The sequence below is a fragment of the Corvus hawaiiensis genome, chromosome 21, assembly GCF_020740725.1.
Source record: "Corvus hawaiiensis isolate bCorHaw1 chromosome 21, bCorHaw1.pri.cur, whole genome shotgun sequence".
In the NCBI taxonomy this organism is placed as follows: domain Eukaryota; kingdom Metazoa; phylum Chordata; class Aves; order Passeriformes; family Corvidae; genus Corvus; species Corvus hawaiiensis.
Window position 1 is genome coordinate 7,288,211 of NC_063233.1, and position 1,153,433 is coordinate 8,441,643.

The 1,153,433-nt window shown below is 47.9% G+C and overlaps 4 protein-coding genes and 2 long non-coding RNA genes across 10 annotated transcripts; 2 read left to right on the forward strand and 4 right to left on the reverse strand.

The window, feature by feature from the left end:
- Window positions 1-11,323: 11,323 nt before the first annotated feature.
- Window positions 11,324-35,763, forward strand: LOC125336880. 2 transcript variants are annotated; one of them, XR_007207871.1, is made up of 4 exons: window positions 11,324-11,503; window positions 19,616-19,723; window positions 33,856-33,923; window positions 35,618-35,763. It is a non-coding gene; the product is annotated as an uncharacterized LOC125336880 (long non-coding RNA). The 2 variants fall into 2 exon arrangements; XR_007207870.1 differs by lacking the exon at window positions 35,618-35,763 and having other exon boundaries at window positions 33,856-33,938.
- Window positions 34,125-38,462, reverse strand: LOC125336881. Its single transcript, XR_007207872.1, has 4 exons — window positions 38,270-38,462; window positions 37,617-37,666; window positions 35,760-35,841; window positions 34,125-34,226 (listed from the first exon to the last, which is right to left on the reverse strand). It is a non-coding gene; the product is annotated as an uncharacterized LOC125336881 (long non-coding RNA).
- A 216,811-nt stretch (window positions 38,463-255,273) lies between these two features.
- Window positions 255,274-261,364, reverse strand: TLR4 (toll like receptor 4). The gene is made up of 3 exons (XM_048325905.1): window positions 261,160-261,364; window positions 260,188-260,354; window positions 255,274-258,917 (listed from the first exon to the last, which is right to left on the reverse strand). Exons 1-3 carry the CDS (start codon window positions 261,262-261,264, stop codon window positions 256,658-256,660), a joined length of 2,532 nt encoding a protein of 843 aa, XP_048181862.1. The 5' UTR covers window positions 261,265-261,364; the 3' UTR covers window positions 255,274-256,657.
- An 85,651-nt stretch (window positions 261,365-347,015) lies between these two features.
- ASTN2 (astrotactin 2) lies at window positions 347,016-666,222 on the forward strand. Of its 2 annotated transcripts, none has more exons than XM_048325211.1 (23): window positions 347,016-347,364; window positions 398,743-398,930; window positions 427,369-427,753; window positions 443,839-443,988; window positions 450,919-451,026; window positions 464,375-464,521; window positions 476,253-476,420; window positions 485,397-485,481; window positions 485,624-485,698; window positions 486,131-486,268; window positions 515,171-515,321; window positions 527,514-527,680; window positions 529,692-529,880; window positions 546,876-547,000; window positions 547,366-547,470; window positions 548,869-549,048; window positions 571,121-571,386; window positions 582,486-582,619; window positions 583,765-583,913; window positions 635,813-635,954; window positions 658,029-658,129; window positions 659,369-659,552; window positions 665,302-666,222. In XM_048325211.1, the coding sequence occupies exons 1-23, from the start codon at window positions 347,016-347,018 to the stop codon at window positions 665,537-665,539; spliced, it is 3,924 nt and encodes a 1,307-aa protein (XP_048181168.1). In that variant the 3' UTR covers window positions 665,540-666,222. The 2 variants fall into 2 exon arrangements, with proteins under 2 accessions (XP_048181168.1, XP_048181169.1); XM_048325212.1 differs by lacking the exon at window positions 347,016-347,364 and adding an exon at window positions 394,308-394,397.
- On the reverse strand, window positions 555,397-563,099 carry TRIM32 (tripartite motif containing 32). Of its 2 annotated transcripts, none has more exons than XM_048325213.1 (2): window positions 563,069-563,099; window positions 555,397-560,251 (listed from the first exon to the last, which is right to left on the reverse strand). In XM_048325213.1, the coding sequence occupies exon 2, from the start codon at window positions 560,182-560,184 to the stop codon at window positions 558,241-558,243; it is 1,944 nt and encodes a 647-aa protein (XP_048181170.1). In that variant the 5' UTR covers window positions 560,185-560,251; window positions 563,069-563,099; the 3' UTR covers window positions 555,397-558,240. The 2 variants fall into 2 exon arrangements, with proteins under 2 accessions (XP_048181170.1, XP_048181171.1); XM_048325214.1 differs by lacking the exon at window positions 563,069-563,099 and adding an exon at window positions 562,271-562,467.
- Window positions 666,223-676,037: 9,815 nt separating the features above from the next.
- Window positions 676,038-854,443, reverse strand: PAPPA (pappalysin 1). 2 transcript variants are annotated; one of them, XM_048325816.1, is made up of 23 exons: window positions 853,581-854,443; window positions 826,713-827,781; window positions 802,603-802,748; window positions 796,566-796,859; window positions 792,486-792,678; window positions 786,310-786,431; window positions 780,278-780,785; window positions 762,991-763,119; window positions 761,304-761,395; window positions 748,931-749,127; window positions 731,477-731,590; window positions 730,945-731,080; window positions 727,213-727,426; window positions 717,862-718,033; window positions 711,171-711,354; window positions 708,325-708,535; window positions 707,558-707,729; window positions 704,065-704,212; window positions 701,375-701,484; window positions 694,857-694,928; window positions 690,566-690,664; window positions 679,627-679,730; window positions 676,038-679,201 (listed from the first exon to the last, which is right to left on the reverse strand). In XM_048325816.1, exons 1-23 carry the CDS (start codon window positions 853,975-853,977, stop codon window positions 679,144-679,146), a joined length of 4,941 nt encoding a protein of 1,646 aa, XP_048181773.1. In that variant the 5' UTR covers window positions 853,978-854,443; the 3' UTR covers window positions 676,038-679,143. The 2 variants fall into 2 exon arrangements, with proteins under 2 accessions (XP_048181773.1, XP_048181774.1); XM_048325817.1 differs by having other exon boundaries at window positions 676,038-679,730.
- Window positions 854,444-1,153,433: the final 298,990 nt, after the last annotated feature.

Below are 1,153,433 nucleotides of genomic sequence, written 5' to 3' on the forward strand. Positions count from 1 at the left end.
AGGATGTGGATTTTGGAGGCTGCTGTGCTGCAGCCCCCAGAGACAACCTGCCAGAGGGAGCAACCTCACTGCCCTGGGGTTCTAAATGGACCTGTCCCACCCCTGGTGCTCTCTGACTCTGTGTGACAGGCACCCACCCACTGCTCTCCCATCTTTTCAATCAAAAACAACCCAGAAAGGAGCAGAGAGTGAAGGTGGAAAACAATCAGAGCAGCTAAAAATGGAAATAAAGAAAATGAGAAGGAAGATTTCATGTTCCTGTATTTACACTCCTGCACAGCCCAGCAAGGCAATGATAATGCAGCACAGAGTTAGTGAATATGTCATGAACATTAGTCTGGATTTTGGGACATAGCAGAATCCCACCAGGAGAGAGGGTTTAAATCTTGCAGCAGGAACACAGAAAATAAGTCCTTTTATAACCCTCTCTCTTCAGAAAATGTATCCACACTTGGAATCAGAAGGCCTTTCCAGGTTAATTTAATTATACTTTTTCTCTGGAGTTTGAGAACATCAGAGTTGAATTCAGCAGAGCAGCCACCCACTCCCTGAAAGCAGCAGCAGTCAGGCAGACTTTGGAGATTTCATTCTCCTTGCAGAAAAGAAAAAGTCCAGGAAGCAGGGGGATATGTCTGTGCTGCCATGTGGAATCATTCATTTTCACTGATCCCCATCAGCCAGATGAAGCTTTGCTTAAATAAACAGAGACTGAGGCTTCCAGAGGCAGTTCCCACTCGTCTTCCCATGTGGGCAGACCCCACAGCAGGACACAGCAGGACACAGGGAGTGTAGGACAGGCTTGGAACAGGAGAATTATCCCCCTTGTTTCTCAGGTTCTCTTGTTAATTGGCTCTTTCGGGTTTTTCCTGTGTATTTTTTGAAAATTAGAAGTCAAACAAGGAAGTGAGGTAATGAACCAGCTCTCACAGAGGGGCTCTGCATTTGGCTGTGGGGACAACAGGGTCTGAATAGCTGAAAAAATCAGTGCAGAGAGAGCTACAAATGTTGGGGGCTTAGGGAGAAGGCTTTTTTTTTTTACATCTTGCTGAATATTGCAAATTTGGTGAACTGAGCAAGTGACCATCTGGGATTTTCATGTAAAGACATACGTCAGTGAAGAGCTATTCAAATCAGCCCCAAAGCTGGCTGTGTCACACTTTTGATGTCTTTTCTTCTATCACTAAAAAGTAGTTATACTAAGGACAAACTATCTTGAAAATGTTAAAAAAAAGGTAATTGAAATAGTAAAAAAATGATCCCTTTCAGCCTCCTGTATATCAAAGGGTTTGTTTTGGCCACTTAGCTTGGCTTTCTGTCGCTGTCATTAGCTGTGTCTGGGCTGGAGCACGGCAGACAGAGAGGGACGTGTGAGTTCCACTCTAAGCCATTAAAGCCTGTGAAATTGGACAATTGGCTATGCAGACAGCCCTTAGAAGTACTTCGAGCACTTTTGGTTCTTGGCTGAGGACTGAAAATGGGGATGGAAGCAAGAAAATATCTCTATAAATGTATTGGAGCTTTGAAAAAAAAAGGAAAAAAAAAAAGCACTGAATGTAGGGCATGGAAACATGAAACTTCCAGACTCTGCTAAGTCTTTATCCCTTCAGAAGTATTTTTCCAGGTATGTCTCACACCACACCCCTCAACACTTAATCAAATTCCTGATGAAATTTCACATTATGCGGGCATCAGGTATAAGAACTTTCTTTACACAGAATTGCAAACCCAGTGTTTCCATCCATCCGTCCATCCATCCATCCATCCATCCTTCCTCCAAACTGAGAAAGCTGATTCTACTTTATGAATGATCCCTTTTTAGAAAGACAAGCAAGGAAGAACAGTTATTACTTTGCTCTGTTGCTGTCACTGAACCTTCCATGGATTTCAGTCTTTCTCTCCTGTGATCCATTGCTCCTCTCATGGTTTCAGCCCAGCCTGGGAAGGGACTGCTTGTGCCATCTGTATCCTCAATATATTAAAGGAATGGACTAAATTCATCAGCACTTTATGCTTTTACCCCATAGCCCTGCTCACTTCAGTGTTTTTTGGATTATACTGTGGGTGTTTAGACTCTGCCCTCGCTTTGCAGGTGAACTTTGCTGTCGGGTACATAGAAATGATTGAAAAGCTCTGGTTTTTCTCCAGAATTGCAGGATCTTTTTGTCTATTCATCTGTCAATAGGTGCATTTTCTCTCTTGCTAACATGGAATATCCAGACAGGATGACATTTTCTTTCTCTGAAACATTACCCAGCCAAATCCTGCAATAAATAGCTGTATCTTCAGAAGATTTTGAGATACTGATTGTAGGACTCTTGAAAAATCTCTCTGCAAGGAGCAAAGGGTTTGAAATCACGACTGTGATTAAGCAACTGACATCCTGTTCTCTGGTTTGGGGCACAAAAGTGCATGGGAAAAGTGCCATACCTTGTTATAAGAGCTGTTCAGTGATCAGACCTCCACAGTCTTTTTAAAATGACCTAAATTTATATTTAAAACCATTAAATTTCCCTTACAAGATCAGACAGTACAGGGGTGTGTGAAGCACGGGGAGGGCTACAATGGGTATAGACTCAAATACAGCTGCAGGATGTGCCCATCAAGCCACCAGGAGGAATTTGGGGCAGAAGCCTACAGCCCAGAGCGTGTGATTTCTGGTGGAATCATGATCAAAGGGCTTGGAAGGTTTCCCTGTGTTGAGCCATCTCATCCTGCCCAGCAACAGAAGCCTGACAGCAAACTTCCCTGGATGAGAAAGGTACTTCCAGCCTCACTTTCTCATTCTCTAAACCTTGAAAATAGCATTCACCACCTCCTCTCTCCCCAAGTTTTTGTTTTACAAATCTCCCTGGGTTGAAGTGGGGTCTGATTTCACTCAAACTCTTGCTTGTTCTGGAGTGAAATTTGAGGTGACAAGAGGGTACGTTTTCCTTAGAACATCTGTGTTACCCTCTAGTCAGCAGGAATGAAATTGTCTGACGATGCCCTCCCCTTGGGGACCTCTCTGAAAATGAGATGTATCTCTCATGAGGACCTCTCAGCAAGCACAATTGAAATATCTTTGTGACTGCAGTAGCTCTGTAATGAATGAATTAATTGATTTCACCCTCAGCTGCTTCCTCATCGACCCCGCTGGCCCCACAGTGGGGAAGGAACTTTGTTCCAGTTCCAGTTTCCCTCAAAGCCCCGTTCTATTTAAAGGTAGAAGAAAAGGCTTCAGGGCTCAGAATGGGAACCCCAAAACCTCCATTCTGGATGGCAGCCAGATGGGTCATCAAGCTGCACACTGAGTTTGGATAGCGGGATGGGAACTCCATCTTTCGGCCACTCTCAGGGGCTCTGTTACAGGTGGAAAGTGGGTCTAAGAAATTTGATGTCTTGACAGTGCATCTACCTCAGTCTGTGACTGTCTGCATTGTTCAAGGTGCTTGTGTGGACATCTCTGGGTCTCTAGGCAGCCCCAGTTCTTCCCTTCCTTCTTAATCCAAATTCTCTTCAGGGAAACCTGTCAAGGACTCATGGATCTATTAGACTCCTTTCCATCTTTGAAATCTTGGTGTGTCCAGCTCTTCCAATCTCCATGAACAGCAGAATGATCATAGGATGGGGCAGAACTCAGCGTCTAACATGGTAAATGGCAGACTGGGCACAACAATTTGAAAAATTCAGGTGAAATGAGCTGCCAGGGCCTGACAAGGGTGGGTCCCGTTCCCATTCCCAGGCAAACAGCTCCCCCTCCCCGAGTCAGCGCCTGAGGGTCTCATCCCAGCGCACTGGCACAAGCTGCTGGGGCTGGGGGAACGGAGCTAGATGGGACAGACAAACCTGTGGGACTCGGGTCACTGCAGAGCTGCTAAAATCCAGAGGTTATTCCCACAGCCTGGAACACAAGTCACGCCCTGCATCAGATGCAACAGCTTCTCCTTGGCATGTTCCAGTCAACAGAGAGCAGCTCCAGGAGTTATGTCCTCATGAATTTGAGCTGTGGCTCTAAAGTGACTCCTCTGGTTTTTTGACAAATTGTGTGGCTTCTGCTGTGCCTCAGTTTCCCTGTTGTGTTCACTTCTACTCTCTTGGTCCACTGCAAAGTAGATGACCACAAATATTGCCCTTCTTCTGGAAAGCATTGCTCCTATTATGTCTGTTTTAAAATTTAACAGTGGAATACTTTAATTAGTTTTTCAAAGGAATATTTGAATGTTCAAAATGCTGTTGTTCCACCTTTAACAAAAAAATAAAGATTTTAAAGTAAAAGTTTTAAAATTAAATTCTTTAACAAAAGTACTGAGTTTCTTGATTTTGTCAAGTGGACATGGACATTTTGCAGTTTCATCTTTGTTAGAAGTGAAAATATTTCTTCTCAGTTCTGGACACAGAAGAGGAAACAAGTCCAAACTCCTTTGCTGAGGGAGGAATGGAAGAATCTTGGGGAGAACATTGTAAAGAAGCTTCAGATATCTTTGGACAGCTGCTTTCCATGTCTCAGGCCTGTCTTAACTCCTGGTTTTCCCTTGTCCTATTCCTTTCCTAAGCCACCTGGACACTGCAAGCCTTGTCACTAGAGCTGCTGTAGAGGACGGACTTTGTACCAGTGTCACACAGGAACTGTGCAAACAGTAAATGGGATGTCCTGGTAAGGAGGGAGGGGGAATGCCAGAACTATCAGCAGCCTAGCTACATCCATTCTGAACTCTGGCTCCTGATCCTTTTCCAGTTATGCCATCGCCAGTGGGGGCTCAGATTCAGCATCTAGAGCTGAGCAGCCAGGCCCAGCTCAGCCTCCAGAGCTGCCCCAAGCAGATATCGGCTCAAAATAGCAAAAAGCTGCGCCTCAGCCTCACTGAAAAACTGCCCAGCCTCTGTTCACTCCTTCTCCTCACTTCTTTTTCTGCTGTGTTTCACTTTGGAGGAAGAGAATTGTTTTGACTGTATCTTCCTTGTAGACATTAAATACCTTTCAAAGCAAGGTCATAGTCCCTGGAGCTCTGACAGCACATGAAGATAACAGTTCAGGCTGGGTTTGCTGCCCTTGGTGCAGGCAGGGAGCTGCTACTTCCTGGCACAGGGAGTCTCTCAGCTCAGCATTCTCAGCTTCCACAGCAAGAACAGAGCTTGGAGCCCCCTTTCCCTTCCATGTGCACACCTGTGGTGCTGGATGGGCCAGCTCTCACATGAGCTGGACATCTGCATGGCTCTTTGGGTTTCAAATGCACCCACAGGTTATTGTTTCCAAGCAGAAATAAGGCATCCATAGCATGGAGAGGCACAGCCTGGGAACAGGAAGAGCCAAGGATCTGTGGCAGACAGGCATGGCCCGGACAAACCACTGCAGAGCACCTCACGTAGCAAGAGGGTTCCTGGCAGCTGGTTCATCTTCCCACATCACATTGGATGTTGGAAAAGAGGAAGAATAACGCAGTTCTGTGCTCGAGGCACGAGCTCTGGCATGCCCTCGGTCAGAGAGAGTCCAGCTGCGTTACTTCTGTGCATCGCAGAAGTGACTTCGGCATCAGGAAAGGTGCTGCTGGCTGGGCTCGCTGGCTTCTTTGCAGAGGGAAACACGGCAGGAGCCGATGGTATCGGCTCACGTTAGCTCAGAGATAAAGGAAGAGAGAGGCTGTTCGGGTCTGGCTCCTAACAGGTTTATTGTCAGAAGTTCAGCAACCAGAACATGGCAATGATCTTAATCTGGGATCCCACCAAGAGGCTTTTCCCTCAGTTTTATGGGGGTTTGAAAACCCGGGCAAAGGGGGAAACAACCAATGAGTTACAAGCCAGGGGAGGATACAATTCAACAAGAACCACCGGGGAAACCGAGAGGTGGGCGTTATAACAGAGAACCAGCGAACAACCAAGGAACAGAGAATTTTCCTGAACAGGGGGAGGAAGCTTGGACCCGGGCACCGCCCAGGGGGTGCAGCTTAGGCTTCTGAGCCGCCCCTCGACCCACCCTCCGATTTTGTCTCTTCGGGAAACTCGATCCAGGGGATGGGCTGGGGTTGATTGGCATCACGCTGCCCCAGCCCTGCAGTGGGCTGGGTCATAGCAACAGAAGAGCGCTTGAGTTTATTTCCAGCGCCTCTCCCTGTTAGACAGGTGACCTTTTCCGAGCTCTGGAACTCCAGGGAGAGGCAGCCTGGGAAGTGTTCAGGTGGTGCCTGACAAATGAAGGTGGTAAATGAGGGGAAGGATGGCAGTTCTGGAGAGCCAGGAATGCTCCAGCCATGGGAAGTCTGTCTCACTAGCAAGGTTTGCTTTGGCTCCCATGCTGAGGAGTGGTAGGGGGGCTAATAGTGGGGCTGGCTGGTGCAGGGGTTCAGATGGAGCACTGGGAATGGTTTATCCCAGCTGGGAAAGTAGGCCAGGCTGGCAGCTCTCCCTGTCACTGCTCATAGCTCTGTTTACAAAGCACTCAGGAGAGCACAGAGGGATTTGTGTTGCTTGATGCCTCCCCTCTGCCAAGTGGGGAACAGATTTCCCCCACCAGCACCATCCTGCACACTGCAAATTCCAACCTCTGATCACCCACAGGCGACACCCACTGCAGGAGCACGTGAGAGCCAGGTGCCAGAGCTAGCTCACACTGACATCGGGTGTGGAGCTCAAACAGATACTGTGGTGATCACCAGAGCCTGCTTTGGAGTCTTCTGTCCCTTTCAGTCACTTAGAAAAGGCCACTAGCCCTGGAAGGGTGGAACAGTTCCCCTTCTGTTAATAAACCTCAGTTTTGTGCCAGAGCACACAACTCACATGTGCACCTTAAGCCATCTCCACCTCTCTCTGCACCTCCCTTGCCCAGGGCCAGCAGGAGATCCCAGCTGGCCCTTCCAGACCTTCCCCATTGGCTTCTCCCAGGCCCCAGCCCTGGCAGCCAGCTCCTGCATTGTCCCCAGTGCACCTTGTGTCTGCTGATATGGGAATCTGGGCTAGGAAAGGGCTTCCTGGAGCCATGGATAACTGTGTAACCCCTGACTAACTCCACAGGGGAACCATCTAGCTCCAGAGTCCGTCTCACCTGATCTGTCAGAAAGAGTTTGCAACCTGACTGATGCTGACTCTGCCCCCTCAGCAAGGCCTGAATGTGGTGGATGCAAACATGGCTTTCCGCTGGGTGAGCTGAAAGGGCTGGGAGCGATGCCTGCTTGGATTACACCCCACAACAGCTCTGTGATTTGTACACAATGACAAAATTGGACTGGCTTTGGATTTGCAGCTCTAGGTGGCTCAGCTCCTTCTGCATCACTCGCTTCTGGGAATGGTCAAACAAAATGAGTTTTGGTCGAGCAGCTCATGTTTTTGAAAAGTCCTCACAATGGAAAATGCGATTCATGGGTTGTGGATTTTCTGATGAGATAAAAAGTTTGCAAACAGATCTGTTCGGCTCAAAATCTCTTCCTGGATTGCAGTTGTTCTAAAATAAAATCAGTCTATAAAATGTTCAACTCAAACTTCAAGGCACTTTTTCAGCAGAACCCCCTCTGCCCCCTCCCCTCAAGAGTTCTCGATGGCATATCTGGAAATTTTTTTTTCTTTAAACTAGAAAAAGCCACCACCAGTTTCTATGTTGCTTTTCCATTGAAGATGGGAAACCAACGACTTTTTCTCGCTGGCTCTAAATAAGATTCCCCCCAGTTTCCACAAGTGACCAAGGTGCGTAGGTATCATCCCTTTCCCACATGCCCCATACCGGATCCCAGCTTGAGGGTCCACAGATCCTTTTCTGAGCACTGAGAAGATGCAGCTGATTCCTTCCTCCTTTCCCTTTCATTGTCTCTGCCTTTTGGGGTGTAGCCAGCACCAGAAGGAGAATGAAATAGAGTGAAAAAAGCTATTTTGTCCCTTGCCAGCTCAGTTGGAATCAGGAAGCACTGGAAGTCTCCCAACTAAGCCCAGCTTTGGAAGCCCTCCAGGCCACTTTGTTGGGGCCTGAGGCTCCAGAGGTTCTACAGAGTGGCTGAACTTCTGGGAAATGCCACATACAACTCAAAGACTTCAGCTGTGTGAGCAAAGCAGAGTTGATGGGAACTGGAGGAGTGTACACCTGACTGGAAAAATAAAAAAGTCCAGAAGGTCTGAATTTATATATTCTTGTAGGTTCATGCTCAAGTTCATTTATCTGAATGCTGATAAACTCGATTATAAATGATTTTAGGAAAGTCTGAATTTGCTGGTGAAGCTGTGGAGAACAGAGAGCAGGAGCACTGACAGACTGACCTCCACACCAGCACAGTGTACTGGACATTTATGCACCCTCAATCTGGATACCCACAAATCTTCAGACACAGATCTCCAACTAGATCAAGACATGAGACCGTGAAGGCTCTAATGGACCCCAGGCTCCAAGTGTACTCCTGCCATTCCAAATAGCAAAGTCCTTTGTGTCCCAAAGCTCTCAGGAGCCATGGAGGCTGTGCTGGTGCCAAGTACAGACACAGAGCACACACAGACCCCCGAGAGGGACTGAAGAGCTGCAGAGAGTTTTTACTCTCCCAGCAGCCAGTTTTTATTCCCTGGCACTATTGCTACATTGGGGAGTTAATAGGAGTTTGGGGTTTTGGCATTTTTAACTGCTGACAGCTCCCACTGTCTTTCTAATCATGGTTTGAATCCTTGCCCAGCCCAGCCCAGCCAGGAAGGCTCTGGAGCTGCCTCCAGTGAGCAGTCAGACAGGACTTGAGCACACAAGGGCCTGGAGGTGACAAGGAATGGACAACATGGGCACCTGACGGGAGTTTTCCATCCTGTTTTGCCTGGCTTTCCTGCCCCCAGGAAGACAGGTCACACTCCCACCTCCAGCCCCCGCAGCTGAATTGTCCTTTATTGCCAGGATAACTTGCAGGTAGCACTGATTGCACCTGGAATTGCCTCCACATGGCAGAGACACGCCACGTGTGCAGGTCCCTGCTGCCCTGGGAGCAGTTACTGTGTTGGTGCAACGAGGATAAGCCTGGGCCAAGGTTGCCTCAGCGGAAACGTGTGGATCCAAGTTCCTGCCCTCCACACCCATTGGAGACTTGCTCCCAGTCCCTTCCTGTGGCCATGGTAACAAACAAAAGTCCTGCTCACCAGGCACTCTCCATCCTATTGATTCCTTGGGAGATTTATGGCAGAGACCTGATCTCAGTGAAGGAGCTAAATCCAATTCACTAAGGAATTACAAGTCTGTCCGATCAATAATCTATTTATCTCCTTCACTTTGCCATCTTTAAACACTCCAGCCCTGTCAAAAGAAATTGAAAGCTTTTTAAAAATAAAATTATTAGACTCTGGAATGGCTCTGCTAAGGCTTCTGGAAAGCATCTTAAATCCAGGATGGATCCAGTTCAGATCCAGCACTTAGGAGAGATTTGTCATAGCTCCAGTGACTCGACAGCAATCCAGCAAAGCAGGCAGAGATGGCAGGGGATCCTGGCACTCAACAGAGGAGGAATCCAGCCCAGGAGACGACAGGTAACATGGACACACAGTGTGCAGGAGACACTGCTGTGACATCAGTTCCAGGAAGGAATGTGGGGGTCACACAGCAAGGTGACTTCCACTTCATTTCCTCTGGCCAGGCTGAAGCACAAGAAAAGATCACACAGACTCTGCTGCACTGGAAGAGCCTAGAAGTGGCTCCTATACAGATGTGAGCAGCTCAGAGTAAAGTATGAAGTATCAGCCCCACCTGGAAATGCCTTATAGAGACCCCTGGAGCTGCAGACTGCATTTGTTAATGACTTGAACGCACCATGAAGTTGAATTTAATCAGCACATGGCTTCAGAAGCAGCCATTGAGTCTCCCAAGGGCAGAGGTGGGCTCCATCCCACAAATAATGTTGGTTTTCAGCTAGCTCCCATGCAGCACTTCTAATTAATAGATCATAAAGCAGTTTGCATGGAAGCAAACCCAGGCAGAGAGGAGATGGGATGAGCTGGGAGCCAGTGTCAGAAGCAGGAGCAGGACCAGAGCCTCTTTGAAGAAGAGGAGTTTCCATGCATTTCTAATCTTCCCAGCTAATTTATCTGACAGGTGCAGACCCTTACAGACACAGGGGGAACTGCAGGATCAGCTCATACACATGAACTGCCTTCACAGCATGGGTCCCTTGCCAAAGCAATATTTGTGCACATAATTAAGCCTTTCATCAGACCAACTCTTAAACAGAATATGATTTGCAGTCCCAGTGGGACTGATCCATATATTCTGCTGGCCAAAAGATGGGATTTTCTTTTTGGTAGAGTACAACTGGGGAATCACAAGCACAGTTGCTGGAGAGCAAGCCTGATGTTCACACCTGGAGTCAGAAGTGTTTGGGGAAGGCAGAAGTTCTGCTGACATTAATAGTGTTGCATTGGTGCCTGTGGAGGATTTCAGCCCTGTGTGTGCTCTTGCCTGTGGGATATTTGCTCCCCAGATTGCCCCATTTTTAACAGGTTCATGTACCTATATTTCTGAAATGGGACTCCAGTGCTGAAGCTGGGAGGGGCTAAAATTCTCCGGAGTGGGAGACCAGTTCCTCTCACTTCAGAGGTTAATGAATGGAGTCATTAGGATAATTAATGTTTTACTGGTGAATTAGTCCCTCTCTGAAGCAGTTCTGCCTTTCCCTGTGCAGGGGGGCAGGGCCCTCTGGAGCTGTGACACATCCCTTGCTAAGGTGGCTGCCTTGTCCTGACAGCGCCTGCTCTTGGAACAGGTTCCTGCGCATCTGCCTCTGCAGCAGGGGACTTGTGTTCCTGCGGGAGGGAACCTCAAAGCCAAGAGCTGTGCTGGAGTTTGAGACACTCCAGGCTGCCAGCTGCTAGGATTAAGCTTTCCTCCAAACAGAATTAACACTTCCAGTTCTGACTTGGAGCACTTTGGCTGTCCCCGTCCTGAGCCTTTTTCATCACCACCCACCTACCAGCTCTGCCAAAAGGCCTCACTTTTCTTCTGAAGAACCATCTGTCCTTGTCCTTGAATCTCTTCTCCTTGAGATTTTCCTGCCTTCTCCATCCCCCAGTTTTACTCCAGCCCTGACCCTAAGTCTGTTTATTGATCCTAAGCCTGACTTGAATCACACTCCTTTTTTCAGGCCCTCTTTCTAAAGAGTATGACTGCAGCACTTCACTAAAGAGCGAATGCCCTTGTTGTTCTCTTGTTATTGGAAGTGTGAGAAAGTGTGTGGTGACCATGCCAAAAAAATCAGTAACCTTTCAGTGGCAGTTTGTAGAGCACAGTGAAACATTGCAAAAAGCTGCCGTCACACAAGGACTTTCTCCCTTGGCTGCAGGCACATTTGAACTGTGATATCCAGGGGGTGGAAAGCTGAGAGTGATTTCTCAACATTGTTCCTGAAATAATCCTGCTAAAGTCAAGAGGGCTCCTTGAACAGAGCCCCTGGAGTCCTACAGTGCTCAGAGTCACGGCAACATCTCTGTGCCCCACACAGAGGCTGAGGTGAAGAAAAGGCCCCTCTCCCCTTTGGGGTGAATTTGGCACCTCTCAAGATCACAGACTGTCATCCTGGTTTGGCACAAGGTATGAACCTCATCACTGAGAGTTTGTGGCAGAGTATTTTAGAGAAAGAATTTTGTATCAACACCTCAGATAGGATGAAGATATCCTGTAAAAGTATGTAAGCCTTGGGTTTTTCTGGTCAGCTCTTGTCAGAAGGAGAAAGCAGAATCGAAAATTTGACCTTTTTAGTGAAAAATGAATACTACAACATCTTGCTGTTTCACAGGTGGGAAAAACATAGAGGTAATTTAGAAATCTTGAAGTGTGGCAAAACAGGACTGCCATCCCTCAGCCTGTACTTCTGAAAAGCCATGGGACTGGGGGTCAGCTTCTCCCCTGCCTCACCCTGCCAGCATTCACCTCTGCCCTCAGCGCTCAGCCTTCAGTCCTCAAATCCCCTTTCCCCCTCCTGCCCCGGCTGCCTCGTCTCCTGACGTGTTTACGGCTGCCCCTCGGCCAGTCCCCTCCTCGGACACCCATCCATCTCCATGTGGCCTTTCCTCCTGTCTGTTTAAATGCCGCCTGTGATTTATGGCCCAGCAGCTCCCAAACACATCCCGGGTGTGTTATATGGCACTGGCGTAATGCAGACTCCCCTCAGCCATGGAGGAAGCAAATTTATTTATTAGCTAATTTATGCCTGGCTTTTGGTTTTTTTTTTTTTTATTCCTCGGCATAATTCTGATTTTAATGTTCCATCTACACCACATCAATATCCTTTCACCGCCAGCAAGAGAAAACAAAAAGTAAATATTTCATTTCCCATTCCCTCCCCTCCTAAAAGGTTTAGCCAGAGCCGGCTCACCCGGCATGGCCCGGGGTGAGACAAATGGGAAGCGACTGTGGGCTGCCACAGGGGTGCTTTATGGGGAGGGCAGTGCCCACAAGTGTCAGGTTTCCAGCATAGTTGCTATCTATTGGTGCATGAGCAGAACAAATGCAAACATCTCCTGTATCAGGTTAAATTACTGGCCTGAGCTAATCTGAGGCTCCAATCCATTGCTAATTTATCAGTCTGCTGATGCCATTTGCTGCATGGAGCTCTATTCAGAGAGCACATCAAGGTGCTCCAGGAAAAGAGAATAAAAAAAAGAGAAAGGAGACAGAGAGAGGAAGAAGGGGAATGAAACGTTATGCAGAAAGTATTAAAAGGCTGAAAGAAATCTTTGGCCAGGGGCATTGACAAAATCTCTTGGCAGCTGGAGGGATTTATGTCCTGCTGGATCCAGGACATCTGCCACGAGTCTTTGCCTGACTGAGGAGCATCGAGATTCTCACAGAGCCTCATCGTGCTCCCCATGCTGAGATACAAACCCTGTAGTCCTGGGTGCTCTTCGCATATCCCTAAAACTGTGGGTCAGGGACAACTCAGTTCACTATCCCTGCATTTTTTGGAGAGAGGATAGAAAAACAGTGATTTTGCTAAAATCCCAGTGGAGTCCAGGTCTCCCAGAGTGCTGGAAACACAGAATAATGTTCCACTGATCCAACTGCCCCAGCACCTTTTCTTAGTCTGGAAAGAGATTTCTGGTCACTGGGCAGACCCTCAGCAGAGGAGACCTCTATGCACACGCAGCCTCCAGCGACTCAAAAATGTCACTGCACTGGGATTATACCTTGGCCAGAGGCTTCCTGCACCCCTGTGTGTGCCACTGTGGTGCTGAGCAGTGCTGAAGTGGGGATCACAAACCATAACCCTTGATTCCTCCCTTCCCTGCTGAACACAGAGCAAAAGCCAGAGTCTCCTCTGGAAACCAGGTTCCTGCTCTGGAGCTACTCAAGATCATAGTTTGTTTTCCTCCAAAAAGAACTGTTGCAAGACAAATACCTCTCTGCAGACCATTGAAGTAGGTCACATTAGGCAGGGCTCTGGAGAGTCTGACACTTCCCCGTCAGCAGCAAGCACTGCTCTGCTCACTTCTTTCCTTTTTCTCCCTCTCTCCCCCATCCCTCCTCTCCTTCCATTGCTCTAACTCTGCAAAAAGGGGACTCTGTGAAAGGGAAACATCTCAAGGAAAGCCCGTGCTCTGCTTTGGCAGCTGGAAGAATCAATGCTAACACGGCCCCTGACTGCAGACAGCGACTTGCACTGGCACAGCATCATCAGCCGGGCAAAATCCTGACGGGCTTGAGCAGAGCAAGTCAGAGCTGGACAGGGGTGGAGCCCTGTGGGCCCCAGGGAGCAGGACTGGGGTATAAGGACTGTAGTATAAGGTCAAACATTATTTAAGAGACAGTCATCAGGCACTGGAGCATCCCAAGGGATTCTATTCACTGTTCTCCAGAGCTGCTGGACAGACACAAAGAGTCCTGCTGCCCGTGCCAAGGGGGGTGACCAGGGACATCCCAGCTGGGCTGCTGCCTTTCCTCAGACTTAAAGGATGATCCCATCTCCTCCATGAGGGCACTCCCAGCTCCAGCATCACCACCAGCACTGCTGTCTGCCCCTTCTCCCTCCCAGTGCCATCTAATGGGATGCCTGAGCCAGGACTCCCAGTTTGTTTTCCAGTTGGGAGTGATCAGCACAGTGGCACCCTCAGGCAGCTGAAGGCTGTAATGCTGCAGGGATGTTACACCCCCCTAGCTGCCCCAGACAGACACAATGAGCATTAGTTAAACACAGGTACTTGTTTCAGTTCATAGATTAGCACCAGCCTCCCCTCAGCCCACAGGACGGGCAGATAAAGCAAAGTTTGTGTGATTAAATGATAAAATCTGAACATCACAGACTAAGCTGGCCCAGGCATGGAGTTATAACTGACCAGAAAAAGGCAACAGGAGATTTTTTTTTTTTTTTTTTTTTTCTTCTCTTCCTTAGGCACTCTGCAGAGTTCAGGCAATAAACCCACTCTCCTCTCCCTGTAAGGGCTGTAACACAGTGGAGCCCCACTGCCTCCCTGCACCCAGCATTCCCATGGCATTCCTGATAAACAGAGGGTAATAGCAGGAATATCTAAGGGCTTTGAGCAATAGGAGAGAGTGATCCCAGAGCCAGCAGCTCTCAGGCTCTCCGGTGGGACAGAGACAAAAACCTCAGGACCTCCTGCCTGCAGGAGGGACCACAGCCCCAGCACTGTGTCCCGCTCCCAGCAATCATCCAAAATCTATTTTGGGACTGTCTGGTCCTGAGCAGGGCTCTGCAGCTCCAGCCCTCGAGGAAATGCAACCAGGATTATACTAACAAAGAGCAAAATTAATTCACTGGCTTGATGCTGTCTGAATTTTGAAAGAATTTCATTCTGGATGTTTAGGAAGCTTCTGTCTCTTGCAGATGAGCTGCATGGATTGCCAAATGTATGTCCTCTCAGAGGGAAAAATGAGGTTTATTTCTGTTACAAACCTACAGGACTTATTTCAGTTTTACATACTTCCTTTCTAAATGGAAGCGTTTTAGAGGAAAAGAAAATACTTCAAAAATCCTTCCCAAAAAAGTGATTCTGAAAATGTTTTGATCTGATTGATCTATCAAGCAGTGGCTGAGGGAAAGGAAAAGATGACAGCTGCTCCTTTTGTTGCATGCTGTTCTGATTAGCCTCAAATAAGATGCTCCCTGTCACCTCTGGCCCTCCACGCAGGGAATGCACAGAGCTCTGTAGGCTCCGCTGAGGACAGCCCATGTGGGAGCAGTTCTCTCTCCTTCTGCTGGAGGGAAGAGATTTCTTTTTGCCCAGGACTGTTTGGAAAACCATGGTTGGATTTAAATTCAGAATAAAAATAATAAAAGTTTAGAAAAGGTTTAAGGGGTGTGGATATAAATATGCTGCTAGCAATAACTTTTCTTGCTTCTTTCCAGTGCTGTGAGATGCTTTTCTCTCTCACGAAGATTGTAGCAGAGTTCTATAAACTATGAACACCTGCAACCTTGTAGAACTATGTTTATGGTACAGTAGGAAAATATTTTGACAATGGATGTTTTAGGATTTTAGCCAATAACCCCAAGGGGTGCCTGATCCTTTGACCAATTAGACTATGAAGAAAAAAAGTTTATAAAAGTTGGAAAATAATTAAATAGATCAATCTTGCTGCACAATTCCTGCCTGCTGGATCTCTCTTCTCCTCCCTACCACTGCAGGATACAGCAACAAAGGGGTCTTTCCAAGGGCTCAAAGGTAGCTTTAGTTGTGATCAGCATTGTCTGTCTGGGAGCAGAATCAGGAGCATTCACACAGGGAAGAACTGTGGAGTTTCACAGAATCCCAGAATGGTTTGGGTTGGAAGGAACCTTAAAGCTCATCCCATTCCATCCCCTGCCACAGGCAGGGACACCTTCCGCTATCCCAGGCTGCTCCAAGCCCCATCCAACCTGGCCTTGGACATTTCCAGGGATCCAGGGGCAGCCATAGCTGCTCTGGGCACCCTGTGCCAGGGCCTCCCCACCCTCACAGGGAAGGATTTTTTTCCTAATATCCGACCTAATTCTGCCCTCCTTCAGTTTGAAGTCATTCCCTCTTGTCCCATCTCTCCAGGCTCTTGTAAAGAGTCTCTCTCCATCCTTCCCGTCAGCTCCCTTCCCAGCATCCATCTGCCTCTGGCCCTGTGTCTGCTTTGACATCTCTGACTAACCTGCCATTGGTTCCAAGGACATTATTGATATTCCTTTCTCATATGAAAAAGCTGTGCCACAGCAGAGAGCCAAACCACCAAAGCCAGCAGGGTCCTCACCTGACTTAATGATGCAGAGCAGGCTCTCTGTGAGAGGCAAGAAGGATTTCTCCAAGGCTGTGGCTAAGCATAAGCCTGCACACACCTTTGATGGTGGTGCCTGATAGGGACTTCACATTCCCCTGCATCTTTGGGATCCTTACTATGTGTTTGAAAGAATTTTTCTGTCACTGGGAGAACACAAAATCCTCTCCTAGATATTTCCAGGCAGTGAAGACTTCCTTTCCAAGCTCTCTTTTCTAGGCAGATGATCCAACTGCTGGGAGTTACAGATTATTTTTTGGTGCCAGAGGAGCTGAACAAAGGCCAGAATGGAAGAACTCAGCCACATTCCCCAGTGAGAAACAAGTTTGGCTCCAGCTCAAAACTCTGCTGCTCAGGTCCATCCATGGCGCTGAGGATAATCAGACAAGGAACTTGTTGGAATCTTAATTCAGAAAAAACCTGAGAGCCAGAGCTAATGGCTAAGTAATCCCCACATTAGACCTTTGACAAAGCTGAATGGGAGAACTGAGCTGCCAAACATTTCCAATTAAATGCAACAGTCAGGTCAGCATCTGGGGTGAGGGCAGGGATGGGACAGAGGGTTGGGGGTCTCTGAGGGCAGCTGGGACAAGCAGCATTTCCAAGGCTGTGTTAAACACGGCCACAGCACAGTGAAATAAGGTCCTTAGTGCTTCATCTTCACCTCTATGCATCTCTTTTCCTGAGGACGGGGGTAGCTATTCCATATCAACCCTGGTTGCATGGAAAGGACTTTTCTTTGCTTCTTTTCCTTCTTTGTGCCTCCTCTATCCCCAGCCCCTCTGTTCCCACCCAGGAGCAGAGGGTGATTTGTTTACTGGCTGGAATGAAACCCACTTAATGATGAAGTCCATGGCTAAAGCCTGTGGACATCAGGGCAGCCTTAATGAAATTTCTGTGCCTGAAACACATTAGTAGGCACGAGCTGAGACTGGAAAAAAGATTAGACTGCTGAAGACCTGGCAGAGCTGGAGCTTTCAGAGTGAAAATCAGCAGAGAGAGCAAGGCAGAAAAAGGAGCCAGACACACAAGGGGCTGCTCTGGCTGTGCTAATGTCTTGTCTGCCTGAGCCACCAACCTTCCCCCATGCTCATGCCTGTCCTTTTCCCAAATCCCTTCTGATCTCTGGCTCTCCCTGTGGGCCTGCAGAGCCCTTACACGCTCCAATGGGTCCCCTCCATCCTCACTGGCCTGCACCAGAGCTGGCAGAGGGGATGAGATCCTGTGATGATAAAGGCAATAACCTGCTGGTTGTTTTGTCAGACAGAGGAGCCAAGGCTCTGGGAGCTCTGTAGAGATTCCCTTGAAGGGAAGGCTTGCGTGCTTTTGCTTGATTTCCATTCCAATTCTGTCCTGGATTTTAGTCCATTTTACACTTGGGCAGCAGAGATGCCCAAGGGCCATGTTTCTGTGCAGAGAGGAGAAGGGAGGTCAGATACAGGGAAGCCCTCAGGCTGTGTTAATGTCTCCCTGAAGACAGGGAGCTGAGCAGATGGCATCTCAGAGCCCAGCAATGTGCTCACACCAGCAGCTTTTATGACCCTTCAGCTGATGACATCATGCAAGTCACCTCCCAAATTTACACCGGGCAGCCTGGGGACAGGGGAAGAGAACATGGCTGGGAAGTCCCTGCAGTGCAAGAACAACTTCACTGCTTCGAGAGGAGCTGGCAGCTCCTCTCAGTCACTCAAAGCTTCAGAGCCAAGGCTGTGCACACTGGAACCAGGGAGCCAGCTGGGATTAGGAATGGGGCACCTTCCCTCCTGGACACCTCTGTCCAAGTGGCTCCAGAAATGCTTGGTGCAGTCAGACGTGGATCTGGGGGGTGATTTGCTGGGAACTGGGTGGGAGAGGACTTCTCTGTCTGGTGCCACACAAGGAGGTGCCCCCTTCAGGGCATCAAGGCCTGCTGGCACAGCTGGCTTTGCCCAAATCACCCAGGGACCCTGAACTCCTGGGATTTGACACAGCCACAGGCTTCACTCTTGTAGCAACATTAACCCTGAGTTTGGAGTGACAGGACAAGGGGGAATGGCATCTGACAGAGAACAGGTTTAGATTGGATATTAGGAAGAAATTCTTCCCTGTGAGGGTGGGCAGGCCCTGGCACAGGGGGCCCAGAGAAGCTGTAACTGCTCCTGGCTCTCTGGAAATGTCCAAGGCAAGGTTGGACGGGGCTTGGAGCAGCCTGGGATAGCGGAAGGTGTCCCTCGTTATGGCAGGGGGTGGAATGGGATGAGTTTTCCAACCCAAACCATTCTGAGATTCTGATTTGCACACTTTCTCTGTGCCTTGAAATGTGGCCATCAATCATAGCATTGAAAAACCCTTTAAGTTCTGTTGCCTTTCTTTAAAAAGCAATGAATAATTATCAAACCATTGCAGCATTGGTCCTTCAGTTGCTCTATTTTTCTTTAATTCCTGGCTCTGACTGTCTCCCAGAAGACAAACGTTTGACTTTTCTGCTGTACCCTTTCAGATGCGTTACAGACCTGTGATCTTGTCTGTGCTCTTAATGGCTTTGTCAAGAGATCATTTCTGCTCAAGCCTGGTTAGTCTTAATAAAGATTAAATAAAGGCATAAATACATTTGTGGTTTCCTTTTTGCTGGGCTGTAATTTGACTAACAAGTTAAATTAATTTGCAAGCTAATAATTATTTGGTTAGAAGTCGATGGAAGGAAGTTTAAGTTGAAAATGGACTTTTCATGGAAATAAAAGAGGAACCAGTTTTTAGAAATATAAACTGAATGTGGGAAACAGGATGAGTGACATTTCAAAAATCCTTTCTCATTAACTGGCTTTAGCTTTCAGTATATGTCATTTTTATCCCCATTTGTAAAGCTAATATTTCTTTCTGTCACAACTGTTGGGCAGACAAATCCACAAAGCCAGAAACTGTTGGTGATGGAGTTACAAAAGCAGGGAGATCATCAGGAAGATAACAGTCCATTTTCAAAGCTTGAATCTCAGAATGAGTTACTTTCCCCTGTGATCTCCAAATTCACATCCAGGAAAACAATGTCCATGCTGTGCTGCTACAGAGCATTTTGTGGTCTAAATGGAGAGAGTGTTTTGGCACTCTGTTTTCATTTGTTAATTGACTCCTCTCTTACTTAAGATAGGAATTGGAATGGTTGGTGATAAATGGATTACACAGCGCTCTTTGTTTCAGCGCAAAGCCTGTGAAATAAATGCAAATTCCTCCCCACACCACCAGCAGCACTGCAGCAGGTAAATGTGTGCAGGGATCTGGGTGTTTCAGGGACCTGAGAGTCCTTTCATCTCCATCACTGGTGTTTAACTCAATAATTACCTAAAAATGTGAATAAATAACTCATGGAGCACAGTCCAGAATCCACCACTGATTTTCCTGCATGATTTACGTTAATTCAGTCTCTGTGAGGGCTCACTGAAGTCCCTCACTCTCACATATTTTGCTCATCAGGTCTGGCTTCAGCAGGAAGGATGGAGAGTCTCCAGTTTCTGCCCAGTGCCCAGGATCCTGCCTGCAAGGGAGATTTAACTGGTGGGACACGTATCCATACCCAGTCTGGTGAGTGGGATTGAAGGTCTTCCTTTTCCCAGGGGAGCATTTCCACCAGGGGAAGCCTCAATAGCTTTTTCAAACAAAAAGAGGGAGCCTTGCACAACACTCTGGCCTGCACTCCCAAAGATTGCCAAAGAGGCCTTTGCACTCTCTAAACTTGACCAGAAATTCCCATTCTTTGGTCCTGCTCACAGGTTTCCTGTTTTAGCACTGGTATTTTAGATCCAAGTTCCAAAACACATAGTTCAGTTCACTTCAGGTGCTTAAAAAAACACAGATCTGTGCCTAACTCTGTCCTTTATACTGGTTCTGACCGTCAGAAGCCAGAAGGTGCTGGCAAGCTCTGCTGCAGCTCCATATGGTTGCTTTGTGGCTCCCTCTGCTCTTTAGAGGGGAAGGAAGACATGTTCTTGCTCCCATCCAGGCTCCATTGCCAGGCTCTGATCTTCCAAATTATCACCCTACAAAGAGACCTTTAACAAGGGCTGGCTTGTCCCCTCTGCTGGGTCTCCAGCAAGCATTTCTTCAGTGTCAGAGCTGCAACTCTGCATTTTTCTGCCTCCTCACATAGGATCTTTCTGCTTCTTACTCACTCCTTCCCCTCACTCCCCATCCCTCTCCTCTCTTTCAACTCATTCCATCATTTTCACTGAGGAGGATCTCTCCCGTGGTTTTTATTGCCAGCCCATGTTGTCCTGACATGAAAAGCTAATTCAAAAGGAGACAACTTCTTCAGAGGGAATTGAAGACTGCAGCCATATTCTCAGCTTTATGTGGGATCAGAAATTGACAGAAAAACATAAATCATAAGAACTAGAGCTGATTTGCAACAGGCAGAGCTTACAGTTCCTGGCACAACAGCAACAAATTGGAATTTGGCTTGTACTGAGTGAGAGCCCTTCTCACTGATCCCTCTAGACACTGATCACACTGGGTAGCGAGAACCAGGCTTGGAGATGGACTGACAGATGTGAGTGGCAAGAAAACGGCTGAGGTTGTGCCCCACTTCACCTTACAGCCTCTGCTCAGAGAAACTGTATGCTAAAGATTCAAACACATTCTGCTTTTCCATCTTACTACTCATTGTTTTAACTCCACCAAAGGCTGAGTTCATGGGAAATGAAGTTTCCCCCTTGCTGTGCGTATTTCCAACTCCAATTTACTTTCCTCAATAAGTCTTTATAAAAAACCAACAACAACAAATCCATCTCCAAATAAACTTTGCAGAACAAATAAACAAGGAAAGTCCTTGTTGCTTCCACCGGCGACTGCACAGGACTGATGGAGAGATGAGACAATGCTGTAACTCCCTGAGGGATGGCTGATGTGACAGCAGAAGCCAGGCAGAAGGAAGCAGAAGTGGTGTTGAGAAAAAAGAGAGAGGTTTCTGCAGACAGGAGGGGGCCTCATGTCGATGCTCAGACTTGCCCTTGCCAACACAAAAGGAGATGCAAGAGCCCTGGAGCTCTCAGCTCACACCAGAGCAAAACTGCAGGCAGGGCTGTGAAATCCCTGAGGACAGAAGGAAGAGACACTTGCCTGCAAAGAGCTTCACTGCACCCCTTGGAGCCTGGGTGAAGGTGGAAGAGCTTCTGAAGGTGCCATCTGGCTGACAACTGCTCTGGCACTTGAGTTGGCATTTAAATTCAGGGGAAACTTAGGCAAAGTCTCAGGCACCACGTTCTCCCTCCTCCCACATTTCATGACACCCCACAGCTGAGTCTGGGGAATGAGCCCTGCTGACCCCATCCCCTCCCTGTAGCTGATCCCAGACGCACCCAGGAAGAGGTTTGGCCCCTAAATGAATTCTGCCTGTGGTAGGCAAAGTCCTGAGAAGCTGTAATTTGTCATTCACCACAGCTGCTGCTGCAGACACAAAGCCTGGCCCACAGGCTCAGCTGAACCTTCTCCCCTTCTCCTGGGATCTCACCATCCCTTTCCTTTCTCTAGCACCTGAAGTTAAATAAAAATGGTAGGAACAAACACTGGGAAAAAATACCTCTAGTCAGATCAATGGATTTCATTTTTACAGCAGTCTTAAAAGTTTCCTTTCTCTTTAACAGCATTTGTTTTGATTTTCTTTTGGTTTTCATCATAATAAAGTTACAACCTGAAAGAAGGGGATAAAAAACCAACTTTCAAGCAGCGTTTTTCTTGGTTTCTTTTCTCACTTAAAGCTGCCGCAATATTTAGAGTTGCTAAAATGAGGAAAAATTGCCCTTTTATTCTCACAGAAAGCCTGTTTCAAAGAATCAGCATTTTTCAATGAAAAATGGTTTGTTGAAATTTCCCAACAAGTGCTTTTCCTGAGAGCACTGAGCATAGTCCTGCTAATGCTTGCTTTCTGTGTGGAGGGTGTGGATCCCCCTCAGCCCTCACAGGAGGTGTTTGTGGGTATCAGGTCAGATAAAGGCTACTTGAGATTTGGAGCAGGATTTCTGTCTTGGACATCCCATTTTCCAGACACTTCTGCAGATGTAACCTATTATTATAATCCTTTTCACTTTTCCCCCTTTCCCAAACATTGCTTTTTACCTGCAGCAGGGGAGGCAGCCCTGTGTCCCAAATCCCAGCAGGGATGCTGTGCTCCTTCAGTGCATTTCTCCTGGAGATGCGAGCTATCCTCCTGGGTGTAGAATGGAACAGACACCCCCCCTCTTTCTTCCAGCTCTGGCAAGAGCCTCTGCATGGTCAGACTTTTCCAAAACAAAGTGCAGACCTGTCCTTGAGGCTGTGAGGGTCACTCGACCTGGTAGCTGCTGTGGGAGCTCCTAACTCAAGCTAAAATCCTCCTTTTTGGGGTTTGGATAACCATGCAAGGTTGGAGTGGCCAGGGCACATCTTCCCTGCAGGATGATCCATACCACTGTCCATTTTAAAGTGCTGGAGTGTTGAAAAGAACGGGATTGAATCCTTGGAACAGCCTGGCTCCCTGGCCCTGGCCCTGCCTCCTGCCTCCACGAGCGGCTGCTGGCAGAAGATGGAGCCGGTCTGCAAAATGAGCATCTCCATGGAGATAAGCTGGGAGCACAAGAAGGTCAGAGCCAAAGCATCAGGAGCAGCAGAGGAGTTCTTCAAACTTCATTTCCTTCCAGAGAAATCACTTGATGGAGATTTGTTGAACGTGACACCTGGCTGCCTCGCGTTGCCGGCTCGAACAAGGAGACAAAAGAGGGAGCTAATTGTTTCCAATGCATGCAAGTTTAATATGGTGCATTTTTAATTAGGGCTGGAAAGGGGAAGGGAATCAATTACCTCTCTCAGGGGCAGACACCACTGGAAGGTGATGCCGTGTGGAGAAAAGGAATTGTGGCATGATGCTGAGGCTCCCTGATGGAGAGAGACCAGGGTGCTCCTTGTGTGCCAGGTGCTCTTGGTGGCTCCAGGGAGGCTTGCCACGAAGTGGCACTGTGACACCATCCATGAGGACAAGAGCAAGGGGAAGTGCTGCTGAACCACCCTGCCTTGGGGTGCCCTTGTGCCTGGGGGAACTTTACAACCCTATGGGATCATCTGCTCTGGAGAAGGAGATAAAGACACTTCAGAGCTCTGTGAACATCCTTTCCCACATCTCTGGTGGGATCTAGTCCCCTTCAAGCCATCCTATTCCTTAACTGAGCAGGATTGTGGTAGCCCATTAACTGGTAGGTGCTTGGTGCCCTGTCATGGGGGAGAGGAAAACAAAGGCACTTTCATGGATGGGATGCAGATCTCTGGAGAATTCTGTGCCTGTAGATCCATGCCAGGGAGCTGGAATTGAAGGGCTGCCAGTGAACAAACACAGCAATCCCAAGGACTCTCAGAGAAGCAAATCCCCATGGCACAGTGTTGAGACAAGCACACAGAGCGAGGAGCTGCTATTGCTGAAAACTTATGTTCAGATTGCTCAGCAGAGCGAAGCTGAAGTCTCCAAGGAGCTCAATTTCATGCCTTTAATGAGAATTTTATTTCCTACAGGAAGGAGCCAAAGTCCTTCAATTCAGTGTAATATTTTGCAAGAGCAGATGGGTCTCAGGATCCTTCATTCTCAGAACCCTCAGACTCAGTCTTTGCCAGGCAGAAATCACAGCCCCTCCATGTCCTTCAGCAGGACACTTTGGGAGGGTTTGAATTTATTCTCCTTGGTTCTGAGTGACTTCGGTGCCTATTGACATCCACACCACAGAGATTTCTCTGCAAGGCCTAAGGGGACCAATTCATCTGGCTGAAAATAAGATCAGTATCACCATCTGAGGGGCCCTACAACCTCCAAATACCTGCATGGTATCCCTACAGCTATCTGGAGTACCTGATGTTTCCCAAAACATACTGGACACCTCTTCTTAACCAGCTGAAAACAACCAGTGCTTGGCCAGTTTGATGCAAAAAACTTGTTCAGTTGTTATATGGGACAAGGGCTCTACAGTGCTGCAGTTTGAGGATGGAAATGATCTCCTAGAATTAATTTGGGACATTTTGCTTTTGAAGTTGGAGCTACACTAATATATGGCACTGTAAAACCAGAAAGAATAAAACATAAACAGCATCCATTAAAATAAAATGGTGAGTACAAAGTGAGTGCTAAAGAAATAGATGCAATGGTGAAATTCACCTTACACATGTAAGATTGACCTCAGGCCTTCACTGCCAGGCAGAATTGAATTCTTTTTCACTTTGTGTCTTTCTGTTTCTCTGTGTTTTCTCAATGAATCTCTGCAAGATGCTGTTTATGGATGAAATGCAGCATGCTTCTTGAAAGATTTATTAATCAGAACTGCCAAATTCATAATTACTTTCTGGGCACTGAAATTGTTTGGCCTTATCAAATAAATGAGAATAACCACTGATTATTGTTTTTGGAGAAAGGAGTAGCTGGTAACAAGGAAAAAAACATGCACATATGAGAAAGAGAAAGATAATACAAATGGTCAGAGATGTGTTCGTGGAGAAGTTTGAGTGGTCAAATGACTCATCTGTCTGAAAAAAGAAACCTAATTTTCATAATATGAGGCACTCAAGCAGTCAGTAGTGCTTTCACTCCAGCACGATGGATGGACTTCATTTGTTTCCCTGATCCTCTTCTGCCACTGCCTTTTTATGGTGCAGAGGTAGCTGGATTTTCCCTCTGTTGCTTTGAGTTCAAAAATAGGAACTTCTGTTCAACAGAAATTACTGACATTTAATGCCAGTGAGAAACTTGTAAAGACCTCGAGATTTTAAATTTTTCCACTTCTGGGGCAGAACAGCCACACCTGATACACAGATGCAGCCCTACAAGTATTTTAGGAGTGCTTAGGGGCTTTTTCCACTGGCCCTGAGATTTTTGAAAGGTATAAAACATGTGAACTTGTGATTAGAAACTCTCACCACACCCAGAAAATCCAGCCAGCTGTTCCAGGAAACCTCATCCACAGGTATGGGACACCCAGCCTGGAGTGGAAGAAGTTTCACAGCCTTCAAAAAAGGAAGATGTTTGTGCCCACCTGCTTTTTGGACATGGGAATGGACATCTGTCTTTACTGCCATGACTTCAGTTGCTCTTCAGGAAGAGGGGTAAGAGCCAGGTGCTGTTCTGGGGGCTGCAGCCCCCAGCGCTTGGCTCTCTGTGCTCCTGCAGGACCCTGCAGTGCTCCAGGGGGAGCAGGGTTAAACTCTCTTTCAGGCTGCTGGCTTGGGGATTCCTCTCTTTCCCACTTCCCAGCTTTTGCAGATTTTTCCCCTCCTCTCTTCCTGTGATGATTCGTGGGGGGAAAGTACAATTCTAAAATGAATAATTGATATTCTTTCAAAGCTATCTCCTTTACTCTACTTGTTCTCTTAATTTACTTGGTTTATAGCAACTGATGACAGAAGCCTATTGTTTTGCTGAAACATTAACTTCACAAAGTCATTCCGCTCCCATCTGCAGCACTAAAATTAATGATTCCCTCTGCAACATCTGTTTAATTAACTATCGGCACCATAGAAGAGGCATCCAAATACCCCAGCGACTAAATCAGCCTCAAATTAGGGAAATACGATGTTAAATTGTATCAGAGAGAAGCAGAGATTATCCTTTGGAGTACTGACACTCATTAGCCACCAGCCACCCCATGTATCTTTTCCATGAAGAAGTGTCAGCAGCTCTTTGCCATAAAGTTTGCATTTAAGGACTCCTTTTCAGTAGTCACGGGGAAGGGGAGGGGTTGGAGGGATGGGGGCGAGCTGAAGCCAGTGCTCCATCCTCTGTATTGACGGATCTGCTGCTGGGATGAAAGATAAAGGTAAAACTGTGCTGCCACTGGCGTTGCCATCGTGCTCTTGGAGTCTCATGCCAGTTCCCAAATGCCTGACCATTCCCTGCAAAGACAGCAGGACTCGCTGAAAAAGCTGCCACTGAGAGCAGGAACGTCCAGGGCTACTGCTGGAGGCTCCAGACTCTTGGATACCCAGGAAGAGAGAGATGGGAGAAGGCAGCTCTAAGGGAGGAAGAAGGGAGGATAAGAGATTTGGATTTCCAGTCTCTGAAGTCCCTGGGGGTAAAGAGGTTCCTGGCAGACCCCACTGCTGATGTAGCTGCATGGCCAAATTTGTATGGGCAAGGCACAAAATAAGGGGCTGATCAAAGAGTTTTTGGGGGTTTTTTTTGACTCTTTTTCCCTACTTTGAACTCCCCCTTACGTTGCTGTGGCAACAAATGCAGCGTGAAATTGCAAGTTTGCAAAACATACTCAGTCAGCAGCAGCAGCAAAGCAGCTCCAACAAAGGCAAGGGAGCAGCAGCAAGGTGGGAGATGGGCAGGGAGGGGACCTGGATCCCACCACAGAGGGAGAGGAGAGGAGAGGAGAGGAGAGGAGAGGAGAGGAGAGGAGAGGAGAGGAGAGGAGAGGAGAGGAGAGGAGAGGAGAGGAGAGGAGAGGAGAGGAGAGGAGAGGAGAGGAGAGGAGAGGAGAGGAGAGGAGAGGAGAGGAGAGGAGAGGAGAGGAGAGGAGAGGAGAGGAGAGGAGAGGAGAGGAGAGGAGAGGAGAGGAGAGGAGAGGAGAGGAGAGGAGAGGAGAGGAGAGGAGAGGAGAGGAGAGGAGAGGAGAGGAGAGGAGAGGGTTGGGTGGCTGTGGAGGGACAAGGTGGGCAGGGGAGGGCGGGTGGCAGTAAAAGGGAGGTGGTGTAGCTCAGATTCCTGCTCTGTAGTTATTAAAATACACATCTCCACCCACACAGTCTGCTGCCTATCCAGAGGTGTTACCTCGGATGAACTCTCTCCAAAAAGGGAACCCTCTGGGGATTTTCACCACTTCCCAGCGAACTTGGGAAGCATTAGGTTGTTCACTTTAAAGAATGAGCCTGAACTCCTGGAAGCACTGAAATAACTCTGAGGTTATTCTCTAATGCATGAGCTCAGGTCAGGAAAGTGCATCCACCGAGGCCTCTGGGGTGAGATTTTTCAAAAGCACACCAAGCCCGAGGCTCAGTGCCCACAAGGGCCAGATTTTCATCAGAGCTCAGTTCCCATTTAGGCAGCTAATTAATCTTTGCAAACACCTCAAAGTATCTAAACTACATCTGCAGCTGTGATGTTGCCCTGAAGAATGGCTGTGGCTAAACTAAAACTTCTCAGTTTAAAAATCCATTCACTCCCTCTTTGGAAGGGTGTCTGCTGCCTTTTTTGACAAAACTGAAATTTCTGATTGTTGTTTTTTGGCTTAAAGAATCAATGCACATCAGAAAGTCTGGTCTGAAATCTCACCTTTACCTTGTCCTCAAATCAAACATAAGCACCAGGGAGGAGTTGAATTTGGCTCCTTTAAACCCATATGACCAATTTAAATGTAGCGTGTTGGCACACTGGGCACATCTATAAATGATGAATAAATTTCAAGGGGAGCAAGGAAAAACAGGATAAATGAGGCTGCTGTGAGACAACAAGCAGAAATACCACCCTTGATTCAAGAGGAACTGAAGTCAATAGACATTATTTCTCCTATACAAGATCTGTGTCACCCTCAATGTTCACTGAGATAAGCAGATTCTAGCCCTTTCTTTCTCATCTTTTCCCAAACATCCTGGTTGTCTCTGTGTCTTGACATTGTCTCTCAGTGGACAGCTCAAACCCCACCAGTAACTCAGGGTTTTCGAAGGTTCCTTTCCACAGTCCTGCATTCTCTTGTCTCCCAGCAAAGACGCAGTTGTTGATTTGGCTTAGTTTAAGGACAGACAGGGGGTTTGTGTCTCCATGGAAGACAGTCCTGAACATTTCTTTTAATGAACTTTCAAAGTGGATTTGTCAAACCTTGTTCAAGTTTAAGATAAGTCTATATAATTCATGGTGAGAATGTTTAAGACCGTTGCAAGAAGTTTTGACTTGTTTGCTTTAAAAATTAATTCAAACTAACACACTCAGGCCCCCCTTTGTAGCCACGTCCTGTGGATGCTTCTTGCTCAGGACAGAATTGCAGATGAGTGACCCAGTTAATAAAACCCTGCCTTGTTGAAAGAGGCTCCTGCGTGGCTCCAGCAGGAGGAAGAGTTTCTTCCCACGTGACAAATATCTCCATTTGTGACATCCCCACACTTCAGCATGCAGGGAAGCAGAGCCAGGAGCTGCTTTCCCAGCGCTCATGGGCTGAGGTTATTGGCAGAACTCTACTGACAGAGCATGTAGAGAATGTACCAAACCACATTTAAAAGTGTGACATGAAATTCAAAAGCAGCCAGGGGAATTACAATGCTCTGGAGCAGGATAAGATGCTAAAGGAGCATGAAACACATGTTATGCTTAATGTGATTTCTTTTTTTTTTTCTAAGACTGTTTCCTTTTCAAGCTTGCCAAGGAGTACATGGAGCTGTCAGAGTACAACCTCAGACATGAGCAGTCATGGCAGGAGTGGTGAGGTGGATCCAGAGGCAGAGCCAGGCCAGTTTATGCCTCCCCTAGATAAGGGAGTAAGGTGAGCACTGGCTGTGACACAGCACACAGAAACCACTCCACATAGAGAGAATAAGGAACAGAAGTGTTATTCCATGTGCAGAGGATCTCCAGCCCTGGATATTACTGGTAATGCAGTGAGAAGGAAGACAGGGAGGTTGAGAGAGTGTCCCTGGAATAACCAGTGCTGGGAAATGAGGGATCAATATTTATTTGGTAAAATGGCACATGGCTCTGAAACGCAGTAGATGGGGAAAGAGACATTGTTTGGATGATGGCCCAGAGAAGCCAGCAGGGACTGGATTGTCATTGTGATTGGATCTGCACACACACCCAGGAGAGCAAAGGCACTGCCATGTTATATTTATAATTTTAAACAGATTGGATGAAATAATAGTGGGAGAAGATATAAGGGAAAAAGGTGTCCCAGGACTACATAATAGATCAGTGCCAGAGCTGGGAATTGATTTCTGAGACTCACAGTCCTCAGCCCATTATAATAAAACCCACTGAACACGAGGAGTCTCTCTCTTTGCTATTATCCTCAAGGTTTGGATTTATGTATTTATATATTTACCAAACACAGAGGAATGACAAACAGAATGAGAAACACAGAGCACTCAAGAAAGCTCATAAAGTCCTTTTCATATCTTTAATCAATCATGACTAGTGTGTCTCCCATCCATTTTTTTCAGTTTAAAATAGAATAAAGATGTCCCCTCACATCATAATCTGTCTCCAGGCAGCTGTGCTCCTTACATCAGCACAATGACCCAAACTACAGGGCTGTATTAACAGATACCATCTAGGCTTTAATGGAGTTCAGCCACTGGGATTAGCTCCCTGGAATGGAGTTTGGGCTGCCAGGCACTGCACACAACTGCGAGCACATTACAAGTTATAGGCATCAATTCTTTCTAAGTGAGAAACCATTCCAAATTCAAAACACTTCAGACCTAATAACAGGAAATTATCTTGATGGATTCCCTTCAACAGGTAAAAAAACGGAGATGAGGAGAGAGGGTAAGGCGTCCGATCAAAACAAAATCATATCTGTGCTTTTTTCTCTAGTTCAGAGCAAAGCAGGAGTTTGGATTTAGATGTCAGGGAGGGAACAAATTGTGGAAATGTAGGGTGGAATGAGAAAGAAAGTTTGTAAACTACATTTGCAAGGAGAAAAGGAAATTTTGCCTGCCTATTTGGGTCACTGTGTACCAGAAGTGTCAGTCTGACCCAGGAGGGACTTCTCTAAGAATCCTGAAAAGTCCCTTGCAGCTCCTTAGGGTATTTTTCCAAATGGAGTCAGGAGTTAATTTTCGTGGAATTATAGGATAATAAACTGATTTGTGTTGGAAGGAACCTTAAAGCTCATCCTATCCCACCCCCTGCCATGGGCAAGGACACCTTCCACTATCCCAGGTTGCTCCAAGCCCTGTCCAACCTGGCTTTGGACACTTCCAGGGATGAGGCAACCACAGCTTCTCTGGGCACTCTGAGCCAGACCTCACCACCTTTTTTTTCCCTTAGCTTTCATATTTCAAGGATGTCCAATGTGGGCATCCTTAATGAGACCTGACTTTTCAGATCAGAAGACACTCAATGCTTCATGAAAAGCAGGTCCTTTTTAAAAGTGTCTTTGCTCAAGTACACACTGGGAGTGCACTCTCCAAAAGTGTTCACAGTGTCTGAAAATATTGTCCATTTGCCCCTTTAATCGCTACCAATGGTCCAGGGCTAGAAAACCCTGGAGGAGAAGAGGAAGGGTCAGAGTTCCAGTGATGAACGCTGGCAAGCTGAGTCACTGATGAGTTGCGTCCTATAATCCATCATTTTTAAACCTTGCTTGTCCAAGAGCTTTCTGTGATGTCAAGCTGAGTCATTTCTGCCCATGAAACACAGAGGAAGGGAGAACCTTATTTCATCTCCTGGCACTGTGGCCATGCACCAATCCTGCTGCTGCCCCATTTTCTCCACGTCTGTCCCACTCATCCCCAGCATGTGCATTGGCCAAGCCACCATCTGACATCCTTGAGAGAACAAAGCTTCCCCAAGCCAGCAAAAGAGTCCCCTAAGGAAAAAGAACTGAAAACAAATTGAAAGCAAGACAGACAAACCAAAAGGCAGATTTTCCTTTCAGCATATTTTTGGAAGAGGAGGGGAAGGAAGTCCCTTGTGGGCAGAAACCTGCACTGCCGTTGGATTTCCAGCTCAAGTCAGAAGCCCAGAGAAAAGACAGCTCTTCACCAGTGGTCAGGAGGGACTGCAAACACAACAAAGCTTCTTGTAGACAAACAGCACAGGGGAGTCACCAGGGACTAGCTCATTAGTCACACAGCGTTTGCACATGCTGATGGCTGAAGGCAAAATACGACCTTAGGTTCCATTATCACACCAAACAATGTCTGTTGTTGCAAGGGGAGAACAAGGCAGAGCAAATGTACTGCATGAGATGTGAAGGACAGGGCTTTGATGGTGACAAGATGTTACAGCAGCTGCAAAGGGGGATGTCCTTGCTTATCATCTCTGGCAGGGTGGTGGCTCAGACCTGGGACGGTGCCAGGTACTGGAGAAGGGCACTCTGGAATAAACCTGGTCTTCTCCAAAGAGCTTTAACCCTAAATATCTAAAATCTCCCAGTGGGTGAATATCAACAGACAAGACAGACCAAGGAGGAGTGTGATGATACTAATGTTGTTGGATATCAAATTCTTCATGAAAAAATCAAAGCAGAAACTATCACAGACTATGGGGAGAGAGGAGTGTTTCGCAAAGAGCAAAGCACCCAGTCCACTGAGAACTGAGAGTGTTCTCAAAGTCCCTGAAAATGCTCTCTCCCCACCCACGCAAGGTGACATTTGTCTTCACACGGCAGGTGAGCCCTGAGTACTGTTGTATTCAGAAAAGAGAGTGACTGAAGCAGTGGGAAAGGCTGGGTGCTGGAAACCTTCATAAAGATCAACTTCATGGGCAGCCCTGTTGTCTTTTTCTGGTTTCACATATCACCTGGATAAGTCTTCCAGCACTCAAAAAGAAGTTAAAGTGCTAAACATCCTATGGCTTTCCATGAGATGACCCAAACCTTCTTTTTGTCTGAGGAAAGCAAGGGCACTTTTTATACTTGAAATCAGATCTGGAGTAAGATTTCTTGAAGGGACCAAGGTTGCTATATCAGATGAGTTTGGGTCTGCTGACCAGATCAGCAGGGCTCTGTTTAGGTCTCTGAGGGCTGCAGATGTGAAGTCCTCCAACACACATTCAGCCCCTCCATTTTCTTTCTTAAGAATAAATACGTCAATATAATAAAGAGAGAAATTATAAATACAGGTTTAACCTCATGGAATGAATCCCAAAGCGCCAAGGATGGATTTGTGAAGACTTCTTGAAAGTTTTCTCATCAGTAACATTTGCATGTCTCTTCTTCTGAGTCTTGACATATTTTACATCTCTTTTGAGGGCTTGAAACATAGGAAGAACAGATTTAATGGGAAGCAGTGGCCTCCTGCTTCCAGGAAGATATTGTTAGGGTTGGCTGAAATGAAGAAGGTTCATCAGCATGTTCTCAGAGCTTCTTGCTGTGGCACTGAGGAAGATTTAGCATGTTCTGATATCCATTTCCTTCCCAGCTCTAATCTTAACACCCACCTCCTGCATGCTAAATGAACATTGCAGCACTTCATAATGGAGACAGGAAATTAATTCCTCATAAAGGGCGTTTTTTTTTTCTTCCTACCCCTCTTATTAAGACTCCTCAGCCCTGTCAACAGCCAACTGAGCTTCCACAAGTCATAAAGGTGCATTTCTGCAGTCTCATTTCCTCAAGTCTCCTGCTTGATGAATTATGCCCATTAATAACCTTCCCATTGGAAGAGCAGCTGCTGGGATTCACAGGACCTTGTTGGATGGTGTAACCCCGACCTTTAGCAAGGGCACTCTGGAAAATGCAGGCACGAAGCAGAGGGGCTGATGATCTGAATCTGCTCTGCTCAGTCCCTATTAGAGGCAGCAGTTAGAGAAAAAAGACCCTCCCTGGTCTTGACCAAGGATTCCCATGGGAACTTTCAGAGCTGGACCACCCTCCTGAACAACATCTGAAACAAAGTCTTTGATCCTGGAGTCTGGTGTAACTTTTATCATTTCCACATCTTTTGCACCCACTAAGGGCGTGCATCCATGTCTCCAGGGTACAGGATGTCCAGAACAAGGTTTTAAGAGGAAAAAGTTCATGGAGTTGTCTAAAAATAGCCTTTCCTTGACAAATAAATTAACTAAGAAGTGTAAAATCCCTATGTTTTTTATTACAATTTTTCTCTCCAACCCATAATCTGTTGGGAAATATTTTTTTTTTTGGTGGATGTGACTAATCTTTAATTATAAAGAATATAATTTTAATGTGATCATTAGAATGGACCGAGCTGCATCGAAGTGACAGATCTGGTTTAGAATTGTGCTGTTTCACCCAGGTTTGAGCTCAGCAGTGTCAGACAAGTGGAGATGATGTTTAGTGAGATGGATGCTAAAACAGCAGGCAAAATTCTGTGAAATGAAAATGGATCATCTCCATGTGATATGGATTTGGAAGAAACCAGGGTGAGAATTTGGACCTGGTATCAGAAGCTGGAGGGCAGTGGAAAAGAAACACACAGATTGCATCCTCAATTTTGGTAGAAACCTTAAAAAAACGTAATTCATGTAGCTCTCAAAAATAAAAGCACAAGACCAATTCGATGATCTCAAAACTAGAGAAAATATCCCAGGTACACGATGTTTGGAACTTCCCTCGGTTCCCTTTGCAAAATGGTATGTAACATTTAATTTTGATTTTTCACATACCTACACCATGTAAGCTACAGAACAGCAGCATAACGTGGCTCTTCACAGGATTTTAAAGCTTTTCTAGCAGGCCTAGATGAAATGTTCTGTAGAAAAGTACAGTTACGCTGTGGTTGCCTAGCAAATGTCTCTGAGAAAGTGTATCTGTTTAAAGAGAAAAACAAATTAAGTATAAACCATCTGCAAGGCCATGCTCCCTGGGGACAGTAGATTTCTGTAAGACTCAGAGGGCAAAATTGTCAAAATCTCTTGTTAAAATAGAGGCAGCACATCACAGCCACGGACACCAGAGATATTAAAGTGAAAAACCCTGCTAGTTCTGGCTCAAAGTCAGAAATAACTGAGTGCTTCGAGATCTCTTGACCCCAGGGAGTTATTAGTAACATTTTTAAAGTCATCTTTAATGTTATGTGTCTTTTGTTTTCAGTATCTTAGGAAATTACACCCCAAAGGGGAATGGACTCCTCAGTTCTGTGCCAGTCCCTGAAATACGAGGTTGGTGTCTCTAACTCCAGAACCAAATCTGCGTGTCCAAGAAGGGAAATACACTCTGTGTCTGCCTCCTAATGGCTATTAAACTGTCTTTGGCAAGGGATTAATGGACTGGTTTGGCTTTTCAAGCTCTTGCTTCTATTGCTGAAATATTTCTTTAAAATCTTTCAAATTCCCTCCTTCCTTCCAAAATCTTCTCCCACCTATTAATAAAAGAGACAAGTTGGCAACTTGGAGTCTCTGATGTCGTGGCCTCTGCTTTTCACTCAGGGGGATCAGGTGAGGGCCACAAAACTCCACTGGGGCCTGTTTTTGAAGAGAGAAACACAAAATTATTTGTAGAAGGATGTCCGAAACCGTGATCCTCAGTGCCATGGAGTGGGAGCTGGAGAAAAACACAGGACTCCTGTTAGTGTGGCTTCATTCTGCTCTGGCCCCTTCCCCTCCAGCTGTTCTGTGCTTCCATAATGATTAGGTGCAGAGTCCCTAATTAATCAGGGTTAAACCTGATTGCCCACCCAACAGCATTATGTTCCTTAAATAATGTCACCAGAAGTACAAAAAGAAAGATTTCTGGAGTTCTCAGGGAGAGCCTTTGACCTGTTAACTGCCCACAAACCCCTTCCAGTACAGATTAAATCCAAGGACTCCATCCTTTAGTAGAGGACTCATCCACCTGGGGCCTAAGCTCTGAGCTCAAATCATGAAGGTTTTGTCTGTCAAGGGCTGTTGCCCACTTTTCTTCATTCCTTCAGAAGCAGGGGATAATCTCTTGACCTGGGTTTTTGAGACGTTGGGACAAGAGTGAGAATAAATATTCTCCTTCCTGATCATTCCAGGAGAGTTTTAATTTGCACATTTTACGTCTGGGAGTCTTTCCAATCTGTATTAAGTTTGCTGAAAGGAAAGAGTATCATTTAAGCCAAGGGATTCAGGATGAAACAGCTCTAAAAAAAGACTCTCTGTGTTCCTTCCCGTATGAGCTGTGAACTGCATTATTAACAAAAGTTCTAGAGTATCTCTTGGGAGAAAAATCTTGAATATGTGGATGTGAGAAAATGGCATGGACATCCCACAGGGATGCGTAGGATCTGACTGGTTTCCTCTTGCTGCAGAACAGACACAAAGTAGAGGATCACTTAGAGCAGGAGACTCTACCCCTCCACTGCAGAACCCTACTGAATAAAGACAGGACTGTGTTGTCTCTGCAGCCCCATGATTGAGGTAGTTGGCACTCACGGGCCTTTCCTAAACCCAGAGGAGGCAATTCCGAAATGGATCATTACTGGAGAATGGCCTCACTGGCTGGGTGAACATGCTGGATGCTCCTTGAATAAACAATACCTTGGCAAACAAATGAATTATCTCATTGTAAATACGTGTTCATCAGTCTTGTCTGAAGCTTCTGATCCCAATTCTTCAGCTCTCCTGGCTTCCAGTGGTGACAAGATGGGGTACGCAGCACACAGGAAAAGCTGCTCCATGTTTGTGTCCTTCTCAGCTATTTACAGAAATGTTTAGATGTAGGGGGAGTTCGATTTATGTGCCTTATCTTCCTCAAACCAGAGAGAACTCTTCCCTTCCATTACAAACACTGCTTAATGGATCTCTAACAGCCCTGCTTTCACAACATCAAATACACCAGAAAATAAGGGGGAGCAGGAGGGACCAAACAAACAACTCTTTATTGTTTCCAGGTGTCCCTGATAATGGGTGGAGGAAGAAGTGGAGAAGAAAGAGGGGAGAGAGTTAAGAAAATCGTAATTGGGTCCTTGGCACAAGCTCATCATGCATAAACATGGCAGACAAAAAATCCTGAGTGTTAAAAGAAGTTCTTACCTCCTGAAGATCCCAAGTGTTCAAAGGATGTCTGAAAGCAGACCTGCAGTTCTTTGTCAGGCCCGTTTGCCTTCTCAGGGCTCTGCAGACAAGAAGCAAATGGCCAAGGTGGTGTTTCCCCCACATGGGAGGCTGTTCTCCATCACCCAGCAAACCAGCCTGGAGATAGCACACACTGGAGGATGAGCCAGCTGGGCAAACTCCCTCCCCTTCAGCCTCAGTAGGATTAAAATCACCCAGTTTGTCTCTTTGTGGTGTAACACAGTTGTTCTCCGGTGAGAGAGGCTGCTCATTACACACATTTGCATTGATCTTTGTGCATTCCTGCACAAAGTTATGCTGAAAACGGCTACAAAGAGTTTCATTTCCTTCACTCTGGCACTGTATTTCCTATCTCCTCTGAACCAGACTGGCGCACAAACCAAAGCAATCCCAACCTCCACACACCCACCCACATATGAAATGGGTTGGCCAAAGTGAGTTGGAAACATTCATTATATTATAACAAAATCTTCTGCTGTATTTTTCCCTGCCTCCTATGCAGTCCTGTGCTTGGCTTCTGCCTTTTAAACTTTATAATAGCCTTCATTCTTCTTTTCCTTTATGATTTTTTCTTCACTGACTGTAAAAACCACTCAATTTGACAGCATTCCACTTGGAAAATCAAGAAGTCCATAAATAAGGCTCAATATAGATCCAAATATAGTTGCTAACAGAAATGGTAACTTTTATGAGGCTGGACGGCAACTTTTCAATAAGACGTTTTGATAGGCAAATGCCACTGAATGGGATGGGAGCACAGAGAAGGGTATTTTTAAAAATGAAAAGTTCAGGTGGTTTTGGTCAAAAGCATTGCATTTCTCCTGAAATGTAGGAGGGAAGTGGAGAGAGAAAATAGAACAAAATATGAAAAGGTGAAAATAGAGGATTTCATCTGCTTTGATCCAGATTCTTGGGTCCATTTCTCTCACACACCAATTTAATTTTGATTTTACCTGTTACCCTGATCTGGCATAGGAAAAGCTATTGACAAGTCTTATGTTGTAGAGGTGACAGTAGGGAAGATGAGAAGGCTCCAAAGCAGCTGGAGCAGTCCAGGGCCCAGTTCCCTTAGAATATAAATGAGAATTAAATGCTTAATTGCTGCTGCTGGTGCTTGAAGTCCATCGTGGTTCTTGCTGTAACGCAGAGGAGGGAGGACAGGGATGGGCCTGTGCTCACTGGTGTCTCTGGAGCCCAGAACTGGAGATTACTGGGGTGTTTCTTTAATGGGCATCCTTAGCTCTGAGCACTTCAGGGAAACCTATGGCACACAAGTACTCCCTTGTAAAGAGGTTTTTTCCTCTCTTTCCTATGGCTTCCCAGGATCTGGGCTCAGTCTCAGCCTCTCCTTCAGCAGATTGCCTCATTTATTTAGATCTCTCTCTTCTTCTCACTTGTTTCTTTTTAGAAAATGCATAAAGAAATCAATAGCTTTTAGGATTCCATCTTCCTGCCCTTTTTTGTTTTAAATGGGACTCTTTCAAACAATAATCAGGAGAAGCACATGGCCAGGTGATGCTTTCAAATAAGTTTAATTTTCTTTGAGAAACAAGCTTTTAAAAGTCATATTTTATTAATTTTTTTTTCTGCAAGATAGGAATTAAAATCAGTAGATTTTGCTCATCCTGGCCACAAGCTGTTTTCAGTGAGGAGCTTAGATTACTCTGTTAGCAAAACCCAAGGTGTGGCTGCTTTGAACTCTCCCTGCCATGTCCACCTGCAGGATTCTCAATTCACACACACACAGGAGAGATCCACACACACATTCATTTGTCCTTGATGGTTTAATTAGTACTTGAACCATTCAACACTCACCTCTTCACTTGTCCTTTTCATTCAAATGTCACCTCCCAAACCAGTCTCTCCTAAGGAGTGAGAGGAAGGGGGAGAATTTTCAAATTACGGAATCCTGCTTTTTCTTCTGGATTAACCGCCCATTTTAAATGCCATTTGCCCATCAGAGGCTGAAAGGGGAAGGAGCACTCCTACTTTGAGATATAAAAATGGTAAGAAAGAGAGGGGACACAGCTGAGGAAGAAAGTGCTTGGATGATGCACAGAGGGAAGCCAGTGCAATGTGAGACCTTGGCATCCAGGGAGATTTTTACTAATGGTCTCTGCAAGTCTTATTATTTCATACATATTCTCATCCCTCTGACAGAGATACTGCATAAATCACTTCCCCTTGTCCCAGGCTGACCCCGTAACCTCTGAGAGATAATGAGGCACTGTACCTAGCATCTCCTAATGCTGCCAAGATCTAGATCAAAGAACATTAATTCTCCATGATAACATCTCTATTTATTAATGCAAATGCCTTTAATCCTTCCCCAGCCTCTGCTCTGCTTGCCACCTTTACTTTTATTACCAAAATTTCTTCAGAATTAGGTAAATTGGCTTAGTGTCCCCAGAAGGTGGATGTCACTAAGAGCTGAAGTCTGATGTGTCCCCCCTGGCAGTGACACTCACCTCCTGGACAGATGAGCTCCTGGACTCGTTACAGTTGGCAGAGGCTACATGCTGGGGCCTCCCAGAGGTGCCAGAGTGTTTGTATTCATTCCATAGAGGTCAAGAAATAATTTGTAATTATTTTTAAAGTTAATTTTCCCCCCCTTTTGCCATATTTCAGTGAGCAGACTGTGATTTCCCTCTTCCCCCTCCAATCTTCAATGTCTTGTGCTCCTCAAAGTTATTTTCCAGGGTGTTTCTGGGGAAAACACTGCAGGTCAGCTCTTCCTGCCAGCTACCACGTGTGCTGGGATGTTTACTTTTCTTAGAAACGTATCAGGGAGCTCTGTGGGTTTATGCTAAATAATAATCTGCTCCAAGAATAGGTTTCCAAGGAAGTAGGAAAAAAGCCTTGACTCTCACAAACAGGCCAACAGAGAAAGAAATGAAACTCCATCTACTTAAGCAGGGCTCAGTGCAGCAGACACAAGGTGGGATTCCAGAGTGGGAGTTCTCTGCCACAGCCTCACTCACACACTTTGGTAGATGGGGTCTGGAACAAAGAACTATGGGGCTCTCACATAGACTGGTTTGGGTTGGAACAGACCTTAAAGGCCATCTCATTCCAGCCCCTGCCATGGCCAGGGACATCGCCCACTAGACCAGGCCCTGTCCAGCCTGACCTTGGACACTTCCAGGGATCCAGGGGCAGCCACAGCTTCTCTGGGCACCCTGTGCCAGGGCCTGCCCACCCTCACAGGGAAGATATTTTTCCTAATATCCAGTCTAAACCTACTCTCTTTCAGTTTGAAGCCATTCCCCCTTGTCCTATCGCACCAGGCCCTTGTAAATAATCTCTCTCCATCTTTCCTGTGGACTCCTTTCAGTTGCCATCCTTTCCCATTTGAGTGGAGAACCACTCTGAGGGTAGTGCCTTGTGGTGGGAGGGTGAGAATAACCTCCTACACTATGGGAGCTGGGAAAGGGAACACGCACCCAGCAGAGCAGCAGTCTGGGGGGATGCTCAGGAGCTTCACAGCAGGCCAAAGAGACAGGCAAGAGATCAGGAAAGCCCACAGTGTGAAGAGTTTGCACACTGCTGCTTCAAAGCATGACTCTGCACAAAGAAGTGGTGAAAGAAATGACCCTGAGGAAGAAGGTGACAGGAAACTGCTGGGTCAATTATACCCCTCTTTCTCCAGTCAGTGCTGGCTGTACCCTCAGGCACAGGGGGACAGGGATTTAGGCTCTATTACTGCCACATGAAAAGCATGAAAAAGTACTTTTCCTTCCTTGCTCAGCTCCCTGCCTGCGAGGGAAGTTTATAAAACTTTCCTTCCCTTCCTTTTCCTTTGGCTGTTGTGTTTGTCAGGGCCCACACCTGCTATTAAGTTTCTGTGCAGAGAGCAGCCCTGCCCTGAGTTGTTCAGGACTCAAATTTAGTCTGTGAATGTGACATCAATATTACTACCTAATAAGCATTAGACATCAGCCTGTAAGTAGAGAAGAACAAATGCTTCCTTCATACAAACTAGGATTGTTGTCCCATAAGGCACTGACAGACAAAAGTGGAAAATCGATGTAAGAAACTGAATATCTGGACTGAACTCCAATTTGTCCTGAGGTCCAATCTGGCACCTATTCTCCTCTTCCTATTCAGGCCAAAGTCCTGTCGACATCAATGGAAGCTTTTTGCAATTATGGAAGGAGGGAAAAAACGTAACATGCTCTGTAAGGCTGCAGCTCCATCACCTTTTCCTTTCTTGGCCATCAAATGCTGAAAGAGTGACCTTGTTTTCATTAAGAGGAGCACCTTGTGAATGAATACAGGATGTCAGGTGGGAACAGAGGCACACAAGGCAAAGAATTCATTAGAGAAAGTTTCAGTACTGCAGAGTGAGACATTCATTATTTTACAGCAAGTCCCTGTGAGTTTTAATTAAAGAGACCAGGCAGTTTGTATATAAACTGCCTAATATTGTGCCTTAATATCTTACTGAATATGAATCCAAAGTTTTCCTAGTTTAAACGTTTTTTTCTATCACTGCACAGTACATGGCCAATTCCACCCTGAAAGCTGGGAGAAAAAACAGTCTGGAGGGTGCAAGCCCTCAAGAAAAACTGTTCTTGGGAGACTCCTGGCCCAGTTTTGCAGCCTCTGGAGATTTACATAATTCAGGACAGCACTGGAGATTTCAGTGTGTGGATGTGTAGAATTAAATCTGCAAACACTTCAGGCTCCCTGGCATTGCAAGTTGAGAAAATCACTTTAAAAAGGCAGCTCTCTGGAGCACTGAACTGGATTGTGACCTGCACACTCATCCACAGCTGAATTGAAAAGCTTGGAGTGATGCTGGGGCCCCACATTCAGGCAGGATCCCTCTCCCCAGAGGCCTTGGCATATCACAGAATGGGATGGGTTGGAAGAACCTTAAAACTCATCTCGTTCCACCCCCTGCCATGGGCACGGACAATTTCTAGGCTTGCTCCAAGTCCCGTCCAGCCTGGCCTTGGACACTTCCAGGGATCCAGGGGCAGCCACAGCTGCTCTGGGTACCCTTTGCCAGGGCCTGCCCACCCTCACAGGGAAGAATTTCTTCCCAATATCCCATCTAGTCCTGTCCTCTGGCAGTGTGTAGCCATTTCCCCTTGTCCTGGAACTCCAGGCTCTTGTAAGCAGCCTCTCTCCATCTTTCCTCTTGGCTCCCTTTGGTTACTGGAAGGCTGCAATTATGTCACCCCCTAAGCCTTCTCTTCTCCAAGCTGAAAAATCCCAGAGCTGCTCCATCCCTCTGATCCCCCCTGGAGCCTCCTCTGGCCTCTCTCCAGCAGCTCCAGGTCCTTCCTGTGCTGGGCCCCGGGGCTGGGGCAGCTCTGCAGGTGGGGTCTCACCTGAGCACAGGGGCACAGGGGCACAATCCCCCTCCCCTGCTGCCCACGCTGGGGCTCAGCCCAGGGCAGGGGGGGTTTCTGGGCTGCTAACACACTTCCATTTGCAGAGACTTTTGGGTTTACACTGCAGGGGACAGGGATCTTCTCTGTTAAAACAGTCTCAGGCTCACACCCATCTAACCCCACACAATTAACCTCAGCAGTCACAAATCCCTGCTGCCCATGCCAGGCAGGGGAAGCTCCCCACATGCAGTGGGACAGCTGGATAAATCCTTCGCTAAAACCAGCCTCAGGACTTCTGGATTGAATAATAAGAATTCCTGCAACCTGTATTAACTGAAGAAGCATTCCATTAATCTTACACATAGGCGTCCTAACCACCAGTCACAGCTGCCTGCTTGTGATTCGTCAGGATATTTTTTGTGCTGGTAACTGAAATTCAGAGCCCCTGCAGCCCAGCCCCTCTGGGCAGTGATAACTCCTCGTGGGTGGCTGCTCAGCAAGGAATCAACACACAGGCAGGGGATTCAGGAACATTTTGTCAAAGAGATGCAAAAAGGAAAGATCATTTTAGGCTGATTCACCTCTCTGTGTGTGTGTGTGGGTGTCTCTAAATCTGTGTGTGCATATGTGCGTCTGTGTGTTTGCCTTGACTGAGTGAATCACCCTACCTGTTACAGTGTAAAACAGCAAACATTAGTAAAACCCATAATAAGCCTAGTGGTGGTGATTCAACCAAAACTAGCACATCTGTCACTGAGCAGCAGACTGCCAGGCTTTTCATCAAGGGAAATACAATTGAATAATAATGTAGGAAAGGTAAAGCAGCTTCAACAGAGCTTTCTGCCAAATTGAATACAAGGTGTGCTAAAGAAAAGGGGGGAAAAAAAGCTACACAAATGCATAACCCTGCTTGAATACAAATCCCTCAGTAATGGGGACTCCATGGCTAAAGACACATCACATCTGTAGTGTGAGCAGCTTGTTCAGGGCTGGGGGGTGGATGTGGGTGGATGGGTGAGCAGTGAGGATGCTGACAAGCGTCCAACTCTGGGAACACGACATCTTCCCTGTGCCAACAGCCAAAAAAGGAATTGAAGGGGAGGAGGAGATGGGCTTTTTAACTAATATTTGGAGGCCTGATTCTCCAGTGCCATCTGGTCACTTGGCAGTGCACTTGGCAATGCAGAGGAGACTTAACCCCATTCAAAGTGGTCTCAGAGGGATTTCCCTGTGTTAAAAAGTCCTTTGATGGCAAGGGAGTTCTGCAGTGCTTGTAGGAGACACTAAACTGGAGAGAAAAGACAACACTGCTGGAGGCTCTCTCCCCAGACCCTGGCTCTCCCCAGCCTTGGCTCATCAGATAAAGCCAAAGGAAGGGAAGGATGGGGGGAGACACTGGCCAAATCACTGCCTTTGAGCCTGCTTGGTGAGCCAGAAAAAACCAAACAGAGCCATAGGGGGAATGAGGTCAGGATCTGTGGAGCCAGGAGAGGATGGCATTTCTCCCTCTCCTGGGCATGGGGACCTGAAGCTTGTTCAAATCCATAAATCTCAAGGACTGCAATGGCAGCAGCACTGGCTCGCAGGAAGGAGCCACCAAAGAGGCCTTCCAGACACTTTAGGGGTGTTTTATGGTGGCAGTGCCACTTCTCAAACCAGCCTTCTGTACCCCCACATCCTTTTGGTACTGCTGTGGCTGTGCAAAAGCCTTTGATGGGGGTAACATTGTGAGTGACCCTGATTTGTTTCTGCCAGAGTGTAAATAAAGATAATGGACCATCAATCCATCAGCTACAAATGAAACACCTCTGTAATGACAAAAAGAAAGGAAGAAAAGAGGCTTGTGGTGTAGACACTTTCCTGTCTGCAGAGGCATTCTTTTGGGGCATTTCATTTTAAACACCCATTTTCTTTACATTTTCTCTTTCCCTTGTACACAGAGCATTTTCTTCTATTCTGTTTTATTTTTTCCATTTACTTCTTTCTTTTTTAACCAGAGGGGCATTAAAAATCCCAACACCTTTTAAGCACTTGTGTTTACCTTTTGCTCAGCTTTTAAAACCGCTGCAGGGCTGGAGATAAAACCACACACATGCACACACAAATATCCAGACCCCTTCTGGCTGGAGCGGGAAGCGAAATAAACCCTTTGGACTATTTCAAGATGAGACAGATTTGCAAAAGCTCCGACACAAAACCCACGACAATCAGCACAGCCACAGGTCTCCCAGGCTGAAAGGAAGCCCTCCTGCAAATTTCATTGGAAAATGTGCCTTGCAATCGCCTCTCCCGAGCTCATGAACAGCCCTGCCAAGCAGTTCCAGCTGAGTCACTATTGCAGGCCAGTCCATGCCTCTCCCCCTCCTGCTTCTCCCCCTTTTCCACTGCCTGGCAGCAGAAAGATCAATGCACTCTGCCCAGGCTACCAAACACGCTGCAAAAATTCAGGCTAATGAGCAGCGTTAGATGAGGTAGGAGACAACAAAGCCCCCGGCGTTCGAGCAGGGCTGGCTTGGTTTTCCTCATTCCCTTCAGAAGCTGCATGAGGATGAGCAAGCAGCCACAGAGAGGCACTGAAAGGTGCCATGGCAATTTCCTCAGGATGGGCAGGACGGCGAAGGACCCCTGGAACAGACCAAGGAATGGAGCAAACTCACGGGAAAGCGAGAGAAAGGACAATAAAAAGAGCACCAATATTTTTGAGTGAGGAGCTCGCCAGTCGTATTTACTTATTATTGCATCCATATGCACATGAATTGCACTTCACTGCAGTGCTGAATTCCCCCACAGACAACACCTCTGTGAAGGGGCTGTGTCACCCCCTGCAGACCCCTGCCTGTCCTCCTTCCCCAGCTGCTGCCACAGATTTATGGCTCCACAGCACCCGGTCCTAACACACCTCCCTGCTGTCCATCTAAAAGCAATAATAATAAAGGAGAGGGTTTGGAGCAATTCAATTCCACTCCTGAGCCAGGGAACAGCCACAGGATCTCACTGCTGGGCAGCTCGGGGTGGGTTTGTGCTGTGGGCAGCACCTGACACTTACAGGGGAAGGGAAAATAAACCTGGAGTGCACTTCAGTCAGCTGGGCTTGAACTGGGAGATTTGTCTGGTTTTGTCCCTGTGAGAGCTGCAGCTGGAGGAAAGTAAACCTCAGTAAAGGCAGTCAGTGCCATCTTTCTGGGTCTGCACATCAAAATGCATTGTCCACCTGCACGAGTCACTGAGGAGCCCATCAGCAGAATTTGGCAGTTTGACTTTTTTTCCCTCTACCACCAAAAATTATTTAAGCAATTGGTTTTGGTTTGTTTTAGTTTTTAAATTTAAAACAAAAATAGAGGAAAATGTAATTGCTAATGATTTTTATCCTTCCAGTTCTTTAGAGGTTGATAATTTTCAAAAGGGATTATCTCAAAATCAAATGGATTATTGAAGAGAAATAAAAAAAACCTATAGATGTTTTCAGAAGCTGCTGAAACAATTATTTTGTATTTCATATTTGAAAAAAAAGGAGAAAGAAGGAAAGAAAGGAGAACCAGTTATGATATTTGTGGTTTCCCTGCCCATCCCAAATGTCACTGTTCTTGGGATCTTCTTAGCTGGAAAATATTGGACTGTCTTCATCCCATGCCATCCAATTGCTTGGCTCTTCTCACAGCAGCCTGATGTCCTGTGCATCAGAGAGCTCAGTTCTGCCTTCAAACATCAGCTCTTGAGGCTGAATCTACCACCAAGAGGATGTTTGAGATCCAAACCCCCACATTTTTGCTCTCCTCTACCAGAAATGAATTTTCATCAAGCAAGAGAACTGCAGCCACCCAACTCACACTACCAAGACTAAAATCACTTTCCAAAATGAGCTCAGTACAGCCTCTAAGCCCTGGGCTGGATTTGAACCAAGTTTCTGGAAGAGAAGGGTAAAAAAAAAAAGGAGAAAACAGATGCAGCTTGGAGAAAAACAGAAGCATCTTGTCTCTCTTTTAGAGCAAGATGATTTGCCATGAAATATTACTGCTTTAAGACACACCATTGCATCATTCAATGGGGCTTTCAGACTATTGGCCTCACCCATTTATTTTCACACAGAGACCAGACTGTAAACCTCTTGGGGTAATGAAAAAAGGAAAAAGAGAAATCATCTGTTTTCCTCTCAATTCTTGCAGATAGATGATACCTCCTTATATCTCAAAAAAAAAAATCTACTTGGGCCAACCCTTTACTTGTACAGACTTGGGGACATCGAGGTGCGAATGTGAGCAGAAAGTTCTTCTTGTGTCACTTGTTGGGTAATAACCTGGTATTTTTAAACCAAAGCATTAAAGGATTTTCTGACTGTTTCTTTTGCAAAAATAAGAGCACAATTCTAACCCTCCTCACTTCAGTAAGAGGAAGGGGAAAGGTTTAAAAATGCAGCTCCTACATTTAACAAGGTGAGCCGTGCCAAATAAAAGCAATCTTCCATATGCTGTTATATTTTTTTTTTGGTACATTTCATGAATTTGATGTTTTACACCACGATTTTTGTATGCTCAGGGTTGGCAGTGTTGCAGCAGGGATGTGTCACTGTCAGCCCAGACAAGCAGTTTTGCTTTGGACCGAATTCCATTCCTTGCCTGGCTCTTGTGGGATCCAAAAGTTCACCATCATTCCCACCCAGACATCCCCAAGGTGACCACTGGGCAGGTACAAGAACTTGGGGAATCTGAGCTCTCCTGCTGCTGTTTCTCCACAGAGTCCTGGCACAGGATTGGAGCAGCACGAGGGTTCTGCGGCTGCATCTTACATACCCTTAGTGCATTTTAAATATTAAGTAATAAAAATATGTATAAGTAAAGAGTACATCCATAAATAAAGCAAATGTATAACTCACTGAATTATTTCATTACTAGCAGCCACATTCTCTAGCAGAATAACTAAGAGCAGAATTTCTCCTGATTTAGCTTCTCATTATTAAAATACTACCAGCGATTACTTGCAGGACATGCATTCCAGAGCTAATCATTTGGGGATTAATTTTATGTGTGCATAAATAACTCCTGTTTTGACTCAGGGCCTTCAAGCAATGTACTTGACAAAATACACTGTGTTTGAATTCAATGTTTGAATACCACTGGCTCAGCCAGCACACACACAGAGAACTTGTGCTTTTATACAGCCATGGGAAGATTAATGTCCTTGTTCTTTCCTCTCTCACCTAAAGGAGCTGTGGAAGTGTTCCTGGAAGTGTTCAAGGCCAGGTTGGACAGGGCTTAGAGCAACCTGGAAGGTGTCCCTGCCCATGGCAGTGGGGTCAGAACAAGCTGATCTTTACGATCCCTTCCAATCCAAAGCACTCCATAATTCTTAGAAACCTCTGTATTCCACAGTGTGCTGAGGTTATTCTTTGAAAAGGGCTTAAAACTTTGTCACCATCCTGCCATAAAAATTCAGAATATTTAAAAGCAGCTTTTGAAGTCAACTCACAAACCCTGCTCCATTTAACAGAGCAGCCTCTAACCACATGTGCAGGAGAGATGTCATGGCCAGGATACACCACGAGAACTTGGATGATGTGAGGACAGCTTCTGATCTGCTGCAAAGCTGATGAGACATCAGGCCACCAGTGCTCCACAAACTGCTGTCACCTAGAAGGGTCGAGCTAACTCATCCCTAGCACCTGCAATAAATTTATTTTTCAATGGCAGTGTGTTGGCTGAGCCAAAGCTTTCCTGTCTTTGCTGTTGCTACCTGTGAGAGGGAGCCTGCATGAGCAAAGGTGTCCTAAAGCCTGTCACAAACACATCTGCACCTGGCTGGGCAGCTCCAGCTTTCCCTTGCCTTGTCTCCTGAGATTTTAAACAGTGGAAACAAGGAGCATTTAGCACAGAAGAGGTTGAGCACGATGTCAGTTACTGTAAGTGGTAATATATATATCCACTCCCATATTCACACCTACATTTGTGGCCTTACCCTACCGCTTAACTTTACAGACACACAAGTTCCATCAGTTTCTAATCTGCTGAATAAATTATTTCAGAATTGTCAAGTAGGTTATTTCTCACCTCTTTCTCCAAATTGAAATTACTTGGGTGGGAGAATGAATTATACAGAAAATTGTCTGTCTTTTTATATCTGACTCAGGGAAAGAAGTTGAAATTTTTATATTTCTCATTCAATTAAAATTCTAGAGATGATTTGTTGCTTAAAATATTTTATTTCAATTGTGTTGCAACATTAAATTTTAATAGGGAAATGGTCCATTTTGGTTACATTGAAGTAGCATAATATATTATAGAACACTGGCTGTAGACATTTATATTTATTACAGTTGAATTGTCATAATAAATGCAGTTGACACTTTTTATTTTATCAAAACAGTGGAGTGGTATCAAAACAAAATATAAATGATTTGTTTCAACTATTCCCAGCTGGAACTATCATTGAAACAGACTCCTTCCAGCAAAATATTTTGGTTTTGACAAAACAACAATTTTTGGACCACATACTATTTTCTCAAGATACAGAGTGGAAGTCACCAAATATATCTCTGATATTGGCCATGATCTGAGCCCTGATTAAAAGAAAATGGAGTCAAATCCACAGCTTTAGTTAGCTTTAGTTACAGTGAGACTGCCCTAATGCAGGCTGGGAACATCCACACCTCACCTCTGTGAGATTCTGTGCCCTGGGATGGGCATTCCTGAGGAAACCCCCCATGACTTAATTCTTGCAGACCTTATTGATTTTCCCATTGGAAAATTCTGGTCCATCGAATTAAGGATGGGATTTCTACAATCCTAAGCCTGGTAGACTGATCAGTCATCTGTAACCTGTGAGATGCCACTGGGAATGCAAAGATGTTCAAAGCCCTGGCAATGAAAGGGCATAGCTCAGCCACAAACCAATTCTCCATCTTCCCACTGTATTAGAATGAAAACAAAGTTTCAAGCCTCGATATTTTGGGTGTGGAGAGAGGCAACAGAAAGCTCTCTTTTCTCCCAGAGGGAAAAACCAGAGGGATTATTCACTTCCCATCCCCTCCCATCCTCAGTCTCCATTAAGCACAAGGACACTGACAGAATCCCAAAGCAGAAGAATAAGGAGCATCCACACACCCTAAAGGCTACAGACTGCTGCTGCTTGACTGCCCAGCAGTGTCTCCATGCCCCCAGCACTCAAAGGCTCACCTGCAACCCCAAAGCAAGAGGTAACGGCAGTGAGTTCACATATCTGTTTTGCCCGGCCCCACTGCAGAGTCAGTGGTGAGAAGGCCCCTAAAGGCACTTTTCAGCTGCTATGGACCCTCTGCTCCTGGGCGCTGCAGGGAGCGAGCCCTGCCTGGGTGCAGCTCACACTGCTGGGACAACCAACAGCCCTGGGCCTTTAGCTCCAGCCACCACCACACCCATCACCGAACTTCCCTCAGAGCCACTTCTGCACCTCGCCTCCAGCTTCCCTCTGGAATGCTTTGGTCCCCTTTTCCTCCCTCCTGGTCCCTGTTTGGCCCTGCGCAAGGCAGGGAACCGGCCATGAGCGGTGTGGCCGCTATTGCTCTGCAGGGCTCCCACATCTCGCACTGCTCTGAGAGCCAGCACTGTCCTCCACACCAAAGAGAGGGGCCATGGGGTATTTTATGGCTCTCCTGCAACCTTCGTCTCAGAGGCGTGGCCTTTTACCTCGGGCTCTGGCAGCTCTTGGATTTAGACTGAGGGGTCTGCGAGTTCAGTCCCCGGCACTGGTGACTCACACGGCGCCATCACATTATAAATCCTGCTGAACTTTGGAATGCAGAGCTGTTTGTAAACTGCAAAGCAGCTCAGCCGGCCTGGGGCTCTCAGCAGCAAGCCCAGGCAGCTCACCAGGAGCAGGGCAGCGCTGGAGAAGGACTGGAAAAACCCTCAGGAACTGGGGATGCACTGCCAGGATGTCTCTGCTGCAGTAATGCCAGCTGATGCTTTCCTTTCTCTTACCATGAAATTCCTTCTGCTTGCTTGCTCCTACCTACACCTTTTCCTTTGCTTCCAATGGGCTTCCAAAGCCAATTCCTTGTCTTGCTTATTCCTTACCTGCACCATTGCCCCAGAGGTGCTGCCTACAACCAATAAACAGCAAATAAGAAGGGTGACACATGAACTAGGACAGCCAGGACACCCTGGAAGAATGTGTCACATCAAAGGCTGAGGCAAAGGAGTGAAAAAAAGGAGGAGGAAGAGAGAAGACTGGAAATGAATGTTTCTCTTGTCTCAGTGCCCCCATGGTGATGTGAAAAGTCATTAAACACCTCAACGGACTGGCACAGTGGAGTAAACAGGAGCAGCTAATAGGACAAAGGCACTGGCACTTTATCTCTTGCCTCTCCTTGGGTTCAGAGCAATGAAGGTTTCACATTCTCACAGCATCCTCCTGTGTTTTTAATATTCTCCTATCAGCAAGATAAAATGCTCCTCACTCCTTTCCTTGAAAATTTCTTATTGGAAGAAAACTGAAAAAAAAAAACCAAAAACAAAACCAAAAACCTACCAAAAAACCACTTTGCTCTCACTGCATGGGGAATTTCAAAGCCAGTTGTTTATTTTCTCCCTGTCCCCCCGCTTGAGAAGCCTGGCTGGAAAACAAACGGTTTCACTACATGTCCTTGGCCTGGACTCCCTGCAAAAAGCCAACAGAAGAGCAGCAAGGCTCAACAGGAGAAAAACATCTCTAAAAATCTGCAAAGTGATTCCCTCTGGGGCCTTCTGTGAAGAGCAGCAGGGGGACAGAGCAGAGGAGCTGGGAGTGGGATTAGACAGAGAAAGGTTTCATCATAGGATGTTACTGCTGTAAATAATTACAATAATTACATTTTCTTTATTAGAAGTCAGTAAGAGCAATGACATGTGAATCTCCACTCTGGTACATCCCGTACAGAACTTACTCAGCATCTGAACAGAAAAAGACCCTCTTAGAAAAATAAACAAGTAAATACCCACTGGGAAGGAAGAGCCTGCCCTTGGGAACCTGGCAGAGAGGACTGGAAGATGTGACTGCACCAGCAGAGACTTCCAGCATCAGGGTGTGCACACTCTGTGAGACAAAATGGATGGAAACCTTCCCCCAAAACCTTGAGAAAGAGAATCAAATGTCATTTTCCCTGCAGTACTCCACAGAAGCCATACACTCAGGCAAGCTCCAGTCCACTGTGTCCTTACTTTTTGCTTACAAATATTGCATTTAAGCTACTATTCTTTTTTAATATGGATTTTTAGACAGTTCCTTCTTATATTGTCCCTTTTTACCAGTAGAAAGCCACCTCTGGCATTCTTCCTGGTGAGTGAGCCTCTGAATTACAGGAAATATCTTTGCTATACTTGGATCAAGCTGTAAAAGTCTTGAACGCAGATGATTGAGAAATCGGGCATCGCTTCTTTGCCTTGAAAGGAGGGTCCATCAAAAGTATAAAACCATGAATATTTTACCCCAAAGTGCAGGTGTTAAACACTTCAGCATTCACCTCCCTGCCTGTCCTTGAACGTGGCAGTGATTGTCCAGCAGGGATGGCTGGCCAGAGAGCAGGGTCTGGGGACAACCCAGCTGGAGAGCAGCCACCTGCTCCTGCGCCTGCCCTGCAACACCCCCAGCTCTGCTGCCTTCAGGGGAGAGCACAGGCCCATGAAGTGGATCTTTCAGAGCCCATTCTCTCTCGCTACTAGTTTTAATGCTGCTTTTAAAGCCATTTTTTTCCAGCAGGGAAATCATTTTCTCTCCAAGAGTGTATATCAGCTCTGCCTTCAGCTGTCCCTCAGCTGCCCGGAGAGCTGACTCCAGGCGAGTTCTGCTTCCATTCCCTACCAAGGACAACGGAGGTTTTGAAGATGCTGATGGTCCTTGACCAGAAGTATTAGGACACTAAATTACGCTGACATGGCCCATAAATTGCTAAATGAGGGACTCCCAGACAGGGATGTGGCGTGAGCCGAATGACTACGAGGGCTGCCCGTTTCCTGGGACTTGAGCTGAAGAGCTGGCACCTGAGGGATGCTCCAAGTGCCCTGCATGTCCCCAGGACACCCTTCTGCCAGGAGGGGAGAACATTTCACCACAGGGCTTGGTCACTGCTGTGGAAGTGCCCCAGTTGTGCAGGACTTAAGAGGTTTGGTTCTATTTTCCTGTTAATGCTGGCTGTTATTTGCGTACGTTGGGTAAAGGACAACTCTCCGGGTAGAGGCACACAGAGACAGTCTCCACCTCTAAAAATAGAAGGAAATTACTATTTCTAAAGAGGAGGGAAAGCCTTTAATCGCCTTAAGATTGTGCCACCTGCCCACTAGCAGGCAGGAAAATATTATTTGGATATTTCTATTTTATTTGGATTTATACATAAGTTGATAAAAGACCCAAGGCAGCACGGGGAACTTTTCCCAGAATGAAGGGAAAAGGAATGGGAATATGGTCTAATTTCCAGGAGTGTGTCATGTAGGTCTTGCATGTGAAGATGAGACAGAACCTACCCTTGGCTAAAATAAGAGCAATACACTTCAAAGCCCTAACAATTACAATGAGCTAAGACACAAGTTGTCCTAGCTGGAAGTTACTCATAATTTCATAATTTTGGGGCCATGTGAATAATAAGCCACTACCTGTCCTATTGACCAGACTGTAAGGGGCTCTGAGCAACCTGGTATAGTGGAAGGTGCCCCTGCCCATAGCAGGGGGTTGGAATAAGGGGATCTTCAAGGTCTTTTCCAACCCAAACCAGCCTGGGATTCTGTGAACTGACCTTTATGAATTTCCTCCTTAATTGATATCAGCCAAGTAAGAGGTAAATGTAAAGGACAAACAGGCTGTGCCTGCTATAAAAGCATACTGTGCTCTGACAGGGATGTGCTCAAGAACATTTTCTCTTCAAGAAAAGAAACTTTGTCTAAAGTTTCCATTAAATAAAGTTAGGTATCTTTCCTCCTTTTAGGAAAATATCAGGGTCTTACATTTTGATTTCGAATGAGGCAACACAGGAGATTTCTGCTATCCCAGTGGTTCAAGGATCCAGAGCTGACCAAGTTCAGGAGTTTCAGTGGTGCCATGGTACTGGGGGAGCATAAATCACTATTTACACCAAAACACTCAGGAATATTTCACGTGGTGCACAGCACTTCACCTTCTACTTCTGTCTGCTGAGAAATCAACTTAACTTCATTTTTAGGATCTCCTAGTTGCTGTTTGTCACAGACGGAGAAAACCTGGAGAGAAAAGACAAATTTTGCTATCTATGACTTGTCTGACCAGTACCTTATTACAACCTATAATAGCCCCACCTCCCAGGTCCTGCTCAGGATTGAGACTTTTTTAAATACTAAAACAGTCCCTGTAAACAGCCCCATTGTCGGGACCTCACAGTCAAAGCTAAGATATAAGGAAAGGGATGGGGAAGACACTGAGACACAAGTGATGATGCTCATTTCCTCCCTGCCAGGCTTTCAGATGATGTTTCTCTGCTTTACCTGCGTTTTAGGCTGGTAAATGATCCTTTGACAAAAAACCGAAATATGAAGGGAGAATAGGCAATCTCACTGACAGTGAAGTTATTTTTTCCCCACCTAAGCTATGTAAATTCAGATGATCTCTGCTGCTTTCTTGGAGAGAATTGTTTTGTTTCATAGTGTTTAAACTGAAGCAGATAACTACCCATCCCTCTCCCCCCAGCCAAGATTGAAAATGCTTTGGGAAAGATGTCCAGAGAGCTGATAGAGTCTGGCATCATTTACTTTGGGTACAGAGTGTGAGGAGGAATAAAAATGCAGACTCAACAGTTTCAGAGAAGTACCAGCACAGCAAGAAAGGCAGGCAGACAGATTGCTGGGATAGACTCCTTCTTAGCAACAAGATCTATGGCAGCACAGGTTTTCTGTTTGTTGTATGGTTTTAAGAAGGATGTATTTTTGCTAGGATTAAATAAAAAGGAATATTCTACTTCCCCTAATTCTCCATTCCCCTCCATCTGCAGAGGTTTGTGTTCAGCTTGAGTAGAAGGAGAAAGATTATTTTTATGCTCCAATTTCATAAAGCCGCTTTCAGTTTGGAAACAGCTCTTAATAACTCCAAGACTGGGGTGGGAAGAAGATTTTTGCTGTGAGAGGAAGGAGCTGATCTGGGTCTCAGAAGCTGCTGGCTCCATTCCACCCTGCCATGTCTTCACAGGGCAACCTGGAGTCAGTCTCAGTTTGGGCACTGTTTCCCCACCTCTGAAGCCCAGAGAATGATCAGATTTGCTGGTTTTTCACTGCCCTTTGCTCGTCAGGACACAAACTGCCACTGGATTGCAGACACTCCGACCTGGATTCACACTTTTTGGCAGCGATAACCCCCAAACTTCTGAAATGCCAAGAATCTCATCCAGAGCAAACGTATGCTCAAGGTGGATGTGTCCTGCTGGCTCTCAGGCCAGGTTGTATCACACTCAGAAATGTTAACACCTAATTCTTCAGCTGGTGAAATGCACTGCTGAACCTTCCCTTTATTCATAGGAATATCCAGCCTTGCTCCAAGTCCAAACATCCTATAGCTTGACCCAAACACCATCTTCCTCCTTTCCTACCCTTGCATTGAAGCATTCCAGGGTTTCACATGGAAACATGGATGCTAGAACCGTCGCAGAAATCCTCAGCTTTGAAGATCACACACAGCAGTACACACCCCCAGTCCCACTATTTAATGCCCAAAATCCTTATTTATTCTCCCATTTCAGTTGCACCCCACACTGCAGCATGGTGAGCAGTTTAGCATTGCCTGCTGATGGGGTGGAAAGAAAGAAAAGGGAATGAACAACATGACAGCATCATCAGTTCTATGTTGGTGTGTGACTGGGTGTGAAGAGGATGGAAAGTCATTTTCCTGACTTGCCAGCAAGAACGTCTGCAGTCGCTGCATTCAGCTGCCCTTCAGCAGAGCAGAATATTTCATCTTTCAGTACCATGGACAACACGCCTGATCTCAAATAGAAACTGTCCTTCCTTTTACACATCCCTCATAATAATCTGATTTATCCCAGACAGCTTTTTCCATAGGATGTATCTCATGCTGACTCTCACATTCTCTTTTGAAGGCAGAAAAGCATATTGCACCTGTTATGAAATATTCCTTTGATCTACGGGAAATCATGAGCAATTTGTGTGTGACATTTACTAACTAATGTGCTGAGGGAATATTACTCCTAGAAAAACACTATTTTCTGGTAGTTTCAATATCCTGAATAATGCTATGCCAGTGGTGATTCATCTGGAACAGGTAACTATTTCAGCATGATGAGCAATATTAATAACAACACATAATACACAGTGCTTCTCAAGCAGACAGATCCTAAAGCCCACTGCAAACCTTTTCTATAAAGACCATTCAGTCATTCATTGAATTGCAGGCACCTGTGAGTAAAGCAGGAACCCCATTTCTGTACATTCTATACAGCAATAGGGAAAAGGAAAGTGGCATTTGGGTTGAAATACTAATAGAAGAAGGAGAAATTAATAAAACAAATGCCCTGAGACAAAATCTGACATGCAGTAAATGCTCCCAGAACCTTAAAAAAGGTGTATTGGGTCATTAATTGTCCAAAGTGGTCAGTGAGGTCTGCAGAAATCATAAACTTTAATTATCACTTCCTTATAAGTTGTATATATTGCACAGTGACATTATGACTGCCATCCAAGACTTTTCAGGACCCCTAGAAGCTATGCTTAATACCAAAACACCCAATAAAAAATCTGCTGCAATTTGAAAAACACATGAATGTATTAATGCATTGTGCAAGAGATAAAAATACAGACACAATCCTTGCCTACAGGAATGATCTAAGGCTTTGATTCAGCAAAGTGCTTAATCAAGCACTTAACATTCAGACAAGCACCAATGCACTTCCTTTGGGGCTTGGCTACGCATCGGAGAAATCCTTCCGCCCTTGCCTTCCCCGCAGATTTTGCAAAGCCAACCCTCCTGTGCTCCCATGCTTGTAATCCTCCTGAATCCAGCAGAGGAGTTTTAACTAATTGGCTGATCCACCCAGAGGTGGATTCAGCTCATTTTGGAATAAGGTGGTGCGGACGGCAGCACCTCATGTGAGGATGGCGGCACTTCCACAGGTATCCCACGTTTACACAACACCCAGAGTCCTCCCTCCTTTCCAGAGGTCGATGTTACCCCCGTGCTTTATAGTCACGGCCAACACCACCTGTTGCCAGGTTTTCTGAGGGATACACACCAAACCAGAGGTTTCTTGCTTTTTTTAGGTTGCAGGAGAACACAATGTCCCTGCTTTGTGCACCATGGTAAGGCACAGGCTTAGATGAGTGCCAGCTTCTAGTTCAGGCCTGGGGAGAGGTGAGATGGGCTTGTTCAGCCTTGGGAAGAGATGGCTGAGAGGGGACTTCATCCATGTCTGCAGGAAGGGGTCAGAGTGGGGACCAGGCTCAGCTCTGGAGGGCCCAGCAATTGGTCAAGAGGAATGAGCAGGAGCTGATGCCCAGGAAGTTCCACCTTAACAGGAGGCAGAACATGCCTGTGCAGTGACTGAGACCTGAACAGACAGGGCGTGGAGTCTCCCTCAGTGGAGATATTCCAGACCCATCTGGACACCATCTCATGCCAGGTGCTCTGGGATGGCCCTGCTGGAGCAGGAAGGTTGGATCAGAGGACCCCACTGTGGTCCCTTCCAGCCTGACCCATTCTGTGATTCTGAGGTGAAGTCTGTGCTCTGGCAGTGGGGCAATACTGATGTCTGTCTCTGTCCTGTTGGCTTTTAAAAAATATATAAAAATTCCAGTCCCTGAGTTGCTCAGTGCAATAATGATGCCTTTGAAGATGTACAGCACCAGCAGCCTGGGATCTACACTCAGCTGTGACCTCAGCTGCCAACATGAGACTGATCCCCAGTAGCAGCCCCAGACATTCCATACAACATTCTGTCCAGCACAAAGCCAGGCTTTTTTTTTTTAGGCACAGACTATTTTCCAAAGATTATTAGCCTGGTTTTGCATCTCATCTTCAAAGTTCACTCTAAAATCTTGTTTGGTTTTGGCTGTCTAAGAGGAACCCTGAGTTTATTTTCTCATTCCTTTCCCCTGCTCACTTTGCATGCTCAGTGTTGTTTCCCTTCCATGGGTTGCTGTACCCTCTGAGGAGCTGTTAAAGCTGAATGTGTTGTAGTTCTACTTTTGTATGCTAATTGATGCACTTTTTAATTTTATTTGTGCATATTATTTGAGTTTGTTTCATTGTAAATTAGATTCTAAGGAGCCCCTCTAAACAATTGCTGCTTGCCAGCAGATCTCAGACAAGCACAAGCTCCTTCAGCGGAAATGTTGATGAAATTCAGTCTTGCTTTTGAATCACTGATGCAAAAATTCCACCTTTAAGAACAAGGAAGGGAGGGGAGAGCCTCCATTAATATAAATACCTAATTTCCACTGACATTTACAGGGGTTATGATAGCTTCATGAAAGCAAAATATAACCCAAAGGATTATCCTTAAAATATCTCTACAAGCCCACCTGATGTTTTCTAGTGCTCAAACACTTATAAAAGGCAGTTTTATTAATAGTAAAAATTAACTCAGGGAAATAGGGAAATGATTCAAAAAGATTTGTTTTCAAAGTTTTTTCCTCAGACTGGTTCATAAAAGAAAGGCTTAAATCCACAGGTTTAATTGTCCTGTTCACTCTGGTGTCTAACAACGTCCCTGCTGGAATTCATTTCTCCAAATATACATGGAAGAAATTCTTCCCTGTGAGGGTGGGAGGCCCTGGTACAGGGTGCCCAGAGAAGTTGTGGCTGCCCCTGCATCCCTGGAAGCGTCCAAGGCCAGGTTGGACGGGGCTTGGAGCAACCTGGGACAGTGGAAATTGTCCCTGCCCATGGAAGGTGCTTGGAACAAAACTATCTTTAAGGTCCCTTCCATACCAAACCATTCCAGGATTCTGTGATTCTAAATATTTCAAATTGTAAAACAAACTCAATACAGGATTGGTTGCAACGAAAATTTTATGTTTTGTTAATCGTAACCTCAAAAAAAAAAAATTAAAATGAACTGTTTCATCATTCCTATGGAACAATCTTGGATTGAAGCACATCCTGCCAGATTAATGGCTCAGAGGAGGCTGTGTGCCAGGCTGGAATGCAAAGCCGATCTTAGGAAGACTAAAGCTGGTGCCTAGGCACAGCTCACCTCTGCTAAAACTCCTCAAAAACCCAATGCACACACACCTGACATGTGATGAAGTCCCAGCTGGCAGTGGGCCCCTTCTGGATGACGGGTTAATTTAATCTAAATTAGGGAATAAGGGAGATAATTGCTCAGAAAGCTACACAAAGCAGCAAGATTCCTAACTTAGCTTTCCTCTAAGACTCACAACAATATTAAGCATGTTAAAGGATGAAGCTTCCCTCAAAACATGTCCTTCAGCTCCTTAATGGATCCTGAGCACTCTGCAGGGAGCAGGAGAAGGCTCCAGCCAAGGGGACTGCCTTCCACCAGACCTAGCAAAGGCACTGATTTACTCTGACAAGCACTAACATAAAACCAGGGGAAGAGCAAACTTTGTGATTCACGGCAATTCCCTTCCCTTCTCCCCTGTATCTTCCTCTTGCCTTGCCGTATTCAAGTGCTCACACGATGGAGATGGGGAAGTTCTCAGTGCTAGTCCTTACCCTTAGTTTTCCACTTAATTTTAAAGTTCAGTAGAAATCAAAGTCAGTGGAGCTTGAAAGAGATGAGATTAAACTAGAAAATATTTTGCCATCCAAGAAACAAGAGCTTGTCTGGATACCAAAGTGTTTTATCAGCTTCCCAGGCCAAGCTCTCCATGAAAGCAGCTGAACTGTATCACTTGCTTTATTCCAGCTTAAGATCTACCATAGAGGCCGAAGTTTTGACTCCTAATAAGACAGATGTTTAGAGAGACACTCTTAAAATACTCTCTATATGTACTGGGCACAGTAAATTAAAGAAAAGAACAACTGGCGGAGCAATTATTGAACTACTTGTGTCTGAGAGCTGGTTTTCCAATATGCCAGAGGGCCTGGCTTGCTTCTCTGCAGTGATCCAGAAAATCTGAGCCTGCGAGCAGCTCTGGGGGCAGGACAGGGTGGGCTTTGATGTGGGTGGGAAGAACGCAGCTCCTGGTGCTGCTGTTTTCCAGGGTAATTAGGCTTTGCTGGTGAGAGCCTGTTGGCAGCCAGCTCAGTCCTGTCAATGTGACTCGAGTCTTTAGCTCCCTGTACTATTTTCAGATCTTGTTCCCTCTCAGAGGGAAGAGGAACTTGAAACATTTCCAGCCCCTCTATCATTAAGAGATAACTGGCTTTTCCTCAGCTGTTTTTCCTCGATCTCCTTTTGCCTTTACTCCATTTGTAAAACGGTTGTGTCTGGACAGATTCGGGTTTGCAGCATCTCAAAACTGGCTGCAAAGGACAAAATAGTGAGTGAAGATCTTATACACTGCAAGACCATGTTTTCCTCTGTATAAATATTGGATTATCAGAGTAAAAAGACTCCCTGAGATTCAGCAGTCATACTGACTAGAGCTGAGGACAGAAAAAGGGATGACAAAGCAAACAAGAGTGGAAACTCTTCCAGAGCTGTGCTTACTAACCAAATTTCCTTCCCCTCAGAGGCAAAAGATCCAACAGATGATTTTCTCTGCTCTCCACCTCTAAGATCAATAGGCAAGCTTTAACTAGGTCACAGATGAGATACCCAAAAAAGAAAACTGCTTTCTAAGGAATATTTTTTCCTCAGCAAATAATTGGCACTTTCTTTGCCAAATAACCTATAGAGACAAGAAGCAGTGCTGCAGGTGGATCAGTCATTTTGACTGCAGAAGAAATGGAACACCAGCTCAGGTTCTCACCTTTTAATTACACTTTGCCCTATATCCATTAGAGGCAAATCCCAAATAATTCTTTTCATCCAGCTGAACTTCAAATCGGACACGTTTCTTCAAGGGAATTAGGTGGCAGGAACAAAAAAGCTCCTCTGAGGCCCCCAGGAGGGGGTTTCTGTAGCATTGTTGGGGCATTTAGAGCACATGGTCTCTGTTGGTTTTGCACAGCCTGGTTTTTGGTAGTAGGGGGGCACAGAGGTGGCTGCTGTAAGAAGCTGCTAGAAACTTCCACCATGTCTTGCAGAGCCAATCCCTGATGGCTCTGAAGATGGACAGGGCACTGGCCAAGGCTGGGCCAATTAGAGATGATGGTAACACTTCTGTGATAACAGATTTAAGAAGAAAATCTAAACAAAGTGGGGCGCACACAGTTTTAATTCCAGCTAGAGAAGAGGAGGTGAGAACATGTGAGGGAAACAACATGGAGACACCAAGGGCAGTGAAGAAGGAGGGGCAGGAGGTGCTCCAGGAGCCAGAGCCGAGATTCCTCTGCAGGCTGTGGTGAGACCATGGTGGAGCAGCTGTGCCCCTGCAGCCCCTGGGGATCCCTGGGGGATGCAGAGATCCATCCACAGCCCCTGGGGATCCACGGGGGATGCAGAGATCCACCCGCAGCCTGTGGGGATCCACGGGGGATGCAGAGATCCATCCACAGCCTGTGGGGATCCATGGGGGATGCAGAGATCCACCCGCAGCCCCTGGGGATCCACGGGGGATGCAGAGATCCACCCGCAGCCCCTGGGGATCCATGGAGGATGCAGAGATCCACCCGCAGCCTGTGGGGATCCCCGGGGGATGCAGAGATCCACCCGCAGCCCCTGGGGATCCATGGAGGATTCAGAGATCCACCTGCAGCCCCTGGGGATCCATGGAGGATTCAGAGATCCACCTGCAGCCCATGGAGGAGCCCCACATCAGAGCGGGTGGATGCCTGCAGGAGGCTGTGATCCAGTGGGAGTCCCGGTGCAGAGAGAGGAGGTCCCTGCTCCCAGGCTGGAGCAGCCTGGCCTTGGAGCACTGCACCCCGTGGCAGAGTGACCCCCGGCGCAGCAGTTTTGGGGGGCTGTGTGCCCGTGGGAGGGGCTCACGCTGCAGCAGGGGCGGTGTGGCTGCTGCTCCTGAGAGGGGACCCACACCAGGGAAGTTCACAGAGAGCTGTCTCCCGTGGGAGGGACCCCACGGCCTCACAGGGGAGCGATTCCTCTCCCTGAGCAGCGGAAGGAAATCTCGGTGATGAAATGACCACATCCCCATGCCCTGTCTGCCTGCGCTGTCAGAGGGAGGGGTTGGGGGAGGAAAAGGTGTTTTAAGGGCTTATTTTACTCCTCATTATCCTCCTCTGGTTTTGTTAGTAATAAATTCACTTTGTACCTCTAAGCTGAGCCTGTTTTGCCCTTGGAGTGTTTTCTCCCAGTCCTTATCTCAACTCATGAACCCTGCGTTATTTTTTTTTTCCTCTCCTCTGCCCAGATATGGCAGGGGAGGGTGAATGAGCAGCTCTCGTGGGTGCCTGGCGTTTGGCCAGTGTCAAACCACTATGTGGTCATTTTTGCACTACTTTGCTGCTTTTCTTATCATTAATAGATGAAGACAGATTCCTGACTCTCTCCAGGTGTTCCTATATAAATAGAACCAGAACCTTCTATCAGGGACAGAGGGAGCTGCAAGTGTGGAGAGACACAAGTTTCTCCCTCCCAGTGCAATATTTTCAGTGCTGGTTTTTCCTCCACTTGCTCATGTCCAAACCTGCTATTTCATAAACACTTCCTCTAACACCACATTCCAGGTCCATGGGGTTTTTTAATATGTTCAATGTATCATGGGTCCAGTTTTCTCTATGGATGCTACAAGTACCCAATTTAAGCCATTATTGTCCTGCCCTGTGTTAATTCTCAAATGTCTCCAGACCAAACTACTAAAACTGCAGACCCAGGTCCCACTGCAAGCTTCTCACTAATATGAAATGGATAGGAAGAAGTAACCTCAAAAATCCCTTTTTGCTTTTGCTCTCCCACATGTGATAGGACCAAACATGGTGACCCAGGTTCCAAACACCAGAGATGAACCCTGAATCTTGAATCCCACCTCTATCCTCCAGCCATGCTGGGGTGCAGGATACTCCCATCAGGATGGGCCAGTAAGGAGTACACCTTCCATTAATTTTGAATTATGCATTTCTATCTCCAGCTATGAATAAACCAGATCAATGACACCAGCATGTTTTATTTGGCCTCCTGTGCAATGAATTGAGAGTGAGACAGGCAGGGAGATGGAGCCGACATGCAGATGAGATTTGTAAGTGAGGACATATTGATTATTTCCATCTCAGTTCAGGCAGTAATTCCACACAACGCCTCTTCCCCTGTTTCAGCTCATTATTTATGCCATAAAAACACTATCTCAATGATAATAACAGGCTTCATTTACAAGGCAGAGCATAAAGCATCGATGCTTAAGATTTCAGGAAGTGAGTTAAAGGAAGTGAGAGAGATTTAACAAGTCCAGGAGATGCACAAAACTGCTGAGGCTGATCTTGTGGCTTTTTAGGCCCTCCGAAAGGAAGATTGAGAGCAGGTGTTAGATTACCAGGTTTTTTATTAATAACTCCAGGCTTGTATGAGGGCTGATTGATGGCCGAGTCAGCACTTTCCCGGTAAATAAAACTCTCCTTACTTTGTGCCATCAGTAGAATGTCCCTTCCCAAAGAGAAAACATCAGGGCTGCTCCTGATCTCTCAGAGGAGATTCCCCAGGAGACTCTTCCCTGGAGAAGATCCCATGTGATCCCTGCAGCACAAACAGGATTTATGGCTGTGATTGATCCACAGAGAGGTTTTTTCCATCATTACAACCACCACCATCATAACCAGAAAGACTCATCCAGCAACAGCCTCAATCTCCAGACCACCCAAGGAAATTCCTCCACCAGAGTGGGCCCATGGTAACACCTGGGCTTCAACCTACATAAGGGAACATCACTCCAGACATCCACAAATGAAGGAAAAACCCCCCACGTTTAGGAGATAGAAGTATCTACTCTAATTGTTTTGCCACACCCGTCCTTTGCAGCTGTGTTAAAGTAACAACCTCAGCCTGCTTCCCAAATTGCCAAAAGGCAGCTGGGGTTAATGTCCTGTAGGAAAAGCCTCGTGCCTTCAGTTGTCTGCCTTAATTGCTAGAAAATGGCCCTTGAGCCTTCAAACACGGCTGGTATTTCTGTGTTTCAATCTATCGAGTTACCGCGTGGGGCCACAGAGCTGGGTACCCAGCCAGGCAGCCCAAAAGCCCTGGTTTAAATTGTAGTTAAGGTTGTGCATATTTGAGGTGAGTCAAGAGAAAAGGAACAGCAGAAATTCCTCTTAAGGCAGCAAGAAATTGTCCACGAAAGCAAGATCTATTAAAGCACAGAAGTGGAGTTAAGGTGTCCTAAACTCTGCTCAAGCACTGCCATCTCCACAGCCAGGCAGAGCGTTTGATAAACGCTGCGGTGCAGCACAGAAGTTCTGGTGCTCTGCAGAGCTTGATTGGGGTCTGCTTCCCTCACTGCTGCCTCACTTATGAGCCTTTAAGTGCTTAATGAACCCAGGTAAGAGGAACAGGGCTGAAATATTTATAGCTACAGGACTAAGCTGGGTGCACATGAGCGATTAGAACAATACTAGACAACGTTATTTGCACAGTTGCTGCCCAAGTCCTCTCACACTTCAAGACAAAGCAGCATCAGCATATTACAGGACAGTAGGTGTATGGATTCAAATTCTTAATGGATTTGTGTTCCTGACAGGACTTTAGGAATTCTTCTTCTAAACTACATCAAGGCATGGCCTTTTAACCTGGCTGTTGATAATAAGGAGAGCTGAGGGTCCCCAGTTGCTCTAGGAGCTCTAACTTGTCCTTGTACATGACTTCAGGACTAAGATTCTCTTCAGATGTTCTTGAAACTTTACTTGAAACTAGTAAAGTTTCAACCCAGTAGTCCCAGTACATCCAGGAAAGTGCAGCAGGGAAGGAAGAATTTTCTTAAAAATATTTAGAGCGACACGGGCAAAAAAGTATCCCCTCACAAAAGCTGCTGATTTGCTCAGGGCAAACTCTTGACAGCAGAGGCCAGGCATTGCTGAAGGGAAGGGGATGGCTTTGTCACTTCTCAGGCATGAATGACAACCCTTGTAATGAAGCAAAGATAAAAGCTGTCCCAGAATTGGTCTAGGAACCAGAGATTAGTCCAATCACAAGTATTCAAGAGGCAAATCTCACGTTTCCCCAAAGTCCGGAGAACAGGTAAGAAATGCATTATTGATGAAGCCAGGCAGGAACCACAGCAGGTTATAAATGCAGGTGGTCTGGTTTAAAACCTTCCTGAAGATAAGGGATATGAGCAAGGAAACTGAGAAATTCTAGATTTTATTGTGCCCCTGCTAGTCACCTGGGGGCACAACCTGGCCTCTTCTGAGTCCACAAAGTTAATAGGAAACAAAAGCTCACAGGATCTTTGCCCTTCCCTGGTCTCTAAAACATCTCAGGTCAGCAAGGACGTGTCACCAACCACACTGCTGGGCAGGACACTGTAATTATTCATCCTCTGTGAATTTTTAAATATGAAACCTGTGTGCGTGTTATTACAGCACATCAGCTGGAAACCTGCCGTCCCCAAAGGCCAAGCACAGCTCTGAGCTGAATTATGAGACTAAGAGCAACAAAAGGAACACTTCCCTGTCAGCTCCTTCCCTTACTGCAGGCTTATGCAAATGGACCAAATACAGCCAGAACTGACCCCAGACACAGAATAAATCCATCTAATAATAGCAAGGAAGGAGTGGGAGGTGAGGGAAGGATCTGGACTAGGGAGGTGTGCAGTTGTAGAGAAACATCTGTGGTACAGCATGCCCTGAGAATCCTCTCTGACCCCACCAAGCTTTTCAGATTCATTAAATCTCCTAACCTGCAACAGGTTTAACTATTGTGAACTTCACTGCAATCAGTGACAAGAGGGAAAACGTTTCTGGAGACAGAGAGCAGAAATGATAAAGGTTTTACAGCAGTACCCAAAGATATTCCCTTCCCCAGGAGAGAAGATGAGACTCCTGAAAGGGAAACGAGAAGAAAGAAGGGGGAAATGGGGCCATAACAAAATGAATCTTTACCCTCCTGAGCCATCACTCTCCTCTAGACCATCCTGCTTCTGCCCTGCTGCCCAGCTCTCTGCTCACCCACAAATGAAGGAGCACAACCTGCTCTGAGATCTTTCCTGCCTCCTGCCCCTGCATGGAATAGGAAAATAAAAGACTTTGTTCAGAAAGGGTTGAACTCAGGGACTGAAATGGCCATGGTGATTTTGATGTGGTTTGTGACATCTTTGCTACCTTTCAGCAGCTGCCAAGGTGCAGCCTCTCCAGTGATTACCAGATTCTGTTTGATTAGGCTATATTTAACAGCTTCCCAAGGACACCAAGGGCTCGGGATGGGTGTGTTTGTGTGCTGCAGTTTACAGTTGATTATGATTAATACACACCTACTAAATACAGGAGTAACACAAGGACAAGCCAGGGGTCTTTTTGGCTTCCTCTGTCCCATAAATATGAGTTGCATCCTGCTTTATGAAACAAAGTTGTATTGTTCTTTTCACCTTTTTAAAAACTTGTGTAGCAGCAACTTCTCCTTTCTCCTACTTCTCTCTTCCCTTTTGAAAACAAAGCTGTGAGCTATTCTTATACAAGAGCTACAGAAATTAAACTGTTGGGTTTTGTTCTGGGCTCTGATCTCAGCTAAATCACTGAATTAAAGCTAAACACCCCTTTTGCAAAGCAGGTAACCAAACCACGGTGCTCTTCAATTCTTACAGGGACTCCACGGAGCAACAGTTACCACAATATTTGTCATCTGCTTTGTTGTTACCCACTGGCACATCCAGTCTTAATTAGACAAGTACAAGTCAGCACATTAACTGCAACAGTGCTGCTTCTATTTTGGTTCTCTCCTGCCTGCAATCACAGCCCAACACTGCAAACTTCTGGGTGCAGATTTCTCCTGCAGCATTCCCACTGGAGCCAGGCAATTTGGGTGTGCTTTAATTAACCTGTTTGGAGTCATTGTCATCTCCACACCATCTAGAGCAAGGGACAGAGGTCACTCAGTACTGGGCTTTCTTTTTCAAGCAGCAGATGACAAAACCTTTCATTTCTGCGCAATATTTGGTTTGCACAATACTTTAGAAGTGCATCAGGAGTATTTCTGCCAGCAATCTCCCTCACAACCCTCTGAGTGGATGCACCAATAAAAATAAAGGTCCTGTGCAGGCAGGCTGCTTCTCCACAGAAACATATGGGGTTTTCAAAGACCTTAAAAAGTCCCAGTCCTACTTGCACAAGCCTCCGAGGTGTCTTTGGGGTTAACAACCCTCCAGGAAGTTCAGGCTCATATTCAACAACTCAGAATATTTTGGTAAGCTGACAGTAAAATTTTACTCCCTTGATGCTTGCCAGTTTCTCTTTTTCACATTAAATACTCATATCTGTAAACGCTGCTCAGCTCTTATCACCCCGGAAAAGAAAGGCTCCTATCTGCTGCCTGCTGGGCTCTGCTCACCTCCACTCTGAGAGCCCAGCAAACTTCTCTCCACCTCATTTCTATGCAGTGGTGTCAAAGGGGCTTCTGCTCAGAATGACAAACCTGTCCACAAATCACTTGGGAATCTTCTCCACTCAATTTGCTCCAGCTCTGCCTGGCAAACAAGAGACAGGAGGCACATATACATTACTGCTGATTAGTCTGTGTCACTGGTATCAGCAGCCAGGCACACGGGCTGACCGGAACTTTAAATATTGATAACCAAACTCATCTATCATAGGCCTGGGAGAGTGACAGTTTCAGTGCATAACAGCAGAGGCTTTCTACAATAATCAAATACTCAATAATTCATGAAAATCTATCCCTCCCAAATCAAATTGGAAGCTATTTTGTGTAATATATTATTTAAAATTCAATATCATAATGCACACAACTCCTGCTCCTACCACAGAGGACCATTTCAAAATGTGATTATGTGCGGACTCTATTTAAAAGTGACAATTTTGCTTTTCATTTGTTTAACAGCTTAAATGGAAGAGCTCAACTGGAACTAAGTCGTCTGACAATGAAACCAAAGCCGACATAAGCAACTTTGCAAACTTCATGACAGCTAAAAAGGATGAATCTTCCTCATTGGTAACACAGATGAGTTCCCCACTCTGATGCTCACCTTTACAATTTTTTCAATGTTTAATGAAAGGAAATATTCTGAAAAACTGTCTGACAAATATTTTCGGTTCTGCTGGTCTGTCACCTTGGACTGAGCAAAAAGCAAGAAAAATAAAAAATCTTCTTGCATGCCAGGTAACAGAAAACAGCTTTCACTTTGCATCTGTCTGTCCCTGTTGGAAAACGCATTTCTGTAAGGGAAGGCTGCCTGGTATAAAGTGCCAAGAGAAGAGGGGTTTTGCCCTTGTAAACTGAATGCACTGGAGCATAAAATACAATCAAGATTTGTGACAAAATCCACTGCACACAGACATCAGTCCCCGGTGGTGGTGGGGCAGGGGGTGAGGTGACACCGTGTGATGGAGGGGACCAATTTTGTGACTTGGGCACAGAAGGAAGGTTGGCAGCCAGGAGCCTGGGCTGCTGCCTCCAGTGCACAGAGCAGCTCTGAAGGATAAAACTACTTTGGGAAGAGGAAAACCTCAGCCTGTTTATGGAGCACTCACAAGGAGAGTCCACAAGGGTTTGGAGTCAGGTGCCAATTCTTTGGTCAGGTCAAATGCCAGTCTCTCCTTTTACGTCTGCTGCAGGTTAAATCTCTGTCTTGTTCTCTCAAACAGTGGGGTTTAATGAAAGCAATTTTGAGGGAACAAACACTCAACTATCTCATTTATTCCTTAAATGCAAAAGATGAATGAATTTTCTCTTCCCATCTGCTGCTCTGTAATGACCACTCCCCACTCCTTTGCACACCTTGGATATTTGATGCCCTTCTGCCTATTTTATTCCTTTAGCTCTGCTCTCTCAAATCAGAGCAAGGTCAAGTGTGAGCCCAAACACTGCTCCTTTCCACTGCAATGGGGGAGCTGAGCAGGGCTGTGCCTCCCCCAGACGACAAAACGAAAGCAAACTTGGCAATGTCCTCTCACTGCTGCCTGGGAAAGGGGGATTGAAGTTCTGGGACAAAGAGAACATAAGCAACTGTTCCAGCTGGAAAGTTTTGGTTCAGGCTCTGCTCCCACCCTCTGTTTTTCAGAAATTTCTAAGTTAATACATTAACTAAGTTAATGTATTAAGTTAAGCAGAGCTGAGGGCACTGCTCTCATGCACAGAGCAGCATCAACCAAACTGTGTCCTAGGACCAGTCCTGCCAGTTACTGCAAATACTTTAAGGAAACACGAATTCTTTTTTCTGCTTCCCTCTCATTATCAGTTTCCTACATACTCCCTGTGATGTTAGAAATTGAGAATTTAAAATGCTTTATCTTAGCCTTTTTTTTCTGTTCATCTCACTGGAGGGTCTCAGCCTCATATCACAGGTGCCTGGTGCTTTGCCACTGAGATTCTGCATCATGTTAGAGCCCAGCACAAATGAGGGCACAGAGAGGTCAAAGTAGTCACTTAAAGGACTGTTTTCAGAGCAGGTAAAGACACTTAATGTGTTAAAGCAAAAGACTGAGAGGTGGTGCCATGACAGTGAATGAAGATTCTTCATAGGAACATGCCAGGTATGAAAGAAATCCCCCGACAGAGAACGGCAAAACAGAAATAGTGAGTTCAAGTTTTAAAGAACATGTGAATCACCACCTGTTTCAGCAGAGATGAGTGATTCAGTGCCCCCATCTCCCTGTGGATGTTTCACAGCAGCAGTGACTTAACTGGGGAAGACAGAGGAAATGGCAAGAAAACCCAATTCTGTGGAATGGCATTACCAGTTTAGGTCATATTTTGGAGGCCAGAGTGGTTCCTAAGCATTCAGAAGCTGTAAGATTTTTATCAATGAACCTCCAGACTGCCCATGCTCTGACCAACAGCTGCCTCTGGGTTTTCCCTGTGAGTTACCAGCTGAATTCCTGCCACCACACTTGGAAAGGACCTGAAATACAGCAACAATCCCACACTGCCAATGCCATGGCCACAAGTGTTTCATGAAATTTCCATTGCAACAGGACTTTGCAGAGGTGTGCACATGGGTAGAACCAGAAGAAACACCCATTCTTCTGCAGAGTTCCCAAGACTTAGAAAAGCTCCTAGGAAATGGCAATAGATAAATATGAAAAGAAATTCAGAATTTTGGTCTTTATAGCAAAGTCCCCAAAGCACAAGGCTGCAGACATGGCAACAACACGTCTGCAAACCTCCTGTGCCCAAACAAGCTGAAGTAACTGGGAAGAGGTGGTAGATTTGGGTACCAATATCCCCCTGGATGGTGCAGTCAGTGTGGGTGAGTGAAGAGCCTTGTCTCTGAAGGGCTGACCACAAAGATCTCTCCAACCTAAAACAAGCATCTTTTGGGGAAAAAACTCCCTGGAATCTGCAGCAAAGTCAGCATGTGAGCTGCTGAAATTCTTGGTGTGATATGGCTCTATATATGCAGGCATTCACACATGGCTGCATCTCACTTTTAAATGTCTCTCAAGAGTTGTATATTAAACAGAAGAAGGATTTTTCCAGGAACTAACACAGTTGCTAGCCTTTTGTCTCTATTTTTTAGAGTAATTTATGAAAGAAGAAAAGTAGTAGAGTCAATTTAAAAAAGGCTGCAGCCTGGACTTTGATAGATGAGCAGATCTACCAACAAAACCTCTCAGTTTTCACTGAGCACTCCATCTTCTTATCTGTAATCCCGGTGAGGAGAGAATAAGGAAGGCAGGCAGCTGAATAGAGGAAAGACCTGGGTAACGTTTAAACCAGGGAATAATCAACTGAGGGATCAACCTCCCTGCTTTTTTTCCAGATCCAACCAAATAACCAGCCGAGCATTTCCTGCTCCCCTTTCAGGAGGGGTCGAGTGAGATGACAGCGATTCACACTCCAACCTCTTGGAAGGGTCCGAGTTAATTCCTGGCGAACAGCCTTAGCGCTCCAGGGGAGTGGTCCCTCTGACAATCTGGGACATTGTGCCAGGGAGTAATAACAGTTCCAACTGTAATTTCTGGGAGGTGACAGCAAATAACAGCACTTTTCCCAGCTGGTTGTGCAGACCTGCTCTCAGACAACACTGGGTTTGCTTCTAAGGGTGTTGCTTGAACAGAGTTACATCTGTGCTGATTCCTGGTGAAACTGTCTCAGCCATGAGCAACTAGAACTTAAAAACATTGGAATTAATTAGGGGAAGTACCATTTCCTATCCAGAAACAGTGAGGGAGGCTAGGCACTTCCAGGCAAAATTTAGTGACGCATTTCAGGGGCAAGATAACATTTCTGGGATGGGTTGACATCTATTGGGGCACGTAGAAGAGGTAACAGTCCTTGCAGTGTTTAGGTGCCACTCTGGAATTGGTGCCCACAGTCCCAGCTCCATCAGCAGTTCTTGTCTTTCTGCATCCTCAGCAGAGCTCTGGCCCACCACACAACCAGATATCCTCACACAGATCTCATGTGATATTTTAAAACATATTTCACATTTCTCTTCTAAGTTTAAAATCTGAGTAACTTCCAAGGTTCAGCATTTTTTGTTCAGTGAATGTCTTGATTTGTGACAAGTGCTATAGGAGGAAGTAACACACTTGTGCTTCAAAAATCTGTTCCTGTCCCTCAAGTAGAGCCTTCCTCCTAAACTGGAATTTGTAACCCCTTCGTCTTTAGTGCAGAAAAGCCCCTGTAGACATTTGAAAGGAAACAGAAATCAAGTAAAAAAGAATAATCACGTTCTCCTGACCTCATGTAGGTTGACTCCAAGTTCTGCTGAAATTTCACCCAAGCATTAACACACACCAAGCAAAATAAATTCATCTGGAATTGGAAAAGAATCTGCTTGATTAGGACCTCCTGTATTTATGTAGCAACACTGAACATTTCCTTGTCCAGTAAATCTGTTATAGCGCTACACTAAGATGGGAGAATCTTATGCAAGACTGGGTGAAAGCAGTTTTAAGCCAAAAAAAAAGGAGTAGTTTCTTGAGCAAAACACATAATCAAAGTGAAAACTGAAATTAAAGGAAGCAGTCACTCAAGTATCAAAGGAGCACAGTTCTGCTCCTGCTGTCACTGTGACTCTGCTTCCTAAGCTCACATCTGCAGATACCATCATTCACCTTTTTTCTAAAGCCCCAGATCCTGGAGTCATTTGACGACACAAGAGTCACATGTCAAATCAAATTTCACCCTCACAGGGAAGGGAAAAAAAGCTTGAAAAAACCCCAATAGACTAGTTTATGAAATAAATTATTTTTGAGCCTCCCTAAAAAATATTGTCTCCTTCCTGCTGTGCTTGGTAGAGGCAAGTGAATGCCCAGAGCTGTTGTGCTCCAGCCTTTCAGCATCCAGACAGTCCTTGCTCTTTCCCCAAATCCTACCTGAGCTCTAGGATCTGCAGCACAGCTTTCCCTCTTCCTTGCTCTGCACTGCATCATTCCACGAGGCTCCCTCCCCGCATTCCCTCCCCCGGCTCCTCACAGCTCCTCTGCACTGCAGCACTGCCAGAAACCAGCGCTCCCAGCCCTTTTCCCTGCTCTGTCCTAGCCTGGAGCCTTCCAGCCTGCACTGCTCCACTGCCCATCCCCTCAAGCTCCCTTATCTCTGCTCCAAGGTTCAGCTTTTCCACTGCAGCACCGCCAAATCCCCCGGCCTCTGCCACCTCCCTTCCGTGCTCTGTGGCACAGCCCAGCCCTGGAGCATCACAGCTCCCATTTTCTTCTCTGCTCTTCCCGTTCAACCCCAGGCTGCAACGCTGCTGGAGCATCCCACAGCATTTTGTGGCCATCTTTGATGATCTTTAACCCACGCCTATGGTGCCGCAAGGATTCCCCTCCTGCCTCAACACACCCCTCATCCTTTAGCCAGATCCTGCCCTCCAGTCCCACAAGCTTTACCCCTCTCTCCACCCCTTAAACACAGCATTAAAATCTCTGTATTTGTGCAGAAGTCCACGTTCCCTGCTCAGGGACATCAGAGCACACTTGGCAAGCACAGACTGTTTAGAGAGTTGTCCTGGATTTACTAATGGGAGGTCATGCCTAACAAACTTGATTAGTTTCTTTGAGGAGGTGACAATGACGAGGGACTGGGCAAGGAATTAAAGCATAATTCAATCAGACTTCAAGAACCTTTTGATACAGTACCACATAAAAGGCTAATTTATAAGGTTAACATGGATGGTATTGATAGCAAAACACTCATCCATGTAAACATCTTTCTTTTAATTACTCTGCAAAGAAAGTAGGAGGCAAAGCAAGCAGTGGCTGACCCCAAGAAAGGGAAAAGGAAATTATCACAGGAACTTCAGGTGTTTGTGCTCTCATACCCATGGCTGGTAGGATTTTTCTTCGAGCGCCTTCTAAGATGATTCCCTATAGAAGCCTCTCATTTTGGTGACAAAACAGGCTGCACATGGTGAAGGGGCAAAGTCACCTCCTTATTGTGCCTCTCTAGGACACCTGGCATCATGTCACTTATAGCTGCATTAATAATGGCTTAATAAAAGGCACCATGTGAGCGGAGCTGGTGGTGTTCCAAGCACAGAAGGCTGGGCAGATACACACAGGGTGTCAAACACAGCCAAGAATGAAGACAAAAATCAAGACTCAAAAATCAGAACACAGCCTTAGGTTTATCAAAGCAATCCTACCTGTCTGTAGCTCCCCAGAGACAGGGTGTGCCACTGTCAGCTGCCTTGCTCCATGGTTATCAGAGCGTGAGGGTCACCACAGCAGAGCAGTTTTCTTGCCTTCAACTGCAGCCTGCGTTCTTCTTGCTCATTAAAGGATCATTCAGCAGAATGAAATCACCCTTCATTCTCAGTAACTATAGAAGAGGAAGATATCTTCCCTTTCCTGGTCCAGCAGGAGGTACAGGCAGCTACAAAGGTGCTCCATGGAGCCCTGTACCACCACCCAGCTCCTCCACAAGCCTTCAGCCTGGCCACTGCTCCCCTCTGCCAGCACAGCCACTGTTTCCCTCTGTTTTCCCAGAAAAAGCACATCTGTTTTCAGTAAATGCTGTAAATTAGTTAATGTTTGCAAAGTGCTCTGATCGTGTGAAGTGCTACATAATTACTACATATTATCAATATAATTTGGCTGGATTGTGCCACAGCCGCCTCCTCTCTACATTTGCAGCTTGGAGAGAGTTTTCTTAGACACCAGCTCTTTGTGCCACCCATCTCAGAGCAGTCCTGACCTCCCTTGAAGAGCCCCAGAAAGGAAATAAACCCCAGCCCTGAGGCACAGCCCTGGGATGCTTCACCTCCCCTCACTTCAGGAAGCAGAATAAGAGATGCCTCCCAAGGAGGAGGAGCTGCTCTTTGGAAAGGGCTTGGAGTCCACAATTCAGTGGCCCTCAGAACTTGTGACAGCTACTAAAAGTATCCTAAATACCAGGGCAAGCAGCAGCCTGTGCTAGTGATGGGCTCAGAATGTGGACCAGAAGTCCCTGGTCTGGCAGTCATTAGAAGGAGTGATCTGTTCAGGCACTAACAAACCTCTCTGCTCATCTTAATACACCCCCTAAAATGAACCAAATATGAGCAACCAAGACCTGCGTTTCCCAACTCCCTGCTCCCTAGCACCCTCTTCCAGCAAATCCTGGATTTTTCAGGTCTCAACAAAACAAAGCCTATAAAAGGCTTTCTAGTTCCAGGCTAAAACCTGATAGAAAAAATAAATTTTAATATAACAGAAATAAGCTGAATAATAGGCAGTCTAACTCTCCTCAAAAGATACAGAAAGAACTTCAGGAAAGTCTTAAATTTCATTGCTTATAGAAAATAGAACCCTGAAGAGAATAAATGCTAAAAAAACATTAAAACAAAAAGACCAGATAAGGAAACCAGCTACTCTCTGCCTCTCTAGAGGGGCTGCTGCCCATCCCACCTGGGTTTAAAGGGATGATGAGCAGAAGTAGTGCCAGCTGAGAAAACAATTATGCAGAATAAACCAACAATTTGCAGGTATTTTCTAGTTTTCTTCCAAACTCCTAGGACAAATAATCTATCTTAAGGGCAACATTCCCCATAGACCTGTCAAATTATTAAAGTGGAATGGTGGGAAAAATATTTGACCTGTGACAATAGATATTTAAAATTGCTGAAGTGAGAAAAAGAAAAAATGTTAGCAGAATATCTGTTCTTTATAAAAACAAAAACTATCAGACTATGAAAAACGTGTGATTGGAAAGCCAGAAGTTTTCTGGTGTACATAAAATACTTCACAAAGTGCTAAATGTGCTGGCTGACCCTCCCTTACATCAGTGCTTTTTTACAAGTGTTACCTAAGAAGGAAATTTCCTCCCAAGTTCTGTATTCCTGTGTGGTAGGAAACTGTCCCAAATGTGGAGTCTCATGAACAGAGGGAGATAATCCTGTCCAGGTAAGCATGGACACTGATCCAATCTATCCCATGCTGCCTGGGAAAGCCATGTTCAGGAGGAAATGTCTGACCTAAGCTGTTCAAAATCATGGAGAAGCGGATTTCCAATTCATGGTTTACGTGTTATGGATTTGTCTCAAAAGAGTTTTCTGTTTCAGAGGTTTTAACTTTTGAACTTTCACTTTCTGAGAGCCTTCCCTCTGGGCTCCGATGGGATGGATGGGAAGACTGGACTCAAAATGCCAAAATGCACTAGATCAGACTGATAGCTGATTCTTCTGGTTAAACCTGTGGCTAATAGCGGAGCAGCATTTGAAGATCCGGCAAATGTAAATATTTAAAATGTTTCAGATAAATTTGAGAATATTCCAGTGTTTATGAAGCACATGCCATGCTATGGCCTGGGAGGTCTGTGCTGCTCTCTGGCTTTGGCAAATTCACCTGGGTAACCTGGAGCTTTCCAGTTTTTCTCCCTGTTTTTAGTGTCACATGAATGGAGGGGTCTCGGTGCTCTCAAATCTTTCAGAGAGAGACAAGGAGTCTAAAATACTTCTGGCATGGGTGTGATTATAAAGCAGTAGAGGGGAAAATGGGTCTATAAAACAGTGGTCCAGATCATCTGCAAGTGCAAATGGGTTTGGCTCTGTTGAGATCAGTAAAGCAACATCAATTTACAGCTTCTGAGGCTCCTGCTTAGTCTGCAGACCTGGGCCAGAAATTGGGGCACAGGAGCTGCAACACCTGAGTTGCAAGTCCTGAAGGAATAGGTTTCAGGGGAAACTCTTGCTTGTTATGGTGGAAGCAGAAGGAAAGATATTTTCTTGAGTTTTATGTGGTTGGAGGGAGAAAGAGTAGGATGAAGTGTCTATTTAAGAGGCAGGAGGACTGGGCAGAGACAGCTCCTTTGGAGGGGATCTGCATCAGCCCCCTCTCCTGGTCCCCTCCTTGTTGTCCAGCGTTGCCTGTAACTGCTGGTTGAGGCTTTTTCTCTCTCAAATACATTCCTTGCTTCTCATTGATTTAAGGAAAAAAAAAAAAAGGAAAAGAAAACAAGAAGTCCCAGATTATAAATGCATCCTGTTAGGGTTTCTTTTTCTTTCCTTCCAGACAAAAGCATTTCTGCTTTCAAGCTTGATAGACCTCCTGACCCTGCTGATGTGGGTGGATGGCTCTGCATGTTCTGAATCATTTGCTTCCTTTACAAGTGTTACTTTCCCCTTATTTCAATTACCCTTCCTTTATAATTACATGGGCTGCTCCAGCGAGCAGGAGTGCTGGGGAGCTGACAGCCCGTCTAACAACAGGCTGTGGAATCTACATCCTTATCTTGCTCGGGCAGTGGGGAAGTGAACGTTTAATAGCACAGGAGAAATTGTTGGAGGATATTCAGACTCCTTCACAGAGGTTCACTGCCCAGCCTTTCACCAGGCTGAACTGTGTGTAATTGCTCTGCCTGTCCCTGGCAGAGTTATAAACCAGATGTACAAGGATCACCTCCCTTCATTCCCGCTGAGTGATTGCCTCTGTGACAGCAGGAGGCAATGGAGCTTGATCCCACACCTATTTGAGCTCCATGGGAGTCTTTTAAGGCAACTTCAAAGGGATCAATTTAGGCCCCAAAAGGTGCAACCAGCTCTGATGTGAGTAGGGCAGGAAGGGAAGGTGAGGGACACAAGTGATGGTCTGGTTGGGCTGCAGTGGATGACACGTAGGGGGAAGAACTGCTGTGGGGCCAGGGATGAATCTGCTTCAAATTCAGTTTTGTTTTATGTGGTTTTTAGAAAACAAACAAACAAATACCTAAAAAACCCCAACAACCAAAAACCCCCACAAAACAAAACAAAACAACAACTCCCTCACCAAAAACCTCAAAAACAAAACAACAAAACCCCCAAACCAAAGCAAAAAAACCCCACAAAAAACCCCACCAAACAAAAGACCCAACACCTCAACTTTTTTGAATTCTAATTTTCGTCTCATTCACTACCAAAATTAAATGGTAGTTTTCATACAGGAATTTTGCAAAGTGGCACATTTTTGTTAAATATCAAGCTTTATTTAAAAGAGAGACAGAGGTTCAGCTTCTGTGTTACAAGTCAAGTTTCCAGAAAAGCTCTGCCCTATCTATTCTAAGAAAATGCTTTATTAGGTAGTTTTCCAAAAGTTAATGTTATTTCTGAGGCTTCTTCCTGACTTCTATCCCTGTAAAAGCTCCTTTCATTGAATATCCCATCCATACACTCTGCTAATAATGTGATGCCTATTATTAGCACATGGGGATATTGGAAAAGTAGCTATTCAAAAAGCCCTAAAATCTATCCCCAAATAGAGAGGAGCAGTTCAGAAAAGGCCCGACTGACTGGTGTTGATTGTAGAGCAAGTGATTTTTTTTTTTTTTTAGCCAATTAATTGCATATTTCAAATTTAATCTTATATTGAAATTCTAGGAGGCAACAGCCTGGAGAGAGGGTGTCAAAAGCTTTCCCTAGCAGCAGTTCAGGGTCCTGCAGAAGGGGCTGGAATTGCTGCTGCTGCTCTGTGTGCTTGGCACAGGCACCTGTTGGTTACGCACAAGCACAACATCATCTCTTGCATTGTTTTAGCTCTCTATGAAAGACATGAAGCTGCTGGGCTTGAGCAGCTGGGCAGTACCAGAGGACAGAAACACAGGACTGTTTTTTCTCTTGATTCATTTAGGGAATTAAAGGTGTAGCAAATAACTTGAAATTCTGGGTTGTACCAAAAGTGATTTTTTTTTTTTTTTTTTTTTTTTTTTTGCTACCTATGCGCAGAACTTTCTGCTCGGTTCTGCTCTCCCCATGCTCAGGCAGCAGGTAAAGGACAGCCACAGAGGCTGGCAGCCTAAAATTGTGAGAGGAAGGATAGGAGAGAAAAGGAGCAGGGCAAGCAAGAAGAAAAACAGGACAGCCAGATAAGTTTGGGTTCTTTTTTCTTTTTTTCCCCACACTTGAAGATTTCTAAGTAAAATTAGGAGTGGTGAGGAAGATTGTTCCACTCTGGAGTGGGTAAGATTAATTTTTATTCGACTTTTATTGGAGCTGCCTCAAGAATAAAAGAACAGCACCGTCTCAGACATCTGTACCCAGAAAATCAAGGGAACACAGCCACAGCTTCCCCACCCCAGAGGAAATGTCAGAATGTGTCGGGTCCTTGGTGGCATGTGACCAAGTATTGTTATTTAGGGACTACTTTTGTATTTCTATATCTATTTTTATTTTTGGGTGCAGTAACAGAGGCGAGGGACTGCTTAAAATCTCCTTTGACCTTTCAAAGTGTTCCTGGGAGCCAAAGGTGTTCACAGGAAAGAAACATTAAATTACAACCATGGCCTACACCCCTTAAAGGGTCTGGCAGCTGCAGGAAGCAAAGGCAAATAATACCCAGGACTCTCAGCAATGGCCGTGGATCTTCAGACCCTTCTGAAAGATGAAATGCTTCTTTTAATTCAATATTAACAGATTAGGTCCAAGCAAGCCCAGCACCATGGGCAAACCTGGAAGGAAAGGAAGACTGATTTATCTTCAGTTGTTTGCCTCTTTCAAAACCTGAAGGCTCATGCACTGACAGAGTTATATCTGCAAAGGGATCGAATGGTAGATCAGATGAGGGAAAATACCCTCATATTTCCCTTATTGAGGGAAACATCAGGTTGTGGTAGGATTGAAATCTTCTGTAGCACAGGGGCTGTAAAGAATGGATTTCAGCTCTCCATGGATGCGATGAGAAGGGAAGGTGATTTCCATGATTATCTGAGAGCAGAGGAGCTCTTCTCATTTGACACTCACTGAGGGAGGGCAGGAGAGGGCTCTGGCCAGGGAAATGGTCAGTAGTCTGAGGTCTGCAACATTTTGGCTCATTTGAGGATTTTGGAAAAACCCAACTTGTGAGTGACTGGGACAAAAGCTGAGCAGTTCTCTGTGTCTGCCATGGAGAAACTGCTGGTGTCAAACCACAGCTCTTCTTCTCACCTGTGGCCAGGCAGAGGGTTGATCCTACAAGCACGAAATTATGAAACAATTTAGAGTTGTCTCTGTATCTCAGTTTCTCTCAAAGACTCTGCTGCCACACAGGGTTTTAATTTTTCAGAGCAGTCCTACCCTGCCCTGACTCAGTCCCACCCTGAGGATTTTCCAGCTTCACCTGACCCTGGGAAACAGCAAATGGGCTGCAGGCTTGATGTGGTGGCCCTTTCTGAGCCTTCCCTCATTCCCACTGCTCTGTTCTGCCCTCCCTTGCCTTCTCAGACTCCTGCTTTAGCTTTCTGAGGGTTTCACAGTTGTCATTCCTCAAAATCCAAGATAGGATTGAACTAAAACCTTGAGCTAACAGTGGAGTGCCAGGCTGGCATACATTTCTCTCCCAATTAGAATGGATGAAAAGCTCAGGGAGAATATTCAGTGCGTCTGTATGGCTGGAATTTACACCACGAAATCTCCGTGCAGGTCCTCACCCCACGAATTGCCTTGGCTTTGCCTCACCTTTGCTCAAACAGCAGAAACTCATGAAATGCAAAGTCAGAGAGCTTTGAATGTTAAGCCACACGGGATATTTGTTCTTCAACCAGGCAAAAGTTTTATATAATCAGGGTTCAGATGCAGGTGTTTGCTGGATTATACTCTCTTTGCTGTGCACACTGTTCTCTGTTCCTAGGGCAGGCAGACCAGAAAGTCTGCTGGCTGAGCAATTCAGAGTGGCTAAAACACATCAGAATTAAGAGACATTTTGTTTTACTAAAATCCTCCAAACTTCCTCTATAGCCCAGTGTCACCAACAAAAACAGAACTGACAGATGAAGAACATAATCATCACTACAAAATTCATTCCTTTCTGGAAGAAAGGATGTCCCCTGCATGTGCACACACCTGCACCTGTTTGTAGATCACCTGCTGTGTGTTTTGGGGCTTCTATTCACTGCTTTGCCCTTCTTCCCCAAGTCTGGGTTTTCCTGTACGATAAGAACCACCAAATTTACCTTCTGCACCTGGAACATGCAGACTCAGAGATACAGAAAAATAACCCTGAGAGCTGCCAAAAGATTTTTTTTTTTTTACTTTTGGAAGGCTTTGCCCTGGCAAATCAGTTCACTGTGTACCAAAGATAATTAGGGCATCTTATTTAAAACTTATGATCTAATTAGTGGCTTTAATGGTAGTTAATTACACAGAGACCAACAAAGCAGTTATATTTCCTACCAGGCTTCTTCTCAGTCAAGGTGCAGGTACTTATCTAGGGCCATAAAGGAGAGTGGCTACCACACTTAACATCTAATTATACAAAATTGTCCACAGTAATTATGAGCAATGTGATTTTATTTATCTGGCTTAATGACTGGGGCTATGCACAGTCTCTGACCTGGCACGGTGACAGGGAGGACGGAGAGAGGGAAAAGTGCCATCCCCCAAGTGAACACTGTGGTGGAACTGCATCCTCCTCATCCTGAGCACAAAGACAGGGCCTGGGCACAGCCCAGCAATGTTCCTGAAGGTCTGGGGACCCTCTGATCCCAGGGATTCATGGGAGCCATGGATACACATGATATGGACAAGGGAGTGCCTTTGCTGAGCCCCACGAGATGCTCAAGATTGGCTTTCTCTCACCACAAGGAACCCACTGTTAAAAGCGGGGATAAAAAGGACAATTCATCCTTTTATTCAGCAAAAGGGACATTTTTATTCCCACCATCCACATCTTAAATCTTTCCCAGATACCATTTGTTGCTAAATATTCTCTAGAAAATTTCAGGGCACCTCCAAAGACTCAGTGTCTGGTATAAAACCACTTTTCACTCTCAGAGGGAAGCAGAGCAAGTGTTTTGGCTGACTTTAGATTATTCTTGCTCACTTTTAACCCGTGTGCATGGACATAAACCCAGTACAGCTTAACCCTTCCTGCTGACTGTCATGAAAGAAATCTGCCCTGTATTTGGAACAATCCCTGTTGCAGTGGCTAAGTCCACTTTACACCCCCCAAGTTGCTTTAAAAGTGGTCTCTCCTTACAACAGTGTGCTAGAAAGTTCTCCCTTTGTCTAGATCCTGCCGGTCACTGGCCCTCTCCCCCTCCCATCCCTTTTCCCATGGCCCCTGTTATGTCACTCAACCTTGCCTCTGCCCCCTAGCCCTCAGATTATTGGTTTTGGATGCTCTGCCCGCCTTTGGAAGCTTTTGGGATAAAACAGATGTGGGCTTTTGGTTTTGTGTTCTTCTTGTCTCTGTTCCCAGCGGGGTGTTGCCGTTAAACACCTCGGAATTGCATGCAGAGAACCCCTCTTGCCTCTCTGTCTCTGGTTCATGCACAGACTCTGTGTGTGAGCAGCTGTTCACAACCACCTGTGAAGGTGGGACTGTGTGCACACGTGGGTGCTGGGAGGGTGCCACCTAAGAGGTCCACGAAGGTCCCAGCATGGACAAACGCGGCATTGATCCTCCAAAGGCCTCTTCCATAAATCTCCATCATTTACAAATCCCAACAGAATGAGTAACCATAGTGTGTTAGTGCTTGGATCCATACAGGAGTAGGTTATGAGGAGTATGAGTGAAATGGGGTTCTTTGGGTTTGTCCTTTTACCCCACTGGGCCAGGTGGAAATGTGTTAGAGAGAGATGTGTTAGTGCTGTCCAAAAATCCAGCCAGCCTGTTACACTTCTTGAGACAATAAAAGTAATGAGTGCTTAAGCAGGAGGCTGAGAGATTCTTCAGTTTATACCAGTATCTTCTGTTGCCCAGTCTCTGTCCTCTCATTAATTAATTACCCCTGATGAAAGGGGTACCTTTGAGTTGTAAAACTTAAAGTGATAGATATGATTTACATGCCAGAAAGGCAGCTGGCTCTGTGCCCACAGCCTTGAAAAACAGCATTTTCAAATACTTTCACTTCATAAAATTGCAGGCAGCCGCATGTACAGCTCTGCTTCTCAACTCATCCCCTCAGGACATTTCCATGTTAGAGCAAATCACTTGTTCAGTGGCTCACTAAGATTTTGAATTAGTAGTAAATACATTTTGACCTTATTTTTCTCCTGATAATTGCTCTATTTATAGACAAGTCACTGATTGTCATGCTAATTTCTTCCATTTGAAGATTAGATTGGCTCCATCAGAAATAATGTGTGGTATATCCCATTTAAAAAAAGAAAAAAGGCAAAAAAGGAAGCTGTCTCCTTTAAGAGTGGGTTTGCTCTTGTTCCCTTTTTAATGAAAGCTAGAAAAAAATACTCATTGGTGAAAAAAGCAATGATAACTTTCACTGACAAGTTAGGTCATTCTCCTTCTTTAGATATCAGTTCCCTGTATTTTATGCCTTTGTTTTCCATAAAGTATTTGAGCATCAGCTTAAAGAGGAACGGCCTGTCACAGTGAGATGTTTTATAGTCCTCACATAACACATCAAAATATCTGTGGCCAGATTAAAAAATAGCCTGAATTTTCAGCATTCAGGGCCAGAGTTCAGAGCTGGACAAGGACAAGATTTTTTTTTTTTATTCCTTTTCAGAAATGCAACCACTAGTCTACCTTACTTCCTTTGCTCCCTCCTTGAGCTCACAGCACAGGAGCATTTTGAGATGCCTGAGTGAGGAGTTCTCGGCATACAGAGCACATCCCACAGTGCTCTGCTCTCCTTTTCCACCACCTGAGCACACCCCACACTCGGGGCACCTCTGCCCCGTGGCACTGAATCACCGACAGCTTGGTGGCCACTGGCAGGGAGGTCTGGCTGTCGGTGACAGCCTGGTGGCCCCAGCTTCTATTTCTATTGACACAGCAGCTGGGCCAGCCATAAATCCGGGTGGGTTTTGTGCTGAGAGCCATCAAGTGGCCCCTGGGCTGAAGAGGGATGGAGGGACCTTGATGTCAGCAGGGCTGCTCACCGCCAGCATCACAGGGAGGTGGCTCAGGTTGAGTCACCGCAGGTTTCGCGGTTCAGCACCACAGAGTAATTAACAGCCAGCAGTGAGCGTTCCAAACCTTTGCTAAAATCGGGGCTGTTTATCAATGTGTCAGCCTGGTGGCAGATTCAAGAAATCTAAATTTACCAGGCGACTGCTTCCCCCATTCCTGGCTGCAGCCAGTGGATCTGCAGGACACGCTGTCCCAGCTGGGCATCTGGACCAAGCTGGGGAGGAGAACTGGATGAATGGGACCAGCTCCAGAGTTCAGGGCAGGGGAGGCTTTTTTACACCACAGCTGCTTAATGACTTTTTCAATTGATTTCAGCAGTGCTGCTTTTCGATTACTGATTCCATCCCAGCCACTGGGCAGAAAAATGGGCTTACGAAAATTATAGACAGGAAAGAGCGGTAAAAAAAATGCTCAAAAACTCAACAGCTTCCACAATGCAGTGACATTTGTCCAGATGTTTTGTGCTGAATTAGGAAAAAAGAGAGAAATGGCAATTCCTCCCATCTCTCAGCCTGTGTTGGGAGGAGAGTGCGCATGTACTTCCTTGCTTTCAAGCCCCAGTTCATCCATGCTCATTGACCTGCTCCTTGGTTTGGAACCAGCTGCAGAAAGCAGCTGTCATCCCCTGTTACTCTGCCAGCCCTATTCTTAAGGCAGCCATCAAATCCTGGCACTGACTGGAGGCAATTCAATTAGCTGTGACGGTCAAACAGAAACTGAGGGTCAATTGAAATCTCTTTTTCCCTCCTCCTGACCACCTCCTCTCTATTTTCATCTTGAATCTGGAGATGCAAAAGTCCATCCCCATTTTGGAAGTTTTTGTAAGGTGAGGATGGCAGAAGGAGGGTGCTTACCCAGGAGACCCTTACTACAGTGAGGAAAACAGGAGAAAAGGAGGGGAATACACAGCAGAGATTGGGGTGTATCTTTCCTCAGCCCTGCTCAGCTCTTGTGCTGCCTCCTTAAGATGAAATGAGCTTGGGAAGTGGTGCCTTGTTGGATGGCTTGTGATGTGCTTTGGCTAAACTGGACAATAAAGATGAAATCTCCCTCAGCTTTGCTGCTGCCAACCACAGCAGCCACTTCAGGCTTTTGGGCTCATTCCCGGCACAGACAGAGGAAGGAGGGAAGGTGAGAGGAAGAGGAGGAAGATGAGGAGGTAGAAGCAAGAGCTGGCCCATGGCACAGCTGCATTCACACCCCCTCTTTGCAGCCAGCCCCCACAGCTTCTCTCTGGTGTGCAAACAGTGGTAAAACTAAAAGTCAAGCTGATAATACTGGTAAATATTTAATAGTTACTGGTGTCACATCTCCCTCATTGCTATGGACTGAATGTCTGACACTGGTGACATCTGGTACTCACTGAGCTGGAAGGGAGCACACACAACCTCGCCCGGAGCAGGCACCAGGGCATGGTGGGGGCACAGTCCCTTGGAGCCTGATGCTACCAGCTCAGCCACCTCCATCCCCCTGCAGAGCCTGGCTGGTGGTTGCACAGGAGCAGCTGCTTCCAGCTCAGACCCATCTGCTCTGACTCACAGAGGCCTCACATGAGCTGCAGTAAATCACCCTCAGGTGATGGGTGCCCTCATCCCTCTGCGAGTGAATTCATGAAGAACCGTCTGCACACAGGTAAATCGGGTGCACCATGGCCAGGATTGGTGGCTTTGGGGTCACTGTGGGCCTTCATTCTCTAGAGGTGCAGGGAGTATTTGGCTCAGTGGGTTTATCACAGGACTGAAGATGGATTTCTGCCCTGGTGGGTTTTTCTGGACTAGTTCCAGGCTGCAGCGAGTCTTAGGGAGATTAAATGAGACTCGTGGTGATATTGTTGACCTCAGAATCCTCTCAGCCAGCCAGGTGGTTATAGCAGAGCAAATGCAAGCTGTGCTTTTAAAGGATTGCTGGCAATTAAGTGAGCTGGACATTTCCTCCTAGCAGCTGGTAAGAAATCATCCATCTTTCCCCAGAAGATGAACACTTAAAATATTGCAGGAGTTTTCAGTTTTCCACGCACTGATTCATTGTGATCAGTACAAAACTCAGGGTGCCCTGAGAAAGAGGAACGTGGTTTACACATTTTCATAGGCAGTTTCACCTCTGAGACTGTGCAGCACAAGGTCTTGAGATCATTCTCACTTCATGGAGAACCTGTAAGAAGGATTTCACTGGGCTCTGGAAAAGGCTGGCAGTAATGGATCTCCGTATGGAACAACTAATGACCTTGAATAAGAAATGAATCAATGTGACAAAAGGAGGAGAATCCAGCTCCACGCTCACTGCTTTGCATGACCCAAGTCTTTGTGCAGCAGATGAGAAATGCCAAGGTAGTGGCCTGGCAATACATCACCCCCACTTCAGTGCTGGAGCGATCAGTCCTGCTCTGGGCAGGGTGGGCCAGGGACTTAGATCCCTGTTTCAGCAGCCTAAAGACCCTCCAGGATGCTGTTTTTGTCCTGAGTAGAAACTGGTCTTAAAACAAATAACTTTCCTATATTCTTTCAGCAGAAACATGAATTTCTCTCTCTTTTTTCCTTTCAACCTGTGCCTCTAAACACTCAGCTACACTCAGAGCTGTGTGTGCCTCCCTCCTCCCCCTGACCCAATCCAATCCTTGTCTCATTCACATTGCAAGAAACAGGTCATTAATGTTTGACAGTGACTCTTTTCCCTCTCCATTGCTACATTCAATTTTTTTTTCTTTTGTTGAAACTTTGCTACCCTATTTTTCAGGCTACACAATGTGGAAGTTGGCAGAAAACCAGGCTCAGCTGGAATTCAGGACTGACTTTTTGTGTGAATTTAAGAGGTGCCAGCATTGGGGTAGTGTATCATGCTCCCACACAGCCTGACACAAAAACGGTAAGCCTCAGTGGCAGTTGAGGACTCACTCAAATATTGTTTTGTCTCGGTTTTGAAAGACAGGTGTCTGCTAAGGAAGGCAGAGGCCCCCCTTGAAGTGGCAGATATAACCCCTTTTCCCTCCAAGTTATTATATTTTGAAATCAAGAGCCTTTAGGCGAAGATGTGGGAAATAGGAATAACAGTTCTTTACTATATATATATATGTATATAACCAGTCAAACAAAACAACAACAACTCTGGCAGTAACAGCAATCACAAACCCAGTGCCAGCCTTCTCGGCTGTCAGTCCCTTTCCCCTCGGGTGCAGTTCCGCTCGCAGCCGGCAGGGGCGCTGGCGGCTCCCGGTGAGCAGGGCAGGTGCGATGGTTCCCCCGCGGCTGCAGGGGGCGCTCCGGAGCGAGCTCGGGAAACCCGCGGCTCTGGTGCCCTGGGATCCCGGGAAGGGATGGAACAAAGGCTTCACAAACCCCTGGGCAGCCGATCCCGGGCTCTCAGGAACAGCAGGCTGGAATGGCAGGGACGAACGCAAATCCCGGGTGGCAGGCGAGATGTATCCAGATGGGAGAACCCCACGGAGGCCCAGGCAGGCAGGGCGAGCAGGGCTACAGCGTAGCGAAAGCTCGAAGCAGCAGCGGGGCAGGGCAGCCACAGCCCCGTCTCCAGCAGGGCAGGGAAAGCGGCTTTTGGGGTCCCGGCGTTGTTTCCAGCAGGAAGAAAGAATGGCCAAAAAGAAAGAAGCAGCAGCTCCTTTCTCTGCAGCTTCTCTCTCCGGACGCTCAGAGCGAACTGACCCCACACCCAGGTGTAGACAAAGGAGTAGCCAGGCCCGCCCCACTCCCCTTTTTGTCTTTCTTAAGTACAGCTATTTGTCCCCTAGCAACATGCATATGGGAGAAAATTCCTTTAACAGGAAAAAAAACTAAGACTAAACTAAAACCCCAACATGTTTAAAGTCCTCAACAAGAAAAAAAAAGAAAAGAAAAAGAAGACTGATGGTTTTAACTTCAATGGGAAGTAGTCTTCTGTCAATATTTCAACAAGTTGCTCCGCAGACACACTGAAAACTTGCATTGCTCCAGAAAGGCAGCACATTCCCTGCTAAGCAGCTAATGAACTCCCATGGTGTCAAGGCAGTAACCTCAGGGAGGTGCAAGGCAGATGCTGTAGCCATAAAATAGTATAAAGCAGTAAAACCTAGAAAATCTGGAGTTTATATATGAAATTATGACTAATATTGTATTTTCTGAAAGAGAAGGGAGCAGGAACCCTTTGGGATTGGCCTACAAATGGGTATCAGCAATGTCTCCCATGGAAACATTGTTCATTGAGCATTTTAGGAGCATAGGACTGAATAGTAACTCCTAGGTCAGCAAATAAATCTCATGTTCCAGCCTGTCTGTGATCATCTCTGTATCCAGCTCTGTCACTCCTGACAAAGCACCACTGACCATCTCAGTTCTCAGGTGGTGTTCCTGCTCCAAGCAGATAACCAAATATTTTACAATTAGAAGTCTGTCAAATATTAAGGCATAATTAAAAGGACAGAAAGAGAGGGAAAGCCCTTTTGCCCATGGAACATTGCAAGAGCAGTCACTGAAGTGCTTGTGGTACTTTTACTTTCTTGGCATCTACTTGAAACAAAGGCAAAAACTCTCTCTCAGTGAGTGTTCACAGAGCAGCAGTAAAATAGGTCAGAAACGCAACTGGAACAAATGTGTTTGAATAAAAGAAAGCCAAGCAAACATCTCAGGTACTGGAACTATGCAAACACAGCAAATAACATAAAGCTTCCCCTCAGGAGAAGAACAATATGCAGAAATCTTGATGCTTTTGTTCACTTAGTGCAGGGCCCAGCAGAGAAGGGGAATGGCCGTGTCCTGCTGTTAAACACCATTTAATTCCTGAGGGAATCGGGTTCTGTGGCTGTGTGTGCACCTGGAAGGGACAGTGGGGAGGCAGTGGGGACATTTGTCTTGTATGAGTTGGAGCAGCCTCGTGGCAGCTCTGGGTTGGGCTGTATGAGAATTTCACCAGGAGGCCATGGATTATCGAGGTGTGTTTTGTGATAGGTGGAGCTATAGCGTCACCATCCATTAAAAACCGAGGAAATCCCATATATTATTTCAAGGGAATGACTTCTCATGGCTGCCTGGCTTGTGTCCTTGACACTACTTCAGTCTCCAAAGGCCACATCCCAGGTGTGGTCCCAGTGGCCACCTCCCACAATGGTCAAACCAGCCTCGTGGCCACAAAAATGTGGGTGCTGATGTAAGATGAGCCCACAGCTGTGGAAGCAACAGGCTTTTGTGTCTGAGAACCCAGTAAAATATCCCTTGTCCGAGCATTCTGGATTGCTTCTTTTGTTCTGAAAGAGGCATAATCTGCCTGCCACAGAATCATAGGGTGGTTTGGGCTGGAAGGGACCTTAAAAACTATCTCATCCCACCCCCTGCCATGGGCAGGGACACCTTCTGCTATCCCTGGTTGCACCAAGGCCTGTCCAACCCAGCCTTGGACACTTCCAGGGATGAGGCAGCCACAGCTCCTCTGGCCAGCACCTCACCACCTTACAGGGAAGAATTTCTGCCTAATATCCAATCTAAATTTATCCCCTCTCAGTCTGAAGCCATTTCCTCTTGTCCTTCCTGTACCACATCCTCACTGGTGGTCCTATTCAAGGGGCTTGAAGGCTAAACCATCACACTGATCTTTGTAAGCACCTTGCAGTTCTATGTCACGTGAAGATATTAAAAAAAAAGTACCCCAAACTGGATTTTTTTCTTCTTTTGTCCTCCAGTGAATGGCACCAGGAGCTGCTGGCCCTGCCTGGGAGGAGCAGAGTGGCCGAGGGGCTCCCACTGAATCCTTGTCCCTGACTCCCTCCGTGCTCGCCGCCTTTCACTTATTGAATTAGAATAAATTGGAACTTTCATAAAGGGTGATATAAATCATTATCTCAAGTTAGCAGATGCGGGCTCACCAGGCTAGAGCTCTGTTAATAACTCCTTCGGATTAGGGCTGATTGGTACAATTTGAAACTTGTTTCTCTCAGCTTGATCAGTCTCGTTGTAACTGTGGCAATTATCCCATTTCACTTTCAATAGCTCAGCACAGAGGAATTGCTGCTTCCAATCCATCCCTCTGTAATGAATCCAGCGTGATATGTTCACTCCTGTGGACAAATATACCCTTAACTCCCCCCTACCCTGAAATAAGCATTAAAAAAAATAAATCCTGTGTCCAAATGACACATAGGAATGTGTCTTTTAGGAAGTGAGATGCTGAGTGTCTGTGTAAACATCGTTGAGGTATTTGGCCACAAAAAGCTTCTCTTCATTCTTACAGCATCATTTGCACTTTTTGGCAGTCTTCCTGCCTGGGAAATTAGATTAAAAAACAGTGGTTTATCCAAGCATTGAAGCTGCTTGAATAGATTCTGATGAATGTGTTACATGCTGAATTTGTGGGGTTTTGTTAAATAACTCATCTGGTGATATTTTTCTTTCTTTTTTTTTTTTTTTTTTTTCTCCAGGAGTCATTAATAAATGATGTAATGAGTGAGCACAGAATTCTCATAATAATATATTTGACAAGTATTTGCTTTCATTCCTTTCTTTGATTCCAGCAACAAGGCTGGGTCTCAGTTTAACAGACTCATGAAGAACACATCTAACTTTGACAATAGCTCCACACTAATTTCTTTTTAGAAAGACACTTGAACAAGTGTTTGCTTGAAGTCCACCTTTAGATATTACCTGAGATACCTTGCTGCACCACGGGCTTTAGCAATAAGGTGGACCTTGTGTTTAAATCATTGCAGTGATGGTTTTCTTGCAGTTACCAGTTCTTCTGTTGGCTCTTTATAGCCTTTTCATGTATATTAGCAGCACAAACTGCAAATGATTTCCATGTTTCCTGGGATCAGGAGCTGCACAAGTGTCTCTGAACCATCATCCCCAGCTCACAAGCTCTAAAAGTATTCCTTTCCCTTCCAACCATTATTTGATCTTTCTGCTTGTAAATTCTTTAAGCCAGGGCTGTTGCTCACTTCTTGTTCACACAGCACCTCATTCCATGTTTTATGAAGCAAATAAAATGCTCGAAATTAAAATACATGAGCTGATTTGTCTCCCACTTTCAACACCAAAGCTGCGCGTCACTGGTGCCCACGGAAACATGCCAGTGAAAGCAACAGCGTGATCCCACCCAGCTTTCATTCCTAACCATGGGAATATGCTTTCCCATTTTGAATTCAGATCCAGTGCACATCTGTTCCTGAAAATTGTTTGAGGGTGCAGCCTAAATAAATACTGGTGTCCCAAAGTTTTGGAGGAGCATCCAATCCCTTCTCCCTGCTGTTGCCAGCTGCCTCCTGCTCGGCTTGGAGTGCTCAGCCTCTTGCAGGGGCTTGGACAGCTCTGAATCACACTGCTTCCAATATGTTTCTACTAAAAATAATAGTAGTAATTAATGCTCTTAGTTTTAGTGCTGCCATCTGCCTTGGTGCCAGCCACAATGGCTTTTTCCCTCTGTATTCCCCAAAGCAGGAAGGAGGAGGAAAGCAAGGACAGAGGCAGCTGCTTGGGCTTTTCCCAGCACCCCTGTTTCAGCTGGCAGGGATTCTCCTGATGGGAACAGGGAGAAGAGGGTGCTGTCTGGACTTCCAGAGATACCAAGAGGCACTGAACATCCTTAGAGCAGGGGTAACAGAGATCAAAGAGAAATATGGGTGGAAGGAAGGTGGTTGCACATGAGGTGTCACCTCTCCTGAAGGTATGGAGGAAAATAGCCCAACATCCTTAGGAGATGCTTTGAAGACAGGGAGCTCTATAGTGTATTTTCACAGAATCACAGAATCATTTAGGCTGGAAAAGACCTCCAACATCATCGAGTCCAACCTGTGACCCATCCCCACCTTGTCACCTGAGTGACACTGGCATTCTTTGGACACCTCCAGAGATGGGGAATCCACCTTCTCCCTGGACAGCTCCTTCCAAGGCCTGACCACTCTTTCAGTGAAGAAATCCCTGCTGATGCCCAATCTGAGCCTCTCCTGGCCCAGCCTGAGGCCGTTCCCTCTCCTCCTGTCCCTGTTCCCTGGCAGCAGAGCCCGACCCCCCCGGCTGCCCCCTCCTGTCAGGGACTTGTGCAGAGCCACAAGGTCCCCCCTGAGCCTCCTTTGCTCCAGCCTGAGCCCCTTTCCCAGCTCCCTCAGCCTCTCTTAGGGCTCCAGCCCCTTCCCAGATCCATTCCCTGCCCTGGCCACGCTCCAGCCCCTCAATGCCCTTCTTACAGAGAGGGTCCCAGAACTGGACACAGCGCTAAGATTTTGAAGGGATCTATCTCACTAGAGACCACACAAGGTAATGGTGAGGAAGGGATGGGTGTTGGAAGTTTGCATTATCTCAGCTTTTGGGATGGGATGGTCAGAGGCGAGTGCAGGAGCTCCTCTCTCCTCTCCATCTCTGGAAAAGTTTTCTTCCCTGGGCCCTGCAGATGTCAGGAGCACACAGGCGAGTTGGGGAATTGAACAAAAGGAAGTGGCAGTGTGTTTAACAAACAGCATCAAAAAAGGTTAACAAACAGCATCCAAAAGGGCAACTGTCACAGTGCATCACCTTCTGTTCCTGCCAGGCTCCTGCCACAGCCTTTCCCTTTGCCTTGTCCATGTCCCCTAATTGCAGAATTTACTGACTGTCCCACTGCAGGGCAAAAGAGCCACTTCAGGTTTGGAAAAGGTGAGGTGTTTATAGAGGAAAGAGCCTCACCTGCCTGGGGACAGTAAGTGCAGCAGTAAAAGTAATCCTTAGTCCTGGCAGCAAGATTTGGGATTGGGGATGACAAAAGTGGCAGACAGCAGGGCCCCTTCAGCTCTCGAGATAGGGGACTTTTACAGGCTGTACAAACCTCTTCTCCCTGATCCTTGCTCAGCAAGCTGGGGAGGCCTTTTCCTCCCATCAGAGGAGAAGAGCTATCACGCGTCAGCAGCCACATCTCTCCTTCACACTGAATGACACTTCAGAAGGCAACCTGTTGATCCCAGTCCTATCTGCCACAAGTGTGCTCTGAGAAGCTTATTTTGACTACAGCACGGAGAAAACAGTTGTTGAGGGATAGAAGAAAAACCAACACGTAAGGAGCTGCAGCAGCCCAGGTTTTGACACATCTGGCCTGGAAGGGATTTTTTTGATAATTCATAATCTGCACAGCTGCCCCAGGCTCCCAACCATCCACAGCCCACAGCACCTTGTAACCAAACTCAGTCTGCTCCCTTGCTGGGCCAGAAGCTTTAACTGTCATGGTTTGAAAATTGCAGAGTCTGAGCAATTTCTGTACATGGGGTTTATGTTCCTTGCTTACCTTCTTCCTTGCATCAAACTCTGGTGTCTTAAAGGCGAACACATCTCCAGTTCCCTCCTTCCTCGCCCTCCCCACATGGTGTTCAAGGGATTTACAGTGAGAGTCTCAGCCTAAAGCCTTTTATTGCATCCCAGCAGCCACCTCCAGCCAGGCTCTGGGGTCACTTACTGAGAACTAATAGGTCTGTAGCTCTTTCATCACTCTTCTTTAGTATTTTTTTTCTTTTTAAGTAAGTGTCTGTATAAAAATCTGGATTAGACAATAAATTTCTGCTTTTTAATGAAAAATGGAAAAAAAGTTGTAAGAAATGTCAATTATGATTAACACTTCAACACGGAGAAATGACATTATCATGAGTGTTGTATGGAATCGAACAGACATCACCTGGCATTTGCCATCAGGGCTTGGCAGCTCTCCAGACAGGTTGCTACTTAGCTTGAAAGGTAAGAAAGTTGTTCCAGTTTTAAAGTTTTGCCATTTTCTTTGCACTTTGAAAAAAAAAAAATTGAAGTCAAACTTTGCTGTGAAACAAAATTCCTGACAAAAATTAAAAAAAAAAAAAAAAAGCAACAAAACAACCACATCCCCCAGCTTATTTTTAAAAAGAACAAAAATAATGCTGCTCCATCTCATCTTGGAACTAGGAACCTTTAATTTGTGGATGCTGTCCATAGTGGGTTTAACAAGCTGCTGTTGATCCCTCCAATGTCCCTCTGTCTTTGTACTTAGAAACAAATGATGAATCATTGAATTGTAGAATCCTGGAATGGTTTGGATTGGAAAGGACCATCAAGACCATCCAGTTCCACCCCTGCCATGGGCAGGGACACCTTCCACTGTCCCAGGCTGCTCCAAACCCCATCCAGCCTGGCCTTGGACACTTCCAGGGATCCAGGGGCAGCCACAGCTGCTCTGGGCACCCTCACCACCTTCACAGGGAAGATTCTTTTCCTAATATCTAATAAATATCTAGCATCTAATCTAAACCTACTCTCAGTTTGAAGCCATTCTCCCTTGTTCTGCCCTCTCATACCCATAAATAGTTCACAGGGATCTTGAGCTAGCCCAATATTCCCTGTCTTCAAACCCAGCTCCACCTCCCCTGCTTCCCCTGCCTTGGCCCTGGAACAAGAGAAAGTGTAAACAAACACAACAACCTCCAAAGTATTTCAATAACAAAATAACTAAAGCAATTCTCCGAGGGGCTGGTAAATAGCAGCCAAGCTATCAGAGCCCAGAGGGGGAAAAGTTCAGCCGAAACTAGTTACAGAATCTCCAGATGCAGTGTGACAAACTCCAGCCTGCTCCCGCTCTTGCTCCCGTTGCCATTTTCCTGCAGAATGACAGTTTTCAATTACTGGGCTGTAGCTAAGAGCAAATTGTGCACTTCAGCAGCTGGAGTTCTCTCTCCTGATTTTCAGACGTGGCTGGGTAAAATGTACAGGGGCAATGGAAGTGGCTTTCTGTGCACAGCTAACTGAGCAAGGACATGCCCAGAGACTGTCAGGAGCAGGAGAAAGTCAAAAGGAACTGCAGGAAGGGAGGGGGGATGGATCCCACCCCCCTCGCCCTCCTCTCCTCCCCCAGCAAGGAGACTCCAGCTGTACGTGCTGCAAGAGCAGACCTGTGTCAACCCGTCTGCCTAAACTTTAAACACGATTTAGATTATTTTTTCCCCCAAATGACTAATTCTCTAAGTAGTCTGAGATCTGGATCACGTTATCCTCATTCTTACACAGGTAATAAATTTCCCCTTCCCCCTGTTAGCGTGTCCCACTGGAGCAGAACGCGGATTTCTGGATGTAAGGATGTACTCGAGCTAAAACCCATCCACGGGGGTCAATCCTCTTTGTATGACGCAGGCAGGAGAAGGAGGCAAACCCAGGTTTCATGGGGTACTGGAGGTGTTGCATGGAGGTACTGTTCAACTGGTGTGTGGGATAACTTGGGGGAAGTTAAAAATAAAATATTTTTCCTAATAAAAGTCAACACGGAGGGACTCACCAGCCTTTTTCTCCCTATTCTGTGCAAGGCAGCTTCCCCTGAGCAGAGACACTGAAATCTGGGGCAGAATTTTTCCTTTTTCCTCTGGGAGATCTTGGGTCTGTAACCAGCTGCAAATCATAGAATCATTTCAGTTGGGAAAAACATTAGGATTAATGAAACTATCAAGAAACAAACAGGGCTGGGGGGGACCAGGCTGGCAGCACCCCAAGTTTGCCTATGGCTGCCTGACTGTGGTCCATGAAGTAGACACAGTGAAATCTTTCCTGCCAGGCATCTTGGGGTCAGCCATTTGAATATTTATATTTTTAAATTTACAACAAATTAGTGTTTTAACCTGACTGCATTACTTTTTCCTGCAGAAACCTTTGCCCTGTGAAGAGAAGACAGTGAATCCCACAGGCTGCTCTGTGCTTCTGTGGCATCACCTTCCTTCATCCCCCATCAGTGCAAGCGACATGGCTGGGGAAAATAAAATGTTACAGGTGCTCTGCTGTTCCAGGAGAGCCAGTTCTTGGCTGAGCCCTGTGCCTTCCCTCATTACCATCCTCCCTCGTGCCTCCTGCATGCCTTGGACATCTGCTGCCTGCACAGACCCCGGTGGAGCAGGGAGCTGGGCTGGGGAGGCTGCAATTCTCCTGTGCCCGGTGAGTCAGGCAAATGCTCCTGCCCAAACAACATTAAACTGCTCTGACAAAGCTGGAGAACCTGGAGAAATCTCCAGTCACATATGACATCGTCAAGCAGTGCAGCCCTGCCAAATGGGAGGGAGGAAGGCAGAGGGTAGGACTGGATGAGCACTCTTAGCGGTGACATGCCATTTTTAGCCATAATTATGTAAATTGCATAATTCATCTCGAAATATTGAGGGGGGTTTTTTTCTGTATTTACTGCAATTACGTCAATTGACCTATTTATGTTATCTGACGTGCTTATCATTAAAATGGGACAATATATCCCATTAGATCTTCTAACTCCATTGAATGGAATGATGATTAATTATATCATAAAAAGGAGCTGTGCTACGCATCTCTGAACATGGAATTTGAGGCTTAACATAAAGCAAACTACTCTTGTAATTTCCTGCCTTAAAACTGCATCTTACCCACTTGGGAAATATGCCCAGGGTTCCCCACATGGCATCATTCTGGTCCACATTAATATCAAACGATGTTTAGAAAGCCAAATGTATTTATTTCTTGTAGCACCTACTGCTCTATATTATTCAGAGACAACATGTCTAAAGAAAAATCCAACAAACCTGGCTCATCTATGACTTCATTATTCTGAGAATCTCCTTCCAGAGTGGAGGAAAAAGGCCTTTCCCAACTACATTGGTTAAAATTTCTTGGAAACCACCTCCTGCTATTCTCCCAGGGTCTGGATCTGTCAGGCCCTGTTAGAGAAACAGTGGCTCTGGGAATGTAGGATGATAGGTGAAGAATGCAGCTTTAATTCCTGCTCTAAATATCAATTTGAAAGTGCACAATAGAGCAACTTGCTAATTTTTTTTCCCAAATAAGGGCTTTATCCCCACCCTTACTTGAGCCAAGCTCTGTCTATTCCTCTGCATCTAAACCTTGTCCTCCTCCAGCCTTGTCCACTTCAGCAGTATCTTTTTTCAGCAGGGCCATGAAAGTTTAGACCTGAGCCCAGAGAGAAACCCATGTGTGGTATTTTAGATGTGTGCAGGGACTCAGAGTGACCACTCAAAGGCACAAGAGGAGCTGGGTGGCCTCATTCTCCCAGTTTTGGGGCACTTACACAACTCCTTTAGTTCCTCATTTTCTGGACAACAATGCTGGCCCAGTTTTTTTAGTTCCTAACATTAAAGTCCCTGTGACCTGCTTTCATATTCAGAATGAATAATGACCACACGTCCTTGGGGGACTCAGGGCTGTGGGGACAAGGACTCTCTGAAAGATCATAAAGGGATCCATGGAGCTCAGTGCTGGGGACTGTCTCCTCAGCATGTCTGTTAAATTTCTTGGTACTGTTCCTACTCAATCCCAAACCATCTGCTGCTCCTTTGAACAGGCCGAGGTGATGGACAGAAAGAGAGGATTATTGCAATGTGCCCCTTAGCTGATCTCACTCTCCCTCAGTAGCCAGCATGTGGTCCCAGAGGGAGAGGTTTCAGCTCGTTTTAATCCAAAGGGAAGGGCTCGAGTGCACCTAAAGAGGGTTTCATCGTCGTTTGTTTTACTCAATTAAAAACCTGCAGACACAGATTAGCTCCCTGCTGCTCAGTGTAGGAATTCTTTTAACACTGCAGTGATTTACGATCTACCAGGCAGCATTTAACCAATGTCATCCAGAGCCCAGAGATGCTGAACACGGGGCTGGTCACTCGTGCTAATGAAAAATGGATTGGAAGCGACAGCCACTTGCGTGGCTGCATTTTGATAACGGATGACAGAGTGGGGCTGGAGCCGAGGGAGGCTCTGTAATTAATATTACAGTAGGATCAGGTATGTAACAGAGAGCTTGACTTGGAATTAAAATCAATACAACAGCTGTTGGGACGTGTCACTCCTGGTCCCTGGGCCCTGAGACATTCTGCCAGACGGAGGAAGGGCTGATGGGAAGGTGATGACACACAGTGAATATCCATCTTCTGTTCACTTCAGGCAAGAAATTATGCTTAGTGGAATGTGTTGGCAGCTTGGGGATGTTTGATTGGCTTTTTGTTAGGGTTTTCTTTTTCCTTTTTTTCTCTTTTTAGTCCATGGATGAGCAGGAGGGTCTATGGGCCACCTCTCTCTGCTGCTATTGCTAATTTTCTTTTCAAACACTATTTTACACCAACCAGTTACTGTGGTGTTGCGGTTTCCTTTATTTTCCAGTCTTCCTGCAAGTCAGAAACAATCAAGTCTAGTGTCTATGACGGTCCTGGCTCTTATGAAAATAGAACACTGCTCCATGTTTCTGACAAAGCACATTGGCCTCTTGCAGCAGCAGGGACATCTCAGTCTATTTTCAGCCTCCCTCTTCTGCTCCCTGCCTTCCTCATCCACTCCAATGGCCAAGATCACCTCCAGAGCTGCTGTTCTTGTTCTAACAGAAGTTTACTTTGAGGCATCAGAATGTGGAGAAGTGAAAAGATCAAGTGGCATCTGAATTAGGATAGCAGAGAAATCGTTTCTGTGTTTCTAGCAAATTCTTCTAAAGAAAAAAAATTTTAAATTGAAAATTCAACTTTTTAACCACTACCATGAACAAAAAAAATCTGCATCGGGTGGGGACAGGTTATGGATGATCAAGATAGATGATGCTTTGCATTCCACACCAATGCTGACCTTCCTCCCAGCTTGGGGTTTTTGTGCTATAAACTTGAATTTCCAAACAGAAGGTGTACATCCATTTTTGTTCACAAATGCCTGTGGGAATAATATGACACTCATGGAGATTTTTCTGCGCTTTCTTAAATTTGGTTATATTTAAATGTGGTTATTTAGGAAGCTGGGCTAGTTTTACAACTGGTTTTAGCTCCAGCAAAACAAAATCAAGCCCATGGATCATAATAACACTCCAAAACAGCTTTAGACAGGGTCTTTTTGGGCATGTAGAGTAGAGCTGCAACCTGTAAGCATTATGGTTGGCCACTGTAGCAACCAAATACCACAACAGCCAGAAAAGGAGTAGAAATGTCCATCAGATGAAGGGAAATCCATTATCTCTATGCACTGCCCTGAGGCTGGAGTTCAAAGCTCAAGTCAGTCTCAGAACAAAACTCCACTCAGAAATGATGCCCAAATTCCTGTCAGCCTGGTGAGTGTGACAGAAGTGCTTGTTAACATCCAGCCCCGAGATCAAGGCTGTGATTGTTCCCCTGCAGCTCAGGGTGCCTGAATCAGGGCCCCCTCCAAAGGCCACCAAAGCCAGTAAAAAAAGGCCCTGACTGATTTCATTAAGTTTTGGAGCTCCTCTTAATGAAAAGCCCATCTGCTGTTCAATTCACAGGCTCCTGAATCTCTCACCTTCTCTTCTTCTACTGCCTGCCAAATAAAAATCATGGCTCTCCTGACACCAGGGAACTTTTCAGCTTATTTTTGACCTGAGTTCCTATAGTGGGGTTCATTTGGGGTGGGTTCATTTGCAGGTGTCTTGCTGTACAAAGAATTCTGGACAAGTGCACTCAGTTTGGCTATTTCTCCCTACAGAATAAACCTTCAGCCACTGATTTGTGAGTGGGTTAATCCAACAAGCCAAGATGTCCCACTTAATTTTAATGTGTGAATGATCCCTAAGGGAGTTTAAACTTTATCCCAAGCTGTCATCTGTGCATTTTACTGGTCCTAAAAGCCCCAGAAACACCAGCTCTAGTGTGCTGGAGCTGCACCTTCCAGGAAGGCTGTCTCAGAGGGGGAGTCAGCTGGGGATGCTCCTCTGTGGCACCGCAGGCAAGAGCAGGAGCCATGAAACCTGTGAGTGTGAGGGGTGCAGCACATCACTTACAGGCCTGAGCCATATGTGCATTTTTATTCAGATCCAAGATTCTCCTGTGGGTTCAGGTCAATTATTGCTCTTTTAACGCTTTCTTTTAACTGAAATGTCTTCATGTGCAGTACATGCAGACATTGTTATGCCTAAGATGTCTGGACAACTGGCCTGATCATCAGAGCAAAGCTCCCGGCTCCTCAGCCCTGGAAAACATGGGAATGACATCTGTTCATCCAAACAGCTCCATCAGGTTGGTTTAGGACCATGAAGAAAGAAGGAGCATGAGCACAGATCTCTGCTGCCTGTTCACCTCCTAAAGCTGACTTTCATGCCATCTTTAAGCACAGGTGACAAGATTTTGTCTGAATTCTTGGCTGGATTTGAGAGCTCTGTGAGTGAGAAATGCAGTTGCTCCATTCAATTCTGTATGGGCAAGTGGGTGCATGCATGTACTCACACAGAATTCAGATACTTAACCTCTGAATGAGGAAAAGAAAAGCAGTAGAGTCCTTATGAGACACTCGTGACTGTACAGCAGCATAACTTGAGTGGTTACTGAAATAATGATTTATTTTGGAGGGTTTGTATACAAACAAAATGAATCTGTGCTTAGAATAAATTATTTCCTTTCATGGGTTAAGTCACAAAGTATCTGGAAGCAAAGAGTTGTCAGCTACAGGAACTGGCAAATAGATCTGAATAACATATGAAATTTGGAGAACTTTGTGATCTCTTCAGACAATATGTGGATATGCATCAGTATGCCACGTTCTTTGAATAAATTATTCCTTTTAAATTATTCACTCAGTTCTAGTAATTGTTAAGATGAGAGGATTTTGACATAAAGTGCTAACTAGTGAGATTAAAAAAAAAAGCTGTATACTTTTTCTTTAAAAATCTTTCTAGCATTTTCTACCTACATTAACATCACTTTTCCCTTTTCAGATAACTTTTTCTTTACACTCGCCTCTCTTTCTCTTCTTTCTGTCCACCCCTTTCTTCCTCTTGCTTTGCAGCACTGCCTGAAGACAAAACAATTTCTCTGAAGGAGATCCTTTTAGGCTATGAGGGGATTAGGCCTTGGAGCAGAGATCCTGTTGGGATCAGCTGTGGAACTCACAGGAGTCCTGTTAAAGGCCTATTAAAATTCCATGTAATACCTCAGTAAGTAACATGCGAATCCCCAGCTCATCTTTGGGAATTAAAGTGTGCAGAGCTTCCCTGGCTGCTGGCAGCAAGGTTAGGCAGACCCAGGACTCGTTTGTTTGAGGAACAGGACATCACCTGACTGTTTCCTACACCTCCAAGAAAACATTGGAGTGAAATATTGCAGAGGGAAATTGTTCTTGAACTGAGGGACCTGACTGATGGTCACCCAAGGCTGGCAACTGACCACTGACCACGGCCATTCCAGGGATGGCACCCAGGTACAGGAGACATGGGCATCTCAAAGGAAGGTTTGGCAGATAAGGTTTAATTCACATTGCTTTAATCAGAAGCTCTCTGTAGTATAAATTCAGCAGAGTATCTCAGAATGAGCTGAAATCACTCCCAGCAGGTTGGTATCTGCCTTGAGATCTCCTAATTCTGCTCAGACAAGAGATACCATAAGAACAGACTTTTTCTCTGCTCTGCAGACTTTTTTTCTGCTTGGATTTCAGGTCTGAAGGTCTTTCCTTTTCTTTAGCTCCTTGTTATTGTCAAAGTTAAAAAATTAAGGATAGCTCTCAAAATGTGCTTGAGTAAACACAGTATTTATATATTCTTATATACATTCTATTCTGGTGGTCACCCAGCACTGCATCAAGCTTTGGGGGTGCTCTTATGCTGCCAAAGAAATAATTCACTCGACTCTACAGCAAACTGCCAGAGCTTGTGGGGGCAAAGGAGAGAAAAGGTGGGGTGAAATGTGAATTTGGAAATAAATTGTCTTTGGTGTCTCAGGAATCAAAAGCAGCTGATCCAAACCCTGTCAGAAGTAGAAGCCCATGCTTGGTGCAAGGCTGGCACTTCCAGCTTGGCATCCACTTCCAGCCCTTTGGAACTCAAAATTTCTCTCTTTTCCCATGGCATGGCCAAGGCTGCCTTTCCCTGATGTGCTTCAACACCCAGCCCTGCCAGCACTGACCTGGCTGTGGAGCAGCTTCTACCTCCTCTCACTCACTCATCAGTCTTGGCTTAGGCTGAAACCTTTTGTGGACATTTCCTTTTTTAAGAGGATCTCAGAGCTTTTTACAAATCTTTATTGATTAAGCATCAAAACCTTCATCTGATGTAGATAGTTTAATGCTATTACCCGGATTTTACAAGGCAGATTTTATTGGAGACAAGGAGAAGGTAACCAGCTTGGTCAAGGTCAGACATCAACGTGTGGTGGGACAGGAAACAGAGCTGGGCTTAGGTGGGGACACTCTGAGCTCTCCATGCATTGTATTTCTAATTGTTGTGCCTTTGGATTATGTCAGGCAATGTTATGGATTTTGCCAGCAGATATGACAAGGGAGATACGACCTCAGGGCACCGGTGGTGTGTCAGCCCTGGGCTGCCATGGACCTGGTCTCCTGCACTTCTTCCACGGTGGGTCCTCAGCTGAACTGAGGAATTCAACTGCCGAAGAGATGCTGGAAGAAATTTAACACTCGCTGGGCAGCTGCTTGAGAGCCACGCGGAGCTATCGGAGGGCTGGGCTATGAAGCTGTGTAAATTTTATGGATGTGGGCACCCATAAAAAGAAACCTGTGGCCTTTTCCCCTCTGGTAAAGCCTTGCCTAGAGGCTGAATCCCCTTTGCTCTGCTGGCAGGCACAGCGGAGCAGCGGGAGCCGGAGCCGTGCCCGTGCGCGGAGCCGCAGCCGCGGATCGCACCTGCCCCCGTGAGCCCAGGGACGGCATCGCTCGGCCCCGCGCAGCCTCCCGCCTTCCTCCAGCCTTCTGCTCTGTGAAAAAGGGCCCTTTGTGGCAGCATTTTCAAGGATTCTCCTTTTCTTTCCGTCCTCGCTGTTTTGATGTCCAGCTCTGGGTGCAGCACGCTTTGGCAGAGGGGCAGAAGGCTCAGTGTTTTCCATCTCCACCACCGGGTGCATCCCTGCCCTGCTGTGGTGTCCTCTCCAGGCCATGCAGAGACAATGATTTTCCATTGCTTGATTCTTTCTGCTTTGCTCTTGGCTGTGCACGGTGCCAAGCACACAGTATTTTAACAGCAGCTTAGATTAAGCTCTTGCGTGGAAAATGTTTTGGGATCCCTTGTAATAGTCACAGGATAAAATGTGCAATTATTTAGGCAGAGTCTGGAAGAAACTGTGTGGTCCATGAATGAGCTTCTGTCACCTAAGCCTTGTATTGATCACAGAATCATTGAATCATTTAGGTTCAAAGGGACCTTAAAACTCATCTCATTCCACCCCCTGCCATGGGCAGGGACACCTTCCACTATTCCAGGTTGCTCCATGCCCCGTCCAGCCTGGCCTTGGACACTGCCAGGGATCCAGGGGCAGCCCCAGCTGCTCTGGGCACCCTGTGCCAGGGCCTGCCCACCCTCACAGGGAAGAACTTCTTCCCATTATTTAACCTAAATCTACCCTTCTTCAGCTTAAAGCCATTCCCCTTTGTTCTGTCACTCCATGCCATTGAAAAAAGTCCCTCTCCAGCCCTTTAGGTACTGGAAGGTCACATCACCTTGGTCTCCTCTGTTTTTCCCATTCTGTGGAAGCCTGGCCATGTCTCATCCCTGACTCACTTTTTTTTCATGAGTTTATTCTCCCTCCACTAACTTCCAAGAAAACTTCTGAGCTACTTCCTCCCCTATTCCCAACTAGTCTGAACAGTAATTTGCTAATGCCTGGATAGCAGGGAGAGATCCCAGTGTGTGTCAGCTCCCAGGAACTCAGCAGTTACAGCTTTACAGGGGTTGCATCCTCCAGGAGCCAGCCATTGTGCCTGACACCTCTCTGCTGCCTGGATCACTGCACACCACATTGTACATTTTGATGAAGCAAATGATGCAGCATTCTGCCCTGGCAGATCATCCGATCCAGGGAAAAACTGAATGGGCATGATAAAACCAGTGATTTAATGGGATGTCGGCCCTGCTGTTCTCCAGGTTGGGGGATTCATGTAAGTGAGGAGCAGATGGGATCTCCAGGGGGAAATTCTGGGCTTGCATTACTGAAACCAATGTAAATTTAGTACTGTATTTCTAAAGTGTTTTTGGAAAGCAGCCAGGAGTCTGAAACCTATCCAAGGTTTTCACCTCTCTCATTCATATATATAATTTATAGATATATAACTATGTATAAAGTAAGTTATATATACATACACTTACTTATTCTTATGTTGTTCATGGGTGGGAATATGAGGTCTCATTCTCATGTGTTTGTGGTTTATCTTGCTTTAATGACACCTGACTCTCCATTTTACTGTTTTTGAAATTAGAGAGAACATCAAAGCCTTGACCAACTGCAACTACCAAGGAAATGCTTCCACTGCTCCTGAGGACAGGCTCTGGCAATGCTGTTGTAGCAGCCAAATTTTAATTTGTACCAGCCAAGTTTTAACTTTCCAAGTCCCCAAATCCCTCATGTAATCGAAATGCACAGTGACATTTGTCACTCCTTTGTGCTCAGCTGCCCAACACAGTGTTGCTCCCAGCTACTGGATCATCATCCCTCTTCTGCCCCTTGAAGACGGCTGCTCATAAAGAAACCCTCTTTTTCTTCCTGTCCATATTACATATATTATCCAGCTCGTGAAGGAAGGGAGGAATGCTGTAAACAGAGAATCTTCTCTTGTTAGGGTTGCCCTCAGCCTGTAGGACAGGGTTGATTTTCATTAAAACCCTCTCAGGCCATCCTAGAGGTAGCAGCTCTCCTCTGGCACGTTCTGCATCCTGTCCCTCATGCTCCCTTCCCAGCGGTGAACTGAATGATGTGAAAGCACCAGAGCCAAGAGAAATCTTGGCCCCATCCTATCTAATCTGATCAGTTCAACAGAGCAAGAGTGATAGAAATCCACAAACCCTGCCAGGGAAAAGGTTTTCTTTGGCTAGAGCTGATGTTTGGCATGATATGTATCTGTGATTAAAAAAAATAATCAACAGAAACATCCCTTGAAAATCAAAACTAAGATTGGATGCTATAAAAGCAGGAGCTGACATGAAACAGTCATCTTTAGCAAGGGTGTAAGGTTGGCTGACATTCCATACTGATTTTGGGAAAAGCCCGAGGATGGAAAGACTTTGTGGCACTACATGGCACCCCCATTCTTGTTGTAAGGAGCCTGCACAGCACCAGCACCCTCAAAGCAACTCAAAGGGGCCTTTCAGCCAGCCCTGGCAAACAGGATCTATAGCATTTATGGTGTTCTTCTGTAGGGTTTTTCCACAGGTAAGAATCACAGGATGAGTCAGGTTGGAAGGGATCACACTGGGTCATCTGGTCCCACCTGCCTGCTCCAGAAGAGCCATCCCAGTGCACATGGCACAGGAGTGTATCCAGAGGGTTCTGGAATATCCCCAGTGAGGGAGACTCCACACCCTCTCTGGGTCACTGCACAGGAAAGAAGTTCTTCCTCATGTTCAGGTAGAACTTCCTGGGCAGCAGTTCCTGCCCGTTCCTCTTGTGCCATGGCTGGACCCCACAGAGCAGAGCCTCGTCCATGCTCTTGGCACCCACTTTAAGTATTTATACACATTAATGAGGTCCCCTCTCAGTTGTCTCTTCTGGAGGCTGAACAGCCCCAGCTCCTTCAGCCTTTCCTCGTAAGAGATGCTCCAGTCCCTCCATTGTCTTCGTAGCCCTCCATAAGATGAAGCCTTCTACGTTTTTTCAGCTGAAGTTACTACAAAAGTGTTAAATATGATGTGATCACACGTTTGCCAAAGTGCAAGTGAGATGCAGTGATCTGGATTAGGAAATGAAAAATCAGCATTTTTGCAACCCCCTTCAAAGCTCTCTTTTAGATGTTATTCTTCAGGCTCAGCTTAAATGACAGTGAGGAGTTAAATTTGGCTTCTTGCTTTGTCCCACCTTGCATCTTGTAACTTTTAATGAAAGTCCTCAAAATTTTTAAAGAAATCAATGTATCCCTATTAAACATCTTGGTTTCAATAAATCAGCATTTTCCAATAGAAAATCTGTCTGCCTATTCTTATTTTATTTTTGATCAGTGTTATATTTCAGAGAAATGTATTTTGCAGTGCAGCCTCAGAAACAGGTGAATTACTGTGCTGGCTCAGATCCATAGTTCGATTAGATTCATATTTTGCATCTGACAGTTCAGCAGAGAGGTCATTTCAGAATCCATCACCAGAAGCACAGGATGGAGTTCCCTGCTCTGGGTGAATTTTCTTTCCACCCTGTTCTTGACAGCCGTGATGCAGCTGAAGCTTCCTGAGCAGTCTCGTGGTCTCCATGATCCTGGTCTGAGCGATTTCCCACGTTTGTTTCCTTTGGAGAGCCATTCACATTCCTTAACTTCTCTATTTAAATCTAAATCTCCCAGCAGCTTCCGAGGTGGCATTGATTTACCTCCACGTGTGGTGAGTGCTGTGCATGAATGTACTGGGCTCCCCACCAAGTAACCCCTGGCTGCCCAGGGACCCTGACTCCATGGGTAACCTTTCCTTCTCTGCTTCCCTGAGACTGCCATGACCTTTCCTTTCCTACAGGGAGGAGACAAAAAGGCAGATGCCTCCCCTTGGATCGAGCTGCTGGCTCATTCAGCAGATGTCTGGTTGTGTGCCACTGAGAAAATGTCACTGCCTGCCGCCAGCCCCAAGCAGGTGATTAATGCCAGACTGAGAATTTTTCTCAGCTGCATTCGGGTCCTTCTGTTCGCTGCTGCTTGGTGAAATGACAACCTGGCCCTCTTGCCACTGGAGACAAGAGGAAAGCCTGGCACACGACGGGAGCAGGGACCTTCCAGGTCTCACACGGGCAGGATGAAGGTCTGAGCAGGAGCCTGGTGAATTGGAGATGAATGGATGGTTCATCTGGGGCAATTCCTGCAGCCATGGCTCCGGTGAGGGCTCATGGACACCACCCCTACTCTGTTTGCTTTGCCTCATCAGCTACAAATGGGTCATTAGAAAAATGGTGCTAATTATCTCTTCTCGCTCCCCAGAGCAGCTGTTTGAGCAAGTGCCATAGAGTTCCCAAACCATTCAGGATGGAGATGTTGCAGGATGCCAGTGGTGGCTGGAGCATCAAGGCAGGGGCAAGAAAGCCTTCGAGGAAGAAAAGTGCTCTTTAAGAGGTTTGATTTTTATCCTGTTAGAAGAGAGAAATGGAGAGGGAAAAGTGAGAGATGAGGGAGGAGTGAGCATGAGATGGTGGTGTCTTCTTGAACCAAAAGCTGTCACAGGAAGCCTTTGTGGGGTCCTAGGGAAGTCTTAGGCTTGTACAGACCCCCATAATAGGGTGATTGCCCAGACTCAGATAGGGATTTTTCCCTTCAGGGAGTTTCTTTTCAGCCTAAAAGGGTCAAACATGATAGTGTGATGTCTCCTGCTAAGAGCAAAGAGAATTCTTCCATCTCTTCAGAGGCTTTAAAAACCAGTGTTTGTTCTAAAATACAGTTTTTAAGCAAGCAAACAGAAGAACACAGTGCCCTGACAATCATCCCAAGCATATTCTCAGCCTTTTTCCAAGTTGGGGGTGAAATAAGGAAAAAATCAGCACCTGACTTTCTCTCCTCCCTCTTCCTGACTCCTCAATATCCTTGCTCCACATCCTCCCCATGCTCAGCCTGATTGCCTTCCCTGCCACGTGAGGGGCTGTTCCCTTCAATCTGGCAGTTCCTTTCTGCAAACTGAAGAGTTCTGGACTAGCTGGTGCCGCTGGTTTCTGTATTTTTAAATCTCATGACTGAAATGAGAGAAAAGAAAATCGAGGCTTTGGTGAAGTTCCCAATCCTGTCACTTTCTGACCTTGAGCCGATCACATGAACTTCTAATGTCAATATTCCCATCTGTTAAGCCTCACAAATGCACAGTAAAGCAAAATTAATAAATTGTATTGGGATATCTACACTTACAGTCAGGAACATTTCTTCCATGAGTAATGCCATCGACTTGAGTGCATTCACATTGAGCAAAGAATAACTCATCCAACCTTTAATATTTGTGAAAAGCTTGGGGATTTTTGTGGAAGAAGCTGGAGAAAGAGAAAATCTCTGTGATCCAGGCTGCAAATATGCAGGAATTCATTCCCCATTAGTGTCAGAAAGGCAGGTAAGAGTCACTCTCTTGTTTTTGCTGACTTGCACACTGTCCTTGCTCAAAGGAGTTTTTAAGACTTTTCCTATGTCAGATTAAAACTCTGGAGAAGAAGGAGGGACAGGGAGGTGGTGGAATTGGGAAGCCCATGGTGGAGGGCTGTGCAACACCACCTCTGAGATCTGATTTCTAACTCTGTTGGGCACCTGGAGCACCGAAGTCTCTGACAGGCTTTAAAAGACCTTAAATCTCATGGCTGATAAGTCAATTCTAAAAGTTCACATCACAAGTGCTCCTTCATGGATACAAATCCCTCAGGACAACATCTCCTGTCAAAATGGTGTTCTGCAGCGCACAGGGGAAGTTTGGAGCAGAGTTGGAAGGTGGGGAAGTTATTTGGGTTATAGGATTTATATGGGTTATATGGGCTACAGGGGTCATACAGGCTATAGAGGTTATTTGGGTTATTTGGGTTATATGAGCTATGCAGGTTATAGGGGTTACATGAGTTATATGGATTATTTGGTTTATGTGGGTTATTTGTGTTATAAGGGTAACACAGACCACAGGGGTTATTGGGGTTATATGGGTTGTATGGGCTAATGGGGTTATATGGGCTATAGGGGATCGAGGGGGAGTTACATGGGTTATATGGATTATCTGGGTTATATGGGTTCTACAGGCTGTTTGGGTTATAAGGGATAGAGGCTACGAGGGTTATTTGGGTTACATGTGTTATATGGGTCTCTGCCTGCTGCATGAACTACAGGTCAGTTTTGGCTCTGTTCAGAAGTACAGCTCAGGGTACTTCATCTCTTTGAATCACCTGGGCAATTTCCTTCCCAATCTCCCTGCTATTCCAAGTCTTCAGACCTGGATGTTTTCCCTCCAAGAAATGCATTGTCCCATTTCCATGCTGTGGGTCCAGAAGTAACAAAATGAGAAATGACTTTATGTGCTCACTGTTCTGAGGTTTCGGGTTGTCACTGCTGCCCGTGCTTTCTCCCTCAGAGAAATTCAGGAAACTCTTGTTGCTCTTTGCCTCAAAGTTAGCAAGCAGCTGGAAATGGCACATGTTAGTTATATTTAAAAAGAAAAATTGTTTTCTTTTATTTACTGCATTTTCTTCTTAATTTGCCCAAGTGACCTTTTCTCCCCTTAATGTTGAAAAGGACAAAGAGAGCAGCTGATTGATATCTTTATTCTTGAGCTGTTGAACCCAGGTGCTCACTCACACACAGTTCAGCTGACTTCTCTGGGACTTCAGCCTATTTGCTTTCACATAAACAAAATTTTAAAAAACACACAAAAAAAAAACCTAAAAAACCCCAACCCCCAAAACAACAACAAGAGCACTTCTCAGTTCTTTACCTTCTCTTTCTTTTGCACTTTCACCATATGGATGCCCCTGCAAGAGGGTGACACTCTGCTATTGACATTTTTTCTATGGATGTCTAAACCTCCCTCCTTATCTGCAGAAATTCTTTCTTTTCCTTACCTCCTTTGGCCCTTCTCTATTTCTACAATGCTTTCCTTACATTGCTGCTCCCATGTGATGATGTTTCCCAGGGCAAAAACATGCAGCTGCTGTTAGAAAACAATGGAGGAAATACAATATCTCTCCAAAGAGCTTTACATTTCATCCAGCCCTTTGATGATCGCTGTGCATTGAACACGTATCTTACGCTGGGCTCCCCACAGCAGCCAACGTCTTCTTTCATCTCAGAAGGGATAATTCATTTGGATGTGAACAATTCCAATTGCTCTTCCCAAAACCTCTTGTTGTGCAATCCTTAGCAGGATTTTTTTTGCCACTGCATGGCCCACTTGCATCCTTCTCTGAGGTCTCTCTTAAATTAGTTTTTCGTCACTTTCCCCAGACCTGAGTGACCTAGAAGGATGATGGGGGAGAAGGGAAATTTTGTTCTTTGAAGAAACGTTGCCCTTTTTCCACTGCATCCTCAGGCTCTTAAAACATCTCTTTAACAATGCTTGTCCTGGGAGCAGTCTCTGGAGGACCTCCCACTATTAACCTCTTTCCATGCAAGAATTGGACTTTTTATCACAGCTCTTTGATTTTTATGCCATAGTTTGTTTTCAATCCATGAAAGAACTTTTACCTCTTACCTCAAGGTAACCCACTAAGCTTTCCTCAATAGCTCCTTGTGAGGGCTCATCTCAAAAAATCTTCTGAATACTTAAATAATTCACCTCAGCTTGTTCAGAGATAGCCACTATTTTTGTTAACATTTTGAAATGCATTTAAATTAGCATCGTGATTTACTGTGGCAGCCTCCACACTGGTTCGTCCCAAGCATCTGGGGACACTGTAACTCTGTCTTCAATGGTTTTCCTCTTACCTTTTCTTCAATTGAAGCAAGGTTTGCCAGCCTGTAATTCCTTCACCCCCTTTTCCACCTTTATTTAAGGATGGATACAACACTGGCCACTTTTCAGCCCCCTGTCATGAGTTCTGATTGAAATGAAAAAAGTGACAGGTTTTGTGCTAATAGCTCTACTTCTCTGCTCTCTCATTCCTTCTGAAGCTGTGTCTGGTCCCAGTGACCTATAGAAAATTGATGGTCTCATCCAGGAGTCTTTACATGTGTGAGCAGGTCCATTAACTTCCTCAGCCCCCCTCCAGCTTCAGAGAGCCCAGCTGCAGGAATGAGCCTCTGATCAGGGCTGCTCCCTCCATCTGTCACACTGAGCACGAGTGTTTCCATGCCATCTTATGCTTCATGAATTGTTGGGTAGGTTTTTTCCAGTTTTTCTCCCTTTCTTTGCCATTGTGTGCTGATGTTTGGTCATGGACTTTTTTTACTGTGCTGTCTGTGCAAGAGCAGGTGAGCCAGTCCTTGCATGAACTGTGGGCTTCCAGCACACATCTTTATCCTTCATTATCTTGCAAGGAGAACTACGAAATGGAGACTTTTTGTTCCTCCCTATGGAGGTATATATGGTTTAAAAAAATATATATTTTTCAGTTATCCCCTTTATGTTTCCTCCTAGGGATTGAGGACAGAGGGAATTCAGTGAACCAGAAAGCAAATGTGATTGCATCCTCAGAGTAAAATGGGAAAGGTATAAAAATACAGGAGAGTGAAAAGCTGTTTAGGTTAAGCAGCATCAGGAGCACAGTAGTTCCTGGATATAAAATGTCACAGGTGGACCAAACACTAAGAGAAGTATTTTGAGAATGAGCGGAGTAACTCTTGGAATAAGGGAAAGGGGACAGGAATCCAGCTGTCTGTAAGTCGGTGTTTGATGTGTTTCAGATCAGGGTTTTGTGTGCGACTGCCTGAGAAGACAAAAAACTGGATTTGATGACACAACAGATTTCTTTTACCTTTTTGTCCCAATTTTTCTGGGAGTTCAGGAAGGATGATGCCCTCAGTGGCAGCAGATTTGGACCATGGCTAAAGAAGTGCAACTGGCAGAGAGTGCCATGATCCCCTCTCATGTGAGAGTCACATTTTGGGCTATGAGGTGTTCAACTGGACTGACTGATTAACCAAGGACGTGGATGATCCCCTCCAGCTCACAATTTAGGGTTGATGCAGACAACCCAAAACCTGTGTGTCAAGCCAAGTGCAAGGTCTGCAAGGTGGGGGCAGAAAGTCCCTGGAAACAACGCCAAGATAGACAGTGAGAAGAGAGAAAATGAGCAGCTGAAGGATGGCACCAGCAGAGAAGCATGAAAAGCATTTCCCCTCTTGCTGATCTCCTTCCTTTTGTCTTGACAGACTGTCAGGAGCTACTTTGCTCTCCTCTCCATTTTCTCACTTGGCACCATCGCAGTCAGCCCTTGACAAAGACTTTTTGGTGGCCATTTATTAATTTTGCTGTGGCCTTTAGTAATGTCATCTTGGCTCCAAAGCTTTCTTGAAATACAGTGCTGCAGACTTCCCCAAATGTCCCTGGCATGTTATATGGCAGCCGGGTAATGCAAACTCTCTTAAAACAGAGACGAAGCAAACAGTGCTAATTTATGCCTTGCTTTTTATTCCCAACATAATTTTGATTTTAATGTCCCATCCTCACCACATCAATATCTTTTCACTACTGGCATGTGGAAACAAAAAGTAAATATTTCATTTTCCTTCCTTTTGCTGAGATGCTCACCCAGAGCTTCTGGGAGTATGCAAATGAGACTTGACTGAGGGATGCTGCTTGGGTGCTTTATGGGACATCAGGGCATGAGGATATTGCCCACGAGCATCAGTGTGAATGGAAAATTAGCTGCACTGGGAAGTGATGTATGATTTAATATAGCAAAGGATATTTACAGTAAAACAACAGCTCACGAGGACACATTGCAGAATTGCAGGCTCTGCCTGAAGGATCAGAAAGGTTTATTTATTTAATATATAAAAATCAAGCTACCCTTCTGCTTTGTTCTGCTGGGTATTCCGAGCCGGGCAGTGGCCTGTCGCTTTAACTATGATGTATTAGCTCTGCCCACAAAACCCCTGCACACTTCTATCAAAATTCGGGATTTCTCATCATTCCAACTGTGGGTGGTGTCCAGAAATCCCACACAAGTGGCCACTGAACGTGAGCAAAGCATATTGCCTGGGAGGGGCATTGACTCTGGCCTGGCTGCAGCTGTACAGCTCCTGTGTGCAGCAATTTCTTTATCATCCTTTTGACAGGCTACCCATCTGACCTAGCCCCAGAAACCGAGACCAAATGCGTGGGGATTCTGAGACCCAGACGAGAATTTTTCCATTATACTCTGCCTGTAAGGAGTCTTGAAGCAAAGCTTAGAAGCAGACCCAGGACTGGGCTTAGTCACCTGGAAATGACTTCTTCAAAAAACTTGCATCTGTCAGCCAAGATTATTTAAGTCAAAAAGAAAACCCCACTTCAGCTGAAACCTTGTGCCCGAGGGAATCTGCGGCACTCACACTCGAGTGGGATAAGGGCTTATGAAGAAGCTCTGGAGACTGTCTCTGAGGCTCAGTTTTCCTCCCAAGGAGATGGATTTGGCATTACTTTGGGGAATCAGTTTTTATTTTTCACCTATTTATTATCTTAGTGTTAGGAAAAATGGGGCTGGGTGCAAGCTCCAGGTAGTGCTGCTGATGGTTTCACACGGAACCAAACTCTTCCTGCTGTGACACAACTTGCAGAACGAGGCTGTTAAACAAATATAACCTTGAGATTTGCATTTTTGAGAAAGAAGTGACTTTCAACAGTGGGCTCTTTTCTATCCCACCCCCATAAACCCACCGAATGCAGTGGCTTGGGTGTGCAGCAGGGTGCTGGAGAGACTTGTGGAGGGAGCCAGGATTGGGGCTGGTGGAGGAGCTCATGGGAACTGGGACCGAGCTCCCTCCCACTCCATCAGCTTTCCCATCAAGGTCTTGCCTTCCTCTCCCCTCATGCTTTATTCCAGATTTTAATGCTTGCCAGTGACGTGCACAGTAAAATAAAGCCTGAACGAGCTCAGTACTTGTCACAGACTGTTTGTGGGGATCCAGCACTCGATTTGTCTCTGTACTTCCCGTGTATGATGGGTAATTTAGTAGCAGCACTCAGATACTGGGGTGATAGATGCCTTGTAAATACAGCAGGTAGATTAAGTTATTAGTGTAACAGTGAAAAACATTCCCAGATGGGGAAGGCACTGAAGCTTTACCCCTCATGGAGGATGTCAGTGAATGTTCAGCAACCCCTTAAAACCAGCGTCTGGGCTTATAACCAAGACCAAAAAACCTTTGCATCAACTGCACAACATAAGGGAACGAAGGAAGGGAGCCCATATTTTCCTAACTTTTGCCACTCCTGGACTGGCTGTGTCTGATCCCATCTGATATAATATCATCCCATCCCCAGAGCTACCATCACCTCCCAGCAGGTCCCACAGAGGGACAGGGCCAGCAAAAAAAGAAGCAGTTGGGGGGATCTCAGTGTCCCCATGTCTCAGAGAGAGGGCAGTGAGAAAAATCTCTCTGCTCAAGCAACCACGGTCTTGGGAGTGAAGAAGATGTAAAATAAACCTGGCCCGGGTTTGAAGCTGTGGGCTGGAACTGCCTCTGTGCAGCAGCTTTGCTGTGTGAAGTGTGCAGTGCTGGGCTCCCTGCGGTGCTTTTCAGTTCTGTCTGTGCAGCACCAGTGAGACTGAGCACGGGGAGGACGCTGAACCTGCCACTCACTGCAGGGGTGACCCCTGCTCAACAAAGGGGTGGTTTTCCATGATCCCACCCCAGGGAAAGCAACAGCTTCACTCCACAAGAAAAAAGAAAGACGCCAGAGGCTGCCAACAAAGAAATCTGAGTTCTGTGTCAGAGCATCCATCCACTCTGGGGCTCGCACAGTGAGATTTCGGCTGGGGTAATGCCCCATTTCAAGCTCTTGGGGCTGGGGAGGAAGAGGCACATGGGGCACGTGTGGCAAAGGAGAGCCCTGCCCAAGTCACAGCACTGCAGTGTCCTCCCTCTGGAGCCCGCAGCAGGAGCTCGTGGTCCCGGGGAAGGACCTCATCAGCAGGAGCAGGGCTGCAAAGCCTCAGTGGTGCTGATGGAATACGGCACCACAGGGGAGGCAGTCTCACAGCTCCCTAATAGTGAGGAACTGCTTTGTGTCCTTGAATGAATGAATCTCTTTGAACATTCTGGGGAGGGTTGGCTGCTGAAGAGCTTCTGTTCTCACAGATCTCAGTTTCTTATCTGAATCTTGCTTGCTCACATCCTTAGCACTCAGTTCCACGTGTTTTTGTATAAATGCAAATCAAAAAAGTTTTAAATTTACCTCCTTTCTGTTTCATTGATGATACTCTTCTGTTCACTACTAATTCGGCGGCACTTCTGGTTGGAGTTGAAGCATAGGAAAACTCTGATTCCCTTGAAAAATAATAAATATTTCCAGGATGTGTTCATATTGGCCTTTTCATTGCACAAAAGAAAGGGGGAGGCAGCAGAGATGTCAGACAATAATCTCTCTTCAGCATGAAAGCTGAATGGGAAGCTACTATTCCTGTTTGCATACAATATATGCTGCTCTTTCATGCAGCTCCTTTAATCAGGTTTTGTGATCAAATTCTGGCCTGTTTTGTATAATTCACGGGCTGGTTTTACACGTGCTTTGCAAAGAGAAAATGTCAAATGCTTGTACTTGCAAAGCAGCTGTTGGAGATGTGCTGCCTGTGAGCAGGGCAGGGCAGGGCAGCAGGCAGGGCTGAGGGCAGGGGGGTCTCGCTGTGGCCACAACAGCATCATGTGGATGGGGAAAGGGGAGATACTGAGTGGAACAAGCGGAGCAAAAAGTCACCTTCAAAGCTGCCTGTGGGAGAAACTTGGACTCAGCAGCAGCATCTTGTGGAGCTTCCCGGCAGCTTCTGGCTGCTCCTTTCCACTGATGGGATGGCTCCGGCTGTCTCTGGGCTGAGCAGAGTCAGACCAGGGTGTCTGTCAATAAGAGCAGCCGCCTGGATGTTTTCACACTCCTGCCGTGTAGGGATTGTACTAAATGTGAGCAAACACAGCAAATAGAACAGCCCGGGGCGGGGCTGTGAGCTGTGGGGTTATGGGCTGTGAGGTTACAGCGAGGCCGGCGAATGAACTTGACCAAGGGACGAAACGAGATGTGCACAAACACGGCTTCATTTAGCAACTGATATCAACGGAGGGGCTCCAAAATTTGGGGGAGCATCAGCACAGCTGAAATCACATCAAGGCAGTGCCTCACATGGTGGGGAACTGCTGTCAGAGTGTGAAGTGCTCAGAGTGACCCTACATCAGCCCTTTGCCAGGCTGGGCTTCCCAGGATCTTACAGACCCTGCCCAGGATGTAAAAACACATAAAGAAGGCTGAAATTTGCCAGAAACTGACGACAAAGAACACAGGTACTCTACCAAATGACCAAGAGAGTTTTTCAGGCAAATTCCTGTTGGTGAACAAAGACTCCTTGGAACTAAATAAACGTGAGTCTTTAGGGCATTGCTGTGCATGGCAGGAGTTATGAGGAATGTATATCTAATATATTCCTCGTACATATTAAAAGTAAGTACTTGCACCAGTAATGAGCAAGAAGAGAAGAAAAAAGGGAAAAAAGAAGAAAGGAGGACTCAGTTGTGCAGAGCAATGAAGGAGAAATGTATCGGGCTCAGACCTTCACAAAATATGAAGGCAGCTCTTCCCATCCCAGGCATCCTGGTCCTGATTCTGATCATTTGTGTATCTTTTACACCTGGGTATCCAACTGGAAAGCAAAATAAACTGAAACCACAGTTAGACCAATGGATAGGGGGAAAAAGGTCTTATGATCTGCCTAAATCCCCAACATTCCCATAAGGGAATTTTTTTATTTCTCATAGGAAGGATTGAGAGGCTGGAATGAGCTGTCTGGGGTGGAGTAGGGAATGTGCCTTGTAGGACAACCATGAGTGGGTTTGCCAAACATCAGAAGTGACACAAGAGTGACTTGTCCCAAGGGATAGGGACAGAACAAACTCCAGCAGCCTGTTCCTACCCAGCGACACTGGGACTATAGAAGAAATATTATTGGATTTGGTTGGGTTTTGGAGTTGTTTTACTTGACCAATAATTTCCTGACATTCACTCAAAGTAAAACACCAGTAATCCCTCTACAGCATTAGAAATTTACCAAACTGAAGAATTTCCTTTCAAAAAACATCCTAAAGTAGGACACACATAGCAGTTTATGAGGATGAGAAAAGCCATCCAGGGAGCCAGTACAGGGAAGCTGCTCCTGTGGCTGATGCCAACTGGGCTGGGAGAGTGCTGGATTTTATTTGTGTTGTTCTGCCATACACATCTTGTTTGCTTTTGAACAAGCCTGCTTGCACTATGAGTAAAATGTAAGCAGCATTACTTTCTGGTTTGGATATAATGCCTAAAACCTTTCTGAAGACTGCCAGGGACTCACATGCTGTAAAATGAGGGTTCATATAAAGAGAAAGATAGAGAAATTCAGATATAAGACTCTGTAAGCATTTTTACATGGAGAAAACCTATTCCTAGCCTGATTGTCTGCCTTCAAACAGATGCTAAGTAAAATGGTTTATTTAGGATGATTGATTATAGGAACCCCACTCATACATCCCAAACATATTCTACAATCACATCTTCTTTTCATTTGCAAGGGCTGAAAAGAATTTTCATATCTCTTCTACCCCTTGTGATTTATCATTTCTGAGGCTAAGCCTGTTATCAACATGGGTTCACTGCAGAGCTCCCAGAAGCCACACACATTAGCATGTCTTATTAAACCCAGGCTCTGGTTGGAGCTGCAGGAATAGCAACGCTCTTTCTAAAGAAAAAGAAATAATAAAGGATCGAATTCTGCATTTATTAGTTCTTCTCCTGTCAAAGATCTCTTTAGATGTTGACGGGGCTTTCTGCTGCGCTGTCAAGGGCCACATGGAACAATTTAGGTGGTATTGATCTCATCAGATTTAGTCCCTATAAAAGTTAGAGACTTATTCTGAGACAGTTCCACTCTGTGTGTAGCAAGTGGAGAGGGCTGTGTTTCATCCCACTCGATGGCAGTGTTTAAGATGGATCAGAAGGGTTGTCCCAGAAGTGCCCATTCTTGCAGCTGCTTTTACAGGAGTCCAGCTGCTCAGCCTGGCTTTGAGCTGACCAGGTTTTAGACAGCTAATGTCAAATATGATTAAATTCACCCTTAGAGCTTGACTCAGAGCCCACTGGAATAAACAGGAAATTTTCTGTTGACCCAAGTGAGCCCTGGGCCAGGTTTTGATACCATGAAAAGAGATAATTCCAGAACCTTTTCTCTCACTAGATCAGGGTGTCAAGGTATTTTTCTTCTTTTATACCTGTTTGTCCACTGCCTTTGGAATGATGACAAAAAGACTCAATAACCTGAATGGGAGACTTGTCTGAGGAAGAGCAGCAGGAGTAGGCTCAAAGAGCCCCATTTCTAAATTAATACAAGGTTAAATGACAACTTGCTCTGAACCCCATCAAAAGCAACAGAAAGATTCCCAATGGGAGTTAGTTCAGATTTTCTGTTAGGCAACAGAGATGTTCATTTTACCTTTGCAGATGAATCATGGCTCCTGTGGGTTTGATTTTACAAACTTCCTACCAAGACCAAAACCAACGTGTCTGAAACGTGCCCTCTGCGTGACACCACGTCACTGTGCCCCAGTGGGATGCAGATTCCTGTTCATTACAGGGGTCCTTCTTCCAATCCATCCCTGAAAAGAGCTTCAAATGAGGTGATGATGAGGGGTGTTCCTGCTGTCACTTGTACCATCAGAATTGAGTGCCAGGTTCCAATTCCCTTGGTGCCACGGGAGTGGGCAGGCTTCAAAGTCCTCTGGGAGTTGACGTGAACTTACAGGAGCATTGATGCTCACCTTGGTCCCTATTTTATTTTCATTTTTCTTCCTGAGACAGGCAAATTACAAGCTAGCACAGTCTCCTAGCTGCAGGTCGAGGGAAGGAATTGGTACCAGGAGATGCTAAATGTCTGAACATTTGTGGTGACTCCCTTTGAACAGCAGCCAGGGTTGCTCTGTTGGCCAACAGCACCCAATTATCTCTTGGGATCAGGATGTGTTTGCTGCCTGGAAGTCAACCCACTTTAGGAAAGACCAAGGATTTCTAGATAGTGGAAAAGAAGCCAGCCATATGTCTCAGAATCAACCTGATCTGGTAAGCCTGACTTCACACTAACCAGAAATCCATGGTCTCCAAAGTGACCTGTCCCTTGCCAGTAATGCCTATCAAGAGGAGGGGGGTGTGGCAGGAAATCAAAGCAGAGGTGGAAGGGATGTGCCTCAGCTGACACCACTGCGAGGGGAGGGAAGGAGAAAATGGTGGAACAAAAGGCTGTCCTCCCATGCAGGGAGGCACCATTGCTCCATCAGTTTTGAAGCTTACGATGACTGATGCAGAAAATATTTATCACTGTAATGACAAGGAAGAAGATGAAGGCTGGGATAGATCCCAGCTTATTCACCTGCCCTTTCCCAGAACAGAAAATCCCTCCAGATGACAGAGCCAGGTGTGTGGCAGAAACTGATCACTCCCTGGACTTACACTGCTCCACCGTCTCTTGCACTGGGGGTCCTGGTGCTTTGCTGAAGTCGGAGCTCTGACTGCACAAAGGGTGGTGACTTCTATTCCACAGTGAGGCAGGGATGTGAATGTCAGGATGCTGCTGTCTTCCAGGTAAGTGAACTCCAGACTCACCACGCACTCCAGATGCCGCAATTCTCTGATTGCTCAAATCCCTGCAGAGCAGCGCACACTCTGAACAATCCTCCAGCTTCCTGCTCAGCCAGGGAACACAGGGAGCTCAAAAACTGAACCAGGCAGGGCACATGGCAAGGTGAACAAGCCTGGCTGTCACTGGTTTCTAACTCTTTCACTGGCCAAGGGCAGTAAGAGGAGTATTTTTGTATGGCAGCTCCTTCCCCCTGTGTAAATGGGAGCGTTCACAGCTGCCAAAGATCCTACAGCTGATCAGAGCTTGGGAGCTGCTGACGCACTTTGTTATTGTAATTTCTTGTTCATTGTTTCCCGTGGAGCACAACCACGCTGCCCGCCTGTGGCAGCAAGCAGGTGAAATGAGGCATCAAGGTGAGAGAGAACAGAACATCTACAAAAAAAAAATCCCACCAGTTGAAAACACATTAGTGCTTCTATTTTCCCTCTTTTCCCATACTCTCTATTCATTCCCATCTTCCCGCTGCCGCTGCCTGGGCCTTCTGCAAATGTGATGTGAATAGCAAACAGCCCCACAGGCAGCTCTGCTATTTTGGATACGACTGGTAAGAGGCCCCAGAATATCCTCCACAACCAAGAGAAACCACCTCCATGTCAGAAATTCAGGTCCTGTGTTAGAAACCAGGAAAATATTGGCAACTGAAAAATAAGGATTTAAAAAGCTGGTCTTCCTATGGACTTGCATCTTGGGTATGGCAGTCAGTGGGGAGCCTCTGATGCCTGCCCAGAGTAGCAATTACTCCTATCCCTCAGCAACCAAATCTTTTCCTATCCCTCCTCTATCCAGCTGCTGCTTTGTCACACAACAGCTGGGAATATATGTGCGCTTACTCTACCCTTCCATCCAAATGGGTGAAATTTGGTGCTGAGGCAAAGAAACAGAGAAATGGAAAGATTAGGACACTGATGATTAATCTTACATTTCAAAGAATGCACCTCAGCCCTGAATCTGTTTCTATCCCACAGCACTGCTGTAGGGCAAGACATGACTGAAAAGTGGTTCTGATAATACCCAGTTTGCACATGGGAATGTCTGGAGAAAGATCAAGGGGATGCTTCAGCCTTGCCCATGTACCAGGGGAAGGCTAAGCTTTCTTTTGACCCTTAGTCCTCTCCTGTGACAAGGTGAAATCACAGGTCTGGGCTGTTTCTGTAGGACTGGGAGTAGCGTTGCCCTCCTGCTGGGAATGAAGGTCACCCAACTACTCCTGACAATAAACCTGTTCCAAGGGAGTCCTTGAGGGATGAAATTGCCTGTAACTTCCCTGTCTTCCTGCCTCACAACCATTGCCTGAGATACTGGGAGAGGAGGAGGAGGAGGAGGAGAGTGAGGGAGAAGAAGGGGCAGGCACATCAAAAGTTTAATCCTCCACAAAAAGTTCAAATGCAAAATCTAAAGGTGTATCACAAACAAAATAAAGCTCTCTGAAGCATTTGTTTAATGTTTATCCAGTTCTGAATCTTTTTCTTGGCAAACAGTCTGGCTTCCCTGGGAAGTGAAAGGGCTGGGACTGCCTGCCAAGTATTTGAAGGCTTCAGAACAGCACATGGGAGATTGTATCACCAGGATGGATGTGAGGCAGAAGCCCATTCCCCGCACCCCGAGTCACAGGTGAGGAATGTTCATGTTCAACTAATGCACAGCGATGGTATCAGGGAACACTTTCATGTGGGTGCGTCTTGCATCTGTTCCTTTCTTGAAAGAAAAGCAAGCTGGCAACTGTCTGGAGCATCACTGCTGCTTGCCCCTTGCCATCTGTCTTCATTACTATATTTTTATTATTATTATTGTTGTTGTTGTTGTTATTATTACTGTTGTTATTATTTCTGTGCAAAGTTGTCAATAAAGTGCTGGCTCTGAGATTTGAAGCCCTTGTTTTTTTGAATGACAAAGCCTTTGTGGATCTGAGCCAAGAGCTGGCAACTGGGATTTATCTAATGGATGAAATTCTTTTGCACTTTTCTAAGCAACAGAGGGACATTGAATATTTGGATTTGAGGACATAAATATGTTAAAAAAAAATCATGTGCATACCTACATTCTATAGATATATGTACCACTTTAAAATATATATGAAGGGCTGATCTTACTGGTTTTCATATGGCTGTAGACAATGCTCTCTTTTTTTTTTTAAGAGAACAAACTTTTTTTAAAAGGAAGGAGAAAGCAAATAAAGGAAAACCGCTATCTTGGTTTGAAAGACAGGTGTCTGCCAAGGAATGCAAGAACCTCCCTTGGAGCAGAAAATACGACCCCCTTCCCTCCAAATTGTTATAACTTTGAAACTAAGGGGCTTTCAGGCAAAGATATGAGAAAAGGAATAAGAGTTCTTTACTAGTGTATATATATGTATAACAAGACAAACAAAGACAGAACCCCGCAGCGGTGGCGAATTCTTCCCACAGCGACTGCAGCCTCCTTCCCCTCCGAATGCCGAGAGCAGGGAGGAGCTAGCAGCTGCCCCAGCCCCGTTTTCCCAGCCCAGGTCTCGCAGTATCTCTGCCCCTCCGAGAGAAACCCTCAGGTAAGAGGAGTGCAGCCAAGTGCCATTCTCCCCTGAGCTTGGCAACTTCTTCTGTCTCTCCTAAGTACCAGGTCGTTATTGTCTCTTACCAACAAAAATGGGAGAAAATTCCCTGAAAGAAACAAAAGGAGAACTCCTAAACCCCAACAATAACCCTCTCATTTTACTTATGGCTGGTTTAGAAGCAGTTATAAGTAACAATCCTCTCAGGTCAGGATCCTTTGCACTTGAATGTCTGAAGGAAAATTAATTTCTGCAAGAAAATACACCAAAAGAAGGGAACAGAGGAGAAAGGACACAGATAGGCCAAACCATCAGGGTAAGCTGGGGCTGGCTGTCATTTTATCTTTGTCTCCAAGAATAAGCAATATTTCTGGGATCACTGTTCCCCTTTTCAGCCTCATGTCTGTTACTCTTATATTTTCCAAGACTGAGAGTCCTTGCCTCAGGCCACCAGTGTTAAAAAGATCCGGACACTGTCTCCTGTCCTTGTTGTCTTGCTGGTCTTGGCTGTTATTCCCCCACTCTGGCACTGTCATCCGTGACAAAAAGGCACCTGGGACATCACCAAGTGTTGGGGCAGGCAGTATGATGTCCACATTTCTAGAAGCATTTCTTGCTTCCCTCGAAAGCTGCCTGCTTTCCCTGCTGGTGCAGTTACAAACCCCATCAGCTTCTGAAGCGGGCTGTGAACCCTTTGCTCAAAGCCCTCAGTGAGTCCCTCAAACAGAGAGAAACCCCATTAGCAGTGGAAAGCCCCTCTTCCCTCCCTCCTCCTTTTCCCCCTCTCCAGAGCTCCTAATTAAGTCATTAATTCCTAAATCAGGCACACCAAAGCTGCTTCCACAGCAACGTGTCCCTGCCATGAGGGAAAAGTGGGCTCAGCCAGGAAAGCCAGGACCTGCTCCCTCAGCTGCTCTGAGTGTTGGTGTAACAGCTCTCTGGTGAAGATCCTGCCTGGGGAATGGAAATTGTGTGTTTGCCACTTGTTGAGGAAATTTTTCTCCATAAGCCACCTGCGTTTAGATGTGCATGTGTATATTTGGTCCTGCTCTCCTCTGGCTTTCCTCCCCTTGCTAACTTGCGTGTGGCAATTATTCCAAGCAAGCCTGCAGAGCTGAGCCCAGGCCCCTGATTGGAGATCTGGAGCTGATAGCCCTCTTCTTGGCACTCAACCATTTCCTTTGACTTCAAAGCAAGAAACAAAAGATGTTTCAAGGACTTCTATGGAAAATCACCATTAGATATGATGAGGCTTAGGGCCGTTTCCATAGCGATGCAGCCTTTTTACATTGTGATCATTGCTGCAAAATGGAAATGTTCTTTTGTCTCTGAAAGTCTTTTCACTTATTTATATATGTGTGTGTGCGTGTGTGTTTCTTTCAGCAACAAAAAAATAAGAAAAGGAATTATATCTCCTGGCAGGTTCCCTAAACTAAGTCACCTTCTCACCCTGTGAGGTTTTTGTTAATCCTTTAAACTCTTGCATCAAAAAAAAAAGCCTTTGTCATAAAGGTTTGATTTAAGTGAATATTAGTATTTAGGCCATCAGATTAACATCTTTTTAGGAGAGGGTACTAACATCTCATTCTACCAGAGGACTGGAAACGTAATGAACAGAAGGTGATCTGGTGACCCAAAAGAACAGATCAAGCTTCTCCCTGTGACTGTTCCTATCACCTCTTTATCTTACTGTGTTCAATATCTTCATATCTGTTACTTCATCCTGTTACTTTGCCACCACTGATCAGAGTTCACCTGAAAATCAATGATGCAATCAGAACACTGGGCTCTCCCAAAACTGTGCCACTTTCCTGGAGAGGAAACACTTCTGCCTTCATTGGACATGGACGTGGCTGTTTGGGAACACTGAAAATGGACTCTAAACTTCAGAGGAACATATCTGAATTTTTCCTTTCTGCTGACCAAATTATTTTTGAACAGGGCAAGAGGAGAGCTGGGGGAAAGTGACAAGTACAGGGTCAAGGATAAAGTGTCCGCAGTTCCCGATGTTACTCTGCTTCCAGTTTATGTCCGTGACTAGAAATGTCAGGACCAAATGCCACATCTGGCACAGCATTTGTGTGCACTGTTCCACCTCATCTGGCCCATTCCATACCTTGCCCAGGTTATTCCTGACAGCTGGGATAATGGGAGCTGGGCTGAGCCAGCTCTGTCATGCCAGGGATCCTTCTGTCCTCTGTCCCTGTGCCTGCCTTGTTGTATGTGGCTAGGTCCTGGCACAGTTCTGAATGGTGTGTAACCAATCCCCAAATCCACCCCAGAGCCTTTTCTCACTCCCAGCATCACTCTCTTGGTCCTCACCACCCTCAGATGTCCCCATGCTTTCCACTCATGATGATGACTGAGGGATCTGCCCATAAAAGCTGCGGATTAGCTCCTGCCGCTTCCCCATTTGTTGTTTTATTGTCATTTCACTGCCAATTAAACGGAGTTTTCTTCCCTTCTCTCCTCACGCTCCTCTTGCTTGCATAAAACATGATGCTGTATTGTGAACAATGCAGGAATACATTACATAAATTTCCCTTTGATATCCAGCGTGTTTCCTGCTGTAATGGAATCAGAACAGAGCAGCCTCTCCTCCCCGACATGTCAGATAACTCTCTATCCACTCTCCATTAGGACAAATGTCTGCAAGCCTTTGAAGAGCTAAAACACCATAAAGCAAAAAGAAAATGTTAAGGGTGCTCCAGTGGGTATCACTGGAAATAATTGGCTCGAATTAAGCGAAAGGAAAATTTAGGCCAACTAATGGGAATAAAAAAGGGAAGTCTGTTAGGCTGAGAAGTTGTCTCCGAAGCTGTTAGCCTGGGGAATAGTCTCAAAGGAAGATGGTGCAAATTTTAAAGAGCAAAATCTATGATTTAGGGAGACAGTCGGTAAAGCCAGTTGGTGAAAAATGTATGGCATTGAGTCATTCTAAGCTAGACTGAAATGAAGCACTTCAGACCATAATGCAGCAAAGAACACTTTTTTAGGCTGTGTGGGAGATGCTGACCTGCTGAAACTCTCCTACACTGGCTTCTTGTGCCTTGATCCCTCAGGGTCTTGCTCCATGTGCACTTTCCACAGAACCATGGAATGGTTTGGGTTAGAGGAGACCTTAAAGATCATCTTGTTCCAACCTCCTGCCACCTTCCACTAGAGCAGGTTGCTCAGTGTTCCATCCAGCCTGGCCTTGAACACTTCCAGGAACGGGGCATCCACAACTTCTCTGTGCCTCACCACCCTCACAGCAGAAATATTTCTCCTAATATCCAGTGCAGTGTCTCTGCATGCCAGCTACAGCCCAGGTATTCCAAAACAGGCCACAAATCCTGCTTGTAACACCAGGTGAACTGCGGGAAATGAGATACGTCACTGTCTCCCTGGAGTGGCTGCTTATTCCCTCTTGGAAAGCACACCCCCTGTCGTTTGTTTCAGGCAGGAACCTGAAGGCAGAATTCTGCTCTTTGACTTATGTTCCTTTAACGCTCTCTCCCACGCTGCTCTGGGCTGTGGCATAAAACAGCCTGTTAGATGTCACTGAGATGTGCCTGAGCAGGTTGGCATCCTACATGGTCTAATCCACGCAGATTCAATGAGAGACTGGGAGAAAAGCACTCAAGTGCCACCCACACTTTCTGATGCTGACTAGCAACCGAGGCTGGAAACGCTACAGATACCTTGAGAGAGTGATGGAAGCAAGATGCCTTCTTTCATTTAAAGGCTTCTGCTTTGTTTCTTCTTGCTGCTGATTTTTGATACAGCGCTAGATCATATTTTTATGTTAAAATGTATTTTTTTCTCATAACAAATTAGAAAAGTAATTTTTCTCCTCGGACTATTAGACTTCCTGACACGATGTCCACAAATCCTCATCTCCATCTGGTGCAGTTCCAGTTCACAGTTCTTACCTCCATATCTTTGTCCTTTGTTGCCTTATGTTTATCTTAGATCTCTCATTCTGAAGACAATTCCTAAATCACGGCTGCAGATTGAGGCTGGAAAATGCAAGGCAGGCTGGGGCCGTTCAGGATCGTGCATCGCTCTGACTTGGAGCTGGTTGATGGCATGTAACTCTCAATTCTACATTTCTCTCTAATTGTGTGAAGTCCATTATTTTATTCCCAGCTATTCATACAAGTGAATTACATCCAAGCTTTGCTTCCTGGGACTCTTGTATCTGGACATTCTGGCCAGTAACTGCATTCATTCATCTCCAGTGTCATGCATCTAAAGCTATGAGTACACATGCTCTTTCAAAACTCTCTTGCTCTGGGACTCCCTGTCCCCTTTGCCATCATCAGCACTCAAAAATTCTTCCAGTTTACTGCTTTCATCCTCCCTCCTGGGCTCCTGCTGATCAGATCTTGTCAATGACATGCTAAGTTGTTTTCCTAACAGTGATGCATTATGCTGGACTCCATCAGCCAGGCAACCTTTGGGACCAGTCCTGGGAGTCAGGCAGCCAGACAGCTCAACTTGTCTCCATCAATCAGTAAGTGAGACTTTATGGGCCAGAATGAGGGCTACAGGTGTAGGCCACTGTCACAGTTTTAAATAAACACGATCAGTTTGCTGAGTGCTAAGCAACTCTTTCTGAGAGCATGTTGGTAAATGTGTTTATAAAGCATAAGAGTCCAATCCATCAGCCCTCAAAGAGCCTAATCAATATATTCCAATTTGATCTTAGAGAAGTTTAGCCTCTGGGAAGTTTAATTTATTTCAACTCATGGCCATGAAAAAATGAGCAGCCACAGCACTTTGACAAAATAGAAAAAGCGGATGAGGTTGTATCCAGCACCCGTTCCATTTCAATTTTCCATTTTACCTGAACAAATCACCCCTACGACTTGAATGACCATGAAAACTGATCGAGCGATGGAGAGAGACTACGGGCCAAAGGGAAGAGAGGAATAAAATATGGATGGGAAACGTAAACTGCAGGACTTCTAAGATGCTTGACTGCGTTAGTGGGGTCTGTGCAGAGTATAATTGGAATGGAATACCTGGAACTTAACGTGCAAAGGAAATGGATTGGTTTGCAACTGCACAGGGCTGCAAAGCTGGTGTCTGACCAGGCTGGAGTGAGGAATCCTCTTCCCTGCATTCATACAAAACTATTCTTCTATGCTCTTGGAACTTTGGCATTGAAAATCCTCCTGCCCATTTCTTACAATCCCAACTTTAGGAACCAACTCAAACCCCTCCTTTAAAACATTACTACAGTGGCTAAACAAAACCATCTGGAATTCTCCTGAGCCATCCCCAAGTGCTGCCGTATCTGAGCAAATCAGAGCCAGGATGAACATCTGAGGAGCACCTCTCCAGAAAACACCTGCCTGAACACTGCATCTGTGCATCCTGGGTTTACACCTTCCTGTCTGAAGGTTTCCACGCTTTTTATTCCAGCTGTCCTTTTAGCAGAACTGGCAGGTGAAGCCTTGCTAAGATGATTGAGGGGTATTTCGGGAAATCCAGTGTTTATTGCCAGTGGCTCAGCCCTGTTCTGGAGGTTAAGATCACACTGCTCAGGTTAGATCAATGTACAAGAGACTTCAAAGTGTATTTAACAAAAATACCATGTAAAACAAATGAAACATTTATTTCACTAACCCTCTAAGGAGTTAAGCCAAGATGCTTGACATGCTTGTTATTTTACCGTGTGGTGGGGTTTTTTCAGCCTTGTTGGTTTCCAGCAGGGATTTTGCTCAGAATGGACCATGAGACTGTTACACAGGGATATCCTCGGTTTTCATTAAAGATGGAAGCTGGAGGAGGACAACATGTGTCTTCCAATTATCAGAGACAATAATTTTTCTTCCTGAGAACCATCATTGTGTAACCAAGATTTTTTTTCTGGCCTTGCCCTATTTTGCTAGAAATGGTTTTGGGGAGGATACTCCATTCAATGCTAATTTGTTAAGAATTGAATGTACTGTCCTCAGAAAATGCAAATCAGTTGTTTATACTGATGCCAGAAAATGTAAAATCAGAAATGAGTATGTTGATTTTCTTTCCTCCAACTGCATTTCATCCTAATGTTTCTGCTTTGATGCTTCTTCCCCAATCTTATTTGATATAGCGTCAGACCATCTTTTTTATGTCAAACATTTGCTTCAAAGCTTCTCATAGCCTGTGCTAGTTGTCAAAAGTTGGAGGCAACATGTTTTAAGCATTCAGCAAGCATTCTTCCGAAAAGAAAACCACTATTTCTAATGAGCATTTGAGAGTGTGGTGCATTGCAGAAACAGTTTTTTAAGATCTGTCACAAATGATTTACTTTTATTAGTTTTAATGGCCCTTAGCTACAGGCATGGAATATAAGTGAAAATTAAGATATTTTTCACGAGATAAAAATAGATTTCCATCAGAGATGGTGGGTATTTCCCTCCCCTCACTGATCCCCTCTTTAGTTCTGTTTCTGAATAAACAACCCTCCTCCAAGGAAACAACTTCATGGTGTTATGGCAGGCACATATTCCTCTCCAAGCCTGAGATCTGTTGATTTCAGAGGCCCTTTTCCTAATCATTCCCAATGCTTTTCATCAATAGCAAATATGACTGAGTGACTTCATAGGCTTTGCTGGGATTTGGCCATTGGACATAACAAAGGGTTTCTGCTCTGAACCATAGGTTTGTTTTTTCTCCTGTTGAACTGAAGAACTTGTGTGAAGCCAAGATTTGTTAATTCCCATTCATAATTCCACTGCCTCTTTCCCCTCCTCCCTGCTGTTCCCATCCTCTGTCTCAGATAAAACTATGCTCTTCCTCTTTGTGTTTTGGCCATGCTGTTCTTTCCAGATTTTGTTATTTTTAGGAGGTTTTTATAGAATGTGCTTTTATTATGATTTTTATCACCCCATTTTGTTCTGTATTCAATAGAGAAGGAATGGTATAACTACACTCACATCGTGAGGGCTGTGCCTGGAGACTCCCTACGTGAGCAAGGCCTTGCCAGGCTTGTTCCAGCAAAGCTGCAAAGAGAAAACGCTTCTGTGAATGGATCTCTCCCCTCGGTGCCAACCTCCTTGCTTTGTTTCCAGCCACCATACTGTGTGATTCTTACTCAGCTAGAGATTTTTATGTCACCTGCAACCCATGAGAGCAAAGCAGGAGTCTGTGGTTCCTACTACAACTCCTCTGCATCAAAGACTTGTGGGCTTATTACAGCTGTCAGTGTGTGGAGTTTGTTCTTTGGTTTCAATAACAGAGAAATTCACGGCATTACTTATAAAAGTTCCAGATCCGAAACTTCCTAAAATCCCAAGCATCTTCAGTTTCCACTTTCTAATCTGTAGCTGGTTTAGAGCTCCAGCCTGAATAATGTATCACCACTTGCAGTAAGGAGCTGTGATAACTGAGGAAAGACACCAGAGACACCTGATGTCATGACCTCTTGCTACGTAGTCTTTGGATGCATTTTCCAATCTAAAACCATCGTTGTTTTTCCCCTTAGGTCCAGCGCAGCATTCTCCATCTGGAATGTGCTCACTGGACTGGGGCTCTCCTGCCTGTTTCGTAGTCCTCAGTAATTAAGCTTTTACAGCTAGAACATAATTGATAACTTTATTGCTGATTAGAAAGACAGGCTATCTCCAGCTCCTTGCCCACAGCTTTGTTGGCTGTGTGGTATTAAGAGAGCAACCACTTGTTTTCCCTGGGGAAGTGAGCATTTGGGATGGGAACATGCGGAAGCAGCCAGATTGGGCTCTTGATTACCCCAAAGAACAAGAAGACTAATTTCACCAAGTCAGAGTAATTACTCTGGATTTACATCAACAGGATTGGGAACATGTTTTGGTCAAGAGAGCAGATCAGTGGAATAAAACTGAGCTAATTTTACAGGATTTCTTCTCTGAGTGCAGCCACAATTTAATGGTCACCTATAATTAGTTAATTCATTTGCTACTATAATAAATGCTTTGCAGCCCATATAAATGTCCATTAAATGTGTCAAATTCCTTCCTCCTTTCTTCCACACACATGCAATTTCCTTGGCAAGTGAGAGAGCGCGACCAAACCAAAAGGTGAAAAGAAGGATGCAATATGAAGAGGGCATGTTTTCCCCTGTCGCTCACATTCTCATGCTTCAACGAGTAACAAGTGCTCTGTAATGATGTTTTAAATGCAATATATTCCACCCTGGAAAAGAAAGAAGCAAACTCTTATCCATTTTTTTGTGATTACTGTTTTCAGTGGAACCTTGCTGATTTAATCTGAGGGAGGACCCAGTCCTGACTTTGACTGGAAATACATCTATAGGTAAAGGATGGTGAAATAGTTGAAGGTTAATTGGATCTTTTTAATGAAAGAGGTTCTGAATTTGATCTACATCTCATGCTTCAGGGTTTAGATGATTGGTGACTCCTAGAGCCTGGAGGAACACCTGAAAATACAGGTCAGTTATTCACCTTTCTCTTCTGAGCTCTTGCAGCTTCTCCAGCAGCTATCTCTCCCTATTGCACCATCTCTGTTAAACCACTTGAACGGCGACTCTGCCAAACCCACTGTTCACAGATCACTCTGTATTTGTGCAAGGTCTCTGCTGAAACTCAAATTAAAGCAGTTTTGAAAGCCTATGCTGTATTCTCTTTGCATTCCAACTCTGGTTTGCAAAAACTCAGGAAACACTGAGTCTGGACACCAGGATCAGCCAGGCAGGGGTGAGCTGGAACAGTCCACGGGCACTCGTGGTTCACTGAGCAGCTTGGGGGTCCCCTCCCTCAATGCAGCTGGGCACCACAGAAAGCCCAGTTTATCTTTGATCCTTGTATGACCCCTTTAGTGTCATAGAATAGAATAGAATAGAATAGAGTATCCTGAGTTGGAAGGGACCCATCAGGATCATGGAGTCCAACTCCTGGCCCTGCCCAGGACACCCCAACCATCCCACCCTGTCCCTGGGAGCATTGTCCAAACAACTTTTAATCTGTCACTTGTGTAAATCTCCTAAATCCTACCCTAATCCTGACAGTAGGCTCAGAGCATGCAGCATTCCTTGCCTTGCTGATTTTTCTCTGTTTAAATCCATGGAAAGGGTGAATCAGTGGCCACCAGGCAGAATCTCAAGCTGTGGGTTGGAGAGTGTAACTTCATCTGAGCTTGAAACCCCATATTTAAACATTAAAGACATTGCTGCTTATCCACTGAGATTCCATTTAGGAAAAGGGGGCTCACTGCCCCAGCTCCTGCTTTCAGCATCTCTTTCCTTGTCTTCTTTTGCTTCCCTCAAAGGAAGTCAGCAGAGAGATGGCAGGAGAGTAATACAACAAACTACAACACATTGTGTAATTGAAATGGACCATAATCACTAATATTAAAGACAGTGAATCATTCTAATCGAGCCATGCTCAGCAAACAATGAAAAACTATGTGCCAGAAAAGCTAGGGCTGGTTTTAAAATGAACAGAAATGAGGCGAAATGGAACCTCACTCTTTATTCATGAAGGTCAATTTAACGTGATTATTTTTTCCCTGGCATCACAGCTTTGTGATTACTGTTGTATACCTCAGTGCTATTTTCTAACCTAATAACAGTAAAAAATAACCAGCTGGTGATGATTCTGTTTAAAGCAGGGACTAAATGCTCACAAAAACCTGCCAGTGAACAGTTGCACATGCTAATCAGACACAGCTCAGCCAGATTCCCAGCAGAGTCCATATTTTGCACATTTCAACTGGTTGACTACATTGAGAAATTAGATTACGCCTCGGACATTCCAGGCTCGGAGTGATCCGCATTCATTCATTCCTCCTGGGTGAAATCAAACCCTCCATAGATCCAGGCAGAAGCTTTTAATTCATCCCACTCTGTATCTTCCCATAATATTTACCCTCGTGCAGTACAACCACTTTGGGGACTCGCTGTTTCAGGGGCACTGACAGGGGCAGCTTCTCCCTGGGTGTGTTTTTGCTTCAGAGCAGAGAAACAGCTCCAGCCTGGGTGAAATTACTCCAGGGACAGCAAGGGAAGGATCTGTCCCCCTGGCATGTGCGACACTGGGAAAGGGCTCTGCTGATGGCACTCGGAGGAAAGCTGACACTGTTAATGATTGATAATTACCAGACTTGCCAATGAACGCTGTGAATTTCGAGGAGCAGGGCAGGAGGAGGGAGAAAAAAGTTAATTAAAAAAAATGCCCAAATGTTTCCCTGCTCGGAGGAAAGTGGTGTTGCTGCTGGAACGAAGCAATACCTTTTGTTCTGTTTATTTCTCAGCTCTCTGCAGATCTCAGTGGCAGCAATGTTACTGGCATTTATGCTATACAAATACAGATCTTTCTGATACATAAATAAATGCATTTTTTTACACGTACCTAATTTTTTTTTTTAATTTTGCTAAAATCCCAGAGAGACAAATTAGTAAAGAGGCAGAGCTTTTCCAGGCAGCCTTCATCAGCTCAGCACTAATAACTTCTTTCAGCAGCCATGGATAGCTTCTGACATCACAGCTCAAGCTTGTCCGAAAGCTAATTATTTTCCCTGTTATAAAACAAAGGTTCTGTATCAAAGGCCCATAATGTGACACAGCACACGCTCCAGATGCACTGATTTGCAAAATAAATCAACTGTGTCAGGGTGGAATTTGGAGGAGAAATTACAACAAATTGCAATTATACTTGCAGTGGTACACTATTTAAATGCATTTTCAGTTTGTTAAATGCAATGCACCATGTGTGTCTTTTTCCAAGTTGTTTGTGGGGAAATAGAAGAGGAAAAATTCTCTTCTGTCAAAGGGGAAAAAATCTCCTTCTCCCCTTAAACCCTGTGCAGCTTCTTCCAGCCTACAGATACTGGCAGAGCAGGCTTTATAAAACATTTAATGGTGTCAGAAGAAGGCAGATATAACCAGCAGAAGCAAATGCTTGGAGGCCATCCCAGCCCAGACAGAAGAAATGAAGAGATGTTTAATAACAGAGAGCACTCAAACCTTCCTGATCTCCTTACCTTGTCCAGGCTCCTATGAAACCACATCACCAAGTAATGCAGCAGGGTGAGATTTTGTTTGCTTTGCTTTCCTCCTCCACATGGAAACAATTTTCTTCCCTTTCTCCCTTTTCCATTCCTAAGATTCTCTTCCCTGAGCAGTGCCCAAATCGTGGCACTGACTGACCATCAGGCCAAAGGCCACGTGTCGGGATGGTCACTGAGGCACAGGCATAGGATTCACAAGGATTCTGCCCACACCAGCACAGCTCAGCCTGTGTGGTTGGATAAGAAAGGGACAGTGAGAAGATGGAAGGAAAGGGAAAATTGGTGGGAAGAGATCTGTCTGCATGGGCTGGTGACCCCAAAATTTCCCCAGTACTCTCAAAGCACAGCCTGTCCTTGGAGCACTGACACTCCCAGTCTGAATTCCCTCTCTGCCCTCATAAAGCCAGCCTCCTCCTCTGAATCTCTGACTGTATTTTCTGTTTTCTTATATTTTCCCCTTTCTATCCACTCCTTAATTTATTTACTTATTTCATTCTCCTTCTATCACAGAATCATCATAGAACCACTGACTGGTTTGATTTGGAAGGAGCCTTCGAGACCATCCAGTTCCACCCCCTGCCATGGGCGGGGACATCTTCCACTGTCCCAGGCTGCTCCAAGCCCCAATGTCCAGCCTGGCCTTGGGCACTGCCAGGGATCCAGGGGCAGCTGCAGCTGCCCTGGGCACCCTGTGCCAGGGCCTGCCCACCCTCACAGAGAAGCACTCCTTCCTAAGTTACCTACTTTTGCCTGTGTATTTTCAGCCTCTAATTCTTGCCGCATTTCCTGTTTGAACTTCTCCTGTCCCACCTTCTTCTCCATGTTGTCATCTGTTTACTCTTTGCAAGCACTTTTCCTTTCATTCCCAGCACTTGTTTCCCTTCAGTTTGTGTCTCTGTGTGTATATACACACATACAGATACATATATATATATATACATAAATCTTGCAGCTTTAGCCTTTTGCGTTTCAAAACTGGCTTGTCCCTGGAGTCAGTTTGATATTCCAGTCTCATTCGCTTTATTGAGTTATTTTCTTTGCTGCTATCAGTCTCTAAATACAATCCAGTAAAGATACAGCAATGATTTTTGACAACCTGACCTTTCTCTGCTTTCTTGCACTTGTTTAATTAGGTACCACATGCAGCTGTGGCTTGATCTTTACAGTTTTCCAACCTCCCCCACCTCCTACCTGGAGGTGGGGGGAATAAAAAAAGAGAGAGATGTTGTTGAAAGAAGGTCATTTTTGACAGGTCTGCCAGTAATTTCGGGTGTTGGAAAGCTGTGAGTTCTGCAGGAATGGCAGGCCATGCTGTCTGTATTTTGCTTAACAAGTTAGAGAAAACATTTGGCTGGGGGAGGTGGGGAATTAGGTGATTTACTGGTTTGATGAGGGCTTGCAGTGATTTAACCTTCAGGTATCCAGTTTAAACACGTATCTGACAAACAAGAGAGGAAGCTGGGTAAAGATCTGGCAGGCTTTGCTTTGAAAAGCTGGGCTCTCTGGAGTAGCCAGGCTGTGGGGTTGTGTACAGAGAGGAGAGATTCCCCTCATATCCTTAGGCACAGAAAGTCCTCACACCATCCTCAAGGGGTGATGGTAGCCAATCTTTATTAGCAGAATGTGAGTAGAATGTGTTAGTTCTGGTAGTGTATGAGTTTGTTCATAAAATCAGAGGGGCTTTTTCAGTTTCTGGTGGATCAGAAACTCATGGAATAGTTTAGATTGCAAAAGACTGTTAAGATCATTGGATCTGTTGACCCAGTGCTGCCAAGCTCTGTCCCTAAGCACCCTGTCCACATGTCTTTTAAATTCCTCCAGGGAAAGGTTTTTGCTCCAGCATTCAGGCTCTCAGCAGGCACGCATCCCACTCCCAAACTCCTCACTGGAGTGTGAGTCAGCACCCTTGCAGGTAGGTCTGAGCCATGAGAACCAAAAGCCACCATGAATTATCTGCCCAAGTAGTGTCCTCCTGGCAGTTTTAGCCCAGTTTTGGCAGGAAGGGAGAACATACTGCTGTTGTCCCATATGAACTGTAATTACACACCCAAACACACATGAAATCCCTTCTCATCTGGCAGAGAAATGGAGAAATGACACTGAAGCGTGGTATGGTGTCTGCAGTCTGTGGCCACATCTTTCTGTGAACTTATTGCTGACTTTATTTGTCACACTGCTCCTGGCTGAGCAGTGGTGGCTGCTGCATTTTCCCATCGTGACATACATTCTAACTCAAACAATCTCCTACAGGACCATTCAAACTCTATGGAAGACAGTTGGAGTCCTTCAGCTTTTCTGTGTCCTCCACAACAGATTCTCCTGTCCTGACACAGGCAGATCCCCTGCTGATTTCCAGGTGCATGCATTACTTGTAGTTTGGTATGGATATTATTTAAGCAAAAGGACATGACAAACTGCCTGGTAATGCTGATTAATGGGTGCCCCTGGGGAATAGTGAGGCATGAGATGAAGTTAAATAACTCCAGTGTGCATTACTCACCACTGCCACACCACCTGAAGTGTCTCATTGTGCCTAAAAAATGAATTCCCTTTTAAAAAGGAACATTTTTAATGTTTCACATTAATTTTCTCCAAAGTCCTTACACTGTGAAAAATATTCCCTGTGGAAAGCCCTCTCCCCACCTCCACCATCACCACCTCCAACCAGGCCTTGCCCTGCAGGTGTCAAATGTGTACTTGACAAGGTGAAACAGCTCAGTGTAAGCACTGATAACCCTCATGCCTACCTTGATTTATCCTGCATGCTCAGGTGGTATCTCTTTGCAAACCAATCGATTCCTAACAGGATGCAAAGCTGACTTCAATATTTTTTCACTGGGCAGAGCATCCTAAAAATGGTCCTGAGCCCTTGGACTCCATGCACAGCTACTCCAAAACACCACTGATGCACCAATCATGGAATCATAAAGGTTGGAAAAGCCCTCTGTGATCATGGAGTCCAACTCAATGTTCATCACTAACCCCTGTCCCCCAGTGCCATATCCACAGGTCTTTTAAATCCCTCCAGGGACGGGGCTCCACTGCTTCCCTGGGCAGCCTCTTCCAATGCCTGACCACCACTCCTGTGAAGAAATTTTTCCTAATATCCAGTCTAAACCTCCCCTGGAGCAATTGGGGGCCATTTCCTCTTGTTCTGTTGCTTTTACCTGGGAGAAGAGCCTGACCCCACCTTGCTACAACCTCCTGTCAGGGAGTTGTAGAGAGCAAGAAGGTCTTCCCTGAGCCTAAACACCTTCAGCTCCCTCAACCACTATTAACTAACACCCACATGAGCTCTGACCATCCAAAATTCTCTTTTGGTGCTAACACCACCACTTGTTCACTAATCCCCTCCTTATGGGCACATAATCTGTCCTGAATTCTGTGTGGTGGTGCGAAAGGAAATGGGCAGCCCCCAATGTCCTTTGGTTTCACAGGAGTTCATAGTGGAAGGACTTTGTGAGTTTTTCCAATGCCTTGTAATGTGATGACTCGAATGTTTTAAGTTATGCTTGTGCTTTCCACAGATCTAGCAGAGAATCTAAGTCTTTGTCCTAAAAAAAATTAAATCTTTCTGATGCTTAGTTAAACAAATCATGTACTCATAGTAGGCCGTGGTTATTTTCCTTTTGATTTTGTTTTTATTAAAATTTATGGTTACTAAAGATCAGAGATTTAACACAAGGATATAAAACAGCATTGTCTGATTGCATTTCACAAGAGATACCAGATCCTACTATCACACAGTTCACTCTTCCAAGAAAAAGATCCGTGCACAGATAAGAGCCACTTGGTCATTTATCACACTCTGGAACTCAACAGACCACATGGATAAATACAGAAAACAGCATTTTCCAGAAGAAAAAATGCTCCTTTGAAATTTATTCACCTAAAGTATTAGTGTGCACTATATAATATAGAGTAATAATATATGAACTTTAAAAATGATGGTGTTGAGTTAAAGGGACACTGGCAGCATTCTCTTCCTGTAGGAGGAAGCACTTGGAATAGGAGAGTTTGATACCTAAGACTAAATTTAGGGAAGGGTGATAATTGCTTCCTTGAGTCTCAGAAATGTGTCAAATCATCCCAGGGACTCAAGGTCTTTTAGACCACTGGAAATCAATATTTATCCCACCAAAATTTGTGGTTTAACTTGCTGCTAGAAAAGAATGGAGGCCCATTTGTTTCCAGCGACTCACTTTTAACCTCTGTCAGTTTATTAAGGAAAAAAAATGAGTATTTAAATAACCATCATTCAGCTGCAGAGTCCCCAGTGCAGGTGTGAATTCTGCACCACCAAAGTGAGCCTTCAAAGGGGAAATTGCCCTTCTCAGGCGATGCCTCTGGGCAGGCTGCAAATGGCTGCGAGTAACCAAGTCCCCAGCCTCATCCTAAAGCTAATATCTTGCATGATGAATTTCAAGACAGAGCAAATTTTGGCAGTCCCATGATGAGAAACTGGAATTTGCACATTCTGGTGCAGGTGTGAGGGTGCTGTCACACAGGTGGTGGGGCTGGCTGATGTGAGAGCTGTCACTTGTCCCAGGCACTGAGAACAGAGGATGGTTTCACAGTGACTCCTCAGCAGCCTTTGCTGTCCTTAGGTTGGAGATGTGACAGTTGTGTTCCCTAAAGCCCAGAGTCACGAACAGGACGCTGCTCCCTTGGTGTCATGGAAACAATTTGATTTACAGAATCCTCACATTCCTCTATTTTATTCTGAGGAAGGAAGACTTCAGAAAAATCTGTGTTTAGGGTCTCATCTTCTACTTCACTTGCTCAGCCTGAATTCAGCTGTGCTGCAGAGTTGAGGCTTTGCCAGTGAGTGAAAGGACCCACCTGCAGCAGTGAGGGTGCTCCACTGGGATCTGACTGTTTTTCATCTTGGAGATGGGGCAAAATAACCCTTGAGTCTTGCTCTGTGTTTGCAAGTGCTGTGGATCCACAGCTCAGCTCAGCCTTGTTAAAATCTACTGTAGGAATACAAACTAGAGTTTGTTTTCAGTGCCCATCAAGAGACACTGCAGACCTCAAGAATTCTGGGAGCTAGGCTGCTTGGTTTTAAACATCTCCAACCAGAGTGTGTAAATTAATCATTTATCAGAGCACAGAGGCAGACATTGTTTGTAATTGGCCTGAGGAGCAGCCTTCAAACAGGGGAAGTGCAGGTACAAGTCCTCTGCACATCCTTCTCCAAGTCCAGGCTCAGACAAACCCTCCACAATCTTTGTGAAGTTTTGAGACGTGGATGAGGTATGTGTAAGGTCTGTGAGGAGCTGGGTTGCTAAAAGAGCAGTAAAAAGTGCTGTCTTGCCTGTCGAATGCTCCGAGCAGGTCTTCAAGGTCTGCAGACACTGAAACCACATATCTGAAAATGATTGAGTTACTCAAGTAATTATTAAATTGGATACCACTCAAATCTGTTCTGCTCTTTATTGTACACAGTGATTCACCATTTATAGGGCCATAAATCCATTTGAGAGAAGTACAGCAAACCCAGGCTGGGGACGTGCTGCAGCGCTTTGGGAACGAAGCCGGAGCCTCCAGACTGGCTCCTCTCCAAGGGGCCAAGACGTGGAACCCTCTGATGTGGAACTGCTCCAGCAGGATCTCATCACCTCCCCAGCCACCCTGGCCTGCCAGAGCAGGGCTGAAAGGGCATGAAAAGCACATGTACAGTGAAAGAAAGGCTTTGCCCCTCTGCCAGAAGTCTCTCTGTTCTTTTTCACGTTGCTCTCTTATCCACTCTGTCAGCCGTCCTTCCTGACCACCCTCCACCAAGTCAATTTTCCATCTGCCAATACATTCTCTTGTCTTAAAGCAGTTCTTTACCAAGGATTCGCTTGTTAAGTCGTTTTCCTTTCTGTGAAATGGTTTAAATTACCTTGCTTTGATCACTGATTTCCCATACATACAGACAAGAAAAATAAATAATAATTCCAGTGAAAACAAGGTCTATTTTGCAAACAACCTAATTTGGGGGGGGAAATAATAAGTGGGGAAAAATGCTTAATCACAAATATTTTGGACATCCTCTTGTTTTCTCCTGCTCTTGTTCCCCTGGCAGCTGGCAGAAGCAGATTTTAGGAAATTGCCATGCAGCACTTGGAGGCACCGATGGGCTTCGTTAGACTCCTGAGTTTCACCAGGCAGGCTCTGCCCAGGGAAAACATCTTGCTGTGGTAGCAATTCTGAACTAAAATATTTGCCTCCACAAATACCTTCTGTTGTTCTTATACAAGGCTAAATGAAAAACTTTTTGAGGCCTGGATCAGTCAGGTACCAATCAGAGGTAACAGAAAGGAAATTTCCACTGGATCTCTTGCAGCTGATGCATCCACTCAATTGCTCAGTAAAACAATCCGGTCATTTTTGCTCAGTACTGGCTGTTCTTTCTGGGCTCAACTTCTTCAACTTGATCAAAGGATTCCCATTTTTTTAAGACCTCTGTCAGAGAGAAAATAAAAAAGCATATTTTCTCTGCTGCTCTAAGAAAGTAGAAGAAAAACCTCACCCAAATCCCATGAATTACATTATCCTGCTAATTGCAAAAGTCTTTGTTTTTCCATCTGTCAGGGACCAGGACTCAGTTTTGCAAAACTGTTGGGGGAAAAAAAAAAAAAAGAATTGGGAGTCCTTTGCCAATGTGAATGTAGAAAGCATTAGTGAATCTGCAGACTTGGATGAAATTCAGTTACATTTTGCACTGTGAACTTGAAAACCTCAGTTTGGCTGAGAAAATATGTTAGAAAGTGAAAAAGCAGATGCTGCTTTCCAGGTCTGTCATTCACTTTTTAAATGTATTGCTCAATAATCACTAAAACACAGCTTTCTCAGGTGTTAGAACATCTGGGAGTCGACATCTCTCTTAACTCAGATCACTGGGAATTCTGAATTGATTCACCAAGTTTCACAGAACAGAGAAGGTACCTGGGCTGAATTTAATCCCATTAGCTGGATGTCCACATTTCAGCAGCCTCAGCTCCTAGATCTGAGCTGTCAGCAATCATCTCCTCTGTGTGCACGGAGGAAGTCAGTGTTTTGCAGGAAAATGCCACAGAAGAGCCGGAATATCCAAACAAACTGTGCTTCCACACTGCGACACTGCAGGGGGGGAAACGTGTGGGCTACCGACTTGGCGCTCACAGTTGTCTGTACCAGCTCTGCCTGTGAGCCAAACCAAAGCTGGATGAAGTCTGACCCATGGGAATGTGTCTCCCATGTGGTCTGACACTGGAATGGGGCTTTCCCTGAATTCTGCAGTTGTTCCGAGGTGCTTCACACCCACAGCAGGATGCCAAGGGCACTGCAGCAAACATCCCGAATGCAGAAAGAAAGACCTTGGCCACCTCTTCCACCTCCTCCTCACCCTCCATCTTAAAATGTTCCCAGCACTGTTGCAGCTCACTAAAAGGGAGGCAGGAATGCTGTGCAAAATCTGGATTTGCTTTTCAAAACAGGTAATTTGCTGGTCACTGATTGTGTGTTAATTGGTATCGTTGTGTCCCTCCTCTAAGAAAAATGATCCACAGGTGGCTTCAGCCTGAGAAAGAATGCAGTTTTTGTTCTAGCAATCCTGTTTGTTTCCTGCCACCACCCCTCCAGCTACCTTCTAATTGAACAAAGTGGACTTAATTTGAATTAAACTGTCAAAAGTCTTCCACTTAAATTGATTTATCAGCCTTCCTGGCTGAAATGGATTCATTTCTGCACAATATATATGAAGTGTGTGTTGATGGATTGCATTTCACAGAATGGAAACATTTTTTATGCATCTTCATTAGATTCCGTTCAGGTATGGAAAGGAAAAGGGGGGAAGAAGGGAGGAGGGTGGGAGAAGGAAGAGTAAGTGTGCAAGAGCACAAGAGGGAGGGAGCACAAGACAGAGGACTCCAACTTGAGAGTAAAAAAATCATCTTTTCACTGGCTTTGTGTGTCCAGAGCCCCTGCAGAGTTCATGTTCACCAACACATGGTGGGTGTTTGAGACCCCCTGGGACAGCCAAATCAAACCAGTGAGACACTGGTGAGGCTTCTATGGAGGGAGCATTGGAGAGAGGAAAATCCAAAACTTCAGCCAGCTCCACTAACAGCCTTTCAACTGGAAAAAAATTTTTATTTCCGCTGTTTTTCTGACCTAGAGTGTGTTTAATGCAGTAGGAACCATTCGACAAACTCAATTAATTTCCACTTAGAACAAGGTATTTAATCTGAAGAGTTTTAGATTAACTGGGCCAGGTGCAGTTGGACTCTCTGATTGATTGAATTAAACTTCTATTCATTTCCTGCCATGCCAGATCCAAAAATTTTTCAACAGTTTGAATCTTCTGCTCCTTCTGCCTGGCATGTTTTCTTTCCATCCTTCTGGACACAAGAATGGTGGATGGGATTCAAAAGGGGCAGCAGTTCCTGAGAATGGTTGAAGGAAATGTCACAGGCAGGGAATACTGGAGATGGCCACTGTGGAGAAAGCAAATGAATTTCACTGTTTGTGGGCAAGGAAGGCAGGGAGGGGAGAGGTTGTTTATTGAAAGCTATCTGAGCAGGCTTGATGGTCAGGAGAGTGAAGGATTTGCATCCAGCCAAGCAGAGCTGCAAGGATGAGTTTTCTGAAGGATTGATCTTGTGGAGTGCTGAGCACCCAGCTCTGTTCCAGGTAACAAAGCCCCTGAGAACAAGATCTGAGGTTTCACTGAAAATCACTCTCCACCAGCCTCACACAGACTGATCAAAGCCATCAGGAATGTTCCCCACGCTTTCAGTGGGCTTTGGAAAGGTCTGAAGTCAGCAGATGTACAATTCCTGGTTGTGAAACCTCCTGCAGAAAATCAGAGAGCTCTGCCACCGGCGTGTGCACAGCGACATCCCAGCCCTTACCAGAGCCCAGCTTCTGATGAAGGTTGTCACAAGGAGATGCCAAAAGTCTGCTCCTTTTACACCCCCTCCCTCCTGCTCTTTCTTCAGCAAGAATATGAATCAAGCCCTGAAGAGAGCTGTCAGTGAGGGATGATTTTCCTGTGATTATTGCCTGGGTGAGAGATTATGCCTTGTTTTTTTGCAAACTGCCTTATTTGCAGAGCAGAACACATTGGGCTCATGTCCAATTGATACATTCCTCTTCAAACAGCAGATCCAACTACAGAGTGAGATGCAAATTTAATTATTCCACATGTAGGAAACAGAAACAGAATCTCATTGTTAAATTTGTTCTCCTACGTCGGAAAGATAAAAAACAAAAAAAGATGCTGAAGTGGCCTGTGTGAGCTGAATACATTTCACTCCCCAGAGCTGGAGAGAAATGAACTCTGTTCCTGCTGCAGAAGCCTCACTGGATGGAATTCTCTTTTTTTTTTTTTTCCTTTTCTTTTCCCTATTCAGAATTACGATGTGCTGCTGAAACTTCTTCCTCATTTGCATGTGTATGTGCAATTCGTGACCCTTTTCCAGGGAGTGTTTTGGGACTACATCACTTCCCTTTGAAAGTGGTCTCCCAGGATGAGAACCAAGCTAGTTGGACCTCAGATAGTGGGACATCTAGACCAGAATTGATACAAATGGTTTTCCTTGAGGATATGTTCCTCTTGTCATAGCTCAGTGAAAGCTGCTTAGGGGATCACTGTATCATCTCCAGACTGTTCCCTGCTGTGTTTTACAAGAGGGTGGGAGACCCCTCCCATTTCTCTGCTGGTGCCTGCAGTTTCTGAGAGGGAAAGGGATCTTTCTGGAATGTTTTGGTCTCTTTCCCTCTCTCTCTGCTAATTGCTGCAGCTTTCTTCATGCCCCGCTTAGCACTTGTCCCAATGGAGCACAGATGTGCTGTGGGCATTACCAGTGAGGGGAGGCTCGTGGGAGTGAGCACCAGCCTCTTTGGCACTGGCTTATTCATCTCAAGTATTTGTGGAGGACAAAGATCAGCAGCTTTGAGGACAAGGTGATCATCCATCAATCCACCTCAACAGCATCTGGCACCAGGGCCTGGTGCTCCAGCAAGAGCAGAACCCAGAAGGTTCCTACAAGTGCTGCAAGAACTGACGTGATTTAAGGGCAGCCTGAGCTCAGAGTTTGGTCTGTTTACCAAAAATATGATCTTTTGCCAGGCTGTGCTCCAGGTCTGTCCCCTTGAACCTGTGATTCAGGGATGGCAGTTTTGTCTCCAGGACAGTTTGCCAGATCTTCTTTGGATGGCACCAGGAATCCCATCCATGAGCGAAACTTGACTGATGAGGTCTGTTCTACAGCCTGGAGCTGCTGCAGCTCCCCTGCCTTAGACTGGCAGCTGCCCCAGAGCCAGTGTCCCACTCTGTCCAGGATCAGCCCTGCTGGGCCTGTTCAGTATGGCTCTTATCTCTGGGTATCAGGAATAGGTCCTGTACACTGTCACCCAGAGGAAAACTCCAGCTTTTATCTCCCAGTGCCTCCCTCACAGCCATCAGCTATTGAGTAACATTAATATTTTACAGGGATGGGGGAAATGTCCATGGAAGCAGCCTGTGTACTAGATAACAAATCACTCCACAGAGCAGACGCGTTCCTGGGGCACTCACCTGCTCCTTCTGTGCAGATGCCCCCAGCATCATCTTTTTCCATGAGCTGCCTGTAACTCACCTCTGGAGATCTGCTCCTTTCCTGCACACAAACACACCAAGATCTGCTTTGTCTGAGCGAATTTCCCCAGCAGGAGCAGAACAAGAGGTGAGCAGGGCTCCAGGCTGGTGCGGGGTGTGATGGGGTTTAGATTCATGCTGTGCACTGGCAGTGGCATTTTTAAGAGGATCCCTCTCCTGAAGTGATCAAGCAGGATGTGAGGGGCAGGTGTTTGTGGGTTTTAAACACAGATCATTTCTGTGATATGGTTTGCAGCACAACCCCCTGACAGAGGCACAGGTGAGGGAGGAGGTGCTACACAAGGGCAGCCAGAGGCAAGGACTTTTTAATTAGTTTTTACACTGGAAAAAGGGTTTGTGCAGCCACACTTTTAGCTCAGGGGAATCCTTAACCCAGCCTTGCATAGCCTGAGCCTGCTTACCACGAAAAGGAATAGGAGTTAGCCAAACAGAGCGAATAAACATTGGGTTGCAGCTAAAAAGACATAATTTTCTCCCAAATTCTTTCTATGTTTACCGTATTAAATGATCAAAACATTTGCACTGGATCACACTGTACAGATGGAGCATTGAAAGGTCGGCTGTTAACCTGCAGAAGCAGAGAGACTCCACATCTCCCTTTAAGATGATTCTCCATCCTGAATGGGTCCCCATGGAACTCCTATAATAACATTAGTGCTCCGAGTGGCCGTGCAGCAGCTCTCATTTGCACTGCCTGGAACCTCTTTGTTAAGACTCAAACTTCCACTCCAAGGATGGGTCCTGACTTTCTGATGGCACTTGGACAGCTGGGGAAACTGAGACACAAGGAGATTAAATTCTCTCAATTTAAAAAAAAAAAAAAAATCATCAGTCTCAAATTCCTAATTCTCAGCCTATTTTTCCAGTCTTCAGGTTTCTACACAGTAGAGTTTGTTGTATTAAATATTCAAAAAATCATGGAACTGGGAAATGTTATAGATTGTGAGTCTCTTCTGGCTAAATCGTTCAGCTGTGTGGTCAGTAATTCTGAAAGAATTAAAATGAAAATATCTTTGATTCTTGAAGGAATAGGAAAATCAGAGGCAATGAAGAACAAGGTGTTTCTCATGCTCATATTCATGGAATCCAGGCTGATCTGCCCTTGGGGCCAGCTTACAAACTAAAAGCTGTGTTGTTACTTAGCCCCTTTGGGACAGATAAGAACTCTGCGCCAAGCTTGATCCTTAGAGCCTGGCAGGGTCATGGATTTGTTTACATTTGGGTTCAGGAGAGGATTTAAAGTCTCTGTTTAAGGCTCCTGGCAGATGCACGAACTCCCAGGTATTTTTCTTTGAAGAATGAGCCCTCAGTGAATCAAAGCCTCGTTACATCCCCACAGCAGATGGAAGAGGTGAAAGCCTGGCCCCACCTTCCCAACTTGCTAATGGAGCAGCTCAGCTGGAATACAGATGTTGCCATGCTTGCCTCTATTTCAGAGGGAGCCAGGAGTGGAAGGTTTGAGATTTAGAGCGTATCTGTACTCACAAGTCTATGCAAATCATTTATTATTCTGGCTTCAAGCCTGAGCTTAGAGGTACAATATAGGTTAATTAGAGACACAGGAGAGTGTGGGGAAGATGCACAGATTGGACCAAGCAATAGTGATGTGGCCAAGGCTGAGGAAAGAAGTCCCAAGTTGATTCCTGCAGAGAAAATCAACACCACAAACCAGCTTTGCCTTTTTTTTTCTGGGAGGAAAAGCAGAGCATCATGCACTGAGCAGAGCTGGTGCAGGAGTGGAGTGGTCACTGTTGGTTGTGCTCATCTCCATGACTTCAGCAACATGGGGAATTTGGGGTAAATTCCTGTGAGGATGTGAGTCACTTCCAACTTGAGATATCCTATGGATCTGTGTGTCCCTATTCAGCCTGTAAACGAGTCCCAGAGGGCAGAGAGTCTCACTCTCCACAAATGGGGAAGCAGGTTTGCCACTCTTCTGACAGAGTGAAATCAGGAAGGCATGGGATGAGCTTCTGGAAGACAGGCTTCAGTCACACACCTTCTGCTCCTTGGGTCAGAACAGGGGCAGTCACTGGAAATTTGGTAATGGATACTGAGGAAGGAGTCAGGCTGAAAGACCCAGTATCTTGTCCAAGTCTCAAATACTTTCGTGATCTTTGCATGCCAGGACTGCTTTGCCTCTTTTATCCACACATTCGAGGCTCAGCAGAGAAATTGGTATGAAATTGTTGTTCCTACCATTTCTACAAGCACTAAATCTTGCTTTGTTTTTCCTATTTTCTTTTCTTCATTTTTTCTTTAATAGCCATCCAGGCTCCTTTACTGAAGCCGTAAAAAACACAGGTTATGAAAACCAAAAGGGAAAGGCTGTTTCCAGGCAGAGGAACGTGTCTCTGGATATGTTTGTGGACTGAGCAGCACAAGAGGGGGCCCCATCCTCAATATGTTTGTAGGATGCATCACACCACAGAGACCTGAATGGAGCCCTCCAGGCACAACTGTAATGTAAATATTAATTAACATTAATGGTCTGTGGCCTTGCCTGTCAGCTGGAAGCCAGCAAGGCTGTGTGTGGCTGAGGATATTAATTTGGTTTTGGAGTCCTGAAAGCAGAGGGACTGTTGGTACAATAAGCAGAGCAGCTTCACTCCCACTTGCCCACCCCACTCTGCCTCTGGGTCATTTTCAGGGAGGGAAATCACAACTGGGATGGGATTCTGGGGCTGCTGCAGAGAGCACTGGAGGCACAGGTGCGAGATGGGCTCATAGCTGAGCTCGGTGCCCTGCTGTGTGCTCCTCATGTTGCCAGCTCCAGGCACGGTGCCATGGATCCGGCGTGCTGGGAACAGCGTCTGCAAGGGGTAGGTCACACTTCCAAAAGCATCTCTCACTCTCTGGGCAGGTCTCTCCTCGCTGTGCCTCGCTCCTCTTGCAGCCAGGCGCACAGCAATCCTCCGGGGCTCCAGCTGGAACTTCTCAAGTTCCCACTTGCTCCCACAGTGTGGGCCCAGTTCTCAGCATCAGCACCTCGCCTGCTCTCCCTCCCTCCCTCTCTCTGCAAGCACCTCCAATGAATTATTAATTGCAGCTCATCCAATTAAAGGGCTCCTTGGTGTTAATAATTCATGGCTGTGGTTGGCTGGCAGGCTGTGCAGCACGAGGGCTGGGGCTTGGGTGAACAGAGAGGAGTGAAGTGCAATAAAGAAAGGAAGAAATCAATAGTGGAGCACAGGCTGTACACATCCAGGAGACTCTTTATTATATCTGAGAATTGCTTTCTGTGATTGCTACCATCATTACTTCTGTATTTATTTTTTAACGACTCGTCCATCATGAAGCCCGAATACATAACGAAAAAAGGCAAATTGCACTAAACCAGTTAAATTCTTCTAATGCCTGGCACTGGGTGAAAGCAGTAATGAGTTCATTTTGTCTCTACTCCCACTTACGGTGAATGCTCCCTCATCCAGGAGCCAGTTTCCTTGCTCTCTCTGTAGGTTAGGATAGATCCACTGCTTTTCCCTCTGGAAATGGACCCATCAATGATGTTCATGGGAGTAACTTGCAGCTCAGCAGCTCTGGTATATCAGGCAGTTCCCAAGACAAGGGAATGCCAGCAGAGTATTCAGAAGAAGCATGAGTGTGGTGCCACTGCAAAACCAACCTTTTATCATGGCAAGGAAGAAAGGAAACAGGACTGGAAACCTCTCCCAAGATCTGAGATGAGCTGGCATTAGGGAGAGGGTTGACAACATAGTCTGGGATGAGGGCCATGGAAGCTGTGCTTGTTAGAGGGGATACAGCTCCTACAGGGCAGATCTGCAATGTGAAGGAAGGGACGTTGTAGATTTTGGTATGGGAGCACAGTCACAGGGACGAATCCAGGCTGGCAGACGCCCAACCTCCTTGCTGTCTCAGAAAGAGGCACACAGAGAATGTAGGCGTGGAGGAGAAAGCCAGAGGAAATCGAAGTAGAAATGAGATTCACCTTTTTTGCCAGCGATGGCAGCCTGCTGAGAGAGAATGCTCAGTGAGGCTTTCAGCAAGGGTGTGTGGAGATGGAAATCACACAGAGACTCAAAGGCTCCTGAAAGGTGTGTCTCAAACACAGGGTGATGGTTTACAGCCAATAAACAACCCGGTAAACTGGTGGGAACTCTATTGAGCAGGAATTCAGCTCAAATCAAACCCTGTGCCCGCAGAAGTCTTTTGCCTTCCTTTCATAGGGGTCACACCCTCCTTTTATAAGCTTGGGGACTATGAAGAGGGGGCCAGACAGCTGCTGGGGAACTCTTTTTGTAGCCTCACATGGTGAGGATATTCTCCTTTAAACCCTATTTGATGGAAGCCATAAAATACCGATTGTTAGTGTGCGGTACAGCCAGCGGTGCCTGTGGGCTGTGAGGTGATTTTGAAAGAAATCCTGAGTTTGTGCAGCATCTGCAACAACAAGACTTCAAACCAGGGCTTTCCACCACTCTGCAAATGCAAAATGTTGAGGAAACACCGTTCCTGCATGGGAGTGCGATGTGACTGAACCACACATTTAAAAATATCTAAGAACTTGCAAAATAATAGTTATTCTTTTTTTAACGCAAGTGATTTTAGTGCTGATTTGAGAACCCTGAGGAGAATGTGGAGTTCAGTCTTCATGGCCCATTCAGCCTTTGGTCTCTCAGCTGCAATTTCCAATTAGTGCTAATTTGATTGTGGTTTCTGTGGTGTGGACTATGAGGACCTTTTACACTCAGCTGATCTGGCACTGCAGCTTGGTGGATCTTCCCCAATGGACAACAGATAATTTGAGGCTCTGCCCCCAGCCCGGTTTAAATGTTTTGCTCAGTCTCAGTTCCTGGTTAGGCTGGTTCTGAAGGTGTTCAGGCTGACATCCATTCATTCATCATTTCTGTTTGCCAAAGTCACATCCTAATTCCTGGTTCCATATATAAAATGTGCACTCTGTGTGTCAGATACCAGCAAAATAAGGCCACAAAACTATAAATTGGCACAAAAGGAGGGGACAAATCCCATGAAACAGCAAGGGATATTCAGTGGAGAGCTCTGGGTGGCTGAGGAGGCACCTCTGGTCCAACTCCTTGCATGAATGGCTCAGTAATCAGTTGCTGAACATGCTCAAAGGCAAGGGCAATTAGTGAGAGTTATTTTAATATCTCAGGAGGAAAAGAGGACAAGATGGATCCAGGCATTGCCATGCCAGGCACAGGAACCAGCTCCTTTGTGCAGATTTGGGGACAGGATCTGGCACGTGGTGCACACCACTGCCAGCTTCCCCAAGCCACAGCTGCATCCCCACACAGCTTTCTCCTTTAAAAAGAAAAAGGAAACATCATTTCCCAGGTTTTTGCAATATCTCAATTTGTTCCCTGTGTACTCAAAGATCAATTCCACAGAATGAAACCAAAGTGAACCTGTAACATCGCTGTGCTTGTAAACAAGAACAAATTCATCAGAAAATAGCAGAAGACCAAATTTCTGCTTTGGTTTTTTGGTTGTTTGGGGTTTCTTACCTTTAGTGATGTTTTCATAAGGGTAAAATTGATCTTACCTCAAATCTGGAGTTGAGTTCTTGGAAAAACCTTGCTTTCAGCTTTCAATAAAAAGGTGCAGAGGTGGGCACAGATGATGCCCCACTTCCAAACACCTCTCTGGAAGCTCCGGTGCAAATCCAGTTCCCTTCCAGCCCTGCTTTGTACAATTTGATTTTCTACCCAATTCTCTCTCTGCTGTTTTCTTTATGTGTCTGTTAATACATAAGTCTGGTCTTTTTTATCTTGCTTGTATTTTTGGCTTTTTTTTTTTTTCCCCTTTCCCTGCTTAGCACTAAACTGCAGCACACGCATTGTGCTTTCAGCTGCCTGTGATCTGTCAGCGGGCCCAGGAGCTTAGTCTGAACAGGCTATGTAAATATTGTCTCAAAATTACAAATATTCAGAATGGCAGTAATATATGGGGCTTTTGTTAAAGCATCTTGTTTCATGGGCTTAACCACAGGCTGGGAAGCACGGAGATGTTGACGTGTTATTTGTACAAGGGACACACACTCAGGTGTACACAAAAGCACAACATTGTACAAATAGCAGTTCAGGCCATAAATATCTTGGCAAAATTGCTCCTGAATCAAAACAACCCCCAAAAGAGACATGATGGAAATGAAGTCAGACTGCATTGCTTTCGGGGCACACACCCTGCTTGCTTTTTTTTCCCCCCTCTGAAAATGGGTGGAAAACTCCCCATGCTGAGGAACCTATTATGGATCAACACATTTAGTAACAAAATGTACCTTTGTATCTAAAAATCTGAGTGTCATGAATATTTAACGTGGGAGGAAAGAATGATTTTGTCAGTGTGTAAAGCAGTCCCAGAGAGGCTCGAATTCTGCCTGGTTTCTATTAACTCTCCTTCTCTGTAAACACACTGAGTCATTTGCTGCAGGAGAGGTGTGTGAGCACCGGGAGGGGAAGGCACACGGGTGTGAAGAAAAATCCCCACTGCCGTGCAAAGGGAGAGAAATGGATTGGCTGGGCAAAGTGCTGCCTCCAGCCTCAGTCCTGGCTCTGCACAGCCAAGCTGAGCTGCAGGTTTGAGCCCAGCAACAGCACAGATTCGAAAGGTCTCCTGCACTGCTAAAGAAAGTATGAAGCGTGTCTGTACACACTGACCAACATCCCACAGGACAAATCAGAGCCCCAGAGCCACCCAAGGGGAATCTTACGTTGGTGAAAATGTGAATGAAACGATCTTTCCTCTGCTCATCTCGAGTTGCTTCACACCAAACTTGCTCCCTGTGGAAAGACACTGAGGTTATTGGGGTGTGATGGGCACCCAAGGTCCTTGTGAGCCATGTGAACACCATGAAACCTCCAAGCTGCAAACAGAATGAGAGGCAGGAGCTGTCTCTGATTTTGTGCCCCTGGCTTGGGGAAGCCTCTGAACTCAGGCAATCACATCAGTACATGTTGAAGTTGAAGGCAGCAAACCTCTAAGCTTAACATATCTCAGTAATCTGGCTGTGTGTCGGGCACCTGCAACTTCAGTTTGTTGTTCTCCACTCTGTTTCTCTCTGTATTTGCTGAGATCACTCTGTATTTCAGATTCCTTAGTCCAGCCTTTGGACAGCAGCAGGGCTGGGGAGGTGCAAGTTTAAACCTCCCTGAGCTGAGAGTGGGATAACTTTTGGGCTGTGTGGAAAGGGAGATTAATCTGGGGAGAGGAGGGTGCTGCAGCCTTCCCTTCCCCACTCTGAACCAGCACATCCCAGGGGTGCCCAGGGCACAACAGGTTTAATAGGATTTGCCCCTTCCATCTCTCCATTACCCCAGGTTTCGTATGACAAGGAACACAGTGCTCATATATTCTGCCTGGACCAGTGGTGCTGTTTTGCAAAAGGAGATGGTTTGCCATCAGCCAGCAGCTGAGAATTTTATCCTAAGTTGCTTTTTCCCTCTTGTCTCTACCATGCAGGTGCCTGGAGCAGCCTTTGAGATGGGCTGCTGGTACCAGGCTGCCATCCAGAGGGGAAAGACACGGTGCTGGGAGCACCAGGCACTTGCTGGATAAGGCACTAAAGGGACACAGCTCTGGTCAGGAAATCACCAGGTTTACAGCTGGATGGGTTTTGAGAAGGCTGAGATGTTTAAAGTCATTTTCAAGATCCTGCTGGCTTGAAGCGAACACTTGCTCCAGAATCCTTTCTGATGAAAATCCAGATTATGAGCAGCAGCAAAATTTGCAAATGAAAGGAAATAACAATAATTGTTGCACATGACGCTTGTCCCTGCAAGATTTCAAGCACCATACCCTCTGCTCTCTCTGCTTTTGGGGTAATATCTCATCCTCTGGCCACAAACTTGAGCCTTTCCCTGTGTAGGACTCAAGACCTGACCCTGGACTGTGTCACTTGAGTCTTCCCAGGCAGAGGTGGCGAAAACCGTGAACAGGACACAGAGCAGCTGTGCCCTGCTGTTTGTTGCTTCCCAAACTCCCAGACCATGTCCCTCAATTGCCATCAGTGAGTAAGATGGACACACTCCAACAGGACAGACAAACCTATACATTCCATACCTGTGAGCCTTTCCCACCCATGGGCTCTGTGTGTGTGTGTCTATACAGCTGGACACATCTGTGCATGCATTCAGGACCTTTTAAGTGTGTACGCATAAATATATGCCAGTGCACCTATTACATAGAAATACAGAGCCAGCCTCTTGCTCTCTCTGTAAATGCAGTGTGATCAATAACATTTCTAGTGCAGGGGGTGAGCAAAGTGCCTTGTTAAACTAATAATTGCACAGGAACCAAATCCTTTCTAATAAAATCTTTTAAAACCTTTCTGAAATTTCTACTCCAAGACCAGTTCTCCTGTGAGAACTGTAATTATTGAGAGTGGAAAGAAAGGAGAATAACTAGCCTCTCTTAGCAGCTGCCCGGTGGACACAAAAATGGGGCTGCACTGAGAGGGTGGCCCCTGTGGAGTCTCCTGATTGAGACACAAACCTGTGGCTTGTGCTGTCCATCTCCTCACAGGGTTTATAATTAAAGCTGTGTTGCTGTTTATATTCCAGCAGCACCTGAAAGCCCCACTGCAAAAGGTGCTGTGCAAACAGAGAGGCAGCAGCCTCGCCGCAAAGGATTTACAGCCCTGAGAGATAAAGTGTGCAGGGGGAGGGCTGTGCAGAGGGGTGAGGAGGAAGAAGGACAGCGAGTACTTCAAGGTTGTGTGTTAACAGAAGAAAAAGTTGGGGGCCAAGCAGCTGCCACTCAGCCTCTCAGATTTAATCTCCAAGAAGCACACGTGTGGCTTGACCCAGGCACATCCATGTTATATTTATGTGTGTGATCACCCTACAGGGCAGCAGTGATACCTCTTAGTTGCACCTGAGGTTTTTGGTACCTCTCAGGCATTATCTGACTGCAGGAATCCCCTAAGTGAAGCATATTTAGAGTGGTGGAGCTCCCAGTGAACACACCCTTGCCCCAAGCACAGCTCCAAGGAGGCTGCCTTGGAGTTGGGGAAGGGGCTGCTCTGCACTGCAGTTGCATGACATGGAGGTCCTGTTCCTGGCCAGCAAGGCAAGGAAAATCTGGGAGGTCTTTGCCTGTGGTTGACAGAACCAGAGGATGCTGACATGGTCTGGGAGAGCTGGAGAGGAGGAACCCCCAGGCTGAGAGTGTTGCTGTGCATCTCCTACAGCAAATCCCATTGCAGTGGGTGCAGTGAGGATCACTCTCAGCCAGAGCAGGCAGGGAAGTGTGCCAGTGTCCTGTACACAGCAGCATCCTGCCTGCGCTCCCTGGGAAAATCACCTGTGAATGAGGCACGATCTTCTCTGGCAAGGCCGCTGTTTCCATGAGGCTTTTCATTACCTGGGGAGCCATCCATCCCAGGCAACATTAGCGCTACAGGGAAGGAAGGCAGGAATCAGGAAAGTTAGCGAGTCGTGGGCTGTGTTTGGTTAAACACTGTCTTCAGGCTTCAAAACTAATGCATATGGAAGGGGGTGTGATGTGGGGACACTCAGCTTCCTTCCTCCGAGTTAATTAACCTCCCTCACCTCCGAGCTGTTATAGACACAGGCACTTCTGCTGCATATGTCAAGGGCATAATTAGCACAGGCTGAGCAAACCACACACAGGATGGAAACGTGCCTGCAAGATGGACACAAGTGACAGCCAGGCATGGGCAGGGACAGCCAGCCTCGGCACAGTGACCCGGGATGGCAGGAATAAATCTGAGCTGCTGGATGGAAAGATAAGGGCTGCCCTCTCTCCATTTCCTTCATCTGCTGTCTGCTGGGAGGCTGCAGCCACCAAAGGGGAGCAGATTCACTCCTGAGGGGATGACAAGGGTTAAGAGCAGCTCAGTGATGGAGAAAAGCCTCCCTCAATTTCTATTCATCTCAGACCCTCAATATTTCCAGCGTCTTGGTGCCCAGAGGGCACAACCTTCCTCCCTCATTCAGATCCTCAGGGAACCCTTCTCCATCACACAGGAGAAAGTCTGCACCCTCCCTGCCCCCTCTGCAGCTTTGCCCAGCCCTCAGCTCCCAGCACCTCTGCAGCCAACTCCCCATCACCCTCCAGGAACCTAAGTTCCATATTCTCATCCCTCGGGATACTGACATCTCTGCTGTGAGGAGAACGAACCCTTTTGGCAGGGAAGACTGAGGAGACCACTGATGGAGGGAAACTGCCCTGCCTGGGGGCAGGACTGCAGGGGTGGATCTCTGGGGAGGTCCAGCACTGCTCACACTGCTCACACTGCTCATTTCATGGGACCACTGCCCCTCACTCCTCAGTCTCAGTGGGTCCTTCCATGCCTGTTGATCAATTCCATCCATGCTGGCTCCTGTTCTTCCATTGACTTCATTTATTGCTTCTCCTGATATGCCTCTCCCGTAGATTTCAAGCATCCTGGGGTGACCCTGCTCCATGACTGAAGATCCCCAGGGTCACTGTCCTGCAGATCCCTGTGAGTGGAAGATGTGAGAGGAACAGAACGGGGAAAGCTGATGATTGCCTGCGAGGCCTCCCCTCTTCTGCCGCTCCCAGCTCCTGGCATTGCCTCCTCCCTTCTCCCCAGAACCACAAAACACACATGCAAAACATCCCCAATTTTTAAATGTTGCTGTTTTAGAGAAACTTAGTGCTTCTTCCAGCTGCAGGCACTAAATCATCCCTCTCCCCTGAACGTGTGCTGAGGAAGGGAGGCCAGTGATGAATGGGGCTGTCCATATTTACACTGGGAGCAGCACAGCTGTGTGAATCTCACTGTGCAACCAGGACTCTGTGCAAACTTGGCATCCCCCCTGCTTCCTCCCCTCCGAGTGACAGTGACTGATTATCCACTTTTGCAGAGCACTGCCCAGCACAGCCACGGCTCCCAGCACCTCCTGGAAGTGAGGAGGAGGGGGGAACCTAACCCTTGAGTCATCAGAGTTCCCACATTTCCTTGGCAAGCCATAATTCCTGTGGTGACTTTGCAAACAAGCAGGCCACAGAAATAAAAGAGAAGTGCTGGAGAATTGAAAGTGGGAGGAGGGAGGAGAAAGGGTAGCCTGGATTTTTCCTGCAAGGAAATGCAGCCAAGATGTTGAGCACCTGTAGCACTTTTCATCCTTCAGACAAATTCTCAAGGTAAATATTGATGTCCTAATGGAGTGTAATCAGACTGCAGTTCTCTGCATAGAGATCTTGCACTGGGGGTTTAAGAGAGCTGAATTGTTGGCAAGGCTTAGGCAATGTATGGACAACTCATACAGGCTCCCCACACCTTTCCCTACTGTTTCTGCCCAGGGAAGCTGTGGCTGCCCCTGGATCCCTGGAAGTGTCCAAGGCCAGGCTGGGCGGGGTTTGGAGCAAACTGGGATAGTGGAAGGTGTCCTTGCCTTTGGCAGGGGGTGGGATGAGATGATCTTTAAGGTCCTTCCAACTCAAACCTTTGTAGGATTCTGGGATTCTGTGTTTCGTGCCTGCCTTGATGTATGTGGCTGCTGCCTTCACTTGGTGGTCCAATCTCAGCCCTAAGGAGACAAATATGTAGTCCTTCCAGAAGATCTGGATGCAATCCTGCCACTGAGCTTCCCTGTCTCTTAGCAGACTCCAACAGTTATGGACCTTTCCTTTTTCCTCATAACCTGTATGCCTGTAAACCAGCAGGAAAGTTTCCAGAGATGGTCCTGGTCTGTCAGGGGCTCCATTGCAATTACCACATCTCAGCAGAACGCTTTGCTTCCACCAGATCACCACGTTCTGAAAGGAAAAACAGGAGAGTCCCAAATCAGTCAGAACATTTCGGATCATCTCCCCATTCTCCTCCTTAGCTGATGGAGATGTGCTGGGTACCAGCAACAGAGTTACAGAAAAGGGAATGAGCTCTAGGGCTCATCTCTAGGGCTGGACGGGAAACAAGGGGCTAAAGGAAAGATGTTGAGATATGACCTTCATCCAGGACTTTACATAAAAAGATTTAACCTAGAGCAGTAGGATGGGTGGCTTCACTGCACAGAGGAGTCCTGGGAGCGTGTCTGAAGAAAGGCACTTGGCCCTTGGTGACAGCGTGGGAGGCTCATACCTGCTCTAGGTAGACCCAGGTGAAGAGGAGAAGGTGAATAATCACTGGCTCCATTTGTACAGGCAGCTCCTGTAGCAGACCAGAGCAAGGGTTACCTCGAGACCCCAAACTTGGTATAGATCCCCTTGAGGTAGGGTTAAGCCCACAGGTGCCATCCACACCTGGAGTCATTCCAGTCCAGACCAGTACAAGCTGGAGATGGACTAAAACCCAGGGCTCTCCAGCCAGAGATGCAACTCCTCCCCACCATCATGGGCTGAGTGACTCGCTGCAGGGGGGAAAGAAAGAACTGCAAATGGAAAATGGCATTTTCAATGTGCTGGAGTGTCTGGGAATGAAGGTAGACTGAGGGAAAGGCAGTGAGAAGAATGGCAGGGAGCTGGGAATGGCTCCTTACCTTATTCCTATGCTGCTCCACTCCACACTCAGATAAAGTGGTCCCTTCTCTCCAGCCTTCTCCTTTCTAGTCACACACTCCGTTGGTTAATTCTCTCCTCGTCGAGATCAGAGATTAGATAGAGCCTGGATTTATAGCTAGTGAAAATAAAAAGAGCTGCTCCTATCAAGGATTCAAATGATTAAATATCCCACCATAGAAATACTTTTAACTTCACTTACAGTACAATTTCACTTACACGCTGATGCAGTTGACAGCGCTAACAAAAGCTGCTTGAGTAATATGGGGCCTGAAGAGAGAGAGAAAGAACCTGGAGGAATGAGAACAAGGGATAGAGACAGAAATAGAGGGAGAAAGAGAAATGGCATTAGATAGTGAGATGTAAAGAGAGGAAAGGCTGGAAAAGAGAAGGAAAGAGGAGGTTGGCTCTCTCTGCCTGCAGCATTAAAAGTACAAGAGCTAAACCAATTAAACAATGAAAGGAAAGCAAAGGATTAAATGAAGGGCTATGTAAAACAGCTCCTCTAATCCAGCTCATTTACTGCTCTTTATTCTCCGTTTCCCTCTCATGTTGATTCTTAGATTCAACAGCACCAGACTCGCTGTGCCTCACCCATGCAGGGTGCACCACACCGTGGTGTGCCCTGCGTGCTCATCCTCCTCCCCTGCCCCTCCCAGGGCCACCCAGGCTGGGGGACAGCAGAGCTGAGTGCTGACAGCACCGGCCTGGGGATGCTCCATGGCAGAAGGAGCCTGTTCCAAGCTGTGGCCTCACCCATGATTGGACTGCTCCTACTCTGTGGCCAGGGACAACCTCGTGTCCAGGGACAACCTTGGCAAAGCCCTGAGAGCTTTTCCGTGAAACGGGGCTGCCCTCCACCGTCACTGCCAACAGATCAGGGGAGGGACTGCTCCACTCCAGGTGCTGCTGGAGATCCCATTTTGGACTGAGACTCTGAGATGCTGTGGTGATCCAAAGGACAAAGAGGAATTTTCAGGGCAGTTTCTGCTCCTGCCTTCTCTGTGGCTCCTCTTTTCCCTCAGTCCCTTCCTTTTCACAGATGCACAGACACAGGAGCTGCGAGCCCCAGTCATACAGGATTGCTGCACCTCTGCCCAAGGCACAGCCTTCCAGAGATTCCAGTGTGGGAAAGAGCATTTCCAGTCCCTGTGCCACAGCTCCTCCATGCCCTGCTGATGCTGGGATCCACCACAGCTGCCCTCATGTGTGTCAGGGTGTCCTGCAGAAACCACAGCACTCATGGGAAGGGTGACTGGTGGCTAAAATGCAGCAAACAGGACATGGACGGGGACAAACATCACTTACCTACCTTCTCCTTTTTCCCTCTTTCTCCACTCGTCTGATGGCCAAGAATGATTGTTTCTTTTCTGGTTACTTCCTACAGTTCTGATTTCAGCCTCAGGGAGAGCAGAGGGAGCGCAGAGCAAGTCATTTGGAGAGGGATGCTGGGGGACGTGTGGCTCCCTGGAGGAGGTTATCTGTGCCTGGTCACTGTCTGCAGGGATGCAGTTCTAGTTGGAAATTACTTTTTTCCCCTTCAGCACTCCAGAGCCACAGATCATTTGAATTCACCCTCTCCTTTCCTTTCAGGAGACAGAAAGGCCCCAGCCGTACTTGAAATGAGACAGATGCTTATGGAATTGTGGTTTTAAAAGCATTTTTCAGTTCAGTTCTCTCCTTTTCTACACACAGCAGTCCAATGTGAGCTGACTAATAAATGCATTATCTTTTTTTTTTCCTTTCCTAGGAGAGTTTGATATGGCAGCTCCATAGATCAGCTTGGTCTCCAGGGATATTTCTGCCCTAAACAAAATGGAAATTGTCTGCCCCCTCACAAGCCCTCAGTGACTCATACAATAAAGAGAACCCATAAATATTTGGGTAATTACAATCCGTTCACCTAAATTCCGTAAGAGGCAGAGCGCTTTCTTACTGGTTCCTTAAACGGCTGTTGTGTGTTGCTGTTCACAGTCCTGGGTTGCCATGAGCACCTGATTCCCCCCAAACAGTCAAGCTCCAGTGGTCTCTTCCCAAGCAGTCAGCAAAGGCTGGGAATGTTACATGGCAAAAGGGTGAAAAGCTGGGTAATGAATAAGTTAGATCATGGAATCCCAGACTGGTTTGGGTTGGGAGGGACCTCAAGCCCATCCCATCCCACCCCCTGCCATGGGCAGGGACACCTTCCACTATCCCAGGCTGCTCCATGCCCCGTCCAGCCTGGCCTTGGACACTCCCAGGGATGGGGCATCCACAGCTTCTCTGGGCACCTTGTGCCAGAGCCTCACCACCCTCACAGGGGAGAATTTTTTCCCAGTATCCCATCTAAACCCACTCTCTGTCAGTGGGAAGCCGTTCCCCCTTGTCCTGTCACCCCATGCCCTGGTAAATAGTCCCTCTCCATGTTTCTTGAGCACCCCCTTAGGTCCTGGAAGACACAATATTGCTTTATTTGTTTTATATACAGTTCACACAGAGCAGGTGCCTTTTGTCTCATGCCTCATCGTAAGTCATCAAGACCCCTCTGTGGCCAGCTCCTGGAGCTGGAGATCACAGGATCCCTGCCCCTGGAGCCAGGCTTGGCTGGAATCTGCTGGAGCCAGGCCCTCCGGTGCAGTGACAGCCCTGGAGATTAATGCATTTTATAATGATATTATTACTGCGTTGGTGTTAATATTTTACTGCTTGTTGTCATCACTCTGCAAGGCAGATCCAGCTGCACATCTATCTGATCTGGATGGTCTGCAGCCCTTTGTACCTTCCCTGGGATGCTTACACCAGGCCCATGCTACAGCTATTTGCTAAAAATTACCAGAGAAACCAAAGTGGGGAATACGTATTTCAAAAGGAATGGTTCAGTGAAGGTTTGGGCTGTTTTATTTCCTCCCCTCCCTCCCTGCCTCCTCAGGGAGGACTACAGGGTGTGCAAGAACCCTTTTAAAAAACCCTCCTTGAAGTCAGGATGTCTGGAGCCCCCCTCACTGCACTCCCCAACCCTCTGCCCCTTCCCCAGGGCTCATCTCTACCCTTTGATGACCTCTTGCAGCACAGCCACAGTGACAGGACAGTCACAGGTTCACTTGCCCAACCCATGGCAGTCACAGAGACACAGGGTGGATTTGCACAAAGTGTTTTACTTTCTTGGCTTTCATGATCCTCCAAAGAGCACCTCCTCTGTGTGAACACCAGGCACCCTGGGCTGGCTGGGACCATCTGGACAGCAGCACAGCCACTGCTCCTGCCAGAGGGAGGGATGGAGAGGGCTGCAGGAATAGGTTTGGGCTGGGCTAGAGGGGAGCTCTTGGAGGAGCTGGCGACTGGCAACCCCAGCGTGGCAATGAAAAGCTGTTAAGCTTTTTTTCCCATCAAGGGCAGCCTCCTGTCTCCAGGGGTAACCAAGCCCAGCTCCCTCCAGAGAAGGTTTGAGCATTCCTAGAGCCTGCTATCAGACCTTGTCAGTCACAAACTTTTTATAACAAACTGTTTCATCAAATGCTTCATTTTCTCGTTTTTTTCGTCCCCGCTTCCATTTTCCTCCTGCTACTTAGGATTTTTTTCTTTCCTTGCTATGGGTGATGGTGCTTCTAATCAGCACTTTCCATGTCTAATTGCCTCATTGTGAGCTTCTCCCTGAACCTGTCAGACACCAGCTCACACTTCTTGCCTTACTTGTCACAAGAAAAATTGTTCTTTTAAATGTGTCTGGGAGAGACGCAAGGACATGGAATGCTCCAGGGAGAGAGGAGGATGGAGGAGTGACTAACTGCAGTTACTCAGTGCATGGGATTTCTAAAAGCTGCCCCTCCCCAGCTTACCTGGAGATACACAAATGCAGCAAAAAGACGATTCTCTGTCTCAAAGACATCACAGTCCAAAGTCTGTTGACACTGAAAAGTCCCTGCGGAAGTTGTGCCTGCTGTGATTATAGCAGAGGATGAGTGGATTACTCGGTGAAACAAACCATCCATGGCAGGAAGGATTATTTTGCATGTTAGAGGGAGATCTGGGGACTTTAAATACTAATACTCCATTAATGATTAATGTATCTCTTGCATACAAACCAGCTTGATGACCTATTCCCTCCCTGCCTCAATCACAAGTAGAGAAAAAAGTTTGGTTTTGCTGCACCAGGTTTGCATTCATGTAAGAAATTCCTGTCCTGTTCACAGGGCTCTGAATCCTACCTCCCCCATTCAAGTCCTCTGTAATCCACCTAAATTAGATTATTTGTGAAGCAGGTTGATGCTCACCCTTGGTGATAGCAGAGAAGTCTTTCAGGCCAAGGTATTTGTGGTTGTCATCTCCTGATAAGAAGATAACAGTGTTCTGCCACTGACACATGAGCTTCAGTGCTGGCAGCTCTGCAGAGCAAGGGCTGGCATAGAGATGGAGGGGGGGTTATGTGTCTGTGCAGCTCAGCTCAGAGCTCCCTTGCTAAGATAAATGATGACCTTGGTCTCACCTCCACGTGCTCTGTCTCAGATTAAGCAGGTGACAAAGCTGATGTCACATCTCCAGGTTTTGCCTGAGGTAATTTGGATGGTTCCACTTCATGGCAGTTATATGATAATGGTGGCACATTTGTTGTCCTTTACGTTTACTCCCACAAGGTTCTCTCTGTGAGCCTCTTCTGCCCATGGTCCCTCTCACCTCCCCAAGAATTAGTCAGGGGACAGAATTCTATTCCCAGTAAATAACATCTTTATGCATCCATGCCTTGCTTACAAGTGAAGAAATCACAGCAGTTTCCTTTTCCAGCTTCCTCTTTGTGTTGTGGAGGATTTTTTGAGGTGGGGCTCAGAGAGACCCTCACAGCAGTGACATTTTCAGAGCCTGCTCTTGGGAACATTGGCAGGAGAAGGTGCCCAGGAGCTCTCAGTGGCATTGCTCTGTTCTTGCTGTCTCTCTCCTGGGGCAGATTTTCAGATATTTCCCCAAGTTCTCCTCTACCTGCTCAGGATTCTGTGACTTTATGACCCCTGCAGAGCTGGGAGAGCTGGCTGCTGACAGGTGAGGTGGTTACAGAGCAGCTCTGACCTCCTGGGGAGGCACGAGCACAGAGATATTTAGCAGGGCACAATCAGAGGGCAAAGTAGAGACGAGGAGAGGTTGACTGGGGGCCATGGGAAGTGACACGCCTGTCAGAAACTGACGGTAACCTGCACATTTAGGTGTAAAAATATTCCTTCAATCAAGGCAAGATCTGCGACTCACAAGGACAAAGCTAAGGCAGTGTCTTCCTATCTCAGAAAATTAATTTAGAATAAAAAGCGTGGCGGATTCAAGAGCAGGAGGGAAGGCAGCAAGGAAGGAAGGAAGGAAGGAAGGAAGGAAGGAAGGAAGGAGCTCAAGCAGCGCCTGTGCATTGTCCCAGGTCCCTGCTCCTCTTGTCTCTGCATCCCACTGGGGACATGGTACAGATGTTTCTTCCAGGAGCAAAACTTCTGCTTCCTGCCCTAACACACAGTTAAAGTCCCCAAAGCTGACGACAGCCTCAAAAGTGGTTTTACCTCTAGCTCACCTCCTGCCCTGATGCCCAGCTCCCTGCCCAGGAAGGCACCAGCAGTGTCCAGCCCCATCCTCAGCCCCACAGCTCCTGGGAGGAGTCAGGGTCACCCCAGGGTGACACTTTTGCCCAGCTCCTGCCACGTTCCACCTGATTCATGTGAAGTAAAACAGAGCTGAGTTTGGCTTTTTTTTCTGATTATGCCAATAATTCTTTTGCTGCACTTTTCAAATCCCTCGCTGCCTGTGCGTGGGATACAAATGACTCCACCTATGCATTTCATGGCATTTGTGAATCATTAGGCCTCACTTAAGAGGGTTTGCATCACTCCATGCTCATCTTTCTCCTTCTAGCCTAATTCTGGGCTTTGGCCAAATAGCATTCAGGCTTCGCTTCCATCCCTTTACCTTCAGTTCTTTATGTATTATTGAATTATTCAGGCACTTTCCAGTGGGACAAATTGGAAATACACAACGGAAAATGCAGTTTCTCAGAGGAAAAATTTACATTTGCTGTAGTTGGTTTGTTTATTTGGAAAAATCAACATGCAATATAAACTTTCAGCCAGAAAAAAGACTGATTAAAAACAGAACCATGGCCCAAATATTTCAATTTTCTAAATGCTCTGGTTGAAAGCAGTTAAAGAAAATAATGAACTTATTTTAGTTATGACCCACTAAACGCTGCCTCATAAAAAACTGGGAGCTGGACACCTCCAGCTAAGATCTCTGGAGAGGAATTCCTCTTGTATTTGTGATTCACAGTGTACCAGGCTCATTGCAGCACTCCAGGATATTTTTTGGATATTCTTTGGAATTCTGTTATCCCTATTTTTGCAGCAAGCTGGGATTCTACAACTCCAGCAAGGAATGCATCACTAAAGACAAAGAGATGTTTAATACTGAACTGGTCTGAAAAATTTCAGGGACATTCAGGAAATCAAACCAAAATATTTCATTTCTTTTGGTGCTGTTTTGGTTTGGTTTTTTTCCCTTTAATTTTTCAAAAGTGGAAGTAGTTGCAATGGAAATATTAAAATTTCAGTGTTTTTTCACTTTGCAGCTTTTTTTTTTAGATTTCCTCATCTATAATAAATGTCTAATTAAAGTTTTTACTGCAAGCGAGGAAAAAACCTGGGGTAGAAATCTCAAATGGAGCTCTGTGCTGCTTTTTATGATGACAGAAAATGAAGACCTGGCAAAAAGAGGAATTGGAGTGAGACTCTTTTCCCACATGCTGATCACGCTGGGCTCACAAGAATGAATTTAAGAGGAATTTTGGGCAGGTACAAAGCAGGGATCATCACTGTCGAGTCTGAGAACAGAAGCATCACAAGGACAGTCCTGCCTAGAGAAGAGCAATGTGATACTTCAGCTGTGCCCAGGCTCCATCTCCACTGAGGTTTTGGCATTTCCATCGCCACTCTGTGGTGGTGGGATAAAAGCCTGGCCCACTCCAGTGGTTCCTGGGGGACAGCTGCATTTTTAAGATGTGCCTGGCAAAATGCACCTCACAACCTGCTGGACATTCTGATCATCCCCACCTGGTCCCTTCTGTATCCCACAGATCCCTCTTTCCACCCTGGAAACTGATAAATGCAAAAGGTTTCTGTACCCTTTGTGCTTTTGGGTTTTTTTTTTATCACCAGTAGGATTCATATTGATTTTGAAACGGTCTTGTTTGCCTGAACTCCAGAGCTGGCAGACTCTGGACATCATTTCAATCTCTTCAGCACTCCCAGGCGTAGGGTGCCCTCTTTTTATTTTTAAGGCATGTAATAAAGAACAAAATTAATTCCATGTCTGATTTATGCCCAAAGCCACCATTCTTTGTTCTTCCAGCTGAGATTTGATTGGATTTCATTAGTTTCTTTCCCATAGAGGCAGATAATTTTCTTCAGGTTTAAGTTGGAGTGTTTCTGGCTTTGTCTGGGGTTTGGGGTTGTTTTGTTATTATTTTTAAATAGCTGAGAAATAAATCCTAATATTTGTCTGTATGAAGCCATTCAAGCAAAAATAAAGAACACACCTTTTTAAAGTCAAAAGCACAAAAGTTTTGCATAGATAAATCTGTCCAATAATTCTTTCCTTTTGCTATTTATTGACTCTCCTGTGTCATTAAAAGGTATCGTCATGAGATGCTTTTGGCACATTTATAACAGACCCAGCAAATGGTTTACTCACTCCCTGTCTTGCAGACCTGCATTTTCTAACAATTCCAGCTTAGCAGCTTTCATCTAAAATAAAATAAAAACAGAGTAGACATGCCTAGATGGGCTGGCAAATTCCTTTCCTGCCTGATGCTTCCAGAAGGAAATAAAATATTCCTCCCTGATCTGTTGATCCCACCTTTGAGAACAGATTGGCTTAAGGATATGGCTGGGGTTGGCAAGGCCAGGTTCTGGGAGGAGAGATAACAGGGACTGCAACAACACACACCGGGTTATCAAAGCTGAGCCTGAACACAGCCGGCACTGAAATCTGACTCCAGAGTGAGTCCTCGCTGCTCTTGACCACTTAAAAGGAGTCTGAGTGTGACCCTGGCGAGATGGAACAGAGGGAAGGGGAAAAGGAAAGAGAAAAGGAAGGGAAAGCAGAGGAGAAGCTGGGGAAATGACTAGAGGATAATTAAGTTGATGGGGGAAAAGGTGATAAGGTGATAACAGAACTGAGTTTAATCCAGACTTAAATGCTCTTCTGCATAACAAGACCAACCTGTCCTTGATGTTCTCCTGGGTTCCACCAGCCAGAGGAAAGATTTTTATCATGCTTTAAGGAGCCCAAAGCAGTGTGTGCCCAGCTGGTAAATCTCAGCCTGCAAACTGCCAGAGCCCAGCCCAGCTTCCATCCTGCCAATGCAGGAAGGAATTTCATAGAACTCCAAAACTTCTTAAAGTTCTGAGACCACAGCTTGCAACTAATTATAGAAATAAATAACTAGTGACTGGAGCCATCTGTTCTTTATTTGGCAGTGCCTTCCTTCGTCAGGAAATTAGCACACCTGCAACCTCTGTGTCTTCCTGAGGATGGGTCACTCTGCCCTCTAAACCACAGATGAATTGCTGGAGCACAGGCAACCCTCTGGAGATGGTGCTGCTTATCCTCCTTCTCCTCACCCCCAGAGGAAAATAATTAATATGCTCAATTGAGTTTCATTAGTTACTCAGGCTGAGGGGAAGCAGGGATGAGGAGGTGCAGTAGTAAATAGATATTTATCACCACAGTTTGAACCTCGTTATCAGTGCAGAGCTTGGAGCCTTTGGCTCCCGCAGCCACGTGCATCCTCCCTGGCAGAGCAGGAGTCAGAAGGTGTGGGATAGACATCACCCAAATACAGACAATTGAACACGAGGTTTCCCAAGTCTCCAGAGGAGGTTAAATCAGGGCATAATATGGGAAATTCTATTTTCTCTCTCTTTTTCCTCCCCACTCTCGTATTTCCCTTGGTTTAATCTTTGGCATTGAGGTGTTCTGTACAACTACAATCATGGGAATGAATTTTAAAAGGATTATTAATTTTGCTCTTTTTTTTTTCAGTTTGACTTTTAGCTTAAGTCAAAAATATTTCAGGTCTTTAGAGCCATAATTAGACATATTGTCCTTAACCAAATGCCAGATAATTTGTACGCACTTGAGGTAAATCTTTTGCTGGAAAGGTAGGCAAATATTGAAATATGTAATGAAAATGAAAGGAAGCATGAATAAAAAAACCCCACACACAACTATTTTAAATCTTTTAAATTACTTTCCCTTCTCCCTCTCATTAGTAAATATTTTAGTTATTCTTGCCCTGAACAAATCCTCCTTTCAGGGCTTCTGTGTATCTTTCTCTCTCATTAGCATTCTTCTTTTTTTTTTTTTAAATAAGTCATAAAGACCTGGTTATTTTTAAAGTTCACGTCTTATATGCTATGCAGATGCAGGGACCAGAGAGACAGAGAAGTAGCAGCGTTGTTAATTCATTCTGGGCAGACATTTTTTTTCTTCCTACCTTTAGATGAGAAGGAGTTTGCTTTTGGCTGAAAACATTCAAAGTAAGTGCAGCACTTTGGGAAATAGCACATAAAGGGACTTTAGAGGGAGGGAGAAATGAAAAGGATGGAAAAGTCGAACAGTGACAGAGGTAGTCAGAGAATTTACAAATTATTTTCTCTGACAATGTAGACAGCTCCAGGAGGCTGCCTTCTCTTCCAGGATAAAGTCACTTGTCATTCCGTTAGGGAAAGACAAGGGATGTGTCAGGAGTTATTTGAAATGTAAAGTATTGGTTTTAGCTTCTTTCTTGCTCATTATGGTAGTAGCAAAGTGCTCTCTCTGTGTTGATGGAGAGGCTGAGATTGCAGCAGGGAAGGAGGGCTGCAGGACCAAGGGGAATCAGAAAATCCCAGGGTTGGGATAGACCATGGAGAAAAAGGATTTGGGGACCCACAGAATGGAAGATATGGGGCAAAGGAGTAGGTTTGTACCAGGACTGAGGGGAAATGGGGATTATGGATAGCTCTGTAGGCTGATCAGCTCAAGAAAGACTACAGGGAAGGGGGACAGCCCAGCATCAGGGACCCCCTAAGGACATGGGGCCACACAGATGAGGACACCAGGAGATGCTCAGATGAAGGGGAGCACTGACTATTTGTCTGTCACAGAGCCCCCTTCTGTCCTAGTCCTCTCTGCCTCCTCCCCCAGCCTGGGTTCCTTTAGTGCTCTGCCTGTGTTAAACAGGAATGCTCTTCCCAGAAAATTCCTGGGTGAACTTTCTCCTCTCTGCACCGGTCCTGCTTGGAAGCATCACATGAATGCAAAGTGCAGCACAGACACAGAGCAGCATTGCTCTGTACAGCAGGATCTTTCTTCCCACACTCCCTGACCATTTCAGACTAATCCAACTATCCAAATAAAAAAATCCCCACATTCTTTCTCTGGGCACGTCAGATACTCCCACCTTCTCGTCTCCAATCTACTCTCTCCTGATCCCACTGCAAAGGAAGTTTCAAACCAACTTTCTATTCAGTGCTGCCAACCCTGGCTGCTGAGGGACTCTGGAGTCAAGGGCACGAGAAACTCCAGGCTCTGGAAAAGTTGGTTTGTGGAGAGCACACTCCCTGCTAGTCCGTGGAGTGCTCTGCTGTTCCCAGCTATCCCAGCTTTCCCTCTTTGGCCTCTCCCTGTAATGGCTGCAGTTAGCAAGAGCACACCGGTGGCAGATAAGCATCTGGTAACCCGTGGCAACCAAGTTCCTTTAGAAAATGGTCTTCCGATAATTTCCTAAATGAACAGGCCTTTTTTGTCTTGTTGGAAATGGGGGAGAAAAGAGGATAAGAGGATGGGAAAAGGCACCAGGTGCGTTTGTGTGGACAGGTGCCACAGGCATCCCTGGGTGCTGCAGGATCAGACAATTTGCTCACCTGTGGGCACCTTTCTCTTTCCAGCCCTCACAGGATCTGGGGATTTGGATATCCCACCAGCAATTTCTTCCAAATCTCTCCATAACAGGCTAAAGCCGCAGTGACAGGCTGAGAGGGATGGATGACCTCAGGCAGAGGCACAGACAGGGCAGCAGACAGTGAGCCGGGTGTTTGTGCAAGCCGCTGTTACAGGATGAGGCTGATTATATTCCATTCTGGATTTGATTAGATTGCATAAGTAGACAGACCAGCAGAAATGAGCTGCCTGGGAGAGCAGGACATTTAACTAAAGGTCAGACAAAATTGCCCTGGAAACTGGTAGGTAGAGAGAAGTGTGGAGATGGAGGTGGAGCTGTGAGGGCTGGCTCCTGGTAGAGACACGGGAACAGAGCTTAATTGCTGGAATTTCTGAGAGTTTGTACAAGCCTCACCTCAGAGGTGCCCTACATAAACTCACTTGTACTGCAGCCCTCACACTGCAGTGTTCCCCTTCCACATGGCAGCACCCCAAATCCCCAGGGCACAGCCACCTACACTGCCCACCCTCCCTGCATGGCCGCGAGCATCCCCTGAAGACCACCCCTTCTTGCATCCAGCTGAGCTGACCACAGAAGAAGGAAAACACAATATTCCACTCCTGCCCTCCACTGCTGGGATGGCAAATCCATCCTCACCAAAGGGAAATATTTTCCCTGTTAACAAAACCAAAACTGCAGGGGAAGTGACACTCACAGACTGTGTTGACAGCATCTGTATTATTTTTAATATATATTTTTCCCCCTTCTCAATTAACTTTTCCATAAATATATTTTTCCAGCAGGCCAAATAATTGGATTTTTCTTTGCTAAAAGAAGGGAACATAAATTACTCCTGTTGGGTGCAGATTAGGTTATGGGATTTCTTTTCTTCTGTCACCGTCAATGCCCCAATGTCAGAGAGCTTTAATATTTAATGCATTCCTAATTAGTCTCCATTGGCCCAGGGCACTTAACAAAACCTGACACCAACCATCGAGTCAAGTTCATTTAGAGAGCACAATTACCCAACCATCATTTCCATAGTGCAGCTGGATTAGCCACGAAATTCCCTTCCCAACCCCCAGCCTTGCTCCCACCTTCCCACAGTTGCAAGTTAATTATGGGAAAAAAAAAGAAAAAGGAAAAAAAAAAAGAGAGGATTTGATTCCAGTGACAGAAGATACAAATTATCTCATTTGGTCAGGGCAATGACATTTCCAAGATTCCTTTAATCTCTAGGAAGCTCTGCCGTGCTGAGCGGCATTTACCGAAGGATGTTGCTGCTTGTGGCACTCCTGTTGCTTTGCATGCTCCAAAGATCTGGATTTCATGTTTCCCAATGCACAGGCTGATCACCTGGGAAAGGAGGGGGGGAAAAAACCCATCTGGAAATATATATAACTTTAAATAATACTTATTTGCCCAGAGAGACTTGGCTTGTCTTGAGAGACTCAAGAGGCAGGAAGGGGCACAGGCTGGGAGAGCTGGGGTGGGGAGAGATGGTGATGGCAGAGGCAGCAAAAATGAGCTGGGGATGAAGGGAGAGCCCAGTTTCACTGCACTCAGCCAAAACACGGGATATCCAGGCTCTCCAGCTTTTGGGAGCTACCCCTGGTGTCACCCAGGTGCAGCTCCTGATAAATCCGAGCGAAAGAAGCTCTGAAGCGCTGTGTGGAATCTCCGACCTTTCGCTGCTGGCTCAGGGGACACAGCAATGCAAAGTTCAGCTGCATGAGTTCCCATCTCGAGAAAGACTTTGGCTCTTTGGCACAAGGAGCCCTGAGTATAACAGAGCTGGGTAAAAAAAAAAAAAAGACAGAAAGAAATGTCCCAGGACTTCACCGCTCTGGAGCACAATAATAACCCAAACTCCTCCGCTGCCAGCTCTTGTTGCCAGCAGAAATGACTCTGTGTGGCAGACTTGGGCTAAAAATTATCATTTAAGTGGCCAAATGTTGTGAACTGATCCTTTCTAGGATGTCAGTAACACCGAAACCAAAACGCTTTGTGGGGATGAATAGGCTTGACCTTCATTTTCAAAGGATAACCACAGGAGCTTCTCACAGACAATATCAACAATTACAGAAAAAGATCATATCTGTAAAATCTGTCACCCCGTGAGTAATTTCAATTGCAATCACAAATGCAAAATGTATGTTGCATGCTGGAGAGTAATTTAATTTGAGACCTCAAAAATGGTCAGATAAAAATATAGGCTATATTAATTAATACTTAATACCAGTTTCCTCCTCATACTTTCCACAATGGTCATTGAGGATAAAATTTACCAGAAATACTTTGCTAAATAAACAGGCACAGCTTTTATGATGCCAAACTTTTCATTTCTCAGTTAATTGCAGCATTTGTAACCAAGCCTACACTCACAAATCATACGATGCTGCTGCTCTTTGTATGTTGCTGGCCTGAAATTGCAATTGGTGCAATTGGAAATGTTTGATCCAAGCTCATCGATTTCAATTCTTCTCACCAGTACCATGGAAATACTTTTTTTTCCAAGAAGAATCACTCAGCTCTGCTATCTGTCTGTATCTGTTCAGTATTCAGGAAATAAATCCCTCCACATCTTCTAAAACTTCTTAAACTGAGCACTAGGGAAGCCTATTCCAGGAAATGATGATATTTCTCTTCAGTGAGCGAGAAATAACCACTTGTTGATCCTGTGAACTCATCTTCATCCTCCTCGTGCAAAGAGGCAGCAACTGCAGGGTTAATCTGGAATATTAACTTGTTAGATTGTTGTTCTGCCCTGGGGCCATCAGGAGCTTAAATAGCCAACAGTTAATTAAAAATAAACTGACACTTTACTTTAAGGATAGTTTTAATAACCATTTATAAATGTTACATTAAAAATTCATACACTGTTATCAACTCCTGCTAAGGATTTACAGCACAATGGAGGTGTCATGAATGTTTTATAGCTTCTGTGGAAAACCTCTTCCTGAACAGACATTTTCAGAGGTCTGTGTGTCTTTCCAGGGCTGCAGCAAACACCCAACACAACAGCAGTGTGGAAAATATAAGGAGATTCCCGAGATGCCAGGGCTTGAGTTTAGACTTTGCTCTGCAGCCTACACGGCCAACACATCAGAGGCATCAAATACTTCAAGGAAGTGTTAAAAACTCCTCCTGATTTCTGCTCTGAAGCAGCCCATTCATCCATGAGCTTTAGGAACAGCCACACAGAGCTTCCCAGCATGGACTGCATCAGTTTTCTCAGTCAGAACCCCCATGAGGGTCACCATAAACAGTCAGGGGCCTCCAAAAGTGCAGAAAATTTGATTACAATCTAGAGCAGGGAAAATAACCTAGTGCTGCAAGGTAATCTCCTTTGTCAGCCTCTCCAAACTCACACACACACAGAGGCAAACACCCTCCCAGACACCAACACCTCGGCCCTGTGTATGGGTATAAGCTGGTCTCAGGTACATTTTTTACTCCTGTTTGCAGCTGAGGAGAGGCAGCAAAGCTGTTGTGCTTGGAATAAGTGCTCTTTGACCTGGAAAGCATGGAGAGATTCATGCTGTCGAGTCAAGGCTCCCGGCTCTTCCCTCCCTGCCTGCCTGTGGCTGCAATGTGTGATGGTGCCTTCCCTCCCCATCTGCCAGGAGGGATGATAATCCCTCCCTGCCGTGGTGGGCTTGGACAGATAAACCCATTAACGAGGGGGAGGTGGCACGATAGCACAATGAGAACTGCTCCTGAAATTATTATGGATAAATTGGTCTTACTGTCATCATTAGCTACCTCAAAATGAGCTTCCTTTGACAATGTTGCTGCCCCTTTTGTTTTAAAAACACACCAACACTGCCATGATTGAAGCTGGCTGTCTATATGCTTCTGCAAAACAAATTCAAGCTCATGGTTACTGCTTGTCTGTGTTGCTTCTCTCTCACTCTCAAAGTGACATTAAGCCGGGGAGATGCTGAGTGAGGGAAGGAGGAGATGTGGCTTCCAAGGCCCTGTGAGGCACTGAGGCACAGAAGTGATTAAATCCACAAGGTGAGGGCTGACCACCTCCCTTGTACTTAACACCAGCCGTGCAAACACAGGCACTCGCTGTGCAGGCGCTGATGGAGAACAACCTTCAGCCTCCTCAGCCAGCCACCAATCAAACTGGCATTAACCTTGCTTGCTTTTGCCTTGCCTTTTTATTTTTCTCCTGTTTTGCTGCATTTTAGGGGAAAGCTTCTCTGAGTATTTGCTTCTCTGGCATAAAAAAGGTTAAAAATTAATGAAAAATACTTGGTGTCAGGCAGGTGCCAAGCTCTAATTAGGGTAATTGATAATACAATGTTCGAAGGTAGCAGAAGCCCTCAGGCTGCCACGCAAACACCCCTGAGGAGCAGATAAAGATGAAGCAGGCATTTGTCCAGGTTCATTTCATCAAATTTGCACCCTTAAAAGCAGCCAAACCAAGGCTGGATTTTATCCTCCTGCCTACAGCTGAGGTAGGCTCCTGGCAGGATCTTCCAGGCACCCGCTTCTCCTCTCGCTCCCTCTCCAGAACCAGGGAGGGTGAGGGCAGCGTGCTCAGAGACCAAAGTTACACAAATGTGAAACCTCTTGGGACTGCAGGAGCTTCTGACTTGCAACCTGTCCCCTGTGGCAGCCTTTGGGTGGGCCTGGTCCTGCTGTCCACTGCCAGCCCAGCGTGCCCAGTGCTCCCCAGGCTCCACTGCCAGAGCCAAGGAGGTGACAAAATGTGGGCTGATTTTAGTGGGTGGCAGGCACAGAGATCCTTTAAAATGCTGTCCTCTCCATCCTGCATTCCCGTTCCCTCTTCCTCTGCCCTGTAATCTAAATGATTGTTTTCATTCAGGGCAACTTCTCCTCTTTTCCCTCCAGTGACGACAGTTTTGTTCTGATGGAGTCGTGAGGTTCACCAGATATAGTGAAGGGCTGTTTCTGCAAGGACTTCAAAAAGCTTGTTTCATTTGCTTGGTCCCTTTCATCCTTTGTTGTCCCTGGTTGTGTTGGGCTCCCAACTGCTCCCCTGCCTTATCTGCTCAGATTTCTGCTGAGGGCTCAGAGACAGCACAGTCAAAATCCACATGTGATGCCCAATCTGAAAACTGCTGCTCCCCAGCTCACACAAACAAAAAAAGGCTCAGAGGGGCTTCACACACACGGAGAGACACACAGAGACACACAGGGGGACCCAGGGACACACAGAGACACACAGAGACACACAAGGACACACAGACATACAGGGACACAGGGACACACAGAGACACACAGAGACACACAGGGACACACAGAGACACACAGGGACACACAGGGACACACAGGGACACACAGGGGGACACAGGGGGACACACAGGGACACACAGGGACACACAGGGGGACACAGGGGGACACACAGGGACACACAGAGACACACAGGGACACACAGGGACACACAGGGGGACACAGGGGGACACACAGGGACACACAGGGACACACAGGGGGACACAGGGGGACACACAGGGACACACAGGGACACACGGGGGACACAGGGAGATACAGGGGGACACAGGGGGACACACGGGGGGACAGAGGGACACACAGGGACACACAGGGACACACAGGAGCACACAGGGACACACAGGGACACATGGGGGACACAGGGACATACAGGGGGACACAGGGACACACAGGGACACACAGGGACACATGGGGGACACAGGGACATACAGGGACACATGGGGACACACAGGAACACACAGGAGCACACAGGGACACACAGGGACACATGGGGGACACAGGGACATACAGGGACACATGGGGACACACAGGAACACACAGGAGCACACAGGGACACACAGGGACACACGGGGGGACAGAGGGACACACAGGGACACACAGGGACACACAGGAGCACACAGGGACACACAGGGACACATGGGGGACACAGGGACATACAGGGGGACACAGGGACACACAGGAACACACAGGAACACACAGGGACACACAGGGACACACAGGGACACATGGGGACACACAGGAACACACAGGAGCACACAGGGGCACACAGGGACACACGGGGGGACAGAGGGACACACAGGGGGACACAGGGAGACAGGGACACAGGGGGATACAGGGACACAGACACACAGGGACACACGGGGGGACAGAGGGACACACAGGGGCACACAGGGAGACACAGGGACACACAGGGACACACAGGGGCACACAGGGACACACGGGGGGACAGAGGGACACACAGGGGCACACAGGGAGACACAGGGACACAGGGGGATACAGGGACACACAGGGGGACAGATGGACACAAGGACACACAGGGGGACACAGGGGGACACAGACACACAGACACAGGGACACACAGGGACACAGAGCCTGTGGATGCCACCACCACCTGTTCCTAGAGTTCCACCTGCTGATACAGGAGGATGATGTTTCTGTGGATATTCAGAGGATGCACACCCCATGCACTCCCACTTCCAGCTGCTTGTGGCCACACTGACCAACTCTCAGAGGTTTTTTGGGGGATACTGGGCACTTTATCTGTCTCTGCACCCCCTCCCACCATGCTGCAGGCACCCACTCTCTGCAAGTTCCAATTCCAGCTTGCCTGCATGGGAATTGTGGCTTTTGGCACTGCCTGTCCTTGCAGAGGCCACATCACACACTGCAACACCCATGCACTCACTGCTGTGCACATCTCTCCCACACCCCCACCCTCCATTTCTTCAGGAGCACAGGAAAAGAGTTTAAAAAGGAGAAAAAAAGTACATAGCTTTAGGCTGAAACTGGGCCAGGACATCCCATCCCATCCTGTCCCAATTGAGGGTTATCCCCAGCTCTGTACGCAGTGCCAGCAGCTCCTGGCAATTTCCACAGCACCCCATTCTTGCTCTGACTGTGCTAGAGCTGCTGTGAGCCAGGAAAAAGGGGTGTTTTGTGGATCCAATTTGTAATTTTACACCAGATCCTGAGAAACTTGATGCCTGCACTTCTGCCACCAAACCAGGACTTGGGAGAAGCCTCTACCCAAGCATGGATTCAAGGCTTTCCTGCCCAGAAAAGTACACACTCTGTGGCATTCCCAGCTCCTACCTGGGCCAATTTGCTCCTTGTATTACTGCCTCGGGAGCATCATTGCCATGTGTTCACTCACCCATATCTCCCTGCAGCATTTTTAATCTAATCCTCTGTGTAACTGCAAGGCGAGGGTCATTTAGAGCTTTTTTTCATAAAAACACTATCCCAGTCCAAATAATAATAATGCAGAAGGAAAAAAAATTAAAAAAATAACCAGAGAAGTTGTTGGAGAGGAGAAAACAGGCCTGGATTAAGCTCAGAGACTTGTCTCCCTCTACTGGCTCCCAGATAAGGCAGACAGGAGTCAAACTCCTTTCTCAGGAGAAAAACAGCACTAAACACGCTGTCACACCGTCTTTTTTTTTTGGACTTTATTAATGCACACACCTCTGAAAGAAACAAGGGCAATCTGAAGAGGTTTTATGAAACGTGTCTCCAGTTCATTATTGCAAGTTAGGAATCAGCACTGGAATATTCCTACCTGTGTTCTCCTCTTTATTTCCAAGGTAAGATTTCTTCCTGCTGAGTATTTTCCTAGCAATCCTCCTGATCTCGTTTTCAAAGCTCCATCTCTAGATTTCCCTCTGATATTATTTGTCTGCCCTCACCCCACAGCTTTCCTGCAAACCTGCTCCAGCACAGTGTGCAGCATCGCTGCTGTGCTCCCCTCCAAATCCCTCACCCAGCCTCACAGGGAAAGGGATTTTCCTGCCCAGGAATGACGGGAAGGCTCTGCCAAGCTTTCCTGTAGGACTTTTGGTGTGGGAGGAAGGGAAGGAGAGGCAAAGAGCAGCCACATGCATGGATCTGATTTCAGGATGGAGCCTTGGAGGCATTGGCACCAGCTCTCCCTGTGATATATCATTCCCAAATGGATTCTCTGCCTTGTACATTGAACGTGTGGGAGGGGGTGAGGGAAGAATCAAAATCTATTAACCAAAAATTTTCATGAGGGGTGTAAAACTCTGGACTTAGCCACAGTCTGCATCAGGGTCTGAGACAAGCCACAATTATTATCCCTGTCCTCATTACTTTTTTGGGTTATTTTCCATAAAAACAATATTTCAGTCCAAATGATAACCATGCAGAGGAAAGGGAAGGGAAGGGAAGGGAAGGGAAGGGAAGGGAAGGGAAGGGAAGGGAAGGGAAGGGAAGGGAAGGGAAGGGAAGGGAAGGGAAGGGAAGGGAAGGGAAGGGAAGGGAAGGGAAGGGAAGGGAAGGGAAGGGAAGGGAAGGGAAGGGAAGGGAAGGGAAGGGAAGGGAAGGGAAGGGAAGGGAAGGGAAGGGAAGGGAAGGGAAGGAAAGGAAAGGAAAGGAAAGGAAAGGAAAGGAAAGGAAAGGAAAGGAAAGGAAAGGAAAGGAAAGGAAAGGAAAGGAAAGGAAAGGAAAGGAAAGGAAAGGAAAGGAAAGGAAAGGAAAGGAAAGGAAAGGAAAGGAAAGGAAAGGAAAGGAAAGGAAAGGAAAGGAAAGGAAAGGAAAGGAAAGGAAAGGAAAGGAAAGGAAAGGAAAGGCAGAGAACTTGTCAGAGAGAAGAAAACAGGCTAAGGTTACATTATACTGCTAATATTTCTATGTCCAGAGCGACCACAGGTTTGGGGTTCTTTGGTACAAGACTTGGCTGAACTGTCTGGATCTTCAGCATTTTCTAAGTTTCTTTCTGCTTGATAATCTGCCTCTTGAAATCTGTAAGAAAGGGAGTCTATAATGAAATGAAATCTCTAAGAATGTTCCCTGAGTCCTGTGATCATCTGTATTACAAACAATTAGGCTCTTTCAGTGGCTTGACTCTCCAGAAATTACTCTTCCTACTTCTTTCTTTTGGTTGAAATGTTAAAGGAAATCAATGCCGTTAAGAAAAAGACATCATAATTTGCAGGGGGAAGGGTAAACATGGTCATTTTTAGCCATCATGAAAACAAAAATTGCTATCCCCAGCTTGAGAAATATTGTGATGAAGTTGTTTTTCCAATCAAAGCCCCATTTGTGCTGGACATGTTACAAAGATCCTGGTTTGCCTGCAGGTAAGAGCTCATTGGCATTTTTACTAATGTGCCTGGAGGGGAAGCAGGACACTATAATTCTGAAGAAAAATAGCTGAGAATTTTGCCATTTATGTTGTTTCTGATTTTCAGATGTTGTCCTGTTCATACACCATCCAAAAGGCACTGAAACTGCCCTAGAAAGTTTTCACCTGTTACACAGAAATGCAAAAAAGGGAAGAAACGTGAGAAAGGAACATGGGACCTTTTTGGCAGCTATACTATCACAGAATCAGAATTATTAAAAGTTGGAAAAGACCTCCAGGACCATCAGGTCCAAGTGTGCCCCATCCCCACCTTGTCAACCCAGAGCTCTGAGTGCCACATCCAGCCCTTCCTTGGACACCTCCAGGGATGGGGACTCCAAACCTGCCTGGGCAGCCCCTGCCAAGGCCTGAGCACCCTTTCCACGAGGAAATTCCACAGCACAGGGTGCAGGAAAGGAAAAAACTTGCCCATCTGAAACTGTGAAGGGCAGACTGGGGAGAAGACAATAAAGAATCAAAATGGAAGATAATAGAAGTGACACCAAGTTCCTCAGCGAAGAGGTAGAAGAGAATGAGTGGACAACACATGATATAGACAGTGAACCTTGTGTTTAATATCAGGAATTTTCAGCCTGGATTGTAGATGCTGGGGCATCCACAGGCTATCTCCGGGAGATCTGAGAAAGCCAGCAGAGGAAAGTGAGCCAACTGCAAGGGCTTATTTTAGACTTCCACCTCCAGCAGGCAAAGCCTTAGGGGGCTTCAAATCCAAACAGGATGGAAATGAGTGTTTTCTCCCCAGCCAGGTCAGCCAGAGCCCACCAGCACCACAAGGTGGGGTTAGTCCAGCGTAGATCCGCCGCCGACAAGCGCCAGGTAGTGAATAATAATCGCAGTCCCACTTCCTGCGGCTCTTTCTCCACAGAGGTTTGTTATTGACCCAGCGCAGTTTAGCTTGTGAGATGTGATGAAATCAGCGCCGCAGGGCTGATGGCAGTGGCTGCAGGCTATTAAAGCTCAGATGCCATCTTTAACTTGTGCTGGGGGCTCTTCTTTATTCATGACATGACAGCCAGAGGATGAGGTGTCAGGCGTAACACTAACATTTCTTGGCACCCATTGGTTTGAATCGCTCACAAAACTTTGCCTTATTTAGGAGCCGATTTGTGTATTTATAATTAATATGGATTAGCTGTTATTATCTATGCAATATGGCAGGCAGGCAGTGGAGAGAGGCTCACAGCTGTTCAACCATGCAAATGATGCCCACAGAAAGTACAGTTTAGTACTGGGATATTAATACCAGAACACAGAAGAAGTTCAGGACCAGGGGTGGGGAATATAAATAACTATGGCTTGGAAACTTTCCCAAGATTTCCCTGGCCATAGAGCTGAGGTGCAGGGCATAGACCCAGGCATTGGTTCCTCCTGTATTCTCTAATGGTTCTCACTGTTCACAGCAGTTATGAATGAATGAAAAAAAAATAACACAGCTGGCCTCAAAACAACCATCTAAGCTTTCTGTGCTTGCTCCCAGCCAAAAAATTCCCAATGCTTTTGTTTGCACCTGGAGTTTTTGAAGAAAGGCATCGGATTTGACAAGCATTTAGTTGGGAAGGTTGATCTGTTCTAAAAATGATCCTCAGGGAAGGACCTGGCTGCATGGCCCATTCTCTAATATTCTGCTCAGTGGAAGAGGTACTGCATCCCTGATGGGTCTGGGGTCAGCCAGAAACCCCAATTTGCTCAGCAGCCCCTCCCAGGCAGTGCAGGTGAAAGGGACCTGGATTGATGTGCTCATCCCTCTGCATGGGCTGTAAATCTGAGGCACTCTGGACAGGCTGCACTCCCTCTCTATGAACCTCGCCCAGCACAGCACATAATTCCCTCTAGGAAATACTGGATGAAAATCCTGGCTCTGTTTTTCTCTCCAGTCACAGAGGCTTCTGCTTTTAGACACTGAGTTCTGCCAGCAAGACGCCCTAAGGTGAGGCTTTTCCCTGGATTTCAGGCTCAATGATACCTTCAAAGCCATTGCTCCTATGTCAAGCCTGGCTCCGAGACTCCTCGTCAGCAGCACTGTGTTAAAAGTCCCAAAAGCTCCAGCTGCAACTTATGCCTTGTTAGAAACCAAAGCCAGTCAGTGTCCAAGAAACCAGGACTCAGTGGTTCTTGTATCTTCAGGATTCCTTATCCAAAACCACCAGGATCTTGTTCAGGAAAAAGGGCCTCTTTTCTGCAGGAGAGCATGTCCTGCTCTACCAGCACCTATCTGGCTGAAACTCTTCTGGTAAAGGACTGGGAGAAGATGATTTCCAGGCCTGCAGTCTCAAGAGAAGTAAAAGTGGGGCAGAAAAGCACCGAGCTCCGGCATAGCCTCCTCCATATGGGTGATGAATGCAGTAGGGTTTGGCATCAGCACTCACACAGCTCCTCTTGGGCTTGTTAAGCCTGCCTAACTATATCAGATATACTGACAGGAGTCCTGTTAACAGAGCAAATCCAAATCATCTCCTCTGCCAATATCCCAGAAAAGAGGAAAGGAGTGAGAGAAGTGGGATGCCACAGAAAGGCTTTGATTTTGCACTGCCTTGCACAGAAAGGGCTGCTTGGAGATACTGAAACAGGGTGAAAGGGAAGAGGGGAGCAGGAGATCTAACAAAGTGAACAGAAATTGCAGCTGTCTTCAGGTCTAAGTCTGCACAGGACACACATTTGTCTTCAGGAGTCAGAAGCTCAGCCTTTGCCTATTTCCTTCACTGAATCCTACTGCAAGGTGCTTTACCTCAGCTGTGGTACCAGTGACACCTGCTCGGGGTGACAGAAAATCCGCAGGTCTCTTCCATCCCAAGTGACCACTCAGCGTGTCCTGACAATGTGCAGCACAGGGAGGAGTGTTGCCCAGTGTTGTAAGCAAGGCTGGGCCTTCTGACAGCACAGACCAGGACTGACAGTTGCAGTGCTTGATCTGCTGGGTGGGCAATTTATTAAAACAGATATCTAGGGCTTTAATCACTCTGCCAGGCTGCCATCTGCTTCCCTCATGCTCCATCCTGGCTCAGGCCAGGTCTCCATGTAGGAGAGGAGAGCACTTTGGGGTCTGTGTCATAATTCACTGTGTGCACACTCAGATTGTGCTGTTTGGGGCTATGGATCCTGCCACACGTGAGCAGCCCCAGCGACGCTTCCTGTGAAATTAGAGGGGGGGCTGGACCAGCACAGGGGGTCCCAAGGTTTGGTTTGGCCTCTGGGCTTAAGCTGGGAACAGAAGTGATGGGGGGAGCTAGTTCCCCTAACCTCACTGCCGTGTCAGCAGGGCTCGTGGAAAACATCTGGCAATATTTACAGAGATGTTATTCACAGATACAAAGTCAATTCATCTCATCCACTTTCTTGCTGTGATTCTCAGTGGCAATAGTGTTCTCCAAAACCTAAGCTCTCTCTGTCCTGTGCATAACCTTAGAAACCACATTGCCGCCCTCCAGGTGGCTTCTGCCAACAGCTGAAAAACAGGACTTCAAAGTGCTCCTGAGAGGGGTTTGGACTCAGTTTGACTGTGTCTTCTTCACATCACCCATCTGGACCAGACTAACAGGACCCAGATGTGGCTTGACTGTGAGGCCTCCTGTTAGTGCAAACCCTTTTCCTCCTCAGAGCATCCCCAGCAAGCAAGTCATGAAGGAAAGGTCCATCACGGGCCCTTGCTCACCTGGTGGAGAATGCTCCTCACATGGAGGAGAAGGTCCCTTTGACTCAGAGATCTTAAAGGTTACTAAGGTTTGAGAGCATTCCCCAAATGAGTTATCTACACCACTGGCTGTGGACTGTACAGTCTGGGAAGGAAAATTCTTTCTACCCCTAAGGATGGGAGTTCATTGGAAGAGTTGCTTCAAAGCATCCTGCAGTGCTGTGTGGTTTGTGCCTCTGACAGCCAGGCTGAGCTGCACTAAATGGTTCAGTGTCCTCACTGCTGTCCCCTGAGGCAGCAGAGTGGTCCCAGAGCACAGTCAGTACCCACCAGCTACCAACAATGGAACCCAGACACAAACCAACAGCAGAAGTGTTCAATAAATTCAGATTTCTCTCGAAAGACTGAAGAAGGCTCCCAGAACCATATGCCAGAGGAATGGAAAATATAAATATCTCATAATGAGATAGACACTGGAGTCTCAGGGAGATAAGAGAAGTGCAGGGAAAGGAACACAGTCTGCAGTGGGGCAGACGTGGAATAGGAAATATTTCTGCCGTAAGGACTAAGGGATCCCATGGGTGACAAATTAAATGTGTTGTTATTCCTGGGCAAGTAGTTTTTGTTCGTGAAGGCTCCCAATTTTCTGCCTACATTTTCCAGTAGCTAGTCCACATGGGGAGCAGCTATGGCTGGGCTGAACCTCGGAAGGAAGGGATCCTCAGGTGGCTTCGTGCCCACTGGGCAGGGGGATTTGGGTAGATTTGACTGAAAACAGACAGATGGGCTTGGAGTCTTACGGAGCTGAGAACAGGGATTAGTTAGAAACCCCTTCACTCCCCAAAGATAAATTTGGGTTTATTGAGATGCACATGAGTCATGGGATGAGACATGGGGTGCATCACTTAAAGCATCGCTGGATGGAGATCTCTTGTCATCGTGCAAAAGGCAGTGCAATACTGGGTCAGGGCACAGGATTCTGCCTTTGCTTAAATAAAATGATTAATACCAGATAAAAACAGCCATGAGATTTTAGTTCCATGACAGCTGGTACCCACCCGGTGTCAGGGACCAGGGGCGATTGGAGAGCTGCCACCTTCCTGCTCCCAGACCTCCTCCTGAGAGCAAACTCATTCACCCAGCCTCCCTGAGGAAACTCCACAGACACGAGGATTAAGGAAATATTTAGCCAGCCAGGCAGGGGCACTGTCCCAGTGAGAAGTCCATCTTAACCAGTAGGGGTTCAAAACTAATTTGTCCATTTGATTTCCCAGAAGCTGATGCCTTCAGTGCAGTAAATGAGTCCCGTAAATGGAGGTCACAGCAGGGCCTGATGTTTGCTTTTGCTCCTGTCAGGAGCCAAGCATAAGGGCTTTCACATGCCACTCTGCATTTCAAACCAGCAACGGCAGCCTGGGAGCATTTAAGTGAGCCCTAATTAGCGCTGATAGATTTCAGGGTGCTCCGAGCTGGCTGAGCAGCCTCTGCAGAGCTGGGAGCAGTCTCCTTCACTGCCTGAATGACAAACAGGTTCGCTGGGACTTGGGTTTGAGACAGCTCAATAAAAGCAGTTATGACATGGCCACAGGCCTTGAATTAACAGCTGATCCAACAAAGAAAAGAGGTGAAACAGCAAACAATTAATGCTTTTTCTTGTGCCATTTCCTAAAGACAAACTCCCAGAGAGCTGCAGGTTTGGAGTTCAGCTGCTTACCTGTGTTTTCTCCAGTCCTTTGGATCTGCAAAGCTGGGGATTGCTCATATTAAAAATTGTGCCAAGTCATAAATTCCTGGTAATTTTAAAACTCTCTGTGTTTGTTTGATACTTTATGAACTGTTGCAGAATTATTCTGATTAGGTTAAGTGTCTGTAGCTTGTTTTAAGCTTGGCATGTCTCCAGTTGTGACAAGGATGTGTGGATCAAAAGCATGTGACCTGTATGTCTTTTACTCACAGGGCTATAATTCTGCATGGCTTTTGTTCTGGGGAGGGGGAGGAGGAGGGGGGAAGAAATTAAGTAAATCAAAAGTAGACACAAATCATTCCATAAGAACTAATAAATCCATATATTTATGTCACAGTTTCACCCCCAACATTTTCCCCTTAGAGACACCTTGCCAGAGGCATTTTTGGCCTTAATCATCCCCATTTCATAATTAGCTCTGGCACTCCTCCACCCACAGTAGCTCTTTCCTGTGAGCTGGATGCTTTCTGTGGAAGCTGGGATGTTATTTTATTCCATCTGAACATGAGGAACTACTTTCCTGTGCAGTGACTGAGCACTGGAACAGATTGCCCAGAGAGGGTGTGGAGTCCCCCTCATCCCACAGCTGTGTGGACACAATCCTGTGCCCTGTACTCTGGGATGAGCCTGCAGGAGTAGTGAGTTTGGGCCAGATGGCCCTACTGCGATCCCTTCCATCCTGTGACTCTGAGACATCTTTGCTTTTCTTTGTTGTCTTCACACACCCTCCAGATGCAGCCCCTGGGAATATGTGAAAGACAGTCTGAAAATATTTGGGCAAACTCATGAGTTACCATTCATGAGTCTGGGTTCAGAACTGCTCTAGGCCAGTGGCCATGGTCACTTCAAGCCATGCAACCGCTCACCTGCTGACTCCACAACAGCACATCCTCCATCCCCAGCTGGAGCTCTCCTGTGGCACAGGGCAGATATTCTGATGTCTGCACAAGTTCAAACAGGGTGCACTGGCTTTCCAGTGTGAAATAAACTGGAATCCCGTGTTTCTGTCTGCTCACTGCAGTGACATTAAACAGCAGCAATGAAACAACAGCAAAAAAAAAGTGTGTTGTGTTTGGAAAGTTAGTGTAGAAGGGCAAAGGGCTTTATCTACAAAAGCAAGGTGTGCAGGAGGGAAAGAGGAGAGCAAAAACCTCAAACTTACACAGCTTAGGGGGGAAAAAAAGGGCAGTTAAGAAGGGATTTAATTGATAATGGTTTAGATAATGTCAAGTGAAGTTTCTATTCTCAGCCCAAGTGCAGATGATGAGGCAAAAGGACTAAATGTAGAAAATAAACACCCATTCAAAGCTAAACTGAGAAACCTTTTGTCACACAGAGAATCCTAAGTGTGTGAGAAGTCCCAGCAGGAGAGGTTCTCAAGGCAAAATAACACTGGGGGCATTCAGGAAATAATTAGCTGACTTCCTGGAGGGAGCAAGTGGGGAAGGCAGGAGAGTGAGAGGAGAGGGACGACTGGAATGAGATAAAGTTCTAATAGAAAGAAGGGATGAGGAATGTGGGGCCTTTAACTCATTCCACGAAGGTGGAAAAAAGTAAGCAAGTAAGTAAAGGAAGCAGCAGCTCTGTTGTGCTCGATTTAATGAGCTCCTCTGGAGTGGCAATCTCAATCAGAGGTGTCAAATGAGGCTCCTGCTCAGTCAGAGCTAAACCACCCCAGCTCACAGCATTGCCTCTCCAGGTGGCCACTTAGCACAAACAAGTGACCCACGGGCTGCTCCTGGTCCTGGCAGCCAGAGCACGAGTGTTGGTGGGGGTTTGGTCTTGTTTGAACCATCCCCAGCTGGACCCCCCAATCCAAATGGTTCCACGATTCCATGACCTGCGTTGCTCCTGCTTTGATCCCCATTTCAGCCATGGGTAGCTGCAGTTGCTGACAATATTATTGCTGCCATTATCGATGCTGCTGAAAACCAAAGCTTTTTGTAGGAGCTCCTTCCATCTCTCAGGGGAGGAACCATCCATCCCATCTGGCTCAGACACCAGGTGTGGATCCAGAGAGTTGCCTTCTAAACACACCTGTCTCTCTCAGCTACCTACAAATAACCATCACACTGCCAGGGCCTGACTTTTGGGTGGTCCAAACGGAGAGAGGCAAATGTTCAGCCTCAACCAAAGCTTCAGGGACTTGGGCTTTTTGCCTGGAATTTCTTTGGAGTACTTTTGTGTCATTACCCTTTTGCAAATAACTTTTGATTATTCTTGCGCAGGAAATTTCTGCCACAATTGCTGTAATCTCACTGGTTTCTCATTTTTTTCCTATAAAAGTGATAAATTATGATGCTTTTAAAATTAATTTCCATTCTAGCAGCTCATGACAGCCCCTTTGTCTGTGTTACTCAGGACAAAGCAAAAACATTAAGAACGGGTTTTATCATCAGTGCTAGCACACAAGGAAACCTAAAACAGAAAGGAAAAGCTAAGCACAGCCAAAAGGTGAAAGAACCACAAAAAGATGCTTTTCTGTATCAAATACAACATTTGATTTTCTCCCTCACAACCATACCCAAACCAAAGGATGTTCTTTTTAAGAGAATATGTGGAAGGTTTCTGAGCTCCAGCCCTGAAATTCCTACATCTCCTCCAAGCAGGATAGCAAACATCTTACCCCGACTGCCTGTCAACCCTTAATTGGAGCATTCACCTTTAAGGAAAAGAGTTCACTGTTTGGGGCTATTCCACAAGTGACTTTTCAGCAGTAACTGCTAATGAGGACAACAATTAGCACTAAATGTACTCATGGCTTTTGCCAGATAAGTAGAGGTCCACCAGGAACCAAAGGGAACCTGTCTCAGGATCTGACCTGAGCATTCAGCTCAGGCCACTGGGAGATGCCAGAGGCTGACCACTGTCACCTGATCCCTGTCACTTCTTACCATCGCTGCTGGATCTGAACCACTGGCTGGGACAGCCAGCTGCACTCATGTCCCCAGACTGTTTGAAAGACACAATCTGTGCCACCCTCAGCCCTTGCTTGGGTGCAGTGCTCGTTTCCATTCCTTCCTCTCACAGCCTGCCAGTGCAAAGAGCAAAAGCAGAGCCTAGCACCAGACCCAGCTAGGAAAAGGTCACTGAAGCCTAAATCACACTCTGGCTGCCCCTAAGGGTGAAGGGGAGTAGGGCACTGTTGCTGCAGGCTACAGATGAAATGGGACAGAAAGACAGGGGAAGAGCCACAATCTTCCCCCGAGACCCCTGACGGGGGGCAAATTAATGGGGAGAAACAAAGACTGGAGATTAACGTTTGGGCTTAGTGAAGGAGAGGAGATTGTAGGATTGTAGATTGTGTTGTCTGGGAGGGGACAATAGAGAGTGCACAAACCCTTTAATCTGCCAGGCTGTGGCTGTTGGGGAAGCGTGTTCCAAACCTGCTCCGTGGCACTGTAGATCCTGTTGGCCTTTGTGCTGGTTTAATTGGAGCTTTGCAGTAGCCCTTGGTCACTGCTAATTGTCCTAATTGAGATGGCATGAGAGTGTGCAAGTGGGAATATGTGTCCGTGTGGGTTTCAGAGGAAAATCCATCCTCAGCCTTCCCGGCCATTGTCCGATGACTTGGGCTGAATTATGTGATTGCATCAGCTGCCTGCTGTGCTTTAGAAAAGCTGGGTGGATTTATTGCAAGCCTATGAAGACCCAGCTTTAGCCTGCACTGATGGCACTTGATTACTTAAGGGAAGGGGAGAATAGAAAGAGAATGAAGCAGTTGCTTGGTTTTGGCACATTCACCCTGCTGAGGTGGGATCTGCAGCCTCTCTCCCTACACTCAGCCTGCCTTCTCCAGCTGGGAGGGTTTGTATGTGCACCAAACTGGATTAGACCAGGAGACCCCATTTCATGTCTGGATTTTCTCCAGGCTGAAAAGAAGAAATGGGGTAGAACTGGGAGCCTTCAAAGCATCATGGTATGTTTGAGTGCAGGAGGAGACAGCAGCTTATCCATCCTCTCTACTTCATGCGATCTCACCAAGAAACCGAACACACATCTCAGTATGCCTCTGTATCCAGACTAATTGGGCAATGTGGTAATTGGCCTCAGCACAGTGGCAGGTGCCCTGACAGGTGTCCCTTCTCCCCAGCAAGTGCCTTTACTGTAACCAACTGTCCATAATGGTGTGAATCCCTCCAGAAAGCAGAATCCACCACCTCGCTAAGGCTCTCATCTCTAAGCACTCACATGAAAGCCGTGACCTGAGCCAAAGGAGTTCCAAACTTTGCGGTGAGAAGTCCAAGAAAAGAAACACCCCTGTACGTGGCATTCCCATAGTGGCAGCTGATTTCCTGGGGTCTTCCAGGGTGCTTTGTCGTCCCTCATTTCACATGGAGATGAGGTGCGGAGCTCAGGGCCCTGGTCTCAGCATGTGGCAGTGACCCAGAGCTGGGCTGCTGTGACACCAGGACTACACCCTCCTGTGATATCTGTGTCTGAGACTCTCCACCACTGCGAGGGCCTGGGAGCTTGCACAGATTTTGGCAGAAGGAAGCTTTGGCAGCCCACAAAGATGCATCACTTTGAGTTAATTTATAAGAACTTGGACAGGGAGAGAGTTCATTTAATTGAAAGATGTAATTATCAGGTGTTGGAGGCAAAGGGGCTCATTAATTTCTGAGACATGCTGTTGACTGAGCTGTCCTCATTTTCATTTTTCACTCCACATCAAGGCTGAATCCGTGTGTCAGAGAGGCCAGGAGACACCAGATCACTGTTATCTTCCACAGGGCAGAGGTTTCTCTTTCTCCCAGCAGGAACCCCAGGTGTGCAGTCCTGCCCTGCGCTGCCTGACACCAAGGGCTCCCATGGGGGTGTTGGCATTATCTCATTATGGCCTGGACCCGGAGAACTCGCAAACCTCTGGTGACAGCATGGTCTGGGCTCAGGTGGAAGGTGATGGATTACCCAGGCCACCTCCAGTGATGGGAAGGAATCAATGAACTCCCTTAACACATCTTCTTCCTCTGGCTTTAAGGCTCGAAACCCTAGAAGTGTCCAAGGCCAGGTTGGACGGGGCTTGGAGCAGCCTGGGATAGTGGCAGCTGTCCCTGCCCGTGGCAGGGGGTTGGAGCGAAATGAGCTTTGAGGTCCCTTCCAACTCAAACCATTTTGAGATTGTGTGGTTCAGCCTGAAATGAAGAGGGCCATGGTGCTTAGAGGCTCCTACAGGAGGGAATCCCACTGGGGACCAGTGAGAGGTGGTGGCTTTAGGCTGGTCATGTCCTTTGGCAAAGAAATCCCAGTCACAAACCTCTCCATCAGGATTTTTACACCCATCCCACGATCACTCCCTCCTCACCCCTGTGCCTCACAGAAACCAAAACTACCCTGCTGCCACCCTCCCCATATTGGTATTCCCTCCAGCTTGCCAGTCTGCGCTTAGATTTATGATTTATTTAGAATTGGATTACACCAAGGCTCAAGGCCAGCACTCCCTAATCCGTCACCGTCCCCGCCACGGCCAAACACAAACATTTGTTTTAGCTGCATCAGCATCCCTGGCTTTGGAGAAGGATGCATTGTTAATTGCTATAGCAACCACGACTCAAGGTTTGGGCTCTTTTCCTATTTTTTTCATCCTTCTTCCCCCGCTGAAAAACACTGGCATTGTCAAGTCATAGGTATTTATAACTTCATATAACAGTGGCATATCTAAGTTATGCTGTTGAAATGCATCACAGCCAGAGTGGTTCTGTTATTTGTTTTTGTGCTGAATAGCAGCAAGAGCTTTAAGTTATTGTCTTTGCACATCCATAAAAAGGGGAAAAGAAGGGATGGATAATTGTTGCTCATATTTACAACGATTGGATGCAGAGTGCCAGGGTGCAAGAAAGGCTGCTCCCAGCAATGTCACCCAAGATGATCCTGAGGACCGTGTTCCCTTCAAATATGCTGATGGTGGATGTCTATTTGAGTTGGGAAATGAAGGTTTTGGGCTTGGATGAACAAACTGATTATGCCAGGGATATTTTTTGCCCCAGCTGGCTAAAGTTTGATGAGCTAAGATACGAGCACTCTCAAAAAAGTGGAACCAACACAAAAATAATGAGTAAGCCCTTTGAAATTACTGAGCAGAAGCACAAGCCAGGAAATAATCCATCTTTAATGCACCATGAGGCACAAGCAAAGCGTTTGCACTCAGCCTTTCCTTGTAGTTTTCTAGTCAAGACCTTGTGGAGATTCATCCTTCACAAGGCTCGGTGTTCTGACCACACACCCACAACCTGCTGGGACAACCCGGAGAGCACAGGACAGGAAACCATCAGGCTCTGGTCTCTCCTCACGGGCTCTGCAGCCTCCAGAAGTCCACAAAAAAATCTCCTGTTGCAGGGACTGGAGGAGCAGCAGGAAAGCCAGAGTATGAGATAATGAGATAATGGATCAGGCGGTAGGAGAGGCTTAGAAGAGGAGCCTCCTAACAAGAAATGCAACTCTCTCTTTCACTGCTCTGTGTCCAGGGGCAGTTATCCATGCCTCATCTTCCCATGATCCCAAAGTCTGCATTCCGTGACAGTGTTAGTGCTTTGGTGACCCAGACTGGTGGGGCAGGGCAGTCCTGCCAGACCTTCTTCTCTCTGTAGGGAGACAAGGAGGATAAGGAGAGCTGGGGTGACGGACAGAGGCCGTGGTGCTATGGCAGGGGATAACACGAGGACCCGCCTCAAAGAAAAGGAGAGACTTTCCTCCATCTCCTGGACCCATTTTTGGATGAAACCCATTTGTTCCTCTCAACACTGCACATCCTTGGAGGAATCCTGAGGTAGACACGTTCATCTCCTCCAGAGTGCATTTGCCCTTGTACTCACTGGCTATTTTATTGCTCAGCTTTGTCCACTCAGTCTTCCCCAGTCTGTCGTGGTTTTGGGTAGTTTTGGGCAGACTAGGTCACCATCCTGATGCTGAAGGGGAAACCTCCCCAGCTCAGCTCATGTGAGGCACCTGCTGCTATTTCCCTATAGCTGCGGGGTGGACTGGAAAGTGTATAAGAGAGGGCATATGGATTTGGGATGAAATGAGGTAGGGCATTTCCTTAAACAGCTTTAAAACCCATCAGTGATTTGATTTGCTTCCTGAGAATGGTTTAGCTCAACAAACAATTGCAATCTACACAGTGGCAAAGTAAAATGGAAAGCCCATGGGCATTAATTATATATATAGGTATTAAAAAAGAAGCTACTGCTTAATTATTGTTTGCAAATCTCGGTATTTAAATTGACTTATTTGCAAATGTCTGTTTAGAAATTGACTTTGTAATTATAAAGTCGGTGCAGGCATATCACAGGCCCTGGAGGGGTCTCTAACGAGGAATGATAATGTACCAGGCAAAGTGAACTATCCTGAGCTGCATTTTAATAACCAAGAGGTGCTTGGAAGGGGGAGCGGAGGGTCCATGAGAAATCCCAGCGCCAACAGAAGAAGATGCAAGAGGCAGAGGAGAGAGAGCTGGCTCCACAGAGCAGAGGGCCAACGCGTTTGAGAAGGGGCTTCAGGGAACTACAGCTCTTCCTGCAGCCCCTGCAAGAGGGGTGAGCTGGCAGCAGGCTTGGTTTCAGCTCTGGAATGTGAATGAGGCCGGCTGCTGGCAGGGGACCGTGGCTGCTGCGGAGCCCAGCACCCTTCCAGAGGAAAAGACTCCGTCCAGCACAGACCCAGCCATCCCTTCCCCACCTGCACTCCCTGCAGCTGATGGCATGGACTCAGGGTGATTGTCCCTCAGCCCCTCCATGGGCATGTTTGCAGGACTCACACTGCCTGTTCACCAAGATATTAGTAATTAAGGTGATTCCCCAAACTTACACAGCTTTCCTGGACTTGAGGCCGTGTTCACCAAACTCTGTGGCTGAGGATCGTCTACACGAGGGTGTGGAGAGCATGTATGGCTGTGCTCTGTCATGTGAAGCAGGGGATCTCTAGTGAGATGCAAGGGCTTTTGGGTCAAGAGTGGCTTATTTTACCAGATCACAAATCCTTGTCCGTCCCAAAGCAGTAACTCTTTAATATTTAACTTCAGCATGTGTCCAAGAAGTGTAGTTACACCATGGGTTATATGAGACTGTTCTACCTTTTTCTCTCCATCATCTTTGACAACAGCACTGCTGCGTTTCCAGATCCACTGGTCTGGGGCATTTCTGCTTCATGGACCATTCACTATTAACTTTAAAACCGGCCACTGGCTAGTGATTTCTTGCCATAGTTCATTAACCAAGAGGGAACAAAACTTGGCTGCTAAGCGGCACATTAGCAAGATCAACAGCTGGCAGGGTGCAAAAATAATAACAAAAAAAAATTATCATAAGCAAAAGCTCCAGGTTTCTGACTCATCTGCTATGCACAGTCATGTTATCCCTTATTCGTGAGCATTCAGATGGCGCCAGTATATTCATGAAAATGTGGCAGCTTAAGACAAGGTCTGAAAGTTAAATAGGATCCAGCATCCTACTGGAGCAGAATAATATTAGTCTTCTGAGTGAAATTATGAGTGAAAGTGTGGTCCTTGAGAAATCAAAGGCAAACACCCAGACACATTTTTTTTTTATATACCACTGTGAAGGCAAAGGAACTCCGTGAATTAAAGCCCAACTGCTTCCCTGGGCAGCAGAGCTGTGGCAGTGTCAAAGCACGGCTCTGATGGACTCAACACCCTCCTGATGTGTCTCTCTAAATGCTGCAGTGCTGCTCAGTGTTTGCTGTCTGTTCCACTGTGCAGCTTGTGCCTGTTAAATACAGCACAAATTCTGCTTGGAACAGCAGTATCTGCCTTGTTTGGGAGAGATAAGAAACCCCACCCGTTAAAACCAGTGACATGGAAGATCCAAAGTCCTTAATGTCTGCTTGAGCTGGCCAGAAGTAAGATATCTCCCATGTGGGAGCCAGGTAGTCGTATTAGGACAGCTGTAAACACAAAATCTCCATGGAGGGATCTGTTCCTAGGCACAAGGCCCTGCACAGTTGGATCAGCCTGTGCAGGAAAAGCAGCCCAGGCAATGACACCGGGATTTTCTGCTTGTCCTGCTCACTACTCCAATGTGTTTGTAATTAAGTCAGTGAGGAAGGAAAAGGAAAAGAGGAAGAGGGGAAGATCAAAAAAAAATGAAAGAAAGGGAGAGGAAGAGGAGAGGGAGAGGACAGAATAGGAGGGGAGAAGCAGCTTGTGTTGAATCAAAAAGAGAAAAGAACCCCTCCAAGCAGCTTGATTAGATTTGAAATCGAAGCATAAGCTGTTTGTCTCATTAGTTTAAAAAATGTGCACTGCCTCTCAGTATCAACTTGTCTGTTGTCCTCAGAAGATCTCTGTGCGGGGATGAGGTGTGTGTGTAGCCAGAGCAGATTTTCCAGGCATGAGATCCAGGCTGTGGGATCAGGGCAGCACAGTGTGAGCCTACACAGACTCACATGTTCCTTCCCAGGCGGTTCTGCTCACAGATCTGTAGCATCTCATTTACTTTTATTTTCCCCGTAATCCTTTAATTCAAGGGTTGTGTTAGGACAATAATTGTTCAAACAAGAAGCATATTATATCTCATATTCCTGCATTAATTAAAACTGTCCAAAATCTCACAAAGTTTGTCACTGATTCAGAGCAAATGGGACCTGCAGATAATTAATGACTCTCAATAACAGTTCTTAAAAAAAATTGGTTTCTGGCAGCAGTCAGCACATACTGGATAGATTTCTATTATATAAACCTGTTCAGTTCTTAAAGACAAAAGAAATAGGGAAAGCATGCTGTTCTTTTCAATATTAATGAGACCATTATTTATTTGGAAAAGAGGTTTTTTGTGTCAGATATTTTCATGTCAGCTGAGAATTCCACCCTTAAGGCCATAAATAATTCATTAAGAAATATTTGTGATGGCTAATTATTTATTACAAATTCAGAATCTGTTTACTAGATAGCTTTAGTTCTGTTAATTAATCACATTACCTTTTAGATCCCAAACTCACGCTGCCTACGCCGACCCTGTCATGAAACACAACATTTGTGAAACGTGGTGCGTTGTACATTCTCCTTCTTGGGTGGTTTGAGTCCTGCCTAAGGAATGTGAGTGTTCTGTGCCTCACTGTGGACATATCATTAAGCCCCATGACAATCAACAGCTCCTAATAACAAACACTAATGAAGGGCTTCCTTTCACCTTGAGGAGCAGTGGAGCTGCAGGCTCGCTCTGCCCTGGCACAGATTGGTACTACCAGCCCAAATCAACGGTGGCACGTTGTGACACAGTGTGGCCACAGCCTGAGTCAGCCAGCTGGTGAGATAAGGCAGCCTAGAGCTCAGCTCAGGCATCTCCTGGAGTTCAAGACCACCTAATAGACCTGAATGAAGGCTGAGCCAGGGGCCTGATGGTTCCCTTGGTCCCATAATTAAAAGAAGAATATTTTTTTCCTTGGAATTTCTTCACGAGTTGAAATCATAAGGGGAAGTGGAGGGGCAGCTCCGATCTCTGCTCCTGGGCCAGGGACAGCACCCAGGGAGCGGCTGGAGCTGGGCCAGGGCAGGCTCAGGCTGAGAGCAGGGAAAGGTTCTTCCCCCAGAGGGTGCTGGGCACTGCCCAGGCTCCCCAGGGAATGGGCACGGCCCCGAGGCTGCCAGAGCTCCAGGAGCATTTGGACAGCGCTGCCAGGGATGCCCAGGGTGGGGCTGTTGGGGGGTCTGTGCAGGGCCAGGGGTTGGACTCAATGATCCCTGTGCATGCCTCCTATGATTCTATGAAATTCCAACCCTTCTCCCTCCACACAGTCATTTCCCACACATTTTAAGGCTATTTTAGACTCTACATTCAGGCTCAGCGCCTTGCCCTGATGTCCCAGCTCCTCTGGAGCACTTGCTCCTGCGCAGGAACAGCCGAAGCCTGTGCCCCCCAGAACCCACTGACTCCAGCCTTCATCCCCTTCAGTGGCTGACCTTGAGGAGAGCACCTTGGACTCTCCGTGTGGAGACAGCACCACATCTAATGAAAATCCATACTGAGAGGGTATGCAAAGATCAGACTTGATTAATTCTTTCCAGAGGTGCCTTCACAATGTCAACATTGATCTGCTTCCTAGACACACAGTTTTCTCTTGGCTGACAACCATATGCCAGTCAGAGCTCTGCTGTACTGTAAATTTAAACAGATATGGAGATAGGATCATTAAAATACCCTGAGAATACACAGCAAGTCATTGTTTTGCTGCTTGTGCTGAGAAAAATCTTGCAGTAGCACTGAAGAACTAAATGCTCTGGGCCGTTCTTATGGCAAGGAAGTTAATCTGACAATGAAATTGGATGAAATGCCTAAGGACAGGAATCAGGACGTGGATGTCTTGCCCTGTCTATGCTAAAAAGTTGCTGCTTTATAAAGGACAATTGCAGATGCATTTTTTTCCAGCCATAGCCAGCCTGGTCTCTACAAATGGTCCCTCCCTCCCAGAGTGCCTGCGTTTCAGGCTGCCCTTGGATGTTTTTCCATTAGAGATAGTTTAGGGATAAATCATTTCATCTTGCCAGAAGGCAGCAAGCTCCACCACCATCTGTCTTCCTACATATACAAGAGGACCCTTCGGATTCACCCTGTATTTCCACAAGTCTGGAGTCCTGTAGATACGCTGGCTTTTGATTCATGTAACTGAGCCATCCAGATTGACTTCTGATAGACTTCACCTGAATCTGGGGAGGGGTTTAGCCCCAGATCCCATCAGCTGTTAAGTTACTAATTGAATTCAGGTGCAACCAATCTTTGCTAATGGACAGGTTATCTTTCATTATCAATACAGAAAACTGCTCTCTGAGGAGGTCCAGTTGGCATCTCCAAGCAATGATGAGCTGGTTTTTATTTTTTTAATTAATTTATTTTATTCATAATATGTCTACTATTATTATGACTATTATTAATAGTGACTATTATTATTAATAAAATACACAAGTCAGGGCTATGTAATTTTAATGTCCTTTTCAAGGCCAGCTTCACCATTACTTAGATGTCTTCCTGTTTCTTTTTGTTCATCTTCCTCTGTTTGGTTTAAATTTAAGTCAAATTAAACTACAAAATGTAAAAAAAAAGTAAAAAAAAAAAAAATAGAGACTTCCTAATTAAAAAGAAAAAAATCTTAGAGAAAGAGAAATAGAAAATAAATTCAGAAAATCTTTTTTCCTGGGGCCCAAACTTCGAAATCAAGGCTTGTAAATAATTACCACATGACAAGGACAACACATGCACTGAAGATGTATCGATGGCTCTGCTGTCCTAAAGGTCACAAGCACACATGAGAGATCTCCTTGCCAGGGTGAGTGGTGCCCAAGAAAAATATGTTGAGAATTACTCACCTTTCAAAGAAGTTGCAGACAAATGAGAACGGCCTTTCAAAGGGGCAGCACGATTGGAACCAGATGCCTTCCCTAAAATGCCTCTAAAAGGCAAATTAAACCAGCAGCTCAGCAGCATCTTTGCTACCCATCATGCTGGCATTTCTAGAGAGAGGGAGGTTGAAAACAATCCATAACGAGCTGTCTGTGCAGAACTCGAGCCCTTCCCATGTGCTAATCTATTCCATTCCCTCCTCGTGCCTCACCTGTGCCGTGCCTCCTGCATCTCCCAGCCAGGCATTAAACAACATGTGCACGTCTCTGAGCCTTCTGCTCCAGCCTGAAAACTGCTCTGACTTCCACAAACACCCAGCCAAGAAGACATCACAAAAGTACCTAACCTCATCTTGAGAGCGGGAGAGGAAGAGTTATGAGAACAAGTTTAAAGGAAGAGAAAGGGAGAGAGAGAGAGACAGAGAGATTTTATTGCTCAAGGGGAAAAAAAGAGATTATAATTGAACTGCAGAAAATTCTCCACATCACGGGTAATGATGCCTGGGTTACCTCTCTTTATCTGTGCAATAGAGATTAGCAGACGGGGTCATAAAGGGAAATTAAAGTCAAATAAATTCTGGGCCAGCACTTGGTAAGTACTGATTTCCTACCATTTAGAAAAAAGGAACATCAAATGAAGTGGCACAGCATAAGGTAGCAGCCAGTGGAAAGAGCCACGCTGCCATAAACATTGAGCTGAGGGGGGCCAGCCCCCTCCCCTGCCACAGGCTGCCCTGGGGAAGAACTGGGGGAGGCTTCCCCCAGCAGCAGGGATGCTCCAAGGGATGCTGTCAGACTCACACCCTGAACCCTTCAGAAACTGGGGTCTCAGGCAAGGCAGACATCAGAAGCAGCTCCGGAGATGTGAGATATTATCTCCCCACTGGTTTTTTTTTGCCCCTGCCCTGCTGGTTCCCACTTTTCCCTGAAAGATGGAAGAATGGAAAGCATCCACGTGCTGTGACAACTCCCGTGAGGAACTGGAGACTTCACCAGCGTCCCTCTCCCTACTCAGACCCCACACACCCACCCTTCCTCTGGCAGCCTGTGCTGAGCCCTCAGACCTGCACTGAGCCACTGTCCCCTCTCAGCCGTGGCTGTAGCTGCCAAGACACAGTGAGGGGACACTCCAGGCCCACCTGGCAGAGCCCCCAGTTTGTGTTTGACAGACCCCTTGGGACCACAAGTCCTGCTCTGGCTGTGTGCTTCACCCTTGCAGTGGGGTGTTTTGAATGTCTGCGGCCAGCACTGGCAGAAAGGACAAGAGGTTTGAATGACATTATCCTAAGATTTTCCAATCCGAGACCCCTTCAAGAGGCTGATTCTCTAAAATTGCTGGAAAAAAATCTCTGGGAATTAGGTTTCTGAAGGTATCTCAGAAACAGAGTAAATAAAACACTTGGGGAAAAAACAATCCAAAAAACAACCCAAAGCAGGCATTACTACAAATCACTTTGGATCTGTTGAAAGCTCTTTCCTGCTCCTTTTAGGAGCTTGTTACAAATATTTTTTCTTTGGCTTTCTTAAGTAACATTTACTGACCTTCACAAAAATATTGCAGCATTTCTGGCCAGTAAAATATTCAGGGAACTTTCTGGAGGAAAGGTGATGTCTGTATTGAGGTATCTTTATTCTTTTCTTGAAGTGTCAAATTAAATCAGCATTCACCTTCCCCTTGCCAGGATGGGCAGTACATGAAGAAGAAGAAGAGGGTTTGGCTGTCAGAAGCTGTCAGCTGGTGAGAGAGCTGGACAGCCCAGCCCAACCTGTCCAGTGCCTGTTACTTTGATGGTGAACTGGACCTTACATCTCCCCAGCAGTGCTTGGGGCAGTTGAGCACGAAACTGGCTTGGCAGCCGATAGCAAAGCAAGATTTGCAGCCAGCAGCCACACGCTTATTCCTCAGAGCTGGGGCAGCCGTGTTCCTTGGGGACTTCAGACTTTTTTGCAGTGAAAAGAGCCTCATTAGGTTCAAGCGGGGCAAGGAAATTGGTCTTGCAAGAGAGGACAGGGACAACTGGAGGAATAAAGGCAGGGGTGTGGGTAGCAAAGATGGACAGAGATCAGAGAGAGAAAAAAACCCATCTGCACTCGTCTGCACTCACCCCTTTCAAGGGAATGTGTTCCCAGCCATTCATTCCTTCATTCCCTCCCTCTCCCCCTCTCCATATTCTCTCTTGCCTTACTTGATGCTCTTTGAAATCAAGCACTTGGTTTACCCTTCTCAAGCAGAGCTGATCTCTCCCAGCATGACTCTGACTGCAGCGGGAGGCACAGCAGGACGCTGGATATGGAAACCTGGCATTAGTATCACTTTCAGATGACAGCAGATCAGAGAGCTGGACCTAGGAGGGAATTAATATAGGGCTAGGATTCACTTGGAGGGTTTGCTGCTGTCATACTCCTCTCTAGATGTGAGAGAATTAATGCGAGGGGCTGGGATTCTCTCCATGTGCTGCGGTGGCTGCCTGACATCCTCAGGGAGCTGTGGGACCTGGGCTGCGAGTGAGCACAGGGGATGGCTTTGCTCCAGAGCCAGCAGGTATCCCAGAGAGCAGGAGGGACGGTCACTTAGAAAGGTCACAGGTCACTGATGACCTCTCTGATCCCAAATCCACCAGTGCAGGTGACTGAGGGTTGGTTTAACCTCAAATAAACGAGCAGTTGGCAGGCGTCTTCTTGCTCCAGCATTTTCCTGAGGGATTCACACTCTTCACTGGGGGTCTGGTGGAAAACCATAGCAATGCCCCAGATCTACAATTACCCAGTCAAACATGGAAAAGGCACCCTCAGATCCACTGGGACCATCTTTAAATGTCTTTGGGTAAAGGGAGTAGCTGAACACAATGGGCCCCTAATCCCTGACCCTCTGTACAGGCAGGGACAGAGCAGGTTTCTCCAAGGAGGCAGAATTGCAACTAAACTTCCCAGCTCTAGGTAAAAGATAGTGGCTTTATGTGCAGGAGCTGCTGATTATCCAACAGCAGAACTTTTTCCATAGACACTCATCCCTGAAAAAACCCAATGTCTGATGCCCTTAAACAATTTCTCTCACCCTTGGGCTCACAGTGGAATCACACTTTGAGATTTCCTGGTTTTGTTTTCTGTGGCCCACAAGGCACCTTCCCTCTCTGGGGAACTTTTTTGCCCAACAGCAAGTTGGGCACATTCACAAGGACTTGTGTTTGTAGCCAATAGAAAGGGGTGCAGAAAAGATGGAGAGAAAGATCTGTCGTTGCAATAGAAAGTGACCCACATTTTGTGGAGGTTAATGGTTATTTCGAACAATACATCCCTGAGCCAGTGGCTCTGCAGGGCAGGAGGCAAAGGGAGGATTTGCTTCCTCTTTTCAAAGGGAGAAAGAGGTTTGGAGCCTGGAGCATAAACACAGCTGAGAATTCTGAAAATAGACAATATCCTTCAAATGCAGCCTAGGGATGGGACCAAATCACTGCATACACCAATTTCTCTGGAAAACAACCCAGACCAAACCAGAGAGGAAGTAGGGCCTTGGAAGCCAAATAAAGACAGAACAATGGGAAAGGGAGCACTGGAGGGAAGAGCTCCGGATAATTACATTGTGCAAGCACCATGCTGGGGAGCAGCATATGCTGGAGGAGCCCTTGCTGGGGACACAGGATGAGCAGGCAGGAGGGTGGCCAGGCAAAACCCGGCCCCTTCAAAGCAGCACATGCCAGGCCAAGCTCAGAGCAGCTCCAGCTCCGGTGAGCTCAGCACAACCATGCCAGGGATGAAAATACCCCCGTGCTCGAAACAAAATCCCTTCCTTCCACTGCCAACAGCACCTGCTAACAAGCAGCAGGCGAGGGACTAATATTGTAACAGATATTTGGGTCACAGGCCAGGTGGGTGTGTGTCACTTGGTGCCCCTGAGAGGAGCAGGGAGGGGGCTCAGCTCTGCACAGGCCCTCGGGGAGCTGGGAAATGGCACTGAATTGTTGAGCTGAGAGCAGAGGTCTGGGCTCAGCTCACCCAGCACTGAGCACAGCGGCTCTGCCGCTGGGTTTCGAGGGATCAGCTTCACAGTGTTTAAGAGGTGACTTCCCAAGGAAACAGGTGGAAAGTCAGGAGTCAGTCCTTTGTGGGAGAGTTGAAAACAGTTTGTTGAGTCAGAAACTGCATTGCTGAGGCTGTGCTGGCAGTGGGCTCGGTTTGGGGAGCAGGGCTGGGTCAGGCCAATGCTCTGGTGGTGGCCAGGTTTGTGTTGCTGTCTGGAACAGCCTGATAAATGCTTTTGTGTCTTTTTGTCTGACAACTCTGTACATTTTATATTTAAGTTTTTTATTTAAACAAGATTTTCTATCATTTTGGCTTTTTTAAATGGAAACATCTTGACCTTATTCTATAAAGATAACTAAGCATGTTTTTTTGAGAAAGGGAGATTCCATGTTCTGTCCTGAAACATTCCACTTACATTTCAGCTTCCTTTATGGAGGGAGTTAAATACAGGAAGCAACTAGAGATTTAGGGTCCAAATTCTGCTCAGCTGTGTGACCAGCACTGCAAAGCCCCCCTCGACATGCCCACGAGAAGCAGGACTTTGCTGAATAGGAGCTGCCCTCATCCCAAGAAATTCTTCCTCTCACCTCCCTGTGAAGAGAGTGGCACAGGAAAGGGATGTGCCCATAAATCTGTCACCCCCACGGTTTTCCACCTGGAGTTTGCAAATCCTTGGAGGGTCTCCGTTATTTTGCTGATGGATCCATGAGTGGTAACTACAGAGATCAAGTCTGTTGTGCCAGAGCTCACATCTGCCATGCAGGGTCTATGCCTCCCTTGGGGGAAAAATTAGGGAGCCAACCAACTGCAGAATGTGCAAACCATTGCTGCAGATGGGCTGGGTGTCTCCACCCTTTGTGCAGTATAAATGCAATGAACCCAAACGGGCACAGATGCACCCCAAATACCTGTGTTTACTAACTCAGCTCAAAATGCCCAACTTACCTACATAGATTTACCTGCTCTGCCTGGCTGTGACAGCTTTCAAGAAGCACCGAAAGCAACAAGTGCCACCAGAGGGCTTGGGAAGGGCTCTGAGAAATCCTCCATTAGCAGCAGAAACTGTCCCCAGAAATACCTTAGTGATCCATGGGGCAGAGTGTTAAGTTTGGACATTTTGTCAGATTTTCTGATAAGGTAAATACCTTACCATGCATGTCTTCCCAACCTCCCCCACCCTGGCTCATCCTCCCTGGCCCCAAAATGAGGAAAATGTCATTTGTGCAGGACACTTCAGTGAATCTGCTATCAATCCCTGGCAGTTTCATTTCAATATTGACTGGCTCCGTGATGATAATTGATGAGAGATGCAAGTGATGGAAGAGAGCAGTGCTGAGCAGATCTTCCAGCCCAGATGGCAGGAAGCCTCTTGCTGTGCCTCATCCCCATCCCATTTTCTGTTTCAGAAGGGGAAAAAAAGAAAAAACCTTTTATTTCCTTTTTTTTCCCTAGGAAAAGGCCACTGCAATTTTCCAGATTCCAGTTTGCAATCAGCGTGTTTTGAGTGTTTGAATTGAAAAGCCTTTCCCTGAGAGAGAATAAAGAAAAACAAGGAAGGGCAGAGGGAACAAGGTGGGATGAACATGCCATTGACGATACAAAACCTGAACAGCTGAGCTTAAAGCTTGGAGGGATTTTGTCCAGTTTTTGAGTACAAATCTCTCCCCCAGACACCCTGCTGGTGAGGGCAATCTGGAAAGCACAAAGACACAATAGGTCAAGAGTTAAACTCCCCAGCTCAAAAAGCAACAGGGTACATGATCCAAAGGCTGCACTGAGACATTCAGGAGGAATAAACTTCCCTGAAAAGCCACCTTGATTGAGAGCTCCATGAAACAGCGACTGCAGTAACACAGCCACTGCTTCCACCACTGACTCTCCTCACTCCATTTTAATATACCAGCCACCATGGGCCTGTTGGTTTGCATTCCTAACACCTCTCCAGCTGCTCAGGATGGGCTTTCAATATCCCCATCCTGAGAAACACTGCACCCAACTTCTTTTTCATGGTGTCATCTGCACTGAGGGAAAAAACTTGGGAGCACTTGGGAGCGTTTCAGCCTTGGCTGGGAGAAACAAGGATGGCATTTGGAGAAGTGCCCAGGCCATGGTGTTGCAGGCAGGGTTAGTAGCTCTTCTCCTCAGCCCTCGTGCTGGGCTTATTCCTGGAGGGTGCTGCTCTCCTACCCTGGGCTGGTGAGGCCACTCTGAGGTGAATGAGGCATCTTAGAGCCCAAACTCCAACGTGGGCTCCCCTCAGAGCTAAAAGTCAATGTGGGAGTGGGTGAACAAGGAAATGGTGAGGTTTTATATAGTTACATACACATGTACACCTCGAGCTCCTCGAGGCTGCTCTCAGAAATGGCTCTGAAATGTCTCATAAATAGGAGCAGAGTAATTGTAAGGTATATTCTAATAACTGCAGCTATAATAACACCCCCTCCTCCCCACTTTCCTCTTTAGGGGTGATCTGCCAAATGAGAAACAAAATTACTGTGTCTGTTCAGCAAATTCTTACTGACAAAATCTTTAAGGGTTGACAAGAGTAATACACTGAAAATTAGTTTAGAAGTGTTTCAAGTTTCAAAAAATCAATCAAAATCAAATTAAGTTCTGAAGACGCTGTCTGTAGAGTTTAAGGAAAATAGAGATCAGCTGCAGCAACGTGAGATGTGGGGCTCAGCTTCTGGGCAGGAGACTTGGACGTGCTCTGCCCCCTCTCCTGGCTTAGGGTAGAGTGACAACAGTCATGAGGGTTTGCTGATGCTCTGGATACTGGTGAGTGTGGGTGCTAACAAGAACAAACTCAGCCTAAGTAATCCCCAATAGAGTCCTCAGTGTGGCACTTCCCCATCCTAAATGTGTGTCTTAAGCAGTGAGCCATAAATTGGGGGTTACCGAGATGGTTTTCTCTCCTGCTTCCTGATGGTTTCTTACACTCTTGCATTTCTTACATACATTCCTAATGACAGATAGAGGGGAAAAAATACTAAATCAAAGCTCATAAAAATCTTCATCAAGGAGGAAAATCAATTTATAAAGTAGATCTGTTGCAGAAGCTGGCAGGACCAAGCCTGGGCAGGGGCAGGGGCAGACTTCAAGTCTATTTAGCTTTGAAACATCTTCATGTTTCCTTCTTGGCTGCATGATTTCAAATAACTGAAGCTTCTGCTGGCCCTGGCGTCAGTGAAGAAGCCTGGGACTCAATGTCTTCTTGAGAATATGTGAAAAAAAATGGTGTGAGAGTTTGTGGTGTTTCTGAGTGAGCAGAGCCTTTCTGGGGAAGCAGGAGCGTGGCTTGCTCGGATGTGTTGTCTTTTTTGCCCTTCATCCATATGGTACCCTGACCCCATCCTGGCCCAGCAGATCCAAGAGCTGGTGACCTACAAATCCTCAGCCATCTGCTTTGCAAACTCAGCCTGCGCCGAGCTCTCCTGCCTTGCTGTTTCAGCACTCACTCAGAGTCAATGGGCTTGCTTTAGGTTTCCAATTATGTCTTTCTTAATTATATTCCTCCTTGGGGTCCTAGAGGCCCTGGAAATTTTCCCCCACTCTGTCTTTTTCCATAACTGTGAGTCAACAGTTCAATTATAGTCTCCTTATACAGGCATGAGAATTTGTTTCTTGGGCAAAGTTCCTTGATAAGATGATATGCTACATAAATGTCTCTAGCAAAACACATTTCACAGTGAATTTATCTCTGCACAACTTCCCCGCCTTATAGCACCTTATCATTCCAAGACGTCTCAAGGCACTTTCCAAAAGGTGTGCAATAATAATACTTCACAGTTAGACACAGCCTTTCATGGAATGTCTCAGGGCTGTGTGCAGGGAAGCACTCAGCTCCATCAAACAGCTGGGAGCAGCGAGGCCAGGGCTGGGGGAGAGAATTGCCCAAAGGAATAAGGGACATGTAGGGTTTGTGCTGGAGTCCAGGACACCAGGAAGCCTCTCCTTTGCCCCTAAAGTTCTCACAAGTTCACTGCCCACCAGTGTTGGGAACCAGCCATGCTGTGGAGAGGAAATACATCCTTGTCCTGTGGCCATGGGATGGGGACTCAGCTCCCTGTCTACCTCATCTATCCTACACCCAACACGTGTGTGTTATGCAAGGAATAAAAACCCCCAAAGCCACAAGCAGCAGAACAGTTGTGATATGCTTTGTGTCTATTCCTGACATGAAGATGTTTGTGCTCTGCCAAGGATCCTGGCCTCTCTTCTCTGGGAGACGGAGCTCTGAACATTGCTGGGATTTCCCAAGAGAGGAATCCAGATCCAGTCCCTGGCACTGGGCATTTCCTTCCCCACCACACATCCCCCTACCTTGTGCTGAGCTGTCTCCCATCAGCCTGGTGTCCTTGGCTCCAGCCCTGCCTGTCACTTTCCTCCTCACTCCATCATGTTCAGCAACCTCCCCTGCCCCTCCTCCCTCAAAGCCCAGCTTATATCATCAAAAAATCACTTTGGCACCTTCCCTGTCAGCAAACGGCTGTTTATCTGCTGTATCATTGAAAAGATCTCCAAAGCCAGGCTTGGAAAACAGCCCTTCTTTTATTTGATGCAGGATCATCTGAAAGGAGGATGAGAAGCAGCGAGAATATGTTTTCCTTGTACAGATCAATATGAGTTTAACCTTCCCACTCAGCAGGGCCTGCCTGCCCACCTCCTTAGCTCATGTATTTCTCCCTCCTTCCCTCTTTGCTCCCCCTTCCTGCATCCCAGTGTTTCCAGCACTCCTGGCACATGGACCTCTTGGTCCTATGTGCATCAGGGCAGCATTTCTGCCTTGCCAGAGCAGGTCCTTTTGGTCCAGGGAAGGGTTTCCTGGTCAGCCAACTCACAGACTCAGTTACCCCACAGATTTCAGATCCTTTTTGTCTCCTCCTTGCTCCATTTCCTTACCGCTCCCATGCTGTGCCCCACACAGAACTCTTCTTCCAGCTGTTGGGTGTCACTAAATTTATTTTCTATCTCTTCCCTTTCTTCTCTTCCTCTGGGGAGGAAATAATCATGTCCTTCTCTCATGCCCCCTTCACCTCTGCCAGTGGCAGATTTACTCCTGCCTGGCTTCCTGGCAGCTGCTGCAGCTGCAGCCCCGAGCAGGGGATCCGGCATCTTCCCGTCCCATTCTCACTGTGCTGCATCCCCAGAGGGATCAGAAATAGGGAGGGGAGTGGTTTGGGTCCTGTGGTGCGGCTCTGAAGCCTCAGGATCAATTCAGGAGCCACCTTGATAATAGGTCAATATTATCATTTTATACACAGGGAAACTGAGGAACATTCTGGGGGGAGGACACAGCCATGGTCGCACCAGCAGGAGGTCACTTCCTCCTGGCTCACATGTCACAGATGTCTTTGCTAACAAGGGAGAAAGTCTGAGACAGGGTGAACACGAGGATGGTCCATGCTGCTCTCACCTGACAGGTACAGATCAACCACCACTCACCGGGCTTAGCCAGCCACAGGAACCAGTGCCAAATTCATTTTTAAAGGAAAAAGGAAAAGCCTGAGTCCTTTCTCAGCTCAAAATCCAGCAGCAAACCCCATCCTGCTATTCATACCCAGAGACAGAGAAGCACTTCTCTCCTCTCAGGAGATGGGAGGGGAGCAGACAGGTTGTTACTGTAATAGCAGGAAAGACGCCCACCACTGTGCTAAATGATAAATTTATATGTACCACGTAACGAGAGACTGCTCCTGTTCCCAGAGCACTGACAGCCTGAGGGAGAAATGCCAGCACCTTCTCCAAGGTCACAGGGATGGCATCCTGGTTTCAGACAGCACAGGGAAAGATTCCCTCCCCGTTCCTCTCCACCTCCTTTTTCAGAAGGAATGTGCTTAGCCAGGCTCTGAACCCCTTGGTTACCTTGTCCAGACTCAGGGGATTTATTCAGACAGACAGACAGACAGGGAGGGTGACCGATCCATAATCCTGGTCCTTCATCCCCCACACAGGGCCCTCTTCCCAAGCTAGGAGCTGAGAAAGCATCCCTGCAAAGCTAAAAAAGAAGCAGGAGGGATTCCAAGAGCCAACAGGCAGTTCAAAGTCTCACACACACAAAGAAGAAATTAAAAAGACAAAAACTAGAGCTGAGGTGTTCTGTCCACGTCCAGCCAAACCCAGGTGCTGTCAGAGGTTAGACGCTTTTGCAGATAAAGGCAGGTAATAGGGCATGACTAGATAAGGACAATAAGAGGAGAATAAAGGGAGCAGGGCAAAAGGCAGAGGTGAAAGGCCAGAGAGCAGAAGAGACAGCAGCAAATCAGCCTGACAGATCCGTGGCTGGGGCTGTGCAGAACCAGGCTCGGGAGCCAGGAACTGAGCAGAGGCACGCGGGACATGTCCTGGTCCCCACAGCACTGGGGCCTCCTGTGCTTCCCACCTGTGCTGCTCCTGGGTGGGACACATGGCACTCCCAGCAAAGTCAGGATTGCTGCTGTCCTGATCAGGAATGTGAACAAGAATCACTGGTCACCCTTCCCAGGTGGCCCAGCACGAGACCGTACTGGAAGTGCTGTAAACAATTGACAAAAGCATCCAGAGAGGCCTGGGCTGGGGGATATTTCTCTCCTGACCACAAAGAGACGGCCATCAGTCAGCGTTCCTGAGCACTGACTGCAGCAGTTCCATCAAGGATGACTCTGGCTTTAGAAGTCAAGCATGATCTAAGGAGTGTCCTGCCCTCCTCCATCCCCCGCCTGCTCTTCCCTTTCTCTTCAGAGCCCCGGCTCGTTCTGCACAGAGCAAACACAGCTCCTCTGCCCTGTGGAACAGCCTCAAGCCTCAGAAACTGTGATGAGTGCCCGAGGGCAGCTGGAATGCCTCAGGGAACTCGCTGTACAGCAGGAACATGGGCACTGGTAAAGCTGCAGGGTCGCTGTCCCTCAGAGGGACCTCATCCCTTTCTGTGGGATTGTCTTTGGAAAGCCATAATGGAATATTTGATACATCATCCCCTGTACCCTGGGCTCTCTGTGGTGTTGTATCCCCCTCCATCCCATCCTGCACCGGGGGGCTCTGCAGGAATGGGCTGAACTTTGGTTTCCTCTGCAGAGCATCTTGATGCTCTCACTTGGTTCAAACCCCATAATTACATCTAGAGGCTTGGAAAACGCTCAGCCTGTCATTGCTTTGCAAACCCTGCCTCCCCAGTCAGGAAAGGACAGAGACACTTGGCTGCTCCCAAGGGATTACCTTATTTCACTTTCTTACCACTTCACACAGTCTGGGATTTTCTGTTCCAAAATCTGCTGCTGTAACTGTGAGTTCCACACTGGAGGTTGTGTTTTTCTGCTGTATCTTGGTACCACTTTTTGAGAAGAACTGGTAAAGAGTTTGCTTTTCTATACATATGTAGATACCAACTATATAGATACAAAAACCTGGATGTTTTCAGCATCCAAGAACACTCATCCCTGCCCGAGGACAAGGATCCCCGTGTGAACTCCTCCGAATAAAAATGGGTGAGTGGGAAAGAAAGGAAGAGCAAACCTGCAGCATCATCCTCTCTGCTCCCTCCTTCCTCCAGAGCTTTGCTGAAATGCCAGTGCCATGGGGTAATCCAAGAATTCTGTTCATTCTGCCTTACAGGTGGCCCAGGTCTGTAAGAAATGGGCTCTCACCCCCTCACTGAATGTGATGCATCAGCTCTGGCTGCTTATTTACTGCAGTTAATTATTCTTGGGAGGGAAAGGGGCATATTCAGGTTGTTTTTCTCTGTCTCTCAAATCCCTGCCATCTCGATGGGATGCAGGAACTCAGCTGCACCCTCCAAGCAAGGTAATAAACCCCGGGCCTTCAGCCCAGCAAAGGGAATGGCCCCACGGGGAGACAACTTCTCAATTCCCTTGACTGCTGGCTCCTCTTCCTTGGCAGCTATCACTTAATTCACCTCAATTTTTGTTCTGCAACAGATTTCCTTTAAATCCCCATTGAAGGATTCAGCAGTGAGCTTAAAGTGTTGGTGATTGGATTGAAAAACTTCTGTGAGATGCAGAAACACCATCCCTGCCTTGAATTTTGTGGGAGCTGAGGGGGCCCAGCACACTGTGCTGCTTCCCCTGCATGATGCAGGATCGGGCTGTGAGCCCTGGCACTGCATCCCCCCCCACATTCCCCCTGTGCACAGCCACCACTGCTGGGGAGTGTGGTTTGTCCCTAATAGAGAAATATCCACCGCCTCCAATGATTTACCTTGTGTTTGAGCAGCCTGATAATTCCCAAATCTACTATTCCCTCTCACAAATGTGGAGTCCTCCTCACTTACCAGCCTTCTTGTTGACAGCTTAATATTAGGGGCTCTGAAGAAGACATTGAAAACCTGGAAAGATCCTGAAAACCTGGATTCTCCTAACAAGCTGTACGCTGTGCTGGCAGCCTCAGTGGAGAAAACTGCTTTCAGAGGAGACTTAAAACACAGTCCTGTTCATTCCTGGCTAATAAATCTCCCTGTGTGGTTTTTGAGAAGCTGATCCTGATGTCTGTGCCCCAGTAAAGTTTCTAAGTTTCCCTACAACCTATTTGGTGGTGAGGAGAGCCCAGTAATTTGAATACAAAGGGTGCTTTGCACAAATTGTTCTTTGCCTGATGCTTAGCTCCCACCATGGCCTAGAGGTGGGTGCTTCAGCTGATAGCCCACACATGAGCTCGGGCATGATATAAAATGGAAAATTATCCCTGCAGCTGTCCCAGAGGACTCAGAGATTTCCAGGGGCAAGGAGAGGGGAGGGTAGTGGTCACTAGCAGAATAAATGAGAAAATCCATAGTCAATGAACTGAGAAGAGCTACAGTGACAAATGTGATGTGTTCATGGCTCCTGACACAGCCCCAGCCCTGCAGTGGGAGTGTGAGGGCAGCAGGTATTGGTGTGAGTGTGACCCCAAAGCACCTCCACCGTGAACCTGCTTTGTCCCTCCTTTCAGCATTCAAACCTCGGTGCTCTGCAGCTCTCTGTGTTCAGACACAGCTTCTCCTCTTTTCTATTCACCCCTTGTCATGCCCTGGAGAAACCCACACCTCAGGGTAATCCAGGTCCTTGCTCCATAGCTGGAGTTGTGAGAAAAAGGGAGGAAGAGGGAAAAAAGTGTTCAAGGATAGTCATTAACCATCCCAAACCTACTGAGGGGTCAACATTGTTCCAGCTCCACCTGGGCCCACACACAGCTGGAGCCAGGGGCCAATTTCTAAATTCCTTCCCCCTTCCCATGTTCACAGACACTTCTCTCTAGCTGGGAAAGACAGAGACCATGGGCACGTGCAGCATTTGACAGGAGACCCAGGTTATTGATTCACAGCTCTACCTCCCTGAACTTTTCTGGAGGAAAACAGGGCTGCTTTGCATAAGGCAGGCATATGCTGCAGCTTTGGCACGAGGAGAGCCGCTTGGCATTTCCTTGCCAGACTTTTCCCACCCTCCTCTGATGCCATCTGCCTCCGTGAAACACTGAAATTCCCATCTGTCAATTTTGCTGTAAACACACTATTATCCAGGCTGCTGGGGGGGAAAGTGGCACAGCCAAATCTTGGTCATTTGTAGAGAGGGACAAGTTGGGGACGAGTGTCCCTCTCACTGTCCCACCAGGCAGCTTGGTGGAGGGAGCCATGCCTTTCCTTTTTCTCCTTCCTTCTCCCAGTGGCACACCAGCTGTGGGTGCCACCAATCCCTCTGTCCATGCCCTGGACCTCTCAGAACACGGGGGCAAACTCAGAGCTCAGGCAGGGGCTGGTGGGGAGCTCCATCCATTCCCAGCACCCAGGTCACGGCACCCAGGTCATGTTGCTCCCATTTGCTTCCCTTTCTGCCGTGTCACGGCAGGGAGGACAAACCTGCACCTGGCCACCCATGCCCAGATCCCTGCAAACATCCCAGGGACAGCGTCTGCCCAAGAGCAAGGTCAGCACCAGGGAACAGCCTTCCCTCGCCAGTTCATGTCAGCAGCATCTCTGAGACCAACCCTGCCTGTCCCCACCTCTGGGTTTCACTGCAGCCATGCCCAGATCCGGCGAGCTCAGATGCCAGAACTGCAAGGGGTTTTTTCTGCATTCTCCCTGGAAATCTCCCTCTTTCTGGCTGGGGGCGGCTTCCTCTGACCACAGCAGACAGCAAAACACTGACAGCAGCCTGTGGCGTGAGCTGAGCCCTGTCAGCCCAGCTATCAGCAGTCAAAAGATCTCCTCATCAGTGCTCTGAGATGCTATCAACCCTTGCAGGGGCAGCAAAGCCAGAATTTCCCAAGCTGCGTCCATCTGCAGGATGAGCGAGCGAAGGGTGACAACTGAGGGAAAGAGAGGAAGCTGCAAACAACCGTGGGCTGGGAGATGTTTTGGGGGTGGGAGGGGATTACGCTTTGTTTTATTAAATATTGGCCCCTGTGTGGTGTCTCCAGCCCAGACTCCAGCTCCACCACCTGTTTCATTTAGCTGGGCAGAGGGAGGGGGCCGTGGGGTGGCGGAGGAGCTGGCAGATGGCAGCGTGTTCCCAGAGATAACACGGGGCTAGTTCAGAGGTTACTAATTGGGTTTCTGCTTGCCTTTCGTATTCCATGCAGACCCGAATGAGAACATGAGGTTCAACACACACACACAGCTCCTCCTTCCCCCAGGATGCTGCCCTCCGCCCCGTCCCCCCGCCGGCTCCGGATCACCCAGACACCCTGGATCCACTCAGCAGCCAAAGCGAAAGGGAGAGCGGGGAAACAGCGGAGAGGTTAGAGGAGAAGCAATTAATAAACTCCTCATCCAGGGCAGACCCTCAGCCCTGCAGCCCTTCTGCGCACTCAAGGCACCAATTCATGCAGCCAGACTCGGAATGCCACACCAGGGGTAAGGGAGGTGGCAGCAAGGCCGCCTCAACGATTAAAGTGTGTGCAGGAGGACAAATTGGTGGGCTCTGGCTTCAGGCAGAGCCAGAGGAGCCCCACACAGGGTGCCCCAATCTCCTTCTGGTGGCTGCCCCAGTGCACTCATCTTCCTCTTCCTACTTGGCTGGACAAGGCTTCAAGGGCAACGTTCAGGGAGGATGGCAGAGCTGCAGAGGGGAACCCAACCACGGCACGTCTGGGCAAAGCACACAGAACCACGGAATGCTACAATGGTTTGGGTTGGAAGGGACCTTCAAGACCATCCAGTCCAACCCCCTGCCATGGGTAGGGACACCTTCCACTAGAGCAGGTTGTTTAAATGTCACTCAAATGGACCCTGTCCTTTCCAGTGTCCATCCCCAACCCTCACGTCTGGCACAGGGCTACTCTTGAGGAAAACAAACTCAAGATCTTTAAAAGGAGCCCCGAGACTTGCTTGAGCCTTTGGCTACAGAGGAAGGCTCACACCCAAGGAGGACAACCATTACCCCAGCAGAGGTTTGGGGAGCACATCGCCTTTGGGCAGTCCTTCTTCTGCAGCCCCTCACTCCGTGGGGTGTCTCATGCACATTTTGTGCTGCAATGCATCTCCCAGGCAGAGGCAGGGAAGGATATTCAGGAATAGAAAGCAGGAAGTGCACACAAAATCTTGGTAGGGGGAGGAGGATGGAAGTTAACCAAGAAAAACACAACGCTCTTTGAAAAGGAAAAGTAAAAAAAAAAACAAACCAAAACCCCAACTCTTTTTCAAAGCATTTTGCAAATATTGCTTTTCCTCCTCTCCCTCATTTTCTGACAAGCTGCAATCAGCATTCAATATTGTCACTCAGTGCCCAATTTCAGAGGGGATAGGTACCCACGGAGCTCTTTAAATGAAATAAATAAATACATCTGGCCACGTATGGCAGGGGCTTAGCTGGGAGCTCAGCTCTTCTGAAAATCTGGTCAATCACGGTGACATTGATTCAGGACAATTACTCCTGATTTACACGGGTGTAAATGAATAGAATGGCATTAAACTGCTGACTGGGGAGTCCATACTCAGGCAGAGCTCATCAGAAAGCCGAGTTCCCATTCTGTAAAAGATTGAGATCAGCTTCCCCATCCAAATCAGGACAAAAATGGTCTATTTTTCTTAAAATGGAACAGAAAGAGGGGGAAAAAACCTCACTTGGGTTCAATAAAAACTTTGGGTTTGACTGCCTGGCATTTGTCATTTTGACTCTTTAAAAAGTTATTCATATCTAACAAAAGTAGGGAAGGCAACTTTCCTGGTGTCATAATGCAACTCTTGGCTTTGAGTTTTCCTTTTGCCCAACTGAAAATTAATTGGGACTAGGGAGGACAGAAATCTGGGTTTTTTTACCAAACAATCAAACCTGTCCTCCACCTCTTTTCCCCTCCTGCATTTTCCACTGCCACACTGTCAGTGAGGTTTCCAAGCTCATTCCCACACCAGCCAGGTGCAATCCTTGCCCTGTATCACCCCCTGGCATGAGCAGGCAGCTTTGAGAACACGCTCTAGGCTGTGTGAAGAAAAGGAGAAATGTCAGGAACCTTTAAAAGTCAATTTTTTTAGGGATAAGGAGTCTTCTCAGTGTAAGAGCTGCAGGCAGTGGGGCAGTGAGGACAACCATGGGGAGGAGGGAAGGATCCCTCTCACAGTGGCACCCTGGCATATTTTTAAGCAGGATTAGTTTGTGTGGAAGGAGAGGAGGGGAAGAGGCTAAAGCTCTTAGAGAGCCCTCCCCCCCCCCCCCCCCCCCAGTTTTTAAAGTACTTTGTGCCTGGATATGTGCTCCAGACATAAATCACTGTAGCTCAGGATAAATGGGAGCCCGTAAGTACCATGAACACTAATGACAACATTCATCAAACCCTGAGCCGCTCCATATTGCACCAGTCTCCGGGATGCCTACGGACATATGGGCCCAGCTCGCTCCAGCAGCCCCCGCTCCCCTGCACCCTGCACTCCCTGGCAGCCTCAGCCTCCCCACAGCCAGCTCGGAGCAAAGCACGAGAGACCATCAGGCAGTCGTGTGCTGTCCCCTCAAAAATCAAAAATACAGGGATAGCTCCCCTTGGAGCCCCATCTCACAGCACTTTCCCATCCCAGTGGTCCTGAGCCAGCAGCACTCCAGATTCCCAAAACACCGGTCTTGAAAAACCAACCCTCCATCGAAAGCAACGCAGGGAATGTTCCCTGAAGCAATCAGGTTATGGAGACTCCATGGCCAGTCACTCACTGGACATCCTGCAAAGTGCATTGCATCACCTTAGTTGGCAAGCAAAGCCCTGAGAAGGGGGTTTGAGCAAACCAGAGCTGTTCCACAGCGGCACCAGGCTATACCAGGATGTCTGATGGGAATTGAATCCCGTATTTATCCTCTCTGTGCTTAAGTGCCTCCCATGGGACAGGGCAATCTGGCAAAATAGTTTTTATAAGTCTGCAACAGCACTGGGGCTCTGAGGGGACATGGGGAGTGCTGTAGATCCAATCAGGACAACCAGAGAAGTGGTGAGGTGAGAAAAGAAAGGGCAAACAGGGGGTGTCTGCAAAGGCATGGGGAGAAGGAGGTCCCTGCATGGGGAGAGGGAGGTCCTTGCATGGGGAGAAGGGAAGTTCTTGGATGGGGAGAGGGAGATCTTTGCATGGGGAGAGGTCCTTGCATGAGGACAGGTCCTTGCATGAGGAGAAGGGAAGTTCTTGCAGGTGAAATCCATTTGATGGTCCTTGTGTAACAAGTCTGAAGGAAAAACGAAGTTCCTGGGTCCAATATTTCACAGCACAGCCTCAATCATCAAATAGGTCAGCCTGTAATTAATTCTATTTATTGAGAGATGTATTAAACTGAAATTTCTCTGCAGACGTGCCAGGTTCAAGAGTAAATGTTCTCGAAGGGGAATTGCTGCTCAAAACTCAGAAGGACCAGAAACCAAAAGGATAAGGAAAGCCAAGTGATATCCATTGCAGAATTCACAGCAGGAACCTAAACTGGTTTCTCTTTCATACCCCTGACAGAGCTGATTTCTTGCTAGACCAAACTCCTTCCCTCTGAAAAATCTGAAGGAACAAGTTCTTATTTCAGCCCTGGATTAAAAACAAAAAAAACAAAAAAAAAAAAAAAAAAAAAAGCAGCATAGCTTTCTCATTTCCTGGCTTTGAGCTTTAAGGACAAGGTGAGCAAGTGATTTCCTCCACTCCCTAATTTAGTTAAGGATGTTGCACAAGCTGGGTTCAATTTAAACACCGAAGGAAAGGCTACATCCACAAATGGTATGGTTTCCACTAGAAAAGAGAGAGAAAAGTACAACTCAGGTAGTATCCTAAGGAAAGGGTTTTTATAAGTCTGTGGCATCCCTGGGGCTCTGAGGGGACATGGGGAGTGCTGCAGATCCAATCAGGACAAGCAGAGAAGTGGCGAGTTGAGAAAAGAAAGGGCAGAAAAGGGGGTGTCTGCAAAGGCAAAAGGGAGTTCGTTTGCTTGCTCACTTGTTTTCTTAAAACCTCTCAGAAGGTTGATTTCGTGTCTGAGCTAAAGCAATTATATCTGGAGATGTTTATCCCAGTCCTCTCACTGCTTTTCCATGGGCATGAAAGGGGGGATATCAGCACAGACTGAAGGGGAATGTGGCTTTACTGTAGTGAAAATTGGCATTAGTTTAGGACAGTGCTCTGAATCCCTCAGAATATTCATGAACAGGAAGATTCACTCAAACAGAAATAAAAAAGTTTATTGAAATATGAAACTGCAAATAGAAATGGCTGTTTGGGGCCCTTTGCAGCAATTATGGAGGAGACATTCATTTTCTAGCTTTTATATGCAACTCAAACGATGCTTTAATGTAATTTTATAATTTATTTACTCAGGGAAATCCCAGCTTAGTTGTAGCATCTGTTTTCTTTTTCCTCCTCCCTCCAAACCCCAGCGCAGACCGTTATGATTCCATAGCCAGTTATGAGCTGGAAGAAAGGCAGATGATGCTCCTGAGGCCACGGTGGGAGCTAAAACCACCAATGAACTTGTGAGACCCCCAGTGCCAAGTTAATGTCGTCTCTTCCTCTGTCTTTTCCTTAGAGTTGTCAGACCTAGGAAGGGATTGGAAGGGGATGGTGAGGGGGATCAGAGGCACAGGCTGTGTTTAAGGAAGGCAGGATGGGGTGGGGAATTCCACTGGGAGCCAGTGGGGTCAGGCTCTTTGGAGGTGCAGGAAAAAGGAAAAAAATGTGTCCTGGTGGGAGAAGATTAGGAATTAAAAGCCACCTTTTACCAGGTGTTGGGCAGCGATCACATCTGTCCAGGGAGTCTGCAGCTCACACAGGCAGGGAGGAGCAAGAAGAAACAAAGGCTCGAGGACATTCCAAAGGCTGCTCCAGGAGGATGCACATCACTGGCAGACCCTGAAAAATGTCCCAGAAATCCCAGTGCAGCAGCAACTGCAGCTCCCAGTGGATATTTCATGGTGAGGGGCTGTAACTCCCAGTATTGCCTGGGGACCAGACACCAAAACCTTGAGAGCACAGTCAGTGGGGAATGCTGGTGGAAGCAGCTTCCTGCTGCTTTTCCAAGCCAGAGATTTGGGGTTAGGGAAAGGGAGTTTTTGAAATACATTTCCTCTTTCATCAGAACTGCTGCTCAAGGAGGAGTTAGAGAAGTCAGAGATGCAAGATAAGGGTTCTCCAAGTTTGAGCCCAGCTGCACCACACAGTTTTAAAATATATATATCTATAGGTGCCTACCAAGTGCCTTCATCTTATTAGACTGAGCCAAGTCGAGCTGAGTTCTCAAGACAGTTAATTTCATAATTCCCTCATTTCATGGGTGAATTTCATGTGCAGAAATGCAAAGAATTAGTGGTATGTGTGTGCTTTGCAGGTATAAGACCAAATGAATCTGGATGGAAGACATTTTCTTCCATGAAAAATGTCAAGTTATTTTTAGAATTCTAGGGAGGAAAGAAACTTCATCCTGGAAGGTCAAAAATTTTATTAAAAAGTCAGGAAAATAAATTCTTAGAGAATGAAAGTTTTCATGTTCCTACTTCAGGAGAAGTTTAATAACTTTTTAGTCACTTTCTTCTACTGCCCCTCTGAGTCACCTGCTCAGGGGAGTCTGTGTGTTGCCAGAAGGACAATCCTTCCAAAGGGTCTGGGTTTGCTATTTGCTCAGTGAGTCAGTCCCACACACATATCCAAGGTGGCTTTGAAGTTTAGGAAAAGTAAACATTGCAAAGATTGAGGTACAGATAGTTGCAAGCTCTTTCCCTCAGTGCAGGAATCCTTCTCCTTGTCACTCCCCTCCACCTCCAGCCTTTCCAAACTGAGGCAATTGTGATGTGAAGTGGCTGCCAAGATGCAAAAAAAAAAAAAAAACCACAAACAAAAAAACCCGAGCTACCTACACTCAGTGCAAACCCAAAACAAGCAGCCTTTCAAACCCAAGAACGGTTCTGGGGCCATTAATCACACACAGCTCACTGCTACAGCAGGTGACCACCGGTTAATAAAAAGGAGCTGGAAATCAAACCCAACAATGAAGTGTGATGGGAAGCAAACTCTCTTCCTCCTCCTTGGATGGCAGGAGCTGAGCTGTTCTGTTGGTTCAGTTTTTTGGGGGCACTATAGGGAGGTTTATTCCTTGAGGCTGTGCCCTTCTGGCCACCAAAGCATCTGACCTCTGTCCCCTGCTGCCAAGCTGGACGGGGCTGTCACTGCTCCCTGAGCACCCTGTGCTCCTGACTGATCCCAAACTCTTTGCATCCAAACGAGGTACCTGCCCAGCACTGAGGCTTCCTCTCCTTGTCTTGTAGGTGTTCCAGTCCGGGGTATGTTCCCCTGCTTTAATATGGTCACATCTCTCCATCCAGAAGTTCTCCTTCCAGTGCTCACAATCCTCAAGCCCCACAGACTGCATTCAGCTGGGTAGGATGTCCTCTTCTCTTCTTTTACACAGGCATGGAGTGACAGGACAAGGGGGAATGGCTTCAAAAGGACAGAGGTCAGGATTAAATTGGATATTGGGAAGAATTCCTTCCCTGTGAGGGTGTGGACGCCCTGGCACAGGGTGCCCAGAGAAGCTGTGGCTGCCCCATCCCTGGCAGTGTCCAAGGCCAGGTTGGACAGGGCTTGGAGCACCCAGGGACAGTGGAAGCTGTCTCTGCCCATGGCAGGGGCTGGAACAGAATAATCTTTAAGCTCCCCTCCAACACAAACCATGCTGTGATTCTGTGACTCTCCCTGCCTCTCCTCCCAGCCACAAACCTGCCCTCCCAGCTACCACGTTTGCATATTTACTCCATTTCAAGCAGCTCTTCAACTTATTTCCCATTCATACAGAAAGGGTTCATCAGGGGAAGGTCAGAGACTTTTCTTGGGGAGCATGACCTGAGTGGAGCCATCCCTGTCCCCCACCAGTGCTGTCTGGCTGGGCAGCCTGGGGAAGAACCAGGGGAGACGTGATGAACAGGGACACGGGACATGACACCGCGTGTGTGTGTGTGTGTGTGTGTGTGTCAGATCACATTTGATTCATTGAGAACTGAGGGAGAGGGCAATTGAGAGGAAGGGAAAAAAATAAATCAGTGGGGAAAAAAAATGCCCAGATAATAAAAAAATAAGTGCAAGTGACTGAGAGAGCACATGAGGCACTTGTGAGCAGCATGGGCTCTAATCTCGTTACTGCCGTCAGCTCGGGAGGCTGATGTACCCCTGAGGACAGGTTGGCATTTTGATGCTCCTCGTTAGGGAAAGCATGAACTGGGAGAAGCTGCATTAACAAGCAAATCAATTTATGGTTGGCTGGCACCAGGATGAATCCGGCTGTTTGTCGGTGGCACTTTCCTGGTGGTGGATGGACAGGGGGAGCTCTGGCAAAGATCCCTTCTTGCCGTTGGAGCGAGGGCTTGGTGGCAAGGGAGAGGGAAGATCATGGGATTTCTGTGGATCTCCCAGAGAAAGGGGCTGAACAAACCCATCTAAAGGTGAAAAATGAGGGTATTTTGCACAGTGCACCACTGCTGACCCACCACCCGGCCAGCCCGAGCCCAGTGCCACGTGCCCAGCAGGGAAATGTCATTGCCACTGAAAGAAGACATCTCTGATTTACAGCAAAAGTCAAAACCCCCTGATTTCAGCCTAGCAGGGGAATAAAAATCAAAATCAAAATCTCCCAGTATCTGCACAAGGACGATGCTTGGAGGAGTATCCCAGGAGGAGGGCGGGATGGATTCTTGGCAAACCTTGGGAGGATCACTTGGGCCCTTCCTGCTGTTGTTTTTCAGAAGGGCTGAGAGGGGTTTGGGGGCTTTGGGACCTCTCAGGGGAGAGGCCTCGCTGGGGTATGAGCATCATTCCAGGGGAATCAGTGGTCAGGAGGGAGACTGGCAGTGATTTGTAAATCTTTGGTTTTTCTGCTGAGCTGAGCTGCTGTCTCCAGCAAAACAGAACTTTAGACTGTCTCACATCTTTACACAGCAAATAGGGGAAAAAAAAAAAAAAAAACAACAAAAAGCTGTGAAACTTGGACTTTCTCCACACCCCCTCCAGCAAAGGAAACCTCTGGCTCTGAAAGCTTCCTCCAAGGCACCTTTTGCAGAACAAGGGTGTCAATCACAGGGTTTCGTCTTGCTCTTTCAGGATCCAGATCAAAACTCACTGAAGACAAAATCCTTTTCACAGACATCCGTGGCGGGTTTTTTCATCGCACTGTTATTTTCCATTTAGGAATCTGATTGAATTAAACCTTCCAAGCCCTCCACAAGGGAGAAAGAGAGGAACAGCGAGTACTGAACTGTCTCCTGGAGGCTTTGGGGAGAGACTGGCAGCAATTTAGCACTAACCATTAGTACAGAGGGGACTGTGGGCTCTGATTCTCTTCCCACCTGCACTGATGTTAATCGAGTGTAACTCTGCTGACTGCAGCCCCATGGGCCAAGGGCACAGTCAGGCTGCTCTATCCTTTCTACCTCCTAAATACCCTGTTTTCCAACCAAGCTGAAGTGGGAATTTATAGGAATAATAATGATGATTAATCATGATTTGCACTTTTCAAGCATTTTTCTTCTTGGGAACTCGAAGCTCTTCTGAAAGTGAAATTAATTATGCTTTATAACCCCTCTCTGGAGTAGGTCAAGGACAGTTAGGGGCCGTTTCCACCTCCCAGGGAAGCAAAGGGAATGTGTGAGCAGCTCCTGCACAGGCTGAGACCAAGGACCTGGCACTGAGCAGAGACCACGAGGGGCTCAGGGGAGCAGCAAAGCACCACGAGCAGAGGCTGGGATGACCCTGAGATTCCCAATTCTCCTCCAGCAAAATGAGCCTTGGCTATAGCTGCAAGTGAATTGTTTCTCTTGTGAGAGATGAATGAAGTAATGATATTAATAATAATAATATTATTATTTATTTGCTTCCATGGTGAATATAATAAGACCTTTTTAATTTTCTCATAACAGTTAAGGGAGAGTTGCCCATGCTACTGATCCATGTGCTGGTGATAAAGAGGGATGACTGAGTTGGGAAAGATTGAGATTCATTTCCCCTCTTCTTCTAATTAAGACCAAGGATTCAAAGCAGGTTCTCTGGTGTACCAGGTGAACTTCTCCCTCCAGAGCTTCTCAGATGTTCTACTCCTACTCTCTTTCTTCTTTAACAGAAATTTGACCCAAAATATGAGAAACCTTTTCCAGTAAAGAGTCATCGAATCAGGCAGAGTCCCCCCGAGCGTTGGACCCCAAAGCCTGCATTTCACAACAGAAACAATGAGCCTCTCTCAGCCATTGCTCCTAATCAGGCCCTGTGTTCCTTGTCCTGGTGGAGCTGAAAATACACTTAAGACAGTAAGTATTTCACGAGTGCTCAATTAATTCACAGGAAGCCTAAAACCAGCAGAAACCTCAGATTTCACAGGTCCTGTTGGCTGTGAAGGAGCTTAGGAAAAGCACAGCACTATGAAACCAAGGCAGGCAAGCCAAAATTTATCAGCAGGCTGAGTCACCACAGGAAGGCTCCTCCGTGCCATGGAAGCTCAGCAAACCCCAACCTCCCTCCCCATCCTGCCTCCTCATTTCCAGTTCACCACAAAATGAGTCCTTGGCAGCTTTACTCAGTCTGAGTTCAGTTTCCCCACTCGCTGGGAGCTCAGGAAATGCGTGAGGTGCTGGATTCCAGGTTTCTCAGTATCAAAGCCCTGGTGAGTTCAGCTGAGTCAGTGTTTCTGAGCAGGAGAAGTGTGGGAGAGAGCGGAGGAATGAGAGAGGAGGGAGTTTCAGTCCCGGGGAAATCCCTGTGCAGTTGTGGGGCTGCTGCAGGTGACGGCACTGAGGTCCCCAGGACCAGCATCCCTGGGAACCAACAGCAGTGTAAGGTGAAAAGCAGAGCATTTAGTGAAAAAAGGGAGCTCTCCTGCTCACACAGGTGAGGTGTTTGTGGGGGTAGCCCCTGGAGTCACAAACACACGCTGAAGCTCCCTCACTGACAGCTCCACATGCCCGGCCAGGGGCTGGGGTTTAAGACAGGTTAATCAAGAAATAAACCCAGTATGATTAAACCTGCAGCACAGGGAATGGTGTCCTCCCATTGCAGGTGACAGGGATGTGCCCAGCCAAAGCCTAAAAGAGCTGCACAAGCAGCACCATGGAGATAAATTCTCTTTTCCACACACAAGTGCACTCACAGTGAGCTCGTCCGTGGATCTCAGTCCAGCAGCACACCCTGATGTGTGTGCCTCTCTGGTTTTGGGGTGTCATGGGAAGGACACAGTGCCATGGGTGACAGAGCTGGAGGCAGGAGAGGACCCCACCACAGGCAGCCACCTTCCCCTGGGCCTTCCCACCCCGCAGGGAATGGGTATTTATTATTATATTTATAATGTTATTAATATTATAAATATAATAATAATAATTTTTTATTGTTATTATATCTTTTATATTATTATTATTTATCTTATGCTCAGGCACAAGAAACTTCCTCAATAAAATTAAGCTTGCAGGTATGAGGGGAGAGGCCTTCATTTGTTTGATTTTCAAGGTCCTTCATATCTCTCATCAGCAGCATCTGTGCCTCCAAGCTCCTTCAAAGCCCTGCTCCTTGGGAAGAGCTGAAGGCAATGAACCTATGCAATAACTGCAGGATACCCACAGACATTACACCTGTTAAATCATAATTCAGCAGCTGAAAAAAAAAATAAATTGGAAATTAATCTATAAATACACACATATTTATATGCAAATATTTATGTATGAGTATGCCTTCATTTAAAAGCAATATTATAAATTACAATTCACCTGGATCTGCAAATTACATACACCCACTGCTCTTGCCATGGCAAATGAAAATCTAAACAGAGCTGGGTCAAAAGTTGCTCCACCAAAGGTTTTTTCAGGCAGTGGATGCTATTCCATGAATGCAGGGACAGGCTAGCAGGAATAGGACAATTTCACTTATATTTTATTGCTTAGATACAGTTCTACTTTGCCATTTATTTTGGCTTTTTTGGACTCTTGCCACACTATCACAAATCAAGACGGAAGTGTCAGAATGAGCTATCAACTGAAGCTAACAACTACCAAAAGCCCAAGGAGTTCAACACTGATGCTAATTGTTCTAAAGACAAGTATTTATCTCCAGGTTGTGCTGTTCCTACAGAGAGACCAAAAAAAGTTTTATTCTACTCAGAAATTAAATAAACCCTGGGAATTTCACAGGACATAAAATCCATGTTCAGCTCTATTCTACTTACTAACTCCTCTCATGCTGATGCAAACTTTCCCTCCACATTTCAAAACACCAGCCCCAAGTGCCATCCACTTCTATTCCTGGGAATATTCTACTCCACACAGAGCCAGCACTGTGAGGAAAACACTGAGACTCCTGCCAAAATGCACCCAAGCCTGTATTTCATCCAAAATTTCATTTCTATATTTAGTTTAAGTGCAATTCCTACTGCAGTGGTTCTGGCAATGTCCCCACAGCTTTTCTGAAGTTGAAAATTGAACAGTGTTTAAAAGCAGCAGATAAATAAGAAAAAAAAAAGATGAAAGCACAGCATGGTTTGGACACTCCAGGTCCTCTGCCTGCAAACCCTGCACAGTCAGGATGGAAACACGGACAGTTAAAGTGGGGTTTGTGTGTCTGTGTGAGATGGCTGACACCGTCAGAGAATTCAATCCTCGTTTCAGGAGGTTTCCATATTTTAGAAGTGGGATGCTCGCTCAAGGGAGGAGTGATGCTTTTCCTGAATACAGACATTTCCCAGGACATGTAGGGATTGGACAAGGGGGAATGGATTTAAACAGACAGAGGTCAGGGTTAGATTGGTTGGCTTTTAGGGAGAAATTCTTTATGATGAGGGTGGGGAGGCCCTGGCACAGGTTGCCCAGAGAAGCTGTGGCTGCCCCATCTCTGGAAGTGCTCAGGACCAGGCTGCAGCAACCTGGTCTAGTGGGAGGTGTCCCTGCCCATGACAAGGGTGTTGGATTTCGATCATCTTCAATGGCCCTTCCTACCCAAACTGTCCTGTGATTCTACAATTTAGCTGAAATAGCCCCAAACAGCTTTGTCTGGGATCAACCAGCCACACACACAAACAACCACGAGGACCACAGAGGGGAAGAGGCCAACAAACCCCAGCACCGCCGCGGGGGCAAACTCGGGGAAGCACAAGAAACTGCTGGTGCTGGCAGAGACCGAGCCCGTTCCCCTTTTCCCAGCCCTGGGGAGCGGCTCTGCACATTCCCAAGCTGCATCCCCATATCCCTGTGCCACATCCCCACATCCCTGCATCCCCTCATCCCCTCATCCCTGCATCCCCTCATCCCCACATCCCTGCATCCCCTCATCCCCTCATCCCTGCATCCCCTCATCCCCACATCCCTGCATCCCCTCATCCCCTCATCCCTGCATCCCCTCATCCCCGCATCCCCTCATCCCCTCACCCCCTCACCCCCTCATCCCCTCATCCCCTCACCCCCTCACCCCCTCATCCCCTCATCCCCCCATCCCCTCATCCCCTCATCCCCACATCCCCCCATCCCCTCATCCCCTCATCCCCCCATCCCCTCATTCCCTCATCCCCTCATCCCCGCATCCCCTCATCCCCGCATCCCCTCATCCCCTCATCCCCCCATCCCCTCATCCCCTCATCCCCCCATCCCCTCATCCCCTCATCCCCTCATCCCCCCATCCCCTCATCCCCTCATCCCCACATCCCCCCATCCCCTCATCCCCTCATCCCCTCACCCCCTCACCCCCTCATCCCCTCATCCCCCCATCCCCTCATCCCCACATCCCCTCATCCCCTCATCCCCTCATCCCCTCATCCCCTCATCCCCTCATCCCCCCATCCCCTCATCCCCTCATCCCCTCATCCCCTCACCCCCTCATCCCCTCATCCCCTCATCCCCTCATCCCCTCATCCCCTCATCCCCCCATCCCCTCATCCCCTCATCCCCACATCCCCCCATCCCCTCATCTCCTCATCCCCTCACCCCCTCACCCCCTCATCCCCTCATCCCCCCATCCCCTCATCCCCTCATCCCCACATCCCCCCATCCCCTCATCCCCCCATCCCCTCATCCCCTCATCCCCTCATCCCCTCATCCCCCCATCCCCTCATCCCCTCATCCCCTCATCCCCACATCCCCCCATCCCCTCATCTCCTCATCCCCTCACCCCCTCACCCCCTCATCCCCTCATCCCCTCATCCCCACATCCCCCCATCCCCTCATCCCCCCATCCCCTCATCCCCCCATCCCCTCATCCCCCCATCCCCTCATCCCTGCATCCCCTCATCCCCCCATCCCCTCATCCCTCCATCCCCTCATCCCCGCAGCTCCGCATCCCCGCGCCGCCCACCCGTGGCCGCCCGTCTCCCGTGGAGCTGCGACGCCACCTGCCGCGCACGGGGCTCGCCTGAACACTGCTCGCAAGGCCACTGAAGTCCGGCCAGGAAACGCCCAAATCTCTCCTCGAGCCCCATTTCAGGCGGTGCCGGGAGGGGGTTGTGAAGCTGTAGGGGTGAGATGCAGCCAGCCTGATCCTGGGACAACCAGAAAGCATGATTTTATATACATAGGCATGATTTTTCTATTATCTATCTCTATCTATCTATCTATCTATCTATCTGTCTATCTATCTATGTGTGTGTATACCTATGTATGTACGTGTATATATATACATATATATATATGTGTGTGTGTGTGTGTATGTATGTATGCATAAATATGTGCATACCTATATATATAGGGGTTTTTTTATGGTCTGAAGGATTTCTTTTAAATCCTCAAGGAAATCTGTCTCAGGAAGAGCAGATGGAGATAGGAGGAAGGGCTGGTCCTAATCCAATGTGTCCCGAAAGGCAACGACGCTGAGCCTTGGGAAAACTCCCTTTGCACAGCACTCTCTCCCTCTCTCTCTCTCTGCCAGCCCAGTGTCCCCACACAGTGACAATGCCCACTGCTCTGTGTGGGCTTGTCCCAGCACTGTCTGTGGAGCTGGGGAGCCCTGCAAGGAGAACCAGAGGAATGGTGTCCATGCAGATGTTTTACTTTGCATGGAAAAACAACGATTTTCTCATGGAGGGCTCTTTCCCCATGGTTTCTCTCTATTTTCTAGGCCAGTGTGTCTTGCACACTTCTCTAAACTTTATTGTTTGGCCCAGCCCACAGCATCCCAGTGCTGTCCTCTGCCTGTGCCCACACTGCAAATGAGACACCAGGAGCCTGGCAAGGGAAAACCAGGGAAGCAGGATATGTGTCCTGCCCACTTTATCCATTTTGTTGTTATATAGGATACCACAGGTTCCCACCTGAGAAATGCCAGGCAGCCTGAGTCCCCTTTGCCCCATGCCCAGCAGATGTGGGCAGCAGGGCTGCAGGGTGCCAAAGGAAATTGATTTTTAGGCAAAGTCCCAGGGAGACCCTGGCTGGAGGCAGAAGCCAGGCAGGGCACAGGGAGCTGCTCAGCCTGGCGTGCAGGGTCACAGCTGCAGTGGCCACAGATAAAAATACAGAGAGGGCAAGTTTGAAACAAGCTCCCTGAGCTTTTATGGCCACCAAGGGTCCCTCTGAAGGCACTGATTGAGATGGTTTGAGGTCAGCATGTTGGAGCAGCGCTGCTCAGGGAGGACTTGCTGCTCCACAGCACCTCTGCTCCAGCCAGGACTGGCAGGGAGCAGCAAAACAGAGAGTTTGCTTCGGGCCAGAGCTCGTGCTGGGCAGCTACAGCACAGTCCTGGTCACGGGGACCAAGGAATTACGCGGAGATGGTCAAAGAATGAGGGGTTTTCACCACCATCAGTGGTGAACTCTACAGGGTCAGGTCTTCAGGTCCACACAGAATTCCTGGGCATCCTGGCAGTGCTGGAGAAGGAAAAGCCTGGAATGTGTGGACTGTTTCACTGCATGGTGTCTGGAAGTTAGTTAGTTCTCCTGTTTGGTGCAGCACTGACAGCTCTGAGAGGCTGAGACTTCTGCACACAGAGGGCCTCTGCTCTTGAGGTGCTGCTGCTGTCAAGGGAGTTAGAGGAGTTGACTTAGTTTGCAGGAAAAATGTGATTCCAATTCCAAAGTTTGCTGAAAATTTCCTTAGGGAACAAGGAGAAAAAAACCATCCCACTGTCTCCAGAACAACATGCTGGGAAGTATTTATTTTGATAACTCAAGCCATTCTATGCTTCATGATTAGTTTTGAAGGGGAAAACAACCTTAACCCAACCCACATAGCAATCTGCCCAGCTTCCTGCACAACCTCTGCAAAACAGGATCATAAACACTTCTTTATCCAGTAGGCACGTTAGTGAAGCTTCATTAACTCCAAAGCTCAATTAAAGTCTCTAAAAGGCTTTGAGCTGCTTGACCGAAAGGCTCTATGAAAATTAATTTAGTGCTTTTGTATCTGCTCAGCACCAGGACTGCAACAAGATGCTCTGTCCCCCAAAAGTGGGTACAGAGAGGTGATGGCCAGTGAGGGGATGCAACAGGTGGCTTTTCTGAGGGCGCGTGGTGGCCAGAGGGCACGGGCTGGGTGCAGAGGGGAGGGAAGAGCTCTGATTTTTAAACACTGGGTAGCTGCTGTGCAGCTGGAGGCTGAACACAGCATGCTCATCTCTTCCCAGCTGCAGCATTCGCCTGGCCTGGGAGCCTGATGAGACAGTTTGGAGTAGGAAAGGGGGGGTTAATTGCACATTTTATGGCTGCTAAGAGTCCCCCTGAGCCACAGAGCTGCCTGCTGCACGGGCAGAGAGTCACGTCCAGGCTGAGCAGCGCACAGAGAATCCCCAGCCGCGCACGGGGACACTCAGATAAATGCCACCCCCGTGCCTCGGTGGCAGATTTACCAGGCTGTTTGCATCTCCGGTGTAAATCCAGGCACTTAGAGATAAACTCAGTCCATCGCCAGGGATTGTTTCAACAAAGCAGGGCCTGTCAGGAGCAGGGTTATGTTGACAGAGTGGCAGTCCCTGCTGTGCCAGCTCTTGGCATCCCCCAGCTGGAGCCTTTATTTACAGAGCCCTCCGTGCAAGGAGCACGGCTCCTCCCAGCATGCGTCACTCTCTCCCAGAGACACAGAATTAGCAGGAGATACGGGAGACCGGCAGCATCCTCTTGGACTTTCCCAGATAGCCAGGAGGAGCAAAGAGTGCCTGGAGCCTCAGAAATCCTCAGAGTGTGGTCATTTCCTCAGTTTCCCCATCTACAGCTCAGCCTCAGAGTCCATGCAGAAGGTGGAGGGTCTGGTACCTTTGTGTGCAAGCAGAGTTTACCAAAGAAGAGGAAAAGTGGAAGGAAATGAGGGAAAGCACTGAGAAAAGCAAAAAGGAAAAAGATGGGCACTGGTGACATGCTCTGCTCTGAATGCACGTACAGCCCCATCTCTTCTCTCCTGCTCCCTGACAGTTCTGTCTGGAGGTTTGCATTCAGCACAGGCTCCTCTGTAACAAATACGAGAGCTTTATGCAATAGAATAATTGTTTAGTGTTGAATAATTCTCTCCATTTGTACCCTTCAAGCCTCAGACGCTGAGCAGAGCCGACACTCGGCTCAGTCAGAAAAGAACAAAAGCTTTCAGGTATGGAGAGAGCTGGGGAGAGCAGCAGGACCCTTCCCTCTGCCCACTCTGCCCCAGGTCCCCAGGGTATCTGGCTTTGCCACAGGCACACATGGGTTGCTCATGGTCAACCTGGTGCCCAGCAGGACTCTCGTGTCCTTCTCTGCATGTGCTTCTGCCTGGGGTGATTCCTCCCCAGGGAACGTTTATTCCTCTCCTATTTAGCTTTCTGGGATCCCTGCTGGCCCATTCCTCCAGGTCCCTCAGAATGGTGCCCCAACCACCCAGTCCATCAAATGCTCCTCACAGTTTCACATCTCCTGCATCCTCGGAGGTGCTCTCTGTGCCATCTCCTGCTCTGTAATGAAGATGTCAAACAACGCTGACCCCAGCGCTGACCTCTGTGCTCCCCACCAGTCACTGGTGTCCTCTCCATCACCTGTGTGAGCTCACAGGTCCCACCCCTGTCCCCTCACAGCCACACCCATTGCCCCACTTGGCTGATTTGTTGGAGACTCTCCAGAGGTAGATTTTTATCCTCCCCAGTATAAAGATAGGGGAGGCTGGGACCAAAACTTTCCAAAGAAGTCACTCGTAACAAAGAAGCAGGGGAGTTCCCACTGGGCTTGGAGTTGCTGTCTCAGAGAAGCAGGAGTGGACAAAGCTTGCCACTAAATATCCCTCCTGGCAGAAATTTCTGCACTTTCCCAAAGGCCAGCAGCATATTAGTTTCAGAGGCAAGAAGTTTCTGCTGTAGCTCACAGCTTAAAAGAGCAGGCAGAGACAGCAGCTCTTGAGACTTCAGCACTGTCTTAATAGAAGACACCGCAGTAAGGGAAATATTATATTAAATCTCTATACTTATACGTGTAACAAAAGTGGTATCAGCAAAATCCTCCAGCATCAAAGCAAATCACTTACCTATTTTTAGCTGTGTGATTTAGTCACACACTCTGAGGAAATAAGGTCAGGTTCTTTGCGATGTATCCCTTTCTCCCTGTCTCCTGCTATTTTTTTCCTGTCCTTATTAAAATTCTCCACTCTGCAGCAGAGCTTTGCGAGATGGAGCCTTTGCGGAGCCGTCACCATCTGTGGGGTCAAACTGTGGCCCTGTCCCAGTAGGAATCTGTCCTGCTGTCACCGTGGCTGGATCGGAGGTAACAAAGACAGGCGAGGCAGCGCCAGGATTTGCATCCCAGCACCTCCAGCGCTGCCAGGGGCTCTCCGAGCAGGTCCCTGGCCAGCTCCGTGGCACTGAAAGGGTGTCACTGGGAAATGTCACCCCTGATGCCATCGGGGAGCTGGCCTGGGCATGTCCAGCTGGGACACTGCTGCCTCTCCCTGCAGCTTTCAATCCCAACCTACTCCGTGCCTCAGTTTCCCCAATCCCAGTGTCTTGCTTTGGTCTCTCCTCCAAAAATGGGCAGTTCCAAGCTGTCAGGAGGCAAAATTAAGTTTGGGCTCCTTTTAAGTGTCATTAGAAGAGCAACTCCAGCAAATCAAATAATGGGGAAATTATTCTATTCCTTTGAATATTTTGTTTCCCAAGACCTTTTTTCTAGAAATTCTTCTGGCAGACATTTTTTTTTTAATTACAAAAAGAAATTTTAATTTTTATATTTAAAACAGAAACTGCGGCAGAACTCCCATAAAGGAAACACTATTTTCCACCCATCTGTACAACACCTCAACATTATTAGGAGTAACAGACAAGTAATGAAAGTTAATTTAAGAAATTAAAGTTTATTTATTTATTTATTTATGTTCAGTGAGATTTTATTCGTTCTGTTTTGATTTCAGCTGCTACCAAGAGATCTGCTCTGGGAAGCAATAGTTCATTCATCTCATGATGCAGCTGAACTTTGAACTTCTTGGTCCAGCACATAAAAACCTTATTGATAATTCACTGTTATTTCCAAGTGCAGCACTAACTGCTGTCTAACACACTTCAATATTTTACCTGTTGAGCACTGACCATGATTTATGCCCCTTCTGTCCTGTGAGTACAGCTCCTGACCAAGGAAAAGTCCATTTTGCTTTGCAAGTTGCAGTAATACACATAAAACATTAAAATTGGCTCAGACTTGATTTCTGAACCATGTAAAATCAAATTTATTAATAAGAAGGTATAAAAACCTTCATTAAATCAGTTTTTCAGTCAGTCTGAAGTCAACTGAAAATTTCTTCATTTTAATAATCTACAATTAAGAGCCATTTTAGAAAAGTTTTCAATTTGTTTTAAATTCTGAGACTGTAAAGCAGATGACCTTACAAAATAAATTATTTCAGTTTCGCTAATCAAAATGATGCCACAGTTGCAAAGATAATAGTGCCAATTAAACAAATAATAACAACTAAAATATTTTCACTGGACATACTGATATAGTAACAATCTCTTAGGAAAAGAAGAGCCTCAATATTGTTTCCAATTTTAGATGTGGGCTATAGTGCCCTTATAACGAGTTATTTTACAGCTCTCTATTGATATTTGCTCAAAACTTGCTGCTGTTTTCTGTGTTCATTATTTACCACTGGGAGAATGTATTTGGGTGGTGTAAATGATGTTGTTTTGGGTACTGCTGCAGAGTTAAGGTTATTGTTGAAACTTTAATCAATACCTTTGATGCTTTTTGCCTCTGTGGTTTTTGACCTGCTGCTTCTATATTTGTTTTAAATCTTGCCATTGAATAACAACGAAAGAAATCCGACTTTTTTCATTAATAACTGCAAGGTACTAATTATGTTCTGTAAAATAATGGTCTATTTACTGCCTTAACCTATCTTAACAAAGATTTTGTTTGGGGATGTATTACTACTGAAAAAGCCTTGACATCTTAATACTCTCCTGGGCAAATCGTTAGAATAGATCCCAAATGCAATTAAAGAAGGACTTTTTTTAAACCACTGTATTAGGAGATAAATAGGCACAGGCTCCTCTCTGAGTGCTTGTTTGTAAATCTACAGAATCCCCATTAATTCCGTGCTTCCTGCCTCAAAACTGGGCTGCTGCAGGTGGAGCAGGAGAAATGGCTGGGACAGGAGTAAGGGTTTGGTTTATTTTTATTTGTTGTATATGTAGTGAAAAATTGAAATGAGGGAAATCCCCAGAGGCGGCAGCAGAGGAGGAAACACTGGAATTAGAAATAATGACCTGAGGTGGGAATCTCCTCCTTCTGAGGATTCTTTTCCCTCAACCATCAACAAGGCTTTCTCCAAGCATCCACAGGCGTGGAATAGCCTCCCATTCAAATTTCCAAAGCATCTTTTCAAAGATCGTTGCCAGCTCTGATGATCTTTTGATAGTTGTGTGATTAGGGGAGAAATAGGGATTTTCGTGCAGTTTCTGACCACTCGCACTGAGCCATTTCTCTGTGGTTCTTGTGAAGCAGGAACTTTATAACCTCTGGAGTCTCCAAGAGATGTTTTAGAAAGCCAGTCTTAAAACTACAACTGTTTGAGAGAAACCATGGGTTATGATTTAATCAATCTTAAATATTTTCCAGCGGAGACACAGCTTTGGGAGGACACGACCCTTGAATTTGAAATGAAGGGAAATAGTTGTTTTTTCCTTTTGAGGAGTCCAAATCCTTTCCTGACAGTTTTCAAACCTGCAGCCCTTGACAATTTAGCTTTTCTTTTTCTTTTTTTCACTGCGTTTATGGAGACAGGAACTATTTCGAGGGAGAAGGGGGCAAAAGGGAGGGGAATGGATGAGCGCAGTCCATGACCCTGCTGAGATGGACAGACATGGGAGAAAGCAGAGGAGAGACAAGCTCCTGCACAACCCCACAGTCTGAACCACCGAGGAGAGGTTTCTGAGCACATGGGGGAAAGCCCTGGGACCAAAGCCATTTTTCTCCTGGTTTTTGTGCCCCCTTTTGTTGTCAGGAGACCTTTCCAGAGCAAGACCAAATAAACAGCCTTCAAACTCTTCCAGGGTAGGGGAGGGAGGGAGGAGGTTGGTGCTGCCTCTCTGCCACACATTGGCGTTCAAGCAGCTGAATTAATCCATAGTTTCATGCCTGCTGCTCCCCCGGCTGGGCTTTTATAATTAGAACAATCTCGTTCCCCAGTGTTTATGGAAGGACTCCAGTGCTGGCTCTCAGGTTTTCATTACAGCTGAATTTAAGGGCATTTATTTGGCTTATTGCTACCACTCCCCCGTCCTTATTTGCTAACAAGGGCTTTGTTCTGTGCCGGGGATTTCAGAGGGACACAGGATTAGGGCAGCCCCTCCTCTCTCCGTCCCAGATCTGTCTCCCCAGCACTGCCCGGCTCCGCTGGATTACGGCGCTGTGCCATTCTGCATCCATCCCTCCAGAAAGGGGATTGATTTACCCGTCTCAGCCTGCTCGCTTCCCCCCCACCTTCCTCCCGAAGAACAAACAGCATCAGGTATGCCAGAGCTCCTCATGTCACCGCTCAGTGACTGCACTTTGCAAAACAAAAGCCTGGAACTGCCGGCCGGAAAGCCGGAGTGACAGGCGAGAGGGTAAAACTGAGGAGGAAAGAGGGAAGAACGATTTTCAAGGGAAGGCTTTGTGGCAGGGCTTGGGAAGAAGCAGAGCAACTCGCAGCACACCCCACTCTCACACCCAGGGCTGGGAAATATGGAACCACTTTTTCCTGCAAGGGTGTTTTAAAGGAAAATATCCAGTCCCCGTCCCATTTTCCAGTTATTTTGTCTCCTCAGACTTCCAGAGTTGTAGCTGTCCTGTGTCCACGGTCCTTAAACCACACAGCCCGGATCCTGCCGGACACACGCTGCCTCACCACAGTTTTGTGCAATGTCTGCAGTTTCAGCCCTCTGGGGGTTGGGGCAGGAGTGAAAGTTGTATTTTCTTTAAAAGGACAGTTTCAGCCTTGAAGAAGGCATTAGAAATCTCCCTGTTTAGCCGCTCACTTTCTTCTCACTTAGCTTTTGTTTTTCGTAGATTTATTCCCCTCCTGGTGATTTTCCTGGAATTTAAATATGTGCCAGCAGTTTACAAGCCTTTCCCGACGCTGCCCTAGGCAGTACTGTGTGTTTTCACCTTCTCTGCCTTCAAGATTTAGCTCGAGGGTCCAGCCCCCGTGGTAAAATACCTGGCCCTTAAAATTCCAGCCTGCTGCCATCGATCGCAACAAATCGTCTTGGGTTTACTGCTCAAACTGAACAAAACCGAGTCTTTAACACACCAAATGCCGAAGCCATAAATACAAGGGCTCAGTGGGACAGGGGAGGGGATGGAGAGCGAGAGGGAAATGGAGGGACGAGCTGTGGCCACGTGCAGGGCCCCATAATAGGGGCACGTGTGCTCACCAGGCCCCGATTCCCCCCAACCTGGCACGCTGTGCTCACCCCACACCAGAGATGCAGAGAGCTATTTCCAGCAGGTAGGTCATAAATCTCTTGTTTATTGCCTTTTATTATGTTGTTTCAACAGCTCTTAAAGCTGGAACAGCGACCAATTGATAGCTGCTTTAAATCTCCTTCATTTTCTGCACATATTTATTTATATTTCAGGGAAGGGGGCATCCATCTTTTTCACACCTATCCACCATCTCTTTCCCTCCAGGAGCCAAATGGCAGCTCTTTCCCTTTACGAGTCATGTTTTATAGGTCCCCCTCCACTCTGGAAACGCTGCTGGTGGCTGGGAAAGGGCAGCCAGAGAGCGCCCCTGAAAGGGAGCAGTGTTTGTGTTTTGCTAGGAAGTGCATTGAGATTGAATTCAGAGCAAGAGGAACAAAGTGGAGAGAGAAAAGGAGAAGAGACGGCCTTGATGGAGAAGAATTGACTTCCGTGGAATGAGGAGGAGAGAGCCACAATTAAAATACTCTGGTTTATGGCAGACTGTTATAGCCTGGATCAATTTTCAGTTGTGCGTTTGCAATTGCATTCCCTCCTCTTGAACGACTGATTAAATCCCAGTAGCTCTATGGTGCTTGGGGAGATCCCACCTGGAGCATCGCTGGGATCCACAGCACAGGAGAGACGTCAACCTGTTGGAGCGAGTCCCGAGGGAGCCACAAAAATGATCAGAGGGATGGAACAGCTCTGCTCCATTGGGTTGAGAGAACTGGGATTGTTCAGCCTTGAGGAGGCTCCAGGGAGACCTTCTTGCACCTTCCAATACCTAAACAGGACTTGTAAGAAAGTTGGGGACAAAATTTTTAGCAGGGCCTGTTGCGATAGGCCAAGGGGTGATGGTTTGACCTGGAAGAGGGTGCATTTGGATTAGATAGAAGGAAGTGTTTTACAGTGAGGGTGGGGAGGCCCTGGCACAGGGTGCCCAGAGCAGCTGTGGCTGCCCCTGGATCCCTGGAAGTGTCCAAGGCCAGGCTGGACGGGGCTTGGAGCAGCCTGGGGCAGTGGAAGGTGTCCCTGCCCATGGCAGGGGTGGCACTGAATGATCTTTAAGGTCCCTTCCAACCCAAACCATTATGGGATTTGCTGATCTCAGGCAGCCTCTGTGCAGCCCCTCTCACAAACCCCAAGCTTAAGGGTCACCAGGGACCTCTGAGGGACAGAGGTCACACCAGCAACACCAGCAGTGCCAGAGCTTCCTCCTCCAGTGAGCCTGGAAGCAGGGATGTGATTGATGGCAGCACTGGGGACCTCCGGCATCACTCTCCCAAAGCCTGTATTTTTCCAAGAGTTGATCAAAATCTTATTACGTTGGTCAGGGTAGCTATCTACTGGAAAAATAGAGTTTTCCCATGAAAACATTTCATAAGGATATGTCCACAGCACCGAAATTTATAGTGGGGGGAAAAAGCCGAGTGAATTATTTCAACAGTGTTTGCTCCAGTTCTCATTTTGATTACCTTCATTTTGACAGGTATTTTAATATATTCATATTTTCATGCTTTGACCTTATCAGAACGAAACGTTTCATTCCATCTAAATGAAGGGATTACAAATGGGCTGGATGAAACTCTTGGCTGTTCTGAATCTGAAAAATGTGACAACTTCTGTTCCGTAAAAAAGTTCCAAATTTCCACATCTCATCCGCATTCAAAGCAACTCCCCAAAGAGTGAAAAGGTCTCGCATGAGCACCAATTAGAAGTCTGGGACCACTCACCACACAGTAGCCCTTTTAGGCAGGTTTCCAGCATTCATTAAGACCTCTAAACTCACAGCTAATTTTCATGCTAGATTCAGACTGGTCACATCTGAGAACTCGCTTTAAGGGTGTTTTTTAAGCACCTGAAAATCCAGTCCCAGGTTCTCTGGGCACATCTGATTCCACAGCCCTCAGCATATCTTTCAAACCTGCTTTTCTTGCTGGAGGTGAGGGATTTTGGCAGCCCAGCAGCTGAAAGCAGCCCCTTTGCAGGGATTTAAGAAAAACACTGAATACCGAAAGAACCCTGCACTTTAGAACAACAACAAAAAAATAAAAACAGTCACAGCAATGAGCATCCTTCACAGTCAGAGTGTCCCAGGGCTGTGGCTTGTGCTGTGCTAGAAGCCAGCCCAGCCAGAAGGGTCCCTCCCACACCATCTGGGAGGGCAGAAAAACCCATCTTCAGGCATCAATGATTATGTATTTCCACCCAGTGCAAAGGGATTTGTACCAATAATTCCCAAAGGCCAAGTGTGAAGTAACTAAATCGTGTGCACATGCCAAATGGGGAGGGCGAGAGGGGGAGCAGGGTCTCCAGTCACTCCCTCTCATCCAAAATGGGAATTAACTGCCTTATTTTCTCTTTAAATTAACATGAGGACACAAATCCCAGCATTTCCCAGTGTGCAGCTCCTCGCTTTACAAGAAATGCCGACAGGTCCCACATCTTGACTGGCCCCACCTTCTCTGATTTATGTGACAATTTTCTCCTGGGAACTGTGACAAAGCCTCGGCATTGCTGATGGATGGGATGTCACCAGTGAGCAAATTCTCACCTGGGAGCTCTTGAAGCCAGGGGCACACCTATGATCCGACATCTTCATTTCAACACTCCATTATTGCAGTTTTAAAGCATTCTCATATAAAGGCCAAGTGGACACGTAAATGTTTGGCCAGCGTGAGCTGGATCAGTTAAAAGGGTGGATAGCTTTTTTAATTATTTCATTTTTTTATGACTCAGATGTGCCAATAAAACTCTTGGCCAGTTTTCCACAGCTTTGCTGAACTGAGAGCAAATTAAACTGACAAAGCAATTTTTTCCCAGGGGTAGAAGAGCTGCTTTCTAGGATGGCAATCCAGGCAAACTCTTACACTTAACCTAGAGGGAGAGTTGGGATTTGTAAAACTGCTTTTCTTGCTTTCAGAGAGACATCAGCTAAGGTTCTCTCTCACACACAGTGTGAAGGTAAAGGCATTCCTTCCTGAAAAGCCCCATTCCAAGGAAACTAACAGATGATGCAAACAAGTAAGCACAGAAATATACTAAAGAAAAGGTGGGATCTAATCTAAGATAAATCTGAATCCAAAAAGGAATAAGGGTGGCACAGAACCACCAGAAGGTTCAGCGCTGAAACCATCCAGCTATGTCTTAAGTGAGCATGGGTAAAAATTCAGAAGAAAAGGCAGATTCCACCCTGCCTTCCCATCAGACCTGGTAGCTATCAAATTTCTGCCCTCAGCCTGGGAAATCTCGATGGGCTCTGCTTGTGCTGAGCTGAACAAGGATGCTTCTAGTCATGGCTGGCTCAGCAGGGCTGTTCTAAGGCACATGGAAACGAGTGGTGTCCTCACCCCTGCCTGCAGCCTCTTTACACTTTACAAGAGCTGTGCTGATGGGGAAAAGTAGGACAGCTCCGGGGCCAGCCAGCACCTGGCTGTGGGCACCTGCATCCCAAACCAACCCAAAACACGGCAACACATCCCAGACAGGCCACTAACTGACACGTGGGTCAAAGGTTTTGGGGCTTTTGGGTTTTATTTTCAGTACCATCAGCAGCAGAAAAAGCACTCTGGAAATCCTTGTATGAGAAAAAAAAAACACACGAGGCAGGTTAAAAGGTGTGTCAGTCAGGGATGAAACTCCTGGCACATTTGCAGATCTACCTGTCCTAGGTGCTGCCTGAACAACCTGGCATCACACGGTTTAACCCCCTGTGCCTCAGCTTCCTCCCTTGGGGGTGCAAGGCTGCAGTATTCCCCCCACAGAAGCCTCTCTGCATTTGGGAGGTGGCACAGAGGCCACTGGTACCGGAAACCTGGCAAAACTCAGACTTTTGGATCCAGGGCGCTGCTGTTTCGCATTCACCAACTATTTATTAATCAGCACTGTCACAGCAATCAAATATTGTCCACAGCAGCTTCTGTGGTTCTCCACAAACAAGAACAAGCCCTGACAAAACTTCTGTCTAAACCCAAGTGCCAGACTGCCTGCACTGGTGACTCAGTTTCTTACTATTTCTGCCTTTAATAGCAGCAGCTCTGATAAGATTGCTCGGAGTGGCCCATGTTCAGCAGTTTAATGGGTACCAGCCCAGACAGACTAATGGATCTAGAGACCAGGAAAGAGCAGGAAGGTGAGCTGAGTGGAGAATATTGAGGCTTTTAAGGCAGAAAAGTAGCAGCTAGACATAGGGTAGCTGACTCACAGAGCCTTGGTGGAGACAGATATCCTCGCTGGGCGTCCCCAGTCATCCATCACCCCGTGACAGGCCCATGAGAACCAGGCATTTCTTGAAACAATTTGCAAAACGCAAAGCTGAGCTGGGAAGGGATCCTGGGGCGTGGGGCCAGACATGCAGCCAGGTGAATTATTGTCAAGTCTGAGCTCACAGGCTTTTCCCTCTCCTGCAGAAGTGCATTTCCATTCCTGTTGCCTCATATCACCACCAAGGCGATGTCAGCACCCCAGAGGAACCAAATGTTCCATCCAGCACCATCCATTTCTCTGGCTCTGAGAGTTCCAGACAAGACAAATCTGGTCCTCCTCCTCATAACTCTCAGACCCTAATAAACGAGTTCTGCCAAGGAGCAGGAGGTGTTGAATTCACCCCTGTGCAGGGACTTGCCTCAAAGGTGTTTTACCTGCATGTTGTCCTGGTGGGTGACTTTTCAGAGTCTGAGCCACAGAGAATGAACTTCAGTCTCCTTCAAGATGCATTTCCAGACAGTGGGATCTGTGAACAAAAACCCCCCCAAACATTTAAGGTATCTGCCATATCAGAAATGGACTAAATAGGGAAGGATTGGATTAAAATTGCTCTCATGCTCCTTCAGTGAAACCTTTAGGACTTTTGTTTTACTTCTTATCAAAAGAAAATCCTGACTACATACGAGGGGAAGAAGACAGAAATCAGGGCCACTATGTGTCCTTCTGCAAAAATATTTGTAGGATGATATTTATTGTTCCCAAACTGCCTGTGCAGAGAAGGACCTGTTACCCTCTCCTCACAGGTGTTAAGTGTTCTGAGCAATGAAGAAAGGTTTGCACCAGCAGGAAGGTGAACTGAGAACATCTAAAAATCATTTGAGTTGCCAGCAGAGAATGAAAAACCTCCTGGCCTCGTCACTGGAGTGATGCGAGGGGAGGCCGGGAGGGGCAAGGGACTGGAGAGAGAAAAGGAGTGATCCCATAATTAAACAAAAGGCTTTCTCTAAAGCCCCCTGTGATGGATGTGCTCCTGCAGGCTGAGAAACAGCTGGTGCTGCTCAGTTTTGTTGCACTGGCCATAAATAACAGCTCTCCCGGGATGTGTGGGGAGGGTAAAAATGGCACTTGGCAGAAAAATTGCGACAGGGACAAGGATGCAATGGAGACCTCGAGTAAGGGATGCAAAAGCCAAGGTTCAGACAAAGTGCTGATTTATCCTGTCCTGCCCTGGAGGCGTCCCTCCCCCTTCCCCAAATCCACAGAGCGAGCAAGGCTGGAATCAATAGCTCAGCACGGCCACAGAGAGGAGGAGGAGGAAAGCAGCGCATGCACAGGATGGTAGATAGGAAATAAAACCTGGTGGGGAAACAGGCTTTTTCTTCCAGGGGAGGGAAGAGAGTGGCATCCAATGTCACAAGCAATGCCATCCTTGTGACAACACCCAGACAACTTCAAACCAGAAGATTTCTACACACATTGCAGGGATGGCAAATCATCCTCTGGCTGCTGGAAACCAACATTTGGGGAAGGGAAGACATGTCCAAGTCAGAAAGAAAAGCTCTGGGAGAACTCAGCTGCTCTGGTAATGCTCAACCTCCCCTCTCACGCTGCTGGCTGTGTGCATTTTAAGAGCCCTGCATCAGCCTTGGCCCTGGGGGAACAGGGAAACTGGTGTCTGTGGGGATATTTGGCAATCCCAAACTGTCCAACATCACAGAGAGAAGGCAGGGCCAGGATCCAGGCTTAGTCAAGAGGTCTCTCAAGCAGCAGCTCCACAGCAAAGTGCCCTGGTCACACAGTCAGTACTAGAGACCCTCAGACATCCCTCATCCCTGGTCCAGCCCCCTCCTCAATGAGGCCAACGTGGGGCTGTGCAATAAAGCAGGAATTTCTTTAAATCATGAGCTGGGCTTGAAATCTTTATCTCAAGCCAGATGGAAAACCTCCATGAACATACTCACCCTACAACACACCCAAGGACAGATTGCAGATGCTGGGGGTTCTGTCAGACTTTGCTGCTGCTCTGCTGTCTGAGGAGGTGGCTTTCCAGGAAGCCTGTCCTTTGGGCTTGAAATCCTTGGGTCATACCTGCAAACCTGAACTCAGGCTTGCTGATTGCATTCATCTCCATTTCTGAGCAATGGTTCTTTGGACAGAGAAGTGCTCCTTCTCCTGCAGACCTGAACCTCTCAGCTAAGGCGCTACAGCAATGTTGTGCACCTTTCCACTTTAGTTACTTAAACTAAATTGCATCTCATCCCTGGCAAATTTAAAAGGCAGCCGGCAAACCCGCCGAAGAAGAGCCATGATGGAATTCAATTTGTGTCGACTCTGGGCTGGCAGGGATTTACAGCCGAGCTCGATCCAGCACAATGCACTTTATTCTTTTTATAGAGCAGCCTGAACGCAATGGTGGAACAGGCACGTTGAGGGGAGCCGAGCAGAGGCAAAAGAACAGGAAGGCATTTTATAGGTTCAATAAGATTTATGAAGAAAGACGTTTCTCTGGAGCAGGAAGCAAGGGAATTTCCAAAAGCAGCAGAAAACCTCTGCTCTTCTCCAGATGCCTTTAATGGGGAGAGGAGTCGATCGTGTCCTTGAAGGTTTTTATCATCAAATAGAAAGGAACAGAAAGTGGAGTTATGCTCCAGTGACTTCAATGGCACAGGGGGTGTCCAGGGGTCCAGCACCTTCAGTGCCCCAATTCTCCACACCACACACTGTCTGCTTTCATGGGGCACAATTGTTGGCTGACTTCAGGGATGGTGAGGGGAAAGACTTTAGGTCTAGAAGGATATGGTGGGAAAGCATGACCCTGGCTGAACTGAGGAGAACGTGCAACACAAACGCTGCTGCCATTAATGGTCCTATCAGAAGAGCAGTGCCTTGGGGTTGTGGGAAGTTATTAACTCCCAGTGACCCACCACAGAGCCTGCTTCTCATCTCAGCTGTGAGCACCAGTTAGCAGAAGAGGAAGCTGTCAGCTGAGAGTGTCCTCCCTTGCAGGGCATCCTGACACAGCTGAGGCGGACTTTGCATCCAGCTCCTAAACCTCTGTTTTAACTGCAGTGAAATCTTCACTGGGCTGCAGACAAAGCCTGAGCAAAGTCTGGCATGTCAGAGCACTTCTTGCACGTCACTCAGTTTTCTGTAAAGTCAAGATGCTGATATTTACCTATGAAATCCGTAAAGCACTTGGAGAGTCTCAGCTGTAAAGAGATGTGGGGGAATGGATCTCTGCTAAGAGCTCTGAGTGAGAGCTCTCCCCCTCCAACAGGCAGAGAAGCCTTGTAAGACCCCCCATCACAATGGGGCTGCAGAATATCTACACCACCACAGCTGCTTCCAAGTGCATTTTAAAAATCATGGGGAGCCCCCAATAGCAAAGTGTCTTCTGAGAACCCCTAAATACTTTCAAGGCCCTGAGACTCACCATGTGAGCTGGCACAGCCCCCTTGGGGTGTCTCAGTGGCAGAAGACAGGATTTTGCTGTCCTTTCCTTATAGCCATCCCCGTTCCCCAGCTCCAGCTCCACTGGCTTCAGCTGCAATTAATTGGAACATCTCCCACTGATTCCTGATTAGCTGCTTTTGATTAGGGTTTAATGACTTCACTCGGCCCCTAATTCACAGGGATGAGCTTGGAAATGCCTGAGAACAGCTCAAACACAATGACATTTTCTCCCACCTTGAAGCCCCCACCTAAGCTCTGTACACACGAGCCCTGCTCCTCTCACCCTGCAGGACCTGCCATCCCCAGCCCTGCTCCTTCTCCCTGTGCCATCAGGCAAACCATGGCTGGGGATCCCAAAATCTATCTCCTGATGGTGGAGGATAGAGCTGGAGTGAAAAGATGGATATTTCAAAGCCACTTTGGCGCTCAGATAATCTACAAAAGTCAGGGCTTTGTATGTGGCTTAGCCGCAGACCTGAAGCCTGCCTGGAAAAGTCAGGCTAGAGTCAGGATCATGGGCCCATGGGTGACTATCCTGATGTGAAATGGGATGCTCAGGGATGGCCAAAACAGGCCTGTATTGGACTTTGGACCTTCAAGGAGGGCAAGCACTGGTGTGATCTGGCCCTTGGTGGGGAAGAGCAATGCGCTGCCCTTTGGGGCTGGACATCTCCAGCTGCTGTGTCCTGGTCCAGGATTTAGGGCAAAGTGAAAGTCTCAATATCCACATAGTGCTGAATCCTGGGGAGGATTGCCTTGCTCCCTCTCCCTGACTCTATCTTCCCTCTCTCTTTCCTCCTCCATCCCCAAGCTCTCATTCAACGTCTGGGGAAGGAGAGTGGGCAGAGGGAGGGAGTTTGCCCTGGCAGGGAATAGAGGTAAACCCAAACTCTACGTGGCTACTGGGAGCACTGGTGCCCACTGTGCTTCCAAGGACCAGGATTTGCATTTCAGTTTGACCTTGGAGGCTAAACTGAAGATCATGTCACGCTGCCTGCCTTGTCACCAGCCAAGGAGGTTGTAAACACTGGTTTCAGAGGCTGCCTTGCCTTTTGAAGATCTGAAAGTGCATTTATCTTCCTGAGACATGCATTAATCTACTAACTACCAGTGAAGATAAGGGGATGAAAAGGGGCTTGGTGGGGAGGAAAAAATAATAAAATAAAGCAAAATAAAGTAATCAAATAAAATAAATGAAATGGAACAAAGTAAAAGACTCATTTTCATCAGTAAGGAGAGGTCCATGGACTCTTTCACAGTGCCTTAGGCACTGATGTTCTATCACACAGCTGCCTTATCACAGCTCTCCTCTGCACCAGACTCACCCTGGCAGTGTGAGGTGACAGCTTACAAAGTGTCTGAGTCCCCCCTGAGTGCCCCAAGCTCCACAGTTGATCTCTTTAATCACCACATCTCAGTGACAAGGCAGTGAAGCAACTCAACTCCCAGCAAGACAAATCCAGAGCAGGTTGTTTATTTTCTCTCAGGCAGCTCTGACTCTGTGCCTTGGAAGAGCAAAGCAGGGCCAGAACCTGGAACCTTGCAGCAATAACCCCTCAGAGCTCTGTAGCTGGACCTCAGCTCCTGCTGGGGGAGGCAGAAGTATTTAAAAAGAAAATAAGCCTGGGTCGAATCCCAGCTACACAGAGCAGAGCATCTCCTTGCTGCAAGCCTCAGTTTCCTCAGCTGGAAGAGAAAATCAACATTGGACTTCCACGTGAAGGAAGTTGGAGATCAAGGACTTCTTGGGCGTTGTTTTGAATCATTCTCTGTGTTTGGCTTCTCTGCTGAGCCTGCCTCGGCTCCCCTGCTCTTCGTGGCAGAAGCCTCCTGGGTTCAGGCAGTGAGGGGTTGCTGGCAAAGAGGGAAAAAGGCCAACAACCCCAACTCATTTTGGAGTCAGGCACACCAGAGCTGACAGGAAGGGAAGAGGGAGCCAGCTGCCCCCAAAACCTGTGGGAGACAGCACCTCAAACCATGGGAAGGGAGGGAACAGTGGGCTCCTCCACCATGAAGTGCAGGCGTGATTTCATCAGCAACAGGATTTGGGCAGAGAGGCTTCAGGGCTGCCTTTTCCCTCAGCTGCATCCTGAGGGACTCTAGGGGATGTCACCACCTTCACAGCCCAGGTCACATCTCCAGCCAGGCCTGGCCCAGAGCCCTGGGCTGTTTGTCTGCCTGGCAGCTGAAGAGGAAGGTGGAGGCAGAGAAAGAGCTGGGGGCAGGGGAAGTGCTGCAGAACTAATAAAGAGCTTTGAAGGGGATGGGAAATTGAGTCAGGTTCACATTAAAGGGCAGGGAAATGAATGCTGAGATGAAGGCGCCTGCAAGTTCAAATGTATCAAGCTGATAAATAAATAAAGTTAAAAGAATGACTTTTAATTACATTTGAAAGAGAAAAATAGGGAGAGCTGGGGGGAATGATAGAAAAAACTCCTTCAAACCCAGACACTCTGGAGCTCTGAGTGTCTTGGGGACACTCCTCTTGCCTGCCTAGTGAGCCCAGGGCAGCCACCAGCAGTGGCAGGGCTGTGGGGACAGGAAGATCAACTGAACCTGGGTTTAATGCCTCAATTAAGGTTCATTCTGATCAGCTTTAAAAAGCAATTTAGCCCCACTAAGCTGCCCCAGGTCAGGAGTAGGGATAGATGGCAAGTCTCATTTGAAAGCCAAACACACACACATTGCCATCATTAACGGTCCTGTCCCATTAATGACAATAATATTGTTGGCTTAAAATGTTATTTTCATTGAACAACTGGAGAAGAATGAAATGCTTTCCTCCCGTTTTTGGTCTGCTGCCAGGAGCTGCCTGTAAAATCCAGATAAGAGTTCTCAGCACAAACTTCTGATAAGGGAATTAGCAGGTAAACTTTAAACTTTGGTGAAGGCAAAGGCGAGGAGGGGAGGGAAAGCATTTGTGATCTCTTCACAGGTGTCAGCTTGCCAGGCTGAATCTCACCAGACCCAGATGCCACGTTCCCTGAATCCTCATCCCTATTATCTGTCTGTACTGAGAAATTACCTGTTTCCATGGCTGAGGCCAAGGCCTCATCCCCTTAAGAATCTGCCTTTTTCCTCTCCTTTCTATTTTCTTACCCCCCAGAGACCATCCTCCATCCTATTCCTAGCACTGCTCTTCTCTCAAGTTGAAGCTAATTTCCTGTCAAACCTTTTGGGGTTCTTTCATCCCATTTTTTAAAAAACTTCCCCTAGATTATCCACAAACTCAGCCAGAGCTAAAAGTGGATGCACTGACTCTGGACAAATCTCCCTCTTGCAGATGCTGGGTACAAGAACATCTGTCATGGTCACGATGAAACACCTCGATGAAGTGCCCTCTGGAAAAGGAGGCTTTCACCCGATTTGTCCACTTTGCCAAGGCTCAAGTTCATGAAAAGCTAAAGCTGATGCACCAGAAGTCCTGGGACATCTGAAACTTGGAAGAAGGGGACAATATAGAAATGAGTCTGCTCCTACAGCCGGTTCAAGCTGTACATCCACTTGGTTTAGGAGTGATAAAATTCATTCGTCTTTGGTCACCATTTGGATGGACAAGTTATCTCCAGGGATATTTTGAATACTCATTCCACTGCTGGAGAACCTGTGTCCAAGGGGGATTAAATGAGCAGCTCATGATTGTGGAGGAAATGATGGCCAGAAGAGCAAAGATGAGGGCATCGAGTCATCTCTCTGTCTATCACTGAACCTGGAGTGGCTCCTAGCCAAGCTGTCCTGTGCTCCTTTTTAAAATAAAGTGGTGATACACTCAGCTGGGAGGTGAAAGAGTTTCCATGATCCTCCTAACACTGAACATATGATTTTGCCCTTCCATCCCCGTTACCCTCTGCTGTTGGGAAGGTGGGTTAGGCACAGGAGCAGGATGGTTCCTCACAGAAGCACCAAGATTTAGCAAACTGCTCCTTCCTGTTTTCCCATCCTGGCACTTGTCTTCAGGAGCTGCTGCCTGAGCCAAACAATGGCAAAGCCAAAATCCAGCCACCCCAAACAGAAATCACAGAGTTTTTCAGAAGCTAAAAGGAATTTGTTAATTTCCCCAAATTTGCTGGGTTTGGACTTTTATATCCTGAGAGGGAACACCAAAATAACACATCAAGGGCCATTCATGACAAATTTCCTGCTTGCACCTGAGCAGGCAAGCTGGGAATCTCACAGCTTGATCAGCAGCATTAACACACCCACTCCTTAGTTTTAGGATTGGTTGAGACCTCCAGGTCCTCAGAGTTTGGGAAAGGCTGAAATCTTTGTCATCCCTGGCTCCTTAAGACTTCCATTCTACATTTTGAACCCTACTTGTCCCAAAACTTCTGTCCTCTGCACTGCCATCATCAGGCACCAGTATCCCAAGAAACTCACTATTTCTGGAACAGCAAGAGCCAGGCAGGAATATCTTGTTAAGATATCTCTTACCGGTTGGAAAAGGCAGATTCATCTCTGTTGAAATGCTTGGAAGAAAGAGACCCAGTTTGATGAATTTCTTCTGCTGGGGAAAAAAAAAAAAAAAATTGAGACTTAGACAACTTGTTTTAACTTTTTATTCAAAGTCATTTTGTTTTGAAACTTAAGCTGATTACAATAAAAATATATTTTAAAAATGAAAAACAGGTCATGCATGAAACACTTTGATATCATCAAAATGAAGTATTGCAGACTATTTTTTTTCATTTTTGTCACAGCTCAACAGAAGTCTCGGTGATTTTGACTTTTTTCATGCGAGGACAAGGAATTTTAAGCCTCTATGTTTCTTTCTGGGATAAGCAATCATTTATAGTAATGTAATTTTTCTCAGAGAAAAACAGAACCAGCCTTTCAGTTTCTAGCTCTGCTTTGAACTGAGACTGAGAGTTAACTAGAGTGATCCAAAGTTGTTAAAAACCAAGAGAAAAGCTTTCATATTTCAGACTTCTATCTTCCTCTGCTCCCAGCGGCCAAAGAAAATGCCATTAGCCCTGGAGGTACTTTTGGTAAATAAAGAAAAGGAGAAAAGAAAAAAGGAGAAGGAAAAAAGATAGACAAGAGAATAGTCTTTATCTTTTATTTTTCTGTCGCAAATACATTATAAACCATTTTCTCCAAGGCGTCAAAGTGTCTCACTTCAGCCCTACAGAGCCAAGGGAGTCGGAGCTTTCAAAGTCGCCTTTTGAAAGGGACGGGTGGCTTTTAAAGGCCGTCTCGAATGCAGTTTATTGAGAGGGGCAGTTCGCCGGGGTGGGTGTGAAGGCTGCCGCAGAGATCCCGCAGCTCCGCTGCTCGGGATTGTGCGGGAGGCTGAGCGAAAACAGCTCAACTCCGCCAGCTGCAAACCTCAGCCCCTATTTGCACATCAATCCCCAGAAGGAGGGGACAAAGCCTCGCTTATCTCATCTCCCAGGTTTTAGTTCTTGCTGCTCCAGCGTTTATTTGACAGTATTTACCAGGGGGAGCTGTTCCGGGGAGGGGAGCAGATCCCAAGGTCATCACTGCTGCCCCTCGCTGAAGGGATCAGGGATTTGAGGGGCTCACTGGTGACTTTTGCTTTTCTAAAGCCAGAGCTGCTGCTGCTATTATTACTGACAGCTTTGCTGCCCACACCGCGGGGACGGGACTGGGAGCTCTGGGCTGTTGTATGGAAGCTGATTTAGAAAAAGGCTATTTTGGAGAAGTTTGGCTTGTGAGAAAGCCTCCTTTGGGTCTCAATTTGTTGTGGGCAGGTGAATCAGTGCACATAGAAAAAGATGATCCATCCCTTTGTCTTTCAGGATGGGGCCAGTTAGGCTTTTCCAGAGACTTTAACCTTTTATACTTTTTAAATTAGTTGTAAGTTTTTGTCAATAGTGCTATCCATCCATTTGATGTGTAATGAATTGCAGCTCCAGGAACATGTTTGGGACCTAAAGAAAAAGAAAGAAATGAATGAAAAGAGCAGGAAAAGAAAAAAGGAGAGGAGAGGAGAGGAGAGGAGAGGAGAGGAGAGGAGAGGAGAGGAGAGGAGAGGAGAGGAGAGGAGAGGAGAGGAGAGGAGAGGAGAGGAGAGGAGAGGAGAGGAGAGGAGAGGAGAGGAGAGGAGAGGAGAGGAGAGGAGAGGAGAGGAGAGGAGAGGAGAGGAGAGGAGAGGAGAGGAGAGGAGAGGAGAGGAGAGGAGAGGAGAGGAGAGGAGAGGAGAGGAGAGGAGAGGAGAGGAGAGGAGAGGAGAGGAGAGGAGAGGAGAGGAGAGGAGAGGAGAGGAGAGGAGAGGAGAGGAGAGGAGAGGAGAGGAGAGGAGAGGAGAGGAGAGGAGAGGAGAGGAGAGGAGAGGAGAGGAGAGGAGAGGAGAGGAGAGGAGAGGAGAGGAGAGGAGAGGAGAGGAGAGGAGAGGAGAGGAGAGGAGAGGAGAGCTGTAGGTACAACAGCCTTTCCTAAGCCACCGGCTGGCTCATACCTCCCTAAGGGCTTTGTCCAGGACCCATCTCCTGGAGGGATGGACACAGATATTTAAAATGACTTGAGACAGCAGTGATTTGGGACCAAGTGTTCTGTTGGGAAATGCCTGCTACAAGGATGCTGCATTCCCAGTCCAGGAGATTCCCTTCTCTGCATGTCAGGAGAAGGTCACAGTCACCCCACTTTGTGCTGTGATGCAGGAAGGGGAGGGAGGAGCCCTGTGGAACAGCACCCTAAGTAAAACACAACTGAATAGTTTGAATGCTTTGCAAGAAACAGCTCCCAGAGTGAGGCATCTGCTGCTGGCTCTCCCTGCTGCGTTCCTAAAATGCCGACAGCACGGGATTCAGATTTGAACTCGGGGAATTTTGCAACCCATTTGAGTAGAGCCTGGGATCGCCGCCTTTCTGAGAAACCCTTTGCAACAGGCAGTCATTGCAGAGGGGAGCAGGGGAGAAGGGAAACCACAGCCTGCCCTTGCTCAGGGACACAGAGCCAGCTAATGGCACGGCTGCTGTGTTGGACAAGCAGTGCATTCACGCTCAGTGAGCTGCCTCCAGACTTCCAGCACTGACAGTGCACCAGAACACATTCTGGGAGGAAGAAACAGCACAACTATGCTTCTGATCTGAAGGGAAATATGCAGAAGACTCTTGGGAAGGGCATGATGATGCTACTTTTATTGGCAAAGACGCTGATAAGGTTATTATTCCCGTTTTGGTAAAGGTTCCACTAAAACTTAGGTGTGGGGGCTGTTGGCATTACAGAAAACATTCCCACATTGCAAGGACTCATAGACATGCAACCCCAAACCAATCCAGTGAGGTGAGCATGGACACCTGAGAGAGAAGGGGCAGGGACAGGGTGGCTCCAGCCATGCCCTGATTGCTTTGGCTTTGGTGGTTTTCTCAGCTCAAAGCGGGAATGGCTTCAAACTGACAGAGAGGAGGTTTAGATTCAACATTAGGAAGAAATTCTCCCCTGTGAGGCTGGGGAGGCCCTGGCACAGGTTGCCCAGAGAAGCTGCTGCTGTCCCATCCCTGGGAGTGTCCAAGGCCAGGTTGGAAGGGGGTTGGAGCACCCTGGGATAGGGGAAGGTGTCCCTGCCCATGGCAGGGGATGGAACGGGATGATCCTTGAAGTCCCTTCCAACCCCAGCCATTCTGTGATTCTGTGGAGTGAACCTTTGTTAATGGAGCTGCTGCAAAGCTCTGCTGATCGTGGAGCCCTCAGGGAGCCCCAGCCCCTCCTGGGCCTGCAAAGCCGAGCAGGAGCCAGGCAGAGCTGGTGGCATTTCTGCACATATTTACAGCTGCACTCCTAGGGAGCCTAATAGTCCCATCTGGAAACATCCGAGCTCAGAGGGGGCTGGAAGTGGTTGTGGCAATTCCAAGCAGCAGGAGGTGGATGGATGGGGCTCCATAAAAGTCATTGCAAGGATATGACACAGGCAGCCCTCACCTCCCCTTGCTCCAGGAACAGGGAGAGGACACAATGTAGCTCCTAGACTGGAAATGGCCTGGAGCCCTTCTTTTTACCAGCCTTGTTCGGCTTTAGGATTTCCCAGTGATGCAGGGCACTAGAAGCATCCCTGGGTTTTCTGCCTGCTGCTGGTGCCAGGGAACAGTGAAGAGAAGGCTCCCTGAGGACGTTGGACTGTGCTGTTGGGCTTTGGGAGGGGCACAAGAAAGGGATGGCAACACCACAACTACTTCTCATCTCCTCTCTGGGGTCACATTGTCCCCAGTCTGAGCTCCTCGGGCTCAGGGTGACTCTTGCTGCATTGATTGAGTCTTTCACATCCCTGACAAGCAGAAAGTTCCGTGTCAGCAGCTCCTCCACGATCTCCTGGAGCACTTGCATAAACATGCAGCTTTCCATCCTCATTCTGCACAAGTGGACACCTCTCAGCACACTGAAGGGACAGCCTCTGTTTAACCCCACCTGTCCACTTCCACAGCCTGATCCTTCCCACCACACCTGGAGCACATCTGAAAGCCACTTGTGCAGAGCACAGGACAAACCCAGATTCTTTCCACAGAACCAGCCACATCCCACCTTTCTTGTGATGTGCCAGCCCAGGTGTGACTTTCCATCCTCGGAGGAGTCAGGATGGTTATCACACCCCATTTGCAAGGTTTTGCTGGGTGGGAGAAGGGAAAGCATAGTCATTGCAGAATGACAGATCCCTCAGGGTGCAGGTTTTATCATCACAGTTGTGACTGTGGTGGCTCTGTCAGTGCTCCCTGGCACCAAGGGACAGAGAAACTTTGGGACTGTCCCCAGGGCTGGTCATGGTCACTCACAGCTCCCAGTTCAATGGAACAGGCTTGGGCTTCCAACGTTTTAGGAGCTCCACAAGACAGGTTTGAGCTGAAAATTTCTACCACTCTCTCATGGCTTTGGTTGGTTTTGCAATCAGTTCAACCCAGAGGTCACTCATGATCAATAAAAGGGAAGGAGATGAAGGTGGCCTTTGCTTTTCAGCCAAGTGTGTGACAGGAGCACCCTGGTGTGCCTGCTTGGGAGGAAGAAGCTATGCTTCCCACTGAGGAATGGCAAGTGTTTGTTTGGATAAGACAACCAAGGAAAGCACTGCCTAAATAGACTCCAGGTGGTCTCAGATCCCTTCTGTTCCTCCAGGACTTCTGCCCTTTTTGGGGTCATTGTCCTGTGCTTTCAGACAGAGCAGGGAATACAGCTGCTGCCTGGCTGGGGATCAGGGCTCTGTCTTCCATCCCTTCCTTGGTGCTTCAGTTTCCTCATCCTGTTGGTGCCAGCCAAGGAATTTGTGAAGGTGAGTGTGGTATCAGCTGAGAAGGGCTCACAGACCCTTGGAGTGAAGAATTGAGGACAAATATAATCTAAATGAAAGACTTTAAAAATGTAAAGCACAGAAAGAGGATTTTTGCAAGCCAAGCAAAACAAGCTGTGCTATGGCAGGGACACCTTCCACTATCCCAGGTTGCCCCAAGCCCCATCCAACCTGGCCTTGGACACTCCCAGGGATGGGACAAAGATGGCTTTCTCCCTTCCAACACCAGTTTTGTTCCCCAGGCTGGGCCAGAAACAAAAAGGGCCAACCCCACAGGGAAAGCCACAGCCCCACACTGCCACCAGTGAGCCTGGAGAGCCCTTGGGACTTGGGGGTTTTGCTGTTTCTTGATGCAAAATAAAATAAGAAGAAAAAAAAATTGTCAGCAAATTGGAGGGGCTCCAGCAAAAGGAGATAAAGATGATTAAGGGTTTAGAAGGATTGACCTATGAAGAAAGATTAAAGGAACTAATTATGTACAGCTCAGATAAAGGATGAGTAAAGGGGTGATTTAATAATGCCCTGCAAATACTCAGGAAGGTGTCAACAGTAAGGCAGGGGGAGGAATTATTTAGAGTCCTTCACCAAGGAACAACACAAGTGATGCAGTGAAAGGGGAAGGTGACACGGGACATTGGCACAACACAGACAAAAGCAGAGATTTCTTTTGGGAGCAGCAAGTGAGTTAGGAGCACAAATCCTCTGGAAGCACTCTGCCCTTCCATCCCTAAATGATCAGAGAAAGCATTTTCAAAGGTATTTAGGTGCTTAAAGGTGCAGGGAAGTGCTCTAATAGGATTTTCAAGTGCATCTAAGCAGGTTTCAACAGGAATTAGGCACTTAAATAACTTCAGCAGTTCCACCAGTTGCTTACTCGTATCCTTGCACAAAACAGCTGGAAGGTCTGGCTGTAGGACTCATCAGAAATCCCCCAGCACAAGAAGACCAGACCTGAATCCCAAGCTGCTGGAGCAGCGTGAGGGTGGATGTCTGGTGTGCAGGAGGACGTTCTGTAGGAAACCATCCTGCCTCGTCAGGGCATTGTGCATTGATCTGCACAGTCGATTTGAAAGTCAATGAGATTTAGACTCTCAGGCCCATTAAAATAAAAATTTTAAAATGCCTTTGGCACCTCAGCACCTTGGTCAGTTGGGCAGGTCCTTGTGCAGGTTATCAGTGAGCACAGCCACGGTGACAGAGCTGTCCCAAAGCACCTTGTGCTGCCCTGGAATGTGTCACCAGCACTGCATGGAAACATGTCCCATTTTTTCTGTGCTGCAATTAAGCCATCCATGTTTTCTTGGGGACACGGGGATATATTTCCCCTGTAAATATAATCAGCTGGATGGAGGAGGGCTGGGAAGGCACTAAAGGAGAAGAAGGATGATAATGGAAACTGAGAGTCAGGAGAGTCCCAGGGTGAAAATGCCACAGGAATTTGCAGCTAAAAACACTGAAAATATAAGGAGGGAATGTCAAGTGTGGACTTAGAAGAGAATTGCTGACCTCAAAGCTTTCTTCCCAGTGCCTGCTGCAGGCAGTACCAAGAATTCAAGACCAATCTGCTCTCCAAGGAGCTCAGCCAGCAATGCCTACTTGGAGGGTGTCATGCATGGAGATTCCCCAAGGCTGCCACTTGCCTGGCTGCTCTCCTGGACAGCAAAGTCCCACAGAAGGTCACTGCATTCCCACCAAAACCCCTCCAGATCCTTGGGGCAATTCTATCAGTGCACTGTAAATGGTCACAGTGAACTCACATCTCTGCCCCAAGCCCAGAAGCACAAAATTTGTGAAGCGCTGCTGCCTTCTGACTGTTCCCAAATACACACACAAATACTTCAAAAAAGGAAAAAAACCACAAAAAAAGAAGATGAAAACCAGTCCAAATTGCCAAAGCCTGAGCTCAGTCAATCCCCAGCCTGTGATTGCCACAGCTCTTGCAGCTGCAAGTTCAGATTCCAGAGAATTTTGAACACAGTCATAACACCAGGGAAGGTGAGAGGAGAGAGGCTGTGACTCATTCTTGTTATTGCCCTGAAGGGTTTTTCAGGGCAAATATTCCAGCGGCACTTTTCATTAAACCACAAACTTTTCAATTTAGCCTAGTGTATATGTGTATATATATATATATATATATATATATATACAGATATATATGTATTTTCAAGTAATTGCTTAAAAACAGGAAGGTGTTTGAAAGAGTGATTTAACCCTTTTGCAGCACTTGAGTCCACTTGAAATTATATGAGAGAGGAAAGTTAAATATGGAGATAAATGCATAAATGGTCAGAGTTGCTATGGAAATGGGAGAGGGTGGAAATTGAAAGTCAATAGACGACTAACTTATTGTTCAATTTTAAAAATAGTCTTTCTATACAGAAAGAGAACATTTTTCAAATCTCTGTTGGCCGGTATTATACAAAATGGGAAGTGGTTTTGTGGCTGGGTACATCGATTTAATGCTGCATGCTCCACCTGCAGCCTGTATGGTCCAGGGTACCTCCTAAGTGGGACTTTTCCTCAGGTTTGTGCCAATCTCTGTTGCAGCTCCAGAGCCCTGGTGCTAAATGTCAGCATGAAAAGCACAGACATGTGGGTCAAACTCCATGGGGTGTAATGACAATTTGTAGAGATTTCAGGTTAGTTCTATTTATTTTTTAACATAATTCCCCATGGAAAGAAGGTTTTCCAGATTGGGCTTGTTGCCCCATGGGCACTGCACAGTAGCTTTCCAAACCTGCTGGCCTGCAGTCAGGTTTGATGGAAGAAGAGGCAGCTCAGAGGAATTAAGTCCTAATGAGCTTTATAAAGGAGGATATTCTCCAGTGAGCACTTTCTCCCATTGCCCTTCCATTTGCCATCCCGCTCCCAGGGTGTGATATGAGCTCAGCCAGGGAATCCACACGGGAGATGACCGTGGAAAACCAGGCTTTGTCTGTTCCACAGCCTCCAAAGCCCCTTGTTTTATTAAGATAAATGTAATACACTTCCCTGGTTCCATTCAGAGAGGGAGAGCAAATTATGTTTGAACAGCGTCAAACCCCATCCATGAGCAGCATATCAACAGGAAAGTGGGGCTTTGCTTCCACCAGCCCACACTTCGTTCTCCCTCTCCATCCCCAGACACTTCTGAGGCTCCTTGGTACACTTATTCACCCCTGAAATGTAGGTGAATAAACCCTTTTGGCATTGGCAGCCCAGACTTCACAGCTCACGATGTCCCACACCCCAAGGATTTGACTCCTTCAGCCCCTTGGTCTTCTCCGCCCATTTGCTTCCCCCACCTCTTACTCTGTGGTGCCCAGAAGCTGCAGGCAACCCCTTCCCACAGCCCTGGGTGAGAGCACAGCAGCCCTGGGACAGTTCCTGCTCACGCTTCCCATGCCATGGATCCCTCTGCTCCTCTGTTCAAAGCACATGAATCTCTCTCAGCAAATTTCTGACAGCTGGAGGTGTCTCGCTGACTCGGGTACAGCAAACCTGAAAAAACCCCCTCAACAGACGCAGAAGAGGCTGAAATTCAGCTTCTCAAGGCAAAGAGCTGGCACGAGCTGCAGACTTGGCAAGAAGATTCTGCCACTTCCTTTCTCTCTGAGTCATGGTCCCCAGGTCTAGCTCCATCCCCTTCTGCGAGGGGGTTTGAAAGAATTCCATGGTACCAGCAGGATTCTCACCAGCCCCATCTCCCAGCCTGTCGGAAAAAGGCCTTTAAAAATAGTTCTGTGCTGCTGGGTGGGATTTTCTTCTGCAGGTGCTGTGCAATAGAGAGTGAGATGAGATTCTAATCATAGCTCCTTCGCAGAGGGAAGGTTCAGAGTTGAGCCGTGTGGCAGCAGCCTCATTTTCACAGCAATATCACTTTATTCTCTGGGTGTCAGGGGGACACATATTGCTGTCATTTCCCTGCACCATGTTTGTATAACGGATGCAAAGAGCAGCCACACAACATGGAGCTATCACTGCTCCATCACATCAAGGCAGGGAAAGCAGCCTGGTTGATGCCTGATGCTTCTGCTCTGAGCCCCCAGAGAGTCCCTCCCACAGGGAAGAGGGTCCCTGGGCTGGTGGGTGATGTCCCCTCCAGCTGGAGGGATGAGGGGGAAGGAATTCGCATCCAAGCAGAGAAATTGGAGCTCAAGGTTGCATTCCCCACTGCATGACGTGGCCCTGCACTCACCACTGAGGACTGGCTCTTCCCCACCACAGCCCCAGACTGCCCCATTAAAAATTCTCCAAGTCATAAAACAAATGGTTTTCCCAAAAATGGGTCAAACCCACCACATTTCTCTCACAGCAAGTTGCCACCACCCTGCTCAAGGTGTAGGACCTGCTTGGCTCATTTCCTCTCGCACCAGACCCTCCTGCTGAACCTGAGTGCTTTCTGCCAGGTCCCTTCACTCCGAGCTGTCAGTCCCCAGGAGCAGAAGGTCCCTGTCAGAGCCTCTGCATCTGCATCTCTCTGGAGGAGCAGGCTGGAGGCCTCCACGCACCAGGGGATTTCTGACAAGGTCTCCCAGCACAGTCCAGCAAACACAAAGCTCCATCTGCTGAAGTTCAGGTGACTGCAGTGCTTGTGGGAATTGCAGCACCATCACACCCCACAGACAACCTTCTCCTTTTAGTTTCCTCTTTATCAGGCACCATCTCTGCTGAGCTGTGCCCTCTGCCAGCTCTCACCATTAGGGCTGCAGTTGCTCTGTGGAAGTGCTGCCTTACCCACTGATCCTTTGCTGTTTGAATCCAGGTACTTGCAACTTCCCCGAGGCATCACCAGCTGATTTATAGCGGAAGAGTGTTTCCTAAATGGAGGCCCAAGCCAAAACACCACTCCAAGGGCTCTCCCCAACATGAACAAATCCTGGGACAGCTCGAGAAGGGATGCACTTTGGCCCAGCATTTAACTTCTCTGGATGTTTTGCCTGCTGTTCCTTCCTCTCCAAGTCCAGCTCCTTGCTAAGCATGTTTTATAATTCTGTTTCATTTTTAGCCATTTGCTGCAATAATAAAGTCTGTTTTGCTTTGAGGACATGGAAGCAGCCTGGGTGCGCTCAACCCAACAACCTGGCATGATTTAGGAGCTTTTGGAGGTGCCTGGACCCATCCCAGGCCAGCCCTGAGCTGGATAGCTGGGTGCCCAACCTGGAGCATCAATCCAGCCTGCACCTGCCCTGGCGTCCTGTCACGCCCACCCAGGCTCGTACCTGCACCCTGCAGGATCTGCGGAAGAGTCTGATGGAGTCATGGTGAGAGAAGTGACACCCATAGCTGGGCTGGACCAGCCACCTCACCCTCGGGGGAGAAGTGTTCTGAAACACAGATTATTGCTACATAACGACACCTTCATGCCCCCCACAGCCAGGAAACCATCGATGACAGAGTCACCCCAGCATGACCACACTGCCATGATGCCCGTTCACTGCACCCTTCCACATCCACAGATGTTTTATCAGATGTCTGACAGGGCTGGCACACCCTGTCTCAGAGCTGTGCTGTCCTTACCAGCAGCAAAGCCATTAAGCCCTCTTTGCAGCCCCATATGCATTCACTTCATGCCTTTAATCCTGACAGCCCAAGTAAATTCCTCCTGAAAAGAAAACCCTTGTTCCCCCTCCCCGAGCTGCTGCTTCTTGATAAATGTCATTAAAAGCAGAACCCACGGTAACATCAGTCCTTGCTGAAGGTTGAAACCACCTTGACTGTAATCTCGGTGTGGCACTGGATGGAAAAAAAAAAAGCAAAAAAACCCCAGATACTTCTTCCACTTCTCTGTCAACTCCACTTTGCATCAAAATCTCCTTTGTATGTCACAGCTATTAAAGTTGTGGATTGTGGCTGGGCTCTGTGTGTGTGAACGTGTGTGTGTGTGTCTGTGCCTGTGTCTCGGAAACTGGGTCACCCGGAGAGCGCTCCATGAAAACTCTGCCCTGACAAATCCAGCCCGGCAAGACTCAAAGATACCCCTTATAATGTTTTTCTGCCTCCCATCATGCTTTGAAATGAGCAAATAATACTACTTTCTGCTGTATTTTTGTATCTTTTATTCAGCAGCTTCCTGAGGTAAATAACCTCAGGCAGGCAAATCCAAGGGGATGCTCCTATCTCTCTTGCTGTCTGCTCACACTGAAATCATGATATACTTTGCTTTCATGATGCTCTTTATAAAACATTCATTTTTTTCCAGGAGAAATGGCTATCAAGGAGGGCAAGAAACTTCACACATTTGGCTCAGGCTTCAGTCCCAGCTTTTGTCATCCTTCTCTCCCTGTCACTGCCCCAGTTGTGACAGGAGCCCACAGCAGCTCCCCATCACACAGGGGACCCCTGTGGGCACCACCCCGGCCAGAGCAGAGGGTGACTTCTCAGCCAGGGCCCTTTCAGCAGGCAGACATCCTGTAATTTCCATCAGGGCTCTGAATAACACAGCTCAGGCAGTTTCTGGCTGAGGCTGCGGGGTGAATCCTGCCCTCCCTGGGGCACTGAGAGGTGGGGAATCAGCAGAGCACAGAGTGGCACTGGCCCAGCTCAGCACCAGGCAAAATCCAGGCTGCTGGAGGGGACAAGAGGGGGAACTGAAAGTTGCTGAGTCCATGCAGGACAGAAAGATGTGGGCCACAATCTCAGGAAGAGCTGAGAGGGGGAAGCCTGTGGCTTTTCTAATTAACAGCTTATTTTAATACTTACAGCATGAGAGAAGGGGTGGCAGGAAGAAATCCCTGGGCAGGAAAGGCTTTACTGCTAAGCAGAATTGCCAAGAGGGTCTTGGGGGCCGAATACTGCTCTTTTTTTGGTGCTACTCTCAGTGCACTTATTTCCCTTAAAGAAAGCAAAACTTAAGTGACGACAAACAGAACCAGTGACAGGAAAGGGAATGGAAGGATCTGGCTTCAGACAGACGTTTACTGGCCTGGGGGAGAGCTATAGAGGGGGATTTCAAAATCCCAGGATGAGGGAAATGGAGTTGAGGAACAGAAAATGCCATTTTCACGGGTTCTGATCTAGACTCTGTCTGTCCTTAGTGCTCCACTCCAGCAAATCACAGTGTGCAGGTTGTGAACCCCATTTAACCACCAGAGAAAGCAAAGCAGGGCAGAGATAACAGGCAGCATTCAGCACCTAAGGGGGCTTGGCAGCGTCCAGAGCCAGGCAGAGGTGGTAGAGAGCCCTTCCCAGCAGACTACACTGCTTGGAAAAGAAAACAGAGGGATTGCAGCGTGGGAGCAGGGGAGGGGGCACAGGCTCCCACCAGATCCACCGTGAGACATGGAAAGGAGGGGGAGTTCCAGGTGTTGCCTTGTGTATCTCGCAGCGGGGGAGCTGAACCACCCAGAGCATCCCACATCGGGCAAGTTTGGGGTTGTTTGGGGTCGCTCAGGAGTAGAAGTGCTGCTCCAGGAGCCCGTGGTGGATGGGTGGATGTGTTCAGCTGGACCAGCAGGCTGCAGGGAGGGAGGACATGGGACATCACTCTCCCAAAGCCCGCTCCGTGTCCTCTGGTTAATGTATTCAGCGGTGAGTTTAGGGGATCTCAGGAGAATGAATTGTCAGAACGTCGGAAGCAAGAGATGGCAGGGGAATTACTGCTAATCCTTTCTTGTGGGACACAACACTCCAAAGGATTTAAAGGCTATTCAAAAATGTAGAAAAAGAAGAAGTGACAAGGACACCCCTCCCTCTTTCTTACGTTTTACGTTGGTCACTTGCTGCTGGCTGGGAAAGACAGAAAAGAGAAACTTCGGGGAGAGAGAAGTGATGAGGGGGGAGTAGAAAAGATGAAGACTGAAGATTAGATCTGGAGAAAAGCCGATCTTACCCTCTCCGGGAGTGTAGGCTGCAATTAAATCTCTTTTGCCTAACAATACTCTATTGTTATTTGCGTGGTAGTACTCAAGATGTGGCGATAAGGGAGGAAGGAGCTGCCGGCAGGGGAGGCTGCAGTTGTTATCCTTGGAAATCCCCTGGCTGGAGGGCTGTGGGCCCCAGTCCTCCGGGGTGACCCTTTGCCTCAGCTGAGGATCTCCTCATCCTCATCACCCATAATAAATGTATTTTGAACAGCTCTGGTGGGAGGATCTTGGAAGTGTGGGGTTTGAATATCCTCTCCCTGCTGTTTGATTTGTAGACATGGTCAAGGTGTGTGACCACAGGTCACTCCCTCTGTGTATTGGGTAGCCTGGCAGGCACAAAGGCAGGTCTGGGCTGGGCTGCCTTTGCCCTCCAGCGGTGCTGAAGTTCTTTCATCCCAGTCACCTGTGCCAGCTGGACCCCAAGGACTGCCAGTCTCCATCCTGCCACCTTCAAAACATGGCTGGTACCCACACGATGCTCATCTCCGTCCCTCTTATTATCATTGTGCAAAAAAGTGGCACTTACAGACTCACCATGAACCTTCAGCCTTGTAGGTGCTCTGGTTAGAGCTGGAAACCCTGGGACCCAGCCACCTCCAGCATCTGGGATCCACCCAGCTGAACTGTGGCCACTTTCCCACCCCGAGATCCTGCACGACTATCTTCCCTGTTCATTTTCTTCCTTTTTCTTGCTTTTCAAGTGTTTTAACAGAGCTGTCCTCAGTTCCTCAATGTTTCTCTGTGTGTTCAGAGCAGCACAGCGAGGTCCAGGCTGGTGCATTATTGACGGTGCCCTCTGGGTGACCTTGAGGCTGAGGAAGGTGAGGGCTCCTGGCAGACGGGCTCCTCTCTGCAAATCGTGCTTTGCTGTCATTTGTCCCAATTCCCAGCCTGAGCTGGCGACGGCAAAGAACAACTTATTAAGGAATTGCTTCTTTCCTCCCCTGTTCACCGCTGCTCTCAGGCTCAGGCAGTTCCTATCGATCCACTGCACCTACTCAAGATGTTTTGCAAAAGGCACTTAGTGAAATTCATTCCAGGGGTTTGTCAGTGGTTTTTGCTGCCTGAACCACACATGGGACACAGGCAGGTGAAGGTTTGACTCTGAGAGGGTCATGGTAAGAGCTGTCTTGGAAGAGGAATTTCCATTTTGCCAAACATACTTTTCAGCATGTTAACAAAAAAAAAAAAAAAAATTATTTTTCCCACGAAATGAAATCCAGAGGTTTAAATTTGGGTGTGTGGGAAACATTTTCACATTTTGGTGTTGTTTTGGGAAGCTAGTCAGATTGTATAAATAGAAACAAATTTTAAAATGAAAATGTACTCTGAAAAACAACAGCATTAGCCTAAACAGACATTTTTTTTAAATGACATTGTGGACCAATTTAACTTTTATTAGAAATTCCTTCTTCAGCCCCTCCAAAGGATTTTTAAAAATCACTGTTTCCATGAAAAAATATCTGTTCTAAAATTACAGCCCCATGCAACACTAAACCAGACACTCTGCTGTGACAATTCCCATTCCATAGATTCACCATGCTACCTCATTAAATTCCATAAACCACCTACAAAACAGCATTTCCCAAAGGACAAGTGCTCTCCCTGAGAAGTTTCAACCTGTTCCTGTCAAGTATCAGTTGGTCCGGGGAAGCCAGCTGCTTTTCCTTGTTCTGGTGGGTTTTTAAGTGACACTGGAAGTCTGTGCTCCTGCTCAGGGGGGCCTGGGGAGCATTCCTGCAGTGCTGCTCCTGCAGCCAGCCAGATCCAGGTGGGAAGGACTGCACATGGCTCTGGTTTCCAGCTTTTACAGCTGCCGCAGTGTGGGGAGCACAAATGCAGTCCCACTAATGAGGGCACGCTCTGCTCAGAGCCCTTGCTGGCTGCAAAGCACAGCTTGGTGACAGTGCCAGCACGTCAGGATGTCCTGCCCCTGGGACAGCACCCTCCACAAGGCAAGGAAGTCCAGAGCTGCATCTGTCCTGGCATTTTGCATGGGGCAAATGAAGCTCAGAGTGAAATCAGGGCACACCCCCATTGCAAATGGAATCGCGTGGATGCAACAGCCCTTTGGAGCTTTGTCTCCATCTCTTTTTATGACCTGGGCAAAAGAGATGCTTTAATAACTGGAATTTGCTCAGGTATTTACATGAGACCTGCACGGCTGTTTGCTTGGCTGCTCATTTTTTCACCCAATGAGTAAATCCTATCAAAGCCACTTGCTGCAGAGTGGGCACTTTCAAACAAAGCATGCCAACAGCTTTGGAAACATGAGAACGTTGAGTTTTCCTTTGGACATTTGCTTCCTACAATGAAGGCAAATGAGTACGTGTGTTTCTGTGGGAACCACAATATCCCCCCATTTATAGTATTGGGGAAAGCTGTTTTGAGTCTTCCAAAAAAAATCTACTGTTTCTCTGCTAGGTAAATAGTGAAAATACAATTGTTCACACAGTCTTGTCCATCTTGGACTCATAAACCTCAGTGTAGGGCAGACAGGCACTGCCTGGGCAGGTCACAGAATCACAGAGTGGGTCAGGCTGGAAGAGACCACAGAGGGTCATCTGAAGTTATGATGGTTTTTGTGGCTTTTTCTTGGACAATAAGGAAGCAAGGGGCTACTCATGTATCCATCTCTGCTGTAGAGACTCTGAATAAGAAGAGAAAAACAAGTGACCAGTTTCTTTTTAAATTGTACTGGTGGGAGCCTCGTCTCAGCATCACTCCAGCTCTCCTAAAGCTGCTTTGATATTCAAAAAAACACTAACTTTTTAAACAATACTGTCCTAAATCCCTTTTATAGATGCCCAGAACCACTTGCAGGCTTTCTGAAACTCATTGTTATAATTACAATCAAGAATCATAGGACTCTGTGCTTTGTGCCAGAAATACACATCCACTGAATTGTTTGCAGAGGAGCCACAGAGAGAAAGAGTGAAGGAGAAATGCAGCTTCTGTGCTGCTCAATTCAGGAGCAGGAACTCCCACTCTATTTAATTTTTCCTCTTTTGTTTCCCCATTTAACTTGGAGCTGCTGAAATTCCAGCTAATGTTTGCTTTGTCCTCTGTGCCCTCCTTTGTCCTCAGTCCAGGGAGCCTTGAGCTGTGCCCTGGTTTACTGTCCCCCACCATCTCCAGCAGCCTCTGTCGCTGGAGGAGGTGGGAGCTGTGGGTGGAAGGGTGAGGTGGAAGGTCTGCAGGACCCATCAATCCCAGCAGAGGTAAGAACTTAATTTTGGGAATTGCTGGAATAGTATTTAGCAGATGCAGAACAAACTCTCTGGGCAAGGGAACGCAGCATCAAGCTTAGTTTTATTAAAGCTTCATCTCCTGGGTCACAAAAAAGCTTAGGGAGGGCTGTGGGGGTTTTTGGTAGTGTTGTCTGACACAGCACATAGGGAGGGAGCTGTGATTCAACTTTTGCCAGCACAAGGCCTGGAACTGGCTCTCCCCCTCTATGCAATAATGTGTGATGCTGATCCCTGATCCTGCTCCATAGAAATGTCCCTGTCTGGTGCTTAGAAAAGTGAGCTGGATCAGGCCTTCCTTCTGGATAAATATCAGATCTGATTCACCACTCAGTTGCTTCTGTTTTGCCTCCGCAGATCCTCATTGATTATAGAAGGATTTGCAAGTTTAAAACCAGAGTAATTCAGTGATTAATCCCAACCAAAGCCTTTGATAAACAGAGAGCAATACTCCTGCCCCATCCAATATCCCACACATCGATGGAGTGCTCTGTGATATGATTCCATGGCATTTAGACCTTCCTTCCCTTGATTCAGGATTGTGCTGGGATACATTTAGTTTAGCTAATCCAGACTTTTCCCCTCTATCTCTTCTCCCTGCAGAATGTCAGGCACATTCTCAGTGAAACAAAAACAAAACCCCCCATGCAGTCCTGCTCCAGGTGGCAGCTGACCCCTGGGGAAGGCTGAGCAGACAGGCAGATCTGAACTCCATTTCAAACCCTGAAGGCTCCTGCAGCACCTTCCAACAGTGAATTAAGGCTGGTCCAGAGAGTGAAAAAGCTTAATCTAGAACTGGATGGCTGTAAACATCAAAACACTTTGTTCAGGCTCAATTTTGCTCACTTAAGTCAGTCCCAGAGTACATCCACAAACACTGGGTGAGGAGAAGCAGTTGGAACAAAGATGCCCCATTGCTCTCTGGAGGGTCTGTCCCCTGAGTCATGGTGCTCACGGAAGCAGACACAAGACTTTTGGAATCCAAAGTCTGCTTTCTGTTTCACACCATTTTTAGAGCCAAGAATCCCGTGTCTTTACTCTGCCTTTGAGATTCTGGGCGCCACTCAAAGAAACAGACTGTGAACTTCCTCTGCGTGAATGGTCTCAGGACCCAAATCCACTTTCAGAAGCAGCCAGATGACAGTAAGGGCATTGGTCTGTTCCCTGACCCACCAGACCTGAGGTATTGCTGGGCTACCTGCGGGTGACAGCCATGGGCAAACACGGAGCTCAGGCAGCTCTTCTGGCTCTTGTCACTCCTGAATTTGCAAATTCCCTTGAGAAAAGGTGATCAGCAAGGCAGGAATTCCTGTAGTGCTTTGGCAGTGCCTCCATCCACTCCCTCTGACTCTGAACAGCAAGAGAAGACCCAGCTTCTGAGCACCAGCCATCAGGATGGCAGACAGGGGAGGAGGAACCACTCTTTCTTTTCACATGAGTTTTACCTCCTCCTGATTCCAACTTTTGCCTTCCATCAGGACTCCTGTCAGCTGCCTCCAGAAGATGTGCTTGTTTATTTCCTTGTCTTTCCACTCCAGGTAGGTGTTCCTCTTCAGGTACCGGGACAGCCCCAATCTCTGCCTCAGCAGGGCCTTATTCACATCTTCCAGCACAATCATGATGATCCCAGTCTTTCCCTCCACCAGCTGCCAGGACTGGGCAATGTCAAACTCAAAGCTGCACCACTTGCTCTCCAGGAAGTCAGTGGAGATGACTGCGATGACATTCCTGCTACTTAGAAAACCCTCCTGGATGATATTGGTGACAATGGGCACCCCTGGAAGGAAGTCCCTGTGGTACAGACACAGGTGGAAGGGAGGTGTTCCTCCTTCCAAGGGTTCCACCAGCTCCTTTATCACCCATTCCTCGTCTTTGCTGGAGTGGATGACAAAGGCATCGTAGGTGTCACCTCTTTCTGCGGAGTGTTTGCACCCACTGAGCAGCACCACGAAGTAGTAGAGCTGGAAGTAGTACTTGTAAATCATGAAGAGGAGCACCACTATACAGAGCAACACAACCACTGAGGAGACAACTTTGCCTGCATGGATGTGGCAGGAGGACAGATCAAAGCTTGGCAGGCTCACGTTCGTCACGTACGAGGGCATGTGGCACAGCATCAGCTCCTTATTCTGCAGCAGCTCCTGCTTTTCCCTGATCCATATCAGAAAGTCCAGGTACACACAGGAGCAGTCAAACAGGTTTTGAGAGATATCCAACAGGACCAGGCTGTCAGGCAGGACTTCCCGGGCTGAGGACAACAGAACAGTCAGTTGGTTTCTGCTGAAATCCAGGACTCGGAGGGCTTGGAGCGGCTGGTAGACTCCAGCATCAAAGGTCAGGAGCTTATTGTTGCTGATGTTTAGCTCTTTTAGCTCAGAGAGGGCATCAAAAGTACTTCGATCCACATGTACTAATTTGCAGCTTGAAATATCCAAGGTGTGGAGGTGACTTAGGTTTTTGAAGTTGTTTGACAGCTTATTGTCCTCAAAGGAGTTCCCTGCCATCTTGAGCACTTGCAAAGAGTTCAAGCCACAAAATGTACACTGGGATTTAACTTCAATTTTGGTATGGGAAATATCAAGGTAAATCAGTCTCTGAAGGGATAGAAAGACAGGGTAGGAGCCAGGACCAAATAAAGTTGTGTGCTGAAGGTCTAAATATAACAAATTCTTCACATTAGTGAAATCTCCAGTCAGTTTGATATTGGAATTGAAGCTTAAGTTCAAGTGTTTCAAATTTGGACAATTTTCAAACTGAGGGGAACAGCATCCACTAAAGGTGAGGCTATTCTCACTCAAATCTATGACCTCCAGGTTACTGAGACTGTTAAATTTCTGCTTGAAGATCCTGAGTCTTTTGTTCTTGGTAATACGAAGCACTCTCAGTTCCTTGAAAAGCGACAGCTTCACAGCAGGTACGTCCTCAAAATGGCATTTCTTGCATTCCAGGTGTTTCACTTTAGACCACACAGGAACCTCTGATATCTCCTCAAGTCTGAGGTTCACCAAGCGAATAGTGGAGACATTGCCTATGCAGTTAAAGAGAGTGTCTGTGTTATACTCAAAACCCTTGAAGCAGATTAAGACAAACTCTTCCATCTGTACCTGGCACAGTCCACTCAAGAGCCCTCTCTCAAAGTCTTGCAGTCTCTCACTGTCGCTGAATTCCCCAACTATGAGTCTGCTGACCTGCAAACCAGCCAGACCTTGCAGAGAAGCTTGCATCACACTGAAGTTCTCAAAAGCAGACCGGAGAGCCAGCTCAGCGAGGTGAATCCCTGCAAAGGCCCTCAGCTCTATAAATTTTATATTGTTCAAGGAAAGCACCAGCGTGAGGTTGAGCCTGTTCCTTTCCCTCAGGGCATCAAGGTCTCCTCTGGAGATAGATGTGATCTTGTTAGAGAAGAAGCTCAGGTGCCTGAGGGAGGTCATGTTGGCGAAATACTCGGGAAGCTTCAATGAAGTAATGCTGTTGTGGCCTAAATTCAACTCCTGCAGGGTATGCAAGTGGCCAATGGGCAGCTCAGACAGAGAGGTTCTGTTGGTTTCCACCAGAACCAGTTTCTTCAGCGACGTTAAGCCATAGAAAGCTGCTTTCCCCAGGTACTGGAGGGAATTGGCAGTTAAAATCAAGGTGGAAAGTCTCTGGAGATCCACAAAGGAGTTATCTTCTATTGTATGGAGGTGGCACCTGTTGGGCATGAAAAGAAAATACAAGTGCATGAAACACTGTCCTTGCCTTCACTGAGTGCTGGTGTGACATCCTCAGGCTCAGCCTCATGCTGGGAGCTGGTTTGACTTTGCTGCGCTGGGCAGAGCCAGCGTCCCTGGATGTGCAAAGGGAAGGCTCCTACAGCAGGAGACCTCCTCTCACCTCCTCCTCTCCTCCCTCTCTAATCTAAAATTCAAAGCAAGAGACCTGGATACCTGGTGAAGATCACAAATTCATGCAGGCAGCAGGAAAGAAGAAGCCTAGCTTTCAGTTTAGGCCAAAGTGACATTGTGATGACCATCACTGATGGAAGAACCAACCAGATCCAGCATTCCCTCACATCTTGCATCCCCACAGCCCTCAGACTTCCACCTCAGCCACATCTGGGCAGCCCCACTGGCACCAGAGCGGTGCAGCTGTGGCAGAGCTCACAACTCTGTCAGCAGTTGATATCTGGTGATGGCTCAGAGGGAGCAGACCCCAGGCTGTGCTGGCTCTGAAGGAGAAAAGTAAGAGAGGAAAATGAGGGTGGCCCCCTAAGGTTTGTTTCATGTGGGAAGATCCAGAATTTGAGACCCAAATCCATTCTGCAGTGAATCCCAGCAGAATTAGTTTAATAATCCAGCCAGTGTGTCTCACAGCAAACGTGCTCTGCCACTTTGGAGCTAGAGCTGTGATGGGACTGAGTGACATTTCTCAGTGAAACAATTTACCCAGAGAAACTGTTGTCTGAAGTCAATGGAAATTATACATCAATTCAAATTTGCTAATAGGCCTCCCCCATCTCCTCCCCCAGATATATGAGGAGAAGGGAGAAGAGAATATGTTGATATTTTAAGACAGCCTTTTAGAAAATCAATGTACCTTCATGTTATTTTTTTTTAACTGTGATTAGAAAAACAGCTCATCCAAGATGTTCCACTTCAGAGTTTTTGTAACAGTGAAAAGTCTGACATTTTTCTTGCTCAGAGACAAGTAAAACATCTTCCTCCTCATTCTCACATCCCAGCCTACAAGATCAGACTGACAGACTCAGCTCTGAGTGGAGAGTGTGCACTCAGTGACTGGACTAAAAGCTGCACATCACTGCACCACGGGGATGTGCAAAATGACAGACACAGGGACACAGGCACAAGAGAAAAGAAAAAAAAATAAACAGCCAAGACCAATAGACCCCAAAATAAGCCACCATTGCAGCCCAGCTGGTGAAAGAAAAATTAACCAGTATCCACATAATAGATCCTATTACCTTGAAAGATCCAGAAGCTGCAGCTCAGGGACTGATGCAAAATAATTTGAGCCCAGTGATTTCAGATTGCTGAAACTGAGGTCCAGGTTCTGGGTGGTGTTTGGGACTCCATCAGGAACTCCAGAGATGTTCAGTCCGGTGCATCTGAAAGTTGTGTTAGGGGTGATCTGTAACAGAGGCAGACCCAATCATGGTCAACATCTGCTTTTCATGAAGTGCCAGAAAATGTCACTGCGAGGAAAGCAGGAGCAGAATGACCCCCCCCCCCTTGCAGTTCATTTCTAAAGGAGCTACCCTGAGTTTTAGGAAATAATCTTACATATCCTAAGCATTTTTCCATTTCTAATAGAACCAGTCCTACTCCCCAGCAAGAGCTGCATTTCTTGCTGATTGAAGCTGGGACAAAACTACAGGGCAGTGTTCCTTGAGGCTACAGATGAACCAGCAGCAACCTCTGAGAGAGCCAGCAGGACAAGCACTCATGGACACACTGCATGTCCAGCACCAGCTCTCAGCCCTCTTCCCCTGCACGTAACCAGGCAGGTCGAACCAAAGTTACTCTGCAAGCAAATAATTGTCAGCAAAACTTTGCAAAAGGCAGTCGGTCAGTGTCAGGTTCTTGGTGAAATCACTAGTGCAGAAATCAGGAGAAAATCTGTATTTTGTAGAAATGAGATAAGGTTTGGATCCCTTCCAAGGGAAATATAATCTATTACAGTAACTGCACTGCAACACCCTCAGAGGTACAGAAAGCCAACGAGAAGAAAAGGTTCTTGATGCTGGTTCTGGTTCTCAGGTGTTTTCGAGACCAGAATTTACTTCAAATACTTCAATCTCCTTGATAACAACCTTGAAAGAAAAGCTGGGCTTTCCTAAGACAACTATGAGGCTTGAAGCACAAATCTCCCAAGCAAAGGGAAAACTTGCACCAGAGAAACAGAAGGATTTTGTGCTCACTTGGAGCTCACATACCTCCAAACAGGGATTGAGGAGGCAGCCTGCCAGTGGGGAAGGGACAAACACCAGCTGCAGCAGCACCAGGAGTATCTCCAGAGGAAGGGCTCCTCTCCTGGGCATCTTCAGGAGGCCAGGAGTGCAGGAGAAAGGAGCATAGAGAGAGAAGCCTGGAGAGAGGAACCTCCTGCAGTGCCAGGGGTTGTGTTTCACCACTCCTGCTTCTCACCACACATCTCTGAGAGTTGCAGAGAATGAGAAGGGAAGTGAAACTTGGTCACTGTCTTGTTTCCACACACGCTCTGGGTGAACTGCTCTTCTTGAAATTGTTTTTTAAAAAATGTTAAAAAAAAAAAGCAAGGAAAAAAAAAAGAAGTAGTGACATATAGTTTGGGCTAGAAAGTAAAGAAGAATATGGGTTTCATCAATGTCACTTGACTTGATTGCCTCTGATTAGCTCAGGTCAAATTGGCAAAAACACCCCAAAAAATAGAAAATTTTGCGCAATTCTGAGCCCAGTTTCATGCTCCCCATGCCATAATTCAAGTGCACTGGTTAGAGAGGTGACTCTCTGCCTTTGCACTCCTGCCACGCTCCCAGCTTCACCCTGGCAAGTACTGGAGAAGTGCTCAGCTGTGGAAGAGGTTTTCTTAAGCCAGGTAAGCACAGGTTTATCTCTGGCCGAGCTCTTGTGAACAAACATCCAGATTTTATCCATCTGGTTGGACCTTTATTGCAATTATTGCAGGAATATTATTGCAGGAATATTACTGCAGGAATCTCCAGGACAAGGAGATTCACAGAATGATCAGAGTTGTGGTCACAGAAATTCCACCCCTCCCCACTCTTCCTGTGGGAGAAGTTGCTGGGAGCAGCAAAAATGAGAGGCACAAACACCCTAAGCTGGGCTCAGAGCTGCTCCCTGCCCTGGTCATGCCTGAATCTCTGTTTGATGCCTGGCTAGAGAACAGCTCAATGCTGAATTCCCAGCGCAGACTATTGTTTCAGGAAAAAGCTCTGTAAAACCTCACAGTGGGCAATATTAATTTAAGTCAGCTGTGAGCCTTCTAATAAAGCTCCCTGCCTTCATTCACTCTGATAAATGGTCATGCATTCATGTATCTCCTCCTGTCTTCCTGGAGATAACTAAGAAATGTTACATAGAGTTGCTGGGTATTATCAACACCACATAGACAGAGAAGTGGCAAAAATATGAGAAAAGGGTGGAGTATTGGTCTAGAAGATGGAATAAAGTGTGACGACTCATGACAGTCTGTGAAAATTAATATTAAATATAAGCTGCAGTACCAGTCCAGTGAGCAATCCGCTTATAAAGAAAAGTTTAAAATATTTCAGAGGTGAGGGTTAGACTTTTTCGACAGGTTAGTAGAGAGCCAGAGATAGATGGGGAAATCCTAAAATAACTGATGATCTCTGCAATAAAAAACACATGGCAGCACAATGGGAGCTAAAACCGACACCCTGATGTGCAGGCAGATAGTGCCCATTAAGCCAGCAGACAAAAAGTTTGTTGAAATTGGACAAGTTCTACAAAATCCCTGCTCTGAAAAGCCTCTGGTGATTGCAGGTATTTCCTTTTATAGATGGAATCAAAAGCGAATGGAAACAATTGCTGACTGCTTCTGTGCCTGGATTAAGGAAATTGGCAGAGCATCGTGTGTCTGCAGAGAGAACAAACGAGTGCATCCCTTAGTATTCAATATGCGGAATGAGGCAATCCACATTTAATTTTTATCTAAAGCTGAGATGAGCCTGAAGTATGCTCTAGAAATTACCATTTCAATGGAGACTTACTGAAGATGCTAAAGAGTTTGGGAGCATCACAAAGTCCCTCCCACAGCCACGCTCAGAGGTCAAGTGGGAAGTGCAGCTTGAAGGGCGTTCAGAGAAGGCGCTGCTGCTGTCACAAGGGACAGTTTCACAACACCCATCGCCATTTGTTCAAGGACAAATCCTACAGACACTGCAAGGCATGGGGCACTAGCAGAAAACATGCAAGTTAGCAGATCAAACCCGGCCACCGGTTTAGAAAGTCAGTGCTGGTTAACTTCATATTACTCAGCTGGCACACAACAATGCAGAGAAAGCCATAACGTCTGTGTAATTGCTCACAAAAACCAAAAGAATTATTTGGAATCCCTTAAAGTGACAAGAATAACATCTAAAATCAAACATGATTCACTACTCTGGCCATTTACCAGTGGGATCATTAAAGATCTCTTAGCAAGGAGGTTTTACAGAGAATATGTTTCCAAAACCACGTGCCTGAGCAATCTTTGTCCTCCTGAACATTATTCTAATGTAAGTAACACAATGCAGACAGTGCATATGCAGCCTTTGTGGTCTCAAGCAAGGTATTACAGAGCATAAGACAGCCACAATGTAGCTGGACTGACAAAACATCTTCTCCTTGCTTATTTTAAAAGAAAATGAATTGTGAACTCCAGCCAAAAAGCAAAGTTAGCTAAATTCCTGGACAAGTAGTGAGAGCCATAAAAACAGGGTTATCTGTACCTAGAGTGGTTTCAAGGTCACAGTTAGCCCAGTACCACATGTAGATCAACAGAGCTCTTACCCTGGAGAGAGGCTCTATTTTCCTAGGAGTCATCTCAAGCAGTTGCCCAAGTCTGTCTGCAAATAGAGGCTAAGGAACATGACACAAACTATTTCAAGATTAAACAAACCAGGCCTTATTTTAAGTGAAAGGACCATCTATAGCAACTATTTGGTTATGAGCTATGGATCAGATGAGACAGATTCATGGATCAGAGGGGGGAGCATTCCTGAGGTGCTGGCACTTTCACAGCACAGCACTTGTGGAGCTGAAGATGGGCAGCACCACAAGAGGTTCCAAAAGTCCTTGAGAAGCTCAGGATACACCAGGTGACCCAGCATTGCTCTCAGATGGGCTGCAGCACTGGCCACATGTCCCTTCCTATCACAGTGTCAACTTTGCAGTCACCTGTGGTGAATTAGGCTGAAATCAGCCACTGCACCCAAGGGATCCAGGCTCAGGGGGTGCCGGCAGTTACCAGACCTTGGGGTTCACCTGACACATCACCAATCCTTATAGTCAGCAGGTCGGTCACCTGGCCAGGTCTGAAGGGCTGTCTGAGTGGAAAGGAAGAGTGACAGGAAATGTGGCACAAATTTAACAGCAAGTTGAATTTTCCCAGCCATTCTGCTGGGAAAAACAATTTACATAAATTACGAGGGAAAATGGGGGAAAGAATAATCTGAAAACATCTTTAAGATCTTTCTGCTGCACATTCCACAAATACATTGCTTCCTGGAAATGGTGAGTCACTGCCTTGCACAGTAACCCCTGCCTGACCTGGCAGCCACAGGACAGAGCCAGTGCTGGAGCACACAGAGCCTGCCCAAGGCTGGGGAGGGAGCTGAGACACTGATTGCATCAGAACAGGTCCTAGAGAGCCTTCATGCCTGTAACTCTCACTTGTGATGCTTCCCCACGTGAAGGGAGTCTAATAAGGGAATCACAGACTGGTTTGGATTGGAAGGGACCTTAAAGTTCATCTTGTTCCAACCCGTGCCTTGCTCAGAGCTCCATCCAACCTGGCCTTGGACACTTCCAGGGATGGGGGAACCACAACTCACACTTGATGGAAGATCAGCCTAGACCCCCTGCCTCTGCATCTGGATCTCCTGGCTTTGAAGAAGAGAACAACACTCAGACTGAGACACTCCACATTCAGTTTGGTGTATCAGACCCAAAGAAGACCAGACCCAGCATCACTTCTCTCTGAGCAGTGATTGACTCCAGCTGCAGTTCCAGAGCAAGGAGCATCTGTAATGCAGGTTTCTTGTCATGCCTCTAAGTGTCAAGGAAGGGCATGGAGGTGGAATCACAGTCTCTTCATGCTGCACAGCCCAGACCAAGCCCAGCCCATTGCCAATGGTGGCACCTAGCAGAGTTAAGCACAGCTGAGGGTGTTTCCCATTACAGAGAAGGACTGAGACTGGTGTATGCAGGGGACAGCAAAAAACAACCTGAAAGCCAGAGTTCAAGTTAGTTTGAGGAAAATCAGCCAAGCCTGCATTGGAGTAGGCAATGAGTGCCATCAGATGGGCTATTCCCCAAAGCCAATGTCATATGTACACCCCAGAACTATTCCAAAGCTATTAGGGAAGAACTGTGTCAAGTAACCAGGGACAAATACACTCCTAGAAGAAGTGATTAATCAGTGTCAGGATAGTCACTATCTGTGGCAGCTACTCCATATGGACTATGTCAGGTCATTAGGAGCCCTACATTTTACTGAAGTCAATGTTTAATCTAAACGGCTGGAAGGATTTCACACAGATGGTGGAGGCAGCCAGCCTCGCCTGCCAAGCATTCCTGGGCAGGCAGTGAGTGACAGTGGAGCTCCCTGGACCCCTGGAGAGAGGCAGGCTGGCAGCAAACAGCCCAGCAGCACCTTGTCCTTCTGCCTGGGATGAACCATGGTCACCCCTGGGCTGGCCAGAGCCAGGGATTCACTGTCACCATGGATGTGAGGGCGTCCCCAGTGCCTTGGCACGGAGCACTCTGTGTTTAGAGGGAGTATAAATTCCTTCCACAGCCCTGAGAAAGGTAGATTGGCCACCTCAGACTGATGCTGGCTTTTCTACTGAAACAACAATAGGACTTATTTTCTTTTTCTTTCCCCCTCCATTGCATCCTTATTATGGTGTCTCATAGCCTGATTTACATATGTTTTGCATTACTGTGGCTTTGACTTATCCCACTTATTCTACCTCCTCTCCCCCATTTCTCCTAATAATGAGTCTGCTGTAGAGCAAGGATTTATTCAGACTATCAAATATGTGTTGTGAAGTATTTGAACCTTGATAATGTGCCCCAGCCAAACCATCTTTAGTTATTTTTACCAGAGCCCTCAGAGTGGCACCAGGCTGGAATTACCCTCACCGGCTTCACCTGGCCTTTCCACCTTCAGCTGCAGCACATCAGCCCCAAGAGGGCTTTTAAGCTCCAGTCTGAAAGCTGGAGGAGAGAAGTGAGAGGTGGGACAGGCTTATATCTGCTTCCCTGGCCTTTGCTGTCTTGTTGTTTGGGTTTCCTGGACTAATTTGGCTGCTGATCACTGGATGGGTTTTGTTGCTGTCATCATTTCGACTCTGCTTGCCTGGATTGGGAGCCCCACCTGTTAGAGCCCTCAGGAATTCATCAAGGACTGAAAGGTAAACTGTGCTAAACTGGGAAAGAAGAAGCTGAAAAACTAAATACCAAGACAACAAGGAATAGATAAAAAGGACTGTGCTGCACTGGATTAAAACCAATCATGTTATCAGAAAAGTGTGTGTGGAGCTCATGGACAAAATAGAGAAACCAATCAAGCAATGTGAGATCTCATACACAGCAGCTGCAAAATGTATATGGACTGTATTATGGATATGTTGTAAAATGTATAAGTAGAGTAGCCTGTAAAAATAGGTAAAATGGGTAAGTAAAGTGCATAAGTACTGGGCTATGTAGAAATTGTAAAAAGTATGAGTAAGAAGATGTATAAGTAGAGTGATGTGTATATGTATAAGTAGCAAAAGGTAAGTAGGTAGAATGTATAAGTAAGGTATGATGTCAAAGTTGTGAGCTGTGTGAACACAGGGGTATTTTAAACACTAAGATGCTTCTGCGTAATCATACTGAGTTGTTGATCAGAAGGCACGAGTTCCTGCAAACACAAAAGGTGAGTAGGGCATGGAGCACTGTAGAGCTCAGATTTTTAAACTGGACACAAAGAAGGTTGACTTGGGCACTCAGTGCCACAGCTGAAGCACGGTTAAATATCGAGCCCTTACAGCACTGCTGTGACACTCTGGGAAAGTTTGAAACAAGGGGCAGCTCTAATGGTGGCCTGGAGAAATTACAGATCCCTGTTTTGAGGGAAAACCATAATGTAAGAGCAAAAAGCTGTGTAGCAGACCTGCTTTCTGTGAACACTGAGAGCACTGCCACAGGCACTGACTAGTGCCAAGATTCCTGAGCCTCATGTTTGTGGTTTCACTGCCATGGCTTGACACCACATGACAGGAAAATGTCGCAACGGCTGCAGCAGAAAGTGCAGAGCCAGCTCCTGCAAGCCATGGCAAAGTTCTTGTGTACACATTACCCAGAGAGGAAATGCAAACCCCTCCTGGGGTTAGTTCATGGCATGCTTTAGACATCAGCTCTCAGACTTTAAGTCTTAAGTTTTAATAATTAATACTTTTATGGCATTTGCCAGGAGAACGACACAGAGTAATAATTGTCCACACTACTGAGAGCCCACTTCCATTACTTGCAAAGCAATAAATTCCAAAAGAGTGGGAGAGCCAGACCCAGATGCAGGTTTGCCTGCATGTGGAGTGCTGTGTATTGGAATCTACAAAACCCACGTGGCTATTGCGTGCTTTTTGGAGAGCAAAGACTTACTTGTGCACAGAGTAAAACCTGAAGCAGTGTTCCTGATAAAGAGGGATTTATTCAAACACCCCTTTTCTCCCAGTTCTGTTCAGTTTGCATATTTTGGGGAGGATTTTTTTAAGCATTTCTTTGGCCTTGAGTTGCCTGCATCAACCAGGAAAAAAACCACTTAGTATCCAACAGAGGAGGAACCGAGCAGTCACAAGCAGTGGGGAAGGGCATTAACTTTGCACATCATGAGACAGGGTCTTACAGAAAGCTGTCAGGGCTGAGATACCAGAAGGGAAGTTACCCAGGAAAAGGAGTGACACAAAGGGGACAGGAAGTGCCCTGACAGCCTGACCACAGTGAAGGGAAGGGAGGGAGGAAATGTGAGGAAAAGCAGAAGTTTCACCTCCCATGGACGCAGCAGCTATATGGGTGCTGTACTGATGTTTGACACCCCAAATGAAGCTGCTGTCGGAGGTGCAGCCTCATCTCAGCCAAACCAACCCCACTTTTAGGGTTTGCCTTCTAATAGCTGTGCAGAAGGAGGCTTCTTCCCGATGAACACCCTGCTCAGAGGCTGCAGCAATGTGGTTGTACAGCAGCTTGTGCATCCATCACCGTGGGTCCTTTCTGCTGGTAGAGGCAGCATTTTGGAGAGGTGAACCCATGAAGGTGATAGGCCAGGAATAAAGCAGCAGCAGCAGCAACAAGGGAAGTAAAGAAAGGGAAATATAACACAGCTGCATCCTAGAAGAAAGCAGATGAGGATGAGATGATGTGGCTCCAGAGGTGGAATGTGGACAGGAGCCAGCACATATAAGCGGTGGTTTAAGGTGGCTTCTTACATGTGGAAGATCTTCAGCACACAAAGACTTGGCAGGGTGGCTCCATGCTTAAAACAAGCTGGAAGAGACATGGAATGCTCTGACAGCATGCCAAGGAAAACGATAATAATAAAAAAAGAAGGGTCATGAAGCCATGGGAAGACTTCAGAGGAGACACGAAGGTAATTTCCACCTCTCCTCACTCGAAATCCCCCTCCCACAAGACAGTGTCAACTCCTTGAAACCAGAAGTGCATTTGGTCTCAAACAGAACAATAAAAGAACATTTCTTGCCTCCTGCAGGCAGTCATGTTTCCCAACAATGAGCAAATCACTGATATCTCTGAGTGTTCAACCTGGCCTGTTTCCAAAGGGATGAGTATGACTTTCCCTCACTCCAATTTGTTTAGGAAACAATCTGAAATCCCATGGCAGGTATGACACCCACACCCCGTCCCTTTCTCAGGGACTAAGAATGGAATTAGCATCTCATTTTGGTGCTTTTCCCAAAGAACTGATGAGCACAGGGTGGCTGCTTACAAAACAGGAGGGGATTGTCCAAGGACTGTGCAACATCCCACCCTCCACCTCTGCAGTCAGCACTGGAAACCAGGGGCCAACAAAGTGCTCTGAATCTCAGAGCTTCATCTCCCACCCCACACGAGACAGGACAAACTGTGACCTGCTCAGACCTGTAGGTTCCCCTATGGAAAACACTGTAGTTGGAAGGGGAGGCATTTTCTGTCTCTTTTTTTCCCCACAAGTGACCCATATTGCAGTAATGGCTTGGCACAGTTTTGTCCTGGTTTCCAGGGTAACCAAAGCTTCAGCATTGACCTCTGGGCACATATGGAGGGTTTAAGTCCAAAGCAATGACTCCTGTGGTGGCAGATCTCTGGGAAGGGGAAAGAGCAAGCATCTGTTAAGGATTTCAAACTCAAGTTTTTACAATACTGACACCAGCAACACCCTTGCAGCTGGGACCAGCAGCTTCTTCCACACTCAATACATGAAAAAAATATGTAAATAAAACAGGACAGGTGCATGGACAGCACCTCCAAAACTCAAACAAGGAGCATCTTACAGAAAGGTTGTCAGAAGATGATGGCTCATGAACAGAGCCTCTGGGCTGGTAAAACATAGAGCTCCAGGGGAATCAAAAAGCTTTGAATGGAAGAAATCACCACATCTTTTAACAAATCCTGTAAGAAATCAGCAGAGTTTTTAATAAATCCACATCCACGACAGGGCTTATACAAGGTCTCTGCATCTCTCTCTTTTCTGTGTGTGCATTCCCTGCTGGCAGCCTTCGTGTGACACCTCACTTTTAATCCACACATTAAATGCCTGTCCCTACCCTGTGTGCTGCATAACCGGCTCTTGCTCACGCAAAGCCAACACAGCCAAATGCAAACTCAAACACTGCCCTGACAGCCGTGGGACTGAGCAGTGCAGCCACCACGCGCTCCTGACCACGCTCCCTGGTCCCCCAAGCACTTCACATGTCTCCCCTGGATTACCCCACTTTGCACTTTTTAGCAGGGAAATGTACTTTTTTCCCAGCATTGCTTCACTAGGGGACTTGGTATCAAACCTCAACCCAGCCAAGAGTCACTGTGTGACCTTGGACAAGGTTATTTACCACGCCAGGCCTTCAAGCTTCTGCTGCACTTGTTGCAGGTTATCAACATCCTCGTAGTGCCTGGCAGGCTCAAAGTTAATTAAAGATTGCACAGCACTGCCACAAAGATCATTGGCACCAAAGACAAAGTATCATTATATCCATTAATGAAATAATCCTCCATCATGCAGTGATGGGGAAAGCTGTGCTCCAGAAGCAGTGGGTGTAACAGGCAGCCCCAGGCCAGAGAGCTGTTGAGAAGAGAGTGTTTTAAGGAATGCCAAACAAAACTCCTCTCATTTTACACAAACTAATTACCAGCAATGGTCTTCAGACAGGGAAGGCTCAGGAGCACGTGCGAGAGGGCTCATACAGCACAGCTGCTCGTCGGCAGAGAACCAGGTTAGCTGAGGTCTGGAACCACAGACAGAAATGTGACTCTGAGAAGGGATTTGACTGCAGAATGGTGGTGGGGCAGCCTGGAATAACACTGCAGTGCTGTGAGAGGGGAGAAAAGTCCTTCTTTCCTGGTAGGAGCAGGTCTCCAAACATTAAGCAGTGTTTGATATCTGATCATTCCTCTATCTGTGCACGTTTGGGGAACACTTACTCATCGTCCCATTGTTTGTCCACAAGAGGAGAGAGGGGCTGGATTCCATTTCTAATTTCATTTATTCATTCATTTCATGACAGAGCTCATGACAGCCATGACAAAGCTTCACTGATCAGTTCAACAGTACATCTTCTGATTGTCCTTCAGGGGACATTTCCCTCACTGTCTGCATCCCACGTTCTGCTGGCCTGTTGGCTCACTTGGAATGCTATCCAGATGTCATCGGGCAACACCTGACTGAATTTAACCCTATTTCCTTCCCTGTTTATCTGCACACAAGTCCCAGGCTGCCACCCATCAGCAGCCACTGAGACACTGATTCATCCAACAAAATTCCCCATGGCATGGGTAACAAACCTTCCAAGAAAGGCCTCTCTCCACACAAAGGATGCTTCCTGTGAAAGAAACCAAGTTCATTTCATGCTAGCCCTTCCTAAAGGCTTTCAGACCATGGCCTGAGAATCAGTGACAGTTCAGGAGATCTCTTAAAGAGGTCTAGAAGTGCAGGGTGCTGAGCTCCTGACCATGTTGTCCTGTCTCCCAGCTCCTGGACACTTCAGTGCCATGAACAGCCAGCCCCTTCCCAAGCACATAAAGAGCTCCTGCACAGAGGAGTTTAGGTGGAAACAGATGGAGAGCTACTGCCAAAGTTATGTCAAGCTGTTCAGGACCTTGAACAGCTTGAGTTTTAGAAAATCCTTGGCCTCAGGTAAGCCCCATTTGTTGCTCCAGATAGAGCCAGGCAGTGACCAGGCTGTGGGATGGCCACCAGGCACTCTGGAAGTGACCATCAGCACGAGGGAATCTGCTGCAGTCCAGCTGAGGCATCTTCGTGGCACAGACTCTGCTTCATCCTGCTGCTCCTCTGGCTGCCCTACCCAGCCCTCCAGCCATGTAAAACTATGCAAGGAGCAGAGGAGCTGGGTGGGTCAAACTTTTCTCTCCCTGTTTTCCTAGGTGCTCTGGCCCATCGAGACAGTAAATAAGCACCCAAACTCCCTGCCAGGCAGATCCCACCAATACCCTGAGCCCAAGAATCAGGCTCTGGACCAGAAATGATGCTCAGGATCAGTGCAGCTCATTCCACCACCTGCACAGGGCCCTCGGTCCTGGCCATCCAGGAAGCCCTGGAGGCACATAACTGCTTCCCAGGGATCTTTCCCCCTCACAGCCCCACAATTTGTCCCACTAACACAAGAAAGGAGCCTGCAATTGCTGCTTTGACTGCCAAGCACTAAAGTCCTGTGATCAGCCCTGCTAAGCCATGGTTTATAGTGTTTAGGTGTCTGAGTTTGACTGACAGCCTTAATTATACAGGGACAGCATCACAGCTCAAAGAGACAATGGCTGGTTCAGGCTGGCGAAAAGCAGGAGCAATATTCTGCTCTCTTAGAGAGAGGGTGCAAAAAGTGAGAGCTCAGCTTCCCCATCTGATGGTGATCATCTAATTATCCTCAATGAGCTCGATACAAATCCCAGCTTAGCAGGGGGAAGCACACTATGATGCTCTCAATGCACCTATACCCTGGCCTGGAAAAAGATCTTTGGAAGTCTGACTAATCCATCCAAGCAAATCCTACTGCTCACTACCCCCGTCTGGAACACAGGGCTGGCAGCTGCTGCTCCCCCTGGTCATGCCAAGGAGCTCCGGTGATCCCCCAGCGGTTGGCTTTAAACGGGAAGCCCTGAGAGCCTGCTGTGCTTTGGGAAGGCAGGGTGTTTTCCTGGATGGATGGGTGTGCTTTAGGGGAAAGATATTGGGAGTGTTTCCCAGAAATACCTTGGAGAGAACAAGCTGATCTCTGCTGGCTGCAGACCTGCTGCAGGCATGGGAGGGGAGTGAGGAGGTGCCCTTCATAGGCTGCTCCTTCTGCTCAAAAATGCAAGGAAATAGTTCTCTTGGCATTTTTCCTCCAGACAAGGCTTGCAGACTTACATTGCACTCTCCCTTATAAACAGGGCTTCCCTTTCTTCCTGCATTCCCAAAATTTGCAGTAAAAACCCAAATGTGATGCTTTCAGCCTCTAACTCCACATTGGGAGAAGAACTCCAGGTCTGAGCAGTAATTTTGTACTTGCAGCTTCCGATGCCTCTCATCTGTCCCTGGAGTTAGGACCAGCCTGGCACACTGAGGAGTTTCTGGCTGTTTGCTGCTGCTGGGCTTGCCCTCGGGACAAGCTGGAGCCCAGGGAGGGAGAGCAGCTACAAGGAGTCCCATAATCAAATACAGCAACCACGAGGAATTCATTTAATGCTTTGCATGTAGGTGAAGGAAAGAGAAAAGGCCAAAGCACTTAGAAAAATACTGTTTTCTTTTTATTCTCGAGACATGATCATCTAAAACCATTCCATCTGTCCTGCACCAGGACTGGAGCAGGGGCTGGAGGAGGTGGAGGTCAAGCAGTTTGAGACCTTTTCTCAAAAAGGTCTTTCTCAAAGCCTGGCTTTCACCAACACCTCCCTCCTTGCCTTGAGCAAAATAGTCCCAAATATTTATATTTGCGTATATGCAAAATGCAGCCTGGCTGCCAAAGGGCTTCCTTTACCCATTTCAGGCCTCTTAAGATTCTTTTCACAGAGGCCTTTTCTTTTTCTGCATGGTTTTTTCCCTCCCATTTTAATTAAAGTATTTGTCTCCACAGCAGGAAATGTAAACTGTGCAGCAGGCAATCTTGATATATACTTTAAAAGAGAAAAAAAATACTTAGCTAAGTTATTATCTTCAGCTATGCACAGAGGCACTCTCTAGCCCTTTTTCTGGAAGCCAGAAAAATTATATACAAAAGGAAAAAGAGGGAGGCTGATCCTTTAAAAAGCAGGGGAAAAAAAAGATAGACAAATTTTAATTTTGTGTCTTGAAATGTAGGGTCAGATTTTTTTCTCTGCCAAAAAAAATATCGTCTTAGCAAAATAGAGGATCTTTTCTCTAAGAAACACCAAGAGCTGGGGAGTAACTGAACTATTTGGAAAATCTCCTGCTCAAGGCCTGGCTGCTAAGTAGTGGTGAAATTCTCATTTTGTCTGACTTTAATTGAGAGATGGCAGTGCTGAAGTGGGTTTTTTGTGTGTGTTGACGACATCCTGGATTTGGAAATCAGTCCTGATTCTGACATTGTTCTTGGTGACAGATGATCTGAAGGAAAAAGGACTGCTTTAGTGCTGCTTTACTACTGATTTACTCCTCTGTGCCCCAGTTTCCCTGCTTGCAAAATGGACATTTTCATAGCTCAGGCTACAAACCTGGAATCATTGGCAAAGAGCAGCTACGAGTCCCTGCAATAGACCAAGAATAACACAAAACCACCCCAAAAGACACATCACTCTCCGTTCTTCAGAGAGCACTGGATGAGTTGAGCTGCCCTGTCCTTTTTGTCCATCAGAGACTGCAAACTTGGAGATAAAATGCCTAGAAAATGCGAGTGCCTTTTGCTGATTCTCTTTCCCTCTTCCCATACCACTCCCAGCCTCTGTCTCCCTTACTCCAGAAAAAAAATAAAATTAAAAATCAGCTTCCCTAAATATTGTTTCTCTCACATCAGCCCAGCAGGAGAGGCAGAAATCAAATTATAACCACTGAAATAACCATCAGCGCTTAGTGCCAGAAGGGTGGGTGGAGATGCGGGAACATTTTGCTTCAGGCTTCCAAATAAGATAAATCTATCTTTATTAAAATAAACAAGTGCAAAAGAAGAAACAGAAAGAAAATCAATCAGCTGCATTTACAACAGGGAGGTATCAAGTAAAGAGTGCTCCATCCAGAGAGAGGGACAAGAGCTGCAGGAATCAACTCCCCTCTGTCTTCCTCACTTGGAATAGGGTTTCCCCCCCTCCTCTCCTGCTTCTGAGTGTGTTTTCTCCTGGATGTAATTCTTCTTGCTTATGGAAAAGTCCTAGTGAGAACTTTTTCCTGTGGGGACAAGGAGGATAAAAAGCAGAGCCGTCCACCTTGTGCCCACCAGATAATTCCAGACAATCTCTATGAAGGGGATCACACTGGTTTTGATCGGACAATAATTTGGGCAGAACTTGCTGCGTTTATGTATCTCAAAATCTTTGTAGATAAGAACAGATAAATACCAGGATTGTCACTTCCAGATATTTTAACAGAGTTTCTTCCCTGCAGGGATTATTTCAGGAAAAAGCCTGTTCTATATGGAAATGGTGTTGCAGCTTTTCTCTTCATCCCTACGGTGCTCCCTGGTTTTTGGCTGGAGGATCTGCACCTTCAGGAGCAAGCAAAGTAACGAATTCCTCTCTGTCTCTTTTCCGAAGCTGCCAGCTGAGCAGGATATTATCATGCAAGACCTGCACCGGGGCTTCATTCCGACCAGCGCGCGTTCTCCGTGCCCGGGGGAGCTCAGGAGGTGAAAGCAGAGATTTGGCAGCCACGAGGGCTGAGCCAGCCCAGGGCAACTTCCCTCAGTGCTGGAGGAATTCGGGACACGCTGCCGCCCCAATTAGCCCTGGGCTGCCCCTCGCTGCTGCCTGGCTGGGAACAGCCGGTCCCTTTGGGGCAGCAGGGAGAGGTCTCAGGGGTGTCGCGCTGTGGGGAAGCAGCCACTGCGCATTGTGGAAGCTGCCAGCCCGGTGACACGCTCGGGCCACGCTGCAGCTCTGTGTCTCCTCTGGTCCCGAGGAGATGGGGGGGTCCCAGAAAGCTTTACCCTACTTGGGAACAGCAGAAGTTCTGGGTGCGGCATCCCCCCAATCTCCCTGCACGCGTTGTCCCCGGAAAGCGGCGCCTGCAGCAGCTCGGGCGGCGCGGAGGGGATGGAGGGGCCGAGAGGAGCGGAGCTTTGCGCGCTCCTGCAGTGCCATCGTGTGCTGTAGGCGCACATTGCACAGACGCTGCTGCCACAGCCTGCACGGCCGGCCGAGGACAGCAAAACCTCCCCGGCGCTGCGTGTCCCTGCTCCGGCGCTGAGCAGCCAGCAGTGGGAATGCTGCGGCCGCCGCTGCCACGGGTGCAGGGGGCAGAGCAGCTCTGCGGGACCGAATGTTTCAGCCATCAGTGTCCTTCAGCCCCATTCCCGACAGGGCTGTTAAAGGCTGTGGAGATCTCGGAGAGGAATCCATAAGGGTGCCTCAGCAAAAGAGCCATGGGGTGGAAAATGGGGGGGTTGGCCCTCTGTTTCACCTGGAATATTCCTTATCCTGGGCGTTTCCTAGCAGGCCCTTCTTGCTGCTTAATAAAAGCTGCTCCAGCCATGGCAGGTCCCCAGTCCTGACACAGAATCACAGAATCATGGAATCATAGGATCACAGAAACAGAATCACAGAATGTTCTGAGCTGGGAAGGACCCACCAGGATCATCCAGTGCAGCTCCTATCCCTGCACAGACCCCCCAACAGCCCCACCCTGGGCATCCCTGGCAGCGCTGTCCAAACGCTCCTGGAGCTCTGGCAGCCTCGGGGCCGTGCCCATTCCCTGGGGAGCCTGGGCAGTGCCCAGCACCCTCTGGGGGAAAAACTTTTTCCTGATTTCCAACCTAAACAATGCTGGCACAGGTCCAGCTGTTCCCTGAGTCCTGTCACTGATTACATAAAGGAAGAGATCAGTGCCTGCCTCTCCACTGCCCCTCCTGAGGATGTTGAAAGCCATAATGAGTTCTCCCCTCGGTCTCCACTTCTCCAGGCTGAACAGACCAAGTCAAATCAGTCACTCCTCATATGGCTTCCCCTCCAGACCCTTCCTCATCCTCGTGTTCCTCTTTTGGACACTCTCCCATGGCTTAATGTCTTTTTTATATTGGGGTCCCATGGCTTGGCCTGTTGCCTCTTCCCATTCCCCAAGTCTCATCCAAGGCACAATTCCAGGTGAAAGCCTCCTTCCATTCTCCTGTTTTCTCCAACTGCTCTGATGCCAGCTTTCCAGCCCAGAGCTTTGTCAATCCCTCCTGCCCTCCTGCAGCTCCAGCCCACCTTCCCCCTGAACATCAGACAGGCAGCAAGGATGCAAGCAAGCTCTGGAGCCTAACCAAGCCCTAGAAAATTCTGCAAGTAAAAAAAGAGCTAATGCAAGAAAACCCCAACCATTCACGGCACACTGCTTTTCATCCCGGGGGATGAAATCCCAGGAGCTGATGACACTGGCCCACCACAGCGAGTGGCTGAGGGGGTTGTTTTAATGAGAAGCTGCTTTTCCTGGCTCTGCTGCATCATCCCCAGCCAGGTTTTCTGGGAAGGAGCAGGCAGAGGGGCAAATGGCTCCACACCACACACCCAGGGTGAAGTGGGCTGGCAGGGACAATGTTCCCCTAAAGCCAAAACCCTTCCTCTGTCAAAGTCCTTCAGAGAAAATTTGACCTTTTTAATCCAACTAACATGGAGCCAAACTATTTAGGCTGAAAGTGTTATAATTAGCTTTGGTGATGCCCCCACCTCAGCACCCAAAATATTCCCGTTTCCCTCTCTTACCACAGCTCTGCCTTCACTGCAACACGTGGCTATGGCTGACCACCTCCTGTTATCACTTTTTAATGAAAAAAAAAAAGATATTTGGGAGAAAGTAGGTTCTTTGCAATCAAATAATAAACTAAAGGATCTGCCCCAACCAGCTCCTGATGAGTTTTGACTCAGAGTAAATGTATTCCAGCATAAGCGGATGAAGAAAGTTATTAGAGGGCAATCACAATACTTTACTCATTTTTTACTCAATATTTTATTCATTTTATAGCAGTTTAAATGACAGTAAAAACATACAGTTAGGGGTGCTCCTACATCCTAATTTCCTTCCTCTTTGCACTTCCACACCTTTCCTAGCCTGCTCCATCTGGAGGAAGGTTTCCAGCCAGGCATGGCTGGCAAGGAGTCAAGGGCAGAGGGACGCCCTCAGAGCAGTGTCCAGGGCTGATTTTGGGTAGCAAGAGAGAATCTCTCTAAGCTCATGCTCTTTGTTAAAGCTTTCTGGAAAAGGCCTGTGCTGGAGAGGACTCTGGCACTGCCCATCCCACGGACACCCCCCCATGTGCCTTCACTGTGAGCCAAAAACTTCCCACAGGCAACTCTTCCCTCAGTCCCTTCTCTGCTCCAGCACGTGTTCAACCACGCTGATAACGGTGGGATGCAACTGGTTCTGCTGAGATGCTGTCCTGATGTGGGTGTGTAGCTTCTGATCAGCCCTATCCCTTTTCCTTCCCCCACTTTGAGTCACACTTCCCAGGTTTTTTTGCTGGCAGTGGGATCTATTTTAATAGACGGAAAGCGAAGCCTCTCCAGCTCCCTGCGCCGCAGCTCAGAGCTGCTGGATTGCTGCTGTCTAATCTCCCCTTCCATACCCCAAAACCCTGCAGCTGGTGGCACAGGTGGGATGAGGTGGGTTTTCAGGTTCTGCCCATGCCTAAAAAGGCAGCAGGCAGCTCCACTGATCAGCATCCACTACTCCCACTAGGATAGCCTGTTGCAATGTTTTGGCCCAGAGGCAGAGAAAACCCAGCTTTGATTAAGATAAGCCGGATGTTTTCCATTCAGAACTTCGGAAGAGACATTAGGCAGGATCCGTGGAGCAAACTTCTCTTTAAACACCAGAAGCAGAAGACAGAGGCCCAGAGTTAACAGGGAAAAGAGCTGCCTGACCCAGAAGTGCTGTCCTTTGATTTCATCTTATCCCTGTGCCAAAGCACAATGGAAACCTCCTTCTGTGGCTGAGGATTTGCACAGGGGCTGGGGGAAACCTGCTTTGCCCTGGAGCAGACCCACACCAGCAGGGAAGGGTCACTTTGCCACCAGTACCAGCTCCCTGTTCTGGGGAGTGCTCCTAATTCCATTAACCCCTCTGGAAAGCAGGTCAAGCCCTTCCTGTACAAGCGGGAGCTTTCGTTTTTCATATTTGCACAGGAGGGATAAACCAAATCACCAGAGCAGAGAGAGCTTGAGGGCTCTGCCAGGTATCTCCTGGTAGCTTGAGCTGAGATGCTGCATGACCCTGGGATCCCCTGCATGCTGCCATCCCACCAGCAGCAGCTCTGCTGGAGCCCTGGATCCCCACACGCTGCGGGAGAGGCAGAGGAGGAAGCAGGAAGGCTGTGCCTGAGAGCTGCCAGCCAGCCACCCACGCCTGCCAAACTCCCCGGCCCAGAGGAACAGTGTAGGTTTGGTCACGCCAGCGAGGAGCGTCACCGCTCCCCATCATGAGACGGCTTAAAAATAATAAATGGTGGTAAGTGAAAAATGTTCCCTTCCTCTTCATTTCCCCAGGGTTCAGGAGGCTTTCACAAGCTGTTAAAGCTGGTTTCCGGGTTTTTTTCTGTGATGGATGAAAGTTTGTGTTTGCTTTGGTGAGACCTTATGGCTCTCTTGTAATTAAAAGTTCCAATAACAGAACTTAGAAGTTAATAAAACAAAATAAAAACCACCAAATATCACAACATTTGCAATACAGGATTCAGGCTGGTCAGGCAGTTTTCTTGCTTGTATTTACAGGATTCCTTGAGGTGGCTCCCATCAGAATTACCTTATGCATTTCCAAGAACACCATGATAGAGGTGAGGACTCTGGCTCCCCTCCAAGCTCACAGCTGTAGGAACTGGAGGCAGAATGAATCCACAGGCACACACAAGCTGACATCCTCTGCAGTCAGACTGTCCACGGCAAATTCCCAGTCCTGGTCTTCATTAACACAGGCCTCTCTCTGCCTCTCCCTGTTTTGTGAGCCAAACATGTTCAAGGGATGGGAGGTGAAGAGAGAATAATTTTTCACTGTCTCTTTAATGCAGGAACTGGAATCGAGTTAAATTAGTAGGAGATATGCTGAAAACAAAATAAGAAATTCAGCTTCACACAAGAGAACTATGGGACTATTTGAGTGAAGATTTTTGTGGATGCCCAAAGTTTGCATCTCTTTAAAAAAATGACTAGGCAAGCTCACGGAAGAAAATTCCAGTTGGAGCTAGAAACCACAAAGATCTCCCTGAGCTGCAGATTGCTGGAGGCTGTAAGAGAAATGGCACTTTATGACTGAACTAGTCCTAGACATTTCCCAAAACATGAACTGTGGGTCACTGCTGGAACTGGAATACCTGGCTGGATGTACCTGTGCTCTGACCTAGCCTGATCATTCTTTTTCCTTACTTATTTCAGTGTACAGCACTGCAGGAGGTAAAATCTGTGCCATTGAGAAGCTGTTTGCCCATTTTCTGAAAAAAAATCTCCCTCTGAAGGCTGAGTTTGCTCAGGAATCAGTGGTGGGACACTAGGATGGTAAATTGAGGGTCCAGTGACTGAGCAGAAAATCCCCAAAACAACCAGCAGGGCTTTATGAATAGACAGCACTGTCAGGTAGCTGGGATGGAAAACCACATTCCTGCTATCAGCTCCAAAGGCTCAGCCTGGCAAAGAGTGTGACTGCAGATTGTGAGTGTCTGTTTCCTTTTCTTTGTTTCCTTGTTGTCTTTTTTAAACAATCTGCCAATTCATCATTAAGAAATTAAATATTTTATAGCTGCTGTGATGCTGATGACAGGTGCCAGACTGATTGGTTCTGGCAGAGGAAATTTGCTGCTCATTTCTTCCCTTTGCAGCAAGAAGTTGTGTGCACAGGGGTAGAGAGAGGGAAGAGCTGAAGTCTCCAAGCTGTCCAGATCTGACCCAATAAAGAGTTTAAAAATAGGTACAATCTGGAAACATATTGGTGCCAAGAACCATGACAACAAAAGCCCAGCTCGAGTGGCTGCATGTGCTAGTCCTGCACGCAGTGGGTGGAAGGGGAGGCTCCCTGGCATGGCTTGCGGGGATGTCAAGGTTGCCCTGACTTACAGGACCCCCAGGACAGTGCTGCTTCCAGCCAGCCACAGAGCTCCAAAAGGAGCAATCATGTCATTAGAGCCAGAGACCCTGAGCTGTGTTCTGGTCTCTGCCACTGACTTCCCACACAGCCCTGGGTAACTCCTGGGCAAGAACACACCTCACTTTTTGGGTCTGTTTCAGACAGTTTCTGATTAGGAATGAGCTTATCTGGACATCACCATCAGATCCCTCAGTGTGGCCCAGCTGACCTCCCCTTCCCACACCCAACCTGCCTGCCCCACCCTGGGCCCGTCCTGAGCAGAGCTCGCCTCGTGCCCTGGGAGAATTTGGCGATTTGGGAAGCTCGTGCCCATCTCTGATTGCCTCCTCTGCCTCCTTCCCCACAGCTTTTCCATGAGCCAGGTTCCCCTGGGGCAGCCTGGTTTGTGCAGCACTCGGCTGAGGAGACAGACGAGCCACGTTCCCGGGGATGACACTAACAAGATTTAGTACGTGACTGAGGCTTGCAATCGGTGGTGATAACTAGAGAATTACCCTGATAAATATTTGATATGATTTGGAGAGTAATAATAGATTTTTCTTGCCCACGATTTCCATCAGGAAGAGGCAAGGGGAAAGAGTTGCTGAAAAGGGGAATGTAATTGTGGCATCCATCTTTCTGGCTGAGGTTACCTGTCCTTTGCAATAGATCAGTGGGGAATAGGGCAGGGGGGACGTGGAGGGGCAGGAGGTGACAGGGCATCCCTCAGCCCCACTGCATTTGAGATCTGCTGGCAGGCCCGAGGCTCTGGGAGGATTGAGTGTGTGATTCCGTGTGTGTGTGACAAGCCAAACTGAAAAATGGAGGGGAAAAAAGAAGTAAGGCCAGAGAAAGAAAATAGGATGGAAAAATCCAGGGCAACAATGGAAAAAGGTCTGGGATGGTGATGGGAAAGCTGGGATGCAAAGGGAGCTTCCTCTGTGTGTTGGATGTAAATGTAATGACAGCAACCCAACACCACCAAATTCCAATAGGATTCCTGCTCCTCAGAGCCAAGATATTTTGTTGGCAGGTAGGTGAGAGGAGCATATGTCTCTGTTGAGAAGCTCAGTGACACACAGCAAGGCCTCAAAGAGCAGCAAAGCAAATCTCCCCCTTCTCCCCCTGGCATGGGGTGGTCCCAGAGACCCCACAGCTTTGGCTGTCGTTGGGTATCACAGCAGGATGGCAGCGCTGTCCTGGGGTCACAGGGCTCCAGCACACCCTCAGCAAAGGCCACTAACTGGCACACAAAGGTTCTGTTCCCACCTTGCTGGAGCCTCCACAGAACCATGTTTAAAACCACAGGTGAGCTTTCATTTCTGAGGAATCACTTTTCACTGGCAACAGGACAACCCTGCCAGGACTCTCCAGCTGAGGATCTGGGACACCCAGCACCCAGAGCTCCTGTCCTGGTTGTGCCACCCGCCTGCTGTGACACACAAAACAAGTCACTCCATCCCTCCACGCCTTTGTTCTCTTCCCAGTGCTTCCTCTGCTGATGTAGCTGTTCCCGTTGGAGCAGAGGTTTGACAGTGCAGTGGTGCCTGGGTCTTCAGTTTCCACCAGGATATAAATCGAGGTCTCCTGATTCCCAGAGGATCTGTCACTGGTGGAAGCAGCACAAGCTATCTGCCTCTGAGACAGTGGGCTTCCTTTCACTTTGGTGCCCAGTTTGAGGCCTCTGACAGTAAGTGTTCACCTCATTCTTTATTCCTGTCCTTATTTTGCACTCACGTCATTACTCAGGCTGCATTCAGTGGCATCAGCTAAAGGAGATTTTCAGATAATGCAGGCAAAGCAAGTGAGAACAAAGATCACAGCGAGGAAAGTGGTTCTTTGGCATGTTCACATAACAGCTACTCCATCAGGTGGAACATGACAGTTATTGTAGGAATCTCTTCGTAAACCCTAATACACACTCAATTATATACTCTTAAAATTCCCTTTTTGTTCTGTATCACTCATCTAGAGACGTGTCAGACAGAGAAAGGCAATAATCCACAGAGACACCAATTCATTTCATCCACATGCTCGGGGATAGTTATTAATAGCAGAGCTGCTGGCTAATTGCACATGTCCTGTTACAGGAGATCAGTCACACACAGAAGAGCTTGAAAACAACTTCGTGTCATTTCACACGGAACTGTTTAGTCAGGGCTCCACTTGTGTCCTTGCTGGATGTGTATAACCTTTGTGAGGGTTTGGGTTTGCTGTGGTTGAACTGTTCTGGGAGCTCTGCTTCCCTCCCCGAGGGTGCAGCTCCACCTGCACAGTCCTGGTTATCCTTTTGGGCTGTAGTGGTGACACAGTCTGAGGGGCCAGGGCTTGTCATATTGATAGGCACAGCCTTCATGTCATCCTTATTAAAAGAAAATAGGAACAATAATCCCAAGGGCTTTTTATCTGCAAGAGGCTGTGGGCAACGTGGTCGTCTCTTCCACGAAGGAGAGGGAATGCTCAGCATGTAACAAACTAAACCCACCACTCTGCTATTGATAAATTACCCCGCTCTTATTTAGCACCACATAAAGTTCCCAGACAGGGATAGGGATCTTACTGCATGAGATGCTGCACACACATACAGATAAGATTTAGGCTGTTCTAAATATATATATATTTATATACTTTTTTATAGTACCTAAACTATAATCCTGCAATGAAATCAGCATGAGGAGCCCCATCAAAGACAAATCCATTCCTACCTCTCATCTGTGGTGCCAAATCCCAGTCCAGTTTCCATCACTTCCAGCTCCCAGCAGTCTTCAGGGGCTCTTGAAATGAACAACAACTTCCATCATCACATCGTAAAGGTTAATCTCCCCTTCAAGCAATCATCTTCATAAGAATGACGAGTTTAATTTAAGGGAAGTTTCTAGACAATAAAGCTACAACTTACACGGCTACCCTGAAGAGAGAATCAGACAAACAAGGCACTGTCTCCAATGATGGATTCATTCAGACCTGGAGAGCTGGAGTTGAAAGAAAAATTCAATAAAGCGTCCTTGATGTTTTTGCTTTTCTGCCCATTAAGTTGTTGCCAGATGTTTTAATTAGATATTGTTATTAACAAGAACGTAACACACAAATTAAACCTGCTCCGTGCTTCATTTCATTTGGCCAGGAAGGTAATGTTACCCAAGTGGGTTCTCTAGAGAGCAGGGGATCTGCTTTGTCTATTGTCCTTGCCTCTGGAATGGCTCTGGATCTGGGTCCCAATTCTGTTGTGCATCTGAGCATCCCTAAATCTGTGGGGTGGAGACGAGCATTTCACTAAATTCACACAAACAGCAAAGACCTTCATGTCTCACCCTGAAACCAAGACATCCAAAAATCACATGGAAAATACAACTCCTAGGACCCTGGGCTAGATAATTTGGGGTTTTTTCTGAGCCATACACCTGCAGCCTGTTTTTGCAATACTGATACAGGGGGAAGATAATTCTTATCCTGACACAGAGTGAGATGGAGATGGGCTTTGAAAAGCAAATAAAATTTAGATTGTGCCTTCATATCAAGGACATTTCTTAGCAGGGCATCTTTTTGAGAGGGGCAGCACTGTGCATCACCTGCAAGTTCAGTTCTGACCTCTTTTCATGCTCCCCAGCAGTGGTCTCATGCAGGGCACTTAGCAGGCAGCAAACCTGTCCCCTCTGCTCTACAGCCTTGGGTCCAGGTCAGGATGGACAATAAGACTGGATGGCTCAGATGGAGAGATCAGAAATGGATCCATCTCTTAAATCTCCTGCGTGGAGGTGGAGCTCTCTAAACACCAGGGAGAGGAAAGTCAGACCTTTGGAGTGCGATTAGAAAATGAGCTAAGTGGTCTCACAGAGTGTGGAGGAGTCACAGAAACATAGGATACCCTGAGCTGGAAGGGTCCCACAAGGACCAGAGTCCAGCCCTGTCCCTGCACAGACCCCCCAACAGCCCCACCCTGGGCATCCCTGGCAGCGCTGTCCAAACGCTCCTGGAGCTCTGGCAGCCTCGGGGCCGTGCCCATTCCCTGGGGAGCCTGGGCAGTGCCCAGCACCCTCTGGGGGAAGAACCTTTCCCTGCTCTCAGCCTGAGCCTGCCCTGGCCCAGCTCCAGCCGCTCCCTGGGTGCTGTCCCTGGCCCAGGAGCAGAGATCGGAGCTGCCCCTTGGGAGGAGCTGCAGACCCCAATGGCTCCCCCCAGTTTTCTCTTCTCCAGGCTGCACAAGCCAAGTGCCCTCTTATGGCCCCTCCAGACCCTTCACCATCCTCATGTCCTTCCTTTGGACACTCTTGCACGGCTTTAGATCTTTTTTTATATTGTGGTGCCCAAAACTGCCCCCAGCACTCAAAGTGAGGCCACCCCAGCCCAGAGCAGAGTGGGACAATCCCCTCCTTCAACCAGCTGGTGATGCTGGGCCTGATGCCCCCCAGGACAGGGGTGGCCCTTTGGGCTGCAAGGACGCTGCTGACTCACATTCAGGCAGAGTCAGAGAAGCATCAAGGACTGAGCACTGCTTCAAGCACTACAGCCCCCTGAAGTCACTGACTGTGAACCAGCTCCAAGCAGCTGAGGAGCTGTCCATAAACACGCCTGTGTCTGGGAGCCTTGTACGTCCTGCCACACTAACAGAGTCCTGGAAAGGCTGCCAGCTGCCCTACTGCCCTGGCCTTTCTCTGCAGAGCCACTGCCATCTGTCTGAGCTTTGAAAAGGTCGTGGTGCCATGGCCCTCAAGTGCTGGGCATTGACCTTTTCTGGAGGGGACAAATACTGACACTCAGCGTTTCACCACCCATCTGCCAACATGGAGATCTCACAGGAAGGGGAGGAGGGCTTCCTGCTCTGGTAGCTCTACACAGACAGGGAGAGAAAGCCTGGCACTCTACATGAGCATCTGAAAGAGGATTTGGGCAGGAGCAGAGCTGTGCTCCCCATTCACAGCTGCTCTAGGGACAGCTGGGGCAAGAAGAAGGTCAGGGGCAGGATTAGGTGACACAGAAGCCTCTGGGCACCTGTGGCTGGACCAAGACACCTCTGATGGAGTGGGGGAAGGATGCTCCTGTCACACAGGGATTGGGTTGATTTAATGTTGATTCAAACACCAACTGCAAAAGACTCCAGGGTACTTTCTATGTTTGCAAACACTGCCTTTGGACCACTTTCACTGCCTGTGCCTAAGTTTCCTGCTCTGAAAAATACAGACTATGGTGGTTTTTAGGAGGTATGGCAAGGGTGGGTCCAGGAGAGTGTGCAAGCTACTCTGTGGACACAGAATTGTCACCAGCTGGAACAACTGGCCTGGGTGAGAACATAGTGTGGGAGTGAAGGTTCCCCTTGCTGCCCTCACTGCCTGTCCCCAGCCCCTCAGAAGCTAAGACCCCAATCCCAGTCCTGCCCACCAGCCTCTCTCCCATGCTGTGCATGAAAAGAACTTGGATAACAGAAGCTGGGAGCTGCAGACAGAGAACAGAGCAGTGACAATTAGGATTTAGCAGAGCTCCCAACACACAGGGGAGCAGGTACACCAAAAGGACTGCAGGGCATCATGTTAAAGAGGTGGGGCAGACAGACAGACAGACCCATGTCCAAGGCACGATGCAGTTCTCGGGTTGCATTTTTTAATAGGCAACAAGTCTCTCACTGAGAATCTCTAAATCTCAGCTCCTGCCTCTTCCTTCCTCAGGGCCCACCAGGCTCCCCCGTGCCTGGCACCTGTTAATGTAATCATCCCAGCAGGGGGAAAAACTTTGCAAGAATTTCCCTTAAACAGCTTTCTCCCCAGGACACCAGCATCTACATGTAATTACAGCATGTGTGCTGCTGGCCCAGCGCTGAGAAGGAAAACCTGCAAGCTCACCAAAGCCTTCCCCACTCTCCCTCCCAGCCCCATCCAGGGATGTATCACCTTGATTGCTCAAATCTGACTGTTTCCCAATCTTCTTTCATCTCACATTGACCTCCCAGCATGGCAGGAAGCAATAATCAAAGCTGTGACACGTGTGGTAGCCCTGTGCCAGACGAGGCATTAGCAGTTCCTTTAGATTTAAGCCCAGTTCATAGCCACCCGATAAATAGCCTTCCCAGTGAGCTCCTCAAATCCACAGTCAGTTCATCAGGAAGCACTTGTCCCAGTTTCACAAAAGGCCTGAAAATGAGGCAAATAGCCAAAGAAAAGAGCTTATTCGAGTTAAAATGACTCTAATACAGGAGCAACAGACAGGAGGGGAAAACATGCGCTGTGCAAATGTTATCAGCACACTGGGTTCCAAATGCCAGTTTACAGCTTTAGGCAGCTTTAGGCAGCAGAATACAGAAGGGATTGTCCTGTGTTGATGTAAAGTAGGAAGCAAGTGGCAGGAAATGCTAACAGGGAGCAGTAAAAGCAGATAGCACAGGATAGCAGGCGGATCACCGTGAGCCTGGACAGACAGTTTGTGTTCTCACACCGGGCTAACTCCTCTCCTGACCTGTTTTTCTTGGTTTTCTCACCTATTCTGGCTACATTAAACTTGAGATTTTCTTATGTGTGCTGCAATCATCACTTCAGTTTCCCACGCAGATGTTCTGACTCTGTCAGGAGCCTGGAGGGATTCTCAGGATCATCAGGAATGAGAAAGCTGTTCAGAGAGGGAAAAACTCATAGGAAAGAGCCCTGCCTGGGAGCACAGGAATGTCAGGGACCTTCTGGCTAGAAAGGGCAGTCCTTGTCCTTGCAGGTGTGAAAGGAGAAGCTCAGACCTCAAACCTTCTCTTTTCTCTCTGCATCTTCCACCAGCAGGCAGGGAACCTCTTCTCCTGACGTGTTCTCACTGTGCTCGTGCCTCAGCTGCCTCAGGAGCTGTATCCCAGCAGCTCACGGAGCCATTTTACCTCTCCGGAGCTTCTCCCATGTCAGTCTGTCTTTTACCAAATCACACATGCTGTTGCTGACTCTTCTGACCTCCTGTAAGTGTTCTGTTTTCCATCTTCCAGCCCTCCTCTGCATTCAAGCAAGGTTAAGCTTATCCACCCTGACCTTAAGAAGCCAGACATGGTCGGTGACACCATTTTTTGTCTATATTTGCTGACAAATCCCTCCTGATACATCCAAGGATAGCATTTGCCTTTCTTTGCCTGGCATCTCAGTCAGGCTGCAGTCACTCAGACCATACAGTCCTTGACCATTTGCTGCTCATCATCTCCTACAGTTTATCTCAGACTATCACAAGTCCTCACATTCCTGACCTGTCATCTCAAACTTTCGGTTTGCCCTCTCATTTCAATTATTCTGATTCTCAAGGTTATTTAGTTCTTTCAGTCTTTTACTCTCATTCTTCTCTGTGCTGTCAAAACTTCCAGTTCTGTGTCACTGGGTGATTTTAGCCTCAGGATCCTGCTTTCATTGCCAAGATCATCCACAAGAAGAAAAGATCAGTTCCCAAACAGTTCTGTGAGAAACTCTTTTGGTAAATTCCCTCCAGAGAGTTGCACCTCACCTTACAGTTTACTAATCCTCCTTTCCTTCAGCTTCACTAATAATTTCCCACGTGGCACCTATCAGATACCTGACTGAAGCCTAGATAAAGGAGATCAGCAGCATTTCCTTTGTCTAGAAAATCAGGTATTTTATCAAAACAAAGCTATCATGTTCGTCTGACACAATCTACATTTCGTAAACCCATGTTGCATCTTATCTCATTTCCCCTTTATCTCTGCGTATTTAATTGTTCTTCCCTTCAAAATTCACTTTGAAATCTCCAGTCAAGGTTAGACTAAGAGGCTTGGAGTTAACTGGGTAACTTTTTCTCTGCACGTTACTACTCCTACTGTTCTCTGATCACTACTCCTACTGTTCTCTGATCACATGGCATTTGGAGACAAGACGTTATTAGTGACCTTTTCTGCTGGACCTGCACTTTAATTGGAGGATTCTTTCTGACCTCAGCTGAGGTGCAGTCCAGTGTCAGGGTGTAATAAAAAGGAATGCTTACACAATCCCAGAGGCCTGGGAGAAGCACTGTGGGACCCGATGCCTGCTGGGATTCACTGTAAAAGTGACTAGAAAGGAGGCTGGCTCTGTGCAAGCAGGGAGCAGAGGGGATTAACGAGGTGAGACTGGGCTGGTTTGTTTGTGAGCAGCTTCAAAAATATAAAACTTATAGCGGTGCTTGTCAAAGTGCTGCTTGCAAACTTCCCCACTGTCACAAGCGACTGCCAGAGCTTTAATGTTAATTGGACAGATTGTCTCTGGTTTTGAAGGGAAAGCTGTGATTAATGAAACAACTGTTAACGAGGCTGGAGCAAAGCAAACCCTTCACCTTCCTTCTTTTGAGAGGAGGTGAACAGCAACTGGCTTTGCCCTTAAGAAGCAGCTGACTGAGAGCCCTCCTTAAAAGCACTGCCAAAACCAAGCTGCAGAGATGAATTTAAGGAGTGGAGAGGCATGAAAGTGCTTCATACCTCCAGGAGGAGGCAGGAAATCCACAGCCTCCTCTGTACTTTAGTTCCTGGGCAAGGTTTCCTCAGTTTAGACATTCAGAACTGACTAGAAAGCACAGTCCTGGACCTTAGGTGGCTTTGGGCGGGCCCACACAGGTTCTCCATGGTCTTTTGCAATCTGTGACTTTGCAGTGATCTAATTTGGGGACATTTTGCTCTCCTAATTCAGAAGTGGCTTTAATGTTTATACTGGCTGCAGAATTCCATATTTACACTCACAGAACTCGCCAAAGGAATGGGTATAGATCCTCCTTGGATCTAAAACCTAATGGAATAAGTGGGATTTTTTTAGTCTTCATCATTGTCTTTCCCTATTCATGAACCCTTGATCTCAGTCTTTGCACTGCTTCTACCACCATCCCTGAATTTCAGACCTGCTTCCTAAGTGTTTCTGCAGATGTCGATCTCAGAACACAGAGCTTAAACCAGACAGGACCTTCACCCTCTGTTACAACCCTTTCCCTCCCATCTCCAGGAACACGGTATCTTAACACACACGGCCTAAAATATTTCCTGTTGTTTTCAGTGAGAAACCCCATGATTGAGCTCAGGAGTATCCAGCTCTCCTTTGACATTTTTCTCCAATTTGTCTTCTACTGAAGGAAAAGATTGGAGCAGTTGGTGTCTGAGCCCTACAGAGTCTTCCTGCTTCCCCAGTGAATTCGCTGGGGCATGTCCATGGAGCCATCCAGCCCCACTACCAACACTTGGACCTTAATCTTCCTCACCCTGTAATCAGCAGCACACCAGGCTGAACTGAAGGGGACACAGATCAGGCCTCCAAAGTCTGCCTTGAGCAGTGAACTGAGAGTTCTCCCCCCTCTCACAATGTGCTCGCACTCCGAGGTCTCCGGTCATTACTCTCCTTGCTGCCTCATTACCAGAATGGGCCATTAAAGTTTTGCTCACTTGAAAATGATCTCTTATTATCTCTCCATGGAAATTGCCCCGGCAACAAGCTTCCTTCAATATCTATCAAGCCAAAGAAAGCCATTAGAGAAATTACAGGAGCTGCATGGATGCTCCCGCCCCATCCCCGGCAGGTGGGATCCCCTGGCTCTCCGGGGCCGTGCGCGGCTCTGGCTCCATCGTGAGGCCACTGGAAGAGCAGCCAAGTGTCCCTTTGAAGGTCCCTGTGAGGGTGGGGCAGAGGAGGCCTGGAGCCCACCCTTTGAGGCTCCCCCCAGAAAGGTGACCTGGTGCTCTGTGCCAGCACCTCGGGTGGCAGCAGCTAAAGCAGAGGGGAATGGCACAAACTACCCATACAAAGGTGTGTAAATGTTCCCAAATAATCCTTCCTGGCTGCTTTCTTTTGGAGTGTCTCTCATGAAGAGCCTGGATAGTCTCCTCTCTTCACTCTGGATGTCCACAGTGTTTGTCTGGCTCCATAGCACCAGGCAGCCTTTTCCAGGCCATGGATGCAAGAGACGTGTCAAGGGCATGATTCATTTGACCTGCTGTGGACACCAGCACGGGATGGATTGCACCCCAGAGGTATCAGTTTCTCTCCCCTGTCTGCAAAAGAAGAGCAAATAACTCACTGCTGAGGGTAACTGTGTTGTCTGATGAAACAAATTCTCAGAGTATCATTTCTGGAGGTGCCAAAGCACTTGGATTAGGGACCTTGGGAAAAAAAAAAGTAACACCATTTAATCATTTCCAAAATATAGCCCAAACCCGTGCAGAGGAAGGACTTGGTCTCTTGATATCTGGGTGCTTGACGGGGAAGTATCAGACTTCACCAGACTACCTGAGGCTGTATTTGATATTTTAAATGTTACAAAAGCCTCTGGATTCACACAGGACAACAGCAGGTGAGGTCCCAGGTCCTTCTTTATCCTGTACTGTCTCCTGTGACTCTGAGTCACACTGAAGGCACATGGTTATTATTTTTATTTTTATTTCTCTCTCTCAGCAGAATAACAGCCCTGCCCTGTCTGCCACCTTTGACAGCAGTGGAAGTCTAAAACACTCAAGGCATTTTGAGACAAACAAACTTGAAACAAACTGTGGGAGGCAGGGCCCTGCTCTGCCCTTTTGACCGCCACACTCTGCAGGTTGCATTTCCGCACTTGGGAAGAGGCTTGATTTGCTCCTTGCAGCCCTGAAAATGGGGAAGGAAAGAAGAATAGGGGCATGTCTTCATTGCCAGTCAGAGGTCTGCATTCGGGGGGGTTGGGGTGGGAGCTGCTTTCCAGCATAGAGGTGTCACCAGCAGCAGGGTACAGCTCACCCGGAGCTGAGACACACGAGAAGGGAGGGATGGCACGGGGTTGTCTCCCAGGCTGCTGGCAGCAGTGATCATTATTCTGGGAGTGCAGGCTGCTCCCCATGGCTGCTGCATGTTGGATATCTGCTTTCCTTACTCGCTGGTGCGGACCCTTCCCGTGCCATGCAGCTCCCTGCTGCAGGCGTGTTCTCCTGCCTGTCTCCTGCCTCTTCTATCACAAGGCTTGTGCCTCTCCTCCTTGTCCCTTTTCCCACCACCTTGTGCAGTTAGAAGGCCACAGCACTCTGCTCTAAGCAAGGGCTGGCACGTGGCTGTCAGAGCAGCTGGCTCCAGGGAGATCTTTGCATCCTGCCTGCTGCTTTTCTGGATTTTATCCTGGTTATTGTTGTCTGTGTAGGGCGTTCACTCTGGTCCCCACAGCCTCCCCCTGGTCTGGGGGAGCTGCTCTGCTCAGTGATGGACCCCAGGATTCAACCCAGGTCCCCAAGGGCTGTAATTATGCCGCTAAAAAGTAACTCAAATTTCATGAGTCCCCATATTCCGTTTGTACAGCCACCCTTGCCAAACTGCCTGGGCACAGTGGTGCTGTGGCTTAGCCCAGGAGAGGATGGGGAGAGAGAAGAAAAGAGACTGAAGGAGAAAAAGGCAATTTATAAGCAAAGTGCTGCCAGTACTGAAAAGCAAATGGGCAATATGGGCAGAGAAAAGAAAACCATGGGCACGAGTCATGTTCTGGTAGGGTCAGAAGGTTTCTTGATAGAGCTTTTCGGAGCCTGCCTGGTGTGTAGGTCTCTCTTGATGACCTGGAGCTGGTTTGGAAGGTGTATGCAGGGAGAGTATTGGGAAAACATTTGCATTTTTCCACACAGAAGTCTCACAACCCCTGCAAATCTCCTCTTGGTTGTTTCCCTTGTCAATGCCACTGAGATGAGTCCATATGAAAAAAAAAATTAAAAGAAAATGAAAATAAAGGTAATAAAGAAAAAAACCATAATCTCACAGAAGAAGAGACACATTTTGCTAAGCACAAAGCAGATTGGGGTCTCTGGAGGCTCAAGCAGTGTATATAGGACTTGATTTGGACTTCATAGCCTGCTCAGCTGCAGCAAAGGGATGTAGCCCAAGATTTTTGTTAGCTGACTTGGTCATAAAGCAGCCAATTAAGTCTGGAACTCCCAGGGGAGGATTTCGTTTCTTTCAGCTGGGCCCCATATGTGCTCTCTTTCTCCAGCTGGCCGGCAGCCAGCTCTGCCAGAGCAGCCCTGGCGTTCCCTGTACCTGGAGAGACTTGTAAGCACCCCGTGGGTTCCCACTTACACTCCGTCACAGAACTGCAAGTCGGGACTCCTGCATTCCTTCCCTGCCTCCATCTCCTCCTTGAGATATGACTTCAAATAAATCATTTCCTTCCCTGTGCCTTCTGTCTGTGAAATGTGGCTAATGACGCTCTCCTGCCTTTTCAGGTTGCTCTGAGATTCCCTGCAGTCTCAGGGCAGTGTTAGTGTTGAGATAGGACTGGATTGCCCAGCTCAAAAATGCTTTTAGGAGACCTGATTGTGCTGAAGGTGGGGTTTGCTGACTGAGGCAGAGTGGTCAGAGGGTAAAAGATCAACAGACAGGAGAGGAGAGGTCTGAGAGCAGCAAAGATCAGAGCATCCAAGGAGGAGGAGGATGAGCAGCAGGAAAGATCCATCTTGGTTAATATGATGTCAGGAATAAGCTTTCCAATGTGTTATTCACCAACAAGAGGATGGGGTCACTTTCTGCTTTTTGAAACGTTTTGGGGGTTCTGGGTTTGATACTCCACTGTGGTGACACATCCAGGGTAGTACTGGGCTCTTGTAAAACTAATCCAGCAACAGATTCAACTCAAAGTAAGCGTTTACTGACTGGATGACATTAGATCATCAAAATTATGATAACAAAGGGGCTTTCAAGTATTTCCCCAGGCGTGAGGATATCAATAGACAGTCACAGGACAGCTCTGCTGCTTCAGGGAGCAGAAAGAAATTTGATCTTTGGGAAATTGGATTTGAATTTTCTGCGTGGGGTAAAGAGACCGTGCCCATGTCTCCCAGGCATTAAAGGAAATAGGAAATATTTGGCCAAATCTAACCTGGATATACTTAGACTCTAGCACAGGGTGTTCTGGGCCATTTCACACTGGGGAAGATGTCAATGTTTAATTGAGATTGAAAAATTGAAGGGAAACAAAAATAACTGAAGACCTAAATGGGGTTTGTCTATGGCCACCCCATGTGGCAGGAATTCTCAGAAGGCATTTAGCCTGGGGAGGAATGTTAATGGCGGGAGAATTTCAGAATTGTGAGAGTCTTAGTGAACAGGAATTTATTGCTCTTCTTGCCTTGGAATCATAATATGGAAACTGTGATCTTATTTGATTAGATTAATGGTTAGGCAAATTTAATACAGGTCAAAAGAAAAAAAAAACCACCACCAAAGCTGATGTACTGTGCAGTCAGTTCATGTAATTCACTGCTGCAGGAGGTCAGAGAGTGATGTGCTGGAGCTGGAGTTAAGAAAGAGCTCTGTAATTTTACAGCCATTAAGAGCATGTCATTATACCTGTGAATGGGGGAATGGAAATCTCAGACCTGAGAATGCACGGAAAGAATAGCCTTAGGAAAGAAATTTCCCCATCTTCTCCCATCACCTTTCACACGCCTGGGAGCTGTATCAGGCTGGGTTATTGCCATTACCCCTGGAATTGCCTGCTGGCAGCCCTCAGAACGTGTGCAGGTGCTCAGTGGTGCAGTGAGGCACGGCCAGAACTCGACTCCTTCAGCTTGCTGAACAACACTGGCTTTCCTTGCAGGCTCCCAGGGCCCCCTGCTTTATTGGTTTAAGGAAATCCTCACTGCCTGCACCCTGGAATGCAACAGCCACAGAATTCCCCACTCCTCCAGCTCCACTGGGACTGGCCAGCAGCACACAAGGAGAAAGGCAGTGCTGTTGTGGTGGCCTTCTACTAAAACTCCCTCTTCCCATAGAGAATTTTTGCAGTTGGCATCTCACAGCCTGGGCCTCATGGTTTCAATGAGAGCAGAGGGTGTTCAGCAGGGCACTCTCCCCTCAGGGAACCAGTTCCACAGAAGGCAATACTTCCTAGGCTTCCTAAAAGCAAGGAGGGAACTCTATTTCCATAGAAATAGCAGCCTGATGCCTCTGTGCAAGTCATTTCCCCCTCTAGATTTTCACAGATCCATGAGAGACATGAGCTGGGAAATCTGGAGCTCCTGTCATAGTTTGCTTTTTCCCAGGGAGAGCCATGGCATTTCATTCCCAATGTCGTGCCCCTGCTGTCTACACAAAAGCTCCTCATGTTTAGGTGAGGAAGGCGATGACAGGAGGGCAGATTTGAGTCCAGGAAAGATGTCGTGGATGTGGCATGCACAGTGAGCAACTGGGACACTTTACTGGGTATCTCCATCTCCCTTGGTTTATGGTTCACCTGCACCATCAGGTGCTGAGCTGCACCTTCTCCCCACCAGGTAAATGGAGACATTCCTAAGAATGTCACATTTCTGAGAATGTCACAGTCGTAAGAATTAGACACACGTGGGAATTCAGTGTGTTTTCCACCTGCCTTTACATTCAAAAATTGAATTAATCTGCATTTAAACAGGCATTGTTTTCTGTGTTGTGTGAGGAACTGGGGAATAGATTCATGTTTTAGTCAGGTTCTAATTTGGTGGAGAATTAAAGTCTCATAAATAAGGCACAGTATTTATTCAGCATGTTGAAGATATCCATCGTTAGCTCCAATACAGTTCTTTTTCTTTTTTACAAGCAACACAGTGTAATGTGAAACATTTTGTATGCCATGAGCACACAAAACTCATGGCCCAAGTGCTCAGCTGGTGCAAACTGGCACAGATGAGTGGCTGGCAATGCAAAAGCATCCTCTGATGCTGCACAAAGAGGTGTCAGAGCTGACCTTGCTTTGTTCTCACGTCTCCCTAACATTGCTCCCAACCCGTGCAATCACACCTGCATCTCCCTACGGCTGCTCCTTTCCATGTGGAAGCCTTTGCCAGCATGTGGGATGTGGGGAAGGGGCTCCCAGGGTGAGTTCCCTCCTGCTCTGCCTGGCTGAAAACTTGCTGTGCCACTGCCTGTGCTCATGGGGAAACACAGATGGATGCCAACAGCGAAAATGTGCTGGAGAGCATTTTCCAGGTGGGAGATTCACCTTCAAACCACCCAAAAGGTCTTAGTCAGGAGCAGCCAGCTCAGGACCTGTAGTGAAATATCCTTTATCCATCCCCATGGCTCGAATGCCCCTTCCTGCTTCTGTGAGTTTTCTGGCTCCCCTGAGGTTCCCAGAGGAGCACACACCTCTCTGCTCTGTGTGCTCCCGCTGCTGGATGTTGGACTCTTCCGCCAGCATCCCGGGGTCCAAATGGCCTTTCTCCAGCTCAGCTAATCTGTCACTGCCTAATCTGTCAGCTGGCACATAATGGATGTGCTCCGGCTCTGGGTGGGCAGGGAGGGATGGCACAGGCCCAGGATTCGCAATGCATGTCTCAGGGAAGAGGGTAAAAGCTGCGAATGTGACACTTTTCCCTCCCCATTTCCAGCAGGCTCCCAGCCCATTTCAAAGGGAGTAGCCCACAGGAGACTGGTGGTTTTGTAGAAGATTTGCTGATGTTGAATTAATCCCAAATTTTCGCTGTCTCTATGCAAAGTTCCCCTGCCCTCTGAGCAACCCCCATGGCTGACACCTGCCAGAAAATGAGAAGCAGGGTGTTTGGGGCAGAACCAGCTTTCCAGGAGCAATCTCCCCCTGTCCTGGGTGGATTTGGATGGCACTTGCTCCCAGCTCCCAGTGCTGCTGCGGGTGGGAGGATCTGCAGTCACAGGGTCCCTGTGTCAGACTGATGGAGTGCTGTGAACCCACAGGCTGTGGGTGCACCCCAGAGTTCCCAGCTCCAGCCCATCTGCACAGCAGAGAGGAGCTGCAGGCTGGACCCTGCGTGGCAGGAGCCCAAGTTGGCAGTGGTTCAACTGGAGACCTTCCACCAGTGCCAGCCGGTGCTAGGGCTGTGTTTCACAGCTTGTGAGTCCCTGTCAGTGCCTGGGTGACTCTGGACTCACACAGCAAACAATACCCTGCTCAGACCTTCAGCCTCTGGTTAAATAAAGCTCCTTATAATTAATCATCTCTGAAAGTCCTGCCCCTGCACACACAGGCCACTGTCCCCTCTCTGCAGAGCAAGCTGTGCATTTCAAAGGCATGGGTCAGACACCAGGCAGGATTTCCAGCAAAACATATTCCAAGTGATGCTGTGGCAAGTAATTACGGTGATCCCTGACTCAGAGATCAGCCACTGCACTCTCAACGCAGGAAAGCTCTTTGTATCTGTGCAGGAGGAGTCTGAACTCTTGCAAACCTGTCCAGTTACCTGAGGCATAGAAACACAGACTGCTCTGGATTGGAAGGAACCTTAAAAATCATCTCGTTCCAACCCGTGCCATGGGCAGGAACACCTTGCACCAGACCAGGTTGCTCAAACCTGGCCCTGGTCATGTCCCATACCAAGATAAATGAACTCACCCATGCTCCTGGAAGACCCAGGAGCTTTGCTGGCTGTGCCTCAGTGCAAGCACTGCTGGGAGCATAGGACAGGGCAGCTGAAAGGTTTGACATGGAGCTCACGAGCCAGGTGACACAGCCTCAGTGCAAACACCACATCCCCCAGGAAGATGGGCCCTGCCTTGTCAGGCACAGCAACTGCACAGAGCTGTGACAGCTCTTGTGGCACAGCTGAGTTACTCTGTCAGCTGGTCACCTGTCACCAAGAAAATAATGAATGCTTGGAAGGAGGCTACAGCAGTGCTGTGGTGGCCTTCAAAGCACGCTCAGTCACCCCACCAAAGCAGCAGGTGTTTCCACCTGATGCTCTTGTGAAGCCAGAGAGGCAGAATCCCCCTCATGCTCCTGGGGACACAGAAAGTAAACAATAATTTACCACCCACACTGCTCTCACGTCCTTGCTTGGGACTTGGGACCTGATATTACCTCCCTGAGACTGACAGAAATAGGGAATTGCTCCCTGGAAGCCTGGGTAAAACTGGCCTGAAGACTTCCTGTCTTCTGTGGTGGCCCCAAAAGCTGTCATCCTTTGTGTCTGGATTGGAGGCCAGGGGGCTTTGCTGATCTACCGCTGCAGGTTTAGTGGAGATTTTACATAGTTGCAGGTTAGCCTGTCCTTGACACTGAGCTTCCCCCAACGCCCTTTCTCTCTCCAGTTCCAGCTCTTTGGAGCAGGCTGTGTATCTTCTGCAGGATTGTTTCCACATACGGTCACATCCTCAGTGGCTGTAGGGAGAACTGACCCCTCTGCTTCACACGGGGCTGCTCCCTCATGGGACACTCAGTGGGATCCCTCTCCTCCAACTTCAGCTGTCCAGAAATCATAATAATAAAATAAACCAATTGCCTGGTCTTGTCCTATGGTCACTAGAGAAAGGTTGGCATTTCCCAAATTATTGCCATCATCCAGCGGGTGTCAGGCAAGACAGGGTTCAATTACCACCTCGTTAGGGCTACAAAAAGCCCTAAGAACATGAAATTTGCTTGATTTGCAAGGAAAAACCCGATCTGCCCCTGGGGTGAGTTAGTAAAGCTCCTCTAAACCATGCCAAGAGCACATTTGGATTGATCAATAGGCCTGGCTCAGCTATCTTCGCTGCGCAGCGGTGCTCATCTACAGCAATTACCTAAAAGCCTGCGAAGGGGAGGAGATCAAGCAATTTAGCAGGGGGACAGGGCCTTCACATTGATTAAAAACTGCAATGGGAGCGTTGCAATGGTTTCAAAGATGCCCCTGAGGTACCTGATGAGCTAGAGGCAGGAGTCACAGCACCGCTGGGCTTTGCCTCTGCTCTCCAGCCCAGCAGACCAGGGCACCAGGGGACATCTCTGAGGTGCAGCCAGGGATGTCTCTGCAGGCCCCTTACAAAAACAGCGCATCCCAACCCGAACGAGAGAGATGTGCCAGAGATTAGAGCACCCGGATAGAAGGAGGGGCAGGGCCCGCATGTCCAAATCGATGGAACAATCAGTCGAAAGCTAAAGCAATTTCGAGATTAGGCCTCCTTTATGGAAAGCAGTGATCTCTTTGTGATGAAAAGCCATCCCAGCCTATTGCTGTAATCTTACCTCTGCTCAGGCAGGTTCCCCGTGTCTGTGCCTGACCCACTTCCTTCAGCTCCTGCGCTTGTTTCCTTCAAGTGCAGTTTTAGCTCCACATAAACACCTTGTTTAAATTGCTTTAATCTCCAAGTGCTCTTTCTATTGATTTGAAACAGTTAAGCTGTCAATCAGCCCTTTCTCTTCACAGTGCGGGGAGGAAGATTAAAATAACAAACAAACAAGAGGCGGATGGGCAGGGAAGTTAGTTTGAATTTCACAGGGGCTGCCAGCTTTATGGAGTCTGGAAGCAGGTGGGAACGAGGTCCTTCCAGGTGGAAACGAGGTCATTTCAGGTGGAAATGAAGTTTTTGCAGGTGCTGAACCCTGCAGAAAGGCCCTATCCAGAAGGGAGGGCAGTGTGTGATGCCCTGCAGTGTCCTGTTCTTGCAGCCTGTGCAGTCACTCCCGCAGGTGAGGGTGTCTCTTCCAGCTGAGTGTTATGCAAATATTTCCAGGAGACAACCTCAGTCTTAATGAAGTTTGCAGTCAGCACTAATAAGACACACACACACAAAGAGAATGCAGGTAAGCAGATGCAGAGACAAAAAGCACTTTTTCCAAGGGCAGTGCATGAATCCAAAGTCTCCTGATGAGGATGCAGCACCTCACCAGAACAAGTAATAAATAAACACAATAAACACATTCAACAAACCCATTCAGAGTGACTTTTCTGTGGAGTACTGAGGGAAGGGATGGACCTGAAGTCTCAGATGGCATCTGGAACCTCGGCTGCTGGCAGCTCTGTCCCTGAGGGCTGTGCAGAAGCGCCATTGAGGAAGGACATTTGAGCTGCACCACTGAAGGTGCGGACGCTTCTGCAGGCAGTGATGCATCCCCTGGCACTTCCCCTGGCTTGGAGAGCGCACCAGGCCATCTGCACTCGGGACCATCCTGATGGCAGGCTCGAGGCAGCGAGCTATTATTTCATCATTACAGCAAGGATAATGACAGGGCCAGAGAGGCTGATTGCTGCTGGAGGGGTCAGCGGTCAAGGAACTGAGAAGGAGAATAAAGATGAGGAATGACACGCGTGGCATTGAAGGAAGCGTGTGGCCGGCTTAGCCTTGCTCCAGTCAGAGTATTGATTACTAAAATTAAGCTGAGGGTCTCTAGTTAGAGTCTTCAAAGTGGAAATGCACTGCAGTCCAGTGCAGTGCTGGTCACACACTGAAAATCCATCATTTAATCACATTATGCAAAGCCAATTTTGACACAGCAACACTCAGGTTACTCTGCTGTTAGGGGCTGAAGAGAAGCCCCTCTGGTGACCTACTTGTTTCTGCCCCTTCCCACAAAAGGTTTTTTTACAGCCCCATGAGTATGATAAGGACTCACCCTGCACTCTGCCCTGCCCAGAGGGAAAATTTCCCAGACTCTTCCCCTTGTACCCAGTGCAGAGGGATTTTCAGGGAAATACATTTGTCTGCTAAAATCCTCTCAATGCTGTGGCCTGGGAGGGACAGGAGATTCAGGAAATGACAACCTCAGAGGGGCTGGAGGGACATGGGGGATGAGAAGTGGGGCTTTCAGCTGTGCTCTGAGTTATCCAAGGCAGAGCTGCCAGTCCTGCAGCTGGAGCGCTGAGGGATTCCTGGCAAGGGCTCACAGAACAAAGAGGCCTGAAATCGATTTGAATGTTTAAAACAATAATAATAACTCTCTTTGAATGGCTTTCTTTCCCCTCAAGCAATTTAAGCAACTGCTCAATTTCCATTTGGCCTCAAGATCCTTTTATTGATAGGCTGTAAAAATTTGCATGCGGTGGAACGGCTGCTGGGGAGTTTGGGGAGGGAGGGTCACACCTTTGGAACTACAGGGGCTGTGGGGTCTTCTCTTTCTTCTGCTGACTTTTGGAAGCAGGAGCAGGAATAAAAGTTGGAGCAAAGGGGTCACAGAGGAGCCAGCACAGATCAAATGAGAAAAGATCACTGTCTGCACAAAATGAAACAACTGTCCTACAATACAGACTCCTCTGCTACGTTTCACCAGCCCACTCAAAAAGTGCCAGTGTTAGATACAGGATAAGGTGGAAGTCCTAGGGAGAAAATATCCAGGGATTGAAAGGATAAAGATGGAATAATAAGTTTAAATACAAGTAGGTTTAAGGTTAGATGGACAGCTGGCCTTTCACTTCTGCCTGTACAACTTCCTTTTAAAATTAATATTCTGTATTTTCCTAATACAATATTATTGTATATTTTACTAATATAGTAATATTTTATTATTTTACTAATATTCTTTGGTCAAATGGGAGAAGAAGGGGAAGGAAGGCATCAGAAGGATTCATGTGATTTTTTTTTGCATGTTAGGCAAGGCTGGGGTATGAGGTGAAAGTTGCTTCAGCATGGGGGAGCTTCAGAATATCCTGACAGCTCAGAGAAAACCTTCTGGAGGCTGGTAAAAGAAAACTTACACAGGGAACAGTGTAATATGGAGAAGGAAAAATATATGTCAGCACTCCCTTTCTGATGATAGAACAAAGTGTCATTCTAGGAAAACAAGCAAATTTGAAAGAGGGAAAAGAGACAGCCTATAAAACAAGTAGTTTTTTTCTTTTTATACACAACACAGAGAGTGGATTGATTTCATGATTTTAGAGGGCTTCAATCCTATGAATAAAGATGTCTTTCCCCAGTTGTTCACAGCTGGCTGGCAGCCACTGGACACAGCAGCGAAGGCCAGAGCACAGAACAGAGCAGCCAGGACTGACTGGTGGACGAGGATTACGGATGAGAACAGGACAGACAGGGCCTGGCGAGAGGTGTCAACTAAAATAGCACAGGACAGCAGCAGCAGGGCCACAGCACAAAGACTTAATCTGTGGACTTGTTCTCCTCTGTAGGGGTGGGCTGATGTGACACCCACGCACTGAGTAACAGCTGGCAACATCTGCCACAGCTCCTCCTCTTCTTCAGCTTTCAAACACTTGCTGTCCTCATCAGTTCTTCTGATTTCTCCTCCCCTTGCACTTCCTGACTGCTGCAGTTTGCTTTTTTTTAATGAAGTCCCTTACTGGGGCTTCAAAGGGGAGGTGCACAGAAGTCAGGAAGAGGAGGGAGTGGTGCCTTTCAGTCTTCCAGGTTAAAATTGCAAACACACACATATGCATACGCACTGGCAAAGCAAAGCAAAGAGGGAAATCGATAGCCCTGGTCAAGACTCATTTTCAAATCTGAATGAAGTCTGTGATCAGTAGAGCCCTGAAGACGCCACTGTTTCAGTCTTGATCTGATCCTTAAGTGTCAGCCTTGCAGAATCGAAGAAAACTGGGGGTGAACACTTCCAGATGCCACCTAATCCATCCCCTTGTCAAACAGCCCCATTTACAGGAGATTCTCCAGCAGGGAGAAATGCCAGGTCCTTTTTATGCTTTGGTGTTGTGTCTGGACTAGAAAAATGCAACGGGCAGAACCTGCTTTCTTTACTGAGTTTACCTCACCCCTGACACCCAGCGTGTCCCAGGATCTCCCAGATGAGCAGGGCAGATCCCAAACTCAGACTTTCCTCATCACCAGCTCTGCCAGTGCGTTTTAGCATCCTCCCCACTGGGTTCAGAATGGGTGGGGAGAGCTGGGAGGGATGATCATGCATGGAGGAGACAGAAATTCAGGCTATTCTAATCTCCTCTACAAAATTTGTGATTTTTTATTTTAACTTGTATTTCATCAAATGACTGCAGGCAGATGAGTGGTGGGGCAGGAGGGTGGAGGACCAGGCAGGGGTAGGTGTGGATGTGAGAATGTGAGAGAGGAAATGAGGAAAATAAGCTTTGGCCACCTGAGCTTGTTTCTGAAGCTGGACATAACCGGTGATTAGCAAAATCCGACAGAACCACAATCACCTCTTGCCTGGCTGGGATGTAAATGTCAGAGTCCTGCGGCTGGGAGAGGACCACGAATGTCTGCAGCACAGCCAGGGGGGTGAGGAACCTCCAAACGAGCCTGACATTTGCTCAACCTGAAACAAAGGCCAGGGAAGGGGCCCATCCCAGCGACCAGAGAGCTGTCGATGAAGAGCAAGACCTCACTTAAACACAGCCTTTTGTCGTGGGCTGTGGAGCTGTGACAGAGGGTGAGTTGTGGGAGTTTGCACTGGGAGGGGGTGCCAAGAGGGTGGGTGGAGGAGCAGATGTGTTCACACTCCCTTTTGGCAAAGGGAATAATAACATTTGCCTCCTCTAAAGGGAAGGCTGATGAATAGTTAGTAAGCCTGGGCTGGGCTGCTTTCCATAGGCTCTGTCTTCTCTGAGGGCTTTTCGTACAAGAGGATTTGAGAAGTGGGACCTCTAAGGTAAATAAAGAAAAGCTACGCAGCAGGGATGGTTCCCTTTCTTGCAAAATTCAAGGATATTTTTTGTTTTCTTCAGGGCAAAAATGAGATCTCAAAATTTTATGGGCTGAACCGAGACGGAAAGCACAAAGAACAGGTTCCCTCAGATGAGTCAATGCATTTGTGATCAGCAGAGTCATCTAACACAAGATAAATGCAGGTTCATGTCTGCCTCCACCTGCTTCAGAGCAAGGCTGGTGTCAATCACACCTCAGTCACTCCTTGGGTGACAGTCCCAGGTCCCACCTCAATCAGTTCTACATCTTTGCCCATTAGATTTGTCCTGCTCCCATTATGAACTCATCTAAGCTGGTTCGTCCCCCATTAGCACCCATGAGCATTTTCCCACTAAAATCCATTTCAGGCAAATGAAGCCACAATAAAGGATCTGTAGTGCTGTGTCAGACCAAAGGTTCCTTGGCCCCTACCTCACAGAGCAAAGCTTCAGAGAGGTTCTAAGATCAGGATAAATAGGGAATGATTCTCTAGGTCAGGCAGTTTCCAAATCCATTGTGAACTACAGGTGGTTTGTGCCACTGGAAGGACACTTGGGTTCGAGGCACCTCGGTCCTTGGGGTCTCCTGGAACTTTCCTTGAACCAACACACAGCCATCACATCCCTTTTGCTGCACACAAGTATGTGAATGGGTTTGAAAAAGCTGCTTATTACAGTTCAGTGGAGGAGGATAGACCATATTTTATCACAGATCAGTTTGTAAGGTTCATTATTGATTTTAATGTACCTGTGCCAAGAGGCAACGATGGCACAGTTTTTTAAAGAGAAGGAAGGAAGATTAAATATACTCAATCCTTGTCACCTTAGCAAACATTTATCCATCCGGTTGTGTGTGATGAGAAGTCTCTATTCCAAAGGAGGAATTAAATTTTAATAGGACAGAAACAAGTTTCTGGGGCTGTCATGGCCCAGGATTGGAGCAGACTATAGCACTGAAGGGAAACACCAGAGACTGCTGACAGAAGGAAAGCAGAAGGTGATAACTTATGCCTGAATGACTGATAGTAGGGAAGTAGGTGACGCAGGACAGGACTGATGTGGAGTGTCCTAGCCAGTGATGGGAGAGAAATCCTGCTCAGAAAGGAGGCAGAGAACCCCCAGCATTGCTGTAGCTCACAAATGTGATGCCAAAGTTAGGATGAAAACCAGCAAACCTCAGTAGAGACCCAGAAGGTTCCTCACTGGTGCATGCTCACTGCCACAGGTTCCCCAGCAGCAGCACTCAGCCTGCAGGACTGTGTTTACAATTCAGCTGCTTCTCTCCTGTGCAGGTGGGCTCTGCTCCAGCAGGGGAATGTGCAATCCTTCCAGGCAGTGCCAGCCAGGCTCCGTGCTAATGAGAAGGTTAATGTCCTTCGGCAGGGAAAGGCTGGCACCACGGGTGAAGCCTTTCTGGGCTCTTCAGGTCACAGCCTGGGGTCTTCAGGGCCAGAGAGCAGCGTGTGGCAGAAGGAGTGCTAATGAACTGGGCCAGTGGAGGCTGGGAAATGGTTTGGGCACCTCCTGTGCCACGCTGGGTACCACAGAGTGGGCACAGCAGAGCTCTCCCACCAAGGTCCCCTCCGCACTCCATCGGTGAACTCACTTTACCTTCTGCCCTTTAGTGGCCTTCGCAGCTTCTTACTTCCAGTCATTACCAGCCACCGTCTGGATTTAATGAGGCCAGAGTTCGCCAGATGAAATAAATGCAGGTTCCTGAACCCTCTAAACCAAAGCTAATGAAAAATATATGCTCCCGCACTCCTGCTCTCATTTTCACATCCTGCAAATTATCTGTGCTAATGCACGCAAGGCGCTGCTCCTCCGCGGCTTCAGATGCTGAACTTTGAGTCTTTGTCACATCAGCCGGCACCAAGTAATTCTGTACAGAAGTCTGACATTTCCAGTTGAAAAAAATAAATTGATTAAAATTCAACAGGCATGTAGTGTTCAGTTTTTAAAGGTCGGCAAATCTAAGGAACTATCAACTGTAAAATAATTCAGCATTTAGAGGGGAGGGGCAGCTGGGGGGGTCCTGGGAAGAGGGAGGGAGTGCAGAATGTTAGGATCATTTACTGCCTGCATTTCGCTGTCAAGAACATAATTACAGGCAATTTAATTATCGTATAATGGAAAGGGTCCATCTTCCTGAGCAGCACAGCCAGCTCCTCCTTTGCCTCCCTGGGCTCTGTGCAGGGCAGATGTGGGGAGGGGTGTGACTGTGCCCGGGTGTTCCCATGGAGGAGTGCCTGCACAAGGACCTTGGAGAATGAAGATGGAGGCTGGATGAGGCTCAGCTGATGGAGACTTTCCGTTGTCCTTCTGTGTAGAATCACAGAACCATTCAGGTTAGAAGATCACCCAGTCCAACCCCCCTGCCAAGGCAGGGTCACCCAGAGCAGGTGACACAGGAATGAGTCCAGGTGAGTTTGGAATGTCTCCAGAGCGGGAGGCTACACGACCTCCCTGGGCAGCTGTTCCAGAGCTCTGCCACCCTCCGTGGAAGGAAATTCTTCCTCAGGTTGCAGTGGAACTTGTATTATAGTTATTGTCCATTACTCCTTGTCCTGTCGCTGGGCACCGCTGAAAAAAAGGTGAAAGGATCAGGCTATTTGGAGCAGTAGCCCCATCCCTGGAAGTGTCCGAGGCCAGGTGGGATGGGGCTGTGGAAGGTGTCCCTATCCAGGGCAGGGGGTGGAATGAGATTATCTTTCAGGTCCCTTCCAATCTAAAACCATTCTGTAATTACAGAATTACTAATTACTAAGAAACCTGGGTGCAGAAGTCTTCAGCTTGAGCCTTCTTTGGCGGGCTGCAAGTTCTAATTAGGACACGCTCTCCTCCCTGGATTGCACTGTACATGTATAAATCATGTTATCTAATGAATGGCTTCTTTTCTTCTCCCTTACCCCATGCTCTTGTTAAACCCTTTCTTCTTCAAACGCTTTTGTGCATGAACTTGAGACCAGTTCCTTCCAGCCTGGAACATGTTTGGTTTCACTGCTCTGTAAACTCAAGGAATATATCCCATGGGAAGCCTCTCCTAGAGCTTAGAGGCACAGAGAGCAGAGGAGGGTCTGGGGAGAGGGATATTCTCTGTCACTCAGAATCTCTGAATATCAGGGTGCAGTCAATATGTTTGTGATTTATAATTCCTTGTAATATCAAATTCTCCCCTCACACTGGTGCCAGGCCATTGATTTTACTGGGGACAGGAACACTGTGACTGAAGGGAAGGACATGGCCCATGAAGTTACTGTTGGATTGTGGTATCCAGGCCAAAGACCACCAGAAGGACTCAGCTCCAGGCAGCAAAAATCCACATCAAAGGAGAGCAAGACGACTCCTGCTGCAAGGGGGCTGTAGGAGGATTCTCCAGGGGAAACTGTGACTCAGCAGCAGGCCAAACCAACCTTTAACAGTAGAAAGGAGGAGAAAAGAAAGAGAAAGAAGGACCAGCAGGCACATTGCTGTTGCTCTATCCCCCAAATGCTGCTGTAGTCAGTACAAAGGAGAGGCAGAGGAAAGGGAACATCGTGTTGTCTTCATTTGAAATGCTCCCAGCATAATCTTTGCTAACTCAGCTCCATCCCTGGGCCTCTGTCTTGCCTTGTCTCAACTGGAATCCACTCCAGTGCATCCCTGCAAGCTCTTTCTAAGCTTTTGACCTCTCTTATACCACTGGAAAAGTGTCCCTGCCCTTTACCCTGGCTAGCGAGCCCCTTTTGCAATGGGCCACCCACATCCCCACCCATTATATCAGCCAGTGCAGGGATTCAGCTCTTCCATCACCACACACAAGACCTGGACCCCCCTTCTCCAGGGCCACGAGCACACAGCCCGCATCTCCAGCATGCTGGGTACTTGCTCTGGGTGGATCAAGTACACCACAAGTACCAGCAGGCCACCAGGCTGCAGGGGCATCTCCCTGAGTGGTCAAGACTCTCCAGATCCTACCCCTGTGGATTGAAACCTGTGCCAGGGAAAGAGGAGGAACCCCTGTGGAGCTTGCACAGGGATCTGGGGCGGGTGGGGCATCCCAGCTCCCCATGGAGCGGGGTCTGCTGATGGCAGCACGAGAGCTCGCTCATGAATCAATGTCAGCCAGGCTCTGCACTGCCTCCCTTCCCTCCCACTGGTACCCAGCAGCCAAAAAGCACCATGTTGATTATTCAAGAGTGGGCTCTTAACAGCTCTAATCAGCTGATAATCCAATAACACACTCAGCTGAGCTGCACTCTCAGCTCCCAGGTCCCTGCTGCTGAGAGAACATTTACAGCTGCCTCGTGTTGATAAAAACTGCCCGGCTGGCAGGAGGGGAGCACAGCAGGTGAATCACCCTGCCTGCTTCCCCCTGCTCCTCCCTTCCTGCCAGCCCAGCCTCTCTCTGCTCCCAAACCCTGGCACAGCTGGCTGCTGGCGGGGTCCTGCCTTTGCCATGCGTGCAGCTCCCACAGCCCAGCTCCTGGGATCCTCAGGAAAGTAAGTTGCCTGTTCTCTTGAGCTACGCCCCTAGCAAAACTGCTTTAAATGTAATAAATAAAAGGGGAAGCATCAAATCCATCATTTTGAAGGCATTTGAAATGCAAGATGCCAGGGACCAGCCAGCACGGCCTCAGGCCCTTTCAGTTCTCCAACACTTCAGCACAAACTGTGAGTGTTCAGCCTGGGTGGCCTGGAGCCAGTGCGCAGGGAGAGACATTAAATGCAGAAATGTCTCTTCCTCCGCATCACCCCAGCTTTGCATCCCAACCCCATCCTCAGGCAGGCGGAAAACCAATCACACCTGCTTCTCACTGCTTTCACAGCTTGATTTCTCAGATAGAGAGTCTGGCTCAGCCTGCTGGCAAAGTCCTCTCTCCTTGTCTCACCTTCCATTTTGCATCATTCCTGTTGTCCACCTGGGTGCCTCCCCGGGGCTTTGTCCCATGATGGGGTCATGCTCAGCCCCTCCTGCCCCACACAGCAGCTACCTGACCCCATCTCATTAATCAATTCCCTTCATTAGCCATGTAATTACAGGTGATTGCTTAATTCCTCCAGGTGTATGACAGGGCTGCAGTAGAAAAAGGTGTGGAAAGCCAGTTCTGGGCCTAAGTACAGATACTCCAGTAAGAAATGAAACCAATTTCCCCGAGCACTGAAATGAGTAGTTGCATCTGTGTGTGCATGCGTGCAGGAGTTTGTGCATTCAGAGCATATCACCCTTTATTTCCTGAAACACTTTAGCTGGCAGATTTACTACTCAGACAAAAGGGTGTGAAACAATCTGTATCCCCTCTGTAGCCCTTTCTTGGGTACCAGAAGAATGGAAGTAAAATGGAATCACCCAGAGCAGGGTGTTTCTTCCTCGCCAGCTCTCCCAGTGCACAAATGTCTCCAAATGGTAATTTTTCCATGGGTCTCCCTCTGGAGCAGGAAAGTGCATTATTTGGAGTTATATTAAGATGTTCAGGTCCAATAGAAACTAAACTAGGGTGGATGGTCAAGGAGGAGAGCTGGACCAAGTGTCCTCCATGGCCAGGGGACAGTGGGCACCACACAGCCACAGCCCCATGGGGTTTGTGTTGCTCCTTTCTCTCCTGCTACAAAACTCCCTGCTCAAACCCCATGGTGGGACACGCTGGCTTGCTCTTCCTCCCCTTCCTCCTCTTCCTCCTCCTCCTGGGATGCTGCTGGTTGCCATGGCAACCTCTCACCCAGCAGGAGCAGCACCAGCTGCCCATCCTCACCACAGCCTCCTGCAGCCACACAGGAGGGCTCCCAGGGGGCCGTGGAGGCAATGGTCACCCCACACAGACCATCATGTGCCTGTCCCACTACCCCGCTTCCATCTCTCCCCAAATCCAGCTTGCTCCCCCCCACCCCTTCTCCTGGCTTTCCCTGTCTTCTCCCCTTTCCTGCAGACCCCAATTAATCCTGGATGTCATTTCCCTGGACCTCCATCAGGAATGAACTGTGCCCTCCTGTTCTGGCAGGTCTATTTCCCATCTCCAGCCTTCCCTCACTCCCTGCAAAGTCTTGCCTAACAATTCCCAACCAGCAGCTCCTTCTCTCCCAGTACTGTTTCTCCTTGCCCTCTTTGCAGTCTGTCTCCTCCATGCCCAAGCTGCCAGCCCTGGGTGAACTTTGTCTACAGTTGGACTCAATGTTCTTAAACATCTTTTCCAACCTTACCAATCCTGTTGTCCACAAAAATCAGACATGCAGTGTGCAACAAGCCAATATTCCATGATATCATCAGTGTTCAGGGCCACGGGATGGGACATGCACATCCTGATGCAATCAGAATTCAGGGACCAAAAGAAAAGCCCATTAAAATCCAGAGCCCAAACCTCCTCGCCTCCCCAGCACATGCAGCAAAGTTAGTTCAGTGCTTCCCCTTGTGCTGCTTGTTTTGGGTACAGAGCAGCTCCAAATGGCTTTGATGGGGCTTCTCTGCTCTGCTGTGTGTGTAATCCCCTCTCTTAAAACAACCCTGATTATATTCTTAGGGAAGAGGCTGGAAAATCCCAAGGGACACCAAGATTCTCTACAGAAGAATCTGGGAAGAGCTGGGGTTTTGCAACTGAAAACAAAGTGAAGAAGTATCACTGCCTCGCTTCTCCCTCACTTTGCAAAAATCCTCACAGCAATAATGATGTGTTTGGGGATCTGGGGCCGTGGCAGATGTGTCTGGGAGGGGGACAGGAGGGGTGGCAAGGAGGGGAGCTGGTACAGCACATCTCCAGGGGAGCTCTGTCCTGGTGGAGGCTCTTCAGGGCCGCAGAATGCAGGTGGCAGCCCCCCAGTGCTCCATCTGCACGAGTGAGCTCAGGCCAGATGTGGCCATCCCACCGGCGGTCTCCAGGTCCTGGTTGTTCACTCCCCTCCAGACCTTTCCAATTTCACATTAACTGGGCCAGTGCACAGCAATTTAGCATGATCCCACCGGGCCATGGAAGGTCCACGTAGGTCTTGACCAACCTCATTTCACACTCCAGGCACAGGGATATGATGAACTGCCTTCTCCCTCACCTTTCAGATCCTTTGGGGTCCATAAGGACCTGAGGGAATGGAAAAGACTTGGGTCTGTGCATCAAGATCAGCCCCTGCCCAGGTGCTTTTCTGTACCAGAGCCTTCGAGTCCTTTTCCTGAGGTGTTTTAGGCAGTGAGGATGAGGGGTGAGGATGAGCAGAGGGTACATGGACAGCACAAGAGCTCCATACATGACCTGATGGGCTGGAGGGAACCATACAACAGGGCACTGAAACATGTCCAGGCCTTCCTCAGCCCCTTCTCCACATTTGGCCCTTGACCCCTTTGGTGCATTCACTCCCTAGCCTTGACGAGGAGGGGCCCAATTAGCAGGAACAGCTTTCCAGTGGAAAGCACTGGGCTGAGACTCCCAGCCCATTTCACAAATGGCTGGCCCAGCAAAGCCATCCGTGGGTAATGGCCCTGTCTGAGCACTCTGGAGGGAGCCAGGAGCCCTGAGCCAGAAGCTGTGTGGTCTGTTCTGGTCTCCTGCACCCCCAGCCCACCCCAAATACCACCCTCTGTGCCAGGGGCATTCCTGCTGGGAAGCAGTGATGGTGCACAGTGGTTTCTCCTGGATCTTTGCAGAGACCCCCCCTCGCACAGGATTTTCCAGTGTGCTGAGGAATAAAGTGCATCTCTTCCTGGTGGTCACTTCGACTGAGCACTCTTTTGGGTATACTTGATTTAAACCTGATGATCAGGTGTACCTGGCAGGCAGCAGCTCTTCCTGAGGAGAGTTTCTGCTGAGAACAGTGAAGGTTGTGCAGGAACCTCCCCAGGGTCCCTGTGCTCACCAGAGCTGGGGCTGGGAAGGGCAGCACTGGCCAGTTTGGGGCAGGAAACTTAGAAAAAGGGAGCACCTGCAGTCAGAGACCTGGCAGCAGTGTGGAGGTTTTGGGATAGTACCCCAAACATTTGGTACCTGGCTCAATAGGGACCCAACCATGCTCTGTGAGCCTTCAGCCCTGTGACAGCAGTGTCCCTGCTGCCACTCCAGCGCTGCTGCAGCGAGGAGCCCCACAGGGACTCCCTGGATGTCACCTGGCAGGATCGAGCCCATGGCTGGGCTGGGGTTTGGCACGACCTGGCCCTCTGGCACTGCTGTGGTCCACTCCACCATGGAGCATCCAGGGCTCCCAAACAGAGCTCGGTGTTGCCTCCCCTCCCTGCTCTGCCCCCTCCTTGCTGTCATTCGGTGACATAATGGAATCAAATTAAAGCCCCATTTACCAGTTTTATTGCCTATTATTTATAATACTCCAGCTCCAAAGTGCTGTTTTATAGAGTGCTTAAGCTGCCATTGCTGGATAGAGTTTGCCATAAATGTCTCCACATGCACAGAACATAATGTCCTTGTGTCGTGCAGGAAAAAGGAAGAGATTATTCTCAATTATTTCATATAGTCTGTTTTATTGTCTTATTGTAATAAACTGTCATACCCTACAACACTTTAAAATCAATAGTTTGCATTAAAAGTAATGAAAAGTAGTTATTAATCCCGCTTAGTGCTTCCGCTCTTCCGCTCACCGCGAGGCCCTGGAACAGGGAGCGGGTGATAATTATTCATTTCCGATCAATAGAAACATTTCCCAGCGCTCCTCTGTGTATGTCTGCTCTCGCAGCCGTGCAAGATAATGACACTGGAGGGCAAGGGTGGAGGCTGGGGATTGGCTGTGCCTCAGTTTCCCCCGTCCCCCGTGGCTGCGAGACAGGAGGGTTTTGTTTGAGAAACAAGCCTGGGTTTAAAGCAGACCAGGGGGATTATTTAGTTTTGTTTTGTCTCCCTGAGAACTGACAGATTTATGGCACACGAGGGATTTTTTCAAACACAAATCAGATCTATTGGCTCATGACAGGTTTTTGCTCATCTCTGGCCTAACTCAGTTAGCATCAGGCTCTTCTCATTGACTGAGCTCTGCATCCCAGACATTTGACCAGCCGTGACTGAAGCATTGCTGAGCATTTCACCCAGCAGTGCCAGCTCACAGGCCCCAGTTTGGAGGGATGTGCCCCAAAACGGAGTCCAGTGTCTCTGGGTGTGTGGTGGTGTCAATTCATTTACTTTTCATTCATTACAATTGCCTGCACTCTCAGCATGGTATCAAAGGCCTTGTAGGGATTTTAGAGGATCCTGGAGCCCTCATCCCTATGGATACCTAGGAAGTGCCAGCCTGAAGCACACCCAGCTTCTCTCCAGCACTGAGAAGCATCCAAATAGCCGTCACCAGCTGTTTCCAAACCTAGGCTTTAGGTCTCCCCAGCACCTGGTAATCCCCAAAATCTTGGGTTTATGCAGAGCTCCGAGGCATAGAATTTATCTTCTTCAGGAGCAATCCACCAAGCCACATCCTCCATCCAAGGTGTTCCCTTCTCCCATTGCTCTGGGACATGCAGCAGCCAGGGAAGGCAGGGTTAGGCAGACACACATGATTTTGCTTGTACATGTGGGCAAAACACGATGGATATTTAGAAAATATTTGAGCTGGCTTCAGGTTTCAGCTTCAGGTTTCTTTGAGACCCTGCAGTGAGGCATGCAAATCTCATACTAGCTGGGCCAGACCAAATTTGACCTTATTCACATCCCTCTCTTTGCTTTATGACCTCCCCCATACTGTGTGGGACATGGGAGTTGCTCCTTGGATGTTGTTGGTGTTGCCAAAAGGTGACATGGAGCCACAGTGCAAATTGGTACTTTGGAAAAGCTAAGTGGCCTTTTCCCAAGGACACGATTTTGCGGTCACAGCTCACTGCAGACGTGGCAGAATGAAACAAAATACAAATTATTTGCATTTTCTACAACCTGAGTTTTGTAAAACCGAGGTGTTGAGGTTATGATCACCTTCCCCCAGGGCAGTGTCCTGCTCCAGGCTTGGGCTGTGCTGGTACACGTGGCACAGATGGGAACAGCTGCTGAATTTCAGCTGGGGAAGGATGGAGAGAGCAAACAAAGGATGAAGGAGCACATTGAGCACCAGGGCCATTCCTTTATATTCAGTATTTTTTAATCATATTTCAAAATAATCGTGGTTTTAATATTTTTTTTTCAGTGGGAAGGCCCAGCCGGTTGTTTGGATTGACTCTGTCTCAGATTCAATACAGTTATAATGAAAAGGGTGCAGTAGCACATTAATTGTCATGATAAACATCAGAATCACCCCTCCACCTGCACACACTCAGCCCCATGGCAGGATTGTTATATCAATATCAGAGCAGCGTTTCTTCACTGCTGCCGCCTGTGATAGCTGAGAAACAGAACAAAATGCTAGCAAAGCCCAGGAGGAGTTATCAGTGCCTGATCAGATATCAAGAGATTTTATTTTTATTTTTAATAAAGTCTATCTTCCCTCTTGTTTGTCAGAAGCACTTGGCTTTAAATGTTGTATGAGCTGAAGCAGGAATTACATGTCTGCGTTCACTTAGGGAAGAAGATATAAGCAGGCACTTCCCCTCCTTCCACACAAACATCTCAAAGCAGTTAAAAACATCCTTACCCCAGGCAAAAGGCTCCATTTTTGCAGCACCCAAACCTGCAAACCTGGAGAGCCACAGGTAGCAGGAGCAGGAGTTGGAGCAAGCTGCTGGATCTCAGCAGAGCTGACTCTGACCCAGCGTGCACAAGGGAGAGGCTGAGGGAGGAATAACATTAAACCACCAAAGAATGACAAAGAAAGGTAGAACACCCTCCATGCACACTGTTTCTCATTATCTGTGAAGTACAGAGAGAGCTGTCTAATTTAGGGGTCTTTTTCATCTCATGGTGCCATTCTAAGTGTTCCTAATTTCTGTATGTCTCTGGCAGAGCCAGGAATAAACCTCTTGAACCAATAACCCTTTCTTACTCTGCAGGCACCTCTGGAAGGGCTCTGGGGAACAGCCAGGCATGATGGGGAGCTCTACAAATGCTGTTTTCACCTTGTTCTTTAGTGGCCAACCCAGTCATTCCTCAGGTCTCATTGCTTTTCTCACATTCTTCTGCACTGGAACCTCATTTTCCCCGTGTCCACAGCTGACACTACATCTCTGCCTCCCAGATCCCTTTCTTATCCCTAGATAAAGCACCCTGACACCACACAAGCTTCATTTATGGAGGGTAAGGGGCTCTGGTGTCCAGAGACAGGATCTGGGAGCAGAAGGAGAAGGGAGTCCAACCTCCCATGCAGGAGCCTTCATGGTGTGCCCTGACCCAAGAGTGTTTGAAGGGAGAGGAGGGAGGGACGGCAGTCCCTGTCCTGGCAGCTCAGGGAGGTGAGGGGGAAGGATGGGTGTCTTTTCCTACCTAGACGATGGGGCTTTAATCTGGCTTTGACATTATCTGAAATTAAAATCAAACCTGACACACGGACAGTGGCAGAAATGAATTACACCTCTCCTGCTGGTAGATAATCCCCTTCTAATACCCCCACTTTATTCAGATGGTTGATGGTTTAAGGGAGGAGCAGGTAAGAAAGAGTTTCCCTCTCCCCCTTTGCAGATGGCAGCTCATCCAAAGCCTCTGCCCAGCACAGCCCTCCCAGGACACATCTGTCAGCTGCCAAAACCACACCACCACATCAGATCACCCAGCAAACTTCTCCCACCGTGAGCAGCATCCTCATCTCTCAAAACTGAGAGACCAAAGCAGAGCAACTGAGAGGGCAGCTTGGGAGGGGCAGTGCCTCGGTGCAGAAGGGAACAAAGACACAGAAACCTGAATGCTGGAACAAAGAATTGCAGAACGAGGACACGAATGTTAACACACAACAGCTCTATGTCCTCTTACCTGCCTTTCCCCACCCCTCAGCTGTGGATCTCTCTTGCACAGCAGCATCTCATAATTTTTTCATTTTCTGAATTACTGTAGCTGTGCTGGCAGGGTGTTTCTCTCTCTCTCTCATCCCTCCCTTCCTCATAATTTCTGAACCTGAATGCCAGTGTCAACCAATTTAAGAGGAGCTAATGCAAAGCTATCATGTTCCTACAGGTTGCATAAGAAATAAGTGGCCAGGTGGAGGAAAGAGATAGGAGCTTTATCAGACATTGGAGAGTCCACAATCAACAGCACCAGGAAACCTGGGATCTTCTGTCCTGCTGCCCATGCAGTGAATTTCTCACACTCCCGCTCTCACTACACCCCTTGGGTGGGGATGCTGTTACCCTTTGGCCCATCACGGGCTCCAGAAGGACATCAGGGTGTGGGAGTGAGCAGAGATGGGATTGATGAGCTGTTTGCTCGATTAAACCCATCTCAGAGCAGCCCTGAGTGAAAGCAGGGGGAAGTCAGAGCTTTTAGTGTCTGTACAGCACCTCTGCCTTCCTCAGACAGTCTGTGGTGAGCAATTACCCCTTGAGCCCCTCCACCACGAGTGACCACCTTGGCAGAGAAGATCTGATTAAGGACAGTGAGACGTCCTCACTGTCCCCAAATACCAGTTCGTGGTGAGCACATCGACTCAGTTTTACTCGATGGGTGTGGAGTAATTTTTAATGTGGTTCTTTGTGTGTCTGATGAAAGCTTCTGCACGGGAAGAAATTACTCACAGAGCCCTCCTTCCCAGCTGGATCCCCTCCTCCATCCACACTTTCCTCTTCCCCGGGTCTAATGCAATCCCTGCCTGTGAGTGAGTGTGGGTACAATCAGTGAGGAATCTGCAGCACAATTCAATTTCAGAGCCATTCCAGCCAATAATAGTTCTAAACAAAATGTAATATGTAATTCACATCGTAATATTACCTTAATTACATTTTTTGGAACAGTCTTTCTCTCTTGGTCTCTCCACCCTCCAGCCCCAATAAGCATATCTAAAACTAGAGAAAGAAAGCCATCCATCTCTTAAAGCACCACAAGGGATGGGAGGGAAATTGCAGGAAGAAGAGATTAGAATTGCAGGGAATTTTGCTCTTTTTGTGGAGCAGTGTTCTCATCGTCACCTTCATGTGCTGGGTAATTGATTTTCCATGGAATTCTTAGAGGCTTTTTTTTTTTCCCCTAATTTACTTTTCAAATTTTAAATTAATTTCACACCAGTCAGCTGGACCTGCACATTGAAGTCTCCTGTGTCAGCCTCAGAATAAGCATGGAAAAGAGACAGCAGGGCTGATTCTTAATCCACCTGTCCAACAGCTCTTCCTGAATCCCAGAGGAGAAGCTGTGTAAACATTGGAGATTATTGATTCTCAGGGATCTAGTCCTGGAAATGGTGAGGCCATACTGCCCAACACAGCTCCTTGATGTGATCTTCTCATGGAAACATAGATCCTAAGTCCAGGGGGATGACCTGGTTTGACCTCTGGTGTAAGAAACCATGGGATTTTCCTGCAGTTTTCCTGGAGTATAAACTTTGGGGGGGGAAAAAAAAAAACAGTCTTGATGGATAAGCATGGAAAAATCAAGGGCTAGAGAGTGTGAAGTCTTCTACTCCTGCACCATGGAAGGAGCCACACTTTGCAGCAGGTATCTACATATTGGTGTCATGACAGCTCCCTCAGCAGGTCCTGAGCAGAGAGCAGGGCCTCAGGGAGGAACTCCAGAGGCAAAACTGCAGCTCTGGATGAAGCACCAAGGGATTGCACTGCAAGTCTCCAGCACCTGAGCTAAAAAATGCAGCTCCCTTAGCAAAACCTGCCTCGGGTTCAGCAGCAGCTCCTTGTGACCCTGGCAGCACAGCGAGGGGGAATGGATTACAAGTGCACCTTCTGTTGGAACAGCTGATCCACCCATGGAGGCAGAAAAACAGCTCCTCACACCTGTTGAGGGAGTGCTGGAAGGAGCAGGGTCTGACAGCAGCTGCTACACACAGGCTATTTTCCTAACACGGACACAAGTCATAATCTTGAGTGAGATTCCCAGCAAGAGGCTAACTGGGAGCCTACAGCTAGCAAAGTTCACAGCTGTGACTTGCCAAGGAAGAGCTGAGCCAAGAGCAAGAAGCCATTAGAAGGTAATAGTGTGAAAACACTAATGGCCTCCAGCCAGATTCGAATTAACAGTCCAAGTCCAGAGAAGCCTATCAACACTTCTTTGTTTTCCCCTTGGTTTCTTATAGGGCTGCAGTGCTGTCAGAAATCTGGGAGACAAAGGTGGCTCATCCTGTCAAGGATGCTGCCCCCAGCACTGCAGTGAATTAACTTCTGCTTGGAAGATCCTCTGCTCACTGGTCTTCCAGGCTGGGAGGGTAATGAGGAGAGGCACTGAACAGTGGACCTGGGAATTAAAGACCATTAGGGCTTCCCATATGGATTTACAGGTGACTTTAAAATGTGTCCCTTTACCTTCCCAGCCCCTACACACCTTTCAGCTGACCTTTACCCTCTGTTCCTAGACCCAGTGCCTTTTCCTCCCGCTTTCCACGGTGGTATCCCAATCCATGTAGCAGCAGGGCAGCCAGGGTGGGAGACCCCAGGCTGAGAACCCCGATGCTCTGGCTGTAGAAACAAAGCACAGTCAGCACCTCCTGTCCTTTCCCAATCTCTGGCACCACCAGCCTGTCCCTGCTGCCCCTCACATCCCGAGCCACGTGCTTCCCACAGCTGCTCTCAGCACCCCTGTTGCACCCTCTCACAGATGCCAGATAAATGCCAGATGCCTCCTAGCTCAGCCCCTCTGGATGTGACCCTCCAAGGCCACATCCTGGCCCGATTCCCTCCCACAGATGGTTTCTCCCCCTCGCCTGCCTCCCCTCCCCACAATAAATAAGAGGTGTCTCTCGATTCCGCGCTCTGGTGTGACCGGCAGCACTGGGGTGAAACCACTCAGCACAGATGGCAAATTATCCTGCCCAGCTGCTCCTGTGTGACGTAGACCTTCTCTGGCTTCATTGCTCTTCAGCCCTGGGCTCCTGTTCCTCCATGCTGCCAGTGGCCTGGACGAAACTGGATTCCAGTCCTGCTGGATCCCAGTAACTCCCAGTGATCTTGGTGGGGGCTGCATTCAGGCCGAAAGGACGGGTCCCACCACAAGCTCTCTTTTGGCAGGAGGAAAGGGAGTTTCCATCCTCTAGCCAATGTTTTCATCTCTTAGTTTTCATCTCTTCAGAAGTTCTTCAACTTCTTTCTTGGATGCACGAAGTTCATAGAGGTTGTCAGGGTGGACTACAGTCTTGTAAATACATGTGTGACATTTTATGTCTCTTCTTTGAAAAATCCTTTCTTTCCCCATCAAAACAAGTCAGTAAAACACAGAAAACATCTCCCAGAGATGCCCTCAGGGCCCCCTTTTTCTGCCTAGTCTGAACATTTCATCTCCTGCTGATGCTTTGTCTGCTTTTCTCTGTTCTCCATCTACAGTCAGTCATTCTTCAGCTGTGGTCCCAGCAGAGCAGCACTTTCTGAGAAGATACAACATGGCCTCAAGTGATTTTGCTTGTAGTTCAAACAGTCCTCCTCTCTCCACCCCAGCAATGATACTCTTGTCATCATTCTACTTGGACAAGGTGACAAGGTCTCAAGATGAAGGACTGGTGAGAGGGCAGATTCTGTGCCTCATGAAAGGCAGAGAGGATTGGGATTGTTCAGCCAGGAGTAGTTTTGGAGTGACCTAATTGTGCCCCTCTAGGACCTGGAAGGAGCCTGCAAGAAACATGGCGAGAGACTGTTTACAAGGGTCTGGAGTGACAGGACAAGGGGGAAGGGCTTCACACTCACAGAGGGTAGGCTTAGATTAGATATTAGAAAGAAAAATCTTCCCTGTTAGGGCAGTGAAATCCTGGCACAGGGTGCCCAGAGAAGCTGCGGCTGCCCCTGGATCCCTGGAAGTGCCCAAGGCCAGGCTGGATGGGGCTTGGAGCAGCCTGGGATAGTGGGAGGTGTCCCTGCCCTTGGCAGTGACATTGGAATGAGATTATACTTAAGATCCCTTCCAACCCAAACTATTCTATGAGTCTTTAATTCCATGAAGGAATTCATCTGCTGCCTCTGCTAGGCAAGGAAGCCCAGCAGTTCAAAATCCCCCAGGAAGGAAAACTGCCAGTACAGGTGCAGAGGGCTAAGCTCAGGTAGATGAAAAGTGGGGTCTATTCACCCCTGCTGAGGAGCTGGCCCTGGGAGGCCGTGGAGAAGCACCCTGAAGCTGGCCTGTCTGTATCCATGAAGTGATGCTCTCTGGCTCTGCTTTCTGTTCGCTGGTTCTCCTGGCCCAGGGGCACCCCAAAGAATGTATCATCCACATTCAGCTCTTCCTTTTCTTTCCTTTCCCAGTGCTGGATGCATTCCAGAGCCCAGGTCTGTGCTGGCTCCTCGTGAACCCGCACGTAACCTCTGCAGCACAGAGTGCTGATGGCTCCCTGGTGTGTGCTTGTGCCAAGCATGAGCCAGGCTGCCCTTTGCTCACATTTGCAGCCTCCCAGATGGAGACAACAATGCCCTTGAAAGTCGGCTTCAAATAACTTTGCAAGACACAATGTGTGCGCCATTCCTCCAGGGAGATTCTGCCTCCCATCCTCGTATGGCGTGGGTCAAAGTTCCAGTCCACATTTGCTTAGATAAAAGCAAATCTTGGGAAAACAATCAAGAAATGCCATTCATTATTGAGGGGGAACTGGGGAATAGGTGGAAATTACTGGCAAAATGCCTTGAAAGCCCTCCCGTTTTCTGAACATTTCTCTTTGGTTTCTTGCGGATTTGAAAGGTCGCTAGGAGCTAATGAACCTCAGATAGAAAAGCTGTCTCTTGTTTGTTTGTCATTTTGAGTTTTTCTGGTTGATTAAGATCCATGCTGGCAGCAACATATAAAATAGCAAATTTCTGTGAGTACAGCGAGGTCACGTTTCCTACCCTCACAAACTGATGAATTTACCAGGAAAAACAGTAATTCCCAAGGACTAAGAAGCCAGCTCTCAGCAGAGGAAGCTTCTCAGTGGTTCTGTTGCCCACATTTATTTTTGTTATTCCTGGTTCCATAGGTTTTCAACATCATCCCCCACTACAGTGATGTGCCAGATAATCTGCACCCCAAGACATTGTAGGGCTACCACAGAATCCCAGAATGGTTTGGGTTGGAAGGGGCCTTACAGATCAGCTCGTTCCAACCCCTCCACCATGAGCAGGGACACCTTCTGCTAGACCAGGTTACTCAGAGCTCCATCTGGCCTTGAACACTTCTAGGAATGGAATGTCCACAATTTCTCTGGGCAACCTGTACCGTATATTTGAGAATGGTGAAGGGTGTCTTCTTTCTTCACCTGAGAACTTGATCTGGGGTGAGTTTGAGGACTTATTTTTGTCTGCTCACTTGCTAGGAGTAGCAACAACAGAATTCCAAATGCACAGATGACGTCCACAGCAGAGGTCAGCGAGCCCTGCACATCTGGACAGGTCAGCCCTTTCACATCTGTGCTGCCCATCTCCCTGGTGAATGCACTGTGGCCATTGCATCCACTTATCCACAGACCCACTGGAAGTGACAGCCACAACAAGCTGAGAAAGACAGAAAAAGATCCAAAAATGCCCACAACTGTGAAGAAACAGGCTCTGCACAAAAAGTCCAGCCTGCAGAACCAGCTGTGTGCAGGACATCCTGGGCTCCCCATACTCTGAGCATGAACACGAAACGTGCCCAGCAGAAGTTCTGAGTTCTACGTTCTGGTAGCTGCCCCGAGCACAGGAGGTCGGATAACTCTGGATTTGTCAGATTCATTCTACTTTGCATTCGTGCTGGCAAATGTTAGTCAAAAGTATGTTAATACCCCCAGTCACCACCATGACTGATGACTCATGTTAGTCCCAGCCCACTGGAGAGCCCTTGAAGGCTGATTCTCCTGCTTTTATCAGTAGAATCATGTCTCTCCTCTTACAGCTGCAGCTCCAGACCCAAGTGACTGTGGTAAAAATGGAAAGAAAGAAATTAAAATTCCATTTACCTGCTCCTGCTCCCAGCCTACTCAGAGCTAAAGGACAAACACACCACTGTGCTCCTTCCTCTCCCCTCCCTGTTTGGGAGAGCTCGGGGCTCACAGCACAGCACCGAGCAACACCCGATGTTTCTGCTGAGACTCTGGAGCAGCTGAAGGAGCCTCAGCATTTGCTGAACATCAGACCCCTCCCAAGAGCTGTTGACTGAAGTGGGAACTTGCTGTTTCCACTCATGCCACAAGTGAAATAACTCCAGGCAAGGAAATCTGTCTTGACGGAAGCAGGTCTGTCTTTTTTACTCCAAATGCACCAGTTTTTGCAGTTCTCATGGGACCCTTCAGACAGAGCTGTGGGCGTTCGTTGCTTTGTCTGTGTCAGAGCCAGTGCCCTCTGCAGAGCTAAGAGAAGCCTAAAGCAAGTGAAAAGTGACTTTACAGACTCAACTCAAGAGGTTTTAAGGGTTCGGGGCTGTTTCCACCAAACAATTGAGCTCCAGAGCTTGATATGGCCCACATTTCAGAACCATTTCAGTCCGCTACGCAAGGCCCTGTGCTTGTTTCCCTGTGCACCTGCAGAGTCGATGTGCCCATAGATTTCAATGCGCCCACAGAGTTACGGAGCTCACCAGTGAAACACAGGGGAGGCTTGGCCAGAGCACAGCCCAAATCTGGGCCAGCACACCATGGCCAGCTCAGCCATGCCTACACAAAACTGCAAAGTTTAATGGGCCCGGATGGGGAGCTTGAAGAGAAATACCATGAGAGTCTGAGTCCCATCAGCATCTGTTCAACCCATCATGGGAAGGCACCACCATCATGGGACTCCCCTCATCTTCCCAGAGAGCATCCCCTAGCCTGAGGGTGTGCTTGTTCTCCAGTCCAGGCATGGCCGAGGGTGCTGAGGAGCCAAACATTGGTCACACAAAATCTGGAGCTTCTTATGAACTCCTTGCCCAGCCCAACATGGAACTGTGAGCATGACGGAAAGAAAATCCATTCCCGCCTACTCTATCCAGTATGGCCTCAACACTCCTGCTGTGGGCAGACCTCTGTTGAGTGGTGCCACCTCACCAACCCCGACCCTTCCACTGGAACGCATCCCTGCTCCCACAGGGAATGGGCAGCAGATGTTTAATCACACATGGCAGCACCACAGAGCGGCGCAGGCCAGGCAGGGAAGGTAGATTCCACACTCCAGTGGAGCTGCAGGACGGATTTGGGTGGACAGAATGCAATTATCCAAATCATAATTTACTCAAGACATAAATCTTTTTTACTTTCTTTAGAAACAGCATCTAGCACATATGAAGCCTTATATATGTTCAAAGCACAAATGGTAATGTTTATGCCAAAAATATTTGAACTTGAACTAAATTAATTACAAGCAGAGAAGTTGCATAGTTGAGAGGTGTTTCTCCAGCTTTCATTCGTAGAAGCACCTTTTTTTTTCTTACTGGGAGGATTTTGCTCAGACTTCTCCCTGTCTTCCACAGATCCTAGATTTCCTCCCAAGCTGAGTCAAGAAATAATAATTAAAACAAACCTCATCCTGTAAAGAAAAGACTGCTGAGTCTTAGAAAAAGCAAGGAAAATGAGAGGAAGATGTGATTCTATAAGTGAACCACTTTTTAAAACTGATGTACACAAATTAGTCACATACATAGCCAGACATACATTTTTAATATGCGTGTAAATGTATCTATATGTATAAAAAGCTACTCAAGACTCACACTTTGGTTATGAACTTTTGGTCCAGCCAAGGTCAGATAATGGTACGTGGCTCATGGGTGTTTTTTCCTGTTTCCCAAGGTGTGGGATCCAAAAAGGAGCAGCTTTCATCACCCCATAACTTAAAAACAACCCTATGGATAAGGTTATAATATGTAAGGGTTGATAAGCTTCTCCTTCTGCCTCCTGCTGCCACCTGTACTTCCAGAAAACACTGGAGGCATTTGAGAAGCCCATGTGGGATCAAGCCTTATTCCTGTGGGGAGTGGAAGAGCCCCAACGCCCCATCAGTGGGTTAGAATGAGCACATTCCTTCAGTTTTAACTCTGCCATGCACTGCTCCTCTACCAGTTCACACCCTTCACATGCAGAATTGGGTAAACAGAATTTGCTTGCCAGAAAACCTGCTCCACATCCAAAGGCACAGGAGCAGTCTGATTTTCTGAGCCTGGCTGGGTTGGGGCTGAACAGCCATCACTCACTGGAGCAGTTGGGGGAGGCTGGCATGGCTCTTCAGGAGAACAGTAGGTATTGTGTTGGAAAAAAAGAAAAGAAGCCATGTCTCTGGACAACTCTTGGAGCCAGAATTCATTTCTCTCCCTCTGATCTCCTAAAGCATCAACAATGGCCGATGTTTGGAGCACTGGTGGCTCATTGGCAAACTCACCAGAGCTCCGGGGCCTCTTTCTCATTTGTGTATTTACATAAATTTCCATATGGCATGGAAAACCAATAAATAGAGGCATGAATGTAATTTTGTACTTTTCCATGGATTTGGGGTTTTTCTCCTGTAAGTGGCCAAGCACTCGCTGCCCAATTCAGCACAAGGGCCTGAGGTTTAAATTAAGGATGTGCTGAGATGCCTGGGGCTGCAGGGCTGGGCCTCCTGCGGCAGCTCAGGATGACAGCACGAGCACAAGCATATTTTAACAGCTGGATACATCTTCTTAGAGATGCTACAGGGATAGGAACCTTGGAAACAGGCTGGGATGGAGAGGGAAACTGCTGGAGGAGTAGCCAGGACCATGTTCTTGTTGAAATGCAGTTCGTGCCTGGTGCTGGACGTGCTCAGCAAGGAGCTGCAGCCTGGCCTTGGTGTGGCAGGGAGTGCACCCACCTCACACACACAGACACCACGGACACATGGCACCACACCAGGCTGGCTCCCTGGGTCATCCTCTTCCCTCAGCATGTTCTTATTAACAGGGAAGCTCAACGGGAAGCCTGTGGTATCCCAAACCCACCTTCCAGATTGGGAAACACATTGATGCTCACCTCCCCCAGCCCGGGATGCAGGAGAAGGAAAGGCAACATGAGGCCTTCTGGGTGTGGGGAGGGAAGAGAGATGCATTAAGTGTCCTGAGACTGTATTTTTTAATTACAATCCAGGGAAACAACCAAAATTTCCACCCTGCCAAGGCACCCTCAAAACAACAACCTCAGCTTAAATACTTTCTCTGGGCAGGATTAAACAGAGCAGACTGCTTGAACCTTCCCTGCAGCAGCGTCCCAGAGGGGTTAAGGCTTTCTGAACTCTCCTGCCCGGCTTTCTCCCCCTCTCCTGCTCAGAGCTGGAGGGGAACCTGACTCATTTGGTTAAAAATAAAAACACTACTATCTAAACTTTAATGGCTTTGTTTCTCATTGCTGCAGGCAGTGGTTCATATGCATTCCAAACAGCACTTTGACTGCAAATGTAGCATTTTGGAAGCTATTCCACCTGAAAAACAATATTTTCCATCTCTCTGCCTTGCTCTGTTGGGGGCTGGGAGCACACCCGCCCTGGCTCCAGGTTCAGGGAGGTGCTGGTGTGGAAAAGGGAAAAGCTGGCTCTGCTGCAAGGATGGTGCTGGAGAACGCGAGGGCTGGGACGGAGAGCAGGAGTGCTGATGAGGAGGGCTTCAACCTCTGCTGGGAGAGAAAGTGTTTGAAATGCTGGGGCTGGGGGTGATGCCAAACCCTGCCACATTTGGGACTTGTGAGGCGCCACTCCAGCTCTATCCCTTTGACCCCTGCAGACCTCCCACCCACAGATTTCACTGCCCAGAGGCTCCCCTGTGCACCCAGAGCAAAGTTTGAATGTTGCACGCACCGATGTGCACATACAGTGGAAAATTCCTCACACAGGGGTCCATGGCAAAGAAGAGGGGACAGATGGAGCTGGAGGTGGCTCTGCTGCCCAGCACTCACACACTGTGCCAGCACCAGCTGCACACTCTGGTGACCCCTGTTGAAGCCTCTTCCGTGACACAGAATCATAGAATCTGGACTGGTGTGGGTTGGAAGGGACCTCTAAAGGCCATCTTGTCCAACCCCCTTCAGCATCTTCAACTGGAGCAGCTTGGTCAGAGCCACATCCAACCTGGCCTTGAGTCTCCACTGCTACTTCTCTGGCCAGGAAAGCTGTGACAGGCCATGTGTGACAGGCCATGTGTGACAGGCCACGAGTGCCATCCCCTGCCCAGATGCACACATATTCCCCTTGGCTGCACAAATCCCACACAGACCACAGCTTACCCTGTGTTTATGGAAGGGAATGGCCACAGTGAGGTCTGGGACAGGTGATTTGTCCAGCCACCATCACTCCAGCCCTGTTCTTTGAGCAGCAGCGTGGCTTGGCTGGGAGCCCCACGTCTAACGTTGAGTTGCTCCATTTGTTCAGGTCTTTTTGTCCAACCTTTGAGTGACAATTCCCTGCATTGCTCCTGTTCCCGTGGAAGTCAGGGATGAGCCTCTCACCTGGTCTTACATCTGTTTGAAAAGGGACAAAGGAATCCAAGTTGGGGGTCACAATGGGATGGCCAGATAACCTGTCCTCAAAGGGGGTAAGGTATTCATCTCATGCCTGTAATGACTTTGTGGGGTTGCCCTGGCAACTGACGCTCGGAGGTGATGCAATCAAATTTGGGCACGATGTGATTAGAAATGACAGGCAAGGGGAAACAAAGGGAGGCAAAGTTGCTGTGGCAGCTGGGGTGCCGCGCTCGGTGCATAATGCACGGATCGGGGCTGCGAGACATTATTCCGAGCAATTACACTGAAGATCATATTCTATTTGCCAGCTAATTACAGAATATCACTCAGTGCCTGCCGTCCAGCCTGTCCCTGCTCTCCCCACTCTGGGAGGCCTGGGAAGGGCCCTCTCATTAACCCACCTGTGTTTGATCTGCTCTTACATTTTCAACTGGCACCTGCCCAGCACAAACTACTATTTGCTTCTTCCCCCCCTTTGCATATTCCCTGTCCCACTTCACAGTCCCTTCTCATCCAGGGAAGTGCTGCTCTCCCTTGGCAGCTGCCCAGCCCTGTCTTTGGCCACCTCCAAGGAAGAAGTGCTGATGAGCATCCTAAAAGAGAGTGCTTTGCTCGGGGCTGCACATGCCTGGCTGCAAGTGCTCAGCCACCCTTTAAGCCCAGGTGGGACAGCCCTGGAAGATGTGTGCACCAGCTGAGGACTCATAACTCCAGAATATAAAGCTTAAATATCATTTAGAAATGTGGTGCTTGAGCACAGCTGCCCAGATGTTCTGCCAGCTTCACAGCCCCACATGATTTGGTGTAGGATGCTTTGCTAAGCCACAATCAGCTTTGCTGCGCAGCTGAGGGGACATCCTGCCACCCAACGAGGGACACCCTGTTTGCTCTCAGTCTCCTTGTTTGGACCAGGTGGCATGGCCGGGGTGCAGGGTGTCCATGAGCTCTGTCAGACAATTTGGGCTTGGTTTATTTACATACCATGGGGCTCTGCTGTGTGTTCCTGGGAATAATTGCCCTGGAAAGGAGAAGGAACCAAGTGGAAATATAGGGAATAGGGATGTGCACTGTAAATATTACTGGTGATTCATAATCCCTTTTCCGCAGAATTTCAGCTTTCTTAACTATTATCCCTCTCGCAGGAAACCCCGACTGTTCTTTCGACAGTTTTATGTGACCCAGCAGGCACTTTTCATGCATTTTCACTGAAAAAACAGGAGGCTCAATTCCTTGTGGCTGGGTACCTGGTGGTGTCATTAGCCCAGTGCCAAGGATGAGGAGGGGCAATGGGAAGAGAGAAGAATCGCTGCTGCTCTGATGTGACACCTCTTTACAGCCATCCACGCTGTTCTCAGCCATCAGACATCTCTGACAGCTACCAAGTGTCACCTCAAGGGTGCAGAAACCAAATGTTTTCAAAGAAGCACTGAGAAGGACACAAACCCCATGCCATTTCTCTCCCAGGCCCTCCGGCCTTGTCTCTGCTGCCAGAAAAGACAGGGTGGTTTGAAATATGCATAACCTGACATGTTTTAAGATCCCTGTGGTGACAGGGTACCTTGGTGGATGGTCAAGATGAACTTTGATGTTGTCTCCTGTTAGCACATGTGCTCAGGAGAGAGCAGGCAGTGCCTAAATGTGAGTCAGCCACGGGGTAGATATGATAAGGTGCATTTCCCGCCTCCCCTCCCCCTCTCTGGTTTTGGCATCCCAAAAACGATCCCCCCTCTCCTCCTAAATAACTTCTCCCCAGGTGGGAGCTGAGGCCAGAGAGAGGGGAAGGAGGTTCTGATTCACCTTATTTCATATATTTCCAATCTCTAAAGCTAAAGCTCCATTTCCTACCATCCTGTGAGGGCACAGTGACCTTATGCTGGCAGGGAGAATGGACAGACCTCAGCATAACCTGCCACATTCCCCAAAACCTCCTTTCCTTCTGTTCTAATCCAGGTGATCACATCAACAGGGTGTGAGAGGAGACAGTGACAGTGGGGGCCAAGGTTTGGGCTTCAGCTCCCACCTCAGGGTCACTCTCTGGTCCCACCCCTTGTTATCCCCAAGGGGTGACCAGCCCGGCTCTCCTGGGCTGATGCTCTCTACAAGCACCTGACAGGAGACTGTGGCCAAGTGGGGGTCATTCTCCTCTCCCAAGCTCCCAAGTACCAAGCAGTAGAAGATGAAATGGCCTCAAGTTGCACCAGGGAAAGTTTAGATTGGATTTTAGGAAACATTTCTTCACTGAAAATACTGTCAAGCACTGTCACAGTGCCCGGGGCTGTGGTGGAGTTACCATCCTTTGCAGAGATTTAAAAGTTGGTTAGATGTGGCACCCGGAGACATGGTTAATGGCTTTGGCAGAGCTGGGTTAATCGTTGGACTTAGTGATCTTTGAGGGTTTTTCCAATCTAAACAATTCCATGATTCTGGGTCATGGGTTCCACTTCCTTGCAGCACATCAGTGGGGAACCACAGCACCTTCTCTTTTCTGCTCCTGCAAAGCAGCACTTGAACACCAACCTTTCCTCCCCAGCCCTCTCCCGGGAGTCCCCATCCTGCATCCAAGAGCAAGCTGCTTGGAATGACTGGGGCTGGGATGCACCGAGCCCTGGCAGGTGTCTGTGAGCACCCAGGGACTCCAAAATCCAGGCAGATCAAACCACCGTGGGATGAGAGAGAGGGAGAGCAGCTGAGGAGGCAGCAAACCCAAATGGGGGAGCTGCTCTTGCCAGATGGGGCACAGGGAGCAGAACTTCATTTGCATTGCTTGCAGGCTTAGCAGCCAGGCAGAAAGAAATCATCACAAATCCATCTAATGCAAACTAATGCTGGTCATTAGGAGGCAGGCTGGGAGAGCGCTGCCTGATCGGGAAAAAGACATTAGGAAAAAAGTTCCTGAGCAGATTTCTGAGCCAAAATAGATCATCTCTGAACAATTTACTCTTCATTTACTCTTGTTCTCCAACCTGGGGAAGGGAGGGTTGGTATTTCTAATTTTTTTTTTCCCACAAAGAAAAGTACCCCAGGGTGATCTCATCGCATCTCATCTCTCATGTATTGAGCCAAGTTTTCAGCAATCATAGAATCAGAGAATCATGGAATGGTTTGGGTTGGAAAGGGACCTTAACGATCATCTAGTTCCAGCCTCACTGCCATGGGCAGGGGCACCTTCCATCCAAACTGGCCTTTTGGGAGGAGGCCAGTGCTTGTGGCTGTCAGCAGACGGCCCGGCCACTCAAGATTACTTAAAAGCAGAGCAGCCCTTCCCTCCACACGTGGATCAGGGCTCATATCTGTAATTGGGTTGATGCAGATCTGGAATGGAAAACAGAACAGTCCTGACTGTGCCTGGCACTGACCACAGCCCCCATCCCACAAACGTGACCATGCTTTAACAAGAATCAAGTGCTTTTGATGACTGTTTGTGAAAAATAAACAAATCAGTAATTCCCTCTCAGCTGCAGACACTGGATGAGTTCTCCCAACTCTCCAGTCCAAGGCACACTTTACTATTAAAAAAGTGATCTCACAGAAATAACCCATTTTTCCCAAAACAGCCCTTTCAATTATTCAAAGTGACTTCAGTGCCAAGGCTCTTTCCACCCCAGCAAAGGCAGCACACTCCAAACCCTGCCCTGCACCCCAGGACGTCCTGTGCAGGCTCTCGGCAGGGAAGGAGTTAATATGTTTGCCTTGAACAAGCCCGATTGAAGCCAGGCTGGGCTCAGCTGGAGAGAATCACTTTATCAGGAGAGGTTATGAGAAAAAGAAACTCTTAAAAGACTCTGGAGCAGAGTGTGGAGCTGGCGGGGAGTTGTGTTGTTCAGAGCCGGGAGCGGGTGCGTGTTGGGAAAGCCTCTGCTGATCCCTTGGCGGGGCAGATTTCGGTGCTCCCTGCTCCCCATTAAAGCTGGGGTTTGGGGGTGGTGGCAGGTGGGGGCATAGAGGGGACTGTGCAGCCAGGCACAACTTTTGATGTAATTCTGATGGGGAACTGCTGAAAGCCTCCTTGTTCTTCACAAAACTATTTCCCAAATCAAAGGCCGGTTGTTTTTTTGGGGGTTTTTTGGGGGTTTTTTTTGGTTTTGATTTTGTTATTTGATAAAATGTAAAGGGTTTTTTTTCCAAAGAGTTAATGAAATGCTTATGTTTTGGGTCAATCTGAGGGTTTACTTTCAAATCAACCAAACAAAGGAAACGTCTGGGATCATGTAAATACTGTTTTATTTCTTAGACTTTCCTGATGTGATATGCATGAGCAACAGCTCTGCTAAGCAGAAGATTCTTTCTTTGATTTAGAAAACATTAAATGTGTAAATATACATTAAAAAACTACTTGGAATTGAGAGAAAAAGTCACATTGAGTCAGACTTTGTCAGGATCTGTAATGACAGGACATGAGCCAATGGCTTCCCACCGACAGGGTGTAGATTTAGATTAGCTATTAGGAAGGAATAGTTCCCTGTGAGGGTGGGCAGGCCCTGGCACAGGGTGCCCAGAGCAGCTGGGGCTGCCCCTGGATCCCTGGCAGTGTCCAAGGCCAGGCTGGACAGGGCTTGGAGCAGCCTGGGACAGTGGAAGGTGTCCCTGCCCATGGCGGGGGTGGGACGAGATGGGATTGAAGATCCCTTCAAACCCAAACCAATATGGGATTCTATGATAACATGGTGATCCCAGCATTTGAAGGCTGTCACCAATCCTCAGCTTCAAACCTCATCCTTTCTGTGTAGGATCAGGCTCACAAGCACTAGGATTTTGGCTGGGTTTTGGTTTAATTTCATGACTGTTAGTTCCTGGCTGTTCTGCCACTGCTATTCACTCCCCCTCCTCCTTTTCCCTGACATGCCAAAAAAAAAAAGGAAAAAGAAAAAGAAAAGAGCTTAAACATATTTTGCGGTTAAACCACTTTTTTTTCATGTCTGCTGGTTCCCACTGGGCTGAAAAGCAATAAAAAGTCAGGAAGAAGTATGGGCTCCCCTCTCAGCTTTGTCATGTGGATGAATAGCACAGTAAAAAGCACTGAATGCTATCGGTTAAAACGAACTCACTGCTCTTCCAAGTACATTTTTGCAGCGCTCTGATGCAAAGGGGTGGGGGACTGGATGGTGAAAAACCTCTCCCAGAGATGGAGCCTTTGTCAGGCTAGAGGTTTTTGCATTAAAAAAGAAATTCTTTTTATAATCACTTTATCCACAGCAACATTTTCCATCCACGTTTGCTCTGCCCTCGCCCTCCTCACTTTTCCATGGCGCTGGAATAAACCTCAGGGAGCTGTGACCTGCAGCAAGGCTATCTGTGAGCATCTTGGAGGCTCTGTCAATAAGAGGCTGGGCAGGCACACAGGAGTGCAAAGATTTCCTTACTATCCCCCTTCACAGCCCTTCCTGGGCATTCCTCTTCCTTGTGTTCCTCATCAGGTCCCTGATGATGCTGCTAAGAGGTGGGAAAGAAAAAAATAGAATGGGGGGCTGTGATAGCAAAATTAGGTGACAAGGCCTCGTGCTGTTTACACCTGGCAAATATTCTGGTCTGCACTGTTAATGTGTAATTGCAGATAAAAGCAGATGAGCAATTCCTGGGGACTTTCTCATTAAGATACTCAGATACTTAAAAATCGCTTCTTATTTGGGTTTTGATCTCCTATTGTTGAGAAAGCTGAAAGACTTCACTTCAGGGGAAAGTAGCTCTGTTGTCTCTTTCCAGCAGTGACAGCCAGGCTGGAATTTTCAATAAAATAGGTTTTTAATTTGTCTCTTACTTTCTCCTACTCCCCTACCCTCTCAATCCTGAAACCTTCCCAAAGCACATCTCCATCCTGATGAGATGGTTTAGCCTGGCCAGGAGGGACATGTGGTTAAACCAAAAAGGAGGGATGTAGCAGGAGCCTCAACCACAGCTGGAGGAAGGAAACTAGACAGGAAATGCTGCACTGCAAAACCACAGACTGAAGGAACCTCTGAAGGGTCCAAGTCCTGCCAAAGCAGGTCTAACTTGGGTCAGGCTGCTCAGGCCTGGCCCAGTTGAGCCATGAACACTTCCAAAGTTGGAGCTTTATCCAAGCTCTATTCAACCACCCTTGTTGTAGAATCCTAGAATAGTTTGGGTTGGAAGGGACCTGGAAGATGATCTCGTTCCAACCCCTGCCATGGGCAGGGACGCCTTCCACTGGATCAGGCTGTCCAAAGCCGCATCCATCCTGGTCTCAAACACTTCCAGGGTTGGAACTTCATCCAAGCTCCATTCAACCACCCTTGGGAAAGATTTTCCTCATATCTTATCAAAATTCCCTTATTGCTACTTGTGACTGATGCCACTCATCCTGTGCTGCTGGCTCTGATTACACAGAAATTTGGGTGTGAGGAAGAGTCTGACTTGTGCAGCTTGGTGCTACAAAAATCCCACGGAGGGCAAGGGCTCCAGAGTGATGGACAGATAATGGACATCCATAGATAAGAGGATAAAATGTTTACAAGGGATATAATCGCTTCTGTTCCTGGTGATAAGCCAGCTGCTGACTGACAGAGGCAAGGAGGAAAACCTTCCTGGGAAGATTATTCCAAACCTGGTGAATTTAAGGCATGGATACTTGCAGAACTGGTTATGGCAATCTCAGAGTCATTAGTGATTATCCCTGGATGCACCAGAAGACTGAAAAGGGACAACAATGCCCAACTTTTATAAATTATTTGGAATATGGGGAATTATAGACCCATCATTTTATCTTCAGTTCATGAAAAATCCTGATGGAAAGATATGAATGCATTATTTACAGTTATCTGGAAGGTGCCAAGGACAAGAATCTTGGAGACCATGGATTTGCCAAGGACACCCTTCTTTAACCACCTCTGTAACAAACTGAGGAAATAGACTGAAAAAATAAGAGGTTGGGATTCATGTGGGACAGACAGAAAGCAATATACCCTGGGCTGATGGAGTGCACAGGTGAGTTTAGGCTGCACTTGAGCAGAAAAAGATCTAAGGTTGATTTCTTTCCACAGTACAAGTCTGATATCGCGCTGGTACAGCAATGACAAACATCATCCCAGCTTGTGCAAGAAGGCAGACGATGCAGGAGACATCATTAATCCCAGGGGCTGGGGATGCCACAGCAGAGCTCCATGGCTGCAGGAGTTACCACATGGGAAGGAAGAGGTGGGAGAATGGCAGAGAAATCAGGGAGAAGCAACAGGAATGATGAGAATTAGAAGAAATCATTCACGAGGAAAAGCAGTCTGGAAAAGAAGGAAAGCAGTAAATTTTTGGAGTAATGCAAGGCTTGTTTATAGAGCCAGTTTTGGAGGGAGAAGTTCATTGCAATTTCTTTTGTGGCTGGGGTTTGGATTGGACTGAAAGTTTTAGCCAAAGGCAGGGGTGGGAAGGGCAGCTCAGAGGAAACCTGGGAGAAGAGACTGAAGATTTATCTGAGGATGGGCAGGTGGGTGTAAACAGAGCACCCAGGCTCTGCATTGATGGGAACTGCCCCGTGTGGCCCCAGCACGCACTGCTGCACTGCGGACACACTGGGAAAATGTTCCATTTAATGCTTTTCCTTTGTTTAAATGGCTCCTGCAGCTTTTGCAGGCCTGGCAGGAGGGGGAAGTGCCAGAGCCACGGTCACCTGGGAGGTGGCAGAGTGACAACTTTCTGGGGTGGGATGTGAGTCCTCACCCCTGCCAGCATCCCAGCTGCTGCTGGCTGCTCTGCAGCGCCAGACGGAGATTTGAGCAGAGAAGGAAAAACCTTCACCCTGGGGTTCATCTGCTGGTTTTAGGGGTCTTGTTTTTTAGGAAAGACATCCCCTAGCACCTGCTTTTCTGAGTCAGGAGGTGATGAGGTACAGGAGAAGGCATTCAACAGTCTGGCAGTGAGCCTGAAAGCAGCATCTCCACCAGAGAGCAGCAGACAGCAGGGAAACATCCTGTTGGACCATCCCAAATGGACCCCCAGAGGCTGAACAGAGAAGCCTTCGGGTGCAAGTGGCCTGCATAGGGCTGGTCCAACCTGGAGACCCTCTCTGATGAGTGTCTGCAGGCAATCACTGGATTTTCCTTTGCGGAATCACTGTCTAATGAAGAAACAGGAGCACACAGTAACTGCTGGGAGATGGGCAGAAGCCGAGGAGAGGAGCAGAGAGAGGCCCCAGCCTTCCTCTGCTCCTCAACCCTGTGTCAGGACCAGCGCCAGGCAGCCCGGCGCTGCTTCCAAGCGCCAGGCAGAAGAGAATACTCCATGCCAAGCGAGTGTGAAGTGGTGTGCAGACAGTCAGCCTCCCATTGTCTGTGTCCTTGGGAGGCTGCCAAGCCCCGCTGCCGTGGCCAGGGCACGGGAAAGAGCCCAGCTTGGTTGACATCTGCTCTGCTCAGGCCACAGCAGAGCGGGAGGCTCCAGGAGAGCGTGCTGTCCTCCTTCCCTCCCAGCCGGGGTTGTGCCGGAGATGCCAGCTTTGCTAGTCCTGTGAAGCACCTCCTGGTGGCACTTGGCCACCTCCAGTCACCCAGCAGATTGCTCTGTCCTTAAATCTTGGTCCCTGCTGCTGGCGCTCGGCCACCAAACCCACCGTGGGTGTCAACTCCCCTCTGGGCTGGTGACACAAGCACAAAGGCTTTGTGGCTGTGGGGACCTGCTCCTCTCACACCTCCAGCTGAGCGAGCATCAGGCAGACCTTGATCTCTCCTGGGGGCATGCTGGAGACCAGGAGAAACCTGTGGCGTGACTCAGAGCCCTGTAAGGGAAAGAGAGAAGAGCATGGGGGTTCCTACAGCAATTAAGGGGATGGTATCTGCACTGAGGAGGGAAATGCCTTGGAGCACTGCTAATGTATGCCATGCTAACATATGCTAAGTCATCAAAAACATGCCATTTTTAAAATATCCGGGATGCTTGCCGTGAATATCAGCCCAGCTTTGCCAAAGAAGACTTTCAGTCTCATTTATGGAAATCCAGAAAAGATTCTGCCTTCTGTCACCCAAGGGCAACCTCAGTATCAAAAGAGATAACATCCGTGGCTAGAAAACACGCTGAATATTTATCCAGGCCCTAAAGGCCGTTTTTCTAACTTCAGTCTTGGTTTGCTTTTCAATACTTTTATCTTTTTTTTGGTATATTTTGGAAAATATATAAGGATTGGTTATTGGAACGTGCATCTTTGTGCAAAATATTTAATTGAAGCTCTTAATTGCAAGCTGTAAATGTAGCACTGGTGACAGATTGTAAAGCCAGAAACCATTTGGTCGATGCACAACAGCTAACAAGAGGGAAAAAAACCCAAACCAGCATATAGGACAGTAATTTAGAAGAGATGGGAGTTTTATTGCAAAAAAATAAACCTTCCAGAAAATTAAGGAAAAATGTAGGAATGTGTTATCAGATCCATGTGATAAAAAAATCAGGCTTTTATTGTTTTTTTTTTTAGTTAAGGAAAAATATATACAGTCAAAACTACATTTATTCAGTCAAAAGAAGTGAGATATATATTATTCTTACTGAAAGTAATTTTGCCTATAAACACATTCAAGACTTCAAAGCAAACCAAACCGAGGACAGGAAATCAGGCTGTGGAAGGTGTTTGTTACTCCTGTTCAGTTCGTGTTCCCTCTTGTTGCTGTAAAGCTTGGGTGATTCCTTAAAGGTGTGAAATGACAAGTGCTGTGCAACTGTGAGAGACACGCACAGCTCCTCCTCCCCCTGCACTGCATCTGTGGCTGGGGAGGTGCTCCAGGTACGACACAGCAAGGTCAGGTGCTGCTGCAGTCAGGCACTGATATGAAGAAAAGAATATTTCTATTAATTGGAGAATTAGTCCTCTGTCAAGAGGCACCTCGGTAAGCGTTGTTAGGAAAGAAAGGACAATAACTTCTTTAATGGCTGCTCAAGTTTCAAGGCACTCTTTAGGAATTAACTAAATTAAAATCTCTTTGGAGAGCTGGAAGGTTTCTATACATGAAAGTGAGGTCATCTGGGCTTATTGGAAGCAGAATTTCGGTCGCTATTAAACTCTGGTGAAACTGGAAGAATTACTCAGAAAATTGACTGAATAAATGAAAAACTTAAAATGCTCGGAGAATTTCCCAGACGAGCTGTGGCTGCCCCTGGATCCCTGGAAGTGCCCAAGGCCAGGTCGGATGGGGCTTGCAGCAACCTGGGATAGTGGAAGGTGTCCCTGCCCATGGCAGGGCTGGAATGAGAGATCTTTCAGATCCCTTCCAACCCAAACCATTCCATGTTTCAGTTTTAAGGGGATATCAGATGCTTTTATAACTCATAATACTGAGAGTTTATCCAGGAAGCACCAAACTGGTTAGAAATTTTTTCTTGCAATTGAGAGACTGCCCAAACTTCAGTCATAGGGCAAGACTGTGATTTTATTCAGATATAAGCATTGTTATACTCTTTGATGTGCCTTTCTTAAGGTCCATCTTCCTATGGCTTCTTCTGAATGAGTAACTTAAGCATTTGCACTGGATTCACAGGGTTTACTTAAGATGATTCATGTTTCTGATTATCAGCTATTTAGGTTATCCTTAAAATACCAAAATAGGATTTACAAGTTTCCCCCTGCTTACAAACAGACAAGCCATGTCTGTGCCTTGTTTTTTATCTACCATTAAAACAAGATTACAACTCATTTTAGGAAAGAGGTACTTAGATCCCCTCCAAGGGTAAATCCACTCTTACCATATATAATGTTACAAAGTGTCCTCAGAGAGAAGTGCAGAGGAGACTGTAACTGGAATAATGATCATTTATTGTTTATGATTTCCTCTGGTTCAGAGTTTGCTTTTGCTTTCTTTGGCAATAAAATAGCCACAAATCATTCACTAAAATTGTTGTGTTTGTTCTTTATTGTCTTTATTTTAAAGACAGCTGTTAAGAATGGGGCAAATAGTGGCATCACAGCTTTGTACTTCCCTGAAAGGCAAATTTAGAGATGGTGCCCCCCTGTGCCTCTTGCTTCTAGCTTTTAGCAGTGTCTAAGGCAAAGTCCAGCACCCAGAGACATCACCTCTAGTCCCAGCCTGAAAGGTCCCCTCTCTCTGCTCCTGGGAGAAGGGGACATTCAACACCTACAGCTTAAAAACCTTCCTGTTGCATTGGAGAACCTTCCCCTGCTGATAAAGCGAGTGTCAATGAGCGATGTCACTTATCACATTGGTGAGACCCCCAAATTCAGAAGGCAGTGCTGCCCAGAGCCCCAGGACTCTGCAAAGCCACAGCTGACCCTTCCAAAGCCTGGCCATGCTGTGTTAGGAGAACAATCCTTGGGAATGATTGATCTCCTTCCTCAACAGAGACTGAATTACATCCACTATCTACCAGTGATGCATGTGTGGCTTCTCCAGTGGTGACAGGGCAGGGAGAGTTAATGGGCTCTCACAGCTGGATCAGCTGGATACCCATCACAGGTGGTATCTAAGCCCAGACTGAGTACTTGAACCTCCCTGGGACTGTCTCTACACTTTCCATGGCTATGCTGCTCCTCTGTGCCCCACCAAGTGGCCTCATGGATGGATGTTGGATCTGCCTGTCCCTACAGACCTCTCTGGTGCTGGCCCTGCTCAGGTATAGTGGGATGGGCTGGGAGCCCCAGCAGCTCCTCAGCTCCTGGACCTGAGGAAGCACCAGCCCTTTTGGCACCTGGATGTTGGGGCCAGAAGTGCCATTTGCATCACTGTTTATTGACCAGGGCGCCTCAGCAGGGCTGGGTGGGCAGGGAAGGCAAAATCAGCAGTACTGTAAAGCATGGGGGGGGGGCTGAGCCAGGCAGGGGTCCCCTGGTGGGCTCTTTGTCCCAGGTTGATGCTGCACACTGGAACTGAGCCCTCCAGGTCACCTTTTCGTGCCCAGCCTTTCTCCAAGGAAGGATGTGTCCTTCAAGATGTGTCATGGGGACTTCTAGAAGCATCGAGCTGGTTTATTCCAGGGAATGGTCACAGCCCCAAGCCTGATGAGTTCCAGGAGTGTTTGGACAATGCTTGGGCACAGGGTGGGATTGTTGGGGTGTCCTGTGCAGGGCCAGGATTTGGACTTGATGATTCTTGTGGGTCCCTTCCAAGTCAGGCCATTCCATGATTCTGGGGCCACAAGTTCTCCCTAAAGCAGTTTATTTATCCGGGCTCCTCCTGCTGTGCTCCTCCTCTGCCTTGCTTTTGGGGTGTGTGGGGCAGGGGGAAGCTCCACCACAGCAGAGCAGTTTCCCAACCTGTTGTGCTGTGTGGCAGCAGCAAGAGCCAGGAGAGGCGATGCTGCATGTTTGGGGATTTTTAATACATGTGATTCAAGGGCTTGAGGAGAGAAATGACCGTCTGCAAACTCGGTTTCTGCGTGCTGCGAGCCCCTGCTAGTGCCTCACTGCCTTCCTCCCCTCTGGTGCTCCCTCTGCACCTCTGCAGCTCCGATGCTGCTGACAGCGCGGATCCCTGCGGAAATCTGCTGCTCCGGCAGCCTCTGCCCCTGCAGCCGGCGAGGAGGGCTGGATGTGCCCTGCAAAGCGAGCCAGGAGCATCTCCCACAGCTGCCGGCCAGAGCCGGAGCGAGGTGGGAAGGCTCCGCAGCTCCCGCTCCCCGCTGTTCGCGTTGCTGCACCGAGCAGGGTGCGCAAATATTCCGCTGGCGCTCAGGGGCAGCGCTGGTGGCTCGGCAGGCGGGTGACCAGGGCACGGGCTGCTCTTTGCTCTGCTCGCAGATCAGCCCCTGCTCTGAGGGTGTTCCGTGCGGGCACGGGATAAACGAGCGGGTAAATTCCAGGGATGTGAGCTGCCAGCCTGTGCGCCGGATCATGTTCCTGAAAGATGCCAACAGAGGGCATCCGCTGCCAGGCACAGCCTGAAAATTCCTGCTGCATCCCCCGCTCCTGGCTCCACATAAAGAGCATCTCAGGGCTTTTTTTTAACCCTCTCCCACTTAGCCTCAGGTTCAGCTTTGTCAGAGGTTTTTAAGTAGATGGGCTTGTTCGGTGAGTGCTTTCATTTTCCTTTGGAGAAGGGAAACAATAATCCACAGCTGCAGTCCTTTGGTCAGGGCAGGGCTTTGATAATTAGTGACTAAGGGCTCTCCACAGCCTGGCAGAGCAACAGCCAGGTTCAAAGTGAAGGTTGATGCTCTGTTGTCCTGTGCAGCTGTAAACAAAATCAGAAGCACTGCTGTGCTGGTGTTGGAGAAGAGCAGGAGATTTCATAATGAATGTCCTAGCTTTGGTGGATTTAAATAGTCAGTTTTATTTATAGGTGCTTATTCCTGGTGTTTAATCTCCTTGTTTCATGTCTCTTGTGGACAGCCAAAAAGAAATGGAACTTCTGAAGCCCGCTGCTCCTTCTGGTAAACACATATTGATGTCTGGGCTGTGGGGCAGCTCACTCTGGGCACACTGTCACTCTTATTTTGTGAAGACCTCACACCAAAACATCCGAGATGTCCAAAGGCCAAGGAGCCTGTCTGATGGCAAGATTGTGAATCCAGTTTTGACTGGGACAGCAAAGGTCCTAAGAGGAGAACTGGTGTTAGGCAGGGCTTATGTGAGGGGTGGTGGGAGCCCCACACATGAAACCAGCAGAGGGATGAAGGGTGCAGGAGCTGGGAATTGTGCCTCTAAGTGTGCTAGAAACAAGGGTCACTCTGAGATGGACAAAGGCTTAGTCTAAAGGGATGATTCCAAGTGATAGTTTCTACTGGAAATAAAGTAAGGGTAAGACTGATACTCTGCTGCCCTTAGTTGTGTATTTCTTGTGAATCAGCCCAGATGGAGCAGGACCTTTCTGGGATCCAGCTGGATCTCAGCAGTGAAGGGATGCTGATTACTGTGCTCCCAGAAGCACGTTCTGTTCCAGGGTTTCCAGCTGCTTTGCACACAAATTGGGGCAAAACCCTAAAAAGTTAGAATGGTTGGAAGGTCTGGCTAGGATAGCCATCGGTGCTTGGGAAAGACCTGTCTCTGCCTCATGAAACTTAAGCTAACCCAAGCTGTGCCATGTTTAGCCTCATCCAGTAGCTGTTCTGTGTCTGGTTTAACTCTTAGTGTGGGAATATTCACATTTTACCTTCCAAAAAGTGCACGCATTTTCAATAGTGAAGCTTGAAATACATGAACATGCTCCTTATAGAAAAAGTGTTCACTTGCTTTAATAATTTAACCAGTTTCCCAACTGGCCACCAAAACCAATGCCCTGCTCTGTATGTACAGGTCATCTCTACTTCCTATTATACATTGAGAAAGGGCCAGTAACATCCAGCCAAATTTGATTTATGGACTACCATAGAGATTTAAGAAATTTATGATTTGATTAATCCATCCCATATATCTTTTTCTTTATTACCGGTAATTCATGCCATACATCAAAGCCTCCTGAGCAGGAATTTGGCACGGATCAGGCAGCCAGTGTTTCCAAAGGGTTAAATTCTATGGTGAACCAGCCAGACAATAAACTACTGTGACCTGCTGGTTAAAGATGTAATCAGCAGTCCTGGGGTCTGGCTTACCCAAGCTTTGTTCTGGTTTACCCAGTGAGTGTTTCGGACAGGTGGGATGTGCAGAACAGCATTACTGGGGAATTAGGGGCAGGGGTGTGGAGAAAATATTGTCAAAATTCTCATATGCCAGGGTGATCACTGTAGTAAATTAACAGGCACCTGCAGTGCTCCTAAAAATATATGCTGAGCCAAAAGATGGGCTGACCAGTGGTCTGGATGACCAGTGGGACTGCCTGGAATAATCTTCTCTTAGCAGGGTTGGCTGTTGAGCTGAGTCCTGCTGACAACCCCTGTTTTCCCTCAGAGGGAGGTGGGGGTTTGGCACAGGGCATGGAAAGCAAATCAACTAATTAACTCAATGAGGGAATATGGAATAGCATACCTTGGATTGGAGGAGGATGTGACCTGAGACTGTAGATGCTTCTGCTGCTGGTAAACAAGTTTTTTGTTTTTTCCTGTAACACTATTGACATTTTAAAATGATCAGAATATTTCAAGAGCACATTTAACCAGACAGAAGTACCGGATTTCGATACTGTCAACTCCAGAAAGCAAAAGGTGGGTCCTAAATTACTTTCAAAATCATAACAATTTTAAAAGCCGAATCATTTCTCATCTGTGTTTTTCCAGCTACTCCAGGTCACCCAGCTGGCCTCCTTGGAGAAGGAGGAGGCAGAGGGGTGATTCCTGCACTGGGGGAAGCGGCACGCACACACCTGACAGCCCTGGAGCACATTCCCTGTGCAGGAGCCAGGTGTGTGAGCTCCCCCTGCCTGGCCCTACCCCGGAGGCCCGAGGGTCCCTCTCCCCAGCCCCTGCAGTCCTTGATCTCTGCTGATGGGGAGTGGGGATGCCACTTAGCAGGAGCCCCAGCCGCATTTTGCAACCGGGGCTCCTGTTTGCCTGGGATCGGGGACAGTCAGCGTGGTTTCACCCAGAGACATTTAATAATGTTGCAGCTCTGTTAAGCTGCCCACAATTTCATCCAGCCACCTCTTTCAGAAGAGCCCTGCATCTTCATTACCTTCCCCTCGAGCCATCTGGTCTCCCAACCTGACCTTTTTAAGAAAGATTGGTTAAAAAAACTGGAGCAGTCCCTGAACAGAAGACTTTGTGTGTCATGTTTAAGCCCAGAGCAAATTTTTATGTCCAAGCTGTGAAACCTTGAAAATAAAGATTTATAATTGAGATTCTGGCTGAAGCAGAGTGAACAGAGATGGTCTAATTAAATTCTGTGGTGGGTATAATTAACCCATTTATTCATTTATTACCCTTTATGCAGCTAATGCAGGCCCAACCATTGCCATTTGTTTATGGAGAACCTGCTACTTGCCTGCTTGGCTCAGGCTGTGGCAGCCAGGCCCATGGTGATGCTCTGGAAGGGCTGATGGTTCAGTAAAAGCAGGACTGAACTGATGGATTCTTTTTCAGAAGCCAGCGCAGCTCCTGAATGAGTCAGCTGGGAAGGAGCGGGGTGGAAAGCAAAGATTCAGGGTTCTGCTTTGGGCTCTTTTGCAGAGCTGCCAGGGGACCTTGATCAAATGTGATGGTTTGGGAGAAAAAGGAGGTTTGGGGTTTTTTTTTAAGAGCAGGGTGGCTCTCTGGTGTCAAACACACCTGGTACCGTGGCACAGAATCCCTGCTGTGCACCAGGCAGGGCTGCAGGAATATCCACACTGACATGTGTGGATTTCTGCCTTCCCTCCTTCAGAGCTCAGCATGGAAATGGTACTTCCAAACCCCTAACACAGATAACTACTCACACATCCTTTGGGAGAGCCTCATCTGACTAAAAGCCTGTCTGGCTCTTCCAGAACGGAGCTGTTTCTTTTCACCCAAGACTCATTTCACTTCACTTTCTTGCAGCCATCATGAGATAAAAAACAATGAATCAACCAGAGATTATTTTTCATGAAAGTTTAATCAGGCACTGTCCCCTTCCTATGCCTGTGTGAGCAAACCTTGATGAGCATGTAGGGTTTGAACGTGGAGTAAAAACCATCTGCTTGAGAGGCAAGAAGTGCAGGAAAAAGCCTTTGCTGGCTGGCACCTCTCTACCTGGGCAGGCTGTCCTGCTGCAGATGTGCTGTCTGCAGTTCAGCCCCCGGGTCCCTCAGCCCATCCATCTCTCAGGCAGTGAAAGCCAATACCACCCATCTCCTTCCCCTCCCTCGTCTGCTCCTTAATATTTCATGCATCAAAGAAGTTTCACTTGTAATGCAAAAACTGATTAATTAAGTAGAGTGCAAGAGTTACATGCATTGAAGGTTTCTTTCATCTTGGCAAGGAGAGGAGCCACGCTGGAGGCTGTTGCTGCTCACGAAGGTGTGTCAGAGGGTGGGCAGTGATGGAGTGGTTATGGGGTTCTGAAGGAGGGGATGGGATGGGATAGCCTCATTCCTTGGACTTTGGCTCAAGCAACAGGCTGCTTTCCACTTTTCCCTGGGTTTTCCCAGGTTCTTGCCAGCCAGCCTGGCCCGTGCCTGGTGATGGGGGTGTTTGGGAGAGGGATTGTAGCAGGTACCTGCCTGACTCCAGCCTCAGGATGTGCAAGGTCCCTTTCCAGTGTGGCTTGGTCTCGGATGTGCCTAACACCCTGCTGCTACCACACACAAGAAAAGTCTGGCTGAAACCACAGTGAGCCCCAGGGGAGTTGTAAAGAGACAGGTAGAAAATGCCGTGGCCATGGGCACCTGACCCCAGCCTTCCCTGGGTGAGTAAGGCTGCTGGTTGTACCATAACTGTTTAGTTCACCTCAGCCCAAAATGCTGAACAGCCTTTCCTTGCTGTACAGATGCTGCAGCTCTCTGTTCCCACTCCAGGCCCTTCTGAACCGAGTCCAGGGGCTGTTTCCCAGCGCACGGCTGGTGGTTCACAGCTCTCCTGTAAGAGGTAGGAACCAACTTCTTGTATCTGAGGAGGGAGGAGAAAATTCAGCCTCTCCTGGCTGCAAAAGCAGGGAAGCTAAAGCCGGCAGAGTGTCCCCTCAGGGCACTTCTGTGGAAGTGGTCAGGAAGCTCCCGGTTTGATGCCGTGTCAGAAAGCAGCATCTCCTGCAGCTTTGAGCACAGCGAGGGGCCCGCTGGCTCGCTGTTAACCAGAAGCAAGAACCGAATTGCAAAGGGCACTTTGTGCACCCCCTCCTCTCTCAGGAGGTATTCCTTGGAATTGCTGACCCAGCCTGTCTCCTGTGTTGCTTGTGAGAGCTGGCAAAAGCACAGCTTGAGCCCTGTGGTCACCAACCACCGTCAGGTACCATGTGGCTGTGGACCAGCATTTGTACACTGCAGCTTGGAAACAAAATTAATTTTGTGGCGTTCACTTCACAGTAAAAAAAAAATAAAAATTCACTCCTTCAGTGGAGTTACTGATGCTGATGTGACCCTGGCGGGGTGAAATATAAACCACTGATTACATCAGAGCTCTAACAGTGGCTTTCTCCTCTGATTGCAAGCAGCAGGATTTGTGACATACAGGCATTACAGACATAAATTGCTCTCTGTATTGTAAATACATAGTGCATTTTAATGATCCCTGCTGTATGTACATGCCTTTAGTAATAGGGCCAATTGAAAACCACTCCAGAAAGCTGCTATTGGTATCTTTGCAATAACCTCCTCATCTATGCCAGCCAATAAAAGATGCATTAGTTCTGGGTGTCCAGAAATACAGCTCATGGGATTGAAAGTCAAAGAATGCTTCATCTGTGACCCTTTAAATGAGAATTACTTTTCTTTTTTCCCCTTCACCATCCATATTAAACTTAGATAATACAGATGCTTTAAGCACTTTCCAGCAAAATGTCTTCACAAAGCTCTCCTCAGAGGCACTAAACCCTGGGTTTGCCTCAATCCCACGTGGGGCGTTGTCACACAGAAGAAAATAACCCTGGGGCTGAACTGCTCTGCTTAGGACTAAGAAATAAATTGAATGTCTCAAAACTCCTGCTAAAAAAATCCACTCAGGTGAAAATTAGGCATGAATGTGGGCAGACAGAGGCATAAGGTTGGCATAGCCAAGGTTCCTGGTTTGCATGACACACAACATATGCTCTGCCTTCTCCTAGAGGCTGCTCCACCCGGGAGCAGCCCACTATTGCCTCTCGGTAGTGGAGAAGCTCCTACTGAGAATGTTCCCGCTTTCTGTGCCGAAACCCCCACGCTTGGGACCCGTACAGATATAATTTCCACAGCCCTCGGTGTCTCTTTTTATCCATTGTGGCAGCAACGAATTATTTTCCTTGCATTCCTGTATGTGAGAGAGCATAAAAAACCCCCAGATTGGGGAAAAAAGAAGGGATTTGCCCCCAAGCTGCACACTCAGCAGCCGAGGTGAGAACAGAGCTGGTGCTTCCTGACAACCCGTCAGGTGCCCCCATCTCACCCTGCCCAGATGGGTCTTGTCAGTGCAATGCGTTTTCACTTGTAAGACGATTTCCATTTTCATCCAGCGTTTTTGCTGGGAATGGCAGTTTTTTGCTGGTTTCTTGGCCCCAATGCTATCAAAATCGACGGTCAGGCAGGCGCCAGCATCCCCAAGGAAAGGCTGGATCCATGAAGCATAAGAAAAAGATATTAAAAATAGGCCTCATTTAGAAATAGCAATCTGGGTTATGGGCTATGCAATTGGCTTGAATATCCACAGTTTGTTCAGATTTAAAGTATCCCCAAATTAGCAAGTTAGGCAAACTTCTGTAAGTGTTCCTAGAACATTTTTTCAGCAAGTGAAACTCTCAGAATCCTGTTCGTGCCATTTTCTTTCGTGTTGTAAAAGGGGGGATAATAGAAACCTGTTACCTCAGTGGTAAAGCAGGATTAACACATTCCTCTGTGCAAATATTATTGATGCTTTTCAAACGGTGAAGTTCTGCCTTTAGCTCAATTCTTTGGAAGGAAAAAGCAGGTGGAATCCTTTTGTCCCAAAAATGAGAACAGAGATTTGCATTTACACAGGGAAGGATCCAGACTAAATGGAAGCTGAATGTGCCCATTTGCGGGCAGTGGTTTGCAGAACCTTCCCCTTGATCACCGTGCCTGTGCTTGTATGGGAGGACTTGAGAAAACCTCAGGCTGCTGCTCAGCAGAGAGTTGGTAGCAGAACTTTGTGAATCTAAAAAGTAAGGCAAAATAGGACCAAATGACATCCGCAGAGCTGCTGGACCTCTGTTTTTTAATATCTCAGGGCTTGCCTGGAGTCAGACAGTCTGTAGCAAAGCAGGTGTCTCAACCTATGTCTCCTGACCTTTGCTTTCCAGCTCTAAGCCCCGGAAAACATTCACCTCGTTGCTCGATGGCACATGCTAGGTCAGGGGAAAGCTGGATGCACCTAAAACATGTCCTGCCCTCCAACTCAGATGGATCCTCAGCAAACCAAGAGAAGGAAGCACTTGCTCAGAGCTGTGACAGCAGCAGTGGGTATCTCTAGATCCCCTTCCTAACCCAAGGACAGCTCCTTACCAAAATCTCCTTGTACTTGACAGCAAAAAAGTCTCTACTTATGGCAAATGGATGCAGCTGTGCAGCAAGTGGCTACGAGGAGAGAGAAGTAACAGGGCTGGGACCTTAAATAGAAAGAGATGTTTTTCAGGATTTCCAGTTCCAAAACAATATTTAAAATTTGCTTCTTTTGTAGACATATTGGCAGTACTCGTGTATTGGTGCTGCACTGGTTCTCTGCACTCTTTGACTAGAAGAATTTTGAAAAATAAGAAAAAGGAGCGCATGTACCAATAACAGCCTGAGCCAGTCCAAAAGCTACCCTTTCCTCCTTAAAATAAAAAAAAAAAAGAAAAAAAGGAGAAAAAAAGAAAAAGGAGAGGAAGGGAAACTTTTTTCCTACTATTACTCTTTTCTCAACAAAGACCTGACAGGGCTGCATAAATAATCAGGGCTGCATTTTTGCCTGATTATTTTTTTCCAGCATGCCTAGAAACTTCACCCCTCCAACTCAGACGGAGCTGGAATCCCACATTTAATGTTTTACAACAAGTTGCCTGTTTGCTGGTGAGCACTTTTTGCTTTCTCTCTATTCTTGTAGCTGGAAACAGTCGCTGTTCTCACACTACGGCGGGGCTGCAGCTTGTTAAGGCTGGAAGCTGGAGCTGGGAATGGCCCCTGGGAATGGGGCTGGAGCTGTTTGTTTGCTGGATTTCATATTCATTGCCATTCTGCCCTTGTTGTGGTTTTAACATTTGATGACCTAGGCATCTCAGAAGGCTGTTTTGCCTCAATAGGCATGTGATGAATTGCTCTTAATTAGCTTGTGGAAATAATATAAGCCTGAGCATTAAGCGTGCTTTGTTAGGGTTTTGACATCTTCTTTTATATGTACATCTACAAATAAAATCAGGTAGATTAGCAGTCACTAGGAAATTGTTGTTGTGAGTCACTGACTCACAGCTACTGTGGGCTGCCTCTCCTCGTCTTTGTTAGTCACGCCCGACGGTGGGCAGGAGTTCACGGGGCGCTGGGGCTGGGGTCAAATGTGTCAACTTTGTCTGTAGGGACAGGGTTTGTCTTCAAATTCACCTCCGTCACTCCAGTTGGAAGAGCCATTTGGCTCCACTGCAGTTCAAGGCAGAGTGTGAGCAAAACCACGGCAGTGGAGCTCACCTGGTTTTGTCTTCAAGCACAAACTCCAGCCTTCAGGTGGCACCGAGGCACCCATGTGATGGAGGGATATTGGAACGCGAGATCAGACCTCAGGGTCATTTATCCTTCTGGCTCCCACTTAAATGCTGGCTGGTAAAGACCAAATCTAAAATCTTTGCTCTAGGCCACCAGTCTCTCTCCTCCAGCTTTGTCATTGCAAGCCATCCCTGTGTGCCCTGGATGCTGGAGGTGCCTATTCACTTAGGAGAGGGTAATAATTAGTAAAAGCTCTCAAGAAACTAATTTCTGTGCTCTTGCACCCCAGCAGTTGCCCGAAAGGAAGGAAGAGTCTGACAAAAGAGTGGCAATGAGCTGAATGGGGGGAGAGGTGGGAGGGACAGCCGGAGTTTCATAAAATCATAGAATTCTATAATGATTTGGATTGGAAGGGACCTTAAAGACCATCCAGTTCCACCCCTCCACCATGGGCAGGGTCTTCAACTATCCCAGGTTGCTCCAGTCCCCGTCCAACCTGGCCTTGGACACTTGCAGGGATGGGGCATCCACAGCTCCTCCGGGCCACCTGTGCCAGTGCCTCGCCCCCCTCACAGGGAAGAGTGTCTCCCTAATACCCCATTTAACCCTTCCCTCTGCCACTTCCAAGCCATCCCCCTTGCCCTGTCACCGCACGCCCTTGCCAGAGCCCCTCTCCATCCCTCCCAGCTGTGCGGGTCAGGAGCGGCGGCAGCGATGCGGGAGCGCTCTGGCCGCGGCAGCAGCGCGCAGCCGGGGCGGGGAAGCCGCTGCGGGGCCGGGCCGGTGCCGAGCGCATCTCTCCGCGCGGGGAGCGGCGTCCCCAGCGCGGGGCGGGCGGAGGGTCCGCGGGGAGCAGCGGCGGCGGGGCCGGGGCGGGGCGGGGGGCGGGCCCGGGCGGTGGCGGCGGCGGCGGCGGGGCTGGGGCGGCTCAGAGCGCCCGGCTCCGCTCGCCTCCCGCTCCTGCGCCTGGCTCCGGCCGGCATGGCCGCTCCGCCGCGCCGCCGGGCCGCCGCTCCACCCCCGCTGCCGCCGGTGCCGCCGGTGCTGCCGCCGGTGCTGCTGCTGCTGCTGCTGCCGCCGCCCGCGGTGCTGCTCGGCGGCGGGCCCGGCGCGGCGGCGTCGCGGGAGCCCCCCGGCCCCTGCCGCGTGAAGACGGTGACGGTCTCCACGCTGCCGGTGCTCCGGGAGAACGACATCAGCTGGAGCGGCGCCCCGCCGCCCGCCGCCGCCGCCGAGTCCCGCCTGCTGCTCTTCGTCCGCAGCGAGCTGCCCGGCCGCGTCGCCGTGCAGGACGATCTGGACAACACCGAGCTGCCCTTCTTCACCCTCGGTAGGCGCCCGCGCCGCTTCCTGCCCCGTCCCGTCCCGTCCCGCATCCCGCCCCGCCATCCCGGAGCATCCCCGAAGCGTCTGACACCCGCCGTGCCGGCTCTGTGTCCGCCTTCCCCGCTCCGCGGGCAGCTGGATGTGTTTTTGGGGCTTTCTAACCCTGCCCGTGCTGCATCCTGGTTTTTGGGGTTTTTTTTTTTTTTTTTTTTTTTTTTTTTTTGTTTTTTTTGGCCTTTCCTGCCGGGGAGGGATTTTTTAGCAGGGCCTGAGGCTGCCGCCGCTGCCAGCCCCGGGAGGAGGAGAGCATTCCCCGGGAGGAGGAGAGCATCCCCGCGCAGGCTGGAAGTGATGGGGGCTGCCTCGTGTGCTCCAAGTTGAGCTCTGAGCCCCGAGGAGGTGCCGCCGAGCCTGGCAGAGCGGGAGGGGCTGTTTTTCTAGCCAGAGCCTGATTTTATAAATGCTTCGTGTTAATTCTCGAAGCTCGCTCTCGCTTCACGCACAACTCCAGCGCCCGGGTCTGTGCGAACGCTGCAGACTTTCCTCCGCTCTCAGCTTTGTGGGGAGGGGGATGGGAATAGAAATAATTCGGTGGCGGTACTTCGGTGTTGGTGCCGGATCCTGTTGTCTCGGATGGGGTGCCCGAGCTGCCTCTTGTCACTTTTACCCATTTCTGTGCCGTAATCAGCCAGTCCTCCAAGAGAACTGTTCCGAATGTCACCTGGGCAGTGCAGTGTTTACTCTGCCAGGTCACTGAAAGGTTTTTGTTGATCTTTGCTTTATCCATCAGCTTTCCTGTTTTTCGGCATCCAAACCCAGGATAATTTGAGTACCTGCTTAACTCGGGTCTCAGGTATCTCTTGACACACTGGGTTGTGACTTCCAGCGCATCTCTCTGTGTGCCTCAGGTGTGTCAAGGTGTGCCCATACCCAGGCTCACCGGGGGCAGCTGTCCCCTAGTCCCTTCCCATACCTCGTGGAGTGATTGCCTTTCACTGGGTGCAATGAGCAGGGGTAGGGAAATGCCTGTCTGTGTCCCCCAGCCCTGTCATTTTACCTTGTGTGAAGCTTTGCTGTAGCAAGCACCCCTAATAAATAAGTTAGTGGTACTTCCTGAGGCTCTCAGGCTCCAGCTTTGCGGTTTCCTTAGACACGGTTGGTCAACTGCAAAAATCCGAAACAAACCAGATACTCTGCTTCCACTAACAAAAGTGACAAATCAAAGGTTTGATGCAGTAGGAATGACGTTTACCGTACAGTGGTTAAAAGTAACAAGAAGTTTCATGGTTCACTGAGTTAATTTTCAGATGAGAGTACAGTTTCTTCAGGGACTGGGTGTGAATTGCGTACTGATCTAAATATATCAGATAGCAAAGAAACCCCTCTGTGTGAGCTTAGATAATAGCTCAAGTTGGAGGAGAGAAATTTGTCTTGATAGATCAGAGGCACGATCTTGTATAGCAAATCCTATTTCTGTGAGTGCCTGCCTGTAAAGAGACCATGTCTTCATCTAAAAATTTCTTTTACTTGCCTGGCATATTGGTTATGTGTGTACTCATGAATATGAAGCATATCTTGTGTAAATCTGTGGGGGTTTTCCTGCCTCTTTATGAACAGAAGACCCCAAAACATCCCCTCCTGTTCCCCTGGACTCTCAGGCATCAGGCAGATTGGAAGATAAATGGAGGCTGTGCCCATGGTGGGATGGCTTCATCATGGTCCTGGAATTAATCAGTCTGTTGCCTCAAGAGAAGGTAAAACACTTGTCCTTCCCCAAGGTCTAGCTCATGAATTGCTGTGGATGTTCTGATATTTAAAATTTGTTGCATTTCTCCCCGTCTCCTGGTGTGGCAACTGAGTCTCGCTCACAGTTAACTCTTCTCTGGGTGAGGGCTGTGGAGGATTTCTGCTGGCTGGTTTTACCAGTGCAGGAATTAAGGCTGTAGTTTTCTGTGGTGATTTTTTTCCCCCTCCATCCTTTTCTAACTTTGTTGATGGTTGGGAACCAGAGAGCAGCTGCTGCCTCGTAATGGGCTCTTGGAGGTGAAAATCACGTTACATGCGGGAGGGCTTGGGAGTGACGTGGGGGCAGAGATTTCTCTTTGGCAGAATCTTTGCTAGTCTGTATCTTTAGCTGGTTTCTGATGACTGTATCTCTTTATGTGTGTTGCTGGACATGTTTAGTGGCTGTCTGGGCATGAGCTCAGGAGGACACGTAAGAGCTGACGTCCTGCCGGCTGCAAATGTGTTGAGGACTCCTGAATGTCTTGGAGTGCAGATCTTGCTGTGAGCAGAGATCACTTTCTGGCCTCAGCAGGGTAAGGATGGGGCAGGATGACCTCCTAAAGCACACAGCTCAGGACAGCCATCCTGACTGGCAGCCTGGAGGGGTTTTTGAAAGGAGAAAAAGATTAAAATAAGAAAAGGAACCATTAAGCTGGCAGAGCTGAGTCCTGGTGCTGATACTACTGACTCTGAAGTGAAGTAAGTTGAGAAAAAATTGAGGCCACTCCATTCTGCAAGGCTCAAAAGTCTCTCCAGGCCAGGAGGCAGGAAAGAAAACATTGCCTTGCTAGGTGGCGATGAGTTTAAGCAGCCAGGGCTGTACTTCTGGGTCTGCTCAGCAACTCCCAGCTCAGTAAGTCTCCCAGCGTTGCAGTGGTTCCTGTGCATCTCCTCACTCCTTGGCATTTAAAGGAGGGTGGGCGATCTGTAGCTAAAGGCTGGCAGGTGCCAGAGCCTTGTCTGCAGCGGTGTGAAACTTAAAGTCGTGGAATCATGTAGCTTGGAAAAGATCTTTAAGATCCTCAAGTCTAACTGTAAACCTAACGCTGCCAAGTCCACCACTAAACCATGTCCTGAAGTGCCAGAGCCTCCGGATAGATGCTCTGAGTAGGTGCTGATACAAAGCACATGGAGTGCTCCGTGTCCCTTTTCTTTAAAGGATTCTCCCTTCTAGGGAGGAAACAACTTTATCTGTTCTTGACAATATAAGATTTTATTCTCTTAAGTGCATAAAGCGAGGGCTTCCAGTGTAGCATCCCTGCCTGCGGGGCTGCCTGGTCTGCAGGAGCCACTGCATGGCTGAGATAGGGGAGAAATCAGCACTAGGAAACATCCACACAGCCGGCCCTGGGCCCATGGCATGCTGGCAACATCGGGAGCAGCAGCAACAGGAGCAGCAGCAACAGGAGCAGCAGCAGCAGCAGCCACTCGTGGAAGGCAGGAGCCCACTAGGGGGTGGTGGGTACCCGGGGATGCTCCACAGCAGCTCCTGCTCTCTGGGGGTGCCCGGGGATGCTGGACAGCAGCTCCTGCTCTGTGTGCCCAGGAGGGTGCCTGGGGATGCTGGACAGCAGCTCCTGCTCTGTGTGCCCAGGGGGTTCCAGGGATGCTGGACAGCAGCTCCTGCTCTGTGTGCCCAGGGAGTTCCAGGGATGCTGGACAGCAGCTCCTGCTCTGTGTGCCTCAGTGGGCACCCGGCACCTGCAGGGAGGTGGGGAGCCCGGGGTGGGGATGGCTTCGTCCTCTCCCAGCAAAGGTAGAAAACTTTGATTCCTTGTGCATCCCTCCGGGACTGCAGTGGGGACCTGCTGCTGAAACACCCCCTGGCAGCTCCCTGTGCTCGGTGTCCCTCCTCCAGTGGGGTGTCACAGCTTCTGTATTTCCTACGCCTCAGTTTATTTTTTGCCTCTTGCGTTGGAGACAAGAAGGATGCTGCTCCCACTACCCCCCAGTTATGTTACTATAAAATTACTCAGCAAAGCCCAGTGGTGGCAGGAAATGACAAATGTAACTGCCACCAGTGCATTATGAATTGCTGTGCCTCCCTTTTCCTGAAAAAGCATCCTGCCCTTTCCTTAACCTTGGATACAACTGATGCTTTGTGGCTTTTTTTCCCCCCCTCTAATTCTCCTAGAGTTACTCTGGCAAACGGTGCAGCCTATCATTGACTTTATCCCTGCACAGCGAGGTCTCTCTAAGGTATGGATCTTGATTCAGTCAGCAGCCATGTGTTCCCTACAGAAGCTGCTCCACCACGGTGTAGCCTGCTCCAAGTGCAGTTCAGGGAATGAGGCAGTTTGCTTCCGAGCTAATTTAGATGAGCTCTGTCTATGTGTGAGCAGATTTATATAGAGGAGAGAGAAGGGAAGAGGCAGACAGATTTTCACCACTGCTCTTACCCTGTAGTGGCTTACATAAGAACAGTTTACTACACACTTCTCATAAATGGCTTTAATGGATGCTGTTTGACGGTGTCTGCAGCGCTTTGCGGTGCTTTGTTTTGGTGGTTGTCACAAAACAGGCTCCTGTGTCTGCATTCCCGGTGTCCCCCTGTGGCCCCTGTGTGTGGCTGATTGATGACTGTCCCCTGCTCTTCCCTCTCCTCAGCAGTTCAGTGCCACTTCTTTTATCTTCTTTCTTAACTTTTCCTGAAGTCATCTTATAACTTGGATTTCTCTTTAGGGTAGGAGTGTTGAGTCTTGAAGGGACGCCTGGACGTGGCACTCAGTGCTCTGGGCTGGGTGACAACGTGGTGGGGATTGGTCACAGGTTGGACTCAATTATCTTGGAGGCCTTTTCCAATCTTAATCATTCTGAGTTTCTATTAATACATTAAAATAAGGGAAAGCACTCAGTTCCCTATGGGCTGATTGTATTTATTGCTGTTCCTAGAAATGCTTGAGCAGGGTTTTGCCACCCTCATTTTGGTCACCAACTCCTGTTTGTGCAGACCGTGTGGGGAGGCTGAAGGGTCACCCGGGGAGTGTGGCTGTGACTGGAGCTTACTGGTGCTGCTGTTCAGAGGTGCCATTCCCTGCTCTGAGTTGGCCCATGGGGTCTGGAGCAGTGTGGGTACAGAGAGTGTGCCCAGTGTGAGGCTCCATCGTCAGGGCTTGGCATCTAAAAATGGGGTCGTCTCTGCAGAACAGCTGATGAGCAAAGTCTGGTTCTGCACCTCCCTTTGCATTAACTGCCTCCTGCCAGGCTTGAGATGCTCAGAGTATCAGCCCAGAGATTTGGTTAATCAGGTGTTGGGGTTTTTATTTTTTGCTATTTATATTGTTTCTGTTCGCCAGCTAACCCAATGGGTAAAGAGTCATCCTTCCACCAGGCGAGTGGAGGGAGTCTGATCTCAGTGAGATGGTGGGGTGAGGATGAGACAGGCTGGTGGGCTCCCTGGGACAGGGACAGGGGCAGATGTAGACCTGGCAGCGGGGCTGCTTCCCTGCCCCTCCACTCCCATCCACAGCTGTGTGTGGTCCGGGGTCTGGGCCAGGTCCCTGGTGGTGGGGGCTGCCTGGGGAGGGTGTAGGAAAGAGGAAAACCTTCTGGTAGGAATTTCTTCCCCTCCTTGTATTACTGTGTGATTAGTCCAGCTTTCCAAGGTGTTGGATTTTATAGCTGGGAAGAGAAGGAGGGAGAGCCCAGCTCAGGGTAGGGTTGTACTGGTGATGTGGATGCTGAGCTGCTGGTCTGCAAGCACTGTAACCCCCAGAAAGGCTGTAGGCACAAAATGCCCAGGAGAAGGGGTCAGTCCTGGGGCCATCACTTCCCTCCCCAAAGGCGAGGTTGAACATGGCTTGTCCAGCATGGTGGGGTGTGGACTTGACAGGGATTTTGCTTCATCTCAGGTATTTTCTGGGCTGAATATCCCGGTTAAAGTTGAGGATTTGTAGCTGAGTGCACGCTGTGCTCGGGGAGCTGCTGCTTTCCAAGAGTACCCACATTGACCAGCTAGTGGCAACAGAAGATTAACTATGGAGGGAGAGAGGAGCTGCTTGCTGCAGCTGAGCTGCCACGGGAGGAGGCTGGTGGCTGGGGTTCCCTCTGCTCCCCCTTCCTCCCAGCTGATTTTCCGTGATGCCTGGGTGCCAGAGGCTTTTGTTGCTCTTTTTCTGGAAGAAATAATGAGTTTTTTATTCCAAATTATGCAGACAGTGTGCCTTCCTCCGTGGGGAATGGGGTGGTGAGTGACCTCTGAGTGCCACCACGCAGATGGATGTTACCTCCAAAACTTGCTGCCTGTTCCCTCCTAAGCCCTCCAAGTGTGAAACTCAGCTGCATGATGGACAAGCCTTTGTGCTGCCTCGGTGACACGGTGCTGATGTATGGTGTTGGCTGGCTGTGAAATAGGGCTGAGCCCTTGGGCTTTCCTGGTGTGACACGAGCTCAGGCACGGGACTGGCTGGGACAAGGGGAGGGCAGGTTGATGCTGTGTACGGGAATGATGAGGTGTTGATCTTACGCTCCTTTGACATATGTTTGCAGGTGCAGGTGGCTTGAGAAACACCTGCCATCACACCAAAATGCCACATAGAGTGTGGGGCAGGCTGGGGTTGGAGCTGAAAGAAAAGAAGATGCCTCGTTTGATGCCTTTCTTCATCTTTAATGTCCACAGCACAGCCCATGCCCAAGTGTCCTCCCCCTGTAGCAACCATTTGGGATGGGGAATGATGAACCTTGGCCTGTGTTCCCATGCTGCTCCCCAGTCCTGCCCCATCACTACCTGTGGGGTGCGTGATGGCATCGAGCACAGATGGTTCGTGTGCATAACCAGCTTAAGAAATGGGGCCACTTAAAAGAATTGAATGCTTGTGCTGCTGCTCGGGTCTCAGCTAATGCAGTTAAGGTTTCCAGTGTCCAGACAGTATGGAGACACTTAATGGTATTGAAGAAGCAGAATGGCATGCAGAGGGGACGAGCAGTGATCTTGGCTGCCTGCATCTGCACTGGCTGGGTGAGTCTTTCTGGTTGTCTCCTGGGAAGGAGGAAACTGGGGAAAAAAATCGCGGAGTAAATGTTTTGGGCCATTGTTCCCTTTGGGCACCTTCCCTGCTTGCCCTGCAGGAAGCAGTGCTCTTGAATGCTTCCAGAGTCCTGCTGCAGGTCAGGGGGGAAGAAGGGATTCCTTGCAGGGGGAGGTTGGGCTGTGACTGCCTGTGGGAAGGTGGGGCAGACAAGATTTGGAGCCAGAGCTCTGCCTGTGGGTGGAGGTGGCTGGTGGGGAGGGGGAAGAAGCACCAGTTCCCTCTGTGTCGCGTTACCTGTCCCCCACCAGCCCTGCACTCCGTTCTCTGTGCATCCACCTCTCCTGTCTTAGTGCAAGACAAAGTCTGTAGGAAACCTCGACTGGCTTTGGAAGCAGTAGCAATAGGGGAGAAATTTTCCATTAGCAGCATCAGCAGTATAAGAGATTTTTCCCAGTCACCTGGTAACTGCTGTATTTAGGAAGATTACTGAGCTGATGGTGCTGCTCCCAGGCATATGCACGGGAGTGATCCTGTTAGGAGAGGGAGGCAAGGGCTGGTATGGATGGCCACACACGGGGAGATGGGCTGGTAAAGGTCAGCTGTGCAGGGAGAGAGGCCCCTGGGGCCGGGCACCTCCTGTGCTCCATCATCTGCTCCTCCAGAGCAGGGGAATGGCACAGAAATGGCACTGCCAGCTGCACTCAGGGGTGCAGGGGTGCAGAGAGCGGGGCTCCCCAGGGCTGGGCGCTTGCACATCCTCGAGTGGAGGAGGGAAGGTCTGGCTCCAGCCTGATTTGGGGCCAGGCTGGGCGTTCTGGGGCATGATGGCTCTCTTTCTGTGGGATGGGATGTGCCTGCCAAGGGGCACTGCCCTGCCTCTGCTGTGCACTCGCTACAGAGGTGAGCCCACCCTCCCACAGCCACAGGTCTGTATGATTGGGGTGCAGGTTCTGGGCACCCCAGCTTCGCTCCCAGTCATGACCCTGCTCACCAGAGCTCAGCTGTGCTGGTGTCTTTGAGGCTTTGACTGTTTTTCCTTTTTACCCTCCCTTTTCTCTCTAGGGCAGCGGGGTGGCCTCGCCTGTGGCTGGATCGCTGCCCTGGCTGAGCTGTGCCAGCTGGGCTCCCTGGCCAGCCCCAGGGCTCCTGGCTGCCGGGCACTTGCCTAACACGAGCTGGCATTCCCGAGTGTGCCTGTGGCTGCGCAGCCAGCGGTGTGTCTGTCCCAGGGCCGTTCACAGCCTGGATCCTTCCCTTGCTGCTCCCTATGGCTCTCCAGCAACCGGCATTCCAGGGAGCACAGCACATCCCTAAACTGTGAGATCAAGTGACACGATTTAGGAGTTGGCAACAGTGTAGGAATTTTTTCGTTGCCTCTAGCCAACATCAGCTTCCTGGTGCAGCGCTCCTGTGCTGGGATGGGGAACACGGGGTGGTCTGTGTGTGCGAGCAGGGACGGGGGGCTGGAGCAGAGAGTGTTCCCTGCAGCCCTGGACCAGGCTCTGCTGCTCATCCACCCTGGCCAGAAAAGCCTCTCCCTCAGCTCACTCTTGCTGTGGATGTTGCTTTTGCTACCAGGGGACCTGATGAGGTAAAACTTGGTGCCACTGACCTGATGAATTCCTCGTGCAGGTGCACCCAGCGCGAGGTCTGCTCTTCCAGACAGCTCAGATGGGCTTCCCAGGATGATGGGGCTCCCACGGCAGGTGCTGCCAGTTGTTCCCACCTCACTCTGTTACTCAGCCCTGCCTTGCCCAGGCTGCTCCGTGGGGTGGAGGCTGATGGAAACCCTTCACCTTGGCTTGCTGGGCCTGAGCAGTCACCTGTGTGGTGCGTTCAGCTTGGGTTGGGGCCCTGGAGAGCTTTGGGGCTTATTGGGACATCCTGATATGTCCCTTTTCCTTCTACCCCCATCACACTGCTTCCGTGTCCTTTGAACCTCTCATCTGTTTAAATTAGAGGGGTTTAAACTCTTTTTCCCTGCCCTGCCCAGGGAATTCCTCCCAGCCTTCTTGTTGGAATCATGCTCCTTGTAATATCTGTAATATCCTGGGAAATCTGGCCAGAAAGGGGTGCCCAGGCAGAGCAATATGTTGGGCAGGTGATCCAAAAGGATCTGTATTCCCCACCCTCCCTTCCATGCCATCCAAACTGGACAGCCCACGGTCAAGCTGTGTCCACAGCAAACATCTCCCATTATCTTTGGTCTGGAGCAAATGTTCAGGGTGGGCAGCTCGGGGTCTTTAAGGGGATACCAGTGCTGGGCACCACTTACTTAAGGTTGGCTCAACTGATGGAGCCTCCTGGCCCTTACTGGGGGTGGGTGGGTGGGACAGGAGGCTGTGAAGAAGGGATGCTGTAGACGAGCCAGTCACAGCAGTGGCATTTTGGGGAGCTGACAGGTATATTTATTTGGGAGTCAGACACGTTGCAGGCTGAAAGCACATGCAGCAGAGGTGACGTCGGCCTTATCTGTGCAGGCAGGTCCTCGCCCGCTGTCGATGGCAGGGCGGTGGCTGCTCTGGCTGCCGTGTTCCCATCAGGGGCTTTGGCATTTTTCCTCCCCCACAGAAGGGAGGCAGGGCTTCAGGGGTGCATTTGTCATCTGAAGAGCCTCCGGGCTTCGGCTGAACTTTGTGTTCCAGCAATAAAGCCATGCTAGGAAATGTGTGCTGTAACAAAGCCCATGGATATAATACATCCGTATCATACTGTACCTTTCATCTTGAAGGATTCCCAAGGAGCTTTACAAACTCGGTGTGCTGCAGCCTGCCAGGGTGACTGAATGTTATCAGGAGCAGCGGAAGTCTAATCTCGGTGGTAGTATTTCCCCCCCTTGCAGGGGGAACTTTATGAAGTCTGGTCTCAGAGTAGCGCTGCCATGGTGTTTTCCTCTAAGCCCGAGCTTCTCAGGAGAAACAGGCAAACCGTGTAGCTGTTTGTTATGCAAAACCACCAAAGAAATATTTTTCCTGGGGCAGTAGGAGTGGGTGGGAATTACTTTCACACAGCTTCAGCAGCTTTGCATCTTGACAGAAGAGGCATTCGCAGGGGAATGTGCCCTCTGTGCAGCCCCAGAGAGGGGATGATAAAGTTTAAACGCTTGAGGAATTGCTTCTGGGCATTAGCAGGGTGGTTAGAGTTCAGCTGGCAGGACAGTTCTTGGGAGGGATACTCTGAATGTCTGCCTGAAATACTTGGTGTGTGAGTCTTTTGTCACCTAATGTCCCCTTCTGTCTCTGCAGTCAGCCCCCGAGCCAGCTGATGGCTCAGGTCCACATCCTGCAGCCTTTGCTGGGCTTGGTGACATCTGTCTGTGGGGTGGGAGCACGGAAGGGTGATGCCTCCATCACCCTTGCTGGTCTCCACCTCCAGCTGGGTGTATTTTCACTGCTCTTTACTTACCTGGAGCTGTAGGAGGCATCTGAAGGTGCTGTCAGTGGTGACAGAGCCTAAAAATCAAAACTGAACACAGAATCAGGGGCACCAAGCGAAGCTGTTGTCAGAGGCATATGCTTGAAGCACGGCGGGTAGCTGGAATCTATTTTGGTTTGGAGTGGTACACATTTAGCCTGTTTTGTTTAGCAGTTTGTTTATGGGATGTATTTTCCCATTCTGTGTAGCTCCCCAAATGTGTGCTATAAACAAACTGTAAAATCAAAAGCAGCCTCTACGTGTTCCCATCAAACGCATCACAGGAGAGGCAGGGTGCGTGGTGCCTGCCAGCCTCGGGTCCCCGCTTCAGGAGGAGACAACACACCAGTGAGGGAGGTTATTCCGTCAGGTTTGAGTATGGGAGTTGCTGTGGGCACTGCTGGGATGGAGCAGGGATATCTCAGAAGCACACCAGCCGTTTTCCATTTGCTCTTGCTCCAAACCTTCCCAAGCTCATCCCCGAGGAGTGCAGGTGTTGCCTCCTGCTGCTCCTTTAGCTTTGCTTCCTTCCCTGAGCCCCATGGAGGCGGTTCCTCAGGCCACCAGGAATGGGATGTGCTGTTGCCAGCATCATTCACACATCCTTGACGTTAAGAACCTCCAAAACTGATCAAGTTTCAAACAGGCATTAGAGGTTTGTGGCTGTTCTTACTGTAGCCATTGCAGTCGCATGCCTTGTACTGAATCAAAAACTGTGTGTTTCTTGCTTTAATTTTCCTGAGCGTGATCAGAAGGGCTGGAAGTGCACTAATGGAACAGCAACAGCCTTGCCTTTCAACGCAATTCCAGAAGCCAGAGCTGCTTGAAGACACAAACTCCACTGCATTGCTTTACATCTTACAGCCCTTGCCGTTTCCTCCTCTCGTGTTCGCCGCTCTCCCAGCCCAGCAGCGCAGTTGTCCTCTCTGTGTTCCTGGCTTCTGCTGCGTCGCAGGAGGAAATCCATTATCTGGGGGAATGGCAGCTGGGAGGGAGGTTGGGGACGCTGCCTGTAGGGGCTGCTCGCAGCCAGCTCGGGGTCTTGCCAGAGCAGCAGTTTGCACGGCAGACACGCCGCTCCTCGTTGTACTCGATTTTATTCTGCTTTTGTAGCAGCTGCCTTTGCTGCTTGGCTGACAAGCTGTTCCTTAACGTGCCGTGGCCCAGCGGTGCTTAGGGACAGGGACAGGAGCTGGGGTTTGGGCAGGATGGGGGCTCCATCCATGAGGTGGGGGGATGCTGCTGACCTCAGGGATTCTGCCAAGCTTGGATTCTGCTCCCCAGGAGTGCTGCCGAAATCCCGTGTGCTGCCCAAAACTGTGTGGGCTCAGGGAAGTTTCCTCTGCTGCCTAGGCTTGCTTTTTAAAGACTGTTGTAAAACCTTTTCCCTCCTCGGTGATAAAGGGTTTTACAGTGTGTTGCAATGAGCCACTTAAAGGCAAAACAGGAGGAAAAAATCCTGTTTGCAACACTCCTCCCAGCTGAGCTGCCGTGGTGTGAGATATGGGGTGTTTGTAGGGGATGCTCCCAGAAAGTTGAGCCTCGTGAGAGCCTGTTCTTTGCTAAACAATCCATTGGTGTTTCTCCTGTGGCATCGCCCACCTGAATTTCCTCCCCAAAATCGTGTTTCCCACTGCTCAAAGGCTTCTCTGGTTTGAGGACCGGCTTTAAGTCATGTAAACCCGAAATTTTAGTAGACTGCAGTCTCCAAAGCCTCTCTCCAGCAGAAATAGTGCAAATTTATCCATGGATATCTTGCCCACAGCTAAAGCAGGTCTGGATCACCTCCAGGGCAGGGCATTTCAAAGCAGCCCTTGTCCTGCAGCCCTGCTCTCCAGGGCCCTGTTGTGGGACAGCAGCTCCGTGCCCCAGGAAGCAGAGGGGTTTGGGCTGGCAGTGAATGTGATGTTTTTGCTGTGGTTCAAAAGGCAAGGGCATTTCTGCGGATTCGGGCCGTGGGTTGTAATTGCTGCTTGTTTTGATCATCTCCCTACTAAACTGCTCTGGATGTGCCTACGGGCAAACAAGAAGGTGTTAATGTTGATATTCTGCTCCTTTCGCTGTTGTTGGGTGGGGGAAAGAATTTAGATTGCAGGAGAGCTGCAAGGGGCTGGAACGGTGCTTCTCTCAGCCGTGGCAGCTGGAGGGAGCTGAGGGAGCTGAGAGGAGACCAGCGCTGGACCTGGCCGGGAGCTGCAGCCTCGTGCTGCCTGCTGATGGCTGCGCAGCTTCCCCGCTCTTCTCCACGCTCTCCTTCTTCCAACTCTCTGCAGATATTTGCAGTAGTTAGGGGACTGCCCAGGGACATTTTTATTTGTGGCATGAACTGAATTAGAGGGAAAGGTTGGGCCGGGAGAGTGGTCTCACAGTGGGCAGCAAGATCTACCTTGTCCGGCAGTCTCTGCTGTGGTGGCAGAAGGTGAGGAACAGGGCACAGCTCTCTGGAGCACCCCTGGAGCTGTTCCTTATGCTGTGGCCTCAAGAGCTGGGATTTGGGCAGGGTGGAGGCTCCGTGAGCTGGAGGTGCTGCCGTCCTCAGGGATGCTGCTGGCCTTTGGTTGCTCCTGCGTTCCTGCTGCAATAATGCCTGTCCTGACTGAGCTGAAAGGGTCCTGCAGCAGCTCCTGAGGGGCTCCTGCATCTCCCTCCTGCATCTCCCTGGCGCCGGCCTCTCTGGGAAGCCCCTCTGATCCCTGGGGTGCTGCACTGTGCCCACACAGATGGGATGCAGTCAGGGAAGAGGGAGGTTTTCCTTTGAGGTCTGAGGGATGTGCTGAGTGCTGACCAGGGGCCGGCGCAGAGGGAAGGATGCCTCTGTTAATTAGCACGAGATGAAAGGAAAACTTGTCTTTATTCAAAGAGCAGCTTGTTCCAGTTTCATCGCAGTCCCTCAGTTCTGAGCTTTAAAGTTCGGTGAATGTGTGAACAATAAGTTTGGGAAGATTTTGAAGCCAGAATGGCAGCATTGTTATGAAAATGCTGAAGGGGAGTTGTGACACTGTTTTGAAGATGAAAGTGTTTTTACAATCTTAAACTGACACATTTTTATAAGAAAAAGAAAAGAAAAAGAAAGTTCTCGTGAAAGACAGCTCTCAACAAGACTTTCCCTGGCCACAATCAAATGGGACTGAAGGCACTTTGAGGTGGCTGTCACATTGGTGACCCCGTGTCCAGCATGGAGGGGTGGTTTTTATTGGTGTTACTGGTGTGTGTTGGGCAGTGTAAGATCTGCACAGCCCTGATGGAGGGAGCAGTGAGTGTGTCCTGCCCTGCTGGGTGTTGCCTCCCTCCAGGCAGCTGATGGACCAACAGAGCAGCAGGAGGAGGGCACAGAGATGGAGAGTTGTGGATTAAGCAAAGACACATGCCAATCCCATCCTTGCTGCCCCAGCCATGCCCTCACCACTTCTGACCCCACAACACTCACTGCACTTTCGAGTTTGTCTGTGAAAACAGATTTTCAGCAAGCTTCTGTTAATGGCTTCGCCAAAAATCACCCTGTCAGTGCAGAGCGAAGGGGAGGCTGGAGCTGCTCATGGCTCACAGCAGCTCTGGGCTGCTTCTGCCCTCGGCTGTGCAACAGGACGTTCCAGTCTGTGCTATTCCAGCTCACCCAGTGGCACTGGAGAAGCTGCGCTGGGGGGTGGAGGCTGGTGTGACACACTGCTGGCACGGGAGGGAAAGGCCTGGGGTGTCTGGGGATGTGCAGCAGCTTGGGCTCCATCCAGTGACTGGCTCCCCATGCCACTGTTGCACCTTGCCAGCTGGAGCTGCAGTCCCAGCCTAACCCAGCCTCCCTCTCGCTGCCGCCTGAGCTGAGCAACCTCTAGGAAGCATAAAATGCCCTGAGTTGGAAGGGACCTTAGAGATCATCTCTTTCCAGTCCCCCTGCCCATGGAGGTGGCACACCAGAAGGTGCCCAGAGTGCCTGAGGCAGCTGTTCTGAGCCCACCTCCCCTTTGCCAGCTGCCTGCAGTTCCTCTTGTCAGGGTTAGCAAATGGCAGCATTGGTCACACACTGACCACTTTTTCTTGGGATTTTCATGAGCACTTGAATGCAGCAGCTTGTTGCGATGTGTTTTTTTTTTATTCCCATAAAGCTCTAGTTTCCATTACAGTCCCTTGGACACCCAGGGGCCTCTGAGTGGGTGCCCTGTAATTAAAAGCAATCTACTGCCATGTCTGAGGGGGCTGTGTGAGCTACGGGGCCATGAGCCGTGGTCTCCTGCAGCAGAGCTGTCAGGCAGTTCCTTCCTTAGAAAAGAGACACCAAAAATTCCTCTTCCGCCCCCAGCTTTGTCTTCCTGCCAGCCCTGAATTCCAGGTTTATTTCAGGGTCTTTTCTTTTGGGCTTGGGTAGGTGCAGAGCATGTATTTTTTGCCATGTGAGTCTGACAAGCCCTTGGGGAGGATGAGTGGGTGTCTTGAAGTGTAAGGGAGAAACTTGGCAAGTGCTTCAGCTCCAGGATCTCTTTGCGTTTTTGGCTGCATCTCCTTTTAATCCTGCTGCTCTTAAACTTTTCTGAACCAGCAAAGTCATCCCCAGCAGCGCTGCCATCCAGGAATAGCTCTGCTCCCATTCCTCGAAGGTCAGGTCACAGGGACCGCCTGGGTCGGGGCTTCTCTCAAGGGTGCCAGCCACTGCGTGCTGCTGGATGGGGCAGTCCTGGACTTCCCCAGCACTCCCAAATCTGTGGATGGGGATGGTCTTACCTCCTCTACATCATGGAGAGGGCTCCTCTGCTCTTGGAGGTGGGCAGGAAGGTGCTTGGAGCCGGTTGCTGTACACTGGATGTGTGTGCCATGCTTGTGTGATTCCCCAAAGGAGATGCTCTCCTGAGCCTCTTTGGGTGATGTATTTCTTGCTGTGTGTTGTTCCATGCTCCCAGCTTGGTTCCTGGCCTTGTCTATGGGATTTGGGATCCAGTTTTCAGGAGGTGAAAGCAATCACTTAACTGTGCTGGAGACTGGGGCAAAGAGCTTCCCTCCGAGATCTTTCCTGTGCTGCGGTTAAAGGAAGCACCCGGGAGTGTGCGGATTCATCTGGTGGAAAATCCAGTGCTTCTGGGTCATTCTGGGATTCTCCTCTTGGCTTTGCTATTTACTCATGAAATGACTTTGACCGAGTGAGCACAGCTCCTGTACCTCACTGTTTGCTGGAGCCTGGAGGGGCTCCCATTTTGCATTACTGAGGTGGTGTGAAATTCCCATGTGGAGGTGGGAGGGAGGGACAGACCCTCTTGGCTCCCTTCCTGCCACGCTGCCTGCAGACTGGTGGTGCAGAGGGCTGAGGAGAGGAGATCAGGGGAAGTGCAGAGCCAGAAGTAAAAGAAATGGGTGAGTGGACTCAGTAGACCAGGATCTGCTGCTTCTCTGAGCTGGGGAAGCTCCTTGCCCCATGCACTTCTCCATCCAACAGCTCTTCCCATGGCTCAGCAAGTGGCTGGACAGCAGCACGTGGCTGTGTCTGCCCATGGCTGTCCCGTGAGGAGATGGGGTTTTCTCCCTGCTTTAATGTGCTAGAAATGATCTGTGTGGTTGAAAGCTCCCCCACGTGCTCCCGCATCCCCTGATCTCTGCGAGACAGTGACAGCTCCTCTAATTAGGCAGCTGAGGAGGTAACCTTAGCAACTCCACACTGCTGCTGGGGAGCAGCTTGGAAACACCTTGAGATGGTGTGTGTGGTGTTCAGATGGGCTCTCACAGGACAGCAGAGCTCGGGATGCCTGCATGCCATCGTCCCTCCCCGGGAGTGCTCCCGTGGCTGCTGGTGCTTGTCACAGAGAGCAGGAGCTGGCACAGGTGGAGGCACTGTTGTCCCTTCACTGCTTGCTCTATTCTTGTTGATGCACAGGCCTGGCATTCTACCTGCCACAGCTCCAGGGAGAAGTACTGGTGCAGTACTGGTGCGGTACTGGGAGGGAACTGGTGCAGAAGAAGGTGCTGAGCCTACTGCTGCACTGTTGTAACTGCTGCTGCAGGGAGTGGGGTCTTGGAGCTGCATCAGGAGGAGCTCTGGACCTGCAGGAGAGCAGGAGCCTGCCCTCCAGGAGCATGGTGTGGGGCATGCCCTTGGATAGTCCCTCTCCTTAGTTTGCAGGTGGAGGGAGCTGATGGCGTGGCAGCAGAGCAGTGCTGGGGCTTGGAGGGTGCTTTGAGTGTCCTGTGCCCTGGGAGCTGAGAGCATGGATGTGCCACAGCATCCCTGTCCCACTGCAGCATCCCCATCCCTCATCCTGCTCCCCTTCCCTCATCCTGCTCCCCATCCCTCATCCTGCTCCCCATCCCGCATCCTCCTTCCCATCCTGCATCCTCCTCTCCATCCCTCATCCTGCTCCCCATCCCTCATCCTGCTCCCCATCCCTCATCCTGCTCTCCATCCCGCATCCTGCTCCCCATCCCGCATCCTCCTCCCCATCCCGCATCCTGCTCCCCATCCTGCATCCTGCTCCCCATCCCTCATCCTCCTCCCCATCCCGCATCCTGCTCCCCATCCTGCATCCTCCTCCCCATCCCTCATCCTGCTCCCCATCCCGCATCCTGTTCCCCATCCCGCATCCTGTTCCCCATCCCTCATCCTGCTCCCCATCCCTCATCCTGCTCCCCATCCTGCATCCTCCTCCCCATCCTGCATCCTCCTCCCCATCCCTCATCCTCCTCCCCATCCCGCATCCTCTCCATCCCTCATCCTGCTCCCCGTCCCGCATCCTGCTCCCCATCCCGTATCCTGCTCCCCATCCTGCATCCTGCTCCCCATCCCGCATCCTGCTCCCCATCCCGCATCCTGCTCCCCATCCCTCATCCTCCCCATTTCACCTGACCTGCAGCTGCAGCACTGAGCACTCCCTTAAAGCCTGAACATGCCTCTTGCCCCGTGGGCTCTGGAAGGGGCCTTGGCTGCTCCAAACAGTGCTCGGAAATACTTCTGTATAGCAGCTGAGAGTGAGCCAGGGCAAAAATGAGCTGAGGCCACTGAAGGGAGATAAGCTGAGACGTAAACTGTGATTTTCTGCCCTGTGAGCCCTATGCATGGATTTCATCTTTTAATGGAAGTGCAGTAAATAAAAGCCATTTTCACAATAAGCCAAGCAACAGGTCATAAGCGTCTGAGCCACTGAAATTGATAGAAGCGAGCTAAGCGTAACAAATCTCCCAAAATTGCACCAGACTCCACTTGTATCTAGTCCCTTCCTGCATCTCACCAATTATAGCAAACGGCAATTATTTCTGAGCCAGAGCTTTCTCTGAATAAAACCTCAGTCCAACTGTAGATGCTTTATCTTCTTTTCAAATAGATTTGTACCGGAGGAAAAAGCCCCAGTGGGGAGAAATCCCATTTGAAGGGGTTTTCCCTAGCAGTGTTTCCACAGACAGTGGATGCTGGACATGCATGGAGGCGTAAATTTGACCAATCCGTAGTTTGCTGGCTGTGGCTGAGAGGGGGATTTGGGGACATGTCAGGCACATTCCCTTTTGGTTGTGTCTCTGTTAGGCTGAAGTGTGGGCTGGGGATGTGGGGCCATCAGGGATTGACACACTTGCTCCTGGGGTGCTCCTGTGGATGGGCCCCTGTGGAGCAGTGACTTTTTCTCCCTCTTCCAGTTAGATCCAGTGCCTGTCTCTTCCCAGCCCCTGCCCCAGGGCTCTGTGCTGGTACCCAGCGGTGCCTCTGGGGTGTAAAGCAGAGTCTCGAGTCCCCGCTCAGACTAAATGCAAACGCTTTTGTCCCGTATAACCTCTGTGCTTTTTTTAGAAGCATCTCTGCCGCAGAGCCTTGGGGATGCACCTGCAGCAAGGAGAGTGCAGGGGGGAAGTTTCCTTGTCTCTGTACCAGTTTGTCCCATTTGAAGGGGTTACTCAGGAATTTGCCTTTATTTGCAAGTGCTTGTAAAGAGATTTTATACATAGGGATGTGGCAGTGCTGGCTTTACCCACTCAGTCTCCAGGGCACAGCCAAAAGCCTGAGCTCTGTGGCTCTGGGTGTTTGAGCAGGACCTCCCTGGTGCTGTACAGACCATGCAGGTCACCAAGGGCTTGTGGAGGTGGCCTTTGGCATGTATTTGGTCACTCCTTGGCCAAATGGCTGTGCTGGGGCATCAAACATCTCATCCCCCATGCTTTCCTGTAGGTAGGATTGAAGGGCCTCGCTTGGGATTTGCTGGAGGCATGTTCCTGCTGTCAAATGCTGCTAGAGATGCTGATGAAGAAGTGCCACAGGGTAGTGGGTGTATGAAGCTCAACGGGCTTTCTGATTGATGTCATTAGTATTCCCTACTGAAAAAACCCTGGGAAGCTGGACACTTTCTGTCTCTGGATTTTGCCAGAAGTTGTAGCTGAACAGCTTCTCCATAGGTGAGCAGAGGCTGCTAATGTGGCACCCTCCTGGGTGTCTGGAAAAATGGCAAGGTCTGAAATTGCCCAGGGACTGATTGGTGTCTCGTGGTGTTGTCAGGGAAGTGCCTCAGGTATTCTGCAATGCCTGGGAGCCTGTGGGATGGGACAGGGAGGTGCATTTCCTGCAGGGCCCTAGAGCCACCTCTCAGGACGTCTCTCAGCAACGGGGAGTGATGAGTGTTGCTCAGTGGTGCGTCCTCCCCTGTCATGGGGGAGCAGGGTTTGATTGATTCACTCTGTGGTAGCTTCTTGTGAGCAAAACTGTTGGTTATTTTTTTATCATTTTTACCTGAAACTTGGGAATAACATTCCCCATCTCCCTTGGAGGGTTGTTAACGAAAAGCACTGAACCAGCTTGTCTTCAGCTTAATTTGTCTGAGCTGGCAGCCCCCTCCAAACACCTCCCAAAATGTGTCAGAGAATCCCTGAATGGTTTGGGTTGGAGGGGACCTTAAAGCTTGTCCTGTTCCACCCCCTGCCATGGGCAGGGACAGCTTCCACTGTCCCAGGCTGCTCCAAGCCCCGTCCAACCTGACCTTGGGCACTTCCAGGGATCCAGGGGCACCCACAGCTTCTCTGTGCCAACATCTCACTACCCTCACAGGGAAAAATTTCTTCCTGATACCCAATCTAACCTTCCCCTCTGTCAGTTTGAAACCATTCCGTCTTGTCCAAGGCTCTTGATCCATCCCACCACAGGGATGCAGCCTCGTCATCCACCTTCGGAGCCTCCTTTATTGGTAGTATGAGAGGTAAATCAAATAAAACACAGGCTCAGCATGGTTATTCAGTACATCCCCCTTCCCTGGTGCGTGGTTCTGCAGGCAGAACATGTTCATTTACTCGCCTAAACAAAATTTCATCCTCCACCTCCCGTGGTGTGTAATGAATCCAGCCGGAGATGCTCGGCCCCTGTAGCCACAGCAAACCCAAGCTCCCCAAGATGCTGTGCAGACTGTGACTTGTTCCCTGCGTCTTGCAGCGTTCCCATAACGCAGATGTCCCCCATGAACCTCTTTTCAATTTGGAAAGTGCTGTCTTTGTTTCCTTTTGCCTCGCCAGCTGTAATCCCTGCCTGGCGTGCCCCTTCCTGGGTAGCCGTTTATTTTCCTTAATCTTTTATGAAGTAGTTTTATCATAAGCTCTCTGAAAATCCGCTGAAATGAGACCCTCTAAATCACCTTCATTTATTTTAAAGGCTCGCTTTTGCTGATAATACCGCCAGGTTGCTTAGCACACCTCTTTTCCACCCTTCCTTAAGGAAGTTGTCTTGACCTTGCTCAGATTCCACTTTGCTGTCTTCTACACTGGCTGACCCCTAATTAGACTCTGAGTGAAGTTCTTGGGCACCTGAAGTTTGGTATTTAGTTCTTTGGTCCTGGAGCCATGGCCTGCTGCTTTTTAAAAGCAAAATAACAATAATTAAAAAAGCCAGTGCTGCAGCTGTTTCACTGTTTGCACAGCTTTTAGGAAAAGCATCCAGGGCTTGGCAGATACTGCAGGAATTATATTAGAGTTTGATACAACTCTGTACCTGAGCTAAGAAGGCTTTTCAGATGTGTAGGAGTGAAATTAGCTTGGCAGCCAGGATGCACAAGTTTGGCTAAGTAGATATAATCCTAGAATGGTTTGAGATGGAAGGGACTTGAAAGCTTATCTCATTTCAACCCTGTGCCATGGGCAGGGACACCTTCCACTATCCCAGGTTGCTCCAAGCCCCATCCAACCTTGCCTGGAGTGCCCAACACCTCTGGTGTATCTTTTGTGGTGGTTCATGCCTCATTTGACTAGGAGGGGCTTTTTTTCCAGGAGATGCTGACCCCTGAAGACAGGGAGAGCTGTGGATGAGCTGTTTGCCCACAGACAGCAGCCTTGGGTCAGTCCTCCTGTGCAGAGGGAGGCTGCAGCATAGCCCAGCACTGCTGTAGGGAATTATTATTTTCTTTCCTGTGTGGTAAAGTAGCCCATTCTCAAGGCACGTGGCTGTGGCCTTTTGCCTGGTGTGAAAGCTTGGGGAAAAAATCACACTGCTTGAGCAGCTTTCTGTATTTGGGAAAATCAGGCTGCTCAGAGCAAAGCCCCCACTCTGCAGGCTCGGGCAGAGCTGTATCCCACTGCTGGAAGCTGCAATTAGATAAATTCAGGCGGAAAACAAAGCTCCAATCCCCAGATGAAATTAAGTGGCCGCCATGGGGCGGGAGGTTGTGCTGTGGGATTGCTGTGATCGATCCTCTCTTTGGGAACAGCTGGGTTCTGGAAGTGCTGAACTGCTCAGGTGGCTGCTTCCTCCCAGCCTCAGAATGCTGGAGGCTTCAACAGACTGGCATATTGCTCTTTTTTAATGCTTTCTACAAATTAAACAAGATTCTTTCTGGGCTTCTCAGGAAGGGTGGGATGCGGGAGGGATGTCTTTGAATGGAAACATCCATCCTCCCCCGCATCCCTCCTCCTTCTCCCCCATCCTCTGCTCCTCTCTGCAAGGTTAAATGCCACAGCAGAGAAGGAAATTGAGTTTCAGTGTCTGTGCTCCCAAAGGCTGCTCTCAGCTGGGGAAATGCATCATCCCTCTGGGCTCTCCTGCTAATCCCTCCTGGGATTGCTTGGTGCCTTGGGAGGCAATGACACAGACCCAGGGGGTTGCAGCTGGTGCTTCTGGTGTCCTCAGGTCAATGGGATACTGGTCCCATTATGCACTTGTAATGGAGAGGATATCTCTAAAAGCAAGGATTTATTCACTGTGTCTGGCCTGGCAGGGGCAATTTGGGATTGTAAGGAATAAGTAATCAGATTTCCATTTTCCGAGGGCAATGCCAAGTGAAAATGTATGAGTCTATTTCCTTTTTTTATTATTGTTTAGAAATAACAAAACCTTGTGCCCTGCACACAGGGTGGGCTCTACATTAAAAATAGAGGTTAAAGACATGGAGCAGAGCTACAGAATCCTCGTGAGAAAGAATCCAGGACATTTTCCTTGGCAAACCCAGGGCGGAAGAGCTACTGATCCCAAGATGGGCTTGTGGAGAAGGGAAAATCGTGTTGTCCCACATCCTCCCACCCCCAGTCTTCTTTCCTGTGGGACTCGGGGAATTATTCTGCTCTGATCATACAGGTTGCCATCAGCTGATGGGGGACTTCATCTCCTGCATCCACTTGGCAGCGTGTGGTGCTTCAAGGAAAGATGCTTCCTAGGTCTCAGTTTTCAGGAAGTGGAGGGAAATGGAGCCCATGCTGCCCATCAGTGTGTGTGTGTATGTACACATACATATGTGTGTGGATATAAAAAAAGCATATTTGGGCATGTTAGCTGATACATTAAAAATAATTATTATTGGTTGCACAAACTACTGGCAATATTGCTGTGGCTGCATTACAGCCTCAGTTTTCACTTGATTGCCACCACATAATTTTTAAGCAAATAACCAAAGCATTCTAACTTAAATATTGTCACAGTATCCTTTTAATAGGCAAATGAGGTAATTATAATCTCCCTGGATAATAGGATAGCTTCTACCTACCAACATGCATGTAATGCATTCTGCTGATTTCAGGAAGATTGGGAGAGCTGCATTTTCTTTAGTGGTAGCTCTGCAAAGCTGGAAAAAGCCTTCAGCTGGGTGAGTAGGGAGAATCCTAGAACCACAGAATATCCTGAGTTGGAAGGGACCCACAAAGTTCAGAGAGTCCAACTTCTGGGCCTGCACAGACAGCCCAACAATCCCACCCTGTGCATTCCTGAGAATGTTTTCCAAACGCTGGAGCTCTGGCAGCCTTGAGGCTGTGCCCATTCCCTGGGGAGCCCTGGGCAGTGCCCAACGGAGCTGGACATGTGTCCTGGTGCTGAAGCTAATAGGGGTTGCTTTTTTCTGGGAACAGTTTGTCCATGGCCAGGGGATAAGCTCTGAACAATGTGCACAGTGGTGGCTGGGTTTTGGGATTAGTGGCTGAGTGGAGCTTGTGGCAAAGCAAGAGTTTCTGGTATGGTGCTGCCTTTTTAAAGGGAACTCTGATCTCTTGCAGCCCCAAAACCTGAAACATTCTCCGAGTGGCTTCCCAGCTCTGCATGTTGAATTTTGCTCTTGACCAGCAGTGTTCAACTCCAGCTGCTGGTGCTGCTGGGGGCTGCAGGGAGCTGGTGCACAGGCAGAGGTTGTCATTGTCATTGGCTTTGGTACCCACTAGCTCTGCAGCATCTGCTTTGTCACCTTCCCCTGGAATGCTCCCTGGGAATATTCACTCTCCCTGGGAAGAGCAGGTGTACAGGGAAGAGCAGGGGCCAGGGGGAGGTTTGTCCCTCCCTTGTCTGTGTAAAAGTTTTATTGGCCTCGTCTGAGGTTTGCAGCAAGGTGTTAGAAATGGGTTTTGGCACTTGGATCTGGAATTGGTGGAGGGAAAGCTGGCAGCTGCGAGGCCATTCCTTCTGATTTCCAAGTGAAAGGATGGGTGCTGGGCTTGGAGCTGTTTCCAATGGTCTGCATAGGGAGGGGAGGCTGGGCTGGAATTTTGCCTATTACCTCCATCCAGGGACGGGAATTGGGATGCAGAATGTGCCCCTGAGCAGGATGACTGGCTTCCTTCACTCTGCCTGTGCCCACTGGCAGCCCAGGGGGATGTGGTGCACACAGGGGAGCTCACAGGAGCCAGTGGTCACAAAAGATTCACCCCAAATTCATCCCCTTCAGCATCGCCTACTCCTCCAGTCATGGTTTGGTGACTCCCTGGCCATCCAGCATTCACCAGAGGAGCATTTCATGAACCAGCATCTCCTCTGTCCCCACTCTATTCCCGCTGCTCCCTTCGATGGAGCTGACTGGGAGGGAAATCACAGCTGCGAATGACCCTCGCTGCTGCACCTAAGCCATCACCTAAGCGATACTTTCCTGCTTTCTCCACCCTGCCTCCGGTGATTGTAGCCGGGAGAATGCCTTGATTGCCAACAGCTTCTCAGGAGTTGCGGCACAATTGAATCAGTTCCCTTTCAGTGCATAGAAGACCGTCAAATTGTAATCACAGGCCATTCTGCAACTCTGCATTGTGTTCAGCAGCCAGCTGCGAGCCAGCCTCTCCTCCTCCTCCTCCTTGTCCTCCTCCTCCCCTGAGCCCCCCGGGCCGCGCTGGCACCGATCCCCTCGCTCTCACCCCTGTCGGGGTGCGGGTGTTTGCATGGTCTCTGCAGACAGGGCTTGTGATGGAGTGGTCTGGGAGGGCATGGAAAAGCCAGTGGGAGCAGGTGAGGTGACTTCTGGGGACAGCCAGTGTCACGGGGGACAGAGCTGCAGGTTAGGGATGCTGTGTTTGTGTATCTGCATCCCTCTGTGACGTGGAAGGGGGGAAGGTCCCGGCTGGAGGCAGAACGAGGGTGCTGCCAGGCTCCTGTCCCGCCTGCTGTGCCACCCGAGGCAAATGGGTGCAGCACTCAGAGCTGTAATCCTGGCTTTGAGGTGGGCCCTCTCCTAGGAGCCATCCACTTATTTTGGGGGAAACTCCAGCCATAAGCAGGGGGCAACCACATCTCTCTGCGCAGCCTGTGGGACCGAGTAGAAGCCAGAAGAGAATGCAGAAACGAGCCTGTGCTGTCCTTGGAGCAAAACCATCTGCATCCTTCCCTGCTGCTCTGCTGGGTGTCCCAGGGAAAACCGTGCCCAGGAGCCGAGCAGGGCTGAACTGGTGGCTCCTGGGGCCGGGAGTGTTCCCGAGGCGGGGCCATGGCAGAGCTGCGGTGCCTCCCTGCTGGTGCCATGCAGCTCTTTTATCACCCATTTATCAAGCGCTGCGCTTCCCACGTCATCATCTGGATTTCTGCTGCTCTTGCTCTTCCTTCTCTTCCCCTGACCCTTCACTTTCTTTGTGCTGCATCATTTTTTATTTCCTTGGCTTTCCTTTTGTTCCCCATCTCCCCCCTCGGTGCCTTTCTGCTCCCTTCAGAAGCTTCCTGGGCGTTTCTGTCCCACAGGGCTGTGTCCGTGCAGATGCCAGCAGGACCAGGAGGTGCCTGTCCTGCCCCTCTATTCCCATTCCATGTGGGCAGGCGAGAGAATGCTGCCTGCTGCCTGCTGCCTGCTGCCTGCTGCCTGCTGCCTGCTGCCTGCCCAGAGCGAGCAAACACAGCAGAGGGTCAGTGGAAAATTGAGTGCAGAGAGAATTAGGGCAGCAAGGCAGAATAATAAAACCTATTGCTGTTGAAACCGTGCCAGGAGAAGCTATAAAGGGAGGGCTGGGTGCCAGCTCTAGGGAAAAAAGATATGATGGAGTGTGACCCAGAGCTCATCTGTCTGGAAGTTAGGATGGGGCTGGGATGAGCTGGTGGGGATGGGGACAGCAGGGAGGTGACGCTGGCTGTGGCAGAGCCTTGGGACCACCTCCCTTTGTGACCCTCATGCCTCTCCCCACAGTCTCCCTTGTTCACTGGTGGTGCTTGCTGGTCTGGGTTTGGTCTGGCTGCTGTCAGGTGTTGCTCTGTTCGTTCCCTGAAGGGCCGGGGAGGTAAATCTGAAAGGAAAATAAGTGTTTAGTGGGAAAGAAGAGTGTGAGGGAGGGGGGCAGATTTTGTCCTTCTGCTTGTTCTCGCATCTCATACTTTCTCCAAGAGGAAGACCTAAAACTTGTTAAACTTAAAAGGCCTGAAGTCCCCAGAGTGCAGCGTGGCTGGGGGAATGACTGTCCGGTCCTGTGAGTGCGGGACAGGAATTGGTGAGAATTTTCTTGTCCCGGTTCAGCAGCACAGCCCAGGCACGTGCTCAGCTTTCAGCACCGCTGTTGCTGAGGCTTCAGGTTGATGCTCTGCTGAAACAGATCTGACAGACTCGTTTGCTTTGTTTGGATTTTTCTTTTTCTATTTTATTTTTTTCACGTTGGGAAGAGGAACTCTCTCAAGGTGGCAGTCAATTAAAAATAACAAAGCTCAAAAACCTGGCTGCTGTGATCCATCGCTCTCCCTCACTAAGCCCCATCGGTTCCCTCTGAATGCAGAAGCGATGTTAGCAATGTTAACAACATCGTTATCACAGGCGGAGTCTTGAAGGCAGCCGGCTTTGTCTCCAAGGCTTTCAAACTTTCTTTTGTCCCAAGAAGCCACAGTAAATGGTAGGCAGCCAGCTAGAACGTGTGTCCGTGGGGGATCCTTTCCCTGGCGGACAAGCAGGGGTTTTGTTCCTCGTTGAGGTCTCCAGCATTCCTGAGCGCTGCATTGTGCAGCTGTCACCGTTGTGTGCTGCATGAGGGCACGATGGGATGCACTGGGAGAGGGCCGGGGAAGCAGAGGCATCCCCGGTGCATCCCACAGCATCCTTGCTTGACATCACACAGCGCCAGGGCATCTCCAGGCTTCATGGGAGCATCCAAGCCCCTGGGGACCCTTTGCCCCAGGGCCTCTAGTTTTACCCGTGGCCTCTGCTGGCAGGAGCCTGGGTATTCCCAGCAGGATGGCCAGGACCTTGGTTAACCCTGTCCTGGAGCTGGGGAAATGACCAACTTTCTTCCCGTGCCAACGCTGGGAAACAAATGGCCCTGTCTCCAGCTTAAAGATTGTGTCCTCACATCGGCTGGGGCACAGCAGCTCATACATTCTCGTTTCCCTAAATGAAGAATGCACTCAAGCAATCGAAAACAACTTCTGGGACAATCTGGTTCCATTATGTCTAATGGCAGTGGGTGCACGTGGTGCGTGCTGATACCTTAGAGAAACAAAGAGGGATTTTCCCATTATTCAGAGAATGGATGAGACGTGAAATGAACTCCTCAGAGGCGTTTCAGTTTGTCACAATAGAGCAAAGTGAGTCACGTTTGGAGGATTCAGGAACAAAATGTGTGCGGTTTCTTGTACTCCCCTGTTTGTGTGCTCCCTCCCTCTTCTGTCCCACTCCTCCCTTTCCCTGTTCGAATTCGGCAGCACAAACCCAAACTCAAGGCACACTTGGCTACACTTGTTGAGTCATCAGTGGAAGTGAGACTGTAGCACTCTCCTGGAACGGGGCTTCAGGAGCTGATCCTGTCAGCCCAGGCATGAGCAGATGTTCCTGAAATGGGGTTTTATTTGTCATTTTGTCTGTGAGCCCAGAGGAGGCATCACCTTGCGCCTTGAAAGCTGTGACCATGAGGGGCAGCTAATTAAAGACAGAGCATCTCAGCTCTTCTGGATGTTGTAGTTGGAGCACTAAAAAATGACCAAACATCCTGTGAACTGGAATAGTTAATCTCATATTGATAAGTAAGCTAATGGATTCAATGGGCTGTGGGATGTTGTATTTGCAGCCCTGGGGCTTCCTGATGTTACACAGCCAGAGAGGAGCATCCAAAACTTTTTTCATAGCTTTCCCATCAGAAAATATAATTTCACTGGAAAAAGGGAGGGAGCATGGGGGGAACATTTAATTTGTACCCTCCAGTTGGCTGAATTAGAATTAAAAATGCCATTTTGCTTTGACATATTGTTTTTCATGGCTGAATTGCAGGAGGTTTAGGATTCTGCTGGGCAGGTGTCCTGCTCCCAGCTCTGCTCCATCAGAAAAGAGGGATGGGGAGGCAGGTTTGCCATCAGCAGAGGCCCAGGGAAGGTGAGTAGCACTTGTTCAGGAGCAATGCCTGCCTGAACCCCTCTGCTTTCAAGGCACTGAAAGGTTTCCAGAGGACAAACAGTGCCCCTGAGAAGGTCTGTCCCAGCTCAGGCAGGGGTAGGTTCCAGGGACCTTGTGCCAGACCCAGCAGTGCTGCCAGGGGCAATGAGCTGCCCTACCGGGGTCAGCACTTGCTGGACATCCCTGATTTCGGGTTATTTCTGCTTTTCAAGTGGAGTTTTTCCCAAAGCAAGGCAAGGAGCCGGTGTAGGGATGGCGATGCAGAGGCTGGTGTGGGCAGCAGCTCTCCTTGGTCAGATTGCACACATTTTGGAAGGGCAGCACGAAATGCTGCAGTTTGTTTCTCCTAAGCAGCGTGTCATTTAATTTTCTCCTGCGGAAATGCTGTCCAAAAAGAAATCCTTCCCAGGCGAAACTTAATTAGAAAGCCTTGGACATAAATCTCTTTGTGCCCCCGTGTCCCAGCCTGGCCACAGAGATCCCTGATAGCGAGGAGGAGAGAGCTCCTCTTGCCACGCTTTCCCCTGGAGTGCTTTCTGCCTCTTGTTGAGCTCCTCTTTGCTGCACCTGGGTTGCTGATTAGAGAATTGCCTTGAAAGGCATCTTGAAACTCTTAAAGGACTGTTTCCCGACTTAACAAATCAATGCATTAAAATCTATAAATATTTAATCACTGTTTGCCCTCCAGTGAGGCTGGCATGGTGCCTCTTCCCCTCCCAACTCCCCCCTGCTCCGCTAAGACCCTTCCCTGCAAAGCCCAAATAATCCATTTATTAATGACCACTGCATGACCGTTCCCATTCTTCTCTGGCAGCACAAGGTCTGTGGAAGGAACAGCCCAAAAGTGCCTGGGAAAACCCTGGCCTGCCCAACCATCCACCTCTTTTCTTTGCAGGCTGTGGTCCTGAATTGCAAAACAAAAACCAATCCCCAAGCAAACTCTAAAATTATTTAGGAAAGAGACACAAATAATGTGGTTTATGAAAGGGGTTCTTTATCACTCTGAGCATTTTTTAATTTTTTCTTTTTCCTCCACTGCAATTAAGTTCAAGGTCTTGTATCATCTGCTGTCATCATTCCCAGGGAAAAAGCTGTGGATGTGACAGCAGGAGTGTGTTGGGAGGAGGGGACCAGGCTGCAACCTTGAGATGGGGGCCAGCCTGTGCTGGTGCTGTGCCTGGACCCCTCGGAGGTGGGAAGGCTGCTGTGGGGGCTCTGGGATGAACTGGGAAGTTGTGCCCCAGCTGGGATGGCGCACAGGGAGCAGGGATGCTGGCACGATGCTCTGTGGGCACAGCAAGCCCAGTTTCCCTGCAGAACTGGTGAGGCTGACATTTCCAGTACCCACACGAGCTGGGGTTTTGCTGCACAGAACTCTTTGTGGGAGGGGGAACAGGGCGAGTTTCACAGAGGGGAAAAAAAAAAAAAAAACATTCAGGGAAAGGCTGCTGGCGAGTTGTGTAGCAGAGGAGCAGAACCTCCCATGCCAAGCTGCAGGCTGCAGCTCTGCCTCTCCTCTCTCCAGCTCACCAGCCCGGTGGCTTTGTGCCACGGTGCTGCTGCCTGCAGCATTTGTGTTCTCCCTGTGACTTGTTAGGAATATTTCTGGGGCTGTTGGCCTGAGTGATGGAAGCAGGCAGGCGCTGGAGCAGCTGTGCTGGGGCTCTTCCTGGGCAATCTCGAGGTTCTCGGTGCTTAGCAGTTCATTAGCCTTTGCCCATCTCCGGAGGTTTGGCTGTTTTTCCCTCTTCTCCTGAAAATGTGGCATTTGAGGGGCTCCAAGATGACAAAGTGAAGGCTTAAAATGAGCAGGAGTGAGTGGCTTGGTCCTGCTCCAGGCTCTTCCCTAAGGTGCTTCCCTTGCCCAGGGGTTTGTGCAGGGGGAGCCCTGCGGGTACCAGGGCTGGATGTTGCTGGCTCTGGGCTTGTCTGCTGTAGTTTTGAGAAGTCCCGGTGATGTGGGCTGGCTTTTCTGCACGTTTGGGGAAGGTGTGTGTCCCAAAGTTCAGTGCTGGAGGCCTGTTAGTGCTGGGTCCAGCAGGAGGCAGGAGGATGCCTTCCCCTGTAGGAACCTCAACAGGTTGCTCCTTTGTCCTGGACTGTGAGTGCTTCATCTGGAATCTGCTTTATTTTTACTTCTGAAAGTGAAAATGAGAGCGAACCAAGTGTGTGGGGCTGAATGATTCCATTTCGGGGGCTTTTGTGGAGTCCTCCAGGCTGCAAGGAGCCTGGGGAAGCTGGAAGCAGCATCAGGAGCGATCCCATTTTGGAAACGATGATTTCTCCCTCCTCCCTCCCTTGAAACGAGAGGGAAATTCCAAAAAATCTCATCGTGACAACTCTGACAGTTCTGTTTCCATTTGCTCAAAAATTACCTTTCAAATATAGTTCAGTTTTCTCCAGCAGACCTGTCAGAGGAGCTCTTCCAGGACAGCTGAGGAAGAGAGAAAGTACTAAAGCAGCATCCGTCCCTGCTATCTCTAAGGGAACTGAACGTGGCACATTTCAGCTCTGGGTGCCTGTGCTGTGCTCTCTCCTTCTGCAGCACCAATCCCAAAGGGAGACAGTGTTCTGAGTATTATAATTTGATGATAATAATTCAGCATTTACAGAATCTTCTATCTCTGAATAACAAAGCATGTCAGGGAAAAAATATTATCCCTGGTGACAGGTGGGGGGGGATGAGAGGTGAAGCTGAGGGAGTTGAACTGAAGATCTGGAAGTGAAACTTGGGGCTTCTGACTTGTGACAGGGGGGGTTTTACATTCCTGATGCTCTCGCTGTAGCCCAGCTGTCTTGCAGGGAATGTCACCGGAGGATGCTGATGGGATGCTCTGGATGTGGAGGGATTGCTGAGTTTGCAGCCCATCTCCATGGTGGGCTCTGCTGAAGGGGAGATGCCAGCTGTGAGAGAAGGGTGTCGCAGGGCTTTGGAAATGATGAACTTTTTTGTTTGAAAAAATTCTAATTCAAGCTTCCAGCAGGGATCGTGGTGCTGTTCCTGACAACATAAGGAATGGCAAAGCTTCCAAGCGCGGGTGGCTTTGCGGTCCTGCCCTTGGAGCGGTGTCAGGCATCTGTATGAAAGCCATGCCGGAATGATCATTAGCCCTAATTGTTCAAACTCCTCCTTGGCTGCATGATTTCACTTCTGGAATGACCGAATGAGAGCATGGGGGGAGAAGAGAAGGGGGGGTCTGCGGCGGTGACTCAAAACCTGGGATTAGAACAGAAATTGTCTTATAATTAAAGTTATGGAGCTGCTGCTGCCGCTGCAGTGTAATTACTAATGGGGATCAGTGAGGCGCAGATGAGGAAACGTGGAGATACCTGGCTGTGGTGAGCCTGGGAGCAGGGCTGAGCAGGCAACACGGTGCTGTTTGGGATGACAGCTGGGGGTGGATTTAGGGGACGAGCAGGATGACAGGAAGGGGACAAGGGAGCTATCCTGTGCTGCTGCAGCTCCTGGAGGTGTTCCAGGCTGGATGCAGGCTAGGGGACACTCTCTGACCTGGTTTGTGTGTGCTCTCAGGGATGCTGAAACACCTTGCATCCCTGCTGCCACATGCATGTGTTTTCCTCCAAGAGCAGCCAACCTGTTGTTTGTGTGGAGGGAACCTTTTATTTGGTGTACGTTGGCCTCTGCTGCTTCATTTCATGCTCAGTGCTCAGAGATCAAGGGCTGTTCCTTTCCCAAACCTTTATTAAATGCTTCTGGGTTACTGGAGCTGGTTGGTTAGGCCGGGGAGGTGTTTTTTTCCCAGTCCAATGCTTGTGGCTATTTTCTTGCATTCCTCTGCCCCTTCCAAGCACATGCTGCCTAGTTTTTATTTATTAATATTGGCCAACTATTGTTTTGGGGAGGGTTCTTGCTGGTCACCAATTAGAGCTGCGTGTCCATGAGCACTCAGGAACGAGCAGTTATCCGTGTCTGCTCCCAGCAGAAGCCGTGGCATTGCTGGCCACCAAAATGAGCTTCAGTGACCCCAGTTTGGCTCTCGTGCTCCAGGGTCAAAAGGAGTTATTTTCATTTTCGCCTCCTGCACAACCGATACCATCCCTTCTCATTTGGATGCTCTTCCTGCTGGTGCCCAGTTCCTGCCTGGAGGCTGGAGTGGAGCTGGATGTGGCCACGATATTCAGAGGTACCAAGAGGCTCCTGCCTAGGGCAGGAGTGTGGGATGTGCTGTTCCACGGACAGGCATTAAACTGGTGAGAGCAGTGACAGTTGTGTTGTACTTCTTAAAACCACAGAATCACAGAATCATGGAATGGTTTGGGTTGGAAGGGACCTTAAAGATAATATCATTTGAACCCCTCTGCCATGGGCAGGGACACCTCCCACTATCCCAGGTTGCTCCAAGCCCTGTCCAACCTGGCCTTGGGCACTGCCAGGGATCCAGGGGCAGCCACAGCTGCTCTGGGCACCCTGTGCCAGGGACACCACCCTCACAGGGAAGAATTTCTTCCTGGTACCTCATCTAAATCTACTCTCTGTCAGTGTGAAGCCATTCCCCCTTGTCCTATCACTACATGCCCTTGCAAAAAGCCTCTCCCCACCTTTTTTGTCGTCTCCCTTCAGGTGCTGGTGTGTCCTCTGCATGGGATGGGACTGAGGAGGGTGACTGGGATGGGGGAGTGCCAGGCTGCAGGGACTGGTGCTAATGCACATCCCTGCAATATGCAAAATGCTTACAGGAGCAGTGGGAATTTCTGCCTGACCTCAGCTGGTGTGATCAACTGATGCCCTGAAGCATGAAAATAAATAGCTCTGACTCATAAGAACAAGTGGTGCAATTACTTTAGCTAGGATAAAATATTTGTAAGTATCTAATCCTTCTCTGCACCATGTGCAGGAGCGAGTCCTTATCTCCTCGCTGCTCCCTCTTCCCTCCAGCAGCACAGATCCCTACAAACCAGGAGCCTCTCCAGCTCCAGGGGCCATGGTACATCCCTGCAGCTCCAAGCTGGGCAGCAGGAGGGATGCACAGCCCCAGGGGTTGCTGTTAGGAGAAGCCACATCTCTTCATTCAGGGTTATTTTGTAGTTTTCCCTTAAAAAACAAGGCAGCAGAGAGTGCCCAGGGGGCTGTGAGCAAAAGGGAAGCTCAGAAGGAGCAGGAGCAGTGAGGTGAACCTGGGGAGGGTTCCCTGCTCCCGGCTGGCTGTGCAGGTGCTGAAGCAGCAGCTTTTCCTGTGGTCACTGGTGTGTGGAGAAGGGGCTCGTTCCGCCTCAGAACAGGGAGTTTGGCCCAGCCAAGGGGCTGGCAGCAGCGGGTTTTAATTTGGGTTATGTTTAATTTGGATTGCTGATCACTGCGTCTCAGTGGAGCCCTCTGTGTCAGCTCACAGCTAATCCCCCTGACCCACAGGGGCAGGAGCTTTGGACCAATGTTAAACCCAGTCCTTGGATGCAGGAACTTGGAAAATCCTTACTAGGCAGGATGATGCTGCCAAATCCGTGCTGCCACATGGACAGAGGAGCGCTGGCAGGGTGGGAGTTGTGCTCTGGGAAGGGCAAGGGCAATGCCATTCCCTCCACTGGCCGAGCTTGGATGGGTTTCCATCCTTCTTTCCTTTCTGGTGCCCAGGGGTCATTCCCACTGGGCTGATCCCACAGCAGAACTGAGATTTTTCTGACTCAAGCATTTATTTTTTTTAATAGGTTTGGCCCAACAGTGATTTAATGATCTTTTTCTAAAATTTAGGGGATTTTTGGCTTGGTTTCCAGACATTCAGTGTTTCAGAACTAATTGTCGAATGAAACATTGAGTTCACAGCAAAACATTTTATGTTTCATTTTTTTCCTTAGTGCTTTCAACAACCAGAAAAATGACTAAATCTCAAGGCTGTGCACTGTGCCTTTGGTACTGCTGTAGCTGGACAAGTGTACATGGCAATACATTTCACAGTCAGCAGGAAAATAGTCCTGACTTCAGCTGTACTCTTACAGCATTAGCATCTTGCAAGGACCTGACCTGAGCAGCTGGAGGTGTCGGGTCACTGCTGCAGGCTGCCTGCTGCCTGCGTCTCCCTGTGTTTCCAGGGTTCCCTGTGCCACCAGGGAAAGGAGCAGCTGTGGGAGGATGGCTCTGTAGCCACCGTGTTTAAACCTCTCCAAGGTGATCTGAGCCTAGTTTGGAGTAGAACTGAAACTGAGGTTAAGCAGCGTGGCCAGCGTGTTGAGGGAGGGAGGTTCTCCCACTCTGCCCCTGTGCTCAGGTGATTCCCCACCTGCAGAGCTGCCCCAGCCCTGGGGCCCAGCACAGGAAGGACCTGGAGCTGCTGGAGAGAGGCCAGAGGAGGCTACGGAGATGCTCCAGGGGCTGGAGCCCCTCTGCTCGGGAGCCAGGCTGGAGAGCTGGGGGTGCTCACCTGGAGAAGGGAAGGCTCCAGGGAGAGCTCAGAGCCCCTTGCAGGGCCTAAAGGGGCTCCAGGAGAGCTGGAGAGGGACTGGGGACAAGGCATGGAGAGACAGGACACAGGGAATGGCTTCCCAGTGCCAGAGGGCAGGGATAGATGGGATATAACAGGAAGAAATTGTTTGCTGTGAGGGTGGGCAGGCCCTGATGGAGGGTGCCCAGAGCAGCTGTGGCTGCCCCATCCCTGGCAGTGCCCAAGGCCAGGCTGGATGGGGCTGGGAGCAGCCTGGGACAGTGGAAGGTGTCCCTGCCCATGGCAGAGGGCAGAACAAGATGATCTTTAAGGTCCCTTCCAAGTGAAACCTTCCATGATCCTATGATCACTGGTACAATGCCCTCAGTGATGTTTCTCGTCCTCCCCTGAACCCTGGTGCCATTGGGGGCTGGGGCTTTGCCCTCTCCCCAGTGCCCCCAGGCTATTGTGAGCTCAGGGAGGTGGTGCTGGTACCTCAGGCCTGGTCTGAGCATTTCCCTTCCTGCCTGGCAAGGGAAACATCATCTCCTGGGACTGGGGGAGCAGAATGAATCATTCCCCCAATAATAGGATTTGTGTTTTTTTAAGGAGACTAAAATAAGCTATTTCTGATAGCTGTTCCTCTCTGGAAGTTGCTTGTTCATGGGAAAAAAAAAAACCCCAAAACAACAGTGCTTTTTGGATAGCAAATGATTTGTGGGACAAAGCCAGTTTTGGGGAACTTGAGGCCAGCATTGTACCAGCTCAGCACCCACTGTCAGCTCTAGGTCTCTTCAGGGCACTTGCTGCCCCAGAGCTTGAGTATTCCTGCCTAGTTCTCTGAAACCCAAAATGCCTCCAAAGTGCACTCAAACCAATTACCATCCCTGCCCCCGGAGAGTGCCTGTGAGGAGAGCTGCGAGCCCACTATCTTGATTGTTCCCTGGGAAAGAAACAAAGCCAGGCTTGTACCCGAGCTCCCTGAGGACTTGGGAAGAAGTGTGGCTCAGTCATGATTGCATTTCTCCGTCTGCCACCGCGATAATAAAAACACCTCACGAACACTTCTGGAGCGCAGACTGACGCAGGCGCCTGCGCCGGGCGAGCTTTGGGAGCCCAGTGCTGAAGTTCACTGGGCAAGTTGTTTCTTCCTTTGGCTCCAGCATCCTCTGGACCTGCCCATGAGCTGGGCTGACACTGGGAGTCACCCATTCACCAAGGGAATAATTTCCTGGACCTTAATGCTAAAGTCAGGAGGATATGGGGCTGTCCCATGGCAAACCTCCAGGCTTCAATGCTTCCAAGCCCTTGGGACATACAGGGATATATTTTGTATTTTCCTTTCAGAGTGGGGCTGTGTTGATCTGCCTACATCACAAAGGTTGTGTTTTGCAGTTTGCTGGGTTTCTTTTTTCTGCTCTCTTTCTGATCAGGAGTGACAAAAGCCTCCCAGTGGCACCCAACAGCCTTCCCACTGAAATGCAAACACACTGGGAAGGTTTTGGCTTGAGCAAAGCTGCCCTTCTGATGGAAACCATTAGCTGCTGCTTTTGCTTTCCTCCCTCCTCTCTTCCTTTGCTAGAATAAAGTGGTTTCCATCATTTTTTTCCCTTGTTTCAGCCAACAAACATGTTTGTTTCTCCTTAATTACCTGGGTGTCAATGGGGTGCTTCATCACTGTCTCTCCTCAGCTGGTTCCTTTTCGTTTCAATATGCAGCAGATACTCAGAAGCCTCAATTGCAAATCCTGCAAAACCCTCCAGACTTGAAACTGTAAAATAACCCAAAAATGACCTTGAGATGACTTTCCGTGTCTGTGGAAATGAAAATTAACTGGACTCATTTGACTGGCCTGAGGGGAAGAAGGTATTTAAAAAAATTAAATAAATAAATCTGACAAATGAGCCAGGGAAAGTTTCGAGTGTCTCAGGTGAACGGGAACATTAGAATATGTATTAGTTATAAATGCTCTAGCGCAGGGTGCCTGAAATTGTTCGGGGAAAATAATCTGTGTGTATGCATGAGGAATGCATGTGAGATGTGCCGAGCTGCGCCAGGAATGTGACCCTGGGAGCTGGGAGAGAGCAGGAGCTGGGCACTGGGAGGGCTGGGAGCTGCCTGGGAGCTGCCTGGGAGCCGGGGTGAGTTAGCTCGTGCTCAGCTGTCTGGATGAAGATTCATTTCGGTGGCGCTGGCAGCTCTGCCCAAGCTCGACCCTCACCTTTGCTGTGTTTTGAGCAAATGCTGAGAACTGCAGGGTCTGAACAGGGCACAGGGACGTGTCCTGTCAGTGTCTGTGCTCTGGTGGGGCACAAAATGGCTCATGCAAGGTCCTCTAGGCTGGACCTCGTGGAGGTCATGGAATCAGAGAATGGCTTGGCTTGGAAGGGACCTTAAGGACCATCTTGTTCCATCCCCCTGCCATGGGCAGGGGTGCTACCCACTAGATCGCGCTTCAGACCAGGCCCCCTGAGCTGCCACAGCTGTACCTCCCCTGTGGGCATCTTCCATGGGGACAAACCAGCTGATGAACATGGGATGGAAGGTGGCTGGAGATATGCACGGGGCTGATCCTCTTGGGATTTCCCAGGCTCTGTGTCTTTTTCCCAGCACAGGTGTCTGTGCTGAGGTCCTTGGAGCTGCCTGTTGGAGGCTTGTCCCAGTCTGAAGCTGCTGGAGAAGAGTTCCCCTTGTGCTGCTGCAGGAAGGGGCTGTGCTCTGTGAAGTCTGTGAAGGTCCAGCCCATTGTTTGGTCTCCACCACTGCTTCCTGTTCACTGATGGACTCGCTCGTCATCTGTGAGCTTGGGCAGCAGAATTATCTTGACAAGAGAGAGGGATTTAGAGCTCTGTAATCCATGCTTGTCCATCCTAATTGTTTCCCTTATCAGCCTTCAAGAGAGTAACTGCACAGTGATAATTAGTCTCTGCAATCCCACCCTATCTTAATAATTAACACAGAGTTAGAATGGGAGGGGAGAATCTGTTTTGAAAAGGTCCTTCTGATGGGGAGAGTGGCACAGATTTCTTGAGCAGTCAAGTGCAGCCTGGAGAGGACAGCAGGTGGGGATGGCACCGTGTGCTGAGGACCCGCGGGACAATGACAAGAAGTGGCAAGGAATGCATGCCAGGATTGTGTTTGTACAGTGTGAGTTTGGATGTTTTATTAAAGGAAGTGCTTGGCAGCAGCCCTGGTATTGGAGCACTGAGCATCTGTGGTTTGCGTGGGCTTCACCTGGAGCTGCGAGCATCCAGCTCTGCGGAAAATGAGCCCATTCATCATCTCCAGAGCTTGAGACACAGCACAAAAAGGGCAGTTTGACCTAATACTGCCCTATAGCAGCTGCAATTACTGGAGTATAATTCATTTCAAATAGATCCAGAGATTTCCTTCCCTTAATATCCAGAGTGAAAAAAAGAGCGAGCGGGCAGGATTTGTGAGGCAAGCAGGGATCGGATCGATCGCCGTCACAGGCAGGGGATGAGCTGGGGATCTTGTGGAGGTGAAGGGCAGGATTGGAACTAGCAGAGCTCTGGTGTGCACATCTGGAGACACAAAGGTTTAATTTCTGGGCTTTAAAAGGATCTTAACCCTGAGCACAGGTAGCAGTACAGTGTGATGGTCAATGTTGGCCATAGTGAGGGATCTCTTGCAGGAAGAGTTGATTCTCAGCTTTTTCCAAGTAGAGTTTAGTTGATAAAACTCACATCTTTGGGGCAGCGTGTTCGTTTTGGTTATGTCCTTTTTCAGAAGGAAGCCCACAGAAGAAATTTACAGAAGAGGGGAAAAGTGTGGCCCTGGAAGCTCCTCCATTCTGATCAGTTTTGGGACATGTTTCTGAAGTAGGATGCACAGAAACTGTGGAGTTACTGTGGGCACTCAGCGCTGCCTCAGCTGGAAGATCTGGCTGTGTGTGTTGAATTCGGTGTTGCTTTGAAATTTTTTAAGATTCAATTTGGTGTTGTTACACATTTCCTGGAATGCAGCCATTAACCAGCAAGGTGGGTCTGGGAGCAGGACGTGGTTTGCATGCTGTTCCTGTGCTGGGATGAAGGCAGCTGTGGCTCCCCTGCTCTGACCCCCCATCTGCGAGGAGCTTGCAAGTAAATGTACACAAAGGGACGGGTGGAATTGAAATCTTTTTTTAGGCTGCTCCTTTAATTTTCAGACATCTATCTAACCTGGGAAAAATACATCTTGGTTTTTATTGCAAGCCCCAAAGGCTCACGCTAACAGGTTGTTTTAGAGCTGCCGGTAATACCTTCCAGAAAGTGTCTGGGAAATTGTCTGGAGGCTGGATTCTGTCACCACCTCCTCAGGACCTCTGTCCTCGCTGGCTTTCTCCATCCCTACCCCCAGTCTGTTCCCTGTGCTGGAGCTCTAAGGAAGACCTGCTGCTGCCAGGTCAGCCTGTCCAGGTTATCCACCAGACATGGCCAGGAGGGTCTCAGGTCCTGGGTTTTCAAGTGGGGTGCAGGGTTATGAACAGGGTGTGAAGAGTTTCCCTCCCTTCCCAGGCCATCACTGTGGAAGGTGTATTTCCCTTGGCTTCCTCCAAGATGAATTTGATCCCCGCCGTGCCAGGCAGGTGTCAGGCTCTGATGGATGGGCAGAGACACTGAGGAGCTGGGTAAGGATCCCCCTTGGCTCCCTGTGCCGCTCCCGTGCCCACATTTCCCTTCCATCATCATCATCATCCTAAACTGCAGAGACAGCTCCATTCAATGATTCATGACCTCACGGAGTCTTGGTAATATTTACAGGAGGGGGATAACAAACACCCTTTGGGTTGTCCTTCCTGCAGGCTGAAGGTGGAGGGGCAGAAGTGGTGAAGGCTGTTGGGTTTTTGGGCAATGCTGGTTGAAGGATGCAGTGATGGACACAAACCCTTCCTTGCAGACCTTCAGCGTGGCAGGGAGGTGGGGCAGGAGAAGCCCTCTGAAGGTGTGAACGTCGTGCTGGGTGGGGAAGGCTTTGCAAGAGACCTGTGTAAGGGCCAGAGAGAAAGCTCCAGCTAAGGTTTTCCTTTTTTGTTTGGTTTGAGTGTGTCTCAATGATTCTGTTGCTCAAGTCTGGCTTTCAATGGGGATTTGATTATCCAGAAATCAGGATGTTTCTGAAAACCAGCAAAACTGGCTCTTAAGGAATTTTGCAATGAGTTTTGAATGGTTTTCTTGTCATACATGTGACTTATCCTCATGAAATGACTGTATAAACTAATTTTGCTTCCTTTGGCTCTAAGGTGAGGTATGAGTTTGTCTCCTATCCCTACCCAGGCTCATTTTTACTCTTGTACAGACTTTCTGGAATCCAAGTAGAGGGTGCTGTGCTGTTTGATTGCTTAGAAGTCGCTGGAGTATCTCATGTTCGCTATTTTAACAATTGGAGAGAGGCTTTTATTTTCTCCAGAATCATAAACACAATCTTCAGTGTGTTTTTTTGGAAACAATAAAGCTAAACTCTAATAACCACACATTTTCCTTGCTTTATGTGCACACATCCTTGGGGAACAGGGCCTCAAGGACTCTGCTTTTAGCGGGGTTTTAACTTGTTCCAGTTGGAAGGTGGTGGAAATCTGGATTATGAATTTGCTTTGGTACCTAAAGAAATTTTTTTGCCTTTAAAAATGCTCAAGGTGAGCAAAAAAAGCATCTCTGGAAGAAAAAAGCCATTGACGGAACATGAAAATTTTAGCACCACCATCTGAAAATCAAGCTTCATTTAAATGTCGTATCTTGCAAACTCCTCTGTACGAGGACTAATTAGCTCTATTCCATCTCTTTTCCATCCTGTGAATAATATTGTTTTCTTTTAGAAGAGATCGGAGGCTCTCGGAGGCAATTTATAAAGGAGGATGCTCTGCTACAGACGGAAAACCACAGCAGGGAGATGAAGGGACACAGTTCCTAAAGTATTTAGCCACCTAATGGCTTTTTATTTTTGAGTGCAGAAGTAGGTTAGGGCCTGAGCTCCATCTGTGGTAGTGCTTTTTTGATGGAGGACTCACTTAACAAGGTAGTTTTCATCCAGAAGTGTTGAGAAATCCAAAATGCTATGAGATGCTCCAGTTTTGAAGACTTTTTTGGGGGAGGTGTGGGGAGAAAATCACATCTGCTCAGTGTGACAGGGATGGGCACTGTAAAGCATCTCTAGGCTGCACTTACAGAATCACAGAATGGTTTTTCTTGGAAAGGACCTTCAAGCTCATCCCATCCCACTCCCTGCCATGGGCAGGGACACCTTCCACTGTCCCAGGCTGCTGCAAGCTCCGTCCAGCCTGGCCTTGGGCACTGCCAGGGATCCAGGGGCAGCCACAGCTGCTCTGGGCACCCTGTGCCAGGGCCTGCCCACCCTCACAGGGAAGGATTCCTAATATTTAGTCTAAATCTAAACCTATGGCTCATCCCTGTGAGCCTCACATGGCAGGGAGCAGGAACCCCCGTGCGTGGGACATCGGGGGGACAATCTACAGCTGTAGGTCCTCAACACTCAGCAGCAAAGGGCTGCAGGAGGGTGGGCCTGTACACCCAGGGCTCAGATGATCTCGGTGGGTGGAAAGCTGGCAGGGAGGAAAGAGGAGAGGATGAAAAGTGTTGCTGCTGCTGCTTCCAGAGAGAGGACAGTGTGTACATACAGGCAAGTGCCTCTCTTTTTGGGAAGGCAGAGCTTTGATCCAGCACCATGGATGGACAGGCCGTGGGCTCTGTGCTCAGCGTCCCAGGCAGCAGGAGTTAATTATCAGAGCTCTGTCACAGCAGGGATATTTGCCACCGCTGTCTTTGCAAGCTAACATGGAGTTTCCACGTCCCAAGCCCTTTGATGCTTGTCTGAGAGCATCAGGGCTCTCTGCTTTCCAAAAGGAGTGCTCCGCTGAAGAGTGATAAATGTGCTTAATTTTTGCAGAGCTTGTAGCCTGGTTTTATCCCAGGATCCTTCTCTGGAGGTTTTATTAGCTGATGGTGTCTGTAGGAAAAAGTCAAAGTGACTAGACAGGAACAGCCGTGGAATTGATGTCGGAAGCAGGAGCGTGTTTTGGAGATAATGTTTCTCATTCTTGCAGCGCTACGTGCCGAGTTTGGGCAGTGCATTTGCAGTCCTGCCCGAGTTTCACAGCTGCTGCCTGCCAGAAACCCCTCTGGCTGGCTCCCACTGGGGCAGGGTGTGAGCAGGGATGGGTCCCCTGCTCTGGAGCGTGGGGACCGGTGACAGGTGACCAACACCCTTCTCGCTGCGTGTGGCTCTGGTGAACCTGGCGCAGAGGGAGCTCGGCCGGCTGTGCCGAGGCTCCAGCTGTCAGGAGGGGCTGGGAGCGCTGGCGTGGGGAAATGATCACCTTTCCTTTGAGCCTGGCAGAGAGACAATTTGCAAACATGTGTTGATGCGTTCCCAGAGGAAGCCAGGCACTAAATCATCACCTTGCATCTTGCATGCAGATTCGTCCAGGGAACCTATTTAATTAGGGGATAAATTTAGAAATCAATTATTTGCAGAAACAGTTTCTTTCCCTCTAATGAGGCTGCAAGGATTCATCCCCCTCTGCCACTTTCCCATGACCTTTGTGTATGCAGATCAAGGGGAAGAGTGCTCCGTGTCTCTTCTGTCTTGGTGTAGGTGTCCCTTTTTTGGGCAGCTCCTGTACAGCTTTCACTGAGGCTCTTATTAGGACAGCAAATGAGACCATGCTGCTCTTGGATCTAATGGTGGGGGCACCAGATAATGACATGTTATATCCTAGTGGGGAAGGAGATGGGAAGCTGCAGGGGAAGGGTTGGAATGGGGTGGCTGGGTGGTGGTGGTGGTGTGTAGTGTCTGCTTCAGGCTTTGGTCTCTGCCACTTTGTTGCTTCCAATCTCTGACAAATTGCTCAGCTTCTCTTGTGCCTTACCCACTTTTAAATGGGGAAAAATTGTTTTTCCTCCAGGCTCTGAGAAGCCTTGATAAATTTGGTTGCTTTTATTATTTTGGATTTTAACATCTCCTCATCTTGCAGTGCCACTTTCTGAGCCCTCCAGCGACTTTGCTGTGCTCTTACATCAGCTGCTCTGAGTCCAGTTCACCGCAGTGGGAGTCAGTGCAGAGAGAGGTGAGAATTTTCACAGCTCATCTCAGTAAACCTTTTTGCTTCTGGCAGCCTGATGGTTTGCAGCCTCCAAGGGCAGCCCTTGGCTCCAGGACTGAGGCTGCCCGGGTGATTTGTCCTGCTCAGGGGGATCTGGCACCCTGGGATGGCATCTTTGGGAGCAGCAGTCTGCTTTCTCACAGCCCTTGCTGGGCTTCTTTCCTGCAGAGCTCTGGTGGTGCTTGGCCAACGGGAGGCTGTCAGAGCATCCTGGGCTGGGACACTCCGGGGCAGTCCTGTCAGAGTGTCCTGGGAATCTCTCTGGGTGCTGGAGTAGATAAATGTGCAAGGTTGCTCCTGGGTTAAGGTGTAATAGTCTTAGAGAGAAATGAATTTTCTGTGAGGTTGCAAGAACTCATTTCTATGGGTAAGAGCTGAATTTGAGGTTTGTTGAGTAGCCCAGGCAAAACCTGGGTACTTGAGTGGTACCTCGGATACCTGGCAGGCTCTAGGAGCTTTCCAGGGAGCAAGCACTCAAAGCCTGTCCTGGAGAAGAGATAAGATTCTTAATCCTTTGTAACCACTGTGGATGTCTGCCTTGACAGCAGGGAAGGGACACGGTGAGTGTAGGAGCCCCCATCCCGATGCAGGTGGAGAGGCAGCAGCAACTGGTCATTCCTGGTAACTGATATTTTTGCCTTTTTGGGCAAGGGCATACCCAGAATTTTCAGGCTGTTTGGCTTTTGATGCACCCACCTGGTGCTCCAGGTGACACACAGGCAGAAGATCCCAAGTAATCCACTAGCTGATTTTTTTTCCTCCCCTGAAAATGCCCGGCCAGCTCCTTCTCCTTGGAAAAGGACATCCACCTCTCAGGAGATGGAACTGTCTTAGTGTTTGTAGAAGGCGACCAGACCTCCTCTCTCCTGTTTTCTTCTCCTCCTCTGCCCGTTCCACCTCCCCTTTGGCGGGGCAGGTCCATGGAGGAGCCATTGTAGAAAAATTACTTCACAGTCTGAGCAGAGCCGTGAGCTGTCAAACTGCCTTATTTTAAGAGGTCTGTTTCCCAAAGAGAGATTTAAAAATGCAGAGGACTTAGAAAGCTCTTGGCTGGTTCTAATGGAGCCTGGAGCTGTGCTCACCCCCAGGGCTGACGCTGGCTCCTCTGCAGCTGTGAAGCAAATGCACCTCTCTGCTTTGTCCTGGAGCCTGCCTGGCTTGGCCACGCTCTTCAAATCACCTGAATAGGTCATCTTGCCCTTCTGCTGCTGTCACAGCTCGCAGGGAAGACAGGCACGTTCCCTCTCTGTCCCTTTGTGTCAGTCCTGCTCTGCCCTAATGCCCACCCTGCTGTGCCCGGCTGCCCTTGCCCTGCTCCCAGCTCTCAGCTCCCGCAGAAACTCAGAAACAGACAAAGGGAAAGTTGCTGTTGTTGCTGTTACCTGCACAAGGAAGAGACCATAGGGGTGGCTTTCCAAATGTTCTCCCTTTCCACAAGCCTTGCCTGGTGCCATCCTGACTCCTGGGGCTGCTCTGCTGCCACAGTGTCTGTGTTGGAGGCTGTCCTGGGAAAAGGCATCCCCACCCCAGCCTTACCAGTGCCCGGGAAAAGGAAGCAGGAGCAATGCAGGCAGGTGGGGGCTGACTGGGCTCCTTCCCTCTCATTCTCTGGGATCTGGGTTATAATGGCAGAAGCCATCTGGCCCTGTTTCCATATGCCAGCATTTCCTGTGCACTTGGGACCATGTGCTGCTGCTGCAGGTGATGCATGATGCCCTTCCTTGTGCCCCATCCCTGTGCCCTTCCTGTGCCCTCCTTGTGCCTTCCTTGTGCCCTCCCTGTGCTCTCCTTGTGCCTTCCTTGTGCCCTCCTTCTGCCCACCCTGTGCCCTCCCTGTGCCTTCCCTGTACCTCTTCCTTGTATCCCTTCCCTGTACCTCTTCCTTGTGTCCCTTCCCTGTGCCCTCCCCTGTGCCTTCCCTGTGCCTCTTCCTTGTGTCCCTTCCCTGTGCCGTCCCTGTGCCTTGCCCAGCCACCTCCCTGGTGGTCCCTTGGCTGCAGTGAAAATTCAAGTGAGTGGTTATCAGAGGCAGCAGCTCTTCCCTGGTTGTGTCATTGGACACTTCAGATCCATTCAGGCTCCAAGCAAAGCTCCGGTGTAGCCATAGAGGGACTGAGATGGCTGAGCTCTGCCTGGCCTTGAGGGTTAAATAGGGGTTTTTCCTTACCCAGGTGCCTAGTGAAGGCTTTCAAAGGCCATTCCTCTGCATGTGTGGTGGGAATAGACCTTCTAAAGCTTGCAGTGGTCCTGCAGGAGCCAGGCTATGTTTTCAGACAGGCTGGAGTCCCACACAGGGCTGGGGCAGTGATGGAGAGATGTCCCATGTGGCAGCAGGGGCAGGCTGGCACCTGGAGTGGGGCAGGCCAGGTCCATGCAGGGCTCGGGCTGGGCGGCTTTGCCTGCCCCGATGCAGCAGATCTGCTCATTCCCTGCCCATCACTGGGTTTTCTGAGCCAGGACATCCCCACGGTCTGCATGCAAACCTGGCTCACTTCATCCACCCTGAACACAGAGCCAGGCCAGTGCTGTGTGCCTCTTACTGCAGAAAAGCTTCAGAATCAAAGGCACGGATTTCTTTAACAGAGATTGAGAGTTGGACCATCAAAAATGATGCTTGTGCCTTTCAGGTAGATTTTTTTCTCCCCATTTATCAGGTCTGTCTGTTGTTGGATTTGAGGATCTGGAGTAACTGGGAACAAGAGGACTGTCCCAGCTTTCCCCATGCACTGCCACAACAGCAGCTTTCATGGACCAGCAGCTCTTTCTCCTGTGACATCTCCCTCTTCCTTGTGCCTTCAGGTGCTGTTTCAGAAGTAAATCCTGCACTTCTCTTGGGTGAGCCAAGAGGCTCCAGAGAAGCGGTAAAGCTTGAGCTTGGTACTAAAACCCTAAAGCACCTCCAAAGAAAACTCCTGTGCCTTAACAGAGGGGTGGGGACTGGGGAAGGAGAGAGGGAAGGAGAGCAAAATCCGTGCATCAAGGCGCCTCCTTCACACCCATCCCTCTGGCACCTGCAGGATGCAGGAAAGAGGGGCTCTGATGCTTGAAGTCACATTTCTTCACCTTATTTTTCCTCATGGCAGCATCAGGACGACACCACGGAGGGGCTGTGGCTGAGCACCCCTGGTGCTGCTCCAAGCCTGGGTGTCTCCTCTATCCGAGAAAGCCTCACCCAGGAGCGCTCTCCCCCTGCTCTCCCATACCCCACGTGCCAGCAATTCCTGCAGGATCGGCAGAACCTGCAGGAGCATTGTCTGCCTGCGCCTTTGGCTCCCACCGCTGGCCAGGGGAGCCTCTGCCGACAGGTAAAGATGGGATTGGATGGAAGGGAATTGAAAGTCAAAGGGCCCTGTAATAATTTCAGAGTGCCTGAGGCGCCACACGGAAGCCCTGGCATCATAAATAAGGATAATGTGCTGGAGCCTGAACTGCAATCAAAGCAGCTGCAGGAGCGCGGAGTGTGCTGAGCTTCTCTGGGCTTTGTGGAGTCAGACTGAGATCTGTGGGCAGCACAGGCAAATCAATATCTGCTCCCTGATGTGTTCAGGGAGCCTAAAGCCTGGGATTAGGGAGGCCGAAGGGATGTGGGGATGGTGCAGAGGGCTCCAGAGCCAAGACCAAGAGAGCTGTGTTGGAGCAGCCCAACCCTCCGGTTGCCTGAAGTGTTTCCAGGGGCTGAGGCCTGGAAGGGGCTGACTCTGTCCTCCCTGCTCACCCTGGCTCATCTCTTGGACCACCTCTGGATGATGCAGTCTACAAGCTCTCCATCCGAACTGAGGAGGTTTTCTTGTTTTTTGTGTTCCTGTTGGGCTTGGGATCTGCCCCCACCTTCAGTCACACTGCTCTGGTTGTCAGGAACCCTTTGGTGGCAGCTCAGCTCCTCCCACATCCTTGTGTCTTTGAGGTGACTGGTCCCAGGAGCAACGCCTGAGCCCGGCTGCTTGTTCTTCTCCTTCCAGCAGAGCCTGAAAATAGCCAAACCCACTTGACTGCAAACCCCATTTTGCCTCTCCAAGGTCAGTTGTGTGATGCTGCTGGCAGTGAGATGCAGAGAGTGCTCCAGCCTGCACCCGGTGCCGATGGGACCCCTTGGACCACCCCGAGACCAGGCTGTCTCCAGCCCTCCTCCACCCAGCACCATGCCTGGACAGGCACCATGTCTTGGATTTGGCACTGCTGGGTTAACAGCTGGACTCAGTGATTTCAGAGAGATTTTCTAACTCAAACCATTCCACGATTCTGTGTCCCTGCAGACCCGCACAGTGCCAGAGCCACCCATGAAATGCCCTGCAGGTGCAGCACTGTGTTCTCACAGACAGTGGCTTTGAAAGGAGATGATCAGAGCAAGCTTGTCATCTTTTTTTCCCCCCCCTTTCTTAAATTTCTGAGCTTCTCTATTACTTTTTATGATCTGCAGCTGCATTTGTGTGCTGCCCCAGGGAGTACTGTGAGGGAAGAGCAGGGGAGGAGGTGTGTAAGGGAAGGAAAATGTTAAAAAAGAGCGGAGGGGAAGGGAAGAAAAAACCCTGAGTTAATGATTTGGATAAAAAAACTCCACCACATTGCCACCAAAAGACCCAAACTCTTGGAACTCTTAGGGCCTGTTTGACTGCAGAATAGCCCCCCGGGGAGCATGGGGGAAGCCCCATTTCTAGAGTCATTTTGGAACTAGTCTGCACAGAGCGTGATAATCTATTCCGCAGGGAGCAATCCTGCGCTGGCAAGGGCACTGGGGAGAGCTCTCTGTTTATGACTTTCTGCATAAATTTCCTTTATTAGCATAAGTGGTAGCTAGCACCGAAGGATCTCTGAACTAGCACTTTATTGGAGGTTGTTGCCTCTGGAGAATGTTAACTCAGGAGAGCCCCTGGAAGCACAGCAATGGAATGGGGTGGCAGGATGAGGGGTGTGGAAGAAGGGGCCACACGCTGCAATTGTGTCTCTGTAAAAGGAAATACAGTCACTAACCAGATCGCCGGCTTTTCCTCTGCCAGATTGAGTTGCTGAACTGTGCAGGTGAGCTGAGGAAGCCTGGCTGCAGGGTGCAGGTCCTGCTGGGATGAAGCAGGTGGGGAGGAAAAAGGCCGGAGGAGCCTGGATCCGTGCACTGGAAATTACTCACTGGCTCCTCAGCCATCACCCCAAGCACTCGGTGCTGACAGGAAAGGTGCCCAGCAGGTCTGAGCAGCGCTGGGGAGCCGGGAGGAGGCACAAGGAGGGTTTGGTTATCCGGGGGCGGGGAACCTTGTGGGGATGAACTGCTCTAAGCAAAAGGGCTTATTTTAATAATGACCTTCAAGAATGAAATAAAAATACAATAATCATGGTAGATTAGCAAGAACAAGCCAATTAAACACAACACAGGCTTTGTACAATGCCATGACAGATAAGGCAGGGCTGCAACTTCCCGGGTGAGTGGTGAATGTTGAGGCATTGCATGAGGTTGGGGTGGGGGCTGGGGAGAGCTGGTGAATATTTCAAGCCTGGCAGGCTGCCTTGGAGAAGGCAGAGGTGAAAAGGCTATCCCTGCCTTCAGTGAGACCGAGGGGGAGGGGGGAGAGAAGGGAGGAGGTGGGTAGGGTGGCCAGGAGCCTGAAGGCACGGAGTAACAACCCTCCAACTTTAATATCTGCTGTTTCATTTTGTATTCATCATGTCAGCATAATCTGCTTTTATGCGAATCGTCTTGGTTCCCAACCAAATGCATTTAGCCCCCCTTGCTTTTAAGTTTGATTGTAATACAAGTTGAAGACTTCAATGAAATGTTTATATGTAAGGTTGTAGGAACAGCAAAGGGAAAAAGGGGATTAGAGAGTTGGTTGGAAGGGATCAGCTGTGGTCACTGCTGTCCCCTGCCTTATCCTGGATGGGTGACCTGCTGATGGACACGAGCTCAGGTCAGAGGCTGAGCCGTGGGAAGGGTTTTGTTTGGATGGCTTGTTTGATTTCCAAGGAAAATGTTGGACTGTAGAAGTTGTACAAGGCACAGAGCTTGAGGAAGAGCAGAAAAGGCAAAAATGCTGTGTGTGCCTTTTTCTTACTTTCAGACCATCCTCAGGTGATAGCAAAGGCCGGTGGGTGCTGCCCCTGGGCTCGGCTGAGCTGTGTGGTGGGAGATGAAGGGCAGGTGTGAAGGTTTGGGGAGGCTGAAAGGGGAGATAGACCCGCTGGTGTGGGGGAGATCAGATTCCTCAGATCCTCTGCTTTGGGATGGAGGTGGTCCTTGCTTGGGGTCTTTGAACAGGGAGAAGGGGAGAAGCCTGGCTGCCTGATGTGGGGAATCCGGATCCTCCTTGTTTCTTCGTTGTCTCCTCTCTGCTGAGCACAGTGAGCAGGTAGGAAGATGGCATGGCAGATGTTTGATGATCTGTTTGGCTATTTTACTTGGTGTTTTACTCACAAAGGGGTGTTTGAACCCCATCTGATAGCTCCCCATCTGCTGGGTACTGAGATTTTTAACAGCTACAGAGCACAAGTGCTTTTCCATTGCTGTGCATTTAAAACCTTAACCGTATCTCATTCTGTTTGGGTGCAGGAGTGCCCTTAATTTGTTCCAAAAGCATTTGAAAGCTCTGATAACAGGCAATCTTGCTGCAGACGATTACATTCTGTCTGATGGACAGGCTCTCACTGCTGTAACTACAGCAGATCGTGGAGTGACAGTGTGTGTCCAGTGAAACACAGGCAGCGTGATATTCGTGTCAAGTATGTGAGGCCAAAAAACTTCCCTGTGTTTGAGGATTGAGGGATTCTGCAGCTACAGGGCTTGAAAAAGCTTTTTAAGAATTATTTTTATTGTGAGTAGTGAATCTGCTTGGAGGCTCGTGGTGTCCTGGGGGTGCTGGGGTAGTAACCAGGTGCCCTGAAATGAAAGCTCAAGCACACGAGTGTTTATAGGTATGTGGTAATGGGTACCCAGGTTTGGCAAGTCTGTGTTTGTCACAAACTGCCTGGCTGCTGGGTTTGCTTAAAATTGTGAAATGAATGTTAAATTGAAGTTTCTACTTTTGGAAGAGACCTTTTGAAAATGAAACAGGCTTATCTTCAGTCTAGGCTAAAATCCAAAAAATTGCCTATATTTCAGAACTCTTGAGAAATGTTCTCCGTGATCTTTTAAACATCCCATGCAAAAATGTGTGTGTAAGGGGAAAAACTTGGAGAACGGTTGACCCGGGAGGTTTTTTCCCTGCTTCTCTAATGGGAGGTGGCCTTTGCAAGTGGAGCAGTGGGGTCCTGTGGCATCCCCATCGTCTGAGCTGTGGGCTGGGTGATAGAACCTCCTTCCTGAGCTCCTTAGGAAAGGTCTGCTGCAGGATATGTGTGTGATGAGTGTGTAATTCTGTAAACCATCCCCTCCTGTGGGTGACTGTCCCTCTGGACAGAATTAAGATTATGGCTTTGCATAACTGAGTCTCTCCCTTGGTGCTGCTGCGCTCTCCCATGGCCCGTTTGCCTCTGTGGATGATCTTGGATTTCTGCTGCAAAGCTGAGTGAGTGCTTTTGCTCCTAAAAGTAGCATTTGTTTTGATTTTAATTAGACAAGGAGATGCTTTTCAGTACAGACCTTTGAAGTATTGCTGGGAAGATGACTGCAATTAAGCAGCCTTGATATTTCTCTCATTTTGTTCTTATTTTTACTGCTATAAGAAACCTCTTTCTTTAGCCTTATTCGGAGAGGAGAGACACAGGGTTCATTCCATGAGGTTCCCAGGTCTTGAAGGAGCTGCAGGGCTGCCATGATTTACAGGTTCCAGTGCTCAGGCAACACCCTCCTGCTGCTGATTTGCTCCAGCAAGGAGTTCTTTATGTCAAAGGAGAGAAGGGCCATTAGCAGGATGTCAGGGCAGTGACAGGGATGTGACAGGGAGCTCGTGCATCCCCTCCCAAGCACAAGCGTGGGCTCTTGATGGATCCATGTGTGGTCAGGAGCTGTTGGGTTTTTCTCTGTTGAGTGCTCAGGTGTGCACAGGGTTGGGGATAAGGAAGGTGCTGTGCTGGGGGGGCAGAGGCAATGAGCAAGCCCCTCTGGTGAGATTGAGGTGACACTGTGGTGGCTCGGGGTGTCACCAGTGAGGTGCTGAATCAGGGATCTGGCAGTAATGGGGTGGCCTTGTCCCTGACCCCAGCCCTGCAGGACCTGTGGTGTGATGGGGTCTTCTCCATGAGCAGGTTGCTTGGCTCTGTTTCGATCCATGTTGGGAAGCCAGGAGCTTGCTGCTGGAAAATATATTGATTTCAGGGGTGAGAAAACCTGTTCCTGAAGGATTGAGAGGTGTTTTTGTTGGGCTGGGACATGGGTTTGTAGAAGTGGAAGTGCCTGGTCTTGTAGCCTGAGTGGCTGCTCACCACCCGAACGTTTTGTTGAAGCATCGTGTCCTGCAAGGTGTGGGTGGCTCCTGAGGACAGCCTCAGCTGGGCTTGTTCCTTCCTTCCTCTCCACTGGGAGCTGGAACTGGAAGTGCTTTTGCCCAGCTGGGCTCAGGGTAATGAAATGCAAAATGCCACCAGCATTCCCTGGCTGCTTTGCCTGCGGGGGAACAGGCGCTGTCCCCCCACTGACCCTCTGCAGACAGGGTGGAGGAGAAGGAGGAGAACCTCGTCTCTGTTTCCACTGTGGTGCCAGAAGTACCTGAGCGTGTGCTCTTGACTGTTGTGGGGCACACACAGCTGCAGACAGTGGGGCAGGGGCTGTCAGACCTGGTCTCTCCCCAAATAGGAGGGAATTGAATTTGAGTCTCCCTCAAAGCCGGTGACTGCTGAAGCTGTGGGCCCAGTGACTAAGAAGACCTGTCTTGCTTCCCATTGCTTATACTGGAAATGGAAAAACAAACACAAAAAAGATGTGTGGAGGGAGAAATATTTTGGCTTATTTTGTACTAGCATTTTTTTTTCCCGGTTTTGATTCAGCTGCCAAACTGCCAAACCCGTTCTCTGCAGAGGTCTATGTGCAACGTGCTGGGCAGCTGTGGAGCTGTCAGTGCTCCTGGCCCACTCAGGAGCTGCAGCTGAAGCTGGGAGCTGCTGCCTTCACTGGGTCTGCAGGTCTGGGGGAGCCCTTTGGGTTGTCCAAACCCCCAGTTCAGTGCAGGTCAGGGAAAGCTGGTGGTGTGGGTATGTGTGCTGGGATGCTGTAATCCCGGCTCCCAGGGCGCCTGTGCTGTAAATCAGGATGGGGTGGGATGTAAAACCAGCAGAAGCTGCAGAAGGTGACTGAGAGATGCAGCCCCAAGGTCAGTAGATATTTGTCAAGCCTGGTGGTCTTCCCTTGCTCCTGGTGCTCACAGTCTGTGCTTAGAGTGTCCCTATTAAATACAGCTGTGCTGCTGCTCCACAGCTGGAAGAAGGTTTCCATTGCCAATGCCAGCACAGTGTGTACTGGTGTCTGCATCCTGCCTTGTCTGGCACAGTGTCCTCCCTGAGCTATGAAACTCCCTTGAGCTTGGCTGCAGCTCCCTGGGAGCTCCTTCCAGCCTTTTTCCTGGGAGAGCCATGGGAGGTTTAGGGCCTCCTGTGTGATTTACTACTGTTGCCTTCCTGGCCTAGAAATCCCAAGGCACTCCGTAGCCCCTTGCTTTTCATTGAGGAAGACAAACGTTACTGTTCATGTATCGGGGAAGTAACAGGTAGAGGTTAAAATTAGATAGAAGCAGTTCTGGGGGTAAGACTCCGAAGTCCCAATTTCCTCAATGACTTAGAATAACACCTTTGGGCATCAGGGAGAAAACTGACCCTCAGCTGTGCGTTCTGTCCCTGCAGAGATGTCGGGGACCGTGTCGGACATTTCTCAGGTGCACTGGAAGCAGCAGTGGCTGGAGAATGGCACCCTGTACTTCCACGTGTCCATGAGCAGCGCTGAGCAGCTCTCCCGGGCCACCCCCCCCAGCCTCCAGGAGCCCTCGGAGATCGTGGAGGAGCAGATGCACATTCTTCATATCTCAGTCATGGTGAGTCCCAGCTGCCGGTGGCATCAGAGGGGATGGAGGGACCCCTTTGGAGGAGGGGGCTGGCAGCCAGGGGCGTGGTGGGAGGAGGGGGATGAGGAGCAGGGTGGTGAGTCTGGGTTGCAGATGTTTGTCCCTTCTTGGTTGGGTCTCCAGAAAGGGAGAGATGTGTTTGACTGGGCCAGGAAAAAAATAAAAAAAAAGAATGCTTAGTTTTCTCAGAAAATGAAACAAAATAAAGCAACAGAGTGTGGGGAAGAAGCTGGTGGGAGGGTAACAAGGATCCTTGTAGTTCCTCCTGTCTCTGCCAAAAAGTGGTGAGGTGTGAAGGGCTGGGAGCCCATGGCACAAGAGCCCTCTTCTCTCCCTTGGAGAAGAGACTTGAGGGCAAGACGATCTTCCCCAGAGATAAGCAACCTTCCTCTGGGTCATGGTGACAAAGTGAGCCATGTGGAGCTGTCAGTGCTCCTGGCCCACTCAGGAGCTGCAGCTGAAGCTGGGAGCTGCTGCCTTCACTGGGTCTGCAGGTCTGGGGGAGCCCTTTGGGTTGTCCAAACCCCCAGTTCAGTGCAGGTCAAAGTGACAATGGTGACAAAGTGAGCCACCCCCAGCACGCCTTGTTTCTGTATGGTAATACCCAGTACCCCGCTGGCCAGTTGGTTTCCACCCCACCCCCTGCCTACCCCATAGAACCCCTGCCCCCAGCCCTGATTAGGGAGCCTTGTCCCTGCCCTTCCCTTCGCAGGGGCTGCTGGACAAGGAAAGCTGCCTCTGTGGAACTGCTGTACGAGGCTCCTGCCTCTCTATCCCCGAGTTCGCCTTGGGTGATTTCACAAAGAGCTGGAATCACAAAAGCTGGAATCACTTGTAGCTGAGGAATTGCTACACTTGCTGAAATCACCTGTTCCCCAGGGAAGCCGGCCACCGCCCCTGCAAGAGCTGTTCCTTGCAGGACACTCTTTCTAGGAAGGTCGTGGCACACCGGGTTGCCCATCCCCTGGCCTCTCTGGAAGCAATAGTGAGATGCCAGTTGAATATTTCTGCTTGTTCTTTGTGTTTTGAGCATTGTGCAAAGGCAAGAATTTGGGCTTGGCCATTTCATTTTGAAGCTGAAGTTTATCTTTGAAGTGAGTAAGGGCTGCAGCATTTCTTGCAAAGGACAAATGTGACCTAAAAGTAAAAAGATGATCCCGTGCTTTGAATGTCTCCATCTGGGGTGTTTGTGACCTTTCATTAACGCACTGTTTATGTGCAGTGTTGCCTTTTAAAGTTTCGGTATCACACGAGGTGGTTGCCTACGTATTTGGATCTGGTCCATGGTTCCTCCGTGTTTTAGAGCTCCATCTGTAAAATGGGATTCAGTGTATTGTCCCTTCAATCCCTTTGGGATAAGATAAAGAAAGAAGTTAGGTTGGTATATGCAGTGTGTATACATGCCATTCCTTTGCCAAAGCAAGTCTTTTATGGGATTGGGGGTCCCAGCACAGCAACCCTCTGCAAAAGGTGAATCTGTTAATCTCTGGGAATCTGTGTCGTCTCCACAACTTCTATCCTTAGGTTTGGAAGGAGGAACAGAGACAATGGCTGCACAAATGCTTTATTTTTTTTATTTGAACAAGCAGCTATTTGGCTTTTGCAACTTAAATCTGGTTTTTTGGAGTGTCTCCTCAGTGGGGCTTTAGATTGGGCGCTGAGTGCATATGAGAGGGCAGAGAGACATTCCATTAAGGCTGCTGGGAACAATAAGATGCAGGATGGCAGAAGGGAAAGGAGTTGGGGGCTGCAGCTTACTGAGTTGGATACGGAATGGTTTTATGTCCTGCTAAAATTGTCAATGGGATGGGGGATCGGAGAGGGGGAAGGGGTTAGAAATGTGTACTTGGAAAATGAGCCTGAAAATGTAAGTGAGAGACAGAACAAAGAAAGAAGACAGCACAACTTGTGTCTTTTGGGTGTGCTAAGCTCAGTCCCTGGGAGGAGGTTTGAGTAAGGGATTGTTTGGCTGTTGTGGGCAAACCTGAGCCGTGGAGAATTGCCCTGTGTCTGTGGGGTGACACTAGCTCTGCAGCCTGGTGATTCCTGCTTGAAATGCAGACTTCCTGTAGCAGGGGAGATTCAGTCCTGGTCCTCAGTCCTTGCTGAAGGTGCTCTCTGAGATACAGCAGATGATTGTAATGATTTGATGCTTGGGAAGGTCCTTGGAGAAGCTCCTGCCAAAGCCTTGCTTTGCTGCCCCTCGGAAGGTGGGAGCAGCCGTGCCGGTGGGATGGAGCTGACAGCATTGCTGGGAATGCCACAGAAATGTCACAGAAATGGTTTTGCCCTCTAATCCCAGGTTAGCCAGGGAAGATGTGCTTTGCCGATGGTGTGGGAGCACCCATGGCTTTGTGACGAGGGTTAGTTCCTGCTCTGAACCTCTCTTCCCTTCTGCAAAAGCAGCAGGAGGACAGGAGAGAAGGAGCTGTTCCTTCCACACAGAATGAGATGTAATTCCACTGTCTTTATAAATCCTGACATTCCTTGCAGCAGGAGCCAAGGTCCTGGCATGGATGTGGGTCTGGGATGGGGCCTGGGCTGCACATGTGTCCCTGGGGAGGCAGGAGCCCTGCAGATCCCTTTCCTGGGTCAGGATTGCAGCACAGGCTTGAAACTTTGCCCAGAATTTTCAGAAGGTTCATTAACTTTTTGAGTGAACCCGAGCCAAGTTTTGAGTTACCAGCAAAGATGATTCCGTTTTGTTGGTTAGTTGTTATTTTCCTCCTTGAGGCCTCATGGAGTTCTGTAGCTGAAATAAAATGGGCACAGCTTTTGTTTCTTGGGTGGAATATTTCACCCAGGTCCCTGGGCTGCTTTATTTTCCTTCATGATCCCAGCTGGAGCACATCCCAGAGGGCCCCCATCACCTGAGCTCTCTGACCCCAGCAGTGGGGTTCCCTGGTTGTGCTGTGCCCTGGGTACCCCCTCCTGTCCCCACACCCTCTGTGTCCATATCCCTTTTGCCTTGGGATGCAACTGGACAACCTGTGTCCTCCTTCCCAGCTTCCCAAATGCTTTTCCTTCCTCTTCCTGTCATGAAGCCCAATGTCTCCTGTGTGCTTTCTATAAACTAAAACACTGCCATGGACAAAATTCCAGCCCACCCCAGTGCTGCCTTGGCATTCAGGCTCTGCATGCCCTGTCCATCAGCCCAGCATCCCTCCCCAGGGGACAGGAGGGGACATGGGAAAGTGCTTCCTTCATCTCCTTTAAGTGGCTGTAGCACTTGCTTTTACCTCTCTCCTCATGCTGCAGGTGATTTATAGGAGCTGGGGAAGGTTTGCCTGGGGGATCTGGTTAATCCATCTCTTACAGAGCACTTGGCACAGCTTTATTGGGCAGTGAGACACCTCCAAGCCAGGAACTGGTTGGATTTCTGTAGGTGTTTATGGCTTGGCTGGGAGCTCCTGCTCTGCCTCTAAAGCCAAGTCCCCCTCAGTGCTGCATGGGGGCCCCAGGGAGGTGCAAATCCTGGGTTTACTCCTCCTTCTGGTGATTCTGGCTGTCAGTCTGTGGCTTTCTGGTTTGGGATTGGTTTGCTTCCAGTGCAGCAGCAAAGTGTCCATGGCCCGTGTCCCTGTGGCCACCATCTACCCCTGCAAAGCACTGACTGTGACCCTCTTCACACCTCCCTTCCCATGCTCAAGGGCGTCTTTGACAGCAAGACAATACTTAATTTTTATTTTTTTTCCTTTCCTAACTGTTTTTCCTTAATCTCTCCCCAATGAGACATAACATTAATTACTGCAGTTAAAGGGAATTCAGTCTCCATTACTCTCTGCCACCCATTTCCTCTTGGCTTGAGTGTCTGAAATTTGTCTCCCAAATGAAAAGAAGGGATAAAGGGAAAAGAAAAACAAATATGCAAATGCAAGATTTTATTTATTTACCTCTTTTTTAGCACAGTGTCAAGTAGAAAGGAATCAATATTTTTGTCATTACGCCTGTTGTGTTTTTTCACCATAATCTCAGCTGTCATTTGGGTTTAATTGTGTTGTTTCCTGTTGTGTGGAAGTAAATCTTATCTGTTTTGGATTAAAATTCAATGAAGGTCACAGCAGCTCGAAAACTTACCAGGCTGCAGCAATTAATGTTCATTTGGCTTTGATAAATTGGAATGTTCCCCACAATGGGACTGGAGTGGATTTCAGAAGCAATAATTCTTCCATTAACTCAATGATTCCCTGCGTGATGGAGCGTCTTGTCACTGCTCTGTTTGTCATCTGTCACTTCAAGGATCTGGGCATATGCCTGATATGATTTATCATGATTATTGGGGCTGCTTGTGTCAAAACATTTTAAACCACTAATTATTCCAGCCTTGTAAATTGCTGAATTTAACAAAACATAAGAGGGATTTATTTTTTTGTTGTTCCCCACCGCCTTGTGTCTTGGTTTAATTATTGCCTTGTGTGATGCTAAATCCAGCCCCGGGGCCGTGTCCAGCGGCTTTGGCCGTAGAGGGGGGTTGTTTGTCAGGCTCTGAGGGGTGGAGGGGTGAGTCTGGGTGGGACAGGCAGGTTGTATCCCTGCATGGACCCCTTTATCAGGCATCAGTAGGACCATTGCAGCCTGTGAGTGCCGGGATGCAGGTTTGGGAAGAGGATGCAAAGCCCCATCCCGTCCTGCTGGTGGAGGGATGGGTTTTCCTCTCTTGAGAGTGATGCCAGTAAAAGTCCTGGCTGTGGGGTACCAGAGCCAGGACCATCCCTACGTGGTGTGAGGGTTGTAAATATGCTCTGCGCTGCCTCTGCTCCAGCTCCAGCAGAAATAAGCTGGGTTTGTTGGAGAGTGGTCACGAGGAAAAGCCTTGGTGCATCTCATGCCATCACCTTGCAAGGGACAATTAAAGTGTCTGGAGTAAAAGGTGATCAGACCTCATCAGGCTGCTTTTTAACAGAATTGCTATTTTTTATTTTTAATGCCCACTTTCTGCTGGCTGTGCTGGCAGCAGAGGAGTTATCTGCTGGCTTCTAGGTCTCCCAGAGGATTTTCTTCAGCTCATATTTGTGGAGTTCCCTTTTTTCTTCTTGTTCCCATACATCCTGATGTTCCCCTAATGATCAGCTACCAAAGCTGTGCTCCATCAACCCCTGAGCTGGGTATAAATTGTGGTCTTAAACTCTTCCCTCTGCTCTCACATCCTGCTCTGAAGTGGAGCTGGGAAGGAATCCTGTGCCCCAGTGCACCCTGTGCTGTGTCCTGGAGGCCCATCCTTGGGACTGCCTCAAGCTGGGGCAGCTCTCTGCTTCCTTAAGGAATCTCCAAGAGCAAGAAAGTTTTTAGGAGCTGCTGCTGTCACCTTTTAGGAAAAAAATCTTCCCTGTGAGGGTTGGCAGGCCCTGGCACAGGGTGCCCAGAGCAGCTGTGGTTGCCCCTGGATCCCTGGCAGTGCTCAAGGCCAGGCTGGATGGGGCTTGGAGCAGCCTGGGACAGTGGGAGGTGTCCCTGCCCATGGCAGGGTTGGCACTGGATGGGCTTTAAAGTCCCTTCCAACCCGGGCCATTCAATGATTCTGTGGTTGCTGTCCTTCCCACAGGTGGATATAACATCACACCAGTGCAACTGGGCTTACCCCAGCTTGTATGGGAGGGGAGAGGAGGCTGAAACCCTTTTCAGAGCTGGGCTGATTCCCACTGTGCCCAGCAAACGGCTCTCTGAGGGATCACTCCAGATCCTGTGGGCTTTGGGCCCATCCCCACTGGGGCTCCTTCAGCCCCAGCATTCCCTCAGATTGACCATTCTTTGTGTGGTGCCTCGTTTCCCTACCCAGCAGTATTTAGTCCTCCTTGGTGCAAAACTTCCCATGGATTTAGCTCCCTCCCTCCCTTGTGCTTGCCTGCTGCTGTGTCCTGTGGGATTGCTGGCAGCACCAGTGGACCTGGCTTTTCCAGTGGATGCAAAGCACTGCTTGAGCCTCCCTCTGGCTCTTTGCAGCTTGTCTTGCTGATGGCAGCACTGGAGCTCCTGTCAGGCAGCTCAGTGGGAGAAAAAAACCCTGGTGTGACATGAGTAATGAGGTAGTGAAGATGGCACAACATCTGTGTCATCATTTTTGCACCAGGAGGTCAACCAGATTCATCAAACATGCACTTCCAGCTTGTGATGTGTTTAGAAATTAATTAAGATAGGGAGAGAATTGCTGCTGCAGCAGATTTTCTTATCTGAAAGGTATTAAAAAGCTAAATTGATCTCCAATGAGCTGTTTTTATAAAAAGAAAAACCTAAAAGAAAAGCTCTAAAACCCCTGGGTTCAGCATGTCCCTGTGTGAGAATCGTGTGTGGGGAGAGAAGAAGGAGCTGCCCACCCTGATGGGGTGGACTAAGCATCCCCAAATCCCTGGGATGGGGATGGGAGCTGCAGGCTCTGTGCTGATGGCAGACCGAGCAATCCTCAGACCATCACCAGTGCTCCCCACTCTGCTGAAGGTGGCCCTCAGCTCTTTCCTGAGCTGCTTCGGGGTGGCCAGAGGGACTGGTGGGATCTCTGCTGGGTCAGGTGGCTCAGGGCAGAGGAGCTGAGTGCCTGCAGGCTCCGTGGGTCTGGGGCCTAGAGCTCAGCCCAGCTGGAAGCTGAAGTCACCAGCCATGCAGGAGCGCTGGAACTGAGGAGTTGTTGCTGGTCCATGCTGGAAGAAGGTCCCACTCCTCTCACCCTGACACTGTCATGGCATCTGCTCTTTCCCAAGTTGGGACATTCTTTGGCTTCAAGTTCCATTTCCGTTTTAATGTTTCATTAACCAACTTCTTGCTGTCTGGGAGAAGGAGCCTCTTTCATTCACCTTCCCCCTCCCCTCCACTCTCCTCTGCAAAGCCAGTATAAAACAGGGACTAAATATAGTTAATGGTGAGCTCTTGTATTTAGGGAATTCATTTTGGGGGGATTTGTCTTTAAATTGTCACTTCTGTGACAATGGCACCTGTTATGTTAATAATTTTTCACTAATCTCTCAGTTTTCCACCTTAGCTCCAGTGAATACATTAGGCCCTTTATGGCTTTCTCTCCATCAGACTTTTTCCACCCCACTGTGTTAAAATATGTAACTGGAGTGCTTGATTTGCATCTCTGATAAAGGAGGGCTGAATAAATGCTCTCAGTTCATCTGAACTGAGCAGCAAACTAAACTTCCTCATGTCATCCCCAGAGCAACTGAAGTTGCTGCTGGGGGAAAAGCAGCCATGGGAAGCACTGGGAAGGGGTTTGGTTTTGGCAGATGGCATCGAGGCGTGGGAGGGATCTGCAGCCTGAGAAAATTTCCCCAGCCTCGACGTGCTGAGAATCGAGGACGGAAGGGAAAAAGTAAAAAACTCCCGTTGGAAAAGTGGCCGGTGTTGTCAGGGGGTGTGAGAGCTGGAAAGGGGAATGCTGAAGTCGTGAGGAGATGAGGGAAAAAAAGCCAGAGGGAAGGTTTTGGGAGTGGGGCGAGGAGCATCAGAGCAGTGTGAGCTGGTGGCACGGGGTGGGACACGCTCTGTGCCTGCCTTCGCCCCCGGGCCGGGTCCCTCCGATGCCAGCGGCGCTGAGAGGGTATTTTTATCAGTTTGCTGATCTCAGAGGCTTCTCTTGAACTTGTTCCCTTCCTTCCTCCTCCTCACTCTTCCCCTTCCCACCATCTGTCTGGGAGAAGTACTCACATCCACAGCGCTGCAGGGTGTAGCTGGTAGCCTGACCTTTTGGTGGTGGTTTTGTTTCGCAGTGTGGGACAAGCAGATGGAAATCCAGGCTTCAGTGGGGTGGCTCTGCCTCAGCTCCTGGTTTCCACCCCTCTCCCCCACAGGTTGGGTCTCACTGAGCTGCTGGGCTCCTGGAGAGAGTAATTCCACGTGGGAGCCCCGTGCTGATCCTGTGTGTAAAGTGCTGGGAGTACTGGATTGGTACCTCTGAAACATTGACGTAAACACAGAAATGCTTTGCAGCTCCCAGCCTGGGTCTAATTGCTTTAAACTGCCAGGCTCCAAAGCACATACGGCATTAAAATTGTCAGGAAATGTTATTCCAGGAAAACTCCTGTGGATGCTGCCTTCTCCAGTGATGGCTGGGTGTGGGTGGCCCCTGGCTCCGAGGTAGTACCTCACGATGGAGAGCGTTCACTTGGGATGCAGACCTTGCACTGCCTGGCCGGGTGCCGGGAATGCTGGCAGGGTGGAGGGTGTTGTCTCCTCACTGGTGAGGCTGTGCTGTGCTGGGGGGTGCCTGACACTTTATTCCCAGCAGGAATATTGTAATCTCCATCTTTCTGTTGGTACAATATGGGTTCTGACTGAGGGTGAGGAGCCTCACCCAGCTCTCACACCCCCAGGAGGATGCCTGCAGGCTTGAAAGCTGGGCTGGTCTTCAGACAAGCAGTGAAGTGCCTTTTTTTCTCTTTCAAATCTTGTGTTATCTGCGGTTCTCGCTGCTCTCAGTTGTTACTCGTGTTTGAATGTGAGTTGGAAATGTTTGCATCCGTTCAAGTGTTGTCGGTGTCAGGCGCTGGCTCGTGTGAGGGTGAGCTGTGCTCAACCTCATGCAGAACAGCTTCAAGGTGGTGGTGAAAGATGTTACATTGCAGCACCACAAAAGGCTGAGCTCTCATTTGGTCGGTGAATCCCGAAGATGGGAGTAAGTGTTAACGACAGGATGAAATGCAATACCGTATTTGTCCCCAGAAATATATTTGCTCTCAGTTTGGGCTTTCATTTTTTTTCCATTTAAAAATAAATTGGACTTGGTTTCACAAGGCACCGTGATGCCGTGAAAAGGCAGAGCGCTTTTTGTTCAGGGAAGTGTCAGAATGAAATGTTTCTACTCTTCAACACTTTCTATATCCTCCCCAAAACCACTTACACTTTAGTTTCAGCTGATGTGAAACTGTCTGAGCAGATAAACCGTTCCTGGAAAAAACCTTTCCAAGCTCTGTGTGGAGTAACTGTGCCTGGAGCAGAGGAGATGTGGTGCTGTGGGTCTGATCATCACCCTTGGTGTGTCTGCAGCCTCTGCAGTGCCTGGCCCCGGGGCAGGGGCTGCTCAGCCTCCCACCAGCACGAAATAGGGGGAAGAAGCTCACGTATCCATGATTTTCTCTGACCATCGTTAGGCTGCTCATACAGCAGAGCCCTTTTTGTGTGTGTCTGGGTCTGGCTGCTTTGGAAGTTGGGCAGAATTCCCACTGCCTTAATTGGGAGCAACATCAGGCCAAGTATGGTTATTTTTACCTGTTGTGGCTCCCACTCCATCTCCTCCCTCCCTCCTCCATCCCCACGGATGAGGGGGAGCGAGCTCTGTTTCAGCTTTCAAAAGGTCTCTGCCTGCTCCGAGCAGGAGCCTCGTCATGAACTCTCAAGATGTGCAGCAAAGGAAAAGGGGAGAGAGAAAAAATGGAATTGTGCTTACTGTTAAAATCCAGTTTTATAAAACTGCAGGAAAATAACTGTTTCTGAGAGGAGCTGGTTGACTGGCTGGGCTTTGCCTCAGGTGGGTGCTTCTGGGGCTGGATTTATGGCAGTGCCTGGAGAGGGAGTGAGTGTGAGCATCGGCCCCAGCCCTGCTGGGATGCACATGGATTTCAGGGGTTGGACATTTTTTCATTGTGTTTCCCTGTCGGTGTTTTTGGTGAGCAAACGGGATGGGGAACCCAGACAGGCGCTCCAGGAGCCTTTTTATTCTTTTATTCCGTTTTCAGTCTCACATACAGAGTTGAGACAGAGATGGTACAGAGCTCACGCCGCCGCAGGCATCCAGAGACTTCCTGGTTACAGAGAATTCTTAAAAGCTTCTTAGCCAATTAGTGTGCTTCGAAAATTTGCAGACAACTGTTTTAACCAATCTTCAGTAAAGCACGTGCATCTGTTGTACACAATACTTGCTTGTTATGCCTTAGATCATAATGCACAATATTCCATGATTAGGCTTAAACTTATCTATCTTGCTAAGCGTATTTTTTGCAACTTCAAAACCTATCTCAGCCAAACCTAGAAACTCTAACCATTGTTTTAATGTCCTTGCTTGCTGTATAATTGTATCCTCTTCTATCTTCAAGTTTTCGCAGCTAGAGCTGATTTCTAAATTCTTTTGCTTTATTTCTAAAACCTGCTTCTTTTCCTCACACCTAAGAGCTTTCCCACCTTTTTGTGTTTCCCACATTTCCCTTTATCCAACAGGAAAACTGGTGGTTTTCCTTTGTAGCTGCCTCCTTTTTAGCTCCTCAGGGGAGAGGAGACCACTTACTTTTTATTCAGGTGGAAGGTGAGGAACCCTGGGTGGCAGCAAAACCACTGATGCAGTGTCAGGTGTCTCTGCTTCCCTTCCCAGAACTGTAGCTGGGTAGCAGCTCCTCACCAGCCATTCCTTGGGCAAGCTTGAGCTCTCCTGCTGCCCTGGCCATGGTTTTCCTCATTGCACCAAGCTCGGGCTCAGGGTGAAACCAGCGGGGTGGGAGCAGCAGTTGTTGGGGGCACAGACAGCAGCCCCAGTGTTGAATCTTACTGCTTCTTCAGCAACTTTGGGCATCATTCTGCAGAGGCTGGGGTGGGTTTGGTAATGCAGAAGTAAAGGGACAGGCAGCCCCATGTGCTGGCAGTGGGAAGTTGCAGTGGGGGAATGTCTGGCTGGAGGGTGCTGGTAGTGCCCCAGAGGGAGTCTCTCTCCATGATTAAGCTGCAGGTTTCACTTGGCCTTTCCCAGAGATCCATCATTACTCAACCCTGTGCTGGGCCTGCCAGCCTCCCTCTGCCTCAGAAATTAATGATTTAAACTCTCCCAGCTCAGGTGCTGGGATGCAGCTTGGCCAGGCAGGTGAAGGCTGGGCTGGGTACCAAGGATCTGATCCCACCCTGCATTCTTGGGGTGTCTGGGACCTCAGGATGGCTCAGGGCAGCTGCTTCTCCCACTGCTCTTCCTCATGATGGGGATTTGGGGCGTGTAGCTCTTGGACACTGTACCCCACACCCTCCCAGGTGGGTTCAGACACACCTTCATCCCCTTGGACATTGGTCCTTCGTCTCCTCACACAGCTGGGATGTGCTGAGGGATGCATATTGAGGTGCTGGTTTGGGAGAGTGGGGTGAGGATGGAGTGGCGGCTGCCAGCCATCCGTGGTGCGGGCGTAGGCGAGGAAGGGGCTTGTTTACAAACTGCAAACAAAAGCAGTGATTGCTGCGAGTCGTGGGAACAAACAGGAACAAGACAGCAGCTCCAGGGAGAGCCTGAATCAGTGCTGAGGATTCCTCATGCCTGCAGCACCGAGCGGACAAGCTGTGAGATGTCTCTGGGCTGAGGTGAGGATTTGGTTATCAGGTAAGGCTTGTGCCCCTAGGCTGCGGCTGTGGAAAGGATGCGGATGTGGCTGGGGAAGAGTGTAAATTGCGTGAAAGCTCGTCTGCCCACCTTACCTGAGCTGCAAGGAGGGGCTGGTGCTGTCACTGCCACAGCCAGCTGTTCTCTTCTTTTTTTTTTTTTACTTTTTTGTCCTGTTTTGCACCAAACACCTTGACAATCAGTTGCCTGGGCGTGTTGGGACTGGCCATGCTGGTGGCACTCACAGATTTTAGGTTCCCCTTTGAGGGCTACTTTGATCTTGTCTCGAGGCATCCTTGGTACTGGTTTGGGGCCAGATCCACCTGGGACACTCGTGGCTTGTGCTGGGATGAGTGCTGTGATTCTTCTCTCCCTCTCCGTGTACTGAACTGCCTCTGCCTCACAGCCCAGCTCCTCCTCTGGTGGTCTGGGGGCTGAGGGGAGGAGGAGGAGTCCGAGGTGTTGTTCTAGTAGCTGCTGCTGTGTCCTGGGAACTGGGGAATAGACTTGTCAAACCAGAGAAGTGAAGTGACCTGATTCTTCTCCCCCCTCTGCCCTGTGTGCTGGGAAGGGAGGGATGAGAAGGGCGGTTCAATGCTTGTGTTTCTCCTGTCCCCCCATGACAGGGAGAGAGCGGTTCACGTGAGCATCTCGGCAGCCTCGGTGTGCTCTGCAGGGAGGGCTTAGAGACACAGAGAGATTTTTCAACCCAGCTGCTCCTGCCTTAGGATCCCGCCTGCTTTGGATTTGGCTGCGTCTATCCCTGTATCCCCCACCCGGGAGCTGGCACCTCGTGGGGGAAGCACTGGGTGCGGGTGAGCAGGCTGTGCTCCCAGGGCTGTCTGCAGCATCCCAAGTGTTGCAGGGAACAGCTGAACCTGCACAGGTGGCTGGTGCCCAGCTCGCTGATGTTATGCACAGCCAGCAGGTCAATGACAGTCATGTGCTGTGTGTCTCTTTGCCAAAATGATCACATTTCACCCGACCATGCCTTTGCTGATGTCTGTGTCTCTGCTGGCGTCCAGGCTCCCTCCTTTGCAGGCTGGAGTGTTTTCCCATCACCTGTTGGGCTGCAGTGGCTGGGTGGGGCTGTACACCCCTCCTCAGGTGAATGCCCCCTTGCTCGGCTGTCACCCTGACAGGGGGTGTGTGTGTGAGTGCTGCCCTCAGACTATTCTGGGCTGGATGGCCGGGGTTGTCCCCATGCTCTTCTGATCGGTCTCCTTCCTTCCCTTCCCTTCTCTGAAAAAAAGGTTAATTAAATATTGGCCTCATCCTGTCCTTCCCTGAGATGCTGTGATTCTCCAGCAGCAGGTTCTCACCCTTGGTACCCTCTGGGTGCTGGTGAGCTCCTTTCTGCACAGCATCCCCAGCAGAGGAGCCACCTCCATGGGGTCTGCTGCGTGTGCTGGGGAGGAGAGAGGCTCTCCACCACCCTGCCTTTTTGGGCCATGAAATTTTGAGGAAAAATCTGTTTCACCCCCATGCACTCAAGGTTGCAAGCACAAGTGTGCACCCAGCAGCATTTATCTCTGTGGGTTTGCTGGGAGTGAGTGCAAGGTCCTGCTTTTGGGGCTCCATACAGCAGCGTGGGTGCAGGGAGGCTGTGCAGAAGTGCTCCTTCCTGCCTGGGAAGCGGGCACTGGGGGCCCTGCTCTCCCTGTGCTGGCTGGGGGGTGTGGGGAGGGTGATGGCTTTGTCCTGACCACTGAACAAAGTGATGGCCCCAGGTTGTGTCTGCTCACCTCCTGCCGCAGCTCTATCCCCGCAGCTCGGACACAGCAAAACAAGTAGTGTGGGCTTTTTTCTTTCCTTTTAAAACTTTTTTTTCCCCCGTGCTCTTCCTCCTTGGCATGCAGGTCAGCGGGGGGAGGGAACCTTCAGCCAAGCTCTCCATCACATGTCTCTTGTTATTTTTTCCCCACTGCTGCCCTTGCCAAGGGAAGGACATTGTAGAGCTGCTGAGACTGGCAGGGGCTGTAACACTGCCTGCCAGTAGCCTCGGAGTCTGAAAAGACTTTGGAAATCCAAGCTCTAAATTAGCTCCCAAATCATCTTCTTCCCTTTCTCAGGCTGGAGAGCCCTGCAGAGCCAGCCCCAGCTCCCCATCTGTCGCAGGGCTCCCCAGGGAGCAGCCGGCTCTGCCGTGGGGCTGGAGGGGCTTGGCCTGGAGAGCACAGCACGACGCTCCCGTGGGGACAGCAGGAAGAGGCTCGGCATGGGTGGCTCAAGGCAAGCTGGAGCACTCCAGGGACAAATTCCTGGTGTCCCTCCTCCCAACATTGCCATGCTGTCCCCCTGCCCAGCTCCCTCCTGGTATAACCAATTGGGAAGTGTGTTGGGGCTCCTGGCTGTGGTGCTGCAGGGCAGGAGGGGAAGCACAGAGCTGAGGAACATCTGCTGACAGCCTCCCAGGGGAGATGGGAGCCCCATCCTGTGCTTGCCCCAAGGATGCTGCTGAGAGCAGCCAAGGTCATGGCACTGTTGGCAGCACACAGGGCCGGGACATCTGGGGCTGGCAGAAGCTGGAGGAGGGGAGCAGGAGGCGTGCTGGCTGTGTGTCTGCTGGGGAAGGGGACAACCTGTGCCCTGGCCAGCTGTTCCCCTCAAGCACTTCATTTCTGCCCTTGCCAGGTCAGTGGGTGAAGGCAGCAGCTGCAGTGAGATGGGAGCAGGAGCAGCTCTGTGTCCCTGTGCACTACCTGGGCACGATATCCGCAGGGCAAAGCTTCTCCCAGGGCCTTTGGAGAGAGGTGGTTTTGGAGCAGCTGGGCCTGGGGAGCAGCTTTGCTCTCAGTGCTGCTGTTTGGGCACGGCTGTGTCTCAGAACTTTGTCTTTGCTTCTGTTGTCACCTCTTGAGAGAGAAAAGGGAAGGGCTCAGCTTTGCTGTGTCTCCTGGAAACTCAAGCTTCAGCTCCACAGATGCCCTGCAGTTCTGCATCCCCCTGGCACTCTAGCCTTCACAGTGAATGCAAATTGCTCTTTAAATGTCTCTGTAGGTGGATTTTAGCACTCAGGTGCTGCGGGCAGAGCACAGGTGTCACAGCTGATCTGCTCTGCTAACCCCAAACCATCCCCGAAAGGGCTCTTGTGCCATGGGGCTCTTTGCATCCCGCCTGGATTTGCCTGTGGGTGAGGATGACGGTGCCTCCCCGGAGGATGGAGCATCACCAGGACATGTTGCTGTGTTGCTGTGGCTCAGGGAGGCCGGGCTGCTGCCGCCAGCATCGCTCCTTCTCCGGGCCCTTGGAGGTGGCACGTGCGTGGGAGAGGGAGCGCGAGCTCCGCAGAGCTGCCTCGGGCACTGAAGTCTGTCCGCTTCGTTCTAACAGCAGGTACCTGGGGAAATAGCAGAGGAAAATTCCACTTCTACAGCAGCGTAACTTGGGTTTTGTATTTTTTTTTTTTAAGGCTCTGTCAGGCTCCTGCTCTCTCCCCCTCCCCGTGCTGTGCAGCCAGCTCTGAAGCAGAAGTGATATTTTCTGCCAATGCAATGATTAGCCTTTCTGCTAATGACCCACGAACAGTGTCCAAAATAAATGAGCCCAACCTGCTCATCTTATTAGCCAAATGATTGCATAGAAAGAGGAAGTATCTGCAGAAACAGCTTAGGCAGCTGTAATTTGGAAGCGTGGAGGAGTCACTGCTTGAAGTATGGAGAGGAGCCATATGTCTTCAAAAAGCTGGGAGAGCTCCTGTGTTATTGGGGTGCTTCTGCTCACTCCCTGCTCCCCCTTTTGTGAAATAATTGTGCAGGGCTGGAGCTGTGGCTGTGCTCAAATTCTGCTGGCTCCTGGGGCTGGGAAGCTGCAGACAGGTAGATACTTCTCCTCCTGTCTTCCTTGTCTGGTTTTTGGCTTCCCATGTCCTGTAGATGACAGGCAGCAGCGGTGGGATGTTGGTCAGGAGAGCAGCTGATGCAGTGGCCAGTACTGAGCTGTTCTTGTGTCCTTCAGGCTCTTCCCAAAGCACTTGGCAAGGCTGTGGAACACCCTTGTCTGACATGGGGAGGGATGAGGAGCAGAAAAGGGAGAGGTGAAGGCGAAGGGGGTTTCTGCAGAGAAGGGAGGTGAAGGGGGTCTTATGATCCCCCTCATAGATCATGGTGATACTGAAGTAAAACAAGAGTTTGCTTTGGCAGGGATTTCAGGCTTTATGTAAATGCAAGAGAGAAACAGGGCTGGGTGCAGGAGAGTACAGCATGAGGATGGGGGAATATGTGGAGAAGCTGGAGGGCTGAGTGTGAAACCCCTCCTGATTTTGGGAACAGCTTGACCTTCTCTGGGGCATGTACTCAATTTGAAAGGTGGGTTGTCTCCCCAGTTGCTGCATGTGTGTCTCAGTAGGTGTCTTGCCCGCAAAAAGGCCTGTCCCTGAGTGAGGTGACAGCAGTGCGGCTGTCCTGGAGAAGGGCTCTGGAGCTGAGACAAGCCCTGGAAGCTTGACCGTGTAGCCTTGAAGCTGTATCACATCAGAGGATGCACACAAGCTCGTGTCTTGTATAATAGCAGAGAAAAACACACTTGATCCTCTTGTCCCCTGGAGGGCAGCTGGAGACCTGGCTAATGATGCACCAGCCCTAAAAAATGCTGAGGAGGGTGAGGTCATCCTCTTCCAGAACCCTGTGTTCAGGCCATGTGCTTCCCTGACCTCTGTGGCACAGCTGAGGTGAGTTCCCATGTGCCTGTTCCCTTGTTCAGCATCTCAGCTCGTGGGGTCCCCTCAGTCCCTCTGAGCGTCCCACCAGGACCCTTCAGCTGCTGACTATGACCAGAGCTCTCCATGAATATTCCGTGTCTCTGTTCATGTGTGTGCATGTATATCCATGAAATATAAACTCCATAAAACTATGTGTATATTTATTTTTTACTGAGCTGGGTTCTGAAGGGTGTCATGCACAGGAATAAGAACCATGACTTTAATTTTCATTTTGATTACATTCATATGTAGCTATTTCATTGCTCTTTTCTGTTTTATGCAAACAAATTCTGCTTTGGACTTCTTTCTTCCTTTCCTAATTAGTGGGGGAATTGCTAATTGTGCATTTTTTTTTCCTATGAAGTTTTGGGTTTAAATGATTATCTGTGTTTGGAAAACATCCTGACAATGCAAATATTGAAAACTGGAAGATGGAGTGGATGAGCCAATGACCGTGGCTCTCCTTGCACCTCTCCATGTCTTTCAGTGCGCTGAACCTCCAGGAATGCTGCCCTCAGTCCCTGGGGCTGGGAGGCGGCAGAGACAGAGGTGTGGGTGTGGATGGAAGGTTCACCTGCACGCCCCAGGCTGCATGAGTGTATTTGATAACTTTTCCTTGTTGCTCTATTAAACAAGTTTTTCAGGTTAATGCTCAAGGGGTTTGGCTGTGCAAGGCATGACTGCAGAGTGGGTTTTGTTTCTTTGGTTTTTGTGTTGCCATTTTTGGATTGTTTGTTTTTGGGTTGTTTGGTTTTTTTAAGTGGGGGAGTTGCTTCTTCATACCCCAACCCTTCCACACGTGCCAGCCCTGTCAATGGCACTGCCATCCGTTGGGACACTCAGAGGAGCACTTCATTCTCAAGGGTTTTGTGGGATGAACATTTGCTTTTCTCTAGTATCTGTGGAGTGGAAGGGATTTGGAGCGGTCATTGAATCCACCTCTGTGCCCTCGGGCAGGATCAATAACCCTTTGTCACTGGTGATGGATGTTTCTCTGTCCTGTTCTGCAAGAATTCCCGGTCCTTGTGGGCGGTTGTTTCAGCCTGCCCTGTCTGACACGGATCAGGGACGAGCAGCCGCACCAGCGCTCTGCCTCCAGCCCAGCTTTGCCACAGCCGAGCATTTTGGATAACTTTTGCAGTGTTTGGACTGATTTAAATAAGCAGGCGGTTTGAGGTGATGGATGGAAACCCTTTTCCTGTAAATGTTTTGCTCTGAGGATTTCGCTGCAAGTCTCTGGCTCCTGGCAGCATGCAGGGATGCAGGCTGGCATCCCCCCAGGGCTACAGGGGTGGAGGGTGACCAGAGCTGCTGCTTTTGAAGAGGAGGGGTCTAAACACATCTGTTTTCATTTTCAAGCTGCCCTCTGAACATTGGGTAACACCTGTGCTCTGTGATGCCACGTCCATTCCTCTCTGTCCAGCAGCTCCTCCCTGCAGGGACAGGGACATTTGGTGCGTGAGGCAGGGACGTGGATTGCTGAGGCTCTGTGTTCTGGGATTTCATTCCCTGGAGCTCCTGTTTGGTCTGTGCAAGACACATTCAGCCTCTGGTTTTAAAACCCACATCCCTGTCCAGCTTGTGTGAGAGCACCTGCTCTTAGAGCAGTAACAGTGCTGCTCTTCTTTGCTTCCCAGTGCACTCTACTGCATTTATCTTGGGATTTATGGATTTATTCTCATCCCACTCCCATGCAACAGGGCAGGGGCTGCTCCCTGAGGGAACTTTTCCAAGGGCTTGTCCAAGGATCACAGCCATGGACCAGAAGGGCTGAACCACCAAGTTTCCAGTGCTCTGTCTGTAGCACAAAGTAGAGACTCCATTCTTCTTTTGGCTTCCTTTGTTCTGTGGGAAATTACTCTGGTGTGGTGAAAGCCTGAAAGAAGGTCAGATGCTGAGGACAACAGCTGAGCCCCTGGGGAGCAAGAGGCTTTTTGTTTGAAGCAAGGGGAGGGTTTGAAAAGCGGAGGAGCTTGTGCAGGTCAGTGCTGGCTCTCGAAGGGCGCTGCTCTCCACCCCGGAGCTCCCTCCTCTCCTTGTCAGCCAGGTGAGCCTCTCCAGGAACACACACAGCTGGATCTTCATCTCCCATTCATTCTTCCCTCTCAGGCCAAGCTGTTTCTTTTGCAGGGGTCCTTTGAAGATGGGAGCATTGCCTAAACTGGGCTTAATTTAGATTAGATGTGAGCTCAGGCCAGCCTGCAGGACAGGCACCACATCAAGGAGATGGAGCTGGGTGGAAGTTGTTTTCCTGCCTCCTACGAGCTAAAAACAAACTGCTGGGGGATGCCTGTGCATGGTGGGGGGGATGAGCAAAGTAAAGCTTACTACTCAAAAACAGGGAGTGGAGAGGAGCTTTGTGAGCCCAGAGGTATGGGCAGAAGGGTTTTATTAGCTCCATTTGAAACATTTTGTCTTGATTCCCGTTTAGCTGTGGAATCTAACTTCATTTTAGCTTTAAATTTAGATTTTCAAAACAGGCCTGTCAAATCAGTAAAAGGAAATTTGATTAGAAAATGGCAGAAGGATTGAGGTCTTTGTTTTTCTCTGTTCACAATTTGGCTCCATCTTTGCTCTTAACCAAAAATACACCATTGGGAGAGTGGGTTTTAGCTGGTCAACACTTCCCAATTGTGAGGAAAAAAATAGGCAGCAGAGATGGAAAATTCCTGCCACTAGTTCCCCAGTTGCTGCCCCTTGTCTGGGACCTGGGGAGTCAGGCTGTGGGGCCAGGGCTGAGGTGACATTAGTGGTGACACAGGGACTGGAGGGGATGAGGGTCACAGAGGAGCGGGATGGCTGTGTGCCTTCCCCTGCTCTCTCCTGAGGGCTGCCATCCCCATGTCTGGCTTCAGCTGTTTGAACTCCCCGAGGACATCAGGGGCTGAGGCTCTGAGCAGCTTCAGGAGCCTGGGTTAGTGGGGGATGCTTAAACCTGGGGGCTGCTAGGCTGGTTTGGGGTGAGGTGCAGAGCTCTGCCCATTAACCCCAGTGCCTTGGTGTTCCTGTTGTCTGTCCCAGGCTGGGCTGGTGGGAACACATTCCAGAGGGAGGACGAGGAAGGCAGATGAGCAGTGGAGTTAAACACTGGCTAATAAGAGCCAGGGGAGGGCACAGGGCTGGAGAGCCAGGAACTGCAATCCCAGTGCCCAGCAGAGCTTCCAGGGGGATGAGGGAGCTTTTGGGGTTGGAGGAGCAGCTTTGCTTGCTCAGAGCCCTGTTTGAAGCCTGGGAGCAGTAATGGGATGTCAGGCTGGCTCCAAAGTGGCCATCCTCACCTGGTCCCTGCCTGCTGCCAGGGATGGAGCTGGGATCTGCTCCGCAGTTATTCACAGATGCTGCAATTAGGCTGGAGACACAGTGTCAAAACCCTGATGGCAGCCCCGGTGTGTGCATGGGGAGGGGGTTATTAGCCTGTTGTTATCCATTTACCCAGATAGCCTGGCTAATCAGCTTTCAGATGGGGAGAATTAATTGGTTTCGATTGGAGCACCAGGCATATTTAATTGAAATGAATCCTTTCCCACTTCCAAACGGGCACTTTCTCAGCTGCTGCTGGCTGGGGAGGGGGGGCTGCAGCCTTTCCACCACGACCCTCATGGTGTGGTGCAGCTGAGCGGGGTGAAGCAGCTGTAACAGCCATGCCCTGCAGTCCCCCCTCCATCTGGGAAGGAGCCCCTGTTTCTCCATCCGTGCATCCCACTCAGATACACTCCAAACCCTCTGCTTCCAGCTGGGACGGAGAGTGAGAGTCTCAGACTGTCTCAGCCCCTTGCAGCATACCAGGGAGCTTGGGAGGTCATCTTGGTGGCACCCAGGTGGCATCACTGCCATGCTGCCACCTCTGCTTTCCTCCTGTTGCCTTTGATGTCCTGCATCCATACAGAAAAAAAAAAAAAAGGACTTGAATTTCAGGAGTTTGGGGACGGGGGCTGTCGCCAGGGTGTGCAGAGCTCTTCAGAGCTGGGGGTGCAAAGGGTCCTTTGGCAGGTGCAAATTCAGCTTTTCCCAGCCCAGTGGCAGGGTGCCCTGTCCTCCCTTCTCCAGAAAAAAGTTCGTTGGTCTCGTGCCCTTCAAAGAACAAGACAAAACCAAATCTGGTGCATTCCTATACTTCAATATTCCCAATCGATATAGCGAGAGGGCTGCGTGAAAAAGGAGCAGTTCCGTCAAGATGTGCTGCAGAACTAAAAGGTTTCTGTGGGCTCGTGTGTGAGCAATGAGTGTGGGAGCTGTGCAGCAGGAAAACCCATCCCCATGGGTTTGTTTTTCCACTGTGCTGAGCCCCGAGGTGGTTTGGAGGCATCACATGGAGAGCTGGGTGAGCTCCATTCTTGTCAGGGAGAGGAAAAAGCCCTGGGAGATGAAAAAGCCCTGAAACACCGGACAAATTTTACCTGTGTGCGAGGTTCCAGTGAAGTTAATGGGAGTTAAGTGTGTGGTTAAGTGCTGTATTTAACTGGGCTCTTAATAATTCCTGCTGGGAATAGCTGTGGTGTTTTGGGAGAGGAGGCTTGTGGGGTTCCTGAGGTCTTAGATCTTTTCTTTAAATCAAAGTCTTGGATCTCTCTGCTCTGTGCTATTTGGGGGGCAGCACAGTTTTCAAATGTATTATCAAATCAGAAATGAAAATTGATGAAACTTCAGATTTGGGTTGTATTTTCCCTTTGGTGTGTGATGCCCGAGGTACCAGAGGAGGATTCTCTTAGGGTGTGGGGGGCTGTGGGGTGTAACTCCTGTTGTGTGAGCTACGATGCCAGAATTCCGAAGTACCTTCTGATGCCAAATGCCATGTGGGCACGTGCACGGCGGCTTTATCCCTGATATTGTGTTTGAATATCCTCCCTCTCGTTCTGGAAAGCTGTGGTTTGTGTTCATTCAGTTGTTGATGTTCATTATGCTGAAATGCTTGCACTTTAAATACGGCAAGGCATGGTTTGTTTTTTGTGGGTTGTTGTTTTGGTTTTTTTATTCTTTTTTACACAATAAGCTGGATTGTTCCCAAAAAAACCGCTCTGCCAACAAAACAAGCTCTTTTCCTTCATGTCTGTGTGCACAATAGCACCTTCCCATCACTTCCTCTCTCCATAAATTGCTTGAGAAGTCCATAAATAAATGCTAAACCCCTTTTCCAGTCTCTCTCCCGTCTTCACTGCGGGTAGAGCACCAGCACAACCAATGCAGAGGAGACCTGGTCCATCAGCAGCGTTTGGAGGTGTTTGGCTCTCCAAGAAGTCCCTGTGTTTGTGGTGAGTTTTTGCACCTTTGCTACGTTTTCTGGACGAGTGGCCAAGGTCTGGCAGCCCCAAAAGCGGGCTGGTTAATTGAGCAGAACGGGTGTTGTACCGTGTCCCTCTCTGGGGCTTGGGAGCTGGAGGCACGATGTGAATCGTGCTCGTGTTCCCTCACCCGGAGATGTGCATCTCTTATTAGATTATTCTTTTTTCTAATATATGCAGAATATACAGTGGGAACAGCATTAATTCGCACTAATGGTTGTGAGATCCACTGAGAATTAACTGCATTTTTTGCAAATTAGTGAGGAAGCGGATAAACACAATTATTAAAAAAAACAAGCAAAGGTACTTTTGCAACAGCAGTACGTGTTTGTCATTTATCTGACAAGTGTTCTTTACTTTTAATTACATTTCATTACTTGCAAGCAAATGCTGCGCTGGCGGATATTGTAATAATCCTCCTAATTTGAGACCTTGCTTTAGCTTTTGTTAAACCTTTGTTCGGAAGGGGTGAGGAGCAGTTGGGTGGGTCAGGGCTCCTGCAGTGGCTCTGACTTTGGGAGGTCCCATGGCAAGTGACTTCCATCCCTGGAAGTTACTGGTGATTTTGGTGAAACCAAGCTGAAACTGAACCCTGGAGGACTTTGTTGCTTTGTCACTCTCAGCTGGGAAGGTGTTAGGGCCACACACAGTCAGTGTGTGTGGATTCCCATTCGCCCTTTCCCTGGCAGGAGCTGCCTTTGCTGGGATGTGGCTGTGGCATGGGGATGCTCCCCACCTCAGCTGGGTTCCCGTGGACGATCAGGGTTTGGGCTCTGTGCCGAGGGTGGTGCAGAGAGGGACGTTGTGTCAGGGGTGGTTCTGAGGGACTTTCCTTTAGCTCCGTGTTCCACTGGGAGGTGCTTTTGTGTTGCCACATCCCTGGGCACTCTCAGCCTGCAGCACGTGGTGATCCTGGCCAGTGAAACCTCAGAGACACTTACTGGGGATGAGGTGGCCTCTTTTATTTAAAATCCAGGTTCCTTTTTCTTAATTCAAGTGAATTGAATACGGATGACACGCAGTTCAGGCGTGGGGTGGAAATGAGCTGAGTGGGATGAACACGTGCGGGGCTCTCTTGTTGGCTTAGCGTGGAGCAGGGATGGGGCTCTGTAGCTGAAACTCCTTGGGGGGACAGAAAAGCTTTTGTTTTTGTCTGAGCTTTCTGCTCCCAGGCTGCCCACATTAGGAAAACATGAGCGCAAGCGCAGGAGACCTTATGAATTTTAAAATCTTCCCTCTCTGAGGGCAGGCACTGGGTTAGCAGGTCAGCCCATTTAGGTGAACCGTTTAGCACGCATTAAAATCACAATTTATGCAATCTGCGCCCCGGCTTTAAAAAGAGCCAGCAATCAGGTGCTTAATAAAATCACCTCCAGCCCTCCTCTTTCAGCTCGCTGCAAATAAATGCCTTTTTTTACATAATAAAAATGGATTAGGAGTCATTTTGAATTGTTATCCTAGCGAGATGTGCAGTTCGGGACACGCAGGCATGTTGGCTGTGATTGAGGGTTGTGTGTTTTGGTGCTTGCACACAGCCGGTGCCTGGGAGACCTTTCAAATAAACATTTACTGGAACATCACATCGCATGTCTGAGCAGCACAGAAAGGCTGATTGGCAGGTTCACTCCTTCTTTTGTTTCCCTTCTTGGATGAAACAGCAAAACAAAACTGAGCATGGCTTAAAAAAAAAAAAATTATATGAAAATGTGACTTGCTGTCTGACTTTTTTTTGTTGTTGTTGTTGTTGTTGTTGTTTTTAACGTGGAAGAGTCAGAGATTTTAAAGTTATGGTTCCCACAGCAACTGTAACTCTCATTGCTTGTGTGTTGTACTTTAAAGGACTGTATGTACTGTTAGATTTATGCCCTGTGTGTGGATGCACAGCATGGCAAGAGGATCTGCATGGTGTGGATGGAGCCGTCCTGTGGGAACCTTTCCTCAAACCCCTGGGCCACAGGCTGTGCTCCTTGCACCCATTCAGAGAGGGTGGCTCCGGGTGCTGTCACCTCTGGGCAGGGTTAGGTGACACAGTTGTGATAGCAACACCACCACAAGACAGTGCCCCAGTTGTATCTGTGGCTCAGTGAGGTGGTGAGCTGTGGAAAGAAGGGAAAAAAGAGATGTAACACAGTTCTCTTTGGGCTGCAATTCAAGGAGCTGTCCCTGCTCAGCAAAGCGCTGAGGCGTGTGCTTTAGGCTCATGGACTGTAATGGGAATTAAACACATATTTAAAGTTGAGTGTGTGGTTAAGCACCTTGGTGAAGCTGTGCTTGAATGGGGATTTGAAGTGTACAGGGAGAAAATGTTGTATTTTTAGGAGATTTGCCCTGTGTATCATCATTGTCTCTTATAGAGAGAGGTGGGGTTGAGTGGGCTGGTGATCAGGGCAGGATCCAGATCCCTTTGGAGTGCATATGTGTATATATTTTAATCCTGGTGTTTGTCTGTTCCACTCTAGCCTTCATGCTGGCTTGCTGTCTGTCCCTGGTCCCATCCCCACTGTCTGCCTCAGTTCCCTCAGTTCTGCTCACTCATCCACGGCCTCATTGCTGGCCCCGCTGCATGTGGGGGTTTGGGCTGGCAGGGGGTGGCTGTGATTTGTGCATGGGGGTGGGCTCTGCCTGACCTCTCTTTGCGTCCAAGGTCTGGTGGTGCTTTGTGTGCCTGGGTTATCTAGGAGGGGACGATGTACCCGAGATGAAAGATAAGATGCTGTGGAGCTGAAATGTGGGAAAGCCAAAACTGGGGTGAGTGGAATTCAAGAAGGGACCATGGGATCATCTGCTGTGCCCTCAGAGCTGCACAGGGTGCAAGAATGCCCTGAAGCCTCTACTTCTCATTTGAAATAAAGTATGACTTTTCAAAAAAGCATCCAGGCTTGATTTAAAAAGAAAATTAAAATTGACAGTGATGGATAATCCAGTACACCCCTTGGTAAATTTTCCTAGTGTTTAATTACCTTCACATCCAAAAAGGAAAGAAAGGAAAAGTACACAATGTGAAGAGCCCCGAGGGTTGTGTGGTTATTGCTCATACCTGATTGCTCACCTTAATTCACCTGCTGGGATGATGCAGGGGATGTGGTGCTCCAGCACTGGGGGCTCGTTCAGCCCAGGAAGTGATGGGGTGTCCTTGAGCTGTCCTGGGGGACTGTCCTTGGAGTGATGTCTGGGGCTGTGAGATCCTGCTTCATCCAGCAGCAGGTTGCTGGCCATGGGGCTGGTTGCCAGCACAATGTTGGACAATAAATGGCTTCGAGTTAGGAAAGGAAGAGCGATATTTTTGCCTCAGGACAAAACCTTGCATTGGTGTTGGGAGGAAGGGGCCCAGGTCAGCACAGACTTGAGGGCTGTGCTGTTTAGCACCAGGTTTGCTTTGACCTGCAGAAGGGATGCTGTGGTGTCAGAGGTCTGGCCAGCCTAAACTATCCCCTCCAGCCTGGGACTTTCTTCTGTGACTTCAGCCCTTCTGGTGTGGCAGCTGGAAGACTGTCAGGGCTTGATTTCTGAACTGCTGGGCTGTGTCACTGTGTGACTGCAAGGCTGCAGGGATGGAGGATTCCCGCAAGGGATCCCACCGCATCCCCCCACTGTGGGGAGCAGAGTTGGAAAGGCCAGAGGCTGTTGCAAGACAGCTTGTCTGGAGCCCTGAGGAGCAGTGGGACTCCCTTGTCTTTCACTGGTTGGTAGGGCAGGGTGGTGGTTGTGTTCAAAGCAGTGATGCCTCCTCTTGCTGCCCGGAAATTGTTCAGCATCTCAAAGATTCCTAAAGAGTGATGGCCCTCCAATCCAGCAGCTTGGCAGCCTTCAGAATTGTATGAGGGTCCAACCTCTTGGGCTTCAGGGTGGCCTCTCCCATTGATTTTCCTCCTGGGCTTCAAATAAGTCCCAGCCTTGCTGCTCTCACAGCTTCAGCTGTGGCTCTGGTACCACCAGCCCTGCAGTTCTTTCCACATGTGGCTCGTTCCCACCATCCCTCTTCTCCCCCATCTTCCTTTCCCCATTCCTTCTCCTCCCCTGTGGGTCTTGGCAACACTCTGGTGCTGGTGGCTCCTGCTCGGCCGGCCCAGGGCAGCGGGAGCGTGGCAGGAAGGACATTACGTGGGAGAATATGCATGTTCACAGCTCAGAGGATTAAAGGCCCGTGTTCTTATCACTGCAGAACAGAGTATTATAAATCCAGCCTTAGAATACCAAATCCCCGCGCGGCTTGGCCATTGTTTGGGAATATTAAAAAGCTCAGAGACAGAAATAATCAGTTTCCGAATGACACGTTGTCAAATAAAACATTTCTCATATTATCCCTTCTTTCCCCTTTCTCTCTCCCGCTCCCTCAGTTGGATAATTTAACACGAAAAATAGATTAAAATGAGGTTGGCTTGAATGCCTCCTAAGTTTGATTCTTTTTTTTTTCCCCCCTTTTCCCCAGGAAGCTCTCCCAGCGTGTGTGGTGTGGTTAAACAAGCAGCTGCTGGCACAGGGTCAGGGACGAAAGGAGCACATTGGAACTGTGCTGCCTGTGATGAGCCCGTGGTGCTTACCCTAGGGGCTGGCACGGGCAGCCCCAGCTTTTCCCAGGGAGAGAGGGGCCGTTGTCTCAGTGACTGGCAGAGCAGAGATCTCTGGCTCATCCCCAAAGGATGTGGGAGTTGTAGCTGGGCTGGGCTGGGAGCCCTTGGCTTCCTTGAGCCAGCCGTGTCAGTCTTGAGTCAGAGAGGGAATGGCACACCAGTAACCTCTGTGCCTCTATGCCTTCTTGTAGGTTCTCCCAAGCAGAGAGATCTTTATTTAATATGTTAACAGATTTATTTTCTCCAGGCCATTTCCCAGGGGCAGATATAAGGTGAGCCCAGCCAGGAAGATCCACAGTCCCAGGCCTGCCACGGGTGTCTGAACCCCTTCCTTGGGTCCAGCTGGCACAGCTGCTCCTCCTGCAAGGCTTTCTCTGTCACCCTGACTTTTTCTGAGCATCTGGGATGTCTCTGGTTTTGCTTTTCCATGGAAAGTGAGTGTCTGTGTGCCCATGGGTGCAGAGTGCTCTTCCCTGCAGCCACTTTCCAGTGGCAGAGTGCACCAAGGTGTGAGTGATGTCTAGCTGGGCAGCTCAGGGATTTGGTGGTGAAGACCTTGGAGGAGATTTTTCTCAGCAATCACATCCGTGAGTGTTGTTCTGAAGCCCTTCTGGACCACGAGAACCCTCTCTTTGCTGCAAGGTCTGGCACATGAGCCAGACCTGGTTTTGCAGCAGGGTTTGTTGTGTTGAAGTTTGTGGCCCTGCTGTGTCCTTCTCACCCGGCCTGGCCTCCCTCCTGGTGTGCCATGATTTCTCTCCTGCAAACTGGATTTCTGAGCAAATGCCAGTGGCTGTGGGTGCCTCAGGCCAGGGAGCTCCTGTGATGCTCTGAGGTCTCCATGCATCAGGCACTGTGCAAATCCAAGGAAACTCGTGTCTGCTCTCCCAGGTTGAGGTGTCCATGCTGGTTCTTGTTTTTGAGCATGGAAGGCCATGATGGGTCCTCATCCCTCTGGTCCTTGAAGTGCCCTGGTACTGCAGGGCATAAACCTGGGCTGCTCACCAAGCCCTGCTCACCAATCCCCTCAGGGATCCCTGAGCCTCTCCTGGACAGTAAAACACCTTTCCTGAAGGTGCATGTCACACAAATTGGGGAACTCAAGCTGAGCAGTGTCCTGAGCCGCCAAGTCCTGCATCTGTTAGAGACATTTTGCAGGAGAGGAGGGGATCCTGGTGTGGGGGGTGCTGGGCTGGGCCCCTCGCTGTGGCAGGTTGTGGGGCAGGGAAACGTCTCTCCTCCGCTCCAGCTCCGGAGGCCTCTCCCGAGGTAACTCATCCTGTGAACTGCACTTTCCAGTGCCGCCTCCTTCCAGCTGCTCCTGTTCAGGAGTCAGAGCCGTGCTCCGGGTGCAGCTTGCTGCTTTGTACCGAATGCAGAGGGAATATTTTCACGCCTCTGCTTTGCTGTAGAGCTCGCTGCAGCTCTGGGCTGTGGCATCCCAGGTGTGCACGGAACGCCTGCCCTGCCCTGGCTGTTCCTGTCGTGCTGCAAAGCCCTGGCCGCTCGTGCTGCTCCTGATTTACATGCCCTGCCTTGCTTGTCTGCCACGGGATAGAATTGCTCCGATGCTGCAGAGATTAACAGGCTCAGAGCTGGCACAGGCGCAGCTCTTGTGTGTGTAGGGATGAATTTGACTTCCAGAGCAGGCAGAGGCAGGGCTGGCTGCCATTGGTACTTCCTAGCCAGGCTCCCTTGAGAGGACATGCTACTTCCATGTACATAAAGATATTTGGAAGTTTATTTTTTTGTAAAAGGTTTTTGTTTTTAATGTTAACATTGTTGAGAGCTGTATTGAATAAAATTTGGAGGGGGGAAGGACAAGAGCTTAGTAGAGAAGGTCTGGGTCTGGAATATGTTGTGCTGTGCCCCCAGCTCTGCAGCTGATCTTGAAACCACAGGGAAATCAGCCCAGAAATGTTGGAGCTGGGGTAACCATGCCTTGGGAGCATCTCCTGTGAGGGGCCATTTTTTGCGCCATCATTTTTGGGAAATACGTGTCTCTGCTAAGGCTTTATTGCTCCTGGGTGATGGCTGGGTTGTTTTAATGAGGTTTTTTCTCCTAAGTGGTGGGATTTGATCATCCCCGTTTCCCATCTCCCTGTGTGTAGGGGGCCTGGGGGTCCCAAGGGGTGAGGTGGAAAGAACAAAGTGCCTGGGAGAACGGGCAGAGTTGAGCCAGGGGTGCCACTGTGCTATTCCCAGCTAAAGGCCACTGCTGGCATCCTGATCTACCTGTCCATGACCTCACACTTGAGAGGTGGCTGCTCCATGAATCCACCTGTGTGTCGTCCAGGGGGTGCGGATGGAAGGGTGCTCTGGGGTGGTGAAGCACTGGAACATGTTGTTCAGAGAAGCTGTGGCTGCTCCATCCCTGGAAGTGTCCAAGGCCAGGCTGGATGAGGCTTTGAGCAACCTGCTCTAGTGGAAGGTGTCCCTGCCCATGGCAGTGGGGGGTGGAATGAGATGGGCTTTAAGGTCTCTCCACCCATCATTCTGTGATCCTATGGACACTGCAGCATCCCATCACCCCTCCCTGCACCCCGTGCCCTCCTGACTGTGCCCTTTGCTCTGTCTGCAGGGTGGGCTGATCGCGCTGCTGCTGCTGCTGCTGGTGTTCATGGTGGCCCTGTACGCCCAGCGGCGCTGGCACAAGCGCCGCCGCATCCCGCAGAAGAGCGCCAGCACCGAGGCCACCCACGAGATCCACTACATCCCCTCGGTGCTGCTGGGCCCCCAGGCCCGCGAGAGCTTCCGCAACTCGCGCCTGCAGGCCCACAACTCGGTCATCGGGGTGCCCATCCGGGAAACCCCCATCCTGGACGACTACGAGGACGAGGAGGAGGAGGAGACCCCGCGGCGGGCGGAGCCCAGCACCAGGGAGGATGAATTTGGCAGCCAGGTGACAAGGACGCTGGAGAGCCTGGGCCGGGGCGGGGAGGAGAAGCCTGACTACGAGAAGAAAGGTTTGTGGCTTTTCTCTCTCTGCTCTGCTGGGGAGCAGTGCATTCCGCAGGATATTTTGGCTAATGCACACTTGATTGCTTGCATTTCTTATGTCTGTCTATCAGAAGCTGCTGCACCCGCCTCTGCTTATTGAAATGTTATTATGAGCCATTTAATATTGTTCATCTGCAGTGCACAGTAAAACGCGTTTGAATAAACAAAAGCAAAGCACGTTAGTGCTGATTGTTAGTGCTGTGAGTGACTCCAGCAGCAGCCAGGAAGGGATGTGCTGGCTCGCTCTGTGCAGGGAAAGGATCTTGGGGTGATGCTGAACCATCCTTCCCTTATTGTGTGGCTTGCCAGAAAGACTGAATAGCCACAGTGGCAGGGATGGGCACAGGGACTCTTTTTGTCTCCACGGAGGAGCCAGGGATAGCCTAGGTGATGCAGTGTGTCTGCAAAGCAGCTCCCTGCCTTTGTGATGGTCATAAGTGGTGGTTGAGGTTGTGTTTCTTCCACCCTTTAAATGCTCTTTACTCTTTCCCCTTTTAAACAAGGTTGTGATGATGGTGATGGTTGTTGTTGCTCAAACAGATTTGGAGGTGCCCAGGGGTCAATCTGCCATCCTCAAGTGCTGCTCTGAGCATGCCTGTTGGCATCCCTCGGTGTGTGTCTGGGGTTACCAGCCCATGGGGTTAAGAGATGTTTTCTCAACCCTCTTCTTAGTGAGAATGAACAAATGAAAACCTTCATACATCGTAACTGAGCTACCTTCTTTCTTCTTTCATATTCTCATCTTTGTTTTGCTTTTCGATAAATTATTTAGAGTTGTGTGAGTGGGGAAGACAGCACTAACTGCGTTTCAGTGCTCTTCAAAACAAAATAGCAAACAAGATCTAGAGCAGAATATTAAACTGTCCAAGGGCTTCAGGAACTGGCAGTAGAGAACTTACACAGGCTGAACCCCTTGCCCTGGGCTGGGGCTGCCTGTATGATTCCTGGGCTGGGAGAGATGTTCCCAAATGCTCCCACCAGCTCTGCTTGTGATGCCGTCACCTTGGATTGAGGCAGGTTTGTGCCTTGCCTAGTCTGATCCTTCCAAACTGTGCCAGTTCACCATATGCTTCCTCCCAGATGGGCACTTCTCCCTCTTGGATGAGGCTCTGCTCAGGGAGCCAAGCTATGGTATGTGCTACTTACTCCTCTCTGCTGAAGCTGCTTAGAGCCTGGATTGCCCAGGACAAGGTGGCTGCAGTTCAGATCTAGGGTTTTTAGATTGCAGATATAAATATATGTGCTGTGGGCTTTCCACTCTGACCTGGTGACACACACAGGGGAAACGTGGTGGTTCAGACATGCTGCTCACAGGGGCTTTGACCGTACACGAGCAGCAGTCACAGCTGGTTTCCTGTGGGGGCGGGGCAGGGGGGGTGGAGGAGCTGCAGCTGGTGTGAGCAGACACCAGGTACCTGGAGATGCCCAGGGACTGGAAGCCAGTTGTGCTCAGGCATGGCTCTGCAGCTGGATTGAAGGTGGATGCATTACAGGACACCCAGCTGGAGCATGGCTGTAGTGCAACAATAAGATCAGCCTTTCTCTGGTGCCCAGCTGGCGCTGCCAGATTTCACTGTGGTCACTGGGGATGGGCGTGGAGCTGTGCCTGCATCCCAGGGAATCCACCAGCTCCCGTGGGAAAGGCTCTCCTCGGTGCTCTTGCTGTGTTGCCTTGTGATAAGACATCAGCTGGGACTTGTCAGCGGGCTCCAAGCGGTATCATCGTCGGGGCTGTCAGCAGAGGCTCTTTCAAGTGTCACTTCCCTGCACTAATTACCAGGGATGGCAAATCCAATGGGATGGAGAAGTTCTGCTCACCCTCCTCTGCCAGTGCTGCAGCTTCCCCCCTGTGCTGGCACTGGTTGATTTGCTGGTGCTGGCTTGTGCTCTTTCCATCGGTGGGGGTTTGCCACCCCACGCTTGGCAGGTGTTGGGTCAGTTATCCTTTCCATGAGGAAGACCGTGGGGTTTTTTTATTCACCACTTCTGGATGTATCTGGTCAGGGAATCAGGCAGGGAATTGCACTGGATGGCTCTGCTCCATCCAGTCCCTGCCCAGGAGGCTTGAGCAGCACAAATGTTTTGCAGATCATGGCTCAGCGAGCCAAACCTTCCTCCCCAGCTCAGGCAGTGATGTGGATGGGAGGAATGCTCCCGTGTGGTGCCGGAGCATCTGAAGTGAATCCCAGCACAAACAAAACACAGGAGTGATGTGCTGAATAATGACGTCTAGCAACAAGCGTGTCTGAGTGATAAAGTTAATGAAATTACAGGTTCTGACCTGATACCAGGCTCTGCTGTGGGGAGATAAACAGCAGGGCAAAGATGAGATGTTTATTTCTCCCTAGCTGCAGTTGTAATCTGGATGCGCTGTGCAGGGCCATTAATGTTATTACTGTTATGCAAAATCATTTTTGACTTGGGGAAAAAAAAAAAGGAGCAAAGAAAGAAAAATCTCCCAACTGCCTAGAAAATGTAAAGCTGACAAAATTAGAATTGCAGCAGGAGCACAAGCTGACCTGGTGACATTGCACAGAGCCCAGATGAATTTAGACAGAAGAAAAATCCAAGGCAGTTTAGGAAGAAAAGTAGAAAAGTAGTCTTTTTTTTTTTATTAATAATAAAATGAACTGGAGCGAGGCTGGAGGCGATAGCCAGGCTGTCCTAATTATCCAGAAGGATCCCTGGAGCTGGGATGGAGGGGGGGCTACTCTCTCCTCATGGGTTTGAGTTCTCTCTGGCAGTTAAAAGGTCTCTAGGGCTTTGTGCTCAGTGGGTGTGCGTGGTGCCAAGTGAGGTCTGCTGGTGTGGGGTGCAGTTTCTGGGGTCTTGGTCTTGGCTGGGGAGACCCTCCCTGTCTGAACTCAGCCCCTGTGTGTACACGAGGTTCAGTGACTATGGGAATTCGGGTCAATTTGTGCAGGTGTTACCCCTTCCTCACCACCTCTGTCCTCAGTTCCCTGTGCAGTTTCCAGCCCATACTCCTCATGAGTTCTGCTCTCCTGCCTTTCCCAAGCAGATGGCCTCAAGCTCCATCCCTTTGGGAATTCCTCACTTGCTTTTCTCTTTTAATATACATGGCTCTCATCCTCACTGACACAGCTTCATCCTACAGCAGCGGGAGCCCTTTGCTTCTGTCCATCACGTCCTCTTTGAGGGACTTTGGGCCCCAGTCCATTGCCTGGCACTGCTGCATCCCTGTCTGGGAGGCACTGGATACACAGCGATGGAGTTGGTAAATGAAGGCAAAATCCAGCAAACCTCAGTATGGGATTACCCACAGGTTCCTCAGAAAGATTTTGCCAAACCAAATCTTCTAAGGATCAGTGAGAAACAGAACCTCTGCCTGGTGAAAACTGAGGAGAAATCAGACTTGAAAATCGACTATCTGCAATTCCACTCCTGCAACAAAGGACCCATCTTTATTTCTCAGTTTCTTTCATGTTCAAAAAAAGAACTTTTCAAGCAGGCCTTTGTGCTGGCTTCACAGGCTCTGCAGTCTGGGTATGGCCTCCAAGTCTAGACAGGAGACAGGACTTATTACTGATGGTTCCAATGATTAATGCCATGGGTATATCAAAGGTGTGGTTCTGCACTCATCTTGAATTCCTCTCCTGGACTTTCTTCTGCCCTGCTGTGTTGGCTCAGGTAAACCTCTGAAGTTTCTCTTACTTAATCCATGGATGCTTTTCGCTGTAGCGGTAGTGAGATGCTTTTGGGCATTCCTGAAAGATGGTCTGGCTCTTAGAGTGCACCTGGAGATGTGGATCTAGCTCCACTTTCCCACTGGCTGCTCTGGTAGCCCTGGTCATGTCATTTAATGGTCCAGCCCTCATCTGGGGGTTGGAGAGGGAGCCAAGCCAGACAGCAGGCAGGGCAGCATAAGGAAACAGGGAGAACTGCTGATGTCAGGGCTTGTGGTCCCCTCAGCCTCCCAGCCAAGCTGCTCTGGGTGATGAAGTCCAGGAGAACTGCGAGACAAGGGATTTAGGCAGGGGAGACAAATGGCTCTGAGGTAACAGCAAAAAGCAGGGGAAGGATCCTGATGATGGCAAGAGAGCTCTCCCTATGCCCCCTCCGGCACTGGAGTAGCTGTTCTGGTGGCCACATCTCAGTATTGTTTTTGCCTTCCAGTGGAGACTCCTCCAGGAAGAGGGGTAAGGCAGTGCTCTGGCTGGAGGGCAGGATGTTGGGGCTGTGGAAAGGGACGTTTTGGGGGCTGAGCTGTGCAAGAGGAGGGCAGGTAGTTAAGCTGTTCCCTAGAGCAGCCATTCATTGCAATACCTGAGCTCTGCAGTGTCTTGGAGATGAGATTTAGAGATGGGTGTGAGTTGGGGGCGATGCCCTCACCATGGACAGGTGATGGTGTTGCTCTCCACATTGGAGGAGGGAGAGCACACAGGAAGGAGATGTCTGGTCTGATAATGATGTCCCTGAGCTGCCTGCCTGGTGTCCCTGAGGGGACACTGGTGCCCGTGCTGGGGCTCATGGCTGTGCCAAGGTGTGCCATCCCTGGTGCCCGTGCTGGGGCTGGGAGCCACCGTCTGCCGCTGGCTCGGGGAGTCAGATGCAGTTCCACCCTGATTCCCAGCATTAACCAGAGGCTTTCTGAGCCTTTAATAAATAAAATGATGGCTTAACGTTTGCTGCGGCTGGAAGCTAAAATGGGACAGTGCGTCAGGCCAGCATCTGATGTGTCTTGGGGCTCTTCTTTCCAGTGACCTGATGGGATCATGACCCTCTTTGTACGTGATCAGCTTTTCCCAGCTCTAATCCCCGCCAACTCCTTCTGTAATTTACAGGGACCTTTGAAAATGTATATTCTCATAGCCTGCCAGTGAAAAGTGTTTTCTTGCAGCCCTCTAGTCCTGTCTGTAAAAACAGCTTCAAATTTCAGCTATAAAGAAATTAAAAAAAAAAAAAAAAAAAAAGGGGAGGGGGCTTGACAGGGTAGGAATTGACTCCTAATTCAGAGAAGCACTTCCAGACATGCTTAGGTAGTGTCTCTAGTTAATAGAGACGTTTAAGATGTTTTCAAGTCCAGCAGGCTCAATTGTAACTGATCTGAACGCATTAATGAAGGGAATGAGGGCCCCAGTTAGAGAGGTTACACCAGGCGTACCACTGGGTCCTTGGTTCTGTGGTGATGCCAGCTCAGGCTTCAGTGCAGATTTGAAAATGTCCTGACCTGCCAGGGAAAAGCTGTGCTTTGCAGAGATAAACACAGTCGTAATTAATATATTAATATAGTAACTGCCGTTGGAGATCTCAGTGGAGAGGCGCCAGGCTGGAGTTTTAGGTTTGTTTTGATCATCCCATTGAACTGGATACCTCCAACCCAGATCTGGGTTGTCCTCCCCAGTGTGGGAGGTGGTGCTGTGGGACATGGTCCCCCTCCCTTACACCCCCAAGAAAGTGCATCAAAGCAGCATCACAGATGTGTGGGAGCATGCTCAGGTCATCTCTCCCACAAGAGCCATATCCAACATACTTCTGCCTCTAAGAGTGGCTCAGAAGGGCCAGGGAAGCTTCTGGGGTCTGGGGCCTTCCTCTGGTCCTGCAGCCCCCTGGCTCATGGGTTTGTGGCCCATGCTTAATGACTAATTAAGGTTTAAACACCTAGGGTCAGCCAGGGCTCTTCTGGCTCTCGGCAACTGTTGCTGTGGAGAACAGGCTGGTGGGGTGGGCTCCTGATGTGTTTTATTGTTTTTCTCCCCTCTCTTTGCTACAGCCCACTCATTAATTCCATGAGACAGAGGAGGGAAGAAACAGTTGGAAAAGCAGCTTTGAGTGGTGCCATGGGGACTGGAACAGAAACAGGGTGGTTTCTTATGCCATCCTGAAGCATCCTGACAGGATGCTGGATTTGTGAAGTCCTGCTGCTTTGCAAGGCGTGTGCTGGTCTCATCCTGACACTCCACAACATCCCATGTTGAAGAAATACCCTTGCTTGCCCCCTCTTCCAGCCACAGCTGGGTGACTTCTAGCTCCTCAAGTCAGCAGCAGCTCTTGAGCGAGGAGTTTTGTGGAGTTTGGTGGGGCTGCAGGTGCCCGGTGCAGATGTCATGGCAGTTTCATGTGCAGTAGTCCCGATTCCCCAGGTGTCCAAAGTGTTTTCCATCCAGGTGAAATCACGAGCTCACAGAAGATAAGCTGTGAAGTGTTGGCTGTCCAAGGAAAATAAGCCATCAGGAAGTATATTTATATAAATGCCAGGCGCGCATTGTTCATCCCTTTGTGCATCACTATGAATGTTTGATAAAGCACTACATTATTTAAAGGCGTAGCTGGGCTGTGGGACAGTTGTTGACCAGGATTAGCTTCAAGATGACTTTTTTTTATCTTTTTTTTTTTTTTTTTTTTTTTTTTGCCTGATGGAAAGTCTAAAAAAATAATATGATGGCTGTTTACTTGCCTTGGGGGATCTCAGGTGTCCTTGCCTCTCCTGAGTTTCTCCTCTGGGTTGTATTTTGCAACCACCTTGTGTGCAGTGCAGAGGACCTGGGAGAGCTTCAGCTCGGGCCAGGGCTGTCACTGAATCCTGGAATGAATGGTTTGGGTTGAAAGGAACCTTAAAGACCATCTGGTTCAAACCCTTGCCGTGGGCAGGGACATCTTCCACTAGACCAGGTTGCTCGTGGCCCTGTCCAACCTGATTTTGAACACTCCCAGGGGTGGTGCTTCCATGGTATCGGCATGGAGTGAAAACCTGCCACTGGTTTCTGAAGTCAGGCTGATCAGAAGAGGATGTGGGATGAAGGAGAACAATCTCACAGTGTTCCCCATTTCTACTGGAAGTGTATAGAGGTTGGTTAGGACTCAGCCCTTGGGATGCAGAGCTCAGAGCTGAGGCTGCTCTGGATCCTGTCACCTGAGCAAGTGATGGGTTTGTTTCAGACCACGATACTCAGCCCTTCTTCTCCTTGGCTCCTCGTGGCATTGTGGCTCCACCAGTCGGCATGTGGAGATTTTCCCCCATCATTCCATCCCAGACTTGTGGGTTTTATGGGGAAGGGATCAGGGAGGGCAGCTGCAACACCAACTCTTCACTCTGTTTGTGTGTCCTCTTCCCATCGGTTGTGTTTTACCTGGCTACACCACCGAGACGGTTTTGTCAGCTGGCTCCTAAGGAAGATGGATTGAGGCTGGGCACCTGTGCTGATACTGGGTCTGCAGGCACCTTCCAGCCCCATTTATCATTAGGCACTGACCTCCCTGAAGGACCAGTGGGAGAGGAACCTTATTAACAAGGTGCTTCAAATCAATCCTTTCTGATGGCTGAGTTACAGCATTTGCTGCGACTCTCCCACTGGGTCCTGTGAGTGTGGCAGTGCTCAGCCTCATTTCTTTACCTGTGTGGCTTGGAATGGTTTGGTTTTGATATCCTGGGCTTTCTGGGTGTTCCTATTACTCCAGGTCTTCTCCTGAGCCAGCAAACCAGCTCTCAGCTCATTTTCCCCTGCCTGCTGCCTCCACCCATGTGCTGCCCAGTGTGAGAGGTCATTGGTCCTTTTGCTGCTGCTTTTGGAGCTGAAGCTCCTGGCCAGCTTCAGATTTTGGTAGTTTGTCCTTCTCCTCTGGGTTGGCATCTCTCCCTCGTTCATCCTGGCAGGTGGCACGGCATTGTCAGTACTGTGAAAAATGTCACCTTGTCCGATGGGCAGAGGAAATGTATTTTCTAACTAAAAAGTTCATTCTGCTGCTGAGTTCATGCTGCTGAGCGGGGGGTTGGGTAGTGGTGGAGACTGGAGAGGGGCCACTGTGCCACATTTCCCACCCATAGTGGCTGTTCTGGAGCCCTGTCCTGCCCATGCCCATCCTTTGGGCTCACACTCACTTGACACATGCCAAAGTGCTGCTGCATCCAGGCTCATCCCCCAGCAGCGGCTCCTCAGCCATGTGGGGATGGGACTTTCCTGCCCTCGGTGTGTCCCTGCCCCAGCTGGCTCCGTGGGGCAGCGTCTCCTCTGGCTCTGAGGAGCTGCAGGAGCTGTGTGGGGGAGAGAGGGAGCTGGAGGTCAGCGCTGTGCTCTCAAGCCTGTGTCTCTCCTCCATGCAACATTAGCCCAGACTGTTCCGTGTGCCCATTAGCACCAAATCGAGAAGCTTTCTCCAGAGTGTTCCTATTTAACTTTTCAATTATTTGATAACTTGAGGAGCATTAGCTGATACCGAGGGTCTGCCCATCTTGCCTCATCCTCTCTGCTCCCTGTTTAGGCAAGAAAGTTATGATATCTCATAAAAAAACCTGAGTTAAGGGTTTTATTAGAGCCGAGAAAATGGGAAATGGAGTCTCCATTGGACTGGACCTCCTCAGTGCTGGGGCAGGGGGAGATAGGGCAGAACCCCACGGCCAAAGGTTTTTCCTTGCAGGAGAAATGGGATAAAAAAATAAATGCCCTGTACATGTTAGGGGAGGGGTGTGCTAGAAAGTCTTTGCCCCGTGGAGGAGCTGAGGGTTTCCTGGACAGAAACAGCTCTTGGGAAGGTCAAACCCAGCTGGAGCAGCCCCAGGAGAGCAGGGACCCATCAGCTTTTGGGAGGTGCTCTCCAGGCAGAGCTGTGAGGTGGAGGCGGGACTGTCGGGCTGCGGCTCTTCAGCGTTTGATCTTTCCTAATATGTTTATAATTACATTGCATTATCTTAATTACCAACAGGAGAAGTGGGGGGAGTGGTGGGGAGGGAAGGGAGGAAGGTGAAGAGGCAGGGAAGGCGCAGGGTGACGAGTAACGTGCAGCCTCCATCCGCAGGGCCGCGACTGCGGTTGGAGTTGGAAATTATGCTATTAATACAATGCTTATTCATTTCCCATCATAAAAAAATGGGAGCACATTCCGAATGAAATTAACATTCCATGACATTTTCCGGTAATCGGTGAGTTTGCACACATGAGTGGAGGCAATTAGCTGGGAAGCGACTGAGCGCCGTGACTGGAGGGAGGATGAAGGAGGATCAGGGCAGCTGGTGCTGGGTGGGTGCTGCCGTGGGCTCTGCCCGTCCCTTTCCGGTGGGATGGGGTCCTGCCAGTTCCTGCTCACCCAGCTGCAGTGAGGATGGGAGCTGCAGATGTTCTCTCCTGCTCTCTGCAGGTGGGGGGAATGGCAAAGCTTGGCAATAAAGGAGAAAAGCAAAGAGTGGGTGCGTGTCCAGAAGGGTTTTGGGGTGCCCTGGAATCCCTGTCCCCACTGCAGGATGCTGCTCTCCATCCCCCTCCCACTGCACACCATCCTTTCCCGGCATCCCCTTTCCTGTCACGCTCCTAAAGCTTTATTAGAACCCAATGGAGACTTTTTCCCCGATTTGTTAAACTACTGAAAACTTCTGATCCTATCAGGACTTTTTTTTCCCTGCCTCGTACCAGATAAGGGCTGTGCTGGCTCCGAGCCCGGAGCTGAGGGTGGCGGAGAACGGGGTAGGGAAGCAGTCATCTCATGAATATATGAAGGAGGAAAGTACATTTGTTCAGTTTCCTTCAAAGGAGACATTTTGAATAAAACTTTATCTCTTCTTCTGCTTCCCTCCCCCTCCAATTTGCAATTGAAATCAGACTTTTGCGTACAAAGATCTATTTTTACAGTGAGAGATTTATTAATGTATATAATAATCTATTAATGTATTAATAGCGGTGTATTAATAGCTATGTATTAATAGCTGTGCTAAAAAAATGTATACAGACTCTATTTTAAAACTCAACAAAAAGAGCCAGGAGAGAGAAAAAGGAAAAAAGTCGACATGGAATACAAGGCTGTTTTCAAAATGTGCCTGGGCTCCTCTCTCCCTCTGTTGCTGTGTGTGAGAACCCCACTTTGTAAAGGGCTTTTTGGAGACGGATTGGTCCTCCCTCGTGCTGTGGTGGCAGGGCAGGGCTGGGGGCCAGCTGTGACAGAGCACACGGTGCCATGGGTGGCATTTCCCTGATGGGTCCATCCAAGTATGGTTTGGATATGGAGGCATTGCAGGAAGTGCTTCGCCCCCCAGCGTGTTGTTATGTGTGGTAATCTGCGCTTCCTTTTGATGTTTTTATATATATCCGTATATAGAGAGAGATACACATTTAAATAAAAGCATATCTATGGAGATATATATATATATGTATATATGTATTTAAATAAAAGATATATATATATGTCCTGAGTTGGTTGTGTAATGCAACCAGCAGCTTTCCCGTGTTTCTTGGACACAGTGGCTGCACGTGGCATTTGCCATGGACTGCTGGAGGTCAGGGGACCAAAGGGGACAGGCTGTCCTGCTCCAGAGAGGTTTGGTGGCTGGAGAAACACACGGAGAAGTGAAGTTCCCGGTGTTCCTCCTGCCTTTGCCATACTCCCTGTGCTCTGTGGCAGGATGTCGCTCTCCAGTTGTGTTTTCCTCTGAGTACCTGCGAAGCTGTTGTACAAATCTCTCCCACTGTCATCACATCAGCATCAGTGTAATTACCTAATTTTATGCTGCTAAAGCTCTGTGCTTTGTGGAGCTCGGTACCTTCAGGGTGGCACTGTAAAATCAGTCCACATCCCAGTCTCAGAACAAACACCCTTAGTTATTTCATGCTTCAAAAAGCAACAAACACCCATTATTTAGAGCTGGTGAGAAATCAGGGTTTCCACCATGTGGAAAACTTCCAGTATTGTGAAATGTATGCTCGTTCCAAACAGGATCGGAAAGTCAATTTCTTGAAATACTTTGTAGAACAGAAATTTCTGAAATATTGATCTAGAAACATCAAAATGAGCTTGCTGAATATCAGGGGGTTGATTTGGAGGAAACAATTATAGCATTATTAAACTGTGTTGCACGTGCCTGGTGTTCCCCTGGCGTGCTGGGGACGTGATGATGTATTAGACCTTTAGAGCCCATGTCAGGGGTTCCCAGGAGAGTCCCCTGGCCTGTACCTAGAAAAAGCAGATTATTTGAAAGATACTGGAAGAAGTCAGTGAAAGGGCAGGAGAGTCTTTGAGAAGAGCCAGTGTCTGAGGTGAGGGGGCTGCATCCTACTCGTGGCCATGCAGGTCAGGAGGTAAAAACTCCCCTGACCCTGACTTCTAATTGCACCCAAACTTTTCCCATTTAATCCTTGATTGAGTTTGTCTTGTTGCAGAAAGCTCAGTCGAGCAGCTCTTGAGATGCTCTGGAGTTATTCCTCTCCCTAAAACTCTGGGAGCGTTGTGGCCACTGTTAATACTGAGGGATCGATAACTTGCCTTCTGACAGCCAGAAATCAGAGAGAAGGATGGGAAAGCCAGATACTTAAAAAGCTGTATTTTATAGAAATATGCTTTAGTCCATCCCTCACATGGGAAGCTCTGATAGAAGCTGCTGTTGCCTTGCCAGTTGTCTTCCTGCAGCTGTGGGAGTGCAAGTGTTGTGTGAAGAGAGCAGGGATGGTTGTGGCTCCAGGAAAAGAACCTTTAAGCCAAAGACTTCGAGGCTCAGGAAGCTGGCACCTTTGCAGACCTTAAACCTCACCATTCTGTTTTAATAAGATGCAAACCCCAAGCTGTAGGACTACTCAGCTCTCCCACCACCCAATGGCAGCACCAGGTTTGAGCCTGGTTTGGGGAGAAGCTGCTCCACCGGGGTCCTCAAGGCCATGTCTGAAGACTAAAACACCTCAGCAAAGCTGAGAGCTTTTTTCCAAGAGCTGTGGGGTATTTCCATCACTGCCTGACTTTGCTGGCTGGGAACAGGTTGCATAGTCAAAGGGGTTTTGTAGTGCCTTGAGAATGTCTTGGAGACAACATCCAAGGGCAACTGGTGGGGGTTCACAAATGATTCATCTCTCAAAGAGGATTTGTGGGTGGTTGCACTGATCCAGGTCTGGGACTCTGATATGGGGAATCCCTCTGGGGATGGGGAGATCCTTGTTGTGGCATCTCCCCAGAACAGCCCCCCGCACCCATCCTGTGTGTCTGCGAGGCTGCAGCTCACCTGGCTGTGCTGGGAGCCCTGCAAAGGCCGGAAAGAATGCTGCTGCTTCCCATCGCCATTGCAATGTATTTTTACCCAAACATTGCTCATATTGTTCAGTTGATGACTACTTTTTTTGTTGTTGTTGTTGTAATTTTTAAGCCAAACAACATATTTTCCCACTGCAATTTGTGCCAGCAGAAAGGAAGGAGGAGAGAACGGCTCGGGGTAGGAATTGTTTTGTGGGAGATGCACACATGAATAGGGGAGCCATAAGGAGAGCAAATGGCTTTTCAAATAGAATATGGGGGTGGACAGGAGGGAGGTGTTCGTCAGGAATGTGTGCTGTGCTTTGCAAAGGTAGGGTGACCTTCAGCTGTGTCCTCAAAGAGCTGCTGGAGAGGGAAGCTGACTTTGTGGAGGCCGGAGAGCCTCGTGATTCCCCTGCTCCAGCCTGCTCCTGGCGTGGTTGTGCTGCTGAAGGCTTGACTGTGGAACGGGGGGAGATGGAGATGGTAGCGTTGTGCCAAATCTCGGGGTGGATCTCACCACCTCTGCCAGGCTGGAGAATCTCTCAGCTCGATGACGAAGATGTGAGCTCAGTAGCCCGGGGGGATTTATCCTGGAAACCGAGGAGGGAAGAGAAGGCGTTTGGCAAGCTCTGCTCGAGGGGAGGACAGTCCTGTCGCCTCTGAGATGTGTCACGTTCGGCCAGCGCTGGGAGGAGCTGGTGCCTGGGCACTGCTGATGTGGCTGTGTCGTGCCGGGGAGGGGAGCAGCATGTGGGTGCTGTGGAGGTGCCAGGAGCAGCTGGCTGAGCCCGTGTGTGACACAGGCAGCCCACGGGGGCTTGCAGGGGTGTGTAGATTAGAATAGTTCAGTTGGACGTGATCTACAAGGATCATCTAATCTGACCGCCTGACCGATTCATGGCTGGCCTGTAGTTAAAGCAAGTTATTAAGGCCACTGTCTACCCCACAGTAGTGCTTCTTCTCATCCTTTTCTGACCACTTAAAACCTCCGAGGGCTGCTGTGGGAAGGCCCAGATGGCAGTTTTGTTTGCAGTGGACTGTCTCTCGTGGATGCGCTGAACAGCCCAGCAAGTGCTGTCTCATTCTGTTATGGTGCAGTGGTCTCTTCTCTCTCCCTTTTGGCACTGCTGGCAGTGCATGAAGGGCTCTCCCTTCATCCTTCACCCCTCATGCTCACACAGTTGAAGCTCTGCTGTCTTTCATTTGTCACTGAGGGTTTTCTCTGTGCTGTCCACCCATGCCAAACTCTGCCTGCTGAGATCATGTCAACAAGGGTCTTTTCTCATTTCTCATTTTCCCCACTTTCTCTTTTTTTTTTCTTTTTCCTTCCCTTCCCTTCCCTTCCCTTCCCTTCCCTTCCCTTCCCTTCCCTTCCCTTCCCTTCCCTTCCCTTCCCTTCCCTTCCCTTCCCTTCCCTTCCCTTCCCTTCCCTTCCCTTCCCTTCCCTTCCCTTCCCTTCCCTTCCCTTCCCTTCCCTTCCCTTCCCTTCCCTTCCCTTCCCTTCCCTTCCCTTCCCTTCCCTTCCCTTTTTTTTTTTTTTTCTTTTTTCCCCCTGCTTTACTTTTCTCTCATCCCTCCTGCTTCCCTTTCCCATTTCCTTTCTCCAAACCCCTGAGCTCAGGGGCACAGAGAAGCCAACAATGTGCTGGCACACCTGAGCTGTGCAGAGCAGTGAGATGCACCAGCTCCTTGCTCCCAATTCCTGCAGTATTTGCAGCATCATCCCGAACAGCCTGTGGCCAAGGGACCCCCCTTCCTCCCCACTGCCCCCCTCTTGGCGCTTGCTCCACTGACAGGTGCGGGAGCAGCTGCCGTGGGATGGCTGTGCCAGCGTGGTGGCCAGATGGGTACAATCACCACGGTCCCATCAGCCAAGCAGGGGCCATGAGCCTGCTGTGACCTCGCTGCTCGCTGCAGGCATGGTCCCCTCCTCCTCCTCCTCCTCCCTCTGTGTTCTCCTCCTGGCCTTCTTTCGGTAAATAAGCCTCAGCCATGCGAGCCACTCCAGAGCTCCCTGCTCCACCTCCACGAGTCCTGTATCACACAGCCCCGAGGTCTGGATAACTCTCCATCTGTTCAGGGGAGGCCCTGCCACACGTGCTCCCAGGCGAGGGAGCTGCGGGGTCGGGCTTCCCCCTGCGAACACGGCAGCAGGAGGCTGAGCCACCCCGGTGCTGCCACAGCATCCTTCCCTGGCACCTCGGGTGGGATGTGTGCTGTGGGGATGGGACTGGATGCTCTTTGGAGACCTTTCCCTGCTCTGGATATATTTTTTCTTCACATGATGCTGCCTGCTGGGGCATCTGACACTGCAGGATTCAGCTGCACCTGCTGTAAACGTCGGGGGCTTTGGGGAGCTCTGTCTTTGATCTGTGGTTCCAGGGGGAGCCTGGTACTGGAAAATTCAAAGGCGTAACACAGCTGGTCCCTTAGCTCCCTCCCTTTCTGGAGCTTTCCTGAAGTGGTTCCCACTGTTGGTGCTGAGCTCAGGCAGTGGGTTTGACCCGTGTTTCTCTGTTGCCTGGTGTGGCTGGATGGATGGATGCTCTCCCTCTGTCTCGCAGTACGGCGGTGCTGGGTTGTGGGATCCTTTCCTGAGCCCTCCTGATCTGCTCTCTGGTTCTCCCTCTCCCAATGGCCCCGGCAGATTTCAGATCCATCTCTGGAGCCCAGAGGGGTAGGAAAGCACCCTGGGGAGGCTGAGGACATCACCTCATCACCTGTGGGATTTAGGGAGAAGGGAGGGGACCTGCTCCATGGCCTGGTGTGGCACTGGGTGCTCAGGGCTCTCTGCTGCCTGCAGCATGGCTGGATGTTGGGCAGTCTGCTGCAGACTCCGTGTTTAGGTGAAATCCTTGCCTAGAATTGCAAATCCTCATCCTGCACGGCCAGCTTCTGTTCCAGCTGAACTCTAAATTCCCTGCACCACACTGGGAAGGGAATTGGTGTCTGTGGTGCAGAGCAGTTCTGTACCCTGAGCTTGCTGGGTGCCTGAGGAGCATTGTGCACGTCTGATGTCTCTGGATCCAGGAGCTGCGGGGTGCTACACCAGCCCATAGTTCCTGGCAGCCTGGGAGCTCCAGGGTGCTCACTTATCCCTTCTGCAAGTGGGTATGGGGTGGCTGTAGGACCTGGGATCCCTGCCATCTCCACACAGCCATGCTGCAGGCAGGGAGAGCTTCTGTAGCACCTTGAGGAGACTTTGTGACTCCGGAAATGGACATAGGACAGAGGTTATGTTCTGCTAATGGGTTTATTTAAGGAGCTGACAGAGGCCGAACCAGTGTTGCACCTGGGAGACCTCCATGTCCTGCAGGACGGGCCTTTTGATCCCAAATCTCATCTTTGCTTTTTGTGGGTGGTTTCATGGTTTCCTGGTACTGCCCCTTGTGCAGGTGGGTAGGGAGCTTCATCGGAAGTTCTGGGAGAATTTTGTGGCGTTACAGAATTGAGGGTGTGTGAGAGCAAGGAGAGGAGTTGCTTAAATATCAGCATGATGTGGCACATGCCGTGGGGCATTGCAGGAAGTTTTTTCCTGACCTCAGGTGCTGCATCCAAGCACGTGAGTGCAGCCTCTGGGAGACCCCAAGGAATCCTGCTGCTGCTCAGAGCATTCCTGGGCCAGCTGCACTTTGCCTGACTCCCACCCCAGCCTTCCCATCCTTCCATAAGCCCAAACTCACCTGTTGGGGAGTTCCTGCTGCCCTAAAAGACTGCCAAGGTTTGGGTTCAATTCTGAGCTTCTGGTGTAGAGTTAAACCCGACCCAAAGCCAGCTCGGTGCCCTGTTGTATGATTTGAACCTTTCAGGCTGTAACTTGGGTAAGGACATGATGCTTTCAAGAGCACATGGGGGAGAGGCAAGGAATAATCCAAAATGCTGGAAAGCAGGGTAGAAAAGGCAATTTCTGTAAACTCGTAATTTTCTAGTTTCTGTGGCTTTGGTACGATCAGAAAAGTGCTGGATGGGTCCCTGGGTGACCCCGGAGGGTGTTAGCAGAGCTCCTGCCCCAGGACTCGACTCCGGCTTACACAAGGAAAGGATTTTATGGGCAGCGGGGACACGGTGGCCCAGCTCTTTTCTAACCACAGCCCCTCTGCTGGTGTTGCAGCTCCCGAGGTGACGCAGGAGACGGTGGAGTCCCTGATGCAGAAGTTCAAGGAGAGCTTCCGCACCAACACGCCCATCGAGATTGGGCAGCTGCAGCCCGCGCTGCGCAGCACCTCCGTGGGCAGACGGAAACGCCGCAGCCGGCCCCGAGGTAGGTGGCCATGGCCAGAGGAGCTTGGCTGGGGAGGAAGGTGGGAGCCTCCTCACCCTCGCTGCTGGGCGTGGGGACACCAGAGCTCCTCTGTGGTGGGGTGAGAGAGGGACAAACCCCATGCAGCATCCTCTGGGTGGTCTGGTGGAGGTGCCCGTGAGTTGTGTCACATCGCGTCCCCTCCAAGGGATTCTGCTGCAAGCCCAGAGTCCCTGTCAGCTGCCCCAGCTAGCTGAGGTGGGAGTGAATCACAGTTTCGTGTCAAGTTTTCATTTCATGAAGGGGTGAAATTCATTTTGGCTGTAACTCACATCACTGGAACCTCTCTTCTTTCCGCTTTCCCAGTGCTTAGGGGCTTTAGGAGCTACACAGAGGGTGGGAGCAGCATTCATGGATCTAAAGGCTGTACCACACTAAAAGCTGTGCCAAGGGTTTGGGTCCAGATTTCCATCTGTGGAGGAGGCGGAGACATCAGATCCCTTCAGGGATGATGGGGATGAAGGTCCCTTGGCCATGATCTGCCCAGTGCACTGAGGGTCTTTGTGTCAGCTCTGGGAGCTGGGAAGGAAATGCTTTTCTTTCTGTTTACTGTTGGGTTTTGTTTTTCATTTATTTATGAGTCTGAAATGTGATCTTTTATTCCTGATACATTTTCCTGTGATACAGGCCTGGAGAGGACTTTTTTTTATTATAGCTCTGCCCATAAATTATTTACTCAGTGTGAAGGAAATGTTCTGACTCTTTAACTGGTTTAAATTATTTGGTTTGTTTTCTAGTAGTTATTCAAATATATGTCTCTGGATTTTAGTGTGGGTGTGGGTGCTCTGGGGTCCATGGGGACTGTCAGGGAAAGTTTCCCTGATTCCCTGCACCAGCCTCATTTTTTTTGGGCTTGTTTTTATTTCATTTTTGAACTGCCTGAAGGTAAGAGGCTTTTTGGTCACTAATGGAACAAGTCAGTTAATCCTTGCAGCTGAGCTTCGGAGGAGACACAGTGCCCAGCTGCAGGCAGAGCCTCTGGCTGTGTGGGAGCACAGCATGGCCCCGAGCCAGCCCAGCCTGTCCCCAGTCTCTGGAGACATCCCCACCCCATTTCCCACCTCCCCAGGATTCCTCTGCATGTTAGTGACCACGGGAACAGTCAGTGAATATCAGGACAAGAGCACCCTTGGTCTCTCTCCATCTCTCCCCACTGGTTTCCTCAGTACGAGAACATGAGATTGCTTTGTACCCAGTGAGCAATGAGGAGCCCGAGGTAGAATGTACCCTGAGGGCTTCAGGAGGGGACTCTGACTCCCAGTGTCCCCAGCCACAGGCATCCCTCACCACCACACCCTAAAAAAGAGATTTCAAGCTCTCAGTGGTCAGAAATCCCCAAAAAGCCAGGCAGTCCCAACATCTCCAGTGGAGACCTCGCTCCCCACAGCCCCATCCCACCCATCCTCTTTTCCTCTTAATTTGTCTTTTTTGCTTGTAGAGGTGGTGGCTGGGCGCTGCTGCTGAGCTGATCCATGCCTTTCCCTGCCCATTCCCTGGCCTCTCCTGTGCCAGAGGTTTTGTTTTCACAGCCTGTGGTTACCTGTGCCGCTGGCAGGCGAGTGGCTGGAGTGCGAACAGCCCTCCAAGGTAAAGAATGATACCACAACTCAGGATGTTTACATTTTCCATCCAATTGCAAACATAAACTCTTTGCCTCATTAATCCATTGCAATCCACAAGACTTTTTTTTCCTCCCCCTAAATGAAATTGTCCATTTGGGATACATTCATTTCCTCCTAACAGCCGCGTGACAGTTCCGCTGATGGAGTTTGCATCCAACTTTGTTTCTGGGTAGTGACAAGTCAGCCTGATGGATGCATGTGTGTAATTATTTTCTTGTGGTTTGATTTAATTAATGTTTAACCTCATCAAAGCCCTACAGCTGGAGTGCTGTCCCTGCAGGAACTGTACACAGCAGAAGGATTTCCTCCTCTTCGGAAAGGCTCCGAAAGGGTTTCCGAGTGCTACTCCTTCAGAAGGGTGGGATAAAGCATCCAAGCCAGAGAACAACCCAACCCCCAGTCCAAGGGAAACAAATCTGGGATAAACTTTGCCTTGCTTCGCTTCCCTGCTCTGAGTGTGCTTAAGCTGCTGCCCATTGCTCCTCATTAAATCTGATTCTGCCCTGAGTGTTTCCAGCAGCGCTGGGAAAGGTGCTGTTCTCCCAGGTAGATTGACTTTAAAAAAACCCACCAAACCACAGCACCCTCTCTATTTACTGTGCCATATAACTTTATTTCGTCTAATGCCTCTTTCATACAACCTTTCTCCCTAAGCACTTCTATGGAGTGAAGCACATTCAGAGCTTATAAATAATTGAGGGAGAGCGAGGATGGAGAGAGCCGAATGTGGGAGGGGTGGGCTGGAAGGAAGAGGTCTCTGCTGGGGGCTGGCAGCACCGGAGGGAAGGATGTTGCATTCCAGAGTGTTTATTGATCCTGAAATGCAGCCCCGGAGCATCCCAACCTGGCTGCCCCAGAACCGGGCAGCGATGCCCCGGGGAGAGGCAGCGGAGCAGGGACTGAGGGTGTGGCTTTGGCTGATGGACCATCCTGTGTGCCCAGCCCTGGGGCTGGGAGGTGGCCTCGGGGGTGGCCGGTGTGCGCAGAGAGGGGGTCTGGTGCCCTCTCCTGGGGCAGGGCTTTAAAAACACTCTGGATTTGGGAAGAAATAACCCATAATGGTCCTTCCCCTGAGACAGGATGTGCTGTTCATCGGGCTGTGCTGCTTACTGGGGCTGCGGTTCCCGTGGTTTGGAGGTCTTGGCTGTGCCCTGAGTTACCCAAATCTCCCTGAGGGAGGAGAGCTGAGGCTCAGCTGGGCTCATCCATGGTCCCTGCTTTTGCCAGGACACCTCTGCTTCCACCTTGCCCTGTCTGACTGTCCTGTGGTACCTGTGGAGCATTTTGCTGGTGAGGCTTTTCTGGGGTTCACCTGGGACCTTTCACTGCACCCAAGTCAAAACATCACGTCCAGCTCTTTGAGCTGGTCCTTGGTGAAATAAAACCCTTCAGGCTGTGCAAGGGCTGCTGTCTGGGATCAGCATGGTCCCAGTTTTTCACAGTGGAGCTGTCACCTGGTTGTTGCACCGCCTGCACTGGTGGGGTGTTCTGGGTAGAGACAGAAGGAAAAGGGAGATCACTGAGGAGGAAGAGTTTTCCTCAGGTGAAGCCAGTATGTGTGAACATACCCCTGCCACAAGGCACTTAGTTTTAAAGGGCATTTTATCTTTATTCTGTTTGTTTGTTGTTGGCTTGGTTTTTTTTGGGGAGGGGGAGGTTGACTGGGTAAGTTTCAGAAGAAAATGTTTGTGTATTGTTTTTCTTCCTCCTTAAATCTGCATCTAATTTACCTTTCTCTGACCACATTTGGGTTGGTTTTTTTTCAGTTGTCTGGTGCTCTTCTTGGGGTTAAATTAATTAAACTGAAAATTTCCATTTAGCTAATTGCATTGCCCTGCCAGCTCTTAGTGTATGGACCTCGCTGCTGTGCTGGGGAGGGCATTCCTCATCCAGTTTTTACTGGGAAGCCTGGGAGCAGAGGGGCTTGCTGAACACCCAGCAGGCAGCATTGCCTGGGGTGAGTGAGCATGGAGTGGGGTGAACCCAACATGGTCGATGAGGGAAATGGTGGATCTTGAATTCTGTGATATGTACACGTGTTTGCCTTTTTCTGGAGGAAAAAGATGCAGAAAATCCTTTTTCCATTGATAGTGGCTGCAGGGCAGAGGGATGCACAAAGATGTCACCCAAGGTGGCACTGCTGGGGACAAAACCAAGCTCCCACTTCTATTATAACATCCAACTTGGAGGGATTAAGTGTCTGAGGTCAGCTGGGCCTCAGATAGGAGTTATCCAAATAGCTGCTGTCACTTATTTCTTTATTTTAACTCTGTTTTGATTCCTTTTACATCTATAGTTCTTTCCTTGAGATATTCTGTGACCTTCTGGCTTCGGGGAAAGGATTAAAAATGTCATGTTTGCTTTTTATTTCCTCTGTAATGACAAAAACCTCACTTTTAAAAACATACACATGGCTTCAGCTGACAAAAAGTCTTTGGGGATAAATCTGATTCCTGAATTTTATTTCTTTATCCCCACTCAGCATTAGCGGGACCATCTTTAATTGCACAATAACGAGGTGTTTGCCTTGGCACCCCGCCTTGCTCCCCACTAAATTAATGCTGCACTCGGAACAAGCGCCCTACCCTGGCGCCTGGCTGAGCTGAGATCTATTTGAAGGGATTAACGAGCTTGTAAATCTGCAAACAGGATTAGAAACAAGAGCATCTTCCTTGAGCTCCCCTTCCCTGCCTGCCTCCTGCCCCACTGCCTGGCGAACGAGCTGGGCAGAAGATGGGGGGTGAGGAAGAGGAGCTCTGTTTTTCTCCGGTCTCAAAAGCAGGAGTAAACTGGGTGTAAAGAGGGTGTACGTCCCCGTGGGAGCTGCTGGAGAGAGTTGCCAGTGCATTACAGGTACCCAGCTCTGAGAAGCTGCTGTTCCCCTGTTCTCTGCCTTTTAAGCATCTTATTCCAATTTGTAACCGATTGCAGTGATTAGGATCTTTTTGTTTCCTGATACTTGGTGGTTTTCTCCCTGTTTCTGGAGAAAAGGGAATGCTGACCAGGCAGGACTGCTTGTCTTTAGCTGGGTGCTGTCCTTGTTCATCAGTAATTGCACATGGGTGCTCTCTGCCGTGAGTGTCCTTGGCCCCATCGTGATTATCGTCAGCCCCATGCCCTGGTGAGCAGCCTGTGACCAAGACTGGTTATGGATCCGGAAGAGGAGGCATCTCCCCACTTGTAAATGTCTCACTGGGCTGATTTGATCAGATTTTGGGGCCAGTTAAACATGAGATCAGGTTCATGGCAGGATTACTTGAGGATTAGTGTCCCTGCGTCCTCCAGGTTGCTTCAGCTGGGCCCTAAGATCCTCAGCACCACCACCAAGATGTGCTCCATCATCCTGGATGGCACGAAGGTGTAAAAGCACATCCCTGGCAGCTATGTGTGTGCCCCAGGCTGGTGTTTCCCGGCCAACCTCTGGCACTGCATGTTGGGTCAGAGGAGACGTTTCCGCTGCGGGCGGGGGACCTGCGCTGGGTCTCACAACTCCTGTATTTATACATCCTGCTCAGTGCTGGGTAATCAGAAAATGCAATATCGCTGTCACCAGCTCTCTGAAGACATCCAGCCTGAGTAATTTAACATGTCAGCTCCATCCATCACGGAGACGCAGCCGGCACACAAACGCGGAGCGGCCGGAGGGGGCTGGGCCGGTGGCTGGCGGAGCAGCTGCTGCCTGTGCCAGCTGCCTGGTCACCTCAGTGGGCTCTGACAGCACAGAGAGCGCCACATCGCTGCCTCTGTCCACCCCAGCCATCTGCCTGTGCAAAAGGGGCCAGCTCTGGTGCGTGGGAAGGTGACAGAGGGACGTGCCGTGTCCTACCTGCACAGGCAGCGTCCAGGTCCCTCTGCCGGGCAGGGGCGAGGGCTGTGCTGGGCTCTCAGGAGTGGGGGGACCCTCCCACAGCTGGTGTCTGTCCCCCAGCCCCGGCCACTGCGGCAGCCCCTGCTCAGTGAGAAGGGGATGTGCAGCAGGGCTGCAGCCCTGGCTGGTTGCCCAAGGGCCTGCCTTAGAAGCCCAGGTTAATTAAGATTTTCCTCACTCTTGCAAATAAGCCTTACTGGCCTTACCACTCTGCTGTGCCTTTCAAACCCCTTGGTGTGGGTGCATCATGGCACTGGATGTTTTTTGTGGTGTTTGTGGCTGAGGAGGGGCTGATGGTGGGTTATGGTTTGGGGTCTTTAAACCCTCCAGCCCCGCTGTCCAAGCACTGAATGCTGCTGTGTGCAAGCACTGACCCTTCCTGCTGCTTCCAGGAGCAAAGGAGCCGGCAGGGCCTCTTCCTGCCCCGCTGCTGAGACTGCCCTGGAGGGCACTGCTCGGCCAGGTCAGGGCATGGCCAGGGCAGGAGCCACGTGCCGAGCTCCTGGCGTCCCGCTGGCTCCTGCCAGCCACCTCTCATCACTGTGATTAAGGATTTCAGAGGGCAGAAGGCACCGCTCATTTTCTGTTCTTCTGCCAAGAAATGGGGAAATTGTGCTTCTGCCTAGAATAAAAGATTTTTTAAAAACAGTAAAATATTTTAATGGCAGTTTAAAGGGCCACTGTCAACCCCCAGAGGCCTCTTTGCTTTAAGCTCTGCAAAGATTGAAGGACTTCTGCCAATTAGAGTCTGTGGTGCCTTTTAAGCATCCATCGCTCCTTGGTGGGTCTGGGGAGGAAGCCAGCTGGGTTCCTGCTGCATCCCACACCGTATCCAGAGAGGAGGAGGCCGGGTGAGCCACGGGCCAGCCCTGCTCCTGTCCGTCCTGACCGCTGCAGGGTTGTGCTGCTGGCTGTCACAGCAAGCTGGGGGAGCAGATGGGCCAAACTGGGTGCTGAGGGGCAGCAAAGACCCTCAGGTGGGTCCTGGGTGCCTCCCAAGTGCTGTATTCCCCCTGTACCACTTGTCCTTGCTGGGTTTGCTTTGAAGCAAATGCCTAAAATTCACTGCATTTCACCGTGTAGGTGTCCTTGGGGAGAGCAGCTGCCATGCTCGGGAGTTTTCTTTGTAAGTCCCTTGAAATACATTTGTGTTTTTATTTCTGAGGGTAAGAAAGCGTTTTCTTACATCCACATCACTATAGGCACTGTAGGGTCTTGATTTTTGATGAAACCATGAATGGTAAAAGTTCCTGCTCACTACTGGTGACCCCAAGCAAAGAACCTTAGCAAGGAGTGGGGGTTGCTGGCCCGATCCTGAGCTCTGCTGAGGAGCTCCTGGCTCCACCTGCTCCTGAGCATCCCAGCTGCCAGGGCTGATTTTTTCCTCTCTATTGCCTGCAGGTGGGATCGGGTTTGGACGTGCCAAAGGCAACTCTGGCTCCGAGGCAGACGATGAAACCCAGCTCACCTTCTACACGGAGCAGTATCGGAGCCGGAGGCGAAGCAAAGGTACGAAAGGACGCTGTGACTGCACACTGGTGTCGGAGGAAAGGAAATGGCTGAGCGCCTTGACTGTCCCCATGGGTGGTGGTGTCCAATACTGCCCAAGTCTAAAGGACAGCCACACCAGTCTGTGGCGGTAAGGACATCCCAAGATGTGCTGTTTGTGTCCTGCAGCACCATGCAGGAGCCATAAATCCCATTTCCCAGCGTTGTTGCTGAGGTTCTGGGTTTCTTTGATGGTTTCTAATATCAGTTAGCCTCCACATGCCCTGGCACTTCCCCAAAGCTGCACCAGCAGGGAGTGATTGTGTCTGTCATCGTCCTGGCACCAGCGCAGCTGTCAGGGATGGTTACCTTGGCAATTCCTTGCTCCAGACTCCTGTTTTCTGCCCTTTATTTCCCATGCAAAGCATCCGTTGGATGAAAGTTTCCCGGCCTTCCTCTTGGCACAAAGGCAATTAAAAGGAACAAATTCAAAATGAGGGTTGGGGCAGGGATTTGTAGACCCAAGCCCCTTCAGGCTCTTTTGTGAGTTAGAGAAGCTGAGAAACTGAAATATCATCTGCAGTTTGAAATGAGTGTCCTCATTTCCTCTGGTCACATCACGCCGGATCGGTTTTGCTTGGGACTCTCAGCCCGAGCTGTTTGGTGGAGGAGAGGACGAGTTTTGCTGCTGCTGCTGCTGCTACTGGGTTTGAAAAATCACTGTCGGGAAATAACTCCGTTGGGAAGCAATTTAAAAATTGCACAGTGGGTCTGCTCCCTCCATTTGTTTTGTGCACGAAGCCGGGCCTCGGCAGAGCGCAGCAGCCAGATAGATGCTGGTGCCCACCGCAGCAGCACACAGCCCCATTTGTTTCCATGATGAGCCATTCCCATAAATGCTTCCAGTGCGTTTATTTGAATGTGAAATCACCTCAACACCTCTGATCAGCTTGGTGGTTGCACATGGGAATAAACTCACGCATGCACAGGGGTGTGCTGCAGTTGTTCCTGCCCAAAGGCTGGGCCTTCAATTTTACATGTTTGGGTGGGGTTTTTTTTCTTTCCTTTTTTGGTTTTAGAACCAAAAAAAATCATCTCTGTGTTTAAAATGAGCTTTTGATGAACAGGATGAGAGGATTCATGACTTACTTACCTGTTGCAGTACAAACGTTCAGGGGAAAATGATAGAATCAGAATCCCAGAACGGTTTGGGTTTGAAGGGACCTTAAGGCTCGCCTCGTTCCACCCCCTGCCATGGGCAGGGACACCTTCCACTGTCCCAGGTTGCTCCAAGCCCTGTCCAACCTGGCCTTGGACTCTTCCAGGGATGGGGCAGCCACAGCTTCTCTGGGCAACCTGAGCCAGGGCCTGCCCACCCTCACAGCCGAGAATTTCTTTCCAATATTCTTCCTAACCCTGCCCTCTGTCAGTTTGAAGCCATTCCGCCTTGTCCTGTCATTCCATGCCCTTCTCCAAAGTCCCTCTCCAGCTCTGTTCAGGTACTGGAAGGCTGCAGTTTGGTCACCCCTAAGCCTTCTCCAGGCTGAGCAATCCCAACTCTCTGAGCTTTTCCTCGTAGGAAAGGCGTTCCATCCCTCTGATCATCTTCGCGCCTGTGTGACAGAAGGAAGGAATTGGTTGTGTTGCAAACAGGGACAAAAGAAACTGTCCCAAAACACTGCTGGTGCAGGGATCAAATGTCCCAAGTGCTGGAGCAGCTTTTTCAGTGACTTATTCAGGGATACTGGGCAGGGTGTGACAGCACTTGGGTACTTTGGAAAAGTCACTGAAGTTTGGGGGTTTTCAGCTTTCACCAGGGAGAGGGGTGATAGGGCACAGGGAAGGTATGGAAAACTGTGTTTTAATGAGAGGCAGATAAATCTTTGCAAGGCTGCCTTGATGCCATTCCCCTTGAGGTCAAGTGCTCTGTCAGTCTCTTGAAAAAAGCTCATACTGGATGCCGGGTACAAAGATATTTTTATTGACATCTGTGTTGGTTTTTGGTTGTTGGTTTAAGCTTCCTTGTAGGGCAAGTATAAAGGAACGGATGAATGGGAAGAATTCCTTTCTTTCCCTGTGAATAAGCTGTTGTTCACCTGGGCAGCTTTGATGGCTGGGTTTGAAGGGAACACAGGAGGCAGAGCTGCCTCGCGCCATCGCACAGGGCTGGCTGTTAGATCTGCCTCAGTGTTTGAGCAATGCTGTGAGAACCTGGTTTGTTCGTGTTCACTGGGGGCTAACTGAGGGAATTGTCTTGCATAAAGTCCCCATTGTACTTCCCCTCCTGTCTAGATAAATTTGGCCATCGCTGCATCCTTGAAAGGAATTTTCCATTATCCTTTCATTGACTCTCCTCTCCCTCATGGAAGCAAAGCAGTAGCGTAGTGGGAAGTCGTAGTTCCAAACTCATAATTACAAGTTCAGCCAAGATCCATAATTGGACAGGATCGTAACTCTAATAGAGAAGGATGTGTCGTCAGATACAGTTAATTCTTACAGAGATGTTCCCCTATCGATTGCACCAGGCTTGCGTGTCGTTGCAGGTGCCTTCAGATAGTTATCAGGTCCAAGGAGAGGGATTCCTTGGGGTTTCTCTCCTCAGATAAGATTTTGCAGGATTGAGCCTAATTATTTGTACTGTCAAGGCATTGATCCCAGACGATGAGATGGGAAGTTTCCACTTAGGAGGTGTGCAGGTCTGCTTTCCTCTGAGCTTGGTTAGTGGCCTCCTGTGTCTCCTGGAGAAGGAGGACAGCAGGTTCTGTAGTGCTTTGGCAAGGTATGTTAGAGAGACATTTGCACAGGACAGTACTGAGCAAGGGAGAGCTTGTTCTGCTTGCTCAGGAGCAGCAAACCCACTGGTACCTGGTTTTCAGGGCAGGAATGCATGGAAAAGTAAGAGACAGCACCTTTTGTGGTCCCAGCACGCTGCACCACTCACATTCCCAGCTTCTAGGTCTGTGGGATGCCCTTACGCTGATGTTACTGTGTCTTTGGAAAGTCTCCAGAGAAATTATAGGGGAGTAGAGTGTGAGGAGTAAAGCAGAGATCTTCCTGTGGAATCTTGGTCCTTGCTGTTGGGCTCAGCCTCATCTCTGGGATTTGAGCTGGGAGAGGCACTGCTGGCTTATGCCAAGAAGTACTCTGTTCATACCCAAATCTTCAGTGAGACATCCCTTCTCTTCGCCACAGTCCCCTGCCTGTGCTCACACCCTCCACTTCTCTTTGATGGATCAGTGTGAGCTCTGCTCCAGTGGCATGCAGTCTCAAGGGAGCTGGAATCGGGACTGCTTTTCCAAGCAAAACAAGTCCTGAGAGAGGCTGTCAGGCTGTGCACAACTCTGTGCTCAGAGGCTGGAGGGACCCTCAGCTGGGGCCAGGGATGGCTGGTTTGCTCCTTCCTGCTCACCCTCAGCACTGACTCGAGGATTTCCAGAAATCAGAATTTCTTGCAACCTGTTTGCGACAGGTTTGCGCACTCCAAGGCTCTGCTTGCTGTGGGGGCTGGCTCTCCCCTTTCCCATTCCCCTGGGAGTACCAGGAAATGTGGGCAGCTCCTTGCATGCTGCCTGTGGTGCACAGATGGCTCTTGTCTCCAGGGCTGTCGGTCATCACACCTTCCACCAGCGCTGAAGTCTCTGTGAGAGAGAACCTGTCAGTGTTGTAAAGATGTGAATCCACATCCCCCGCTGGCCATCAGGGCGATATCAAAGCTTTGATGCTTAGTTCCTGTCTCTGGAGCAGGGTGGGATGTGTTCAGTTGGATCCTACTCTGAGTTTGAGAGGAAAATATTAGTAGCAAAAATCCCCCTAAACCAAGGAGGCAGAGCCCTGTGCACAAACCCCACTCCTGCTCCATCCCTCTTGCTCTGGGGTGAGGTTTGCCTTGTGCCCAGCAAAATACATTCAGCTCCAGGTCTGACTGTGCAGCCCCGAGTTCCCCTGGTCACTGGCAGCACCTGCCCGATGGTGAGATCAAACAGTGAAAGATGTGGGGGGAAGAAGCAGCACTTTAACTCCAAGGCTGTATCAGGCTCCCTGCCCATCTCATTAAGGATTCCATGAGTATAATGAGCCCCTCCTTGCTGGAGGGAAGGCACAAGCGAGGCTCCTGCACCTCCCTGTGCTTTCTCAGACCACAGAGCAGCTGCTCTGTAACATAGAAATGTGCAGCAGATGCTGTTCAGCTTCCTGGGTTGGGGGAAACTGAGGGAGGGAAAGTGATGGTGTCATATGGGGACCCTCCGAGGGGCTGAGCCTTGCCAAGCCCATTTGTCTTGGAGACCCACAGACCCTCTGCCCTCCCTTGCACCCTAGTCATTGTCTGAGCCTTTGGGACCTACTGGAAGCCCCTGTATCCGAGCCCCTGGGACCTGCCAGGAGGTCCCCATGAGTGCTGACAAACCCCAGAGTGTGGGGCTGGTGTCGCTCCCCTATCAAGCAGAGATCAGGTACCGAGCTGCTGGAAACCCAGACACAAAGCAGAGCAGGGGCTGCAAAGGCAGAGGGCTGCTTTTGTTCTTGTGATGGTTGAGATGTGCTGGAGGGCACCCTGTGCAGTGTCCACCCACCCAGGGTGTCCCATGGACTGTCCTCAGCTGCCTGCTGCTCCTCAAGCTGTCTCTGGTATCTGCTTTAGCTCGAGCTGCACCACCCTGAGCCTGCTGCCCCACACTTGGGTCTGGGATCGCTTCACCCCTCCTGGCATCACCTGTTAAAAGAGGAAGGGGGGAAATACCCCACTCTGTTTTCATGCACAGCTGTTGTTCAAACTCCCCAGCACCCCAGGGAAGGGAGGGCATGGCTTTGGGATGTTCCTCGGCTGAGGTCTCTGTGAACAAGGCACCTGGCTGTTTCCATAGCACGCGGTGATGGGTTTGACAAATTAGCAGAGTTCAATTATGTACCTTGGATTGGTGTCAGCCCCGTGTGCGTGTGTGCTGGGCTGGCTGGCGGAGCCTTCTGAGGGCTGTTAGAGAAATGAGAAGCTGAGCTTTGATCTGCCTCTGTATTTGGTGTTTAAAACAAGGCCTTTTATAAGGCAATATTAGGTATTCGGAGTCTGCTACATATGAGGAAGCTTTGCTTTGATCCTCTCCCATCTCCAGAGGCATCTGGCGCTTATTATTTCATGGGCAACTAAATGAAGTGCAGAATGAAATTTGGGTACTGCTTTCTTTGCTGGTGCCTCTGGCCTCGCTGGAGCTGAGTGAATGCTGCAGGCAGGGCGTCCCCCCCAACTCTTCCATACTCCTCAGGGAATTGCCCCCCTGCTCTGCCTTAGGCTTGATTCGCCTTCAGACTGGGGGAGATGCAGTTGGGAATCAAGTGGGAAACAAAAGGTGATAAAGCAAACATGTCAATTTGGGCTGCTTCCAGTGGCAGGAAGGAAGAATGGGTCTGTCTGTGTCTGGTGCGGTCTGTCTGTGTCTGGTGCTGTCTGTCTGTACGTGGGGTACTGCTCCTTTCCTGACAGCCCTGTGTCCATCCCCTCCTTGTGTGGTCAGCCCACGGCACAGACAGGTTGGGATTCCTTAAGAGGGGACACAGAGCCCTTAGGATTCCTCAGGATGGGACACAGAGCCATCAGAATTCCTCAGGAAAGGACAGAGAGTCATTAGGATTCCTCAGGAAAGGACACAGAGCTGCTCCCTGTGGGGACAGACGGACAAGTCAGTCTGGGTGGTGCACACCCAGCTGCTTCATGGCATGTGGAGCTGTGCTGTTCTTTGTGAGGCCAGGAAAGAACAGCCCAGAGGGGACACCCCGGCTCCCATGCGACCTGCAGATCCTCACATCTCAGGGATGAGGTGCCTTCACGATACAGATGTTGTCTTTACGCCCCAGAGCACCAAGGTGCCTCCCTCCAGGGTGCACCCCAGCAGCACAGCCATGCTCACACTGTGATGCCCAGGGCAGTGTGGCAGTGGGGGATGCTGCTAATTCCCAACCATTCCCTGCTCTCTGTCATGGATGCTGCTTTTCCAGAGAGCAAACAAACGTGGTGCTTTTGCCTGATGGCTTGTTTTGCCTGCAGAGCAATGAGGCACTGCAACAGCACATGAAACCCATTCGGAGTCCCTCTCCGTCCCTGCTGGACTCCGGCTGTGCAGGGAAGCTGGGCTGGGGTTGCTCCAGCTGCCTCTTTGCTCCCTGAATCGCTGGTGGCTGTAGGTGGGGGGTGTACTCATGCTCCTGCCTGTGCCAGGGGTACTGAGCTGCTGGAAGCTGGAGCTGGGCAGCACAAGGGTCTGCAGGGAAAGTGGTGGTGGAGCTGCGGTGGCCGCAAGCTCTTTAAGTTCCCCGGACTGCGCTGGAGATAAAAGCTTTTACATCTGTTCCTGGAGGCAGTGCGGGTCTTCCTATTTATTTATTTATTTTCCGATTGTATCTGATACAGCCTCAGCGAGTAATTGAGTGTTTGAGAGTGAAAAATTATCTCTCCGGCTTGGCCCTTATCTTGACAGCAAAGCAGCACTTTTAATTTAATTTTGTTCAGAGCATGTGGGTAACAAATTTCACTAATCGCTCTGCTGTCGCCCTCCGCATGGTAACGAGCCTCTTGTTTCCCAGGAAGCAGAACATAAACACGGAGCTGGATGCAGGCAGGAGGAGGGCGAGGGTTGGTGCCGGTTGGAAAATGAAGATGCGTTTCGTTGTGGATTCCTGTGGCACGATGGATTTGTCTCCTGGCTGGAGCAGGAAAGGAGGCAGAGGGTGGTGGATGTCACATTTGTTCCTGTGTGATGCTTGGCTGGGGGGGAAACTGAGGCACGGAGGGATGTGCTCCAAGCCTGGGGAGCTGTTGCAGAGCAGAGATTTGTATTCTCATCCTGTTCTGTCAGTTTGCATCTGTTCCAAAAATAATGGATGGAGGGAAAAGATGGTTTGGGACTTTTTTTTTTGGTTTTTTTTTGATACAGCACCCCAGTTCCTCAATCCCAGCTCTGCCTGCAGGGAGACAGTGTGACAATGGGCAGTGTGGTGAAGGTCCAGCCAGGATGAGCAACTTGAGTCCTTGGGCATCTCTTGCCACCAGCCCCTGGGACATCTCCTGCCAGGTCCTGAGCCCTCCCCGGCAGCCTGGCCTCTGTCACTGCTCTCTGCTGGTTTCTAAAATCAATTCATCTGTCTGACCAGCCCTCCAGTCGCTGAGTACAATCCTCCCTGGGCTGTGACTCAACACAAACTATTTCATAGATAATGATTACTTTTTTTTTCCTTTTTCCTGTAGGAATAATGTTTTTGCTACACTGTATTGAAAATTGCTTCTCCTTAAAAGGAAGCCTTCCACTCAGATTTGCCTTTGTGCTTGTATATTGTAAAATTGGGACTCATTGGGAGTGTAGAACAAAAAAAGATCAGGACTTAATTCCAGGAGAAGTGCTTTCATTGATTTTCATGAAAGAAAATTCCAGTGCAGGCAATATCTACCTTTAAATATGTAACTGTTTCTTTAATGTGATTTTATCTCAACCAATTCAGCACCGAGAACATGAAAGCAAAACTGACTTCATTGATTTTAATTGTCCCTGCCCAGAGAAATGCAAAAAAATGTGACAGTGCCCGGAGAGCAAATTGGGTTTGCACAAATTCTTCTCCCCTTTGCTGTGCCAGGGGAGGTCTAAGATACGTGGGCAGGAGAATCTGCCTGGTGGTGATGGGGCTGGTGGATCAGCATCTCAGCCTGTGCCACTTTGGTCATTTTCCCCCCTCTCCTCAGCTCCTCATTCCTTGCCCGCCCAGCCTTCAAGGCTTTACCTTTCCCCCCTTCCTCCTCTTGGTTGGAATTTGCCTGCTGCAGGCACAATGTCTCAGAGCGAAGGGGGAGCACCAGCAGCAGCTGTATAATTAGGCAGCAAATACATTTATTCAGTACATAAGGCTTTATAACTCCAGGAGCACCTTAAGAGCCGAGGCTCGGGCTGCTGGAGGAGCACAAGAGCTCACTGGGACACACAGGAGCTCAGCCAATGAGCCCTTGACCTTGCTATGGGGTCCAGCAGCCCAACCCCAACCTGCCCACAGTGCCCATGCCACCCCTTGGCATCCTCCTCCCCCCGACCCCCACCCCAGGGCTGCCTTTTCTGCAGCTCCCTGTGCTGTACTGGAGGATGTCTCGGCTAATTGCTAGAGGATAATTCATAAATGTTAATAGTATTAATCTGATTCAGCATGTGCTTAGCAAGGTCTAATCCTCTATAAATCCAGAAGTGACTGATCGCACCCTTCTGCTGCACAGCGTGGCTGCCTTTCCTCCTCCTTTCCCCCATCCCTTCCTCTGTGCACCCTCTGCCTCCTTGGAGCGTCTCCTCGGGAGTCTCCCCGAACACAGGGGAAGCAGAGCTGCCACTTCATGGCTGATCCACACCCTGCTGACTCTGGGATGAGGCTGGAGACTGCCCCGTGCACAAGCCCTGACTCAGATCTGGGCTGTAGCTGTGGGCACCTTCATTTGGGATTTGTCCAGGACTGCAATGGAGAAGATGCCTCAGGAAGAGGCTGGGGCCAGGTGTGGTGTAGAGCGTGTGTGATGAAACACCTGCCTGTGCTCTCACCCCCTGCTGGGGGGCTCACTGCACCCACATCCGTCCCCTTTAGGAGGAGCTGGCTCTGGGGCTGGGTACTGCATGAAGGCTTAGTGGGGTCATGGTGCGGGAGAGCTGTGTCTGGCTCGAAGGAGGATCTGCCATCCCATCCCATCCCATCCCATCCCATCCCATCCCATCCCATCCCATCCCATCCCATCCCATCCCATCCCATCCCATCCCGCTGAGGAAGGGGAGGCTGCAGGGCACAGGGGACACAGGCAGTGCTGCTCCCCGTGCAGGGGTGCTCCATGTCCAGAGCCGCCTGCCAACACCGCTGCTCATCTTAATTGGCATTTGCTTTGATTGGACATGATCTGCTCCTCGTAAAACACCTTGAGATGTGTCTGTGTGTGAGGCTGTCCTGGAAACGCTGCTCTATGCTGTTAATGAACCTCTGCTGGAACATAACAACGGATCATTAGGAGCCCGATTCCTCTGACACGGCAGCAACACCGGCGTGCTCCGGGAGCATTCTGGGGGTGTGAGCTGGGCTGGGGTGGGCTGGCTGTGCCCGGGGGTGCTGCTGTGCCCGGGGGTGCTGCTGTCCCCGGGTGCTGCTGTCCCCAGGGTGGGCTGGCTGTCCCCAGGGTGGGCTGGCTGACCCCAGGGTAGGCTGGCTGTCCCCGGGGGTGCTGCTGTCCCCGGGTGCTGCTGTCCCGAGGGTGGGCTGGCTGTGCCCGGGTGCTGCTGTCCCCAGGGTGCTGCTGTCCCCAGGGTGGGCTGGCTGTCCCCGGGTGCTGCTGTCCCCGGGTGCTGCTGTCCCCAGGGTGGGCTGGCTGTCCCCAGGGTGGGCTGGCTGTCCCCGGGTGCTGCTGTCCCCAGGGTGGGCTGGCTGTGCCCGGATGCTGGGCGCTCCGCACGCCGCTCAGCACGGCGGGGGTTGCTAAGCACTTGCAGCACTCGCTGTTCTCCCGCTCGCCTTCCCCAGCCCTGTCTTCCCCGGGTGCTGGGAATACATTTCCATATCCGAGTGGCCACGGAACGTTCCGTGTGATGCTATTATCTCCCGGGGGGCGGGGAAGATTGCAAAGCACTTGGCGTTTAACACCCACATATGGTTAACACCACGGGCTGTGTGCTGATAAAGAGGGGGTAATTAAAGTTTATTTTTTTTTATAGACTAATCTCCCAAGCATGTATTTATGAGCCTGATTTAGAAACAGCATATTACCGAGAACACGGGATATTTGTGTTGCTCGTAAATCCATACGTGTTCTGAACACACCTTTTTTTTTTTTTTCTTCTTCTCCCCCCCTAAATTTAGGGACTACTGCCAATATTAAAAAGAATTGAGCCCAGAGTTTTGTTGGGCTTCTCCCCCCCTCCTTGTCTTTTGGGCAGGCAAAGGAAAGTGTACAAAGCAGTGAGTAATTAAATGCACAAGGAAATGATATTTCAAAGGAGACACGATGTGTTTGGAGGGGCTGTTTGCTGAGTGTTTCCACCAGTGGCTTTGAATTTATCTTCATCTTGCAGCAGGTGCAAAATCTTTAGGGGAATGTGGTGCTTTGCAAGTGGTTTCTGACAAGGACCCACATTCTCACCATGATAATTTGCACTGGGATTTGAGAAGCGACAAAAAAAATCCTGGATGGGGAAGGTGGTGGTGGCCAGAGTCCTTCTGAGCACAGTGCTGGGCACTCCTCTTCTTTTCCAGTCTAATTAAGCCACCCTTGGATCACTAGCAGGGGGTATCTCAGGTGTGGTTCTGCCCTGAAATGGAGCAGTTTGTCTTTCCTTTCTGCCTCTCTCTCCTGGGATTCTGTGGGCTGTGGGGAGAAGTTACTTCTCTCTGTTTGGATAGAAGTAATTTATTCTCACTTTTCATCCTGGTGGTGTGCCCAGCCCAGTCCTTGGGTGCAGAGGTGGGAATCCCCATGGTCCATGTTTTTCCCTCCAAAACTGCCTGGGTGAGCACTTGGACATCCACTCACTTTGTTGTAACCACTCAAAACACTACAGAAACTTCTTTGATTAAAAATATAGAGAGGTCATAGTAATGTATGATGCATTTATTAGGGGAGTGAGATCTGGGGAGTGAGTTTGGTCTTAGTCATGCCTGGTCACCATCTGGGCTTTTTGGACCCCACAAGACCCAAACCAGGGCTTCTGTTGGGTGCTGGGGCTCTCAGCCATCCATAAATGTCTTGTATTCCCCACCCAGCTTCCTCCTCTTGGTAAAGGACGTTGATAGCTTGTTTGGTGCACCTGGATTTTCAAATATGCTCTTCAAACACTTCCTGAAAGCCTGGAGATGACAAGAAGAGGAGGGAAAGCACAGGCTTAGCCAGGTCAAGCTCTCATGTGTGGCACTGGGTTTGTTTGGGGCTGCTTGAGCTACCGAGCTGGGTTTGGATCCCCTCCCTGTGCTGAAGAAGGAAGGGATCAGTTTGTCTCACCTCTGGACCAGGGGTCAGCCCTGGTGCACCTGCTGAGGTGGGTTTGGTTAGCAGGGCCTTGCTGAAAATACATTTGCTTGTGGTTTTAAAGGCTTGGAGTGAAGCTGATTATCTCCAGACAGGTGTTTAAATGCAGCACAGAGTGCTGGAGCATCAGTGGTCTGAAGAGCAGGGAAAGAGATGGAAAACAAAAGCCCTGTCCCTCTCTTTAAATGCTTTTCCAGCAGTCTCCCTTTAAACCTGGCAGCAAACTGGTCGTGAGCAATAAAGAGCTGAGCTGGAAATCCAATTTCTGCTCAAGCAGAAGCCCCCTTGTTTTGGTTCAGTTGGTCAGAACCAAACGTCAGGCGCTTCTAGAGGTCAGTGATTAGCAGTGATGGAAATGAGAGAGTGCAGGAGGGAAGGGAGTTACAGGAGACTTGGAGCAATTGTCCCTTTCCTTGAGCAGCCAAGCTCAGACTCGTGGAACTGTAAAAGGCTTTTTGCTGTTCCAAGCCCCTGTGCTGCTCTCCTCTGAGTCACGGGGGGAGAAGAAGCCACGTGGACCAATGGGGATGTGAAATCCTAATTCCTCCAGCTCCACTCTGGCTGCAGTTTGGTGAAAGCTGCCATCATACCTGGGATTCAGGCTCTTTGTGAAAAGGGGATAATACTTGTCTCACTCATAAGGGATTTATGATTTAATGTTTGCAAAGCACTTTAAGACTCTGGATTGAAAGGTGATTTATAATGGTGAAATCCAGCGTTGTCTGGTCCATTGTATACTTGATTTCGTCCACTTATCCTGATGGGGGCTTTCTTCCTTGCTTCTTTTCCCCCTTTTTTCTCTTTTTTGCATTCGTGTCATAACTTCAAGCCAAGCAGGGGTTGTGGCAGGCACAATATGCCCAGCAAGAGGAGGATTTTGCCTCCCTTGGAGGTGCTAACTTATGCTGATGATATGAATAAAGATTGGAAAGGAAAAAAAGAGGATTGCGAGGTGAGGGGCACAGGGGATTGGCAAAAAATCTGTGAAATAGGAGTGGGAAGGCTGTTTAGATGATCCATGCATAAGGAAAGGAGAAGATGCTTTATTAATCAGTTTACTTGTTCCTGTTGGTCTCAGTGATGGGGGTATTTTCCAGCAGATCAGCCACTTCAGATCCTGGTTGGAGCATCCCCTGTGCAGGCTCCAACCTGGGGATGCTCTGGTGGGGCTTGGTGCCCTGCCTGGCGAGGACAGGTTGTGCTGAGCAGGAGGCACATCATCCCTGCCCCGGCACCAGCACCTCCAGCAGCAGCTTTAGGCAACTTGCAGGGTGTGCAAGTGCTAACTTGGATCCATTTCCCATCCAGTTTTCAAACTGATGCTTTTTAAATCTCACTTTGCTGATGAAGTCTGGGGGGCAAGCAGGGAGAGGCTGCATTGGCTTCCAAAAATCGAGATGTCCTCACCTGAACCCTGGGCAGGGCTGTGGTCAGCTCTGCTGGCAGCTGGGTCATCTCAGCCTGCACCAGAATGGGCTGTACAGCTTCTGGGTTCATTGCTGGGCTGTGCCCTCTCCTTGTCATGGACACTCTCCAAGAGGTGCATCCCAAACCCTGGAGGAGGAACCCGCTGCCTTGCGGGGTGTCTGTTGTTGTCTCGGAGCAAAGCGGGGTGCTGGCACCAGGTGTTGGGTGAGGGGGCCGTGGGGGATGCAGTGCAGTCAGAGCAGCAGCGGGGCAGCCCCCAGCTCCAGTGGGATCAGCGGTGCCTCAAGGATGCAGGCTCCAGGGCTGCTCCTTGCTTGGGCAGCGGAGACCTGTTGATGGGGTTGTGGTGGCCTAGGACAGTTCTTGGTCATCTCCATCGGTAGAGGGGGACTCATTTGGACACCTGATATTCCCCGTCTGCACCCAGCAAGAGCAGGCGAGTCTTCTGGGGCAGCCAGGCCTCTCTGGATGACTCTGCGTTGCACAGCTTCACTCCATTCCCTATGAAACTTGGGGATGCTGTCCCACCCAGCTGCAGCTGATGGTGATTCAGCCATCCCAACGCTGTCCTGCTCCACGAGGGTTTCACAGGGGGTTGCCAAGCCAACCAGTGTTGACAAGAAGTGATGGTGGTTTCAGCAGGGGAGTACAGCAGGTGTGGTGAGTGATTCCAGGGAGGAGAAGTTCCCAGGGAGAGGGTCTGTACAGGCCTTTGAGCAGGTTTTCTCCCTCCTCTAGCAAAATGAAGCCCCGTGCCCAGCAAGCTGTGATGAGAGTCATGGGGTGTGCAGACTCCTGCTGAGCTGCCATCCCTGTTTCCAATGCCTTCCTTCCCCGTGCTGGGGCTCTCCCACCTCTGCTGAGAAAGCCCTGGGTGCAGCTTTACCTTTTGGCCACCCACCTGCCCCTCTGTGTGCCTTGCAGGTTCCATGAAGAGCCCCGTGAACAAGACAGCGCTGACCCTGATCGCGGTCAGCTCCTGCGTCCTGGCTGTGGTCTGCGGCTCCCAGCTGTCCTGCCCTCTGACCGTCAAGGTGACGCTCCACGTCCCTGAGCACTTCATTGCTGATGGTAAGAGCCTCCTGCTGCCCCTCCGGGTGTGTTTGGGACATCCCTCTCTTTGGGAATGCTCCAGCTGTGTTTGACTGCGGGGATCTCCCTTTCCAGAAGCACAGCTGCGAGCCTGAGGCCAAAATCTCAATCATGTCAATTAATATTATCGTTGTTGTCATTGGTGCTAATTGTGTCTGATGGATATTTCTGTTCTCCTCCAAGCTCGTCAAGGAGCCCTGGGAGCTGCACAGACAGGCCTCCTGCTGTCCTGCAGCAGCAGAGCTGCTCATCCCAGCCCTTGCAGCAGCACAGAGGGAAATTGCTGGGGTTTGAGCAAAGGCAGAGATGCTTTGAAAAATTAGATGAGTGCTGCTGTCACTATTTATTGCTTTCTCCAACTGGGCTCCTTGCATTTGTTGTGTTTCACTGACCTTTTCTTTATAATGTGCAGTGAGCGTCGAGTGCAAGTTTTCAGTAACATGAGGGCAAATTTCATTTTCTTCCAGCAGACAGGACCCATTACTCAGTCAGTTCCAATTCCTCAGCTCCTGTGCTCGTCTCACTGCTTGGGGCACGCAGAGGGGCACTTCCTCTCTGCCAGAAACATGCTGCATGCAGCCAGTGCATCACCAGCTGCTGGGGTGTCCTGGTGCAGCCAACTCTGGGGCAGCCCCTGCTTTGGGAGCTTTGGAGTGAAGGGCAGCTCTTGGGGGATTAATATTTTGGGGAGGGGGAGATGGTTAAAGAGACACAGCGGGATGAGAGCTGCAGGAGGTGGTGGAGAGGGGCTGAAATCATCACCCCACGGCAGAGTCACCAGTGTGTTTGAAGAAGGATTAGCCGTGCTAAGAGTGATCTCTGGGTAGCTGGGCTATACCAGTGATCACAGCTTGGCCCTTGTAGGAAAGAGGAGGAGAGCATCTACTTTGTGTTTACACATTGGAGGAACTGAACATCGGTGGAGACATGAAGATAACATCAAGGTGTGGATGCCACATCACTGGAAGTGTTCAAGGCCAGTTTGGATGGAGCTCTGAGCAGCCTGGGCTGGTGGAAGGTGTCCCTGCCCGTGGCAGACGGATGGAACAAGAGGTTGTTTAAGGTCCCTTCCAAGCCAAACCATTCTGTGATTTAAGGATTTGAAACAAGGGACTTGTCTACACCTTGACCTGTTTCTAAAAGGCTTTAATGATTGTCCAAGCCACACATGAATGTTTGAAATCTTCACAGATCATTCCAAGTAGCTGGAGAACAGAAACTCTTGCATTTGGGGCATGAGGTTGCTCCAGTGCTAACTCGTGTCCAATGGGGATGGGAACTGGCCAGTTCAGCACTTGGGCTGGGAGTTCACACTGGTTCTGGTACTTGCTGAAGGTCAGCCAGGAAGGCAGTGATGGAGACAGGACCTCGGCATCCTGCTCCCAGCTTGTGGTTCTGGCCCAGGGAAGACAGTGTATCCTGAATGAGAAAATAAACAAAATGGAATGAGACTCCATAGAATGAAAGTGAAAAGCTGAGCCTGTGCTTGCCACCAAGAAAGGGGTGGCAATGCAAATTATGCAAATGCAGAGAACACTCGAATGAAAATGACAATGAAATGCCAATAAAACAGATTAATATCCTTGAAACTGGGGGAAATGGGATGATCTCCAGTCCCGACTTAATGACTTTTCTGAAGAGAAAGTGGCAAGAGGACTGGTAACAACGGTTTGGAGAAGAATTAAAATGAGCTTTGTAATGAAACTGTAAAATATAATTACAAACTGTGAAAACTTTTTTAATATTTTTTATGAGAAACAGTCAAATTCTTTCCATAGAAGCAGCCAAGACATTTTGCAGTGGCTATCACTTTCCCTGAAATCTCATCATTTTATGCGATGACAGCCCCTTGCCTGGGAAGAGAAAAAGCTCTTAAAGTTGTCCCTTCTTTCTGAATAACAACAAATCCCAAGGCACCACCCAACAGGCAGCAAAATATTACAAAGCTTTTAAAGACATCGCAGAGCTGAGCTGGGTTGGGAAATTTCAGTGATACCCAGGAAAAATGTGGCTGGATGTGTTCGCCAGGGCTTGGCACCTGGAGTTTGATGCTGATGGAGAAGAGAGGCCCTGCTTCCCCCTGGAGATCTCCTGTGGGGGATTAAATCGGCTTTCTACAGGGTGCTGAAGAGGGTTGGCATGAGCATCCCTGTGGCATCGAGGTGACAACAGAGATGATGTGTTTGGCCTGGCAGAGTCTGGGAGCTTTGATCAGTCTTGAAGCAGCTTCTGGTGTGGCACCCGCCGGTGGCACCGTGTCTGGCGAGTGTCGCCGTGCGCTGAAATCGTCTGGTTCCTGAAGCTGTTCCCTTTGGTGTTGCGCAGGAGGATAAGGCAGGCTCTGCGAGAAGGCAGGGACGGTGCATTCACGGGAGATGTTCCCATGCGAGGGAGCGGTGCCCTCTCGTTCCCTTTTGAAATGTGGGATTTCAATAGGCGTCAGGAGCCAAGGAGAATCTGAAAGCGGAGCTGCTACCGGCACCTCTGCAGGAGAAGCCAAACAAAGGCAGAGGCTGAAAGAAATCCCTCTCCTAGACGATGAGAACTCGGCTTTGAAGGAAACTTTAAATAGATGCCAGCCAGTTCTGGCGTGCCAGCAGCCAGAGCCAAGAAAAGAAAGAGGGGGGGAACCTCCCCAAATATCTCCAGCCTTGGAGAAGAGCAGCTTTCCCTGCTGCAGCAAGAATGGCGTTAGAGAAAGCAGCTCCAGAGCCTGCTGGAGTGGCAGGGTGGGAAAGGGGAGGGGAAGGACTGGGACCAGAAGCCAACTGGCAGCCAGGCTCGGAGGATATATTCCAAGCAGCAGTTCTGTAATAACCAGCCTGTCTCTGTTGCCCTTATTTCTCCCTCAGTTTGTTTTCTTCCTTTTGTTCATTTGATGGGGTCCCCCTGCCTTGCTCCCCACTGAGCAGTTATTGCCTGGTTTGTACAGCTGCTGTGCCTTCACTTCTTGGAGCAGCTGGATCAAGGAGAGCCTGGCAGGAGCTGCCGTGGTTGGCAGGGAGGGCTAGGACCTCCTGCTTCCCAGAAATGGGTTGGTGCCTCTAAATCCTCCCTTCGAATGCAGTGGTTGGAGCATCCTGTCCTCCCTTCTGCTGCTCTAGGGCTTTGTGTTTCGAGGCAGCCCCTGCCCGTGCTGAGCAGAAGGAATTGTTCTGATTTCAGAGGTGGCTCAGATTTATGGAAAGAACCGTAGTGGCTTTTATGAGGATATGGAAATGCAAGGCATTATTTAGAGGACCCTTTAGCTGTGTCAAAGGGGGGAAGGAAGGAAAGAGAACCCCTCCATCTGAGTAATAAAACCTCTCATGAATATGTGAGCCACTCAGCTCTACATTCAATAGTTGTTTTTTGGTTTTGTTTCTTTTTCTTGTAAGTAGTAATTCAAAAAGTAGAGCTGGAGCAATGGGAATGGCTTGCAGGGAAGGCAGGGCTGGAGAAAGATACTCCGGAGGGCTCAGCCTGGAGTACCTCCTTGCTGCACAACAGTATGAAATATAGTATCAATTAAAGCTTCCCATTTTTACAGCCTGTGAGAGGTTATATATGGTGTGGGTGGATGTTTGTACTTTAGTGGGAGAGGTGGGTGAGATCTTCCAGCAGTGCAGAGGGAAGCAAGAGCTGCATTTAGTGAGGGGCTTGTAGGGCTTTGTTTTATAAGTGGAAATAAAGCAAAGGGCATAAAGCAGGTTTCTGTCAAATCTCTGGGCATTTACAGCCTTCTTCCCTCCTCTTCTGAGGTGTGTGCCTGGGGAGATGTGGTGATCCCTCTGCACCTCGCTGGGCTGTGGGATGGGTGTGCAGAGCGGTGCACAGAGCTTGGTGTGGGCAGGCAGGGTCTCACCATGGGCTTGGAGCTCAGTGTGGGCAGGGAGGGTCCTGATTGTGGGGTCAGAGCTCAGTGTGGGCAGGGAGGGTCCTGACTGTGGGGTCAGAGCTCAGTGTGGGCAGGGAGGGTCCTGACTGTGGGGTCAGAGCTCAGTGTGGGCAGGGAGGGTCCTGACTGTGGGGTCAGAGCTCAGTGTGGGCAGGGAGGGTCCTGACTGTGGGGTCAGAGCTCAGTGTGGGCAGGGAGGGTCCTGACTGTGGGGTCAGAGCTCAGTGTGGGCAGGGAGGGTCCTCCCTGTGGGGTCAGAGCTCAGTGTGGGCAGGGAGGGTCCTGACTGTGGGGTCGGAGCTTGGCATGGACAGTGTCCCCACCCTGACGAGCTGCCTGTGTGATGGCTCTGTCCCTGCTGCAAGTGTGGGTGAACTCTCCCAGGATGAACACTGCCCTGAGAGCAAGCCCAGGTTCCCCCTTGCAAAGCCAAGAGACTGTCAGAAGTGGAATTTCCACTCGAGGCCGTGTTTTGGGTTGGAGCATCTGACAAGACGGCAGAGGTGGAGGGAGCTTCTTTTTTGTTTATTCTTTTAATCTCCGTGCATCTGCGCCTGCCTGCCTGAACGATGCCGTGCTGTCCTTGCCATGCAGCTGATCAGTAATTGTTTCATCTGCAGATTATTTCCTACCTTCCCCCACCACAGTTTCCTCCAAGATGCTGGTGAATTGGATGCTGTGATTAGCAGCCTGTGTTAATTTTCCCTGAAGATTGCTCTGCAGACTGCAATTGTTGGGACTCGCAACAACTTCTCATTTTGGTTTTAATTAAATGTGTTGCTTTAAATTGTTTGTTTTTGACATTTCCTGCTCAATCTTCTGCAGCTCTCGGAGGTGACCAGACATTACCTCGTGCCCTCAGGGCACTCAGGATGTGCTGCACACGTGGCCACACAGAGATGAGCCACAGGAGGTGGGGACTGGCTGTGTCCCCATCCCGTTTGGCAGCAAGGAGGAGCTGGAGACACTCTCTGATTTACAGGTGAAGCTCCCCAGGTTTGTACCAGAAGGATGGAGAAAGAGATCTGATCTCAAAGCGATCTCAGGTCAGACTGGATGGAGCTCGGTGTCCCTGCCCACAGGACAGGGGTGGAACAAGATGATCTTTAAGGTCCCTTCCAACCCAAAGCAGTCTGTGATTCTGTGATCTTTCCAGGCTTTCAAAAAGATTCTGCCATTGGCGTCTCCCGTGTTCTCCCGCTGTTCCCAGATCCACAAGTCCCCCCTGAAATCAGCAGAAGGAATTGGTTTAAAGTAAGTTTTTTCTTGTCTGTGACCCTCCCAGGGTTTTTGCAGTATGGAGACCTGGGTCAGGGCTTTGACAGAAGCAACACTTTCCTGTTGCAGACTCGGTGTCACGTCTGGCTGCCCCAGGCCCCGTGCATTTCATGTAAGGTGGCCGTGTTTGGGGGCAGCTTTACAAATTGCATTTTATTTCACCAGCTCGTAATCACCAGGGTCACCTCCGTGCCTGTGTTACAGCTCACTCCCACTCCCGTGGCTGCCTGCCTGGCAAGAAAATGTGAGCAAATGGCTGCAGTGTAACCAGACATGAACTCTAAATATTAACATCAATTTATGAACTGTATCAGCGTGGATCAAAGGGATTCCAAGACGGTTTTACGGCGTGAACGCTCGTTGCATGAAGAACTAATAAGATTCTGGAGGCTGAAGTACATCATGTTTTTATCGTGGCTTTGACAGGCTTGTGAACCTGCTCAGCGGCTGCCCGGCTCCCCAGCCCCGTGCCTGCCAGAGGCATTCCCAGCTTCTGGGCTAGCTCCATTTGCAAGGGAAGCCAAATACTTCTTCTTCTCCTTTGCAGGATTCACTGGGGCAAAGCCAGCGGGATTGGTGTTGGCGTTTGGATGGTGTCAGCAGTAGCTGCCTCAGAGCCGGGAGCATCCTGGGAGAGGCAGGGGGTGCCCAGCCTCGTGGGGAGGGGGCATCTCCTGGCACCTGCTGAGCTTTACCAACACCCCTTACCCTCTGATTTGGGAGGGATGGCACGGCTTTGGCCTGCTAACCTGCTCTCCCTGCCGTGGATGGAGAGATGCAAACATTGACTTCTGCATTCATACAACAAGATTATCATAGCTCCTCTGTGCTTTGTGATGTGATTAGATTTAGGCTGGATTTCCCTGAACCCTTTTCTGATATCTGGAGAGCATCACTGCTAAAGAGCCCTGGGCTGCAGCGTGGGAGTTGGGAGATACGGAGCATTAAGGAGAAGCTTTTTTTTTTGCAGGAGTCTCATTTCTGTCTCAGCCACTGCTGGCCCAGATGCCTTCTGAGAACAGAGGTGTGCTCTTACCAACAGCTCCACAACTACGTTGTCTAATGTTGCCATGGGAGATCTCGTTGCAGCATGAGCTTGACCACAAGGCAGGGTGGGCAGATTCCTTCTTGCTTAAGTTCAGGAAAAGTTGGCTGAGCCATCGCCTGCCTTCCAAAGTGAAGTATGTGTGTTGTTTGTCAGAAGCTCAGCCCTGGAGAAATCAAGACTGACTGACAAGAAAACCCAAAGAAATGGCAGAATGATCAAGAAAGTGCAATTTAACACTTTAATTGTAACCCTGCTCCTCCTGCAGGAGAGGTGGTTCCAGTGTGAGCTGTAATTACACACAGACTTGTATCGCTAATTGACTTCTGCTTTGCCCGGGTGGGAAAGCTCTGGCAGGATTGGTGGTGTTTCGAGGGGATGGGGGTCTGCAGGTTTGATCGTCGTTGGGTTGGGGATGTGAGAGCCCATGGGTGCAGTTCCTGTGCTTAAAATACACCCTGGAGTCAAGCCCTATGAGGTAAAAACTGTGTGTCCTTCAGCTGAGGGAGGACTGAGTGAAAGATGTGTTTATAGGCTTGGGCTGTTTTCAAATCTTTCTATCTTAACTTTCTGTTTAAGCATTTCACCTTGTTCAAAGAGAGAAATAATTGAAAAAAAAAAAGTAAAGAGGGTTGGCTTGGATTTTAACCTGGTGTGATGCTATCCCTGGATTCAAACTAGACTATAGAACTTAGAGTTTGACTTAAAAGTATTTAAATTATTCCCAAATCACCTGATTTTGTGCTGAGCAGGATGGGGATAGTAAAGCTGAGCACTGTGTTAGTCTGTGGGTGCAGTCCTGCCCTAAGCCCCGTTTCCTTGCTCAGGTCAGTACATCTGTGTCCTGGGCATGCAAAGTCTGTCCGGTTCTTTGGCATTTTCTGGGAGAAATTTCAGAAGCAGAAATTTTTGTGCCCTGGGACCGGGGCAGGAGTGGGAGAGAGTTGATCAAGGGGAAGAGCTGATAGGGGAGGAGTTGTCTCTTTGGGCAATGTTCTTTCAAGTTTAACAAGGGTAAGAAAAGGGTCTCTAAAGAAATCAAATAGGGTTATTCTTTGTACCTATAGAATGAAGCAAGAGGGATCATCTTTCCTCTAGTGTTTATAAAAAATATCTCTAACAGGATTAGAGCTGTGTGGTAGTAGAGGGCTGGATACATTAATAGCAACCTGTAGTATGACCTCCCATTGCTTCCCAACACAAAATGCTAATTTTAGATGAAAAGGAATTTTGTTGGCCAAGAAACACTGAATGGACCAAAGATGACAAAGAGAGCAGAGGGAGGGAGAAATAGATGTTCTTCAAAAAAAATTATGTTTTGATCTTTTCTCTTGAAAAGAAGGAGAAAGGAAAAGCCAAACCCTTTTGGCTGCCTTTTGGGTGCTTTGTTCTTTTCCCTTGTTAGATATCTCTTCTGAGCTCTTTTATCCTGTTGTGTTCTTGAAAATGATTTTTGAAATGTCAAAACTTCAAGCCTCTTTTGTCAGGGCTTAAGCAATTGCACTGAACTTTGAAGGAGACCCCAGCATGAGAGACATGAACTTCTGACGCTGCCTTAACTCATCCAGCTTTGATCAGTGCTGGGGAAGGAACGGGGGAGCGGAAAACACACGCACAGAGAAAAACAAACAAATCAATCCCCTGAGGGGCTGCTGGACCTCATGGAGCTGGGAGAGAGTTGTAGCTGTGTCCTGGTGTTCTCCACGCTGCTCCATGGCATTGGCTGGCTCGTAAAGCCAGCAGCATTTGAGGGATATGTCCTGCTACGGGGTTCTGGAAGGTGGTGCTGGGTGGATTTGTTGCTGTATTCTCATGTTTGGTTGATGGTTGCTTTACCCTGAGACCTAAATGGCTCTGTTCAAGGGGAATTTCAGGAAACTTCTGAGTGGGAAGCTCCAAATTTGTATCTAGGAGGACACCTGGGAGGTTGGCAGCAGAGGACAGCAGGATGGACAGTCCCTCCAGGTGTCTTCAGAGTGTCTGTGCTGGGACTGCTCTGGGGACTGCGGGCAGCAGCTGAAGGTGCGCTCCAAACTGGGCGTGAGGGTGATTTAGTAGGGTCTGAGGTCCTCGAGGAAGGTTTTAGGAGGGTGGTTTGTAGTGGGTTCTACCCCCCTCAAGTCCCCCATCACTCTCCTTCCCTCTATCCAGAGACTGTGTGTTGGGGGAAACACACCCAGTTGTTGTTCCCAACAAGCTGAAGGTGTTTGAAACAGCTCTTGCTTAGAAGATGTTTGTTGTCAGTAGTTTCTAAAAGGATTTGTTCCTCAACCTGCCCTTTCTGAACTTTTCAAGGTGGTTTTGATATGTACATGATGGTGACTTTTGAAAACTGTTTTCTACACGTGGATTCTTGGAAAGTGAAGAGAAAAATTTTGTGAAAAGGCTTTGAAATCATCACGATTTTAGCTTTCAAAATATTTGTAGGATGCCTTTTCCTGTTTATTTCCCAGGCAAGCTATAAAGGGATCGAGATTGGGGCGTTTGTTTGTTTGTGTTTTCAGTGGGAGTGAAGGTGATGAGGGCGTCTGTGAACATCTCTCAAAATCTTGCCACACACTCAGCTTTTTCCTTGCTGGAAGTTGTCCCCTCCTCCTCTGGGGAAGGGAAGGGAAGGGAAGGGAAGGGAAGGGAAGGGAAGGGAAGGGAAGGGAAGGGAAGGGAAGGGAAGGGAAGGGAAGGGAAGGGAAGGGAAGGGAAGGGACGACCTTTAATTTCCCAAGGTGTGGGTTTGTTTCAGACTGAGGTAGAAAAGCCTCTATTTTACACTGAGCCTGAATTCAGGACTCTTGGATTCAAATGTTTCCACTTGTGCTTTTCAAGCAAACAAACACACAAAACCCCTGAAAAACCTGATAATGAGGATGATTTCTCAATCAGGCTTACTAAAATCAAAATAAGTAATTAATCTTCAAAATACCTGGAGCTGGGGAAGGGGCTGGAGCACAAGTCTGATGAGGAGCAGCTGAGGGAGCTGGAGAAAAGGGGGCTCAGGGGGAACCGTCTCACTCTCTACAACTCCCTGACAGGAGGGTGGAACCAGCTGGGGTTTGGCCTCTCCTCCCAAGTAACAAGCAATAGGAGAGGAGGAAATGGCCTCAAGTTCCACCAGGGGAGGTTTTGGTTGGATATAAAGAAAAGTTTCTTCACAGAAAGGATTGTCCAGCCCTGGCACAGCGTCCCAGGGCAGTGATGGAGTCCCCATCGCTGGAGGGATTTAAAAGGCACTTGTGGATGTGGCACTTGGGGACATGGTCTGGTTGCCTTGGCAGTGCTGGGGGAACGGTTGGATTTGATGATCTGAGAGGTCTTTTCCAACCTAAATAATTCTGTGGTGGGGAGCTCCAGAAGTCACCCCTCCATCACCCACCTGACCACAGGCTCTTCCCCTCTGTGCAGCAGCTCCTGGGCCAAGATGCTCTGCCAGCTCCAGCCACCTTCACCTTTCTGAATGCTAATGATGCGTCTGGTTCGTGTCGGGTTTGCTGCTGTTACTTGCAGGCTGTAGTTTAACCAGAAGTGGGGTTCATTAAGGAGGGATTTAATCAAGAGCTGCTGGTTTCGCTCTTCTGTCCTTGGGTGCAGAGGGAATTGTCTGTAGCCGAGTCTCAAAACAACTTTACGTGCTTCCCAAGCCTTGCTCTTTATTAGGGAGCTGCAGAAACCTGGAGGAAAACAAAATTGACAGGTTACTACAGAGACACCTACATGTAAATAGTAAACACTCCCAAAGGGTTCACGATGCATTTCTGCTTGGTAAAAAGAAACCAGCAATTGTTGTTATTGGTGTGTAAGGCTATCTTTAAAAATTCATTGAGAAGAATAATTAGAGATAAAACCACGTGGCTCTAAGAAACTTCTTTGTGCTCAGTGTTTCTCTGCTTTCCAGTGGTGCTGGGGGGCTTTACGCAGTGATTTACTGCTGCCTCGTGTCTGATTGAGATGTATCCTGCAGCCTTGGCAGGGCAGCTCCTGCCTTGCTGTTTCTCCAGAGCTGCTGGATCCTGATGTCTAATTCTCATTTGCTTGAGCAGTCAGTAGCTTGGCAGCCTCCATTGGCTTTGAGTGTAGAGATGCGCCTGTGAATATGTTTATGGTATGTAAACACTCTGCGACAAAGACTTGTGTTTATGGGAAATTCGGGCTAGGATTTGGATGGTGCTGAGATCTTGGGATGCCTGAAAATGAGGTCACTCACTGGGATGCTTGACTTGAGGCTCTGCTTGTTTTATCCTTTGCATGGATAATGTGGTGCAGGATGAGGGTGAGAAGGGCTCCCTCTTGCTAAGCATCAGGGATCCTCTTCAAAAGGAGATCCAGAGTTTGTATTCAAGCAGGTTCATGTGGGGTGGCTGCTGCTGCAGGTTTATTGGCTTGCTTTTTTTGTCTCTTGGCTTTCATCAAAGTAGTTGGTGCTTAAAACAATGATGTCCTAGTCCTTTACTAAGTGTCATAAGCCTCAGAGTTTCATGATGATAGGCCTTGGATCTATAGATTTGCTATCCCTGGGTAATCTCTGAGAAGGATTTCAATCTTCAGACAGTGGTTGCAAATTTTGTCCCCGTTGCAATTCCTCAGACTTAGTGGAAAGGTGGCTGTGGGTTCCTGGACTACCTGACAGTTCCCCTTGCTCACTCCTCCTTGCAGGTTTCTTCTCCCCTCTTTCTGAGGCTTTTACCCTGGTAAGTTTTGCAAAACACCACTTAATGGCAGAGGTTTCTTGGCTCCCCTCTGATCTGTGCAGCACTGTTATGGAGGCAGTCTTATAATCAATGTAATTGAAGATCAGAGTTAATGAGGACCTCTGTGCCTGCAAAATCCCCCAAGCAATGCTGGGCCTCAGATGTTAGATAAGGAAATGATTGGGCTGAACTGAAAATCTATTTGGCTAATTAGATGATGCATATTCCCAGATGCCAGTGGGGAAAAATACATTTTGCAAAATAAAGAAGCGTAAGATTTTGTAAGAAAATATTTTTGGCAGGAATTCACTTCTAACTCAGAGGAGGGAGAGAGTGGGGGAGTGTCTGGTACAAGACAACTCATACAAGAAGTTGTGTGTTAGGCCAGTTCACTCAGCTTCAGCTAAAGGGGTGAAGTGGGAACAGCCTCTGCTGCCACTGCCCATCCGTGCCCTGAGCTCCAGGTGCCTCCTGGACAACACCTCCACGAGCTGGGGCAGTGATGCTCTGATTACAGATCAGAATAATTACAGTGGTCCACGTTTCTGTAGAGACCTGGGAATCCAACCCCAGTAATGTAAGGGCAGGGAAGTGTCTGGGCAGAGGAGCAGGTGGACCATTTGCTGGAGCAGGTTCCTCTGGAGAGGAACAGTCAAATGAAGTTCTTTGGGACCAGCTGTCAGTGAACTCGTTATTATTTTGCAGATATTGTCATCACAGCAGCTCCTGAAGAATGCAGTGCTCTGATGTTGGGCCAAAATGCACGTTTGGTGTTTTTCTTTTAGATTTCCACACTTACCTAACCCGCTTTTTTCCCACTTCCTCCAGGCAGCAGCTTCGTTGTGAGCGAGGGGAGCTACTTGGACATCTCTGACTGGCTTAACCCAGCCAAGCTGTCCCTGTACTACCAGATCAATGCCACGTCCCCCTGGGTGAGAGACCTCTGTGGACAGAGGACCACCGATGCCTGTGAGCAGCTGTGTGACCAAGACACAGGTAAGGGAGGCCAGGGGAGAGTGCAGACCCTGGAAAGGTCAGAGATGTGGGGGAGAAGGTTTGTCAGTGGGTATTTTGATGCCCTCTTCGCTCATCTCTGCTCTAGCCTGGTGGCAGGCACGGGGGACTGAGAGGTACTGGCAGGGTCACACAGTGGTGACTCCCATCAGAGACTGTAAAGAAGATGGGCACAAGATGGGGATTTGAAATGGTGGATCTACCAGTTCTTTGGTGTGGCAGCTGCAGGCACATGGAGTTTATCTGCTTCTAAGCTGAGTTGTTTTGCTGTCCAGTATGGAAAACCTACTCGTGAGTTTACCCCATCTCCACCCCTTTTCTGTTCTGGCCATTCCACTGCAGAGCACCACGATTCCCATTAGTGCTCCTGCCTGGTGGTTATCTACGTTGGATCTGTCCCCCAGCCCTTCCTGGTGGAGTTGTGAACTCTGCCATCCTTCCTCATCTCTAAATGAGCCTTCTGCTGAACGTGTTCTGCTTGTGTGCAGCAACTGCCCTTGTGGAGCAGCAGCCAGCCCTGCTGGGACTCAGGTGTGGGGCTGGGCAAAGGAGAAGTGTCACCTCCCCTTCTGTCTTTCCTGGATGACACATGGAAGTCCTGGAGTCTGTTGTGAGGCAAGAACAGAGAACACAGGAAACAGGGTGACAGGACCTGCCATAGGAAGGTGGCCTGGGGACTGTGCTGGGTTTTTGTGCTAGGGTGTGCTGTGGCTCACAGTTGCTCACCAGCCTTGGTGCCTTCCTGGTGGTGTGGAGACAAGTGTCCCTGGTGGTCCTGGCTTGCTGAGCTTCCGAAGAGCACCCAAACCCCGTCTCCTCACAGAGCGGTGCCATCCCAGTTTAGTCCGGGCTCTCCATGTGGGAGCTGCTTCCCCCTCAGCAATGAGCTTCCTCACCTCCTGTGTGTATGAGATTCCTGGCTTCAGGTGAGGGTGTTGGTGTCTGGTTCTGCCAGAGGGTTTAAAGGATGGCTCACTGTGGAGAAGGCTTTCCCTAAGCCTCCCGAAGCCCCCGGCTGTCGTTAATACACGGATTAGAATAAGAAATCCTTCAGAGTCATGAACGCCTCATGGGGTGGTGGGGGTGACCCTGTTCTCATCCCTCCCTGCTCAGCTGAGATGCAAATACTGAACTTGGTCTTACAAACTCATTTTCCTGGTCAAGACAGGTCTTTTCTGCTTAGTATTCCTGTTCCTCAAGGCTTGTCTGCCTCAAGGCTGTCTGGAGGCACGGGCAGGCACGGCTGTAGCAGAATGGTGACGCTGGATGAATTCCCTGTGTAGACAGCCCTGGGCATCATCTGAAGTCCCAAGGAGGGCTGGGAGGTGATGACAGACATCTGACAGCCGTGCTGACAGATGGAGATGGTGCAGGAGGAGGCTCTTCTCATCCAGATGTTGCAGAGCAGAAGGATTTTTGTTTCAGGCATTGGCAAAACGCAGCCACCTCAGTGGGAGAGGGAAGATGCATTCAGCTGTCCCCTGGTTCAGAGGAGGAGAGAAACAACTCTGCCTCCAGCAGAAACCGTGGGGAGACCGTATGGAGCCAGATCACGACTTCCCTGTTGGAAGAGCCCTGTGGCTCCCCTGGCCAGCCCCATCCTTGGCTGCTTGGATCCTGGCGTGGCCTCTGCTGCGAGGAGCGGTGCTGTCCCGTGCCGGCCCAGCTGCCGCTCCCGCTGTGTCCCCAGCTCCCAGAGCAGCTTGTGGCTCTTGCTGAGTTCCCCATGCTTGAGCAGGATGTGTCAGATCTTGTTTGCAGGGAAGGGAGCGATGCTCGTTATCCCAGGAGTTGCTCTGTCCTGGCACTGGGCTGGAGCTGAATCTTGGCAGCTGCTCTGTGGCTCCCAGCCCTGGTGCCCATGGTCCCTGCTGGCCCATGGTGAGGGCAGAGTAGCCTGGATCTCAGCCTTCAGGTCCCTCACCTGAAATGTGTCCATGGGCTTCTTCCCCCTCTCTTCAGCCTGGGACAGCACATGGATAAAACAGAATTTTTGTCCTGTCTGCGCCAGTTATACCTGCATGGATCGAGCAGGACTGGCTGATGGGGCTGCTGATCTCCATAGCCTAAATCTAAGACTCCTTAAGAGATCCAGGCTTCACAAGAACTGAAATTAAGCCTTTGGAATTACTTGCTTGACCCTCTACCTCAGGACATAACCCTGGGCACCATGTCTGTTCATCACCATTGGCCAGCCTTGAACTGGTGAGAAGTTTCTCCAGCAGGCTGAGGCAGACTGTAACCCCATGATACACTGCATGTACTTTTAGATTTATTTTTATTAATGTCATTCTATTTTTAAGGGTGATTTATTTTTATCACCATGAGGGAGGAAGGCCTGTGGTTTTACTGTGGCACATAAATCCTGTCTGGATTTCAACCTTTTCGGGTCAGGGATTTTATCCTCTGTGAGCATCCCAAGTGATGGGTGCCAGGGATTCCCCTGTTCTCTGCCTTCTCAGGCTGGGCAGAGAATCCATGAGAATGATGGACTGAAGTTTGTCCTCTCTGGAGGCTGAAAGCCTTCTAAGTTGCCCCTGTGAAGAGCAGCAGCACCAGCACTGAGGTCCTCCAGCACATTTATGGCTAATCTAACTTCAGCCTTACCCTTGGAGCTGCTCTCCATGACAGTGGGGATCCAGCCTTGTCCCAAGCTTCCTTGCTCCAAGGTGTAGACAGACCTCTGTGGGCAGGACCTGTCCTTGGGGCAGTGCCACGGGCTCCTGGCACACCTTTGGACAGAGAGCCCCAGGTCACATGTGCACTCTCTGGTGAGACTCAAGCTCTTACCTTTCCCAGCACTGAACACGTCTGTGGGTTGGAGTTTTGGATGGGATTTGTCTGTACAACATATTGACTTGTGACTCTGGACGCCGAGTACTCCTTCAGTGTGAAGAATAATTCCCGGTGAAAACAGAGGCTCTGGAACAGTAGGGAATGCCAAAATCCACTTTGTTGCCTGCCCTTAATTTGCCTTCCCTCGTGTCTCTGTCGTGTGACTCACTCTTTAATTAAATGATTGCTGCCCCCCTGACACATTTGAAACCTGTGTTGCAAAGCCCCAGCTCATCAGAGCGTTTCGGAGGGAGCACTGACATCTGCACACGAGCAAAATGTCATCTCCCTCATCCCTCCTGCCTTAGAAACGGCCAAGCTGGTTGATCTGACTGCAAATCCAGAGACAAATGGATGCTGCTGAGGGGCTCCTCCCTGCAGAGGTGACACAGTGACCATGCCCAGCTGCCACGTTGGAGGGGACAGGCACCTCTCCAGGGCAGGATGTGCTCCTTGGCTGGAGATGTTCAGCCAAAATGCCCCATCCTCCTGGCAGATGCTGCCTGTGCTGCTTGAGATGAGAACAGGGAGGGTTTGTTGTCTTGTGGGACTGGCTGTCAGCTCTCCTCACTCTCTGTATTTTGAAGAGATGTGGGAGCACTGCTGGTGCCGCCACTCGTGCCACACACTGGGATACCCCTGGGTAAAATCCAGGAGTGCTTGCCGCCTCGCTGGCCTCCCTTACCAGCCTCAGTGAGAGCATCCCATCCAGCAGCATATGCAAATCCTGATTTGTGAGCACAATTACCTGCTTTGTATGCACAAAACTAATTCACTTGCACATTCTGTGGGCATTGCTGAAGAGATCTGCTGGAGAATCAGTCCCTCAGGGCCAAATGCTGGAAGAAACAGCGTCTGATTTTGTGCTGTCAGGCTTGCTGGAGCAGTGGCATAAATGAGATGGATAGCTACCTTGATTAGCAGGTGCAAAAGTGTTGAAATTTTTTTTCCCCATCTATAAATCAGGCGTTTCTTCATCAAAATTCTCTCATTGCATCCACAATTGGTAGCCCCCCCAAAAAAAAAATCAGCAGTAAGCACGAGCTTGAAAGAACCAGATGAAATGTAGTAGCAAAGGTTCTTTTCTGGAAATTGGCAGGAGGAGATAAAAAAAAAAAAGGTTTCCATCATCGTCCAAATGGGCCAGTTTGTCACCAGAGCCACAGATGGTGCTGCTGTCTGGGTAGGACAGGGGTGTGTTGTGGGCACGAGGCAGATGAAAGTCATTTTTCACAGAGCTATTTTTTTAAAGGCAACGTGTTAAGGGGATTTGGAGGTTGCAGAGCCGAGCATGTAAATCAGGAGATGACCAACCCTGGCAGGGGGGCATTTGTGTTTAGGAAAAGAGCCATTCCTTCCTATAGTTCAATTTAATGCCATGCAGGTTCTGTGCACATCAAGTGATATTTGTTTGTTCTTGTGCACTTCTGCTATTTCACTGCTGGAGGATCCCGGTGCCTTTATTGACTTAGACTTTTATAGGATGAGGCTCTGTCTCTCTAAGGTATGGAGTTTAATAACTTGGTCAAAACCCATGTAATATCCCATTCCTTTTCCTGTGGTGGCACAGCTTGCCTCGTGCACCAAGCAGGGCAGGAGGCAGTTAACTCCCAAGCTAATTTAGCTCCAGGCTGAAGTGTTATACATAAACAGCAATCAAAACTCGTGCCTGCAAGGGGCCGAGTTAAGGTTATCTGTGCTGTCTTTGCACTCTCATTTTCTGCCATTAGAGTGTTTAATCCTGGAGCTGCTAATGTTCTTGTAATGGCATTTCTGTGCTTGTCTAAAGAGCACGGGGAGGAGGGAAGAGGGATGGGTTTTGCTGTACGGACCCGCTCCTGAACCCATCCCCCTGAACCCATCCAACCAGCACTGCAGGGGCTTCTCACCCCGCCATGGGCAGCTCTGGGGCACTGCCCAGCCTAGAAGGTGACAGCCATGGCACACAGGCCTCCCTCGGGACCTCTCTCTGCTTCCTTGCATCAGCTCGTGTGTTCCTTGGAGGTGTGGTGTAGGAGCTGAGCAGATGATAATGAGAATTAAATCTGTGCAGAGCTTAAACTCAGGCACAATCCTTGGAGGTTAAGCTTGCACTTAAGTGCTGTGATGGATGAGGGTGAGGAGGGTGCCTTGCAGCAGGGGGAGAGGAGGGATAACTGTCAAAGTGACTCCGGGTTTTCCCTCCATGCTCTGTGCCAGGTCGGCGGGGCAGGAGCCACTTTCTTTGTCTTCCTCCTCGAGCACTAAACTGCTTCTAGAAAAGTTGCATTTCTCATCAGGATGAAGCCGAGGCCCAGGTTTGGAAAGTGTCATCCCTGAAGAGCAGGAACAGCAGACAGCAGGGGTAGAAGAGGAGCTTTTCAGAGAGCTTTACTGGGAGGCTGGGAATGTGGTGCTGCAGCTTTGTGGCCCAGTGGCACTGAGGATGCTCTGCTGGGGCCGGTGGGTTCCCCGCAGGGTGTGTGTGTATGTCCAGAGAGGAGTGGATACAAAAACTGCGGCTGAACTCTGTATCCCTTTGGGTGGGAGAGGCAGCCCTGAGACAGGTGTGAGCGTGTTTGTGCAGTGCTCACACAGGTGGAAAGGTGTGTGCTTACAGCCCCACAGCCTCTGGGATCAGGCTGCCACCCCAGCTGTGTGTTTACAGCCCCACAGCCTCTGGGATCAGGCTGCCACCCCAGCTGGGGTCAGGACTTGTCCCCAGGATGTACCTGTGCAGCTGGGGCACAGCCCTGGCACAGCAGGGCGTTCCTCCAGGACAAGAGTGAGTGCCAGCGTTGGAGGTGCTGCCATGGAGGAGGGAATCACGGACACCAGCAGTGCCAAGAGAAGGCTGACAAGCAACAGCTCTGCTCCACCACTGCCAAAGCTCCTCCAGCTCCTTAAATAAAAGTGCCAGTGACAGCACAGAGCAGCTTCCCTGGGAGCACAGGGACTCTGGAAGCCTCCACTTCCTGCTGTGCACTGGGTGGGTGGATTAGGGGGATTCTTGCAGCATTAGCAGATCGGCTCTCTCCATAATGAGGCGAACAGGCTTATCCTGGCGTGCTGATGGCTCGTCCTGCAGCCCTGCAGCCCTGCAGCCCTGCTCTGCTGCTCCCAGGCACTGTCAGGATGGGCAGGGAGGGTGTGGGTGCAGTGTGAGACCCCATTCCTTTTCCAGCAGAAGCAGCAGGACAGCATGGAGAGCATAATGAAGGAATAGTTCAGCAACTTCCAGCTCTTCTTTCAAAACGAGAGCTAAAGCCTCTACTTGTTTAATAACACGCTGGAAATACAGTGTTGGACCTCCAGAGCTGGGCACCTGCCCTCATTTACACTGAGTGAGCAGTGATCCTTCCTTCCTTTGGCTGTAACAGCTGAAAAATTGCCGTGGATTATCCAGCCTGGTTTGTGGTTTCTGAATCCAAAGGCAGAGGAAGGACCGTGCATGCTGGTGCCATGGGCAGGGCGCAGGGTGGTGGCAGTGGGAGCAGGATTCTTGTCCCGGGGGTGGGTAGATGCTGATTCATTTGTGCTCCTGCAGCAGCTGGAGGCTGTGCAGAGGCGTGTGCGGGACCTGTGGAAATTGCATCCAGCTCCAGGTGCAGTTAGTTGTCAAACTTGGTTACTTTGGTTGACTTTGACTTCAAGCTCAGCTTGAATCCTAACTTAGCTGCAGCAGGATAACTGTGTCTATCTCGGATGCAGTTGCTTTGAACAAAGACACTTCAGTTTGGCCTTTTGATGGTTTGATTTATTTTAGCAGCATGTTGAAAAACACACCCTAAAGAGGGCTTAGAGGTGTGGCAACCCCTGTTCCTCCCCCTCCAGGCGCTCTACCACGTGTTTCTCATGCCATGGGGGCTAGCCAGGCTCAGCATCCTTCCTGGCTCAGCACTGTCTTTGGGAAGGATGGGGACAGACTGAAAATAACAGAGTAGTTCGGGGGGCCAAAGAAGGAAGGTGGATGCTGTTGGGGAGAGGGCAAAAGCTCCTGAGAACCTGTAAGAGCACAGCAGGTTCTGCTGAGATTTTTTGGAAGCCCCACGAGTTGTCTGTTCATGGTTCTTGATAGAGGAATAGCTCCTCAACCATCTGTCCTGAGGCAACAGACTGCAGCTGTCAGCTGATCCCATGATGGGAGCCTTCCTATCCAATTTCCCTAACTCTCCTGAAGGGGTGTAGATCGCCCTGGGAAACCTGTGGAAAGCTGATCCCCACTCTCTCCTGCCCTGGATCTCCTCCCCAGCTGGTGCCACCACTTGCCCTCTCAGTTACTGAAATAAACCTCCCAATAAACCTCCCAATAAAGCCTCAAGCACTGGCTGTAGCTGCTGAAACTCCAGGATTGGAGTCGATAAAATCAATATTTCTGCAGGTTGATAGAGTTCCTCCTTCCGACGCCAAACTGACGGAGCAGTAAACAAGCCAGCAGACAAAATAAACCCTCCTGCACCATGGGAAGGGCCTTCACCCCCCGGCACCCCCAGCCATCGATACAGGGGGAGGCATTTGGGCCACGGGATGCCAACCTCTGTTGGTGTTTTTTCCTTACTTGCTCTAATTTCTGTGGCAGGAGCCGAGCGTGAGCTGGTGCCCCAAGACTCCCAGCTCTGCTTCGCAAGCACTTCGAGATGTCTCTCATTTGCAGAGCATATATTTGTTATGTAATAAGCGCCAGGAATTAACGATCCACAGCACGGCTGGGGAAACTTGCGTACTAAGCACCCAAGGAAAAAATAACTTTTCTTTTTATAAAATCACTGATGGAGCCATTAGGACCTGTGTTTCCTTGCACCGAGACCGCCCCAGCCCCCAGGCACGGCAGAGCCCGAGCAGGGCCGGGCGCCGCCATCTCTCTCCCAACTCTTTCCCTTTGGAGCAGCAATGTTCCTGCCGCTCCTGTTATGAATCATGAGGTTAGCAGCTTTTGACAGATCATAAATCAGTGCTTCGAAGTCGCTAGGACAAATCCCAGGACATTTAATCTTTAATATTAGACGCGTTTGAGGCAGTGAATATTTCATGAAGGTGCTGTTGCATTTTAGCACATCATTAGCCGTCTCTTTTTCCCCCCACTCTTTCCTTTTTTTGCTGCCTCTCCCTTCCCAGGCGTCTCTTCCTCAAAAATCTCAGCGGCTGAATCCCCATCTCTCTCCCTCCTGGCAATAAAGCTCTTTACTGTAATCCTTGTGAGGCATTTTAAGAACTTGTTTAGGATCCCGAGGGGCACGCAGGTAGCTGCTAGTCTGCATTGCCACTGTGAGGGGGATACCCACCTCCCCAGCACCCTCCCCAGGTCCCCACCTCACCAGTGTTTACAGCTCAGCTTTGCTGCACCGTCAGGCATGATGGGGAGAGGAGCGGAGGGGAGGGGGGAAACACTGGCGGCAGCTTGTAGCAGAAACTCCACGTGCAAATCCAATTAATCTTTTGATTTTGCTGTTTCTTGCTCTGAGTTATGTATTTCTACCAAACACTGAATCAATTCGGGCCAAGTGTGGTTGGGTTTCTGGTGCGGGAAACGTCTTCTCCCGCTGTCAAAATAGAGGAGTAGGGTGAGGCAGCACCCAGAGAGTGGAGGGGAGCAGGGCTGAGAGCCCCTTCACTGTGGGATGGGGGTGCAGCATGGGAACTGTGTGTGGAGGATGGAAGTTGGGGGGTTCTGCATCTTTCAGTGGGAGTTTGGGCTGCAGGAGACTCTGCTCGCTTGTCCTGGTGCCAGATGGCAGAGCAGAGGTGGGAGGGGGATGTGGGATGGGATTGTGGTGTCCACCTCGGGGATTGCACAGGGTGGACACTGCTCTGATCAAGCGAGGTCAAGATCCCTGCTGAGGCGTGAGCCCCTGGCTGCAGGACTGCACAGGAGCACTGGTTAAGGACAGACCTTTGCATCATGAAACCCCATCCCCAGCTGCTGTGGGTGCTGCATCACGCAATCCCCTCCCCGAGAATAACTACAGGTTTCTTACAGCTTCACATCTCCTTCTCCACTCCTCCTGACTGTTTCTGGGCTCCAAAGTGCTCCAGAGGCACAAGAGGGACCAGAGTGGCTGTGACAAAGCAGAGATGGCAGCTGGCACAGAAGTCACTGGCACGCCTGTGGGCCAGAGGCATCTCATCCTTCCCTGTTCTCTTTAGGAGAGTGCAGCTGCCATGAAGGGTACGCCCCGGACCCCGTCCATCGCCACCTGTGCGTGCGCAGCGACTGGGGACACAGCGAAGGGTGAGTGGGGACGCGGTGCTGGGGTTGATCTGCCCCGGCTGCCACGGTGCTGAGGAGCCCAGTTCTCCTCCCCTTGGGTGATCACTGTGCTCCTTGCCCTGCCCAGTGATGTGCTCAGCTGCTTTCCCCTCTCTCCTCCCAGGCCCTGGCCCTACACGACGCTGGAGCGGGGATATGACTTGGTCACAGGAGAGCAGGCACCAGAGAAGATACTCAGGTGAGTCAGAGGAGGGTTCAGCTGGGACATTTGGGAAGGGAGAGCTGTGAGGACATCCCAATGGATGCAACCTCTTGGTCACTCCCAGCTGATTCTTGTGCTGGCGAGGGGACGAGTGTCATTTGTCTGTGTCAGACCTGAAAGATTTGTCCATATTGGGCAGGCAGGGAAGGGTTGACTTCTTGTCCCGTCAGCAAATGTGAGGACAGCAATCACAGAAACTCCTCCTGGAATAAAAAGAAGAGTTTTCCTGTCCCCATGTTCTCCTGTCACATCTCAAGTCACTCCTCTCCCATGTGGCTTTCAGGCCAAGAGCAAATCACTGACTTATCTCGTGGTGCCACCACTGCTCTGACTTCTGAGTGGACAGTGGAGGGCCACCATTCCCTGTGGACACTCTGTTCCTGTGTGACATGTTTGTCCTTTTCCCAGGTCCACCTACAGCTTGGGTCAAGGGCTGTGGCTGCCAGTCAGTAAGAGCTTCGTGGTGCCCCCTGTGGAGCTTTCCATCAATCCCCTTGCCAGCTGCAAGACAGATGTTCTGGTGACAGAAGATCCAGCAGATGTCAGGTAGGAAGCAGATTTCTCGTTTTCTCCATGCTTGAGTGCCTACACTGCTCTTCAAATTGTTATTGAGGATGCAGTAATTTCTATGATGATAGGTTTGATTAATTTCCTTCCAATAAGAAATCTGATGTGATTGCTCTCCAGGCTCTTTGGGCTGATGGGTCTAGGGCAGGCCTGAGTGTGTAACTCTGAAGTCTGTCAGTACAGGCAGGTGAATTGATAGGAACCTGTGGCAAGGCAATTTGGAAGTGGCTTAAATGTAATGTTAGATTGCAGTGCTTAAATGGATGCATTTACTGGGATGGAGGTGCTGTCATCTGTCTGAAACTCATACCTATATCACACCCACCTGGCCACTGACATCTGCTGGGATGCTCATGAAGGGTGAAAGGCCATGTTGGTCATCCAATAATTACACAATTAGAGGGTATTTTTTTTCCTTTTTGGAGGACAAATGCCTGGACATATCGCTGATCACCTTGGTGGTGGTTGTCCTCCTTGGTCTGGTTTACGAGGGTTTAACTGTAAACTGTAAGGGTTTAATTCTGAAGGTATTTAGTGTGTATTCCCCTCTCTCCCATTAAATTAAGACTGAACATGTCACTGTTGGGTGCCAGGGAGACTCTATGTTCCCTCCCTCCCTCCCTCCCTTCCTTTTTGCTGCTTTCTCCTGTTGACTCCAGACACAATTGCCTGACTTGAAAATTCTTGGTTGTGTTATGAATCATCTTCCTGGGCACCAGCAGGATCCTTGTGTCCCCCAGCCCCTTCTGTCTTGTTTTTTCCCAAAGTGATGAGGTGGTGGATTTCCTTTCTTCTGTCCCATCATCTTGGCAGGGCCGTAGTTGAAGCAAGTGCCTACAAAAGCTATGGCAGAGCCAGGACTGGCATCCAAGATGTCCTCACTTCCAAGTGTGTGTTTTTGTTGCTAATTAGCGCTTGTTCCCTTTCCTGTGAAAAGAGGCCGGTGGTACACATCTATCACAGTTTGGCTCTTTAAGGAGAGTTGTTTTTCTTGTCTGCAACAACTTTGGCTTTCATTTGAGAAAGGGAAGCACTGCCTTGGTTTGTGCTAACATTTTCCAAGCCAAAGTGCCAAGAGAACATTATCTCTTTCTTTCCTCCTCACATCTTCATTAAAAGTACCTCAGCGAAGGTAGGGGCTCAGAAGCTTGTTTTCTGCTCCAGTGCAGTAATTGTCTCTGGGCACTGCTCCTTGTGGAAAAGTCTGTGTCAGGATGGATGAATGCCAGGCAGGAGGAGGGGAGGTTCTGGCACAAGGCTGTTGCCTGCTCCCCTCATAAATGGAACCTGAACTGAGAATTCCAGGTGTAAATATTGGAGTGGCTCAGGTAGAAAAAGGGAGGTGTGAGTTCACGGCACTTGTATCTTACACGCAGGAGTTGGTGAATTATTAAAACTTTAATAAACGCAATAATAAATATTTGATGTTGCATTATGGGAGGTTTCACAGATACAGTGAGAAGCCAAAAGCAATCCATTATTTCTGCGTTAGGACTGAAACACTTCTCAAAAGCGAGGAGCTGCAAGCTCAGGATCCTCAGCACCCCGGGGTGGGTGGAACCTTCTTCTGAGGTTCTTGGTACTTGGGTACTTTCATGTAATGAGAAAGGTACTTTCAGAGCTGCTTATCTTGCAGCCTCTTTGCTTTATCCTTCTGGACTGACATAAGCAGCTTCTCAGGGGAGCAGTTTTGGTGGTTCAGATGTTCAGGTGGTGATCCAGCACATCAGACCAACATCAGAGGTGAGCACGTGCTGTCCATGGTGTAGGTGTTCAAACACAGCCATCTATCCCTCTTCCTGGAGGGGTCCTGTCTCCTGCCTTTGGGACTGTGGTAGCACTGCTGTCCCTCCGTGCTGGGAGCTCCTGCAGGTGAATCACAGAATCATCTGGGTTGGAAAAGACCTCAAGGATTGAATCCCACCTGTGACCAATCCGCACCTTGTCAACCAGACCAGTGCACTGAGTGTCATGTCCAGTTATTCCTTGAATATTTCCAGGGACAGGAACGCCACCACCTCCCTGGGCAGCCCTTTCCAATGCTTGACAACCCTTCTTCAGTGAAGAAATTCTTCCTGAACCTGCAGTGCTTGGGCTTTAATAGAGTCCCATCTCCACGGCACAGGGCAGGCCCTGGGCTGTGTTACAGCAGCTGCAGCACAGCCGTGCCTCAGCACCCGGCGTGCCCTGTTTGCTGTCCTGTAACACCGTGATGGTGGCTCAGTGCTGTGTTTCTTCTGTGTCTGTAATAACGAGCGTGCTGCATTCCTGCAGACCTTTCATTAGTCTGACACCTTTGGCTCCGGGGTCACTTGTCTTGAAGAGTTTAATGGAGGGAAATTGCAGAAAGACTGGTTTGGAGAAAACAAGTGGTGAAGTCTTTACAACTCAGAGGGTTAAAGGTTCAATGTGGTCTTGCGTTTTTACGAAGATGTTTGAGATGTAGAGGGACAGGTGGGGCTCGGCCTTTCAGCAGCTCTCTGGGGAAATGCTGACTCCAATGCTGTTCTCTGGGTTTCATCACTGGGCAGTGCAACAAGCTGTACTTTGGTGGATGGGGATGAAGGGCCCAAATCTTCCCCTGCTGCAGCCAAGTCATTAGAGAAACTTCCTGCAGACCGGAGCCAACGGGCTTCGTGCAAACATCCCACTGGGGATGCTCCAGGGGCTTCAGGGCGCAGGAGTGTGCAAAACTTGGTGCTGGAGGTTTTAGGGCTGTGCATCATAAATTAAGAATGAGAATGCTTAGAGTTAATGAAACTTGCATATATAATTTATCAGTGACCATATGGAGCATCCCTTCCTCGACCCCAGAGTCTGATCCTCCGCACAACGATCGCTTCAGTCGCACGCCTGGGACTGTGACAGCCACGCTCACGGTGACGTCTTTGTTCAGATGAGGTTGGCCAGCAGTGCTGCAGGGCTCTCCCCACACTGGGCAGCCTCTGCCTTGCGTCCCAGGCTGGGCAGACTGTCCTTGCAGGACATCCCCTGCCAGGGCAAGAAATACATCCCAGTCCCACCTTGTCTTGCTGGTTTTCAAGACCCCTCTTTGTTTCCACTCCCATCCCTCTCTCTTACCTGTATTTCTCCCATAACCTGGTGTTAAAGGCAGTAGTCTATAAAATTTTGTTAAACAAATTACTGTTAGGTGTTCAGTCCTTCTGCTGGCCTTCCCTGGACACCTTGCCATCTCTGTCTGACCCTTTGGAAGGTGCAGCTTGTCCTGTGGGTCCAGGAATTGCTCTAATTGTGGCAATGTATGGGAAAGACCCACAGCCACAGCCCCCAGGTCCTACTGCCCCAGCACCGAGCATCCCTGCAGGGATAATAAAAACATCCCTGTAGGGGATAATAAAAGCATCCCTTGGGGCACACACAGCAGTGGGGGACCAAGAAGAGAACTAACCCTGGGGGCAGAGCATGGCACTGGCAGACGCCCGGTGGTCACGGTTCACTGTGCCACCCGCTCTGCAGAAAAGTTGATAATTTCTGTTGAGCAGCTATAAATCAGGCACGAGCCTCAGCTGCTGCCTGACATGACATATAGCTCTATCGTTATGGCAACCATAGAAACAAATAAAAGCCTTGCCTTCACTTGACAAGCCTTTGAGATGTCCTGATGGAGAGACAAGTGTTCAGCAGCAGAATGAATTCTCTTGAACTCGCTGTCGATTCATCTTCGTTTTGCTCCCAAGTGAGCCCCTTTGCTCTCGGAATTCTTTGCCAAAGTACAATCAACTGGATTTTTTATTTCTAATTTTTCTTTATTTGTTTGTTATTTTTATTTTCAATTCTCTCAGAGGCAGAACACTCTGCTCTCCCGCTCTGTGCTCTCGTGAGCCCCATTTTTTGTCAAGGATGGGAGCGAGGGTTTTTCTCCCTGCCCATGGCATTCACCAGCTGTGCTCTTGCAGCCTCGCTGCTGCCTCAGCCTTACAGGGGTTTTGTGGAGATATTTTGAAGGGGTTTTGCGGTGATTTGGGCACTTGCGATTTTGCAAGTCAGTGGTGATCACTGTGGTGTGAGGCTCCCTGGGAGTGGAGGAGGATGAAAAGTGAAGTGGATAAGAAAGGCAAAGGGAATCTGGGCCAGGAGAGTGGAAACAGCTTTGCTGTCCCTGCTGTTGCAGCAGAAAAGCTCATCTTTCTGTGCCTTAACTTCCTGCCTGATCTGCAGGAGCACAGATGAATGGGGGCAGCTGCAGGTGAGCATCCCTCAAGGTCAGGAGGTGGGCTGGGCTGGTCCGTGCAGGATGGGATATGGCATGCAGGCAGAGGGCACCCTGCCAGCTCTTCTTGCCATTTGTGTAGGGTGTGCCATGGCAACTTGATCTTTTTTCCCCTCTTTTCTTTCTGCTGCCCCCCTGCAGCAGAGCAGGCTGTGATTTCTGGGTGCTCGGTGCCACGGGGAGCCTCGGCCGGGAGGTCGGGGGAGAGGGAAGCCCCTTTGTGAGGCTGTTTCTGGGCAGGGGCCCGTGGAGCTCCTGCAGAGCCTCCTGCTCCGTTGGGGCCAATAAAAAGGTGTGAGTGGCTGCAGTCGATGGCCGTGATGAATGGACAGCTTTGCATGATGGAGCAAATTGATCATTGCATCAGCAGGCACAACTTACTCATTTCTGCAGAGAGGGCAATTCATTACTGTGCACATCACAGTGACACTGTCATCCCCACTGATAACGTCCCCGTGCTCTGGCCTGGGCTTCTTATCACCCTGAGATGCTGTTGTCTCTCAGAAAGTGGTGGAGAGGCAGCTTTTGGTGCTTAACACCAGGACAGAGGCAGCCTTTGGCCTCATCCTCTGGAGAGCAGGGACAGATGCTTTACAGAGAGGCAGCCACCAGCCCCTGCCCTGCAGCTGTCAGCTGAGCTTTGTCCTGGCTTCTTACCAGGATTTTTCCTCCTCCCTGCCTCCCACTGTGATTTATGAGAGCAGGTTAGAAGAGTCAGGTGCGTCTCACTTTGCTACAGGGTGACTAAATGGAGATGTAATCTTGCGGCAGCCACTGAAGGGTGTGAGCAGCAAAATAAGAGAATTAGGGGAGCAGTGTGATGGGGAAAGAAGGGAAAAGCCCCCCAAAAAACTGGAGCTGAAATCATCCAGGAAGGTCAGAATTGAAATGTGGCTCACCCAGCACCTCTGGGACAGGGCAGAGGTGCACTTAGCCTGTCTCTTCCTGGTCCATCAGCAGCCATGGCATCTTTCATGCCCCGAATCCAGGGAACATTTCAGCCTTCCCTCGTCCCGGGCTTTTAATAACTCCTGCTGCAGTAATGCTGAGCTTCACTCTCTGTGCTCTGCTGTGTGAACCCACTGCGTTTTTGAGGTCTTAATGCTGCGCTGTAAAACTGCACAGAAAATGATCAAACCTCTTAGGGACAGGGGATGTAAATTCGGGCCTGGCTCATAGGCAAACCCATCGCAGGGAGCACCAGCAGCCACTACAAGTTTGGCAGCTGAGCAATTGCAGTTCCTCTCGTCCACGGTGCTGCAGAGCCCAAGAGGGAAAAAAACCCCAGCGAGTGAACAGATTTTGTTTATATGTTTATTGAGACAATTAAAAATACCCAGCACTTGCCAAATATGCAAACGCTGTCTCACACCCAGAATGATTCCCTTTGATGTCTCTGGGATCTCTCGTCACAGAGTAGGGTTTGGCACTGGACGCTGTAGCTTCTCCACATTCTGGATCTGCTGTTGTAGCTGTGTGTCCATCCACCCGTCCGTGTGGGATCTGTGTGGAGCAGGATCCTGCCAGCACTGAGACAAGCAGTGGTGCTGAGGGTTTGGAGGGGGAGGCAGGGCTCTAACACACTGTGAATGCTTAGCAGAAAGGGTGATGCAAGGCAGCAAAATCAGACCTTGGGTTCCTGTGTTGAAAGGTGTTTTTCCCTCCCTGTTTGATGTTATTTGTTTCTGTGTCGCTGCCTTTGCTTTCTGTTAACCAGCGGCTGGGGTGTGCTTTGTAGCTGCCTGTTCAAAGCGCAGCCCCTTGGCCTCTCTGTTTATACAGCCTCTCTGTACTATTTTTCCTGAATTACAATTTTTTACCCCTATTTGAGTTTTATTACCTTTGCTTTTGTGTGTATCTCCTGCCTGAGAAAGGGTCTAGAAGGTCCTCTTGCAGGAGGAAGGACTGGGTGGTTCATACCCTGGCCCAGACAGAGTGCTGGGGTGATGCCCGGGTGGGGCAGTGACACTGGGAAATGCCTTTTCTTCAGTTATTTCTTAACATAACTCAGTGGAAAGAACTGGCACTATCCAAAAAACAGTTCTGATGAGATGTCGGTTGCCTAAAGCTTGCCTGATGTGCATGGGATCTGCTCCTCCTTTCCTGTTTTCATCTCCTGCAACTACTGCTGGATCACTTCAGCCAAAGGACAAAACTAATAAAATTCAGCAGAGCCAAAATATTCCTGGGAGTGTGCCAGGGACCTGCGACAGGCTCCACAGCCAGGGAGGAAAAACCACCTCTGTGGAGATGACAGGAGTGGAGACAGACACAAACAGGGCAGCTTTGTCCTTCTGCTTCTAGGGCACTGCGAGAAGACACTGTCCATTGCGGGCTTCAAAAGGGCTCTGGGAAAGGGCATCTCCCTGGGAGCTCAGGGAGAGTCCCAGACTCCCTTTTCCCTGGTAAAGCCAGGATATGCTGCACCATGGAAGACAGACCTCTAGGTTGATTTTTGTGGGGATTTATTAATTGCTAAAGGGAAAGGGAGGATACACGTGTTGCTGCAGAGGAACATGGTCTCGCTGTGGAGGGATGAGGGACGGCAGCTCAGGCCAAGGGGCAAAGCTCCCGTTTGATTTTCACCCCAGGGCAGCCAGGGCTGGGCACAACCAGTGACCCAGGATGGCTGTGCTCCGTGAAGACAAGTGAAGTTAATTAGTTTCAGCTCCTGCTCCTCAGCAGCACTCCTTGATGCAGTGTCCCGCTGCTCTGGCTGCTGCCCTCGAGAGATTTTCTCCACTCCAGGATGTCACCCTGGCTCTTGGGGTGATTTATTAGGAAGAAAATGCCCTTTGTGCCTTTAGTGCAGCACTTTCCAGGCAGCTCAGAGTAACTTTGTTCATGCAGTGCTGGTCCTTCTCATTGCACAGTTTCCAGATGCAGGAGAGATGCTCTGCAGACCCTCCCTGGCCCTCTCACTTCCAGGCAAAGGAGCAAAATCAGTTCAAAATGAATTTAGAAGCGCCAAAAAGTTCAGTGCATGATTTACAGGCAATGCCAGCATTGCACAGAGCAGGGATGGTGTGTCCTGTGTGGCCTTGCCCACTGGCTCAGAAAACCTTTCCATGCTGGATCAAGGCTGGATCAGACTGTGAAAGTCCACTGCCCTTTGCCTCCACTCTGCACAGGTTTTGTATCATTCCCCTTTTGGTCTGTGTATTTGGTCTCCTTTTCTGATTTAGATGTTTTGAGTTCCTGTCAGGGCTTTTTCTAGTCTCCCCAAAGCGGGTTGCTGACTACAGAGCCAAAAGCAAAATCTTCCTTGACTTTTTCCTGCTGCACATGTTCCAGTCCCGGCGATCTGGGTGGTGGTGATGCTTTCCCGGGCACTTTGCTGGGAAACTTAACTCTGTTAAGCAAAATATTGTTTTCAGGGACTAAATCAAAGAGCAGTGCAAAGCTGGAGAGGTTTGGAAGGAGGGCTGGGGAGCGAGCAGGGGGAAAATAACATCAAGAAAATTAGGTGAAGCCTTGCAAAAAAATAATCCCATCTTGGGAATTTCCCTGCTTTCACTGCCTGAAGAATTACTGTGCCGTAATCAATTCAGCTCTTGATGTTTCCTATGGTGTTTTTGATATTATGAGATGCTATTGACTGCAACCAAGTGCCTTTTATCAAAAAGTTAGATGGGTGCAGTTGGGGACCCACTGCTGCAGGCTGTGCCGTGCTCAGGGCTGGACTCCAGCAGTGGTGACGCGAGCGCAGGCGAGGATGGCAGTGCTGGGAAGGAGGGGTGGGGATGGACCACAGTCTGTGTGTGATCTATCCAGTGCCTGTTTCCCCTCCAGCAGAGGGAACAGACGGGGCTCGTACGGAGCAGACTGGAGAGGAGGCATGCAGTGGAGGAAGAGCCCCCAGCTGCACTGGGACACCTTTCAGGAGTGTTGGCTCAGCAGCTGGATGAGTTTTGGGGGAGACTCTCCTCCCGTCACCCGCAGACAGGAGGTGTGGGCAGGGCACAGCAGAGTTCATCCCAGATGCCACAGGGCTGGGTAGCTCCGTGCAAACTGATGTTGTTTCACCTTATGTGTAAGGCGGAGCTGTCCTCCATCTGTCCCAGGCTGGGGGAGTGTCCCCTGCTGCTGCTCTCCCTCCTGGCTAGTGGCTGTCCCCCTGTCTCAACCATCCCTGCCGTGCCACGGGGCTCTCTCCCAGCAGCAGCTCGTGGGGAGCCGTGCAGAACCCAGCAGCACACAATTAAACCCCAGCTAATACTTCCCTGCTTCTGCCGAGGGCTTAAAGTGACACAAATGAAGCAGCTGAGCATTAAGGCAGGATGCTGTGTAAATATGCTCTGAGCTTTCGCAGGGAGAACTCTCTTCATTCACTTCAGTCCACATTTCCTTTCTTTTAATTTTTTTAATCAGTGTGTATCAAACACAGACAGGCCAGAGCTGGAGGTGTTAGTTCTGGACTGTGGGTTCCCTGGATTTGGACCCAGCTTGGGGCCGTAGCTGAGGAGTTTTAAAAGGTTTATGATAAAAGTTGTGGCTGGATAAAGAAATGGCTCCTCAGCTGATGGAATCATAGAATCACAGAATGGTTTGGGTTGGAAGGAACCTTAAAGATCATCTTGTCCAACCCCCTGCCCACATTCCTGCTGGTGGTGGCTCCAGGTACCATCCTGCATCTCCCTGAGGGAAGGGAGAGCTCTGGGGGCAGGGATGGCCCTCTGCTTATTTGAGCCAAGGATTCAGCGCTGGGCGTGTTGGGAGGCCTGGCTGCTTCTCTTCCTTACAGGAACTTCTCAAGGACTTCAGGTAGGAGCAGATCATTCCTACCTGATGTGGCCGTGGGCAAATCCACCCAACCCCTCCCACTCTCCTGCCTGGGTGGTGGGAGCTGGGTCCAAGGGGAAGGAGCGCTCCTGGGTTTGTGTTGATTTGCCTCAGTAGCAGACCAGGGGGGTGAAATGGCTTTTTTGGGGGGGTAAAAGCCATAAATTGTGCCTGAGCACGGCTGATAAGTGATATTGATAGAGGAATAGCGTTGGCAATGCTGTTGACCTGAAGGGCTTTTCATGGCATCTCACTGGGAGCTCAGGGACAGTTACAGAATCCCTTTTTCCTGGTAAAATTGGGATACGCTGCATCACAGGCAATTCATTATAAGTGGAAACCTCCTCTTTTTACAGAATCATAGAATGCCAGGTTGGAAGGGGACCCCGAGGAATTATTGAAGCCTGCTTTATATAAAGGGAAAAGAAAAGGAGCTTTTAGTACGGAAAACTTGACTGCATTAAAAATAGCACCTGGCTTGCTTAAAAAGCACAAGTGGGCAGCAGAAGGACTTGGAAGCAGCAGGGGTGGCTGGGTGGGGGGATACCACCTGTATTTGGGGAGCACCCATGCAAATCTGCTGCTTCACAGGGTGGAAAAGAAACCACAGAAATTTCTGCCATGGAATAAGAGGGATGGGAGGCTGTTCCTGTGGAGGCTGGGCACTGTCCTCCATCTGTCCCTGTCTCTTGGTGTCATTCCAGCTGTGCAGCTGTGGGTGACAGGGCATGCAGAGAGTTGGGAGCATCCCCACAGGTGCTCCAACCACCCCTCCTACACACACACATCTTTCCCTGAATCACCTGGTCAGGCAGAGTATTCCCAGAACAGCCCCAAATGATCTCATTTTTGGGGAGGGTGTGGGTTTGGCTGCGCAAAGCCCAGCAGGATTAGCTGAAGTCCCTGAGCTCTGGCCTCTCGGCAGCAGCTGTGACAGTACGACCTGTGTCAGCATGTCACCTGCTATAATGGGTTATGAGTTTTGCAAGGTTCATCCATTCTGTCCTGGCTTTCCCAGGGGGAGCAGGGCTGGGAGAGGTTTGGGCTGGGAAGGCTGGAGCAGCTCAGAGGGAGCTGAGCTGGTTTGCAGGGCCAGCACGGTGTCTGCATTCAGCATCAGTCCTGCAGGTCTCTGGGTCAAGTGCTCACACAGGCGCTTCCTCAGAGCGAAGCCACAGACATAAAACCCAGCAGCAAGTGCTGGGCGACCTGTTTGGGAAATCCAGGGCTCCGCTTGGACTTGGCCCTGCACAGTCCTGGCAAAGTCAGCCCCACATTTCCCAGGTTGATGAGCTCAGGGGTGATGTGGTCACCAGAGGCAGAGGAGGCCGCATCTGTGTGTGGGCTCTGCCCCATGGACAGCCTCCACAGCCCGAGGGAAACAGGCTCTGTGGTGCTCATCCCATCTTTGGATGCAGGAGCAGGATACATGTGACATCTTTCAATGGCACGTGTGTGGCAGGGAACTCAGGGAATTGTAGATCCCTGCCCACCCAGGGGGGTGGAATTAATGACACAGCCAGGACATTGGTCACAGACACGTGTAGCTCTGGGGTGGCTGTTGTCTCACTCTGTCTCAGCTGTCCTGTGATAAAACCTTTTCTGGTGGGATTCTCTTTGCCTTGGCCAAGATGCTGTGAGTAGAGAGATGGCTTTGGCACTGGGGATGGCACTGGGCACAGCCCCACGCTGCTCTTGCTCTCCGAGCTGGGCAGTGGGAGCCTGGGGGGAGAGAAATTCCTGTGACTTCAACACAGGCAGACTTTGCTGCCAGACTCCTCCATTCTCCGGTGAGAACATTAGTGTGAAAATCAAACAGGATCAGGGCCCAAAGGGCTTGAGAAATGGTACCAAAAGCTCCCTGTCACATCTCCCAGCACAGCTCAAAGGCTGTTTTTGTACAGTCTCTGGGCTACCTCGTGGTTTCATGTCGATCCTTATCCATGGCTGCTTTACTCATAATTTCCGTGCATCGCTCTATCAAGTTATCTGCTGAGGTCCAGACAGATCAGGTATTTCCCTTTCCTTAAAAAAAGAAAAAAAAAGATAAAAGTTGTCTTATCACAGAAAGATAAGGGGTGAATCTGATATTCTTCAGAATCAAGAGGTAGACTCAGAGGGAGGGGACAGGGACCAGCGTGTCTGGCAGGAAGTGTCACTCCTCTGTCACCTGTCCTGCCTGGGTGCGCCTGGGGATGGGATTGATCCCTGTGGGAATGTGCCAACCCCGCCACTGGGTCCATGGGCTGCACAAGCTGCCATTGGCACATCCAAGAGCTACCTGAGCTTCCACCAGCTTCAAGCCCTCCTGCCTCACCCCATCCCAAGGTCTCTGGTCCCCTCAGTGTCCCCTCCCAGTGCAGATCCCCCCCTGCCCTCCCCAAGTAGGAGGAGTTCCTACCTTTTCCTGGTGGCAAAATCAATACCAACGGCTTCCATTAATATTCTAGGAATGGCAGAGAAGATTGACTGCCTCATTAGCAGGCATCGTGTGAAACTCTGACAATAATTAACAACTCAACGGTCTTATTTGCTGGCCTATCACAGAAGTATTCAATCAAAAATGTAATTTGCTTGACGCTCCCATTTACCATAAAGAGAATATTCCTTCAAAGTTTTAAATAGACTAATTAAGAGGGAAGAAATACAGGGGAAAAAATTATTAACAGTATAGTTTTAATGGGAAATAACTGGAGCGTATTAATAATGCAATAACCATTTTTAACAGCTGTCTGTCAGTTTGTGGGCCGGGGTAATTAAATTAGTCACTAAAGGGTCACTCAAATTAGGTGTCAGAGAGTGGCACCGGGGCTAAGGAAGGCCGTCAGGAGAAATGCTGTGGCACCAGGAGGAGGGTGAGATGCTGATGTTGAAGTCAGGGTCCCTCAGAAATGCCCAGGGGCCCTGCAGAGGTGGGAATCCCTGGTCACACGAGGCACCAGCATCTCCTTGGTTTAGGTGTGCCAGGAGATGCGAGGAGCGGGGCAGAGCTTTGCGCTGGCAAAGGCTGGGCTGTCTCTGGGAAAATAATAAGGAGAAAGAGTCTTATCTGAGCATGAGCATGGCCCAGGGTGGCCTCCGTGACGTCTGCTTCAGCCTGATGCTGCTCAGGTTTTTAATCTCTTTCCCAGAGCCAGAAGGCAGCGATGCAGGGGATTTTTGGCAATTTCTTTCAAGGCTTTTATATTCTGTGGGTTTCAGGCTTGCGTCCCCCCTTCCTCCACCCCTTCGCCCCTTCTGAAATGAATTGCAGTTAATTTTGGTTGTTGTTGAGCCTGGAAACGCATCTTTCTTGCCGCCAGCCCATTAAAAAAATATATTTACAGTTCCATAAAGCAAAGCCAGCTGCCAAGGTAATGTCCTGCTGTCTCCCTCGTGTTCCGGGCACAGAGTGAGGATTTGGAGAGGTGCTTGCTTCTGTGAGCACGGGGAAGATTTTAAACCCAACAGAGAGGTTTCTACCTGAGAAGATCATTGTGTCCAGCCTGGGCAGGTCTTGCAGGGAAGCAGGGTGCCCAAGGGACCTGGGGTGCTCGGGTTCAGGGCCAGGGGATGCTGCTGCAATTCCCTTTCCTTCTCCCCTCCATCAATCAGGATGTGGATGCTTCTGGGTCTGGGTGGGAAGGGATTACACCTTCCAGTGGGATTTTTTGAGATTTCATCCATTTTCTCAATTTTGTGTTGAAGTAGGACCTTTTCCGTGGGTATGACTGTGTGGAAAAACAATTGGCCACAAGGCAGTAACCAAATCCTAGGGGAAAACCCTCACCCATCAAGAGGAACCAAGCAAGGTGGTGGCTGGGGTGTTTGGTGGGCACAGAGGTCTCTGAAACCGTGACCTACATCATACAGAACAAGGACATACATTTCCATATACTGGCTGTATGTTTGGGCTTTTTTGGACAACTTTCCTACTCTGATTTTACATTTTCTCACTTTCGGGATCTGTAGGTGACAGAGGGGATGGCAAAGCCTGTGTGTGTTCCCCTGAGAGATTTCAATTTTCACGAATTAACAGGAGCGTTTTTCCATAATTCTTTCTTGCATCATCCCCATTGGAAATTTGACTGCAGAGATGCCCTGATCTCTCTGAAGTGCTTGGGGCTTTCTGCTGCTCTTTTCCTATCATTAAGATATGTATAAAGCTAGAAGCTGCTTTAACTGGGTGGTATGGGCAGAAAATGTGCTCCACATGGCACATGGCAGTTAAATACCACCCAGTGGAAGAGGCTCTGGTGCAGCTGTTGGCTCCTCAAATCACTTCAAGAGGAGCACGAGGAGCATCCCAGGGGAAAGGAAACAGTAAAACCCATCAAAACCCACCAAAATATCATAACAACAGAAAAAAAACCCCAAACCTGTGCCCACCCTTCCTGCAGCCTGGGTGGGCACTCGGGAAGGGGCAGGCCCTCCTCTTTCTCCACATGAGGGGGAATTACAAGCCATATAGATTATTTTAATGGCCGTATTACTTCCAACTGTGCCTCCACCATCTGTTCTTCCCCAATTACAGATGCAAAAACCCAGCATGTTTCCCCATTTGGGCTGTAGAGGATGAAATACAAGCCTTGTAAAAGGGTGTATATCCTCCCAACAATGCAGTTGGCACCTGTGAAGTTTTCATGGCGCTTCTTCCAGCTCGGGATGCTCATCCTGGTCCCTCTGCTCCACATCCCAGCCCATGCCCAGATCCATGGTGGCAGAGGGAGCTGTTAATAAAGGGAAGAGGCTGTTTTGCTACATGATTTGTCTAAGCTGTGCGGGGCAGCTGAATTATTAACACTGACCAAGCGTCTCAAGTGCTACAAAACTCGACAAGAACCTCTTACCTCCAGCACAGTGATAAACAGGATTGAGGCATGGTGGGAGGGAGGGAATTAAGATAGGACATCAAAGACTGGATTCCATCAAGTAAATCATGCCATTGCTCCAGTGAAAGAGCCCCTAAATGTTTTATTAGGGATTTTCAACAACTACCAAAATTAAGATGGAAGGGATGAATTATTAAAAAATAGATTAACTAAACCAGCTGCTGAATTAAACATGAAAGGTGTGTGTCAGGAGCAGCACGGCCACCGTGTGCTGCAGGCATCGGAGTCCTTCAGCCAGGCATGCTGGAGGGGTCTGGAGAGGGGGAATGGCAGTGCTGGGGGATGGAGAGCCACAAGCTGCTCTGCCAGGTCAGGTTTGCAGTGCCAGGGCACAGAGGGACTGGCTGCAGGGTCGGGAAAGCAGAAAGCAGTGCTGCAGAGGCGTCAAAGGGGGGGGTTCTACCTCGGGGAGATGCAGGCTGAAGATGTGTAAGGGGCAGCCAAGGAAATAATGCTGGTCCTCTGTTAAATAATGCAGGAAACGTAGGTGCAAAAAGGAGACTTGCCTGAAGTGCTTGAGCCAGGATCTGAACTTCCTTTTCCTGTGTGTTTATCTGGTTTTACCAACTCCAAACCACCTGTGGCAGGACAGGGACTGAGAACGGGACTGGGACAGGGGCTGGGGATTGGCTCAGGGGTTGTGATGGGCCCTGGGCAGCTGCTCCTCCAGTTGTGATGCTTATGGCATTGGATAAGGGTAAAGGAGGGTTTGTAGGGGCCAGAGAGCCCCCAAGGTGAGGGGATGAGTGAGGAGGGCTCCTGTGGCCCCTCCTGCCAGTGCACCTGGGAGGACAGGACATGATTTGGGTGGTGCCAACATCTGGGAACAGCTGGAACAAGGGGTCTGTCCATGCCCATCCTGCATAATTAGGCCACATTGTTCTGCCCCTGGTTTGCTTCCAGCGCTAAACCTCTCTCACCTGTTAAAGAGAGAGACAATATCTTAAACTCTTCTTAAGGCAGCCGCGTGATCCCAATTTGGTGTTTCTGTGCCCTCGCAGTACAGCCTGTCCTGACATTCCCCATGCCAGGATATGGCAGCCTGTGAAGGTGAAGCACAGGTGAGAACAGCAGGTGAAGAGGTGCTGCTGTCTGTGGTTTGTTTTGTTCCAGCCCCCGGGAGGGTGGGAGCATTGTGGGAGCATCATCTCCAAGTGCGAAGCACAAAATATGGTGGAAATTTCTGTCTGTTCTCTCTCTCCTTCTTCTTCCCCAGCGTGTCCAAAGCCTTTACTTGGAAGTCTACAGTCAAATCCCTGCGAGTGCCAGCAGTATTCACTGCTGGGAGCAATTCACAGTGCCTGCAGCAGCACTGCTTTAAGGGGCACTGATGGAACGAGTGGAGGCTTCATTCATAACAATAATAAACCGCTATTTTGCGCTTTTACGCCGCTTTTAATCTTCACAACTCAAAGGAACATTAATTAACTGTGTGGCACAGTGGGAGGCAGGTAGCTGCTGTTGTCCCTGTTTTACAGATGAGGAGGCTGGAGCACTGGCACATCCTGCAGCCTGCCCACAGTCAGACTGTATTTCACCCTCCGAGTCTGCAGACGATCCCAAAATGCCAGCTCCTGCTCGGAGCTTTATTCCTGGGAATGCTCTCCTATGGCAGGGTGGACCCTCAGGAGTTTCAATGTCATTTGCATTTCTTTACACCCAGTTTGGTTTTGGATAGATGGAGGTGAATATTGCTGAAGTCAAATGAGAATCTTCTAATATAAATTAGTCCAAATGCCAAAAGCAAGTTCCTTGCCCTCGGGCCAGCGACCGGGCAGCGTTCCAGCTCCGCAGTGCTCCTTCCATCGTGAGAAAAACTTGGAGAAACATGTAAAGCTCAGTCTTTGCTATGATCCCCACTTTTTGGTAATATTCCTGGACAAACCTGTTTAGGTGAAATGGTAAAAATACAACCACTGACTGTTTTCCTGCTCAGAAATCCCCAGGTTTGCCTCTCCAGTGAGCTCTGCCTCCAAAAACCTCCAGCTTGACTCTTTTTCCAAGGGTCACATTTGCAGAGGTTTGCTTCTGTTGCTGCTTATTGGCTGAAAAATCGGTGCTTTGGCCCTTGTGTGTGTAATCAAAGGGGAATCTTGGCTTGTATTTTGGGAGAGGCTTTGGGAATCCTCGCCTCCCCTCACGCACAGCACCGGGCTGGCATCGCTCTCTCGCCGCTGCAGGGTGAAGTGAGTCAGGCTGAGGGATCCCCCCTCGACGAGCAGTGGGGTGCATCCTGCTGTGGATATTGGGGGCAATCCCCCCTCCCCTGCCCCCTGCCTACTCCGAGAGCCCTCCTGATGCTCACAGCTCCCCTCTCTACCTGGAGGCTGCCCGGGCTCTGAGGGATGCTCCCAGCACCCATCAGATCTCCATCCATTGCTCCCCGGTGGTTTGCAGGGTTTGTTGTTGGACCATGTGTCTGCGTGGCTGTTTCTAGCAAGTTTTAAAGGAAGCAAATTGCATTTTGGGCATCCTCCTCAGCCCCTCGAAGCAGACGTTGGATCAGCACAGAGGCTTTTCCGTTTAGTCTTCTTAATTAAGACAGACACTGAAATAAAGGTGGTGAGTGAAGTATGATGAGCAGGAGAAGGAGGGTGGTCCTGCAGTGTGCAAACGCTGCTCTTGTCTTTCTCTTTTACCTTTTTTTTTAATCTCCTGTCATCAATCTCCTGTTGCTAAATGTGCAGCTGGAGAGAGGGTTCCTAGGCAAAGTTCCTGCTGATGGATTCTGACGGATCTAATCAGGCAGGGATGGTGACGACCACGTCCTGCACCGCTGTGAATTGTGGTTCAAACCTAATATCCTTCACCACGACACACTGTGGCAGCTGAAACGAACCTGATGGCTGAGATCTGGTTGGCCTGAGGGGAGGAATGTTCCCATCACATGCACACCTGCCTGTGCCATCACTGACTGTGGGACTGGGTCCCTGATGGATCCCTTGCAACCTCTGCCATCACGCAGCTCTACTGCAGGCCTTTAATGTCTCTCCCAAGTGGTGTTTTACCTGTCTAATGCTGTGGGTGATATCAAGGCCTTACTCCTCCTCAGCAAGACCAGCTCCCTGGCATCTGTTACAGGTAGTTCCAGGAGCTCTAGTCTGGGACTGATTTAACTGTGCTCAGGAGTAGCTTAGAGCATCCCTAGGTCTGTATCTAAGCTAATCCCCAAGGCTGACTGTTGGAGATCTGGTCTGTGGGGCTCAGGGCATGGATCAGCACTTTTGCACTGCCTTAGGGCAGGGGGATCATCCACAAATGAGCCAATTTCTCCCTGTGAGTTTAGAGGAGCACAAAGCAACCAGTCCTATGCGTATCTGTGGGGTAGATGAGCTGAATCCCATCTTTGGCCTCTCAGATCTGGGGCAGGGTTGGTCTGGCCACTCCAGGAGCAGCAGCAGTCAGGTCTCAGCCCTGCACAGGCTGTGCACCCGTTCTGGACAAAGGCCCTGGCACCAGCAGATGCTCAGTTGCAGGAATGCAATCCCCCATCTCAGGATTTGGGTCTGGGATCATGTTTTAAACACATCAGAGCCGGTCCCATGGCACAGTCCCAAGTCTTGGCAGAGCCAGCACAATTCCTGCCTCCCAGCGCTGAGCTCCCAGGTGAAACGCCCTTGCATGAGATACAACCATGCCCTGCTTCAGCCCCTCTGCCTTTAACCCTCTCTCCTCCTCAGGCAAATGATGATGTTCCCTGTTCCACGTCCAACTCCCCACTCAATTTATCTGGTTTATTGACCCAAGCAGAAAGTCAATGTTTTCTTCATCTGCCATTTGCTTCAATGGCAGCCAATTTGGTTCATCCAGAACAAAAAACGGATGCAACAGAGTTTAGTGTCAGATTTTTCTCCTTTTTTTTTTCTCTCCTTTTTTTAGATGCTGATTATTCTTTTTTTCTGAGCACACCTGGCCCTGGACACAGCTTGGCAGCCTTTGCTGTACGATATGGCTGCAGGCAAGGCTAAAAATGTGCAGCAATTACCCCACGAGCTGCAGAGCCAGGAGGGAGCCTGCGAGTCAGCTCATTACAGGCAGGCGATGCTGCAGCCAGGGCTGCCCATGCCCTCCTGGTGGGAGCTGTTTGTTTGGGAAACGTTGGCCTCTGCGGCCTTCCTGTGCATTTGGAGCTCTGTCTCTTCCTCAGAAGTCCAAAGGTGATGCTTTGCAGCCATTGCCTGGATCAGAGCTTTCCAGGCTGTGGGCTCCAGGGCCTTGTTTGTGCTGGGGGTGGGACGTGGGGTGTGTCTCTGATGGGATATTCATGGCACTACAGATCAGCAAAGGCTTGCTGAAGAGGAGTGGAGAGGTGCCCCAAGCGCAGGGCTAAACACAGCCTCTGCCCCAAGGAGTTTGCAGGGTGGGATCAGTGTGTGGCAGCTTTGAGTTCTGTCCAGGCAGTGCCCAAGGCCACAGTGGCACAGCTTTGCAGGGGAGGTGGAAGAGGAACCCTCCTGGCAGTGTGGGTGCAGTTTTAGGTAATAACCAATGTGATTTTATGAGATGTGGCTACTGCTCAGGGTGGTGCAGACCTTGCCCAGCCACCAATGCCCATCACCTCCCCTGAGCCAACAGTGGTGTTCCTCTGATCCTGGGCTGAGCTTGCTCAGGGGTTTAAACCAGCACAAACCCCTCTTTTTCTCCAGGGTAGGAAATTCTTTGCTCTGAGGTGCCCACATCTCCAGGCAAGGGTGGGATGGGTGCCTACTAAAAGCAGCAGCAGCAGATAAGGAGACCAGACCCCTGGAGGTGGTGTCCTCAGAAGGGCTCAGTGGCCAGTGGCTTCCAGAGCAGAGTGCTGCCCTTGTGACAAATGCACCTGTGCTCCACGGAGCTGCTCCTGGATGCTGGGCACCTTGGAAAACTCGGTCTGCTTCGGGTGCCTAGATAAGAGCCAAGCCCTTTTGAAAAGCCTGCCCAGACGGACGGAAAACCCAATGCAAATCTCTCCCCAGGTACAAAATTAATTGGATTCTAACTTCAAAGAGTGCTTCTGGAAATGAGCTGTAAATAATCTGGTTTTGCCTCAGTTCCTCTGTCTGTGGACATTCATCTGGCTTTTTTGAGCCAGTGAGTGTTGCTGATGGAAGGTGCTATATATAGCAGCAAAGCTGTGCATATATGGATACATATGCATAAATGTATCCCTAGTAACTGACCCAGGTGTGTGATGTTTTCTATAATACAGCTGACAGGTTTGTTTCCCAAAAAAAGCTCCAGTTTCGCTTCCCATGGGCTCTCACCCCTCTCTTTGTGCAGCCGTGTGCAGTCCTCTGACGTGGGCTGCTTGCTCGTCCCATGCCATGGCTGGGATGAGCAGGTTGGGATCTGGTGACCCCTGGGATGCAGAGGGGTTGGTGGAGGTCACCCAGGTGTGTGGGTCTCAGCAGGGCTCAGCTGGATGGAGCTTTATGGCAGAGCTTGGTGTTGCTCCTGGAGCTGCGCGGGGTGCTCAGAGCCCGCTCCTCCAGGGCTGTCCTGCCTGCAGCCAGAATTCCACAGGGATCTGCATTCCCAACACTCATCCCTGCCTGTGCGGGGATGGCTGGTCCCTGGCACCCAGTTTCTGAGGAGCTCGGCGCTGTCTGTTCCCAGCGGATCGATAGGAACATCTGTGAAAAATCAGGACATGGATATCTGATCCAGCAGCCCTGGCTGTTTCCTATTTGTCTGATCTAATTCTATCAGCATTTCTGAAGTGCTTATCAGCACCACATCTTGGTACTTCATATGTGTATTGGAAACCCCCTCAGTCACTGGGCAATGAGAGGGGTTGAGTCTGGGCTGTGGCCCCTCCCTCTCCCAGTTTCCCTGCAAAATCCAACTTTTCCTTGTGACCCTCATGAATTGTTCCAAAATCAGACCCAGAAGAGCCCACTAGGACAAAAAAAACTTGTCCAAAATACCCCGGAAGGGTGTAAAAGGGAAGGAAAACCCCAGTGAGTCGTTCATGCCTAAGCTGAGGCTGAAGTCTGAGTCCCAGGCTGGCATTTTCCAGCTTGGCATTGCCAAATGCTTGGGCTGGCCAAAGTCCCCGTATTGGATCTGTCCTGTGGGGCAGTGTAGGACATCTCTGCTTCTGTGGGGCTGGGGGACTGTGCAGCCATGGGGCACAGGAGCAGGGCATGGAGCCTGCGCATGGGCTGGGGTCCTTCCACCTCCTCGCTTGTCTTTCTGGCCTCACCAGCAAGCAGATTCCCAATTTCTAGGCCAGGGAAGCAGGGTGAAGAGATGGAAACTGGCACAGCCAAGCTCTTGTTTGGGCCAGAATATATGTCTGGTTTAAATGGGAAAATCCTTTAGCTCATGCCTTGGGAATGCTGAACGAGCCAGGACCTGAAATCTTGGTTTGCTGATGGCTTGGAAGGGCAGAGACAGGGAGAGGGAGACTGGGTGTTCCTGCCTTCTCCAGCATGGGGCTTCCCATGCTGGGAGTGGATACAGGTGAGGTGGTCAGGAGATGCCCAGAGCTCGTCACAGCACTGAGTTTAAATGGCAATTTTGCCATTAATGACGTTTTCTTTTGCCATGTCACGTAGAATCCATGTGAAGCTGTGTTGTATTCGAACCAGCCTAGCCAGGGCTGCAATCACTGCCTGGTGCTGGGGTGGCCTGACCCAGCTCGTGATGTTTTCAGCCTTTAATAATTTAGGGCGAGAGATCTCAGGCCCTCTGTCTTGGCTTTTGCTTGATTGCTTGTTTTTCTAAGATTTCTGTTTCTCCCCCCAGGCAATACTGTTGCAGAGGATTGAGGCAGGCGTTTTGTGGAGGGTCCTTTTTTAAGAGGCGAAGAACAGCCCTAATTTGTCCAGCTCAAAAGTGCTTTTGAAAACCTTGAATTGCTGCACACAGCGTGAAGCCTTGTTTGGTTTTAGCAGTGAGAGCCGGCAGCGATCGTCCGTGCCCGAGTACAGAGACAGCAGCTGGCCAAAAACACCGAGTTTGGGGCTGGTGGGGAAGGGGAACTAGGAGAATGGGGGAGAGGAATGGGCTATACTGGGACAAAACAGGGAGGGAGCAGGGAGCCGTCAGGGAGGAGCGGGCCCAGGTGATTTTGCCCCAGAGAGAGCTCTGCCCACCGAAGGCTGAGTGATGCTGTGTCCTGCAGCTGCTGCTGGAAAATGTCCTCTTTTTCCAGGCTGAACACCTTCCTCCCTGCCCAGAATAAAACCCCCAACAGGCTCCCCTTCAGCAAACCTTACCAAGTTTTCAGAATGCCAGAGCTGGGAGGTTCCAGGGTCGGTTTGCTGTGCAGCCTTCAGGCAGCCCCTCTGTGCATTTGCATTATGGAATCATCTTTAATGGCATGATCATATCCTAGTTTTTCACCTTTGCCTCGCTCAGCACAGCTGATGAACCTGCTCTGGGAATGATCTGCATTAATGTGAAGCTGTAAAAACTTCAGCTGAAGTCAATGAGAGCTGTACTTTGAGCAGGGAAAGTGTCATTTAATGCTAAGCACTCTGAAAAATCACATCTAAATGTCTCAGATTTGGTGCACGTAACGGAGTGGATGTTTTTTACATCACTGTGCCTGTGCTTTGGCTCCCTGTCTGTAAAATGGGGATGATAATAGGGAGATTGGGAACTTAATCACTTTATTTGTTGTGAAATACTGCTGCTTCTCCGTGTTGAGTAAAGCATAAGCAAGCCATGAGGAGCTAAGTAATTGTGCATGCAGAACAGTGCCTGCATAGAGTACAATAAAGTAGGAGCTATGTGTCCTCCAAGGAAGAGAAAACAAGATCCTGGGAAGCTGCAGATGAAGTCATTTGCAGGGGCTGAGAAGCTATGGATGTTCGTAGGTACCCAGGGGTGGGTTTTAGGATGCCTAAACTGAATTCTGGACTGTTCCAGGGGCTCCTGGCTGCATCTTGGCACCATCACCTTTGGCATTTGGGGTGAGATAGGTCCTTAGGATAACCCTCCTGTATGTGGTCTTGGAGTCAACACCCTCATCAAAGGCAAAATTACCAGAGACTGCATTAAGGTTGTCCTGACAACCTTAATTCTTAATTTCCTTAAGTTTTGGGTATGTGACCTCACAACCTTTCTAACTTCATGCATTTTTCCTGTGTGCCCAGGCCAGTGTGTACCCACATGGCATGGCCATGGCTCCGTTCTTGGCATGCCTGATGGACCTTGGTGTCTCCCTGGCAGTGCCCATCGTATCTGCTGGGGTGGTCAGGGGGGACATAAGGTTTGGCAGTGCTGGGTTTCCTCCTGCCTGGTGTCCCCAGGTGCTTGCTGTGGCATTTCTGTCCCACTGAGAGCACCTGCTGTGCTCCAAGGCCCTGTCCCATCCCATCCCATCCCATCCCATCCCATCCCATCCCATCCCATCCCATCCCATCCCATCCCATCCCGTCCCACGTTTTGCTGCTGAGGTTCCTGACACACAGGAGCATCCAGCACACTGGAAGCGCATCCTGCTGAGTTTGGGATGGATTACAGACCGCAGCAAAGCAGGTACCAACACATGGAATTCCCAGCACACTTCCCGACCGTGCTTTGCCATCCCTCTTGAGGCTCATGTGCCTTTTCTTAACCCTCCCAACACTGACATTGCCTGGCAGACTGAGCCAGCACCTCCTGCATTTCCTTTGGGTCATGCAGGGCTGAAACCTCAGCTACAACTTTCCCTGAAACAAGAAAAACACGCAGAATTAAAACTATCTTGTTTAATTCATCTGTGATACCCTGGTCCTTCATATGGCAGAGCTGTGCTGGCTCTGGGGGGCTGCAGCAGGATGCAGGGTCCTTGTGAACCCAGCATCCCCTGGGATGAGCTTTCCGAGCTCGTTTTTATCCCGGTGTGTTTGTTTTCGCTTTGCTTCGCTGTAATTAAATTCCTGGCCCTTCTGCTTGCAGAAGTGAGCTTCAAAACGCTCCAGCAGAGGAGTGGTTTTATTGAATCTCCAGCAAATTATTGAAGCTTGGTGGGGAATTTTTCACACTTTCAACCTCAAGGTTTTTGGGAGAGCGTTTCTGCAAGTGTTTATTATAGTATTGCCACAAGAAGTGAGAGTACCCGGAAAATTTATAGCAAGCAGCTCATCAGCTGTGGAATGTCAGCACAGCACCGTTGAAATGCCTTCTCCAGCGTCACTCAAGTGAGGATGATTTCTCCCAGTTGAGGACCTGGATAGTGGCTTTTCTTCAAACCTTCCAGCACTATTACAGTGGCTAAAAACTGGTTGTCAGTGTAGTGGGCAGAAGATCACTTTTTTCCTACAAAAAATAATAAATCTGATGCAGACACAGCTGGGACACCTGGTTAAAGACAGGAGCTTCAGCTTGCCAAAGTTTCAGGCTGGGAAGTCCCCAGGTAAGAAGTTGCCACCACCTCATGAGTGCCTTCAGTGCTGGGGATGGAGATTAACTTTTCCAGAGCATTCCAGCTTGGTCTGTGTGTGGATGGACTTGCTTGGCTCGTGGTTCAGCGCTGTAGGAGATGGTTGCTGCATTCTCCAGAGAAGCAGATATCTGGAAGAAATCCTTCCCTGTGAGGGTGGGCAGGCCCTGGCACAGGGTGCCCTGAGAAGCTGTGGCTGCCCCTGGATCCCTGGAAGTGTCCAAGGCCAGGCTGGATGGGGCTTGGAGCAGCCTGGGACAGTGGAAGGTGTCCCTGTGCATGGCAGGGGGTGTAATGAGGTGAATTTTAAGGTTCCTTCCAACCCAAACTGTTCTGTGACTCCATGATTAAATGTAGGGATGCAGGAAAGGGCTGTAGAGAGAACGATCTCTTGCTGCAGGCAGAATAAAAATTAAAAGGCTTGAAATCCCAGAAAAAACACATTCTGTTGCATTTAAATTGGAGACCACTTTTCTCAGGTGATCATTTATTGTATGTTCATTATAATTTGGGTGTTTAACTGGATGGCTCTCAGCACAGAAGAGCTGAGCCTCTAGTGCAGCAGACCCAGCTGGAATTGTAGTGTGAGTGTGGGAAGTGCGAAAAGTACTAAAAATAACTTGGAAAACATCTTCAGTTGGCCATCCAGCAGCAGTGAGCACTTTTCATCCTCTGCTCTTGTTGCCTTGGCTGCCTGTCTTAAATGAGAAGAAAATCACCCCCAGTGTACAGAAGCTGGGAGCAAAAATGAATGTTTGTGACACACAGGGGGTCCTGGGGGGGGACTCCCCTGGGCAAGGGGTGGCTCTGCCTTCGCTGAGGGCAGGAATGCCACGTGCTGAGGCTGCAGGTCCTAAGGCATCACAGGTGGTGGCAGCAAGGGGTCCCCAGGGCTCTACTTGCAGCCAAGGTCCCAGTCCCATGTGCTGATCAATTCTTTGCTTCTGAATCTGGGCTTTGCAGCTGCAGCTTGGGGTTTTACTGGTTACATATAATTATAAAAAATGTGATTTTGAGTTTTACAGTACACCCCCGGCTGGGATCCGTGTGTCGATCACCCTTCGTGCCCATTTCTGTGATGAATTTTGCAGGGCATCATGGGAGAGCTGCTCAGAATTGCTCAGGCAAGCAGCAGCTGAGCTGAAAAGTGCAGAATCTGGGTGTAAATTGCTCTGTCCTGGTTTGCAGGTGCAGCAGCTCTGAAGTTCCCTGTTCAATGGAAGTAGAAGCAGTGCAAAGTGCTGGGCACGAGCCCTCCTGGCTGGGCTGTGCTGGGTGGCTCTGGGTGAAGCTGCAGGTGGCACAGCATCACAGCCTGTGCTGCTGGTGGGCCCTGTCTCTAGAAACTCTGGAACCTCAAGCTCCCACCCTGATCCCTCTCCAAACCCAGCTCAGGGAGCAGATGGCACTGGCTTAGTCCCCGGCTCCCATTCTTTTCTTTATTTTTCTCAGCGATGGTGAACTTTGTAAGGCACTGAAGTCTTTAACCATTAGCAGGCAATAAAAAGGGGCAGCAGAGTTGGATAACACCCACTAATCCCCTTCAGGATGAGCTGGAAAGAACAGCCACTGCAAAGCTCTGGAGCTTACTCTGGGATGAGTGCTTTGGAGGCTTTGAGAATTGTATGGTGTTGGTATTTCATGAATAAATAACCCCCAGCGGTATTTGTCAGTGAATCTGCTTCATTAATGGGACCTGGAACAAAGCGGGAGGGTGGAGGAAAGTGTTTTTGAGGGAATCCAGGCGAGTGCAGGTGGTGGGAAGTGGGATGGGGCCGTGGGAGGATGAGTGCCATGGTCTGCACCATGGGAGCAGAGTCAGGAGAGGAGCCCTGCTGTGCTGCACCACTCTGGGCATTTGTGGCATGAGGTGTTGATAGAAAATTGGGTTTTACTGCTCCTGGGTGTGTGTTCAGTGGGTCCTGGCAGGGAGGGGAGTGTGTTTCATTACGAACTATATCATTTGGGTGTCTGCAGGTGTCCTTGGAGAGCTGGAGAGTTAAAGAAAGTGTGTGTGTGTGTGTGTGTGTGTGTGTGTGTGTGTGTGTTCATGATGTTCATGTGCTTGGGGAGAGGATCTGGCATTAGAAATTAGGTTGCTCTCTCCAAAATGCCCTTTTTGACAAGACCTGGCTTTGGGTCAGTGATGGATTGCCCTGTCTTCCCAGTACACCAGGTGCTGAGCCGTGCCTGCTCCCTGGGGTTTTGGCAGCTGGGTCCCGCCAGGGCCACCGGCAGCTTCCCTGGGCTCTTCGATGTGCTCGGGGCACGGCACAACTGCAGAGCCTGTCCTTCTCCATCCCGCCCTGTCAGAACGGATCGGGGGCTTAGTCACTGAAATTCAACTCAGAGAGGTGGAGAACAAGAGCTGTTCTTTTGCAGGCAGCTTGTTACTGCAGGGAAAGTGATTCATCCATCAGGGCTGGTCTGATCTGGCACCCGGGTGGTGGTGGGGATGGCTGTCCCCCGTGGGCTCCCTGCAGTGGTGGCCAGATGCCTTCATCGCTCCTCAAGTGTCCCCTGCCTTGTCAGCACCGCGTTCTCTCAGGGCTGCCTCTGGAATCCGAGGAGCCCCACACAGTGGGCAGGGAAGGACAGGCAGGGGTCACTGCCAGAGCTGTGTGGGTGGAAAGTCATCTGCTCTGTGTCACGTGTCGCCGCGGAAGGCAGGTAATTAATGACTGCTCTTCGCTCCCAAAATGAAATGGAGCCGCTGAGGCTGGCAGTGCCAGGGACTCGGCAGCACCTGCCTGCACCGAGCCGGGCTCCTCCAGCCCCTCCAGAGGCAGATGAAAGTGAAGTTTGCTCCCAGCTCGTTCCGAGCAGCACGTCCACCTCTCATGAGCTGCCACCCGCTGCCAGGGCTCTGTGTCGAAGGGAAGCTCCTCTCCCGAAGGTAACGACGGTGGAACTGATCCAGCCGAGCAGCCTCCCTGCGCCTGCCCCCACCCACCCCTCTCACAGGTGACACCTGAACACTTCCCTGCGGCTCCGCTGCCAACCTCCCAGCGAGGTTAATATTTTAATACCCTTAATGGCTCATTCCAGCTCGCCAGCCCTGCCCGGGCTTTGGCAGGGGTCATCCATTATGCCAAGCCTTTGGAGAGTGAGTTTCCCGTTCCCATCCTCAGCCATCCCGAGGGCAGGAGGTCGGTTTGTGCTTCCAAGTTTTAATTAAAGCATGACGAGCTGCTTGTGCCAGCCCCAGCCTGGTGCCATGTGGGATGAGCCGGTGTCTCCTGACAGAATTCTGTCTCTCTGGAGCAATCCTGTGCAAGGACCCAGCCCCACGATCTCCTTTCCAGCACCCAAAGCAGCTGCAGCTCCTCACCTTCTCCTTCCAGGGACGTGGGAGCTGCAGGAAGGTTGTTTGGTGGCTCAATGGAAAAGCCAGGAGGGAGGATGGGAGCATGGTTCTCCTTGCTGTCCACCCACGATGAGAAACCCCCTGGGAGGACCAGATGGGGCTGAGCTTTTGGGGTGGGTGGTGGAGGAGCTGTCATGGTTTGTTGGTTTTGGCTTTTTAAAAATACTTCTTCCCTACATGAATAAACAGTGGTTTTAGTTAGTAAATAATATCCCCTTCCTCCCCCCATCTCTCCAGCAGAAATACGTGCCCTGATCTAATATATCCTGCCTTTCTCACTCCCTCATTTCAGAGGAGCTGCAGATCCTGGTGGGAACAGAGTGCTAATAGAAAACGGCCTCTAAAGATATTTGAAACATGACCAAGAAAGGACAGAGGGAGATTCATCTCCTAATATGCTGGAAAATCTAGGAGGTGGGCCAAGAAAGGGAGAATATCAGGAGCTTGATTCCTAAGAGTGAAAAGTTAATTGGGAAGCATTAATTGGGGTGAGAGCGGGCAGCACAGACGTGAATTTGCTCTGTCCACCACGGTGGACACGGAGCTGCCCCAGGGCTGGGATAACTCATCCACCCCGGCCCATGGGGGTGTGCCAATTTACTATTTCTTGCAGCTTTAGATGGTGTTTTCCTTGTTGAAAGTCCCAACTTCTGGAATCCTGTGATTCCCTTGAAATCCGGAATCTAAAAAATCATGATGTCAATACTGCATAAGGCTGTATTTGGGTTTGGTCTCTGAGGAGTTTCTAGCCCTCGAGTTTGCAGGGAAAAGCTTGGTTATATAGCCTAAAGGCTCAGAAAGCAGAAAGCAAATTCAGGGGAGGAAAATATATTAAAAAAAACCTCCCAAAACAGCACAGCAATTGATTTATTTTTAAAATCTCATCATTTTGGTGCCAGTTTCATTATATTCTTTTTTAATTCCTGACTCATGGTTTTCTTGAGCGCTCAGTGTTGGCAGGGCTGTGTGCGTGAGTGTGACGGCATGTGAGCTCAGGGGCCCTCTGCTGATAGAGAACGCAGGGCTCCTTCCAGACAGCGCTGCCTCGGCCCTCCAGGGCTGATGGATATTCCTTCACTGCTGTTTCATTGCCAAGCAGACTGTTTCCACATCAGTGTCCCCCAAAAAAGGGACACTAGCGCTGGGCATTGAGTCATTGCACTGATGGCCGAGCAGGGGAGAGGCTCAAGGAGGATAAACCGTGCTGTGACTCCCAGCATTGCCTCGGGGGTATTGAGGCCAGAGGGGTCAGGGTTAATTCGAAGCCTCCTGTGTGTGAAGATCTAATAAACAACCTGTGGAGGTCATGTCTGTCACTATCAGTGACTTGTTCCGTGACCTTTCTCTCTCTCTGATCACTTTGTCTCTCTCCTGTCAGTAAGAGGGTGATGGGTTCTGTTGCCCAGGATGGCCTGTGGGTATTGGTTAACATATAAACTGTGCTTTGAAGATGAAAAATATCTTGGAGATGCTTAAAGCTCTTGACAAGCATCTGTGTTCCTTTTGCAGGAGCCCAGCAGAAGGCAGAGTGCCTGAATGCTTTGTCACAGGCAAAATCTGCTGCGTGCGCAGCTCCGAGAGGCAGGGCTGGGAGCTTCCCAAGGCTTCACATGGCCTTGGAAGTATTCCTAGGTGCTCGTGCTTCTTGCTTGCTTAGGAGAGGGGTGTTGAAGCACAGCACTGCCTGGGGCAGTGCACATCATGGGCTGGAGCAGAGCAGCAGAGCCGTGCCTGCACCCATCCCTGCATTATCTGCTCTGGGTCCCTTCCCTGCATTATCTGCTCCACATCCCCATCCCAGCAAGCATGAAGCCAAGTTTCATGCGTCTTTCCAGCTTTGGCAGTGTCTGTGGGGTGGATGTGGGTGATGGTGATGGACGGGGTGTGGATGCTCAGGGAGGCTTGGCCCAGCTGTGAAACATTCAGGAAGAGTTTTATGGCTTTGGATTTGCTGTTGTCTAGTGTAGGGCTGGATTCATGCCCAGCTCCGGGCTAGTAATGAAGCATCTCCTGGTTGCTAGTTTGCATAAAACTGGTGGATAGTATCTTTGAAACCCCATGACTGGTTGATTCTATGAAAGATGCCAGAGTTATGCAGCAAATTTATTACATAGCATAATCACAAAGCCCTCATTTTCTTGAGAAGCTTCCTTTGGCTCGGTATTGCTAATCAGGATGCAGGGATTTTGCCAGAGCAGCTCTCTGTGGATTGCCCTGCCTGTGCCCATGCTCTGCCAGCTCCCTGCCAGCCCTAACGGTGCCTTTTCTCTCCAAGGGAAGAAGCGATGCTGTCCACCTACTTCGAAACCATCAATGACTTGCTCTCCTCCTTCGGGCCCGTCCGGGACTGCTCCCGCAACAACGGCGGCTGCACCCGCAACTTCAAGTGTGTTTCGGATCGCAAGGTGGATTCCACGGGCTGTGTGGTAGGTGCTGGGGCTGTGTGGTAGGTGCTGGGGCTGTGGGGTGGGTGCTGGGGCTGTGGGGTGGGTGCTGGGGCTGTGTGGTAGGTGCTGGGGCTGTGAGGTGGGTGCTGGGGCTGTGGGGTCCCCAGGACTGGCCTCTGGTTTGCGGACAAGCCAGAGGGAGATGTGACCTGCTTCTTCTGGCCAAGGGGGTGTGTGTGCTGGAGGTGGACTTCCCCCACTGCTGGGGCCTTCACAGCAAGTCACAAATGCCTGAAGGACTCCAGGGAAGCAGCCCAGGTGCTCAGATGAGCAAAAGAAAAAATGCTTGAGGCTGGTGGTCATTTTCCTGCTTGGCAAGAAGCAGGGGTGGAAAGCTGCCTCTCTTTTTCTCCTGCTTTGTGCTTCCCAGTGCAGAAGAAAGATGAAGCATCCCCCCATCCTATCTACCTTTGGGCATCTCTGACACCTTCAGAGTCTTGATTTGTTTCTGAACATGCTCATGTCTTGCCAAACCATCTACTTGTCCCAGGTTTTGCAGAGTCCAGAAGGTCTTCTAGACCCTAGACCATTATTTTTGGTCAGAGGCTCTGAATCAGAGAATCATAGAAGGGTTTGGATTGGAAAGGACCTTAAAGGTCATCTTGTCCTCACCCCCTGCCATGGGCAGGGACACCTTCCACTAGAGCAGGTTACTCAGAGCCTGGTCCAAGCCCCTGTGAAGTGTTCCACGGAGGTGTTCCCAGCCACTGCTGCCCAGAGGGGTTTTGCTGTGCTTCCAGGTGGGAGCAGCAGAGCTCAGCACCTCACTCAGCTCTAACCCATCTCACCTTGACCTCAAAGTCTTCCTTTCCCTTTGTGAGGAGCCTGTGGGAATCCAGTATGATACAAGTGGGGGAAACCTGGAGCATCCCTCTTTGTCTGTTGTTGAAGCCCCCTGCCTGCCAGGAAGCCATGGTGACCCCGAGGGGGTCCAGAGCTGTCACCCACTCCACCAGCCCCTCAACCACGCACTCACTGCTCCTAAACCCCTGAAAGCCCTCATCTGGCTGCCGCAGAGCCCCCTCGCCCCATCCCTCCCATCTCAGCAGACAGGAGATAAGTGTCTCTTTATTTATTGAAGATGTTTGTACACGGCAGCTGGGAAAGGTCAGGCTGGAGCCGCGCTGTCCCGGGGGGAGGCGTTTTCATTATCCCCTTCTCAGGTTGCTTGTTAAGGCCATTTAGCACAACAGCCTTGATGTGTCACCAGCAAGCCTGCTGCCATCTCCCCCTTGCAGCTCCTCTCCCGTTCCTCCTTTCTTTTCCCATTGCCATTTCTTTTCTTTGTCCCCCTTTCCAGGGATAACTGCCTTTCTAGTCTTTTGGGGTGTTTTCTCCCTTTTTTGGGTGTTACTTTGCTCTGAATGCCAATGTGCTTGCCCAGGCACTGTCAGAAGCCATCAGGGCGCTGATCACCTCACGCCTCTGGGAAGTGATGCCTCTTTTTAAAGTCAGGCTATACTAACATAGGAATTGTCAATAAATTACAGACCTAGTGCTGGCATGTGGAGAGGCAGAAAAGGAAAACTGTGTCGCTTGGGGAAGATACTCCCAACTTCTGTGATACCCAACTGAGGCTGTGTGTAAAGAGAACGGACCACGTACAGTGTGGGGAGAAGGGAGGAGCAGCAGGAGCATTCTCCTGGAGTGCATCCCCTCCCCGAGAGCCATGGGTGGGAGGTGACACATGGGGACCACAGGAACCCCATCCTGCACATCACACCAGGCTCCTGGGGCTGTGCATCCCCTGGGGACAGGAGACCATCTCTCCCCACTCTGCTCTTCACTCCTTCTTCTCCCCACTGCAGGAGCATGAGGCTGCTCTGTCCTTCTCCACAGCTCCCAGTCTTGGGATGAAGCTCTCCAGTCGCAGCCTGAAGACAGCAGAGCTGAGCTGCCCCAGGGGTGTGTGGGGACAGCCACTGTGTCCCACCCTCAGTCCCTGTCTCCCTGCTTCCTTTTGGGCTGACACCAGCCAGTGCTGCTTCCCTGCTCTCCCAACCCTGTGCAGTGTTTTATTCTCATCATCTGCTGTAGGTCCCTGGCAAAGGCGGGATGTGAGGAGAGGTGTGGAATGAACTGTCCCTTCATTTCTGACCACTCTCTGTGGCCACTGTCCAGGGAAAAGCCTATTGGGTGGGCTGGCAGCACTGCCCCCAGCCCCAGGTGGTGCTCATGGTACTGAGTGGGATCAAAGGGGCTGGGAGTGGAGTCTCAGAGCTCACACAGCCCCGGTTTGAGACATTCTGGTACTTTCTTCGCCCGTCCTTGTGCTGCCCCTTCTCATCCCACTCCTGCTCCTGGAGCCTGCTGGGTGTGAGCTGGGCTTCCAGTGCAAGCAGGGATGGGGTCGTGTGCTGCAAATTTTCAGGGATGTCAGTTAGTTTTGAAGCTGAACTGCTGTGAACTCAATTTGCCAATTTGGTAAGTGCTATGGGCAATATCGGGATGTAATTTAATTAAGCTATCCCCTTTTTATAGAGTTCAGGGAGCATTTGCCTACTAATTTTAGCACTAGGTTTGCTCCAGCTTTACTCTGGACACAGATTCACAAATCATGACATGTTGTTAATCTCTACCAGTCAACAGTTTATTAATTTGCTGAGGACCACAGAAGTATATAATCAGTGGTTCATCAATCAAGGCTAAATCCAACAAATGTTCCAGGCAGGTACTGAGCATAAAATATACATGCAGCCCTGTAAGCAATTAATACACCACAGAGCTGGAGCCGAGCGGCTCAACCAGGGAGCAACACAAATCTCAAAGATTTCTTATTCCTTTTATATATAATCATCATCTGTTACCAGTTCCTTCGTGCCCTTAATACGGCTTCCAGTAATTCTGCAAGGACTGGGATGCGTTTATCTCCGGGTTTTTAGCGGTGTGGGCTCTGCCATTTCCTAATTGTTTGGCCTTAAAAGGTCTCTGTTAAAAAGTCGAGGGTGGATTGCTTGCAGCTGGTGCTGGTGTCTGGCTGAGTCTCCTTGGGCTGATGTTGGAGAGAAAAGAGGGCGTTGCCTGTCTCAGTTAAAATCCTGCTTTTTAGGCATCTCCTGAAGATCCTAAAGCAGAGTCCCCACCCACAGGGGTGGCAGTTCCCCACCTGCCATCCCCCACTTCCCCTGGGATCCCTTTTTCCCCCTCATCTCATGGCTTTCTGTTAGTTTTATGTGTACCCAGTAGATGGCATGAGTGCATAAAGGGTTTCTGCAGTTCTTTTCTTATCGGAGGCCTCTTTTTATTCAGGTAATGTTAAGAACTATCAGCTGCAGCCTTGCCAAGACCTTGACATTGCTAACTGGAGCCTTGTTTTTGAGCCCTAGCATAACCAAACAGCCCCCAAGCTCTAGAACACCTGCTTCCATGCTGCTTTTTCTTGTTGCACCCTTGAACAGATGATGGATCTGGTCAAGCTGTGGGAATTTCCCAAGAAAACAAAATCCCAGTGAATTTCTCTGAATCCAGCGACTCTGCACGTTGAGTCCAGTGTGTGTTTTGTACCTTCTTGCAGGGATCACAGCAAACCAGGAGAAAGTGTGCTGGAGGAATAATTCAGACTACAGCCTGTAAAGGAAAGATCACTGATCTTTGGTTCTGCCGCAGTGGTAGCTGCCCAGCCTGGAGGGACAATGCTGAAGGAGGGAAGATGCTTAACCCTCATGTGTTGATGATTTATAATTTGAGATGAAAACCTGTGAATTGGTCCTGAGAGACTGAAGGAAACACCTGCATCATGGCTTAAATTCAGGTTTCCCCAGCTGTCTCTCAGATTGGCTTCGCTCACTGTTGCCAGTCTTCTCACCCACCTGAGGAGAAGGGGGGTGGCTTCCATGTGCATTTTCGAGCCTAGAAAGGCAGGATTGCAGCCCCAGGGAAATAAGAGGGGTGAGGTTGTTTTCCCAAAGGAATGGGAGCTTTGGTCTTAGCGCATGAGCTGGGCAAGGAGGTGCTCTGTTCTCTTCCAGTGCATGTTGGGCATCCTTGGCATCGCTGCGGGAGGAGGCAGCAGCAGTACAGGTGTGCAGTGAAGGTGTCTGAGCCCCGTGGTGCCTCCTAGGACAGGGTCTCCTCGCTGTGAGGACCACCTGGAGAAGCAGAAGGGCATGAGCTGCCTCACTGTGGGTGAGGAAGGCAGCTCGGGGTCTTGGGGCAAGAATTATCAGAATTAGCCCCTTGTTTGTTTAAGGTGTGAGAGGCCTGCCTGCAGCAGGGGGGGCAGGTGGTGTGGTCTGATGGCTCTGTGATGTCTGTGTGCCTGCAGGTGATGGGCAGTTAGTTCTTTAAGGCACATTAGAGTGCTACAGGGGCCGAGGATGTTGCAGGTGGATGTGGAAGGGCTAAAGCGCGTCTGTGCTCCAGGAGCCATCCCATCTTGGGAGAGGTGTTGGCAAGAGCTGGGAGGGCCTTGCCCAGCCTGGGTACTGGGTGCTGCTGTTCTGCACAGACGCGAAACCCTGCTGATCCTCACTGGCTCCCCTCTCACAGGCTCAGGTCTCTGGCAGAGATTTCCTTCTAGTCTGAGCAAGAAAAGAGTGCAGTTTGCCTATGAGGATGATCTGAGCTGTTCCTCCCTGCTACAGCAGGGTCAGCCCGTCAGGAAGGAGAGACTTTTCCTGGCTCAGCAGGATGCAGGAGAGAGAGCATCCACCAGAGAGTCACTTAATGAAGCTGTGGCCCGCGGTGACACTGGTGTGGTGTTGGTCCCAGCCTCTTCAGACACAGAAGGAGGAGAAATTTGGCATGGTCCACACAGGCATATAAGCCTTAGCACAGCTTGTCTGGGGCTAATCCTTCCCTTGCTCTCTCCCACTCAGAAGGATGGGCTGTTCCTCACTGCTGCAGAGAAATGGCTTAATTTAGGAGTGTAACCGTTTCGGGGAGAAATGGGATTAGAAATGAAGGAGCAGGGCAGTGGCTACTGCTTTGGTCTCCTCCTTCCAGCACAAGTCACCCAGAGGTGACCATGCGGAGATGCTTTGAAATTATGTGGGTGATGCTGAGAACTTATTTTCCTGAGGGGAAATGGGGTGTTTGGGAGTTTCAGCCCCAACCAAAATGCTGTGCAGAAACGCCTCGCATATGTGAAAATTCCAAAATACTTTGGTTCAAAACATTTCCTTTCTGTAAAGGGGAGGGAAATGTTTAATTCCACCGCTGTCATCTGGAGCTTTGTTTTACATTGCTTTATCCCAGTGTACAGCCTGAAATAAAAACAAAATTAGGTGGTGGAAACCAAAACATTTCAACCTTGTCAAAATTAAATGCTCTCCTAATTTCCCAATGAGTTTTGAGATGTAATTGATGGAATCCCACAAAGCACTTAAGCTTCATCAAATCTGCATTTTTCTGACAGACAATTGTTCATTGAAAAATAAAAACTTACCCGTCCCTGCCTTGAGAGGCACCTAGCTAATTATGGGAGAGATGCACACACCAGGGAGGGAGATGAGGAAACCAGTCTCTCCTAATCCCTTTAAAGTCTCGCTGGCTCCCTGGAGCAGGAGCTGACTCCTTTTGCACATTGTGGTTGGAAGCAGAAGCCCCCTGAGCTCAACAGCAAGCCCCCCTCCAAGAAGCCTGTGGTTTTGGATTTTAACCCATTAATCCAGGTAAATACCTGTGTTGAAAATGGGATTTGAGGACGAGAGTGGAGGAAAGGGTGGCAAAGGCTGTTGGGGTCAGTGTTGGTGGTGGGTGGGAGCAAACCACCCACCTGCCTTTGCTTTCAGAGGGGGTTTGCACCTCGTGGGCAAGAGGCAGCTGGTTTAAAAGCAGGTGAGATAGTTCAGGAAGCACTGAGGTGAGCTGGAGGTCTCTGCCTGCACAGGGAAGGAGTGGTTTGGGTGATAAAAGCCCTATTTTCTCCAGTATTGGCTTTTTCAGCAGCGTTCTTTGAGGGCTTGGCCGGTGCCCCTCTGCTCCTCACCAGGCTGGGATGCTTCGTGTGTTGTGGTCACAGCTGGCCTGGGGCTTTGGGACTGGAGTGGGATATAGGATTTGGTGTGTAGTGATGTGGCTGGAGGGTGACTCACCTGGAGGGTGAGTCAGGTGGGGCAGGTGTTGATTTTCTGTTTTCCTGAAGGTTTTTGGAGGTGCCAGCTTCTGCTGTGACTGAAAATGCCCCGCCAGGCAGGAGATGCCAGCATGCCCCAAAATAGGCTGTTGGTGACTTCTGGAAGGGAAGCAGATTTCCTTCCTCCAGGAGCTTTGAACACTTCTTTCTATGTGCAAGGCATCCCACCAGCTGCTTGAAACAAATCCTGCCCTCTTGGAGTTGAGATGCAGACGCACACAGAGTGGCTTGCCTGAGAGGGTTCACTGGAGTGGTGGCCAGAGGTGAGGAGATGCTGCCTCATCTCCTGGAGCTTCCATCTCCTCCATGGATCCCCCATCCCAGAGGGACCAGGCTGAGAAGCACAAGCAGCATGTTCTCAGGAGCCTGCAAGACAGATGGGTTTGATTTTCTAAGGCTAAAATAATGATTGATGATCTTTAAAGGGAAAAGGAAGCAGGGGAAAAGGAGGGAGGGGGGAAAGAGTGGGAAGATAATGAGTGTTATTTCAGAAAGCAGTTGTAATGTTCCCCTCTGGGAAGAGTGTTCCCCCGCAGTGGGGTGTCAGGAAGGGCTCTGCCACAGCTGGGGTTGGTGAGGACATCCCTGCCCTGAGGAGGCGAAGCAGAGGTGGCTCTGGGGAGCCCTTTAGCAACCAGCATTTTGGTCCTGTTTTATCAAAATACTGGGAGAAGAGGGATAAATCTCACAGAGACTGGGCTGCGTGCAGCCAGGCTCTGTCCTGCTGCTGCTGAGGAGCTTTGCTCACCGGGGGCCTTCTGGGTCAAGAAAATGAAGGCAGAGTAAGCTAGAATTGTCCAAATATATATATATATATATGGACACAGAGGGGTTTACTGCATTTGTATCATTTCTGAGCTCCAACAAGCAAATAAATACATGCCAGTGCATAGACAGGAGCTCATTAAAATGCTGGCGCTTGCTTGTACCTCAGCAGTGCCTCGGATTAATGTTTTTGTCTCACGCTGAGGAGGTTCCTCGGTGAGGAGCGAGGATGCCTCGGCACAAAGGGGGGTCATTAGGGCCTTTGGAAATGATTCTCGATGCTCTGTGGCACTGCTGAGCCACCAGCTGATTGTGCTGCCTTGGGCCAGCAGTGCTGGGGATGCAGCTTGGGGTCCTGGGTCTCGCCTCTGGAGGCATCCAGACATGGGAACGGTACCTGGAGCAGCACTGGGAGCACTGGTGGCAACTTCCCTCTGTGGTTTTCAGAGCTGAGGGGATTCAGACTCATCTGTACCCAGAGCATCACTGCCAGCACCTGACACAGAAGTGTCTGACTAGAAGGCTGCTGTTGTTGAGAAAACAGAGTGGAATAACAAAAAGAGCAGTTTACTCTCTACAGAAACACTTTATTAAGTATTCTGGTTTTTTAAACTTAATAATGGAAGAGAAGAGCTGAGCTGAGCAGCTCTGGCAGGCAGCTCAGATGGAGGAGAGCGGGTGTGCTCCTGTCTGGGGGATTCGTGTCAGTAATGATTTGCCTTCCAGTGACCCCTCGCCCATCTCGCTGCTAATGAGCTTTGCAAACGAGAAAGTGAGCAAAGGCCCCTTTTTTACCTTACAAGAGCAGGGACTTGTCCAGGTATTTATTTTCCTAAGGCACAATCTCGCACAGCTTCTGTTGTGTGCTTGTGTTCTTTGCCCCTGAAGATGATCCTCCCCCCATGGCATTTGCTGGGGATGGGGGTGCTGGTGGGCAGAGGAGCTGTGCCCAGCCCTGGTGTCAGGAGGCCACCTGGTGCCACACGCTGTGCTGGGGTGACAGCAGCGGGCACAGGCGTCCCATTTTGTTCCAAACCACAGCCCCTGTGTATCAGTGAGGCTGGACCTGGTGTATCCCCAGGGGTGGCAGTGTGCATGTGGCACCAGGCCCTGCCAAATCTGCCACTCCGTGTCACCTTGGAGACGTCATTTAAAAGGGGAAAAAAGCCTATTTCGCAAAACAACAGATAAAAATAGCACTTCCTATTCAGCACATCCGTTCCCCATGTGTACTCAAAATTCATTTGCTGACTGCAAGCACAGGAATAAGGACCTGGGTGCTCTGGGATGGGAGGGGATGGGCTGGTGTCCAACTGTGCTGTCAGCCAAACCATGTGGAGCTGCTGGTGTTTCCTTCTCCTCAGACCCCTTGGCAGCAGCAGGGTCGGAGCATGGGAGCTGAGGGTCGTGTTTAGCCTTCAGGACCTGTGTTATCAGTGCTAACACGTGACAAGGCAAGAAAGTTTTCTTATCCAGTGCCAAGGGCGATTTTCAGGGTTGTCTGTCGGCACGGAGAAATCAGTTCACTTCTGCATAGATGGAGTGGATTTGCAAGACCATGGAATTATATTTGTATGGTAACAGCTTCTCCTTGGATTTTGAGCACACTGTGAGCTGGAGTCTCCCCCTCCATCTCCTTTTCCTCTCCATAACATGGATTAAGCACCAGACCCTTTTCCCAAGCTCTGAGCTATATTTCCTGGTCAGATCCATGGATAAAAGATGGGCTGGGAATTGGAAGGGAACGCACGCGGCGCGAGTCTAAGGTGGTAAACCACAAATAGCTTTGTCTTTTGAATTGCTGGGGAACAGTGTGGGGATCCCTTTGCTCCCATGGCTAAATAAATCCGTGCTGTGTGTGCATGAGGGGTGTGCAGAGGTGTTTGACCAGGACCTGCTGGGGCACCACGTCTCACCAGCTTTCCTCCCACCAGGGTGGGACACCAGGGTGCTCACCCAGACAGAGTTATTGAGCGAGTTGCTTATTGATTTTGTAATCATTTTCCAACAGAGCCCCCCGTCCTGTGTCACTGCCAAGGCAGATTGCAAATTGAACTGCACCTAAATTGATGGGGCATTGATTAAAACTCACCATAATTATTGGTTCTCTGCTGCCCGAGCCAGGCAAATCAATGTCAGCAAGAACAGATCTGCTCCTTTATAAAAGCCCAGTGAGCACAGGGTGAGGGCTGGCTTTCCAAGCCCATCCAGAAGCCCAAACTGACCCATCAGGAGTCAGGATTAGCACAAACTGGCTTTTTCCATGGTCATTTCTGACTCCTGTGGGCAAGAACCTAGTTGTACCCAAATGGACTTCAGTTTTCTCCCTGAAAACTCTGATCTATTGGTGGGACATCCTGGTGGGAAATCCTCTGCTCCGGGGCAGGGAGGTGTCTTACAAAGATTTATAAGCCCAGGGAAGCTGTGGATTCCCCAGGAAGTGTCCAAGGCCAGGTTGGACAGGGCTTGGAGCAACCTGGGACAGTGGGAGGATCCCTGCCCACAGCAGGGGAATTGAGCTGATTTTTTAAGGTCTCCTCCAACCCAAACCATTCTGTGATTTATTGTGCTTAGTAATTCCTTCATCCACCTATTCATCCCTGCAAAACCCTCCATGCAGAGGCTGGTGTTGCCTGGCCAGTACTAATTGCCAAGTTTGCTGATTCCTCTGGCTCTCCTGAGCAGGGACACAGCCCGTGTTTTCACGCTGGATCCCAAAGCTTTCTGTCCCTGGAGAGCTCCGTGCTGCAGCACAGCAGCTGACTGGAGAGGCGGCTCTGCTCCGAGCAGGGATGGATGTGGAGAGACAGGAGTGCTTTCCTTTGCAAATGCTGTGCTGAGCTACTTGCCTGCTGTAATTAATGAGTATTAGGATGCATAATTATGAACTGAAAGGAAACACGTTTCGTGGTGGTTAAGAGCCAAAACTGGAGGAATATCCCAAGGGTGGCCTCAAGCAGAGTAGGACGAAGGGAGGGAGGGCTTTGGTGACCCACTAACCCAGTCACGGAGAGAGGACCGTCTTCTTCCTCTGTGGGCTGGGGAAGGTGCTGAGCTCAGCTCATGGATCTGTGCCAAGGCAAGAATTCCAAGTGACAGCGCAGAAGAGCTGTGACTGATCCTCTGGCTGTGGTCCCGCAGCTCCTGCTGCCTTACCGTCCCATCCAGTTGCCTTCAGCACCCTGGAAGATCCCTCAGGATCTCTGGAGGGAACCTGAGCAGAGCCCTGGGCTACCCTATCGCCGTGGATGTGGGGAGAGCAGCAGAGAGGCAGATGTGGTGCCACGAAGCAGAGATGCTGTTTGCAGCCAGCCCTCCCCGTGTCCTCCAGGGTGATCCTCTCTGCCAATTTGCACAGCTCTGCTCTTACAGTGGGGCTGGCAGACAGGGAGGAGACCACGGGAGATAAGAGCTGTATCTGCAGATTCACAGCCACTCTCATCCTGGTGCTGTTTCCCAGGCAGCTCCGGGGCGGTGAAAGCACAGATTGTTCTCAGTGTCCTCTCCTCCTTCATTATTCTGTACATGCACCTGGAAAGCTTCCTGCTCCCATGTCTTCTGCTACTTCCTGCTGCTAATTCCAGAGCTGTGTCTCTGGGACCCTGCCTGCTCTGCAAAGGTGGACAGCATCCTATTCCAGAGCCCTTTGCTGCCAAGATCCTTTGGATGGAAAAGCCTTGTGCCTTCCCTTCTCACCTTAACAGGTGTCCCCGAGGATGGTGCTGAGGTTTGCAAGCTTCAGAGCTGAGGGCATGGGAGGCAGTGAGGGATCTGAGGGACAACTGGCACAGAGATCAGCACATCCCAGCTGCTGCAGACAGGGCAGAAGCAGTTTTGATGCTGCTGCTGTAGGGAAGAGTCATGGGGTTTCTAGGAGGTGGAGAGAAAGATGGGGACAAACCTTACAGCAGTGTGATGGTTTTAAACTGAAGGAAGGGAGGTTTAGATTATATATCTGGAAGAAATTCTTCCCTGTGAGGGTGGGCAGGCCCTGGCACAGGGTGCCCAGAGCAGCTGTGGCTGCCCCTGGATCCCTCGCAGTGTCCAAGGCCAGGCTGGGTGGGACTTGGAACACCCTGGGACAGTGGAAGGTGTCCCTACCCATGGCAGTAGGGTTGGAACTGGATGGTCTTGAGAGCTCTCTTCCAACCCAAAAATTCAATGATTCTGTGATGGCTCAGTGTGGGCCAGGACTCCCTAAAGCCCCTTTCTGCTGTCCCTGTTTCCTTTTTAAGTAGCCAAGATTGAGTGAGGCTTGGCAGCCCATCTCCCATCAGGACCCTGACGGTGTCAGTGAGCTGGGGTCCAGGGTCTCCTGGACTTTTATTAGTATGTGCAGCATTTTGCTCACATGGAAAATTGATTTTCTTTTTCAAGCACAAAGCATACTGGTTTTATAACCTTTCTTCTGCTCGACAGAGGCCATTTATAACCTGCCTTCATCACTACCTGTGCCGTCTCCAGTCTAACTCATCTTCAAAAAATGCCATAATGCATTTTTAATTGTGAGCTGCTCCTAGACAAGATTTATTTATTTTTTCAAGGCCTGACCTTTTTGTTGTTGTGTGCGTGTGTGTTTGGTGAAAAGGGATAAATAACCAAAGTGGAAGTGTGCTTTAATCTGGGTGACAATTTATCGATGGCATTTGCTGCCTGCTGGCTTTTATCTTTTGGGGCAAGGAAAACAAGCTGGGGAACTGGAATTAGAAATTAGAGCCATGCTTCCCTCGGCCATGGACAACTGATGAGCCTGGGCTGCCCCCAGACCTGCCTCGTGTGGGCTGCATCAAGCAGGCATCAAGATCCTTTTGGACATGATGCCAAGGCCATGCTTGCTGGCCTGCCTGGCATGGGTTGAGATGGATTTCTGGGTCATTCCCAAGCACTGAGATGGTTCTCTGGGCTGGTTCCAGGTGTTGAGGTGTTTATTTCTGGGTTGCAGAGGAATTTTCTGCATTTTGGAGGAACAGGTAGCAAACACAGAGGGTTGTCACGCTTTGCCCCACACTGGCTTGAGGCTTTATTGCCATGTAGTTTTAAAGCTGCCTCAAGGGTTTCACCCTCTTCCAGAGGGAGGATGAGGGGGGAAGCTTTGGCAGCAGCCCACATCCTTGCCAATGGCCCTTGCCCCTTTCCCAAGGGCTGTGCGAGGTGGCGCAGGGTGACCCCATCCATCACTCAGGGCAAACTCATCTCCTGCAGATGGAAAACGAGTTCAGCAGCACTGGCTCTGGGATGGGATGTGTCCTGGGAGGGCACCCACTGGGCAGTGGCTCCAGCGCATTGGAGGACGCACAGGTGACCTTTCCATGTGTCCTCTGTCGCTGCAGTGCCCCGAGGACCTGCGGCCCATGAAGGACGGCACCGGTTGCTATGACTTCTCCAAAGGGATCGACTGCTCCGACGGCTTCAACGGCGGCTGTGAGCAGCTGTGCCTGCAGCAGACCCTCCCTCTGCCCCACGACCCCTCGTCCAGCACCATCTTCATGTTCTGTGGGTGAGTCTCCCCTCCAGTGCTCCTCAACGGGCAGACAAACAGCCCCTGCCCTTCTCCACCCCTGCCACCTCCTGTGCCACCCAGCCTGGAGCTGGGTGTCCAAGAAAAAGGAGGCTGTTGATGGAGCTGACTTCCAGCAGGGAACAGGGGCACCTGGTTTGCCTGAGGGAAGTGTGAGGTGCAGTGTGAGCAGATGCACCTTCCTCCTCTCCCCCACTGTGTGACAGTACAGTTTGATCTGTGACTCACTGTGAAGGGACCCAAAAATTGCTCATTGTGTGTTGGAGGGGAAGGTGTAGGACTTGTTTAAAAAATACTACTTTTAAAATTTACTTCTTTTCCTCCCCTGTGCGCCTCTTAAAAATAGAGTTTCATCCCTAAATTTTGGCCGGGATCTTATAATCCTCCACAATTTAGCATTTTCTCTCAGGAAAATCTCCCTGGCTGCAGTGTGGTCTAAAAGGAGCTCAGTGATTATCTGGCTTTATGCTGCACAGCTGCAGCCATCCATTGCCTACCCCAGCCCCACGGCTGGTTCACGCTCTCACACTCTCAGGGACCTACTCTGTGTCCCAGTGTGACAGATTAGGATGAAGAACAAGAAAAAAAGCCCTTTTTGGAAAGAAAATGCCCACAGGCAAGCAGGGGAGTGAACTCCTAGCAGTAACTCCAAGGAGCATCCGTCAAGTCTCGATGCTGCAGGTGCAGCAAAGACCTCATGCAGCTCTGGCTGCTGGTGGTCCCTGGGAAGAGCAGCCCAGGGAGCTCAGCCTGTGTCAGCTTCTCCTTTATTTATCCCTTTTTTGCTGGTTTGTTGTTTTTTCCCCCCCCACTACCTTATTTTTTTATTATTGTTTAGCAGCACGGAGTGCCTGAGTCACCAAAACAGAGCACATTTTCTGCTCTGTGCCTGCAGCAGGGGTTGCAGGGAAATTCATGTGGGCACAGCAACCTTTGTGGGGAGGGTCTAGAAAGTCTTGGGCCATTCCATGCTCTCCGCCCACACCCACATGAATCTGCATTTCAGCCTTGCATCCCCAAGGACAGAAACTGTTTCCCTTTTTGTTTTTTTTTTTCCCTTCTTTTTTCATAATCCCTTTTCAAGGCTGAGCTGTGCTTTGAGAACAGGCAAGGAAAAGCGTGACAGACAGGTGGGAGTTCTGCTTGCAGTAAAATGCAGTAGAGGAAGGGGAGAGGGAAGCAAGCCTGGAGATGGGGTTGGTGTTAGCAGAGCACTGGGGCTGTGGGGAGGAAGGAGCAGGCAGGGAACAGAGGTTTCCCAGTAAGGTGGGAGCTGAGGAGAAGGCTGGTGGAAGAGGAGGAGAGGCAGGATGGCACGTTTACAAAAGATTCCACTGAGGTCACCGAGGTCTCCAGTGTCTGTAGTTAAATCACATCCCAGCTGCCTGCCTCAGTTTCCCTTCCTGTCTGTTGAAGATGAACATGTGAATCTTACCCAGAGTAGGCTTGGAAGTGGGATCAAAGAGCAGAAGAGCAGCCAGGGTGGAGCTGCTTCCTTTCAGGGGGGTATTTCTGGGCGGAAGAAGAGGCAGGAGCTTGATTTTGCTTTGCTGTGGCGTGGGGAATGTTTGTACCTGAGCAGCAGACACACAGTGGGCTCAGCTCTGCTCTCCAGCATGGGGGCAGCTCCAGGCAGGACAGCATGGAATCATGGAATGGTTTAGGTTGGCAAGGGCCCGAAAGCTCCTCTTGTTCCACCCCCCTGCCATGGGCAGGGACCCCTTCCACCAGAGCAGGGTGCTCCAAGCCCCACCCAAGCTCACTGCAGGCAGATGGGCTGTGCTGCTACAGGAGGGAGGGGAGTTGGGAGCCAAGCCCCCATTCACTGGTCACCCAACCCAGCCAGGGCAGAGGCTTTGGGCTCTGTGACCCTTCTCGTGTCCAAACGACTGCTGCGGGTGTTGGTGGTGCTTGGCTGGGCTCAGCAGAGGCTCGTGGGGTGGGCTGCTCTGTGCCTGGCTCATCTCACGTGGCCTGTGGTGCCCCACAGGTGTGTGGAGGAGTACAAGCTGGCCCCGGATGGGAAGTCGTGCCTGATGCTGTCTGACATCTGCGAGGGCCCCAAGTGCCTGAAGTCCGATGCCAAGTTCAATGAGACCCTTTTTGGGGAGATGCTGCGTGGCTACAACAACAGGAGCCAGCACGTCAACCAAGGGCAGGTGTTCCAGATGACTTTCAGGTATGTCCTGGTTCTGCTCCTTGTTTTGGGAATATCAGGGAAGTGAGATGGCACCAAGGTCTGGTGGTACAGAGCCAGCATCTCTGATTTGCTCATGATGGGAAGGGAGCAAGAGGGCAACAAGCACCCACAGCTCTCCTACCTGCTCATTGTTCCCTCGGGCAGCAGCACAGGACCCTCCTGGGCCAGAGTGTGCCTTGTCAGATGAGACACATCTGGCTGTGCTCCGTGGGCCTTTCTCAGGAGCGTTGCCTCATCTCTTTCTGGGCGCTGATGTGTTTCATCTCCGTGATATCCTGCAACAATGAGTCGTTTGATTGTGTGCAGTGTGAAAGAGCATTTCCTTTAGTTTTCAGCCTATGCCAGCTGTTTTTACTCAGTGCCCCCATTACAGCACTGGGAGGAGCTGTGAGTATAGCATGATAAATAATGTAAATGAGCTGAAGGTAAGTGCCTTCACCTTGCAGAGCTCACAGAGGAGCACTTGCTGAATTCAGGGCTGGCAAATGAGTTATTTAGTTAGTTTTCTTCAGGTCTTCTGAATGCAGCTGTGTTTTGATCAGGTGTAAGCCAGGGTGGGTGTGTGAGTTTTGAAGCAGCAGCACTAAGCACAGTCAGGAGAGGATCCAGCCCACATCCCATCCAGGCACAGCTCTTCCCTGCCCAGCACCTGTTTCTCTCCTGTTCAGGCACCAAGACCTCATTGCTGCCTCTGATTTTAGCTGGAGCTGTGGGTCCTCATCCCTTCTGCCCACAGAGTTTTTCCAGGTGTTTTTGCCCAGCTGAGTGCAAAGCTTCCCTGGCTGTGGACTCAAGCTGAGCTCTGGCCATCTGCTCTCTTGGTGACAGAGGCTTTACAGGCTCCATCAGCACAGAGGTGCTGGCAAAGCCGCAGCCAGCAGAGTGCTTGGAGCCAGCAGAGCTGCAGCTTTTGCTGGAGGCTGCTGGAGAACTGGCAGGACAGAAAGGCAATTTTCCCAGTAGACTCCTCTTTGCCTTCTCTCCCTCATGTTACAGTTGTCAGTGGGTCCATTGGAGCAGAGCGAGGGCTGCAGAGATGAAGTTTTCCATGAGCTGGTGGGTCTAAGGGATGCTTTGTTGCTTCCAGGTAGCAAATGTATCCCCTGGCTAAATTCCATCTGGAAAGCACATCTGGAAAACAGTGGGGCTGGTTTTTCCTGGGACACGTGGCTTCTTCAGGTCTTCCCCTCTGAGGGCATGCTCAGGATGGCAGGCTTGGGCAGTCCAGAGCTGGACCAGGAGCAGGTCCTGCTGGGGTTGCTCTTGGAATAAAACACCTGAGGTGTGGGGATGGCATCTTCCAGGGGCCAAAAAGCACTCCTTGGGGCTCTGCCTGACAGGTTTTGTGCTTAAAAAAAGGGCTGTTAGTCCTCCTTCCCAGGGCTGGCACTGCTCCTGCCGTGCTGGCTGGGGTGCGCAGTGCGGAGAAGCTTTTCCCAGTGAGGGGCTGTGCAGTGACAGCCAAGTCCTTCGCACACCCTGCTGTCACAAACAGGGATTTCAGTCTCTTTAGTCCCAGGTGTAACAGCTGTGAGGGGCAGGAGAAAGGTCTGAAACGAGCAACCTGCAAAACTGCCCACGTGGTGCAGGCTGTAGCGTGCGATGAAGTGGCTCCGCAGAGCTCGGAGCCTGGAGGGAGGCAGCACATCTTGCTCCAAAAATGCCTCCAGCAGCCTGGAAGGTCAGCACAGCTGCCCTTTTCCCATCTGAGTGTAGGCTGTTGGCTCCAAAAGCACCAGGCAGTGATGAGAAGGGCTCAGCTCCCTGCGTGGCCAGGCTACCAGGGATGTCAGCGGGTTACGGTGTGGAAGCACCGTTACATCATCTCTTAACAAGGGAAGAGAAGGAGGTTAATGGAGAAGAAATTATTAACTAAAAGATGTAATTTTCCTCTGATTTTCATAGATATTCAAGAACCTCTCTGAGCATTAAGACACCAGCTGTTAGAGAAGCCCTTAATTTGGTGCATTTGAAACATAGCAGGAAGCTGCCTAATACTAGGGATTAAAAGCCTGTTTCTGTGAAGCAGGAGCAAGAACCTGCTATCAGAACAAGGGGCTGAGTATTTTAGAGGGATTTATAACTGCTGGGATCCTTTAGCTATGCAGATGTGACAATCTTTTGAATGGCGTCTGCTTCCCATGTCGCCGCATCTTCAGTGTCTTTAATAAATAGGATATTCTCAATCTGCCAGGCATGTCAGCGTGGGGCTGGGAGGGAACCTTTGTGCTGGGAAAAGCTGCCTCGCACACCCTGGCCTGGGCAACGCTTCTCAGTTACTGCAGAATTTCCATCTCCTGGGGGTCAGGGAGGTGCCTTTGCCACCTAAGGGGCTGCAGCACTGATTAATTAGAGTTTCTGCCCTTCTGGTGGCTGCAGAATGGGCCAGGTTGGAAGGAACCACTCTGAGTCATCTGGTCCGATTGGAGCACATGGCACAGGATTGCATCCAGTCAGTTCTTGAATAATCCAGTGAGGGAGACGCCACACCCGCTCTGGGCAATCTGTTCCAGTGCTTGGTCACTGGACAGTGAAGTTCTTCCTCACGCTCAGATGGAACTTGCTGGACATCAGTTTCTGCCCGTTGCCTCTTGTCCCATTGCTGGGCACCACTGAGTAGAGCCTGGTCCATCCTCTTGGCACCCTCCTGGCCGTGCTCAGCACATCACTGGGATGTACCCGGTGTAGCAGTGATGGCTTTACTGTATCTGACCAGCTGGAAAGGCTGGGGATGTGCAGGGGGTACCTTCAGGATGCAGAGCACAGATGGATGTGAAGATGCAGCACAGCTGTACAGCCTGGGAGGTCCCAGACCTCAGACCAACGCATGGTCCTGGTCAGTGCTGCTTCAGATTTTGGTTTTCCCCTTTAGTAGCTGTCATTTTATCCAATGGGCCCAGGCTTTTATCCAAGGACTTCAGTTGTGTGGCTGAGGAGATGGTAACACTCAGGGGATGAAGCAGATATTGGCTGCTCAGACCAGTGTACCCCAGCAGGGCTGGGCAGCAGCCAGACTGGTTCCTGCTGTGTGCTCCATACGTGCTCCGCATACTCCCCAGCACTGATGGAACACCTTGTTCTGTTGCCTGGAGCCTCTCCCTGCTCACGTGGCCCTCGTGCTGGTGCCAAGGTCCCTTTTCCCCATCCATCAGTGACAGTGAAGCCACAGCCCAGCAGGATGTGAGCACCACAGCATCCCTGCAGCTCTGCTCCAGCCATCAGGAGTTTGGAGCTCTGTGGGCAGCTTCTTCTGTGCTGAGGTGGCTTAATAACCACTGATTATTTCTGTGGAGGTTGGGGTGCTCGACTGCTCTGTTGGACATGGCAGCATCAAGGTTCCTGCTCAGAGGAGCGTGCCATGGCATCGCTGCTGCCTTATTGCAAGTCCCTCGTGGGCACTTTGGGAGGGGACTGAAGAGGGATCTTCCATCACTCACCAGAAGCCTCCCTTGGTCCTTCCACTGCTGAGCCAAAAGCACATTCAGAGCTGTCTTCTTCTGGGCACCCCTCTCCTTTCTTTAGAAAAGGTTCTTCCCGTTGACAAAATGCTCTGTGGGGTTAGTAAGTAGATGGGATTGGAGCTGATGTATTCCAGTCACACCTCCTGGTCTAGCTAGGAGGCTCAGCAATGGATGCAGCTCACTAAAGACTAGATTAGAGTGATTTTCCCCCCGTTGCCTCACGGTGGGGCAGAGCCTGAACTCTGTGCTGTTCCCAAATCACTGAGGAATTATTTTCCAAATGGATTGTTTGTTCGTTCTTTATCTGGTTTTGTGCCGTCTCTTTGCCATGAGGGAATAGATATTTTTGTTTAAAAGCTGTTTGCAGTTTCAGACTGTTGCTTTAATGCCATTAATATGGAGAAATCCCAAAATACTGCCCGTGGAGCCAGCTTTATTTGCTGGATTATTGCTGCATGGCAAACGGGATGTCAGGGCAATGCATGGCAGAGCATTCCCTGGGAGACGCTGTCTGCCCTTACCAGAGTCCCTTCCCATCCCTACCTCCAGCTCTGCCTCTCATCCTGGCTCTTGCTCCAGCTTGGCAAAGCCCCAGGACACAGGAACAGCCACACAGCCCCAGTTTGATTCCTCCCAGCAGAGAAGCAGTGAGTCCAGAGAGTTCCGAGGTGTTGAGGGCACATGAGGAGCCAGAATGGTTTCGTGGCTGGAGGCAGGGAGAGCATTCATGTTGATGCTCCCTCCCTGCTAAGCACCAAGTGGTTTCCCTTCTCCACACCCAGGGAGGATGGCTTTGGAGGATCCAGGGCTGCTGTGCTGTGCCGAGCACCTTCCTGCAACTCACTGCTTGGAGGATGCTCTTCTCCCCATTCCCACTTATGAAACAGGGCTGCTGCTTCTTTCCAGCCTTGGGGAAGGAAAGGGGCAGGTTGGAGGTGGTGCTGAGCACAGCCCGAGGTGCTGGGGGTGCTGCAGGGAGGGATGGGCACTGCCCCAGCTGCTTTCAGTAGGCTCTGCCTCCACACAGCTCCGTTCGTGCTGTCAGGTCACTGAGCTGATGGGGGGAATTGTCATCACAGTGATGGGGAGTTTGGCAAGTTAACTTTAAATCTGTCTCTTCTTCCCCTCGATGTTTCTCAGCCCTTAATAAACCAGCGTGGTGGCAGTGGGGTGAGCTGGCAGCTCAGCGCTATCCCTTCCAGGGCTGCTTTGGAAAACATCTCCACCCATCCATTGTCCACGTGGGTGCTGCCAGGGACTGGGCTGGGGGCTCAGCTGCGTGCAGCATCACATCTGGGTGTGAAGCTGGAGGGCCTTTGCTTGTGTCCCTGGCTTGGGGCTCACGGGCAGCCCTGGCAGGGACATCCTGCTTCCCCCACAGCAACACAAATGTACTGTCTGTAGGTGGTTAAATTAATGCCGTTGTTTTTCCACCTATTTTTCTCCCTCTCTTTGAAACCTCCAAGCACAGGAGTTATAATTGTGCTGTTTATTATTCCCGTGCCGGCGAGCTCGGTGCCAGCCAGTGCACCAGTGCCTTGTTTACCTATTACCCTTCAGGCCGGGATAATGGATGGATCTCTTTTCCAGTGGCTGCCTTCCATTTCATTCATCTTTTTATTGTTTGTTGCTGCAGTTCTATTACCTGTTCACAACTTTGAAGCCTCAGACATGCTAGTTGGAAGCAATGATGTCTTTCCAAGCTGGGCTAATGCCTTATGCTGTGGTCCTGAGTAGCAGCTAAGGGATTGTTAGGAGTTTAGCAGCTCTGTGGAGGTGGGATCTGCTGTGGGATGTGTGGGATATTTCAGAGCCCGCAGCAGGCTGCACACAGGCACACACTGTGTATTTTGAGCACATCTTCACTGGCCAGGCTCAGCAGTGAGGTTTTTTCCAATCTGGTGTATAAATGACTAATGCAATTAGCGCAGCATTCCATCAGTTAGGTCTCTGCTATGTCCCATTCCGTTTCAAAGTTCTCATCCCACCAAAAAGGATGACAGATTGTGTGGCTTTGAGCTGGTGTTGCCCAGTCTGCAGCCACATGCTTCTGCAGCAGGTTGGAAGCATGTTTTATTCCAGAAAAACAAGAGCAGGTGTAGTGTCCAACAATGCAGGGGTCCAGGGTGGAAGAGATGCTCTGTAACAGAGGTTGTTCAAATACTAGAGGTTCTCAGAGTGGTTCTGCACCAGCTGCAGGTAGGATTTAGGGAATGAGCCATCACATCCTTGGTGAACGTGGACATGGCCATTGAAGCCACCTCCTGCTCCTGCTGCCCCATCCCAGCTCCGGATGCACCTCTGAGCTGCTCCATTTCATTCCTGTCTGTGCAGGTGGTGGGATAACCTCATACAGAGTCAGTCTCTGCTGTTTGGTCATTGTCTGTGAGAACCCCACTGCTCCCAGAATGTGCCTCAGCCCTAGGGAGAAGGATGAGGAGGAAGAGGGATGGCCATGGTGGAAGCTGCCACTGCAGCCAGAGCCCAAAACCAATTGTACGTCCATGATCATGAGATTTACATTAGCAGGAAATTCCTCAGTCAGAGGGTGGTGAGGCCCTGGCACAGGGTGCCCAGAGAAGCTGCAGCTGCCCCATCCCTGGAAGTGTCCAAGGCCAGGTTGGATGGGGCTTGGAGCAACCTGGGACAGTGGAAGGTGTCCTTGACCGTGGCAGGGGGTGGAAGGCTCTTGCAGACACCAGCACAGTCCAGAGCCACTGGCACCACTGTCAGACGGTGCCAGCACCCACTGGAGCAGGTGGAATGTCAGCCATGGCCTTCTGCTGGCTCAGGGACCAGAACTTTCCTTTCCCTGGCAGCAGAGCCGCTGCCCTCGCAGTGAGGGATGCCGGGGAGCTGTTCCTCCCCCCGCACCCCTGCTCCCCGCTCCCCCAGCCCCGGCAGTGCCGGTGCCTGCGCAGATGTTTGTATTCTCTGCAGCTGATGAAAATATTCATTATCTTGTTAGCGGCTGCTGCGGCGGGGGAGGTGCAGATTTGCATTCCCACAGCTGATCCCGCAGCGCACACGGAGCTGCCACGCACGGCACTAACTGGGCAGCACAGGGCCGTGCCCAGGCTGGGAGCTGTCCCTCCTGCCCTGCCCACTGCCACACTGCCAGGCCCACGGGGACAGCAGGGAGCCGTGCCAGGACCGTGCAGGGGCAGCATGGAGGACAGGAGGAAGGTTGGAGAGGGATGTGGAGGAAGGCAGAGGGCACTGGGGCTTGGTCTGTGTGTTAGCTGGGTATGGAGGCAGTGAGGAGCAGTGCTGGTCCCTGCACAGGTGGGAGCAGGCAGGGGGATCCCAGTCTGGGAATGCTGCTGAGGTGTCTGTGTCTACGGGAGGGTTTGTCTCCTGGCTCTGGAAGCTTCTTGTGGGACGGGAGGTGCAGGGTCTGGGGGAATGGTGGGCTGGGACATGGGCTCTTCCTGCAAAGAGCCTGCCCTGGCATGGTCAGCCTGTGGCCCTCAGGAACACTCATATCCCCTGACCCATGTCCCCATACAGCTGTCAGAGGGTTCCCCGAGGTCTTCTGAGTGCCCCTTGTGAAAAGTTGATGGTGACACACCCATAAGGGTTTGGGAGAGAGGCCAGCAGCGTGCCCAGGTGACCCAGAAGACCAGTGGCACCTTGGCTTGTACCAGCAATAGTGTGGTCAGCAGACCAGGGCAGTGATTGTCTCTCTGTACTGGCGAGGGGCACCTCAAATCCTGGGGTCGGTTCTGGGCCCCTCACAACAAGAGGGACATTGAGGGGCTGGAGTGTGTCTGGAGAAGGGAATGGAACAGGGGAAGGTTGTGGAGCACAAGTCCATGAGGAGCAGCTGAGGAAGCTGGGGGTGTTTAGCCTGGAGGAAAGGAGGTTCAAGGGGAGACACTGAGAGGTTGGTCTCTTCTCCTGAGTGACAAGCAATAGGACAAGATGAAACAGTCTCAGGTTGCCCAAGGTGATGTTTATACTGGATATTTGAAAAATTTGTTCACCAAAAGTGGTGTCAAACCCTGGCATGGACTGCGCAGGTCAGTGACAAAGTTATACCATCCTTGGAGGGATTCAAAAGGTGTGTGGGTGCCGCACCTGGGGACATGGTTTAGTGGTGGCCTTGGCAGTGCTGGGTCAATGGTTTGACTCAGTCATCTTAAAGGTCTTCTCCAACCTAAATAATTCCATGATTCTATGGACAGGAGAAGAGGGATGAGAGGTTGGCACTGGGTACTTGCAGAACCAAGAGCTGGGCTCTGCTCCCCTCCTGGGTTTGGCAGAGATGTGGTGATCCATGTGCCACCCCCTCCTTGTCACTGCTCCCTTCATGGTGCCTGGCACTGTCTTCACTCTCCCAAGCTCCTGTGGCACCCAGGAGTTTTCCTCTTTCCCTGTGCTATGGGGAGCAATCCATGGGATGGCCTTGCTGACCTGCTGGCCTTTCCCATCTCTGACTTTTATGATAGTAATTATAGCTGGTGTTACTGCAGAGTTAATTTTTGTTATTAAGAGATGCGGTGAAGATTGGTTTTATAATAACAGCTCAGATTTATGGAGTACCTTTCATCCCAGGGGGTCCTTATTGGCTTTATAGCCTTGCAGAGAGGAATTGCTGCTTCTTCCTTCCTCATCTCACAAGGGCTGCAGCTGCTCCTGGGCCATGGGAGCTCTGCACCCCCTCGGGACACATGAAAATAAGGGTTATGTTCAGCTGGAAAGCAAGAGGAGAGTGAGACAGGAGGGTTTGAGGCAGTAAATTGTGATCACACGACTTCAGGACTTGAAAGCAGCATTTTTCCATCATTGTAAGGACACTGTGCTGGTCCCCATTAGCTGGGCTGTGGGTTTGTGCTGCTCACACCATGGGGCCGCTTCAGTGTCACCTCCAGGGACAAGGCTGACATTTAGCAGCCCGTCACTGCTCTTCTTTGCTAGTGCAAGCACTGGTTGATGGAGATTCCCCATCCAAGGACTAAATCAGCTTGACATTGACTTAGCAGTGCGAATCCTTGCTCCAGGCAATGCAGTCAGGAACAGTCACCAGCGTGGGGATATCTGAGCACTCCACAGCTACGCCAGCTGTCGAGCCATACCTGCTTCCGAGGTAGCAGCAGGGCTTGGATGCAGTCCTCAGTGCAACAGAAAATCCTGTCTTCCTCTTTCCCATCCCAAGCATTCTCTCCAGAGGTGGAGGATTTGCTGTTCTGCCTGTTGCAGTGTAACTTGTGCCTGCATAAACCTGAAAGCAAGTGCTGGGTTTGGGCTTGGGCCCCATCAGTTGTACCCAGCGTCCCAAAAGTGCTGGACAAGCTATGCTGGGAGCCCTCCTGTCCCCTGTGGCATAATCCAGTTCCCCATAATCTTCCACTGCACCTCGTTCCTGGGCAGCAGGACCTGGTTGGGATGCTGGTGGCTCTGTGCAGAGGAAAGCTGGAGCAGGTGGTGGGGACAGGCTGAGCACCCCTCACCCTCCTCCCTGTGCTCTTTGCTCTCCCCCTGCCTGGGCTGCAGGAGGAGTCTCCCGTGGGCTGCTGCCTTCCATAACAATTCCCTGGAGATGAAACTCGAGGTGTTTGTGCCAGTTCATTTCTCCCCCAGCATGGGCTGAAGGAGCCCAGCACACCAGAACAGCCTGCGTGCCTGGCCCCGGCTTTCCAGGGAATGCTGCCACTCGCCATCTGTGCCCGTGCCCGTGGGCAACAGGCAAACGTCTGGAAGGTGTGCCAGCACTGCCACTTGTCATCAGGCAACCGGGGTGCGACAGCCACAGAGCTGGGAGGAGGGAAGGAACGTGGGAAGTGCTCCGGGCACCTCACTGAGCCCAGGACTGGGGCTTGGCTCGTGGCACCACAGTTCCCTGGGAGGGTGGCAGGGGTGAGGTCGCTGCGGGTGCTGTCACCCTGCCCCGTGCATCGTTTTGTAGTTCTGTAATTAACTTCACACACAGAAACACAACTCTGCAGCTGCAGTCACAAATCCCAGCTAATTCTCCATATGCTCTGGCTGCCTTTCAGTGCTGCTGCTTATGGAAGCGTCCCCTGCCTGGGCCCTGCCTGTCCCTGTCCCCTGGGGACACCCGGCGGGCAGTGGTCCGTGCTGGTAGAGCCATGGGCTGGCCAAACACCCTGCATGGACACCTCAGGCAGGCACTGGGGTCACCCTGGGCTCGGGATGGTGGCACAGGGATGCTGGCACAGCTGGAGCCCACACTGGCGTACGGGAGGTCTGGTGTGGAGGGGAAGTGGGAGCATTAACTGCACTGAAATGACATTGTCGGAGTGCCAGCATATGAAATGTGTGGTGGTATTGCAGCCCTGCCATTGCCTGTGGCTGTTTTTCTTCTGCTTCTAATGACTAATAGAGAGAAGACAAAACAATTTCTATTAGTTTCTCCCACGCCGCAGTGGGTTTCTTATTTTCCAAACCTCATTAGAGTTTGTAATACCATGGTGGTAGTCAAGAGCAGTCCGAGTCACCCTGGGGGGAGAGAAGAACCGAAGAGATATGATGTGCAGCCCAGTATTAACACTGCTCCTGGCTCATTTCCAAGGTCCCTCCGGACTCCTTTCCAAACCCTAACGCCTTATCTTCATCTTAAAGGTTAACAATGAAGCTTAGGAGAGGGGAAAAAAAGAAATGTTTAAGATCTCAAATTGTTAAAGAGAATGGATGTGTGTGCTGAGTGGAGAGCTGGGTCTGCATTTACATTGGAAAGGCAAATATTAATATTAAAAGGCTGTGCTTGTGCTTCCCAGGGCACCGCAGCTGGGGTGTGGGTTTCCCCGGAACGCTGGGGCTGCTGGTGCACAGAGAAGCCATTGGCTGCAGGATGCTGTGCCCAAATCCCAGAGGAACTGGATGCCAGTCAGGCACCAGCATCCTTGGGAAGCCCCAGCGGGCAGTCCTGGCTCCTCTGGAGTCAGTGGGAGTTGTGCATTTGTTGCCTCGTTATAAACAATGCCAAGGAAAGTGCCAGGCGTGGAACTGCTGGAGCAGCACTTGGGAAAGGATCGGAAACAGCACCCAAACAATCTGTGGGAGAGGATCCACAGCCTTGGCTCAGCTCAGCACTGGAATCAGCACCCATAGGACGTGTCCAGCCTGGCTCTGGCTCTCCCAGAATGGACAAATCATTCCCAGAGGGAAACTGTGCCCAGGTCATGTCGCAGTGGGCACAGCCTGGTGGGCCTGAGCTCCATGAGCTGCTCCAGGAGGTCTGTCTGTTGTCTTCTCCATCACATTGTAAAAGAGCTGGAAGTTGCTGAACTTATGGAAGCTGACAAGGTCAGAGCCTTTGGCTGTCAGTGATGGCAAAGCTAATGGAGGCAGGCACCTTTAAGCAAATACTTGGAGCAGGACATGGATCCTCCTGGCAGCCACTGAGCAGCTCCAGCCCTTTGCAGATGGGCCGATTTCTCTCCATCCACAGGTGCTGGGCATTCCCCAGACCTTCCACTCAGGATGGACAGCACATGGCCCAGATGCGTCATGGTGGCCTTGCCACCAGGTTCTAGGCTCAGGACAAGGCTGCTGAACCACTGTGAGGCCCTGGCACAGGGTGCCCAGAGAAGCTGTGGCTGCCCCATCCCCGGAAGTGTCCAAGGCCAGGTTGGACGGGGCTTGGAGCAACCTGGGACAGTGGAAGGTGTCCCTGCCCATGGCAGGGGGTGGAATGAGATGACCTTTAAAGTCCATTCCAACGCTGTTGGAATCACAAATCTGTGATCCTATGGTTCTTTACCTTTTTTCTGGCCACGGCCGTTTCTGATTGTTGCTCACAGCTTCTCCATCTCTCCCCTCAGAGCAAATTCCTTTGTGTTTCCTTTAGGAATGGTTTTGGGAGAGGATGTGCTTTTTCTCCACGATGATGAATCGTGAGCCTCATGTTCGCTCTCAGTGCCACAGTGGTGGGCACCACTGGCTGAGTTTCCTTCGGTGCTCGGCGGCGTTGCTGGGACTGTGTGGCCCAGAGGAGGGCTGTGGTGTTTGGGGGATGTTTGGAGATGGTCTGTGGGAAAATCAGGTTCAGTGTTGGCAGAGCACAGTGCTGATGGCGATGGGCACAGGAGCTCCCAGCCCTGCAGAGGGTTTTGGGGCTCAGTCTGGGGGTGCGTGGAGGGGGTGGTGCTGAGCAGCAGCCATGCAGACACCTCACATAGCCCAGGAGCACCAGGGCTTCCGTAGGCACTGCGGCCCCAGTGCTGGCTGGTGTGATTTACCTCCTGAAACACCTCAATTTAAGTGCTAATTCTCCCTGAACCGGGGGGTGAGGCAGCTACTGGATATTGTCAGGCTGTTTATTGGTGGCACTGAAGTGGGACACGCTGGGGACGTGGAGGGATGAGCAGCACAGGGACAGGTCCTACCCACAGCGTCGGGGGCTGGTGGAGGGATACTGGTGGTGCTCGCCTTTTTCCCCGCAGCCTGGCCCAACCACACTTCATTGCAAACAGTGGTTAAGGCTGAGAGTTGGGGAGCTGAAGGGGCTCCAGAACTTGGCAAAACCCGACTGGTCTCTGCTCTTTTATCCTGCCTTGTTCTACAGGAGTGAGGCCTTGCTGAAATTAATACTCAGTAAATTTGGAGTAAGTAACTGCTGCTTCAGAGAGTTTGCATTAAACCTTTATAATTCACCAGTGCCTGAGGTCATGAAGACATGCTGGGGGAGATTTACAGTGTGCTTACCTTCTCCTAAGTGGCTGTGGCAACAGGACACCCTCTTTTCTGCTTCCAAGTGACTCCAGATCAATTTTTTTTTTTGGTGATGACAAGCTAAAAGGAAGCCATTTCTCAATGTCCCTGTGTCAGGCTGGGCTCTGCTGATCTTGCAGCCACCCTAGCAGGCAGCTTCTCCAAGGGAAATTTGGGTGAAAAGCTGGTACTAAATAACCTCAAATCCATCATGTTCTCCCTGAGCCATTGTGGGACAGAAAGAAGTAAGATTAATAACTAATTCTTTGCCAGAGCAGGCGTCCTCTCAGACGTCCCCTCTTGCATAGCAGAAAGGGCGGCCCTGGCACAGGCACTTTGCTGAACATAAGCTTGCTGGATGATAATGTGATTAACATTTGTAGCTGTGCTGGCTTAGATAAGGGTAATTAAATCTCATGCTTCAGGGCATAAGCTAATCACTTGTGGGGTCATTTTATATATTTTATATATATATATATTTACCCCCCATGAATATATTTGCGCGGGTGCTGTGGTGCAGGGTGTGCATCCACTGTCAGTGATGGGTGTCAGCCCATGCTTGGAATGTGCAGTGGGAGTTTTACAGCTGCGAGGAGGTCTCCAGAAGGGTTGGTTTGCAGAGTCCATCCTCAAGGCCGTGTCCTGTGGGAGCAGAGTGCCAAGGGAGGAAGCCACAGCTGACTGAGCTAAGGAGGAGAAGCTGCCCCTTCACCCAGCGGTGTTGCTAACAGGAAAACGAAATGCATGTCAGCCACCAGCTGATCTTTCCCTGCTGCAGGCCAGAATCCCACTGCCAGCTTAGCTCTCTGGCTTTGAGTGTCTCAGCAAGGAGACACGGTGCCCCAGGGTGAGCAGAATCGTGCCATGAAGCAGGATCCAGCAGCTGTGGCCCAGCCCTGGGAGACCACAGCACTCCAGCTCCTCCCCAGTGCCTGCACTGGGCTCTCCTGCTCCCCCCAAACCCCGTTTTGCCATGGCATACTGGTCCTTTCTGGAGGCTTCCCATGGGCTGTGTGAGCTGCTGCCAGCACTGTGGAGCACAGCAATGCAGCCCAGCGCTGCATCACGGCTCTGCTGCATGACCTTGGGTGTGTTATTAACGGTCACAGTTCCCAAAAACAGGGCTGGTTTGTGTGTCTGGTTTCAGGAGGACAGGAGAGCAGTGGCACAGCAAGCTCTCGCTGCCTGAGCCCTGCTCCTGGTACCTAAGCAGCTGCTAATTGCTGTCACCCCAGCAGCACCCTGAGATGTGGGAGCTGCTGATGGTTGTCGGTGTCACCCCAGGCAATGGGTGCGCTGTAGGACTCGCCGAGGATACACCAAATGTCCGTCAAAGCCAGGATTTTGAACTCAGTTTAATCCAGGCAACTGCCTTCCTCCTCAGCCCACCCTGCCAGTATCTGCTGAAGCCTTTGGCCATTTGACCTTTCCCAGCATCAGGCTTGTTCGTATGGAATCAGTTCCCTCCAAGGCAGGCATGTGCTCGGGTCAGATGCTGCTGGGAGAAGCTGCATTTCCTCGCGTAATGATTCAGTATCTGCAAAATGCCTCGGGAGATGCTCAGATCCCCAGCAGGAGAGCGGCCGTGCCGGGGAGTGGATTCTGTGTGCGTCAATGCTGGAGAGAGCAGCAACTCACTGCTCCGGTGAGTCCTGGGCAGCTGTTCCACTGGGGAGATGCCAGGGGCAGAACAAGAGGCACGGGAGGATGTTGTGGGGCTGGCAGGTTTGTCTGGCTCCCGCCTGATCCCACTGGAGTAGCCCTGTGAACCCCACACCTGGCCCTGTGCCTGTGCAGAGGTGCCGGTGGCTCGGCTGTGCCCCAGTTGGAGGCCCGTGTGGCAACACGTGCACAGGGATGCTGTCACATCCCTCCCCTCATCCGTGTCCCTGCCCTTTGCACAGAGCCCGATGGCTTTGATCAGAGCTTCCAGAGAGCAGAAGAATGTGGCAGGAACTCTTTTTTGTGCCTCCACAGCGAGCAGCAGTGCAATCCACAGGGTTATTAGAAAGGCCCCGTGGAAGAGGAGCTGCAGCCCTCTGCCGGCTCGGAGCCATGGAATGCTGTGCCCTGGGCACACCCCAGCAGCAGTGTGCCCTGCCTGGCGTGTCCCCATCACCATCCTGCCCCTGCAGAGGCAGTGAGGACTCTACAGAGGGACTGAGCCATGCCCAGACCTTCTGCTGTGGCTCATCCCTGCCTTGGGATGGCAGGGAGCAGGGGGCTGGAGGTGGGGAGAGCTGGAAGAGATGCAGGAAGGGTTTGGGAGCAAGAATGCATCTTGGAAGTGCTCCTGAAGTCCTGCCTTGCACTGCTGCTCCCTCCCCTTATGGAAGCACACTGTGGGCACGTGCTGATGCATGAGCCCTCTCCTTGGCTCCCACTTGCCCCCGGCTTTTCCCTGGCCTTTCGAGTGTGGAACAGTTGAACAATTGGATTACAGGAGTGGTCCTGCAAAGCGTGGCTGTTCAGTAAATACCTTCTCATAGAGGCAGCAGCTCTGAGAAGCAGCTGCTGTGTGCAGTCCCCTCATGCCTCAGCTTCTCCCTCCTGAGCTGCCCAAGCATGGACCACCAGCCCCTGGGGCTGTCCTGCCTCACAGATGAGCCAGGATATGCCCAGGGACATGGCATGGGTGGGTGTTGCTGAGATGGCCCAGGTGGGATAACAGGGGGCAGGAGGAGATGCTGCCTCTTTCTATCTCCTCTGCCCCGTGTCAGGGTGCAGGGCGCTGGATGAACATGAGCTGCTGGTGCTGTCATGCCATGTCTCTGTGTCCCCTGGGGCATACCAGGTCCATCCCCTCATGTGCGACAGCACTTGGGAAGGTTCCACCAGCCTCTTCCTGGGCATCCCCTCCTGGTTGTCTTAGAGGTGGGATATGGGGCTGGGCAGGCAGTGACCCTCTTGGCCCCTGTGCTCACCCCTGGTGCAGGAGGTGGGGCTGACCTGCCAGGAAAGGGACAGTCCCCACGCTCCAGGATGGCAGGCAGGCTCCGTGCAGCTGCATCCCGCTTTCCCAGTGCACCATCACGCTTCTCCACGGCTTTGGGATTCGGCAGCGCTGATGTTTTCCCTTTTCTGCTGAGGCAGAGCAGCAGAGACACCAACATGCTTCTTCTCCTGTTCCCTACCCACTTGCCTAATTTTGCAGCCCTGTTTCCCACCACCCACACGGCTCCCAGCTCCGGCAGTAATTGCAGTTCCCCATTTGGAATTGCTGTGACAGCAAAGGGCTCAGAGCAGCAGAACGCTCCACCATGGGGATCCCGTGCCCAGCAGGATCAGTTGGGGATTTGTGAGCTCGCTGTGAGTGAGAGGCTTTTTCCCTCAGACAAATAAAGTACTTTTTCTTTTTTGCACTGAGGCAGTGCAGAAAGTGAAGCTCCTGAGATGCAGTCACGTGGCTCTGACATGGGGGTGCAGCATGAGGCAGGCTGCCTGTGCAGCCAGGGAATCATGGCATGGTTTGGGTTGGAAGGGACCTTAAAGATCATCTTGTTTCAGCCTTCCTGCCATGGGCAAGGACACCTCTCACTAGACCACATTGCTTAAAGACCCATCCAGTCTGGCCTTGAACACTTCCTGCGCCCCACCCATGTGTCCCCGCCTGCAGATGCTCATCCCTGTGCTCCTCTCCTGCCGTGGGGCTGGGAGCATCCCCAGGCTGGCTGCACAGGGCTATGGCTTCCTGCTCACCTCTGGTGCGGGTTGCAGTGGCCACATCTTGGCCCCAGAGCAACGGGAGGACCCCAGGGGAGTGTTCCCCCAACTCAGCATCTCGCTGTGCTGGGACCCATGGAGGTGGCCAGGGTGTCCCAATTGGGAGATAACGACAGGATGACGGATCATCCCCCCAGGGACAGGCTGTGGGGGGTAAAACCAGGGAAGGTGAGCCAAATGAGCAGCTGTTTAAAGGAAAATCTATTCCAAAAAATGCAGCTGGGGCAGGCGGTGCCAGTCTGAACCTCCCCCAGGCTCCTGGGGCTGACCTGATTTTGCAGGAACCTCCCTTTCTTCTGCTCTGCTGCCCTTTTGTCTCCACGCCCGGAGGCTGCGAAGCCTCCTGGCCTATATTTTGGCTCTAAGATCAATATTTAAAATGCCCCCTCCTGTTTCCTCGGCGCAGGCGCGAGGCATTTCACTTACCGGGGGAGGCTCGTCTCCCAGAGACCTGTCTGTTCACCATTTCAAATAATTTCCCTGGTACCGTTGTTCTAGAAACAATTCATTAGGGGCCTATTATACAATGTTATACTTGCCAAGGTTAGAAAAGATCCGGCATGTGTGGTAAAATTGCACTGTGAGCTGTACACGAGAGTGGGGTTTTCTGTGTCTGTCTGTAAAATGTACTTTTTCTGCCTTTTGGAGAGCGAGTCACTGGGGGTGAAAACTGTGGGGGTGATGATGCTGCCTGGAATGGGGAGCCCCAGCAGGGCTTGGTCGCTGTCCATACAAAGATGCTGCAGGTGTGGAAAGGGGCAGTTTTGGGGTGTAGCAGCCATTCCTCTTTCCTTGCCCCCTCTCCAGTGGCCCACTTTTAAAATCTGGGTCAAACGCAGTGGCTGGGTCCCCAGGCTGAGAGCAGTTCCATATTTCCCGAGCGCTAATGGAGCTGCGCTCCCTGGGGAGCTCATTAAGCATCACCTCAGAGGGCTGCCCAGCCAGGGCTGGCTGGTGGGGAGGCTGCAAACCCCATCCCCTGGCAGGGCTCCTGCTTGAGGAGATGTCCCCCGCCCAACTGAGCCGCCTGTCCCCATGCCACCAGGGCGGCTCGGCCCTGCTGCCCGGCCGTGCCCTGCATCGTTGCTTTGCAGTTGTCTTTTTCTCTCTGCAGGGAGAATAACTTCATCAAGGACTTCCCTCAGCTGGCTGATGGTCTCCTGGTGATCCCGCTGCCCGTGGAGGAGCAGTGCCGTGGTGTCCTCTCGGAGCCCCTTCCTGATCTCCAGCTTCTCACGGGTACGAGCTGCCCCGGGGTTCAGTGTCCCTGGGGAGAGCGCAGGAGGAACAAGAGGGTCCCAGTGTGGTTCCTGAGGGGCATCATCACCCTCTTTGTGCCATCCTTCCTGTGTGCCTGGGGCAGAAATACTCTGAGGGGTGTGTGAGCCCATCCCAGCAGCATCTCCATCCTTGTGAGCTCCTGGCAGCCACAGCCATCCCAGTGCTGGTCCTGCCAGCAGTGCGGGGACCCCACGGCATCACCACTGAGCTTTCAGCCCTCCCCGCACCCCATTTCTCACCCCTGCAGCACGTAGCAAGGTGGGAGCATTAGGCATGCCCCAGAGCATGGTCAGCAGGGTCACCCGCCCGCTCTTTCTTCGCAGGGGACATCAAGTATGACGAGGCCATGGGGTACCCCATGGTGCAGCACTGGCGGGTCCGGAGCAACCTCTACAGGGTGAAGCTCAGCTCCATCACCCTCTCTGCAGGTGAGGGATTCCAGGGGCAGGGAGATGTGTGTCTGCATGGGTGGGTGGTGGTTTTCTGCCCCAAGCGTCCCACTGACATTTCCCACCTCCGTGCCCTGTTCCCAGCGCTGCTGCAGAGGCAGGCAGGGAGATTTGCCTCCTTTTTTTGCAAGGGGGAAACTGAGGCGGGGAGTTTGTGCAGCAAGAGGTGAGGTCAAAGCCAGGAGGAAGCCAGTAAGCAACACTGGCAGGGAGGAATTGTTTTGGGGTGGCTGTGTGTGTGAGTGTGTACAAAAACCAGTCAGTGCCTTAAAAAAGGTGGTTTCAAAAGGAACCAAAGCACTTGGAAAAGCAGGTCATGTAAAGCACAGATGAAGAAGGGGTGGGTGGGAGGATCCTGCAAATGTCAAAACATTTCACTGCCACGTTTTTATAGCTACACATTTTGTTTCAGAAATGCTGAAACATTTTGTTGCGACCTGAAATGTTTTGCCTTTTCGTTTCAAAATAGCATTTTTTATTTAAAAATCAACGAGGTTTTAAATGGAGAAAGAAAAAAAAGATTTAGTGCTAACAGGCGGCACAGCCCCAAAATGAAATAACCTTCTTGGAGCTGAATAAAGTATGTGGGTTCAGCTTAAAATGAATTCTTCTGGCTTTTTTATTAAACCAGCCTTCTCTTTCAATAAACCAACCAACCAACGAGCCAGATAATCTCATTTTGGTGGCAGTTATGACGTATTTTCTTGCAGTATGTTTTCCGTTCCACCACTGAACCAAAACAGGGCTTTCAGCCAGCTCTCAGCGATGCTGAGGTGCTGTGAAGTCACCACTCTCTCCAGGATATTTCACCTCCATAGAGCAGCAAGGGTCCATGTCCTTGTCCCATGCCAGAGATCCCTGCTGTCTGTATGGCTGTTGCTCAAGGGATGCCCTGACCTTTGCACACCCAAGGAGCTGCCACCAGCCTGGCCCTATATGTCGCTCTGAGCTGTCTCCAGCTTCCCTAAAAATAGTCACCAGTTGTGCTGAGTGCTTGCAGTAGGGATGGAACATCTCTGGTTGTGGATACAGCCAAGCAAAGGCCAAGCACATCCTCTGGGGAGAATGTTCATGATGTGCCAGCAGCCTGAAGAACACACTGGAGCTGGCAGGGACTGTGTGTGTGTGTGTGCACGTTCACATGCGCATCGCTGTAAAAGCATCTGAGAAATCTCTTAGGGAGAGGAATCATAGAAGGAAGTCAGAGCCACAGCCGGTTGTGGATTCCAAAGGATCAGGTGGAGGCAAAAGAGAAGGAACTGCACCCACGTGGGGCCTTGTATGACCTGAGCAGGGAACCTCTGGGGCTCCTTCCCCTGGGCTGTGGCTGCCAACCCTGCCTGGCCGACCTGCCCAGCCCTTGCCTCCCTCCCACAGGCTTTGCAAACATCCTGAAGATCCTGAACAAGGACAGCAGCCGGGAGGAGCTGCTCTCCTTCATCCAGCAGTTTGGCTCCCACTACATTGCGGAGGCACTGTACGGCTCCGAGTTCAGCTGCACCATCCACTTCCCCAGCAAGAAGGTCCAGCAGCAGCTCTGGCTCCAGTACCAGAAAGGTGAGGAGAGCGACGGGAAGGGCAGGGGCACAGACACCAAGGTGTCACGTGCTGGTTTCCATCCATCACTCCTGTCCCACGCGTGCACCATCACCACGCTGGGGAGCAGGCTCAGGCAGGAGGCTTGTCCCAAACTGAGTGCCCAGTGACAGGTGGCACATGTCATTGGCAGCGTCCCTGAGCCACCCTGCCTGCTCCTGCCCTTCAGCTTCCACACTCTGGCTCCATCCTTCCCCTGGGTGATCCCTGTCGGCGATTGAATCTCAGACCCAGACGGGCAGGGAACCTGAATCGTTTATTCGAAGGAGTGAGTTGGTTTTATACACTTTTCCAAGGCACAGTATTTCCTTACATGGCGTGACCTATCCCGTGTTGACACATCAGCAACACGATTCCTAAATGTCCTGTTATGGGGTGGTCACTCACTGTTCACCCGTCTGTCAGCTCCTGGCAGGCTCCTCTCCATAGGGGTCTGCTGTGTGACACCTCCTCCCCCCAGGGTCTGATGGAGACAAGCCTCTCTGTGCCCCCATGTGCTCCTCTGCAGGCAGGTTTTACAGCTCACAACCCAATTCTACCTTACTTATAATTCTCTGTAATTCCCCCTTTTCTGTTCTCTACAAATAAGAATTATGACAGTGATTGAAGAGATAGAACTTTGAGAAACAATGTAAAGTTGTCTAAAGCTTTTACCATCACTTAGAGTCTGCAACTGCTGGAAGGTCCTGTTTCATAGTGAGGACTTAGAAAGTCTTTCCTAGGCAAGACTTTCAAGTTTACTTTGGAAGAGGGTCCAGCTTTTTTAAGATCAGATTAGCAAGTCAAAATGACTTGATTACACTTTTAGGGCAGAAACACAAGCCTCTCTGTGCCGCCATGTGCTCCTTTGTGCTGCCCTGTGCCTCTGCAGGCAGGTTTTACAGCTCACAACCCAATTCTACCTTATAATTCCCCATAAGCCTCTTCCCCACGGTGGCCCTCACGCGCTGGGGGTCAGCTGATGGAGATGTGACATAAATGAGCTGTCTCAGAATGCCTTTGTTTTATTGCTTGTGACAATGACAGTCTTTAAGGAAGTGCATTAAATCAATAGCAGCCTCATTGTGCTACATCATAAATAATGAGACACATCATTAAACAGGGCAATAAACTTCAGGACTTTGAAGTAATACAATTAGGTTATGTTTATAAAAACTGCCTTATCGCTGTAGCCTTCCATTTGCCAATTCATCTCTCTCCTCCAGGGAGTTGGGGATATTCCCTGGATCTGCTATTTTTCTATTCAAAAAACATCTGTGGTGTATCGTAGAGCCCACCTTAGGACTGATGATGACAGAGGTCATCAGGGCACTTGCCTCCTGTCCTGGTGGCACTGCCAAGAGCAGCCTCGCTCCCTGGAACCAGGCAGAGAGAGGTGTTCTCCCACACGCCACCTCCCTTGCTCTTGGCTCATTTACTTCTCCGTTTTCCCAGTGCAGCTCGTCTTGTAAGCGTCTTTATAACACCCTGTACTCGTTTGTTTGGGTTTTAAATAGTGATAAATGAAGTTTGCCATAGCAATGCCCCTATTTAGCAGGAGAAGGCACGTGCAGGTGGGTTGTTTATGTACTCATGATGTTATTAATCACTTGGGAGCACTCCCTGCAATCCAGGGACAAATGTGTTGGTGGGGAGCAGACCCTGAGTGCCCCATGGTCCCAGCACCATCCCCTCAGACAGGGCTTTCCCAGGAGAATGAGAGGTGGGAATGAGAGGCAGCTGCTGCAGTCCAAGCCTGGTACAAGCATTGCTGCTGTTCCACAATGCTGGGGCCAGGGAGGACACGAACAGCGCTTGATCTGGTGGTGAAATATCTCCTGTTCCCTCACTCCCACCTCCCCCATGTCAGGGGCAGAGGTGGCTCAGGGCTCAGCCACAAAGCCCCGTGGTGGCACAGGGCCTGAAGCACAGCAGTGTCTCACTGACAGAATAATTTCCTTTTTAGTCCATGGTATGCAGCTGGCCGAGGTGGATCCCTCGCTCCCCACCCAGGTCCTGCCCCCATTCCTGGAGCTGTGCCTGGCTGCCCAGGCATTTGTGGGGCATCCAGAGCATCCTTTCCCACTGCCTGTGAAGCACCAAAGCACTCGTGGGCCTCCAGGGATCCCCTGGGGGGTTGGATGTAATGCCTGGACATAAACCTTTGACTCCTGGCTGTGCAGCATTTGGGCAGCAGGTGCTGGCCCAGTCTTCTGCTCTGTGCGTGGCACCGTCTGTGGCTTCGGTGGCTGGTGGGGTCAGTGAGGCTGAACTTCGAGGCTGTGGGCAATGCAGAGGTGACCAGTGTTGTATTTAGCTCTCTGATGGCCAGAAAATGCTCTTGGGAGGACATTAAGGATGTTCAGGGTTCTTCAGGAAATCAGCTTGTGGACAGAGAAAGTGTCATGGGAAACCCAGGGCATTGTCCCAGAGAGCTCCCAGTTAGCCAAGAGAAAGAGCTTGCTGTTCATGGTAGATGGATTTTATTCCCAGCTTCTCTACTGATTTACCCTCATTTTGCCAGTGACATAAGGCAGATCGGAATAAATAGCTCCAGCTAGACAGTTCTGGATGCCTTCTCCACTCAGAACAGCTCTGGCCTGCCGGGCTCCCCGCTGCTCACCAGCCCGTTCTGAACTGCTCAGTGAGCTCACATATGCATCAGCTCTAATAAATATAAAAGTAGGGCCAGAATAACTGTAATTTGTTAGTGGACAAAACAGGTCACAAGAGGAGGGATAGAGGAGAGTCTCAAGCTAATTGGAACAACACCAGCTCTGAGAAAAATGCACATTACGGGGTGCTTGCAGCACCGCACAAAATTATTTTAATATTTTAATCAACTTCATAAATCAATCGCCAGGCCTCAGGAGGAGGCCTGCAACAATAAAGGCACAATCTGCGTGTCGAGCCCTAATTGAAAACGTGGTTTTGAAGAGAAGCTCACGCCGCTGGTGCCAGGGCAGGCGCTGGCTCCGTGCCAGGGCTGGAGCCGCCCCAGTGCCGGCACAGAGCCTGTGACATGGGTCAGTATCTGCAGAGCTCTTCCTTCTGCCAAGGGCAGGGAAAGGGATCCGCCTGTGGCCAGGGACAGCACAGAGCGGGCAGCCTGCTCTGCCTGGAGGAGTGAGAAGTGTTCATTCCCCTTCCTCCTGCAGGTGGATGAGGGGTATGTGGGGGGAAAGGAGGTGACAGAGCAGCCTGCCCTTGTTCCTAAGGATTGGCCGGAGTGAATCCTGCAAGAGAGAGCCAGACAGGCACGGTGGCACAGCTGTGGCACACCGAGCACTGCGCTCCTTCAGCATGGGAGCATCCCCCAGGCTTCCTCACAGGAACAGCCTCAGTCCGTGAGCACACCAAAGCAAACTCCAATTTTACTTCATGCAGAGTGATTAAAAGCCCATTTTTTGGGCTGCTTGCTCTGGCTCTGTGCAGCCAAGCAATGCTTTAACACATTGAATGTCCTCCAAGCGGGAACCTTGAGATCGACCCAGCCATTGATCTGTGCCATGGGAGCCCACATCGGTTTTCTTCCCCGTTGGAGCCAGCATTTAACGCTGACGGTGCCTCATTAAGTTGGTAGCAGTTGTGTGAGCACCTTCATTTAGCAGCTGGGACAAACGTGATGTCCCCAGCCAGCTCCTGCTGTGTGAAAGAATGTGCTGGGCCTGGCAGGATGGAGCAAACTGGCTTTGTCACAGTGGTGCTGAGCTTTGGATTTGTGGAGAAACCAGTGTGGATAACACCCCGAAGTGCTGGCTGCTGCTGAGCAGTGTCTCCATGGCATCCAGGCTTCCTCTTCATTCTGTCCCCACAGTCACTAGTTTGGGGTGGACAAGTTGTTGGGAGATGATGCAGCCAGGACAGCTGACCCAAACTGGGCTATTCCTCACCACACAGTGCCATAATAATAAAACTGGAGGTGGAGGCTGGGAGTCACCCCACCTCGGAGACTCAGAAAATGTCCAGCAGGGAAGAGAGTGATACCCCATCCAGCAAATCCACCTGCTGGGAGCCACTTCACTGATAAAAGTTCATCAGAGAGCTGGCTGCTCTGTGGTTCCTCGTCCTGGCTGGTGAGGAGGAGGAGAGCTTGCTTAGGGAAGGGGGAGAGCTGCTCTGGTTGCAAAATCTGACAGCCATGGTCTGCAAGAACTGTTCCAGCTTGCTTATTCCCACTGGAGAAGCCCAGCTGGGAAGCAGGAAGGGATGCTGATGGGCTTAGGATGTGTGTGCACGGGTGGGGGAGATCCAGAGGGTTTCACTGCCCAGCTGGGAGGTTACTTTAGGTCTGCAGTGAGGCAAATGTTTGTTTTTCTTGAATTTCCTATGATCTCTAGATAGAGTTTCCTTGGCTGAGGTTCCCTGGCCACACTGAGTGCTCAGCAAGCTCAGCCTGTGGCTGCTGCAGATTGGAAAGATGTTCATGTTCCCTCTCAGTAATCGATCATTTATGGGAACAGTCCGTGGAGGGGCTGTGTTCTGGCAGGTCCTGTCACATTCCCTAAGCCTTTCTGCTCCCTGTCCTCCCCAGTCCTTGCTTCTCTTCTCTTGGACCACACTCCATGAATGGCATTTACCTGTAGCAGGTGACAGCCTTCATGCTTTCTTGTGAGCTCAGCAGTATTGACAGAAGATCTTCATGAATATCCTTCATAAAATTCAGGGTAGAGCCTGGAGCTCTGCTAAAATAGCAGTCTGTGTTCCTCTGAGTAGGGCCTGTGGCTCCCTCCTGTCCTTTCAAGGCTCCATTTGTCTCCCTTCAGGTCTGATACTGCCATTAGCACAATTAAGATTGAACTAGTCCGCAGGAACCTTTAGTTTTCCTTTCCTAGATGCAATCAGGTGCATTAAGAAAGCTGTAAGGCTGCTTGTTCATCTGTTAAAGGACATAATGGGTTTCCCTTATATGTCCTTGGTCAGAAGCAGAACACAAAGAATTTCCGTTTTTGAGATCTGTCCCTATGTACAACCACTCTATTACCTTTCTAACACTCTTACTTGGTTTATGTCATTACATTTATTTCAAAACCTCAGATTTCAACATTTTGTTCGGAGGAGGTAAGAACAATCTAGCTGGTTGCCATGAAATTTAGTTTAGACTAAAACATGTGCTGTGACTCAGTCTGCTAAATGACCTTATGCACTGCTCATTGTAATCCAGAATTGCCAGGCAAGTCGAGTAATTAGTTGTGCAAAATGAAATAACTTTAAATCCTCGCATTGAGTAATGATCCAGAAAAATCACTTAAGCTGTACAATAGAAATGACTCAAAGCATCTGGCTTTATTTTTACTTTTGTAGCTTTGCCCCCTTTGATGAGGAACAGGCTCTCCTCCTCATCCCTTCATTCCCTGGCTCCTGGTTTTGCCCAGAACAATGTCCATGGCTTAGCTGTTTTACCCTAAGAAATCAAAACCTGTGATAAAGCTGCAGGGGAGGTGTAACAGCACCACACGGCAGCTGTTCTGCAAGGGTTGAATAATGTTTGATAAACCAGAAATACATACCTGTTTGAAGAGCTGAGATGAGCCCAAGTGATGACATCCTTCACCCAGCTCAGCCAGGTGGCTGAACAAGGGGAGATCCTGCACGTGCTGTGGATGTACCTGTTGAGGAAATGTCCCTGCTGGCCATGCAGGAGCCCCTCTGGCAGCCACACTGGCACCACCCGAGCCGGGGTCGAGGCACCTTCACAGCTACACCCCCCACACTCAGTCACACCAGGTTTCCTCACCAGCTCAGCTCCCATGGCAGTCTTGATCCTTAAAATAATTTAATCATGGTGCAACAACAAAAGAACAGCCCGAGCTGGTGCCTCCAAGGAGGGGGACTACAGATGAAGGAAACCCAGGGGTTTTATGCCCTCACAGTGTAAGTGCACCAAAGTCTGAGGTCTTCTAGGTGAGCCCGTGGCTCCTGATGTGTCCAGTCCCCTGGCTGCACCACGGGTCCCTGCTGGCAGACCATGGATGAGCCAGGGACACAGGGGATGGAGTTTTCAGCCAGGCTCCCATGTTCTGTTGAGCTTCCAGGGCCAGTGAACTCGAACCAGACTTTTGAAACGTCAGGTTACAAGGAAGATATTGCCCTTGTGGCAGTGTGAGTTAAGGTACAAAACCACAGCATTTATTTATAAGGTGGGTAGGGAAGTGTCAGGAAAAGTTCCACGAGCCTGCTGAGATCAGATTTATTCTTGGCAACCTGACACACAAAAAGGGTCTCGTAGCCACTGTGTTCCCAATCTAATCCCCACTGGCTGTAAAATCCAATCTGCCACCGAGGGGAGAAGATGAAGTGTTTTAATAAGAAAATGAGCCGTTTGCAATGCACTTTTAATTGGATCAATTTTTCCTTTATTACACGATCTTTAAAAACCAAACACATACATATGACCAGACAAGCTCTTCCTCCAGGTACAGAGCAGGAGCCAAACTATTTCAACATAATCCTTAATTACTCCATTTCACCTCATTTGGCAGATGATCATGGCACTGTGTGGGAGCACCACAGCAAAAAGAGCTCTGTATAATCATCTCACAGTCGAGATTTGTCAGGGGATGTGCAGACCCTGGGTGAGGGACAGCAGGTTTTCTTTTCTCCTTGAAACCCCAGACTTCAAGAGTTGCAGGCAAGACAGAGCCCCAGGCGCTGATTGCAGTGTCCTGGCCCACCAGTGCCTCCCAGGGTGGTGTTATTTTTCTTAATTCTCTGAGTGAGAAACAGATGACAGACGTTTTGTTTGAACTCTGTAACCAGGAACAGGCTGGAGTAACCAACTGCTCAGTTTACTGGACCAGCATTTATTTTTTTTCCTTTTTTATTTTTTTTCAAGCACTCCAGGAAATGTTATTGCTAGTAGTTGTGCTGTTTATTGCAAAAAAAAAAAAAAAAAATCCATGGGAACAGAAAATTTACAGAGGTACATATTATCATAGATAATATTGCTTTAATTATTCAGGTCCACGGTAGCATCCCATGTGGAGCAGTTCTTGGAAGCAGGAGAAATGTTTAAAAGAAACCAGAAGGAGAGGAACTGCCATTGCCATAAAACTGCAAAAATGCCTTCAGTTACAATGTCATGAACTGCAGCACAGCCCAGTAATCCTCATCACCTCCCCAAAACACATATTCAGGATGAGAAAGGCTCCTCAGATTGCTGTCACATGCCTTGGGCAACTGCCCCCTCCCACCCAAAAAGGAGAAGCAGAGAATGTGAATAGTGAGTAGAAGCTGGTAGCCTTGGCAAACACACAGAGCAGCTCAGGAGGGAGGGGGAGTTGAGTCCCCTGGGCTCCCTCAGCACCATCGACCACCTCGTGTCTTAGCTCCCTTCTCCCCAAGCTTTTCCCAGCACATTATAGCAGGAGAAATTGGAAGTTGCCATGAAGGAAGCTCCATCACACAGCTGTGTTTGCATGCTCACTCCTTTAGCACTGTCTGAGCACAACAAAGAGAGGGAAAAAAACCCCAAATCCCACCAAAATCTGCTTCCAGTGCTTTTTCTGCAATCCCTTTAACTGCCAAGCATCCAGCTAGAGCAGCAGCAGCTCGCCAGCCTGTTTCTCTTTGCTGTTTCAGTAGGGAAAAGTATATGGGCTTCAAAAAAAAAAAAAAAAATCAAATCACCTGTTGCAAACATGCTGTAGGACAAGTAGCAAACAATTTGCTGGAGCACGGCAGCCACCATAAAATCAGCTTTTATATTGTCTGTCGTGGCCCCAAATTTGCAACTACGTTCTTGATGGCAACAAATAAATGCACTGCAGTGTAACTATTATCTGTGGCAGATTAACATGCTACCACTGTGCCCTATTTAAATGCGTCCTTCCTTTCAATAAACTATTCTGGTCGAGCAGCACCACACTGAGGTACGCATTTATCAGCCAGGAGAGCAGCACTGTGGGGGCCTTGGTTCACACAGCTGCAGTTTTGTGCTTCGTTTGGCCCAAAGCCGTGATGAGCAGCAACTCTGGTGCCTGCTGGTGTCGTGGAAAAAAGAATTACAAGGAAAAAAAAAAATCTGAGGAATGTAGTGTTTTGCTGTGCAAGGGAAAAAAAAGGCAGTGCACCAATGAATGTGCTTCCAAGTCTTAAAAAGCCAGAAGTGAAATAGTCCCCCCTGCCCATCCCTATCTCCTTGCACAGAGGAGGTGCAGATGAGTGGAAAGCTATTGCTAAATGCAGTGGTCTGGAATGCAGAGTAGTGAAGTGCAGGTGAACATACAATGCATTGCATTTTATCTCATTTCCTACAATCTTTCAGTCTTATTCCCCCAGCTCTTCCCTCCCTCCCCAGGAAGTTTTAGATCCCAGATAGACCTTCCAAAGACAGTTTCCAGGATACATTTAATAATGAAACAACAGTAAATAGCAATCCTAGGTTTCCCCTCTTTATTTTTTTCCTCCAGCCCCCTCCCTTTTTACCCCCTTCTACCTAGCAGAGCTCTGATTAGGAATAAAACCTCCGTCTTCTTACAACTCAGGAATAAAGAGGTTAATTCTCTGGCTCAGCTCCGTCTCCCACAATTGCACAGTACTCACTTCACATGAACAGACACAATTCACAAATGGCACGACGGGGCAATCTCTTGAACACCAGAAAAATGGGAGAGACAACCCTGCCTCGTCAGGGTGGAAGCAAAGCTCCATCTCTGCGCGGTTGAAGAGGCCATTTCGTTTTATGCAGTGCTGCAAGCACAAATTGCTCTCTCTAGGAGTTGCCCAGACAACTGCTACCCAGTTCCTTGCAAGTACCACAGGATTGCCTCTGCTAGTTCTCTGAGGGAAGGTGATTTAGAGCAGTCAGTCAGCGCTTATGGCACAAAGGAAGACACAATGGTTGAAGCTGGAAGTGTAGGAGATGTGGCATAAGGAGGTGAGGAGGTTTATGGAGTGACCAGTCACAAGAACCAAGACTGCAGAGGATGGATCCCTTCCCTCATGCTTGTTCTTATTTGTATAGGTTTTATATAAAAAAGAAGAAAAAGCAGACCACCACCACCACCACAAAAGCTATTTTGTTTCTAAACACAGAACATGATGGCCTCTATGCCAAATCCCCTTCAGTTATGGCACAGTCTTCCTGAAGGCTTGACACTGGTTCTCGTCAGATTGCAAGGAGACTGGAAGAATCTCCACTGCCAAGACAGGCTTTGCTTGCAACCGAGCCTTTTAAGGGGTGGAGTATCTTCTCAGGTGGTAACTGTAGATCTTAATGCAATGATCCCAACAGTCCAGCACCAGCAGCTGCCCTTTGGGAGTAATGGCAATGCCCACCGGGCAGGTGAGTCCCTCCCGGATTAAGATGTTGTAGCCGCCTCCTTTAGGAAAATGCAGGATTTCCTTGCGACTGCTGTCAGCAACGATCAGGTCTCCCCTGGCATCAACGCACATCCCAGCAATGCACCTGAAATCCTCATTCTCGGAGAAGAAGTGGCTGATCTGGCGTCCCAGCTGCCCATCTGGGCCGACGGAGCCGATGGAGAAGCCTCCTTCTAAGTGGTGCTCGTACTGCCGGTTCTCCAGGTTGAGCCCCAGCCCCTGAGTGAAGTAAATGGTCCCTTCAGCGTCGCAGGTGACAAACTTGGGGCGCACGGCACTGCACAGGCAGCTGTACTTCACCACCCCCATGCCACGGTCCACAGTGAAGCACCAGAGCTTCCCCCCTTCCACGTCGGTGACAACGAACTGGCCCGAGGGCAGCGCGGCGATGCCCCAGGGCTTGCTCAGCTGGCTCCGGTGACACGCCACGCAGTGGCCATCCATGGTGTACACCTTGACAGAGTTGTCGTAGCTGTCTGTCACACCGATCAGCCCGTGGCAGTTCATGGTGACAGAAAGGGGGGTCAAGTTGGGCAAGTCTGCTCCAAGGAAACTCAGCACGAAGCTGTCGATGCCGCTGGGGCTCCGGCGGATCTCCTTCAGGAAGCCTTTGCGGGTAAAAACCTGGATTCGGAAGTTGCCCCGGTCTGCCACGAGGACCTCGCCTTGGCTGGTGACGTGCAGGCTGACGGGGAGGTTGAACATCCCTGGCAGGCTGCCCTTGGAGCCCATCTTCTTGATGAAGGAACACTGCTGGATGCTCGTGGCTGCTTCAGGCATCCTTGGCTTGGCTGGCGAGGAATGGGGGGTGCAGCTGGGCTCCTCCTGCACCAAGTCAGGCTCCCGAAATGGTACAAAGGAGGATGCTGCGGTTTCCATGAGCGATTCCTCCACGTTAACTGTCCGGGGTTTCTTCACCACCTGCCCGATCTGCAGTGGTCCCACATGGCTCACCTTAAGGAGTTCCACCTCTTGGAGAGTCAGCTCCCTCGGGAGACTGTTTGTCAGTTCTGGTTCTTCCTCATCTGCTGCCTCCTCCAGGAGAGCTATATCTCCCTGCTTTATTTTGGCAAGGAAGTAGTCACAGCGAGACATTATCTGCACTTCTGCTAAGTTCAGTAGGTAAGCTTGCTCCTCCATCACCTGGTTATTTATCTTCTCCACTTCAGACAAAGAGGTGGTGAAGAACTTGCGTGACCTGGCCAGCTCTTCCTGGATCTTGCGCTCCTCTTTGCTGTACTCCTGCAGAACCGCTTTGTATCTGGATTGCAGGTCTCTTGAAACATCCTCTAGAGCAGCTTTCCTTTTCTGAAGATCACCCATGAGCTCTCGAAGCCTGGCAAGCCTGGTCCCAAATTCCCTCCTACGCTCCTCAGCAGCCTCTTTGATAGCAATGACTCTGTGTCCTTGGGGCATGTGCGAAGCCTCCTTGCATGGCTCACACAAAACCAAGCTACAGCTCTTGCAAAAGTGTCTTGGCAGCCTCCTCCCGCAGACCTTGCACATGAGAAGTCCCACCACTTCCCCCAGGCCGGCTGTGTCGATGATCTTCAGCACAGTGAGGTTGTCGGTGAGCTGGGCCAAGCTGGTGATCCGCGTGATCTTGCTGCAGAAGGGGCACCGGATCCCGTTGATGCTGTTGGCCAGGAGCTTCTCCAGGCACTGCTTGCAGATGGTGTGCCCACAGTGCAGGAGCTTGGGCCTCAGGTGCTCCTCGGTGAAGGACTCCATGCAGATGGGGCACTCCAGGACCTCTCGGAGCGCGTCCGAGTTGAGATGAGGGGCGGCAGCCATGGTGCTCCAAGGCAGCTTTATCCACCACAGTGCCTTGTGCTCACATCTATTCCAAGGTGCTCCGATTCTGTCCAGGAAGAAAAAAGGGAAATGTGATTTATGTCACCACCAGCAGCTATGTATACATGCAATTTATTTCTGACTTATCGCCTAACCCTGCAGAAAAAGAAACCCAGTTAGCTTTTCTGTGTTGGGAAGGATGGATTAGTCATAGCTAATCTCAGGGTGGGCAAATTTCAAACCTAATTTGCAGCTCCCAGTGCGATGAATTATTCACTTGCAAAATTTGTAAAGTAGCACTGAAAGAAGTGTAATGGCAGCAATATGGAAGCCCAGTAGATATTGATGACTGAATCACCTCCTCATGGTGCCCATCTCCTGCTGCCAAGCCTCAGAGTTTACAGAATTTACTGAAACCCAGGGAGATTAAACCAGGCATTCAAAATGCTGTGCGTCAAAGGAGGAACCAGATGGTGTGATGCTTTAGGACATTAATAGATCACCTCTGGAGACCTGCATTCAGATGTGACATCAGACACCAACGAAATAAATGTGCTTGGTTCGCTCTGCTTTGCTAGAGAGCCAAAACACATTTTCAAGGTTTCATACATTTGCCAGGAAGTGAAAGTAGCAGGAATGCTCTGTCAGCTTCCACTCGTTCTGGGGTGACTGTGCACACTGAAAACAGACAGAGAAGCTCTGATGCCGGTGCATCTCATTAACCTCTGCCATGCTGCACCATGCTTCATGCCAATTAAACACAGCTCAGGCAGGCATTAGCAATAATGGAGTTAACAGACAACTCCAAACATCCAAACTCCAAACACACTCCCAATGTTCGCTATTAGCTCCTGAACTCAGCTTAACTGCATTTAATTTCTCCTCATTTAACAATCTTGCAGCGTTGACCTCGTTCTCGTCTCCTGGTTCAGTTTTACACCACTCTGGTTGCTGTTCAGCTTCAATCCAGGCTTCTCCACCCTCACATCCCTCCCAGCAGGGAGCAGGTCCCAGCAGCTCTCCTGCCAAAGCAGCCATCCATTCAAAAGGAACAGCACAGGGCTCACATCATTAAGTTATTATTCACTAGACTGGGTTTCAAATCCTTTGCTATTGTACTGCTTAGCCACTAAAAAATAGGGAAGAAAACCTTCTAGGGGAGAGGAGAAGGAAGTAGTTAGTCTTTGAAATGAAGAGAGGGTGGCAGAGGGATGTGAACAGACAGCTCTCTCTGAGAAATGGCTGCATGCACACAGCATTCTCACTTCCCTGCTGCGTCTGCCTCTTCCCTCCTTGGGAAAGATTCTGTGTATCTCAGTTTGCTGTGTGTTCCTGTGCAGGAAAACAACTGCAAGGAGGAAAAGTTCTTTATGCTCATACGGAAGAGAAAAAAAAAGAACCCTAATTTTAATTTGTCAGCTGCAGTTCAGAGTCCTTTAAAGCACATATTTCAGGATGGGATTCAGTGCTGTGGCAGAATCTCCAGGCACCATGCTGGGATCAGCTTGACAGTGGCAGTTAGAGTACCACAGCCCTGGCCCTGGGGAAGCAGAAACCTGGGCACTGCCATGGAGAACAGAAACCTTCCTCTGAGGGAGGAAAAAATCTGTGATTTAAGATGATTTTTAAAAATGAAACACGGGATACCAGGTTCATTATTCTTTCTTTCCTTGGAAACACATCAAAAGACTCGCTCAGGGAAGGACGAGGGAGCAGCACAGGCGCCAGGTACTGAGAGTTACATTAAAAGCTGCCTTTAAAACAAGTATTTTCATTAAAGAACAATGGTGGATGGGATTTTAAGTCAGGTTGGGCTTTTAGAGAGCTGATTTGTATGACATTCTTTTAATATATAACCCCCTTTATTGGAATATCAGCATGCCCTCAGTAATGGGACATTATTTTTTCCTTTTATCTCCCTCTCACACTCGGCTGTGCCTCCACGGAAGTTTCCTTAACAGTGAGTTGTTCTTGCGTGTCGGTCCCTCCCGGGACAGTTCCTCTGACGCAGAGCAGGGTATTACAGAAAGCCTCAGCTGAGGATCAAGCCATAAAACTGTGAATTATGCGAGTTTGGTTTCCTTACATTCGAAAGAAATTTCCTGCCGTGGTTTCTCTTGTCACCCGGTAGCTTTTAGCGAGTGTCTGTGGTGAGACAACCGGCTTCACTTGTAATTCAGAGCTCGTGTCATTAACGAGGGAAAATAATGGGGTAATGCTGCAAAATAAACGCCGCTGACAGGAGTTGTCACAACAACAAAACCGGCAGGACAACCCCTGGGTTTTGGGGGGGGGGGGGTTCACTGAAAAAATCCAAGGGGTTGGGTTGGAAGGCCCTTAACGATGACCTAATTCCACTCCCTGCCACGGACGGGGGGACACCTTCCACCAGCTCAGGCTGCTCCCGTCCAGCCTGGCCTCGGACATGGCAGGGATGGGGCAGCCATGGAGTGACCTGTGCCGGTGTCTGAGCGCCGTGTCCGCTCAGAGCACACGCCCAGGGTCCGTCCGGCCGCAGCGCCGGGGCCACGCCGTGGGGTCAATGGCAGCGGGGCGCGGTCCGAGCCCGCTCTGCCTCGGCCGCCGCGCCGGTGCCGGGGGGGGACGAAGCGAGGCGGACCCCTCGCTCCTGCCCCTCAGCGCGGCGGGGAGCGCCCACCCCGCGGGGCGCGGCCCGGCCGCCCCGTTCCCAAGCCATCCCCTCCGTGCCGTGCCGTGCCGTGCCGTGCCGTGCCGTGCCGAGCCGAGCCGAGCCGAGCCGAGCCGTGCCCTTCCCTCCGTCCCCTCCCGCCCGTCCCCTCACGCCGCCCGCCCGGGGGTCCCGCCCTGCCCGCCCCGCCCTGCAGGGGGCGCCGCCGCCGCGCCCCGCGCGCGCGCTCCTCACCTGCCGCCGCTCCGGGCCGCGCCGCTCCCGGCGTGCGCCGCGCGCCGCGCGTCACGTGGGCGCGCCCGCGGGGCCTGCCGGGAGATGTAGTCCGGGGCTGGCGGGGGAGGGGGGACACCGGGGGGACGGGGGAGGGGCCGCGGGATGGACCTCGGTCTGCCGGGCTTGTGCTGCGGCTCGTTGTGAAGGGAACGGTTAAAAGAAGCAAAGGGGAAGCAGGAACGTCTTTGCGTTTTGTTTGTTCGGTTTTTGGTTTTTTTTTTCCTTTTTAATCGGGTTGTAGATGTAATTTCGGCACGCGCGGGTTGTTCACTGCCCCTTTCCCTGACCAGGCAGTGCTGCTGTGGGAGCAGCCCTTTCCCATTCTCTTTCATCTTCCCTTTACCTTTCCTCTTCCCTTCTCCTTTCTCTACTCTTTTCCTTTCCCTTCCTCTTTCATTTCCCTTGCCTTGTCTTGCATTCCCTTCTCGTCTTTCCTTTCCTTTCCTTTCCTTTCCTTTCCTTTCCTTTCCTTTCCTTTCCTTTCCTTTCCTTTCCTTTCCTTTCCTTTCCTTTCCTTTCCTTTCCTTTCCTTTCCTTTCCTTTCCTTTCCTTTTTCCTTTCCTTTTTCCTTTCCTTTTTCCTTTCCTTTCTCCTTTCCTTTCTCCTTTCCTTTCTCCTTTCCTTTCTCCTTTCCTTTCTCCTTTCCTTTCTCCTTTCCTTTCTCCTTTCCTTTCTCCTTTCCTTTCTCCTTTCCTTTCTCCTTTCCTTTCTCCTTTCCTTTCTCCTTTCCTTTCTCCTTTCCTTTCTCCTTTCCTTTCTCCTTTCCTTTTTCCTTTCCTTTTTCCTTTCCCCTTTTCCTTTCCCCTTTTCCTTTTTCCCTTTCCCTATCCCTTCCCCCAGCAGGTTCCTGAGCATTTGATGGGTTTTGCATCACCTATTGAAAACGTGTGTTCCTCATTTCATGCTCTGCATTGGAGCAGTCTGTGGTCTCCAGGACAAAAAGGACTATTTTGGGGTACAGCTGCAGCTGTGAGCAGACACTGCAGGCTGGCAGTAGTAGCCAGAGGCAGGGATTTGGCCACTGGACTATGGCTGGGCTTTGCCCAGTGTTTCCTGAAGCCAGTAACACCATGAGGAGCACTGACCCCATTCCAGCCCCATTTTTGGAAGTCATGAACCTGCCTGGGAGATGGCAGAGAGACCCCTTCTCCTGTGACCCCGTGGGGCTGCACAGCAGACTGGGGAATGTCAGGGCTTGGGGCTTGCTCTGGGAGCAGGGAGAAGCCAAGGGAACCATGTCCTTCACACACCAGCGGTGCCACGGCTCCAGTGCCACGGGCAGCATCCGGGCAGCATCTCGTGGTCAGCCCAGGGCTGACGTGCAGCTGGAGGTCTGGAGGCTCAGGCTCGAAGGAATTCACTGCCTGGGGAAGAGGCAAGTCCCCGGTTTAACCATTTCCCGAAATCCCTCCGTGTGGCCTCTCTGCCTGCAGCGCTTTTCCACTGCTCACCTGCTCCAGCTGCCACCAACCTGCGCTGAAGGAAGCACTTGCATAATGCAGCAAGTCTTGCCGCCTTCTGCTCTTGGTGCTTTCCCCACTTTGTTTAGAAAAGAATCGTTCATTTGGAAGGGATCTGCATCCCAGGAGCAGCAGGGATCAGCAGTGTGGGCAGTGGATGCACTCACAGGCAGCGAGAGCAGATGCAAAGCCTCACCAGGGTTGCAAAAGAGAACGAGTGAGAGTTACAGTCTGCTGTTGGGAGCCCCACTGGGTCCCTGGGGGCCTTGCTGTGCCCAGGAAGGGGACACAGGGTTCACTCCCAGTTCCTGGCCTCTCCAGGGAAATGCTCTTTCAGTCCCTGATATATGGGGAAGAAAAATGCTTGTAAACATTGAAACCAGGGTGGCCTGGCAGATCTTGTGAAGCCACCCACACCTGAAAATGAACAGTGTGAGGAAAAAACAATGGTAGAAATAGGAAATAATCTTCCAGTGCATCCTGGGGAGAAAACAAAGGACTCTCTGGATTTAATTAGAGGTGACAATGACAAGCTGATGATGTTATCCATCATGTGTGAGTATGGGGACCCTACATGACAAGGAAGGATGGAGAGGTTGTCCAGCCTGGGACCCCGCTCACCCTGACCCATGGGCAAGGTGGCGTGTCCCAAGGGGCTGCCCCATGCTGGTAGTGAGGCATCCAGCTGGCAGGGTTGGGAAGATCTCAGCCATCCCATGGGAAAGGGGGGTGTGGGGGTGTTGGAGCAGAGAGTGAGCCAGCTGCCATGGGAGGTGGGTGTGATCTGGGGGGTTGTGGAGCCACCCTTGTGGGGCCAAAGTGTTCTGGAGGCAGGGGAGTGAGCACTGAGATGCTGCCAGGGGTTGGATGAGCAGGGAAGGGCTCTGGGTGCTCTTTGTGGGACCCAGTGCAGGCACTGGGGGGGACACTGGGGGCTGTGCAGGGTCTGCAGAGCCACTTCCTTTGACAAAGCAAAGTCACAGGGAGTATCTTCAGAGTCCCCTTTTATAGAGCGTTATCAGAGGTCTCTAAGAACTCTTTTTTTCTTAATACCTCAGGCTTGCAAGTGTGTAAATACCTCATCTGAAGCTGAGGTGAGATCCTGCCTGTCCAACCTGCGGGCAGCAGAGGTGATCTGCTTCCAGATTCTGCCTGCTGGTACCTTTGGGATCATGCCCAGGGCAGAGGGGCTGTGGCAGGCCAGAGATCACACGTGCCACCAGTCAGTCATGAGTGCTGTGGTGCAGCTCTCTGGTCACACCTTGATGTTGGATGTCAGGGTTGTGTTTAATTGTTTGGTTAATCAGCTGGGAGCAGCGGGCACAACGTCATCAGGGAGAGGGGGGTGTGAAGAGGGGCAGGGGCACTGTGGACATAAAGGGACTCTTCTCCAGGAGCTGTGATGACAGGACAAGGAGTAATGAGTACAGATTGAAACTGGGGAAATTTAGATTAGACATTGAGAATAAATTTTTTACTGTGAGGGTGTGAGGCACTGGCACAGGTTGCCCAGGGAGGCTGTGGCTGCTCCATCCCTGGACATGTTCAAAGCAAGGTTGGATGGGGCTTGGAGCAACCTAATGGGTCTGATGGGAGACACCCCTGCCCGTGGCAGGGGGTTGGAATGGGATGATCTGTAAGGTCCCTTCCAGCCCCTTCACATGCTACAAACAGGAGATTAAAAGGGCTCACGAAGCCTCGCGCTCGGGAGTTTATCAAGCCCTGGCACCCAGGGGATGTTACACGTCCTCGCTGCCGCGCTCCCTCCCGTCCCCGAGGCGCGCGTGGCCGGGATGAGGACGGACGGACGGACGGACGGACGGACGGACGGGCGAGAGCCCGCGGGTGGCGCGGAGGGGCCGCGGGGCGGGGGCGGCGGGATGTGCCGCATCCCGGGATGTGCCGGCATCCAGCGCCGTCCTGCCGCGGTGCCACGAGAGGGCAGCAGGGCCCCACGGACCGGCGCGGCCACAACTGCCCCGCCGAGCCGGGACCCGCCCCGCAGCGCCCATCCCGAGCTCCGCGCCCGCAGCCTGCATCCCCGGCCGCGCTGAGCACCTGCCTTCGCCCAGGGGATGGCGTTCCCACGCGGGATTCGGGCCGCGGGATGGCTGCGTGTCCCAAAAGTCGCGTAGCGGTTCCTCGGGAGCTGTCAATCCCTTCCCCAGCCGACGCGGAGCTCCGGGACTGGGGTGTTGGTGGTTGGTTGATGGTTTGGCTGGGGCGGTGTTTCCCCCTCAGCCAGGGCTGGAGTCACAGAGTGGTTTGGGTTGGAAGGGACCTTAAAGATCATCTCGTTCCAGCCCCTGCCATGGGCAGGGACAGCTTCCACCATCTCAGGCTGCTCCAAGCCCTGTCCCACCTGGCCTTGGGCACTGCCAGGGATGGGGCAGCCACAGCTGCTCTGGGCACCCTGTGCCAGGGCCTCCCCACCCTCACAGGGAAGAATTTCTTCCTAATGTCCCATCTGACCCTACTCTCTGCCAGCCATTCCCTCTTGTCCTGTCCTATCCTTCCTGCACACATGGATGGATGTGCCAGACTGACTCCCCTGGATGCTACCCACGCCTTCCTCGCAGCCCCAGCAGGGTTTGCCCATCACTAACAGTGGGCAGCATTAAATCTGTCCAAGCTCTTCACAGAGACCTGGTGGCTACTGCACTGACAATGTCTCAGTGCAGGAGAAATTCCCAGGCAGACACATCCATTGATTTCCTTCCTAACTCCCTCTGGATGGATTTGCCAGCAAAAAGGGTATTATTCCACCAGGTGATAAACGGGCAGCCTGTGTCAGCAGATGTGTCCTGGCCACAAGTCCCCACTGTCCTGTGTGTGGTGGCACTAGGTGTGTCCACTGAAGGGTGGTGTACAGGGAAGGTGGACCAGAATTCCCTCTTCCGTGCACAAAATGCAAATCCCAGGACCTAAATCACGCTCTGCTGAGCAGCCTGTTGGTTTTGGTGGGGTTAACCTGGTGAGCCTGTAGGAATCCCTACCTGGGTCTGTTCCTGCTGTTCCCTCTGGAGAACCTTCTCCTCTCCTTGTTCCAAGCATTTCTGCTCCTCAGGAGATATCACATCCTACCCCGATATGGCTGCATTCTTGTGGCAAGTGGAGTGATTCCCAGTTTTGGGATGACTTGGGAATCTTTTGGAAGGGGTGCTGTATGAAATGCTGGTCCAGTAGGAAACCCATCTTCTCCTGGGAGCTCTCAAGGCAGGACAGCACTCCAGTACAAAGCAATTAGGCATTGTACTGTTGTTTTTGTCATAGTGGTGGTGTTGTTACCCTGCTCCCTCATGTCCAGGCACCAGGAGGTGCTGCTGGTAGTGCTGGAAGCATTTCCCCACACCAGCAACTGCTGCATCCCGAGCAGGGACCGCTTTGTGCAGGCACTCACCTCGTGCTGTGGGATTGTAAAATCCCAATGGAGCCCAGAAACAGAGCCAGGCACCCCAGCAGGCAAACGGTCCCTCTGCACACCCTGTGCTGCTCATCCTCCCTTTCTCACACAAGGCCTGATGCCTGGTGTGAGGCTGTTATTTTATTTGTTTTGTGGTGGTGTTGGGTTTTCTTTTTTGTTTAAATCCATATTTCAGACAAACAAACTAATAACTCCCATGAGTTTCCATGATGCGTCCAACTGCACCCGAGGCTCTCTGCTCCCAAACAGATGTTGCCAGGGTTCAGCTGTGTTGCCAGCAGTGTTAGTGACAGCATGTTCAGATTCAGGGGCTGATAAGGGTTCCCTGTGTCCTCACTGCTGCATCTGAGTCTCCTCCTCTTCCCAGAAAGGACTTTGGAAGCACCCTGGCAGTGGCCACCTGTAAAGCCCTTTCCCAGGAGTGAAGCAGAGGCTTTGCAGGAGTGCCCTGGGATGTTACCCTGTTCTGTATAGGTAATAAAAGCCAGGCTGAACCTACAAGAAGTTACGGGGCTTCTCCAGTTCACTGCTGAGCCCTCTCCTTGCATGCAGGGAGCTGAAGAGATAACCAAAATCCATGTCAGATGTAGGGCAGGGGGAAATTGAGGGACCCCAATCCATCCCCCCAGGCTACAGTTGCAATGGCAGCTACAGGAATATGTTTTAGAGGGAAAATATCTCTCAGATCTGAAAACCTCCTCTGTGAGATGCCCTGAGTGGTGGGTGGGGGATGTGGGTGGGATGAGAAGGAAGCACCGTGTCCAGCCAGGTAATCTCCAGCTTTCTAGGGATGAGGCACCTGAGCAAGCAGATGAGGAGCAGCATCTCCTCCTCGCTGCCTGTCTCTGGCTCTGGAGGAGCTGGTTCACAAGCAGGGTGTGCTGCTGGTGCTCCCACATGGGTTCCAATAGCAGAAACTGAGGGATTATTTTGTTAGGGCTGTACTTAAGCACACCAAGCCCATTCCACAAAAGCTACCAGGAACTGCTACCCAGTGCTGATGACTTCCAAGTGTTTGTCTGGATGAGAGCTGGCAATTTGACAATGAAGCCAGTTCTCCTCTGCTGAGCCACGTCCTATTTCATTTTCGTCCTTTGGAGCTGTAACCCAGAGCCCTCGTAACAAGGGAACACCATGGATCCCTTGCCAGTCTGCAAAGGAATCCTTTTCCCCAGTGCAGCTGGGATCCGTTCTAAAGAGGATTAACTGCAGACAGCCACTTCCCCCTCAGCCATGAAGTCTGCTCTGCTCACAGGTCTGCCATGAGTCACCCGGCTCCGTGGTTAATCTGTCACTGAGCCCGTGGCTGCTGGGGAACGGGAGCTGTTCTGCTCAGTTTTCTACCTTACCTCATTTTCAGAACTCTGGGCTTTCTCCTGTGCAGCTCCACCTGGACACTGCTGCTCCTGAAATGGCTTTGCTCCTGCTGGTTGGATTATAGTGGTCTATAATTCTTAGCTATAAAGCCAATAATTCAGAAGGAAGGTTTGATATCCTGTTGCCAGTCACGAGATAAGTGATTCCACTGTCTTTTCAGCCCTTTGTTCATGTCCTCCCTTAAAGCACGGCTCCAAAACTTCCTTTCCCATGGAGAATCTCTAAAGCTGTTTCAGCTCTGGTGAAGAAGATTTGCAGCCCAGAACCGTAATTTTCTCCTTTCCCTTCTACATGTACTTTAGTAGTGATGGTAAAAGATGTTACCCTTATTCACAAGTGAGAAGGGACTCATGGTATCCCCCTATAAATCCCTTCTTTATCTGCCACTCTGTTTTTCAAGGCTTCATGGTTTTCCCTTATGAGATTTGAAGTTGCTTGGAGCTGATCTTCTAGAAAATAATCTCTCCAAGAAGCAGCTCCAACTCCTGTTTCCCATGTTTGTGTACACCAGTGTCTCCCTAGATGTTGAAACATCTCCCTACAGCCTTGCTTTAATTTATCTTAGCAACTGTCCCCCTTCTATTGCACTAAAACATGGGTTGGTTGGAATTTGCTCATTCTTCCTGTGACAGTTTTGATCCTGTGCACAGAAGTGTTCCCTGACAGCCAGACAGCAGAGAAGGTCTATCCCTACCCTCAAGGGCTCTGGGAATCATGAATGAATACTGTTTACTTGTATTTCCAAATGGCTTGTGCCTTGCCAGATCAGCTGCATGTCACTGCAAGCCGAGCGTGTTGAGACAACCCTCACTCCTCTTCAGCTCCTTCTCGGGACTGGGAATTTGTTGCTGGAGGCCACAGCCATAAGATGGAGAAAGCCTTTTCTTCTGTAGGTCTGTCACCGGGTTATAAAAGTTGGGCCTTCTTGGATGAACCCAGCTACAGACAAAGAATTTAAGTGGAAGTGTACAGGACAGACACTGGGGTTGTGTCTGCTTTGCTCAAGTGTGACACTTCCCTTGGCCTTAGCAAGTGTTTGGATGAACACAGAACAAAGCAAAGGCTCTGCAGGTTTATTGCCTTGTGCTTAAGACCACCAGGAGGTTTCCCAGCAGGTTTCAAAGGCTTGAATGTTTCCTGAAAGCAGTGTTGGCAGTTTGGCTTTGGTAGTGCCTCTGTCTGTTCTCCATGCAGTGAGTTTGTTCTCATACCTGCTTTCCCCCACTGCCAAGGGCCTCCATCCCTCCACGTAGTCTTTTTGAAGCCTCTTTGGATCCATTTCAGTGCTCTGGATAATGTGTCACCCACAAGAGTGACCTGACGACCACAAGGACTAGAGGGGGCTGGTGTTAGGGTGGGGATAAAGGCACTCAGCTCCTTGGCCTGGTCCTTTTGGGGATGTTTCTCTTTGGCAGGGAAGATACAATGAGGTGATTTTGTCTCATTTTGGAGCACAGAAAGTGGATATGCAAGTTAGGAAAAAGAAGAATATGAGTTAGAAAAGAGAAGAACAACAATCAGTTTTGTCAGTTCAGACATGCTTGTCTGGAAATGCTCACACTTCCAAGCAGTGACCCGCAGGCCCTGTTTTCCTCCTTTTCTCCTTGACCTTTCTGTTTTCCTGCTCCCACCTGGCCTACACCTTCAGCAGCTGCATTTCTCCTGGCTGCAGCACAGTTTGGCTTTGGGAAGAGGCCTGTGCTGAGATTTGTTTAATACTGTTTGGTTTCTTCCCTCTCCCTAACCCAGAAACAACGGAGCTTGGGAACAAGAAGGAGCTGAAATCCATGCCCTTCATCACGTACCTGTCAGGCCTGCTGACAGCACAGATGCTGTCAGATGACCACCTCATCTCGGGTGTGGAGATTCACTGCGAGGAGAAAGGGCGCTGCCCGTCCACCTGCCATCTGTGCCGGCGGCCCGGCAAGGAGCAGCTCAGCCCGACCCCGGTTCTGCTGGAGATCAACAGGGTGGTGCCTCTGTACGCTCTGATCCAGGACAACGACACCAGGGAGGTGAGTGAGCCTGTGACGGGCCAGCCCCACCTCAGTGACCTCGCTCAGTCCCCTCTCAGATCCCCTCCGCAGTCGCTGCAGGTTCCCTGGAGCCAGGCGGTGTTTTCATGGGTGTTTGGAGCAGAGTGCTGTGGGATGGTGCCAGAGGTGGAGCGGGCAGGTCCCACCAGCCACAGCCCTCTCAGACCTGCATCTCCTGCCTTCAGCATGGTCAAGGCAATGCCGTAAGCAGCCAAGGCCACGGTCACTCCCAGTGTCCATGCTGGTGTGCAGGATGTGTCCTGTGGAGAGGTCTCAGGAGCCGAGCATCAGCTCAGTCCTTCACTTCTGGCTCCAAGATCTCGGACATACCTGTGTGGGGGTGGCCAAAGCCCTCCAGGGCTCCAGCGTGGCTTTGCAAAGGTGCAGAGGGAGGGAAGAGCCATCCCCTTGGGACAGTCCCACAGCCACAGGAGGTCACTGTTACTCCAGGAGGGACCAAGCAGGCTGGAGGTCACCCGTCCCTGGGGCTGGGCTCCTGCAAGAGCTTCAGTGTAAATCCTGTGGAGATTGAGTTCCCACCTTCTCGGTTTGCTGCCACTCCCACCCCCCTCCGCAGCCCTCTGACCCCAACCTCAAGTCCAAAAATGACAGACCTGCTTAAAGTCACTTATTAGCACTGAGCCTGCACTTGATTAGGATGTCTGGAGTGAGCCAGCACGCAGCAGCTGCGGGTGGGACGCAGAGGGCTGCAGGTCAGGAAGTGATCCTGGCACGTGGAGGTGTGACCACCAGGAATGATGCTTCATCCCCTTCCCACGTCCATGGGGAGAAGAGCCCTCATGCTTCTCCCGGTACTGTCACTCCTTACCTCTTGATCTGGTTCCTGCCTTCCCATCTATCAACCCTCTCGGTTCTTGCATGAAACCATGCCTGACTTTCACTTCTCAGTTCCCCTCTCTTTCCAGGTCTTTTCCTTTCTCCCACTATGTTTTCTTCCTGCATTCTTCCCCCACCCCTGCCTGCTCTTCCCGCTGGGCAATTCTTGTGTAGAGGCTGACCTGCTGCTGCCAGCATGTCCAGGGCAGTGCTGGGATGAGGCATAACAGGTACAGAGAGAGCAGTGGGAAAGCTGCTTTCCTTCAAGCAAGGAAGATGTGCTTCCCAGCAGCAATCTGCAAGAAGACATTCTTTTTGGGATACAAGAGGTAGGTTAGCCAGCGAGGAGGGGTAACAGTGAAGAGCCCAGCAGGATCTGAAGGATCTCCATGGACCCTGCTCACCACCAGGTCCCCTGCATAGCCCCGTGCCCAGGCGGCAATGCCACCCTGCCTCACTGGGCCTGGCTGCAAACTCCCCCCTTCTTGCTCCTCCTCCTTCTCCTCCTCCTCCTTCTCCTCCTCCTCCTCACCTGTCCCCCCCCAGTCCTGTTGACACTGCTGGGCTCGCTTGGGGTGCCTCCTTGTCTTGGGGAGCTGTAGTCTGTTCCACCAGCAGCCTCCCTTCCTCCCTCCTTCCCTCCCTTCCCTGCTCCCCTGGCTCCAGCGAGGGCTGGCCCCATCAGCTGCAGCTGGAGCTCGGCCCGCATTGTGCTTTCTGCTGAGGCGCTGGGAAAACCGGCAAACAAACAAAACTCCAACAAAGCAACCAAACCAGAGACACCCCAGCAATCTTCCAGGGGGCTGTGCTCCCTGCACCTCTCCTCCTCTTCCTCCTCCACCTTCCACCTGCTCGCCCAGGGCTGGAGGGGCATCCCCTGGGAGCCAGTCCCTGTGTGAGAGGGCTGTGTGTGAGCCTGCTCCCCCCTCACCCCAGGGAGCTGCCCATGGGCCGGGCTGGGATTAGAGGTGACAGGGCAGCTGCAGGGTGGGGGATGCTGCCAGAGCAGGCATTAAGGGAGCTGGCAGTGAGCAGCACATGCCAGGACAGGTGACTTTGTGCCATCCGCAGTGAAGGTCCTGGGGTGGGCAGCAGGTGGGGTCACGCTGTCTTCTCTGACCACCCCCTCCTTAGCTGGGTGTGATTGTTTTGGCTGTGGGCTTCTCTTGACAGCAGGCCCTCTCATCCCCTTCCTCTCTACAGCCCATCCGAGACCATCCCCATCCTTGCTGCAGCAGGACACAGGGAGTGCTTTCTGCCTTCCCTGCCCCTACTTCTCTTTCCGAGTCATTCCCATTCTCTCAGTATGAATCCCTTGTGTTGCATCAGCTCCATCACTTTCCTTTCCCCTTCTTGCTCACTTCTGATGGGCTGTCCTGCTCCCTCCACCCCTTTGCCCCAGCTTGTTTCTCCCCCTTCTCTCCACCAGCCTCTCTCCTGCAGGATTTTTATTCTCTCCCTCTCCTTCTCTTGCTGTCCTTGGCACCACAGGGAGGGACAAGTTCCGGTTCCTGAAGGCTGAAACCCACCACTGCTGAGGAACTTGCTGCCGCCTCGGCACAAACCGTGGCTCTCCACACTGGAGGTTTTTTGGAGCAGAGCTGTACTTGCCTCTCTGGGGGCAGTGGAGCTCGTGGGAGCCGTGTCCCTGCCCTGGAGGGGAGGCTTTGGTGTGGGGTTGGTGCCACCTGTGTGAGAAGGTGTCACCAGCCTCTTGTGGCATCATGAACTCGAGCACAAGGGATGCTCATGGGGGGCAGGGACATCGTCTTTCCCTCGCCTTCCCCTGTGGGCAGGGAGGGTTACCATGAAAGGGAAAGGGATTTAGGGGTGGTAAGGAGCTGCCACCGCCTCGGGGACATCAGCCTGTCACCAAGACCCAGCAGAGAGCCGGAATGCCACCAGTTTAAATTGTGACCATGCTCTGTGCACTGAGAGAGGCTCCCACAAGGCATGTGCCACCAGGAGCATCTCATGTACCATCTGGATGATGAAATACCCATTTTCAGCACCAAACAGGAGGCCAGGGGTGTCCCAGGCACTGCAGAGTGGTGTTCTCCTGTGCTATAAAGAGGATTTTCACATGCCTGGGCTGAACCAAGTCCAGCATCTCCAATCCTGAGTGCTCCATCGCCTGCTTTTCTCCCTTCATCTAGATGAACCTCAATCAATACAGCAAGTACCTTAGAGGAACTGCAGGCACATCCCAATTCTCCTGTAGTGTTAAAGAAACAATAATTGTAAACACGGTTCTCTTTGCATATGTGTCCACAAAGATAATGCTGTGGTCGTTAGCAAGGTGGATATTGACTTCTATAAACTTGGCTGAAAGTTTTCCTGTATAAGCTGAGCAGCAAAGATGAAGCACAACACAGGTAAAGACATTTTGCCCTCTTCAGGATGTGTATTTTTTTAAATAGGTTAGTCCTTTCATCTGCCTTAGTGCAGTGAGTTATGCACTTTTTAAAATTTACAGCTACTGCCTGGTCCAAGGCCGTGTTCTCGGTTGCTGATGACCTTGCCAGACTCTTAAGTGCTGGGGTTTCAGTTTCCATGCTGGGTGTCTGCTGTGGGCTGATTTGTGATTTTTCTTTGTGTGTATGTTTCACTTCAGCTAAAACTGACCATTTCCAAGCGGGAGATGAGGTGAAAATATATTACTTTGCCCACATGAAATGAGTTAGAAAACTCTTTATTTCCATGTCAGTGGGAATTGCTGTTTTCTTCTTGCTTTGAAGCAAGGGCCTGAAATGTAAAGGGCTCCAGGAGTTTTGCCTTTTGCTGTCCAGGGAGCATTTGTCCAGAGGAAATGTCCTCAAGGAAGCTCTCAGCTGTGTGTGTTCTGTCCTCCCAGCCCAGCTCCAGCACAGCTCCAGCTCCCAGCAGTGGGGAGAAACAATCTCAGTATCAGGAAAAGTATCAGGCCCCTCTTTTCCTTCTTGTATGCGATGAGAGCTATGGATTGAGCTCCTGCTAGGAGTTTCTTTGTTTCCCCCTGGGGTTTAATAGTGTTGGCCAGAGAACTTGCACAGTCACAGGTCACTGCAGCTTGTCTGGGGACTGTGGCAGTGCTGGAGCTTGCCAGGGTGAAGGAGGTGTGTTTGGAGGTCCAAGCAGTTTTTGAAGGGCTTTGTAGAACGTCTTTTCCATAGCTGTCACAGCTGGTGTGGCTGTGGGTGGCAGGTTTTACAGGAAGGACTGCTTGCTGGAGCAGAGGCAGTGCTGGAGTCCCCTCTGCACCAGTCCCAGTCACCTGGTGAGATCCACCTAATCCAAGTATTTTATAGGACCACTGCTGTTGTAGCTCCAGTGCTCCTCAGTTGGAATGTTCACACTGGGAGTTCAAAAGGTGTAAAGAGACAGAAAAGCTGTGACCTTGTCTGTCACCTTCCAGGGACTTCTCTGGATCTCTCTGGATCCTGCATCAGTTTTTATCAATGCCAACATCTCTCTTCTCCTTCCTTTGTGCTTTGCAGCAGGGCAGATACCACAGTGGTCCCTCCATATAAAGCTGGAGGAGATTCTCCACTGCAGGGCTGTGGAGGAAACCTCTGCCAGTGTCAGTGGCTGGCCAGGCCCAACAGCAAACAGCTTCTATCTGTGGTGGGGTCTTCTGCTGGCAAAATACTCCCAACACCTCGAGGGCTGGATGCATGTGGTAGGAGAGAAGAGAGATGTGGTGACCCCAGGTGCTTTGTCTCTAGGGAATATCCTGGAGTCAGAGAAGAGAAGAGCTGCTCCTCACCCCAATTAGAGTCCCTCAGGTGACTTTCCTCTTCCACCTTAAACGTACTTGTGCCTTCCCTCTCCCCATGGGATGGGGAACATCTTCTTCACTGCCCAGCACAGCTCTGGACTTCACCCAGAGGCACAGGCTGAGAGTGAGAGCACAGGCCTGTATGATCTGCGGGATCTGCAAACCATCTTGTCCCTTGCAGGAAGGCAGGGAATGCCCAGCTTCCCCCATCCCCTCCCAGGAGCATCTGCGACAGGGATGCAGGTGTGCATGTCCGGAGCCACAGGGCAGGCTGGCCCGTGGAGGGGAGAAAAGGGAAGGCGTGTTGGGCAGTGTGGTCCCTCCTGCTCGTGGTCTGTTCAGTTTTCCCCCAAAAAACCCTGAAACAAGCTTCTGTGGAGCAGCTCAGCCAGCTGCAGAAGTGCTTAGAGGGTGGCGTGGTGAGGGGGGTGTGGAGAAGGGAGGCAGGAGAGATCAGTCTCGGTCCTTCTGGGAAATGGACTCAAACTCCTGCTGTGTGTATTTAAGGAGACAAATGAATGTGGAGCCTGGATTTTTAGAAGAACCCTAGGACCTTGCTTTGATTTGAAAATTGAGTAATCTCAGCATTTGCTGCAGCCATGGCCTCCTCCTCATGGCGCACATGGCCCACCCCATGGTGTGGGGGCTTGCTGGGGGGCACGTCCCTGTGCTGCTGGTCCCATTGGCCTCAGCAGGAGCCCAGAGCATGGCTGGGACCCTGGCAGGGCCCTTGGAGAGAGCTTCTTCCCATGCTGGAGGTCACCAGCTCAGATGACAACTGAGGCTGGAACAAAATTCCCCATCTTTTCTCCCCATCCCTTGCCAAGGAGCCATCTCCTCCAGAGCAGAGCACGGCCACTGCTGTCCCCTTCAGCTTCCCCAGGCTGGCAGGGTGTTTTTAGCCAGGGTGAAAGGTGTCCCCGAGGCCATGGGCTCAGTTTGACCCTGATCTAGCACCGATGGCAGAGCTGCTGGAGGACAACAGCCCTCCCTGCACGCACACAGCCTCCCCAAAGCAGCCCCTGAAGGCTTGGGGAGCCAGAGCCAGGGATTTCTTCTTCCACTGCCAAAGCCAACAGGGAGCCTGAACCAACGGGGACAGCGTTTTTGTGGTTGAGATGAGATTTTGGTTTGGTCTGGGGTGTGTTTCTTTGTATTTGTTGTTGCTTTGTTTTAATACCTGCTAATTGGCCCTTGTCCTCCTCCTCTGGCCCTGGAGCATCGTGCTGCAGCTCCAGCCCACGTCCAGCTCGTGTTTCCAGGGGAAGAATGGCCGCATTGTCGCGCCCGGCTCGGGCTGTAACGGGGAGCTTTGTGCCGAGGTGTGAAAGCGGAGCCGGCTCCCGGGGCTCGCTGCAGCGCGGAGGGCTTTGATTTCCCCTGCTGCCAGCTCTTACAGTGTCCTCTGCCGCTCCCTCGGATCCCATAAATAACAGACACCAGGATGCTGCCCACCCTGGGTCCCGTCCAGCACCCTGACCTTTCCAGCAGACCACTGATGTCCCTTGCCAGGATGAAGTGCTGGTGATGCTGCTCCTGGGGGGGAGGCAGCCGGAGGCAGGGAGGGTGTGAACACCACAGGAGGAGATCCCCTGCCAACAGCAGGAGGGAAACTTCTTCCTCCTTTGCTGTGAACCTGGAGCAGCCTTTTGGACACGAACTGCGTGATCCTGGACAGAGTCTCTGGCCTGGGAAATCCTTAGCTTTCCTCCCCTTTTTTGTTCCCCCCCACCCCCTTCCAGAGATGTCTAGACTAAGGAGCAGCATTTATCTCCTGTGAACAGCACTGAGCATTGCTGGAAGGGTGTGGAAGGCCTTTTCTCCAGCCACCCTGCCGCCATGGTAGCATCCTGTTCAGGCTGTGAAATCCCTTCTTGAACCTACATCCTCCTCCGGTGGCCCCTGCCTGTGCCTGAGGGTGGCGTGCAGGCCGCATCTCCATCCTGCAGGCAGGAAGGGACAGGATGTCTCCCTTTTCTGCTGTGTCCCTGGACATGGGATGGAGCCTGTCTGCTGGCATGGCTCAGCCTGCTTCCACTCTTCCTTCTCTCCTTCTGCATTAAGAAGAACAGAAAAGCAAACAAGGACTGGGAAATCCAGTGCAAAATCCAAAATGAACCAAAGTTCCAGCTTCTATATCATCTCCTTTATCCACAGCACATCTCTGTCCAGCCTACATGTTCACCTGTGGTTGTTTTTTTATCTCCCTGTATTTCCTTTTCAATTTTTCCGGAAACAGAGATGTGCATCCTAGACTCAATGAGCCAGATCTTCGTATCACTGTCAGCCATGGAGGAGACCAGATATTCACAGATAAGCACCCAGTATCCCATCTGCAAACACCAGCCTCGTGGTGTGTGTGGAGTCCTGCAAATGCTGATCTGAAAGGTTCCTTCATGTCCTATCCCTATCCTCTCCTGGGATGGCAACAGAAAACCCACGGTCAGAAATAACTTAATGCTTCTCCTTCCATCAGCCAGGTCTAACAGAGGACAAAGGAAGTGTTCTTCTCTATTCTGTTGCAGAGTGTCTCAGCTATAAAATGGGGCCAAATGGCCTCCCCCTGAGCACAAATAACAACAGGAGAAAGATCCATATGCAATCGAGTGTAGGATAAATGTGCTTAGCTGATCGTTCGTTTCCCTAATATTTTTTTTATGAATAGGCTTAGCTTATGGTAAGATGAGACTTTATGGTCCTGTAAGTCTTGCTTGTGTCAAAACAAATGAACTAGCCATCCTAGGGGGGAACTATCAATCCAATATATGTGTGTGCATGGGTGTGGGGAATCAGACCTATTATACCTTTAAGAGCAAATTAGATGCTGTTCCTATGATTCATAAAGCTATATATCTAATGGCATGACTCGTCATCTAGAAAATAAACGTTTCCAGCCAGTTTCTCATCTCATAAATTTCCCCTCTGGCACTGAAGGACATAAACTAAATGGGCTGACTCACAGGGAAACAATACAATTTGGATACTTTTAAATGAAAGATAAAATTGCCTTAGGGCACAGAGGAGTGTTGGGGTCCTGGGGAGTGGTTGGCAAGCGCAGGACGGTGCATTGGGGGCCACTGCCATTCCCAGCAGGTCCAGCTGCTCCTGGGAAGCCCTCCATGATTCCAGACCCTCTTGGGCCTGTGAAAACATGACCACCATGATGAAGCATCCAAAATGGAAGGGGTCATGTTAGAGATGGACTTGTGCAGGTGCTGTCTCCTGGCAGGGAGGAGAGCATTCACTGAGCGTTTCTGAGCATGGCAGGGAAGGACAGGAGATGCGGAGAGCCCAGCCCAAGGCAGGAGGAGAAGGTGGTCCTCAGCCACTAGCAATCAGGAAGGTCCCTGTGCATTCACTCCCGCCTGAAGCTCTCCCAAAGGCTGCAGCTTCCCATGGGATGGATCTCAGCACCTTCACTGCATCCTTATCCATCGCTCCCTGTCTTCCTGTGCCATTGGGCTCCTTGTTTGGGTGGCAGCTGCCATTCCCTTCTTTCTGTGTGATCTTACCCATTTCTGCTCCCCATTAATTTGCTCTTGATGCTTCCCCACCCTTCAACGTGCACTCCCCAGCACCAATGGGAAAATTCCAGAAGCCACTGGCTTGAAATTCCACTGGAAAGAAAGAGAAGTCACAGAATCATTTAGGTTGGAAAAGACCTCCAAGACTGAGTGCAACCTTTAACCAGTCACACTCTTGTCACACCACAGCACTAGTGACACATTCAGTTGTTTCTTGAACAGCTCCGGGGATGGGGACTCCACCACCTACCTGAGCAGCCCCTTCCAAGGCCTGACCACCCTTTCAGTGAAGAAATTCCTCCTGATGCCCAATCTGAGCCTCTCCTGGCCCAGCCTGAGGCCGTTCCCTCTCCTCCTGTCCCTGTTCCCTGGCAGCAGAGCCCGACCCCCCCGGCTGCCCCCTCCTGTCAGGGACTTGTGCAGAGCCACAAGGTCCCCCCTGAGCCTCCTTTGCTCCAGCCTGAGCCCCTTTCCCAACTCCCTCAGCCGCTCCTCACATGACTGACACTCCAGCCCCTTCCCCAGCTCCGTTCCTTTCTCTGGACACACTCCAGCCCCTCAATGTCCTTCTTGTCATGAGAGGCCCAGAACTGGACACAGCACCCGAAGTGTGGTCCCACCAGTGCCCAGCACCAAGGGACAAACCAGGGCCAAGCCCTGGCTGCCTGACTCTCCCAGCCTGGCCTTGACATGAGTCAGGACGGAGGCAGGAGCCGGCTCAGGCGGCCGTGCTCCCGGTAACCTGGTGAGGGGGTGGAGGTGTGCTCGCCGTAATGAACGCAGCATCCATCCCCTAACCTCGTTTGTGTGAAGGGTGACACAAGGCAGATGACAGCTGGGTACCTGCAGGATCTAATTAAAACGTATGCGAGGCTGGGCAGGCGGAGCAGAGGGGATTGCTCATGCAGCTCATGCTTAACAGCAGGAAAAAGAAAAACAAGGAATTGACTACTGGATTTACTAAAGGGCACGGATGGGGCGGGTGGGGTCTCTTCCCCAGGTTGGGGATGTGCAGGGAAGAGCTGGGTTAGGGGAGAGGGAGAGGGTGTGCAGAGAGACAGGGGTTGGGGCTGAGGGACAGTGGAGCAGTGTGACAGTGCAGCTCTTCCCGCGATCACCCGCATCTGTCTTCGCCCCCAGCGCCTGTCTGTGCACACAGGTACCCTCAGCAGAGGGTATTTATCTTGCTTCCCAGGGAGAGCACATGCTTCCCCATCCATCTGCACACATCCTTTGCTGTTCCTCTCCCTCACGGACCCGCCGCTCTCTCTCTGCAGACGTGTGCCTGCATCCATTTATCTGGGTGTCAGATAAACTCCTCTCTTCGTCCCTCTCTCCGATTACTTTGGATGCCCTTTCCAGCCAAGCACTTCAATTACATTCTAAAGAACAGAATAAAAGAACATCACATTTTCTCTCTTTCACGTGTTCGTTCCTTTCTTGGGGTTTTTTTGGGGGTTTTTTTTTTCCATTTTTTCCATCTGGAGCAGTCCCATTTTGTTAATGCCTGGAAGCAGAAAATTTTGCAGACGCAAGAGCCTTGAGGCGCCTTGTTAAAGGTGCTGGGGGTGTTTGGGGAGAGCGACAAAACCCTGGACAATGGGAGCCCTGACGTCAGGCTCTATTTATACCTCCTCCTTTCAGAAACCTCCCTGGGATGGCGCTTTTCCTAGAGCTTTCTGCTAAATTCTGCAGCCTGAGCTGTCCCTGTCTTCCTCAAAGGGCACAGTTTTATTTCTAGGCGTACCCTGGCAGCACAGGCCATATCACCAGGGCCAGGCTTCCGTAGGCAACTTTTCATGCGAGGAACAGTGTTGCCACAAGCAAGGCTGCTCCATGCAGTTGAGGACCTGTGAAGGTGTTTCAGCTCCAAAATGTGCCTCTTGAAAGGTCAAAAGCATTACAGAGCTTTGTTTTAGTGGCTGGTGTTTTGGTGTTCTGATTATTCTAGATGGGCGTTGTGGCTTTGCAGGGTTGGGTTGGATGTTGGCTCTGTGTGTGTGAAGGAGAGATGTTTTTGAAGCTGGAAGTTTAATTACAGGCAAAGGGTAGTGAGAGGAAACCACCATAAATCCACATGGTCCAAACGACAGGAGGGTATGGAGTGAGGGATGCCCCATCCTGCAGTGTGGGGACTGACACCAAGCACGCTGAGCTGCGGGATGAGCATGGCAGAGACACTGAGGGGTTAGACCTGTGGGGCTTTGGGAATTCTGACCACAGTTATTATTCCAGGGATTCATTGGTGTTATTTGGAGCAGTCAGGGTGGCTACTGGGGACATCCTGCAAGTATTTTCCAGGTTTTATTTTTTCCTTCCAGATGCTGCTGTTTAGCTTGTGAGTGTTCCTTAGGCAAGTGAATAAAGCAGCAGTTTGCTTGCAGGAGGGCACTTTGTGTGAATAACAGACCCGTGAGAAGGATGGAAGTGGTCTGTGTTGTTGGGAATGTAGGAATTACTTTATTCTCAGGGGGACAGAAACAGCTGGGCAGAAGAGCACAGGGAAGAGTGGAAGAGTTTCATTGTGCACAGCAGCAGTGTGCAGGTACTGTGTGTATTCTGTTCACTGTCACAGAGGGCCTTAGGTTTGTGCTTCTTCAGGCTGCTCAGTCGTCCCCCACAGGAGATCCCCATTCCCACTCCAAAAGCATTCAGGGATGAACCAGCATCACTCGATACATGGGAGTTAAACCCAGCGGGGTGAAGGGCCATGCCCAGGGCCATGCAGAGAGGCCATGGCAATGCTGGGGAGGACACACTCCCCCATCCCATCCCATCCCATCCCATCCCATCCCATCCCATCCCATCCCATCCCATCCCATCCCATCCCATCCCATCCCCTATTTCCTGATCCCAGGGCTCTGCACGCTCCCCCTGAAGCTCAGCACCGCGGCCGAGCTGCTGGCCAGATTTCACCGAGTCTTTAGCACACATGTTCACGCTTTTTGTTCTCACATCAGGCCTTCAAGGGAGCCCTGATGAGCTCATACTGGTGCTCTGGGAAAGGTGATGTTATCGAAGACTGGTGCAGGTGCGACCTCAACGCCTTCGATGAGAACGGACTCCCAAACTGCAGCCCTCTCCCTCCGCCTGTGTACGTATCCCTATGAGCCCTCCACGGGTCACCAGCCCCTTTCCCGTGGGTCACAGCCTCCCAGAACCACCCCATTTCCCAGGGGGTCAGCCCATGGGCACCTCCTTCTGCACCCTCAGGCCTGGGGGCTGCAGTCCAGCCCTTCTCACTGTGTGACTGATGCCTTTAGGATATCCTGGCTCCAGCTGTGGCCCTGGAAGGTTTCCTTATAGATTTTCATCACCTGATTAGCGGGGCTTGTAGAATGGGATTTCAAATGCTGAAAGAAATGGAATTACAGTGCAATTCATTGTGGCTTGTCAGAGCAAGAGCAAATCAGGAGCAAACTGATGGGGAATTAGCTGAGAAAGCAGGAAGACTGGCTCTAGCGAGCCACAAGGAGCAGAACACCTTCTTGTGAGCCAATATCCTCAGAGGGGATTCATTTCCCATCCCGAGTCCAGCAAACATGCTGTGTGTTTGGAGCCAGACTCTCTGTAGCCCTGTACTTGGTGTTGTCATCTGCCCCGGCGCAGAGGGAGCGCACGCCTCTGCACTAGCAGGGCCAGGAGCACAGAGCTCCCCTGCCTTCATCCCAGCCCACGTTGTTCCTGCTCTGGGCAGGAGCTCCTGCACAGCTGCCCCGCTCTGGCTCTCGCCCACACACCTCAGAGGTTTGCAGCTGGGTGAATTCACGCCACAGCTGCCCCTTCCTTCTCTTCCTCCCGCCCTCCCTCACCTTTGCTCACTGGTGATGCAGACCTGACCCTCCCCTCCTGTGGACTCAGCCCTGCTGGGTTTCAAGAACTCGGATCCTCTCCTGTTTTGCTCCTGGGGTGCTGGTCCTTGCTTCTCTTGCTGAAGTTCAGCAGCTCTCCCAGACAATGAAGGCCCCTTTAGATGAGATATTTGGGGTTGCATGAGCTTACCTTTTCCAGGAGCAGGGGGAGGCTCCCAAGGGCACACACTGCAGTAAGCTGGACTCAACTGACCTTCAGCTGGAAGTCCATTGATGCTCACGAGCCTGCTCTGCCCTTGTGGCTTTGTGGGCACATCCACATGTGTGGCTGTGAGTCCTTTTGGGGATTGTGCTGCTTGGAGATGTGGATTCCTCCCCAGAAAGGGAGCTCATGTCTTACTTGTTCTCTTTCCTTTCTCCCGCCCAGCCTGCGGCTCTCCCCCAACGTGGAGCCCTCCAGCACCGTGGTATCCCTGGAGTGGCTGGATGTGCAGCCTGCCATTGGGACCAAGGTGTCTGACTATGTCCTGCAGCACAAGAAGGTGGATGAGTACACGGACACAGACCTCTACACAGGTGGGTGTGAGGGAGGGCAACCTCCTCGTGCTGCAGAGGGCTCCTGGCGATGCTTCCTGTGCCCTCCTGGCTGGGAGCTGCTGCTTTGGTGGAGAGCAGTGCATAGAGCCAAGGTGTTACATGAGGTATCAGACCCACTCCATTTAGGAGAGGTTTCTGGAATCTTCTGCAGACATGGCTATTTGAGGGGAAGGGGAATTACAAAAATGCAGTGCGGCAGAAGGAAATTATTTGCCCTTTTTTGGGCAGGAGAGCTGTGAGTTGGAGTTTCTGAAGTGGGTGTTGATGTGATCACTCTGAAATGCCACAGGATGGTGGTTGTAGGGGGAAGGTCATCCCTCAGCAGCTCAAGGGCTTTACTGGTCTGTTCCAGTGAGTGACCAGTGACCCGCCTTTGAAAGGACATTTTCAGTTGTCTTGCACACCTATCAGAGGAACTCCAAACCTGCAGTATTGAGGGAGATCATTTGAAGAGCACAAAACTTTTCCAGGAGAACCTGAAACTTCCCTGGGTTGGCATTTAGTTCTCAGGCTTGTTACTGAGTGCTCTATGTCTTACAAAGGCTTTGTCAGCAACTCAGTCCATGCTCCAGGGGCTGCTGGACAAGGCAGAGGGCTGTGAAGGATGGGACTTGATTTGGGTGAGTCAATGATGGATTTCAGAAAATAGGACTTGAGACCGTGAGTGATGGCAGTGCTGCAGGGAAAGCCAGGCAGAACCTACTGTTTTTGCTTGAGGATTTTGGATGTAGTTTGAAGTCAGGAATGTTGTTTGGTTATAAACAACACAGAAAAGAAGGGAGAGATTTAGAAGCTCACAAGAGTTGTCAGGGGCAGCTGGTATTGTTGACCAAAGCAGAGATTTACCTGGGACAGGGCTGGTGTTGGAGTGCAGAACCTCGCTGTCCACATGCAGACTTGCATGGGCTCCCAGGGCACCCAGGCAAGATGTTTAGCTGTGTTTCCCTGTTGGGAAGACAGGCTCAGGGAGATCATTGAGACCTCACAGCCACAGGGAAGTTTCCACCCTCTCTGTTCACCTCAAGCCCATCTATTCTGCTTCTGCAGCGTAGATGCCACCATATCCAAAAACCATGTGCTACAAGAGCTGGCCTGTCTCTGCTGGAGAGAGCCATATCCCCACCTCGTGGGGGGCTCTGGCTGTTTGTTGTGACCCCTGCAAGAAGGAGCTCTGATTCCTGGCTCATACACCAGTCCCATCCTACAGGACCTTTCTCCTACAGCTTGCAATCATCCCCTCCCAAAGCTGCCCGATGTGGCCATGGACCCTGGGTCATGTCTCTAGTTTCATGGCATGGAAGAAGGTTTATTCTTTATCTTGGAGGGGCACCTTGCAGTAATGGAGAAAGAAAACAAGCCACCAAAGGAGGGGCTTTGTTTTGGATGGGGATTCCAGATTGCTCACACATCAGTCAGATGAGGCCAGACCAGAGAAACATGGAGTTTCTCCTTTGAAGTGGCTGGATCTTTGCCTGGTAGCCAGAGTAGGAAATACACATTATTATTATTATTATTATTATTATTATTATTATTATTATTATTATTATTTTCCTTTTATGACTGCCATGTGTTTGACAGGCAATTGAATTCATTGTGGGGAGCTTCCCTCCCCTCTACCTGTTCTGGGGAACTGTTTGGGACACAATGACCCTATTAACAATTAAAGAAAAAAGCCAATCTCAAATCCCTCCCTTTTTTTCTGTGTTTGTAACCAAACAGCATTCCTGCCTTCATTCCTTTCTTACCCTACAGGCCTCTAATGTCAGATGACTTGATTCCTGCAAATACCTTGTGCAGGTTTGCAGAGGTGCTGACTGCTACAGCTCTCTACAGCCAAAAATCCTGCCCTGGATATCCCCTGACCACCATCACCCACCCATCCTGCTGCACCACAGCTCCTCCCGTCTGAGCAGCATCCACAAAAACAACAACTCAGCCTCAGAGGGGGAATCTTTGGGAGGGGGGTGTGGGACATGAAATTTGGATGGCTTTTGGTGGATATAGGCAGATCTTCCTTCCCCGTCAGTCTCCCAGCTGCTGGCAGGGAGGAGCAGGTTGTTCCCATGGCTGGGAGGTGCATCACAGGTATTTGCAGAGCAGGCCAGCTCTGTGCTGCGAGGATCTGGCAAGGCTGTAGGGCTCTTGAGGCTGCTGCCACTCATCTGCTGGAAATCTTAAATGAGTGGGTTATTTGTGCTTGGATAGTGGTTTTGTTTGCTTTATTGCAGTTGTAGCCATTTCTTTTTGGGATTCCTGGCACTGACAAGGGCTAGAGCTCTGCCAACCTGTTCTTCATCCCCGTGGCAAACTAGGGGGTACCTGGCCCCAGCCTCACCTGCCTTCTGCCTTCCTCCTGCCCCTCAAAAGCCTCCAGTCTCTCACCCTTGCAGAACTCCTTGGCCTCCCCCTTGTTCTGCAACTGGAAGATGTAACCATTCCCTTGAGCCAGCAAACATTTGTTCCTCTTCCTCTTGGAGCAGAGTCAGGAGGGAGTTTTGAGACGGGTCTAACGTGGGTCCCCTGTGCTCCCTGCTGGGCTCCCCCTGAGACAGGGATGCTGCAGGACAGCGTGAAGGGAGCCAGTAGCCTGCATGGGTCAGCTGCCCTCGGCTTCACGAGGTTTTTTAAGAGGCTTGTTAGTGGTGCTTAGAAAAACACAGCCCTTGGCCCATCTGAGGCGGAGAGGAGGTGAACTTGTGTGTGAAACAAACCACGCTTTCAACACCAGCGCGCGGGGAGCGAGCGGCTCCGTGCTCGGGAGCCAGCTGAGAAGACGGAGAGCAATTACATCCCAAACTGTTTATTAAAACTTGTGGAAATTACTCATAACTCCATGTACGCGACAGCTTTGTAGTTGAGTGATGCTCTTTGTTTGAACGTGGGGCTCTCGGAGAGGGCGCGAGCGTGTGTGTGTGTGTGTGTGTGTGTGCGCGCGCGGCCGAGCCCGCCAGCGCATTATGTCATGGACCAAGCAGGCGCTGCACTTGAGAGAGGGAGAGGGAGAAATGTGTTTTACAGGGTGAAGTACAAACTGAAATGGCTGTGAACATCTGGAACTGATATTAGGCTTGGAAAATGTTTTCTGTCACTCCAACACTCCTCTGGAGGAAGGTTTCTGAAGTTAAGAAGCTCCAAAGGGGATGAGGGGGAGGGATGAGGGGATAACATGGCTGTGGTGCAAAGTGCTTTTCATGTCTCCATTCTCCAAGCTGGGCCGTGTCCCTGCATCTGCTGGACGTGGCACCTGGGCTATCACCACTTCTCGTTGTTGTGGCCCTGGCTTAGGAGGTCCCCTGGACCAGCTGAGCCCCTCTTGCCTGGGGAGTGCAGCATCTTCCAGCCTGTGCTGGAAGACAGAAGGATCCTTGCCCTGGTTTTAGGGCTGGGAGCTGAGGAGCTGAGCTGGGAGGCCTTGTCTGAAAGCTGAAGGGTGAAATCCTCAGGAGGCAGCGGGCAGACCTATGCCTGGTTTAACACCACCTGGACCTTCTCTGGGGCCCACCTGGGAGGTCAGACCCACCTGGATTTGGGGAGGCTGCTGTGAGCTTGTGTAATGCAAGGTTTAGAAGTAAAAAAGTGCTTTGAATGTGCTTTTAGAACGTTTTGGGGGATGGCTGGGGGAGGATGAAGGGCTGGGCTTGGCTGTGTGATGGATTGGGGTCTGTGGGCTGGGCTGTGTTTCTCCTGGGGTGGTGGCTGTGTTGCTGCTGTGATGTTTTGTGGCTCTGGGAGCTCCTCAGTCCCTTTCTCTAAGTTCTCTCCCTGGTGCAGTTTTCTCCCCTCCTGCCCACATCTCTGTTGCTGCTGGGTTTCTGAACACACATCTTTGGGGGCCTGGGGGGGCTGCCATGTGCCTGCACAGGGCATGGTGAGGAGGCTGGGGAGGGGGTGGTTTGAGGGTATCTCAAAGAACTTTGCTGGTGGTAAGTCAGACCTTGCACGCTCTGAGGTAGGAATGGACTCTCCCTTAATCTGAAAATGGAGGGGACAAAACAAGACAGACAAGGAGATAAAATTCCTTCCCTGAAGTCACAATCTCAGCATGAGGCCCTCAGCATGGGGCAGTACTCACCTCTGAGGGCAGAGACAGGTGCAGGTCCTGGATCCCCCAGCTTTGTGTCCTGTCCTGTGCTCACTCCTGTGTCAGGACCCTCAGGCTGAACCAATCTGCGCCTCCCAGTCTTTCCCCACCACTGTGAACGGCCCTGGATCTGAGCACAGCACATGCAAGAGCTGTGTCCTTGAGCATGAATCCTGCTGTGCTTCCGTATCAAAGTGGGTAGAACTGGGGAGATGCAGAGGAAGGGAGCATCACTTGCTGTCCCCGTGGTTAAGGCTGGCAGAGAGTCCAAATGAGGTGTTGTTCCAGTGCATTGCTGGCTCTGTGCTGCTGATGGTGAATCACAGAAGGATTGTGAGGCTCTGCCCCTCTCCCAGCCCTTCATCTTCTGTCCTGCTCTGTGTAGGCTCCCATGCTGTGTTTTTGCCCGTTTTCTGTGGTACTTCACAGCTTGGTGTGTGCTGACAGCTGAGTCAGGATAGCTGGGGACGTTGTGGGATGTTGGCTGAACAAAGCGTACAACAAACAGGTAAACAGCTCACCTGCTTCAGTACAGCACCTGGTTTGGGATGCCACGTCCCAGCAGGACAGGTGAGGTCTCAGCAGAGACTCCCAGGCTTTATTATCTCAGGTGACATCAAGGGATCCTGGCTGCTCTGGGGTCTTCTTGCCAGGGCAGTGACCACGTTCATAAGAAGTAGCTCTCATCCAGAACAGCTTGTAATCCTCAAAGAAAGGAGGAGAACAGGAACACAGCCTGCTGAGTGAGCCTGTTGGAGACCTCAGAGCAGGAGAATGCGGAGTCTGGCAGCTTGCTCAGAGCCCTCTGCTGTACTGGGACCCTCGATACACGGGGCTGTGGTGTGGAGGAGAGCCAGCAGGTAACCTGGGAGGGTGTCTGTGATGCCTTTTCCTGGTCTTAAAATCAAGAGTCAAACACAGTTAGAAGGGAAAAAGGGATTTTACCTCTGTATTTATTTTAAGGATCCTTAGGTGCACTCCATCCAGGTTGAATGCACAGTGCAATGCCCACCCCCAAAAGATCTGGTATAACATTATAGGTCTTACTAATTATCAAAGATTCCCCAATGAGAGGCTCGAGTGAGCCCCCCTCCCCAAGGAACCTTCTCTTGGATGGTTCTATCTTAGTTTACAGAATGTGTTCTGGAGAGCACGTTGGGGTCTGGGGCACACTGATCCCTACCCACGAAGCTTCTAAAATGTTGAGTCTCTCAGCTTGAAAAACAAGTCCAAGAATGTAGGCAAAAAGCACTAAGAATACAGAAGTTGTAAAAAGCTTTAACAGGGGTATAAAAGAAAAGGCAAAAAATCTTCATGGCATCATCTGGACAACAGACAGGGCAGGAAGATGTGCAGGAGTGGAGGGTATGGTTATATAAAACCTGTGCATGTCACCACGCCAGCGTTAGAGACTGCTCTGGAGCAGAGCTGCTCTGCAGAGGAGCCTGTGCACAGCATCGTGTCTGTAAAAGAAAGCAAAAGAGGTCAACCCAGAAGGCTGAGTGTTTTGTACACTTGCAAGTTGTGCTCTGAATTGAGGCTCGGGAGTGTCTTATTTATAACTTCACTCTGCGGTGTGGAGCGGGGCTGTGACGTGTCTGGATGGCTGGGGATGTATGGATATAGCTATGGCAACCAGCCCTTCCAGACACCCTCCTGTGTGCAAGCTGTGCTGCTACTGCTGTGTGAAAACCAGGGGTAGGCTGGGAGAAGAGGAGAAAAAACTGCCTGGCCAGAGCAAATACAGTTCCTGTCAGAAGGGAGTCAGTGCAATCTCCGTGCAACCACGTTGCACTCCTATTACAAGCCTTAACAATCATCTTTAAGAGTGCTGACTGACAAACTGGGCACCACAGAGCACAGCGGGAGGAGTTGACTCTGCCCTTAGGAAGCTGTAGAAGCTTGAGGTCCAGCCAGGAGCTGGACATGAACATTGCCCCTGCCTCTTCTGCAGCTAACACATGGCTGAAGATGTTTTCAACACCCAGAGTGCCCTTCTTGAGTGCTGAATCCACTTCACTTGTTAGCAGAAGGAAAGATGATTCAAAAAGGAGCCTTTGAAGTGAAGGTCAAGTTTTTGGATGCTGCTTCCTGGGATGTGTTGTGTAATAGCACCAAGCAAGTGCTTAATTTTGGCCATTACCCTCACTGCGAAGCTCCGATTTCTCTCTCCCTGGGACAGCTGTAGTTATTTCCACCTACCAGTGTCATTTTTGTATCCTGGAAAGCAGAAGGGAGGTGGAGGGTTCTCAACTCTCAGTTAGGGTTGAGTCAGTTGCTGAAAAATTTCATTAATTCACATTTCCATATGGTTGTTCCAAGGTTTTTTATTTTTATCTGCCCAGACACCTTTTGGCCAGAACTGGGCATTATCTTTGCTTTCTCCCAAATCACTTTATAGGTGGAGACCTGGGACCGTCTGCCCTTTTCCTGCTGTCTGCAGAGGATGGAGCAGCCTGGCTGGTGCCACGAGTGTGTCATGCACTTCAGAAGCACCGTGTTTGCCAAGGGCTTTGTGCTGTCTGCTCAGAGCTGCCTCTCCCTCAAGGACAGCTGTAGATGCTGCCTTCTAGCTAAGAAGGCTCTGAACTTCTTACATGGCAGTTAATGAGGCCGGTCGTGGAGTTTTTTTACTCGTCTGTAATTTTATCCTCTAGGATTAAGTTTCTCCTGATCTGGAAAAGTCAAGGCCACAAATCCATCTTGTCAAAAAGCATCAAAAGCCAAGGCTGCTAACACAGCCAGACGGATCACGGCATGTGAGTGCAGAGCAGTGGAACTTTTACATAGGAGCCTCTATTGACTAGACAGGCTGTTTTAATCAATAAATTGTGGCTGGAATCTGGAGGGAAGATCAGTCTGTGTTTGCAAAGCTGGTGCTTGGCAATGCAGCCCTGAGCTATGTGGAAAACACAGGCTCTGGGGCATCTGTGGATGCAACACAACCTGCTCTGGGAGGAAACTTGAGCAAAGAATCTGGGTCTTCCCTTTTGCTCTGAATGACGCCCAGGCGGGGATCTTCTGCCAGGAGAGGATCTTCCTGGAGATTTTGTGTGTTGCTGTCATTCTAGCCAAAGGCTGGGATGATATCCTGAATGGGATGGGGAATCTGCTTTCCAGTCCTGTGGCTTCAGTTGAGGTTTCCCATGCGTTCAGCATTGTCAGGTGGCTGAAATACAATCCAAAAAGTTAGCCAGTGTCCCTCCACGCTTCTCTGGAAGGAAATAAGGATAGAAAAGAGTTCCAAAGAGGCACAAAGACTGCCTTGGGACAGCCTATTCTGTCCTGTTTGAAACCTCTCATCCCCAGCACAGGAGGTGCTCTGGGGACATTGCTGTTGTCCTGGGCTGTGATCGTGTCCAGTGCCTGCTCTGTCCTGCCAGCATCAACTCTGCTCTAGCCCTCACCATTCCTCAGGCCCTGCTCAATGGCACGTGGTGGCACCAGCCCTTCCCCTCTGCCTCTCCCAGGCTGGGCTGGGTGCACTGTGTGTGCTGAGAACCATCATCCCCTGCTCACCAAAATGATGGGGCCTCCTCTTGTTGGCCAGTGGCTCAAGGTGGGGCCTGTCATCTGTTCCCCATGTTGCTCCAGTGTGAGGGAAGTTCAGTAAAAATGAAGAGGGATTAAACCTGAGTCAGGGGATTTGCCAATTAAAATATCTGCTCCTCCTGCAGGTTTCATATGATACAAGAGAGACCCTCCCCATCTCCCCCGTGACCCCTTCCCAGTTTGTTCAGCTTGCCAGGGATTGAGATCTGGCTCTTAGAAGTGAGGTGGCAGCTGGGTCTAGGTTACATTTCATGCTGTTTAGATAGGATAAAGCTTTCCTCCCTGTAATTGGGTGATTGGACTTGTGAGGTTTCCCAGATATTAATCTGGAGACCCTAGAGGGGGTCAGATTAGGTTATGGAGACATAATAGGAAATACTGCTCTGGCTAGTTTGGGTTATGGGGGATAGGGTGGATATTCTGCAGCATTCCCCTGCTGGGTTCCCACTCATGGGGCCTGCATGGTGGGGTCAAGGAGCACTCTTATCTCGGCATCGCCTTGACTTGGTCTTTGCTGGGAGTGACTCTTTGTGAACCCTGTCCACCCCTATAATCCTGCTCTTCCAGAGGACTGGACCATGACCCCTCCTTTGGTGAAGGGAGGGGTGGGTGGTGCTGATCTGCTGCTGGGGCTCGATCACAGGGGAGAGGGCATCTTTTTTCAAATGGGTGTCGTGTCCCCAGGATCCTTGGGATAGAAAAACCTTTGTATTCTGAAGTGGTGTTGTTTGGACCAAGTAAGATCTTCCTCGTTACTCACATGGTGCCAATAGTGGGGAAGGGGTTGGTGCACTCCAGAGGGGATCATTTAGTGAGCATTTAAGTGCATGTGCCCCTCTGTCCCACGGGAGGGATGTATTTGAGGAAGGGCGTCACATTAATCCAGTGAGATGAGCTTGTCCCTGTGGCCAAAGAAGTGTTTTGGAGCTGTACTGGTGAGGGACCCTGCACTGAAGCAGCATCCCGAGGTGTCCTGGAGAAGGCAGCCCCACCACATCTGTGCTGCGGAGCCATTTGTTACGTGGGTTAAAACCCCCTCCTGTTCCTGCTGTGTTCTCCTCCCGTGCTTGGGAGCAGCTCTGCAGAACTGCTGGGCACAAGTTCTGCTGAGACAAGCCTGGCTCCAGGCACCAGTCTGCAGCACTCCTTCCAGCCCTCGTTTCTTTTTATTAACAGTGAGATGACAGATAGGGGATGGTCATTAATTTAATAAAGGATGTTTCTGATCATGACTACAGAAGCAAGATCCTGAGATTTTCCACGGTGGTCTGATGACTCACCCTGATGAAACAGGGTGAGGCTGGGATAGGAAATACCTCACTGGAGCTTGGAGTATGGCAACGGCTCTTCCCACAGAGCAGCCAGGCTCCCACAGTCATTCTGCCATCCTTGGCTGGGCTGTCCTAGGGACTGGTCTTCCCAATATGATGATTATCCACTGGGAGGAGCTGGATTTCAACGCCAGAGATACCCCTGGACCCAGTGCAGCTGGATGAGCATCACTCCCTGCTTCCCTGGTGCCAGCCCTGAACACCTGCCTGGGGTGATGGTGGAGTCAGGGAATGTTGAGCTGTGGCTGGGGGACCCCATTCCCCACCACCCCCTTCGTGGCACAGTCAGGAGGGCAGCCAGGCTGTGCTGTGAGAGGAAAGCTTGTACAGTATCACAGATAATACCTGGCTTTCCTTTATCCTGTTCTGTCATCTGTGGCAATCAATAAATCTCACCAACTCCATTGTTCAGATGGGGAAAGTGAGGTGCTCAGCAGTAATGGCCAAAGATCACGTGAGAACTTTAAATCCTGAAGAGCCAGTTAAGAGCAAGGGCTCTAAATTTGTGCACAGTTAACAGTTACTGTGCTGGCTGACTCTCTCATGCCCCAGAAGTTCACACTTTGGCTGCAGACTTTTTCAGATCTCAGTTGCCAGTTCCTGTAGGAAGCCTTGGAGCTGTCGTGGTAGATGGAGAGTGTCAAACACAGGTGGATGTGCCCGTCCTGCTGGGACGCAGTGAGCAGGAGTGATAGCCACCCCCAGGCACCAAAGAAACCATCGTGTCTACCCCATCCTGGTGCTGAGCTTTCATGAATGGGACGTGGCCACCCCATCTGCCTGCCCTGGGGTGTGCCAGACCCTCTGGGGACAACGTGCAGTGGCTGCAGGGACTGTTCCTGACTTGGTTGTGGGTCTTCCCACAGCCTTGTAGCTGATGGAGCTTCCTCTGATGGATACCCCCAGGATGGTGGGATGGTGCCTGTAAGCACAACCCCATCTCAGCACGCTCCCCTCTGAGGGTAAAGGCGTGGGACCATTGTCCACTTCTTTAAGTTAAGGGGCTTTCTTTGATATCTCCCAGACCTTTTCCAGTCCTCACAGATGAGCTCAGAGAAGCAGCAGTAGATGCTTCAAATTGGGTGCTGCAGCCCTCGGACTTCAAGAGTGGCTGTGCATTCCCTTCCCAGGGAAGCCGGCAGGATTTTTGGTGCCTGCTCTGCCTGGCCCCACCTCCCAGCCTCCCTGCTCCGTCCTGTCCACAGAGCGGGTGAGGCTTGTCAGGGTTTCTTGGGAACTGGAGAGAGGAGTGTGTGAGCCAGAGAGATGGCCTGTGATGGGAGGGAAAGGGGAAAGCCACCAGTTGCTGGAATAGTGCCAGAGGTGGGTGGCTGGACACAGCTACAATGTGTGAGGGTCAGCTGCTCGGCATCTGCCGTGTCCTCCAGCTGCAAACAGCTGGAATGTCCATGGGAACACTGCACTGGGACCAGCCCCACTCCAGGTCAGCCAGCTCCCCTCAGCTCCCAGCCCTGGGCTCTTCCTGCACCCTGCGTGTGGCAGGGAGGGTGCTCTGCCCTGGGGTTCCCCACACAGCTGAGATCTGAAAATAATCTGCAGCCAAAGTGTGAACTTCTGTGGCTTGAGAGCAGCCAGCACAGTAACTGTTAACTGTGCACAGATTTAGAGCCCTTGCTCTTAACTGGCTCTTCTGGATTTAGAGTCCTCACGTGATTTTTGGCCATTACTGCTGAGCAGCTCAATTTCCCAACCTGAACAATGGAGCTGGTGAGATTTATCAATGTTCCTTCTCTGAACGGTCGGTGGTGGGCACACGGTGCAGTGGGCACAATAGCTGGGCAGCAGGGTTGGGGATGGGAAATGCCTTCTTCCCTGTGCCTGTGCTCATCCTCAAGCACACAATAGGTTCCCTTTACCTGCCAACACAGTCATAAAACGATCCAGATCTGTCCATAATCCTGTTAGAGCCTTTCACTCTTGCTCCTGTGACTCCCAGCAGCTCTAATTACGGATACTCAAGCTGGTAATTAATGACTTTGTTCATCCTCAGTGTCACCAGTTTTACATGTGCAGCCCGATTTGTGCGAGGGAGAAATAATCCCTGTTACAAGCCAACAGCACAGAAGTGCGGTGCTGGCATTGTGCCTCCATCTGGCCCTTCTGCATCCTGTCCATCCCTTCACTCATCTCCCCTCAGCCTTTCATCTCCAAGAGAATGACCCTAATTGCCGCACGCTCTAATTTTGCTGCACTGTATCCCATAAATCACTTGGACACGCGGAGCATTTTCCTGCTCCTTAACAAAAGGAATGGGATTTTCTCCTCTGCTGCATGTTTTACAGGTGACTAATTGCATCAAGGCACCTTTGAAGCAATGACTTCATCAATTGCTCATCCAGCAGACACATTGCTGGTTTTGTATGCCTGATCAGAATCCTGCATTTATTAGGATTAATTTATTCTCCGGTGATTTTTCATGCACCACAAGGACAGGAAAGTTGAGCGATGTTACTTGCTCAGCTACGTAAGCACGATTTCTTGCCTCATTACTGAGCCTGAGATATTTTTGCTACACACTGAGACTTCTCCAATTGAAAATGAGTAATGTTACATCTCGGAGAGAAGTGCTCCCAGAACACTGGAGAAATCAAGTTATTTCAGGGTGCCTACAAATTGGCTTTGGGTATTCATCATCCTCCTTTCTCATTTTGCCTCCCCCCCCCCCCATTTGTCATGGGGCTTCAGACAGAGGGAGCCAGGGGTGGGTAAGAGGATTTGCTCTTTTTCTCTAGTTTCTCCCAACTAGAGAGCCTCCAAAATGAGGGGTTCTTGCTGTCCTATGGAAACAGGCTCAGAGAGCTGGGCTCGTTCAGCCTGGAGAAGAGAAAGTTCCAGGGAGCCCTTCCAGTACCTAAAGGGGCTCCAAGAGAGCTGCAGAGGGACTTTGGACATGGGCTGAGAATAACAGGACAAGGGGGAATGGATTCAAAGTGCCAGAGGGCAGGGTTAGATGGGATATTGAGAAGAAATTCTTTATGAGGGTGGTGAGGCCCTGGCACAGGGTGCCCAGAGAAGCTGTGGCTGCCCCTGGATCCCTGGAAGTGTCCAAGGCCAGGCTGGACGGGGCTTGGAGCCAACTGGGATAGCGGAAGGTGTCCCTGCCCATGGCTAGGGGTTGGAAATAGATTATTTTTATGGTCCATTCCGATGCATACCATTCCATGATTCCATAATTCTGTAGGTTAGCAAATCCTTACAACGCTGCAGGAAACACTCCGGGTGTATGGCTGAGTGTGGGGTGTGGCAGGGCTGGCAGTGTGGGAAGGGATGCGGTGAACACAGGCTGAGCTTCTCCAGGGAGGACGATCTGTAACTGCTGGGGACAGAGAGTAGTAAACGCAGGCAAATTCACACCTTTCCTAAAGGCTGTGGTCAAGTTTCTGTGGGAGTAGTGGCTGATAACTGCCAGAAGACCTTGACTCGGCAGCTCAACTCCCACCCCTACAAAGGCTCTTTTGGGAAGAACCGAGCTTGTTTGCATCCAGGCAGGATTTTTGCCTCTTCTACTTCCAGTCTGGTGTTCATCTGCCCTTAACTCACTGCTGGCCCCAGCAAGTGTCTGGGGGTGGATTTTGCAGCATAGTTTATGGACCAAATGGGGTTGTTTTGAACCAAAGCTGGGTTTAAGACTGGTTTGGGGCAGGTGTGGCAATGCTGGGGAGCTTCGCCTGGGCAATGTGCTGTGCTAGGATGAGGAGGTGCAGGAGAGAGAAGCACTAGAAGGGGATAACTTCTTTCTGTTGTACTGGGAAGAAGTGCATCAAGGCACCAAGGGGCTGGGAAAGGGCTTGTGCAGTGCTGGGGAGCTGGGTTTGGCAAGAGACCAGAGAAGAGTTGGTGGTGGTTTTGGAGAGGATGGAGAGAGGACCTGGGAGTCACACCAAAGCCTGGAGCTGTACAGGGACATGCTTACTTAATTTTGCCACAGCAAGCTGGCAAGGTCTCAGATGTTTTGATGGCAAACCTGCTGTCCTGTGGGATGCCCAGCCTTGGTGCATGTCACGTGTAATGAGACTGGCTGGAGAGCCCTGATCCCCAGCTGGTGCCGATCTCTGCAACCCCACTCTCCCCCTGGCCCGGTGTTGGCGCTTGGGTTGGGGTGGATGAAGAGGGGTCGGGGTGGACAAAGAGGGGGTGAAAGAACATGTCAGGGAGCAGAAGGAGCTGGTAACTGTGGGTCTTTGCCTACAGAGGGGGCTCCTGCACTGCCCAAGGCCATGCGGGCTGGGAAGGCAGGAGAAGGGAGGCAGCGGCTGCCAGCTGACCTTTCTCAAACAGTTCATGGGTTTCCAGAGCAGCCGAGGTGTCAGCGGTGTAGAGCAGTCACAGCTTCCCAGTCGCTGGAGGAGGAAGGCAGGGGGCACTCGAAAGGGGAGGAAAAGGCTCCGTCCTGGAAGGGTGGAAACCTCCCAGCCCATTAACTGTTTCTCCGCGGAGAGCCATGGAAAGCAAACAAGGGGCTGCTTTTCTCCTGCACCAGCTCGCCCACTCCCATCCTTTCTGCCCTCCTCTCTTCTGCCCCTGCCTCCCTTTCCCTTCCTTTTGTAAAGGCAGGGCCTGGGGTAGTGAGGGTTTGGGTGGAGGATCAGCTCAAGCCCAGCAGGCCAGCCCAGAGCAGCGTGCTGGGAAGCAAATTCTGCCTCAGCACCCGGAGCCCTGGCATCCCCAGCGTTGTGTCTGTGTGCAGAGCCCTCTGCTTTGACGAACTCTCTGCAATCCGACTTAATTAGTAGGCAGGGACCCACAGAAAAACCTCTCCCAGCCCTTTCTAAGCAGCGTGTAGCGGGGTGCTCTGTGCTGTCAGATCTGCCTGAAAGCACATTTGCCTCAAGCCAGCGAAGGGGCCGAGTTGTTCTGCGACAGCCTAAAACTGAGACACTTTCCCTCGCAGATGACAAAGCTCGGGAGTAAATTAGCAGGCAGAGTCTGTGAAAGGAAATGTTGCCTTAAACGTTTCCATAAAAGCTAATTGGCCTGTAAGAGCAGCATACCTGTGGGCCGCTGCCTCCCGGGGTTCAGGGCTTGGGGAATCTATTCCTGGCTCGACTAATAATTTTCATTGTGACTTTGAGCAGGTCATTTCAGTTCTTTGTGCCTTGGTTTCCCTCTCTGCGAAACGAGGAGAATACTCCCTTCCAGAGCACTGATAAGGTTTAAGTGCTAAAATTTTATTGCACCGTTGAAGATCCTTGGCAAAGGGATATTATGCAGATAGAAGGTTAATGATGATGATAGGGAGAGAATAAAAGAAGAAATTGCTGTTTTATTTTTATTTTGTTCTTTAAATGATGTTTAATTGCCAGTTTTCGATTGAGGAATAAAACCCAGTCCCCTGTGACCACCAAATTATCTTGCAAATGCTTTTTTTTGCCTGCTCTTAAAGCTTGCAGAGAGAATGAGGAGCCGTACCCCTTCTCTCTGCTCATAGGAGCAATCAGCAAGAGATTTCCTTTTCTCAATTAGGAAGCTTGTCTGGATTCCTGGATAATTGGGGGAGCTTCCCGAGAGTCCTCCACACAGTGTCGTGGGTCTGTTAGGGGCTGATGGTCCCTGCTGGGGCCAAGCATGGTGTGTGGTGGGGCAGCTCCTTGCCCATGGCCTGAGGGGATGGAGGGACCTGCCTGAGGTTATTTAGTAGGTCAGGCAGGCCAGGCAAACCGGGCTTTACCTCTGCCAGAGGGAATTAAAGGCTGAACTGAGCCATTACCCCCACAAATTCACCCCACGCCTTTCCAGAAGAATTTCTGGGCACTCCCATCACTGTGATGACCCCGAGAGCCCATTGCAGAGCCCGTGAGTGTCTGCAGCGATGCTGAGGGCTGGGAGGGATCCCTTCAGGGTAGGTGCCCACCAGTTGCTCTCTGACCCCACAGCCCTGCCCACGGTGCCCTGCCTGGCAGCACCACTGGCCACCCCAGTTTGTCATCCTCACCACAGCCACTGTAGGCTGCAAATGTCAACCACAGCGGAACCCGGCGCAGTCTGCGGCCGGGCCTTTGCTTATTTATTCCTTTTTTCATTTGTTTCTTTCACAAACATCAGCATCACAAACATCAAGAATGGCATGTTCGTCACCCCAGACTGTTACAAAACTTAAGGTCAAATTCATGGTATAATTGTGGCTGGAGAAAAGGATAATATAGATGTGTTGGTCCCTGGTGGGTGAAGTGTCGGGGCTGGAGGATGCTGTCTCCTATTTTTCTGCTGGGTGAGGGTTTCCTGTCCTGTCCAGCCATGGGGTGGAAACTGCATCTGAAGATGCACTCGTGGTGCCTGTGCTCGCTTTTTCCTGCTGAGTTCCATTCTGGAGAAATGCTCAGTGAGATGTGGTTTGTTAAGGAAGATAATAGCTGTTGTTTGGCCAGCTGATCTACCTGGAGAAGAAAACAGGGAAAAAAGGACCAGGTTTTGGACACACAGTCCTCTGTTAGTCAGCAGCTAATCCCAAACACCATTCCCCTACCCCTCCTCGTGCTCCAGTGGCTCATTTGGAAGGTGTGAGACCTCTGCCCACTTTGCCTATCTCCTCAGACATGATCAGACCCCTCTGGCTGCCTACACAACCCAGTGCTGTCTCCCCATGGAGGCTCTCACTGCCAGAGCTCTGGTGCCTGTTCACCATCTGCCCATGCCAGGAGCTGAGGAACTGAGAAACAGGAGAGCTTGGGGCTTTGTACTGGCTCTTTTCTGGGGGAAGAATCTCACCCCAGGGCCTGTATTAGGATCATGGAATAGTTTGAGTTGTAGGGGACCTTCACAGACCATGTAGCCCAATTCCCCTGCAGTGAGCAGGGACATCTTCAACTAGACCAGGCTGATAAGAGCTCCATCATTCAACGCTAAAGAGCTGGTCCATCCCTTTTCCTCTTTGATATTGACCTCTTTAACATCCCTGAGTTTCTTCCCAGTACTTTCGATTTGATCACATACACCACAGGCTCCTCAACAAGGATGCTCTCACAGTCCCCATCTCCTCACATGTTCTCTCAAGGCTTTCCCCCAAAGCTTCCATGTGTACATACAGCCAGTTTTCTCTTCATCCTTGTGCCCTTCTCCCTCCTTCCTCCATCTCTCTCTGGATTCTCCAGGCTGTGTCTGGGAGGGGTTCAGCTCAAGGTGCAGGGTCTGTGCTAGGGAAAGGGACCATGTTCCCCTTAACCCTCCTACCTCAATAAATACTGTTGTGGTAAATTTGTTGAAGACATAGGTTGATTGTTTTGCTTTGCTTTGCTTTGCTTTGCTTTGTTTTGTTTTTTCCATCTGTGTCTGAACTGTGATGGTGACAGTATTTCGCAGAATATTTCAAGTTGGAAGGGACCCATAAGGATCATTGAGTCCAACTCCCTGAAGCAGGAGTTGCCTGCTCATATCTATGCATAAAAAATCTCTCCCAACAAGACCCTGGTCTCTCTTGGGACCTTCAGGATGAAACAATCAATACCATTACCCATAGAAAGGTCACGCTGCCTTTTACAAAGTAAAACTCCTCTTTGTAAAGAACAGGAGCTCGGTCTGTCTCTCTGGGTAAGAGCCAGGCTGCAGATTGTTGCCAGAGGAGCTCTTTGGGTGCTTGGTTTGTGTGGTGGATGATGGGGAGAGGCTGAAGAGGGAAGATTCCACAAGGTGTGGGTTTGCCTTCTGCCCCCCCTGCACCCTTCCTGCCCTGCTCTGGGTCCTGGTGCTTATTCATATCAGCGATAAACCCAGCCTTTTTTTGACCTTAAGTGATGTTTTAGGATTTATTTTATTTGTGGACCTTGCCTTGGCCTTCTGTCACTATTTGTCTCTCCAAAAAAAGGATTCTGCTCTTTCAATTCCTGCGTCCAATTTGGAGGGGGAGATATTACCAATGGGGGTCAGTAAATAGCTCATCTGACTTCATAACACTTAGCATTTAGATAGTGCTTTCCACTGCCAGAGCCCTCTGCAAACTCCCAGTAATCCTCCCTGCACTCCTCCAGTTAGGTAAGTATAACTAATCCCAAACAAATAGCTTCAGTGTGGAACTAATGCAGAGAATGCATAAGAGTAATCTAAGGTTTAAGAGAAAACTAGTGGGTAATCTCACAGCAAAATTAGAAAAAAAGGGCAGAGAGAAGGGAAAAAAAAAGCCCAAGTTATTGAATGTGAAAGCTAAATCAGACTGGAATATGTTGTTAATTTGCATTTCAAGTAGCCATGAGAGGCTGTAGATACTACAACTACTTAGTGGAGGCTGTTTGGAAGTATGAAGTACATCAAAGCTTCTGTAATATGTAAAATAATAAAATGTAAAATGCCCTCAGGTTTAGCCTTTTTGTGCCTGTTGGCTCTTACCAGGTTTTTCATATATATTTTTTTTAATCCTGCAAGCATTACTAAATTCCATATTTTCTGTGTGTTTATATCTAATAAACTGTAGACTTCAGATTCCAGGAAGTGCTCAAGGCCAGGCTGGCTGGGACTCTGAGCTTCCTGGTCTAGTGGAAGGTGTCCCTGCCTATGGCAGGGGGTTGGAACAAGATGATCTCTAAGGTCTCTTCCATTCCATGGTTCTATTTTCTTACTAGAATCCAAATTTCATCCTCCTGCTGCCTCTCATCTCTGATGACTGGGAACTGCAGAAGCTCTGCGCACCCTCATTAGTTATTTCGTCAAAGTTTCTTGACATTTGTGTTCCTTGCTTCACATTTTTCCAGGTTCAATTGACCAGTTGCATTTGGCACCAACAGAACTGATCAATCCATGTTCCATTTGGGATAAATTTCTGACAGGGTTCAAAATCAGACGTCCTTTGGAAACTGAGCACCTGATCTTGGCTCTCCATAATGACCTGCCTCCTTGTGCTTGCTGCAGGAAATCACATCTGAAGGCCTTGTGAGGAATCAGAGAATCATGGAATGGTTTGGGTTGGAAGAGACCTCAGAGATGATCTTTTCCAACCCTCACCCATGTGCTGGGGCACCTTCCACTAGACCAGGTTGCTCAGAGTCCCAGCTGCAATCAGAGGCTGAGATTTCCAGCCTGATGGCTCAACAGGCCACTTCCCATCTGCTTTCCAGTGTCAGCCCTGGTGCTGGGCCAGACCCAGGGCTCCAGACCAAATCTCGTGTGAAAATGGTTTTTTTACAATTATTTGCCCACCCAGGAAATCTCCTGGCAGCCTCAGGAACGCGGAGCCAGCAGTTTCCCTGTGTGTATTCTCTGAATGGTCTTGTATGGACTTTAAAAGATCATCTCTAGGTAAAGGCACCTTTTTGGGTTTCTTGCACCCAGACTCTGCTGTGTCAGGTGTCACACGATCCATCAGGGTTTTGCAGAGCCATTTAGCTGCAGATGCTGTTGCAGGTGCAAAAACATCTGCTATTGCAGATGCAAACCCAAGGAGCTCTCAAGGAGATCCAGAAGATCATAAGGACTTTTTTTTTAGCATGTTTTTGCTTCCAAGCATTGCCCTTATCCAGGTCCCTGCCACAGTGAGCACTCACAGCACTGGTGTGTGCCAAAGCCACAGGTGTCCCTACTGAGGGGGGATTAGATTAGATCTTTGGAAAAATTCTTCCCTGGGGTGGGGAAGCCCTGACACAGGGTGCCCAGAGAAGCTGTGGCTGCCCCTGGATCCCTGGAAGTGTCCAAGGCCAGGTTGGACGGGGCTTGGAACAACCTGGTGATGCCTTAAGAGGCCTCCTAGAAACAGAGACTAGACAGGAGTAAGGGAATAAAGGCAGGTATTTATCTGAAAGGCCTTCAAAGGTACCCCTGGGGAGCCAGAGGCCACTGCCAGGATGGACCCCAAGGTGGACCCCAGGTCACGAGTTCTTCACTCTTTTAAAGGTTTGGTTCATTTTCATGTCAGGGTTAATTCTCCAATTAAAGATTCAGTTTAATGATGTTTAATCTCCACTTGCCCTCCTTAGAGGCTCCTTGGTTTATACTTTTGGGCCTAGGACAGTCTGGGTGTCCTTGGAGAGCAGGCCTGGAGAGGCTTTGTTATGTCTGCCCAGCACGAGAGAGCAGAAGTGAACAGGCTCCAAGAAACTTCGGAGTGACACACCAGGCAGTGCAGGATTTGAAAAATATAAAAGTTAAAACCTAAGGCATCACTGGGACAGTGGAGGGTGTCCCAAGAAGGGGGTGGGAACGAGTGGAGATTTAAAGTCCCTTCCAACCCAAACCGTTCCATGATTCTTTGATATGATGCTGATCTGCAACCCTGGATAAACGCTGACAAGGTCCTGCAGGGCAGGACCAAGGTGTGCTGGGGAAGTCCTGGCATGGGAGAGGGCACCAGCAGGGTGTGGTGGGGCGGAGAGTCCCAACTGGGGCATCTCAGAAGGGGAGACTAATGGTGAGACAAGCTGTGGTCCATGCCAGGCTAAGCTATGATGGCAGAACTGCAGTGGATGCTCCTCAGAGGCTTTTATCCCTTACACTCACCTAAATCCAACATCCACTGCTTCCTGCCCCTCGCATTTCCAAGCAATTACGTATTTCCTCCTCTTCCCCTTCATACCCAGCCACGTCTTTTGAAAGGAGAGTAATGAACCATGCCTGAAGAGGACCAAGCATGACCATTTACAGCAGAAATCAGGTTCAGGAGAGGCGGGAGAGAGCCCACCCCTCCCTTGTGCCCCCTGCCCTCCCCTCTGCCCGCTGTACCCCTCTGCTGCAAACTTCTCAAGAAGAAAGAAAAACAAAGGTTTGGCAGGTCTGTTCACACAGTGTAAAATTGAATTAGTGGAGGTATGTGAGGAGCATGGCTCAATTTCCATGGGGATGAGGAGATTTTTATCACCACCCCCCCCCCCCAGGATTATCCTGTACAGCCCAAAGCTGCTTTCGGCGCTGGCGGGTGGGCATCCCCCCATGAGCCTCCTTGGGGTAAAAGGAGGCTCAAGGTGATGAGTCAGGCTGGCCTTGCTGGGCTGGGGGCTTAGCCAGGGTGGGGAAGTGAAAGGGGAGAATGGAGCTCAGGGTAAGCTGGGATGAATGTCCACAAAGGTGAAGGCTTGAGACCGGGTGAGCAAAAGAAGCTGGGAATCCCGAGTTGTTTTCTGCCCCCTCTCCTTTTGATGCTCAGTGGGGTTTGAGGAACTCCTGAACCATAGCCAGGGCAGGAGGCACTGTGACAGGGGCAGGCAATTGAGGAGATCGCATCCTAATCCCCAAAATAACAGGACTGCTTTCCCTATCCGCTGCTGATGAGCTCCACCTCCTCCTGCGTTCAAGAAAACGTCCTGGACCTAACCTGTAAAGGTGCCAGCCCAGCCCTGTTGCACGGGGTTTCTCATCTGTCTGTCCCAGAAAGGTCCCTGCAACCCATCCTGGGCTTGTCCAGCCCAGCACATGCCCATCAAACCTCAGGGAAGGGCTGAGGCTTCCGCCTGAGCGTGGGTGGCAGTGCCACAGGACAGATGTGACGGTGTGAATGACGGGGGAGCAATGGGAAAGCAATCCCACCTTTCTGGGCTGATGGGCTCCACGTTCACTGCCCTGGACAGCGAAGTGCAGAATGGAAAGGAAAAGGAGAGGGAAGAGCCCTGTCTGCACACCCGCCCCAGCGCAGGCAAGCCAAGCCTGGGGCCAGCCAGCCGGGAGCGAGCGGCCTCTGTGCTTCCTCCCTCCCCACCCTGGAGGGACGTGGCTGGGTGGAGATCTGGCCAAAGCTCCTGTCCTCTCTCTCTCTCTCTCGCCAGCACAACTGAACTGGGGCAACTGGTATCCGGCCCTGGCATGGTTCCATCACTGCCAGCAGGGAGAAGAGCTGTGCATCCCTGTAGTAAAGTGGGGACCGAGGAAAAGTCCTTGAGTGGGGTGGGAGAGCGTGTGGGATGGGTTGCTGTGGCTTTAGGGTGTGCAGGGCAGGGTTTGAAGAAGAGTCCCACAGTGCCAGGTGGGGAATTATCTCCTCACTCCATGGACAGCATGGGAAAAGGTGCAGGGCCAAGGGAAGGAGCTGCTCAGGGCACAAGGACACCCAGAAAGAGGAAACCATGCAGAATTCCCCAGGAGAACAAACCCATAGAGGGGGTGGGAAGCAGGGGGGTGCAGCATGGCTCCAGATGGAACAGGAAGGCTGGAGAAGCTGCCCAGCCCTTTGGTCCTCCCCCCTCCATCAGCTGGATCTGCCACTCACAGTGTCTTTTTCCCACCTCAGAGCGATTTTTCCTCCACTTCCTGCAGAAGGGCAGCAGCCCAGTTCTCATGAGGAGCCCTTCCAGATCTGCTCATCAGGATCTGTCCTTCCCAGGCTGGGAAAATCAAGCCCAAAATAACATGGGTTGAGCAAATATTCCCCCTAGGCCGTTGCCCACCCTGGATGTCCCAGGCTCCTTCAGCACCGTCCCATGTGGTGCTGCACACCAACAAGCCTCATCTTCATAATTTGGAAAAGGCTGTTTCATTTAGGTGTGACCCTTCACCATCTTAAAACTTAAATACCTTATTTTCCAGAGACTTGGGCACAATCTCTATGGCTGGGATGGTTCCTGACTCAGCCTGGTCCCTTAGGGCCTCATTCACACCTCTGTCATCCCCAAAATGGTAACCAAGGGCTCTGATGCTTTATTTTTCTAATGAGGAGCTGCTGATAACCCTACAATACTCCTGTACAGAACCCGTGTGCAAGGATCATGCAAACCGTGACATCCAAGCATTCTCCGAAATGGGTGGGAAGTCTGCAAGGGGCATTTGGGGACCTGCTGCAGGACTTCACCCATGGAGCGGCTTCAGCAAGATGGGGTTACAGGAATTCAGTTTGGCCCTGCACGCTGGGGCAAGGCAGAGCAGCATTTCACCCTGGTTTCTGTCACTGTGGCTGTGTCAGCAGCCAGGCCAGGAACAAAACCCATCCCTGCCCGTGGGTGCCACTGGCTGCTCCCACTCCCCTTCCAATGTAGCTGTCCCTGTATCCCACAGCATCACAGGACCCCTTTCTGATACCAACACACTGGCTCAGGTGGTGAAATGTTCAGTTCCCAGACTAGCAAAGGGTTAAAAGCAACCCTGTTTGTGGGCACAGTGCTGCTGCCCAGGGGCTCCTGGGTGCTGAGCCACGGGGCTGCCCAGCTGCAGTGCCAGCTCAAGCCCTTGGCATTTGCCACCACGAACCTTCCCTTGTCCCCAGGCAGCAAAACACACGACCCTTTTGCTTGTTTGGTTTTGTCTTGTAACCAGTCTGTTTATTGTTCTGAAAAGGTTAAATTGGTCAGGGGAAAAAAAAAAGGATAGGGTTTTTTTTTCTTCCCCTTTCTAATGAGAGTCTGGGGACCTTTTCCCTGCTGACGTCAGAGTCATATCCAATAGCCTTTGCAGTGAGGCCTGATTTGCAAAGGACACCCTGGGGAAAAGCAAAAATCTTGGTGAAACCTTTAAAAAGAAAAAGCACCCTTTGAGACGATTTTCTGCTTCTTTTATGTCCTGATTTCACCTTCTAATTACTTATTCCTTATTCCCTTTTTTCCCCCCCCCCAAAGCTGAGGGAATGTGGGAGGGGAGGGGTGTTTGCAGCCCCCTGTGCACACACATGCTCCCCGTCTCTCCCTGCGTTTGGCTCTCCCCCCCAGCTGCCATGCAAGGAGAAGCCAAGCCTGAGCAGCTGGGCTGCTCCGTCCTGCCTTGGCCGGGAAGCCGAGGGGGCCCCGTCTGGGTCGCTCTGCACTCAGCCAGCCCTGGCCCTGCCATTCACTGTGTGCTCCTTGCCCTGCCTTGCCTTGCCTTGCCCTGCCTTGCCTTTCCCTGTCCTGGCATCCCAAGGGACACGTGGCACCTTCGCTTCCTCCCGCCCTCCCAAGGCAGGTGGGCAGGAGCAGGCAGGGCCCAGGTGGAGTTACAGCTCTGCCTAAGTTCCTGCCTATCCAGGCCTTCCAAGCAAGACTGGCATCTTGGGCATCGTGTCCAGGCCATGTCCTGCAGACAGCACCTCCCCACAGCTGTGCCCTGTCCCTGCAGCAGCACCAGTGAGGGTGTCAGTGGCAGGGACATCACTTTAGCTCACCGAGTGCCACTCTGTGTAAAGATACCAGAACATCCCAGCTGGAAACCAATGTCCTGTGTCCGTGGTGAGGCTGTGGGAGATGCCCACACTGATGAGGGCTCAGGGGCAGCTCCTGGCCGGAGGTGGCATTTCTGAGATGCTGCTGTGGTCACCATGGCTCACTCATAGGCACAGCCCACGGGTGGCTGTGGCTGTGGTTGTGGTCAGGAATTTGACTCAGTGCTCTTAATTACACCCAGCACAATTGGTGACTTGTGATCCCACATGCCCAGGATCCCCAGAGATGAGGGGCTCCTTTGCACAGCTGAGTCATTCTATACCCTTTGGGCAGAGGTTCTGATCTGTAGAAATGTTTTACATTCATCATGAATCGTTCAGCTGCCTCTTCCCCCGCTGCCTGTGCTTCCCAGGGATGGGAACTTCCCTGCAGTTGAGAGACGGCCTTCGAGTGCTCCTCTCCCCTCCTGCCTCACTGCAGGAGCCTGAGATGTGCAGGCACACCCCGGCCTCCCAGATGTGCTTCTTTGGTGGCTTTCTGGGTAACTTTTTGCTGGTTTTGAGGATGTTCAGGGGAAGATGTGTCTCATCCTTGTTATATCCGACCGTGATGAGGTTTGTTGGGCTCAGAGGTTCCTTGTTCACAGAACACAAGGTAATGCTGGCCATGGGGTGAGGGCATTTGGTTACTGTCCCATGTCCTGAGCATGAAGTGTGTTGAAGTGGTGCAATTTGGGCGGGCTGCAGTGTGGGTGTGGAGGTCCCACCTGACAGCAGCAATGGGTGCTTCCTCACAGGATGGGTCCCAACAAAAAACCTGGAATTCCAGCAGTACAAACTCAGTAGAAGTTTAGTTCTGGGTCCGAACTTCATGGCCATTCTCTTCCTGAGGAGCTGAATCTTTTCCCAGTTGAATACATCCAAACTTTGAGTGAACTCAGCTCCTGGTCTGGCTCTTAAGCCAAGCTTTGCAGATTCAATCTCTCCTTTCTCCTGCTTTGCTCTGGACATGTTTCAACACTAAGCAGAAGATCTGGGTCCAATAGCCATGCTTTTCTCATCCTCCCCAAACTGTTTGCTGTCTGGCTGCAGTGGAATAGCTTGGGTTTTGTGTGCTGAGCCTGGTATAACTCCTTTACAGAATCACAGAGTGGGTCAGGTTGAAAGAGACCACATTGAATCATCTGGTCCCACCTCCCTGCTCACACAGGGCCTTCCCAGATCACATGGCACAGGATTGTGTCCAAATGGTTCTGGAATATCTCCAGTGAGGGAGACTCCAGAGCCTCAACCTTTGCTCTGCTCTGGTGTGCAGGGTCTGGGCACACCAGGGAGAATGGACAAGTCTGGGTGTCCTCACAGGCACTGGAGTATGGGACATGTGCACCTCACTGATGCAATTAGCAGGACTTGCTATGAACCTCCCTAATTAACATCTCATTGCTTCCTGAGTGCAGGCTGTGGCCATGCACTCAACTGGCTACAAACATCCTTGGTTGGACAAACCTGCTTGCTCCTCTGCTGAGTGTTCCCAGCTAGGAAATCCTGCTGGCAAAAGGTGTCTCCTAAAAAATGTCTCTCTGTGCCCTGCTACCAGGACTGTCTGTATATGGGGGCTCTGCATGTGGTGCTCTGATGATATTCAGGGCTCTTTGTACTGCAGATACTTCTGCAAAAAAGCAGCTACCCATGAGAGTGGCAAGAGGCTTCCTAAGACGCAGAGGACAGGGTTTTACTATGATGGAACTAAGCTCAGCATCTCACGTGTCTATTCTAGGGCAAGATTTATGTCATCGTGTTTGTATCAGAACATCACTCTTTGAGGTGAATGAAACAAGTGGGGAGCGCTTGGGAATGCGGGGAGCATCTGCCTCCAAGAAAAAAAACCCTGGCTGCTGTGGTCAAGCACGAGGCTGGAGGGGATGAGCGTGGTGGTGTGACACAGGTGGTGAGGAGGTCCTGGTGACAGCTCATCCAGCCCCGCTGCCCTCTCACTGCACTCCTTGCTGCAAACCAGCTGCCCAGCCAAGTTTGTCTTGAACAGCCACAATACACTGGGAAGGTTGGGAGCACCCTCTGTCTGCCCCTCCTCCTTGTTTTCCCTTGTCTCTCTTGTTTTCTTCCTCCCCTGCTGCCCCACCATCACTTTTCTGCCGCTGCCTCTCACTTTGTTACCCTCAGCAAACCCCTCCACGTCCTGCCTGAGCCAGCACAAAAGCAGCTCCGACCCCGTGGCCAAGTGCAGGCTTAGAGGCAGAGCACAGACACAGCTCCATTAAGCCAGGCTGAGCCTTACGGGAATCATTCCTGGCCAGGGCTTGAAAAACAAATATAGCACGTTGGTTTGCTTTGGCTGCGCCAGGAAGGTCACGCAGGGACGCAGGTTTTCTGCTCGGATGGGAGGCAAGGTCCAGAGAGCAGCGTAATAGGCTGGAGAGCCGTGGAAATGGTATGTCATTATTTACATGTCAGGGACGGAGCCAGCAGCAAAGGCTGAGGATGTGCTCGGAGGGACGGCCCGGGTTTGTGCTCGTGCTCGTCACGTGCGGGGAATTGTGGAGGCTGGAGGGCTCTCAGCCACGTCTTCAGCCAGAGCAGGTCCTGCAGGGCAGGGCTGGGTGGCAGCCGGACCCCATGCTGCCAAGGGAAGGCAGTGTCCCATCCATTGGCGCTCGCTCTCGCCTCTGCACCCGCCTGGGTGTCCCAAAGCACGACAGCTCTGCTCCAGAGCAAAGCACCCGAAGGTTTCCTGGGGTTTAGCAGAGGTTTGTCCACCATGAGCGTATCCCAGGTGCTTCTCCTGCCTTGGGTCCAGCAAGGGCAGATGTGGAGGTGCTGGCAGAGATAGGTCAGGCCTGGAGGCTTTCCTTGAGCACAGGATTTACTCTGCCCCTGGCCCCACAACCTGGGCAATGCAACTTTTCTCCCAGTTTTGCTGCATCTAAACTGTTTAAATTGCCAGTTCTTTGGGGTAAGAATTATTCATCCATAAAGCATCCAGCATGTGTTGGTTATTATTTGGATATGTTATTATGAGTCAAATAGGCAGCAATAATTTATGCTGGAGCTGGAGCTGACCTTTGTACACCAGGGAAACCAACCTGAAGAGGGAAAACAGTGACGACATCCACTGTGTTTACTGACATTTTGGCTTTTTACTGGCATGTTTTCAAGCACCAAAAACAGTCAGTAAGTGAATTCACTATAAGTACACTTAGATGTAGTGTATAAACATGATGTATAAGCATGGGGTTTGGTTCTATATCTTTTTTGTGTGTGTGAATATATATTTATATACACATAAAAATGCAGGCGTCAGGTTTGCAATATTAATATCTAAATGATTTTCTGTTTGCGTGTTTTCTATTTATTACCGAAACATGACTTCTTTTTCTTTCATAACCCTGCATTTAAATGAAAAACAAAAAAGCCATAAATCTAGATTATATATAAAACATTCTCATATCATCTTAGAGAAGACTAAGAGGAAAAAAAAATGCCTTAAAGTTAATTTACCATTTTTATTGCGGTGTTTGGGGTGAGGGGAGGAGGAATATGGACTAGTACCAAGTTCAGCCCTCGATTTTCTTTCTTTTCTTTACACCTCCTCTGGGTGATTTCGGAGGTGGTTGCTGGCCCCACGCAGGAGGTGGGCACGGACGTGCCTGTGGGCACGCACACATGCACAGCCCATCTCTCTCCTCTCTTCCATGCTCACATCCAACCCAGCCCATGTTCAGCTGTTCAGTCATCACCTTATAAATAGCTTTTCCTCCACGCACTTGGCCAAGTGCATAATGCACTGAGTGATACCCAGAGCTCCTTGGATTCTGCTTGCAGGTTTGCTGCTGAGCCTTTTGAGGGGGTTTAAGCTGTTGCTTTGCCCCTTAGATCCTAATTCATCCTTTGGTTTGTTCTTTTGGGATCAGGAACTGTCCAGGACAGGGATCGTGTCTACATGCCCGGCACAAGCAGGTATTAATTAAACCTGGAGAGGGCCTGGATGTTGAGTCTGGGAAGAGGTGTGTGTGGATATATACATGTGTATATATGCACAACGTGCGTGTATTTAATTATGACCTAAAGGAACAGTTCCCCTTCTTTGCCTTCTAAAATAACTTGAAATATTCCGTCAAATAAAATCTGCCCTTTACAGCCCCTACCTCCCATCCTTGCCCACTCATAAAACCCACTTAGGGCTAATTTAGAGGTTTTGTTGTGCGAAAGTGAAAAGTTTTTTCTCTTCCTGACCTTTTAAAAACTTAGTATTTTTAACCATTGGTGATTGTCTTAAAAAAAGTAATGTTGAAAGCTAGAATAGCGTTGTTCCATTCCAAAAATGTCATAATGGGGCAATTTCAATGCTACCAGAGGCATTGCCTCACTTTGTTTCCCGCATCCCAAAATTTCTTTCACCTGTACATCTGTTTCTAAACCTGTTACTTTTAATAGAAGGACTTCTTTTGCTGTACAGCTGGTTTTGACCTCAAATTCCTAACTAGTCCTGCTCATAACTGCTGCCTGGTCTCTTGGGAGATCATGGAGTTCCTTGGGGATGATGCTGGAGGTGGGACATCAATTTTGGGATTGTTTGAGTTCCCCACCAAAGCTGCAGAGCAGGGGAGGCTCCCAAGCTTGGACATGGCCACGTCTCTGCCCAGGTCCCACCACCCCCCAGCCCAGGCACTCAGAGCTGCCCTGAGCTGAGCTGTGCCAGCTCGAGGCAGAGGTGACTCAAACGCCACTGAGAACTGGTGGCCCCCCAGGCGTAAACTGGGAGCCCCCACACTGTGCCAGGCGTGAGCGCTGGTGTGCAGGCACATGGCTGGAGCCTTGGTTTGTTGTCATGTGTTGTAAGAGCCTCCCCGGGCTAGCCAAGAACGTGTCCTTCTCCTCCTGTGCCACAGCTCTCTGTTGTCGTCCCTCACCCCAGGGTTTTCATGTTTGCTCCTGTGATCTCTCCAGACAAAAGGGCTGGGCTTTCTCCAAGCCTGAGATGTTTTTGTATTCTTTTGCTGTCATTTTTTCTTGTTGTTTTGCTTCATCTTTGCAAGGTGAGCTGCTCCAGCTGACAGGCCATGCCTTCAGGCTTCTCCTCCTTCCCTTGCCCACTCCTCATGTGGACACCTTGACATCCCTCCCTGGGTGTCTGAGAGCCCCAGGAGCCCCTCTTGGCTGTTGCCAGCCCCGTGTTGTGAACGTGCTCGGAAATAGCTCCAGCAGCACCTTTCTTAAATCATGTGCATTACATCCAGTCTGGATGTTCGCTGGGAGGCCACTGGAATGGCTGGGAGGGATTTACCAGGTCCAAATTCACTTGACAGAAAAACAAAATTCCAGCGTAATTTTAACCAGCTGTGGTGGGAGAGTGAAAGAGAGAGAGAGAGGGAAGGGAAAGGAGAGCTGGGAGTGGGGGGAGAGCAGGAAGGGAGGTGGGAGAAGGGTGGTTGGTGCTGCGAGGGGGCTGCTCTGGAGGAGCCCTGGGAGGTCACCATGGTGTGGGCTGGTGACAGTGGGGACTCCGTGTCTGCCTTCCCCATGGTGGCCATGGCCTCTTTGCTGTCACAGGGGGTGGCTTTGTCCAGCTGAGCCATCACAGCTGTTTTCGTGGAGGGGTGATGGGCTTCCCCCTCTGGACAGAGCAGATCCACACCGTGCTCACGTCATCTTCAGTACCACAGTGGAGAGTGTGCATATGGTGTTAAATAGATTGTCTAAAAAGTCCACTGATGTTTAAAAAAACAACAAAAAAGAGCTAAAAGAGAAAAGAGAGCTCCATGAGTCCAATATTTAGCTTTATTTTTATATTCTTTGGTAGTACAGGATGAGGATGGCATGTCCCCCAAATACATATGGCAAACAAATCCATTTAGTTTCAGTACGATTTCAATTTTAAATTTAATTTAAATTACATAAAAATATAGTTTACAATGTAATAATGTATTTTATACATGTAAATGTCATGTGTATTTTGTAGGTGTAATTGGAACAATGCAAATTTAAATTAAATATGAGCTATTTCTCAGTCTAGCTTTGTGAGAATACATGTTCATGATTTCAAAAGTTAGGGAACTTGCAAAGAGAGATTCTTTTCAATAACCTGAAATGTTTATAGACATTTTTATTACATTTTATTATGTTTCCCATCCCGTTTCCATTTTAGACTGCATGTACCAGGCAAGTCAAACATCTGATGGATCTGGGGACTCCTGTTTGAACCCTATTGCTATGTAATAATTTTTCCAGATCCATAAAACATAAGCACAGCCTCAGCCTCTTCAGCAAGCTGCTGCTGAAAGGCTCATTGGAACCAGGAAGATCTCAGGCATACACAAAGCTGTGCCCGTGTTGAGAATTTGCAGCATGAGGGCAATGTGTTACGATGCATAAACGTTGGTAAAAACAAGTTCTTGTAGGACATACATTAAGGAGAATGTTCACACCATTTACAAGGAAAAGCTGTGCTGTTCATGCTGGTAAAAGTACCCAACTGAGCACTGTCCTGTGGGGAGGGACATCCTGCTCAATTGAGGTGAAATTCATTGGAGATAAATGAACTGAGCATCCCGAGCATCCTGCTGATAATTTCCATGGAAGTAGAACAAGCATTCTTCTTTTATTTTGTTTTACTTTTTTAAGAGGAGCAGCCCAGCACCGTGTCACCATGCTTGTCTTGGTGAGGCCTCCTGTGGGCAGTGAATTTGATGGAGGCAAGAAATGGGGTGTGAGGGGCTGGCCTGGAGCAGGAGGGCAGAAGGTTGGAGAAATCTGCTTAATCTGTGCTGCACAAGGGGCTGTTGCTGGGGCAGTTGTCCAGGATGTGCTGCAGCATGTTGAGGTGGCTGAGAGTCCTTGTTCCTCCCATCTCGCCACAGCTGTGCTCCCCTGCTTCCCCAGTGCTGTTGGGGAGGTGTGGTTTGAGGCAGCTCCATGTACCCATCTCTAAGTGTGGCAGTTGTGTCTGGAACCTCCTGAAGACCCCAGCAGACACTGCTTGTCCCACGGACTGTGTCCCCATAGAGCCCTGGATTGTGTGCCTGTCCCTCTTTCTCTCTCACTTCTCTTCCCTGTGTGTCACACGGTTCCTGTCAGACCAAATGGCCCAACCAGGCTTCGTACAACCATTTTTTACCCCAATACACATGGCTGACCTTGTTTCTATCTGCTCCTTCATGGCTGGGGATGACATGAGAGAACTTGGGGAGGTCAGTTTTGTGGTACACAGGACTGTTTTACCTGCAGCAACATCTGTTCAACTCAGTCCTTTTCAGTACCCAACAGGGCAGGAGCAGGGAGACTGAGACATGGCAGCAAACAAGTTGGGATGTGAATTTCCCATGGATTTCTGAGGTGCCCCTTTCCTCCAGCTGTTCTGGGGATGTTGACATCACCGTTCCTGGAGATGCTGCTGTCTTAAGTATGATTTAATGTGAAAAAACTGAGCTTAGATGTAATACGTCTAAAAGGATCTGCCTTCCCCTGGGAGCACGGAGGTGTTGACTCTCTCTGATCACTGAGTCCTGGGCTCTCACCCACGGATAATTACGTTCTTCCATGCATGATCCTGAAGGCCAAGTTCTGCTGGAGCAGGAGGACGTGCAGGTGGGCAGTGGTCAGCTCTTCACCTCGTGCTTTGTACAGCTGCTGCTGCAGCCACTCTGGTTTTCTGTCTAGGGAGGGTCAGAGGAGGGAAAAGAAAACCTTGATGTAACTGTCCCTCTTTTCCCTGTTCGGTAGCAGCAGTGAAATTCATGATCCATTCCCATTGGCGCTGAGCTACCCTTGATGGCTTCTCACAGGAACACTCAGGACTTTGGCTCAGCCCAAGGGGTGACACAAAGCAAAACACTTTGTACCTCAGCCCATGGTGATCTCTGGACTTGGAGCTGGGCTGCTGTTGTGACCACGTCCCTCGAGATGCTTAAATCAGTTAGGCAGGGACACATCATCTCTGGTCTCTCAACTTTTTCCCAGTTGCCCTCCCCCATCCCATCTCGCTGCATGTTCTGTGCGGATACCTACCACTCCCAGCCGGTAATGACTTCCACATGGGGCTGGACCTTGTGGACAAATCCCCTGTAACAATAGGAAATGTTCCTTGGTCTCTCATTGTGTCTGTCTTTGGGAAGGAGGAGAAGGCGTTGACGACAAGCCGAAGAGCTCTAATATTCCTCCCGGACAGCTGATTAATTCCATCCTCTGCATCCGCTCTGGACCATCCCGCCCCACCCCGCGCCTTCTGCTTTTTATTGTTCTCTCCACCTGGCTCCCTCTGGCAAGGAAACCGATGGGAGTTCGTGCCACGTGGAGCTCCAAATGGAAAACCCGAACTGCAGGAGCCTCCGCTCCCCCCGCAGACCAGGCCCAGTGGCTCTTGCTGGAGGAGGAGAGGCTGCACCTTCCTCACAGCCAAGTCGGAGCGCTGGAACAGACACGCAGCATTCCTCCCCGGCACGTCTGCTCCCGCCTGGGAGAGACGAGACCCTGCCTTTTCCCACCCCTTCCCCCACCATCAGGGCAGCTCCTCTCTTTGCAGATAGCTACAGACTCACGCTCACATTCAGACCATCTTCCTACACGTATGGGCGCATTCCTCCTTAGAAATGTCCAGGATCCTGCCAGGAGTGCCCGCCCTTGCTGGCTGTAGAGCCCCCTGTGCTCATTCCTTCCCCTGCTGATGTCAATTTGTTCACTCAGAGGTGACATGGTCAGTGCTGTGGTGGCTCACACGTGCACGGGGGTTTGCACACTCCCTTGCCACAGTTGGGTATCACCTCCAGTCCTTGCCATTCCCTCGCTCCAGCCTCACTGCTCAGCTGTGATCCATGGAAGAGGGGGGAAAAAAGGGAGACAAGGGCATTTTGATTATGGAGCTGATTTATTAGAATCATTTAAAACACAAAGCCATCTGTGTGCCTCTTCCCCATCCAAGATTTATAAAAGACGAAACCATCCATCTGACCCCCAGCTCTCCCTCCCTTCCTCTTCCCCCGCCTCATCCTCTCCTTCCATTCTCCTTTGTGGCTCTCTTGCCAAAACACTTGCCCATACTTAATTCTTGTCCCAGAGAGACAACGCTTTGCATTCTTGTGTTGGAAGCCAAAAGAAAAGACAATTCTATTCTGTCTCTGCTCTGCTGAGTTACTTTCCCAAGAGTCTGTGTTTAAAAAAAAGAAGATAAAGGAAAAGACAAGTTGGTGCTGAAAGGTGCTGGAATATCGTTGCGTGGGGATAACTTTTTAATTCACTCCACTTATCAAACAGCCACTGGCAGGCCGTCCCCAGGCGGAGCGCGTGGGACTGCAGCCTCTTCCAAAGGGCTCACCTTTAGGGCGGAAAGACACTTTTGGACTCTGTCTCCCATCCTTCCTTTGCTCCCCTTTGAGGGCCTTGGCTCAAGCCCCAGGTTTTGAGGGTTGAGGTGTGCTGACAGATTCTCCAAGTCAGAGGAGCCAGTGGCTGAAGTCCAGAGCAGGAGGAGAGCTAAGGTCCGAGTTTCCTGGACTTGCCTTGTGACAAGCAGGAAGAGCCTCAGCCCTCCTCTTCCTCACTGCTCTGCTTGATGGCAGTCCAGCCTCCCTGGGGCACTGGCATCAGAAGAGCTGTGTTGAGACCCATCTTGTCCAGGCCCCACCGTGACCAAGTCTTTTCTCCTCTCTGTGCCTCCATGTGGTCCAGATCTGCAATGCTTTAGGCATTTCTGTGGTCACCAGGAAAGCTCAACCAGCGTCATCCACTGGCAGTTGAGGACTTTTATGTCATCCTTCTCACGAGGTTGGAAGGTTGGGAGCAGATCTAGGGCTCTGGAGCTCCTGGAGCTAAAGGGAGTATTAACATGCAGTTGAAGGAAGTTGAAATGACCTAATGCATGTTCAGCCTTTTCTTATTTACACATCAGGGAAGCATTTTCCTCAGTTTCAGCAAATTAATTTGCAGCCAAAGTCCAGCATTCAAAATCACAGTGATGGTGGGAAAAGGTCACGGGTGATGGTGATCGCAATTCTGAACAGCACTGTTTTGACTTTGATTTTGTTTGTGCGTGCTTGGGTACAAACAAAACCTTTCTGGGGTTTGTAACTATTCTTTTGAACTTCATCTTTCCATATAAATCTCATTTTTATGTTGTTAGTGATTCCCATATGAGATCTGACATTTGTTATTTGATACTGGCAGAGGAGAATGAAACCTATTAGTGGAGGCTCATGGGTTCAACAGGATCCTAGGGAATAAGAGCAGGGCTTGTGAAAAGACCTGAGGATTTAGTGTCACTGTCATCTGCTCGAGCTTTTGAATCTCTTTCTTGACCCCTTTCTATCCACAGAATTGTCTGTCTTCAGTTTTCCTGGTTCCAGGTGTATATTCATTGAAGCTGATGACTTACCCACTTCGTTGGACACTAAATCACCCAAGTGCTGAGTGTCCTCCAGGACCTCTTCACAATTCCCTTATGCCTGCTTAGAAAAAAATAGGCAAAACCTCATGCATTTCTTTAGGACAGAAGCAAAAAAAGGAGTTTTACTAAGAGCACAAAACTACCATGGTTTGTGTGGCACCTCTTTGCACCAAGGTCCCTCTCAGTCCTCTTCAGGAAGGACGTCTTGTAGAGGCAAGACATTACTCAGCTGGCCTACAATCTATCAGAAATGCTAGGAAAGAGCTGGAAGTGATGGTCTCCCAGGCCTGGAGCCAAATAACTCTGCTTAGACCAGCCATGATGAGGGTCCAACCAGCAGCTTTCCCAGAGCATCCACATCTACATTGAAATACCTGGACACGAGGAGGCCTCCAATCTATAGATCCCAAAAGTGAGGACATGAACCATATTCTAAGATCAGAGTGCAAAAATCCCTGGTTGCTCCATGGATGCAGACTGAAGGAAGGGAATTTCCAGGCCGTATTCCCGACATTCTCAGCTTGTCCCTTTTGATATCTCTTGAACGCGCCCTTCATCTCTGCGTCCGGTCCAGCGCTGCTGTCTCATGGATTAAACAGCTGCCACGTCCCACCCTCAAGGCAGCTGTGTCTCGGGGCTGCCTCAGGAGCACAGGGCTCTGTGCCCCGATGCTGGTCCCGCTGATCCAGTGGGATGCTGCCCTGCCATGGGCGCAGTCTGGCTGAAGGGACGGGGCAGGACCATGCCAGTCCATCCTCTGGTCGTTGTTCACACTTTGCAGTCTGGTACAGAGATGTCTTTTCTCTTCATTTTTTTCCTTCCCTTTTTTTTCTTTATTTTTCTCTTTTTTTTTTTTTTCCCTTTTTTTTTTTTTTTTTCCCTTTCCATTGGTTGTTTGGATTAAGGGGCCTTAAAGGGGCCAGACATTTTTCGTGTTCTCTCATACCCTATAAATAACCGGCACCTCTCCAGTGCTCCAACTCCACCCTTCAGTTGCAGATTCCACTGTCTAGCTGCCACCGCTCCGCATGGCTTTTCACACTCTTCCTTTCTATTTAATATGGAAATATTAGTAAAAAAAAAACCCTTGCTGTCACCAATTCTCCAAGAGGAGGAGGGGGGAAGGGGAGAGAGAGGTGGGAGCTGGGAAGAAAGGACACAACCAGCCAAAAAGAGTATCCGAAGGAATGTTCTTCTCCCTCCCAGGTTTACAGCAATGCCTTTCCATCCAGAGTCATCTGTTTTGTTTTCCTTCTCCCTCAGCCTGAGAGTGCTGCTGCATTATCATGTAATGTTGCTTAATGGGACCAAAGGCTTCGGAGTTGCCTCACGGACCGCAAGCATAGCCCAAATTCCAGGCCAGCAATGTCTTGATGCCTGTGGTGTGTCTCATGAAAGCAGAGGACTTGCAGCCCTCTGTCTGCCCCATGAATGGTTGGTTGGGGTTTTGTTTTTTCCTTTTCTCCTTTTTTTCTCCCCAAGGGCATGCCGCCACCCTATCCGGGCAGGGATTTTGTAACCGCCGGCATATCTGGGAGGTATGTGTGGAATCTTCCAAGTGCTTGGTCAGTCCTCTGTGGTTTCCTTTGAGCAACTGCCCACCCTGCCAGCTCCCACCACCCTTTCTCAAGCCCCCTGACATGCAACCAGTTGCGCCATTCGTGCCAGAGTTTCACATGACAGTTGTCTCCTTAGGATTTCTCTGTTCCTTCCTCCTGGCATGTTTCCTGATGCTGGTGAAGGATCAGAGGGTAGGAGCCCTGAAGACAGAAGCTGTCTTGAAGACCACAGAGCAGACACAAATAAAGAACAAGCTCTTACTTACCAAGTGTCCTAATTTAGGGAGTGAGGTGTAAGCCCCACTCGGTTCCAGGTGGCATCAAGAATTTGAGGGAGGGAAGTGGGATACTCCCGCAGATGAATTTCTGACTTCTTGCTCTGAGGTGTTATTCCATCAGTATTTCAGCTCTTGTGATTTTTGGTTTTTTCTGAGCAGCCATCCCTGGGACAGGGAACTTTTGTATTCCCATTTAGGGAAGGGAGAGTTGGAACACACAGCCCTGGAGAGAAGGGCTGGCTGGAGCATTGCTCTTTGCCTGGGCTTTCCAGGTGCCCAGGGGCCAGGGCAGGGGGCTCCAAGCCTGTGGGTGCCAGCTCTCATGGAGCAGTGCCCACGTGGCTCTGCAGATGTGCTGCTGGGTTGTGCTGGCTGTGATTTTGATCAGGGTACTTGAGACTAAGTGGGTGGCACATGGACCTGTGGGATGGCACCTCATGGTCCTCCATCCCCCTGCCATGGGCAGGGACACCTCCCACTATCCCAGGTGGTTCCAAGCCCCAATGTCCAGCCTGGCCTTGGACTCTGCCAGGGATCCAGGGGCAGCCCCAGCTGCTCTGGGCACCCTGTGCCAGGGCCTGCCCACCCTCACAGGGAACAACTTCTTCCCAATATCCCATCCAGCCCTGCTCTCTGGCAGTGGGAAGCCATTCCCTGTGTCCTGTCACTCCAGGCCCTTGTCACAAGTCCCTCTCCAGCTCTCTTGGAGCCCCCTCAGGCTCTGGAAGGCCACATCCAGGTACAAATGCCAAGTCCACGCTTTGAACCCTGTGGCTTCATAACAAAAGATGTAAGTCGGTTTTAGTTTTTCACCTTTTTTTTTTTTTTTAACATGAAGAAAACAATATTTTCTCCCAACTGCTTTGCTGGATTTGGCTGGACTTCTTTTAATCTAAAACTTTCCCAAAAAATTCAGCCAGAGGCAGATACCCAGTGTGGAAAATTTCAACCCAAACAGTTGAAGCTTGGCAGTGTTGTGGGAGCTGAGCACAAGGAAAGTGCTCGAGCAGAGGACTGAGGCCACAGTACCTGCTCAGCTCCAGGGGTGTCCTCATGGGGACCCCCTTCACAGACAGCTGAGTGTGGATCTGGCCTCATGCAGAGGCACAGTAAGGGATGGAAACATCTATATGGGGTTGTGGGAGGCTGACCATAAAGCAGGGATTTCATGCTGGGATCCTGCTGGGTCACCTTCACAGAGGTGCTGCAGTGAGATGAGCCAGGTGGGCTGGATCACACCTGGCTGCCATCAGGGCAGGATGGGTGACTGGAATGAGGAGAGGAACTCTCTCTGCTCCTGGTCCTTCTAACAAACTGAGGTAGGCACCAGGTGCTGGCTGGTGGCATTAACCTGTCAGAGCTCGTGTGCCACACATCTCCTCACATCCCAGTGGCACCCAAATGTGTCTGCTGTGCTGGGGAGAGGTTTCCAGCATGGGCACCAGCCCGCCCAGAAGGGAGCAGTGGTTTTATGTTCCCTCCATGGCATCAGAATCAAACAGGGCCATGATTTTGGCCTGGTACTCGAGCAGGATGGGCACTGCTAAGTGCCGAGGGGTCCAGCTTCTGTAAAAGCTCTTTCCCAAAACCCTGCAAGGCCCAAGATTCCTGTCACTCCATTCTTGCTCTTGAGTTCAAAAAGGAGTCTGTGAACCTAGGGCTGGGGTTCTGTGATTGATTGCTGTGTTTTTAGTGAAGCCTGCAACCTCTTTGAGAGAGTGGCTAATCCTCTTCAGAGCCTGTTTGGGTTTCTCAGTGGGGCAAAATGCTTTGGGCATTTGTTTTCCCCAGGTTGTGGGGCAGGAAGAGGGGATCTGCTCTCCTCTCTGCCTTTTCTCTCAATGCCCCTGTCTCAAAAGCCCCAGCCCTAAGCTGTGTTGAGCTTTTCTCTTCCCTGCCCACCACATCTGCGTGCAGGTGCACACTGTCCCCATCACCTTCCTGAGAGCCAGCAGCCGTCCTGTCACCCATCCCTGCCGGCTGCATGGGGACAGCCACCGGCACAGGAAGATGTGTTACCACCAGACAACCTGAGTGATGACTTTTGTTGGTTAATCTGATTTTCCTCCCCTCCTTCTCTTCTATTTCCATCCCCAAAGCATGGCAGAAAGCACCAGTTGCTGTCAGATGGTTTGCATAGGCAGGGTGACATCAACTCCTTTTCTTTGGGATGGTGCTCTCCAGCCATTTTTTTAGGGCCTGTTTTCATTAGAAGTAGCTTTCGAAGTAATAATTTGCTAAATCAGGCCCTGAGCTGCTCAGTTTAACAAATTATTATTTATTTTTTATGAAGAATACATGGAAAGGGAATGGAAAATGGCCAGGTTGGAGCAGGCTGGGTGTTAATTCCAGTTCAGTGTCACCACCATCTTTGTGGTCATGGTTTAGTCATGTCCTCCTTTGCATATTAATTAAACTGGTGGGTCAGTAAGTGTTGTAAGTGCAGATTTGGATACTGTTTGTTTTTATGCTTCTGCAGTGTTGCTTTTGCAACATTTGTTTAGTTTTCATTCAATGCATAAAATATGGAGGGAACAAAAGGCTCATGCACATTGTATCGTGTAATTAGACGAGTAGCCAGATGTTAATTAATATATGAATATCGTTTTTATTTCCAATCGTCTGGCTGTGGTTTGAGCAAACCTATGTCCCCCAGCTGTTGCTACATGAGACACAGCCAGAGCAAAAACAGAGCTCGAGTTCAGCTGCTCTGTTCCCAGAGCACAGACCATTACCCCAGCTGAAAGAGGAGCTGCTTCGGGGATGTGCTGTCCCCAGGCATGACACAGCAGTGTGACATTCTCCTGCTATCCAGTGGAGGGCAACAGGGGACACGCTCCCAGCTGTCTCCTCCAGCCAGTTTGGGCACCCAGTGGTGCCCTGGACTTTGTTCCCGGACACCACAGTGCAGTGGGATTTCAGCTCCGGAGCAGTGGTGGTTTAAACATCAGCTGTGTGGCTCATGGTTGAGTCCCTGGAGCTTTCCAAAATTCAGCTCTGAGCAGCCATGCCCTGTCCCCACATTTGGCCCCACTTTGAAGAGGTTGGACTGGAGACTTTGTGATCTTCTGGCGAGGCAGGTAGTGGGCCACCACATTCAGCCTTTTGCTGTCAAAGGATTTTATTCTTCCTATTTCACCTGGAAGATCCTTTTAAAGAGATCCAGGAACTTCCTTTCCTTTTCTCCAGTTCCCATGTGGTTTTGCTGAGACCAGTCAGTGCATCCAGGTGTTCCTCCTTCTCCTCCTTTGTTTCTGCCTGGAGAAGTTCCTGCTAACAAAAGAACTATTTTATCTCCATCTTTAACTTAATTTGCATTATTAAATATTAAAATGCACTCAATTTCATTGCTATAGCCCTCAAGTTATTTCAATTTCTGTTGACTGATCCTCTGGTGCCCTAATAATGCACCCTTCATCGGTGCTGAAACCACTGCTGTATTTCCAGTGAGAAATAAGATTGATTACAGGGCTGAGCATTGAGGAGCTCTGATAGTGATAACTCAGTTCCCATCACTCTCTCCTCAGCATTGCCTGTTTTCATCCGTCCAAACTCAGTCCCTTATCTGCTGTATAATTCTGATAATTCCCATCTTTTCAAGCTTCCCTAATAATTACCTGTGTCGCATCATGGTGCCTCTGGATACCCAGATAAATTAGATTGTACCAACAGTTCTCCTGTCTAGGGAATGAACTGTCTCACTGAAGAAATGCATCAGGCTCATCTCACACAATTTACTAAACCTGGAGCTGTGGTTCATTCTCCTTCTCTTCATCTCATTAAAAGAAGAAAAAAAAAGAAAAGGGGGGGGGGGGGTCTATAATGCCATAAATTTCTCTCCCGAAGCTACACCTGTGCCTTGAATATCAGCAGTGAAAGCTGGGCTGTCCAACCTCTTTGCCCATCACGTGTCCATGGATGCATTGACTTTCTCCAGGCATCCCACCTCCTGCTAAGCCAAGATGAAAGCCCGTGACTTTCTCAAAATTGTCTGCAAACTCCCTGACACTCTTCCAGTTTTCTGCTTTTCCTTCCCTCCCCCCCCTCTGCCTCCCAGTAGCTGGCACGAGGAGAATAACAGTGGAATCACCCACATTGCTGTGGTATGAGCAGGTTTCTCTCATATTATGTCTAAATAAATATTAATAAGAAAAATGGAATAAGAGCTCATTGACAAATTCAGCAAATATTTGCCTTTGCCATCCCTTTCCAGCCACCTGGCTCCCGCAGGAAAGTTTTGCCCTTTCTCAGACCAGCGTATTCAGGACATAAACACTCGGTTTATTTTCTTGGGAGGAGGAGGAAAATGAAAATAGCATTATGGGCCCTGAAGCCCACCTGTCACATTTTGGGTGGCTGCTACCTTGAGCCATGGCTTTTGTCTGTGCCTTCCAGTGATAAGTTATCACAGAAGTGGCCAGGATGGCCTTGAATGGTGCCCATGGGCCCATCTTGATAACCTGGAGTGCTTTTCCACACCCATGGAGGACCTGTGTGCCTAAAAAGCTCCCAGAATTAAGAGACTGAGTCTTCAAGATGATCGCTGCACTTGAAAAATTGAAACAGCAGCAATGGGCAGAAGGATTGAAGAGAAGGAAAACCAAGGATGTAACGGTGCCTGCTCAGTGGTGCTCAGTTCTCTGGTGCAGTTGACAAGGTGAGGATTGGTCAAAGCTTGGATTCAATGATCTTGGAAGTCTTTTCCAATCCTAATGATTCCATGTTTCTGTGATCCTTGCCTGGCACCCGGCCATGGCCACATGCAGCTCCCTGCAGCTCCTCCAGCCCAGTCTTGGCTGCTCCCTGCCATGGCTTTCACTCTGGGTGCTTGCTGGGCAGAGAGTGGGCAAAAATTGTTCCTGGGGCACCACATGGTGGCATTCCTCAGTCCTCCAAGGATGGAACAGTGCATCCCACCGTTGTCTTAACAAGAGTGACTAGTCATTTATTACAAAGGAGGTTGCAGGAATCTGGGGTGGAAGCTACTCCCCAGACCACCTAATTCACAGTCAGCACCCCAGGCTGTTTTCAAGGCACAGCACATGCTGGAGAGATCAGACCTGCTGCTGGGAGGCTCCAGAAGTGGGACTAAGGCTGGTTTATCCATGTGTGTCAGTGGTTCTGTGTATATATATATCTGTATGTGTATAAAAGTGCATGTGTGTCTGTGTGTGTGTGTATTTTACTATGTTAAGCTATAAACTGTATGGGTTAGGTATGAATTAGAACCTTATAAAATGTGTTTACTCATTCTGTGTAACTCAAAGCAGGGATTAAACAGTAGGAAAAACTGACCGGGAGAATTTTCCAAGCAGAAAAAGTTTTACAGCTCTCATTGTGAAGTGCAGAGGAAGGACTTTTTTTTTCTCTCTCTTTTTTTTTTTTTTTTTGTATTTAGGTTTTTTTCAGGGCAAGTATTTTCTGTTTGAATTTTTATGGTTATTAGATAAAAGGAGGGAGAGGGGGGCAGCTGAAGAGGAAGGAGGAATGGAAGAATAGCAGGAGAGCATTTGGGCAGGCAGAATTCGCCCCAGGCACCTGAGCCCCATATTCTTCTCTCCATCTCTTGTGGCAATGTACTTTCTGTGCCAGTGGCATCCAGGAGGGCCTCCCCATGGCATACAGTGCTCCTAAACAGGCCCTGCTTTTCTCATCTCCTTGAAGGCATCTTTTACAGGGAAAACAGGGTCACATAATGCTGCCGAATTTAAAGGGAATGGGTGTGGGAAAGGAGCAGTGGAAGCAGAAGCAGCAGGGAGATGAGGCTCTCAGTGACTGAGCATCTCAGAAAGGGGGAGAAGAGAGAGAGGAGCAGGAAATGGGGATGGATTGAAGTCTTACAGACTGTTGGCCCTCCTTCTCATAAAGAAAGTCTGGACAAAGCACACAGGGAATAACCTCACCGTTATCAAGTGAGTCATCCTAGGTCACTTGAGTGATGTTTGATAAAGAGCAAGGTGTCTTGCAACATGGAACCATTTCATTTCTTATTTCCTTCTCGTCTTTGATACAACTTTGGTTCTGCACCCTCTCTAGTCTCTTCTACCTTGCAGTTCTTGCTGCCTTGGTGAATCATCCCTGTCTGCAGGACCGGTGATCCTTGCATAGTTAACAGAGCCTGACTCACTCTCCTCTACATGTTATTTCCACAGAAGGTTGGGTTTGGGTTGTTGGGGTTTGGGTTAGGTTTTTTTTTTCCACTTCACTTTATGAACATTTTCCAGGGGACTGGGGAAAGGGAGGGGAGAAGAGAGACCTGAGAGGGTTCATTGTTTTGGTAATTTTCCCTACTGCTAAATGTCAGCATCCTATGCTTGATGCTTTGGATATGGAGTAACAGGGCTTCTATTTCAGGCTTTGCAAGGGATGGGAGAGACTCATCTTATCTCTCTAACATGGCCCAAGTGATGTTTGGGTTCTATTTAGGGATTTGAAGAAAAGAGGGAAGTGATAACCTCACTGTATGAGCTCCGGGTTGGGTACCTGGCCCTGGCTTCCCTCGTCAGCACAGATCCTGGAACAGCCCTGGAATCCATTTACCACTTGGCTTAATCCTGCTCTGCTCATTCTGGGAATCTGTCTTTTGTCATCTGAGTGGTCAGATGTTACACAGTTTCTGGTGATGACACGTCTCCAACGAGCCATCCGAAAGGGATCAGTGATCCTGGGGGTGGGAAGTGTGCTCAGATACCTCACTTTGCCAAGGACATCTAGGAGTCAAAGGGCTGTTCCCACCAGAATGGGCTCCCAGGTCACACTGTCCATCGGATCCGACTACAGACATCTCCCCTTCCCTGTGGATGACAGGATTGATTTGCTGTGGTTTCTAGGATGACTTAAAATTGGGAGCAGAAGGCATTGCCTTGCCGACATCCTGCTGTGTGCCAATGGCAGGTGTCCTCAGTGCCTGGAGTTTGCACGCTTGTAAGAAAGGGATGTCCTTTAGGGATGAAAATCAGCTATCAGTGGGGAGAGAGCTGGATTGGGGCTCTGTTTATAGCCTCAGATTTGCTTTTTCCCTGCTACTTTGGAAAAGCAGTTTCCTTTCTCTTCACCCATGTTCCTTTGCCTGCGGTCTGTCACGACACTGCAGCCGCTGCGACACCGTGTGTCACGACAGAGCTCGTGTCCTGGTGTAAATGACACTGTCAGTGGTATTAATGGCCTACATGGAGTCTCTGCATGTCACACACCTCATTGGCATGGGTTTGGTCCTCGAGATCACCTCAATTTACGAAATTACAGATTATAGTCTGTAATTATAAGCTGTCCTCATGAGCAGTGGGCCTGTGCAGGGGGGCAGGAGATCCTGTCTGACCTTGCAGTCTTAGTGGAAAAGGTGGAAGGATTGCTGAGATGGTGATGGGTGCTGAGGTAGACTCCTCACAAGTGAGAGATTCCCAGCTCTTCCCTCTTTTCTTGTGCCTTCTAATGGATCAAAACTGTGAAGAAAAATGTTAACTTCATTTTTGGAAAACCAATTAATGAATTACTCATGAGCTGTGCTAAGAAAGCTGTTGTGAATGTACTCCAGTAATTCAGGTAATTCCTTGTTCAAGAGCTGATGTCAACTCTTGCATAAGTTAGTCCTTACCAAGTGGGTCTTTTCTAGCTTCTGAGTTGGGTCAGATAATTGCTTATTTTTTCAGTTTTGTCTTGGTATCACCTCTGGCTTCTCTTGTGATGCCTGCTTGGGTAAATGGAGAGTTATGGGAAGAGGCACAGCCAAATGAGAGGCTTTCTCCTCTGAGTCTGAGGTAACAACATATCTACAAAAATATTTAGAACTCGCTGTGTTTGCACAAGTTTTAACCTCGGTCCTGCAAGCATGTACATTAGTTTATCTGGCACACGAGTGTAATGGAACAACTCACATGAGTAAAGCTAAACATGTGTAAATGTTTGCAAGATACGGGTCAATAATTCTTTGGAAATCATAGCAAACCAACCCTCTATTTTCTTACACAGTGCTGTTCTCCAGCCCGCCTCAGACAAGTGATCAAGAATATCTGTAATAATCATTATGGTGTTGTTGTTCCAGAGAGCTCACAGCCAGGATGCAGAAACTCAACAAGTGTAAATTGTTATTGTTCCATTGACTTCAAGGGAGCTACAGGAGGTTTTATGAGCTGAGGATCTATCCCCCCACTCTCAAATGTCCAAAACTGCAGAGTAGGGCCAAATAAGAGATCTGCTTCCATGCAGGTTCCTCCATAAGGACCAATTTTTTAAGTCTTCGTTGGATAACAGCCTGCAGGTTTGGCTGCAGTTGGGCTTGCTGAGTGCTTAGGAATGTACTGGTCCAAAGTCTGATCACTAATTCATCAGCATCTCTGCACATGACCTCTGTTTAGAATAAATAGGACCAAAAATATTTAAATATTTGAAATATTTAAAGAAGATTTTTTTCTAATCTGTTGCCATTATAGATAGTGGTTTGGTCCACTTTCCAGGCTGTGAAGTCTAAGAAGGGACTGGGAACAGGGTCAGGCAACAGTGGCAATACAGAAGCCCAGAAATTACACTTTCCCAGTAAGTGCAAGGATATGTGAAGCACAGACTAGTTGATGGCTTCTCACCATAGGTTTACATGAATCTGATTTGAAAAATTACCCAAGATAATTATGTTTTTAGCAATTAATTGCATGCTGATTTTCATTCTAGGAATTGCTCCTTTCTCTTCCTGCTGGTTTGTCATTTCAGTATTTGTTACCTTTCTTTAGGAAGCTTCCCAGGATTTGTCCTCAGACATAGCTCGTGGTGAAAGCTGCTCCCCTTCAAATTTAGCCCTCTTAATCCCAGCAGAAGATGAAATCTCACAAGCCTCTGGACTGGTGGAGCTCAGGTCCCTGGTGCAGTGTTCACATCCAAAATTTGGGAGTCATTTTTGGATAGTAGCTCAGTCCCCCAGGAACAACAAGAGTGTGCTGGTCATTTAAGGAGAGCGAGGTTATGATTGATTCAGGTTTTGTTGCCATCTCTGCAGTGTCTGACACATCAGTTCATGCTGGAGAAGAGTGGCTCTGGGGCTGGAGCAGGGCTGGTGGGATTCCTGGTGAGCGTAAGGCTCCGTGCAGACCCTGGATCTGCTACAGGCTGCCAGCTACGGGCCTTGGGGACCGCCAAGTGGTCTGCACCATTGGTCCAGTGTTAGAAATCTCCAGTTTAAAAGAAGCTAAATATGAAAGGAAAGCAAGAATGAGGGTGGGAGCGAGATCTGTGGTGATGAGAGTGAGAACTCGCTCTATGGTGATGGACAAAATCTGCCAGACAAGAGGGATCTGAGGACAAAGCTTTGCTTCGTGCCTGCACAACTCCCAGTACAAATGGGTTCCCACCTTGAGCTGAAATCAAGTAACTATTTTGACATGCTGCAGAGCCCGAGACAACCTCCAGGGAATAGAGACATTCACTTGGACTCTCCACCGTGCTAATGTGAATACGTGGCTTTGAGATTGGAACTGGCTCTGCCTGGATGTCTCTGAGCGTAGCAGAGTCAGCTCGTGTCTGGCTGGGGCTGACCCTTAGCAACCCAGTGAACCTTGAGAAATCCTGGAGGGCTCACAGCACAGAACGAAATGCTTTAATTCTCCCTCTCCTCCAGCAGCACACTGCCTTGGGGATGCATTTTTACATGAGTTGAAGCATTTTTGAAGCATGTCTGAGGTCTTAGATATTGACTGTGAAAGACCTGTGATAAGCAGTCTGTGGAGAGCTCAGGTGAAGGAGCAGGGAGTCCTACTGATGACCCTGAGAGAAGAATACACCCATGATTAACCTTGTGTATCATAGAACATTGCAGCTCATCCAAATTAGGACCATTTCCTTCTGTTTGACTGGCTCTCTTGATAAAGAACAGCTCATCCTTCAGCTCCATGTGGTAACTCCATGCTAGTTCCAGCCCTGAAGAGCACCAGTGAAGGCATTTAAGAGACTTCTGTGACACTGGAATGCAACTTCTGCTCTTAGCTCAGCTAAAGCCTTGCTCCTTAAATTTAGCCATCTGCAAATGCTGTCTTCCATCTGCAGAGGACCTGGTGATGGAAACCTAGAGGAGATGGGGGCCCAGAGGAGATGGAAGCCTGGAGGAAAGCTCTTCATCATTATTAATATGGCTAGTAGCATACACACAGGAATCAAATTCCCCCTAAAATCATTAACTTAAAAAAGGTGGAGCTGTTCAGGGAACTGCAATTTGCACCTTTGTACAGGTTGGGAAGTGAAGCACAAGCTGTGCCCAAAGTTGCAGCATAATCACTGGCTTTTCTGCCTCAGCCTAGACAACCTGTGCCCAGCCAGAGGGATTCCTGATGGATGTGTCTTTGAGAAAAGCCATGACAAAGAAATTATTCCTGAGGCTACAGGGTTTGGGGGCATGGGATTTAGGCTCCCATCTAACATGAGAGGCTGGCATGCATGGATGCTCCCAGAATGTGGGCAGAAATTTTTTAGTAATAACTGGGCCTTTTTATTTCTTTTATCATCTGGCAAGCCATGTAGGGAAGGAGGTTTTGACATCATTCCTCTAGGATCAGTAGGGGTGGTTTGCTTTTAATGGTCTAGGCAGCGAGACAGACCATCTGCTGATGTAAATCGGAACAGCTCCGTCGCCTGAAGTTATGTTACACTAATTTAAATCAGCCCATCATTTCCAAGACAAACCAACCACCTTTCACTGCCTTCCCCTGCCGAGTGCCAGATCCAAAGCACATTAAACCCAGGTACAGCCCCATGGTGGAGGAGCCACCGTGCAAACCTGTGCTCCACATCCACTCATCCAAAAACCCGGTCCCAGCCTTCTGCTCACAGCCCTCCTCTGAACCTCCCCTCCTTGGAGGGAAAGCCCCAGGGGAAGAAGAGGGTGAGGCAAGGACCCCCAAAAGGTGACAGACTTGGAGGGCTGAGCATGCCATTTGTTTCCTCATTTCAGGAACCAAAACCTGGCAAGGGGAAGTGGAGTAAGGTCTCTTTTTCCATCTGCTGCGCTGGCGTTGCTCTGGAGGTCACTGCTGGGGATGGAGGTCCTCGCTGGGCCCCATCTGCCCTCTCTGGGCTCCCTCATTTATGCCCACTTGGGCCTCTGACATTCTACTCTGTTTTTCTTTCCTTGAAAATGGATCGGGAATTGGGAGCCGCTGCGCAGGAACGCGCCTGTTCCCCATTACAGCTCCACCGGGGCTGTAACACGATCGTGCCTGCTCCATACCCACACAGATATTTATTTATCCATACAGCCTTTCTCCTTGTTTTCATTAAGTTAGGCAGAAAAGGTTAATCTTTCTTCTGCTAAAGCTTCAAAACCAACCAAACTAAATAAAATATGATTTCTTTCATTTCTTTTTTAAAGGACACTCTCTCTCTTTTTTTTTTCCCCCCTTAAGTACCAGAATGAGGTCACAGTCAGAGATGCCACAAGAGTAAATTGAAAACAGGTTGAAAAAAAGCAAAGGGGAGAAAGACAGGGAGAGAAAACCACAACCAGGAGAAAGCGCCTGGTAACGTTGCAGGGTTGGTTTCATCCAACCCAGTAAAGAAGCTGTCAAGACAGAGACATTGATGCCTTCCTACTTTCCCCTTCATGCTCTTTCTAGGAATCTTGAAGGTGAATGGCAGCAGGGAGGCCTCCTCTCGTCTTAATTTCCACTTTGGTTCGCAGCGCCTGGGTTTTCTCCATGCTGCTCTTGGCACAGGGACGTGGGCTGAAGGTGTGGGAACGCCTGCGAGGGTCCCAGAGCTTCCTTTTGCTCCTCGAGCCTCCTGGAGGCTCCTGGCCTCGCTCTCTTGTTTAGTCTGGTTGAACTCAGCGCTGTAGCTCGGGTTGTCCTTGGTGGGATGGTTGATAGGTGATTCATCCAGCCTGCTGTCCGCAACTGCTGGGCGCTGGCACGGCCGCAGTGGAAGGACTGAGGCAGACTGAGGCTGTTGGATGCTGTGTGTGAGCCTGCTCCCAGCCATTTTCATTCCTCAGCCCCTGTTTCTGCCCGTCTGAGCCTCCTGCCACGAGAAATGTGCTCTCTGGAGAGCACATTGCCAGCTCAGCCTTGCAGACAGGCAGCGGAGCTGGGGATGTCCTCTTCCTCCTTCTCCTCCAGGGATGGAGTTGAGTTCCTAGGTGGTTATTCCAGAGTGTCACCAGTGGGTTGAGCCCCAGCTATGCCTGCTGCGGCCAGGAGAAGCTTGCAAACCTTCCCAGAATGGGAATGACCCCTCTGCAAGCTCCAAGTGTGCTTTTTGTTATTTCCCTCTGTTTTAAGGAGAGCCACACCACCAGAGTCACTGTAGAAGATGCTTAGAAAACCAAAAAGAGGAGATTTGCCAAACTCCACAGCCATGCCTGTGGATGAGGATGAGGCAGTAGCAAGGGGCTGCACTGGAGAGAGAAGGGAAATGCCACCTGGAGGGAGCTGCATCTTCCTGACAGTTATTAGTAGAGTGGAGATGGATTTTCAAAAGCTGCCTGGGGAAGTGGATGGTTTGGGGCAGATCAGCCCGGAGAAGGCAAGGAAATGAGGGGGAAGAGAGTCTTGCAGGGATATTAACTCCTTGCTCTTCAGAGTGTCAGCATCCCATAGCTGAGCACCATTGCCCCATAACCTGTCATCAGTGAGCAGCAAGTGACATTTTTTGCTCTGTGCACAACATTTTCCATGGTGATATTGAGCTCTGCTCTGGGGTTTTTTTACTACTGAGAAGTGAACACAGGTGAGGCATCCTCAGAGGAGCCAGTTATTTGTCCTTGATATCTGTAACAGCTTATTGCTTTATTTAGTGTGACATCAATTATTTATTACTATTAATGAAGGACACAGATGTCTGTCTGGTCAATAAAATATCTCCTACTCCACAGAGATGATCTACTTAGCTATCATTTACTCTGCAGAGAACCTTTGGATTCTTTCTGAAATTTAATAACGTGAGCAAAGATACTCAGGCAATCTAGAAGGTTTGTGCTTCAGGGCTGCTTTGGGAGACTGAAATCCTTCTTTATATTTGCTGGCGGGGTGTGTGAGAACACAAGTCCAGACGGGAAAAAGAAGCCCCTTTGCTTTCCATCACAAGCTACTTATCCATGTAATCCCTTTTATAAAGTGATCAAACTCCTTCTTAAAAGATGGTTGGGTTATTTGCCCTGTGCAGGGGTAGACCAACCATTTATCCATGTCCAATTTACTTCCTCTTGCCATTACTGCCCATTAGCCTAACTATTCCTTTTCCATCTGAGTGCCTGCCCTGTTGATGTGTTCACAGTCGTGTGTCTCTATTTGGCCTTTTTTTCCTGTTCTTCTTAGTAAATTTGGGCTTTTTGTTGTTTCCCCGTGAAATCTTCTCTCCTCTTTTCCTGTGCCTTGGTCTTGAGCACAGTTGAGGAACGCTGTGCACTGAGCTCTTACATGGCCTCGTGCAGTTGGGTCAGTGCTCTCCTGCTGCTACATCATCCCATGATCACTTTTTCTTGGCAGGGCAACATTACTAGTCAATTAAGTGGCCCAAGCGTCCAAAGCCAGGTTGGACAAGGCTTGGAGAAACCTGGTCTAGTGGAAGGTCCCTGCCTGTGTTGGAGGGGGCAGGGGGAAGGTGGGGTGAAAGGAGATGACCTTTCATGTCCCTTCCAGTTCAAACCACTCTCTGATTCTATGATAATCCTCTCATCATTCCAGCAAAAGCAGCTGTTGCCTTAGCTCTGTTCCACTGACAAGATTCCAGTCTAAATCTAGGGAATACCTTGTTTTCTGCTCCTAGAGAAGGCTCAGGAAATTTCATTCCGCTGCTCGCAGAGCACTGAGGACTGAATGATCTCTGCCTTCTCTTGTGTGAGATGAACAAACGCAGTCTCTGTGTGCTCTGCTTTGCCCAGGGGAGAGCACGGAATAGCAGCTCCCTGTGCTGGCTGCAGACTGACAGCTCTGGGTAGCTGGCTTGTCCCCAGGGTGTCCCTTCCCTGTCTTTGCTCCATGGTCTGTGCAGTCTGGCACCACCAGTGATCTCACTGCTCCTTATACAGGTACAGAAAAATCCCAGCTTTAGGGCTGACGTTCCAGCATCTTTGTTAGCATCTATTTTGCTGTTTTCATAATAACCTCTTTGCTTTGCAGAGCCAACAAGAGGGGAGAGTTCCCCAGAGGTTCAGGATTGAGCAAAAAGCACCCTCTTGCTTTGTGGATTTTGTTGCAAGGGTTTTGGCTCAATCCAAGTGGAGACACATGGCAGACCCTGAAAGCTTCATTTCCTCCCGTGCAGGGGGACAGAAATGCACTCCACTGCCTGGGCAGGTCTGATCCATGGCAAACCAGACCACTGTGGGAGGCAGCTGCTCCCTGCCAGCCTGTTCCCTCAAAACTACCCAGAAAGACCAATGAGGATGAGCTTTCGGAAGCTAGTGGGTGTCTTAGAGAGAGTTAGCTGTGCAATTTTAATCACAGAATGGTCTGTGTTGGAGAGGACCTGAAAGATCATCTCATTCCAACTGCCCTGCCATGGCCTGCCCTGCCCTTCCACTAGACCAGGTTGCTCCAAGCCCTGTCCAACCTGGCCTTAATACAGTCTTTGAGTCAGTGGTTGCACATGACATTTTCCTTCTCATTTCCAGTCTCCTGCAAGTCTGGTTCCACCCTCTCCCTGTCTCAGCCCATCCCATCTCTTGTGCTCCCTGGCACAGATGTCCTGGCTGATGCTCCTACCCGGGGACTGCCCAGTCCAAATCTCCCCTTGGCCTTGCCCCAGCTCTCATTGCAATCTCTGCCCAGCTATTTTCTCCCCTAGCCCTCATCAACTGCTTAGAGAAAGGTGTGAGATCCCACAGCATTCATCCATGGGATGATCTGTCCTGCCATGAAGCTTCTTCCTGGTCAGAAGGGAAGTTTCTTGAGGCTGGAAGAGCCTTAAAACCCCTTGCTCTACTTCAACAACACATTCTGGTCCTGATTCTTTGTTGGTGATTCATCAGGTTTGTAAGTCACAGCAGAGTCTGTTCCCAGTGACTCCTGGTGACAGGGAGTTCCCCAATCCAGCCCAACGTCGTAGGAAAAGGGGTGGAAATGAAAGTTGGAAATGAGCAATAGGGGTTTGTTTGCTTAAACCGTAAACCCAGAGCTGAGGGACTTGCTCAAGGCCGGGCAGCGCTCGTGACTTCCAGGCAGGGATTTTCCTGCTGCCAACCCAACCTGCCTGTTGAGTTGTCTTGGGATTTGGGACAGACCTGGGGCCAGGAGCTGGGTTGAGCTACAGAGACTGGTGACAGAGCTGCCTGAAAAAGTCTGGAAAGAACAAGTCGTGCTGGGAGCATTAAAATGAATAATTAAGGCTTGGATTCCTTCAGGGAGGAAAAGAATTTATTGCTGCTCTTTTCTCTAGCCAAGGGGGACATTTGTTACTGAGTTGTGTATTTTGAGACAGGACGCAAATGCGGTTTGGGGGGCTGGGGATGAGGGGATTTTTTTCTTCTACCTGGATAATCCAGCTTCACAGTGGGATGTTCTGGGCTGGTTATACCACTGGCTTGTTCCTTAGGGTCTGTACCAAGAACCTGGACTGGTGCTTTGTTTCAGTACTCCTCAGTCACTTTTGCCTTTAAAAAAATAAAGTGCTGAGAGGGGAATTCTTCTCCTCCCTCTGCTGCGATGTCTTGACATTTCCACAAGCACGAGGTACCCGGCACAGCAATCTGGGCCCAGGCTGGCTTACACCAGCATAATTCTGTCATCTACAGCAGCCCTTGCTCCGATTCCCATCACTGGGAATAGGGCACAGCCTGGGCAGCTGCTCTGTCTTAGTTTCCTCCATGGTACCTCAGGCTTTCAGTTACACCAGTGTGAAATGGGAATTAAATGCAATGAGCTCTAACCAATAGACAGGCTGCCCACTGCGAGGAGACAGGTTGCACAGCAGTGGATAGTCATGCCCAAAAACCTTAATAAATGGAGCGTTTTCAGTTTCAGCTGGGTCATGATCTAAGTGTTTAATAGGCTTTATAAACCAGAAGACCAAAAAGAAAGGTTTTTCAGTATTTTTAATTAGCGGCTCTTTTCTTCGAATGCTTATAAAGAAGAAAGTGTTCTTCAGCACAACTGAAGGAGCTCCAGTCAGAGCTCCAGTCAGAGCTCCAGGAGCTGGCAGAGTGCAGATGAAAGGGAACGCAAAGCTACTGACTGTCATTGAATTTAAAAAAAATAAATCCATCACATTGAGAGCAATTCCGCCCAAGCACCAAAAAAGTCTTTTTGGCTGTTAGACAACATAGCAGAAACACATTTTGCTGTGGCACGTAATTTTTGGAAAAGGCCATGCCCTGTTCAAGAGCTGGACATGCAGCAAGGGCAGGAGATCCCTGTTTAGCCAGGCTTGCACATCATCCGGGGCCCATCCCTGGATGGTGATTCTTCCTGCAGTGTCTGCAGTGAGGCCCCACATCCCCTCTGTGCTGTGATTGTACCTGGCCAAGCAGTGACTTAGCCCTGGCCCCCGTTCCCACCAAGGGTCCCTGCTACAGCTGATGGCCCAGGTGTGTTTCCTACTTGCTGTGTCCACAGGGGACATTGTCCACACAGACTTGGGGCATTCCACAGCCACAGCCAGCTTGAGTTTGTTGATTGCCTGTCCTGTATAGAGATGTTTCTACAGTGATTTTTAAGTGGTCAGCAGTAGCTCTACGCCTGTATTGATGTTCTGGTCTCGCTCCTCTCTTTGCTTTGCAGGAGAATCCTTGAGCTTTGCGGATGATTTGCTCTCTGGCCTCGCGACCTCCTGTGTGGCAGCGGGTCGGAGCCACGGAGATGTCCCTGAAACCAGCCTCTATTCAGTCATTTTCAAGTGCCTGGAACCAGATGGTCTGTACAAGTAAGGAGAGATGTGTGGGGAGCTGCTGGGGGCAAGGAGGGATCTCCAGTGCTGTTACTGAGTTGTTATTGACCTTTTTGGTCAGCAGTGTGTTACACCAGACAAATGGTCAGACTCTTCCTGTTGCTCTGGGTGTTACACTCAGCTGGTGAAATGGGAAATCAGTGTCTGCCAGTACAGTGCTGGAGGCACTGGGAGTCAGTGGGAGACTCCAGGATAACACCTGCGTTCAGTGTTCTGGGTTTCCAGGTCCATGCCTGTGGACAGGGTTGTCTCTCGTGGGTGAACTGAGCTGATGTCAGTTTGGAGCAAGTTGCGAAGTGCCTGGTGGGATGAAATAGATGGCAAAAGTGTGACAGGGGTTTCTATAAGTTGCTGTTTCTCTTAGTAGGACGTACAGCAGATCAGAGACACCAAATCCTTCTGCCCACCACCCAGATACTGTGGACATTTCACTCTTCTGAGATATTTTTTGGGGGTTGAATTTTCTATTTTAATCTCATGGATTAATTAGTTTCCAGAGCAAAGGGATAATGTGAACATCTGAATTTTAACTTCTCCTTTGGTATCATTTGGACAGGGTCTGGGCTTTCCAACCTGGCTCGTTAGCCAGGGCATCCTGGGTATTGAGAGGGATATCAGGAGTCAGATCAGTAAGAGAGGAAAAATAGAGCAAAGAGGCCAGGAGACAGAGGAGAGACAGAGTAAGTAAGAGAGAAACACCCAGGGCTTAATGTCAGAGCGACTGCAATAATTAAAACACATTTTGTAGTGAGTAATGAAACTTTTTATGGGACCACAAAAGCATTTAAAGCGAGAGCTGGCAAATAGTCTGTCAGCGAGAACTTTTTAAGACCTTGATTAATACTTTCCCTCCACCACCCCCCAGTTAAGTATGTTGACAGCCTCCAAAGCCTTTATTGCACATCCCTGGAGCAGGGCTGTCTCCAGGAGTGGGCTCCAAGTGATACCTCTTGCCATTTAATAATATCAGACATTTTCTTGTTAAATATCTATAATGCATAAATATATTTATTAATATCTCTGGAAACTGAGCTGCTCTGAAAAGGTGCCAGGGAGAGGCTGGAGCAACCACAGAGCTCGCTAATAACCCTACGCCCATAAAACTGGCCCGTTGTGAGCTCTCAGCTCCCAGCTGCCAGGGGCACTGGGAGAGAGAAGAGCCACTGGGTTTGATGGAGTTGCTGCCGTGGTGAACACACGGAGCTGGGAGCCAGCAGGTCTGGCTCTTGGGCAGCCTGGGCTGCCAAGTAATCTTCCCCATCTGCCAGGCAGGGGTATTTGCACTCACCCGTCACTTTAGGGGCTCTGTGATCTAATTCCTGGTGTCTGCAAGGGGCTGGGAGAGCCTTGGGTGGAAGATGGAGGGCTTTGTCCAGGGTTTTGTCATCCCTGTGGTCAAAGCCAGGCTTCTGCTTCCCAGTCCCAAGGCACATTGCCATGGAGGTGGTCAGCAGAGTTGGCCCTGAGCCCTGGGGGTGGCTCCTGCTCTGTGGGTGCCCCTGGGCAAGGGACAGCAGCTTTTGTGGTGAGCCATGGCTGCAGGCAGCCAGCAGGCAGCAGTCCCCTGGCACCAGGGAGTTCTGGAGCTCATCCTGTGTGGGGACAGGCCCCGGGGTGACGCACAGTGCTGGCTCTGTCCCACAGCTCATGCTCAGCAGGGCTTGGCTCTGCGCTCCCGGGGCGGTGCACATGGACGGACACATGCTGGTGTGGGCACCTCTGGGGCATGGACCCACCTTCCTGGGCATCCAGAAAGAATGCATGTGGGCACACCACAGCACCCCCTCGTCACTGGCTGCAGCTGCCTGCCCCAGCACGTGGCATGGACTGGCAACCGCTGCTCCACCTTGGCATGAGCTGCCGTGGGTGCTGTCTGCCCAACACACACCCGCTTGCTCCAACCTGGGCCCTACCCAGCGTTTTTACGGAGCATTTTCGGATCCTCAGGCACCCCCATTAAATATTCCTCTGCTCAGACATCCACACGGTTGCAACACAGCGTAAAGAAAGCCAGAGCAGTGAAATGTGAGGCTAACGCTGCTCTGCGCCCGCACAGACAGAACAACAACACAAACACGGGCACGGGGTCATTTCTTAAATTGAATTTCTTCTGCTTGTTTCATTTGTTTCTGTGGAAAAATAGCTATCTGTAATAGCTCTGGGCTGGGTATAATCCTGATTATAGCCACTCGCAGGGCCCTGTGCTGTTCTCTAGGCTGGGAGGTGAGAACACAGTCTGCAACGTCAGAGCTCCTCAAAAACAAATTATTTGCTTCTGCAGTAGTCTGAGGGTATCACATAACCCTAGCAAGGGGACTGTCAGATCGTGGAAGTCTCTTCTGCCCTGTAAATGTGTTGAACATCCTGTCCCTTTTCTTCTGTAGTACCTACAGCAATTACACTCCGCTGTGGACCATTCATTTGGAGTACTACCAGCCTGAGATCAAAGCTGGGCCGGGCTATGAAAACAAACCCAAAAAATGTTCTACAAGCAAACAAACAAAGTCTGATTGATTCCTCTGCTTTTGAGACTTCTGTAATTCCAAAACATAAATGAACAAAAGGAGAACTAATTTCTTTGTGCTTTGCAGTTTCAGTCTGACAAAAATATGTTGCCTGTCAGGCCTTTTCTTCCCGTTGCCCGTAACACATTGGGGTTGAGATGCCAGTCTCTGCATAGAGGGTTTTCCAGGGAAAGCAGATCATGTCAACAAAGACATGTGCTCCAAAGGCTCGTGGACACGTGTGGACACTCCTGCCAGTCTGTCACACCTGGGTGCCCATCCATGGGGATCCATGCTGCATTCTTGGGAATGCGCTCCCATGGACCTGCACAGGGATACTGAGGGTGGTCCCTGAAGACTGTTGAGTTTGACTTCAGTTCTTAAAAAGCAAAAATCTTATATTCTTGTGAAGTGGAGAAGGGATTGCTCTCCCCTGAGGTCAGCTAGACCACAGCAGTCTGTCAAGCTTCTTCCCAGGTGGCTCTGGAAGAGGATGAGGTGAGGAGGGCAGAGACAGAGATGTCGATGTGTCTGTGAAGTGCTCACCTTGCATGGACCAGCCAGGCTGGACAGCAGCCAGTGCCACTCAGATGGGTGGTTTGGGAGCCTTGGGAGCGCCAGGCTGTGACAGGCAGCTTGTGATGCGCCAAGCACCAAACGCCAGTGAGGAGAAAGAGCTCTGGCTTGTCTCAGAGGTCAAACTCATCTTGGAGGACTGAGCACTGCACAAACCCATCCAATCTCTTCACTGAGGAGGCAGGAGTTTCCCCTGGGCACCCCACAGCCTCCCTGAGCCTTCAGCCCAGCTCATCCATCTCAGCTCTCATCCCGTTGCTCGGGGAGTGCCTGGGGATGCCTTGTGGCTGAGCTGTACCTGCTTGGCTACCAGAAGGCAGCTTTGCCAGCCCAGCACATTCATTTCAGATACTTGGGGAGACACCAAGTATCCCTCAGCCCAAAAGGGAAATTCTGGAAAGGGAAATGTAAACCCCCTCCAGCTCCTCAATGGATCTGCAGTGCAAACACACCAGCCTCTTCCCTGCGCCACAGATACTATAATTATAGATTAGATTAAATCCCAGTGTTTCGCTTTATTTACATTCCTGACCTAGCCTATTCATTTCCAGTGTTTGTGCCAAGAATCAGCACAAAATTTACTGGAAATAATATGGAAGTCATCAGGATTCCTTCCAGAGCCTTTCCTTGGAGTGTGTTCCTATGCTGTGAAGAAACCTTGACTTTACATTGCCTTTGCTGCCTCAGATGGGGTTTCCCCAGGGTGATCATGAACCAGCCCAAAGGCTCTGAGTGAGCACGTTTCAGGGGTGTTGGAAAGGTGGAAACCTCTTCCTAGGGGGTGCAGGTTCAGGACTGCTGTTGGATGGAAGGGGATTCAGTCAGCGTTCAGAATGACAACACAAGGCTCCCGTCTGCAGCCAGGGCCCACCAGGTCCTGCCCAGCCAGCGTCATCCTCTGTAGGGTCTGCAGGCCATCAACAGCGTGGCCAGGCTCAGCTTGGGATAACATGGAACATCCCTTTTTTTTGGTGAGCTTAAGGAAAGAGGCAAAGGTGTGGAGCAGGGAGAGCCCATGAGAGCATGGAGAGGCAGCAGCTGCAATCCCACGGGCTGAATGTGCTGAAGGAGCTGGCCCAGAGCAAGGCTGACTAATGCAGAGTGACCTCTGCCGTGTGCATAGCTGGGATAGAAAGTGGAACGGAAAACCCTTGGTGCTCAAGAGTGTGTTAATACTGGCAGCAGTCCCCTGCTCCTTATATGATGCTAATTGTTATTGTTGGTCTTTGGTCAGGGAGACACGTGAGTGAGCGCTGGAGCAATCGGAGACAGATCCCAAGCAGCTCAGTGGCATGGGTTAAAACACATCTGTTACAGCCCTTGGCCGGGTCCCCTGTGTGCACAGGAGCTGTGCTGCTTCATTGAATCCACCTCTCCCATTCCACATGCTCTCCAGCTTCCCAAAGCCGAGCGGTGCATGGCTGTCGTTTCCGCTCAGGCATTCCTGGCTTGCGGAAGCTCAAACAAGGCAAGTCAGGAGCTGAACAAGTGTTTGCTAAATCCTAGGCCTGTCCTAGGATGAAGGCTCATCCTCTCTCAGCACTTTGGGGTTGTGGCAGAGCCAGGCTGCCCAAAGGCTGGCTCAGGTGTCTCCTTGTTTTTGCTGCAGTGAGTCCAGCAGGGAACCCTCTGGGCTCACCTGGGCTGTGTGTGGATCACTGGCTTGCAGGGGGATTGGCCCCATGACAGATGGTCTGTACAGGGAGGTCAGGGGCTCAGCAGAAGGGTACAATCTCTCTCTCTGCTCTGATTTTCATGAAGTCCCAGTTATGGAGGTAGGTTAGGCTCCTGCTGAGTTTCCAGCATCAGGAGGATGCACATCTAAAAACCACAGAGAAGACATTCATGACTTTTTCGTGGCCAGTCTGGGGGCTCTTCCCAACTTCACCGTTTGCTCTGCTGAGTGATTTAAGGAGATCATTTTGTCTTGCTTCCATCTTCACCTGTTTACCTGATCCCTTTAAAAACTCGGGTTTTAATCTCTCTCATGCTGTCTTTGTGTCCAGCCTGGCCTGGGTGACTCAGACCAGGGCCACCAGGTGCTGCTGCAGTGCTGCTACACTGGCTATTTGCCAACACCCATCTAAATGTTGTGTTTGTACCTGAATCTTCCTTCTGATCTGTCTCTGCCACCAGTACCCAACCACCTGAGACAGATCTGAAGTCAGATGCCTTTCCCTGACCTCAGGAGAAGCTTCTTCTTTAGTATCTGCCAAGTTTATGGGTATCTCCCACCTTTTTCCTGAAAGACCAGGTTTTCCTCCCCAGATTCTCTGCTTCTGCTCATACCTCATGCCACAGAGAGCAACAGAACAGCTTTTGTTGCCTCCCATGGCAGTCTCCTCCCTGCTCCTTCCTCTGGACAATCAAATTGAAACAACATTCTTGGTTTTGTCCCTAAAGTCTGCCAACATCTAAATCCCAAACCTGTCTGGGTCCAGGCCCATTCACATTGCCCCTCTGGAGGAAGGCTGGCAGTGGTGGAGTGAGGAAAAGGAAGGAGGAGGAGGCACAGAGTGGTTATTGTGTGGGGTAATTGCAGCTGGGGGAGTGTGCCAATATAGGATTCTTCCTGCGAATGGTAATGGGGTGGAAAGGAAGATTTTGGCCACTTTTCCTGTTGGTAGACAAATGGACCTTTGCAATTCCACCTTTTTCCCATCAGCAATCCCGTATCACCAACCCCTTTTAGTCACAGACTTGGAGAGTGTTCTTATCCCTGACTGTGTAGAAACCTAATGCCACTACACATCCAAGTCTTATCTCATGGACTAATGGGAGAGGGAGTACAAGAGCTGTGATATAAATATCAACACGGGCGTTGCTGGCTTGGATTTGCTCTAAGCCAGCCAAACCTGCATCGTGCTACTGCCTTGGAGCCATTTGTTTTGTTCATCAGGTCTCCATGGTACACAGCACCCTCCTCGTGAAGGCTGGAAAGCTGAGGGCCATGCTGGTTTGATTCTTACAGCACAGTTTGAACACACTCCCGTTCCAGGACACAGGAATTTCCTTCTTTTTTATCTTGTAGAGAAGAAGGGAGTGAGAAGAAGGGCAGATGTCCTTGTTGGCCATGGCCTAGCGAGGGAAACTGGAAGGGAGAGGTGTGACGTGCCTGAAGCTCCTCAGCGAGCTAGAGCTGAGCAGAGGTGAGGGATGTCCGTGCTCACACTTCGCATGAGCCCCACTTCAGGAGAACAGTTGTGAGAATTGCTTTTTTGGTCAGGTGATTAAGAGATGCTCCCTGCAAAAAATTCTGTTCTCTTCCTAATTTCCTCATGCAGTCTGGGACCCAGGTACCCGAGAGTGGGAAGTTGGACAGCTGCCCAGCACCCATAGCAGCTCCACCTGATATTTCCAGACAGCTCAAGATTCTGGCTTATTCAGGCTTTAAGGAGTGGCCAAAAGCAGCACAATTCTGCCCATAAACATGCCTGAGGAAGGATGTGACCACCTCCTGTGGTGCCCAGGTGTTCAGTCACTACTGAATCCACAGGTCTTATCTGAACCCAGAGCCATCCCCACAGTCCAGGGGGATCAATCAGCTGAGACAGACTCTGCATGGGACCCCAGGTCCCCAAAGGTGGAGATATGATGCTTCTCCAAATGAAAGATAAGTCACAAGCTAATCCCACCTGCCCATCTTTTTGTCCACTCTCAAAAGCAAAGTTTGGATGCCATGAGCTACAAGTTCTGTCCCAGCTCAGGCCAGCAATGTGCACTTATCTCACATATGGCTGCAGGTCCATAAAACTGGTTAAACTTTTTTTAGTTTCATTTTTCCAAAGGACACCTCCAGCACATCCCAACCCATCCTTTTCTTGTAATGACAACAGCACAGAGAGTCCTTCACCAGCCTTGTCTCCCAGAGAACACTTTGTTATTTTCATTTTCCTTTTTGGTGTGTGTGCATTAAAAAAAAATAAATCTGTTTTAATCTCTGACTTGTGCAGAACATTACATCAGTAAGCACCCGTCTCCTGGTCTTGCCAAACTGGAGTTTATCAGCACAAAGTGACCTCTCCAGCTCTGCCACCTCTTCTCCCCCTCAGGGCCATGGCTCTTTCCCAGAGAAACAGGGAGTTTCTGCAGGGAGTTTGTCATGGGGGAGCTGTGCAGGCAATGGAGCCCTGCCCATGTGGTTGCTGCACTCAGCTGTAGATCTCAAATAGCCTTTAACTTACTCTTTGGGGTTTGGGGTTGTTTTCCCCTTGCCTGTGTTGTCAAAAGTAGCCAGTGAATTGAGGCATCTCCATTTTGGGGGCATCATCTTCAAGGCTTCACCATCAGAGCCACAGCTCCTGTTGGCTTCAGCTGAATTTGTGACAGAGTAAAACAGACATCAAAAAAGTAACCTCAAACTAGCTGCTTCTTCCTGAGTTTTCCCACCTGTAAAATGGATGTATTAAAACTGAGCCACACCCTTTGCTGGGTTTCCAACACAGTGAGGAGATCAATAATAAAATGGGAGAGAAAGCTGAGGAGCAGCTGCTGGGTTGCAGAGATGGCATCCCTGTGGTGAGGTGGGGCTTGATGTGGGTGATGCTCCGTGCTGAGCTGTGGCCCATTGGTCTCTGTGTGGTCACCCCCATCTGATGCCCCTCCCAAGGATATTTCCTTGGCTACCTTCAGAGCAATTGCTCCCACCCCACGCACCCTCATTGCTCCTGGTCACCTCACACACACACTCGCTTCCCTCATCAGGAATGAGATAAATTTGATTATACAGCAGTATGGTTTCTGTTATGAGAAGGGGAAAAAAAATACCCTGGCTTTCACTGAAAACCCTCAGAGCCAAAGCTTATGTCATGATGTAAAAGTTTCTGAAAACAAAAAAGAAGTAGGGTCTGAGGGATGCTGATTTTTCAAGGGGTGGTGGATGGAGGGGTCAGCGGGGTCTTGTTTTCGCTGGATGTGCTGATGGAGTTGGGTGTGGAGATGCTGCCCTGGCAGGATGGGTGTGAAGGGAGCTCAAGGCTGGGTCACTGGGACATGCTTGTCCAAACAGCTGAGCAGTGAGCTGGGCTTGGGCACACCTTGTCACAGTTCTGGGCTGTCATATCCCTGGATTGGGGTCTGTTCCTTGTCTCTTCCATCTTTCCTCCTCTCAGTTTCTGCCAGGGAAACCATAGGGCAGCCCATGGCAGCAGCAACCTGAGCTGGGTCTGGAGCATGCCAGTTTTCTCCTCCCTTCCGAGCATCTCCCACTGCCCTGCAGCTGCAGGAGTGGCCTCCCCTCCTAATCTCATTGCACAACCCCAAGCAGAAGGCCCTGCCACAGGGCGGGGATACTTCTGTGTTTTCCTTCCCTCTGGTTTGCATCATTGCAGCATCCCAGTCTCCCAGCCTTTCTGGACAGGGGCTGTGGGGATGCGTCCTGCACACAGGAGGCTTTGCACACCCCAGTTTCTCACATGGAGCGGGGGATGTTGGCAAGGGCTGGTTGGTCTCTGGGAGACCCACCCCAGGCTGCTGGGGGAACCTCTCAGACAAAGCAACCAAAACCAAAATACTTCTTTGGGGTTTTTGACATGTCACTGCTGATGTAAGGGGAAGGATTTCAAGCCATTTCAGCTGCCACAAGTTGTACTCTTGGTGGTCTTTGCCTCTTGTGCTCCTCCCCTCTGTTAGATTGGTGGATGTTTTGTGGTGTTGCATCCCATGGGTGCTGCCCTCCTGAGGGCACGGGGATGGATGGATGAGGACCAGGGTGCATTTCTGTCCATGTTTTTTATGGCTTTGGACCTGGGTCTGGGGCATCTCACTTCGCTGAGGGTCTGTTCTGTACCACAGCAGGTACTTTAGTGGTACCCAATAGCCCCATAAACACACCAATCATCCCGTAACCCTTACTCCATAGCCCACAGGTAAATCGTGGCCAGATCCTGGTGTAAGCAGCCTCTGGGCATGCAGGTGTGTTTGGAGGTGTTTGGTGGAGTAGTGTGGGATCATGTGGCTGCTTAGTCCCACACTGGCAGGTGAAGCAAACAGATAAACTCTGGGCTTTCCACGTTGTTGCAGCCAAGGGCACTGCAGAGAACAGGATGTCCCGAACAGTGCTGAAGCCCAGCAAAGTGCTGCCCCCAGAGTCCCCCTTGGCAGTGCCCCCTGTTCCTTGCTCCCCAGGCAGCAGTTTGCAGTGACACCCCTGTGGCTTTTCCATCACCTATCCAAACCCTCCTCTTCGCTGCTCCAGCAGAGCCACCCCAGTGAAGGAGAGCTCCAGCAGAGCCACTCCACCCCATAGCATGAGGCCCACCCCATAGAATGAAGCCCATGGAATGAAGCCCACCCTGCAGCATGAAGCCCGCCTGCATCACCCCACACACGGCTCCCGAGCTCTCCCAGGCCATCTCCAGCTCTCGGCTCTGTCCCTGCCTCGTACCTGCTGCCCTGCCACAAGCTGAACTGTTTTCCGAGTGGAAACATGAGTTGAAGGATTAACTCCACAAGGGCCTTTCCGTGCAATGCACCGGGATTAAATATTTATGTTGGCAAAAAGCATGTAATAGGCAGCTCCAGATCAGAGATAATGAAATTGAGGTGTGTGGAGAAAGCAGGGGAGGCAGGGGGCTTGCAAGAGCAGACGGAAGAGAGACCCAAGTGGGTTGTAGTATGTGTGCCTGGGTGATTACTTCTGGTTTTATTAATACCCACCTGTTTGTGGGAGGACCCCAGCCCCATCGCTGAGAGCTCTGCAGCGCACAAGGGAGTGCAGAAATCAGCCATCCCAGTTCCTTGTGTGCACACCAGCAGCAGGCAGGAGCAATTGTCACCCAGGTGGCTTTCACTTAGAGCCACCTGAAGTGAGGGAAGGCAGGCACTGTTGTGGGGGAGGTGGCTGTGTGGGGAGTAGAGATGAGACCCTCTCTGTGTCATCTGCAAATGATGCACAATCCTAAATCATTCATAGCAGTGATATAGGATCCCTGGCTCTTCCAGACCGCTGCAGTCAAGGTTATTTACTGGTGACTGTATCGGATCAGGCAGCAATGTGGTTTGGATTATACGGAAGGTTCCTGATCAGGTCAGGAGAAGGCTCATGGCAACAACCACAGCATGAGCAGGAAGGCCCATGAGAGACTCCCTGGTGGGTGTTAGTGAGGAGCCCTGCCAGGATGGGCAGCAGGCGAGCACAAGGAGCGTGGCAAAGGAGAGGTGGGAAGGATGGAAGACCTTCCTCTGCTGCAGAAGGAAAACAAGGAGTACATGCAATGGCAAAAGCTGCTGCTCTTTCTCAACTTGTTATTTTTATGAGACAACAACATCTCCCTCTTTCCACCCAACAACAAACATCGCAGAAGGCGGCGCACGGGGGGTGCGAGTCCCGCGCGGGGCCGTGGGACCCCGGCCAGTCTTGGGCCCTCCAGGGAGGTATGAAATGAGGCATGAATGGAGTGTTAGGAGAGAATGGAAATCCACTGGCTCCCAGGCCGGCTCTCCTGCGGGGGGTCCCTTGCTCACGATGACAGCGCTGCCTCTCATAAACACGCATTTCCTCATCCCCGTTTGTTTCTCTCTCTTGTGCAATCTCTTGTACCAGACGGGAATGGGAGTGAGTCCCACTGGTACGTGAATGTGTTACAAAAAACCTTCCCACCCTGCCACCAACGAAGTACTGAGAAAGAACAACAGGGTTTAAAAGGAAAAAAAAAAAGAGAATGAGAAGAAAGATGGGGCAGCTGGATGGATTTGCTACTGGCCATGACTTATTGTTTTGAGTGTAAACTCAAGGGCATGGCTGTGCTGGTAGTTTGCAGCATCAACCAGCACTCAGAAGCCCCACTGCACTTGGTGCTCTGCATCCCTCTGGGAAATGGATGTTCCTTCCCCAAATTATTTTCCTGGGTGGAAAACATGGGACACAAGTAGAGGCAAAGTAACTTGACTGAGATCACATAATGCTCAAATCAAGAGATAGCCCAGCCCCATCCTGCCCAACACCATTCCTTGTGCTGGGTTGTTTCACTTGGGGTGTGTGAGTAATGCTGCTGCTGGCAGTCCCTGGGCATGGACCAGGCTGCCCTTCCCAATCCACATTGCTGGGACAGAGCACAACTGGGGCGAGGTGTGACACTAAGGTGTGGGAACAAGGGCAAGTCCCACCGTCAAACACATCTCCTGGACTGGTGGTGGAGGTTACAAAGTCTCCTAGACCTGGGCTGGTGGAGCAGGGATGGAGGATCAGCTGTAGCTGCAGAGGAAGAAAAGCTGCAGGGAGTTGCAATCCTTCCCTGCAGAGTGAAAAACAAGGGAAGAAACCTGCAGGGAGCGGTGCCTCTGCAGCAGCATTTGCAGGAGAGCAGGGCTGGCTCCACACCTCTGGAAGCTCCCAAGCACAGTCACTGCAGTGACAAGGGGCTCTCCCATGGTTCGGGACAGCGGGTCTCCACTCCTGGCTTCTAGGGTAGCAGGGCTCTGGCTCTGGGCTGGTTGCCTGTATAGCCACCATTTCAATAAAGAAATGATTAAAAGAGGGTGGGGAGGGGGGGAAGAAAACCCCAAAACATCTGTTTTACTTCAAATCAGGGAAGATTCCTTTGCTTGCAAGGAATGTGTAAATCACGCCGGGCTGGGAGATGTGCATAACCCTGCCTGAAAGCTGCTCTGCACTTCAAACGAATTCTAGCGTGCTTACTGGGATTTTGTTTTTATTATTTGTTTCAGACCCCCCCCCACCCCCATCCTACCCTCCCCCCTCCCTGTCTGCCTGCTGGAGCTGTGAGAATCTCCTGCCCACTGCCAGTCCCTTGCCCTGTGCCCCTGAATTTGGGGGCCTCAGGGCACAGGGACAGTGGGCACTACAGACCTGGCTGGCATCCTTCTGGCTGGCATCCCTGCCTGCCACCATCCCCATGCCAACACTGAGGCCATTGCAGGGCCCTGTTGGCTGCTCTGGAGCTCCCAGAGCCCAGCTGGAGTTTCTTACAGGGGTCCTGCCTGGGATGCCTGGTCCCCGTCTCTCAGCTGTTCCCGTGTGCATTATTGCTGGGCTTTGTTTTGCACTGCAGCCTGCTGAAGGTGAAGCCAGGGCTGCCCAGCAGTGCTGGGGACAAACCCAATGGAGACAGATCAAGAGCTCTGCTCGCAGGGGTGCACAGCCACGTCCTTGTGCCAGCTCACTAAGGTGACTGTCCCTCGGGCCGAGGACAAGCTCTGCTCCCTGTGGTCAGCACAGCCCTTGCCTGTCTTCTGAAAGCAGGAGGCCCTACTGTGGTGGCTTTTATAAGAACAGCCAGCCATCGACTTGCTTGCCGTGGACCACCCACTGCTCCTCAGATGACACTGCCTTTTGAAGTCACTACCAGCCCGGGCTGGATTTCAACCAGCAGCCCAGATGGAAGCCAAGCCCCCAGGAGAATGAGAACAAACCCTACCAAGGGGATCTCCAGGGGTAGCAAGCTGTGGAGTGTCTGGTTCTTGTTTAGAGGGACTGTGAGGTTGGGAGGGGCAAAGATTTCCCAGTTTGGCAGGGGTCACAGCCTTCCTCTCGCCCATGTCCCCAGGGCCGGTGATGGCCAAGCTCTGCAGAGTGTTGGTAGGTTGAGCAGCAGGGATGGTTAGCTGTGAACATTCCCATTGTGGAGCTCCCTGCAGGGGTCCAGGGCTTTGCTTGTCTCTCCTTTCTCCTTGGCACATCTGGAGGAAGAGTATTTATTCTCTCTCTCCTGAATATTTATTCCCTCTCTCCTGCTCATCCCCTGCAGCTACAGCCACCCGGAGCACTGCTGTCCCTTCATGGGGGAGGGTGGCAGCTGTCCCACGAGTGGCCCAAGGAAGGTCCTGAAGGGGTGTGTCCCTCGTGGGATAACCCACCTGGCACACAGGACTAACGCCGTGAGATGAGGCTGAAGTCCACCCACCCACAGATCAGCGCAAAGACAAGCAAACCTCCCCTAAAAGTAAAACTTAACCTCAAAGTCCCAACCTCAGCAGAGCTGGGCCCGGGGGCTGTGGGGTGTCTGTGGCTGAGGGAACAGTGTTGGGGACAGCAGCAGGTGTTGCACAGGGGGGAGAGGGGATGCAGGTGCTGCCAGGGGATACCCTGCCCTGGGGAGCTGGAGGGATTGATGGGCATCACAGTGCCCTTGCAAAGGCTGTGGCCGGGCCTCAGGGACATGTGGGATGCAGAACCTGAGGAAAGCCCTCCTTTGCTGCTCCCACGACAGCTTGATCCATCACCAGCTCTTGCTGATGCTCTGCAGCCCGAGCAGGACCAGCCCCCTCAGTTGGCAGCCTCGGGCATCAACCCGAGCTGTGGCACAGTGGGAGTTGTTCCAGCAGCACAGGGAGTCAGAGGCAACTCCTCTGACCTCTGTCCAAGGGCTTTGTTGGGCATCCCAGCAGAGCAGGGACTCTGGCACTTCACAGACTGTAATGAGCTGCTGTTGCTTCACTGGAGACAAAAGCCCCAGCCTGCAGTGGCTTATTATCACCTCCTCCTGGTTCTTCACTCCACCAAAGGATGCTACAATTCACATTCTGGGTAACATGGGACCTTCCGTGGCCTTTCCAGGCGCTGGGGGAACACCTTGCCTCAAGCCCTGAGGCAGACAGGGAAGACTGTGAATAGCTGGGCCAGTTCTTACTGCGTTGCCTTTAGAAGCACATCTGCAAGTCTTCATCCTCACAGCCAGCAGGACGAAAGCAAGGACATAATGACTGCCAAGAAATACGGACCTCAAACACCCTCTATCCATCCTCTCCAAAGCTGGTAATTCCATGGTGATCCTGCTTTTTCTGCCATCGTTCTGCCTTCACAGCTGGGAACCATCTCTGTGGGGCACCGTAGAGTTCTGCTGGGGCATCTCCGAGCTAATTGAATCCTCCTTGCTCCTTGGAGAGTGCCTAGGAGCTAAAGCCCCAGTGTTGCAACATCAGCTGTGTTAATGTTATCTTGTGTCAGGGTGGATGTTTTGGGTGTGTTGTCCTGCTGCTATGCCAAGGAGCTGCTCTCTCATTCACATCCCATCTCCGTCAGAAGCTCCAAGGTTCTCTCCAGAGAAGATTGCTCTGCTCTTCCTTGCTCAGTGGGGTAAAGCTGCTCCTGAAAGGATGTACTCCGAGAGGGAAGGATGAGGGAGTCATTATCTGCTTCTTGAAACAGCTGGCAAGGATCAATGGGGACAAAGGAGGGAATCAAGGCAGAGAAAAAGGCGAGGGGGGACAGTGGCACTGCTGGAGCTCTCAGCCCTGGGTGGTGATGAAGACACTCTGGGGATGCAGCAGCCAGGAGGGTGGCAGTGACCTTCCTGCACCTTCTGGACGAAGCCATGGCCTGGCTGGCATTTTCCCCTCATTTCCAGTGAAACACATTTTCACCTAAGGCAGTCTTGGCACTGCTGCTCACACAGTGTCCGGCTGGCAGAGGGGCTCCAGTGGAATCTTGGCCGTCCAACACAGGTATCATTCAGGAGCAGGGTTCTTGGGGAACAGAAGGTGACCTGTGTATCAAGGCCTTCTTTCACAGCCATGGCAGTAATGGGAATCACTACTCTGGTGGGTTATTGACAGGGTTTCGAAGGAAATCTTGGGAAATTGAGATGCTGCAGTTGAGGCTGGGAAGGTGAGTGTCCTGCTGGGCATTTCTTTGTCAGGGAGACAAAAGATCCAGGCAGTAGCAAGAAGTGCTTAGGATTTTTAATTAATTTCTTTCTTTCTTTCCCCTTCATCCTTTGTTTGGATCTTGTTCAACGGGGATCTGAAACAAAAGAGGTTGATGAAGTTCTCAAAGGAGGGAGAGCTGAGCGAATCTGCATCATAGCTTGGCTCAGGTGCAGGGCAGATGCTGCTGAGGGGTTGAGGGGACCAGCACTCAAACCTGCCCACTCCAGGTTTTGGCTCTCTGTGGCCTCACAGCTCAGAGGGCAAGCCCAGGAGACTTGGGGGCAGCACAGTGTGGGACGCTGTGACACCAAAGTGACGCTGTCCCACACTGCACCCCTGTAATTCAGCAGCAATGAGTGGCCCTGCCCTCCTCCCTGTGAGAAGCACCATGTTCTCCAGTCACTGTTTTTGAGCATGGCCATGGCATCAGCTGCAATTCAGGTAACCTTGCAGCGTGAATAACCCTGGGTGACTTCCCCAGGGTTGACACAAAGCAAAGATGGACCCATGGCTGTGCAAGCCTGTCTCCAGCCCCACGACAGCTCCACCTGCCCTCAGTGTCTCAGAAATCGAGCCTCCTCTGCCTCTCCTCAAGCTTCTTGTAGTGCAGAGCAGCCTGTGCCTTCTTCCTGCCTCCTTCCTCCAGTATTTGATGGGCACTGTTTTATCCACTTCCAAAAGGCATCAGACACCTGAAGCATGTCCTGGCAGGTACATCTGACAACTGTGGTCTGGTTTTGTTGGGAGGCATCTGTTGAAGGATAACGATTAGTCTCACAGCATTTGCTGTCCTGGGAAAAAAAAGAAGTGTGAATTGTGAGAACAGTTTACTGACAGCCCCATGTATTGGTGTAATGGCAAGGCTTCAATACTCCAGTGTGGCACCAGTTCCTGCTAACCTGTTCCTCCATCACACTGATGGGAGCAGGTCAGTTGTCACAGATGGTTAAAAAAAGCTCAGTTATAAAAGGTGCTTTTCTTGGATGGTAGAACAGTGAGGAGAGCATTCTAAAAGATGGGGTATTTTTTCAAGATCGCCCTGTCCACTGTTTCCTTACTGTGGGAAAGCAGAGCCAGAACCAAAGACAATGAAGAACAGAAGACACTTGTGGCCGTGCCAGCCCCAGGGAGATGGCACAAGGGTGACCACTGCCCAAGGTCAAAGCTTTGCCCAAATCTCAAGGCTCCAGCAGGGCCCTTGGCAGGGATGCAGTGTGGTCAGTCCCCTGCCAGGACACCAGCCCTCCCCTGGCACCATGGACATGGGCATGGCATGAGTGAGCCCAAAGCCAGGGCCCAACAAATAGACCAAGAAATCCTCTCCTTCCCAAAACCACCCCCTGCTAATTGTCTGCTCAGCATTTGCTGCAGAGACTGAGGGGTTGCTCTCATTTACCTCTCTTAATTACCGCGAATCACAGAGTCGTCAATAAGCTCAGCTGCATTCCTGTGGCTTGTGTGGACTGGCTGCTTTTTATTTGATCTGATTTATTTTTAAATTGTAATGGTTTCTGAATTGGGAATCCTTGCACTAAACACACACACCCCTTTCCATGCCTGCCCAGGCAGCTGCTGGCAGGCAAGCCCCACTCCTGCTCCATGTTCCTCAATGGACGTGGCTGGGGGGCTCTGCAGGGGAGGTGCAAGCCCATGGTCGGGGAACAGGAGTGGCTGGATGGCTCCTGGACCACGCACAGCCCGTGGCACGTGGCCGGGGGTGAAACACCCATAGCTCTGCTCCACCCTGCAGCACCCCTGGGCTCCCACACTGCTCAAGAAGAGTCTTTTAGGGAAACTGTGTGTGTAATTTATGGATGCTTTTAGCTCCAGGAGATGCTGGGATGAAGGTCTGATGCTGCTCACCTGTGGGTATCAGGACAAAGAAACACACTCCCCCCTCAAGCCTCCCTGTCTCCCTCCAGCGAGCCCCTCACCTTGATGTCTGGGAGCCAAGGACACTCTGAGACTGAAAGAATGGGAGAGAACAGTTTGTTTGGGTCCCATGAGCACGAGGCCGTGCACGGTGCTGGATCTGATGGGTGTGCTCACACCCATGTGTGTTTGGGGCACTGTTCCTGGCAGCTCCGCTCTGCACGTGCCCGAGTCCCGGCACAGCCCGAGCCCGGCCCCATCCCTCGTGCCCAGTCTCCGTGCTGAGATCACTGGGCAGCAGGGAAGTGTGGAATGCCAAGAGCTGCTCCACTGAGGGCTTTTAAAGGGAGGCCTCAGCATTGTTTTTCAGCTGGAACGGGAAGCGAGGAGGGCTGGCAAGGCAGGGTGTGATGTGTGCGTGTCAGCACGCTGGAGCAGCCTCGGCGGCATGGGGCCGGCTGCGTGCGAGCCCCGCGAGCCTGGGCTGTGCAGGAGGCACGGACAAGCTGTGACCAAGCGGGGAGTGACAGCAGGACGTGCGTGTAACACCTCAGCCAAGTCAGGATTTATGTTTGCAGGCTCGGCATGACGGGTGGTGGTAGCCACGCTGCCGGGGAGGGAGAATCCATCGCGCTGTGTGTGGGACGCCAGCCAGGGTTGCCCTCGCTGAGCTGCTGGAGTTAACAGCAAGAGGCTGCAGGAACACGGCACCAAGGCCAGGCAGATCAGCCAAGCTCAAGCCAAGCCCTACTGGCAGGAGCGTGCTGTGGTTGCACCACTTCGGAAAGCTTGAGGCCGTGTTTTTGCGTGACACTGGGCTCTGGAGCAGCATCTCTGCCCTGTCCTTCATTCACACAGGCCAGGGGGCTCCTCTCAGAGCCTGGGTTGGCCACACAGCAGCTAGCTCCCAGTAGGCACACACTAAATTAGCGTGGGGGTTTGGCATCCATGGGAGTGCTAATTGAGCTCCTTATCAGAGCCTTTCTCTGCAGCCCAGGCAGCCCGTTTGTGGTACAGCATCTCACCGAGCAGCTGCACCAGCCCAGAGGCCTCAGGAAGAGCAGACAAGGCAGACCAGAAATGCCTGTGGTATCTCTGTAGGATATAAAGAAATCAACAGCCAAGCTAAGGAAGGTCAGACTCAGAAGTCCTTATCTTGCTTCCCGCAAATAAGGATCATGAGTAAAGCACTCAAACATCATGAGCATCATGAGAGGGAGTTAAAAAAACATGCTGCCTATGAATAAGTAACATGTTTTGAGCTTTCATTCTCAGTCTTAAAGAGTTTTGTGCCTTTATAAATTTGTATTTTGGGTTATTTTCTCTGCATTGAGAAAGGATAGAAACATACTTTTCTGGTTTTCAAATCCCTTGAAACACAATGGACAATCCCAACAGTAACCAAAGCTTTAACTTTTGCTTTCTCTTCCTTCCCCAAGAAGCATCTTGAGCCTAGTGATAAAACCCAGCCTTCAGCCAACACTGGGCGGGGAATCTACAGGGAAGGTATTGACATTTCATGAGGCCAAATGTTGATTGGTTTCTGTCTCTCCCTGAATGTTCCTTCAGGTCCCAATAGGTTTGAATTCAGCAGTAAACATTTAAGCGGCATTACTTTACAGGACTTAGTGTGCTGTGATTTGCTGCAGAGGTGGCAGCATTTCCAGGCGTGGAGGGCTGGATCCCTGCCAAGAGCATTTGTGTTTGGACCTCTTTGGAACCTCTTCAGGTAAAATATATTCTAGTATTTCTAGAAATACAGGTCTTTGTGTAGAATCTTACTGAAGGGATGGTTGGAAAAGAGGATCAGCTGTGAGCTGAGTAGCAGGGAGCCCGGAGCTCCTTTGGAAAACACAGGGAGAAGATGAGGAAATGTCATGAGGAAAGTTTATCAGTAAACAGAACACCTCCACATTATAAAGGAGCCTCTGCCAGATCGTAGCTACCATATGGCATTCCAGGTTGTCTGACGTGGTTTCGTGCAATGGCTCTAGGTCTGAGACGGGCAAAGCACTCAGAACCACTCTTTGGCCACATTTATTTACAAATTATCGGGGTTGGCTTATTCAAGTGCAGCTCCATCCTCATCAGTGGGGATGATGCCTGGCTTGGTCCTTGGCCCACGATGCTGTAATAGATTTAATTGGGGCAGGAGGATCTCCCTGGAGTGGTGCAAAATCCTGCCATGTCCTCGGCTTAGCTCCCTCCCTCAGAGCCATCGCTTTGGCTTTGCCCTGGTTTGTCATGCAGATGCAGAATCATGGAATGGTTTGGGCTAGAAGGGACCTTAAAGCTCATCTCATTCCACCCCTCTACCATGGGCAGGGACACCCTCCACTGTCCCAGGTTGCTCCAAGCCCCATCCAACCCAGTCTTGAACACTTCCAGGCATGTGGAGTCCACAATTTCTTTTGGTAACCTCATCACCCTTATTGTAATGAATTTCTTCCTAATACCTAATCCAAACCTACCCGCCTTCAGCTTGAAGCCACATCCCCATCTCTCCCAGGCAGTGGTGGTCTCTCCTCCCACTGGCCACCCCTGTGATGTCCTGTTGGGTCCCAGGCTGCTCCTTGCCTGCATCTGCTGAAGGTTTCCAGCAAGATGGGAATGCTGGGTTTGCAGAGAGACACAGAGACACAGGTCTTTGCACTCCCTTCTCTTAATTGTCTGTTTCCGGGAATAAGAGAAAAAAACTAAACCCCAGCACTCTGCACAGTGCCATTAACTGGCCATAAAAGTGTTTTGCTGCAGAGGCTGGGTGGTCAAGTGGTTTGAGAACAAGATTGGAAGCCATCATCTCCCGAGTTTCCAAACTGTTCATGTCGCTGAGCCTCGCCGGGGCACGATGCTTCATCCCATATGTCTCTGTTTACCGTCGATAAAACAGAGCTATTAATACTGCTGTGCTTCGGGGTGATCTTCTGGACTGTAATTAATGTTAAAACCCTCTGAGGTCACTGGCTGGAAGGAGCTGGAGAGGTGCAGAGGCTGTGTGCTGCTGGGCTGCCAGCCTCCACCACAGCTGGGCTGATTGGTGCTGAGTCCAAAACATCTCATTCACAAGGAATGGAGATGAAAGAGTTTCCTCTAAGGTTCTTGAAAGAGGACTGGCTCCAGGTGAGGTAAAGCAATTGGGTTTCTTCTCAAAAAAATAATTTTTGACAAGATCAAAATCACTTTGATTCTGATGTTTTTCCATTTACATTGTTGGTTGTTTTTTCCTTACATCATCCAAAAAATGATGAAATGAGGGCTTGTTTTTTGACTTTTTTTTTTTAACCCAGGCCTGACCAGGAGAGATGCTCTTGCTCTTGGCAGCTGAGTGACTTTGTTCCTGTGTGAGCTGGGCAGAGGGGAGAAGTGCAGTCAAAAGGCTCATGCAGGTCTTCAGCATCACCCAAAGGGGTGGATGTGCTTCAACACCCAACCAATCCTCCTGACCCCACTGGCTATGGAATAGGTGAAATGGGCACTAATTGCTGAATATTACAATTGTGTTTTGATAAGTCTTCTGTTTTTCAGGGAAAGTGCTCTGGCACTGATTGCCTCAGAGCTAATGGAGGCAGCCTGAGCTGCTGCAGGCAGAGCAGAGGTTACACATTAGCTCTGCTCACCCTTTTACAAAAGCAAACACAGCAGCACAGCCACTGTGGCTCAGCAGGTGACCCCAGGATGGGGATAGGGAGCAGCTCCCAGCAGTACCCTGATGTTGAGCCCTCTTACTGCTTGTTGTGCTTCTGCTGATGAGCAAGAAGAGCCCTGCCCTGGGTGGGCAGCAGGACCCCTGGGCTCTCTGCCCTGTTCTCCCGCTGCAGCTCCTCATCTCCTGGGGCTGGAGTCCCCCTGCCCAACACTGGGTGCCCTGTTGGTGTTGCTGAGACACAAACCTTCCCTGCTCCCAGCAAGAGACTCCTCACTCCCCCTGAATGTCCCATCTGCTGAAGAGAGGGAAAGGAATGGTGGCACCTTCAGGATGGGATGCAAAGCCCTGCAGTCAGACTCCTGCATGGAATTCGCTGTTGCCCTATTGCTCTGTCTGTCCCTCAGTGAGAACAGCCTGTGTGTGGTACTTGTGTGGTGACACAGTGTGGATGTCCTTCCTGAGATGCTCCCACTCCGAGCAGCGCTCCTGGGAAACTAAGGAATGTCATGCCAGAAGGATTAAATAGCATCTCCTTGGGCGAGCCGAGCGTGTGCGTCCCCTGCGTGCCCTAGCTTGGTGAAAACGGGAGTGCTCCCTGCGCACAAGTGTGTTCCTTGGCAGTCTGCTGGCATCCTTGCACACAGCAAGTATTGTTAGGGACATAATGCTAATTGCTTGGAGGGAATATGTCCTGCGCTGGGAATTGCTACTGTGCAAATGTCAGCTCTTATCAGCCACATGTGGGATGTGCAGGGCCTGCAGGGAGGAGAGAGGGGGCTCGCAGTGCTCGTGTGTGGGGTAAGGAAAAGGGAGGCATTGCTTCTGTCACCCCCCAAGGATGCTAAGGACTTAGGACCATTCCTTAAATAAACATACGTCAGGGTCTCAATCCCATTTAAGCTTCAGCTGCTTTTATGGTACTCCTTGCACTCACTTGCAAGAACTGCTCACTTTTACCTTAGGCTAAGGAGGGGTGGTGTGTTATTTCTCAGGCTGGGTACCCCACCACCAGGCATCTCAGACCTCTGAGAGGCTCAAACCAGCCCCTGCACTTTGTCAAAGCCAGCTTGAGTTGCCATGCCCAGCTCAGAGTGAATAAATATGAACTGATGCCCTTTGGGAGAGCGGACAGAAGATTGTCACCCCTGCTGCGAAGAAGCATTCTCATTTTGGAGCTTTGATGCTCTGAGCAGGACTCTGAGCTCAGCATCCCAGGACGTTCCATGCAGCCACAGCTTGTTTACTCAATGCTCCATCCGGCACAAAAGCCATATTTTACTGTCAGATGCTCTCCATTAGCTTCAAGTGTGAAATTATCATTCCCACCCTTTTACCAACCCCACCCTTGTGAGGAAATGAGGGAGCAAACAACTCAAGGGCCATCCACAGGATGAGTACGAGCTGTCACTTGTCAGCAGAGCCCACTTACGGCAAGAATTACTGCCCTGCTCCCAGAAAGGCCAGAGGGAGCCCAGCTCACAGACACCACCGTGTTATAATGCTCACATCAGTGCATGGCAAAGCAGCCCTGAGGTGTTTGCATCCCTCTGCAGTCGGGAGGATTCAGGGTGCAGCCCCACAGGGGTCCCTGGGATGGGGAGAGAGGAAACAGAGGCCTGCAGATGCCAGAAAGGGCTGAAGTGACCTGTCCTCTCAGCCCTGCCTGCTGTCCCTGGGTTCTCCTGTGTTCCAAGACATTTCACATCTCCTTGAGATGCCAAAACTGACTGATAGTGCCTGGACCACATTTTTCCTTTCTCTTCTGAAGGCCGGTTCCCATAACAACCTGGTGGTGTGGGACTGAGGGATCAAGGCATTGTTTTCCTTTTGCTTCCTGCCTTCCAGATTTACCCTGTACGCGGTGGATACACGGGGCAGACACTCAGAGCTGAGCACAGTCACCCTGAGGACAGCCTGCCCGCTGGTAGACGACAGCAAGGCAGAAGGTCAGTGCTCAGGCACCTCCTGTTCCACACCAGGAGACATTTCCTTCTGATTTTGATTTTCCTTTCTTCACACTGCTCCCAAAAAGCTGCCCAGGCCCTTCTCTCCCAGGCCCTTCTCTCCCAGGCCCTTCTCTCCCAGTGGGAAGGCTCCTTTAAATCCACCCGTGGGCACAGGGACGTTCATCTGGGGAGGGGTGACAAATTGCAGGAGTGTCCAGGGGCAAAGTCTCCTTGGCTGGGCAGCTGATGACTCCGTGATGCCACACTGGCATCCTTGCCAAGCACAGCTGTGGGAGCTGGTGCTGTGTCTGACACAAGTCCCCTGGAAAAAGAGCAGTCCCTTCTCACAAACCTGAGAGAGGCAGCCCTGGCCGGGCCATGCAGGGCACCATTGGCTCTGGGTGCTTGAAGGGATGCTGGGGGCAGCTGGCTCAGTTTGGAAACAGAAATGTTGATAAAAGCCCAGCTACTTTTGCACATTTGCATTGTTCAGTTTTGAAGCTGGTCCCACTTGTCCTTACCCCCAACCCAGAGCACCTGGCTGCTTTCAGATTTAAAAGGATTCCTCTAAGTGACCACCATGTTACCTGTTCTCTTTCTTGCTTGCTTTCCCTTGGGAATATCACACAGAAGAAAGTTTTGGTTAGTGCTTAGCTGCACATTCAATAAGAAAAGCATTCCCATGAAAAAGCAGCAAACAGGAGACTAAGGAGAAGGAAGGAGATGCAGTTTTGTGCATTTCTCTTCTCCAAATTGAGATGTTTTTTCTCCAGCATAGAGTTAATGCTCTTGTTTAACACATCTGAGCTGCTCCAGCCAATGCCCACAATGATGAGGTGCTTCATTTCTGGCTGAAGGACCACCCTGGGATCAATAGCGTTGATTTCTTCTTTAGCACCATAGCTGTGAATGGCTTTTGGTTTGGTGAATTTGGGAGCAGCTTGCCTGCCCTTCCTGGGAGGAGTAGGCTGTGCCTGCCTCTCCTCCTCCTGCTCCTTCACGGAGTATTGCTGGAGTGTTAGGGGCAGCTCTGCTCGTGCAGGGCACCCACTGCAGGATCAGCCTGAGGAATTGCTCAATGCTCTCCAGTCACTGAGCCCTGCTGCAGGCAGCCCCAAGGGACTGGCAGCCATTCCAGCTGCCTGCCCCTGCTGCTGGCCCTGCCAAGGGCTCTTCTCCTCCTCTTCCCATGTTAGCACCTTCAGCTGGTCATTAATCCCGTGCCCTGATCCTTTCCAGAGATAGCTGACAAAATCTACAACCTCTACAACGGCTACACGAGTGGGAAGGAGCAGCAGACAGCCTACAACACCCTGATGGAGGTCTCTGCTTCCATGCTCTTCCGAGTCCAGCACCACTACAACTCCCACTACGAGAAGTTTGGGGACTTTGTCTGGCGCAGTGAGGACGAGCTGGGGCCCAGGTACCTGTCCCTTCCCTGTGTCCTGCCCTGCCCCATGCCCAGAGCATGCCTCTGCTCAGCACTGTGGATGTGACCCCGTTGCCTTCTCCTTGTAGCTAAGAGAAGTCCCCGTTTGGTGTTCACCAAGCTGTCCTGCATCCCCTTGGACCACCAGGTCCTGCTCGGTCCTTGGATGAATACTGGTGGGACACCTGGCAGCTGGGGGGATCTTTGCATGAATGTTTGTGTCATCCAGTGATACAAACAAGTGGGTGATGCTTTGAATGAGTGGGAGCTTGGAAACACTGGGAAGTGGGGGGCAAAGGATGTAATACAGGCCTGGAAAAGTTTTTCCTTCTCCTATCTGCTGGTTGGATGCCACTGAGGATCTCTCCATAGTACCAGGATGGCAGCTCACAACTGTTCACACCCCTCCTGGACATAGATCCAAGCTGGCCTGGGGATCATCCTCCTCCAGAGATGACCTTGGTAGTTCATTGGCCTCTCACACAGAGCCATTCTCATCCTTCCCACTGCCTTCCCTCTCCTTTGATGACACTGCAGGCTTGTTTGTGCTTTGCAATTGTTCCTTTACCTCTGAATCCCTGGGAACCATCAGCTGCTTCTTACACATCCTTATTTCCCCTGTTACTTGAGATCCAACCACTGAAGGTTGCTGTCCAACCCAATACCTGCATCAAGCCATGGGACAGCAGGGTGACATTTAAACTGCCAGACTCAGGACCCAGCTACATCTGGAGCCCACGGTCGATTTGGCTGCTGGCTGTTGTCCTCACCGAGCCAGGGGAGCTCCTCACATCACTCCTCTGCTCCTGGTCTGTACTTGAGAAATATGTGACTTGCAGCCAAGGGGATGAATCTATAAAAGCCAAGGCAGCCAGTGCCAGGCTCGTGACAAGAGAGAAGCTCTGCCATCCAGCCTGGCTTCTCAGGGAGCTTGGACAGAAGCAGAGGCATTGACATAGCAGGAAGCAACGAGGATTCTTTTTTGTGAAGGGAGGCCATCTCGTAATAGGATTTTAATTGACAGACTGTTCTCCTTCCCAGGGGGACGTTCATTTTTGTACCTTGAAATGTTTATCAGATGAGCCTCGGCTTCACAGTAAATGTTCACTCGTAAAACGGAGTGACAAGAGGGGAGTCGATTGCCTCTGTGTAATAAATACATCACACTGAGGTTCCTCGTGAGCCCAGTTTCCATGAAAGCCACAGGTTACTGCAAACAGCTGCTGGCAAGAAGACACACTGACAGCCAGATGTCCCAGCCAGACCGTTTACATTAAGGAGACATTAAAAACTTAGCTCATAGGTGGCCCTAAACCAGGACTTTCCATGGTCATCTCAGCACCTGGCTTGCCTCATCCTGCTCATCTCCTCTAGCAACAACAGCCCCTTTCCTGCTCCCCCCATTCCTCTCACAGGCACCGAGTGAATCTCACACAGTTAATTTGTTCCAACAAGACAGAAGAATCTGTCTAAATCAGTGAATTTTAATGCTACTGTGCATCCAGACCTCTGGATCCGTGCAGCCAGTGTGCTTCCTAACACAGCCATGGGGAGATTTCACTATTATTTTCTCTTACTGTGTTTGCAGGCCGATTCTTATGACCACTGCAAGCAGGGTATGGCTTTTAGGAGGAGGCAGAACAAATAATTAAGTTAATTTTTTTTTTCCCGAGCCCCTACTTGTGGCTACCAGCAACACTGGGGTCACTATGTGGCATCAGCCCAGGGCTGACAACCTGTCCCCTGCTCCAGCCAGTCACCCAGGCAGGCAGCCAGGCTGGCCAAGGGACATGAAGTGCATCTCCAGAGCAGCTGACTTCTGGTACAAGGGGGAATGCAATGTTCTGATGGGAGGCTGTGATAAGAGGCCATCAAGTCCTGGACTCACTGTCCTTGCACACGAGGATCTGAAAGACCCAGGTCAGTTCTCAGTAGAGTGGAAAATCTGAATTTATGACAAAAGCACCTCATAGAGCAACACAGCAGCCAGGCAACCACCCTCTCCCTGCAGTCTCAGGAATCTCATCCTTCCTGCAGGCAGGTATCATATTTTATTGGCCTCTTCATGCTGCTTCACCCTCTTTTAGTACCTCCCTCCGAGGTGAGGCAGGGCAGGGTTTGGCTGGCTCTGGATATGTTTTTATCCCACATCAGCCCTCAAGGTGAGTGTTGGCTGTCCCCTGTGCAGCAGGGGGACGAGCATCCCAGCAGGAGCACCCCTGGCACTGGGCAGAACAGGAGGCTCCTACTCTCAGGCATATCCTTGCAGAGCCGGGGCTGGCAGCAGGGACCTCAGTGCCCCGTCCCCTGTGCAGTGGGAACACTGGTTCATGCAGGAGCCCTTGGAAAGTGCCCCGGCAGCAGACACCCATCCTCTCCCTTTTCCTGTCCCCCACCATGCCACGGGGCACTGCAGAGGGAAGTGGCTGCTTAGAGCTGTCAGGATTTTTAAACTCCTCCTCTTCATCATTTGTGACTGTACTGTGACCTCATAAATCCACCACCTAAGTGCAGTCCAGAATCAGTCCCTGGCTGCTGTGGTGGGTGTGTGGTGGGAGGGAGAGCACCACTGGCCCACACCAGCATGGGGGCATCCCCATCTGGGGCATGGGCTGAGGGGGAAGGGGGTCACTTCTTGCCTTTGGGGACTGGCCACAGGCAGACAGGAGAGTGACTCCCCTCTCGCTCCCCTGCTGTCCCCTCCCAATTCCTGCCCTTTAATAAGGCAATAAATTGCCATTGCTGGCAGGGATGAGGTTGGTCAGCATTTAGGAAGATTTCATTTCCAGTATTTGAAAAGGTGGTCGTTCTGACCCGACAGCCCTCCGTAGGGAGCACTTGGGTAATACCCAGGCCTTGATTTATGGTGTTAAATTGGCAGCCCAAGAACTGCTCCTGTAATTTATTACCCAGTCTTCACCAGAAAGCCTCTCTCTCTTTCTCACCCCTCCCCTCACCCGCTCTTGTCTCTCTTCCTCCTTATTTTTTTTTAAGAGGGAACAGCTGACAGCCAAAAGCTAAATCTAACATTTACACATGACTTCATTACCCCGCTGAAGTAAATGACTCAAAGTGGTGAAACCCATCAAAACTGGAGCTTTGGCACTGGACATCAAAAGCGAGGGGCCTGATTCCCTCTCCCCCATCACCCTGTCTCCTCTGTGACCACAGTTCAGTGTGTTTTCAGTATTGTCATAGAGCCAACCCATCATGTGCCACATTCCATCCTTAAACAAGGGTTTTTCCTGGGATTGACCACACCGAGAGAGCTGTGGATGCAGCAGGTGTGTGGAGACAGCTCCAGAAGGAGCACAGCCTCTGGCACAGCTGGCACCAGCAGGTTGGGGTGGTTTGACCCCTGAATTTCTTGCCATCCTTGAGCTGCTTCTCACACATAGGAATATTTGCCTGGATAAGAGACCTGAGTATGTATCAGGAAGCAAGGATAATGTGGTGAGTTCTAGCAATATCCAGGAGATCATTGAAGCGTGGTGGAGCAAGGAATGAAAATGGGAAGGTAGAGAAGGCCAAGGCAAAGGCAGGTTGTGTGGGAAAAAAATGAGAGATGGGTGAGGAAAGTGGTGGAGGGTAGGATAGGGGAAGTGGTGAGAAGAATAGAGGAAGGCAGAGCGTGGCCAGCAGACAGCCACTGGCCAGCTGAGACATCCATTCCTTGTGGTGTTGTTGGTTACCCACCACCAGGGTTTGCCTCAAGGGCTGGTCATGGGCCCTCCTCATTGCTCCCCCTTGCTGTGGCTGGGAGAGGCCTTGTGGTGAGCTGGAATAGTAACCAGTTTGGGGGGAAAATCCAATCATTGCTTGTTTGGCCTTTGAATAAACAACTTCCCCATGTTGGCACAGAGTTCAGGTCCATGGACACCAGCATGAGCACAAGCTAAAGGGCTGGGGAAGGGCCAGTACCCCATTTTGGAGCTGCTTTATGACAAATCTGGGTCATCGTGGAGCTGTGGCCTTAGAGAGATGAGAGTTTTCCTTCGTGAGATCCTTCTGGCTGATTGATCTCCTCCTGAGCATGGTCAGCTCACATAAAAGTCCATCCTTTGAGGTGATGTGGGTACTGTGCTTGTTCAGCCTTTCCTGAAAGGGAGAATCAGTGCAGATGTTAAGAAACAATTTATCAGCGTTAGGATGGGGAGCACTGGAAAGATCACCAGCTCCTGACTCTAGGAACAGGTCAGAAATTCATCCAGGCAGGTTGATCCCAGCAGGAAGTGGCACAGGTGATGACTTTTGGTCCCTTCAAGCTGCAGTGACTGTGATTTGTTGAAGTTTGCCAACTGTAGTGACAATCACTACAGACTTTGGTCTGCAGCTGAGCTGAGCTTGAATCAATCAGTCTTCACCAAAAGCACCTAACGCCATCATGGGATTGGTGACTCCAAGAGGTGCACATGCAGCAGCACAGGACCTGTTCGTGGCAGTGTGTCAGGTCTTGGTGAGTGGTGGGAGCACCATATGCTGTAGAAGGTCAAGTGGCTGCCACGGAGAGTAACACGAGTAGAGGTGTTGTGTCAGAGCTGGGCACAGCTCAGTCCATGGCATCATTATTATAGATGTGACTGTAGCTAACAGGGCTCAAATTGCCCAGTCTGGGTTGTTTTTGTGGATGAAATCCATAAATGGATACCATGGAGTGTTGTCTAAGAAGGGCCAATTTCCTTTGCTCTTCCTTTGCTCTTCCTTTGCCCTCCAAGCTGACCCATAGGACATCACCCTGGGGAGGAGTGGGACAGTTTTCCATGTGCAGCCCTGGAGGAGCAGTGGTTTCCTACAGCCTTTCATCCAGTGTTCCCACTCCCAAGGGAGAGGCCCGAGCTGGCTGGGGATGCCAGGATGCCCTCCCGCTTCCTTCTGCCACCCCTGCCCTCTGCTGGTGCTGAGGTGACCCTGACCAGCCCTTCCCTGGCATCCCATCCCTGGACATCAGGCTCACAACGCTTCCCCCGGGCTGGGAGCTCACAGCCTGAGCTGCAACACCACTCAGCTTTCATAATCAAATAATCCCCATGTTTATGCCTTGCTGACTGACAGTTCTGCCCCTGACATACCATTATCGGGAATTTACATTCCTGCAGGAACTGCGAAATCCCCAACTCCTGAATCCAGAGCTTTCCTGTGGCACCAGAGGGAGAGGAAATAATCTGTGATCTTGAGACTTTCAGACCACTGAAGTAAACCCTCTTCCCTCCCTTTGTTTGATTTAGCACTTTGCAGACTCCCACAAGGGGATTCTTGGTTTCTTACGGGTTTATTTTGTTTTGTCTTAATGTGTTGTGCTTTTTTTTCCTCACTCTTCTAGTGTCAGTCCTTTTGGGCCGTTTGCCTCCTGCAGACTTGGGAAATCAGAAAGGGGAGGGCTGGGCTCATCAGTCAGGAGCAGGAAGGTTCTGGGGGTCTCACCAGGGTGGCAGGTGGGGCCAGCACATGTGCGGGAACTGGCCAGGATCATGTGGTGGTGGTGACAATCTAGCTGGGGCAGACTGTCCCCAGGGCACACAAGCTGCTCCAGTGGATCCTGGTGGGGTGAAATGGTAGATATAACCAGAACTTTGGGAAAAACAGGGTGTCTCTCCACTTGAAATAGGAAAGACAATGTCTTAGGCACTGGGTCTCGTCTATTCTTGTCACAAGACAGAGCTGGTGGCAGAAAGCAGAAGTTTGGACTCCTGTTCTCCCCTGTGCTTTTCCCGCACTGCTCTGTTCCCACCTCTGTCCCCTCCAGGAAGGCTCATCTGATCCTGAGGAGGCTGGAGAAGGTCAGCAGCCACTGCTCGACGCTGCTGCGCAGTGCCTACATCCAGAGCCGCACTGAGACCATGCCCTACCTGTTCTGCCGCAGCGAGGAGGTCCGGCCGCCCGGCATGGTCTGGTACAGCATCCTAAAGGACACCAAAGTCACCTGCGAGGAGAAGATGGTCTCCATGCTGCGCAACACCTACGGGGAGTCCAAGGGGCGGTGAGGGAAGGAGCGGGCCTGGAGCTGTGGGAGGCAAAGGGACTCCGAGGAGTAGAGGACTTGTGATGTGCTGAGTGGCTGGTGGGGTTTGGGGTCGGGCGATGTTCAGAGGGGGTGGAAGGGGACAGCGAAGCCAAACAGGACTTTCTCACACAGATGGCAGAGAAACAAGAAATGAGCAAGTTGGACTTTATTTCTTTTCCCTTTTTTTTTTTTTTTTAATTTTTCAAGAGTGAAAAAAAAAAAAAAGAAATTACCTAATTTGACTCAGCATAAAAGCCTCTCCTTTTTAATCTTTTCTTACTGAATTTCCTGGACTACACGCTCCAAAACCCTGGGAGGAGGAGATACCCACTCGAGGCCAGGGCCAGGCAGAGGGGAGCTGCTGGGTGCAGGGTGACCCCCTCCCTGCCTGCCCTGCCTGCGCTGCCACCAGGCAGGAGCTGTGGGGCGAGAGACCCCGGTGCTGTGGTGGCCGAGGACGCCAGGAGGAGGTGGCGTGGGTGGCCGGTGACACCGCGCTGCCAGCGAGGGTCCCGGAGGGGGAAGGCAGGCAGGTGCCCGGGACACTGCAGGCAAGCTGGGCTTTTGCAGCGCTCCGAGTGGACGGGGCGGCTCCGCGCGCAGCCTTCGTTCGCAAGGCTCCCGGCAGCTTGTTCTGTGCATTAAAGATTCATATTAAGTCCATCTTGGCTGTCTCACTGGTGTTTCTTCCTGGCACGGTCTCACCTCTGCTTGGGCGTTCGTGGGGTTTCGGTTCTGGGGAGGACATCGCTGATGGCCACTCCTGGGATGTGGCTGAGATGAGGGACCCCAAGAGCTGCGTGCATAGAAAGGAGGGAAAAGTGCGGCCTTTTGCCCAGAGTCCTTCTCTCCTCAACACCCAGCAGAGCCACTGGTCCCAGTGGGAGCTGGGAGCGTGTGGGAAAGCCCATGAAGAAAGCCAGGGGCTAAAAAGACATGGAGAATCTGGTTTCTTTTACTGTCAGATGTGGGTTAGGCTGGCCTGGGCTCCCTGTGGGTAATGGATTTCTCAGCCTGGTAGCCAAACCAGAAAGTGTGGGAGGGTGAGAGGGGGAAAAATACAAAAATCAGATCAGCTCAAAGCTATTGCTTTTTCCTTTTTGAAGCAAAACAACGAACCTGGAGAGAGAAGAGGGAAGAGTGTAGGTTGAATGAATCAGTTTAGTCAGCCCAAAGCAAATAGTTTTGTTTAGTTTTTCAGGTTAGTTAACCCTTTAACATCGAAGCAAACAGGAGGTGAGTTTCAAAACAAAAATGTTTTGAAACCAAACAAAGGTGCAGGATTTGATGTGGAGAAGGTTCAGCCAGAGACCTTTTTCTTCTTGAGCTAAACCTATTTGCCCGACTTGCACCCACTCAAATAATTCTGGTTGTTCCTTCCAAACTCCTCTATTTTTTTCCCCTCTTTGGTTATGTCTCTTCATTTGAGCCACATTCATGTGCATTGGGAATGATGCCAGTACCTGGTCAAAGTCCTGCTGGAGTTCACAGAAAACTTCTGTGACATTGCTGCCTGTGAGACAAACCCCAAAGCATTGCAGGTTGCCTGAGGTTCTTAATTTTTAATCTAAATCCCTTTTTCTGATGGAGAGAGAGAGGAGGATGACACTGAGGGCTCTGGGCTATGGCCTCTGTGTCACTGAGGCTCGTACCACACTGAAAACGAAGAGCAAGGAGGGGCCATGACATCACCATGTGTTAAAATCTGAGTGCCCAGCACTGCTGCTGCCCCTTCACCATCCCTTTGCCCTTTGAGGGTGACTGGTGGCCTTGGAGTTTGCTTGTGGGGATGAAGGAGATGACCGTGATTTGTTGCAGTCAAATGAAGACTTTGCATTTGTGGTTGGAGCTGCCTCAACACCCAGCAAAAGCCTCAAAATGCCAACGTGGTGGTGCCTGGCCAGTGCCCAGACTGGTGTCAGAGTGAGCTGCCCATTTCACATGCTGCCAGGATACAGTGTGTGCACTTCTGGGGGGTGAAAACCTTCAAATCTCTCATTGGAGCCACTGATGCAGAGTGACTGGGACTGCTGTGCAGTTTTGAGTGCCACAGTATAAGAAGGATCTAAAGCCATTGGAGAATGTCCAAAGCAGGAACATGAAGATGGTGAAGAAGGGCAGAAGCCATATGAGGAGTGGCTGAGATCACTTCATTTGTTCAACCTAGGGAAGAGGAGACTGAGGGGAAATGATACCACATTTTGCAGCTTCCTCACAAGGGCCGATGGAGAGGCAGGCACTGATCTCTCCTCTCTGGTGACCAGTGACAATTCCTGAGGCAATGGCTGGAGCTGTGTCAGGGGAGGTTTAGGCTGAGAGCAGGGAAAGGTTCTTCTCCCAGAGGGTGCTGGGCACTGCCCAGGCTCCCCAGGGAATGGGCACGGGCCTTCCCACTCAGGATATTCCATGATTCTGTGGCTCTATGATCCTCCCCTCCTGCCACTGGCAGAGCAGAGAGTGGCTCCACTGCCTGTAGGACAGGTCCCCCTGGACACTCGGCAGGACACAGCGCAGGCCAAGGCTGTCAGGACCAGCAGCAGCCACAGGGAGCTTGGCCGGTCCGTGCTGTCCCTGCTGCTCACCGGGTGCAGCTCCAGGTGCTTTGAAGCTGTCTTGTTTTCTCAAGGCTCTGGCCCACAGCTGTGCCTTTCCCTGTACTTTATAAACACAGGGTTTTATTTTGTTTTTGTTTGCTTGGCTGGGAGATGATTCATTTCTCTTGGAAGGCCCATGCAGCACACGGCAATGGGGAGCAGCTCTGTAGTCTCGCTTCAGGCGAGAGCCAGTGTTGACCAACCTAAGGAACAAATTGCCTGTGTTTTCTGACTGGAGTGGAGGTGTGACAGGGATAATTCTGCCCCTGGGATTCCTCTCCATTGTGAGTGTGGTGCTAGGTGTTAGGAACAGCCAAATGCCAGCCAAAATACAAGGCAGCTGGCTGGCTGGCTGGCTGGCCCCCAGCGTGTTTTTCTCCACTCTGACACTGCGAGCTCCCCCACAGTGACACTACGATGTTTTTTGCACCTGGGATGCCCGTCCCTCGCAGAGCTGCAGCATGGGGATGTTTTGTTGCAGATGGTGATGGAAAGGAGACCTTCATCTCTGGTAGCCCTGACTGGGAACATAGCAGGAGCAGCACAGGGACAGGCTGGTTGTCCCCTGGATCCACACGGCAGCTGTGTCCATTGCAGAGGCTTGGTTTGCTTACCTTGGAAGGCTGCTGAGGAGCTTTGCTTTGCATCCATGGTGAGACCGGCTGTTCGTGCGGGTACATGTACAGAGTGAGTTGTGTGTGAGCCCGTGTTAATATGTACAGAGCAGGTGGAAGAGTCCAGACTCTGGGCTGCGGAGTTTGATGGCCATTAACCTGTCGTGAAGCGCACCTAGCTCCCAGATCAAAGCCAGGAGAGCCTCTGGCTGGTGATGCTACCTGGCACAGCGCACCCAAGCCAAACAAAACCGAGGAATTCGTCGAGGTTACACATCCTCCAGCACACAGCTGAAAGGAAGGGTCTGTATTTTCTCCCTGGAAACTTTGGAGAATGTAACCCTCTGGCTTTCAAGATAAACAGTTGTAGTCATAGCCCAGCAATGCTGGCAGATGGACCTGTGCCCCATAGTGTACATGCACACAGACCCCTGCCACTCCTCTGGCTCCCTCGGGGAAAAGGGATCCCAGCTCCAAAGGAAGTTGCTGCTGCCCTAGGAGCTGGTTCCTTTTGCCAGCCGATACCCTGACTTTGCTGTGCCACTGCCTGGGCTTTGGCAGACCAGGGGTGATGCTGTCCTGGGTGGGAGAGCACCAAGGGGTGGATGAAACATGAAAAGCAAGTGGGGAGAGTGGAAAAATGATGCCATCATCCAGGTTTAATAGATAAACTGCCCACATCCATTTGGAAAGCTGAAATTATTTCCCTAGTGGCATGGCTGGGATGGGTAGCTTGGCTTCAATGGCTCCTGGATGGAGTGATCAGCCTTAGGAAGAGTTAAGGTCAAAAGAAGAAACCTTCTCCATGTGTCTTTGCAGTGAGTGTGTGTGCAGGTAACAGCGCTGATAGAGCAGCCATGGGTGCATCCTGCACAGCCTGGCCCTCCTTCCCCCATCCATACACCCCAGCACCCCATAAACTCCAGCTCAGCATGGGGAGAGGGTTTTTCTGCAGAGAAACCTTTAACAAGCATTCGCTGCCACTTCCAGCATCCTATGAGCGTCCCACCAGGCACACGCCCTTCTTGAGGGCACCCGAAATCTGCCACTTGTCTGGCAGCTCAGAGCTGGTGACAGCTGCAGGTCCCCAGGGCTACGTGGGGCTGTTCCTTCCGGAGGAGCCTGAACAATCCCCATTGTCCCCATGGCCATTGTTCCCCCCGCCCTGGTCCCGGCTGGGCTGCAGCTGGCACGGGGCACAGAGCGGCCGATTGTTTGGGTTTTTGTGCTGCTGATGACACACCACTTTGGGACGGCTTCTTCCCACGGCAGAGGCCTCTGGAGTCAAGTGCTGCGTTTGCTCCTTTATTTATTTGTTTGGTTTCTGCTTTTCCTTTTTTCTTTCTTTTCTTCTCTCTTTTTTTTTTTTTTTTTTAAGTTTTTCGTTGGTTGGATGGGACTCTGCTGAGGCTGGGGAAGAAGCCAAGGGAGAGCCAGTGGCTGTGCTGTGTGGGCAGCCCAGGTCCTCACCATTCCTGGGGGGAAAAAGCCTTGCAGTGGCACTAATGCTTAGCCGTGGCAGTGCCCTGTGGTGCCACGGATGGCTCAGTAGCCTGTGAGCTCATACCTTGTTGCCCTGGGAGGATGTAAACCACACATTGTAGCTGCTGGGCCAGAGGCAGGATTAGCTGTCCAGAAGCTGAGCAGCATGACGTGAATTGATTTGTGCACTGGGAGACACAAAGGAAAAGGTTTCTGGTTTACTTGCCTAAGGACACATGGCCTGACTGCCTCCCTGAGTGTTGGTGGTGATGATGTTAAACCAGGACCATGGCTCACAGTGCCACCATGGCGGGGGGACCTGCCCTGGGCAGCTCTGGCCTTGCCAGTGCCCCTCACAGCACTGGGCTGGGGGGCACAAAAATCTGCCAACAGGCTCTTGATCCTGGGCACCAGGAGCTGCCAGGGCTTCAAGGATTGGTTTGAACCACTATGACGTGCTTCAGCTTGGGCATTTCCTATGGTGCTATGAGGGTCAAGAGGTTTTAAGTGCTTGGGTGGAAAGTTTGAGCATTGCAGTATTAATAAAGAGTGCAATAAAAAGAATTCCCTTTCCCTTCCCTGCACCTGCCCACCCTCCCATCTCTCCAAGCCTGTTTGGCTGGCACTGTGGTGTGGAGCCTTATGGAAACACAGCAGCACCAGGACTTGGGAAAACCCACGTTATTAGGGTGACATTTGGAAAAGAACAGGTCTGTGTTACAAAGGTGAGTGCCTGAAGACAGAGGTGGGTTTTGACTTTCAGCCAGAACCATCCCCGTATCTCAACTCTTTCATCAAAAATGCCAATGGATATGAAGCACAAGTTGGGTTGGATGGGCTGGATGAGGATAAAGGGGAGCAGCAGCGAGCTTAGGTATGGGGCTCTTAGGCTTTAAAAGAAGATATGACTGGGGAAGTGATTTATAAATAAATAAACTGGCAGATAACATCTTAAAAGCAGGGCAAGGAGGGTGGCTACAAAGGAGGATGTTTCTGTTTGGATTAGTTCTTCATTCACCATAAGCAAAATGATCAAAAAGTTGTGAATAACCTTTTATCTGAAAAAAAGAAAAAAATAGAAATTTCATGGAAGTTGTTTTTAACCACTAACAATCCTCCCCAGGCCCAAGAGAAGTCAGCCAAAAGATTGTCAAGACCTTTAAAACTATTTTTACACTGTATTGCCTCACTTGTACTTAAAAAAAATGAAGACCCTGGCCCTTTGGCTGCATTTTATCAGGGAACTTAGGCCAGTTGTTGACTTGAATGATGTAGGCAGCTGTTATTCCAACTCAGGGCAGAGGGAAAAATTTGGGGCCACTGCAGCGATGTGCTAGTTAACGAGCAGCAAAAAGAAGAATTCCGGCCTCAGAACCGCTCACTTTTCTTCACCTTCCAGGTGTGTGTGCCTTAGAAACTAGAAAACTGAGGAGATGGAATGAACAAGTCCAGGAAAAGGTAGTGCTGGAACAGAAAGGGTGTGCTGGGTTTGTGTGTCTAGATGTGTGCAGGCAAGTGAACCCATGGGCACACATCTGCCAGCCTGGACATTCATTTGATTTTCAGATGTCCTTGTTTACATGGAAAGGAGGTTTTTTCACACTTGTGAGTAGTTATCTCTATATTCCAGTCCTCCTATGGAAGCTTTTTTAAGCCTCCATGTCTTTTTGACATGACATTTTTCTGCTGCTAACAGCTTCATTTTCCCATTACAGGATGATCTTTAAGGTCCCTTCCAACCCAAGCCATTCTATGATTCTGTGATTGCCACAGTCACCAATGCCATGCCTGTCTGAGAAGCTGTGACTTTGAGCCAGGAGAGGGTTTTGCCATAAGAGTTCAGAGCAATTTCCCCAGGTTTCTTTAGCGATTGATGTCCAGACAAGACACGTAACCTGGAAGTAGAAACTGTTGTTTTAACTGTGCATTCCAATTGATGCTGGGGTGGTTGTGCACGTGCAGGAGGAGTGGAGCTGAGCAGAGCCCAGCAGGGGTGAGCTGCCCGCTGTTCCCTGCCTTCATGGCTGCTCCCACCTTCAGGTCTTTATTAATGCCTAATAGATAGTTCAACACACAGCCAATTGATTTGTGCATTGCCATAGACACAACCCATTTAATCCCTCGTTCCTGGGCCTTTTTACCTACAGTATGTGCTGTGCGTGACGCACTTATACTCCATTAATAATGCACTGACCAAGACTAGGATGGTATAGAAAACACGGTGCATTCTTGCTCATGAGATTTCTGTCTCTCGTTGCTCAATATGTTGCAGTGGTTTTTCACGGGTAAAATGCAAAACATTTTTTTACTGACTTATTTATGCCAAAGTAAAAAAATAAACCCCAAAATAAATGACTTATTCTCATCCCTCAGTCTATTGCCCTCACCACACACGAATTGTTCGTGTACACCTTACAAGGCCTTGATCTGGTGGGGGGACAGCAAGCCCAGCTCTCTCTAGACCACTGGAGACTGATGCATCTCTATCTGTCTGTTTTCTCATGTGTCCAAAGGCTCTGTGCATTGGGATGTTCAGCTCTCTGGCTGCACACGTTTGCTTTCAGCCTTGCTTCCCTCCTAGGTAATACCCCTGAGCCAAGGCACACTCCCACTGGGACTGCTTTTCTGGATGAATATGTTCTGCATGTGATGAAGAAGACAAGCAGAATATGGACAACTTGATTTTCAAACCTCTCTCGCACCAAAATCTCCACCAGCCTACCTGGGGGGAAGCAGGACCTGAATCACCTTGGCAGAGCCAAATCCACTGGAGGCAAAATTGGCTCCCAGGGCCCTGACCAGTGCTGCCTCCCTCCACCCATGCAGCCCTCTGGAAAAACACGGTGGTGCTCAACCCCCCCTGCCCCAAAAGCAAAGAGCTGGAGCACATGGACAGGGCGCTGTGCAGCTGTGCAGCCAGATGTGGGACCCCACAGCCTTCACTGACCATGCTGGGTACCCCCATGGGCGTTGCTCGGGACCGGCTCGACCGAAAGCAAAGGAGACATGGCAAGAGCGAGAGGTCCAGTTCAGAACTCTTTAATACAAGCTTACATTGTTTGTGTTTCTGATTCTCTGTTCTCCCAGCATCTGGGGACATTAACCCTCATATGTGTGTGAGCATGTGTATGAAGATATATACAAAATCACACAGTTAAATATTTAAGCATACAAGGTATTATATATTTATATAATATAGAACTTTAGGGTATAGGAATCAACAATGGCAAAATATTTCTGATGAATCTGACATAACTTTTTTTTTTTTTGAGTGAAACATGACCTGTTTTTGAAAGACCAGAGGAAGTTGTTGCTTATTCAAAGAAAGAGAAAAAGCTGTATAAAGAAATTCTGTGAAAATGATTTTAAAAACATCATGAACCAAAAAAAGGACAACTGTTAAAAACTGTTTTGAAAAAAAAATAAATTAGATGAACAATTGTGTAAATATAAATTAAAAAAGATGACAATCTTAATAAATAAGCTTTACTATTTACATCTTTATATATTGCTTGGAGACTTAAATTAGATCCGTTAAAAACAAACGAACGCAAAATAAAACCCAAAATTGGAGCAGCAAACGTACAGGCGTGAGGTACAGAATTAAGGGTTGAACTGTATCTTGCTTGTTTCTTTTTTTTTTTTTTTTTCTTTTCTCTTTTATACAGTAGACCAGTAGAATTCTTGTGAAAATAGATCCTCAGCACTTCATTGGAGTATTGGTTGACGTGGCTTCCAAAAGGTGCCAAGAAAGATTCCATAATAATAATAACAATAATAATAACCATAATAATCATAATAATTATAATAAAAAGATACAATATGATACATAAATATGGAAGAGCAGTTGGTAATATGAATACATTTTTCTCTAGACGAGATCACAGTTTTATTTGTAAATATTACACTGATATATATATAATATTACACATGTAATATTATATATATATCATATATATATTTATATATATATTTATATATATATAGTACGGCTCAATCCTGCTCCCAGTGAAGTCAAAAACAATTAAAACCTGTGTTGACTCGATGGGAGCAAAATTCAGCCTCTCATCTGCAGACAGGTACGTAATTACAGAGGCCGTACAATGCAAACTCCGCAACGGTTCCAATTCCCTCTTGAATTGCTGGTGAAATGTTTCATTAAAGCCCTGGTTCTTTGCACTCAGAAGATGGAAACTGGTGGCTGAAGGTGGCCTCACCAAAAGAAGGAAAAACCAAAAGACTAAAAACTAAGCCAGAATGGGAACCAAAGAAATCTTGGACTCATTAGCTCCGCATCTCGACCCAACAGGACTAAAATCACCAACTAGTAGCACCAAGACTCCTCATCAAACGCCTGAAGCCAACCCAAGCTCTTGAGTGTGGCCTCAGAGGAAGTGATTCTCATTCTCAATGAATCTTGGATGTGTAGATCCGGTGAAAAGCGGAAAACTCAGTTTGCCAAACGAAGACAGAAACAAAACATTAAGCCTCACTTTTCTCCTGCTGAAAGGAACATGGGGGTTTGAACCCCCCAGGTGGCAGGAACAGCCCAACACCAAATCCCTGTTGCCCAAATTGACTGTAGCTCCAAGGAAATGTATCTTGGGCCACCTGGACCTGCTCCTGCTGATGTTCTGCTCATGCTCCCACTGAACTCAGTGGTCAAGGTCTTGCAGGGAAATGGGACAGTTCTGGGGGCTTCGGTGTGCCCAGCATATAAGGTCACCTGGAGGCAGGAGTGCTGCTGCACCCTCAGCAGGGAGATGGCCTTCCCCAGAGGATGGGGTAACATGTAAAAAATGTAAAACAAATCGGCTCAGCTGCACCACTGAGACCAAAACGGGGCCCACAACCATGAAGATATCTAGAGATACCTAGAGTGTATCTCTGCCGGTCATGTGGTCCTCTCCCAGTGATACCAACATGCCCATCAACTCTCACTGGAGCCTCCAGGGATTGGGCAGGGGAGGGCAAAATGCTGCCAAAAGGCTGGGAATTTCCATGGCATCCAAAACAGTTCAAAGGCCAAACTTCCAGCTCTGAAACCCCCCTGAGCATCCCAGCCTCAGCTGACTTCACCCCATCCCCTCCTGTCTTCTAGCTCGGCCTTGAATGGGCACAACGGGCTGGAGTGTGGGAAGGGAGTGGTCAGCACCCCGCTTCCCCAAAATGGGAATCACCTGTCTGCTCAGGTAGCAGCTTTATCCTTCCCCCTTCACTCCCAGTCTCTCGCAGCTCTCCGGGATTCGGACTGTGCAGTGCTTCTGAGTGCAGTAATTAGAGCACAGTGAAATACTGGTTAAATGTGTATGTACAGTTGGATAACGTAAAAATAAGCACAAATACACACTTAAAAAAATAATCTGGAAAAAAAAAAAAGCCAAACTCTGCCCCCTCCCTCCCCCCACAAACAACAATATACCAGGGGATAACCCCTTAGCCTTAGTTCCTGGACCTATCACAACGCACGAGGAAAACAAAACCAGACAATGTTATAAAACCTCACGGTACTTCTAGGGAAATCTACACTCAGTATCTAGCTCTCTACTCAGCTGGCAGAATCGGTGTTTTCCTTTCAAACACACAAAAATAGGTTTTGCTCTTCTTGGATTTGGAATATGCGGGTTTTCTTTTCTTTTTCTTTTCTCCATTTTTTATGGGGTTTTGTTGTTTTCTTTTTTTCTCTCCTATTCCTCTCTGTAAAGCCTCACATGTTATTTCTTTTTTTCCCCCACTTGAATCACTTGCAGCAAGAAACTTTTGTTGGCTATGGGGCTTTCTTTTTTCTCTCTCTTTTTTTTTTCCCTTTTTTTTTTTTTCTTAGACACAGGTAAAACCTAGAACAAACCGACAGTTACAACCAAGTGAAACCGAAACCGGAAGGGAGGTAGCTGGAACCCGATTCCAAGAATCCTCTGGTGCCATCCTCCTTTCTCAGCCTGGGGGTGACAGAGGAAGATGCAAGAAAAGCAGGAGGACACCAGCTCAGCCTGTCTGCTAGAGGGTGGGGAGGGAGAGGGGTAGCAGCTGATTGGAGTTTCCCACCCCACCGTGCACCATTCACCGCTTTCTGCTCCAGCTTTCCCTCCTGCTGGCCATGGACATCCCCCACAGCCTGGTGGCCCCACATAAGGTGCAGCCCTGGCTCACTATCTGTGACAGAGAAGATCTTGGCACTAATGTGAACTGGACTTTATGAGCAGCTAAATTTCACCAGCACGAGCACCCTCTTCTCCTCCCCCAAACTTGTGGTTTGATGTTGTCCTACGCCGCCAGCTCAGTGGGTGGAGGCGGTGGGTGGTGTCCCTCTCACCTTCCACCCAACAGCCACCACAGTCAGGGAGGGTCTTTCCTAGGACTCCACTGGGCAGTTGAGGCCCATAAAGTGATAGATGACCCAAGGATCCAGCTGGCCTTGCCCAAGGTTGGGAGCACAGGGGACAAGAGCTGAGCAGGTGGCCATTCCCCATGGCTCCCCTCTCAGCATCCCTCTGGGTGCTTGGTAAAGCACCTGGAATGTAGAGGGGATTTGCCCCAATGGAAAAAAAAAAAAAAGCCATTGGATTTAACATGACTCAGGGCAGAACTTTTTCTACTCCTGATCCTGTCAGCCCTTCTGGAGGAGATGGACAGTGCCAATGTGGCAGTTAGAAAAAAAAAAAAATCAAATAGCAGCATGGAAAGCCTTCCCGTGGGAAAGGGAGTTGGGGCACACCAGGACTGCAGGAGGGAAGCTGAGGAGTGAGGCTGTGCTGGTGAGAAGCCACCGTCTCCCTTGAGCTGAGGTCTCTAGCTCAGTAAGCAGGGGCAGGTCCTGGCTGGCCAGAGGGGCTCAGCTGGCCTTGAGCTCCTGTGAGCCCACAGCAGCAAGTGGCAATAATGTCTGTACAGACCTGTCTCTCCTGGGCACTGTCCAAGTGGGAAAAGCAGATGGGAAATCTCCTCCATGCTGAGCTCCACACTGGGAAGGGCATTTTCAGGATGCACTCAGGAGCTGAACTGAGTTTCACCCTGCTGGGATGAAACCCGGGTGCGATGGAGAGGGGGAATCATGCCGAGATGCCTCAGGCACTGAGGACATGATGTGTTGTCAGTCTGAAAGGCTTTTGGGTTTGTGAGCTCTTCTGAAAGGATGGGTGGCACATGAACAAACTGCCAACAGAACAGGGGAGGGCAAAGGGAGCAGAAGGAAGCAGCAACCTTTGCACAGTTATTTACTTCCCATATTAGTTAGAAGGCAAGGGGCAAAAATGGAAGCTTATGCCACTGCTCTCTAAGCTGAAGGATGCTCAGTCTAACTCCATGGAAGGAACCCTGATCCCACTGCACCTCCCTTTCCACTACATCTCTGCACAGAGGGGACAGAGCCATCCACACATCTCCCATGGCCAGGCCTTCTCTAGGAACAGCTGGAGCTTCACAACAGAGAGCTCCTCACCTTCTTAACGACTATCACCTCTCCAGGCCTCTACTTTAGTTCTTGAGATTCATCTCTGGTTTATTCCAATAGAAACAACCCCAACAGTGGGTAACAAGAACCTGGTTCCTTGCACCTACTGCTCTATCAGTTTTCCATTTCTAGTTCTCCAAACCATTTTTACATCCATCCCCATGAGCTAAATGACCCCTCCCCTTACCATTCTGCCTTGCTCCAGTGCCTAAATGTTCAATCAAGCCGGAGTTAGAAAAAATCTTTCTGTCTTTACCTAGTAGATTGTACAAGTCAGGACAGTCCCGAGGAACAAACAAACTTAACACTGGGAAGGATGCTCTTTTGGATGTGTGTCCTTCCTAGCAGGAGCTTGAAGCAGCAGACACATGCCCAAGCCACACTAGAAAGACCTCTGGGATTTCCCTGGGATGGGCTGCAGCAGCAGCAGCAGCAGCATTGGATGCCCTGGGTATCTCAGTGACTCAGTGTAATGAACCCCGTGAGGAAGGGAATCACCGAGGGTCTGGCACATGTTCCACTCTGGGCTGAAGTAGGAGGATGACAGGGAAGTGTGAGGTCTGCTGCAGCTAATGCCCTTCTTTCTGAAAGATTACAAGCAGCTAAGCTCCTCGTCTATCCCAAGTGTCTGACCCACTGGCCTGGCAGCTTAATACTAACAAATATGGCCAAAAGTCTAATACTGTCTCCTGCGGGCCTTTCCTCATGGCAGGTGTCTCCTCCTCCTCTTCCCCTCTCCCAAGAAAACAGGAGCATGAAGCAGTTGTCAGATACAGACCACCATAAGAGTGGGGTGGAGGAGGCCTAGAGAACCACTTGGCACGGTGGAGACCAGAAAGCAGATTCCTTTGGCTGGCTGGCTGGTGTCCTGTTTTCTTGCCCCAATGCTGAGGAAGAGACCAGAGGGTTTGAAAGGCAGGTTGTAGGTAAGCTTTAAGGCAGATTGTTTGGTTGCATGGGGTTGTTTTTCACCCTGTCCTGACACAGTAAGGAAAATATTTGTATGGGACATAGCAGCAGGAGTAGCAGCAGCAGACATGCTCAAATGACAAGGGCGGGCGCGAGTTCCCCTCTCTGCTCCTCGGAAGCTATCAGCCATGTTCCTCAATGCCAGTCCTTAGACTCCCCACTCCCTGACTCCACCATGGGACCACCTGCCCAGCTCCACACAGAAACGTCCCAGAAGCCCTGCAGGCTACAACAGGGCTTTTTGTTGGCTCTTTGAGGGCAGGGGGAGAAGGAGGAGCTGTACAGAAAGGCCACTGCAGTCTGCTGAGCTCCCTGGCTGGAAGTAGCATTCCTGTGAGGAGCAGACGCATCCCACATCTCGAGCTGGCTGGGCGCCTGGCAAGTCACTTGCCAAGAGGCCCAGCCCTGTGGAGATCCCACCCCAACCACAGTGCCCCGAGCATGAGATACCTTGGCATTCAGCATCAGAAAAGGCTCAGCTTGGAGTCCTCCAAGAGCTCAGCCTCTTCCATGAACGGTCCGAGTTGTGAGTGCTGGGGAGGGGAAAGTGTTTTTGCGTTGATCATAATCTCTCACTCTTTCTCTCTCTCTTTCTCTACTTATTTCTATAAATATGTGTACATAAATAGTTTGTTTCTCGCCTTGAATCTAGATATGAACTGTTCAAATTAGATGGGCATAACATGCTGTTTTGATACATGAAAGTCGTCTCGACTTGACTCTTGGTTGTTTGTTTCTTGTCATCACTATTTGAGATATAATTAATACATAAACCCCTACTTTGAGTTCTCCTTGGACAAAAATTAAAGGCAGACTGGTTGAATTCTAAGGGTCCCTGGTGCAGAAATGCCATCCAGTTAAGCAGCTAAATGTTAAAAACGATACCAAAAGGGATGTGGTGTCTCTCCTAGCCTGCCTTGAGCAGTGTGGTCCTCCTTTCCACGTCACTTGGCATTACCCAAGACTGAAGCCACGGAGGTCTTTCTGGTTGTGCTCTTGGGCGTTGGGGTCCCGGCAAGCACACTCTCCTTGTAGGTCACAGGACATAGGAAATGGTGTCACCTGGGAAGGAAGCCAAAAACACAAAGGCATGAAGGAAGGAACACACCTACAGTAGCGTGGAGAACAAAAAAGACCTCTGTGGTGAAATCTTTAGAGATCAGCTGCAATCTTCAACTATGTTATTTTTTACAGTGATTTATGTTAGTGCTGAGCTGCTGCTGCACTGAGGCTCCCAAGGCCCTGTGGTTTGGGTGCTGCTGCTTTACTTAAGTCCATTTGTGCACTTAATTATGAATGTTCTTGGGTTCAATTCCTCAGGAGCAGAACCAAGCACTGTCTCACAGATCAGTGAAGTCCAGCAGAGACTTCTCTGAACACCTCTTGTGTTTGAGGTCAGGAGATGCAGCTAACGGGCACTGAGGCACAGCAAAGGAATGCAGTGGGGGACGGCTGCATCCACCCATCTGTTATCTCTCTGTGACCCCTCTGGAGAAGCGTGGGAAGGAGCTGAAACAATAGCCTGCGATGCCTGGCCACTGAAAGCTGATTTGGGCCTCTTGCACCACAGTATTCACCTGCAGAAAAGGGGGTGGCAGTGGTACAAGCATCTCACTTGCCCTGAAGTGAATTCCCGAGAATTTCTCCCATCTGCACAGACTGAGCAAATGACCTCATTCCCCTCCTTTACACTCCTTCCGAGGCAGTGTCACAACCTGTTCCAACGTTCCCAGCGAGGGCTGTGTGTGTGCTCCGTCTGCTCCCCCCGGCTCTGCTGCCACACGTTCACTCTCCCTTTCACAAACTCTTTTCTCCAGGCTACGACTCCTGAGTCTGCCTGTTCCCTGTGCATCACCCACAGCACATCTGGGAATGTGGACCCAGCATTGTGCTGTCATCTCCACCTAGACCTTCCACACGAGTCCCTGCCTGTCCCTCTCCAGGATGCCTTTCTCCTGACGCACACAATTTGGGAAGGAGGGGTGTGGAGCTTTGTTTCACAACTGGGGAGCCTAAGGCAGGGACATGCTGACAGAGACACTAAATAGCCAATGCTCATCACCAAATCAGGGCTTAGAGAGCCTCTTCCCCTTGTTTTTGACTCCATTCACAGAAGACCTGGCCCTCCAGGTGGAATAGGGTGATGACTCCTCATCAAGCCATGTCCTTGGTGACTTACGAACTAAATAACCAGTGAATAATCAGAATCTACAATTGCGCAAATATGGAGATTGCAAAGAGAAGAAAGAGTCCAAAAAGTTAAAAGCAAATGAACCCAAATAACTGGCAACTAAATAAGTTTATAAACTGCAGAAAACAGTAGGAGCTTGAGGGTCACTTGATCCAACAGAAGCCAGCCCAAGCAGGATTGTCTCGTATCACGGTGTTATGAATATTCTTAGATAGGAACACAGAGAAATCTGCAAACAATGGGGCTTGGGGAGGAGGCTGAGGATGGATTGTTTAATGACTGAATTAAAATACTGGAAAGGAAAAAGAAAAGATACATGCAAAATAAAAATTGAGTTTTTCTGTTCAGTGTAGAAGGAAACATTTTGGTTTAGATTATCTGCTACATTTCAGGTTTGACCTTTCCCTTCAAGACAAACAAATAAAAAAGGCTATTTCACAGCAAAAGTTATGTCTTGAAATAAAAACTTGTTTCACTTAGAAAATACTCAAACAAAACATTTAAGTACGCCTGGAGTTTTCCCCTATTTTTTTTAATCCTGAATCATTCAGTTCAATCTGGATTTGGCAATGATTTTGACTTAAGAAATCCTCCCTGTTGTACAATGAAGCTACTGGTTGGAGGCGAGACCTCGGAACCTGATTCTTTCATTTGTCTTCATCAAGCTTTTTCCTCTCCCTGGCCTGGATTCTCTGTTTGCCTGTAACAAGCTGACAGAGGCGATTAAGTGGCCTCTTCATTCAGAGGAGAGACAGGGAAGGTGGATCCACACTTTGCACTGAACACAGGTCAACCACACACCCAATTCAGGCATTTCAGTAAAGTGTCTGAAATTAGTGGTGACAGCCTACTGCACTTTGTCTCTGCTGCTGTCCAGGCTTAAGTGGGATGTGCTGCAGGCATGGAGATCCCAAACATGCTCCCATTTCACCTGCAGGAACATCAGAGCCAGGAGAGAGAGCCTGCATGGCTCTGCCTCCAAACCACCAGCTCACATTCCCCTCACCTCCTCTGTGCTGAAACAGCAGCCTTAGACACCCAAACTGGCATGAGTTTGATGTTGCCATAAGTGCTCTACCTCCTTCATTCCCTCTCCTCCCATTTCTCCTGGTGAATCCCTCATTTTCCTCTTTGCTTTATCACAAGCTGTGCTCAGCCCTGAAGCAACCTGGAAAGGTGCACATAGGAGACTGGATTGCTGCTGCATTACAGCCAGTTCCTGGGGAGATGCAGCCCCTAGAGAAGAAATGTCTGGCTGTTTATTGTCTCCCAGTAGTGGTCACGGACAGAGGAGCAGAAGCTTTCTCTGAGGCAGAGCTGTGGCCCCCAGAGCACACAGCTTCGTGGCTCGGCAGCAGTTCCCAGCAGTGGGTAGCCTGATGAAGGAGGGTTTCTTCCTGATCAGATCAGTCTTACTCACTTTATGTCCCTTATGGAGGCTTTTTATGCAATTCGATTTTTACAGTGCTATTGTCCAGATAGATGAATTGTTTTGTCTTATGGCAGTGAGCTCCAGAGATCAGTTTTCTATTATGTGAAAAGGCAGAGATTTCTATGGGTAATGAGCACAGCCACTGTCATATTAGACATGACAAAATTCTCCAAAAACTTAGCAGTAATACAGGGTTTTCCACTTTAAACAACATTTACAACAAATACACATTTGACTTCCCCAAGGACCTGATTTCCATAGGTATTTAGGGAATCTAACCCACACACAGAATCTTCTGGGACTGTCTGGAGTACCCAGCTCAGAGAAACTGTAAAGCCCCTTAGAAGAAGGACTGTCTGTTGCCTTGAGCTCACACAGTGACAGCCCCTGGAGTACACAGCCATGAAATAGAGCTGCTGGTGTGCTAGAAATAATAAATGCTGAGCCTTTCACTGAATGATAGCCCATTTAGGTGTGGAGCCCAGATATACATACTCCAAGATTAACTACCTCTTTTCTTTTTAAACAGGTCTGTGAAAGCCCAACTCATTACCAGAGTACACGACCTGCATTGAAATTTCCAGATAGACCCATTGTAGAGCCAGGAGTGAGGAGTCAGCTCCTCTTCCTTCAACACTCCAAGCCCTGCATTTCACCTACATCCATCTCCCCATGCAGAAAACATGGAAAATGTATAGGAGGGCGAGAAGAAAAAGCTAAAAATTAAGCTTAGGGCCTGTCTTGGACACCTGATGAAGTAATGCAAATTATTGTATGCTCAGACCAGCTAAAATAGGATGAAAAAGACATAAGTGAAGAACACAGCTCCACACACCTACACACACAGCACTTGGAGATGATCCAGAACAGTCATGGCACTGGATCAACAGTGCTCAGGGGAATGTGAGTCACACCAGAACCACACCGGACCACAGACTATCCATCATCGAGAGAAAAGAAACACCACCTCCATCATTCCCATCACCTGGAGTGTGCAGGACATGACACATCCTGCTCTGAACCTTGTGGAGCAAGGGCAGCAGGTGTGGGCTTATAGGATGGGCAGGAGGCTGGCACAGACACCCAGGTGTAACTGACAGGAGATCCAAAAAACCTCGACCAACTCACCACCATCACTGCACTGTGCATGACCTCAGACTTCCTTCTCCACCAAAGCATTAAGCATCCTTTCCCACACTGAGTGATGAGACATTGGATAAAACCCAAGCTGCCTCTTAGAAACAGGACTGGATTTGTCCTGGATGCCATGCTCCCAACTGTGGGAACAAAGAAAACGATGCAACAGAGCAGTGCAGAATCAGGATGCAGGTCATGGAACGAGTGAGAGGTCATAACTCCTTGCTACATGCACCTATCTGAAGAGGCTGGTGACACCCCAAGGCAGATCCCTGCTGAGAAAGGCCAGTCTGTAGGGAACTGGTGGGAATGTTGACAGGAGAAATCCCAGACAGGCACAGGGAGGGATGGAAAACAGCTCTGCAAAGGCTGTGAGCTTGTCCCTCACAGAGTCTGGTATCAGGCTGACCTGGCTCTGCCTCCTGCCTGTGCCTGGGGTTGGCTCGCCAGGGCAGGCAGGATCGGGCCCAGGGAGGGGGAAGCAGGGGAGGAGGGCTGCAAAGTGTTGGGAAACAGGCTGTTGTTAGATTTCAGCCCCAAAGTGTTTGCGAAATCTCCCAGACAGGCCTCACTGGGGCTGTGGAGGCCCTGCTGCAGGCAGAGCCTCGGCAGGCAGTGTGGCCTGGGAGATAAGTGTGGCAGCCTGTGCTGAGTGTCACAGTCCTGTGCCTCCCCAGAGCCTCCCAGCTCAAACACCAGGGAGTATTCTGTTCCCTGACAAGGCCCTTGTGGAATAAAAAAGCATCTTGGAAGGGTCTTCCCAGTGGTTTTCAGCATTGAGGTCACCAGTTTGAGATAACAGAGCAAGAGCGAGCCCCCTTTTAGCTCTGGGCACTGGTATGTGGGTTCACACCTAGGGCACTGCTCTAGAGGGCCTGGGAAGACTAAGCTGCTCTCCATGCAGCGTATGCAGTTCTAAAAGCTTGAATTTTTGTTAACTACCCCACCATAACTGAACTTTCCCCCAGTGAAACCAGCAACCATGGTGTATCGAGATGTAGCTCAGCTGAACCCAACAGATGCTCTGCTCTCTCCATCGTGTGCGAATCAGGAGCAGCCCCACCAGAACCAGTGGGAGCAGAATGGCCCAAAGCCAGCAGGGATTCCCGGGAAAGCCCAGCCCGCATAGATCCCGCATCCCCGCCTGCCGCGGAGCAGAGCGAGGGAGCCCGTTTGCCAAACCACACGAAGCTCAGTTGCTCAGCAATCAGCTGTGCTTCCTACTCTCGTGCTACTGATTGTGCAAACATGAATGTAATTAGTCTAAATAATCACCAAAGATTTAATAGGAGCCAGACCACCCAGAGGCCAAATAGCTGGCGGTGGAGCAGGGAAGGTTTGTTCGCTGTTTTTTGTAACACTTGCTAATGAAGTGAGGTCGGATAGCAAAGCAAACACCCTCCACCAGCACATCCCCTGAGAATGCCGTATGTTGTGGGAAGCCCCACGTCCCTTGAAGCCAAGAACAGTTCTCTCAGGATAGGCAACATGTGCTACTACCATCACTGCTTTTAATTTATCGATGCCTGGAAAGCCTCCCTGAAGGATTATGAAACCAAGCTCTGAGCCCCAAAATAAGCTCCCATCCCAACCAACCCTGACTGGAAACACTCCTGTCACATGGCAAACAGCTACAGCCACTGAGCCTGTGACCGAGGGCTGGTGGGGAAGTGAGTTCACCCACACGTCGGGGAGAACCCGCGTGCTTGGAGCACTCAGCCACTTCCAGAGGCATGAAGCAACACTCAGCATTGCATCCTGCCTTCCTCCCTGCTCACCCACCATTCATTGTATCTCCCTGGCTAATTATAGAGCTGACAAACACACCCAGCTGGGGACAGGAAAGGAGTTGGGAGCAGCATCGTGGCAGGAGCATCAGTTCTTCTGGATAAACAGAATTTCCTCAGCTGGGGTGGTCGCTTAAGCTTCTAATGGCACCAACTGCCTCAAAACCATGTTGTGACAGTGGAGAAAGATCTGAGATTCCCTAAGACAGGTCTGTGTTGCAGTCAGAGAGCTGGGAGAAGGTGCTTATTTCTCCAAGATACCGAGAAGTGGTTATTTCTGTTGGCTTAGGCGTAGGAGTGCAGACACATCCCCCCCTTCCTGGGGAGACAGGGACAGCCTTTGGAAATCCCTGCTGGAGCCAGCAGCAGCCCCTCAGTTCAAAGTTCCTTTCTTTAGGCCTTGAATTCTCGGCCATAAAGTCTCTGAAGAGGTTTTGATAACTCGCCTATCTTTTAGATAAACAAGGCTTTGGATGAATCCCACACGGCCCTCTATCTACCACAAGTCCTCATTTGTTTTCCGCCGAGGCACTTGCTGGTTTTCCTCTCCAAGGTGTTGGACAGAAATGTCAAGAGGCTGAAGGGACAGGACAATTTTTCTCTTTTTTTACCAAGTGCTATGGGGCAAAGCAGTTGAAGGAAAACCTGAGTGATAGCTGAGTGAGGCAGGTTTTTCTCATGGGAGCTGTAGGTTTAGCCCTTCTGCAACAAAAAGGAAAGGCAGACAGGAAAGACACATGGAAGTTCACCCTTACAAATGGCTGAAGTTGAGGGAATTTTAAAACAGTAAATTCAGTGTATTTAAATCCACAGGGACCAGACTGCAGGACCTTCAACTAGGCAAATCTGCGATCCGAGTCTGGAACAAAGTACGTAAGCAGAGCCTAAAGAAAGACTTTTCTGATTTCTGCGAGGCCTTTTCTAGACAGCCTTGTCTAGGGAAAACTTATAAAAGGGAAGGGGAAGAAAAGAAGTGGAGGAGACAGTTACTGGAGAGAAGATTTCCTGAAATGAATCAGAGGAAACAGCCAGAGCCTCTCCCAGCAGTGCTGCACACCCCACGAGCTCCTCACAGGTGGCCAAGAGCCCAGAGACAGCCAGTTATGCCCAGGTTATTTACTTCCCTCACTTTGGCAGCATCACGTATGTAATGTTTTAGAAAATAGTGTCTTCTTTTATCTGCAGCAGGATACAAAGCGAGAAGCAGCTTCCTAGAGCAGCCAGGCAGAAGGGAGCTGGCAACCTGTGCTGGGTCAGGAGGGGAGGAAGATTAAAAGGAGATGGGATTTTGCTTTGTCCTTCACGGAAGACTTTATCCCCTCCAGATACACAACAGAAGCTTTCTCTCCCTTGGAGGTTGGCCGGCAATGGCCTTCCTGTCTCTCAAAGCTGCTCCTGGGTCATGCACAGGGCAAGCTGTGAGCAGCACGGCCCCGTCCTCTGCCCCAGCAGCAGATCTGCCATCGGCCCCCTGCTCCCCGCACAGCCTGCCCGTGTCCTTGCTTCCTTGGGTGGCACTCGTCCCTGTGCCAGCCCTGGCTTCTCGCCCGCTGCAGGGCGACGCTCATCAATTAGCGCACAACAAATAATTAAGCTGATGAATGTCTCTTTTTCCTGCTTTCTGACTGCACTTGCCTCGAATTTATGCCCAGATTATGACTGAATTTATTCGTTGCCGCTTGTTGCATTCAAAAGAGGCCTTTAATGATTTCTTTTAAGCTCTCCAGCCTGATTGTGAACAGTGCAGGGCAAATACTCATTATTTCCTATCTAAGCAGCAGTGCTGATTAGTCGGTGCTTGGTCAGATAAGTCACACTGCTCCATTCCTCGCTCGCTGACGGAATCCACAAGGTCATTCACTGCTGATGCTCAAATGCAACGGGAAAACATGGGATAAACATGGGAGTCCCTTGTGCATTTTCACGGCAACAAAACGGGAGCATGCAAAATCTCACATTAAGTAAGAGGGCTCAGAATTAAAGTGAATTTGGGTTGAAGCATTTTGCTTTTAGGCAGCCTGTTCACAGCACTGTGTGCAGCCGAAAGCGTGTTTGGGAGGGTAGTGGGACTGCAGTGAAACTTAAGTCTTGACAGTTTGCGGACACTAAAGATCTGAAGCCAGCTCTTACTCAACTGTTAACTCCTGAATCTTCACATGGTGCAATGTTAATCTTCAGCCCTTTCCCAAAATAATGTGTGGAGTTGCTATGTTCTCTTAAATGTGAACCATGTGTCACCTCAGCAATGGCTGCTGCGGGGAAAAGATGATAAATCTAAAGCTTTTAAAATGTCCTGTGACATTTTGGGAGAAAAACAGGTGTTGCATAAATGTTGGACATTTATGGGTAAACTTGCAGGGGCTTTAAAAGACTGACACATCTGCCACATAGTATGTAACCCTGAAAGAAAAGGAGCAAAGCAGTCTCTTTCATGTGTCTCGCTCTCTCTACAACCGTATGAAAATACATCCTCATCTGGTATTGGAATTAACAGAGCTGGACTCGCCCCTCCCTATGTCTCCTCCAGGTTTTTGGCTTTTACACCCAATGTGTATTTTAAAACTGTGCCTTTTTAAGTAGGTGGCAAACTGTGCTGGAAGGATTTGGTATGCGGAGTATTTTTATTCAGCTCCCTTTTCTCTCACCTTTCATTGTTTTTCCCTTTGGAATATCTCCTGTAACGCTCCACTCATAAACCTCTTCAAAGGGAGGGCTGTATTTGAACAACCTGGCCTGAAATCTGGTCTCAGTCAAAGGCCTCAGATGGGAAAATAACTGGGAGAGCCAAGCCCCACGGCCCCACGGCTGCTGCTGCAGGTGTCGGCAGCCACTTTGCAGGAGCGAGGTTCTCCCGCTGCCTGCTTGACTCTGACCCCACAGCCCCCCTGGCTGGGTTATTATTCCCCTTTTTACCCTATAAATGTAATAAACTGTGACTTAGCATCTTGCTTTTAGTGTGGAAGATCGAAGGAGAAGTTGGTTTTTCTCACTTCTCCCAGGCATCTTGTTCAGCTCCTGGAATGTTGTTGGTGTTTCGGGAGAGAGGAGGAGAGTCTGGAAGCCGAATGCATGCCAGAGATGTGATGGACTCTGTGTCTCAGCCCTGAAACTGTGTGATCTCTAGGATGGAGCGTTCTAAATTGCCAGGTAGGGCAAGTCTAATTCCCCCAGTCACAACAATCCAGTTCCCAGTGAAGTCTGTGAAAGCAGACTTAACTCCAAACAGCTACAAAACCTCCCCCTCCACGGGGAAAATCCATCAGACGTGTGACCAGCTGTCTGTCTCTGACCATTTGCCCTTTGTATCGAGCAGTTTTAGCACAGAAAACAGTAACCCAGTGGGCTACAAAGTGCTTCCCCTCCTTGGGAGGTCACTTGGTTTCTGGGTGGCAGGGAAGCAGCAGATATTTTGAGCGTGAGTCGCCTGGCTGGTAAGTGTTCACAACTCTGTGCAGATCCCACTCTGTCTCAACTCCCTGCCCAGCAATAAATTCTGCTCCCAAACCTTAATCCTATCCCTTCCCCCCTCAATTCAGCTCTCACATCCCTTGTGTTTCAGCCATGCCCTTAGCTCCTGTCTTGATGGGGCTGGTTTGGGTCGGTCCCCTCCCAGGGACCTCGCTTTCGTTCCTCTGACACCGCTTGGGATTTTTCATCGCCTGCTCTCCAGCCTGCAGGCAGTGAGATAAAGTTTCCCAGGCAGGCTGTTTTGGGAGGAGAAGACCTACACCATGCTGAGCTACCGGGCACTTCCAGCTCTGCCCTCCCGGCTGGTGGGAGGTCAGCGAGCAAGCTGTGCTGCTGTTGGGCTGCTCCTTCCTAGGAGGTGGAAAATCAGCCAGAGATAGGAATCTCTTCTTGGAGACAACTGAAGATGAGCCACTGTCTGTCATCCTGCTCACCTCTTCAGTGGCTGTTTCACCAGGGAGCCCTGTTTGGGCTCTCCATGCCCTACTCCACCCGTGTGGAACAGAGGAGCTCCCCTGCCTGGGCTTCCCTGCACTTGGCTCCCAGGACTTCTTTTAAAAGAAACACCACGATGCAGGGGAACATTTGTCCAAAAAGACCACAGCTAGGGAAATTACACACCTCTTTCCCTGCATTTTCCCCAGAGGAGAACTTAACTCCTTCCACTTGCCAGGGCATGTCCATCTCCCTTCCCCGTGTTCCCAGGGGGACCAGAGACAGCCCACAATGCTGAACCAAGGAAAAGAAGCCTCAAGCCAAAGCAGGCTCCCCTGCAGAGAGGACCTCCTTCCTCAGCTGGGTGACATGGATGGTGCCATACGCTGAGCCAAGTCCCCTTGGGTTTCATTATTTATTAATATGTACCGGAATCTTAATGTAGCTGGATTTTTCATTCCGTTCTACACTCAAATCTTGATGATAAGGTAAAATATTTACCTGGCACAGGCTAAAATTTGCTTTCTTTTTTGAGGGGAAACTAGTTCTAAATACTTCCTGGTTAGAAACCTATAAAATGTTGTAGTGCTCCAAGCCACAACCTCTATCACTCCAGTCATTGCCTCTGTCAGTGGCCAGAAATGTGTGTTAAAGAAGCATAAAAAAGGGGGATGTGTGTGGAGCGACCCTTCCCCAGGCTCAAGCAGTCAAGGGTTCAAATATTCCTCAGCCAGAAACTGCATCCAGATCACAGTGTCTAAGAGTCACTGATGGAGCAAAGCTCCACAAATTAGTCTGTTCTTTTTTTGACTTCAAATATATTTTTGTTCTTAATAATACTCTGTGGCAACACATCCTATTACTCAAACACACACTGTGCCAATAAGGATGTTCTTTCATCTGTTTGGATCCTCCTTCCAGGAAATTACCACTTCACCCCCTCATTGCTGAGTGATAAAAACTGGTGGATTTTACTTTCCTAAGCATTCTCCCTACCTTAAATAATGATTTTTTAGATCTGTGTCATTAACTTGTCGCTTTTTGCAAGGCTCTGGTCTATGTGGTCTCTGTGCAGAAAATATTTGACATTTCCCCCCAGGCCTGTTGCCCTGCTCCACATCCTTCTCTGTCCCACTCTGGGATGGGACAGCCAGCAGCAAGCCAGGTACATGTGGGTACACATGGATCAAAGAACAGATCCACAATGATGCTTTCTTTTTACTCTCTCTTCTTTTCCTAATGGCTCCTAACCTTTAGTTTCCCTTTGGAGCATTGAGGATGATAAATAAACCAGTAAGAACTCAGTGCCTATGGTGAGCTGAGCTCAAGAAGGCTGAAGGTCCTTCCTTATTTAGACCTCCCTTATTAGAGCAAAAATAATCTTTTTCCAGACACAAAGCAGCACTCGACAAGGAATTCCCATGAAAAGAGGAAGGGGCATCCCTACCTTTTTGGTTTTGACTGTTGAGGCACAGCAGTCCCCACCATCATAGTTGCAGAAGGCTCTGTTGTTGATGGAGTCACAGTAGTTGTCCCCCATGAAAGGCTGAAAAAGGAAAAAGCAGGAGAAGGCTGAGAGTGTGGACATGGATGAAATGAGCCCCTTCCTTATGGAGACAGGGTGAGAAAGTTGTGGCTGGAGAAGAGAAGGTTGTGTGGAGACCTCACAGCAGCTGCCAGCATCTGAAGGGGCTACAGGGAAGCTGGAGAAGGACTGTTCATCAGGCACTGGAGTGACAGGACAAGGGGGATTGGCTTCAAACAGAAAGAAGGGAAATTTAGGTTAGATGTCCAGAAGAAATCCTTCCCTGTGAGGGTGGTGAGACCTCGGCACAGAGAAGCTGTGGCTGTCCCTGAATCCCTGGAAGTGTCCATGGCAGGGGGTTGGAAGTGGATGATCTTAAGGCCCCTTCCAACCCAAAGCATTCTATGATTATTCTATAATTCTAAAGCCTGTAACAATATTTCAGAAGAAAAACACAAAGATTTGAAAGAGCCATAGTTTGTAACATACCAACTGCCCCAAAAAGCAAGAGATAATTATTCCCCTTTCCCTTCAAAGCAGACAGAAAAAAAAAGGACAGTAGATGGAAGGGAAATGAGCCCTTGTTGGCTCTTCACATCCCACATAAGAGGATGCTTCAGGAATATTAATTTGACTAGGCCCAGAGACAGCATCCAGGCATCTAAAATTGTGGCACCTTTGATAATTTTAAGCTAACCTTCCTAAACTGTGTGGGATAAGAAGAAGGTTATGCATTGCAGCAAAATGGGCTTGCTTTTAATAGCTGTGCTTTTCACCACAGTTCTCCTGACTGTGCAACATGTGTCAGCAACGAGGGCACAAAAAAAATCACCAAGAGGAGTGGAAGAGGTCTGAGCTCAGCACAGAGACCATGTTCTCCTGTTCTCTGAACAGCAGTGACTGCGTGGGACCTTGGCCATGACACGTGATCTTCCTCCACTCCACAGCTCAGAGCTGGGATAATGGCAATTATTCAGAGGGACGCTGTGGAGAGCTGTTAAGCAAAATTAATAAATCACCTTGAAAGAGAAAATGTGGTCACTAGGCTGGGCAATGTGATCACTAGTCCGTGTGCTGCACAGGGCCTGAATAATAACCATGATTCTGAAGGAAAGGCTTGAAGTCTTTCATTGTACATTGGAGTCTTCTTGGTTGGCGAGTACAGAAGCCTTCCTTGGAAGTCTAAGCTGTGCCTGATGGTAAAAAAGGCCCATGGCAGGTGTGAGAACCCCAGGCAGCAATGAAAGCTCACAAAAATGGATGATCAGCAGAGAGCAGAGTCATATCTCTGTAACTCTCCTCACATGCCCAGGCTCATGAGGCCATTCCCATTTCATCTGCTCTTTGGAAAATTCACTTATTCTGCACTGAGAAAAACACACCAGGGACTCTCCTGCAAGAAGGCATCATTGCAGAGCAGGCAGGGTGGCTTGGGGAGGTTTCCTGGAAGGATTTTGCAGCAATTGCAGACCCAGAGTGTCCCAGATGATGGATACGTGAAGAAGCAGCCATGAGAGCTCACCGTGCCCTCCCCAGAGCTCGCCATGGCCACACTCATCAGAGTTGAAATGAACTCCACGGAGCGAGGCAAATGCACGCTTTTACTGCTGATGTGCTGCAAATTTAAATATTTCTATCAGGTAGAGGAAACCCAGGCAACAATGGCAATATCAGACCACAGCAGGACTACCAGGAGGTGACAGACTCGTTGACTGTCACTTGTTTAATTACGTGCAGATACTGCAAATGGTGACAAGGAAATCAGAGTTACAGCACGAGGCTCCTGTCCCTCTAAACTGCCTTAACTCCACTGATTTCCACAGATATTGATTTATTTATACAGGCAAAGACTTCGACTTGCAAACCCCCTTCCAATTTAATTAATATGCTAAGAGTTAAAAGGGAATGATTTATAAATAGATGGAGAGATATTTTGAGGCCAACCTGGTCATACTGAAAACCATGAACTTTGCTCAACCTCACAGGAAATTCTGCAGACTTCTCCATGTTTCTCTTGTGTTGCCTGGCTGTGCCTGCTTGATGGGAAAACTTGACTTTGAATTTCCATCCCTATGCCTGCATCCTACACCTATGAATGCTGGAAAATCCATAAAGAAACTAGTGGAAGAATTTGCTCTGGCACTGAGTTGACAAGCCAGTCCTTTGGAGGAGAAGAATGGGATGAAAAGCATCTATTCTGATTTGGGACCAAAATCCTTGCTTGGAAGACCCTGGAGGCCTGGCTGTGGGGGGAGAGGTCTCTGTAGCTCTTCATGCATGTCTTAGTGCTCTGATTTTTTTGGAGGACTGTACAGGTAATCCAGAGGAACTCATTTGCTACAGAAACACCCAAGTTAGGTGATGACAAGTACGGGGCTGACTCATAAACCTCTGTTCCTGCCACTAGGGAGCGACAAAAAATCACATTGCAGCAGCTGCCGGGGTTCCCACTGCGATCACCAAGAGCCAAATAATGCCCCACTTACAGCCTCCTGTTCACGGAAGCCTCCCTAATGTTAAGGATGTCCATACATTAGGGGTTGTACCAGCTTAATAGCCCAGCATTATTGACCTACTGGCTTATTAGTCTCTGTTTCCATAGTCATGGGGAAAAAAAAAAAAAAGGCTTGGTGAAGATGGCATTTTTCCTGAAATCTTAATGCCAAGCTCTGGCCCATCCGTGGATCCTGGAAGCATCATGCTCTAAAAACGATGCTAGAGGCCATTATCAATTGTCTGGGCAAAGCCTTCCCAGATGATGGATTGCGATGCAGTGACACTGCTGAATGAACGTTGAAAAGAAGAAAGTTCCTATTGATGCACAGGGCTCTGGCAATTAGCAGTGATGGAAGGGAAGAAAATGCTGAGAAGAAGCCTGTCAGTAATAATGGCTTCTGGTAAATTATTACATCATTGCAAAGTTTGTCTCAGTAACAACTATCCTTAAACCCAGTGGTGCATCAGCACCTGAATGGCATTTTTTAATGGTGGCTGGATGTTATTTCAGCTCTCTTTGGAGAGTGGGGGCACCCAGCCAGCCTGCATGAATGCGATGCGTGAGACAGCTTATGACATTCAAAGCACTGACAGCAGAATGCTTTTCATTTAGGGAACAGCTAGACAGAAACTATTACACTGTTGGAGAGTTATTACCCTCTTGGGCCCAACATTTGTATGCGAAGGAAACCTGTCTTTCACTTCAAGACAAATCGCATCCCACAGCAGTGTGGTCTGGAGCTCTGTGTCACATTTAGGAATTCGCTCCCATGTTCTGACACTTTGGGCAAATAACTTCAGTGTGCTGGGGTTACTGGGTGCTGAGAGCCTGGTCAGTGTGGCAGAAAGTCAGGACGTGTGGGGGAAGACACAGCTCTGCCACTGCCCATCGCTGTCTGTGCCTCAGCCCGTGAGCCATCTCATTTCTAAAATGGGCAGGGAGCTTCCCAACCTTCCAGAGGTACCACAAGGATCGACTTCTTGATGTGGGTGAGATACTCAAGGGCTGGCATGATGGAAACCACAGGAATGCCATGACCCAGACAGAGGTGCTCCAGCCCTGTTTAACCACCAGAAGTATCCTCAGTCTTCTCCAACTTATCAAAGACTGCTGCTGGCAGAAACAACATCCTTCAAAATAATTACTTTTTTCAAGTAACTTGCGAGACTGTAGAAGTGTATCACAGCTGAAATGTAACTGCATGTTTCTCATTATTCTTTTCTGGTTCAGACAGAGGTGGCCAGTGGAGGGAGGTGTGATTTGCTCACTGTCCATCTGTGCTGTCCACCCGGTGGTATCATCTCTGGCTTTCCTAAACTTTCTCTGCCCACACCAATGCCCAAAGCTTAGCCAGCCTTGGAAAGAATTGTGCCTCTAATAAGAAGTCAAGATCAAGGAAAAACAAGAGAAGGCTTTTGCAACTTCCCAGAAACTCCCAAATTCTGGTAAATTCTTTTGGTCAACCAGTGTTTTTGAGCTGCTTGATCATTGAACTCCTGTGAGAGTCACCCAACCATCATCTCTGGGAAAACCACCAGTTTCCCTACTGAGTGTCAGAACCGGTGCAGGCGATCAGTCTGTGTGATAGGGTGGCCAGGGCAAAATCCTGCTTGCCCTACTTGAAAAACAGAATTTACAACCCACATGCCTGCAGTGATTGTTTCTGTAAGACTTAGGAGAGACACCATGGACCACCTGAGCTACAGCCAAACTCACCTCACAGCCTTTAACACAATGAATGAGGGAAGGGTGAGGGTACCACTTGAGTCCTGCCGTGCAGACAACACTCTGGAGGGAAGAAATAAAAAAAGAGGAACAGGTTAAGACAAAGAAATCAGTGTACAGAAACTCAGTGTGCTGGCTCCTATGGCTCTCCAGTACTTAACCAATGAAGTTCAGTTCCTAACACCTCTTGTGTTCTCAGGACCTGGCTGTCCTCCAGGTATTTACAAGAAGTGTTGGACTTGACACTTGCAATAACAGAGCATTTGAGATTAAAATAATATTTGAGGTTCTCCTAAAATGTCATGTCCAATATTTCACTCGTGGTGGGGGAACGTGGCAGGGAAAGGTAAAGGCAAAGGTCCACTCTTGCTCTTGGGTAGGGGGAGGCATTCTAGGAATTCATTTAGGGATTTCTTTGGTGCTGCAAAGCTTTGTTTTCTTTCACTGCCCACCATACCTTTGCTTCTTGAAGATGGAAGCAGCTAAAGGTGGATTATCAGATACATTTCAGCACCATCTTAAATAAAAGCACCTCCCACCACACACCTTCAGAATAACCCCCAGACAGGACAGCATCATCTGCTACATTTTATGAGCTTTATAATAATTTCCGTCTCAACTCTGTCTATAGAAAAAGTTGGATGCCTGGTTTTGGGCAAAAATGATGCCCAGCCTCCTAGACAATGGCACAGCCAGGGCAGCCACAGACATGGACACTTAGATTTAAAGAGTGGATGAAAACTTTGGCTGGTCAGTGGAGATGGTGATTCCACACCATGGAGGTCCTGGTGATAGGACTCCCATCCATGCAGCAGGACATCAGGCACAATGTTTATTTTGGGTTATTGCCATGGATGAAGCACTACAGTGTCCAGTTGAGCAAGATGAATACACAGGCACTCACCTAAAGTGTGGGGGTTGGGGTTGGATGGAGGCCTGGGGAAGGAAGAGATTAACATTTGGGAAGACCTGATGCACAAGCCATCCCTTCCCCTGTTCATATGAGGGCTAATTTAATCCATCTGCAGGGGAACCTCAGCTTGTTTTTACACTTTCTGTCATTTGAGGCTTACCTGGCGTGTGCTAGAAAAAAGGACTTTTATACTATCTGACTCGGGCTGTTTATCTTTCCGATGCTCTTGGATTTTCCACTATTAGTCAAGCCCGGCTTGCCCCACCTGCCTCGCAACAGGGCCTGTCTGTGTGAGGAGAGAAGTGGCTGGGGAGGGGAGGGTGTTGTTTATCCCCTGGGAGGGAGGGAGGGAGGCTGCAAGGTGCGGGGGCCCTGCGGTGTCACACATTCCCCCGGCGCGCTCTTGACAGACAGCTGGAGATTTCCAGGCTGCTGCCTGCCACAAATGGTGAGGGTTTTTCTTCCCCCCCACCCCTTCTGTTTATTGCACTTCAGAGGGAAAAGAAAGGAAACTTTTCTAGGTTTGAAAATAAACAAGACCAGTCAACAGAGCAGGAGTGGGGAGAGTAAAGGAAGCAGTTCAAGAGCATTTGAACCCAAGAATTAGAACAAAGTGGAAAAACTCAGGCGTTTGTCTCCTGTGTCCAAGGCCAGAAGACAATAAGTGGAAGAAGTGCACTTCCAAAGAGCACCTCACATTCCCCTGGTAAGAAGCATCAATATTTACAAAACCTCTCGTTCTGTGTGTGTGTGTGAGCACGCAGAGTGAACAAAAGAAACCAAATAGCCCTGAACCAGGCTCTTCAGAAAGGAGTTTTCCATGTGAGAGCAATCCCTCGCAGAGGATGCACTGACTGCTTTCCTGACCCTTCAAGTATTAAAACGCCAGCACCTCCCTTAGAGGAATGGATGGGAGGTGGAGTCTGCTGAAACAGTGTTCTCTGAGTGCTCACTCAAGGTCATCCTCAATCCCAAACACAGCCTTGGGCTGAGCGTCCTCCAGGGAATGGGAATGCAGCCCCAGGTTGCTCTCCACAGCACAGGCAAGCCAGGTGCCAGGTTAATCACTGGGTCAGTGGGACATTCCCATTCCTCTGGAGTGGCACCTGCCAGCAGCTTCATACCAGTTACTCTGTCTCTGTCTTTGCTAGTGGAGACCACTAGAGCTGAATTCAATCCTGCCAACATTCCTGGAGCTGGAAGCAGAGGGAAGGACCCCAGGTCTTAGTCCTGACTCCTCTGTCTGGTTTTCCAAGCCCTCAGTTCCCACCAGCCAACCTGTTTGTACCCTTAGGCTGCTGTTGTGGAGTGTGGGGTGCACTGGCAGAGAGGATGTGAGTAGAGGGGGAGACTGGGCTAGAAAACCAAGAAACTGGGAATGTTTGGATTGCTGGGCATCATTTCTGCCTCCTGCTGTGCAAACAGGCCTACAGGTGCCACAGGGTGCTGCATGGGGCACCTGAGATAAACAAATGTACAGAAAGCAAGCAAGAATGGCTAAAGGCGGTACATGAGCATGATCTGATGGAATCAGTGTGCACAGAAGGTAGACTCAGAATGCCAACAAAGGATGTGGAAAGAGGTGTATGGAAGCACCACATCCGCCACATGCCAGGTGGTGCCTGGGGAACAAAGCCCATCTGGCCACTGCCCCGTGAGCCCCGTCCCTTCCCCACGCTGCCACGTGCTCCAGGCCCTTGTGGTGACATCTGCTGCCCTCCTGGCCACAGCTCCCCTCGTGCATCGGCTCCTGCAGCACAGCTGTGCAGCCGGCTGGGTTGACTTCGGTGCTGTACCCACCCCAGAAATGCCACCCTGCCACATCTGCAGCTGGTGGCTGGGACTCCATCTGCTGTGAAGGGAGAGGGAGCCGGGCTGCGCTCCCACAGTAGGCAACAAAGAGCCAAGGAAGCAAATCAAACTGTCATTTTCTTCTTGTGAGGGAAGACCCAGTGCCTCCGGTCACAGCACTTCCCTCCCGTGGGGGGACTAACACAATGATGTCAACCCTTTGCGGGCTGCAGAGGGGATCAGGTTTCCCCCAGAGAGGCCGGTGGAGAGCTTTCCTCCACCTTAGATGGGTCAAGTGTCCCCCCGGGCTGCAGCCCAGGGACTGGCATCTCCTGCTCTCAGCTAACTCGCTCCTCAGGCACTAAAGGAACAGGACAATTAACCACAGGCTTAATGTGTGAGGGGATCAGACACTGCTGCCAGGAAAGGGGACTTTGGAGCTCCTTCTTCCTACACCTACAGATGGAATGGGATCTCCTGCGTTCCCATGAGCGGAGCTGCTGCACCACAGCAGGTCACATCAGTGCTCCGTGACTCAGTTTCCCTGCTGCAGAATGAGCCCCAAACTCTCAAAAAAAAAAAAAAAAAAAAAAAAAAAAAAGGAGAGGGGAAGGAAGGCAGAAACCTGCAAAGCTCAAATGATTAGGGGTGTATTTAAGGAGCATTCCCTCTAATGACTTCTGGACATTTACTATCCCAGGGCTGGCAGTCCTCATGGGAAGAGGGGCCACGCTGCGCTCAGCCCAGCAGAGCTGGGATGTGCCGACCCTTTGAAGGCTCTCCCAGGCCTGCACACCATTTAGCCTGTCCCTACTCAGCACTAAGGCAAGAACCCAAGTTCAGACAGCCTAAGAAATTAGGTGTCTGCCCTGTTTCTCTGCAGTCAGTGGGAAGGAGCTGTCAAGCTGTCTCTCAGAGATTTTTCCCTTTTTTCTCCCCACTGCCTGCACAGTCAGTCTTGGCAGCTCTATCCATCGGTGTCTTCAGCAGCTCCGTGTGTCACACACAGTGAAGGGAAAATCATGGGGACAGCACTGGCTGCTCTGAACACATCCCACAGCAGAACAGAGACACAGAAGATTTCAGGTGGTTTTTTTTTTTCTTGCTGAAAGTACTGATTTGGAAGACACTGCCAGCATATCCTGATTTCAGCAAACTGTTTCAGACCCAACAAAGCAACTCAACCTAAACCAATTCTGAAAAAACACAGAAATATTTAGACATTTTGTGAAATAAAATATCTGTTGTTGTTTATCATTTGAGAGGACATTTAATTTCTCAGGTTTTGCTGGGTTTTTTTTCTTTCATTTTCACTAAACAAAAAGTTTACAAAATCTCCTTGGAAATGAAATGCTATGCTATGTTCAAACCAACATGTTTTTTCTTCCAATTTTTTGGTTCACCAAAAATCACAATAACAAAAGAGTCACTTTGATTAGGGAAAAACTTTTTTTTTTAAAATTTAAGAGAACTTTGAGTGAACCGAAAAATCAAGTGATTTGCACAGCTCTGCTCTAAACAACCCTGAGAGAAGGGATAGTTCCTTCTTCCCATTTTGCTTCCATAACAGATGTTGCATGAGCTGCAACAGACAAACTATTTATTTCTTCTCATCAGCTCTCCCTGTGTTTTCTCTGTCCCCATCCCCTCAAAGGTAAGCACCAGAGATCAGTCCTGCCTTTATCTTCTTCCCATCCTGCCCTCATTTGTACTCCACTTGTGCCTAAATTAAGCAACAAAAAGTGTTTCCTGTGCGTCATTCAAGTACTCTGAGATGCACAAAGACTCGCCATGTAAATGCAACCAGCTGCTCCCTGTGCTCATATGGCACAACAGCAAAGCTGTCACTGGCCATAAACAGAGACACGGGTTATTAATGATACATAACACATTGCCATGGGGACCTTCCCCCAAGGCCTCCCACTCCCATCTCTCCAGGGTGTCCCCACTCCCACCAGAAGCAGCGTTTCTCCCGGTGGCACCCCACGAGGTGCCACTCCCCGTGTGTGACATCCCCTTATCTGCAGAGTTGGATAAGATGGATGTTCTACAGCTACCAAAAAAAATCCCCTCTGGCATGTCTTCCCTCCCAACACAAGTTTTCCAGCCCAAATCTCACCCTCTACTTACAAAGCGTTTGTGGGGTGGAACTTGTATCTGCTCAGGGCCTAAAGCTCTTGCAAGATCCTCACCATCAGGGAAAGAAAAGGGCTTATTTACCGCTGTGCTCTTGGAAACCATGATTTCTCCTCCATCCCTCACTCCCCTTGTCTCCCCCTTTACTACTCTATGTTTTCCCTGCTGCCTAATGAGCCCTCCAGAGACCTGCAGGTATAAAACTCGTTACAGCTCCCTCCATGTACCCGCATCAATAAGTGAAGGAGTGCAGAGAGAACGGGAGGGAAGCTGTCACTTTATTTCCCCATGAATTACAAACCACTTTAAAGTCTGGCACTCAGGAAAGGGCCAGTGAGAAATTGCCCCTCATACTGAGATAGGGGTTTTCTTTATGTTTCATGCCAGAAACTTGGCAAAGCCTTGGATTAAGGCAGTCACAGAACCTCAGCATCTGGAGCGAATGGGAAGCTGGGAACGACATTATGAGCTTGTCATATTCTCTGGACTTAGGTTTCCCACTTCTTTTCCAGATTTATTCTCTTGCTCTGTGTGAAACAGGGAAGTTCAAAGTGGTGGAGAGTTCTGGAGCTGCTTGCTACCCACAGCCAAGGCCAGATTTCAAAAACCCCAAACCCTGGGCGCACATTTAGGCATGTAGAGAAGCAAATAGACTGTCAAATCTGCTCAGGGTATTCTGGGGCTGCGCTGGCTGCTCGTTCTCCTTCTTAATGGAGTTCAGGTGTGTAAAACAGACTCCTGCAAAGCCAGGACCAAGTATGTAAATGCCAGAGGTCTTTGCTCAAGCACCACCAGCAACTTGCACCAACCTGGTGACATCTGATGTGCCACCGTCTTCTGCCAGCGTGTCCAGTTAGACTTCCACACCCACAGAAATACCATAAAGCCACAAACACCCGGTTTGTTTGTAGGAACGTGAGGGTTTTCAGGAGGAGTTAGGTGAGCGTGTCTCCCACTGGCACCCAAATGTGGGCGTGACACCCAGCAGGTGTTTGCTGCCAGCAGGGCTGAGTGTGTGTGTGCAAGGCACTGCACGTGGGTGTGCACGTCCCCATCAGGGCATGCTGCCACTGGTGTGTGCTGGAGGATGCTCAGGACAGGGAGCTGTGAGCAGTTAATGCTGGCTGTGTGTGTGCAGCAGGCAGGAGGGAGAAGTGGTGACCTCTGGAAGGGGCTGTGCTGAGCAGGCAGCTCTTGCATGCGGGTGGAGGGGCGGGGGGAGCACTCAGCCAGCTCCACGGGGTCGGGAAATGAAAAACCCTCTGTATCAGCTTCTTTTGTCATCCAGAAGCGGCACAGAAAAATCCAGCCCTGCCACCCAAAGAATGCAAAATATGGAACAGGAGGAAGGAAATAAAGCCTGGCCAGTGCCCTTTCTCTCACAGTCCGTCACAACTTCCTGTGGCATGGATCCCATTTCCAGATCAAACCCCACCGATGGGAGGCCTTTACCTTGAACTGACTTTCACTTGGAAAACACAGAGAGAAAGCAACTTGGAGAGAGAGCCACCATGTTACTGGAAGAGACACAAGAAAAATCAGGAGTTCTTTCCTAGAGGCCCAAATTCCCCATTTTCCCCTCATTGAACGAACCACAGGTAACACTGATCCCTCACTGCTCTTAAACATGCAACAAGGGATGTGGTTCGTGCAGCTGCCAGGCACTGACCTTCACTCTCTGAGGGTTCATCCAGTGCTGGATGTCTTGCACGGTCTCGTTCACGCGCAGGAGGATGGGCTCGTGACTGTGATCCAGACAGGAGGTGGTACACTCCGTGCCTGCTCAAAACACAAAGGGGATAAAGCTAAAGGATAAAGCAGGCAGCTTCTGACCCTTCCAGCATCCTTCCAGCTGAAGGACAGGATTACGGCTCGTTTTTCCTAAATTGCAATTAGCAGTCAACCATAACTATCACATATCTCCTAGCCACACGTGAAGTGCTGAGCACAACCCTGCGCTCAGCAGGACAGCATGGGGGTGGCAGATATTCCAGGGCCTTTTTGTACGAGCTGCAAATCTAAGTATTTCTCTGGCTATTAACTGCAAGAAGGGGGTCAGGTTTTGCGCCTTCAGATCATCAAGGCAGTGTGAAGGTTTTTCCATTTCAACTGCTCTTTCAAGCAGTGGGGCTGATTAGGCAGAGGCTGTCGAACTCATCTCACCTATGACATGGCAGAAACCTATTGTTTGATCTGTCAGATTTACAAACATCCAATAATAATCTTCCAAAGGGTGACCAAGCCTAATGATATTGAAGACACGCTATCACCCAAGTCCCACAGTCGATAAAAAGTACGCAGAAAGGTAATGATGGCTTTGTTTCACACATAAACCTGCTTTTTCTCTGATTAACTGTCATGGCCAGTGGGAATCCTGTCCTTTCTTTATTAAAACATGCTGCGATACTCTGCAGCAATATCCCAGAGCCCTGTGGTGACACAACCGTAAGCCCTTGTGTGTTGGACCATTACCATTTCCCCCCTGGAAAATCACTCTTGAATGGCACAGCTGCTGCAAACATGTCATTAGGATTTCTGCACTCCAATCAGCGCTGGGGGAGGAAGTAATCTCCGCACTGGTTTGAAGAGCCAAACCTTTGGCTCAACACACGCCTCAGCCTGGAAGGGCAGATTAGGTGTCTGAGGAATTACCGAAGGTGTGTGGGATTCGTAGTGACCACGACTGGTTGCTATTATTTTCCCACCTGCTTCTGCCTTCCCACATGCTCCACTTGGAGGAGTCAGTGGGAGCAGCCAGACCTGGGCTGGAAAGATGGGGAGTGCTTGGGGTTTGTTTTGCTTTCCCAGGACACCTGGTAGTGGCTCCAAGGGCCATTGACACCACCCCCATAGTGAATGAGTGGCAGGAGAGCACCTTTTCAAAAGGACATTGATCAGACTTTCAAAAATGCAAGGAAGAGAGGAAAACCCCAACATCTGATCCCAAAAGTTGGTGCTGGGTGAGCCTACAAAGTGTGTGGTATGTCTCCATCTGCTGAGGATGAGACCTAGCGGCTGCTTTGCCCTCTCTGAGCTCTAAATCCCTCTCCAGAGAGAGCCACACTCTTGTGGGGGGTCTGCCCCACGCATCCCTCACCTCCATGATGCTGTGTGGTCCAACCCCGGGGTCAGGGCCATCAGTCCCTGGGATTGGCACCTGCCAACAGTCACTGAGAGAGGAGTGAGAGCTGGCAGGCACCCAGCACAAAGATGATCCCCTGCAAACCAGGAACTGGGGTTTCTCTCCTTGCAAAAACCTGTCTGGCCCTGGAGGTAACCTCGTCTCAAGGGTAAAACACCTCTCCACATTAAGAGTCGCCGCAGCCTCCTTGCCACTCGCTCTCCCGCGCTCCACCACGCTCATGGAGAGGAGCGGGTCGGAATTGTTTTGATATATGATCTGTAATTGGCATCATTACAGAGCGGTGATCTCATCCAGGTCGCGTTCTCCTCCCCAGGGAGGGAACACAAGGAGGCTCGTGGTCCTCCGCATGGCTGCGATATAATGAGGGAGCCGCGCAAAGAGGAAATTTCTCCAAGTTCAAAGGGACAGGCGGAGGCAGGAGGGGGATGGCAGGGGCTGGGAGGGGGACTGCAGGAAGGGGCCTCGCAAACCTGTGTGGGCTGCAGGCAGTGCAGCTCCTGTTGCAGCCCTTACAGCAGGGAGACCCCCAAAATGGGAGCTGAAAATACAATATTGTGTGGACGGCTCCGCGTCTGTCCCTCCCTGCGCCTGGGTGATACAAAGCCAAGATGAGTGCAGGGGTCATCACCCTTGCAGAGGGAACAGGTACCCCAGAAAGAAGGAGGAAAGTGGACCTTTTAAAACAGCTCCTAAACAACTGTCATACCAAAGGGGATGCTCAGCTGGTCTCACACTGTTTCTGGGGAGACCTGAATTATCCTGGTGCTGCATTCTCCTGTCACCTCCCTGCCTTTCAGCCTCTGGAGCGCCGGGTTTGTGCACGTGGCTGAAGGAGTGGGACATTACAAAAGTGTAAGAGCAGAAGCAGGTACAATCCCTGCATGTATTTTGCAGACTGGATGTGTCTCTGGCACAGCCTGGCATGCTGCTGCCCCTGAAAACCAGCTGGCCAAGAAGGGACACCATGAAACTGGAAGCCCTGCAAGGAACCTGCAGTCAGAGCATGTTACATGATGCTCTCAGAGCTTCACCTTTGCTAAAAGCATTTCCCTGAAAAGCCTCCCATAGCAGGTTCTCACTTGGGCAAACACACCCACAGAAGGTGACTTGAAGGACTGCAGGCTCCTTCCTCCCTCCCTGTCATTCCCATCCTCTTCCTGGTGTCCTGCTGTCTGCTCCCACCTGGGGACAGGTGTCCAGGGGTGCTCACCCACCTATGCCGTAGCCGCCGGCGCACTGCAGCTTCAGGTGGCTGTTGAGCTGGGTGGGCAGAGCACACTGCCCCTGCATCTCCCTGCACAGGTGGAAGGACCCGCTCCAGGTGCCATCCTTCCGGCAGTGGATCACATTGCTCCCACGGCCCTGGGAATGAGAGAAGGAGATAATGAGGATTGACACAGAAATAGCCAGGAGAGGCTGAGAGGTGAGAGGTGAGCAGAGCTGAGCTGTGAGCAAAGTTCTGCTGGAGCTGGAAAAGCTCCTGGTTGGGACTGCCAGCCCTGAGGGGGGCAAGAAGGAGTTTTCTTCCAAAGACTAAAGAAAACGAAACCTGCACTGCTCTCTCTCTCACACACACACACAAACACAGACATCTCTTCTGTGCAATTCAAGGTCTTTACAAGCCCCTTGCAAGCTCTCCGCCTTACAACAGCCCCACTCCTGTTGCAATAAAGGTGCCTTCACCCCATTTGCCTTCCTCCTTGTTGAAGGTTGGTGTTGAATGCAGACAACCTTTTTCCTCTTCGCAATTTCTAATCAGTTACATCATCTTTGTCTTGAAAAAGAAAGAATCCCCAACGGCCATCTGAAGGAGGAAGGGAGAGCGGGACATGAGCTTAGCAGGGCAGAACGTGCTCTTTAGAGCTTGGCTGCCTTGAGTGACAGCAGGCAAAGGGGCTGAGATGGACACGCACAGAGGCAGGTGGGGAGGAGGAAAAAATCCTCTGGTGTGGGAAGGGGCAAGGAATAGAATATGACATTTCTCTTATAGAAAAGATTCTCTGTATGATACTGGAGAATGAATACCAAAGTCCGAGGGGAAATATCATGCCCTTTAAAAACAACAAAGGAGTGCACAGGCAATCTATTGTCAGATCTATCCTCACGGCACTGGGGATTTCTGTGCAAACAAGCTGTTCTGTGGGATCTGCGAACCCGACTGCCATGGGGCAATGTGGGACATTCAACAGGAGGATGTCTGCTGTGGTTGGGCTCCAAACCTCCTGTGGGGGCCTTGCTGGGTGGGAGAACCATGCAGGATCTCTGCTTCTCCTCACCCGTTTTCATTCCAGGCACACTGCCTACAATCTACCCACCCTGCTCTTGGAGACTGTGCTGGATATCTTTGGGGATCCTTTAATGTGCTGTCTATACTGGGATCCCTGTGGGGCTGCTGAACTTTTTGGAGGAGCTCTGCCCTACGACCCACACCCATTGTTGCACAGGGACCTGCATAAGCCCCTGGTACCGGCATGGAAGAGGGCACAGCCTTCAGTGTTAGTCTTGTCCTTAATGTCCTAATGCTTCCCTTGTTTTGCTCAGCTTTGTTAATGAACACAATGTTTAGTGAGATGCAAAGTGGTCTTAGCAGCAGACTACGGTGTGGGACCTGCTTCCCCTTCTCTAGACATCTGGCCATTGCCAGAAGTAATAAGGAAATCATATGAAAGGATAATGGAGCAGATGGACTCAGGGTGTGATCCAGCTTGGTGATTCTCACCTAAGGGCCAGTTTGGCAGAGATTGATTAATTTAGATCTGACTGTTCATATGATTTGTGTACAATATGCAGAAATGGAAGACCCTTGCTCTGGTGCCAGGGGAGGTACCTGCTTAAATGACCATTACGTTCCTGGTGATTAAGAGATGCTGTACGTGCAGCCAAGTAATGATCTTTCAGCATGGTGACAAAGTCAGGAATAAATTGCTAAATGATAATTGAGCACAATTTGCTGTTTTAGCAAATGTGGTGCACTTCCCTTGCAATTTCCATGCCAGGGTTCAAACATGATTCTCAAAGGTGAGCCATGAAACCTGATTTATGTTCCTGGAGCTGGCTGTGCTTGAGGGTACTCTTATATAGTTTCAGCAACATACTCGGAGATCCCAGGATATCCATTGCTATAGTAACATACTGTCCATCATTCCCTGACCTGCAAAATCTCTTGTGAAAATCCCTGCTGGGTTTCTTGCTTGGATGCAACGTGTATTATCACCTTATATAGCTGAGAGAGACTTAGTGGGGTTTAATCCTTAAATAATTAACACCTCTCAAGTGGTTCTGGCTTGTGCCAGGAGTCCTCCCTCTTCTTCTGTAGCCTATTTGCTGGGATAACTGAAAATACTTTTCACTGTAAATCCCTTTCTCAAGATGTTATCTGCTCCTTTGCCCAAGGTGCTTTCCTGTCCCTCCCAGTGAATGCAGACAGAGCTGCATCTCTCTCTTTCCAGAGCTCACTTCATTACTGCTGTAACCCTGACTCCACTGCTTGCTCCTCTTTGTGTTCACCCCGCTTAAAAGCAAAGACAACCCGTTCCACCAGCTGTCATTGCCCTGGAGGTCCCAGTTGCCCTGCACTGGCAGTGCTGGAACACGGCACCAGCCATGCTGACTCCTCTGAGCAAGTGGTGGATGCACAAAGCCACAGCTGCCATATCCCAGAGCTCCCACCCACTCTGCACTCACACCTGCAACTTCTCATTTCACACTGCTCACAACCTCACTCCAAGTCTTGAACAAGGAAAACTTCTGCAGGTGCCCTGATGTGAAATGCCAGGGCTCTGCTTGTTGTCCCTGTGGAGAGGGCAGGCCAGAGGGCAGGGAACAGGGGCTTTTAACCTGCGGAGCAGCTACCAGAGGTGTCTTTCACATAACCGGCCCTAGGGCAGGGTTGGTACCTTTTTAAATGTCCTCAGATTCTGGAATGAAATTAAACAGCCCTTGTCAGAGCACTCCCTGCTCCATGCAGTGCCTGCCATAGCTGCAGATTCCACATCCCCACTTTTTCTTCCCAACCGCAGGGAGCAGCAGCAGCACCACTTCTGGGAGCAGCTACTTATCTCACAAACTATAATTACCTCTGGTGAGGAAAACTAGGCATTTCAAACAAGATAGTAGAGGCCAGACCTTCTCATATCAGTGAACAGAGCTTCCAGGAAGCCAAAGGCAACACGCTGATTTTTGCCAGAGGAGGATCTGACCTCTGATGCCAAATGACACCTTCACAGCCAGAAAAACATGGAAGTTTAGAGAGAGTTCACCTGAGTAGTTGCAATCCCTATGGCATTAAATTGTCACAAGACACACAAACATACAATGGTAAGAACTGGAGAGAAAAGCAAGGTGAAACAGAATGAACAAATGGGATAAGTGCAGATAACTCACATTCTACTCACTTTCATTCGTTGTTCTGTATTTTCTAGCCAGATCATAAAGCCACTGAGGCAGATCTTTCTGCCACTTACTGTCCAGAAACAGTAAGTCAGTCACTTCTAATCCTCTGCAGCTAATAGTTAATACTGTTACTGCTGTCATAAAAATAATATTCCCAGGCTCTCCCTCTACTTTAATTATGTTTTTCCCTTCTGCATTTCTCTGTTCTTGGAAGAGCTCATTGTCCCTCGGCCTCTCCAAGACCAGTGTCCTTAGGGAAGATATGGTAAAGCCAGACTTGTATGGGCTGAGGTAGCTCGGGTAAGGGAGACTCACCGACTCACTGTCATCATCCTCGCACTTGATCCGGCACTCGCTGTTGAACTGGAAGCCATTGGAGCACTGGTAGAGCCCGTGGAACTTGGAAGGTGGAGGGTCACAGGTGACGGGCACGCAGGCGCCTGGCAGCCACGTGCCATCTTGTGTGCACTGGATCTTAAAGGCTCGCCTTTTTGTGCAGAAAAAAGCAACATTTAGTGAGTGGCTGAGTCAGCTGGGAGCCTCTAAAGCCTCTGAGCTCTGCTAGCAGGTTGCAGGGGATGGGTGTGCTCGAGCTTTTAACACTTGGAGAACAAGTTGTGAATCTGCGTCATGAGGTCTCTGAGCAAAAATAACGATTATTTGCAAAACCAACATTGAGCTGCCCAGCCTAAACTCCTCTTTTGGCCTTGGACACATCTCCCAAGAACTCAGCTTCCCAGGCTTGTGGGCTGTGGTTGGTTTGAAGTGGGTTTGTGCAGAGTCAGAAGTATACGACAGCACTAACCCTCTTCTGCAGGGTTTCAAAGGGGACTCCCCAGGCTGCATATCAAAGGGGTGTTTCTAAGGTAAAGTCTGTTTTTTGAGCACTGGTCAGGATTTTCAAAGAAGCCTAAGGGAGCTGGGTGCCTAAACTGACACAGCACAGATACCTGCATGAAGGAATTGCTCCATGCTATTCCCTATGGCACGTGGAGTCTGTGATAAACACCCCCTTCCCAAAATAAATTTAACTCATGGCTTTCTGAATCAGGTTGATGGCATAGCTTTAGTCTTTCACGTACTTTCTTGATTTTCTGGAGGATCCAGGGACGTGGTAACCTGGTTTGCATTTGTACTTGCAGAATGAGCCCACTTTGTGCTTGTCTTCTCGGCAGCGAGTGGTCTGGAGATCCGCATTGGGGACGACGGAGGGTGCTCGACACATCAGCTCACACAGGGCCTCAGGAAAGGACCACAGCCCGTCCTCCATGCAGGTCAAGTTGCTGTTGTTTCCTGAGAAGAACAGTGAGCGACGTTCAGCAGGACTATTTTCTTTTGAAATGTCATTACACCCATAATGCATCAAAAGCCCCCTCAGCCGATTTGACAAATCCAACTGCATTGAACATTCACATGTCCTGTGTGTTCTCTCGCTCTAGATGATGTCATTAAATCATTAAGAACTCTGCTTTCAGGTGACAGGCAGGCAGTGCTTATTTCAGGAAATGCTATAGCATAGGGGAAGCCACACAGGCTTTGTCATCTTTTGTATTTCTCTTCCTTATTTTGTTCCTCTCTGAAAGGAAACTTGTTTCATACACCAACCCCCTCCTCTCCAAAGCCATGGCTTTAACAGAGGGTTTGGTGCCATCACATTCTTCATTCTGCTTCTGTGTTATATCTTTTTCCTGAATCTGTCCCTTTTATTTCAATTTGGAGCCTTTTGGAGCAGCATCTGTTAGTATTAGAGTCACTACTCCAACACAATGAGGAGCCATTCTCAGCTGGGGACTCTCAGTCCTTGGGGACTACTGTGATAAATACGATTCATAATACTCATTAGAGACTCATTTTCCTCAGGAAGCTTTCTTGGCCAACACCTCAAAGGTAAAAGGTACAATAGATCTATTTGCCTCTGCTATGACCTACTTGACTTCAGAAGGTTAAGCTAAAAGTAGCCCAGTCTCAGTGTATTTTACATTCTTTGTTATTTTATACCATATGTTGAAAAGGAATAAGCTTTTCCTAAGAAACAAAGCACAGCTATGAGCCACTAACCCTTCAAAAATCCCTAATACTCCATTGAAATCCCCGAGCATTGCTGCAGGAACTCTTCTCAACCCACAAGACATATTTTCAACAGTGAGCCAACTTCGGAGTTATCCGAAATAATACTGACAAACTGCTAACCCCAGAGCAATGCCATCTCTCTGCGAGGGGAGGAAGAGAGCCCGAGCATGAGGCTGGAATTCAAAGAAGAAAACAAAAGGCTCTGGAGGGCTCAGGAAGGTATGTGGAGGAGCCCTCCTGCCCTGCCCTCAAAGATAAGAGAAGCCGCATTAAATCAGCCCTGGATTTCTCTCTCCCCTCCCCAACTGCAGATGATTGCAGAGGTATTTTGTGCAGAAGGGAGTTCTTTTCTGGAGCACCAGCATGTTCCTCTGCTCTGACTCATGCAGCAGCTCCCAGCCCAGCCGTGGTGATATCATACTTGCCACTGCAAAGCGATAAGCTGTGACATTACCAACAGCGGCTGTCATGACGTCAGTGATTGAATTAGGCATGAGTCACTCGAGCGCTGTTCTCCAGAAGCTTAGTGGCAACATTATTAGTCATCAGTGACGGCTCTACACCAAACAGTGCCTTTACCTCACAGCTCACAGCGCTTCTGGACAAAAGTGAAGTGATGCTACACACCAGAGGTGCAGCCCCTGACCTGGGGTTAGTTGTCATCCCTCCAGCTACCCCTGAGTCATCAGCTCTTGTTGGTCATGATGAGTATAATTATTTTCACTGCCCGCTCAAAAAAATTTGAAGCACTTTAAATGATAAAATAGCTTTTGTTGAAGATGGCCCTCTGAGTGTATAAACAGAAAAAGGGAGGTTTTTGTTAAAAAGTAGTCTTAATTTTCTCTTAACTACCCTTTGAGTAGTCATAACTTTGACTGTGTGTTGGCTGCTGTGGCTATCTTCCATCAGAGTTAAAAAGAACTAAGCAATTTCCTTATATATGAAGAAATCAACATAGCCTTTCCCTGAAATGAAGAACACTTCCCATGCCTTCCCTTTTGGGGTTTGCAATGAATCCCAGCAGAAAAGGAGAAACCACAGGTACAAAAAAATCGTATGCAGTGTTTGTATCTGAGTTGACAACAGCAGTTAAGTTTACTCCACTGGAAGATGGACAAGTTAATTTGGGTCCAATGTTCCTTCAAATTAACAATGGTATCTTTTCTTGCTTCCTGAGGCCCAGATCAAAGAGGGAAATGTGCCAGCGAGCAGAAGAGTTGATGGTGCGGAGAAGAGGATGCAGATGTTAGCAGAAAAGTAGCAGGGAAGAAGGTAGATGCGGAAAGGAAAGAGGGCAGAAAGCTGTATTCTTTCTAGGGGGAAAAATTAAAGAAAAAAGGAAAAAGTAAAGAGTCCCAAACAAGAAGAGGAGAGGAAGGTCAGAGTAGAGCAAGGTGAGCGTGGAAAAGGAGAAGGGTGATGGTGGATTAGAAAAAGCAGTGATGGGGGTCTGTGCCACTGGGGCGTGGGGCTTTTCATTCTTCTTTTGCCTTTCCAAATACATGGAGGAGGCATAGAAGGGAGACAGACAGTGGAAACAGACAAAGCATGGGAAAGAAGATGAGAGAGTTCAATCTGATTTATCCCCATGACTTTTCCATGTTTTGGTTGTATGGAAGCAATATTCCCTGTCATTACTGCCTGGCCAGCCACGATCAAGGAAAGGTCAAAGGAAGGTAATAGAGAGATGCAAAGGAACTTAACTTCTAATACAAATAAACCTTCCGTAGAGTCCCGTAATTCTTCCTACTTAAAATATCCTGAATAATTCTAAACCAACAGCAACAGCAACATGTATTCCTAGGAGCAGTCTGTGTTAGCTGTTTCTCTCAGGTCGCTGCACAGACACCCCCAATACCTTTCAGAAGAGCAGGAGGTCGGCAGGTGAAGGAGCATTTCTTGCCAAAGGTGGTCCCCTCACTGCAGTTGAAGGTGGCTGGGTAGACATGGTACTGGTCTGGGACACCACAGTCCACGGGCTCACAGGTCACCTGCTTGTTCCACTTCCCATCCATGCAAGTCATGGTGACACTGGACTCCATCTGGAAAAAGACACACGGCTACAGCCACCACAGCCAGCAAGGGACAGATCAAAACCATTTCAAGCCTACTAATAGCCATTATTTTGGCTCACAAGTTAAGCAAAGCCATGTCTTGGTCCCTACCATCATCACTTGGACAGCAGCTACCAAACCCACCAAGGCTCATAACAGTGTCAGAGAAACAGGATTTTCTGTCCTCCCCCCCACCCCCAGGGTGAGACACCAAAGCACTTCCATAGAAAGACTGGAGCTCTACAAATAATCCAAACTCTTGTCTGGCCTCCTGAGACAAGCAGGGAAGCTGCTGCTCTGCCCTGCCATTGGAAAGGAGCACAAGCCTGAGCTGTTTGGAGCTGACAGCTGTCCCCCATCCCTGTCACCTTTGTGGTGACACAGCCACTCCAAGGGGATCCCCCTGTGCTTCTGAGTAGTCAAACTCACTCTTGGGTTTGAAGTAAAAGCCAAGCAGACATGAAGCCATTTGGGACTCTCATCCACGGCTCTCCCGAGAGGTGTCAGTCACCCTTGGATGGGGATCCCAGGGGAAGGGCTTTGGGCCACATCAACCTTGTGTGCAGATACTGACAGCTGCTGTTGTGGCTTCTGTCAGAGTGCCCCAAGGCTCCACACAGAATCAAGGCCCTGCTGTCCTGACACCATGGACATGAATGCCCGAGAGACAGACCTTCTCCAGGAGGAGTTTGCTACGGACAGACCCAAGAGCATCCTGCCCATAACTGGCACCTGGAGCTTGAGAGGTTGAACACAGAACCAGTGCCCGTGCTCTGACTTCCCCAAAGTCACTGTACCATCACAGCAACACAGAAGCTACACTTCTATGGATCTGAGGAATAATCCAAACTGCACAGAACACTGGGATCCTGGAGTGCTAGGGGCAAAGGAGAGAAATGGGGGGAGGTAAAGGAGCCACCCATCCAAAGCTCAGATGAATTTACTGGGCAAATGAGGGACAAACAGATGTTGGCAAAGAGAACTGAGTAAACAACATATCCACTTTCTAATTAAAAATGGAAAATTATTGAAGACTAGAAGTGAAGAATTTAACTCTTCCCTCCACACCAAAATAAAGAGAGGGACAGAGGTTAAGAAATGTGAGAAACCCAAACATGAGAAGGGGAAGATACTGGTGAGGAATCTGACCAAGCCTTACAGCAGCACTCCTCTGCCTCCAGGGAGTATTTTATTCAGGGCTGGTATGCTCACAGGAGATTTGCACCGCCGGCCATTGATCTGGGTTTATAAAAGGAAGGGGAATTTTTCTAGCACACATCAAAGAGACCTGGATTCCCTTTTTGCAAAAACACCCTAATGGTTTCAACAGAAGTTCAGACCTGTCTCCCTTTGATATATGGTTGCATTCAGAATGGAAAAAGCAGTCCCAGAGCTGAGAAACTGGACACTTCCCAAGTGGGCACAAAACCCCTTTTCTAGACTGGAGTTTATTTAAACAGGGAGCATTGCTGATGGAAAAAAATGCCTTTTCTACAAACTCAGAGTAGCACATTCTGGGATACTCAGAGCCATCAGGTGAAGTGACACTGTGTGTTCTCATTCCCAACCATTTCACTCCCCAGTGGCTGTTAATTCTGCCTTTGTTGTTTATCAGAATACCTGTATTATTAAAAATTGTATACGAACTGCAGGCAGTTGATGTCCTGAAGGTGCTTCCAGGGGGTTGCAGTGTGATGGCCACAGGAGAAGGGATAATACAGCACATTCCCATGTCTTGCAAACCATCAGCACTCCAGGATGAGCTGCTCCATTTCCCTTTAACAGATGCTATCATCAAATAACACAGCAGCACCATGGCTGCTGGAACTTAAAACATAAACCCAAGCTATTGATGTCAATAAAATCAAGCTAATGATGTCAGGGGCTATCCAAATGTTATGGAAAAGAAATAGGTCTTGCATAGTTTCATGTTGGATACTGGATCCGTGCTGAACATAGAGAGGCTCTATCAATAAGAGATTCAGCTCCAGGAATACAGTTATTGGTGTTGCTGTGATTCTGAGTTTAGGAATAAATGAGTGTTCCTACTAGCTGATGCTGGCTGCTGAGACACAGTGTGGTGCACGAGGAAGCTTCTCTAATGAGAAACTGACTGGTTGCACATCAGATGTACCTCTGCAGAACACCAAATAAACAGTGCAAACTCAGAAACCTGAATATAACAGAAAAATTTAAACAGGAGCAATATCTGTGCATGACAGCCACACCGTACAAAAGGAATGTTTTGCCCAAGCTACCACTTGTGAGAGTATTTCAGCTGCAGCCGTGGCCTTTGTTAGCAGGAAGCTCTGGGACACCAGAGCCTGCTGGAAATGCCACGGGCCTGGGATCCCCTCTCTTTGGAAGAGATCCCTCTCTACAGCTGTACTCCTACTGCCCTTTGTCTGTGCCCCTGTTCCAGACCTTGATGTGAAAAAGTTAGTAATTAGTGTCTCCACATTTTCATCTCTGGGTTTTTCCCCATGGTACCTTCCCCACAAAAACCCCAACCTAACCTGTAAGAGTCCTCTCAGACCCCTATGGCTCTTCCTCTTCCTGGCACACTGGGAAGGACATTCCCAAGCAGAGAAGCTGTGCCCATGAGGGTAAGACCCTGGCTTCTCAGCTTTTCCCAGTAATTTGTTCCACGTTTGGCATGATGGAAGCTGAGGTTTTCAAGGTCAGACATAATAATGGCACTTTTTAGAGCATGTCTATCATGTCATCACTTCAAGCAACAGGAGCACATGTAATTCTGCAGCAGGACACAGCAGAGAGCATTCCCTGCAATGGAAACAAAGACCAGCGGCTCTGATTGGAAGCACAGAGGACAAACTTATCATGGAAATCACCGCTGATGGCACCCACCAGCTTTTGGCTTTCCCCTCTTGCAGCGTCACACCTGAGGGTGTGTCACTGCACTGCCCAGGGACAGCACCCCGGCTGCTGAGCAGGATCCTGTCTCTCCCCAGCTCCATGCCACACCATGGGGGTATTTCTGATGGGCTCAGCCCTTGGATCTGGCACTGGGTCTTAGTGGCAGCATCTGCCTCTCCCTTTGCAGCTCTCCCACCCGGAGCTGAGCAGGCACGTGCCTGTTTAGCCTGTCTGATCTGACAAGGTCACCCAGCTCACAGCAGCCCACATGAAGCACTTGGCTTTCTCATCTGGTTTATTAGCTGTCACTTTGGGCACTTTGTGCTGCTTTGACTGGCATCACAGCAACTGCTTCCCTTCATGTCCTGCCTTCCAAAGGAGGCTTATGCAAGGAGGGAGGGTGGGCAAGGAGGAAAGAGCAGGGAGAGGAAAGGGGCTTCCAAAGATACAGTGTGCATTGCAGTGAAGAGGATGCAAACTTAAACAAAGCTGGTGCCAGAAAGATTTGTTTCTCGGGACTTTTAACAGCCTGGGAGAATTCATGTCTCCTTCCTGCTGCCCAAGATCCCAGCCGGCTCCTTCTTCAAGCGATGCTTCACGTGTGAAGTTTCCTCTCCTTAAAAATGAACAGCTGTGCCCTCCCCTCTAAGTATTCTTCCACTTCTGCCCACTACTGTGCCTCTAATTGAACCCACATGAGCCGTGCTTTCTTTTCCTGGCATGATTGATGATGCCTTTGCACAACATTAGGGAGCTGCTGGGTTTTAAATAACACCTCTTGACCAGAGCAGCAGTGGTGGTAGCTTCAAGGAGAGATGACAACAAGTAACTGAATGAGCGGGGCTTTCAGTGAAGGACAAGGGGGAGGAAAGCAGTGAAAGACAAAGGGGGGAAAGAGGGAGAAGACAAGGAAGAGCGATGGAATTGTCGGGGGGGTGGGAAGAAATCAGGGAGGGAGAATGAAAACATCCCCGAGATCTTCTTTGTGAGAAAGATACATGAAGGATTTTGCTCCATCACTATGCAAACCCCTTTGTTGTTGTTGTTGTTGTTGAAGTCCCTAAATGAGGATGAGAGAGAGCCCAAGAGTCTGAAAACAGCTCCGCTTTCTTTTTCCTTTCAAGCAGCAAACAGTTTCTGCTGCACAGAGTGCTGACGGGTTTCAGGGTTTGGTGATTTTACGGGGTTTTAACAGAATTTGGGAATGGGAGCTTCTCAGAGAAGGAATGAATGAATGTTTTGCCTCAAGACTGATTAAAATGGTGGCTTCAGAAGACACAGAGACCAGAAAGTGCAGAAACTGTTAAGAAGATTTTCAAAGACCCTTTAGATGTAAAAGATTGATTTGAAATGTGACTTGTGCCCCTACATCACCGAGGTGCTTTTGAAAATTTCGCTTTTAATTCTCTCTTTGCCCTTTTTTTCTGCCTTTCAATGAAATAGGGATGACAAATGTGGTTCAGATGCTAAACCAGGGTGTTTCCACTGGTCTCTGAATCACCTTCACCAGCATGCAGTGGTTGTGGGCCACTGATGGTCAGTCTGCTCTTTGAGATGTTGCTCCTCAGCTCAGTCTCCTTCCTACCCAAGAGTGTGAAACACCAACATGTGCAAAGCTACTTCCTTCTCCTCTTCCTCAGGCAGCCCCACACACTGACAGTTAAATGAGAAAAAAAGTATCTCTAGACCCTCAAATTGGTCAAACAAGTGAAATAACCAACTAAATGACAAGAGTGAAACAAGGAATAGCTTCATGCAAGGTTCCCCAGCCATGAGAGAAAGTCCCTCTGACCATGGACAACAATCCACATGCCCTTTCTCACCCCCAAATGCTTGTGACTGGAAGAGAAGCTGAAGCTGGGAAGCAATTATGGAAGGAGCACAATGCCTTTTGACATGAGAAATCCAGACCATGCATTCTGGACTTTCTCAGATAATTCATTTCTTGCCTACACATTCCACAAGTTCTAGTTAGAAGCACCTGACACAAAGAAATAAAACAAGATGATAGTAAAAGAAACAGTCTGTTCCTTTTCAGCAGATCTCTGAAGCCCACTAATAGAACTTTTAAAGCATGTGCTTAATGTGCTTAGCTGGTCATGTGTATCTTTCAGATGCTCCACTCCTTCCCTGATTTGAACAGTGAATGCACAGCACTGAGCAAAACAAAGCCATTGGCCTCAGGGGGTTTTATTGGTGGAAAAAGACAACGAAGTGCAATAGCAGAGCAGGGTGAGAGGAAGCGTGTTGTAATAGGCAGTGAATCACGTTAGCGAGGGGTGCTAAAATCCTCTGCTCCTGTCATATGAGTCTGATGAAGACTCTGAAACCAAACTTCTCCCAGCAAAACCATGCCCAGCTGGCCGAGCCTCTCCGAAAGGTAACGCTTGCATTTAAATAACACAGGGCTGGTGAAGCATGCTCAGGCTGTTTTATTTGGTTTGTGATCCCTGCGTGCTCCATGTACCCCATGTACAGATCCCTTCCAACAATTTCCTGGTTCAGCCATTCAGGCTCATTTTGAGAACTTGTTTTCTGTTCTGTAAAAATGCTCAGCTGGAGCTGGGGTTCTGGTGCTGATGCCAATTAGGATGGAAGAGGCCCAGCTCGCGGGGTCCTGTATTTGTTTTGTAATTGAGTTGAAAGGGCTGACTCATTCCCCTCCACTCTGTCTCCCCCCTCTGCGAGCTTATGAAGAACACAGTATTTCACAAGTACAGACAGGCTGCTGAGTGCGGCTGCCCCAGCCCCCGGCCCAGATGTGAGAGCTGCCCCAGATGTGACTGCTGCCCCCACAACCAGTGAGAGAAGGTGCTGATGGGGGAAACCACCCCCATGTCACACTCAGAGGATGTGGCAGCGTGAGAGATGAGGGCACAAAGTGGGGTGCCAGCCCTGCATCCCCCCATCCCCAGCATCCTGCTCCCAGGGCCTTGCTGCATGTGCACCTCATCCACCTTCCCCAGCACAAAGGACCTGCATTTTTTTGATGTTTGAACAAATTTATAGTTTTCCTCAATACCCCCCTCACTGCATGAAGACATGCTGTTTTTGTAGGACTGGATTATTAAGGCATGGATTAGAGAGGATGGGGAGCACTTCCTGCCCTGCTGGGGGAGGTTTTTGGTGATTTGTCTGGAAGCAAAAAGGTTTGGGGGTTTCTTCTGTCCCCTCCATGCTGTACACGTCAAGGAGTGGTTGGGACCAGATGGACTGAAACACTGCAAAGGAGTTAAGACATTATTAGCCTCAATCCGAGGACTAAAAATGAGGTATTTTGCCAAGAAATTGGTTGTGCAAAAACACAAGCACCCTACTCCCAAAACACCAACCCCACTGTTCGCCTAAGTAGAGCCAGTGAGATCAAAGAAGGACTGAACACAAACTTTTTGGTTTGAAAATTTCTAAATTTGGAGAACATCTGAGCTTTGCTCATTGCCAGTAACTCTTCCTACAGAGTCAAAGGGCTCCTGTTCTCACGACAAGCATTTGGAAAAGACCTTGTCCCAAGGCTGGGCTGAGATTTTATGGTCTAGCCTGAGTTACTTCTCAATTTCTCCACAGTTGTTTGCTCATCCTGGTCTTGTGCATCACGAAAAAAACCCCAGCAGGACAAACCTGGCTCTTGACGAGATCATCATCTCTGTGGATTTGCAGGATGTAGCCGGTCCTGCAGCTCACGTTGCACTGGGCGCCGTTGTCCCAGCCGGTGCCGCCGGTGCAGTTCAGCACCGCGTTCTCAATCTCCAGCCTCTGGCAGTCGGTGGCTTTGCAGGAGTAGTGGACACAGCTGGGAGGGAGACAAGGAGTAGTGGTGTTATTTGTTATTTGATTATTTCAATCCATTCCACAAGTGCAGTGTCTGACTGACAGACTCTTTGTTCAGAGAGTTCTGAACCCAGATCAGGAAAGGGCTCCACAGCCTCTTGGCGCATGTCCTGAGGGACAGAGGCAGTGGGCACAGCAGTGACAATGACAGCAAATTACAGGTTTTCTAGCAAAAGGGAGGAGCCTGGCAATTCTGCAGAAGTATCTTCTGTTCTGCAATATTCAACTGCACTGTGACCTCCCTACTTCTGTATTAATGTCCATTTATCCATCCATCCATCCATCCCTCCTGTGAAAGCACTCTCCCTCCAAGAGCAGTCCTTATGCCCCATCCAATTTTAAATCTGCTGAATTCAGGAGGGCTGATATTGGCAGTGATAAGTGTGCACACTTTGAGGAGGGGTTTCTGAGATAGACACTCTTATCTTTGAGCAGCTCAATTGAAATCATCACATTCATTTTATTCCACTTCACAAGGAACACCAAACATCAGCAGTGTAGCTGTGTTGATAAGCTCTTATCAAGCTCAGCAGAATGCTGTCGTTTCAGATCTCTCCAGTTGCTGTCCTGCCATCCATAAAATCTTTCCCCCACGGAATCTGTCTGTTCTCCCTCTGGAAAACTATTGTAACATTTAGCACAACTTGCAAAAAGAGATTTTTGTTTAATTTTTATTTACACGGAGATGTCTGGTTGACACAAAATCTTTCACCATCTCTGATGACCTGAGTCAAACATTACAGCACATGTTCAAATGTCAGTCCCTCAACAAAACAGCAGTGAAAATGTTGAGGGTCTTAAAGCATGAGGGAAAATTTAGACTAGAGTGAAGGAAGAAATATTTTCACAATGAGGCTGGTAAAGCACTGGCACAGGTTGCCCAGAGAAACTGCGGATGCTCCATCCCTGGAAAAATTCATGGCCAGGTTGAACAGGACTCTGAGCAACCAGATCTAGTTAAAAATGTCCTTGTTTACTGCAGATGACCTTTAAAGATCCCTTCAATCCAAACCATTCCATGATTCTATGTGCAAAGGGTTTCTGGATTAGAGACGAAATTTCTGGGATAAGGACCTCTACAAGGTGATATGTCTCTGCTGAAGTTGAAAAGAATTTAATTTTAATACAGTTAAATTAGTTCTCAGGAGGGGAAACATTGACTTATTTCACCACATTCTTGGGTAGGGAAGAGCCTGAAACAGAAAATTATAGAAAGAAGAGAGAGCAATGTATCAAACACATATTGTGAAATGGATTACAAGCAAGCTATTCCTGTCTCCTAGAAAAAGGGTTAACAGCCACCAAAGCCCTGTTCAGCTTAGTAAGCCCTGACTTAGCATGTACGTGGTGCTTTGCTGTGTTCAAAGCACAATGCAGACATTATCTAATTAATTTTCATGACACCCCTGCGAGACACCTGGGCTGGTATTGTTATCCCCATGTTACTGACAGAGAAGCACATCTGCACATGTTTCTACTGAGCTCTAGACCAGATTAAATGGCAGTATTTATGCACCTACACAACTCATTTCTCTGTCCCAGACTAGCGCTATATGGGAAGTGCCCGCTGCTTGTAATTTAAGGTTGCTTGTTCAGTGTTGGCCCTTCCTGGGAGTGTGATGAGCCATAAACAATTTCTACATTCAGAAATATCTTATTTCCTCAAGGTGCACAAAGCATCGCTGCTGACAGGGCTGAGGAAGGAGAATTCCACCTCTGTGTTGGCCAACTCCACACCCTTGTATGCAACAAACCCCTGTCTATCAGCACGACTGTGATGCTCATCACTTCTGCAGAATGGATGCTCCCCTGCTAGAGCTGGCCTATCCAGGGTGATCCTGCTTTCAGGAGGATCCCCAAACACTGACCACGGATTTCACGTTTTCCAGTCACTGCAACTCACAGCCTGGCGTACAGATTTAAACTGCCATGGGTTTCACTCCGTTACGATCAATAAGCTTGTGGATGGAGCAGCAGAAGAACAAGGGAGCAGCACATCCTTGTGCCCAGGTGGTCACCACTGAGGAGAAACGAGGTGAGAAGAACAGCCAGGTGCTATTGCCTTGCAAACACCCAACACAAATCACGCAGGGGTGTGAGCCACAAGCTTTACACACCCCTTTAGGCACCACGAGCCTCACACCCTGCAGCTCCCTGAGCAGAGCAGGGCCTTACCAACCTCTTCCTAACCTTACCAACCTCATGGCATTGCTGCTTTAGTAAATCCTCAGCTGACATCAGCAAAAATATCTGAAACTGGATGTTGACAGAGAGTGTAAATGATGAATGATGCTGTGTGGAACCCTCTGTGCTCCATGTCCCATGAGGGCCAGCTCTCACTTTGCTCCCCTCCATTTCCCAGCTGGTGAGGCTGCAGCACGAGTGCCTCCTGTGCCAGGGCTGCAGTGCTGAGGAAGCTGACTCACTGGGGAAAAAAGGGAGCACTACTGCCAAGCCACTCTCGGAAGCACGTACTGCAAACCTCGACTGCCCACTGCAAAACTGCCTCAACATCTGAAAACCTTCTTCCACGAAAGCTGGAAAAATAAAATAATAGCAGACTTATTTAATCTAATACTTATGTGAATTAATGTAGCACTGAATTCAGCCTTGAATGGCTTCAGAGGGAAGGATGAGCCCAAGAAAACCCTTGCAATCTGCACAGAGGGAAATCTGAAGCAACGTCACCGCAGTCAGTGGCATCGCTTTTCATTTCCATCAATGTAAAGGAGAAAAAGAATCCGGTTTCTGGAGTTCAGATCAGGACACCAGATGCGCAAGCCTGGGCTTAGAAGTCCTACAGAACTGAAACGCCACAGACAAAAGCATTAAGAAACACTTATTGTGATGTTCTTCTTTCTGTTTACAAGTCCCCTTGTGGTCTTCTGAAATGGCCAGGGAACATTTTTAGCCACCCCCTCCAGGCTCCAGATTATGCCTTGGTTAGCAGATCATCTGGGCAGCTCTCTCTGTCTGTAACTCTATATGAATGACTTCAGTGACAAACAATACAACCATTCACTTTTTGTAAGAAAACAACCACTGCCACCAAATGTTTCTAATTTAAATATTTCTGGTTCTCTAGCTACTGGTTCCAATTTGGTATCAGCTACTGTCAGCCATAAATCCCAATGAATTTTGAAGTCACGATCCTGAATTGAGCTCTGCAAATGCAGAATTAAGATGGAGAAATTAATATCTCCAAGTAGGAAGTTTAGACAAAGAACCCATCACATCCATTTGTGGATTACAGAAGCTCTTGCATGGGTACTGCCATTTAGCAGTGGTCAATCATCACATGTTCCAGAAAATGTGCATTCCTCAGGAAAGAAGCAGTATGACAGCATCTGAGAATGAAATCACTTCGGCTTTAACTCATGTTGATTCCTGGCATAGGACAGTTTATCCCATTTTCTTGCAGTCAAAATCACGTGACTTCATCAAAACTGCCTATTTCAAATCATCCCTGGTCTATCCTAACTCCCAAAAGTCCTTATCAAAGTATGAAGTGGTCTGGAGCAAAGCTACACCGGGGACCCAAGGACCACTCTGATGATTTACTTTATCAAGTGTCCGTGCCTGGGACATTCCCTGACCAGTGTTTATTTTACTAGGTCCCCATCAGGATTCACTTGCTCCTTTTCTTGCCCTGGCAGCGTACAATTTCCTAAAACAACATCTTCAGGCCAAGGTGAGTGCAAGGAACAGTGGATTTCTTGCACACATTCCATTGCATGTTCAAAACAGATCAAGGCAGACTGTTTCAATGATGTAAAAAGCCCTGGACTGAGTCAGCTTCACATGTAGGCTGAAGTTCTGAGCCAGTTCTTACTTTATTCAAATCCATTCTGCCCATCCCTAATCTAAATGAGCTCAGTCATTGGGCTCTAAATTTGTATTTCGCTGTGCCAATATTGGCCCCAATTCAGAAAGGCACTTAAATATGTGCTTAACTTCAAAAGCACAGTTAAGTCCCACTGATAGATTTGACTACAGGGGGATGTAAGCAAATAGCTCAGGGCTTTGCTAAATTGGGGCCTTAGTGACACAATCCTAGAAACATTTGTATTTTAACATGTTTATAGAAAATTATAACAATTAAGTGGAGCTCTTCCTTCCTCACATAAAAACAATCCAGGACTTCCTCTTTCAAAAAGCTTACAGCAGCCAAACTTTCTTTTCCTAACCCTGAGGTCAAGCACTTTTCCAATAACTCATCTTAACATGGTGCCTTAATTATTTGTTTCCTTCGTGATGGCTCTGACACGTATCTAAGCTCAGGTGAGCCTAAAAGCTCATAGTGGGCACTTTTTAGGAGAAGAGCCACGACATTATCTCTTGGACACATGAAGAACTCCCTTTTCCACAGTCTGGGCCAGCTTGGGCTGCAGATCTGAAGGGCAATTTGGTTTTGTCCTATGCCACCATACACACAACTCACACATGTGTAAACTTCTGAGGGTTTTTCCAGCATATTTATCCTTACAATGGGTTTGTGTTCTCCTCTGTAGAGGTTATTCTAAAGGCAAGAGCAGGTTCTCTCTCTCTAACCCAAACATACATGCAGAGGCTGCTAGCCATATTCCTTGCTGTGGAAATTTAAAAAAAAAAATGAACTGAAAATGTGGCAATGAATTTGTCTCCTTCAGTCTTCAGCTAAAGCACATTGCCTCCTTGTATTAACACGGAACCTTGAATATCTCTCCAAATCCATGGGACTGGATGGGGACTGATGAACCTTTGCTGACTGGAAGAAGGATCAAGCCCTTTCTTAAAAAGGCATTTTCCTGGCAATCTGGTCCATGAGAGCGACCACATGAGTGGTGTCACCTCTGGGCCCTTCAGCGACGTCACCTCAGTACTGCTGGGTTTGACTCTGACAGCGATCGCAGCAAACCCCTGCTTCAATCTGAAAGGGTCAGAATGAAGCTAAGCCCAGAGATTTACAGAAAATCCTTGCTCCAACCCAAGGTAAGCCCCAGGGAAAGGAGAGGCACGAGCCAGTGTGTCCCACTCACTGTCCCCACCACTGGCAGGGCAAATTCTCGTTGGGGTGGGCTCTGCCTCCAGCCTGCCTGCACCCCGTGGTGTGAGCTGCTCCTGCCAGGGGGGTCCATGTTGAACTGATAAAGCTCTCAAAGCCCCATCACCCTGCCAGCTTGGAAGTGGGACCGTGTCGCTGGGCGTCAGCAGCCCCACAGGTCTCCCTGCCAGAGTCTGTCCAGGCAAACAAAGAAAATGCATCACCTTCCACTTTAATAAAAGCCAAATGATGCCGTTTGCCAATTACCAAAACAGGGTGAAGGTTAAAAACCCATTGAATTATAACACATGTCACGGACCAAAGCTTCTATGATTAACAGTTCTGTGAGAAATTCATTAATTTCACCCGAAGCAAGCTGACAGAGATTGTGCTTAATGACAGAATGCAGGGCAGGGGAAAGGCGGCCAAACGGGGAAAGAGAAAGCTGCATTAATTCACAACAAAAAGAGACGAGGAAACCCTTTTTTCCCCCCTTATAAAAAGGAAAAAAAAAAAATAACCAGAGTTGTAAAGAGCGGCTGCATTTGTTCTGCTGCTGAAGATTTATCTTCATCATTTCTTGTTGGGGAAGCTGACAGCAGGAGAGAACAAGACAAAGAGAAGAGCTGGAATGGGCTATGAATCCCTGGGGCTTGTTTGGGGCAGCAAAGGGTGCAGCTCAAAGGGAACCTCCCCATAGAGGCCAGAGGAGGTGATGGTGTGGTACCCAGGGGCCGGTCTTGGTCTACAGAGTCTAAGACCCACATATGCCCACTTATGGAGAGAGGAAAACCCAAAATCTCCCCTGCAGAAGCAAATTTGAAGCCATAGCAGTGAGGCTGTGGCAAGGTTTCACCAAAGAAAGCAAAAGAAAATCTTTTTGCTACACTCTTTAGAAAGCACGAGGTGGGGACAATGTGAGGCAAGGAGACTGGAGAGCTGTGGGCAGTCGGGGGGGACTTGTTTTCAGTATGAACACGGAGTAAATGGTGGATTAGATGGATGGAAGTCCTGAAACATGCAGTTCTGACTGCTGGACTGGGTGAATTGGGCTTTCCTGCCTCCTGCCTGCAGTTTCCAGCAGAGGAACAGTGGCACCAGGAGGGGTGGTGGAGGGGACAGGTCCGGTGACCATGACAGGGAAATGACACTGAGGAAGAGCAGCACTTCCCACAAACTGCTTTGCCAGGGATGGGTGACCTCCAGCTGACGTTTCCTACCCAGCAAAAAAGACAAAAACCTGATTTTTGAGGAACCACTGTCAAAGGCAGCCCCAGAACACCAGGCCTTCTTGCTGCTCGAGTGACTGCGGGGTGGGAAATTACACCTCTGCTTCTGCATGAGGCTACACAGGAAATAGTAAAAGTATAACAATTTGAGCTATAATGCACAAGAGAAGGACTAACCAGGCCACTATATCTGGCCTAAGGATGCAGTGTGAAAATGAAGAGCGTCATTTTTACAGCACATCTCCAGCAGTGAGGGAAACTTCTACTGAAAACAAAAAAAGAGTCAGTAGTAACTGGCAGCAGAAAAAACAACTGGAAGAATAAAACTGGAAAGGAGAGAGCAGGAATTTTCAAACTCTGTATGTGTCTTCAGGAGGATGGAATGGATTTTCAAAACAACTCATGATGACTGAGGACAGCTACCTATAAAGTTCAATTGGACTTTTAAATTTAAGCCCATTTTTCTCTAAAATATTAGCTATAATACATATCTTAAGAAAGAAGAGTGAGTGCCTGTTTTATTTTCATTTATTAAGTTGTCACTGACCCACGGGAAGGATCCATTCACCCTCAAAATAAAAACCATGTTAACTTTTAAGGGACAATATATTTCCTTTCCCTCACAATTTTAAAATCTGCACCCTTGCCTAGAAATATCTGTATCTGGCTACAAATCCTCTCCAAGCAAAATAATTCTCCTTGAAAGAGGAAATAATACCTCTTGTAGAGAGAAGCCAAAAAGCAGGCAAAAATATCCGTGTTGACCTAAGGAAAATGAAAGCAGTATAATTGATGCTTACATGCAGGAAGGCAAGTTTCTTTAAAAATTAAATAAATACTTTAAAAATCACATTAGGCAAATGCAACCAGTGGGGAAAGGGGAGAAGGGAAAGATGGGCAATATGGAACTGGCACTCCAAGGGAGTCTGATGGGCAGACTATGAGCAGGGGAGGCAGAAAACACACATCCAGCCTCTGAGCTGGTTAAGAAGTAATTTTTAAAATCTATCTTTCTATGTTCTTCATGGATTGGGTAAAATAACCAAGGAAAAACACAGCAGGTGACAGCAAAGGTGTCACCTATTTCCTGGCTGCACAACCTAATGCACAACTGTCTCCACATCTTGGGTACCTGAACTGTTTTTTGTACAGAAGGAAACAGATCTGGTCACCCCAAATGACCCCATCACAAGGCAAACCAGGGGCTGACTGTCCACTGTAGCACTGTCATCAGTGGAAAAAACTCCACTGATTTCAACTGCCTTTGGATCAGGGCTTTACTTCTGAGGGTTTCTAGTTCCCTGACAGACATGGGAAACTTTATGGTCAATCCAGTGTTGGAACCTGCAAGACCTAAACCATGACTTTGGCCGAGTGAGGCTCGGATGGGAGTTTGTGAGAGCAGGGGACTGAGAGGGCTCAGTGCATCCCGAAAACAAAACGATGCCAAAAAATCAAGAAGAAAAAGAAGAGGTAAAAGGCAGGTGATTCTTCCTCAAGGGATTTCTAAAGGTTGGGTTGCTGGGCTGCAGAGGCTCACTGAAGCTTTGCCTAAGGGGAGTGCATTTTTATTAAGGAAATAACTTTCTAAACACAGAGCACTTCTAATTCCATAAGTGAACAAATGGTTCAATTCCTACTGAAAACTTGAGAGGGCAGCGGAACGTGGCCCTGTGTCTCAGTCCTCCTGAGCTCTCTGATGTTTCTCACCATCTCCTTCCAGTGGGGCTTTCTCACTCTTTTTCTGTCCTGCTCCTGCGCTGGGTTTTGGCCACACTTCCACCACCAGACTTCTCATCTGAAACTTGATCCTGCTGTCTTTGGGCCTCTGAATTTATACAACCTATTGCACAGAATGATCAGACGCCTTGAATCTAGGTCAGAACACACTGACTGGATTGATTTAGCTATAGATATACTCCTTTTTTTTTACTTTATTTTCCCTTCCCTCTCCCCCTTCTCACCCTCCCGCCTTTCCTGGAATAAAAGCGGGTCCTAAAAACAAGCCAGAACATTATGAAAAAACCTGACAGCTTGCTTAGGAGGCTGAGCAGAGGTTTGCTGGGATATGCAACTTGTTTTACTATTGCTGCTGCTATGGTATGACAACTGCTCACAACTTTGAATTCACAAAGGAAGAAAAAAAATTATTCTTTCAGGGGTTTTGCTAAATTCTCTCCTCTTCTTTTCACTGCCTCACTGAAAGGATCCATGAAGCTGCCGCACCAGAGGCCATGAAAGGTCACAATCTCTGTGGGATGCTGTAAAGCAGAGACTGAGAGGGGTTGGTGGTGATCTATTGATGTGTCTGTAATAACAACAAGAATAAAACGGTAGCTATAAACCTTTCATCCTGGGGGGTCCCACAGAGCTTTTCAGAATGGGGGCCGGATCCAGAGAGGTGCTGAGGGCCTCACCCAGCCATAAAAGCACGGCAGATGCTGATGGCCATGGCCCTGCAGCCCAGGGCTGAGCACCTGGCAGGATCCAGCCCCTCCAGGGCACAGGCACCACTCAGTGTCAGCGCGGTCCCTTCCGTGGGAGGTCCCCGCGGCACTGTGGCAGCACAAAGCGGTTCAGACTGAGCTGGTGTGTGAGTGGCGAACACGATGCCGGGCTGGGGAATGTGTGCGGAGTGAACTGGCCCCAACTCCAGGCTTGGCATAAAGGAGGGAGGAGAAAGGAAGAGGAAATAATTCACTAACAGCATCCCATGTGGGTTAAATGTCCCATCCATCCTGATCAATGAGAACACTGCCGGTTTTTTACCCGTGACACAAAGGGGTCAGCAGGGTTCAGCTGCTGTGCCCCTCCTGCCTCCTCCCCAGCCCTGGCTGGCGCTGGGGGTGGTGGGTGTGAGGCAGAGGGAAGCAGGGCTGACACGCTCACCTCTGCTCCGCAGGGCTGTAGGTCTGTCCTCGCTGGCAGCTGCTGATGGTGATGGGGTCGAAGTTGTGGAAGGAACGCAGGGCCACCCCAGAGATAGCCACAAACTGGGAGCTGAAGCTAATGAGGACAGCCTGGGTGTGATAAAAAGGGTGACTGAGGTCATGGATGACGGGGATAATCAGGGGATTGTTCCTGCAGCTCAGGACGTGGACACCTGCCAGAGGAGAGACAAGATCAGAGGAAGGGTCAGGCTTAACACAATTGCTTCCCAAAGCTGTGGGCACTTCAGAGGCATTTCACCCAGAGGAATGGCCTTATAGAGCTGAAAAGTTATGGTAAGCTGCCTGGAGGGGCTTCCCAAATCGCTCAGGAGAGCTTAGCAGAGAAGCAGATCCCTCCAGACAGCTGAAGAAAGGCTGCCTTTCTCTCTGCGAGCACGGCAGGCCCTCGGAGCCGCTTCTTTAGACCACAGCCACATTTCTATTGTGCTCTGGTAAATCAGGAGCAACCAGCACGGGGGAAGTGGAGTCACACTATTGTAAAACAGGTCCTGGAGGACAGTTGGAGCCTTTATATGCAGCATCAAATGGGGCTGGCGGGCTGGGGGGCTTTGTGCACCAGGGCCGAGGCACCACTGGCTCAGCTGGAGCTCTGCATGTCATTAGCACTCAGTGTAAAACTTTATGGTATGAGTTTTCCACTAAATGTGCTCAGATTTGATATTTTCTTCAATAGTTTTGAGCCTTAGGGTATCTTGTTCTTTGCAAGAAAAGGCAGATTTGGACCTGGAGATAGAAATGGAGGTGATGAAGCCACTGAGGATTTTACAGGTGATCTCACTCGAGAAGAAAAGAATTGTGTTTTGGGGAAATAAAAGCATCTCAAGGTTGAGGGGCACAGAAACACCAGAGAGGCAGCAAAGAGACTTCTTAATCCCTTTTGTCCGTGGAGAAGGCACTCGGTGACAGCTGGGAAGAAATTCCCACCTTCAGGTAGAAGTAACCTGAATTCAAATGGGCCAAACCCATCTCAGGGGGAAGGCAGAGGACAGACAGCTGAGGGCTGCCCTAAAAATTCATTAATTGAGATTCATGGCCTGCTGGCTGCCTGCAAGGCTCTGCCTCCACAGCTCCATGGCATCACTCCGAGGATCAGCTTGGCTCCAGATACATTTGCTTCACTGGAGCTCCCCCAGCAATGGCTTTGGCCCAGGCCCCTTGGCTACCCTGATACTCTTACAAATTTGAAAACAAAATAAATTCTATTTGCATGTTTGACTGGCTCAGGGATTTCTGTTATTATTTTTTTTTCCCCCAGTTCAGATTTCTTAACTCAAAAGGGAAGGAATAAAAAGGCTTTCACTTTTCTCCTTAGAAAGTGATTTCCTGTGAATTAAGACATGCTCTTTAAACATCTATCTCCCACCCTCTATAAAAAAATCTTCCTGTAATAAAAAAAAAAAAAATAAAAAAGCAAACCTCTTTTTGTTTTGGTCTTCACCTGACCCTGAAATAACCTCCCTGTCTACTTGCCTCCCACAGGTCTTTTGATATCAGCTCCTTGTGGAACGGTGCATGTTTCTCACTTACAAACAGGTGCAGTTAATACTCAAAATCCCGGGTTCCCAAATTCTTTGGAAGTTTCTGCCTTCTCTGATGGAAAGCCAAGAAAGACCTTATGGTATGAGGCTGTTTATTCACTTCTATTTCATTCCTTGCACTCAGGTGGTGCCCACAACAGAACAGACCCTCAGATATGTGCTGCACTGCTGGTTATTTCTGACCCTGACCAGGAAAATGGGGGCTGGAGAGGTCAGGGTTATTTATTTAACTCCCCTACCTTAACCCATGAAGAAGGCACAGGTACCCATGGGGGCAGTCAGAGCTGTCCCAGGATCACCCCTGTTTCTGTCATTCTGCACCCATCTATTCAGCTCAGCAGCTGAACCCCGGTGTCTACGATGGCTCTGAACCAACAGCACTGAGGTTTTTGGCACCCCAACCTCTCCATCTCCTACCAGGACTTAGAAGAAGCTTCACATTATTTTCTGGGCATCCACTGGCTCTGATCAAGGTGGGAAACTGCATGTCTGATTAAGCTTTAAACTATTGCTCCTTCCTTTTGGATGTACTTTAATTTGCCATGAACTCCTGCTTAAGGCTCATTGAGTGTCTCAGTCGGTCCTGCACCCAGTGCATGACAACATTTGCATCTCAGCTGCAGTTTCCAGCTTGCCACGGTGATAACTCAAACACATGAAACACAATATCCAGGAAAAGGACTTCATCTCACTGTCAGAACTCAGACAGAACAGCAGTGGGGAGCCCTGCCTGAGTGAGAAGTGCTGGGTAGCCCACCTATACCTCTCCTCTGCTCCAGGCAGCCTCTTCTGAAAGGCCAAAGGGGCTTTTCCATGATGAAAGCAGCATTTCAGCTGGGAGGACGTCCAGACATCAGGCTGAGCCATGCCAAACTCATGTTGCAACTTCATTGAAGATTTCAAAACCTAACCCTCAGTTTCCTCTTTGCTCCTCTTTCTTACCCTCTTTCTCTCCCAGTCTGTCTGTCCCTATAAAATGTCACATTAAGTATTGCTGGCATGCTCGTGTTTCCATCATTTATTTCTCAGAGGAATAGAGCTATGTGCCACTGTTTTGCAAAAGGAGGGTAAGATTAATCCAAGGGCTCTGGCAAACTGGGAGCCATCCTGACTCAACCTGCACAACTTGCTACAAATTTCAGTTTGTTCTTGGACAACAGACACCACACATATTTCCTTCGTTTTCCTCCACGCCCCACCAAATCCTGAATTATCCTGGATGCTCATCCAACACCTGTCACTCTGTGTGTGTCCCTTCTGCTTGTCTCTAGTGGGAAGCTCCTTTGAGTTTCAGCTCATTAAAATTGAAACGTTCTGGTAAACCAGAAACCTGGGGGATGGGAGTTATGTCTCCTTAAAAACTGCTCTCAAGGTGATCTGGCCAGCTTTCTCTTCAGTGAAAAAAAGGCAGAGAGCATCTGGGAAGGGATTATGCAAGTCCTACCCTGACAAAGAGTTGGGAGCTAAGGAGAGCTCCTTGGTCCTGGAGCTTAAATGCAGCCTGAATCAATTCACCAGACACAACTTCCCCAGTTTAGGGCCCTGTGCCAAGGGTAGAGACAAAACTGGTCTATCCTGGCACTTCAGCACAAGCACAGGTCCTGCCTCTGTCAGGCACATCTGCTTGATGCCATGCCAGGAGCCTGGCAGGGCCCTGGGGTTTGACCTTCACCACCTGAAATACTTCACCTGGGGAATGTTGGCCATTAAATGGCTCTGGAGACCTCCCTGCAAGCAGGACTAGAGATCACCCAGCACTCCCTGTGAAGCAGAAGCCTTTGCTGCAGCAGCCGGTGCAGGTCCCTCACTCCCTGCTCCCAGGGGTTCATCTGCAGCACCATCAGTGTCTCTCCAGGGCAGTGCTGGGTGTGAAGCATTGAGATAGTGCTGATTTTAGTGACTGAAGAGGAGCTAATCACCTCTGAACACACAGTGAACAGCTATGGAGAAATGTCTGTACAAAATAACACATCGTTTCCCACAAACTCTAGTGAGGCTCAGGGCTTGGAGCATTGAACAAGCACCATTTTTTGGTCTAATTCTGAAAAAAACCAAGCAGGAATACTGGTGAAAGGGGGCATCACCAGATTAAGCAAGCAGTAAAGAGGGGGTTTAATACAACACAGTCTTACCAAGATCGTGGCTCTGCTCTTTGGTGTCAAACAGCTGCACACCGATGGTCTCCTGCTTCTGGTCCAGGTAATAGGTCCCATCAGTGACCAAGTGAACAAGGACTGCTGCAGCCACCATAGGCTGGGAAAAATAAGCCTGGGAAAACACAAAGCCCACAAAGCCTGAGGTGGAAAACTGTGGTGGGCTTTAAAAAATCCCCAGGAGTCAGTTGAGGACTTTTAAAAGAAGAATTCCCATCCCAGGTCACACAGAAATCTTCTCTTCCAATCTCTCCTACACAAACTAGATAAGTCAAACAGCCCTGAAGCTGAACCCTCTCAGAAATTCAATAGCCTTGTCACACACGAGGGGACTTCACTACTGACTCTCTAGACAGTGCTTAAAGACATTGTTCTGCTCTTTTACTCTAAACATACTTCAGAAAAGAGCAGCTTGGCCCTGGGAAGGCTGGCCCATGATATTTTGATTGCTGGAGAAACTTTGAAGAGGCAGGAAAAGAGGAAACGTCTGAATGATGTGTGCACTTCCTACCTTCAGCCAGAAAACAGTCTGTGTCATGTGGGAGTACTGGAAGTTGGCCGTGCAGGGATACCAGGCATACTGGGAGACACCATCGTTCAAGTCGATCACCTTGGTTCGACACATCTGCAGCAGGAAAAAAAAAAGAAACACCAAAACTGACATAGAGGACAGCAAGGAAGGATTCTGACTGCTTCAAGTGGGGAAACAATGTCCAGGTGCACTCCTAGGATAAAGCAATGCACAATAACGGCACTTCTAAATACCATGAGATTATTCAAAAGTTAAGTTTCCAGATCTTCTACCCCAGTAAGAAAAACTGAATCATGAAGAGGAGCTAAAGACTCACAGCAGCTGGATGGCAGCCAACAACCTCCTCTGAATTTGGTACCAGGTCTCTGACAGCATTTAGAACAACTTTGCTCCCACCCAAATGGACCAGGACTCTTCCCACCGGAGTCCAAGTGAGGATCACTTCTGAACACCCCAGCTCCCAGCACAGACAGTCAGGAGGTGCCTCCACACTGCTCCAGCACTGCCCTATTTAAACCTGATGTTCCTGTAACCACAGGGAAGCCACAGCTGGCCCTGTAAACTAGGTGTAGCCAGGAAAGTCCTGCCTCTACAACCCAATTTAAGCAAACTGATTTCCTTTTTTACCAGCCAGTTCTGCAAGTGGAATCACCTACACCTGCAGCCTTTCCATGGCAGGCAGCAGTGAGATTGGAGGCAAACTGCTCTTTTCAGTAAAGTAGATGAATCCCAAGTCCTGCCACAGATGAAAAGCTAAAAGAAATGCCAGAATCTAAGTACCAGAGAGCCTTGCAGTGCCTTCAGTACGTCAGATGTGACAATGAAGCTGCAAGAAATGGTAGGATTTACCCTGAAAACACACTGCTCAGTGCAGCTGCTTCAAAAAAGAAGCATGCATGACCACAGCCTTTCACCTCCCCAGCAAAGAGAAAAAAGGAAATGTCCACCAAGGAAGAAGTTACTACTGCATTAGAAGGATACTTATAGCTGAGGCTCTGGAGCATCTGACAGGTACCTGCTGGATTCACAAGCCTTTGCTGAACTCACTGGCTGTCCTTACCATAGGAATAGAGGGAATTCCTTGGGCTGATGTGCTGTCAGTAAAGCCGTTCCCATCAGCAATCTGATTATTAAACCAAAAAGAAAACCCTGACATGAAACAAGAGAAATAACAAAGATGCTTTTGGCCACTCAAAATCCTATGCCCACTATAATTTTGCATGGAAATGCCCTCTTGGTCTCACCAGGCAAAGTCTGGGCACTGCAAAGAGAGCCTTGGATGCCTGGGAATGAGAAACCAGATTGGCTAAAAGTGAGGTAATCCCCTTTAAAATCTGAGTCCCTCAAGATCCAGCACAGAGGAATCTTACAGGCAAAACATAAATCAGCTTTAATGGGTTGGAAGAAGATTTTTAGTTTATTTATTTTTTGAAACAACTGGGACCAAGCTTCATTGAGGCTAGCCAGTGGATAGTGTTACATTTTACAGAAGAGCAAGGCTTTACATAAACTATCTTTGGCATTTGAAATCCAGGCCAGCAATTCGACATGTACGGTTTCGCAACTCTCCCTTCTTGCGTTTTCAGCAGCCTGTCTCTTGTTGGGAGCATGGTTTTTATTTTAATACCTCTCCAGCTAGGGAATTTATCTTACCCACATCTGCAATTTATATGGTCAGAGAGCTCTTTGACATGAACAAAGGTCTCATTACTTTTATATGATTTTGTTCTTATTCTTACTTTCCTCCTGCTCTATTGGTCCATAAAGGTGGCTGAAAGAAACACAGTACTGACTTTCGGTGCTTTTTAAGTGCCACTTAATGGATGAGTGAAAACCTGAATTAAGAAATCACCCAGACCTTCACCAAAAGTTTGAATCTAACCCAAAATAAACCCCTGCTGAGGTGGGCTGGAAATCTCTGATAACTTTTAAATGCCTTGTTTGATTTGTGCGCGTGTGTGAACTCTAGCACTTTCTGCTTCTGCCTGAGAATATTAGCAAAAATCTGAGCATTGCATAAAGAGCCTGTGTTCAGGCCACGTGGGCTGTCAGACTGGCCTGGTTTGAACAGGTTAGATAAGCTTCCCCCTGCTGAGGCTGATCCATCGCTACCCAGACAAGTGTTTCAAAGTGGTCCTGGGGTAAAAGGTTCTTTTAGAAGAACCTAATTGAGAAGTGTGGGAAAAGTCTAACAGAGATGAATGGCTACAAGGGCCGCTTTTCCACTAGCTGCTGGCCAGTAAACTTAGCTAATGTTAAAAAATGTTCTCTAGGTTTCTCTGAAAACAACTGGATTGGATAAACATTTCCAGTCACCTACAGACTCCACCATCCCAACAGGCTCCAACACACATGGTAAATCCATCTGCCTTTCAATTCTGCCCAGGCACTGTGTGTCACATCACACCTGCCTAGTCTGAGAGTCATCTGCTAGGAGAGTCTTTCACATCTCTGCTTTTAAGGCATCCCTAGAATGTGGCAGCAGCCCGAAGGCCCCTATTATTTAGGTTAATGGTTGGACTCAATGATCTTTTCTAACCTGAATGATTCTGTGATTACTGCAGCACAAACACTTTTAAGCTACAAGTTCCAGTGGCCTGGAAGACAGAATATCATCTGTCCTCATGGCTATTTGCAGGAATTCACACTTAGGAGAAACAGATCCTAACGTCCTCTAGTTTGGTACAATGATGCAAACCAGCAGCTAAAGCACCTGACAGCTGCGGAGGGAAGAAGCACAGATAGACTTCTCATTTCAGGGTGTTACCAAACACTGAAGTATTTGCTTTGAAGAATGACAGCATCACACAGAGCTCCAAACTTCACTCACTGGGGCTTATCCAGATTCTCAGACCCACACAGCAACTGGGGATATCCACAGGAGCTTAGTATGTGCTCCAAAGTATGCGGCGACTATTTGTGTCTAGTTACTGGAAGCCCATGTCATCCCCCTCCCGAGGAAGCTGCTTTCAATTAAAAGAGCTGATGTCTGTTCCTCTCGGAGGTTCAAATCCAGCTCGTCTCCCACCCCCACATTTTGTACACAAACATCGACAGACAGAACGATCAAGGCCAGAGAGCACTGTGGGATCTTCCCACAAGAGGGAATGCCTGGAGGATTCCCTTTGACTGATTTATACAACCTCTTGTCAATCAAAGGCACAACATGTTCTTCAAACCGCCTCTCCTGTTTTCCTTCTCTTACTCAGGGGGACCGAGGAATGTGTCAGCAGAAAGGGAAAAGTGATATATTGGGAGCACTTAGCTTTTTGCCACATCAAAAACACATTTACTATTGCAATCAACTCCATTTCCTTCAAAGTAATATGGGAAAATTTGCTGAAGAGCAAATTTTGGAAGGCGCCCTTGTGAATGATTCCCAGCCATCCCGTGACTGCAGGCAATGTGAATTTGCATTGATGGGTTTCTGTTGCAGCTGAATTACAGGTTATGGATCACAAATCCTCTGGACTGGGCACTGGACTAGATCCCAGCCCAACTGTGCCCAGTGCACGGCCCCAGTACAGCCTTCTGGGCAGCACTTGGCTTCTCCAGGCCTGAGCACCCTGTCTGGAAGATGAGGATGATGTTCCCCCACACCACACAGGTGGCTGAGCCACAAAATGGTGCTCAGATGTTGCTGAGAGCACACACAGGTGTGAGGATACAGCTCCCCAAAGGAGTGGGCTAAACACAGATCCCATCCCACTCTGACCTTCCCACCGCACAAGCACAGTCAGACACCACAGGCTTTGCACACACTGGTGGTTCTCAGCATTGTAACATCAAAATAATTCTAAATGCAGACAGAAAAGCTGCTATTTAAGCTCGGATGCTGCCCTACTCAGCTCTGGCACCGTGGTTGGAGCGGACGTGCCTGTCTGCATGCCCCGGGGCAGCTGGACGCAGAGCAAACCTCCAGTGCACAGATCTGTCTGCTCCCAAAATCCCATCTGGTGAACCATGGCGGGGCTCCCTCCAGACCATGTCCCCGAGCTCTGTCTGGCTGCAAGGGGCCGTCGTGGGCACTTGGTCAGGCAGTGGGGAGCATCCTCCTTCTGCAGAGGAGGGTGGAAGTGGAGATTGAGGTCCAAAAGCTGCCTCTCCCCCCTCCTTTCTACAGGAAAGTGCTGCTGACACTTCTGCACCCCGACAGACAACACAGAGTGTTTCTGGGATGAAACAGGCTATACCTGTTGGCAAAACAGCAACCATGGAGCAGGCAGGAACAGGATCTCTTGGTAAAACCCACAGTACCAGCTATTTGTGGAGCACAAAACATCCTCAGTGAGGCTGCGTGAGTGCGCAGAAAAGCTCATGGACTGATACAAAACCCATGGGGGCACAAACAGAACATCTTCTGTTGTTTGAAGATCCAGCTAAAGAACAGATTTCGGCCGTAATACTGGAACCTAATTAATCTACAATATTTAGCTGACTGCTCTGCAGAATGTTATTTGTATTTAACTCAACACATGCCAGAGGATCCCAGCCATGACATGAGCAGCATTTTAACACATCCCTTACAGATGAAAACTTTCTCCCTGCCTTGCCAGGCCAGGCTGGCAGTCACCCAGCCCTTTTATTCTTAAATATGTTATTGTTCTTGCCGACCTAAGGTTAATCTCACCCAAGGATGAGAAACCATGGTGCAGTTGCTAAATATCAGAAAGGTTCCTGCCTGTTTATTGCCCAATATTGTAAGGCAGCTTGACTGCCACATGGACACCACCCAGTTTGCCGACTGCAGCACAGACCTCCAATCTGTTCTGAAAGCTGTTGCACTGCTTTTCTCATTTCAGCTGGGAATTGGGTTGGAGCTAGGGAAAAATGAAGTTGCCCACATTAGTGAGCACCGAACCATTAAAAAGGCCACCATTTGGGCTCCAACAAACACCTCAAACTCCAGCCAATTTCTCTGACCATTTCAAACCTCAGGAGCCCACAAAGCTCAAATGGAAATTGTACACACTGCAGCACAAAGAATTTTGCTCCGGGTTTCCTTCTAGATTCTGGTCAGAAATGCTTTAGGACAAGTGTCTTTATCAGCTGTCTTTAGCAGTGGATTTATCCCATCAGAAATTTGAGTCCAGAGTTGTCTGCCCAACTGTGAATGTCAGTCTTGGGTCATTCCAGGTTGACCTCTAAAACTTAAGGAAAACATTCAAAGCTACTTTTCCCAAACTGGGACACACATTTATTTTTATGTGCACTAACAATGGCTTTCTGTTGCAGAAAATAAAATAAAAAACTAAAACCAAATCTGAAATGCAGCAGCAGAAATTCTAAACATAAAATGAGGGAAGAAAGCTGTGTCCCTCTGTCTCTTTCAAGAGCCACCTTACCTTACAGTCTACTGCTACTTCCACAGCAGCAACTTCACCTCATCTCTGATGCTCATCAACTGCAGCTTCTCCCCCCAAACCCTCCTTGTCCTCTGATAGCACAGATCTACTGTTTCATGCTCTTTGTCTGCTTTTGCCTGTTTTCATTGGGGTGCCTAAAGGTCTGATGGCAAAAGATGAAAAACTGCAGCATGCCCTGCTCCAGGACAAAGGCATGTGGGCAGGTGATCCACAGAAAAGCTTTACCAACTGGAAGCTGATGAAACTCCTGGGGTAACACACTGATGCTATATTACTCCCAGATTCAGTTGGCTCAGAAGTCAAAGGAAATCTCATCTGTCAATTTTCCCCGTGTAATGAAGAACAGGATTTGGCTGTGGGATTGGGAAGCAGCTTACATCTCCTACAGGATGAAATAAAGCCCTGCTGCCAGTCCCTATGTCCAGTCTCAGCACAGCCACGTCCACTTTGAACCTGGGGCAGCTGATGTGTCTGGACCTTGCAGACTCAGAATTCAATTAGCATGATATTACAGCTTCCTTAGCACAGAGCCACGATTCTCAGCTGAAGATTTGGCTGGATTTTTTAGTAACTGGAAAGTGACCTTTCTGTGTATGAAAACACTGCGGGCAGGGCACCAATAGTTCGCCTGCAATGTGACATGATGATAAATTCCTCTACTTTACAATGATAGTGTTCATCTCCAAAGGGAAATTTCCTAGAGTTTTGGATGTAACACAGGGCTGCGATTCAGAAATGAGTGGGAGATGCAAGGGCTATTTCATTTTGTCATGTAAGTTGGTTTAGTTCGAGGCAAGCGAAAAGGAGCTACAGGGATTTCCATTAGATGATGGCCCAGATTGCATGTGTATTCAAGGTGTGTTATTAACTTTAGCTTTCTCAAAAATGCAGTTATTTCACTTCCAAAGAGCCGGTATGAACAATATATTTCCATTTTTAAATCATGCAGACCTGCATTCTTTGAGCTTCCCTTTGAATTTCTGTTATCTCCAGATTCAAAGCAAACTTCATTTAAAACCAGTGAGTTCAAATCAAAATCACATCAAACCATAAACTTCACATGGCATACCTGAAAAAACTGTAAATCAGTTCTGACTGGCCCTATCCCAAACTCACATGGGCTTTGACAGCCAGCCAGGTGTAATCAAATATCGAGGATGCTTGCTGGACCCGTGGAAAAAAACAATATGAAGTTTTGATTTTCCAACAAAACCCTAACCAGATGATTTTTGCACAGTTCAAAGGATCACCCCAAGGACATCGGTTAAGCCAGGGCCAGCAACTACAGAAAAATAGGGTGAGAAAAAGAAGAAATAATTGCACTAATGGGATTTAAAAATCAAGTCATCTTTTACGCCAGCCCACAAGCAAACCCCAGCATCTGGAGCTCCTGGGTGCAATTTGCACCTGCCCCTGCTTCTTTTGCCATTCAGAGATGCAAACTGAAGGGATGCAGAATCAAGAGATAGTTCTGAGTGCACAGCACAGTCTCCTGTGCAGCACATGAAAGTACAAACCAGCAATTTGCCATGTGCTCCCATTTATTCCTGCCAGACCTCTGCTATTTCTTCAACTCAGCAGCAGGACATAAAGATGCTGCTCTCAAACAACAGCATCTTCCACGCCAGCACTGCCAGGATCTTACCTCAGAGCAGTAATTCTTAGAGTTAGCCCTGAACTGTGTTATTATGCTCAAATTCACAAATACAGCTACTAGCAGCAACGGCACCCCATGCAATAGGCTAGACAGACAGGATCAAGCAGCAGCACCCAAACAAGAATTTAGGCCTTCAGTTCTGCAAGTATCAGCCTCATTAAAGCTAAAAGACATTTTCAAGCCGCAGCACAAGCTCCTGTCTACAACTTCCACATTACTGCTCACAGAAGTGTGAAGGCATTATAGACTGATAAGTGCTTTAGCAGACTGTATATCCATCCACTGGAGAGCGAGGTTAAACAAATACAGGAGCCAGAACATTATTGTTGGCTGAGCACTCGGTTCCCGAGCTGCCCGTCTCTAACATGAACCAGCCAGGTCCACTGCAGCACAGCTTTGTGCAGCTGTGGGCCAAGGCTGGCTGTGGGGTGCTGCAGCAAAGCAAAACAATCCCATCCCATCAGCTTTCATCACCAAGGAGCAGAGCAAAAGCAATTTTTTTTGTTTTTCCTTTAACTGGAGCATTTCACTCAGGAGCAGCTGGCACCAGAAAATCTAACTGTCAAAGGCAGAAAGTGTGCCACACTTTAGGAGGATCTTAAATATATTTTAGTTATTATATTCATGATTCTGGCTCACTAGATTCATTGCACTTTTGCAACTCCTGTAAGGCAAAGCAGGGTTGGTACAATCCACTTGGTAACGTCCCCTCGGTAACATCCCCTCCTTCCTGCCCAGAGCTGGTCCCATACCTTTGTTTGGATGAAGAAAACACACAGCTAGGTAGAGAAAACCCAAAATTAACAACAACAAATCCCTTAAAAACTTGAGTTCTCCATCAGGATAACACACTGGCTGAGGTGGACAGAGATGCTTAGAAGCACACGGGCTATGTTACTGATAAAAAAAGAGATACATAAGAAAAAAAATTAAGCCACGACTCTCAAGCAGGAAAAAAAATGCAGTTGCTTTTGTTTCCTGTACAGTAGAAGCAAACCCTAAGTATTGCCATCCCTGCACCACCCTGAGTGCTCATGGGGCACAGGAGCCACTTCCCAGAATGCGAAACAAGGCAGGTGCCACCCTGAGCCCTGCAGACCCCTGGCTAAGCTTCGCCTGCGGCTGAGGCAAGCAGCCGTGCAGTGGTTAATGTCAGCCCCGACCACATGATCACACTCAGAAAAGGTCAAAAGAGTGATTCTTCATTTAAAAACATCTGTGTGTTTAAAGAACAAAACTTTCTCATGTGCAGAAAACCAGGGGTTTCCAGTACTTTTATTTCCAGAGTTAAAGCCATGCTTTTCAGCTTTGTTTAGGGTTATGGCCCATGTAAACACGCTGTGTAAACTGCACGCAACACTCAGCACACAGCCCTTCCACAGGCGAGGATAACTGGGGGTGCAAATCTCTCTCTCCCTGGCTCCTCTTCCCTCTCCAGGCTGCTCAGCTTCCCCCACTGTGCTCCCAGTGAGCCAGCCAGACACCCTGTTGTTGTCCTTCCCTATATGAAGACATACGCATGCCTCTAATCCTAAGGGTGTAAGTCTGCTCTGGGCTGTCAACAGGCCTTAATTGGATACATCCAGGGAGATGATACATTGGGAAGAGGCCCTGAATTTAATAGGAAAAGAGAAGGCTGCAGAGAGGCTCCAGGGGAATGCGGAGGGGGGCTTGGAGGAGCTGCCCTGTGCACCAGGGAGCAGTCACACCTCAGCTAGCAAAACCTTTCAGTCCCCATCCAACTATCAGCCCTACATCAAGGGGTATTAATCAAGATTAAACCCTCTGGTTTGTTTTTCAACACCTGAAGACATGACTTGCAGTATGCAAATCAAAAGGTTCCCCCTTGCTTCGCTGGGCTTTTCCCAGCGAAACTGCAGAATAATGAAACCACCATGCTGCAAACAAATTCCTCTAAATGAGCTGGACCATCCAGGGAGAGCCCACAGAGCAGCACCAGCTGCTGCCTCCAGCCCCTGCACATCTCCGCCCAAGTAAAGGCTTGTCTGGGGAAGCCTGTCACTCCCCTCTAAACTTGGAACAACCCTGGTTGCTCCAATAAACCTCAAACTCCAACAAATTAAGCCAAAATACTTGAAGCAGTTAGTCCTTGATGTCCCAGGCTAGTAGGGGAGTTCAGAGGAACTCCCAGCTGCTCCCAGAAGTTACTGGAGGAATTTAAGTGTTGTGTGAAAGACGAAGCTCACAGCTCCTTCAGCCTCACTGCCTTCCAGGAGCAGGCACTGGGAGGATGGGGGAGCAAAGCGAATGGAGGAACACCCAGGTGCCAAGGCCAGCCTTTCTCAGCAGGAACAACCTCTGGGAACGAGGTAAATTTCCACAGAGTGAGGCTTTCCCTCTGCAGCTCACAGTGTGCACTTAGTGCCAGGCACAGGGACAGAGCAGCTCTGCTGGAAGGACAAATGTTTCAAAGGGATTTGGATGGAGAAAGGTGGGAAGAAGGTCATCTCTACCCTGTGCTTCACCTGCCCCTCTCTGAAGAGTGACTTGTCTTCTCTGAGCATGATGACACAAGGGTTAATTACCAAAGAAATGGAAAAATGACATCCACTGCCAGAAGTGCTAAGTGGAAGGATTTTTACCCAGTGACTAAAATGGCTAAGCAGAACTTGATGTTCTCCTGAGCTGAGGGCTTCTCCCAGAGAGGAGGTACATGTGGGGACAGATAATAGCACTGATCCTGCAAATAACCATTTCCTGGCACTTGTGAGAGCTTGGAGCCAGACCCTGAGACCATGGTGGAAACCCAGTCCCCAGGAGACTCCTGCTGATAGCACGGGGAGCTGGGCCACTTACCAGATGTGAATTTGAATTACCAGTGTGAATCATGTCTCCTTATCAGATTCCCCACTGAAATGACCTCAGAGGAAAGAGCGGTCCTGCAGCTTTGCAGGCAGCACTTCCAAAAGTGAGCACAGATGTGGGGTTCCTCCACAGTTGCAGCTCCAGCTAAGGCAGCACAGTTCAGGGGAGACTTGGAGCAGCTCAACAGTGTATCCAAATGGTCCCCAGTTCGTTGTTTGTTTTTCTCCTCATATTATTATTATTATTATTATTACTATTACTATTACTATTATTACTGTTATTACTATTATTATTATTATTACTACTAAAGATGATTCTTATTTTCAGGTGGGGACAGAGGGATTGACTCAAGATGCCTTCAGGACAGTACTGGGTAAACACCATCCTCCAAATTATGCCTTTTAGAGACATCTTAAGAGGAACACCCTGAAATTCATTGGCATTCAAAATACGAGGTGTCTTATGACAATGTGGGCTAAAATGCCTACGGTACTCCAAACAAGTGGTGCAGACGATCCTTCATTTACAAGAAAAAAAATAAATTCTTTGCTCCTGGCATGAGAAAGTTTACTTTCAGCTTAAAGAAATGACCGTGTGGTTTTGGGGATGGCATTCCGTTCTGCTGGAGAGCAGCACCCTGCCTGCCTGTACATCCGAGGCTTTGTAGCTCCATTACAATCCTGGAGAGCTCTGTTTACATATTTGACATGTTTCCTTGTGCAGAACATGAAACCAAATTACAGAGTAAAATCCATTATGGCTTTGCTCTTGTACCCTTTTCCATCCCCTTCTCCCATGGCTTGGTTTAGATCTATCTGGCCATTTTTAACTGCGCCGGGTCGCCTGGCAGTGCTTCAGGCAGGTTTATTTGCTGTTGCACAGGGAAATCATGGAAAAGCTGGTGAAGCCACATGCCAGGGAGCGGGGAGAAGAAGGCCGGGGCGGGGGTGGGATAAGAAATGCCGAGAACCCTTCACGCATGAACAAAGCAGACGTGTCGATGCATTTATGCAAAATCGTTCTGCTCTGAATGGAGAGGGACCCAAGACAAACAACCCGGATGGGATGCAGGGGAGCTATCCCACGCTCACGGCTGGACATGCTCTGCATCCCAAGGCTTGTGAGCAGCAGCAGCAGACGGGGAGAGTGGCAGGTTGAGGGGCAAGGGCCGAGGAGGGGGGTCTCCTTTCAGAGGAGTGCATGTTAATGAGCAGTGCCGCTGTCGGGGGGTCCGGCTGCCCAGCTCGCCGATGCCAGGGGGGTCCAAGCTGCTCTCTATTGACGCCTCTAATCTGGGTGGGTGGCTGGGTGTACAGCAGATATGATCGTAAAATGGTAATTTACTTCCTAAAGAAGCACATAATCCGTATTACTGCCCAAGACAATATTCCTTTCTTGCCTTTCTTCTTGCTTCTAGAAACAACAAATGGCATGGAACTCTGCTCTCGTTTCATTAGTGGTAAATGTCTCCTAGTTCTAGGAAGATGGGACCAATTTCCGGCACCTGAAGATTTTTGGTTTGACCTTCATCTCTGAAAAAGTCAGATTGAACCTCTCTGAGAGTACGGTTGGCTGCTTTGCTCTCTGCATCATTCTTTGTTTCTTTTATCTATTTTCTCTACAGTACACAAAGGGAACACAGTGTACCAGCCCCTGGTACTCACTGTTCTGTTTCCCTTAGATGACTTGCATATGTGCTCTTGAAAAATTATACTAAAAACCAAGGGGGGGAGGGGAGTGGAAAGAAAAAAAAAAAATATCCCTTGAGTGTTTGGCAAAATTGCTTGGAATCTCCTCTGACATCTCATTGTGTTCTCTCTGTCCTCCCCTTACACAAATCAGCCAGAGGCTATGACATCAGCTATGGGGTCTGAGCTTTACTCCAGCCAGGAGCAGAGGAGCACTGGAAGCCATGGGGATGGAGGGGTGGGAGGGAGGGGATCCCTGTCTGTCCTGGCAGGGAGCAGGCAGCCAGGTGAGGGGCAGCATCCTCAAACCAGCCCTGACCTGACTTTAAGGGTAATGCTCTTCCTCAGCCATCTCTCTGCAACTGAAACCTTCTGCTAGCCAGCCTACCTAGAAATCCCATTTCTCATTTTATTTAGCTCCCCAGAGTGCTGAGATCATTCCTGAGTCATGGCACTGGTGGCAGATGACACATCTTTGTAGCATCCCTCACCTCGGACCCTTCGCATGGACCACCTCTTCCAGTGAGGCAGAGCAGCAAAGCAAATGTGCAGCTAAGGCCCAGTGGAGTTCTTTTGGCAGAAAGGTTGCAGAATCCAGCTTTCCCAGAAAGACAGGTGGGAAGCAATGTTTCCAGCCATTAAAGCAAGGAGATGATGGGACAGTTTTCCAGTCCTTTTGTGCTGGGAATGAACAGCCAAACTGTGCTCAAGATGGATTAATTCACAAACAGGATGATGTGAGGGGGCTGACAGAGCTAAAATGCAGATTTAATGACCTCAAACCCCTCCAGGGCTCTGCTCCCAGGCAGCAACTCTCAGCAGGCCCTGAACAGTTTTCTTTTTATCCAAGATAGGAACATTTCCCTTTCAAGATATCCTGAACTTCCTAGTCCTTGGGAGGTTTAGGCTCAGTAATGCCCAGTGCCGGCAATGTCTCTGAAGGATTTTGAGGTCTAATCCTCAAACAGTAGCTTTACCTTTCCATGCTCCCATTTCCACCTCTATTAAATGGAACAGAGACCAAGCAATGTGGCCGTGATAAGGCTTAATTAACCACTGTGCACTGGAAAAAAGAATACGAAAAATATCATCACTTAATCCAAGGAAGGAGCTTTCCAGACTGAATTTGCCTGACAGTCAGGGCCAGGCTCGTGACGCAACTCTCCAGCCTCAGGCAAAAGACCAAATTGGCTGGTCTGTAGTTTCCAGGGGAAATGAACACAAAATTTTGGACCCCTGGAACTAACTTTAGACTTGGAGACTCTGTAACCTAAGCTGAAGCCCTTTGGTGGATCAGCCAGTACTGGAAATGAGCTCAGCCATGTTCAGCAAACCTACATTCCTCCTGTGACAGCCTGTGCACAGTGTCCAGTTCATCTTTTTCCAGAACTGGTCTCTGATCACTCATGGTTCCTCCATTAATGGTTTTTCTTAGTGGGATTCTGCCCTCATCCTCCAGAGCTTAGTGGTTCAAAGTCTGGCTCGGCTATAAATAACAAAGACATTTGCAAAGCAAATCATCTTATTAAAAATGGGGATTTTTTATCCCTCCAACCACAACAAAACTCTTACCATTGAAGAGCAACAGGACTTGGCTGTGAATTGGGAAGTTCAAAAAGGGCCACTTGCAGAGCCGACAGACAGACACCCTCCCTCTTCTCAGCAAGATCACCCCAAAGGAAAGGAATGGCTTCTCCATTAAAAGTTGCAGGTTTCCTCTCTTTCCACTCCTGTTCAAGATTACTCTATTTTCTGGCTGTGCTGGATCTTTGGGGAATTATCTTCAGCATTATATTTATTAGACAGAATAAAACTGCATGGCAGAGAACTTCATCATCTTTCTCTTCAATTTTCTTACAGTATTTTCTTACCACTCTTGGAGCCCTTGCTCTACCATGTTATTTCTTTTAGTATTCAGGATATTTTTGTGCTCCTATCTTCTCCTTTTGTGGGCTATTCCAGACATGCTGCAATTCTAGACATCTTTGCTGCTGGTGGAAGGTTTGCTGCAGCAAGTCTGGATGAGTGCAATTGTGGGAACTGTAATAGGGGCAGGAGGGGGTCTCTGCTTGTGGGAAAGATGTAATAAGAATCCCCTTCCACAACTTCTTACTCCATAGAATCCCCTGTGGGGTACCCAGAGGAGAACAGGGTGTGTTCTTTAGTCTGGGAATGAAAACGAATCCCAGGATCTGTCTGTGCCCAGCAGCCTTGGGAAAGAGTCCCTGTTCTGTTAACTGTGCCTGAGCTGTGTGGCTTTTCCATAAAGTGGAAAACCAAGCTCAAACAATGGCATAGGGACAAAAAAACTTACTTTTTTATATATATATATAAATAAAAATATATATATAAAAATTATTTATATATGTTTACTTGGTCTAAACAACTTCTGCACAGCTAGGAGGAAATGCAACAAAAGACAGTTCCTGGGGGACTGTCCTTCTAAATTACCAACCCACACCAACAGCCAAGTCTTGAGCACAGATTGCTGTGACAGGAGGAGCAAGGTCAGGAAACAGCCACCTGAAGACCCATTAGTCCCATCCTATAATCCTCTATTGTAAAGGCCCAAGGGGAAACTGCAGGTGAATCAGTTCTCCAAAAGCAGGAGTGCCACCAGCAAGAGGAAAGGAGAAATGGCACTGCCAGTGTCCTGTGCTCAGCCTGCACTCACCTGCCTCTGCTCTGCTCACTGCAGCTGGAGCATCCCTGCTGGAATAGGTCTGTCAGAGGCTTCCTCCAGAGGCACATCTGTACAGACACCTTAGCAAAATACCCAAATCCGCCTTGCTCAGTACAACTTACTCCAGCAAGAGAGACTAACAGGAGCTAATGCACTCACCCAGCATAAACTGTGGCAAAACAAAACTGGTGTGCAAGGAGAGGCTGTTTGCAAACTCGCAGCAGAAGCATGAGGAAAAAAAAAACAGCTCGAGAGTGAGCAAAGCCCTTATTGCTGAATTCCTCCTGCAGCTGACAACAGGTACTGAGCAGCATCTGCTTCCAGGTCTGTGGAGAACACCAGATTAGAAATCAAACTGCAAAACTACCCTGCACTGGTGTTTGCCTTTCTGTGCTGGTGCAGTGTTGCTGACTGGCCCTCTTTGGCTCTGAATATGATGCTGTCAGTACTGAGAATATTTCTTAATCAGCATTGAAGGGTGGCTGCCAGGAAAGTAGAAGTGGCTGTTTCTCCGTCTTGCTTCTGCAGAAAGGGTGATTGTTTAAAGGGGGGGCTGTTTGACCTTTCCGTTTTTCAAATCTATATCTCTTTGCCAAGACTGTGTCATTCTTTGTAAGCATTTTATTGTTCAAAACAAATCTTATACTGCGAAGTTTCTTTTTTATCTCCCTTACTATGTCGCCATTCGGAAACCTCACACTAACAAGTGATGTAAGAGCCATCTCAAACTAATAACTAAGTGTGGGTATCTAAGGAGAAGCCAGCTGCAGACATGGGCAATGTCTTCAGTGAACTGAGAAAAGAGGTCACAGAAACAGCCCTACAACAAGAAGAAAGTGCTCTCCAGCCTGTGCTTATCAACAATCCCCCGGCAGAAAACAAGGCACGTGGGCAGATATTGCTGAGAGATACCAGAACGACCAACCAACCTGGGATGCAAACTCCTCAGAAAAAGCCTTGACAGAACTATGACAGTCATGCAGAGAACCTGGTGTTGAGATATCTAAGGATGAGAAACATTTGAAGTCAGGACATGCTTAAAATGTTTTAGAGCGCCTTGAGAACGCTGGGGCAATGATGAGAGACGGGGATGGCTGACAAATAGGCAGCTTATGTATTCTGTATATTGCTGGGCACTGCACTCAAACATATCCTTCATGGCATTCCTGATGGGAGGCCAACACAAATACCACTCTGATTAATCAGGAAGCTACCCAGCAACAACATGAAAAGTTTGCACAAGACCAACAAGCACACAACCTACTGTGAAAGGTATCTGGGTGAGGAAAGGTGCTCTTTTCATCAATACAGAAAACCCCTAAGGCTCAGTGCTTGTGCAGATAATGAAGCCAAACATGTTTACACACAGTGATCATTACATGCAGTGATTACAGGAGTTCTTAGGTTAATTTTCATCTCCACAAGCTAACAGACTGATGACCTGCTGCCCCACCTCACCTCTCCAGAGTGACAAGTCAGGTGCTTTCCCAAGCCAACTGTCTTGTTCCTGGGGGAAACAAAGACTTTCCCGAAATCTATGTGATTAAAAAGGTCAATGAACCCCGTGCACTCAAACTGGTGTAATAGGACCAGCTGAGCTAAAGCAAAAATTCTTTTTGCTGGAAGTAAATAGCACACTGTTATCTCCCCAGGGGCCAGGCAATAACAGGAGGCATGTTCCCATTCACTCTGCCAGTGTGTGATATGCTACTGCTCTGCCTATAAATACAACAGCTTTTTTTGCCCCTTTTTTTTTTTAACAAAGCTGTGACAACTTCATCTCATCTGGGTACAACAAACACGCCTGAGTTGTGGCTACACAGCAGGGCTTTCTGTTGTGTGTATGCGTGGTGGTGGTTTTTCCACCACAGGACCATATGTTACCTACTGTGTGGTGTGGCTGAGTTCCTACCAGTGCTTCAGAGAAAATCAGGGCAGCTCTCTGAGCAGCTGCAGGGGGACAGAATGCCTGGGGACATGCCCAAAAAGCAGCACCTGAACTGGAGACACTGGCCTTTGGTCTGCACAGGGAGCTTGAATGGGAAACAAGTTGTGAAGGCACAAGCAAGGGTCCAGAGGAAAGTTCCTTTTACAGTGTGAAATAATAAATGAGACCATGACAAAAAGTCAATACTGGGCTCGGAATTCTGTCTTGATACTCTGCCAGCTAACCACGCTTTGTGCATTTAGAACTGACCTGGTCATTAATTTGTTACAGACTTGTGCAATGTGAGCAAGGCCAAGTCTCTTGCATAAAGATGTTTTCTCTTGCAAGCCAACTGGAAATGCTTAACATTTACTATTCACAGAGAGATCTGCTTGTCATATCTGTGACACGGCACTCCTCTCTGCACTGCCCACTCAAGACACCTCCTGGATAATTAGATTCTTAGAAAAACTTCTCTGCATCCAACCAGAAGTCAGCCAAAGTTGATTAGTGTGATAAGTACTCTAGTAAGGGACAACAGTGGGGGCTGAAGGAGGAATATACAAAATAGCTCTTATAGATGAAGATCCTTTCCCTTTAAAAATCATCAACAAGCAATGTGGGCTTTCCCAAATCAGGTTGCATCTGAACTGCTGCATCTGCATCCTGTACAGCTCTGTTTTTCAGGCATTTATCTAATGTTTTTTTGAACTCATTTGAATCTAATTCTCTCAAAGAGACAAAAGGTAAAGTTATGGTAACTGGAGCTATTTATGTTACAAAGGAGACATGGGAGAAGGGGGTTAAAGCTAATGAATGGCTTTGGGAATGGACAGGACCTTTCTCAGAATAGAACAATAGGGTGCTTTTATGGAACTGGGAGGCAGAAAACACAAAACTATTAAAAAAGAAAGAACACTCTTTTGTATTATTCGGCATTAGCCTTCAGAACTCATTGCCACAAGCTCGTCCCCTGTGCTTGCTGTGAAGAGCCCGTCTATCTTCTAGGTGATGATGGCTGGGAGAGGTGACTCCTGCACAGCTCATTGAATCAATCCAGCCACAACTTCAGCCAGTTCGAGTTGGGTGACTGGGACTGAATTTCAACTCATCACTACTAATCAGGCTCAGAAAGAGAGAAACTGCTGCCAGGGGCCTTCCTTGGTGAAGCAACAAGTGAATAGGCAGGGGTAACAGCAGCCCTGAACGCTGACCATTGACCTCCACCTGAGAACACTGCTCCTTGCTGGACTTCCAGGAGAGAAGAAGGAACATGCTGTCCTCACCTGGGTTGCTGCTGGCTGACCGATGACCACCCACCCTGGGCACTGCTGGTCACTGTGGTGTGAGACAGAGACGTTGGAAGCCCACTGATCCAGGAAGCCTTTGGGAGTGTAAACACCACAGTCTTTGATGCTGGTCATTTGCTCGAATTCCTCACAGACTCCATCACCGTCGTGGAAATAGCACCTGCTGGGTTCATCTGCCGGGGGAAACAGAGAAGAGAAATCACACTTGTCTGCAGGGTGGTTCCTATGACCTGATACCATCAGTGGTCCTGTATCTGCTGTGTCAGGTCATGGGGAGGCGGAAGCATTGGTCACTTCTGGGTCATACCAAGGTGATTTAAATAAAGCCAAGCAACAATAACCAACTTTTGTATTGGGCAATTCCCTGAAGATATTTCCTAATGATAGGGGGTTTCTGCTTATTTTCATCTATCTCCTTTTAAAAGGAGAAGAAAGCAGCAATAGAAAATACATAGAGAGGCAAATGTGGGTGTTGGCATAATTCCACCAGCTGGGATGGAAAAACGCCAGCGGAGGATTTGGTCTAAAATGTTTCCCTTTTTGTTTTTAAAAGATATCTGCAAATCAACAACAACAGCAGCAACTGTGGCTGTAGAGATGGTGAAAACTGCCAAGTTCACAGTTGTAATGACCAAAGGGCCAAACAGATCTGTTTATCCAAGGCAGCTACAGTACACACAGTGTGAGGGTGAGTTTGCCACATACACACACGGCTTCAACCAACATGACTCAGATTTGACCTGAAAGGATCAAAAGCAGCAGGAGACTTTATTATCCTTGCCCATTTATTCTGTGGCTTCTCTAATGAGACTGCCAACAAAGATGCCAAATTTTTGAGGTTGTTTCTGTAACACTGGCCCATTAAAAACTGAACTGAGATCCATCTACTCTTTTCAAACAGACTGCATAGCAATAATGACTTTCAGTCATTAGAGTACTCTGTGAAATGGAAACCTTTGACCTGTTGGTATCCTATTTTGTATTGTATTATCATTGCCAGTCCCCAGAGGTATCCAGTTCTGACAGCCTGTTGTATTTTTGTCTGGCAAATAAGCCTGTTGAAAAAACGGTAGGAAATTAGCCAGAGCTGCTAGCTGGACTGATGGAAAGGATCCCTAAGGAGAGTCCTGTCGGTAGCATTGGACTATAGCGAGCTAGGTGTCAGAAAATCCAGCGGCTGCTCAATTTTGAGCTACTTCCAAACTACTAAATCCCCTGTTTATTTTTCCTCCTGGTTTACACAGTGAAATACCATCATGAGCCAGAAAAAATCGGTTTATTACTATTCAATTATTTAATGACTTTCACTCCTTTTCCTCCTGTGTAATATTCCAGGTCTTTAAGAGAGGGTGGCTTTGAAAGAATGGAGAAGTCTATCAGGGAAAAATGTCATTATGGTTTGATTTCATCACAACCTCTGTGGATAACTTGTGTACATGGATAAGCGTAGGGAACTGTGTATTTGTCAGGCCAGTGCTCCAAGCTGGTGAAAAGGAGCACAAGTCTGGAAGTGTTTCAGCCGTATGAGTGCAGCCCTGAATGAATATTCCCAGGGCGGCCAAACTTCTTGCCCTTGCATGTCACATCTTAAAATCTTCATTTGTCTGGGAGCCACCAAACATATACCCCACCCCTGAAAGAGCTCCGAGGAGGGCTTGGGAGAGCGTTTCCCAGACAAGAGATGACAATGGCTCCTGGGGTGTCCGGGTGATGTGCTGATGGGCCCTAAAGCAGCCCAGCAGTGCTACCCCCATGGGGCTCATTCATCCCTGGGAGAGCCATGCCCTGCGTCTGGCCAGCTCAAGGAATGGGTAGAATGAGAATGTCACTGTGATGGCCATGGAGACAAACTCTTGGTTGCCTCACCTTACCCTTCTGCATCTCTTGTTCTGCTCCTCTCCCCTATCAAGGCATAGGCGAGGTCTCAGGACAGGAGGATAAAACTAAGTGGCTTACCCACTATGTCCCAGTTTGAGTGAGAGCCCCAACAGAATCTCTGAGAAATATTCAGCCCCAGAAAGACTGTGGTCAGCAATCAAAAATCCTCAAAAACAAATGCCAAACAGATGAAAATATGCATTTTGGGGAAAAAAGAGCTTCTTTGTCATTTTATGAAAAGAAGCTTATTTCTGTAAAAAGGGAGAAAGAAAGAAAGGAAAATACCTATCATATCAAAAAGACCTGACCTTCAGCCTATAAACATATGCACAGTCAGATATGCACGTACAGTGAAACATCACCACCCTGCTGCACACCCACACCGACAGAAACACTGACACACAAACGCACGGGCGCTCCCTTTACACATCCCCGACTCAGCCACCCCCCCATGCAAACACATACCCACAAACTCACAGCCTAATTTTAGGCACATGCATTTAGACAGTGTTTCCCGGCCTTCCCAAAGCACTGACTTCTTTTCACGACAGGCACTGAAGTAAGCACAACATTTATAGAGCAACATACTCCTGCACTGGCTCCAAATGTTCCCTCCTAATGAGATGATAAACGTAATGGGCTTCTGATAAGATCATGTGTTTGGGATAAAAGAATACTCAAGGCCTACTCCAGCCTGATGACTTAATTCATACTCACGGAGGGGAAAGCAGCCTTTGAAAAGCTGTGATCCAGGACAGTGTGTGATCCTAACAGAGGCTAATTTGTTCCTGATTATGCTTAAGACCCCAATAAATCTGTCTGATCAGAGTCTGCAAAACCCGAGGGAGGAACTGAAAGGAGAGCCTGAGATGTCTGAATTAGATGGGGGCTGCCTAAATGATTAACCAAGTCCTGCTGAACAGCACTGTCATGAGCCCTGGAGCTGTGCCGGCCCTGGAGAGCCACGCATCCCACGTCCATGGGACACTGTGCACAGAAGCTGAGAGATGAGGTACCCACTCGCCTTTGTGTGCTTTGAAAATGGTGAGGGAAAGTGGCTTTACAACCCTGGTTACTTTCAAGGAAGATCTGTCGGTCTCACTACTGACTCATCACACAGTGTGAAGTGCTGTGCCTTGAGGGGAGTGCTGGTAAGAAGAGGGGAAGACCTTTCCTGCCTGAGAGCTTCCCAGTTCTGGGTGATGGCAAAGAGGGGAATGTCATTAAATCCTTCCCAGACACTGATGAGGGCACCAACCTTCAACAGCCAAATGTGCTGCATCACTGGGTGGGCTGCCAAAAAACTAGCAGAGGTTCTTCCTTAAGGTGTGGAGCACCAGCTCTACTCCGGATTCTTCCAGTGGTCTTGGATGATTGGTAGGTTACATGTTGAGCTTTACATTTTCATGTGCAAAGCAAAGAACAACCAGATTGTTTCTTCCTAAAACTGCCGTCACAAAATTAAAACGAACAGGCTTTTTCCCTTTCTTCAGTGGTGGGAACAGAGCTCAGTTATATTCATAGAGTCCTACAGGCTCAGAGCCAGAGAGGACAGTGTCAGGAGTGGTGTATTTCTAGGAATAAGTAGCTAATGGTTTTATTCCTATAACAATGCAAAATGCTTTTTCTGTTCTCTTCTTAACTACTGTGACATTAAATGCATCCGTGGCCTTGGCAACATGAGCTAATTTTTGTCTCCACAGAGGTCTAGAGGCTCCCAAGACCTGGTGATGGTCACAGCAATGAACTGGTCATGCATGACCTGCACCACAGACTGCGTTCATCAATGCCGTGGACTTCTCACTTGAAAGATAAACCTGATTTGAAGGAGGTACGGAGGAAGGGAACATACAGGATATCTGATTTGTTCTCAAGGAAAAAATTACTTCGAAAAATTAAAAAGCAGTTGCCTGGAAATCCAGCTTAAATCTAGAACAGTAAAATGTCTGCAGGAGTAGCACCTGGCAGCAGAAGAGAGCATCTCTGGGGGATTGACAACAGATGCTGGAGGATGCTGAGCTGGACACAGGGAACACATTTTCATTCAGGCAGCCCAAGCTCCTTTTCCCCTAGAAAGTTCTTACTTAAGGCAGAAAAACATTGGGGCCAAACCAAAGTTCCTGTCTTGCCCTTGTTTTGGGAAAAGGCAGTCTCCAGTTCAGTAAAGATTTCTGTGACATCTGGGAATCCCTGAAGAAGACTCCGTGGCAGCATCAACCTGGAGAAGTGTGACTTGAGGAAAAAGATTGGCAAGACCTGTGTTGTTAACTCTTGAAGTCAAGCTTTAAGATCTAGAATAATCTTGGGGCTTTTGTGTGTTGCACCAGAAAATGATGCAAACTCCATCCCTCCTTGCTTCCTAAGCTGCCCGAGCACAGTGCAAGAGGCTGCCTTTTGTACTGAAATACAGATCCCTCCTCTGGGGTTCAGAAATGAAAGGATGCCCGAGATGACACAGATGATTTAGTGAGCACTGGAAGCACCTACCAGAGCAGGTCTGGATGAGCAGGTAACTCCCCATCACTGTTACCTGTTTGAGGAGAAGCTGGAAAATCATCAGCAAAACGAGTGAAGCCTGACAGAGGCCAGCAAGCAGGATATACACTTATCTGTGACAGGCAGCCTTCCACCTCATTAAAAAAAAAAAAAAAAGAGAGAGATAAAGAGATCCAATTCAAAGCACAGGGCACATCCTCAAATGAGGCTTTGAATGTCCAAGCAGGGTCGTCAAAGTGCTGGGGACAGACACTGGGGGCAGCTTCCTGTTTTCAGCCAGGACACAGTGATTGGCATCGGCATAGTCTTCTTTTGTGCAGCAACTACCATTTTTTTTAAAGGCCAGACAAAAAAAAGGAGTATTTTTAATCTCAGCTGTTTACTCAGGGATGTTTCCAACTATAACAAGCCTCATGCCACATAACTATTTATCCGGAAAAAAAAAAGGAAAAAAAAAAAGGGGGGGGGGGGACAAAAATGCAGAAGCATTGTCTCAGAGTAACAAATTCTTGGAACAGAACAAGATTTGCATTTTAACCCCTGTGAGGTCTGTCCGGAGGTGTGCAGGCCTTCAGACACAGCAAAGGCCAAACCCCAGGCTCACCAGTCAGCAGCTTCTGCAGAAGCAGGGTTTTACCACCACGTCACTTAATCGGCATCTCCAGCACGGGTGTTTATGTTCACACAGAGGAGAAGAAATGTATCCAGAGGTTTCTATCACAAAAGGGGAAATAATTCCACTGCAGATCACATGAACTCAGCGGCTGTGTGACCGCAGAACCTGCTCCATTTATTTCTATGGGAGTTTCACCTTTGGCTTCAGTGGGAAGAGAGTGAATAACATGGCCTGCTTCCAGGATATCTGCTAATCTCTTCTTTAATATTGAAGAAGGCAGAGACAGAGATATTTCCTGCTACAGTAAAATATTCAAGAGTTACTTTCCTTCCTGGATGTTCTGATTTGAAAGGAGGAAAACCATTACACGGAGCTTGGGCAGACCTTTCCGAATAAAGTCGCATATCAATAAATGGTGACGTCTTCCTTCAATGAAATAAAACAGACACCTTGGAAATGAAGGCAGCGCGGGTGTCGCAATCTACTGCGGAACATCCAGGGGCCTCGCAGGAGGCTTTTTTTCCATGGAATATGACAATCATGTCTGAGCATCTCCTGAGCTGAGCGGGCAGGGATAATGCCTTTGCAGAGCACGGATCCCTGGTAATTCAGCTGCTTCGTGGAAATGCATTCCTGGGCGTGACTGGCTTTCTTTGTGTGGCGGGACTCGGCTCCTCGCTATGATATAGCAGTCGGAGCACCAGAATTATGCAATTGATCTGTCTGCTGCAGACAGATACAATTACAATTCCCTCGCAGAGCCCGGCACTGAAATTTGATATTTCACCTCCAAGAACATGAGTCTTTGTCACTTAAGAGAAAGGATATTTCCCATGGCTGGCAGTGGTAGCAAGACCTTGTCTGAGCCGTCACTGCCAAAGTGGCCATCCCCAACCCCTGGCAACCAGGAATGGCCAACAGGACCCAACACACCCATCTCCAACCCCTGGCAACCAGGCATGTTGTAAGAGCGCTACAACACATGTTCTCTTCCCACCTCACCTTGCTTTCCTCCCTGCATGGTTGCATAAAGCAGTGCCAAGAAGATTTTGATATTACACAGATTTACCAGCTAAACTTGGAAAATGTTCAACTGAAAGTCTTGAGGTTTCTGTCACACAAAGGAGTAACCATTATGACCATGAGAAAGGTGGCCAGCATGGCCCTTCAAGACACCTGGCACAATTGTTTGGGAGAAGGAGCCAGGGAGCACAAACCCTGCAGTGCCATGCCCCAAGGAAAACAAAGTGCATGTTTGTGCATGTGGTTGGATGTTACTGCAAAGGAAGGTCTTGTGCTCAGCATCATCCTCTGAGCACAGTTGCTGTTGAGTCACAGAGGATGCTCTGAGGGGAGTATGACCAGCTGTAGAAGCCTCTCAGATCCACAGACAGTAGTGTGTGAGGGATGCAACAAGCAGAGAAGTAATCCTCCTGCTGGACTCTAATTGTAGCTGTGTCCTAAAAACTAAAGCTGGATTGAGCTGGGCTGGAGTCACTGGACCAGGGAAAAATGCAGGCAAATACCACTCCAGCCCACATTCTCCCCCACAAAAAAGCATCTGTCCTTTGTGTTTTGCTGCCTGAGATGTCTGCTCTCTCTGCTCTGTGGCTCAGCTGGCCCTCCTAGGATTGCACTATTAATGATGACAGTCTGAAAATCACTTTAAGAGACTTTATGAGGATGTTGTGATTACTAACTTGCCAAATGAGTGCTTAGACATTTCAGAACATGTAGACACACTCCCGCGAGCTGCAGGAAACAGTCAGCTTCAAAGTATTTGCCTTAAGCTGAAGGAGTCGCACAAATATCATCTGAATAACCCCGGCCAGTAAATTCATGACTATTTGCCATGAAATTCTGCTATAGAATCTCAGCTGCTTTAACAACAGTAAAACTCTTTCCCAAGCTCCTTGGTCAATGCTTTCACCTTATTGATGCCCTGGGAGATGCTGAGTTTCTCTTGCAAGGTGGCTCTGTTTCTCCCATGCTGTTGTTCTACTGAAAGCCCTCGGCAGGGTCAGCCAAGGCCTATTTAATGCTGGTGAAAGAAGGCAAAATCACCATTAGCTGCTGTGTGGGGCCACGATTTGGGCAGCCAAAGCTGTGTTCCTGTGCAGTAGTATGAGGAAAGGAGGGGGAGAGGATGGGAGCACTCTCAAAGCATGCCCACAATGAATATGGATGGTCATCCATCAATTTATTTTAAGCACATTACTTCTCTGTCAGAAAGGGAAAAAAGGAAAAAGAAAGAAAGGAAAGAAAAGACATATAAAATTAGGTTTGTGTCACTCATTTAACACTGCAATTTCCCCAGAGGATTATGCACCAAACAGAGATAGCAAGCTCATGAATATTAATCATTTCCCTGAATGCAATGCAGCCCGCCAAACAATAAGATTAGGGGAAAGTGCTATGCTTAATTTATGGATAATGGGAGAGGTAAAGGATAGAGCTCCCACAAAGGTAAGGCTCACAGCTGGAGGGAGAGGCCTCTGAGGAGGAAGACAGATCCAGATTTGTAAGGTAGCAGAAAAACATTTTGGGCAAAGTAGGAACAAAAGAAAAGGTGTTTAAGGATCATTGTCAAATTAAAATCATACTTCTCCCTGAGCAGCCACTGGTGACTAACGTTTCAAGCATGCCAGAAATTGGTGGTAAATTCAAGAGCTAGATATATTTATTTTCCCTTTGCCTCTGCTCTGTGCCTTTTCTTTGTATTTTACATCCCTGAGGCCCTAATCCAACACACCACCGAGATGTGTGTCTAACCTGAAACATTCCTGTTCTTCAGGGTGACCATTCACATGTGGAAGTCAGTGGAAGTGCTGCCCTGTTTTGCTGTGAAAAGGCTTTAGCCAAGAGTCCCTTATAAGAAAAGGAGATAAAGTGTAGCAATAATAACACCAATAAGATGTGTCTGAAAACCACATAAATTACCTGGCAAACTTAAGGGGAGATAGAAGTTCTGGAGTTACTTCGCAGCTGTGTTTCAATGTGTCTATCAGTCTTTACTCATCTCTTTCCATATTACTTTCTCTCCCGCTCCCTCCCTTTTTATTGATCTCTGCATCTTTTTTATTATATCCTTCTCTTTCTTCAGCCCTGGTGAGCTAAATCAATGCATAATGCACATCCCACTCCACAAAAGGAATGCAAATGAAAGCCGGGCTCTTTTTCAACGTCCCACATATATCTGGGTGTGCAGTGCTGGTGTGTGGGAGAGTGCACGCCAAGGACAAGGTGCTCAGCTGTGCCTCAGACACCCATTTCTCAACACTCCACTGGGAATGGATCAAGTGCTAAGCCCCAGGTTCCCACCACTGCGAATCATAACTCTTACAAATGGGGTCTGTTTTACACAGGACACGTCGGGTTGAACTTGGCTGAGATCCGCGGTAACCGCAAAAATCAGTTATCCCGGGAGTAATCAGGAGCAAGGTGAAAGGAAAGCAGCCCAGTGGTAGGAGAGGGGTGCATCAGTCACACGGACACGGCTCTGAATTGCCTGTCTCCTACAAATCCAAAGGCAAAGTGAAACTTTCCCTGTGGGACCAAATTCTGTGTGGAAAAGATAAAAATATGCAAAACCTGCTACATGAAGCGGGGTGGGGGGAGGAAAGGTAGAGATGATAAATTTCAGGTTGGGAAGGGTGAGAGTGCTGCAGAACTTAAAAAACGGAGCAATGCCAGATGCTTCCATTAATTAATTAATTAATCTCACTGTCGCTCTTCAGCATGTTGCAGGAAGAAAATGCTATTAATCTTTTCTGTTTTCTGTTCCTCGGCTTTGTGCTCAGAGAAGGCCAGGACAGCCTGACAGTGAGACCACACAGTTTTCTTCCCTGCCTCCCTCCTTCCTTCCCCCGCACCCCTCCTCCCTGGCAGAGCAGATTGATCCACTGTTATCTGATTAGAGAGGAAAGAAGGAGGAAAAACAAAAGCAAGACAAAAAATAAAAAGAAGTTTAATTTTATTACAGGCACTAGCGCAAAGTGTCTTGAGAGCCTTGTGCCATTTAGTCAAAGGAAAGTTGGACCAATTAAAAAAGCCCATAAACCCCATGATCCTAAAAGGCAAAGGGAGCGAGAGAGGCAGAGGGACACCTGCAAACAGGCTGCCTCCATCCCTGGAAATATCCAGAATGCAGCTGAACATGACCCTGAGCAACACGCTCCAACTTTGAAGCTGGCTCTAACTTTGAAGCTGGCCCTCCTTGGACCAGAGACCTCCAGAGAGTCCTCTGAACCTAAATTATTCTGTGATTCATGGCTCTGAATCTAGAGCCTGGTGGTGCTTGCGGGCTCTGTTGTATTTCTCTCCTACCAAGTGAGGCGACTTGCATGGTCTCTGCTTTAGGAGGCAGGAGCTCACTTGGGCTTTGCTATCAAACCTCCTCCTCTGGAACCCGCCCACGATGCCCCTTCAGCCCTGTCTTTAGCAAACAAAATGTTTAGCGGTTCTTTGCAGCCACGTGGGACCCAATCCTGCAGACAATTTGTGACGAGCATTGCATTCACTGTTGTGGTTAGATTTGCTGAAGTCTAAAGAATGCCTTGTGGTAGTTCAGAAACATGCCTGGAAGAAAGCATTTGCAAGATCAAACCCTGAGGCCCCCGATTCAGCAAAGCCTCTGAACATGTGTTTGAGGCTCACTGAATTCTTTGGTGAAGGGGAGTGATTCCCGGGGCTCTAAAGAGCTACATAATACAACAAGAACATCACTGAAAAAATAACACCCTCTGAAATAACTACTTGTTGTTCTACAGGATTATAACATGTGTTAGCCTTGTAAACATGGAAATAAATTACGCTTATTTTTTTCTGCTCCTCAAATGACAACCCAAGAATTCTATATTTTCCAGGAAAACACCCCACCGATATCAAAGAAGACTTTTGTTCAGCTTAAGGCAGAGGATTAAGTCTGATATTGTTAGATTATGGAGAATGCTGAATTTCTGCTCTTTTTTACTATTATTTATTATGTAGTATGTGCAGCCACTCACTTCCCCAACATCTTTATATGTTCTGGTGAGATTTTAGCGCCTGATATGCTAAGAAGAACATAAATCAGCGCTGTTCATTTGTCTGAAAGACAAACTGGCAGTGTCTCCTTAGCTCTTGGGGTCATAACTCACGGTGGTCCAGCTACCACAAGAGCCAACAGGATGTGTTTCACAGGTCTCTGAACCTCCTCTGAACCTGTCCTAGAGACCTGAAGGCAGCGTTTGCCTGAAAACAGCAGTGGGGCTGCCCTCACAGACCCTGCACACACACTGAGCCCATCACCACCACAGCAGTCACACCAGTATGACTGTAAAGTCACCCAACAAAGCATTTGTAAGGTCTCTGTTCCTGCACCTTCCCTTTGATTCAGCTAATTTGATTCATCTGAGTCCCCTATATTCAATATTTCACAAGCAATTTGATATCATTTGTTTTGTAATCCAGGATCTGTGCAAACCACAACCTTCCAGAGCCCGTGACAAACAAACAACTTTTTTGCCCCTGGAATTCCCCTCTCCTTTCCAACACAAGCAAATCTGAAAACCCACTTCCTCTGTCATGGGGTAGAAAAATCTGTATGTTTTAGTTGCTTCGTTTTCTAGTCAGACTGCTGTCAGACAGCTCTGTCCCACACCCTCAGGCAGCCCTGCTGCTGCTCCTGGAGATGAACAGGGGATGAATGGTTGGATGATAGTGGATGGATGATACAATTAGACTCGCTGATCTTAAAGGTTTTCCCAACATAACCAATTCCATGATTTTATGTACGAAGGCATAAAGCAGACTCCTGCATACCCCTGGAAGAACACCACTGTGTGGTCCAAGGCTTGGGACACCCCACTCTTACTCCTGTCCGTGGACTTTTTTGGAGCATTTTGCAGCTCCCACCCAGCCCACATCACCTGGCTTCCTAGAAAACCAATGGACATAAGGGAGGACCTGGGTCATGTCCTAATGTAACGCTGGGATGCGGTCAAAGCACAGACCTGGACCAAGGAATTCAGCCCTGCTGTTGAGCAGGGTGATACAGACACAACCATCCAGCACCAGCCCAAACCCTTGCTGGAACCAGCCTCACGCCACGCCTGATGTCTGGGGAACCCAAAGCGTTTGCGTAAGTGTTTATCCCACTTTCAAAATATTATGACTAAAATCTTTCAGTGCTTGGGGCTCTAAGGCAGCAAGTTACTTGCAACACAAATGTAACTTCAAGACCACCAAGAGTCACAATTAGCCTCGACCATAAATATGCCCGATTTCAATAGAACTACTTACACATGTAAATAACTACATCACCAAATCGGGCCTCAAGTCTCACAGTGTGGGATGCTGAAGTAAAAATGTAGCTGTTCTGATGAGCCAAGCAGCCCCCAGTTTACCACCCAAGGGAAACATGGTGCCTGCGAGGTCCATTCTATGTTGCTCCAGGCACAAGAGATAATGGTCAAATTGCCAAAAAGAGCAAATTTCAGACTTGCCAACATTGTATTATCTGCTGAGGACTGATCCGCTGAGCTGAAGGCATGGGACAACATGGGACAGAGTGTTTGCTTGGTCAGTCCAGATAAGGAGTCCCGTAAAATGTCTTGAGGAAAAGCCGATCCTTTATAAACATTAACCTTGGTTCCTGAAGCTCTGCAAGTTTCGTCCTTTCCCAGACCTCACAGAGCCCTCGGTATAAAAAGCAACTCCACAGAAGGTGCAGTGTAAATTGGTCTCCATTTCCCTTCTCTGTCCCCAGCATTCCTAGAGAGTTTAATAAATATGTAAAGCTCGCAACTGCAGCCCCGATAGCTCGAGCATCTTCCGGCCATTGTGCTTACAGGTTTTGCTAATCAGAGCAAACCAGGCTTGCAAATGAAATCTGATTAAGTAGTTTTCACCTCTGAAAAAGGGGATTAGCCAGACCTTTGATCCTCAGATATTGATTTGCAACTCAAAGGAGGTGTGACCTCAGCTGGACTTGCTTCTGGTCTCAGTCCCTTCCCCTTTCACTCCTCCTCCTGTTTACCAGAAAAAATCAGTTCATGTCTTCTCACGTAGTCAGATCTAAAGCCTATTGAAGCCAGTGGAAAGCCACCCACTGACTTCAATGGGCTTTGGATCAGTCCCACAATGGCTGACTTAGCCCTAAGTCCTGGGCTGTTTCAAAGCCAGCAGAACCAATTTCCCATCAAAATGACCAGAAGCTGGGAAGATATGTTCGCCTTTCAAACCTACAAATTCCACCTTTTTTCTCTCTTCCATGACAACTCTTCAGCTGGAAATGCTGAAAGTACTGCTGGTTTTTCCCTTGCCCTCTGCACGGAGTTGTTGCCCGCTGTGGGTCGAAGGGCTCTGAGCCAGACTTACCAATGCAATTAAAGGACAGCTCCTGCAGGCAGAACAGGGAACAGCCATCGCCGTTGATCTTGTTCATGTCATCACATTCTTCTCCCAGTTCTCTGTAGGCAGGGCACACACATGCAAAAAGCAGTCAGCTGGCGAAGTGGCATCAACCCAATGGTCTGTGCAATCCCTCTGAAGAACCCCAAAGTCCCGAAATCTGGTACAGCGGCTTTGTGTGCCGACCCCTAAAATACCTCTCCCTTCCTCCTTAAGAGAGGACTTTCATCATTCCTGGTTCACAGGCTTGCCTGGCCAGTTCCCTCCTGCACATGTGGATACCACTTGCTGTTATCTGATGAGGATATGAGCAACTTCCTTCATAGCTGGTGTGGCTGTAGCTCAGCAGGTGGGGAAAAAGAGAACAGGAATCTCTGAAAGTCTTTGTATTAAATCTGGAAGGGCCAGCCTGTGACCCCAGCATGGGAATAACAAGGCACAAAGCCTGGAGCTGGGCTATTCCGGGTGACAGCACTCGGAGGAAAGCAGTCAACAGGGAGCAGAGGGTGCTGGGGATGGAGCCCTGCCTCGTGCCAGCCCGCACGGCTGCGGCAGCGTGTGCGGAGAAGAGTGGGAACCAGATGAGAAAGGGGCTACTACAGCTGCAAGTGGGGCCACAACCAACCAAGCTGTGACACAGTCTGGTTCCTGCTCGCTCCTGAGGCAGCTCAGCTATTGTTTGACACTTGCTGCAAAGCCACAAGTGATGTTTGAGGAATGTGCAAACAACAGTAGCAGAAAAGTTATGTAAAGCAAAATTAATCTGTCTTTCTCCACCTCTCTTTCCAGGACTGCCCTGGATTCATATGTTGTTGATTGTTTTCTTCGATTTCCTTGCCTGTTGGGCCTCTTCCTGCAAATATTTGCTGCCAGGTATATCGTCTGACAGAGTTGTGCTGCGTGATTGCTGATCAGCATTATTTCAAGCAAATAATACTGGCTGGGTTAAGCACTTGCTTGTTGTTACTTCCATAGTTTAAATAATTAAATTACCTAATGCCAGGAAGCTCTGAAGCAGCAGCCTTAAGGGCCAACGTAGTAAAAGAATAAACCCTAACATAGTTGTGAAGGATTGTTTTACGTTTTCGGTGGCCTGGGGACTGGTGAGAGAGGGAAGCTGATTGAGAACATGCAATTCCCAATGCTCTCCCTCAGAGGCCAAATCTATCACCTCCAAATACATCCCAGCTCTGGTGCTCAGTCAAACAAGGGGTTGCACCAGGAGCTTGGCCCCAACACGTGGCAGGGTGTTACCCAGCTGCCACACACATGGGACTCCACATCTAAGGACAACATCAAAGGCTGTGTGAATTTTTCCAGCGCCAGCTCTGTGTAGGAAATGTCATATACATGTATAAAGATATGGATACACAGGCAAACAGCATAAACAGCACAGAGCGTCCTTGCCTATCGATCCTGCTGTCTGGACTCCATTATCTGTATCTCTGTCTGTATCTCCTGGTGCCAGGAGAGCGGGGCCTACGTTACAATTAAATGTCATCATCCCGGTAATCATCAAGCACGTGAGTCATTATCTACAGATGAGAGCCAGCCTAACCTAAGGAGACATCAGAGGTCATCAATTCCTTCCTAGTCTCAGATTCTGGCTGAGGAGATGTGCCCAGATTTATCTGTTTGCCCGCTCCAGACTTACATTTGGATAATCCCGTCTCCACAGTATCCACTCCCAGAGATATAAAGGAGCGCGGGGGAAGGCTCGCTCTCCTCCATCCCGGACACAATGACCACCTGGTATCTGTACGTGGTCCTGTCGCTCAGCTCCCTGCAAGACAAAAGGAAAGTCAGTGATTCGTACAACAAAGGCACCAGCAAAGGGCAGAGAAGGAGGGACTGAAGTGGGGGTTGGCTGCCAAAAAAGCAAGGTTTAATTCAATCAGCTCCTCCCAGCATTCCTACCTTGTTTTGATGGGATCCGTTTTTTGGTTGGGTGTCTTTTTCTTGTGAGCACAATCAGCACTACCTTTGTCTATGCTTGATTTATGCACGACTCTGAAATAGGTGCAGCTCTTGACCACCTGACAGCTAAACCATTTCCTGATGAAAGCCATGCATTTTGGTGAGTTGCTGCTTACATCTCCACCCGCTGCAGAGACGGCATTGCACTGACACCGTGGCAGTGCCAACCCTCACCATGAGCAGTGGGAAACACTGAGAGCACCACCAACAGTCAACAGTACCTCAACACCTGAGGAACCAGCCCTGTGCCTCACTGTGTTCAGCCTTGGACACTCCTGCTCCACGTCAGGGACAGTGCTACCAGCAAGTTTGTGCCACGGTTCATTTAAGGGATTTAAAATACCCTGTAATACATTATTCTTATAAATACGCATTATTTCCTGAGCAGCCCTGAGCTCAATCCAGCTGCACCTGGAGCCAGTGGGAATGTGATGATTAGTGTTAAGACAGAATGGGGCTGAGGATATTTCAGTGATGGACAAATAAGTTATTCACTTCACATATGGGCATTAAAACAGTAGAGTTAAAAAGATGGTTTCTTCCAGAGCAAAAAATAGGATCCACACGACAGCACCGGATCAGGGTATTAGCATCGAAATATTCACAGAAAGAATTAGCAAACTGTTACATATTTATGCAAAGCCATAATTACCTAAATCCTGTGCATCTGTAAATGAGGAATAATATTTTTCATATGCAATATGGAAATAATATAAGCCTAATAAAAATGTTTAGCTCTTTCACAAAGTCTTTTACACTATCAAAACTCAAAACCTTCCTCAAAGAAAGTTATTACAGTTGTCCTCTTTGTGCCGATTTGTAAAGCCATGGAGTGGCCAAGGCAAAATGATTTGCTTGAAGTCATCAATCAGGTTAATTGCAGAGCAGGAAAGGCAACCCAGCTCTTCCCTAACCCCGCCAGTCCTCTGCTCACTGCGCTCACATTGCCCCAATTACTGACAGCAATATGCATGGCTTTTTGTCACAGCAACTTGGTCAAAAAGCATCTACTAATGAAGTGTGTACTACGAGGAGATAAATCTACTACGCAGAGCAGCAAAGCCATTCAAGTGGATATCAATGAGCTACTGAAATCTTCAGGTTCACGAAATAGGTATCTCCTTACAACATTCATTAAATTAACAAGCATGACTTAAACTCCAATATCCCACACTATATTTTACAACAAAGCTGTTTCTCATGGATACTGTGTCTGCAAAATAACTGGCATTGAATGAATTGCACTCCAACAGCACTGGGATCTGACTCTTTGTTACTGCGCATGGCAGTGGAATGGGACTGAAACTCGGTGGAATGAAAACAGAACTGGCTTTCTCATTCCTTCTGCACCTGATTCCTGTCAGAACAATCTGTAGCTCCTATTAGCCAAATTTGAGACTTCATGTAGCACAAACAGTATCTTAATTCACCTACAGGCTCGGGAGATGTCTACCCAGATATTGGTAAGACTGTTTATTCAATCAAAGTGAAAAGTTTCAAACTTCTGCCCTTGGGACTTGTTTAAAGCAACTGTTTTTCTGGAAGAAAAAAAAAAAAAAGGAATTATAGGAAGTAACTAAAGTGGCCAAACACACACTGTAGTAAAATAATGAGGGTTTTCCTCTAGATTTCACTCCCAGATAAATCCACTTACTAAGATGGAAGGTTTCTCATATATACTGAGGAAATCAAAGCAGAGCCAAGCTTTGATTATTAAAGAACAGTTATTTCTCAAGTTCTGTCTCAAAACCATCTCAAAACCATTTGTAAAATATTTAAGATTAACGAGTACACTTGCAGAAATGTGAATTTGTCACTGGGGATCTGCTAACCACAAAAAAAGATTCAATTTTTTGAAAATGGTAACAAATGAACAGTTGGGGCAGCTACAAAACAAATAAACAGTTGGGGCTGCTTTCTGATGCATGGAGATTGCAGTACTGAGTGCAAAATAGGAGTTTCCACATTCTGATTTTTGGTGTGATTTCCACCAATAACTTCAGGTGATGGGGTAGGCTAAGAGCAGTGAGTGTGTCTTGCATGTGGCTTTTACTGGAGGGAAGTATTTGTGTGCACATGTAAGCAAAGGGACAACAGGAAAAGCTCACATTTGTTTGGAAGTTTGCAGAATACAATGGAAGAAAACCTGGAACTAAATCAAGCACGAGAGAGAATATGGTTGTTATGAATTATGAGGTGGCTGGACATGAATGTGTACATGATTGAATAAGACAGAAAATTTGAAATGAAAGTTATTAGGTGGGGACAACTCTGGCTTCTTTAATTGTATGGATTAAAATGGAAAACTTTGTGTGGGGAGAGGGCCCTGTGGACATGGAGCACATTGGCTGCTGGCTTTGTGGCACTGGTCTGTGCTCTAACCCTGTCACCTGCTACACATTGGGAAGGGGAGATATCCAGCTGCAACCTTCTCAAAGATGGAAAGTTCTTGGAGAAATGATATGTTGTGACAGGCAAATGATCCTTAAAATTTAGTGTCACCAAAAAAAAAATGCCATTTCTTCTCCAAAAAAGAAGGTGAACAAAATCTCTGTTATAACAAAACATTATTTGAACTGCCTGGTTCCCCTTACTCCTCTGCAGTTTGGGTAGAAAATAGCAGCTATTAAATTATTTATGCTCAGGATACCCCAATATCCTTGTCGTAGGTTAAAATACAAGGAAAGGGAAGACAAATGCCTGGAGACATGTGGAGCAATGGCAGCCCTGGGACCAGGCCTCCAGAGGGGCCAATCCTCCCCATCCTCATCCCAAATCCCCTCCTGGGCAGCCCAGGCAAGAGCAACCTGAAGCTTCACAGTCTTCCTTGCACTGGGGGACAGCAGAGGAGCCCCAGGGTGCGACATCCAGGGCAGCACCAACAAACCAGTGGTGCCCAGAGGAGCTCAGAAATGGGATGTCTGCTCCAGAGGGGCTCTCCAGCATCACACAGGCAGAGCTGGAGATGTGTCTGGACTGGAACACCAAAACCACCTTAGAAACTCAAAACTGAAGCCATCATGCTCTCAACCCACCCTGGCCTGATGCAACAGTGACAAAAAAGTGGACTGAGCTGGATGTGGCATTTCACGTTTCAACAACTGGAACGTGAGATACTTATATCCTCCTGAACTGTTAAATGTGTCATATTGGCAGCAACTGAGAGTTTTAGCATTCCTTCACAGTGCCCACATTTATAGAAATGTAGCTGCTAAAGGGATGGTATGTGCAATACTGCAGGCAGTAATCCAGTCCCATAGTGAGGGAGGGAGGAAGGAAGGCAAGAACAGGGAGGGGAAGAGTTTATTCCCTCTCTATAGGTGTAGGATACCAAGGTCGATATTACAGATTGTATCTGGAGATGTCAGCAAGACAAGCTGTGCTCCTAGTGGTGATAAAAGTGTGATTTTTGACCGTTTATTTCCTCTCCCACCTTCCCTGGGAGCTGGTGGCACAGTGACAGCAACAAGGGGCACTTTCCACTCCACTGCCAGGCAGGACCCGGCGCACCGCAGCTCCGTAAGATGCTACTTAAGGAAGTGAGAGAGACGAACATCTTTAACATCAAGGATGTGAACAAACACTCTTTAAATTTATATCTATGGTCTTTTAATGACCTTTTCCAGAACTGAGTAAGCCGCATTGATCGCTGCAGCTTCCGCCTGTAGGGAGGCAGCCTTATTAAAAAGCAATGACTCAAGCCCTCTTCTTAGAGGGGGAATTAGGACGTGCCATGTGAAATACCACGAGGGCAACTTTCCTGTCTGTTGTGGCAAGTGGCGGATCCAGGGTCAGGCATATAGAACCCTCTAATTCTTTTCCTGTTTTTACTGGGGAGGCTGGATATTTGAGTTAATCTTGCTTTCTCTCCCCCAGGCAAGGGACCTCTGCTCTCAGTTTGGGTGTTCCTGGAAAACTTAACGGGAAAAATTATACCTGTGGGAAGTTGTTTTCGACTCAGACCAAGGTGGGTTCAAAGGATCATTGAGTTGACAGAAGAAACACTCATACCCTTGAGTTCCAGCAGACCTGCAAGGGCTGGCACTGCCCTATCCATATCTGCTCTGTGCACGCTGTAGCGTTTCAGCATCTGAGGACACAGCACACACTCGAGAGGCAATGAAAGCATTGAGGGAAAGCAAACATCCCATGCCTCCTTTCCTACTAGCATGGCATATATGTTTTTCCTACTACAAATAACAGCAGGAGGGTTTCTTATATGGCAAAGACTTGTTTCCAACAGAATTAAAAATATCCTTATGGCTGAGCCAAATGAAAAGACAAATGGTCAGACAGCAATGAAAGCAGACAGTGTTCCTGTTTAAGGACAAGATGACATGGTCTTAAGCATCCCCAATTAAATTACGGCTGCCATAGCCAGTCTTGTGAAACAGGCACCTGAAGTGTCCTCATGAAGGACCCATCTGTCTTTGACCTTAAACAGCCACCAAACACTTGAGCCAAAATTTGGTATTTCCTTGCCATCGCTCTGCGGCCCAGAATGAGCCCTGGGCTGCCCGTGACACCCCTATTTCCCTCTAACACTGTCACCTCTGCTCTTCTTCTCTAGCAGGGAAGCCTTGCAGAGCAAAACAGGAAATCTGCTGGCAGCAAACAGCAGCAACCCCACATCTTCCCTCGTTGCAATGCTTTAGATCAGCTGCCAGGGTGGACTGAATTACAACCACAAACAGAAGAGCTGAAGGTCTGTCGGACTCAGCCTGGAGCTGTCCAGTCTGTCCCCACATGCTGCTCACAGCCTCTGAAACACCCAGTGCCAATTCCAGAGGTCCCAAATTACCCCAAATATCCACTAACACCGTGGTGTGTACAGTTTTCACTATCCTCAGGTGCTCCAAAAGCAAGTGATAAAGAGTAAGCCAGGGAATGAGGCCACTTTAGGACAACCCAAAAAAGGTCTGCTCCCCAGCTTCCATTCTTTTCCCCTCATTGCCATTGACTGCACAAATACGACTGTTTTCTTCTTCTTCTCTCCTCTCACACACGCTCCCCCTGGCTCTGCCTTTTTTTAATAAAAATGGCATGAGAAGCATGGCAGAAGATAATGAAGAGAATTCCTGCCCGACTCTGCAGTTGGGAGAGAGGAGGGGTGGGATGCTGTAAACACAAGAAGGACGTCAAAAATCCCGAGCTCTTGTGCCGGGCTGTTATTTCAGCTGTGGTCCGAGCTCTCCCTGTTTGGATAAGCCCAGCAACATGGCAGGTGCAAAGGCCTCAAAACAAGTCTCTTGCCTCTCTCTCAGATACCGAGCTGACTCAGAAGATATAAATGCCAAGGAAACAGCCTTGGAGAGGCTTTTCTGTCTCTCTATCTATGAGGAGAGACGTGCCAACAGGGGCCGCAGGTTTGCTCTGTGCCCTCCAGCTTTTTAATGATTTGTTTACAAGCACAGGAAAACGGTATTTGGAGTACTGAATGAACACTCAGGGGCTGGATGGGAGACTGGGGACCATATGGTGGATTTCTGCTCCCAAATCCAACTTAAACCTGAACTGGGTGTTTCCAAGGAAGAATGACGGAGCAGCCAACGACCTGAACAGATAATCTCAGCTGAACACTTGGTGGGTACGTTCAGCAGGACTCTGTGCTCTCTGAAGCCCAGACTCAACTTTTGCTTCTGGCTGTGTCAGAAAGTTGAACTAACACCTAAACCAGCCACCTTACCCACTTATGCAATAACCCACAGGTTTGGGATTGAAGTCAGAGGTTAAAGGATCCAATGCGTTAGAAAAGGAAAATATCCTTGGATCCTTGGAATATTTCTATGAACCAAAGCCACCACCAACTCTCATAATCACCACAAATCCAAAACAGGCAATTAGTCTGCAGCTCTGCTTTCCCTTCTGTAGGTGTAAATCCCAAGTAACCCAGCAAAACACTCCAGGTTTAAACCACTGCAACTCAGCTGCTCATCTGTCCCTCTGAGGTGCATTTGCTGCTCAGACCAGCTCCAAGCCTGCCCAAGATGCCCTGGGGCAGGATTACATGCCTGCCTATAGCACCTCTGCTCTGAAACCCAGGTCCTGTTTAGGACCTTAAACACATTTGGTTTTGAACATTTTTTCTTACACAGACTACTCTCCTCTGTCTTTCATGCAAGAACTGTTAAGTTTTGTAAGTAGCAAACCTATAGATATATATGCAACTGATTAACTCCAGCAGACTTTGATATAATCCTCCAAGCATTTGCCCTGCTACCAATTTAAAACACAGTAGCACGTTTAATAAAAAACAAAGTTTGCAGCCAAGGCCTTAAAGATAGTTCTTAAAAAAAAAACCAACAAAAAACCAACAACAACAACAAAAGTCAAGAGATGATTTTCTCCTCTCATGTTTAAACAACAACAAAAATATGAATTTTTAAGGTGGCTGATATAAATGGACAATCTCCCTGAGATTAGGTTACAAATCCTGGGATAAAGCAAATCCTCGAGGCCCTGGGCCTCACATGGGTGTTTGCACTAGACAGGCAATTTCACAGCAGCACACAGGTTAAGTGTCGGAGCACCTGGTTGCTATTAGAAGCAGGGAAGGAAGGAAGAAAAAAAATCCGTTGTGTTTTCTTCTTCACTGCTGCGCTCAGACCCTGAGTGAGATGGGAGCATTTCTCTGCATGAGGCTCAGATGTGGCCAGTGCAGGAGGGGAGGCTGGTGTGGTTTAGCTAAGGAAAGATCTGGGACATGAAATGCAGAAAGCCCTATTTCCAACTGGCGGAAGCCAGCAGTTCTCCATCGATTTCGAGGGAACGGTGCCAGTATCCTCCACCTGAGGACAGTGCTCCGGTGTCCCAGTGCAGAAGGGAGAAAACAGTAACACAGCCAGCAGGCAGGCTGGGACAGGATAACTGCTGTCAAGGGATCACTGTCACTGACGAAGCTTTGCCTGTTGCATCGTGCCTCTGTGTGAGCACTGCCTGATTACTGACACCCTTAACGATGTCCCGGCTGTGACGTGGTGTCTCCGTGCGGTACCGCCAGTGCCAGCACCTGCCTGGTTACACCACAGTGTAGGAGAAGTGCCTGATGCACACCCTGCCCACCACACCCTGGGAGCCAACAACCTCCCCTCAACTTTTGGATCATCACTGGGGCTGGGAGCACTTCAGCTGCTGCCCTCAGCTCTGTGCCAGTCCATCGAGTTTGGGCAGAAGGCTCTCCTCAGTTTAGGGTGGTCAACTTGGTGGAATAATCTTCTTCACCTTCTCTGAATCCAGACCTGACCTCTTGGATTTCTTTTCAACAGGCCTGAGCCAAGACCTGATTTTCAGAACTCAATACCCTCCTGTTTCCCTGTAATCCCACCAAAATGGTGAACAGAGCCAAGGGAGCAAACACTCACAGTGTCTGGTCTGAAGGCTCCTGGAGCCAGTGGAAATTATTTTGTCCATTTTCAGTAGGGCTTAGATTGGGCCCCAAGAGAACACAGATGTTTGCAGTGTTCTCTGGTTTCACATCTACCATCCCACCTCACCAAGACCTACTTTGGAGGGTGCTGGGCATGGGGCTGTGGCACTCCTGCTCCTCAGGAGGAGGGAGGGATGACAGACAGGGATGTGCTGTCACACTCAGGGCAGAGCAGAGTGCACAGACATGGGTGAAGAGATGAGGTGACTCTTCCAGAGGAACATTTTGTCATTTCTCTCCTCAGAGGCTCTGTGTTTTGCCTTAAGACGCTGCAGATTATGAGAAATCCTACTGGATGGTCTCCAGTGGGATCTCTAATGGTTTAATAACTAAACATTACTGAACATACTTCCACTAGCCTCTTCCTAAAATCCCATCATGAGCTAATTTCCTCTATTGTCATTACATCTGCAACTGGTCTTACAGTTTAAAAAACTCCTGTACCACTGTGAATAAATGATCTGGTTTACTTCACTGGGCTTTCAGAGACTGATAATTTGGGATATCGAATTCCAGGCACCCTCTCTGAGGTACAATTTGAAAAGAAGGAGCTTTCTTTCCACCTTGCCTTTCCTATCACGAAAGCACCAGGAGAATGCTGGAATTGGGATATCGGCATGGAGATGCCCAATGTCAGTATTCATTTAAGGAGATCCTGACCAAAAAGGCTGAGAGAAGTTTGGGTGAAACAATCACAAGATGGGTGGCCTGGGCCTGCAGCAGGATTCGCAGGTTGTACACCATGCAGCAATACATCTAAAATCATGGAATTCCAGAATTGTTTGAGTTGGAAGGGACTTTAAAACTCATCTCATTTCAACCCTTTCATTAGATCAGATTGCTCAGGGCCCTGTCCAGCATAGCCTGGAACACTTTTGTCTTGTCTGTTGCCAGATCCCACAAGATATAAAGGACAGCACAGGTATTTCAGTCTGACTGCAGCGTTCTTTCCAAATCCTTGCTTGTTTGAGTGTAGATTCAAATTTAACAGAGACTTGGAATGCACTTCCTAGGAAAATATATTAAAATAAAATGCCCAGGAAATGATCAGGCCAATAGTTCAGCAAAAGTAGCTGAGAAAAGCTGTATTGGCTGACTGATAAAAAGGTAGGTAACACATTTCTGCTACTTCTGCGGTATTTGAGGCTCACTCCAAGTTTTACAAGAGTTATTTTTAAATTGTTGCATAACACGTGTCTGTCCAATATTTCTGTCCTCAATCAAGCAAAGAAAATGCATTTGTTATTCCTGGGAGATTTCTGGTGCTTCTTATCTTATTTAGAGCCCAAAATAAAGATGCACACAAGAAGGCAAACATCAGAGAGAAGTTATTATCCATGAGATAATGCACAGCCTAATTTACCACATATCTGAGACTGTTTCACCTGCAATAAATTATTTTGCCCAGCAGGAAAAGTCCTGTTTGACCTTCTATTTTTTTTTTTTTTCTCTCTCCTGCAGCTGAAAACTCTGCTACTACTTCTAGGTCATGAGTTCAAATTCCACCCTGGCTGGGAGTGATTAAATATATCAATTTCTAATAGTATCTATTTGGATAATAATAGGACAGCTGTTAATATTCACTTTTTTAGGGACACTTGCACATGCCTAAGTTGCAGTCTCCAGGCCTGATCTCTCTACAGCCTCTGTGTATTGCCCAAGAGGTACTTTGGAGATGGGAATCCAATGTAGCAGCAGTCCTTGGGGAGACACTGGCTGGAGCAGAGCTAATCCCAAAGCCAAGTGTCACTCCCCAAATAGGGCAGTCCCTCTTTCCTGGAATAATTTATATAGGAGTGGCAGCTGTGGGGCATTCAGAACAATCCCACCCTTCAAAGATAGGCCCAGGCTTAAAAATTCCTCTGGGCTGCCCTGTCTTGGGATCACAAACCCATAAAGATATCAACCCGCCCTTACTACCTTTATTCTTGCATCATGTTCAGCCGAGCCAGAACAGGAGCTATGGATTCTGTCAAGTGCCATCTTTAGTTACAGTGTTACATAAGAAACCGCAACAGCGAGGAACCACAAATCTATCACCACAGCTGGCACCAAACGGCCTCTCTGCACAGGCTTAGCGGAAAAGCTGCCTCCTGAATGGGCACAGAGTGTCAAATTATTCTTTCTCCTCTCCAGGGCAGGGTTAAGGCAATTTGGCAGAGGGTGGTAAGGGAAAAAATTGCTCTATCTGCTCTGCCTGTGGGGTCAGGAAGCAGGTTTTCTTCTTTCGCAAAGATAACCTGGCACCTTTAATGAAGAAAGCAGGGAAAAGGAAAGCCATCACAACGTGGCTTGCAGCTGTCAAATCACATCAGCCAAGTGGAGATGCATCACCCCTGAGAGCAGCAGCACTATTGGCCCCCAGCACTTCACTGGGAGCTCTTTGGATGAAGGCACTCTGTGTATTTCCTCTGTGAAACACCCAGCACACTACTGGCAGCTATAAATAATAACAACCACTACCTCGGGATTTAACAGCACGACATGTGAAGGAGAGAGGCAGGAACAGGAGATGGAGTAGAAGCAGTTTTCATATTTTTCCTCTTCCTGTCTCGCTGAGCCCTCGGTGCAGAGCAGGGCTCTGTGCTCCTACCTGGCACAGGGAGCAGCATCAGTCACCCCTGTGCCTCCCTGCCCAGACCCGTGCAAGCCACAGGTGAGGCCCCACTGCTGGGAAAGGAAAGAATTTCCCCAGGGGGTGTTGGCAGTGGAGTTGCTACTGGGTGGAGGAGTCTCCTTCCCACAGCACGTCACCTCTGTTAGGGTCAGGCAAACCTACGGCCAGTTTCCCGCTGCTGGGAGGGAAGGTGTGGGACAGGCAATTGTCCTGTATTGCTCTGTTCTTTCATCATGGGGGATTTCCATGTTCAGTAAGCAGGAACAGGGCAATCTATACTGGCTGCATGAGGAAGGAGCTGATGACACAGCCAAGGCCAGGCATGGCCTCGGAGCAGCACAGGGACAATGCCAGCCCCTTGCTGAGCACCAGGACTGCTACACTGTCCTACACCAGCTGCATATCAAACATCACAACTTTGCCAAAACTGACCACAGGCAACTCCAACACACTCAAAACTCTTCACTGACAAGGCTTTCGTACAGTGACAGCACAGCCACTATTCCTGCTGGGAAAGTAGGATCTGCAAGGGAAAAATGAAACATTTACTCCTTAACAAAAGGACTCTGGATGAAGAACTAGGCAAGTTCTTGAACCTGAAACTGGAAATTACAGGGGCAAGAGAAACCTGGTGGGACAGAAGGGTGTTTGCTTCTTGGGAAAGCTCAAAATAGCTTTGTCCATGGAAAGCTAGCACGGAAAGTTAATGATAGGGAAGCTCATAGAAATGAGCAAGAAAGTGTGAATAAGAGTAAATCTGTTCCTGCTGAAGCTTGGTAAAAGTGTTCCTGCTGGAGAGGAGCTGTAAAATTTCATATGGATATAGCCAGGGATCTCTAACATTACTAAAGAAAAATAATATGGAGAATTGTGCAATTATGGGAAAGAAACCTCCTAGTTGGAGACTAGTGAAAAATGCTTTTAATAACAGCAGTTCCCTGGTAGTGCATGGTGTGAGAGTGCCCATTAAATACTCAGTGACTCAAGTAGAGACTCACTGTTTTGCATTTATGCCCAGTAGCTGTAATAGGTTGGATTGAAAGAGAAATTTGAATGAAAATGGATTTTTTTTCATTCAGTTATCACTTTGAGGATGACTAACAAACATTTCCTGCAAATAAAGATCAACCCCAGAAGCTTGAGTATTCACAGACATACAGAATTGGTAAAAAGGCTCAGTCAATGCAGAGAAAGATGGAGTTATAATGCAGAAATGAATAACTTACAGGTCTGGATGTCTTGCAATGGTCCATATATTGGTATAAGACAATCATATACATGTTAGGACCAAGAAATTCAGAATAAACTGGGAACTCTTTATTGCAAATGAGAGAGGAAGAGAGCAGTTAAGTGGAAAGCCAGGCTGGATGGAGCTCTGAGCAACTTGGTCTAGTGGAAGGTGTCCCTGCCCATGGGAGGGGGTTGGAATGAGATGATCTTCAAGGTCCATTTCAACCCAAAGCATTCTATGTTTCTATGATTCTATGATTTATTCAATTGCAAGAAAACTATGAACCATCAGGGGGATGTACCCACAAAAAAAGCATGGGAGGTCCTCACACATCAAGGCAAGGCCTCTCTGGGGTAACTGGGTAAGTGTTGGTGCACAAGGACAGCTGGAATGCCATCTACAGTTCCGAAGCCAGCCAGGAATCCAGATGTGTAGCACGCCAATATCGCATGGATAACCTTGCAGATAAATCTGGCCATGCAAAGTGTTTTCTTAATATTTCAGTCCTATCTTAGATACTCCCCAGTATTTCCTGGCATATCAAGAGAAGTTTGGCATAGTAACTGTGGAGGAGGGATGAGCAGAAGATGGGTGATTATATGGGCTTCAGCTTTTGGTGTTGGGAGAAAAACCACCCAGTGATCTGTATCTTGTTTGGGTGGAAATATGGTGTTAATTATCATCATGACAGATAGATTTGGCAATTCATTTCAGCTGCTTTAGATCATACATTCCTCTGGCTGGTAGACCTCCAGAAAACAGAGAAATAGAAATCTTTGAGGTGAAGGAAGGAATGCCATAATAAGGACAGATGTCACTGTGAAGTTTTAGTGTTGCATTCTGCAGGGACTTGGGTTTAGATATCATCATTGTGATATTCATAACTTCCCAGTCAGTTCAGCTGGGCTGGTGTCAGGTGAATGCACTCTTGCTCTTGAGTTCAGGGGCTAAAAGGCACGCCAGTAACTGGCTGTAAGGAGTTCTTGCTCAGTATGAACAGCCATTGCTGATTCTCCAGCCTCTCTGCTTGTTCATGTTTGTAGGAACCTTCAGACTAAAGAGTTACTTTCCATTTCACTCAACTTCTCCTCCTCTGGGGTTTCTGACAAGTCACTGACCATATGCCCCTTCCAACCGGGGACCAGTAACAAATGGTAAATGCATCAATAAGGCAAAGTTGGAAGCAAATGATCATGTTAGATAAAGTAGGGGCCTAAAGCACATGAACTGCTAAGGACCCCTGAGCAATGAAACACTAAGGACCTACAAACAGTGCCACAGGAGCCCTCCAGCCACCTGCCATCCTGGGGGTGGCAATTTCCCTGTCATTCTGCAAGCACTCCAAGAAGCCTGAGTGAGATCTTCCTCTACCACCTTTAGGTGTTAAAACCCAAGAAATGACATGGAGTTTACAAGTTCAGCACTGAATGGAAGCCCTGATTCTAACAAGACACTTAAAAATATTGTACTTACTTGAGCAAGAACTGCTGTTTACGCAGATGATGATCAGTCTCCTCCAGCTATTATCAAGCCACAGAAAAGGTTTAGCCACAGAATGTCAGTGCAAAATAGCCAAAATTGAGAAGAAAACCTATTCTCTGTACAAGAAAATACAAGCTTCTCTCTCAGTGTTTCTTTTTTGAAGTCTGAATGCAGGATCTCTATGTGTCAGCTCGGGACTAAAGCTCTGGTAGGAATGGCTCAGAATAATGTTATCACAAGACTGCTAACTGGCTTCTCAGAGAAGCTCAACTCTGCAAACCCAAACCTTGTACCAGGGCTTTGTGCTGAGATTCTTTCTCAGGTTATTTCAGTCAATGCCTTTGTCTTGAAAAAACCCTACTGGTTAACACCACAAAGACAACCGGATCCAGCGCTGTCCACCACACTTTGAGGCTCCTTACAAAGTCTGTGGCAGAAATGTTGGGAAAGTTTCCAGCTCTCTGAAACTTTTTCAGTTAATCTGACAACTTTCCAAAACCAGCCTCAGTGTCTCTTGGCTAGGTCTGCCAGAGGAGAGCATGTAGGTCTTGTCAGTGCACCCAGCTCCTCGCTGCTCACAAATTGAGATACTGGGAGTGCCACGGGGAACTTGGGCTGCTCACCCCGGGCTGCTCACCCCAAACTGCCCTGGTGGGACTGACACCTAACTGCCTGTGACACCATCCAGAGAGCTCTTAAAAAATCAGCAATGATTACTCTCCAATGCAACAGTGTGAGTGCAAAAAAGCTCCAGTAATGGTGAAAAGCCACTACCTCGGTTACCACTGTGACCATGTCACACAGTATTTCTAGAGAACAGCCAGAGCACAGCCCTCTGAGCATGTGCACAACCCACACTTTGGATTAAATTGTGAGCTGAGACTTTGAGACTTGCAGATGAGGCTCCTTCCTTATCACTCGCTGTGGTGTGAAGACTCAGCAGTTCTATGCTGCACCTGGCCTGACCTCTTTTTTCCCCCCACTGATTTATTTAGCTTTCCGCTCTCTTCCTAGGCTCTGACTCTCATTTTATCCCAGATACCAGCAATTCTGGCTGATCACACTCAGTGGAATTGAGTGTATCTTGCCTGCTTTCTGTAAGGTCCAAGGCTAAGGTCCTGTCCCCCAGAAATGAATGTTTAAGCTTCAGCTTGAGCCAAGAGCTGAGATTAAAATTCAGCTTGAGAACAGAAGGTCTGGCATTATTTTGCATTTCTTAATAAAATGTTTCCACTGTTCTAGTTATTTACTCTCCTCTGTGGAGCACCCAGTGCTGACTAGGCAAGGGCTATCCATTAAAGGCTGTCTCTCCTCTCAGCTTAAAAGGAAGTTTCCTCTCTTTGACGGGAAGAAGGTAGGAGAAATTAATTTTTCTTTCAGCATCTCCACACCTGGGGAAAGGATCTTGCTCACAGATAACAGTGCAAGCAAATATTTTCTTTGGGAGAAGAAGAGAAAGTGAAGATCAAGGTCAGAGGAGGCAAGAGTAAAGATATGTGACTGCCTTCAAAATAGCCTTCCACAGAACATGTGGGGGGGTCATTTTATTTAATATGGAAAGCATGTGAGGGCACCAAGGAGAGGCAACTGTCTTGGGGCTCACAGGGAGATAAAGGGGCTGCAAAGCCTGGCTGCACAGATATGCTGAATTCCGGTGTTGCAGAATGAGGTAAACAGGCAGATGTGAACAGGGGAGAGAGACAGTATTTACCTCTACATGCATTTATGAGCAGGAGCACGGCCCAGCACCTCCATCCCTGAATTCCCTCGTCCCTTCCTTCCTGCCTAGGGAGTATAAAGACTCTGGTGGCTCTTTGCACAAGGTTCCAATGGAAAATTCATATTGCTTTTGACTCTACCAGAAAACCACAACCCCATGCAGAGTTTCAAGGAGATTGTTGTGTCTCAAGGTACGGCCCAGCAGCAGCCTCTCAATCTCCCCCATCACCAGGGGATACAGATCAGTGCTGTGCTCATATGATATGATAAAAAATTCATCTCACTTCTCAAAATTTCAAACGTGTGCAGAAGTCTTGAATCACACAAGCACAAAATGGTTTGGGTTGGAAAGGACCTTAAAGACCATCTTGCTCCACCCCGCCCCCACCATAGGCAGGGACAACTTCCACTGTCCAGGTTGCTCCAAGCCCCATCCAATCTGACCTTGGACACTTGCAGGGATCCAGGGGCAGCCACAGCTGCTCTGGGCATTATTTCAAAATTATTTCAAATTATTTCTGGGCAACTATTTCAAACCGTGCTAGGGCATCACCACCCTCATTGTAAATCAGCCAAAACAGTCTCAAAAGCAACTATGAGTGCTTAGGAATCTGCATATTTGTCTCCTCACCCGGTGACTAACACTTCACTTCCCAAGTGTCCTGTCAGAGTTCACTGCCAGGATTTTCCCTGTGGTCCCTGCTAAGACACAGAGGAAGTGAGCCCAGCTCACCTAGAGGGTTTGGATGGGATTTGGTTGTGAGATTGGCTGTGCCAGCTTCCGGAAGCATTCATTTCTGTCACCAGTGCTCACAGGTGGAGCCCAGAAAGACTAAATTAAATGCTGTGTCTGATTTTTAGCTTGCTGTGTAACTACCTGAGACATACAGACAGGGACTGTGCTGTTACCACACGTGATTTAATCAATGACCCTCAGGAAAACTGTCATCTACTCCTGGCTACTGATTTAATTCTTGGAGCACTCTTTCACTTGAGCTAGCTGTAAGTGACCCACAAAATCATAATAAAAGACAGAAAAACAGAATTCAGAATACAAGTTACTCTTTGGGCTTTCCTTTTTTTCTTTCACATTGTGTTATGAAGTCAAAACTGGACCTGTTTCTGTGGGAACTTGTGCTAAGGTATGCAACTATTTCAAACCAAACCAGTCCCATTTTCCAATGAGAGTGGGCCAGGTTTCAGGCAAAGATGCTTTCACAGCGAAATCTTGGGAAAATTCACTGCTTTCTACATTTCCAATATGCCAATATTCATCTCATGCTAAGTGCCAGCAATTGTTTGAACAAGGCTACAACCCAAGAAAGCACTTAAGCACATGCTTAACTTTCAGCACATGAGTAATCTTTGTGATGTCCTGGGTTTTTGTTTTTAGATTCACTATTGTTAGTTACCTTGAATTTTTAAATCCATAGGGACAATTTGCATTTTCTGAGCTGCATAATTGGGCCATGAAAAGGGATGGTAGCTCATGATTACTGAATTGTTAATTAATCATTTTTATTCTATTTAAATATGCTTTAGAAGGCCATAATGATGTATGCTTCCTTGATATTAGCTGTACTAATTAGATCATCTTTTCTAAATTAGAGTGCAGTTTTCTTAGCAGGTTTCCTTTTATCTGGTGTTCATTTTTCAAAAGAGCTTCATGTTGCTCCCACAGATGAATGAATCATTTCCAGGGAATCATGTTATGCAAAAGATGTTTTCCTTGCTGTTGGATGCTTATGGGTAGATCATGGATCTCCTCCAAATCAGTAAATATTTTGAAGGTGGACTTTCCTCAACAGTAATGCATCCCTTGACTAGATGAGTGTAACTGTATCTGGGATGAAACTCAGTTCCTACAACAAACTAGAGCACTTGCCATATTTCCCATTTCAGAACAATCTCACACCAACACAACTTAGTTTAGTGACACATGAAAGCAGAAAATGGAAGTGGTTGAAACAGATTTACACACCTGAACATGCACATGTATTTCTTTGCACACTTCCTTTAGCAGTTAATCAGTGCTCCAGCCCTGAAAGCTCTGCTCTCTCCTTCTCTATCAAAACATTACTTTCAAAAGATTCCCAAGGAAACAATGACCGTGTTATTCCAGAGGTCCTCATTTAGGTTAGCTTAACCATTTAATTTATCATATCTTAGGTAGATTGCATTATCTTTTCTAGTTAGAGAGAGCCTGAGTGACACATCTCTGCACAGCCAGCCTGGAAATTTCTCACAAACTATCTCTATCCATAACTCACAAACTCTATCCATAACTCTCAGGCCATCTCATTTGGGTTTAATGCTCCTGGTTTCGAGAGAAACTATGAGAACATCCTGTCATGGTAATTCTGGGCATGTCTGTCTAGTTCAACATCTTAACAATCACTTGTAGTGCTGGACATTAGAAGGATGAGAAGAACAGGACATTGTTTTGATCTGAACAAGTCTATCCAGCTCTCTGGAAAGCAGCTACTTACGTGTCGACAAATCTCCTGCTGAGGTTTGAGATGACCACAGGAGATCCAGACTGGAAAGGAGGGTCCCGGACCACTTTGTACTGGATGGGTTTGCAGCCTGAGCACAGGGTGCTGTGGGGGACAGAGCTCAGCATGGCAGCGTCGATTTCCAGGTGCTCGTCCAAGGTGTAGATCTGGATCCCATACACCTCCTCTCCCACTTTTCCCACATCCAGCTTGATGGTCAGTGGGATGTCACAGAAGACGTTCTGTGGCCCGAGTGAAATATTCTTCCCGCTGACCGTGAGCAGCTTGATGTCATTCACTGCTCCACTGGAGTCCCAGTCCGGAGAAACGAAAGTCACCCAGACCGTGAGGGACTCTGGCGTCAGGGGATAGCGAAATTCCAGCTGCAGGTAGCAGCCCTGGGGCTCAGGACAGGCTGGGGGCACCGTGTGTTGGTTGACGGCCGAATTGGGACTCCATGTCCTGACGCTGGATTTACAGGGCTGCTCAACGTCAGGGTGCCCTGGTAAGGAAGAAGGGAGCAAAGAGAGGGCACAAAAGAAGTTAGAGAACATGAGTTTTCATTGGCATCAGTTTAAAAGGCAGACCAGTGGCAGGAGAACATATCTGTCCAGGAAACTAATTATTTACTTCATCAGAACAGGCATGGCCAGCATGGGGAGGAGGAACAGAACACCAGCGTCTCCTGACCGGGTGAGAGACACAAAGGCAGTTTAAGTGCCCAGCTGGACTGGACACCACACAACACACTCTGTGCCAGTGCATCTGGGCCTGCATTTCCTCTTTCTAGTGCCTTTCCCCGTGCCAAACAATATTTTATACCCCTTCCACTTGGTAATTTACCTGATAAACAGAGTCACTTAGCCTTCAGTTCACCTCCTACTTATTCCCTTGCCTCTCACTTGAAAATGCAATCTTTTTCTCTTTAACAAAGACAAGAAAAGAGCCTTTGTTTGTTCCAAGAAGCTGTTGTGCTGTTCAGGGGCAACTCCTGTGGCATTTACAGGCTGATCTAGCACATTGTGTAAGACCCTTTCTTTGGAGGCACATGGAGCACAGGTCTGAGCTGTCTCTTTGCTCTCGTTGTGATGAAACAAGAGGCACTTGTGCTTTTACATTTCTCACCGTTGGTTGTGTTCAACTACATGGGAGGTAGTACTGAAAAGTAATGAAAGCCACAATTCTTGCTGGGTTCCCAAATACTATGGTAACATTACAATTTGGCGTGGAGTCATGGACTTCAAGATCCAGAGGGGTCAGATGGGTGGAACAGTTGGTAACAGAATCCAGTGAGAGCTATAAATTCCCTTTTCCTTCCCAAATAATCACACAAAAAGGGAGGAAAACATGACAGGGAGAAGGCAAAGTACAGAAAAGAAGATAAAGAAAGGTAATGAGAGGAGAGAAATGCAGAAGGCAGAGGGAAAAGAAAGGACAGCACCACTGTTTGCAACTAAGGAAGAAAGCAAGATAAACTACTGGGCAAACATGGACAAACAGGACGTCACTACTAATTTAAAGAGAAAAGGGCAATGTGTGAAGGTTATTCTGATTGTCTGTGATCCAATGAAGTGTTAGAAATGTGCCTCTTTTGTCAAGGATAAACAGCTCAGGGAATTCTCTGGTTCATACCAAATGGACCCAGATGCAGAATAGATTTCCTGGCAGCCTTCCTGTGATTCAACGCTATTGTCCTGCAGATGCCCAACTTTTCATGTTTCTCCCTCACCTCCCATATCCCAGAGCCCTTCTCTCCTCCTCACATGGTACAGAGCAGTGGGAATGCCATCAGCATCTGGAGAGACCACAGAGGTGATACATTTTGAAGAAAGCCAGAGGTCCATTTAAAACGCTCAAGTTTCCCTCCTGGCAAGTGTGCAAGCCCTGTGGATAATCACTGTGAGCAGCAATACCCCATTCAGCTCACGTCATCTCACCCTCACTGCTGGCTGCGTGTGCTTGGCTGAGCCCTCTGACAATTTTGTCAGACCCACAGCAAGCTCCTGACTGCAGCCCCAAGGTCTTTTTAAACTCCAGTATCTCAGAGGGCTTTGGAAAGATCTGTGAATTTTACCACTGCCCTCTCACAGAAAGGAAAATGGGGCTAATGGCTCACAGCCCAGCACGTTCCCACCTGGGATCCTGCAAATTCACCTCTGTCAGTTCAAGGCCTTGGTAAGACTTAAATTCCAAACAAACCTACACATTTTGGTAGATCAGGGTGTGATCCCTGGAGATGCGTGAATTGGACTCAGCCTCCAGGGAGCTTAGCACAGAGGTCATTACCCCAAAACAGCTGGCAGATTGTAGTCATTCATAGACTAAAAACCTCAATGAAGCTGAGATAAAGAGACTCTTTCTCAAATATCAACCAACACTTTCACTGGGTAAGAAATATCCATTTAGTTGTGGAAGAGGACAAAAACCTTATTTCATGTAACTGGATTTCTAGAGATGGGTAAATACTCTGAAAATTACAAATATTTGTATGTAAAAAGAAATGGTGTAGAAGTTATTCTTCCCCTCTCCACTAGGTTCTGAAAATCCTTTGCCTTATGAGATAGTCAGATCAGACACAGAACAGCATCTCATGCAACATCACATCTTGCCTAACACAAAACAGGAATGTGAGGTTTGTGAGGATGAGCCAAACCCCATGTCTGGGTTAGAGAGCAGGGATGGCAGGTTAGGAGGGTGTCTTTCCTGAAATGTTTTCCCCAACTACAACCTGGTGCACCAATCCTTCATTGTGCAGTAAAGTGCAGTGCCTGGGATGAATTCCCCAGCACAGGGATGGAGCCTGAGAGGCCATCTGGCATCAGGAATCTCTCAGGATGTTACCCCTGTCACAACTGCAACTCACCTGCCACATTTCTTAGGTGGTCAAGATAAAGGAACCACCCAGTGGGACTCCAGTGTCCAACTGGGACAATTAGGATACAGAAGGAATAGCTCTCGAGGGAAATATTAGGCCCGGGAAAAGGCTGAGCTCTAGAGCAGCGCAAGGCAGCAACATTTTTTATAATATTCTCACACTTCTCTCAGTCAGCAGTGAGCCAAGCAGGAGGAGCTGACTGATACATGCATATAGTGCACAGCAAGCAAAGGTACTCACTGGGCTGGAGCCAAAATCACCTTTCTTATATAAAACCCCCCTTTGACAGAGCTATGGAGGTGCTGTAAGGTTTGTTGATCTAGCTGGTGTTGCTGGTGAGAATCCAGGTAGGTTAGAGCTTTCTGGCTCTATGGTGAAGATAAAGAGTAAATCAGAACTGCCTGATCTCCAGAGCCTTCCCACAACCCCTGCCAAGGAACAAATAGCCCCTCAAGCAGGGGCCACAACTGGCTGAGAGAGAACCACGAGATGCCTCAGCCTGGGGGTTGGATCCCACCATGCTCAGGAACAAGCACGGAATCAGGGAGGACACAAGCACCCACAGCAGGGTTTTGCAATGGGCACAGCTCACACATAGCCCAGACCACTGCTGGTGCAGCCACCTGGGGTAGGAGACCTCAGGAAGTTGAGATCAACCAGAGCTGCTTCAGAGACACGTGAGGAGTGTGGTTTGCTGCTCAGAAGCTGCATGAGTCCTACAAAACATTTTCGACGAGTGTCATCTCAGATTTTAAAACAAGTTCATTTTGGCCATGCTTGTGCCTCCCTTGTCTTCACTTTCCACGGACATTCAAGCAGTGAAGATTTACACCCATGGACCCCTGCAGAAAGTGAAGTTAAAGCTTGAATGCTTGAGTGCTCACAGATAGAGAATTAAAGAAGCCAGACAATGATCTAACTGTGCTATTTGTAACTCAGACCAAGTGCAAATAGGCAGAGGGCCTGAATGTCAGGGAGTGGGGTAGCAGAGACAGGAAATCATGGAGCAACAAACACCATACACTTGGTATATTTTCTACCCTAAAGTGGCAACAACTCGTTAATCCTGAGGACAGGATTACCAAACTTCTGTTCCATAGCAATGGCACAAGAGCAACTGAATGAGACAGATAAGGATCTGACTGCACCCTTCATAGTTAAGAACGTGCAGGCACACACAGCAAGAAGAGGAAATTAAACGCAAAATGCTGCTGAGTAATAAATCTTAGAGTAGCTTAGTTTCTCTAGGAATGATGCCTCTGGCAAGACGTGTGAGATCTAGAAGTTTTCAAATCAAAGCTCAGTGGAGAAATTTTGATGGAACTGCATATTTCAATGGAATATGCAGTCCTTTCAAAATAAAAACACTTTGCAAAACTGGGTTTATTTTGCCAAAGTTTTATTCTGGAAGAGAAAATGGCAAGAAATTTCTAACACTATTGGAACATTATGTTTTGACATTTTTGTAAGAAACCTTTTCACTTTTGCACCTTGAGACACTTTCCATTTTGATATTCAAAGTTGCTTTTGCCCTAGATTCTATACTAAAGGGTATATTTTCAAATGTCATAATTTAACCAAAGTTCATGAGGAATTATATGAGCTAAACAAAACATTTTGGCCAGCATCAAACACTTTTTGCTTTTAATTTTCCTTCATGGAGAATTTCAAAAGTTTCAAGTTTTCTTCCAAATGAAACCAGGTTTCAAAGTCTTGTAATCCTTGGCTAAGTGCAAATTCCACCATCTACCCTGAACTACTACTGCAAGTGATCCAAACTTTGCTAATGCTGTTTACTGGGTGACCTAGTCACCCCCATACCCAGAGTGCTGCTTCCCGGGATGGAGCATCCATCCAAGGGCCAGATGTGCCCTGAGCTGTGCCCAGGAGCCTTGGATGTCATAGGACCATGGAATGGTTTGGGTTGGAAGGGACCTTAAAGCCCCACCCCTGCCATGGGCAGGGACACCTTCCAGTATCCCAGGTTGCTCCAAGCCCTGTCCAACCTGGCCTTGGACACTTGCAGGGATAGGGCAGCCACAGCTTCTCTGGTCAACCTGTTCTAAATTTAGGGGGTGAGTGGGAGTGAAACACAACCTCTGCTGGGCCCCCACCCTGGGACATGGGTGCGTGGGGCAGAGGATACTGCCCACTGTCCCATCAAGCAGCAGGGACACAGCTCGTTGCACGTGCTCACCTTAGGACAAGGGAGAGCTCCTGGGCGCAAGCCCAAATAATATTCCTTGCAGAATAACTCCCGTGTGCAGGAGAAATAAACACTTAACGTAAGGAGGTATTTGTATAATGAGTTTGCAAAATCCAGGATTGTCCTTGGGCACAATGAGCTCACCTGTGCGCTCACGGTGCAGTGTGGGCCTGGAGTGTGCTGCTCTGGAAGGAACAGCTCGTGAGGCACAGGCTGAAATAATACTCTGCGCTTTCCAAACCGTGATTTGGGATGAGTGACCTTTGCCTGGTACAATCTTAAATATGCTCCACCACATACAGCCAGAGACGTACCGGAAGGGACGTGTGGAGGAGAGTTAATGATGGAGATCTAATGGCACTGCACAACCAGCCCTGCAGACCATTCTCCCTCCAACAGGCTCCAAGAGAACGACTTGCAAAACATCCTGAACAAGAGGGCTTGACGTGGTCACCTGCATTCCTGCTGCAGAGCACTTGCCCAAAGGGCAATCTCCTTCCAGCCTGGCTGCTGCTGCAGCCCACTGCTGTTCACCACAAGCAAAGGCAGCACAAATCAGGCCCAAATAAATAACAACTCCTCACTTTTGGAGTTGGAGTAGAGGGAGTAAACAGCTCCCCTGAGGATTTTGTCTGGCAGATGTGAATGGTCAGCATTTCTTGGCACTCTGCTGCTTTGTGAAATTCATATTCAGCTCCTGGAATTCCTTTAATTCATGGGCAGGGGCAGGACTCAGGGGCCAAAACACAGGTATTTGAGCCAGTGGCATTCCTTCAGGGCATGGTGTTCTGCTGCCTGCTGGCTCTGTTCATGTTACATGCAGGTATAATCAAGCACTCCCAAATTTTCCCACTTTTCCTTGTGGCTCTCCCTTTGCTCTGTCCCACCTTCTCCCCCACCATGTGTTTGCCCCCACCATGTGTTTGTCCCCATCCTGTGACTCACCTTCTGCCTCCCGTGGGCTCCAGTGCCCCGAGGGATCGCAGGGCATGGGGGAAGAGGCGCTGAAGGCGTATTGCACCAGAACTCTTCCTTCCGCACACAGATCACATGCTGATCCCACTTCTCTAGGAGGCCAGGAAAACAGGAAAACACACCAACTTAGTAACAGCTGAATGAGCTGCTTATTCAACTATATTAAAAGCAATAAGACTTAGAATTCAGGTCCACTTAACCCTCTTTTCTCAAGGCACTGACAAACGTGTTTTCTGATGCTGATCTTCTGTAGATTTAAGTCAAGAGCCTGTGTAGAAAGCATTTGTGAGCCCTCCATCCAACACAAAATGACAGCAACCTGGGAAATCACATTCACCTATATCTTTTTTTTTTTTCTCCTGCACTGGACCAAACCATGACAAAAGAAAATACACACTGCTTAGTGGTTAGAGCAGAGAAATTGGCCTCAGGAGTTTTCAGATCTATTTCTGCTCCCACCATGGATTTATTTATTGTTTGAACTTGTAGTATCTTTAGGATTGTCCTACCAGCAAGACTGGCTGAGCAGGGAAACGCAGTTAAACACCAATTCACAAATCACAAACTGGTTTGGGTTGGAAGGGACCTTAAAGCTCATCTCTTTCCACCCCCTGTTGGGGTCAGGGACACCTTCCACTATCCCAGGCTGCTCCAAGCCCCTCCAGCCTGGCCTTGGACACTTCCTGAGATCCAGGGGCAGCCACAGTTTCTATGGGCACCCTGTGCCAGGGCCTGCCCACCCTCACAGGGAACAATTCCTTCCTAACATCTAGTCCAAAACTACCCTCTGTCAGTTTAAATAGTTTTGCTAATACATTCACAAGATATGGGTTTAAGCTGATGTAGACTGGAGTAATTCTAACATTCTCCATAAGGTTAAGCTGATTTATATCAGCTGAGGATGCAATTCACACAGTTCAGCCCTAGATTCCTTGGGGTCGCAAAATTCGGAACCCTGTGTGCCCCAGAGTGTGTGGTTATTCACCCCAGTATGCTGCTTACTATTCAGAATTAATTGTTCTGCTTTAAGGATCACTTTCTGCTGGAATGGAAAGTTAAAAATTAATTATCCTAATGATCAAATGCACCTAGGAAAGGACAGAAGTTTTAGACAAACAATTTGTGTGTAATACAGTGTGCTATCTACGCTACTCTAGTAAGAATGATGTGAGTCAATTATTAAAATAATTTATATTAATTATTATAATCAGCTATGCAAATTTTAACCATCATCACCACGACTACATGATTTATTTCAGCACTGCCTTGAAGAGAGGACTGTGATCCCCAAGCAGAAGTTATTTGGGGTCCTCAGTGGCTGAGCCAGCCTGACAGAGACAGTAACTGGCTGAACTTGTGCAGCGCAGGAAGGGATGCACCTGCTGAAAACACCTGAAAAATACAACACGGCAATGGGGTAGAATAAAGAAGAGGGAGGAAAAGGTGGCCTCCTCTTCCTTTCATAGTCTGTAACACTGGAAATGAGAAAATGTGGGCATGTTGTGAGTACTTCTCTCCGTGTCTCACTTCACCCACCTGCACTATTGGCGTGACACTGCATCCCTATTTCAGTTCTCAGCTGCCTATTTAGCAGAGGTTTAGGTGTCTGACTCAGCTTGCCTGAATAATATACGCAAAAAGAAAATTTAAAAAATCAAGAAACCTGAATAAATGGTCCTGAGAAATCAAAACATAGAAATATTGCTGTGCTGTTGTTCTTCAGACACTTCCACCAACAGTCAGGAGAGAAGTCCCTGCAATAATAATCTTTCAGTCTCTCTACACAGAGATTCCTGCATTAGCACTTGGTTCTGGATGAGGAGAGGGCTCTGGAAGCCAAGTTTCCACAATTAGGACTGCTTTTTACTCAAATTAGCAGCTATACAGTTTCATCACAGGCTGCCATGATGGAAAAAAACTGTAGGCTTATGGACAAACATTTCCTTTTAGCAGTGAGGACTTGGAGGTAAGAGAGAAATCACAAGGAGCATCATGTGGGAAAGGCTATGAGCGAACTTTCTCTTTTTACTTTTCCAGTTTGGGAGCCAAACTCAGGCCTGATGTAACTCCACTGGCTGAAAGAACTTACACAGGGGATGTCTCCTGGGTTAAAGTTTTTGGTCTGCAGACTCTTGCACACAAATCCTATAAAGAGCCATGAATGTCAAACCTAATTATGGAATCCCATTTACAGGCTTATGAAAACCTAAGCCAGGTCCTTATACCTCATGAAGCCATGGACAACAAGAAAAAAATGAGCACAAATCGGTTCAAAACACTGTTAATTAGGAATGATAGCCATCTCTGCCACCTTATACACTGTGGCACATGACTTCCCAAAGTGCAGGGTAATGGAAAATCAAGACTTCTCTGTTTACTAATAAGCCAAGTACTGGGGAAATTCCAGCTCATGAAGTTCAGAGCACAGGAGGAATTCATCCCTACAGCATGATATTTCAGTGAAGTGGGTTCAAAATCTAAAGATTACTAGTGAAAAAACAGATAATTTCCTTCAGGGCCAGCACCAGTTCAGTAGGCAACTCAAAACCACAAAAAATCTGTCATTCCTTTGGGTAAAGAGTGCCTGTTTACCGAATAAATTGGAACTGCTGTACTTGAAATTCAGAGTTGGTCCTCTCCCTTCTAAGGCACTGAAACTTTCCAGCAAGGTTTAACAGAGTGATTATCAAGCCCAGCCATCTCTGGGACACCACACTGACCAAAATATTTGCTTGCTAAGAATGAGATAGAATCAGATTCATGGAAGTTAATGCTGTCACCTCAATGAAAACTTGAAGAAGCAGATGCATTCAAAGATTTTTGCCCAAATTTGCTGCAGAGCCCTGTGACAATAACTGTTTACATCTGCCCACGCATCTCAAACAGGAGGTGCATGAATGGATGCTCAGAGACAGCAGATGAACACATCCAATGGATGCAGTCAGGAAATGAAGAGACTTCTCTTTTTCATGCTTGTTTTCACTTGTTTCATTGGCTTTATTGTTATTTCATTATTACATGCTACTATGTATGCATGCAACATTTTTTCACGCTTTTTTGCAAGGGAGGATGGAGAACCATTCCAATCCTGTGGGCAGGATCTACAAGAAGAAATGCTGGTTGTTGATCTATTTGATTATTAGAGATGTTTGGGAGCTCAACCAGCTGCTGGAGCTTAGGGTCGAAGTATCTTGGGAAATTTACATGCAGGTAAGTGACTCTCTAGAGTGAAAGAGCAAACATCAATTGAGCACTTTGAAGAGGCAAGATTTTACTGCAGTGCACAGCTCCTGTGTCTACTTCTGCCAAGGTGTGAGAACACAGGATAGCCAACCCCAAATTTACAGGAATTAGGAGTTAACATTGCTCTCTGCCTCTAAATCCACGTAATTACTCATGTAATTTGAAGACCCTGTGAGGAAAGCATCTGAAGTACCTATGACCGAGTAGGATCTAAGCAGGGAACAGACACATGGTCTTTACTTCCATGCCTCATCTCCCTTCAACCTGTCAGGACCTCCCACACAGATACAGCCAGCCCAGTGCTACGTTTTTAAAGAGAAGGCTAAATTTTCCCTCCCTGACTTTCATTAAGCAGAGGTCACTGCCTGTGCACAGCTCTGGAGAATAAAAGAGACATAAAAGGAACTTGAGTTACGCCAAGCGCGCCCACAGCAGCATTGTAATTGGGATCAGGAGTGAGCTCTGGGAGTGAAACTCCTCCTCTTCCCCACTCCCAGCACTCAGAACAGTGCTGGAGCAGGGAAGCTGAGCCCATTTTTGCCAGGAACTGGAGTGGAGGTGTGCTGCAGGACCACACCTGATGTGCTCCCAGCGCTGGTGCCGCGGGGCACCGTGAGCCCCCCGAGCCCCCGCGGTGTTGACGTCAGGTCTTCATTAACAACTGTTTTGCGCTGGAGATCTACTTATATTGGGCCACAATACTTGCTAATGTAGCCAGAGCCATTCATCCTTTGAAGGCCCTTTTACACTGTCAAAACAGCAAGGAAGGGGCCTCCGTGCATTAGAAACCAGGCCCAAGGCACTCAGCAGCTGAGTATCAGTCTTCTGTTTTTTACATGAATAGTCCCATTGAAGTGAATGAGTTTATTCATTCAAGTGAGGCAAGTAAAATTTGGGCCATGGTGTGCACTTTGTGTAAAAATATCTGCAAAGATTTACAGTATTCCCACACACAGATAAGATTATACTTGGCCAATTTTACCTCCTACTTGTCTTGCACAGTGACCCAATTTCACAAATTGATACAGGCATGGGTCTCTGACCGAGCAGCGCTGGGCTCGGCGGTTCTGGAAGTTCGGCACGTGAGCTTTTCCAGGATTAGTCACTAGAATAATACTATCATCCTTGTTTTGATTAGCAGATCAAAAATATGGGCATGTTTTAGACAGGATCATTTCTATGTTTCAGTGACATTTTTAAATGGTCACGGCAACATTTCTGTATCCGTTAGCAGTGGGAATCTCATTTTAACAAGGAATTGGACTCAGAGTATTTGAGGCTGTCTCTTTAAATCTCTTCAGTAATACTGAGCACACAGATTTGAAAACCCGAAGGACTTTTTTTTCCCTGGAAAATTACTCTTTATTTAACATATGATAACTCTGTTATGAAATTTTAGATTTAGCAGGCTATCCACTGTGTGTTATTTAAGAAGCAAGCAACTAGAGGTTATTAAGAACATATTGATTGAGTTATAAGAAATATGTAATAAAGTCATATTTGGTTACACAACAATTAACTCTGCATCAATGTGTTTTTTAGAGGCAGATGGCATTTATTTAACACACAATAAGCATCTTCTGAAATCTAAATTAAATTGGAGAAACTTAATTTACCTAAAAATGATTATGGGCTGAAAAATTCTGAATTAAATTTCAGAACTACACATAAGTCCTTTTCACAGGTAGGGAATAAAAGGATTCGGTTACAAAACTGTAATTAAAGCAAACACTGTTCAGAGCACAAGACCTCTCTTCATCAATTCCTAACAGGATTTGATTTCCCTCCCCATATTAATCTGCAATAAGAGTGGAAAATCTTATCTGAGCAGAAAATAACAGCTCTCTGCCTAGTGGGATAAAGTGCAAGCTGGCCACTGAAATGGCCATGGCGTCCTAGCAGTGCTGGAAGGAGTTTCATCCCTGATGGAGGCAGTGGTTTCAAGGTGCTCTCCCAGCACAAAGCAGCAGTGCTGAGGCAGCTTTTTGGGTGCTAATACGCTTGTAAATTTGGCCTCCTGTGCTCTGAAGTGCTGCGGTCCTGAAGGACACTCCAAGTGTGCTCTCTATAAAACAACAAAGCAAGAGGTGGAGAAGAAATGCAGACGGAGAGGTGAGTTAATGGTAACGCGAGAAGGTCAGTAATTTGGGAAGTTCTCTGCCAGGACTCCCATAGCTCCTGCAGCTCATCCAAGAGCTGCATAAGAGCATTTAGAGGAACTATCCCATTACTCAGGTCATACTGGGGCAGAATTGCTCCAGATATGGGCTGCAGTGAGGTGCAACTCCTGCCCAGAGCCCTATTTTCCATTATTGATATCACACAGCTGCATGCCCGCTAGACAGGAACACACACCCCTACCCTGACCTACAGGATGACATTCACATCATACCCAAGGGTCTGTGACTCTGCCTTGCTCAATTCCCATCTCACATCTACAGCTCAGGGGAGGAGGGAACATTTTTCCCTGTCCCCAGCCCAGCCACCTCCTCGCCCATGAGCTCTGTGTTGTAAAAACAAGATCCACTTTGTCCTTGCAAAGGGAATGTGCAAGGAGAGGAGGGGGGAACATGCAGGCACAGCCGAAGCCCACAGGTATTCATGAGCAGCAGCAACAGCAGGAATCACAGGGCCAGAATCTTTGATTGAAAATTCCTCCCGTAATATATGGAGAAAGATTTGCCCTTTACATGGCAAATCAATGGCCTTCAACTGAGTGCTACAGGCTGAGAAAGGAAGAGCAGACAACAGATCAATAACCTCCTCAGTATGAACCAATTTAGGAAAGAGCCTTAACCCAGGCTGAGCACAGCACATGACCAAGCTGCTCCTCCTGGAGCGGGGCCTCTGGTTCTCCCCTTCCCATTTTTGCAGCACAAGAGTACAGAGCAGAGCATGATCACCTTTCAAAGAAGTGGCCATCGATGGGTGGAAACCACTCCAGGGTGACGGCGGTGGAGGTGCGAGCCACGATCTGGGGGGCGATTGCGACGGGAGCCGGTTTCTTGGTGGGCTGCCAGCTCTGGTAGACGAGGTCCAGGTAGCAGTGCATCCTGGCCACCTGGTTGGGCGTGAAGGAGTTGGTGCAGTCATCATCTGGAATTCAAACAGAAGCCACATCAGCCATGTGGGAGAGGAGGCAGGAGCAAGAGGGAGAATTACGACCTGGTGAATGGCAGCTCTTTGGAAGGGCCGGGCTGGGATCCCACAGCACTCCAGAGTTAATGGTCTGTGAAGGAATTAGCGCAGCCATCACTTGTGGAGGCAGGTGAAAGGAAACAATGGCTAAAAAGGAAGGAAATAAATCAATAAATGTTCCCTCCCCCTGACCTGGGATACACCTGAAGCACCCAGAGATCATCCCTAAATGAGGCAGAGACGCAGAGGGGAAGAAACAGAAAGCCTCAGTGCAGCACCTTCTGGTCAGGATTTGGGCCACCAGTGGAGCGCTGGTTCAAAAGAATTTCACATTTAAAAGAATATCACTGAGAAAGGATGGAAGGGTAAAGGATGGTAGTGTAAGGATAAAGCACTGACTGGGATTCATGCAAACTGTGGGCAACAGACTCTGTCAGATTTCTTAGATTAAAACACCACAGAATTTTAAAAATACGTAACTTTTGAAGTTCTTAAATTTTTAATGAACAAATAAAAATGTTCTGAAAGGTCAATTCAAAATATTACAGGCACTGATTAAAAACATACATTTTGGTGCAGAAAATAACTTTAGTTCTGTAAAAAATCTCCCCCATTACCACTATAATTCTAACGCCCTTCTGAAATTTTCACAAACATTTCTCGATATTTCATATTTCTTTTTCATTCAAAATGGAGAAATAACTATGCTGGATGATTTCCCATAAATACCCATTTCTCATTTTGTCTTGTTTTCCTCAAACATGATTTGGCAACAAGAACACATCCAGTGCCCTCTGAACGCCATACAGCTTTACAACTACAATGCCCCAGAGAAGCAGAAAATTGCTGTCTCTCTATTGTGCAGATCCCAGAGGGAATAAATATGTTGTGCAAAGTCACCCAGCAAAAGCTATGCTGAGGAACTTGATGCTGAGCCCTTCAACCATTTTTTCTGGTGTTCTTCCCATCAGATGAAAAGCTCTTGAAAACACAGAGTGTTCCTTCACATGTGCCTGCAGAGTTCCCAGCCCAGCAGAGCTCGGTCCCAGCTGGGATCCAAACAACAATGACAGTTCCGCACAGGTCAAGTGCTGCACTTCCCTGGGAAGATGCAGGTCACCGGAGGCTGCTCGGGGAGTCGCGGGTAAGTTCAATATGGTGACAGTGGTGCTCTGATGTTTGCGAGTCCGTGCCCTGTGGTACTCCAGAGGAACAAGAAAATATGAGTTTCTTCTAAAGAGAAGTGAGTATTTGCTGGCTAATTTAAAACCTGGCCACATCTTCCCAGAGATGCAGGCAAAAGGAGACAGCTCCGGCCGGGATCCTGCTCAGACTCCAGCTGCCCCACAGTAGGGACACACCAGCTCACATGTTTCCCTGTGTCTCTCCCAATTCCACTGAGCAGTGACCCTCCTCTGATCAAACATGCACAGCAGAGAGACAGACACCACCCGCTTGATAAAATCTACAAATCCCTGTGGGTATGCAAAAAGCTGCTTTAATGTGACATCTCTGGATTTCCTCAATAATTATAGATGGTCTACCCCTGAGCACGCTGTAAAAGCCATAAATATTCTTCACGGAAGCACAGAAGGAGACAAAGGCCCTTAATAGCCATCATAAAAGAACAATAAAATATATATAGGACAAAGCCGTGAGACAATGGCACAGCAGCAAGATGACCTGCATTCTCAATCTGTTTAAACATCAGCACAGGCTGTGTCCTGGGGGAGGGAGAGGGAGGAGAGGCGAGGGAGAAAGGTGTTCCACTCAATATCAAGAGAGGTTCAAGATCCTCAGATAAAGAAATAATTAGAGAAATTCTATACTTTGCTGGGATGAATACTCCAACGGAATTCAGAGGAAGAACTCCTAACGATTTCATGAAAAGTCATCTAAAAAACTAACTTATCTTTTATTTGGGAACACCACAGCTATTTGGACTTGTAAAAATAATTTACAAGTCCTATTTCTCACACTACCTAATCTTTTGGCCATTGTAACTTGTAATTCCAGGAAAACTAAAAATTATCTAAGTCAGTGCTTTGCTCAGGGCTGGGGGTAACTGGACAGATGGATGGGGCAGGGACAGACAGACAAACACAATATGATCAAGCTGTACATGAGCAGCAAAACAGAAAGGAAAGAAAGGCAATTCCTAGAACTGCATGACCTCAACCTACGTTTCAAAGGTATTTTGACAGCAATTTGATACCTTGATATATTTTACTCCACTGACAACAACAGAAAAACAAACAGATTCATGCTTGAGCTCTAGAGATGTTTATCATGTCGCTTCACTTAATTTTTCAAGGAAAAAGAAAAGGTTTCATCTCAGAACACCAGCACACATGTAGCTCCCAGGAGCAGATGGGTATCTCTGTGGTCTGCCTCTGCCTCAGCTCCCAAGTCAGCTGGCAAGGCAAGTTCTCTTTGGAAGAAGAGAGCTCAGAGTTGTGAATCAGGCACGCTCCGCCCCTCACCACATCCACACAAGCAGATTTGGTGGGGGGATTTTGTCATCTGGGGTGGCCCTGCCTTTTCTGGGGGATAAGAGGTCCACTACGAGGCTGGCCCGGGTGCTCAGGCTCCCTGCCTGACCACAGGTTCCACAACACAGAGCACACCGAGGAGCTGACTCGGTGGGTTTGTCCCTGAAAGCACCCTCTAAACAAATAGAAAAATAGAGAGAAAACAACACTCTTAGCTACTGCCACGAAGGGCATAAAAGCATTTCTGTTATAAATCATTTCAATCCATGCCCCAGATGCCATTAAACACTTTGCTTCTCTACAGTTTTATTACAGAATAAGCAATCCTGTGACCTTTTGAGTGGGCAGTCTGTGTTTTTGCCTGGAGTAAAAAGGTGCCCTTCAGTGTCTGTGAGTATACTGGTTGCCTTTAAAATGTTGTTGATGCTGACAGCTCACTGTCATAGATTGTCACCACAGAGAGACCCTGTGGCCCAAAATAAGGGGAAATATGAGTCAAGGTATCCCCTGTTCCTTCTGAGAAATAACAGAGGATCTTTCAGCTCCCCTTGAGCTTCCAGGGGTGCACCAAGGACTCCAATCCAGCCTCATCCAATTGGACAGGGTCACAAAAGCAAATGCCCACTTTGGGATATGCTCTGTTGGTAGGAATGCCAGAACCTGGCACATCTGGGCAGCAGAGCTGTGGCTGAAGAACTGTGATCACATCAGCTTTTGCTTTGAGGGGTGGCTTTACCACACTGATATGGAGCCTCTGTAGTTGCACTCCCAGTACAAACCAGGACAGCACACTGGTAGTCCTTGACCAGGCAGAATCCCGCTATTCACATTCTAGTGATGGAACTGGGATGTGAGTGATTCCAAATCAAACCTGGACATGGCATTTCAACAGACACCTGGAGGCACAAGCAGGGCCTCAGGAGTTGTCCACTTGTCACAGGTTTATCCAACAGCCTTGGTGGTATCAATATCACCCGACATTCTAGAGCTCCTTGGGAGAGTATAAACAATCTCTGGATTTGAGTTTTTGAAAGATGTCATAGAACAGGCATCCAGATCCCAGAGAAATAGGGTGTCAGGTTTGCCGCAGAGCCTTTGGAAGCTGTTTTCTTAATGCTTATCCCATTTCTTCCATCCCCCAAACCTTCTGCCTAGTCTTCACATGAAACTCTACGAAGCTGGGGAAAACTGGGATAAAACAAAAGGAGAACTAGAAGGGATTCAAGCCTGGTCCTAGACCTTTATCAGTATAAAGCCCCACAAGAAACAGACTGAGAAATCAGGGGTAACACTGCAATTCTTCACTCCTGCCCAGCCACAGACCTCCCCAGCAATCCCAGAAAAGCCCAGTACCTGCATAACTCATGAAGTTGCTGAAGGGCGTGTTTAGGAAACTGTGGAAACCACAGGTGTCATTGCCAGGCCCAGGGTCCCCACACAGCTTGTGCTTAGGAGCAGGGTTGGTGTCACTGCAGAGGTCCCCAGTCTCGAAGGAGGGCTCTGTTTCCATGCACGGGTCGCTGCAGGAGAGGATCTCGGAGATCCCCCGGAAGACGTGGTAGAGCCCCAGGCTGTGCCCGATTTCATGGATCATGGTGTGCGTGTGGCCAGGGATTCCGTAGAAGGAGGGATTCAGCACGATGCCACCTGCAAGGGGAAAAGAGAGCAGCACCTGGGTTTGCCTTGTGTTCCTCAGGACAGCAGGAAAAAGGGAAAAGAACACATTCCTAAGGGTAGATCCTCTGGCAGTTCATTGGATCTTCTGTGCACAGACAGGTTTTGCAGAACCGGACACATTTCCTGCACAGCAAAGTTTCATCTCACCCTTAACCTGGGGCTCTAAGGATGAGGAACTGTGGGACAAAGCTCAACATCCTGAACCAAAAACGCTGCAACAATCAGTCTTTCAACTGAATAAGCTCAATTTGGGTTTTTTGTTAACCTAGAGGAAAATCCTGCATGAAATTACTTCCTACTATGCAATTTCAGATAATTTCATGTGCTTAAAGAGTGTGACTCTGCCCAGATAGGTGTAAGCAATGTATTTGACACCAAGAGTCAAACAAAACACACCTGGAACACTCTGTGTATATTATTCCACAGGGTAAAGATGTGAGAAAAGCCTATTAACTTCTGAAACACCCTGAGAATTGCAGAAGGCGGCACCAATATTTGCAAATTAAGAGCTGGATAAAGCAAAGTGAGAACACCCAAGGCTGGAGCAGTTTTTGCAGGGTGTCAGGGAGGCAGCTTTGGAGTAACTGTCAGAAACACACTGTTCATGGACTCAGACAAGCCTGGCTTGATCTGAACTGCAGAGTCCACTAATGAATATGCATTAAAGTCTAACGTGTCAAAAAAATGAAATCCTGTAATGTGATAACTCTAAAAGAACTGCGTGGTTATTAAATGTTTGCAAAGAAAACTAACGGGGTTTTTTTGTTGTATGACTTAAGGGAAGTTTAAATAAGCAAACAGCAAATTAGTGAGGATTTACAATACATTGAATTAATCATATGAATCATATTTTTAGCTCAGTTAGGTGTACCTTTGTATTTAAGATATGCTTGATATTTTCTTTATTTAGCTTGTTGATCTCAACTTTTCCAAGCCTTTTATTTAAAACTCTTTTTGTGTCCTGCCTACCATGAGAAGAGGAGACTGCTTGTTAAAGTTATATTGGGAATACAAATCTTGGACATGGTACTCTAATAATTTAGTGACAATGAGGAGAGAAAAGGTTTTGGCAGGAGGAACTTTATCAGTGACTGTAGCGCAGGGAAGATGAGATCACCGGGTTCCGATGCACCATAGACTCTTCATCCTCATCTGTCTGGAGACTTGGTTGTAACAACCATGAAATTAGAGGAAAATAAGACCATGAAGTTCTTAGGAAGTCCTCTAAATTCCACTCTCAAACAACACAGAACCAATTAGGTCTATACCATCCCTCACATACACTGGCCTGCTGCCTCTTCACAACCCCTGATGACATGAGTGCCCCAGCAATCAGTGTCAGCACTCAGCATCCCTACAGCTGCAAGGATTTAACTCACATCTAATCTGAATTGATTTTTTGGCAATTGAACCTCATGACTTCAAGTCCTTCCTCACACAGATATGAAGAACAGAAGATTCTCCTCCCCTTTCATCAGCTTTTATGAGATTGTCATCAACCCCACTTCAGGCTCTTTCCCTTCAATCTGAGTCACTGTAATCCCTTCAGCCTTTCCTTGGAGTTCCTTTTCCTAGACCTCCCTGACTGTGGTTCTGCTTTGATTTTCCCCATTGCCTCACGTTTTCCTCCAAGAACACTGTCCAAAACACAAAATTCAGCACTTCAGTTGAAACTGTGTCAGTGCTGAAGGGAGAGGAAGGAGCACTTTGGATGTCCTGAAGGGACACACACACAAATAGCAGGAGAGAAAAGATCTTCCCTCCGAGCAGGGGCACATGAGGCAATATGCAGAGGGTGGAGAGGAGTCCCATGGACATGTACAAATACACAGAGAGTACTAAGAAAAAAGAATAGAAAATTTAAATACGTACACAAAAGAGTGAATAAAACCAACCACGCTGCAGCATCTTGTCTATTACGCCACGCGTAGCATCTGCACCTCCTTTTCCCAGCACGGAACTGTTCCTTACTCCAGTTCTTCACATTCCCAATTAATTATATACAGACCTACCAGTATGCAGCTCCACAATAAACCCATGATTCCTCTCTCTCCCTGTCGTGGTTTGACACTGGCCCAGTGCCAGGCACCCAGGAGAGCCGCTCGCTCACCCTCCCCTGCCACAGCTGGGCAGAGGAGGGAAAAGGAAAAAAAAAAATTAACCAACACTTCATGAGTGAGATAAGGACCGGGAGAAACACTTCAAGGGCAAAACAGGCTCAACTTAAGTTGCTAAGTGAATTTATTACTAATAGAATCAGAAGAGGATAATGAGAAGTAAAATAAGCCCTTAGAACACCTTTCCCCCCCAGCGCAGGGGAAAGGGCACAGGGGTTTGGTCAGCTCATCACCGGGATTTCCTTCCGCTGCTCCTGTGAGGCCGTGGGGTCCCTCCCATGGGAGACAGCTCTCTGTGAACTTCCCTGGTGTGGGTCCCCTCTCAGGAGCAGCAGCCACACCGCCCCTGCTGCAGCGTGAGCCCCTCCCACGGGCACACAGCCCCCCAAAACTGCTGCGCCGGGGGTCACTCTGCCACGGGGTGCAGTGCTCCAAGGCCAGGCTGCTCCAGCCTGGGAGCAGGGACCTCCTCTCTCTGCACTGGGACTCCCACTGGATCACAGCCTCCTGCAGGCATCCACCCGCTCTGATGTGGGGCTCCTCCATGGGCTGCGGGTGGATCTCTGAATCCTCCATGGATCCCCAGGGGCTGCGGGTGGATCTCTGCATCCCCCGTGGATCCCCAGGGGCTGCGGGTGGATCTCTGAATCCTCCATGGATCCCCAGGGGCTGCGGGTGGATCTCTGCATCCCCCGTGGATCCCCACAGGCTGCGGGTAGATCTCTGCGTCCCCCGTGGATCCCCAGGGGCTGTGGATGGATCTCTGCATCCCCCGGGGATCCCCAGGCGCTGCAGGGGCACAGCTGCTCCACCATGGTCTCACCACGGCATGCAGAGGAATCTCGGCTCTGGCTCCTGGAGCACCTCCTGCCCCTCCTTCTCCACTGCCCTTGGTGTCTCCATGTTGTTTCCCTCACATGTTCTCACCTTCTCCTCGTCTCTGACTAGAATCCCAAAATCTTGTGACTTTGTTTTGATTTCCTTCTTAAATCTGTTATCACAGAGGCGTTACCAACCTCTGTCATTGGCCCAGTTTTGACCAGCGGCATGTCCATCCTCAAAGCCATCAGCCACTGGCTCTGCCAGACAATGTGGAAGCTTCCAGCAGCTTCCTCACAGGAGCAACCTTTGTGGCCCCCCTGCTACCTAAAACCAGGCTGTGCCAAACCAATACACTCACCATCTTACAATACAAGCTCTGATTCCTCTCGTGCTTGGTCTCTACCCAGGTGGAGCCATTTACACCCAAAGAGTACCCTAACATGTTTTTGGGGATTCTCTATCCTAAAAATAACTCCAGAGTTTGTTTCCCAGTGGCAGGAATATTGGTAAAATTCCACAGCAGGATGTGCCTTCAATAGAGGCTGCTTAAATTGTTCTGGCATTGCAGAACCCTGAGGCAGCTGGAGAGGGAGATTTTATTTTTGCCTTTGTTGAAAATTTATATTTTTTATAGCTGTCAAGAATCTAAATCAATTGCAGTTTTACAGAAAAGATAAACTCCCTCACCCAGACAATCTCTATCCCAGCCTTTAGATCTGCACCACAGGACATATTTCATATTTTTTATTAAGTACATATTGGATTTATAGAAGAGAGTAAAAAAGATTAAAGATGAATTCTTACAAACCAAGCACAGGTCTGGGAGGGCTATTATGACAGGAAATTATGAGCATTATTTATTTATTTTTTACTTTTTTTTTTCTATGGCAAGTCAAATTTAATCTGTTGTCCAATGTCTATTTTTTTCCTGTGAGATCTTTTTATGGTCAATGAACTCTCTCATTGCTCTGTAGGAGCGGAATTTAAATTGTTTTGCTCAGGCATGATGCTGACAATTAGCTTAACAAAGTGACAGAAGAACTCATCAGGGCTTTGGGAGAGCCCCAGCCCTCTTGCAGAAGGTTCTTCTCGGCGCTCTGGAGCTCTCCCCTTGTTGTCTGCTCCCTCCCATGGCAACACGAAGGGAAGCTGTGAAAGTCCTCATTTACGGAGAGAGCAGCTATATTGCAGCCATATCTTGGGCAGTGACTCTGGGGCTAATGTTTCACAGAATCACAGCATGTTCTGGGTTGGAAGGGACACACAGGAATCACTGAGTCCAACTCTGCAGTGAATGGCCCATACAGGGATCAAACCCACAACCGTCAATCCACACGGATTGTCATCCCAAAGTGATAGAAATCCCATCACTGTGGGTGCTGCTCAAGGCTGGGGTTAAGATCTGTCTTTGTTTTTGCCAGATGTTGCCTTGGGGAATGGTCACTGGTGGGCGTTTACAGAACCTTCTGGTTTGTGTGCTCCCAATAGGAGCCCACAGAGATGGGGCTGCGGACAAGCCAGAGTGGAAGTGGCTTCAGCTCCAGCTGAGCTCAGCAGGAGTGTCAGTGTATCAGTGCTGCTCCTTGGGAAGGGAAGTTTGCTCACACATCTTCCAGAGCAGCTGCAGAGCTGGGTGTTGTAATAAAACATTCACTAAACTGAAGGAAGGCAGCCAGTTTCAACTGCTTGGTCTGACCATGGAGCCTCTCTCTGCTATGGAGACAGGTGACCATAAAAACATGGTAACATCTCATTTTTGGGGTATTTTTCACCATGGAAAAGCCCCCCTGACTGATGGCTATGGCTCAACTTCTGTTGCATGTTTTAGGACAATAAACGCTCCTTGTTCTCCTCATTTAGGTTTATGTTCCCCATATCTTTTTTTATTTAGCTCAACATGGGGTTGGGTAATATAAAAACTAGCTGAAACAATCTGTCACAAAGATTTAGCTTGGATGAAACTGGGCTTCACTTCCAGCCTAGGAAGGTCTGGACGAGCTGGAGAAATGTCTGGAAAACCAATGAGAACCCCTGCTCAGAGGAGATGACCAGACCAGGTTGGCAGCTCGAGGGAGGTTTGTGAAGTTATAAGAAGCTCACACTGACTCAGTCAGTGCCTTCTGAACCTTTTGAGGCTCCTCTGACATTTTGCAGGGAACACAGGTCCAGTGGCACTGCAGGTGGCAGTGAGTCATTTGGGAGGCTGCAGAGCTTTGTCTGGATCCCTGGGTTCCAGCAGCAACCTGGTTATGAAACACACCAGGCAATCTGCAGGGCAGTGAACTCTTTCCAGTTCCACTCAAATGAACATTAGAAATACAATCCCTCAGCAGTTTTCTCTTTTGCACACTGGTAGAGAAAAATAGCAGCAGATTTTAGCTTCAGTCTGTGAGTTAATTGAATACTTGATAATGAACTAAGGATCAGATCTTAGGCTAAGGTTAAAGATTCACCTCTGCCTCATCCCCACACCTATCCCCCAATCTTCTGCAAACTGCTCCCATGGAGTGAATGCCCTGTAAAGTAGCTTCACTGAAAAGGTGAAATACTTTCGGCTTGACATCATCTACAAATACCATAATATGCTTTGGGTTTATAACCTAATATTTTCCTGGTTGTGAGCCAGTATCTGGGAATCGTGAAATACTTTTTTTCCCCTGACTATATATTAGAGGAATGATAAGAAATCAGAACAGAGCTTAATGCATATTTGTCTTTCCTTCTTAGTGCCTCAAAAGAATGCTTTGCAAAGAAGAAACATCTTTATCACTCACCTAGATGCATCAAGGCTTCTTTGTCCCAGGGCCAAGTTGCCACTCCAGCCAGCTCTTCCTCAGAGGAATTGGCAAAGAAGATGTTGAGGTGCGTGGATCCATCCAGTTTGAGTATGTTCTTAAGTTCATTGACATCTAAGTATGCTCTGTAGAAAAAGAAAAGCATTTTTTTCCTAAAGGTGACACAAAAGCAACAAAACCCTGAAGAAGTGCTGCAATCCAGGCAAAGGTCTTATAATATCCTGCATTTCAATCACCTGAAATGTTTTAATAACCCACTCCCAAACTTTGATTACTTTGCATTGACGTAGTGAATCTCATCTAAAACTTCAGGCCATTGATTAACTAAGGCCACAAAATCCAAGGTAAATACATAAAGCTGTCCACATTCTCAAGGTAAGCATAGGAATCTATTTATTATGAACGTAATTAACCAAGTATTATGGTCAGTAAATCTTTTTACACCAGCAGTTAGCTTGCACATTTCCTCTAAGCTGTTCGCTGTTGTTACCTCTAATTTTCCTTCACAATAACGAGTTTCACATCCTCAGGCTGGCGCCACAACTACACCAGCTCACAGGGTCACTCCTGTAGCACCAGTGGCAGCCACTTGTGCTGAGACCATGTGGCCTAACCCTGACATGCCACAGCTGGTTGGGAATTGCTGTGTCCAACAGGCACAGTTGTGCCAAGAGGTTTCCTTGGCAGAAACGAGCTCTCTGCAGGAGTGGTACCATACCATGACATAAATTCCTAAGGCTCCTTAGGTCCTCCCAGGGTGAGAAGCATTTCTCTAAGCTTTTGGGATGTCTGGAAATTACACAGCAATCTGTTTGCAGGCAAGCTAAGCCAATCCCTTAAGCTTGATGGCTGTTGGAGGTACTTTTTACTCCTTTGAAGGAGTAGATTTTCTAATACTGAAATACAGGAGCTGCTTGGCAGTGCACTTACCGTGGTGCCACACTGCTTGCACTGCTCTAACTCACAGTAAAGCTGGAGAAAACAAAATGTAAGATTAAAGCCATTGATTCTGTGTTTCCAGCTCACACTGGCTTTTGATATGAAGTGTTTTGATAAGAGAAAAGCTAGAAGAGGAATATGTTGTAGTATCTTCACTTGACAGGTGGAGACCCCAGAGACAGTGATCACCCAGAGCCAAGCACGGTTCGAAGGCTGTAAGGAAAGGACACCACGATGGTCTTGAGCAGGTGGATTCCTGCTCCCTGGCGTCCCTCCTTGTGTGTGGGTGTGGGTAAGGCTCACGTAGCTCTCCCAAACCACACACTCCCACAGGCTCTGAGAAGGGTTCCCTGCACACTTTGCAAGGCTTTTGCTCCCAGAAGGGTGAAGAAAAAATAGGGGAGTTGGCTCAGCACCAAGATCTTTTTGTCCTTCCCTGGAGGACTCCCAAATGGAAAACACATTCATATTTCCACAATAGCTTCCCCTGCCACTTGCTGAAGTCATTGCCTCCAAAATAGATCATGGCTGGGTGTCCCCAGGCCCTGGCTGCGTCATGGACGAAGATGTGCTCTTTGGGGACACCAGTGGAAGGGGATGTTTCCATTCCATACAGTGTTTATCTTCTGATCAAATGGGGATGACATCCTGAAGGATAGGTCAGTACTGTGACCCTTTACACATTTCTCATCTCTCCAGTGTTCCCAACACATCCATGGAAAACACACAGACTTAGCTCCTCAAAAAAAACCCTTAGCTCCTCAAGCTTGTCCTGCCTGCATCTGCACAATGCTCTGAGGCTCTGCACAATCTACTCCCAGGGTGTTCTTTGTGCCTTAGAAAGCATCTTTTCCAAGCATGGGCTCCTTCTTAGACACATCCCCGAGCAATAGTTTGAAATTACATGTGAGAACTGATGTGCATTTCCAAATGCCAGTGTGAGAGCACTGGGGGAATATGTGACACGGGGTGTGACCATGGGGAGGGGACAGTGTGTGCCTGCACCTATGGCAGCATCACTGACAGTGAGCAAAAGTGCAAGAGAGAATGTGGGAGTGATGTGATGCTCTGTATGAGAGAGGGGGGCAGAAACAGAAGCACTGAGTCTGATTAGAACAATGTTTATGTGCTTGTATCACAGCGGGAAGGAAGGTCCTGCTGCCTGGACAGAGGCGGCGGCTGTTGACTCTGGATGCAGATGCTTTATGCACATGCAAACCCCTCTAGGAGTAACTATAATCCAGCTTCCCTCCTGAGATTACCATTTTTATCCTTCCTCTTCTCTTATGGTTTCAAATAATCTAAACTAATATTTCTTTATTCTCAGCTGTCTCTTTGCTTATCGTTTACACAATCCAATCCCTGTTTATCTCCTCAGCGCACGGCCAGAGTTGCTCTTTCTCTTCCATACAGCACATGTGCTCCAACATCCAGGGCTACATGGATTATTACTGCAGAAAACATCCAGAGCAGACAGCATTTAACTAATTGGCCAGTGATGGCAATGCTTCACTGAGACTGGATTCATGCCTTATGTAAATCCATCCTACTAAGTCCTTTTGACTTGGGTTTATGGTATTTCTCTGACCACTTTTCTCTGCTAGCCAGGGGAAGGCTGTGAGTGAGCAGAATGTATTTAGTGGTGGAAGAACAGAATGCCAAGAGGATTTTTAGCAAAGGATCTGCCCGGGTGTAGGTGTGAGTAGATCATGCTTGGAAGGCAGTAAATGCAAACTCCTTCATGGAAGCAGCCAGCAAACCCCAGCACGTAAACATGCCCGAGCCCTGAGCTCAGGCAGAGCCCTGGGAAGCGTGTGAGCGTGTGCCTGTGTGAGCGTGCAGGAGCAGAGGTGTGAGTGTGGCAGTGAGGGCTTGGACACTGCACACACGTGAGGCAGCCAAGAGAATGTGAGGAACCAGTGTGTGCGTGTGTAAGAGATAAAAACACAAGCTGGAATTCCATCCTCTCCTTCCTCCCCATGTTTCTAATAACCTCCCATCCCTATCCATCATCGCCACATTCCTACACTCAAGGAGGCATAAATTAACTACTTTTGCAGTTCATGTCCAACTCTGTAGCCGCAGGCAGCAGACCCAACAGTTACCAGGTCAAAATAGCTTTCAGTTATTGCCTTGGACTAGGCTGACTCCCCCCTGCTTCGTTATCAGCCCAGACTATCTGACCCAGTGCAATCCACGAGCACTGCTTACACTCCTCAAGGTTATGTGGGTCCCCTGATAGAGGACATTATGTCTGTCACATGGGCTCGTGCCAAAGAGAGCCAAAGAGCCCAGCCTTTCCAGCACTGCCAAACTCGCATTTCAAAGACGTGAGTGCAGTCTTGGAAAGGGATCAAAGCCTTTCCAACTGTCATTAGAATATTTCCTTTATGCATCTCTCTGTGAGTGCCAGCAACATATTTCATAAAATTCATTGGCTCGAGATGGTACCTCCAATATAAACCTGAATGGGGGAACTGTCAGGGCAAGTCTATGTGGAAAACAAAACAAAACCCAAAGCACAACAAAACACGTGTAATTCCTGTAATGGAAAAAACATACGATGCTGTGAGCGTGCCTTGCTGGAGAAAGACTAATGAGCCTATTAGTGCATCATAAAAGGTCTCCTTTGCTGGAATCTGTTTTAGACATAGAAATTCTATGGGCTGTTTAAGGCCATTTGGGACACCAAATCGTATCAGGCAATGCTCACATTCCCACCCAGATCTTTTCATCGACTTATTTGTTCAATGCACAGTTTTTGTTTGCTTTTTGCCTCCGCTGCAGTGTAAAAAGCCCTCTGAAACTGCTCTGTGCAGCAGCTCAGCCTCATCCAGTGAGCCCCAGCCCTCAGTCAGGGATATGGATCCCGTGCAAAGTTCCAGTTTCGGTCTAATGGAGTTTTTAGCTCACACAGCAGTGTCTCTCGGCGGCCCTACCCATCACACAGCCCACCCTATCAGTCACCCAGCCATTATCCCCGTGCCTGTCTCATCTGTCAAACCCGTTTCCTGTCCATTTGGGCTGTGACTCGTCCCCAGGCGATGAGGTGAAGCCCTTGGCCACCAGCCCCACCTGCCTGTGGGAGCCACTGTGACGAGCTCCCTTTGCTGGACATCAGCTCCACATCCAAACCCAGCCACAAACCTCTGTTCTGAACCACAAACACATTTGGCAATTGCTCTTAAACTCGCTGATATCAGGTTTAATCATATTAAATCTGATTTTGGTGACTAGGGTTGAGCAGTTTTGTTGGGGGTTGGCAACTTTTCCTCCTTTTTTTGTGCCAGGTCAGAGAGGGGCTTCCCCAGGTTTCCCTGATGTGGCTGGGCTGCAGCCTCTTGCACTCCTGGTTGTTTTTGCAAGGAACACAGAGTCTTCCAGCCCTTACTGTTAGAAAATGTTTCCTACTGTTTGCTCCCAGTTATTCTTTATTTGACTTTGTTTTGGTTTTGTTCTTTTCCTTCAAAGACAAGTGTCGCTTTACAGCAAGAAAACAAACAGGGTACTCAGGGGATTATTTGCAAGACCCTACCCAAACACAGAGTAGGAACCTTGCTATCTACTCACTATGGAGTATGGTCTGCAACTGCCTGGTGAGTTTGTTAGGAACAGAAGGCACTGCATTTCATCCTTAAAAGAAACCCAACCGACAACAACAAAAACCAACAGCACCTCCTGAATTGGGAAGTCAGCCTCAAAATATCTCCATTTTCAATACTGACATGCAGTGTGCTATCCTTTACCTACTGGCTTCAGCACACAGCAGGACAGAGTAAATCTGCTGGAATCACAGGGACCCAGTGAATCACTCTTCTTCCCAAGACTCCTTGTGTCCACTCTCAGAACTGTCAGCCCAGCCTAAACCACAGTGCATGGTTTAAACAAAGAGAAAGCTTTTTTTTTTTTTTTTGACAACCCTGGAAGGGTCTCCATCAGCCTGTGATAGATCCAGCTGTGATTCCCAACACGGTGCGGCTGACAAGGTCTCAGTGGTGTTCCCTGTGTCCCTCCAGGTCTCATCCTGGCCCCAGGATTCAGTGGAGCAGCAAGGAGCACAGCAGTCAGTGTGTGGACAGGCACCCACCAAGTGTGTGTCCTGGTTGTCCAACCCACACAGAGAGCCCAAGGCTTCAGGGTGCAGTGTCCACCGAGAGATTCTCAGTATCTGCAGTGAAAGTGAACAGCAAGAACAGTTTTGAGATAAAGGATGTTCTTCCTGAAGATAATGGCGAGAGCCACGACTGCAACAGCACTGAAAGCTGACCTTGAAATGGGGCCATTTGGCAGATGTGCACAGCTGTAATTTATTTTTTCCCCTTGTGATTTCTCAGTCCTGGGTGGTTAGACAGCTAACTCTGCTTTTGGAGAGGCAGTGTTGATGCCCGTGTGAGAGCTGCCTTTTGCCCTCTGTTGTACAGTCACAGAAAAATGAGTGTGGAAGGGATGTCCAGAGACCACAGCTGCCAGCCCTTCACCCCAGAGCTGGGGCATCTTTCTGTGTCACCAAGCAAATTTTTATTTAGCTCACTTAAAACCACACAACAGGGACTCTGTCACTGTCCCAGTAACCTGCAGCCCTTGTTTCAATTCCTTTATGGTCACAAAGTTTTTTCTAAAGGTCTACCTGAATCTTTTCTGCTCTATTAGATGACTGTTTGTGCCATTCCCCACTGACAGGGAGATTTGATTCCCTTCTGCTTTGCCAAACCTGTTACTTGTTTGAGAGCCTATTATATCTCCTGTACACCATTTCATTTTTAGGCTAAAACCACCTTGTTTCCTCAGCCTTTCTCACTGCTTTAAGACCTCTGCTTGTTTCTGACGCTCTTATCTACACTCTCCACATTTCTCCCAAAGGCAGGTCATCAAAAAGGGACACGGCCCTCAAGCTGAGAGTTTATCAGTGCCGTGTAACTGCTACGTTTGTCCTGTCTGTCACCTCCAACCTGATGCAAAGACACAGTAGAGATTTCAGACCTGCAAATATTTCTAACTCCTTTTTTTTTTTTAAAGCCTGAAGTGCTACAGGTCTATAAAAAAGACCTGTATAAAAAAAAGACAATCTACAAACCCTCTTTAGCAATGGATGTGCAATAAAATTTGTGTCTGACCTGATGTTAAAGATTTGCCTTTGCTGGCAAATTCAATTTTGCTCCTCATTTCAGACAGATTGCCATAAATCATGTGCAGCAGGAAGCGTGCCTCATCTACACTGAGTTTAGTGTTAATTTAAGACACTGGCGTAAGTGTAGTAAAAGTCATGATAATTTATTGATAAAGGTATAAATCTTTCAGTGATTGGGACAGAGCCTGAAACAGAGCAGAACCAGAATACTACAAGTGAGAGGCTTCAGGTCCCGGTTTAGATCCAGATCACTGCCTGTGTTCACACCGATCCAAGTGTGGAACTGTAATTCCAGCCACATCCAACCCAGGCAGCCGCTAGGTCATGTCCACAGGCATAAATTGCAAGCAGTGTCAGCACATGCAGGCTTGGCAGCTCTAAAAGAATTTCAGTTTATCAAATGTCTTCTACAGGCCCCAAATCTGATCTCCCATTACAAGAGAGGAGAGATGTTTTGGCAAAAAAATATAATAACGATAAGGATCCAAGAAAAGCCACTTAGGATAATTGTTCAAATATAAATCCAGCTCCTTGGATAGGTTTGTAGCCCCTGCTGAACTCTGTGTTGCTCTCTGTGACACTGTTAATGCGTTCAGGTGAGCCTGTTAAAGCTGGACCAGGGGTTTTTACATCACTGACAGGTTTTACAGTTAAGACCAACCCCTAAGCAGAAAATAATGCAAAATAAAAGCCCACGTGGCTATAAAGCTCTGGGTGTTCATTGATCCCAGGTTTCCCTTTTCCAAAATGAATTCATTCTACCATTAGGATAGTGACTCAGGCTTTACTCACCCAATTAAAAAAATATGTAAAAAAAATTATAGAAAGAAAAGAAGAACTTTACTGTAAAAAATATGGGAATTCTTTGGGTCTGGGTTTTCTTTATCCTGCAACAGAGACTGAGAGCACCTCCTTGCTTGAAAGTAGAGAATTTTTACAATTGTCAAGTCACCAATTTCATTACATTTGCTTTGAAACCCAGGCTTTCCAGCAGGACAGTCCTGGAAATACACAAATTTCTACTGTAACAATAAATCTGAGGACTGAGAGGAAAAACCACCCGAAACATATAGGAAATTATTTGCTATTAAGTTCTAAAATCAGTATTATCATCTTAGAACCCTAAGGGCACTTCCCTGCTCAGCCCTCTCTGACCTTCTCATAAAAGACTTCCAATAAATGGTACAGCTTTATTTCATGCAATCACTTAACTCCTGGATGCTGTAAATGCAGTATCTACTTAACAGGCTGAACCACAGCAACAGGTTGGAATAAATTTGATGCCTGGACTACTCCAGACTTTGTGCTGGGTCCTCTCTTGGTTTGTTCTTGGTTTGCACTCTGAGCCAACCTCTGCTCTCCCTGGGCTGCACACAAATATCAGCACTGACTGTGATGTATTTGCTCCAGTGTAAATCTAGAGTTAGAGCAAATTTTGATTCTCAAAGTGCAGTTTCAGGTTCAAATCCAAAATCTCAAAGGAAACCTCAGTTGAAACGACCAACTTTTGCCCAATTTCTGGCCAAGGCAACTTGCTTTTTAAAGGAGGGAGGCGGGTTTCCTCAGATCTCCGCACGGATTCTCTCAAAGGTTTGTAAATCCTTGCCAAATCCTTCACAAACCTGGGCTCAGATTCAGAAGTACAGTGAAAACAGATTTTTTTTCTCTTTTTTTTTTTCCCCCGGCACTTTTGCTGCTGGTTCTGGCCAGGATAAGAAAGAGCAGAGGCTCAGGGAAAAAGATGATGCAAAATTTTTCAAATGTCAAACATGTTCTGTCTGAGCTCTGGGCAAAAATTTGGGGTGGCTGTTCATGTACACAACATTATTTGCTCCTTCTCTCTCTTCATCCTTCCAGACTTTACTACCCAGTTCTTGGAGCCCACCTTTAGATAACCTTTAGGTAGGTTTAGAAAGAGGTGCAGTGCTACAGACCATAAATATCTGATCACTGAGCCCTCTGCTTTTGCAGGGTCTACGTCCAAGAGTGGAGCAACTTTGGAGTTCCCTCTAGCAGCAAGAACTGAAAAGCCCCATTTCCTTGCATGACCATAAAAAATTATTAAGCTACACAGAACTCCATAATATACTACAGAAAATAACCAAGTGCACAGAACTAGGAAAAGATATGCTGGCTGGATAACTTGCAGGGAGAAAAAAAAAAGAAAACAAAGGGAAAGCCTTGGCAGAGAGAATTGTGATCTTACTGTGCAGTTAACTTCTGAGACAGTGAGTAGGATTAAAGGACGGAACATTTCATTTAAAACAGCAAAGCATTATGAAGCATATATGCACATTTCACAGGCCTTTGAAATCAGCAACACTGGCAGGTTTATTTGTTTTGATTGTCTCTTTTTCTTTCTTTTACTGCTTCGGGATTTTTTTCCTCTTCTTTTCAAGACTAGAGCCAAATGACCCATGAGAAATGTACTGTAATTTGCCTCTTATCTATCCCTCATCTCCATCTGATATTCCCTCTGCCCTGGTTACCCTGATGTTTTTCCAGACTCTTCAGCCTGAACCACTGTAACAAGGAGAAAAGTCAAACCATAAAGAGAGAAGTGGCATAAGGATATTTTCAGGAACCTATTCTGTTAAAACAGATTTCCTTTGCCACTTCATGGAAACCTCTTCTGGCTGCAGCCAACCTCATTCATGTACACGGGAGAATTTGAACCCGTAGAGGAAGGTGTATAAATTTTATTTTAACTATCAGTTGTACTGCTTGGCACTTGCCCACTGCTTCCCCTCTGGGCCTCAGAAAGCTTCCTAAACATGGAGAGAGAAATTCCATTCTGGTCAAAGCCCTGACACCAGCCCTGCACTGCTCCAAACCCCGTTCACCCGCTGAAGTGATGCTGAAGCAGGACAAAACCCCTTGCACTGGGCCTCCCCTCAAGAAATTTTACTGTGAGTGAAGAAGTCATGAAATAGGCGAACAGAATATTTTTCCTTGTCTTCTGAATGGGAAAACTGACAGCAAGGATTAGCTCCTCTATCCCTTGAGCCTGCATTCTCTGATAATACGGATCATCTTTCTTTTAAATAAGTGGTGTCCTGTGTTGCAGATCCTTGAAGTTTTCTGCTGGTGGCCACTAATCATATTTTACAAGCCTTCGCTCATATTTTACAATCTTTGGCTTGTATTTTACAATCTCCAAAAAAGTCCTGAAGGCCTGGTGCTCCACAGATGGAACATCAGTGCTCCCTACAAAAAGCTGGTCCTTCCTGAATTCCTCCATTTCACCATTCCTGAAGACAAGGAAGTACATTCACTTCATAAACAGATATTCTGGTGGAACCAGGCTCTGCTTTCAATGAGGGAGCAGCCACTGTTCTAATATTTGGCATTTACCAATCTCTCATCCCAAAGCTTTCAAGAACAACTGACAGATACAGGCACAACAACACTGCAAAACAGCTCAAGTAAGGGACATTTTGGTTTCAGTCACCAGGGCAAACCTGATTTTTTAATGAAAACACCAGAGATCAGGAATGCTGCCTGTGATAACCCCCTTGAACAGGGGCAAGAGTTAGAGCCTCTGTAAGTTAGCGATCAAGAGGAAAATTGTGATTTAAGATGGAATTTTCTTTAATTATGAGACTAACTCAGAGCAACTACTATATTAAATTTTTCTAAAAATTTCTAATACTAGCACTCAACTCCAGCCTTTCTTCCTCATCTCCATCCTGGGTCAGGTTTGAGGTCACTTTTGCAGCCTGCCCAAACATCTGCCTGGCTGGTGGGACCCGTGGGAGTCACAGTTGGAGTGTCTTTGGTTTGGCACTTCTGGAACACTGGGAAACACTTTGTGTCCCCTCTGTAGAGTCCAGGAAAGCATGGGATTGCCCCACGGACACAGGCCTGTCCTGGGCTCCAGCTCCCTGGGCCCTCTGCCCTTGCAGTAGCAGCCTTTTGTGGGTGGGATGGGTCAGGATCCTGGGTGGGCTCAGTGGGTCTCCTGTGTGGGAGTATTTGGGATTTTTAGGAAGCAGCACACAGGTCAGGGTGGGGAGCACTGTGGCCATGGGGTGCTCGCAGTGCAGTTACTGCTCCTGCAGAAGGGGACACGTGGCACTGTCCCTGCCAGTGCTGCTGGCACTTTAAGGGGCTGGCCCTTCTTCAGCATCTTCCCTAATTAACACACAGCAAAAAGTGCAGGGTGGAAAAAGAACAAGATCAAATTCTTCACTGCTTTCATCTCACTTTTTGACACTAATCCTCCCTGCACATAAACCCCGTGCCACAAAGGGAGATATACGTTGAGATTGGAATGAAGAGCGACTTGGAATCAGGCCGACATCAACAAAAAAAATAAAATAAAATCGCATAAAATCACAGAGGACCTAGCATGTTTATTGCAGATCCTTCTGGAGTTGATGGGCCAAAATAACCACTCCAAATATGCAGCTTGCAAAACATCCCTTTTGCTTTGGAGATGCCGCTTCTTTTCTGTTTTTGTTTTTACAACTCATGGACTTTCAAATCTCCTTTCTTAACTTCCTGGAGGGGTTGTGCATGAAGCTGGTCCTGTTGCAGTGGGAAGATCATCAATGGTTAGGATAATCCCAGTCTTCCTCTTTTCTGAGAAAGAAATGAAAATCTGATTCAAATGAGATGGGTCAAAATTTCCTCTTTTTTCATCTTATGCAGAAAAGTGTAGGAGACACCCAAGCGAGATCACAAAGAACACAGTCAGGTGATGGAGACTTCAGTTCAAGGAAACCAACTGTCCTGGCAACAGAAGCCTCACATTTTCAAAGTTCGTGAGATTCTTTTTCTCCCTGCCACAACAAAGGAATGATATTTCTCTCTAGTTGGTTTCTAGGGAGTTTTTTCAGGGAATATTGATGGATCATAACAATAAATCTTTATCTTCAGCTGCAAAGCCTTGAACACACTTTTTAAGGAAAAAAAAATTGTATAGTCAGATGCAAAGGACTACTAAATATTATGAGGGTTAACAAAAGCTGGTTACTCTTGTTCTTTCCCAGCCATGACGAGAGTACGAGGAAATAGAAAATGTCAGTCGCTGAAATAGAAATTTTACATGAGAACATTTAGCTTTGAAGTTCCCAGAATTCACAGTCAATTGCCAGGTGATCTGGCAGAAACAACAACACACCTGCAGTGAAAATAGTTCAGAGTTGCAAAAAGAAAATATTGTGGACAGTGTATTTCCTAAAGCCAACTGGTTTTTTTTTTAAATTTCTACTCTTGCTCTCTAGGAAAACAGAAAGAAATGAATAAAAGAGCAGGAGAGAGATGTAGTAGATCATATATTTGTCAAGGAGCCTGTTGGGAAGCAAAATGTGCCAACAGTGTCTGTAACAGACACCACAGACATAATGAACTCCTTGACATCGAATTCCTGCCCCTCATTTCTCTCTGCTGAGCCCAAGACAATCTTTCCTGCAGAAAAGATGGAAATGTGCCTTTTTCAAACACTCAAGAACTTTCAGAATTCCTGGTTTTCAAACCTGTGCAGGACCTGCAGCTCCTGCACAGATCCCCGTTGTACATTTGTGCTTCCCAGAGTGGACGGTTCCTGAACTGGAGGATGTAGCCAGCAGAAAATCAGCAGTGGGCAGCAGACACAGCCAGTGCCCAGGTTATGAGCTGGATGGAAGGACGTTTGGATTTCCTCACATATGGATCTGCTAACGTGTGTACCAGAAAACAGGCACTATCAGCCCAAAACATAAGGCTGATTGTAAGCGTTCCCTGGGGGACACATTTCCCAAGACCCTACTAAATTGGACTGGCAGCTTATGAAACGCACAGCTCTGATCCAGCATGTAACTGTAAACTATAGGAAATCATACCCATATATTTGGCCTTCAGACACGAGTGCAGAAATTGCCTGTTTTGGCACCACAAGCCTGTGGATCCACTTGAATCAAACCCAGACCTCTCGCAGAGGGCTGTGAGAATGCAAAGATCTGTTCCCCATTGTCAAATGATAGCACAGGAGGGGGAAAACTCTAATTTTCCTTCATGGCAAATTTCTTGACCAACTTTTGCCCTGAGCATGACTGCTACGGACAGGCCATGCAGTTTAATTTCCCCATAAATCTGCACTCTCTGTCACTGTATTTACTCATCTCAACCACGCATCAGCTTTTGCTCTGGTTTGCTCCTGTAATTTATTGGTGATGTGTCACAAACCACTTATACAGCACTTAAGATCTCGATGGCTACAAAACCAACTCTGCAAAGGATCCAGCAAAAACTGCAGGTTGTCATTTTTGTCCCCATACACAGATCCTGCATTGCACAAACCCATACTTATAAAAGCCTTTGTTAGCATGAGATGTCTTGCAGCTCCCTGTCAAAGGCAGAGGGGGGTGGTTATGAATTCCCTCACTTCTACAACTCTGTGCCAGCTCAAGCACTTTGGAAAAGCTGACATCCTGCCTTATTCAGTTGTTGGGGAAGAGAAGGCATCCTGGAAGCACTCTTGGACTATCTCCTCATGATGGTTTTATAGATCAAAAACTGGAAATGCTTCAGGTATTGTTCCCAGGAGGATATAAAAAGAACTTCGTGTCTGATCAAGATGAGAATAGTTAAAGGTTTGAGCTGGAATTAAGACAAAATCAGAGTCAATTAAGCTGGAAAAGACCTCTGAGATCATCAAGTCCAACCTATGACCCAACGCCACCTTGCCAACTACACCATGGCCCTAAATTCCACCTTCAGTCTTCCCTTAAACACCTCCAGGCGTGGTGACTCCACCACCTCCCTGGGCAGCTCATTCCAGTGTCTAATCACTCTTTATAAATAGGACATTTTATAGCACAAACACGAGAATAAATCTACCCCCAGAAGTAAATCTGTCAGGAGAATTCTGAGTGTATGAGGAGGGAGCCAGGAACTTCCAGCCCTTTTCTGAATCAAATTGGATGCAGGGATAGAAATCAAAAAGCACAGATTTCTCCAGGCAAACTGGGAGAAACACTCTGATGTGTCTGACGGAAGCATTTTACTCTGTGTTCGGAAGTTTATCATGACCGATCAATTCTGGAGGAATTAGTGAGTGTGTTCTGGGTTTTGGCACTGACACAGTCGTGGTAAAAATGCTGGAGGCAAAAGGGAAGTGATTTTCATAATGCTGTGAAGTGTTGCCATCAATCCTTACCCAGAACATTTCTCCTGCTTACTCCAGTGCAGTGCTGTTCTATAGGAGCTTTCCTCTGAGCTATCGCCCTTTGTCTCAGGAAGGCTCCAAATCTCATTTGTGCTCTGGATGGGGAGATCCAAGCCAAAGACCAAGGTCTTTGGGACTTCAGTCTTTCTGTGGACTTCAAAGAGCTTGGGATATGCAGCTTTGTCCAGGCAGAAAGCATAACATCCATTTGGAACAACATTATGCACTTAAAAATAGGAAATGTTGAATGATTCTTAAGATACACAGTGTGATGGGGAAGCCTGATGCGAACTGTGAATGAATTTAGATTCCTGTTTTCAGGCTCTAAACTTGGTGTTCTAAATCCTAGTGGAAGGATCTACCTTATCTCAGCAATTATAAAGACTTTAAGAATTAACTCTCTCAATCATGTCTGTACCTGCAGTGAACAGAGGGCAGGAACCGTTCCCTAAGGAGCTGAGCAACAACTACAAATAGCCAATGCTCATCCTCAGCTCTCAGTGCAGCAGCAGTGACACCTCACATTTTGGGAAGAATCAGCATGAAGGCAAAATAAAACCCCTTAACCAGAAATGCCAAGCCCGAACATATTCAGGTGTTTTGAATAATATAAGTTTATGCAATTATGACTATTTCTCAGGCATGCCTGTGTTTGCCTCCAGATCCATTTTCTGGGATTGAGGACAGGAATAGAGCATCATCAAGCTTGTGGAAAACAGGAGATCACAGAAAAATGTTGTTTTGTAATTGTTCTCAGCCAGTTGTGCAAACCTAAGCAGTTCAGATAATTTGGAAATATTTCCATTCTCTCTCACACTCACGTGAACCAAACTAAGCTCTGCCTTTTCTGATGTCTACCCACATTCTCTAAATGAGTGTAGCACATTTCTCTATTTACTTGAAATTTTTCACCAGTTAATCTCTCCCTGTCTCTTTTTCAATTAAAAAACCCAGATCAAGTAATTAAGGAAACACAAAGCAACTTAGAGCAAAGCTTTTCAAAGTGTAAAGGGGATTTTGATACCCACACTCTCCCGACAGCCAGTGGATCTTTTCTTGGCCTGGGAATATAACTCCCCATCGTGCCTTTGGAAGGTGCACAAAAAATGTGCAGATGATTACAGTGATGAGTCTATTAATTGATATCATCTGGGTTTTATGACATTTAATCAATGTCTGAGTTCTGACTTGAAAAGCAACTTTAATTGCCTCACTCCTTTCTGCTCAATGCTCCCAAACTTGTCGTCTTCGATACACGAATATAATTTGTGAGTCTGACAAGGCCACCGGTCTCATTACATTGTATCATGGAAATTAGAAATGAGTCAATAAACAGAGAGGCAAACTCCTGATCAGCTCCTTCCATCCACACAAGGTGGAATTCTTCACATTTTAACCCTAATCCCACGACTGATCAAAATGAAATGTCTTCAGGGTCAGGAATGCCTCCACTTCCTTTTGGTATTTAATCACATCTCGGAAAAGCTGGTATTTCATGTCTATGTGTCTTATCTTCATCCTTCGTACACTTTGTGCTGTTTAATGCTGAAGAAGTAATTCAGCAGCATGTTTCATGTGATGGGGCAGATCTTTAGTGGAGGAGAAATGCTGGCATGGCCCAAGTAATAGATTAAATCCCCTTCTTGGCATATTCATTTTTACTTCGTCTTCCAGCATAGTTTCAACATGGAATTTTCCTGACATAAATCCCACAGGTTTCCCTCTTCCCCTCCACACCACGCTGTGTAGCTCTGTGTTTTGGTAAATCTCATCTATTAATAGTTGCCCTCTGTGGCTATAAAAAAATACCTCAGTAGTCAAAAGCCAGCCCTTGCTAGGGAGCAGCTGTGGATGCCTGAACACACACAGGACCCAGCATCACACAGCAAAGCCCTTTCTTGGCTCTGTGTCAGAGCAAACCGATTAAATATGGCCATGGAAAGCTAATGGAAAAGGAGCCCCTTCCCTGCAAGAGGGAGAGAGAGGCTGGCTCCAGCACTAGGCTGGAGAACATCAGGGTATTTCCATTTTCTCACTGACATTTTCTTTTTCCTTTTTTAACTCAGCAAACCCCCTCCCGTGTCTTCCTCGCTTCACCCTTCTGCCAAGTCCCAATAAAATACTGCACTTAAAGAAATAGGACAAAGACGTCATCGCAGCGAGTAGCAAAGGTCGCAGGGTAAATTTTAAGGTCTAGTCTACCTTTTTTTTGTTTGATTGATTTAACTGATTAAAGCATTTCTGCTCTTCCTGTGCTTTCAGCAGCATCCTGGGTAACTCAGGGGAAATTCAAACCAAGCAGCTGTGATCTGTATTACAAAGTCGAGGCTGGAAATACAACACAAGGATGTTGATGGGGCCATACTGGAGAGGGTGAAAGGAGAGGAATCTCCTCTCCTGGTGAAGTGACAAAGTGCTTTTATGTGTTGGAAAGAGAAATAGCTTAGCAAAGGATACAGGGAATTGCTCCTCCTCTGTGGTGCTGCAGGGCACCAGTCCCAGCGTGGAGTGGCCCGTGGGTGACAAAGGACCTGACTCCCTGTCACAGGAATTGTCCCTGGACTTCAACTTGAATTTTCATTTGCATCAACTAAAGTTCTTGAAAATCCTCAAGAACTGCTGAGTTTCAGGGTTACCCATGCAAAATGTACAATGCCACAGCCATCACGAGGATGAGTAGGGAAAGGAAGGGAAGGGGAGCCAGGCTGGGGCTCTCCACACTCCCAGCACACCTGGCCTGGGCAGAAGGAACTCACAAGCTCAATGCCACATAACTTCAGCACTTTTCCAGTTTCCCTGTAGACATCTCGCTAGGATAAATTCTCCTTGCAAAGCTGATGGGAGTGACTTGAACCAAGAGATTCCTGAGCTGGGAGAACTGACTGCCACAGCTTCTCGCTGAAGTCCTCAATTTATTGACACAACAAGGTTATAGCACGAGAAGCAAATTTATTCTGTATTATCTACTGGCAGTGTAGCTCCAAAGATGCATTTTGAGACAGCAGAAAGAATTTTATTCTCCAAAGCCTTGTAACTCAAGCCTGCTGAAGCTTCCCTCACACAAATCAGTGATGACACATCTTTTCAACATCTAGGGCCAAAATTATTTTTAAAAGCATTGCAGGTAATTGCCACTGCTCTCATTCCAAACCACTGCTGTTTCCACTCTTTTACCATCACTGATGTAACCCAAGTGTCAACAGCAAACATGGGCTGCTTCTGCAGTGACTGAATTAATGGAAATAGTGCATTTCACAACAAGCAGCTCACCCCTATCAATGACCATGGCCAGACCTTTAACTGCAATTTAGAGGAGATGTTCTGTGTTTCCAAGGTTTCTTATATACTACTCAAACATCTGGGTACCTTCTAAAATAATTGGTCTGCAGGGTGAGGATTTTATTGATCTTTTTCACTGGGGTGGATTGGTCACAAGAGTCTTTAAAACAACGGTAGAAAAAAAATTGCTGAAGCTGGTTTTCCTGAAGAATTTCAGAAAGATCAAATTAGGCCAAACCCTCTAATTTTGGTTTCAGTGGGGTCCCTTTTTAGTAGGGGTCCTTCAAGTAGGGTCCCTCCTTTAAAAGAGAAAGGAAATTAAAAATGAAAAACAGCACTGGGGAAAAGTTAAGCGTGTACTTCAAACTCACACATGCCAGGAAATTTAGAGTTAAAGGTGAAACTCCACCCTAAAGAGTTCCATACTGGAGATATTTCAGTGAACAAACGTAACGTGTTCTGAAATACAAAGACCCAGTAGGGTGCACTAGGTATGGAGTTTCAGCCTTCACTCCAAATTTCCTGACTTTTTGGAGGTTTATTAGAGTTTCATACCCCAAGCATTTAAGTACTCCAAGAAGTTTCCTCAGCGCAGCTCACCCTGATCCTTTTGGAAGCTGAGAGCGAGCTCTCTGATGGTGTAGCCACCCATCCATTATTAATGAACCTGAAAACAACTTCTTGCAAATTTATGGTAATTTGGAGTGCTGAAATTACATGCAAACTAGGTAGTTTCAGTTGAGTTACTCTGAGAAACTTCAAAATTGCAAATCTACTCCGAACCAAACAGAAGGACAGGATTTCATTGACCCCAGCAGAGCACGTGCTCCTAATCTTTCTCCACAGTATGTGGGTCCTGGAACTCTGCACCAGCCAGGGCTACGATGGAGCAATCACGGAATTGCTTCTGACAGCAGTGGTTTGTATTCCTGGTCTAAACACTCTGCCGCGTTGTGGGGTGGGGATAGATCCATCCTACTTCTCAATGGATCTGGCTCTAAGGGAGGAAACATGACTGTGGCTATCAGCATCACGCTTTTTTACAGCACAGCAGCTACGAACACGTTGCAAATATTGAAGTGGCTCCTGCATATCTCAGTAGCCCTGACAGGTCTGTTTGAGGCTCTGCATCACTGCATCTCCCCAGAGCTCTACAGAAATTATGACCCGAATCTCTCTGTAGCCCCTCCATCCTTCTAGAATCACCCACAAAGAAAGTTTTGGGAGTATATTATGATTCCAGTGGGTGTCTTGATGGGCATCTAATGGAGAAGACATCACATGTAGCGTGCAATTGATCACCAGTCACTCTGCACAAGCGTGTCTTAGTGGTGGGCAGGTACAAAAGTGATGGGACAGCTCCACACTGTCCTGATCCTGGGGTGTTTGGGGGATAATTAATTCAGTTAAGGGAAGATAAACCAAGACATCCACTCAGTTTCCCCAGCCCCCTGCAAAAACAGCCCAACTGGAGTACTGTTTGCCCAATCCAGCAATCCACGAGAGAGGCAAAGTCAAATGCACCCTGTTCACGGGTGCTGTAAATGGAACATGGTGGAGGTGGCTGCTCTGTATTTCCCCAAGGGGCAGCTCTTGCTTGCAAGAATTGGACCTAAATCCCTGTCAGAAAAGAAGCCTGAGGGATACGATGGGAATGGCAAATGTAAGTGTTGAAGCTGGTTAAGCTTGCCACAGTGAGCATCTTTTTCAGTGTGAAAGCAGCATCCTCCTGAATTTACACAGGAGGTTCAGCCACTGTTAATTAAAAACACAAAGGTCACCCCACAACCACAGCTGAAGAGAGGTTGTACACAAATGGCTGCGGGAGAAAACCAGGGGGATTAATGCAAGGCCCTACAGCACTTGAGAAAGGCCTGTTGGACATGATCAAACTGTGGGTCTGTGTGAGAGAGGTACAATTTTAATTGATCAGCAAAGAGAACAAACCAGCTCATATACATGGCCACATTGCAGACTGAGGGACAGGATGAGCTCCACCTCCTTTGCTTAACCAGAGGCTGGTAAGGTGTTGCTGGAAAGCATCCATGGGGAAGCTGGTCCTAGAGGATGTGGTGCTGCCCAGCAGCAAGGGGAAAATTCAATCCCTGTCAAATCTGCAGACTCTGCACTTGCAAATCTTCCACGTGAGGTTTCAGAGAGGAATGGGTCTGCATCAGCACTGGGGGCATAATAATACTTTAATCTGTTGTCTCCCACAAGGATCCTTAATGATCTCTGTTAGTTTACTCCATAGATTTTATAGGCCCCCTTCATCCCAACCGTCCTGCAGTTTGACCAGACAGTGATCTTTTTCCTTAATGGATAACATCCATGAAAGGAACCATGAGTTCTATGAGTCTTGGGGAAAAAATGTCTCTTGAAAAAAGCTGTTGGAAAAGTTGACTGTGGGTCAAGCTAAATTGAGCAAACTCCTACTGTTTCTAGGGTGTGCAATCGTATAGAAATAGTTTCTTTAGCACTGAAGTCCTGTCTGTATCAGAATTCAATACTAGACTTATAAATGTCAGTAGCTAGCATGGGAACAGATGCAACTCCTCCCCACTGATTAACATCCCTGACATCTGGAACAGAGGACAGAATAAACAGAGAGAACAGAGGATTTCCTGTTGGGACTCAGCTTTTGGGTGACAACTACCAAGATACAGCAGCTCCGTCCTCGACAGCGTTACTCTTCTCCTTCTAAACAGCCCTGGAGCTGCTAATTAAAGAACTGGACACTTAACACTGAATCCCTAGACAAAACCTCGTGTATTTGCTATATGTCTGTCTGATACCTGTGTGAATGCAGGAATCCTTGATGTCAAGAGCTGCACAATGGTCTCTTCGAGGCAGGGGATTAAGTTCTCAAGCTCCCGGAACTGAAGAGCTTTGATGAATTTCTTCTGTTCTTTTTAGTGTTTAGGATTAAGTGGAAATTAGTCCTTTATTAGGAATCAAGGAGTGTTTCTTACAACTCTAGGTCCTGGAAAAGGGCATTCAGTGTGCCTCCCTCCTCCAGGGTAAGCTGACCATATTTTTCATGTATGCCTCATGAAGAGATTTCCAGCAGAAGAGAAGGAAAAGAGGTTGATCTGATACTCCATGGAAGAGCCCTGAAGTGCACCTCAGTCACCTGTCTGAGGCTGCTCTGGGCTATGCATTAGCCACCACCTCCTCCTCCTCCTCCTGATGCTACTGCTTTGGCCCACAAGCCACAGCCCAGTGTGCTCATACACAGCTCTGTCACACCCACTGCTGCTCAAAACCACTATGGAAATTCCTACAACTGTGTCAGACATGTATTTTGAGTTTAATTTATGTATGCCTGGAATGTGCCAGTGCCCTTAATCCTGAGCGAGACGATGTGACATGGTCTGAACAGAGCCAAACTGTGCAATACAAGTGCTGGAAAAGGACACACAAGAGGGTGGCATCAGCAGGGCACTGGGCTCCAGCTCTCAGAGAGGGTTGGAACTGAATGATCTTTAAGGTTCCTTCCAACCCAAATCGTTCTCTGACTCTATGACTCTATGGTTTGGTGCCAACATGAGTTTGCTGCAAAAGGACCAGAGCTTGTACAGCTCATCCTGCCCCTCATTTAGGCAGAAATGAATGGCTGTGGCAGCCTTTGGGGCACATGTGGATGTTGAGAAAGTCTATCACCAGGTCAGCTATTCTGGGGGGATTTCCAGCATGTATTTGGGAGGCCATATGGATCGACGGAGTTTGAAGAGACTCCAATACTTTTACTGCTTCAGGAATTTCATCAGCGTTTTCCTAAGAAGGCACTGAGGGGAATGCTTCCTTATCTGTCCATGAAATCCTGTGGTGAAGCCTGATGTGCAAGCCCAATATTACATAAGAGGAACATCTCAGTTAACCATAGGATGGTGCAAGAACTCACCACATCAAATGGCATTTACCGAGCATGATTTCCTATGATCCCTTGCTGCTTCTTTCAAGTTCTTTGAAAAGCAGCCATGGTAGGTGTCATGAGCTCAAAGTCTTCCCTGTTTTGTAACCAGCAATACAACAAATAACACAAAGAATGAGTCTTTCTGGCAAGAGTGTTTATCCTTGCTCCTTCCCTTTGTATTGGGCCAGCTTGTATGATCTTAGTATGTTCTAATTTCCTGGAATTGCAAAAAAGCAGAAAAATATTTGTAAACCTTCTGCTCGGACAAAATACATTTTGTCCCACTCTCATGAAATTAATAAAAAGAAGTGAGACAGATATTCTTGGATAAAGCCTGCTGTGTGGCTAATGATAACCAGTCCTCTGTTTTTTCCCTGCAGGCTATTAAAAAAGAGGAGAGATGATCTAGCTGGTACCACAATGTTTACGGTTTTTCTGCTGAGCAGCTCTGAGAGCAGAGTCTCCATTCTCAGTGCTGTCCCTCTGACAAACTTAAATGCACTTAAATCTCTGCCGCCTCACTATGGCACGGAACATCAGCTTTTTGGACTTAAATGTTTTTGGAGAGGTGCCACAAAGACAGGCAGGAAACAGAAGAGGAACCAACCAGCGGTGCTGCTGGGATCAGCTCTGAAGCCACTACAGTTGCACCACCACAGCAACTGAATGACACCATCAAAGTACCTGAGCCCTTTGTCCAAGGTGCCCAAAAGGATCACAAGAAAATTGTAACACAGATCAGAGGTGTCTTTGAATTGTTCCAGTGGTATCATTTATTCACAAAGCACCCAAAGTGGTTTTTGTATCAAGCCTCAGAGCAACGCTGTCCCAGGATGGAGCTTCTGGGACTGGGACTCACAATCAGGAGAAGGAAAGTGGCTGGGAACAGATACATCATCCTTTGGGGATAAAGAGGCACTGTAGAGGGTTCCTGTTTACTACAGCATTAATCAAGCATTAGCACTTTTTGGTTGGTTCCAGAGGACAGAAATATTTAACGAATAAGCTCTGCTTGGTGAACAGCTGGCTGCAATTGCTGACACTGAGGGTGTGGAAGGAACCAAGTCCAGTACTAAGGAAGACTCTGAAAAGTCTTTACAAAAAAAGTTCAGGAAACTTTTTATTGGTACCATTTCACCTTTCTTTCTTCCCTCCCTTTCCTCACTGGATTGAAGTGAGGACTTTACTGGACTTCGTTGGACTGAACTTGGCAGATAAAATAATTGAAATGAGATGTGAGCTCTCCATGGCTGCAATGCCTTCACTGCTGTGGCACAAGGCCTGCACTAGAGGGGACTGAGGACTCTTGGCCAATGAAAGCAATGACAAGAGGGGCTGGGGATGCAAAATGGGCCCAGACGGTGCCAACCAGGTTTTGACATTGTCACTAACTGACATGGAAATCTCCCTCTCAGGGAATGATGCTGACAGCCATACCAAAGTCAAACACAGGGTTTGAATCTTCACCCTTGTAGTCAGTACAAGCTTTGCTGCCAAAATCACTGCCCTAAAGCTGTGTTTTTTTAACCTAAATACCCAAAGCAGTGTAAGTCAGGCTTACAAACTCCAGTGATAAGTCCACAGACCTAACTGCTCTATTTTGCCTTACTGAGTACAAACACCCATCATAGGGGTGAGCTTGAGCTCAGCCAAAGCACATCAGCCACCAAATAAAGGCTCCAGAGAGATGGAATTTCTCCTCCTGCGCTCTGTGGTTTCATTGCTAATGATCAATGCTGCATTACAATGTCTGTGTGAAGATAAATAAATTGAATCTATCTATTCAAAAAAATAATAATAATAAAAAAATCTTTGGAGCATCTCTGGATTTTCTGAGGCTCTAGGCTGTGGAAGAGGATCTTCAGGCCTCCCTTGCTATTTCAGGTCAAGAGGAGGTTTTTCTCAAGTCAAAATGAACTTGTAGAAGATCTGTGAGCTCAAGGCCATGAGATATAAATCCTCCAGACCAGCTCAGCCAGGAGATTGTCTCCAAAAGGAACATAAAACTGTGCATGAAGAGGAACTCCACGGTGCTAAGGTGACTTCAAATTTTGCAACTTAGTGTCTTGCTTGGGCTTGTGCAAGCACAGTCTGTGCAGCAAAAAGGCTTCATTTGAAATAGAAACATTTCTGTACCTCAGAATAACATTAAGACACAGCCTTAAGTCTGTGAACTATAATTTACAAGGCTTTTCTTGTTTCATTTTATACGGGCATTATGCTGGTCACAGAACAAGTGATAAAAGGGTACTATCAGATTAAAAATAATGTATTTTTTCCTAAAAATTGTAGTAGTTGCTATAACTAACACCTCGAGTTCTCAGAACTACAGTGTTAAAACAATCCAATTTGCATTATGCCTTTGATGATATTTGCTTAGTTGAGTTCCTCTCCACTTGAACAGTATTAAAAATTGGTATTTTTCCTTTCAATGTTTTCAAGCATTAATATTTAAAGTATTTTCTCATTTGAGCTTTGTTCACTGGTAACTAACTGAAGTCAAACTGAGCTAGAAGGATTTTTTAAACAACAACCCCACTGAAGTAAAAAAAAATTGGCTTTTCTTTCCAACTTAATTATGTGTATTTAAAGCTCCAGTAGAGCTGATAATGTTGTTTAAAAACTTCTCTCTATTAAGGAAGCTATAAATATAGCCTGCATTGCTGCAGTGGAAGGGACTCCTGAAGAACTCATACTTTCCTTCTTAACCTGAACTTTAGTGTTGGTTGTTCTGACCATTGAGAAGTTTCCCCTCTATGGCTCCGTGAATTCCTAAAAAAGCTGTAACATGGAATGCAGACAAAAGAATTCCAGCTTTAACCTTCATCTTTTCTTGTGCTTGTATTTCTAACTCATCCACAACAAACACTTTATTACTTAAACTATGTTTAATTTGCCTGAATTTGAAGTAATTGTAGGTACATGGTACCCACCTGATGCGAGTTATTCAAGGACATCACTCCTCAAACTGCAGCCCAGGCAAGCCTTAGCTGAGGAGCTGAGAGCTTTATAAGCTCACATCCACCCACAGAAAGTTGCCTTGCAATGAAGTGGCATTACCCTGTTTACGTTTATATGTGGAAAGGGGCACAGAAGAGTTTCGTTACCCACTCAGTGTGTGCCACAGGAACCTGGTAGCCACTTCCCTCCTCACAACCCCCAGACTCAGCTGCCCCTCCCCAGCAGTGCCTACAGAGAGCTGTACACAGCAGTGAGAGTATGGAATTACCTGCCTACCTTCAAAGAAGTGCTACAGAATTAAAGTCTACCTAAGAGTATTCATGTTCTGTTTCATGCCCGAGGGCCTTTTCCCTCTGCAAATACACATGAGCTTTCTCTGACATCCAATCCCCACTCCTCAGAGTCTGGAGTTAAAATAAACTGTGCGCTGTTACAATATGCTGCTCACAGCCAACAACTGATGGGTCTCTCAAAATTGGCTGCTTCAGTCTTTAGCACAGATTTTCTTTAGCCTGGCTGGAGATTACCAGTTCAGGGGTAAGACACTGCTCAGATTGCATTTGAAGAACTGCAATGTGAGCCAAATACTGAGAAAAAAATAAATTCATTAAACTCCAAAGCCCATAATAGCAACAACAAAAGGGTTCAACAGCCAGCAGGATGATCGATACCTAGACAGATATTCAGCAATATGATCATAAAAAGAAATTGCCTACCTGTAAGGAGAATATGGGTCAAAGCAGGTCTTGGTGACTTCTGTTATCTCTGGGTTGCAGCACTCCCCCCCATCGAAGTTGTACCTCTCGTAATTACAATCCATGTCACACACCCCGTTCTGCTTCTTCTTGTTGAAGAACGTGTGGCGGACGTGCCGGCAGTCCCCACCGTCGTACCCCGTCAGGGTGTGGTTGCACTCGGGGTCACAGTTCTCATCCCCAATCTTGCTGATGTCGCAGTTGGCCAGGATGAGCCGGTGGCGAAGGGAGGAGTTCTTCACCTCCAGCACCTCCAGCTCCCAGGTGATGTTGTAGCGGCTGAAAGCCTCATTCAGGTGCTGATGCTGGAACTCGATCTGCTGCTGGCTGACAGTGGGGTTCTGATGTTTGTCATCGTACAGGTTCACCACACGGTAGCGCACGGTTTTGTTGCGGCGGAACCTGGGCAGTTTGTTGTAGCTGGCAATGACGTCCATGTTGTCACACACTGTCTGTCCACAGAGAGGAGGGTCCAGGCTGGTGTCGAGCAAATAGCCGTGGTGGTAGCTGAACTTGGTCTGAGGGCTGCTGCCATCCTTCATGGGAGACCAGGTGCTTTTCACATTCAGTAAACTGTCTTGAAGAACGAGCTGAGGTAGGGACGTGTCTTGCCTGTGAATCGCCTGCTCCATGTCCAACAAGATCTCCTTTTGAGACCGGGCTGTCCTCCAGAGGCTGAAGTGCTCCACGTAACCCCGATAGTTCTGGTTCAGGGCATTTCCTCCCAGCATGAGCACCTTGCACTTCAAGGTCAGCAGACTGAAGATGCTTCCCACTTGCTCTCCGCTTGTGGCCACCTGGGCACCGTTCACGTAGAGTCTCATGAGGCGCCCATCGTAGGTGGCAGCCAGGTGCACCCACTGGTTGGGGAGGTAGCTGCGATGTGCTGCAATGGTGGTGACTTTGCGAGCACGGTCTGTCTTCAGCGAGAAGAAATAGCGGGGGTCTCTGTTCCCCTGGTCACTGACGGTGTTAATCCCCAGGACCCAGCCTCGGTCACGGGAGGTGTAAGAACATTTGTCATACAGTCCTATGTGCCCCCAAAAGAGAAATATGAATAAATAAGGATGACAGAATGAAGGCATTAGTCTTTAAATTGTGTAAATATATCTCTCTAAATGTATATACACACACTCACCTACATCTGCTAGACAGTTAGTGCACAAAGAAGACTTTAAATCACCTAGTGCACCATTGTGGGAGGTCGTGTCATGACTTCCTATTAAAGGTAAAGATTTGCCAGTGGCGTGTACAAATGGGATTCCCTTTTCCTGACCAAAGCCCGGAACTTTTCTGCAAATTCCTATCAGCAAGATGTTGGACTGTGCATCCGGTTCTTCCCTTCCCTCAAGCCACTCCTCAGTGGCTGAAAACAAAAGCAGTCTTGAGGACCAATCCCTGTTGATGTCACTCATCCCTCATACCCCTGAACCCTGTATCTAATAAGGTCCAGAACGGAAATAAAGACAAAATCTAAATTCTGCACACTTTGAGAAACACTGAGCAGCTGCATCTTGATAAGCAGCATCATCTTGATAAGTTCAAGCACACAAATCCTACAGAGTGAACGGGACGTGTTCGGGCTGCTTTCAAAGTCATACCCAACAAAAACCAGCAAGCACATGGCATAGGCTGTTATACACCACACTGGGAAAGGACAAGAAATACATGCAGATGGACATCCACAGAAAAAGGACATTCAGAAAGCTTCCTGCCCCCTCACAGGCACACTTCCTAACAACTCATTGCACTGTGGAATGATTTCTCTCCCAGCCAAAGTGTGGATCCATACTTGGAGCTCTCTCAACCAGCCCTCAGACAGTTCCAAGCAGTGGACAGAGCCCACTCTTCCCCACTTTGAGACACAAGGCTTGGTGAGTTAAAGGCAGACATTTCCATCCTTCAGTTCTCAAAGGCCAAGGGCTGCAGGGACACCCCTCAACCAAAAACAAAAGCATTGCAGCTTTCAGCACCAAATGGCCTTTCTACTATCAGCACATAGAAAACAATCCTTCCCCAGAGCCTCCACTTCCAAAAGCCTAAAGGAAAATCATAAATCTCTGACAGTTCAGTCCTTGTGAAAAGACTAAATATCCCCTTACCTCACCCCTGCACCCTCACCCTCCCCTCACTACAACCAAATAACATCTTCTGCTTCTGACTAAGTTGCTCAAGAGCCATCTGTTAACAATCACTCATTAACAGTGCAGTCTTGTCTAGTATCAACAGAGCAAAGGTTACAGGAGCATTCACTGTATTTTTCCTCCCCTCTCCCAGCATCCACCTTCCCCCCTTCTCCTCACACCCTGTCCCTCTCCACCTCCTCCCCCTGTAAAAAAACTCTTCTGATGGGAAAGTTAAAAACATTTAAACGGGCCTTTTTTCTGCATGCTGGTATTTTGCTAGGGACTCTGAGCTCCCCCTTTTCCTGTTTCCTTTGGAAGAGAGATCCCAGGGTTCGGAAGGTAATGTGTTTATTCATCTGTAGGGCGCACTCGGTTCAAAACCTTTTCAAGACCAGCTTCTGGTTTATACTGCTACATCTGATCACGAGAAAGGAGAGGAGGAGAACCAGGCAAGGAAAAAACAAATGTGCTAAAAAAAATGACATTTGCTGGGATGGATATTTACCCGAGGAACTTGTGATATGAGAGCCAAAGCTACCAATAACCTTCTGGAGTCTGTTTTTGAAGTGTTTTTAAGGTTTTTTTTCTTTATGGAATAAATACTTTTACAAAGCATTCATTTTCAGATGGATGAGAGCCTATAAAAGTCTGTATTTTTCAAATGAAGGTATTGTCCAACAATAGTGGGTGGATAATACTGCAATGAATAAGAAGGCAGCTGGCAAGACAAGTCCCTCTCCCAAATAAGTCATAAAAATCTCAGCTTATTGTAATGAGACCATTAGAGCCGATCAGGCATTTTGTAAGAGAGTTTCTGCCTGCCAAGAAATGCCAACATGGTGAGAGAAGAAAAAGTGATGCAGAAATGGGCTTGTCCCAGCGAATCCCTCTGAGACTCCGCATGTCTTCAATATGGCCAGGGGAACCCCAGGGACTCCCTGGGCTGTTTTGACTGAGGCACAGAAGGACAACTCATCCCTGCCACAATGCCCACCATCTCCAGTCTCCTTTGCCATCCGGTGACCAAATCCTCCAGGTCTGTGGATCACAAAGCAACTGCACACACAGAAGCTGCTCCACCTGTTTCTTCAGGCATCCAAGATCCCCACGTTTGGATGGACAACTGGAAGTCCTGGAACAGGTCTCCAGTTCCAGGGAAGTCTACCATACAGTCTTTAAGGGTCAAGAATTTTTGCCCTTTACATTGACCGGGGCTAGAAGTATACCCCCAAAGAACTAATAAATTACTGTGGGAGGGAAATCCAGTTTCCCAGCCAGCATTTAAAGAACATCTTCCTCTCTCTGAAGTGCTGCATGATGCTGGTGATTGGCCTCAGCTGAGCATGAGGAGCTGCTGGAGGAATACTACAGAACTGTAGCAATCCTCCCTTGCCTTTGAGCCTTTAAACCCTGATGTGATGCAATGTGTCTTGAGTTGGGCTCAAACAGCTGCCGTCAATTCAAGATTTACAGGGAGCCAAAGGAGGGCAGAAAAAGAAAAAATCCAGTGACAATAGGGACACCACTGAACAAACCAGTATGAAAGCTGCTCAACTAAATCACTCTACTATTCCAGTTCCATGCATTTTCTAGTTTAGGGCAAAGGTCATTACCCAATCCTTATGCCACGTACAGTATTCTTTTCTCAAACTTTTACTATTGCAGACATCCAACTCTTGATGAAAAGATGGATTGAGCATGAGCCTTTCAGCAGCAAGAGTTGTTTTATTCTTAAAAGAAAGGAAAAAATGTAAAAAAAGGGACAAGAAACCCACACTCCCTTGTGCTGGGATAAGAAACCCAACTCCCTTGCAAGTTGTACCAGTTCTTTATGACCCTCTTTTGCTTGAATGCTTCACCTATTTTCCCAATCCTTCATTTTACTTTTGGTGTTGGACTGAGGATCCTCTGGCTAAGGGAGTGTCACTTTTCCGTTTTGTCCCCTGCACAATGAAACTAATTTCAGCTGGGACACTGGATGTCATAATGAAAGAATTTATTGCTTCTTCTATGACAACTAATAAGGGCAAAGCCATTGGTAGAGGGACATGTGAAATAATTGCCAGAACTTCTGAAAACTGAATAATTTGATGTTTTCACAATTTATTTCAATTTAGTAAAAGGTTCCATAGCCATGAGTTATTTCTCAGACATAATTAAGAACATTTTAAACAAGAAGAGGCCTCTTTTACCCCAAACGAGGTTGGTTTTGAGCAAAACCACTCCACATAATGGTTGACACTCCAAATTTCAAGTCAGCTGTGACCACAATGAACATTTACATGAAAAATATACAGAGTTTAGATTCTCATTTACGCTGAGAATTCTTTACAATGATGTGGTAAAGGACATTTTTAGCTACTTAATATCTCTTTACCAACCAAAGAGGCCTCATGGTAAATGAGACTCAAGCCAATGACTGTAAAACCACAATTTGGCGAATGTGCCTGAAGTTTCTGAGCCAAGAAATGGTGTGAAATAAAACTGATGTTTGTTTTCCCCACAGCACTTAGATTAAAAAAATATGTACAAGTTTCATACAGCAGCAAACAGTTTTCTTCACTTCTGCTTGCCCTGAGTTGCTAGAAAGGGATGGAGCTCCAGCTGAGGAGAACACTGACAGCCCTTCTTACTGCTTAGCCTGAATGATTTTTCCCTTGTAAAGCTCTTGTTCCTGAAGCCCAAGGGATTGAAACGGAATTTTATATTTAATTTAAAAAAAAAGGAAGAGGTGCTAATTCAGCTTTCCAGCAAGATGCACTGGTAGCTTCCCTTCCCCACAAAGGAGTGAGTCACTTCTCAGAGGACTCTGGAGAAGTGCATGAACAGAGGAAGATGCCACCTTCCTTTATGCTTGGCCAGAGACAGACTTCAATGGCCCACGAGGCTTCTTCGAGTCCATGATGTTTGTCCCCTATAGGAAAAGTAAATTCCTAGGCACCAAAAGAGTGGGGAAAGCTGGAAAACTGAACTGCAGCTGCCCAAAACCAAAAGCCAAACATGGAAAATGAGAAATACAACAATACAGTCTCCCTCTTTTTTTTTGACAAGTGAAATCTCACTTCTCTGGTTACTGACCCACAACAGCTCCATCATCACTGTCCATCTGACCTTTTTCAGGACCCCCAAACCAATGCCAGCTTTTATGACCCACTTTGTTTTCAGGACTTTTCTGGGGACTGAAATAGAGCCACATCCTCATGTGGGCCCTGAGCACTGGACAGGGTTTGGCAGCATGAACACAGCACAGAACGTCAGCTGCTGAACTTGTGGGAGACAGTCCTGGGTGAGGACAGGAGGCATTGCTGTAACTGGGATGGGAGCAGAGGAACAGGAACTCACAGCTGGAGGCTGCTGGAGCCAGAAGTAGCCCTCTGTGAGCAGAGTTGGACAGAAGAGAGGCTGGAGTAGCCCATGCAAGCTGCTGTAACCCACTGTAATGTTATAAATAACATACTCCGGGGCCTCCCTTCCTCACTTCAGTGCCATTTCTTATGTCTGGATAACAGCAATCTTTGCAGCAACGAACGCAGCTATAGAATGAACGAAGAATTTCATTCTTTGTGCAGGAAAAGTTTCCTCACTTTGCTGAGCAATGGGAAGTGGGGGGAGGGAGAAGGGGGAGGGGAAAAGTAAAACTAAAAAAAAACCCCCTTGTTATGGTTTCATTTCCAGGAGGGTGAGGTGGGGGAAGGGGAAGAGGGAGGTCAGTTTGACTTTGAACACATCAGGTGCTGGGGAGCCATCAGAGCTGCACGAGGCAGAATGGAAAACAGTGCCCTGCACTTCTGAAAGTTGGCTGTGCCTGTTTTGCTGGGAGACTCCAACCAGAGGTGACAGGACTCAGTTATGAAAGGGGAATTTAGGTCAACAATCAAAGCTGCAGTCAGGGGGCCCAAGAACAGGGAGCTAAAGGTTGGGGCTGTTTTTTTCTTTAGCATGCTTTAATCGTTTAGTATCAAAGCGCAGAAGAACGCTTGAAAGAGCAAATATTCTACAGGAACCTATAGAAAGCTTTTATCTGTCCAGAGGAAAATAATTAAGACCGACAGATTTGGGTTAAGTATCCCCATGTTCCATGCAATTGGATAAGTCAGTGAAGATCCACTGGAGCAGTTCTTGAGTTCTGCACCGGATATTTCATCGTATGATGTTGAACCCAATATAGTTTTACAAAGGGGAGAAATAGTCTCTCCTTTCCTTTGCCGTGCTTCCCCCAGCCCCCGCTTCCTTCCACAATAGTTAAATAATTCAAAGTCCAGAGTACTTAAGGCAACGTCTCTGTCTATACCATTTCCAACACAGCTAAGAGGCCTCCTGAGGTCACCCCCTGAGACAAGGAGCGGTTCAAGAAAACCACCTGAGGCTTGCTCAGGTGGCAATGTACTACTTAAAGAGCAAAAAGGAGATGTTTGCTGCTGCTGTCAATCTAGCTGAATTCACACCAGATATTATCATTTACAAGCTATGCCAGAGGATTCAGATCTGAGACAGAAGGACAGAGATCTTTTTGTTCTGACTTGAAAGACAAGAACTTCATCGTGTAGAATACAGAGTCTAATACAGCCATGCCTAATTAACATTGAGAATTTAGCCCAAGGCTCTTTAATATCAAAATCTTTATATCAGTGTAATTTAGCATCAAATTAAGCATATATTCTGTACTGTTTCTCAAATTCCCAGTCACTCATTTGCTCAGTGAGATACCTTGAAGTCTGAAAACAGGGAGGTGAGAATGACTAGAACAGCAAGACATGAATTTATAGAGGCTGGTTAGTTATGAACATTACATCAATCCTTCCCTTTTGATAACAAAATCATGTGGGCTGCAAGAGAGCAGCCACTGGCATGGGCAATCATGTTAGTGACACTCCACTGAGCCTATTGTGGGAATACACCCGCTAACAGTATAGAAGAGCTTACTGCAAATACATCTGGTAGGCTGGGCTTAGTGAGAAATTACAGATTGTGAGGGTTTTGAGGTGTAAGTGAACACACAGCACTGTAACCACAGGGCAGAGGAGGAGCTGAGTCCTCGCAGGGTTATGACAGGGCCAGACCTGGGCTGGGTATGACTTTTCCAAGGGCTCCTTCATCTACAGCCTCAGCGTAAACAAGGGTTAGTGGGAAGGTTTGCCCCTTATCTAGATCTCCTTAAGCATTTCACAATAAAGCTGCAGGAGCAGTGGAGACTGGTGCTTGGTGAATAAACTGTTTATGATCTAATAACCAGCTTTAGGCGGCCTTTTAGATGGACAGAAAAATGCACATCCTTTGCAAGGGTCAAACTTCAGTCCCCGCTATGAAGTCTGGGATCACGGGAACATTCCAGACAAGGGTAAGGATATTGCAATATCTACAAAACTATTTATTTCTCCTGCCTTGTTCTTAGAAACAACTGAATATTTTTGGATGAAGCTTGGAGAAACCAGTATGTGTCCATGTTATTAGAGAGGATTTTAACACACGCAAGCACAGCAGCAGTGAAGATAGTAGGGACAGGCTTCTCTTGGATCCTACTTAAAGTCAAAGTCTGATGTTCCATCAGGGAATCACTGCTGTATGTCACAAATATGGGAGACTTTGCATCCAGATTGATTCAGACAAGAATTCAGATTTTTGGCTGCCAATTTTAGACACTCTATTGCAGCCTGCTTATTAAAAAGTTGAGTTTAGTGTTTATGAAAACCCAGATATCCTTCAAATATGAGGAGTGGAAAGCCCTCAGTAAATTTGTTGGTTTGGTTGAAAGGGATCCTCACACACCTCCGAACTCCCAAGCTTATCTGTGCTCACTGCTCAGCAGAACCAGATTACAAATTAACCCTCCCATTGTACCCAAGGCAGCTGATTCACCTCCAGAGAAACCCAGCATTAACACCATTCCCACTTGAAAAGCAGGTGTTGCAAAACACATGGATACACATCAGGAGGAATGCATGGAAACCATCCATCCTTCACAGACACATGCACAGCACACACAAACCTGAGAAAAAGGACATTAAGATAAAGGCCCAGCAGCAAAAGGGTCACTGGACTCACACAGATGAAGGTACCCAGCAACGTTTGGTGGAACAAAAGTCACCTCTGCTTCCACATCTTCTCTTCCTCCCTGCACTGTTTGCCAAGCACTGATTAGCTATCAAAGCTCTACAGAGAAATTTACTCTTGCTCACACAGGGTGGCTTTCCTCCCCTTTGTAAGAGTTAATGCTTGAGAGCAACCACAGAGTATCTTCTGTGGAAAGAACAGACACGTAAGTACCACAGCTTCCAGGCAATCTAAATGATAAAGTGATATTTCTGGGCTCCTTTTAGAAAACAGCAGAGAGAATTGATCATAAACTGGGTCAAGATAGGTCAGCATACCTCAGAGCAGATCAGATGGCCAGAGCATCCCAGGAGGAAATATTCTCCTGGAAGGATTATTAGGGGCACATCTGTGCCATCAGATGACCGTGCACAATACCCATCAGCTCACGGGGAGTTCAATATGGCATTTCCTTTCAAAATGTGCTTTGTGTCTGACAAGCAGTGCAAGTCAATCAGCTGCGGCAGCGCCCGAGCCCGGAGTGGGGCTGGAAAAATGCCCGACACGCTGCCCTGGACGGCCACAAACACAGGGCTGGGAGAAGCAGAGCTCTGCATATGAGATGGCTTGTGGTGCTGATCAAAACACACAGCCAGGATTAAAGGGGGGACAACAACACAGCTTGTTTTGCTTTTTAGAATTCCCTTGTCTCTGACCTTTACAGCAGCTTTAGGGCAGTGCTGGAACCAGCTGAGCAGTTACTACTCCCAGCTGCAGCCAGGAGAGCTTTTACACCATTGCACAATGCATGTGTGTTTGCAGGGGGGAGGTTAGGGCTGGAGAACAAAGGAGGAAATCTAGTGGCACCTAAATCAAACATTATGATCAATGAGGGAGTGGGAAGAGAACCTGGGGAGCAGGGACAACCTTACAACCTTTCCAGGATCAGACAGATGGCCAACATCCACATTATTACAGAAACAAAACAAAAACAAAAAATTCCATGAATGCAAACTAGGGCACCCTGCGAAGAGACTGTAAAAATCACATCATGATAGCTTAGACTTGTCTTTGTAATTGAGGGGCATTTCCACATGAAACAGTTCTAGTTATTTAATTGGATTTTGAGAACATTCTTGGGCAGACACTTTGTGAGTGCAAAACTGAGTAGTTCCAGTGCATTTACACTGATTTATATCCTGCAAGGGTTTTGCCTCTGCAAAAATTAAATATCTTATTGTAAAAATATCTTAGATCTTATCCAGACTCAAATATTGCATCTGGCTTTCCCATATGACTGCATCTTTCCTGTACTAATAGAAACAACTGAGGCATTTATCAACCTTCAAAGAACTGACTCCAAAACAATCCACAGAGGAGGAGGCTGCAACAGCAGTGGGGAGAAGGGAGCTGCTCGTGCCTGTTTTCTGCTGTCATTTATGAAAGGGATCTGGGCCTTCACTAATCCTGACTATTTCATGCCTCAAATTCCCTGCTCCGTACTTGCACACAAGTTCCAAACCCATACACAAACCACAGAGATATTTCTGCTTTCTAGGAAACGTCCTGCTGAAAAAAACCTGCCTCTCTAACATGATACAACTATTATAGCACGCATTCCAGATAGGCTGGAGTCACCACATACTAACCTAAGTATATAATTTTAGAGCTTTATTATTCTGCTCGGTTAGAATCCAATTTCATTTGTTTTGGTATGATTTTCCTCCTGGAAATACCTGAGCCTGTGTTTCTGCTCTACAAATACCAGTGATCACTTGATCTGTGAGCACAAATAAATAGACATCTAAAAGAAAATTCTCACACAGATGCTCATGGTGTCTTAGAAGTGCACAGAAACAAATTCACACCTATTAAACCACAGACTGTAGCTGTGAAAATTCAGCCTTTAGTTCTTAAAGGACAAGATGGGACAGCGATGGGCAAACCTCCAAAAGGTCATAATTCTGCTTCGCTTTCCATAAGTGTTGCCAAAGCCAAATCCTTCTCTAAAGTAATTGACCTTCTCAAGTCTGCAGAACTGGGAGAAAAATGTAAAAGAAACAAGCTACCTTGGAAGATTTTTGGCAATTCTTGTATTTAGCTGAGCAGCAGGAAATATCATATGTCCAGCCTTTCTTATGTTATTTCAGCCCTTCTACTTCTGGTTAAATTTGGAAGCAGAGCAATGAAGACTAACAAAATACCATGTACAGGCACGATTTTCTCTGTGCAGGGGCCTATATATACATGTGCACATGGCTTGGAGGGAGCAGACTGGGGCATTTGGAGCACTTGGCTTAAATTTGAGTTTTGAGGAACAGTCTCCAGCTGGGGATGGATCAAATGAAATTAAATCCTGTCTCAGAACACTAATTACCTTCGACAGGTTTTTGGTCAGTGTTTTCTGTTTGCAACTCAGCTAAACTCACAGCAATAGGTCATTCCAGCATCCTTCATGCCCTTCTGGACTACTGTTCTGCCCTGAGACTGAGGCAGACCACCCAGCAAGGGGATGACAAGCTAAAGTCACCCCCAGCTTATTCTCTGCTTTGTCATCCACTTTGTTTTTAAGGGTCTGATCTGTTGGCTTCACAGTCCTGGCATTGTCAATGGTCCAGCTTCCAGAGGGAAACCTTGATTTTGCTCCCCAAAGTCTGTATTCTGGAGGTAAATTCTTGGCATCATTGAGGTCAACAGTGAAGCTCTCACTACCTTCAATGAGAAAAGATTTCAGTCTTGTTTTTCAGGTGGTTTTCCAACAGTGCACTGGACTGTTTCAAAAAGGAGAAGTCAAGTCATTGCTCAGCACATCATTCTGGAAAAAGGTGACAATATCTAAACAGGATTAAAAATATCATATGAGACAGAGCCTCACAATTCAACTACAGTGGTGGTGAGGAAACCCTACAATGAGCTGTAAATATTGTGGAGACCAGAAATATCCTAGCAGCATCAAGGAGACCCCACAGAAACTAAAAAGAGAGAAATTAAAAGATTTGAAATTGGCATCTTAGTGCTGCTTGTGCTTTACTGTTGGCTTCAACCGTTTTTTCAGTAATAGCTGAAAAACCCAGAATACTCTGACATTGGAAGTTCTTAGACACAATATGGGTGACCACTGAATTAATTCCTCTTTAAAGACCTTGTAGTTTGGAAAAACTATTAGCTCTACATTGAAAGCTATGGTGACAGATATTCCACCATTCCACTCAGAAAGGTTTTTCAATAACTGACTACTCACAGGGCTAAAACACTGCTAAAATACTCTGTTCTAAAGTTGCTTAGTCTCCGTTGGATCAATTGGATTTACTCATATCCTCTATTATTCATTTCCAACTCCCAATTATCAGTTTAACATCCCCAAAACACACGTTTAAAGATCATGGTGATCAAGTCACCTCCTAATCTTCTTGAGTCCAACACTTCAAGGCTTGTTACAAATCACATAATTATTGTCACTGCTAATTGTTTTCTCTCTAAATCCTCTTCCATACAATATCCTTCTTAAACTGCAGACACCAGAATGGGACAAAGTGCTTTGGCAGCAGCGACTCCAGTGTCATCACAGGGGTAACACAACCCCCCCAGTCCTGTTTAATATCTCCTTGTTTACCCAGCCAATCATGACTCCAAACCTTTGGCCACAGCCTCACATTGGCAGCTCACATTTACATGCTTTATCTATTCCAACAGGCAGTTGCTGCTCCACATTCAGCTTCCAGGTGAAAGATCCTTTCCCCCATCCATCCTTTGTGTGTGACCCGCCGCCCCTCTCTCTATATGAATGACTTCACATTTGGCTTTACTCTAATGCATAGTTTGCATGTTCTCAGCTTTTGAAAACACCCAACTGAGAGTCCTGTTTTGGTCATTGTTTACCACTCCCTGCATTCTGCAACATCTGCAAATTTTATCAGCACTGATTTTGTTTTCTTGCAGGTTGTTGACAGAAAATATTAACCAGTAAAGAGCCAAGATTGCATTGTGCTGAATAGGAGGGAATGTGGCCAGAGTCACACTGTTCAGGCAACAGCTCTGTTTTTCAGTGGGGGAGAATAAATACCTGTGATACTCATGAATACGAGCTTACACAAGTCAAGAGAAAAAAGATGGGACAAATAGATAAGTAGGAGATTGGCAAGATGTGCCCCTGTCTTTCTGTCTCTTTGGCACTCCACAATCTCAGTCTTCCCTTTACAGCAGCACAAGAACTCAGCACGACCCTGGCCAACCGGGCTTCTTGGCTGAACATTCCAACCTGTTGGTGCAAAGGAGTGGCATTTGTCATTTACAGCTTCATTCATGAAGCACTGCACTAATGGCATGTCCTCACCCTTATAAACAGCATCTATCTGCAGGCTGCTCAGAGCCATTATCCCACCTTTGGAGACGAAAAGGACAGACCTGAAGGCACCTCACAGCAATTGCAGAGCAGCAACTAAAACCCCAAAGCAACCTGTGCACTTCTACTCTGCCACAGAACCAGCAGCTGGAATTAACAGGAGAGGGAGTCTGCTTCTCTCACACAGGAGTTGCATCACTGCTGAAACAAACACCCTTTCTTTCTCCCCAAGCATCTAATTTATCGCTGAAGGAAATCTCTGTTCTCTTTCCGAACGCACCAGCCAAAAAGAAACCTCTACCCTTTGCAAGAGCCTCTGTTTTCTCCTCTGCCAACTGGTCTCTGTCTCTGCTTTCCTTATAGAACATCTTGTTGCAATGCCCTTCTAGAGTAATGTTCACATAAACCCATGTGCCCATTCCAGCTCGTCCTGTCACCAGTGTGTGACAAGTGTCAGAGAAACCCATAAAAGCCAGGCTGTTGGCTCGACAGGGCAAAGGACACCATGTGTTGAACACATTGACAGTTCTCAATAAATAACAGCCCTGCTGAACAGCTGGTTGGATTGCTCGGGTTTGGAAGAATGTTGGCCACATTGCCTACTTACGTGCGTCCTCCTCAGTGATGCACAGAAGATCCTGCGCGTGGGGAGCAGAAATACATCACTTCCAGAATATACCAAAGAAGAATAAAAAAAGAAAGTGTCTGAACACAAGTTAAAATCCTGACTCAAGGTTTATGGCCAATTTTGGACATACTGCAGAAGTGCAATAAAGTGTCGGTTTGTTGATATAGGTGCAAAAGATGTTCCTCCTGAGTGAGGGGAGAGATGGGCGGTGGTAGGAAGAGCTGTCCTAATCTCATTTCTTTCTTCTGTCTCTCTCATGGAATACTTAACTCCCATTTCATTCAGTCTGAGCCCTCTTACGTCTGAGAGCACATAAACTGTTCATGGAACAGTTTGGCCTTCACAGTGTGAGGCAAAACACAAGGTTTTGGCAAAAAGGCTTTTTCTTCTCTGACTCTACCATCAGTTGTTTGAGGCTCAGAGAAGAGTTTGGACCAACATTCAGCCTCCTCCTGCTGCATGGTCTCTTCCTCCAGGAGTGCAAGTGCTCCCAGCCCACCTTTGCTGCCAAATCCCAGCCCTGCAGAAACCTCTGGAGAAGAAACATAGCCCCCTTGCTGTCTCATTTTGCCTCTGTGAGACGCAGCTGCTGTTGCTTCCCTCTCTGGCCTGTTCCATGGAGCTTGCAGGTGTTTGCAGATGGCCATTTCCCAGTAAAACTGGTGGTATGCTGATGTTTAAAACAAAATAAAATAAACCCCCAGTGCTACAGCGTCCAGTTGAAGACCACTGCTGTTTGAGCATTGCCTCTGCTGAGACACAGAACGTAAACAGTCTGTTTGATTAAACCATCCCTAGCAAAGAGGACTGCGGGGAATTACAGCCTTTCCCAGCAGAACATCCTCTGCACTTCAATAATTCAGAACTCCTCAAAGGGTAAGAATGAATCGCTCAACTTTCCTGCTAGGAGAAACTGTTGATAGTTACGCTGGAATTCTTGGAGGAAGCTCACCAGTATAAACCAGGTCCATTTCCACCACTGCCCCACCCTGCTCCTTTATTTAACCTGCTCGCAAGCAAAGGGGTTGTGCAACAACGGATAAACTCTGTCCATGCTGCAATGCAAAATGCTCATTTCTGATTATCTTCCCCCCATTGGAATGGGAGGTGGAGAGACCACACTGGAATAGTCTTACAGATAAGACTTGACAGAAGATATTTGTTCAGTAAGAGAAACTGCTCTTTCAACAAAAAGCAATGGATAAGACTATTTTAAACCATCCCATTTTAAGGTATGGGGATTCTGCCAGCACTGGAGACCTTTTGTAGTACACTTCTAAAACTTCAAGGCTCTTAGAACTAAAAGTGGGACCACAACTTCCACATCTATTATACCTGTAAAAGCTTCCTTAGCCCCAATTTCCAAATACACTCCTTATGGAAGAGAAGGAGCCTGGAACAGTGACATGAGCACTGCATCGACACCACACCTCTGCCCAAGTGAGGAACCACAGCCCTGACCAGGCTACTTCCCTTACTGCCAGAGCTTTCCTTTGTCTGATGATCTTCCTATGTATTTTGAGTGGCCAGAAAGACTTACAAGAGAATCCAATTTTCTCCTGAGAGGAAACAAACACCTAATCCACTCACCTTGTACCTGAGACCAAGGTGCAGTGCTAAAGACACAACCCAGGAGCAGCCACAAGAAAATGGACTATTTATTCAGTTGCCCCTGTGCTGTAAGAGGTTTGTGGGACCTCTGGAACGAGTCAAAAAACATTCTGTGTTTTCCAGCTGCCAGTACCATTACCGTGCTTCGCTCATGCCCGCGGTGACCACAGCCCTGTGTTACCCACTCCCCTGGGTCCAGCTCACTCCTACCTCCTTAAGGGGTGGCTCTATGAGAATAATGTGCAACACCAGATGTATCATCAGCCCTGTGCTCAGACTATAGTGGACAATTATCCTTTGGGCTATTTTAGTCCTTTTACAGCCTTTGCGCAACTCAAGAGCAACAGTTTTGCCAGGAGCCAGAATCTAGATTTTGATGCTAAAAAAACAACAACAACAAAGCAGACAAAATCTGTGGATTTACCAAGAAGAAAATCTACAGGGTTACTGAAGTCAATCTCCCTGTTCGGGGTTCCCAAATATTGTCCATGCTGATTTCAAAGCAAATTGAGACCGCAATTTTTCCCCACTTCTTTTATATTTTCCACGACGATGGGAAAAGATGAGGAAGACACAGAATTAGACAGACAGGCAAACATCTCATCAAAGAAACTCCTACAAACAGATGCAGGGTAGGAAACATCCAGCAACCCTGCTGGCTCCAGCCCGCAGCCCAGGCCTGGGTGCGTGGTTGATTTTCATTAACTAACTTTTCTTCCCGTGAACTTCCTCTGAGGGTGTTTGTTTATAAACAGAGGAGGAAATATTATTGCTGGAGATGGGACAGTACAGGCGGGGGTGAAGGAGTTTAGGCCACAAGCCTGGAGAGCAGAGTTCAGGAGTGTTTGTTGCCGGAAACACAAAGGGCTCACTGTAACACTGGTACATGGCCCAGTCCCGCAGTCTGGAGGGATTACGATATAGGTATATGCAGAAAATACTTCAAAAAGCAAAAACAACCCCACATTGTACAAATGTTTCCCACTGCATCACCATAACCATTACACACCCAAATAAAACCACCGACAGCGGTGACGGTAGTTGGAGGTTGTTCTCCACAACATCCACCTCTCAGCTTGGTCACTTTCCCCATTGCATGCCCTCTGTCTCTGCCCCAAATTCTACACATTCACAGGTCTGGAGCAGCCCCCCCGATTTCCTCTCCAAAGGAGTTACTCTAGGTTTACATTGGTGTGTTCAACAGCAGAATCTGGCTTATATTGCTCGCCCTTCCCTCTGCCAAGTATGTTTCAAAACCGTGTGTGTAATGCATTTAGTTAACATTTGCTTTTTCTCCCAGTACTCCTTTTCTCCCTGAACATCTCCATTCAGGAGCTTCACAGGAGACTTCCAGTTCTTGTCTAGTTTACACTGAAAATAATTCTCATTAAATTATCACTGGTGAAAGGTGCTGTTTTGACCTCCGTGAGGCTGCTCTGTTTATCCACAAGACAGATGACATGTAAGACAGTAGTAATGCAAGCTCCAGATTTCAACTTTAGCACCTCACACTTTACAAGCACAGATGCTGCTGCATTCAGAAGAAACTCCCATGGATTGTAGGATGTGCATCCTCCCTGGTGATGCTCCCGACAGAAACACTGATTGCTTAGCCATGAGGGTGTGTACTGGGCGGTGATCCCTCCCCAAAAATCCTCTGGGGCCCCTTCTGCAACCTCTCACCGGGTCTGAATTTAACTATGGGGTAAATTAGTTGTTTTTGTCCTTGGTTTAATAATCTGAGATATCCAGAGACAGATTTTCAGCATTTCCTAGGAAGATAAGCAGTTGCAACTTCCATGTTTTACAAGCCGTTTCAGCAAGTCAATACAATAATCAATGTGCAGGCAGATAAAAAATATCAAAGTATTCCAATTTAAATAGGAGTGCTCTGAACTAAGGGGCTTTGCTGATATTTGCTTTTCTCTCCCATTGTGGGCTGCACACTGTTCCATCTGAGAAATACAGTCATTCATGTGGATTCCACCATCACCAGAGTGTCTGGCTCAGAGACATGAATTCCAGACCATCTGATTTTCTGCCATCTCCAAAGAGCTCATGTCACAAATGCCAAGTGCCTTCTTCCCCCAGCCCCTGTGTTGTCACCAGCCAGATGTCACCTGGCAGGTGCCAGACTCCATCACCACCACTGGCTCAGCACTGCCCTTATCCACTGAAGAACCACCAACAGCTACAAGGAAACATCCTACAGGAATTAGGGCATGGGAATTCACATGGAGAACAATCTCAGCTGAGGAATAACCATCACCATCCCTAAAAAACAATTATAAAAGGTAGCAAAAGGGCTGCTGCTGGGCTTGATTGCTGACTTTGTCACAGCACACCACCACAACCAGGACAAATCAGAGCATCCCTCCATTCCTCAGTTCCCCTGATTTTAAGGGATGTGTTCTCTCGCCCCTGAGATTTATCACCAGCAGCAGCAGGAAGTTTTGTGGCAAGATCAGGACTATAAAACCGTAATCTTGCTGTAATGCTAAAGGAAAATAACAGCACTAGGATACATTAGTACAGGAGAAAAAAAACTCCATTCAAAACTAAGAAACACTGGTAACAGCAAAGGCCTTTCCTTTCTATTTCTTTCCCTGTCTTGAATAAAACAAACAAAATAATGGTGATAAAATCTGTTTCCTCAATCCAGTGGATGATCTTTGTGAATAGGTTTCCAACACTAACAGCAGAGAACAGACAAGGAAGAAAACGAAGGAGGAAAGGAGCCTGCAGCTGATGCTCGGTGTCAGGAACAGGGCTGCTCTTCTCCCAATTCCATGACGACAGGAGACTCCTGGGAATCAGATGAGGGAGGGGAAGATGGGTCAGAAGAGAGAAATCCATATGGGAAAGTGATTTAAAGCAAACAGAGAGACAATAAATTAGATAAAGCAAAGGAGGAAAAACACGATGGCGGGGAGGAAGGAGAAGAGATAAAAAAGCCCTAAATATCACCCAAAAGGAAGACTCGAGAGCCCACCAGGCCCCAGGAGGTGCCCAGCAGAGAACAGAGTGGTTTGTTTCTCTAGCACAGCAATTCTTTTGCTTTCATGAGCTGGTATCATATCTCTCAGCTGCTGCTTCACCAGGCCAATTCCAGATGCTTCTCAGTTTCAATTCCCCCTTGCTCCCTCTCTGTGAGAGCGACCGCTCACTCCTTGTTTGTGCACGGCGAGGATGGATATTAAACAGAACAATATCAATAATTCCCGGAAAATAGGCAAGCCCATGAGCCTGGCTAAGCACACAAACACAGAGCCTGCTTACCCTCTGTTCCCACAGCGCTTCCAACACCAGTTGGCTGAAGCCACCAACCTGTGGCCACCCTCGGAGGGGACACCACCCTCCCGCAGCAAAGGAGATGGGAGAGGAGCAGGAAAGCAGCAACTGTGCAGAGCAGGAAGGAGGGAAAGCAGGGGAATCAAGGACACCAGACAGCAGGGGAAAAACTGAGACTAGGATGGTGATAAGAGAGGGTGGAGGGATTGGATGGGAAAGTTGCACACTTACATCACCCTGCAGAACAGAAAATGGGAGAGTGGGTTTGGAATGGGCGAGATTTTACCATTAAAAAAATAAAAAAGGAAAAAAGGGAGGGAAAAGAAAAGAAGAACGGTTGAAAGAGACAGAGGCCAGTTTGAGATTTGGAGTATAGCAAAAGCAAATAAACATGTCTCCTTCCTCTGGCCAATTCCCCTCATGTTAGGGCTTCACAGTTTTTCTTCTCTCATATCTGAAGCAAAAAAGGCCAGCAAAATAAAGGATCCTGAAGCAAGGACCACAGACAGGTCCAGGCTATAGAGAAGAGGTACAGAAAACTCTCTGAAATCACAGCCTTTTCCAGACTCAGCCAAGCTCAGTGGTATTTTTCTTGACTAGGTTTCGGATGAAATCCATGCTTCCTGTGTAGCCACAAATCCAGCCCCATTCTACCAAGGGATAATAGACCTTCATTTATATTTGTTCACTTTAAAGTGTGATACATAAAGTACCCTCACTGGTGCTGCCCACACTTATGGATGCTCAACAGTCCTCAAATTGTTCTGATCACTGTCAGCAAGGACAGCAGAAAGCAAAATTCTGTGGTAAGATACTCACTCCTGTTCTCTTTTTACCTCACCTTTTTGAGTTCTGCTCTGCTCCTGATCAGAGTAAGAGTACTTTAACTTCATGGATGGCTCTGGGGAGAGTAAACTTTATAATAGGCACTAACATCAAATCAAAGCAGTTTACAAGATGTGCCACTTGTGTCAGAATATGTGGGGAAATAAACAAGCTGCTCCTCCTTGATCATTGGAGTTTAAATGCTCTATTGATCTGGGAAGAAAATCAAAGGTGCTTTGGAAATGGTGTGTGTGTGTGCATGCATGCTCACAGCAGAGAAAATGAAGAGAAATGTGGAGAGACAGAGAAAATAGCACAACAATCAAGTATTCCTTCCCCACAGAAAGGTGAAATAAAATCAAGAATCATATCCAGATGTCAGCAACCCCCAGGTGGGGAAATGGGCGCAGAAGAATTGAAGGGTGAGGTCAGGGGAAAGGTACAGCTTCATCTTCAGAAGCCTCTTTTTTGGGAAAACAAAGAAACAAAATGGGCAGCACAGCACCTGTGCACAGAACAATGCATGAAGCAAATGCTCAGAACCCAAGAAACAGAAGAGTCCAATATATTTTGCATATATGAAATAAGATTGATATATACTGACCATGTAAACAGTGCTAGATGAAAAATTTGGCAGTGTTGAGAGAGGAGGGTAAATGAAGAAAAAGATGATATTAAACTTGCTGATACACTTGAGAGAAAAAACATAGAGGATTTTGATCAAACAAGTGTTTTCTGATGCATTTTCTCAATAACCTGGAGTATAAGATGTAAAGAAGTAAAAATGCAATAAAGCGAAAGCGTTCATTCCTACTACAAGGGGATGTAGGAGCTGCCACACAGGCTAAGACCAGAGAAGGGTGGGAAATGTTTGATAAAATATTTTTCTCAGGAAAAGGAGAAATTAATCAAAACAGACTATCTGTGGGAAAGGATCAGTTTTGGCAAATATTCCAACTTAAAATTTCAATAGAAGTTTCATAACTGTCAAAACACCTGATTCATTTTAACTCTCTGAAAATAAGAAAGCTGATACCTTTTACCAGCCAATGTTTTTCTTTCTCATACTTAACAGTTTTCTAGACCAATGTTTTGGATTTTAGGTACTTAAGATGTTGTGGATCTGTCCTTCTCTTTTCCTGTCTTACATTAAAGTGGTGACTCTCCGTCTTAGCTAAAGAGCTTTGGTTTATAGTAGAGCACTGGGAAATCTGCTGTGGCCTGTGCTATATCAGAGCCTACAAAGTGGATTTTCTGTGAATGTTTGGACTAATTATCTGCTGTTATATCCCTGACACTGCAGGGGACTGAATTTGGCAACCCAGGTGGTCCCTTCTCTGCTTCTGCTCCTGTAATTTCTATTGGAGAAAAGAAAAGAGGACCTGAAAAAGCAACAGATAAAATTAGAAGCAAAACTATTATATGGGAGCATTTCAGCTGACCCCAGTCATGGAAGGGTTTATTTTTGTTTTTTCAATATGTCTTTTTGAGAAAACACACTATACTTTGGCTCTTTTTTTTTCCTGGCTCGGGCCAGCATGAAAATCCAATGTGAAAGCACTGGGTTGATCCTGTGGCCTTGAGAGCACCTAAACCCTGTTGGTCCTGCATGGTTCCTGCATTTTCATAGAATGGTTTGGGTTGGAAGGGACCTTTAAAAGTCATCTCATTCCACCCCCTGCCATGGCAGGGACACCTTCCACCATCCCAGGCTGCTCCAAGCCCTGTCCCACCTGGCCTTGGGCACTGCCAGGGATCCAGGGGCAGCCCCAGCTGCTCGGCCTGCCCACCCTCACAGGTGATTATTCCTTCCTAATATCTGATCTAAAACTACTCTGTTTCAGTGTGAAGCCATTCCCTCTTGTCCTGGCATTCCAGGTCTCCGTCAGAAGTCCCTCTGCAGCTCTCTTGTAGCTCTCTTCAGGCCCTGCAAGGGCACACTGAGGTCACCCCAAAGCTTCTCCTCTCCAGGCTGAACAATCCCAGCTCTCCCAGCCTTTCCTCCCAGCAGAGCTGCTCCATCCCTCAGATCCCCCTGGAGCCTCCTCTGGCCTCTCTCCAGCAGCTCCAGGTCCTTCCTGTGCTGGGCCCCGGGGCTGGGGCAGCTCTGCAGGTGGGGTCTCACCTGAGCACAGGGGCACAGGGGCACAATCCCCCTCCCCTGCTGCCCACACTCCTCCTGACACACCCCAGGACACAATTGGTTTTCTGGGCTGCCAGGGTGTGAAACATTTTTGTGTTAAAGGTGCTCCTGGATGCATTGTGGCTTCACGTCTCTCATGACAGACCAGAGCCAGATCCAGGCTCCAAAGGAGGCATTTCTCCACCAAACGCCCCTGCTCCCCTCAGCTGGCTGCCTGCAAACTGAGTCAGGCCCCAGTGACCAGCGAGGTGTCCACTGGCAGCTGGATCTCTGCTGTTCAATGTGCTCAGCCGAGGATCTCTCCCACCCTTGGCAAAGGTGAGCCGACTCAAAGCTCATGGAGCTGCCTCAGCAAACACCTGGGTCAGCTTTGCAAGCAGAGCCCTGTCCTGTTCTGCACTGGAAAGTGGCACCTACCTGTGTGGAGGGTCTGGATTAGGGTCCCCAGGGAGCCAGCATCAGTGAGACCCTCTGGGATTTGGGATTTGAGCTCATCCCTCCCCAGTCCTCTGTGTTGCTGGGGCTGACAGGGGACACCTGTGCTCAGTGCAGCCACAGCCTCAGCACCCCTCGGCCACCTACAAGCCCCTCCTGGCACCACGTGGGGTGGGAGTGGGGACCTGGAGAGCAGCTCCAGCCTGATTCCCAGGATGCTCCAACCCCGCCCAGGGCTGGCTTTGGCAATGGCTTCGCGTGCGAAGGCTCTCCAAGGGCTTCCCCTCGCCCTCAGCAGCGAGCCTGCCCTGCACAGCTCTTCTCTGCACTCCTCCAGACATCTCCACGGGTCCCTGAGGACAGCCCTGCTCCTGCTCTTTCTCCAAACACCATTCTCTCCGCTTGCTTTCTGCCTCATGCGGGTTTTCCTAACCGAAACAGGTTGGCTCAAAATAAATCAGGCTGAAACGAAGCTTGGAGAGGCAAACTCAGCCTGGGACACAACTCCGTGCCTACAGGAGACAGCCATACATCATATAGGAATCTAAACTTGCCATCCTTTACACACACAGTCAAATTACCCTCACTGTTTTATTACCATTTAATTAATTAGAACAGCCTACGTGTAAGTGCTTTAAGGGGGAAAAAGCCCCCAGCTTTCTTTTAACTGGGCTGTTCTGACTCTGGAGTGTAGCTGGTCAAAAGAATGAGACCAGATTAAATAGGAAATGTTATGGAAAGAAAAATCAGTTCCTGATTCTTGTGCCAGCTTCCACAGGCTGAAGGAAATGTGCTGTTCAAAGGCAAATATTTAGTAAATGACTAAAAAGCTGTGAGGGTATTTTTTCAGTGACCTATGAGTCAAGCCATGTCCAGATCCATAGTCATGAAGTGGATAATCATTTGAACCCATCCACAGGGAAGCCAAACCCACACAGCTTCCCCCACCCTTCAGCAGTGGTGTCTCAGAGACTTGTCACCTTGCAGGAACATCTGTGCAGGTGTTCCAGCTCCTGTCACTCCACTCTGCCCACCATGGCCAGCACCCTGGGACCTGGCACATGCCAGCACTAATTAAACAACAGAACTACAAGTGTTATATTTGATTTACTCCTTCATTGTAGTCCTTCATTACAGAACATGACTAGAAAATTCATACGATCGAAAGATAACAGACTGTTGAACATGAGAAAATGCCACGTTATCTACCTGCCAAATGTTTTAATGCCAGTGAGACCCTGAGTAAACTCTCTGTTGAAAACATCCTCCAGTTCCCAGCACACCCAGCATGAGAATCAGCTCTGGAGATAGGACCCAGCTCACCAATTCTACCCGAAGTGTATTAAACCAATATCAGACTCCAAAACTTCAGAAGAAAACAAGTTAACTCCCCAAAGTAAACATATATTCTTTAACCCCGTGGGGGTACCAGACCTATGAAGTGTCAATTACAGATCCTTATAATTGCCCAGTTACTGGACCCTGACACGTTTCTCAGTCTCTAACATGCAAAAGCTGTGGCTTTAAGTGAGCTCCACCGTGCTGATTTTGGCTTTTCTCTTCTTTTGGATTCTGCTGCAGTTTTATGTTCATCAAGGACCGAAGTTGGGAAAACATAGGCACTCCCTTACATATGAAGCTTTATTAAGTTGGGATCATGCTCCCTGTAGGCAGGCTGAGGAATAGAGAGACAGAGGAGAATGAAACCAAGAAGTAAAAAAACAAAACAAAACAAAACAAAAACAACAACAAACCCCAAACCAAAATACAAACAACTTTCACTCTTCAGAAGCAGGCACGCCTTCTTACTCCGGTTCCTGCTGCCGATCATTCATCCCGCTCCTCTCAGCCCCAGCCAGTAAAGAGTCAACATCTCGCTCCTGTGAAAACATGAGCTACCCCATACACCAGAAAACACCCTGACAGGGACTCGGGAGGATCCTGTTTCTTAGGATGGGGTTGCGTTTTCACAGTGGAACTGAAATATCCTTGACTACAACAGCAGCAAGGTCAGCAGCGCTTTGAAGCCCCTTTTTTTGCACGGTGTGTGTGCATTACCTAACCGAGCACAGCCCCACCTTAACCCTTTCCTGCACCAGCATCCACAGGCTCCGCGGGGGAAGGTGCCCGGAGCCGCCTGATTGATTCCATGTGCACATGTGCGTGTTTACAAGAGGGATGTGCTGTGCTGAGGGGTAGGTGCGCACATTCGAGCAGGGTTTGTCCAAGAACTCTGCGGCCCGGGGAGGGAGGGGGGCCAAGTGCGCAGGAGCCGGGAGCTGCCTCCGAGAGCCGCACGGCGGGAGCCGCTCCGAGCAGCGCAGCCCAGCCCCGACAGGGCTCCTGAGCTTTTGCGTAACGCAGATCAATGGGTCAGACTTCCAGTTTCCCAACAGCTTTCCCTCTGACAAATGCCAGAGCAGATATCAGTGGAGTCAAACAGGGCGGCAAAAACATCGCTGCCAAGCAGCGTGAAAATTGGCAGAGCCTGGCACCAGGACTGCCTCTCATCAGAGACAGGGCATGGCCCGGCACAATGACGAACCCACTTAACAGCGCTGTAAAATTAGCCATTTATGAAAACAAATTGAATACTGCAGCAGAGGGTGACGTAAGGAGAGTTGGCTCCAGACAGAAACTCCTGTAGCCTGGATTAGCAGAAGAACTCCGTTATGTCAGGGCTCAGGCGCAGAAGCTGATAACAACTTGGGTCCTACACGAGATTTTTAACAGACACAACAGGTTTCCCCTACAGGCACACATGGGGCTCCTTCTGTACAACTTGCAGTAATTTCTTATATGCCAGCAGGGAGGGATGCAAGGGGAGCAGTCAGCATGGGCAGAAAGTGGGGGGCAGAAAGTAGGTGATGACACAAGAGCAACTCTGAAAAAGAGGTGTATCCCAGTCAATCCCACCCTTTTCCTCAGATCTGTACAGCCACACAGCTTCCCACTTCGCAACTGGGACGAAAGTTGGGGAGAAACTCACTTCTGGCACTGCCAGAAAATGTGCCCCAGTCCCTTCCCCTCCAAACACCCAGATGGGCTCTTGATTTCAGTGGGGTCCTACAGATGCAAATTCAACAGCACAACTGAGCTCCTCAGTCTGTCACATCCCAAAACAGTGAAAATGTGAAAGCCAAGAGTTTTGGCAGCCAGAACCCTTGATTTCCTCATTGAGGGAAGCGTAATCTCTCCCTAAGCTTGCTGCAGGTCTGGGAGGCTGTGGTGTGCAGAGGATACTCCAAGTGAGTTCCTCTTGGACCTCTTCCAGGTGTTTATACACAGAGCCAAACCTGACTCCTCTTCAAGAGTGCGTGCAAGGGGGGCAGGGGGAGCTTAAAAATAAAATAAAAATCACAAAGTCCTCCCAAGCCGAGCTGAAGCTCTACGGTGCAAAACTGGGGCATTTCTCTTCATTTTTCACAGTGGAATGTTATTTCCATGCATAAAATGGGTCAAGTGTTTTATACAGGCAACAACCCAACCTCCCCCATCCAATTAAAGTATTTTACTACAAATGATCTTTGTGTGTGTTTGTCTAGGTTCCCTGTTGTGAGAATTAGAGATACTTGCACCAAAGACAGACACGGGGTCCCAGGTGTTGGATTAAACACATTAAAAAATACACTGACCCTGTTTTGGTACTGACGAGATCTGTGTAAACCCAAAATTCTGCCTTTCCTAACTTGAAAGGGAAGCACTTTGAGCCCTGGGGTTTAAGTTAGGGTTGGAAACCGGAAGAGCAGAGTGTGAGAAAGCCAGGGGGAATAAAGCAAGGAATAACGTGGTTCACCTATGAAATCACTGTTCTGAAGGCACACGGGACCAGCCCATGCCCGGCACGTCCTGCCCTCCCCGGCAGCCCCGCACAAACCGCGTCCCCCTCCTCACAAGCGAGCGGAGCAGCTGGGATTAGGGAAAGTTAAGGAAAAGCACGGCTGAGTTCATCTCAGTTTTTGTTTTCCTCAGGACAAAGCAACTTTCTTGCGAGACAGCAGCCGCGCCGGTCAGGGATGGGGCAGCGCGGCCGGGAATGTGGCAGGAGGGAGGGTGGCAGGAGGGAGGGTGGCAGGGGACAGGAGCGGGGCTGGCGGGGCAGCCGCGCCACCGGCACAGGCAGCGCTGCCTCCTGCTAGGAAGTGACTCCACTTAAAGGGAAAGGGGAAATCCTCCCTGTCTCTTTAAGGCATCCTAGGACATGGAAACTTTGTACTTTCAGGGAATCTCCTTGCCAAAAGAGCTGTAAAACGTGTCTTCCCCCCGCCCCCCAATACTCGTTTCTCTTTCTGACTTGTTTCCTTTTTTTTTTCTTCCTTTTTCTTTTCTTTTTTTTTTTTTTTTAAGGGCATTTCCATTTTCTATGACTTCCTTCAGAGCAAAGATGGATGTGGCGACATTTATAAGGGTTTGTAACCCTCCGAAAAGGATCCGATTTCACGACAACTTCGCTGCACTTTATCACTAAAGCGGGGAAAGGGCGGGAGGTGGCGGGAGGGAGGGAGGGGGAGAGGGCGCGAACGCGGGGAGAGGGACCCAAATTCAGGATGGGCTCATAAAATTTAAATAAGAAAAGTGCAATACTCCTTGTTATTATCCAGCTCAGACAGCTTAGACTGGTAGCTGCTTTGAGTACTAAATGATTTTATAGGGCTGTTTGACCTTAGAATCATTGATGTTACACTTGCCATTTCTAAGGGGAGACAAAAATACTCCACACATCCTCTAGCTGCAGTGCGAGTCCCAGCCGTAGCTGAGTGTCGAGGGGTTGGGAACTTTATAAACTCATTTGATTCATTTGAGGTTTCACAATAGCCAAAAAGTTCCTTTATAGCTTTTTGGAAACCACATGCTAACACTGCATCTAAAGAGCTAACAGCGGAGTACACTAAAAAGCCAATAAAACCAAGGAAATCGTAGGGGGACCTTAGATATGCGTTTCTTTGCAGCCACGCACCCGTCACATACATTTCTTTCCATACATACAAACAAGGCACTTTCAAATGCTCTACTTACAGTTTTCCAACCTGAAAATTAGACAAAACCCCACCGTAAGAGCTGGCTCTTCTACCTGCACCTCAATCCGCGCACCCAGAGAGACAGAAACTACCCCAGGGCACTGCCATTTCCCCTATGCAAAAGTTTACATAACTTTTCCTGCGAGCCTATACTTCCAGCCGGTCCGCAGAGCTCCGGGATCTCCCGGAATATCTGGCGGGGTGAAGGCAAGCCCAGCGTGTTCGCAGAGGCGCTGCCATCCCCCGTGTGCTGCGGGGCACTCCCGCGGGGCTGGGTGTGCACACCCCGCTCCCGGACACACGCACGCCTCCAGCCGCCTGCTCCGCCGGCTCCCGGCGCGGAGCGGGGATGCTGCACACAGGCACGGCCAGCTACCTACCTGCAATGACAGCCGGAGATCTCTGTCCTCCTTCGGCTTTCAGCCACACTTGCAAAGTGAAGGCATCTCGGGGCAGCTCAATGTCTGCCTTCAGCCGCAGCTGATCACCTTGGCCACTGAAATAGAGCGCCCTGCTCGGGGTAAGGGACTCCTCTTCGTCCTTTACCTCCCGCTGTTGCCTCCTGCGGGGGACATGCCCAGGCTCCAGCCCAGCAGTGGAGCGCCTTCCTCGGGCTAACCTGGTGGCACAGGTGCCCGGGGCAGTGTGGAGGAGCTGGCGGCTGTGCCTGGTGTCCCTTCGTGCCCTGCGGGAGCGCTCGTCCATCCCACATTCGGGTCCACTGGCTAGGGCTGTACAGAGAAGCGCAAGAGGCAGCAGCAAACTCCAGAGCTGCATTTCCAATCTTCCCCCCCCTTCTCCCCTGCAAATCCTCCCGATCTGCCAGCTTTGGGCTCCTCCTTGCCTTGACTTTCTTCTCTTGTTCACCCTTCTTGGTATTTGCTCTTTTTATAACCCTTCTCAGTTGCTTTTTCTTTTCTTTTTTTCTTTTTCTTTCTTTCTTTTTCCTGCTTATAGATTTTTTTTCTCCTTAAAACAAATAAAAATCAAATAAATCAAAACTCCTTCTTGGTTGAAATGTATTTCTCTGTTCTTCTCCTCTATCTGTCTTCTTCTCCTCTATTCCTCCACAGCTGGAATTCCTCTCTCTCTTCTTTTCTCTGCTGAATTTTCTTCCCTTTATTTTTTTCTTCTTAAAAAAAACACACACACACACTCACACACACACAAAACAAAACAAAAAACCAAAACAACCCCCCAGCTTTCTCCAGGACTCAGACCCACTGATTTCCCTCCCCCCAAAAGATGCTCTAATCTATTTATTTTTTTGGCCTCCTTTATAACATAAGCCACAACCCCCTCCTTCCCCCCAACCTCCCCCCCTCCCTTCTTCTCCACAAAATGAAAGAAAAGAGAAAAAGCCCCTCAGAAGATGAGTAAACAAGAATATGCTAATCTACTCTAGGGTGCTCCACCTTCCCAATTGAATGATTCCCATTAAAACTGCAGGGATCATGACTAATCAATCAGCTTGAAGGAGCAGATAGCTCCAGAGGTTCAAACACTTTTGCTGTTTTCCTTTTCCCCCCTTCTTTTCCTCTCTTCCTCTTTCCCCCTATCACTTCCCCCACCCTTATTTATTTTTTAAAGAAGACAATCAAGATGAATGGATCAATTTGACAAAAATCCTGCACCCCCCTTTTTGCAATCTCCCCAGCTTTCTTTCTCAGTCCAGTCCAAAACACACATTCCTATTTTTTTTTCTTGGCAAAAGAGAAAGCTATTTCTCCTCTCAGACTCCCCGTTGCACTTTGCTGGTAAACCTTATGCTCCTCTGCAGCACATAAAGAGTCTTGAAACTTGAGTCTCAGATATTTTTTTTTAATTGCTTTCTTTCTTTCTCTCTTTTCCACTTTCTCTCTCTCTCTCTCTAATTCCTTCTTTTCCTCTTATTATTTTCTCAAAGTTATGCAATCAGCCAAGCTCCCCCTTTTGTGGTCCCCCTCAGTGCAGTTGTGTGCAGCTAATCCAAATGTTGCATCAAAGGTCCCCATCGAATCATCAGGAGCTAGAAGGAGAGAAGCTTTTTGAAGAGCATTTGCCTTCCAGAAGCTGTAGCAACAGAGGAGGACTTGGCTTTTGAGTGCTCCAAAGATTCCTGGGTTATTTTTTGGAAATAATAATTAAAAAAAAAAAAAAAAAAAAAAAAATCAATGATTAGTTTTATTGGTGGATTGAGTCAAAAAATCCTCTCAATATTTCTAATTTTTCAGCCTAAGGAATTCATCTCCCCTGGTTTCCTTGGCTTAGTTGTAGCCACAGGTAAGCTCCTGGCTGCTTGCTGGTTTGTAGATCTCTGTTTCTGAGCTGGGACGTTTCTTTTTTTTTCCTCCTTTCTTTTTTTTTTTTTTTTTTTAATATTTTTTTTCACTCTTGAAAGATCTCAAAAGCTCCCCCTGATGGCAACAAAAAGGATTTTTCTAAGTCCTTAATCAGTGGAAACGACTTGGCAGTGGCGCTCACCGAGTGTCCAGGCCACTACTCCCCTCTGAAGAAATCCAGTAAAACCAAGTGAAATAACACCAAACTCGGCCACGAACCCAACCTCTCACATCATCCTCTTCTTTCATCTCTAAACTGATGATTGCCACATCTTAATTTCCTATAAATTCTCAACAGGAATCACACACCAGAGTTTTCCTGGGGCCAGCATCTTTCTGCTTCTGCAGACTCCCCTGCCAGCACCACTTAGTTCTGACAACTTCCACTTCAAATATACGTTGTAACACTAGTGAAAATCAATTTTTCCAATGAGAAACGGTTGTTGCACACTCACAAGTCTTCCAAAAGATGTTATTTTTAAGCTTCTTACTAATTTGAACACTCCACAATACACAATTGGCATTTTTGGGGATGCTGGGTTTGTCCATAAAGTCCCACCAGAAGTCGAGCAGAACCACAGCCTTACAGCCCCTCTCTATTCCCCAGCCCTTCCCTCCACCACAGCTCTTCTCACCAGAAAGACAAAATATTGGTGACATCTACAAAGTTTTTATACAAGACCTCCAAGCCATTAAGCCTCTCAACAACCACAAGGAAATCTTTAACTGGGAAATAAACGGTACTAACTCCTATAAATGTCCCAAAGAACTCACAGGGATGTGAAAAAGACGCTTCTGTCTCTGTGCCTGCTTGGCAGAAACAATTTAAGATCAGAGCTAAGTGCTGCACTGCACTGTTCTCACTTAACACGTAGAGGACAGTGCAAATCAACCAAAAAATCCAAAAGTTTGAAGTGAACCTGTTCAGCTTCAGCAAGAGCTAAACCAGGAGGAGTCCTGCTGCCAGGACACTGCTTTCTCCACTTGACAACTCCTCCAAGGTCCCTGGGAACTTTTCCACATGTCGAGTCTGGAGGAGCAGGCTCTTAAAATAATGCTGGTTCCAGTTTTTTTTCCAGGAGAAAAAAGCTAATTCTGTGAAATCGTGGTGTTTCTTGGGGACATCATGATTTGGCTAAAATCATCAAAGAAAATTACTGAAACACCTCAGTTTGATAGCACTGCATCATTTAATTTTGGACCTGTTTGACCTTCTATCTCTTACAAAAGGGTTTCACTGTGACCAAATCACACTTCAGTGCATCAGCCTGCAGCTCCAGCAACAAATTCTGGGATACTCTTGCTGCAGAGGAAAAGCCCAGAGCTCTGCTTTCTGTACTTATGGAAGACAGAAGAAAGTATGGAAAGATGGGATTTACCTCTAGCCCACAAATTACATCTTCAATCAGTTTTATTCCTAAGACATAGTGAAAGCCTAGAGAAAATGTCATATATAAACTCTAAACGTGATAGAAAATGAAGTGGAAGAGATTTAATTTTAGGAATAGTGAGTACATCTTGGATTCCTTAAGTCTGTGGGTCAGATCTAACTTCCCTGACCAGCTGAAATTCTCCCCTGAACAGACAGACATTTATTCTCTGCTTAAGCCAGTACTTAAATGATGTACAGTCCTGGCAGAGAGGTTGCTGCCCAAGGAGAACAGTCCTACCACTGCACTTGAGCAGAATATTCTCCTCGGGAAAGGGAGCAGGAGATTGTCTTGCATCTAGAGGTATTTTCATGAGAAAAAGGGAAAAGAAAAGCACCTAACCCTAGATACACATATAGAGACAAGATTTTTAAACAGATATTTATGACACTATGCCAAAAAATAGCATTGAGCTAAATGCTGTATGCAGTCATTAGAAGGAGAAATACTCAGCAGGAATCTTAGCTGAAGCTGCCAATACTCCTAGGTTCAAGACTGGAGCTGAGTGAATAAATCATAACAAATAATGGTTTTGTCAAATTTCGATTTTTTTCCCTCCTATTTGCAAGCAGACTGCGAAACCTCTCAAATATGTTTGAAATTACATGCCCATTTCTTCCTCATCGTTAGTATTTCTCTGAGGCCAATTAGCACACAATTTGCTGTAATGTACACATTTTCACATTTGTTCTGTGTTAATTGGGCAAGGAAGTCACACAGCATTATTTTTGGCTCCCTGGGGGTCAGGTTTAATCACTCATGATACAGTAAAATTACTAATTTTACATATGATGGGAGTTTCCACGCTTGAAACTCTCCTTGCGAAAAGCGGCGCTGGCTCTTCAAATTACTCACACGAAGGTCAATTAAAAACAATATTTCTTGAAAGTTGAGCTGCAAAGTCTGCCAGATACAGCTGAATTGAGGCCCTACTATTCTGGGTAAGTATTTGTGCATATTTGTCCTCACAGTGCACAACTCCATCAATCACAGCAGAGGTTTCATGGTCTTTACCCCTCACCGATATCCCAGTCAAGTCTCTCCCAACTTGGCTTGGGTTGAGGATGGCTGGAACACAATCCAACAGCTACTCTGCTCAGAATCAGACAGGGCCCAGACACCAGATTTTAACACAACATGTTGGATTCAGGGCATATTTTATGCAATCAGCAATGGTATGATTGGAATCACGCTGCCTCCACAGAACAGTACGGAATGAAACCCAAAGAGCTGAGACTAGCTTCAAAGAAAAGGGGCTTTGGGCATGCTGGGTTGTAGATCCCATGAAGTCCAGCACCTTTTAGGAGAAACAGAGCCACGTGCTTGGTGACATGATGGTGGTACAGGGGTTGGAGTGGGTGGAACGTGGCTACAGCTCCTCGTGAGCCCGAGGAAGCGCTAATAAATGAAATGCTAATAACTGAAAAAACAACAGTGAAAACACGTGAAACATGTTCTGTCTTGGAAAAGACTTAACAGAAGACCTACATGGACTCAGTGAAATTCCACCAGATTTTTCCATGTTTTCTCTATCTGTTGTTCCTCCTCTTATTTTAAACAGAATGATTAACAGTGTGTGTTCTGCCTCCGCTGTCGCACTCCGTACTGATAGCAATCCTGATTTTAAGGATTTATAACTACTGCCTGCACACTCATCATTCCACAAAACTCCACTCACTTGAAATCACACCACCAGCCCTGTGTTGCCTTTATTAATGGATAAGAGACTCTTCTGCTGCTGGTCCCTCAGTTGTCCCTTATGTAAAGTACTCTGTTAATTTACATCAATAAAACAGCTTCATGTCAATTTGAAACACACCCTTTAATCCAGAAAAGTTTACGGAACAATTAAGAAGTGCAATAAATGACAATCAAGACTAACGCATAATTAATGACTTTATGAAGGTTTCAGTAATTTTATAAGGTAATTTGCAGTCAGTGGCTATAAATCCCTATTTAAACCTGGCATACCACTCTTTTTTGCCCTGCAGAGAGCTGTATTTCCTAACAATACTGATGCCTGTTTGCCTGGAATTCGGTTACTCTAGCCTTCAAATTTCCCTCATGAAATATCGTATTTCCAGAAAAAGTTACATATTCTCTGTATTTTTTTTCACCACATTCTTGAAATACATTCTCGGGGGTGGGGCAAAAATCTCTGTTCTACACTGTGGTGAGAGTGATAAGCCACGGCAGATGATGTAAGCAAAGGGGCACAATCTTCAATTAAACCATGTAAATGCTGATTAAATTCATGGACCCATTTTGATTGGGACTGCACACTGTAATTCTGGGTGCTCAGGATGGGCTGTCCAGGTGAAACCCTGGCACTGAAATCCTGCCCTGATTGAAATCTTTGCTCAGGCATGAAGAGAGAACAACCATGACCTCACCTACATGGTGTCACTCCAAGGCCATGTCCCTGTGACCCCAAACATGCACGTGGGGATGCACCAGCTTTATGGGAGCACCCCAGTGGGTCCCACAGGGTGAGTTTGGGACCAGACCCTTCACATTCCACTTCTCCAGGGCCACATCCTGATGTGGGAGAGCACTGGGCAGGTTCAAAACCAGCAGACTGTTGGGGGCAGCAAAATCACAGCCTAAAGCAAAAGATGCTGAGAGGAGGAAGGGCCTCGTAGGTCTCAGCAAGCGCCCACAAGGCCCTGCCCAGCCAGCCCCACATCCCCCAGCCCAGGGCATCTCTGTGTGCCCTTGGCAGGCACAAGCTCCCAGCACCCTCCCCAGGCCTTCCTGGCATTGCCCCTCTGTCAAAAGCACTGCTTGGAGCCATGTGCCCCTCTCACACAGGCTTAAAATCCCAGCAAGAACACAAAACCTCTCTGCCTCGCTTTCCCCTCTCAGCTAAGGGGCCTAAAACAACGCCTCTTTTAAAAGTCTCTTCACCCAGAGATTTAAGATTCCCAGGTGAAACCATGATGGTAAAAGCCAGAATTGCAGAACACTGTTTTTATCTCTTCTGCACTTTTCCCACGAGGAATTCTGGAGAGGCCATGAAAAAACAGGGAAAACCCTGTGGGGTGCATGAGGAGATCCCCTGGTTTTCCATAATGCAAGATGTGCTATGTGGCTCCCAAACCATCTCACCTAAAAGCTCTACATCGTCCAGTATTTCTGGGGCTGGATGAGAAGCTGGAAGAGAATAGGACCTGGCTGGGAAGGAGTAGGGATCAAGACAAGCAGGAAACTGACCAGGAGGGAAAAAAACACTCCTGGTGATTTCCATCTCCTGGTGATTTGAAAACACTGGTAGCTGGTTTAGGGCTGGTAGGAGAGGGACCTCCTCTGAATGAATAAATGGCTTTATTCATCCCGGAGCACTGTCACTGTGTTTGGGCTCTCCTGAGAGAGCCATATCCATGACAGGACCCACAAGCCCACCCTGACATCTGCTGGGGCCACCTCAAATCCACCTCTGGAATGCACAGTAGTAGCCAGGCTCCCACAGCAGCCAAGGCCAAATCGGGAGGATTTGTCAGAGAAAAGAAAAGACCATTTCACTGAACCAAAGATGTGTCTGACAGCACCTGGCAGTCACATAACTCTGCAACTGAAGAAACGTGGTTTTGCTTTTCACCCAGGGGTGCCGTGGCTTTGTAAACACAGGGTGCATTGGCAGATGTTCCACCCGTGTATCCACACACAACCCACACCACTGCAGTCACTGTTAATTACTCACCTCCCTACAGCAAGTCTCAGCCCAGAGGTCAAGGACTGGGTGAGCTCTGGAGCCTAAACCCTTCTCCTAGACCTCCTAATGTTTTCCCCACAAGATAAATAGCTTGCACGGGTGCAGAGAGAGGAGGGGGCTGCCTTGCAAAGGGACAGGGGGCCTCTGCTGGCTTCTACCTGTTCAGAAGATGCATGGGAGGTCATCACTCTCTCAGGGCTTTGCTCTGACATCTTCCTCGAGCCATACATCACTTTAAAAACATTAAAGAGAGAGAGGCCAGCATTAGATCTCCTGGAGGAGGAAGCCAGGAGAAACAATGGGGTGGCTCTCCAGTCCCCCACTCCAGGGTGGGCTCCCTCAGGCAGGGTGGCATCACTGGAGGGGAGGTGGGTCCAGGAGATGGGGCTGGAGAAGAGAGTTCTTCTTGTGCTCTTCTCTCAGAAGAGCCACACAAGTTGCTCTGAAAGCCAGAAGGGAAGTTTGGTGCTGGTACGTAGGAATAAACAGGGAGACACAAGGAGCAGGACTCAAACAGATGGAAATGCAAGGCTCAGGAATAATCTAGAAAATTCAAATACATCAGGCCATGCATGATTTGGTATTCACAGGCAGCATCTTCAAGAAAGTTTAACATAGCCAAATGTTTTCCCTAAACCATTTTTCTGCTCCAAAGCCAGTATTAACAGGATTAACAAAAGAGACCTGCCACGTCTTGCTATTGGAGATGATAATCAAGCAAATGATAAACAAATTGATCAAGAGAAAGACACCATGTGTCACCCTGCAGCAAGGAAGCCAAAAGACAGAATTCGGAGGAAAAGCTGCTCTGCATCTGAGAGCTATTCCCAGTGAAACGGGATTTCCCCTCTGCTTTCATTTGAATGGCATTTGAAAAACACAGCTGCAGAGTCCCATGCACACCAGGGATGGAGCCAAGAGGGGAACCCTCCCAGCCCGGCCGCCACCGCCCTCAGCAGCACATCTGAAGGGAGCAGCTTGTCCTGAGTTCGCAGCACTCAGAGCACAAGTCAAGTCCTTCCCTCAAACCTTCCCAGACCTTCACAGGCATCTGATCCCCAGCAGCACGTGAGACCCTGAGATCCCCCATAAACCAGCAAAGGTCAGCTTCTGCCCCAAGCTGGCACAGGAGGCTCCCTCAGACCAAGCAGCGCTCCTGGCACAGGAACTGACCTCTGCCAGCTGTGCATCATGCCTTAGGCCTGGAGCTCAGAGCAGGGCAGGATCTGGCAGTGCAGAGTGAGGTGCCTGCCTGGAAGGTATAGCCAGTCCCTGCAGGCACGTGCTTAGCTCCAGAATTTGAAAAATCTCATAACTTTCTGTGTCATCCCCTTGCACCTGAAGCACCCCCTCCCCAGGCCTCCCTTCCTGATCCCAGCCATGCTGTCAAGCGTCCCCAGCCTCATTCCAGACTTGCACCCCAGCTGCTTCATCTTCCTGTGCCCCCCAATGCTCTGCCCCCAGAACCCAGAGATATTAATTGGTTTGTCAAAAGAAAGTTCAGGCAAGGATGTATTAAATCCAAGCATTCCACTCATACCTCCCGGGCTTCCCAGTGTAACTGAGATTCCTCAAATATAGTAAAAAACAAAACAAGACAAAACAGAGGATGGAAGAACTGAAGGAGTGGAAATAGAAACCAGCAGATGAAAAGCAGAAGGAAAAGGAAAACCAACAGAAAAACACAAATAAATTGGAGGACAGCCCTACTAAAAGCTGCAGGTTGGGGTTTTTTTGGCTACAAATTCAGCATCAGTGGCCTCCTGTGATATGTCAGGGAATGAAATAAATACAATATAGCAAGCTTTACAGGAAACAATTGCCATATGTGAGGGTGGTGGCAGCCTGTGCTTTCCCCGCCACCCCCTATTGCTTTCGTCTGCACTAAAGCTGAGTTTAAACAAGTGAAATCCATCTCTATCTGTCTAAATGTATAAATACATTTTCAGCCAAGACCCACCACTGGCTGCAGTTGTATGGCAACTCTCAGTCGAGATGTCTAAGCAGGGTTTTGACTTTATCCCCAGCTCATTGTTAATGCATTTAACAGGATTTTCAAAAATTCCCTTTGCTCTCGGAGGTGATACCCGGGTCTCCAGTGAGACGTCGCAGATCCCTCTGATGCAGCACAGCTCAGTAGTGAGTGTCAGCCCCTGCTTGCCCACGAGCATAGAAAACCAGAAAACATCATATGGACAGCTATAAAAGCTGCAGAGAAGTAGATCTGAGAGAGCTACAACCTTGTTTGTGTCAGAGGAGATCTCCTGTATCCTTCTGTTAAAGCTGCTTGTTATTGCACGAGCACATCTGTGTGCAGAATTGGACACACTGCTGAAAAGGCAGCTCAGCTCTGCTGCTCAGGCAGGTAATTAAACCCATCAGTAAGTGAATGACCTGCTTAAGGATCTCAAGAAAATAGAAAATTCCTCAGGAGGCAAAAACTGGAATTGAAATATCAAAATTTATCCCGGAGCAAAAAATAGCCTCCTTTCATTCCTTTGCCACCAATGCTTTAAAAAAGGATGAGGAAAATGAAAAGTGCACCAAATAATACATGAAAACACTCTCCCCAACTAAATAGACATAGAAGCACAAAGCCCTGTATATATTCAATACTATTTTTAGAAAACATTTAAACCTACAGACTTCAAAATTAATGCTCCAAAGTACGTTTCTATAGTGCAATACAAATCTCATTAAACTCCATAGTTCATAATATTTATAGAAGAAGGCACCCTTTGTTATTAAACGCTATAGGACCTGCCCAGAAAGGTTAGTGACTCTTTCTAGGATACCAAAAAAAACCTTTTCAGATCAGTTCATCTCTAAAAAAAGCTTGGGCTGATTTTAATTTGATCAGCCTTGAGTTGTTGTCAGAATAGTTTACTAAGTGGTTCCTAGGAAAGACAGGAAGGCTTTTTATTGACAAATGAAATCAATTTTGTTAGGAGTATTCACAATATTTCAGCCCTTAAAATGCCATGTGCTCCAATTCAGTGCACGCTTTGTGGCAAGCAGTGTACTGCCAGCTTTTAACAGGAAGGGCTGCCTGTGGAATTCACAGCAATGACTTCATGGGGAATGTGGGGAACTTCCTCGCTGAAGGTGAGTGAGGTGATGAGTTCTGCTACACAGGTTGGGACAAATCAACCAAAATCAAGGTATGCTGGTGCCTACTTTTCCAGTTATGTCAGTGGAAGGGAGGAATTTGACTGGGAGGTGACATTTACATATTCCATGCTAGTTTTCTACCAGGTCGCGGTGAGAGCTGGCCTTTGCTAACTCTGGCTGTACTTGACAAGGGGATGAAGCTTGATCTGACCCTTTCTACCTGCCTTGTGTGGCACCATTTTTTGGAGAGCACCAAGAGCCTTCACTCCTCAAAACATCACCTAGAATCCACCTGAACATGGGAAGGACCTGGAGCTGCTGGAGAGTCCAGAGGAGGCTCCAGGGGGATCAGAGGGATGGAGCAGCTCTGCTGGGAGGAAAGGCTGGGAGAGCTGGGATTGTTCAGCCTGGAGAGGAGAAGCTCCAGGGTTACCTCTCTGTGGCCTTGCAGTGCCTGGAGGAGCCAACAAGGAACACAGAGAGAGAGACTTTTGTCAAGGACGTGGAGAGACAGGACAAGGGGGAATGGCTTCAAACTGACAGAGAGCAGGTTTAGATCAGATATTAGGAAGGAATTATTTATGTAGAGAGTTGTGAAGCCTTGGCACAGGGTGCCCAGAGAAGCTGTGGCTGCCCCTGGATCCCTGGAAGTTCCAAGGCCAGGTTGGATGGGGCTTGGAGCACCCAGGGATAGTGGGAGGTGTCCCTGCCCATGGAAGAGGGGTTGGGATTATATAATCTTTAGGGTGTCTTCCAACCCAAACCATTCTGCGATTCAGAGGGACCAGGGCAGAGATGCGCAGACAAAAACATGTGCTGACATTTATGACACAATTTCAAGCCTCCATCCTATGTGTAGCATCTTCTGCCAGCACTAAATTCACCGAGGCTGCCACCAGAGAAACGCAATTGAAAACTGAGAAAGATTAGCAGGCTCAAGAACCAGTTCTTTAAACCGCATCCTATATTGGGGTTTTGTTTCCTCATTCCACCAGCTTGCTTTTACTAAGGCTGATTGTAACAACAGCATGAAATTAAGAGAGGGAGAGGGGAAAAAAAAGAGGGAAAAAAGGAAGAAAAAGCACTCTGTTTAGATTGGGTCACATTGTGAATTTAGGTTTCATTTTTCTCTTATTTTTTTGCAAAGATTGGCCTTAAGAAGAAACACATTTCTGGAATTGGGAACCTACAGCATGGTACAGCTTTCAAGACACCATGCCAAAGTGTCTCTTTAATTATTTTTTAGATGAATTTTCCTTGTTCTGAGCTAATGGGTAACAGACCATTTCACAAAATATTCCACATCCCTATTTATTCAGCAGAGAGCTTTTTCTAAGAGTTTTCAATGTGTTTAAAAAATATAGGCAGAGACTCCTTGGAAGAAATGCCTACAGGCTGTAGGCACCTACTTCAGGTTCACTGGAGCCCCATTCAGCCCAGGACTTCTCATTTCAGCTGCAATTAAAGATTAAACTCGGGATGCTCAGGAGGCAACAGACCTGTTTGTGTTCCTGTTCCCTCACCACCCTGTTCCCAGAGAAAAACCCTGAGAGAGCTCCCAGAAACCACATGTACAGCTTCAACAGCCCTTAAAAATGTACAAAATAAACCTGCCCAAGCTATTAAGATGTTTTTGATGTTGAAGATCACTGAGTGCATGAAAGTTAACAGATAGCCCTGAGCTGTCCTCAGCCAGAACAGCCGTAAGAAACCCTGGAGCAAGGCATTTTTGGCTATAAGAGGCGCCAAGGTCCATGGCAGGAAGGACTGTGGGAAGCTGGCTGAGAAAACTGGTGCTGGGAAGCTCTCAGCTCCTCCAGGCTCAGCCTTAATCTTCAGGAAGCTCTGTCAGAGCACCGTGTAGGCTTGGGGCACCTCAGGCAATAGGGATGTCCCAAACTGGTGTCAGAAGCTGCTGCTGGGGAGAGGGAGGCCCAAAGCCCCAGCCAGCCCCACTCTGAGGGACAGGGTGGGATCCTCCTTCCGCAGGAAATACAGCTTTTCTCTAACAGAAGCCCTTCCCAAAAGGGCTGCAGAAGCCAGCCTGCTTTTTGTTCTCAGTAATCACTTTACCAATATTTCAAAGGCATTATGTAACTGAAACAGTGTAAAGTTATTGCTACCGACATTGTCAATAAATCATTAACATTTCTTAACAGGAACAGCACGACTGGTCATGTCATGGCTGTCTCATTCACTTTCAAATCAAAGCTTTCAAATTAAATATTCATTTAATATTAAAATATTAATGCAGTCCCACTGTTTCTGTAATATTAATTTCTTATGGCATTTCCAGGCAAATGCATATATTATAAACTTCATCTCCCACAGGAGATCCCTCAGCCTTCCCTTTCCTTCTTTCAGCATTATCCTGATCCTGGGCCAGGAAGGGACTTTGAGAGAAGGAGGGGCTGCCTGATGAAGGGGAAGCAAGGTGGATAATTTAACTTAAAGTACCCCATTCCTCCCCTCCCACACAACCTCCCCACCCTTAGATCAGGATATCGAAGGCTGCCATTATATCTCCCGCCTCCAGAATGAGTCATTCGTACATTCAGCAATTCCTGTTGGAAAAACAGTGAATGCCTCTGTCACCAGAGCCCATTACAGAAATTAAACTTCGCAAATCATCAGGGAGGGGCAAGATTTGAAGCATTTCAAGGCGCACTCCTGGTCTCCCCAGGCTCGGTAAGAGAAGAATTGATTTGACAATAAGCTTTTACAGCCTTAATGCCTATGGTAGCAGCACGCACACACCCGGGTGGGAAGCAGGTCAGAGGAACTCAGCGCTGCTCTCCTGGATATTTTCTTCCCTTTTTTTCTTTCTGGTTTTTCGGTTTTGGGTTTTTTCCCCCAGTGGGTCATCTCAGGCAAAATGACACTGACTGGAAATCCACAGAGGCTCTTCCATGGCTGTACCACGGCTCTCACTAAGGCTTGCATGAAGAGCACCCCTCGTCCATCTGGCTCCTGCCGGGTGTCCCTGCATGAGGCTCCCCGGACACCCCGAGCTGTCAGGGAACCTGTGGCACCCCAAGGAAAGCTTGGGGCTGTCAAGGGTTTCACTCTGTAGGAAATAATTCTGCTTGGGAGGATCCAAAGGAGAAGTCAAGAATATTCACCGACAATTTGCCAGAACAAAGCCCCTCTCAGAACAGCTGATTTTCTGCTCAGTTGTGCTGGTTTGGGCTGGGGGGGAGTTAATTTTTCTCATAGTAGCTGGTATGGGGCTGTGTTTTGGCTTTGTGCTGGAAACAGCATCAATAACTCAGGGTAAACTTTTTTATTTGTTGCGGCTGAGCAGCAGTTATCCAGCAAGGCCTTTTTACACTTCTACTCTTTTCCACAGAGGCTTTTTCTGCCTCTCACCCCACAAGTAGAAAGACGGGGGATGCACAAGGAGTCGGAGGGACACACCCCAAGGGACATCCCACAGCACATGGCCTCATGCTCAGCATAAAGCTGGGGCAGAAGGAGGAAGAGGGGAACACTCAGAGTGATGATATTTGTCTTCCCCTTATACACCCCAGGGCTCTGCTGTCCTGGGAATGGGATGGGCACAAATTCCTCGGTTTGCTTTGCTTGTCTGCATGGCTTTTGCTTTACCTATTAACTGTCTGTGTCTCAGCCCACAAGTTCTCTCACTTTTCCTCTTCCCGTTCTCCCCCCAGTCCCCGCACGGGGCTGGGAGGGAGTGGCTGTGTGGGGCCGGGTTGCCAGCTGGGGTTAAACCACAACAGTTTACTATAATTACTTCTGCTGCCTGGAGCTTCCTTATGCCTCCTCCTGAGACCATTAAACCTACGCTGCTCTTCTTCAGAGCAAGGAAGAAAAGCTCTTCAGCCTTCAGTCTCCTTGGTATTTTCTCTCACTGTTTCCTTCCCCACTCATGAGACATCCTGGGGTTTGTTTAGGGATTTGGGTTGGTTGGCTGAGAGGGCTGTGTTGCTTTTTTAAACCAAGTATATAAACTCTGCATAAAAATTCATTCACTTGCATTCTTCAGGGGAAGGGAAATTATTTCTTGTCTCAATTTGCCTATGGCCCCCCACCTCTACATTGTTTCATGGCCCGTGGGGTCTCCAAGACAGGGGTAGCATTATCAAGGCTCAACACCAGCTTCTAACAGGAGTAGACACAGGTTGCAACTGAAATACTCGGCTGGATTTCAGATTAGTTGTTGGTTGCTGACTTTAAAATGAGGGGAGATTCATAGAATCCTAAAATGGTTTGGGTTGGAAGGGATCTTAAAGACTATCTAATTCCAATCCCTCTGCCACAGGCAGGGACACCTTCCACTGTCCCAGGCTGCTCCAAGCCCCAGTGTCCAGCTTGGCCTTGGACACTGCCAGGGATCCAGGGGCAGCCCCAGCTGCTCTGGGCACTCTGTGCCAGGGCCTGCCCACCCTCACAGGGAAGAAAAAATTCCTTATTCAATAAGAAGAGCAGGAGGTGCTGTGATGGAGGTACCACATCTCTGTCTCCTTCCAATCCTGCTACTTGCCAAGACTTTGTGTCTGGATATTCCTGGCCTGAATGCTCAATGGGATTACAAGAGCCGCTTTCTCAGTTTATTCTGAATACAAGAAAAGCTGTTTGCTCAAAAGCGTGCCTGCCTTTCTTTGAGGTTTGTCATCAGAAGACACATTGCAGAAGCCATTTCATCACTTAGGATTAAACCCACAAAGGACTATCTTTGACAGTGCTAACTTTGGGTATTCTTATCTCTGAGAGAAGAGTCTGGAAGCTTGGTCTACCTAAGGGTTCTTCTGCTTATCAATCTTTTTTTCCATGTAAATCCCATACAGAGATCATCTTTGGAAACTGCATTCCTGGTACAGAAACTAATGGCGTGACCAATAAACTTAATATTGAAATTGTGTATTCTTAAATTCCCATGAATCACATCCCAGGGTACCACCATCAGCTCAGAAGAAGCAGAGAAACCCATCAGTTCAGTCAGGAAATATCTCTCCCAGCCACCCTCCCTCCTCTCACAGCCCTGCCCCTCTCCCTCCCCTCCTAGCAGCCACCTCCCACTAACCCCATCCTTCTCCACTCCTGCCAAAAATGGTTCTTCCACATCCAACCCCAACTCCAACATTCACCTCTCCTCTTCTTTCCCATTCTCTAATTGCATCCTTCAACTCCTGTAATGTCCAACTCCTCCACATCCATTTTCCTTCTCCCACTACTCTCACTTTCCGTTCTACCTCCCTCATACTCCCCACTTGTAAGTGGTACCTGTCCTTCTTTAGATGCCACTTTGCCCTTTCTCCCTCCAAATCAGCATCCAGCCTCTGGAAGCACTCTCTTCCTATTTTACCTTCTCCCTATAAATTTTTTCCTGATTTTTTTCCTTTTTTTTTTTTTTAAAGGATGCTCCATAAAAATAAACTATCTTCTTTTCTGAAAGTCCCTGTGACCATTAAACCACCACACTCAGCAGTGAGTTTTTACAGCTCCTCATAAAGCCTCCTGCAGTCCCATTATTGTTGACTGAGGGAATAAAACATGGTTCAAAAATAATCCCAACTGTTTCCCATTACTGATTCCCTCCTGTGCTTCTTAACCAGTTAAAAAAAAAAAAAAATCAACATATTAGAAGCACTCTGTCCCTGGATTTCAGAGCAGTGCCCAAAGGGGACAGGGGAAGGGAGAAGAGAGCCTGCAGGGCAACTCCTGAATCCATCATGGTGATTACCAGTCCTTGCCCAACACAGGCAGCAGATAAAACACCCCCAACCACTTCCCTTGTCCTGCACCACAGAGGTGTCCAGTCAAACCTCCGCCTCCCACCAGGACACTTTGGAGTGTGTCCGATCTGTTCTTTTGGCCAGAGATCATGGAGGGGAAGGGACTCAAGAAACTGCAAAGGAGAGAAAGCACAGGAGCAGCTCCAGGCACTGAGGACAATGCTGGAAGAGGCCCCAGGCTTGGCTTTGGGAGCAGGTGGCCAAAGGCAGCGCTCCATGGATGTGTTTTGGGATGGGTGAGCAGGAGGAAGTGACACAAACACGAAGGGTGAGTCAGAGCCACACCTCACAAGGGGCTGTCCCCAACCTCTGCGACTGCTGTGCGCAAGGCTCTGGCCTTAGCAGGAGTTTTCTGGGTTGTGGCCAACGAAGGGATTGCTGTGAAGGATATTAGGTGTAACAGGATGTTTTCCCAGAAAGGGCTAAAGGCAGAAGTTATGTCATTGCTTTGACTTCCTTTCTTCCACACCTCCGCCAGGGATGAAAATGGATCCCAAGGTGGGAAAAAACTTTGAAGATGCCGTCAGCAACTGACTCTCCCTCTTTTTGAACGAGTTATTTAGGAGTACTAATAATTGCATTAGGGATGAGCACATTTCCCGGCTCTCCAGCTCCCTCTCCTTCCCTAATGCTGACGCTCCAAACAGACTGTTAGAGAGTTATACCATTACTAGATTAAAAGGATGTCACAGGCAGCTTTGATGATAAATTCAAGCGATTATATTAACTGAAAAAAACCCTCTTTAACGTAATGATGTTGCCTTTATAACATTATTCTCTGCAGTTGTGGCAGAGAGCAGGAGGGTGATAGACCCATATCAGAAGGTGGGTAACGCCAGCCCAAAGTTTCTTTTAGAATCACAGAACAATTAAGGTTGGAAAAGACCTCCAGGATCAAGTCCAAACTTTGACCAAACACTCTTTTGCCCACTAAACCATATCCCAAAGTGCCACGTCCACTCCGTTTTTGAACACTTCTAAGGATGGTGACTACACCACTTCCCTGGGCAGCCTTTTCCAACATTTAACCATTCTTCCAACCTGAACCTTCCATGGTGCAACTTGAGGCCATTTCCCTTTGTCTTATCACTAGCTGCCTGGGAGAAGACTGATTAAAGATAAGCAAAAAGTGAAATCTTTAACCAATTTGTCACTTCTCAGTGATTTCTCTGCAAAGGCAAAATGCAGCCCCTCTCTGCAAAGTGTATTTTAACAATAAATACGATGGGCAGACACCATTTTGAACAGGAACATTTTTTCCCAACACTTGGGACTGAGGGGCTGTTCCCTACCTTTGTTCTCAAGTTTGCTTTCCCTTATATGAGAATAAGGACATTTTCCTTAGATCACTTACAAGCCCCCAGAAGTTCAGGATTTTTGAAGGACCATCCCCAGAATTCAGATGTTTTGCTGCCTCTGCCATAAGCTCTCCACAATTCTTCAAAATTCAACGGAGGGCAGAAAACCTTTCCTAGGATTTATGTCCTACACCTGGTTGAACTCTGACATCATCAAAACAGCCCCTGACATTTTGACATTCCGGGTGCTGTGAAGCCAGGAATTGCACTGGCCTTGGAAGATGAAGCTTTCTGCAAGGGTAAGGTGAATCTCCTCTAAAACACAAAGTAAATTAAAGCAAAGATTTGGGGAAAAAGTTACATTTCCTTTCTCCAAACTTGTATCACCTATCCTTAGCTGGCAGCCTGCAAGAAAGACAAGTTTAGACCTTCCTCCTGTGTTCTGTGTCAGCTCAGTGTAGGTTAGGGATGATCATGATCCACACGAAGCTGCCATGGCAGAGCTGTAAGAGTTACTGCAGCAATGAGTGGCTACTACCCAAGAGAAAGTAGTGAACTGTGAGCTATCAACAAATACCAGCAGAGATTTTTACAGTACTGGTTAGGAAGATTGGATTTTATTGCCAGGTAATGCCAAATGTCTATTTGCATCAGAGCCTGACACTTCCCACAGTGCCCAACGTCACAGTCCCCAAGACTCTCCATTTTTTCTTTTCTCAGTTTTTTGCCTCATCATGGTTTAAAAGCCCAGCCATCTGTTGCAATTACAGCACTGAATTACACCACCACAGATGGGAGAAAATTCAGAAGGCTGCAGAGTCAAGATTTCAGCGATTAGGAAATCCCTGAATTATGCTCGACCAAAATTAGCTCCCCACACTACAGCGACATCACCAACGCTACAATCACGTGGTCTGTTTTCACGTCGTCCTTAGGGCTGCCCCACTCCCTGCACAGACCCCTGCTCCAGGAGTAGGCTGCAGAGCAAATGAAGCTGCTTTTGGCACGTGAACATGGACAGGAGGCTCTTCCTCTGCCATGCACTGATAATTCAGGAGCAGGGGCTCCAGAACCAGGCAACAATGCACAGTTGGAGGATTAGCTGCAGATTTAGGATGAGAGAAATGCACATCACAGGACTGAGGCCCCCACACCCTACTAACAAATGTCAAGTATTTTTGTGTGGATGTTTGAGAGTTTCACATTCAAACAGCTGTGAGTTTGTTTGGGCTTTTTTTAATGGGTAATACAAAATAATTTCCTCCCAATTTGTTCCTGGAAAGAGAAGATGACTTTGGCTCAAATGTTTAAAGAGATGAACCAGAAGGAAAAATTTCAGCCTGCATGAGTAACTGAAAGAAAGTCATAGTTTTAGATTGACAGCACTAGAAAATCATAACCTTGGCCATTGTCCTGCACCTGGCCTGAGCTCAGAAGCAGCTACACCTGAGAGCATTTGTTTTAATTTAGGTTTGCTTTGGTTTTGTTGGGAGTTTTAAGTTGTAAGTGGAATTCTGGACCATTCACAATTCCTCTTGAAGCTATATAATATTAAACTAATAGTTCTGGCCAAAAGAGATGAAAATTACGAGAAAACAAAAGCTTTGAAGGAGTCCCAATATTTCAGTTCCAACTTTTCACAGCAATGGGAATCAGTTTTTCACTCCATATGAAGTTTGGAGACCAAATTTACCTCCATTTATGTTTATAGCACTGAACACCTACATTCAATGCTTTATTTGGAGCTACACAAAAATTGTTGTCTAACCTGATGCCCTCCATATCTTGAGGGAGAGGCACTTCACGAGGTGGCAAAGACAAGAGGCCATTGCATCAAATATTAGCAGAACTCTTCTGCAGGCTGAAATCTTTTCAAGATCTACAGGAGCCTCTAACATGTTTTTGGACACATGTTAGGGAGAGGGAAATATTTCCAAGACTCTGGTTATCTGATGCTCTGTTTTTCCTCTTTGGGTGTGGTTTGGAAGATGCTTTCCAGAGGCATCCTCCTCAATCCTGCACTCACTGCTGTCTGCATTAACACCTCCATATTTGGCTAAATTGCTGGTCCAAGGTACTTTCTGGAAGTTAGTTTTCTACTCCTGACTTCCACAGTGGAAGGTGTCCCTGCCCATGGCAGGGGCTGGAATGAGATGATCTTTAAGATCCCTTCCAACCCAAACCATTCCATGACTTGCAGCACTGACTGTTCTCTGCAAGGGCATTTTGGTTCATCTCTGGGAAGCTTCCAGGAGACTGGGGAAAAGATGTTCATTAAAAACATGTCAATGTGGTGTTTGGCCTGTCCTTGGAGCAGCCCAGAAGTCTTTTATTTCAGGGGTAGTTTATTGTCTTCCAAAAGCTACATCAGAAGTTACTTCTTTTTTTTCTCTCTGGGAGGGTAGAAATTTCCCAAATTCACTGATTCTCTCCATCATCTTGATTCTAATTTGAGCTGTTTATTAACGGAGGCATCTGTCACCTTGCGGAAGAGAGCTCAGCGACACACTGAGGGAGGATGCTCCTTCCCTTTGCCACGCAGGAAGCGCTGGTCAGATTGTGCTCCACTATCAGTGCCCTCAGTTTCTTTTTCAGGACAAACTATAAAATTTTCCAGCAAGTGCACTTATTATAAGTTTGTTTGCTAAGTGGAGTGGTGTTGCCTCCCTCCTTGATTATGGTGATATAAAAGTGGTTTTGTTTTAAATGAAAAACCAAATGGAATAGATTCCCCAGCCTTCCAACCCTCACAGGCACCTTTGGTAGGAGGTTTATCACTCAGCAAGGGTGAAGGGGAGGAAATAACTTTTTTGGATGCCTCTTGTTATGCTATGGACAGCTGATCATGATACAAGATAATCCACAATGAATTATTTCTGACAATGTTTTACAAAAGTGCCACAATGGTATGCAAGTCAGAAAAGAGCTCTAAGCCAAATCCCTAGAAAACATAAGTCAATTTATACTGCAGAAAATGCCCCTTTGTCTGTAGCTCAAGGAATTTTTACGCCAAATCATTTCATGGAGAAGTTTGGGCTTTTTTTTGTGTTGCTGGACAAGTTACTTTGGGATAGTTTTGCTGATTCCTGCATAAGAGGAACCTCATGATCAGAGCCAGTCTCCACCCCATATCCAGCTGTGCCCAGCAAAAGGACCAGAAGGTTCACCCACATGACAGAACAACAGGTGAGACCTAATGTAAACCAAAGCCCTCTGCTTTTTATCCCAAAGGAAAAATGAGCCAAATACCTGCAACAGGGTGTGGCTTTTGGCATGGCAGCCCCCAGGGAATGGATTCCATGTTTCCCCACCAACTCTCCATCACCAGCCACACATCCATTCCCACCTGTCACCTTCTGCTAGATCCACGCCCAAAAAGTGTGTGTGTGCCCATGGAATGCCATGGGCACCCTGCTTCTGGGAGTTTAGATGAACAACCCTGTTTCACAGGCAGAGTCTAAAGAAAGCGCTACCTACTTCTCTCATCTGAGACTGTAAAGAACATTCAGAGTGGGGTTTCTTATCTCCCAAACATTCCGAGGCCTGGCCTGAAGGACATGGGCTCCGTCTCCTTGAAATAGCACACAGTGTATTACATCAGGCTCCTGCCTGTCCCAGGCTGAACTACAGAGTAACTGGAGAATGGAAAAATGCTGCCAGCACCTAAGTTGCCTGTTGCCACCTCCCACTGTAAGCTCCTTATCTGGGAAATGCCTCGTGAATCGCATGGCTGGATTTCAACTGATGAGCCACTGCCCCTTTTGGTGCCCGTCCTGCCCAAAACTGCCCCCCACGGCATCAGAGCTGACCCCAGGCAGGACAGTCCTGACCCCACAACCCCATAGGAGGAGGGACAGGGTGAAGGGACAGCTCTGTGGAGGAGGATTGCCCTTTCTGGGCTTTCATAGCTTTGCGTGTAACGCAACAGGATTCTGATAAGGAGGGAGGGGGAATGGCTATTTTGCCATCAGATGGAATAAAATTAGCTTAGGTGAGTAAGGGTGTCTGGCTGGCAGGCAGCCTATTTCAAATACAGCCCAGTGAGCTCAGCTCCACGGCCAAGAAAACAGTGGGATTTGTATTTTAAAGTGCTTCGTTAGATCAAGCGCTCGTAGCCAAAGCCGAGAGAAGTCGGAGGGGGAGGAATGGGGTGGTGGCAGCTGGGAGTCTGGCAGCTGTGTGATCTCTGGGGGCTACAAATGAACATGTAAATTTCTATATTAAGCAGCAAAAGCATCTATTAGAGTAAAATTGCTCCAGCTTAATTGTTAGATAGGCATGTTTGTTAAAATACAATTTAGGCAAGATCGTATCGTTCTTCCTCACTCAGGAGCGTATTCTCGATAACGTCGTTTGTCAGCAACTGCCTATTATGTTAAATAGCTGAGGAATTGCTGGATATCTTTCTGCTTAGATAATAACATTAAAGTTTCTTGAAGCATTTTAGAAGTCTGACTAATCTCGCTGTCTCTCTATTTTATTTTTCTAAAGTGAATTTAGTGCTGGTGAAAGGTTCCAGATTGACAGCCCTGGAGACAGGAGCTGATTGCTTATCCACATAATAGGTACAGTCCAGACAGCTGCAGTGCACGCACGGCTCCCTCCCAGCCACAGGCTCTGGTTCCTGCACCTTGCAGTCATTTTGAACACTGGAGAGTGACTTCAAGGCACTGCTGGATGGGTGATGGTGGTGGGCACTCATACAGGGCATCCATGGTCTTGTCAGGTTAACCTTCTTAGGTTTCCTTTACAGACAGTTATTTATATATGTGTATATATTTATATAATGATTCACCATCCAGAAAAGCCAGCAGGAGCCTAACTTTGTCTTATCCATCTCCTTTTGACCACTGAGGGAGCCTTGGGACTTCAGGCTCACAAAGCTCTGTCTACGTGGCTCACTCAGACTCACAGGGAGTCTCTGTGCCTCACTGACTGTTTGGGGACTGACAACTTTTGTGCCTTTCACCACTTGCAAGCAAACAACCACGACCTCAAACCAGTCTTGAAGCCCAGGCCTTGAGAAATACCTGCAGCTGAGAATGGGCAAAGGCATGGAAAACAGTCTTTGGTCGAAACTGCCTAAAAGTTGGAAAAGAGTCTTTGGTTAAAGCTGCCTAAAAGTGCAACAACCGCAGCCAGACAAATGACAGGGGATTTGTTTGCTTCTGACACATCCAGAGCTGAAACCACCTGGATGCCCAGACAATCATCTGCTGGCAACAACGTTCAGACACCAACAACCCAAGATGCCTTTGAATGACAAACTGGTTACAGGAAACCTAACGGTATGTGCTGCTAAAGCTGTCCAAGTCCCTGACTCACAATCTCTCTCGCCATTCAGCTCTCATTCCTGGGCATTCCCTCATACTGAAAGATGGATGCAGTCATGAGAACAATATCACCCTGCAGGAGACACCACAGCTTGTGGGAAAGTACTTGGTTAAAGGTGAAAGGTAGAAAAGGCATTTCTGGAAAATGCATTGAGCTAGGAAAGTCCTCTTTATAAATTGCCCTGACACATTTTATCCTGCTGGCAGCACTGGAAGGTCTACTTTGGCAAATCCTCCTCCATCATGCAATCAGTTAGAGTGAGTCCATGCAGAGCATGCAGCAAACAGGCTAAGAAAGCAGCACATCTAAGCAAATTGGGTGGATCTAAATGCTATTTCAACTAAATGAGGGGGATTTTTCATTTTGCTGTCATTCCTGTTCTCATTTGTAGAAATGTTTTCTCTCTTTGGATAGCAACATGGCAAGCAAAGAGGTGATGAACTGAACCAGGCTATGGCTTCTTCACTGAGGACAAGGCCTTTCCTCTCTCCAGCCAGCTGCCTCCAAGCATCCACATCCAAGCTCAGTGTTAGCAAGTCATTTCTGTAATGAATTAGGGCAGTTTCCGCCATCAAATCCTTGTGACAGCCAGGGTGAAAAGCAGTCCTAGGGATAGCCATGCTAGATAAATGACCTTTACTCAACAATTCTTAGGTTGCTCTTGAGAAACTGCAATTGTTGGAGGAGGGAGGAGGGAGGAGGATAAACCACAAGCCTCAACAAGGAGAAAGGATTTACACAATAGTTCCTTGTTTTCCAAAATCTCCCCAAACAAACATCGCAGTGGCAAAGTCTATACTTTCATTTCATACTCTTTTGGCTCTCAGAGGGGGAATATCTACATCCCAGTGTTGTAAAGGTGCATGTACATTCTGAATATGTACCTTATGATTGCTGCTTCTTGCAGCTACTCCCAGAGTGCAGAGCTTTGTTTACACACAAAAGCCTTTACAGAATTGGGGGTTTGTGTTCTTCTGTGCTTATTCAAATGCAATCAGACATTATCAGTTTCATTTCCTACCACTGGAACATTACAATTGCAAATAATTTCTCTTTCATCCCAAATATTGACTATTTCAAGGCACAGAGTGAAATTGCAAACATTGGAGTTATAACTCTAAAGAGCACACACATCATAAGAGCAACGAGCTGAGCTCAATCCAGCCCCAAAATTGATTTGGCTTCCACACTTTTGCAAATTAAGTTACATATTTCCACGGTCAAGTGAAAAAACCAACATGTAACTTTAATGCTTAATATTTAAACAAAGTGCTTGATGTTTACACACTAAGTTCTTTTTTCTTTTTCTAAATTTAAGCATTTGCCCAAGTTAGACAGAAAATAGTAAGAGGTGAACCTCAAACCATTGGAAGGTTGGGTCCAGTTCAGAAGCTTATCCAAACCCCTTCTCTGTTTGAAAAACATTGGCTCGAAAACTTGCAAGAACATGAGTCATCTGGATGTCACTCTGACTTATTATAGACCATCAAACTTTGAGAGATGGTCCTCAAGTCCTTTCTGATCACCAGTTTGGCTATTGCTTTCAAGTTTAATGATGCTGAGTCACACCAATGATAAAATCTTCTAGAAAACCACTTTTGTCTGTCGGCAGAGCCACAGCCAAATGAGGTCTGTCTGAGCCATGCCCCGGTTTGCTCCCATCTCAGCCTATTCCAGTCCACCCTGGAACATTCCCCAAGGCCGTGGCTGATGCAGACGTGATACAAAATTAATAGATCTGCATTGGACTCTCCAGTCCTGCTGTCACCAAGGGTATTCCAGAAAGGCCCTAAGATTTCACCTGCAGCACCTCTCTGTCAGTTCAGTTTATGTTAAGGGCCACAGAAAAAAAACCATCAAATCAAACGTTGTGGCTGATGCAAGATGTAGATGTGCAAGTGTTACATGAAATGATGAACAACTACATTCACCCCAGCTACACCCCAGGGCTGGGCAGTGCACCAGGAGAACAGTTTTTCTCCAAACTGAATGTGTGTCCACTCTGAGGAGAAACCTTCATGGTCTTATCTCTAGACACTGTCCAAAAACATCACATGGACCTCTTGTTCTGTTAAAACTCACCAGTAACCCACCAGGTTGAGGCATCCCATCTCTCTTTATCTGTTTATTGTAGGATGATGTGATCCACCATGAAAATCACAGCAGCCCTCATACACCAATAAACAATTGAAATATTCTTAGCTCAGTGGTCCAGGAATAACAACCATTCTTATCATTGAGAGATAAAGGGAGACAAGAAAAGATAATGAGAGGATAACCAGGGTTTCTGGAGCCTAAGCAAAGCTTGATACCGCTCAAAGTTTCAGTCAATTCATGCTCTTCTTCTGCTTTAGTCTAAGTGAAAATAAACCTGAGTGCCACTGAGTTCATATAAACCAAATCCATCAGAGAAGAGGATGTTTTGCAGAGAACAGTAAAGCCTGATTCTTAAAAAAAACCAACCAAAACAAAAAAATCCTGTTTATGCTCCTTGAAGACTGCATTCAAGTCCATCGATGTTAACAGAACCTTCACTGACTTTATCATCCTTTCCATCAAAATTTTCCTTCCTGGAATTACCTAACTGGCACCCAGGCCAGCCTCACCTCCCGCTGTTGTTCATTTCAGGGCAGAAGATTCCTTCCACTGGCAGACTATTGGGTTACTTAGACATGGGGAATCAGTCAATGACGACCACCATGGTGGGAATTTGCCCTTAGGTATTTCTGCTTGCAGTTATCTCATTCCAAACAGAGACAGAAAAGACCAACAGAGAGAGCCAGAATGAAAAATAATAAATAAATTTGTGCCTTTAAGTAATGGCAGTAAATTAAACTAAAATTATCCATCACCTGTGATGTTCCTCCAGGAATTTCTGGACTCATTCCTCTAACAACTTCAGGGAAGAAACCCAGGCTATGAAAGGACCAAAGCTGTGTCCTCTGATGGCGACATCACAGAGATCAAATTCAATTAAGGGAACCCAAAAAGCCCCTATTTTTATTCCTGCAACCTCTGGTAAATTTTATTTCTGTGACTTGAGGTGATTATTTTTCCCTTTTGATACCATTTTCAGTGCATGCCCTTCATCTCCCCTGTGGAGCCAGCCCAAATGTCACCGAGACTATTAATGGTGTGTACTTAACACACATACTTACAGTATGTTCATTCTCTGGGAGACCAAACATTATTGAAAGGTTACAGCATTTATTTTGATGTGTGTCTGTTTAACCAATTCTAGCAAATGTTACACAAACACAAAACGGGTTTTCCTTCTCTGTTCCTCACAAGCCACCCTGAACCAGAGGTTTGCAAACAGAAATCCTCCCTCAAATCAATGAGGAATTAATAAAAACATGATGCCACGCTATGGCACATGGAGATATTTTGAATATACAGCAAACAGATATGTAAAAGAGAAAGAAACATTCATCCTTGCTCCCTGGAGCCCTACTAAAGCCCCTTTGCAGCTTCAAGTCCACCAGTTTCTATTAACTTCTGGCTGATTTCAGGGACCACCTCTCCAGCAGTGATGTGATATAAGGAAGAACTGGTAGGTTTGTTCCTCACTATCTTGATTCTCATTTAATGGAGGAGAGTTGGATGAATTTCTTGTGATTCCTAAAGATTTCCTGTTTCCATTGGGGCTGGACACAACAGTTGATAATATAGCCCTTTATGTGGCCAAGTCATAGCAAGGAACAAAACATGGAGAAAACACCAAAAACACTTTAAACCACTGGTGAGAATTTAAATTTTTGATTATCCCAGCTGCACTTTAGAGAGGATCCATCCTTAACAGTTGTCACTGCTCTGAAAAAGTGTGATTAATAATCCCCACTGTAGCTACTAACAGCTCTATTGACTCTTAACGTGTTATTTCGAGAGAGACCTTTAGAAAGAAAAACCAAAATACCACAAACAAACCCAGCCGAGTATTTTCCCCCTCCTTACCTCAAACTCTGCATAAAGACACAAAGATTTAGTGCAAGGGAAACCCCATCTCACACCTCATCTGACTGCAAAGAGAGGCGAGGGCATGTGAGGCCAGGGCAGAGTCAGGTGGTTGTGTTTATCATGTGCTTGTTCCACCTTGTTTCACTGTACCTCAGGGGCTGCTCCTGGGGAATGCATCCAATGCCATCAAAGCAGAGAGCTCACATAAACACTGCTCACACGAAACCAGAATCAGAAAGCAGCAGCAGCAGCTAATAGTCAGAATATCAGGAGAGCTAATGAATAGGTTCCCTCAGTGTAGAACCCCAGCCCAAAAATGCGACTTTCCACTGCCAGTCATCAATTAAATTCAGTGTCTTTTCTTTATGCTGGAACGAGTTGGGCTGACTGGACTCCTTAATCAAAAGGTCAAATGTGAAAATAAAATAGGGAAAACCAGGCTGTCCTTTCCCACTGCTCTGACACCTCATCCTTGGACTCTAAACTTCTCCTTTTCTCAGCAAGTCATCTCCCAGCAACCCTCTGCTCACCCCCTGCTTCTTACCTTCCTTCCAGCTGCCAGCCAGCACAGACAGCTGCCCAGGCACTCCCAGACCAGGAGAAGCTGGAGCAGCAAGGAGATTTGCTGCTGCAGGCAACTGAGAAGGGTGTCCGAGACCTCAGGGCTGCCTCTAATTGCTCCCAGAGAGCCCTGTAATCCTACCTGTGCCTTCTCCAGAGGGATCACAGCTGTGTCCTGGGTGATGTTATGGGGTAAAGGAGGAGCTTGGAGTAGAAGTAGAGTGAAAGAGCAGCTGGTTCTTCATGTTAGCCTCTCTTCCAGCTCCTCAGAGTGTCCTTGAGTTCACATCCATCAGGTCCCAGCCATCCCAGTAAGCCAGACTGGGAAGCTTTCAGTGCGCTGCCTCCAGCCAAGCAGCCTTGGAGGAAAGAGAAGAGACTGTCCTCATCCAAACACAGCAATCCTTGGTCCTTGGGAGATGGCCTTGAAAGAAATGCCCTTCCCAGGGCAGACAGCCCAGAGATGCTCTGGAAGGGAGCTCAGCAGCTCCTGCACAAACAGCCGCTGGTATTTTCCTACCACCAGGACTGCAGCCCGACAAAGAAGTCGATGAAATAGAAACCTGAGACTGGCCATATCTCCATTCCTTGGCCCGTCCTCAGAGTAACAGAGAAGGTTCCACACTGTAGAAGAGGGTTACTGGGGTAGAAGTTTCCAGATGTTTTACCATTGGCTTCACTTCCACTTGGAAGCATCATTGCATGTGAACTTGTCCCAGATTTACGAGCACCTATTGTCCCAGATCTGCCGTAAACACACCAAGCTTCCCAGGGACCAGTCCACAAGGAGGTCACAGTGATCCTTTCTTATCATGGCATCCCATTCCCTGCTCACTCTGGACATATGGGGCTGGACTTGTGGGGACACCCCCAGCATAAAGAAATGCCCTTCTCTCACCTCGAAAGAGGAATGAACCAGAAAAGCACAAAAACTTCAGCCCAGCTGGGATAAACCAGGAACTATTCCCAAACACGACACCAAAGCTCCCACTGCAAGTTAAAAAGCAAATATTTTCAGAATTCATTTTTCAATTTCATGCCACCTCTCCACTATTTACTCGTGGCCAGGATCCTGCCTGCCAAGATGTTACAAAATGCTACCAACCAATGCTACGAGAGAAATCTTTGGGGGGAGTTCTCACACAACAGTCCCACAGCCACAAGGAACAATGGAGACAGATACACTTGGAAAGAGCCACGCAGAGCACTTCATGGACACCTCTCTAAAGCAGGTCCCCAGCCCCTGCAGCGCCCTCCCTTTCCTGTCCCCCCGTTTGCAGCAGGATAGGCCCTGGCAGAAGCTGCGTTGCTCAGTCTGTAGGGCCCTTGGGGGTGTAAGAGCTGCTCAGGCAGAGGAATCAAACAGCTGCAGAGTTTCTGACCATCTCAGCACAACAACCCCAAGTCCATGCGCGGGGAGGAATGCGGAGACCTCGACGGTGCCTCTCAACACCCATCTGTTTTTTAGAGTCAACTGGCCTGAACTCCTCTGCAAGCTATTAGCTCTGAATGTCCAGTCGAGGGCTGTGTTCTCTGGGTGTGCTTTAACTCCAAAGTAAATTCTTTTGCCTCGAGAAACATGCAACACAATAAACTAATTTGAGTTGAGCTTAGTGTAATCTTTCTGGGCTTTTTGTTGTTTCGATCTGATCCCAGAAGTGGAAGTCTGGTTTAGGTACTGTGTTTTTGTTTTGTTTTGGGGTTAAGGGGTTTGGGTTTTTTTTTTTACTTTTTCTGGGATCTGCTCTCCACAAGCCAGATTCCTGGATTTGACAAGTTCTGTTTTATTCTACTTACACTGCCACCTGCACAGCAGAAAGAGATTTAAAAGGCTGACTTCTCTGTTGGTAAAAGCAAACAAGCAACAAGCAAACAGAGAGCTGTGTTCAGGACAGGCTGAAAGGAATTCCAGCTTCCTTTCTTCAGATTAATTTACAGATGTGTCCTTCCCTGTTTTCCTATGCCCTATCCTTGTACCTGGCCAACGCTTTTCCTCCGTACAGTACACTTAAGTTGTTCTCTTGACACATGAGCTTTGTTTAATAATCTTTTTTTTTTTGCACTTATTAATTTTGCCACTGCCTGCAGACAACATGGCAGGGAGTACACAGATACAGAGGCTGCCTCAGGGCCCTGCCGTGCTGAGCAGCGTCACCTCCGTGTCCTCTCTCCAGGCCAGGAAGACCCAGAGACCGCAGCGATCCCATCAGGAGCCTGGTGATGTCATCTGATGTAATTTGCCCGATATTCAGACAAAATGAGGCCAAACTTTGCCGATGGTGAAGTGACTCATGTTGTACAGAGAGTCCTGTGCAGGGTCAGAGGGAGGTTCAGGAGCCCTGATTCAAAATCTCTTGCGTGGCTGACCAGACCACAGCTCAAACAGGAAGGGTGGGGAGCAGAAGCGACAGAGCAGAGAATGAGGAGGTTCACTGCAGCCCAGACCCAGCAGCACCAGCCTGGGTTTTTAGGTGATAAGCCCAATGTACACACTTCTGCTGCAATTTTTAATTTTGGAAACCCAAAGGTCAAGGGATTGGAAGTTTTGCTCAGCTCCTACTGAGGGCTGCCAAGCACTGCTGTAACGACACTGCTTTCTGAGGATGTTGCAGGCACGGTAACGCAAAAGGGAAACCAATATTAATAAAACAGAAACAAGGAATCCCTTCATATAAAAATAACAGCAAATGCACTGTAAATACAGAAGCTATTTGGTGAGGTGACATCTGATGTTACAACTCAGTGGGATCCTCCAGTGTAGAACTCACAAAACTTCTTAAGAAAAACAGGGCATTTCTGGACTTTTCATTATTTCCCAATCGTATCACTATTTAAAATAAGTCCATGAAATAAAAATCTAAAAAAGTAAAGCCCAACTCTTTCTAAACATAAGCAGGTCCTTCCCTTCAATCTGTGTACCCTTCCCACTCCCTCCAGGTTCCCTCCCTCCCTGTTCAGATAAACCAAAGTGAATAAGCACACCAGGATACAAGAGCAGAACAAAATGACTAAGACTCTGATGTGTAATAATATGTCTGCACTGTAACTAGACATAAACCTTTTAAAAATTCAAAATAGGTGACTCAAAGCTATGAAGAATTTTCCAAACACCAGATGGAACAAAGAACCCCACATTAAGATATTTTCAGTTAAGGCAATTACATTTAAATAAAGCTGCTTATTATTGTAATTGCAGAAAAGCTCTACAATTCAGCTTGGCTTTGATAAAGAGGCTCTGCCTGAGAAGCATCCAGGGCACGCTGCCTTGATTTGACATCTGTCTTGCTCCCAGTCACTCATCTTCACTCACTGGAGAAAAGAGTCATAAAATGGTTTGGGTTGGAAGTGACCTTAAACTTCATCCAGTGCCACCCCCTGCCATGGGCAGGGACACCTCCCATGATCCCAGGGTGCTCCAAGCCCCGTCCAGCCTGGGCTTGGACACTGCCAGGGATCCAGGGGCAGCCACAGCTGCTCTGGGCACCCTGTGCCAGGGCCTCAACACCCTCACCCAGGGATGAATTCCTTCCTAATATCTAACATCAATTTCCCCTCTTCCAGTTTGAGCCCATTACTCCTTGTCCTTCTGCTGCAATTCCCAGTATAAAGTCCCTCTCCAGGTTCCTTGTAGCCCCTTCCAAATAAGAACAAGGCTGTTATTTCAAGCAACTGAAAATTAGATGCTGTTGCAAAAGAGCTTTGATTTTGTACATAAATCACACCTCCTTGTGAATATTTTAGTGCCCTTTGGTCTGCAGAGAAGGAGTCGGTGCCAGCAGGCAGGAGGGGATAAGGACACTGTTGTGCTGCAGATACTGCGTAAACCGGGAACTAAAATCATGACTTGTTAGTCTGAGCTCAGTGTAGGACTGAGACTCAGAACTTGAGTGCCAGACGAGCAGAATGCTGCACAGCTTGTACTATATACACACCAAATCCCTCTGTCCCTCAGTGAGGCAGCTTCACAAACCAAATTCTTCTACAATTATCAACTTTCAGCTAAAGAATTCATAAGAAGACCCACATCCACAAAATGCAGTGCAGAGAATAACTGTATTCAGTATCAGTTGATCAGATAGGCCCTAAAATACCTTTTAAAAAAAGTAGTGTAATTGAATATTCAATCTACAGTTGACAAAAGATAACTCCACATCAAGGTACTCCTGGAACGCAAGAATGCCAAATATTCTGCTCCAGGCCTAATCCTGATTAGGTGCCTTGGGCTAAAAGGAAATACTTTTTATTTCTGTTACAAAACATGTATAAACAGAAGGCCTGGGTAATGCAATGTGAAAACCCCTGAGTAGGGAATCCAAGATTTACCCCATTAATCATAAATTACTAAGAAAAACAAAATATAGAATAGCTTGCTTTGTTTCCTTTGGTTTCTGAAACAAGCAGCAGCCACAAACATGTAGGTAGGGATGATAAACCAGCGGTGATGGTGTAGAAATCCCATCCAGTGTGTGTAGGGCTGATTGTTCATGGGGGTGGCTCACTTCCGAACGGGAGGGCCAGGTTGTGCAATGACTCCTTACCCAGGGAAGAATTCCCAGCACAGCCATGTCCCCTCGCCAGGGCCGGAAGACGCCCGCCAGGAGCGTGGGGAGCTCTGGGTCTGCCCCAGCCTGGAGCGGCTCCGGCAGCGAGCAGGGCCTCAGCTCCCCTCCTGGAGCTGGACAAGCATCCAGCTCACTTCTCTGCCAGCGCAGGTTTGTCTTTAAAGACGTTTTCTAGGATTTTGTCCAGCTGCTTTAAAGAGGTCCTAAACAATGGGATTCCACCACCGCACTGCAGCGGCTGCTTCATAGCCCAGCGCCCTTTGCTTGTAAGCTTTTCCCAATAACCAAAATTGTGTTTCTCCCCTACTTTACTCCTTTATTGACTGTCCCTCTCTGGCAAGGGCATGGCATAGAATGAAAATCCTTCACGATTCACCTTGTTGGGATGGCAACATTTTATCCCATGGTGACAAAGTTTCTCTTTTAAGGAAATAGTTACAGGATTTTGCTCCAGGAAAGCAGACATATCCTGAACCTTTTATGATCTCGGGAGCCCTCATCAGCTCAACAGGTCTGGAAAAGGTTGCTGCAATTGCTTTATCCAGACCTACTCTACATCTTGCCCCCTTGATTTTAGGAATGGTTGGGAACTGTTATCTCTCTTCCCTATATACCCATATCCCACAGGGACATTACACTCTCACTTGTACTTCTTGCTGCCTTTACTTTACAAAGCCTCCTTTGGCCATGCCTTTCCCAAACTATTCTTTTTTAATTCTGCTCTGGATTTTGAGTTCACACCCAAAGGGCCAGCACACACAGTGCAGCTTCCTCAGGCACTTTATCAAGCAATTCTCACCACAAGGCTGTATGAATCCTCCAACCCTGAGTGATAAATAATGCATTCCAGCAAAATATAAATCCATTTCCTCCTATTAGCTACAATTACAGCCTAAAATAGTAATGGAGGGATCGGGTTACTAAAGCAGCCACGCTTTCATTAAGAGCATTCACCATTCACGTCGCACTTGGAGCACAAATAGGATAATTTCACATTCACCTTTCCTTTGGTCATCGTCTCCCTCTGCTTATTGGCACTGAGAGGTTTTACCCAGTTTGCTCCTGCACTGCTTCCAGATCCTCCTGGGGGCTAATGACTGAATCAAGCCTTCCTTTGCCTGGGTTATTTAATCCCACCTGGGCATAATAAATGGGAAATCCCCAGCTCTCTTTACAATATTTGTAGCACTGGGACGCTTTTACGACATTATTACAACTGGAGCATTGTTGTACCTTGAGATTTTTTAGAGAGGTCTCACTACAAGGAATTTTCTCTTGATATTTGGCCTGAGTTTTACTTATTTTGCTTCCGCTGCCTACAGATTTGCTTCTGTTGGCTCAAACGAGACATTTCTGTTTCTCTCTAGTATTTATGTGTTTGAAGATAGTTATCATATACCTACTTAGTCATTTTAAACCAAATTTAACAATATTTAACTCTTCTAATCTTCTACTCATAAATCATCCTTCCCTGGTCTCCTTTGCCAATGTCAGGAATGTTTTCCTACAGTTCCAGAAGAGAAATATGCCCCTGTTACAAAACAGCTTATATCTGATTGCAGCAAGAAGAAAAAATCAATTCAGAAATTACAAGAAAAGGAGAGCCGAATATCCTCTGGCAGGTAAAATTCCCAGGAGCCCAGAGCCTCATGCCTTATGTTCCCTGCTTCAAAATCCTTAAAGAACCTCAGAACTAAGCACCGGCATCTCAAAATACCCAATAAGGCACCTAATCATTCATGTCACTTCTGACCCTTGCCACTTGAGATCAGGGCACTTCCTTCCTTGCACTTTGTTAAATGTGTTTTTAATCTGCTTAAATTGCATGAAAACATGGCACAGTGTGAACGGGCGCCCGGCCCAGGGGAAATTTTAAAGGCCTTATTACAAAGGTGGCTCTTTCCCTGTGGGTCAGTGAGATGGATTGGACCACATCTTGCCTCGAGCTTGTTTAGGGTCTGAGTGAGGGAAGGGAAGAAAAGTCCCCAAATCCTTTGTTCACGTTGCTGACCATGTGCTGCCTCCACCTACCCTGGGATTTGCTGTAGGATCTGGCTCTGTCCTACCCCTGGCACAAGGCCAGTGCTGCCCCAGGACACTGGGACAGCTGCTGTCCCTTTCACCAGGGTCCCCAGCACAGCTGGGAGACAGAAATGCTTCTGCCCGATCCTGGCCCGGTGATCCACACACACCCACACCACACACTTGGCCCACTGCTGCTTGGGTCCCTTCCCACCTTTCATCCTCACTTCTCTCCTGGGATGGCAGGTTGGGAGCTGAGTTCCCAGGGTAATTATTCAGTAAAACAAACCACTCTATCCTTCGCTTTCCCTCACCCCCTCCCTTTTTAAAGAGTTAATTCACTGGATTTCCGTCTGCCATCAGCCAAACATTGCAGTACAACTCTAAAGACAAAACAAGGGGGTTTTTTTCTTAATACATTTCTCCCACTGTTCACTTGTTTATAGGATTCAGTCATTCTCATCGAGCCAAACCTGGCACGACTAACTCTGATCCCACGTTCAACAAAATCTCTGCTGTGTTTATATACCCAGGGGGACTTTTCAGAGGGGGAGAAAAGCACCTCTAGTATGTTAATTCCCAAGGACTCAACGATTAATGAACTAATCTTATTACACGTGCCGGGGGCGGAATCCTGGTAGATGAAACCTGAGCTAATGAATTAAAGCCCAAAAACTCCTTTGGCTGCATAAACGTGCTTTTAATTTCAGCTAACCTTTCAATAATAATCCTTCAGGATTTTCTTTCCATGATGCTTATACTTTCTGAAGATATGTGACTCCTCTTGGATACAAGCTCCTTTGTTATTTTATTTCTTGGAAATATTTAGCAACGTCCCAATAACTTTCTTGTTAAAAGTGTATTTGCCTTTCCTGTCCTGAAGGTTGTAGCTGAGTTTTCCTCTCTCTGTGGAAGGCCCTTGGCTTTTTACTGAATTTTTACTGCTGGGAGTAAACACAGAATAGGAGAAATGTTTGCCATATGTTGATATAATGGTCACATTGTGGGAGGGGAGCAGAGAGGAAGGCTGGGCCCCTGACATCATGGTAGAAGTGCCTTTTTTTCACAGTTAAAAGTAGGTAAATAAATTATGGTAAATAAAAACCAACTTGAACTTTCACTGAGGACTTCAAAGGAAACCTAAATACCATAAGATTACAGAGATTGAAAAAAGCTCAGTTAACATTCCCCATGTTTAGAGACATTGGTCAGAAAGACACTCACAGTAGGAGCAACTTATGTTCACACAAGGACACCTAAAAAAAAGTCACTTTTTCCTGTGAATACCTTAGATGTCATATTGGAGGAAACACAGAGGAAGAGATCTTCAAAAATCATTCCCATCTCTCTATTTCGGTTCAGTTTAGATCCTTAGCAATCTCCTTTGATTCACTGCCTGATTGTTGTCCCTCAGAAAGCACACAACACTCTCTTAACCCTTCTGTATATTCCCATCACAAATCATGATTGATCTAAGAACCTGTACCAGAATATATTGATTAACCTGATGCCTTGGTCTCTATTTGAAACAGTTTGGAAATGCTCTGGGAGCACTGAAGATACTTCGTTTTTTTACTTCACAATACAAGTGGTCAATGAATAATAAACACCGACAACCCTCTGCCTCAACTTCATCCATCAAACAGATTGCCAAAGGATTGGTAATTTTACCTTGATTTTACCTTCCCTTGCTATTTTTCACCAAGACATCAGCTCCCATTGATGTGCCAGAAGCCAAAGCTCTGCTGCCTGTCTCGGATAGGGCAGTGGTGGGGAGGTCCTGCATCCCTGAACCCAGCAAACCCCACCACAGTGCAGCACAGCCACACCAGGCCCAGCAGCTCCGGCAGCACTGAGGAAACCCCCAAATTCAATGTTCTCTGCCCTACCACACACACATTTCTTTTTCCAGGCACGCCACTACAAAACGTCACTTCTAATGATATTCCCCTGCTGCAGAAGGTTACAAATAACACTTTCAGGTGGGTCAGTGCCACCTCAAGCCCTTCTCACGGGCACTGCGTGGGCAAACAGCAGTTTTTGTTGGCAGCCCCAAGGTCTGAGCCCCTCGTGCCGGAAGGAGGATGGAGGGAGAAGTCAAAAGCCAGCACAGGCTTTGGCAGGCTCGTGGCAGCCGACTTTCCTCCTGAGCCGTGCACACACATGGGTTTATTCCACATGCTGCCGTTCACTGTTTTGGCTCTTTTTTCCCCCTAGACTCCCCTTCTGTCACCTCCATAAAATAATACACGAGTATGTGATACCTCAGAATTTGGACAGGGAGGCTGCGAGGCAGAAAAAACCCCGCTATTTTAAATTCTGTGGAAAAACAGGTTATAGATTCTATGTTTAAATAAAGGTTAGAACAATAAAACGGCCGGGTTTTTCCACAGTAACTCTCACCTCGGACAGCAAATGCTGAGTAACCGCTCAGCCCTCCTCGCCTGCTCCCTCCCGCGCCCCGGCCGCGGGGCTCCGGCTTCCCTCGTGTTTACTGAACGTCTGCAGCGATGGCGGGGCAAAGCCACAAGGCCGCTCTCTCTTGGAGCCCGTTCCACTTTGTCACCACGTTAGAAAAAACACAAAAAGGGGGAGGGAGGCAGGAGCAGCCAGCCAGAGCCCGGCCCTTCCACACGCCTCCAGCCGCGATGGGGCACGGCGGCGCTGCCGGCCAGGAGAGCAGCGAAGGATCCCTGTGGACACAAGAGAGGCACTGCCTATTTTTAGGCAGCTGGAGTTTCCACGAGGATTCCTAAATCTCTAGTTTCATTAGGGTGTGTGGGGCTTTTTTAAGAACAGGTCATTTAAAGTTGTGGTTGTGCTGTTCTACTTCTTTCCCTTCCACGGCGCAAGGTTTGGAATAGAAATAACAGACCGATTATATCAACGTGTGAGCCCAGCGTAGGGCAGGGATAAGGCCTGGCCTAAAGGCTGAAACCAGGGTGAAGAATGAGGGTGACAGTGGGGTACAGCCTGGCACAGGGACAGGGTGGCAATGGCCGGTGACAAGTGGCCTGTGCAGTCCCTGGCCGTGGCCAGTTGGTTCGGTGATGGACCTTTCCCTGCTCTGGCCTGTTTTTCCCAGGCTACAACAAAGTCAGATTTACCCATTCGAGCCACTCACAGCCCAAACCTGACTGTTTCCCATATGCACACGATTTCTGTACACTTTGAAATAAACAGCATACATTAGGCCCAAGCTCTCACGCCAAGAACTGCAACGTTCTCACTGGGATCTCCCAGTTTTAAGGCTCACACAGCACTTACAACTGTCCAGTGATTTGGCTTGTCAGCTCACTGGCATCGCCACTTGTGCACATTACCCTCCTGACCCCAAAATAACAATTCCCCCCCTTTTATTTTTCATTCCCCCCTTCCTTGATGAGGCTAAACTGTCGACTTACCGTTCCCCACACAGCAGCAGCAGCTGGGAGCATCTGGCATGGTACATATGGAATTTAATTTCCCGATATTTACATAGATTGAAACAATTCCGACTCCAGACTTCAGAAGGCCCATTGCAGCAGACCTCAAGGCAAAAGCTTTCAGTTCATTTCATTTTCCTCTTCTTCTTTTGGCAAATGAGCTGGGAATACCAGTTTAAAGTCTGCACGGGCCCTAGGATGTTGAAAGATACTCAAGTCCTTGATCTATAAGGCTTACAGGGTAAATACCGCTTTTTTGCTTCTTGGGAATCCAAAAGGACTTTTAAGAGCCCTAGCCACTTTAAAAATATCTTTTTTCAATGACCTTGAGCAGATTTGAAACAGTCCATTCGAGAGTTTTGCACATGTGGCTACAGATAAAAGTTTCTTTGGTAAAAAAAAAATAACTGAAGGGAAATACTCGGTCATACAAAGGAGAAGGAAAAGGGACATGTCTAGTGCTGAGTGCAGGGCCGGCGTTGCTGCTCTGCTGCTGCTGAGCACAGAGTTAAACAAGGACTTGCTCCTGAGCAAGACAGATGCTGTATGAAAATAGCAAAGCCAAAATGTGGCTGAAGCACCACACTCCTCCAAAACAGTTGGTTGTCTTTACTTTGTCTGTCAGTTGCCGTCCATGACATTTCCAATAATTGCAGAAACAGAGACTTTAGAGGTGGTGGAGTCCATTATCAACAAAGAATTGCCAGGGATGGCAGCACACCAGTCCAGCTTTGCAAAATCCCTCTAAAATCCCTCTTGTAACAACACTTGAAGGGAATAGTTTAAAAATTCCACCTTATTTTAAGGACGTCCACAACAGATTCAACAGCTAGAAAAGCTGAGAGGACAGCTCATCTTCTTTATGGCTACAAGTGACCAAATTCTTCAGATGGCAGTGGTGCAAATACAAATACCAGCAGTATCAGTCATGGAGCTCCTTCAACGTGCAGCATCTGAGGACCTCACACATTGACTTGCAATTTGCCAGTAAAATCCCAGAGGCTGAGCTAGGAAGATACTATGGTTTCCTGGGAGAGTTCATCCAACAGAAAATATGTCTTGCTGTATACGCATTTTTTAAGACCAAGGTAATTTTTTTGAGCGCATCAGAACGAGGCCAAAATAGGACTTGGATCTTCAGATTTAGATTCTGAGTTTGGATTCCTATGCACAAAACATTTCTGCCAACCCTAAAGGTACCTCGCTCAGTTCCTTTGAACTCCCCAAGCTCCTCTTGGTTTTGTTTCTTTGCTTGCTCAGCTGTGTCATGGAAAATGCTTTAACAGCCTTGGAGTTACGGTTGGAACTCAGGTCTCCTATCATTGGTAAAGACACTTTTACAAGGCCTCAGGTTTTGGTTTTTTCCCCTCCTCATTATCCAATGACTCCTGCATTCTGATTCAGAGATCAGTAAAACTCACTGCCATACTGGAAAACTCACCCAGTGCAGAGGAACCAGCTCTCTGCTCAGAGATCTTTCTAGAAAGAAGGAGATTTAGGTCTGAATTCTCCCAGGCAGAAGAGAAAGCTGAATGTGGATCTCCAGCATCCTGCATGAGCACTCAGACACAAGGGTGGTATGGAAGGAAGGGTCACTTTGGGGAATCTGACCCACCATGAGAATCAGGTCCTCTTTTTTTTTCTAAAAATACCAGTCTCTGATAATTGCTCAAGTACAGCCATCACCAGGGAGGGTTTGCAAAACACAAGGCAGATTTCCACTTGTGCTGAATTAGAGCAACTGAGACTGGAAAGGAGTTTAAAATCCCCACTCCTAATTGCTTATTTAACTTGCTTGTTAAATTTGATTTTGTACTTGTGTGCCAAAGGATCTCCTTGTTATGGACTCCTAAAAAAAAATCTAATAATATATAGTGTTTTAATACTGTGTTCGTTCAACTTTTGTTGCTCTATTTAGAAGACCTTATTATACTTTTATTGCCATTAAAGAACTGTATACTCCTTATGATTATTTTACAGGGCTCAAGACAGTTGATCTGGATGCTGTCTTATTAACTGTACCAGGTGGTAGAAATACCATTTAATCCTCTTTAATACCAGTAATTCAGACTACATGGCAAGGCTGACCTCAGCATCTCTCATGCCCCTGGAGGAACTACATTATATCACTGCATAAGGGGTCAGAGATGAGAGTGCTTTTGGCAAGGGACTTTCACTTTGTAGATGAAACACCCCGATTAAAAATGATGCTTCCTGCATAACACTGCTGTTCTCAGCTCACAGTTTCCAAAGCCACAAAGGCCGCTTTCTAAAGATGGGTAAAACGATCCCTCTATGGTTTATGTAATATATTTGCTGTGTAGTTTTAGGGTTTTCAGGAGGAAAGTTACTGGAGTACCGTCAGCCTTTAGGACAGGTAGTTTAGCACCCAAAAGTAGTTGGCACTGAGGAGGAATAAAAAGTTGGAGGTACCCCATGATTGCTCTAAAGGGGGTGCGTGGGATTTATACTCTCTATTACCTTAGTCCCCAAACACCATTTATAGCATTAATGCATTTGTCCTCACAAATCCCTCAGAGGCAAGAATTTTAGAAGGCAAACAAACAACCTGCAAAGTCAGAGCAAACCAGCTGAGAAGGTGACTAAGAAATGCCTGAGTGCCTTCACTCTTCCCACCTCGTTTGAGAGATACATCAAAGAGCAGAGGTCTCAAAACCAAGTCCTTTCAGAGCGTCTTATTTTTAGGACTCAAAAGCTGAATCTCTTCCTTTTGACCCTCAGACATCCCTTAAGCAGCCTGAAACTCCCGGCCAAAGAGACCTCGAAGGCCGTTGCGGCGGAGCAGGGAAGGAAATGTCCGTCTCCCATATCGGAGGCCCCTCACCACTTCCTCCCACAGCATCCCACGGGATGCCACACCAGCCCTGCCACTCTCCCTAGATGGCGTCACACCGGTGGAAACCCCACGACACAGACAGGCAGAACCCACCCCGAGGTATCGCCAAACATTCCTGTTTGTCCAAGAACAAGAAATTTGAGGCCAGTTTTCTGCAAGCCTTGAGCCCCAGAGTAGACGTGAAATGTAGACTCTATTTTCACAAGTGTTCAGCACGCAATCTGTGGAGCTCTTCTGAAAATCTGGACCTTATTTAGACGAGTAAATGAGAGCCAAGCTCTTTTTAAAAAAGAGGGTTTAATAGAAATGTCTGCCGCCTCCTATTCTTAGGCCCCTAAGTAAGTGGTGCTGGCTGTGGTGGGAGCTGCTGGTGCATGACTGGTGACTGGCTTTGTCATCCCAGGAGTTCTCCTGGGTTGCTAAAACGTTCATGAAAAAAAGCAACAAAAATGTGCACGAATGGAGCAGACAGGGGGAAAAAATCAGCTTCACGCTACAGGAAATGCTCAGGGAAAATGTTTGCACAGGTCTAATGTGAACTGGTTAAAAGTCAAACCCAAGTACTGCTCTCCTGGCAGCTGAACACGTATTACAAAATCCCATTGCCTCAGTTCACTTCAGAATTGTCTCAGCTACTCATTCCTGTATCAGTGGGAAATTTGGAAGTGACTTTGGATTTGCAGTTTCCTTTTGATAAATGTATTAAAAATACCAATATAACAGCTTTTTATATCATAATAAAAATACATGGAGTATTAAATCCTGCCTAACTCTTGCTGACTTGGAAGCAAGTTTGCATGCTTTCCTCACATCCAGATTCGATTACACTAACTCTTAATGCACAGCTTTGCCAGAAATGTTTTTATTAGAAGAAATTGCACTTGGTCCAGAATGTGGCAGCAGGAATGATCTCTGGCATGCATGGTAACAGGCTTTTTTCACCAATCTGAGATCTCTACATGGGTTTCTAATTTCACTCGGAATTGAGTTGAAAAATTGACTTTTGGATCAGCAAGCGATTGGACATGATTATAGGTAATGCTGGACTTTGGAAGTCTTGGACAAAAAACTTTTGGCCAATAGGCTTTTTGCATTATATTCCTCAGCTCTCTGCCAGAGTGTACTCGCATTCACTCTGGACTTGCCTCCTCTAGTTACTAGTGTGTATTTTAGTCCTTAAAACATCTTTTTTAAACCCTTTCTTTCCAATAATAATTTAGTTGCATCTGGAATCGTGCTATCTATCCCTAACAGCTTTTAGAAATATTGATAACTTTGTGAAGGGCTTTGAAGTAGCAGCTGTGAAAGATATTGCAGAGATGAAAAGAGATAGACTGATTGACTGTCTTGCTTTCTTAATTTTTTTTTTTTTTTTTTAGTAGCCCACTTTTTACTTAATTTAGCCAATCAACCAGACATCTTTCCACAGGGGTTTTTGTCCAAACACCATTGGCGTCATCCACAGACAATATAAAATAAACCCAATGATGGTTTTGAACAGCGAATGCTGATTATTGCATTCATCTTTCCATCAGAGGTATTATTTTAAATAAAAAGTACTAGAATCATTCCCACTGCATTGCTGGCAGTGAGTGAAAGCCAAGGGAATGTATCTCCATGCATTTGGTACAGTGATTCTTCAAATCTCCTCTTCTCTTCAGCAGTCTCCTACCACTAAAATGAGGCAGTTGCAATGCGAGACTGGAATTAACACAGAGAGGCCTGAGATCCATCTAAATCTGACTAAATTCTGCACGGTTGTAGATTCTGAGGAGGCTGCAAGACCTGCAAGCAATGGCAAGAATCGCGTTGGGAGTTAAGATGAAAATGAAGGACAGATTGAGGTTTCTGAAACCAGACAAGGAAGCCTAGGTCTCAATCTTGCTGGATTCCTGAGGTGGGCAGAAGACACTTTAATTACATGATCAATACAGTTTCAAAGTAAGCACGGAAGCCACAATGACTCTGAGGGCACAAACATTATTTGAAGGGTAAAGCAAAATCCCGTTGATGGAAAATGAGAGATCTCTGCCTCACAGAAACCAATCAATGCCTTCTCAGTCTCCTATGTGTTAAGTTTAGAAACATTTGAAGACATCTGAAATGGAAGTGCAAAGACAATTCTGCCAAAGCTCAGCAGTTTTCCAGATCCCTGAGAGACTGTGCAGCAGAACAGTCGATCAACAGCAACAAATTCATCTTCCTGAGGAAAAGCAGGTGCCTGAGACATGGCACTGTTTGTTGAAAACTCAGGGGACTCCTCTCATGCAGAACAAGGCCTGAGAGTAGCTTGTCCCCTTCTGCACAGGCTGTTGCTTCCTTGGACAAATTAATGAAGATTTCCTTTTTCACAGAGAAAACTCTAGAGCCAGTATCCTAAGGGAGAAATTAGACTGAGATGCTGCAGCAGTAAATTCATAACCTATCCTGTCTCCACCAATTAAGCTGATATTCCATAATTACAACATCTACAGCAGAGAAGATAAAGGAAGAATATCAATGATTCCTGTTGATATTTATTTGTTTTTAGAGAAAATCTCGATTTCTTGAAACAAACACTGTAGTGGTAAGTTTCAGCTACGCTATTGTTTTAAAAGAAGATCAAGATGGAATTCATAAATCTATTCCAGAATGCCCTCTAACATGATTAAGGTACCCACCTAGATTTGACTCAAGGCCCAGACAAAGAAAAGGAAGACTCTGAATTTGAGTCATCTCAATCCAAGCCAATGGACAGTGATGGTTTTGGATGGATGTAATTGGATCCTTCCATCTCTCCCCCAACCTGAAAAATGTTGAAAGATTTAAATCTGAGAAAAAATGAAAACAAACATTAGAAAGTCAAAAAATGTTTTCTGTCGAACTGAGTTCTCATTTTCGGGCCAACTGTAACAAAAACATTGTAGAAGTACATGAGCAAAGCCCAGACTTTCCAGGCTGGAACACAGCACTGGTCCATCAAATCCTGGCCATCAGAGTCTGGTCCCTCCTGCAACACCTGCATCATCTCCTCCCCTGCAGAAATTGATCCTTCTCCAAACAGCAACCACTGGGATTTTCAGCAGCTAACTGATGCCATGACAGTGTAACACAGAGCAGAGGTGTCAGGAGGAATGACTGCAAAGTAAATACAGGCTCAAGAATGAGAGAAATTTAGTTGATAAGGTTAAAAAAAAGACAAGCTGGTAAAGAAGAGCTTTTTCCAATGTACAAAACCCTCTGACTTTGCATTCCCACTTCCAATCTTTTTTGGGTTCTCCCTACTGGAGAAATAAAGTCTTTGTGGCAGGGGCAGTATCAGACCATACATCTGGAGCAAATAGCTCCATCCAACTCGACGCTCCGAGTCAGTCCCAAAAAGTCCTTACATGCCCAAAAAGAAATACACTCATCCTTGGCCATGCCCCATCAGGTTTTGCTGAGGCTTTGAACAGAGACAGTGGAATTTCCACTAAAATTCAATAGGATCCAGGTACCAGATTCTTAAGGCTCCTCAAAATATCCCCTCTAGTATAAAAATGTCAATGTACTTTTCCCTTCACAATTAATTTCTCTTACCCAAAACGAGTCCAGAGTTAAATTTTATGGACTACAGGTTTAAGGGCAAACACATCAACAAAATGATAAAACATGTCCCTCCCAAGGTGTCCCTAATTCCCTGTGATTACAGAATGAGGACACTGCAGGTTTTTATTGCTGATGCACTCCAAGAGCAAGAAATTTTCTCTGTACTTATTGAGAATGATAAAGATGCAAGAGTGATTATTAACGTGCATCTCATGCATTTGCAATTATGCAAATACACATGCAAATGAAACACAACCTTTGGGCTCCTGTCATGTTGCCAATGCTTCCCTCTGTGGCACAAATTTTGGATACACTTCTTGCTTTAATGTCAGGTCTTACACACAGACGCTGTAGGATTCTGAGCATCTCCAAGCCAGCCCTTAATGGCACAGGGCTCCCTGTGACTTCACCAGGTGCTCAAGGCTCTTCATACCACCCCCAAGTCTCAAAACTTCTCTTAGGCAGGTTAGGAGGACACAGAACACCCCAGTCACAGGGGGATCCGTGAGGTAAATCACTGCTATGTGAAGAAAAGCAGCGAGCAGTGCCCCAGTTTGCTGACTCTGACATCATTCAGATTAGTTAGTGCTGTGGCTCCCAGTGAAGCTGGAGCGTATGCCCACCCTTCTGCTTAATTAAAGCACAAAATGTAATTGGTAATTTATTTGGGGGTTCTCCTGGGATGCTGAAGAGCAGAGCTGCTAAGGAAACCAAGGCTTTGCTGTGCCGAGGTGAAGCTCATCGGAATGCACCTCACAGCGAGCTGCTCTGGGTGTGCAGGAGCTGCTCTCCTGCTTCCCCCCAGCCCAGGAACTGCTGAAGCAGGATTAACCCACCTCCTAAAGGAATAAATGTGTTGGGTTTATCCCTCTCCAGCCACACACACATTGGAAATCTTGATAAATGAACATGTTGTTGTAAATTTCCTACAAGAACTGCGGACTGTACATCAAAGTTACTGTACTTCCATCACCCCGGGGTGGGGGGAGCTGTTGTTAGGACAGACCATGATCCTCTACATTCAAAAGCCAGGAGGGGCTGGAAGTGTGTCCCAAATAGGTTTCTGTGAGGATAAGGGGCTGATTAAGTGACTTGGGCTGAGCCTGAAGTGGCACAATGTCCTCCCTTCCATTCTTCAAGTGAAAGCACAGGTGGACTCGACACACAAATCTCAAGCCATTGTTTAGTCCAAAAGTTGTGGAAGCACAAGTAAGCAGAAGCAAAAGGCTTCTTGCTACACCAAAGCAAGAACTCCTCTGACTTTTAGTCACTGCTCTGGCTCAGTGATGTTACTCCTAACAGGGGCAGATGGAGGTTGGTCCTTTGACTCAAGGAACAGTAACAACAAAGTGAGGAACAAGGAGTGAGCAGGCACATGATGTCTGGGGATTTTTCCCCGCAATGCAGTCAGTGTTGTGCCTTCCCTCTCTTCAAGAGGTGTTGAAATCCAACCTAATTTGATTCCCATCAAGAAGTGCTAAATAGAACTCCCAGATCACAAATGTGCACAGAGAAAAGCACTGCCTGTGAGTACTTGCAAGGTGACAACTGCTAAGGCAGTCTCTGTACAAGTCTCCTACACATCCAATGCCCAAGGATCATCCCCGAGAGGGGAAATTTTCTTAAGGGACAAAGCAAATCAATAATCAGAACAGGGGTTAAATACAAAAAGGCCTAAAGAAATTAACTGAGAAAACATTTGGAAGGATATTTTAAAAGTTTTTTTGGTGGCTCTGGGACTGCAAGTGTGGGTGGAGGTGGAGAAAAAGCCCTAAAGAAATCCTTTCCCAGCCAGTTATCTGCAAGGCAATGTAAGTGCACAAAGTTTTCTACTGTGCTCAGGACAGCAAGAGACTTCAAGTCCTAAGCCAGGGCCAGGAAGGATTGTGCAAGAGTCCTCTGGACCATGCTCACTTTGTCCCTCTCATCACAGCGCTGGTGCACCAGTCCCATATTTCTTTGGGGTCAGAAATATGCTAAAAGTTTCTTTTTAAAGAGACCTGGATCTGGGAAGAGCTCCACTCTCATAATATCCCTACAATTATGCCTTGTTCCTCATTCCTGCATATCTGGAAATCTTCCCTTGCTTCTTTAAAGCCTGTAATGCCATTGCTTTCCCTCACAGTGCTGGGGTGACTAAGAATGTTTCCACACTCACCTCATCCCATCAGCTCAGGTAAAAACAGTCCAATAAAATCAGTGATGAACTGAAGAAGATAATCCACATCCTTTTCATAACTTTTCCAATCATTCACCTTTTAATGCTATTAACAGTGAGGGCTGTTAAACCACAGCTCCTCTCTCTTGCCTTCCCCTGGGACTGCCGTGGTGCTTGTTGCTCGTCCAGCAATGCCACCACCAGTGACTGCCCCATCATCCATCAGCAGTGCACAAACACATGGGGCAAGGAGGAAAAAATGCAGGAAAGTAAGCCAGGAGCCAAGAAACCCTTCTCACACAAAGAGCAGACACGCTGCTGCCAACTGCACTTAGGATGGTGTCCTCCTCAGCTATGCTAAACAGCTGAAAGGAGAACACCATGCACCAGCCAAAATTCTTCATGCAACAGGATGTCATCAGTAAGGCCAGAGACATCAGAAATGTGCCAGATGACACCAGAATTTGACCTCTGAAGCACTGGCACACACCCATCAAGACAGTCCCTTGGATCAATGTAGTTCAGGGTGTGCTGAAAAAGTTGTCATAGGTTGAAATTCAGAAGAAGCTGGCTCAGTCTGCTGATATCCTTTGTTGAGTCTACACTTCACAAAATATCCAGTGGCACCATTCAAAGCACGAGCAGAACAATCCGTCATCAGCATATGCTCGAGTAAAGAAGATGATTTTGCCCCCACAAACCCAGGTGCAGCAGTGGCACACGCTTGCCTAAAAGTGTCAGGAATGTATTGCCTGCTATGAAGCTTGAAATTCTAGGTAGAAAAATATCTTACTCTTACACTGAGCATCTAAGAACCTCTCTACTAAAACTCCTGTTTTGCCTGTGTCCCTTAAAAATATATCAAGATCAGAAGGAAAAAAACAGGGCACGAACCAAGATTTTTGAAGCTATTACAGGTCTAATTTCAAGAACTTACCATTCATTGTTTGCATTTCAAAAGATGTCAGAAACAGAAACAACCAGAAATCTTTTTTTTTTGTCTTGTGAAATCAACACCATTAGTAAACCATTTTTCTTGTCCCAGCAAATGGTGTAGAGGGCTGAAACCATGAAAATACACAGATAGTTTCAGAACCTAGGGTTGGGAAATGCCAAATTTCTTTTCATCAAAGCAGTTGAACTTTTATAATTTCCCCTTAAAAAAAAGAAATAATCAGGACTTTAAACTGAAACCTGCCATCTTCCTTCCCTTTCAGAAGTGTTTGATCCCATCCAAATCGGCCAGCTCAGCTCCTACCTCCTCCTGTTGAGACATGACCTCACGTTCATAAAGAGCCTCAAACATGCAATGGCGCACGGACTTTGCTGGAAAAAAAATAAAACTTTGGGAACCAGAACAATGCCAACTTCAGCCTTGCAGCTCTTTCACGTTCACTTTCAAAAAGGAAAAGTAATAAGCCTGGGAAGCTGCATTACCACAGGCACGGGTCCCTCAATATGCATGTGAACTCAAGTAACCTCCTATTCATCCAGGCCTTAAAATAGGAAGGCACAGCTCTGGACAAGCATATTGATCTGGATTCCTGCAACTATCCCTTTGAAACACAAATAAACTATTGTTAAAAAACCCCAACAGATCTCAGTGTGTGCTCTGGTTCCTTTGCAATGTGTACTATCTGACTACAATCCATCTTGGCAGTGCAGCAGCTACGCAGACGTTCTTCTGAGCCAGCTCTAATGTAAAGGGATGCCAAGTATGTCTTCCTTTTGTATTTACAGTAATAGTCTCAGCTTTCCCCACCGCTGGGAGTGCTGTTGGGGATCAGCTGGCAAAAGTACACCGATCTAAAAGGACCACTATAATTCCACTGGAAGCTGAGCTGTTTTGCAGGGGTTGTCGGCAAAGACCTTCTCCCACATTAATCTACAACAAGTAACGTTGTGGTGCTGTCACTGGCATGGAGCTGACAGCAAATCCTATTCCTGCCTCCTCCCAAGCTGGACTATCTGTTGACAGACCCCTGGCCTCAGTCTGGCTCTCTTACACTGGTCTATATTTGGAGTGAGGCTCTCTGGCATGTCTGAGCTGTGCTGTCTGCTCCGGAAATGGAAAAACAAGGGTGATCTATCACAGGAGTGGGTGCTTCAGAGAGGCAGGTACACAGATGTTGGAATCAAACAGTGCTAGAAAGCAGCCAGGGTATTCTGGCCTCCAGGAACCATCAAGAAGTGCGGAGGGATGTGGGATGTGTGCCCCATCATTGAGCAACCGGCAAATAGGGCTGGTTTGTGGTAGGGAAGTTCACCAGCTTTAGGGCTGCTTCACTCTGCAAGGCCTAGAGCAGCTCTCCAGCTGCCCTGACAACACAGCTGGCAGGTCACCTCGAAGCAGCCAGTGCTGCCAGTGACAGCAGCACTGACAGACAGACAGGCCACTGACCTGTACGAGGACTTACAATGTCTGGGTATAGTAGAAACTTTTGCTGCTGACCACAGAATCCCAGGATGGGTCAGCCTGGAATGGACTATAGTGGGTCATCAGGCCCAAACACCCCACTCCGGCAGGGTCATCCCAGAACACATGGTACAGGATTGAGTCCAGACTGCGACTCCACACCCTGTATGGGCAGCCTGTTCAGGGCTCAGTCACTGCCCAGGGAAGAAGTTCTTCCTCATATTCAGGTAGAACTTCCCAAGTATAATTTCCTGCCTGTTCCTCTTGTCCTACTGCTGGGCCCCAAGGAGCAGAGCCTGGCCTCAGCTCTAAGCCCTCCCTGCAGACACTTGCAGACATTGATGAGGTCCCCTCTCAGTCATTTCTTCTTGATCATCTCCTTTAAGACCTTAACTACACTAGAAACAAGAGCAGACCAGTTTTCCTTGAACTATGGCTGGGCCCACAGGTATCAGCACTGCCTTAAGCAAAGCACCTGAGGGGCTGCAGGTGACAGACTGTGGGCTTGCCTGCAGGAGAACAAGCTGCTGGTGGGGGCTCAGGTTTGGGAGATTCAGGAACAGGATTAGGATTATCCTTTTTCACACAACATAGATGAGCAAATCTGCTCCAGATTTTTGGGGACTTGCTGTGGCTGTCTTGCACATCTCTGTCACATCTGCCCAGCTGAGCATTGCATTCTCTCTTAATAAAACAGGTGGAAGATTTCTCTGTGTAGGAGCCTGAAGGAGGGAGAATTTATTTTATCTTTCCAGGATATATTCCTGGGTGTCGAAGGTGCCCAAGGCACTGTTGAACACAAAGCATTCCACTCAAGTCTGTGGAAGGAATTGCAAGGAGTAATTTGCCACTGCTAACAGCAAACCCAGGTTAGAGGAGTTTGGAGTAGAGGAAGTCTAAAATCATCATGGAATCACAGAATGGTTTGGGTTGGAAGGGACCTTAAAGCTCATCTCATTCCAACCCCCTGCCACAGGCAGGGACACCTTCCACTGTCCCAGGTTGCTCCAAATCCTGTCCAGCCTGGCTTTGGACACTTCCAGGGATCCAGAGGCAGCCACAGCTTCTCTGGAAAATCTATGCCAGGGCCTCAGCATCCTCACAGAGAAGAATTTCTTCCTAATATCCAATCTAAACCTGCCCTCTGTCAATTTGAAGTCATTCCTTCTTGTCCCATCACTCTGTGTCCTTGTAAAACATCCCTTTCAGGCTCTCCTGTAGCCCTTTTAAGTGCTGGAAAGTGTTCTAAGGTATAAGAAACCAGCCCAAAACCTCTCCCTTAAAACAGGGCACGACCTCTATAAGACTGCCCTGTCTTCTCGATGCTGTAGAAAAATGAACAGCTTTTGCCACAAAGCTAAAACTCCCACCAGGATTTCAGAAGGACTTTGTTTGTTTTTTTAAGGTGATAATTCATGTAAATAAACCACCCCTCATGACCATTTAACATTTAACTTATTATACCATTATCCTAATTTATATTTTGTTAAGCCTTAGGGGATTTAGCTGAGAGCACAGATCCATTGCAGCAAGTGCTATAAAGACACAGTAGAAAGCAGTCCTTGCTTCAACGAATTTACAGTCTGAATAGACAAAAGGCAGGAGAAAAGCAAAATTATTCTCCAGGCCCCACCAAAACAGCCAATAAACTTACCCCAACTTCCTGCTGACTTGTGCTCCAGAACGTCAGCTTTCATTAAAAAAAGCAACAACAACAAAAGCCACTTCTGGCTCCCGTGGTTGTAAAAAGACTCATGAAGACACATTAAATCAGAGCAATCTCATTCACCGAACTATGCAGAGGACTTCAGAGAGAGACACAGCCATTCATCTCTGACAGGGAGAAAATAATTACACATTTCTGCAGCTCCAGAATTCTCCACTGCAATCCAGAAACTCTTAGTCCGTATCTCCCTGTCTTTCTTCATCCAACATGAAGTGGTGACTTATTCTCCAGTTTTCCCACCCCCAAATCCACAGGAATATGCATATTTCCATCACTACTGCAGGCAGTCAGTGACTAAAAGCTCTGTCTGTCACAGCTGGTGTCCTCAGTTCTGTAGTAGAAGCACAGCACAGTTAGAAGAGGAGTCTGAAGTGAACTGGAACCAAGGCACAGGGTAATAGGCCAGTGGGAGTATGCAGAGAGGGAAAAAACCCCAAGAAAATCCTCCACCTTCCACAGCAATATCTCCTCCTGAGAGCACATGTTCGTGAAACATCCAGTCTTGGGGAAGAAGGGAATTACGTGGAAAGGAAACAAAGCAACCGTTACCATGCCCAGAGAATCCCAGAACGGTTTGGGTTGGAAGGGACCTCAAAGATCATCTGTTTCCAACCCCTGCCATGGGCAGGGACACCTTCCACTACACCAGGTTGCTCTGGGCAACCTGTGCCAGGGCCTCACCACTTCTATTTCTTCCTAGTATCCCATCTAACCCTGCCCTCCTCCAGCTGAAGGCCATTCTCCCTTGTCCTGTCACTCCATAGGTTTGTGCCACAAAACATGGGAAGCACCTTTGAGCATCCCCATGTGCAGACAGAGTTTGTGTCACTTCAAAGTCAGCACTTGTGCCAAAACTTGATTTTCCTTAGTGAAACCAGCAGCGTCCCACTACCTCATCCTTGTTTCCCAATAGCACATGTTGCGCATTAACAAACCATCCTACCCATGTAAGAACTGAGGGCACAGACAGGTCTTCAAACAAAACCAAACCCCAGCCCTGTCTTTGGATCTTGAAAGGACGTGGCCAGTCAAGGTGGTGTTGGGAATGCTGCACATTTGGGAGCAGACCAGTGCTTCCCCCACCTGCTGGCATGCTCCAGGCAGATCCAGCTCTGAGAACTTCACCTCCCCTGCCAGGAGGAAATAAATCTTGTGGTTTTAGAGTTGGAGAGTGAATCCATATTCAGTTAGGAATTTATGGTGACTTTATGGATCCCACAAATGCTTCACTACCACCATTTTCTGGAAACTGTACAATTCCTGCAGTTCATTCACTGTGTTCAATTGCCTTTTTTTCAGGGAAGCACTTCTAATTGCTTTTTTACAGATATGGGTTTCTGTAAAGAATAGAATATGCTCATATTGTATAAAATGTTACCATTGCCTTTTCAACTATATATGGATTTTATAGCCAGTTTTAATTTCCCCAGAGTATCCATCCCAAAGAGTCAAATTTGTCCCTCCTGTGACTCAATGGATGCACACCAAAGTGTATCTGACACAATAATCATGTTGCTACAATTCAAGCAAAATTTTCCCATACAGTTCCTACCATCTCACAAGGGTCCTTTCCTCTCAGCTGCGATGAAATGTAGCACTAAGCACAAATACCTGTGCAGTCTGCTCTGATTTACAGCCACCCAAACACTGTTACCAGCCCCTGCATCCCCATGGCTGTTTGTTTGTTGTTGGGTGGGTATTTTTTGGCTTTAATATTGCATCAGATTGTTTCACTCTTTCCCTGGGAAGCATTTGTACACGTTTCTGCACCACAAACACTGCAAAGCCAGTATCAATTTTCTTGCTCTATATTAGCCCCTCCGGTACCTTTACATTAACCCAGAATGAATCACTGGCCTCCCAGTCATTTCTTGCTACATCCAGCATTTGAGAAACGGTGTAACTCACATTTTGGAGCAGGCCTGGTTTCTGCAGACAGGTGTGATGGCTCACGCTTCCTCTGAGCACTCAGCCCCTCCACACAGCCCCTGGCAGCTTCTTCTCTTCTTATCCCAGCTCTGCATCCAGTGTGCTGCCAAAAATTCTCCACTGCAGTCAGTGCCATGCACACAAGGAATGGCGAGGTGACTCCAGTCCTCCCAGCAGCATTATGTGTTTCCACCAAACAGGGGCAGCTTGGAGTGTCAGCTCTCAGTGCCAGCTTGGTGTCTTTTTTCTATCCAAATTGCTCATCTTTTTCATCAGCCGGCTCTGTCGCCCTGTACAAAGAGAGACACGTGTACCCTGTGATGGGGACAGAACCAGACAAAAGGCACAGCACACACAAGCTGAGCCAAAGTTTAACAAGCTGTCCATCCATGGCAGACTCTGGGCAAGCTAATAACAAAAAAGAGCCCTTAAATGCCTGTACTAGACCAGTGAAATGTGAGTTTGGTTTAGATTGTAGCACACTCAATGCTCAATGCCTCCTTCCCAGCGGTGGAAGAAATACGGGAATACAAAGGATGTATCAGTGACCTGAGGATCCAAGTTCTGCTTGGTTCCCTTCTGCCTGGCCAGCAGAAAAGAAAAACCCAGCAGTGTCTGCTCTTCTCACCAGGGACCCAGAGCAGACAAAACCCCTTGACAGTAAAGACTGAATATTTGTTGTCTTCCTCTGCACCACCACCAGGTAACTGCAGAAAGACCCATGTCATACTTGTTAAATTCAGCATCCCCTCCTGGCCCTAGAAATGTCACCCTCAACCCCCAACAAACACTGTCCCAGGTGACTTTTTCCCTCACTATGGGAATAGTAGCAGCAACACAGACACTAAACAACCCACAAAGCTGGAGGGTGTCTAATAGGTGTGTGCCCTTGCGTACCAGAACACAACTGAAAGGAAATTCAGTCACTATTTCAGGAGCAACAAAAACAGCAAAAAGGAACAAATTCATTTAAACAAAATAACAGGGCCTAGGAGAGAAAATACAATTTTTTCCATCTTCCCGGGCAGAAGTCTCCTTATTTTATTGGCCTTACTCATTCACTCTCAGAAATGTTGTTATCCCCACTTAACTCGTGAGAAACTGGGGCGTAATAGAAGTAAGTTGTTTTTGAAAGGCCATGCAAGGTTTGTATGGCAGAGCAAGAATAAAATATTTACGGCATTAAACGCCCAGGCCTTTTTCCCTTCAGGCACTGGTGGGCTGAGGTATTGACTTCTACAGCAAATCAGCCCTGACAACTCCAGTAAATCTGTCTCACGACAAGAGTATTAGAATCAGCCCACTACAAAACATGGCATAAATCTGTCCCTTACAGTCTGAGGAGAAGGTGTGGATTTGGGTATTAAAACCATTGAAATCTCCCACTAGAGACCCCCAAACTCATGAAACACATCTGTTCCTCTCAGGGCCTGACTTTCAGATCGCTGAGGTCCACATAAAACTTAATTTGAGTTAATACATTTGGAAAATACAAGACTGAGATTCAAGAAATGCAGTTTTGGTCCACAGTTTTGGCATGAATCTCGTGTTGCTTTTGGCCAAGCGAGCTCCCTCGCCTGCCAGGTTGGAATAGCTGCTGTCTTGTCTCCTTAGCTCCTAAGTTCTTCATGGAGAGGGTCATCTCTACAGGAATACACAGGCACTGGAGCTCAAGCCCTGAACGGGAGGATCCAGGAGTCAGGTCACTCAAAATACAGCTTGAAATGACATCAGACACATTCTGATATCCCACAGAATTCCAGTGTTAGCTAAGGTTTGGATCAGGGGGTTTTTTGGTGAAAATTCTGGCTGGAGTCTCACGGAAAATGCCTGAGGGCTCCCCACGATGAGGAGTCAGCGTGAAGTGAAAAAACATCGTCACTGAGCCCACACTGGTGCCACAGCCCCTCGAAAGTCACCGGTGCTGGTGCCTCCCTGAGCCCTCTCACCTGCACAACACACCCACAGGCACAGGCAGCACCTTTCCAGGGGGTCCAAGGAAACAACCCAGCACATTTCAGATGAACGTGTCGCCAGGAATGCAAACTGCATTGAAGAGCCCATGTGAGCACCCCACTGGAAACACCCTGCACACATTTGTCAACCCAACACAAATCCATTTGAATGGATTTCTCGTGGCCTTTTATTTATGAGGGGAAAGTCTCCCCCAGTCTCTGGGCTGATGAGAGCCTGTGCTTTCCCTTCTAATCTTGACTGCCTATTATTAGCAACCCCATTTATAGAATACCCCTTTGCCTTATATATCCCAAGTACCCCAGTTTTCCACTCCACATGGGCACGTGGTAGGGGAAGACACAGAGCACTCAATTAGTGGCATTTCAATGTGCCTTTTGCAGAACACTCCTACACTTGGGATAATCTAATTACACAGGGCAGAAACCTCACACAAACATATATTTTCCTTAGACCCTGGTGCCACCAGCTACTTTTACTCCTCATTGAAACAGAGTCCCCCTCTTTTTTTTATTTCCTCCTCTTTTTTTTTTCCACATCGTTAAAAATTTATTATTTAGACTGATGATTACATCATCTGGAAAGGGACCCAGGCTGTGGTCATCAGGGCCTTTTTCTGCATTACAGAGAAGCAGTTTCCCCTCTCTCCCTTGCAGATCATTAATTTTTAAAATAGAGCTTTGCTTTAAATATATGCAGCTCTTTTTGCTTTCAGCTGATGAGTCAGAGGAGCTGTCTTTCAACCAAGTCAGGTGCCCCCTGTGCCATGCTTCCTGCCCAAATCAGCACACACAGACCCCAGTGAAGCTCTGGCTTCAGGGCATCGCAAGGAACAGAAGGGAGTTTCTGTGTAAATAAACAAATAATTGTATTTACAGGTGCCCAGCTTTGCTCTGCCATTCATCCTGAAATGGCTTGAAGAATGCAGGCCTCATCCTGCAGGCGCTCCTCAGGGATGGGATCTCATCAGCTTTGCCTGCAGATATTTTGTTTAAGGGAAGACTCTGAAATACGGCTCTTCCACAAGAATGTGAGCAGGTTTCAGCCCAGTATGGGTGTATTTCACCACACCACACCGAGTTTTTATGGGGACTCTTCCAAGAATCCTGACACTGCCCTTTTCAGCGCTGTGGTTTCCTCTCCCCTGCAGGCACCAAGGGAGGTCTCTGCATTATCTGGAGGATTACACCAGGGGCTGACAAAGTGAATGTTAATTGTGGGATGCACTGCTGGCATCCTAAACCACATCTCTTCCACCCAGACGGAGCAGGCAGATGTGCATGGGAGCACCTCTGCTCTGCAGGTCAGCTGAGAGCAGAACCAGCCCCTGAGGCAGCAGCAGAACCCTCCAGGAGACGTTGGCATAATCTGACAAAGGCACCTCACAGTGGGACCTAGGATGGAGCAGATGGAGCCTGGAAATGGAAAAGCTGCAGAGAGAGGTTGGGCTTGATCTTGGAGATCTCTTTCAACCTAAATGATTCTGCTATTCAGTGAGCTGCATGTCTGTAGTGTCCTTGTCTGCAGGGAAACACCTCTGTCCCTGCAGAGCCCATCATCCAGATCTTGGCTTGAGGGAAGCAGGAGCTCTGGGTAGCACAACTGCATTCATCCACCTAAACTTTAATTCAGCCCTAAATCTACTGGTTGCTCCTCGTATTACCTGGGGGGAATCCCCATTTTTTCTCAACTGCAGCTATTTCTTCACCACTTACACACACAAATGCCTGCAAGCATTTCTCTATTTAAAGCGGTTTTTCCCTGCTCCTTCAAATAAAGCAGGTTTTATCAGCCCCATACATATCCAGGGATTCACAGAAGCACACGGAATCAGGATGGATGTGCAGCCACCTTGGAAACACTTTAACATGGCACAGCAATTGAGGAGGAAGGGACAAGGCACATCTTATCTGAATGAGGATGCAGGACACTCTTAGAGACTTGGGTGTAAACACCACTTACATTTAGGTACCTACCTTAGCCTCCATTGTGAGACTCTTGTACATTTAGTGATCGGAAAAAAACAAACTCCCCGGAGGGAAGTAAGAAAAGAAGCTTAATTTAGATGCACTCTCCCTTCATTGACTCAATGGAGAAAGAAAGTGATGGAGAGAGCCTCCTAAATAAGGGGTTATAAATAGCTGCCATCAACACATAGGAGAGATTCGCTCGAATATGTGTCTGACCAGGGCAAGGTTTGCTCGTCCAGCCCAGTGAAAGCTGCCACGAGTTCTTTAATGAGTGCAAGTGGCTTCAGCTTTGGCTTTAGGTTTACTCCAAGCACAACATCAGTCCTCAAACTGTGCTGGGGCACGGGTTCAGGACAGGTCCATGAAGAACAGTGCTCCCCATTCAATCGTGTACAGCTATTACCTTCTTTAACGCCTTGTTTTTCACTGAATTTTCCACATCCTAGAACAGGCCCATCCCTTAACTTGTGAGCACTCAGAAGCTTCTGAAACCCTAGCACGGAATGCATGGGTTCAGGTCTAAGGGAAAGGATTTGATAGTCCTTTATTACGTTATTGTATTATTTTCCATAACTCTCCAGTAGGCAGGGAAGGCTGTCAAGCATGTACATAGAAACCAGTGTCACACTGCTCTTCTGAGAAGCAAATGAAAAGGTCAGAAGTATGAACTGGCTGTTACATGGACATGTGTTGCAATATTTTCTTGGCCTCAGTGATCCAGTAACACAGTTCAACAAACTCTGTCAGAACAATCCACAATGCCTTACTCGCTCTCCAAATCCTGCTTTCCCCTCCAACATCTCCACCTGACTGCTTGCAGGTCCTCAGCTCCCTCCCCACCCTCTGAGCCACCACGGGATGAGCTACAGAGCATGCAATAACCCTTCCCTTTGGGCTGAAACAAAACAAAACAGATGGGAGATGGAGATGAAACAAAGAACAAAAGAAGACAGCACAATCATGCATTTCACTGCACTTAAAAACTACAAGAAGTATTCTCCAAACACAATTTCTCCTGGCAATGGCAAGGGCATAGAAGGGAGGATAAAATGCCATATGGAAAGGAGCAGCCTATATCAGGGTGCACGTAGGCTCTATACTGTGGACATTTTTAAGGAAAAAAAATAAATCTCTAATTCAAATGATAGCAGTGCACTCCTTTCAAAACCCAGCACTTTATCTACACCTCCTGGTCCTGATTCTCTGAGTCCCTCTTTCCTAGATGTCCTGCTCTCCTCCACAGAGGACCTCTGCCACCTCTACCACCACCCCTCTGCCCTTGCCCAGGGCCTGCTGTTCAAACCCTCTCACCCCCACTGTGCGGGAACCCTCCCATTATCTGCCACAAGCCTGTGAATTGGGTCCTAATTGTGCTGCTGGAGAAGAGAGGAAGGTTTTATACGCAGCAAAAAGAAGTTAAAATGAATTAGATTATGGTCATATTAATTCAGGGCACCCACCCAATCCTTTCATTAGCTTGATTCTCCTGCTGCTGTAGCAATCTATAAATGTTATAAGCTTTAAATGCTCCATGTACTTTAAGCTTTATAGGAGACTACTACTATTAACAGTTCCACAAGCTGGGAGGAAAGGGAGATGCTATTCAGGGTTATATACGAGCCTGTCAAGGCCATGAATGTTCAATCTTAGGCTAACATTCCCAGAACTTGGGATGAGGCTTCCAGATACTTCATCTCAAACAGCTCCCAAGGTGACATCTAAGGCAACATTTCCAAGACTGCTCAGGTCCCACCAGCAGTGTGTGACACTTTCCACCTCTTTGGCCATTCCTTGCCTGGAATGAAGACGTCACATGAGTGTGACCACGTCCCAAGCACTGAGCAATTCAGCCGAACTCTTCCCCCTGCAGCCCAGACAACCACAAGCGTGTGGTTTTCAGGAGAGTTCCTTGAACTTCTGAACTCTACTTTTTTTTCTCTTAGCAGGGGAATTAAATGGACTTAGTCACAAAGAGCTTCAGTCAGGGGTCTTTGAAGAGAGGAGCTGGCAGTGATAACACTCCGTGTGGATGTGTGGGGAGGCATTTTTTCCTCTTAGTCCTTAATACCATGTTCAGCTTCTCAATGAGAAATAAAACAGGGATGAGGGCAACAGCCTTCCCATGGAGATGAAATCACTTCTTCCTAATCACCATTGGAGCCTCAGCAGCAGGAGACCATCGGGTCACAACCTAATACCTTTTCCAGTCATAAATTTCTAGATATCTCTAATAATGGGATATCTCAGCTTACTGGAGCTGGGCTTTTGTCTGTTGTTTTTTCTCAGAACAGTCTTATGGAAAAACAACTTCTTCACAGGCAGCACCAACAATTTAAGGGAGCTTTATCTCAGCCACTGACCGACCATAAATTCCATATTTACACCTATCACCAGATGAGTAAACAAGTAAATACAGTAATTTTAAAAGTAAAATTTCAATTAAGTTTTCTGTAACTTAAGATGAGATGGAAGTACATCGGCATCAAGTCTCGGCACGCTTTCCAGGAACGTAACTGCTGCTTTGTCACCTTCCATAAAGAGATCAGGACAAAAATTAATCAGTAATAGTTTCTCTCCCATTTTATAAATGAGGAGCATTTCTCCAAGCCAATGTTTCCTCTCATTACTGCATTATAATCAGATGCCCATTCTCAACCTTCCACCTCAACAAGAGAAAGTCTCAAAACACCCGTTTCAGAATAGAGGACGTTTTGTAACCAAAACACACAACTGCAAGAGGGGAAAAAAACCAGAAGCACTTGCTCACAGTAATAACTATTTTCCTTTCCTCTTAAAGCAACACAATGAAGCAATTACTGTACTCTGGGCTTCCAAGGGCTTCTGCAGCCAAAGCAATTGGCTGGGAGGCTCAGAGGGGGCTGGAGCTGTGGCACAAGGAAAAGAAACAACTCCTACCAGATATGATTCACTGACAACAAAAACATCCCCATGGTACCTCTTACTTTTCATGGGATGAGGACAGGTTTTCCACCAGTGGGGTTTTTCAGATTAGAGGAATTTTTCTGTAATGGGACTGATGACATAGGTGTCGGTATGAAAATAGGAAGGACCTCAAAGGTTACGGCTAAGCTGGGAGTCTCCTTGTACCTGAACCGTCACAGATCCTCAGAAAACTCCTTGTGGTCCCAGGAGGACGCCCTGCATGGGAAACCCTTTAATTTACTTGAGAGAGGAGAGCGCGTTCATGGGTAATTATCTCTCTGGAATTACGGAGAACGTAACGGAGAATATATGAATAAACATAGACTGGTCCTTGTTAGGAGCCTATTGCTGGACACTCGGCACAGGGAACCAACCCATTAGACCAAGGAACATCATATAAATTAGAAATAGATTAAAGAACATCGTGTAAATGTATTCTGTCTCCAGGCAACAAATTATGTGACTCATCAGACCCACTTTATATGTATATATTCTAAAACATGTCTTCAGTTCCGATGGCCTTTGGCACACAGCTTTGCTATGAGTGTGCCTCTAAATCTGTATTTGTTTTAAAAGTATTAAAAAGGCAGAATTGGCAGCAACTTCTGCATTTAGCTTGCTTGGCACTTTCTTTTAGAAAAGGTTCATTAAGTCTTTTTTTTGGAAACTTCGAAAAATTATGAGACAACCGCTATAAAATTCAATTGAAGGACAGGCAGGTGGGAGAGAAATACTATTACCATTTTTCTCCATGTCAGCAGGCACTAATAGTTCAGTGTTTTATATTATAACACATGAGCTTTCGTAATTGTCTCCCAGAGATGAAAGCCTGATGAGACAGAGCCGAGGCTGGGGGTGCTTGAGGTTTCTGCCTGTCATCCTGTGGAAGTTTTCTTAATATCCAGGTTGTTGCATCTCAGTGGGGAGTCTGATGCCGCAACACTGGATGCAGTTAAAGCTTGTGTTGGTCTGACAAATGATTCAATTATTGTATAATACATTTGAAGCAGGATTTCAACATGAGGTTACGTGTTTTTGTGACTTTGACTCACACATGGTGCTCCCAGCACGCGATGAGTTCAACCAGAGATGTGAGTGGATGGTGTGTCTTGGAGCCAGACTTCTTTTAGCCATCACTCAGTGGGTGCTATTCTTATGAACAACAGCAGATCATTTCTCCTACCCCACACTCATGCCAACACAATAAATGGAAGGGTCATTTTATACCCAAAATGTGCTTTGGAGGAATAAACAAAGAGAAGCGTGAAACTAAGATACAAAATGTTAATATTGCCTGACTTTTTTTTTTTCTTAATAGACAACAGAACAATGTCTAATAGCATAAACACTAATTAAACTGCCCTCTCAATGAATTAATCAAAGAAAGTACGTTTAGATTAGATAATGGGAAAAAAATATTCCCTGGGAGGGCGGGGAGGCCCTGGCACAGGGTGCCCAAAGCAGCTGTGGCTGCCCCTGGATCCCTGGAAGTGCCCAAGGTCGGCTGGATGGGGCTTGGAGCAGCCTGGGACAGTGGAAGATGTCCCTGCCCATGGCAGGGGTGGAATGGGATGAGCTTTAAGGATCCTTCCACCCAAACCACTCTACAATTCTATGATTCTAGGAATTTGCCATGGAATAAAGGACTTTTAACCCCATATTTCTAGTACTGGATAAAATCAGACCTAGACAGAGCAATTCATTAGAGAGAAACCCATGAAATTGGCAGGAATAGTAGAGGCTGTTGAAAAAGGGCAGGAAAATGTATAAAACTGCTGCAAAAACACAGCTTATAAAGACTGTTATCTTATAAAAATACAAGGAAATATAAGAAACTACAACAGCATACAAAAGTTAAAGCTGAAAAATGCCCTTGCACGCCAACATTTTCTATCCCATCTGACACTGCTCACAAATTTTGTACACTGAGGAATAGGAACGCAGAGAAAATGGGAAAACATTTTCTTACTTTTTCTTTTCTCCACATCTCATCATTTTGATGGTATTTAGAAGAATGAGAAATTTCTATCACCTCAGCTCATCAGCTAAACAACAGTCAGTGTAGCCTAAACTTGACATTTTTCATCTGTGGATGTTTCCCCCTCCTAAAACAGATGTGAAAGACCCAAAATATTCTCACGCGAATGGCTACATCTGTCTTTTATAGACTCAATTCTGAAAATGTACCTTAACTGAGCAGCAAGGATCCCCCCTGCCTGTCACCAACACATCACCTGCTAATGCCAGATTGAAGTGGAGCAATACACAGCACTGTCTTAAAAGATCTGCTGATTCATTAATGCTTATGCTTTCCCTTCGATAGCAAATATCTCCTTTTGTCTCAAATAAACACAGGGAAATAAAGCCACCCTTTATGTCAATAAATTACATTGTGTGTACTTCATTCTCATGCCAATGGGAAAGATGTTGTGAGAAGAGTAGTTCGAGAATGGTCAAAGAGAATTGCAATTAATCTGCCAGAAAGAGTTATGGTAAATATTATTATTATGATTATTAATGATTTGTAAAGCGCTGTAAATCTCCATGACAGTAATTATGATGCTTTGTATATATAAATTTGGCATTCTGCATATACAAGCACTTGGGCTTGAACTCTTCCTAGATCATTAGGAAATTAGAGGTCATATCATCGGTCACTTGAAAAGTAATTTCCTGCAGATTTTCAGGCCATTCTCAGATTTATCCTCGCTGTAAAAAGGTACCAATGATTTCTCTCCAGGCAAACGAGCTCACACAGAGGCTGTTGTTAACAGCATCAACCAGCCCCGCACAGGACACAGGGGTCTGGATCCCCTCTGTGCCAGCCACAAGGAAAAACAGGGTGGGTATGGCCTGCCAGGGATGATGAGGTGGCAGGCTGAGGGCCCATGTTCACGTTGGTAGAGTTTCCCAAGATAAACTGAATCTGTGGAAAGCATTTATTTCCAGGGGCCTGCTCCAGGCTGTGCATCACTTAATGCACTGAGAGGAGCAATGGGATTGCAATGATCTGCAGTTCTCATGCCAATCCTCCATGTGAGGAAATTCTCCAAGAGAGAGCTCTGCTGCTTCCCAGCTCCATTTCTCAAGGTTTAGACTCCGATCTCTGGAAATCTGTGATTCCAGGTAAGGGATTCCCATGAAGCATGAGTTGCTGTTCAAAGGGGTTGCCCAGAGCAGCTGTGGCTGCCCCCTCCCTGGAAGTGTCCAAGGTCAGGTTGGATGGGGCTTGAAGCAGCCTGGGAAGGTGTCCCTGCCCATGGCAGGGGTGGAATGAGATGAGCTTTAGGGTCCCTTCCAACCCAACCATTCTGTGATTCTATGAAAGACACAGCTTCCTCTCTCCTCTCACAGGGGATCAATAACCTTTCTTCTGGCAGTGGTTCAGCTGAGTTTGGTGCTCTGCCCTCTTTTTCAGTAGATGCCTCCTCTGCTGATAAGTAAAAAGGACATTACAAGTCAGTTCCATCACAGATTAAACCCAGTCGCTCTCAGCTCAGCTAAATCAGCAGTTTCTGCAGTCTAAATGCCAGCCAGCAACAATTCTCCTATTCCACCTCTTCCACTAGAACACCCTACGTTTCATCCCAGCCAGAAGCAATGCTCTCTGTACTCCTGGGAGCAGCCATGGGATATGCCAGGGAATACAGACTTTGCAGACACTCAACAAAATACAGCTTCTATCAAGGAATGTTCACTTGGAGGTTCAACCCCTGGCAGTGACTGTGAAACCAAGCAATTATTCTGATGTTGTATCTCACTATACAATGACAGGGAGTGCCCGAGCAAGCTGGGCTCTGACACATTATTTGTCTATCAAAAAATAAAAATATAATAATATCAAAACCGCTGGGAGCACTTTACCCGCTCTATCATGACCGAGTTCAATAGCTCTGTGATTCCAAGCTCTGGAGTGATGGCTTTATGAGGACATCAAAAGCACTCAGCCTGACCAAGCCTCCTGGATACACACACGCTTCTCCTACAAGGAGCCACAGGCGGCTGCAGGCAGTGTCCACTGGGAGCTTCCCAAAAGAGAACCCTTCCTGAATTATGAGGGCCCACACACACACACACACACTCAACTTCACAGCCCATTGCTTTCCCAGGAGCAGAGTCTGTGCTGTCTGCACCAAGGCAATATATCTCTTTATGGCCTGCCAGTGACTTTACAGATAGATAAACAAAGCTTTTAAATCAAAAGGAGATGGAGCAGAAGAAAAAGTTTGGCACCCCAGAACATAACGCTGCTGTTTGTGCTTTAACCCTTCATGAAAATCAGGGAAGAAGGGAGTTTCGGATGTAGGATCTGCCGAGGGAATGACCACAGGAGAAACAGGAAACCCAAGATGGAAATTCAAGGAATTCTCCTAAATGTTAACAATTATGTTGATATCTGTTTTCAGTGAAGAGAAAGGCCTGCATTCATTTAAAATGCTCTGAGAAATGGATATGGCACCAAATAGAAACGTAGGATGTGGCAATGATTTGAGCTGTAGGATAAATGGCCTTAAAGTAGAACAGCTTGAATTTTCAATTAACCAAGGATGTGTAATAAATTTGCCTTACCTGTATTGCCTGTAAATTTGGGGGGGCAAGGAGGAACATCACCTTCATGTGCACAGCATCAAGAATGAGACTGCCATCAAGGTAAAGTCTGTGGGGGTTCTGTGAAGTAAGGAACACCAAAGTAATGCCAAATCACTACATATTGTCCTGATCTGCTTTTCAACTGTGGAGCCTTTTGGCTGCTGCGTTAAAAGGCTTGTTTCAGACCAGGTTCCTGCAGAAGGTGATTTGCAAAATTCAGAGCTAGAATGGGAGTGAAGCTGCAAATCCTTCCCCACCTGCTGGGATGCTCAGAGCTTTCGCTCACTCCAACTGCACAGCAGCTGAACCCCACCAGCTTCAGTGGGGACAGTTCCTGATTCTACCCAGGTAAAAGTCCAAGACCAGAAGCCTAAACTCAGACCAAAGTAAAACAGACTTTGCCTTCTGGCCCTGACCACAGATCTCTTCAGAGCAATTTCCAAAGCTGCTTTGCAGTATTTCTACGTGTTTTCACATGCCTTTCCCCACCAAAACTTGAAATGCATAAAAGCAATTCCATATTCTTCTGGGTTTTTTTCTTTTAAAATTATTATTTCTAGAATTTGGGGTGGTTTCTTTCTCTGTGATCGCAGCTGAACTTCCTACTGGCCCAGGGGGATTAGAGAGCAATAACTTTAAATGGCCTCATAGATGCAGCCATGGCCTCAAGCCAGCACTAATTTGCAATCTCGTTATGCTGAAGAAAGAGGGTGAAGGGAAAAAAAAATGCAAAAAAGGGAAAGAGTAAGAATGCAAACCAGAAAAACCAGAAATATCCCATAATGTTAGTGAGAATTGGAAAGTCCTGTTGGTGGTTTCAGTGACAGCTTTAAGTTTCTACTAAAAAAAAGAAAAGCAGAAGCATTTGGGCTGTTTAAAATAAAAGTGAATATTTTTCCTCAGACACAGAACATCCTTGTGACATTCAGATCTTTGCGTACTGCAGGCAGGATGGAATTTTACTGACCAAATACAGCATCGTCACTACGTGAGTACAACAAACATTTGTGAAAACATATTAAACATGTCATAAATTAACTGAATTTGGGAGCTGTAAACACTCACTTGAACTGACAGCTCTTTGATTGCACCAGCATATCCAGGCATGTGGATACCCAAATTCACCCCTTAACTTGGAAAAGTATTGGCTTTTTAACTTCTTTTGCACTTTCTAAACTCCTCTGGGCCCATTTAGTCTGCTGCCCAACCCCTTCCCTGACAGTGGATGAAAATTAAACACATTGGGAACAAGGTAACATTCTGCAACACCTTCCCAAAACCTCTCACTTTCCAAACTCAGGCTTTTACCACGCTGGGGGGAAAAATGGTTTTTCAGCAAGTGCTAGTCAAGAAAAATTAAAACTTTATATCAAAGGAACAGACACAAATCAAAACGAAACTCCAAGAGGAATTTAGCAAGGAAGTATGGAGTTACCCACATATATATTTGGCCAAGAAAATGGGGATACTCTTATAAGGAGCAGCGTGACCACAGTGCCGGGCCGGCAGCGCCACAGGCTCGGCTCTTCTCCTGCCAAAGGAGATGGGAGTCTGGAGCTCAAGGCGTGGATTACGGAGAGAAGGAGCACCACCTCCTTCCCAACAGGTCTCTGGCCCTGCCAGGTAGTGGGAGGATGGCTGGACTGCTCATAGCACAGGACTAGAAGACCTTGGCGTCATCCCATTTGCTTTTTTCCGCGCTGCATTGCCTCCCCTCCACCTGCAGGGCACATCCAACCTTCCCATCCAGCACCACGGCCCAGGAAGAGCCAGCACTGCTCACCTTCTGATCTGGATTTCTGTGAGTGGGTGGTACCATATCCCAGAATCACTGAGGTTGGAAAAGACCTCCAAGACCACCGAGTCCAACCTGTGCCCAATCCCCATCTTGTCATCAGCCCAGAGCACTGAGTGGCACATCCAGGACTTCCTTAGACATCTCCAGGGATGAGGACTCCAAACCTCCCTGGGCAGCCTGTTTCAATGCTTAACAGTGAAAAAATAGGCAGGGCTGAAGCAAAACAAAAGTTAGAGTTCAGCTTAATGCTACAAACACAGCACAGAGTTAAATCTAAACTGAGGAGGTCTGGCAGGTAATTCAGATTTGGTCCAAAGGGAGCTACACAGAGCAGCATAATATGCCCAAAGGTGTGAGGAAATGCAGAGTATAAAAATTAACAACTCATTCTATAGTATCAAATAAGGGGCAAGGAAAAGAGATCCCCTGTTCTTGCACTTTGCTCTCTTTCTATCCTGCCTTCAAGCTTTCCAAATTTACTAGATAGAGACTCTGACAATAAATGATGTTTTGGTTTGAGGCTGCATGTCTTGCACCCCCTGGAAAAGGCAGCAAGCCACATTGTCTCCTTTTAATCTCAACAGTTGGTCTTCCAGGCCTTTTATTGCCTTAGGTGACTCAAAGCTGACTCTAGATTCCTAAATCTGGGCCATCAGATCCAAAGTTTAATTGCAGATGAAACAACCCATGTTAGATCCCCCAAAGGCTGCCATTAAAGCCAAGGAAGTTATTGCTACTACTCTTAGTTCAAAGTCTTCCTGTCTGCCTTGGACAACCCTGGTGAGGACTAGAAAGAGACCCAGAACAGCAAAGCAGTAAAATGTGGTCAGAAACAACCATAGCAGGAGCTCCATGGCACAGAGCTGGGGGGCTGATGGGACAATTAATGCTGGGTGACAAAGTGCTTCTGCCTTGTCAATGGCACACGAGCCACTTCAAGCCCTCAGTAGAAGAGCAATTTCCAGGCATCTCACTCCTATTGATTTCTCACTGATTTGAATTGGAATCAGAGCCCAGGCAGCAGCCAAAGAGTCCCTTAAGCTTCAAGCACATAAGGAAGGTTTAAAAACATGGGGACAGAAATATCTCGGGTGCCCAGTTCCCCACCCAAACTGCATTTTGTTTGCCTGCCTTCTTTCTTCTTGACTTAATTGACAGAAAATAACAACTAAAATCTGGGTCAGGGTACCTAAACCTCCCCAGAGACCCCCCTTTGCACAGAGAGACCCAACCCCACGTGCAGGAAGACAGTGCAGAGGCAGCATTTCTCTTCTGTGGCAGGAACATGTGGCCCTAGGAGCAGATGTTGCCTCCTAACGTGCACATGCATCTTTTCCCTCCAAATGCCGATTGCTCCTGTTGGTCTGATGCCAGAACCCCCCTCAGGAGACACACACACATCCCCTCCCCTGCTTTTCACCTCTCTGCACTGGGGCAGGCTGGGAGTAATTTTTTAAACATCATAATTGCCTGGGTACAACTGCGAGTAAATCCAGCTCAGTATGCCAAAATGAACTGCAAGTTTAGGGGAATATATAAATAAATAAAATCAAAACACCCAAACAACAAAAATAGTCATAATTTCTCAGCATTTTATATCAGCTGTGGGCCCATGCAGCAACTAAGGCAATTTGGTCAAAAAAACAGATGTTAACTGAGGAGACGCATCCTGCACTGCAGGTCCTTGGCAGTAATGAACAAGCCGTGCTAAGAGTCTTGTGCATCTAAATTGCCTTTAGAGGAAAATTATCCCTGAGAGTGAAGACTGGAAGATACTTGGAGCAGGGACTGACTCAATTGCTCTTTGTATAAGGATGCTGATGTCCAGGCAAATTCCTAACTGCAAACAAACAAACAAATCGGTGTCAGAAAAAATCCCATTGTAGAGACATTCTATGCAGGAGGGTTTGGGTTATGGAGGTGCCATTCTCAGTCCTGCCAGGCACCCTTTAAAAATCACTTGAACCTTCTGAAGAGGATGTTTCTGTGGAGTTTCATCAGATGGCCTCACTTCACTGGAAAGCCTGGGAGCTTTTTGCTCCCTGTGTGCTTCGAGATCCCCAAATGAAGTTGCTCAGTGTGAACAAACAAACAAGAAGATAAATTACTGCTCATCAGCTTTAACCTTCTGCTTGAAAACCAATCCTGAGGAGCTCAGGAGATTCAAGCAGGAGCTCACCTGAGAGCAGTGATGTTGCTGGGGGAGACACCTCCACCTCTCTGGTTTTTTAGGAAGTGCCTTCCCAGGTCTCTACTTTGCCAGGCTGATCTGAGGCCAGTGAGGAACATGGTAATTGTTCCTTTTATTTTTCATCTCTCCCATACATCTCCTCCCTAACAACCTTGGCTGCAGCCACATTCTATTTTTTCCCGTTACAATTGTTTCAATGGATTCTTTATGGTTTATGGGTTGGTTTTTGGTGTTGCTTCCCACCCCCACCCCCCCCCCCCCCCCGCTTTAAACTGAAGCCTGAAATATGCTCTGAATTAAGAAAAAGCTCCATGTCACTGGGGATTGGACTGCTGCTGAACTGTTCCGTGTGTGAGTGTGTGTGTACACACAACCTCCCAGCCAAAAATGCCTCAGGGGCTCTCCCTAACTGTTGGGGTCCTAAAAAGGGTCCATTTCTCCCTATTGGCCACCTCTTGAACTGGCTGGGAGGGGGGCAGAGCTCTCTCCACCCCCACTAACACCACGCTCCCTCTCTAGCACATCTGTCCAAGCTTGCTCACTGCTGGCCCTTCCCTTCCCCATATGCTACAGGCGTTTTTGGCTTGGCTGAATCCTCAGTGCATTAAGCAGGAGGCCCCTGGTTCAAGAAATCTCCCCCACTCGCAATGTGTAGAGCAGCAGAAGTGATGTGTGCAGCAGTGGGGTGAGAAGGAGGGATCAGCAAGGAGGAATGAAGGAAAAAAAAGATGTATGTGGGGAGAGGGAACATCTCGCCTGTTATCTTTATCCGAAAAGCAGTAAATCACTGCAGGAGAGTAACACACAGCTTTGGCTTTTAACCTCTTGTGTTCCCCAGGCAGAGCTTGGAGGTGGGATTATTTTAGAGAGTCTTGCAGTTTTTGAGCATCAACCCAGAGATCTCCTCGGTCCACAGTCCCTGTCTCCAGTTAGGGCAGTTTATTCTGGGATGATGCAGCTATGCAGCAAAACAACACACATGAACACTCACTGCTACCCCCTCCAAACTAGGAGCCTTCTGGATATCACTGGTCCCAGGTTTGAAGCTGGAATCTGGGAACTGGTCAGCACAGCTGGAAAAGGTCCTGCCTGGACTGTGCGGGTCCAGCCCTAGCAAGGGTCATGCACTGGGGCAGCCAGAAATGTTGCACCGCCTCCCTCCAACCCATCATCGGGCTACCTAATGCTGCATCCCAGCTCCCAAGGCACAAAACCAGCAATCCCAGGGCTAAACACACACATCAGAGCTGAGCACTCAGCTCTTGTTCCTCAGACAAATGCTTCCTGCTGCTCAGACACACCAGTAACCCCACGGAGGGAAGAGAGTGTGCTGTGAAGGCAGAGGTGCTGCAAACTTCTGCTGCTTCTCCCAAACTGACCTTAGGGTGATCTCTTAGCAATAGAAATTAATTCCAACACCCAGGTATCCAGCACCCTCCCAGTGCTCTGCCAACACGACCACAGGCATTTCGTGGGGATGGAAGCCTTACTGTGTCTCAGCTTCCCATAACTGCACAGGTTCTGCTTCAGAGAGGCCACAAGATCCCTGGGGAAAGGCAGTTTGGAGCAGGATAAGAGTTCCAGCCTGCCAGCCCTACTCGGCTGCACCTCGTCTGGCAGAGCCTCCCCACCATGGCAGCACAGACCAGTCCCTGAGGAAACACCACAGAAACATTTCATGTTGAAAGGGCACAACTGTGTTTTCTTGTTCGTTTTCTCAACAGCATCGTGGAATTTCAAATGCTGATGGTTTTAGGTATTTGACCTTTCCAGAGGCTGCTGCCATTGACTCAAAACCATGTGCAACAACAGCTCACGTTACCTTTGTGCCCTGTTTAGACTTCTGGTGCATGAACAACAAATCCCATCCCATAACATATATATTCTTCTAGTCACAGTTCTACAGTTCAAAGACACAACTACATCCTAAATTATCCTCCTTTCAGCAAGGAGTTGTTCCTCCATCTCAGGAAGTTGTAGGTCTCTGTTTATGTATCACTGCACTCCTTCCACTCTCCACAGTTATCTCATAGTCAACTTTAAACAACAAATTAAGCTATTTAAAAATGTAAGCATGTTAATTAGCACTCACAGCAACATGAAGAAGTAAAACAAAAGTAGAGAAGCATACAAAAACTACAACTGGAAAGGAAGACTATGGACTTAGGGAACAATTATTCCCAATTATCTACTGTCCAACTAACCAGAGATGAAGAGCAGGGTGCTTCTCACAAACCTGAGGATATTTAGATCAAAAGGCACGTGTCTGGGTTACACAAACCAGTGAGATGATATAACACAGAATAACCTTGATGAAACCACTTAGTCTGCCTTGCTCCTCACCTGCTGTAAGAAGTGCAGAATTCCCCTTGCACAAGTGTTGGTTGAATAAAAACTTTCCTGATTATATGAACTCAGCTGCAGCTACAGCATCATGTCCCTGGAAAGCAGAGCGGACAAACAACCAACCTCCAGTGACCTGTCAGTTACTAATACTGTATTCAGCCTAATCTTCAAATGCATTTACAAACTAAGGTATACAAGCCAGCAGATAGCCAAAGCTGCAGCCTGCTCCCTCAAACAGAGGGCAACACAAAATCCTCCCAGGCCATCCCTGACAGATGAGTAACTTGTTTTTAAAGACGTCCAAGGAAGCGGCTAACCTTCTCACACAGCTTATTTTAGTGCTGAAATTGCCTTGAAGCTAGGAAGCTTTTTCTAATATCTAAATGAAATCCTTTCTGCTGAAAATGATGTGAATTCTCTCCTCCTCGCTGCTGCTCTGAAGAACATTCATCACCATTCTCTTTCTAGCAATGTTTTACATATTGGAGGAATGTTATCACGTTCTGTCAGTCTTCCCTTCTCTAGACTAAACAAATCCAATTCCTTCAATCTTTCCTCATAGGTTGCGTTTTCCAAACCTCTTATCATTCCTATGGCTCTCCTTTAGTCCCTCTCCCATTTGTCAAGATTTTTCTTGAGCTACAAAACCAGAGGAGAGCGTAGCCAAGGCTGTACGAAGGTTGCCTGAAACGTAAAAATTTACCCCTTTTCTTTTACCCACAGGCCCCACTCAAACTCTGTTGCATTAATTGTCATTTCTGAAGTGGTTTTATGATATTATATCATATTCAGTTTAGCATTTTCCGTCACTCTGTGTTGTCTTCATTGTTAAACACTGCTTCTTTTGCCAAGGATTTTCTAGTTTGCATTCTATTCTGCACTTGCATTTGTTTAACGACTATAATTTGGTTTTATCCCATTTCAGGATGCAAATTTCATATAACCAGGTATAAAAATTATTCACAGCTCTGCTTCTCTTTTCCAAAATGCTGAAATGCCACCCAGCATGACATCAGGTAATTTTATTAATGTGCACTTTGGAATGCCACACAAGACAGCCACTAAAACCCTGAGCTCTTCCCAGCACAGCGCAGACCCCTGAGGGACCCCCTTTGTTGTGCCCTCCCACCTTGACAGGAAACAATCTGCAGCTACTTTTTGAGCCTTAATTTACACCTGGTTGTGCTCCCAAAACATGGCAGTTTGAAACAGAGAATGCACCTCTGCTTAGACCATGAGGATGCCATGAATTGTAACCCTTACTAAAATACCAGCAATCATCATATCCACCTCTTGGTTTTTATTTACCAGTTCATCTCCCCTGCACAGAATTGTACTGGTTTGACATGATTTGCTCTTGACAAATCTGTATTTGCTGTTTCTTATTAACTTCTAATTCTCTGAGTGCTTGTAACAGCTAATTCTAGAAACTTTTGGGGTATTGAAGTCAGTTTTACTGTTCCGTAATCCCCCTGGTTCTCATTTTCCCCCTATTTAAAAATAGACCTTGTGATTACCCTTCTCTGGGCCTCTGGCTCTACCTTGGTCATCTTGAACTCTGAAAGATAATCTCTAATCACTCTGGGATTGTTGCAGCTAGAGCCTGAAGTACCCCAGGGTCGATTTCATCAGGTCCTGCTGAATTGCAGAACATCTAAATTACCCAGATTTTAGCCAGCATAGTCTTTAGCTATTTCAGATGACCCCCTTGTTAAAACTTACTGCATTAGTACACAGCCACAATCAACCTTTTTCTTTTTTTTTCGGGAGAAGCAACCAAAAATGGCATTGAATACTTCATTCTCTGTAGCATTTGTTATTTCCTCTCCTTCCTTTTTAAGTCATGGGCTAACTTTCTTAATTCTTGTTGGTTTTATATTTGCATTTATGTTTTTAAGGGGTTTTGACTCGGAGACTGATTTATGGGGGGTAATGTAATGCGAGAGCAGGATGTGTATTATCTTGAAACTCAGATACTGTGAGCAGATGAGTTTATGAGCAATTTTTGGCTTCAAAATTAACTCAGAGACATTTAAATTTAAAAAAAAAGGACAACGTTTCCTTAGAAATGAACAGAAGTCTAAATAATATAAATACAAAAGCAAAAGTTTTTGGTGTCCTTTCAGAAAGTTTATCGTGCTGTTGTAACCAGTGTACACAAGCCCATGTGTGTGTTTGCATCTCTGTACGAGCTGATGACCCAAAGCATTTGGAAGCCCAAATTTACACACTAATGTGCTCAATATATAATTTCTCATCTAACTGACCAAATCATCTCCAAACACATTTTGTCCACAGATGTCACAGAAAGCAAAGGAAGATGAGGACAAAAGTACACAGTGCACTTGGAAAGCAAAATAACTCTCAGTACTTTTCTTTTCTTCCAAGTGTAGCCATTAGCAAGAGATCCTTGGAAACCTTGCGGGTTTTATGAGGTTTGATGAGCTCTTAATTAGAAATGGCTGAAATTTGAACTGAGGACTTCTGAACACTGTGTCTGGCTGGAAACAGAAGGTTTGTTTCTGCCTGATTTCCTGCTTTAACCAGGCTTGTGTGCAAATTTGAATAAACCTGGCTAAGAATGATGACGGTGAAGTGGTCTGGTAGCACAGGGCCACGTGTTTCTGATACAGACTGACTAAAAATAATTTCTTCCCAAACTCAGACTGAAATATTCTTTGATCAGAAAAGCAGGTAAATGGTTCAAGAAGCAGGTTAGAGGCACTGAGAAAGGAAAGAAGGATAAGGCTGGGTCAGAGGAGGCCGGGGGGAAAACATGGAATTTGAGAAATGGAAAGAGTCAGGCAATCACAAAAGCTCTGAAAAGCATCTGGGAAAAAAATCCCAGATTCTCAAAGCAAGCGAGGTGCCTCACTTTGGAGGTCTTCAGCCTGAACTGCTCCGAAGTGGTGCCGATGAATGTTGCTGGAACGAAGGCAAGAGAGACCCTGCTGATTTCCAAGGCAGCGCTGCTAATTCCTTCAGACAGCCTGTATCCTAGGCACGAAAGAAATCTGGCAACTGAACTTTGCTGGCCTGCAGCAGGATGATGGAACATCTTCTATCTCCTCTTTATTAACTCACAGACCCCAGATACAAGAATCAAACCGAGGAGCCCCTGCAATTGCTGCAGCTCTGAGCACTCACAGGAGTCACTGGATGTGAGCTCTGAGAAAGTTCCTCGTGGATCTGATGATTTTTCCCTATTTCCAAGCTATACCTGAAATCAGTATGTTTATATCTTGCATGAACATCATAACTGTTCTCCTTGTCTCTGAATTTCAGGTGGTACTTGATTAACTCCGCAAAATATTTGGGGATGTAGTGGGTCTGGAACAACACACACAGAATAGATGATGATTACACAGGCTGAACTGAACATGGGCCAGATTAGCAGCTACACCAGACAGCCAATCTATTTAAGTCTTCTGCATTTCATTGTGATTTAATTTAATTAAAATACGATGGGGTTTTTCCAGAGTATTACTTAAAAATAGGATTTCTTATCTGTCTGGAAGATTTGCATTATTAAAGGGTCCTGAACAAAAGCCCTCAATATTTTTGGTTAAAACTCTACATTTGCAAGTAATTTCATCTTCTAAAAATTACACCTCTGATGAGGAGGATTCTTGTTCTCCCTCCTAAGCTGAAACACAAAAGAATCTTAGATATTCAAGGTTAAGGTGATAGAGAGTGACTTAAAAAAATTACAGGCCTAGAACAGAGATACTGTTATTTCTATTAGAAATATTAATGAAAACTATTTGCTAATTTCACACAGCCCTTTGATGCTGAAGAGCTGCACTTGATGCTTTTCAGGGCCCTCTGTATCTTACAAACTTCTCCATTGCTCTTTCATTTTCTGAGAAGAACGTGTGATCTTAAGGGAAAGAATCTCAGATCAGTGTTTCAGTGATGATGTGCCCAGATTTCCTGGGGACACAGATATCCTGTTTGCACATGGACGGTCTTTCTAAACACCTTTCTTTCCCTCTCCAGGACATTATTCCATTGCAAGATGCTGGAGGTTGTTTAGGGAGACCCATTTTGGAGCAAGCTGGGGGACTGCACAACAAGCAGAAGCACTCTCCTGTAATTCTCAGTTTCAACCTTTTACTTCAGAAAACTGAAGATAAGCACCAGCAGCTGGGCCCTGAGTAAATCACAGCCACAGAGCCTGTGTAAATACTGAGGTTTCTGCAGGGTGAACTCATGCCAAGGAGTTTTGTGCCGGGAAAGGGGGCAGGAAAAATCCATGTTCAGGGAGAAACTCCCTCTTCTTGAGCACTCAGTGGACATGTCCAGACAGGCTCAAGCTCGCCGGGGCCGAAAGCCAAACAAATTTCTGCCCTTTCAGTCTGGCCCTTGTGTTTAAATCAGAGTGATGAGATCAGAGGCAGCGAGGGCTCAGGGATGGGAGAAGGAGGGAGCTGCAGTGCCGCAGCTCGGCGGCTCGCACACACCAAATACCTTGGCTTTCATTCCGGCACAAGCTGGCAAGAAATCCAGTGCCTGTGTTCAAGCCATGGCCGGAACAGAAAAGGGATTCGATTAACGAGCAGAGACACCTTCGTGAGGGGAGGGATGGGAAGGAAGAGATGAGAAAGTCTGCTCTGGAGGGCTCTGAAGGCTCGGGATTAATTAAGGACTGCTCTGCAATGAAATAACCACGTACAGAACTGCACGCCAATTGCAAGGCCTTCCGTAACAGTCTCAGCATCTCCTGTCTCCGCTGCTGGAATTTTGCACACTAAAGCAGCCAAAGCTCCCTCCCAGCACCTCTGTCCTGGGGCATTGGGAACAGCTCCTCAGAGCTGCTATGGGGTCACACAGCAGGGAACAGACATCCCACAGGGGACACTGCAGGGATTTTAGGGAAGAGGGGTAGTTACAGTCACTGGAAACCAGGGGCCAACAATCAAAGGCAAGTGGGAGTCAGGCTCCCAGTAAGAATCACTGAGAACTGGGGCATGGGCTTCGTTGTCCTTAAATGTGCCCTCTGCAGCACAGGGACTGACCTACGCAGGGCTTGTCCACTACAAGGCAAACCCAGTTATACAAGCTACAGGTTTATTAGTTTTTTCTTCACTCTGGAAGATCTTTAAGCCTCCTTGTAACTTGGCATGTTTGGGTAAATATCTGTACCTGGCTGGAACTCCTCTCTGAAATCCAGAGGAACCCATATGAGAACAGGGTCTCCCAAAGGCATCCCGTTTCAGGTCTTCCTTGGCCTAATGTCAAAAAAGATTGTTCAGTTGTTGGAATGTCACAAAATTTCATTTTACTAGAGCCCATTTTCCAGCAGCCCCTGTGATCATGCTGGGATTAAGCTTTACCTGTCTTGTAGCAGTTGCTCTGCTATTTTGCAACATGCTGGGTATTAATTACAGTGTGAGGGGAACTAAGCCAGCTCCCTTTCTCTATATATATATTTTTATTTTTTGCTTCTGATACGAAGACAACAGACAAAATCTGCTTTAAAGGGCTGCAAGACAAGTCCTACCCCTTCATGCAGAATACAGCCCCTGAGAAAGTTGCTCTGGCCCAAAAAGGTCATATTTTGTGTAACATTATTCTAACTCAAGAGCTTTATCCTAATTGTTTTGATCAGCAATAACTTCTTCTGCTTTGCCATTTTATGGATATTATGTAAAATAAAAGGACAATGAAGTAAAATGGATTTTGTCAAAGCCACCAAACCATTACAAAAGATTCATTGCATAATAGATGCCCTTTTCCCCATAGGGAAAGAAAAATACCCTGGCTTCAGCTTAATTTTTTTTGTTTTGTCTGTTTGATATCTGATGCCTACCAGAAGGATTTGTAAAGAAACTAAGGCATTTAGCCTCCAATTTAATGAGATTTAAGCATTTACTTCTGCTGGAAATGTTTGAAAACAATATGCTAAGGACCAAATGAATTATTGAGTTTTAATCACCTTCAAACTCTGATACGTTCAACAATAACACTTTGAAAAGAGTAGAAAATTATGGGGCTGGAGGTAGCAGAATGCAGCTCATGCCCTGACTTTCCAAAACATTTCAGGCTATTTATTCTCAATAATTTCAGCTGGGGCTGCAATTACTAAAGACTTCTGAAAGTCAGCTGTCAGTTTTTAAAGTGTTTTGTGGTGCTTTTTCCCCAGTAATAGCAGATGGTTTGGAGACACAGTGGCTTTAAATGCTCACTTGAGGGAAACCTGAAAATTCCAGAAGTAGGAGATTTTAAAGCTGACAGACAATTGATAAGATTTGAGACTATTGTGTGAAGCTGAGAAAAGGCGAAAAGATCAGGAGGAGACAGCGAAAGAGAAAATATGAACAGGCTCTCTCGAAATAACCGGAGCTTCGTGGCAGTAACAGGGGAATAACAGAACCTGCTCGGTGCCTGCCTTGGCTCCTTCTGCCCTCACTCTTGTTGAGTAGTAGCATTAGTTTCACTGAAATCAATCAGGCTGCCCCTGGAGCTGGCTGTTATTTAATTTCGCCAAAGAGAAAAGGGCAGAATCAAGCCAGTAAATACTATCACGTTTATAGATATGTTTTGTTGTGTTACATGAGAAATAGTAGCATGGGACTGCTGGGAGTTTTCAGACTGATAAAACTGTTAACAGATTTCTATTTTTCACTGGGGAGCTGCAGCACCAAGAGATCAAGGTCATATTTAGTAGAAAGAGCTTAACGGGTATTTTACATATGAAGAACTTGAAGCCTTTGGTTAAGTGTTTGTCTGAACAAGAGTCTGTGCAAAGGGCCTAACACAACAGAGACCAGGCAAAGTCCACAGCACAGAGCCCCAGGTAGCTGTTCAGGGCTGTAATTGCAAACTCTTTGCAGGGACAGCTCTATTAATGTGATCATCTTCTTGTCCCTAAAGAATATTTCTGCCCCTTACAGGCCATTCAGCAAAGGAAAATAAGGAGACACGAGCTCCCAGTTACTCTCCATTTCTTATCTAAATACAGCCTCTCAGTTCATCAAGAGCATCACACTGTCCTAAGCCTCTCATTTAACAAGACATGAGTTTCACCTGAAGTGCTTCAGCGACTCTCTTAGACAAGTCTGAAGCTCTTGAGACTAGTATTAAATGCACTAGGTGTTTCTTGTGCATTACTCAGATCCTTCAAGGAGTCAGCGGGAGAAATGAATATGTATTCTATATGTCAGCTGGTTATATCACAGCCTATCTGTGCCTAATTATGGAAAACAATCTGCCTATGTGAAGTTAACAGGGAAAGCTCTAAACAGATGTTGATTAAAGAGTGCCTCTGTAGAGTACTTTTTGAGAGGTCATTTTGCTGAGTTTAGATTGAGATGGATGAAGGTGAGGCATTTGGCAGGGAATTGCATCTTTGAAGTGAGTGACGAGATCAGGTTTGGGGATGGCAGCACAGAGGTTGCGGTGACATTCAAGTGGAATATTATGGGAATGAACAAACTAATTCAGGTGAGTGAAAAACCTCTCTGCAGTCAGTTGTTTCCTTTCCTTTAAAGGTATGGATGCAAAGGTTAGTCCAAGTCATGAGAGAGAAAATTAAGGAACTTTTTGCTGGATATTCAGTTGCCAATGAAAGTCTCTTAAAAATGAGCCTTTAATTCAGAATTAAGTCTCCCTTACCTTGTCCAGCATGAGGGGGAAGATGTTCTATTAACACTTCATCACAGCCCTGAAGGAACTCTCAAAGGCCAGTCAGCTTCTCCAAGCAGAGGGATGACATTTTAGTACCCTAAACCACTGAAAATAAGGCATGGTGTCACCCTAAACAGTTTGCAGAGGAAGGAGCCAGCCCTTTGGTGCTGGAAAATGATAAATCTGCTGGGCAGAGGACTTGGCCTGTATATTCAAGCCTTCATGAAGATGATGCCCGAGATGGAACAAAAATAATGCCACAAGTTCCTCTCTCTCAAGCGATGTTGGCACTCCTTGTGACTATCCCAGCAAATTTATTACTTCTCTGAAAACATCCTCCTGCGCTTTATACCTCCTTGTGGAATTGCCACCATTTACTGGTAGCCAGAAGCCATTAGGTGGAGATGTTCCTTTCTCCATCCCTTTGGTTTCAACAAACAGAAATCCAATGTACAACAAAGAGCTGTGGATAGGAACTCCATTGAATGTTTGACTGTAAATGAAACCCTCGGTAGCTCATTGCTTGGAAGTAAGAGCAGAGGTTGAAAAGTAAATGCACTTTGTTCAGGGCAGAGCATTGCTAAAATAATTTCTGACAGTCTGTGCCAAGGAACTGAAGTCAACAGACTTGGCTAATCCACCCTGATAAGTGCAACAGTTACAAAAATAAATATCTTCAAAAAGCAGCTGGGAGCTGGCCAACATGAGCAATCAGACAGCCACACTTGACACCCCCAAACCCTGAAACAGGAGACAGTGAAAATTATGTCACTTTGCAGTGACATTCCTGTCAGGCATGGACAGTCCCTGCTCACCACCAGCCATGGACATCTCACTTGTGACTCTCCTTTTTCTGTTCCACAGGACTTTCAGTGGGTACCAGCTGTACAGCCAGGGTTTATTTCCATGAGTTCCTTCATCCAAACAATCCCCAGCTCTAAAATAGACCCACTATTCAAACTGCTCCACAGGACCTTCTGCCTGCTTCGCTGCTTCTTCAGTGTTGTCATCACCTCATAACTTACAGAGATAGGCAGAAGAATTGGAGGTGACTTTTGAAGCCACTGCGACAACACTGGAAATAACGTGATGCTCATATTTACTAATTCTGCTGTATTATTTCACACAGAACGAAGAATGAAAATATAACTTAACTATTTTCTGGCAGTTAATCCTACTTTTTTGGCAATCCAACTTACTTCAAAGCATATTTCACTAAGTACAGTTGCCATGGGGAGAAGTGCATAAAGGAGAAGAGTGAAATAGATAATGTATGTAAGAACTATCTTTCCCTTTGGCCTGTTTCCCGTGGAGTCTCTCCACCTAATTTATGTGGCACTACGAATCTCCGAAATGTCAATGGACCTCTTTGCAACTTCCAGAAGAAGCCAGGAAAGAAAGATGCAAGTACTTGTAAGGAAATCCTTGAATTTCCAACAGCTTTCTATGCAGTGGTTAATGTCTAGACTCTTGGAATGAAGGCTGTGGATGATTTTCCTTTTTTTCTCCCCAAGTACTGCCCTGCATGATGAGCCAGCCTTTCTCAAAGTGTACTCAATGCTTTCAGTAAACTTGTATCTCACTTTCAAACTTTGGGATTCTATTATAAAAAGAGACATGGAAAGCCAGAAGGATATTTTAATCACCACAGATTTTAGACTTCTGCCTAATTCTATGTTAAACAAACTTTCAGAATATCACCATTCAGCAACCGGCTACCCTCTCACAAACTGGCCTTTGTTTCATTAATGATTTTATATCTTTTCACACAGGATTAAGCTGTAATTCTCCACACAGTGCAGCTAATCTCAAATTCATTGTTCCAGATCTTGCCCCTGACAACCACTTCAGTTCCACATACAACACCCCGTTGGTGTCAGTGTCACTCTCCCTGAGTCCTGCTGACACAAGGCTTTAGCTCTGCTGCTGCACTAGTTGTGCAGGTCCACCTCTACACCTTAGAGAGGATGAGAATTTACTACGGTTTTGCTCAGACTTCACTTTTTTCATCAAGTACTAACAATTCATGCGTTAATATTTCAGAGACGAGCGCCCACCCCACTCCAGTTCAGGTTAGCCCTGGAGAAAATGTACTCTGGTTGTCATCAACAGTTGTGTGACCACCAGCAGTCCCCACCCTGGCCCTTAACTCCTGCCTCCAAGTATGAAACCAGAATATATGGGCAGGGTAGTAGCAGGAAGCACCATTTCTCAGTAGCATCCATTTGTAGAAGAAGCCCGAAAAATCGTATCCCATCACACATCCAAACTCCCATCTCCAAAGCCTCAGCAATGCTACCCCAACACATCCCTTCTGCACACACAGAACTGGGTCCCACCAGAATAACTGAGCCCTGTAAAGCAGTTTTATAGACATTGGCAACTGTGGTGTCACTGCGTGTCCCCAGTAGGAGCTTGCGATGATTTAACAACCAGAGGTTCCAAACTATTATTTACTCTTCATGCTTTTCAAATTTGAAGCTTAGAACAAAGTCATGGTGGCAATGGGAGGACATGATTTGTCAGGCAGCCCTAAATCTGGGATGTATTAATGGTGTTTGGAGACAGACTATTTATGAATTCATACTGTAAGTTCACAGAGTTGTTGTCTGCTAATCTATCAATCCAGGGAGATGTTGATCTGAACTTGAAGGAATGTGGGATCATCCGGAGAGTGACTCCTGTGACTGAGGCAGTGATGAAAATGAGAGGCTTAAATCTAGAGAAAAGCTGGGTCAGCTGTGCTGGAGGTGCCCATGCTTTGGCAGTGCTGCTTTATTGTCTCTTTATGACTCCAGCAGCAAAACTTTACAGAGGTTTCTCAGCCATTGCCTCCCTTGAGTCATAGATCCTTATCTGGGCTTTTAACACTGAAATAGGATAATCAAGTTACAAAAGGCCAGCCCAAATTATCTCCTGCCCATAATGCAGTCCTTGGGATGAGCCAGAGTGACAGGACAGAGCCCCGGCATAGATCAGGCATTATGGATCATTTCTTGCCTCTCAGGCACTGCATTCTGACATCACTCCATCGAAGGAGGCATGAGAGAGGCACTAATGTATGCATGCCTTAGCACAGCATGTAATGCAGTGAAGGCCTGACCTTGTTCAAAGTTACTAAGTGCTATTAATATATTTAATGGAAATAAATATTAGCCTTGCTTTGCAGAGGGAGCAACCTGAGACACAAGGCCCCCGAGTGGTTTGTCAGGACAGACAGGGAGCCAGGTATCCTGGCAATTCCTTTTACCCTGAGCACCTGACAAAATTCATTCCCATCCATCCCAGGGCTCCTGCAGAGGGGGAAAAAAATCACCTCTATAAATGTTCCTGCTTTATCAGCAAAACGAGGGTGATAACAAAAACAGCTCAGGCCAGACAAAAGCTAATCGAAGCACATGGGCTCATGCAGATTCATAGAAGCCTGGCCTTAAAATTGCCCAGCAAGACCGGGATGAATCTTCCTCGAGCTCTGACAAGGAAGCAGCAGTCAGCAGTAAGGCTCCAAATGAACCACAGGAAAGCACTTCCAGGCAGGTCAGACACCTGCATCAGACTTGGTGAAAGGACAACAGGGCCCAGGGCTCTGAAAGCAGCGGTGACAAAGGCCAAGGGATGCCCTCAGGGCAGCCCACACCTCCCTCGAGGGCAGAGCAGAAGCTCCCCTCTCTGGGAACCAGCAAGAGAACATGAGAAGAAAAGGGAGTGGAGCTGCATCTGAGGTGGTTCAGAGCAGACATTAAGGGTGCTCCCCACAGCACTGACCCTGTCCTAGGGTCAAGGAGCGTCTTGGATGATGCTCTTACCTGAAGGGAGCCAAAAAGAAAGAGGAAGACTATTGACAAGAGCATGTAGTGACAGGGCAAGGGGAATGGCTTCACACTGACAGAGGGGAGGTTTAGATTAGAGATTAGGAATAAATTCTTCTCTGTGAGGGTGGGGAGGCCCTGGCACGGGTGCCCAGAGAAGCTGTGGCTGCCCCATCTCTGGAAGTGTCCAAGGCCAGGTTGGACGGGGCTTAGAGCAACCTGGGATAGTGGAAGGTGTCCTTGACCATGGCAGAGGCTGGAACCAGATGGTCTTCAAGGTTCCTTCCAACCCAAACCATTCTATGATACACTCAGGCAGTCCTGGGAGGAGCAGAGAGTTAAGATCTTATGGGTCCTTCCAACTCCACATATTCTATGATTCCTCCATGAAACAGCTGCCTAAACTTTGTCCGGGATAGTCTCAGTCCTACCGCGCTCCTGCCTCAGAGCCAGCCTCAAATCTCTGTATGAGATCACGGGTATGGAGGTGCTACTGGTGCTGCACTGGAGTGACCTTCTCTAGAACCTTGAATATAAATGGAGAACACCATAGGTGACCAGAGAAGAATTTGACACATTGCCTGGAGAGAGAACAGACTGTTTCAGTGCTTGGAACAGGAACGCTGCATGGCAGTAAACAATAGGCAGCATCCATTAAGCAGGATCTCTTCAGACACAGATCTGGGGGATAAGTTTTCAGTGTGACATTGAATTCTTCAGACACTGTAGTAGGCTTAGCTTCTTTAAAGGAAATTTGCTCAGAGGAATATAAGCCATTTCCAAGCATGAACAGAGTACATTAAAGCACTGACTCAGGCTTTGATTCAGAAAAGCACTTAAGCACCCTTCTTGTAAAGGGATACTGTTCTGTGCTTGGACCTTGGAAAGGAAGGGGGATTGTGGTCTCTTTGGCTCAGCGCCACTTTTCAGAGCATAAAATAAACCTCAAACTAATGCAATTAAGGAAGAATCTTTCACAGTGGACGTATTTAATCCATTACTGTCCACTGCAGCAGTTCTTGCACCTAGAACTGGTCATGGCCAGGAGCGCACGCTGATTAGACAGAAGAATGACCCATTTTGATAAAAGCATTGTCTGAAATATTTAAGGAAAAAACACACCCTATCGCTTTGCAGTGTGAATTTGAAAGGGATGACTTGGCTCTTCTGCTCTGATAGTTTTGCATAATCCAAATAGTGTTTTATGATGTGAAACACACAAAAATGGAGCTTCCTTGGACAAAGGAGCTTCATGCCAAGAGAATTGACGGGTAACAGTGCCAGGGGTCTGTGGAATTTTGTCCATGAGAGATGGGGTGTGGCAGGGAGGAGCAGAGGTAGAAAAAGGTTGACTTCATAAAAAAATGTTTGCTCTAGAAGAGGAAAAAGAAGCAAAACAGGGTGAAAAAGCACAAAGCCACTCTTATTTCACAGCTAGCTGAACTTTTGGGAAAAAGATTAATAAGAATCTCACCAAAACTTACTTTTTATAAATTGTGCCAAAACTTCCAAAGTAAAAGGAAAACCTGACAACTGTGGTCCTCTTTACTATGAAAGCATCAGTGCTATTGATGTCAAAGCTTCTAAATCACAGACTCATTCATCTTAAGAGCAAAATTCATTTGTAATTCCACAGCATTTTATTTTGCAATGCACTCGTAAGTGTTCAGCAGTGCATTCTGCAATAATGATAAACTAAAAGCAACATGAGATGTGTGCTCTAACTTGGCTGTTAAATCATTCCTTGAAAGTGCTATGAGCTTGCCAGAATACTCAGTAAGAGATGTCAGGGTTGCAAATTCCCACAAAGAATGGACCAGGTTCTATTATACACACAGATTTTCTTTCAGCTGCTTCTGTTGTGATTAATCTGTGAACCCCCTTGTAGATGTTTTTATTACGAACATGGTTATTGACATTAATATTCTTATTGCAGGACACTTCTAGTCTTAGCACAAATTCCAGTCTGAATGAGATCCTCATCAGTGGGGCCATAGACATGACTTCCTTACAGCTCTATCCCCTCAAAATATAATTGACACAGCAATATTATGTAACGAAAAAAATATGAATAAGGTAGGAAAAAATTTTCCTTTTCGATGAGAAAACTGATCTTCAGTGTCATAACCAGGGTTACATGAGGAGTTAAGAGCAGAATTAGTTATTCCCGTTCCAGTGTCTTAATGATGCAATCATCCTTCCCTGGCAGTTAGCTCTCCTTGTAATTACCGTGTGCAGTGACGCATGTTCTGAGAGGACAGACAAGCACTGAGCTAAGATCAGGGTAAGTGGGCTCTCAAGGAACTGCATCAGCTCTCTCTAAGTCTGTACAGCTAGGGAAGCTCTCAGAAGAGTGTGACCAGGGCAGCTGTGGATGAGGAACACCCAGTCAAAGTCTTTGCAGCCTAATTTGGTTCCTTTCCGTAGCTCCCAAGGAAACAGAGAGGGTTGTGTCCAAGGTGTGAAGGCGCAGCGCTTCCCCTTGGAGCACTGGTGCAAAGTCAACGGATGCTTTTCCATGGAAAAGAGCTCATGTTTAACCATGTCCCAGGAAGTGTACACACTGAGCTCACTCATCTATCACCAGGTGCTCATCCCTCTCCGGCTTGTTTCACATTTCTACTTTTGGCCCTGGCTGCTGCACAAGAAGGGCAGTTTGGCTTTGAATTCCTGAGGATCCATCCCCTATTTTTAAGTTTCATGACGAGAGAGAAAGCAGTGCAGCCGAAGGTAATGTCCTGTTCCATGAGCAGGAGGATCCTCTTTCACCAGTCAAACACTCCTGGGCACAATCTATCTGCTGGTGAGAAGCGTCAGTTTCGCAGTTCCTCCAAAGTCAGGAACCCAGATGAACCTTCCTGCCTGCACTGACTTTCAGCCTCTTGAAACACTGTGCAAAATTGTCAGCATTTATCTTTTAGATGGTGTTTTAGAGCAAGGCTTGGCTGGACAGCATCTTCCGCTCCCTTCCACGCCAGCCTGCCAGGACCATGTGCTGCAGGTAAAGCACCAGCTCTCACCCTCCCTGGCCTCGGTGATGCCTCCTTCAGCTTCTGGACACAGACCTCCTTGCAATTTAAATTTACAGCTTCTTGCCCTATGCATCTTCTCCAAAGATAACACGTTTTTTCTTGCATGTACAAGCCTTTCATGCATTTGAAGGCTTGTCATATCCTTTCTTCCTTTTTTTTTTCCTTAGATAAAACGAGCCTAATTTTTCAGGATTTCCTCAGAAATCACACGTTCCGTCTGAGCACCCTGCTGACTAAACCAGATTAACTGGGGAAATGGGATAGGAAACCATTCATAGCTTTACCATGTTATTAAGGATTTCTAATGTCTTTGCTGCCACTCAGGCTCCTGCTAAAGGTCTCTGCAGAACAATTTCTTTCTAATTGAACTTTTAATAAACTCTTCATGCTTCTGACTTGGTCCCCTGATCATTAATGGTCATTTGTCTACTTCTGTAAGCCCAATGAACAAACATTAATAGAAACTACTTGATTTGAACAAAATGAAATTTTACTGCTATAATAAATGGATACCATAATAAAGGCTGAACCAAGTTATATTAAGTGCTATAGAAATACATGGAAAGGAGAGGTCCTTCCTAAAAGATTTAAACTAAGTCAGAAAACACAGGAGATTTAAATATCACCATCACTCCAATTTAGCAGGTGAAGAACAATGGAACATTTAAAAGGTTTGTAGGCAGTCAGGATAACAGGTAATTTCCTAATTGGACCGTAGCCTTAACAAGTTGCTTTGGAGATCTACTCAGTCTCAGATCAACACTTCAGCCATGTGTTATCCAATCCTCTGCAGTTTCAAGGGAAAAGGTTTGTTTGATTCTTCATGAAAACAGCTCCATTTTCAAAGCCCAAAGAGTCTGTGAAGGCCATAAACTCCATGAAGACCACACTGAGGAAAGGAACACTGCTGAAGCAATGAAAGGTATGAAGATCATCTTGTGAAAGGCTCAACTAAGATCATGCCCCTTATGTCAGAGAAAACTCTCTCAATTTATCTGTCAATTTTTATATCCCATTTCTTCGAGCTTTCTGAAGCTCTGCAAACCAAGTCCAGAGTTTCATTATTTATTTGGGATGCTGTGTGTCACAGTGACACATTGAGAAACTGGCATCTGCAATTTTCACATGTCAGAAAGACTGTAACTTGAACTGACAAAATAAATTGCTGTTCACACACTCCCACTGACTTTGTTATGTCCCTGAAGCCCCAGGCCTATTTTTTCAATTAAGATCCCGCCTTCTTCCATCCGCCCTCTTCCTACTGCAAAAGCACAATGAGTGGCTGGCAGGAGGGAACGTGCCTTCCACAGCTGGCAGTAGTTGACTGGGAAAGGCAATGGCATTGCTGATACAGAGAACAAATAATTCTCCTTAGCTTTTCAGGAAAAGGCACACGTCCTTCCTCCATCAGTTAATGCCACCAAACCCCTCCGAGAAGACAACAGGGCTGTGTCAGTTTTGCTGGAGCCTTTTGACTCACAAAAGGAGTGGAGCAGTTCTGGCAGGACAGAGCAACTCTCAATTAAAACCAGTGGAAAATTTCCTCATCGGGAGATTAAATTGATTTCTTGATCACAGGAATGTCAGAGATGTGAGTGATTTCAGTGAGAAACTACCCTCATCCCCCTGGGAGAGGGGGAAAATAAAACCTCACAGATGGGGACATCTCATTGATTGTATGGTCCAGCATGAGAAAATAATCTTAAATATCTTAAAGACCTGAGAGCCCCCTAAGCCTGGCTTACTGAAGGCTCAACATGAACATGAATCCTCTGCCTGATTTCCCATTAGTGAGCCTGAGCCATGACCTCACTTCCGACTCCTACCTCCATTCCTCCTTGTCGTGTCACAGCAGGCATTGAAAACTTTCCCTTCTCTGCAGCAGCACAGGCCAAAGAAAGCAAGGAGAAACTAATTTCAGCCTCCAGAACTAGTAAGGCTCACGAAGCAACTTACTTAGGCCAGTGTAGGTTAGACCTCACCTGAGCCCCTGACTTAGACTCCACACTGTCTTCTCCCTTTGGCAGAAGGCACCACACACTCCTGGATGCTACTGAAGCAAAACATATTTTGTTTAACTCTCCAGGTTGACCCAAGTTGTTCCCTCATTTTGTAATCCTTTCCATTTATTTGAGCTGAATTTGGAGCAGCAAAACCACATGTGGCTTGCGTGACATTTAATTGCGAGTACTTCACACACTCCTAAATTCCTTCCTTTTGTGTGCAAGCTCTACATATTTAGTCAAGGACACATTGGGGAAGGTCAGTGGGAGGGGACAGAGAGGAGAGGAGATCTTCTAATGCATTGGCCATTCCAAAAAGAGCCTTGCTCACCACAAGAGCAGTCGTCCGTATGAACAATCCCATATTCCTATGGGCAGAGCTGTGAGGGTGAACTCAGTTATCCAACAACAGCCACTGGCTGGGCACTCATCAGCTCAGGGATGTATCTGGGTGTCTTGTGGCCTAGGAAGCTCTGAGAACATCCCTGGATTACAAATGGGGTCACTGGGAGGCCTCAAGGTTTGCGGTCATGACTAGCTCCCAAAAAATCCTCCTTCTGGGCTCTGGGACTACAAACAACAACACGGTTCTGCCTGTCCCAGATGAGCCACGAACACTGAAACGAGCAGAGGAAGCAAAGAGGAAGAGAGCCCAAAGTCTCCACTCTAAAGTTGCAGAGTATAAAATAGAGAAAAAATGGCTGATATTGAACTAATGGCAATAATTCAGTGAAGTGTGCAAGAAAAGTTATTGTGTTTCCTAATTGTAATTGTAAAATTATATGGTCAAAACCAAGGGAAAAATCAAAAAAAAGATTTCACGCTCCTGCACAGCTGAGCCCAAGCCTCAGCTCAGATTTCTAAGCTCAGGAGTAAATGATTTAGTCTCTGGCTCAGCTGTCACCCCACAATTCCCATGCTGTCAGCTCCCGCTTAGCTTCTTAAGAACCAGTCAGGAGCTTTCCAATTTGTTTCCATTTCACTCCAACATTTAAACACATGGGGGGGAGGAAGTAAAATGGGAGCAATGGTTTTCCATGAAAAATTTCAAATTTCTACAGTTTTGGTTCAAAGTAGACGCAGATTTTTCTCCACTTAAGGCTTTGCTACCTAAGAGATTCTGACCTCAGAGTAACTCTTGTCCATCTGAGATTCCTGAGCTGAACCTGCCACTACACAGACAGTGCTGCTTCCCTGTCCTCCTCCCAGTTCAGTCCCAGGTGTTGTCCCAGCCAGCTGGGTGTGCACAGACAGATCTCCTCTGGCCTGGTTCTGCCCTGATTTCCACCACAACAAATGGGAATAAACAGCCTTTTTAGTCAACTGAACCTTGCACAGAAAGGAGGCGAGATGAGTTGTGAACAATGCGTTCTGCTCCCCAAAGTGACTGAGCAGGAGCTCAGTAACAGCAGCTGAAGAGGTGCCTGAGAGAGAGGAGAGTTCATGGGCAGAGACATCTCAAACACCACCAGCAGCTTCATTTCACACCATGGAGATTAAACTTTCTTCTCAAGTGGGCATCAGCAGGGCCTTGGAGACTTCTGGTTTCTTGCTAAGGAAGCAAAGGCTTCTCTGCCTTTAACCTTGAAGTGAATCCACCAAGAACTGACATTGCCAGTTTAAGAGTTGATGAGAGTCTATTCCTCTGCACCTACGCAGCAGGTAGAACAAAACCAGCAGTACTATGAAGTTCTTCCCATCAACTCCCCTCTCCTCATCGCTCACCTTCAAAACACCTGTGGGATTTTACTGTGCAAGGAAGGCTTGTCTGTGTTCCCAAACCCCCACAGGGATGGTGGATCAGTGGGAGCTGTACACAGGAGAACCAGAGGAACAAGCACAGACTGGAGCAAGCCCACAAAACCCCCTCCTGCAGGCAGGCCAAGGCTTCAGAAAATTCCCTGAGAGCTTCTGAGGTCAATGTGTCGCTGTTCCCTTACTCGCCCCTCTCTGATGCACATGAAAAAATTGTTCCCATATGAAAGCATGAACAGCAGATGCACAATAGAAATTTAAACAAACTTCCTCTGCAGGAGGACTGCCCAAGGAAGAATGGTCTGATTCATGCAACTTAATGATGACTAAAGCCACTGTTTGTGCTTTGAAAATGTGCTGAGGTATTGGCAGCCATCTCAGACCTTTGTAGCATGTCAGCAGGTTATGGATTTGAAGACCAACATAAATCTTTCAAACTTCCATTCCAGAGGAAGGCCTTAACATTTGACCTCTGCAACATTCACTAGAAATATCTGAAAGAAAATACCAGTTTGTCAAAAACAAAGCCTTTTTCCCGAGGTTCTGCAGAAGCAGAGAGATGTTCCTTCCTGCCCCTTCATTCAAATTAAGCAACAGTAGCCAAGTGATTATGTTGCCTTTTCCTGGTCTTAAAATTAAGAGCCAGACATGGTTAAGGAGAAGTGGGGTTTTTAACTCGGTATTTATTTAAGGATCCTTAAGGTGCACCACTTCATCCAGGTGGAATGTGCCGAAATGCACCCTGAAATGCATCCAAAATGCACCCTGGAATGCACCCTGAAATGCATCCAAAATGCACCCTGAAATGCACCCTGAAATGCATCCGAAATGCATCTGAAATGCACCCTGGAATGCACCCTGAAATGCACCCGAAATGCCCACACACGATAGATCGCCTATACAATTTATAGGCCTTGCAAATTAGTATATCTATCAAAGATTTCCCAATGAGAGGCTCGAATGAACCCCCTCATCCTGAGGAATCCCCCCCTGGATGGACCTATCTTAGTTTACAGGATGTTCTAGGGAAGACCTTGGTTTCTCAGGATAGCATAGGGCTTTCTGGTCCCAACTGTGAGGCCTCCAGGATGTTTGGTCTCCTGGCTTAACAGAATATTAGGTCTAAGCTAAGTTATCAGGCTTCAGGAATTACAAATATGCATGCTAAAAGCACCAGGGATACATCAAAGCTATATAAAAGGGTATAGAACAGGTATATATAAATAAAAGGCAAAAAATCATCATGCCATCATTTACTATAGTCAAACTTGGGCAGGTTGAAGATCTGTCAGGTTTGCAGAAAACACCTGAATTCAAGAGTTCACCATGATATGGCAACGTCCTGACAGCCACCACAGAGCTTGTTGGGCTGGGGAGTGGAGGAAAAGAGCAAAGATCCTCTTTGGACATAAAAGGACGGAAAAGAAAAAAGAAATCTGGTTTGTGATCTCATTCTGCAGCAGAACACGTCTGAACCTCTGTGACACCCAGCTAGACCATGTGTTGTTCAACAATCCCCTGGAGCACAGGCACAACTTTCCCATTAAGAGGGCAGTCCCTGGGAATTCAGCAAGGCTGAGATTGCCCCGAGGTACTCCCAGGCAGCAGCAGGATGCACACAAGAGATCCCCTCATTACTGGACAACTTCTACCAAACATGGTCAAATAATATTCTCCAGAATGCAGCAAATTTTGTTTTCCTACTGCATTGTAAGTTACACACAGATGGGAGTTTAAACAGCACCTCTTCTCCACAGAAGACATTGATCCTGTCCCAAATTTTCCTTGACCATCTCCTCTGGAATACAACACTGTAATAGCGGTCTCTGTTCCAGGAGAGCTGGGCTTGCATCTGTTCATCTCCAGAGATCCTGCTAAATCTTATTACTGCTTCCCCCCTCTCCTTCCAGAACAGAGCTGATTGAAGAACAAAAAAGAACTTCAAGGTGAATAAAAGCCCTGTGTTAAGCATGAGGTTATACACAGGGGTTGCAGTATCACAGCAGCCTTGGAAATGTCCGTGAATCCCCAAAGCTTTGATTTCAGCATTAAGTAATGCTGGCCTGAACATTCATCCGGAAATGTGCACTGCACAGAATTTTTTATGCATAAACTTTTCTTTTTCAAAAGGTTCACTTCTCCCTTCAGGTCGGGAGACTAAAAAAACGCCAAGAACATTGGATTCACTATTGGGGTCAGTCCAGCAATACATCTCCTTCGGCTCCCTGCCTGACAGATGAGGTGAGCCAGCACCAGCTGCTCCAGTGGTAAATGTGAAACTCCGCAGTAGGCAGTTATGAAATAACCTTGGTGAGAGGAGGCTTCTTGCTAGCCTCATCCTAACCCCTATCATTTAAGAGCTGGCTTCCACCCAGAAGTCCTCAGCATCCAGAAGGGGCATATACACCTTTTTAAATTATTACATAATTGGATATTCTCTCATTAGCCTTTCGCATTTTATCGTGGTCAATCGTCCTAGAAATCGAGATGCCAACTACTTATTTACACGTCTGGGCAGAATATTCACAATATTTAATAAACATCAAGTGTTTATATTCCATCAGGCCTCCCAGTCCAAGTCTGGCCATGCTTTCCACAGAGTGGAAGACAGGAATAAACTGTCCTGCCTGAACAGCCGAGCAGCATCGCCCCTGTCGAGAAAGAGGCAGAGGAATGTTCTGGGCAGAATTTGCTGTTCACAGAGCAACAAACTGGTCAAGAAGAGCATTTCCCACGCCATCTAAACCAACAGTATTTTTACACACTTTTTCTGGCCACCTCACCACAGTCTGGGACCAGTTTCCCAGCCTGGGGACTGCTGGTGTGTGCAAGAGCCTTCCCACCTCATGCAGTAACCTCGACGCAGACAGGCAGGGAAAACTGGGATACAATTATGGGAAATTTGGCAAAGCAAACATTGTTTAAGACACAAGGAATATTTTTCAGAAACAGTTCTGAAAAAAGACTGGTCACAAATGGAATCAGACTTGTCAAATATATCAAGAAACTCCTATGCACACACGTGTGCATGTGTATATCTGGATCTATACGTATTTATGTGCCCTGGCATTCTCAACCAGGTGAAAACTGTCCAAGTAAAACTTCAGGATGTTTTTCTCTGCTGTCGTGTGCATGTTAATATTGATGAAAAATTTTCGCTGCTTTCCTCCTTCTCAGAAAAGAGTTAGAACAGGGTATTCCTCTTACCAGTGAAACACTGTCAATTATCCTCCACTTATCTGCAAGATTCCTAACAAACACTTTTAGTGGGTTTTGAGCAAGCTTTTTTTTTATTTCCTCTGCCTTTTGCTCCTTCTCCAAAGCAGAGGTAAAAATAAAATTATTTTCACTGTCTTTCCAAAACAGGTAAGATTTTCCTTTGCTGGCTGGGTGCTCCCCCACTCCATTTAGCACTTTTTTCCACTGCTGGGAAGATCCATCTTTCAGCAGAGCTACTTTTCCTGGTTTACATGGAAAGTATATATAGACAAAGGCAACAAGCCCTGATAAGAACAGCTGGGACCACAAAGGAGCTATCAGAAATTCAGCATTTATATTACAGCAACATAGAGGGGACAGAGGAAAAATCAGGTCCTTTCCCTTGGGACAGGAACTTGTAATAGAAAGAGACAAAGAAATAGAACAGTGAAGCCCATTCTCATTGTAAGTAGTCAGTATTTCCAGAGCGAGAAATTTTGTATTGCTTTTTGGGGACAAAACAGGCTTCCTAAGGATTCATTCAGATCTCCTAAATGCCTTATTATTTCATCCTGACTCAGAGGAGCAAACATCTTTGAATATCCTGCTCTGAGTCTTCTTGCCCTGAACATAAAAGGCTGAGCCCTGGATCACAGAAAAACCTGGAAAGTGCAGAGAAGGTCCAGCTACAGCAAGCTCAGTTCACCTTCCTCTCCACAAGAAAACAAATAAATAGCCCTTAAAGCTTTGTTGAGATCCAAACCTTTGTTAAAGGGTTTAACTTCACTCACTACAGTGGGTCAATCCTTCCAGAGAACCCCAGTTTTAGCCTAAACTGTGCCTGCATTGAAACAAACGGAAATGAGACTGGAAGAGGGGGAAGCAGGAGTAGGATGGGGAAGAAAGGAAAGAGTTTTCTTCAGGATTTGAACACACAGACTGAAACAAAAGAGCTTGCGAGGTGCCACCATCACCTTTCTCACAGCTCTGAAGCTACATCATTTCCCAAGGCAGGGGAGAAGCAGCTCTGAACAGCTCCAATCTCATTTGTATTTCCAGATGCAGAATAAGTTGAAACACCTCATGACCATAACATAGCAAACATCCCACTCGTTGCCATCAAAATTGCAGGCCTGGGAGCTGAGAGCAGAACTCTTCCTTGCATTTCTCCAAGACCTAGAAGGAATTTCAACCTGGCTGCACGATTTTTTTCTCCAAGTCTCCCACCTCCCTCCTGTGTCCCTGAACAACAAGAGCTGTTTTCCCTTTAATCTGCAATGCCACCTTGTGGCTATAAACAACGAGAACACGGAGACGACACCAACGTTTGAAACAAAATTCTAGGTCACTTTGACCACAGATTCAAGTACCACATCTGCCAGAGAAACACCTGATGCAGGGGGACAAAAGTCATCTGAGAATGGCTGTGTTTTATCGAAGCTGGTGTTTGCTCTGTGTGGGTTTCAGTGGCCCAAATTCATAGCAGCACGTGGAAAAGCAGCTTCTAACATAAATCCTGTAGTGGCTGAATCCATTTCATAGAACCATGGGATTCCAGAATGGGCTGGATTGGAAGGGACCTTAAAGGTCATCGATTTCCAACCCATGGCCCATGGGCAGGGACACCTCCCACTGCCCCAGGCTGCTCCAAGCCCCAGTGTCCAGCCTGGCCTTGGGCACTGCCAGGGATCCAGGGGCAGCCCCAGCTGCTCTGGGCACCCTGTGCCAGGGCCTGCCCACCCTCCCAGGGAACAATTCCTTCCCAATGTCCCATCTAACCCCTATCAGTGTGAAGCTATTCCCCCTTGTCCTGTCTCTCCAGGCTCTCGTCAATATTCTCTCTCCATCTTCCCTTTAGGCTCCCTTCACTGCAAAGGCACACTGAGGTCACCCCAAAGCTTCTCCTCTCCAGGCTGAACAATCCCAGCTCTCCCAGCCTTTCCTCCCAGCAGAGCTGCTCCATCCCTCTGATCCCCCTGGAGCCTCCTCTGGCCTCTCTCCAGCAGCTCCAGGTCCTTCCTGTGCTGGGCCCCGGGGCTGGGGCAGCTCTGCAGGTGGGGTCTCACCTGAGCACAGGGGCACAGGGGCACAATCCCCCTCCCCTGCTGCCCAAGGACATCCCACCTGTAAAAGCAATAATTACAGACACAGCTTTTAGCTGTGTGCTGCAGAAAGCTCCAGCTCCAGCCCTTCCCAACCCTCCTGGATGCAGGCTGTCCCATCAGCCAGGCTGGACGCTTCCATCCTCCCTTCTCTCTGAAAAGAGCCTCATTTTTAAGGAGTTTGTGCATTCTTTAATGGCTCCTTCAATCCCAGATTGAGTGAAACATCCCCAATCCTTGTTGTGTTACACTGGGAGAGGCCCTGGGTCCCTCTGGACTGAAAGGCCTGGCTTAATCCCAGCTGGACACTGCTAACCTGTCGCAGGGTCCAGTATCTAAAAATCTGAGTACAATTCAGCACTTTTCTTCTGAAGGCCTCAGAGGCATATTTTGAAATAATTCAGCATGTCTCTGAGTTGCCTCTTGAGCAGACAAGTATTCTTCCCCTCTCACGGCTGGCAGGCCAAGGCACACAAATACTAAACCCTTCTGGGTAGGGAGTAGCTGCCCTGCTATGCACAAAAATTATTGTATTTTTAAGCTTTAAAATATGATTCTCTCAGGAAAATTAGGAGCAGCTGTCCCTCCCTGGGACAAGCTGGCTTCTCACAAATATTTGGCATTTGGAATACTCTTGTCCTTTGACCACTGGGTCTGGTTTTCAATTAGGCCTGATTTTAATGGACAACCAGGCTATTGCTCAGGGTTGCTGGGGCACAAGAGGCAGCACAAGGCTAAATTCAGCAAGAGTGCAAATCAGGGCATTTACACAAATTAGAGCTCACAGCTCAATGTCACTCCAGATCCCTAACCCAGCAGTGGCTTCATTCCCTACTCCCTGCATCCTGTGGAGCTCTTGGCACCTGGGGAGAAGCTGGTACAGATTATTTCCATTGACACTTGAGTATCTACTCAATCAAGGTGCCTTCAGCCCCTGTCAGCAGGGCAAGCACAGAACACCCAGAGAGGGGGTTCCTCTCTCCTGGGGAGCATTCAGCACATTATCTACGGGGTGGAGGATGAGGAAATCGCCACTTATGGTTCTGCTGGGAACTCCATGGACTCCTTTCAAGTGACAGCACTAAATACTGGCCTAGATTTATCCCTTCTCACTTTATACACTTCCTGAAGCCTTTAAGTGGAAGGTCTGGGAGGCAAAGCCTGGGGTAAGACTCCTAGATCCCCACTCTAATCAGTAAAGAGACAACAGCCCTCCTGAAAGTAATTAAGATCTTAGGCAGACTAAGACAATGTTTCTGTAACTTATGATGTCACTGAGACACTGCCAAAGCCCTCACTGAAATCTCAATACACAAATCTGCTGCTGCTCCTCTGTCCACAAAACCGAGTGCTGCCCCGCACAAGGAAGTTGGATGGCTCTGATGAGATTTTTGGCGTTTTAAAAAGGTTGCCGGAGTACTTGGCCATGTACTTGCTCAGAAATTGATGTTAAGTTGGTGGCTTTCTAGCTCCCCAACTCCTCCTCTTTCTTCTTTTTTAGGAACACTCACTGTGCTGGTCTTTTCACCGGCTTCTGATTCTCTCCTTTGCAAGTTAACCCTACTTGCAGGACTGAAATATCTTTTCTTCTTTTTTTTTTTTTTTTTTTAAGTATTCTAAAATTAAATTCACAATTCCAACCCATTTGAAAACACCTAAATCATCCAGGTTGGCCCTAACCCATTTTCCCACACCTAGGTTGGGACCTCACTGCTTTATAACTAGTCCTAATTACAGAAATCATCTAATTAGTGTTGAACCTCGTATGAAGAAAAGACATTAAACAATTATCTCAGTGCTGATGTGTTGATAGCTCCCTTTCCCAGCTGTAGAGCAGAACAGCCTCCTGTAACAGTGATACAGAGCTGGAGCTCCTTACTGCCAGTGCCTCTTAAATGTTGTATCTTTATTTAGTTCTTTGGCCTTTCTGATTCTGTCTGTGCTCCTGCTCCACTTCTGTTCTCGTTCTGGGAGCCTGACCTAGTTTCTCCTTATTGCATATTTCTTTCTTTCCTTTGAGGTCAGCGATGAGCTCACGATTAAACCTCTCTGGTCACCTACTATACTTTCTGAATGGGATAACTTGAACTTGGGGCCTTGAGGCTCCCTAAGGCTCTGCCAGCTTTCCTTATCTAACTTTTCCCTTAGCTCACCCTCTCAGGAGATATTTTTTCCCAATTCTTACAGTGTGTTCCAGTTAGCCTTCATTGCTGAAAGCTATTTTTTAAAGTTTTGCTGTGATTTTTCACCATATAAATGCACCTGTTTTGCTTTTACTGTCTCTATAAATGGCATTTAATCAATAAACATTTATTGACATGTAATGCATGCTTAATAAAATGCAGCAAGGAGGAGTGAAAGAACACTGGTAAGGAGCAGTAAGAGGTGATTCTGCAAACGCCTGAGCACTTCAGCTCACCAATAAATGATATTATAAAAGTGCAGAGTTTGCCAGAGCCATTTGTTAGGCAGCACACAGAGAACAGCTTCAAACTGAGAGCAAGCAGTGCTCTGGCCAGAGCAGAAACCTCCCCAGAGAAGGAACCAGTCATACCCCTAACTCAGGCAGTGTCATTCTGCTTTTTGAAGCAAACTGTGCAAGAACAGAGGGGGGGGGAAAACTCCACTGAAGTAATTGATGAAATTAATCAATTTACTGATGTTATTCTTGCTGAGCATCCAAACAACAGGAGGTGAATTTTAACAACGCACACAGTGCATATTGAAATCACAGAATCACAGAATGGTTTGGGTTGCAAGGGACCTTCAAGCCCATCCCGTGCCACCCCCTGCCATGGCAGGGACACCTTCCACCACCCCAAGGTGCTCCAAGCCCCGTCCAACCTGGCCCTGGACACTTCCTGAGATCCAGGGGCAGCCACAGCTTCTCTGGGCACCCTGTGCCAGGGCCTCCCCACCCTCACAGGGAAGAATTTCTTCCCAATATCTAACCTCAATTTCTGCTCTTTCAGTTTGAACCCATCACTCCTTGTCGTGTCACTGCAGTTCCTGATGTAGAGCCACTCTCTGGTTTCCCTGTAGCCCCTCAGATACTAAAAGGAAATTCACTCACATTTAGGGTACACTGGATACACAGATCCACAGAAAAGGAAAAGGCCAAGAGTAGGAACTAAAGGAATCAGTATATTCTCACACCAAGAATTAAAAAGAGATGTGGTCTTTCTCAAACTATTCTGCATCAATCCAAAACTGGAACATGAGGAGCCACTGTTTGAAGGCTTATTCCACTTGCCCTCCTTAGATGCAAATAATCTCACTGGCTGTAGTGTAACCATCAATCCCCCCCTTGTGTTACCTGGAACTGCCACGAGGCTGTAAAGAAAAAAAGGAAAGCTGGGTAAATTCCAGCTTTTTTTAAAGAGACTCCTGTGGTCCCAAGGTGGTCCCTCTGTCCCACCGATTTTCTTTGCATCCACCCCTGCATTCACCTCACTGGTGCTGCAGCAATTTTCCTCTCCAAGAGAGCAACATCTCATCTCTAATTAAAAATCAGTAAGATATTCAGCTCATCTCTCTCATTCACTGTGATTTTATACCCTAGACACAAGTAAAGTTCCTGTTTCCCAGGTCTCTGAATGAGAAGATGGTAGCAGCCCTTTCTTCCTCCACCACCTCCTCCTCACTCTGACCCTTATGGCTTTAACAAGTGGGTTGATTGCCACAGAATTTAAACTTCACAAACGAAAAAACACCTTCAACTGCTGTTCTCATTATTTCCCTACTTTCTAAAAGAGCACCCTTACACTTTATTCCTTATCTTCACCTCCTGCCAGGTTGCTCATGTCCTCTTTCTCCTCAGGGGCAGGCGTAGCCAGTGCTCAGCCCCAGGTTTGGGGGAACCCGGAATGAGGATCCAGCTTCACGATTTAGGTGACCTGTGCACCACCAAAGTGAAAGATTTACCAACTTCCTACAACCTACTTCGATAGCTTCATCATTCAGAGGGATCACAGAAGCAGCAAGAGCAACTGCTTTTTCTCACTTATTCTGTGATGAAGCATAGATGCCAAATCCTAGACAAACAAATGAGTTATTTGGATAAAGAAAAATCGAGAGCCACTCAAATTGGCTGAATTACAACTGTTGTCAATGAAGCATCGAAAAAGTGCATCTGGGGCTATATACAAGAGCCTCTGCACTTTACAGTCACTGAACGTCCTTTAGCCTCCCCAAAGAGGTCAAGATGAGATCGACAAATAAATGCCAGTCCAGCAAATGAGCGTATTTACTTTTTCCCAATGTGGTTTTTTTTAAGTGCTGGATCAGCCTTGTAAACTCTCTCATGCCGAGTGCACTTAGCTATGCAAAGTTTGATTGGTCTCAGCCTCCCAGAGACACCTGAAGGGGATGCTGAGATAAGCCAGCCTTGGTATTCTGCTGCATCCCTTACAGCAAAACACAGAGCAAAATGAAGCATTAATTCTGAAACCTTCAGGAGAATGAAGCAGGATAGATTCACTTGTCAGTAATGTCCATACTGATTAATATAAATGCACATGGCAGCCAATATCAGAGTGTGCTATGTGGATTTATTTACATAATTATTTGAGAATTCGCCCTCCCCTCCTTGACTTTGATGCTTGGTACATATTTATTTACACAACACTGCACTGCCAAACAAGCCAAATGTTTCCCAGAAAGACATCAGAAGAATTACAATTGTTTGAGCAGTGGTTATTTCAGGATGATAAAAAACAAACTCAACTCAAATCCATTTAGCAACTGAAGTGCTTTCCCCAGATGACAAACAATGCTGCTGCTGTCCTTGTGTGGTCACTGACCTTGAGTGGCTCTGAAGGCACCAAGGCAGCTGAGGAAGAAGCTGTTGTAGGTGCAAGCTCAGGCAGAAAACTGTGGTATTCAGCAAGGTGGGACAAAGGCCCAGTGCCCACAGGTGGTTTGGACAGGGAAGAAATTTTGAGATGTTCCATCATATGACAGGGAATAGAGATGAGGGTTTAGAGGCTTGTATGAACCTGTATCTTTACCACAGGTGATCTGCAGATCTTCTGGACCCAGCCAGGTGATCCAGAGCTTAATTTCCATCAGTTTCCAGATAGACAAAAACAGAAATAGATAGAGGTAGACAGAGAAATGCCCCACAAGCTACCAGCGGGCTCCCATTACACCAACAGACATCACCGCTATCTCTGGATCTTGATACCTTATCAAATCAGATATCACCGCTATCTCTGGATCTTGATACCTACCAGCTATCACCTGCTGGTAAGGGGACATGCTGTACAATGCCCTTTATGCACCCTCATCACTGGCAGGATGGTAGAAACCCACTCTGATGGTCACAGCACCACTTTCACAGCACGCATCGAGCCTAAAGCCACAAAAATCCAACCAGTGAAGCTCGCAGGGCTTAGTCCTGAGCAGTGTGAACACAACCCTGGTGCACTCCTGTCATGACACTGAGAGGTGCACACAGCCAGCATTCACTTGATATTCCATTATTTCTATGTCTCATTTGTTTGCTGAAATTAGAAAGAAAAAAACAACAACAACAAAAAAAACCCAACAACAAATCTCGAAAGTCAAATCAAATATAGAGAAAAAAAGTTAACTAAGCTTTACAGACCTTCCCAAGGTATCAGTTAGAGTTTTTGGCAGGGGAGACTCTGGTTTTACATTCATCTGGACACAACATGTTTTCTTTCCAGATCCTGACAGATCACTAGAGTTACTCAGCACACAAACAATGCCTGTTGTTTTGGAGCTGATTTCTCAACCTATTATGTGTATTCCTGTTTACAAACAGTGGCTGCAGCATGCAGAAAATCTGCAGGCAACTTCACTGCTCCCACTTAACTCCTCTGCCTGCATGTGGGCAAGCCTCAAGTAATTTTCCATGGTCACACCGAGCAGCAGAGTCCCAGGATGGGGCAGGTTGGAGGGGACCATAATGGGTCACCTGGTCCAAGCTCTCCACTCAGGCAGGGCCATCCCAGAGCACATGGCACAGGACTGTGTCCAGATAGTTCTGGAATATCTCCAGTGAGGGACACTCCACACCCTAGAATCTGTTCAGGGCTCGGTCACTGCCCAGGGAAGAAGTTCTGCCTCGTGTTCAGGTGCAACTTCCTGGGCATCAGTTCCTGCCCATTGCCTTTTGTCCTACTGAGCAGAGCCTGGTCCAGCCTCTGACACCCTCAAAGCACCAGAAACTGAACCCAGAAACCTCAAATGGTGGAAGGAGCCATGAGGAGTAGGGGAGGTAACATTGCAAAGCTTTTAATAATTATAACAATTGTCATAATTACATCATCATAATGACATGAGATGGTGGCACATGCTTTAAACACATCAGACAATTTATATTGTAGAGCATATGTGGACTCCTGGGGAGAAAAAACAACCAAGCCTTCAAGTTATCCAATCTACAGCTGGAGACATCAGGAGACAGAGAACAAAGCTGTGTCCATTTGCTGGAAGTTTTGGGTTGTTCAGGATTGTGGGCCCAGAGTTTCGTCCTCAGCTCAAATGAGAACAGAACTGCTCAAAAGCTGAGTGTGAAAAATCAGCCAGAATCATGAAGTTTTGCCTGGCTCAGGAGAGGGATCAGATTCATGTAAAATTATAGTTCAAATTGGTTTCCACCCAAGATCATAAATCCACCTAGGTTTGCCAATAGGATTCTGACTGTCAGCAAATCCTTTCTTTTGGCAATGCCGGATAATTTCAAGAGCTTCAGAGGAAAACTCTTGAGGGTTTGCCTGAGCCATTGGTCTTTGGGAGGAGAAAAGGAGGTGAGGGTCAAGGACACCCCTGAGGACAAACACCCCAATGACCTCCCCACACTGGGATTACAGTGGCAGGGACATGGTCTCTGGGGTGTCTTTGTTCCTGGGCCGCTGCCAGACAGGACATCTGGGGACCAAAGCCCTCTGACATCCATACTGAGCTTCTCCTATCTCTGCTTCACCACTGGTATCTCCCCTCAGCAGGCTGTACAGGTAAATCAGCACCTGACTCCCAGGGTGACACTGAACGTGCCATCTCCTGATGGGACAGATCTCTTAAAGTCCTTGCCAGGAGTTCCAGAGACAAATGGGACTCTCAGCCTTCGCTGCTTCTTGAGAGTTGTTTATTAAGTCTTATCAGAGAAAAAGAGTCACTAGCATGATCCAGACACAGCACAAAGCAGGGAATGCAGGAGAAAGCTGAATTATCAAGATTACACAGCCTTTTTAAAGGTAAATCAACCAACGGTTACTAAAAATGTACATTATTTTTACTCTTCTACCAATTATTGAGTAACACAACCAGGAACTGTGGAACTCTTTGTCCAATCATCCCAAACTACTTTTGCTGCAGAATATGGAGTAGTAGCAGAAGAAGAAGGAGAAGGTTTGGAGAATAACAACAATCCTCCATTATCTATTTACTACATTAACAAACCCAAAACCTCTAAATTTTTCACCCTGTGACAATCTTACATAGTAGTCTATCACCTAATTCACAGCAGTGTGTTTCTAATTCTTCTCTAATAGTAGGCAGTTTTTTCCAAGGACGAAGGTCAAAAACAGTGTTGTTCAGGGGGGGTGAAACCCCTCAAAACAGGCAGAGAAACATTCTCTGCACTCTGGGCTCCTACACCAGGGGAATTAGAAAGCCACATTTTTAACCTATCTGAGCTCCTGTAGATATAAATGATAGAATTATTTAGGTTGGAAAAGACCTCCAAGATCATCAAGTCCAATGGTGAACCCAGTACCATTGTAATCATCACTAAATTGTGTCCCCAGGGGCCACATCCACACAGCTTTTGGACACTTCCTGGGACAGCAACTCCTCTGCTGTGCTGGGCAGCCTGTTCCAGTGCCATTCAGGGAAGTGGTGGAGTCAAATCCCATCCCCTAAATCCCACCAAGAGACCTTCATCCTCAGAAAAATACATCTGCTACCACCACTCCAACACAGACCTGATGCATTTGGCCAGTGACACAGGCCAGGCCCTCAGCAAGGGCAATACAGATTGGGCCAGTGGGGAGAAACTGGGGTTTGGAAATGAAGGGATGATTAAACAAAAATAAAAATCACTTCTCAGAGCCACAGGGATTTACTATTTTGCCTGTAGCTTTGGAGGCTCAGGGAAGCAGCATTCACAGTAGTGCTCTCTCCTGATAAGTGCAAAGGGCCCCCTCATATTTCTCCTTCTTTCTGCAGTTTAATACACGGGGGCTGAGGCTGTGACCATGACCTCAGCTGTCTTACAATGCTCCCCCTCCCCGGGGAAGCCCCACACTTATCCTTTAACCAAGAATTAAGTCTGCACGCAGCTCTGTGCATTGAGGAAAATCCCAGCACACATTTCTCCTCTTCCACCCAATGCAAAACGAGGATTGATTTTGCTCCAAGCAAGGAGGAGCATTTGGAATATAATGAAGCTGGAAAGGGTGGAGTGGGAGTACAAAGAGATGAGTCCAAGCTCAGCATGACAAATGGTACACAGGACCACTTGGTTTTATTATACACTATCAAATATCCCTAACTTAAACAGCAAAGCTAATAAGCATGCCAATGTATATATTTACATTGCCTGAAATGTGCACAACCCTGTACAAAAATTAGAGTGCAACTGTTATGATCAAGCCATTAGAGAAAACAAAATCAATCCAAAGCATAGACCAGCCTTGCTAACGAGCTCCCTGCTTTGCTGCCTCCCCTTTCCTCAGAAACTTTGTGGCAGAGTGAAGCTTTTCTGACCTCAGAATGAAGGAACTTGCACAGGAGAACTGAAGAACTAATTGTAATGGTACTTCATCGAGCTAAAACACAAATAAAACTGCAGTGCTGGAAATACAGACCATGAACCGGCATCAGGGGCAAGAGGGAAGTTAATTCTCTTTGCAATTCTGTAAACAAGACTTTGTGGAGTATTTTGGGCAGTGAGCATGTCCCACCTGCCTCCTCTCTGTAACCCAGAGTGATTTCCCTCTTGCTCTTAGCTCTGGAAAGAAAAGGGTTTCAGCATTTTGACGATTCTCCCATTCCCATGCCCAAAAAAGTTGAAATTGCAGAAAGTTTCTATGGAGCAAAAAGCTGATGAGGAAAGGGAGAAAATGTAGTTTGGCTAAAGTAGAATGCCCTCCTTTTAAAGTTTAAAGATATCCTGTTTTGCTTTAGATCACTTCTACTTCATGTCTCTTTCTCTATATTTAGCTTAATTTCAGCTATTATATAATTTAGAATTCTTTGTTGTTGGATAAAAGAATATCTATAAAAAAACAGAGCCCTTCACATGAGAAATTTGGAAAAATCCAGATTATTCCTGTCCATGAAGATATTAATATTTTTACTGAAAATTTTCCAAACCAGTCCTGCCTCTCTAGGCAGAGGCAGAGCTCTTCATAAGCTTGGTTTTGCAGCCCACATGGCCTTTCAGTTCTTCAGGCTTTTATTTGCAATAAGTTTTTAAATAGTGTAAACCTGTCAATAAAACCCTCTCCAAAGGGGCTGAGGGGCCTGAATATTTTGCAGGTTCACCTGCAGCTCTGGAGAACTTGGAGAGCTCCAGGCAACCAGGACTTCCCTGGACAATGCTCTGGAGAGGCAGCCCCGGGAGGAGCAGCTGAGGGAGCTGGGAAAGGGGCTCAGCCTGGAGCAAAGGAGGCTCAGGGGGGACCTTGTGGCTCTGCACAAGTCCCTGACAGGAGGGGGCAGCCGGGGGGGTCGGGCTCTGCTCCCAGGGAACAGGGACAGGAGGAGAGGGAACGGCCTCAGGCTGGGCCAGGGGAGGCTCAGGGTGGACAGCAGCAGGAATTTCCCCATGGAAAGGGTGGTCAAGCCTTGGAAGGAGCTGGAGTCCCAATCCCTGGAGGTGTCCAAGGAATGATTGGATATGGGACTGAGAGCCATCACAGAATATCCTGAGCTGGAAGGGACCTACAAGGAACATCAAACCCCATATAGGATACCCTCAACAATCCCACCCTGTGCCTGAGGGCATTGTCCAAACACTTCTTGAGCTCTGCCAGGCTCAGTGCTGTGGTACCATGGTCTTGTTGCAAAGGTGGGGATCGGTCAAAGGCTGGACTCGATCTTGGAGGTCTTTCCCAACCTGACAGAGTCTGTGATTCTGATTTCTCCTGTTTCTGCCATGGGAGGCTGACAACCAGCCTTGCTCTAGGATATTGCCGGGATGTCTCCTGACATGAGGATGTTGCAGCCTCCACACAACAGAGTCCACTGTGCCTGTCACAACAGCCAAGGGGACACCAACAACATGCAAAGGGCAAACAGAAGAATGAGCAATTTTAAAGGTAAATGTTTCTTAGGCCAGCAAAGAAAACCTCCTCTGGACTCAGAAGATGGTTTAAGTGAAGGAGCAAATGCTTGACAAAGAAGCCAGAGACAGATCCCTGCCTGCTCACACCTTGAGCACTACGATTGAAGACATCCCGGACAGATCCTTGGCAGATAGAAATGGGCATTTACTAATTTCCATCTCCCGAGGATCTGCTTCTCTGCTATCATGGCAGCTAGGATACATATAAATCTAATGTAAAGAATAAATTTCCATGACATTTTTATCTGCAAGGACCCCCATGGAACATATTTATTTTTTTTCCATCAAAACATAGTTGCCACAAAGGTCAAGTGCAGAAGTTTCTCAGGTACAGCATGTACAGGTCAAGTTCACCATCTCCACTAGAAACTGCACCAAGGAAGCTTGGTACAAACACAGTTTATACCTTCTGGAGCTCAGCAGGTACCCTGGGACTAAATCTTTTGACATTTGTAAAGACCTCTCTGCAACCTAGAGGTCAAATTTTGATTTTACAGATTTCCAAGGTAACTCCTACCACCAGATCTGTTGATGGAGCATCAAACCACGAAGGAAAATTGTTTTGCTGCTCAGTAACTCATGCTCCCCTCATCCCATCCATAGCTCATGCTGCAAACATCTCCTGTCCCAGGCCTGCACTGGCCGTGGTTCAGGCTCATGTGCAAGCTAGGCAAAACAAAACACATTTTCTCCTGGCTCCACCCATATGCCAGCAGATGTTTGAGCTGAGATTTTCAAGATGCATAAGGACTTTTGGGTACGTAATCCCTCATGTTCCAAATCCCTTGCTTCCTAAAGCAAGCCTTTGAGCTCGGGAATCACACAGTGTCCAAAAAAGAGGCATCCAATGCATTTTAAGGACAAGGTGTTTTTATCTGAAGCACTAAATCATCTTTTCACAGCAGTAAATTACTGAAACTGTTATTGAGCAGTTCCTGAAATGAAACAGAGGCCTGACTTCTACAACGTCTCCAGCAAACGTGAATTCAGGCCAACGAGGTCAACCAAGAATCACTTGCACCCTTTGCATTCTCCCAGCTCATCAGGAAACTCTGCTAAAAGAGCCCTACAACGAGCTAGTAACTGATACAGGAATTCAGGGAAAAACAGAATATCAGGTAATTTCATCTGCCCGTTATCCTCAATGAGTACAACTCCCAGAACAGGGCCTGGGCTGCCTGAATTCAGAGCTGCAGTGAGAAGGGCTGCAGGGCTCCCAGCCCCCCAGCAGTATTTTCTATCGGTTACTTAAAAAAAGTTTCCACTGGTTAATTTTCTTTAACTTCCTGGGTCATTTCCATCTATTCCCCAAGTTGACTTAACTACATATCATCCCTATTTCTGATACGTCAACATAAAACCATAATCTCAAAATCAAGCAAAAGTGTTTGCTGTAACAATGAATGGCAGAAAAAAAAAAAATGAGTTGCTGATCTATACTCGACAATAAATGTTCCTATAGAAGAGTTTAGGCCTATCTTTCTACAGATTGAAAAACATTCACTGCAAAACCAGTTGGAATTCTGTTTTCAGGAGATTCATAAACCCAAACAACACTGGACTGACTCACATTTTTTGGCACTTCCTTTGGATTTTTCATGGCATTAAAGGTGAGAAGCAAATTAGCCATTAAACTATCAATTCTGAGCAGATGTCATTTATCTCTTCCACCAGATCTTGGCCACAAGGAATTTCTTGAGAGCTGGGTTGAGGCAGACAGAAAATGTCCTGATATAACTCTAGTGCAGAAATAATTTAGATAACTGCATAACTGCAGCAGGAGTAGCTTGAAAATTCAACTTTTTCACAAATATCTGAAAGTCTGTCATTGCAAGGACCTTTCTGCAAGATATAGGGTTGAGATATTTCAAATATGGTTTCCTAAATGATATTTTCACACCAATATGAGTCATCCTGGTGATACATCTAACTCAAAAGAAGTGGCACTAATAGACCACACTTTGATCCAGCTTAGCCCTTATTATGGCTTTTTATCTATAAAGTATTTATAGAGTTAAGTTCTAATAAATGTTTAATTACTGCTTAAAATTAAGCTAAACCAGCTATTTAACAGCTCTCAGCTGCTATTAATATTCATACCAGAGCTCTGTGATTAATGCATACAGGGTTTTTATGACCTTTAATTCAAATTCTGAATCACTGTTTGATTTGGCCATTGTTAACATACTTTTTGTTGGCTACTCACAGATTGTTTTACAGTTTTGAAAGCATTTGAGAAACACTGATTCTCTGTGCAGAACAACTCCATTTAATTAGCCCTCTTTTAAGAATGTAGTCTGCTTAAAATTTGAACTGTCTGAAAGGCAACAAGGGACAATGACTGTTATTGCACAACATTTCTTTCACCCCAGTCCTAGAAATCGATCTGATCAGGATGTTCACGATGCTAAGAGCTGTAAAAACACATAACAAATGGAAGCCCACCTCGCAAAGAACACATCTTCTGAAGAGATCACAAATACAGAAAGTCTGCTGAGACAGCTCTGCCTTGGGCTGGGCTTGGCAGAGGCAAAGGACTGGCATTAAATGTGACTCCAAGCAGAAATGGTGTGCTAGAACACACACTGGTTTATAAATATGCTAATATCTTAAATTGTGTTGCTATCAGAGCAGGGACTGGACAGTTTACAGAGAATAAATGCAACAAACTGCCTTTTCTTAAGGAAGAATAATGGCTGAGCCATCACAGCCCAGACCCTGATTGCATTTAGGAGTGAGGAGTAACAGCAAAGAATACATTGGGCTAAGGCAGCACAGCATCTGCACGATCAATATATTGAGTGCCACATATTTCACATACAAATGCACCTATAAATATATAATGGTGCATAAATAGTGCTTTCTTATAGAGGCCTCTTTGGCCACAAGGGCTCTATGGCCCCTCTTCAAGGGATCCACCAGTTTGTCAGTCAAAGCAGGATTCCTGCTCTCCCAGGGTCTGTTCCTGAGGGGAAAGGATCCCATCTGTGGAGCTCTGACAGTCTGTGCTGTGGGACATCCACGGGACTGACTTCACAATGAGCACTCTCGGAAAAAACAGCCTGGAAAAAAGGTGGGGTTGGGGTCACCTAATTGTGGCCTTCCAGAACCTGAAAGGAGCCTAAGGAAAAATGGAGAGGGGCTGTTTATAAGAGCCTGGAGTGACAGCAGAACGAATGGCTTCACATTGACAGAGGGCAGGGATAGATGGGATATTGGGAAGGAATTGTTCCCTATGAGGGTGGGCAGGCCCTGGCACAGGGTGCCCAGAGCAGCTGTGGCTGCCCCTGGATCCCTGGCAGTGCCCAAGGCCAGGCTGGACAGGGCTTGGAGCAGCCTGGGACAGTGGAAGGTGTCCCTGCCCATGGAAGAGCCTTGGAATGAAATGAGCTTTAAGATCCCTTCCAACCCAAACCATGCTGGCAGATTCTGTGACTTTTGGGGTTTCGATCCTTGCCTCTCTATACCACATTACAACCTGCAAGTTATGTAAGGAAATAAGTAAATAATCCTTTCCAGACTTTTGTTTTGTTTTGTTGCAAGAGAGAATGCAGATGTCAATATCTATACAAAAAATAAGTTACTGAAACACAAAGCAGTGCACTTGCAGGAATAGCGTAGGAGGAACTGTGAGAAACTATGTCACCACATTGCTCTCTGGTTTTGGGCAGTTCCAAGTTCCCCTCCCAATTTTTGTTTCAATTCTAAGCATTTTAAGACTCTCAACATTAGATGAAAACAATACTCAGCATACCAAAGGCCAGATTCCCATCTGGGACTCAATGATATTGTAATAATCATCTCAATACTGAGCGGTATTATAACACAGAAACCCAGCATGATGGATCTTTTCCCATCCCTGGAGGTGCCCAGGCTTACAGATAAGAGAAACGTGGGAATTCAACTCTTCAAACTTCATGTGTCTCATTAAAGAAGTAATTTATAGTCTCTCATTAGAGAAAGTGATTTTGTTTTAAATTGTTGTGCATGAGAAAAAGCCAACTATGAGCAAGGGAATTACTGAAGGTTATGCTTGCTCCTTTATCCACCAACTCCAAGTGGGATTAAATTGCCTTGATACAGATTCAAATTTAATTTTGGAAGAATGCATCATATTTCTCTCTGCAATACCAATCTGAAAAAAATAAATTATAATAAGCAAAAAGGATATAAAAATATGATATCAGATATGACTTGTCTCCACTTCAGCTGAATGACTTTATTGTTGGTCAAAAAAAGAAGTTGAGTTACTTCTCTGTCCACTGAACTTCTGACTCTGATACATTTCAAATTCCAATGCAAAGGGACGGAGCTCTGGGTGAGTCCATTTGCCTCCCTTCTTGGAAAACGCTGTGGTTTTGATGAGCACTGTAATGACAGCAAGTTTGCTGGTGCTATTTATTCAATCATCAAGTCAAATATTCCCTCCATAGCCATAAATCTGAGCAGATTCTGTGAAAAGGCTTGTCTAGTTTAGCGAATGATTGGCACTTTTCACCCCCACAAGAAATGATTTAAGGAAAAAAATGTATTGCCACAGTAATTATACTATTTGTGTGCTGCCATTGGAGAGAATAATAATACTTCTTCGTGTTTAGAAATATTCATATTATTCCATTTGTTCAGACTTGGATTTAATTCATGATACAGTTCAACAGCCTCAAAGAACTTCAACTAAAACAATTTACATTTGGAATTGCCCTGTTTGAAGAATCTGCAATGTGTCCTTGGTCCTGCTTCCTCAAGTTAGAGATGACACTGGAGATTGATTTTAGTAGTTTCTGGTTCACTTAAGGACAGGATTTATTCCTGAATCCTGATTATTCCTACCACAAACACCTTTGCTCCAGGAGCTACCTGAGTGAAACTTGCCTATCCCATGGAAAATGCAATTCCATTCCTGTTCCCTGCTAAAAGATATTAGTTTAAGCCAAGTAATTCATGGTTTTAGTTTCTCCTTCACAGTCATGGCCTCAAGCTTTTGGACAGAGTTTCAATTTCTACTAACAGCTCAAATTGTGTCCATCACAAGTGTGGCTGTTGCAGAAAGAGAACTGCTGTGGAATTCAGTAAATTAGGATTAATTTCTTTTGCCTAAGAGAAGCAATAATTCCAATGTCCATAACATACTTCTTCCCACCCCCACAAACCATGTGCCATGGAAAAACTCAGTCAGTCATAACAGCTAAAGTCACCTCCTAAACTAGGATGCAATGACACAAATTTTGATCCCAAATCCCACTATTCACAAGCAACATTTGTACATCACTGATGGCTTTTCCATTTAATTCTCACATCACCACTCACACAGGATAAATAGCAAGGCTCTAAAATGGATAAAAACTAACAATACACCAGTGTTCCAGGATTCAAACCCCTCCCTGCTGCAGGGCTGTACAAAGATTCTGTCTGCACTCTATAACAGATTGCTGTTTATTTTTCAACAAACATGAAGTAGTCTCAGAGAAAAGATAATAAGAATTTTTAGTTTCTAGTACACTGAGGTTATTGCAGACTGAAGTTTGTATCATACCAGAGATGGCTGAAATTATTTCTCAGATTAAACAGTTTTCTTATGGCTGGCGGTGCTGGGTTGGACTTGACAATCTTAAAGGTCTTTTCCAGCTTAATGATTCTGTGATTCTAAAATGCTTTTTCAAGCACAAATGTTTTGTTTTGTGGAAAACTGTTGACACGGTTGAATGTTTTCATTAGGAAGAAGAATAGCAACTTCAACTCCTTGGAATCAAATGGCAAAGCTTTGTAAAGGTTTCACACTGCTCATTTTGGATTGTTTTGTTTTTACCTGCTGGGACTCCTCCTTGGGTTTTGTGGCAAGTGTGATGAAGATCCACACACAAGCTGTGACCACTGCTGGGAGATGCTGAAGTGTCTGCAGAAGTGAGAAGAACTGATCTCTAAGAACAGGCGTGAATATGCACATATGTGTAGAAAAGACAACGCTTTACATCCAGCACTCACCCACCTCTGGAGTGATCTGGTGGGTCAAGACACTGAAAGTTGTGGCTTTACACGAGACAGAATCATAGAATGGCCTGGGCTGGAAGCGTCCTTAAAGATCAGCCAGTCCCAACTTCACCTTCCACTATCCCAGGTTTCTCCAAGCCCCTCCAGCCTGGCCTTGGGCACTGCCAGGGATCCAGGGGCAGCCACAGCTTCTCTGGGCACCCTGTGCCAGGGCCTCCCCGCCCTCCCAGGGAAGGATTTCTTCCTGATACCCAACCTAAATATCCCCTCTGGCAGCACGAAGCTGTTCCCCCTTGTCCTGTCACTCCAGGTCCTTGGAAATAATTTCTTCTCTCTGTCTTTCCTGTCAGCTTCAGGCACTGAAGGCCACAATTGGATCACTCCAAAGCCTTCTCTTCTCCAAGCTGAACAATCCCAATTCTCCCAGTCTTTCCTCCAAGCAGAGGGTGCTCCATCCCTCTGATCACCTTGGTGTCCCCCCCCCGAAGTTGCTGGGTGGTGGACAGGAGCCCATAGATGACCAATGCATACATTAAAAGGCAATAATGTTCCAGTCTCTGCCAGAATGGGCAGGAGCCTCAGGGTAGGATCCCCCAGAACAGAGTTTGGGATCATACACAAACTGTGCAGCTCTCAGCACTCAAAATTTAAGTTTTGCTGCATTTAAGCATGTGAAGAAAAAGCTGCTGTCTGAATTGCTGGTTGGGTCACAAAGTCCCCGGGGCACAGGAGGAACAGGGTGGCAGGAGCCAAGAGCTCTTGCACATCTCTGGATAACCAGCACGCCCAGCCTGGCGGCTCCCTGCCCTTCCACAGGGCAGTTGCTGGGGAAAACAGGGCGCAGCTCATGAGGGGAACGGGAATATTTTAACTGATGACACCCTGCAGTGCTGTGAAACCAGCCTGGGTTTACCCAGCCCGGGCAAGGCTGCCTGGCCATCGCTGCCCCGACCCTGGGGATGCTTCAGTCCCTGGGCCACCACTGACATGTGAGCAAGAGGCAGTTCAGGCACCAGAGAGGGAAAAACCCCAAGGAGCAAAGGGAAACAGCCTTACAGGACACAGAAAGTCTGCCTGGCTCTTTCCAACAGAGCAGGAACTGCCCCCCGAAGCTCTGTCTCACGTACAGGCTCTCAGAAAATGCAGGGATTGGGATTAGCAGCCCCCAGAATGTGGCTGGCAGCTCACTGGCAGGGGTGCAGCTTCCCTCTGCTCTGCACTCTTGGCTCAGGGAGAATTCGTTGTGCACAGAACATCCAGAAGGTATAAACCCTCCTGGTGCTCAGAACAGGACTTTTCCCCCTTTTGCTGCTTTGTGCTCTCCTCCTCCTTTTCATACTTTCAGAAATAGAGAATATGTATTTTTAATAATACAGATTTCTAAAGAACTGAGTATGCAACATTTCCTTTTCCCCCAGGAACGCAGCAACCGCTGCACTAACACCGACACGGAGGAGAACTGTGGAAATCCATCTGCCAGGAGAGGCAAATCAGAATTACATTGACCATAAACGCCGCAATTACGCCTTGGGGCTGAGCATTAGTGCTCACCTGAACAGTCTGTGCACGGCAGGGATGGCGTGACTGCAGAAGATCCTCCACATCTGCAGCGAGCTGCACTCCCGGGCCACAGAGCCATGAATGTTTCATCTCCCTGCGGCCCTGGAGAGGAGGAACCACGGGAGCTCCGGGCTGGAATCGCGCGGAGCAGCTGTTAATGAGCATCGCCTTCAAACCCTTCTGCTGCTCCAAAGGGACCTGCAGGGAATCGGAGAGAGTCCCAGAACAGGGGGAAAATGTGCTGGGGCTGAGCCCCTAAGCTTAGGAGATGGCTGCATGCTGTGGAGAGGGATGCCAAAGGATTAAGCTTCGTTTTACAAGTCTAAGGCTTGACCTGAAGCTTATTAAGGTCAGTGGAAAACCTTCCATGGATGTCTCTGAGTTTTGGTCCAGGTACACAATGCACTGATCTCAACTACCATCACTACCATTTATTTTTGCCATTGCAACTTCATGTATTTAATTCAAGTTGTAGCTGTGGGTACTCGTGACCTTCCTCAACTAAAATCCCAGGTTGTTTAGGTAGAAAAAATGGCTTCCAGATTTTCATAGACAGTCTGGTTGTAGGGAAAACAAAGAGCTGAAACTTTTACCCAGGATAAAAACAAGAAAACTAAGGAAAAAAAATAGACATTAATCCTAAAAATCTCCCTTCTGTGACAAAGAAAGCAGAAAAAATACCCAAACCAACAAACCCAAAGAAAATAAACCAACTCTTTTCTCTGGTATTTGGCTAAGGAATTGGTTTCAAAGGTTCCCCTAAAGCATTTTTGTGCTTTGACACTTCATACTATAGATATTGGCTCAGTGCTTCCATACCAGAAAAATAGACTAAAACACCTTTTAGCACATCATCAATCCTGATCAGAAAAGGACAAATAGACAAGTTGCTGGGGAAGACTCCAGTAAACAAACTGGAAAACTTCACTCAGCTGAGATTTCAACCCAGCCACCTGGGTACCAATGCAGAACACGCAGCACTTGTGTGGCTTAAAAATAAATATTTTTTCTTTAGGAAAGAAAAATCAGACAAATAGATACAGTCTGCTCAAAATTAAACCCTAAATTTGAAAAGACAGGAAGAGGGAAATGGGTGGGAAGAGATAGATAATTCTATACAAACACAAATATATGTCAAGTAGCCAGAAGAAAGTTCTGAGCTCAGAGAGGAGCAGAGGGCCAGATCCTCGGCAGAGATAAATCAGCCCAGATCCATCAAAATCAAGGAAGACACAGCTCACTGCACCAGCTGCCAATCTCATCCACCAACCAGACTCTCCACCAACTTGCATTTTGGGCCCTGCAAAAAAATTTCCTCTTGGAGTATAAAGCCTGTATTTATCCATTGGCCTTAGAAAGTATGCACAGCTGTGACATAAGTAACCCCTGCTCTGTTTTTAAATGTATGCAAACATAAAACGAAGAAGAAAAACGACATTAAAATAATGTTAAGGATTTGGCTGGGGGCCATCAAAGCTAGGACATTCCAAGTTAAAGCTGAAACGACATCCTTAACCTTAAGTCACCCCATTGTGCCTGGGTATTGCAGCTGCTGAAAGGGGAAAATCAGAGCGGTTACGGTCTGGCGTGTGAATGAGAGCTGAGGGACTCTTAAATCCAGGATTATTTGGCTGCCGCACACCACGCACTGCAGCCACGTGCTAGCAATCCTTATGCAATCTTTGCTGGGAGAGGGGAAAAAAATACATCCCTCAGGCTGCGTTTGCACACTGAGGGGACTTCTGGAGAGAGCAGAAAGGGCACTTTTTTAATTAAGGCAAGAGCTGTAGCTGGGTTTGTGGAGGGTGTGAGGAGCAGCAAGGACCTGAACCCCCAACTCAGATACCTGAGACTGACAGGGAACCTCCTGCACCAACTGATCCTGGGGCAGCAGCAGGTGAATCCCTCACGATTCAGCTACTTTTCATCCAGGAACTTTTCAGAAGAGGATCTTTCTGACAAAAAGTTCCACTTCCCAGATTTTTTTTTTTTATTTTTTTTTATTTCTTTTTAATTCAGAGTTTCAACACACCAACGTCAAATTTCCTGAAAATCAGAACTGCTTTTTGTTTCCAAAAGGAGCACATTGAGACATTGGACACACTAAGGATTTGGTTGAATTGGATTTTTGGCTTCTAGGCATTTACTAGTTTGGGCAGAGATTCCTTCTCTTTTCTCACTTTTTCTCTTTCCACCAATGCATCTCTTCCTTCTTCCTCCATCCCTAAAACGGCAGAAATAAAGACAGAGAACAGAAAAGTAAAACTATAAGAAACCATCACAGAAATCCTTCAAGTCCAAACTTAGCCAGTGTCTCAAGAGTGCTGGAAGCTGTAGGTAAAAGCAATCATAAAAACCACTTGTACACGCACATCTGCATGCAAATCAAGAGCAGTACATAAATATTTGTAGTTTAGACTAATATTTGCTTGACGTGAGCAATAAACAACTGGGGCAAAGTTGGTTAATATAGACTTTACATCTTTTTGAAGTAGTCCAGATAGTCATTGAGTTAAAATAGTGGGTAAATTGTCAAGCTCAAAGGTTCCCAAAGCCCTCTCTAGCCCTGCTTTTCTGCAGTTCTCTGGCCCATGGGTTCAGCACATCCAGAAGCACTCAGGTTACTGGGGACAGTCATTGAGAGTTGTGGCTGAAGTGCAAACTCCTGTGACAGTCTCCAGGAACATGTCCCTACATCCAGCTTGCCTTTGTTTCAAGCAGCTGCCAGCACCCACCACTGGGAAGGACCCTCGGCCCTGGTCTCTTTTTGCCTTGAGATGTAAGGGAAATACTTCCCAACAATTGTATTTTCCAGCTCAATGTCTCATCTTGCAAGAGAAAGCACAACAAAAGGTAAAAATGTTATTTTTATAGAAGACGTTACTATGTCTGAGCCCTTGTGCTCCAAAGGGATAGGAAAATAACCAAATGGGTGCAATAAACTCTCTCTGCATTCCTTTGCTTGCATGGTACCAGTACATTTCTGCCTCTGTAAACTCAGCCCTGATCTCAGGAGTGAGAAGAGACAAGGAGGAATGGAAAGGCCTGAGGGTTCTGATGTTTTGTTTTGCCAGGGCCTCCAGCAGGGCTGTGCCCCTTTGAATGCTATGGAATTAGGATTGCTCAGCCTGGAGAAGAGAAGGGTTTGGGGTGACCTGATTGTGGCCTTGCAGCCTGACGGGAGCTGACAAGAAAGATGGAATGAGACTATTTACAAGGGCATGGAATGACAGGGCAAGGGGGAATAGTTTCACACCGACAGAGAGGAGAGTTAGATGGGATATTAGGAAGAAATTTGCCCCTGGTGAGGCCCTGGCACAGGGTGCCCAGAGAAGCTGTGGCTGCCCCTGGATCCTTGGCAGTGCCCAAGGCCAGGCTGGACAGGGCTTGGAGCAGCCTGGGACAGTGGGAGGTGTCCCTGCCCATGGCAGGGGGCAGAACAAGATGATCTTTAAGATCCCTGCCAACCCGACTCATTCTGGAATTCCATGAAATTAGAGTCACCTACATGACACCTACACCCTGTTGGGTGACACATTGACCAAGGATTGGTTCATTCACTCAAAAAATTTATGCAGAATCTCCACTACCTCCTCACTACTCTCCCTTCCCAGTCTCTCTCTGCTGCTGCTGAGAATACTTCATTTCAATATGAAGGAGGGGAATGGCACAAGGATGGATTGCAATAACCATTTAATCACAAAAAATAAGCTCCACTGGAAAATACTGACGAGTGGTCATATTTAAAAGTCTGGTGATTATGTTTGATTAAAGTAGAGTGCAAAAATATTAATTAATTGGGCTAGCTACATAGACAGCTTTATGTCCTGCAGCAATTCATGTAATAACAAATTGACTTTTAGCTAAGCAAGCTGAAGGAAAGGAGGAACTGGAAACAGTGCCTGAATGCATCAAAGTAGCCTGGGTGTGAAGTCATAACGTATGTGTGGCATAAAATGCTGGGGAGAAACACAGAACAGTTCCTTCAGTGAGAGAATGAAAGTTAATTCATTTAGTGCCCTTTGCCTGCTTAAATTCCACCATTTCACATTCATGTCATTTTATTCTTGCTAATACTCCATACTGGGCAGACTGTGATATTAAAAACCCCAAAATAAATCTACAATACAGCGACAAGTTAAAGAAGTTTTCTATGGAAATGCCTCCAGCTGGAATAAGGGACAGCTGTATTTCAGCTCCACACAGCCCAAGTCACTTCCAAAAATAACAGCACCTTCCACCACTCTCGACAAGCAGAGCCAGAAATAAAGGTTATACAGATAGAAATTTGGTCCAGGTCCCTAAATCGAGTTTAATGGGTTTGTACCATGGTTTTGGCAGGATCCTGAGTGAGTCTCATGGTGGGGCTGCTGTGCAGAGACCCCAAAAGAGGCTGATGCCTGCCCACAGGAATCCCATGCCAGGTTATCTGATGGATACGTGAGGCTGGGCCAGCAGAGCACACCCACAAATCAGGATTTTGCCACATTTACACCCTGATCCAAGCCCCTGATCTGCTCCTGAGCTTGGCTTCAGCCTCTGGACTCCAACCCTTGAGAGCACCTGAGGGAAACCCACTGTTATCCAAAAGGTGGGAGATGGATGGGGAACAATGAGAAGAGCTTCAGGATTCTGCAGCACTGGTATTACAGGGAGAAAGAGGATAAGAGGGCAGATAAGCATGGCCAGGGCAGAAGGCAGCTGCCTCCTGCCTCACCAATACGCTTCCCCCAGTCCTGCTTCTGCTTCCCACCAGGATATAGGGGGTTTTTTTGAGGAAAAACAAAGAGCACTGAGAGGCCAGAGAGAAAAGCAAGGGGTTTCAGAAGAAAGCGAGCACTCATGTGAAAAGTGTCACAGCTACTTAGGAAATTGAAAATATTTTCCATCCTTGCCTGAATGATCATTTCCAGATTTTAATTATTTCCCGATTGTCTCTGAGAAGGATACATGGCTACTGACCTCATTTGGGCCTGAGGAAACAAGACTGTCAACATTTTAGGATAGATCTGATCAGATTAAGAGATATTTCGGATATTGAACATAAGAATTTGACAAGCAAGCTAGAACAGTGGATGTGTTTGGATACGTGCAAAACCCCAGAGTATTTCTGCAAGCTCATGCCTACTTCCCTGGGCTGCTTGCACTGAGTTATGAGAACAAACAGTTTGAGCACATTTTCCTCTCTATTTGATTCTTTTCTCTGTTTCTACTCCCAGCAACAGCTGGCTCCAAACAATCTGAGTAGAGCCTAGCATTAGCAAAATGAAACAGCGAGAGAGCCTTAAATTATATTAACCTAGAAATGGGTCTCAGACATAATAACCATGGAAAGAGGGAAAACCAAGGTCAGTAAATCGAGGCTGAGCTGGACCAGGCTCAGAGGAAAGGTTCTAGGATGGTAACAGACCATATATGAGACCAGAAGAAGTACAAAGAGCAGTGGATTTGCCCTGCCTGGGGCCAAAGGCATATCTTGTCACTCTGCAAACACTGAACAGGGAGAAATAATGAGAAACAGAATCAAACTCTTCCTAGAGATGCACCAAGAGCAAGAGGAAACACACAGGTTGCAGCAAGAGAAAGTTCAGCTGGAAGAGGGGAAAAACAGCTGTAAGAGCAAGTACTGGAACAAATTTGCCCAGAGAGACTTCGTCCTTAAAGATAACCCAATCCCAGCTGTACAAAGCCTGAAGCAACCCCATTGAGCTGCAAGGGGCCCTGCTGGGTGCAGGAGGGCTGGACCAGAAACACCAAACTCCCCCCTCACACCCAACCTAGTTATACTCTATTTCATCTTCTATTGAGACAGCACTTTTCCTAAAAGAACAGGGAGTCGATCTTTTAGCAACAGAAACGAATTTTGAAAATGCCTTGACTTGAATACAACAGTTGAGTCCAGCCCCCCCGATCCCTTTGATGTCGCTGAGTGAACAGCAGTGCCTCTGACTGCGAGTACACTGAACAGAACCTCCTGTGAAATAAGGATTCTCTTTCTAGTGCAATTTGATGCCTTTGGTTTGGTGATAGAGACAGGGCGAACAAAAGCAATTTGAGGAGAGATTGGCAGAGCAGCTCAACTTTCACATGTGCCTAACAATGGCACAGTGGTTAGTTCAGATCCTCTCTGAACAGCGAGAGCACAAAGTCCAAAACTGCATGGGCAGGCACTGGCTCCACTTCAACAGCAGCCAGCACAAAGGGAGGACATTTACTGAGTAAATGAACATTTCTGGGGGCTCAGCATCTGATGAGTTTGATCAGAAAGCAAACAGTAAAGCTTCTATCCTCAAGGCTGGCCCACAGCAAGCTTTCCCAGAGAGCTCTGATGTTATATATAAGTCCTGTGCAGAAAGGAATGTGGTGCTCAGGGTGCATTGCACAACCCCTGCTCCCTGCACCCTCCTCCTCAAGCAAGGCATTCATTCCCCAGAGGAATTTTCCAGTCTAAGGAGCAAAACAAGCCAAGAATGTGTTAAAACAGGTGTTCCAATCAGCTCTGGGTGCAATCTTAGCACAAGTGAGGTTAAAAATATTTGGGAATGATGTAATATAAGGATAATAAGTTGTTACTGTATATTCCCCTCCACCCACCTCGTAAGAAGGTCTAGGTGGAGGTTGTCAGTTGTCTCTCCTTTCCTAAAGCCTGAGCTCAGGTTCAAGGGCCAGCACCAGCTCTGAATTTTGCCATATTAGGCCAGACCAGCCAAGGCTGGTGAGGAACCAGCAACAGCAAGCCCAGGCATGGAAGGAAGGAGGAACTTTGTGGTAACACAGCACTATCTAGGTGCCCTCCTGTGCTGGGTGTTCACACCAGGAGCAGCAAGCAATAACCAAGGAAGCATTTGGAGCTGGAAAGCTGTTTCATCAGCAAGGAATAAAGAGGCATCCAAACACACCATGCCGTGCATTTCCAGGCCCTGGGTGCTGTAGTTTCACCAGCCAGCCATGCCCCTTAAATAAAACGTGATGCTCCTGCTCCAGTCCCACTTATTATGCAACAGGAGAGAGGTGCTGCTGGCTGGCCTGGTTAACATGCAAGTGTGCTGCTGCTCACATCACTGTGGCTGCTACAGAAATCCTGGCAGTGCCTGAGGGATGATCTCTGTGCATGCAACTCAGGCACAATAAGAGCTCCTCATATTCCCCCCTCTGTCACAGGAGATGAGATCCTTGTGGACTTGCAGTCAGTTTTCCTGGGGTGTGAAGTTTGCTAGCGAGTCACAGTGTACCCCTAAACCAGTACTGAGGTGCTACGTGCATTGTTACTGCTCCATTTGTTGCCTCCACATCTGAACCATTGTGTGTTTTGTCGTGGCAAAGTGCTTAGGGAGGCTCTCAGCACAAAAGGCACAATAGCAAGGCCAGTTCCAGCTGAAATGAGGGCTGTTAATAGACAGATCATTTCCACCCTGTATCCCGATTTCAAGAAAGACCAGACTGCTTGGTCTGGATACTGAATACTTGGAAAATATCACATCACTTTACATTCCACTCTCCCCAGCTATAAATCATTGTTTAAGACCTACCTGATTTAAATTTGGAAAGCATCCATCTGTCAAGCTCCACATTGCCAGCACCTTTTGTGCCAAACACCCCCAGGTGCTCTTATCAAATACTCACATTAACAGCTCAATTAATTATGAGTTAGCCAGATCAAACAGGCCAGTCCCAGGCTTGACAGGTATCTGATGTTCAGATATCCTACCTATGCAAGCTTTACAAAGTCAAGCAAATTCAAATTCCACAGGGCTCAGATCAATACCACATTAAGATGCTGAGCTTATTTCCTCACTTGAAAAACTCACAAGAGAGTGTGGAGAATCTGTTTGTCGATTCATCTATGGAATTAAAATGGAAAAACAATCCACTAGATCTTAACAGTTTGATGTGGTAGTAAAGGACACAAACCAGGAAGCAGAGAAGTACAAAACTCCATGAAGCCAACAGAAAGCATTAAGTGGTGCCTGCAGAATGAACACAGGGATGGAAGTTGTTCTCAGAGATATGGGGCGGCTGGAAAGAAGACATTTCCTAGCAGGCACAGGATCTGCAACGACATCTGCCCACCCAGCTCCATTCCCCTCTGCAAATCTCAGCCTAGAGAGAGAGAAAAGCTCCATAGACAGGTTTTTCTCTGAGCACCTTCATCTGCCTTCCCCACCTAAGAAACCCTCCTGGGGGCATTTCTCTCACTGCTCACCAAAGCTTCATGAATCAAATAAAATTATCTCCTTCTGAGCCCATCCCATTCCCCCTCCAGGCTGGTGATGCTGGGAAGAAATTCAACACAACACTGCTCCAAATTTAAGCTCTGTGCATGGAAAAACGTACAGGCTCCTGCAGACATCAAGTGCTTATGGCTCTGGGATCCTTAGAAACCCTCAATGCTCACAGAGTTTGGGATATCCCTCTGTTTAGATAAGAAACCAGATAAAAGCCATGCTATTAATCCTGGCTGCAAAGAGATGGGAGGAAGAACATACATTGAGATAGAAAGCTAGAAGTCCTCAGCATTGCAGAGCTCCAGGTCTCAGACCTATTCGGAAGTCTGAGGACCTTTTCCCAGCTCATGCTTTTAATTACTTAAGCTTTGTCAATTCAGATTTGTCAGCTACAGATCCGTAGCTGAGTAAGCCTTTATGCATTTATTTTGTTGTTGTTAATGACATGGGCTTTTATTTATTTAAAACTAAGGAACTGAGTCACAGATGCCACAGTAAGAGCTGTACTTGGCATTTATGGCAAATAACGTTTCCCAGTTTCCCAGCAATTTACAGGCAAAGACTAATCAATCTTCCCAGCATACGTATGAGATAAGGAAGCATTATCTTGGTAATGTATTATTGGTTAGATCTCACATGCTTAAGGGTACTGAGCAATATTCCTTCATTTCAGTCACTCTGTCGAGTGAGGAAAACCTTGGGGGAAATCACAAGTGTTTACACATTTCCATAATCTGCTACATTATTTGTGTTGTACCTCCCAGCTGGCACAAACTAAAGGTAGGATTTGTGCAGGGACCTAAGGAGGGGGGAAGACCCCGCTGTGGCTGTGGTTGGTGGGCAGACACAGCAGCAGAGGGGCCGTGATTCCCTCATGGGCAGCTCGCTGCTCCCCTGGGAGCCACACTCCACACCTGGCACAGCCCTCAGCAGGTGGCTGCATCCAGCCAAACGTGCTCCAGGGTTTGCCAAAGAGCACACCTGGCTTGACCTCGGGTGAGTGTGCTGGGTGAGATCTGTACCTGCAGCTCAACCTGCCACACCCCCGTGCTCCTGGTGAGGGAGTTCCAGCTGCACAGCTCCAGCTTCCACTGGCTGCCTGGATTTTATGGTAGAGACCAACTTCCATAAACCTCCAATCTGTCCAGAAAACTGAAGGGGTTGAGGAATCACAGAATGTTTTGGGTTGACAGGGACCTTAAAGAACATCTGTTCCCACTCCCTGCCACGAGCAGGGACATCTTCCACTATTCCAAGTTGCTCCAAGCCCCAATGTCCAGCCTGGCCTTGGACACTTGCAGGGATCCAGGGGCAGCCACAGCTGCTCTGGGCACCCTGTGCCAAGGCCCCCCACCCTCACACAGAAGGAGCCCTTCCCAATATCCCATCTATCCCTGCCCTCTGGCAGTGGGAAGCCATTCCCCCTTGTCCTGTCACTCCAGACCCTCGTCAGTAGTCCCTCTCCCTCTTTCTTGTAGCTCCTTCACTGCAAGGCCACACTGAGGTCACCCCAAAGCTTCTCCTCTCCAGGCTGAACAATCCCAGCTCTCCCAGCCTTTCCTCCCAGCAGAGCTGCTCCATCCCTCTGATCCCCCTGGAGCCTCCTCTGGCCTCTCTCCAGCAGCTCCAGGTCCTTCCTGTGCTGGGCCCCGGGGCTGGGGCAGCTCTGCAGGTGGGGTCTCACCTGAGCACAGGGGCACAGGGGCACAATCCCCCTCCCCTGCTGCCCCTGCTGGGGCTCAGCCCAGGGCAGGGGGGTTCTGGGTGCCAGCAGACACTTTCCAACAGCTTTACTGCAGTTACAAACATATGATTTAATACAGCTCAGACTGAATACTTGGGTTTGAATGCTTCAGAAACAAAGATACAGAGAAAGAAGTGATTAACAGGTGAGCACAGCAAGGTTGGGACTTCTGCAAGGTCAGTCAGGGATTCTGTGGCAGACCCACCGTCCATTCCAAGGCACTGGTGTCCATTGCTTTGATCAACATCATCCCTTTTCCTAATTCCTATGATTTGATGCCACTGCTATTCACTGTTTAAATGCAATCAAATGCCAGAGCACTTTGTTGGATCTGGGTCTTCTGACTGACCCTTGCCATTGGCAGCTGCGTGCTGAGATAACAGCGAATGAAACACATAAAGGCTGGGAACATCAAATGGGGCTAAGGTATTTTTATGGCCAATTTTTGCCAAAAAAATGTGGAATCCCCACTGGGTCTCTTGAAAATTTCAGCTCAAAGATTGCACAGCAGGGCACAACAGAGGCATCAAACCAGCCTGGACCAGAGAAAGTTTCTGCCTAACAGTCAATAGAGAAAGAGAAAAGATTGTCCACAGGGTGATTCAGAGCTCTGGTGGGCCCTTAAATCTCTTTTAAAAAGTACATTTGCGACAGCAAAAGATAGTCACAAACATGCTAATTCCACCAGAGACATCAATTTCGACTGCCATGTGAAAATAAGTCAAGTGAAATGAAAATAAAAGGAAATAATTTTCTATTAAGTTTAGCTTTTCCTCATTCTTGGTTGTTTGTTTTATGATGCATTGTCTGTTATGATCTTCCACTAAGAATCTCTGCTTCATCCAGCAGGGCTTTCCTCGAGGCTGAAAGCACCATGGTAATTGTTTTCCTCTTCCATTATCATTTATCTTTTATAAGGAGGTGTTAACTATGACACTTGCCTGTGAAGGGCAGTTTTTCTTGCTGAAAGCTTAGCTTCAGAATAATGGGAAAGATTAGCATACCTTTAAGTTGTCTCATTTCTTTACAAACCCATGACAAGTAAATGATACTTCACAGAGCCGATTCTCTCATTTTGAGAACTGCATTTAATTAAACGAAGGAGCAAAACTGTATTTGTTAAAGGAAGGTTTTGAGTTTCCCAACTACAGGTTACACTCAAGAGTCTCCATCTTCAGTTTGCTGGTCTCTAACACACAGCTCTGGAAAAGAGAGCTCTTTACAAAAGTCAGGAGTAAAAAAAGAAATTATCTACGTCTCTGTGAAAAATACAAAAGGCCAAAAACCTTTTTGAAGTGGAACAAGTAGAATATCTGTTTCCTCCCTACAGAAGATTGTGATGACCAGATGTGAGTCTTCTGACACACACTCCTTTAAGTCTGTCTTTTAATCAAAAACATCTAAGATGGAATCTTCCCAAAATTACCTTTTTCTTTTCGATTTGGGGTTGTTTCTTTCCATCTCAGGAGGGGAAAATTGAGGTTGTACCACCTGAGCAGCAGCTTAGTGAATGCTGTAACCAGATACATCAGACTTGTAGGAAATAATGAGATGGGAATGTGATTTGTCCATGTACCTTCTCCAAGGCAACTAAGCAGGACACTTCCTTCAGCAATTTGAAATCCTCATGTCTACTCAACCCAAAGAACAACACAGAACTATTTGTAACAACGACTGTCAAACTTATAGAAAATAATGTGAGCGATGACAAGGAAAAAAAGAGATCAATTGGAAGTTGTAAGTTGCATATTCTTATGGAAACACAAAGGATCAAATTTGACACACTCAAGACAAGCAGGAGTCACAGTTTACACAACATCAGGCTCGAAAAGACGCATCATGAATCAAAGTTCACTGCTAAGAATTTTTTTTGATGGACATCACAAGGGTGGGAAGCGAAGAGCTTGGATGTAAAACTGATTCCAGAGACAGAACAGGAGCAAACTAAAAAGGCAAAACCCCTTTTCCCCATCCCTCCAGAACCTAATCTGTGACAGCACCTCTGAAGTCATTTGTATAAAGCAGACCAAAGTGTTTCCGACAGATGTCTGATTTCCAAGCGGGCTCCGTGTCTCTCAGTGCATCTTTGTCTCTGCTCCATGAATATTGTGTTACAGTTCTAAGGCACCAGGCATTGTGACTTTTAACAATGGGATTAGAAATCACTGGGATCGTAAATGCTCTGGAGCAGGGGGCATCTCTCTGACATTTGTACAGTGCCAAGTACAATGTGGAGGTCTTGTCCATGGCCAAAGTCCCTCAGAGTGACAGCATGAATAAAAGTTAAACTCCCAGAAAAGTCCAGGTTTCAGCAAGATCAAGCACCTGCATCTTCAATTAGCACAACGGGGCAGTGTGGTACTAATTATTGTCATGCTTTGGTTGCCCAATGGGGGAGCAAAAAGGATCCCACGTCACCAATGGGAATAGGAAACACATTGGGGCCCGGAGCTGGAACAGGACCCCTCGGAGCTGCCTCCAGCAACTGCACAACAACAAACGCTCTGCAAGCAAAGCAGCCCTGGTTTGCGACCTCCTAACGAGGAGAAAGGCATTAAGTTGTTAATCCTGGTTGTAATGAGGGGTTTGGCCCATTCTGGGCTCGAGCATTCAGGGCTCTTGCAAACAGCTCTGTGATCCCTGCCAAGCTGCAGCTCAGCTAATTTCTTCCTTACATCCCTACCTCCCAATTCCATTATTTGTAGTAAGTCAAATGCTGAGCTGGAATAAGCCAGACCAGATCCATTCATTTATGGAAATACACTAATTTTTACCAGCTGAAGTCTCTGCTCTCTGTGATAAATGGTAACTACATGAAAAATGACTTAAATTAAGAGAACCAGTGCTGGCTTTTTTAAAACGTAAAATATTCATCACTTCTTCTATTCTGCACTTCCAGAAAATTTGAAGCATTTTCACTGAGCTAAAGCTCACGTCCCAATTTTTTTTTTTTTCCCTTGGATATCCTTATTCACAGCCCAGTGGAGCTGGCACATGTGCTGTGCTCACCACAGAGGTGACTTGGAACCGCAGAGGCTGAAAGAAACTTGCTGTGTGATGGAGCTCTCGCTTCTACACGGGGTATCAGTTTTCATCCTGCTTCAGCTAAAGCCTGGAAAACAGCAGACCCAAGAGTTTCTGCAGCTCTGAGTTGTTAGGCAAGCCATAGGGCCAGGTAAATAATCTATTAAAAGGAACTAGAAAGAGCAGGCAAGAACGAAAAGAATAGGAAGAAAGGCCTGGATGGGCAGTAGGGGAAGTGGGAATCATGTATTTGACTGCAGGGACTCCAATGGCAATGTTTCATTGATTTCTTTCCTTTTGTTAAGCACTCAAAATTATCTATTTTGGTACAGGGATCTTTTGGCAAGTTTCTTTGTTTTATATCTTTCTTAAAACCTCCTTACAATTTCTGTGGGATGTAGAAATAGTAAAAAAGTATTCTTTGCGCAGTGTTAACAGCAGAGAATTGTGCACCAGGACAGAAACCACCCTTTATAGCTTTCAGCTCTGTGTTATTCCAGAGCTTCATTGTCTCCATTTCAGTATACAGAAGGGCTCCATATCCACCCAAAAACTGTAACATTAAACACAGTTAAGGGAAAGAGCAAAAATACTCCAGAGCTCTGAACACACAACTTAACACAAAGGAATCAGGAATTTGCTGGAAGTGCTGAGATCTAGGGAGAAATTCACCTTTTCTCCTGCCAGCCAGCAGCCCCGAGGAGCAGCACAGGCAGCTCTGCTCTGCCCAGGAATGCCTGGAGCTGCTTCACAGCCAGCTCTGACCCACCAGTGACTCCATCATCTGTTCTGCCACTGAGGGGTGCTGGCCAAGCACTTCTGCCTCTTCAGCTCCAACAAACCCTGAGGTGTAAAGAAGTGAAGGTGAGTGTGAGGATTCTGCTAAGCTATGAATAAAGTGACTTGTCTAAAGGCCTCCGGCACATTCTAGACCAAGCTAAAGCAGCAATAAATAAGAAAAATACAGACAAAGCTATAAGGTACAGACAGTAATGCAAAAACAAACAATACCAAGCTACCACTTGGCAACACTGCTGCCTCTAGCACAGTCAGTGTATTCTGTTTTCAAGAGACCATCTCCACAACTTTACATACCTTTATTATTATTATTAATATTATTATTATTATGAATGCCATTATTTCTTTAGAACACGCAAAGCATTTCAGAGAACAAATAAAGCCTTTGCTCAGGTGGATGTTCCATGACACGGCACTGATCATCAGCCTCAGAGAATTAAAACCCTTGAACATTCACCCAACCCTTTTGCCATTCCTGTCTGCCAACTTTGTCTGCAAGATTTTGACAAACAGACTTTAAAAGCTGCCTTTTATTGCCTGTCCCCCATTCCCAGGAAACTGAAAAGCAACAGAGAAAAGTAAAATAGAGAAATAATGAACCAATGTATTGTGAACAATCAAACAATCAGAATAGAAAAAGAGGAAGTGATCCCCATTCTGGAGTAGCCCAACTCTGTATTTATTATATCCATGATGAATCTTTCACTCTGCACAAAATCTATCAGATTCTGGGAGCCCCTGACATGGCAAACTTGAGGAAGGTGCCCAGCATAGTTTAACCTCTGGATGAGGAAACAGGATAATTCCTCAGCTCCAGAGGAAAAATGTGAACCCTCACCCATGAAGAGGAGTTCCCCTTAATGCACAGTCTGTAGGGAGAGTCCCCCACACATTTCTGGATCTTGGCAAGAGGCCGAGGGTCATGTTCATGCCTTGCCATGGCCTTTGCATGGCCAACGTGGGAAATGAGTAATGGAAACCATTTTTGGCTTCTCTCAAAAACAGCTAAAAATAACAAATAGCTTTGTCAACTGACTAGAGGGAGAACCCCCCTCCCAGAAGATAGGAAAATATGAAAACTATGGGGACAAATCAAGTGGATTCCCTAAATGACATCCCTGCTCCTCCTTGGAAACTCTTCCATTTTCAGAAACAAGAGTCACAGGGTAAACACGACACTTGCTACAGTGGCACCTCTCCCCATTGAAAACTGACATTCCTGGGAGTCCCTAAAGAAAATGGGGGAAAAAATAAACAGGCATGAGACGTCAACACTCAGGGGGAAAGGCAACATAACCAGGATGGGATATTTATACAGAAAAATATATAGGGAAAAGGACTTTCCCTCTGACCTACAGCATCCCTTTGAGAAACGTGCCTGGAGAAGTTCCCCAGTCTTCCTACAGTGGAGTTACAACTACAAAATACAAATAAAGTAAAAGGTTTTAGGAAAAAATCTTTGAGAAAAGATGCTAAAATAACCCCCAGGCACCTGGAGAAAGCCCCAAGCTTTGACCCATTCTCTGCAGAGGGGTGCACAACTGAGTAGATACAGAAAACTCATTTTTCCATTGCACCCAGCTGCCATCCTGGTGCTGATGCCCAGGCCCTGCAGGCTGGACAGAGCTGGCCCCATCCATACCTGTGGGCAAGGATGGGGGACAGAACACAACCTGTGCCCTCCCAAACCAGGGAGACCCTCACACAACAGAGATTTGATCCAGTGTGACCAAGCACAATTTCATCCTTTGAGCAGTAACCCTTCAGTCCAGCCACGTATAATCTGTATTTCCATACTCCAGTTTGCCAGTGCTGAAATTACTGCTCTGCACCAGTGTGAGACCAGATTGAGGATGCAAAGTCTCAGGCTGACAGTGCCCCCACCCTGCACCTCTCATGGTGCAGGTGGTGGTTGCTCACACATTTCACACAGTAACACAGATTTCACCAATTATTTGCTCGTGGCAGTGTTGGTACAACTCCTCTGGAGTCTCAAAAAGCTCAGTCTTGGCAGGACAGATCACACAGGTGTGTCACACAGTGGGACACACTCCTGTCACCCTGCACCACACAGCTCCTCCCTCTGCCCAGCACACAAGTGGCTCTGGGGGCATCACCAAAAGGACATCAGTCAGGGGCCCAGAAAACAAGATCCTGCTATGTGCAGATGAGTATTTTAGGCAAGTAAATTAAAGCAGCATGTATGAAAGATGCAAGATAATCCTCAGCAGCAGCTCCAGCTCTAGGATATTACAAAGCTGGAGTGGGAGCTGCTCCTGAGCCACAGCGGTGCCCACAGAGCATCACTGACTCTGCAGTGAAGGCAACATGGATCAGCTTCCCCTCCTTGTGCTGGGGAGTCTCTTACCTTGTGAATATTTTATTTCTTTTTTAGCTTGGTCAAAACCATTACAATAGCAACTCCAAATACATGCAATCATTTCTAACAATGTTTTTCCCCTTCTTCTGTTGGCAGAGAGATATTTTTATATTTATTGTTCAAATTCAGGCTTTTTCCATCACGGAAAGCTTTTTTTTTTTTTTTAATTTCCTACTACACAGACCATGGAGCTTATCTGCTTTACAGAGATGAGTAGCTGAGTCAACTCTGCTGAGATTCAACCCTCTAGACTCAAACACCATGAGTGCTTCCTCTCCCTCTCATTATCTACAACAATTAGAAGGAAGAAGAGAAAGCTGCATTAGAGCTGGCATTTCCTGTGCTCATCCCCTGGCACGACATCTCTCAGCAATGCGTGTATTTATGTGAGCTGATCTTCAGCTCCAGATACTGGATCCAGACATGGATTCACACTGCTATCAATCCCCTGAGCTTGAAGCTGGGCAGGAGAAGCGATGCAGTTCAGGCATATCAGTGAAGGAGGCCTGAAATTCAGTGATTTGCTCCAAACCTGGCTGGCTTTTTTGGGAGAGGGGCTGTCTCACCTACTCCTGTTGGGTTTGTCTCTAATGCATCCCATCAGCACATTGTCAGACTACTAAAAATTCAGTATTTTCAAACCCCAAAAGTACCAGCATTCCAGGGAGAGAAAGCACAGGTACCATTCAAAAGCAGCTCAGGGCCCAGGACAACTACTACAGCTCATGTGTTTCCAAGGCTTTTCCCCTTTGGGTTTAGCACACACCAGGTTCACTTAAACTCAGTTCTGAAGTTAAGAATAGAACAACTTGGGCTCCAGGATAATATTCTCGATGAGGTATATGTTGAGGATAGGTTTAGAGATGTCAATGCTCTGATAAAAAGTGAATTTTAGCCCCATTTAGAGCAATAAAACCACTTAAGCAGTATCTTTCTTGGAAGGCTGAATCATTGCTCAAGCTAAGCCTGATTGTGTATTGCTTAAAACTGCCTGTTTCTGCATTTAGAGTTGGTAAGCAGAAAATAGAGCCTTCATTTCTCACTGAAGGCTTTATGTCCAGTCCTAATTTACTGCCTTAGAAACTACTGTCAGGAGAGCATCAAAGGGAGGCAATGAAGGCTGTCAGAGACTGTCAATCTTGAGAACATCTCATTAACCGCCCTGCTAGGACAGGAACAATGTAATTTATTCCGAGGCTTTAAGGAAGGGGATCTCCAGACAGATCTTTAGCTGAAAGGTAGCAGGTTTTAAGGTCTCTCTGCTGGACTGGGGAAGACTGGACAGAGTTACCTTTCCTTCAGTAAAGGGCTGATGAGGCAGGGAGCAGGATATGGAGTTGGCCTGTGGTTTGCTAATTATCTGCAGATTCCCCAACCTCTTTTATTACTGGTTCTTAAAACCTGCAAACCCAGAGCCAAAGGAGATTTGAAGTTCACTCAGCAAACCAGCTGACTTTGATGGGAATTACTTAAAGTTCACATAAGGGCTGCAGGACTGGACAGCTAGAGGAGAAAGTGTGGAGGAGGATATTACATTCTTGGATGTGAGTTGCTGGCTAAGGAACATATGAGAGGTGAATAGGCACTAAAGAGCACATTCGGGCTGCTGAGATTTCTCCCGAGTCCCTTTGCCTCTTGGCTGGCTTCAGATTCAGGTCTTCAGATCTTCCTTTGAGTCTCCTGAGGATTTCAGTAGTGCCTGAATTTTGATAGAGCCTAGGCAGAGAGCTGGAGGTGAAATTTAAACTCTGAATAAGCCTGTATGTACCATTATTTTAACCTCCCCATGAAGGGTTTTTTACTCTTGAGGGAATGCTTAAGAGGAGAGCCTTTGCACATTTAGCAGCTTCATGTGCTTAGCAAAAAGGTGAACTTTTTGCTGGTCTGTGCAGACTCTACTGTTTTGGGAGAAACTTTGTTATGGCCATTCCAACAATCTTTTTCACACCTCTGCTGCACATTAGTGTATTCCCTAGAAAAATAGCAAAATATAGCTCATATTACCTATTAGAAAGGTAGAAATAAAGCAGAATACAGTCAGATTATGAACAAAATAAATAAAATAGCACACTAACCAGGAGAGTTTATGCACAGCCTTTGTGCAAGCCTTCCCTGCAGCCTCAGACTTTACGCACAGGCACTGGCCCTTAGCCTATGGGGGCCATAAGCAGCAGCAGCACTGAAGCACAAGACATGGTGCAACTCAACAGCCCTGGGCAGCCCCAGCACTCCCAGGGCTTTGCAGAGAACAGGAGGTTTGAGAACCATGAGTTCAGGGCCACTGTGCTGGAGTTTGGAAAGAAAATATGAGCTAGGAAGTTTTATGTTGCCCGGTTTTGATTCCCATCCTGAGCAACAAGCACTGACAGAGGAGCAGTCTCACCCAGGCGGGGTTTATCACTGTTTGTACACATGTTGCATCCACGGTTTGCCAGATGTTTTCCAGGAATTCAAGGAGATTAAGCCCAGCTCTAAGAAATTCACAGCTGAACAACATAAAGGGATATGCCAGACAGAAGAGAAAGAAAAGGTGGCAGTATTTGCTTCACAGTAATCACCACTGGAAGTCTCTATGAAAGTGCATCTGTTATAAGGAGGGGGAAGGTGTTAGAGCAGAGATACACAAGGTATCCTGAATCTGGTCTGCTGGAATACTGGGAGCAGCGAAGAAGGAGCTGCCAAAATTAATTCTGCACGTGCACAAAGCCTCTCAGATTCACTCTGTGCACCTTGAACTGAAGCCTGGACCACTAAGGCACAGATTTATCAGTCCTTGAGCTACCTGGACTAAAGACACTCCGTATGTTTGATTCCAGAGTTGAGTCCCTTTCACCACAGATGGAAAAGAGGGCCTGTAGTACCTATACTGAACATATTCTGCAAACTCAGTTTCATTAACCTTCAATTCACTTATTTTTATGTCCATATTTCTCTATCCCAAACTGAGATTGCTTTTTACTAACCATCCTAAAACACAGGGAGCCTCCAGCACCAAATACCTGCCCAGCAGCTGGGTTGGACACTTACAACAAAAAGGGTTTTCCCTCTGGTGCTGGATGTGATTGAGCCCTCTGCCAGAGCGCAGGTGCAGACGCAGCTCTTCTCCTTGGATCCTGAAATTATCCTTGTCACCAAGAGGAGAAGGGCTGCTGAGAAGAGCTGTGCTGGCCCTTTTTGACAATTGATGCCACAATAAAACTTTTGGCTTGGTTCCTGGGGAAGGCTCTGCACTGCATGTAGGTACCATGGACTTTCTTTAAGTGTTCATGCTCTTTGAATCCTTCCTGGGATCTTTAATGAGAGCTCTACAGACAGGCACACATCTTCCCCAGAGGTTTAAGGCAGTGCCATTGCTAATACTATTTCTTTAATCTCTTACACAGCAGATGGCTTTAAAGGAGCCACGTGTGATGCAAGTGACCCTCTGGAGACAACCTCTCCTGTGTTGCTGACCCATCTCAAACAATTCCAACTTCACTGGATCTCCAGAGCAGACTCTGTCACTATTCCCAGTGGGAGAGCATTCACTGGTCTGTCTCTATTCAGCCAAATTAGGAGTAACAGCACCAAAACCAGGTTATAGAGCTGAATGTGCTCTATACGTTTATGTTTGTCTTACTGCAGGAGCAGTTTCCTGGTTACCCTTCTGCCTGACAAAACGTTTTCCTGTGTGCTGGGGTTGGCTCAGAAAAGCTGCTCTGTGATATGCACATATTCCATGCAGGTGTGTGCACCTCTATCACTCATACAAGGAATCACTCCCAAGCCAGGGTCATCCCAGGCAGGTGAAGAGGTTCAATACACCCTGCTTACCCCATCCCCACACAGCTCCCTCAAGAACTTTGCCAACTGAACAGCAGGAAATGAGTGAACCTTCCTCACTGAATTTCTTCTGTCCTTGCTGTCCTGAGGAAGAGAAAGGCACAATCCTCAGTAATTTTTTCCTCCAAACACCCAAATTATAAACACACTCTTTAGGAAACAGAACGTTTCCATGCAAGAAAAACTGACAAATCTACAGCCTTGATAACTGTGGCAGTGCAGGTGGATCCCACCACTCTGTCTCCTGAGAACAACTCAAACAAGCAGCTGTGGTGGTCAGCAACCCAAGTTCAGCATGTAACTTACAGTCATGGTGAGAACCCATGATTCCCTTGTTCTGCTTTTTGCATGCTTTCTCCCAACGGGTTAATGTTTTTCCCTCCCTGCTTTATGTATGAAGTCATGCGTGAAGTTATGTATAGTCATTTCCCTTCTTTAATAAGTATCAGTTCTAGAAAGTTCTTTGTTCCTCGATGCCCCATTGGATCCTTCCCTGAGTCCCTCCTATGTGTTGTTCCCGTTGGTTCCCTTGCTGTCAACCCCACCTACTTGCCCCTATCCCATTGGCTATGGGCCCTTTCCCCGCCTATTCCGTACCCAGTATAAGATCCCTGGACCCTCCTGCCAATTTGGCTCTTCGTCCTTGTCTTTTCACAGGAATAAACCTGTGTGGAACACATATGGAGAGTCCCCTCTCTTTTCTTCTTCACCTTCGCGCCTGCTTAACAGTGACAGAAGGATACAGCCCCTTTTGGGTGAGGAGCTCTGCCCCTTTCTCATTGTGTGTTGGGCACTGAGTGCCGCCTTCTAGAGGGGTTTCAGCGTTGACGTCTGGGCTTCTTTGTGTCAGCACTAAAACCTCCTTCTGCCAGCTCCCAGTGGCTGCAAACCCCTCCAGATAACCCTAGAGGTGCCAAAGGTGCCATCAGAACAGGAGCTGACCATCCTTCAGCAAAGGAAGAGCAGAATGAAGGGACTGGTCACTGCCAGAGGTCTCCAAGAATTCATTCCATGCCGTAGCTTGGTAGAGGTCAGATATGAAAGACTTCATGACCTGCTGCAAATTTAGGGAAAATCTGAGCAAGGAGCTGACTAAAATTTTGGTCCAAGCAACTTTTGATGCCTCAGGTGTGGAAGAGGATCTTTGTAACCTGCTTTTGTTTTTTATAAGTCAAGCTGGGGTATGAATTATTTCAACTGTGTTTTGTAATGCAGTAATACTTAAAGGTGAGAGAAAGGGTCTGCATTTCAAATACTGCACTTCAATGAAAACCCCCATATTTTCTCTTTTAAGTCTTCTTACTTCCCATTTTCAAAATCCAGTAAATGAATAGACCCTAAATGGGGCTGATAGTGGGGAGCTATTGATTCTAAGCAAGATCTGCCTGTGAAAGAGAGCTAAAATGGGCTAGAAAACAAGAGAAAACTGATGTCTGAGGCTTCAGACAGGCATATCTCCGGAGAAGTGTAAGCCAGGCAGATACTGCTGGGCCAGCAGGAGAAGAATGTGTATTTTTCTGTCTACCTGCCTTGCCCTTAATGCAAGGTGAACAACATGGAGCTCTGCCTCACGCTCCAGCTGCAGTATCAGCTCTTTCAGCGCAGCCTTGCTCATACCAGTTACAACCCTGCTCACATGTGCACAGGGACCAGCAGGATGAGCAGGATGAAGCCCTGGGATAATCACAGAGGGCACTTACAATGCCTGGTTTTTACTTCGAGCCAGCCTTCAGGTGGTGTAAATGAGCAAAGCTTCCCCAAAATCAGGGCTGGAGTTTTACCCCAGCAGCAGTTTTAGGCCTTTGGTCCAACACAGGTAACAGAACCCATTCTGGCCACAGGCCCTCTGTGCACAGGCACTTTTGAAGGGTTTGGTTTAGGTCTCACTGGCTCAGAGTGGGGCAGAACTCCCTTAAAGCTGAAGCACAAATTCTCAGCTCATGTTCAAAAGCCACCTCCTTTTACTACATGAGCTGTGTCCACAGAGCAGCACAAGCAAGTCAGGACAAGCAGTTGAGTTCCTGCCTCAACAAAAAAGTCAGTACATCCCTCTGTCATTGTGTTTGTGAATTTGAAGGCTGGGAAAGAACATCTGCACTGCCTCAATGCCTACTCTTCAAGACCATCTCGGAGGAAACCATCAGGTAGCCAGGAAAACTTTCAAGCTCCCTAAATTGCTTTCAGCCCTGGGTTTGATACTTCTTGTTGCAGAGGTCTCAGTGCAGAGAGCTGCTCCCACTTTGTTTCTCAGTGCACAGAGTTGTTCCAGTTGTTTTTAATCAAACTGCGTAATTACAAAACACTGGGGAACTCACTGCTTGCTTTTCAAGTTTGCTCATTAATCTGTGTTAGATTCTACCCAAATGACTGTGGCACCCAGCCAGTCTCTGCCTCACAAACCCAACATTTAAGGAAGTAAATAACCGAAAATGGTTAAAAGGCATAATTATTTTTGTAATGCAACATCTAATTAATCCTTGAAGCTCACTGAAACAAGTGCTAATTGACGAGAATACCTTAACAAGCTTTTCAAAAAGAATGATTAGGCATGGTTAGGAATAGCTGAAATCAAGCTGCAAAGTCACTTTCCCATTTCTATATTTAAGCTGAGTGCAGGCAGGGCTGGGAAAGACTTCTGTCTCCTCGCATGAGCAGCCTGATGCAGCACTTGGCTCTTTGCATCTGTCTGAGGAATGACACGTTCACCATTATCAGAGACAAGGTCCATCTAATCTGGTATCATTCATCTGTTTTTGCTTGTGGCAGCTCCAATATTGCTGTGTAACGTCAGAGGAATGTGATAATGAAGAACTGACTCATGATGAAGCCATCATCTCCCAAAACCTCCTATGCAGCTAAATGAATCAGGGCTTGCTCTGAGCAATATCTTGATGTGACTAAGCTCCCACGATAACTCAACCATTCAGCCATTAGGAAGCAAACTGGAACAGCCCAGAATGAGGTTTCTGGCAGAGCACCTTCAAGGTAATTTCCCCATGGCAAGCGTGACAAGCATGCCCTCAAGAGACGTGATCTTGTACGAGAAACATCACAGAGAGAGGACAGGAGTTACTGTAAATAAGGCTGAAATGCCTGATCCACCAAAGCCCCACGAGTTCTGCCATTGCACGGGGATCTTAAAATCCTGTTCCCTGTTCTGCAGCTTGGGATGATCCAACATAGGATTTTAGGAAGTTTATGTGCAGAAAAATATCACCTGCCCAGCATGAGGGCCGAGCTTGGACAGGGTTTCTAATCCTGTGTCGGGGATCTGTCCTTTCGAGGTTGCACAGCGCTGAGGTGCTGCTGCAGGGAGAGGGATGTCACCAGGCTGTGCCCACCTGCTGCCCCCAGGACCCCACAAAACCAGGGCCAGCTCACACTTTCCAGGGAGAAGAGTGCAATCTTTGAAAAAAACCCTGACCATTTGAAAACCAAATAACTGCTGCTGGCTCCAAATTTCATTCTTATTTTTGTTCTCAGGAGATTTTCCTCTTATCTTCAAATTCAACCAAGTAGCCTTTTTCCTTTTTTTTTTTTTTTTTTGTAGAACAACTTGACATACAAGATCAAACCAGCCTCTGGTACATGGTTCTGATTTCAGCCACAACCCACTGATTACTCCACTTTGCTGCTACCAGCCAACTGTTATGACACAGGAAAAAATATTGAAGTGAATTCAAAAAATCTTAGAATACACACCCAAAGTATTAGCTGTTTTCCAAAGGAGTAAACATAATAAAACAAATTTTGTTTATACAGTGCTGGAAATAAGGAGCCCATGGAATCTGTGCTTAATTGTCCCAAAGTGAAGAAAAGCTCTGACAGATCCACTGGTGTTTGACATGCACACAAATGGATGGGTATCACTTGAGATGCTGCAGAATTGGTTTTTTAAGAAGCCCAAAGAACAATACAGCATCTGAACGTTTCATTGTTTTATTAGATTTCTAATGTGTTCTTTTTTCCACATTTCTAAGAAATGCTTTCCTCAGGATTGCCCTCCCTCCCCTGCTTCTGTCCAATGGTGAGGATTAAAATAAATGTTTTTGCAGATACAGCTGTTCCCTTCCAATCTCTCTTATCACAGAATTATTGGCCGTGAGGGCCCTCTCGTTGTCCTGCTCAGCGTGGGCCCGTGGCCAAGGCTGGCTCGGGTTTAGCCAAGGCTCCACATCCTCCAAGGATGGCGCTTCCACAGCCTGTCTAGATAGCCCATCCCAGGCCTGGACTTCCTTTCTAGGGAAAATTCTCTTCCTAATATTCAACTTGCAGTTTCCAAGCAGCTGTTTCACAGCCCTTGCACCCTTGTTTTACTATCTGGCACTGCAGCATCTCCCCCAGCTCTTAACACCCCTCCAGGGAGGTGTGGGTTGCTCATAGGGAGCTGCTCCATCCCCTCCCAGCCCAGCCCAGCCCTTTTGTCTCCAATAACCTCAATGGCTCTGTTCTGTATCTTCTTCCTTAAACCTGGAGAACAGCAGCTCCCTGTTTTCAAGGACAGGAAAAACCTGAAGAGGAAGAAAACAGCACTTTCACTTCAACAGGCAGGCCCCCACTGCCTGAAGCTGTGTCTCGCTAACAAATTCCCCACTTTTTAATTTGGGCAAATGCAGGATACCAGCAGCCAGTCCTCCAGCTGGCTGTACCTGACCATTTGCTAATTGTGCATTATCATTTCACAATTGGAATTATGTTGCCATTGGATCACCAAGTACCCAATCCATTCAGGAATAAAACAATGCAATAGAGCTGAAGTGGAATAAATGAGTCTTTATCCCAGTTTTCTCGTATGGGCCTTTTAGAGCTGTTACAGTACCATCTATCTGTCTGTCGTGCTTCTGGTGCCATTCCCTGCTATCATTTTAACAGCCACAGTCTCCTTTCATCCAAATGAAGGATTTGTGTGGGAACAGCTGGACCGCTGCTCGCAGTTCCCAGTCCATCACTCCCTTATTACTGTGAAGCAAGGAGAGAGGAGCGTAACTTTGCGTGCTGCTTCACAGGGCTTCAAAGAGAAGCCTGGCCTTCATCCAAAATGAGTTTATTGTGGTTTTACCAAACCAAAAAAACTGAAAAAACCTCACAAATAAAGCCAGCCCCAAACTGTGCGGTTGATTTATTTCCATGCTTCATTCTGCAACTTCAAAATAGCAAAAAGATGATGGAATTCTTCAAGGATCTGGATGCAAATACCTCACAACTGATTCTGAAATCACCCTCTGCCAGCATTTAGGAAGGTATTTGTAGTCTAAATTTATGTATTAAGGGTTGAGTGAGAAATGTCAACAAGGTCTGACAATGCTGGGGAAGCCAAACCTTTGCTCCCCTTCATCTCTGAGCATCAGTTCTGATCCATACTTGCCACGTGACCCTTCCTCCTCACTGCTTCACCAGCTGGAGCTGTGTGTCAGGAGACACCCCAGGAGCACCAAACAGCACAAGAAATGCCCAGGCTCCAGAACAGCTTCGTGTTCTCAGAGATGAAAATGGAATGATGTCATTTGAGGAGGATGTTGTGCACAAAAGCTACAGAAGGCACTCACCTTGACCCACCTACACCAACCAACCCAGAGCTCCACTGGCTCTGTCCCAGCAAAGAGGCTCTCTCCAGAATAATGACATAAACCCACAAAACTTGAGTGCCACTGCCTGATTCATTGTGGTGATCTCAGGTAGAACTCCCCTTTGGGTTCCTTGCCATCCTCCTCACCCTGGTATAAACCAAAAACCTACTGCAAGACCAGCTACAGAACAATTCTTTTTTTTAAAGAATAGTTATTTTTATGTCTAATATATATATTTATAGAATAACCATTTTTAGTTCTTTTTAACCATAACCATATTTAGCTGTATTTTAGTTCTTTAGTATTACTAAACTAGAGAAGAACAGGTATAGCTGAGCTCCATGCTTAGGGGAAAACCAGCTCCACTAAAGACCAGTTCAGTACTGGTTTGAGTGGCCCCACACAGAGCAATTAATGCTGCTTTCACCAGTCAACACACAGGATGTTTGCCTGGAAAGTTTTCAGCACTTAAAAATTGGCTTGCAGTTATCAGCTCAGTCCCATGGCCCAAGGAAGGAACAGAGAGGAATCAAGGCTTTCTATTATTATTTTTAAAGGAGTCCTCAATTTTGGGGCCGTCTCCAACACTTCCTTTGAATTCCTTATTTCCATTTGAGTGGAGCTAAAATTATGTACTGCTTTTGGACCAGGATTCATGAGATCTTAGGGAAATAAATTCCTGCACAAAGCCAGGCCAGAGGTCTGATATGGGATCCTGAAAGACTGAGGCAAGTCAACAACCATTCCAAGAAAAAACCAAAAGATGCCCAAGCTTTTACCCACAAAAAAAAGCAGGCAGCTGGAGAGACAAACATTCCTTTACCTCATACTTCCACTATTTATAATCCACTCCAAGGATCCACACACACTTTTGCCCCTTCCAGCCCCAGCAGAGCCCACATCAGCAGGAGCAGTGCTAATACACAGCTTTTCCAAGAGCACTGGGCACAACTAATGCTGCATTAATTGCTGTGCGAGAGCCCTCGTTAAATCAATAAAGATTAGAGCACAAATCTGAAAACTGCAGTAACCAAAAACCTGCTCAATGTGCACTAAGTGATGCATTTACCCAGCATGTCTCGGTCTCTCTTACCCTCCCCTGACCTCTCCTACGCTCACTCCATACATATCGTTCTGTAAAACACAAATTAAAATTCAGTTAACATTCCTGGAGACTTCAATCACAGGGCTCCAAACCTCTACATCTCTCAGCAAATGCACTCATCTCCCAGTTCTGAGATGAGCATAATTTTTATTTTTATTATTTTAAATGTTCTTGCCAGTTTCCATTGCAAATCGTGCAATGTCTGGTGAGCAGAATGAAAGGGTAGAATGTTCTCATGCTTTGGGAAAGATATTCAGTGTGGGAGAAAAAGTTTCTTAGAAGAAGTTGCACTCTTTCTAAAAAGAAAAATACAGTGCATGCTTGGAATGGAATGAATAGAACAGAAAAGATGACATTAAGACAGGGGTGTAGGGAATATTTTGATGGTGGCCATAAGAGCTGAAGATGTTTCTATGCTACGCTGGTAACGGAGAAACATCTGGATGGGGAGGGAATCAGAGAAAGGAGCCTTTATTACAAACCCTGGCATAAAATGAGAGTGTTTACTTGCTGAAGAGAATACAGCCAGTTTTTATGCCCTGTTCATACAGAAAGTCCTGATTGCCATCCTCACATTATGGCTGCCCCAGGCAGATACACTCAGCCTCCAAACTAAACTGAGCTGACAGAAATAAACTTCACTTTCCATGTGTGGCTTTGCACAGGGCTTCAGCTGTTGCCTCAGCACTGCTTGTGCTTCGGGATCTGGGAACAGCAGCAGCCAGCACCGGGCAGCAGGAGGGATGGGGAGGCTAGGGGCTAAAAAACCTCCTCTTTTCATAGAATTATGGAATAGCTTGGGTGAGAAGGACCTTAAAGCTCATCCCATTCCCACCCCTGCCATGGGCAGGGACACCTTCCACTATACCAGGCTGCTCCAAGCCCAGCCCAGCCTGGCCTCAGACGCCACCAGGGATCCAGGGGCAGCCACAGCTTCTCTGGGCACCCTGTGCCAGGGCCTGCCCACCCTCACAGGGAAAAATCTCTTCCCAGTATCCAATCTAAATATCCCCTCTGGCAGTTTGAAGCCCTTCCCCCTTGTCCCATCTCTCCAAGCCCTCATAAGTTGTCTCCCTCCATCTTTCTTGTAGCTCCCTCCAGGCACTGCAAGGCCACAATGAGGTCACCCTGGATCTTCTCTTCTCCAGGCTGAACATTCCCAACTCTCCCAGCCTTTCCTCACAGCAGAGCTGCTCCATCCCTCTGATCATACTGGTCTTTTGCCTACTTACTGTGCATAGCCTCAATTAGGCACCCTTTCTGGATTTTACTAACAAGGATTTATCCTTTTACTTGATAATCCCTGACTCTGCTGAGTCTGGGATTGTAGGAGTTTGTATCAGCATCTGCTCCGTGGGGCCAATTCTCCCTAATGTTTATAGGGAGCATAAGTGACACATCTTCACTCTGGGAGCTGCAGCACAGTCATTTACATTAAAGTGAGTTTAATTATCCACAGCCAAATTTAGAAACACTTCTGCTTTGATGGATGCAACCACTACATGCAGTGCAGCAGAAAATCATGGCTAGAGCATGTTTAGACATTCCGAGAACAGAACAGCGTGGTACAGGTTTAATGATAATTGTACAGTGATCTCTATGACTTCCTTTTCAGCCCCTCCTTATTTATAGCCAATGGATATAACCTATACCATGAGCAATAGCCTCAAAAATATTAAAAAGTAGAATATTTGGGCTCTGCGGAAGGTTTGGATTGGCATCTCCCAGCAGTAAGAGAGTGAAGGAAACAAATCATGTTTTAGAGCAGAAGCAGGGATTGGGGATATGGGGTTTTTCCTATTCAAAGCACTGTGATCAGCTTTGGGAGCTAAGCACAGGCTTAGAGCAATTTCACATAAACACAGGAAGAACTGATGACAACACTTGGGAATAATCACAATGAGTCAAAGCTGCACAAGTCTTCCCAATGCTGCAGGATCACTTGGAAAAACAATCTCTCATTTTCCAAAGACAGTAAGTGATGATAAATGAGGACTCATTTATTAAGAGGGAACTTTGCATCCAGTTTTCTTCTCTAAAATCACAGCAGAGGATGGGGGTCTCTGGATGCTGAGCACCTTTCTAATGCAATAATCCCACCTTGTTCATGGGACCAAGATGAGAGTAAACCTTATTGACAGCTTTGTTTAACACCTTGAAGGGCTCTGCAGCTCCAGAAAAGACAGCAATAAGAAGGATATTTAATTTAAACACAACTGATCTTCTCATTTGACCTCACTTCCCCGAGGTTCAAATAGAAGAATAAGCACATCTCAAGGGAACCCCTGAAACTCAAAAAATGTGTAATTAAAACTGTAACATATGCGAGTGCTGAAGGCTGTCCATTGCCTCTGCCAGGATGGCCATGAGCTTTAGTCAATCAAAGCATTTTTTTTTTCCCCCTGAAATCCAGTTAAAGTACAAACCAACCCAAAATCAAGTAGGCAGCTGAGATGGCATCTCCCTCCTGCCATGGGCTGCCACTGAATTCATGCACAGGGTTCATCTCTCTCCCTCTTATTTTTCCTCACTTACAGGACATAATCACACTCGGTTCCCCATACTGGACTGGTGTGAATTGAAATTCCTTCAGGCTGGTGCAGAGATGATGGGGAATGCAAAGCATCCCGAGGAGCTGCCGCCAGCCCTGTGCCGAGCCGTGCACGGGAGGAGAATTACAGTCGGGTGGTGGCACAGGGGAAATTATGAAAGCAATTCAGAAGCATTGTAATAAAGTACAATGCACTGTAGTGCTGCTCAAATTCAAACCAGGAATGAATTCTTTCATATGTTAAGTGCTCCCTGAAGTACGGCGCTGCCTGAAGCGCGAGGCCCTGGCTGGGGGCACCGTGGTACATGTTGGAGCTGGGGCTGGGTGCCTGACACAGGGCTGCAGCTCAAATTCAAACTGACATGCCCACAGCTCCTTAGCTGTCTGAGCCACAAAAGCCAAATTAAACATTGCTTCAGCTGCAACTTACCCTTTGTACCTTTCGAGCCATTATATTAAAGAGCGGTGTCATTTATGAGCTGGCCGTGGGGAAGGGCAGGTGTCTAACACTGAGAAATCATTGCAGCTAGGGGTGATAAATCCAGTCTATAAACTGAGAGCAACAGAAATGAGCTCCACATTTGATCCCACCCCTTCCCTTTCTTTTTGCCTTCGCTGGGATAGATGCTGAGCTCCAAACCTGAACAGCCTCCTTTGGTGGCAGTGGCACAGCTGTAACCTGAGGTCACATCAGCATGATACTGGCAGCTCGCTCCAATACCTGCTGAATTCAATGGAAACCTTTCAATGGGCTTCAGCGAGCTTTGGTTTACTCCCTAGGTGACACTGCATGTCTTTTTTTTCTTCTTTTAAGCTTCACAGTATCAGGCAGTTAAAAGTGTTATTTAATCTCTAGCCAGCTCAAGTTGTCTTCTCAGCAGGAAGCTCCATCTCACCAACAGACCTTGGAGCCTTCCCCTGTGAAGCAGCAGAGAGGAACACGTGTCATTGGGGACTGCTTTAGTCATCCTTTCCTTGGGGGTGCTTCAAATAGATCCTGACATCCGCACAAGTTCAGCGGGGCAGAGGAGGTACCTCCTCACCTCCCAGCTCAGCCCCAGAGAGAAGGTGGATCATTAAAACACTCCTGGCTGTTGTCTGAGCACAGGGGCTTGTCCACACTCCTCCCTGGGCATTTAGGGGGTAGGAGAGTCACCTTGGAGCTACCACAGAGCACTTTATCTTCAGAAAAGATAGCAGTGATACTGCTGATAACAATAACAACAATAGGTGCCCTCACCCCCTCGAGCAGCTCAGGCAGTCACGGTGTTCTGTTCACATCCATCCTCGAGTATTCCCAAATTAAGCCTCGCTTCCAGAGGCCTGACAGCCACATGTGGATGAATATACAAGTGCACTTCTGTTGCACGAAGGTTATGAACATACAGAGCTTGCAAGAGCAGAATACAAATTCTCTTTGCTAACAAGCTAAAGATGGAAAGATATGGAAAGATATGGAAACTGGAGTGAAGAAGCAAACCTAACCAATGTTTTTTCTATCAAGCAAGCCAGAGGAGTGATCTGCTTCCAGAACTGGAAGCGAGTCAGCAGCAGTACCAGCCATGCTTCAGAGGAGTGATTTTCAGACCATTTCCCAAGAGGACACCTCCCCAGCAGCTCCATGTTCCTCTTTCCATGGTGCTAAACTGAGGAAGATGAACTTGGCTGCCTGGTACACCCTGACTGCCCCGTCCTGCCGCCTGCTGCGATGCCATGATGATTTTTTGCCTTTTTCTTTTATACCCCTTTTAGATACCTTTTTATAACTTTTGTATTCTTAGTGTCTTTTTGCCTACATTCTTAGACTTATTTGTCAAGCTAGGAGACTCAACATCTTAGAAGCTTCATAGGTAGGGATCAGTGTGCCCCAGACCCCAAGGTCCTCCCCAGAACACATTCTGTAAACTAAAATAGAACCATCCAGGGGAAGGTTCCTTGGGGAGGGGGGCTCACTCGAGCCTCTCATTGGGGAATCTTTGATAGATCTGCTAATTAGTAACACCTATAACGTTATACCCGACCTATCGTGTGTGTGTGCATTTTGGTGTGCATTTGGGTGCATTCCACCTTGGCGTGGTGCATCTAAGGATCCTTAAAATAAATATAGAGGTAAAACCCCTTTTTCTCTTCTAACCGTGTTTGATTCTGATTTTAAGACCAGGAAAAGGCATCAGCAGCATCCTGTGACACTCTGCTGCCCCAGCACCTGCTCAGTTCCTGAAAACATCCCATCACTGTTTCTTGAACACAGGGCAGGATTCCATTGCCTACAAATTTCTAGGCCCTTGTTTCCTAGGGAGGGAACTCTCCCCTAGAGTGATCAGTATGGAAAAAAATATCCAGGTTACTCACAGTAAACTACATTTACATCCAGAAATAGATCAAGATTTGCCTGCTGCTCCAAGGATATTCAGCTTGGTGTTGGTCACTCAGACCATCCCAGGATCATGAAGACAACAGAACCCCAAAACTGGGAGTGGATTTACTTTGGTGCTTGTCCCTCGCACTGTCACTTGGGGTGCCACCTCTCAGGCTGTTACAAGCCCCACTGATCTCACAGCCCCCGCATGACAGCTCTTTCTCAGAAAGGTATTTGGGCTCAGTTTAAAATACGCTTTGCTGCACACAGCCTTTCCACAGCAGTGCTTGTGAAACAGCCCCGCTGCCTGAACATGGTCTGTAAAACACCCTCTGTGTGTCCAACCACACAGTTACAGGGGGCTTCTGCCCACTGCTTTGAGTCTCACGGCATGTAATTACTGAGGAGCATTTCTAGGTGTCACACTAGGCATACATTATGCCCCCATCTGCATGAGTGGTCTCATTTCCTTACATTTACAACCTGCAAAAACCATGAATAAACTTGGACTTTATGGGGTTTTTTTGGTTTTTTTTTTTTTTGCTTTCCAGTAAATTTCAGATTTGTAACTTGGCAGAGGGAGCCATTGTATTTAACCACCTGTGCAGACATTAACTAAACACTTGAGCTTTACGACCAAGAAAACACAAAGTGCTAACACTGCTCAGAGAGATGTTTGGGCACCTTCCAACTCGTAGCAGGACGAGGTTGGGAATGTGCAGCACCTTCGTGCAGCCTCTGCTCTCCCTCCCTGTGCAAGGGGTGGGCGTGCTGCCTCGTGCAGGAGGATTTACGGGGTTAGAGCCATTCCCGGGCAAAATCTGCTGCAAGGAAAGGTGCAGGCAGGGCTTTGGGGAGGTCACAGCCTCTCTGTGTGCTCTGCTCACTTGACAAAGGTTGCTTGCAAGCTGGAAACCACAGAGGCTTCCCAGCTCACTCCAGCAGGAGTTTCCCCTTGTGTTATTGGTAATATTTCTTTGAAAAACACCCCCAGGCTTGGACAAAGCAACAGCCTGGTTCTGTGAGGGGCTTCACATGCACTCAGGTCACGGGTGGCCCCATCCCTGTACTGACAGCAGGCAAAGAAAAGCTCATTGACCACATTTCCTAGGGGGAAAGTTGAAGCCCAGAGGGAATAAATGACTTTACTGACAGCAGCCCAGGTCACAGGCAGCACCAGGATCTGAATCGTTGCACACCAATTTCAAGATTCATTCCTTAACTCCAGCACTCTCCTTAGCTACTGCTGGAGCAACAAAGGCCACGAGAACTGGCTGCGGAAAAACACTCACATTCTTCCAAGCTAGAGACATAACACAGAGGGAAGCCTTAGAACTGCAGGAAAGGCAAATCTATACCATGGCCTGGCCCTTCTTGGACTCCTTCCAAGCCCTTCCTGTTGAACACTCCAGGGATTTTGATTTCAGGGCTGTCACGTTTCAATTAATTCTATTTCGTTGGGCTCTGATCTGCCCCGTTTCTCCCGTAGAACGCAGAGCAGGGAGTTCTGTGCCCATCTCTGGACTGCACATGAGCAGGATAGCCTTTACATCCACGCTGATTTGACAGGGATAGCCCTAAGGCTTAACCCAGAGCCCTTTCCCTGGGCTGTGCTGGGCTGTGGCTGGACCTCCCCAGCCCACATCCCTGGGCCTGTTGTCCATAAAATCCGTGTCATTCCAAGGCTCTTCCCTTGCACAGCAGAGCCGAGAAGCCCCTGTGAAATGGTCAGTTCAGAGTCAGTACAAATAAACTGACATTGCTCCAAAGTGAGATCATTGGCAATTTATTCCTGCCCGAGCCCTACCAGAAAGAAAACAGTGTTTCATGTTGGGGCTTTTTTCCTCCTCTCTCCCGCTCTCATTTCTCATCTCTCTGCTATTTCCATGTACTTCCCACCACACTGTGATTAATCTTTTCTAAGGCCTAAGGGACTGGAGGAAAGAGGTAAAGTCAGACTCTATCAAAGACCCTACACAGAGGCAGCCAGGATCTGCCCCAGCCTTTGTGGGGCTTGCAGCATTCCAAGAAACATTTTCCATCCTCAGAAATTATAGAGTCAGAACTTTTACAGCTCATTAGTAAATCATTAATGAGATATTCCCTTTACCTCTCAACAAGCTCCTTGCTGCCCTCCCCCAAACCAATGCTAAAAATCCTCCTGTGAAAAGGAGCATTTTGTTTTCAAGGCCCTGTAAATGCCCAACTCCTCCTTTTCTTCCACTCCCCAGCACAACATTTTCCAAGAGCTGAATTCAAACCCACCAAAGCTCCTCCAGGGAGGAGCAGAGCTGGAGCCAACCTTGGCACAAGCAAAGGGATTGCCACACATGCACCTTCCATGCCCAAATTCTGGCTTTCTAGAAAAAAAACCCCACGAAATAAATTAAGAGCTGGAACCGTGGTGGAAGTCTGGGAAACGCCTGACACCAGCCCGGATCCTAAATCCACACAAGGAATTTGCCAGCGTGGCCATCAATGTCAACTCCATTGAGGAACAGGGGCAGCTTTTGTGGTGTTTGTTAGTAAAAGCTCTTCCAATGCAGCCCTAGAAGAGCAAATTTATCAGCACTTCTCACGCACTGGATGGTTATCAAGTAACATCAGCAAAAGCAGTTTGTGTCAGTATAAATTATGGTTATTCCATGAGGACCCTAGAAGCACAGGTATTTTAGAGGAACAGGTGTAAAACAGGTCTGGAGCTCCTGCACTGAAAGGTAATTCCAGTGTTTTCAAAGGAGCAGTTGCAAAAGGGTTCTGTACAACACAAGTGCTGCAGGAGATGGAGACTTGACTGAAATACTTGAAAAGAGATGGGCTCCCAACAGATATTCAGCTCCAAGAAAGGCTTCCACCCCATTTACCAAGATTTGGGGTCTCTGTTAGATCCAAACCTCACAGTATTGCACTTGGCTTTTAGAAAAAAAAAAGTTTAGAGAAATAACTTGTCTTGTGGCTTCTAGTTTTCTTTACTTTTGATTAAATAAAAGCATCTCCCATATGTACTTCATGGCATGTTAAAACTTATTCCTGTGCTTGCCATGGAGTATCTGCAATCATTTACAGTGTTTTGGTGTGGTCATTCCTTCAAAATTATCAATAATCTCACACTACTTGACTGTATCCCTGAAGTCTGAGCTGCTGACACCTTCTGATTGAAACCAGAATTCCCTGATAAAGAAAAAAGGCTGTCCCTGGTTTGAGAGAGGGAAGTCAGAAAGTATTAGGTTGCTGAAAGATTAGAAGGAAAGGCAAAGAACTCCAAGTATGTTCTATATTTCAATATCACAGGGAATATGGTGCTTGGCTGTAAAGTTTTAACATATCACTGATAATAACAGGACACGTAAGAGCTAAGCCCAAGTCAGAAAGCATCAGGGCCTAGAAGATGATTAGAAATTCAGAGTTCAACTTAGCTTTGTGTTTTAAACATAAATCCAAACCAACTCTATTCCACGTAGATTTGCCTGAAGAATTTTAACGGAGATACTGTCAACACCGGAAAATTTCACTCAGGACATGGCCTCCCATGACATGACCCCTCTCCAGCTCTTCCAGAGGTTCTCCTGTGCCTGTGAGTTGGGGAGAACATGCTCAGATCTCACCTGGGACAGAGTTAATTTTTGTGTGGGGCAGAACTGCAGCTTTGGTTATTCAGGGTAGAGAGACCAACACCGTCACAGCACTGCAGAGGCCAAGTGCCACATGAACGAGGGGCTTGCATTCATTAAATCCCTTTTTAAATCAGTGTGAGATGAGTGTTGTCCTACAATGTCTCAGGAAGAAGGGTCTGGTGCTGGTAAAGAACGGTGCTGAACTGGGACCACTTCTCAATGCCATCATAGCACCTTTCTCCAGCTGCTCTCGTACCCCTTCTGCTCCTTTTTCAGTCCGACCTGGGCCCCAGGGCAGAACGTTTGCCCTTTTCTGTAATATCAGGTTGTCATTTTCACAGGAACAAAGAGCTGGAGTTCAACCCCAGAAAGGCAAGGTCTCGTGCATCCTGGTAAAGTGTCCTGCACCCATGCTACAGACTTCTCAACATGTAATCAGAGACTAAATCCTACAGACTCCCACCTTAATAAATGAACACAGCAGCTGCAAGTCAGCAGAGGCAGAAAAAATGTTTGTGATGCTTCGCTTTGGGAACATTAAGACAGCAGCTGGCAGCCTTTTCGTTTTAACATACTACTGAGATGCCCCAGTTATTCAATGGAAAACTACACAGAAAAGCAAAATATTTCTTTACTTGCCAAAGTGCAAAGAGGGAAACCAGACAAGATTGAAATGAGCAATTTTACCCTGACAGTGTTATCAAATCTTTCCTAATGGAACCACATGCAAGATAAAAGTGATCTATTGTCAGGACAAGTGTTCTGCTTGATTTCAAATCAAGCTAATTCCAAAACCAAAGTGCAACTGGTGGAGCCCTTGTTTATGTGTGGCAAGAATTAAATCCAGAACAACTCTCCGTTGAAAACTCCATACTTACTCTTGCCATCAACATTTTTTTGGGCTTTCCCTGCTTTAATCTTTCTGGGTTTTAATAGGGACTGGGTTCTCTAGTAAAGGGGGACTTAAACACTGCTGTGCCAGAAGAGCTGACACGAGGGTGGACTCAACACCCACAGTCCCGGTGAAACAAAAATGAGCTTTTTTGGGTAAGTTCAAAGGTCCAAGCCCATCATCCCTGGTGCCCATGTGCCCAAGAATCCAGCACACAACCCCACTGCCTGTCCCATTTCCCTGTGCCCCTCCACCATCCCCCTTTGGGGCAGAGAATTTTCACCCCATCCACTGCTCTGTGTCCCTCATCCTTACAGGGACACCACCTCTGTGTAGGGACGTGGTTTAGTGCTGGGCTGGCAGTGTCAGGTTTAGGGTTGGGTTGATGATCTTAGAGGCCTTTCCCAACCTAAATGATTCTGTGACAGAGATGAGGAGACAGCAAGGGGGACAAGCTGCAGGGAGGCCAGGGTGGATGGAGCTCTGAGCAACCTGGTCCAGTGGAAAATGTTCCTGTCCATGGGAGAGGAGAGGGAACGAGATGGTTTTTAAGGTCCCTTCCAACCCAAACCATTCTGTGATAGTAGAAACAAAGAGGTACATGAGGAATAAAGAGTTTTGAATTAGGCCGTGTTTATGCAAACCAAATGAAGCAAGAACAGCTACAACTATTTAACAGCCAAGAAAAACCTGCCCATTAAGAGATATTTGCATTTTGAAAGGGCCCAAAGAGACCTATTTTTCTATTTTATTTTTTCAAACATCTTTTTTGAGGGAAAGGGTAATTTAGCTCAAATTTTCCTTAGGTTTGTCTTTACTGAACACAGTCTGGCTTTTATTGGGAAGAGAATCATCTTTTCAGGGAAGTTATTAAAGAAAGCAAGCCATATATGCTCTATTAAAATTTTAAATAAGATATGAATTCATTTGCAAAATGTGAAGCGCTAATAACCTCGGCATATTTTAGTCAGATGCACTTTAAGAACAATTCTTTCTCTCCACAAAAGGATTTTCTATGAACAACTTAAATCAGCTCTATTAGCAGTTTTAGAAACAGCAATGTGGCTAGGAAGACAATTCCAGACAGAAAAGAGCAGACATTTGTTGGGGGAAAATTAAGGGAATGTAAATCATTTTCCAATAAATATTCCATACAGAATATTCTGCTCTGTGATATACAATACTGTCTTTTTCCAGAGATATTGCATTCCCTCCCCGTGGATGCTGAAAGGGATTGCAGTATTAGGTTTCAATTGATTGTTAACAAAACCCTGAGCCTGTTCCTACTTTTGATTCAATCCACTTAGAATGGCAGGCTGAGCTCTTCTAATCTCATTTTAATTTTCCATGGGGGACTAAGTGTCCAAAATCCTGGTGAGGGGGCTGGAAATTTTATCTGTAGGATACAACAACCTGATTCAAAGTCAACGGAGAAAGGCACTTGTTTGGATTAGGTCCCTGATGGCCTTGGAATGCTCTGGAAAATGCCGTGAATTACCATTTTCTCCTAAAGCAGGATATCATTCCGCCCATATCAGGCCTCCAAATACAGTTAACGCTCAGCCTTTGGAAGGAAAAGGACGCCAGTGGAATAGTCCCAGTTACAGCTCCCTGGACTGGTTTTCCTCAGTTTGCCATTCCTGATGCCAGTTTGGATCCCCCAGTGCCACATCACCTTTCCAGACTTTGGATATCTAATAAGCACCTGAACCCTACCCCGTGCTTCCTGTGCATGCAAAGACTGCAGGGAAAACACAACAATCACTCCCCAAAATTGTATTCTTGGCCTGCCCTGCTCTATCTGTGTCTTCCCATTCTTCTTCCCCTTTCAATCCCCCTCCATAACTCCCGGGCAAGGTTACAGGGAGTTTCCTGTCTGGGCAGATTCTCTCTCCTTTCACTGACTTTCACCTTCAACAAAAGCAAACAAAATCAAAAACAACCATGAAAGCAAAGCAAATAAGAAAACAAGTCATCCCAAACACTTTAGTTTCTCAAGTCCATCCACTCAGGCCTATCCCTGTAAATCTCATCCTGGCTATTTCACACAATCTCTCCCACCAATTTCAAAAGTGCCAGGCTGGTGCTGGAGGAGAGGTTTCACACTTAGCAGACATCTGGGGACAGCCTCGAAAGTCTTGTTTCAATAACCCACATCCTCCATTAAAAATCAACCCCTTAACCTGAAATTTCACGCTCCTGCCCTACCTTATCTCCCTCCCTCTCTGCATTTTCAATATTAATGCCATAAATCCAGGAAGTTCCTGCTGTGTGTTCAGATGAAGAGGTTTCACAGTAATGGTTCCGACCATCCTATCAAACTAAAGATAACTATATTTTACAGGTCAGTGCTTGACCCTGTACCCACCAAGACACACAACAACCCCAAAGTCAGTCAACAACTCCAGAACTAATTCCAGAAGCCCAGTCCCAAACCCACCCCCAAGCCCTGCTCAGTCCCTCTCCTCAGCAGCTTTATTCTTCAGACTTAATGAGACAGATGCAAACAGCAGGCACTTATTCTCTAATTAACCAATTTGGCTGCCACTTTATGATCATTAACCCAATGTTGCTGGGTCAAGATTGCACACAAAGCATTCCTTCCTTCTCTCCCTTTCATTCCTCATCTATGCCAGGCTTGGAAATCAGCCCCTTCCCTCCATTCCCCAATTGAAGTACAAACCATCTTTGCTCACTCACTGCAGCACCTTACAAGATGCATTCCTGAGATCTAAAAATAAGCTTGTTAGATTATTTGACAGTCAAAAATTAAATAAAATTGGAAGTAGTAATTATTTTCTTGATTATTTAATGTGGGCCAGACTTTTATCAAAATATTTTGACATGAGAAGATTTGTGAAAATAAATAGGCAATCAGCAAGTCATTGCTAACGGAAAAGGCGCTTTTTTTTTCCAGGGAAAGAAGTATATATTACCTGTCAGTGCCATGGGAGAGTCTCATGCTTTAAAAGATGATGTGTTAACAGCGCTTTTTCTAGAAGACAGCCTAACAGACAGCTCAACATCACCAGGTGACAGATTCATGCAGTGCCACACTGAACATGGCAGAAACACTGCACTGCTCAAATATCAGGGAAATATAAGTGTTTAGGAGCTCCTGGGAGGCAGAGACTGCAATATGGGTCTCAGTTCAGCTTGGTGAGAACCTGAATCATCAGTGTAAAAACACTGAAAAAAAGTAATAAAATCACCATCATCCGTCCACCTCCTTTCTTATCCTAAAAGCTCTCCACCGAGGAGCCACAGAAGTGTTTGTGTCAAACATGAAGGAGGGAGCTTTGCCAGCCTTGTGCCATCCACCAGGTCAGTCCTTTGCCTAAATTTGTGGCGTTTCATCTCCTGGCCTGATGCCTTAGGTTTTAACTTTTATATTTTTCAAATCCTGCACTGCCTGGTGTGTCACTCTGGAGTTTCTTGAAGCCTGTTCACTTCTGCTCTCTCGTGCTGGGCAGACATAACAAAGCCTCTCTGGCCCTGCTCTCCAAGGACACCCAGACCATCCCAGGCCCAAAAGTATAAACCAAAGAGCCTCTAAGGGGGGCAAGCTGAGGGGAATTACATCATTAACTGAAGCTTTAATTGGAGAATTAACCCTGCTATGCCAATGAACCAAACCTATAAAAGTGTGAAGAACTCGTGACCTGTTGTCCATCTTGGGGTCCATCCTGGCAGTGGCCTCTGGCTCCCCAGGGGTACCTTTGAAGGCCTTTCAGATAAATACCTCCCTTTATTCCCTTACTCCTGTCTAGTCTCTGTTTCTAGGCCACTTCAGGCATCAGGCCCTCTCCAAGATGGGACATCTCCTGCCCAAGCCAGGTCTGTGTCATAGCTGGTTATGCTCATCTTGACTTGCCCTTTGTACTCCAAGTTAGTGAGTGCCAATGTTAGTGGAGCATTTCTCGTTTCCTATCCAGGCAGACCTGACTTTGGAGATGATCTGGGAGTCCTGGGATCTGCAACAGCTCTGCTGTTCAGTGTTAATCAGGAATACACAGCGCCAGTTTTTATAGCACAAACAGCTGCTAGAATTATTCGCTTCTCCTTTCTTAAAAAGAAGAGTAATAACATATGAAATGGATTTTATCTGCTTTAGGGATAGAATTAATATCATTTTCCTATGCCTGTCTCTTTTTTGGAACTGCTTTATGCAACATTTCCTAGAAACACTCTCCATGTGCACACCCAGCTCTCCACACCAGCGAGACGTTTCAACTGGAGCGACTGGGATGCAGGGGGAGGAGGGACCCATCCCCACGCATTTGTTAACTCCAACACACACCAGGACAGGCTGTGGCTGGGCCAGGTGAATTGTTCCAAAACAGCAGGACAGCTCCCATCAGACCTCCACAAAGCGGGTCTGGAGAGATTACGTTCAGCACACAAAACACACACACCTCAGTTTGGAAAGACCTCATTTAGCATCTGGTGTGGTGTGTCAGATTCCATTTGAGATACTGGGCTCCAGAGAGCAGTGGGAGAAAACAACACACTCCAGAGTCCATGTGTAACATGAGGAGTTAATCCCACACAGGCATTCATCTTTTCAAAGCATATATTCCTGACAGTTTTGGAAAGCACGCTTACAATTTCCATAATGTTTGAAAACATACAGACACTTTCTCTCAGTGTCACAACGTCTTGAACTTCTGAGACCCTTTTCGTGACACCATAAACTTCTCCTTGGAAGCACAGTATGATGTCAGAGGATGTAACAGTACAAGAGGTGAAGAGGAAAGCTGTGGGAGCATTCAAATAACTTTTTCTGGCCTAAAAAAGAAATAAAATAAAAACTGGAGTTTGATCCAAGAACATTTTGTTCATTTGCTATACAGGGGTGCCTTTTGTATGAGCACAGACTGTTTTGTGGACTCTGGTCCTCTGTAGTCATCATGAAACAGAAAATACACAATGAAGCTAGTGATGTGTTATCATCTGAGATTTCTATGAATGCTATTTCTGTCTTATGTTCACAGAGAACTGCTGGTCAAATGTTCATCCACTACAACTTGATAAAAACAGGGGTTTAAAGAATTATCACAGATATTTATAGCTTATTTTCTTTTCTCTCTTTTATCTAATCTGCACTGTTGGCACAATAACGCTCATTAGTGTTCAGGTTTAAGTGAATCATCCAAAATAGCTGTTGGTTTTTTTTTTTTAAAAGCTGCTTGTTTCTCACACATTCATCAGGGTTAAAAATATCCATATTTTTAATAAATATGTACCCTTTGATATCATCCAGGTGAGCCAAACAAGTTTTACGCAGGCACAACTGAGCTGCTGTATCTGTCACCTTCAGGTTTGACTTGTGCCATGGTTCCATCAGAGATTTAATGAACAAGTCAAATTTGATGCAAACTTTCAGAAGTTTCACAGCCCTAATCAGCAAAATAAAAGCGTGCTAGATAATTACTGAGTGTTAAGCTGATATTTCTCTCTGTAATCCCCCAGATGAAAGGAGCAGATTTCACAAGAACACTCTTTATTTTTAATACCACATGCAAAAATAGACATTCTAGCTACTGATGTTAATGAACGCTGGACTGTTCACACCTCCAGCCCTGCTCACCCCTGTGAAATGCTTCTCTCGCATGACCACAGTGGCTGTCACCAAGATCAGGCTCAGGGCTAACAATGTTCACATCTTCCTCTCCCCCCCTCCTTCAGAACTCCTCTTTCCCCCCCTTTCCATTTATCTATTCCACACCTGTCAGCCTCCATCCTCTGTTTCATCACAGCCTTTCCTGCTGGAAATCGTTCAGTTTAGTGAGCAAAAACTCACAAATTGCACATTCCTGCACCTCTGGAAAAGGCCTGCTGCCCACTCAGACAGGGCACAAAGATAGAAAATCGTGCCCATCACTGGGAGTAGCCTCCATTGAATTAAATTGGAAGAAGAAATAGTGTAGGGCTGGGGTTGACTTCAGACCTGCTCTGGTGAGGCTGAGGCTGTGAATGTTTGCACTTTGGCAGGATGGAGCCTGTGACCAGGTGTCAGGGCGGTTTTTGTTTCAATTGCTGCAGCCCCCGAAGTTAAAAACATAATTTTAAATAGGGGCAAAACACTTCTCTCTGTCCACACAACAAATAGAATAGCTGCTGCAAGACTGCTGAAAAATATCCTCCAAATGACTGCCACTTCAGTACATTTATTGCCCTCCAAACACAAGTAACAATATTGAACAACTTTAAAAGGAGCTGATGCTATTTTTTTACTCAGTTTAACGTTGCATTTTTTCAAAGACTCACCAAAAACAAAGCCCCAGAGGCAGTGAAAACATTTTGGACACTTCAGCCTGAGGTCTTCAAAAAAGACTGAGCACAGCTGTTGAGCACATCAGCTCCACCAACCATCTTCCATTGTAATCACTACATTGATATTCACACCTACACAGCCACACAAACGCTGGTGATTAAAAAATTAAGTATAACTGAAACAAAAACAAACATCTCAGGGGGAATACGTGGACTTCAGCATTAAAAAAAATGCCTCCATATGCCCAGGGAAGAAAAGGAGAGAACAGATGGCTTTCTTGCTTTGTCTTCATGCTGCTTTCATACAACTTCATGCTTTGGGTTAATATTTTAATCCAAACTCGGTGATTAACAATAGAGACAGACGGAGGATTGTGTTTCACTCTATAATTAGGCAGACACAATGAGGTGACTTCTCAGCAAGGTACAGAGGGATATAAAGTGCCTGTAGCTCCATTAGTGATATTCCCAATGCACAAGGGAATAACTTTTATTCCACTACAGGCAACAGAGATGAGATTTTAAAAACCCTCAGACAGACAGAACCCAGGGTTTGCAGTGTTATTAGTGAAACAAAATACCACAAGGCCTCTTTTCAAGACAAGACTTAACTCTTCCCTAACTTCAAGCATGAGCTGGGCACATGGAACAGAGCCCACCACTTGTGTCAGGAGAGGCAGTGACTGACTCATAGGGAATCCCACATGGAAAACCAGCGAAACAGCTCTGAGAAGGGCACAAGGATCGGCCAACAGGGCACAACACAGGGGCTGATCTGCTGAGATTCCCAGGCTGTGCACAGCTGGTCTGGCTACCAACACAGCAAGAGCATTTTGCTTCTATGGGCTTACTCGTGACTGAGGTGCTGTCAGATGAGTGGGTCAAAAAAGACCAATTTCTGGCAAAACACTTGAGACCAAATACATACCCAGGGGGGGAAAAAAAAAAGCCTATTTGCCACAGTAATGAAGATATTTGTGGTTTCAGACCTGAAGGTAAAGCCCACACACTTGCATGATCTAGCTTAAAAGACCTGATAAACACAAAGGATGTGCAGGAGTGACCACCCCAGTCACCTGAACTCAATTTAAAAACTGATGTGTAGCCAGGATATAGAAAAACCACCTTTGAAAGAGTCTACAAGACTCTGGTCCCATCAGAGTGCCCCCACTGATGCTGGGGCAGTGTCTTGGTAAGCCGGGCATGCATCTCATCTGCTTCCCATGACAGCTTTGCTCTTTAACAGCTCGTGTTTATGAATGACAGGAAAATGATGGGAAGTTTATTACTGCTAAGACAAGAAAAACACAAAGGAGGTGCCAAAAATAACACAAGATATGTTGTGTGCAGTGGAAGTAGCAGGAGCCCACAGCCCGGACAGGGCGGATTCAAGGAGCAGGACAAGATCTGATGATTCAACTCTTCCAACAAACTCACTCTGCTCTATTTACAGCAGGAGCATGGCAGAAGTACAATAACCTCTCTCGTCCCTTCCTCTCCCCTCCTGGAAGCTCAGGGATTGCCATGGTGACTGACTGGTGGCCTAACATGTTTAATAAGCTGCTGTCAGCAGGCGCTGGTGCTCAGTGCTACAGAGGCCAAGCACAGCAGCTCTGCAGCAGCTCCAGAACAGACAGCCCAGAAGGAAAGGTTCCCTCCAATCCTCTCCATTCGGGATTGGCTTATGGCTTCAGGAGCAGCAGGCTCAGAGCCTGCCCAAGGAAGTGTTTGAAGACAAACACAGTGTTAAACGTGGGCTTTACAGGCACGTGCTCAAATCTGAGAGACTTCAGAGAACAGAACATTTCCCTGCACAGAGCCACGGTCCTGAACCACAGCTCAGGGGCTCAAGGCATGAAGGCTTGGTCTCTCCCTGCCAGAAACACAACTCTTGTGTGAAGAACACCAGTTCCCAGCCCGTAAAGATAACACAGATGCAAAGACAACTCTTGATCTGACTCAGACACACAAATCTGCTCTGGAGAGATCCACAGACTGCCTAGGAGCTGCCCAGTGCAGGAACTGGATATCCCTGCACATACACTCCTTGCAGGAGGAGGTAACCCACAAAAAGATATTTAGACTGGAGTGGTCTGGGGGTAGAATTTGATGTGGTTATCCCTGGCTTTAGCCAGAGTCGAGGGCTCAGTCTGTGCCCCCAACTGAGGCACATTTTCCATAGGATTCAATACCCATCACCACCAGAAATCTGATCTGGAAACCTGGAATTGCCTCTCCACACCACCAAAGTGACAAACAGCACTGGCCCAGGCAGACACAAGAGGTACCCAACTCTTACAAAACTATTCTGGACCAAGACTCCTTTTCCAGTTGTGATGGAGAGCTCTCTAAGTCAAATAAAGCAGCATATGGAAAACCCCCAGCACTGCATGTTCTCATAATTTTTGGAACACTGTAAATATTTGAGTCAGTAGATCTTAATCCATAAACACAGCTGGACTCAAGAAACAATGATGGTAACTTATTATAATTTAAACAATTGTGTAACAAAACAAACCAATGATAATCACTTTGGTTTCCCAAGGACAATAGGCACAACCTTTGCACAAAGTTAACGCGATGGTACATATAATTACATAAAAAATAAACTTACATATGCTAAGATAAATTATTCTCAGCTTTTAAGGAGCACTGTGGAGGAATGACAGTGGAAGAGCAAAGCTGTGTGGTGCAAAGCCAGCATTTCATATAAAGTACAGAGCTGGGATGGTAACTGCCAAAGGACATCCCCCTTCCCTTCTGTCCTCTTCCAGGACACATTAGTTTAATCGCTTTATGACCAGGAACATCGTTCCCCCAAGTTCACCCTCAATGTAAGCCCTGGTGCACAGAGTTTACACACAAAGCGCTGGTGGCTGATCTCTGCTGTGATTAAGGAGAGGAACATTTATCCAAAATGCATCAGAACAGAGCTGGGCACTCATCTCACGTTTTATATAAGTTAAACGGGGCTTAAGTTCTTTCCTGAAAGTTCAAATAAGTTCACTTCCTTCTTATTTCTGCTTTGCATTTTCACGAGTGTTTGCATTCAGCAATAAAACCTAGAGACAGAAGTAAACACAATATGGTTCAAATCCATTTCAGAATTGTTCTAGGCAGGGTGCTGTTCCCAAGTTTTTACTAGACATGTAAAGTGGATTTGTCTACCACCAAAACACGTAGTCAAGACAAAAAGTACTCAAAAACAAAATAGGATTTAAAAGCACCCACGTTTTATAAGCAAAATCCTGATCATGGCCATAAACTCTTTATTACTTGGCTACATCAACACACACCAAAAAAATCCAGCTTTCATATTTTACACCCCATAATCAAGAGATAAGATTCCTGCCCAAACCTTTAACATCCAGGGTTCAAGTGAAAACTTCAAGTAAGGCTGAAGTTCTTTAGTCAAGCATGATAAAAACTTGATATTCTACAACAGCAGCAGCCACACCAGAATTTGGCCCTCTCAGAAACTGGCTAAGCCACTACACCAGCAATATAGAAATACTCTGAGCCCCAACTTCCAGCTTTTGAAGTCACCAGGGCCATGTAAAATGAGAAAGCTGACATCTGAATTAATTCCTTATACCAGGAAAATCCCTACTTCTGAAATTGCCAGTTCCAAAAACGATCACATGAACAACACAGAGCTCCCTCCCTTGCAAAGAGACAGATGAGCCATATTAACTGCAGCTTACCAAAGAAAAGAATCAAGGATGGAAAACGTCAGCTCCACGGAACAAGTCTGGCAAAGTTATAATCAACTAAAGTCAGGTTCTTATAATAGGAACTGACAGGGAAATTCTAGCTACTTGTGCTGCTTAGAAAGCTTAACATTATCTGGCAAAGGGATGAAGCTGTAAAGCTGAGATCGAGCTCTGGGCTACAACTTCCCCAACTTTTCAGGGAATTTTGACAAAGGAGGTCCATTTAGTCAAGGTGAAAGTGTACATAAGCCTTAGACAAATAAATAATTAAAATATCTAAAACTAGAAATACTGCCTGTGCTCCACTTGATTATAGAAGAACATTCCTTTAAAAAAGGGAATAATAAATCCAGAACGATGACCACATGCATGCAGAGCCTGTTTGACAGGGGCTGCCAAACAACCACTAACAGGCATTTGTGCAAGTTCCTAAATAGAAAACCCTTCACTGGTGATGCCACCCTTCAAATGATGGAACATTTCTTGCTTTTTGTGGCTTTGCTATCCGATTTCTGCAAGGGTGCCAGGCAGGTAAACAGAATTCCACTTCAACTGTCTGCAGCTTAAAAAGTAAACCAAAAATGACCTACAGCTTGTCCATTGAGGGCAGAGACTTAAAGATGAGGGTTTAACATTAGACAACTAAATCCCAATTTAGGAACTGTAATATGGAACCTGGTTTTTAAAAGTCTTTAAATAAGTATTTTATGCTCCAGAGTGTTCTCCTATTCCATGGTGTTCTTCAGTATGGCACTCGAGGGGAGGGCAGAGAAAGGGGACGTGGGGCTGTGGAAATTTATTGTCTCCCAGGATTCAGCCACTTGCATGGCAGCAGGACAGGCTAGAGAACAACTCTGCTCCCCTAAATCCTCCAGGATTTTGACATTTATCTTCACATCACTGGTGCAGTACCAGGGGAACTGTTCTACAAGGGATGTAGGGGGGAGGTGAGAGTGACTGCCATGGTTGAGAACAGAGACTTCAGTCTACTTTAATCAGACCAGGAATTGTCCCTTACCCCTCTTCCCAGGCCTACAACTGCCACAGAGCTGCCCCAAACCTGAGGAAGCCCCTCCTGGTGAGTATTTCAGGAAAACTTACTACTCCAACTGGCTAAATGCTTCCCAAAAGCAGGAGTCTTCAAGCAGTAAATGATGCTTTAATTAAAGCATTCTTGGCCATCTCTGTTTAAGGACACAAGCAGATTTCCCAGTTGGTAAGTTCACAGATGCAAGGTGGGACCTGTCAGGAAGCCAGCACAGCTCCAGCACTGCCACCACCACCAAGAACTTGGATGCAGCAACATTTTCTCATCATTTTCTTCACAGCAGATCCGTGGTGAGGGCTCCAGGGAAAAGAAAGGAAATTGCTTGAATGTTGAGAGTGGGAATGTCAGAAGTGCTCACCCTACGCCCACTGGGGTCAGAGGCAGGAGAGTGGGCCAAAACTTGCAAAAAATGTTTGCCTTATATGTATCAATTTCTGCAGTCAAGAGACTGGGGAATGATCAAAGGATGTCTCCTCCCCAGTAAAATATGGCTCTGATGGAAATCCCTTCCCTGGATGGCTCCAGACCATCCTTCAGCTTCTGACCACCTCAGCACAGGTCTGCATTCTCCCTGCTTAAGCCATGCGCCACCTTATACCCCTTCATTGCTCAGTGTAGGGGCAAAACTTCTCCCCAAAGGATCTTTCCCAGGGTCAGGATGTGCACAGCTACCTGCGCCTCTTACATCTCCCAGGACACCAAGGCCACTGGCACCCAGCATCAGTGAAATGCCAAAAACTAAACTAATGCAGATATGGAAGTAATTCCTCCCTGTGCCACACCAAAAATAAACATTTTTCTGGGTCTATACAATCAACCCTGGCCCAGTTTTAAGTGTCTGGGTTTAAAGCAATGGGGATGTTGCTACTGTCTTCAGCAAGATCATATTTAGGCCAAGACTAAAATTCAAACAAGAGTTAATCGGGCTACATTAGGTTCAAAGTACTCTCAAGCCAGTTGTTCATCACACTGTGGTTTAAATGTTTAGTTGCCTAAACCCATAGACATTGCAAATTGCAAACACTGCCAGCTGACCCTAACTTTTGGCTTCTTCCTTTTCACGTCTTGTACTTCTCCTTATTTAGTCTTCCCTCATTATTATTTCTGTAAATTATTCACATCAGGAGTAGCGAGCCACAAAAATAATACTTAAATAGCTGCTTATGTTGCAGGCCAGAATCCCTCAGTATTTTCAAATCTGTTAAATGACTGATTGCTGGGCCTCTTATTTGTTATTTCCAGAGAGCACTCACACAGCAGCCCAGGCAAACCAAGTTTGGGAAGTGGGAGGGCATTAGTTTTTATTGAAAATAATGCAAAGCAAAACTTCACAAAAAGAAACATTCAAATTTGAAAATCTGTAATTGTGCATTGTCTCAAGTCAGTCAGATAAGGAGATGCCATTAAGAAATTAAGAGAGAAGGAAACAATGCAGGTAAATCTGAAAATCTCAGGCTGAGTGCCTGAGAAGAAGCACATTTCCAACTCACACTCAGCAGCATGTCTGCAGCAATTTTTCCATATTTCTGTGTTTAAATGGATCAGTACAAAAGAGCGAGGAGCCTGGTGATCTGTAACTTTGGAACCCCAAAATCCTGCTTTGGGATTTCACCTCTGCTTAGCTGAGCTTTGATCTCATGTGCAGCTTTTGTTTGCAGCAAATCTTAACAAGCCTCAAGTTGACCATGGATTTAGGAATTCATTTGTATTTTATGCTCTGAATTCCTACAGAGTGTTTTGATGCTGATTTTTACAAGAGCAGATTTGGGAAAGCTGCTGTTCCGACAGGATGGTCCAACATGAGGAGGGTACAACTGAGATCCCAAATGGGAACTTTATCTCCTGCTTCTCTAGGGGCCACATTGACCTGACAAAGTCAGTCTGGCCCCTCTAAGGCTAAATTGGCATCAGCTGCCAGGATGTGGGCACCATATCAGCCACCCATCCTTCCCATTTAATTCTGAGGATAATTCATGGGGTAGCACTCCTAAGCTAAAGGATGGGATCATCAGAGGGATGCCCAGTCCCCCAGAGGCAATGATGGCATGTGATGGCATCACAGTGCAGTGGAAGCCTCCAATACCCACCAGGATTGTGCTCTGACTTTGAAGGGCTCCCTCTCCCCTTTAATGCTTATTCCAAAATGATTTGCAGATTTTTATGGAAGTGCAGTGGAGAGGAAAACTAAGCATTACCAAAGGAGGGGGAAAAAAAAAAAAAGAGTGAAAATACATTTTCAGTTAAATTTTGAAAAGTCAATGAGACAACAAAATATGGGAAAGTTGTTCCAGATGGCAAGAACATACTTGAGGAATTTCATTTAATCACATTCATGCAAGATGTTTTGATTTGGATGACATATATCAATTGCATACTTAAATTAACAGCCCTTCCTACTGCAGCAAATGGAAAGCTCCCAGGAGCAGAAAAGGGTCTCAGTGCTTTCAGCTCAAGTGCAAGCACAGCCTGGATGGGGCTGAGAGGTTTTTTGTTGTTTTCTTGAGGAAAAGTCAGTGGTTCCTCACAACACAGCAAGAAAGTGTCTGCTCAGAGCAGCCTCGGGGTCAGCTGGGTCAGCGGTTCTTGGTCCACCAAGCTGCACCAAGACAATTCCCACCTCCCAGAGAGGTGGGATGGCCAGGTCCCAATGCCTTGGAAAGAACGTGATGGGCTCAGAGCAAGAAGGAATCCTAGGTAAGTATGGAAGTTTCATCTCCTATAATCTGATTCACCTTGAACAAGCCCCCAGTGCTCCATCCCAGAGGAATTCTCCAGAGGTGTCACCAGGGCAGCCCAAGCCACCAGCTCTCCTCAGACAGGCAGGGTGTACAAGGCCTCTTTGAATCTCTTGGAAAGCTCAAACAAAACACCAAGGTTCCACTTGGAAGGGAAATATTCTCCATGTAAGTTTTCCTCATCCTGCTGTTATTTAACCCATTTTCCAGAAAAAAACTGATGGTCCCAAGGTGACCATTTCAATACACACACACACACACACACATATATGAATATATATATGAAACATATATATATATATATACACACACACTGGTGAGGTTCCAAAGGTCCTACTTGCCTTAATAATTTAATTCATATAAGGCAAGGAAGGAACACAGGTAAGACAACCTAACATATGAACAGAATCAAAACTCATGCACAGGTTTTTTACAGCTATTAAAAAAATAAAATTTAAAAAAACCAATCTGTCTTTGAGGCCACAGTACCCCTCAAACAGAACGTTAAACACAGATTCATTATTTACCGGGGATTTTTCATTAGGAGTTGAAATTCAGTTTACACCTCAAGTGCACATCAAAGTTTTCTGGGATGTGGAGAATTTCAGTCCCATCCCAAACACTGTGAACACAAAACTGTCTTTTTTTTGCACAGCTTCTTCCTGCAGCTGTGCTCTGGAGGGAGCCATACATACACATACAGGTATGTATATTAGTTATTGCTAAAATAACTGCACTAAGGCCCTTTGTTTGGCGACTGTCTCCTTCTGAGGAGTGAAACATGAGGAGCTGGAGCTTGCCAGCTGCACATTTCACTTTCTCATCTCCCCAAACAGAGATTGAAAATAGCCTGTTTATCAGATGTGTATCTAAGTCCTATTCCACTGTGAGGTCTAAAAAGGAATTTCCATCCTTACAAATGTGCCCCTGGTGGGGCGTTACCGTCTGTTCTGATCACTGCAAAGGGTCCCTCTCCCCCTCCAGTCCCAAACCCACTGAGGCATCTCTTTAATGACTATAAAACAAAAGGCAAGAGGCTTTCTTGCCTTAATTTATACACAAATGCATTACCAATTAAAAGGTAAGTGTGAAAAATAAAGCTGATAATTGAAAGCCCTCTGCAACCTGAACTGTGGCATTGCTAGCATGACATTACAATAATTAGTTAATCTAGCCTTTAATTTGTCTCAATTTGCATTGGCAGGCTGGAAGCTGCTGTCTGCATGATTCCTCATTGAAAACTGTGGTAGAAAAGAAAAGAAGGGGGGGGTTTCTTCCCACGACCCACCCACTCTGTGCATAATTTTTTCCCTCTTCTCTCCAGCACCACTGTAAATCTGGAATCCATCTCCATTAAGACAAGTGGAATTATACTCCAGATCCACTAGGAGAGGAGAATTTGGCTTAATACCCCCTGAAATACACCAAACTCGTGCACTTCAAAATGCCTTGTCATTGCCCCAGCCTGCTGCCCATGGTCCTGTTCCACTGCCAGGTTTGGCACAGGGAAATTGCAGAGAACTCCTTCACTTCTACATCTCCATCCCCACTTGCAAAGGGTTAGATCAGTCCATAAATTCCCTGATTATTCCTCTTGCCACTCAAAGCAGCAGAGGCAGATCCCCCCTTCTCACCTCAGCTGCTCAGCTGGATGGAACATCTGGGAACATCTGTGCATCCCAAACACGGGGGGGTAAAGAGGAGTTCAAGGCAGGATTCCACACTTTGGGAATTTTCCTCTGACTTCCATGTACATCTCCTTCCACCAGGAGTCAACTGCTCTGCTCCCACACCTGTGCAGCCAGATGTTGGACTCCAGCAATTCAAGCCATTAGAAAGACATTTTAAAAATCTCTTTCCTTAAAAAAGATGCAGGAAGACAAAAATTGGTAAAGATAATCCTTTCCAGCTACATCAAGACTTTGACAAAATACATCTTGCCTTTCCAGGAATTATATTTACTTATCTGCACAAGACTTGCAATACCCCCTATTTTTCAAATCAAGCTCCATTTTGCTCTCTTCCACAAGATGAAACCCACCATTATGTAAAAAAACAAGGACAAATTATACAACTCACAGCAAGCATTTGCCAAAATGCTAGCCCTCAGCACTTCTTTTTAAACAAACATGAGGAAATAAGATGACCTTTAAATTGCTTCTTGACATGTACTAAATCTACAGAAATTAGGGAGATTCTCTGGAAAGAGCTGCATAATTTTAGTACTCAGTGTATTTTTAGCTAAGAATATTTTGTATACAAAAGAATTCTGCATGCAGCAAGACTTGAGGGATTTTAGGGAGCTTTGAAAGGCTGGAGTTTAGGTGAAAGGGCAGTAGAAGTAGTAGGTGGATGGCCTGAAGAAAGCAGAAAACAACCACCATGAGCTGATCCAAACTTGCATCACCTGGTCAATACATTTTTTATTGCCACCATCCTCTCATCCTTTAAAAGCAGAGCTTGGGGATTGCATTAGTAAATAAATTCCTTCTTTCACCCACCCCCTTCTGCTCCTAAGGCACAGAGAGGACAGGGCAGGTGAGCAGAGTCTGAGCTGCAGCTGCACAGGTAGACTGGAGAGGGCAGCTGGATCTGAGCCCTAAACAAGGATGAGCTCAGTCATCCTTTTTTCCAGTGAGATGAATTCTGTCACCAAAGAGAGGTGAGTTGCAGAAGAACAAGAGTCCCAGGAACTGGGCATGCTGAAAGGAAGGAAAACAGGCCATGGATCTGCTGCCTGGTGAGATAACTGAGAGACCCTGGGCAGGGACAGGGTGCTCAGGCTGAGGTACCCACACACACAGCTGGATTTGCTGAGACCTTTGCAGTTTGTCTCTGATTTATTTCCTTGGGAACGGAAGGATTGCAGCTCAGTCTGAGTGCTTGGAGCACTCGTTTTCCATCTGTATCCCTGGTGGAGTGTGATGTTTGCTCCCAGCCAAGCTCCACAGAGCTGCACCCTCCCTGAAGCGGGTCACAGCACCTCTGAGCTCTCTGAGAGAGGTGTAAAGGGGCATCTTTTACCAGAACCCAGCACACGATGGCGTAAAAACATCCTGGAATTCCCCACAAAAGACAGATGGGACCCAGATCCAGCACATTCTTCGAGTCACCCATATTCACTTCCCATCCCAAAAGTGCCAGCTCAGACTAAACTAGACAGGCCTTAACATCACCCTTAAATCAGAGACAGAGCACTGCAAGCCTGAAGGAAGAGAGGCAAGGACAAAGTAGAGCACAAGGAGAATTTGAAAGCAGTCACATCTCCCAGACCATGACAACAATTCTGGAGAACTAAGGGGCACAACAAGCAACTTTCCAGCTCATTTCACTCAAGCCCAGCACCGTGAAGACTGAGGCAAAGGCAGAAAAAGAGTTAGACACCATTCATTGAATATATAATCCTTAATAGTGAGGAATTAAGGACTGCCAACACATTTCTCCCCATTTCTCGCTCACACGTGCGTGCGTTCCCTGCAAAACTCACACAAAGCTCACAGAGTTTGGAGAGATGGGCTGGGCTGCCATTTGCTCTTTACTAACACCAGGAATTGCTCTGCTCAGTTTACCAAGAGCAGAAGTGATGACACCCAGGTTTAGTAATGCCCAATTCAGCCTGTGGCAGCTACAAGTTCAGCGTCTATTTTCCTGCCTCTCCTCGGTGCAACTCCTATTAAGAAACAGCAGCAGCTCCCAGCTACTCCCTGCAAGGGTTTCTGTGGATCCTCCTATGGAATACCTCTCTCCTGTGCACCACACATGAGAATTTCACTTCATAGCAGATGTTTTAGTAGGGTTACTGCAGTGGGCAAGCGGTACAGGCAAAAACACCAGGAAAAATAAACAGGAAAGCAAGGACTTCAATTCACCTGCCCCAAACTCCCAGCCCTGCAGTGTGCAAAGTCTCATTAAGTAAGTAAATTCTTCAGGAACAATGACAGAAGTGTCATATTGCTGGTTTTGCCCTGCAGCATGACAAATCCCACCCCAAGGACCCACCTCAATCCCCCATTTCAGAGCAGAGCCAGCTCTCAGAGCAAGCAGTGCCCATTCAAGAGGCATCGAGGATGAACACAGGAGTGAAGTTAAGGCAGGGAATGTTTTGCTTGTTAGTTTAGGATGCTCTGAGAGCCCTGTGGTGCCCCAGCTGGTCATTCCTGCTCTTGTTTGTCCGAGCAGCAGAACATGCCCAGCTCCAGTGGTTATGAGTAAGCAAGAACAGAGCACTGCTGGTGACAGGAGCTTCCCAGAAATGATCCCAGAACCCCCCAGTACACACAAGGTCTTTAGAGCTTCCCAAATATGTATACACATCTATAAATCCCATTTCCAGGCTTTCATCTGAAATGAGATTTGTTTTCCTGGGCCTTTTGATAGCCTCCTGTAGATAGGAGATGCACAGAAGCTGCTGTTGAACACAAGGTGTGCTTACTGCGCGTATTTAAGGGTTGCAAATAAGTGTTCCTCAGCCAAATATTTCCACCCACGAGGTGATGTGTTTACACACCCTGTGGTACAGGACCAGCAGTTGCTTGGGATACACTGTGCCTCTCATGTTTGGAACCTCACAAGCCACATGCTGGGAATCAGGTAGCCTCAAACTGTTTGACTTCACTCACAAACACTGCTCCAGATGGGAAAGAACATCATCATCCCTTTTTAGAGATGAATTCCCCCATGATTCCCTTTTTCCCCTACGAAGAAATCTGAAAACTCAAGTTAGCAGAGGCACACAGTCGGGAAATAGAAGAAATTATACAGCTTGCACAATATGGAACACGTTCAAATAAATCAGGAAAAAAGCCACCAAAATAACTACAAAACTTTCAGTTCTCTGGAAAGAAAAGGGCTCATTTTTCAGCACATAGGGGTGAACCAACACATTCCCGTGCACAGAGATGCCCAGAGAAAGAGGGGTATAAATTTGATTTTGCCATCCCAACCCCTGTATTTCTATGTCTTTGGTGAGACAGAGCAAGAGGCCTTCAGCTGGTAGATACTATGGTATCTCCAGAAGGAATTTTGGGAAGAAGACTCTTGTACTATGCAGCCACTTGTTTCCACAGCAAGGTGCTGTTCCTTTCCATCCACTGCACCAAAGCACTTCCTCAGGGAAGGGGTGACCAGCTTTGGATGCAGGAAACTCTGCAGATACTCAGATCCTGGGTAAAGCACTTACCCAGAGCATTTAACCACGCTTAAGTTCCGAGATAAAACTGACACTCACCCCAAATGACTTGTCTGACCCTACAGAGTCCATCTCCACCACGCTTCCACCTGTCCTCTTTTCCTGCCACAGCACACTTTTGGGGAGGCCACCACAGTTCTGCCACAGCAGCCATGCTGGTGTGTGAACATGAGTGTAAGGAAAATTCCCTCTCCAACCATCCAGGAGCTGCTCAGTCTTTTAAAGTCAGACAGACACCAGCTTCTGAAACCCCAGAGTTCAGCCACCAGTGGGTCCTTATCAACCTCACTCAGAGTCCCAAAAAAAACCCAACATTTCTGACTCTGTTTTCTGACGTTATTCTCATACAGATCTTGACACCCAGTGCTTCTTAAATAGTGCTGCTTTGGAGACTTGCAGAAATGTCCTATGACTTAAAAATCAGTGACTACCTAAAAACTGGAGCATGGTGTCCATCACACACTTTAATTGCTTAGAAAGGCCAGTGTTACCAGCCAAAAGAGCTAGGAATAGGCACAAGAAAGGATCCTGAGAAAGAAACTTGATTCCTCAAGGAAGGCAGGAGCCTGGAGCACCCCTTGTAGTTGTGGCTGAACATTGAGGGCTCCTTCAGAGTGGGCTCAGTGCTTGTGGTGCCGAGGGATGCACAGCTCACACCAGCCAGAGGGGAGTCCCTGCTGCTCCTCTAAAGGACACGAGTGGCAGTAACAGATCAAGCTCAGCTCCTGAACTCCTGTAGCAAACACAGAGCATGCCAGGAGGAGCTGCTGGCAAGCCCAGAAACACGAGAATGAGCTCGTGACCCCATCTGCAGGCATCCCAACATGGCTTGCCCAAACTTCCCGAGCAGGGGGATGGCCCAGGTAATGGATGGGAGCCCAGCTGCCCCCAGATGAGGGAGTTTCCTTTGTGCACGAGGCCCTGAGTTATTCCAGCAGCGTCTGGCAGTGATGCTCTTGTTAAGGCTGCTATTTATAAAGTCTGATTGTTCCTTCAGGGACAGCTCTTGGCACAGGAGGCCTCAGGAGAGCTGCAGTGATCTGGTTAACAAAACATCCAGCAAGCTGGGAAATCAAGTCTGCTTTTGATTTATAACACAGCAAACTAAAATTACGATTTGCCAGGCTCGTTTTGGCACTCTCATAATTCAACTATAGTTCTGATTATTTTTTAAAAATAATAATTAAAAACCCCACGGAGTTTAATTATCATAATTATGGGAATACTCAGAGTGAATAGGACATGAAAACAATGAGGCAAACTTGCACAGCTCCAACTCCACCAATTAACAGAGGATGTTAAGTTTGTGAGACAAGTCTTAGCAGGGAAAAAACTTCATGTCTGGCACTATTGCAGCAGAAGGGACAAACACACCTCATGTCGAGGTTTTATCACAAACCTATTGCACCCTCTTGTGCCACAGCGTCAGAATTACTTTGGCTTGGCTGGAAACGAATTGCTCTGCAGCACTTGACCTTCAAATCTGCTCTCCTGCAGCAGAACTGTGGAAAGACGTGCAGTGGTGGAGCAGCGACACATTAAAGGCTGTTAGTGATGAGCTGATTTTCTGTGCAGGAATGAATATGAATATTCCAGGCTTTTGGGGATTCCCTGGGTGTCTATTTTGCATATGTCACCTCAGGATTGTGTTGGGCATTGGCCAGCTGGAGCTGAGTCAGCAGTGCCCTGGAGCCAGGAGAGACATCCCTGTCCTGGGGGCAGCAGGGACAGCAGCACTGGCCAGGCCAGGGATGGGATTGTCCCGCTCTGCTCTGGGCTGGGGTGACCTCACCCCGAGTGCTGGGGGAGTTTTGGGTGTCTCAATATCAGAAAAAGATCTAAAGCTGTGAGGGAGTGCCCAGAGGAGGCCACGAGGATGGGGAAGGGTCTGGAGGGGCCCGTGAGGAGCAGCTGAGGGCACTGGGATTGTTCAGCTGGAGCAGACTGAGGGCAGAGCTCCCCGGGGGCTGCAGCTCCTCCCGAGGGGCAGCTCCGATCTCTGCTCCTGGGCCAGGGACAGCACCCAGGGAGCGGCTGGAGCTGGGCCAGGGCAGGCTCAGGCTGAGAGCAGGGAAAGGTTCTTCCCCCAGAGGGTGCTGGGCACTGCCCAGGCTCCCCAGGGAATGGGCACGGCCCCGAGGCTGCCAGAGCTCCAGGAGCGTTTGGACAGCGCTGCCAGGGATGCCCAGGGTGGGGCTGTTGGGGGGGCTGGGCAGGGCCAGGGGTTGGACTCAATGATCTCTGTGGGTTTCTTCCAACTCAGAGTGTGCTATGGTATCAGAAATGTTGTAGAATCCCTTGCTAGATCCAGCATCCCATAAATCTGCCTGTCCAGAGCTCAACTGGCCCTTTCCTGGGTTTTCTAGGAGAGGAAAGAGCTAAAAACCTACAAATTAATATTTCTTTGCCTCAAGGTGCCATGTTCAGTGTTTGTGCTGCATTTTAAGCAAAGCAAGGAACAGGAGCAAGTCTGAATAAGAATAAGATGTATAGAAAACACTGACAGAGTCAAGGCAGAACCATCAGGGACTGTCCTGCCAAGGAAAGATCAACGAGTTCCCCTCAGCCCTCAACAAGGCAAGAGGGAACAAAACCCATTTTCTCTCTCTGCTCCTGGTTGATAGGACAAGGAATAACAAGGCTAATTTGATCCATGGGAGATTAGTGTGAAATATTAGGATGAGAAAAAAATTTTCCTCAATCAGTCTCTTGAAGTAGTCCCTCACTGCAAATTAAAAGCAGCTTGGGCAGGTATGTCAGGGATAACATGGCTAGAACAGATCCTCCAAGCAGCAGAGTGAATTACATGACTTCTTGAGGTTCTTTTCCAGGCTTGTTGCTGTTGTGCTCAGCTCTGGAATTGTTCCTCTCTGATTAACACCGAGGTTTGTTTTTCAGAGGATCAGGCACGAGCTTGTCCAACAGCTAAATAACAAAGTTGTTCCCTGGCAATCACATCCCCAGCCCCAGCGCTGCCTCTCTCCTGCTGGGAGCACCGGGTAACGCTGATTTGCAGCTCCTGATCACTGTGAAAACAAAACATTTCTAAACATTTCGCTGCCTTAACTGCAAATTTTAGCCCGAGCTAAAGCTGCTTCTGCTACAGCATGGAAAAATATTTCAGGTACAGGAAAGTGTCTAAATCCACAGATTAAATAGCAAGCAGGATCCTCAGGTGCTGCTGTCAGCACAGAGCCAGAGCTACCCTCAAAGCCGCTTTGGCCCCTTCCTTGCTGAGGATGAAATCTGAAGAAAATATACTAAATAACAAAGCTCAAAAAACAAAACAAAAAAACAAAACAGAAAATGGGAATAAAAAAAAAATCACCACAATGCCTTGGTTTAACAGGGATAACCTTCCCCATATCTTTTCCTCCTGAAGGCACATGGCTGCAGCAGGAGTGGGGGATCTGCTTGGATTTGCCAAGTGCTGATAGGGAAGTCTCCAAAGCCTGGCTCAGGGGCTGTAGGACAGGCCTGGAACAATTGGAACTAAATTACATTGTGATCCATGAATCAAAGCACTGGCAATTACCATCTCAAGGCAGGTGAACAATAACAAATAATGAACAAAGAGATGTTTCAAGCCCTTGCTGATGCACTCCCTGTGCTTGCTGCTCACTGGACACATTTTACCCAGAGCCAAGGTGAGCCTGTGATAGCTGTTAATCACAGCTGAGAAAATGAGGGTGTAATCTCCTAGACTGGAAAGCAGCATTTCAAACTTCCTCCAGCATGCACCCAATAAAGGCTTTTATAGTCTCTGCTTAGATTTAAAATGGGGGAACAGAAAATAGGTATGAATTGCACCAAATTGCACATTGGCTGAGAGGCAGCACAGCCTCTGAAACTCCTTGGCAGGGGTTAAAAACAATCCTAGGCAGCAGCAAAACATCCACATCTCATTTTATGTGGGTTTTTTGTACGCAAGATGAAGCTCTCTGCATTGAAGACATGACATTTTTGACAAGATTTATATAAAAATTCTTATTACAGACCTGAATTATTAAAGTGGATTTTTGTATTATTATTATTCAAGTTCCTCAAGCACAGGTTTCTCCCTCACAAGGCAGATCTCTGCACACTGGTGACAGGTTCTTCTAAAAATCTCTTAGCAACTCCTAAGAAGTGGCCACAAACCACAGGTTGAAAACCAGAGGTTTCAGTTATTTCCTGGCCTGCTTTCCTTTGTCTCTCAATCCATCTAACCTCTGGCCACAGCCCATCCCTCACAAATCAGCCACCTTTAACACTCCAACTTCCTCTTCACAGCTCAAAAGAGACACAGTTGGGAAGAAAAAAAAGTGGAAAAAAAAGTGTTACCTACAAACAGCACCATAGGATCATGGAATCATTAAGGCTGGAAAAGACCTCCAAGATCAGAGCCCAACCTTTGACCAAAAACCCCCATGCCCACAAAACCCTATCCCAAAGTGCCACATCCACTCATTTTTTGAGCATTTCCAGGGATGGTGACTCCACCACTTCCCTGGGCAGCCCCTTCCAAAGTTTAACCACTCTTGAGTGGTTATTGTGAGTATTTTCCTGATATCTAACCCAAACCTCCTTGGCACAACTTGAGGCCATTTCCCCTCATCCTATCATTAGTTCCCTGGGAAAAGGAGCCTTTCAATATTAACAAACCTTCAAACTAGGATCTGAATTCACCAGCAGGGTGACAGAGGAGAGGCTGCAGTGCCCAGCTCCCTGGCAGCTGGCATTGCTGCCCTCAGACACAGAAAGGAACTGAAGCACAAAAGGATAGAGGAAAAAAATGAGCCTTAAACTGAACTGGGAAGAAGGTTCCAAGATGTGAGTGGAGCTATTGAGGGCTTTCAGCTGCCAAAATTTATCCCTATTTTTACTTCCAGGTGCATTGCAAGGGTGGCTGCTTGCACCGCTGAGCTACTGATGCTGCCTGACCTCACAGAGCAACTCCTGTTAAGCAGTGCAGGGTGTTCTGCAGGGATGGAGATTTGTCCAAGCTCTGTGTTTGTTGTTGGGCTGGACAGAAACAGCCCCCAGAGTGGGCTTTTGGCAGGACAGGTACAGAAACCCAGGGAGTGTTACCCAAGGCAGCTCAGCCTGCTGTTAACACACGTGCTGAATTCCCCATCAACAGCACTGGAAGCCATGCAGGTAAACTGGAAACAAAGCTGGCCCTTGCAGAGGAGCTGATGGAATAGGAGTGCCTGCAGGAGAAGAGAAAAGGGAAACCAGCCAAGCCTCAGGCTCCAGGGAACCCACGGCTGGACGGTTTCTGGGCACCTATCCTGCTCTTGTTCTCCTGGAGTCCTGGGCCTTAAGTTCACATCCATGGAGAGCTCAGGCTGCTCTGGAGCTGGTGACAGTGACTCCCCTCTGGCAGGGAGGGAGTGGGGGGTCAGGACCTGGTGATGCCCCTCTGCAGCCCTCACTCTGCTCTTTGCTGCAGGCAGCAGCTGAGCTCAGCAAGTTGCATTTCCAGCACCACTGCAGCCCCGGTTCTGCACTGGCAACATCACTCCTGCTCCTAATGCAACTTTCTCCTCCATTCCCTGAGCCCAGGGGGAGGAAAATGGGGGAAAAGGAGGAGCAGAGAGAAAGGGAAGCTGATTCTCACCACAGCTGCAAGCTCCAGCTCTAAACTGCTAACCCCTCTGCTCCTTGGAAAGCTGACTCCCAAATCCCTAGGTGTTTCATTATCTCTTCCACTCCCTCCCTGAGTTTCTGTCAGGTAATTGTTCCCACCATAGCATCTGCTTCAATTTGAGCCTGTTTCCTCCCTCACTCCAAGGTTTTTCAGCACGAGTGAGGTGATGGCTTTGCCTCAGCTCCCTCGTTCCCTGCATAAGCAGTAAAAGGTCTGAGAGGCAAATAAACGAGTTTGTGCAGGGACAGAACTCCTGCCCAGGTGAGAGTGGGAACCACCAGCCCCTGGGGAAGCAATAACAGGAACAGGCTAAGCACAGAATCAGAAATAACCTTCTCCCAACCAGATAACCTGAGCAGACACTCATGGACTTGGCCTTTCGACCCATCCTGCTCTCACACACAGATTCCTCCAGCTCCAGGAGGAACAAAGGAATTGTCATTCCCACATCACTGCTGATAAAGTGCTGGTTTTCAGACAAGTCACTATTCCTGCTATGAGCAGCAGTCAAAAGATGCTGCAAAAATTTGTATCTTCAGTCCTGGTTAGGTCATCATAACCCTCACAAGAGAAGTGAGGAATCATGAGCTCATCCTTTGGCAGGAAGGGATTGACTGTAGTTTGCAATATTCTGACGAATTTGTGTAATTTAATGCAGAGGTGAAGTTCTCAGCCAGGGTAAATCAGAGCAATGTCAATTTTGCACTATTGAAGCAGCTGGGTCAGCCTTTTAACAAAAAAACTTCACTCTTTAAAAAATATTTCTTCTGTTCACCTTGAAGAAGCCTCCTTTAAAGCCATATACTGTTTTGAGGTTGCGGTAACTGTCAGCTAATTGAGACCTGGTCAGTGCTGTAACAGCCAAAGAGTTTCCATCATGGCTTTGATTGAACCTGGGTAGGTGGAAAAAAAACAGATAAAGTGCAGTGCAAAGGTATTTTAATTAGGAGGCACATGGATAATCACGACTCCCATCAGGTAACTAATTACAAAACTGATTCAATAACTGGCTTTTTAAAGTGTAACAAAGTTCACTGGGACAAATTCAATACTGCTGCAGATTCCTGGAAGCACCTCAGTGGTGGAGGAGAGATGGTCTGGCATCTCCAGCTTTTCCCACAAACAGAGACTTAAGAGCAGGCAGGAATAACTTACCCTTGGTTTCTGTATTAAGGAAGGACTATTGCTGGAGAGCCCAGAACAGACCAGGACACAGACACTGCATTCAAAACTGCAGAGACATGAAGGAGAACCTGCTGCTTTGTGCTGGGACACAGCTGGTGTTCCTCACAGCAGCTGGCACAGGGCTGTTTGGATTTGTGCTGGGAACAGTGTTGGTAACTCAGGGATGTTTTGTTTCTGCTCAGAAGGGCTTACACGGAGTCAGGGACTTTTCTGCCTCTCACCCCAGCAGGGCAGAGGCTGAAGGAACACAAGGAGTTGGGGGACACAGCTGATCCAAGGGATATCCCACACCACAGGGCTTCATGCACAGCATACAGAGCTGGGGAAGGAGGAAGAGGAGGACATGCAGAGTGATTGGGATTTGTCTTCCCAAGCCACCTCTGCTCGTGATGGAGCTCGACTGTCCTGGGATGGCTGAGTTCCTGCCCGTGGGGACTGAGGAAAGAATTCCTTGGTTTTCTTTGCTTGCCTGCATAGCTTTTGCTTTACCTACCAAACAGTCTCTAGCTCAACCCACGAGTTCTCATTTTCGCTCCTCTGACGCTCTCCTCTGTCCCACTGAGGGAGGCTGAGCGACTGTGCAGGGCTGAGCTGCCAGCTGGGGTGAAGCCATGGCAGAGCCTGAGCAATGCAGCATGTGCTGGGCCATGAACAAATCCTCCCTTTTGGCCATTCAGGCAGCATTGCTCCTGCTACAAGGCAACAAATCAAGCTCTGCTCGTGGGTGTGTACAAGTCCATGATGTTCCCCGAGTCTGGGCGCACATCACTGAATTTGGACTTCAGTCCCAATTGTTTCCTTCCCCACCTCCCTGCTCAGACAGGCTCCTGTGGAAGCCAGAAGCGTTGTTTCCTGATATGCAGACATGAGGAAAGCTCTGTTTCCTCCCGGACTAGATTATGGGAAGACCATACTCTGGGCCAGCTCTCTTGGAGCAGCTTTAGGATCACCTCCCAGTGACATGATTCCTCCCACCCTGCCATCAATCCAACACCAGCAGCACTCCCACCATGGCAAAATCGCCTCCATTTCCACACAAAAGGCTCAGCTCCAAAGGTTTTACACCAAGCCCAGGCCCTACAGCCATGACCTACAGCCACCACCGTGCCTGGGAGCAATTTGCTTTGGTAGAAGCAGGATCTGCTTTTAAACCGAAGTCCAGCAGCCAAGTAGGTGGTCACTTAATATCTCCGGGTACTTTCAGGGAAGATTAGGTGAAAGTCCAAATCCAGGTTGACATTCCCTCTCTCGGAGAAACAGGCCTGCAATAAATAAGGCTGCGTGCAAGTTGTTGTTCCTGCTAAACTGCTCCACTCAGCCACTTACAGCCAATGTGTTCCTCATTAGCACTCAGGGAAGCTGCGAGGGCTCAGGGCTCTCTGTGCAGCCCCGTTCCCATTCTCCTCTCAAACACATGGAAACACTTTAAAAGTAAGAGCCCTGGGACCTGTGCAAGGGCGACAAGTGACGAGATGAGGAGAGGAGACCAGAGCCAGCCCCTGACAAATTTGAACCATCCAGGCTTTAATCCACAGCAACCCCCAAAAAACTGATGCTAAACAAACCTTGCCTTTTCCAGAGAGGAGATTACACGTGTAATGGAAAAATTATGGGTATGGGGAGGCTGGCCTACAAAAATTGGTTAATATTAAGAGCCTTCAGTTTTGTTTTCCATGATTAATGGAACTTCCCCTACATGTAACTCAGTCAACATTTCCATCCCCCTCAGAGCCTATTGAGAGCCCTCAATTTTTTTTAATTTAAGGAAAATGGAATTTTAAGACTTCGTAGCATTTCCATAACTTGCTGGGAGCAGGTGATGGGCCATTTCCCCATTCAAACACCATCCCCCTCATGAGGCAGAGCAGGGCAACAGAGGGGTATTGCCTTCACATCTCCTACCTGGGACAGCATTTAGGGTTTTTCACTAAAGGATTCCACAATTCCCCCCATTGTAGCAAAGGGCAGGAACAATCCACAAAGCCAAGCAGAGCTGAACTGGCTCTCAGAGGAGAAGGGGCCATCCCAGTATCCTGGATCTGGTGGATCATGGAGATGCCCAGTTCTCCTCCAGAAATGAAGAGGCATCACACAAATGTCTAATGAAACTGTTGAGCCCCAGCACTAGACAAAGCAGAAATAGGCCATCAATGCCAAACCCACAGGACTTTAAAAGTTAAAGCTGTTGGAAGAAATGTTTGTGCATGTTGCTTTCATGCCAGTGGAAACATGAGAAAAAGCTGAAACTCTCTGCACTGGCACAGCAGGTTCAGCTTTGATCTCTCAGGAGGTTCATTTCCTTCATTAGGCTTTTCTTAAAATCCACTTTTATGAACCCTTTTAATTTCCCCCCTGCATCTCACTCCCATAAAAGCGTTTTTAGATTCATTTGACAACAGGGCAGGGTGGGGGAGGAGAATCTCATTTAATTGCCACTAAACATTACCTGAAGATGCTGGAGCTGTTATTTTGAGAGTCACAGGTACTGAAGGAGGGGAATAATAAATCGTTAGAAGGAACACAGGGAGGAGAGAGAGGGGCAAATCCTCAAAGCACCAACACAAGGAAAGGTACAGGACAGGGAACAGCAGGGAGACGTCCAGCAGAACATGGCCAGTCACTGCTGCAAAACATCCCCCACCATCCCTCTGTTTCACCTCTGCATCCCTGGTCAAGCCAGAACCTGGCCACAGTTCTGGTGTCAACTCTGCAAACACAGCCCAATGGCACAGCCTCCTCCTCACAGTGGGGCTGAAGGCTTAAAAAATCCACATTAAAGGAGTTTCAAGGGGGTTCAACATCCCACTACCCAAATTCCAGCACCAAGCTGATCACTGAACATTTGAGCAGGTGATTTAGGACTGCTCTTCCTATAAGGAGAAGCACGGGATCAGAGGGGCAGCTTTTGAAATGCCTGCAGTGGGGAGAATTTGAACTCTGCATTTATTTCTGATGGAATCTTTGCAAAAAAACCAACCAAACAAACAAACAAACGTGTTCACATTCCATCCACCCTATCTGCAAGCCACAGGTAGCAGTGTTGAGTTCACTTCTCCAAAGGGAAATCTGGAATCTCCAAAGGGAATCTTCTCAACATCAGGTCACCTTGGTCACCTTACACCACAGAAGCTTTTAATAGCAAGGGCTGGACAGGCGCTGCCCAGGTTGCTGAATGCAGTCCCCCACTTATGCACTGGACTGGGCTGTGTCATTCTGTCCAGGAGGAGCAGCTTCATTTTGACAGTAATTTGTGGTTTTTACTCCCACTACTCCTATTAGGAGTTAACTTACGAGCAGCCCGTTACTTGGAGTAAATAAAACAATGAATCGACCAGAGCAAATTGTAACCAGCTCGTCTGTGTAGATGAACTTGCTCAAGTCCTCGGAAGCAGATACTGCTCTTAATGAGAAAACTGTGTCCAGATCCCTGCTCAGGCTGCACTGAACCCTCAGGGGTTGTGTCCTCTGACAGGAGAGAACAATCCCCACTTCGCACTCTCAGCCTGCTCCTGCTAGAGAAAGTTGTCATTTCCAGACAATTTCCAAGGGACAGATTCTGACCTCACGTAAAACACGAATCCATGCAAGGAAGGCTGTTCAGTTGTTCTGGTTTTAAGCCTGGCATAGCACAGACGAGGTTCTGCCCTGCCTTTTCCTTTCTGATGTTCACTTAATTCACCGTAACAGGAACACAACTGGATTTAACAGGACTCAACAACTGCAATAGCTCGCAGTATTTCTTTAGTCCTAGAAGCACAGGCCACTGCTTTTCTGCTACATCAACCCCAGGCCTCCCCCAGCCCAAACTCAATTTCAATTACATTTAACAAAGCTAGGTGGATGGACAGCATGAAGTCAGATGAAGTTCAGTGCAGACAAATGCCAGGTAATGCACTTAGGAAAGGATAATTTGAACTACAAGGGGAAAAAAAATAACAATGCTTTTGCAAAATAATCATCTGCTGTGCACAGAGAGGCAGCGAACTGAAAAGACTTAAACGGGAAGGGATGGCAAGTCCTTCCTTGGGAAGCTGCTCATCCCAGCTCACAGCAATCTGAGCTCAACCCCAACTCCTGCAGCAGCAGCAAAGCTCAGAGATCACAGAGACTCTTCCATACAAGTAAAGCTTGAATGGAGTTGGAGTCTGGTGAGTGCAAGAAAGGATCCAGGAATGAGCAGCGCTTTGTGCACCTCTGAGTCAGAACGTGCAGAGGTTCTGGGGACCCAGCTGCAAACAGCAGGGCAGAGGAACTTCTCCCCTAAAACCACCTTGAGCTTTAATCCAGGCATTACAAAGCTCTCTACAGACACATCCACCACTGGTGGACTGGAGCCATGAAGTGCCAACAGTCATTTCACAGGATGAGATCCTGTGCCAAACAGATCCCCCAATGAGAACCTCTGCACCTGCACTGCCTTTGCACATCAGCTCCCATGGAATCCCAGGCTGGTCTGGGCAGGAAGGGACCTTAAAGCTCATCGCATTCCTCCCCCTGGCATGGGCAGGGACAGCTTCTACCAGACCAGGATGCTCCAAGCTCCATCCAACCCGGCCTCGGACTTGCAGGGATGGGGCAGCCACAACCCTAACCCTCTCCTTACACAACAGCCCAGCTCTGAGACTCAAACCTCTGTGTGTTCGGTAGATCAGCCAGGGTGGACCAGGGAACCCAGAGCAACTCCCTCCAGCCTGCACTGAGCAAAACAAAACGTAACCTCAACCCCGAGCTCTATAATCCCCATATAGGATCCAGATTTGCTGGAGAGAAGCAACTACAGCACGGCCTCTCCCAGGGAGCTCTGCTGCTCCCCACCGCTGCCTGCCCATGTCCCTGCTCCAGGGGAGAAGCTCCATCACTGGCTCCCAGCTCCACAGCAGGGAAAAGGTGGTTGGCAGAGAGTGCTGGGCACTGCCCAGACTCCCCAGGGAATGAGCACGGCCCCGAGGCTGCCAGAGCTCCAGGAGCGTTTGGACAGCGCTGCCAGGGATGCCCAGGGTGGGGCTGTTGGGGGGTCTGTGCAGGGCCAGGGGTTGGACTCTGAGCCGCGTGTGTCCCTTCCAGCTGAGGATACTCCGTGATTCTATGAGGGAGAGCAAGCCCAACTCCTCACTCCCCATCTGGTGGCTTAAGCACCAGGATCTTCCCTTCTACGCACCTTTGGAGGACAAGAAGAGCCAGCACTCCTGCTCTGGGCTTTGCCAGCCTTTCCTGAGTATCTGCAGGCTGCCAGAGCTCAAACGAGGGATTGCAGACCCCGCGGAGCATCTCCCAGGCCGGACCCGGGGCCGGGAGCACATTCCGTGAAGTGTGGGGCCATCTGATGGCAGGAGCAGGCAGCGCCAGGCGCAGCATCCCAAAGGCTGCTCTGCTTTGCTCCATTCATCTCCGGTAATTGAATGCATGCCCTGGGGGGGAGCGCCGCGCAGGGCGAAGGAGGGGGGAACAGTATTTATATTTGTCTTCCCAGATTTAGTTTGTCTTTATCTCGAGCTATTTTGAATGTCATGGGGAGTTAATGAAGATATGTTGTGCATCTGCAACGCATGGAGCAACTTCTCTCCTGTCTCAGCATATTAAATTCTTCCTTACTTACATTAAGAATTACAGGGAAAGAACAGACACAGACAAAAAGGGAGGAAAGATAAAAGGAAAGTAGAAAGAGATAAGAGTGGAAGAAAAGGAGGAGGAAGGGTTTTGTTTTGTTTTTTAAATTCAGCTCTTAAAGTTGCATCACAAGACATTTTTCCAACTCCTTCACCATGACTGTCTCAACTAGAGATGTCAGCCCTGGAAGAATTGTTCTTGTACATTTGGGATGACACAGGAACAGCCTCTTAAACACCCCCTTCAATATCACCCTGCCCCACAGTCCAGTGCCCAGGAAAAATGCAAGGTGAGGGGACACAGCAGAGATGTCCATCCTGAGCTGGAGCAGCCTCCCCAGGGGCCAGTGGCACATCCCCAAGCCCTGCAGTAACCTACCTGCAGCCCCCAGGAAGGGCATCCCACACAGCAAGGCCTCAGGGCCCCCACCACAGGCACAGACACTGCTCTGCTGCTGGGTATTTTTAGTTGCTTTTCCTTCACTACAGACAGGAAACTGAGGCAGACATAAAATACAGGCTCAGATCTACAAAGGCTTTTGGCCTCCAACCTCTGTCTTGAGACAATCCCTGGCTTAGATCTCACCAGTCCTTTCCAAGAGAAGAAACAAGGCAGTGGCAGAGAAAAGCCCTTTCCCCAGGATATCCCTTCCTCAGCTCTCCTCTCTCTCTCCTGGGAGAGGCAAGAATACAGAATTCCCTCAATCATAGGGCTGTTCTCTTAGAAATTAAGATCTTCACTTTCCTGGCACTTCCCATCCTCTCTCTTTCCCTGAGGCAAGATCTGGCACACCTTAGATGTTCTGGTTTGGCCTGGAGTTTTATTTAGACTGCTCCTTGCTTAGGGGATTCTCTGTTTATATCATTGGAGGGTGTTAATAAGGGCAGAATGGTTTCCAGACCCACACCAGCTGACTGGATTTCCTGAACCCACACCATCTGTAAAAACAGAAATGTTCCCTTCTCCTTGTACACACAGATAAATGCATTAATGCTAAACCTCCCGGGGCAGGAGTGCAGGAGAGGCTGGGACTTCTGGCCAACTGGAAACCCAGCAAGTTCTGGAACAAGACACACAACTACCATTTTTATGATGAGGGCTCAGCTGAAGACATGAAAGATCTCATCAAGACAGAAGAGTCTGACATTTTAAAAGAGCACACTGAGGAGTTTCTGGCACCTCTCTCAGACACATCTGGCACTGGCCACCCTCAGAGACACCAGAATGTGCAAACTGAGGCCTGGCTGGTATTACAGCACTTGCATGTGCCTATCAGTCAGCTCTTCCATCTCAAGGCAAGCCTCTCTGGAGCTCACAGAGCACTGATCCACAGCCTTCCCGATGCAGAGGGGCAGCACAGGGAGAGGGGCTTGGCAGATGGGACACATGGGGACCAACGCCTGGGGTCTGTCAGCCAGAAGGGTTTGGTGTCTTGTCAGCCTGACACCAGTTTGACAACAAATTCCCAGTTTGGACTGAGCTGCGCACACCAAACTGAACTGGAAATTCCATGGCTCAGCCGAGCCTCTCTCACCAGGTTCACACAGGGACTGTGGCATTATCTAAGCACTGCTGTGCAGAGCTGAGCACATGGCTGAGTCAGCTCCACGTTCCCACTGTCTGTTCTCCCCACCTAGCATTGCTAAATAAATGCTGCACTCTTTAGAAAGAAGTGGCAGCTGCCAGTACAGCCAAAAAATTCATCATTCTACAGCATGAAAATCATCCTCACGTGAAAACAGGCTCAGGCATCAAAGGGTTGGTCTGGCTGAAGCAGCAGCAACAAGCAGCTGTGAAATACCCACCAAGAGAAAAACCAAGGGGTCAAGGAATGAAATCCCTTGTCCAGGGACACCCAGGACCAGTATGTCTATCCCAAGAGGGATAATTTTGTTTGTTCAACAAATGGAAAACCCCAAAAAGTTACAATTCACATCCCTACACACCTGATGAGCTTTCAAGGAAGGGGAGGGGGAGATTTTACAACCAGGAGCAAGAGCAGAGCTACACACCTACTCTCTGCCTGCAGCAATGCGTCCTTCAGGCTCAGCCACTCCATGTCCCTTCCTCACCCCAAGCTGCTCCTGTGATAAAACTCTCCCTGTCTCAAGAAGGGATGAGGATGCAACAGCTAAACTAGGATAGGAGTGAGCAGCCAAGGGATTTTGGGAGTGCTGCAGGCCACAGGGACTCCTCACTGACAGGAGCACAGATCCACCTCCTCTGCACCTGCCCACAGGACCAGGACACTTCCCTTTCCTCTTCCTGTGCCAGCTGTGCTCATGTCTGAAATACGATTTGGGGATGGGACTGGCCTTCACTGCCCATCTCAAGGTCACCTCGCAGGTCAGGAAGCACCACACACCTGGAAGGGTTTGTTTCGTCCCCTGGTGCCATCTGCTCCATGAACAAGCAGAAGGTCTGACCACACCACATCTGCCTAAACCTTTTAGCTCCCTGACAGGTTTGACAGCTCAGACCATTTAATGTCAAGCCTCTTATCTAATGGCAGTGGAAATGAGGCTGTTCCCCTTTGGAAGCTCCCTCCCTGCCCCAGCCCACTGGAACCCAAACACCTGGTTATTGTTTTCTCTCCTATGACTAAAAATGCTTCCTACAACATCCACCTCACAGAGCTACAAGACTGCAAAGGGCACAAGGCGTTAACAGCCTGATTCAGTCAGGTTTTCACTGTCATAACATTGAACTCAGGGCATGAGAGCTGGCTCTTGGCTTGGCTTCTGAACACAAGAACCTGTGTGTGTTCACAGCAAATCCAGCCACCAACATGGTGCTTCTGAGCAATTCTGCTTTGTGCTGTCAGAAATACTGCAAAACTGAGGTTTTCCAAGGTTTTTAATGCTTGCTTGATGTGTTCAGAACTGCAATTTGACCCCCAAAATAGAACGATACAGCTCACATTATGCCAATGTGACAACTATTTACCTCAATTAAAAGAGCAATTTTCTACACATTATTATTAAAGTCACCAAGCTCCAGGAGAGCAGCCCTGCAAATACTGGCCAGAATCCAAAAGCATTCTGCTATAAACCTTCTTATAACAGACCCACACTAATGCATATACATGAGGATTCAAGACATAAATCCATATTTTTTTTTGCCTCCATCCCATCAAATTAGGCAGAGTTGACAAATGTAATTATTTCAGGTTCAAATGCAATACATGATCTTCATTATATCTGTTACCTTCAGTTACAGAACCCCTGACCTCCCAGTTTGATCTTAAGAACTCTGAGATTCATGACATTCCAAAAGCCACTCATTTTTTGATAACTCAGTTTGCGGCTCCCCATTGTGCATTCATCATAAGGGGCCTGGAAGATTGTACTTATCAAAGCGCATTCAACAGTAATGGACCATCTAATCCTAAAATCCTCTCTCGAACAAAAGCCAAGAACAAGCATTCCCATTTTCAACTTCTTTGTACTTCAGTCAGCCTCCCAAAAGTCACTTTATATGGTTCATGGTTTAATAGGAGTTTAAGCAGCATTCCCTTCTGGGGGTTTTGTTTAAAAAATTACCAAGTTTATTGCTTGTGTCAGAAGCTTTCCTTACCCTGTTTTTATTATCTACAGCAGTGTTATGATTTCATCTCTGCCTCAGTTCTCCTGATGCACAACACACTCAGGTGATGCCTGAGTAACTGCTGTGGTGGCAGAACCAGCAATCTCCGTTCTGGCCATTAAAGCACCTCATTGTTTCACACCGCGGGTTTGTTCTCCGGAGTAATTAGGAGCATGAAAGACAGGAATGAGCCTCATTAGCTCCCACAAGCTCAGGCATCCTCCAGCTCCTCCATGAACCTTTCCAAGGTGCAACAACTCGCTGTAGGTACCCACGGGCGCGTCGGGCTGAGCAGGGAATGCAGCTTTCAGCTTTTCTCAAGCTCTCTGACGGATGCCTCACAGGCAGCACCAAGCACAATAGCCCTGACCGCTGAACTAAGCTCACTTGATGATATCCTAACAAAATTCCCACGTTCCAGCCTGTACAGATCGGAGAGATTGTGAGGGAAATGCGCTGAGAGCTACGCAGAGCCATCAGCTGCAGCTTCTCTCCCTTTCCCCTAAAGCCCATTGACAGTCTCTCAGAACAAAGCAAGCCATTCGCTGGATCTCCCTTATCTTATTGTACATCAATTTGCTGAAACATTCATGGGATCACTACTCATTTCGTTTACCCTTAAGGCCAACCCCTCTGCTTATTAAATTAAGAAGATGAATGAGAGATTTGCTCTCTTGCTAGCAGCCCAGGGGATTCATTAGTCAAGTAAATGATTGCACTTGCCTCAAGTTATGCTACTGCAATGTTTGTAATGTGTCTTCTGATCTCGGTTCCCCATGCACTATTTGGAAACAAGGCTGGCTTTCAGACAGGTCACATTTAATTCCAGTCATTCGGCTTCAGCAAATGGAATAAAATAAGGCCTCAAATTCACTATCCTACATTCCCTCCCTTCGCTCAGCCCTCCGAACATTTCACAGAGCAGACACACGAGGGGAATCAGGAGCTCCATGTAAGCCACCAATATTTGTCCCATTTATGTCGGTATCAGGCACAGTCACCACTTTAACACTGGCCGAAAGCACAGATTTGGGGACAGTGACAGAGCTGCTCTGGGCAGGAGGGAGCAGTTCCCCCACCACGCTGGATCATTAATTAAGCACAAAGGTAGCTGTTAACAAGTTCCTTTTTGCCTTCCAGAAAGGAGCTGGCTCTCTGTAACTGCAGCCAGAGGACAGCAGCATTTCTGAGAGCAATAGCAGGAAAGCAGGAAGGAAATGGCATTTCAGAAAAAGGTTAAAATCCACATCCCAATTAAACTGCACCACGGCGCGGATGGAATGGAGACTGAACACAAATGAACTCCGGGGAACAGCTGTCCCCAATTCCACAGGGCTGCTCCATGAAAAGCAGAACCTGGATGAACAAGCCCCACCAGCACGGCTGGGTGAGCACTTCAGAAGTGGGATGAGCAGCACAGAAGAGATTCCCTCTGGCAAGCTGCGGATTGCACACCTTGGAAGTGACTTCCAAGTGGTGTTGTCATATCTGTGGACTCAGCAGGACACAAGCTGCCACCTTTAACATCAGGAAAACATCACAGCAAAAGCAGTTGCCATGTAACGGAGCCGCGGTGAAGCACATGCCATCCTTTAGGAATGGCAACAGCAGGAACCATGGTACCTGTGTCACCCACTACAACCCCTGGAGATGCCCAGCTGACTTCACACTCTGCTACAAAGCTACACAGATGAGTCTGAAACATCAGGCATGAGGAATCTGCCTAGTTCCTGAAGGCTTCCCAGCAAACCTGGAACCAATCAGAAATGAAGGATGCTGCTCTCTTTCCCAGCATTGCACCTGAGCGGAGCAGCACAGCAGGCAAGCGCTCAGGAATGCTTCCTCCCCTGAAATGTATCACAGCTGCAGCAGCAAATGAGAGCACCTGAGCTGCAAACCAGCGAGGAAAACGGAGAGCCAACTCTAAAGGCAACAGCTGTGAGAAGGGAATTAAGATGTCTGAGCCAACACAACTGTCCTCCCTCTGCTTGCCCGCGAACCAAGTGCTGATTTTCCTCCCAGCTTTGCCACAACTTTCTCACCTGACCTTCATCGTGTCGTTTATACCTGTCTATAAATAGCATAACACGACAATTCTGCTGCCTCCACAGAAGAAAGGGTTTAGCCAGCACTGATTTCACACAGTGAACGGGGCCAGGGTTCACACAGCACAAGGCACACGTGGAGCTGCTCTGCCCTGGAGCAGTACCAGGACACACGCCAGGACAACGAGCCCCTCCAGCGAAGGGTGGGAGGCAAGGCTGACAAATTTGCATGTATAAGTGCTCCCATTTACCAAGCAGCCGTAATCAGGACAAAGTTAACCTTGGAGCAGCCTGTTACACAGCAAAGGATTTTAAGATGGCCACAGACAGCTGCAAAATTCCCTCTCCTACTCCTGAATGCTTGCTTCAAAAGAACTCATCAATCCTAGAATGGTTTGGGTTGGAAGGGACCTTAAAGCTCATCCAGTGCCACCCCTGCCATGGGCAGGGACACCTCCCACTGTCCCAGGCTGCTCCAAGCCCCAATGTCCAGCCTGGCCTTGGGCACTGCCAGGGATCCAGGGGCAGCCACAGCTGCTCTGGGCACCCTGTGCCAGGGCCTGCCCACCCTCCCAGGGAAGGATTTCCTCCTAATACCCAATCTAACCCTGCCCTCTGTCAGTGTGAAGCCATTCCCCCTTGTCTCATCATTCCGTGTTCCTTGTCAAAAACCCCTCTCCAGCTCCCCTGAAGCCTCTTTCGGTACTGAAAACCCTCTTGGTCGAATTAGCAGCTAACAGGCCCTCCCACAAAAGGGTTCTTAGTTCTAAGTGGCGAATCTGCGTGACAAAAAGCGAGGGATAGGAACCACCTCAGCCTAAGTAGGTTTGGGATGGAACAACATTCCTTGCCCTAAACAGGTGGGATTTAATTACACTACCACAAATCTGGAATTAGCACTCAAATTTACTTCCTACTCGGGCTAGAGCTATCAGTGATAGCCCAAAGATTAATGTTGACCACAGCAGAAATCACAGAGCAGCAGCCGGGGCTGCTAGAACATCTTGGCTGCGAGCTGAGAACTCAGGGCTGCTGCAGCTCTGCAGCCCCCTGGCCTTTCCAGGTAGGAACCACACATACACACAATATTCATACACCTTTTGCTCCTTTCTCAAGAGCTTTGAGCTCAACCCCTGCACAGCAGCACCGCGGGGAGCACACATAACCCAGACCAGACCCCCCCCAGTAAAGCCCAGCTGGAGGAGCGGGGAATGTTCAGAGCGCTCAGAGGCAGCTCTGCAGTGTTTGTTTGAGAAAACGCATATTCCAGGTCTCCAGCTCGTGGAAGGACCCCTCTAGGAGCTGTTTTTAGCCGCACGGACACCCCGGGCAAGGGCTGCCCCAAGGAGCAGCCTCGGGATGCGGGAACCCCCGGGAGCCGCAGTGCTCAGCTCCTACCACAGCTTCCGCGTGGGAAGCCTCATCCTCCCCTTTTTCCACGCCAAACGCACAAATTTAGGGAGCTGCCGCCATCTAGTGGGTCTGACAGACCCCAGTGCGGTGCTAAACCTACCGCGGGTCCTGGCGCTGCTCCCCTCCAGCCTCATCCCAAGCCACGATCCTTTCTAGGAGTGAAAGACGGGGTAAAGGGGGAGATTTACCCCGCCGGGTTTTTCAGCCCCTGCAGCCTCACAGGTGTGACCCATCACAGCCCCACGCCCACCATTAAAGCCGAAGTGGGTTCAGCTGGGCTGGGCTGGGCTGGGATCTCCTACACCTGCTCCTTAAAGGAGCAAATGCCCCACTTCTGGTGGTGAGGAATTTAGGAGGTGTGGGGGGGTCAGTGTGGCCAAGGTAAGGGGTTGGTAGCAATAGTGAGAAAGCGATGGAGAAGGCATTTCCTGTAATGGCTGAGGAGGGTGGTGGGTGCTCCTCTTCCCTGTTTCAGGATTAGGTTCTAGATATGATCTCAGGCTGGTGGCCTGAGGGGAAGGTGCAAGAGGAAAAATTTCATCAAAAAAAAAAAAAAAAAAAAGCCACAGGAGGTAATTGTATTGCTTCTAAAACGTGGGATAATACAGGATCCCTTCCAGTACCTGAGGGAGCCAACAGGAAAGATGGAGAGAGACAATTTACAAGGGCCTGGAGTGACAGGACACAGGAAGTGGCTTCCTACTGCCAGAGGGCAGGGGTAGATGAGATTTTAGGAAGGAATTGTTCCCTGGGAGGGTGGGAAGGCCCTGGCACAGGATGCCCAGAGAAGCTGTGGCTGCCCCTGGATCCCTGGCAGTGTCCAAGGCCAGGCTGGATGGGGCAGCCTGGGACAGTGGAAGGCGTCCCTGCCATGGCAGGGGGTGGGATGAGATGAGCTTTAAAGTCCCTTCCAACCAAAGCCATTCTATGGATCTTTGGTCCCCAAAATGGACTGGTGTCACCAGAGGAACTCAAACTCCAGGGCTCTGTGGCTGAGGCCAGGTTTGTGTCTGATTGCCCTGGCTAAGGGGAGAGGCAGAGTGTAAAAGGAGGAGCCAAGTCTACCTGTGGAATTTTAAATGAAAGGCAGGTGCCGTGAGAAAAATGGATGTAATTAAGAGACTGTGCTTGGTAGTAGGATTTTGGAGAGAGCTTTATGGAGAGGATGTCAAAGATAAAAGATAAATGTGCAAGAATTATACAGTGTAAATATGTTATTTCTGCTGCAAAAGCACATTTTATTTCAGGCAACAACCTGGCTCTGCAGCTTTGTACCGAGTACATCTGCAAGGGCTCTTGTGTGAGCCTGAAACCTGCACAGCACGGGCTTATTCAAAGGGCTTTGGAGATTTGGGAATAAGGAAGGGATTCGTTCCAGGTGCAGAGCTTTAGCTGCAAGCCACAAAATTCAGTCGCTGGTATTGGTGGGACAAAGTATTTCTAACAGGGTTAATGTTGGTAATTTTAGCGTGTCTTCTGAAGAGAGGCATAAAAGGAACTACAAGGATTTAGACTGAAGCCTCCTCTGCAACAAGTGGAAAATTCCAACAAATCTTCAGTTGTGTTGAGTTCGGTGAAAGCCTTGAGCAGGCCGGACATCACCGAGGCCTGAGTGGCCAGTCAGGCACTCCCAGCTGTACTGGGACACAGGTGCTGCCCTTTCAGGCCATGAACTAATTAGGGAACAGCTGCAAACGCTGAGGTTGCTCTGCCATGGTCTCGCACAGATTCCCAGGCCTGTCCTGGGGTTTTGCTGCAGACATCTCTGCAATATTGCAGGGCAAGGTGGTGCTTGTGCCATGGGGTCACCTGTGTGATGAGGCTTCAGCAGCAGTGCCAGCAGGTTTAGAGTGGTCCTGAGTTTGAGAGGTGTGAAGCTGGCTTCAGGTTCGTGTTGTGGTGGCCTGACAAGCCAAAGGGACACCTTGATGCCACTGCAGACACTGAAAATGAGTCAAAGGGCTGATGTTGCTCCAGAGGGTTACACTGCTGTATTTGCATGGGTTATTTCCTGAGACTGAAACTTATTTTGTGGAAGAAAACCCAAAAGCTGCCAGTCTTTTGGCTAGGATTGATTGCATCTGGCTTCCCGTGCCCTGCTAAAAGGTGAGTGATAACAGGAACTGCCTGTGCTGACAGCAGACAACAGTTTGGTGATCACTGAGAACAGCACTGGGAGACAGATATTCAATTCCTGGCCACTTCAAAAGAGAAAACAGCCTAGACCTGATGTAGCAGTGTCCATAACAGCAGCTGCATTCTTCTCCCTGAGTCAGGGTGCCTGTGAGCCTTCGATGGGTTATAACCAGCTCACACAAGCCTTTACCGCAGCTGCTCTCAGAGCCGTGCAGGGCAGAAAGGACCTCCAAAAATCCCAGTTCCAGTCGCTGTGCCATGGGCAGGGATGGTGCCGGGGGTTACTGGGAATCCCCAGCCAGGAGGGGATGCTCAAATCACCACCTGGCCTGGGGCTCAATTTTTGGAGTCCTCTCACACCTTCACATTACCCTCGGGGTTCCCTCTCCCCACAGCTCTCTGGGTTCTGCCCGATGTGCCCTCAAGCTTTCTGTGGCTCTGGAAGGCAAAGAGGTTGATGGCACTGCTGTAATTAGGATGATGCCGGCCTAGATTAAATGACTTCCCTCATTTGCATGCCTGGTGCAATCACCATCTTTGCCTCTGCCTGCTGCTGAGCTGTGCTGGGAGGGAGGGGAAGTCCTGATCCTCCTGAGGGGGGATGGTGGCAGTTCATGCAGTGTCCCAGCTTGCTGACACCAACAATGGCTGGTGCAGCTTCAGGCAGCACTGAAAGGCCTCCAAAAGGCACGGGAGATTGAAGCTTTTTCTGAATCCCAGAGGTGATGCAGGGTTGCACATCCCTGGGGACCAAAAATAGGTCTGTTTGTGTGAAAGCTGTCTTTAATTTCTCAAATACAAATTTGTAGCTGCTGTTTGTTTTCCCTGCACGCACCAAAATGTGGCTCTTCCATGTGCAAAGTCAGGAGCAAAGCAACAGGAGAGGGACGAAATGACCTTCTGCTCCTTAGGACAAATGTACCACCCCTGGATCTGAGGGATCTGAGGGCAATTTCTGCCACTCCCCCAGGTGGGGAGGGCGAACTGAGTTAATCTGAGATGCCTGATCTGAGTTTCAGGTGAATCAGGCTTAAAAGGGCCAGAAAATAAATGACTTGTAATGTTCAGAGGAATTAAATCACATTGTATTAGGGATGAGGTTGAGTCCTGTATGGTGCCTGTACATGTTTTTTAAATTAATGTCTGGGTATCAATATTTGGGGAGATGCTGGATGCAGATTCCAGCTGCAGCAAGAAAGTAAAAGCAGTATTTGTTGGCAAAAACACAACAACCTCCTTGGCTTGTCAGCTGCTTTCCACTTCCATTGTCATCTTCTGTAGGATTTGAATGCTTTTTAAAGCTTGCAAGTGTGTGTTACTGACTTTATTTTGGAATAAACCCCGTGTTTATCGCTCCTGTCAGAAAGAAGAGCAGAGATTTCCTCTCCAGTGATCCACTGACCTTTAAACTGAGCCTGGGGCTTCTCGAGGTGTGTCTGAGAGCAGTGTCCCTGTGGTGGCCCTGTCACTGCTCCCCAGCCTGTGAGCATACAGTGCACGTCCACAGTGTGTCACTGATACCTGGCTGAGCTACAGGAGCAAAGTCTGCCCACTGCAGGCCTGGTTCCTGTGCTGAGAGTTGAGTTACTGGTGAATGGGGTGAAATTCCAATTTCACAGAGCAGGACTGGGGACCTGGACTGATTTTGGGGATTTTGAGAGCTGTTGTCATACAGACCAGCAAAGCTGTGCTGAGTCTGCATGAATGGCTGTTCAGACATCCATCACAAATGATGGACTCATCTGAAAAAAACAGATAAAATAAAGAAAAGGACAAATATTTTACTTTGTGTGTTGTTTTGCTTTAATTTCAGGTAAAAACCCAGGCAGGTTCCCATCATCTCAGCAATGTTATTCACTGTCAGGAGAAGGATTTGTTCATGCCATGTGCTAATCCAGAGGAAAAGCTCCGAGTAGCAGGGACCCTGCTCTAGCACACGAGCCTGGGAGGCCTCAAGCGCCTATGGTTAAGTCCCTTGTTGAATTCCCATAATTACAGCTTATTATTATTATTACCACGGGATTTTGGTTTCCTCTTCCTACTTATTAAATATCTATGAACACAGATTTATTAAAAATCTATAACAAAATCTAAAAATTTACAGCACCCCTAGTTCTCAGTCTGGGTTTACCAGGTGCATTTTCCCCCAGGTATGAAATCCATGGCTGAGAATTGTGCAGTGGGAGGGGACAGGGTGCCAGCACTGTGTAGGTGGAGCTGAGAAAATAGAGGAGGGATGGAGGGATGCTGCCATTATTTGCACGTGCTGTACCACGATTTTCACAAGCTCAGCACCACACACGAATGTAAAGGGATAAATTGAGCAGCGCAGCCTCGGTGAGGCTGGGGCACTCTGCAGCTCCTATCCCTTCTCCATCCCTCTTTTTTCCTTTTTTATCCGTGAAGTTCGTACCCGGGCACTTCCATACCCGCTGGATTTCCCTCTCCCGGAGGCAGGCACGGCACCCGCAGTGTCCAGGAGGTGGCAAGCTTTCAATTCACATCGCTCTCTGCTTCCACTCCTCTCCCCAAAGCCTAGGATTTGCGGGAAGCAAAGGACCACGGAGTCCTGTTTGTTCCCGGGGTGGAATCCTGTGCCCAGGTGTGTGTGTGAGTGAGACGGAGGGGCAGAATCCCCCTCCCCTGCTGCCCACGCTGGGGCTCAGCCCAGGGCAGGGGGTTCAGGTCTGGGGCAGGTCCAGCTCTCCCCCACAGCACCCCCAGGTCCTTCTCCCAGGGCTGCTCCAGCTGCTCATCCCAGCCTGGATTGATTCCAGGAGTTGTCTTGACCCAGGTGCAGAACCTTTAGCTTGGTCTTGTTAAACCTCAAGAGACTGATAAGGACCTCATGGAGTGTGGCTCAGGTTGCCTCAATCACAGATTCAAGAAAAACACCATGCCAAAAATCCCTTTCACACATTCCTGCCCCCTGCATCATCCAAGGTGATGAAGAAAATGCCATTTCCCTTCTTTTCCTGCCCCTAACCCACTGCAAGCTGCTGGTGACATCACCAAACATGGAAGAAGAGGTGGAGACACTTGAAAATATTAATATAGCCTTTATGAGCACTTGGGCGTGCATAATTGCATCTATTGCATAGTCAGTAAAGCCTACAGCCCAGGCCGCTCTTCTTCCCTTCCTGCAGCCACAGCAATTATTTTCCTTAGATCCTCTTCCTTTCCCAGGTGGAAAATGTACTTAAAAACACTATTTGAAGAGATAAGCAGGGCAGACCAAAAGCAACAGCTGATAACAGGCACGGAATCACCCTGAAACGATTTGGGGGGCAACTTTCACCAGAGCTGCTCCAACAATCCTAGCCTGAGAGCTGGGATCACTCGTGGCAGCAAGACCCTGGCTGTGTTAATGGCGTGAGACACTCGGAGCAGCCCTGGCAGCCCTCCAGCCGCTCACACATTCCCTGCTCTGTCTGGAGGGCTCCGTGCTCCGGTCTCTTTATCGCACACGGGTGTGTGAGCCAGAGGAAACGGCATCAGCCAGGGGCTCAGAGTGCCACGGGCCCTCCTCTGCCCCAGGATTCCCGAGCAGAAGGTGGGAAGGAAAAGCTCATCCCCTGAGCAGTCCCTCCGCTGACGCTCACTGAGTTGCTCCCTGCTTTTCTGTTTAAATTACCCATAGGGGCAGTTAACCCAGAGCTCGAGAGATGAAGCCCAAGCGCGGCGTGGGGGATGGACCTGAAAGAGCTGTAAGATGAACCCTCCTCAGGTGACTCTGACTCTCCTCAGGAGTCAGGGGAGAGACACAAAGTCGAGCTTCTCACAGCCCTGGTCACATTCACTCGCCCCTGAGAGACTGGAAACAAGACGAGAAAAAGCCATGGCTCCAGAGCTCCTGGCATGTGCATTTGCTAGGCTGCGAATTTCAAGTTTTAGCTACAAAGGGAGTAAAGATTTTCAAAAAGTTTTTCCGTCACTTTGGCCCTCAGTAGTTTCGAATTCAGATTTCAGATGAATTCAGATGCTGCCCATGAAACGTTACAGATGGAGCTGCTGGGGACTGCCTGCCTGGCCTAGGCTTGAACCTCTGTTAAAAATCTGCTCTTCCCTGTTAGTCAGCAGAGAATTAAACACATCAGCTGTCCTTCTCCATCTGCATTCCAAGGTAAAGCTCGGCAGCAGGGCTGGAGTTCATCTGACAGCTGGCACGGAAGGCAGGGTGCTGAATGTGCCTTTTCCCTGCAAAGAACTGAATTTGGGATGGATCTGAGGGAGTGGGGCTGGTGAGACTCTACCCTGGTGTCCCTTGAGTGTCTGCACCTCCATCTGTCCTTAGGTCTGGCTCTGTGCCTGGGGGGAAATGAACTCGGAGCTTTTTCCTGACAGACAAGGAACAGATCCAAGTACCAGCATGGGCTACTGACAGACCCATCAGGGATATCAGCAAATGTGTTGCCCTCAGAATTGATTGTCCTCAGTGAACCAGTCCAGCCAGACTGTCCAAAGGAAGCCAGTGCTGCCTACTTATAGCAAATAAAGAATTTAGGCAGACCCAGATAGGGAATTTTGAATGTGTGGCTTAGATGCAGCAGCTGAAAGGTTACCCTGGGTCTGGGAAAGCCCACATACAAACCCTTCCTCTGCCTCAGCATCGGCCCAGGGGCACTGGCTGGCCCCAGGATTTCTCCATAACTCACAGCTCAGGCAGGGCAGTCTGAGATCAGCCTGGAGTATCTGGAAATCCTGGAGAAATGCCCCCAGAGTCCCCTCAGAGGAGCCCCGGTGTTTGTGCCAGGGGAGATCCCTGCCCCCTGCTCACTGTACTCAGGTCAGTCTGTCTGGAGATCCCAACAGGAATTATTTGGTGTCCTCACTGCCTCTTTGCTTCAGCAGTGGAGATCCAGACACAGACCTCTGCTTCCCACCCTTCAGCCAAGTGGCAACTGGGAACTTCCCTCTTCAGCAAACAAGAAGATTTATTTAAAATTCCAAGGACACTTTTCCACAGGCAGGGATTGCTGTCAGCATCTCCCTGCACATGGCTGGGCCCAGAGCCACAGCAATACAGGGAATGAGGAGCCAGATCCTGACATCTGTCACTGCTTGGGGCGAAAGACACACCCCAAGCCTCTGGAGGGGATTTCTGACAGCTGTGACACAAAACCATGGAGTTCTCTTTGAAGTGGGCCCAGATCACTTCTATTTGCCAGCCTAAAAGTAGTGTCCAGGAACTGAAACCAACTCCTGCAGTGCTCTGAATTTTACAGACTAAACCCATGATGACTTCATGGTAAAGCAGCATTTGATACCTGCATGAAATGTTACAGGATGACATTTTTGTCATTTCCGCCTCACTTGATCGTGATAACACAGTCCCTGAGGCACTGGGGAGGCAGAGGAAGTGTGCCAAGTGCAGGAGATGGAAATGGGAGAGTCGCCAGTAAAACAAAACATCGTTAAGGAAACAGAATTTGAGAGAGATTGTTGTGTGATAAGGAAGGGTTTGTCTTATTCTTCATCGATCACTTGGAGTGGGAAGTGATAATATTTTTTTTAAAGCTTGGAAGCAATTCTGGGGACTGCTTTGAACCAGCTTCTAAGCTCACCCTGGAAACCCCTTCCAAAGGGGTTTCTAAATGAAGTTCTAAATGAAACAGCAACAATAATAAAAAATATATATAGACCTTCACCTATCCTTGACCACTCAAAATGCAGTAAGAACAGAAAACACGAAAATGCCAATGGGGTTTAAATATTCTTCTGCCAACAGCGAAGCATGAGAAGGGATCCTGCCCTCACCTCTGCCCTGACCTGCTCCAGGACTGATCCTGGTGTTGATTTATTCCTTTGCAATGAGGCTGCTCCAAGCAGGGGGAGGGAGAGGAGCCAAGCTCAGAGGCCAGGGACACAGCAGTGCCAGAAGGACTGCAGTGTTTTACCCCAGCTGTTTGCAGGGATTATGGGCTCTGGTAGTTACAGGTGGTTAAGAAGATGCAAACTTCTTGTCCATGAGGAAGTTTATTCACGGTTTAACACCTTTCCCAGAAGAGAAGGAGCACTCAGAGCGCCTGGAGTCACATTTAATACACATTTAATGCACAGGCTTTTCTGAGCAGCTGACTGCAAACACACCTGAGGCTGCTGCAGTGTTGTTTCTGCAGAACCATTTATATCAACAAGAGCAGGAGCTGGGAAAACAGAGATGTGGTGGCATTTCTGGGGGCTGGGAATAGAGTGGAAGGTGTCCCTGCCCATGGCATCGGGGTTGGAACAGGATCATCTTTAAGGTCCCTCCCAACCCAGGCCATTCTGGGATTCCATGATCTCAGAAAATCTCCAGGTCACCATGAGATGCATCCAAACCTCAGTTTGAGAAAAAAATACCCTTGCAAGTGCAGCTTTAGCTTGGAGCACGATGCTCAGCCCTAGTTTATTCCAGTTTCAAAAGTCAATCATCCTGTGGAGTGCAGTCTCCCACAGGAAAAGCACAGAGGGTGTTCTCCTGCTTTTTGCAGCAGATTCCCACTTCCCAAATGCCCAAAGGCCTGGGTTTGAGAGGAGCTAAAGCACGGAGCAGCTCCAGCTTGATCCTCAGGAAAGCTCCAAGGTTTAGCCCCAGTGCTGGCAAAGAACCCGTGAGGATTTAGGAGCAGTGGCAGTGTGAGTTTGTGTGCTTTGCCCTTCCTTCCCCTCAGGCTGGTGCATTTCTCTGTGTTATTTCCCACTCTGGGAGCAGAGAGGTACCTCTGTGGAATGCCACAGGTTGGAGTTGGCCTGGCTCAATGGCTGGTGTGAAAAACTTGCCAGGGATGAGCACACAGCCAAGGCTCAGCCTATTCTGAAATTATTAATAAACTCTTCTAATTAATCTGCCTTTGCCATTGCCATGATTCAGGCCTGGGTGACCCTGGGGAGCTCAGAGGGTGAATCACAAGATTATGCCTTGTTTTCTGTATTGCTGCTCTTCCAGGGAGTCCTCCTGAGGAGGTGGCAGCTCCTTCATCCCTGACAGGGCTCATTCCTGCTCCTGTGGATGGCAGAGGAACTTTACCAGGGTGGTAAACACATTTAACTGTATGTGTTTTCAAATACTTCTTCGGCTCTGGGACTTTATCACCTCTGGTGGGTTCAGAGAGGGTTCTGGGCTGGAGACCAAGCTCGTATCAAATAAAGAAGCCATGACTGTCTGAACAGGCCTTGGCTCTTCCCCAGCCTGTGTCTGCCTCGGTGATAATCCCTGGGAATGCCAACAAATGCCTGTGGCCTCCCAGAACATGCAGCAGCTGCCCCGAGCAGCTCAGAGCCAGGCACCAGACATGGCATTAGGAGCGGGGAAGGACATTGTGTTTTACAGTCAGGGGAAGCCAAGGCTATTCCAGATACACAGAAAGTGCCTCCAGTGTGGAGAAGGCATCAACTCCCAGCCTTTGGCAAATCCACTGAATAACAGAGGTGTTTTCATAGAATCATAGACTGGTTTGGGTTGGGAGGGACCTTCAAGCTCATCCCATTCCCACCCCTGCCATGGGCAGGGACACCTCCCACTGTCCCAGGCTGTTCCGAGCCCCATCCAACCTGGCCTGGAACATTGCCAGGGATCCAAGGGCAGCCCCAGCTGCTCTGGGCACCCTGTGCCAGGGCCTGCCCACCCTCCCAGGGAACAATTCCTTCCTAAGATCCAATCTAGCCCTGCCCTCTGGCAGTGTGAAGCCATTCCCTGTGTCCTCTCCCTCCAAACCCTTGTAAACAGCCTCTCTCCACCTTTCTTGTGAGCCCCTTGAGGTACAGTGCAGGTGGTGTCTCACCTGGTCAGGGCAGAGTGCCTACCCTGTACATCACATTAAAGGCCTGAAGAAACAAAATGCTAAATAATCGCATCCTTTTCCTCTTTTAAGTGCCTGATAAAGTGCATGAGGAGAAGGGGAAGGAGGAGCTTCACATCCAACTGCAGCTCAGGGACGACACAGGGCAGAGAACAGAGAACTTCAGACTCCTTCTTGCCTGGATCATCCCCATCCTTCGGGGTGCTATTCAAAAAGGGATTTATGGTGAGCTTTAGTGAAGCGTGTTAGAAATCTGGCATTGCCTCCTTGGGCTCTGGCTGCTCCTGCTTTGCTCCTAATGCAGCAACTTTTATAGGAAATCAGGAACTCATTTAGCAGCTTTAGGTTGGTGTTTTAGAAGGAGAACTGGAACTGCTGGGTTCAGTTGCTGCTTTATGGGCAGAAGTTACGGGATCTGGGATACTGGTGTTGAGGGACTTGGCTCCAATCCCCCTCCACGAGCAGGGTGGTTTATAGGGACCCCGTGCAAACTTTACAGGAAGGGACTGGCTGGGGAGCTGGGATGGAGGAGGGCAGTTCCTCCAGCACAGCTTCCCACAGTAATCCGGGATTGACTTGGAGGTCGTCCATGAGAAAGCAAAACGTGGTGAGATCACAGCCCCAGCTGAGCCGATAGAGGAGAGGGAATCCTTCCCCAGCTGGAGGCTGATCTATACATGTAAATATGTGAAGTCACAGCTTCCATTAAAGCGTCTCCATCGCCAGCATCTTGGCACGGGATAACTGCTCCCAGTCCGAGTGATTCATAGGAACGAGCCGGATTTCAACAGCCAGGGAGAATTTGAAAGATCTTACCTCGGCCACTGGCAGCACCAAAAGTTCAGCAGAGGGATGGAAATTATGGACCAAGCAGAGAAAAATGTGGGGGAGGATGTGTGCACAAAACAGCTTGAGAGTTTAGGAAAATATCCAACCTCCCACAGAGTTGCTGTGGGATAATTAATGAAATGCCTCATTCTCTCCATTTTTGCTTCCAGTCTTCTCCTCCCCAGGGCCGTGAGCTATCACCAAAGAACATTTTGGTTTGGCACGGTGGGTTAATAGTGATGGATGGCTGAGAAGGAGCAGGTTTGGAACCCAGCTCACCTCCCTCTGTAGGAAATGAATCACAGCACAGGTGGCCAAAATGCAGGTACAGAGGGACACGAGGCTCCCTGGGGCTGTGGGTGTCACTTGGCACACAGGGGCATGGCACAGGGACACTCACAGGAGCCAGGAGCGATGGCATGCAGGCATCAGCCCCTATCTGATATCTCCTGATTGCTGTGTGGGAGCTGATGGATCACTGCTCACACCACTGCAGCTGGCAGAACTCCTCAGCTGGAAGCAGCACACATCAAAAAAGATGGAAAATCAGCTGGAAGAGCTCCAAAGCAGAGAGGAGTGATCCGAGCTCTGGAGAACGTGACCTGTGATGAAAGATGGAAGAGACTCGGTCCATTTAAGCCTGGAGAAGGCAAAGGGGAAGATGTGATAACAGTGCTCAAATATGTGGAAGGGAATTGCAGAAGGGAAAGGAATAAAGCGTTTCCTGAATAATTCAGGGAAGCTGTAGATTTGCCAAGGTTGCAGTTTCTGAACAGGCTGGGCTGTTACCAGAGAACAGTTTAGATATAGCAAATCCAGCCCTGGGCATGGGGCTGGTTAAAGTATTCCTTAAGGTACCTTTCAGATTTTTCTCTGATCTGTAATTAAAAAAATATTTTTTCTGTTGCTCCAAGTGAAGAACACAGAAGAAACAAATGCAGTTACCGTGGACAAAACAACCAGATACTCAGAGATGAAGGATAGCAATACCCAAAAGATCTTCATAAAATCACTTTTTTTTTAATGGAACCTGCAACTTGAACCATCAGATCAGAACAAATAAAGAGTTATTTGTGGGGTGACTTGAGGCTGGGGCTAAGGGGAAATTAATGTTCCACTCATTCATTTTAGAAATATCCTCATTAGTAATTGCCCCATTTATAATCAGAAGAAAACAGTACACTCAAATTCCTGGCAGCAAAACACTTCCCTTGCTCTAGATAAATATTGATATTGGCCTTAAGTCAGTTTACAAAAAGAAATGGAAAGAAAACAACAGCTCTGGTGATGCCTGTCAGCCTTTGAAGCATCTTTTGAGAAACTGTTTGGTGAATATCGTTGTGCAGGACACGAAGTCCAAACTATTCACTATTAATAGTCGAATCTGAGGCATTCAGTAGAGGGACCCTGTGGAGCTGGGATGCAGCTGGCACTGCTCAGCCCCTGGCCCAGCACGGGCAGCAAAAGTCCCACAAAAAGATCAGTCTTCAGCCCAGTGCACCAGGACTGTGTTCCATGAGTGCTTCCCATTTCCAGAATTGAAGCCTGGCCTTTGGTTGGGAATTTGTGGAGATTGAGAGGGGGAATATGGAGCAAAGCAGAGGGATTCTTCCCTGGGAGGGTGGGCAGGCCCTGGCACAGGGTGCCCAGAGCAGCTGGGGCTGCCCCTGGATCCCTGGCAATGTTCCAGGCCAGGTTGGATGGGGCTCGGAGCAGCCTGGGACAGTGGCAGGTGTCCCTGCCCATGGCAGGGGTGGGAATGGGATGAGCTTGAAGGTCCCTCCCAACCCAAACCATTCTGTGATTCTGTTCCATAGTTCTATGGGCTGTGACTTCACAGACACTGGTCCTTTAGAAAGCTGAAATACATAAAATTTCAAGCATCAATTGACTTCAGAACAAGAAAAAGAAAAGTGCCTTTCTGCCAAACAGGAAAGAAGGATTAATGCTGAAGTGGTTATTTACCACATACTGTTTGGTACTGGCACTTCATTTGTCAGGTGTATCTGGCAGCTTTCATTGGTGAGGTATGGGAAATGGCTGCAAAGAAAATAGAAATGGCTTAAGTCATCCACAAACTAGCTGCAAACTAATCCCAGGTCCTCAGTCATGGTGTCTTGTAAAAGTCTGACTCTTCTGTTCTCAGCTCCATTCTTTCTTTTACAGTATGAACTCACCACAGAATGGACGAGGTTGGAAAAGACCTTTGAGATCATCAAGTCCAACCTTTCTGCTGGGGAGGTCCCAGATTTCCTGTCAGGATCAGAAGTTAGAAGATATTACAGACAGGCCATGTGAAGGGAGTTGCTGTGTGCAGATCTGCTGGGGACCTGCTGTAACATCTCTGTAAAGTCGAACGTTGTCCTGTGCCTCAGTTTCCCCACTGGCTGTGTGTGAATAAACACTCACAGGTGCCTCTGTGAGCACCACATGTTGCTCTGACCCATTTTCTGTCACAGCCAGGGGCAGCCCAAGTCCTGTGAGGGTCACTAGGGGCTGCCAGGGGTGCAGATCTGCCCCCCTGACCAGCAGGATCTCAGCTGACCTCCCAGCCACCGACACACACGTGATGTGATGATCAGCTCAATACTCAGGATTTCCCACTGGTTGTAAGGATAGGATGGCAGCCCCATAGCTCAGAAAATCCTTAAGTGAGCAGGAAACCACCTCAGACCATCTGGCTGATCTGATCCCCTTGACTGCCTCTCGTTTTCCAGTGTGCCAGCAGGTGTGTGGAGGAGAAGACACGGTTTGGAAAGCCAGGCCAGCACCCAGGGGAGTCAGGGAAGGAGCAGACAGAGGTTTTGCTTTCCTCCTGCACTGTGTGACCTCAGGCAACCACTCGGCCTCTGCCCCCACTCCCACTCTAGCTGCACAGCTCTCTGTGCTGTGGGCAGCCACAAAGCCCTGGTGACCAGGGGGATCACTGGATCACCTACTCCCACACTTCACGGGGGCCAGGCACTACATTTCACCTGATTATTCTGAATAAAACAATTCGTGCTCGCCTCAAAGTCTCTTCCAGGAAGGCTTTGCATGAAAACATCCAGCAGCACAGAATTTCTCACACAAATTGATTCAGCTCCAGATCTCTCTGCTCTGTCTTGCTTTGCTGGATAACTGAGGAGCTCCATGTAGCCCAGTATTTTTTTTCCCTCCAGTAATACACTTACATATTTACTTCACCTCTCAATATTTTATTTTACTAATTAAATATTTTAACCAATTTATGTTCTTCTTCTGAAGCATTTTCTCAGCCTTCATGTAACTTCTGTCCCTTTTTTACAAGTTTTTGCACTTCCTGCTGTGCCAGAATGATGTCACAGTGGCACAGCTTCAGAGATGTGATGACACAAGACATCACAGAGGCAGATTTTGTGGGGAGAAGTCATATCATTAATTAGATCAGCTGGAGTTAGAAGGAAAAGTTTTCATAAACATGACTTTTTTAGGTTTTCAAGTTCCCCACCAGTGCCATACAGAGGAACTGAATTATCCTGTTAGTCCTGCTGTGGCTCCACTTGTGCACAACCTCCAGGATGAACTCTGTCTCACTGGAGACACTGACAGATCCTCTGGCTGCCTTATCTGCTCTGCCTGTCACTACTGGTACAACAAAAGCCAAGGGCACGGTGTCCTGGGTGACGTGGAAATCAATCACAGTAACTGAGCAACGGGAGAAAGGCTCCTTCAAAACTCCCTCTGCTTCTCAAAGGGAGAAAGTTTGTCTTGGCAGCAAAGTGAGATCTGTGTGAAGGACTTTAAAATGTGTGCTGAAGAGTTTTGACAGCTGCTTTTTGCCAGAAAGGTTGTTTGAAATTCTGCTATCCATAGCTGTCGTGTCTTCTGTGCTTCTTAAGCTCTTCTGGAGCTCCCTCTGATCTCTGGCATGTCCAGTATTCCCTGGAGTTATTCTCTGAGCATCATTTTTCTCCTTCTGATTCAGCTCTTGGACTCGTCTTCCAGCTGAGGCTAAAAATGGTTGTAGAATGGATGAGCTCTGTGCAAGGCTGAGCAAGCCCCAGGGGCTGGGCTGAAATATCCAAACAAGCAGAGGAGCAAACAGAGATTTTGGGAGCACTCACAGGAGCAGAGAGGCATCCACCAGCCCTGGCCAAAGCCTTCTGTGCTTGTCTGATAGAATCTTGGAAGAGTTTGGGTGGGAAGGGACCTTAGGGGTCACCTCCTTCCAGCCCTGCCATGGGCAGGGACACCTTCCACTCACACTCCCAGGGTATTTGTTTAAGGAGAGGTTTCCCCAGTTGAGAACCACAGAATGATATTAAGGAACTCTCCACTTCATTAACATTTTGGATCCCATTATTGGTTTGGTTTCTTTCTAAATTCAGCCACTGCCAGGAGGCCGTAACTGTTATAAAATGGGGATAAATGGATATAACTGTGCCCTTGAGGTGTGGATGGGCAGCACAGCACCAGGGTCAAGCTGTCAAACTGACCCAAAACTCTGAGCCCTAAGGAGACTCAGAGAAATGATTGGCAGCTGAAAATCTACAGAACCTCCAAAGGATCATCCCAGAGGCATCCAGCACTTTGACAATATCTGATTGGACAGGGTCTGGGGAAGTGGGGTTTTTTTACAGAGAGCGTAAAAAGCTGTGGGGACAGAAAAATAAAGTCAGTGTGGGATTTTGTCAGTTTTGTTTTGTTGTGCTCTCAATCTGGGGGTAATTTTTTGCTCTATCTAAACTGATTTATTCCTAATCTGAAGATGAAATAAAATATGTTCTCTCTTTCCTAGGCTTGGTCTGGGTTCTTCCCCGACACTTGCCATGCTCTGTGCGATTGCCACATCAACACACGCCTGCAAATCCAGCTACTCCAAACTTTGTCCCAGGCGCTGGAAAACTACTGCAGGCTCCGAAGTGCAGCCTAATAGGATCCATCTGCTCTGGAGACGTCCTTAATTCCCGTGATCTATTCGTTAATTTTCTCCTCTCTAATTGCACACAAACGGCAGCGCAGGGCACTGGGAAAGGGGGAAGAGGGAAGGAGAAGGATCCAGCTGGGAGGAAAGGAGTGCATTTCATGGAGCAGGCACTAGCCGGCGTGGTCCCCACAGCCATCACAACTTGTCCTGGTCCCCAGCTCTGCCTCAGCTGGGAAACGAGGAGGATTTTTCAAGGGGAATAACAAAAGGGAGGATGCTGATGATTGAGGGAATTGTGTGTGAAGAGAAGACCCAGAGGTGCTATCAAAGGGTGGATGGGCTGTTATTAAAAGGCTCTGAATTGTAGAATCACAGAATGGTTTGTGTTGGAAGGGACCTCGAAGATCCTTTAGTTCTACCCCTGCCATGGGCAGGGACACCTCCCACTGTCCCAGGTTGCTCCAACCCCGTCCAACCTGGCCTTGGACCCTGCCAGGGATGGGGCAGCTCCTGGCTGCCTCTGGCACAGACAATCACAAGACTTCAGGACAATTTTCTCAGTGATTCAGCAAAGCAGGGCCTGTTTCAGACAGATTTGAGCCCCACCTGTGATGCAAGAAGGACACAAACTGTCTCTAAACCTGAAATTATCTATTCCCCACCTGATCTACCTCTGTGCCTCTGTCCTGCAGCATCTCACCTTCGCCCACTACACCTGAGGCATCTCTCTGGCTTCTTTCCAGTCTGAGCTGTGCTGCCCCAAAAATGACAAGCAAACCTCCCCCACAGCCTGGTTGACCCCACACTCCATTTCTGCCCCTCTGAGCTCTGCATTTGGTTATTCCTTGGATTTACCTACCCTGGCTGCACCAGTGAGGAACCGCCCAGCCCCGCCCGAAAGATCTGGGGTCCCCCACAGCCACTGCCTCCCCAAGGGGCTGTTTGAAAGCAGGAATTTGGGAAAAGCTGAACTACCCAAAGCTGAGCCTTTCCAGGAGTTGTGGCTGACCCCTGAGGGCATCACTCACTTTTATAAACCTTTACCAACACAGCTCAGAACAAGATGTCAGAGGAAAACAGCAAGCATAAATCACTTATCTTCTCATCATACAAAGGAGTTATTCATCTGTCTCCAGAAGGTGCTAGGCAGACCTGATGATCTTTAGAAAAATACTAATTATGAACAAGGAAAGCTTTTCTCTCCAGATGAACACATGGGCCCACCTTTTAGCACCAAGTCACACAAAATAAATCACACACACACCCCCTTTGGTGCTGCATTACTGGCACTTGCTACATATTCCTCTATTTCTTTAGTGTAGGTCAAACCTGTGAACACAGATGTGCTCATCTTAATTCTGAGGAAACAATAGGAAATCTTCATTTTGCCAGTAGGAAACAGAGAAATAACCAATCTAAAGGCTCAGACACATCAAGAAATTGCTGTGTTGGCTGATCTGATTGTGGAAGGTGACCCACAAGGGTTTCCTCAGCCACTCTCATGTTACAGCACACGAGGCCAGGCATCATCCTGTGATTTGCTCCCTTGCAAGGAATTTAAGCACCTCATTCCCATGGAAATGCACCACTGCTCAGCACTGAAATACTGTCCGAGCATCACCTAAATCTCCAGTTAAATCTAGAATTGAACAAGCTCTGTCCAAGCACCATGACCAGTGAAACAGCCTCCCTCACCTGCCAGCTCTGGAAAAGAAAGGGAACAACCAAAGCGTGTTTGTGGGATTTTAGGTTACTGATCAAAATACCTGATAAATTAAGTGGAGGTCATAAGCCAAGTGTTTACATGAGACAGCCATTAAAAGAGATTGCTAAAAAGAGGGAAATAGAAAATTTTACGTATTTTTTTCTTGTTTTTGTCTTGTTTTGGTCACCTTTAAAATGTTGGGGTTTTTTTTCAGTATTTCATTGGAATTTTAAAAATCCCTTCATCACCAAAACCGGGTTGGATGACAGAGAGTGCACCTCTGCAAGCCTCATCCCAACTGTCCTGCAACCCAGAATCTGAGGAATCCCTGTCATATCCCTACACTGGATTTTTAACTCCCTCCCCATGGTGCAGGTGTGAACTCAGAAGGTGTTTGAGGCAGCCAGGTTTATGGGGCTGTGATTAATCAGCCAGGCAATGCTGCGGGATCCAAGAATGCTCCTGGCTCTGAGTGTGAGCCCTGGCAAAGCTCCCACTCTGTGAGGGACCGAGCCTCGACCCTGCTCAGCACTTCCAGCTTCAGTTTCCATGAGGAGAAACCCAAGCCTGAGGCTGGGAATGCTCCGGGCTGTGCCTTACAGGCTCCCGAGGGGGACAAGAAATGCAGTTTATTGCCGGGCACCAAACGGAGGCAGCCGCACTGTGACATAATCGGGATGTGAGTGACATTAACACCATTTCCTCGGGGCTGCCTTTCAACACTTCCTCTTCCATCTGGAGCTGAGAACAAAGGCAGGGGGGTTGTCCAGGGAAATCTGGGAGAGGGGAGGGAGAGCAGGATGTCTAGACACACATTAGCACACGCTCAGGGCTCGCTCGGTGGCAGGGACCTGCGTGTTGATTCCTACAGGTGCAGAAATCGGCTCCAAGGCAGGCAGCCCAGTCAACTGCTGGTCTCTCGGGTGGAATTTGTCACCCAAACCAGCCAGGATCTCTGTGCAGGCCACAACAGCAATACGAGCTCTGGGGACATCAGTGGCTCCCATTTGTTGGTGACAACAGATGCCAGCAAGGAGTTCCTGCCCAGTACCCTCCACCTGCAGCATTCCCTGGTTGCTGGGTGAGCAAAAGCCAAACCTTTCCCTTCCTCTTTCACAGAAATCTCTTGCTCAGCATCTCCTACATTTTCTATAATAGGTACTGAAAACATTTTGGCTCTACCTCCTTTAGCAGCCAATGTGTTTTCAATCCTGCACGAGGGGGAAGGGACTTATTTTTTACAAGTCTTGTTAATAGCGGGTCATTTTTAGCACAGACAATCTCCTGGAGTTTAACACACAGGGGTTTTTCACCCCACTTTGCTCTTCCCATGTGCAAAGTAATTTGGCTCTGTAGAGTCCCTGCCATGAATTTTTATGTATTCTGGACTTGTCATTCTTCCCCATTTCTCTCCAGTCACAGCTGGGTTTGCCATGGGAGCATCTCCAGGCAGAAAATAAAACACTCCAAAGAAAAGACACCATTATGTTGTTCCTCCTCCTCCTGTGGGTGCTCCCTAGGTGGACTCTGAATTCTGCACAGCTCTTGCCAAAGACCCAGATCAGCAGGAAAGTAAAAACCCCACTGGCTTCACACGTAGCCCATCTGTGTGAGTTGCTTTTCAGGGTTATATTTGCTCTTTTTATTTCCATCCTCCTGTTTGTGCCAGGAGAATTTGGCCTCAGAAGAGGATCTGGAACCTGTGCTACCTGTAGCTGATGCAGGACATTCAGCATTTTCTGGTTGCTGAGCACATCCAAACCCCACATCCACAGAATGGGATCACAGGAAGCATTCTTGGCACACAGATCCCTGCCCTGATAGCTGACGTGACGGGACAATAATCATTGTCCCAGTCCAAGCACTCCTCAAATCTTAAGGCGTCAGGACAAAGTGTGTGCCAGACACTTTGGGTGGGTACAGTGCCTGAAACAACAGAACTGCAATTTCTGAGGGGATTTTTAAGTGTTACCACGCTATAAATAATAAAGAGCAACAACAGAGACATTTAGAGCAATATATAACCATACTTCACTTCCTCTTACATTATTTATTCATTGTGATCCGGCAGTGAACTCAGCAATGAAAAACACAATTACACACACCCTGTGTTTTGCCAAAAATATCAAAGTGCACTGAATTTCTTCGTGTATTTCACTGCTGTCCCTACTGAATTAAATTACTCAACTGATATGTTTTCATCATGTCTTACAGGCAAGGCAAGTGCTTTCAGTCTCTGAGTAGCACTTGATTTTAAGAGCTGGAAGACTCAAATCATGTTTCTGTCATTAGGTATTAACTGTCCATCTGTGGTTGGGAGCCTGTGAGTTGAAGCAACAGAATTCCTTCTGGGCTTGAGTGAAATATCTGTGAGTGCCACAGTCTGAGTGATCTCAAAAAGTTCTATTTTCTAGAGAAGAGAGAGAACAACATCGTCCCCACACCTGCCACAGGTAACACAGCACCGAAAGACAAACACTGCTCACCCGGAGCATAGGCTGTGGTTTTCCTGCTTTTTTGCATTATTTGACAAAATGAACACGGTCCCCACAAAACCAGGAGAGGATTATATTCCACTCACAGCTCAGAAGTGGCAGAATGGCGAGCTCTCCCCTGCTGCCCAGTGCTGGGAGGCTGTAGTGAAAACAAGCTCAAGTCAGTGAGTCAGTTGCTGGAATTTCTTTGTTCACCCACTCACAGGGATGCCCCAATGTAGCTGCTTCTCCTCCCAGACTTTCCCTGTTGAAAATGCAGAGCTTGCCTTCCACGGTGGTGATGGTGTAGATGCAAGTGTGAATCACAGGAGGGTTTGGGTTGGAAGCATCCATAAATATCACCCCCTTCCAACCCCAGCCGTGGGCAGGGAGGCCCCTCACCAGAGCAGGTTGTTCAGGGCCCCATCCAGCCCAGCCTTGGACACTTTTGGGGCTGGGGCATCCATAACCTGTCTGGGTAAGATGAAGATGAGATAATTCTGTGTTTCACAGTGTCCTCCAACCACAGGACACACCCTGCAGCATCAGGTGCCTCTAACGCTTTGGAGCCCTGAGACACCAGGACATTAGTGCTGTACATCCCCGTTTTGGAGATGAGGTTTTCTTTTAAAACTTTATTATAATCCTCCAGCCTCGGGAGAGGATGCGGAGCCTATCCTGTGGATGTTTAAGCTCAAACTCCTCCTTGGCTGCTTTGCTGATATCCTTTGGAGGCCCTGAACTCTCCCCTGCACCACGTTGGGAGGTGCAGGGAGCTCCCTGTCTGCAGCCAAGTGTTTGTGGTGCCATAAAGCCCAACGCCAGTAAGGGGGTGGTGACATGAGGGATGCAATATCTGCAGGGCTCCCGGGCTCTGCCTCTGCTCAGCCCATCCATCACCACAGCCTCCCTCACAGGGCTCTCTCCCAACTCTCCGGGAGGAAATCCTCGGCAATCGTTGCATTAATGAGAAAGCAAATATCAGCTTAGAGATGGAGGTGCTAATTGTGGCCCATGAGCAGCCAGAAGAAACAATTCCTTCGGGATCACACCCATTAATCTCCCGTGGCTGCTGGTCAGAGGGAGAGGCATTCCCTTAGTGGTGCTGACAGCTGCTAGTAAGACTTCGAAACACTCCAAGCCTGACCATTAATGCTGCCAGCCGAGGAGCTGGGCATTCCCATCTCTGCCAGAGCTGGGTCTGCAACATTTGTTTGGTGGATAAGCAGGAGGGGAGACACTGGAGTGCCTTGCAGGCAGGAAAAGGGATAAAATGGCTTTCCGTGCATTAATTCCTGGTGAGAGTGATGCCTTAGGTTTTAACTTTTATATTTTTCAAATCCTGCACTGCCTGGTGTGTCACTCTGAAGTTTCTTGGAGTCTGTTCATTTCTGCTCTCTCGTGCTGGGCAGACATAACAAAGCCTCTCCAGGCCTGCTCTCCAAGGACACCCAGACCGTCCCAGGCCCAAAAACTGTAAACCAAAAGCCTTTGAGAGGGGGGCAAGCTGAGGGGAATTACATCATTAACTGAAGCTTTAATTGGAGAATTAACCCTGCTATGCAAATGAACCAAACCTTTAAAAGTGTGAAGAACTCGTGACCTGGGGTCCATCTTGGGGTCCATCCTGGCAGTGGCCTCTGGCTCCCCAGGGGTACCTTTGAAGGCCTTTCAGATAAATACCTCCCTTTATTCTCTTACTCCTGTCTAGTCTCTGTTTTTGGGTGGCCTCTCGAGGCATCAAGAGGAAGGCTTGGAGGAGCAGCACAGCTCTGTGTGGGTCACACCCTCTTGCCCAGAGCTACCTGGAGGTTTATGGACAGTGCTGTTGAAGATCACAGATAAGGAATAGCCATCACCCTTGTTATGATCAGGTTGTTGGAGCAGGGATGCCCCTCTTGGGTACCTCAGTCCTGATACTCAGCTTTCAGGGAAAGAGCTCTGCCTCCTGATGTTTGCACCCTGGCCTGGCCAGCTGCCACTGACCATCACAGGAGTGGTGGCTGGAAAGGATTTGTGAAGGTTCCTAACCCAATCTCCCATTCAGCTCTTGGACCATTGCCAGAACTAGATCAGGGCAGCCAGGGCTGAGAGCCCTGGGGACAGCGATGGCCCAGCCTCTGTGACCTGCTCAGTGCTGCAGCATCTTCTCAGGGAGGATCTTCCCCCCATGCCTGACACAAACACCCCACACCACAGCTTACACACTCACACAGGAGTAACCAAAGAAAGCACGTTTGGTCCCCTGACTGTGCACATTTATTTGAACTTAAGACCTCAGACCCAGTTCCCAGGTGCTCCTCCCAGCACCTCTGGTGCTTTCCCACTCACAGCAGTCACCGCAAAATAGAGGTAAACTGGGGACTGCACAATGCCAGAAATGTGTGCCTTGCAGAACAGCCCTTTCCAATTCCACCCAAATGTCATGAACTTTTCTAGGGACAAATACCTCCCCTCCTCCACAGCCCCGGGCCTGTTATTGTTCCTCAAACTCCTGACAATGTCCGGGGCTATGGAAGTGCTTTTCCAAGCTTGACCAGCAAAACCGAAACCGTGGCTAATCTCTTCCTTTGCAAAACTTCCACTCGGGGATATTCTGTCACAAGGAGCTGGTGTTAAGTGAGAGAAAAGCCCAGACTGCAATGTCAGGTGCTGGGGCACATTGTGGATGCAGCAGCAGTTCAGGCACAGAGTGCACAAACACAGCTCCACGTCTGGCTGGAAGCAGAACACATTCCTGCCTTGAGCTGGCAGCTTCCCTCCGTCTCCTCCTGCAAGACCCTGACTGACCCCAACCCCATCCCATCTCATCTCCCTCCTTGGCTTCATCCAGCTATTATTTTGAGACACAAATAAGCTGTCTTGTGAGTTGGAGGTTCCAAAAAGAAGAGAGAAACTTGCTGCATCAGTCAAATTCCTGCACTCCTCTTTCTCTTAAGTCGTAGCTGGGCAAGCATCCATAGAGTCCAGGAGCGAGACAGCAAAAAGGAGCAGGGAAGGAAGGAAGGGGCCAGGGGAGGACACTTAAAGGTATAAACTAAAATTATGAAATGGAGAGGAAAGGGTAAAGTTTGGTGAGGGAGGAAAGGGAATAGGAAAAAAGAGGGAAGACAAGGAGAAACTCTGAGAAAAGTGGCACATGGTGTTGGCCTGGAGAGTTAGCACAGATTTAGATTTCACTGTTAGAGGAGGGAATCAATGGCTGGCCCCACGCCTCATGCTGGCAGCCTCTGCTGTTCTGATCTCAGGACCAGCATCTGTCAGCAATTTTCAAGAGGAACCATTAGAAATCACAATGTTTAACAGTTTGTCTTGGCCCCCTGGAATTTTACCACCCCCATCAGCTACCGAAAAAAAAAGCAGGGGGTTGGAAGGAGGGTGGAAGAGAAGGAGGAAGGGAAAACAAAATGGTACTTGTGAGACTTAACGTGGGCCTCCCCCTTTTTCCCCCTGCTTATTTGCCACATCCGCAGAGGTGATCTATGGATGGTGGGGTTGGCCTCATTCCTGGCCGCTCCAACGGGTGCTGGATTCGAGGAGAGCTGGCTGGAAACTCCCTGTGAGCAGGATCCAGGCGTCTCTGCTGGGGAGCCTTCCTGGAAGCACAACAGACCCCGAGATTTACAGCGCTCTGCAAAGCAAATTGCTCCTGACACCAGAGTGACTCCCGGGCATCTCACACACAAACCCGGCAGAGAAAACGCAGCGTTTCCCAGAAGTGGTTCAGTCACTTGGCTACCAGCAGACGATTTATTCCATCTGTTCTTCCCTCCAGATCTCTAAACAGCGAGCCACAAAAGGCAGTGTGGGGAGTGAGGGAAGGGAAGAGCATTTTCTCAGAGGGTTTTGGCAAGGCTGGCCCCGTGTGGTGCTGCGTGGGCAGCTCTGGAGGGGACACCCAATGCTCACAATCCAAAGGTTCTTAAAGGAAGTCTTCAAAGGGCTGGTCCTGCTTGGCACTGATAAAACTGGTGAAAACAAAACTGAATGATGGAAAACAAATCATTGTGGTGAGGTTTGAATGTGTTTTCTGCAGTGCCAGTGGCGTGAATCGAAGCCACTGTGCTGCAGGAGAGGCTGACGTGACAGCTGAAGGATGGGCTGTCTCAGCACTGGGGGACTCTGTGCCCAGTGACTTACAGGGACCAGAATCAGGCAACTGGGCCATTTTTCATCAAGTGCTGCCTAAATCCAGCCCCAGAGCACCTGGTGCTGCAGGGATTTCAAAGTACAACCAAGGCTGAGTGGGATTTCAGGTCCAGGCCTGAACTTTGATGCTGCCTCAGCCTCTACATGAGCTCAGGGTAAGTTGTATAATTCCAGGGAGATGAGATCTGTTTGTGACCAGCTGGATTTGCAGTATGAACCTCACATTTCAGTTCTTCCACAGTCATAACTACAGTCTGGTTATGACTATTGGTCTTTAAGTATGTGATTTGTATGGCTTTGGGAGATAATTTGTGGTTTATACAGACTCTCCAGTTTATAGAGGCTCCATGAGGCCTTGCCAGTCCTGTGCCTTACCAGGAGAGAGTAGAGTAGGAGTTAGGATGAGCCTCACCAGCTGGACTTGTTGCTTTTAAAGGTCCTTTCCAACCTAAGTGATTCTGTGATACAACATCAGCTGTGAGCAGTGGAGGAGAATCTGGATTTTGACTCACCCTCCTCAGAGAAAAGGAAACCGTACCTTGAGTTCCACTCTACACCAAAACGCATTTCCTCACAGAACCACTGACTTTTCAGCGATAATTTGCTAGAAAAGACCTTAGATTAAATACAGAGATTTGGGAAGTTACTCCTGGGCAGAAGGCCACGTTATCAGTGTAATTTGATTTACTCTTAGTGCACTGAGTCCTACTACAGGTCTCAGAGCAATCCCAGGACCCCTGTCCAGCTCCTCTCTCCACCTTCAGCAGCCAGGTGGGGAGGCTGAGCAAGGAGTGACAGAGAGAACCAGGGCAGAGATGTCCCTCGGCCTCTGCTCTGTTCACAGTGACTTAAAACCCTTCCAAAAACAAAAGCCAAAGGAGTTTTGAAACCTTCCAAGCAGAAAAGAGAGAAATGTGTTTTTCAGATCCCCTGGACACTCGAAGTGTGTGCAAACACAATGTGACCTGCAGCATTTCAGAGCCTGAATTCCAGCACCACCACAACAAAATGCAGGTTGTGTAATGTCATCCACGCCGGGGACAGGGTGACAGACGAGTGACACAGACAGAGAAGCTTAATCAGGCTAACACTGAGCAGTTGGCATGGTCTTGGCTGTCAGATCTTGATTTGCCTGCACATGGCATTTGCAGTCTAGCCAAGTTTTTAAAAATATCTATAATGAGCTAAAGCAAGCTTGGCTACCTTTGACATTGGACTAGATTAACACAGAGAGGAGATTGGAAGCTGTAGGGTTTAGATTACTGAAAAGATAAGCCCCTCTTTCATACATTTGGTTCATATTTGAAAGATTGCATCAAGTATTTGTTACTCAGTTCTATCGCTATTTTCACAGTCAATCAGCTAAAATGTTGTCTTTTATTTTTTTTTTCTCCTTTTCTGTGGAAGAAAAAATGTTTCCTGGTTAAAATGACATGATTCAGGATTTTAGAAAGGAGCAGAGGAATCTTAGCATCTGTTTTCACATTGCCTTGACAGGGACAGGCCTCAATTAAGGATCTTATTAAAAGTGTCTCCTCCTGCATTATATCAAATCCCGGTGCTTTTGCTGAAAGTCGAAAATGTGCACACATGGTAACCACAGATTCAGAGTCCAAAGGTGATGGAGCTGTCAGGAAAGTAAGGAATACATGCTGGATTAGCTGCAAAGGAGATGGATCATGGAAACTAAAAGAGACTGTGGCAGCTTGGCCAGTGCCTAGGAACACTTTGGGTCCAAGTCTATTGGAGTGTTTACTGGGGGAAGTACAAAATATTCTCCAAATCCCAGCCAGTGACTTTTAAATTAATCTGTTGCTTTTTCCATGTTTAATTTGCCTTAACTGCCTCGCTTGATTGATCATGGCTTTTTTAGTTCACTTGTGGGTATCTCTGATATTCCAAGTGCTTCCCACTGCTGCAGCTAGAAAAGTTTCGGGTACCTTTGAGAATCAATCAGCTTATTGGGGCACATGGGAAGCCCAAGAATTAAAAAAGTAAATAACAATAGTTTAAAAGAAAATAAAATTTGGGTTTTCCAGCTTTGTTTTGTCACCTGAAAAAGGTATGGAAACACTTGCAGAAGGTTTATATGAACAGAGAGCTGGATTATCTATCCCAGATTCCTGTACCTGGTCTGTTCACCCCTTGCCCTTGGAGCAGCCCCTTGAACCCTGAGCCATCAGGAAGCAATTGCAGCAAAACAACCCTGTTTTACACCAGGAAAAACCTCGGCCCATCACATCCTTCCTGCACAAACTCCTTGTTTAAATCCTTAATCCCCCATAAACGCCAGCCCTCGGTGTCAAGGGTGTGCAGTGCCTACAGTTCTCACCCTGCACAAACCTCTCTGTCCCTGTGGAGCTGTAAATGTTTGATCCCTTCCAGCAGCTCATCCCTGGGCCCAGCTCAGAGAACATTTCTGCATAATGTCGTCATCTTTCCTGAAGCAAAACAAGTCGTTCAGAGCAGCAGATAAATGAATTCTCTTTGGAAGTTTTATGTAAGCCCTGGTTTGGAGGCAGCAGAGCTCACCAGTGCGAGCCCAGGGACGAAGTGGCTGCGTCCAGCATTCCCTGCTGGGAACAGCCAAGCAATTTCTTTGGGGTTTCTTCAACTTCCCCTCCTCAGAACCACTTAATGAAAGTTTTGTTGTGAAGCAGGTCTTTCTCTGGGTCTGTAAGTTTGAGAGAGAGGCCTCAAAGAGCAGAGACAAACCTGCAGCAGAAGTCAGCAGATGGAAGATGTAATTTCCCATAAGTACCAAGGCCCTGGGAGGAGTCCAGGAAAAGCAGGTGTATCTCGTTTCAGGAGCATTCAAGCAAATAACAATCCCACTCTGGAACAAAAAAAGGGCTCCACAGAGCTGCAGCTGATGCCTGCAGAGTGTCAGGAGCTGATTTTTTTGCCTTCCTGGATCACTAAGATTTATTTAACAATAATCAAACATTTATTTGAGTGTAGGGGAATTAAGTTCCAGAATATCGCTGGAAATCGGGGATGCTGGTTAAGTTTTCTATCCCTTTTAAACTTCTATGAACTCCTGGCTGTGTAGGATAATTTGATCATTGCTTCAATCTGTGTGTACTGCTGAAAGGTTTCAAGGAGGACATTCCACCTTCCACTGCAGAGATGAGTGAATTGCAGTGGGAAAATCCTGTCCTTTCACATCTCGGGCTGAGGAGGATGAAAAGAGCAGGACAAAGACCAGCACCACATGACCTCTAAGTATATTCCAGAACTATTTTTTAATCAAACAAAATGTCAGTCTTTTCAATATTTTGACACTCTTTTCATCTGTACAGACACATCTACGTTGTGTGGTTAGTGTCAGTGAGCAGCACCAAGGTTAATTAAGCTTTGGTAAAGAGTCACCCTGACAAGCAGCTTGTGCACTCCCATGGGTGTGTTCCTGGGATAGCTGGAGGCATTTCCCGGAGTTCTCCACCCCACAGCCAGTGGGTGCTGCCACGTAGATACAACTAAATGCCACAGTGAGCCTCAAATCTCTCCAAGCCCCAGCCAATCACTGCACTGCATCCAGGATTAGAGTAGGAAAAAAATCACCAGAAGGAGTGTCCAGCTCTGGAAGAGGCTGCCCAGGGAAGTGCTTGAGTCACCGTCCCTGGAGGTGCTTGAAAGCCATGGAGATGTTGCTCCTGGGGACATGGATTAGTGGAGGACTTGGCAGTGCTGGGGGAATGGTTGGATTTGATGCTCTCAAAGGTCTTTTCCAACCTAAACAATTCTATGGCTCTACGACATTTGAAAAATATGTTTTTGAGATCACAAGGCTTTGCTGTGCCCTCCTCTCGCTTCTCTTTTATGGGTTCAACTGCAAGCGTGTTGAATCACCAAGTGACATCCTAAAACAACTTTATAAAGTGCCCAGAACATTCGGTGAAAGGAAAGAAAGCATCATGGCAGTGTGAACCACAGTTTAAGTTATTCCTTTTCCCTGGAAATTACGGGTCAGATTCTGTCTCCCAGACAGGAATTGTGCTGTTGCTGTCCTGCTCTTCCCAAAACCACAGCGTGGTCTCCATTCAGAGGAGACTTGGATGGGTATGAAAGCAGGAGGCAGGAGGAGACTGAAAAAAAAGAACATCAGTTTTGAGGGTAAACTGCACTGATTACTGATTCCCAAACCATGATCAAAACTGAACAAATCTCTCCTTTTATTGGGAGAAAAACCAAAGTATGGCTGGACAGGATGTGCTTAAACTCCTCTCTGGTTGTGACTTTTGTGCCCTCCATTTCTCCACAATCCCTCCCTGCCCACCACCCACACAAACCTTTGCTGCATTGTGGTGTCTAAAAAATACAGAGATGAATTTTCAGATTCTTATTGTTTAAATGGAGATCACGATTTCCTTGTTGTGGTCACAGATATAAGCATCTCTAAGGAAACATTTAAAGCTCTGGCTGAGGTTTGGGTCTGAAATGAAGGAACTGGAAGTGCAGAGAGGTCCTGGCCAAAGTCAACCAAGACCAGAGGGAGTAAAGGAATGTAAAAGAGTCTGGAAAAGTTGAGTTGCATGGAGCTTAGAGTCCAGAAAGTGCTGGGGATGCCGACTGGAATCCTTTATACATCAGAAAGTTGAGTCAAAGCTTCAGTTCTATCCTTTAAACCCTTTTTGCCCATTTCATGACAAACATCAGCACTAAAGAAGTCTAAATGAAAGCTTTTGGAGCTGCCCTAAGGAGTGCGACCCCCACCAGTGCCCAGACTTGGAGTAGTTTGATTTCTGAGAAGTGCCCACCATAATTTGAGCCACAGTGGCTCAGAGGAAGGAGAGACACTGCCTTGTCAGCTCTGGGACACTGCCAGCACTTGCACACAGCATTTCTTGGAAAGGGAAAACACCACAGCACAACTGCGTGTACCCAAAATTGTCATGAAAGAAATCCACCCTGCTCGCAGCCAAGAACACCAACCCAAAATCACAGACTTGACTTGGAGTCAGGGTGTTTTGATAAAGCATGAGAACCAACTGATTTCTGCACAGGGGGAAGCTAAAGATAGATCTGACTAAATTGACAACATCAGCAGCACTCGGGGTTGGACAGCCTGGCTGGAAAGCTCCTTCCAAGGAGAGACGGGAGTGGCTGTGTGGGAGCTCAGTTCCTTCAGGTCTACCTCTCCCACAGGCCCCACATTCCAAAAACCTCTAAGAAAAGCTGTCTGTGGAATGCTTTGCCCTTTGGTGCTGAAGGATCTCACAGCAGCACTGCTTCCAGACAGACTGGCTTCTGAGAGTCCTTCTGAGAGGCAGTTCCAGCAGCAGCTCCTTCCCAGGGAAGATGTGGAAGAGGGCAGTGGAAAAAGTTGCCTATAGAAGGACCAAAATTGGACTGCCTTAGGAAGAGCCTTACTGTAAAAGAGAAGGGAAAGGAAAATCTGCAAGTCAATGAGAGAATTCACAGGGAGAAACAGAAAAAGGCAGATGTCAATGAGTCACTGCTCAGAGAAATCAGCCTTTTGCCTTTTCTTTGAGTCAGTGGCACATCCTGAAGCAGCAGCAGCAGCGACCTCTTGACATGAACCATTTTTAACAATTCATTACTCATATGATCCTCCAGCCCTTTAAAAGCTCCGTGAAGGATTGGGATACATGACATCACCCCTTTTCCACGCTATTCCCTACCTGGAACACTGGCTGGGGGTCAGCCCTTGGGTATGAGAGAGCCTGTCAGAGGGCAGGTTTGGGGCTCACAAGGAGTCCCATACCTGCAGTCCTTGGTGGGTGGTACTGACCCTGCAGCATTCAGGAGTCACCAGGAAAAAAATTGCCTGGGCTAAAAACACCTCCAAAAAAATCATGAAGTTCTTGTCAGCTCCACCCTAAAATACCAACTGCTCACTTTCAGTCCACTGCAGGAGTTCTTAATAAAGCTGTGAAAAATGTGTTTCTCAGTGGGGACACAAAGAGGCATCCAGAGGTGCTCTGGGGTCCAGATGTGAAGCTATAGGGATGACAAAAAGGGAAGAGAAAGGCACACTACATGAAACATCACAAAATGCTTCCCAGCTTCCAGGCAAGGTGGTCTGGCCTCACAGCTTGGTGCTAAGCCCTTAATCTACAGACTGCAGTTTTACATCTGTAAGTGTTTTTGGGGGGCTCATTTTCCCTTGCAGGATTATTTCAGGCTGCAGGAGAAATGATGTAGAGCACGTGGAGCTGTGTATGCAGCGCTGAATCAGGAGGCATGTAAAGAATGCAGCCAGGAGAAGGAACTTATTGGAATCACATGGGATTTTTAGATTGCATGTTTCCAGGCCAGCTTCCATCAGCTCCACTCCCTTATTTTTCAGTCTGGTTATCACAAACCATCTCAAGGTTCCTCTGTCTGCCAGATTTGTGCGTGACTGTTCCCCTCCACATCTTGCTACAAGGGACAGTCAGTCCCAGGGCATCTTTGGACTACAAATGGATTTAACCTCAAACCAATGTAATTTTTTTTTTTTCCAGGGCTTCTTTCCTACCCTGCAATCATGCTTAGCTTCTTTCCCAAGACCATGACATGGGGATGTCAGAGAAAGGAGCAATTTTCTGATTCAGCAGGGCAGGCAGTGGTACCCACCAGCTCTCACACTGCCACCATTCCAGACCTCAGGAAAGAGGCACTAAAAATGAAGTCAGGATGAAATCCTGAATGCAGATCCTCAATTTAGAACTGTTTCCTTTCCAGAAGTCACTCTAAAGCTTGTGAGAAATGAGCAGGGGGTGTCATAGGGAATTAGGATAGGAGAGAGAATTGTTCTGTTATTGATTTGATATTGATTTCAAGAATGAAGAGCCATAAGAGAGAAACAAAAGATGTTTTGCTGCTCATATGTGAGCTGGACCCGTGCTTTCCAAAGGAGAGGGCTTCAGCCTCAGCTGAAATGAGGCATTGCTGGCATGAATTTATCAATGTTGCTTTGCACAGAGAAGCAGTAACAGCTCCTTCCTGTTACAGAGCAAGGTCTGCTCATGGAGAAGAAATGTCGAAACGGAGAAAAGGTGATTTTAAAAAGCGACATGGGAAGGTGAATAGAATAAAAGTTATCCCTACACACTTTCAGCCTGTCTAACCATCCAAACCCAGCCATGGCTGTCAAACACATCACCTGAATGGCTTCTAAAATGAAGGGGTGATAACAAACTCCTTTGAAACCCAGTTCTAAACTCAGGAATGCTGCTGTGTGCCCGGCGAGGGGGTCATTTGGGAGGCATCCTGGGCAAAGATATTATTTGGACACTTCTCACAGAATGCAGGGTTACAGTTGCTATTTCAGAAAAGGGCGTATCCAAGGTTCGGTGAAAATTTACAGGGAAGAGCTGGATCCTCTCTGAAAGACTCTGAGAGAAGAAAACATGAGGCAGAAGTTGGGCAAAACAGCTTCTTTCCATCTCAGAACTGCACCCAAACTCCTTCTGGCGCTAATACTGAGTGAGCGATTTAACCCAGAGAAAAGGGTCTGCTCCCAACTGAGCCTTCCAGGCAGAGCAAGGGAATTGTTTTTAGGGTTAGCACTTAGTTACTGCCTCCTACAAACTGACAAACATCAGCCCAGACTTGTAATTGCTTTCAAACTTCAGCTGGCTGCCATGGGGAAGAGGTTGGAAGACCATAAATATTGGCTGACAAAACCCTGGAACGGATCCAAGCTCCTACGCAAAGGAACATGTTGGGAAAGAGCTCCCTGTGACTTGGTTCTGACTAGAATTGAATTTTATCCTGGTTTTTCAAGCTCTTCACGTCCTTGGGTACTGGAGAAAATAGAATAGGTTGGAAATCTTGCAAGTAGTCAAGCGTGTCCCATCAGCCACATTTTGCCAGTCAGATTACTCAGGATTTATGGACTCAGCCTTCGCACTCTGCAGCTGAGTGGGCAGGAGCTTTAGTCAAGTCTTCACACTGTGTCTCCATTCTCAAGTAGGACAATTTTGCATGGAAAGACAGAAATGAAACTAAAACAAAGCCTTGTCTAAGTTGTGGGTGTTATCAGCCTCACTAAGATGAAAGCAGAAATCACTCTCCCAGACCACACCATTGTCTACTCTGAACCAGCACCTAGATGTTCCACCACAGGTCAAACCACTTGTGAAGTTGGATATTTTGAAGACCAAAATACAAACATAAGCGAACTAGGAAGGTTTTGCGTTTAAGTAGGATTGAATACCTGGTTAGAAGAGCAGCTGTACAAACATCACGGCTGTGATTCGGAAATCGGTCTGTGCTTGTTAAAGCGCTCTCTGGAGACAAGGATCTCCATGGCAGGATTATCCCCAACAAATCCACGTTGTTTGTGGAAGGAATGGTGACACTGACCATGCCACAATCAAATCTCTCCTGATGGGAGAGAGTTTTAAAGTCCTTGCCAGGAGTTCCAGAGACAAATGGGACTCAGCCTTCGCTGCTTCTAGATAGTTGTTTATTAAGTCTTATCAGAGAAAAAGAGTCACTAGCATGATCCAGACATAGCACAAAGCAGGGAATGCAGGAGAAAGCCGAATTATCAAGATTACACAGCCTTTTTAAAGGTAAATCAACCAACGGTTACTAAAAACATACATTATTTTTACTCTTCTACCAATTATTTAGTAACACAGCCAGGAACTGTGGAACTCTTTGTCCAATCATCCCAAACTACTTTTGCTGCAGAATATGGAGTAGTAGTAGAAGAAGAAGAAGAAGGTTTGGAGAACAACAACAATCCTCCATTCTGATGTTTTTTGCTTTTATCTATTTACTACATTAACAAACCCAAAACCTCTAAATTTTTCACCCTGTGACAATCTTACATAGTAGTCTATCACCTAATTCACACTAGTTTAGTTTCTAGTTCTTTTCTAATAGTAGGCAGTTTTTTCCACGGACAGAGGTCAAAAGCTGTGTTGTTCAGGGGGGTGAAACCCCTCAAAACAGGCAGAGAAATATTCTCTGCATTCTGGGTTCCCACAGAATGGATTGCAGGAGAGGCAGGTAGTAGGATGCAACTTTCACTTCTAAGTAACTGCACAGACTGTTCGTTAGAAAACAGTGGATTTGCTAAACAGGAACGAGCCAAAGGTCTTCTCATGCTGTTTGGGGGAAAATGCTCACATCAGCTCAAAGGCCTCACTGACAGTCTCAGAATATTTTTTATGAATCAGTGAAGAGGTTACCTCTAGGCCAGCATGGAATGAGCCTCTGGGGGTAAGCAATATTTTATTAGTACCCAGTGATTTACCCCTCCTGCAAACAGGTAGAGCTTTGGATCTTCAGGACTAGCCTGACACCTTTGATCTTACACGAGTGCAAAGCCAACAAAAACCCCTCCTGGATTTGGAGTTGCTGCCTTTGAACAAGGGAGTGGCATACTGAACCACAGCTGAAAGCACTCATTGTCATCCCTCCTCTGCCCACAATTTAATTGCTATTTTACTTAAAGCAGATTAATAGTAAACTTGAGTTTGATTTAAGGTTTTCAGTGAAAAAAATCAACCACAATCAGTGGTAATTTATGAAACAGATTAATTGCTTCATTGCTAGGACACTGCACAACATATTCAATTCAGTCTTGCCTAATTGTGGCTCCTATTGACTGGTGGTTTTAAACCAAAGCAAACACAGGTTCTCTGAAGAGCTCTTCAGGCTCTGCACGCCCACCTTTCCCGTGTTTTCATTCACTCTGTTTCCATGGCCACCGCTATCTCTTAAAATCATTTTGACTCATCAGTGTTTTCCCAGACAGGAGTCAAAACTCCAGGAGACAAACACTAAAGAAGTGGGTTAGTCATGGGTTTAAAGGCTTAGGAATAAAAAAACCCAAAGAGCAGACAGCAAAGTTATCCCAGAGGTGAACAGGAACTGGCACTGGAGATACAGAGCCAGACATTCCAAGGCACGGAACCACAGGCAGGATTTTTACCTTTCTGCCCTATTTGATTTGTTTCGGTGTCCAAACTGAATACTGGCGTGACTCACAGTGCCCCTTGCTGGTTAAAAGAAGGACAGAAAATTCAAAGCAGCTTATTCGTGTGCCACTTGAAAGCAGACACTTTAACGAGTATTTGCTCAAACTTCTGAGAGTATTCTTGAAGTGAGTGACCAACACAACCCCCTCAGTACCTCCCGTCCTTCCTCAGACTCACTTTGTGCTACTGACATCATTGCAGAAGAAGGAATATTTGGGATACTTTAGTAATACCTGAAGAAAGCCTGCAGAGCTGATTTCTTACAACAGCTCTAGCTGAGCCTGGTGATTAGGAGGAGTCTTTTTAAGCCATCTTAAACAAAAGGAGCCTTCTCAGCTCATGTCTGTATCATTGTCATGTCCTACGCTTAGTTCAAAAGATTAAACCATGAGAAAATAAACACCAGGCCAAGGCAGTGAGGAGAAATTTTATAGGGACCTTTCTTATCCACAGTCCTTTTCATAGAAAGGAATTTGCCTCCCCTCAGTTCCACACCTTCTGCCTGGCTGTCCATGGATCTCTCCATCCTTTCTAGAGCAAAATCAGTTCAAAACGCCTACAGATGGAATGAGCAAAACAGCTCTTCTGAGAAAGTTTCTGGACTTGAACAACTGGGACGCATTGTGAATTTTCTCAGTGTCACTGAAAGCATCACTGTCCTCAGTGTCCCTGTCCTCAGTGAAACATTTCCATGTCTTTCACATCAGCATTTGGTGGTGGGAACCACACAGCCAGGAAAATAGGGAATTGCAAGAGCTGGTGTGTGCTGGCCTTGACTTTTCTGTGTCTGGGAAGATGATTATGGTTCTAGTGAGTGTTCCAGAGCCTCCAACTCTGAGCCTTTCCCAAAAAATCCCTCAGGAAGAAAACAGATCAGGAAGAAGGAATATATTTCTACCAAAGATGTGCTAGAGGAAACCCAACATTAACGAGGCAGAGATCATAGAATATCCTGAGTTGGAAGGCACCCACAAGAGATGAGTTAAAGACATTTTTCCTTCCTTCCTCATGGCAAATCCTACCAAAAAATGCATCGATCCAGTTCCTGTTCTTAACCAGGTTCTCTTCTTGAAAGCTGCTGAGTTCCATCTCACTCTGCCATGACCACACCCCATTCCCAAAATATTTCATTTGGCTTAAAAAAAACCCCAAATGTCCTGCACTGAATTAGCGCTGCACGACAATAGAAACTTTTAGGCTCCTACTTCATTTCTAGGAAGACCCACATGCTACATGAGGAAGGATTTCCTGGAAAAGAAAAGATGATCTCATAGCTCTGGCTATTGGAATGCAGACTCAGGCTGGAATCAGCTTCTGTCACCACCAAGCTGAGCTCAGTTATTTCAGCCAGGTGGCCACGTTTTGTGTGCTCCTGGTGTGACCTGGCCCCCAGGAGCCTGATGTGCCCCAGCTGAACTCAGTGGGAGCTGGAAATTAATAAATGCTCCAGATTGCTGAGTGGTGGGAAAAAACCAGCCCTTGGGGATCTCTCAAAAAGCAGCCAAAAATTAGAGGTTTTTCCATCCTATGTCCCTGTTTCCCCACCGGTCTCATTGTGCCCAACAATAAGGGAAAGGAATATAGGAGGGGTTTGTATTTGTTAAAATGTTGTGATGGGCACAGTAGGGAAATAAGAAACAGAAAAACTCAGAATAGACTGAATATTATAAATAGATCACGTGACTTATCTAAGGTATAAGTTAGATAAGATCTAAGAAAGATAGAAAGACCAAATTCAGGTTACTTAGGAACTAATTCCCACTTCTGCCAACTTCTGAAAGATTGGCCTTGCAACTTTTAATGCACTTACATAAAAATAGCTCAAAAAATACATGTGCTGGCAGAGTACTTTGATGGTAATAGCTTGGTGTAGCTAAATCTCTTAGAGAAATCCTAAAGCTTCAGGCTTTAGCACTTTAGGAAAACAAGGAAAGGCTTCTCAACTGTCTTTTGTAGATTTTACAATAAAGATTTTCTTTAAAAAAATATTTCCTCAGGCACAGTGGACAGAAGAGGAAGATGCTGACTGGGGAGTGGGGGCAGCTAAGAGCATTTTAAGCCAGGAGTGTGGTTTGATTCTCTATGGCATCACAGGTTTCACATGCAGCCTTCTGAAAGCCAGAATATCAAAGGCAAGAAAGGGATTCAAATGACAAAGTTCGAGGCACACCCAGGCTCTGCAGCAGAGCTCTGTAACCCCAGAACCCTCCTGCTCGGGCCATGGATCAGTGCTGTCACCAGTTCCCCCCCTGAGGCTTCAGGATGGTAACTGTCTTTGGAAATCCATCCACATCCAGGACAATCCAAGGCAGGGAACCCTGTAATGGATGTTTTTGAAGCACAGAGTGTGAGGCAGTTCCTGGTCAATGGTCAGAGGGCTCCAGGCTGTCCAAGAGCTCAGTGCTGTGCCTGGAGAGTGTCAAGCCCCCCTTTCCCATCGCTCTGCAGAGCCTCAGGGCACACAGGAGCTCAATAAACAGTCCCATTTAAAAAGGTTTTCTTTCTCTCCTTCCTCTCTGGAAGCAGGACTGACATCTTGCCACACAGTCTATAAAGACCTGAATCAAATTTGAGGAGCTCTAAAGCTTTTCAGTGTCCAAAATATGAATCTGTAGTAAAACTGAGAACCAGTCCAATCCCCACACCCACACAGTGCTTGTGCTCCTGGCCTGCCTTCACAACGCATTTATAAACCATTTTCTGTTTAATAAACTCTTCTTGACAAATCACTTGACTTAAATTCCAACATCTGAAATAACCATCAGGAAGAGATAAGGCAATGGCCTGAAGACAAGGATATTAATTCTAATTATTTCTGATAACAGCCTCATTTGAAATAGATGTTAATACTTAGCCAGCTGTCGTTAGTTTCCCAAAAGCAGAATTTCAAAACACTTCCTTACCCAAATCAGCCCCTCTGGCCTCAGATCTCTGCATCCCCAGACAGCTTCCAGGATGTCAGTCCAAGCAAATCTTCCTAAGTGCACCTCAGGGAGCAATTCCTGGATTGGTACTTTCCATTTGAAGCACTCTGGGTTCTCTCTAAGGGTCTTGGGGAAACACATCTTTGCTTTCCCTCTCTCAGGGTTAAGAAAGCTCAATGAAATATTCAATGAAACCCAAGAAGCCTGTTGTTCACATCGCTTGCCAGTTTGTTAGGGGGTTGTTTTCTTTCTTTTAATTATTTTTAATTTGTTGCTTTGTGTGCAGCAATCTAACAAAGTCTAAAACCCCAACTACAAACATTTTCTATGCTGGCAGAGCTGTTTTCTCATGCTTGTGACAGCTGAGTGACCTACTTTTGTTTGCTCATGTGGCAGCCTCTGTGGTAGGAAGCCCAGCTGGGATATCAGCAGGGTTTAGAGGAGTTTGGCTGAGTGCCTAAACCTGGGTCACCTGGGACCAGCTGGGATTTAGAAGCCAACAGCCCAAGATACGAGACAGGTGACAGAGCAGAGCCTGGGCTCGGAGGGTGGATCTGGGAAGGCAACGATGCCACTTGGACCAGATGTGGATCATCCTCCTTGATTATCTGTGGTGGTTAATTTTAAAAACTCCTCTTAAGGAAGAGCTGCAGCTTTACCACAGCAAGAGTCAGCTCTTCACAGGTTGCCAGTGCAATCTTTTACTTACTGGTTCCAGAGGCTGCCCCTTTTTAGCTTGAGAGAGTGAAGAATAAAGCTTTCAACCACAGCCAACACTGCTTTGGAGGCACCTTAAGAAAGCCCAGCTTAACCTCCACATTTCTGCCCTCCCACACCTTTGCAGAATCCCTGCAGGCCTCGTGCATGCCTCAAATTACCCCAAATCCTGAACTTTGAATAGAACACTTTGAAGAATTGCCACAACCATGAAAAAAACATCTTCCCACCCTTCAGAGAAATACACTGCACCATATAAATATTAACTGAGAAGGAGCCAGTGAAGATACAGAAAGACAACAGGATTAATAATATGGCAGAAAGTGCTAACAAAGAAACAGGGAGTAAAAAGTTGGGCAAATCTGCCCAGTGAACTCTCTCCATAGTGGTCACATCCCGATCTCTCTCACACACTCTCCTACTTGCAAACAATTTTCTCTCAGTGATTACCAAAGTGACCATTTTCTTTGTTGACAACATCATTTCACTGACTTCCATGGATTTATGAAGGCATGGCTTGGGATCACTCTGTGGAAAACACACTGCTTCCTCTGGGTACATATTATCAGAATGGTTGGGAGGAAGGAATGCCTCCTGAAAGGAAACGTGGCACATCCAGGCAGAGGATTTTAAACTTGGCAAAATAACCTACAGGAAGCTCTTACTTGTGCCAAACTTTATGCTATTGATTCAGTAACTCAAACAAATGTTAGTTGGGTTTGTTTTTCTCACATCTTTAATTTCCACTCAGGAAGACCAGTATGTCCAACATGAAAGTGAAACAAGCTATGTCCTACTTGCCTTGTTCCAGGAAAAATTCCAGGGCTAGGAAATGTTCAGAGGCCACAGCTGAAGGTTCCTCTACAGAGGAGATTGTCTCCATGCCCATTGATGTCACTGGGAATGCTGCTGCCAACAGAGATCAGTATTTGGCTCTTGGTAATAATTGCCAATCCCTCAGCCTTTACTGCAGGGTGGGCTATTCCTGGTTTATGCCAATTATCCAGACCAGAAAAGATCGTCCTTACAAGGGTGGAATCAAGGGGTGCACTGGTCAGGACCCACAATACACTGAAACATTTCCAAAGGAGTCCTTCGTAATCCTACTTTCTGCTGTTCTTCAAAGCCACCTTCCACATGTCTGCCTCTCCTCTGGTGTGAGTGAATTTGTAAGGAATCTTCCTGCATCCCAGTTTTGGGAATGAACACACAGCTCAGCTTCAGCTGTGCCCTAAGCAATTGGATTTGGATGAAATCAAAGCCCTTCCTCATATCAATTATTACTGCTAAATAATTTGCAAAATGCCAAAGATCCGAGGTTCTCTGAGTCCTCTTGAAATACAAACCACCACACTTTGGCAGTAGTTCTTTGCTGCCTGTTGAGTTTGGGTTCACAGCTTTGTGACATCACAGCTTTTCCAAGGTATTAAATAAAACAAAGAACCTTAAAGACTCCATGGCAGCCTGTGGGAGCTAAACCCCCCAGATGGGAGCCCCGGGATGCAGCACAGCACAGAGTGGTTTGTGGTTTGATTGCATCCTCAAATCCCTTCGGTCCCACTGCATCTGCAATGCCCACGGAACACTGTGGGAGAGGGAAGGGACACTTGATTTGCTCAGTTACTGTGATTGCTACAAGCACCTGGAAAATACGACAGGCTCAGATTTCCAGATCACTACAAAATTGCACCAATATCATTTCAGTGACCTTCAGCACCCCCAAAGGCAGAAAGACAGAAGCTTATTCAGTAGTTTAGTCTATGATAAAAGAAAAATGAGTAGGTACGGCTCAGATAGAAGTACTGCAGCTCTGAAATCCTTTTACACATATTTTGGGATAAGAGGTGAAAGCTGCAGCCATTCAGGTGAAGAATGAATAGGCTGCCAAAATTTATCTTGTAACATAATCCACTGCTGGACAAAGAGGAGATGTTTTTCTTCATATCTGTATATCCTTTCCCCATTTTTCTTGAGAGCAGGGAATTCTGCAGGAGCAAGACTTTAAAGAGAGACTTTAATCTCCTTCAGAAAGTTTCAACTCATTTGTTAATATATGACTGAAAAGCCTTTATATTAAGTTTTTATAATTTGTCCTGGCTACTCCTGTGATGAAGGATTTTAAGATTCTTCCCACTTCACCCTTGAAGCAATCAGCACAGCACTAGAGAGCTGCTTAGGGAATTAGATAGGGCCACACATCTGCACTGGGGAGCCAACAGTTAACATGGATATTTCTCTGCTTCTGTTGATCACTCACTAAGTTTTACATTCTGCTTGATGAGTTTCAGTTCCTGGTGCAGTGAAAAAATGCCATTTCACTGTGCAGGGTGGCTTACAATTGTTCAGTAGAGAAATAAGATAATTTTAAAAAAGAATTTCATCTGCTTTCATCTTGAGGAGTATTCGTTTAAAAATGTGAGCTCGTAAGAATTTCTGGCTAAATATATGAATATTTTGACAGGCTGCAGCTGAAAAAACCCTCTTTAGATCACAGAATCATGGAATGGTTTGGGTTGGAAGGGATCTTGAAGATCATCAAGTTCCAAGCCCCTGTCCATGGGCAGGGACACCTCCCACTGTCCCAGGCTGCTCCAAGCCCCAGTGTCCAGCCTGGCCTTGGGCACTGCCAGGGATCCAGGGGCAGCCACAGCTGCTCTGGGCACCCTGTGCCAGGGCCTGCCCACCCTCCCAGGGAACAATTCCTTCCTAAGATCCAATCTAGTCCTGCCCTCTGTCAGCTTAAAACCATTCCCCCTTGTCCTGTCGCTCCAAACCCTTTGAAATTGTCTCTCTCCATCTTTCCTGTTGGCCCTTTCAGGCACTGTAAGGTTACATCTCTCCAGGCTGAACAATCCCAGCTCTCCCAGCCTTTCCTCCCAGCAGAGCTGCTCCATCCCTCTGATCCCCCTGGTGCTTCCTCTGGACTCTCTCCAGCAGGTGGGTATTTCCATCCCTTGCTGATGTGTCTTCCTCAGAGGAAAACATTTCCTCTGGAACAGTCAGTTTTACCTGAAAATCCATCCCTTTTCCTGCTCACTGATTGGGCCTCATCCCTTGTTATAAAGGAAGACTTTGGTGAAACAATGACTTTGTTAGTTGCTTAACAACTCTGGATTCACATCCTCTCCCATGGAAGACTCTTTCCCAGCTGGCTCTTGGCAGGCAAGGAATGTCCCTCAACTGTCACACACATCATCCTAGACCCCATCAGCACTGAAATTTTCAGTTGTGTGTTATTCCTCCCACACATCTTTCCCCCTTTCCCGTTTCTTTTTCCATTTTGTAACCCGGCTCTGACAAGGACATCCTTGTTTGAGGAAAACCACCGGCCACTGAACTGCCTTCAGGCAAAGGAATTCCTTGCCCTATAAACTCGTTTCCTCATGCTTTATTAATTTTTCCAAACCATGATAATGATTTGCTGACCTGAGTGACAAAGGGGCCTCTCTTGTGCACAAACAGACACTCCCAGGCTCCTCCAGCACAGAATTCTCAGTGGAAGAGCCGTGTTTATCCACACGGGCTCGGCTTCCGGAGGAACGCGCTGACTTTATTTCTCTTCTGTCTGGAGTCAAGAGAGGCACGTTCCAGTTGAAGTCAAAATAATCCCAAGAAAATCCCTGAAACTTCAGACTTTCTGGAAGAGTTTTGGAACACCCCCAAAGGCAAATGGAGGGATTTTATGAAGCATTCCAATACTCATATGAAAATGATTGTGGGGAAATACACACAAAGCAGATCGCTCTGGGGATTAGGAGCCTTCCAGCAAAGAATTCCTTCAGCTTTGCATTTCTTGGATAAAAGTATTTATAAAAACAGCAGAGCATTATAATCTCATTTTCAGGTGATTTGTTCTGACTGATGGGAGGTTTGATGCAGTGGCAGGTGAGGTGACTGCGCTGTGGTCTGATCGCGAGTATTTAAGGGAGTATCAGCTCTCTAAGCCTATTTTCCTGCCTTTTTCTCCCCCTCCACATGTCTCTGCTTAACCAAACGTCACCCATCTTGATTCTCTGCTCAGAAAGAGCGGGATAATTCAGGAATAATCCTTGTGAAATGACTAACTTAAGTCACCCTAAGTAGAGAATCAGGTCTCAAAACCCAGCAGTGAGTTGTGAAGCTGCCTTTTCTGTCACAAAGTAAGAAGGGCAAGTGAGACACTCCTGGATCAGCGGGAAAGTCTCTTTTCATTATAAGTGATTAACAAGCAGAAAAAAACAGACCCCGGATTTTTCACTGTGAAAAAAAAAGATGAATATCTCAATTTGGCCTTTTATTAATCTTTTTGTCCAACTCCAGAGCTTTGTAAACACATTAAAGGAGAAGTATTAACAGAATAAGGCACGTTCTCAGTGAATTTATTCCAGGAAAACAACACATGAACATTGAAATGAGCCAACAATGCTTTGGTGGCCCATTTGAACTGCTGGTTTCACTCTGTTTTCTCAGTAGATAAAATATGCACATTAATTATGTGCAAAATACTCATGCAGAAATGGGTGTAGGCCCATAATTCTAGGATTTTTCTTTTTATTTTGGTTATGATTCTGAAGCCCAGTCCAGTTTGGCAAAAACAGTCCATTCTGTGTAAAAATCTGCTTAGCAGAAGTGGATTTCTTGCACAGAGAATCCTGTGACTCTCCCACAGGCCAGCAGTGTGTCACAAAGTGACCTTCAGCACTGGTCTTTAGTCCTCATTTACCAGGAGGTTCATATTTTAAAATAGTATTTGGGACATAACTGTGGCTAAATAATGACATAGTTCCTGGATTAGGTCATGCATGGCCTTTCTGCCAAGCACCTTATCTAAAATAATTATTCTTCTTGGGGGGAAGACACCACCACGTTTTTTCATTTCTAATCTATTGTTTGCCTCCTTCCTTCCTGCACACTAAATAATGAAGACTTGAGGAATTCTGTAGTGAAAGGAGAACACTTAGTGGCTTGAATCTCGCTTTTATTCCCGAATTTCATTTATCTTTATTTTTCATGTCACTTTAGCAGTCTGAACACCAGAGTTCTCCCTCCTTAGGGCAGTGCCTGAAACACGAGGCTGCTCCACAGTGGAGAGGCAAGGAATTTTCACTTTCCTTCTGCTGGAAGGTGTTTCCACTTTGCAGATGATATTTCCAGTGCTTTGATTACACAAATGAGGGGATGAGGCTGAGCTGTTGCCTTGTGGCTGGAGAAGGAAATCAGATTTCTATTGCAATGTCTAATCTGAGGACACTTTAAGAAGAGAATAATAATTTAAAAATAAATAATAATAATAATAATAATAAAAAAAAACCCAGCCCATTTTCTCTGGAAAGGACCTTCTTTCAAGATATTGAAGGGAATGAGATGTGAGGCACAGCCTGTCCCCAGTGTTCCCTGGCTTGTTGGAGGGGATAACTCCCTGCTCAGAGCTTTTCTCCCCCTCTCTCAGTTGTGAAGCATCAAAGCCTTTCCATGCAGTGAACATACAGAACAGCAGCCCTTAATTCTGCATTCCCAGTCCCTGCTGCAACTTGGAGCACAGGACCTACGGACAGAAATGACTTTGGAGGACAGAGCTGGCAGGAACAACGAGCAGGAGGCAGAGGTGAGCTGCTTGCAAGTGAAATTTGAGTTGTTATGATGTCACAGAAAGTCTGCTCTGGCTCCCGAAAGTCGTGAAAACACTTCATCCCCCGGTGCTGAGACGTGACACACGTTATCCAAAGCCTCGTTTAATCAGCTTAGCAACCTGAATGAGGCTAACAGCAAAACCAGCTCCTGCCAATCCCCTCTCCCGAGTTTTTGCTTTCTAAGCAAGCCAGAGGAGTTATTCCCAAAAACCCCATAATCTCACCAGGAAGAATTTGTCGAGCACACACTCTTAAAGGGGTACTTCTCAATAGAGTCAGTGCCCTCGTTTCACTGGGCATTTCTTTAGAATATTCCAGGTGATTCAGAATTGGCCTCCAGTGCGTCTGCATTCTCTGCATATGAATTTTACCAGCATCCAGCTGGGAAGGATCCCCTGGGATATCAAGTCTGGTTCCCTGCTACTGCAAACAAACCTTTCCATGTGTCCACAAGGTCATGGACATGCTGGCATAGGTATCCAGTGTTTTGTAGCCCTCTCTGAGGTGCCAGCTGCTCCCAAAGGGATGAGGAGGAGGAGCAGTCCTGAGGCTGGGAGAGCAGGAACCTCCCCATTCCTGAGCAAGGGGAGCAGGACAGGCCAGGGGTGGTGGCCAGGTTCTACCAGGAGTCCCCATCACCACAAATCCATGGTGAGGGATCAGGTGTGAGGCCAAGGCAGGAGCAGGTCCAAGCCAGCAGGGCAGCATTAGGGTCAGTGGTGGGGAACAGGGTCTCCCCCAGCCCAGGGAGCACAGACAGGGCCACAGTGATGATGCAGACTCGATGCACCACTAAAGGTGACTTTAGTGACATCCCAGGAGAAGGAAAATGAAGATATCACCATTACAATCACTGTGTTATGACAAGTTTCTGAGGAACCACTTGCTCAGAGTTGCACAAGGATGAGAAGTTTCCAGTGTTGTCAGACAATGTGGGTTTTTCTGGACAGTTTAGGAAGGTCTTGTGCTCTCCCCAGCCTGCTCCCTGCTGCTGCCTCCATCCCATTCCCATTCCCTGTGTGGCTGTGCAACGCCTTCTGAAACCACCCTGACCTGGCTAAAAGCTGAAACTTATTTTTAGGCAAGATCACTTCAGCATTCTTCTTCAAAACCATGTGCACAATTTTCTCAGCGTTACTGACAGCAGGCAAACTGCAGCATGAATTTGAATTCTCCTCAATGAGCTTTGCTGCCGGAGAAGATTTGTCTGATTATTTTTCCCTTTCCAGAAATGAATGAGAAATTTGGTCTTTCCACCCTGATCTCTCCTTGCTGCTCATTCAAAACATTAAATGAATTTCATGCTCTCCCTATTGAAAATTAGAAAGAAAAGTACAAATCCTAATTAATTTTTGGAACTTGTAGTCTGAAAAGCCTCACTGTGACATCTTAACAAAACTGTCAGTCAGTTTTGTTAAGATGTCAGGCTCTGTGCTGGATTCACTTAATGTGTTTCAAAACCAAGAAAAGAGGATTATAAAACCTACAGGGAAGTACTGTGCTTAAACTTTAAAAATTTTGGGGGGTGGGGTGGTTTTCTGCATTTTCAAAGCTGATTTTTGCTGTCCACAAACTCCACCCAAATTTATTCTGCAGTACCTGATAACATGATAGGTTTTAAGCAGTACTACCACAGGCCAGTTGTGTTATTATGACTCAAGTCCCAGCCAGACTTCAATGCCTTCAAAAGCAAATTTAATTAACCCAGTTAACCCATTTTTGGGGGACATGAAGGCACTTTCAGCGCTTTTCAACGTTTGGCTCTGTGTTAATTTGACCTTTTTTGACAGAAAGACTCCGCATCAGATGACGGATGATCCACAGGCCTGGTCAAACCTCCTGCATCACTCACAGCCCATTATTTCTGAAGTGCCATTAGCAAGGAAACTCAAACAATCCTTTTCCCAGGCTGTCCTTTCGCCCATGGCCTTGGCAAGCTCTGAGTGCAGAGCGATCCCAAAGCCTCTCCAGTTAAAGTGACACGTTCCAAATGGAGATCCAATTGTTTATGGCAGGGTGATGATTGCCTTCTCTCGGATCTTATTTGGATCTTCTGGTAGAATTTGTGGTGCCCAGCTGGTTTCTAAATTGAAAAGGACTCTCTCCTGCTCTGTCTGCCTTTATTTCTCCCCTCCTGTTGAGCTCCTGGGGGACTGAGATAGTGCAAAGAGCCAGCAAAGAGGAGATGTCATCTCCTGGATGGAAGGAGCTGGAGCCAAGGCACCCAGTTTGCTCCTCCTGGGAGACTGCTCTGTGCAGCCAGACACCACGAGGGTGCCAAGCAATGAAGTCAGCAGCTGTACAGATGCCTTGGGTTTGGGGCCATGCTCAACATATCAACTCCAACACGAGGTGTTTGGAAGGTTCCTCAGAAGCGAGGCCAAACGGTTCTTGCTGTGCTGAGTACAGGCAAACCCTGCTCTGTCTCTTTGGCCAAACTGGCACAGTGCCAGTCACTTAGGGGACTGCTGCCATTGTTACAGCAAAATTATTCCTTTCCACAATGAGCTTTACTGGTTTTTGTGGTTATCTTCAATAAATAACAGTTATTTTACCCCAGAATTACAGGAGCAAAAGATGGTCCACCTAGCCCTGGACTACTACATTTCTCTTCCCAAAGAATGTTTGTCAGGGAGAAACTTGAATGATGAAGAGAATTATAGAGTCACAGAATATCCTGAGCTGGAAGGGACCCACAGGGATCTACAATCCAACCCCAGCCCTGCACAGACCCCCCAACAGCCCCACCCTGGGCATCCCTGGCAGCGCTGTCCAAACGCTCCTGGAGCTCTGGCAGCCTCGGGGCCGTGCCCATTCCCTGGGGAGCCTGGGCAGTGCCCAGCAGCCTCTGGGGGAAGAACCTTTCCCTGCTCTCAGCCTGAGCCTGCCCTGGCCCAGCTCCAGCCGCTCCCTGGGTGCTGTCCCTGGCCCAGGAGCAGAGATCGGAGCTGCCCCTCGGGAGGAGCTGCAGCCCCCGGGGAGCTCTGCCCTCAGTCTCTTCTCCAAGCTGAGAAATCAAGTGACTTCAATGGTATAACAATAATAATAATAATAATAATAATAGTAGTAGTAGTAGTCACAAAGGCTATTTGTGTTGAGAAGCTGCTCAGCCAGAGCTGCACAAGAAGTCACTGTCTGCACCATGAATCCAGCTGTGCTCCTGGGTGGCAGTGCAGCTCCCATCCACTTCAGCTGTCCTTTGTTCTGATGACATGGACTATTTCCTACTCATTTCTAAGAAGTTCAGTCTTAGGGATTAAAAGAAATGGCGTTTGACCTTTTCATTACCCCCGTTAAGGCAGCCTGACTGACCACTGGAACTTCTGAGAGCTGTGCTGGCAAAGTTGCCTCTTCTAATGATGTGAAGCAAACTTGTCAGAAGGATGAGGCCTCCTTAGCTGCACAAGGTCAAGGGATATTTTTAAAGGTAGGACTCTCTGCAGCCCCACCCTGAGGATAAACTATCAGAAGCAGACCCCTTGCAGCTTGGATTTACAGCATCAAGTCAAGCACGAAGAAATCTGCCTCCTCCAGCTTTTTTCTGAAGGGTTAAATTTGATTGAGAGTCATGGGAACTACTCTTTCACAAGCTGGATTTTAAAGGAAACTTTGATACTTACAGATCAGAGTTCCAGTTCAGTTCAGTTCCCACTACATCAGTAGATCTCCACTTTATTACCATGTAAGAAAGACTCTCTTCCCAAACACTTATTTGGCACTTCACTGTCAGAAACAGCCACTGTTTTTTTACGGAGCTGCTCCTTTCCCTAATGCTGATACAAACTAAAACATGAGAAGAAATTCACACGATTTTGCTAAATGAAGGCTTGGTTTGCTTCTCATAATTTTCACGGAGACAGGGAATTACATCTTAATCTTTCAGGCTGCTGCTGCTTCCCTGTAGGAGCCTGGGAGGAAATGTGACCTGTGCAGGCTCCTGACCTCTCACATAGCTTTGGTGCCCCTCTTTCTGCTAAAAACCAGGGATGCTCCATTTCTGGCTGTTTCCATCTGGCCAGAGTAGAGCAGCTGTGAAGTTTAGTACCATGTCTTTACTATTTGTTCTAACATATTGGCTGTAGTCTCAATCCCGTGGCCAGGATTGTCAGGTTTAGGACAGGAACATGATTTTCCATGAAGGTACCAACCTTGAATGTCCTATTAGAGGATAATAAACCACTGAGAACATTCTTCCATTTCTCTGGCCAATTCAACTTGAATCATTAAATGTTATTGGCAAACACAAAGAGACAGGCAAGGTAAATAGCATAGTTTATACTTGGGTTAATTAACTGCCTGAAGTACCACCCATGAAGCAGATAAATCAGACTGTTCTTCCGAGCCCTCACTCAAACGAGGTTAAAGGAATTATTTCACCATCACCATAATCTAATATGTGACCAAATGTACAGATGCTGCATTCAAGAGAGCAGAAACAAAATAACTGCACTGCTGAGGGGAGACTGACTGGATAAACACCAGCATGTTCACTGCCCTGAAAACAGAAGACAAGAAAACACACATATCAAGTTAAACTAAAGATTTATGTATCCCAAAGGCAGGTACCAGGAGAATGAACCCCTGGAAGGCACAAAAAATGAACACACTGCCTGTAAGAGAAGTGTTTATTTCTCCTTCTAGTAGGAGGCTATTTCCTGACAGAGAACATGAGGATTTGATATTCCTCACAGCATTTTGAGAGGATCACTGGTGCTCCCCAGGGGACTGTCTGTCCGCAAGGAAGCTGCTCAGTGAGGGCAGCAGGTGCTCCCAAAGACAGCTTCGTTTGTCAGTGGGTGGGCTGGGAGCAGAGATCACGGCTGGTAAACTTGAGAGAAAATGGTGCCTGGAAGCATGTGCTGGAAAGCAGAGCAGTCCAGGGAAAAATATGGCTGGAGAGAGATGGGAATAAGGTGACTCAGTAGAGAGAGGTCGTGGCAAAGTACACAAGAGAAGTTTTCAGAAACTACAGAAGAGAGAAAGAATTTAACAGAGCTCTGGCCAGCAAGTGTTGTTTTACGGTACAATACAGTGCATCTTTCCCAAGGAAAACACACTGGCTGGCTTGCACAGCTGGGTCAGCCCTGGGGAAGGGAAGGAAAGTGGGATGATGGATTAGCTTGGCAACCTCCTCCTGAGCTCAGGGTAAGGTCTCTGCAGTGCCACTGCCCTGTGCCATCAGCCAGAGTCTGTCTTTAGCTCACAAACCTGATGTGCACCTCAAAGCACAACGTAACTCCAGCCTCAGGGAATGCCCCTCTAGGATCACAGAATCATCAAGGTTGGAAAAGATCTCCAAGATCATCAAGTCCAACCTGGAGCCAAAACCCAGGAGGTTGCACTCATACAGGCTGTACCCTGAACCCACAGTCTGGTAGTACAGCAAGGTTTTCAGGACCTCAAATCCATTAGACAGGATTCTGTTCTGGTGTCCAGTGCCTCTGTCACCATCCCATGGTCCTGCCTAGACCAGCTTGTTCTGACAGTGTTCTAATTACAGAAGAAAATAGAGCCTCAGGCAATTTTCAGCTGTGACTGTGTGAGTTTAAAGACAGCAAGGTCATGGACTATTCTCACCCCATCCCTAATTTCTTCCTTCATTTAAACAACTGCTCAGAAGGACAAACCCTGCCCACCAGCAAGTTCCTTGCCTGGAATGGTTTTGCAAGGAATGGTTTCTGTACCTCTGTTTCACATCAGCCTGGAATCCAACCTTATATTTCCACTGATGGCTGTGCTCATGCCTAAAGCTGCACTCAGGATATCCACCAGCCTATAGCTGTCAGCAGAGCCCTTAATAGAGACATATGACAGCCCTGAGTAGGCACATCCCAGACTCACATGACAGCCTGAAATCCCATTAGGAGCATCTCCATGTGCTGACATAACCACAGGGAAAGCCATGTCCTTTACACATGTAAGAAATCCCAGAAACCAGCAAGGATGTGGGATGAAAGGAGGAGAGGGGAATAAAAGAGCTCTTTGAATAGACATGAAGCTGCTATTTATAGTAGAATGAGTTCACAGGAAAGGATACTCATGATATCAGAAACCACCAGGACATCTGCTTATTTTAATAGTAAAGAAGATCTTCCCGAGGGGACATCTGAGTGTGCTTCAAGGACTCCCAGGCCAGCGTGAGCCAGAAAGGCAGGCGGCAGCAGGATCCCGTTCCTCCCCCACGGATTGCCTGCAGACAGTGAATCAGATCCTGCAGGATCCCCACTCGGCAGTCCATGGATGTCATTCACACTCCAGCCCTGCAGGTGGGAAACCCTCAGGGTCTCCCCAGACCGGGAATGTCTGGGCTGTGACCCAGACATGGAGCCAGGCACATGAATTAACACCAGAGTGATTGTTGGGGGTTTTTAATGAGGACAAAAGGATGATAACTGTGGATTATTCTGCTGCAGGCTGGCCTGTGGGGATGAATTGTTACTGGTGCCCACATAGATCCATGCTGGAGGGTAGCCTGGAGTACTGAGGGACATTTAGGGTGATCAGAAGAGTTCTGGCAGGGCGTAAAGTCCCACATGACACCAACATCCACATTTCCCCGCCAGAAGTCAAAACCAAGACAGTTTATTCCTTTACCAAAACAATCCATGGACTTTGGGAAAGCAGCCTCATATTTCCAGGATGGCAGTGCAAAGAAGTAATCCCACTCACCTCCAAAAAAAAATCCCAGTGGGACATGTTTTACTTTAAACTGGGATACTTAAGGGAGAATTGAAAGAACTCTGCGCAGGACTGAGAGTGCTCAGTGTGTTTCTCTCTCATGAAAGATGCAGTAACATATTTATTTGCTGAAATAAGCTGGGAGATCAAACCCCTCAGTAAATCCAGAGACCTGTGATGGATGAGCTGCCAGGAGAGCGCTGAACTGTCTGATACTGAAAGGCTCACAAGCAGCACATCATTAACATTCAGAGGAAGCAGTTGTGGAGCGTATCAATCCATGGAATTGGATCAACATCCTGAGAAAGAGCTACTCATAGTTTTAGAATCGAGAATCACCTGGAATAAAGGTGTGTATTCCAAAAAGCAGTCAGACGTGGGATTGTGCCCCAGCATTCTATTGAAGGCCCTTCAATGTGTTGATGTTTTCATTGTCCTCGTTTCCATTGATTAAAAATGTCAAGTGCTTTATGAAGGCTAAAAAGCTTCGAGCTGCAAGGCCAAAAGTCATGGTAACTGGAATGAAGGCTTGGGAATGAAGGCTGCTTTGCACTTACTGGGAAAAGAGTCAAAAGAGAAAAATAGTCGATAAAGTGTTGGATAAGAAATGGCATGAGAAGGAGGCAGCTGAGGGGGGAAAAAACCTGTAAGGAAATATCTTACATCAACTTTATAGAGGGCTTTAACCAGCAGAGAATGTGACTTGGGTGCTCTCAAGCCTAAATGAGACTGACTTCAGGGAGCTCCTGACATACCTGTGTTCAAAAAATTAAAACAAGGTGAAAATACTTGAAATCCTTGCTCCACCCACATCAACAGAATATTTAACATTGCCTTTTCCTTGGAAATTTACTTGCAAATTAAATGGATTTGCAATCACCAACAGAAAGCAGCAGAATGAATGATCTGAGCGATATAAATCATCCACTTCCTTCCCAGCTCTGACAGACTGGTGCATTCCCTTGGAGAGGACATGTTGGAACAGAGGTAAATTAATGAGGACAAGACTTTGGTCATCATTTAGGAAGTTAACAAATCCTTCAGGACTTGAAGATGTTGCCATGTAGAGCACAATGAACACCTTCAGAGGCTCTGCAAGGTGCTGCTCTGAAAAGAAGCCCAGGTTATCCTAAGGGGTGTGTGTGCACAGTGTGAAAAGAGCTCACACTCTAAATAAAACTCACCATGAAAGAGATTTCAGTTCTGAAAATACACCTGGGGTTCCAGGCAGGATGTTGTGGCTGTTGCAGTTACAGCTTCTTAGAATCACAGAATGGTTGGGGTCAGAAAAGACCTTAAAGCCCATCCAGTGTCACTCCCTGCCATGGGCAGGGACACCTCCCACTATCCCAGTTGCTCCAAGCCCCAGTGTCCAGCCTGGCCTTGGGCACTGCCAGGGATCCAGGGGCAGCCACAGCTGCTCTGGGCACCCTGTGCCAGGGCCTGCCCACCGTCCCAATATCCCATCTATCCCTGCCCCTTGGAAGTGGGAAGCCATTCCCTGTGTCCTCTCACTCCAAACCCTTGGAAATTGTCTCTCTCCATCTTTCCTGCCAGCTCCTTCAGGCCCTGCAAGGTCACACTGAGGTCACCCCAAAGCTTCTCCTCTCCAGGCTGAACAATCCCAGCTCTCCCAGCCTTTCCTCCCAGCAGAGCTGCTCCATCCCTCAGATCCCCCTGGAGCCTCCTCTGGCCTCTCTCCAGCAGCTCCAGGTCCTTCCTGTGCTGGGCCCCGGGGCTGGGGCAGCTCTGCAGGTGGGGTCTCACCTGAGCACAGGGGCAGAGGGGCACAATCCCCCTCCTCTGCTGCCCACACTGCTTTGGATGCAGATTTCCTTTTCCATTGAAAATGGGCTCATTACAACAGCAACTGAAAGAGGAAAAGAGCTGAACAAGAGCAGAGGAAACGAGCAGGAGCACACCGAGGGTTTGCCACAGCAATCTGAGCAACACTGAGCGGGCCCTGAGCTGGGCTCACCCCCAGGGTCTGGAACACAAAGCTATGGGAGCACAAAGAGCAGAAAATCAGGGTGATTTCCTACAGACAGTGAGGAAACACTGCCTTTCATGTGGCTGCCAGCTTGAGTAACTTCCCAAAGGCTCCTCTTTGCTAGCCTGGCTTGATCAAATGTTTCCCGGCATAAACCAGTGCCTCTCTAAACAGATGGATCATCCAAGACCTCATGCACAAAATGAGGATAATATCTCCCAGAACTACCACAAGACTAAAAGCATTAATGATTGTTTGTAATACTGAAGTGAAAGGGAACGCAAAGGAAAAGATCCGTGGGCAGCTCTCCCAGTTTCCAGTCCTGGTGAGTTTTCTGACACGTACCCTGTGTCTCAGTCACCTCAGAGTGCTTTGCTGTGCAGGTTCTTATCAAAAACATCTCTGCAGAGGGTGTTCAGGACGCTGCCCTGGAAAGCAGAGATGTGGGATCCTGCCTGGCTCAGCAGGGCTGCTGCAGTGGCCACTAGATCAGATTTAATTAAAAACTCCAGGCCAGCACACAAAGCAGTGATGTGGAGTGCTCCCAACTGCACACGCCAAGCTCAGCAAGTCGAGCTTTGTTACCAAACCTTTTCATCTTTCCAGGCTGGTAAACAGCTTCATTTCCAACCTTTTTCAGGAATCACTGCAAAGAATTCAAAGGAGGGAATGGGGAGATGGGGTAAGAAAAGAGGGTGAAAAGGAGTTTTCTGTTAAATAAGAGTGTGTTTTGAATTGATATCTTGAGTGCAAAAACAAATGGCCTTCAGATGTGGCTTTACAAATTACAGTATCAGTAGGAAAAAAAGTCTCTTAAATGTTAAGTTTTCCCTCAAGATCCAAGTGAGTATTCATGCTGGCTGCTTCACTTCATTCCTTCCCCTCACTTCCAAGCTAAAATGTCAGCTCAAACTCTATTTACAGCCCCTACTTTAGACTTTCCTATGGCACTGTCAAAGTAACATTTGAATTTCCATTTCATCAACTGAAATAAAAACAACCCCAAACTTTGGATGGAGTGGATGCAGGGATTAGAGCTGTGTACTGCTTACATGTCTCCTGTTGTTTTGTCTAAACCGAGGGGTTTGTGCAGGATGCTGACGAGTGTGCAATATCTGAGCCATAAACTAATGCTAATGGGACTAGGGAACGCTGAGGAAGTTAATTAAGGGTGTTTTTCTGTAGAATATTTAGCTGCAGTCATGGCCTTAAATGCTCTACTCCTTTCTGATTACGGTGTAAATCATATTAAGGCTAAAGCACCAAAAGAAACATTTTGTACCTTCTTTGCAGTCGTGTTCAAGGTCATGTGTTCTCTAAAGCAAATTAATGAAATTATCTGGGTTTAGGAGAATTTTAGTAGCTTCTATTTAAAGTCTCATCACTTCCCTGATCCACCCCAGAGAGCTTCTCCCACATCTGAGAGGTGGCAAGCTCTGAACTCCAGAGTTTGTGTTGATCCACCCCTGTGTGTCTGAGGAAGTTATAAAAACAAGCACAGAGGGTTCTGAGGAACTCTGTTTCCTTCAGAGAGCAAATTGCGACAAATAAATCCCAAATCACTCCTGGGATGCCTCTGTTTGGATGCAGGGCAGTCCAGCTCTATTCCAGGGGCTGTGTTTATCCTGCTGGATAGGAAGCACCAGGAAGCCAGTATCAGATTCGCTCCCTGGCTCATGCCCACCCTGTCGACAGCCAGGCCTCTGTAGGGCAGGCTTATCTCAGAGCTTGATGAAGTGCTCCACAAGAGATCCCCAAGGAGACTTAACGAGGAGTCCTTGCTTGCTTGGCCTCCTCCTTTCCTGGACCTCCTTTAACTGAGCTATAGGTTTGTACCAACAAAGTATTCCATGCACTGAGACCTTTTCAGATCTGTTACGGAGGGGTCAGCAGCAGCTCTTCTTGCAGAACAGCTCTGCTGGAAGGTTTGACTGGGATTGATTTGACTGGGATCATGTCAAATCACATCACTAACACCAACCCTCTCAGCCCTAGCCTTGTTACTGCCGAGTCTAAAACCTGTTCTCTGCAAGTATTTCAGAACGGGGAAAATTCAGGTATTACTTCCAAAATCGTCCGGATTTAAAGTCTTTTCCTATTTTCTTTCTCTGCTGAGTTCAGACTCCTTTTGCAGCGTTTGCTTGCCCCATAGACGGAATGATCAGATGTCAGGCCTTGATCCTTGTAGCTGGTTTTTCCATAATTCACTCTCATTTTGCGTCAAGTGGAAGCAGAGAGAGAAGGGAAATAAGGGACGCTAGAAGGATGATTTCCTTACATCACTTGCATTGTCTCTGCTAGCACACGGCTAAATTCCCCCCAGGGAAGAGTTAGGGACCCTCTGGGGATGTGTGAGGAGCTCTGCAGAGCTGGGAAGGAGGTGCCATCCCAACCCAGCTGTGTCACAGCAAGGAAAACCTTTAGCAGAGAAAGCTTCCAGGGTTGTGCCTGGCGGAGTTTCCTCTGCTCTGTCAGGATACAGAACTCCAAACCCTGTGGAAGTCAGGACAAACCCCTCAGTGCTATTTCAGGTCAGCTCAAACAGCCATCAAAGAGCAGTTCCTCATTGCAGACACACAGGACTGGTGCTTGACCAAAAATAAAAGATGTTTTTTTCCACCCCCTGCTGTTTCCTTTCTCTGCCTTTACATCTGTGGCCTTATCTGGAACGTGCACTTGCACCATGCTGTGATAAAAGGTTAATAAAAGCAGAAGCTGGCAAACCCACCTCACTGGCAACATCCACCAGTGAGTCACTCCTGCTATAGGAGCCATTTCCTTTAAAGTGGAAAAAAAGAGAATATAACACAGAAATAAGGAACCAGTCAGTGAATTTTCCATAAATAATGTTTCCTCCTCATGTTCTTTCACCAATTGACTTCATTTTTGCTCTCTCCCTTTGCTGCCCCAGTTCCTAGCTCCTGGTTCTGGTCATTTGTCAATGAACTGCAGAAGGAGCAGAGTGATTCATACCAAACCCAGACAACCAGCTCTATGGGGAACCTCCCCCCACTCCAGAGGGGAAGATTTGATTCCCTGGCTTTAGAAAACTCAGCTCAATTAGAAGGGAAAAGGGGAAAAAAGCTGTTCCAAACATGATGTCACTGTTTCCACTGCTTCATAAGGAAAGCATGTCCCCTTCTTATTTTAAAGATGACATATTGGTGCTTATTTTCCTGTCAGTCCTCTGTGTGTGAGGAAGGGGGAGGCAGAAGGAATAAGGATTTTTCTGGCTTCTTTTACCTAACTCTGAAATTATTGAGAGCCTGCATCAGCTAAGAAGTGGGAAGCAACTGAAATATATCTGGAGAGAACAGAGCAGCCAAGCAAGCTCCATGATGGAAAGCTCCTGCACTGAGGAAATCCTGAGGTGGTTGAAGCCCACAGTACTCAGGGAGCCCTTCAAAATACCCAAAGTGTGACAAGAAATGGGGCTGTGTTCAGAGGTTAGTCAAGGCTTAGATGAAAATCACATCTGCATGGAATAACTATCAGTACAGACCGTGCCACATTAAAATTATGGCTCTTTTCCATGCCCCTAAGCCTGGTAAAAATTGCTGTCAAGGGTGTGCTTAGGGTGCAGGTGATAAACCTGCACCAGTCCAGTCTGAACACCCTGTTTGGTGTAATTCAAGGTGCAATAATAAATAGAGCTCTCCCGTATTTGCTCCCCAGTATAGGTGTACGATGTAATGGAGTACTTGGCACAAATCTGTTCATGAAGGATCTGTTCATGTCTGACAATGCTGTCAGACACCAACATTTGTGGAGCAGGGTGCTTCTAAATAACCAGGTACCCCAAACCACTGCAGCATCTTCAGTCCCCCCTGGCTGGTAACACTATGGGGGACTCCAGAAGTCAAGGCTGATGGAAAAGAGGATCCAACAGGTCCAGAAACATTAACAAAACCAAATGTTTGCCTTCTCTTGAGTGTGAGGTTGTGGATTATTTGCACTTTTATTCCCAGGGCCATCACTCTCTCTGTCAAGAGCAATTGGTTGGACAAATCTGAAATGTTTTCTGAGTTCCAGATCTGTAATTGACCAAATCACAGAATCACAGAGTGGTCGGTGTTGGAAGGGACTTTAGATCATCCCATGCCACCCCTGCCATGGCCAGGGACACCTTCCACTATCCCAGGTTGCTCCAAGCCCCATCCAACCTGGCCTTGGACACTTCCAGGGATCCAGGGGAAGCCACAACTTATCTGGGACACATATTCCCCTCCCTGTCACCACTGCCTTCAGCCACACGCTGCTCTTCCCACCCTGGCTCTCATCCTGTGCCTCCAGAGCATCTGGCTGTGTCCACAGGAAAGCACATCCATGGATAATCCCCTCCGTGGTGCTTCAAACCAAGTGCAAAAGTGCCAGTACTCAGCAGTTACACAGTGTCCAGGCAGAGGCAGAAGTGCCTGCAAGCAGCATCACCTCTGTCAACATTTTCCTTCCCTTTTTCTCTAAAAAGAGTGTAATCCTGAAATTCCTGTCCCCACCTCCTCCCTCTCATCCTACAGAGTTCAGCAAGAAATGTGGTTTTGTTTATAGATGTAAGGAATTACATCCATGTCTCGGCTTGACCCTGTCTGCCCCATTCCATTAAATACCATTCCTCAGACTTTAGAGACAAAGAATGAAAGGATAAAGCCTCTCCCAAGCACATACACCAAAAGGCAATTTGTGTTTAGTGGTTTTGCACTCTTAGATTGCTCTTCTGTGTTGATAGTGACTCTGCTTCTTTCCACATAAGCAGTGCTTAATAATCCTCTGGGGTTTTTTCCAAATGGTTTTTGAAACCAGAGGTGCTGCCCTTCTTCCCAAGGCAGGGGCTGGGCTGTCGTGCCCACTTCAAGGAGTGACTGCAACATATGATTTTCACTTTATTATACTGCAAGTGATGAGGTCATGGAAGGCTGTCAGAGAACGAGACGCGTGTCTCACAGTGGAATCCTGCCCCCACAGCCATCCCCACGGACACTGCTACAGGAAAAGGCTTGAGAAGAGGGGGAAAATGCCTTTCCCACCAGCAGCTGGATTCAGACACTACCTGTGGCTCAATCCACGGCTGATTCAGCTTTCTCTTGTGGTTACAGTGAGGTAACTCTGGCTAAGATAGTGCACAGGGGACATTCAGACATTTGCTCAGAAAATTTAATCAGCCACAATACGACCCATTGTTCTCTGCTTGCTTTGTGTTAGGGAAAATCCAAACCAGCTCACAGCAGAGGTTAAAGAACAGATATTTTGCTCATTCCCACAGCCATCACCATCGCCCAACAGAACGAAACAGCCGTGTGGAGAATGGCACAGAAATGTTGGAAAATGATTGAAGTTTTAGTCTTGTAGTGAATGGAACGATGAGTTTGTGGGAGATGGCACTTCCACCCTGCTGAGATGTCACAGCCTCTCCAGGAGAACCCAGTCTCTAGAAACAGAGCCAAGCTCAGCACTTTCCAGCTCTTCAAGTGAGGAACCACATCTTCCAGGAGACAAAGCCTGTGCTGGGAGATCACCTCTACTCTCATTTTCTATCAGCAGACAGCCCAGGGAAACCCCTGCAGTGCCCCAGTCAGGCTAGGACAGTTTTCTGTACACATTTATCTCTCCTCAAACAGTTCTGAAGAGAAAACCAATCTGAAATATGTTCTAGCAGAGATCAGCCAGAAAGGGCACTGAAGCACAAGACTGAGCTAAAAAACCCAAGTGGATTTTCTGGCATTTGAGTTGGGGTGTGGGCAAGGGAGCACTCGGGCCGTGGGGAATGCAGTGGGAGAACTGAAAAAAAGAGGATGATGAAGAAACAATAAAGAAAGAAGAGGATCTTAGAGCCAAGAGAGAAAGAAAAATGAGGCGCAGGGTACATAATGGAAATAGTTATGAATTCCAAACACTGAAACCCCTCATGCTTTCCCCGTTCCAACAAGTGAGGCAGAAATCATGTATTTCATTAACCTTTTTGTGTTTGCTGCCACTCTCAATTTGTCTCTCAAACAATGGTTTTTACTACAGCTACAAAGAGTCATCAGATGGAACATTACAGGAAATAAAGCATTTCTTATCCAGGACAAATTAGATGTTCTCCTGTTCTTGTCTTTCCAGGAGCTGCACTTTGGAAGAACAGCTTGTAGGAGCTAGCATGGCACAGAACATGGGCATTACGTGCTGCAGGGCCTGAATGCTGAACCATGCGCTCAGTTAAAACCCTTTGGTGCTGGAGTGGGAGCTGTTGAATTCCCAATTCCTCAGGAACACCATTCAGATTTCTTTTCTCCAGGAAATCCATTTTGTGCCATGGACATACATGTGTTTGCTTGCAAATGCTGCCTCTGCTCATCCATCCTTCCCATCCTCTGAGCTGCATCCACGTTGTCCCAAGAGCTCTCCAAGTCCCTGGAGCTCGTTAGGAGCTGGACTCTGCAAACGGATCTGTGGGGAGCTGTCTGTGCACGAGGGCAAGCAGCTCCCTAGGAAAACTCCTGCTGAACCATTAATGCCAGAGCAGCCCCTGCAGAAGTGTGTAATTATCCAGATAACTTGTCCTGGAAGCTCTTTACTGGCAGTCTGGGAGGTTTGGGAAGCCATAACAAAGTTATAAAGCATGGAAAATCCCAGGATGAACCACTGCTTCAAATTATCCAGCTCCCTCTCCTCAAGGGTGCGGACAAGAGAGTGGCAACCCAGCAAGAAAGCAGAACCAGCTGAGCTGGACCAAACCCCAAATCATGTGACTTTTCACCTCACATTGGTGATTACATAACTGCTGGGCTCTTATATAAGCAGGCAGACGAGGTTGCCTGCAAATAATCAAGTTAAAATCGTGAAGGTCCAGAACTGTAAACATCCTCCCCACTGGGAGCCCGAGGAGCCTTTTGTAAGAAGCATGGATCTCATTATACCAAAAATATCCAACGTGATTAGATTTTGTCATGGGTAACTTCTTTGCTGAATCTCCTTTATAAACCTTATTTTGATTTTAATGGTAAACAAAATCCCCAAAAAGCCAGTCTGGTACATATTACCGCTTTAGAAGAGTGGGCACTCTGGTGAAAGCCTCTTTTTCCTGAATTAGGACAATTTAATTTGTCGTTTAAAATTGCTGGAGACTTTCAGTTATTTTATCTTTTTTCCCTACAAAATGAACAAACGTCCTGTCCAGCTTCATCTGAGCCTTGTAAAAAGCAGCATGAAAGAAGGTAGATAAAGTTCAGTAGTCATAAGAAAATGGTGTTTTCCTCTCCTTTGCTGTAGCCCAGAAAGTTGCTCTGAGAACCAAACGCTGCTGATCTCTACCCAGGGCAGGTCAGTGCAGCCTTTCCATAGAGTGACCTCAGTGCATTCATGTTCAAATGAACCTGGAGAGAGCTCAGAAACAAAAAAAAACCCTCGACAGACATCAAAAGGAGCAGTACTTTGATTTCCTAGATGAAACATCAGGATTCTGCATATCACTGATATTCAAATAAAAGAAAAAATTCTCCCTGTAACAGCTGGTCTTAATTCAGATGTTTTTCCTTCAGAACAATGTAAAAAGCCTGAAATGGTCCTACTGAGAAAGAAGCACCTCACAGCCCTTCACACCCCTCTGGTAGGATCCACCATCCCACTGGGAGCCAAGCTGAAGCTGACAGGTGAGACCTCATTAGGGTTGGAGTTCCCTCAGCCTCATTCCTACACCTTATCCCACCTCAGAGCTTTCTTGAGCAGCTGGAATTTTGTCTCTGTGCAAACAAGAATAATGCAGCACCTCTGCAGGATGATCCCAGCTGGCTGAGCAGCCACATAATAATGGAATCATTATCCTGGAATCATCACTGCTGTCAGCTCAGGAAGCACAGAGCACCATCCCCAGGTTTTCCTTACCTCTGATTAAAATCAACAGCCTCTGGATACCTAAGAGCCTGTGGAAGTTACACATCCAGCTGGAAATCAAAGCAAGGGGTCTTTACAGCAGCATTCCCATTCCTCAATATTCCCTCTTCCCTAAACTGAGGAAAGTCAAAATTAATTTCCAACCCAGGCCAGCTCTCCACAGATCTTTGTCCAGAGTTTGCCAGGCTCTCACTGATCAGGTCAGTGATCCCAGGTTTGCTGCTGGAGGTTGATTTCAGGTTGAGATTCAGGCTGATCCATTTGCAGTTCCCCTAAATATACCCATAAACAGAGCTTTCAAAAAGCTGCAATAAACTCATATGAAGGGTAAAGCTCAAACGGACATAAAGCTCAGCAAATGTGTCTGGTTCGGATGAGCCTGAACTTGAACTCTGAGCCAAATCTGTTTAATCTGGAAGTGATGCTGGAAATCTCATAAAGTCAGGCTTTCTAGAAAGATTTGTACTACTTCCTTATTTTCATGTGGCCAGAAGTTACTATAAGAAAAGATGTCTTTTCATGCTATTTCAGTATTTCAGCTTTATGTTTGGGCCAAAATCAAAGCTGCTTTAATTTCATTTTCAGTAACTTCTAAACAGTCTATAAAAAGAGGGCTGCAATTAGATTTTGGGATGAGATGTCAAGACTTGTTCTGCATTTCTGAATCCAATATTGATATGCTTTTTTGAGTTTTTTCTTATTAATCAAACAATGATTCCATTTTACCAGCAAAGTTTTTAGCTGGTATGGCCAAGGGGGTGCTCTTTTGTCAGGATAAAATCCACATACAAATTCTAGAGTCCCAATTTAGCAGGGGACTCTTCCCATATTCTCCCCTTTATGTGCCACCCTGGGACTTCCTGGATCCCACAGAGCTCCAAAGCAGTTCCTACAGAGGGAACCTCATCCAGCAGCACGAGTGCCTTGTGTTTTTAAAGGAAATCATTTCAAATGCACCTCTCTGGTGCCCATGGACCCCCTTCCATCTGCCCCAGATGAGAAGAGGTTTCTGCCAAGTCCAAAACCCCAGTGGCTCTTGCCAATTCCGGATCTAACTCGAGGAAAGCTGTGTTTTCCAACCCCACCATAAGAAATTCTTGTCACATTATTCACACCAGTGGTGTCTCACCCTCTGAGGAGCCAGGCTGGGCAAGGGAAAAGCCAAGCTTAATATTTGCACAAAGCAAGGCAGGCCAGAGCCAGGACAAGGGGACAGTGTGTCCTTGGATCTCAGCACAGCAATCAGACAGCACCACCCGGCAGAGCAGGGGCTCCCCAGGACCACGGCTGGGGAGAATCCAGGGATATTTTGAACCCCAAATCACAGTATCCTGGTTCACAGGCTGTTTGCCAGCAGTGGCACAAGGATCTGCTGGGATGCAGGCTGGATCCACACCAGGATGGATCCTGGCTGGATGCCACATCCAACAATTGAGCGCCAGGAACACTCCAGCATCATAAATATGTCTGGTACTCCACCAGCAGGTCCTGCTGTCCCTCTGTGGCCTGATCCTGATGGATATTCCCTCTTTGCCACGGCGCTGGGGTGAGGGGATGGGAAGAGACTCTTCTCCCACATTCCCTCTCCAAGGAACTCGCCCTCTGCAGCTTCACAAGGAGGTGGCTGGTGTGGGATGGAGAAGCTTCTTCTACAACGTGGTGCAGTAAAATAGAGCAGGAGCCTCCCAGCTCTGGCTGCCATTCCACCAGGAGAAGCTGCATCTGGATTCTTCCTCTGCAAATGCAAAGTGTGGCCAAAATCCAAAGGGATCTTCCGCCATGGAGAAGCGTCCTGGTGTTTGCAGTTTGTCCTTGCTAATGAGAAGTCTTTGGGAATAAAGGCTCACATCAGAAGCACGTTGCCCACTGTAACATGAATGATCAAATATGGGAGGGAATACTTTGAAGAAAAACTGATAAAATGCATTAAAAACAGCATTTCAAAAAAAAAAAAAAAAATCAACAAAAGAAGACACTTTATCCAGAGAAGCTACAGGATATCCATAGGATACTCTGGGAATTACAAATAAGATTTGAAACTCTGGCCTAGAGGAAAGTAAACCACTCCAGCTTGATTTAACAGTGGCAAAGGACTCTGGAAGTAAATCCATGACACTGAAAAATCCAGAATTTCCCAAGATGCTGGCAGCAAACAACACAAAATCCTACCTTTGGAGCCAAAGGAATATTCCAGTTAATGAAACACACAGCTTGGAAGGATCTGCTAGAATTTGTAAAAGATGCCTTGAAAAAATTCATCCCTTCTAGCAAAATTTCCAATTAAAAAAAAAAAAATTACTGAGCAGGAGCTCATTTTACATTGGAAAGGAATTTCTCCATCCCAGAGGAGTCCTGGAGATGAGCTGAGGAAAGGGAGCAAACAAGTGACTCAGAACCAGGGGGAGTTGGGTCTGGCCAAGCCAGAGCCAAAGGAATGTGATAGGGATGCTTCATATCCCAGAAAGGATGGCCTGGAACAGACCACAAACAGCTGAGGAAAACATGGATAAAACAAATGAGGAAAAGAAAACGAGAAATTCTTGGAGAGGGTTAAAAAACTGGTTTAGATGGGAAGGCAGAGGGAAGGGGGTTGATGTCCCATTAATCCAGTTCTCTGGCATGAAATGCCATTTGGCAGTGGAAACTTGGTGGCAATAATATTTGGAGTGGCATTTATGAGTATAAATGTCAGGAAGGGAGAGAGCCAGGTAAAAAAAAAAGGCTTTTGGCACAATAACTTAATCTTGATTAAATGAAGTTTGGGAGCCTTGCTCGAAGCCTTCATTAATGCATGGCCATAAGTGGGCAACACCAGTAAACTGGAGATAAGGAGGGTTTTAACCATTACAGGTAAGATTTTGAAGTAACAATCTCACAGCAGCAGTGGAACTCAGCCTGGATTTGAAAATCTTGATGTATTTATGAATGCCATGATGATATCGATGCCTGACAGAGACTGGACAGGACAAGGAGGGACCTTTCCAGAGCTTTTTCCTCGTTCCTCCAGCAGCATCCTATCAGCCACTGTCTGTGTTCACTCCAGCACTGTGTTCTTCCCAGCTCCCCACACTGAAGCAATTCCATGTCCACCAGCTGAGTAAAAAGCAAAATCATCCTTACAGGAAATGCACCAGCCCTTCTTTCATGTTTGGATGCAAGACCTAAAGGCCTCATGTCCAGCAGCCAGAGCGGCTTTGCTTGAAATCTTCCATAAAACCAACTTTAGCAACGCTTTGGAAAGGTTTCCCCAGCAGGAAGGGCCGAGTTTCAGATGTTGCACACTTTCCACAGCTTCATTTCAATGGCTCTTTCTGCAAAGGTCACAACTGTTTGCTTTCATAGCCTTGCTCTGCCCATCCAGAATTGAGGATGATTTGTAAAGTTTGGATGTGCACGCCCCTGTGGGCTCCAGCATTCCCAGAAGGACTCCAGTGGAAGTTAAGTGCCTCATCAAGACCACGCACAAACAAACTTTGCTGTTCTGGAGTGTCCTTACCACAATCAGGCAGAGAACTTTTCTCTCACTTGGGTAAATTCAAGATATAATTGATGTATTTTCACCTCTGCTAACACATCAAAGGGTTAATGAAGAGCACCAGATTTCAGCTCTGAGCAGGGCCTTGCAGTTTATCCTTCATGCCACAAACACTGCTCAGACATGTATCATTTATTTACACTGGGGTTCAGTCAGGAGCCAGGCTTTCTAACATGGTGGCATGCAACAAATGAAATGAAATGAAATTAAATTAAATTAAATTAAATTAAATGATAATAAAATAAAAGAAAATAAAATTATAATAAAATAAAATAAAATAATATAAAATGAATTTAAATGATATTAAATGATAATAAAAGAAAATAATAAAATAAAATAACAAAATAAAATAATAAAATAAAATGAAATAAATTAAAACAAAATAAAATAAAATAAAATAAAACAAAACAAAACAAAATAAAACAAAATAAAATAAAACAAAACAAAACAAAGCAAAATAAAATAAAATAAAATAAAATAAAATAAAATAAAATAAAATGCATCTGGGCTTTCCTGGATCTATGGGAGCAGACAGGAGCTATCACAGATCCTGTCAGCTGCTCACCAACCTTACCCTTGATGGAAGAAAATTCCTTCTTTGCTGAGCTGCTGCCCAGAGCAAGCACAAACAACACACTGGGCCCAAAACCGATGTGGGATGTACCCAAAACAGGCTTAAAGACAAGGATTTGGCAACAGCATCTTCATCAGAGCGAGCATTAAACACTGAGGGAAGATGGAGCTTTGGGTTGGTGGGGTTGGCCAAAGCCAGTTATGTTTGGAGGAAGGAAAAGGGGTTTTTTCCTTTTCTGTTGGTCCTTGACAGCTTCAGATCACCCCAAGCCAATGGATATTTGGTGGAACTCTGTCAGTAGCTCATCCTGCAAGATCAAGACCTCAGCCTTTGGAGCAGGATCCATAACCCAAGTCCCCTTAGGTCCAAGGCTGGGTTTGCTGGGTGAAGGTGACCAGCACGTCACAGAAAAAGCTCTGCTTTGTATCTCTTCAGTCAAACACTGATTGTTATGCACCAGCAGGAAAGAACACACAGGACTTGTTTAGATACCGGCGCTGTTCTTTCATGAAGAGAACTGGAAAGAAAGTACTCGTGCTTCCCGTTGGGATATAAACCCAACATCTATTTCAGGGACAAGAAAAAAGTGATTCCATTTTCACCAAAAGCTGAAGAACACACAAAACACCATCTTTGTGAAACTTGGGATAACATATGACAATATTTTAAAGGGCTTTGTGCCATTCAAAAGTTTTTATTCTAGCAAATTCTTCCGCTTAGCATGGGGAGACTGAAAAGGAAAACCACACAAGGATGTTCTTCATAATATCCCACTGATTTGAAAGGGTCAGATTTTCTCCCCTAGAGATTTGCTACTGGAGTTAATTAACCTCATTTCCAAAAAGTGTTGGAGTCTTCTGTTCTTAAAAGCCTGCAGTGACAGCAGTGCCACCCACCCCATGGCAATTCAGCACCTCAGTCTCCTCAGAACATTCTGTAACAGCATTTCCTTTGCTGTGATTTAAAACTTTCACTACTGTTCTTATTTACACTGCACATGGAGAACATCTTCATATTTTGCTGCTAACTTTTAAGTATTTTAAGAACATTATGTGTCTCTCGCTGCTCCTCTCCACATTTCATAAACCCCATTCATCCACCAAAGGTCACGGTTGTTTTTAAACCTTTGATCATTCCTGTTTTCCTCTTCCAGGGTGCCTCCAACTGCTCTTCATCTTCTCTCAAGTGCATCCGTGAAGTCCTGCCCAGCAGGAAGGAAGGAGCCCAGGAGATGGGAGATCTGAATGCAGGGAGCAACAGGACAAATAAAACCTCAGAACAAAACTGTGCCACCAGGAGGGTGTTTGCTCACAGCACTTCTTGTTCTAGTACAACATCATTCCTCAGGACTATGAAGGAAAAGCTCAGGGTTCTTATCTTATCTGAATGTTTGCACATTTTTAGCAGTGAGTTGAAGCTTCTTTAACCAGAGTCCAGCTCTATGAGTTTAAATTCTTTAAAGTCAACAGTAGATAGGTCTGGCTAAGTCAATCTTTTACTTTTGGAACAAAGTCTGTCCCATTATCGCTTCCCTTCCTCTACCCTTTTGCTGGTTTAACCACGCTATTCATCTTTCCTGAATTCTCTTTCCTTACAAAAGCAGAACAGAAGACCAGGTTTCACTGATTTTCTTTGCTATAATGGGGGGAGTGGGTGTGGAGAGGCAAAAAATAAAGCACGAAGTAGCATCAGGATTTATAAACAAGGTGGATGAGAGCGAGTGACAAAGAGAGAGATGCAAATAGAAATAAACAATAAACCAAGTGTAAGTGAGGTGATCATCTGGGTTTTATTCATTTTTATGAGATTTAAGCAATGCAGAAAACCTGCAAGGCCAAACCCCACTATGTACACCTAAAGCAAATACCAGCACATTTCAGAGAAGAAACAATTCAGAGAAGAAACAAAGTGTGGAGGCCACTGACCACGGAATGGGATTCTCCTCATGATTTCCTATTTGTTCCTCTTCTGAAAATAAAACCATTCTTCCTCCCAGGAGACAAAGATTAGACAATGTAAAAAGAAACCTTGTTTAGGAGTGAGGAAATTGTGGGCATCATTTCCCAGCAGAGATTTATCCATTTACATGAGAAAAATTGGTCAGATTGGATGACATGAGCCCGTGGCTGCTCTCCTGCTCCACAGGCACGTCGGGGAGCAAGCCCTGCTACATTCACCATCAAATCAATCCCACTGAGCTTGCACCAGGAAAGAGAAGGAAGACAGACACAAAAATACACTTTTCACATCAAATTCAGCTTTCCTTCTGCTAAAGACACTCACAGAGGCACCACATGCAGGCTTAGAACCACTTTTGTTGGGCTTTTTCACATGACAGCCTTTACCATGACTCTGCCTGTTCAGCGCAGTTCCGTGTGCGCCCACGCCGCTGCAGGAATGTTTCCTGCAGGGAGGGTTAATGCAAACAGCTCTGCTGGTGCAGCCATTCACCATAACTCGCCAGGCAGCCTGAACACATCCATCGCCACCAGCCTCAGTCCTCTGACCTCCCTCTGCACCGCTCCTCATTTCTGAGTTTCCATTCCCTGTTTCCAAAACATTGATATATTGACTAAACTGCAAGAACTGTTTTTAGTTCTCTTTCTGAGTCAGAGCAAAGCTTGCCTCCAAACTCACTGGTTGAGTCACCTTTTTTATCTCTTCTCTGTGCCTGCACCCTGACCACTGCAGTCCTCTCCAAGATTTTTTCCTACACCTCTCAATGCCAGTTCTGCTGAGCTCCTGTTCATAACCTCCAGCCAGGGCTAGGTCACTCACAGTGCTTTGCTTTTTCTCCTGGGCCTCTGTTTGCTTAAGCTCCTGAAAAAGGCTAGCTTAGCTTAGTACCAGGCTTGGAGTTTTTTATCCCTCCAGCTTCTCAAAGTGATATGCGGCGTTTCAGGTTTTTCTGACCTATATATGAGGGATTTGTATTTTATATTTATGAAATAGTTTGGCTTTGGAAGGGACTTTAAGCTCATCTCATCCCACCCCTTGCCATGGGCAGGGACACCTTCCACTATCCCAGGTTGCTCCAAACCCCATCCAACCTGGCCTTGGACACTTCCAGGGATCCAGGGGCAGCCACAGCTTCTCTGGGCACCCTGTTAAAGACAGTGAATATACAACTATATTATGCAAGGAGCAATTAGATCCATTTGCATTTAGACCCTCAAATTAGATCTTAGATGCTTCCACACTGATGTGGTAAATTCTCACATCCATTTGCACTTTCTGTTGCATAGGAAAAAGTAAATGGTGCCAGGCAGCAGAAAATGAAGCCACTTACGTGTTATTTCTATGAATATTTATAAAAAATGCATTAGAATTATTTAATTGTCATTGATGAGATGCTGAGCAATCACAGTAATAAAGAGGACTGGCTATTATGAAATATTTGATGGAAATACAAGGGGATTCAACAGTTCCAAAAGAGAATGTCACTGGCACAGAAATGAAAGCAGCAGGAATTCCCACTGGGAACTAAGAGCTCTCACCTCCTCCTTTCTCTTCAGTACCATCCTTAGCATTTATTACTTTGAGCTGTTCCTCACGGATACAGAGGGAGCTCCCTTAAATGGCATGGTGAGAGCCTGAGTCAGGATCCAGCTGATTCCACTAAAGGGATCCTTTTCATGTATGGATAATAACATGATGTGAACCTGGAGGCCAGGGAAAGACTTAGGGATAAGAGTTTACCCAAGTCATCCTCACAGCTTGGAGTAGCTGGGAAAGGGATTTTGGAAGAGGCAGGAGGAAAGACACCATCCAGGCACACATGGGGAAGAAAGGGCCACTTGGATTCATCTCTTAAGGTGCTGTGAGACGTGGAATCAAACAGAGCCTGTGAGGTACCTGCACCCCGAGCGCTGTGTCCAGTCCTGGCCCTTCCCTGCAAAGACCCTGAGGGGCTGGAGCGTGTCTAGGGAATGAAGCTGGGAAGGGGCTGGAGCCCCAGGAGAGGCTGAGGGAGCTGGGAAAGGGGCTCAGCCTGGAGCAAAGGAGGCTCAGGGGGGACCTTGTGGCTCTGCACAAGTCCCTGACAGGAGGGGGCAGCCGGGGGGGTCGGGCTCTGCTCCCAGGGAACAGGGACAGGAGGAGAGGGAACGGCCTCAGGCCGGGCCAGGGGAGGCTCAGGGTGGACACCAGCAGGAATTTCCTCATGGAAAGGGTGGTCAAGCATTGGAAGGGGCTGCCCAGGGCAGTGATGAAGTCACAGTCCCTGGAGGTGCCCAAGGAAGGGCTGGAAGTGGCACTCAGTGCTCTGGGCTGGTGACAAGGTGGAGATCAGGCACAGATTGGACCCAATGGCCTTGGAAGTCTTTTCCAACCCAAATGATTCTGTGGTTTTACAATTTTATGTGGGTGCTGAGGTGGAAGCTCTAAGGAGAGCAAGCTTCGTGAAGGCACCCTGCTGTACTTTCTTCCACTCTACTCCTGTTTTTTGCCTTTCAACTTCCACTATACAACAATTGGAGGACTCTCTTTGTTTCCCCATTTCACAGCCAAGAAATGCACCTCCAGAAATCAGAGACTTCATCATAGTTAACATTTCCTTGGGGAACTCCAAAGTATTTCGTTCCGAGCCTTTAGTGCAGCCAACAGGACCTGGAATGAGTTTTGACTGCACAGAGGTCTCGGTTATTGCTCAGATTTTGTTTTCCTCCCTCTCCCCTGCCTGGTGGATGCTCCTTCTCTACAAACTGCAGCTCCCTTGAAAATGTTCTACATTAGGAGCACTCTCTATTTTAAAAATAGCTTTACTTATGATTTACACAGAATGTAATTAAACCAAAAGTGGGACTCTTCAGAGAAATTCAAGCCAAAAAGCTGTTGCTATGAGCATGCTGTGGGATTTCTGCCTGCATGTCTGGAGCCAAGCTGCTTTATTTGCACACTGGGATCCTTAAACCCAGATGTACCCTTAAAATGCACATCCAACGATAGGGTGTACTCTGGATCCCTGGGGGATCAAAGTGATCCTTGAAGAGGGGTTTATATTTATCTGTACATTTGGAAATTAAACCACTGTGATGTTATTTCTTAGTGCTGGATAATCTGTGGCAGAAAACTGCTTTTTATTCACTCCTCTTTAATGAAGAAATGTGAATTCCGTGGAGCAGTTCATTCTTTAAATGTACTTTTTTCTTCACTGGCTGGAATACAAGCCAGACATTCCACTTGGGCTTAATACCTGACTTCTAGACAACAAACTGAGCTTAATCCCATCTCGTGCCCCAAAAATCTGCAGGTCAGGGCTGCAGCATTTGTAGAGATCCTATTTTGGGCTGAGGGAGGATGCACAGCTTGTGCGAGATACACAGCAAGTGTAAACCAAATGAACATGCAAAGGCACAAATGAGCAAAGCTAGAAAAAATTCCAAAGATATCTCTGAGTTTTGCAAAAATATCCATGAACATGTTGTGGAGAACTAAAATATTGTGGAGATGCAATGATTTTTTTAATGATTAAAGTGGCTGTGCTTATCTTAGTTTGTCTGCCTTTCTGGATGGGGAAGGATTGAGCTTACACCTTGTTCTGGCCTGGAAGAGAACAAAGAGAAGCATTTGGACCATGGAGATACATTGGGACAACCATTGTCCCATTACAGCTTCTCCTCCTGATCTTTCCCAGACACCCCTGAGGACTGCTGGGATTTAAGAACAGGGACAGATGAGGTGGAATAAGATGAGACAGGAACAACTTTAGGCTTCATCTTTTAAAGATCAACCACTGGTGTTTTACCCTTGGTCCTAGCATTGAAAATTCTGCCAAATGTTACCAGTCCACAAGGCCAGAACAGTGAATTCCACACAGAGGCAGCTTTGTGATGAAAACCTGACACCCCCTATTTCCACAGGCTACCCCTGGAACACCCCAGGGAGCTCCAGCCACAGCTGAAGGTGCAGAAAGATTCCACTAATAAACTTTATTTTGGTTGTGAATTGCTCTTGGTTTTTTTCCTGCCCGCAGTTGGTTTCGCTCACTTATTTTGGGGAATTTGTAGGAAAATCCTTTCACCCATTTTTCAATTAGGAGCAATGCAATTATTGCCACATCCTTCCCCCACACAAATACCTCGTAAACAGCTGGAACTTTTAAGCACAAATCTTGGCCAGTCGTGTCAGGGCTGTTTGGGGATATTTGACATGGCTACAGTGAGTCACTGTTGCTTTGCCCAAGCATTAAAACAACTTAATCACAAGACTGCCTTAATCACTAGATTTTTTTTCTTTTAGCTTCTGAAATTTTAGGATTCCCATGTTCGAGACTTTTCCCTACAGCTTCAATGCCTAAAATCAGGGAAGAAATGTTCAAATACTCCAACAGTTGGGGCTGGAAGGCAGAAGTCAAACAGGCAATGTGGGATAGATTATGGGAGCTGGGAACTTAGATAAATTCAGGGAAAATAACTTAAATTCTGAACTTTAGAACGCTGTTCTTGCCACACTTCCAGAAGTTTGCCTGCTTATGTAGTGATTTAGTAATAACCTGTCACACCCATTCTGCCACACAGCCCATCCTTCAAACCCGTGAAGGACAGAGGGAAGAGTTACAGGAAATCCTTCTGCAAGGAAAATAGCTCAGGGTTTAGATCTGGCTGGGACAAGGACACTTGGCAACACCTTCAAGGGTCCCCCAACCAAGGGAAAAATGCTGTAATTATTATGTTGACCCAGCTTCAGCATGAGAGGCTTCCAGTACAAATGACATTTTCATCATCTCCCTGATAAACGCTTTTGCAGATAACAACAAAACTTTTATTTGCTATCTTTTGCTGGTCATAAATTCAATAGTTCTTGTTTTTCACCATCTTCCCTTCTAATCAGTGATTTAGGAGGAAAAGGCTTTGAGGGGTTTTAAAATTTCCATTTGCAGCGGTTGAGCTGGAATAAGGATCTGGCTTTGACACTGGTTAAGTGAGGGGACCAATATTAAAGAAGAAAAGGATTTTCAGGGGATGCTGAAGCTCTTTGCCAATGCACTTTGAATTTGACAGGTAGTTTGAGCCAGGGTGGGTTGGGAAAGACCTTTGAAAAGATAAAAATGCTGTCAAGTGATGTTTTCACCCTGATTTGCTCTCCTTTGTTTTCTAAATAGCATTTTCTGTATTTTCGGGTTTGAAAATAGATACATATTGACTCAAAAAGAAATCCTTTAAGTCACTGTTGGGGTTTTGGGGTTTTTTTGCATTCAAAAGTTGAAAAAGCTAAAAGAAACAGATTCAGGTCTGAGAGAGGTATTGTAGATTGATGCAAAGTGAATTTTCTTGAACTGGTTGGAAAACACAAAAGACATTTTTTTGTCTTTCTCACCTTTCCCCCTGTCCTTGCCTCCTTGGTGCCCCATGGACAGTTGGTCACCTCCTGGCAGGGCCCTCACCTGTGAGTCCATGGTTTCTCTCCTCTCCTGGCTCCATGCCCTGGAAGCCCTTGGTGCCTGTGCTGTATCCTCGTTTCCAGACCCATCTCTGACCCTCTTCCTTTTGCTCCTGGCTGTGCTTCATGGGGTGACTGACCCTGGCTGCCCCCTGGCACGAGGGGGAGAGGTTGGCTTTCTTGGTGAATTCAGGGCCTCTCTTAGGATGATATTTTGAAGACTTACAGTGGCCATCAGGGCGATGTGATGCTGCCTTTAACGTGGCTGCTGCTTATGCAAAACAACTCTGAAGGCATTTCATTTTTCCTCTCTGGGGACTCCAGGGAGCTGTTTTTATGTGCTGCTCCTTTCTGCCTGTATTCTTTTTCATTCCTTCCACATTACATGAGACAGTAGGTGGGAATATGTGGCCAGATAATGGTAATTTATTACTGATCTGTCGGAGTTGTTCAAGAGTCTTTCCAGCTAGGACTATAAATTCAGCATTTCTGTCCTTGCCTTGCCTTTAGTGATCTGAGAACCCTTTTGGGGGAAGGCAATGCCACGTCTAAATTTCTCGCAAATATTTAAGCAGCGTATCCTGGAAGATGGCATGTGGAGAAGTGTTTTTGTCTTATAAGATGGGATTAATTAACTATGTTTGGGTGTTAATTATCAGTGCATTTTGTCTCCCCCAAAGCAGGTTTCTTCTCTCCTTTATGTCAGGACTTTTTGTGATCCTTCTTCCTCCTCCTCTGGGAATTATACAGTAGAAATTTTTCTTCTCCTTAATTTTGTTTTCTCTGCCTGCTGCTTCCTATGTTTGTCTTGAATAAAATGAGTTGTGAGCATTAATTAGGTGCTAAACCTCCTAGAATTGAAATTCTGATAAATTCTCAATCTGGTGCTTTCCCAGGTGGATCAGGGTGTTATTTACAACCAAGCTGGGATGACAGCTATTCTGCTTATTCTTAATTAGTTTTGCCAGAATTGGTTGTGCCAAATCATATTTCAGCAGGTCTGGGGTTCGATTTCTGTTGTTGGCGTGTGTAAAATTAAGTAAAATAGTGCATTAGTGCATCTGAATGTGGCTCAGAGCTGAGTGTCTTACCCAAAGCCATGGCACTGTTACTAATAAATAAAACAAGAAACTATCAGTGAGCTTTTTTCTTTCAAAGAACTTCCTTCTCCAGTCTGTTTGACTCTTTCTGCTGACATTAAACATCAAGGGCTAACCCAGCAGGCAAAGTGACCATGAATTTGCAGCTGCTTTCAGAGTAGTTCATCACCTTTCAACTGCAGCACTTTGAGGGGCTGAGCACTCCCTTGGGTTGGTGTCTAAACTCTCTTTCAAAGTATTTGATTACATTTCACCTTTTGGAGCATTCTGAGGGGATGGCAGAAGGCACAGCAGACTGACTGCTTTCCTTGGGTAGTCTATCATCCAGTCTGTTCAGGTTGTGCTTGTTCTCAGGAATTATCACCTAAGGTCACCTCTTCAATCAGGAATTTCCAAGAAATCCTTGTGCTGTTGGAAACGTTCCCGGCTGTAGCAGGAGCAGAGAGAGCCTTGGATTCCATATTTCTACTGTTTCATGTTCGATAAAATTCATTCTCTGTCCGGCATCACTTCAAGGTATAAACACATTAATTAAGGTACAATGCTCATTCTCATGGAGTTTAACTGAACTTGAGGTATCCCAACACCAGAGCTGAGCAGCAACTTCCAGAAGTCACTCTGCTGCAGGTAGAGCTTTCATTTTCACTGTAAACCCTTGAGTGTTGCAGGAAAACGTCAATATTCTGCAGGCCATCGAGCATCTGTGAGCCGCCTGCCCCCTCCCATCCCTTCCCAGTGCTATTTTACCAGGCAGCTCCGTGTAAAGCAGCTTTGTGTTTTATGTCCAGAATGTGTCCTGAGCCCTGGCCTGGGTGACTCCTGTGCTGATTTATTCTCACAAGGTGTAGCCAGCACTGAATCCAGGCAGGAACAGAGGAGCTGTGTGCTGCCTGCCTGCCTGCCTGCCTGGGTTCATTCTTCTACTCTATCTGACAGGACATGGGGGGTTTGTGTGCTCTGCTCCAGTCTCAATGGGGCACAGCCTGAAATTGTGCTTCTTCCCAAAGCATAAACATCTCCTTTCTGGAGTTTTTATTAGACCTAAACTTTCAGAGCCCCAGCAGTTGCCAATCAGTCTTTCCCATTCGTGTGGTGATGACTCTTCAGCTCTGAATGATGTTTGTTTTCAGTTCAGAGAGTGATGCTCACTGCTGTGAGCATTGTTCAGTGCTGAAAATTGTAATGGGAGTGTTTCAGGGGAGAGCAGGATCCTCATCAACTTTATAACACTATAAAGAAAGGATGAAGTAGATGTAAAACGTTCTGGCTGGTAGCATTCCGTGCGAGAGTTAAATGACAGCACGGATTCAAGGTGACAGACTGCAGCATCTGTGCTGGAAATGCACTGAAGTTCAATGTTCTCCTGCATTATCACAGTCACTCTGACCACAACGAGTGTAATTAATATTCCTGGCTGAGCAGAGTTCTGCAAATAGACTTACCCACAAAAGAAATTGTTCCATCACCCTGGGTGTTGAACAGTAATAGAGCCCAGGCAATGGCCAATCTGTCTTCAAAAGAGAGCTCTGGCTTTGCACGTTCCTTTGACCTCGTGCTGGGCCTTGGACCCAAGCAAGAGCAATGAAAACTGGGAGTACTGAAAAAAAAATACAAGCAAACAACAAAAAATCCACGAAAAAGAGAGGAAATTGATGTCAGTGATCCAATTTGGTTTGGGCAGGACAAACCAGAGAATGCATCTTTGATAACCCCCTGGCTGTGGCCTCTGTGTGTGACTTGAGCAGCAAGGAATGTGGTTTCAAACTTGTGCCCTCAGAGTTTTTGCTGCACATTACATTTCTAAAGCTCTGGTAGCACTTGCTCCACTAAATTAAATGAGCCTGAGAGAACCAGCTGTATCTAAGGAGGCCTAAAACGCCTTCTTTTTTGTTTGTATTCCTAGAAATCAGTGTCTTCCTTCTAAAACTTCAGGGAACTTGTCTACCTTATTTTCAGCAGACTGCTTCTCTGTTGTCACAAAATGACATTGACAGAGAAAAGGCCTTGTCTCTGGTCGGTTGTCTGGGGTTTTTGTTTGGCTTGGTTTGTTTTTAAAGCAGCTCCTGATGAGCTTTCGTTGCCTTGTCAGAGTTCAGAGGAGATAACCCCGATGTTTGTGAAGCTGTTCTTCATTCACACACTGCTGACTGTAACAAGCAGTGCCTGCTTCTTACACAGCTGGAAAAACTCCTGGAGTCTGGCATTTCTTACTGCTACCTATTAGTTTTCTCTGTTTCTGTATTTTGAGTTCTTCTACTCAGAGTTTGAATTAAGATGCAGGAGATTGAGGATTCTTGTTCAGACTTAGTTGTTTATTATATCTGATCAGTAATACAGCTGCACAGTGCGCCTCTTAGTTGGCAGGGTGGAAAATGGCCGTGAATTTTAACTTTCAAGGCTTTTTAAAGTCTAAATTAACCAATTATGAAATACCAAATAATATGGTTTTACTTACAACCCAATTACTAACGTGTGGGACTTTTGACCCAATGACAGAGCACTCAGATTTGTGGAGAAGAAGGAGAAAAGATGAAGAACAAATGCACACCCCAAATCCTCCATATTGTAACCTATTATTACCTATATCCCCTAAACCTAATTTTCTACATCTCTACATATTCCAGCCAGTTAATTGCACAGCGACAAGTTCAGTGTTATCACACAATTTAGGAAGCTTTTCCCAGGGTTTTGGGTCAAATACAGTGTACTTCTGAGGATCACTGCCTCTCAGCACTGAAGGGCTGAAATTCTCAGAACCCAGGGTTCCAACACTACCCTTCCTGACTGCGTAGTTTGTACTACTGTGAGTGATATTTCCACAATGCCCAATATCTAAAAATCTTTTTTTTTTAACTATCATTGTCCTTCAGATTACTTTGTTTAAGTTTGATAATGCAAGGCTGGTTTTGTGTGCCTGCTTTTGCTTATTTTGATAGAGAGATTTGAACTATCAGAGTTGATAAACCTGCTGGAGATGGTTTTTATTTTGTTGCAGTGAGTAGATAGAGAGGTTTTCTTGCTCTGTGGTGTAATGGCAGAGTCACAGCAAGAGCAAAGGTCCTTCAACCTGGCAGCAGTGGCAGAAACCACAACTTGGATACATTCATTTAAAGTTAACTTATCAAGCAGAATATGATATAGAGTAGAACCACAGGTGTGATAAGAAGCGAGACAGGGCTGTAATATCTCACACAAAATATTGTGCACAGCTCACTTGTGTGCATTGGAAACTCCTGATCCATATTTCAAGAGCTGCATGTGTGGTATTTTATAACTTTCCAGGAGGAGCAGAGAGTGTTCTTTTGGGACCTGCATTACTGAGGCCGTGTGTTGGAGGCCCTTCAGTTTTAATGATATTTACTTGGTTTCTTTCATTATGTTGGTGGCAGTTTTGGCTCAACAAAACCCACCCAAAACTGATTTTTTTATTTATATATACAAACATGAGAAGGTGGAAATGATTGTTTTTCAGGTTGTGGTTTCTTGTGCTCATCCAAGGACAGTGCTGGCCCTTGGAAGAACACTCCGGGATGCTCAGTGCTGCTGGCTGGAATGCAGGAGGGGTCAGCCACATGTGAGAAGTGCTGGGGATAGCTTTGCTACCACCTCTGCCTTTTGAGAGGTTCCTGCTGCTGCAGAATTAGGGATCTGTGTATGGCACAGACATTCCAGGCAAGGTGCTTTGCATATGTACATGAGACAAGGAAAAGCCTAAACTGCTCCTCCAGGTGAAAGTCTCTGGTTCGAGGCTTTTTTATTGATTTAATGGCAGCTGAAAGACTGATGGTGACAGCAGATCCACTCAACTCTTTCTGGGCATGCTCACAACAAGCTGCTTCCACTGAAACTAAAAGCCAAACTCCCGGGAGGCAGCAGTCACTGGACTTAAAAGTCCTGCAAACGTTCATGTGAGAGGAACTTCCATCAGTTGCCTGCCCAGAGGACCTGCAGAAACTTCTCAAGTTCAGAGAATCTTTTAAGGCTTATTCCATTAAAGAAACCCAAAATACTGTCTATTCACTGACACTTTTAATTTTTTCTTCCTCCTCTTTTTCTCCTGCCCCCATGGCACATCCAGACCTTCCCACATCCAGACCCTCCCACATCCACGGGTACAAGTGCCTGTGAAGCTGTGAGCTGGAATCCCTTCTGCCTGGGATTTACAGCTTACTCAGGAGGAGCTCTTGGGCTCAGGGAGAATTTGTCAGCACTGTCAGGAACTCACCCTCATCTTTTAAAGAGCAAATCACCTCACCCAAGGTGACCTGGTGGAGATATGAGGGATAAGTGCAGTACTTCAGACAATTATTTGCAGGTTATTTATGTTTTCCAGTGCATTATTTGTGAGGAGTTTGTGTAGGATTCTGCCATGGCACAGCTAGGGAGGATTTTCAAATAATGTTGACCCAGAATCAATACAAGCTGCCCTAACTTGATTATGCAACTGTTTTGTAACTAATTGGTTTTTGGGTAGTTAAGATCTGCAACTTTAATATAAATAACTATGAAAGTGGACTGAAGATGCCTCGATATCAATAGCTTATCATTTGCAAGTAGAAAGTTGATTATGTTTAATCAGTTCTATCATCAGGTCTCAATAAATTCCATTTTTCCAGCCAAAATGTCTGATGCAACTAAATGATCACATTTTCCAGTGATCTGTGCTTGGGAGCTTTGTGGTGATGTTCTTTGGGTTGTTTTGTTGTGGGGTTTTTTTTTTTGGGGGGGGGGGGGGGGCTGAGGGAGGACAGGGCTGGTTTGCTGGTTTTTTGTTTGTTTTCTGGGGTTTGTTTTGTTTCATTTGGATGCGTTTTTTCTGTCTGCTGCAGTCAAGAAGCTCCATGTAATTGCCAGTTAACTACTTGAAGTACTTTCCTTTCCATCCTTCTTGTGGTCTGTGAGGATTCCTGTGTTACTTTGTCCCTCTTGAGTACTGATAGAGATCTTGCTTTTGGAATTGGGTCTGGCCTACAAGGCCCTGTTCTAGACTGCAAACACTGTGACTTGCTAAACTCTGTCTTAAGATGTTCAGTTTCTGTTTGTTTCCAGGCTCTAATTATTTATAGTGCAGAAACCAAGAAGATCTTATGTCAATACTTAGAAAACTCAAGTGTTTTGCTGTCATGTGAGGTTAAAACTCTGTAAGTGACCTCAGTGGCCTCACTGGGATTCTCTCTGAAGTGGAGGTCATGTTTTGTGTCATGCAGAGGTTCCCCCACCACCAGGTCAGCTCCTGACAGAGCATTCACCAGGGAAAGCTGTGGATATCTGGTGAGATTGTGCAGAGGGTAAATACGGCTTGAGAAAAAGGAGTGTCAGGAGTTGGCATGTGCTGAGGGAGGGCTGCTCTCCCTCCTTGCCATGTGCTCTTGGCCAGCACAGCATTGAGGATGTGAACTCGCATTTCCCTGTGGAAGGGTTGGTGCTGCTTCTCTTTGATAAATTTGGGGTTTGGGACTAATTTGAAGTCATTCAATTTGGTGTTCACATTACTTTTTACCTCCCAGCTGGGCTGCAGCCCTACAGCACCTGTGGAATATCACAAACACCTGGGGCTCCCCTTGACTCGGTTTTTAAGTCCACAAAATTCACGTGTGCTCTCCCTGCTTTTCTAAAAGGTGATCTTAGTGCAGCAATGAAACACCTGGTGTTGAAACATGTCCAGTGCTCTGTATTCCTCGTTTTTTGCTGGCATGGAGGAGGTGATTCCATCTGGTTTGATCCTTGCACTGATGTGCCCACGGCTGCTGCTCCCACAGCCCCGTGTTCAGCCACGGCAGCGATGGAAAGGACAAGGGCAAAGGCTGCTCAGCAGGAAGGACTCGCTGGGCTCCACCCATGGCAAGGAATCAGAGGTGGTTAGTGGAAAAAAAGAAAAGGTTTGAACTATAAACTCTGGATTAGTGAGTGTTGAAAGACTTGTTTTTTCCATGTATCTAACCTGGCAGGGTTTGCACATGGATAGCAATCACAAGACGTGAGAGTTCCTGGATGCGGCAGGGCAGGCCACACTTTAGAAAGGCAGAATCTCTGTTTTCTCTGCTCAGATGAGGCTTTTTACCCTCCTTGAGATGGAGAAACTGTCCTTCAGTGAAGGTGGTGTCTGCCCTTGTGACCATCTAGGGCAGTGTGACCTTCTGGGACCTTAAGGGAGCTATAAAAAGGAGGGAGTGGGACTTCTTTATAAGGACAGATAATGACAGGACAAGGGGGAATGGCTCCAAACTGACAGGGGGCACGGTTAGATGGGATATTGGGAAGAAATCATTTATTCAGAGGGTGGGCAGGCCCTGGCACAGGGTGCCCAGAGAAGCTGTGGCTGCCCCTGGATCCCTGGAAGTGTCCAAGGCCAGGCTGGACATTGGAGCTCTGAGCAAACCTGATGTAGTGAGAGGTGGGGAATCAGTGACTCCAAGTTTGTTGGAATCACCACAGAGGCTTTAAGAGCTGCTTATTGGGCTTCTGCTGTGGGTGACAGTTCAGCTGTAAAGTTCAGTCAGGTGGTAAAGAAAACTGAGGAAGAAGGGGAAACTCAGACTGTCCTTGAGGATTTCAAGTCAAAATCAGAAGCAACAAATTTTAAATGAAAACTGTGACCTTGAGAACACCTGAGAATGTGGAGTTTGGGTTCAAGTTTCATGTTCGATATAGCCATGTTGGGAAGTTGAGTTCTGCTGGAAGTGTATCTGCTTGAAACTTGAGGTTCTTGAGGTCTCCTTTAGTGGAAAATCTTAAATAAGAGGAAAATGTAGCAATAAATTGGCTTCAGATCAGCTAGTGGAGCAGGCTGTGCCAGTATGGACTCCTTGCTGGATTCAGAGGCTTCTTCGTTTGTTTTGATTCTTTTTCATGGATAAATTCAAATAAATATGAATAAAAATTCAAATTAATACGGATCTATAAAAGTAGGATTGAAAAACCTTTTGGACCAGAGATTTGTTGTGACGGTATTGGAAGGACAGGTTTTTCAGGCAGCCTGGTTTTCCATTCTGTTGCATCAGCTGTGGTTCAGGTGAGCTCCACAGAGAAATGGGCTTTTGGTGGTTCCTGGAATCGATGGAGGGCATGCAAGAGGAGAACTGCCTGGATATTTTCAGGTGAAGACTCACGTCAGGTATTTCATACAGATCAGTGGAGGTAGCCATAATAACAACAAGCTTCTCCTCCAGCCAGTGGAATAATACCCAAAGCAATATTTTATAGATATGATTCCAGGCCAGGGGGAGGCATCACTCTGCTTGAGACACCAGACTCCGTATTTTGTTATTGGTTTTTCTCACCCGTGTTTCCTTAGGAAGTAACAAAACCACAAGTTGATCAATGCTTAATTTATTGCCTCAGCAGTAGCACTGGAGATCTGGCACTGAATCAGAAGTGAGGGAAGGGACAGTGGTTTAGAGCTTAACACGAGGGAAAATTGTCCTTACAATATGAGTATGAAACAACAGGGAGAGGAGGGCTGGAGATTCCATCAGCCAACCTGCTGATGTTTTTAAGAATCTGTGTCTGGCAGATCCATTAGCAGCTGTTGGAGCTTTCAGCAACTCTTAGGAGGACTGCTGAAACATCCCAGTGCTCTGACCCCGGAGCACACAGCATCAGGAATCAGAGTTCCTTTGCTGCAGAGAATAATTCATCCCCATCCCCTTGCTGAGGGGAAAGTGGGAATAGCTCTAACAGCATGAAAGGATGCCTGGAGCTCTGTGTTCCTCTCCCTCCTGAATTTTAGACAGGGTATTGTGTAAATGGGATTGGCTGGGAACTGGTCACATCCTCAGCACGTGTCCCAAATTTCAGTTTCCCAAGGACACGGCCACTGGTGACTCAGACAAATGGGAGTAGGACGCCTGTAATTACATTATAATAACTTACAAGCTGATTAAAGTGTTTCTGTGTGTCTCACGCTTCTGGAAAATCATCCCTGGATTCTTCACAGCTAATTCCTTTTTTTTTTTTAAGAGTGAGACCATCTGTCACTACAGAAATACCTTAGCAGCAGCATCTGAATCCGAGGACAGCTGGCATAGCTCAGGTGGGTGCTGGCAGAAATGGAGAAGAGGTTTGCATCCCTCCTGTTCCCATCTGCAGCTGCACATTAGGAAGTGCTGCAATGCAAATTTCTGATGGGTCTAAGGCAGCCAAGCCAGTAAATCAGTTTGGGATGTGGCCCTGGGATATTCCAAGTGAGCAGTTGTGTCAAAGGAGTGTATTTCCATGGAAGCTGATTTTAGGAAAACTTAAAGTCATGTAAACTATTGTACTAAACACCAGGTGTGGGTCCAAAACCAAGCTCTACATTTGAGTTGCTGGCAGTTCTAAGCATTGAAGAGCTCTGTTCTGATATAAGCTGTACATGTTCAGCCTCTCCGCCTCCCACTTGGATCAAGATTTACTCATTACTTCATGGATATGACATACTTCACGTGGAAACCTCAATATGACCATTTTTTACCAAATCAGTGAAGAATTAAGGGCTTGATTTATAACTCTCAGGTAGGAATCATCTGTGGATGGTATGAACACAATGGGCAGCGTGTGCTTGAAGTGTGGAGATGAAAACAGCGAAAAGGGAGTGCATTGTTTCAAGCTGAAGCTGAGGAGACACTTGTGGTTTTTGCATCTCTGATTGAAAACTGGGGAGTTCCAGAACAATTTGCCTTTGACATCTGTAACAAAAATAAGAAAAGAGAGTTTAGTGGGTAACTTCAACACCAAGGAAAACAATGATCACTTCTGAACTGGAGATGAGCACACTGGGTAGGTGGCTGCTGTCTGAAGAGGCAGAATTGGTGCTTCAGAACTATTTTATCACTCATTTGCCAGACGGCATCACTGCTGCTGTGACCCAAATGCCCCGGGCTAGTTCACACTTTCTAGATGAATCCTTAATAAAAATTCAGCCTGTGTGTGTGTGTTTTTGGGCAAAATGAAGTTAGTCATAAAACGTCTGGTTAAAATTACCAGATAGAGCTCCAAGGTCTCAGCTGACAGAGTCCCAGACTAAAGAACACGGCTGTGGAGGGAGGAGGTGGCTGAAGTTATTCCCAACAGCCCTGAGAAAGGGAGATGTGGCTCCCCATCCATAGCATAGGATCAGGGAGAGAAGATGCATTCAGATGAGCTAGGCTTCTTTTAAGTCTTCAGAATATTTTCAAGGTGATAAATTAATTTTGAGAGAGGAGAGAGTGTAATTTTTTTCTGCTCATGGCATTTGCATTGGCTATGAGAAGAGTGCCAGTTCTTAGGGATGTTATCCTGCTTTTCCTTGAGCTGTTATCACTTTTTTTGGGGGGGAATAGTGGGGGCTGTGCAAAGAATTACTGCATTATCTTGTGGGTTTCCTTACTGCCCTTAAATCTTGTGCCAGCTGTTAAACTTGCAGGTTACTGACATATTTCATTAAATCTGGTTTATTTGGCATAGGGAAGGGTAACTCATCCCTGTAGTGAAGTCATTCAGAAAGCTGATCCTTAGAGCTCAAAGGACCTGGCCTGTCTCAGTGTGGGTACACCTAGAAATGGCATTTCTGTGCCTGCTAACTGTGGTTGGTGATGCCTGGGCAAGGAAAGAACAGGGAACCATCCTCTGTGTAAGCAGAACATTTCTAGGCTGTGAGAGAAACAGCACCAGATCTGAAGAACCACATCTCTTGCTCTCAGTGAAGGCTGTGGAAAGCAGGAATAGCTGCTTCTTATCTCACAGTCAAACATTTTGAAGCCCTGGAGGCGAAATATTTATGCTACTGGACACTTTGTTTATTCAATGGGCCTTTTTTGATTTCTCTTTTCTTACCAGAGAACTGAAAATGAGTGACGTGTGTGTGCCTCAGTGTAAATAAGAGACTTGTGACTCCTCATGTCAGAATTAGAAATCCTCCACGCTGCTCTGAGGGGCTGAAGGAAATACTGATGTGTGTGAACCAACAGAAAGTAAACATCGATTAAAGGGAAAAACAAGCTGCTTAATCTTAGTTCAGTTTTAGACAGAAAACTTCAAGAAAAGAAGACTCTAAAGTGTGCAACTTCTGGGAATAACCTCCAAAGAAGGGTAGGCCTGCATGCAAACATACACACCTTCCCTGGATTCTGAGAAGCTGCAGAGTGAGATGAAAAACAATTCTGTGGAAATCAAAAGGTTTATAAACATTATTCTCCTTGTAAACAGCCTGTTTCCAGAACAGAAGCCAGAATAATTCAGCAGCAGGGTGAGGCAACTTGGGTAGGTTTGGGGTACAGAAAGCAGCCTGTGCATCTGGCTCACAAAACAGCCAACAGCATCAAAGCTGGGGAATTCCTGAGGGAGAAAACAGTTTGGATTTTGGATAATATTGGGGAGAAATGCTATAAGCACTTGCCTTTTTCCTTAAGAGCTCGTGGCCTCACTTGTGAACATGGTGGAGATGTTTTTATCCAACCTTTCAATTTTACTTGCCCGGGTTCCCTTCTGTGGGACCCCTCTTTACCTGACTGAGACAATATTTCCTCAGCCCCAGCAGTCCCTAATCAGTCATGTCTGGCAAACTCTCTCTTCTTGAAAAATGCTTCTCTTCTGAACACACCCGGGTGTTAAATTCAAGAAGCACTCACCAAATCCAATATTTTCAAGAGTTGAAATCCAGTGGCTGACTCATCACTTTGCACAAAGAAGATGTTGCTTCCAGTTACTTTGTTTGGGCTGACTGCAGGTTTTTCAAACAAAGCAAGTCTTTTCTGGAAAACCCTGTAAAACTTTGTGCCAGAGCAGTGGAGAAGTTATCCAAAAGGCCAACACCCAGGTTAGTCTGAGAGACTGAACTACTGGGAAGCCCTGGGTATCTCTTGTGTCAGTCCTTTCAGGGCCTGGGGCATTCTGGAAGTGCTGGATTGATCCCAACCAGCTCCCGGACACCTCTAACCTTCCTGCTCTCCTTGCACCTGGCTTGGGGTGTATAAAAACTTGATAGGCTTTTCCTTCTCCTGCCCAGCTCCTTCATTTAATTTCCTTTTTAAGTTTGGAATCTTCAGATGGGATCCTGGCAAAAGAATCCCTGAATACCGCCACAGGATGTTGCATTCCAGTGAAGAGCTTCCAGGGTGGTACTGTTTTCCCTCTGCCTGGATGAGCCTTTGGTCTGAAGCAGTGTGAAAGGTTTTGTGGGTTTTGAAGAGCAAGGGAATTAAAGATAGGAGTGAACAGTGTGAAGGTCAGACTTTTACCTTTTGTAGAGTTATCTTGGAACAAATTACATGCTTGAATAGTTGTTCCCAGTATTTTTGGGCAGCGCTGGCTTGTAAAACTCAGATGTAAGAACTCCCAAAGGTGGCTGCTTCTGTTGGGCAGCTGCTGCTATGACAACTGTACAAGAGGACTGATACTTGGGAGTAAGGAAATCGAGATGAAGTGGTAAATGCATGTCTGTCCTGCCAGCAAATCCTGTTTTCCTTGGAATCAGGGATCAGAAGGTGGCGTTGCAGGCAGGTTTGTGAGCAGAGTGCACTCAGGAAGGGCAGCAGGGCACCAGGGTTGCCCACATGGATTTTCAGTGATGTTTGCCTGAGGACCAATGGCTCATTAAAGGTTACCATGGCTAACACAGTCGAGGAGATATCAGATCTTTCACTTTTTATAAACTTGCCTTTATTTGTGCTCTGCCTGTTGAGCTGAAACAGAGCCCGTTGCTTCAAAGGCGTGCTGGGTGCAGGAGGGGATGCCTGAATTAATTTGAGATCTGATAGAGCTGATAGTGTTGGATGGACCATTGCTTCACTTCACAAATGGCCCAAAGCTCTGACGGAGTTCTCCGTGTTGAAATCATGCATCTGGCTCCTTTTCCTGTTACTAAAACCTATAAATACTAAGACCAGCTTTAGAAGCTTTTCTTAAGAAGAAAATCTTCCTTGTTAAAAGCCTTTTAAAAGTGGCTGAAACTCTGCTCCAGGTCCTAAATTTAATTCAGTTGCTGGTGCATTTAGGTTGCTTCTACGCTGTAAAATGAAACTGATCAGTGAAGAGAAAGCAGTGAGATAAAATCTAGGAACGTCTGTGTTTCATTACATGGCCAGTCCCTAATGCTTTCAGAAAAAACAGGAGTGTTTAATATTCATCACTTTGCGATGAGTGCTGGTGACTCTTCTGCACGGCCTGGGCAGTTAAATCATTGCTCTCATCTGAGCCTCTCTTGCCATTGTAGGGGTGGTCGGTGCTGATGGTTTGAGGCTTAGGGATCCCCAGCTCAGTAACTTGGCCAGGGATGGCCCTGCCCAGGACACCCCAACAGCCCCACCCTGGGCATCCCTGGCAGCGCTGTCCAAACGCTCCTGGAGCTCTGGCAGCCTCGGGGCCGTGCCCATTCCCTGGGGAGCCTGGGCAGTGCCCAGCACCCTCTGGGGGAAGAACCTTTCCCTCATCTCCAGCCTGACCCTCTCTGACCAGCTCCAGCCGTTCCCTCAGGCGTGATCTTCCTCCTTCACACATCCAGTTCTCAGCTTTAGATATTTAGTCTCTTCTGAGATTGACTGAGAGACTTTATCATCTTTTGAGATTCTACTTGATTGGTCACCAGTGTGAGGGCAAAGAGTTGTTGCCCAGAGAAGCTGTGGCTGCCCCTGGATCCCTGGAAGTGTCCAAGGCCAGGCTGGACAGGGCTTGGAACAGCCTGGGATAGTGGAAGATGTCCCTGCCCACAGCAGGGGTGGGAATGGGATGGTATTTGAGGTCATTCCCAACCCAAACCATTCCATAATTCTATGCTTCCAGTGTTCTTTCTCCCCCATGCTTTGCAATGCTGCCATTCTTTCACATCCAACATTAATGTCAGACATTGCAAGTAGTGTAAGTCCTCTGCTGTGCTTTACCCACACTGATATAATCTAGAAGGAAAATTAAGCTCAGAACAAGCTTTTTCCAGTTTCTCTTAAAAGCAAATTATTTCACTAATCTTTGGTCATAATGTGAATTTTGAACCTTTTCACACAAAAAGAGATCTGAGCTTTGGGGAGCCAAGAGCATCCGACATGTAGCACTCATCTCCTCATTCTTCTGTAGGTGAGCTTTGCTTACCAGTTCCAAGTCCTTGAGACTTTCACACCACCTCTTTTCTGTGCTCTCAGGGACATGTGAGCCCCTTGCATGCTCTTGCAGAAATAAGCAGAGTTTTATGAATAAAAGACAGGGTTTGACAATGCTAAAGGAGACAAAGCAAAGAGAAACTCTTGATCAAAGAGGTCTCGCACAGTTTCAAGGACAAATACAAATTGTGGTTTTGTTCCAAAATAAGAAAAGAAAAATCCCCCAGCTTTACAGGAAGAGCTCTGTTCATTTCCCCACCTTCTCAAGCAGTTTTGGATCTGTGAGTGCTGAAGACACCAAACACTTTCTTTTTCCATCAGGATCCCAGGAGCCTTCCCTGACCACGCTGCCCTTGCTCCTGAATGGTTTATCTTTCTCTCCCTCTGCTTGCAGAGCATCTTTAAAACAACTCTGCCTTGTTCAGAATGTTGAAGTTGGCTGTCTAAACTGCAGCTAAATCAAAAACATAGCTGACGATTTGGACAGATACAGGCTGGGTGGGATTCCTGCCAACGCTGTATTCGCTTTTGTCTTCATAAAGAGCAGTCCTGGGAGATGTGCACTGCAACCAGGAGGAGTCTGACAAACGCATGTGCCTTTATAAAGGGCTTTTTTAGAAAACTTATTTTTCGACTCAGCCAGCTGTGTGAGTTATTTCAGGCCATGGTGTGTTGATCAGATGCAGAGTGTAATAATGTCTTGAAAGAAAATGCCTGATTTCTGGCCCCTGCTGATATTTTGTAATTGGGTGCAAGGGTTAAAAATGTGCAGTGCCCACCCCGGGCAATCCTGCCTGAGGCAGATGTGGTGGAGGTGATGCCCACGCTGGGAGCAGCCTGTGGATTTCTCCTGATCCTGATATGGGAATGGTGAGGCTGTCAGCAGGAAAAGTTGCCCGGTGCCTGACTGACAGGAGTTTGTACATTTTTCACTGCTGTTTAAGAAAATGAAAAGTATGAAATATTTTGGGATGTCTCTTACCCCCAACTTTGAGCATGTGGCCCCTGAGCACTCTGAAAGGGCTCGCTATGGTCACCCGTGAGCTTGGAGAAAGTGTGGCTGTTGCATGGGACTTAAATTACTTAAAGTCATTATTTTTTTATGTATTTTCAATGGGATTGTGGGTTTCCACCTTATTGTCGAGCTCATTTTCTGCTGGTGAAATTGGTATGAGCATTTAGTAGTTGCAACACATCCAATACTGTGGTTTGCAAGTCCTCCATTAACAAGGACTGTGTAAAAAATTAACAGAAATGGAACTGGGGGTAATCCCTGTGGTTTGGGGCCAAATTTGGTTTGATTCTAGTAATAAGAAAGTGAAGATGATATGGGAGATGCAATTCGCTGAGGCAGAGGAATGGCTGGACTATTAATGACCTTGCAGAGAGATCACTGCACATGTTGTGGGCACAACTTTGTAGTTTTCAGGGCTCTCCCATGAAAAGGAAGCCAAACCAAACAACCATAGACAAGGAATTCAAGGAAGATTTTCTTTAAAACAATGTAAGAATAAAGCATGAGGTAAATAGGAAAGGAAAAGAGGTGCATTCACCAGCAGCCTGTCTTAGCACTTGTCCTTAGGTAGTGAAGTTCCTTCTCTATATGGATAGAATTTGGGGGGGGTTGTCTCCTGAGTGCCAAACTCGTGTAAAATCAGCCTCACCACCAGTTCTCTCCTCAGTACCTTGTTACCCGTGCTGTTCCTAGGCTCCCCATGCAGACAGTTCAGAACCTTCTGAGTGCAATTAATCTGGTGCATTTAACAGCTGTTTTCTCCTGCTTTCCTTTACCTTACAAGGCAAACATTCCTGAGCAGTATTGGGAAGAAACATTTTTATGGACAGATGGACTATAAACTGAGGGCCAGCTCAAACATCCCAGAAGACTGATGTTAAAATTTCATACTCAGTAAGACTCGGGAGTTTTTTGACAATGTCTGCTTTTATTTAATCCTTCACTCTGCCTGCAGTGGTCTTGCTGTTCCCAGGATTTTGCTTTTACTTTCATCACCTCCATGAGGTATCTGGCCTGTTCTGCTCACCTGGTACCTTAGACTTGGAGCAAAGGAGGCTCAGGGGGGACCTTGTGGCTCTGCACAAGTCCCTGACAGGAGGGGGCAGCCGGGGGGGTCGGGCTCTGTTCCCAGGGAACAGGGACAGGAGGAGAGGGAATGGCCTCAGGCTGGGCCAGGGGAGGCTCAGGGTGGACAGCAGCAGGAATTTCCCCATGGAAAGTCCAGTCAGGCATGGGAAGAGGCCGTGCAGGGATGTGGTGGATTCCCCATGCCTGGAGGTCCTTAAGGACACTCAGTGCTCTGGGCTGGTGACAAGGTGGGATCTGTCACACGTTGAACTCAATTATCTTGGAGGTCTTTTCCAACCTCAGTGGTTCTGTGATTCTAAGATAAGAATTCGCCTTTGTATCATAGATCAGGCAGTGGCAGAGTAGATAGAGGGGAGACTGAGGTCCTCCCCTGTGTTTCTACTCTTCTTTCATCAATGCTAAACTGGTGGTGACCCTGCTGCCTGCCAGCTAAACATCTCTGCTGGACTGCCCCTGGCAGCAAACAGGTCTGGGAGCTGTAGGATGGAGCCCCAGCCAATCACCCTGCTCAGCTGTGCTGCCCTGGGCTCTCCTCTGAGCTTCACCTGCAGAGCTGCTTTGCCCTTCACTGGAGCTAAACAGTCAGGGGAGGCTTTTTCTCAGCTGTGTCATTTTTTGTCTTAAACCATTCTAAAGCCCCACTTTTGTTTTTGACAGCTCCAATCTGCCGGCAGTGCTGTAATATTGCACTTCTGGTGAAGCTGCAATGAGGCTTTACAGCAGTCCTGCATTATTCCCCCAGTTGCTTCCCCGTCCCAACCACCAGATCAAGTGTAAGTCTGGTGCCAGTGCTCCTGGCTATGATTTACCCTACTTCTACCTCCTCCCTCCTTCACTTCCTCCTTTTTTTTTTTAAGACCAGCAATATTTGGATGGTAATTCTAGCCCCAAGGCTTGTATAAATTCATTAAAGGCCCTGCCTTTTGAAGTGGAATTAGTACTTTGTTAAAGCTGTTTGTGTTCTGGGTCATGAACCATCTGATGGGAGGCCTGGGTCCATCTGGGCTGCGCTAATTAGAGCTGCCTGCCCTGGAGCACTGGGGCTGAGGCTGCAGCTCAGCACAGGGAGCAGCTCCAAGGATCCGAGCTGCAGAACCACCTCTGGCTTCCGTGCTGGAAGCTGATTGCCATCGGACAAACCTCCGGAGTGGGAGCTTGTGTCTGCTTGTGTAGTAATTTCCTACACCCCAGATCCTCACTGGGAAACCTCTGGGGGCTTTTTACCTCAAGAGTTTTTCTCTTAAGAGGTAAATTCCTTGCCAGAAGTCTGTTATAATAAATCCCCCATCTAGAGATGGAAATTAAGCATCTTCCAGTCCTGTAGATCTTTGCCAATTCCTTAAATGCTCTATCCCTGGCTTCTGACTGCATCCAGGGGCTATGACAGGGGATATAGTAGGGGATAGCTTGGGATTTCAGCTTCTTAAGCACAAGCTTCTGCTGTCCAAGCTTAACTTTCTTATTAACACAAACATACAGCTGAAATTGGAATTGCTGGTCTGGAACTCTGGTTCTGGGTTTTTCTGCTGAACCATGGTGAGAAGTGAAGTGGTAACAATACAACTGAAAATGCTGGAGTGGCTAAAGGCGCATCAGTTTGTTGTTTCCAATGTTGACATTTGCTCTCAAGCTCTTTGAAATCTAAGCAGCTCCAGTGTTAAGTTGGACACCCTAAAAGGTTTGGCTTCTTAGACAGTTTTGCATGAAGCACTTCAGTATGCAGACAGGACATATCTCAATTATTAGGCAAAGATCTTTTTTTTTTGCTGCCAGCTCACGATTTGCTCACTTTGGATAAAACTGGTTATACTGCAACACAATAAACAGGCAATAGGAGTAACACTGGTTAGAGCACACTTCAGTCACTTGTGCTCACCTGAGCTACCCACACACTTCAAAGGAAAATTCGTCTGAATTTTTAAGTCTGAACCTCACAAAATATAATTATAGAGCTTTATGGCAAGATCTTCCCAGACAAGATACAACTGAGATGCTCCCCAGCTGTGACTCCCAGCTCTGCAGTGGCCTTTTATGTAGGAAAAGCATTTGGCATTTCAGCACTGTCCATATTTCCCCTTGAAACAGCCTGATTAATCCGTTCTTTTAGGCAAATGAAGTTTATAAATCATTCTCGTGGTAGCTGAGCTTACGCAAGGCAGCAGATGTCTCTCAGTCCCCAAAGGCCACGACAAGTCCCTCTGAGCTTTGTCTGTGCAGCACAGTTGTTCACATCTCACAAACAGCTGAACTTTCAGCTCTCTGAGGTTCAAAATAACCCGACTTTGGTGAGAAATGCAGAAATTCTGGAGAGAATAGAGGCTACTCGAGGAACATGATGTCTTTCAGGGCTGTTGCTCAGACATGAGAGAGGTGAAGGAGCTGTGTGCTTGGGCAATCTGCTTCCCTGGTTCTTGATGTCTTGGTGAAGTATTTGAGTTGTACAAATTGCTTAATTACTTTACAGCTTATTCCTCAACCGAAATGAAAATCCTTTGGGATCAAACTGCTCTTGATAAACATCTCAGGCTTTTAAGAAATGCTTCTGGGTTTATTGCCCTTTAAATTTCAGGCACCCTGACATTAGTGTGCTGTCTTGTTTGGCTTCAGCTCTCAAACCACAGAACAGATTGACATTCTGAATTAAAAATAGAATTGTCCACCGCTACTCCCACAGCTTGGCACTAATCTGGTTCTGGTTGGCCTTGGGCTCCTTTTCTTTTTGCATGGAAAAAAAACAATCCAAGTTTGGTTATCAACAGCAAAGTCTACTGTTCAAAACACAGAGGCATCTGAAGTCCCTGCATGGTGTGAGGCTTGGCAGAAGCTGACTTTGATTAAATACAAATCAACCAGGAGGGTTTTTTCCCCTTTCTCAGCATGTCTTTTGGCAGAGCCTCCATCTGTGGTTGGGGTTGGAGAGCCCGGCTGCTGTTCCAGGCTGAAAAGAATGCCCAGGGTGGGATCTGGTGAATAGCTCTATTCATAAGTCATCCTGCCCTCCCTCCTTCTCCTTCCAGCTTGAAGCCTCCAGGACACTTGTGCAACCTTGGGCATGACATGCTGAGTGGAGAAGAGTGGGAACAGCCCGTCCTGAGGGTGGGAGCAGCGCACAGAGCCTGCTCATGAGGAGAATCAGAAAAGGAGTCCCTACAACTCCTGCACTTCCTTCTTGGGCACAGCCCTGCCAGTCACCTTCTCCAAGGGCTGATTCTCCCCACTTGAGCAGCCTGGCTCAGTTTCCTGCCCTGCCAGGCTGCTGGATGTGCATGGAAAAGCCTCATTCCCCTCTGGAGCTGATGATAAGGGAAGCTGAAGGAAGAGCCTGCTGTGTGCCTCTTGTTACCTTGCTTGGCACAATAAGGGCTGCTGATCCCAGGCTTGGAAAGCTTCCCCAAGGGGTTTTAGGTTGAAAAAGATTCTCTTTCATTTTGGACTGTCATGGAACTTGAGTGTTGGAAAGCTTGGCAAAGTCACAAGCTGCTCTGTCTTTTCTTGTTTATTTTATTAGCAGAGAAGAAAATACGAGACTTAGGAGGGAAAACAAACTGAAGGTGGGAAGGAAGAGGATGTACAGGAGTAGAAACAAATTTGAAGAGGTAAAATGGAGACTTCCTGAAAAGAACTTTCATAGAATGATGTAAATAAATATAGACTCTGAAAACAATGACGTCCATGGCTTGGCCAGAAAATGAAGCTTTTTCACTGGTGGAACAGCATTGTTTGGCCATGATGGAGGCCTTGTCTCAGCTTTGTCTCTCCATCCAAAATGTTCTCCTGCTTCTTGTCCTGATTCACCAAAGCCAAAAGTCGTCTCTAGGTAATTATCCACCACTCATGACCAGTTGGGTAAGGTGACAGAACCTTTTCATGAGTTTAATGAGTCAAACCTCTCAAAGTGGGATGTATTTTGCTGTGTGACCACTGCATACATTTGCAGGCAATCTTTTCCTTTAGGAATTAACCTGACTTGTCCACACCTGAGTTCTGTCTCCAGGTGAGATGTCTGGATTGCACCAGCCAACAGCAGAGCCCAGCATTAACAGGTGCAGACTCAAGGATCTATTGCTCGATTTTGGGGAGTGCTGCAGGCTGTTCTTAAGTCAGCTCAGCTGCTCTGAATTCTTCACTTGCAGCTCATGGGTTTATTTGTGTGTTTTTCTGGGCACACCAGCCCCTGTCACAATGTTATTAGAAGACTTAAGTGGTACTTAAGTGGAAGTGGCAGGTCTCTGTGCTGCACAAGTTGTGTTTTGAGAGAAAATTGATCCAGACAAGTCCCCAGATAGAAGTAGTAATTCACTACTAGTGCTACTTCTTTCTAGGACAGTGGAATTAGTGACTAAACTAAAGTTAGATTAGTTTTGTTCTCTAAAAGCAGCCCTGAGAAGGCTCTTAGAGAACACTAGTAACACTTCCTCAGTGAGAAAAGCTCAGAGCTCCTGTTGTTAACCGAAATGCTGGTTTTTATTGATATCTTAGATAGAATCTAAATGTGAAGAAACCCTTTGATATTTTGTCATAGAGACCTAATCCACTGAGTGATAGCAACCCTCGGAGAATAACAGTAGGCTTTTCAATTGTATCTTCTGAACTGTTTCATAGTTTAAATCTGAGTTGTTTCCTAGATTAAATCCATCACTGATTGCATTTACAAACCAGGAATTATTCCTCTCCCTTTTGTCTTCCACTTTTCCAAACTACAAGAGGAGTTGTAAGTGCTGAGCATCTCTGAAAGCCCAGTTTTGTGATGCGGACCACAGTCCAGAGGGTGCTGGCCACTGCCCAGGCTCCCCAGGGAATGGGCACGGCCCCGAGGCTGCCAGAGCTGCAGGAGCGTTTGGACAGCGCTGTCAGGGATGCCCAGGGTGGGGCTGTTGGGGCGTCTGTGCAGGGCCAGGGGTTGGACTAGATGATCCTTGTGGGTCCCTCTCAGCTCAGGACTTTTTGGGATTCTAAGAGACCATGGCTGTGGTTTTTTGGCTGATTATGGGGTTTTGCGGCCAGCAGACAGCTGGACATGAACACAGAAATCCTGAAATAAGAGCAAAACCTGGGAGCTGCATAACTCTAAACCTGGAGAAAAACAAAATCAGCCATGAGGAAGATCAGTGTGGACCAGAGGAGAGGCTGGGCAGTGGGTGAGCTGTAAGGCAAGGCTGGGATGAGCTCCCATGGCCAGAGCTGGTGGAAGCAGTTGGGTACTGTTGAAATAAATGGTGTTTTGTAGTGTGAGCTTCCTAAGCTGGAAGTCACTAAGGAAATAGGAAACCTCGGCTCCTTCCCACTGGGGAAGGCAGAATGTGAGAGCGCCTTTGTTCAGGGCCAATTTGTTTTCACTTGAGTTAATGCTTCATCAGTGCTGTCCTTGAAACCTTGGCCTTTATCCAAGGAAAAAAAAAAGCTAAAAGAGATGGGGGGAAGAGAGCCCCTCCAAAAAGCTTTGAAATCAAGCTCTTGGATAGTTTAATGTTATCACAGAGGCAGCAGGTTAGAATAAGCAATTTTCAAGTGTGTCTGAGCTGTTGCATGTTTGGGCCTCTTTTGTGTGGATTTCTGAGCTTGCTTTGGGAAGTCTCAAATCTTGAGTGTGTGGTGTGGTCCTTCTGGGCTGCTTTAGGAGTGGAATGGTTCTAAGCATGTTTATGGCCAGTTATAAATCCTAGTGATTGTTGCTCCTCCTGGAGCCCTGGAGAGAGAACAGAGATAAATGACTGCCTTTCCACAAAAGATCTCTGTCAAAGTTCTTGCTGTCTGCCCAGTCACCCTCTCATTTTGGAAAAATTATTTATCTGCATTGCAGGAGCTTTCCAAATATAGAGCTGCTCTTCAGCCCTGCTCTGTTACAAATCTATTCAATAGTTCTGATTTAGCTTAATACATGTGGGAGTTAAAAATTTGCTCCTTAAAACAGAGGGAGATTTTCAAGGTGGGGGTCGGGCTCTTGTCCCAGGCAACCAGATCTGGGACAGAAGGAAAAGGCCTCAGGCTGTGCCAGGGGAGGCTCAGGTTGGACACCAGGAGGAATTTCCCCATGGAAAGGGTGGTGAGGCCTTGGAAGGCCCAGGGAGGCTTGGAGTCCCCTTCCCTGGAGGTGTCCAAGGAAGGCCTGGAGGTGGCCTCAGTGCTCTGGGCTCGGGACAAGGTGGGGATTGGGCACAGGTCAGACTTGATGGCCTTGTAGGTCTTTTCCAACCTCAGTGATTCTGTGATTCTGCAAGTGTAGGTTTGGGCTACTTGGCTATCCAGGTTAGGGCCCAATCCAATGTAAACTGGGTGCAGAAAGTCACACTTCAATTTATTTTAACTGGAGTTGAATCACTTCTCTGTTGCTTAGAGACATTTTTTCTAAGTAGGTCTTGGAAAGAACAGGCTCAGTAGGAGCTTCAGATGAGAGCTGAATTTTGTGTTTCCTTTCATGATTTGAGTTCTCAAAGAGTTGCATTTGTGCTGAACAGGGGGAATGTTCAAATCCATCTTAATCTTCAGGTGGTTGAACATCCTTTTCCTGAGCTGGAGTCGGTTACTCTTTCCATCCAGCCTCAAGGTTCGTGGTCGGAAGGTGAAACACCATCTCCCCTGAAGGTCGAGTCAGCTCCAGTTGGTTTCACTGGCAGCAGGACTTGAGGTTCAGTCACTCATACCTGACTTTCTGTTAGATTCTGCAGGTATTTGTTCTTGAAATCACAACTTCTGTGCTACAGTTGCCTCCCTGCTGTGCTCTGGGTCTAAAATGTTTCACTACAATTCTTGAACAAAAATCTCTCTTGTCAACTGCAGTAAAAAAAAAAAAAAAAAAAGGTTGTTCTTAAAAGCTACCCCCAATCTAAGATTTCTTTCATGTGTCAGCAGGACTGATCCTGCCAGAGCTCAATGCTCTTGCTGATATGGTTTAGTTTAGATATTCCTGTGAGGAGCAGGAATTTGGACTGGGATCTTTATGGGTCTTTTCCAGCTTTAAATATCCTATGATTCTATTCTAGGTTAATGTCTCCCCTGAGCTGAAAGAGGTGTTTGCATCTATCAATAATGAAAGGTCTAAGGCAGAAGTTTGTAGCAATTCCATGAATTCTGTGAAGCTCTGCCTGTCCCTGGTGACTTTGTCCCACAGGAACACATGAGCTGCCCTTATCTCATGCAGGCAGGAGTGATGTGAGAATTTGGGATGGTTTCAAGTTTGAAGTTGTCTCAGCAGCTTTGCTTTGTTTGCAATATATGTTCAGGCCACAGAGGGTAGCCCTTGTCTCTGAGCAGAAAACTGGAATTCTGTGTATTCTTGGAGCAGGTACAGCACAAGTGGCCAGGTGCTGTTCTGAGAGGGAAAAGCAGTGAGTTTTGAGAAGAGAAAGCAAAGTCCATTGCCCTCCTGGAGTGAATGAAAACAGGATCTTGTCTATGAGCTGAAAGTGATAATGGACAAAAGGAAGGGAAAAAATTCATCAAGCAGGTGAATGCTAATTGCAAACTAATTAGTAAATGCACATGGAACAATTGCAACCACAGTGGTCTGGCTGCACTGGGTTCAGGTGTGGCACCTCCTGTTCTGAAGCAGATGGAACATGGAACAACTTGACTTGTATTGACAAGTTCTGCCTCTTGTAAATGGTGACAAAACCTGGATTAACTGAGCTGCAAGAGGCAAGGCCAGGTGTCCTGAACTGTCAGTGTGGAGTGAGCAGCACTTACAGGATCTGTGCAGGTGTTTGTCATGAGGTGCAAAACACAGATCTGTGTCTCAGGTGCCTTTTGTGGGGCTCTGGGGTGGGTGACAATCACGTTCCACCAGCACTGTGACGTAGCAGAGCTGTGCTGTGCTCCTGGGTGCTTGGAGGGTACAGCCAGTGTTCCTTTGTTACCCTGGGCACTCAGAACAGCTCGAGGTCACTGCATCATCTGAAGCCACCTTTAGGCAGCCATATCTACACAGTGTCTCAATTCGGCTCCAGAAAATTTTCCTTTTTTCTTTTTTTTTTTCATTAGGAGCTTTTAGGAGGCCAGACCAAAGAGCTCTGAAGAAACAAACAAACTGCACTATTGTAATTCACCTTCATTGCTGCTCTCCAGCTTGGGAGCTGAGGTGAACAGCTTTCCTGCCCTCCTGGTTTCTCTGGGAATGTGCTTTCCAGCTGCGGGCACAACGGAAATGTGTGGGCACGGAGCTCTGAGCCCAGCTGACGTGCAGGATGTGTACAGGACTGGCCAGCTGGGAGCCTGGCCAGCGAGGCAGACACAGGAATTGCTGACTGTGGCTGAAATGGAAATGCCAACGAGAAGGTTGTCATTTAGCCGTGGCTGGCAGGGGACATGGCACCAGACAACTGGGTGGCTTTGGGAGCTGCCCATGCACAGGATAGGGATGATTAAGAAATGTAATTTGGCTGGCAAAGCCTGAGGAGGTGGACTGAGGCATAGTGTGGCCTTCCAAAGCTGAGCAAATCCTCAGGAAAACCATAATTGCTGCTGCAAACCAGGGACTAGTCCTTGGCTTGGCCAGACTTGTGTTTGTTCAGTTCATGACTCTACACTGTTCAGGCTTTTCTTTCCAGAGTAAATGCCTGAGCTGGGGAGGAAGTCAGCAGAAAGAAGGAAGACAGCAGGAAGGCTTCAGCTCCAGGGAGCTGCTGCAAGAGCTCAGAGATGGTGCATGGTGCAGGCCAGGCATTTCCCTGCTCCTCCTGTATGGAATCTTCTCACCTCTTTTCTTAAAGCACTTTTTTCTGAAGGCACCTCATCTCTAAAATTTTTTTTTTGAAGCGTTCAAGGGATGGAACTTGGAGCAGCCTGGTCTAGTGGAAGGTGTTCCTGCCCATGGTGGGGGGTTGGAATGAGATGATCTTTAAGGTCCCTTCCAACCTAAACCATTTTGGGATTCTGTATCAAGGGAGAGGTGCTGCCCTCACCCCTGGAGTGCTGGGGCAGTGATCCTGACACTTGTTTGCATGTGATGTTCTGAAATTCATCCACCACCTCTGCTAAGAAATCTTGTTGTCTTTTATTAAACGTTTCTCTTTTTTTGTGGTTTAATATTTAACTCTCAGTTCTTGTAGTAGATTAAAGCCATTTAACACCTGGCAGCTTTTGCATAAAGGCACTGGCACTCAGGAATTAGAAGGACCCCGGTGCAGAGTCAGTGCTTCTGCAGAACAGGCTTAGTCCAGAGGGAGGGTCTGAGGAAGAATCCAGCTGGATTCAGTTCACAGGTTTTAATTTGGAGCATGTCCAGGCTTGGGAGGGACAGGCGATGACAAGAAGGTATCTGTGCTGGATTTCTTTGCAAAGCTGAGTGGAATAGGCGAAGAATTTTTCCCGAGGAGATTCGATATTTCCTACTCCTCTGAATTGTTGTGAAAAAATACCTAGGGCTGTGAAACAGCTGCTGCCCTGACAACGGGGAACAGAGAGCTTGGGCTGTGTTCAAACTGTATCATGTAGTGGCTTCAAGGGACGTGGCTCAGTGCTTGTCCTGATGTACCCCTGCTACTTTCCACTTGTTACTGCTTTTACATAACAGGTTATTGCTGCTTTGACCCTGTTTTTCCAAGTGTTTTACTGTCATAACTTTGTTTTAGCAATAGTACTTGAAATTGCGAACTTTTTATGGAAGCAGGATGCAAGGATTTGCCTCTCAGTGCTGTACTTTGCTTCCCAGTTGTGAGTCCACAAAAGCAGAGGTGCTTTGGCCTTGGTGGTTTTGCTGAGGAGGTGAATATTCAAGTTATTCCAATTAAGCAATGTGCTCGCACCAGGAAAACGCTGATCTCCAAAGACAATTGGTGTTTATTGCTACCAGTGCATGCTGCTAAAGCTGAAGGGAGGGCTGGCTGGTAAAAATACTGTGAGAAAGTGCTGCAACAGCACTGCAAAGGCACAGGAGAGGCTAAGTGGCCTTGTGGATTTGACCCACTTTGCAGTTTTCTTGCCTCAGGCTGCTCAGTGCCACTCACAGAACCCCAACAAATCATCTGGGTACCTCTTCCCTTCTTGTGCTTTTTTTACTGAGCTCCTATAAGTTGTAATAATCATTGGGTCATTCTCCTGCTGGTCTGAGCTGATCACACCTGCAATAATTAATTTGCATTATTTTTTAACACACAGTTGCCTTTTTCAGGGAAATTTTCTTCTGTAAAGCATTGGTGCAGGTTGTCCAGGGAAGTGGTGGATTCCATCCCTGGAATCCTTGAGAAAACACAGATGTGGCACTTGAGGACAGGGTTTAGCGGTGAACACGGTGGTGGTGGTTGGACTTGATGATCTTTAAGGTCTTTTCCAGCCTCAGTGATCCTTTGATTTTTGCTCTCTGTTCCTCTCACTTTCCTTTCTTGCTGCAACTCTATTTTTAAAGGTGGCTCACCGTGCCCTGCACTGCCTGGGAGGTGAGCTGGACTCAAGGTAGGCCTATGAAGCCACTTTAAGGATGTTATGGGAAATATTTCCAAATATAATGAATCAAGGGAAAGAAAAGACTGGATTTTGTGTGTGTGTATGGAATTTCTGGGCCCAAATTTGCCTTAAAACAGTTTTAATAACTCAGTTTACAATTGTGGATGGGATTATATGATGGGAGTGGGGAATAGCACCAACCTGGGTATGCTGTTATCTGTTGGAAATTCCTGTGTGGGTCAATTCCAGAAACTTTCCACCACCATTCCCCTCCTGTAACTTGCTCTGACTCTGGTGGCATCAAACATGTAGCACTGAGATCCCTTTTTCCTGAGTTCCCATCCTTTCAGCCCCAGGCACTTTGTCCTAAGAAGAGCTCTGGCAGACAGAGCTTCACTTCCACCTGTTTGGAACAGGCCAATATTTGGCATCAACTCCCAGTAATGGAATTTTCAAGGGCCAGAACTCTAAGAAACTTCTCTTTGGGAATTCCCCCACTCTGAATTGTTGTGGTGGTTAAGTCCACAATGGGATTGACCGAGGAGCCACAAGGCCCCAAAGCAGTGGGAGCCCACTGGTGGGCTGCCTCAGCGGTCTGAGGCTACCCTTAGGTTATGGTGAGATCCCACAACCCCTGGCTTCCTCATGTAAACCTCCCGCAAGTGGTTGACCCCTTGGCGTACCACCCCCTTTACCCCTTATAAGTCTTTGGATCTGGAAAAGTTCCCCCTTCCTCAACACCCCAAGGCTTCCAGGTTCCCTTGTTCCACCCTTTGCCCTCCCCACTGGTCGCTGTTCTGTCACCCCACGTTCTCTCCACCCCTTGGCCCCCAGATGATCGGTCTCTGATGTTCGGCCCTCCCCTGGTACTGCCCCACATAAAACCCCAGACCCCCCAGCGTTCTGCGTTCTTTGTGCCCGGATCCCTCTGAGTGTGGATCCCAATAAACCCCTTGGAACTCCATGCAAAGGACCCCTCCTGCCTCTTTCCCTCCGGTGACGCTGCAGCAGCTGTCCGGCTCTGTGTGTGTGAGTGGCTGCGTGTGTCCCCCACCTCGGCTGTGTCACACTGTGTCCGAGCACGTTTGCTGCTCCGACAAGGCACGCTTTCGGGAAGGACACGGCACCCTTTCCACCATCTACCCCTCACCACATCACTGAATTCCATGTGTCTTGTTCTACACACTGCTGAAGAACAGATTCCGACTGTCCCTGTCGCTGAGCTCCCGGTGCAACAAGAACCAACGCTGTGACAATTCGCCACCACCCTCCCGTTGCTCACAGCCTGTTTAGATGCACACCTTGGACCCCAGCCTGCCTTTATTTTGCTACTTTTTTTTCCTTTTGGGGTGAAAAATGAAGAAGAGGGACCTGGTTTAGGGACAGCATGTTCTCTAAAGCAAGTCCAACAGCTTCTTTCTGGTGCACTTTCACTCCTGCAGTGCTTAGGCAGTGTCACTGCATTACATGACAAATGACTCTGAGAGGGTTTGCTCTTTCATCCTCTCCCCAGTGGCAGCACTCTGTGCACTCTGGAGTGTGGATTTTGGGAGTGTTTTCTGCTCTGTTTGCATGATTTAAGTATAAATATGGTGCTACAAAAAGAAGACTACACAAGGAGGTTTTTTTTCTTGTTTTCTAAAGGTGTACAAAAGGCTCAGGCTGCTCCTGGGACTGCAATGTTGACTGTATGGAGTAGTTTTAATCTTTTAGCAAAACTTCAGGTTAAACCTTTGTCATGTGCACCCACTTCACAACAGCAGCTCTATTATTACACCTAAAGCTTCACCTTTTTGTTCTTTTCTCTGTCTTGACCCATACTGATGGTAAATCAAAAATTACTTCTGAAGTTAGTGGGGTGATGCCACAGCCCTCCCCTTTTCTTTACTCTTCCTACAAAGGGACATGAAATTGGAATTTGCTTTGTAAATTTCTGTGTATTCAGTCTTCCCAACCAAGGTTCTTCTGGTCATTACTTGTGTGAGAAATCTGGCATCATTCTGTCACTGTTTCTTAATTTATGACTAAAAGCCTGAGATTTGAAACAGAATCAGAGAAACACAGAATCAAACAGGTTGGAAAAGATCTTTGAGATCGAGTTCAACCTATTGTGGACATGTGTAGCTCCTCCTGAGCCTTGGCCATTTCAACATAGATTTATCTGTGGGTTAGCATGTCTCAGAACTATTCTGAGGGCAAGAGTCCCCTAATTAGGGGCTGGTGCAGGAATATTTATCAGCTGGAGCTCAGGAGTGGCTGTATAAAAGCCCCAACTGGATAAAAATAATCACCTTTTGCAGTGACCCTTTTGCACTGTAAAACTCTTGTATTTCAGAGGGGAAATGAGGTTTTTTTGTTTTTTCTTTTCCTTTAGGCAAACTCAGAGGTCTGATCCCAAACATGTCATCAAAGGACAACACCTGCATATGGCAGTGACATGGGGGCAGGAGACAGAATGAGCAGGAGCAGTGTTCAAACAGTGTTAACTTCATTTCAGACAAGGAAACAACCCATGGAACATGCAAAAGCAATGAGCTTTAATAGCTTTTAATGTTTTTAAACATTTCCATCACCCCCTCTACATTTTCAGACACAGCCTGGCAATAAATCAAAGTAAAAGCAAACACTCATCTGAGCTGGTCCTTAGGGAGAAGCAGGAATTAAACACTGAAGAGGGGGGGAAAGTACAGAGTTTACATCAGTGAGGTTAAGGAGCAGACAGACAAACACTCGGGAGCAGCAGGGAATGCATCCTGCTTTCATTTGGGCCTGACCAGGAGCCAGCACTAGAACTGGGAATGTGTTGGCTGTGGGAGGCTGCTGCAGGCACAGGAACTGCAGGGCTTGGCTGGTTTGCTCCGTGGTGGGGCAAGTGATGGTGCTTAGGCTCAGATTTTGAAGTCAGCCCTCTCAAAGCTCCTGCAGAAGCCTTTTGCTGCCTGAGATTTGCTTCCACCCCTGTTTGAGGGAGCAGGGTCAGGGCATCTCTTCTTTGCTCTTCCTGCATTTGCTCTGCTGGTCCTCCACGGGTGTTACTCAGACCTTAGTGCTACTGGGGTCTTGTATCTCTTGCTTTGCTTCAGAGGAGGATTTTAGGCCTGCACGTGTCCCCTGTTTTAGTTCAGTGTGGAAGATCAGTTCTATGTGGCTCCTTAGATTCAGCAAGATGGAGAAACCACGGTAATTTAAGTTAGGGGGTGTTTTCAGAAGGTTGAAGTGTCACTCACCGTTAACTTTCTGGGCACTGTCCTTGTCCTGAGAGCCTAATTTGTCTTTGACAGCCCATGCTCTTGATTCCATTTAATAGCTTCTGGGGCTTCAGTAACCTAATGGTCCTTTCTGTTCCTTGGAAGCTCTTTCCCAACAGATCCATGAATCAGTCAGATGCATTTACAGAAGCTGTTAAGAGGTAGTGAGGAGGAGCAGCCCAATCATTTACACTTCTGATTCTTCTTGTTTTCAACCCCATGTGATAATCTCCACCTTTGGAAGGATTTTTGAGAATGGGTAACGAGAGAGTCCTGTGAGAGAAAATGTGTTTAGGGCCTAGACAGAATGGGCAGAATGTACCAGAGACTTGAGTCTCCTACTAAAGGCAACTCAGGAGATTTAAATTAACCTAAGCCAGGTCAGCAGAGCTCCTGCTCGTTATGATTCTCAAGAATAAATGCTGTTAATTCATCTGCCTTTATTTATTCTTGCAGCACTGGCAGGCTGGGCTCTGCTGGGTTCACCAACGTTATTTTGCTCGTGCGTTGTCCAGTGTAATCCCTTATCCAAGGAAATGTCTTCCCTTCCAAGGACAGAGGATTGGGATGTCTCTGCTGTCCCAATGGAGCAGCATCTTCATGTCACACTGTCCTCAGCAAGCTCAGAAACTCTCCAGGTTCCTACCAAAGCTGTGGATCTCCTTCCAATGTTCCATCCAGAGGTGCCTGTGCTGACCCTTCCCTGTTCAGCACCATCTGGACCACTGTGGGAATGTCAAGTGCAAGGCACTCCCTGGCTTTATTAGAGCTGCATTTCTGACTGATGAAAGCTTTATTTCCCAGATTGGAAAACATAAAACCCCTGGGGTTTCCAGCCACAGCCGGTGCTATATTTAGAAACTTTTAAATCACTGCAAGCTCTAGGTTCGAAGGGGTTGTTATAGAACGTGTGTGTGTATTTATATGTGTGTGTGTTTGGGTTTTATTGTGGAAGATCAGTCTACAGGGATTTTGTGGGTCTTCTTGGCAATGATGGAGTAATTAAAGTGCATTTTGAGGAATGGTGGGGGGGAAAAAGTGCTGAGAGCCAAGAGTAGAAGAAATGGAGGAGGTTAGGGAGTTACTGAGAATGACTTCACTAATCCCTCTTCCCTTGCTGCTCTTGCAAACCTCAGTCTTTACCTCACAAAGGTGGAAAGCTGCCAAGGGAAAGAATCTCATTAAGATTACACCAAGCCCTCCAGTCTTTGCTGGAATACATTAAAAGCCAGAAGAGCACCCAGACCGCCCTGGAAGGTTCTAAGCAGTGCCTGCAGTGACTCGTCCAGGAAGATTCCCCCATTGTCCCATATTTTCCAGCCTGCCAGACAAGTGAGAGTTTTGCGGGATCTAAGTGTGTGTACCTACACATGTGTGTGTGCCCTAGCAACAGGATCCGTCCTGCTTTCAGGGTTTCCATGTCAGCCAACTGCAGTAAGTGCAGTCATCAGCAGTGACAAGAAATCCCAGAGATATTCCCAGCACTGCCAGCTGAAATCCTCTGTTTTAAGTCCCCTAATTTTGGAAACTTGCCTTCCTTCTCTGAAGTTTTGAATCCAGCTTCCCATAATTAGGTGAGATGGTGAGAATCTATTTTTCTTTCCAGGCTTATGATTTTTCAGCCAGGTTCCCTCCTTTGGGGAGGGAGCTTCCCAAAGTGACTTCCCCTTCTGCCAAGCGCAGATATTTGAGAGTGTACAATCCCAAATTAGCATATGCTTGTGCTTGTGTGTGTATTTGGTCTGTCTGGTCGTGTCCACTGGAGGTAGACACAGAACTCCTCCACATCTGTGAGCAGCGTCCCTTGCAGGCCCTGCCAAGGGCGCAGTGGAACATCAGGACACTCGGGAAGAACATGTGCTGCTGTGGAAAGCTGCAGTTACTGGACATGCTGGAACAGCACGTAGGTGTGTGGGGAAATACAGTTTTCCAGCAGTAGGGAGGCTTGTAGGAAAAAGAGTGGAGTTCAAACTTCAGCTTGGATCTGACTCTGCTGGGATGTGATTCATTTACTACAAAGTCACTGCTGGAGGTAGAGAGAATGGATGAATTCCGTGCCAAGCTGTTCCATTTTCATTTCCATCACGGAACTGGTTTGATTTTTAGCTTCATCTCTTTGCTTTGAGATACCAACCCAGAGCCAGCTCAGGAGAGCCGCTTTGGAGGATCTCCTGTCAGCAGAACCTGACCACTGCAGGTGCTGCTGTGGGTACAGAAGCTCTGAAGAGAATTTGCAGAGTCCTCCCTGCACAGCTTCAGCTGTGAGCACACTGCAGGGAATATCATAACTCATGGAATGGCTTGGATTGGAAGGGACCCTAAAGCTCTTCTCACTGCCATGGGCAGGGACACCTTCTGCTTCAAGCCCATCCAGCCTGGCCTTGGACACTGCCAGGGATCCAGGGGCAGCCACAGCTGCTCTGGGCACCCTGTGCCAGGGCCTGCCCACCCTCACAGGGAAGGATTCCTTCCCAATATCCCATCTAAACCTACTCCATGTCAGTTTGAAGCCATTCCCTCTAGGCCTGGCACTCCAGGCCCTCATCAATATTCTCTCTCCATCTTCCCTCTAGGCCTCTTCAGGCCCTGCAAGGCCACAGTGAGGTCACCCCAAAGCTTCTCCTCTCCAGGCTGAACAATCCCAGCTCTCCCAGCCTTTCCTCCCAGCAGAGCTGCTCCATCCCTCTGATCCCCCTGGAGCCTCCTCTGGCCTCTCTCCAGCAGCTCCAGGTCCTTCCTGTGCTGGGCCCCGGGGCTGGGGCAGCTCTGCAGGTGGGGTCTCACCTGAGCACAGGGGCACAATCCCCCTCCCCTGCTGCCCACGCTGGGGCTCAGCCCAGGGCAGGGGGTTCAGGGCCGGGGCAGGTCCAGCTCTCCCCCACAGCACCCCCAGGCCCTTCTCCCAGGGCTGCTCCAGCTGCTCATCCCAGCTTGGATTGATCCCAGGGGCTGCCCTGACCCAGGAGAAGCTCCAGCACTCGGCCTGGTTAAACCTCACAAGGTTCCCATGGGCCACTGCTCGAGCTTGTGTAGGTCCCTCTGGATATGATGAGTGATGAGAAGAAGGAACACATAATTAGCAGAAAGCTCTTCTGATCTTTGCTCGGCAAGTTCCGTGTCCAACGATTTCCTTCAGATTTGGAATTTTTGTGTCCTTGCCCACGAGTTTTGCTGCAATATCCCGAATATTTCATATGTGTTGCTGCTGAGCTTGGCTCCTGGCATGGGAAACTCTGACAAGCTCTTGCCTCAGCCACACATAGCCAGACAATTAGCAGGAAGGGAGAGGGAGGGCAGGGCAGGGAAGGAATAGGTGTGCTGAGCCCTGGAGCTTTCCTGCTTTTATAACGTGTCCTTCCCTTAGCAACGGGGGGATTTACACACAGACACCCCCCTGGAATCGCCATGTGTTGGTTAAGGTATCACCTCTAGCAAAGGCTTGTCTCTTAAATTAAAAATTTGCTACGTTTTTATTTATTTTGCGCATGCCAAGGGCGTGAGTCAGCGCTGTGCAGGCAGGTTCCCCTGGACTGGTTCTGATTAGAGCCTGAGTAATGGAGCAGAGAGTCTGGAGTGGCTCCAACTGGATTCCACGATGTCTCGACTTAAATGTAGTTAAAAGTCCCAGACCCAGTGGTTTCGTTTATTGCAGTGGACTCTCACCTTGGCTTTGGAGTGTCTACATCTCCCTAGCCAGGATGAAAATTGGAGCCCAGATTTCCCCATGCCTTTGCGAATACATACTTAAAGTCAAATTAATTACCATGATTCATTTCAGAGTTAACTGCATTATATATCAGGAATATTATTACTAGTTACAGTAATACCACAGACTGCTTCTATTCAGAAAACCATGATTTGTGTGAGTTCATTAATGGACACTGTCTACCTCTAAAATTACCATTCCTCTAAAATAGTTAGATTCACATCAGATGTTGCCGGTATCAGACATATCAGATGTTGTTACAATAAAATGATCTGTTCTGAGACATTGGTAGGTACTGAACAAACTGATTCCACCTATTTCCTCTCCTAAAATTGTGACTCTGCTTTTTATGCAACTCATCAACCGACTCACTGTGGCTGCAGACTGAACTTTTTAAAACAGAAAACAACAAAAATTAAAGTCCTCCTTGTTTGTTCTACCTAGAAGTTTATATCCCTCTATTTGTATGTTTAAACTACCTTTAGGAACCTCTTAGATTCTGGACAAGCCTTTTAGCAAGCACAGGGTTCATTTGAATAAAGAAACTCTGAAGATTCAGATAGAATTGATGGTTTAGGAGTTTAAAACTGTCTCACTGTTAGAGATAAATCAGAAGCTGCATTTAAAAACAGAATTCCAAAGAGATCAAAGACCAATTTGAGATTGAAGCCAATGCTAGTATTAGTCACACCTTTTGGTTTTGCTAGACCAGTGCTGGTCTTCTACTGCTTTGGATGAGCCCAATATTTTAGGAGAGAGCCTCCCTGGCTTGGTTATCATTCCCTCCTCTTTTTTCTTGCAGCATAAATGACAAGGTCACTGGGAGTGTGTTTTGTTGGAGGATGTTCCTGACACATAAAACTCTCTTCAGCCAGTTCAGTGCTCCCTGTTCCACTTTAGAGGAGGGTATTCCCTACCTCCCACCCTGAAAACCTGATACCCAGTGGTTGATGTCTGATGTCTCTGGGTTTAAAAGTTTTAACAGCTTGCAGTGAGGACTTTTATTCATTTTATACCATCATGAATGCAGGAGCAAAGTATATTCACTTTGTAAATCCTACTAATGCTCCAAAGGCTTCTCTCCTCTGCAGAGAGGATGACATTGAATTTTTTTGAATTGCTAGAAAGAAATCCTTCCCATATCTGTGAGGTGTGGAGATTAAAAGGAGGAAATTCCATTGAACTCCAGTCAGAATTTTTTGTTTGTGACTTTGGGGTAGAATTTCACCTTGAAACCAGACAAATTTCTTCAGTTCCTGGGTACTTTGTCTTCAGAGTCAGTGTTAAATTTTAATAGGGCGAGTGATGGCCCAGCTTGGTGTTATCATGTAGACACAGCCTACCCAAACCAGTGAGACACTAGAAATACATCACCCATTTAGGGGATTTTATACATTTAGAAGTCTGATGTATCTTTTCCTTCCTGCTTTATGGAAGCACTTTGGAGACTGTTTTTCCTTAGAAATTGGGTGGAAAACAGAGATTCTCCTGTGGAAGAGGAAGTAGAGCTGTGAACTCTTCTGTCACAGGAGTGCACGGTGGTGTGAAATGCAGAGGTAAAAAATTTAGCAATTTAAACCCAAACTGAGGGAGCTCAGCAGTGCTCCCGTCCACAGCCCTGCAAGATCAGGATTCCTGAGCTCTCTATTCCATTTGTTAGAGTCAACTGGTGCAAAACCACATGGGACTTTTTTTATAGCTGGCAAAATAAATTTCCTTTAATAACTGATAACTCAAAATAGCAGGAGTTTAGAGGCATTTTCGTAATTCCAACTCCTAATGTGTGTCCTGTTGATTTTGATTTTTTTTTTAAGAAAAAGGCAGTTTGCCTTAGAGTTGAATGCAATTATTATATCTGAGATGAAGCTTTTTGCTATTTGCAGCCATGAAAATATGCCCAGAGCCATTCCACCAGAGCGAAAGGAAATGGAACAATCAGGGTCACTCAGCTGATGTGGATTTAAAAAGAATCAGCTAAAGAATGACCTCCATGGAGCTGCCATTCTTGAGATTAAAGAAATGCTGAAACCTCTGGAAGAACACAGTAGTTTAGAAGTTCAAATAACTATTTGAAACAAATTGAGTGAAGTTGATGAATTTTCAAGATCCTTGGCCTCTATAAATGCGTGCAGTTCTAACAATGCCACTGAGTCTGTCACTCCCTCCCAACTGCATTGATGTCTTATCACAGTAATGCCACCAGCAGTTCCAAAACTTGACTTCTGGAACCTCAGGCTGTGTGGTTTTACTGCCCTGACAAACTGGGAAATGTGTTCTCCAGCCCCTCAGAGCACTGTCACAATCACCAACTGCTAAAGATTTTGGAACACATCAATACTTGTCCCAGGCAGCAAAGATTTGATTGTTGGGGGTTTGGTTGGTTTGTTTGTTTTGGTGATGCTCTTGTGGGATTTTTTTTTTCCTTTTGTAGATTAATCAAGAATTATTCCTTTGGTTTTTTCATGATAAAATGCCATTGTGCCAAATGATCACAAGTTTTCTTGTTCCACAGAGTTTCCAGTGTGGCCGAAAGCCCTGCATGGAAATTTCTAGGAATTATTTACACCCATGACTGTTTGCACTTCTTTTTTTCCTCCTAATTTAGTGGCTAAGTCAATGTATCAAGGGCATCAAGCTTGATCACCATAGTGGATCTTTAATTAGTGTTCTAACGAGATGCACTTTCAAAAAGCTGGGATCCAAGTCATCATTAACTTGCTTCTGGGGGCCCTTCAGAAAATCCTGGAATCATTAAGGCTGGAAAAGAGCTCCAGGATCATTGAATTCAACCTTGCCTGGTTTCAAAGCAGCCGTTGGGCTTAGCAGAAAAATAAAGTCCAATTTCTGGACATACAGAAATATCTCCGTGCAGCTGGAGGCAGAGAGATAAAAGTAGAAGTTTGGGAGGGAGAGATGAGGTGGGGAAAAGAGCTCATAAAAAGCCTTTTTTTTTTTTTTATAGAGGGCAGGGATCAGCTATTTTGAGTCCTGCGTAGTTTGGTCAGAAGCTGCTGCTGTTGTACAATAAATGTAAATGTGTGGTTTCCAAGGGGAATCTTCACTGCAAGTTCTTAAGCTGGAGTTTGATGCTGTGGGGTTTTGCCCTGGACGCCACAGGATTTCTTCTCTTGGGAAAACAACACCACAAAAAAGCAAATACTCCCGCACGCCCCTAAAAAAGAGAAGGCAAATTTTAAAAGCCCCACAGGAATATCTATTTATAGGGGTGCTTTTTTTCTACCACAAAGTTATTTATGCCCCTTCTTGAGATGTCCTCAAGCTCTGAAGGCCTGTAAAGAGCAATGAAAGTCGATCCTTGCTTTTGACCATGTTGTTTGGCCATTTTTAGTCCCTTTTGGCAAGTGCAACTTTGCTGCCTGGGCAGCACAAACAGTGCCCGAGTCAGGAGGACACTTATAGAAACTACAAATTCTCAGTGTGTGTGAGGTCCTGGAGATTGCATGGTTATAACCACAAATGTTATCTCGAAAGGGTTCATTTTTCCCAGTCAAAACTGATTTGGGATGAAGTAAATGGAGTGATTTCAGTGTGGTAGATAAAGTCCCATAAAACTCCTCACTTCTGGGTGAGAAGCTGTGGTGTTGTTTATCAGAAGATAACTGCCTGGGCTTCCAGTTGATATCTTGCCTGTGGAAAAACAATTATTATTGTTGGCTTCCCAGCTCCTCTCTTGCTGTGGGGCAGCACACCCAGGAGAGACTCTGGGATTTGTCTGCCAGATTATCTGGTGAGTAATTGTTGTGCCAAATGAACCAACAGGAGGATGATTACATAGAGAAATTACACAAATATCTGTGTTTAGGGACACAGCTGAGAGGTATTGAAAAGCCTAATCGAAAAAGAGGGTTTGGAAAATATTAGGTGGTGCAGAGGGAGGGGTCTACTATGACTCTTATGAGGGAAAGTAAAGATATAGAGGAAAAGTCTGAAAAAATACAATTTTGATGGGGCTTTGTTTTTTCACAGCACCTGACCTCCAAACCTGGACAGAAGTTCTTTTCTAACACCCTGTACAACTCTTTATCCTTTACTGGAAGAATTCTCAACCATTCCAAGTGTGTGGGACTGTTTGGGCTATTTAAGAAGATTTTAAGAACTGACAATCAAACTGTTTTCCTCCTCTCTGGGACCCTGATTCTCGTTGTAAAGTTCAAATAAAAGAAAAAAAATCTCTACTGGTTTACAAATGTGCCACATCTCTAACATGTCAAACATGTGACATAATCACTTCCAATCCTTCCTGATCTGCATATGTGTGTATATATGTGACTAGAAATAGTTTTGCGCCTGAGAAGTCTTTGTTTATCCAAAAGGTGTATTCTTGGAGAGGGAGAAGAATCAGTTTCAGTGGCATTTCATACAGAATTTTTGTTTCCTTGAAACACTCCTGGCAAGCTCTGTGTCATGCTGGGATATTTTGTTACTGCTTTTTTTTTCATGGCATTGCAAGGATTAATTCTGCAGAGACAGATGTTCAGGTGGTGCAGTAATGAGAGGGTAAAATGGCTGCAGAAAGAGAATTTAATGAAATTAGGTGCAAATGTAACCTGTCAGATAACAGATGTCTTCATCACAGCCCTTAGCATGTGGTTACCACGGCAGGAGCTCTGTTTTCTTTGGTGAGGAAAAACTCATTAGAATCCCTATTTTGTTTCTTCAGAGATCTTAATTTCAGTGGTTCAAGTCTCTGAAGGAGTTTCTGTCTTTCAAGATCTACTTCTTGTGTTTAAAGCTGCTGGAAGTGTTGCCAAGGAACATCGAGGAACAGGAAAAAGACGAGGGGATCCTGTTCTGTTAAGTTGCTGGGACTGTGTGATGATGTTCTGGTTAAAGCTCTTCTCAGCAGAGCCCACAAGCGAGAGAAGCCCCTCAGCAGCGTGTGGAGGCTGTGCATCCGCTCAGCTGTTAATTTAAATCATATTGAAAACAGGCTCTTAGCAGTTGTGATGTAAGAAAACATAAAATCCAGCTTAAAGGCAGAGTTCAGAAAAATTATTTGAACTACAGAGGGTTTGGCTGGCAAACAGGGAAAGAATTAGGAACAAGCTGTTTCTTGCCTTTCTATTTTTATCGCTGGGAGCAGATGTGAATTTTCCGTGAATGGTTTTAATGAATCTTTTTCTCAAACCACGGTTGCTGCAGTGTCAAAAGTGTTTGTGCTTGGTCAGCCTCCCGGTGCTTTCACGGTAGTGAACAGAAGTACATTTTAAGGCTGCCTTGTGTATCTGCTTGAGCCGATTTTCCATCCTGGATTTTTGGGTTTCGCTCATCTTTAGTCCAACAGATGTTTCAGCTGTGGAGCAAAACTTTAAATATTTATCCCGACCTGGAATGAAAGCAATTTAGGGGTTTTTTTGCTCTTGTGAGTGGTTCCCTGCTCTCAAAACCTCTGCAGGACTGGGGGGAAATGGGAGTTTTAGATGCACGAGGTCAGGTTGGGGTAAGGATAAAGCTCCAAGGTGCAATTTTACTTCTTCTGATGAGTCCCAGGAATCCCTTCCTAGATATGACAGAGATAAAGATGGATTTTGTCTCATGGCAGGAGCTCCTTTGTGGGCAAGTGTTGGCGTGCAGCTGCTTTAAAACTGGAGTAGACTGGACACGCGACTCGGGGTCACCGTGGGTGCAGGTGAATGTTCATTAATGAAGATTAATGAAGACTGATGAAGATTAATGAAGATTAATTAAGCCTCCGCGCCCTGCGTGTGCTGTCCGCGACGGGGAGCCGGTGGCAGCCGCGCTCGGTGTTGCAGCACCGCGGACAGCGCCCTTCGCCCGGAGCGCGGCCGGAGCGCGCGGGGGCACCGCCGGCCCTGCCCGTCACCTCCGCAGCCCCTGCTCGGCCCTTCCCACAAAGCTGGCTCTGCTTCCTACACTCTTGACGAGATTCATGGATGATTTCTGTTGTCTGGCGAACGCAGGGTGTCATTTTTTCTCCTGCCCCTGGAAGCAATTTTACGCTGAACAGCGGGTTGATAATTCACTTCAGTGTGTAGCTGGAAGGTGCAGTGAGGTTGGTGTCAAGGTCTTCTCCTCGGTTAAGTGACGGGATGAGAGGGAATGGCCTCAAGTTGTACCAGGGGAGGATTAGATGGGATATTAGGAAAAAATTCTTCACTGAAGGAGTGGTCACACATTGGAACGGGCTGCCCAGGGAAGTGGTGGAATCACCATGCCTGGAAGTGTTCAAAAAACACATGGACATGGTGTAAGAGATGGTGATCTGCCTCACGATCATTGCCAAGGACAGAGACTGAACACAGCAGTCCTGGCCTGGCTGAGGTGGGATATCTGCCAAGTGTTGCCTGCGGGTGTGCCCGCTGGGAACTGGTACGCATTCCTGAGGAAAATTAGTGCAGGTCGCAATGGACTGCGCCGTTCTTGCTGCCCAGGCGGGAAGGACTGCGCTGAAGCGGAAATGAACGACCTGTCCTGTACACCTCTCCTGTACACCTGTCTTGTACGTCTGTCCTGTACCTGTTTCCCAAAGCAACGGGCCCCATAACAACGGCTGTAGATTTCCCAACCTCTTGGCCAGTTGCCCCTCGCTTCTGAAAAGGACTATAAAGGGACTTTCTGAAATAACTGAGCCCGAGATCTCCCCACGGAAAGAAGATGGATCTATTGGCAGAAGACCATGAGGACTTCGTCTCATCCGTTGGTGGCTATTGCCCCCCCCCTCTTTTTCTTCCTCTCTACTTTGTGTTTCTTTATCTCTCTCTCTCTTTCTCTCTTCTATTGCATTACTGTGTTGTGGGCACTTAATAAAGGTGCATTGTTCTGATTAAAACTGAAATCTCTTGTGTCCTTTTACACTCTGAGATCGATAAATGAACCATCACGACCCTCGCTTGCATTAGCAGATCGTGACACGTGGCTCTTGGACCTGTGGCTGAATGGCGAACATGGCAGTGCTGGGTTAACAGCTGAACTCTATTTTAGAGACCTTTTCCAACCTGAAGGATTCTACAATTTATGGGAAAGGGATATGGGTAGAAGAACGGGCATTCTTCAGGGGGTAAAATCTTATTTGGAAAGAGTTCACCTGCAGGGATAGTTCATGAAGTAAAAAGGTTCACGTGCAGATGGACTGACTTGCAGAGCTTGTCTTCTATTGAATTAACCCCATCTCCATTTAGCTGTTTCAGGGAGCCGTGTGCTGAGAGCTGTGGAGAAATTTGGGGTTGTTCATGACTGATTCCTGAATTGACCCATGAGGAATTTAAGCTCCTTGTTTAAAAATTGCTGGCCCTACGGCAAAACTCCTCACGATAGCTCTGAATATTCTCTGTAGTCATCAGCCCAGCCCTTTGTTTGAAGCTCTTCCTCTGAATGGGAAAAGTTAAGGACTTTTCTATGGCAAAAATGACTGGGATATGTAAAATGTTTTGGTTGGGAGTGGAAGGGCTTCGACTTGGTCATCCTTGCAGTATTTTGTGGTAAAACCCTACTGCTCCATGGCTTTGGGTAAATTGTGACCACCTGGGCCGAAATGCAGCCTGAGGAACAAGTCAGGGCCTCCCATTAAACAAGGGCCGTCCTGACACAGTTTGGCATAATTCTGTTTTTAAATACGCTAATTCTGCATTCATGTGCTTCCCCAATTTATCAATGGCTTGGTACTACACATAAGTCCATGTATTATTACATTTTGGGGTTCACCAGGTCCAGTGTGGAGTATTTTTGTCTCAGTAAGGAGTTCCAGCCCTTCTTCATGCCTCACCCTTCCAATGCATCCATTTCCTGCAGCACTGCAGTCCCAGATTTTGTGCGGCTGCTTCATGTGTGGCCTCTTTTGGAAAACAACACAGCCAAAAGGTTATAATTCACTTTTAGGTATCATCCATGTCCCTGTTTTGTACTGACGTTGTGGGCTTCAGCTTATTTTTCATTAAATCTCCTATTTTCTTTTTGTCTTCTTTGGCAGCAAATGGGAAATACTTGCTGCGAAAATGAATCTTGATTTTTAGGTCCAAATTTTGTCTTGTGTTCCAGGACGCAATGTTCCAAAATTATGAGGTTTTGGTTCTCTTTCATTCATTTTAATCCCCAACACATGTCACTTTCTCCATAAAATTCTGCTAAAAACTTGTAATGGGCTTGTTTTGCCATTTGGTGGCAAAATAAATTAAATGTGGCTGTTGGATTCAGCTGGCAACCAGCTCAAGAGGGAGACCCTATTTCTATCAACTGTTCCCTGTTATTGTAGCTTCTTCAAACCTCTTAATTCTTAATAATTTTATAGATAAGCGAATGAAGGATGCCTCCAAAATGGCCCAAGAAGAGCCATCAACATCAACATCAACTTGTTTTGTCTTCCTGAGAGATGTTTCCTGAGCTATGGACTTGGTTTCCCTCACCAAGATTAGGAAGCTGTAGGAGAGAAGAGGTAACGTTGTCTCTTTCTCTGCTGATCTTTTTAAAGATATTTTAACTGGTTTAATTAATATTGGTTGTTACGGTGATCTGCCAGAGGTTTTTTTGTATCCTGAGCCCTGAACTGATCAGACTGGAGGGATCAACATCTGTCCCTGGCTGCAGGGAGGGCTCCGAGCAGGGCCCAGGCTCTGCTCCATGGGGGCCAGCAATGGCACCAGAGCAACGGGCAGGGACTGATCTCAGGGAGTTCTCCCTGGGCACAGGAGGCAGAACTTCTGCCCTGGGCAGTGCCTGAGCCCTGAACAGAGGCCAGGGAGAGCGAGGAGTCTCCCTCAGCGGGGATATTCCAGAACCATCAGGACACAATCCCATGCCCTGTGCTCTGGGATGGCCCTGCTGGAGCAGCAATGTGGGACCAAATGCCGCTCTGTGGTCCCTTCCAGCCTGTCCCATCCTGGGATTCTGTGACTCTGTCACGCAGAACTGGGATCTCATTCCCACACAGCCAGAGCACGGGCAGGGAACAGCTCAGTAACGTGACGGGGGGGTTCTGGTCCAGCACAGAAGTGCAGGAAAAGCTGAAGCCCATGTCGAATTTTGAAGAGGTAAACTGAGGCACTTATGGGGGATTTCAACAACAGCAGTGGTGATAATTCAATACTACAGCTTTTACATAGAAAATTACATTTTTAATATGGTTTTGTGACTTAAAATCCCTGTGTGACTTTGTTTTCTTAAGCTGAATGCTGATTTCTGGATTCCCATTCTTTCCTGCACTCCTGGGGATCCTGCACATGGACAATGGAGAATGCAGCCCAACCTGTGTGTCTGCTTTGACCCCAGCCTCCCCAGCAGCCATCCTGCTCACCCTTTCCAGCCTGACACATTCCTATATTCCAGGAATCTCCAGTTCTTGGCTCTACAGGTGCCATGCAAGCCAAAGAAGGGCTCCAGGGCTAACCCACTGCAGTTGTAGAAGGGAAAGTTTAATTAAAAAGCCTGCAGCAAAAAATCCCTCACTCCTACAGGCTGGAAACTGGGAAGGGAAATGAAATTGGGCTCGAGTTCCTTGTGGTTTCTTGTTTTTCACGTAGGGAGATGCACTCAGGCCGCTGAGCTGGCACTGGGGGTTGCTGCCAGGTAAGAAGCCCTGGGTCTGGCTGGGTGCCATGGGAGCTGTCTGTGTTGTGTTTGGCCACAGCAGCAGAAAATAGT

Coding starts and splice junctions, on each gene's coding strand:
- TLR4 (XM_048325905.1), bottom strand. CDS start 261,264: ATGCCCAGGAGAGGAGCCCTTCCTCTGGAGATACTCCTGGTGCTGCTG. Junction 260,355..261,159: donor TCCTCAATCCCTGTTTGGAG/GTATGTGAGCTC, acceptor CCTCTGTTACAG/ATCACCCCTAACACAACTTT. Junction 258,918..260,187: donor CAGCTTCTGGATCTTTCAAG/GTAATAGGATCT, acceptor CATGCCCAACAG/GTGCCACCTCCATACAATAG.
- ASTN2 (XM_048325211.1), top strand. CDS start 347,016: ATGGCCGCTCCGCCGCGCCGCCGGGCCGCCGCTCCACCCCCGCTGCCG. Junction 347,365..398,742: donor GCTGCCCTTCTTCACCCTCG/GTAGGCGCCCGC, acceptor CTGTCCCTGCAG/AGATGTCGGGGACCGTGTCG. Junction 583,914..635,812: donor GGACACAGACCTCTACACAG/GTGGGTGTGAGG, acceptor TTTGCTTTGCAG/GAGAATCCTTGAGCTTTGCG.
- TRIM32 (XM_048325213.1), bottom strand. CDS start 560,184: ATGGCTGCCGCCCCTCATCTCAACTCGGACGCGCTCCGAGAGGTCCTG.
- PAPPA (XM_048325816.1), bottom strand. CDS start 853,977: ATGCAGCTCTGGAGTTTGCTGCTGCCTCTTGCGCTTCTCTGTACAGCC. Junction 802,749..826,712: donor GACCCATATTCTCCTTACAG/GTAGGCAATTTC, acceptor CTTTTTCTACAG/AGCATACTTAGATGTCAATG. Junction 731,081..731,476: donor AGACTGTTTTCTGGCTGAAG/GTAGGAAGTGCA, acceptor GTGTTTTCCCAG/GCTTATTTTTCCCAGCCTAT.